Source organism: Stegodyphus dumicola, chromosome 5 (assembly GCF_044657685.1).
Source record: "Stegodyphus dumicola isolate Sdum_Otavi_A_Nest chromosome 5, ASM4465768v1".
Lineage (NCBI taxonomy): Eukaryota > Metazoa > Arthropoda > Arachnida > Araneae > Eresidae > Stegodyphus > Stegodyphus dumicola.
This window is the reverse complement of record NC_140772.1, coordinates 228,790,154-229,940,949: the sequence shown is the minus strand read 5'-3', so window position 1 is coordinate 229,940,949 and position 1,150,796 is coordinate 228,790,154. Positions and strand designations below refer to the sequence as shown.

The window sequence follows — 1,150,796 nt, the reverse complement described above, 5'->3', positions numbered from 1 at the left end:
CTTGTCCATCGAACTGAAGGAATCCCTGTCTCTAAAGAGGTTATCACATCTAACGATGGTCCCTGCTAGATGGGACTTTTCTGAGAAACGAAATTCTGGTACCACTGGTTTAAACGGGAGGATTCTTAGAAAAAAGAGCTCCGTTGAAAGTGAAGTCCCGCCTAGCTACGGAAACGATGTACTGGGCTACACGGGATTTTTTTGAAACCTCGCCGAAAATGTTTCGGCTGCAGCTCTGTCCCACGCAGAGATCAATCAACCAATTAGAGGAAAGATTTGTTTATGAAGTATCACATGATGTCAATCTGAGTGATAATCAATTACTGTTTGGCGTTCAAGTCTTTGTAATAAGTGAAAATGGTAACCTAGCTATGTGGTTTTCCTGAAAATGTGCTGATTCTGAAAATTGTCCCTTTCGACATCCAGTCCCTTGTAGCGGAAACATGTGTGACTGGGACTTTAGAGGAATCTGATCATTTTCGTTCTTCATTTTCTGCAGCTTCTATTAAACCGAAACCTAGCCCCTAAGACAAAACATTCAGATAAGTATCCTTCTTTTCTCTAAACTAAATCAAATCTCTATTGCTTAAGTGATTTCGTAACTCGTGTATTTATTATTTTCATAAGCTTCTTACATTTAACAAGAGTTAGTAACTGCTTAGAGTTATGCAGCTCTTTTCTCGCAACTGCTCTTAAACAGACACTTCTTTCTTTACCAGTTCTTATAATTTTGGTGTTACGCAATTTTACTGTTCCTTACGTCATTCAGCTGTTACCCGTTACTTGCATTGAGGAATTTCTTCAAAGGAAAAATGAGCATCGGTGGTTGCATTAGATTGCGAAATGTTTTCCTTCCATCTCCGACTTATTTTCCTCTCGCTAAAAAGATTTGAAGCTTTAAATATTATACCTTACAGTTATATGCTCTGGTTTCTCTTCATCAAACGAAACCAGAGCATAATAACTGTAAGGTATTTTTTTAATCTTATCTTTTCTATCACTGTTCTTTGCTATTTGCTTAATTCACCAAATGGGAGGTGTGGATTATTGTATATTTCATTGAATAAATTTACTAGAACTATGAAAATGTTGTGTTTAATTAATAAAAAATTAATTAATATTTTAATTAATAAACTTTGTAAATTAAAGATTTTTTTCTCTTACACACTGCCAACGACTGTTGCCATCTTGATCTACTGCAAGTATAATTTTTTGCCAATTATCGCTCCCGATCTTTATGGCTAGAAATGCACCAGATAAGGTTTACACCTAGGGACAATTATATGGAAGAAAATATTTGCTCGGAATGCTCGACTAAATCCATTGCTTCAATTTCTTCGATGTAACGATCTTAAAAACTGAAAACTAAATATACTACCGAAAAATCCACCAAAAAGCCTTAAGAAAGTATCACTCCTAGGATGATCACTCCTAGGAATCTCACGAAAAGAGCTAAAATTATTTTTAAAAAAATTCTTCAAAGTAATAGATTTCAAAATTTATCACCTGAAATATATAACGAAAATGAATCGGACGTAACAGTAAATGAAGGCAAAACTAAAATTCCACGAGTCGTAATAGCACAAGATAACAGTCAATTTCACGTTAGCCGTGTTTTTTTACTAAAATTAAATAAACCGTGCAATCGCGCAGTGCAATATGAGAAATGTCCCCATTTGCCCTTCTCCAGAGAGGTTTATGATTATGTTCTAGAATTTCTGCTTTTGTCAAACCTTCTAAAATTTCGACTACTGCTTAAAGGAGATCCTTCGTAATGATACTCCGTTATAAAGATGACTAGACATGCCTTAGACTACCAGATTTAAAAGAGTATAGTAATTTTTCCGAAATTTCCTGCTTAGTTTCACCAGCCTAATTATTTTTTTTAAAAAGTCATTTTTGCAGGCTTTTTAAAATTTACTTATCATTCATTCATTTGTGCAAGTAAGCCACTGTTCGAAAAACAGAAACCTTAACTGCTGCATAAAGGTGCCTACATGCAGATCAATTTCTCATTTGGGGAAAAAGAAACTTTATAAATTTGAGGGCTTTTTTATGAGTTTCACCGCTGTGCAAGTACAGTTTACAAGGTATTTTCCTTGCCTTCTCAGCATGCCCTAGTGATGTAATGGTGAGCACGCTTGGCATATATTCTAGAGGTTCGTGGTTCGAGACCCGGTGAGGGCACCGCTCATTTTTCTTCTCTCCTGCTTTAAAAAATACCTAATTTATCTAAAGTATATGTTCATCCTTACTATGACTTTCTTTGTAAGATCGTTATTGACAATTTTTTATTAAAACTACTTCCCATTCCATCATTTGTCATGCAACAGCTGGATGCATTGTCAAATAACTTATTAAACAATAGGAAAGAATGCTCTCTGTTTACTCTTTACAGCCACATTTTTAGAAACATATTTTGGAAAAATTCGAGTATTTAAAAAAGAAATGTCAATTACTGCAATGCATTCATAGAATTGTCAAACGGTAAATACGACAGGGTCTGGAGGGGAGGAAAATGCTGCTATTTCTTCTATTTTTAGTACATGAAATACTTGACCAGCTTACATTTTACCTATAAATGACTTACATGCTTGAAGGAATCAATAATTTCAAATCGAAGCAAATTCTAGTGTGCGTTGGTAAGTTACGTCGTACTTAAAACTTCTCTAAGCTAACAGTCTCAGTTTCTATTTTCATTCAAATTTATCTGGTGACAGTTATTTTATTTCTGTAATAAAATGTAGTTTTTCGACTATACTTTTAAACTTCGATCCCTTGTACTTCCTCAGATTTTAATTTTAACCTTAAATGCATGTAGTTTCCATTTGGTAGCATACTCATATTTAAACATGTAAATCAAATCAAAACACAAATTTTAGCTTACTGCATAGTGTAACCAATCGGATGCATACTGCTTACGTATATAGTTTTGAAAGTTTCGGTGTGGTGTCACCACACTAACGGTGTAAAGGTCATTGTTGTGAGTCGATATGTGGACATTATTTGTGTTTAAAAATTTTTGATTTGTGTTTGTTGTTATTTTAATGTATTCGAAGCTTTAAAATTGTTTGAACAAGTTCATAAGGTATGTATTATTACATAAAATTGTTATCATACATTTGCATATCATATTTTTTTGTAAAAGTTAATAATATTTTTTCAAAAATTAGAATAAAAATTTTGTTTAGAATGTTTTTGGTATTTTTCCTATTTTATTTGATACCAATTCTAATTTAATTTTGACTTAAATTTGAAAAAAATTAATAAAAATAAGAATTCCTGCATTTAAGCATGTTGTTAATTGATTCGAAGTACGTATTTTCTAGAGACAAGATTATTAAAATATTAATTTTTATCCTGCTTGCTTTCAAAGAAGAGATGTATTAAAATGCTATGCTTTTTGAGAAACAAAATGCTATGCCCTTTGAAAGAGATAAAATTTATTAAGGCGCTAATTTTTATTCTGTTCTCTTTTGATTTTCATTAATTTTATTTCCTTAATTTGGAGCTTCCCTTAATAGGTATGGAGAACAGACACTCGAACATCCCAGAAAGATAAAATATTGCTACATTCTGGAAAGAGGGCGAGATCTAAAGAGGTCCTAATTTCAATGATTTATTTCATATTATTTTTGAGTTCTATTTCCGCTCGTTTAGTACACTTGTAAAGATTTGAAATTTATTTATTCCATAACATAATGATAGTTTTTAAAGAAAAATTGACCATTCTCTCCTGCAAATGATTAGCATATCCTGATAGAAGACTGGAAGATTCTACTAAATTCAAATCCCTGTGAGAGTATAGCTGCTTTTTCTTTTCTTTTCTTTTTTTTTTTTTTTTTTTTAATTTTTGGACTCCAAAATTTATTAAATTATCTATAGTGGCGCTCAAACTAAGATTTGGTGGGCAATAATTCGTTCCCTCCTGGATTTGATCGACTGAGTATCGAATCTTTCTTAAATCACTTTGTTCTCCAGTTCCTTTAATCGGAAAAGAATGTAAGTAATAACTAATTTTGCATTCGCAAGTTGTCTTCCAACAGGGGATGCCCTATGAGTATTAAGATCAAAGCACCAGTCACGAAATTTCAGAAAGGTTGTAGAGACATTACATTATTTTGAAGCAAGAATTGTGAAAAATATGCAGTGCCCTCGCCGGGACTCGAACCTGGAACTCTCGAATGCGTTCCGAGTGTGCTAACCGTTACACCACGAAGGTATGCAGAAAGGAGGGGGGGGGAGAACCTTATAAAGTTACAAACTTTTGTAATTTCCTCTTTAAAATGTCCTGAAAGCGTCTATTTATATATTTCTAGTTATGTTTATACTAAATTTAGTTAATTTTATTGCTGTCGCGAAGGATATTTTTGCATCGTTTAATGCATCATTCCGTTCTGCATTATCCCGAGCTTGTTCTCATGGATTGAATGGTTACTACGCTCAGCTAAGGTTCGGAAAATCCTGGTTCGAATCGCGGCGAGGGCACAGATAAAATTAAATTTTTTTTCTGCAATGGTCTTCTTTTCATTATTAGGACGTGTAGCGTTAATCGTTTTGACCTGAAAAAATGCTTTGGCTGTATATGTAAACTACAGCTAATTTTCTTGTTTTAATTTTTGTGAAAATTCTCATAACCTTTAAAAATTTTATCAAAAACTTATCAGGCGTTAAAAAAATCGCTTTGGAATATTATTATTATTTTTTTTAAATAAATGTACTTAACAGTATATTCACTCGATTTCTTATATGTATTGTTGAAGATGAATAATTTCATTATTAGTAATCGAATTAAAAATTTTATTGAAGATGCTAAGAACGAAAATTTTGCAGTAGTTTTATTAAAGTTTGTAAAATCAAAGTATCACGAATCTTCAAGTGTTAACTTAACAGCTTAACACGTAAGTAATGTTATTTCTCCCCCTTCTTGGTAGGCCTTCGTGGTGTGGTGGTCTGAACGCTGGGCGCGTACTTCAGAGGTCCGTGGTTCGATTCCCGGGGAAGGCGTTGCTAATTTTTCATTTTTCCTGCTTCCCCCTGCCCAAAAAAAGAAAAACCTAATGTCTCTACAGCGTAACTTCTTAAGTAAGTAAGCTTAACACGTTAATCGTTAGTCTCCGAGTCACCCATATCCGGATGACGTGAATGCTTCAGTGGGGCCCTGTCACCCATATGTAGGGAACGGGATGGTTCTGTGGGGGCCCCGTCACACAAATTTGGGTGACGCTCTTCTTGTTCAAGTTAAACAGGGTTTTCAGTTGGATTTTTGAAAAGAATTTTTTGGAATCAGTACTGAAATTTAAATTCAGGATATATAACCTAAGAAAATATAAACATTATACTATACATTTCATAAATTTATATTTATTATAAAATATTATATTATGCTATGCCGCACGGTATTCATTGAAACAGTCTAAGCACATTTGAGGCGTTCCTGGGTCTGGGTGTTGGACAGTTTGCCTCTTCTTCTGGTAACACAGAGTGCAAATCTTTCCTTTAGGTCTGTCCTTCTGATTCTTAGGAATCTCTAAATGGTGAGACACGTTTTCGTTTTGTTTGTATTATTATCGTGCATAGTATTTTCCAAGGATTATCATTTGGTAACTGGAAGTTGCTAAAATTTTCTTTTCTGTATTTTTTATTTTTGTGGCTGTATGGTACACGATATGAACATTTACTATGGTTGTTCCTAAGAGTAAATGCAGTGCTGATTTCCGATATCGCTTGATGCTTTTCCTTATTGTTGTGGCATGATACCATGTGGTCGCTCCTGTCTATTGAAAGTTTTTCTATTGTTATATGCCATTTTTGTCAAAGGTTTTTGTTTCGTATGACACCTCGACGAGTAAAATCCGAGTTTGAAGTAATAATGGGTGCATGCTTTGTTGATAAAATTCTAACATCGGTAACATCTCTCCATTTTAGCGTCCACACTACCGCTGTCATCTTCTCGTGCTATCATTTCACCTCTTTTCGATGGATTTAGTTTAGTTTAGTTTACGAGTATACTGCAACCCTCCTGGCCGATAAGATGCGGCCTCATGGTTAACGCAGATAAACAAAAATACAGTTAAAAGATAAAATCAAAAGATTAAAACACAGATTGTGTATCTTTAAAAATACACAATACAAAATGAAGAAAATCATAAGCATAATCGGTTAAAAAACCAAAAAATAATAAGGCGACACATAACTCACTCACCCAACACATAAACTCGTAAACAAAAGAAAAACTAAAATTCTTCCATGAAATGAGCTGCATTTCCGTACTTCCCACAAGCCAAGCATTGATCATTGCCCTGGAGATTAAAACGGTTTAAATAGGCCGGGAATCTACCATGATCTGTGATAACTTGAATAGTATCTATGTTATTAAATAGATCTATTTTTCTTTTTGTTGTCAAAATTTTCAAGTAACCCTTATTTTTATTTGAACCATTCCAGTCCCGAGCTCATTTTTCAGTTATACTTGCTTTCATTTTTCTCAAGGTAATTCTTCTGGAATCATTAATATCGTCATAGCTAGCATATACTCCCTCTCATTCCCGGTAACACAAATATGTGCCTTGACCCAATGAAAATGTATACCATTTTCTTTTCGATGGGTATGACATCACAAAACGTGGCAGAAATTGTTTGTTGTGTCGAACAGTTCCAACGACGTGCGTCTTAAAACTAAAAAAAAAAAAAAAAAAAAAAAAAAAAAAAAAAAAAGACAGCTAATTCATAGCTTGTGTAAAAGCTGTCGACAAACAAATTTCGTTATTTGGTAATTTATCAGCAAGTTCAACACAGACGTCTGTCGCCCATAATATATGCTGGTTAGGAGATGTAAACTACTGAGTTGGCTTTCGACCCAGGTATAATTGATATATCCATGAAGAATTGGTTATAAACCCAGCGAGAGTTAACCAGTAGCTGCCAGGCCGCAGCCCTGGGACGCCCCGGCAGAGCAGACGACATTTATTAAATGCAAAAAAGAAATATACATGTGCATAGAAGGCACTTGAAGAAGAGTACAATCAAAATATATATATATACATATAAAATACCAATTCAGATACAGATATACGCACATTTATATACATATATATTCCGAAGCAAATAAAAGTCTACATACTCTCACGCATATTCCTATATACATCTATACATATACTTACCATGATAGTTAAAGTTTACATGAAGCATGCCATCGAGGTACGCGTCATCCTTAGTATATCTTAGGTACCATAAATAAAAGATATTAACATGTACAGATACAGTTCAGAATTCAGATATAGTACACCATTTGTGTATGAAAACTTGGCTCTGCATTAATACAAAAATTACATATTGAACATACATATTACATACTCTGTTGCCGACATATTGAACTAGCGTATATAGTTCAAACGTGCATAGCGCTATGCTGTGCAGAGCGAATAATCTGTCTTCAAGTTAATAAATATCCCAGTTCAAGAAGAGTTTATGCCATATTGAAGCTGTCATGTCTCATTCTGAGAGAACTATGCTTAGAAATGGCGTTGTTAGAACCTAATGTGTGTTAGATATGACACAAGTTTGTATTTTATGGGTACTATTTTCGAGCGTCACTAATTGCTAGTAATTGCTTCGAGCCAGTAATTGCTAGTATAGTTATTTCTCCCCCTTTTCTAGCGGGCCTTCGTGGTGTAATGGCCACGAAGGCCCGCTGGGCCGGTATTCCAGAGCTCCGTGGTTCGATTCCCGGCGAAGGCGTTTGCTCGTTTTTCATCTTGCCTGCTTCCAAAAATATCCTAATGTCCCACACAGTAGTCAATTATTGTTTTCACTTTCCGCTGGGCAACTCTGTTACTTTGTAGATTCTGGAACCAATTTGGCCAGAATCTGGCTTCTAGCTGCTTGAGGCTGTTAAAACTTTAACTGTCAAGTTATTTTGATGATTTGGTTACACAATTGTCAAATTTTTTTATTGGAAAAATCAAATGTTTAGTACAAAATAAAATATACTTAAGTAGTTAAAAATTGATATTTTGAAGTACATGGGTAAATTTTTTAAAGTTTTGTAGCCACTGCATATTTGCTTGAGGCGGCTGCCACTCAACATGGCAGTTGTAAAGTTCGCTTCTAGTGGAGCATTATTTTCTAAAAATGGAAAAAAATAAATAAATAAATAAATAAATAAATAAATGAAAAAAATAAATAAATAAAAGTGAATACCTATTAGTAGTTCAGTAATTCAGTCTTGTGTGGTACAACTGGAAACACTTTTCCAAGCACAAACCAACTCCACAATCACTACACCAGAATCGTATTTCCTTCCTTATCTTTTTCCCATTTTTATCCTTTTTCGAAAAACACACTTTGCACTGTCTTGTAGGCTCACGTTTCACAGGAGTAGGAGGAATATGGGAAATAAAATGTCGTTCAGTAAGACGGGCAGGGTTATCTATTGTAGGTGGTCGGCCAACATTCTTTTTTCCAGAAGCTGCATCATCATATTTATGTAAAAGCTCTTCTACAAATTGGTTCGAAATTCTAAAAATGTAATACGTTTCCCAACTACATTTTTATAGAGCAAATATGAGTTCCAAAGTACTTTGTCTCGTAAATGTAAAAATATCTTTTTATAATATTTTTTCTGACGTTTTCGGATTATTGGATGAAAGGATATTTCCTGATCACAGCGATCTATCCCACCCATAGTTAGACTGTAGTCAGAAACAATCTTCGGCTTGAGTATATCTTCAATTTTTTTTTATTTTTGAGGCTGACCATGGAAGTATCACGAACACTGCTCATCAAACACACATCCTTCATCTTCGGTAGAAGAATCTAAATCATCTATATAACGTTTCAAAGAACTGGACGCCATTTTACAACAAAAAGATCCCGTGCACTTTGAACCAAAGAACTTATAACCTCTAACCTTTGAAATCTTCAGTTAAAGTGCTGTCATCTATTGAATTGAGCGCACATTAAGGATTGGTGGAAGGAGAGAGGGGTGGGAGGCGCCTGGATCTCCCCCCGGGTTGCTCTTCCTCAAAATTAGGGGTGGAAAATAGTCCTTTCTTCGGATCAGGCTGTGGCAACCATTGTTCCATGTAAAATGGACAACAGCAACGCAGATGTCTTCGGCTATGCCAACATGCTTTCTTTCGCTGGTATCTCTCCAGAATGTGTATTCGCAGACCATGTGTACACTTCGCGGAAGCGCAGTTTGAATAGCTTTATATATACTTATGCGATTTCTTTATTATGTATTCCTTAAATATTAGTTGCCCCATCCAAGAAACGGACAGTCGGATTCGGGCCCTGTGAGAGAAACTCAACCGAATAGCACAGGGCGATGAACATGTTAAATTAAAGCTTTAAAGTATTTGAAGCTATCATACTTACACAGTATTTTGCATGTTATATTCGATAATGTAGAATCCTAGATATCCCAAACCTGAAAGCATTCAAATTATACGTTCGTTTATCAGGTTCAATGTTTCTTCTAACCTTCTTCGGAAACATACAATGACCTGACTAGAACAGAGAGCTTACTAAAGCTATGTTCACTAATTGTAGTAAGTAGACAGGATACAGACGAAGGGTATACAAAACCCTTTATTTTTTTCTTTATATACAATGACTTCCGTACTTCGGAATACAATGACCCTCCACTCGGGGTCTAACTTAAAAGATATCAAAATAAAACTAAACTCTAATTTAACTTTAGAATAAGATTGGCCTTATAATAACAGAAAGCGTATGTAGCACAGAGACTGTGAACACTACAATACGTTTAATTTATCAAGAGGATTAAAACCTCTGGCCTGGAAGGCAAAGTAGCAACTGCGTAACTTCTAAGGTAAGCGGCCTGCTTCGAACTCACGGCTTCCTCTCTTCTGCTTGGCAAAAAGGCCACACTTAAATACTTGGCGTTCGCCAGACAACTTTGCATAAACTCCTTCACGCTTATAATTCTGGCCGGAAGTAGAAAATAAGAAGTGATAGTAAAGATTTAAAATAAAATAAACGTTAGTAAAACTTAAGATCCTTACACGTTAATTTGAAAATGTCTCAGAAAGGGCATTCGCACAAAGGGGCGTTTTTTTAACGTTTTGTGTGTTACCTTTATTTATTGAATGTCATGTTCTTCGCACTTAAACCATAAAATTCGATTCAACAGCAACATCGCAAAATAATTTTAAAACAAGCATATCTTTAGAATTTCCGATACACAGTCTCGCGAACTGGAGTAATTTTTTTTTCCGTACAGTGTTACCGTTGCTTGCTTTAAAGTCGTTGAGTGTCTTAATTAAAATCTCGTTAAAGCGTTACAAAATATAATATCGATAATAACACAAATTCCAAATTTGGGCTTCCAGATGCCCATATTCGGTGGGAGATTACGTTATTCAATATGTGATGGCTCTAGGTATACCGTTGTTTTAGGACAATGCGAGAAACGTACATACATTTATGCAGATTCTTCATTATTTAATTTCTCTAACTATAATGCAGGGTGATAATATTTGGTGGCAACAATCTGAAAAGTGAAACGCCAAAACAAAATTAGTAGTCCTTCTGGGTTTGGGCTAATAACTTTCAGATTCGCCTATTTTACGAAACCTGTTACTTTTTATGCTAATAATGCACTTTTATTTTCAGATCGGAGAAAATTCCCGGCATGAAAATGTTAAGATCTATTTTTCTTTTCGCCACCGTCATTCTCGTCTTCACAGACGCCATTTCTTACCCGACTGAAGGTAAAATCACGATATTTATGTGTTAAACCTTCTAAAAGTGACAGTAACTTTTACCATAGGTTTAAGAACATTCGAATAACAAAATGCCAAGCATTGTAACATAAGCTCATCTATTGTTATTTCAGTTTCAATTGAAGCAGGAAGCTTATTTTAATTATTTTAGTGATTATCAATGCGCATAGATACAAGAGAAAGGGAAGCAGGAAGAAAGAATAAAAAATTCAGAGGTGCATTTTAGGGAAAAAGATAAGAACATGTACGGATGGAAGTGGAAAAGTAGGGAATACTCAGTTTACAGAACTCGGAAAAGCATAACAATATATAGATAAAACAAGCTTTTTTCTTTATCAATTGCATAGCATTTTTAAGACTAACCAGTCAAGTATTTGTAATATCTATTTAAAAATATTTAAATTTTAACTCTCAAGTAAAAGTTAAAACTTAAAAATGACAAAATTAAAAAAAAAAAAAAATCAATAAAATTATCAATAAAAAAAGTGTAATGATATTGAAAAATGAACAAATCTAAATTTCACGGAACGAAATTAACACAGGTAAAAGATTACAATTTTCTCGGTTACAGTGTAAGGTATTTCTCACGTCTTCTTAGCGGGCCTTCATGGTATGGTTGTCTGCACGCTGGACGCGTATTCCATAGCTCCGAGGTTCGATTCCCTGTGAAGGCGTTGCTCATTTTTCACATCTCCTGCTTCCCCCCCCCAAAAAAATGATGTCTCTACAGTGGCGCCCGAACTAAAAGGATGGTGGATGATGATCTCCACACACAGGATTTGGCGATTGGGTCCTCTAAAAACCCCAGTCGCCCTTTTAAAGGGGCAGTATATAAGGTATTTCTCCCGCCTTCTTAGCGTGCCTTCGTGGTGTGGTGGTCTGCACGCTGGGAGCGTATTCCAGAGGTCCGAAGTTCGATTTCCGGCGAATGCGTTGCTAATTTTTCACATCTCCTGCTTCCAAAAAAAGTACCTAATGTCTCTACAACAGGTGAAAACATGGCGAATGAAACATCGTACAGGAAACAAAGGAAAAACATCCTCGTACAAAACATCGTGGGAGAAAAGGAAATATGGAGAAAATACTGCAGTTCTTAAACATCACGGATGTTACATTTACATCATCAAAATTACGTGAGAATCATATGACATGGATTAGTCTCGAAATGACGCAACGCAAATAGAGATTATTATTTTTAGAATACAGAGGGGAAATTAATTTACGTTGCTATTTTACATTATAATTTATCTTTTAAATATTCTTGACTTTTATTTCTTGATCTTTCTTGATTACATTTTGTTTATCAAAACTAAATATTCTTACGCTAAAGAAAGGCTATTAAAAATGTAATACTTTTTTATTTTGGTTTTCTTTGCAGATGAATCTCTGATAGACACCGAGGAAAGGTAACGAAATATTATTATTTAATTTGTTAATTGGTATATTTAATTTATTAATCCCAACAACTGTCCATCGTCACTGCATATAAATATTATATCACAATGGCTGCAATGCGTTCATCAATGATCATCTTCTTCTCATCTTTTAATTTAAGGCAAAAGAAGTAAAAATTTCGTTGTTTACAAAATTGGGGTAATAAAGATGGTATTAAGACATCACTTATGTTACCTAGTGTTCTTCATCATTTCATTTAATTCTTGTTTTTATGAACACACATATATATAAATCTTACAATAATTCTCTACTATTTTCTAATTCAAATAAAATTTTCGAACTTTTAATTTAACTAAAATTTTTTTTTCAAAAATATTTTAAAAACATTTTTACATCTTTAATAGTTTGCAGCATCTATTTTCAAAAACATTAGCAGTTCACAAATTTTACTTTTTACACATTTTAATGCCTCAAAGTTAGCAACATTTTTGCACATAAAACAGCATTTTACATTTTACATTATTAAAATTTACAACATGGGTTTTTACAATAGCTATCACAGGTAGTAGCTTTACATTTTATTAGAGTCCTCTATTTATACAGTTGGCAGTAACAAACTACTCAACTTCGCTGAGTTTAACAAATGCCAGTACAACTCAGAAATTCAAGTATGTAGATTTAGGTAAGTTAAATTAAAACATACTATTTACTTGCCTTTTTATTATTATTTTTTAATAATTTTTATAGTTGTATATAGTTTATTTTAGGTTCACATGCATAATTCGTGTTGGGGAAGTTTCCATTCGACAAAGAGTTTCTAAATAACTTTGGTTTTCTAAAACATTTGGTTTTTCTACACTTAATTGACATTTAATTAATTTAATCTTTTACTAGATTTTTTCTCAAAGTTCCACTGTTTAAATTTCGTTTTTAGTAATTCACAACATTTGGTTTTACTTTTGGTTTTGAATTTTACTTTTACCCTTGCCTATATGGATGACGAAACACGAATTGAATAATTGAAGAGTTAGGTTTGGAGGCAACTTCCCCTTGATAAGTCTGTCTCCTGCCTGCTCAACAATTATTCACTTATGCATTTTTTTAATAATAAATTTAATTTTTTGGAATAATATATTTTTTCATGGTTTTAAATACGTGCACTTAATTTACATATGCTCTTTGAATTTAAATGATATTGTAAATTAGGTCGTACCAATAATTTAATATTTTTATTTTTTTGCAATTAAAATTAAATTTTTTATTTAATTTCTTAATTAAAATTTAATTTAATATTAGCTTTATACGAATAGAAAATATTTGTTAAATATATATATTTATATATGTGTAAGATAAAAAATATGGAAGCAAACTTCTAAATTAAATTGGCTATAACTTTTTTTAATTTTTATTTAATTTCGGGACTTCATCTCTCTATCTTAGAAATACCGCCATAAATCTAAACTGCGTCATTCAAATTAATCATGCTATCTTACGTAACGCTTACTGCAGATATCTCTTGCCCAATCAAAATAATTGTAAACCAGAACTAACTCAAACTTGACTACCTTTCTTCTTCCTCTGCATTACTGCTGCGACACTCTCTCTTTTGGCTTACGCTTTCATCATGTTAAGTCACTGCAGCAATCTTCTATGTTCACTTCTATCGAAATAGTATCAAAATTGTTCTGGAAATAGGCACGACTGGAATTCCAAGTGAATTGTGGCACCCACTGTGAATTTAAATAAATATGTAATGTAATCCGGCTCGACTGTTTATTCTTCAAAATTGATGGACGCTCTAAGCGTCAATTATCTACGCCATTAGTGTTTCTCCTTTTCCTCGTCGTAGTGTTCTTACATCATTGCTTCCAAAATTGTGCTATCATTACATATATATATATATATAAAGTTTATTTAATAAGTTCTAACTTTCCATATTACCTCATACTTCCTTTCAATCTTATATGTTTTATTCATTTCAGAGGTTCGACTTGCAAAAAGCTGGGGAAAGGAGGGCCTTGCCAGTCTGACTCAGAATGCTGCAAAGGTTACAAGTGTTCGTGCATATTTGGAAAAAAAAACGTGCATTTGCCTCTCAAAAGACATGAAGATACCATTTTAAATACCGTATTATGTCAGGAAATGAAATAATATTATCATGAATGTCATTTATTACTAAGATTTAAAGTTACTGAAAATAAAGATAAGCAAACAAGAGTGTGATACCATTTTTTTTAATCGATACTATCTATTATACTGGTATCCAGTTAAAATAAAAACTTATTTTACATATTTTCACATGTGAGGGGCGGATTAGGCTGCATAATCATGCCTATCGTGTCATGAAATGCATTTATTTATACTCAAATAAGCAACTGAAAGCCTCACTATGTTCTGATGTTATTTTTCTTTTAAATACATCTAAATTTAGTGCATTGCTCTACACTGACGGTGCACTAGTTGACTTTAAGGGCCGTTCACACTAGGCAACCTATGACCTCGTGACACCGAGTGACCCATTTTACAATTTTAAGGAAACTACTTGAGTTCCAAAAATAAGGTATGATATAAAAAATAAATTAAACATAAATATCAAACGAACACTTGAAGAATTAATAAAAAATTTAATTTGAAAATAAATAATAACAATAACATTTTGGTTTGATTACAAAGTTGTGGTAACGAACATGCATTTTTATTTAAAAAAAAAAAGCACTGTAATATAATTTTGAGGAGAAATCGATAAGTTTGTCAAAGCCGATGCACGATCCATAGTTCCAAAAAATTGGCTTTGCCATTTTGTTCGCTTTCAGTTCCGTTTACAAACGTGAAAGTAACTATAAAGGTAATCTGAAGGTTTTCTGAAGGAAACTGGTTTATTGTCTCGGTGTACAGTAGGAGAATGACGAAAATATCCGTGTCATTCCATGTTATGTTATTCAAAACTGGATGGTATTGTTTTATCACTATACAAGAAATATACATACATTTATGCAGATTCTTCATTATTTAATTTCCTTAAATATAACACAGAGCGGCAATATTTTGCGGCAACAATTTGAAGAGTGAACCGACATTTAAAGATTTCGACGCAAAATGCCGAAACCAAAGTAATAGCCCTTCTGGTCTAACGCCCTTTAACAATTTGGTGTTCTAAAGCTCATCCTTACTATGGCAACATTCGATGAAGTTTAATCGTTGCCACACATCCTAACGATTATCGACATCGTCTTTCTTCTCATCTCAGCTTTGCAAACGAGGCACAGCTTTCTAGTTATATATTATGCCTGAATTGTTAACTAATCATACAAGAAGTGTCTATAAGCTTGTGATAAAGAATTTGGGAAGGAGGAACAAACTTTTGAGAAACTGTCCCACATATCGTTGTAATATACTAAAATCATGGATTGTTATCGTCTTCTCGCCTATTAAATAGTTCTGCTTTGCTTCAACCAGATCGAGGAGTGTCGATATCAGAAATATTTGTTTATGAAGAACATTCCCTCATAAACTGACTGCTACGTTCGAATTTAATGATATATACAAGGTGTGACACACAAAAGAAAAAGAGACTGGTCCAATAAATCATTATACATTTTCCGTGACATTATCACCTTCAAAGTAGTTCCCTTCAGCATTCAAACTCTTCTGCATTCGGTGCTGCTATTGCTGGTAACAGTTCTGGAACGAGGTTTCTGGAAGGCCTTACTAGAGATTCTCCGTTTTGTCTGTACCTCTTCAGCTGAGGTAAAATGGGTTTCCTTTAAGTAAGATTTCACTTTAGGAAATAATAATAAAAAAAAAAAGCCGTATGGAGCCAAATCAGGCGAATCAAGAGGATGCCCAATCACAGTAGCGTTTCTGCTTGTCAGAAACTGCTTGACAGATAGGGTCGTGTGGGCATGTGCATTGCCCTGGTGCAACAGCCATCCATCACAACAAAATTGTGTCTTTTTTTTCCTGTAATTTTTCTATGAAGTCTTTTTAGTACTTCAGTGTAGTAGTGTTCATTGACAGTCTGACTACTGGAAACCCATTTAATCATGATGAACGTGCTAGGTGCTTCCTTGGGCACCCAGCGCGTTTATCAATTTCCACACTGAAATCCGCTTATGCCATTCAAACATACGTGCCATTCATCATCTTCCACACATATCCCTTGCCTCCGAAATCCACTTATGCCATTCAAATACACATGCATGAGACAAAGTTTCATCTCCATAAGCCTCGTTCGTGGCTGATTTCTTAAGTTTCACAAGAAACTTGATGTTGATTCGCGTTCGGTTTTTACATTAGATATTTTTCCGGCAGAATGCAGTTGCACGTGTTTACTCAATGAGGCAGTACTCGCCACTGGCGTGGTCGGTTAAGTCGAAACTGGTCGCATGGATAGAGGAGGTGTGTGGCATGACGTCACCGAAACAGTTGTTGCCAACTCCACTCTGTTTTCAAGCTTAGGCTCGTTTTTTTTTTTTGTGTCACACCTCGTATATATGTTCAGCAGAGTTTAAGAGGACGAATTTGATGGTGTAAAATTGTTGTTGGAACAATGCTTTTGTTGGAACACACAATGGATGTAATTCTAACTTTAAAAGTGTTTTTACCAAGATAAAAGTGTATTACACAAATATGGCGAAAAGCAGTTTTGTAATACTTAAAATAGCATATAATGGTTACATGCTTAAATACGAGTAATTAGAATTATTTTTGAGAATCGAGCATATTCTGGAAGTGAAGCGCACATGTTCTTCAACGAACACATAAATTTCCAACTCTACACGCTGATTTGTATTTCTCAGCATCCCCTTGAGTTGCCAGGCAGACTATATGTAAGTGAATTGTAAGCGAACCCTAAATAAGTGAATAACTCAAGCGACTATTATAATGTGACAAACAAATATTACACAGGAACTCTGCTCATATGATGTACATTAATATACCCAGTTGATATTGTTCAGTATAATGCACCTGAATAACTTCTTATATCCCAGTTACCACTGACTTCTAGAGTAAACATTACCCCATTCTAGAATAAACTCAGAATCACAATGCATAAAACATCGCTAAAATCTTCATTCAGCACAGTCAAAGTCTTGACAGAGTCTCTTTAATAACCACAGGCAGCGCCGCAAATACCCATCTTCCCAAGCAACTTTATAAATTCCGCTACAAATTTTAATATTCTATAAAGGAATTTCAATATATAAATTTTAATATTCTATATCAAATTTTAATATTCTTTTATACATTTTAATATTCTATTCTATATACTATTTTTGGCTAAGCGACAATAGAATGCTCTACCAATTGAGTACAAATGCTGATAGTCATATAACAGGCGATACAGCAACTCAGCTGGTAAGCAAGTAAGTAATAACATTAAGCTTCAAACTGAATACTAACATTTCACCGATATTGTAATTAGAGGAAAAAAGAAAAGAGCCAAGATGTCCGTAACACTGAGTATGTAAAATTTCTACCAGCAATGAAAGTAACAAATATTTTTTGGTTCGTAAATTTTTTCTTAAACTGCATAAATTTGGGGAAAAAGGCAAAAAATCACTTATCCTTTTTATTGTAATTTCTGAAAATGATATAATTATGAAGTATGTCTTTTTTTCAGAAGAATGGAAACTAAAATTTTGTTAAGATAAATTAAAATTTGATGAAAGACACGTCACACGCGGCTTGTGCTTACCTGTCGCACAAATTGTCTCTGCAGCTGTAGTTTTTGGAAACATAATTGATACTTTTAATTGTTACTATACCTTTTCTATTAGCAGTCACGCGACACCTGTATTCTTGGCACATTGAAATGTAGCAATGGGTGATCTCTCGTCATCGTTACAATGACATTTTTTAGATGTATGCTTCGTTCACAATTAGAAGACGACCATGAGAATGATTACCAGATGCCTCACTTTATAAAGTAATAAAATAACAGACGTTTATTATCAATAAAAGATACTTCCCGTTTCTATCTTTGACGTAAAGCTCATTTTTTCTTCCAACGAGTCCAACGAGTGGCAAGTTTGGAAAGAGTTATATTTTGATGAGCGTTGGTAAGTCGCGTTTAGTTTATCGCTTCTAAGCTATCTATGCTTATATTATATCCAATCATAAGAGATTGCAATTTAAATATTTTGTTTTAAATAATTTTAATTTCTCTTGTATTACTTTAGATACTTTATAATCAGTCAAAGTTTTACACCTTTCTTATTAATATCTATTTTGAAACAAAATTACAATTTCCCTTCAGCACTTTTGTCACATATTGGCAGAAAGTAATGATACAAGTTTAGATTGCGCATGTAATTTAAAATTAAAACACTGAATTACAAAAGTTAAGTAGGCAGGGAGTTTTAAATACTGTAGACATTTAAATCACTTTGTAGAGACATTAAGTAATTTGGAAGCCGGAAAGATGAAAACTGAGCAACCGCCTTCGCTGGGAATTGAACCGTGGACCTCTAGAATATGCGCCCAGCGTGCAGACCACCAAATCACGAAGGCATGCCCAGAAGACGGGAGAAATACCTTATTTAAATTTTAATTATATATATTGACTTAGTCCGGCATTTTAAAAAGTAAGGGGAGTTACTTTTTAAACTTGTCAAGTTTACACTTCTGAATGTTTCGTTAATCCATGAGATGTTAGACTCAAACGTTGCTTTCCGAATCATAACAATACAAAACTCTGGGAAGCATAAAATGTTTTTAAAAAATATTTCGTATAAAAGTAAACTAATCCCAAATATGAACGCATCATAAAATATTATTTTAATGAAACATACCTTTACCAAACTTAGTAACAAACATAGTATAATATATATTTTGATAACATATTTATATTTTGATAACATATTCCATATATTTTGCTATTGATATTATCAGTATTTGATTCACTGATTGCATATAATCACCATGAAATCAAACTTTGATTTTATTGAAAATTCATAGATTTATTTACGAATTATCATTCGCTTCCACTTTTCTAATTACGACTAGGTTTAAGATTCTTTCTTGAATTAACGTCGTCAAGTACATCCAAGAATACGTGCAACTTCCTTGGATGTGTGGCATGGCACAAAAATTTGTTGCAAAACGATATTTTTTCCCTAACAAATCTTAATTTTACCACAAATGGAACAGCTCTTTTCTCTAGAGCTTCAACCTGCTTTTCTGAACTGAATTCTTTAAGCGTGATGAGTGTAAGGGGGTTCTGTTCCATGATTGGAAAAGAAATCTCAGAGTGATTTCTGAGTTTCTTAAAATCCGGTCGATGACTCTGTGAGACATTTTCTCTAGGTGACCTGCATACGTACCTTAAATGCCAAACCCAAAGAATGAGTGTCTTGTGGAAAAGGACATTTTACTAATCTTTTAATTTTCTACTTGAAAATACGTCGCTTTTCCTGAGATCACACAAGTCTACCATCGAGTTTTGAGAAGTCATTACCGAACTGTAGAAACATGCGCATGGATTCCAGAACAAGACAAATATTTTTGTTAAACAAAACTTGAAGTCGTGCATTTTGACTTCAAAACATTAAAACATTGTTATGTTGACCGGTAATTTTACGTTTTCTGACACATTTTTCATTTCAGTTACAGCAGCACTTTTGTGAAATTTTGAGTGAAACCCATTGAAAAATTGAAGCAAACAATCTCAAAATGTAAATGTTTATTTTACAAATGCCAAAAGCCATTAGTTCACGGGCTCTCCAGTAGTTTTTAACAATGTCTTCATACCGAGAAAGTACAATACAATTATTTAATTGTTCAAAAATCATAGGCTGGTTGGGGTCAGACAAAACATAGTTTGGGGAATTCACCACTCCAGTTCTACAGAAGTGGTCTAACAAATAGTCACATCCGTTCAGACATACTTCTGTTCAGAGCTACTTCTGTCTTTCTTGGAAAACTGGGGAATGAAAGTTGTGTTTTCCTCCAGAATCTTCATCTCTTATCCATAACCGTTGAATCATATCCTGCTTAAGAATTTTCTTAAGAGTCAGGTTAAAACAATGAACAGGTCACTTAAGAGTCAGGTGAAAAGAAAGTAGTCTATTAATGAGTTGCATTATCAAAGTACTTCCGTTCTTAGAGCCAATGTATCAGCTTTTTCGTTAACCATAATTCCATAGTGGGCTGGAATATATTGGAAAGAAATTATTTGTGCCATTGCCTTAAGCAAAAGACTACCGTCTAAGATTCTTTAGGAACTATTTTGATTATTCAGCAGGGCTTAAAGCGCACTTTTGGAATTTACCGATATGACTGCCTTTACAAAAGAGTGACTATGAATCGACAGTTGTTGAATAGCCACAACAATGGCTTCGATTTCCCCATCAAAGGCAGTAGTAAGAGGGCCCAATGGTGAGTAGAAACTGAAAAGCTCGCTATGGATACCTGTAAATGTAAATGTTCAACTAGTAAAAAAGAATCGAAATGCTTGAAACAATCAAAATATGGCAATTAGAAACTCGTAATAACATGCAGTGTAATTTTAACTAGAAAATGACATAAACTAGAAGAAAAAAAAAAAAAAGGTTCAAATCGAAACAGTTGCTTTTCATAACAAGTGAAGCAGATTAAAAATACATTTTGTTCAGCTTAAGTTTCACGTTGCTGAACTAAGTTAAGCCAATGAAATTGTAAAATATTTTTGCTCCTGAAATGAATTAATGTATTAACTGTATCATTAATGTAATTAGGTATGCGAATTAACTATTGAAACACCTTTTTAATTATGTAACCAACACTTTTAAACTGAATTCATTCAAAAGAATTTTCTTATTTAGGCCATAAAATTAAGCAAAACGCAATTCTATGTAACAGTTCGAAATTGCTAATGCACTTAAATTAGCAGAGCTACTCTATTTACGAGAAAGTTATTAATTTTATGATGCACACTTTATCTTCCAGGTCTCAAAGTTCTAACCATGAAACTTTTAAGGCATGTCTTCGTATTGGCTATTCTCTTTTTCGTGACTGTAACCTCTTTACCCCGTTTTGATCTAGGTAAGACCATGTTTGTTAAGTGCCCTCCAAAATGAACCAAGCACATAATTTTTAAGCTATATTTTTATTATAATAATTCTATAAATAACAAGAAATTCAGAAAAGATGTGAATGATAGTGTTCTACATTGCTTTTTAATGATATTAAAAAAATTGTAAACGTTAAGAATCACCAGAAAATATTACTTTCTAACTAAATCAAAATAACGTCTACCGTTCCACCGTTTTATTGTATGGCCGATTCAGAACTACCCCACAGGGTTATAAATAAGTTAGTCAGATACGTAGTTAATTTTGTTTAGAGTAAAGACCATTTTAGGTTTCCACATTTCATTTCTTTTGGGGAATCGAGGAAGTTAATTTCGTTTCATCTTAAAACAACTCTCTAAGCCTTTGACGAGTTGTAATTGAGCTGATCAATCCATTCGCTGAATTCCCTCGCGTTTATATTACCGATTCCTCGCGTTTATATTCTGTTCAAACTGAGGAAGACCTCTCAGACCCCCGATGTCCACCTCCAGTGGATCCCATAACATGTTAACATTCGTGGTAATGAGGTCGCTGAAAGACTGGCCAAAGAGGGTGGTGAGAATTAAATGGACATTGGCTCTTCGCTTATCAAGAACTATACTCAAATGAAAGATATAAACTCAGTTTAATATGGAGTAGTCCACCTACGCACTTAATGGTACACAAGAATATCCCATGGATCTCTGCTGGAAATCAAATACAACCGTTGCTTGTAGAATGCCTCTGGCTAGACTAAGAAGTGGCCACCTTAAAGGGCTTTCCTTTGATGGAGGCAGAAAAATTCATCTCACTTGTAAAAAACGCTGTGACCATCCAGCTTCACCAGATCACATTCTGAGTTGCATCGGTTTTTCTAAGGGAAACTTAACATCCGATCCACTTATGGCTATAGATTGTTTGGCGGTCAACAACCTTCTGGAGCTGATCTGACGTATGTCAGATCTATCGAGTACAAGCAACATGAGACACGGATTAATATCCATTAAATGATTGAAATCAGCTTCTGCGGATTATTGCAGATTACACTGACTAAATATTTTACCTTGTATCGCAATAGCAACCGAAGAATACCTGATGTACTCTTCAACAGTATTGGAACTTCGAAAATTTTACCTTAGTATAGTGTATCCAAGGCTCCTGAATAACTCTACCCATTGTATCCCAAGGTTCCTGAATAATTTTAGCCTATTATTGTGAGTAACCTGTATGAGGTAGTTCTGTATATTTTCGGGTGTTATTACATGTATATCAAAGTTTTTTTAACAGCAGTTTGTTTCAGTTTGATAGATATTATACCATGCCGGGATTTGCGGATGCAGAAATTATCATATCACAAGGGAGTTGAAGCGGGACAGTCCAACAGCGAATGTTTGATCAGGGATATTGCGTGACAAGATTTTACCACCACATTTCTTCCATTACCAAACAATAATAGCCTCGATATATTGCGAACCTTGAATTATGATTTTACATTATTTTATGTATTGGTTTTACTGTTTTTCCTTATTTTATTTATGTATTATTTTGCTTTCTAGTATTTCTAGTCTACTTTTAGTATTGATGTTTAGTATTTTGTCTTATTTTATGTATTATTTTTACTGTTTCATCATTCACTCTGTTAATTGCTCATATGTTGTACAGTGCTCATTTATTGTTCACTTTGTGGATGCCTATTGTAACCATCTATCTATAACTCTGTAAATATGAAACTTAAATTGTTCTCCTCACCCGCAATGCACCCTTCTTCCATCATTGCACTATCGACTCGCCCAGCATTTATTTGTGCAGCAACCAGCACTCGATTTGAACACAATACGCCCCAAAATGTGTTATTTGGACCAAGTTAATTCCATCAGTGGGGCTATCTGGCCTATATGCTAACTGCCCCAGTGTATCGTCTGCCTCGCTGTCGGGGGAAAGAAAGAAAACCTCGATAAATTGATTAATTACATTTTCACCATAATTGCAGGACCAGAGGCTATTTCGTCTTATGTCGAAGTTGTATGACCTGAGTCGCTTGTCAAAAAACCTTTGAGTCTTTTTAACCAATCAACTATTGTTAACGAGCGGTGTCAGAATCCACTGACAAAGGGAGATTCAATTAAAATTAAAATTTATATTAAGGAGCAAGAAAACCTAATTACCTCTGGTTGACATGGCATAATATATACTTCGTAGTGGTGGTGACCTGTGAGAAAAAGATCTTTTTTTGACGAAACACACCTATTACTTCTACCGACACTTTACACTTTGACGTCCACATCACATAAAAATAAGTATTTAGCCACTATTTCATAAATACTAGAGCACAGTTTCTTAATTTATGACTGTAAGAGTAACAGATGGGCCTACCTCTACAGTTCTTAGGCTCTTGTATCGGAACGAAATAGAAGCGTTACTAATTGCGCAGGCGGAAAACAAGGTTAAATATCTTTCACTAATGGAACCTGTAGCGTCGTCTGGAGGGAACGATTTACTTCCCTCCAGACGACGCTACAGGTTCCATACCCTCCAGACGACGCTACAGGTAGACGACGCTACAGGTTAGATTCGTAACACACTCCTACTTTTAATTTATGGTGGAAACTAGAAATTAAGCACAGAATTAAATTTACACTATTACTCAAAAAATAATGTAATAAAATGAAATAAACAATAATACTAAAAAATGAAAAACTAAATCTTAAATAAATTTCAAATATTAAAAATTAGAGAGCTAAAATCGAGTTTCAAATTATTTATAGAGTTCAGAATAGTTTTAACCATCCATGATCATCCCAGGATATCTCCAGGAAGGTTCCTGGGAAGAATCCAGGATATCTCTAAGTTCACGAAGTGAATGTGCAAAAGTTTACGTATGAAGCTCCTCGCTACTTGTGACCAATCGTCTCTACTTCGGAAGATTTTTATGGCTTTACCTCGTATTACCTTATTTTATGGTTTTACATTCGGTTATTTCGAAGCAGGAGACATGATAAATGAACAATGGCCTCGCCTTGATTCGAACCATGGATTTCTCGAATTCGCGAATGTGCTAACCTCTACACCACGAAGGCATGCTAAGAAAGCAGATATATATATATATATATATATATATATATATATCTGCTTTCTTAGCATATATATATATATATATATATATATATATATATTATATATATTATATACCCCCCTTTTAAGGGGCGACTGGGGATTTGGGGAACTAATCGCCAAATCCTGGTAGCGGAGAATCATCATCCACTATCTTTTTCAGTTCGGGCACCACTGCAGAGACATTAGGTATTTTTTAAAAGCAGGAAATGAGCAATGCCCTCGCCGGGACTCGAACCTCGGACTTCTCGAATATGCGCCTAGTGTGCTGACCACTACACAACGAAGGCATGCTAAGAAGGCAGGAGATATACCTTATAATCTATAAGCTAATTAAGTCTCTTTCGGTTTTCAGTTTCAATTAGTAATATATCGTCCGTGAGGATAACTTGAAACTTTTCTTTTGATTTCGGAACGGAAGTTGTCAAATATTCTTTTCGGAATCTTTTTCTCGGTTGATCTATAATATTTAGGCATTTATAGTATCTTTTTAGAAGTTTCTGGGAATTAATTTTCTCTGGTCAAGTATCCCAATTTTTTCACAGTCTTAAATAAAAGATGATGGAGTCGAAGGAATAAATCTATCGACTCCTTTGCAATGTATGCAAAATGTCAGTTATTCACTATAGCTTATCTACCAAGTGTTCCTGGTAGAAGATTTTTATTCTAATTCCGTTACTTTGATCTTTCACAACAACGAGTCATTTGGCAGTATATGAGCCATTTGACAGTATATATATATATAAATGTGCGAATTGTATTTGGATTATGCCTAAATTTCGAATTCTAGTGAAAGAATCAGGTAAGTTTAATAATAAAAAAAAGAGATATTAGTAACTATATATCAAATTCGATTAACATTGAGTAGCTAAAATTTTGAAACCTTAATTTTTAAAAATTACTCTTGCGATTTTTATAAAACTTGGCAGTTTTGCATAATTGGAGTCGCAGAATCAAAATATAGAAAAAAAAAAAAAAAAAAAAAAATGCTGTATGGGCCGCTAGTGACCCTTTGGAATCGTGTGACATACGAATGGTGAGTCTACGGAGGAAATCTAAAGCGTGCCATTTAATGATATGCTGGAAGTAAAAATATTATTTATTAATGGTAATAATGCGGAAAAAAGGAAAGAAATAACTGATGAAATAATAAATGATTCAATGAATAAGAAGTTAATTCAGAACCAATTTCTAAATAATTAATTAAAAATAATTTAACGTAATTGGAAATTAAGCAAATGCTATTCGTATATTGGGCACAATTACGCAAAGAATAATTGTCGTTGCCATATAAGTGTCAAATCTCGAACAGAATTTTCAGAACGTCAAAATTTATAAGCATCAATGTTATATGTATAGCTAAATCATTATCTCACTTTCTACAGCATTATTAATTGTTGAATATTATGAGGATAAAATATTACACTAAGATTAATCTCCGATTTCCATCTCAGATTACTATAATATGGAAGAAAGAGATGAATCTTTGGTTTGCGATGAAAATAACTTGTTTGAAAAAAGAGAAGAGCAGTAAGTAAATTTATACTTACATTGCGGTTTTTATAGTAATAATTTATATATTTATATTACAGTTGTTACCGTGAAATTTTATATAGTGTAACCAAATTTCCAGATCGGATAGATAGCTTCCCCGCAAAGCAGGTTTAGGGATGCCAGAAAATGGCTAGGGAAGACAGGGTTGCCATATTTACCGCGAAATCCCCCATTTGGCAACAAAATTGACGATATGCGATAGACGGATGGAGAACATTCTGGGACGAATTCTTACCGGTTTGGCCCATAATGTTCTCGAAGGCAGGCCAAAAGCTATATAAAACCTGCCTGTACGCGGAGTAGGAGTGAACATCGTCAGTCTAGTGTCGAGTTGGTCGTCGAGTGTACTGCGAATTGGTGCATCGAGAGTGTGCGTCGTTGATTCTATCAAGTGTATCGCGAGTTGTAGCGTGGAGAGTCTCGAGAGTACGTTGAGTTCCAAGAACGACCGAACCGAGTCGGGAGCTGTACTCTAGTGCTTTGCCGTGAAGCTGTCTTCTCCGTTATAAACAGATAGCCTGAAGGCTGTGTTGCTGATTGTTTCAGTGTGTTTGTCGTAGTCTTTCGACGACTATAAACGTGTTTTTGGAGTTGCCCTAAGTAATACTGGCTAATCAATTCTGTTTTCGTTCTTCATTAAGTGTTTTTATCAGTCGCTCGAAATCCATGAACCCGTACAAACGCAACAATGTTATTATATTACAGTTGTTGTCGCGATATTTCATTAAGTGTAATATTTCAATATGGCAACTTGTTAAAAATGTCGTATATCAAACAGGAAGTGAAGCATACCAATGGAAAGCCTAAAAATTAGGCGAAACAGCAGATTTATTTTAGCGTAAATTTTAAACAGAATTCTATCGATTTCGATGCTGATTATACATAGATCAGACTTCTTCAGGAGCATTAGTGCATAACTGTTTTGCTGCTGAAGAAAAGGGACCTATGTCTGATCACCCTCGAAATCGATACAGTTCTCTTCTTAAATTTACGCCAAAATAAGATTGCTGTTTTGACTAATTTAAGACATTGTATATTGTTACGTGCGCACGAGTTCGTAATACACTGAGTGCTTAAATCCGATAATAGGTTAATAAAATTTATTCTTATCAAAAGAATATCAGAACTCTGGAATTTTCCTCCGAGATATTCGTAGAAGTATTCACAATATCAAGCAGTATAATCAGTAGTTATACTTCAGATTACCCAAAAAGTTAAAATACAACGCACAACGCAATACAAAGCGTATCTAAAGAGAAAGCTAATTCAGGTATCTCAGTTCACGCGGAACTAAACAACTCGCAATAACAATAGTCGAAGAACGAAACTGAGACGTTCTCTCTCCGGCCTCTTATAGCTTTCAACCAGTCGCGAGATATTTCTAATACTTTCTGCTACTCGAAATTATTGGAAAGCAATAAGAGGATGGAATTTCGGTTAGCACAGTGGTCAATTAAATTTATTCGATTTCAACACAAATTACCGAGATATCCATTTGCTCAATGTTAAATGCACGTGCCCCCATAGTTTTACTTTTCCAGCACAGCTTTATCTTAAAATATGTCTCGCGCTCAGTTGCACGGGGAGATACGACACTTTTAATTATAATTCTATCAAAATTTACTATCTAAGTATAAAATTCGTATTAATACTAAAATTTTGCTCTGGGCAAAATGTGTATATAATTTTGGTTATCTTTTGCCTTACCAAAGAGCACTGTACCTTAAGTATATACAAATAAGATTTTATCTTAAATATATAAAAATAGGTATTATGTGAAATAATGTATGTTCTTTAAATCAGTTTGCACACATGTTTTATTGTATATTTTTTAAATTTATTTAGTACCTAATATGACATTATCTACGTTAACTCAACTCTTTGAGTTCACCACCCATTTCATGTATTAGTGGATAACATGGATATAATCTGCAATATTGCCCTTATTTCTTGCCATTAGTTGTTTGCATAATGCATAATGTAAACGCAGCTTGTATACATGCACAGTTTTCTTAACCTAATTTATAATTTGTTCAGCTTCTTGACTTTTAATGTATTCATTCAGATTTTTACTTTACATCTGTACCCTGTTCTTATATTTGTATGCCTAAAATATACCATTGTAATGAAAAGTAATTAAAACATGCATTGAAATAACAGAGGTACGTAACATATTACCAATTTGCAAAGCTCTGGGTTATGTAGCATCCACAGGATAATTTTTTTATTTAATCGTATAACTGTCAGTACGCATTACAGCTATGACCACACTGTACTATACAATGACAGTACCTCCTTGTAAGCAACAGCAACTTTACAGTGCGCAAGGTAAGTGGTCATCAGCATTTCCCCCTTAGTCTCAACAGTTCCTACCATGCACTTTCTTTCCATGATCTGGTTCTTCTTTAAGTATTCCTAGCTTTACATAGTCAATTTCCGGAGGACCCAGTACTAAGGCGTGGTTTTTTTTTTTTTTTTTTTTTTTTTTTTTTTTTTTTGTAATTCCATGGACGGGATTCAACAGGCTGAACAGCACCTAAGCCAGTGGGTCAGCTGTTTTGTCGATGGCGAAAAGAAAAGGAAGATGTTTCAGTATTTACATGTACATAGCGGCAGTTAAGGTGATGCCCTCAGGTAGGAATTTTTATGGATGCGACCTTCAAAGTCGAAGAACACAACGAGCACTCTCTTGATGCTGGATTTCTCACTTCGTACCTTCTTGCCTTTCGTCGACCCTGGATCCCGCCACTGTAGGGAATAAAGCATTTTTATGTCCAGACCAGAGTCGTAGCTAGGGTTTTCAGCGCCCAGGGACAACTGAAGATTTCGCGCCCCCTTTTGTTTGCCAAGGATGGAAAACATTTAATTCTAAAATGTCGTAACATCAGTTTGGCGCCCCTTGGATTCTGCGCCCGGGGACAGATGCCCCCCTTGCCCCCTCTAGCTACGCCCCTGGTCCAGACCGCGAAACTCTCTATCGGAAATTCTAAAGATATGCTGTTTTTAACTATTTTTAGCCCAAATTGGCGTTAGCTCAAATGCTCTTGAAACATGTATGTGTCTGTAAGAAAAAAAAGGAAAAGAAAAAGAAAGAGAGAAAAAATATATATATATATAAAAACCCCGCCCGTTTGGCTGTAATATAGGTTTCTAGATTTTTGGACCAAAGGAGCTTTCGCTCAGAAGGGATTAGTCTCGAAACGAGATTTTGCGTTGCACCATCGATTTTCAAATTGTTGCCACCAAATATTATCACCCTGTATTATTTTAAAAGAAATTAAATAGAGAGTGTGTATGAATGTAGGTACATTTCTCCTATTGTAAAAAAAAGACGGCACTTACAGCCTTTAAATTTTGAATAACGTAATCCTCTAACCGAAAATGGGCACCTGGAAGTCAGAATTTTGAATTTGTTTTATTATCTATTTCACATTTTGTAAAACTTCAACGAATTTTTCATTAACAAACTCAACGATTTCAAAGCGAGCAATATACAGGAAAAAAAAAATATTATGTCCAGCACGAGAGACTGTCTATTGAAAATTTTAAAGATATGTTGTTTTTAAATATTTTGTGATATTGCTATTGAATTGAAATTTATGTAGTTTAAGTGCGAAGAACGTGATATTTAATAAATAAAGGTAGCACACGAACGTTAGAAAAAAGGACCCTTTGGACGTAATATAAAATCTGAAAGCTTTTAATTTTTTTTTCTTTTAGTTCACCTACTTTTCTATACTTATTTTGTGCTATTTGCTTCGTTTTTTGTTTCAGAGTCGTTGGTTGCAAATCTATAGGAAGCAGATGTCAGCTTGATTATGAATGTTGCGGAAGAAATACGCGGTGTACTTTTTCCTTCGGCAGCGATTTCCAATTCTGCGCCGAATCTCACATAATGACATAAGAGAAAGAAATGTTAATGCCAGTATCGTCCTTGAGAGACGCTATCAAGTACAAAAAAGTATATTATAATAAATAAAGTTAAATATAAAATTTTGTCTTCATTTATGAATACTACAACGGTATCGCCTTTTATTTAAAATTAAAGCATTGCTTAATACATTCGAAATATGAAATAGATTTTGTTTATCTATACTAGGCATTAGTGAACAACTCATAGCCCACACATAACTGATCTAGAAGAAGAAATGAAAATAGTATGGTTTAAAAATTCTGAATCAATTTTCTCAGTCTCGTCTGCAGTTGACAAACTATATCCGAAAAGTTGCTACCAGAGGCATAGCTAGGGGGGGGAGCAAAGGGGAACATTTGTTCCCGGGCGCAGCATCCAGGAGACACCAAATTGATGCTAAGAAATTTTAGAATGAAATGTTTTCCATTCTTGGCAAATAGAGGGTGGGCGCGAAATCTTCAGTTGTCCCCGTGCGCTGAAAACCGTAGCTATGGGTTTGGTTGCTCCCAACATCTACAGTGACTGAAACGTTCCATCTACACCCGGAAACACGTCACCATCTATTTCAGGAATCGTTATTATTGATCATGATGCGATATAGGGTTTTATTTATTTTTACTAGCAGTTATTTCATTTTGTGGGCCTTTAATTCTTACTTCCCTCGCGTTTCTTCGCCAGGATGTAAATAAGTTAGGAGGAAAGAGAGTATTTAAACTGTTGAAGCGAAAAGGTTAGACAAAAGGTTAGACAGAGCGTGATTTCGCTGTTGTGAGGTCACGTTATTAGTTTCTATCAGGTGTTAATTTTAACACACCTTTTGGTTACCTTTTGGTCGACGAGGTTTCTGAATCCTGCTAGTATAGGTTTCTGAACCAACCTGTTAGCTTAAATTGGATTGTGTAGTCTTGCACTACTCTTTAAATTTAGTGTTAGAATATCTTTTAAGTTCTCAACGCAAGTGGTCGGTGGGAAGCACGTAAGTCCGTACCATCTGTTAAATATTTTGTGTTGAATAAAAGGTTCTTTTACACCTTTCACTGGTTGTGCTCCCTGTACGAGAATTCGCAAGGATCAACCCTTAGTAAGATTTAGTTACATTTTATGTTAGCTAAGCGTACTAAGTCTTACAGGAAGGCACAGTTGTTGACAATTCAAATGGCAAAAGGCAATAAAACTGCGTCTGGAAATCTCATGTCCAAAAAGCAATGGCTGCTACTGAATCAGAAATTTTGCTTACTAGGTAACATAAACCTCACGCTGTTGAAATTTTGTTATTATTTTAACTAGAGTAATTTCTAATGAGACATTTATTTCGAATCATAATTTATGATTGATTTTGTTATTAATGACACTTTATTTTTTCACCTTGATACAAGCGATTTGGAGCTGCAAGCTCCAGAGAGGAACTAACTCTGCTATAATACTTTCCCCCTGCTTAAAGGGATTACTTATTTTGGTAAAAATAGGCTGATTAGACAAAGTTGCGAAGGATGTAGTGGTGGCTTGAATGAGTGTAACTAAATCTTTGATGTGATAATGTATTCCGCGTATATACTATGTAATTTACTATTTTCTTCTAAAAATGACATTATTCTAAAGTAACATCAGGTTTTTTACTTTTTAAAATTTAGATTCCTAATAATTAAGCTTTGGTTTTTCTGAAAATAAGTATAATCAGTAATTTATTTTAATTTAACATTCGAGAACAATTCAGTTCTACAATTTATGTAAGTTGTAAATAACGTCGCTGTCTCGCATGCTTGTATTTCACACAAAGTCGCACAAAGTATTCCAAATAACCCGTCGCTGTCTCGCATGCTTATATTTCACACATGTTCAGTATTTTCAAAGATTTTAAACTTTGACATTAATAAAAAGTAAGAAAAAGAATTCATAAAAGTTAGTTATCAAATGTAAGTTGGCAATTTTGATTATTCATTTTAAAACGATGGTCAAAGATCAAATCGTAAGTCGTATTCAAATCAATCGACTTACGATTTGGTCAAAGATCAAATCGTAAGTCGTAAGTAAATATTTATCGTAAGTCGGCAAATCTTATCATTTCTTGTTTTGTATTTAATACTTCTTGTATTTAAACTTTTTGTAATACGATTTATTTTTACATAGTGTTAAAACATTTTACACGGGAACCACAATATCACATTTGCTTTTAAGCAATAGCATGAAGAATTTCCTTTTTACCTTGTTTTCAAATTTTGCATAAAGAATATGTAAAAGATTAAATTAGCAGCCTAAATTAATTTCCTTTCTCTATTCTAAAAAAAAAATAATATCTCTGCACTACATCATTTCGAGATTAATCCATGTCATATGACTCTTACATAATTCTAATGATGTAAATGGAACTAAAACAGCCAATAGCAATTTTGCAGCAGTATTAACTATCCAATCAAAATGCATTGAGAACCAAAAATAACTCAGTCTGAATTAAGGTTTCAGCCTGAACATAATGCATTTGCTTTCTACGCTTTGACTTAGCTGGACTACAGTCTGTATGCTCCTTCTTTCTTATTGCAAATTTATCAAAAATGTAATTTGGAATAGGCATAAATAATGTGCCAGTTTGTTTGTGACTGCAACATGTTTGCTGAAATAAAAGTTGAATTAAAACTGCCTCGACTGCCAAATTTCTTATTCATTGCGGATTGGCCTTTCAACAACTCTGCGCTATCAAAATTCCTGCTACTCATTACTTCTAAGTTTTTTCGGTATTTATGTATTAACGCCACCGCAGCTGCAGATTTGGCGGTTTTTAAGTGCCGCCAATCTACACCTAAAATTTTTGCCACGAATCATAAATTAAAACACTTTATTTAAAATCAAAGTAGTCATTTGAATTTCGGTGGAAAATGGACCGATACAGAGTTTAACATAGATTCAAAACTGTCTCTATTTTCTTTGACCTGATGCTGTCGCCATATGAGCTCTACTAAATAAGATTTTAAATGATGTCTCACTGTTCGCCTATGTCTCTTGTTCCTCCATTTAGCACTGCCCCGCATTCTCTCAACTGTTTGTGTATGAACTCCAGTATCAGTATCAATAAAATTGTATTAATGATTAACTTTAGCATGTAGGAATCCTTCTTTTTCTATTCTATTGGTTTGGTAACCTTTCTAACTGTCAGAATAAATTGTGCTACCATCTGCAATGTTTTCAATAATTTTGTTAAGAAGGGTAGAGCCAGTTCTATTAGGAATAGTGATAACAAACGAATCTTTTATTTCTCTACATATGCCACCAAACACCCACTGTTCGGGTAATATTCGACCACAGTTATTTTTACGCTTAAGTAAACAAACTTTCATCAATTTCCGCAATGCAATCTGGTTCACCTACCTTCTTGTTTGACTTATTCTCCATATCCCAGACATATAATTCATGCATGTAATTGTTCCAACCTATAACAGTTTTATTCGATAAATCAAGTTGCTTTTCACAAAATTTAATCGACGTCAACTCCTCGCACCAGCAGTATATGAATCACAAAGCTGAACAAAATGGAATTCTGCTTCCTTCAAACCAGTTGTCTTTTCCAAGTCACCCTTGATGATCACACTGTCTTAAATTACATTCCCAAAACGTACGTTTACCAAAATAAAGTTTCATATCATGCGAATTGGTACATTTTCTTTTCTTTTCTTTTCTTTTTTTTTTTTTTTTTTTTTTTTTTTTTTGGTAAAATATTTCGCTCCTGAAAAAATAAAATTGCATCTTCTTCTGTGTTTGGCAAATCCCGAAGACTCATTTTTGTAGCACTAAAAAGGGCGTCAAAAATTAGCAAACAACAAGGTAAAAAGGAATCCAACAGGACTGCTCTTTATTGGCGCATCAGCGCCACTTCTGCTGCAGTGGCGTTAATATGTAAGTACACTGCTAAAAAAAAGGGGGGGCAGTGCTATATCTCCCGTTCTACTGGGGAAATTGACAAAATTAAAACTGCGTTTTTCATGTCTCGAAAGCGCGACTTAGGATATATATTAGATTTATATATAGCACTATTCTAACATAGATATTTTGACACAAAACCGGACTTTTTCTGAAATAAAATACAAATTTTTTTCCATATTTCGATTCTACGACTCAAATTATGCCAGAATGCCAAGTTTTGTAAAAATCGTACGAGTAGTACCGTTTTTTCTATTGCATGTCTGTCTTCGAGAGTCATCTTTCTAACTATGCAGTAAAGCCTCTTCAAGTTATAATGCGGAGAACCATCGTCAATCCATGGAACTTTCTTTCACCAAGTCAACTTATTACATATAAATATATAATTATGCATATATATTTAATGTCTGTATATACATTAAAATTGTGACACCTTGAAAGTGGTATGCAAAAAACGACAAATTTGCATGAAAAGTATTATATGCTGGGATATGCAAATGATTTAAATATTCCAGGGCAAGCGCATAGAAGGAAAAAAAAATAAAATAACACCATCTGCGTATGTTATGTGTAAATGGGAAGATATCAGTAATTTCTTCCAATTACATTCTAACAAAAATTACAGAGCAGGTTTTATTAATCATCTAGTAGTAATATCAGAGAAAGAGAGAAAATTAGAAATTAAATTTATTCAACAGGTTCATTTCCTATATTTTACACTGCAATAAAAAGCGAAGATATCGTCTTAACTTCCTGGAATACAAAAGATTTAACTTTAGAATTCCACTGCGAATTTTTTTCTAAATTATTAATCGCAAACAGTAAGGGAAACAATCAGGAAAAAAAGCAAGAGCTATGTAAATAAAGAAGCGAATCTAAGATAGAACGGAGACGCAAGCAATTGGTCTTCTGCTGTGACGTCACTCTTCGTGTTGAATTAGTTCTGTTTCCGCGATTCGTCTATAAGGATTATGTTAATTTTATTAACAGTTAAATTTTGAGTTAAAGTTCCTTTACTATCTATTCTTAATTTCAACTTACCACTTCCGGCCAGAACGTAGATTTAGAATCACGTCTGAATACATAATGAGGAAGAGCGGTATTTAACCGCGAAGTTCTTCAGTCTTAGGGAGAGAGATACCAGGTATTCTGGCTGCACGCCTCCGCCTTTTTAGGCTACTCTCTCGTAAGCTATTATGACGCTCGGCCGTACTTTAGGCCCTTGACAGCTTCGCAGTCTATTAATGTTAAGGGGCCAACTCTGTTAGAATTTTGATAGCTTCGGCTATACCTCTTTATTTAGATTAGTTTAGGTTAATTCTTAGTATCCTAAGTTCAAGTCGAAGTGTCGGCTTTATTGTACACTCCAAGACGGAGTTTTGTTAAACTTTACTTGTGATAATAAAGGGTTAGTTTACCTTTCTATCTTGTTGTTTCCTGTCACACGAACTCAAGCGATTATTCGCTTATCAGTTCTTAAGATTCTTCATTTCCAACAGTAACTTAGAATAATTTCAAAGTGAGGAACTCTACACCTCTTTCAGCATTTTTCGAAATTCCTCCTATTCCTGCGAAATTTGAGAGTACAGTTCCCCTCCAACAGCTCCTCAGTAGATGTCACGATGAGTCATTAAGAAGAGCCGGGCAGTTTCTTTGTGAATAAGGTAGTTTTTGTTAGATTGAAGACGTGTCTTAGTTTAGACTCTTCTCGAAATCTTTAGTTTCATTCTATTTGTAATTCTGTTACTTATTATTACATTATTACGTTGTTATTTTCCCATCTTCTGTTAATCAGTATAGATGTTTTAGACATTATTAAAAAAAAAAAAAAAAAAAAAAAAAAAAAAAAAAAACTTTAGCATTTTATAAAGGTTATCAGTGTCGAATTGGGAATAGAAATAAGGAAAATGCAGTTTATTGGATTTGCATAAATGATAAAAAAGCTGAAAGGCGCAATAAGACCAAAGAACGTTTTAGAAGAAAGAACGTCGTTAGAACTTAGTTTTAGAACGAGTATTTATTCTGAATGATTTTATTATACCTCACCTTTATGCACAATTTCGGAAGCATATTAGTTTTACTTTAGGAAACGATCTTCTTTGCCAAAATGATCCCAAAGCTTGAACATCTTCCTCTCCCTTTTTAAATACAGTATTAACTTCATTCACGCAATTGAGATAGTAAATATTTTTCAATTATTTCGTTTAAAAATTCTTTTCATAAATTAATTTTTTTTTTTTTTTTTTCTTTCCTACATTTCGGGAGATGTCAAGGCCCAGTCGCCCTCCACTATGTAATTCCTTTGAGAACGTGGGAGGGGTTAATGAAGATTGATGACATCTCGGAAACAGGAAGACACCTTCATGTTCAGGCCTTGTTAACTACCCAGAAAGTGTTGGATAACCACGTCCAGGCTCCTATGACGTCACGTGACCTCGAGCATGGACAGTACCTCCTATAAACGAAGCCACGGCACGCCGCACACTACGTCACTAAAGTCGTCCTTATGTACAGAAAGCATGGTTGCCACATGAAACCACTTATCGCTGTTATTCCTTTAAGAGGAGAGAAAATGAAAAGTAGTTTTCATTTCCTTGCATAAGGCTTACTATATCGTTTGGTTTTAAATATATATATATGTGTGTGTGTGTGCAAATATATATATTCCGATTTGATTTCATCGACTGCATTTTCTAATTTCAAATACCTAACCTTACTTTCCTTATATATTTTTATGCTTAAAATAATAACAGTATAGTAAAGAAATTAATTCAACATACTTCAGATTAGTAGTAATAAATATATACTGAATATCTGGCTGATGCTGGTTTGCTTTCTGAAGAATATATATTTTATTAAATATTTTCTTCCTTAACAAAGAGGATAACGCATAATTAAGCAAGTTTACAATTGATTAACACTAAAAATCCTTAAATTAATTTTAATCAATTTTTAACGGCATTTTCTGTTTCTCATAAATACAAATTTACACATAATTGTTTAGTCATTTTCCGCTTTTTTTCACTTCAGTGTGGGACTGAATTTCTTAACAGATGAGAAACCTGGAGAATGATTTGAAAAATACTATTTTTTAGCATCTATCAATATTTATTCATTGGTAGTTTTAAAATACGGTAGCAAAACATTTCATATATTTAGGCATTTTAAATTAGATCATTATTTGAGAATACATAACTGCATCTCCCCAATAATAAAAAAAAAAAAAAAAAAGAAAAGAAAAATTGTAAAAATTCAACAAACTTGACACTTGCTAGGAATTCAAAATTCTTATGTTTCATTCTTATTGTTAAATGTTTGTAACACCCCTTTTGTCTAATTATGTGCATATAATTCTTTTTTGTAACTTGTAAATTTTTGTTCCTGAAAGCATTTCATTGTAACTTATTTGAGAATTTTTTAGCAAATGATAAATATGAAGTTTATATATGTATTTACTGGAATTTTTATCAGGGTAATCAGTAGGAACTTTTAAAACATCTAAATAGATCAAATGTCCTCAATTCTTAGAATTGAAAGAATAACAAGTTTTATGTATTTTCCTATTAGAAATGAAAATAAATATAGCCTGATTGTTAAGATGTAAAGTAAGATTTAAAATTTTCAAAATAATTCAGATTTTTATTAAAGGAAAGCAACACAATTAGGATGCAAAACATATAAAAAGGATTTTATTTATTTATTTTTTTTTGGCCTGAATTTTTTGTACCAGTAAATTTATAACTGGAAGTAATAGGAAATGGCATTGCATACTACAGTGGGAAAAAGGGTGGGATGACTATTTATTTATGTAACTTGATGCTACTTATTTTTTATTACAGTTAAGTCTTTTTAATATCAAAATAGTTTAGTATAACTGCATGAAGCCTTACAGCTGGGAAGGATTAAAAATATTTTTTTACTCAATTTATTTTTGATAAGTTTTCCCCTGTATATGTACAACCACATCATTAGAAATTTTAATTCCAAAGTATTTAATTTTAGTTTTGACAGAATTTAGCATGTATTACAATGAAAATATTGTATAAGAATACAGTGAATTTCCTCCATAAAAATGCATGAATATCTATAAAAATGACTCATATGGAATTGTAGGTAAAAACAAATTGTATTTATTTTCTTCTTACAGTGTAAAATTAATGTAATAAACATGTCTGCTTCAATTAAAATAATATTAAAAAATTGCAAGATACTGATTTCAAAATCTAAACAATAGTAATATTAATTGGCAAAGTATTTTATCTTCAAAAATCAATATTTCTCTAGTTTACAATAAATACACCTATTTTGCACAAAATGATATTATATAAGAGACTTAACAACTTTAGCACTTTACTGTCATAATTAGTTATCTATTACAAATGCTTTTTTTTGTGTGTGTGTGTGCATGCATTTTGAAAGAGTTGGTAAAGATTTCACAACACAAATAGAAAAAGCACTATTTTTTTATTTAACATACTATCTACATTCTGCAAAAAATATTCATTTAGATAAAATGAATTACAAATTAAGTCTGAAGATAATAAGAAACAATAGATTAGTGTCACTATCTTATTTTATAAAGTTTACTAACTTATAAACATAGTATATGTCATTTCTGCTGTATGCATAAATTATTTTTTTAATGTTTTCAATTTCCGTTGCTTATTTAAATTGTTACTTAAAAGATTATCATTCAACTTTTTGCAGTAATTATTTAGAAAAATATTCGTTGATGCTTGTATGATGTTTTTCAAAATAATTTGAGGGTCATGAAGTTTAGGACAGTCATTCAACTCTAAAAAAAAATTTTCATGAAGTAAATTTAGAGTAATTTTACACACTGTAACTCGTGGCTTTGCCGAAAATAAAAATTTTTGCTCATATTCATCTGAAATAAGTTTCTTAACAACAATAAAATTGTATATAACAGCATGTAAAATATCAGGATGAGGATACATAAGACCTCTATCAAAAACCTTAATCCATGAATGAATATTTTCATCGTTTTCTAAAGCTAACTCCTTATCAATAGTAATATTGGATTTACATACATCACATTTTAACTTTTTTAGCATACTATAACAGCAATATCCAGCTATATAAGTCAAAATAGGTACATCCAATTTTATGTCGTGTATATCACTATCTTCAACTGTTATTTCATCTATGAATGTTTGTACATCAGTGTCATCAAAAGTTTGTTCTTCAGTGTCTTTAAAATCAGATACATGAAGAGGAATATTTCCAAATTTTGAAGAATTTATTAGGGTTGGTAATGTACTCTGAAGTCTTAATTTACCCTCTATTTCATAAACCTGTCTGATAGAAATATTATGGTGAGCTCCAGCCAGTTGCCTGTACTTACCAAATCTAGCCTCTAACATATCTGTTTGTATTTTTCCAAGTAAAAGGTATTTAAAACCCAACTCATTTATACAATACCTTGATATCTCAATTAAAGCATATGTTGTATGGTATACTGCAAAGTGAGTTTCTTTGGTTAGGCAACCAGAGGTTAAATTCAAATTTTTCCAACTATCTAGCCAATTCAAAAAGTTATTCATAAAAACATATTTTTCATCATTTTCTACCACAGTGAAAGGTGTTTCAAATACATTATTTTTATGAACCCCTTTAAAAATAGATTTCACATTTACAATTGACCACCATGTGTTTATTATTTTAATAAAGTTTCCAGTTTCTTGGAAATTTATTATTTCTTTCTGCTGCCCAAAAGAAAATAATGCTTCAACAACATTATCATTAAAAATCTGCAATGCAAGCTTTACACTTTGTTTTTCTAAGTTAGTTGGATATAGAGCTTTTATTGTCAGACCATAAGCATACTTTAATAACTTACCAGTTTCAGATTCATGTAATTTTTTAATACAAGAAAAAGATGCAGTTTCAATATGTGAAGCATCATCAAAACTTGGGAAAAACATACTCTGATTATTATTTTTTTGATTTATCCAGTTATTTCTAATGCATTTTAAAATATGCACTGTATCAATAATAAAAAACATTGGCCTAGATTTGTCAACAGGGTTTTGATAAACAATACTAACTTTAGGTGGTTCGGAAAACAGAGACATAGCCTTTTTATTAATCGAATTATTGTCAGTGACAATAGCAATAATTTTAAACCCAATATTTTCTAATCCCACAACAATTTTTTAATATAAATATACAAATTATCCGCACTAAGTGTTTTCACTGGCAAAATATGTACAACATCCTTATAAACAGATAATAGGCTGCGAATCATGAAAACATATGCACTAGATGCAGCATTTTTGCAATTATATGCCATTCCACACAAATTACCACCTTTATAATCAAATGCTTGATTTAGATGAATTTCATCAATCATTAAAATAACAAGCAGATCTTTTTCTGATAGTTCTTGAAATTTAAATTTTATGTAGCTTAGGAACTTTTGGTTGTATTGTTCATTTATTGGATATATATTAAAATCTGAAAAAAATTTCTGAATGGTCCGTGGATGAGGCATAATAATATTTTCTGAATTTCGAATAAAATTATATGCATGTGGTGAAATTGTGTGAAGTAAAGTGGAAAATATTAGAAAGTCTGCAGAATACCTATATTGTTGTTTTTCTGAATTCAAGTTTGATAGTTGCTCAACGAGAAAATTTATTTCATTGTTTTTATGTGGAATCTTCTCTTTTAAAATTGTCATTAATTCATTTACAATTCGTAAATAATTTTGAATACTGTCTTCAGATGAATCATTTGAGGCAAATAGGTCTAATTTCTCTAAAATACTTAAAAGATCTTTAAGGTTGTTAATTTTTGATGGGATTACATATTGCTTCAGTGATTTAATAGGTATATTTCTAACTGCTACAGATATATTCAAATTACAATCAATCAATAATGATTTTAGAATTCTTGGATGATTGTCATTAGAAATATTAAGAATCATAGTATGTATAGGCCTGTGTATAACTATCCAGTTATCTGGTAAATTCACAGTATTAAAACAAATTTTTAGTTCATCTAAATTATAAAACATTTGTTTTCGTTCATACTCTTCCTTTTCAGCTAAGCTACAGGCTAAGGCTTTTTCGAGTGCATCTTGTTCTCTTTTGAGTCTTTTATGCTCTGGTGATTCCCTTGATGAAACACTGGAACTAAGATGACTCGGACCATCAGGAAACAGACTTGGAATTGCACCATTCTTTAAACGAGGATATGACAATGGTATAATGATCTTCTTTCCAGTTTTCTCATCAAAGAATTCAGTTTGCCTCAGAACATCCTCTTGCTTGAAGTGAAGTTCACACACCTTTTAATATGAAAAAGAACAAATAAATAAACATGTATCAAAAGGTTAAACAATTATAAAATCGTAAGCATTCGCCATCCTTTAAATACATGCACAGTCTAATAAGGGTTTTATTGTATTTTTATTTAATCATGGCAAAGCACTCAAGAGCTATCTGCTTAAGGGAAGGGTTACCGTTGTGGAAAACGTTCATCATTTAATTTCTTTAAAAATAATACAGGGCGATAATGTTTGGATGGTAACAATTTGAAGAGATATAGCCATTTAAAGTGCACAACGCAAAAAAGTGATGCAGCCATTTAGAGTGAATAATGCAAAATCTTAAAACAAAACTATTAACTCTTTTGGGCTAAAAAGAGCCATGGATGCTGTCATAAAGTTTTGAAAAGTGCAAATAATTAGCACATGTTTGTTGTCATATGTCAAATGCATATAACATAAGTAATATTTAATTGATACATCCTCAGGTAACATACAATTGCTCATGTATATATAATTGCTACATCCTAAATATTTCTTTCTTCAGTTATTTGAAAACAACACTTGGTTATGGAATTACATTCAAAATGGTGATAATACAGTTATAAAAAGAATAAGATTAACCATCAGTTGATGGATAAGAATAAGATTAACCACATTCATTCGTACCATTCAAATATAAAGTTACTGGCTCTTTTTCTAAACATTTTTACAAATGATATGTTCACAACCAGAAGTACAAATTTACTTGTGTGCCTATGAATGTTTATATTTAAGAGCATAAAACATCATTAGTCATTAAAAAAATTCATTTTTCTTGAATTATTGAAAACATGTATAAGTGCTAAAATATGATACACAAAGAAAAAAACAAGAATTTGTATATTTAACAGTTTATTTGCAGTAATTAAATATTTTAGGCTATTCTTATGTAATTTTGGAGTGAAATATTCACATTCATCAATCGTGTTTGACATTATATTACTGTGGAAGGCTCACTAGATTGCTTATTTTCCATATAATTTTCTTAACTTTTTTCAAAAATTTTAAAAGTTATATAACTTATTAATACAATGAAACATTTTCATATTCCACTGCAACAAGTATAAATAAACAAAACCCCTTATATAAGTGTTTTTAGATAAGAAATTAATGTAAATTTCAAGCCCACAAGAACTTACTGCCAGTAGCAAGTGAACCACTGTAACAAGGTAGGTGTTATTGGCATAAGAAACTCGTACTTTTATAGATGTGTGTGTGCATGAAACAATTTAATAGGCTAATTAGGATTTATGCTAACATGTAATGAAAACTAGTAAGCTTACAATCTTAGGCAATATTATTTGAACAAGACAGTTTAATTTAAACACCTTGTAACTTATTCCAGAAATTAAAATAATTACTGTCAAAACTAGTCCATTTATACGATTGTTTTCTTTTACATATATTTCATAATTTTTTTAAGGATTTTAGAATTAATAAAGTTTAGAACATTGCATAATTAGCATTAATTTCCTGTTCACATGAGTTACGAGCAAAATGCATTCTCAGATTCTCCTAGCATATAATAAAGGGGCATTGCATACATTCAGTTTTAAAAAGAAAAAAAAAAGAAAAATAAAATAGGTGGAACGAGACTTATCTAAATCAAAAGAAATAGTATACCCAAACAGTTAAATACTTATATCTAAAACAACTTTAAATTAACGGCTTTAAAATTACGACTTGAAGCATTTTATATTTATCTACTTAAAGTTATAATATGAACTTTATAAGGTTGGTGGATTTTCTATTGACTAGTTATTGAGAAAAGGGTCCATTTTATAATCACTTTAAAATTCAGTATAAGCTCTGTATAACATAAATTCCTGAAAGATTAATCAATCCCAAATCAATGTGCGTGTTATAAAGATCCCGACGCCGAAAATATAAATTACTGAAAGAATTCATTAATAATACTCATTCATAATGGGATAAGAGAAATTTCTGCCTAGTAAATAAATATATAACTATGCTTGTATAGAAAGTAATTAAAACTTCGTTTTATTTTCTATGGTTGAATGCAATGGAACTTCAGTAAATTATTTCCCTTGCATTGAGAATTTTTTGTTTTCGCATTTTCAAGTCATGTTTCTTTCAATGACATTAATCTTTCAGGAATTTTCTAATTTAAAAATGAAATGCATGCTTACCTTTGAATGTTTCGTAGGCTTGAATCCATCTTTTCGTTTGCAGTTCCAAATCCATTGTTTTCTCAGTTGTTCTTCCGTAGGAAAACTAAATACAGCCACCTTCGGGCCATTCTTATAATTTCCTTTGCATGTTGCAACACAGCATTTATGTGGCATAATAAAAAATAAATAAAGTAATTATACACCTCGTTGTGTAAGATGTGCAGAAAACCATAGATCACACCTCTGCCCTTTTAAGGGCACTCAAAATTATGATGCGAAGTGTGTCCTATGTTCAGGATCACATCCAGCATCCTCCATATCTTGCCCTCGTAGACCAGGCAATCAAAATAACGAAATAAGCAATGAAATTCCAATGAAAATTCAACCATCTGCCATGAAAATAAGTCAAAGTTCGGATAATACTGCAAAATATCAAAAAAGCCAAATAGGATCACATGACCCTATCAACCAATCGGAAAATAGTATATCATACTTTGCTGTACTTCAAGGAAAAATCAAAACTCAAGAAAATAATAATACTAATAATAAGAAAGACCAAAGAACCAATAGAAATCAAAATAATACCCAAGAAAGCAAAGGAAAAAATTTAGATCAATTTATAGCCTTCATGGCATCAATATATGATCTCTATGATGACTTCTGTCAAGCTAATACCGTCACAGAAAAAATGTCAGTAGCTTTCGAAGCACTCAGAATCTATGAAAACATCAGCAATGACTAATAGCAATAACCACAGAAATTACTCAAAGGCAAATAAGCTTAATTATATTAAATCCGTCTTCTACAATTGTAATGGAGTTATCAGGCAGCACCTACAAATTACAAAATTTATCTTTGAAAATAATATCAACATCATGATGCTAAATGAAACTCATCTGAAACCCAATAACAAATTCAAAATTGCCAACTACAGTATCTATAGAAATGATAGATTACATAACAGTGGAGGAGGCACTGCTATAATCATTAAAAATTCTATCAGACACATGGAATATCAACTTCCTATCTTTAATTCAATAGAAGCCTGTGCTTGCCTTGTGTATAGTAATAATATTACACCCTACTTATTTGTCTCGGTTTATAAACCTCCACAAAAAATTATCAATACAGCAGAAATAGCTTATATTTGCAATTTGGGTTACCCCACATTAATTGCTGGTGACTTAAATTGTAAACACCCAGCATGGAATTCAAGATATACAAATAGCAATGGCAACAGACTGTATAACTTTATGCAAAATTCTATTATCAATATCCATTCTACAACTGAACCTACTCATATCTCAACCTGCAATAGTCATATCTCAGATGTCATAGACATACTCATTACTAGCAATATCCCACAAATCCCTGATCTTATCAATATCCCTGAGCTGGATTCTGATCATAACCCAATTATGTTCATCCTTAATAATATCATCCATTACATGCCTCCTCAGCCAACTAAAGTAAACTGGACAGATTTTAAATACATTTTAAATGATAATATTTCTGCTAATGCTAGTATGACTACTCCTGAATTAATAGACAATGCAACAACTCATCTAAATAATAAAATTATTGACTCCATCAATAAAGCTACTAGAAATTCATCCAAAAAATACTACTCTCTACCACAACATATTACTGAAGAAATTAGAATTAAAAATAGACTCAGGAAAATATGGCAAAGAACTCGTACCCATACTGATCACATCAACTATAAAAGAGCATACTATAAAGTTAAAAAATTATGTGATGACTATAAAAATGACAACTGGAACGATTACGTAGAAAAATTATCCCACACTGACCACTCTATTTGGAAATTAGCTAAGAAACTCAGAAGAAATAATGAAAAAATTGGACCTATTGAATGTAACAACAATATTATCCATCATCCTGAAGACATAGTTAATGAATTTGCTAATGTATACGAAGAACAATTCAACATCAATAACATGAATCAGCAAGAAGACAATAGCATAAAAGAATCTGTACAAAATTTTCTTAACTCCAACAGGAGTACAGCAAATTATCCTACCACACCTACAGAAGTTATATATATCATTAAACAGCTCAATCCCAAAAAAGCAAGTGGATATGATAAAATATCCAACACTGCAATTCAGAATTTTCCTAAAAAAGCTGTTATTTATTTAGTTAATCTGTTCAATGCTTGTCTCAGAAAAAATTATATCCCTACTGCTTGGAAACATGCCACTATAATTATTATTAAAAAACCTGGAAAAGATAAAAAACTGACCGCAAGTTATAGACCAATCTCTTTACTACCAGCTATTTCAAAAATATTTGAAAAAATTATTCAAAAACGTCTACAGCAATATGCGCAAGACAATAATATCATCTCTCCCTTTCAATTTGGATTTAGAAAAAATTATTCTACTATTCATCAAGTTTCCCGCATCGTTGAGAAGATCGGTGAAGCTTTTAATAAAAAGGAAACTGTCGCCGCTCTTTTCCTCGATGTGGAGAAAGCGTTCGATAAAGTGTGGCATACAGGTCTCATTTACAAATTAATTAAATACAACTTTCCTGCTGCATTAATACAAATTATTCACAACTACTTGCAAAATAGATTTTTTCAAGTCCGTATCAACAATAGTTACTCTACAAAAAGAAGAATAAATGCTGGTGTTCCTCAAGGAGGGAATTTGGCACCGTATTTATATATCATCTATACCAATGACTTTCCTATCTACCCAGGTACTGAAATAGCCCAATATGCTGATGACACAGCAATTTTTTCTATTTCAATCAACCCTTCTCATGCGCAACATAAATTACAACAAGCAGTTGACAATATCCAAGATTGGCTAATTAAATGGAAAATTAAAATTAATCCTCATAAAAGCAATAACATAATTTTCAAAAGAACAACTAGAAGACCAGTTTGTGAACAGCTTTATATAAATAATCAACCTATAAATAGAGAAAACACAGTTAAATATCTAGGCATCCATCTTGACTACAAACTCAACTTTAAAGAACATCTTCATGCTACCAGAACTAAAACAATGCAGGCCTTCATGAGTGTATACTCTATTATTAATAGCCATTCAAAACTTAGCATTAATACGAAAAGAATCATCTATTTACAACTCATAAGACCAGTCATGCTGTATGGATCACCTGTCTGGGCTGCAGCAGCTAAATCAAACAGAAATCAACTCCAAGTTATACAAAATAAAATTATTAGAACCATGCTGGGTGCCCCTTGGTTTATAAGAAATGAAGTTTTACATAGGGATCTAAATATTAATACAATAGATGAAGAAATTCTCAAAACAGTCTATAAATTTTATAATAAAATGCAACAACATCCCTCCAATATTATCCAAAACATTGGCAACTATGACTATATAATTGAACAAAAGTATAAAAGACCTCGAACAATTCATCATAATGTTCGGTGGTGAATTTTGCTATAATCATCAGTAATTTATCATCATCATTATTACATGATTTACTATTTAATCAAGATTTACTCCACTACTGTTCTTTGTACATTACTGAAGCAAGAGTTTTTCATAATAAGATTCTTGTATCTTATTGGCTAACTACAGTCACACCTATTTATCCTAGTTTTCTCATCTTTTATTTCATATTTATCAACAACATCATTATTGCAAATTTATACACTAACAAAGAATGTTAGTATTTATTGTCATGCATCTATTATATAAAAAATTTTGTATATATAGTCGAAAATACTACGAAATATGAAAATTCAAGCTTTTCTCGCTCTCGCCAATCACCATTCTGGCTAAGAAACACGTGACCAGTGGCTTTCAATTAACATCCCAAGAATATGACTTAATAAAATCATTCATAATTCATGAAGCAAAAATTCTACCATTCATAAAGCCTTAATTGGATTAATCATTGATGAGTCATGTACTTTAATTAGTACGATACTCATAGTCTAATGTTACGACCTGACCTGACCTGACCTTATAAGAGATAGACTAACCCAATGGGCGGGGCGCGCGTCACTGACATGTCGGCAAGAAAAAGCAGGGACGATCTGGTTTACTTTAACATCTGGTTTACTTTTACTACGCTTTTATCACATAATTCTTTTTAATTATTAAATGTGATACGTTGTATAGTGATGAGATTATGAAAGTCACAGTTTTTTTTTTTTCAAATAGGATTTAATATATCTCATTAAAGCACATTTTACTGCATTTCGCGTATTTTTTTTCACGCGTAATTCTTGTACAAACATCTTTACTTTGGTAAAACTCTAAGTACAAAATTTATGAACTTAATTTTGCTTAAAAATAAAGTAAAATTAAATAAGATTGATAATACGTGATGCTTTGAAATAAATAAGATAAACAAGATCTGATAATTTTTTTAAAAAATTTAATGAACATTTTCAGGCAGTGATTTTCCAAACTATAATAACATTACAAAACGATCATATTTATTTGATTATATGATTATTAAATTATTAACATAAAAGTAGACTAGTTATTTTAATAATTCATAAATTTCGGAGCATAAAATTTTCTGAGCGTAATGAAGGGAAAGAAAAAAGATAAAATAAAATCCAGAAGCACTCAGATTTTATATTACGTCCAAAAAGAAACTTTTTTTAAAGTTTTGTGTGTTACTAATATTTATTGAATATCATGTTCTTCGCCCGTAAACCACATACATTTGAAAACAGCATATCTTTAGAATTTTCGCACTGGAGATAAAACTGTTATTTTCCGTACACTGCTCACTTTGAACTCGTTGAGTTTGTTAATGAAAAATTCATTAAAGTTTTACAAAATATGAAATAGATTAAAACAAATTCGAAATTCGGCTGTCCAGATGCTGGTGGATTACATTATTCAAAATTTGATGTCTCTAGATACTGTCGTTTTTGTCACAGTGCGAGAAACATACATGTATTCATGCAGATTCTTCATTATTTAATTTCTTTACATATAAAACAGGGCGATAATATTTGGTAACAACAATTTGCAAGGAGGCACGAACATTCATAGTAAAACAGTGCAAAATTCCGCTTCGAAACTAACAGCCTTTCTAGGCTACCGCCACTTTGGGCTGATAAATTAAATTAACAGTAAATAAAAAAAATCTTATGCAGAACTAAAAAAATATTTAAAAAAAATAATCACTATAAAATACAAGGAAAATTAGTTATTACGTTAAATAGAATTTTAATATTAGAATTAAATGTATAAATATTTTTAAGACGTCAAAAGTGGTTATCACTATGATGTATTATGAAATATATTTGAAATAAAATTCCTATATAGAAATTGAGCCCACCAGCGGCCGAGCGGTAAAGTCGCTGAACACTGGTAGTTCGGTCCGAGGTTCGAATCCCGCGAACGGGCTGGCTGCATGGGTGTTTTCGTGGTTTTCCCCATGTGTAACGTGTATACGAGCCAGTTTCCCTTAGAAAGTCCTCCACGAAAGGCATCCCTCCTCTTAGGCAGATAGCCCTAATAATTAAATACACCAACACCAGCCTTTATACACATAATTAAATACACATAATTAAATACACCAACACCAGCCTTTATAGAAATTATGCTATAATACTCATCTATAATTTTAAAAAAGCAGCACAATTTAGAATTTTAAACAAAACTTTCGAAAATTCATTTTTAAATAGTTTAGTAATTTTTACTTATTTACACCAAAAAAAAAAAAAGCATAAAAATTTCAAGAGAAAATTGCTTGTTTAAAATATTATTTTCTAAAAGAAGTAGTTACAAATTTCCTTACAGCATAGGAAAAGCTAAAAAAAATACCCAGCATGCAATAGCTTTATAATTATTTGGAACGGTAATTATGCTTGATAAATATGCTAAATTGTTAAAAATTAATCTCAGTTTCAAAAATAAAAATATTTAGAAATTCTAATTTGTGAAATGAGAAGCTACAACCAACTTTTTTTTTTTTTTGACAATTATACACGCTGCAATAGGCAACCACTGTTAAATTTCTGCAAGTCGTCCCTACTCCTCCGGATGTGATCAAGGTGACAGTCTGCAACGCCTCAGACGAGGGAGGAAACCCGTTTGGGTAGTCTATTTCTTATTAGGTCCATGACCTCGAGCTTATCTCCACCACCAGCAAAGTTGCGCCGTCGAGCTGTACTTCCGGCTCGTGCAGATATGTCTGTCGTGCTGAATATATAACGAAGTCTTATTACAATAAGCGTGCAGTTGTAAGTCTCCGATTAATGAAATTGGTTATCGGTATTATTATCAAAACAATTCTCGAGTTATATCTGTGTCCTTTCGACAGCTGACGGTATATTACTGGGAATGTCGCACGATTTGTAACAAAAATGGCCGTCATCTTATTTGTAGCATGGTTGTCAGTGTTGCTCGTCTCCACGACAACAGCAATTCAACACGGACGAAGTGCGAGCTCGCACGGCGAGGATCTGATTCCTCATCATGGTCGATGCGAACCAATAACCATACCCATGTGCAAAGACATACCTTATAATGAAACCATTATGCCAAATTTACTGAACAATCAGAAACAAGAAGACGCAGCTGTGGAAGTGCATCAGTTTTTCCCTCTCGTTAAAGTAAAGTGTAGCCCCGATTTGCAGTTTTTTCTGTGCACTATGTATGTTCCCGTTTGCACTTCAATTGAAAGAGCCATACCACCATGCCGATCGCTTTGTATGACGGTTCGTGAAAGTTGTGAACGACTTCTGAATAATTTTGGGTTTCAGTGGCCCCAAAGCCTAGATTGCCATAAACTGCCAGAAGCAGGAGGCGATATTCTTTGTGTTGGTAAAAACAATACTCTGGTATAGTAATTTTGTAATTATTTGTACTGTAAAATTGTCTTAAATCATAAATGTCAATATTTATAATAAAGATACCAGAATTACATGATATAGCGTAATTGTGAAGAAAATTCAGAAGAGATGCGTTAATGTCATTAGAATATGGGATAGAATCTTGAAATGAATATAATTTATATTTTTTAATACTACCTAATAATTAGTGCCCAATAGAAATTGCTGGCATTAATAGTTTTAAGTGTTTTTAAATAACTTTGTTGAAAATAAACGTGTCATTTATCAGTTCAATTTCATGTCTTATATCAATGCATATGATATATTTTTAATGATAGAATTTTATCCTATCTTATTTTATGTGCCATTACTGTGAAAACCTTCTTGCATACTGTAATGTACAACTTTTTAATGAAAGAAATAGATGGCTCATAATATTAATAAGCATATAGTTAGAGCTCAAAAATTAGCAGAAATTAAATAACATGAAATTCCTGAAGAATATTTTTGTAATTTATAAAAAAAAAAAAAAAAAAAAAAAAGGTTTTAAGAATAAAGTATTTGAATTAGAAGGTTTAAATTTTAAGAATGAAGGTAAAGGAAGAAGAAGGTTTTAAGGTTAAAGGGTTAAGAATAAAGTAAGAGAGGTAAAAGTTATAAAGGTTTTAAGAATAAAGTAAGAAATTGGCTATTTATTACCTATTTATTACAAATCCATGCAAGAAAAAAATTATATTAGTTAATAGCCATGTATTTACCTTACTAGGGTCAGATTAGACTTCTTTTAAACTTCTGACCATACTAAACTCATATTCACACTAAAAATGAAAATTGAAATTGAATAATTGAGCGCTGCAAATTATTATCATGAAACATTAATAATATATTTGTTTGATTATTTGATATATATATATTTGCTTATACTATAATATACATTTGCTTGATATTATATTTGCCTGATAATATTAATAATACATTTGCTTGATTGCTTATCCTTAAAATCATATGTAGAATTTTAGTTGACAAAATTATGTTCTTATATAGCATGAAATTTGAAACACAAATTTGTTAATGAATTGAATGGAAAAATTGCTTTATATTGAAATAAACACAGAACAAACAATCAGTGCATATGTATCATAGGATTTACAAAATGTGTAGCCCACCAGCGGCCGAGCGGTAAAGTCGCTGAACACTGGTAGTTCGGTCCGAGGTTCGAATCCCGCGAACGGGCTGGCTGCATGGGCGTTTTCGTGGTTTTCCCCATGTGTAACGTGTATACGAGCCAGTTTCCCTTAGAAAGTCCTCGACGAAGGCATCCCTCCCCTTAGGCAGATAGCCCACGAGGCTTTGCCATAATCACACGCAAATGTGTAATTTATACAACAATAGTATACCAATTATAATGCATTAACCTATTAACTGTCATGACCCCCATTTAAGGATTTGTCTTAGTAGGGGAAATTTGGTAACTTTAATTAGGTTGGCAACAATGGTTACTTTTTTTACGTTGTTGAGAAGTAATTGTTAAAAGAGTGAGCTGGAGAGTATTATTTGTGAGAAGAAGTAAAATTTTTGTGAGTTTCAAGATTTCAACATTTTGAAACATGCCATATTGTAATGTACACTGCTAAAAAAAAAAAAAAAAAAAAATCCTATATCTCCCGTTCTATTGCACCGATTGACGAAATTCGAATTGCGTTTTTCATGTCTCGAAAGCGCGACTTAAGATATATATTGGATTTATATATAACATCATTCTAACATAGATATTTTGACACAAAATTGGACTTTTTCTGAAATAACATACCACGTGTTTTCCATACTTCGATTTTACTTCTCAAATTATGCCTAGATATAAAAATTGTAATTTATTGAGGAGGAATTCTTAATTTACAGCACCCTACTTGTAATTATTATTTTTTTTTCATTGATGCCCGAGAGGAAAACGGTCCATCGTTCATTCTTTCAAATAATGTTAATAAAGTGCGTAAACCACATTTTCATTGTTATCGCTTCCATTAAATACGCCAAATTTCAAAATGCGCCGAGGTAAAAATTCCCGCATATCATAGGAAATTTTGAATAAAAAACTCTACTTTTTTGCAGGTATCCTTAGAAATACATCTAATTTAACAGGATGGTAAAAGGTTTATAGGTTATAATACAAAATGTTTTTCGAAAAATTTATAAAAATCATTTGAAAATACAAATTTAAAAAATAAATTGTAAAACATGGATGAATTTTATTTGGAATCAACCTAAATTTCAAATTCTGTAAGAAGAAATCAAGTAAGTTTAGTAAAAAAAAAAAAAAGAGAAATTAATCAATATACATCAAATTCAATTAACATAGAGGAGCTAAAGTTTTGAGAGGTAATTTTTTTAAAAATTACTTTTATTTTTACAAAGCTGGGCAGTTTGGTATAATTTAAGTCGTAGAATCGAAATATGGAAAAAAAAAATATCATGTCATCTTAGAAAAGGTCCGATTTTATGTCAAATTACCTATATTAGAACATTGCTATGTATAAATGTAACACATATCCTAAGTCGCGCTTTTAAGACATGAAAAACGCAAGTTAAATTTCGTCAATCGGCCCAGTAGAACGGGAGATATAGAACTGTCTTTTTTTTTTTTTTTTTTTTCCTGCAAGGTAGATCATTTCCAACTCCTATGTAGTGCCGTGTTCTCCAATGGTTTTAGAATATATTTACTAACTATTTATTGTCAATGTGAATTTTATTTTCCGGTGAGTACTACTTGAATGTCGATCTCTACTTGGGGCTCATGGCAGATCCCATCTGCATTCCATTTACTTTCCAATTTCTAGTCTCTATGGCTAATGTCAATCCAGACACCCAGAAATAAATGAAAATTGAGGAAATAAATTTGGCAGTTAATTAGCTAATAAGTTGCATAAGTAATGTTCCCAAACTGTAAGATATTTTTTATTCACAGTTTTCCATCACTTTCTATCAGTGTCTAATGCATCCTTCCCACATTCTATTCTATAATTTTGCAATTTAATTTGCAGATCCGGAAGTTTTAAATAGCAGCACTTACATTCTTCTTATCTATAAGAAGAATGTAAATTAAATAGCAGCACTTACATTTTTCTTATCTATAAGAAGAATATATCCTTATATCACCTAACAATAAACTGATATGTTTTTCATAACTCTTTAAATTTTCTCATTTTTTCTTTTAAGTACACTTGACTTAAAACTTGTTTGTAAACCAGAATTTGCCAGGTCGGGAAAAAAAAAAAAAAAAAAAGTTTTCAAAGCTAACTTTTCTAAAACATGAGTACATAAATACAAAATATTTACTGTTGCGTATAATATTATAGTAGTTTGGATTATAATAAAAGACATAAGAAACCTAGGCAAGGAATTCTGTACTTTGAGAAAGCTGCTTAATTTGAATCAGCTGCATCTGTCTGCAGAAATATTTAAATGTCATATAATCGGGATTATTTTTTGCTTCTACACATTTCAACAGCAGATTGATATTTCCCGTAACTCTGATTATTTTTTTGACATTTTATCTATGTAATCATCATGATCATCAGAAACAGAAAACCATCTAAATGACTAATCATTGTTTCAAATTTAGACTGCCTATCACAAATTAACTCTTCTTGAAATATCCATTTCAAACTTTCATCAGGAATTTCATTTTCGTCAATAAAAGTTTCTATATTTAAATCTTCCAATATTTTAAAAATACAAACGCTTTTGCAGAGTTCACAAATTCTAATTTCAGTAACCAAATATTCTTATCGTCTCTTATCGATGACCAAGAAAAGGCAAGATACTTTTTTTTTTTTTTTTTTTTTTTTTTTTTTTTTTTTAACAAAGCAGTTAACAAAGCAGTTTTTAACCTAATAGGTTTTCCAGACAGGGAATACAGTCCTTTTTTTTCCTTCGTTTCAAAATATTTATCACACCGACTACTGATTTCAGCTTCTCTTCTTCTACTGTTTTTCTTTTTGTGGGAAGTTCCTTTGATAAATAGGTAGACTGGTTCTGCAAAATCGTTGGGTGAACATTTTTTTATAATATTGAGTGCGTTCTGAGAGCTACTAAAATGTGTTCCATCATCAAGAACGATTTTAGTAAAGATATATTTACATGTTCCTTTTGGCGATAATTGGCGATTTTTTCTCCATCATTCAAATTCACCGCAATCACGCAACGAATTACGTCATATAATAGGGTTTCGATAGCATGCAACTACTCAGGTTACTATAAATGAAACAACAACTTGGCGATAAATGAAACAACTTAGCGATAATCCAAGAGGCATCGTTAAATCTACTCTAAACCACGATTTTATCTTCTTCTTCATTTTTTTTCCCCCTCAAACGACAAACACTTTCTTAGAATGTTTAGTGCAAACATAACTATATTTTCCAGGTTTTTTTCAGGTTTCGAGGAAGAATTTAAACACAGGTAATAAATTGGCTTTATAGGTATTTTGCCTGCTTTGTATTGTCAGTTGTTTGATGGTAAAATCAATAAATAATGATTAATGGCAAAGCAGCTGAAAAGTCTTAACCTAAATTTAAGTGATCATTTCGGCTCCTCGCTGTACCTTTGCAAGAACTTCATACTTTGAGTTCTTTCCCAATTATCGGTAGCAGTTAATTTTCCCTGACATTGCTGTTTTTGATAGTATAGAACCAGCTGTGTTTTCTCCCAAACCTGTCTGAAGTTTACAGATAGAAAATCTTCGTTGTGAGAAGGCTCAACTAGGCTGTAACTCTGTAGATATATTAGGTTATTTGGAAGCAGGAGATGTGAAAAATGTGCAATGTCTTCACCAGAACTCGAACCCAGGACCTCTCGAATACGCGCCGAGCGTGCTGACCACTACACCACGAAGCCATGCTAAGAAGGCGGGAGAAATACGTCATATACTTCCCCTTTTAAAGGGCGACTGCGGATTAGGGGACCCAATCGTCTAATCCTGGTGGTGGAGAATCATCATCCACCACCTTTTTTAGTTCGGGCGGCACTTTAGAGTCATTATATTTTTTTGAAGCAGGAGATGAACAATGGCCTCGCCGGGACTCGAACCCTGGACCTCTCGAATACGCGCCGAGTGTGCTGACCACCGCACCACAAGAGCATGCTAAGAAAGCGGGATTCCACTCCTTATAACCCCACAATTGCAAGAGGGGACAGGAGGCATGTCTTGAATTTCCAAAGTTAACCATTGAATTTTTGTTCTCAAAATTGTTTAAGTACCGCTGTAAGATTCCTGCCTTTAAATTAAAGCTGAAAATGGTAAACCTTAACTGGTAAGCGAATAATCGCTTAGTTCGGTGAACAGAACTCAAGAAGGGTTAAATACCCTTTATTATTCAAAATAAAATTAACAGATGACTCCTTCTTGAAGTTTACAATAAAGCCTCCACTTGGGTTTGAACTCAGGAATACCAAGAAGTAAAACTTAACTAAAAAGATATAGCCGAAGCTATCAAGATTCTAACAGAGTTGGCCTCTTAACGCGAACTAACGGCGAAGCTATCAAGGGGCTAAAGTACGGCCGAACGTAATAATAGCTTAAGAGAGAGATGTAGCCTAAAAGGAGAACGAGCGCTGCTCAGAATATCTGGCTCTCTAACGAAGTCAATAGAATTTTAATTTTAAATACTTCTCTTCCTCATTTGCATTTGACCACAATTCTGAAAATACGTCCTGGCCGGAAATTGTAAGCTGAAATTAGGAATGGACAGGAAAGTAACTTTAACTAAAAATTAACTGTTAGATAACGTAGGATAAATCTTACACAGCATTCAGTTGATATCTGCATAATATGCGGACAAATTTAATGGTTTAAACATACTTAGTATTTGTAGAATTTCGCACATATGTACATTTATCACATGCACCAAAATTTTGCTCTCTCAATAAGATTCAATTTGAATAGAATTCCGAACTTACATTTTCCAGAATGGCGATTCCTGGGATAAAATAAATTAATCTAGAAATCATCAAAGCATTTACTTTTTATTCTTCAACTACTTTGTAAGCGTACAGTTTCAAAATGCGGTGAAGGGGCGTGTTGTGACTTTTCTATCAATGAACAGTGGGCAGGTTTCGGTTTGACCTATTTTAATTACAGCAATGTACATGAGGATTACCTGCCTAAGAGGGGGGGGATGCATTCGTGAAGCACTTTCAAAAGGAAATTGGCTCGTAACCATGTTACATATGAGGAAATCATAAAAAGACTCAGTCCTTTCGCCAGGTTCCGAATGCCCAAGGAATCAATTCCGATTGTGAAACAAGCGTAATACCTTGAAGCTTACATAAATGGTCCATTCACGTGGACAAATGGCATAAAATTTATAGGAAATAATTAGCCTTGTGTGTCATTCATTCACTGCTTACCATAATTTGGAATTACTCAAGGTTAGACCTTGCCGAAAAGCAGAACTTGGCTGATCGCTACTCTGGGCACAGCTGCAAACGAAACATTTTTGGCAAAGTTTTAAACTGTTCCCCGTTGCCGGGTCATCGCTTCCTCAGCCAGACGAAACATCGCCTCCAGTCATTCTTCAGTATCATCATGCACCCATAAAGACACTATTTGAGAATGTCGTGTTTCTTCACATGATCGAGGCTAAAGTGGAACATGACCATATGAAGCTACGGTCAAGTGGCTGATTTTACCATCATTATAAAAGAACCAGATACTCTTTGTTTTGTCTTTCTTTTGTATCTTACATATCCACTTATGATGTTGATTTTGATATTCACTTTTCATCTTGACGCTCCAGACCGCTATGACGGATGCAAAAGACTAATGATAAAGTACTAAAACGCTCTATAACATTAACGTCAAACATTTTAAAAATGAAATTACACATTTCGTTGCGTTCATAAAAGGAGAATCTATAGCCACTCCTATTGATTTGTACAAATCACTTTACATTACAAGATTCACTAAATTAACTGCATGTAAGCGTATTTGTATTGTTTATATAAATATGACTTTATTCAGTTATTGGATTGTAGATGCACTGTTGAGAAATTGGCAAGACATAAAACGTTCCAAATTAAATTTTTATTATTATTATAAAGTTTTGTTATTTTTTGCAACATTAGGTTATCTATGTAGCGTTTATAATTTACTTTTATTAATGCACAATAAATATTGTATTTAACCCTTAATTTCAAAAGTCATCACTAATGAGTATAGCTACTGTAATTTATAATAGAGTTCTTTTCACGTAAATGATTTATGACTCAGGAAAAAAATTGTCACAGCGCAAGCGTAATTGAGGCAAGTTTTTTACTCAGTGATAGGAGCCGGCAATGGATATATGTGATTACTTCTGGACCTCCTTTTTGTTCATCCATGCAAAACAAACAAACAAACAACAACAAGAACAAAAATAAATAAAATAAAAGTAAATAAATAAATAAAAATAAATAAATTGCCACGTTTTAGACATTTGCTCATCATCCGACTCATTTATGTTCCATTACTGTCGGTTTAGCAAAAGAATTTATTATTCTGAAAGGTATTTCAATTTTGAGTGTTACTCGTTTATTGAGAACTCTGAACGAAAAATACAATTGAAAAGTTTCTAAAGCCTGATCACTCCAGCAGATGGCAGCACAGGCTGTTCGTTTAATTTAATTTTACTTTCTCTTTTTTATTTCATTTTTAATTCTTTCATTATTATAATTTTTTTTTTTTTTTTTTTTCTGTTTTCCGAAGAAGTAATAGTTTTAGCGTTAGTCTGAAATGTAATTTCAGCAATTTTTGAAGATATAACCATTCCCTTTTTTCTCATGCACACGTGTATAGAAAAGAAAATGTATTATTTAATAAATCTTCACATAGATATACAGAAATATGCAGCAGCAAAGAACGGCGAAAAAATAAAATCTGAAGTTTCTGTTGAGTTTTTTTAAATAAAAAATTCGTTAAAATTTTAATAAATATGAAATAGACAATAAAACAAATTCCAAATTCTGGCTTCCAGGTGCCTGTGTTCGGATGGAAGACTATTTTAAATAATAAAATATTTGTTGTTATTCAAAGTTTGATGACTCCAGATACCGTTAATTTTCACCATGCGAGAATACATACATATATTCATGCAGATTCTTCATTATTTAATTTCTTTAAATATAATACAGAGCGATAATATTTGGTGGCAACAATTTGAAAAAAGATTTGGACATTTAAAATGATTTGACGCAAAATGCCGTTTTGAGACTAATAGCCCTTCTGGGTTATTAGTCTCAAAACCAAGGCTTAATTTCTAAAAGTAGAAGCGTCGGAGCCCTATGAAGGACCATCACGAAAGAGGAACAAGAGTAAATCAATAAACAAAATGACTATTAAAATCATTAATAATTTAAAAAATTAAATAGTTAAGGAGTATCAAATTAATTAATAATTATTTAATTGATATTAATAATTAATATTTATTAATTATTATTTAACTTTTAATTATTGTTTAATTAATTCACAATTTATTATTATTTATTAAAATAATTAAAGATTAAAGTAATTAAATAATTAAAATTAAATAAAATGTAAAGAGATAAATTAAAATTTAATAAGCGATTTTTTATATAATTTTATTGCTAAAAATGAAATTTTCTAGAACAAATTTCTACTAAAATTATTGTTCCGTTACATAAAAAAGTGCCGGAGCCTTCTTATTTAGAGCTCCGGTGTGGTCCGGCTAGAATTAGAATATATCCCTAAAACTAGGAAGTACCGGAGCCGGGGTCCGGCGCAATTTAAGCTCTGCTCAAAACGATTATTAGTTACTCTTTTTATAGCCATGCACGCGAGAATTCTAGTTAAACCGATAGGTAATGCCAACAAGAGCCTAATTCACTTAAACTGAACATAGGAATAAGGTAAGAAAAAGTAATATTATTGTAATTATTTAAATTCTTTTTAACTGCATTGTTGCTTCTCTATATTTTTTTCTAGTACTGTGTATTATTTTGCTAACTTATTTTTTATTTATTTGTTGCTATTAGGATAATAGTTTTTGGGTTTATTTTATGTTTAATCAAATTTGTGGCCACCTGTTGTTAGTTTGAAGCGCAATGTATAAAATGTAATGTTTCTTATACGGAATTGTAGATCTTTGAATTCTGGGTGCAATAACATTTGAATTAAAAATTTAGCTGAAGAAGGACGCGAGAATTCGTTCCTGATGGGCCTTGGCGACATTTGGTGATTTTCTGCAGAAAAACAAATACGTTAATAAATTTTAATTTCAAATTAGACTTAATTTACTCTAGAATACTTCGAAGCAGTAAAATTTTCTCGCAGTGTGAATTTTAACCATTTTTGCATTAAATCCGGCTGCTTAGAAACTTTTTACAGTGATACTTCAGGACCATTATCAAACTTTTCTCGACATAGCGGCACAGAATACTTCACAGGCTTAATGCAACCCGGAAAAAAAAAAAAAAAAAAAAAAAAAAAAAAAAATTAAATTAAACACACACGCACTCAGCCTACTAAAACGACGCTGTAGTTCACTAACGCATCCTTTTAAGACCAAGGACGAAATTCCTCGAACTTTCTAGCCATCCGATGGGGCTATCTAGTTGGAGATCCAAAGAGATAGCCAACGGTTTGTGATGTCATTAAACTTCCAGCTTCCAGTAGACAGGCCTGTGTTTAAGAAGTACTGGTAGTAGTGATTGGCCTTTTGAAGGATATTCTAGTTAACAGTTTGGAAAACTCAACAGTTTAAGCGATAACAAAAAACGAAAAGACTTAAGGGTCTTGAATCCTTCGAGCTGGAAAACAGCAAGAACAATACATTACAACACTAGAATGAAAAACATATCTGTAGTACATGCCTCGGCATAAATTAATAGGCTGCTACTTTTTTCAGATCAACAAACGACGCTCTCAAGGGAATGTGAATAAAGGGAACTGAAAGAATGGCTATCAGATGCTTTAATAATGAAACTGATTAACGATTAACTTTTTAAACGAAAAGAATCGAAATCTAGCTCATCATTAACAGAGTTAATAGATGACGAAAGAAGTATATAGGATGATTCAGAACTCATGCACACTACAGTGAATAGTTTTTTTGCGTAGGGGACATATGGGGGCAGGTGAGGACTTGAGGCACACGCATAAGTAGTTAAAAAATAAGATATGAGATGAAACATAAATGCGTCAACGTCGTGAATGGTGTTGCTTGGTAAGACATTAGTTATTTCTCACATACGTACAACCGCAATTCAGCCTATAACCGAGCCTTCTGTTATTCAGCCTATCTCAGAGATGATATCCTCAATAGAATCAACTGAATTTTCATAAATGAAGGCCTTCAGCTATTCCCATAAGAAGAAATCCAGACTCAATAAATAAGACAGAGTGGCCAATGAACTGGTTCACCATGGCAAATCCATCACTTCCCAAGACTAGAATCCATTTGCTCATATCCGTGCTCAAATGGACTAAAACCCCATTATGCTGAAGTAACAAGTGATTATGAACGACAGTCGCTAAACATCTTGAAGCAATTCTGATAAAAGATTTTCCAGAAAAATGCAATAGGATCTGCCACCGAGTCCTATGGTTGAATGTTATGGATCAATTAGGAAATGTTCACTCAAATATTCATGGAGAACTGCTCTTGGAATGCATGTGGATGTGTAATGTATGGGCTTGAGATTGCCCACACATGACAACTCTTTTCATCGAAAGCACCTTCATGTGTAAATTCGCCTAATCTGTAAATGATACATAAACTTTTAAGTCCGGCCACACTGCATTATATTGCAAAAACCTTTCGACAGTATCTCATGCGCAGATGAAAACATTCCGCTTTCAAAATCAAGTTCTCTGAAATTGGAATCAGTGTAGTCGCTATTCGTTTAATAGTCCTAAACGGTAAGTTGATTCATACTTATATTCAATCATGATGGAGAGAACCATTGTCTGTCAAGGTTTTTTTGTCATAATCTGATATCCTTGTAACGATACGGGTGTGAGTTAAGATTGCAATAAAGGACTTCTTCTTATGGTGGGACTGTTCTCATGCCAGAATCATTTACTAACTTTTGGTACTTTTTTACTTAAACATGACACTCGGAACTGTGACCATGATGGCTTGGCCTATTGCTGTTTGTGCTTTAGATATTTAACCTGGTCAAGCACATTTTCAACATGTACTATATGCTCAAAATTTAATTACATTTGATGACAGTCTATATAGCTGCGAGTAATATAACAAATATTCAGCAATAAGTAAGGAGAATATGATGTAACGTAGGAATGGTATGAGAGTTTAAACCAGCGGTTCTCAACCTTTTGGCTAAATCGTATCATCTAAACAAAAACTGAAAACCTTTATTAGCACTATATTTTACAATGATTATATTTCAGTTCCTTAATAGAAATATTAAAAAATATACATTTTGCCATTTGCACAACCAATTGGCTGTTTGTATTAAATATTCACACATAAAAAATATTAGATAAAAAATTGATTACCATTTTAATTATCAAAATTTAAGTTATTATATTTTAATTCTAAATTTTAGTGTGAAATTTGGGCCCGTTTAAGAGAGATCAATTTCTTTATGCCTGGTCTTATTTCACTTAGTTCTGATCGTAAATTAGAATCCAATTTTAATGTTGTTCTGCACTGATTTTTCAAATATAACATGGAAGAAAATCTTTGTTCACAGAAATAGGTTGTGCAAAAAGGCAATGAAAATTTAATAGCTCTATTTCAAATGCCTTTAAATTCTTTTTTTCGGTTCGGCCGAAAGTTAACAAGTTCGGTCATTTTTGAAATCTTCAGTTAGATTTCGATCACAGGAAATTTCTAAATATTGTTCTTTTTCTTCACGAGATCTTTGAATTTAATAGTTAAAGATACTTTGTTTCTTTACGTACCACCGGTTGAGAATTGCTGGTTTAAACTATTTCTGTGTTCACGTTTTTCATCATTTATATCTTGCTGAATTCTATTAAGAAAGAGACAAACACAATTTTTAGAATCTTTATTATGCATCATACAAAAAACGCAGTACATTAAAAATAATTCAGGTGTTTTTTTTTTTTTTTTTTTTTTTATTATTCACAACTACTCTTTCAAGTTGCCACAATTCGAGTTCACTATTTCTTTTTCTTTTCTTTCTTTAAAGTTACAATTATAAAAGTGTTTTTCTCTATGAGTTAATGTAATATAATTTACACTCTTTACATGAAGTAAGTTTCCATTGGAATATAGATTTCTGGTCCAAGACATAAAATAAAAGCGCTTATACTGTTGGCTTCCAACTGACTATTTGTACAAACACAAAACATGGAATCTAAGTCATGCTGAGGGTGAAGCAATTGTCTCGAATAAAAAAACGAGAGAAGGCACATATTGAATTTTAATTAATTAAATATTAATAAGAAGGTAACAAAAATATTTCCGAGGCATGATTTATAGATTTGCCTCAAATGTTAAAAATTTATCAGCAATGATCTGTACGTAAATGCACAAATAAATATTGTACAGTGCATTTAAAGGCACAGCAATGAATCGTATGATTTTGGCTCTTTATTTTCAGTCTACATCCTCATACATTACTGTATTTGCAAACTTTTTGGACGCCGAAGTCACACACATAAAGGAACTGAAATAATGTTGCGTCCAAGTGTAACAAGTATAACAAGTCCAGTGTGATTCTCAGAATGTTTGTTGACCTAGAAACAAGTAGTTTATAAAATCAGACTTTCATACTTTTTTCTAAGAGTTGAAAAATGCAGAGTAAGGCAGTTCGTACATATAGTAACTATGTCTTTCAACAGCCGATTGCTTCATACGGAGGAGGTGGCTCGGTGTCCTGAAAAACAAGTAAAGAAACAAATTTACACAATTTTATATTTAAAATTTATTTCCAGCTGCAGTTTATTGAAAAGCAAACACTTTCAATTCCCTGAAGGTACAAAATCAATGACTTTGTGGACGCATCAAAATGTCTTTTATTGAAAGAAACGATAGAAAAACTAGTGTCTATCACTGGAAAATGAGGTAATTCTTGAAACAACTCAGAACGAATAACGCAAAAACATAATAGTCCGTAAAAACTAAAATTAAAAAGCTGATGTGCAAACCACATGACTTCTCTGTATGGAATATTAAATTATTCGTACTTTTTCCTGCATTTCATTTAAACTTATTTCCTAGAATTTCATTAGATATATATTTCTCAGTCAACTAATTCAGTTCTCACTTCGTGGCAAGGCAAAAGTACATAAGAACTCAAAATATTTTCATTAAAAATTGAAAGATATAGACTAAATAAAACACTAAATGCAGTTAAAACAATTAGAAAAAATTACAATTAAAATTACAGTTTCTGCACAAAAACAAGCAATTCGGCCAGCAGGCAAGAAGGCAGATTTTTCGATGCACAAAACTAAAAGTTTCCTTTTGGTCCCACTTGGCAAAAAGGCACTGAAGTTGCAGAAAGATTTAATTTACTATTCTGTTCAAATGTAAACAAATATGGCTGCCATGGTAAAAAATTGTGCTTAGCCACACTTAAACAACATTTAAATTGTTGATAATTCTAAAACTATTGCATGCAGAATAACTAAAGGCATAAAGGCCTTAACCCGAAGATAACGACATAATTAAATTATTTTGAAAGCAAAAAATACACAATTTACCAAAAACAAGAATAAAAAAAATGAGCTCAGAGAGCTGAGTAACAGAGTGGGTATATATATATATATAGATATTTATATGCTTTTGGCTCGGACGATTGCACCCAAAGGGGGAGGTGCACAACTACATGTTATAGCAGTCCTATCTACAAAATTCTAACGTAGTGCGGCTACTCGTTTTTGAGTTATACGAGATATATGCATACGTACGTATGTACAGACGCCATGAAAAACTCTCTTCTGAACTCACTTTTATAATTAAGCGTTTTTTATTCTGTCCTTACTTACAGATGTCACGCAGAAACATCGATAAATTGCACACGAAAGCGGTAAAAATGGATATTTTCGTTGAACTATGCTACCCGAAATTTTTCGCGATTAAAATACTTTATTTACATTGTGCAAGAAAGTAAAAATGACAGACTACAAACAGAAAGCAAATGATGAAAGTCAGCTTGGAATGCTAAGAAACTAAAGCACTAGAATACTAAGAAAGTGAAGCAAAGGAAAACAAATAAATACGGATTTTTTCAGCTAAATTCATTTTATAAATGTTGCTGCAGATATCAAAATGTCGACTAACTGTTAAAAAATTAATTAAACTTTTCCAATGATTTCTTTTTCAGTAAAAATTTATACCAGGTTGTTACGTTTAGAGAGAAGGTTAGAAATGCCGTAAAACACTTGCCCACGTAGCAAATTTTTCTTTTTAAACAAGGTTAAGCTTCATTCTGACCTTGAACTAAATGAGTGAGCTAAATTTATAACTTATAGCGTCTTTTTCTTTTAAAAGCGATTCCACACCTTTTGAAATTTATTTAAGAGATCCAATTCTAGAGCTACAGAATTCGTGATTCATTTGATTCCATTTATACATAGCGTTGATTATTCAAATTTCATAAATGCGTTGAATAGTTCAAATCCTCTCATTAAAATGCTCAGTACAGTAACGAGTTGCGGTTAGTTTCACACACAAAATCAAAGTATACCTTGCACACACACACAAAGAAAAAAAAAAGGGGGGGGGAGGACAGTTCTCTATCTCCCGTTGTACTAGACAAATTGTCGAAATTTAACTTGCGTTTTCCATGTTGGAAAGCACGACTTAGGATATACATTAGATTTATAAACAGAAGTGTTCTAACATAAGTATTTTGACACATAACCGGACTCTTTGTGAAATGACATACCAGTTTTTTTCCATATTTCGATTCTACGACTCAAATTATGCCTAGATATTGCGCCTTTTTTTAGTCTGCGCCAAGAATAATGGCGAACTTCTTAATTTATAGCAAACTATTTTCCTTGCGCACGAGCGGAAAAAAGGTCATGGTTCGTACTTTGAAATACTTTTAATAAGTGCGTAAACCACATTTGGTTTTATTATCGCTTATAAAAATATGCCGAATTTCAAAAGCGCCAATATGAAAATCCAATTTTGTGTCAAAATACCTATGTTAGAACAACGATATATATATATATATATCCTTAGTCGTGTTTTCGAGGCATGGAAAACGCAAGTTAAATTTCGACAATCGGGTCCAGCAGAACGGGAGATATGGTGTGTGTGTTTGATTATGGCAAAGCTTCGAGGGCTATCTGCCTAAGGGGAGGGATGCCTTCGTGGAGGACTTTCTAAGGGAAACTGGCTCGTATACACGTTACACATGGGGAAAACCACGAAAAACCCATGCAGCCAGCCCGTTCCCGGGATTCTAAACTCGGACCGAACTACCAGTGTTCAGCGACTTACCGCTCGACCGCTGGTGGGCGAACTTAAAAAGGAAAACATTTTTGTTAAACGATTAAGATATCCAGAAACGTTCAACAGAAGGACTGATGAAAAAAAAAATCTTTTAAAATTTTATTATCATTCGGCGACCTCCTTAACTTTACCGCTCGGCCGCTGGTGAGCCTGGGAGATATAGAACTGTCCCTTTTTTTGGGGGGGGGCAAGGTGTACCTACTATTAAGACTCGTGAATAACTAACTTACAACAGCAAAAGTCTAGGGGCATTATATGCTTTTAGGTGGAAGACTATCGGGGTGGATATCTCTAACCCGAAATATTTCACATTCGCGTAAGATATTGACGGCGGGGGGAAATCCGAGCTAGTCAGTTAATGCCCATCGGCAGACAAGACCGTCAGTAGCAGACGACAGAACCGCTCATCAGTAGACAAGAACTCGAGTCGAACAACAAATGTGAACCTCCGGTCAATGTTCACATTTGTTGTTCGACCGGAGTTCAGACCCCGGGGAATGAACAGGCTGCACGGGTCTTCAGTGGTTGTTCTTAAAATGTGCTCAAAAAACACCTTCTCTTAGACAGTTAGTCGTTAAGTTTTATCATGAATTTTCATTTTTAAATATTTTAAATATTTAATTTTAAGTAAAAAATACATTAGAATTGATATCAAATAAAATAGGAAAAATACTAAAAAAAAACTTAACTTTTTTTTCAATTTTTGAAAAAATGTTATTAACGAAACAAATATGACAGGCAAATGTGTAATAACAATTTTATGTAATATTACATACCTTATAAACGTGTTCAAAAATTTTAAAACTATGAATAGATCTAAACAGCAACAAACACACCGCCCGAAATGGTTTTCGATGGTCACAGCAATTTCCTCCCCACCCCATCTATTAGAGCACAAAGTTTTTTTTTTTTTTTTTTTTTTTGTTTTATTAGATTACGGCAGAGCACTCGAGGCTATCTGCCTTAACCCTTTCTGGCACACTACCTTTTAAAGTCAGAGTTTTAATTTAAAAAAAAAAAAATGTAGGCAGTCTAATTAGGCCTAGAGGAGTATACAAGTAAAATTTTGTGAAGATAGCACTTAATTCTGTCGGTGTGTCCAAAGTGGCACACTGATTGAAAAGAGCGCTGAAACGAGCATTGTTGTCAATGAACTGACCGATGAGATGCGGAGAAACAAGGAATACAGACTCTCAGTTGTCCCAGATTATCGGTGAGCACGGTCCGTTTGATTTTAGGCAAGATTTCAAGGTAAAAATTTAAAACTAATATAGAATAAGGAGATTAGCATACATATAAAAAAAAAAAATAACGCAGAAATTTCTTTTCAAACAATTCTTTTTATACCCTAAAAAAAATCTGGAAGATTTCCTTGAAAAATGAGAGAGTTTTAAAAAACTAAACATGGCTAAAATACATGGACTGGTTTGTGTTGAGCTGCCATCTACTACAAATAAAGAAGGTTCAGAGTAATATACTAGTAACCTGAATCATTTTTCATTCAATTTTTCTGTGCGTACAGAAGGAAATTTTCAGGTGTGTCCAGACCGGATACACTGTGCCGCAAAGAGTTAAGTGAGGGATGCCTTCGTGGAGGACTTTCTAAGCTAAAGTGGCTCGTATACACGTTACACATGGGGGAAACCACGAAAATGCCCATGCAGCCAGCCCGTTCGCAGGATTCGAACCTCGGACCGAACGTTCAGCACAAAGAAGAGCGATTCGACTTCTTACAAATAAAGAAAAGAAACCACAAATAAATACTTTTAGGACAAGCTGTCTGCAATAAACTCATACAATGCATTTGCGGAAACTACACCTGCTACTGCATACCTTAAAGAGAGGAAGAAAACAACATCGGAATTTCGGACGTTTCGGGCGGTTGTGGTCGTTTGAATGAAAGGCCGTCTGGGGCGTTTTGGTCTTCAAAGTGTTAAATGCAATGCTTACATATAGCTAGTAAAACTTATCTCGGCTTACTTTGCTTCTCAAAAAAGGTTAAAAAATAAACTAAGATGCATTAATACACTTACATCCAAGACGACTACTTCTGGTGCATGGACATCTACAGCTACACGTGATGGAGGAGCTGGTCGAGTCGAGGGATATGCGGCTGACTTTACACCCATTCTGCGGCTTCTCTCATCAACCACAACCTCAGTTCGACGAGTTATACGTGGATTTCGGCCTCGAGATCCTAGAAGGGCTCTTTGTGGTCCATCTTCTGGAGAAGACGCTGGTCTGCATGTCCATTCGTGAGGGGATGTTGCTTCTCCCAAACGTGAACAGCGACGATCTTCTAAAAGTAGGCGCCATCTGGAAAAATGTTTTTGCATTGCTCATATTCGTGAAATCGAGAAATTATTTAAAATTCACTACAGAAATCTTAAGAAAATGGTAACGATATATTTTCTTTTAGAGCATACACTACAAAACATCAATACAAGATACCTGCGAATCATTATTTGAAGGGGAGAAAAAGTATTACTCCTCTTTAAATGAAAAATATGATGTGTACACCCCGTGACTTCCATGTACGGAATATTAGATTATACACATTTTTTTTTTCTGCATTTCATTTAAACTTATTTCCTCGGTGTGGTGGTGGTGTATTTAATTATGGCAAAGCACACTAGGGCTATCTGTCTAAGGGAAGGAATGCCTTCGTGGAGGACTTTCTAAGGGAAACTGGCTATTATACACGTTACACATGGGGGAAACCATGAAAACATCCATGCAGCCAGCCCGTTCGCGGAATTCAAACCTCGGACCGAAATACCAGTGTTTAGAGACTTTAACGCTCGGCCGCTGGTGGGCCTTTATTTCCTCGAATTCCATTACTGATACATTTATCATTCAATTAATTCAGTTCACACTTCGCGACAAGGCAAAAATACATAAAACCTCAAAATAGCTTTATTAAAAATTGCTAAATATAGAAAAATAGGAAACATCAAATATAGTTAAAACAATTTGGAAAACAACTTTTACAACTAAAACAAACATACAACAAAAATTAGAATTTCTACGCAAAAACAAGCAATGCGACCATAGGGGAAGAAAGCAGATGTTTCGGTGGACAAAACTGAAAGTTTACTTTTGGTCCCACTCGGCAACGGCAAAAAGATACCGAAGGTGCACACCCTGACTTAATTCAAAATTCTGCTAAGTTTGAAATGAAAACAAATATGGCTGGTATGGTAAAAAAATTAGGCTTAGTCGCACTTAAACATCTATTAAATTGTTGATAATTCTATAACTACTGCATGCAGATTAACTAAAGGTTTAAAAACCTTATCCGGAATATAAGAACAGCATAATTAATCGTTTTTAAACCAGAAATGCACAATTTATCAACATATAAGAATACAAAAACTGAGTTCGGTAAAAAGAATAAAAAAACTCAGAATATAAACTTACAAGAATAAAAAAACTCATATATATTACTTTACTTTGTTATTCACTACTCTTTGGCGATTGCAACCAAAAAGGGAAGTGCACAACTACATGCTATAGCAGTCCTATATACAAAAATTCAACGTTCTGGGGCTACTGGTTTTTGAGTTATGCGAGATGTTACATAAGTACGTATGTACGCACAGACGTCACGAAAAAAATCTCTTCTGAATCCATTTTAAATATTTTTTGCGATCCGTTTTGGGAAAAAGTGTCCTTTATTCTGCCCTTACGTACAGATGTCACACGAAAACATCGTAAATTGCATTTGATAGCGGTCAAAATGGATATTTTTATTTTTTAATTTTCGTGATTACAAAACTTCCTTTAAACTTCGTACAAGGAAGTAAAAACATAACTAGAGTTATTGGAATTGGATGGAATGACAAGAGTAACCTGAAATTTTTGCTTTAAAGTTAGCGTTTCTGAAATTCGCTTTGACATCTCCAGCTGAAACTGTTAAAAGGTTAATCTGACGTCTGGATAAGGAAATTCTTATTAAAAATTTTATATCATCTAACAAGCTATGGATTGTTAAATTACCGTATGTTATCAGAGAATAACAGTTACGGGAAAAATGCCACGAAGCCGTTTAAGTTATGTTTATAGTCATAATTTAAGACAAATGCATTCAACGTACGCTATGCTAATATAACGTACGATTCTAAACTTTCAGCTAATATAACGTACGATTCTAAACTTTCATCGAATAGATATGATTATAAAATATAAGAATTTTGAGCATGTAAAATTGGACAGAATTCAAAATATTACCCAACAGGAGCTAGGGTCATAATTTGTACCTAATCATAGTTTATTCTTTTAGGTGTTATATAAACTTAGAGTAAAAAGTTAAACTTGTAACGGTTTTATTATTGAGGCAACCGGAAAGTATTGAGTTAAAAGTGTCCCTAGCCCATGTAATAAAACTCACAAGGAAAGTTTAATAGTTTATTCAGTTTATAAGGTATTTACTCCCTTCTTCAGCATGCCTTCGTGGTGTAAAGGTTAGCACACTCGGCGAGTATTCGAGAGGCCCAGGTTCGAGTCCCGGAGAGGGCATTGCTCACTTTTCACATCTCCTGCATCAAAATATAACCAAACGTCTCTACAGTGGCGCTAAAGTTGAAAAATGGTGGATGATTATTCTTCACCACCAGAATTTGGTGATTGGGTTCCCTCCCCAGTCGCCCTTTAAGAGGTGGAGTATGTAAGGTATTTTCTACTTCCTTCAGCATGCCTTCCGGTGTAACGGTTAGCACACTCGGCGCAAATTCGTGAGGTCCAGGTTTGAGTCCCGGCGAGGGCACTGTTTATAAAAAAAAAAAAAAAAAAAAAAAAAAAAAAGGAAAAAAAATCCTAATGACTCTACAGTGGCATCCGAAACAAAAACAAAGGTGGTGGATGATGATTCTTCACTACCAAGATTTGGCGATTGGGTCCTCTAATCCTCAGTTGCCCTTTAAAAGGAGAAGTATATAAGTTATTTACTCCCTCCTTCAGCATGCCTTCGTGATGTAACGGTTAGCATACTCGGCGCGTATTCGAGAAGTCCAAGTTCGAGTCTCGAAGAGGGCATTGCTCATTTTTCATGATTTATGTTTAAAATATCCTAATGTCTCTACAAGTTTATCAATAAAATCCAATAATATAAGAACAACCTTTATTCCAATTTTCTGTAATTGTAATAAAAGATTTAGTACGGTTATCAAGAAGCGACAGTTTAATAAGGAATTATCACACTTCATTGTGTGTGCTGTCATGATGTAACTGGTAGCACGTGAGGCTAGCGATCGGGTGATCAGTTGTTCGAATCCTGAGGATTTCATTGATGATTTTTCACGTTTCTGGTTCCAGAAAGATCTTAAAGGCTCCAGAATTTGAATTGAGAAAACAAGAAAAAGAAAAAATTACACGGTGTCGTATCACGTAAACATGGAACTTGAGGAGCGGTAGTTGATGGATTTTTGACTAAGAGTTCATGACCAAGATCATGGTGAAAATTCCCAGGACCGGCCCCAAAACTGTTGCTGCTGCACCGTGCGGTGGTAATTTGGGGTAGGGACAGAGACAGGGAAAAGTGGACGGAGCACCAGAACTTCAGTCAGGTATTGCTCCGTCGCACTACTGTACAAGTCCAACGACAGCCCACAGGGTCCAAAAGACACGAGTGGCGCTACACCAAGCAGCGAATGATTGCTGCCCATATCTCCAAGACCGTCCCCACCGGAGTGTAAGTAATTTGGGACAGTAAAATGTTCAGGTCGGCCCTAGACGTTTTGCTGCCCGGTGCAATCTCTACGATTCCTAAATTCTGCCTCCCCAGTGCCACCTTAAAAGCTGATAATTCGGGGAGGTGATAGCCTGTAAGGCCGAGAAGGGGCCAACTGTAATCATTTCTTTGAATAAAAGGGTATTTTAACCCTTAGCGATCTGCACGTTTTTGTACCACTGCCTACCAGTAACTTCGGCACATTTTCGCAGCGGAATGCAGCATCCAGACTATCTGCATAAATCAATTTCTTGTAAATATTTTACCAAAGGAAGGGATGTGACTATTCTCCTAAACTGACCAATAATCCTGCATATTCGCCAGGGGTAACGTACCCATATTGATAATAACTCCAATAAAAGCCCAAAACTCATCCTCTTCCACCGTACGCCACGTTTTCCAAACATAATTACTACATATTTCTTTATTCTTTAGAACATTTTCTGCGTAATTGTTAGTTTCTTTTATAACATCATTTACTAGTTGGTTTCTGAAAAATAATTTGAAATATTGTGTCGGCTGTCCAATATTTGTAGGAATTTGTGGTCCAATGACCTTTAGCGATACACTAAAATGGATTCTATCCGGAATATCTAATTCTTCCGTGACATCGCGCCATTCATCTAAGTCTTCCGGCGACTCTTCGATTTCACTCTCAATAACTACCATTCGTCGTCTCTTTGGTAGTATCATTTCGGAACCACTACTTGAAGTGTCAGAATTATAATCAATATTGTCTTCCACAATATCTTCTAACAAGAAAAATCAAACCCATCTTCACTATCCCTCAACTCTACATTCTCATCACAATAATTATGTTTTTTCATGTTTCTAACCATAAAATGGGTCAAATAATGTTTCAATTGTAACACTAGCCAGACTTAGCGCGTTTTAACTACAGATAACAATTGCCAACGCCGACGATTCCGTAACATTTTAATCCTAATCATGCTAAAAACGTTGGGCTTTGCAGCGGAGCCTACGGAGTTACGAAACAAATGACGGACGGCTCCGTAGCGGAGCCAACGGAGCGCTAAGGGTAGCGATAATTCGTTACTCAGTTTACAAGGTTCTTCGACATTTTATTATGGACAAAGTAGCGAGGAACATTATAGTTTTTATCATTTTGTTTTATCTTCGACGCATTCTCACCTTTCCTTTAATATTTCAAAGGGTTTTTTTACTAACATTTCATACTAGTTTTGTAACAGAGGTTTTATTAAGAAAACGAATTATCTATTCAATCACATTTCATAACTTTGTAAAATCGACAAAACGATAGTACTTTATTCATCAAAAACGAATTCATTTATAAATGGCGAAAAACAAATGAAATACGGATCATTGCCAGATGCCAAGGAAAATCATAATTACTACTGATAAAACTCTGTAAGCGATTTTTGGCACTCACATAGTTTAAAAGAATCCTTCTCGATAATTTTTCATCACAAATGAATCACGAATTATAGAATCATCACAAGACATCACGAATTATGGAAAAGGAATATAATTTAGCCTGAGTAAAGAATGATCGCTGGATTACCATTTGCCTGCTGTTAATCGTTAATAATACGTGTCCCTCATTTGGTTTTATACTTTAATAAGCGAAATAAATCTTTTGACGATATTTTCCATAACAAAATTTTATAAAAATTTTGAATATTAAATATCATTAGTTTTGTTCCTTCAAAAACGATTCTTCGTTTTCAATGACTCGACGGCCTACCGTCATGTGAAGAAGAAGTGTGTCCTGGCTTACTCCAGAAGTCTTTTCCAGGCATATCTATTTTTGTTTTCTAGATTTTAACCTTTAAAATACTTGTAGAGACATCAGGTATTTTTTTGAAGCAGGAGAGATGAAAAATGACTGTAACCTCGGACATCTCGAATACGCGTCGAGCGTGCTGACCATTACACCATGAAGGCATGCTAAAAAGGTGGGAGAAATACCTTATATACTCCCCTTTTAAAGGACTTTGCGATTAAGAGACTCTGTCGGCAAATTCTGGTGGTGGAGAATCATCGTTCAGTACCTTGTCCCTGTTCCAGCGCCACTGTAGTCACATCAGGTATTTTTTTAAAGCAGGAGAGATGAAAACTGAGCAATACCCTCGCCGGGACTCGAACCTCGGACCTCTCGAATACGCGTCGAGCGTTCTGACCACTACACCACGATGGCATGCTAAGAAGGCGGGAGAAATACCTTATATACTAAGATCGTTTTCGACGTAATCAACTCTTCTTAAAGAGGGTTCTATTTCCAATAGTTAGAGAGGGTTCTATTTCCTCAAGTTCTATTTCCAATAGGCTTCGCCAGAAAAAGTTTCTAGCAGCAACGATATTCATTCATTCTAGCCAACCCATTTAATTTAATTCATTCTAGCCAGCCCATTTAATTAATCAGCCAGTCTGTAATTGGACGAATTTTACAATATCAGGTTGTTTGTAAATTTTATAGACCTTCTAAATTAGATCTTCTACATGATCCATTCACTTGGACCCTAAAAAGAATGCAACGTAAGATCTTTCGTTCATAATTTCCCAGAGCTTCCTCATCATTAAAGTTACCCCAAGTCTCTGCTGCGTAAGTCAAGACAAATCTTATAAGACTTTTGTAAAGAGAAACAAGTTAGTTCTTAATTTAAGAAATCTGGATTTTAAATAACTCTTCAGGGTATGAACACATCTATTTGAAGCAATGATTTTTTATATACTTCTACGGCCATATTTTTTTTATTCATCTCCGTTCCCAAATAAGTACAACTGTTAACTTTTTAAAATTTATAATTGCCAATTCTAAATGATTAAGTTGAAAGTCTTACATTAAGCAAGGTAAATATTTATTTTCGTTTACAAATAAATTAATTCTTTTAGCACTTTGTTCCAGTGCCATAAACGCCTGTTTGAGAGCCTCAAAAATGAGCATACATTACAAACTCTAGCCACGACCGAATGATTAATTCATATAGTAAATCGAATCAAATCTGTAAAAAACTGAATGCAGATGCAATAGTTTAAATTTATTACAGTAAAATACTTTGTCTTGGTTACCCAAATTTTACTCGGTATGTTGCACAGCTAAAACATTTGCAGGAATCGCTTCAACTTACGAAGTAGAAGTCCTGTAAAATCTACTGTCAGACGTTAACTGAAAATTACAGATATGCCTATCAGGTCTTCTTTAACTTTTTTTTTCATTCGCGACAACCTTTTTATCAATGAGGTTTTTTCGCTACCCCAGGACCCCATAATATTTCCGAAAATTTTGTACCCCCCTTAGCATAGTGCAAATCCGACACACGCGTGAGCGAAACTGTCAATTTTTTCACTTGTACAGTAATATATTATTGCAGTTTTAGGTCACTAACTTTCATTTCTAATTTTAACAAATAGAACAATGTGAAAATTTTAAATAAGTAACAGACAAAATGTGCAAAGCAAGTAAAATGAACGTTTATATTATAAAAAGAATGCGTCAAAACGTTTTCGTTTCTTTTTTGTCTGTAATTTCTTATCTTTATCTATTTTCAGATACATTGTCTAAAAATATTTGATAATTGTAAAATTATTATAATACGTTGTAGAGACATTACGTATTTTTTGAAAGTAAGAGAGATAAAAAATGAGCAACGCCCTCCCCGGGAATCGAACCACGGACCTCTGGAATACGCGCCCAGCCTGCACACCACTACACTACGAAGGCATGCTAAGAAGGCGGGAGAAATACCTTTTAAAGTTTAAGAAATATCAAAACTGCTAAAATTTTTGGCGGTGCAGAATGGATGAAAATCGAGTACCTAAAAACATCTTCTCGGCCAGACCATTCGGCACCCGAGAAAGAGGGAGACCTAAACTTAGGTGGCTCGACTGTTTGGAAACAGACTTAAGAATTTTAAAAATAACCAATTGGATGTCCATGGCCAGGGATAAGTGATAAGTGACGGAGGGCGTGGGCACCATCCCTCTTCCACGATGGTCAATTGGTATAGCGTCTATCTACTTATCTAGAGTCCGGCTTGAGGGGCCACACGCGAGCCGCGCACAGGACGCCCTGTCCCGACGCACAGGACGTCCTGTTCAACGCCCAGACCGTACCGTCAGCAGTCGTGCCGACCAAATGCCAACGGGGTGGACTCCCGTCCAAAGTGACCGGGCCCAGCGTATATTGAACTCCAATAAAATGCTTACATGACAGAACAGGGGCAGTAATACATTCGTTTGATATCATTGTGCAGACATTGGTTGTATGAACGAAATGTTCGTTCATACAACCGACCTAATTAAACACATAAATAAATAGATGCCACTTAATGCATAACAAGTAAATACATAAATACTTGAGAGAACTAATTGCGTGTGCACATGAGTACTAAATACAACGTTACCTGGATACTGAATACATAAATGTTAGCATACATTTGCGACATGTTCATTCATAAGACCGACCTAATTAAGCACATAGCGTAGATACATAAATACAAAAGTGCCACTTAATACATAATAAAAAGATTCCTAAGTACATAAATACCTGAGAACTAAGTATGTGTGCATATGAGTACTAAATACGACCTTACCTGAAAACTGAATACGTAGATAGAAGCATACATTTGCGACATGTTCATTCATACAGACCGAAGTAATTTAACACATAGGTACACACATAAATACACACATAATTACTTGATTGCCGCGTTAATACATAATATATGAATGCCTAAATACATAACATGGCCAGGCATAGAAGAGCTTGGAATTCGATTCTGAGGAAGGCAAGGGCCCATCCTGGGCTGTCTGGCCATTGAAGAAGAAGAAGAAGAAAATTTTTGGCGACCCCTTGCTGCAAGTCCCGCGACTCCCATGGGGGGTCGCGACCCACAGTTTAAGAAACTCTGGTTTAATTATGCTAATGCATTGTCAGTGTTTTGTTGTGGAATGAACTTCCTTGTTCAATGACTCTAACAATAAAAAATTATCTTCATCTTGCTATTTCAGTAGTTACATAAAAACCGGCTTCATATTTGATAGATATTATCTAATAACGTTCAAGAACAAAACAACAGAATTACTTTCGCTTGAAATCGGCTCAAGAATAAAGGTCAACAGATATTTAACCCAACGTGATGTTACTTGCATTCAGATTAGATCATACATTCGTATGTAATGTGATGTTACTTGCTAAGCATGATTTTAAACATCGAAACTCGATTAATATTCAGTGTGCAGAAAAGTCATGTTAAATCAAACTGGGGTGACAATCTTTACCGCAATAAAATATTTTATCATGCAGGTAATGTAAACAAAATCTAGAAACGTTAAACATATAGGATAAGTTCTTAATATTGTTACAGCTGTATTGAAACAAGTTCAGACTGAATTAAAGAAAGAACAAAAGTCATAAAATCAGTTTATCCATGAGTACGGTGCACTTTTACATATGAACAAACAGAAATAAAATACTATTTCTCAAAAGTTATATTGTGATGTCGGTTTCAGATCCAAAAAAGAAAACTTTTACGTAGTTACACTGTAGATCAGGGCTTCTTAAACTTTTTTTCAATCCTGACCCTTTTTTATTACTGAGATTTTTTCGCGACTCCAGATATTAAATATAAAATAAAGATATAAAAATAAATACCCTCTCGTAAATAATTTACTTCTTTGGTAAACAATAAAAATTTTTTGCACTAAAAACAAACATTTTACATTTTACATTATTAAAGTTTACAGCACAGGTTTTTTACAATAGCTCTCACAGGTAGCAGCTTAACACTCAGCTTTACATTGTATTAGAGATCTCTATTTATACAGTTAGAAACTAACAAAGCGGCCGAGCGGTAAAGTCGCTGAACACTGGTAGTTCGGTCCGAGGTTCGAATCCCGCGAACGGGCTGGCTGCATGGGCGTTTTCGTGGTTTTCCCCATGTATAACGTGTATACGAGCCAGTTTCCCTTAGAAAGTCCTCCACGAAAGGCATCCCTCCCCTTAGGCAGATAGCCCTAGTGTGCTTTGCCATAATTAAATACACCAACACCACACCAGAAACTCACAAACTACTCAATTTCCCCTAGTTTAGCAAATGCTAGTCCACACTCAGGAATTCAAATATGTAGTTCTAGGTAAGTTAAATTAAAACTTGCTATTTACTAGCCGCTTTATTATTATTATTGTTATTTTAATATTTTGATAGATTGTATATAGTTTATTTTAGGTTTACATGCATAATTCTTGTAGGGGAAGTTATCAATAGGCAAGAGTTTCTAAATTACTTTTAGAAATTAAAAACTTGGTTTTCTACTCTTAATTGACATTTAATTAATATTTTAATTCCTTGTCATTTTACTTGCTAAATTTCTCAAAATTCCTACTAGTTTAAATTTATTTTGCAGTAATTCACAACATTTGGTTTTACTTTTGGTTTTGAAGTTTACTTTTACCCTTGCCTATATGGATGACAAAACACGAATTGAGCAATTGAAGGGTTAGGTTTGGAGGCAACTTCCCCTTGATAAGTCTGTCTCCTGCCTGCTCAACAATTATTCACTTATGCAATTTAATTTGGTCTTAAAAATTCCTTACAAAATATTTGAGATTTATTCTTTGGAATATTATACATCTTTTTCATGGTTTTAGATACGTGCACTTAATTTACATATGCTCTTAGAATTTAATAATGTAAATTAGTACGCAGCAATAATTAATTTTTTATTTTTTAATTTTGCAATTAAATTTCTTAATTTGATTTTAAATTTATACTAACTTTATACGAACAGATAATATTTGTTAAATACATATAAAAAGAAGTATTTTAGGATTTTTTAAGCAAACAAAAATTAAAGAAAATTGTAATGAGACAGATGTACTCGCTTTCTGCTGCATAACTAATTAAATGTTGGTGCGATATTTGACACTGCTCGACAGAAAGCATCTTCGTGATGTTTCAACATTGAACGATATTTGGTTTTAATTAGCGTTAAAACTGAAAACGTAGTTCTATAAAAATATGTGGTGCTGAATGAGAGAAGAACATTTTATGCAATTTCAGAAACAATGAGAAATCTAGTTCTAATTCCAAACCAGAATTCATGAAGGACTTTTGTGAGATCTCAAGTTTGAGTTTTAGGCTTGAGTCGCTAGATAGTTTTTCAAATTCTTTTTGCACTTTACGTAACAGGTAATTAATCTCATTGATATCATTTAATGTATAAGGTACTTCTCTCGCCTTCTTAGCATGCCTTCGTGGTGTAGTGGTCAGCACGCTCGACGATAAGAGAGGATAGCAAAGTTAAAAAAAAATAAATAAATAAACGTTAATAAAACTTAAAATCCTTACACTGTACATTATTATACTATAAAATGCAAGAAGTATTCTCATAAAGTATTAGCTTTATATTTCTAAAAACATTTGATAAAACAAAACTGGAATGTTAGGACGACTAACGTAGAAGTGGGATAATATGGTGGATTTTGCTTACGAAGTAGTTTGTGTTTATGTGAACTGTATTTATATATGACTACTAAAATTTAATTTTTGTTTCGTAAAATCAAATAAGACTATCACTGTATAAAATATTTCTCTCGTCTTCTTAGCATGCCTTCGTAGTGTGGTGGTCAGCACGCTCGACGCGTATTCGGAAGGTCCGTGAATCGAGTCCCGGCTAAGAGCATTGCTCATTTTTCCTCTCTCTTGCTTTCGAAATAACTTAATGTCTCTACAGTGGCGCCCGAACTAAAAGGTGGTGAATGATGATGCTTCACCACCAGGCTTTGGCGATTGGGTCCCCTAAAACCCTAGTCGAGCTTTAAAAGGGGGAGTATATAACGTATTTCTCGCGCCTTCTTAGCATATTTTCGTGGTGTAGTGGTCAGCACGCTCGAGGCGTATTCGAGAGGTCCGTGGTTCGAGTCCCGGTGAGGGCACTGCTCATTTTTCACATCTCCTGCTACCAAAAAAAAAACACCTAATGTCTCTAAAATGCAATGTCTTTATAAGTCTAATCTCATCAGTGTCATTTAATGCAATTTCTTTAAAAGTCTTATGAATGCAATTTCTTTAAATTCAACTACCGAAGTGAACTTACGTGACCCTAAAATTTCGATTTGCGACTCCATTTGGGGTCGCGACATATAGTTTTATGAAACACTGCTCTAGATGAAGATCGGATGGAAAATATAACTGCCAGAGGAAACTTTAAAGGAAGGGTACTAGAGGTCCGCATAATGTTCTAAATTTCATGCTATTGGTGGTGACCACACTTCAAGAGGATAAGAGCCGTATTATAGATTTCATGAACGTTCGGAGCCCGGATGTCCAAAAGTATATCGTTTCAAAAATAATTAGACAGGTTTTGAATATAAAGAAACTTATTAATTAATAAAATTAATGAGAATTTTCTCATTTTATATGTTAACATGATTATATATTTCATTTTATATGTTAACATGTACTGGTGGGAGGAAATGCTGGCGACTAAGCATAAGAAATCCTACACAAGACTGTCTTACTGTTTACAATTGCAGTATTACGGAAATTGTGTGCTTATAGCATGTGCTTCTGCTTTATTTTTATTTTGGTTTATTTTGTTCATAAACATTACATTTAATATCAGTTCTTTGACTTTAATTCAGTAATTTAAACTAGATTTATTCCTTAATTTGTTAAAGTATACACGAATAGATTGTGTGGTAAATACTCAATTGCTTTTATTTCTCAGAAGTATAATCAATAAGCATTCAGCTAACACAAGTATATCTTGTAATGTTTCCTATTTCGTAATCATTCTTAAACGAAAATTTGCCTAGTTTACAATAGATAGTTACACTCTAATTAATGAAGCAACTTACAACCTAACACGTTTTAAAACCCCTAACTGTTTACGCCCCGATAAACACAAAATAAACCGTATATCGTATTTATCTTCTTTTAAAATTGCACGAAATTCTGTTCTGGGCATGCGCTGTAAGCAAAATTCGTTTAACGCTGATCAACTCAATGTGCGGTTTGCACATTTTTCACGTCTCCCGCTTCAAAAAATCCTAATGACACTACAAATGTATGCATGAATACCCTTTTAGCGGTTAATTATTCTTTTCTCAGTAGTTGTCTCTTATTCGGTTATTTTGGAAGAACCAAATTCTTAAAATTAAGCCAACGCCAAATTTAAGAATCTATCTGAAGTGAGACAAAAAATTTAAAAATACTGCGTCATGATGTATACTTTACGTACTATCAAAATTTAATTTATTTACGATCGGTGATTTGAAGCCACTCCTTTTTCGATATGTGTAGTATTTCTACACATTTTATAATAACAATTTAGAGTGATAATAATAACAGAATTCATAAAAAAAAAAAAAAAAAACGATATTTTTGAAAAAACTATTTTTATATATTTTAAACTTTATGTACTTTTTCAATATGCTTGTAGACGTTTTGGATGTTTTCGTAGAAACCAGTTCCAGCAATTTTGGTTCACTCTTCTGTTGTTTTTCTGAATTCGTGAAATACTATCACAGTTGTGTCTTTCAATGTATGATTTCACTTTTAGAAATAGTAAACAAACTGCGGGATGACAAGTCTAAGAGCAAGATTATTAATAAAAGATCTGATGCCGACATCACAACTTCCTTTACGGAATATTAAATTACGCGCATTTTTTGCTGCTTTTCATTTAAACTTATTTCCTCGAATTTCATTAGAGGTAGATTTTTTATTCAATTAATTCAGTTCTCCGTTCGCGGCAAGGCAAAAATACATAAAACCGCAAAATATTTTCATTAGAAATTTAAAAATATAGAAAAACATAAAGCATCAAATACAGTTAAAACAATTCAAAAACCAATCTTTACAGTTAAAATTAGAGTTTCTACGCAAAAACAAGCACGTCGGCCAGCAGGCAAAAGGCAGATTTTTCGATGCATAAAACTGAAAGCTTACTTTTGGTCCCTCTCGACAAAAAGACACTGAAGGCGTGCAGAAACTGGCTTAATTCACTATTCTGCTAAGCTTGAAATGTAAACAAATATTGCTGCTTGGGGGGGGGAATTAAGAGCTTAGCCGAACTTAAACAACTTTTAAATTGTTGATATTTCTACAACTACTGCATGCATATTAACTAAAGGCATAAACATTTTAACCGGAATATAAGAACAACATATTCAATCATTTTTAAAGCGCAAATTGCACAATTTACCAACCTATAAGATCAAAGAAAACTGAGCTCACGAAGCCGAGTAGCAGAAAGGTATATATATATGTATATATATATATACTCTTGATGCGGCAAATTGCAACCAAAAAGGCAGGTGCACAACTAGATGCTATAGAAGTCCTATATACAAAATTTTAACGTTCTGAGAATATTCGTTTTTGAGTTATGCAAGAGACCTACGTACGGATGTCACGAAAAAATCTCTTCTGAAATTAATGTTTTGTACAAAAGGTAAAAAATATCCGTTACTTTCTCTTAGGATAATTTTTTCTGAGAATTGAGATCTGTAGCTTCTTTCTATCTGAAAGCGTTTACTGTCTTCCAAAACAAGCAAAACTATTGGTGAATTACCACCACCATGGAATAAAAAAAAATCCACTTATAGATCTTCCGATCAAAACTACTAAAAGTACAAAATTGCTGGTCTAAGAAAATTTCTTCTTGAACATGCAGGTGGCTGTCGTTTTATTTCTAAATTACAAATAAAACGTCAAACTTTGTCACTATAAAAGATCCATTTGAAACGTTCCGGCTTACTTTCAAATATTTCAGACATAATCTTTAGATATTTCAATTTACGGAAACAATATTTAAAAGCAACTCTCGCGTTACTAAGAAAATCTATGGTGTCCGATCGAAAAATTTGAAAACTTGGTAGCTGTATTGTTTAAACAAAACTCTTGATGTTATAGTAATAATTACAATATACTAAAAAAGATTTTTTTTTAAAAAACCTAAATAAGACTTAAAAAATTTCAGAAAATAATTACGAAGAAAATTTCACCGTTTAATCTAAAATACTGCACGTCTTCAAGCTTATCTTACATGATAAAATAATTATTTAAAAAAAATAATATTTAATATAATTATAATAATTATATTTGGAAGATTATAAAAACAAACTCATAAAATAATTTAAAGGTAAGTGCAAATAAAAAATAAATTTAAAGTAATATTTGAAATAAAAATGTAACACAACAGGTTTTCACTTTATACACATAGGTTATAAAAGTGGTAGAGAACTCACAGCCAATAGAGGGCAAAGATTACCGCCGATAGCACAGCGAAGCTGATCACCACAATGACAATGATGACCGTCTCTATGGCCACGGGCATCCCAGAAGTCAGGTACCATCCTACGATTCAAACTTAAGATTCCTGGAAACAGATGAAGCGAAATTATTAGTATTTAAATTGCTTTATATATATATATAGAGAGAGAGAGAGAGAGAGAGAGAGATCATTTCAGTTCAGTAAATATTAGGAAACCTAATGTGCAACGTGTTTAAAAGCCAGTTTATCTTAGATCTTAGAAAGACCTAGACGATGGCATCTTTCCCTTTCGTGTAGTACCAAGGAACAAATACAAATTACTCCTATGTTCAAAACGTTCACGGAAAACACTTGCATGATGGAACGCAATTCTACTTGAAAGAAAAGAAGTTACTACCTAGTCATATTCAAATCCAACTAAAACAACTTGCTTACAAGTCTTGGCAAAATTTGGGGAACAATGCTCCACAGAGAAGACGCACATATAACGGGATCCCCAATGTAAGCTTCGCATCTGTGTACTTGAATCCTACATTAAATTCTAATACAACAGGACACGGTCCTTCCCCAGACATTTTTACGCAAGAAATATGGCGAAATCCGATATCTGCATATGTGGGGAACAGGGAACTCCTAATCATTACACTTTCTCAGGCCCCTTAACTGAGGATATTCACATAAAATCTCCACAAACTGATCCCCTGGCATTCCACTGGTTTCTAATTAAAGATAAACATCTGTATCCAAAGTTTCGAAAAATTATGAAAAGACTCTCTTCCTACGGCCTAGATCTGTGTCAAGTGCAGGTCCTCATACTGCATAAATTTAGTGAATTTTTACATGCACTAAAGTCCTCATATTGCATAAATCAAGTGCAAGTCCTCATACTGCATAAATTTAGCGAATATGGAAAAAGTGACTCCACTTGTGAACTTTATAAACTGCAACATATCTGAAGCGGGGCGTACGATGGGATTGCACGATATACCATAATAGGCAAATTCTAAACCATTTGGAAAGCTTCAGTTGCCCAACTCCTCAATCCTACTTTGTAACTTATAAAACTTGCAATTATTATTTTTTTCCTCTCTCTTTTCTTTTTTCCCTTCCCCCTTTCTTTTTTAAAAAATTAGTTAGTGTGAGAAGGCATTATCAGTTGACCCATGGTACATCGCTGGTGTTCCCCATACTTTTACCCTGTACCTGTACCTCGTCATATTTGATGAAATATGCAATAGAACATGTATACTTGCTCTAGCGTTCCTCACATTCTTGGAAGCGTTTTCTTTTTGATATCTGTAAGAGACTAGCCGTCACATCGTTTAGGATAGCTTGAAAACGTTGATCGAGTGAAATTAACTTGATAAGAGAGGACAGCAAAGGGCAAGAAATCTATCGAATAGGGTATTTGTAGCATGAGAGTGATTTGATTTTAACCAAAGAAAACCAAACTTCTTTGCTACAGCGTTCTTCGCTGCAAATGACGCAGAATCCCGAATGGCCGAAAGATGCCTTAAGTCTGTTGTGAGCATTATAGGACGCTTGCGAAATCGGGAAAAATTATTGCCAGTTTCAAGTACGATACATGACTTTCCCGCGAATCAAAACAATACTCATATTCAGTTATACTTCTTGAAGGAATAGGAACACTATGCCAGTTTCCCTTCATACACAATTTCCCGATAAAAGGAGCTTTAATCTAAGACTGTGCTTAATTTTAGATTTGATAGATGTAGACTTTTCTGTTCTATAAATAAGCGTGATTTATTTCAAATTTTTCTCTTTTTTTTTTTTCCTATGGTGGGCGCTTGTCTATAACGGCATTGCCCACTATTAAAGCCAGAAGTCGTGGCCATTATATTGCGGAGGCACCTAATAGGCGGCCACCGTTACGTACTATGAAGGGACAGTCAATTTTATATACAGGCCTTCTCCGGGGTTCAAACCCCGTCCCTTCGGTATCGCAGTCAGACTTCCCTAACCACTATACCGTCTGGGCGGCGATTTATTTCAAATTAATGGATAGAATTTTTATACAGTGAATTTTAACTATCAAATCATCATAATCAAGTCAAAAGGCATCTAGTTCCTGCATAAAATGTTCCTACGGAAAATATCAAATTTACGTATAAATTAAATTGTTTTTAATGGGTATCTAGCATTCGAATTATGCAGATCTTTTAATTAATGACTATTAATCTTAAAACAGCAAAATTATTCATTATTTTGCGGTTTTAAACGTAGTATTCATGCAAATTTAACACTCTGTTTCTCAAAATAAAGCCCAGGATAGATAACGCCAATTCTTAGCTTGCGTGCATATATTAACATATGCGTTGTATACATTTGCAATAATACATAAGTATGCGTCAATACCTAAGTTAGATCAAGGAACTGGCTCACTATACCGCTAGCTTCATTTTGCTTGCGATGCAGTAAACCATCAGTTAAATGAAGATCTCGCGGCAAATTGAAAAGAAAAACGCATATCCTGTAACGACTACCAAAGAGAAAAAAAATCGTCTTCCCCTGGACGGACATTTTTTTCTTTTGCAGCTTCATAGACAATTTTTTTTTTTTTTCGGAATATCCATGTGCGGGCGAGACACGTTGGGAGTATCAAACAGGTTACAATTTACAGTGTGGGAAAAATACAGGTATTATCACTTCTGCCTCCTCATGATGTTCTCTTTCTCAAGGTTATATAGCCAGTCTATTCACTCACAATTTCAATGACATACCGGTATACAATTTATGTGTCTGACACTCTGTTTCGAAACTAGTTCTATGCCATAAACGTTCACCACGCTTTGGTAAATGAAGTTTAGGGTTGAAAGGAACGTCATACGCTTAGACAACTCTCCGTGAAACTAGTTTTAAATAAAGAGACTTCTTAGAACAAAGGAGATAATTATCGCATTATTAAAGTTATTGCTGCTTTGAACTGCCTCCAAAAAGTTATCATATGTAACAATGTTCATTATCTAAATGCAGTACATGGAATCACGTCTTTATTTTGGAATGCATTAAATTTGATAAATCTAATCAAGATAAATGAAATGAAAATGGATTGAAATTCCAAATACGTACAAATATTTATCCTTACTATTATAAATCGCTATTAGTAGTACTTACTACAAGTAGTATTACTGATATATTTTAAATCTGGGTTTGATTTATTTTTTGCATACATAAAAGTAAATTTACTATCTATTTGTAGAATTATTAGGTTATTTTGAAGCAGGAGACATGAAAAATGAACAATGCCCTCGCCGGGATTCGAACCTGGACTTCTCGAATACGCGCCGAGTGTGCTAACCATTACACAAAGGAGGCCTGCTGGAAGGAGGGAGAAAATTCCCCTTTGAAAGGGATTAGGGGATCCAATCGCCAAATTCTGGTGGGTGAACAATCATCAACCACCTCTTTTTTATTTTATTTCTGGCGCAATTACAGTCATTAGGTTATTCTGAAGTAGGAAACACGAAAAATGAGCAATGCCCTTGCCGGGACTCGAGCCTGGACCTCTCGAATATGCGCCGAGTGTGCTAACCATTACACCACGACGACATGCTGGAAGGAGACAGAAAGTGCCTTATAACTTATGTGGTTTAATGCCTGCTAGGCAATTAAACTGGCCTTATAACTTAAATTGCCTGTATCACTAAATAGCATACATTGTAGCATAGCAATATTCTATAGGTATTATACAAACGACAGCAATAATGTAATGTTGAATGACAGTAATATAAATTTCGATAGCATTGAAGAGGTGTAGCTAAATGGTGAAAACTGAAGAATGTGAAGTTCAGCTACGTATATAAAGAGTTTGGAGAATGCCGTACGTCAGGCAAGAAGTTCGAAGCTCAAAAGAACTATCGTAGAGTTGCAGTAAAACTGAACGTTGTCGTCCACGTCACGAAGAGAAAGCAAGAAATTGACTGTGATTTCAAGCTAATTGACTGATTGTAGGAAGAAAAGGTAAAGTATCACAGAATACAAGTTCTGTTGGAGGAAAAGGAAAAATTGCAGGTTCAACACTCCCAATCCCGAACTTAATACCGAATCAGCAATTTGGGTTTCGAAAATGCCTGTCGATTACAATGCAACTAATAGTTAAGGATGGTTGATTTTTTCAGTGCTGCGATTCACAAACACCAAAGTACCGCTTTCGTCAGCAAAGTTCGCCTAAACGACTTGGGCGAAAACTCGAGGGAAAAACAGGCATCCGCGTAGTAGGATTATAAGGCTGACGATTTTCGGTCAGGATTGGAATGCTGTATCCAAACATTAGTAAAACAGAAAAATTACGATAGCAATTTCTCTCTTTTTAGCATTTCTCGATGTCCACGGTGCTTCAAGAAAGATGTAAAACGTTGAAAGTCGACGCATGAAAATCTTTCAGACTGCATTAACCTGATCTGCTCATAAACAGGATAGACACAACGAGAAAAGCATTCGAATAAAAAGTGCTAAACGGCAAGTGAGAAGCAAATAATTAAGAGAATACATTGGTGAAAAAAAGTCCTAGGGGGAAGGGGGGCTCTTTTCATAGCCGGATGAATTTGGAAGGGAGATGAGGATTTCACATTTCTATCTTGTTTTGTTGCTTTCCTGTGAAAGGTCAAAAGTGCACCATGACTTTACGAACACACTGTATAGTTGCTAACAACGAATCATTAATTTTCTTTGTTACGATTTTCATTAAGGACAAGACAGTAAGCTAGAAAATGTTATTGTTGTTGCAGCTAATGCTCAAGCGTCTGACCTATAGTCAGCCCAAGCCCACGAAATTCCTCGTGGCAAGCAGTGCAAGTTTTACGCCTGTCGTTGGCAACAGCCTTTAGCACCTAACAGGTCACAGTGAGATTTAGCTCAGTTACGCCCTGATGGAGAGCACCCACGGGGGCGGAGAAATCCGAGAGTCTTCCACCCCTCTTCCCCTCCCACTAACCTCTCGGGAGGACTTCCGGCTCACTGCGCATTTAGAGTGCCCCATGCCGCACAGACGCTATACATTTACAAACATCTGCCATCTTCGAGATTCGATGCCGGGCCCTTCGGAAGTCAGCGACGCTAACCACTATACCGATTGGGCGCCGGAAAATATTATAAAAAGAATGATTACTTAATTAATAGATTTACTTTCAAGTAAAACATATTTTAAAAAACGTAAAAATTTCATTATTTTAAAATTACTTCTTTTCTTTTATTTTTTTAATAAACTGTGCCAGACAACAACTTTAATCTAAAACAGAAACTTAACAGGTTTACATTTACATAACAATGAAATATATACTTTCAAATAAACATTTTGTACAATAGATAACATTTCCTTCGACGTAAGAACACACAAGAGAAAGGAAATGAGCTGTCACTAAACTTGAAGTGTAAAGGAAGAGAGCAGCTTTTGATGCAGCTGCATAAGCTGTAGTTGACTCATTTCTATGAAAAAGGTAAAGAAGGTCAACGACTACAAAACAATGCTAAGTTCGAAGCATGTCTTCTATATACGATACAGCAATAATAAATTTAATACCTTGCACATAGCCAAAAATTATTAAAAATAATAACAATAAAAAATTAATAAATTATTTATTCAAATAATCAGGCTTATTGTTTGAAAAACAATATATTTACATTGGATCAAACTTTCCCATTTTATTTAAGAATTCGAAAACATACTTCACGTATAAAGTACACTTTTAACATGGAAGATCCTGCACTTTATTAATAATTAATAAGAAGCTCTCAGTTTACACTGGATTCGTTTCAGGACAAAATACTGTAAACTGGAAAGACTTTCAATGCAGTAAAACATCTCTGACAAACATTCCACGCATCGAAATAAATGTTAAGTAAGAGAATGAGTTAGACAAACAGCGCTCGTGTGTTCTGCTGCATTCAAATAAACAAAATAATATATACATAATATCGTTGGGGCCAACCAACGGCTGAACACTGGTAGTTCGTCACGAACAGGCTGAACATTGGTAGTAGTTAGTCGCTGAACTCTAGTAGTTCCCCGCGAAAGGGCTGGCTGCATTGGCATTCTTGTAGTTTTCTCCATCTGTAACGTATATATGAGCCAGTTTCCCTTAGGAAGACCTCCACGAAGGCATTCCTTCCCTTAGGCGCACAACCCTCGAAGGCTTTGCCATAATCACGTACACATAATAGTGCTACATATTAGAATATTTGAAATATTATTAAATGTGCAGTGATTTTTAGCGCTTAGTTCTTTGCTCCTGTTGCTTTTCCGCTTTTTTCCCCCACGTGATTGGCGGTATTTGCATTAATTTACACAGGAAAAAACGTTTTAGTGTTCGCCGGTCTCTCTCGAAAACTATCAGTTTATACCATATATTGTTTACAAACGTTAATATAACGTTAAAATTGTACTGCATGCAAGAGTGAAGTGATAAATGCACAGCGCATATAAATGGAAATAACATAAGAAATTTTTATTGTACATGCTTGCAAGGCCGCAAACCAAAAGTTACGGAATGTTAAACGCCTCTACACACAGGGTTGGAATTTACAAAGAAAAGCTTAGGGAAATAATGCTTTCACTCCCAGGGAAAAAAAAAAAAATCTGAAAGTTTCAAGATTTTATATTCCCCCCTGTGTGTTACCTTTATTTATTAAACATCATGCTCTTCGCAGTTAAACCACAGAATTTAGTTCAACAGCAATATCACAAAATAATTTAAAAGGAGCACATCTTTAGAATTTCCGATACACACAGTCTCGCACGCTGGAGATAAAAATGTTTTTCTCCCAAGTACTGTGCTGCCATTGCTTGCTTTGCAATCGTTGACTTTCCTACTCAAAAACTCATAAATGCTTTACAAAATATGAAATAGATAATAAAACAAATTCAAAACTTGAGCTTCCAGATGCCCATATTCGGGTGGAGAAGTACATTATTCAAAATTGGACGACTCTGGGTATGTGTTTTATCACATACATGCAGATTCATCATTATTTAATTTCGTTAACTATAACACAGGGGGATAATATTTGGTGGCAACAATTTGAAAAGTGAAACGCCACAAAATGCCAAAACGAAATTAATAGCCCTTCCAGGCTAACGCACTTAGGGCTAAAAATTCTTTCGTTTCTTGAAATGCTGACGGTAAAGAGAGATTATATTTCATTTAATGATCCTAATACAAATCCCTCTTTCCCATCAGGCTTTTCAAGAAAATATTTCTTAGTTACTTCTCATTTACGTTTCTGACAGTAGATGGTGTCAGTGGTTTTGCTTCGATACTTTAACTAGAACTTTCTCGATTCTTTCGTCTGTTGATATCGCATAAGCACATTTTCTATAAACTCATTTTAAGACCTACAATTAAAGAGCCCTTTGCAGACAATAAACATTTGAAAAATTGTTCTAAGTCTGAGTACTTTTTCATAATTAAAGTTATACAGGGAAGGCCAAAATAAGGTTTACACGTTTTAAATATTAACAGCAGGAATGCTAATACTGTAACAGACTTCGTACACATTCCTGCTCATGGAAATTAAGTACTTTTAAGGACAATTGATAAAACAAATTAAGGATCTATCAGAAAATGGGAACTGAATAAATTCAATTAAAGATATTATCGATGCCTGAACTTCACTTTTGTAATACCATTCTAAGAATAAAATAGATTCGTAAGGAAGATGTATTATTATCAAACATAATTTACTAAACTTTATAAAACTTAGCATTAAATATTTTACACTTATAATAGTTGGACATAGTTGAAAGAAAATAAGTGACATTTTATTTACGTTTTACTAGCAGTTAATTTTATTTTGATTTTCTCTTTTATGTCTCATTTTGTTCCATACTTGCTCAGACTAAGACCACACATATTAATTGCTTTTAGCTACAACAAAATATTTATGCTAAAATTATTAGTTCAAAGGAGCAATTTGCCCAGAAGGACAATTAATTTCGTTTTGGCATTTAGCGTCGAATCACGATAAGCGTTGTTTCGCTTTTCAAATTGTTGCCACCAAATATTATCGCCCTGTATTATATTAAAAAAATTAAATATGAAGAATCTGCATGAATGTATGTTTCTTGCATTGTGATAAAACGAAATTACCTACAGCCATCAAAATTTGAATAACGTAATCTTCCATACAATTTGGGCATGTAGAAAGCCTAATTTGAATATGAAATTTGTTTCATTACCGATTTCATATTTTGTAACACTTCAACAAGTTTTTGATTAAATAACTAAACGATTTCAAAGTGAGCGATGGCAACACTGTACGGAAAAAGAAAGATCTTTATTTCCAGCGCGAGTGACTCTGTATCGGAAATTCTAAAGATATGCTCATTTTAAAATTATTTTGCGATATTGCTGTTGATCTGAATTTTATGGTTTGAGTACATAGAATATGATATTTATTAAATGCAGGTAACCCAAAAAAAAACGTTAAAAAATATGAGGAAATATTAAAATAATTATAAAAAAATCTGAAAGGTTTTAGATTTTAAGTTACGTCCAAAGGGGCGTTTTTTAATATTTTGTCTGTTACCTTTATTTATTAAATATCACGTTCTTCGCAGTTAAACCACAAAATTCAGTTCAAGAGCAATATCGCAAAATAATTTATAAGGTATTTCTCCCGCTTTCCTAGCGTACTTCGTGGTGTAGTGGTTCTGCACACTGGGACGGTATTCCAGAGGTTCGTGGTTCGATTCCCGGCGAAGGCGGTTGCATATTTTTCATCTTTCCTGCCTCCAAAAAATCGTAGTGTCTCTGCAAGTTTTAAACTGAGCATATCTTTAGAATTTCCGATACGCAGTCTCACGCGCTGGAGATAAGAATGTTTTTTTGTGTACATTGCTCGCTTTGCAATCCTTGAGTTTGTTAATCAAAAATTCGTTAAAGATTTACAAAATATGAAATCGATAATAAAACAAATTCCAAATTTCAAATTCGGGCTTCTACATGCCCATATTCCCAGCAGGATTACGTCATTCAAAATTCGATGGCTCTCTGTAGCGTTGTTTTATCACAATGCGAGAAATATACATACATTTTTGCAGACTTTTCATTATTTAATTTATTCAGATATAATGCAGGACTCTAACATTGGGTGGCAACAGTTTGAAAAGTGAAACGGACATTTATAGTGACCATCGCGAAACGGAAACAATAGTCTTTCAAGGACAAAGCCACTTTGGATGTAATTTAAAATGTGAAACCTTTCAGATTTTATTTTTTTTTACTTACTTATTTACTTTTATTTTCCATATAATTTAGAAATGCATGTTATAACTGCTGATATCTCTATTTGAGAAACATACTGGAAAACGTTTCTGAAGCAGATAGAGAGAGAACCAAATCCATTCGCTTTCATGAATGCAACTCTGAGACTTAATTTCCATTACAATCACTTCATTAATCAGCCTTATCTACAGAGTAAATCTTAATTGCATAAGAGGTCTCTTAACACAATGAAAAGGGCAAGTCATCCCATAGAGGAAAGTCACTTCATGATAGATTTCCCAGATGTAGCTTCAGTTGATTCATGAGGAGTTCAGATTTTTATTGCTGACTTTATGCAACCTGTAGTGAATACGGTATTAATCGGGATGCATTTTTTACCGGTAAAGTATGAAAGGGCAGCGTTGTATATAATGCCCGACAAAGTACGAAAGGCAAAGTATGAAATATGAAAATCATTGCATACTTTCCCTACGCATTGTATATAATACCTAGGCATTCTGTAGAATGGCAAATGCTGTTTATGCAAAGTATGAAAAAAAGGTTACGACAAGGCTATTAATTAAAAGACGTTCATTCCTCAAAAATACAAATGTTATTTTGTAAAACTAATGAAAGAGCGCCATTAAAAAACTGCTATTCGAAGTACGCAAAAAAAAAAAGATAGTGAGATGATATTGATGCAACATAATAAATGTATATTTTCTATCTGGCTGAGACTGGGAATCAATGAGATCGTCCTGACAACGGAAATTAAATTCAGAAACAGTCATAAGTTTCACAACAATGTCCTTTTTTTTTCTTCTGGCAGGCTCACAAAGGTGATTGTAGAGTTCAATATCACTACGTGTAATGTTTTTGTAATTGGTTGAAAGTTCTTTCAACGCCGTCCGTGTCCAGTACTCAAATGAGTTTTCGTGAAGTACAGGAAATAGCTCGGCGTCCTCCGTGACAGAACTGTACTGTGAAAGTACTGAAGCTTTGGTCAACAGGATAAATGAACATAATTTTATTTTCCACAAACATCAGATTCTAACGATTCAGCGGTCAGTAGTCCCGTGGTTCCTTCTTAGCAGTCATTTTAGCCTTTTTATATCATTTATTAACTTCTGGTAAGTACGAGTAGTTTGGTTCTTCGAAACGAACCGGAAATAAATGTATTTCATACTTTGACGGTTTGTCATTTGGCATTCAATAGAATGCCTAGGAAATCTGTGAAATATTAATCGTTCCATACACTGCCAGCTAGTTTTAGACATTATATACAATGCATAGGCATTCTATAGAATCCCAGATATCAAACTTTGCCAATAACCTATTAATGAAAATCGAGCGGGGTTTTCTGCGTTACTACGAAGGATATTCACACATTTTTAGAACGAATTTGATACCGAATTAAAAAATAGCAAATGATTTCGAACTAAAACTTCTGGTAATAGCTTAGTACTTGAAATAAGAATTACCGTCTGCTACTTTTAAATGTATTCTTTCAAAATGATCTGTGGCAATAAACAAGCTGTGGAATGAATGATATGATTTCGGTCTTTACGAAGAGAAATATTCCTACTCCATGATACAAAAACGTTATGAAATGCATGGTATAAAAAATTCGCAAAAGCAATATTATTAATTGGAAAGGAAAAACCAGTTAATCACTACTTTTACATGGAAAGAAAACTCCAAACAAACACGCCAAAAAGTACGTACTGTTTCTAATGTTTCTAAAGTTAAATCTTTGGTAACAACAGAAAATCTGCCGAAGCAGAAATCAGTTGCAAACTCTTCAAATGTAACTGTAGAAATAATAATTGCAATAATAAGCCAAGATTTAAATCTTAAAAAGCTAAAAAACATAATGTTCACCAGCTGCTGTTGGCGCATGTGGCTTTGCGAGAACAATTTGAAGAACCATATATGCAAACTATTTAGTGGGTAATAATTAGGAATTGGGACCCTTGATGAAATAATGGGTTTACCTAAATCACTGCAACAAAAAATTGTCTATTATCGAAAATGAAGAGATAAAAACATACAAATATGGTTCCATCTGTGCAAAGAAAGTTTCAGTAAGGTGTTTGTGATTGTTGTACGATTCCTTCTCAATGGTTGATTAAAAATAAGAGCAGTGGGGGATAAAATGTTAAAATCAACTCTGCTATCAAGATAAAGTTTTACGTTGGATATTTTCAGAAGGAATTCCATTTCTTTTATCCAGTTACTTCCAAAGAGTGGAAGCCAAATGACAAACCGTCAAAGTATGAAATACATTTATTTCCGGTTCGTTTCGAAGAACCAAACTACTCGTACTTACCAGAAGTTAATAAATGATATAAAAAGGCTAAAATGACTGCTAAGAAGGAACCACGGGACTACTGACCGCTGAATCGTTAGAATCTGATGTTTGTGGAAAATAAAATTATGTTCATTTATCCTGTTGACCAAAGCTTCAGTACTTTCACAGTACAGTTCTGTCACGGAGGACGCCGAGCTATTTCCTGTACTTCACGAAAACTCATTTGAGTACTGGACACGGACGGCGTTGAAAGAACTTTCAACCAATTACAAAAACATTACACGTAGTGATATTGAACTCTACAATCACCTTTGTGAGCCTGCCAGAAGAAAAAAAAAGGACATTGTTGTGAAACTTATGACTGTTTCTGAATTTAATTTCCGTTGTCAGGACGATCTCATTGATTCCCAGTCTCAGCCAGATAGAAAATATACATTTATTATGTTGCATCAATATCATCTCACTATCTTTTTTTTTTTGCGTACTTCGAATAGCAGTTTTTTAATGGCGCTCTTTCATTAGTTTTACAAAATAACATTTGTATTACAAAAGAACAAGTCATACGTCAAAAAGTACCACTGCAATCCTTAAAAAAATGAAGACTGATATAGATTTTGCATGTATAGCTTTTCAACGTATTCTTTTAAAGTCCTCTTCTATTTCACACATGCCTTTGGTTTCTCTAAATAAGCTCAAGCTTCTAAGAGTAACCCCGCCCCGATCCATGGACTCTGGAAAGTACTAGAAGAAGAATGGAAATAGATACCCCTGGAAATCCCAATCATGCGGTCATAACATAAAAGGAAGTATTTTTATAAAAACATTATTTAAAAATTTTATTAAACTAAAAATAAACCTCTTCCCAGTTTTCTAGAGAGATTGTAGCATTTATTTATTATTTCTAAGGAGAATTAGCGCAATACTTACTGTTTATCTATGTTAACCCTATAATAATCCTCTGTCTTCATGTATGTTTGCTTTGATTTAAGAGGATTCTGGAATATTTAAAAAATTTGAGCTGTTCTTCCCATATTTCGTCAAATTAATATTGAGAAAATGATCTTCAAGATTGAAGTTTTAATTACGTACTTCATTTATTGATTTCATTTGAATCTTCATAATATACGTGATTATTTTTTTAAAATCAATATCCCTGAATTTTTTTTCCCATTAAACACAAATTTCAAATTTTGCTTTAATATTATATTTACTATTACTTTAATATGCTTTAATATTATATTGTTTTGTTTTTACATGAAGAATTACAGAGATTGCAGATTTAAAAACTTCTAGAATATTTTAAGATTCAGATTTGAGAATATTTATGATTCGCTCCTCTTCTAGTTTATTTAATAATTTTATAAGATATTTTCTCCCTCCTTTCTCCATGCCTTCGTGGTTTAACGGTTAGCACACTTTGCACGTATCGAGAGGTCCAGGTTCGAGTCCCGGCGACGGCATGGCACATTTCTTCAGTTTCCTGACAACGAAAGAAATCCGAATGATTCTACAGTGGCGTCCGCACTAAAAGGTGGTGGATGATGATTCTTCCCCACTATTGGTGTTTGGGTCCCTTAATCCCCAGTCGCCCTTTAAAAGAGGGAATAAGTAAGGTATTTTCTCTCCCTTCCAGCATGCCTTCGTGGTGTAACGGTTAGCACAAACGCCGCGTATTCGAAAGGTCAAGCTTCGAGTCCCGGCGAAGGCAGGCTTTGCTCATTTTTCACGTTTGCACATAAAAAAAAAAGCCCCAATGCCGCTACAATATAGTCAAAAAGAATTCTGTCGCAAATGAGATATTTCCTTAGCAAGAAACAGTTATCAATCTAAACTAACATAAAAACGTTACAAACAGAAGATTTATTATTCACAACAATTAAAACTCGTTTAAAGCAGAGCACTTATACGTACTAATCATTAAACTGATGGTATAAAAAATGGAATTTAAGATTCAACACTTTCTTTTTTCTTTTTTATTTTTTCAAAATATAATAGATATGAACTTTTTAAACTTAAAAGCTATAATTAAATATGTAACAAAGACGCTTACGTAAACATGTTGTTTCCAAATATATTAAATTTAATTTTTAAGGAACCCTCACAAATGCAACAGTGAAAAGAAAATGGCGGAGAACATATTTCGGCAAACAGTAATTTACTTACATTCTTTTTAACAATAAAAAAGAAACAGCACCTATTTTGATGTTAAAATTACGCAAAAATATAAACGAAGCTAGTAGACTCGCTGTATCATCTCAAAATAAACCAAACTACGGTTCTTACCTCTAAGCGATACCCATTTACACTTACTTATAACTTACAAGCTACTATTCAGAAACACATCTTTATGCACGCCAAAGGTCATATAGTTTCTTCCACCGTGTCTGCTAGAATACAGCTGTATAGCTCTTCCATATTATATATTTCAAGTTTAAGATGTACGGGATGAAAGACCAACGTTTTAAGCCTCAATGATCATGTCAATATTTACCTTGAAAAGGTAAAAGTCAGTATCTATCTTGAAAAGGCATAACATCAAACACATTAAATGTAAGTAAATATACAGTTCCACGAAAACTATAAAAATGAAACATGTTAAACGTTTTAATAGCATTTTCCAATAACAACTGTTCGCGAAAAGAGTTACCTTGCATAATAAAAGAATCTTTTGCAACAGGAAAAATTTAATTCAAGGCCATCCATCGAATCCTACAATTCGAAGGTCGATATTGTATAACAATGCATATAATACCGACAAAAAAAAAAAAAAAAAAAAAAAAAAAAAAAAAAAAAAAAACGTAAGCACCCATTATAAGAGTTTATTATACTGCTCTCCGTTCATGAGAATTGCAGCTAAAACAAAAACTTTCAGCAAACCTCAAATTATATACAGTGAACTAACGCACTTTTGTTATTTAGTGGTTTTTTATTATTTTCTTTAGCTCATGACGACAGACATAGTCATGACAACAGAGTAGACGTAGGTTCAAACAATAAAGCGATTTACAGTACGCAACTCAAAGAATTAAAAGAATTCTGGCGTGGTTAGCGCCTGATTTCTCTGCTAATAAGAATCAATGCAAATAAGGATGATCGCAAGACAGTGTATACAATAAAACACTTCTTGTGTTGTGTTGTGACTTATCTCACTTCTGATAGTAACATCAGAACAACAAGCCCACGAAATATCTCGTGGCAAGAAGAGCAAAATAAATCTGTCGTTGGCAACAGCCTTGAGCACCATACAGGTTGTAGAGACATTAGGATTTTTTTGTAGCAAGAGATCTGAAAAGAAAGAGCAATGCCTTCGCCGGGACTCGAACCACGGACCTCTCGAATTCGCGTCGAGCGTGCTGACCACTACACCACGAAGGCATGTTACGAAGGCGGGAGAAATACCTTATACACTCCCATTTTTAAAGGGCGACTGGTGTTTTAAGGGATCCAATCGCCAAATCCTAGTGGTGCAGAATCACCATTCACCAACTATTAGTTCGAAGCCACTGCAGAGACATTGGGAATTTCTCATAGCAAGAGATGTGAAAAAAAATGAGCAATGCCCTTGCCGGGACTCGAACCACGGGCCTCTCGAATTTGCGTCGAGCGTGCTGACCACTACACCACGACAACAGAGTAGACGCAGGTTCAAACAATAAAGCGATTTACAGTACGCAACTCAAAGAATTAAAAGAATTCTGGCGTGGTTAGCGCCTGATTTCTCTGCTAATAAGAATCAATGCAAATAAGGATGATCGCAAGACAGTGTATACAATAAAACACTTCTTGTGTTGTGTTGTGACTTATCTCACTTCTGATAGTAACATCAGAACAACAAGCCCACGAAATATCTCGTGGCAAGAAGAGCAAAATAAATCTGTCGTTGGCAACAGCCTTGAGCACCATACAGGTTGTAAAGACATTAGGATTTTTTTGTAGCAAGAGATCTGAAAAGAAAGAGCAATGCCTTCGCCGGGACTCGAACCACGGACCTCTCGAATTCGCGTCGAGCGTGCTGACCACTACACCACGAAGGCATGTTACGAAGGCGGGAGAAATACCTTATACACTCCCATTTTTAAAGGGCGACTGGTGTTTTAAGGGATCCAATCGCCAAATCCTAGTGGTGCAGAATCATCATTCACCAACTATTAGTTCGAAGCCACTGCAGAGACATTGGGAATTTCTCATAGCAAGAGATGTGAAAAAAATGAGCAATGCCCTTGCCGGGACTCGAACCACGGGCCTCTCGAATTTGCGTCGAGCGTGCTGACCACTACACCACGAAGGCATGCTAAGAAGGCGGGAAAAATACCTTATAAGGTGACAGTCCAATTTAGCACAGTTCCGACCCCAATTTTGATGGAGAGCACTCCGGTGGAACGGGTCCGAGGGTTTCTTATTCCTGTTCCCCTTTCACCAATCCACACAAGAGGAGTTTCGGCTCGCCGCATATTTAGAGTTCCCCCATGCCGCACCGAAATTATGCATTTACAAACATTCTTCGGGATTCGAATACGGGTCCTTTGGCATGGCAGTAAGCGATGGTAACCATAAGAAAACTAAAAAAGAATCAATGCATTTAACTCCACCCCAGCATTTAACTCTGAGAAGCAAGAGATTTAATAAATTACACGATTTTTCAAATACAGATTTAAAAACAATATTTTAGTTTACATTTTTCATTTGGTGACTTTTAGTATTCAGCATGTGCTAGACTTAAAACCCCGAATGGGAACAGGTTTATTTTGAGAACCCCCGAATGGGAACAGGTTTATTTTGAGAACAGCAAAAATGGCCTCTATGTTTCCTTTACATAAGATCACTTATATAAAGATTTAGACTCACGGAAAATTTCATACGATGCATTTTCGAAATATCACGTACATAACAGAAAATATGCATGCGTACATTTGTACAGAATATAACTGAGACATTATCTCTCCTGGTGACAAAATCATAATAAAAATTATCAGCACGTAGCTTATCGTAAAAATTTTGTCTCATAATTATCAAATTAATTTGTGAAATAAAATTAAATTAGCACTGGTAACTAAATTTGCTCAAAGATGTAACGTTAAAAAAAGCGTGGCTAAAATTTTGTTTAAAAAATTCTGCCAATTTCAGATTTTATCTGGAAAACAAAAACGTGCGAGAATAACTGGAATGTAAAAGATTTTGAGCTCTCAGCAACGTCAAGCATTTCTTTGTAAGGTATATTCCAATTTTATAACAGCTATTTTAATTTCAAAGTGCTTTCCTATCGATTCTTGTTTCTCTCTACCTGAATGAGTTTTAAAAATTGCGTTGAATGCAAATGAGTAAGAAGCAGTATTTAAGGAAGGTTCAACTTACTTCGAGAGAAAAGGGTTTAGAAATCCTGAGTAGCACGTGTTTGACTTCGGGTTAAATCTCTCTTGAAACTGTTACGCTCTGCCGTATTATTACGTGCTTTCGATATTCGCCGGCTAGTTTACGTTAAGGGCCAACTACGTTACATATTTGTGTTAGCTTCGGCTAAGTCTCTTAGTAACGAGTAGTTATAATTTAGTTCTTATTTCTTATTCTGAGTTTAAGCCCCAGTGGAGGATTTGTTGTAAGCCCGAGAAAGGGGCAAACTGTTCACCTTATTTGGAGTGAAATAAAGGGTAGTTAATACTTCTTGAGTCTACGTCTTTAGTTATTTAGACTTAGCGATAAGTCGTGTCATGCACATACGCGGTAAGGGGAAGCTACCGACCAAGCCCTGTCGGAAGAACAGTTAAGCCAACGATCTCTAGCTGAAAGAAGAGAGAAGAAAATCTGGCAACGAGAAGAAGAGGCGTGATTGACGCGAGAAGGACGGCATGCTCGTGTGAAAACATTTGAAATTAGTTTTTCTGTATTCCGAGAGTTGAGCCTTTTTTTGTGAAAAACTGAAAGGTGCAATGTATTACTTGCGCGTTTGATATTATTGTGAATAAAAACAATACTTTGTGGAAAGATAATGTGTATTTACAAAATGAAAATATAACTCATGTTATTGGTAAACCTGCAGAAGTGTGCCAGTTTATTTTCTGCGAATAGAGTTGACTCATAACATTCTTAAGTGGATGGAAACGAACCGACAAAGATGAAATGGTCCAGGATCGTTTGACAAGTCGCTTAACAGTTGAGTATGTTCCTCGACATTTACTTTAGCCATAAAGAGTCAGGAACTCTACATGATCCTCAAGAGAGACAAAATGTGGAAGAAAACACCTTTATATTATTGAGAGTAGATATAAGTCTCTGCCGCTTGACAAAAAATGGCGCCACTAATAAGTCATGATTAAAATTATCTGATGTTAAACGTCATATCGTAAGATTGAACATCTGCTAATAATAATATTATACTTACGACCTGTTAATAATAATATTATACTTAATATTATATATACGACCTTGAAATATTAGCGATTTTGTATCGGTATCATATATTTTTTCCTTGTGGAGTTTTGAGTCGAATGAACATCATTTGCGGGAACTTTTAATTTACTTCTTTAACTTGTAGAAGCATATGGTGAGGCTGCCTTAAAAGAGAGAAGTCGTCGTGAGTGGTTTGAAAAGTTTAAGAACGGTGAGTTTAACGTCGAAGACAAAGAACATAGCAGAAGGATGAAAACGTACGAAATCGCGAAATTGGATGCATTACTGTATGAAGACTCGGGAATAACACAAGTACAACTTACATTAGTACTAACTCAATAAGCAGGAAACCACAGAATGAGCAGCTGTTCCGTCTGACTTTCAGCATTTCTGCTTATTTAGCGGTTTTTATATTAATGACATTAATAACTAAACAAAATTATAAATAAAAATTAGAATTTATACTGCTTTGACATCGTCGCTGTTTATAATAAGATAGTTCATTGGAGGCTGAAGCTTCTGGCGAAGACATTTATTCCTGAGAATCTGCTGAAACCATTCACGAGCACTGTTTGTGGCATAGGGCCAAAAATGTAGATTTTTGGTTATTTGACACTGGTGTATTTAATTATGGCAAAGCACACTAGGGCTATGTGCCTAAGGGGAGGGATGCCTTCATGGAGGATTTTCTAAGGGAAACTGGCTCGTATATACGTTAAACATGGGAAAAACCACGAAAACACCCTTGCGGCCAGCCCGTTCGCGGGATTCGAACCTCGGACCGAACTACCAGGGTTATTTGATATTGCAACAAGCAGTGGTCTAAATGTACCTGGTAAGCCACAAATGCAGCTGTCTGTATTATGTAGCCTAGAACGAAATAAGTAAACCCCAAAAGGTTTATGAGCTATAAGAAGGTAAGTTACTGCACTATTTGTAGAAACTAATCTACGTGAGGGAACGGTTAAGAAGGTAAATGATCTTCGTCCAGTGACTTCTTGTGACCATAAAAACGTCCATTGTGACGCAAGATCATTTTTCGAAATGAGATTTTAAGAAACTGGATTACACAAGGAAATATTTGATGTTAAAATACTGTTTGCAGTCTCTCGTTGTAGCTGATTAGCGATCTCATTGCCCGAAAGTGCCCACATGGGCATGTATCCAATATAATTTCGGTTTTGTACCTGTTGGAAGTGCGTTAACTCAACAAGCAATTTCACATCGTTTAAAATCATTGGCAACAATGTAAAAGCAAGGAAATTGGATTCCATATGAACTTAAGCCGAGAAACTCTTAATGCCGATTTTTTTACACGTTGTATGGTTTATCCTACGTTTATCCTACTTTTTAACAGTTACCTTTAGTTAAAGCTAGTATCCTGTCCCTCTTAATTTCAACGTACAATTTCATACCAGAATGTGTTTTTAGTATCGCGGTTAATGCAGATTAGTAAGAGCAGTATGTAAGTCGAATTTTCGCTGACTTCGTTAGAGAGCCAGAGATTTTGACTAGCGCACATTCGCCTTTTGGCTACACACACTCTCTAAGCCAGGGTTTCTTAAACTGTGGGTCGCGACTCCCAGGCAGGTGGCGAGACCTGCATCAGGGGGTCGCCAAAAATTTAGCAGTTTTGATATTTCTTTAACTTATTATAATAATTTTACAATTACCAAATACTTTTAAACAATGTATCTGTAAATAGATAAAAATAAGACAATACAGACTGTAGAGACATTAAGATCTTTGGAACAAGAGAGATTGAAAAATCAGCAATCGCCTTCGCCGGGAATCGAACCACGGACCTCTGGAATACCGGCCCAGCGTGCAGAAACACTACACTACGAAGGCACGCGAGAGAAATACCTTATACACTCCCCCTTTTAAAGGGCAACTGGGACTTTTAGGGGACCCAATCGCCAAATCCTGGGTGTGGAGAGTCATTATCCATAACCCTTTTAGTTCGGGCGCCACTGTAGAAACATTATGTATTTTTGAAAGCAAGCAAGATGAAAAATGAGCAAACGTCTTCGCCGAGAATCGAACCACGGATCTCTGAAATACCGGCCCAGCGTGCAGAAACACTACACCACGAAGGCACCCTAGGAAGGGAGAAATACCTTACATACTTCCCTTTTTAAAGGGTGACTGGGGATTTAAGGGGACCCAATCGCCAGATCCTGGGTGCGAAGAATCAAGATCTACAACACGATTTTAGTTCGGGCGCCACTTTAAAGACATTAGCTTTTTTTTTTTTTTTTTCTCTTTTGGAAGCGGACAAGAGATGAAAAATTAACAATCGCCTTCGCCGGGAATCGAACTACGGAACTCTAGAATACCTGCCCAGCGAGCAGAACCACTACACCACGAAGGCACGCTAGGAAGGCGAGAAAAATACCTTATAATACAAACAAAAAAACAAAAACGTTTCGATGCATTCTTTTTATAATATAAATGTTCATTTTCCTTGCTTTGCACGTGGCGCTGTCATTTCATCTCTTACTTATTTAAAATTTTCATTTTGTTCTATGTCTTAAAATTAGAAATTAAAGTTAATGACCTAAAACTGCAATAGTATATCACAGTGCAAGTGAAAAAATTGACAGCTTCACTCACGCGCGTGTCGGATTTGCGCAATACTTATGGGGTCCCACAAAATTTTTGTAAATATTATGGTGTCCTGGGGGTCGCGAAAAAATCTCAGTGATAAAAAGGATTCGCGACTGAAAAAAGTTTAAGAAACCCTGCTCTAAACTATTACTAAGCTCGGCCAGATCTCAGGCCCTTGATAGCGGGATAGTTGATATTTAGAGGCCAACTACTTGGAAATCTTGATAGCTTCGACTATATCTTTTAGTTAACCATTAGTTAAGTTTGATTTCTTATTACTTTGAGTTCAAGCCCAAATAGAGGCTTTGCTGCACGCCCTGAGAAAGAGACCATCTGTTAAATTCTTATTTTGAGAAATAAAGGGTAATTAACCCTTCTTCAGTTTTACGTATCTTTTTCTGACATAAAGAGATCATTCGCTTAAGTGTTCGCAAGGTTTCTACACAGCTGTTAGATAAAAGGTTGGAACCCCACAACGTGAAATGCTACTTGCCAAGCATAAAGGAAAGCCTTTATAACCTTTACAAACTTGTATTAGTCACGTTGTAGAGACATTAGGTATTTTGGAAGCAGGAAAGATGAAAAATTAACAACGCCTTCGCCGGGAATCGAACCGCGGACCTCCGGAAATACCGGCACAGTGTGCAAACCACTACACCTAGAAGGCTCGCTAAGAGGGCGGGAGAAATACCTTATAACGTTTGGTATGCCACATGGCAATCAGAGTTTTTAACAATTTTTATAGGCCATCCCTCCTTGTGTAGCATTTCGCGGTTTTCGTTATTTCTTATTTCTTCTTTTTTTCGACGTTACACATCAAACAACGGGCGGACCATTAAATTTTCCTCCATACTGAATCTTTTGCCGCAAACCGCATTCAAATCGGATAATTTTTAACAAAACGACAACCAAATGAAATAGGTCAGTTCTAAAAGAATCACCCTGTATTACGCCATCCATCGGCAATGGCTGTATCTTCTTTGTAACCATTCAGCCATCAACATCACTGTCAAACTCAAATCTATCTATATATATATATATATATTCTCCTGTAAAAATAACTAGTTCGTGTCCTGTTAAAAGCTATAGGATATTTCTCTGGTTCATCACCTTAAATCAGGACAGTTTTTGTTTCACTTTATACAGAAAATTTTTCAGCTTCTATCCTTCTGTCGCTACAGAAAATCTTAACAGGGCACTTTTAAAAATGTCACACTAAGAGTTTTATTTCGCTTTACTTCTTTTTCTCAAAGAAAGCTTGTAGAGTCTCTTGATATGCTTCTAATTATCAAAGTTTTCCTGTTTCTAGAACATGTTAAAAATGTTCCTGTTTGCATTCACTTGTCAGTTTCTCCTTTAATATCGTAAGAATGGTTTGAGTACTTGATAATTCTATCAAATGCTGTAATTTACAAAGACGGAAAAAAAGGAAAAAAAGGCTCTTTATACCTTATCGCAAAGAAATTAAAAGTGGGATATGTGTCAAAGAAGAAAAGGAAGAAAAGCAGTTATGAAGTAATCATAAATTAAAAGAAGTGTCGAATCAAACAAATGCAGAAAATTATAAATTTAAAAGTAAGATATTAAGAAAATAAAAACATATTAAAACAAAAGTTTACAAAAGTAAAAACAACCAGTTCCAGGGACTTTTGTAATAGAAGGTAAGGAAAACTCGGTTCCGATTATCCGACATGAATGGTAATCCGAAAAAACGAAACAACCGGAAATGATTTAGGTTGAAATAACACGCCGAACAAATATTAATTTAAAAGTCAAACAACAAAAAATCAGCATTATATTTGCCAATTTTCACAGGGCTGCTTTCGATGGTTTATACCGAATCACCCTCAGCTGTCAAAGTACAAATGAATGAGATAAAATATAGTGAAAAGATTTTAAGTACTGTGAAAATTTGCAAATATAAAGCTGATTTTTTTAACTTCTAAATTAATACCGGAAATGAGTTAGCAAATTACATTGATTTAAGCAAAAATGAACACCTGGAAATGTTACATTCATAATAAAATAAAAATAGGCATTAATACTGCATATTGAAATCGAAACATAATTTTATTTTGCTATATTTACAGTCCAAATATTTCATTAAAAATTTACATTAGAACGAAATTATTTCATTAGAATATCCCATTTTATATTATAAAAGAGATATTTATAAATTATTCACATCTTAAATTTTCTTGGCATTTTTATAACTAAGTATTTCGAATTAAATGTGACATAACATTGTTGTTATGACTAATCTCGTTAAGTAATAGCAAGCCCACGAAATTCATCGAGGCAAGGAGGCAAGATTGCGCCTGTCGTTGGCAACAGCCTTGGGCATCATACAGGTGACAGTACGACTTTGCTAAATTCGTCCCCAATTCTGAAGGAGATCACCCCGGAGGGACGGGTCCAAGGATCTGCCAGTCCCCTTTCCCTACCACAAACCTATCCAGAGGACTTTTGATTCGCCGCACATTCAGGGTGTCCCCATGCCGTACAGACACTATACATTTACAAACATCCATGCCTTCTCCGGGATTCGAGCCCGGGCCTTTCGGTACGGCAGTCACAGTCACTAACCACAATCTCGGTTGGGCGGCGATACATAAGATATATTTACTAACATTATATATATATATATATATGTAAATTTAAACAAATTTAAATTCTTAACAAATATGTATAAAAGTAAAAAAGTAAAAAAGCAAATTTAAATTCTAAAAAGTGGAAAAAAGCCAAAGTAATTTAAAATAATTTAAAAATATGCAAACATGTAAAAAATTTAATTCTCTAACTAATCTACAATATCACATAAATTCAGAAGCATAAGCAAATCAAGTGCAAAATCTATCCATGAAAATAAATCTACTAATTTAATAAATTAAAATTAAAAGTACCAAAGATCCCACAAACTGACAAGAGAAAGACCATGATTGAGTCGCCATAACCTTGTACAGTTCAAAAGCGGCATGCAGGATTGATGGCTTCATGAGCCTGATGCCACATTCTCAGCCGCCCATCGGTGTTAAGTAATAGGAATCGAGGCTCATCACTTCATGCTACTCGTTCCCAGTCTCGTAGTATCCATTCTCAGTGTTCTCTTGTCCAAGCAAGACGTGACGCTTGACGGCATGGACACAGTAATGGTATTCTTGTGGCTCTACAGCTCCCGAAGCTCATGTGGTGAAGTGAGCGCTGCACAATCCGTTTACTGACTGACTATACGACTGGCACCGTGATTTAGCTCGGTGGGATGAGCTAATGTTTGGCTTCGCTGGCTATGTACAATACGGTTGAGCAATCTCACACTACCCTCGTTCGAGGCCAATTATCCTCTGCTGTCTTTGCTCGACCGTTAGTTCTCTCCCCCCCAAAAAATCCGTGCATTCTAGATATACTCTTGACACTGTCGATATTGAAAATCCTATCCCTCTGATGACTTCGAAAATTGAATGGCCCATGCATCGAGCGCCTACTATCTGTCCGCCATCGAAGGCGTCTTAAATCAAAGTTTTACCCATACTAACAATTGAAACAACTAATTAACAACAACCATAGTGCTATCTATATATTGAGTAATATAACGCCCTTACGTGAGCATAAATGAGGCGCGAAGCGCTACAAATTTGCATAGCCATGTTTAAACCTGATTCAGTGGTACTTCAGTACACTGAAACGGCACCACTGAAGAATAATCTTTTAGTGTGAATTACCGTATTTGCTGGCGTATAAGACGCACTTTTTTCTTTGAAAATAGGTTTGAGAAACGGGGTGCGTCTTATATGCCGATAGTCAGTTTTTGATTACATTCATTTCTGGAAATTCTGGTATTCGGAGTTCGGCGATTTTTTTTTTCTTGTTTCCTTGCAGAGTGTTTGAATATTAGTTACGGAGAGTTCAGTGAATGCACTGTCATCGACGATCACACCTGGGCTCGTTTAAATTTTCTAATTTTTGAGAACGACTTTTAGGTGTGTGAAATTTCTAGTGTCCAATTTTCTTAAATTTGTTGACAGGTTACGGCTCAAAAATAACGTGGGCATTTCGGGCCATCCCCAACTGAGAAAATGATTCTTCATTTAGCTCCGAAGATGAGTGTCTCAGTTTTCACGAAGAAAGTTAAAAGATTTTCTTTCGCAGATAGTTTGGGTATTTGCAGAAAGTATTACTTTGCATTTGTATTACTTTATATTTAAAATATTCTAAATTCATTAGAATGATCAGTAATAAAGCTTTGACCTTCAAAAATGTGTATAGAAAAGGGGGTGCGTCTTATACGCCGGCAAATACGGTAAGTTTCCGTGGCATATTAGGTAACTGAAAGTCTGATAATCGGAACTCTGATGCAATAAAAAATTGAAAGTTTTAAAAAATAAGAAACAGATTTTAGCTTCAGATTTAACATTAGAAAATCAGGAAATAATTTAGTAAAATAATATATCAGGAAAACCACTGATGCTACAAAAGCACAGCTAAGTGAATTGATGACAACACAATAATTTTAACTTCATGATTTATTTTTTAATTCCGAAGAAAATAGAATATTAGCATTCTAAAACAAAAAACAAAGAGATACTATTTTAAACAGAGTGTGGTTATTTTATCAAGCAGGAAATTGAATAATGACAGCATTGACCGTTCCCTATAAAAAAAGAATATTACTACTATATCAGAATACAGAAATCGGCAAACAAGAAGTTATTTTAATTGCTGCAACTTTAATGCCTAAAACTGCTATCAGAAAGATAGCAAGCGATATAGTTTCCAGAGATACCATTCGTAGAATTTCGGATATATACGTTTCGAGATATATTTCGGAAAATGTGCCGCTATTACCCAATTTTGTAATTAACTATTACCCAATTTTGTAAACGCTGTTGTCACGAATATTTTCAGAGCCGCTCCGTACTTTCGTAAAGATACTTCTGCAAGATCCGAAATATATTCAATAATTAAATTTTTAACCTCTCTTTTATCTTGTTAAGTGTAAAGTCAAGGAACCTAGTGAACTACTAAGCGAATTATCGCCTAAATCCAAGAACAGAAACGTAAACCCGAGAAAAGTTTATTACGTTTTATTGGCTTCAAATGAAGATTTAACAGTCGGCCCCTTTCTCAGGGCGTACAGCAAAGCCACCACTTGGGCGTAAACTCAAAATGTAAGAAATAAGAACTAACGAATGACTAATTAAAGAGATTTAGCAGAAGCTAACGCAATTCTAAACTAGTTGGCCCGTAATATTAAATTAGCCAGTACAGCTATCAAAACGCCCATAATACGGCCGAGCGTAGCAACAGCTTAGAGAGACATAGCCCAAAGGAAAAAGCGCACTATTCAGAAATCCTAACTCTCTCTGTCGAAGTCAGTTGAACTTGATTTAAATAGTAGTCTACTTCTCATTTGCATTTAACGCGATTCTAAAAACTCATTCTGGTAGGGAGTTGTAAGCTGAAGCTAGGACAGACAGGAAAGAGGCATAAACTTAACTGTTATAAAATTAAAATATACCTTACAAAATAATCTATAATAAGTTTGCAGAGTCATTTAGAATTTTTCGAAGTAAGGAAATCGAAGAAATCCGCAATGCCCTCGCCGGGACTCGAACCTGGACCTCTCGAATACGCGCCGAGTGTGCTAACCATTACACCACAAAGGCATGCAGAACCGGCAACTGACCATTAAGGGACCGAATCGCCAAATCCTGCTGGTGAAGAATCATTATCCACTACCTTTTAGTTCGGGCGCCACTGTAGATTCATTAAGTTATTTTTGAAGCAGCATATATGAAACATGAGCAATTCTCTATTCAGGACTTGAACCTGGGCCTCTCCAATACGCGCCGAGTGTGCTAACTATTACACCACAAAGGCATGCAGAAAGGAGCGATAAAATACCTTATAAATTTAACAATGAAATAATCAATGGGGTGATAAAATATCTTATACGTTTAACAATGAAATAATCAATGGAGAGATAAAATACCTTATACGTTTAACAATGAAATAATCAATAATAGGTTTAATAAGCTTTAAGTAATAATTAAGTCTGTAAAATAATTTCTAAAGTTCTTTTTCAGTTGCGTTTCGTACTCGGAAAATAGACAATGAAATTAAACCATCTGAAGAATTTGAAATAAATAACTTTCTGAAAATATTATAGAATATAAATAACTGGAGGAAATCAGGACGTTCAAAAGAAAATATTTTCATAAAGGGTTACATTCTGAAAGATATTAAATTAATTAAAACAACTGAAAAATTAAACAATTGTTTCAATATAAAACTGAAACTAAGCGATAATTTCAGCATAATAAAAATATTGCATTTCTTTTTAATGCGTGACCTAGCAACAAAGTAAAGCTATATCTGTTTCGATACTAAATACAGTGAAACCTCTCATGGCAACTCACCTTTGAAAATGAATAATACTTCTGATATCCTAAGCTACTGAACATTCGCAATAATTCTCTTCTAATGCGATCGCCTTCACAAAACACTAAAATCGTTTCAAGTCGTAAGTTTCATTTGATTGGTTTTATTGTAATATGTGAACAACTGAAAAAGAACTAAGTGTATTTCATGCTTCAAACAAAGCGAAATTTTTGTATTTTTTTCCCTCAAACAGCAAAACTATTTGCTTCAGAAAATTCTTGCTTCAGAATTCAGCACTTGCTTCAGAAAATTCTGGTCACACAGATTTTAGGCCTCTCTGTTGTTTGATCGGCAATGCATGATGGGAAGAATTTTTGAGATTATGATTTAAAAATCTTCGTTCTTTGTTTTTCACTCATACAGACCTAGACCTTATAAAAGACGTAGAGATTAACTATTAGACAAGGAAAGAACATGCTAAATTTCACAATCTCTTTACTTTCATGCTTCTCAATTTGGATTTTAAAGGATCCAGACATTTCTATGAAGGATGAAATCTTTTTCTTCCTCTTTTTTCATTTCTTATTGCTTCAAGGCTGTTCCTAAGATTTTGTAATACAAAAAATCTTGCGTCTCCATGGGATACAGAAAATTTTCTGTATCCCATGGAGAAAAACAAAGTCGAATTATATAAAATTTAAATAATTACTACCATTAAAAAACGAGTTGCAAACCATAATACAAAGAAGTTAACCGTCAAGGTAGTTAACAATAAAAAAGCTAACGCATCTGAATTTGCGAAAAACGAGTCAAAGAAAATAGTATGCAATTAATTTTATTAAAAATGTAAAACATTCAAAAGTCAAAATGAATTTTTACACACTTTTAATATATCATTCCTAATCTGTGATAATCTGTATTCCGAATATTTTCAAAAATACTTAATTTATTCAGTTTTAATACTCTTCATTCTTTTTGTCACATAAAATAAAATAAAAGGCGAATTTAAAGCACCTTGAAGTGAAAATCGCTCTACAAAACAAGGCTTGCAAAACTTCAGCATGTAACGCATTTCGAAGTTCACGAATATTCAATAGTTGCAGCTTAGATTTTTATATCGTTTCAAAAGACTAAAATATTTTTTAGTTTTTTGATTAAAAGGAAAATTATGAAATAAAGTAATAAGGAATTTTTTTTTTATTTTTAGCCCAAAGGGCGTTAGTCTAGAAGGGCTATTAATTTCGTTTTCGCATTTTGCGTTGGTTTACTACAAATGTCGGTTAATATTCCACCAAATATTAGAGATCTGTATTATATTTGAATAAATTAAATAATGAAGAATCTGCATAAATGTATGTATGTTTCTCGCATTGTGATAAAACAACGGTACCCAGAGCCATCCCATTTTGAGTAAAGTAATCTTCCACCGAATATGGTCATCCGGAAGCCCTAATTTGGAATTTGTTTTATTATCTATTTCATATTTTGTAAAACTTTAACGAATTTTTGATTAACAATCTCAACGATTTCAAAGCAAGCAATGGCAACACTACGAAAAAAAATTATTTCCAGCGCGTGAGACTGTGTATCAGAAATTTTAAAGGATATGTATATGTTGAAATTGTTTTTCAATATTGATGTTGAACTGAATTTTATGGTTTAAGTGCGAAGAATATGATATTTAATAGATAAAGGTAACAAACAAAACGTTAAAAAAAGTTTCTTTGGGCGTAATGTAAATTCTGAAAGCTTTCAGATTTTTTTAAAAAAAATTAATGTGGTTATTTATAAGTAGGTTGATCCAACTCTGTATTTAGATCAGTATATACCTAAAATATAGTTTCGATAAAGAAATATTTAAGATAGCTACAGAAATTTAAACCTTTGTATCCTTCTTTTTCTCAGACAGGAATTGGAAAAGACGATTTTCTTCTGAGTTTTAGTTTTTCTCTGGTTATAGCTATAGCTGAGTTAGATCCCTTCGAAAAGGAAAGAAGGAAAAGAAATGATTTCACAATTGCGTGAAATGTTTTCCATCCGAGTCAAGTCTCAAACCGCAATTTAAATAAACAGATTCAGATTTTTCTTTTCTCTTAACCTACATATACACCCACAGAAAGAACTCGGGAGATGGGACAGTGCATGCTATGGAAAAACTGATGTTTTAAATTTGAAAATTCTTTTAAAATGAGATGTCTGTTTACTAAGATATTTGTATGAAATACAATAATCCAGTTTTCCATTTGAATAACACAGAAGTCAATATACGAAGAGAAAAAAATCAATTCTTAAAATCATATACGTAATTTATCCACAAGCTATAAACTGAAATATCAGACACATTTGTATCTTTTCAATGCAAATTAAAACTATTCTTTTTCGTGCTACCTTTTAGTAATATTTGAGATACATTATCAATGCAGCATATTGGCACTGTGTTTGTCTTTCCTACTGCTGCATTAACAGCTGCTTGTTTAAAATCATACTATAAATTCCTCATTCCTACCATAGTAATTAATCCAAGAATCAAAAATGAAGAGAAAATGCTTATAAAAGAAATTTTGCATGGAGAAATCAAGAAGGTTCATGCATAGATTAGGAATTAGCTTAAATTAGATTTTTTTAAAACCGAGAATTAAGAGTTTAATTTTAGAATTGAACTAGTAGAGACATTAGGTTATTTTGAAGCAGGAAAGATGAAAAATGAGCAATGCCCTCGCCGGGAATCGAACCACGGACCTCTAGAATACGCGTCGAGCGTGCTGACCACTACACCATGAAGGCCTGCTAAGAAGGCGGGAGAAATACTTTATGTATTCCCCCTTTTATAGGGCGACTGGAGATTAGGGGACCCGATAGCCAAATCCTGGCGGTGGAGAATCAACATTCACCACCATTTTTAATTCGGACGCCACTGTAGAGATATTTGCTTATTTCGAGGCAGGTCGAACCACAGACCTCTCGAATACGCGCCTTGGGTGGTGACCACTACACTACGAAGGCATGCTAAGAAAAAACATATAAACTTTCTTTTCCAAGATCATTAAGACCTTTGCTTTCAAATAGTTAAATTCTGCTGAAGACAACCATAGAGTTTAGTTAATTAACACATTTTCTTATGATTTAGGTTTATAATATCACTACTACTGTTTAAATAAAGGTAAGCTCTCCCCAAAATGCAAACGAGGTAAGCATATATAAGTCGAGCATATTAAGTTTTAGAGATAACGTTTTTATAGCAAAGCTTTGTACCCCAGATCTGCTGCGTTATAGTTAGCCGGCATTAGCTGTTTTGCTAGAAGTTAAATCGTGCAGTTAGAATGTGAGCCAACGCTTTGTTAGGCATATTAAGTTTGTTAGGCATATATAAGTCGAGCATATTAAGTTTTAGAGATAACGTTTTTATAGCAAAGCTTTGTACCCCAGATCTGCTGCGTTATAGTTAGCCGGCATTAGCTGTTTTGCTAGAAGTTAAATCGTGCAGTTAGAATGTGAGCCAACGCTTTGTTAGGCATATTAAGTTTGTTAGGCATATATAAGTCGAGCATATTAAGTTTTAGAGATAACGTTTTTATAGCAAAGCTTTGTACCCCAGATCTGCTGCGTTATAGTTAGCCGGCATTAGCTGTTTTGCTAGAAGTTAAATCGTGCAGTTAGAATGTGAGCCAACGCTTTGTTAGGCATATTAAGTTTGTTAGGCATATATAAGTCGAGCATATTAAGTTTTAGAGATAACGTTTTTATAGCAAAGCTTTGTACCCCAGATCTGCTGCGTTATAGTTAGCCGGCATTAGCTGTTTTGCTAGAAGTTAAATCGTGCAGTTAGAATGTGAGCCAACGCTTTGTTAGGCATATTAAGTTTGTTAGGCATATATAAGTCGAGCATATTAAGTTTTAGAGATAACGTTTTTATAGCAAAGCTTTGTACCCCAGATCTGCTGCGTTATAGTTAGCCGGCATTAGCTGTTTTGCTAGAAGTTAAATCGTGCAGTTAGAATGTGAGCCAACGCTTTGTTAGGCATATTAAGTTTGTTAGGCATATATAAGTCGAGCATATTAAGTTTTAGAGATAACGTTTTTATAGCAAAGCTTTGTACCCCAGATCTGCTGCGTTATAGTTAGCCGGCATTAGCTGTTTTGCTAGAAGTTAAATCGTGCAGTTAGAATGTGAGCCAACGCTTTGTTAGGCATATTAAGTTTGTTAGGCATATATAAGTCGAGCATATTAAGTTTTAGAGATAACGTTTTTATAGCAAAGCTTTGTACCCCAGATCTGCTGCGTTATAGTTAGCCGGCATTAGCTGTTTTGCTAGAAGTTAAATCGTGCAGTTAGAATGTGAGCCAACGCTTTGTTAGGCATATTAAGTTTGTTAGGCATATATAAGTCGAGCATATTAAGTTTTAGAGATAACGTTTTTATAGCAAAGCTTTGTACCCCAGATCTGCTGCGTTATAGTTAGCCGGCATTAGCTGTTTTGCTAGAAGTTAAATCGTGCAGTTAGAATGTGAGCCAACGCTTTGTTAGGCATATTAAGTTTGTTAGGCATATATAAGTCGAGCATATTAAGTTTTAGAGATAACGTTTTTATAGCAAAGCTTTGTACCCCAGATCTGCTGCGTTATAGTTAGCCGGCATTAGCTGTTTTGCTAGAAGTTAAATCGTGCAGTTAGAATGTGAGCCAACGCTTTGTTAGGCATATTAAGTTTGTTAGGCATATATAAGTCGAGCATATTAAGTTTTAGAGATAACGTTTTTATAGCAAAGCTTTGTACCCCAGATCTGCTGCGTTATAGTTAGCCGGCATTAGCTGTTTTGCTAGAAGTTAAATCGTGCAGTTAGAATGTGAGCCAACGCTTTGTTAGGCATATTAAGTTTGTTAGGCATATATAAGTCGAGCATATTAAGTTTTAGAGATAACGTTTTTACAGCAAAGCTTTGTACCCCAGATCTGCTGCGTTATAGTTAGCCGGCATTAGCTGTTTTGCTAGAAGTTAAATCGTGCAGTTAGAATGTGAGCCAACGCTTTGTTAGGCATATTAAGTTTGTTAGGCATATATAAGTCGAGCATATTAAGTTTTAGAGATAACGTTTTTATAGCAAAGCTTTGTACCCCAGATCTGCTGCGTTATAGTTAGCCGGCATTAGCTGTTTTGCTAGAAGTTAAATCGTGCAGTTAGAATGTGAGCCAACGCTTTGTTAGGCCTTTTATTTTGTAGTCTTCTGTTACGAATTGCTTTAATTTGTGATACCGATTTTCTGTCATCTAATACCAGGAAGTGACGGAATTTTAATTTGTACGCACTAGTTATGTAATCTGTAAAGTTTTAAAAATAGGTTATATAAAGCCTTATTAGGAATTTCAGCGATACCTCGCTTTGTCAGTCCATGTTCAGTTTTGAATCCTACAACCTTATTTTCCTTTCCTTCTTGCCACTCTTCTGCTAACTATTATTAAAAGACTGCATCTAGAATAATCTGGCCTTTAGTTTAAATGTTTTTAATCTTTCTTAAGATGTAGAGATAGGTTACTTTGAAGCAGAAGACATGAAAAATGTGCAATGCTCTCGCCGAGACGAGCCTCGGACCTCGAGAATACGCGCCGAGTGTGCTGACCATTACACCACACGCTTCGAAATCGTTGAGTTTGTTAAACAAAAATTCGTTGAAGTGTTACAAAATATGAAATCGATAATAAAACAAATTTCAAATTCAAATTAGGGCTTTCACATGCCCATATTCTATGGAAGATTACGTTATTCAAATTTTGATGGCTCTAGGTACCGTTGTTTTATCACACTGCAAGAAACGTACATATATTCATAAAGATTCTTCATTATTTAATTTCTTTAAATGCAATACAGGGAGATAATATTGGATGGCAACAATTTAAAAAGTGAAACAACGCTTATCGTGAATCAACGCAAAATGCAAATTGAAATTAATAGACCTTCAGCGCGAATCGTCCCTTTGGACTAAAAATAAAATATAAAGTTTAGAAAGCGGCTGAGTTTATTTTACCTGAAGTATGCATGCTTTTATTTCCCGTCAAATGACAAGTATCAGAAATCAATCTATGCTGAAAGGCAGACATTAACATATCCTAAAGATGGAACTATCATTAGTTGTGCTTCATTAAATTCAAACATTTTTAGTGGTACTTTCGCTACTAATGGTTACATGCCTTTGCTTGGTTTTATAGTAGTAGTTTGAGAAACATGGGAAAATAAAAGCATTTCCTGTCATAAAGAAAGAAATTCCGATTCTAGAAAAAATATTTTTTTAACATATTTGTACGATATCCTCATTTTTCTTTCTTTAACTAACCTTTGTCGGCCATGCGTAAAACGATAAATAAAATGGTATTCATTTTCTCGCTCCCCTACCCATCTCATGAGAACGAGGCTATCACAATACTCTAAAACATTCTGAATGTAGTACATCTACGTCAACATTTTAATTTTCGACGAAACTTATTAAAAGTCAGTTCTTCACTATAATTAAGAATGTTTTTAGTGATACCTGATGTTTTCTAATGTATCGTTCGCATCATCCCGTTTCGCTGGCGGAAAAACTATCCGCATTCTCAAAAATCGCTCTAAACTACAACATAAATGCCTCTTGAGTCAGAAGTATTTCTTCGCCATGTATTCGCCAAAGCGCATCGCTGATGGATACTCAAGAATTTTATCACAGCCAATTAAATTAAATTTTCTGTAATTAGATTAAATTTTCTGTAAGATTTAAAACATCTTATAAGAAAAGAAATATTTAAAAAAAGAATGAGAGGTTAACAGTGGCCCAAAAGGGGTTCTTTCAAACTTGTATGGTTTATCAGTACAAATTATCAGTATAGATAGCTCAAGTAGAAAAGCGAAACATTTTATAGGATACCAGATGAAAACAATTTTGGTGATAGAAGTGGGATTCCAACTCATGCCCACATTCGTGGACCAGAAACAATTGTTGCATGCGTACTATTTCGTAACAGATTAAATGTACACAGGTCCGATGATAGGATAATAAAAATTTACTTTATCAAAATACACACTTTAAAGTTCTGTAATTTCCCACAGAAGTACTCGTATTCAGAGTATCACAGAGTACAATCACTAGTTACGCATTACTAAAAACGTAAACACAACGCAATGCAAGAGAAAGCTAACTCGGATATCTCAGTTCAAGCGGCACTAACAACTCGCAACAACAATAACCAAGCAACTCAGAGCAGATGCTCTCTCTTCGGTCTTATATAGTTTTCATCCGACCTCCGAGATATTTCTAGTACTTTCTGCTTCTCGAAATAATTGGAAAGCAATATGAGGTCGAATTACGATTACAGCTAACAAAGTGGCCAATTACATTTATTCAATTTCAGTACATATTACGGTGATACAGGGACCGCACCAAAATGTCGCCAAATGGTCGCTAAATTTGACGATTTCTCGCCAAATAAATAAGTCACCAAAATCGTTGTCGGCTTGGCTATATCTAGCAAAATTACGGAGATGCCCATTTACTCAATGTTGAAGGCCCACCAGAGGCCGAGTGGTAAAGTCACTGAACACCGGTTGTTAGGAGATAGTATTTTATACTTATTTATTTTCTAATATAAAAATAAAGTATAGAACAAGCAAAAACATTTATGAACACAAAAACGCATGTGTTGCCATTCACAAAAGAGTAATGATATTTTTAATAGTTCGCTGGCTCAGCCGCAACATCCTCCATACCCTGGTCAACCTCCAGGGGGACGACCAGCTACACAGGTCGGCTAATGGTATGTCCATTGGTGCGCAGAACACAAGTACGGAATTTCTTGTCGCGGCCAAGGATTAGTTTCTCAACACGGGTCTTTTTCCAGGTGTCGCGAGGTCTAACATCTTCTTGTAGTAGGACAATGTCCCCTTTCCGGATTTTATTTGTTTAAGATGGATTCCGCACTTGATGAAATGTGCGCAAGTCCATCAGATATTCCTTTTGCCATCTTTTCCAAAAGGAGTGCATCAAATATTGACGATTTTTCCACATACGATTTAAATTTGCTTCAGGATTTGCGAGGCTGGAAGGAATAGTAGTTAATTTCTTTCCTATGAGGAAGTGCGAGGCCGTTAAAGCTTCCTCAGAGTCATCTTTTATTCCGTATTCATGGACAATCGGTCTACTGTTAAGAGCGGCTTCAATATCACATAATACAGTGATCAAACCAGCGTCATCCAAAAGAACCTTACATAATGTTTTCAGAAGGCATCGCTTAATTGAGCCTATCATTCTTTCCCACCGATGTTGCGGCAAAGCCAGCGAACTATTAAAAATAACATTACCCTTTTGTGAATGGCAACACTTACGTTTTTGTGTTGCCATTCACAAAAGGGTAATGTTATTTTTAATAGTTCGCTGGCTTTGCCGCAACACTGGTAGTTCGGTACGAGGTTCGAATCCCGCAAACGGGCTGGCCGACTGGGCATTTTCGAGGTTTCTCCCCTGTGTAACGTGTATACGAACCAGTTTCCTTTAGAAAGTCCTCCCCGGAGGGATCCCTCCCTTTAGGCAGATAACTTTCGAGGCTTTTACCAACAACACAACTATACACCACCAACACAACTTAATGTTAAATGCACTTGTCCTGTATTCTTACTTTTCCGGCATAGCTTCTTTTTAGATTTTTCATGTTACGAGAGAAATAGAACAATTTTAGACATGAAAACGAATATACATTTTACTAAATGTAACTTGTGGCAAATCCTCCAAAAATTATAAGCGAATTATCGCTATGTCTACATGAAACAGAAACGTAAAAAGAGTGCAAAAGACCATTTTATTTAAAACTGAGTAAACTGAATAGAAAGCATACCCCGTGCTTACAAATCAGCCACCATTAATGGGGAACCAATTTTATTATTTAAAACCAAACCTAAATGTCTATTAGCCAAAGGCTGCGCAGAGTAATTTAAACGTGGAAGTTGGCTCTTAAGCTTACACTAAAAAAGCACTATCTATTACTTGAAAGCACTATCGGTGAATATGAATAAACTATGAATAAAGCAATGCCGACGATAGGAACGCTTATCTTAAAATAAAAACTAGTAACGTGTCAACTACATGCCAAAAACTAGAGCATGTTTCAGCAGCCAGAACACGCTCTGTCTAAACAATCTCAAACCTTCACTAAAATACACAGGAGCTAATTTGTATTCTGTTAGAAAAACGGATAAGAAGAGATATAATAAAATAATATAAGATAAAGATTAAGATAGAAGAGATAGTATACATACAAAACATAAAATAAGTAGTTAACATAAATAAACCTTAAGGACTACTGCATTTTTGTGGGGAAAAAATAACGTAGTTCTGTAAAAATATTAAATGTTTTATTTAGATACATTGTTAATTAAAAGCATTTTTACTTAAATCAACAAGATTCAAAAGTTAAAAAATTCATAACAGTATTAAGAACTGCATCTATTGCTTTAAAATAGCTTAGTTTGATAACTGACAGATTAACATATGTTACATTTTGCTGAATGGCAACAGACTCGAATGAAACGTGAAACAATGCATTTGCAAAGGATTTCAAAACTGATAGCCTTCTGGGCTTATAACTGAATGGATGTGATTAAACATAACCCTGTACAAACAAAAGAAGGATCTTACTTAGGTTTCACTGTTGCGCACATGAAAAATGATCCAGTCGTTTATAGTGGACTACGCAAAATCCCGTTTCGAGACGAACAGCCCATTCGGGCTGCATATTTCACAAGTGCACATCTGTGTAGCCACCGAGGGAGTGGTTTCTAGGATGGACCAATGGGCATCCAGTATCATGTCACATGACCTTTCGCGTGCTTTAAGATTTAAGCAAGATGGTTGAAAATATTCTGCCACGTAATTTTATCTGCACAAACAAATTAAAGCATCGTCGATTTCTTCTGAAACTTTTCATTGCGAAATTAGATCAAATATAAGCAATTGTGAAGATTTCACTACCTGGTTGAAAGAATTTGAAAATAAGTACAAACAGATGTTGGATACTCCACAAAAATATCCACGTGGAATATTACTTAATAAGTGGTGAATAAGATGAAGAAAGAAATATGTGATAAACATCTGAGCCCAAACTACTATTTTTACATAAAACTATGCATATGAGAAAAATATTCATACCAATTACATATGTAAATAGAAGTCAGGGCTTTTTATTGCAGTCTATATGAAAAAGATGTTCTGATAACCAATGCAGAATTTTATTCAAAGTGAACTTTACTAATTTGGATTCGTATACATTTTAATGTGTTAAATTTCACATTTAATAACTGCTCACTCTAACTAAGTACTGTGTACACAAGAAATACTTATCAAATTGAATGAATTTATCTTATTCACAATGAATATATTCAATTTATTCACATATTAACTTTTACTCTTAATAATGGATATAATCAGATCATACACAATATGTATTCTGAAACTCACACTTTAAAATTCAAGAGAATGCAAGCACTGAAATAAGAAAACACTAGATTTATCGTAACACTTCCAGTCCAAAAAATTATACACTTGAATTCTCTTAATCCACAGGTGTTAGTAAATGCATAATATTCGAGACTAACTATAGCTTGAGTCATTTTCTCGATGGAAAGAGCGATAACACGCCGTGAACATCAATTCAAATATTAATGGGTGATAAAAATCGCGAAGAAATGTCAGCGATTGCGTGATAAAAATCGTGAAATTTAGCGATTAATTAAACTTATAAAACGAAAGCACTACGAGATTTTCTACTATTACGCCATACATTTGTAACTGCGAAGCAAATACAAATTAAAACGTAAACAATATACGCTCACATGCTCGAAGATTTAGCGTCACAAGAGCAATAGAAGCTCATTGATCAGTTTTCGAAACCCCTCCCTCAGTGGCTACGCTGATGTGCACTTGGGAAATATGCATTCAGGCTAGTGGCCTTTTGGGCTAAAAAAAATCTGGTATGTTCTTCATCCGGGAGGGAATTTCGACCTCTACGAAATTTTGTACATCACCTGAATACAGTGGCACGAGATGGAACTTGAATTTTATGTACGAACTGCAGACGTTGAAGGTAAGTTTCTTGACTCAGCCTCAATTTAAAATCGCTGGAAATTGTAGCACGGTAATCCATTAGCGTTTCATATTCAAAGTTTTTGGTTTTATATGAATTTTAGCTTCTTAAATGAAAATTTAATAGATTTTTTTTCTCGGTTTTTGATCTCAAATGAACCGGAAGAAAGAACTATGTTTTCGAAACATATTAATCGACTTTTGTGAAGCTTTAATTCATTCTTCCCTGATGAGATCTGAATTGGAATTTCAGTAAAAAGGAGATTAATTATGATTTTTATTATCTTGCATATTTTCTCCTTTTTCATTTTTATTTTTAGAGTTTGTACTACTATGAATTCTTATTTTATCTTTGATATGTTTGCATTTTGTGCTAAACATCTTATACACGATTGCTAATATTAATATTGTTGATGAATAACCTTGCTTTGACTCCAATTTACTTTTAACTTTAGAATCTTTAAGTATATATATACATAAACATTTATACATTAAATGTTCATGTCGGGGTAGCCTTTTGTGTGTTCTCAGATGAGAAACTAAGCTTACAAAGGAAATATAGACTGACAATGCCTCTGTCTATCAGGCAGAGTTAGTGGCCCTGCGAGAGGCCTTGATAGGATAAGAGATATTAGTTTATTTCTAATTCTGCGATAGATCCTGTAGAAATCTATAGTGACTGCGAAAGCGCAATTGTTTCAATTACGGATGTTTCTCAAAGTAAAGATCTAATTAAATAGATAAAAGACATGCTCATTTTTCTTAGCGATTTCAGAGATATTAAACTCTTTTGGACGAAGAGTCATATTGGTACCATTGGGTAACGAGTTAGCATATAGATTGGAAAAGGCTGCCACTGAAAATCAAATTATTGATTTTGAAGTAAAGACTTCCTTCGACAGTTTGAAATCCTTGTTGAAAAGAAAACGTTTGACTCCATGGCAAGCAAAGTGAAACGACCCAGATTCTAAAGGAAGATTCACTTATAATTTAATCTCAACTATAAGTGAGAGAAGATGTCTAAGTGATGAGTATCTAAACCAAGCTTTAACTAATCATGGACACTTTCCCTTTTACTGTAATAGGTTTTCGATAAAAAAATTGTAACTGTCCATGTGGCATGAGTAATGTCGATGTTGAGCACCTGTTGTTTAGATGCTCTTCTATGAAAAATATTGTTCTAAGATTTATTTCAGATATTGCTAAATTTAATACTCTACAAAGTAAATTTAATACTCTAAAGTACAAATACAATGACTAAATTGAAATTATCAAATTTCATAAAATATGCATCTGCAAATGAAATGAATTTATATAGTGATTGTGTTTAAAATTTTCTTGTCTGTTTTAAGGAAAACTAGGATGTTTATGATATTCTGTTATTTTATTTCTTTGTATATGTAACATATTTTTATGCATGTAAGTAACATGTGTCATATTTTACAAAATATGCAATAATGTGCTTTTGTTGGCGTAGTTGGTAAATCTCACCAGCTCCTAAACTTTAAGGTAATATTTTAGTTGTTTATTCTATTTAAAGTTATTTCAGTAAATTAGCAACTTAAATTTCCCTTCTCAATTCTAAAAATAGTAACCTCTTTCTGCACTGCGTCATTTCTAGATTAATCCACGTCATACGACTTTTACATCATTCTGGTAATGTAAATGCAACTAAAACTTAAGCAGCCAATAGTGATTTTACAGCAATATTGACTATCCAATCAAAATGCATTGAGAACCAAAACTCAGTCTGAATTAAGATTTCATCCTGAACATTACGCTTCGGCTTAGCTGGACTGCTGCCTGTCTGCTCCGTCTTTCTTACGGCAAATTTACCTAAAATGTAATGGGATAGGCATATTTAATGGGCCAACTTTGATTGTGGCCACAACATGTTTGCTGAAATAAAAAAATGAAGATTTAATATGCCTTCGCCTCCAATTTCCTATTCATTATGAATCAACACTTCTACGCCATCGAAAATCTACTCGTCATTATTTCTAAGTTTGTTTTTATCACACACATATATATATATATATATATATCAAAAGTGGAAAGCTAACTAACATGAAGAAAGGAGTGTAAAAATTTTGATTTATGCTTTCTTGGTGTTAGCTTCCGAATTTTGGTAGAGATATATACCGTATTTTTAGAGATGCCATTGGCATAGATTTTGAATTTTATTTTTCCTTTTTTTTGTGTGCATGAATACGTACGTGTGCAACCGGTTATAAGTGTGGCTTTGAGTGTTTCCCTTTTTTATTTGTTATTTAACAGCCATTATTTTAAGTTGGTTTTATAATTTGTTTTCCCTTTTGTTTATGAACCAACGGTTTTATATGGAGAATACCGTTTGGTTATACATTTTTTAGATTTTTTCGTTACGTTTTGACTAAACTTTTTTGTTATTCGGGACACGAGATTCGAGTTTACCGTGGCGTTTTTGTTTTCAATTAAAATACATTATCTTAAGCTGATTTAATATACGATAGGATCGGGAAGCTACTGGGCCACTAGCTGGCTTCGTTTGATTTGTTGGAGCTAGCGTAGCCCTATTTAATGACGATAGGGAAATTTTCTGCTAGGGCCCGGCTGTGCCTATCTTAGCAGTGCATTCAGCTGCATATTTCTTCTCTTGCGGAATTTTCCCCCAACGTTTTCAGCATACAATTTAGAAACTTATGATTTAGGGTAAGAAGGCAAAATGTATGGAGAAATAGAAAAGTATTTTGTGTAAATAAAAAAAAACTGCTATCTACATTGATAAAATCTTTTGAAATATATAACATTAGTATGCCTTTATGAGAGTTTTGTTTATCACATAAAGCGTCTGTTCAGAAATAATATATACCTCTCGGTTTTTTCACATGATTTTCAAGCTTTAAAATTAGTAGGAACAGGGGGATATGCGACTAAATTCGGTATTCTATCTTATTCTTTTATAAATAAATTAATTAATTTAACAATATTTTGTGCGACATTAACTGCGCTTGATTAAATATTCTTTATTTATTATCTGTTTCTCTTTTTATTAGTTTGATTTAGTAATCATTTATTTATTATTAATTAAGTAATATTTTATTTACCTCTTTACATTCTATTTAACTCCATTTATTAGCCCCAAAGGTAGTCAGCTCAGAATGACAATTACCGTAATTTCCGGAAGAAACGCCGCGGCGTTTACGTGTTTAAAACTTAAATTTTCAGCGGGTGCGGCGTTTCTACCCATGCGGCGTTTAGGTGCACTAAAAATAAAATATTTCCTATGATGGTCATTGTACATAGTTTGGATGGCCTTGTCATTGTGCATAGATTAGTGCTGTTCCCATACAAAAGACCACTCAGTTGCTTTTTGCGAACGTTATTTTGTTTACGTTCTTTCCCTTGAACGGACCTACATGCCTTATTCACCCTAAACGAGATCTCAGAACAATAACATTCTTCCCCCTTTCAAATCAACATTCTCATCAGTTTGAATAGTCTCTCTCCTCTGCCATTCGATGAATCTTCCAGGACCCATCCTCTTTCCACCCCTGCCTTTTCTGCAATTTTTTTTCAAAGGCGGACACGACTCCACCTGCCTCGCAATAACGAACTCTGACGTATTTCCCCTTCAGCATGAATAGATTTTTCTTGGCATTCTGCCAAATACAGATCCCATCAGTTAGGGTACAAGTACTTGTTGAATAGTTTTTAATTAGGGAGCGGAAAATTTTTGAAAATGTCTCTAAACGGCACAGAAGCTATACATTTCTTACCTTTAATTTATTTTTGAGTTATGGTTTCATTTCATGCATTTTTCTTAACTGGTATGTCATATATCAGGACTTAGGTTGAGTTTTTGCATCTATACGGCACACGACGATGTCACGCGCAATTTAATCTATTGCGGCGTTTCTGTGTAATTTTAACTTTTTCCCGCCATTTTTCTCGAGTGCGGCGTTTACGCTGATGCGGCCTTTCTTCCAGAAATTACGGTAATTTCGTTCTGGCATTTTGCGTCGAAAACTTTAAATGACAGTTTCACTTTTCAAACTGTTGCCACTAAATATTATCGCCCTGTGTCATATTTAAAGAAATTAAGTAATGAAGAATCTGCATAATTGTATGTATGTTTCTCGCATTGTGATAAAACAACGGTACCTAGAGTCATCCAAATTTGAATAACGTAATCCTCCATTCGAACATGGGCATCTGGAAGCCATAATTTAGAATTTGTTTTATTATCTATTTCATATTTTGTAACACTTTAACGAATTTTCGATTAATAAACTCAACGATTTCAAAGCGGTCAATGGTAACACTGTATGAAGGAAAACAAAAATTATCTCTAAGTGTGCGAGACTGTGTACCGGAAATTGTAAAGAGATGCTCTTTTTAAATTATTTTGCGATATTGCTGTTGAATTGAACTTTATGGTTTAAGGGCGAAAAGCATGATATTTAATAAAAAAAAAAATAACACACAAAACCTTTAAAAAAAATTTAATTAAAAAAAAAAAAAAAAAAAAAAAAAAAAAAAAAAAAAAGCTCCTTTGGGCGTACTATAAAATCTGAAAGCTTTCAGATATTTTTTTTTTTGCTGATTTTTTTTATTTATTTATGTTTTTTGCCTTTGCTGACGATCTTCGATTGGATTCCCACCAATTCCGCCTAGTGTTAGAAATTATGCCTTGCATAGTTGAATTAACCATTCATTATGACATATTTCATGCTGTTTTATGGATGGAACGCCGTCGGATTAACATAATAGCAGTTAAAAGATTTGCATAATGAAATTTAAGTGGGAGAAAAACTCCACGATTTTATGCATGTCAGTGCAAAGTGTGCATTTACACATAAAAACTCACCAAAATACAAATTTCAGAAAACTGAAACGGAATTGTTGTTACGATCATTCTGTGGAAGTCAAATAAATCATTCCGTCTTTTAAACCTACTATGCATACGTAGTCTAATTTCTAAGCGTATGCAGCGATTTACCAGATTGAGGGAAATCAAGCGAGAAAAATGCTATATAATTGAGCAACATCAACGCAGCGGAAGAAAAACCACTTACAGGGCAGTATTTTTATTCCGGAAACATTTCTATTAAAAGATAAAGCTGCATTCCACAAAGATTTGTAAATGGTAGTTACTTCAAATTTTACTTACAGAGCAGTAACGTGTTTAAGGCTCATTTAATACCGAACAGATACAACCGACGCACCAGAAAATTTAGACTCAAATTCAATACCGTAACTTTTTCCTTGACGTTTTCGAATACGGAACTCGGACCACGACAAGACAAAGGTTGCCAAATGGATAATTTTTTTTTGCTTTGTTTTTTATTGTGATGTTTTTAGGACAACTGGGAGTATGTTCAAGGTCTACGCGAGCACGACTGTCCAATTAGAACCCTTTGCTCCTTTTGTTGTCTCTCACGTTCTATTCTGTTTTATTTCATAACACTTCGGTTCGAGAACAAACTCTCGCTTTTTGAGCAAGAAGTTTAATACTCTACAAAATTTGTTTTCATTCGTGCAGCTTGGTTTTTTGCAATATTTAAAATATATGTTGCGGCGATTTGCATTGCATTTGTTTCCTGCACAAATACACAATTCATAACGTATTTCTTTTACAATGATTAAAGCTTATTTATTTTATGCCGCCGCTTTATTTACGGCATCATTAATTCAATCTGACATAGTGCACCGCCCCATTGTTCGCCGCTCCATTCATTAAATTTACATATTTAATCTCATATGCGCAATATGTAAAATAAATTTTATACGAGAACTTCTCCGAGATCATATGATTTTAAGGTACTCTTCTGTTATCGGGATCGCATTCAGAAATGTATGTATATATATATATGAATGTGTATATGCGCGTATTTGTGTATATATAAATATGTAAGATAAAAAATGTATGAATCAGAATTATAATATAACTATAAACATAAATTCTTCCTCTCTATTCTAAAATCGTAATAACTTATCTGCATTGCGTCATTCAAATTAATCATGCGATCTTACGTAACCGTTAATACCAGATGCCTCTTGACAACCAATCACCGAATTGTAAACCAAAACTTTTCTCTTCGCGTGCTTCCATCTTTCATAACGACGCACTTCAGCTTTTGCTCTCTACTGTCCTAAGATGTAATTTCGCTGGCTTGCTTTCTATCCCAACAATATCAAAAATGTAAATCTTCTGTGGAAAGGCACGACTAGAGTGCCAAGGGATTGTGGCCACAAATATCAATTGGAAATAAAAATGGAATTAAAACTGCCTCGACTGCCAAGTTCTTTAAATACTACGCAATCAAAATTCTTCTTCAATATGGATCTAATCACGCATCTACACTGCTCCGTTATTTCCTTTGCTTTTATTAAGACATATATACGCACACACACATATGTACACCTTGCACAAAAAACAAAAAATAGGACAGTTCTGTATCCTCGTTCTACTGCACCGATTGTCGAAATTTTACTTGCCTTTCCCATGCCTCGAAACCGCGAGTTAGAATATATACTAGATTTATATATAGCTTTGTTCTAACACAGGTATTTTGACACAAAATCGGACTTTTTCTGAAGTTACATACCAATTTTGTTTCCATACTTCGATTCTACAACTAAAATTATGCCAAAGTGCCAAGTTTTGTAAAAATTGCACGAGTAGATTTAAAAAAAATAGCTTTCAAAATCTTAGCTCTTCCATGTGAATTTGGTGTATATTTAAAAATGTCTCTTTTTTTTATTAAACTTATTTGATTTTTTCTTTCAAATTACGAAGTTTAGGTTCATTTCAAATAAAATTCGCCCATTTTTTTATGATTTATATTTAAAATTTGCATTTAAAAATATTTTTCATGAACATTTTGAAAACATTTTCAATTATAACCTATACAATTTTTATCATCATCTTAAAGTATACATGCAAAAAATTAGAGTTTTTTTATTCGAAATTTCCTAAGATATACATGAATTTACATATTGGCACGCTTTGAAATTTGGCACATTTAATTTCTAATGTATAATTTGAGTCTTAGAATCGAAATATGGAAAAACAATTGGTATGTTATTTCAGAAAAAGTCCAATTTTGTGTCAAAATACCTATGTTAAAACCCATTGCTAAATATAAATCTACTATAATACTACTTCGCGCTTTCGAGATATGAAAAACGTAAGTTAAATTTCGACAATCGGTTCAGCAGAACGAGAGATATAGAACTGTCCCCCCCTTTTTTTGCAAGGTATATTTAAGGTCAAGTAAATCATTTCATTTGCATTATTTTATGTATATTCAACACTATTTGTCCAACATGTTAGACGTTAAATAAATAAAATAAAACTAAAATTTAAAAGAAAAAAAAAAAATGAGAGAGAGAGAGAGGGAGAGAAAAAGGGCAAGAGAGGGAACGCAAATAATAATATTTAAAATATTAGAAACTGCGAGAAATAATAATAAACATATTAAGCATAATAAACATTTCTCTATCGAGATCTTTCCCGCCTTAGATTTACATGACTAGAATAAATTCAAGCTTTGTTCAATTCAACTTTTTTCACATATACGCAGCATTTCTGAAAAATTAATTTTTACTCAATAAATAAATGTTTTGAGAAGTATACATGACATATAAAATGTAGTCCTAGAAACAAATTCTGAAACCTTTGCCCTTTCTTAAATATTTATCACTTTGCATGCTTTATTATATCGAAACAGCCGCCCACATGGGAAAGTAGTTAGTGACTCTTACTAGCGTATCGAAGAGCCAGGTTCGAATCCCGGTGAAGGCAGGGATGTACTTTTTCCATCCGTTCACAAGAGGAAACGGTGGCCCACCTATTAAGTGTAATGAAGACACCGCCACTCAGCCGGTACAATGCCCAAATTCAAATCCTGGAAAAGGCATGGTTGTAACTGTCTGAACCTTCATAGGAGGCAACGTTGGCCACCTATTAGGTGCTTCCATAACGAAACGGCCACCACTTCCGATCCTTGTAGTGTCGCAAGTCTAGTGACTATTAAATAAAACGCCCGACCATTAAAAAATAATGAAGATACCACTGCTTCCGGCTTTAGTAGTGGCCAACGCCTATAAACGGCTAAAGCCCACTATTGGCAACGACCTCCCTCCCCCCCCAAAATATAGTGAATAACACGTTTATCTCTCCGACTGGCAATATCCTCTAGAAAGGATTTCTGGGAACTTGCCTAAGTAATGTTTAGTACATTGCTGATAATTTTCTTCTCTAAGATGATCAGCTCTGCAAGAAGCTCTGCTTCTCTCTAAGAAGACCAAAATCATCTCGAACAGCAAGTGGTCGACTTAGGGAAGTTGCCCTATTGCTTATTTACGAAAGCATCGATTCGTAATAAAGCAAATTAATTTTTACAGGTGTAGGAAAATCAGATAATAATTTTTTCATTATAGAATATAATTTAATATCTGAGTTAGTTTTATAAGGTATTTTTTCCCGCCTTCCTAACGTGCCTTCGGGGTGTAGTGGTTCTGCACGCTGTGCCAGTATTCTATACGTCAGTAGTTCGATTCCCGGCGAAGGCTTTGCTAATTTTTCATCTCTCTTGCTTCCAAAAAATCCTAATGTCTCTACAGTGGCGTCCGAACTAAAAGGGTTCTGGATGATGACTCTCCACACCCAGGATTTGGCGATTGGTTCCCCTAAAAAGAAACCCAGTGGCCCTTTAAAAGGGGAAGTGTGCAAGGTATTTCTCCCGCCTTCCTAGTGTAGTGGTCAGCACTCCGATCCGGTATCAGAGGTCCATGGTTTGATTCTCGGTGAAGACGTTTGCTAATTTTTCATATTGCCTGCTTTAAAAAAAAAAAAAAAAAAAAAAAAAAAAAAAAACCTAATGTTTCTACAGTTTTATGTATCCTACAGTTTCAGAAGAGGTGATACACACAGAACAGTATGCAAGTATTTTACTTATTCGATAGGTTAGCACTATTTAGGTTAGTACTACGATAGGTTAGCACTCTCAGAAAGACGAAACTATTCTGTTTTTAAATCTGCTAATGAATTCAGGAACTGAAAGACATAAATAACGCATAACGCACTTATAACCGCTTGTGAATGAAAGCAAAAATTAAATTACATACTTCGTGCCATGTGCAATGAAATCTCCTGAGCAGTAGCGTGTCTACGAAATAACGGTCTCCCACCTTAAATGTGAACTTTGAAGAGCTTTAAAGCTTGTAGCACAAAGTATACTTATATTTTAATAAAATTAATCAGTGATCATGGGGCCCCTTAGTATGCATGGCACCTCGTGATTGGTTTGGTTTAGTTAATAATGGCAAAGCACACTAAGGCTATCTGCCTAAGGGAAGGGATACCTTCATGGAGGATTTTCAAAGGTAAAATGGCTTGTATACATGTTACACATGGGGAAAACCACTAAAAACGCCCATGCAGTCAGCCCATTCGCCTAGAATCGAACTTAACTCGGAACTACCAGTGTTCAGCGATCTTACCGCTCGGCCGCTGGTGGGCCCCACCCATTGAGTGTAATACGCGATACCTGATCAATTCAGCTTTGCTCCTGAAGACCACCCACAGTTCTAGGTTGTGCTAATTTTCTTTAGAGTTGGTCACCTTAGAGAACCCGACTGTTCCTGACCTCCAAAACTGTTATTTAATTATGTTTTCAGATATACTAAACATTTTCAGAGCTGTTCGTTTAAAGAAGGTGATTGCCGCAACAGGTCTCACTGCATGCAGCGTTTTAGACCCAATATAAGATGACTCCTATACAAAATACAAAATTTTGTATGTTTTATAAGGGGGAAGAGAGATTTATACATAACACGGCCTTTCATCGTCAACATACGAAGCTTTTATATATATAAGCTCCGTATATTGAAGATGTTTTGCTTGAAAGAAGGTTATATGAATCTGACTACCAAAAGCAAATACCATGAAATCTTGTGTTGTCCGGTGCTCGTAAAATATCAGTATTTATAATTAAAAAAGAAATAACTAAAATCGCAATCTATTAGCGTAAAAAATAATTTATTCGTAGAAAGGTTTATTGAAACATTTAACAATGACTCGGGAGAGCAAGGTCAGCGCGCAAGAATACCTCCAATTATAGAAGAATTACGTGAGTAAGGTCAAGAAAGGTCAGGTTGGGGAAGGCTGCGAAATTTCTGGTGGTGACATTAAACATTTGCTGCAACATGTATGTGACATCTGTGCGGCATTCACATCACAATGTGACATTTCTGCGACGTTGGACCGTGGTCACAAACGTAATGTGAAGAAAATGTAACATTGAGATGTCACTGCAACGTTATAGCAACTAAGTGTGCTATATGGGAGGTGTTCAAATCGACCATGTAAGGTGTATTTTAATTTCATAGCAATTATTTTAATTTAATTATGCTTTCTTATCGTTCCTCGTTTCAACTTACAACTATCTTCCAGATTGAGGTTTTAGAATCGCTTTGAATGTAAATGAGTTAGAAGCAGTATTAAAAGAAAGTTCAACTTATTTCGTGAGAGAGAGCTTGGAACCCTAAGTAGCGCGTGTTTGCCTTCGGGCTAAGTCTCATTAGCAGCTGTTACGATCGGCCGTATATTACGTGTCCTTTGATATTCGCCGGCTTGTTTAGATTAAGGGTCAACTACTTTAGATTTGTGTTAGCTTCAGCTAAGTCTCTTCGTTAGTTATAGTTAATTCTCATTTCTTATTTTTGAGTTTAAGCCTAAGTGGAGGCCTTGTTGTAAGCCCGAAGAAAGGGGCCGACTGTTCATCTTATTTTGAGTGAAATAAAGGGTAGTTAACCCTTCTTAAATTTATGCTTCCTGTTATTTCAACTAAGCGATAAGTCGCTTACCAGTTCACTAGATACCTCGACATTCACGTTAGTAGAATAAGAGTGACTCTAGTAGACTCTATAATCTCTACAACAAAAATGTCCTTTAGATGTTCAACTTTGCACATGAATAATATTTTTTAATTGGACGATATACACATAACACAAATGTGCAACAAACATAGATATTGAACGGTGATAGGTGACAGCCAACTGCAGGCGGTTATCTCTGTAAATATACAAGTATACTCTGTCGTGTATAATGTCTCTGCAAGTATGCATAAATATATGTATACTTGCAGAGATATATGTATACAATACATATATCTATATATACTGTACATAGGCGGCCTATAATAGAACTGCAGTCGAGGTCTTAACAGAAAAAGTCTTTTCATGCTTTTCTACTATGATAACCAAAATTATTATACTCACTATGGATTTCAGATTGTGTACACTTTCATATATTTAATCATCATCACATCAACTTCAGAGTTTTGAAAATATTAGCAGCTTTCACCGGAAAATGATTTGGAACACTTATTGAGCGCTCAGTTTTCAAATTAATTTGCATTAAATTAAAACTTAAAATTTATATAAGAACATACTGAAAAATCCATTCAAAGCGGTATTTTAATTTTGAATTCATTTTTGCGCTTTATCTTGCACTTGCTATTTGTGTTGTTCTATTTATGGATGTGTCTATAAAAATAATTTGAAATAAATCCTACTAGAATATTGAATAAATAGTCGGTATTAGCCCAAGAGGTAATAAACAGTGCTGAATTTTTAATCTCTCACTTCACGAGCTTTACACTCGCTTTTCAGGGGCATTTATTACTGAAAATGTTTCATTACCGCAATGCTTAATGGATTATTTCCAATGCCATTGTTGTTGTAACTTACCTGACTTTTCTAACAGTAACATCAAATCAATTCCAAGAACTTATCATAGCGAAAGGCATAGGCTTGGATTTGTTGTTGGCATAGGGTTTGATGTCATTAGGTGACAATACATCTTTAACCAGCATCGTCCCAAAGAATTCTCCGGCCAACGGATCCAGGCATTTCCCCGCGCTTCTTTCCCTATAACCAAATCTCTTTCATCTTTTCTTTTAACATAAAATTTGGGGAGGAAATAAAAAATTATCTTAGTATATTCTTTTTTAATATAAGGGTTATCAGAAGCGCAGTTTGAAAGAAAAACAGCGTATGTTTCGCCATTATGATACATACAGAAACCGAGTAAAGTGAACAAAAGCTTGCGTTTGCAACAGTGTAAAAATAGAAGATTCAGATATATAAATATAATATATTATATTTATATATCTGAATTAGATATATAAAACCTTCAGATATTACGCCTAGAGGGGCTTTTTTTAACCTTTTGTGCGTTACTTTTATTTATTAAATATCATGTTCTACAGCAATATCACAAAATAATTTAAAAAGATCATCTCTTTAGAATTTCCGATAAACAGTCTCGCACGCTGGAGATAATTTTTTTCCTGTACAATATTGCCACAGCTCCCTGTGAAATCGTTGAGTAAAACAAATTCCAAATTTGGGCTTGCAGATGCCCATATTCGGGTGGAGGATTACGTTATTCAAAATTTGATGGCTCTAGGTAGTAGTATTGTTTTATGACAATGCGAGAAACATACATACAGTGCAGGATTTACGTATACTCTGCACAAGCTATAGCTTAGGGCTCCCCAAAATTAAAATACACTATAAATATAGTATAAAGGGTATATATAAATATAGTATAAAGGGCTCCGTATCTCAGATAGCTTAGGACCTTAATCAAGTCTAAATCCGGCTCTGCATACATACATTTATGCAGATTCTTCATTATCTAATTTCTTTAAATAAAATACAGGGCGATAATATTTGGTGACAACAATTTTAAAGTTTTCACCGCAAAATGCCGAAACGAAACGTCTGGGCTGTAGTATAAGTAGTAGCAAGCAGCAAGTAGTATAAGAAAATAACAATAACTTTCAGCGCGAAACAACTTGTTTTGCACTGAATTTAAAAACTGAAACTTTGAATGAACACACCAAAATGTAAAACTCACGAAAATTCGAACTCCACAAAAATAAATTAACATAAAACATAAATTTTAAACAACTTACCACTTAAGACTTGACGATATCGACTTTAGTTCATTAAAAAGTTTCGAAGCATGTTGTAGCTTTGCGTAAACGTTAGAACGCATAGAGGAAAACATACACCTGCCTATCTCTGCAGCTCTTACCCTCAGGCAAAACAGAGGGGAAAAAATATTAAAACACTAATAATGAGTCATTCGCATCGAATTCTCAAACGAAGCAGGTACCTGTAGCTTCCAATCCACTATCGGATATTCAAAGTTCGTATGAAAATGTATGAATGAGAGTTGGCCGGAAATTTAGTGAAACGTGATTCCTACTTAATTAAACAAACGAAGGGCGAAATGTTTTCGGGAAGCAAGAGCTTCGCAAATCGTGATCGTGATGAATTTGACTGCGATAGGTTGTGCAGTCATTCGTTCGACTACAATCGACGGTTAAGTTCATGAAGGTCAAACCTTCCTCCAGGTGGCGCTGCGCCCGTGTAAAAAATTACCTTTCAGACTTTCGCTGGCTTTTTGAGTCTTACTTTCCAATTTGAATATCCAGAACTGCACAGCTTAAATTGGGCCGCAGCACACGGGATAAATCATAATTCCAGCCGAAGCGCAGCGGAGCCCTAAATAAGAGGGCTCCTGCAATTCTTTAATGTAACTGAACAACAATTTCAGCAGAAATTTGAACTCGAAGAAAATTTTACTGTTAATAATAAAATTATATTAAAAATCAATCTAACTTCCGAATGCATGCTTGTTTTCCCTTGGGAAACGAACCGGAATGGAGGTCGTGACATTTAAGGAAAGAGAAACCTCAAAGTCTTCTTAGCATGCCTTTGTGGTGTAATGGTCAGCACGCTCGACGCGTATTCGAGAGGTCCCTGGTTCGAGTCCTGGTAAGGCCACTGATCATTTTTCTCATCTTCTGCTTCCAAAAATCCTAATATCTCTACAGTGGCGCCCGAACTAAAAGATGGTGAATGATGATTGTTCACCACCAGGTTTTGGCGATTGGGTCCTTTGTATGAGGAGTATATAAGGTATTTCTCCCGCCTTCTTAGTATGCCTTCGTGATGTAGTGGTCACCACCCTGGGCGCGTATTCGAGAGGCCCGTGGTTCAAGTCCCGGTGACGGCATTGCTCATTTTTCACGTCACTCAGCATCAAAAATCCAAATGTCTTTACAACAGTACTTAAGCTGTTTACAATTTTCGAAATTATTTTCAAATCAAAAATGTGTAGAAAGAGGATGATTAAGAAATTTAAAATGGAACACTAAATTCTCTCCAGAAAATTTTAAAACATCCAAATCATGTTTTATTTAACGAACTCTTAAAAGTACTTTTGCAGTTGACGCGAGATGATTTTCACCTTTGAAACGGCAATAACAACGTTCTTTCTTTAATGGATATTTATTACTGGATTCTTTCGATTGCCAAATTTTATCAAGGCTATCTCCTTACGGAAAGGTATGCTTTTCTGAAGGGAGAGATATGCCTTCATGAGAAAATGGTTCGAATTCCTTTTGCAGGAAGAAAAAAAATATGAAAATACTCATGCAGATTTGGATGGCATTTGCTACAATATATTCCTTTGTAAAATTAAGTTTGTTTTGTGTAACTTGACTAATTTTTTATTTATTTTATTTTATTTTTTTATGAGAGCTTTTCATTCATTCTGTAAATGAAATTGATATGTTAGTGGTCTGTCTCCTAACATCACTTAAGTGAACTGACTTAATTCTTTCCATGAATAACAAATGGATTTCCATCAAGATGAATGTAGAAATGCTTCCACCCTTCTTCCCTTACTACCAATCTGTCGAGAGGACTTCTGGCTCCCTGGATATTTAGGGTGCCGCCATGCCGCACGTACACTATACATTTACAAACCTCCATACCTTCTCCGGGATTCGAACCCGGACCCTTTGTCACGGCAGTCAGTTACGCTAACCACTATACCTGTAGGGCGGCGTTGGTTAGAGTAAATAAATGAATTAGCTCTTCTTTTTATATTAGATTTTTAAGAATGGATGTGACTAGTAGCAATATTTTCCGAAACGCGCCCAGATTTTATTTATCCTCATGCAACAGTAAAATTATTACATTCAGCTGAATCTTTAAAGCAAACCATTATACTGAGTTTCAATAGAAAGAATGCCAAATTTGATGCATAAAACAGCTTTTTTCACATTAAGGCACTGAACATAAATCTGATACATTTTTTTTCAGATATAGGGTCAGGAACTGAATTTACCAGCTGTCGAAGTAGTAAGCACAACTGACTCACGATCTACTCGTTGATCTCTGTAATCACGCTTAACCTTTTAACTCACTCATCACGCTAAAAACTCATTAAAACTCACAACCATATCTCATGTCTTCTCCCTGCACTCTATGCTTAGCTGTTCGTTTAAGATCAGCAATATTATTATTTTGAAACCAAACAACTGTATTTTTTCAGCTAAAGTTTAGAAAATGCTTTCAGGTATGAATAATATAGCGACGCTAAGATTAGGTTTTTAAAAGAAAAAGACACACAGATAATTTTCACCCTGACCTATTGCGATGTTTCTTTTCCATCTTTTTCTATATCTTGTCTAATTGCAAACTATCCCACTTAATTCAGATTCCAATATTATAATGCATAATCGTATACTTCTGTAAGTATAAATGTTATGAAGAATAATTGCATACGTATTTCTTTTTTTTTTTTTTTTTTTTTTCCCAATGGCGGGCTCTTGCCTATGCCGGCATCGGCCACTACTAAAGCCAGATGTGGTGGTCTCTTCATTATGGGGGCCCCTAATAGGTGGGCCATCTTTGCCTCCTATGAAGGGACAGACAATTTTTACATTCATGCCATCTTCGAGATTCGAACCTGGACCTTTCGGTAACGCAATCAGGCTCCCCTAACCACTATACCGTCTGGGGGCCTTGCATACGTAATTTAATTGATAAAAATTACACTGCTCTGCAATAAAATCCTCTTTTCGAATCTGACGAGTATTCTGCATAGCAGAACTTTAACAATATCGTATCACTAACGTTTTTTGAGAAATGACTTGTTTTTTGCAGAGAAATGGTATTTCTAAAGATAAAAGCATCCTTATTAAAATAAAATGCAAGCTAGTTAAGATCAGTTCCTATGTTTGATATTTTTTCCTAGTATGAAAAGTAAACAAACATATTTTCCAAGATATTTTTCCCGCCTTCTTAGCATGCCTTTGAGGTGTAATGGTCAGCACACTCGGCGCGTATTCCAGAGGTCCCGGCGAGGAGTCCAGGCGAGAGCATTGTTCCTCACATCGCAAAATTCAAATAATTCTACAGTGGCGCCCGAACTAGAAAAGTTAGTGGATGTTCCTAATCCCCAGTCGCCTTTAAAAGAGGGAGAATATAAGGCATTTCTTTCGCCTTCTTAGCAGGCCTTTGTGATGTAATGGTGCAAGTTACTTGCGTATTCGAGAGCTTCGAGATTCGAGTCCCGGCGAGGGCATTGCTCATTTTTCATTACTCCTGCTTTGAAATAACCAAATGCCTTCTACAGTGGCGCCTGAACTAAAAAAAAGGTGGTGAATGATGATTCTCCACCAAAAGGATTTGGCGACTGGGTCGTCTAATCCCCAGTCGCCCTATAAAAGGAGGAGTATATAAGGTACTTCTCGCAAATTCTTAGCATGCCTTCGTGGCGTAAGATACATACCTAATGTATCTACAAGCTTTAAGTTTGTTTGCATCCTTGTTTCCCTTAAAATGAGTGATAGCGAAAAACAAATGCTACATTTGGACTAACAATGCAAAACATTTAAGGAACACTAGAAACAATTACAGATAGGAAGAAGTAGAGAAATGTGTTGACAAATAAAGCCGAGGCCTTCATTAGCTTTAAAAAGTGACTCAAAAATCAGACTATTTCTTCCAAAAGTAATAACTGTTGAAAGCAAATTACTTGATAATACCTTTCTGTTTCTTGAATAAAATTTATTTTTTATTTTTTCATGGATTCTTTGCTTTTAAAACTAATAGCTATAAAATCAACAGAAATGTTTATTTCTATAGCATTTGATTAATTTCGTAAACGCTGTAACTGAGCTTTCACCTTTTTTTTAGGGGGGGGATAATAATGTATTTCGGAAGCTTAGTAAAATGGCAGAGAGCTTTAAAGATATTACCAGATATGACAACAACACAAATTTATGCAATTTCATTTTTAGGAAGGCAGATGGTGAAAATTTATACCTAGTTGAAAAATAAAATTATATGTATAAAAAGAAGGTATTAATGAAATAGTTTAAATACTTTTAATATTTAAATATTGGTAATACTGAAATTCCTTGCCTCGAATTCTACATTTATGTATGCCTCGTTTCCATACCATACTGATGTATCATATTGTAGAGACAGTAGGCATTTTTTTTTTTTTTTTTTTTTGAAGGAGACATGAAAAATGAGCAATGCCCTCGCCGGGACTCGAACCACGGAACTCTCGAATACGCACCGAGTGTACTGACGACCACTACACCACGAAGGCGGGAGAAATACCTTATATACTCCCCCTTTTAAAGGGCGACTGGGGATAAGGGGCCATATCCTGATGGTGGAGAATCATCATCCACCACCCTTTTTAGTTCGGGTGCCACTGTAGAAACATTAGGTATTGTTTGAAAGCAGAAGAGATGAAAAATGAGCAATGCTCTCGCCGGGACTCGAACTGCGGACTTCTCGAATACGCGTCGAGTGTGCTGATCACTACACTACGAAGGCATGCTAAGAGGGCGGGAGAAATGCCTTATATACTCCACCTTTTAAAGGGCGACTGGGGTTTTAGGGGACCCATTCGCCAAATCCTGGTGGCGAAGAATCATCCTTTTAGTTCGTGCGCCACTGTAGAGGCATTAGGATTTTTGGAAGCAGGAGATGAGAAAAATGAGCAATGCCCTCGCCAGGACTCGAATACATATTTTAAAAGATAATTTAAAATTACTCGCCCAAAATTTGGATACTAGAAACAACTTTATTTTTTTATCAGGATAACGATTGTAAGCACACGGCCTTCAACGTTCGCCTTTTGGATTACATCACGAATACATGCTAAGAAGACGGGAGAAATATCTTATAATATTATATACCACATGCACAGAGGCTCACAAAAGTGTTCGTACACTTGCAAGTTTCAGTAAAATATTGCTTTATTCATTAATCCAAATTTATATTTTAGAATGAAATTTTTAAATAATATCTATAAATTTCTCTTACCAAAACTACGTTAATTATTTTATGAACATATTAAAACTACTACTTTTTTTTTTTTTTTTTTTTTTTTTTTTTTTTGGAAAATCAATAATATAAAAGTAACAGAAAAGTTACCTCACAAAAGTCTTCGCCCACTTTAAAGAAATCTGCACATATTAGAAAATACTGTACTATTTCTGGCAGTTAGTATTTTGTACTATATCCTGCAGTATTTATGACAGCTTTCAAACGTCTGGGCGTAGAGTTCACCAGCTTTTTTGTAATATCTGCGTCAAATGTTCCTCCATCATTAAAGTTTTCAGTTCGGTTTTTGTTTTAAAGTTGTGCCTTCGTACCCTAACCTCTAACTCTCTCCAGATGTCTTCTGTTGGGTTTAAATCTAGTGACTGAGGTGGTGTTTTCGAAACTAGTAATCCAAAAGGCGAACGTTGAGGGCCATAAAACCTTTGTTGCATATAAAACCTGATTCCAATATGTTTCGGGCTTATTTATCATTGATTTTGAGAAGAAAAAACCTAAGTTTTCTATTTATTGTACTTCAAAAAATTATCTTCGAGCAGAGTGTTCACATAATCCAGCTGATCTGAGTACTCGTCAAACAGATTTTAGTGAAATTGAAGTAGAAAGTTTTTTAGTAAATTCTGTTGAAATCTTTACAACACTCGAACGTGGATTTTTAACAGATTTTCTGACTATACATATCTGATCACGTTGAGTCACATCGAGTTCTCTTTGCCAGACAACCTCTTCTTACTTAATTTTGGATCCGATTTTCTTCTTTAAAGCATTTTATCACATACTGCACCATAGAATGAGATAAATTTACTCAACCATAGAATGAGATAAATTTACTCAACCATAGAATGAGATAAATTTACTCAACCATAGAATGAGATAAATTTACTAATTTAGCGATATCCCAAATCAAACTTCCAGCCTTATGATAAAAATGATAAATTTTCAAATGCGGTTCGTTGTTTCCTTGCGACTGTGACCCATTTTTAAACATCAAATAAAATATAATGAAGAAAGAAAGCAAAGAACAAAGCCAAACAATTTTTTTAAACGTCACCAAAATGCAAAAATAAAAAAAGTGGTAGATGACAATTTTTTTTATGAAATGTTACGAAAATGTTTCGGTATAAGATCAAATTTGTGCTGCGTTTTATCTAAGTCTCTTTAAATTTTCAATTTTAGAAAAAGAAAATAAGTCGGTATTAAAAATTAAATAGCTTGGTTTTATTCAAAATCACATGGAGATGATATGAAAAAATATTGGGCTTTATTATACGGATTCAATTCCAGGTTACAGCGCTTTTTCTAAAATTCTTAAAGTGTGCAAATATTTTTGAGACACTGTAGCAACTGCAGCTCTGAAACAGCTATTGGTCTATTTGATGGCACGGGCACAACTGCTACATTCAGAAGATCTAATATTAGATTAGACAAAACACTAGAATATGCTATGTATTAAAATAAGTCAAATTTATGTTTTCCAGATAAATGCTTAATTAGAGCCGGCTTCTTCGTAATTCCTGATAGTATCGCACATTTCAGTGCAGCAGTGTTACGTATTAATTTACGTATTAAATACGCATCAACCGCACTAGTGCATCACAATGTACCAACTTTATTGTAATTTTACCCTTGTCCATTACGTGTATATGTTAGGACTTCACACACTTGTGTTATGACACTGCTCATCTTTACTTCATCATGAGAAAATTCTCAACAATTTCACTGTCCCAATTTTGCTCCTTTTTTGCTATTACCCAAGCGCTTACTGAACTAGATTTTAATCATCATCATACGTTTTTATACTAAATAATTTTAGGTTCACACGTTTGCCATATATTTTACAACCTTCTGTTTGGCGCATCATAACCTTGCGCGTTTTGTAGTCCCCCCCCAAAAAAACCACTGAAATCTTTCAGATTTTATATTACGCCAAAAAGGATGTTTTTTTAACGTTTTGCGTGTTACCTTTATTCATTAAATATCATGTTCTTCGTACTTAAACTATAAAATTCAATTTAACAGCAGTATCCCAAAATAATTTTAAAAAAGCATATCTTTAGAATTTCCGATTTTTTTTTAAAATTTTCCCGTACAATGTTGCCATTGATCACTTTGAAATCGTCGAGTTTCTTAATCAAAAACTCATAAATACTTTACATAATTTGAAATTGATAATGAAACAAATTCGAAATTTAAAATTCGGGCTTCCAAGTGCCCATGTTCTGTTGGAGGACTGACTACGTTATTCAAAATTGGATGGCTCTACATACCATTGTTTTTTCACAATGCGAAAAACATTCATGCAGATTCTTCATTAATTAGTTTTTTTAAATATAATATTTGGTGGCAACAGTTTGTAGAACGAATCAGCAGAAAATGAAAAGACGCAAAATGCCGTTTTCAGACTAATAGCCCTTTGGGTTTAGCGCCCGTTTGGGTTAAAAATCCACCAAACTAACATTCATTGTTATTTTATAACAATCATACTGTGGAATAGTTTCTTCTCCTTCCCTTAAGTCTATAAGATACTGTAAAACACTAGAATCATTATCCCCGAGAACCATTCAACTCATATAATTGCTGAAGTCCCATTCCAAGCACATACCTAGAGGAAACGTATAGAAAATTTAAAAGATCCTTACATATAAGTTTGCTTTTGAATCCAAAACATCTATTGTGATTTGTGTATTGTGTTTCAGAATCAGAAATCTAAAGAATCAACCTGGGTTGCCATTGCAACAGTGTAACACCCATTTCATCAAAATGGGATGGGAAATTAAGTCGCTTGACTTGGAATTATTTATGGATACGCCTGCTGGGCATCCGAATGAAATGCAACTTTGCATTGTACACAGAACTGCCCATCAACGAGTCACGCGATGGTATGCACCGAAGCAATGGCTGTTTTTCCTTGGAATCCCCTGATCTGGAAAATAATTACAGGCCGCGTTTGCAGAGTAATCATATTCCGGCATTATTGTCCGGATGGAAAGTATAGTTAGTGTCACCAGATGCATCAATATTTTTGCATTCGTAAATCGTTATGTTGATAATACATTAATGATAGTGGTATAATGCAGGTTTTATGTTTTTTTTTATCGCCGATTTAATTATCGTATAATATTTATCTTATTTATATGTTATATTTAAACGTTTTTTCGCCTTATATTTTTTTTTCCCGGCCAGTCCCATTTTTTTATCATACGGCCGGCTAGGAGGATCGGGGCTGTATCCTTAATAATAATAATAATATTTTTCTTTACCTTCACTTGACGTAATTTCACGCATAAGAAAACGAAATTTTTCAAAAGTCGTGAATAGCATTAGGTCATTTTTTTTTTACGAAGTTTAATTTCTCTACATTGGCAACAAGAAATGTAAACCAAAATGAGTTCGTTTTGGTGTAGTAACTGTAACGTCTTCTTTTATTATTGCGAATTAAATTATGCTTAATCCATTCTGGAATTATCATTTTGTAGAGACATTAGGTATTTTATGAAAGCAGGAGATATGAAAAATAAGCAATGCCCTCGTCTGGACTCAAATCCTGGACCTCTCGAATACACTTCCAATTACACCACGAAGGCATGCTAGAAGGCAGGAGAAATACCTTATATACTCCCCCTTTTAAGATTAGGGGACCTAATCTCCAGATCCTGGTGGTGGAGAATCATCATCCACCACTTTTTTTTTAGTTCGGACCTCACTATAGAGACATTACGTATTTTTTGAAAGGAAGCGATGTGAAAAATGAGTAATGCCTTCACCGGGACTCGAACCCTGGACCTCTCGAATACGAGTCGAGTATACTTCCAATTACACCCCGAAGGCTTGCAAGAAATAATTTATAATTTACGTTATTAAACCATCCAATTCATTGACTCAGCACAGCGTTCACAACAGGCTACTACCACAAGGAATATATTTGCACAGAAAGATGATAAATTATTCATAAAAATTATTTTGTTCGGTATATCTTTATCCCTTAGAACCGTAACTTTTTGTTTCAGAAACACTGTGTAATGTATGTTATTTATTTAATATGCTAATGCGAAATTGTATTTTTATTCTCACTACTGAAAACATTCTTAGAACTCATGCATAAAAAAGTTTGACGTGGGTATGACCAGCATATGCCTCCCGCCAATTCTGTTTTTTAAATAACAGCGAGCATTAAGTAAAACCCACCAACAGCCGAACGGTAAAGTCACTGAATACTAATACTTCGACCTGGGTTCGATTCCAGGCGAAAGGGCTGGCTGCATGGGAGCCTTCGCGTTTTTCCTCACGTGTAACGTAGATACGAGATAATTTCCCTTACAAAGTTCACCACGAAGACCACCCTCCCTTAGACAGACAGCCCTCGCGTGCTTTGCCATAATCAAATAAACCAAAAACAAATCAAACTTTAAAATAAAGTATCATGATACTCTGCTCGAAGCTCGTTGCTATTTAAAATACGGAATTGTTTATAAATAAAATCTAATATGTTTACAAACTTTATGGTTCAACGTTAATTATAAGTTCTAACCCTTTGTTATTATTCTATTCTTCCATACAATGAAAAATGATAACAATACAGGTTCATGCACACATTCGTTTTCATGGCTTCATAAGAAAACGTCGCATTGAACCTAGGTCCTCTGGTCATACTGTGTTTCGGATTCACAAATCAATGACTTCCCCCCCCCCCAAAAAAAAAAAAAAACGATATTTTTAGAATTTACGATATCATGTTAAGTGTTGCCATATACGCTTTTCCAGTTTTTTCGAAGTTCATGATATCAGTGGTCAGTTTCCTAAATAAGATGACAATTTTTTAATTTGTCTCTTTAGTTATATTAATTAAACATCACTTTCTTCGCACTTATACGACATAAAGTTTAACAAGAAAATATTTAAGACTAGCATATTTTTAGAGTTTTGGATTTTACGAAAATCTCTTCTTAGTTTTCAATAAAATATCACTTCTGATTTATCAATTTAAGCCTAAATCTAATATGGTGTTTTCAAGAATATAAAACTCTTAACTACTACAGGGTTCATACACATTTCTTCACATGGAAATTAAGTACTTTTAAGGACCATTACTGAAAAAAATTAAGGACCTATGAGCAAATAGCAAATTAATAAATTCAATTAAAATATTATCTGTGCTTGAAACTTCCCTTTTGTAATACCACGCAAAAAACAAAATAGATCTGTAAGTAGGATGCATTATTATTAAACATAACTTAATTAACATAATTATTAATTAGTTTGAGCATAAAATATACTTTATGAAATTTATCAAACAGCATTAAATATTTTAGACTTACAATAGTTCAGTATATTTGAAAGAAGATAAGTAACATTTTATTTACATTTTACTAATAGTTAGTTTCATGTTATTATTATTATTTTTTTTTATGTCTCATTACTTGCTCAATCTAGAGGTTTAGTAAATAGCAGGAAGATTTTATATCAAGCGTCATAGTTTAAAATGAGAAGTAAAATCATAATCAGAATGATTCATAACAAAAGACTGGCTGTTGTCACCGCTCCTGCTTGCCTAGAGAGAGATCTACTGATCAGAACAAACCTGCAGGCACAGTTAGTAAGTTTTGAAAGTTAGCTGAGCTCTGTCTGACGCCGTCATTGTCATAGCTTCGTGTAGAGTTCCAGGAGTTGTAACTCGGTTAATATACTTTAAGGTTAAGCCACTAAAGCACTAGAGGTGATAAGTTGTTTTTCATTATTTTAAGTTTCACTAGATGCGAAGAATAAGTTTTACATGAATTTTTATATTTTTGTGTTCAAGTATCATTAAATATTTTACACTTATAATAACTGGACATATTTGAAAGAAGATAAGTGACACTTTAGTTACGTTTTACTAACAGCACTTTTATTTTTAATGTCTAATTTTGTCACATACTTGCTCAGTCTAGAGGTTTAGTTAATAGTAAGTAGATTTCATGTCAAGCAGCATAGGTTAAAAAGAGCATTAAAATCATAATCAGCATGATTCATAACAAGACTGGCTGTTGTCACTGCTGCTCTTTCCAAAGAAAGACCTGCTGATCAGAACAAAACTGAGAGGCCTAATGTGGACACGGTTAGCTAGTTTTGAAAGTTAGCTGGGCTCTGTCTGTTGCGGTTAGTGTCGTAGCTCTGTGTAGAGTTCCAGGGGTTGTAACCAAGTTAATATACTTTAAGGTTCCAATAAGCCACTAAAGCACCAGAGGTGACACTAAGTTACTTTGTATTATTTTAGGTCTCACTAGATACTAAGAATAAGTTTTACATGAATTTTTACATTTTTGTGTTTAAACCTTGTGCCACGCTAAGGAATAATGAAAGGCAACAACTCACTTCATTATGCAGAGATAATTTTTAAGAGTAAGCAGTTAGTTATAAATTAAATTAGGTAGTTAGAAAACCTTAGTCAGTATGGATTTACATGATTACTATTAAATTTTACTTATTTTTTAACAATATTGTTAAAAGTCCCAATTAAAATCCCAATCTATTAAAATTTCACACTTTTAAATACATGCAATTTATGTCATGATTCTTAAACGATATTAGGATAATTATACATTAAAAGCAACAAAATATTTATGCATCTTTTTAATTTGAAGCCTTCCCAGACATTTTGGCTTAATTTATATCAATTTTCTTCTCTTTAAACATCTTTCCTAACAATTAAAAATCTGTTTGAATACACAAACCATTGTTCTGACTAGTTTATGCATACTTTATCTCCTTAGTTATCAACCTCTCCACAATGTACCCATGAGGGTTTAATTGATTTGCTAAAAGTTAAATAGTCCAAAAACTCCCGACAGACATGAAGCAAGTTATCGCTATGTCTCAAAGTAACTACAAAGTCAGATAAACGTTTAAATAAGCCTCTTATTTAAAAAGAACTTAAAGGCATGTTCTTATGCTAACCAATTCAATTGCAGTTTGTGGTCATGTAATTAAACAAGAACAATCAAATTCAAACAAAAAAATGTGGACTAGTGGTCAAAGACTAAACAATTTAATTTTAATTTAGGCTGGCTCAGTAACTCTATTGCCATAACAAATTCAGATGTCAGCAGTGATAATGCAAAAAAAAAAAAAAGTTGCAAATTATCAGAGCTGGCAGGAACTAATGCAACGAGCAAGCGGAGATTAAAAACACATTCTGCCTTGCACACCAAAAACCTCAGTTTAAAAACTGCCTAAGCGATTTGCATTCTGGGGAGGAAATAAAAACGGGAAATTATAGTAAAGGCTGAAATTATAAACAGCTGGGTAATTTACATAATAATACCTGTATATATATTTGAAGAATAATTTTCTTTCTCTGTATGTACTCAGTTTCTAAGCTGCTAATTTGATTTCTTTAGTAATGTGAACATTCAGGAGAAATAGGAAATATATATGGTAAGGGCCGGTTACAGAGTTAGTGTGACAGAATTTTTAGAATTTAGTGACACACCGAGCAACAAAATGTAGAAATGGCAAAACTTTTAGAATTTAGAGCAGGCACTGGAAGCAGAATTTAGAAAGGCACTAGTCAGCAAAATTTAGGATCTGCAGAGATAAGTTTAATATTCCATGTGATTGCACCAAGTGGGCAAATGCCTAGCGTCAGACCTGTGTATGATGCATTAAGACATTAGATGAATCTTTTAAATTGACAGTTTTCAGTTTCTTTGTTAATAAAAAAATTTCTTTCTAAAATGCCTCTCCATGTGATAAGATTAGAAGCATTTTAAATATTTTTCCTACTTGTGTCTAGTGAAAAGTAGAGAAAATAGAGGGAAGATAAGATGTTAAGAAAAAGATTTTAGTATCAGAAGTAAAGCATTCAAACATTATGTTTTCATTGTTCTTCCAGATGTTCTCCAAAAAGTAAGAAATTCATTGCAAACTTTCTGCAAAAAACATCCATTACGTGTTAATACCATAGAGACATTTTTCATTTTGTCACAATTTTCTAAAATCTTCTGGAATGGTGGGTCTATAAATCTTGCTTTCAAATCCTTCTAAACTTTCCAAGTTGCAATGTCTAATGGCCAGAAGAAAAATTACGCCTATTAATTTTGTAACAGAAAACAGCCAGAAATATTTTAAAAAAAATCAGATGGAAAAAGTGTGAAATTAATTTTATAGAGAAAACTGATGCATATTCTGAGAATTCTGAACACACTGAGACAATTACATGAGAAAACTCTTATCATGAAAAAACTAAAAAGAAGATATTTTTTAATTAATATGTTATTTTTAAAATATAATTTCAATATATTACCATAATTTTAATGATATTTATCAATGTTAGAATGTTTAAAAAAAAATCGTCGAAAAATTCCCAAATCATGGAAATTAAAATTTTCTATAGAAACTGATCTTAAAAATCGCCAAAATGTTGATAAGTCGCCAAATTTAGAGCCGTTCATTAAAAGAATTTCACATCCCCAAATGCAAAAAGTTGTTTAAGAGCTCTTCATTAGAAAAAGTGAAATAATTTTGATTTAGAAATAGGAACAAATCATAACCCATTCAAATAACCATATTTATCAGTAAATCGCCAAAAATATACCTCCAAACTGCTAATTCACACTCAAAATGGTAGTCGTAAAAACAGACAGAAATTTCACAGGATTAAAACTAAGGACCTTCTGCCGATTTTGGCCAAAATTAAGGACTTTTAAGGACCAAAAAAACTTAAGGACCGTACGAACCCTGTACTAAAGTTAGAAAGATTCGGATTATATTTAAATACAGTTTTTCATTAAAAACTGGTATTGGCTTCAAGTAAAATCCAGTTGTCCATTAAAAACACTTTGGGTTTTCATGCAAAGTACTACTTCCGACTGTTCAATTTTATCCAAAATCTAATCAACTTGATTTTAAAGCAGGAGTCATGAAGAATGCCTTCGCCGCGATTTCGGATTTTATATTACTCCCAAAGGGCCATTTTTTTAACGTTTTGCGTGTTACCTTTATTTATTAAATATCATGTTTTTCGCACTTAAACCATAAAATTCAATTCAACAGCAATATCATATAATTAAAAAAAAAGCATATCTTTAGAATTTCCGATACATAGTCTCGCGCGCTAGAGATGAAAATGTTTTTTGCCATTGCTCGCTTTGAAATCGTTGGGTTTCTTAATCAAAAACTCATAAATGCTTTACAAAATATGATATATGAAATGGATAGTAATACAAATTCCCAGTTAAAATTTGGCCCTCCAGATGCCTCTATTAGGATGGAGGATTACGTTATTCAGAATTTCATGGCTCTAGGTACCGTTGTTTTATCACAGTGCGAGAAACATTCATGCATTCTGCAGATTCCTCATTATTTAATTTCTTTAAATATAATAGAGTGCGATAATACTTGGTGGCAACGATTTGAAAAGTGAAACGCCATTTATCGTGAAACGCCACAAAATGGCAAAACGAAATTAATAGCCCCTCTGGGCTAAAACTTATTTTTAAAAGTATCACACTAATAGTAGTACAATTACTGAAAAAAATATTATAAATCTATTTTATAGTTTTATAATTATTATTATTATTTCTTTTTTTAAAATTTTATTTTACAGTAGTGTGAATTTCGCGTAATAATGAACGACATTTTTGTGTTCACAGTATTATTCGTAAGGTATTCAACTGTTAGATTTTAAAGTAAACGTAATTCTTGTTGTACATAAATCGAGTAGAAGCTTATCGGATGTCTATATTTGTATTAAATGAAGAAGGTTTATGTGCTTGATAAACATATTATCTTCTACATTTTTAAAGCGTACAATTACAATTTATATCTATAATTTCAGGAATAGTATAACCTTTCTTTTAGTAGAAATTGCGTGTTTTCTGAATGTGGCTCCAAATACTCTCTCAGTTCACCCCAAATTAAAATAACTATAAATTTTGGGAATCTGAAATACGCAATGAAAACATCTTTTGGCAGAGCAAAAGCATCAACACATTTTCTATAAATTCGCCACCGATTCAGAGATCTACGACCGTATTCTTCGTTTAAATATGAAAAAATCAGCGGCGAAAACGCATACAAAGTCATTGTCTACTTAGTACGTCAACTGGACAACCCTGATTGACGACGCGGCAACATTTTTTCACGCGCTTTCGACAACTTCCGTACTCAGAGAATATAGGATGTCGGGCAGACCTGTTTTTTACTAGCAGCGACATCTGGCGGCCCACAACTTGCTGTCGACTCTCGTAGCGTAGAATAACCGTCCTGGGTCCCTCGAATACGCGCCAAGTGTGCTAAACATTACACCACACCACGAAGGCATGCTGGAAGGAGAGAGAAAATAGCTTATAAAGTCTTCAAATGAATACAGAAAGCTTAAATAGGGAAAATGGAAATTTTTGGAGCTTCATATAAGTTATTATAGACGAAAAAAATCGTCATACACATATACACAGACAGATGGCCATCATTCTAAAAATAGCAAAAACGTGTTATGGGTAATTTGTGCTTATTCATTGAAAACTCACTTTTGAATTTTTGAGCCTCAAATATTGCTTTTCTCACCTACGTGTACAGGTTGGTGACTGGTAAAAAAGAGATACAGTTACAGTACTGTTTATGCTATTTGTGTAAATGCTTTATCAAAAGTATCGAATGGAATCCCTAATATGTATAGCAGCATCTAAAACACAGTTAAAAATAATTTGACATCGTTTAATGTTATAATTGAAAATAAAATAATTTAAAATTATACGGCGATAGCTTAATCCTGCACAGTCTACAGATGTATTAGTTTAACAAGTTAAATATACATTTTTTTTAACTGACCTTACTAATTATCTCTCGACAGATTAATCCTGATTTTCTAATCCATTTTATGTAATGCGAGAGATCATATGAAAGAGAACTTGAATGCAGTTACAATTAAACAGCAAGCTCTTGACTGCATAAAACTACTTTATGGGTATTGATTTTTAATCGGTTATTCTGGAAACTCTAATTAAATAATTGATATAGACATTGAAGAAAGGCAATGGAAAGATGAAATCCGATAACTACGGGAACATTTTTGATTTTGCTATCAACTAGACTAAAACTGGTCTCCAGCCCCTAAACTACAAATGTGTACAAAATTGAGACAGATTATATCTATTTTTTAAAACGTATTGAACCAAAGGTACTAATTATGCCACTGAAGAATTATGTAAACACTCAAAAATGGAATACGTAAGCATACACCCATGCGGAGCTGCGACTGTGGAAGGAATACAGGCACCCGAGGGGTTTTTGGCAATTTTTGTGCTCAAACTCCTTCAGGACAATCGCCATGTTTCTCGCATGAGTTGGGTAAATTTTATAATATAATACATCAGGTAAAATGAATGGCCACGAACGTATGGATGACAGAATGAAATGGAGAATACTCAGTAAATTGGAGGCAGGCCAATCACAAGCACAGATGGCTATAGGGCTCAATGTAATGCTCATTTATGGAAACCTTTTCAGGACATTGGATTCATATTGAGAAGACCTGAACAAGGTCGATTAAGATCACGACGAGGAATGAGGATCGTCATTTGGCATTTTCAGCGCGGCGACACGGGACTGCTACAACTTCACTGCAATGTACGACATTTCGTCGAAGACTGGGTATTATTGGGACATGTTAGGAAAAACACAGTAACATAATGAGGCGCAATAAAGAGTTTACATTTGCAAAGGATTTGATAAACTTTATAAATGGCAATAGAACAAACAATATTGGGAATTTCGATTTGATGTTTTTAATTGTATTTATGATTTAATCTTTTAACTGTATTATTGTTTGTCTGTGTTAGGTGTGCTGCGCTAACCATGTGGCTAATTATTATCGCCCAAATGGTTGCAGTACAGTTACAACTTCATTGCTCTCATGTGAGCTGCATGCTGCTATTATCTCAGAAGACCTGATGTTTGCGTCTCACTCACCGCAGCATACAAAAGAGTAAGTTTAGGATGGCGCAGAACAACATGTGCCCTGGATGAGACTTCAGTAAAACATCGTACTTTTTTAGAGATGAACCAAGTTTCAACCTGAACCTGATTCTTAGGGGCACCTGTCTCTCCAGAGAACCTGGAATACAATACCAGCCGTCCCTCGTCAAGAGATGGGACGAGTGAGATTATTGGCACAAAACCAAAGATGATTATAATGCACCAAACGCGAGGTAGTATGACCTAATTTGACGAATTTAAAACAAATTATTGGTAAATAAAATAAGAAGGTGGACAAATACACCAAATCCACAGGATGAGGTTATAAGGTATTTCTTCTGCCTTCTTAGCATGCCTTCGTAGTGTGGTGATCTGCATGCTAGGCACATATTTCAGAGGTCCGTGGTTCGATTCACAGCAAAAGCGTTGCTCATTTTTCATCTCCCTTGCTTCCGAAATAACCTAATATTTCCACAAAGTCACATAAAAACAAGGTGGTACAAGTGGTCTTTCATCAAGGCAAAGAATCATCATGGTGGTGGAGAGGTAACGGTTTGGATAGGCATTATCCTAGACGGCTACACACCCCCTGCATGTGTTCAACAAAGGCTCCCTGGCTGCTGTGATGCATAAAAAGATCTTAAAAGCCCTGTGTTCGAGTTTTCAAGGAGGCAGTTTATCGTGGGTTCCTGTTAATGGACGACAACGCTTGGCTAGCCAAATCTCCCGAGATTAACACTCTAGTCTGATTATAACATATCTAAAGTGCTCTTGGGAAGGAAATTTCATCTCGCCATCCCCACCTAAGAACCATGCCGGAGTTGAAAACTGTTTTGCTGCAGGGATGCGTCAACTGCATCTTATACAGTATACTGTCAAGCTGTGTCACCTATCTGGCTGTGTGAAGGGACCACATCTATATTAGATTCATTTTTAATTTGATATCACAATGTGAATTCAGGACATCCCAGCACCATGAGATTTACTGATAACTATGCTTACGTAAAATGATTATAGAATGGTACAACTCTTTCTCTGTTATAAATCCATATTCATACCGTATTTGCGCTTACAAGCACTATTTAGAGCAAAGCTTCTTAAACTTTTTTCAGGTGCGAACCCTTTTTTTTATCACTGAGATTTTTTTCGTGACCCCAGGACCCCATAAGCATTGTGCAAATCTGACACACGTGTGAGTGAAACTGTCAAATTTTTCACTTACACTGTACTATTGCAGTTTTAGGTAATTAATTTCTATTTTTAACACATAGAACAATGTGAAAATTTTAAATAAGTAACAGACGAAATGACGGTGTAAAGTGCAAAGCAAGTAAAATGAACGTTTATATTATAAAAAAGAATGCGTCGAAACGCTTTCGTTTTTTATTTGTCTGTATTGCATTAACTGTATGTATTTTCAGATACACTGTGTAAAAATATTTGCTAATTGTTAAATTATTGTAATAAGTTAAAGAAATATCAAAACTGCTAAAATTTTTGGCAACCCCTGCAGCAGGTCCTGAGGTCTCCAGTTTAAGAAACTCTGATTTAGAGCATTATTACAAGGAACATTTCCTTGTTGTGGATGCTGAAAAGATTGGAAGGGAAACAGAACAGACATTGCTTAAGCACATTTTTACAGTGCACTTGCTCACATAAACTAAATAGACACTTGAACAGGTACACATACACCACCCAATTTCACCATTGTTTGTACAGGAATAGTTTCACCACACTAACAGCTCAACCTCAATTTTGATGGATAATGCCTCGAATAGGGGATTTTCTCTAATAGATGGAAGAAAGCTTTTATTTTCTCTGTATTAAATTACAAAAAAAGACCTCTTCTAAAACATTGTTAGCTATCTTCTAACTGCACTTATGAGTTGCTTTTTCAAAGTTCTGATATATTATCTTGCCTACTGCCCAAAGCAAAAAGCTTTCTGGAAGGGATAACAGCTGTTAGGCATATCAAACTTTAAGAAATGATGATACAAAATGCGTTTATAACTTAGCTTGTACTTAGCTCGTATCTGGAAAAGGCATATGACAATAGCAAGAAATATTTCACGCCTCCGTGTAACTTGTATGGTTCTCTACTGGTTTCCATGCAAAACATTTTGTAAGCCAGTGAATTCCAAGTGAAAATAGATTCTCTGCTAAGTTAGTACGGTGGGACTATACCCGTATCATCAATGGTGAATTTCTGGTGTCCCGAGCCCACTTCTATCTGTACCTGCTATCTGATACATGCTAAATGTTATAGATTTAAGGTTTTCAAGTAAATACCATTCTTAAAAGAGCTTCCATCAACAAGGGAGGAAGTTTTGCATGCTAATGTTCTTCAGATAATCTCCCATGGTGCTAATGTATGATGAATACTTTTGCTTTAAAAAATCTTTAAAGTGGCAAATAGTCAAAGATACATATTCATTCCTAGATTCTTCTTTTTTTTAATACAAGAAATAAAACATACATACAAAGTGCAAACTTAAAAATTCTCTTTTGGTACACTTTAGTTTCTCAAATAATATACTAATTTAGAATAAATATCATCACTCGCCTCTCTGTATTCAGGAATGGACAATATGTTTAGTGGAATTCTTTTGGTTATGTAAGTCAATCAAAATAATCTTCGAACTAAGATGAAGTACTTTAAAAACAGAAAAGAATTGATCATATGTTGCATCGCACGCTAATTAAGCTCCTGCACTTTTTCAAAGCATCTTATTGAAATAAATTAACACTTAACCTTAGATGCATTTGTTCCTGCATTGAATTAACATTATTGTAAGTCTTCACGAAGCAAAACTTCTTTATGCATATTTCTTTAAATGGTATTCTGTCCTCCATGCGTAGATTCACATTTTCTGTAACAAGAATGCTCTTTGACAATCTTACAGTGTAAGGTCTGTGATATTAAAAAAGTCTTTTTACACTTAGCATTCTGATTGAGAATAGAAAACAGAAATCATAACTGCAGACGCATTTCAGAAGAATGTTGAAGGAATGTAGCATGTTTGCTTACTGTAAATCTGAAAACGATACTGTAAAAGGCTGATACATTTTTTACCCAAGATGTAACCTTCATTAAGCAAATTTATTTTCGATTAATGAAGAACTCACGAACTTTAAAAAAGACACAAGCAAATTTTAATTCCTCCGATCCTTCATACATTTTTCTTTTGAGTTTTTCTCAACACATGCATGCGGACTTGTTGGGAATACAACACTTTTAACTAGTACTTTTCTTTGGAATAGCAAAAGATAAAAAATAAAATGTAAATATACTTACTGGAATCTGAAGCAAGAATATGAAATTCATATGATACTGTGTATTTACATAAATAACTCTGTCTGCCTTGAATTTTTATTCTACTGTAATAGTTTTCTTTCGTATTTTGTATTACATTGAATTTGCATACAATTGCTGCAAATATATGCCTTCAATTGTTCTTTTCTATTTGTTTTGTGGACTCTGTGTATCTAATTGTTAACAACTTATAAATAACTCTAATAAAACTGAAGATATCACCCCTCATTTTTCATTCTTGGCGAGTTTGAGAATAGTTATACAGGATGGATATAACCATTACAAAGGGCTATATCTATTTAACTGAAAATAATTTATCGATAAAAATCACCCAGAATGGAAAAGTAAGTTCAAAATTTTGTTTACATACTGTATAAATGTTTTGTGTGACTCCCGTTGGTAACGCAGACAACATCTGAGTGGTAGTCCATTTCACGATATACATTCTGAAGCATATCCAGAGTTATGAACGCATTTTGAGATCTGAATTGTTTTTGGATATTTTGTTCTAAGTGGTTGTGTGAAAGACCTTACATACGTGCTTCCTTTGCAGACCCCTGCAGGGGTCTCTATGTTCTAAAGAAGGTTTCTATGGACTGTTACAATTTATTGCCACTACTAATTTTATTTCAAAAACAAAAATCGTAAGCACCTATGTAATATATTTTCTACCTTACATACCTTATAAGACAATTATCAGATCAGGACTGCATAAGTGAATGAAAACTATATTTCTGAACTAAAATATATATGAAAAAAATATTTACAGTAAATCAGCAACAACAAAATCAGATACGTTTCAGATTTTAATGGTTGTCAGTAACCAAAATGTGCTTTCATAAAATCTAAAATGTTTTCACCGATTTCATTTGCTTTATAAATATTCAAGTTTATCAGTAACTTTGCATTATTTTAGGAACAGCTTCAAGGTATTTATTTATTTATTTATTATTATTTTTTTGTGGCTAATAATGTTTAGACTTCCTCATAGCAGCAATAAATGAGAAAAATTTTCATACAAGTGTGAAAAATGAAACTATGATAAAACATGCTGTTGTATGCTCTTTCTATTTTCTTATGGACATCTCAGTTTGTCATGAGAGAAATCTAATTTTTCATCAAGACAGTGTAATTTGGCACAAAAGTAAAACAAGTAACATGGAATGCAAATCTCATAAGTACACAAAGAATATTTAACTAATATCCTATAAATATTTGAAATATATACAATAAATACATTTTTGTTGGAAAAAATATTAATATTTTCTTTTATTCATTTAATATATTATTTAATTATAGAATGAACCATTATTAAAATTAAATTAAAACAAAGCATGACAGTCCTAAAGATTTTAACAATCTAAATAGCAGAATACGTATAATTTTACGTATCCTGCTTTGCTCATATCAAGGCTCAGCCAAAGAACTAGGAATAGTTTTTAACAGACTTTTGAAAAAATAAATAAATAAATAAATAAATAAAAAAAAATAAATAAAACTTTATTATTAAATTTCATTTTGGTTGTCTAGCAGGGAAAAAAAGTACCAAATGCAGCAGCTTTGATGACAGCAAATGCTGCTGGTCTTTAGTTGTAATCAATGTAGTTACTTGGTAGTGTTGAAATTAATATAGTTTAAATTGACAGGATTATTGCTAAATGAAAATACTGCATTGACTACCATTGATAATCATGCCTTCTAACTAATTACCCAAAGCAGATCAAAATTATCTGGAATTCAGGGGATCATACTAAAAGAATAATTCTCATGGTTCTTTCAGATTTGGTATGCTTTCTTGTCACAAATTTAGAGAACATTAAGCCTCCAACCAGTACAATATGATATGTAAGATATATAAATGAAGCATATATTTTACATAATGGCTCTTTTATATACTTGAGAGAATATCACGTGTATCTTGTTGTCTTCATTGTTTTCAATGAAAATATTACGCACATTTTGTTTTAAAATGGAATTATTAATTTGTTATGTATATGCATATCAGAAAGTGTTTTCAAAAATTGAAATTTTATTAATGGGTTCAATTTCCAGTATAAATTCGGTATATGCTTGAAATATTTTAAAACATAAACTTGAAACTATAAACTTGAAATATTTTTTATGTTCTTACTTCATATATTTAAGTTTTTTATTTGTTGTTATTTAAATATTTTTTCAGACATTAATTGTTTTCAGTATTTACTTACCTACTAGTGATTTTTGAGACTATAAATTTAAAATCTAAACAATTTACTCAAAATTCATTTTTTAGTGTGTTAATTTAGCCCCTAGTTAGCCTTGACTGCTCCCAAAATACTAACTTTAAAAAGGTTTGACTTATGACTTCTACTTTCCTTGAAACCAAATTTATTTGCATCAAAACGATACTTTTGCTTTGATCCAGATATGTCTAAGAGGCAAGGAGTTTTGCACAAAAGATTTATCAAAACACAGCAATTTTGATTTTTATGTTCTACTGGAAAAGAAAGTATTTTATGTAGTAATAAATGTGAAATATTTTATGTGGAATAATAATAAGAATGCTATTTTACTTTCAGACTTTTTCAGATAAGTTCAGTTATTTACTTCTAATGAGTGAAATGATCCTAACATAATTAAGAAATCTATTTTGAAACGTAAAAGCTTGGAAAATAATTCTAAAATGTTAAGAATTATTCCCCGGTTTCTTGCCAAACACAGGATTCATGAAATTAGATTTTAAAGTGCAGCATACCTCCATTTATAGACTGCATGTTCTTCTTTCAAGAGATTTAATATTAAATACAGTTAATCTAAACAAGTGATGATTTTCTACAGTGTGGTGATATAATGTCTCTTTTCAGGCAAGGAATTGTTTTACCACATACTGCGATTAGTTATCTCCTGTAATTTAAAAAATATATTGTGATTTTTTATTTATTTCTTTGTGCATAATCTAAATGGTTTCTTTGTTTCAAGAAAGAAAACTATTATGCATTCTACAGTATGAAGTTTTTAAGCAAATTAAAAATAATTTCATTATTTAATTTTTTTTCAAACTAAGCATGCTTTTGATTTTATTAAATGGGAATAAAAATAGTTTATTCTTTTTAATTGCAGAAACTGAAATAAAATAAGATAAATGAAAGCATAAAATTCCTTCACTATATATGCACTATGAATTATAGTACTGCAAAGTGGGAAGGCAATATTACTGATATTTTTCTATACATATACTATATATATGGGTTTCGATTCCAGTTAAGTCTTAGTAACTGAAATTCTACTGTACTAAGAAAATGTATAATAAAACGATTGAAGGATACAATATCATTTGTTAAATCAGTATCAAAGTAATATTTAATGACAGTACCAAGATATTTTAAGCACATACATTTACATATATACATATATATGGTAATAAAATTATACAAGAATAAATATTTAGGGAACCAATGATAATCCAGCTTATTAATATATATATATATACACATAATAAAAAACTACAACTTTTAGATATGAAATGTTTTTTTAATTCACAATCTAGTACATAAACTTCAGAAATATTAATTTAGAATTTCACTATGCTATATAAAATAAAATAAATGATTTAAATTTGATAAAATCTAAATCTAGTATAAAACTTTTTCCCTTCTATTTTTATTTTACAGGTTATTTTGTAATTAACAAATGCTGGGCATTTTCTTAACATTGATATTACATGGGAAGTTTCAGTCAAATTCATGGCATTTCACAGAAGAATCTTATTTACATGCAGATAAAATGGCGGAGGGAAAATTTTAATATCTTACCAACTTATGCCCATTCTTGACCACCACTTTTAAAATCCACAATCCAAATAAAAATGGACAGTGCATGGCAACTGCTGTTTTTTTTTTATAATCAGATCATTATTCTAAAGATTATCTGGCAATGTTAAAACCATGTTTTTAATAAATCTGATGTTAAATGGAAGCATATACTTCAGACAGAGAACAGCAGTCTAAAGTTTTTTCCACAATTTGATTTCACTCAGTTTTTTTCTGGGGAACAATTTCTTTAATCAAAGTAAGTTTCTCAATAATTTCAAAGGCTTCAATAAATATAATACATATATATGTAGAGAAATTTTGCAGTGGAATTAATAGTTATGGATTAAAAAATAATTTAAACTTTAGAAGAATTTGTAAGAAATCAAAATTTTGTTGCATTTTAGTTTAAATTTACCTTTTCGTTCATGTTTATAGCACTAGTTTGTATAACACAAAACTTTCTCAGCTCTTTCAAAAATCTTAATAAAATTTTAGTGATTCAGTAGCAAAATCTGAATCTTGTACACACATACACATACAAATCCGTTTTCTTAGTATAAAATATCAGCTTACGTTAATACAAATAAAATGAAGTTTTAAAATGCTACTGCAAATGTGAGTTTTTCAATGATTACTTATAAATTATCACAGTCTGGCAAAGGAAAATACTCAATGTTCCAATTTTCTACATACTGGACGGTCACTAATTTCACCACACATTTTTATGCAAACAGAAGACTACGTTTCCATTTGCTCACTCTCTCCATCTTGGTCCTTTTCCCCGTCATAAAATTCATTAGGTGGCTCAACCCTATAATGAAAATAGTAAATTTTGTAATCGCGTAAATGAAAATTATCAGATTATTTAAATAGAGAAATCACCTTGAGGACTACTTAGTTGTTAGTTATCAAATGAGGGATCAACTATCAGCATGCAACGGCCTTATTACACATAGTCTTTACTCATTATTACACCTTTATTTATAATTATATGCATACAGCGGTTTTATTAAGGTGAATTCACCTCTTTCCTATTTCTAAGTATTTTAACCTTTTTAATAAACATTATCATTTGTTCCACACATTCATTTAATATTTGTCACTAATTAACAAATGCTGGGCATTTATATGGAATTTATATGGACGTATTCAACACCAATAAAAAGTGAAATGCATATATGAAATGGTAAATTACATCTTTTAAGGTTTTTACGATTCAAATTCAAAAGTTACAACTTTATTCTTTTACCTTCAATAAATAAAACACACACAAATATTAAAAAAAATCAGAAAAAAAAATATATATATCAGAAATAACGACTGTAGATAATGCAATCTACAAATTATTCAAAAAACTTACTTTGCTTCTACTTCTTGCGTTGTCATTCTAACATCGGGATCTTGTTCTTTCTCTTCTTCCATCTGCAGACGAAGGAAATCAGTGGGAACATCTTGCATTTGTACACTAGGTGCATGAGTAAGAAATTTCAGATTATCTGTCACTGCTTTCACAATGGTATCCAAATACTATATGGACAGGAAGAGCGAAAAATTATTTAACATAGATATGTATATATATACATTTTTTCAATAACTTTATATATATATTTGCAAATTTTGTATTCAGTTAGATATTTTTAGTACAATTATAATTAAAATGGTTTTAGTTTCCCATGCAATCCATCGCGAGACGAGTTTTAAGAGAAAGCAATGCCAAAAAAGTAAAAATATAACAGCACGTGCATTTAACATTGAATAATTGGATATATCTTTTATTTGTATTGAAATTGAATAAATGTAATTGACTACTATATTAGCTGTAACTATAATTCCTCTTGTTGGTTTTCAGAAATCTTGAATTACCCGAAATTTCTCGTGACTGATTAAAAGCTGTAAAAGGCCAGACAGAGAATATCTCAGCTCAGTTGCTTAGTAACTGTTAATGCAATTTGTTTAGCTTTCTCTTTGAATTGGGTTGTATTTTAATGTTTTTAGTAGCTTAAAGTATAGCCACTGGTTGTATTTCATTCTATTTAACGTATTTGCGTTCTACTGATTATTAATGCCTTGATATTGTGAACATTTGTAAGAATATCTCTGAGGAAAATGCCAGCAATTTGTTATATTTCTTGTGACACAATAAATTTTACTAACTTTTTAACGGACTTGTACATTTAATCTATTACGAAGCCATATGTACACAGTAAAATAAAATACTAACTTTAAACATAGCCCTTTTTAAATTTGGTTACTAACTTTAACACTTCTATTCTAAAAATAGTTATATGCTTACAATAAACCTTTCTAAACTCTATCATTTCAAGATTAATCCTTGCTAGATGATTCTTATATAATATTAATGATGCAGGTACTTATATGATAAATAATAACAGTAAAATCTGCAAAACAAAACAAATCAGCCAGCTGGGATAAAAACAAAAAACTAAATTAATCTTAACCGTCACACTGGAAGCTTTGCATTTCTTTTTAACTTCTCTGGCTTGCATCTTCTTTGCATATCGTCCTTTTTTAAAATTTATTACCAATGCAACTATTCAGTACCATTTTTAAAATTTATTACCAATGCAACTATTCAGTACCAATATGGGTGTGCATTTTGCTGCAATTTCGCTTTGCCTGCATTAAAAAAGTTTGCTTACTGTAAAAGAAATCTCAACTAGCAACAACTGCAGCCATCTCTTTATTAGTTGACATTCATCATTAATATCAATATCATCATAAACAAATGATTACATGATGCATACAAGGGAAATATATGTTAACATTTAATTAAAAGAAAAGTTAACATTTATCTAATAAGAAAAATAACAAAGTGCAGACATAGCAAACTGAGTTCTGCATACGAAAAATTTACAAGTTACTAACACACTAAAAGTCATAAAATAATTAAAAATTTTCCCCCTATATAATTAAATAAAAATTCTGTAATTTATAAAAACATTATATTTATTTTTTAATCATTAATACTTCATTCAGACTGTATTATGTAATGCTGCCCTATTTATATAAGCTATAATACTGGCTAACCCCTATGCTGTATTGCTCGAGCCTAGTTTCAAATTGCTGAGAAAACTTGGGAGTGCTGTTGCAACATGGGAAAACTTAAAATACATGATGAGCTGAAATTCCTCTTTAGAGGTTTGGTGGTAGGAGACGGAAGGGATGCAGGAGATCCATGGATCTGCTTATCATTAAGATTTTCCTTCTAAATTGAAACACAGCTGAGCAAACTCATGCTGTCACCTACATGGTGCTCAAAGCCTATGCCAATAAAAGAAACAATCCTATGCTCATTGCTACAATTAAATCCGTGGATTTTTTTTCTGATGTTTCTGTCAGATAAGTGAGATAAGTCACAACACAAGATATTATGCCATACAGAAACCAATAGATTTCCAAGTAACCCAATCAGTCTTTGCTTTATTTTGCTGAAATAATACACACATAAAAATCAAATCTCAAATTTTTTTAGTTTACAACATTTATAATAATATGAAACATACCTGCTTGCTATTGGCATTATCTTGTTTAGTTGCTATGTCAGGATGTAATGTGAAATCAGGTGCAAAATATTCAAAGTATTCTACATGAAAGAGAAAAGCAAGGTAAGAAAACGAATTTGATTAAAATATATATATATATATACAGTAAAAAGTCGTTAATCCCGACTCGACGGGACTTCGGCGATTCCAGATTATAGATCATCAGTTTAAATCTCGTAAGATGGCATGCAGAAATTATAAAATTAAAAATATGAAACCGTAATTTATGAAATAAAGAACAATTATGATCTAAAGGTTATCAAAATTTACAAAAAAAAAAAAAAAAAAAAAAAAAAAAAAAAAAAAAAAAAAGCTTAATATTTATTTGTTTACTTTATTAAACATTTCTCTCAATGTAAGTTGTTTAAGTTGCTTCGTTTTTTATGTGATAATACTTTTTCTTTAATTCTATAAACAGACATAATTTCTTGTTCATTTACTACAAAGTTTCGCTGTTCAAGTCCTATAATTGCTGTGTCGAGAATACCGGCTAAGAAATTTTTTCGTTTTCAATAATCTCTGTATCACTTTCTTCGCTATCGGAAGCAAATTATAATGACAAGGAATTTGATTTAAATCATATCAAAGACGGAGTACATCGAGATGAAATACTACGTTTAGTAAGTAATTATAAGCCAAATAAAATAAAAACATCTGCCCTGAAGATAAGGATAGTGCTGACAGATCAGCTTCCAATTGTGCGCCGCACCATCCCCCCTCCCCACCGCAGAGCAGCGTGAAATTGATAAACAGATTTCGAAATGGTTAGATAAACAAAGGATATGCCTTTATCCATTTTTTGCAGCAATTCCACTTTTTGTTTAATGGACTTCGAAACATACTTTCGCTTAGTAGGTCCTTTACATATTAGTAAATATATATCGGAAATTCTATTTGACACAATCCAAAGTTCAAGCTTACTTTTATAAAATTGCTCTAACAGTCTGCAAAAATAATAAGCGGGATCCAATTCGAAGATTAAGGAACAACGCAATCTGCAACATTAACTGAATTAGATAATATTAGCTTAGCTTATACCGTCCGTTATACATTAAACGCACATGTGTAAACGTATTTTGCGCATGCGCACACGCATATTCACAGCCAGAAAGGTCTTTAGCGCATGCTTCAATGCGACGCATGCGCAGAAAGTTTGTAGCTTTGAGGTCCGGATTATGGGTGTTCGAATTAACGATATTTGACTGTATATATTTTTATTGAATGATGAATGAATAGCAAATTAATGAAGTGAATTCCCCCCTTTTAATTTTTTTTTTTTTTACTAATATCTGCTTACTTTAAATCTTTGTTATACAAGAAAATGAGTATTTTATAAAAAATGCCATACCATCCGGTTTTAGCGAAAGTTTCCTGCCAAAGTAAATATCGTCTGTGCAAACAATTCGCATTGACGTGCTTAATCATATTTTGTCAAATGACTTTTGGCATTTGAAAGAAAGAGCTTTAGAACACTGTGTTGTGAAATTTTTTAAAAAAGTATTGTTATCATTAAGTACAAGCTGTCTGAAATGGAACTATCACGCTACCAGATTAGAACCATCACTTTCATCCAGTTCTGTTACAAAAAGTCAGCTACACAGTGTCACCTAATTATGTGTACAGCTTTAGATATTAATGTTGTATCATATGACACTGTGAAAGTTTGGTACCAAAAGTTAAAATCAAGGACTATGACATTCAAAAAGCAGAGCGCTCTGGCCAGTCTAGTGATGTTCATGAGGCCTGTCTGTGAGAACTTGTGGAAGAAGATCAGTATGCAACCACTTGAGAGCTTCCTAAGGAGTTAGACAGTGCAATGCCCATTAGTCATCTTATGCATCCCATAAACTTGATGTATAAGTTCAGTTGATGGGTGTAATTACACTGTTTTGAAATCTGTAACATAAGCCAGTGGTCTCAAACTGATGATCCACGAATACATTTCCCATAAAATAATCAGATTATAACCAGAATTTGAAGATTAAACTGATTAATTTACACTATGATACAGTCAAAAGTCGTTAATTCGGACCTCAAAGCTACAAACTTGCTGCGCATGCGTTGCTTTGACGCATGCACGTAAGACCTTTACGGCTGCGAATATGCGTGTGCGCAAAATACGTTTACGAATGCACGTTTAATGTATAACGAACGGTATAAGCTAAGCTAAAATTATCTAATTCAGTTAATGTTGCAGATTGCGTTGGTCCTTAATCTTCAAATTGGATTCTGCTTATTATTTTTTGTAGACTGTTAGAGCAATTTCATAAAAGTATGTTTGAACTTTCGATTATGTCAAATAGAATTTCTGATATATATTTACTAATATGTAAAGGATATACAAAGTGAAAGTATGTTTCGAAGTCCATTAAACAAAAAAAAAAAAAAATTGCTGCAAAAAATGGATAAAGGCATATCCTTTGTTTATCTAAACTTTGTTTATCTTCAACGCAACAGCACGCAATGAATTGGAAGTTGATCTGTCAGCGCTAACCTTATTTTCAGGGCAGATGATTTTATTTTATTTGGCTTATAATTCCTTACCAAATGTAGTATTTCATCTCGATATGCTCCGTCTTTGATATAATTTAAAACAAGTTCCTCGTCATTATAATTCGCTTCCGATATCGAAGAAAGTGACAGAGGTTATTGAAAACGAAAAAATTTCGATCGACAAATTAGTCAGTATTCTCGACATAGCAATTATAGGACTTGAACAGCGGAACTTTGTAGTAAATGAACAAGAAATTATGTCTGTTTATAGAATTAAAAAGAATGTATTATCACATAAAAAACGAAGCAACTTAAACAACTTACATTGAAAGAAATGTTTAATAAAGTAAACAAATAAATATTAAGCTTTTTTTTTTTTTTTTTGTAAATTTTGATACCCTTTAGATCATAATTGTTCTTTATTTCATAAATTACGGTTTCATATTTTTAATTTTATAATTTCTGCATGCCATCTTACGAGATTTAAACTGATGATCTATAATCCGGAAAAATCAATAATCCAGAATCGCCGAAGTCCTGACGAGTCCGGATTAACGACTTTTGACTGTATAAATCTTATTCAAAGATTTAAAGATACAAATTTGATTAAATTTTATTAGCACTTGTCAAAAGATACATATCACCACAGTTACAAATTTTTGCAACAATTGCTATGTTTGGAAGTACATGTGTACAGTCCCCTCCCCAATACTTGAATATTAAGAAGTCTACAAAAAGAACCAGACTACGAATAGTAGTATCTACAATTTGTGATGAAGATATTTTGATACAAGATTACAGACTTAAAGAAAATTTAAATGTTATGAGGTAGCTAAAAGGTGTAACATGTGAAACAAAGAAGTTTATTATTATTTACATATGTAATTATTTATTCTGTATGTGTCATAGAAAAATGTAATAAATAAAAGAAACAGAATAAATCGTCATTATTTGTTCTCAAGTTTTTGCCCCTCTTGGGAAGTTTTGGTATATTTCTTTTCAGTTCAAGTTAAAAGTACGTTATTTAATGGTTATTTCAATGCAATACAATTATTTTAATGAAGCCAATCTGAAAATTTCAATATTTAGCTGTGAATGCATTTGAATTACCAACTGCGACCAACACAAATTTCTTGCAGATACCATCTTTTAGATTTCAGGAAGAAAATAAGTGCAAAAACTTTTTAAAAATTTAGTTAATAAATTCTGTTTCATTAACAACAATAATGGGGGGATTTGTTTTTCAAAGTTTTGTTTATTTAATGTAGCCCATAAGCTACTTTCATTTACTGTCAAGAAAATATAAGCAATTATCTTGAAGCATATAATTTGCTCATGACATTTAAAACTTATTAATCCTATGAGTGGCAGCCAATCATGAGATTTTTTGTGACTTGGTTATTATTAGCTTGTAATTTAAGGCATTTTGCTTTCCTACTTTCTTTAATTATGTAAATATCATCTTGATGAATGTAATTTTATGAAAGTAGAGATTAAAATAAGTAATTATACAATTTTAGCTAATAAATGCTGTTTAAATACAGGTCTTCATAACACATAAAAAAAAAACATCATTCAGAGGGTTAAAATGAAGCAATTATGCTGCTACCAAGCGCATACAAAATATTGTTTAGGATTTTTTTTTAAAATTTATTGGCCTAATGGTGTAATCCTTTGAAAACTGTTCCTATCTATCATAAATTATATCCAAATGATTGTTGTAGTGGCTACGTTCATGCATTTTGAGTATAACTACGCAACAGATCGGAGAGCGACTCCTTGTTTCAAATGTTACCCTTTTTCTCATATCTTATTTTGTATAATTTATATTTGATATGCACTTTTGAATTTTCATGTGTATTTTTCTTATGTAGCTCATTGGTGATTTTTTTCACAGGCATAAATAACCTGGTTTACATGAAATCCTACTTTATTTGATATTCTTGTACAGCAACCATTTCTCTTTGCCAGTTACCATTTGACTTAAAAATCCAAAACATTCTGTTGGGCAAGGTTTGAAACATGAAAATTCACTCTTCTCTTACTATGTTTCTGATAATTTATGTGATAATCCAGGTACTCAAATTTTTCACAAATTTAAGACATGAATTCACTTTTCCACTATGAGCCCTATATTTCTTCTACCATAATGATGATCAATTCTACCATATTGATGATACCATATCTATGAAAATTTTGAATAAAAAGTTCTAATTTATCTCAGGTGTGCCTAGAAATACATCAACTTTAAGATGATGTTAAAAACTTTATAGGTACATAATTTTTTTTTGAAAAATTTATAGAAAATATTTAAAAATATGAATTTTAAAAACAAATCATAAAAACTGTCGAATTATATTTGTATTAAGTTCAAATTTCGAATTTTAGATGAAGGAATCGTGTAAGTTTAATAAAAAAAGAGATATTAATAAATATATAGCAAATTCAATTAACATTGAGGAACTAAAATTTTGAGAGCTAATTTTTAAAAAAATACTAGTGTGATTTTAACAAAACTTGGCAGTTTGGCATAATTTGAGTTGTAGAATCGAAGTATAGAAAAAAATTGGCATGTCATTTTGGAAAAAGTCAGATTTTGTGTCAAAATTAGAACAATGCTATACATAAATCTAATACATATCCTAAGTCACGCTTTCAAGACATGAAAAAGTTGCATTTCATCAATCGGCCCAGCAGATCAGGATATAGAACTGTCCCTTTTTTGCTGCGCAGTGTACTCACAAGTCAGAAATTATGTATTAAAAATTATGTCCAATGTATTGGAAATTAGAAAAGTATGTAATGTACAAGCATAAAGTATTAAAATGTGTTTATTGGTCTCTAACTGCTCAATTAGTTAGGATAAAGATTTTAAGAAACACCTATGATACAGCAACACTTACATGGATTTATGAATGATAAATACAGTCAAAGGTCTGAGATCCAGAGAATACTTGGGAATTTTGGAAATTTCCTGATTTTAGATCATTAATTTAAATCTAGTAAGATGACATATAGACATGGCAATGCTGGGATTTCACTTATTTAGGTTAGAAAGAAGAATGCTAACCTCCCATATGGCCAATGCCAACGCAAGTGTAACTGGTTGTTAGAATTTAAAGGCGAAAAAAATTTGAGAATTCACAAGATGCACTGACCAGTAGAATTTAAGGAAGGCAGACCCATATAGATTTAACTAGATGGCAAAATATGTATGGACCTGGCCCAACACTCACAATCACTCAAGGTCCAAGGTACGAAAGTGTGATCCTGGCCAACATCAGTACATTGTCAATCAATGCACTGCTATTAATCATGTGTGACACCCTGTCAGCAGACATTTGAATGTTGCATGCAGGAATCTGTTACCCAGGGGGGAAATCACATTAACAGCCTGATTGCTGCCTTTTGTTATTAAATTTTCTAACCCCAGTCTTGTTTTTAAATTTCTCAGTTTGTTTACTTGCATGTATTTCTATAATTTGAAACAAATAACATGCTGTCGTAATTGAAAAGATTAGAGTTTTTTCCTCGCAAAAATATAAAACTAGACAGCTGATGTTTCTAAAAAAGAAATTTTCATTGTTAAAAAAAAGAAACATTTCCTTTAAAAACATCATAAAAAAAATGTTGTCATTCCTTACTATTAGTTCAAAAGTTTATGGAACAATAAGCAATAACCTAATGATTTCTGCTGCCATTAAAAAAACAAAATTAAATCATTGGGTAATTTATAGCATTCTTGGTCAGTATAATTTATTATACTGTAGTCAAATTCAAGAAACTTTGCAAATTTTTGCTAAAATTACAAATTATTATACATTCTTACCATTATAAGGAATATCACTGCCTATATTTTCCTCTACTAAAAGAGATGTTTCATATGTCCAACACCTTGATACATTTCGAACAGTATATCCTCCACCGCCAAGGACAAGAAGAGGGACATTCAATTCCTTCACAAATTTAACACACTCCCTAAAGGAAGAAAATATATCTCAGCATTGCACACACACAAAAAGCATAATTTTATTAAAAAAATAAATAAAAAGCAGCAGCATATATATTGCATTCAAAATGTTTAATGAATTGTCTGATATTTCAGTGGCAATATCGTATGCACCTGCAAATGTTTACCTACAGGTATGTAAAAAAATACGGCAAAATTAAGTTCTTTGACCATGTGGCCAACAGAGTAGAGATGCTGTGGCCAGTTAACATAGTCAATGTGAAAGGTTACATCCCAGCACAACGCAGCAACGAATAATCATTGAATTCCATTGCAAATCAGAGAAAAGTGTGATGGAGAGATATAGAATGTTGGTACAAGTATAGAGAAAAGAAAATGTGTTAACAACCAATTCAAATGCTCTTACAATGCAAAGGAATAAGATATATTTCGAGAGTTGTCCATCAGCAGGTCATATGTGTCAATTCCACACATGATCAAATGAAACACATGGGGTCAGAAGATTGAAGATGACTGTGCAAATGATGGAAGGCGAAGAAAATATTAGCATGGACATGGAATACACATTATCTGAAGATCTGGGTAAGCAAAAGATCAGATTTGAGCTTCTGTTGCACACGCTAACAAAGAAGCTGTATGTAGAATGAACAGTCATCTTTGTAGATTTCATTACTGTGCGTGATTAGATTCTATGTTTCCTCTGAAGGATTACTGTGGTGGATGACACTAGGTGCAATCAGTTCAATCTGGAATACAAGGGGCAATTAATAGAACTATCTTTCTTACCTATGACCAAAAAGAATCACTTGCAAAATTCAAAGGTCAAGAAAAGTGTATTGACATTTTTGACAATAACGGCCTCAACCACAAGGAATTTTCTCCCATGAGTTAAATTGTAAATGGTACATTTTATGAGAAAATTTTCCAATGATTACTAAAATGCACCCAGCGTGTTTGCCCATAATTACACAGATGTTAACGGCGGATGTTAAAGATTTGAAGAGTGCTTCAGTGTACGCTATGAAATTCGAGGCAGCCCAGCAAGCCACTCGTCGAGACCGCCACCCAGTCAGAGCTGCTCAAGTTCAGGAGCCAGGCGATCAAGTCACCACTCGTCTAGAAGATTTAACTAGACAACTGAACACCTTGAGACGGAATATTGGTGAGAAGAAACTGACCGTTAAGTGCTGGAGGACACATACGACAAAACTGCAGAACACCCCAGGGTACGGATGTTAAGACCGCTCCTAACAAACAGCAGGGAAACTAATTTGTGGCCATCTCGCGGGGCAGAGGTTGCCAGATAATGAAAAGCCCCATTTTAAAGCGCTTCAGATTTCTGCAATGAGTGGCAGCAGTAATGGAGTTTTCATCATGGGACATATCAATGGAGTTCCCTGCAACATGACGATAGATACAGGAGTCAACATTACGATCATCCAAAAAGATCTGGCTCAACAACTGTAAGGTATCTGGATGCTGCCCTGTGTTACACTCCAGACTGTGTCCGGCCTAAAGATCGAGATCGAGGGAAAATTAAATGTTAATATCACATTTGGAAGTGCCACTTACCATCACACAGCATAGGTGGTAAATATTACAGATCCTCGCATACTCGGATTGAACTTTCTAAGGAAATACGATTATTCCTTGTACTTTAAAAATAACGAACTGCAGCCTGCCTCTGAGGAAATAGACTTATTTGGATTTAATGATGAAGGAGTTCAATCTGTCCACCATAGTCATAGCTCAAGACGATATCACAATGCCAGCAGGAACAAAAATTTTGCTTCCTGGATCCATAGCCGAAAATAGAAATTTCCACTACAGCATCATGGAATATCCCAAGAAATGTAACAGCCCGAAAGGGGTACTAGTAGTCTCAGCACTCTTCGCCCTATAGAGGGCCGTTATCCCGGTGAGAGTTGCCAATGTAACTCAGATGGTATGAGTTATTAAAGAAAGGTGAAGTGGTTGCAGAATGTACTCCAATAACCAGCGTTAAATGAAAGAATAACTCAAGGATCTGTGCCTTCAGAGAGCATTACATTGGAGTTATTACAGAATGCACAATTAAGCGATTAAAATAGGAATGCTGCCAAATGTGTCATTCAAGAATTTCATAATATTTACTCCCACTCATCTTTTGATGTGGGTCGAAACAGTTTGACATATCACAGAATCCACAAATGGGAACACCCAACCAATTAAGCAACATCCAAGATGTCTCCTGATTGCTAAACAAGAAGAGGTATGAAAACTTCTAAAGGATATGCTAGAAACAATGTCATCGAGCCTTCAGCAAATCTTTGGGCATCTGCTATTGTCCCGATGAAAGAAAGATGATTCAGCTAGATTTTGAGTTGACTATCGCCGCTTGAACGAAGTTACGAAGAAAGACAGTCACCCTCTTCCTACAATTAATGACATTCTGAACACTCTTTCTGAAAGCAAATGGTTTTTGATACTTGATTTAAAGAGTGGGTATTGGCAGGTAGAGATACATCCTGATGACCAAACAGAGACTGCATTTACTACTGGACAAGGACTTTGACAGTTCAAGGTGATGCCTTTTGGACTGTGTAATGGGCCTACTTCAAACGCCATGTTGAAAGGTCTTTCCTACGAAGCCTGTCTGATATACACGGATGACATCAACATCATCGGGAAGAGTTCTGAAGAAAATCTTAGAAAGGTGCTTCAGAAACTTAAAGAAGCCGATCTAAAGTTAAGTCCCACCAAATGCAAATTATTCAGACAGGAAGTTGCTTACCTCAGATATGTAATCTCTGCTGAAGATGTGTGTATGAATCATGAAAAAGGGTGAGCAGTTAAAGACTGGAGACGGCCTGAAAATGTCCATTAGCTAAGAAGTTTCCTAGGGCTTTGCACCTACTATAGAAGATTTGTGAAGGACTTTTCTTCTATCGCAAGGTCCGCTTCATGAGCTCACAGAGAGCAAGCAAAAGTTCTTGTGAACAAAGGAACGTGAGGATGCATTTAACAACGTGAAGAAAGCTTTAACATCTGCTCCAATTCTGACATATCCTCAGCTCGGCAGATCACTTATTCTTGATAAAGATGCGAGCAGTGAAAGTGTCAGCGCTGTTTCGTCCCAAGAAATAAACAGCCAAGAACGTGTAGTTTCTTACTGGAACAAGTGCCTGCCTAAAATAGATACTAATTAGTGTGTCATCAGCAAAGAGTTGCTCCCAATATTCAAAGCCGTATAACATTTCCATAATTATCCACACGCAGAAAATTTCTGCTCTGCATGGATCATGCTTCATTGACCTGGCTTTTACATTTCAAGAATCCTGAGGGTCAAATAGCCAGGTGGATACAGAGACTCCAAGAATATGACATTACTATCCGTCATCTGAAGGGATCATCACACAGAAACGCTGATGCCCTCTCTAGAAGACTTTGCCCAGAAAGCTGCTGATATTGTTCCAGGGTCGAATCGAAACACGAGCTGATGTGTCCGGTCGCACGACAAATTACAACATCAACATCAGCTGATCAAGACCCATGGAGTGACAAAGAAGTCAGAAAATGCCAGCTGGAAGACAGCGTATGTTCTTAAAGAACTACATAGCAGCCACACAAAAAGCCACTTTGGAATAATGAAGACCTTGCTGAGAGTTCATCAACGCTTCTACTGGAGTAATGCAAAGGATGACACACAAAAGTGGTGCCGATCTTATGATGTCTGTGCAGGTCGGAAATGACCGAAGACACACAGCTGATGCAAGCTGCAATGTCACAATCTAGAAGCACATTTTGAAGGTATCACCTTTGACATCCTGGGACTTTTGCCCCGAACTATTGATGGCAATAAACACATCCTTATTGTCATAGATTATTTCATCAAGTGTTCTGAAGCGTATCCTATTCCTGTCCAAGAGACTGTCACAGTAGCAGAGATAATAATATAGCACTGGATTTCCAGGTTCGAAGTGCCTCTTCAGTTGCATTCTGCCCAAGGAAGAAATTTTGCACTGGCTCTAAGTAAAGAAATCTGCAAGCTTCTAAGCATCAACAAAACTCAAACGACATCTTTACATCCCTACTCAGATGGCAATGATACAGACGTTTAATCAAACCATCCTTAATAATCTCTTGGTCATGGTTTCCAGAAACCAACAGAACTGGGACAAGAAGTTACCTTTTTTTTTAATGCCTTATCTTACTGCTGACCAGGAGACTACCGTCTATTCCCCATCCCAGATGCTCTTCGATTGTGACCTTCATCTGCCTTGTTATCTTCTGCTTGGTCACCCTCTGGATATGCCTTCATCGCCTGAGGAGTACAATCAAGGCCCAGTTTGAAGTAATGCACCAGTTTGTACAAGAGCAAGTAAGCTTGGCGATGGAAAAGATGAAGACCTGATACAACACAAGAGCTACAGGATATCAATTCAACAAAGAAGACAAGGTATGGTTGTGGAATGCGAATGAATGGAAAGGACCATGTCCTAAACTACAGTCATCCTGGGTTAAAGTCCTTACATAGGCCTAAACAGGCTGAATGATGCTGTAGTTTGGATCCATAAGTCATCAAACTCCAAGCCTAAGGTTGTTCAATATAACAGGATAGCTCCTTACTTTGGTCATAGTACGTAGTGTATATAATGTAAATAATATAAGACGATACTCCTTTTTGTTTTAAATTTGTTAATTTATGCACTAATTTATTGATCTGTATTTGATTTGTTTTATGTTACTTACTGCAATTATTGTTTACGTTGTTTGTTGTTGTAATGTTTATTATTACATTGATACTTTAGTGGTAAGTATGGCTTCCCGTCCAGGGATTGTACTACCCAGGACGTGCAGTCCTTGAGAAGGAGACAGTGCTACGGATTTTGTATTTAGATAGCTAATGTTAGTAACATTATAATTAAAATTGCTTTATTTCTCTGAGCAATGCAGCATGAGACATATTTCAAGAGAAAGCTACACCAGAAAAGTAAAAACAGAGAAGCACGTACATTTCACATTTAATAAATAGATATCTTGAAATGTATAATTAAACTGAATAAATGTAATTGACTGCTGTGTCAGCTGTAACCACAATTCTACTCTTTTGCTTTCCAGAAATCTTGAGAAGCAAAGAAATTACTAGAACTCTCTCACGATTAACTGAGAGCTTTAAAAAGCAGGAGAGAAACATCTCAGCTCAGTTGTTTAGTTAGATGCTGTTGTTATTTTTGTGAGTTCAGATTGGATTAGCTTTCTCTTTGCATTATATTCTAATGTTTTTAATAGTTTAAAGTATAGTTCCGTATTATATTGCGTGATATGGTATGAATATCTCTGGGGGAAAATGCAACGTTCTGTTATATTTCTTGTGATAAGAATAATCATTCTTTTATTGGACTTGTGCATTCAATTTATTAAGAACGTACATAACAACATATTTGTTCTGGATCATCAGTATACTCCAACAATTTGGCTCTTTATTATACTTCTTCATCTGTGACTTCACTTCATAGACTACTTTCTGTTTTTCAGCTTAGAGTGTAAAGACCTTATTTTATTCTAACGAATTATTTTTAGTTTGACTTTCCTTTCCCTCCTGATTCCAGTTTCCTGCCAGAATGTAATATTTTGTACGCAAAAACTAGAAGCAGTATTTAAGCTGCGTTTCAAGTGTTCGTGAGGAGTAGTAGCGAAGTTATTTCCGAGTTTATGCTGCATGTTTGAAATAGCTCTCTAGTTGGTGTTAGACACCTTTCAGATAATATTGATATTCTGAGCTTGGCTTTGCTATGTTCAGCCGATTTAGCAGTTTACATAACTAAGTAGCCAGTTGTTTAGCCATCCTAATTTATTGTGATTTTACATTTTTGTTTTCTATTCAATTTAGTTTATCTACAAGTGGTGGTGAATTGCGAGCAGAGTGTGTGCATCTTATTATGGTACTTCAAATAAAAAGGTTATTTAAACCTTCTGCAGTATCTGTTCTTCAACATATAGCATGAATTCACTATGCAGTCTTTCATGTACAGTCTATTGTGAATGCTCCCGAAAAGGACACATAGACTGCACAAGAGGATCATGAAAGGATCAAGAGGATTATGAATATTGCCAAAAGAGTATTGAAGAGATGGTAGTTATTTTGAATTCCAGTAAGTATATGGAATAAGTGTATTGGAATGGTTTAACACAATTAGTGCTTGCTAATAGCAGTAATTTGTGACAATGTATCTGCAACAATATTTTCTGGTCCATGAATATAATATAGGTAATCTGCCTGGGTGATGTAGAATCTGAAATTTTTTCCTAAAGAAAAATATTAGAGAGAAGTGATGTGTACATAAAGGCTGTTATCCATTAAGATTACACTGAAAATGCCTTACAGTGCAGTAGATAGTGTTGAAGTTTGATTATCACTGGCTACATATGAAGGAACGGGACCCAATATTTGCTGAGTTACATCCGCTGATAACAAATAATCAAGTAAGGGTGCAATGTAAATTTAAACCCAAAGTAAGATGTTTAGAACTAACATGGGAATCTTAGGTCTATCCGCAGTGAACAAAACCAAATTTTGAGAAGGCCTAGAACACTGGGCATACTTTTTTGGCACATTCACTTAATTATCAATTAAATATTTTAATTCTGACATGGGATTGTACAAAAGTATATAATTCACCAGGTGACTGCCCCTTTACCCAGCAAGTTATCTTACATTTCCTGTTTTGCAAAAGTAACAGGAAGACTGACATTTCCTTGCAAGCTTGCTAAAATTTGCATGCTAGAAACAAAGGTTATCTGTTTGCTCTTTATAGCAATTAGTGCTGTTGCACGACCTACAGTGCCACTATAAATGTTAAAAATTGTGCTTCGGATTGCAATAATCATGTCATAAGGCAGATGTTAAATCACCAACTTGCTTTGCCAGTTGTGCCACCTGAAGCTTCAAAAGATTTGCTGCAGATTCACTTGGATCAGGAGGCATGACAGCTGTATTCAAATAAGAGTAAAATGCGAGCCTGGTAATCTTATCAGAAATCATAGCCAATTTATCCAAATTTTCATTGAGAGCAACCAAAATAGATTGTCTGTTACAGGGGAGCCTTGTAAGCTACAAAGATTTTAACAAGGTTTTAACAGTGGCCCCAGCTAAAGCATGCATACGAGTCAACCACTGAGAAGGGTGCTGATGGCCAAGCTCAAGACCTTGCAACACAGTATGAATTTTCAATTCTTCACTTTCAGAATGATTTACAATCAGTTGTTTTAGGATATAATATTTTCCAGTAGCAGAAGGTTTTAAAATGACAGCACTAACAGAATTAAGTATATCAAAATCCATAGCAGCAATGACATGGTTAAATTTTGTTAAATCTGAAGCAATATTGGAAAGGGAAAACTGTGATTCCAATCTAACAAACCATAATGCAGAACTTGTTTTTCAAAAAAGCGGGAATTTTACTGAAGCATGCGATACCTGCATATCTGCTATATTTTCAGCTGAAAAATCATCAGTGGCATTTCATTACACAAATTTTTAAATTTAGAAAAACATATATATGACTCTAATTCAAACACAAGAAAAACATCAATACTAAACATGGTATAAAAAGATGGAAAAACCTATCATGCAGCTATAACCATTAGGGATATACACCAGAATGAAAAATACAGGAATATTAACAAAATGCAAACTATTCAGCTCATAAAAACATGCTGTACACACTATAAATGACAAAAAACTGACTCCAGTGAATGCCAAGAACATACGATAAAAAATATTTTCCTTAAAAAACACACTTTGAAGATATTCTTTAAAAAAAAAAGGGGGGGGGAGAGAGATAATTTAAATTTAAATCACAAAATACTAAATATCATTTCAATAGCTTATTCATATTCTCGCAATCTGAAAGCTGAAAATCATATCTGCTTCAGGTATCTTATAATTCACAATAACTTTCAGTTAGTTTTCAATGTTTCACATGAATGCTATTTTACTTCATATTTTTACAATTTTATTTCAAAAGCCTGTATTATATTATTCATTCTTTACTTAAGATTTAATTAAAAGTATATTTTCAGTGACTAAACTTGAATAGTACAGAACAGTTTTAAATCAAAGTATTTAGCCAACATGAATATAATAATAATATGAAATAAAAAACTCAAAAATCAGACTATAAAACTACAAATGATGAATGCATTTATATTTAAAATTTCGTCAAAAGTATTTTTTACCCATGTCCCTTTGTGCTCAGAGCAAAGCAACCTAATCGGTCTCCAGCCAGTGAATCAGCACCACACTAAAAAGACATTCACATACTCAGTCATACAAAACGGCAGAAGAAAAGAATAAATTTTCTTTACTTAAACACAGTGGCAAATTCAATAATTACTGTATTGACAGCACACAGCACAGATAGAAAATCCACAAAAAATTCAGTAAATTATCTCAGGGAAATGGGTTCATATGCTACTCAAGATGACTTTTTATGAATTTTTTTGTTTGTATCTTACTGACTGAACTATTAATTGCAAAATTTCAATTTATAAGCCATTGCACAAGTAAGAAAATAATCTTCTACACATTTATTCTGGATCTCTATGGTAATTAGCGGTTTTTCGGAGACTAAACATTTTTTTTTTTAATTCATTGGCATATTTTAAAATTACGATATCAAGAAATCTGTAACTTGTGACATTTTCAATATTTTTCACAGTATAAAATTGAACCTTGGTCCTCTTTGTAATTATATTTTCAATATTACTCATGTTATTTTTTTTATTACTTTTAGAAAGATTTTAATTTAAATCACTGCTGTGAGATTTTACATTTACAGAGTAGTATTTTTCTAAAATATAATTTAATTATTTTGCACAATACAAATCAACAAAACTAAACTAAATGCTATTTTTACTGAATTTAAACATTCACCGCAATGACATTCAAACATTAACAAAATCTTGAATGATGAATATTGATTATTTTCACATCCAGAACTTCTAAGATTTCTATCATACCTTCACACTCTTAGCATTATGAAAGTCAAATTCAATACAGAAAGGTAGCTTTCATACCCAATACACATGAAAATTTTTTAAAACTTTTAATGCATCTGATTTGGGTTGGATTATTAATTATTTTGCAGAATCAACAAAACTAATCCAAAGGCTATACTTGCTGAATTTAAACATTCACTGCAATGACATTCAAACATTAACAAAATGTTGAGTGACAAATATTGATTATTTTCACATCCAGGACTTCTACGATTTTTAGCACACCTAAACCCTTTTAGCATTATGAAAGTAAAATTTCACACAGAAGAATAGCTTTCTTATTCAATACACGTGAAAATACCCGAAAGTTTTCAATGCATCTGCTTTGAGGGATATAGATTGGAAGTGGTGGTGGTGAATTTAATGGCACATAACCTGGGTAGATTATTAGGGCCAGACACTTTTTTAAATACAAGTTACATTTAAAACAGTACAATAACTATATACAATCATAAATATAAAACAACAGTAGACTTATGAAATCAAAAGAAGCAATAAAATTATGAATAATAATAAGTAGAGATGAAGTTGCTTATAATTTAAATAATGATAGAGAGGTGAAGAATAAAATTGTAAAATTTGAGAGACTAAAACATACAGCATTAAACTACAAAGAAACAACATCAAATTAGATGATAAAACCCAGTTTCCTTCAAATAATGAAATAAATTAGCATTGGCATCTTTTTCAACTATGCGTTTAACAGATAAGTCAGAGTCATTAAAATATTTCATTCTAAGTTCACTAAAATATGAACATTAAATTAAAAAATGATACACTGTCAAAACACAATTGCTTTCACACTGCAAACAAACAGGTTCACACTCGGCCTTTAATGGGCAACTATGTGTGACTTGACCAATACAAAGACGATTAAAAAATGACTTCCTTTGGTTTGTAACTGAATACCAGTATTTTACTACAGGTTTCACATTTCTAAGCTTGCCTGAGAATTCCATAGTAGCTGCCATTTATTAAGGACCTTTTCTTTGATTGCAAATATTCATAAGTGCTGCACAGATCAACAGCAGACTTAGATGTCGTATTTGCAAGCTCATTTCCTTTGATCCCAACACAAATGGAAACACAGCAGTACAGATCTTTATACCCACACACCTGTAGGTTTCAGTTTTACTTTAAAACCTCAACAACTAGAGGATTACGAGTGTTGGAAAAATTTTCTAAAGCTTTCAATGCACTGTATGAATCTGTATAAACTATGAACTTCTTTCCTTGGCATACCTTCGAAATAAATAGAAGAGCATAATATACAGCAGTAAATTCAGATGTCAAGACTCAGCAAGCGTTTCCCCTCCATTACAAATGCTGCTCCAACGTGACTAGCTGCTTTTGGCCCATCTGCATATATGGGAACATGGCTGCTATATTTATGTCTATGCTCAAAGAAAAGCTGCTTATATACAATTTCGTTTGTGTTTCTCTTGTTCAGAAGGTGAACTTGTTAAGAATTTAGATCAGTGCATCCCATGGCAGGATTTCAAAATGCTGCACTGCTAGGAGGACACATCAGAAAGGGAATGCTCTTCAATTAAAGAGCGAGCTCTTAGTGAAAAAGAAGGCACAGAAGATGGTCATGCTTCAAATAAAAGGTCGTCATCAACCAAACACATCTCAAAAGTAGGTTTTGGCTTATTTAATTATGGCAAAGCACAGTATGGCTATCTGCCTAAGGGGAGGGATGCCTTCGTGGAGCACTTTCTATGGGAAACTGGCTCGTATACACATTACACATGGGAAAATCACGAAAACGGCCATGCAGCCAGCCTGTTCGTGGGATTCGAACCTCCTTAAAAGTAGGAATGCACAACTTTTTAAGCAGAAGGGCCACTAAGAGAAAGGACTTGGTTGCCGAGGGCCAACAGCATATGGGGGTCAATGCAATAAGTCGCTTAATTTGCAATTCGGACATGTACCATATCAAATTTAAATTGATTCGGATCGTTTGTAAGCAAAGAGGGATGGGGTTTCCCTTTTCCCTTGCATATGCTACTGGGGCCAAAACACCCAGTTCAGCTTGGGGAAAAAAAAATACAATTTATGCTTGTGCATGATAATTTAATACTTGTATACAAATATTTTAATAAAAATGTGTACACGTTAGCCACATTAGTGTGATGGTTGAGATTGAATTTTATCCACAATTTTTGGTATATTTGGTTGAAAGTTAGTTGTTGATATTCTTAAGACAGATTGCAAGTGTTGATCTGTCAGTTTATTTCTTAATTTTGACTTATTTAGATTCATAAGAGTAAATGTTTGTTCACATATATAAGTACTACAAACATGGTAGCACATCTGCTTGCATTATTTTTTAAGCACAAAATTTCGGCAGGTAGAGTTCTATAAAAGTCCCGAATATCTAAATCACGGAATCTGGATTTGCATAAGTCAGAAAGTTTGTAAATAAGTTCTATTTAAACATTTTCTGGAGTTTCTTTGATTACAACAGAAAATGGATCCCCGAACAGTTTAAATTTAACCTTATGCAACTCAAAGTTTGCAAATCACTTTTCAAAAGAAATAAGCAGCTTCTTTATTTGACTTGAATAATCCAGTTGTTTATCATGAGAATTTTCTGAGTTTCTTCAGGTACGGAAAATTGACAAAATTTTGAGAGCCAAGCTGCTTTGAGAACGGCTGGAGTTTTAGTTTGAAAGCAGATACTGCATTGGCCAGGTGATTGATGAATTGCTTTTTTCCCATCAATTTTTTGTTTAGGCCATTTAGATGGGCTGTCACATCAACTAAAAATGCTATGCCATACTTGAAAGTTGATTCCTTTAACATCCTAATTTGCTTAACATTTTCTTCAAGGAATGGTATTATTTTATCAATAAAATCAGTAATCCTTTCCAAAGCCTCTCCACGGCTCAACCATCATACTTCAGAGTAATATATGAGATCACTACATTATGCATCTATGAGTTCTAGGATTTCCTTAAATTGCCTGTGTTTAAACTATGTGAGGGAATAACATTGATTGTATCGCTCCCTAATTTCATTAGGCAGTCAAATCCTAGTTTTTTCGCACATAGCTATTCTTGGTGTATGATACTCAAGCAAAGCTTTTCCTCTATCATCCAAATGGCTTCTCAGTAGACTCACCATGCCATTCTGAATTCCAATCATGGCTGGAGCTCCATCAGTTGTGATACTAACAAGTTAGTTAATATCAAAATTATGTGCAGACCACAAATTTAAAACTGGGGATAAAATATCAGTTCCAGTTGTTTGCCCCTTCATTGAACTCATTCCAACAAGTTCTTCAGTTACTTCAAAATTTTCAGAAATTCCTCTGACAAACAAAGGAAGCTGAGTTGTTGAAGTAATATCTGTTGCCGCATCAGCTGCTACAGAAAAGTACTTAAATTTGGTGGCAGCATTCTGTAATTGTTCAATAACATCATCAGATAAATTTTCAATTCTTCTTTGAATTATTATTCTGCTGAGACTCACATTTTTAAATTTCTGGGTAGCTTCAGGGCATACTTTAACTAACTTCAACACAGTTACCTAACTGTGAAGATGCCTTTGTAAATAAATTCCTTAGAGCAACGAGAGAACGGCGAAGAGATTCAATTTTAAGATTTTGATCCTCTCCTTCAAGCTTTGAAAATGTTGAATCTTTCGTGTCGTAGTGTCGCTTAATGTTATACTCCCTGCAAACACTAGTCATAAAAGTACATATGAAGCACATAATTCTATTATTTTGCTCCACAAAAAAATATTTCGAAGTCCAGGCCTCCAAAAATTTCCTGTCATCGCCTGCTAAGTTTCTTTTCGTTTTGCATTCATTCATCATGACAACTATCAAAACCACATCGGACGAAAATTGAAAAATTTCTACATTGGTTCCACTTTCAAAATAATATTTAAACAAAAGTGAAATATTCAAAACATGAAACTTCTTAATGGTCTCGAAAAGAAAAATAAACACACACTTGATAAAACAATGTATAGTCACGAAGCCAAAAGTGCAACAACTCTAAGAAAATTAATGCACCGCTTTGGATCCGACCAAATATTTTTCTCTTCCACTTTACTAGTGCATGCATGCAAACACACTTGTGCTACGTCATACCACAGACTCTTTTTCAATCTTTGACAGGTGTTGGTCCTACAGGCTAGGAGCAATTTTCATGTTCACGCAGCAGATGTGTGCTTTGGTTGACTTCCGGCTCAGTGCCAAATATCACTTCGAGGGGACAGAGTAAAATGAGTAATGAAGGGGGGGGGTGAAATTTGTTTTTCTTGCAACCCCTTCTAGAGACAACCGATATGTCAAATAGCAACAAAAGTTTGAAAAGGTCTCGGTGGGCTACAGGTTGTACATCCCTACTTAAAAGGATGATCAGGTTGAGATAATTTATTAAAGTAATGTAAAAGAGACAACTGCTCATTCCTGAGCTGCAAATGATGATTTAAAACAATCAACATAAAGGCTCTGACAGGAGATGTTCTGAATGCTCCAGAACAAATTCACAGTGCTTGATGATGAATTGGATCTACTTTTAATAAAACTCAAGGTCGTGCAGATCAGTAAGCAACTGAACCATAGTCTAGTCTAGACCAACCAAGCGTGAAAACACACTCGTGTATGTGAAGTAATGAACCACACTCTGCGCCACAGGAGGTGTTCACGAAGACTTTTAAAAGATTTAATATTTTGGTTCACTTCTTCCTCAGATGTAAGACATGAGGCAGGAATGTCAGTTTTCAATCAAACAGTACTCCCAAAAACTTTACTTCAGGTTCAACTGGAATCACTGATCCATGAAGATGTAACTTGGCTCAGGATGGAGACCTCGCTTCCTATAAAAGTGCACGCAGTCTTCTGTTTCAAAAACAAAAATCCTTGTTTGTCTGATCAGTCCTGAATTCTGTTCAGGGTAATCTGCAATTGCCTCTCTACATGTCTCACATCTGCCCCATGACAGCTTATCTGCAGGTCATTAACATATAATGATCCTAAAACCATGGGAGGAAGTTGCCTTAAGACAGTCTTGATTTTTAAACTAAACAGAGCAATGCTGAGCACACAGCCTTGAAGGACACCTTCTTCTTTTAAAGATATCTGATAAAAAAGAACCAATTCTGACTTGAAAAGTTCTTGCCCTCAAAAATTTTTTGATGCAAATAGGCAAGTTGCCATACAAGCCACTGCAAGGTCATAAAGTATACCATATCTCCATGCGATTAAGTCATAAGCTTTCTCTATATCAAAAAAAAAAAAGACAACAGAGACAAGATGGCTTCTTCTCACAAAGGCTTTACGAATGGATGTTTTCAAAAGGAGCATGTTATTCATGGTCGCTCTTCCTTTTTGGAAACCGCTGTAATAAGGTAATATGATTCTATGATTTGATTCTTTTCCGAGAAATACACTAGGTGGCTGTTTACATTTTTTCAAACACTTTGCACATGGAACTTTGCAATTAGGCCGATAGTTGGAGGGATCCTTCAGGTCTTTACCTGGCTTAGGTATAGGAATAATAACAGCTCTCTTCCATACATTGGAGAAAATATGTTCCTTCCACACTCGGTTATAAAGAGTGAGAAGGGCAGTCAATGATTTAGTGGACAGATGCTTCAGCATTTTGCAATTAACACTATCTAGACCTGGACCATATCTAGGTGTCTGTGATAAAACACTTTTCAGCTCAAGAATAATTAAAATGCTATTATAAGGCTCAGAGTTGGAAGAGTAAAATGCAATGGGAATTTTCTCAGAGTACAGTTGAACAGAACGAAATGCTGGTGGATAATTGCTGCTGGAAGAAATGGTAACAAATGTCTCACCAATAGTGTTCGCAATTTCTTCTGTGGAGCATATCACTCAGCCATCTTTTTCCAGAAAGGAAAGTGAGTGGTCATTATATATTCAGCATTCTTTTCTAACTCTTTCCCAGACTCGTTTAACTGGTGTAGATGATGTTATCCCAGATACACAAGATATCCATGAATCTCTCTGGCTCTTATTTCTTCGCATGTGCTTTGGCTCTTTTGAAGGCTATCAAGTTTGATAGAGTTGGACACTTATGGAGTGCTCCGAAGCTTTTCTTTGTTTGAGAAAAGAAAAAACTCTCTGTTGAAACTCTGATTTCCTGGTGCACATGGTTCCACCATGGCTTTGGATATTTTCTTACCTTTCCTGATGTCATAGATGTAGAAACTGTAGCTGCCGGCATAATAATATCAGTAGCTGATTTCACCGCTTCATCGATAGGCACATCTATAACCATTTCTTCTGTGAGCTCTGCGATAAATGAGAAGAGTTCCCAATCTGCCTAACATATATGAAACGAGAGGCTTTAAACATGGGATTTACTCCTTCTTGTGAGAGAGTTATAAAAATGAGAAGATGATCACTATTATAAGGATCATCCCCTAGACTGAATGAATTAAAAAGGTAAAAGAGATGGTTAACAGACGGCACGATCAAGAGATAGTAATCTCAAGTAGGTATTTTGTCCATTGTTGAGGAAGTGATCTTCAATCATTGCTCTATCTGTCTGCCTCAAGAATTTATATCCTCATTTCCCCTATCAAGGGGGCTATGGGCACTTGGTTAAACTAACAATTTTCTAGAAAGAAAACTTAAAATTCCTTATTAATGAATAACTCATCAAATCAAAAAGAGTTACAGAATAATTTTTATTCCTGAAAAACAAAAAAAACTTCAGAATAAATAAATAATAAAAGAAAACTCAAATTTTTGCTCAACCATTAATTTCAGCAGAGTAAAACAATTTAAAACTTTTAAATAGATAAATATTAATTTATGTTAGCGTAATTATAACATTTTATACATAAATATTTCAGTTTTCTAATGGCTCCTACAATTACATATAAGATTATGAATAGTAAGAATTACTAGGACATTAAAGCCAGGGCCGTGTACTCGGTAAGGAAAATTACAGACTCCAACTCCCTCATATACGAGGGTTGGAACTTTAATAGTGGCAACACAACTGAAAAAACGCTACGCAACAAAACCAAAGAATATCGCGTATACCACACGTAAACTACATACCTACCTTACCTCTCAGCAAAAAGACTCGTCCTGCCTACGTCACGCACATGCGGAGTGACGCGAAGAAAGGATCCTTGTATTAGCTCATGGTCTAAAGTAAGTGTTGTCAGGATGTTTTCAAAACAAGAACAACAATGTTGGATAAAAATTGAATGTGACAGAGGTCGTACAGCACGACAGTGTCATCAAGGGCTTCAAGAGGCTTGCGGGGAATTTGCATTGCCTTACAGAACCGTAGCAAGATGGGTGAAAGCATTCAATGAAGGACGGCCGAACGATTCGTCAGCTGGCCGGAAAAACAGGATTAGCGCATACGACTGTGCTGCACATTCTGAAGGAACGCGTGTCCATGAGAAAAATTGCTACACGATGGGTTCCCCATCAATTGACAGAAATGCAGAAATGGCTACGATACGATGCTGCCCGAACCCAGCTGGAGCACTATGAGCGCAAAAGAGATGCTTTTTTACACCGTATTATTACGCTGGATGAGACTTGGGCCTTATCGTACCAGCCAGAACTGAAACGCCAATCAAACGAATGGCATCATCATCACGGGTCACCATGACGTTCGAAATTTCGTCAGAACTCCAGCAATGTGAAAGTTATGGTGATTCTCGTGTATGACTGTGATGGTGTCATACTAACGCATACTGTTCCCCCACAGCAGACCATCACTGCACAGTATTACTGCTCATTTTTGGAGCACAATCTCCGACCAGCTTTGAGAAAAAAAACGGCGACACTTTCTGAAGAACGCTCCTCTCATTTTGCATGACAATGCTCGGCCGCATGCAGCGCAAGCTGTGACTGATTAGTTCAAGCAATAGGGCTGGGAAGTGCTTCACCATCCACCATACTCCCCAGATCTAAGCCCTTGTGACTATGACTTAATTTTTAAGATGAAGGAACCACTTCGTGGCACTCACTTCCAAACTGTTCCTGAGATTCTTGCGGCAGTAGACTGGTCCTTTCAAACTATCAACAAAACAGGCGCTGCTACAGGTATTCTGCGACTTCCACATCGTTGGAAACGGGCTGTACACAATGCTGGCGACTATATTGAAGGACTGTAAAACATGATGACATGAATCACCTTTGTATTCCTTGTAAATAAATAGTTGCCACTATTAAAGTTCCAACCCTCATACATGTAAACATATACACATGTGTTAAAGCTTACATTTTTATTATCAAAGAAGTAGTAGATACTAGAGAAAAAATTGATGGCATAGCAAATTATTTATATTAATTAGCATGTATTATGAAATGGAAAAACCGGCATTAGTAATTTCTAAGAAATGTATAGCTTCGGCAAGATCTTTGTTAGAGGACCATAGATGTGATTTGATAAACTTGAGAGCTGAGAGCAGTCTTTTCACACTAACTTGAGTAGGAGGAAGAGCTGTTACTGTTAAGGCTACTTCTTTTAACTTTTCAGGAGAGATGTTTATAAGTTCTAAAAGAGATGTCTTGCACAATCATATTTCTCTATTTCTTCAAATGCTGTGTAGAAATCTTGTTTGTATTTTTTCATTTTCATATCTAAAGGCTCTTGGTTCTTTATTTTCATTCATTTTGTCTTAGCCTTTTCAATATTATTCAAATGTTTCTTGAAATCTAATTCATCATTAGAAGAGGATGATAGAGACTCATTGCAATGTCTGATATTTGACCGTCCTGATTTGAATACTTCATTTGTTCTGAGAATAATTTCATTCTTGATTAAAGCCCATAGATGACTTTCTTTGCATTTTTAATTTGTTCATCCCCCAACAAAATTTGGCGTTTTGGATCTACATATACTGAAACCAGCAAGATCTCATTGTCTAGCAAACTAATTTATCTTTTCTTCATTGAAGAAATCATTCCTTCTGCAATAAGCCCTCCATTTTGGAAAGAACAAACATAAGATTCTTCCAATTCCGCCTCCTGTTAATTCTTCAGATTGTAGCTTTTTTTTTTTTTTTTTTTTTTTTTTTTTTGTGGCTATATAATGTGTTGAAAGAGTTTCCAGTTATGCAAGATGATTCCATAGTCTTTTTGTTAGTGAAACATTAGGGTTATCTACATCTTCTAAAAATGTTCTTAATTCTGACAACCTCTATATCATAAATTATGTACTTCCCCATCCCGCTGCTTGATCAATAATTGTTCCTTTTCCTGCTTGCTTCCTAAAAATGGCATCAATTTTGGGAGTTCTTACTGCTATTGCTGCTTACCTAAATTTATCAATGAGATTTGTAACTAAATGAAGTAACTATGTTAATAAGTTTAATCAATAATGGCAAATGTCACATCTATCCTCCTCCCTTATATTTATTTATTAATACGTCAATAACATAGAAAATAACTATTTATTAATGTATATAGTTTATAACTAAAAATACTGACTCAGTTTACCATTAAATGTTTTTTTCAATTCACTTTAACTTCATTTCAAATTAAAACTGTCCAACAAAAACTGGAGTCGGAGTCAAAGTGTTTTTAGCTCTAACTTCTTTTACCCAAACATCTGCCTAACTCCCATTCTGACTCCACAGCACTGATTAAAGTACACATTTTTTTAAAGTAAAAATCAAAAAATAACAAGCACTCTTTACACATATTTTTATGTTATTAATATGCATAAACAACAGTGAAAGGGAATATAAGATATATGGCAATACCTACCTGCAAAACGATACAAGTGGGCTGATAAAATTCCATAACAGCTTGAATGACAGGTTTGAAAGTTTGAAAATAACCTAATAAGAAATAAATAGTTTGCATTAAATGTTAGCATATAAAAAATTACAATCAGGATTGAAGAAGAAAACTATAAACAAAGAACAAACCACCAACAAAAAACACTACATACTTTACTGTCAATTATTAACATAATGATTCACACTAGGACTCAAACCAAATTGCTCACTTGCTAAAACATATATATGTTGCGTGCATACGGGTTCGTAGATTAAATGCACAAGTCCAATAAAAGGTTAATAAAATTTATTCTTACCATAAGAAATATAACAAAACACTGGAATTTTTCTCAGAGATATTTGTATACTTGCTCACAATATTGAGCAGTAATAATCAGTAGAACACAAATACATTAACTAGAACACAATTCACAATGCATTTAAAGAGAAAACTAATCTGATCTCCCAGCGAATTTGTAACAATAACAACAGCAGCTAATTAACAATTCTTCTCCAGTTTAGACAGGCATTTGGTAGTATGCCACGGCACATTCTTGGCCATTTATTTCTTGGGACAAAACTGAACTGGCACTTTCACTGCTCGTATCCATGTTGAGAATAAACGGTTTGTGGAGCTGAGGATGCGTCAGAATTGGAGCAGAAGTCAAAGCTTCCTTCAGGTTGTTAAATGCATCCTTACATTCTTTTGTCCACAAAAACTTTTGCTTGCTTTCTGTCAGCATGTACAAGGATATCTTGTGATGGAAGAAAAGTTCTTCACAGATATTCTATAGTAGGTGTAAAGCCCTAGGAAACTTCTCTGTCACCTGGTAAACATTTTCGAGATGTTTTCAGTTTTTAACTGCTAACACTTTTTCAGGATCCGTACACACAATTTCAGCAGAGATAACATGTCCACGGTAAGTTACTTCATGTCTGAATAATTTACATTTGGCAGGACTTAACTTTAGGTTGGCTTCTTTCAGTTTCTTTCTAAGATTTTCTAGATGTTCTTCAAAACTTTTCATGATGATGATGATGTCATTGAGGTACATCAGACAGGCTTTGTAGGAAAGACATCCCAACACAGTCTCCATGGGGCGTTCAAATGTTGCTGACACATTACATAGTCGAAATGGTATTACACTGAACTGCCAAAGTCCTTGTCCAGTAGTAAATGCAGTCTTTTCTCTGTCATTAGGATGTTATTTCTACCTGTCAATATGCACTCTTTAAATTAAGTGTCCAAAACTATTAGCTTCCAGAAAGAGTGTCCAGAATGTTAGAATGTCATCAATTCTACGAAGAGTGTAGCTGTCTTTCCTCATAACCTCATTTAACTGACGACAGTCAATGCAAAATCTAGTTAACCATCTTTCTTTCTGATCAGGATGATGGGAGATGTCCACGGACTTGCTGAAGGCTCGATGACATTGATTTCTTCCATGTTCCTCCTCTTCCTGTTTAGCAATCGGTAGACATCTTGGATGTTGCTCAATTTGTGGATGAACCCCGGTATTTATTCTATGGTGTGTCAAACTGGTTCGATCCACGTCAGAAGATAAGTGAGAGAAAACATCTTGAAGATCTTGCATGACACATTCTGCAGCATTCCTCTCTTTATCGTTTAATTGTGCATCCTGCAATAACTCCAGTATAATGCTCTCTGAAAACACAGATTCTGGAGTGACACTATTTCGTTTAACGCTGGTTACTGGAGTACATGCTACAACCACTTCACCTTTCTTAATAAATCTTGCCTTGTCAGTTACATTGACAAATCTCATCAGAATAATGGTCCTCGATAGGTCGCCAAGAGCTGAGGCTACTAGTACTCCTTTAGGGCTGTTACAGTTCTTGGAATTTCTATGGATCTAGGAAGTAAAAATTGTGCTCTTGCTGGTATTGTAACATCATTTTGAGCTATGACTTTGTGGACAGATTTGACTCCTTCATCCTTAATTCCAAATAATATCCTCAGCCGCAGAATGAAGATAGTTATTTTTAAAAGGTCTAAGGAAAAATTATATTTCCTTAGAAAATCCAATTCGAGTATGCAAGGGTCTGTAATCTCTGCCATGTGATGGTAGGCGGCCCTTCCAAATGCGATGTTAATGTTTACTTTTCCGTCGATGTTGATTTTCTCACTGGAAACAATCCAGAGGATACAGATAAGTTTATCTTCCAATTAAGCGAAATCTTTTCGAATGATGGTAACGTTGGCTCCTGTCTTGATCGTCATTTTGAAGGAACTTCAAGGATATGTCCCATGGTGAAGAGTCCATTACTGCAGCCACTCATGGCAGAAATCTGAAGCTCTTTCAAATGCGGCTTCTCATTATCTGGCAACTTCCAACCCATGAGATGGCCACTAATTAGTTTCCCTCTTCTTGCTAGGAACGGTCTTAACATCCATGCTCTGTAGTTTCTTTGTATGTGCCCTTCAGCACCGTAGTTCCAACACTTTAGGGTCGGTTTCTTATTACTAATATTCTGTTTCAAGGCACTGAGTTGTCAGGTTAAATCATCTAGACGAGCAGTGACTTAAACCACTGTCTCCTAGACTTATGCAGCTCTGATTGGGTGGCGGTCTCTATGAGTTGCTTGCTAGGCTACCTCGAATTTCATGATATACACTAGTGTGCATTTTAAATCTTTGGCATCCACCATTTGTACAGCTTTCTGTATTTCAGAATCTCGGATGCCGTCTATGAAGTACTGCTGGAACAAGATTCTCCTTGTTTCTGTCGGGCATTCTGAAAAGGCAAGATGAGATAGCCTTTCAGCATCCGTGGCAAGTTCCTGGAGAATTTCTGTGGGCTTCTGTTGATGGGATTTTAATTGAAACTTCCTGTAATCTTTTAAACACTTCTCTCCAATGTGACAGATAGAGCTTCGAAGTCTATTCTCTGGTTTACTGGAAGAGTTTGAAAAATATCCGCAGCGTCTTCTCTCACAGTAGTGGCAAGATGGCAGGCCTTATCTTGGGAAACGCATCCATTTACATCTGCCACTATGGAAAATTGTATGTTACATATTTGCTAGGAGGTCTTCCCATCATACATGGATAGCTTCAGAGAGGGACGAGCACGCACAAGTAAAAATTTAAAAGCATCACTATTGCTCCCTACCATCGCTAATAATTTCTTCAAAGTATCAAATTCTTTGGCGACCACAGAAAACCTGTCATCAATTTGTTGTTGAAAGGCAGAAATTCTTGATTCGATTCGTTGCTCCACAGCAGAAACTCTCCCTTCTATTTGTTCTTCGACAGAAGAAACGCTTTCTTCAGCGTGTCCAACTTTATTTTTGACAGCATCTATTCTGCAGGTAATTTTTCTTTTCATTTCCTCTTGACCTGTTTCAATCCTTTCTTGAAGTGCTTCATCTCTTCTTACATGGATTCTTGACTGGCTTTCATCTTTTCTTAAACAGGCATTTGACAATGGAAAAAAGACGGGAAAACTTGTGCTACATTTTGAAATATTATTACGACAAAGGGAAGAATGCTGTGTAGGCTTGTGAAAAATTTGTGTTGTGAACGGTGAAGGTACCTTATTAAAATCTTGTGTAAGGAAATGGTTCACTTGCTTCTGTTCTGGTAATTTTGACGTACAAGACGAGTCATACTCTGGTCATCTAATCGCTGAAAAAGTTGTGAAATTCTTACAAGAGTCCAACAAGATAAGCACATCAGCAGTGTTGACACTGGTATGAAGCTGGTCATTGACTACAAAACTGTATTGAACCATTTACACAAAACTGGATACAAAAAGAAGCTCAATGTCTGGGTTTTGCATGAGTGCGAAAACATGCTAAACCAAATTAACATGAGTGATGCCCTGCTGAAACACAATGTACTCGAGCCATTTCTCAAATGAAAAATGGATCATGTATGAAAACCGCAAGCGTAAAGATTGTGGATAAAGAATGGAAAGCCATCACAAGCTGTTGTGAAGCCAGAATTAATGCTGAATAAGGTGCTGCTGTGTGTGTGGTGGGACTTGAAAGGAATCATCCACCATGAGCTACTTCCAGTTGGTTCAGATGATTAATTCTCAACTGTACTGTGAACAACTAGAGAGATTATACCAGGCAATAGAAAGAAAACTAACTGAATTGAATAATAAAAAAGGTGCTGTCTTCCATCATGACAATGCCCGACCACACACTTCTTTGATGACCCGTCAAAAATTATGAGAGCTTGGTTGGGAAGTTATGATGGACCCAATGTATAGTTCAGACATAACACCATCGTCACTATCACTTGTTCTGATCTCTGAAGAACTTTCTCAATGGTTGGTTTCATTAGAGGCCTGTTAAAAACCACTTGACTCAGTTTTTAGCCAGAAACCACAGAAGTTCATCATGGCTCTACCCAAAACACAGCGAAACACTGTCAATAATAATGGAGCATATATGGTTTAAATAAATTCTATTTTACACTATAAGAAAAGCAGTTGAATTCTATACCAAAAACGTCACAAACCTTTTCCCAGACCCAATATTTCTGTCCTTTAAGGTAAAAATTGCTAACATCAGCTTAGCTCATATGTGCCAAATCTGACATGTTATTTGTTTGCAAGCTGAGCTCATTCATTACTACTAAATGTGTTAAAAAAGGTCTTGAAAGCATTTAACAAGACTGAATGAAACATGAAACAAAAACATGGGTATCCATAAAGGTAAACTAGGAGCATCTCCCCTAACTGGAATCAAATAAGTTTTTTTTTAAATTTTATTGTAATTTATTTTATTGTTATTTAAAATATGTTATTGATGCAATTAGTGTACTCTATAATTTACTTGTGAAATTAAATTAAAATTTACTGACATGTTTATTTGCTCAATTCTTTCTCTCCTCATGAAACATTTTTGTAGGTGCCCATGAAAATGCAGTATAGTCTTTTCCTTAATTTGCAACAAATTTCATTTTTATTATTCACAAATGCATGTCTTACAGTCACGTTTGATGTATTAAATCATGCCTAACTAGCTGAATAAGATATTTTTTCCTCAAAAAGCTTCTGCAACACATGAAACTTATACAACATTTTAAATACAAGCATTCAGATTAAGAAAAACAATTTCGAATTCACTTACTATTATCATCAATGCCCTCTTTTAGAGGTACATTTACTGAATAATATCTTCCACTTTCAGCACCTATTTCATACATGTCACCTGTAAATGAGAAATAATTAACATCAAACTATATATTAAATAAAACTTAACAATAAGTATATATTAATACATATTTATGATTTAATATGAGAAATATTAATGGTTAAATTGACCAAAACATATTAAATCAATCATTAGGATGACTACTTTTATAATTATTCTGATATTTAATATGTTACTTACATCCCCCCCCCAAAAAAAACACTCTAGCACTCCTACTGTGAACAAACTAAGATCCATTTCATATCTTTTCAAACATTTACAAAAGTTAACTTCATTTACACACATAGCAAAAGTTTACATGAACATAATTATTGGTATATAAATAATATGCAAAGAAAATACATAAAGAAAAAAGTAAATTTTCAAAAATTTCTACTCTGATAATATCAGATTTTCAATTGCATTCTAATTATTCAGGTTCAACAGCCTATTAAATCTGCTTTTCATACATTCATACATGTGAACCTTAGCTCCTAAAATTATGCCATTAAAAAAAATTGTACTGTGGCCTTCATCATATCTAACATTCACCATAATGGATGCAGTAGACAGTACTAAATATTGTAATTTTGCCATGAAATATCAATAAATATTAAAGATTTGAAAAATAATGGCACTTTAGTAGGAATGGAACATAAATAAATTTAATTATTATAAAAAAAAAGATTACAGATTAAAAACAATTTTTTAGAACTCGGTCTTGATCATTTTGTGAAACAACTTGATTCACAACAATAACATTAAAAAAAACTGTATCATGAATAATAGGCAGGTATACATACATACATACATGTAACGTCATATAAATCACCGAGTTAGAATTTACATTATTGGTAATGTGTTATTTCCCTAGGTTAGTAACAATATGGCATAAAATTTACACAGTGAATATAGTGCTTTAAATCACTGTTGCAAAGTTAAGTATTTTTCAAAGTTTATATACATATTACAAATTTAAAATACATAAGAAAATTACCTGTTCCCGGGAAAAAATAATTTCCATATTTATGGAATGAAACGGTCATAACACGATCAGTAAGGTAGAATGCCTCTTGAACTCCATCACCATGATGAATGTCTATGTCTATATATAAAACGCGGGGATGGAATCTGATGGGGGAAAAAAAAAAAAAAAAAAATTAGTGAAATAAGTTATTAAAAGTAAACAATTAAAAATATTATAGTAAAATACGCAAGCAATAATATCATGTTACTACAATGCATACAAACATATTACTCTTTCTACATGAATAGAAACTAGAACAGAGAAAATTCAAAATGATAATATAAAAATAGTTAATTTATTAATTTAACAAGTTTTTTTAATTACCATTATGATGATGATTGAAAATAAAAATCAAGATCATCAACGGTAAAAAAAATAAGGTAAAACAAGTCTGCGTTCCTTTCTGGGGGGGGCGGGGTAAGGGTTTCTTTCAGAAAAGTGAAGGAAAAAATTAAGAAATTAATAGGGGTGCTAAAGGTTACATACTCAAATTCCTGAAGTAAAAATAAATATATTCTGCACAATGAGGTGAATCTATAGGAGGTGTTGCTTTAATCTGATAATTTGCTTGATTTTGATACTGTTACCGTATTGCTGAAGTCCTGCCCATTTGTATATTAAAACACTGGAAAATACATCATTTAACTAATCGTCAATAATGACGTCATTCTATAATATTTTGATAACATTAATCAACTTACTGTGATCAGCAAGTTGATTAATGTTATCAAAATATTATAGAATGATATTTTTAAACTAAAGTAAAATTGCCAAATGAGATCAAAATACAGTATAGGAATTGTTGAAAGGCACACATGTCATCAGGTAAAGGATTAAGTTGCCAAGCAGTGCGATTTTGATTTATAACCTTTACACATGAAGGAGGCTCTTTTTCAAGTTTCAGGTAGTCAAGTTATGTGTTGCAATTGCTTACAAATGGGGCATACTGCAAACTATTGTGGATGTTCCAAATTTCCTAAAATATATAAAAATGCTAATCTGAAAAATGTGAATGACAATGCTGTTAATGTGATAATAATATTGTGCCAAAATCCACTGTAAATAATGTTGAAAATGCTGCTAATGTTATACCTGGTATAAGTTTTGCCAATGCTGCCAAAGGAAAAATGGAAAAACCCATTGATCTGGGTAATTGATTCAAATTGGACTCAAATGTTAAAAAATAATGGCCATAAGAATGCTGACTTCATTTTGTGCTTTTACTGATATTTTTAAAGTATTTAAGGAAATATGTGATAGATTTAAAGGATTCTCTGTTATTAATGTTTTAAGTTGACACTGTTGATAACATAATAATAACAGTTCTGCTGCAAAAAGCTGCTTGTATGCCAGATTTTTTTTAGTAACATTTACATTATAAAGCAAAATTTAACCATATCCCAGATAATTTTACTTTTTTCTAGCAGACTACTGCTGATAAATTTTAAGTGATTTCCAGTTTCTATTAACACACATATAAGTTGTAAAAATGTTCATGAATTTCAGCATTATTTTAATATATTTTAAAATTTTTAAATACAAACATCAAAAATAAAGAATAGAAGATTCTATTAGGTAATTTACTTTTTATAAATTTTAATTGTATTAATTTATTTCTTCTATGTTAATATTTGTTAACTGATTAAAATTAATTGATTTTTCATAACATATAATCTTCAGTTATGCACTGTTAAAAACTAAATACTTCATCTTGAATCTCCTTTTTCTAGTAAACTGTACACTTTTCCATATACTTCTACTGCTTTTACAAAAGTTCAAAAACTTTATGCAGTACATTCAATACGTTGCAAAAATGTTAGTAATCTGAACATTATTTTACATTTTACTAAAATAAACTTCCCATTCTGATTTTAATTACCTGTGGTTTGCCGAGAACAGAAATAAATAATAAAAACACTATGTTTCAAAATGGAAATCATGCCAGAATCAGCTGTAACACAGTGTGAGTGACCATGAAAACCTGCATTTATGTTTGGACAGAACATAATCTAATGGGAGAAAGCACAAGCAAAGCGACAGCTATGGAGCCAAATTATTGATCATTCAAATTTATGCTAATACATGATTGCTTCTTCAGTATAAAAAAATATTTTATCTAGTGAAGTAAAATTATGAAACAGGACTCCATATGTTTTATTATGAAAAGACATCAAATGCACAAAAAAAGGAGTTGCTGTTTGTCCAGATTATAGACCAATCTTGATATTGGATGCCCGGATTTAGACTTTTTTACTGTATGCAGATACACATTATAAATCACATATACCAAGTTTATAATATACCAAGTTTATAATATATAATATAATATCTATACTAATTTGTAAACCATATACAAAAATCACAACTGTGAAAACTATTAATACTTTGTAACATTGCGTAAAATAGTTCCAAAAATTTAATAAATTTTTAAATGCGAAATTAAAAAGTTTTCTTCAAAAAGAATATTGTTTCTAACATCATAGTGTGGTGTTCAAGAAAATATAAATTATTCCAATAAAAGTTGTACATTAAAAACAGACACATAGGAAATGCATTAAAAGTAATAATAATGCAGAGTTTGAAATTTTATTATTTGTCATGGAATATCTTAAATAATGTTACTAATATCTATTTCAAGAGAGGATAGGAAAAAGTTGAACTTACTTCAGAAGCTCTAAAATGGCAATCACAATATCATTAACATAGCAGAAACCTGAAGCCTGTGAATGTTAATTCAATGCAATGTTATTTACATATACATATAAAAACAAAGAGATTTGTTACATGAGCACAAACATTTAGATAGCAACTGCAGAGAAGAGAAAAAATACCTTTATAAACTGCACATAATTACTTTCTGATTATCTGCACCTCTATTAAAGATCAGCAACTCATTTGCAACTTTGTGAATAGGTGAAAAACATTTGTTTTGGCTATCTTTACAGTTAATAATAGTGTTATGTTCATAGAAATAAAAAGAAGCACTGGTACTTTCTCATTATCTATACATCCTTTGTAAAAAATTGCTAAAATTTTGGACATGCATACATGAATGGCATCATCCATTTTGAAATTTTCAAATGGTTCACACCAAGAATTCCAAAAAAGAGCAAACAATAAAATTTAAAAAGCAAGAAACATTCATAATAAAACATTTACCTTAAAAAAAAATTTTTTTTTTAAATTTAAAAAAAAAATCTTTACTTTTTATTCTCTGATATTTTCGCTTAAAAATATCAAAGAATTGCAAAGTTGGCATTGCACATGCTGTTGTTCTCCTCAAGTACACAGCAAAATGTTTTTATTTAAAAAAAGGGAAGAAAAATTTGCAACTTGCACACACTTTGCTTGCAGTTTGTTACACATCACTACCATAAAATTCAATTATTTAAGAAGTACAACTTTATGGAATGCATATTCTTCAATTTTCTACTGTTGGACTTTCCCATATTTCTGAAGTAATAAGATACTTTCTTTTTCATAACTCAGCAAACTCCACAGCTCCATTAAATAGTTGAATTAGGAAGACTGCACCATGTGCGCAAAACTGTGTTGCCACATAAATACTTTTTGGTGATGGCATGGGTTGATGCATCACTATTTTGGCAATACTGAATGTTGTTTCATTAATATTTTTTAAAAGAGGGGGTACAGATAATCATAAAGAGCTGAAGCATTTTATAAGAAAAAAGTAATTTTTTTTTTGGCAAAAAAATTCCATATAGTTTTTATTTTTACAGCCAGTAGATATTGTTTGACAAAATGACTGTTAAATTATAAAGCATGTAAATCTACATGTACTCAAACATATATGTAGTATGTAAATACATATGTTTATTTATTGCTGCATGTGTGTACATGAAAATGCAACAAAAAAAGAGGCAATTCTACTAAATGCAGATAATCAAAAAATTATAAGGTATTTCTCCTGCCTTACTAGCGTGCCTTCATGGTGTAGTGGTTCTGCACGCTGAGCCGGTATTCCAGAAATCCGTGGTTCGATTTCCGGCGACAGCATTTGCTAATTTTTCATCTTACCTGCGTCCAAAAATATCCTAATGTCTCTACAAAATACCTTAAAAAATAAATGTTTGCCTATCACAATAATAAATAAATTAAAGAATTAAGAAATAGAATAGTTTGTCATATGAATAAAAAATTGAATCTTCCTTGATAACTAACTGTATTTAAATGTACGAAAGATAAAATAAAAATCTCTATGAACCTTACTAGGATATATCACAATTAATAATTTAATCATGACAAAGCATACATAATTTGCATCTGGAAAGAATGTTTAAGTAAAAGACATTCAAGTAAATATATTCACTAATTTAAATTAATGTGTATAGTGAATCATACTCGCAGTGAAAAGTAAGCTAGAGAAATTACAGGAGTAAAAATGTAAACAGTAAAGAACTATCAGTGGTAAAGTTAAGAAGAGTTAAACTGCTCCTAGAAGTAATAAAATAAGATACTCTACAATGAACAACATATAAACATTTCTTTCTTTTTAAACAGAGTTGTTATACATTCCATGCAATATAAATAAAATGCTATTTTATATTTGCCTATAAGATAAATCACCACAGATTACATTATGATGAAGATTTAAGGGGAGTATGTATAAGTGCAACTTAACAACTTTATCTGCATTAAACAAGACACAAACATTTCTTCCACTTTAAACAGAAAGATACAGCACCATAGATTATATTATGAAGAAAATTTAAGGGGAGTACATTAAGTGCAACTTAACAACTTTAATGCAATGAAAGCAAAACTTACTTCAAATTTTTTTGCATGATGCAGTCCGCCTGACCAATTAATAGCAATATCACAACACTAAAAATTGACACAAACATTATACATAAATATAAAAACATTAATGTGAACAATAAACAGAAAATGAAATTCAGTTTCAAAATCTACCCAAACTATTAGATATAAAAGAAGAACTCAGCAAGTACAAAATGGTATATATGATACCCGCCACTTATTATTAAACTCATTGTTTGATAAACTGAGCTGCTTATTGCTGTCAGCAAATGACAGATGCACTAAACATCAATCACATGACAGTTTGGAATCATTAGAAAAGAGTAGGTTATGAAAAGAAGCTTAATGTTTGGGTGACACATAAATTGCAACCTAGCGAAACCATCAATTTGACCCTGTTTAGTGCACAACTCGACTATTTGAACGAAGCAATACAGAAAGAGCGACCAGAATTGGCCAAAAGAAAAGGAGTTTTGTTCCATCATGACAATGCATGGCCATACAGATCTTTAATGACTTAGAACAAATTGATGGAAGTTGGTTGGGAAGTTTTGATGCATCCACTATATAACCCAAACCTTGCACCATCTGACTACCATTTTCTTCAGTCTCTGCAAAACTCTCTTGATGGTAAAAGATTGGCTAACCAAAGAGCCACTGAAAATCACTCAGCAGCTCTTCAAGTTTCTTGACAACAAACCACAGAAGTTCTACACCGACGGAATTATGAAGCTACCTGAAAAATGGCAAAAGATCATAGATAGTACGTAATGCTTCAGTGAAACAAGTTGGACCAAAATCTTCCTACTCCCTGGATCTGTAAGGCACTGCTTTCAGAGCTCTTTATCTGCACTAGAGTTCAGGCGGACAGAATTTCCTTATCTTAAAGGCTAAAATAAAAATGCTGCCCAACTGATATTGTGGTCAGTGACGGGTCTGGGTTCGAATCACGAAGAAGGCATGGTTGTAACTGTCTGTCCCTTCACAGAAGGCAATGGTAGCCACCTGTTAGGTGCTTCCAAAATAAAATAGCAACCACTTCCACCCTTGTAGTTGTGCAGGGCTAATGGCCATTAAGTGCCCGACCATTAAAAAAAAAAAAAAAAAAAAAAAAAAAAAAAACTGATGTGTATATCACATGACTTCCTTGTATGGAATATTAAATTATACGCATTTTTTCTTGCATTTCATTTAAACTTATTGGATTGAACTAAATCTACTTTGCCGACAGCGCATAAACCACAATAGAATAAATGCATTCTTTAAAATTCACTCTAGTATTTGTTTACCATAATGACACTCTGGCGCTAAATTCACTTAACAGTATTATATTTCGTTCATATTATAACTCATAATGCACAAAATTTATATCATTTAAAGAATAGAATTATCTAATCGTTGCCACATGTTCTACTCAAATACTATAATAAAGCTAGAATGATGTATAAAAGAAATTAAGCAAACAAAGCAAAAAAGAAACAGTTTTTCCACAGACGATTGAGTATTTCTCATTCAATTAATTCAGTTCTCACTTCGCGAGAAGGCAAAAACACATAAAAACTCAAAATATCTACAATTAAAAATTATGAAGTAAATCTTAAACACTTATTTCCTTGAAAAAATTCCAGAAAGGATTAAGCATGATTTAATTGGCAATAATAAATGAAGGCGTTATCTTTGTTGTTGCGAAGCTAAGTTTCTCTAGATTGGCAACAAATCCACTAGTCTGCTGTTTCAAATGTAAACAATCAATGACCGCCATAAGAAAAAAAAGGCTTAGCGGCACTTAAACAACTTTAAAATTCCAATTCAGAAGTCAAACAACAAAAATCAGCGTTATATTTACAAAATTTTTTTATATTACAAATTACGTTATATTACAAATTAAAAAATTTTGTAAATATAACGCTGATTTTTGTTGTTTGACTTCTGAATTGGTATTTATTCGGCGTGTTATTGTGTCTTAACTTTAAAATTGTTGATAATTCTAAAAATATTGCACACAGATTCACTAAAGGCATAAAAGCCTTAACCGGAAGATAAAAACAACATAATTCAATCATTTTCAAAGCAAAAAATGTACAATTTACAAACATACAAGAGTAAAGAAATTGAGATCACTGAGCCGGGTAACAGAGTGGATATATATATATAAATATATTTATATACGTTTGGTGCAGCCGATTGCAACCAAAATACGAGGTGCACATCTATATGTTATAGCAGTCCTATATACAAAATTTCAACATTCTGAGGCTACTCGTTTTTGAGTTATGCGAGATACGCACGTACATACATACGTTTGTACAGACGCCATGAAAAATTCTCTTCAGAATTAATTTTAAAGCAGTATGTGAAAACAATCTCTTAGCAAAAAAATAAAAATACATACATATAAACATATACATTATGAAAAAAGGTTACTCTAAGTATTCAAATGAGACTTCTTAAAGTACATAGAAAATAAAAATATTTAACTTAGTAAATATAACTGTTAATATATAAAATATAAATAACATAATATTAACATGAAATGCATTCAAAATTGTTTCTTCAAATGATATCATGTATTTTATAACAATTTAATATTTCTTTATTTACATTAAAAAAATAAATGCTTTTTAAAACTGAAATTCTTTCTGAGATGGGTTTAATCTCATAGCAAGTACAAAAAGGGTACTATTCCATTACAGTGGCATGAGTTAAAAATGAAGATAAAATGAGAAGAAAACAATGCTACATTTTGAAGTATATCAGAGATGAGAATTTGATTAAGGAAGCTGTTTCAGATAAACTGCTTTGTACTGTTTGAGATATACCAAATAACATAGCGAGATTAGAGTAGATTTACGGATGCCCCTTGTAGTATCGCGAAGTTGTTTCATTTATGGTAACCTGAGTAGTTGAATGTTAAGGAACTCTTATGACATAAATGGTTGCATGATTGCAGTGAATTTGAATGGGAAAAGATTTGTAAGGGCTTGTGGTGTGTGTTGGTTAGGAAATACATTGCTTGTTTTGTGGTTTAGAAGGTAGAATATGGTAAGATTAATTTAAAGTTTCTGTATGATTTGGAATGAAAGGAAAAAGAGCATTAATTAACCTGATGTGTAAATAAAAGGCTTACTTAGTAGCCATTACAAATGTTCTGTTTGTGGGAAGGAAATATGTATGGTGGAACGTTGGAGGATACCGGCACTATGGAGGGTATTTTTGACTCTTTATCTTCGTGAATTTATGTGGTGATGCCAGTTTACAGGTTTTAGTTCAGATAATTTTAGGAAGTGTTTGGATGCTGATAAGGAATTTTAATTCACTGAAGACAGGAAAATTTTTTAATAAGGTAAGTGAATATTTCCTTTGTGTAGTGCTAAGATGAATTTCCTTCTTTATGTTACTTGACCGTTTGATTCAAAATGTAGGTTACTGAGATTATATATTTTTTGTTGGCTGCTCCTTTGACTTCTTAAGTGAAAACAGGTTGATGTGTACATGTACAAAGTCAAGGGCGCATAACAAGTTTGCGCAGTTCTCTGATGTTTTTTAAAGTGAAAATAGGTGGATGTGTACATGGATACCGAGTTTGTGCAATTCTTTGTAGCGGCAATTTTTGCTCCAAAAATCACCGCTACACAAAGCCAAAACAATTCAAAGAATTGCACAAACTCGGTATCTATGTGCTACCAAAAATTTTCAATTTTCGCCAACGGGCACCTGTAAATATATTTTCACCCATAGCGAAATTATAAAATTTTTGCAAATGAAAATTTTTTATTGTTCAGCTCCTCTGATTTTTATGTATATATTATCAACCTAAAATGCAGTTTGCATTCTGTTTAGATTCATTAGATATTGTCCTACGTCATGCCCCCACTTCTTGTCTTTCTTCCAAACAGCTTCTAATAAAAACCAATGTCTAGACCTTTCATATATTATTTTATGTTGCTATGAAAATACATGCAGTGATGGTGGCATGCAATAAATACAGTAATCAATATTTACATCTATGTAAATTACACAAATTTTCTGGACAAAATAACAAATAGTTCTTTTCCAGAATTGTATGATCACTCTGTCACAAATATATGATAATTATGACACAAAGTCTCTAAAGATAAATGCACTTAAAAACATTAAAATGCATTTTATAATAAAATATGAAGTAATACCTGGTTGTTTAAACGAACTGCACCTTCTAAGGAAGCACCAGTATACATCGAACAAAAATCAAACAGTCCATCAAACACAGGACTAAAAGAAAATTTTAAAAATAAGTGCACACAACAACAATTATAAATTTAACACTAAATAAAATATTATTTTCAATTATCCCTCAAATACATGGAAAAAATTAATTAGCAAAAACTGCCAGTACAAATAAAAATTTAGGGGGAAAATAAAAAAATTCCTAAAATCTCACCAATCATCTCCAACATTGAAGTGACTCAAGCTTTTATTGAATGTCTGTATGTTGTGTGGTGTCACTCGCTGCAGAAAGTCAATGTATTCATCTGAATGAAAACGACTCATGTCATGAGCAGAAGCCCTATATGGGCGGTAAACCTGAATAATAAATAAATAATTATTAGTATAATTTTTTAACACAGTTTTTTGTTTCAGCATCATAAGTAGCTACCAATGATCAGTTTTGACCTTTTTATTTATGCCTCATAATAAAAGTCATGACATAAAATTTGCATAGAATTTAATTTCAATATAATTCAATTACGTATCTTATTTTTTTTAATGCAAAATAATCCATATGACTTGCATTGAATGCCAGCTAAAATACATGTTGCGGTTAATAAGCAGAACAAAGAAATGTACCTAGAAATAAGCATCATGAATTTAGTAAATTTTTCAATACTTCCACATTATTATGGCATCTATTTTTTAAACAACATATTGGCATCAGGTTAATTACCAAGTTCACGTTTACTTCTCACATATATGTTTACGAAAGCCATGTTTCCGCAACTACTTTTAATATGGCATCAGTCGCAAGTAAGATTCACGATGATGGCAAACAGTGCCTTATTAATTTTTATTTAAACATTTGGCAGAGTGCTACAGCATTTCAACATTTTGTGTTTGAGCAGCTGTTACTGGATCAATTAAACGAAATTTATGGCTCAGAGTAAAATGTCTCCAACATGCTTTTTCCAATATATCTGTTTTAGATGCTCGCAACAGGAATAAATAGTCAGTCCCTCTTGTACACAGTTGACGACTTTGGGCCATGACTGTGGTTACCTCCCTATTCAGAAATTCAGTGAGAAAGGATTTACCAGTTTCTTAGCATAACCCATCATAAATCCAATATCTTGGTAAGTCTGCTAGCTTGTTATTTTCCTAATATGAACAAATTTTCATTACACCCATGCCATTTTCCAGGCTCATCTATTTCTTTAGTTGGCTGTCAGATTAAATACAGTGAATACATGTCTCATAAAACTGTTTCCAGTCAACAGCTGTATTTTTATAAAGGATGTGTTGCTTAACCCACCACTTAATCGATATCAGTTCCTCTTCCCAAGAGAAAATAAATCAGTGATGTTACAAACAATAATCTGAAACCACTGAAATGGCTGTTATAAAGTATGCTTTTCCTTCACTTGCAACTTTTCACTATGAAATGCTTTCTCTGATACGTAATTTTATCTAAGTACTTTTTCCTATATTCATATGCAGTAAAATATATCTTTCTTGAAAAATATATTTTACTTGTATATTTTACTTGAAAGATATATTTTACTTACTATTATTACTCTTGATCTTGCACTCTTTCCAGTTAATTCAATATGATATATATATATATTTTTTTTAAGAAAATATGTTAACACATGGAATATTCAAAGTTCTTCTCATGATGAAAGAATTAAGAGCAACTGTAAATTGTTAACATTTATATGCAAAAAAGAAAATATGATTAAACACAATTTACTTGGAGCTCTTCTCATTGTAAGCAAACTAAAATGATCACTGTTAGGACTGCCACAGATTTAAAGACTGTGTGCCTAGATGGTTTATCGATAATCTTAGCAATGTTTATAAGCAGAGGCTGTAGTAACAAGGAGGTATACAATTTTTCTTCAAATATTTCTCAATTGAGAATATACTCATGATTTCCTTACGAGAGAATCATTGAAAAATTGGGATATCTATAAATAAAAAATTTTGTATACGAATTGATCTTGTAATCATCAACATGTCTTTTATGTCACTAAATTTAGCATCGCATAATAAAAGACTTGTTATCCCAAAAGGGAAAAGTTATTGTTTAAGTAATATTTTATGAATGCTTCATTCACAAAAAAGAAATAATTTCATTTGAGTAGGACCTTGTGCCCAAAAAAATTGAGTTATCTCACCATTTACATTAAGAAGTAGGAAAGAATTCAAATACAGTCAAAAGTCTTTAATCCGGACTCATCGGGACTTCGGCGATTCCAGATTAATCAATTTTTCCGGATTATAGATCATCAGTTTAAATCTGGTAAGATGGCATGCAGAAATTATAAAATTAAAAATATGAAACCGTAATTTATGAAATAAAGAACAATTATGATCTAAAGGATATCAAAATTATTAAAAAAAAAAAAAAAAAAAAAAAAAAAAAAAAGGAAGCATAATATTTATTTGTTTACTTTATTAAACATTTCTTTCAATGTAAGTTGTTTAAGTTGCTTCATTTTATGTGGTTATACTTTCTCTTTATGCGCATGCGTAAACGCCTAAAAAAAAAAAAATCTGAAATGTTTCAGATTTTAAATTACGTCCAAAGGGGTGTTTTTTAACATTTTGTGTGTTACCTTTCTTTATTAAATATCATGTTCCTCGCACTTAAACCGTAAGATCCAGTGCAACAGCAATATCGCAAAATAGTTTTAAAACGAGCATATCTTTAGAATTTCCGATACAGAGACTCACGCGCTGGAGATAAAAATGTTTTTTCTGCACAACGTTGCCATTGCTCGCTTTGAAATCCTCGAGTCTGTTAATCAAAAATTCATCAAAGTTTTAAAAAATAGGAAATCGATCATAAAACAGATTTCAAATTTCAAATTTGGTCTTCCACATGCTCATATTCGTTGGAAGATTACGTTATTCAAAATTCGATGACTCTATGTACCGTTATTTTATGACAATGTGAGAAATATACATACATTTACGCAGATTTTCATTATTTAATTTCTTCAAATATAATGCAGGACTCTAACATTTTATGGCAACAGTTTGAAAAGTGAACCGACATTTATCCGTCCGACGCAAAATGCCAAAACGAAACTAATAGTCCTTCGGGATTCAAATCCCTTTGGACTAAAAAAACCTGCTTCCAAAAATCTTAAGGATTTTCAAGTACAGTTAAGGATTGTATGAACCCTGATATGGCACATAATCAATAAACAGTGGTTCATTTCTACCCTAACAAATGGTGCCCCAAACCTCCCCAGTAGATGTGTAGATTCTGAACTTGTGGAACTGGGAAAATTCACTGTTTCCATGCCATGCTCTCCAGTTTTCTTTCTGTGTCAGAATGGTACAACCATCTTTCATCTCTTGTCACTAGTCATTAAAAAAAAAAAAAAAAAAAAAAAAAGCATTTCTCAGTATTGATCAGAAACAGAAGAAGAATACGAAGGTAGGATGCCAGACCTTCACCAATACCTGTAAAGGCAAAGCTGTAACTGTATAGCTTTATTCAAATTTTGACACAGAACACACGGGAGACCGATCCACGGGTCACTTCTTCCATCTTTTTCCCAATTATCAATCAATCTCTTGAAAGGATATTAATTTTGTCAGTATTTTAAGTACCCTCATGCCATACAAAGATTCATGTTTTTAACAAGATTCCAACCCATGCCCAAACAACAACCAGCAGAGTTAACCATTATACTCATTTCGGCAGTTACCTATTATGAACAGCAATTCTTGAAAACATTTGACCTGATAGTCTTTTATCAAAAGAAATAAGAATCATAATTAGATTATATCATACCTGCATTTTTTTGTACAGGCCATAATGTAATACTAAACTATGAGTAACTGACAATCTGTGAGGTTTCATAGGATGCCCAGGACCTACAAAAAAAAAAAAAAAAAAAAAAAAAAAAAAAAAAAGGATTTACTATTTTAACAGCATATAAGAATTAAGCATTCATTAAGTTAATAACTACATTTCAGATAATATGAGTTAATGGTGTGAAATGAACTATGATTTCTGAAACTTATGTGGAGATCATTTAAATATAACATACTGAGAAACATATTAAACAGAAACTTGAAACTTAAATCACTGAGCTGGGGGAAGGAGGGAAAAAAAAAAAAAAAAAAAAAAAAAAAAAACATTAAATCTTAAAAGTGAATCTGCTGCAATATTTTTCATAATTACTCAAATAGAGGACAGCCAAATCACACTGTAGTTATTCACAGAGACGGATTGGCTAAGTTTAACAATAATTTGATACAATTAGTTTTTCTTTATTTAAGGTGGAAAATGTTTGACATCCGCTTCTAAAATGGCTTTAAAGGGATTTTAAACTTTCTGTTGCCACATAATTATGCTAAGTATGGCTTCAAATAGTGTCTTACTGTACCCTATGTTTCTTGGTCCAGCATTTTGAAGAACCTGATACCCACTTAATATTTTGCATAAGAACTCCAGAATGCGGATCCACAAAGCTGAATTGTGGTTCACTCTGAAAGGCTCAAAACCAGCTTTTTACAATTCTTCTGTTTCATAGGTGGCTCAGAAGTCAGAATAAATGGTCTTTTCTTTTCTGATATTTTCTTTGATTGCATGACTTCAAATAATGTCTCATTGTACCTTATGTTTCTTGGTCCACCCATACCAACTTGATATTTTGCATAAGAACTCCAGAAAGTGGTTGATCTTTACAATATGGTAACTGGTAGTTTGGCGACATTTTGGAGGCGATAAAGGTTACTACCTGGCACTTTGATAATAATGTGAGCAGTACTCAGTTCCGATTACGCATTATTTTGTGTGAGGGAAATGAGAGATCATGGGATATGTCATGTGATATTAATGGACGAATTACGGTTCTTTAATCGGAAAAGGGAGGAAATCGGGAAAAAATCTGGAAATTTTGTATTTGGCTTTATTCTGTGTCGTGTGAAACAGTGTTCGTGAATTTTTGGATCCCATGGCCGTAACTAAAATGAATTCGAAATGGGTATTTATGTATGTATTAATTTAATGTATGTGCTCATTTATATTTTAAGTAGTGTTTTTGAATTTAATTATATTTTAATTAAATTATAGTTATTTTGTGAATTTTATGTTTGTAGGAATTTGGTATACGTTTTAGTTGAAGTAAACGTGCATGGAAATAATTTAAATATCTGACACTAAGTATTTGTAATGGTTGCGGTATGAATTCGTTGGTGACGTGTATAACGTAATAGATGATTTAGAGGTAAAAGTTTTTGGATATTTTATTTATTTTATATGTGGAAATGTTCATACTTTTTCGCGATCAGGTAATTTCATATATGTTCTTTTTACCGGGTTTAAAGATTGAGAAAATTGTCATGTATTTTCGTGAAATTTTTCTAATTTATGAGAAAAAAGCAGTGTACATAGATATAGTGAAGAGTGTGCGCAATGCCATTTTTGTGCAATTCTGGGATGTTTTTTTAAGTAAAAATAAGTCGACGTGACGTGCACGTGGTTTAGTGATATTTTAATTAAATGATAGTTATTTTGTGAATTTTATGTTTGTAGGAATTTGGTATATGTTTAAGTTGAAGTAAACGTGCATGGAAATAATTTAAATATTTGATACTAAGTATTTGTAATGCTTGCGGTATGAATTCGTTGGTGACGTGTATAATGTAATAGATGATTTAGAGGTAAAAGTTTTGGATATTTTATTTATTTTATATGTGGAAATGTTCATATTTGGAAAGGGTAAATACTTTTTCGCGATCAGGTAATTTCATATATGTTCTTTTTACCAGGTTTAAAGATTGAGAAAATTGTCATGTATTTTCGTGAAATTTTTCTAATTTATGAGAAAAAAGCAGTGTACATGGATATAGTGAAGAGTGTGCGCAATGCCATTTTTGTGCAATTCTGGGATGTTTTTTTAAGTAAAAATAAGTCGGCGTGTACATGGTTTATCTGTATGTGTTATTTTGGAAAATGCATAAGGAGTATGGTATTGTGCACTTTTTCCCAATTTTGCAGTGAATATTTGTCATGATTAAGCAGTTTTGTTAGATAAAATTTCTAGCATAAGTGTAATTCGGCTAGTAGATTGTTGGAAGAAGTGTTCAGTAGATAAAAAGAAAAGAAACATGTCTTTACTTCGTGAAGACAAAATGGCGGCGGGAAAAAAAAATAGAGGGTTGCTGTAGGAGAGTTGATCGCCAAATTTTCGCCAAAAAACGCCAAGTTACCATAATGTAAAGATCAACCCAGAAAGTAGATCCACGAAATTGAATTGAGGTTCACTCTGAAAGATATCCAAAAGCTTCCTAAAATTATCTGAACTAGAATCTGCATACTGGCATTGCCACATAAAATAACAAAAATAAGAGTAAAAAAAAATCCTAAATAGTGCCTCCAACGTTCGACCATACACATTTCTTTCCTACAAACAGAACACTTAATAATGGCTAGTAAGTAAACCTTCATTTACACACCAGTCAATTAATGCTTTTCCCCCTTTCGTTCTAAATCGTACAGAAACTTCAAATTAATCTTATCACATTCAGCCATTTTACCATGTAAACCAAAAATAACAACATACTTATTCAAAATTCGACACACAGTTTCCAAATCTCTTCTCGCGATTCAAACTGACTGTAATCACGCAACCAATTACGTCACAATAGGGTTTTCATAACATTCAGCTACTCAGGCTACCATAAATGAAACAACAAGTAGGCAATAAATGAAACAGCAACTTGCCGATAAATGAAACAACAACTTAGCGATAACCCAAGGAAAGCCCTTAAATCTATGCTAACTCTGAAGAATATCAAATTTTCTAGGGAGGTTCACCAGCAGTCACCTGGATAAACCTACAAGAAACAATAATTCATTTCTGGTCTGAACTGAAGATTTTGAGTATTTTTTCCCATGTGTAATAAACTTTTATAAGCCCATTCAAAATAGAAAATCTTCTTTGTTACTTTGCAGATTATCTAACAAACAAAATTCGGCTGATCTTTACTGTACAGTTTCAGTCTGAAACATCTTTCAGTTCAGTCCCCTTGGTTTCTGTCTGAAAAAATCATCAAGTGGTATCGGTTGTTCATGAAATATAGAAGCCCAGTGCATGAAATAGGCTTTTCGGTAACCCTAATGTTGATAATGTCGGCAAAGCTAGCCTTGGAGAGAATCTTTTTTTTTTTTTTTTTTTTCTAAAGTTTTTGTCATTAAAAAGCGGTGATTTCTGGGAATATTACCAACATTTCTGGGAATATGTTGTGATAAATTGAGATTTTTGGTTATTTTTTGTAATAGTATCCCCTTTCATATAGACAGAGATTTTTTTATTCTTACCATTCTTTTCAATTGCTGTGTTCGGTTGCATGTGCATTGGTGTTGTACTTTGATGTGGATACATTCATTTGAGTACATCTAAGCTAAGTAAGGGGATGGACGCTATTATACGTATTTATCCATCACTAACAGCGGAAGAAACCGAATGACTAAAAATTTAAGTGAATTGCTTATGTGGAGGATGGAGGAGATGGTGGTGAGAAGCGTGAACGTATGCACATGAGAAACGGTATATTAAAAAATAGACATTTCATTTATTTATTCATCTCTGTGTGTTAAGTTTTGTTGTTTAATGTTTTTATGGGTAAAAGTTTACAATTGGGTGCCCCTTGTTTATTGGCGATTCTTTCTTGACGCCAAGATCGCCACCAGGAAGTCACAATTTCAAGATGGCCGCTACACAAAACCAAAATAAAAAGTCGAAGAATTGCATAAGATCTGTGTCCATGTACACATCGATCTGTTTTTGCTTAAAAAAAATCCTAGAATTGCACAAACTAGGCATTGCACACTGCCTTAAAAATGTCCATGTACACATCAATCTATTTTCATTTAAATAAAATCGGGAAGCTAAAACAAATTTAAAACTATCGTGGTAACCAGAAGTGAAGTTTCATCGCCAAAATTTCAAAAAAAATGTCGCCAATCGAAGGGGCACCCAATTCTACACTAAAGCCTTTTTATGTTAGGAAATATGTAATTTTTGTTATTTATTCTTATCTGTTTGTATATTTTTGGTTACTTATTCGTCTCTGTGCGTTAAGACAGCAACAGATTTTTTTCTGGTTAACATTAAGTTTGTTTTAGCTTCCTGATTATGCTTAAGTGAAAACAGATCGATGTGTACATGAACAAGGTTAAGACAATACACAATGGGCTAATCTTTAGAATATGGTAACAGGCAGTTTGGCAACATTTTGGTAAGGCGTTAAAGGTTACTAGGTAGGACTTTAGCAATAATCTGAGAACTACACAGTTCAAATCACAGATTATTTTATCTCAGAGAAATGAGAGATCATGAGACATGTCATGTGACATTTTCCGGAAAATTCCGATCGTGATTTTAACTAATAAGCACTTAGAAACAATTTCGCTGCTAAAGTGCAGAATCGCCCACTTATTTGTTTGGCGCTTTTTACAAGAGTAAGAAGAATTGGATTTTTGTCAATTATCTTTGACTTTTTAAGTGAAAATAGGTCGATGTGTACATAGATAAAGTCAAGAGTGTGCGCAAGGCCATTTTTGTGCAATTCTGGGATGTTTTTTTAAGTGAAAATAGGTCGACGTGTATATGGATACCGTGTATGTGCAATTCTTAAAAACGCAGGAAGCGGTTTGCGATTCTGCACTTTCTCCCAATTTTGCACCTAATCTTCGTCATGATTAAGCATTTATGTTCCATAAAAGTTCTAGTATAAACGTAATTCGGCTAGCAGATTGCTGGAAAAAATGTTGAGTTAAAATTAAAAAAAAAAAAAAATGCCTTTACTTCATGAAAACAAAATGGCGTCCAAAACAAAACTAGCAGGTTGCTGTAGCAGGGTTGGTCGCCAAATTTTCGCCAAAAAATCGCTCAGTTACCATAATGTAAAGATTCACCACACAATGCTTGGTTTGTGGAATTTTCCGATTTTTTTTTTAAAGTTAAAATAGGTTGATGTGCACATGGACACTGAGTTTGTGCAAGTCGACTTCTTGTTTTGGTTTTGTGTAGCGGGCAGAATAATTGAAACCATCTTGAAATTGGTGCTGATCCTTGCTGGCACCGATCTTGGCGTTAAAAAAGAAACGATTTGCTAAGGGGTACTGTAAATTTTAACCCAAAATTCAGATGAATAGCACAAAACTATCTGCATTAAGGCAAACAAAATATGCATTACATTCTCTTGAAATGCACAATACTTGCTTTTAAACTAAACATTAATTCCTAATTTAATTTTAACCAAAAATTCAATTCCTGCATATCACACCAACTTCCCAATGTACACACCGATGCTCAGCAACTACTAGGTTTGGCATAAATTTAAAATTAAATAATATTAATGTCGTACATGTTGTAGAATATTTATGAAGTGTATATAATTAGGTATAAAGAATTTCTTTTAGAAGCAACAGAAGCATTGTTTCATAAGATATTAAGATTTATGGGTAACTCCCTACTACTTTATGAGACTGACTACTCGATTTTACAAAAAGGACTCGTGGAGGGAATCAGGATCATTTTCAAGGACTTTAAAAATATAACAGCAAAAGTCTATTCATAACAATGAAGAATGCATACAGATCGTAAAATTCCTTCCTTAATATTCATTTACGTATAAAAATGTGGAAAATTAAATGCCTATCCAAATAACACAAACCTAGAAATATTTAAAAATACTATTTCAACCACAATTAAATCATATAATTTTAAGTTTTCTAAAAATTACATAATATAAGAAGTATTAAATCACACTCACGAGTACAACACTAAAACTGAACTTGTATACTTACCGTAATGAAAGTTTCCAACATCAGGGTCCCAAAAATATACAACACTTTTTCGAGAACTCATATTTTATGAATCGAATATGCAAATATTAATTAGTTCCAGTTTCATACAAAATTTGGAAATGTAGAAACAGCTCCTGTATTACACTAATTCTTAACATGTTGATTAACGAATTGAAAACAAATCAAAATTCCACATATAGCGTTGCCAATTCAATAATAATACACGACAAACACAGACAGGCGAAGATCACTGTCGTGCGAAGGAGAGCCAATTTTGTTTGTGAAATTTGATATGCAAAAAATCGTATATAAATGTCAACCGTATCGGATTCAGAGGAGTGTTCAGCACTTTCCTACATTTCAGCTACTTCAAGTAAAGGTAAGTTTGCAACATTTGATTCCGTTATAGAACAACAGGGTTAAAATGAAAAACAAAAGGTCAGATGATTAAAAAATTGTGAAGTGACTGTGAAATCAAAAGAACAATGATTTTCTGTTTGTGCAATTCGATATGAAAAAATCGTAAATTAAATGTTAATCTTTTGTCTCATCATCTATCTAGTTGTTTGATAGAGTTGAACTGAAGTGGCAACATAAGCCATCGACAAGTGAAAAGAACAGTGACGGGTGTTTTGTTTATGAAATTCGATATGCAAAATATGTAAATAAATGCTAATATTATCGGAATCAGAGAAGTGTTAAGCATTTTCCTACATTTTAGACCCTTTACTGCTTTACCCGGATTTGATCGAATTCTACTTATGAAGTAGAAGAAGAAAGAAGAACATACGAGGTTTCTGGAACATGATGAGATGCCATTGACATTCTACGCATGTTATAAATAGTCCATATATTACAAAATATGTGTTACGGACAGCTTTGTAAGTAGCTACTTACCCATTGTGAAGTTACGCTGCTTTTTTTTTTTTTTTTTTTTCTGAGTTCGACAGTGGATTGAGTAACAGTTTCGAATTTGCAGCGCTTCTGTGTTCGCTGGATTGCATCAAGAATTTGATGGTTCGATTATTTTTATTCATCTGAAAAGTATACAATTTTGAGCGTTCATGAGACTGAAATACTTCTGAAATGGGTAAGTGAAGGTTAAAAATTAAAATTTCTCTGTATTACAAGACGACTTCAGTGTTAATGTTTACAATTAGGCTGATAAACTTGCTGAAAACTTTCCGAATGCAACAAACGTAGTAAACAAACTAAAAACCACTAGCTTACTAAGCAACCTTTACGTAGAAAGAAAACCTAAAATATAAACTAAGCCTATTTTTACTATGGCTGACAATGATGAAACTAAACTGCAGCTAATGTAACAAGTGCAGCTGTCGCCAGGATTAGGATCGAAATTCCTTCTTTCTGGAAACGACATCTGAAAATATGATTTCTCCAACTAGAAGCACAATTTAAAAATGAAAAAATAACTGTTGACCATGATTTATGATTATGTGATAAGTTCCATCAAACGTGCTATTTTGTCACAAGTAGTTGATATTTTCCTGAGTCCGCTACAAGACAAGCTATCTCAGCTGTTGTGTAAAAAACTTAATTTGGCAGGCAAGGAAGTGGAAAATATCTTCCTAAAGACATTGTGACTTCAGCGTCTACCAGTTAATATGCACAGCATTATATTTGTTAGTGGTGAAGATTTGTCAAAGATAGCGAAGATGGCTGATAAGATTTGGGTATTAAATCCTACTAACCCCCAAGTAGCTTTTGCTTCGTCTATAACCGCAAACATATGATTGATTGTATACTTACAAAAACAACTTGACTTACAAGTTTCTACTTTATCTAGACAGCGAAGTTGTCGCTATCACCGTTAACGATACAAATCAAGAGATAAAAGTTACAGTTTTAACAACCCCAGCAACATCTGTTACTATCACAAAATATTCGGCGGCAAGTCATTTAAGTATAGACAACCATGTAACTTCTCATCAGGATAGGACAGATACAAGTACAAGAGACACTGTGTCATCTCTGTGGACAAATATGGTATTGACTAACCATCTAGAGAACAACTCCCTAGAGCCTCATGAGGCTGCTTCTAGAGTTTATTGGTTTTGACAAATAATTTACATTGCTATACAGAGACTATGTGCCTTATTGGGGTCTTGCACGATTGCATTCGTAATGTATTTGGAGCACAGTTTCTAACAGACAAATTTAACATTTAAGAAGTGATGCATCTAAAACGAGATTCAAACACATGTTACACTGACGATACATACTACACTAAAGGAATGATACTTACGCATTTTACGCTTAGCACAATTATAATGATACAAAAAATTTGAGACATTAATACTATTGAACATGCAATACTAGCTGATGGTGCGATATACTGCACTTTTGACAGTTATACATTTGACAGGTTAATGTTGGTGTTTATATTCATACCTTGGGTACATGAGACACGTTTTTGGCATATATTTATGCATATAGGTTGCATGTTTCAGTTGGGTTAGTGTATTTGCAATTGCAGTGGATATACTTTTAATACTTATTGTCCTTGTTATGCTGATGGCAGTCGGTTGTGTATGTTTAGTGATTTGTGAGGTGCTTCGGTTACTGAATGCTGGTTTGCCGATCTCTTGTTCATTTCGTTATTTTACGGATGGTATATCTTCCTTCCTTGGCTGTGCAGCTAGTTTATTTGTTTTAGTCTGTAGTGAGTACTCCTGTTTTTGACAATTGGCTTTGTGAACTCCACTCCTGGGTTGGCAGGATGCTTGATATGCATATTGGACAGAGGTAGTGTTCAGGGTCTCCTTTCCCCCCCACATATAGATCTGGTACTGAAAGATTTCCTTCGAAGAAGTATGTGAGGAAGAGACCGTGGCCGGAAATAAATTGTGAGAGAAAGTAGGCGGTGGTTGAATGTTCTTCATTGACTTGATGCCTTGTGTTCGACTTCCTTGTGGAGAGACGTCCCGTTGTTGCTTCCATTTTTTGTTGCTATTTGTCTGACTATCACCTTTAGTTCTTAACGGCGACAGAGTGTTTCCATTGCTATTCCATTTTTGATGTAGTACTGCCTCGTTTGCGAGCATATTGGCTCTCTTAGTCCTTCTGTATGATTGTAGCCATTATTGGCCATGCGATTATGACTTTCGCTGGGGTTGATCTAATAGTTTCCTGAAATTGAACTATTGGAGAATTGGTGTAATGGCTTTTTATGGCATAAATCGACGACTGAATGCCAGCTATTACGCGGATGACGTCTGTTTGTTCGCTTAGTAGAATGTTAATGCTATATTTGATGGCAGCCATTTCCGCTTGATGGACACTATTATGTTCTCGCATGTACCCTTGCCATTCGCTGATGGGGTCTGTAGTGGAGTGGAGGGTAGCTTCTCTGTTCACTTTGTGTTCGATTATGGATTCGCCTGTGTATACTTTGAGAGTTTTTGGCTGTTGGGAATCCGTGAAGATGCAGGTTAGGTTGTCAAGAACCTGTGCTGGGTGAGATGTGTATTTGGATGGTTTTTCTTCATAGTCATGGGGGTGGAACGTTGTCTCTTAGTAGTTTGCTGGTTTTTGTAGTTGAAAAACCATGAATTTTATTGCATCAATTTCCGTTTGATAACTTATTATACCTGCCAGGATCTGTAGAGCTAGAGCTGATGTTGTTGCGAAACTTCTGACGATGTTTAGTAGGAAGGTGCACGTCACTGATTTTATCATTCGCGCTTTCCTTGCTGACATGGGAATTGCCCAGATGGCCGCTCCATCTTATTAATTACTGTGTTTAACAAGATCTTCATTATCTGGTGGTTTAATGCCTAGTTGTATCCTCGCACGGTCTTGTTGGCTTTTGCTATAGTTGCTATAGTTGATATTGTTTTGCATTTTTCTTTCAGGTGTTGGAGGCCAAAAGAGCCTTTGTCTAGTGTTAGTCCCTGGTACTTAACTGCAATAACGCATTTGATTTTGTTGTCCATTCTCAATGTGGGGTTTCTGGAGATGGTGCGACCTGGAGTGTGTACGATTAGGACTTGAGATTTTGTGTGTGAGACCTCTCGTTTTACCCGTCGGCATAGGTCATTGAAGATTCTCAGTGTAGCGTAGTAGTTGTCTTGGAGTTTTTCTCTGGTGGGTCCACTAACTACGAACACGACATCATCAGCGAACGCTACGATTTTGGTATGGGGTGGTTAAGGGTCAGCGCTCATACATGATCCCTGTAGACATCCTCTGCTTTGAGTCTGGTGACAATTTCTTTGTTGTAGATGATTGTATTTTGTCTATCGTTTAGATAATCTGTAGTTAGCTTGAACAAGTTCTTCGAGCAGTTCATCTCTCTGAGGGCCTGCTTTATTGCCGGCCACCAGAGAGAGTCAAAATTATTCTGTAGGTCTAGGCCGAGTGCAGGTTTTGGCTCTTGTTGGTTTGAATTTGGTTTATTGAGCATAGATTGCTGATTTATTGCGTTTGAACCCGTACTGGCACTGATTTATGTTATTGGTTTTGTATAAGTGAAATTTGTTCCTGCTAATCAACATGTTCTCTAATAGCTTATCTGTGGCCGGGAGCAGATTTAATGGGGCAGTATGAGCGTGGGTACTCTAGGAGCTTATTTTTGGAGAATAGATCAAAAATAAGCTTCTGGAGGATCTGACCATACTTCAAGCATGTTGGAAAGCACTTGAATTTTAATCATTTGTTGAATAGGATTAGCAGCAGGTTTAGACCTACTTTGCATAAACGTTTTAAGGCTTTGTTGGGGATGCCGTTCGGGCCTGGTGCTTTTTTTATTATTTAAGGACTTTACATGATGCAGAAGTTATTTCTGGAACTGTTGATAGTCGGGTATTTTCGAAAGCTTCTGTCATCACGGATATGTCTTTGTTCTTGAGTGTCTTCATTGGCATTGTCCTGTAGAAATACATGATTCAAGGGAGTCAATGGTGATGCCATTAATTTTGGAACATTGCTGGTGGCTTTGTGTAGGCTTAAATACTTTGAAGGTAGCTATTCTATGATGCAAATGTGACGTGGTGCAAAAATGACTCCATGATTTAACTTTGTTTCTATAATCTGCTTCTTGTAGATGGCCCTTTGCTTGCTGTGTTCGATCCATGCGGTTTGGCGGCCAGCTTCAGATGTGCGCGACTTCATCTTTCTTCTTAATGCGCGATGTTTTGTCGGACTGTTCTGAGTTCTTTCGTCCATCAGTAACACAAAACATTCAGCTACAAGTCATTTAAGTGGAAACAACCACATAACTTCTCATCAGGATCACAAACAAACACTTCACAAATAAGACCCCCGTCTCTCATTGATGACAGAGGGTAAAGAGGAGGAGCTAAGTCGTCTTTTCAACAGCGACAAAGAATCGGCCACACAGATTTCAATAGATACAGGGTCAGAACTTTCCAAAATTCCTCCATCACCTCCAGATAACAGAATCGTCTCAAAATTAGAATTGTTTGCTGAAAAGGGCACGAAAATCAAAACATATGGCCAAAAATTACAAGTTCAATCTTGGACTTAGACAATCGTTCAGATGGTCCTTTGTAGTAGCGGAAGTGAACAGACTCATAATAGGCATGGATTTTATTGCGAATTGTAACTTTTCTGTAGATTGTTTCATGAACAAGGTGTTGAATGGACTAAAATTCGTATTTTGCCATTTGGGTGATATTCTTTCAGATACTCCAGATGAAGAAGCTCATAGACATCGTGTACGAACAGTCCTTGGCTAAAGGAGTATGGTCTATGCATTAGTGCGGCAAATTGTAAATTTGTTCAAACTAAGCTTTTATTCCTGGGATACGAAGTGTCTGCTGAAGGACTTAAATCTCTTCCAACGAAACATGATGCAATCAACAATATCTCGGATCCAAAGTCATTCACTAGTTTAAAACGATTTTTGGGTATGGTTAATTTTTATCACAGATTTATACCAAACTGTGCAAAACTGCAACAACCTTTAACAACATTGCTCAGTGGTATCAAAAGAAAATGCAGGAAAGAAATAACCTAGACAGAAGAAACAAAAAACACCTTCGACATTTAAATGCCACCAATTTAACTCATCCACCTGAAAAGGTCAAAATATCATTAACGACCGATGGCTCCGGCACTGCCATTTGAGCGGTTTTACGTCAGGTTGCGCACAAGAGTTAACAAGAACCCTTGAGTTTCTTCTCCCGGGCTTTGAGACCAACACAACGAAAATATTGTGCCACTCACAGAGAACTATTACCCATCTATGCAGCAGTGAAACATTTCAAACAAGTATTAGAGAGTCTATCTTTTACAATATACTCTGATCACAAACCAATAACAATTGCCTACCGACAAAATTTGGATAAAGCCTGGCCAAGGCAAGCTAGACAACTGTTATATATTGGTCAGTTGTCTAATGATATCCAGTTAATAGAAACAGCAATAGCATAGCAATAGAAAACTGCACTTCGATCTGCGAAAACCACAGTGATGGATTATTTTTTCAGAACGGCTGTGGTATCACCGCAACACGTGTTATTAGTATTTCTGGTTGCATTGAGTCGTGCCTATTTATAAGAATTTTTCTTTAAATAATGACCACCAATCTGCACTAATATTCGAGCATGAAGATACACTATTAACACATAGTTAGTTTTAGTTGGTTTAATTACACATTTAGTTGGGGACTATACACATCAATAAGAATTTTCTTATAATAAAATAAACACACAAATATTTTGTCGAGTTTCACTGTATTATTTGAAAAATAGTATTTGAGAGCATCACATGTTATTGCGTGAAACGCTCACCGCGTTAACATTTTTCACTAATGAAGCACATTTAGTAAAAATAATTTCTGTAGCACATTTAACACATGTATCGACACAATGTTTTCACGTCATTTATCGAAAATCACTGCTGTACACCACTGGTCACAAAAACTGAGTAGATGTATGTTGCCGATGGCGAATTCCTCGATTCAAGTTACATTGGCCTTCTTAAGAATGCTCCATACGATCATATGAACGACTTGAAATCCCAATAATTTTATTTGAATTCCATGAAATAACTCGGTAGATATGTAAAATGATGCGTTTAGTGTCCATGGTTTTCTCGAATTCCAGTCAATTTCTCGAAATTGCGTAAATTCGCGTGGGTTGAGATGGGTGAAAATCTATTGCGGCAGCATATCTGTTGGCTAAGGTTAACAATTTTTGGTGGTAATGTTTAGACTTCGTGAAATTACTAAACAGAAATTGTTATCACAACAAAATGTTAAACTTAAGCATAACATTACAGTTAACAAAAGAGACATAATTTGCGTTACGTCAAATTTGGACGGAGACAAATGTCAATACATGCAACATCCATGACACCGCGGCTAGAACCTAGTATCTGTCCTGAACCTGTTTGCTTACATCTACTTGTCTCCTACAGATGGCAGGTGGCGCCATCTGTAGGGTGTAACCAAAAGCGCAATAGATCATATTTTGTAAAAGCAAGAAAGGATAAATATTTTGATATCGAAATCCAGGGAAAAACAAGAGTTTCAATCGACAGACTAAAGCCATATTTTTAATGGAAGACAAATATATCCCTTTCCAAGAATCACATTCCGAAAACTCAGAACTTGGCGAAAGACCTGACCTCAAAGCTACTGAAGAAAATTCAGGCACTCGGCGTGGAACCACGACTATCACAACAGGCAGACGTGTGAAGTTCTATAGCTACTGAATCGATTGCGTTCTGTAATCTCTGTCATTGGGAAAGAGGTGATCACATCGATTTATTGTCTCATCTAGTTTTTGGTAAATTTAAGTTGAAGTGGAGTGGCAATATGAAGCTATAAGGTATTTCTCCCGCCTTCTCTTAGCATGCCTCCGTAGTGTAGTAGTCAGCACTCTGGGCGCGTATTCGAGGTCCATGGTTCGATTCCCCGCGAAGGCGTTGCTCATTCTTTCACTTCTCCTGCTTCCAAAATACCTAATGTCTCTACAAAGCCACCGAGAAATCAAAAGAAAAATGACTGATTTTCTATTTGTGAAATTCGATATGAAAAAAATGTAAATAAATGTTAATCTTATCGGAGTCAGGGAAGAGTCTAGCATTTTCCTACATTCTAAGAGTTACGATAAGTTCAGCAATAACAGTTACTATCACAAAATATTAGGTGATGACTCATTTAAGTGTAAACAACCATGTAATTTCTCATCAGGATAAGACAGGTAAAAGTACCGGAGCCACTGTGTCATCGCTTTGGGCAAACATGGTGTTGCCCAGGTGTAATAACTGTATAGAGAAAAACAACTCCCTGAAGCCCCATGATGCTGCTTCGGGAGTTTATTAGTTTCGACAAATATTTTACATTGCTATACAAGGGCTATGTGCCACATTGGGGCCTTGTATGATTACATTCGTGATGTATTTGGAGCACAGGTTCATACAGACAATTTTCACATTTAAGAAGTGTTAAAATTGTCACTTAGAACGAAATACAAACACATGTTACACTGACGACACACATTACACTAAAGACATGATACTTAGCATTTTACTCTTAGCACAGTTATAATGCTATAGAAAATTTGAGACATTAGTTGGCGTTATTCATAAAGATCTCCTCAAATAGATTAAATAAAATAAACATTTTATCAATAGAATTGTTAGCGGCTTGAATTTCAGGTATTATAGATGAGATTTTTTTTAAAGAATATCAGCAATGGAGAAACCTTTGAAGAAAATGCATGCTTCTTTCACTAACTTAAATATATCTAAGAAAGCATTACTGCCAACTTCTTTTGTTTTATCCTGCATTCTGCCTGATTTCTTAAGCTCAGTCGTAGCATTCTGCACAGTGTTAAAGGCCTTGAGTGATGTTTGCTTAAGAAATTCCAGGAGTAACCTGCGTGGATTTAACCTTGCTGACTTCCTTACTGGTATTACTAGTATTTTTAACTATTTTCGGGAACTTTGGGCACCCCCTGTAATTTGCTGTGTGCCCTGTTTCTAAGCAATTGCAATACTTAACAACATCTAATTTCTTAGCTGAACAGTATGAAGTTTTATGTGGGCTGTGCATTTTACGCAGCGTGGATTAAGTTTACAAGAATCGGAATGGTGGGGGAAGTGTTGGCAGTTGTGACACTGCACAACACCCCCACTCACCTTGTACTCGACAATTTCAACATAAAAGAACATGAAGTAAGTGATATCATAAACCTTCTCAACACCTTTAACATTTACAAGCTGAATTTGGAAGAGAGGCATTGGTGCACGCGACCTAAGTCTGTGCAATTTCTTTCTTTACCTTGAAACCTAGGTTCAAAAGTTCATTTTTGATTTCACCTGGAGAACAATCAATTGGCAGACCTTTGATGATAACGACTTTGATGGGCTTATCCATATTTTTTTGAATAAGATAATGTTAAACATTTTTGGCCTCAAGATTATTTGTGATTCCTCTGTGGTCATCACTAGTTTTAGGAAATATTTTAAGAAAGTCACCAGTGACTTTTCCTGCAAAATTTAACTTAGTATCTTCACGTAATTGTTTAAGAAAGTCAGAATATTTACAGATAGGCTTGTCCATAATTGGCTTAATCTTAGGTTCAGCAACTTGAACAGCTGTTTGCGTATCCATATAGGTTTCAGTGCTATCACCTACTTCATTTGATAGATTCTCAAACATATTATTTACCGGAATTTCCATATTAGGCTTCACGAGCTTGGGAGGGCGAGCCGTATTTTTCGGCTACGTAAAGCCATCCGCATCAATCTGTTTCAAAAAGCGGTTTTGAGATATTTTAGAGGGTCTTTTGGCTTTACAATTTCGTTATCAACAACTGAATTATTGCCATTAGGATTACTAGCATTTGAACTGCATGAATTAGCAGTTTCTTGTACAAGAGATTTATCAGATTCACTAACATTGGAATACTAGTACTAATTTGCATAACAGCTTTAAAAGATGATTTGTTGGGACTAAATGGGCGAGGGTTATTAAGCATAACATTAAGAGCAATTTTATGCATGGCATTGGATTCCATAAACACAAGATCATCATAACTGACATTTTTAAGATCAGGATATAATTCAACATAAGTAGCACACTTACTTTGGAATAACTGAAGTAAGCCCTCGGCGACTCCACGTTTGCGCTGAAATTCCAATAACCTTACTTGTTTGATTTTATCTGACGCTGCACTATTGATTTTTCCAGTCCATTCATCACTAATTAGCTTCATGTGTTGTTGAATTATCTCCACATTTTTCGTAGCAGATTTAAAGTTCTCAAAATTAAGTTTATCCTTATGCCAGTCCTTATCCAATATGCAATCCGCACTTTTCACAATTTCATCAGGAAGCTCCGCCACAAGGTGACGGGCTGCTGTTTTGAAATCCGTAACAGACGTTGACCGAGAACTTTCCCCTGCATGATGAAATTTTTAGAAATAATCCACAGTCAGTAATAATAAGCTCACTACATAAAAAGGAAGCACCATCAAAGTCGAAAAACACATTCGTAGAAACACGATGCAGAAAGATTTACACATGAGCTCGAGGCTCGGACGATAAGTCCTGCCTAAGTTAACAGGAGCGATAAAAAGTAATGACGTACCTGCTCGGCAGCTCAATCCCAGTCTATGAATCAATCAATCGAATGATTTAAAATAATGTTCAAATATTCTTTATAAATTTAAAATAAACTAAATTCAGTGGCGCAACAGCCCTAATAGACCAAGGCCAGCAGTGCCCCGAAATCTGCTTTCTTGACCGTGGGCCCGGAGGTGCGTAAGCATAGGCCCTGAACAAGTGGTCAGCTTGTCACAGTACCCCCAGTATTTAGTCTCCAAACGAACTTGGTACTCATTTTATCGACCCAAGGAATGATAGGCTAAGTCAACCTTGCCCAGTCCGGGGATCGTTCCCCCGATCTGTGGTGCTGCTGCGCTATGCGCTAACCACTGCGCCACCGGGCCTCTAAAGTGCATAGTACTGAGTCCTCCGGAAACTGATTATATTTAGAGCTTAATGCTGTGGCCTGCGGAATTGACCACGTTAAACAATGAACCTCCAAAGAACGACCAGAACATGGAAAGAAGGAAAAAAAATTATAGTCTTCTGCCTGTGGTGTGCCATTGTTTCATTAATTCCCATTTTAAAGTGGTTTTTAGATATGAGGAAGGGGCACACTAATGTTACTAGCATGGGGTTGCTTAGCTGCGCTTTTCGCAATCACATCTACTGTTTCATTTACTTTAATCCCCGTATGGGCAGGAATCCATTGAAGCTTGGGCCTCAGACTTGCAGGAATCGAAATTAATAATTTTTGTATGTCTTGGTCTATAGAATGCATACTGCCGCCGCGCTGGATGGCCTGCAAGCTTGACATTGAGTCTGTGTAAATGATCTTATACTTTCTATTGCTAGCAGTAATATTCAGAGGTGTTTTTAGGGCTGTAAGTTCTGCCTGAAACACTGAGTTACTGGAATGAAGCTTCTTAGCCCAGAAATGGATTATGAGGTTACCGTCCATTAAACACCAGGCACTACAATGCCGAGCTCTCCTTTGGAACCACCAGTACAGTCCGATAAAAAGTTAAAAAGAATTTTTCTGTGGAACGAGATGTCTCAGGACACCATACGGAACTTGTATGCCTCAATGCCCGCCCTTATCGCATCGTGAAATCGCGCTAGAGGTGGTCCAAAAGAGTACTAAAACTTCCGCTCATGTGTATGTTTTTCTACAATACAATAAATGATCCTTTCTTCTTTGATTTTCTAATCACTTACTTATATCAAAAGTAGTACTTACATATGTAGAATTTCGTTTCATTTTGTCAACTCTTTCTTTAGGACATTACATCATAATCAAAACATTACATCGTACATTAGAACATTACATCATACATTAGAAGATGAAAGTTTAGATTTCAAGTGCTTTAAACATATCCACAAGAAACAGCGCAAGTTGTGGCTTTTCTTCATGAAATTTCAACGTTTCAATTTCAGCAGTGTAATTAAGAAATTTGCTATTAGCAAATTAATAAATTGAGTCGTGAAATTAAGAAAAAAATGTCCTGAAAATTTAGTCAAAATAGTTCCAAAAGAAGAATCAGTTATAGAAATGGCTTCGTTCACTAGGATTGGAGCACTCTTATAACGTGATTTCTTGCTTACCTTAGAAGCATGTTTAACAGTTTCTTTAGTTCGTTCTGGAACTGGCTTAACTTCTGTAGACTTTTTGCGTAATTTAGGATAAAATTCCCAGTTCTTTGAATTGGCAACGTGACTTCGTTTACAATAAGTATAAGTATCTTTTGGAAGATCACAAGTATAGGTCAAATGATTTTTCCCGCACATCAAACGTCTAGGCTCGATACTGCAAAATAATTGTCCATGGCCAAACCTTTGGCAACGGAAGCACATCAAAGAGCTGAAATTTGTTCTCTATCTTCGGACACAGAATAAACGTCTTCTTATAAATACTGCGACCAGCACTATTTTTAGTCAGCGATACGAGGAAAACTTGAAGCTCGACTTCATTTCCTTGAGTTTTTCGTCTAAACTGGGAAACTTTGATTTCGTTCCCCGCAGAGATCATTCTTGATATCATCGACATCAGAATACTCTGAGAGTAGTCTGATTGTAACTTTAAGGGAAGCATCTCTCTTTCGTCAGAAGGCATTGTATTTCTTTCTCCAGAAAGATAGCAAGGGCGGGTTCTCTGTTGGTAGCAGAATGAAAAATAATAGTAATCTTATCTCTTGTCAAGATACCAGTGTAGGCAACTACACTGTGCTTAGGGAATAAGTTTCAGATTTTTTCCAGGTTACTTCTGATCTCGGAAAGATTATCGGAGGCACTCCTACATTCCGATGATCAACTACAGCGTTCATAAATTGTGATTAGTTGGCTTCAGCATTAACTTCCGATTAGCCGTCATCTTTAGGAGAACGTTCATCATTGCAATCCATTTCTATCTCAGTAGAGGAATAAAGTTTATGTTAAAATTTTTATTTATACTCGGAAGATGACCATAATATTCACGCTTTACTTGAAGAACGACTTTTAATATTCGCTTTTTACTTTTAAAACTGCATCATTCCATGACGTAGAAAGGCTTGATAATTCGTAAATAATGGTCTATCAATCATCAGAAAATGAAGACACTAGCTTCAAGATAACGTGATTTTATTTTATTCACACACAAAAATATAATAGGTAAATCTGACATATTAGTACAACGGCAGAATATCACATCTCTCCTTGCCTCCAACTGCCGTTTCTTCACTGGAGGTTCTGCGCAAAAGTCCACATTTGGTGAAGTTCGCATATTTAGCGTTTCTATCTGTTTTTTTAAATCTTAGACGTACCTCCTTGGAAAGCGTATACGTCTCCTTACAGAAAATACCCGCAGCTAAAATCTAAGTTCATTGTTTATGCACCTCTAAATTATTGTAAGTTATATCAGTTTCACTGTACATGTTTCAATGTACCTGTTTCACTGTATCCCTTCACACACTCATAAAGTTCTACCCTAAATGTGCCATTTAATTGAAGTATACAAAATAGATATACGAAGACCTCTACATACACAATACTTATATATGATAATATAACAAAATTCTTAATTTTATATAATAGGTAAAACTCGGGGTCAGAGAGTGCTTAAAGAATTGACATACAATCAGAATGTATTGTAATTATATGCGATTCATTTAGATTTCTTACAAGCCACTCCAAGGCTTTTTGTATAGCAATTAGTTTGGCTCGATACACCGAATTATATTTTTCTAATTTAAACTTCTCATGTTCAATCTCCAGTCCATGATAGAACACTACAAATGCTAAGCCAATTCTTCCCTCCAACCCCGTACCATCCGTATAGACATCAATATAATTAAATACAGGAATGCATCTATTAAAAGTAATTGATCTTCTTTTCCTGGGATGTAAAAGATGACAATTAAAAAATATAAAAAGCAGTGTTAAAAACAATATCATCTGTATATATATAAAAGTTAATCTTATTTAATCTCAATAAAAACTCTTTATAATAAAAGTCATAGGACAACGAGATGGGCGGAATGCACGCAAGTATATTAGCAATTTCCGTAGGAGCAGTTCTAAAAAGTCTTGTGATTGCCAGCAGCCAGTCTCTCTGGATAGAATTCAATTTGTTCCTTAGTCTCAGCAACTCCGCCGTACTATAACCCCAAGCTCCAACACCGTACATTATAAAAGGAGCAATAACTAAAATACATAAATTTGTTTTTGAAACATAAATTTGTTTCATAGTCCAACTCTTAATGGCTAAAATCTCACCAGAGAATGATCTCTTATAAAATTGTAAAATAGTATCCTTTTTTATGGACCATATCGAAATGATCCTTAAACGATAACTTATCATCAAAAATAACTGCAAGGAACTTTAAATTCCTTCCTATCTTTACCTTCTGACCTTTATATCGCAATCTGGGATGTCTAGTACGCTTACATACCCGCGAGAAGAACATAGCCTTGGTTTTGGTAATATTTAATTTCAATTTTCTATTCAAACGCCATTCTTCTATAATATCCGAAATTTTCACAAAAGTTCTTTCAATCTTCTCGAGGGAGGGCTCAGCCATTAAAACTATTAAATCATCAGCATAGCATATAAATTTTGCATTAGTAGGTAGCTCCTTATGTAATAAATCGTTAATAACCAGGTTCCAGACCAGCGGAGAGCTATTCGACCCCTGTGGGCATCTTTTTTTTTATCTTGAAGTAACTATAGCTATCCAGATCAGATCTTACTGAAAAACCAATCGTCCTATTCTGAAAATAGTTTATAATCATACGACAGCAATCACGAGGAATTCCAAGTTGCGAAAGTGCACGCAGGAGGGAGGGCCAATCCATCGAATCAAATGTTTTGTGGATATCAAAAGATACCACAGCGACATGGTCATCTATTCTTCTTTCTCTAGCATAAGAACTGAGTTCAAACAAAACATCATCTGCAGAAAAGCCCCTCTTAAATCCAAATTGATTTTCGGATATCAGATTTCTCGTAACAACAAAATGATTCAATCTATTTGAAATCAAGATGTCTAAAACTTTCGCATGTGTCTTAAGAAGACAAATCGGATGATATTTCTTACTCTCTTTTGGTATAAGAATAATTTTGCCGACTTTCCACGATCGCGAAAATACACATAATTTAAAACATTCATTATACAGTAATAAATAAAATCCTGTAAAATTTAAGAACGAACTCTTTAACATAAAAGACGTTATATTATCAATGCCCGGAGCACTTTTGTTCTTAAGTCTCTACACTACTGACCTAACTTCATCTTCTGTAAAATCACCATCGGCCTCTTTAAACAAATTCAAAAATTCCTCTCTATTAAAATCCAAAATATCTTCACTTTCAAGACCATCATCTTCCTCCTCTAAATCTAAAATTTCTTTAATAATTCCAGCTGAAAGCTCCTGAGCATTTTCCATCTGATTGCAATCCTTGCTACAGGAAATCTGACGAGTCTTCAATTTATTGGTTGCTACCTTAAAGAAGCTATCATAATATTTCGCAGTATCAACAAAACGATTTCATTCTACTTTCATACTTAACACGGTTAATCTGCTTCTTATACCGGGCCAATTCTCTTTTATACAATATTTTTCTCAAGAAGAGTTAGAGCATTGAGGAAGAGTTCTCAGGTTGTTACAGTTTCTAGAAACTGTAACAACCTGAGAACTCTTCCTCAATGCTCTAACTCTTCTTTTACTTCTTTGCAAAGATCTTCAGTCCACCAATCAGAAAGAGGATATTTCTTATTTTTAATTGTAAGACATTTATCAGCTCTTTCTTTTATAACGCATTCTAACTCGTCTACCAAATCATTCAAACCCTTTTCATTATCAATCAAGATCAATTTCCTGTGCAATCGAAAAACCTCATTTTTAATCCTTCGACAAAAGTTCTCAACTCTCCTCGAACTATTAGAGTATCTAATTTGTGTCTCCCCAAGATCATACACTTGTTTACTATTCAGAGCTAAATCGGCTCAGTAAGATGTAGGACCATCGCGGAAAGCGATGCACGAAGAAACACGTCTAGGCATAGAGTTAATAAGAGTGCGGATGGTGAATATGAGTGCTTGTCCTGAGGGATGGCTCTCCATTCCCTTTCAACCATTTGCCACAGTTCGTCTTCTGAACGAGGCAGGGGCAGATTCTGCAAACGGCGTCCTATCACATCCTACAACATGTTCATTTGGTGACAGGTCAGGAGAGTACGGTGGCCAGGGAAGCATCTGTCTACCTTGCAGAGCATGTTGGCAGATGCGAGCACTGTGTGGTCGGGCATTATCCTGCTGAAAAATTGCATTAGGCAGCCCCTGAATGTAGGGGATTGCCACCGGCCGCAGTACATTATCCAAGTATCATTGGACCGTCATAGTGCCCTGAATACGAGCTAGAGGTGACCTGGAATCGTAGGCAATAGCGCCCCAAACCATTATGCCACGTTGTCGCGCGGTGGGGCGTTCCACAGTTACTGCCGCATTAGATCTGTCTCCACGTCGACGCCACACACGTATGCGGCGACTGTCACTGGATAAACAAAAGCATGACTCATCTGAGAGCACGATGTTTCGCAATTCTGTCATCCACGTCACTCCAGTCCGGCACCATTCTAAACGTTGGCGTCTATGCTGTGGGAATCCCGTCGAATCGAAGGGAAATGGTTCTGGTCGACAAGAGAGCATCCAGAGTATCTTGCACATGCTGCACAATCGCGATACAAGTGACTTGCGGGACCGCCACAGCTTGTCGGCGGATGCTTCGATGCACGCTTGCTGACGTCACTCTGGCTGCACCTGCACCCCTCCTTCTTCCCACATTTCCTTGTTCCAACCATGTTCGCCATAGCCGATGCACCGTGCTCGCATCCATGTGGTTATCAGCTGCGATTTGACGTAAGGACCAACCCGCTCTTCTCAGTCTGATCACCATACCACTTGTAAAATCGTCTATCTGCTGGAAGTGCCTTCGTTGACGGTGGCCTGGCATTTTCTTCTATTACACGTATCCTCGGCGAAAAAAACTAACTTACTTCGATAATTCGTCTGGTAGAAATAACGACACGAATATTGCCCATTCTGCACTTTCCTTCCCTTATATCTTACTTCACGTGCGTCGCAGAGTTGCGCATTTCACATCATTCGCACAACTAAGTGACGCGCGTCTACTCTAAAATTTGCATAAATTTCTGACCACTCCTTCTTGGTGTTGCATTTTCAATGTCGAGCAGTGTATGTCAGAGGATAATGGTCGGATACGACCTGGACATCTGCTCCAAAAATCAATGCACCAATCTTCTGAAGAGCTACCAAAACACTGTAGGCTTCTCTCTCAATTGCATACAATCTGCTTTTACAAGGTGTTAGTTTTCTGCTGAAAAATGCTATTGGGTGTTCTTTCCCTTTATCATCTGTTTGAGACAGACAGGCATCATTAGCTGTTGCTGATTCATCAGTATATTATTGAAACAGTTTATTTAGTTCTGAAGTAAACAGTGATGGGATATCGGAAAGTTTTTGCTTTAGTTTCTGGAAAGCTGTTTCTTCTTCATTCCCCCGTGGGATGGTAGTGGGTACTCTCTCCCTTTTCAAGCTTGTCAAGGGTAACACTAAAGTGGAAAAATCTGGAATGTAATCACGATAGTAGCTGGCAAGTCCTAAAATGACGTGTACTTCCTTTTTTTATAGTCGATCTAAGCATCTTCTTTATACACTCCACTTTTTCTGGATCCGGTGAATGTTTCCCATAACCTACAATATGACCAAGAATTTTCACTTCTTTTTCCCCAAATCACATTTTTTTCTAAATTTACAGTAAGATCTACTCTTTTAAGGTTTCAAATGCCTTAGAAGAGTAGATCGTCGATAAAAATGCCAAATCGTCGATATATGAACGACAGTACTTTTTATGTGGGCTTAAAACTTTGTCCATAGACTTTTTGAAATGTGCTTCTTGCATTTTTCATTCCATATGTTAATACTTTCCTTTGATAATGACATGAGTGCGTCACATATGCTGAAAAATGCTTGTCTTCTCTCATCGTGATCTGCCAATATCTCTTCGGCAAGTCTAACATTGTATTTTGCTTTCCCGATCTCGTAGAGCAGTTCCGTCGCATGTTTCTTTGGATATGCGCCTGGAACAGTAAATTTATTTAGCAATCTAAAATGAATTCTCAAACGTACGTTCCCATTCATTTTTGCTACGGATACTACAGGGTGAGCTCAATTGCTATCGCTAGGCTCTATCAATTTAAGCTTGAGCAACTGATCAATTTGCTGATCGAATTCTTCTTAAAGTGTAACCGGGATTCGATATGGGCGTAATTTTTTGGGAGTGCACCCGGGAAAAATTGGCAGAATGCCCATCAATTTTCGCACTAACTGGATTGTTACTAAAACATCTGCGAACATACAAAATATATTGCCGAGCTCGTGACCCTGTTGTTCACCAATCGTCCATGACAATTTTGAATATACGTTATATCTTATTGGTTCTTTTAATTTGGTTAGTGGGAGCATAATGAATATTTTCCGTCATTATCCTGTTCAAAGATTAGCCCTATCTGTTACACTCTTGACACATTTGGACCTAATTTATTCACTTGAAACTCCCTTGTTCCCAAGCAAACTAAGCAAAACCAAGCAAAACCAAGCAAACCAAGCAAACTAAAGCAGAATGTGGTCTTGTGAGCTCTACGACGGTGGCTGGTCCTAACCAGGCATTTAGCAATTTATGCGATGATGATGAGACCAAGACTAACAACTGATCTCCAACTTCGAATGTTTTCTGACGTCACCTCATGTTATACATAGGAGCGTAATCACTTTGTTGATTATTTGCGTTATTATATGCTATAGCGTGAGAACTTCGTTGTTTATCTTCGTTACTTATCTTGTAAATCATATTGTTACGAAATGTACAGGCGCAGTAAGATGGCTTCTCCACAAAGCAGTTTTAGGGTTGCCATAAAATAGCAACGAAAGCAGGGTCGCCCCATTTGGCGAAATTTGGCGACGAAATTGCCGATATGCCATGGACGGATGGTGAACCTTTTGGAACGAATACTAACCGGTTTAGCCCAGAATGTTCTCGAACACAAGCGGAAAACTATATAAACCCACCTGGTCCGCAGTCAGTTAGTGTGTGCCTCGTCTAGCCAGTTGATAGTCAGTCATTGAGCGAGTGTCTCGAAGTCTAATGCCGAGTTGGTCGTCGAGTGCACCGAAGTCTCTTAGTGTATCGCGGTTAGTGCATAGTCGAGAGAGTGTGTTAAGCTCTAGGAGCGACTAAACCGAAGAGTCGGAAGCTGTGCTCTGTGTGTCGTCGAGTGCATCGCGAGTTGTAGCGTGGAGAGTCTCGAGAGTACGTGGAATTCCGAGAATGACCGAGCAGAGTCGGGAGCTGTACTCTGGTGCTTTACAGTGAAGCTGTCCTCACCGTTATTACCTGACAGTGTGAAGGCTGCGTCGCTGATTGTTCCAGCGTGTTTATAGTAGATCTTCAACGACTGTAAAAAGTGACTTTGGAGCTGTCCTGATTAATATTGGCTAAATAAAGTGTGTTTCGATAGTTCATCATCAAGAAATGTCGTTATTATTCACTCCAAATCTGCACGAATCCCGTAACGAACGTACGTAAAGAATAAAAATAATGTAACAACTGGTGTCAGAAGTGGAATTTGCAAGTGAATGCCAGTGATCTGCCTGCAGAGGAAATCCATGGCGGAGGAAACGAAGATTTTGATGGACTTTTTAGCCGAGTTCAAAGCTGAACTGAAAGAGACAAGACAGGACAGGAAGAGATGAAAGCTAAAATGAAAGCCGAACAGGAAGTGATGAAAGAGTTAAAAGCCAAATGTGCTGAGATAAAAGCCGGATATGATGAGATAATAGCTGGATAAAAAGAGATGACAGCTGAGATCAAAGCCGGACTGGAAGAGAAGAAAGCCCGACGAGAAGAAATAAATGTCGTCCAAGAAAAGGTGCGAAAGCAACACGAACAGGTGAAAGTGGAGTTTGCAGAAGATATTGGAGGCAGAAAAGACGATGTGGAAATGAGAGAAATGGTAGTTGAAGAATCGAAGGATGAAGAAATGAAGGAGGTAGCTAATGAGCTGTCTGAGAAAGATCCAGAAATGAAGTATGAAATATCTAACGAGATTAAAGCCAGAGATCGAAAAGATGAAGACATGAAAGACGGGAAAGAAGTGTTTGATTCTTATGAGTCTGAAGGAGAGATAGAAGAAAGTGAAAATGCGACTGTCAAGATCGTAGAAAATGATAATGAAAACACAAAGTCGAAATTAGCAAGTATTGAACCATCTGAAAATTCCTGTGATGCTGAGGTGGAAAAAACCTGATGTACAGCTTACGTAGAGGGCTCCAGTATTGCAAGAATATTCACCCACTTTTTGCGAACTATATGTGCGTCTCATAGTGTAGATTGTGCAGACAAGGACTTGATTCTAAACCTGGATGCTTCTGCTAGTAAAGGATAGGACTCTTTTCGCGATTCTGATGCAAACAGCGGAACTGGCTTTCAGGAAATAGAGGTAAATAAGCATGTACCATCTGTTAAAGATACCTAGGTGAACTGTATGCATACTGCGAATGAACTACAGAGTTGGTGAACAAACTGTTTCACATCTTCCTGTGGATGACAAGTCTGAAAGGACTATATCTTCAGATTGTGATATGCAAAATAGAAATGCATCTGAGGACTGCAGTGGAAAAGTATTTGACCCGGGTATAAATTAATGAAAAGACTGAGACTGAAATTCATTCTTAACTTTAATTTGTATAATTTAAAATTGTAATGTGTTTAATTTGTGTATGTAACTTGTACATAATATAAATATCTGTTTCTTTAGTTATGTTATTTATAACTTATGTTTGTTTCATTACGTTTTGTTTGTATCGAATTTGGCTTCTGACCAAGGGCTGTACTGCCCGGGACGTATAGTCCTTGGGAGGGGGCAGTGTTACGAAATGTACAGGCGCGGTAAGATGGCTTTCCCGCAAAGCAGTTTTAGGGTTGCCATAAAATAGCAAGGAAGGTAGGGTTGCCACATTTGGTGAAAAATCGTCCATTTGGCGACATTCGGCGACAAAATTGCTGATATGCCATGGACGGATGGAGAACCTTTTGGAACGAATACTTACCAGTTTAGCCCAGAATGTTCCCGAACACAAGTCGAAAGCTATATAAACCCTGCTGGCCCGCAGTCAGTTACTGTGTGCCTCGTCTAGCCAGTTGATAGTCAGTCATTGAGTGAGTGTCTCGAAATCTAGCACCGAGTTGGTCGTCGAGTGCACCGAAGAATCTCTTAGTTTATCGCGGTTAGTGCATCGTCGAGAGAGTGCGTTAAGCTGCAGAAACGACAGAACCGAAGAGTCGGGAGCTGTGCTTTGTGTGTCGTCGATTGCATCGCGAGTTGTAGCGTGGAGAGTCTCGAGAGTATGTGGAGTTCCGAGAACGACCGAGAAGAGTCGGGAGCTGTATTCTGGTGCTTTGCTGTGAAGCTGTTTTCACCGTTATTGCCTGGCAGTGTGAAGGCTGTGTCGCTGATTGTTCGAGCGTGTTTCTAATAGATTTTTGAGGACTGTAAAAAGTGACTTTGGAGCTGTCCTGATTAATATTGTCTAAATAATGTGTGTTTCGATACTTCATCCTCAAGTGTCGTCGTTATTCACTCCAAATACATACGAACCCCGTACGAGCATGAGGGAAGAAAATAACGCTACAATATAAATAGGATTCAATGGTACAGAGCCGTTGTTTGGCATATCTGTCTTAGCAGTCCAAAAGTCCTTAATCAATGTTAACGGTCCTCTTGGAAGACGATCGTATACCATTTGGCATGGAGAACTACCAGTGGTACTATGAGGAACTTCATTGTACGCGCTTAACAAATAGGGAAGATGCAAATCCCAATCGCGGTAATGGTCTTGAATGTTTCTATTCAGCATTTCTTCCAGTATCCTATACCACCGTTCTACTGCACCCATACTTTCTCGATAACCTGGCGTAGAAAACCTGGGAGCTGTCCCGAAAACATCCAAAAAAGCCTTCTTTAGCTGTGAGGTAAAATTAGTTCCTTGGTCAGTGCAGATCATTTTGGGAAAACCTGTTTGGGTAAACATTTTTATGAGAACTCAGGTCTTTCAACTGGCTGAATAGGAATTCTACCTGTAGGTAACCGTTCTTCGTAGCTGACATTGTCTGCAGATCTCGCAGTATTTTTTGCATCACTTTTAATCGTTGGCCAGTAAAACGAATATTTGATGGGTTGTTTTGTCTTCGGTTCACCTAAGTGACTTGCTAATGGAACATAGTGTGCTATTTTCAAAACGTATTCTCGTTTACATAAGGGTATTGTTTCACTCTTTCCGAAAATCACTTCAGAATGTAATAGTAATTGGCCCTCTAAAGTATATGAGTTTTGATTATTCTCGTCTAAAGTCCAAAGACTTTTCAATGATTCATCTTCCCGTTGCAAATTTATAAACGATTTCCTGCTTTCAGGATCTGACGCGTCACTTTTTGAGCAGTGTTATCTCGCATATCTTCCATGGTCTCACTTAAATTTATATTTTCAGACAATGCCTTATATGCGGTGCTACATATCAGTATATCAATCACTAATGTTTTAGACACTGAGCAGATTATCGATACCTCGTCATGATAGGCATCATTGATTTCCATAGGAGCCACTCTTAACGTTGCAGTTTCAGCTTCTCTGCAGAAATAATTTTAATTTCCCCCTCTCCATTGTCACAGTCGTCAGGAACCAAGTCACTCCGAATGCGGCGCACACTTTCCTAAGTTTCATGAACAAGGTGCTGAATGGACTAGAATTCGTATTTTCATAATTTGGATGACATTCTCATACTCTCTCCCGATGAAGAAACTCATCGACAACGTGTACGATCAGCCCTTGAGAGACTAAACGAGGCTGGTTTGTGCATTAATGAGGCAAACTGTAAATTCGATCAAACTAACATTCCTGGGATAGATAGTGTCAGTTGAAGGATTTAAACCTCTTTCAACGAAAGTTGGTGCAATCAATAATTTCTCGGAACCAAAGTCATTCACTAATTTAAGACGAGTTTTAGGTATGATGAATTTTTGTCACAGACTCATACCAAATTGTGCGAAACTGCAACAATCTTTAACAACATTATTCAATGGTATCAAAAGGCACTGCAGAAAACAAATAACCTGGACGGAAGAAACCAGAAACACCTTCCGAGTTTTAAATTAAATGTCACCAATTTAACTCAGCCTCTTGAAAAGGCTAAAATATCATTAACAACTGATGGCTAGGACGCTGCCATTGGAGCTGTTTTACATCAGATTGTGAACAACGAAACACAACCCATGAGTTTCTTCTCTCTAGCTTTAACACCATTAAAACGAATACATAGTGCCTATAACAGAGTATTAACCATCTGTATAGAAGAGAAACATTTCAAACACGTTTTGGAGTGTCTATCTTTTACAATATGCACTGATCGCAAACAGAAATTAGTATGTACAATCACAATAAATTAAAGTTAGCTACACTATAAGGTATTTCTCCCACCTTCTTAGCATACCTTCGTGGTGTAGTGGTCTGGGCGCGTAGTTCAGAGGTCCGTGGTTCGATTCCCGGCGAAGGAGTTGCAAATTTTTCATCTTTCCTGTTTCGAAAAAATCCTAATGTCTCTACAACACGACTGGCTCCTATTCTGTCTAAATCGCTTAATCGGCTGCACACAGCCAAAGCCGAGCCTAGGATATGAATATAACCTAAATTAAGTGGCTAGCGCCAACTATTCAACGACAAAGCTACTTTCAGAGACGTGGCATAAATTTAGATCTAAATTCTCCTAGCACGAACGTTTCAAATGTGTTACTTAAATACTGTTTCCGAACTGACTTAGATTTGCATATATATATAAAATAAGTTCTTAAATGACCTAGTTGAAAATATTAAATTCTAACCTAAATTTAAAGAGCAAGTCTTAGAATCTAATGCTACAAAATACTTGAATATTTTACAATACAAAATCAACTTGCAATCTGAACTAACATATTTCGTAAGTTGAATCTCATCTCCTAGTAGTGAATCTTGAAGGAAAAGTATATTAACAACAGGGTTTTAGATAATACATGCTTTTGGCTACACAATTAATCAAAATCCTTTTACATTGCCCACAAGTTTCATTTTCCACTCGTAGCTCTCCAGCGTTTGAGTGTACTGAATTTTCAATGCAAGTGAAAATGGAGTGTTTTAACAATTTTACTACTTGAGCGACAACCTACATGTTAATAAGCCTAGACACACTGCACTTCAACTGACTCTTTATATATAGACTCCACATAGTGTACTAATTGAAAACTGTATTAAACTTTTTTTTGAACAGGAGAGCCTAGCTTACCATTTAACATTACCTAAGCTAGCTTTTAAATCCTTCTCCCCGCTATCCTTTCATTGCATTTTAAATTTCGATACTTTTAAACTTTGAATTTCTGTACATAGTTACAACTAGTTTTACAAAATTACAACACATCTTACATTCAGAAAAACACATTTATATTAAAAACTGAGCTAGTATTTATGTCTTCCGACATACACCATGCAATTTGGAAACTGCAGAAAGTATTCCGATAATGAACGAGGAGTGAAAAAATTGGAAAGTTGCCATCAATTCAGAAAAATACCAGCTGCTTGTCATTAAGAGAAAAAAGAGTAACGTCAAAATCAAGAAACGCATGATTTTGTTTTATAAATTTTTTTCTGATTTTTAAACAAGTCGTTACCTAGGTGTGGTTCTCAGTGACAAACTGACATGGTCGCATCATATAAAACATGTACGAGATAAGGCAGTCAATATTATGAAATGCCTCTACCCGTTAATTGGAAAGCATTCAAAATTAGACCTCTCTAAAAAGAGACTCATCTATATCTACATAATACGTCCTTTATGACGTACTCCTCGCCAGCGTGGGCCGCCGCCACCAAAAATAATATTCAGAAACTATAGGTGGTGCAAAATCGATTTCTCCGCACGATAACAATTGCACATTTCTAAGTGAGGAACAAACTATTGCCCAATGATCTAAGAACTGATCCTTTAGACAAGTTCCTGAATAGAACAAATGACAAATTCTTTAACTCTGCCAGCGTTTCTGAGCGCCTGAAATATTTTAATATATTTTATTATAAAACTCTCAGTGAGGATAAACATCTTCTATTATATGCAGCCTTTTTTTTTCTCCACGATAACCACAATTTCCCAACCTGATGTACTCACTGAATAATCACATTTTCAGCAATGAAAATTTACTTTAAATGGCTGCACTGAATCAAGCAGCATTTCTAAACGACAGTGAATGTGTGGGTAGTCACTCCACGTGACTTCTTACTTTGCCATTTTTGAGTTGATGTGAAAAAAGTTTGCTAATATTAGCATTGCGTACATATGTAATTATTTTCCATTCTGAATCTCACTGTGTTCTTACTTACATTTGTGTTTTGTAATTGAAATTATTCCTCCATGAGGGACTGTTGGAGAAGTTTTCAATTCTGTAGATGCTCATCACATGACCCAACGAATTTACGATTAAGTGAGACTATCTTTTGATGAAATTTACTAAATCCTCCGCTTGGGATGCGTCTTGACATTACCAGATGTCTTTGCTACTCATGTGACAACTGGTCACACTCCCTGCACCTTCAATGCTGTCTTTTTGACCCATATTCATCCATTTCTCTTCCTGAAGAGCCAGTCTAGGCATCAAATCGATGTCGTCAGTCAGAATGTTGTGCGAAATTGCACGATAATCGCGGTTTACAGCGACAATTGGAACTTGACATTAATCACGATTATTAATACACCTCCTTGTTATTCTGGCAATTGAATAACTTGCTGCCACTTTATCCACAGTATCCACTCCTCACTTAGTCATATTATAAAAACATATAATTTCTGGCGTTTTCTTTTCTCCAGTAATATCATCTATAGAATTATCGTTATGTAGAATTGAAAGCATAAGAACAGTTTTTAATTTTTTAGGAACATTAGAAATTAATTTTTCATCTTTTTCAAAACCAAACAGTGTAGAAAATATTCCTATTTTTATCTTCAATTTCTGAAATGCAATCTTCATCACGTTCAAAAATTTCTAATAAATCTCCCAGTTGTGCATTTCCAATTCATAGGGGGTGATTCTTTTTTCCATAATGCGCTAAGAAATCTTTAAAATTTTTATTTCAAATACTTTAAAATTGTTTGCGAGTAGAAATATTTACTCTTACACTCTAGAAATAATTTTCTCAAATAAATATTCAGTCAGAAAAACAGTTATGCGGATAGGCGCGTTTCATAAAACAAAGTGGCGAGTTCCATCAATTTTACTCGTGCAGTAAACAACTAAACATTAGATAGCGCGAGAGAAAAATGTTAGAATTCCACATTCGGCCTTCCTGCTCTGCGTCCATCTCGACGACATTACCCCACTCCTGAAACCAATTTTAATTTCCTGAATTTTGTTTTGGGCAATCACATTTCATCTTGAAACAAAACACATTTAATGAAACGTTAATACATATAAAACTTTTTAATATGACATCTTTCATCTATTAACACATATATAACATCGTTCATTTCACTTTCATAAAACAAAATGGCGAAAGAGTTTCTTCAGTTTTACTCGTGCAGTGAACAGCTAAAAATTAGATAGTGCGCGAGGAAAATGTTAGACTATGAATGTAGAATCCCAAACATATATATGCAGGTTTCCTGTTTTCTTATATCGAAATTAAACAAAGTTGTTAGCACAATTTTACCTCGCCAAATAGTATGAAAGAGTTTCTGGAGCAAACAGTGCATTCAGACCAAACAGAGTAAACAGCTACTTTCTGAAATAATTAAGAAAAACCTCACTTCAAGGCCAAAAATTTAGATTAATCTTAGCAAGCTACTTAGTGTACGTTTAGACACAACAACACTGAATTATTAAAAATAAAATCAAAATTTAGTTATATTTTCGAATTGATATACTCCATCATGCGTTTTTGCAGAAGCTGTTTCCACGTCGGATATGTGGTTTTTGAGACTACCCTCTGGCATCTTGTATACTGTGACTCCTTAGGCTATAGACCCAACTTTCTTTTCATTGCACACTCTTCTATTCTTCTTGTCTTCCTAGAGACGGTATCCTCTGGAGATGATCTCTCTCTTCCCATGGGATTCATCATCCAGTGTCTGCGTTGGGGTGCTGTGCATTTCGCGGCTTCTTCCATGTCGTCCAGTTTCTGTCGCTTGCCAAAAAACCCTCTTGGCTCTTTCACCGAATGTAGATTTCTTTCCGCTGACCGTTGGTGGTACTCTGGTTGTTCTCTGAACAGTCTTGAGGATTTTGTTTTAGTCTTTTTTTCTTGACGCTAGCTGCTTTACCGGGTCTCTTAACTTCAGTATTTCCCCCCTTCTGATCTGCGTTGGCCATGTGGCTCTTCTTCTACTTGAATGGGATTCTATAGAAGCCGCTTCTGGTACCTGTACCTTCTGGTTCACTGTTATAGAAGGCTGTTCTTGGCTTGGAGCTTTAGTACGTCCATCGGCATTACTGGAACTCAGCAGTAAGTCTTTAAGAAGCGACATACCAAAACGATCATAATATCTTTTAATCTGGTAGATATTAGGTTTAGACTATTCACCATTTGTATTTTTAAGAATTATCTTTATTTTCCGAATAGATTGTATCACATAAGGTCCATCACATTTAGGAAAAAACGTTTTGAAACATTTCTTTCGGAAGCACGGGATGAGCCATATTTCAACTTTAACACTTTATCCCATGCTTTAAAATCTCTTTCCCTCGGCCTTTTATGATAATACAATTTTTGTTTACTTCTTCTCAAATATCGAAGCTCTCATGGTGTCGACAAGTCGACAATATACACAAATCCTTCCATAGGATTGGTTTGAGCCACAGGTACTGTTAAATTTGAAGACGCCTCTCGAATGTAGCGGCTTGCATAGTTTTAAGCTGTTTAAGGCGCCATTTGTAGAATGTTCTTGTGGGTTTTACGAACATAAACTGTAGATCCTACTAAAAGACGAAGTAGAGAATTCTCGTTATGTCTTGAAAGAACAGATGACTTCAGATGAAGGTTCTTTTCATTTTAACTAAAGGGAAAACGTTCATTCATTCTGTGCTCACGAATTAGCCACCACGTTTGGCTAAGTAACTTGAACACAAAATTGGCATTGAATTGACATTTAGTTACACGACTGGTTCAATCAAACCCACTTAATCGGCTGCACACAGCAAAGCCGAGCCTTGAATATAAGTATAATCTAAAGTAAGTGGCTAACACCAAATATTCGACTATTCGGAATATACTTTCAAACACGCGGCGTAAATTCAGGACTAATTCTCCTACTCGAATCCTTACGTTCTGCTACTTAAATACTATTTTCGAACTCATTTACATTTATATATACGTCATTTAAATTTGCATTCTGGCAGGAATTTTAAATCAGAAGGAAAGGAAAGTTTCTTAAATAAAAATAATTGGTTAGAATGAAATAAAGTCTTTACAAGTTATGTAGAGTTTACTATCACATATTGTATTAATTGATGTTGTGAGATAACTGAAACCAGAGATTTTGCAGTTGGTAACGAGAGATTCTTAAGAGATGATTGATGATTAGAGATGTGTAAGTACTTTGCTCTTGAACATTTTAAATTGAGCCTCCAGGAATTTAGACATTTTATTCAACATCAGAAAAGAGGATTATATTTTATAAGTATTGGAGATATTTCATTTTTGAGATGAGAAAATGTTTACAAGAAGAATTAAGCGATTTCGCACGTAAGGGAGCATGGAATCAATAGTAACACTGGGTCAAAAAAGAGATGCCCTAATATTTTTTAGAGAAGGATGTAAAAACTAAATCAGCAACAAAACTCGTATATACTACAAGTAACTACAAGTATGTTGATATGATAATATGAAATAAGAGTGCACGAGACGAAGAAGCAAAAGAAACTTATCATCATAAAATGTTAAGATCAGGGAATCATAGAATAATTAAAAGAAAGGGAATAATGATAAAAAAGGATTTTTTGATCACGCAGCGTCAATGCGGTTTAGCCGCTCGTGGGTCCCTAGATATTTGGAGTGTGGCTCGAAAATGCGTCTTAAACACACAACAGTTGTGAAAAAATACAATAACTGCTGTGTTAACTAACATATTTCAAAGACTTCCAAAGGTATTATTCCTTCCATTTACTTCAGATACTTCTTTGAATGGCCTTTCGATCGGATCACTTCGCGATAATGAATCAAGTTTCGATTTATTTGCTAGAAATTATATTGTTGCGCATTTTTTTTTACCGGATTTAGATTAGAAGATTCTTGGTTATGAAAATAAAACGCTTTTCTTTAGCGTAATAAAAATCAGGACTAAAGGATTTTCTTCTGTTCACATTAAAGCTGAAATAATTAGGTAAGTGTTATTCATGTAGAGATGTTCACTAAAAACGCATCCTAAGTATGCGCGTTTCACTACAAAATTACTCAAAACACGGAACAGTATTTCATAAAAACAATTTTAACACTAAGAATAGAAATGTTTTCATAATACAGGATTTAATGCTTTATGCAATTTTTTAAAAGTAAAATATCTAATTAATAAAATTTTCAGTATGCATTAACAAGCCACATGTATAACGTTTCTTACATTTACTTGCAAAATCCAATGAGATATATAAGGCAATTAATAATTTTTTCAAAGTCAGCTGTAGAGTTAATAATTTATGCTACTTTGCTTAATAAGGTGTCACATCTGCCTACCTAAGTGTGCCAGACTTCTTCCTTTGGATTCTGCTTTATACAGACGTTACTAACAGCTAAATTTTATATAATCGAAACCATTGCTGTCCCAGTGCTGATATTGCTCTCGTAAAATTATGCATGTTATTTTGAGAATTTGTATAACTAGAAGAAGTTTACGACCAGTATAAATATTAAAGGAAGTCGTAAAGTTCCAACCTATTACTTACAGCTAAATGTGTGGAACCTTGAGGAATGGTAAGCGAATAATCGCTTTCGTTCAGTAGCCAGAGAATAGGTATCAGGAAGGGTTAAATACCTTTTATTTCTCAAAATAAGAATTTTACAGATGACTCTCTCTCAGAGTTTACAACAAAGCCTCCACTTGGGCTTGAACTCAGGAATACTAACAAATAAAACTTAACTAAACTTGACTAAAACGCCGAAGCTATCAAGCCGAAGCTATCAAGATTATACAAGATAGCCGAAGCCGATAGCCGAAGCTATCAAGATTATACAAGAGTTGGCGCCTTAACGCTAACTAAACTGCGAAGCTATCAAGGGCTTGAAATACGACCAAGCGTAGAAATAGCTAAAGTGTAGAAATAGCTATAGTGTTTAACAAATAGTTGCACCAAATGCACCTAGAAGAGCAGTAGTAATGTCTGAGTGACAATTACATAATTGGGAAAGTGTAGGGAAAACAATATTAAATATTTAGAGATGTACTGCTTCTAGGACCAAGTGTGATACTTTCAGAATGAGTAATCGAAAATACTTCACTTTGTATAAGGGGGTGAGAAGGGCGAAGTAAACACATGGAATTCTTTCTCTGGTTTTATATGTTGTGGAAACTGAAACAGGAGGAAAAGAAATTAGAATCTGATTGTCTGAATCGGTCTGATGGCATGGTCGAGAGATTTAACTGTACAATCCTGAACTATCTCTCGCCCATGGCTTCCAAAAACCAAAAAAGACTGGGATCGCAAGCTGCCAACGTTCCTGCTTGTTTACCTTATTGCCGTCCACGAGAGTACCAGCTATTCTCTATCTCAGTTTCTTTTCGGTCGCTATCTCCGTCTACCAAAGGTTCTGCTCTTCGCCCGCCCTCCGGATGTATATTCCTCGACTGTGTACATGTATCTGTGTACAAGTGTGTATATACTCGAGTATGTGCAAGACCTCCAAGCCTGGATGGAAACGGTACATAGTTTTGCCAGGAAGCGGATCAATATCTCAGTTGCCACATTTGGCGCAAAATAAACCATTTGGCGAAATTTGGCGAAAAATGGGAGAGTAGTAATCTTTTGAGTTCAGAGGTTAGTAGTGACTTGATTTCAGAGATTAGTTTGAGAGCGATCGACCGAGTCGGGAGCTGTACTTTATTGTTTTGCCATAAAGCTCTCTTCATCGTTATACCCTGAAGGCTGTGTTGCTGATTGTTTCAGCCTGCTGTAGTTTTTCGACGACTGTAAACGTGTCTTTGAAACTATCCTATGAAATACTGACAAATAACGTGTTTGTAAATTGTAGTGAACATTGATCAATAATTAATCATGTGATAATTTATTTTATAACTTTTCGAGTTTTTGGCATTTTTTATCATTCTTGTGTTTAAATATTTCCAAAAGATTGAGCTGATTCGTTTTAGTCATCTGTATATATTTCATTAATTTAATTGTCTTGTGTATATCTACAAATGACTATAGTTAAATAACGATTGTGTGCAGCTCCAACGACATTTAATTATAATCTGTCATCCAGATTATCACAAGCTCAATAGATTAATTTTACACTAAAGCAGGACGACGGTTTGCACATTATTTCATATTTTTATGGGTAGAACGGATAGCTATCAATGGTGCTTTGAATATTTTTTCTCCAAGGTTGTTCAGAATTCCAGTGGCACCATAATTTTCTCTGATTCTAAATCTGTGCTCCAAGCGATCCAGAGGGTCAATTCTCAGCTTGGCCAAGACATGTTTATGCTCATAAACACAATAATAGCTCTCCAAAAGCCTGCGTCCTATAGTCGATTCCAGCGCATGTCGATATTTCTGGCATTGAGTAAGCCTACTACATTGCAAAATAAGCCAGCAATGGTACTCAATTTTTCAACAGTTTAACCCTTGACAATGTAGATGAAATAGCCAGTCAAACACCTATTTGCCAACAAGTTAAGAACAATTTTATTTCCGAGCTAAACTGCAACCGAATTATTTCATCTACCATAGGCAGATTGAGAACAAAACACTTGAAATGAATGAAATATCCCCTGATGGTCAGCAAAATTCTGTTTATTGTCCCCACTGTCCTGGTGCACAGCTTACTCCAGTACACATCTTTTGACTGTACTGCGATACTGGTCAGTTTCTTCAGAATTGATTTTATCCCTCTGGAGTGCCAGCTCTTATATTCTTCTAGGATCGTTGACGTCACTAGGATGGGTTTAGATACTTTTAGCCCTATCTAAAAGTATACTACTTTTTCACTAAGTTTTGGAACAGAACAACAACAACAATCGGTTCGCTCAAGGAATAACTACAGAAACTTAAGTAGAAATACGTAAGATGTTATATGCCCGAAAAAGTTTCATTTTCAGAGAGAAATTTTGGTAACAACCGCTGATCGTCTCCGGGCTACTTTTGTCCAGCTTCAAAAACTTAACAATAAGACTTGCCGTGTAAATTTACACTGTAATTGCTTAAGTTTAATCCAAGCCTTGTGTTCTGGAATTTCAGTAAGAAACTGTGACGTGTTCTGTTGCTAGCGTAGCTGTCTAGTTTTGTTAACTGAAGAACTAAATAGAAAGGTTTATTTTAAACTTTCTTTTGTGTTCGGAGTTAGTTTCCTGAATATTAAGGCTAAGCAGAAAGCTGTATGACTGCCTACTCGGAGCCAGAATTGATAATTGAAATAGTGAAATTCAATACAGATTTGACTCAGTCCCATTCGGACTGGGAAATTGTGACAAGAATATTTTTTGCGTTGCCAGTTATTGTTGCTACCGGAGAAAAAAATTCATTGAATTCAAATAACAGTCGTAATAATAATAATAATAATAAACTGTGTAATAACTTCATTTGGAAAAGAAATGCGACAAATATGTCTGTTCTCGTTATAAATAATCAATTGAGTATTCAACTATATTTTGAAAAATAAAGATGATGTTATTTTATAAAAGGAAAGAAATTGAATTTAAAAATTTGTAGATACATTAGGTATATTTTGAAAGCAGGAAATGTGAAAAATGAGCAGTGTCCTCACTGGGACTCGAAACATGGACCTTTTCGAATACACGCCGAGCATGCTGACCACTACACCACGAAGGCATGCTAAGAAGGCGAGAGAAATATTTTATGTACTCCCTCCTTTTAGAGGGCGACTGGGGATTAGGGGACCCAATCGCCAAATCTTGGTGGTGGAGAATCATCATCTATCACTGTTTTAGTTCGGGCGCCCCTGTAGAGACATTAGTTTGAAGCGAGATATGTGAAAATGATGAATGTCCTCGTCGGGACTCGAACCATGGACCTATCGAATACGCGCTGAGCGTGCTGACCACTACACCACAAAGGCATGCTATATGAAGGCGGGAGGAATACCTTATAAATTAAATATACATGAAAAATTACTGCAATTAATTTTCGCATGATTTGCATTAGTATGCAGTTTCAGTACTATTTCCTCATTTTGACTAACTTTTCAAAACATTAATTTTATCGATTTTGATTTAAAAACTATGAAACATTTAGATGTATAATTTCTGAATATAAATATATATGATTAAAAATTAAATCTAAGTATAATAGTATTTTAGTTAAATCTGAAGCTATTTATGGTTAAATTCTTAGAATTCTGCAAAGCCATATTTCAAGGGCTATCTGCTTCTGAAGCTATTTAAAACATTAATGCATGAATGCATTTTATGCGATTGTTGTTTTAAATTTTGAATTTTATCTCTGCCATTAATAAAATGAAAGTTCTAAAAGTAGGAATTTAATATAAAACCTTATGATACTACCAAATTGCTTAAGTAAAATATTTTTAGACTAATAAAAATAACTAATTTTTCTTTCGTTCTATTTATACCAATAAATGATATCTTTTCCAACAGGAATATTTAATTTAGAGACAAACATTTATATAAATGTATTAGACGTAAACTGAAGTTCCAATATTCTTTCCCTGATACTTTGGAAAGCCGTAACAAAATAAAGTTAGTTTTTGACTGAATTTACACGTAAAATAATGTAGAGGAACATGGGGCACACTTAGGTTTTATTTCTATGCTTTAATTAGAAGAGCGATAGGTCAGTCTCCTGATTAAAACGTTGTAATTTTATAGTTTATAATTTCGTTTTTGCAAGCAATTAATTCATGAAATCCGATTGAAAATGACATTTCTTAATTACAAATAACAGAAAATAAAGTTCAAGGAACTGCACTTCCATTTCCGTGTTCAAATATGTCTACCATGCAATATGATTTGTCATTTCCGGCTTTATCATGACTATGATCATCATCATTGCAACACGTAGCGCCACTCATTGGTTCACGAGCTTCAATGAGCGGATGGATTATCGATGTTGCCATGGTGATACTGACGTCACTGACGCGTATGACTTGGCGTCTTGGAATAATTCAGTTAAAGTAGCCAATGCACAGAAAATCGCCAAAGGCGTCTGAAGAAGCACTGGTCAGAGATTGAATTAGATATTTTTAGGTTTGCTCTCGGGCGGCAACTTTGCAGATCCTTCTTTATTGATCTATCAACGTCCAGATGCAGGAAATGTTCAGAGATTCTAGAATTTTTATTATTATCATTTTGTTTCCACGCTCTACTTATTTTGGATTAAAAAAAAAGAGAAAAAAGAGGTTTCTGTTAAAACTGTAAACAACTTCGTAATTCCAAGGCGTTTGCGGAGGTTTTTCGTTCTTTCAGACTACACCTTCTTTTTATACGACAAGATAATCGAGAAAAGATTTGAAAAATTGTAATTTGTCCTTGTAATTTCAGAAAAGGTATCACATTATTCAGTAAGGCTAAACAAACTTTCATTTAGTTTAAAATTGCTTTGCAAGTTTATAAGGTTGGTCAGCATGTTCAGTGCGTATTCCAGAGGTCCGAGATTTGAGTCCCGAAGAGGGCGTTGCTCATTTTTTTACGTCTTCCTCCTTTAAATTAACCTAATGTCTCTACATTGGCGCCCGAACTAAAAACGGTGGTGGATGATGATTTTCCATCACCAGGATTTGTCGATTGGGTCCCCTAATCTCCAGTCCGCCTTTAAAAGTGGGAGTATATAAGGTATTTCTCTCGCCTTCTTAGCATTCCTTCGTGGTGTAATGGTAAGCACGCTCGGGGCGCATTCGAGAGGTCCAAGTCTCGGCAAGGGTATTGCTAATTTTTCACGTTTCCAGTATCGGATTAACCTAAAGTCTCTAAAAGTTATCTTCCAGGCTCTGAATTAGCAATTCTTCCGCATACTTGAAATAATATAAGTATAGTTTTCTTTTAATTTAAATAGTATGGCAAATGTTGCATGAATTAATCAAAATGAAAATTTACTTTAATAAATTGACCAAGTTTAAAAATATGAAAAAATTATTATTAAATTTTCTTCTAAATTTCAGCAACGGCATCTAGGTAAAAGAAATATCTATTTCAAAGACCTGATTTAAGCCTGACGATCGAAACTAGAACTTCCTTTTCACAGACGAATGCTTTACCGGCTGAGCTACTCGGAATCATTTCTCAACTGCGGATAATTTCCAGCAGTACTACTTTACCACTTGATTGTAGTTTGACTTTTAACTAACTGATTGGATCTAGATATAACAGGAGGCATAGGCCATTTTCTCTGCTTGGAGTGGGGCATATTCGAGCGAAGAAGGCGAGGAATAGCAATATATTTGAGACAACTTCTGTAGGTCCAAAGCATTACAAAGAGCTGGAGTAGTTACTAAAGCCTATGCTAGGACACTTTGAAGGTAACAAAAAGGAAATGTAATTTTCCTAATAAGAATGCATATAAAACAAATAATGAATTAAAAGGATATGCATAAATTAGATACCTTAATAATTTCCAGAATCTCCTATTATTTTCAAGCTGAGCTTTCCATATGGAGGTTCCTGCACACGGACACTTTGAGGGAGATTCGAATTTTCTCATAAAAGGCCTCTAAAATAAGTTATTTAGAAAAAAATTAAGACGCACATAAAAGGAAATTTTTCGTGATGCGATGATTTGAAAAAAAGATGAGGAAAAAATTAAATAAAAAGTTTAAATGCTTAAAATAATAAAAATTAGATTTTTTGAATGACTGCAAGAAAAAATTTTAACAACAACAACAACAACAACAACAAAAAAAAAAAAAAAAAAAAAAAGATGAAATTGAAAGTATATATACGCTTTCTAATATAAAACAATAAAAATTTAGTACTTAAAATTAAAAAAAAATAGATTTTAGAACAAATATTTACACGAGTAAACAATAAGCAATCTTAAGGAGGTCGTCGAATGATAATAAAATTTTAAAAGATTTTTTTCCATAAATCCTTCTGTTGAACGTTTCTGGATATCTTAATCGTTTAACAAAAATGTTTTCCTTTTTCAGTTCGCCCATCAGCGGCCGAGCGGTAAAGTCGCTGAACAGTGGTAGTTTGGTCCGAGGTTCGAATCCCGCGAACGGGCTGACTGCATCGGGTTTTCGTGGTTTTCCCTACGTGCAACGTGTATACGAGCCAGTTTGCCTTAGACAGTCCTCCACGAAGGCATCCCTCAGGCTAGATCGCCCTCGAGGCTTTGCCGTAATTAAATAACCTAACCATCCTTTTAAGTTCAAAGGGGCTTTGTCTCTGAAGGACTATTGTTTTCGTTTTCCAATTTTGCGTTGAATAACTATAAACGGCGAATCATTTTTCAAACTGTTGCCACCAAATGCTAGAGTCCTGCATTATACTTGATGAAATTAAATAATGAAAAATCTGCATTAACTGTAGGTATATTTCTTGCATTGTGATAAAACAACGGTACATAGAGCCATCGAATTGTGAATGATGTAACCCTCCTACGAATATGGACATGTGGAAGACCAAATTTGAAATTTGGAATTTGTTTTATTATCAATTTCATATTTTGTAAAACTTTAACGAATTTTTGAGTAGCAAACTCAACGGTTTAAAAGCGAGCAATAGCAACACTCTACGGCGGGGTAAAAAATCTTTTTATCTCCAGCGGGCACGGAACTGTGTATCGGAAATTCTAAAGATAGGCTCATTTAAAAATTATTTTGCGACATTGCTACTGAACTGAATTTTATGATTTAAGTGTAAAGAACATGATATTTAATAAATAAAGGTAACACACAAAACGTTAATAAAAACGCGCCTTTGGACGTAATTTAAAATCTGAAACTTTTCAGATTTTCGTTTTTTTTTTGTTATGTTTTCAACTTTATCAATTCCTTTTTTTATCATATTTAACCAATTCTTTTTCGTAAGCCTTTCCTTTAATTTCTTCTTGATTGAAATCTTTTAGTTTATATGTAGCACCGTGTATAAAACTTGAGCAATAATAAAAATTTCTTCTGTAAAGGATTTATCGTATCATGATATAAAAAAGCTATTTAAAATTTGAGATTCTAACAGTGTCACTGCTTTGAATTTAGGTTTTTTTCAATTTATATCGGCTTAAATAAATTCTTATAAATTATAGCTTCGTGATCGTTATGGAAAATTTTTATGTTTCCGTTTTAAAGATGAAAGTTGTAAGTTGCTGTATAATTTTTAACTAATTTATCTAGCATGAATCTTTATATGTTTTAGGCCCATTTGTATCCAAATATTTTCGACTCTTTTCATTTAAAGTCTTATTAAATTTGTCTATTATAGCGCATTTGATTTCTGCATTTTATGTCGAAAACTAATGAATATTATTATCTTTAAATAATTTTTGGCTGTTTGTTGAAAAATTCCGTACTCTTATCGGTTTGAATCCTCAAGGGAGATCGTTCTCATAAAGATAATTTTAAATACGTTTGAGATCTTTTCTCTTGTTTTTTATAGGAAATGCCTATGCATATTTTATAAAACAATCAATTATAGTTAATAAATAATTTGTTTCCCTGTTATATTCACTAAAATGTTTTAAAAATAACAAATCTGCTTGCAATTGATTCGTCAATGCTAGAAACGTGTATTCTTCCTCTTCTAAAAGTGCTAATGAATAATTTTTAATTTTGTATAAACATTTTGTGGTTTCCAAAAAGTTTGAATTTCTTTTTTGAGATATTTTGGCTTTCTTTAGCAGTTCTTTCACGCCACAATAGCATGTTTCAGAATTAAAATATACATCTTTTAATATATTTTCTTTTTCTCTTGATTAGTTGTTTGAGCTAAAAAAGTACTTCTTTTAGACACAAACTTCGCAAAAGTTTTCAGTATGGGTTTGTTGTGTTTTCAGGTTTGGTTTCATGTTAATTATTAGCTTTAGGATTTTCTTTGCAAGTCAAGCAGTATATATACTACTTCAAAAGTCGTTTTGGCTTGTATAATACGACCCCTCTTTCTATTCTTTCACGCACTGGGGTATTCGGAATTGCATCTAAATTTTCTGTTATATTTTTATCAAGTACGTTATATCTAGTATTAATTAACCCTACTTTTTAAATAACATATATCATGTTTGTGTCCTATTTTACCCACTCTGTTTATAGGCTTAGACCAGGGGTTCTCAACCGGTTCTACGCATACCCCTGGTGGTACGCAAGAGAAAAATAGTTGGTACGCAAAGATACAGAGTATTTTTAACTATTAAATTCAAAAATTAAAACCCCAACATCCTGATTGAGGTTTTTTCTCTAACACTCGTAAATTTATGCGATTTGAGCTTTGTTCAAGAGTAGTGGTGGTAGTAGTACTTTGTAGTGATGGCACTAAAGGGTTTTCAGCTTTTGTTTAGATGATACTCGATGGTCAAAAGGTTGAGAACCGCTGGCTTAGATTATTCGTTATAAGTTAAATCCGGATTTTGTTTCGTTTTTCCTTATAAAAGCTGTGTATCAGCTTCTCTGAGCGAGTACCAAGGCATTTCAATTGCAAATGCATTTTAAATGGTGAATTGTTAATTACTTTATCAATGACACCTTTTCTTTCTTCATTTATATAGTATAAAAATCGAACAGCCAATCAAATCTGCCTTTTATGTATACTTTTAAAGTGGCAAAAACTGTAAATCTTTAATAAATACCTGCTATTTTACCAAAATTTCTTCCTGTGTTATGATTTTAGTTTTCATAGAATATAACAGATACAATAAAAAGAATTTCACAGATTGCTAAAATTTATAAGTATGCTTATATTTTTTCATTCTGAAATTTTCAACGATTTATCTAGAATTTCTATTATTGCTTCTAGAATACTCAATGCAGTAAAAGATAAAATTGCAAAAGCAAATAAAGAACTTTCAACAAAAGTAAATTAGAGACTGAGAATGAAAAACCGATATCATTATAAGCTTTGTAAATCTTCCGGTAAACGTACAGCCAGTCTTCTGATTTTTTTTCCCTATTTATAACGAATTAAATTTTTTCTGCACCTTATTTTAGGATTTAAAAAATGAAACGTGATGAAAACATGGGGTTTTTGGATACATCTACAGTATATTTCGCTTTTTAATTCTCCATCATTTTATCCACGATCTGTTGCATTTATTTCGATTATAAATTAAAAAATATGAACTAATTACAATTGATACTTATTTCTTTATGAACGCTGTAGTAGGTTTCAGCTTGGACGAGTTTCTATATTGACCGCAAAAGTATGATTTTTTTAATCCTTGTCTGAGCTACAGCAAGGCAATCTTCATATTCTTATCCTCCAATTACATCCTTTTTATTCTGATCCAAATTCTGTAGTCGTACACATTTTTAGTTATCAACTGAAACGAATGATTTGTAATATTTATTATATTTTCGTAACAATTATTTTTGTAATTTTTCATTCGTTATAAAATTTATGATATCTTCTCTATGAATACTTTCAAACTTTTTTAATGTTTTAATTAAATCGGAATATTTGCCGTTATGAATTATTTTTAGCACATTCGTATAATGCATCATAATGAAAAAGTTTTCGAAGTAAAATAATTAGTCTTTAGATCATTTATACAGAAAAGAATTTTTACAAATTTTATTTTTTTATAAATGAAAGATACTAAAAAGAAAACAGAAGGAAAAATTTCAAAAGATTTTTGAGGCAAGAGATTTTTGAAATTATAAAGAGAAATTAGGTTAAATAATGAAGATTAGTTTACAAAGGCAGCTGAAATACTTAAATCTAGTCAGAAATTTCATAAATAAGATTGAGATAGTGATAAGATAGAGAAAGCCTGTATCTATGAAATAAAAGAAAATCCCATGAAATCCATAGAAGCTGTTGAAAAATTCCTGATTTTTGATTTGAATTAACAGTCTTCTGATATTAGTTTTTTAGAAGAAAAGTATTTAAATCTAACTTACTTTCTCTTAATGAAGAAAACATTGCTCAAAGGCTTAAAACAACCAGTGATTTAAAGCAAGATTAGGTAAAGAAAGCAACCAATTGAAAAGTCAAATTACGTTGGCTAAAAATTTAACTGAAAGTAGAAATTAAAAAATAGAAATCCTCTGTAGACGATAATGACGAGAAAGAAAAGGTGCTGGAGATGTATTTGGAAAGATTACACGAAATAAGAGGTTCTTCAAAGTTGTCAACCGGTGAGTGCTTAGAAAATAAAATTTAAGTCTTTTAAAGGAACTAACTAAAAAAATATGCAACCATACTGCACAAAAACTTCAAATAGTGATGTTGTTTCACCTCTTACTAAGAGTTTAATGTGAAAGAATATTATAATAAATTTCTTTCCGTATAAATGAGAATTTATTTTAATGCGTTCATTTATCTTTCTTATTGTCAAAGACATAGCATATGAACAAGGCATATGAAAATAAAAATGGTATATCCTTAAAAATAAAAAAAAAAAAATGTTGAGTCTTCTAATTTTGATATATTTACAACAAAATTTCAAATTAAAAAAAATTCAAAATGGAGAAAGTATAAATTTGAGCACAGCTAAACTACATCATAACAAAGAGGAAGGATTTCTTCTCTTTCTGAGTCTTGTTTTAAGAGTGGCTGTAAGAGCTGAAACGCTAGAGCGCCATAGGCGTAATGGTAGGTGTTCGTATTAAGAAACTTTCTGAATTCAGAACCATCTCAAAAACACTAAACCCTTTGCGGCACAGTGTGTCCGGTCTGGACACAACTAAAAATTTCCTTCTGTACGCACAGAAAAATTGAATGAAAAAGGATTTATAGGTTACTATAGGTTACTCTCAACCTTCTTCATTTATAGTAGATGGCAGCTCAACACAAACCAGTCCATATATTTTAGCCATGTTTAGTTTTTATAAGACTCTCATTTTTCAAAAATCTTCCAAATTTTTTAGGTTATAAAAGGAATTGTTTGAAAAGAAATTTATATGTTATTTTTTGGCTGTATGCTAATCTCTTTATTCTATATTAGTTTTAAATTTTTACCTTGAAATCTTTCCTAAAATCAAACGGCGAACCCTAGGCGTGCCTAGACCGTGCTCACCGATAATGTAGGACAACTAAGAGTCTGTATTCTTTGTTTCTCTGCATCTCATCGGTCAGTTCATTGACAACAATGCTCGTTTCAGCACTCGTTTCGAAGCTCTATTCAATCAGTGTGCCACTTTGGGCACACCCACAGAATTAAAACGATAAGTACTATCTTCACAAAATTTTACTTGTGTACTCCTCTAGGCCTAATTAGACTGCCTACCTTTTTTTTTTAAAATCAAAACTCTGACTTTAAAAGGTAGCGTGCCGACAAGGGCTAACCACGACTTTATTTCGGCTTTATAAAATGTAATGAATGAACAAAAAGGAGGATGTGCCTTAAAAAGACCTGGAGAGAGAGCGTATCAAAACAGGGAATTTTCATCAAAATGATTGAAGATAATATGTTTCCCATCAAAAATGGGGGGGGGCTACTGAGAAAAGTCGTACTATCACCTATATAGTGCTCAAAACTCTTGACAACGACAGGCGAAGTCTTGCACTCCTTGCCCGATGAATTTTGTTGCTTGTTTTGATGTTACTGTCAGACAAGTGACATACGTCACAACAACAGGAACATAAAAATTCAGTCGCCTTTAAAACCAATCTATGTTGGAATAGCAATATTAGATTTATTAAAATAATAATATATGATTTATACCATTAGAATATTATGATGCCTAAATATTCAGATAATATTATATATATAGATACAGATAGTTTGTACGGATGATTTGTATGAATAGATGGAAGGTATGGTTGATCATTTTGAAACATCTAGTTATCCAAAATATAATGAATGTAATATTCCACAAGTAAATGAAAGGTTTTAAAGGAAAATGAAAGCTGTAAATAACGGCATAGTTATGGAAGAAGGCGTTGGATTAAGAGCGAAGAAATATGTCTATAAAACTGAAAAGTTTATATAAGAAATCAAAACGCGTAAATTTAATGTGCCGTTAAAAACAAAATTTCATTTGAAGATTATAAAGATTGTTTATTTAATAACAGTATGTATTAAAGAACTATAAATTCAATTAGAAATATAAAACATGACTTATATTCGGTTCAAGTGAATTAAAAGATCATTATCACCTACAGATGATAAACGCTTTGTTTTAGAAGATGGATACGAGAGTGTTCGATCATTCTAAAATGTTTTTTTTTTTGCCATGAAGTCTGCAAAGTAAATAAATGAAAGACGCATTGAAAGATATACACTGGTTGTCATTAATTAAGGAAAATCGAAAAATGACTATTACTCAAGAAATTACACGCAGAATACACATACAACGATGTGCGATGCTATAAATTATGCAATCTAGCAGTTCAGTAGGAGGTGAGAGACACTGCTCTTGCAAAGCAGTTGCAAGAGGAAGGAATAAGGGCAGCTATATGTCTTCTAAAGTATCCAAAGCATGCTCGATAGGACTTAAGTCCAGTGTTGGACTTGACCACTCCAAGTGCTGACATAGGTGCATATGTCTTATGTACATATGTACATGCATATATATTCCATGTATATATGTCTTAGAAAACACACTAATACTTTAATAATCAGTATTCTAATGTTTTACGTCATTTATTCAAGAAATAAATTAGAGTGCACTTTGAAAACATTTTAATATTAAATTTCTTGGAAAAACTTAGACCAGTCAATTATATAAAGAATAGTAGATAAAGATAAAGCTTTCAAGATATAAAAATAGTAATAGTTTACTGAAATTAACTAAAGCAATAATAATTATCCATCTCTGCCATGTTAGTAACCTATCAACAAAATCCCCGGTTCCCAAGACTTTAATTCTTGGAAAATTTATAGTATAACTTGTCAGGATGTTTTGAGGTATATCGGCCAAACTAAATGGACATTTAAGTTTCGTATCAAAGAATCTGAATCTTATGTACGAAATAGCGAAATTAATATGCCTTGAATAGTTAATCATAGTTGGAAATTTAATCACAATTTTGATTTCATCTGCAAAGCATATTCAGAAAGCTTCTTCAATTGATGAAAAAGATTTCCTTGAAGCATTTTACATTCGTGAAGAATCATCTAGTTTAGTTAATGATTTTAATTCCAACTAGTCATTCGTAACGCTTTTGAAATTCTATTAACTTAATTTTTCAATTTTCGTTGCAGTTTCTGCAGACGGATGGCGCTACTGTCTCTTTCGTTTTATTTCTTTTTGGTATGAATGCGACCGTGGTTTATCCTCTGTTGCACATTTATTTCCTCCTGATGAAGAGGAAACTGCACCTGTTTGTTCTCGAAATCAATAAAATCTGAACTAAAATCTACACCAAACACAATGTTGTTCTTTTGCCTAATTTATGCTTTTACTTTGGTTTGTTTATCTTCTTTTTTGATTACTATGCAATGCAAATTTTACTTCTTACGAAACTGAGTAAAGCTGAGCGGGCATAATATTCAGTTAATAGGCTTATTATCGTTGGGTTATTATTCATATGAAAGACATTTGATATTTATTTTATTAAACGTTTCACATTTAGTTTTCTGAATAAATGTTTCCCAAGTAGTTCCATTTATTGAATGTTGCAATTGTCCTAAATTTTCTGTGTTATTACAATGCAATTTTAATCTTAATTATCTTTAATAATATTTCATTTTCCATATATAGAAATGAAACATTAAAAGCAGTAGAAACAGAAAGATTCGGCAATGCTTTAGTAGATTTAGGACTAACCAATGTGCACAACAAGGAGACCTACCACTTACGCTCTAATATTCACATAGGTGCTAACATGTTTTGAACATTATTACTGATTCAATAGCACTAAAGTGGATGCCAGTTTCTTCGTCAGATTTCCTGGCAAACAAACAAATGTCTTCTCAAAATCTAAAATTTCATGAATATTCATTCTGCAGAGAGACTAATAAATATTGAGATCAGGAAGATTCGTGACTTAAAATTGTGCACATAAGCTAGGAGAAACACTTGGAAATATCGTTAGGATATGTAACATCAATTTCGGATTCTCCTCGAGATACAGCTATGGCATTATTACATCAATTGATTCGTATAACGTTTTAATTCTTAATCTTTTACATTCGATTCAGAGTTATAATTAATAACAAAATTGTTTGTAATCTATCTTTATGACTATGCACAGTTCATGGAAGAAGAACCTTCAGATACGTGCTATGTACTATATGTGTTTAGTTTTATATGTGTCACTTAGAAGCACTTGGAAGCAAGCTGGCTTAAGTACCGAAAATCAAGGACTAAAGTAATGGTTTTAGTACCAAAAATAAAGCATTTTAAAATAAATAAATAAAAATACCAAGAGCTCGCAAATAGAAGAAAAAAACAAAAATTTTCGTGTAATATTTTGTAAAGTTTTTCTTCCTCCTAGTTTCCGTTCTTTTGCTTTTCTTCCTGATGTTATTAGAAGCAAGTCCAATTTTTGCGAGGGAGCTGCACACCTTTTACTTTTCCTGTTTCGAAAAACGCAACGATTTTATAATTTGTTTGGTGTATATGTGCTTTGAAAATGTGAATATCCTTGAATATAATATCAGTCATTCTTAAATTTTATCATACGTTTAATTTATCCGAAATATTCCACTAAGTTATATGACGCCTGCAGCTTCCTCATTTCTCTGAGGCATTTAATTTAATGTTCAGAGAAATCAAGGTTTAGTAAAATGCTTTACCAAGTTATGTTCGTGACTTTGTAAGGTATATTTTAGTTTTATAACAGTTATAAGGTATTCCTCCCGCCTTCTTAGCATGCCTTCGTAGTGTAGGGGGTCAGTAGTATAGGCACGTATTCCAGAGGTCGGTGGTTCGATTCCAGGCGAAGGCGTTGCTGATTTTTCAAGGTCTCCTGCTTAAAAAAAAAAAAAAAAAAAAAAAAAAAAAAAAAAAAAAAAAACTAATGTTTCTGCAGTGGCGCCCGAACTAAAAGGGTGGTGGATGATGATTCTTCACACCCAGGATTTGGCGACTAGGTCCCACAGCCCAAGACGCCCTTTAAAAGGGGGAGTATATAAGGTATTTCTCCTGCCTTCGTAGTGTAGTGGTTAGCACGCTGGGCGCATATTCCAGAGTTTCCGTGGTTTGATTCTCGGTGAGGACGTTACTCATTTTTCATCACTCCTGCTTTAAAAATAACCTAATGACTCTACTCAGTTGCTTCAATAGTTAAGCTTTCCTATCGTTCGTCGTTCCAACTTACAACACACTACCAAAATGAGTTTTTAGAATCGCGTTGAATGCGGAAGTGTAAGAAATAGTATTAAAGGAAAGTTCAACTTACTTACTTAGAGAGAGAGAGAGAGAGCTAGAAAGCTAGGTCTAGCACGGCCACACCACGTGCAAAAAAGAAAGCAAAAAATAAGCCTGTTTGGGGCTTCTATAATTAAGACACAATATCACGCCGAATAAATACTAATTCAGAAGTCAAACAACAAAAATCAGCGTTATATTTACAAATCGAGTGATTGGTATTGGCAGTTTATTCACTACTGTTACATAGGTTTATATTTCACACCCACGGGAAGATAGGTAATAGTGACTATTATGTAAATGAGTTGAAAGTCATTTCTGTAAAGTTACAAAGAAAAGAAAATCGTATTTACTTCCGAAACCGAGTTTGTTCTTCACTACAATGACTGACTGCATGCTGCTGCGGTGGTAGTGAGCACTATTTGAAGTAAATCCGACAATACTAGAATTCCCTGCATAGATGTTTCACACGCTACGCTAACGAAATAGTAGATTATATTAACTTAGTATTAAAAATCAGTTACCAGACTGACATACTGTACTGCATTATAATTTTTAAAATCAGGAAATTGTAGAGTTTGAAATTGTATTTATACAAATATGTAAGTATATAGTTTTTATTTTTGTAGAAAGAACTGAAAATATCCTTAATACTACGAGTTAAGTTGCAATTACAGATATAATAAATTGAAGCAACCGTTAGTTGCATCTTACACTATTTACTAGTAAACATTATCTTAAAATAATAATATACTTGTAGTTTCAACTGTTCTAATTCATTACATAAATTACATATTACGTAAGGAAAAGGAAAATTAGACTGGCAGATACGGCTGCCAAATACTTAGTATCGAGTGTTTGAAAAACTTTTACATATTAGAAGTTCAGAAGAGTTCCAATTATCCTACGCTCCATTTTATTCTATACTTTACGAAAACCTAATACATTCTAGAAATAATAATAACAATGAATGTTGATAATTATTTTATTAATGTATTGTGCATTTCATTTAAGAAATATTTTCTATACTGCTATTCAGTAAAAACTCAAGGAAGCAGATTGCTATTACAAAGCAAGCTGTTGTAGTAAATAAATATCATACCTCCAGTGGAATCCATCACAAATATTTTTCTTCTTTCGTGAAAATTTGATATAAGAACTCTGTACCGTGCATTACCTGTATTTATTTTCCTATGAGCTGCCTTTCTACTGTAGACATAAAAGCGTGAAATTAAATACTGACTTCACATCTGTGATCACATCATTTTTTTAATTGCTCCAAATATACTTTCATGCTCTGGTTACTTATTATGTTTGGAAGCTATTCTTAGTATCCGGAAAAGTTTAGAAAATGCTTGGTTGAAGATTAATATTTCACAACTTTTATTAAAAGGGTATTTTGAGAAAAACATATGAATACTAGTTTAAAAATTGAAATTTCTATTTTCAAAAGATTGTAAAGTATTGAATTTCCGCGAAGAGGAAATATACTGTTGCGTACGTACGAGTTTCTAATAAATTGAATGCACAAGTCAGATGAAAAGTAAATAAAATTTATTCTTATCACAGCAAATAAAAACAAAATGCTGCAATTTCTTCACAGATGTTTGTACAGTATCTCAGTATCTTAATTCAAAACAGAAAAACGTAGAGAAAGCTAATCCAATCTCGCTGCGAATTCTCTATAATCATCAACAGCAATAAGTAAACAACTACAGTTTTCTAAACAACTTAACCGAGATGTTTTGATCCCGCTTTTTATAAGCTTTTTAAATGTGCACGAGAATATTCTGGTATTTTCTGGATTTGTTTCCCGAAAAGCAAAAGCGTACAATTACAAGATATCTATTTATTAAATGCGCGTGCTCTTGCATTTTAAATTTTTACGGCGTAGCCTTCTCTTCAAATACGTATAATGCTGCATTGCGCAGGAGAATACAAAACAATTTTAATTAATTCTATTTAAAAATAGCTAGTTTAATACAAAAACCGTAACAAATACTTTCACGCTCTGGTTACGTAGCTAGACTGTGTTGGGTAACTATTATTACTATTCATAAAAGTTTAGAAAATACTTAATTGGAAATTAATATTTCACATTTTTCATTAAAACAGGTGTTTAAGGAAAGTATATGAATGCTAGTTTAAAAATTGATATTTCTAGTTTCACAAAATTGTATAGGATTGAATTTCCGCAGAAGGCGAAACCAGCTCTTTGGGCGCCTGTCCATGTAGTTTTCTTGCAAGATGCTTTTATAGGCAGTGAAGCGAATATTCGATCAGGTGATATCCGTGAGTTCTAAGAATAAATATTTTTTGATTATAATTATTATTTTTAAAATAAGCGTAACTTCGCTAATAAGTAAACGTGTTACCTATAGCATAATGTGACAATTTGGTTTTACGGCTTAAATTTGATCTTGTTATTTCATTGTTATTTCAATCAAAGGTTCAGTGATAAATCTTCAAAAGCTCCTTGACGGTAATTTTCATTTTTTAACAGAAAAATACAGCAGAAAATGAGATTGCAAGAAAAAATAATAATCACATTTAGATGCTTCCTATTCTTGCGAGACATAATAAAAAAATCTGATGTGTACACCACATGACTTCCTTGTACGGAATATTAAATTATACGCATTTTTTCTTGCATTTTATTTAAACTTATTATTAGATTGAATTAAACCTACTTCGCCGACAGCGCATAAACCACAATAGAAAAAATGCATTCTTTAAAATTCACTTTGTTTACCATAGCCACACTCTGGAGCTAGGTTCACTTAACAGTATTATATTTCATTCATATTATAACTCAGAATGCACAAAATGTATATCATTTAAAGAATTATCTAATCGTTGCCACATATTCTATTCAAATACAATAATAAAGCTAGAACTATGTATAAAAGAAATTAAGCAAACAATACAAAAAAGAAACAGTTTTTCACAGACGATTGAGTATTTCTCATTTAATTAATTCAGTTCTCACTTCGCGAGAAGGCAAAAATACATAAAAACTCAAAATATTTATATTAAAATTACGAAGTAAATCTCAAACGCTTATTTCCTCGAAAGAATTCCAGAAAGGATTAAGCATGATTTAATTGACAATAATAAATGAATGCGTTATCTTTGTTGTTGCGAAGCTAAGTTTCTCTAGATTGGCAACAAATCCACTAGCCTCCTGTTTCAAATGTAAACATCAATGGCCGCCATTAAAAACAGGCTTAGCGGCAATTAAACAACTTTAAAATTGCTGATAATTCTAAAAATATTGCACACAGATTTACTAAAGGCATAAAATCCTTAACCGGAAGATAGAAACAACATAATTCAATCATTTTTAAAGCCAAAAATGTACAATGTACAAATATATAAGAGTAAAGAAACTGAGATCACTGAGCCGGGTAATAGAGTGGATATATATATGAATATATTTATACACGTTTGGTGCGGGCGATTGCAACCAAAATACGAGGTGCACATCTACATGTTATAGCAATCCTATATACAAAATTTCAACGTTCTCAGGCTACTCGTTTTTGAGTTATGCGAGATACGTTCGTACATACGTTCGTACAGACGCCACGAAAAATTCTCTTCAGAATTAATTTTAAAGCAGTTTTATAATTTTTTGAAGGAAAAGAGTATTTTATTCTGTACTTACGTACAGATATCATGCAAAAACATCGTTAAATTGCATTCGATAGCGGTCAAAATGGATATTTTCGTTGAAATATGCTGCCTAAAACTTTTCGCGATTACAATACTTCCTTTTTAATTCGTACAAAAAAGTAAAAACACTGAAAAATTAATCATCCTATCAAATTACTGGAATATGACTAAAATTTTGAAATTTATTGATAAATCATAACACTTAACAAGGAACTGAAATGATATTTTTAGAAAGAAATATAGCTGAAAGATGGAAAATAATTAAGAAATTTATTTTACAGTTATAAATATGGAATGAAATGATAAGACAGGACAGGAAACCACGAAATAAGTAACTACACCGTCATGACGTCTTAAAGCTTAATTTCGTATTACGTGGAGCCATCCACTATCTGCTATTTATGATAATTTTTTGATACTTACATAATATAGAAAATATTACATAATTTGGTTGCATAATAATATCAATAACATAGCAATATAACATCAATAATATATCAATAATATAGCAGTTGCATATCAGTAACATAATAGTTGATTTTGGTAATATAACAATTACTTTTGATTAAGTAAATACATAATAATATCTTATTACATAATTATATGATAAAGCAATGGTACTGGAATGAAATGACAGAAATTATGTTCTTCAACTTAATATATTTCACAAACAATAATCAATCAACAAATGGACTGTATTCCTACACCTTTATTTTATTACACTTGTCAGCGATGCGAAATAATTGATACAAAATAAGCGAGCCATTCTACATGGCTGTCACAAACACAATTCTATCAATCAATCAACAATCTTGTTGCCACACATAAAGTTCAAAATTAAAAGAAGAAAAACAAAAGGAATTTACGCTGTTTGCAACAATAAAATGAAGCAAACGATACTCACATAAACAAATTATATATGCTTCAAACACTTGGAATACTTAAAACAGAAACTTTATAACAAATCCTATGTGTATTTTATGCCCTTAAGGTAAGTAATATAAAAGCAGCAAAAGAATGCAAGAATATATCCAATTCCTCATAGTCCAAAATGACAACTGAATTTTCTTTGTATCTGCTTTGTGTCTTAGGATTTATACAATTACACAGTTTATTTAATTTAAAGTGTCAAAGAGAATGATTTGAAACTGTGCTGTTTGTTCTTCCCACCCATGTTTTTAGATGCATCTAGGAAACAAGAAATTATTCTGAAAATATTTTCTAGTATTTCTCTAGAATAAACTGTTTTTCTTAGCACAAAATGATCAGTTTATTTTGATATCCCATCTAGATGGGGAAACATTTTCTTCCGAATTTTGTAAAACAATTGTTAGAATGCCTGAACTGATAGAACTGTCACATAAATACCAAATGAAACTAACTTTGATAGATTCTTCTCTCTTTGAAAGGAGAGAGTCACAAGATCTGCTTGTTTACGAACATTTTTTCTTGAAAGCGAAAAGAAAATTCATGAATGTCTTCTTTGAAATCGATAGGAATTTGCTGTAAAGCCAATGCCAGAAAAATTTTGTTTTTGCTTAAATTTATCATTCATACTAAAGTGTTTCTCTTCTGTGCATTTGATTGTTTGTTTTTAAATTAACAAAACAGTCTTCCTCAAATATGTTTTGAGTTATATAATGTCAGATAAATTTCGTTTAACAATTCTGATTAATTTTACCCTTTTTCCGTTTTTTAATTTCTAGATTTTAGCCTATCATGAAACCACTGCAAACAATCCCATAGATAACTGCCAAAAGGCGGTGCTAATCAATAAATAATTGCAAACACTAAATGTTTATATTATCCATTAATCAAATATGCTTTTGTTATGTGACTGTGCCGTAGTTTAATTACCTGAAGAAACCAAGGGAATTTCCAACTGACATGTTACGCAAAACAAAAACTCAGTACTTCCTTACTTAAATTTGGAAAGCTCACTGAAATTTATCCATAGAATCCCTCGAGCCATGGAATTTATCCTTCGACCTTTCCAGCCAACTAGAGAGAAACATAAATTTATTTGTTGGAAGAAAACGTTTGCTTAATTTTCTTCTTGCATTTTCAAAAAGCAGGCATTTAAAAGGCAGCCTAGACTTCTATTCAACCGTAGAAGGGAGTTTGCATATAACATATGCAAAGGTTTAGGTTCGATGGAGATTGCTTTCAGCAAAATAACTGACAAAACTGCACTATGTGAACTAAAATTTTCTTTTCAGTTGCAAGTTTTATGGGTTCTACTTTGTAGAAATTCCGTCTTTTTATTTTCAAATCTTCAGTTTTCTTTGAAACTTTACCGCGACGTTACCTAATTTATTTTAGAAATTAAACCCTGAGTGGAAGTTCAGAATCTGAATTTCAGAATTAACAGAAAATAAAGAATCACAAGTAATAAAAGGTAATTATTAGCTATTTAGGATTTGAAAACTAATTAAATGATCTTTACAAGATGATAAAACATACCAAAGCAAACACGTTTCATGCTATTTATTTAATAAAATGGCTACCATGTTTAATCACCACAACAGACAAACTTTACTGCCCAATTTGTAACATGCAAATTTTAGGTGTTGCCAACGACTTAAGCAGTGTCCACGTTAACACAGAACTGCGTTTTTTTACCTTATAATGCATGAATACCTGTTAACCAGTTAAGAGCTTGAAAATGGTTTCTGTATCCATACATACCATCTTTCAGATATGATAATATCCCCTGTCATATCATTCACATATTGATCTATTCCAAATTTCTAATGATTAATACCTTATGATTTAACGGTAAATGTCCCACAGGCATTAACATGTCAGGCATTAAGCGGGCCAGTCTCTCAGCAACCCATGACCAGATGTTTTCAGTGGGTGGCAGATTTGGAGACCATGCAGGCCAGGGCAGCAAGGCAGCAATCGAATACCCTGTGTATCGAGGAAGGTCAGAAACATGTGAGGCATGTGGTGTTGCATTATATTGTTGAAATATGGTGTTTGGCGGGCCCTCAAATATTGTGCACAGCCACTGGACGTAAGATGTCAGAAATGTACCCATTTGCGTTCAAATTACCATCGATCCTAACTAGAGATGTACCTGTCGTGTACCCAATGGCTGCCCAAATCTTCACACCGGCTGCAGTGCCCGTATGCCGATTTCTAATGCAAGCAGGCGACATGCAGTCTCCTCGGACACACCAAACACGTATACGGCCATCAGAATACTGCACGTAGAATAGGGACTCGTTTGAAAAGGCGACATTGTGCCACTTCTGTGCTCAGCTTTGCCATTTGGAGCACCAGTGTCGCCGTCTTTCTCTATGCTCTATGCTGCATTTTAAGAGAAGCCGAAGTAATGATCCCCCTGCAGATAGTTCACGCTGCTACAAATATCAGCGCACCTTACGAACTGATACTGGGGGGTGGTACAAACATGGCGATTTCCTGACAAATGGTCTGTGATCGCATGGTTTTGCAGGGCTGACATTGTAAGGATCTTAAGTTGTACTAACGGTTATTTTGTTTTAAAACCTTAACCTATCCTCTCTTATTATCTCTTAACCTTTAAAACCTATCCTCTCTTATTTTCCACTTCGGCCAGAATTAAACGCTTCAACGTGTTCACGAGTTCCGCACGAATTCCGCACAAGGTTTCAATCAGCTGTTGTCCGCCTTTAAGGCCAGAGGTTTAGTCCTCTCTATTACATATTTTAAACATATTGTAGTTTTCAGCTGTTTGAGCACTACATATGTAATAATTTAAAAGACCAGTCTTAGCATAAATCACTTGTGTAAAGCACTCAAAGTTACTCTTATTTTTAATTAGTTAGTAGTTTCTATATTTTTACGTTCAGACCATGAGTGGTTGGTCTTTGTATTCCAAAGTGCGGGTGAACCTGTAATACCGTGGAATAAAGGGCAAAGTTAACTCTTCCTGCTTGCGTCATCCTTCCACACATATTTGAACATAGCTTGAGTAAGCTTCCTGTTACCATTCAGAACACGTCATGTTCCCTAAGCAGATTAAAATAAATACAAACTCTGATAACTTCACAATATGTTTGTTCTCTCTGGCGTTAGTCAGGGGAGGGCGTTAAGATCTTGCATGCCATTCAGTATGATCCTTAGCAATCCATTGATTTCATATTCGTATGACAGTGGTTGGATGTCGAACAGTGCGATAGGCGATGTCCCGAACGATAATGTACACTTTCGATAGGCAGCAATCCTGCCTTAGTCGAATTTCGAAACTTGCTGGTAAGAATTTCCTCTTCTTATTTGAAGCATACCACAACATTATGAGCAAATTACAACCTCCCAAAGCAATTCCGAGTGAGAAACACTACATTTCACTGCATCACTTTTCTTTTATGCAGTGTTTTAGGTATTGTTTTCTCCTGCGTCGTCTAAATGTGCTGAAATACTAATCATTTGCATATCCCAAATTCATCTTCCTTTCACGTGATTCTGATGTTCATTCATTCCTTCCTGGTATTGCAATTTTAATGGCCAGCAGTATGTTAAAATATATTGTTCATGAAGAAAATTTATGCGTTATACTATATTACCCGAATAGAAGTTTCTTTTTAATATGCTGAAATTTTGAATTGTTTCATGAATTTAAGCTGATTACTCATAACTTAAGCATATATTTTAATTAATATCATGCGCTCTTTTCAACCACAATTATTTCTCTCAGTATACTACAGGGAGTTTATTTAAGCTTATTATTTACATAAATTGTAGAAAAACGCAGTTTGCATGAAGTAGTCAAACATTTACACTCTACAGAGACTCATTACCTATGGTACTAGACTCGTTTAATCTTACAGAGATGATTATTTTAAAGAATATGACTCTCGTTGATGTTCCGTACAATAATTTAGACATGGTCTGAAAAATTATGGGCATTTTCCACATCTTAGGAAGAAAGTTTTCATGAGAAGTTTGACGATATGTAAATATTGATTAAGTACTTTTTTTTCTTAGTTTATAAGTTATTTTTCCCACCTTCTTAGCGTGCCTTCGGGGTGTAGTGGTCTGCATTCTGGGCGCGTATTCCAGAGGTCCGTGGTTTGATTCCCGGCAAAATGGCGTCCGAATTAAAAGGGTGGTGAATGATGATTCTCACCCAGGATTTGGTGATCGGTTCCCTTAAAAATACCAGTCGCCTTTTAAAAGGGAAAATATATAAAGTATTTCTCCCACCTTCTTAGTGTGCCGTCGTGGTATAGTGGTCTGCATTCTGGGCGTGTATTAAAGAGTTCCGTGGTTCGATTCCCGTGAGGGCGTTGCTCATTTTTCATCTCTTCTGCTTTTAAAAATACCTAATGTCTCTACAAAGTGGGTTTTAAGATATTCATATGAAAGAAGTGTGCTTAATTATAACTTTTAGTGCTTCAGAAAAGTGACTTTTGTAATAATATGCATGAATATTTTATTATATGTATTAATATTTACTTTAACGCAGTATTATAAATGTAAGTGCTAAGAGATCCTCTTCTTATGCATGAAAAATTCTGGTGCCTTTCTGATTATCCGAAAATTCAGTTTCAACATTCGTTAAAACTGCAAGAATGTACACGTGAAAATAGCAAACTACGCATGCGCAAATACACACATGTACTTTCAAGCTTTATATTTAATTATTGGCTCAGTGCATATTGGCTGAGTGCCATTCATCATTGGGTTGACAACATTGCATTGTGAAGACTTTGTTTTTCGTTATATATCTGTTTCTTTTCAGCTTGAAGTTTGATTGTTGCGAACAGAAGCTTGCATGATGTTAATAGCGTGTTTTTGACATTTTCAAAGCTAATCAGTATGGAATGTCATCTAGAGAAAAATATTATTGGCATTTCTGATGGCCATCTTTTCCAGTCTGTCTAATAACATTCAGGGACAAGAGTTTCATGGTGAAGCAGCTCTTAGCAACAGGATAACAGATTTCTTCGATTGTAAACCACAACGTATCTGCAGAAGAGGCATCGAACTACTACCTGAGTGCTGGCAGGCAATAATTCACAGAGATTACGTCTCTGGGTGATTGAGTGATTATTGATTTACGACATAGGGTATTAATGTCTTGTTATTGTGTTGTAGAGACATTAGGTTATTTTGAAGTTCAAAACATGAAAGACAGCAATGTCCTCACTGGGACTCGAACCTGGACCTCTGGCATACGATCCGAGTGTGCTAACCATTACATTACGAAGGCATGCTAGAAGGCGAGAGAAGTATCTTATATACTCCCCCCTTTTAAAAGGCGAGAAATTAGGTTAATTTGAAGCTGGAAGCAGGAAAAGTGAGCAATGCCCTTGCCTGGACTCGAACCAGGACATCACAAATACACGCCGAGTGGGCTAACCATTACACTACGAAGCCATGATAGAAATTATAGCCATGATAGAAATGCTAATTGAGTAAATTCAAGCGGGAGAAATACCTTATAGTGTATTGTATTGTTTTGTAGTGTATTTTAATATATTTTGTGTTAATAAAATCATGGCAAGTTATAAACGGAAGTACAAAGGAGAACGTCACAGATTTGAACACCGTCCCAGTATTATTTCTGAATTTTCTGAACGAGTATTCTATCGGCTATAAAAATGTGTTAATATCAGTTAGACAGATTTTTGTTTTCTCATAAAATTCCTTGCAAATTTAAATAAATAAATAATAATTATAAACATATTTTCATATAATTTTTCTTTCTTTCTTATAAAATCTTTCTTTTCACTATTATTTATGAACAGAACAACAGCTGTGAGACGTAATGATAAACAATATAATGCTTTGCGGCAATTCACTAAATTGCCAGAGTTGATGATTTCGCAGGTAGTCAAAAAGTACCAAAATGTTTCATAATATTAAACTTAAATGATGTTTTAAACTTTTCTCTTAATTTGTATGTTATGAAACTTTCTTTAGTGATCTCAGCTGATCAGGAGGTAATTATCGTATAGAGTTAGGTAATGACACTTGAAACACATGTAGCGCAAGTATGTATTTCTTGGATGGTCAGCCGAAAGAGTTTTGTTTGATTCTGATTTATTTTGAAGTAGTCTGAAAAATTAATTATCATAAATGAAAAGGTTTCTAAATTGAGTTCTGATTGTTTTCTACTTTGAACTTTTTTCTGATGTTCAATCTTTGATTTTTAAAAAAAAATATTAACTCATATACACATTATGAATTTTATATCAGGTTTTCAACGTTGTAAAATATTAAATAATACATTTTACGTTAGAAAAAGGGGTTATGATAGTGAGTTTTTGATTAAGTTTAATAAAACGTCCTTTTTCAACAACCTATTTATTATGTTGTGAATTTCGTTTCCAGCCAAGATGTATGTAACCTGCTTTTCGAATGGACATCATCATCGTGGAATACTTCAATCTAATTGTTAAAATAAGTTACGAAAGAGCCAAATTTATTAAATTATTTTCTGATAGAAAGTTGTTCATAATGTTATAAAGATTTTAAGTTTTACTAACGTGTATTTTAAACTTTTTTATCTTCTCTTATTTTCCATTTCCTGCCAGAATAAGCGCGAGTAGGATTTTTATGCTAATGAGTTTGCAAACTGTAAAAAAGTATTTAAGAAATGGCTTCTAGCCAAGAGGGAAAGAATGCTAATTGAGTAAATTGAATTCAAGACATTTCTGATAGTGACATTTCGGTAGAGTGTTCAGAACAACATATTTATGAACATTTATGAACAACATATTTATGCATAATAACATCCAGTAACTGTCATCAGTACTTTTAGATCCTTTGCAAGGACACTTCCAGCCGAAAGGACAAAGCACAAGCTTATAAACAGTGGCTTGTAAGTTCGTGCTTCACTCGATACGTAGTCATTTGTTAGAATCTGGTGTGTGGAGGACTAATTTTTGACTTACTTTAAATTGATCTTGCAAAGGCTCTATCATTAACCGAACTGAAAGCAAGGTTTCTCCACCTACATTTTAAAGTATCTTTCTCATGTAGATTGTTGAGGTAGATTGTTGAGAATTGTTACATCAGACTGGGTCATTATGTTGAGGATTATAGCAATGGGATTAGATTTCATTATGCACTTCATTTAAAGGAGAGCGTAGAGCTAAACACCTCCTGAAAGGATATTTTTACCTGTTTTCTTGTTTCCTGACGTGAAATTATATCACCTTGCTGAACAGAAACTATCATTTACACTTATGAATTTACTTCAAGGTTTGTTCATCATAATGTTTTCTTTCTCAGGTTCTCTGTTACTTGAAATCCGTTACTGCTATTTAAAGACTATTTTGTCTAACTGTCCATAAAGCCATTAAGATGTTTCCTCTTATCATCATAAAAAGCATTACTCTTCACTTCGTTTCATACTTATTACAAAAGTGCTCGGATTCTCCATAAATTTTATGTCATTTTATCACCTTTCAGTAAAATTCGTTTTTACAGTCTTAAAGATCCTGTGTATGATTATAATCCTTTAAAAATTTAAAGAATATCTTGCGAATAAACTTTAAAATCTATCGGCCAGACTAAAAGAGAGTTCAAGTTTCCCATCAACAAACGTGAATCTAATTTCCGAAAAGGAGAAGTTAACAAATCTTTGATATTTAATTTTTGTTGGCCACTTAATCACAATTTTGATTTTGGTTTTGCGAAAACGATAAGAACTTCAGTTGATAAGTTAAATTTCTTTGGTGCCTTTCTCACAAAAATTTATTTGTTTCAATTAAAGACGTTATTTTGAATACAGCTCTTCCTAAGGCATTTAGAACGTTGCTTATAAAGACTAAGACATTCTAAGAATCCTCTGATCACCCTTAGAATGTGCCAATGAGTTCTCATCGTTGAAAACTATTCTGACTATGAACACAAGCTATAACACACAACGTAATAGTTAACTTCTTTACTTCTTTTCCATTAGTGATTTTAACTCCAAACAATACAGCACAAAATTTTCTCGACAACAGCTGCTCACTGGAACCTTACAGTATATCTCTTAATAGCGATATCTTGGCATTCTATAGAATACCTAGGAGTTTTATAGGACACATAGCGTTTTTAGACAAATATGAGAATTATTATATACTCTTCTTAGGGATTGCGTATAATACCTAAGCAATCTATAACATGAAAAATGTGCTTAGGCAAAGTATGGAAAAAAGTCATGATAAGGCTATTACTTAAAAGGGGTAATTTCCTCAAAAATTAAAATGTTATTTTGGAAAAATAATAAAAAAGTGCTATTAAAAACTGTTATTCAAAATACTTAAACAAAAATGAAAGTTGTACAAAACAAATTTTATGCCTTTCTTCTTAAAAAAAAAAACCATGCCTTATAAGGTACTTCTCCCGCCTTCTTAGCAAGCCTTCGTGGTGTAGTGGAAATTGAGAGGTCCGCCGTTCGATTCCCGGCGAAGACGTTGCATATTTTACATGTTGTCTGCTTCCAAAAAGTATTTAATGTCTGCACAGCCTAAAATGTATGAAAAGTTCGGAATTATGAAACGAAAATATTAAATGCATATATTATATATGAATGTATTACATGTATGGATATTCATACCGAAGCAGAGTTGTATTGCATACGGCTTGTCATTTGGAAATGTAGGAAATATTAGTCGTTTCATTCATTGTCGACCAGTTTTCAGTATTTTATAAAATGACTAGGGATTCTATAGAATACTAGTATTCAAATATTACTGTTAACGTATCAACTAATAAATCCAAGCAGAAACTGAAGCCGGATGGAGGAGAAAACTCAGTTAATTTACAGTACTTATTTTCCGTGCCAATAAACAGGGGTTTACGTTTGTTCTCGGCTGTGGTTTTCCTTTAGAAAATAAGCAGCAGTAACGGCAACAGCCATGTGTCTACTCAATATTCGGTTATGTCATTATGCTTTAAATTTTAATTCTTCGTCGTTTACCATAAAATCTCAATAAATCTTTACACTGAGGGACACGTGACGAAACGAAGCATAAAGGAATGTAAGGAGTTGGGGGGAGTACTGTTAGTCAACTTAAATAATATATCTTAAGTTTCTTCCATTTCATTATTATTTTCTTGACAGGTGGCACTACATTCGTTTTAAGTTCTACTCCTCCAGTGAGTTTCATTTAAAAGTTGCGACTACCCTCACCACTGAAAAATGTTTTGCTCCTGAAAAAGAGGTACCTGAGTCCTGATTGCATTCGGAATCGATAGAGTTTTAGCCTAAATGTATACCAAACAAATGTTGCATTTTCTAATTTTAAACTGACATTGGTTTTTACTATAACGATCTTGTATAATACCTTCAGTATGGTAACGATCATATAACGCCAGGAAGTATGGCAATGATCATATAATACCAGGGAAAAAAAATCTGATGTGTACACCATATGACTTCCTTGTACGGAATATTAAATTATACTCATTTTTTCTTGAATTTCATTTAAATTGATTGGATTGAATTAAATCTACTTCGTCGACAGCGCATAAACCACAATAGAATAAATGCACTCTTTAAAATTCACTATATTTGTTTACTATAACGACACTCTGAATGCACAAAACTTACATCATTTGAAGAATTATCGTTGCCACATGTTCTATTCAAATACTATAATAAAGCTAAAACGATGTATGAAAGAAATTAAGCAAACAAAACAGAAAAGAAACAGTTTTTCACAGACGATTTAGTATTTCTCATTCAATTAATTCAGCTCTCAATTCGCGATAAGGCAAAAATATATAAAAACTCAAAATATCTGCATTAAAAATTACGAAGTAAATCTTAAACACTTCTTTCCTCGAAAAAATTCCAGAAAGGATTAAGCATGATTTAATTCGCAATAATAAATGAAGGCGTTATTTTTGTGTTGCGAAGCTTAGTCTCTCTAGATTGGCAACAAATCTACAATTCTGCTGTTTCAAATGTAAACAAATATGTCCGCCATGTTATTTAAAACTTAACCTCACTTAAACAGAATTTAAATTATTGATAATTGTACAAATATTGCTTCCAGAATTACGAAAGGCATAAAAACCTTAACCGGAAGATTAAAACAACATAATTAAATCATTTTTAAAGAAAAAATATACAATTTACAAACATATAAGAGTAAAGATACTGAGATCACTGAGCCGGGTAACAGAGTGGATATATATATAAATATATTGATATACGTTTGGTGCGGCTGATTACCAAATACGAGGTGCACATCTACATGTTATAGCAGTCCTATATACAAAATTTCAACGTTCTGAGGCTACTCGTTTTTGAGGTATGCGAGATACATACGTGCGTACGTACAGACGCCACGAAAAGTTCTCTTCAGAATTAATTTTAAAGCAGTTTTATAATTTTTTTGGAGGAAAGGTGTCTTTTATTCTGTCCTTACGCACAGATATCACGCAAACCATCGTTAAATTGCATTCGATAGCGGTCAAAATGGATATTTTCGTTGAAATATGTTGCCTGAAACTTTTCGCGATTACAATACTTATTTTTTATGTCGTACAAGGAAGTAAAAAGAAATAAAGCATTCACGTGTTCGCCTTTCTGATTTCGACTACCATGAAAAGAGGCGTTTGATAATCATTAAGTTTCAGACTATACCTAGAGCTATACGCAATTATTTCAGACTATACGCAATTAACTATACCTAGAGCTGATTGTGAATAAAACACTTCACGTTTGATGTTTAGTAATCTTCCTGACGGTGTTTTAAGGTAATTATCAACTTAATATATTCTGTGCAATGGTTAACTCAAGGAATTTCATTTACTTATGTGTTTTAGAAGGAAAAAAAGAGCATTTCGGAAAACTACGTATTTTTCCTCATTAATATTAAGAGTCTGAAATATTCTTTCGCTTTTATATTTGACCTAATGGTTTAGAAATGTATATAGGGTTATTTAATTGTCAGTTCATTTTATTCAATACGACTCTTAATGTTCACATTCTAAAATGATCTTGAGAATCTTTATCCTAGAAATTGTAATGATCAAGCAGATAGCTTTGCAATATCATTCCAATAACATAGTGGACAATGGATTTTTTTAAAGCAGGACGTGTTAAAAATTTGCAATGCTCTCACCGGGACTCGAACCTAGACCTCTCGAATACGCATCGAGTGTGCTGCCATTACACCACGAAGGCATGCAGAAAGGAGGGAGAAAATACCTTAAATGCTACCACTTTTAAAGGGCTATTGAGGATTAGGGGAAGAATAGTGAAATCCTGGTGGTGACTAATTATCGCCCACCACCTTTTAGTTCGGGCGCCACTGTAGAGACATTAGGTTTTTTTTAAGGATATCTGAAAAATATGCAGTGCCCTTGCCCGGACTCGAACCCGGAACTCTCGAATACTCTCCGAGTGTGATACCATTACACCACGAAGACATGCGGAAAAAATACCTTATAACAGCACAAAAAATGAAGATCAGCAATGTTACATTACTCTTTACCATATTGTCCCAACTTCACTAATGAAAACGAAAGCAGTTTTAATCATTTTGCATACTTGTTTACCTTAGAGTTTGCTGAGATTTAAGGTCATGACATTATCTCGAACGCGTGGGCGCAATTATTGTAGCAACAATCCCTTACTAAGTAACGAACACGTGCGTAGATCTAAACGGAAATGCGTCTCACCTCGACAGCACTATCACATTGAAATGAAAATTCGTCGCCAAGGACAAACAATCGCCATCTTTGGCAACCCATGCCCTACTGTAAGAAAGAGCTGACTGGTTTCGCGCGCACCTCTAGAGATCTCGTTATCAGAGTCCGTGAGACACGCGATTTGTGATCATAAATTTACACATCCTTGCACTGAACTCATCGAACGTGTCGTGAGCTGTCTTATTTGCGATATGGTGAACGTATGTCCAACGATTTCAGCTCACGTCTCTCATACAGAACTTATAAACTGTGGTACTGTCTCATTTCTATCCCTCTCATCTTAAATGAACTACTGTTAAGGTGAACTTCCTTCTCTAAGGTGCTTTACACAGATCACAAGTATCTGTGTACCCCACTCTCTATAAATACATATATATTTAGAGCGTATTTACATTCATAAAGCAATAAACTGTCTCAAGGTAAGCCGATTTAATGAATTTTTAAAAGTGTTTGTTGTTATTTTACGTAATATATGGTATAATGTTTAAATATAATTCATTAATTATGTCTACCGGTCAATAATAAAATATTGTTACAATTATTTTATTATAGACAATGCAGTTCTTATTATCATGCTTATCTGAAGTTAATTTGCCTTTATAAAATGTAATCTATTAACCCTTTCATAGATATACAGAGAGATACATATATTGTGAGTTACTCATTTATTCAGTCATTTCAGTTATTTAATATTAAGTCATAGAAAAACTATCTGCTGAATTTTAAATAATGAAATGCATTGAAATTGTTGGTAGTCAAACATAAATATAATTTAATATGAGCCTGAAAATATTTTTGAAATAAGTTAAGAAACTGCAATATAAAGAATGACATCGGAATAGGATCTTTTCATTGTCTCTAAAATAGTTGACTATAAATACCATTTCTTGTATTAAATCACTAAATGTTTCTATGAAATTATTTTATACTAAAATGTATATATTTCAAGTACGATAACGATTAGACCATATGGTTTACCATTGCCGCTTGTATTTTTATCGTATAACTATTTTGTATTTTATTATGCAAGTTATAACAATTAAAACAGTATTCATAAGAAAATATTACAATATCTGCAGTATAAATGAATTACATGTATTACAAACCTATGCTACGATTCTTTAAAAATTTCCAAGTTGCTGAATGGATAACACTACATTTAAGTTGCTCATGCGCCGTAATTTTATATTTCTATTAAAAGCAATGAAATGTCAACTCATCTCCTCATCACCGTTTTACATTTTTAAGAATTACTATTTTTCATTCATGAATGAATACTTATGCGTTCTTTCTAAACTAATTTCATGAGATGTAGATAATCCTTTTTAAAACTGCATTTGATATTTTCAGTAAACGTGGCTCATATTTCATTACATCATTCATTATATGTTGAAATAAAACACGTATAAAATTATGTATGATCTTGAACTGAAAGAGAAATTTTTCTTCATCACCGTTTCACATTTTTAAGAATTATTATTTTCATCCATAAATGAATGCTAATACGTACTTTTTAAACAGCTTCCATGAGATGTACATAATTGTTTTTTAAAGTGCATTTTATATTTTCAGTAAACATGGCTCATATTTTATTGCATCATTCATTAAATATTGAAATAAAAAACATATAGAATTATGTACGATATTACACTGAGAGGAAAAATTTCTTCTTCACTGTTTTATATTTTTAAGAATTATTATTTTTCATCCATGAATGAATACTGATTCGTACTTTTTAAACACCTTCCATGAGATGTAGATAATGGTTTCTAAAAATGCATTTCGTATTTTCAGTAAACTTGGCTCATATGTCATTGCATCATTCATTAAATACTGAAATTAAAAAAATATATAGAATTATGTACGATATTGCGCTGAGAGGGAAAATTTCTTCATCACCGCTTTGCATTTTTAAGAATTACTATTTTTCATTCTTGAATGAAAATTGATTCGTACTTTGTAAACTGTTTCCATGAGATACAGATAATTGGTTTTAAAAATGCATTTTATATCTTCAGTAAACGTGGCTCATATTTTATTGTATCATTCATTAAATACTGAAATAAAATCATATAGAATTACGTAAAATATTACGCTGAAAGGAAAGGAAATTTTATTAGTTTTTTGAGTTCATGGAACTGTCCTTTTCAGATACATGTCAGGCTCAATTTACTCAAGCACTATTATAAGATTTTTCCCTTATGTGATGTAAAATTTTATTTTAAACTCCTTGCATTTCCATTCGAACTTGAAAATTTGATGTAAGAAAATTTTATTTTACTATGCAGCAATACTTACTTAGAATTTGAGGCTAGCGTTATAAACAAATATCGTATTTTATATGCAAGAATAATAAACGCACTTTATTACTGTTATAAAAATTCGAAAATTTGAATGTGTGGATTATCGTTAATATGTCATTAAAATATTTTGTCTGATGATGTTCTTACAGTAAATTTAAATATGTGTATAAGAAATTAAATTTACCTTTCACCGAGCAGAAGATTAAAATGGAATGAGAAGTTGTTGTATCACTCGTTATTACTAAAGTATAAACTAATTTGAATTTATTCAAAATAGCTTTAAAATCGCATTTGACTGAATAATGCAGTTATTTTAATTATTATCACATTTTTATTTCATGCGATGCAGTACGCATCAATTTCATATTTGATGGTTAAAAATGCAAGAAATTTACAATGAATATTAAACATATTGAGTTTCAAGGCTAAATAAAATGAGTCCTATAAATTTATCAAGCAAATGTTTTGAGATGCGAGAGTAATATTTTAGCAGAATAGATTTATATTTTAATGTTTTGTTCGGAATATAGTATTTTTTATTTCCATAAATTATTGTTTTCATCTTTCTTTAAATTTTCTAATTCAGAAATAAATGAATATGCAATTCATAATGGAACTATGAATAGTCGTTTTAAATGAGAAGCCCACATACTTGTTAACTTTTAAGTAATGTTTTATGTTCTTTTTCTACATTTGAATTAAAATTAACATTTTGCGTTTTATGTATATGTAAAGCAATTTTATGTATATAGTACATATGGAGTTAAGTTTTCTTGAATAAGGTAAAATTAAATAAATAATTGCTTGAGCTTCTCTCACCAGCATTATAATTTGATTTTCGAGTTCTTTTTCTAATTTTATAATTCATATATATATATATAATAATTTAAAAAATGGGTAGATGAAAACAGTGGAACCCTCAACAGCTTCGATATTGCTTAAATGGCCGAGAAGATCGTAGTGGCTGAGTGGAAAGCATGATGACGCAGTTTAGCACAACGTGTCTTGAAAAATCACAGTCTTTATTTTTTTTTACGTATAAGGTATTTTCTCCCTCTTTTCTGTATTATTTCATGGGGTAAAGGTAGCACACTAAGCGCGTATTCGAGAGGTGCAGGGTCGAGTCCCGGCAAAGGCATGGCTCACGCTTTGTGTTTTCTACTTAAAAACAAACCTAATGATTCTACAGTGGCGCCGGAACTAAAAACAAAAGGTTGTGAATGATGATTCATCATCTACAGTATTTGGCGACTGGGTCTCTTAATCTCCAGTCACCATTTAAAAGGAAACAAATCATTCTCTTCCTCTTTTCCGTATGCCTTTGTGGTTTAACGGTAGCACACTCGGCGCTTATTCAAGAGATCCAAATTTCGAGTCCCTGCTAGGGAACTGCACATTTTTCATGTCTCCTGCTACAAAAATCCTAATGACTCTGCAGCTGAAAGCAGATGATGATGTCATATTTGTTAACGACGAGAGCCGATGCCTAAGATGTTAGTTGCATTCATGGAAGATTTTTATATTTCTTCATTCTTGATTATAATCATATTGACTATGACAATTTTATCAAAGAATTATAAGAGGTGGATTGTAAAAATTACATAATAATGCTCAAGCCTATAACTTCTAAGAACTTTAATGTTATTCCTTGGAAAATTTTATGGTTACCAAAATTTTCGAAGAATTTACTGATATTTCAGAGGGAAACATTTTAAAAACCATTACGTTGGCTTATCATTTATGAATTACTGAAACACACACACATGTATATATATATATATATATATATATATATATATATATATATATACACTCATAATAATAATAATAATAATAATAATAATAATAATAATAATAATATATATATATATATATACTCATAATTTCTTACTTTTAAAATAACCATTGCGTTAGAGATTAGACCTCAGTATATACTTCATTTCATTGCTAAGACATCTGAAAAACGTATTTAATTTTATTATTAGTTTCCAAGATTTTGTTAATATTAAAGTGTCCTTAAATTATTTTATATAATATGCATTTATTTTATGAAATTCATTTCAAATACCGAATTTAGTGATTTAATTGCCTCTTTCAAATTTTATCTCATGAAAAATCGACCAATATGAGTTTAATTTAATGAAATTCGTTTAAAATAGCATATATAATAGTTTTTCATTTATTTGTTTCAAATTTTATCACATGAAACATAGATCGATATGTAGATCGAAATTAGAAACGTTATTTCTCAGTGACGTTGTGAGTTTAGCTGGTGATAAAGAGGTTATAAAACATAACTGAAATCTATTATGTATCCTTTTTACCATAATTTAAATATTCACAAACTAAATTCAGTTTATCTATATTCAATTTAATAGTTATATGTGCTCGTAATACGATGGGCACAAGTTTTTAAATGATAATTTTGTTTTTATTTTCCGTGAAGAATTCCTATAAAACATAAAAAACTCTTTCAAATATCCACTGTTTGTTGTTTCCGTCCTTCAAATAGCTAAGTTTACTGCACCTCAATACCTAGAAAAAAAATTTCCTTTTTAAGATTTGGTATTTACACCAGTTAAAGAAAAATCTTCTAATGCTTATAGCCCAACTGGTGAAGCTAGTCGTTATCCTAGAAAACCAACCGACGAACAAAAGTAAAACCTTTTAATGGATTAAGGCTTCAGCAAAGAAGAGTGAAAGCATTATAAGGCTTTTAAAATATTGCTTTCAAAATGAATTCGATGTACAGACGAAAGAGAACTAATTTCTCGAGGACTGGAAACAGGATGAGATTATTGATAATCCAAGCATTTTGAGTTCTACTGCCCTTTTGACACTTGAAGCAATTTTGTTTGCTAATTATCATTTTTCTATGCACCTCAAATATATAAAATGGAAATTCTAGTCACTGCTGCAGAAGATAAATCCGTTATCACTTTTCCTTATGAAAGATGGGAAGTGGACCTATGATAATAAAATGTTAATGAATTATATTTTAGGAGTAATAAAAATGTTTAAAATAGTAATGGGTGCAGAGCTACGTCTCTCTCAGCTATTAAGGAAGCTACAGACGAGATGTGAACGTGCTTTTAAAATTCTCGCTGAAAGGTAGAATTTCGATCGAGATATTTATTAGTAATCATAGGGATTTATTTGGAGCAATCTGTAGAGATTATTTATTGGTGTGAGCCGTCATAGCCTACGCAGCTCTTATATAGAGAAGCTAGTGTAACCTGTTGTTGCATACATGTGAACGAGTTTTATCCTCGAATGTTAAAGAAGCCGTTTTGTTTCAAATTTCAAATTCGGTCATTATGAAGGATAGAAAATTGATATTGAAATTTATCTAATATTATGTTCACTTTATCTTTTTCATAAATGTCATCATTTTGAACTTTTCTTAGTCTTTTTGTTATGACAGGTTGTAGAGTTTTCCTTATTTTGCATAACAAATATATTTTAAGTTTGACACCTGTACTAGACTTCTCAACTTCCCCTCACATTCTCTCGCCAGGATGTAAATTTAAAGTTAATTGAAGTGCTTATTTAAACGGGTGAATCTCTCAGATTATTCAGAGCCTGTTTCGCTAGCCGAGCGCACGTTTCGTTGTTATTTCGCTGTTACGCTAGTAAGCCTTTTGGACTTATCATATTCAGCATCACGCCGGTTAGGTTCTTGTGAGTCCACCCCTTAAGCGTAACTTAAGTGCTAACTTGCACTATTTATTTTAGGTTTGACTTAACTGCATTCTACGTTTTAGTTTTCACCGCAAGTTGACAGTGCTTTTGTAAAGCACGAAGTCCGTGACTTTCTTTTAACTATTTTGAATTAATAAAGGGTTATTTTTAACCTTCGTCTGAGTCAGTAGTTATATTCACGCCTGTGCGGGAATTCGCCATGTCTATTCTAGTGTATGTGGAACAAAAGAGAAAGATTCTATAAGTGGCGCCCGAATTTTTACGAACTCATGGATGACAACTGCAGTTGAGCTAGCTCCATCGACACCGCAAACTCCACCGGCTCCTGGCGATATGATGGAAGGCTTTGGTTATCTCGTGGAAACTATGAAGGCCTGCATGAAACCCGCAGTGACATTTGACGGAAGAACGTCGGTCACTATTTCCTAAAAAAATTTGGTAATCATTTTTTGCTTTATTCCGTTCCTGATGTCCAGAAGATTACTATAGCAACAGCCCCCTTACGAGGACAGCTGTTTAAAATTTTAAATTTTTAATCGGAAAATGTAGACTGGGAGAAACTGGAAGCCGCACTTATACGTTCGACAATTCTAAAGCCGCGCTGGTCAAAGCTTTCCCAGTGGTTAAAGACAGAGCTAGGCTTTAGGCCGAATTGTACGGCAAGTACCAACTTAAAATTGAAGAGTTGTCCAACTTCATCTTACGCAAGGTTTAAGTTGCTAATTTATTATATGGTAAAAATAACCCTTTATTAATTCAAAATAGTTAACAGAAAAGCACGGTCTTCTTGTGTTACAAAAGCACCGTCAACTTGCGACGAAAACTAAAACATAGAATGTAGTTAAGTCAAACCTAAAATAAATAGGGCAAGTTAGCACTTAAGTTACGCCTAAGAGATGGACTCACGGAGAACCTAACCGGCGTGATGCTAAATCTGGTAAGGCCAAAAGGCTTACTAACTTAACAGCGAAATAACAACGAAACGTGCGCTTGGCTAGCGAAACACACTCTGAAGAAACTGAGATATTCACACGTTTAAATAGCACTTCCCTTCACTTTAAATTTACATCCTGGCGAGAGAATGTAAAGGAAAGTTGAGAAGTTTAGGATAGGAAATCAAACTTAAAATTAATTTGTTATGCAAAATAAGGAAAGCTCTACAAGGTGCCACTGAAGAATGAACGCAATATATACATTTTCCAAATTATATGTATATTTTATGGATAATGTGATCATTAGTGTCATTATACACCTAATGCTTAGGTACATGACCAGAGCTCTCAGGCAAAATGATGAATGTTTGCTAACTTGTTGTTTTGATCAGGAAATGCGCATGCATTTCGCATTTTAAGAGTGATGTATTTTAACATTTCTTTATTTAATAGCTTTAGTAATACTTTTAATAATATTTCTTTATTTGTATTTCTTTATCATAATATTTTTATCGTTTCGTTATTTTTATATTCATTTGATTGAAATATTAAATCCCTTTTAAGTAATGATCGATCTTTACCAGACAATGAGTATCTGCGTGGCCCTGCAGTGATGGAAAAAATGTCTTAGCTATTATTCTGCACACTGAGAATAAAGGTCATTGCACACTCTCGTACTCTTAATGAATACTTTAATAACTTCAAAAGTTTGACTCGAATAAAACTGGAAGAAAGAAATTGGAGAAACGAAATTCCAGTTTGCGAAACCATATATTTATAAAATCATTTAGAAAACGTCAAGATAATTTCATACCTCACTACGATTACGATTTCACTTTAAGCTCTTAAAACGATTTATGACTTAATAAACTCTCAGAAGTTTCTGTGTATAACACTGATCTCTGTTTCTCTAATTCGAGGCTCTTCTCTTTCTGGAAATTTGCCATGTCAGGGAAATAATAAATTTTCATGCAAAGTTACATTTCTTAGTTAAAGCATCAGCGCATCGTTAGATATGCTCTTAAGCTTTCTATAAATGTGTCAGATTTCATTTACTGCTGCAGTATCACACAGCATCACTTAAAAGTTTAGCAATGGTCAGAACACATTTAATGTTACAGAGCATGCCTTAATAAATATACATTTATTTTATACTTTTACGATATCTATTTTGTGCTTTGCCATAACTGTTAAACAAACTTTCAAACATGTTCTTTACTTTATAAAACACTTTCCAGCTCCTTTCTGTATGCCTTCATGGAATAACTAGAAGCACACTCGACGCGTATGCGAAAGGTCCAGGGTTCAACTCCTAATGAGGGCATTGCACATTTTTCATGTCTGCTGCTTCAAGAAACCCAATGTCTCTACAGCGGTTTAAAATTTATTAGTTAGGTGTAACACTATAAATAGTTGACTACAAATATGTAAAGGAATTAAGAAGCATATTGGAATTTTTGTTTACAGTAACAAGCGGAGTACTGCTCTAATTTGACTTCCGTGGTTAGATTCTCGGCGAAGGCGGTTGCTAATTTTTCATCTCTCCGGCTTTCCCAATTAAACTAATGTGTTTACAGAATGCACAGTTTATAATGAATAAAAATAATTTACGTGCATTATAAAAACTGGATATGATTATTCTGTGCTGAAGTAGATAACACTTATTGGCTTTGGAAACTTAGAAATGTCTTTTATGAATTGCAATAGAAAAACAAATTTTATAAAACATTGCAGATTAGGTGTATAAAACAAGTTACCCATAAAACAAGTTTACTATTTTATTTATTTTACAAATACCAAATCTTAGCGCTTAAGCCATTATTTCACGGGATCTCCAGTGCTTTTTAACAATGTCCTCATATCGAGAAATTGCAATACAATTATTTATATGTTCAAAAATTATAGGCTGATTGGAGTATGAAATGAAAACGGTCGATTAATGCGTTGCAATCTGAAAGTTTTTTTCTTAGACAAAGTATCAGCTTTTTACTTCCCATAATTCTGCGGTGGGGCTGTAATCTATTGGAAAGAAATTCTGTGTGCCATTGTCTTAAGCAAAGGCCTACAGTCTAAGATTCTTTGGAAACCATTTTGATTATTCAGAAGAACTCGAAGCGCACTTTTGGAATATGACAATACGACTGCCTTTGAAAAAGAGTGACTACGAATCGACAGTTGTTGAGTAGCCACAGCCATAGCTTCGATTTCACCACCAAAAGGCGGCAGTAAGAGGGCCCATTGGTAAGTAGAAGCTGAAATGCTCGCTATGGATACCTGATTCAGCATAGTGATTCTCTCGAACATAGAGCCGTCAGTGAAGACATGCAACCACTCATTTTGAGGATAGCCAGCCCCAATAATTTCCATTGCAGTAGATCTTAGTTGTGAATCGCTCATTTCATTTTTAACAAGTGTTTGATTTATATTCAAATTCAAAACGTCCAAGGGACAATGAGGTGAAGGTAAAATTAGATAATCTAGGCTTAACTCCAAAGAATCAGGTTCTCTCTGAGCAGCCTGTATAAAGTCAGTTTGAGTTTTAAGATTCCTAGGAATAAATTTATTATTAAATTGCATACATTCGAAGTATTGTTAAAAAATAAGAGCATCAGATTCACTTCGAATAACACCTTCGTTTCGATGACTTATTGTAGGCGACCACATTGTGATGAGAAATGAAGAAAGCAAAACCTGGAGGTGGTTATACGTTAAGCTATACATATGTTAAGTGTGTCTGTTGTGGACCAATACATGATTTTCCTTAACCAAATGTAGAAGCTAATTCAGAAGTCAAACAACAAAAATCAGCGTTATATTTTCAAAATTTTCACAGGACTAGTTTCGATGGTTTTATCGAACCACCACCCTCAGCAGCATTTGCGGTTTTGCAGCTGAGGATGGTGGTTCTGTAAAACCATCGAAACTAAACCTGTGAAAATTTTGAAAATATAACGCTGGATTTTTGTTATTTGACTTCTGAATTAGTATTTGTTCGACGTGTTATTGTGTCTTAATTACATGCAGAAGGTTAATATAAAGTGGCTCATACATAATACAGCATTAAATGCTGCATTTATTAATTAAAGGTTTGTTGTAAAAATAATTTAATTAGTTTATTATTAGGTTATTAGGGGTAATTTGCCAAAGGGGCAATTTGCCCAGTAGGGCTACTAATTTCGTTTTGGCATTTTGGGTCGGTTCACTATAAATGGCTTTTTATTTTTCAAATTATTGCCACCAAATATTAGAACCCTGTATTATATTTAAAGAAATTATATAATGAAGTATCTGCATAAATGTATGTAAGTTTCTCGCACTGTGAAAAAATAACGGTACCTACAGACATCCAGTTTTGAATAATTCGAATATGGGCATCTGAAAGGCCAAATTTGGAATTTGGAATTTGTTTTATTGTCCATTTCATATTTTTGATTAACAAACTCAACGATTTCAAAGCGAACAATGGCAACACTGTACGAAAAAAAAACATTTTTAGTTTCAGCACGCGAGACTAAGTGAGTAGAACATGATATTTAATAAGTAAAGGTATCACACCATTAAAAAACACCCCTTTGGGCGTAATATATAATCTGAAAGCTTTCAGGTTTTTATTTTCTTTTAATAATTTTTATACAAGTTTAATCTTAATAAAATAGCGAGAAAGCCATGCGAGCTAAACGATTTTCAAAAATTTAATTTTTAATCGATTTAAAGAAATTTTAACTTAAATGACATTTAACTGAAAATCACGTAGAATAATTCTTAAGCATTCTATTTTTTTCCACTAAACAAAATTTCTTAAGCAGACTGGCATTATTATGCTCTTTAATCTTCCAACTGCCATTATTCTTCCCCATCCGGACACGAAAAATATATGTTCCATCTTGAAGAAAACGTAATTGCTGCATTATGTTGTCTCTCAGAAATTAAGCTGTCATCAGATATCACCGAGGAGATTTGAATGACTTCTTCTATTAGAAAAGATTTGCACGTAAAATGAAAGTTAAAAGGAACACATTTTTAACACCATTTGAGATGGAGTATGTAATTACATTTTCCCTCCAATTTCTTTTCTTACATCAAAGAATTTTGCTTTTCATTTTTAGCTTTTATAATTCCGCGCTTTCGAACTTATCAGAAATTCTTTAAAGAAAAATACTACCTTTAAATATTAAACATTCCAAAAGTAAAGCCACGTATATTAAAGATAAAAAATACATTTGGTATGTTATTTGGTTAAGTATTTTAAGTACTTTCGAGCGATGTTTGCTGAGCTCATCCTGATCAGAAATTGCATTTTAAGCTAAAATATTAAGTTTAATGAACGAGTATGAAATTTCTTTTACTTAAAAAAAAAAAAAGAATTTATTAAGTTTCGAGAGTTATATATTTCCGGAAATTTTAAATCAGAAAAAAAAAGAATTAGATATATCAAACTTCGATTATTAACATTGTCATTTGTATCTTTTTCATCTTTGGTCATAGCATTATTGAATATATTTAGGTTAATATTTTTATGATGAGTATATAGTTATTAAGAAGTTTTTATTCGTAAATAACGATTTTATTGTAGAGAACAAGACAAAGATAGCATATCAATCGCCGATTAATTGTTTCCTAATTCGAAGAACAAATAGTAAATAATTGTTATAAAACTTGATGATTCATAAAACTGCCGTGTTGTTTTTAAAACTTTTTTTAAAACATTTAACAGGTATTTAATTTAATTTTAACCATTTTGACTTTCATTGTATCATAAAAGTATTGCTCAGCCAAGTGATATCCCAGGGCTTTAAATGTATGTTTTTTTTTCCTGTTTAAGATTATAGATTTACATGCGGTTAAACTCAGTTTTAATTTTTACTTCCTTGTACAAAGTAAAGGAAATAAAAAATTAAAGAAAAGGAAAAATTCCGGGTACCATATTTCAAGGAAAATATCTATTTTGACCGCTACCGAATGCAATTTAATGATATTTTTGCCTGACATCTGTACGTAAGGACAGAATAAAGAACTCTTTTCCTGAAACAAATTATAAAACTTATTTAAAATGCATTCAGAAGAGAATTTTTCGTGTCGTCTGTGCATACGTACGTACGTATGTATTGTTACGAATTTGGTATTTAAAAAGCTAATGTTAGTTCAATTAGAAATTAAATGGTTTTATTTCTCGCGCAGTGCAGCGCGTGACGAATATTAAAAGAAAGCTAAGCCGGAAAATTAAAAATACAAGAGCGCGTGCGTTAAATAAATAAATATCTCTTTTTGATTTCGAGAAAGTGCTGGAAATTTCTAGCGCGTGATTTTAAAATCTTATAAAAGGAGGAAAACATCTCAGTTTGTAGTTAGTAGTTGCTTAGTTTGTTGTTGTTTAGAAAACTACTGTTGTTGATTGTAGCGAATTCGCGGATTAGCGTTCTTTAGCTGTTTTGAATTACGTTCTATTGACATTTGAGTAGTTAAAAGAAAACTACTGTGAGATATTGTAATACTGCATGATAATTTGAGAAAATTTAAGCATTTTTGTTGTGATAATAATAAATTTTTGTTCATTTTTCATCGGACTTGTGCATTCATTTCATAACGAACCCGTACGCACGCAACAATTTTTGGTGTCAGAAGTGGGATTTGAATGCCAATAACAAGAGCGATGGAAGAACAATTGAGACAGCTCATTAGTGCTTTTGCTGCATTCCAAGAAAAGATGGAAGCTGGCCAAGCATCATTTAAGGAAGAAATGAAATTGGGCCAGGAATCCGTTAAGGAAGAAATGAAATTGGGCCAGGAATCCGTTAAGGACGAAATGAAAGCCGTTCAAGCTGGTCAAGAAGAAATGAAAAGAGAAATTACTTGCATAATAGAAAATAAATTTGAAGCTATGGAAGGCAGAATTGACGCAGTTGAAAATAAAGTTGGACATATTGAAGAAAGAGTTTCTTCGGTGAAAGAAGAAATAGAAGAAAGAGTTTCTTCTGTAAAAGAACAAATTGATGAGAGAGTTTCTGCAGTTGCCAAAGAAATGGATACTTTAAAGAAATTCGTAGCGTCGGCAGGGAGCAGGAGTGATGATTTTAAATTCTTACCAATGCCTGCTCGTCCACCTCTGAAGCTATCCACATATGATGGGAAGACCTCCTGGCAGGTGTATAAGACACAATTTTCTATCGTGGCGGATGCGAATGGATGGGATTCCCAAGCTAAGGCCTGTCATCTCGCCGCTTCTCTAAGAGCCGACGCAGCGGATATCCTTCAGACTCTTCCCGAAAACAAAAGGTTAGATTTCGAAGCTCTGTCCGGCGCCTTGGAGTTGCGCTTTGGGGAGAAGTGTTTAAAAGACTACAGCAGGCTCCAATTAAAATCTCGTCAACAGAAGCCTACCGAAACACTTCAGGAGCTCGCCGCGGATGTTGAAAGGCTGTCCCATCTCGCCTTTTCGGAATGCCCGACAGAAACAAGGGAAATCCTGTCCTTGCAATACTTTATCGACGGCATCCGAGATACTGAAATACAGAAAGCTCTACGAATGGCGGATGTAAAAGATTTAAAAAGTGCTCTAGTGTACGCCATGAAATTTGAGGCAGCCCAGCAAGCCACTCGTCGAGACCGCCACCCAGTCAGAGCTGCTCAAGTCCAGGAGCCAGGGGATCAAGTCACCGCTCGACTTGACGATTTAACTAGACAACTGAACGCCTTGAGACGGAATATTGGTGAGAAGAAACCGACCGTTAAGTGCTGGAACTGCGGTGCTGAAGGACACATACGACGAAACTGCAAAACACCCCAGGGTACTGATGTTAAGACCGCTTCTAACAAGCAGCAGGGAAACTAAGTAGTGGCCATCTCGCGGGGCGGAGGTTGCCAGATAATGAAAAGCCCCCGTTTAAAGCGCTTCAGATTTCTGCAGTGAGAGGCGGCAGTAATGGACTTTTCATAATAGGACATATTAATGGAGTTCCGTGCAATATGACTATAGATACAGGAGCCAACGTCACCATCATCCGAAAAGATTTGGCTCAACAACTAGGAAACAAACTTATCTGGACGCCGCCCTGCGTTACCCTCCAGACTGTGTCCGGTGAGAAGATCGACATCGACGGAAAAGTAAATGTTAACATCACGTTTGGAAGTGCCGCTTACCATCACACGGCATATGTAGCAGAAATCACTGATTCTTGCCTACTCGGATTGGACTTTCTAAGGAAATACAATTTTTCCTTGGATTTTAAAAATAACGAATTGCATTCTACATCTGAGGACATAATGTTATTTCTCGTTAATGATGAAGAAGTTAAATCTGTCCATAAAATCATAGCACAAGACTATATTACAATACCGGCAAGAACAGAAATTTTACTTCCTGGATCCATAGCCGAAAATAGAAATTTCCGCTACGGCATCATAGAATATCCCAATAACTGTAATATCCGAAAAGGAGTATTAGTAGCCTCAACACTCGTCGACCTATCCAGAACGGTTATCCCGGTGAGAGTCGCCAATGTAACTGAAAAGTCGAGAGTTATTAAGAAAGGTGAAGTGGTTGCAACATGTACTCCAGTAACCAGCGTTGAAAAAAAGAGTAACATCCCAGAATCCGTGTCCTCAGAGAGCATTACATCGGAGTTATTGCAGAATGCACAATTAAACGATAAAGAGAAAAATGCTGCCGATCGCGTCATTAAAGATCTTCAAGTTGTTTTCTCCCGCTCGTCTTCTGACGTGGGTCGAACTAGTTTGACACAACATAGAATAGATACTGGCGATCATCCCCCGATCAAGCAACATCCAAGACGTCTACCGTTTGCTAAACAGGAAGAGGTGCGAACACTGTTAAAAGATATGGAAGAAGGCGATGTCATCGAGCCTTCAGCGAGTCCATGGGCATCTCCCATCGTTCTCGTCAGAAAGAAAGACGGCTCAACAAGATTTTGCGTCGACTATCGCCGGTTGAATGAGGTTACGAAGAAAGACAGTTACCCTCTTCCTAGAATTGATGACATTCTAGACACTCTTTCTGGAAGCAAGTGGTTCTCAACACTTGATTTAAAGAGTGGGTATTGGCAGGTAGAAATCCATCCTGATGACCGAGAAAAGACGGCATTTACTACGGGACAAGGACTTTGGCAGTTCAAAGTGATGCCGTTTGGACTGTGTAATGCGCCGGCAACATTCGAACGTCTTATGGAGACTGTTTTGAAAGGCCTTTCTTACGAAGCCTGTCTGATATACCTGGACGATATCATCATCGTCGGAAAGAGTTTTGAAGAGCATCTAGAAAATCTTAGAAAGGTGCTTCAGAAACTGAAAGAGGCCAATCTGAAGCTGACTCCCGCTAAATGCAAATTGTTTCGAAAGGAAGTGACTTACCTGGGACATGTCATCTCTGCAGAAGGTGTGCGCACGGATCCTGAAAAGGTATCAGCGGTTAAATCCTGGACGCGTCCCGAAAATGTCCATCAGCTGAGAAGCTTCCTAGGGCTTTGCACCTACTATAGGAGATTCGTGAAGAACTTTTCTTCCGTCGCAAGACCACTTCACAAGCTGACAGAGAGCAAGCAAAGATTCTTGTGGACAAAGGAATGCGAGGATGCATTTAACAACTTAAAGGAAGCTTTAACATCTGCTCCAATCCTGACGTATCCTCAGCTCGACAGACCATTTATTCTCGACACCGACGCGAGCAATGAAAGTGTCGGTGCTGTTTTGTCCCAAGAAATAGACGGCCAAGAACGTGTAGTAGCTTACTGGAGCAAGTGCCTGTCTAAACCGGAGAGGAATTACTGTGTCACAAGGAAAGAGTTGCTCGCCATAGTCAAAGCTGTAGAACATTTCCATCATTATCTATACGGGAGAAAATTCCTCCTCCGCACGGACCATGCCTCATTGGCGTGGCTTTTAAATTTCAAAAATCCTGAGGGTCAAATAGCCAGGTGGATACAGAGACTCCAAGAATATGACATTACTATCCGTCATCTGAAGGGATCATCACACGGAAACGCCGACGCCCTGTCTAGAAGACCTTGCCAAGAAAACTGCCGATATTGTTCCAGGGTGGAAGCGAAATACGAACTGCTGACTCCGGTCGCAAGACAAATTACAACATCAACATCGGCTGCTCGAGACCCGTGGAGTGATGATGAAGTCAGGAAAGACCAGCTGGAAGACCGCGACATTAAACCCATACTTGATTTAATAGAGTCATCAAACAGAAAACCTACATGGCAGGACATTTCTATCTGTAGTCCTACAACAAAACAATACTGGGCACTCTGGGATTCACTTCACATTCGAAACGGCGTCTTATACCGGAAATTCGAGTCGGATGATGGGAAGACGTTCCGATGGCAACTTATACTTCCGAGATCCCGGATTCCTGATGTCCTCAAAGAACTACATAACAGCCCTACAGGAGGTCACTTTGGAATTATGAAGACCTTACAGAGAGTTCGTGAGCGCTTTTACTGGAATAATGCAAAGAATGACGTGCAAAAGTGGTGCCGATCTTGCGATGCCTGTGCAGGTCGGAAAGGACCGAGGAAACGCAGCCGAGGCAGACTGCAACGTTACAACGTAGGTGCGCCTTTTGAACGTATCGCCTTTGACATCCTGGGACCTCTGCCACGAACTGCTGATGGCAACAAATACATACTCGTTGTCATTGATTACTTCACCAAGTGGCCTGAAGCTTATCCTATTCCTGATCAAGAGGCAGTCACAGTAGCTGAGGTAATGATACAGCACTGGATTTCCAGGTTCGGAGTGCCTCTTCAGTTACATTCCGATCAGGGAAGGAATTTTGCCTCGGCAGTAATCAAAGAACTATGCAAACTACTTGGCATTGACAAAACTCAAACGACGCCATTGCATCCCCAGTCGGACGGCATGGTAGAGAGGTTCAATCGAACCATCCTTAATAACCTCTCATTAGTGGTTTCCAGAAACCAACAGGACTGGGACAAGAAATTACCACTCTTTTTACTGGCTTACCGCAGTGCTGTCCACGAGACTACCGGCTATTCTCCATCACAGATGCTCTTCGGTCTTGACCTTCGTCTGCCTTGTGATCTATTGTTTGGCCGCCCTCCGGATGCAACTTCATCGTCTGAGGAATATATTCAAGATCTCCAGGCCCGGTTTGAAGTGATGCACAATTTTGCACGAGAGCGAGTCAACTTGGCGACGGAGAAGATGAAGACCCGATACGACACAAGAGCTACTGAACATCAATTCCACGAAGGAGACAAGGTGTGGTTGTGGAATCCGACTCGACGGAAAGGACTTTGTCCGAAATTACAGTCACCTTGGGATGGGCCGTACACAGTCCTAAACAGGCTGAATGACGTCGTGGTTCGGATTCGTAAGTCTTCGAACTCTAAACCTAAAGTCGTTCATTACGACAGGTTAGCTCATTACTATGGCCATAGTACATAATGTAAATAATTGTAAATAGTATAAGACCATGGTCCATTTTTGTTTTTAAATGTGTATTTGATTTGTATTTGATAGCATTTGTTTTGTTTTATGTATTGCATTTATTGTTCATGTTGTTTATTATTGTAATGTAATGCTTATTAATGCATTTATGCCACAGTTGTAAGTTTAGCTTCCTGTCCAGGGATTGTACTGCCCGGGACGTGCAGTCCTTGGGAAGGGGGCAGTGTTACGAATTTGGTATTTAAAAAGCTAATGTTAGTTCAATTAGAAATTAAATGGTTTTATTTCTCGCGCAGTGCAGCGCGTGACGAATATTAAAAGAAAGCTAAGCCGGAAAATTAAAAATACAAGAGCGCGTGCGTTAAATAAATAAATATCTCTTTTTGATTTCGAGAAAGTGCTGGAAATTTCTAGCGCGTGATTTTAAAATCTTATAAAAGGAGGAAAACATCTCAGTTTGTAGTTAGTAGTTGCTTAGTTTGTTGTTGTTTAGAAAACTACTGTTGTTGATTGTAGCGAATTCGCGGATTAGCGTTCTTTAGCTGTTTTGAATTACGTTCTATTGACATTTGAGTAGTTAAAAGAAAACTACTGTGAGATATTGTAATAAATTTGAGAAAATTTAAGCATTTTTGTTGTGATAATAATAAATTTTTGTTCATTTTTCATCGGACTTGTGCATTCATTTCATAACGAACCCGTACGCACGCAACAGTATCTAGCATAACTCAAAAACGAGTAGGCTTAGAACGTTGAAAGTTTGTATATAAGACTGCTATAACATGTAGTTGTGCATCTCCCTTTTTGGTTGCAATAGGCTGCACTAAAAGCATATAAATATGCATATATATATATATATATATATATATATATATATACACACACCTACTGTGTTTTTGGGCTTTGTGAGGTAAGTATGTTTTTATTTATATATGCTGGCAATTGCGCATTTTCTGCTTTAAAATGGTTGAATTACGTTCTTCTCATTTTTCGGTTAAAGTTTTTATGCCTTTAGTTAATCTGCATGCAGTAGTTGTAGAATTATGAACAAGTTAAAAGTTGTTTAAACGCGACAAAGCCTATTTTTTTTTACAATAGCTGCTATATATGTTTGCATTTAAATTTTAGCAGAATAGTGAATTAAGTCAGTTTTTGCACCTTCAATATCTTTTTTGCCGAATGGGACCAAAAGTAAAATTTAGTTTCGTGCATTGAAAAATCTGCCTTCTTGTCCGTTGGCCGAATTGCTTATTTTTGCGTAGAAACTCCAATTTCAATTGTGATTTTTTAAAAATTGTTTTAACTGTTTTTGGTGTTTTATATTTTCAATTTTTTATAAAGATATTTTGAGATTTTATATATTTTTGCCTTGGTGCGAAATGAGAACTGTATCTGTAATGAAATTCGAGGAAATAAGTTTAAATGAAACACAGCAAAAATTGCGTATATTTTAATATGGCGTGCATGGAAGTCACGTGGTGTACACATCAGATTTTTTTATCAACAGACGTTTTCTAGATTTTTCTCTTTCTGTAAGTGTTAAGCTTGGTGATAACAGGTAGAAGATTATGAAAAGTACTCTAGATTTTATTTATTGGTTTTCAATTTTATTTAAATTACAAAAACGTTAAAATGTCATTCTCGTTCATTTATAATATATTTTTGATATTTAAGCTCAACGTAACTTCAAGTATCGATCCATGTTAAGCTCAGTGTAAATCCAAATATCGATTCATGTTAATCTTATGACCTTTTCCCCGCAATAGAGCGCTTAGCTACAGATATGAGGTCAATGATGATATTAAGCGAACGTTAATTATCTTTTCTGTGAAAAAAACTTCTCATTCCCGAAGCCCATTCCATGAGGATGGACATTTTCTCTCATTTTAGTAGTGTATTTAGTGTGTATGTTTAGTAAGTTTTGGATGCTTTATATTATTTCTTATTTATGTTACAGAATTGGATTGGATTATTCATTTATGGCAAAGCACACGAGGGCTATCTGCCTAAAGAGGGAGGGACGCCTTCGTGGAGGACTTTCTAAGGGGAACTGGCTCGTATACACGTTACACATGGGGAAAACCATGAAAACGCCCATGCAACCAGCCCGTTCGCGGGATTCGAACGTCGGACCGAACTACCAGTGTTCAGCGTCTTTACCGCTCGACCGCTGGTGGGCCTTAATGTTACAGAAGAAGAGTCATTTATTACCCTTAAATACATAATTTATATTCCTATTATGCTTGCCCACACATAGATTGAAATTCTTAGAATATTGTGGGTCATACTGAATTTTAAAATAGATACATGGGGCATATATTAATGCTGTAGGCCTCATGATCAAAGGTAATCCTAGACTTCAATTTTAGTTGAATCAAGTGGTAGAGTCATTAAGTTGTTTTGAAGCAGGAGACGTGAAAAATGAGCAATGCTCTCGCCGGGACTCCAACCTGGGACTCTCGAATTCGCACCGAGTGTGCTAACCGTTACACCGCGAAGGCACGCAGAAAGGAGGGAGAATTACCTCATATACTGCCCACTTTAAAGGGCGACTGGGGATTAGGGGACCCAATTGCCAAATCCTGGCGGTAAAGAATCATCACACATCACCTATTTCAGTTCGGACGCCACTGTAGAGACATTAGTTTTTATTGAAGAAGGAGACATGAAAAATGAGCAATACCCTCGCCGGGATTCGAACCTGGACCTTTCGAATGCGCGCCGAGTCTGATAGCCATTACACCACGAAGGCATGCTGGAAGGAGGGAGAAAATGTAATGTATGTATAATGCTGGAGATGGGTTCAATAATCATGCATCAAAAAGAACTGTTTCTGTAAAATCAAGGATTTCTATTATGACTTCTGGAAAGAGAAATGGAACATTTCGAGAAAAAGGAAAGACTGTTTGTTAAAGTTTCTAAAAGTATGAGCATCATTGAAGATTATGTTTCTGAAATATGAGCATTATTATGCTCAAATATGAACATTATTATGAGCTGAAATATGAGCATTATTATGAGCAATTATGTTTCTGAAATATGAGCATCACAGCATCATTCTGCCAGCCTATCGTTAAACCTTGAAGGCATGCACAAAGGAGGGAGAAAATACCTTATAAAGCTATTTGTCGGGCTGACCTGTAGAGGCTTTATGGCTCAATCATTGGCCTCAGGAGCATAGTAAACTTATAAAGTAATAAATTTCAATTCAGATTTAGGCAATGCTAAATTTCAATTAATTACATTTGTAACTGTAAGTAAATGATCCATTAACATTTAGAACTTAAAAGTACTGCTTCGACTCCTAACTACCAAGCCTGCCATGTCAGCACTCCTAACGTTAAACGTGAAGAAAACCTTTGGAATAACACTAATATTCTGTACTTCATCTAAAATTCTAATATCTTCTAATATCTAACATAAATATTATAAGATATTATTTAAGATATATCTAAGATACTATCTAAGATAAATATTAAATCTTCTAATATCCTGTACTTTTATCTAAAATTCAAATCTAGAGCATATCTTATGTTCGAAGAGTAATGTATCACTGAAATAGAAATATCAGAAATCAGCGTTTCGTAATTTTTCTTTCAGCTAATGATTAGTAATCAAGGATTACTGGAAGGAGTAATTTGCAGTGATTTAAATCTAGGTGATCATACGTAATCCTAGCATGAAGTAATGTAAAAACAGTGTTAGAAATATTTATATAGTTTGAATCCGAAATTACTACAGGTAGGATTCGTATAACGTGGCATTTTATAACTCGAATTTCTTCTACCGTCAGATTAAAATTTCTTAATTCTAAGTGTGCTAGTCAAGGTCTCGAAAAATGTCAAATAATTAAAATTATTTAAAACTTAATTTGTATTTCTTTCGGTTATATTCAAACGTTATTACTAGGTACCGAAAAAATTAATTATTTTCAAACTATATCGAATTATTATAATTACAATAGAAGTTTACAATTTTTCATTAAATATTAACTGTAAGTCATAATACCATTAATTTCAAAATCAAGACTAAAATTTTGATATTTTTTTATATGATAATCCTGGCGGTAAAGAATCATCACCCATCACCTATTTTAGTTCGGACGCCACTGTAGAGACATTAGTTTTTATTGAAGAAGGAGACGTGAAAAATGAGCAATACCAAACGTTGAAATGAGCAATACCAAACGTGAAAAATGAGCAATACCAAACGGTTTTTCAATATTGCATATCTAACGCAATGATACGCATATGATACGCAAATTTGGATAAGATTTCTTTGTAAATGTATCATCAAAAATACATCTAATGATTCTTGTTAAATATGATTCAGAATAAAATGGCGGCTGTGCAATACTTCAGAATTCATTGTTCCATACAGTTCACTAAATCTGAAATGATGCTTTCATGATTTGAAACTAATTATGTTTTTAATATGCTGAGTAATATTAAATTAATAGTGCATGTATGTATTCTTAGTAACAGGTTCAGAATACGTGTAAATTCCACTTTACAAACATTCGTTTTAAAAAATTTGCTTTTACGAAAGACCTAAATTAGTATTTCACTCGATTAATGAAACAAATTCAAAAAGGAATTTCGCTATAGCAAAGAATAGTGGATAGTGAGGGAAATTTTCCTTTCAAGCCCGATTTTTATAAATTCTGACTAACTTTGTTACAGCAGATGAATTTAACTCAGTCTTGCAAGGAATTTTCATTGCCTGAGACTTTGCTTGCCTGCGGCAGAAAAAAGAATATGTTAGTCTTAACATCCAGTCATAGGTATTTTCTCTCTCATTTCTGCATGCCTTCGTGGTGTAAAGGTAGCGCACTAGGCGTGTATTCGAGATAGCTAGGTTCCAGTCCCGGGGAGGTCATTGCCCATTTTTCATTTATCCAGCATAAAAAAAATCCTAATGTCTGTGCGGTGGCGCCCAAACTAAGAAAAGTATTGGATAATGATTCTTCACGACTAGAATTTGGCGATTGGGTTCCCTAATTCCCAGTCGCCCTTTAAAAGGGGTAGTATATAAGGTATTTTCTCCCTCTTTTCTGCATGCCTTCGTAGTGTAACGGTAGCACACTCGGCTTATATTCGACAGGTCCAGGTTCAAGTTCCGGCGATAACTTGCTCATTTTTCATTTCTCTAGAATAAAAAAATCCTAATGACTCTGCACTACTTCAAGAATTTTTCATCAGGCCTCAATACAACAAATTTTGGCTACAAGCCGCACTACAGTTAAGGGGACTCATACACCTTAAAACCCATAAGATCTTTGAATATGTAACTGTTGCAAGAATTGGGGTAACTTATTTATTTTAAAAGCAATTACTTTCAACTTTTTACAGATGACCTCATAATATAGCTTTCTGAAATAGTAATCGGAAAGTTTATGTTGCCACAAATATTTTTATAATTTAATCCGCTTTGTGACAAAATATTTCGTCATATTTCCAACTTGCGCGCACAGTTTAAAACATTCTATTGCATAATTTAATTCCACATTTAATTTGTAGCTTTTATAACATTTGAAAACTACTGTGAACCAAAAATTCTAATAATTTCATGTTCTATTTTTATTTTATTTGGAGTTGGGTTTATAGAATGTATTTTATTAAAAAAATCTGTAATGTATTTTATTAAAAAAATCTGTAATGTTTTCATGCATAAAAGTTTTTAATATTAAAATATTCATCAGATTTTGGGTTCAGTTAGAAGGTAGTGTCCATATAAAGAATTACAACTAAGTTCAAGTATGTATCATTAGCCATTTTTAAAATATCATGCGCGCAAGGTGGAAACATGACGAAACATTTTGTTCCAAAGAGGGTTAAATTACAAAAATATTTGTGGCAACACAAACTTTCTGCTTACTAGTTCCCAAAGCAGCTATATTATGTAGTCAGCTGTAAAACGTTGGAAGTAATTGCTTTTAAATGATAAAATATTCCAATTCTTGCAACAGTCACATATTCGTAGCTCATAAGGGGTTTAAGGTGTATGAGGCCCCTTAAGCACAGATATTATAGACACAGTGATATGAAGAATATAAGTGTTAACAAAATATAAGTAATGATATTCTTATATTTTTATTCAGAAGGCCTTGTTCGTTTCACTATCCGGTCTACGATGACTGAATGTATTATCGTCATGGCGACCATTTTTATGGTTTCCGGTCTGCTCGCTGTGTTTTAAGTTATGGAACTTGAAACTACATCGTGCTTACCTTATTACGGTTTTCGTATTTATCTTATCATAATTTACTCTACTGATTTAAGATATGTTGTTGAGGTATTGTAGTCATTAGGTTAGTTTTAAAACAGAAGAAGTGGAAAATGAGCAGTGCCCTAGCCAGGCCTCGAATCCTGGACCTCTCGAATACGCGAACAGTGTGCTAACTAGTATACTACGAAGGCATGCAGAAAGGAAGAAGAAAATACCTTATAGTGTATAATAAGTTATTGAAAAGTTAAGACTATGAATCCCAGTGAACGGGCTGATGTTTTGTAATTTTGTGTTTTTCTCCATGCGTAATGTGAATACGAAACAGTTTCTTGCAGAAAGCTCTCTAGGAGGGTTTTCTTCTCTTCGAAACATACCTCTTCCGTACTTTACCGTAACTGATTTAACGAAATGAAACAGAGTAAAGAAATCTTCGTATGCCTGCGTCTCCATTGGTATAACGTATGACGTATTTAGAATATCATGTACTTTTCAATTCCCGTTAAAGTTATTAATCACAAAAATCTCTAAATTGAGTTAATCATGACTAGTGCTGCTTTATGTGATTCTCTCTTTAAGAATGTTTTTAGTTTTAATATGTTTGTAGGATATAATCTCGTATAAATAGTTATTATTTATGCATGTGGATATTAGTTCACAAATTATAACAAAAATTCAAATTATATCACTTTATTGCCCTTAAAACACAGGGTAAATTGTACTTTCAAATTATTCTACATTTTTTTTTAACATGCACACAAAATGGAAGCTTTTCATTAATTAAAATATTGTTAAACTATAGAATTTACCTCTTTCGTTATAGAATTCACATCTATTATGTATATTTGTTTGAAATAATCTAATTAATTAATGGTTATTTTAACGGTTTCATCAAAGCTATCCATGCATAAGAAAAATGAACCGACACAATTCCAACGTTTAACTGAGATTTTCTGTTTTTGTTTTCTTTGAGTATTTTCAGGGGTCATTGCTAAAGTCATTACATATTTGAAATATGCATTCCGGTACCAATTATCTATAAATTGTCGTGATAATCTACACATCAGGCAAGTTTCGGATCCATTAAATGTATTCTTCTCGCTCGTGGCTACAGGAGTGAGTATGCATATTAAAGAACATACACAAAGTCATTGTCCTTCAGTATACTAAAAGTTTGATAAACTGTTGATAATACAATTCATTCACAAATGCTGGTTAGAAAATGCTGATTATCGTGTAATCTATTTTATCAGTTCACTTCATAATCCAAACGGTACATGAAGCCACATAATGGTAGATTTTCAGTGGCAATATCATATATATTATGCATGTATATAGATAAGAAGAAATGTAAATATGTAAGAATAGCAAATTATTTTCTTCTTTATTCCGTAGTAGTAAAGGTATTTTCACGATTTTGATGTGTTTGATTAATAGCTGGTCATTTCGAAACATACATTCTAAATTATTGTTAATGATAAAATTGCGCAAAATACTTCAGGCGTTTCTCTTTAATATATTTTTTTAATATTCATCACAAATGAATTAGTTCATCATATTATAAGGTATCTTCTTCCTCCTTTCTGTATGCCTTCGTGGTGTAACGTTAACACACTTGGCGCGTATTCAAGAGGTCCAGGGTTCGAGTCTCGGCAAGGACACTGTCTTTTTTCGTGTTTCTTATTTCAAAAATCGTAATGATTCTGCGGTGGTACCAGAACTAAAAAAAGTGGTAAATGATGATTCTTCACCAGTAGGACTGGGCGATTTGGCCCTCTAATTATTTGGTCGTTATTTAAAAGGAGAACTATATAAGGTATTTTCTCTCTCCTTCCAGGATGCTTTCGTGGTGTAACGGTTAGCACACTCGGCGCGTATTCGAAAGGTCCAGGTTCGAGTTCCGGTCGGGGCACTGCTCATTTTTCGTATTTCTTACTTCAAAAATCCTAATGACTTTTTTTATTTGCCCGAGATAATTCGAGATAGTAAACTAATATTAAAACTAAAGGCTTTTACACTTGTAAAAAATTAAAAAATCAACTTAAAACCTATATATTTTGTTTTGTTTCTTTTCCTTGTATTTAATAATAAAATAAAAAAATGTGATGATTTTTTGAAATTTTTTTTCCAAAAAGGTACAATTTGTAGGTTTGTTGTACAAAAGCAACGAAGTAGCCTATCGAAAACACGCATCACTAAGGAATGCTAAGCTCTTCTGCTGAAATATTCTGTGAATCCTTCCATTAAATACGCTTTCTACCGCATTTACACGCAATGCATTCTGGTAAGGAATAGTAGTAATTAAAATAGACAGCAAAGCATATTTAAAAATTAAAATAAATGTTAGAAACTTAAAATAACCTCTACAACTACTCAGATAAATTTTGTTGCAAGCCTGTCATTAATGGGTGAAAGAAACCAATAGGTATACTTTCTTTCGTCGATTTCGATTAAGACTGTCGAAAAGAAATAAATTATGGGGTATTTTCTTCCAATCTCGTCTTCCTCCTTTCCCAAAAAATAACATTTAGGAAAGGAAAAGGTTTATTTTTTCACCCTTTCTTTGGACGGAACTTCATAAAAATCCTCCCAACTAAAATGAAACTTTTCTAACAAGATCGCAGACTCGAAATTGTTTTTCTTGTGCTTAATCCTGCCCTGTGAGACTGATGCATACTGAATGAAGAAGTCCAACTTACAGAGTTCAACTCACGTAAACCATTTGGATTGTAAAAGTTGTAAAACACAAAATATTGTTTTTTAATTTATTAAAATTTATTTTAACTGTAACTCGATTTATCGGAAATGGCAGAGAAATTTAACATTTAAATACTGAGTCCAGAAACACTAATCATCTTGCGTTGTTTGTTTTTCAAAACAAGATTATTGATTATTTGACTATTGATTAATTCATTAATTGACTCTAGTTGTTTTTAAAAACAAGTAGAGTATAATCTATCGTTAACGGCACTGAGTAGTTTTTGTCTGTTTTCAAATGTCCGCTAAATAGGAGTGCACTGGATTCTCAATTCGACGATTCTTACTTCCGGAGACTCAGGATTATGTTAGGCCCACCAGCGGCTGACCGGTAAAGTCGCTGAACACTGGAAGTTCGGTCCGGGATTCGAATCCCTCGAATGGGCTGGCTTCATGGGCGTTTTCGTGGTTTCCCTCATGTGTATCGTGTATACAAGCCAGTTTCCCTCAGAAAACCCTTCACGACGGCATCCTTTCACAACCAATCCGCCCCACATGGCCCTACATTGAACCAACCAGAATCGCCCGAAGGAAAGAAAACAAGATTTCTTGTTTTCTTCCCTCCCCCTAAGGTATGCAGTAGCAGGTGCAGTTTCCCCAAATGCATTATATCAGTTTACCGCAGACGGCTTGTCCTAAGAGGTTTCTTATCTTTTGGTTGCTCCTGACATTTCGTTGCTGATTCTTTTGTGGTACAGTAGTTTAAGCTTTAAACAGCAATAAAAGTGCAGTTTAAAAATTTAAGGATTATATTTATTTTTAATCAATTTATTCCTTCCTATAAAAATAACGGAAATAAACAAAATCTCAGTCGTGATCAAAGCCAGAAAGACTTGTTGGTCTGACCTTCAGAATAGTTTTATAAAGAACGGAGTCAAAGGCTAATGGAATCTTTGTTAGAAAGTACAAAGGATGTCATTCGAAATCTTCAAACCTATTTTCTGCGTTAATGGACGGGGAGGGGAGGAAATTGCTGTAAAACGGGAAAAGTATTTCGGGCGGCTCGGTATTCTGAAGATACAGGTTAGCGACCGGTCTCGATTTCAAACAGTTAAACCAAATGAATCAGCATGTGTCCGTGAAGGAAGAGTATCTCCGCTGCTAAAGCGGAGTGTTCATTAACTGTAAACGTTTTATAATGACAACGAGTGATCTCAATATAGTGCATAAAAATAATGAACTTTAAAATCTCTATCCAAGAATTGATGTTCACGTTTACGTTTCATCAAATGGTAGCAATATGTACGTGATCTTAAGTGATGCAAGACATTTTACTCAAAAATTCATTCATTGTTTTAAATAATGTACATAAATGCTATCCTAATATAATTATTTGTACTTTGAACGACGAAAATCTTTCAATGAATTTATTTCCAAAAATTGTTATCTGAAATGGCTTCATCTTCCTAGTAGTTTGGAGGAATGCAGTACTGTTCCTTGTATCAGGCACGTAAGACTACGGCCGTACGTAGTAAGAATAGGCTTAAAGCAACGAAATGTCCCGATAGTAAAACATGCTGAACTGAGAATTTCTGAGCTCTTCTATGAACGTGAGTGAACTTCTTATTAAATACTGATTCTACTTCATTTACATAAAATGCGATACTGAATTCTCATTCTGGCAGGAATTTGCAGGTAGAAAACAAGAGTTTAAAGGAAAAGGTTGTGGACTATTCGAGGGAGACCATATCCGCCTTGTCCCAGCGGGACCATATGACTAAACATAGATCAACCCTCCTCCAAACCAAAACGATGGCAACCAGAGACCCGTGGTTCTTCCTCTCATTAGCTGAGCAAAACAAAACAAAACAAAACAAAATAATTTAAAAGCCAACTAAAAAGGTTGTAGAGACTTTAGGTTATTTCGAAGCAGCAGGCATGAACCATGAGACTCGAACCACGGAACTCTCGTATACGCGCCGAGTTTGCTGGCCATTACGCCTTGAAGTCATGCTAAGAAGGTGGGAGAAACACCTTAAATACTCTCCCTTTTAAAGGGCGACTGGGGATTAGGGGGCCCAATTGCCAAATCCTGGTGGTAAAGAATCTTCATTCACCACCTTGTTTAGTTCGGGTGCCACTGTAGAATCATTAGGAATTTTTTTAAAGCAGGAGACATGAAAAATGAGCAATGCCCTCACCGGGACTCCAACCACGCACCTCTCGAATTCGCATCGAACGTAGTAATTGCTTAGAGAGAGTGTAGCCAAATGTTAAACGCGTGCTAGTCAGAATCTCTGGCTCTCTAACGAAGTCAGTGGAACTTCGACATAAATACCGCTCTTCCTCATTTGCATTAACCGCGATTCTAAAAACACACTCTGGCAAGAAACTCTAAGCTGAAATTAGGAGAGATAGGAAAGTTCTTTTAACTAAAGATAACTGTTAAAAACCTTAGAATGTCTTGACTACCTCATTGGCCGCCTAAAGTTGGAACAATTGCAGTTGTCCCCTGACAATATGTTGTAGAGACTTTAGGTTATTTCAAAGCAAGAAAATGAAAAATAAACAATGCCCTCGCCAGGAATCGAGCCACGAATCACTCGAATACGCGTCGAGCGTACTGACCCCTACCCACGAAGTCATGTTAAGAACGCGGGAAAAATACGGTGTATACTCCCCCTTTTAAACGACGACTGGAGTTTTAGGGTGCCCAGTCACCAAATCCTGCTGGTGGAGAATCATCATCCACCACCTTTTTTTAGTTCGGGCGCCAGTGTAGAGATATCAGGTCTTTTTTGAAAGCAGGAGAGATGAAAAATAAGCAACGCCTCCTCCGGGACTCGAACCACGGACCTCTCGAAAAAGCGTCGAGTGTGCTGACCACTACACCACGAAGGCATTCTAAGAAGGCGGGAGAAATACCTTATAAGGTTTCAAAAGTAAAAATAACTTTTAGAAAGTTAAAATAATCCCTAAAACAACTTCATCTATTTAAAAGAGCTGTTTTGGTATTAGCTATAGAAATTCTGTTGCTATTGTGACTATTTAAGGCTTTCTAAAAGTTTTCCCATTTTTTTTATTCTCTTGAAAACTTTCATTATGGTTTCCATATTCTCTTTCATGGTTGCACTTCAATTGGCAAAGGAACTGACTACAAGCTGAAACAAGCAGGTGGTCTTCGGATGGGAAGAACAACTTTCATTCATAGACCAGAATTCTAAATCTCACTGTGCGTGGCTAGAAACATTATCGGTGAACCAAAAGTAAGTTTGGAAATAGCATTTAACTTCCGGGATAAAATGATGGCTTATTTACTTTCCAAACTCAGACGCATTTGTCGAAAACGCTTGAAATATTTCTTTTGAATGTGCCCCAACTCTTTAAATATCTTCCCTTCAATTCTGACCAAGTCGTTTTGGGTCGAAGCAATGTAAATCGGAGTTTTAGTTTACATAAATAATATTACTTTAAATAGTTGTTTCATAATCAAAGCATAAATCCCCATTAATATTCTAGCATTTTAATTTGTAAATAAATATGTAAATTATTTACAAATTGAAATGCTGTGGGTGTTTTTGTTTTCTGTATCAAATAATACAGGATGTCCATAATTTATTCACAGGATAAAGTTATGTTTTAAATAATACAGAACAAGAGATAGGAAAAAAAGATTGACTGAAGTTTATTTAGTATTTCAACGAGTTTGCTAATATACTTCAACGTGAGCACCATTAGTTGCTTCAAGGGTTTTATACTAATATACTTCAATGTGAGCACCATTAGTTGCTTAAAGAGTTTTACACTAATATACTTTAACCTGAGCACCATTAGTTGCTTAAAGAGTTTTACACTAACATATTTTAACGCGAGCACCATTAGTTGCTTCGAGAAAATAAAGTTTGTTCTCGATTTCCCTCTAGACGAACTTTTGCGGTGTCACATTTGCTGTTTTATGGTAATTCGATTCTTTAATTCTTCGATGCTTCAGAAATTCACAGGTTTTTAATTATCATACTGCTCGTATGTTTTATGTCCTTCAAATGCTGAAGTCGTGTTACAATACCATGAGGATATCATCAAGCCACCTTGATGGGTATGCTGTGCCGACTGCCATTTAAGTTTTCCAGGGTTCGAGTCCTGAAGAAAGCATGGAAGTTTATAAATGTGTCTTTGCGACATAGAGAGATTTAAAATATCCTCGAAACGAAAATTATCTCCAGAGGCAAATTTTTTGGGGAGAGGATAAAAACACCCTTCCATCCACTTCCAGGGAGGAGTTCATTGTAAAAAACTGAGAAATTTTGTATAAACTCGTATAAACTTCGGCGTCTTATAACCATTTATCCGAACTTTTTTTTTCCAATGTCAGATTGTCAACAATTACAGATGTAACCCAGTCCATTAATCTATACAAGGCTGGATGTGGTGGTCTCTTTACTATGGAGGCACCTAATAGGTGGGCCACCATCGCCTTTATGAAGAGACGAACAGTTACAACCATGACTTCTCCGGGATTCGAACCCAGGCCCTTCGGCATCGCTGTCAGTTTCACTGACCACTATACCGACTGGGCGGCTTTATTCGAACTAACAGAAGTGTAATTTGGGATAATGTTTGTTTTCGGATATTTCATGAAAAAAGGTCATTTTCATTAAAATAAACACATAAAAATGTTATTTTTGCATACATTTTCGACAGTATTGTTATTTTAAAATTCGTCTAAAATAAAATAAAATTTCAAGATGAAGCTTATTTTTTTTTAATTAAGCTATATGAAGCTTTTGCGATTGAAAAAACGCTAAATATATTTTGCGTTGCTGTTCTGTGGTAATTCGATTTTTTAATTTTTCTATGCCGCAGATTTTTAATTATTGCTAAGTTGACTGAACCTAACTACTGCTCATATGTTCTACATCGTTCTAATGCGGTGTCGTGAAATAGCACTAGTTCTGTTTGTTGTTGCTGTAATGTATCTCACTTGCTTGATAGTTACAGACCAAGCCCACGAAATTCATCGTGGCAAGCAAGGTTGCGCCTGATGTTGGCAAAGCCCTGAGCCCCATATATGTGACAGTATGACTTCGCTCATTTTCGCCCTCACCTAATTTTGAAGGACAGCACTCTGGGAAGGCGGGTTCAAGGGTCTCTCACCTCTCTTTCCCTACCACCAACCTCTAGAGAGGACTTTCCGCCAACCACCATTTAAAGTGCCCCATGCGCACAGACGCTATACATTTACAAACATCTGTGCCTTCTCCGTGATTCGAACCCGGGCTCTTCGATATCGCAGTAGGCTCCTCTAACCACTATACCGTCTGGACGGCCCACCAGCTCTAGTGGAACAAGACTAAAATGCCGTCTTTCACAGAATGGCTAAAATTCCCTTAGAATGTACTACAAGATATTATAAATACCTAACATTATAAATTTTGATATTTTACTCTTTTCAAGACACATCTCTTAATTCAGCGCAAATTTTGATAGGCATAATAAAAAAACATGGGTACTTGGTTATATATGAAACAGAGATTTTGCAGCGTATTTGCACATATCAGCCTTTAGGGCTTACCAATTCAGTCTAAATCTACTTTTCTTTTTCTATTAAGCACATTTCACTGAAATATATGCATGGGAAAGAAATTATTTATACTACCATTAAAAGATTTTTGTGCACTTTCGATAGCTTGCAAATATCTTTAAACATTAAATGCGTTTTAAAAAGCAAGTTACTGTGAAAGCCAGCCTATTTATAATTTATAAGATTTTTCAGTTACTAGAAATATCAGTATTGAGATACAGCCGACAGAAATATTTGCATATACAATAACTGCATTCTAAATCTTGCAGAACAGCTCAGTTAGATGAAAATGTTTGTTCTTCACCTTTGATTTGATGTTTTCTACTTTTTGGTACTTGTTTAATGGCCCAAAGCAAATGCACTTATTTAGTGTAACTCATGCAATGAAGTTATTATTTTAGTTATGGATTATTATTTATTATTTTATTATTAATTATGGATTAGGATTTAATAGATATGCATTTGGCAAGGATGTTAGAATACCTTCCGTATATAACTATTAAACAGCGGATCTAAAACAAGATGCTGTTCCTTATTAAAATACCTCTTAGGTTTTAAAGTTAATAAAATTACAAAGTTATGTTAAATATAAATGAAAATGTAATATCACGTTTCTTATTTCACTGCATTTCGTAGCTTGTTTTATAAATATATTATTACATTTTCTCCCTCCATTCTGCATGCCTTCGAGGTTAGCACACACAGTGATGGATGATAATTATTCACCACCAGGACTTGTCAACTGGGTCTCCTAATCCCCAGTTGCTCTTAAAAGGGGTATTCTCTCCCTCCATTCAGCATGCCTTCGTGGTGTAGCGGTTAGCACACTCGGCGCGTATTCGAGAGGTCCAGGTTCGAGTCCCGGCGAGGGCATTGCTCATCTTTCATGTCTCCTACTTCAAAATAACCTAATGACTCTACACTACTGCCACTTTTTATGCAACCCTTGTACTTCTTTTGAATTGTTTTGGAATCATTGAGTGTTTGCCGCAATACTAACTTAACTGTTTTCTCAGTATTAACAAAAACGAAAGGAAAATGTAGGAAATAAAGAATGTTCTGCAAATATTTTTAGTTAAGAAAGGTATTTTGGAAAGAGATAATTTGTCCTATAAAAATATTCCTCGAAAGTCTTTCTTTTGCCCAACCAGGTTTTATTTCTTTTATGATGTGTAAATAAGGAAACACAGAAACTTTCTACAAATCATTTCGCAGCTTGAAAAACAATTAAATATAACTCACTAATCATTTCATCGCCTTCCTCTAGGGGTATTGCTTTCTTATTCAGCATGCAAAAGGAAAGTTAAAGCTTCTATTCTTCAAACACGGTATTGTTATTTAAATGAGGCTGCTTTGAAATTCCCCCGTTTTAACCTTTTGTCATTCTCGCTGCTTAAATTAAACGCATTAATATTGAAATGAAAACGGGGAAAGCCAAATATTAGATTTCAGAAGCTAACAATGAGAATACTTTTCAACTTTGGATATTAAGATCTCATGTCGGGAGTCTTATATAGTAATAACGTGTAAAATGTCGAAGGAATATATTTTTTTTTGTAGCTAGAAAGATAAAGACTGTTGGGGAAAATTTGCATCTAACCTTTCCTTAAGTATAAATTTTTATCATAAATGCTGAGTTATTATTGAAGTTCTAAAATAAATATGAGACCAAATGTAAATGCTTCGCGTTTGTTTTCCTTTCCTTAAGTCTAATTACTGGGAGACTGAATATTAAATTTCTCTAGAGTTTGTCTAAGAGATTAAAACTCAGTAGAATGTGAGGTAAATACGTGTTCATGAGGTCTTTTGCAAAATTAAATCGTTCGCTGTACAGTAAACATTCTCTTTCATATTTAACTTCTGTTGTATTATACATATAATAAAAGAAAGAGTCTATCCGTGTGTGCCTTTCGTTCGTGCTGCGCGTAAGCTAATAGACCCAGGGCTACGAAATTTGGTACATAAGTGCATCTAGGCAAGAGCCAGTGCCTCTCCAAGCAAGTTTTTCAAAATTCGAATCAGATTTGTTTTAGTTTATCTTTTTGATGAAATCGCATCATTTTGAGTAGTTTCATTTTAGAAATGTGGTTTTGTCAACAGTTTTCCATTCAGTGCTTTGTATACTGGACTGCTGACTGTTAAAAATATGTGATAAAATGCTGCTTATTTTCTTTTGATTTTTGGACACGCAACACGCACGTCGCAATCATCTTATTCTGACGCGCATGTGTCTCGCGAGGTACAACAGAGAGAATTTCTTTTTATTTTCCCTTCTGTCTCTTTTTAGCTAATGGCAAAGAGGTTTGTATATTTTGAATTATGTCAGCCACAAAGCACAATTTTAATTGGCTATTGCTTTCTGATGATAGTTTTCTTCTTTTAGAAATGGGGTTTTGGCAACAGTTTTTCATTCATTACTTTGAATACTGGACTGCTGACTGTTTTCTCTTGAAAACAGTTATTGCTTATTTCATTGTAATTTTTTATATTATGTTTTAATTATATATAATTTTAATTATATAAAAAGTTTTGCATGATTTTGTTTAGAAAACGAAGTTTTTAACTTCCTTTATACCATTTGAATTCTTAAGATTTTGCAACGGGAAGTTGGTTAATTTATTTATTAGGATAATTAATATTTATATTAAGGGATATTGCTTATTTAATTGCAATTTTTTATATGTAATACATTTCTACTGAAATTTGTGTTGTTTTTGTTTGTGTTTGATAAATTTATTCTGCAGAGTAAGATTCTGTGCAGTTTTTAAATTTAATGTTTGGTGTTCCCTTTAGGCATTTTTCTGGAACATTTAAAAGCCAGACGAATTTACTAGCCGCTACGCTAGTACTTTTGCCTAAATTGATCGGTAGTGGCTTCATTCGCCACGAAGATTACAAAAGTATTTTCTGTAGCACCAAATTAGATAATGAGCATGAAAATAAAGAATTTTGAATGTGACATGAAACTTTTAATAACGAAACATAGTAGAAAATCATTTATACGAGCTATTGGTAGTAGAGCTATTTTGGGATAGTACTATAGTAGCTATTTTCAAACGTTTAAAGTAGGGATAAGTAGATATCAAAATATTAAGTGAAATCAAGCGTAATATACCCCAAATCATTTACATATCTATGCTAATAAAGTCGAATCTTTTAAGTTTTCTTAATTTATGTTTCTTAATTTTTTTTTTTTTTTTTTTTTTTTTTTTTTTTGTCTTTTACTGTTACACAACCTTTATTATGTTTTGTCTATTTGGTTAACGTAGTTTTCGTAAAAAGGGAAAAAGAAAAGAAAGAAAGTATTATTTTCGAAAACAATACTTTCTATTTAAGTACGAGTATAAGCTTTATACTCGTTTAAATTATGTAAACAAAGTAATATAATCGTAAAACATTCATTCGGAAAGTATTAAAGATATATTTTTATTGTTATTACAATTTATAAGATACGGAATTAAATGGGAGGGAAATAGAAACAGGCTATTATGAAAAGCTTAGTTATGTTTAGGTTAGAAACTTAAATGATGCTTTGTAGTGGCTTTTTTAAATGGTCCCTTAAATGAGGTATAAGCGGTGATTTGCTGTATTTCAAAATTGGTAATTTAGCAACTTTTGATTTGGGAAATTAACATCAATTTGTGGTTGAAAAAGAATTCTAAAAATGGATGAAGTTGGATTTTTGCATTTATTTAATAATGTGAAGTAAAGTAATGAAAACTCCGAAATGTTTTATTTGAATTTAAGACTTTTTAATTTCAGGTTCTATTATGAACTTCAATCAAACGTAGTATAGGGCTATTGCGGTGTTTTATATTTTCATAAAATTATATGAAAAAAACAAGCTTATGATAACCGAAATGCACAAATAGATTTATAACTTGAGGAAAATATGCTGTGGGTATGAACAAGAATGACTGTGAGATTTTTCTTGGGGTACGCATAAAAGACACTGCGAATGTTTATTTTTTCTAGCATAGCATCTAACGTAAAAATAATTAAATGTACATAATAAAATTACGATATGAGTATCATGCTCACAGAAACACAGGTATAAATATGTGTATATACCTGAAATCACACATGTATAAATATTCATATAAACGTATACGCATACATGAAATCACACACGTATAAATATGTGTGTAATTGAATACACACTTATAAATATGTGTGTATATCTGTGATCTGTGCGAGGATCTGAAAAGTCGCATGTAATGCTCTACATGTTCCTTTCGACTAAGATCTGTAATGATATTCATAAAATTAGGTCGGAATAAAAAATTAATATTTTTTAAAAATTTTAGATGCTTTATCTATAAGTTGATTTTAAAAATTGTGAAAATGCGGCTTGAGTGTAACAATGTTTAACCCGGAAATTGCTAAATATTTTGAATTTGATAAATTGCTTCAAACTTCTGTCATTGAGAATGATTTGTTTGAAATCCTCTGCGTTGCATTATCCCTTACAAAATAAATGTACCAGAGAAGGCATCGATGCTTGTAAATGTATAGTGTCCGCGCGGAATGGGGGCACTCTAAATATGCAGTGAGCCGAAAGTCCTCTCGAGAGGTTGTGGCAGAGGAAGAGGGGTAAGAAGAGGGTTTTGTTCCTACATTTATTGGCTGTTTAATAAGAATACAAATTATTTCATTTTCCTTCTGGCTAAGCACAAAATAAGAGAAATAAAAATATAATTACAAAGTTCGTACTATATCATTGACATGAAAAACGTAACAGACTTTAAATCTCATTTTTTCCCATAGAGCATTCCGAATACATGAAATATTTTCGTCAGCTGAGGCAATACGATTTGAACATAATTTAATTATTTTTTATTAAAAAAAGGAATGTGAGAGTAATAACACATAAATATATTAGGGTGTTCAAATGAAAAGATACGGAACGAAAGTATGGATATACTGAAGTCTTTATTCACACGTATTCACCAGAGGCCTGAGCATAACTATTTCATTGTTTCACGAGCCGAAGGATTTCTCTCTTCCCAGAATTCCTGTAGCTGTGACAAGAGCCAGTCCTCCACTATGTCTTTCAACTCGTCGTCGAATTGAAGCACTTCTCTTTGAGATGCCACTTCTTATCAAGTCGTTCACCTTGTCGATGAGTTCGGCCATGATTACCGTTTTTACCTGGCCTGGTCTCGGATTAGCACTCAAAAAATCCAAGGCCTTCACAATAACTGGCACTCCACTTTCTCACTGACGTGTCGGACGCACAGTATTCTCCTAAAACGGCCACTATTCGGCGATGAATATCGGCCAGTTTAACCCCTTCCACAATCAAAAATCGGATAATATCTCGCTGCTCCTCAGTCGTCGAATTCTGCAATGTGAACGCCCAGATGGTAACACACGCACTGCCTCATCAACTGGACGGAACACACAACAGCCTGCTTCACTCCAGCGTCATGCGCGGGCGCTTGCGCATGTGCACAGCCATGTCGGACATTACATTCGCGTCCTTAGATGTCTCACTATGTTATGTCAAAGCAGCATATTCAGATTTCTATCGGTTTGGTTGTTACGACGTTCGTAGCTTTTCATTTGAACACCCCTTATGGATTCAACTTGTATTGAAAATATAGCCAATTTTTTCCATAAATCCATCAAGTTGTTAGAGTTGTGGAGAATCTCATTAAGAAACTGAATTTCGATAAAACTGGAATGTTTGATATTTTGGTCTCATATCATTTCAGTAATACTTTAAGAGTTTACTAGGTAAAATCTGGACTGCTTGATCTTCTAATCTGTTTAGGGAACATCTAATGTCCTGAATGAGAGCAAGGAGCTTATTCAAGCTATGCTCGTGTATGTGTGGAATGGACAACACAAGCAAGAAGGGCTAACTTGTGTTGTCCACAAACCCCTTTATTCTCCGCGATATTACAGTTGCTCCCGCACTTCGGGATGCAAAGACCAACTACTTGTGGTCTGAACGTAAAAATATAAGAACTACTAACTAACTAAATTTAAAATAAGAACTAACTTTGAACACTTTACACAGATTACTAACACTTTTGTAGAACGCAAACTGCGGAAAACTACAATATGTCTTAGATATCAAGAAGACTAAACCTCTGGCCTTGAAGGCGGACTGAAAGCTCGCGTAATATACATTGGCAAGGAGGCTCCCTCTCTCGCCATCTAACTCTGTTCTTGGCGAAAAGCCACATTTTAAAACCCTTTCGCCGTCCTCTTCTGTCCGCGAAAATTTCTTCCCAGCGGCCATTTCCTTTTCGCAACGTGTAGTGTTGTTTTCTCTGTACATACATAACTTTAGTGAATGTAGTGGATGAATGCAAATGAATATTAAGAAAAATTATAAGGAAATAAAGCATAATGGAAACGTAATAATATCTCTGCTTATTTCTAACAGCAGGATTAATTTGATAACATCTGATCCAGGCGGTCCACTCCCCCCATTTTGTTGTTGTAATCTTTTACAATCATTGGTTATTTTTACAGTTCTTTTCTGTGTTTCAACATCAATCATAGAGTTATTATGGACTGTACTCATTAAACGCATATCTTTCTTGTCTATCCAATTCACAATCTCATTTTTTCTCTTTTTCTGCTGAGTAGACGTTGAAGATCTCTCACTGTCTTGTATCTTATGTAACAGAGTTCGTAGCAGTCATTACAAGTGTTTATAAGTCCTTATATTTGAAAATAAAATATAAAGGCCCTTATAAGTGCTTACTTTTTCTTTAAAGCCCTAATTTTTTATTTTTAGTGTTTTTTTTAATGAACGCGCATTTTTTCCCCGTACCAAAGCCGAAACTAAATAAGCAACTTTTCTTCCTTATATGCAACGTCAGATGGTGAATCATACTGCCGGAAATTGCTTTCCCCCTTCCTATGCATTAACGTAACCTATGGTGCGCGCGAGATTACAGAGAGGTGCACGTTGTTCTATTGGTCAAAGTATTGCGAAAACGGTAGAAAATTGCAGTACATTCGGTATTCTTTTCCTCCCACCCAAATACTACACACGTTTGAATTTCTATCAAGATTTTAATAATTTGCATTCGCGTTCCGCGTGGTCAGTTCATATTCGTGTTTATTATGATCTTTATGCTTATAATAAGCATATGAATGAATATTTAAAATAATATAGTTGCAGTAACTGCTGAAGTATAGATAAACTCCCAAAACTGGGTGTGTTTTTACACAGATTAGCTTTCTAAGGAATAATATTCGGAATGGCTTAAATAAAAGGAAAGTAATCGAATAGTCAAAATATTTTTTTTTTTTGTCAATACATTATACAGTACGGAGGTTGGGAGGTTCTCCCCTTTCTTCGCAGCGCTCTTTTTTTGTCACTGTCCAATCTGGATTGAATAGGACTAAAAGTTTTTGCGGTCTACCCATCCTAAGCGAAGATTGATTCTATTCCGGAAATTTAATGCAGTCTGTTGAAAATTAGAATCAGAAACACCCCAGATTAGTAAGTCTCTTTCTTTTCCTTTGTTTAGTTCTTTATTCTGCCTCCGAATACCGGCAGCTGTTGATTCCGATTGCGTAATATCACATGTGGAAGAATTACGCCGCACGTATTGCGCAATAACGTTTGCGGTATTTTGCAGAGATAATTAATTTTGATGTTCAGTCCGAGATTTGTTTATGAACACTTAAAAGAGTTTTACTGTGCTTTCTAAGCAGAATATTTCTCAGTTCCGTCGGTCTATTTTTATATGATGCACATATCGAAATGTCAAAATCATTTATTTAGCCGAGAAATCTAAAGAACGGCTACAATCTCCCCAACTCCTCTTTTTCCAGTTACTATCCGGAATATTCGGCAATTTCCGGGTATGCGGGTTAGTTAAGCTTTTACTGTTAAAGGATTACTGAATGAAGCAATTTCCCGTCTTCTGATTTCAGAAATATGCCTCTTTTTTACTTAATTTACTTTGCTTAGAATATATGTTAAGATAAAACTGTTATGCAATGAAAATTTATAAAATTTTCAGAATTTTGATTTAAGTTAAATTATTTAAATTTTAATATGAGTGGGAAAATAAGTTGTATATATTATTAGATGCCAAACGAATACAATTAATATGGCTTATTATTTATTTTCTATATTTTGAACTGAAATTTCAATGCTCATTCTCTTAATAAATATTGCATTGCTCGTATTTTAAATTACAAGTCTAATTTTTCTTTTAAGGTTATGCCGTTGTATATAATGTAATTAGACAGGTGCTTATTTTTTCCTTAAAATGTACTTGAAAAAGGTGCTTATTTTTTTAACTAAACTGTGGTTACGAACCCTGTGTAAAATGGCGAGAATATTCATAAAACCCGGGGGGGTGAAATTCAATTAGAAATAGAATGCCTGATTAGAAATGCCTTCTAGGAGGTATTAGAACAAACAAAAATAAAACTCAAACAAGTAAACATTTAGAAAGCGTTTTAAAAGTTTAAAAGTTTTAAAATGTAGAAGAACGCTTGAAGCGCGTTACGGCCGCCCTGCAGAAGTTTCACTTGAACGCGCTAGACGCGTTACGGACGACAAAGAGGTTAAATACTTAAGCGTTAGCAAGTATAATTTGCATAAACAAATTAACGCCTTTATTCTGGCCGGAAGTGGAAAATAAAAGAGGACAGTAAACTTTTAAAACTAAATAAACCTTAGTCAAACTTAAGATCCTTACAAAATGACGAATCGGAGATTTGTTACAAATAATTTGTTCCCCGTAGTGTTAGAATTGGTACAAAGTTCAATATAATGATAACAAAGTTTAGTACTAAAAGTTTTTAATTTAGCAAAGTTTTAAATCTGCGCTCAATAAAAAACGAATTTAAGAATTCAGATCTTACAATATGCCTACGCTTATTAAAAAGATAGAAATGAAATTACGTAAAATAAGTACAGTGAAGTTTTTCCAAGGCGAACATCCACTGTTCTAGATGGAGTTCATCTTCTTTGGAGATGTTCATATCCACGCTTATTTCTGCTCGTCATTTTCAGAGACCTTAGGGATGTATTCACTACGAGAGGGTTCACTGTATATGATTAAATTTCTTAAAATTTGCTATTCATTTTCTCATTATAAACTGATAAAATTTATTCGAATAACAGTTTACATTTCTTACTTAAATTAAAAAAACAGTGAGGGTGAGAAGTTTACTTCAAGAGTAAATAAAATAAAACTAAAATTTCTTTCCAGAAAAAAAATTGTGGCACTCAGATCAACACGAATGTGACATTAGTGATTCAGGTCAACAGAAATTGATATAATTCTAATATTTTCTAATAAATGATTCTTTTAGACGTCAATAAATCTATTATTTTCAAAGCTCGGTGTAAATGCTTAACGGGCTTTGAAGTCAAGATTCGAAAACAGAAAAACACGATGATTTGAGTGCTAGAATCTCTCTCTTTTTTTATAAAATGATTTGTTTAGGATTGGAATGTTCCATCCATACCTTCGTAACTTTTATTTTTGGTAATCGAGAATACATATAAGATATATTTCCCGACTTGCTACAAAAAAGCTAAGAAAACAGTTTTGAGAAATTGAAAGAGAGACAACAGAACATGAAATATGTGAAATGGATTTTAGAAATTTTTTAGAGACGTTGAAATATATAAAACAAACTAAGTGCTCAAAAATACATATGTATTGCTTCGCAAATAGCACTAATATATAAAAAAAGTTGTTGTATCTAAAGGATATATAATGTAGGTTTTGGCTAAGACTTTTTTAAATGAATTCATTATTTTTAAGCAGAAACATTTGGTCTTTTGAATTCATAATGGAAATGTGTTTAAATTGGTTGCTTGCATTATTCATATCATGTAATTTGAATAATGCTTGCATCTAACAAGCTCTTTCACCGTTTTTGTATTATTGCCTTGCATTCTGTAATATTTTTGAACGATGATGTTAAATCACTGAACATTAATCTATCGTCCTCATTTCCTAATATAGTATTTTACATTCTTTTTGCCTCTTTGAATTATCATTACGTGGGTATTATACATAGTTTCGTTATAATTCACAGTGCTGATAAGAACTGTTTAAAAATGCAAAAGTTCTTTATGTTTATTACGTCTGGTAAGTAAACTTTTATTTTTTTCTTAAGCCAAAATGGGGATGATGCTCTGTCGTAAAGATAACGATGGCACGATGCAGGATAGTTACCTTAGATAGCACTAATAGTTAGCCCTAATGATCGAACTATGCTTAGTCTAGGATACTTTCCCATAATGAAAGCATGTTATTTATGCGTAACTCGATGACAGATTTATTTTATTTCCTAAAACTTGATTAAAGAAAGCAAAGTAACTAGTTTACATTATACAGCTGTGACCTGATAGCAGATAGAACTTCAATAAGGTATTTACTTTAATTAATCTGGAATATTTTCCCATTAAATTCCTTAACTATAGGTTGTAGAGTCTTAGGGTTATCTCTTTTTTCATGCAGAAGACGTGAAAAATTAGCAATCCCCTCGCCGGGGCTTAAACCTGGACCTCTCGAATACGCACCAAGTGTGCTAACCATTACATCACGAAGGCATGTAGAAAGGAGGAATAAATCTTACAACGAACAGTGTTATTTAACTACATGGATTTTGTGATGCATCTTCGCTGACCTATGCAGCAGCCATCTATTGTCACCAAAAATGCAATGGTACGCTTAGGGTTAATCTTTTGGTATTAAAGACTAAAGTCGCGCCCATAAAGCAAATATCCTTTCTTCGATTAGAACTTTGCGCTGCATATTTGTTGACCAGATTAATGCGATCTCTTTTCAATATTTTAAAGAAGTTTAATTTTGAAATTTATGCTTGGACGGATTCCAAGGTAGTTCTTTCTATCTTGGCTATCCGCTCATCCACTTATCCACGTAAGTGGAAAACTTTTGTAGAACATCTCAAATCATGGAAATGATACCTATTAAACATTGGAATCACGTTTCTTCTAAACAAAATCCTACAGACGTTGCTTCTCGTGGTATTGAACCTCAACTCCTCCCAAATTATACTTTGTGGTGGAATGGTCCACCATGGTTGCATCAGGAAGATCTTATATACTCCACCTTCTAAAGAGCGACTGGGGATTAGGTGACCCAATCGCCAAATGCTCGTAGTGAAGAATCATCATCTACCATATTTTAGTTCGGGTAACACTGTAATGTTATTAGGTTCTTTTGAAGTAGAAAGACATAAAAAATGAGCAATACCCTCGCCTGGACTCGAACCTGGACCTCTTGAATACGCGAAGAGTGGGCTACCTTTACACCACGAAGGCATGCAGGAAAGAGTAGAAAATACTTTATAACGTATGTCTGTTAAGAATGTCTTAGGAAGAAAAGAAACAAACGATTCGCCATTTCAATGCATGTCTCTTGAAAGCTGCAGAGCTTTACAAAGATTTTTGACCACTTTGATGTATTGTAATAAAATACTTTAAGCGTAAGTCCACTAATTTTCAAGGGATTTTATTAGCTTTGTTCTCAAAGAAATTTCATGCTTAGAAATTTGTCAAATTCAAGAAACTTCTTGTTTTCTTTCTGAACTGTGGCAACCAATATTTATATATTGGTTGCCCCAATTCACATACAGAACGTTCCAACGTATGTATTAGCCACAATTCAGAAAGTCCCAGCCTATCTATTGGCAACAATTCAGAAAGTTCCAGCCTATGTATTTGCCACAGTTTAGAAAGTTCCAGCCTATATATTTGAACTCGACATGTTAAAGACATTTTGCAAAAATATAAGGAAAATAATTAAATGACAAAAGCATTAGCTCATTTAGGGTTAAGATGGTAACTTAAATTTATTAACTGGACTTTGATACCAACTGAAATTAATTGTGTTATAAGGAATATTTTAATTTTATAACAGTTATTGTAAGTTCAAAGTTCGATTCTTGTTTCCACTTACAACTCCCTAACAGAATGAGTTTTCGGAATCGCGTTGAATGCAAATGAGTTAGAAGTAGTATTTAAGGGGACTTATACACCTTACCCCTAATGATGTTTGTATATGTGACTGTTGCAAGAATTGGGGTATTTTATTTATTTTAAAAGCAATTACTTCCAGCATTTTACAGCTGACTGCATAATATAGCTTCTTTGGAAACTAGTAACCAGAAAGTTTGTGTTGGCACAAGTATTTTTGTAATTCAATCCGCTTTGTGACAAAATGTTTCGTCATGTTTCCACCTTGCGCGCATGATATTTTAAAAATGGCTAATGATACATACTTGAAATTGGTTGGAATTCTTTATATGGGTAATATTTTCTAACTGAACCCAAAATCTGATGAATATTTTAGTATTAAAAATTTTCTGCTTGAAAAAATTACAAATGTTTTAATAAAATACATTTTATAAACCCAACTCCAAATAAAAGGAAAGTTTAACATGAAATTCTTAGAATTTTTGGTTCAGAGCAGTTTCCAAATATTATAAAAGCTATATATTAAATATGGAATTAAATTATGCAACAGAACGATTTAAACTGTGGCGAAATATTTTGTCACAAAGTGGATTAAATTATAAAAATATTTGTGGCAACACAAACGTTCTGATTACTATTTCAGAAAGCAGCTGCATTATTCGTGAGAGAAATACTACCTTGGAATATTGTTTAACGATCGCCTCACATTGACTCACCACGTTAATAACGTGCGAGACAGAGCTCTAAAAATCATTAAATGTCTTTATCCCATCACTGTAAAATACTCTTCCCTATATTGGGGTAAGAAGAGACTCATTTATCTTTTCGTTATTATTCTGTTTCTGTGCCAATACTGACCTACGCGTTACCGGTCTGGACGACAATTACTGACCAGAAACTTAATCAATTACAAGTGGTGCAGAACAGATACCTTCGTATCATCATAGATGGCCTATTTTTTGCAAGGAATAAGTGTCTTCATGATGACCTCCAAGTAGAACCCCTAGCCAAGTTCTTGCGCAAGATTAATAAGCAATTATATCAGGACGCAAAAGATTGCAACATTATGAATGATTTCAATCTCTTCAGCTAAGAAATTCTGCTAGAAGATCGGCACTTGCTCCCTTTTACAGCTTTTATATTAAATGAAAACCAAAATTTCCTTACATAGGATTAAAATTGTTATCAAAACTCCATATTGGGAAAACTCAAGCAATATAAATCTTTTTTCTACTTTTTGTAGGACTTGTTGCTATTTTGGCATGACATATACGTGTAAATATTATGTAAATAGTGGTCTATTTTCTGAAAAAAATATGTATTTTATGCTTTATGTACTGTATAATTCTGTAAAATGTGTTTTTTACATCTCTCACGTGACAAAGAGTCACCAACTTTCATCCTGTTCTCTGGACTCACTCAAGCATTTCTGTACTTGCCAGCGCTCCTTGAAGCACCTATTTTGCGCTAAGCGGTATACAGATTGCATATTTAGCAAACTAGACACGACGACAGCAGCAAATGGAACTGGAATTTCGCGAGAGAGAGCTAGGAATCCTGAGTAGCTTGTTTGCCTTCGGGCTAAATCTCTCTGGATGCTGTTTACACTCGGCCGTATATTACGTGCCTTTTGATATTCGCCGGCTAGATTAAATTCAGGGCCATCTACGTTAGATAACTGTGTTAACTTCGGCTAAGTCTCTTAGTTAATTATATTTTAGCTCGTATTTATCATTTTGAGTTCAAGCTGGAGTGGAGGCTTTATTGTAAGCCCGAGAAAGGGGCCAATAGTTGAGTGAAATAAAGGGTACTTCAACCCTTCTTGAGTCTACATCTTTAGTTATTTAAACTCAGCGATAAGTTGCTAAGCAGCTCACTAGGTTCCTCGACATTTACTTTAGCCAAAAAGAGAGAGGGATCCTACAGTGTCTTTTAAAATATATAATATGAAAGTATTCTGAAAGGCACAATTAAATTGTGTAATCAATGATGTACATATAAATATTCTCACATACTAAACATTTCCCAAAACTAGCTTAATAACAAATCCTTTTCAGTAAACTATCTACTGAGCCTAAAGGATAAAGTTTATTGCTAAAAGATAGGTAATCAAATGACAAACTCAAATTAAAAGTACTGCATTGGACTGAATATGAAACTGCCTTCTTGAATGGTTTTCATAAGAGGAAAATGGGATTGCATATAAGATTATCTCTATGTATTTGAGCTTGTTATGTTAAAGATATTCTGCAAACATATCAGGGAAATAATAAAATGGCCAAATTTACATACTTCCGCATAAATAATTATAATTCTTTGTAGCTCAAAGTTAAGGAGTAAATAAAAAATTACTTAATATATTTTTAAATGTTAGGCATTCGGAATAAAGTATATATAATTTTAGGTATGTAGAATATAGAGGTACGTTAAGCAAAATAAAACCATTAGCTCATGTAGGGTTGAGCCGGAAATTTAAATTCTCTCTGATTCCAACTTTAATTAACTGTGTCTTTCAAAATATATAATGTGTAAATATTCTGGAAGGTACAATTAATAGCTGTAATTAATAGTGTACATGCAAAGACTTTGCAAGCGTAACATGTGCAAAATTCCGCTAGCTTAGATTAATAAGACAATATATAAGGCATTTTCTCCTCCCTTTCTGCATGCCTTCATGGGGTAACGGTATCACGCATATTGGAGAGGTCCAAGCCCGAGTCCAAGCGAGGGCATTCCCCATTTTTTAAATTTTCTGTTTCGAAATAACCTAATGTCTCTACAGTAGCGTCCGAACTAAAAGATGGAGGATGATGACTGTTCACTACCATGATTTGGCGATTGGGTCTTCTAATCTCCAGTCGCGTTTTAAAAGGGGGTATATAAGATATTTTCTCTCTCCTTCCTGCATGCCTTCGTGGTGTAAAGGTAGCACATTCGGCGCGTGTTCGAGAAGTGCGGGTTCGAGTCCCAGCGAGGACATGGCTCATTTCTCACATCAAAATAACCTAACGACTTCTAAAATAAATTGTCTAGGTGTTTTGTCTATTTAAAACGAATATATTTTTTTACACTCATAACTATCAGGAAGAGCTACATTTCAATGTAATATAGTAGAAAGTGAAACTTTTTATGGTAGACATAAATAAATAATAATATAATATTATTATTGTGTGATTGCATTTCTTATTATTATTACAGAGGTATTCCTAATTGTACACTCATGTCCATAAATTAAGGATAATTCGGTGTCACGCGGAAATCGAACTCTAAAATAAATATATCACCTGTAAAATCACTACACACATCTTCAAAAATCATATTTAAATTTCTGGAAGTAACCAGATGACACCGATGGTACGTCACAATGACGAGAGCGTAAGAGAGTGATATATAAGTAATAAAGGCAAAGAAGTAAAATTGTTCGCAGGCGCTTTATAAGCATTTCAGTGCAATAACCGAATAGTTATGACACAAAGGACGCATTTGGATTATTTTTTACGTGGTAGAATTATCGGCCATCTGGAATGTGGGCGTACCCAACTAGAAGTATCAGACGAACTTGGAATTGCCCAGAGTGTCATCTCCAGGCTTTGGCAACGATTCAAAGATAATGGTAATGTGAGAAGATGTTACAGCACAGGTCGCCCCAGAGTTACAACGCCGAATAAGGACCAGTATTTGGCAGTTACTGCCAAAAGAAACAGGCGGAGTACAGCCTAAGACCTGTGTCGTCAGCTCTCTTCAGCCACTGGTACGACAATTTCAAGGCAGACCGTGTACAGACGCTCAGGGCAGATTGGTCTATATGCTCGTAGACCTGTCTGATGCGTTCCACTTACTGCAACTAACTGTCGCCTGCGGTTAGCCTGGAGTAGAGAGCATGCATTGTGGACACCGCAACAGTAGGGTTGTGTGATGTTTTCCGACGAGTCCAGGTTTAACTTTCAGTCTGATTCTCGCCAGACTTTCATATGTAGAGCTCCAGGTACCCGTTACCACCAAGAAAACATCATTGAACGACACCGTTACGGTGGTGGAGGAGTGCTCGTGTTTGGGGTGGAATTTTTCTGGGTTCCAGAACTGACCTGCATGTCCAAATTGGAACTATGACAAGCCAAATTTATCGGGACGTCATTCTGGAACAACATGTACGTTTGTTTCGGGGCGCCACGGGCGCACAATTTGTGTTTATGAATGACAACGCCCGTCCTCACCGTGCAAACATCGTAAGCGAATGCCTTCAATCGGAGGATATCACCCGTATGGACTGGCCAGCATTCTCACCGGACCTGAATCCGGTAGAGCACGTATGGGACATGCTTGGCCGACGAGTTGCAGCCCGCCAACCTCCTCTTACATGTCTACCGGAACTTCGGTTGAGCATTGCGTTTTGAGTGGTGTAATATTCCCCAACATCAGATCGATAATTTAATACTCAGCATGCCTAGGCGTTGTACGGATTGTATTGCATCGTCTGGGAGACATGCAATGTATTAACAATCATACCAACCATGTAATATTGGTTTTTTGTAAATAGGTTTTTTTTTTGTAATTTGCTCCAGGGAGATAAAATCGCTAATGTTTTAATAATATCAAACATATAGCATCTTTTTTTGCTCTTTACCTTTTGTTTAATAAATAAGCTTTACAAATAAATCAAATTTATTTTGCTTCAAACTCTTCCATTGCCTGATTTTGCATTATCCTTAATTTATGGACATGAGTGTAAAAGCCCAAAAGAGGGTGTAGGGTTTATATTTATTTTAACTAACATTTATTTTAAGTTTAAACTATCTTTCCTGTCAAGCCTTACTTTCCCCTGGAACTGCCAATGCCAGAATATGTAAATTTTAGTAGAACGCGCAAGCATTCAAATTATCAGCGGAAGTATTCTGATTTAAATAGAAGGAAACGAGTTCGGTGGGATATTCTTACTTAGCGAGCGCGGAGGTAGTTAGCGAGAATCGAAGAACCCCGCGTTGCGGCCTATGTGCTTGGCGGGAAGTAGTGGTAATCGTTCCAGTGAGCTTCAAGTCTGCTGAATTAGCAGCAGTATTGTAAAACACGGTGAGTTAGTTATTTTAGAGAGCCTCGTAGTTAGAATCTTGTCTTTACTTTCTTTTCAGGTTATTATTTTTATTTGACTGCCAAGTTGGCACAGTCTGTAAGCGTCAAGAGGACGCAATTGTAATTTATTACGTTGAATAAAAAGGGACTTAAACCCTTCACTAGGCTCTATCTTTTATTTAAGTTTTCACAGTCACCTCTTGGTTGCGTGCAAGTTGGAGGCGCGCAACGTTATAAGGGATTTTTAGAATTTCATTTTTATTAAAAGTGAATGACGAAATGGGAGGTTTTAGAATGTAGTCGTTAATCTGTCAAGATGATGTTCTGAATATTTGATTATGAAACCACAAAACTGCTACAGTTAGAGTGTTGAAGTAGATGCCAGGTACATTCATGGGTGACAAAAATTGTAGGAACTGTGTAGGAAAAACAGAAAGAAGAAGTATTTTTGTAATAAAGATATTTATCTTTAACATCGATACACAATCTTTCAAACAAAGCATAATAAGAAAGAGGCGATGAAGCAAAAAAATTGGATTTTTGATTTTTAACAATATTTAAATTTTAACTACATAAAAGTAAATAATAACAGAAAGTTTCATCCAGTCTAGAGTATCAAATTTCTTTACAAATTTGATAAATGTCAACTGAAAAACATCTTTACATTTTTTAAACAGCGTAATTTTATAATTTAGCATAAAATTCGATGCATATATCAAATCACAACAGATCGTCTTTTATACTCAGTAACTGAATAACGTCAAGAACGTCCTTAGAAATGACCTTTGTACAATAGCAGCATTCCTTTCGCTTGAATTAAACTCTGTAGCAATAGATTTTGCAACATTCAATTAGTGTGCTAGAGAAACGATCACCAGTTCTGACATTAATTCAGAAAGCAATCATAATTTACACCACTTCTCCAGCTTCTGAAGTAACCACCGCAGTTGCATTATTACATTTTGGAGCTGCCGGTAGCCATTCGCGAAAACAAGAAAATTCAGGATATAAGGTATTTTCTCCCTCCTTTCTGCATACCTTCGTGGTGTAAAGGCGAATTTGAGAGGTCCAGGCTCGAGTCCTGGCGAGGGCACTGCTCATTTTTCATATCCCCTGCATGAAAAATTCGAAGTTACTTTGCAATGGCGCCCGAACGAAAAGGTGGTGGATAAAGATTCTAAACCACCAGGATTTGGCGATTGGGTCCCCTAATCTGCACTCGCCCTTTAACCTTTTCTCGGGGCTGGGACATATATGTCCCGCACGTTCTCTATTTTAAATGTGTCTCAAGAAATTTCAGTAAACTATGGAGATTTAAAATTTACTCCTTAATATGGATTAGGAAGTGCATACTGTCGATTTGGTTTTCTGTTCCTTTCAGTTAAAATAAGTGACTAAATGGCCAAAATATATTCAAAATTGGACCCTGTAGCCCACGGGAAAAGGTTAAAAGGGGGCTCAAATAAAATTCTCCCTCCTTTCTGAATGCATTCGTGGTGTAACGGTAGCACACTCAACGCGTATTCGAGAGGTCCAGGTGCGGGTTTCTTAGAGATTGGTTCCCTAATGCCTAGTTTCCCTTTTAGAGGGGAAGTATACTTTCTCTTTCCTTTCTGCGTGCCTTCGTGGTGTAACGGTTAGCCCACTCGGAGCGTATTCGAGAGATTCAGGTTCAAGTACCGGCGAGAGCATTGTTAATTTTTGCTGTTTCCTAATTCAAAAAACCTAACGACCTTACAGATGGGCCCGAACTAAAAGGTGGCGGATGATGTTTCATCAGCAACGGGAGTTGGCGATTGTGTCCCTTAATCCGCAGTCGCCCTTTAAAGAGAGAAATGTACAAGGTATTTTGTCTTTCCTATCTGCACACCTTCGTTGTGTAACGGTAGTACACTCGCCGATGTCCAGGTTAGAATCCTGGCGATGGCACTGCTAAGTTTTTTACGTCTCAAGCATTAAAATATCCTAATGACTCAGCAAGGAGTGGTACTATCAAAGGTTTAACTTTTGTAAAAATTAAAATAAACTTTACAGATATCCTCAAATCAAAAATTTAACTTTTACATTTAAGTTAGGCTACTATTTCAATTTATGACATGTTACAAACTACTAATTTGAATGCACACTATTCTTAATTTCAAAATGCTAAAATCTATAACAAATTTAAGAATGACTTGGAAGAGTTTTAAGTAATACCTTACTCTCTAAGAAAGTAAATCATGCTAACTGTTAGCTATGAAAAACTTCCTCCAGCTGCAAGAAATGCATTTCAAGACATAGTATTGAAGGTTGAAATTGTAAATTAAACCTCTATTTCTAATGATTAGAACTTCGTTTGAAAAAACATTAATTGCATAAAAATCTCAGGAATCGAAAAATAAAAAAATTACTCTTTTTAAAAATTGTTGTTTGAAAATTTCAAATTACAGCGTAACACCTTGACGAGTTTACCACTAAAGTTTTAAAAATATTTTAAAATATTCAAAAAATGTAAAAATCAGAAGATTAAAAAGAAATTGCAGTTTGATCTTAATATAAAAGGTTCCAGTTTAATACATGAAACATTTTAAGTTAAGAAGTTATGGTAAACTTACTAATTTAAGAATTACGTCTGTAAGAAATGTAAGATATAAAACATAAAACCTCCACCTAAAAGACATCACTAGATAAAAAAGCTAGGCCAGAACATCTTTACAAACTTCCAGGGATCTCATTCATAAATGAACATACAACTCTTTCCACTGAAAAGGCAAAACAAGAGCTTTAAAAACATCACTGACCTATATGGCAAGGATAAATTCATGTACGAAGACAGTTTTGTTTTTGGCATCAACAGAAACTTTTGTGCCACTACAAGCTGATTTGCAGTGGCATAAGACATCTCAAACTAGAAAAGTTGCTGGTTTTGACAGCATCAGTAATTCAGCCAACAAGAACATCACCCCTAAAGACATTACTTGGACCTCTAAGATCTACTCGTCTTCTACTTCAGCACTTTCGGATAAACTGGAAGTCTGCTAAACTAATTGGAACTTATAATTCTCTAACGCATTTTCTTATTAAGAAGACATATAATAAGAAATGCGCCATTTTGTGCATTTTGAAATTGCTGATTGATTAACATTTAATCTATATTTTGATACAGCGTTTGACAGATTTGATGAAATGAAGCGTGTGGTTTTAATAAACTATCTTAAAAAACCCCATTTTGAAATTGTATTAACCCTTGTTAGAAACTATAAATACAGAAATACACATTATAGCTTCGATGACATTGTGCTTTATAAGAAAGAGATTGCAACTTTTAAAGACAAACTATTTCGCAACACTATAGTTCAGGGAAGGCTGAAAAACCTGTTTAACCGGAAGAAATATTTGTCCAATAAAATTAAAGCTGCAATCCTGCACATTTACGTAAAGAAATGAGTAATTTATCTTCCAGCAATAATATAATTGCGCCTACTGAAGAAAGAAAAAGTACCATTGTTACAATCTCAGCCCAAAATTCTGTGCAACATTTTCAGTAAAATCTTAATTGAATTTAACTTACTTTACTAATGTGTACCGCCAAACCGCTATAGTGGTTAGCTTCGCTGACTGTAGGGCCAAAGGTCCCGGGTTCGAATCCCAGAGAAGGAATAGATGCTTGTAAATGTATAGAGCCCGTGCTGCATGGGGGCATTTTAAATATACGGCGAGGCGAAAGGCTTTTCGAGAGGTTGGTGGTAAGGAAAGAGGGGTGGGAGATCGTCATGGGGGTGGAGCTGAGTTACCTGTAAATGTCCTCAAGGCTGTTTCCAACGAAAGGCGTATCTTGCGCTCCTTGCCACGAGGAATTTGGTGAACTTGGGTTAACTATAAATCAAACAAGTGAACATTAGTCAAGAATAAAAACAACAACTGATAGGTAAAATCGTTGTTTTTCTTTGATGTGCAAAATAACTTTAAAAATGAAAGCTAATTACAAAGATTATAGACTAACATTTCAAAGACTAACATTTTAAAGAAATTGTAACCTAATTTCATTTGAACATCTAAAATAGTTTCAAAATGAGCAATTGCGATAGGCTTATAAGATATTTCTCCCGCTTTCTTAGCATACTCTCGTGGTGTAGTGCTCAGGACGCTCGACGCGTATTCGAGAGGTCCGTGGTTTGAGTCCCGGTAAGGACATTGATAAGTTATCACATCTCCTGCTTCCAAATAATCCTCATGTCTCTACAGTGGCGCCCGAACTAAAGGGAGGTTAATGGTGATTCTTCACCATCAGGATTTGGCGGTTGGGACCCTAAAAAACCCAGTCGCCCTTTAAAGGGGGGAGTATATAAGGTATTTGTCCCGCCTTCTTAATATGCCTTCCTGGTGTAGTGGTCAGCACGCTCGACGAGAATTCGAGAGGTCTGTGGTTCGAGTCCTGGCGAGGGCATTGCTCCTTTTTCACATCTCCTGTTTCGAAATAACCTAATATGTCTATAGGCTTACTAGTTTAAGAACTGAAACTATAGAAATTTAAAAGCATGAAATCGTTTATTTAAAATAAATTGTTCAAAATGAAGCAAAACGGAAGGGAAAAATTTTCTATGCTGCTATTTCTTCGTAAATTATCTCCTTACTTAAGAATAATTGAAAAAAATATTTATTCATTTAAAATTAATTAGTCGTCGTTGTGCATTCATTTCACTTGATCGTTCGTGCATAAGGCTTCCTACAAATATCTTTCCCCAGAGGTAATATCTTCTGCTTCAACAGGACACCATATCTGTAAGTTGAAAACTGTTAACACTTTTCAATGGATTTTAACATAAAATAACGAAAATTTTAGTCAAGTATCATCAAGGTTTCTCTTTATGTATTAATCACAGGAACCTCATGTTATTTAAATAATTTATTATTAATAAAACAATCGAACGCTGTTTAATTTTTGAAGTAGTCGGTCGAAAAGATAGTTTAATGTTAGTTTCTTTCGGCAAGCAGCAAACGCGTGACAGCGATTGCTATGTTTTTACACAGTATCGTAGCAACGAATTCGAAACATTATAAGCACGAGCGTTTCATGGCTACTACGTACATGGCAAAATAAAATACTGCCTTCCACTTAACTTTGGATGCGAAAATCAAGCACGATTATATAATAAACAAATCATTCTTCATCTAACAGTAACTGCATTTTTAACGAATGTTACTTTATATTTTCAAGCCATATCCTTCGTATATAGTTAGAATAATAACATATTAGATAGTTGAGATAATTCCAATTCAGTAGCAATGTGCATCAATCAGTTAGCATTTATGGGATAATTTTTTGCTGAATTAACCCTCAATAGCATGAATTTTTATTTTTATTTTTCATTTAAGTTAAAAATACATTAGAATTTGACATCACATAAAATGGAAAAGTACTAAAAATTAAAAAAAATAAAAATAAAATGAAAAAAAAATATTCTAAAAAAATCTGAAAGCTTTTTTTTTTTAGAAGGAAAGCAGATTTTCATTGCGCCCAAAGGGATGTTTCTTTAACGTTTTTTAAGCTACCTTTATTTATTAAATACCATGTTCTTCGGACTTAAACCATAAAATTCAATTCAAACCAGTATCACAAAATTATTTTAAAATGAGCAAGTATTTAGAACTTCCGATACATAGGCTCGCACGCTGGAGATAAAATAGTTTTTTTTTCCGTATAAAGTGTTGCCATTGCTCGCTTTGAAATCGTTGAGTTTATTAATCAAAAATTCCTTACAGTGTTACAAAATATGAAAGAAAATCATCAAACAAGTTCCAAATTTCAAATTAGAGCTTCCATATGACAATATTCAGTGGAGGATTACGTTATTCAAAATTGGATGGCTCTAGGTACCGCTATTTTATCACAATGCGATAAACATACGTACTACATTTATGCAGATTCTTAACTATTTAATTTCTTTAAATATAACACAGTGCGATAATATTTGGTGGCAGCATTTTTGAAATGTGAAATGGGCATTTAAAGATTTCAACGTAAAATGCGAAAACGAAATAAATATCACTTCTGGGCTAACGCCCTTTGGGTTAAAAATCTAAAATGAGATTTATTCCAATTTTAGAAAAATATTATCGTCGCTAAATGGCTACATTATGCAAAAAAAAAAAAAAAAAAAAAAAAAAAAAAAACATGATAGGCAATTTTGTAAAAACAATATATTTATGTAATAATCTAATAATACATATAATGATATGTATGTAATAATAATGGAATAATACCTACACGTACCCGTATATGTACATGTACATACCTTATAAACTCGTTCAAATAATTTTAAAACTTTGAATACATCAAAATAACAACAAACACAAAATCAAAAATTCGAACAAACGATGCCGACCGTTACACCGTTAGTGGTGACACCAACATTAAAACTTTCAAAACTATATATGTAAACACTATGTTTCCGATTGGTTATGCTATGCAGTAGGCTAAATTTGTGTTTTGATTTAATTTACATGACTAAATATGAATATGATGCCAAATGGCAACTACATGCATATAAGGGTTAAGTCAGCCACATAAATTTGCTTAGTGAGTGAGAATAAGTTACGTAACTAAGTAGGTGATGTATTTATGAAAAACATTCTAATGTAAGTTCAGTTTCTAGTGAATGTTGAGTTATACTGCCCTGAATACGAAAAAAATAGTTTTCATTTATAAGGTATTTCTCCCGCCTTCTTAGTATGCCTTCGTGGTGTAGTGGTCAGCAAACTCGGGCGTTTCGAGAGGTGCGTGGCTCGAGTCCCTGCGAGGGCATTGCTGATTTGCCTCTTCTCCTGCTTTCCCGAAATACCTAATGTCTTTCCACATTCTTTACGAATTGGAAAGTGTAATGTACATGCAAGTTTTCGATATCTTGTGAAAACGAGCGTTCTTCGAGAAGTATACAGCTCTACCCTATATCTTGAAAAGTATATTGTGCTGCCCTATGTCTTGAAAAGGATATGGTTTTGTTCTATATCTCGTACATCTTGCCCTTTTTCACTAAAGAACATCTCAAAATCCGAAGAAAAACATGACGTTTCGATTAGCACTTAAAATTTACTACTTTATTTTTCTTAAGAGTACCTAACCACCAAAACTTGCGGTAACCCAATAAGATTAAATTTTATATTTATAAAATCCTTTGAAAAAGTTTTCTAAGTTTCTTTTGCGAGAAATAGGTCTTTAAATTAATTTGATGTTATTTTATATTTACATTCACTCTTTAACGTACAATTTAAAAGACACATATAGCGTACGCGATTTTATCAAAAAACAGTTGTAAATTGCAGAGGGATTTTATGATCACTATGTAAGTCTTTGTTATTCAATACATAATGCGGAACAAATAGTTTAGAAATTAAATCTTTTGATTTAAATATTTTTAGTTTATAACGCGCAAGAAATGTTAACATTTACATACACATATCCCCCCCCCGAAAAAAAAAAGGAAAAAAAAAATTGAAAGCTTTCAGATTTTATATAGCGCCCAAAGGGACTTTTGTTTCTCATTTGCATACACACATACTCAATTCGAGAACATTTGGACTGATTCCCTCTGAGCTAAAATATTTATATATTTTTAAATTATATACCTTTAGTATATACACTCATGTCCATAAATTAAGGATAATTCGGAATCACGCGGAAATCGAACTCTAAAATAAATATATCACCTGTAAAATCACTACACACATCTTCAAGAATCATATGCAAATTTCAGGAAATAACCAGATGACACCGATGGTACGTCACAATGACGAGAGTGTAAGAGAGTGATATATAAGGAATACAGGCAAAGAAGTAAAATTGTTCGCAGGCGCTTTATAAGCATTTCAGTGCAATAACCGAATAGTTATGACACAAAGGACGCATTTGGATTATTTTTTACGTGGTGGAATTATCGGCCGTCTGGAATGTGGGCGTACCCAACTGGAAGTATCAGACGAACTTGGAATTGCCCAGAGTTTCATCTCCAGGCTTTGGCAACGATTACAAGATGATGGTAATGTGAGTAGACGTTACAGCACAGGTCGCCCCAGAGTTACAACGCCGAATAAGGACCAGTATTTGGCAGTTACTCCCAAAAGAAACAGGCGGAGCACAGCCTCAGACCTGTCTCGTCAGCTCTCTTCAGCCACTGGTACGACAATTTCAAGGCTGACCGTGTACAGACGCTTAAGGCAGATTGGTCTATATGCTCGTAGACTTGTCAGATGCGTTCCACTTACTGCAACTCACTGTCGCCTGCGGTTAGCCTGGACTAGAGAGCATGCATTGTGGGCACCGCAACAGCGGGCTTGTGTGATGTTTTCCGACGAGTCCAGGTTTAGCTTGCAGTCTGATTCTCGCCGGACTTTCATATGGAGGTACCCGTTACCACCAAGAAAACATAATTGAACGACACCGTTACGGTGGTGCAGAAGTGCTCGTTTGGGGTGGAATTATTCTGGACTGGCCAGCATTCTCACCGGACTTGAATCCTGTAGAGCACGTGTGGGACATGCTTGGCCGACGAGTTGCAGCCCGTCAACCTCCTACTACATGTCTACCGGAACTTCGGAGAGCATTGCTTTTTGAGTGGTGTAATATCCCCCAAGATCAGATCGATAATTTGATACTCAGCATGCCTAGGCGTTGTACGGACTGTATTGCATCGTCTGGGAGACATACAATGTATTAACAATCATACCAACCATGTAATATTCGTTTTTTGTAAATAGGTTTTTTTTCTGTAATTTGCTCTAGGGAGAAAAAATCGGTATTTTTTTTAATAATATCAAACATATAGCATCTTTTTTGGTCTTTACCTTTTGTTTAATAAATAAGCTTTACAAATAAGTCAAATTTGTTTTGCTTCTAACTTTTCCTCTGCCTGATTTTGCATTATCCTTAATTTAAGGACATGAGTGTAGTTAGAATATTCTTAATTATATATCTGTAGTATATATTTAGGAATTCCTAAGTATATCTTTAGAATTCTGATAGTTTCCCTTATTGAAGATAAAAATGTTTTATTCCCTACAGTGTTGCCACTGCTCGCTTTGAAATTGTTGAGTTTTTTAGTGAAAAATTCGTTAAAGGTTTTCAAAATATGAAACGAACAATAAAGCAAACTCGAAATTCCAAATTCGCTCTTCCAGGTGCCCATATTCGAATGGAGGACTATGTTATTGAAAACAATTTGATGGCTCTTGGTACTTCTGTTGTTTCACATACGAGAAACATGCATATGTTTATAAGGTATTTCTCCCGCATTCCTAGCGAGCCTTCGTGGTGTAGTGGTTTTGCATGCTGGCCCGGTATTCCAGAGGTCTGTGGTTCGATTCCCGGCGAAGGCGGTTGTTAATTTTCTATCTTGCCTGCTTCCAAATATACCTAATGTCTCTATATTGGCGCTCGAACTAAAAGGGTTGTGGATGATGACTCTCCACACCCAGGATTTTGGAGATTGGGTCCGCTAATTCCTAAAAAACTCAGTCGCCCTTTAAAATGGGGAGTATATAACGTATTTCTCCCGCCTTCCTAGCGTGCCTTCGGGGTGTAGTGGTTCTGCACGCTGGGCCGGTATTCCAGAGTTCCGTAGTTCGATTCCCTACGAAGGTGTTGTTAATTTTTCATCTTTCCTGCTTCTAAATTACCTAACATCTCTATATCTTCATGCAGATTCTTCATTTTTTGATTTCTTTAAACATAATGCAGGGCGATAATATTTGGTGGCAATGATTTGAAAAGTAAACCGTAAATTTGAAAATGTAAATTTGAAAAGTATTGGTGGCAATGATTTGAACCGACGCAAAGTGCCGTTTTGAGACTAATAGCTCTTCTGGTTAACGACCCTTTGAGCTAGAAAGATAGAAAGAAAAAAGTCTAAAAGATATTAAACCTATCCGTCAGGGATTGTACAAGAACCCTAATCAGTAAACCAACAAATATTTGCCTCGGTAACTGGATGTAAAAAATAAATGAATGTTAGTTCGAAGCCCATATTTTTTCCAATTAATTTTAACTAAATCCCTTTGGTATCATACTTCGTTAATTAAATCATTTGTTTTTGTTTTTAAATCTAACATTTTCTTTTCATCTATCTTCAAAAAGAAAGTTAATTAGAGAACTCGATAATAAGCTTAAAAAGCATCGATATAAAAAGTCTGAGTTGCTGTTAGCCAATTGTATCCTTAAGATTTTCAAATTTGGCAAATTTTATCGAAAGGTTGGATTATCTAATGAAACATGTTGGGGTTTTTTAATTGCAAAGAGAAGACGATTCATCTTAATCCTTTCCAGAATTCTCTAAATGAGTGAATTATGATTTAGGGATGAGAAAATTGCAAAACTGAAGTCGGTTTAATTAGGAGCAAAAGGAGTTTATTCTAATACGAGACAAATATTAAACCACTTTTTATTTGCTTCTAGGAGATGATTATAATATTTCCTTTAATGGATATTTCTAGAAGTTTATACTAATTCATTTTCTTAGCTTGCGTCCACATGATATGTCTTAAACGGTACTGCAATTATAAGAATAATGCTTTAAGCATCCTAAGTAGCTTTCACACCAATAAAAGCTTTTGGAATTAAAGGAATTTCATCCATATAGTCTTACAGTACAGTAATCAATACTTATAAGTACAGTAACCCTCGTATAACACGGTAGATACATTTCCTAGAAAATGCCGTGTTGTATGCGACCCACAGCCAGTATAAAAAGGGGGGTTACGTTCCGAGAACTTATTAAAAATATTTTTTTAGTTATACATAAACACCTTAATTTTTATTAGAAATATATATATATGTACAACACACAAAAAATATAACACATTTTAATGTAACGCAACTTTAGTTTAATAAATTTCTTCGTTGTCATTGCTCAGTATAATCACCAGAGAACGTTTTTTTCGGTGGAATGAGATAGCTTTTCTTCCCTCTTTAAAAAACCTGTGATTTTACTTTGCTTACTAGTTCTTACCGGGTCATCTTAAATTTCTCGATATAGAGCAGATTTACAGCTCTCTTTTGAATTTTCGAATTATTTCAGCGGAAGGGTATGCACTCAAAAATAACTCGAAATTTTCAGGTAAGCGTAGGCCTTAAGTTTTTTTAATGTTAAATTATTAACTTCAAATCTTCATCAGTGGTAGTGCTCTCAGAAGCGATTTGATTTACAGGTTTGGATGCCACTTCTATCAAATCTCCTTCAATTTCTTCTTCCGCTAATAAATCTTGAACGTCCTCAATAGCCATAGCCTCAATAGTTCACAAAACCTTCGCCTCCAATTGATTTGGCCGTATCTTTTTCTAACATGCATTTAACCTTTGATGATTTCAGTTCTTTCAGGGACAAAGATACGATGTCGATTCAGTTCTTGATTGAAAAGTCTTCCAAGCTTCCATTATATTACTGTATTTTGGATCAGTTACGTCTAAAATCTACTGTAATGCTCTTCGTACGTAATATGTTTTAAAGGTATAAGTAATACCTTGATCCAATGGTTGGACTAACGAAGTAGTGTTAGGTAGTAGGAACAGTATTCTGACATTGGGATGATTCAAGTCTTGTGGGTGACATGGAGCATTATCTAATAGTATTAAGCAACTTGAAGCTCAAACCTTTCTGCATTAAATAACGTTCAGCGTCTGGCACAAAAAAAATTTAAAAACCAATTTTTAAATATAGTCCCAATTACCCAAGCTTTTGGATTTGTTTTCCAAAGGCATTTAAAGGTGTTTTTATTTACGCCTTTAAGTGCATGAGGATTTAAAGATCTATAAACTAACAAGGGTTTTGACATAAAGTCCAAAGTCATACTGCACAAAAGTGGAGATAGACAATTTTTACACACATTAAATGACGATGCAATTTTTTCGATATAAAGGTTCTACTGCTCATTTTTTCCCCACCAAAGCCCAGTTTTATTGGCATCGAAAGCTTGAACTGCTGTCTATCCTTTTTCTTCTATAATTTTTGAGATTTTTCAGGAAACGTCCAAACAGTTTCATAATTAGCAGATGCAGATTTTCCTTAAATTTTATGCTATGAATTTCAAAACGCTTTTTGAAGTTTTCGAATCAACCTTTATTTACCAGAAAAATCTGGGTTGATAGAGGGTTCTACATGTTCATTGAGGTGCTTGAAAATTTTGAATGCTTTTTTTTTATGATATTACCATCCAAAGAAATTCTTTTTTAACAGCTATCATCAGTGCCCTTTCCGTCTTCTCAATTTTTGGCTGTCCCGGGAGCGAACTAGACGTTTTGCGGATGTCGAAGATCCTGCAGCAACTGCACTTCTTATTTCTTTTTCATTTTCTCAATAGTGAAAACTGTTTTATCATTCCAATTAAAACTTTTTCCAATGTGAGATGTCTTTTGTCCTTTTAAAAGACGGCCCAAGATTTGTATCTGTACTTCTAAAGAAATGAATTTCCTCTTAAAAGTTGTACTTTATTTTTATGGGACATGTTAGGGAAGTGAAAATTAATGTCTTAAAGGCGAAAAAGTTATTCTTTAACACACCGTAGCTGGACGCAGACAGCCTATCAGCAGCGTGAGACACTTTTGTTTTCAGGCCATGGAGACGAGGATTCGAATTTTAGAAGCCGAACGTGGTTGTTTTAACGCATTTTAGAGTACTTATTGTGACTTAATGTTGTTTCACTTCTGCGATAGTGAGGTTTCTGCATTGTTATCTGGAGACATTTGTTCATACTGGTCATGTGAGGATATTTGTTTGTACGGGTAGTGGATCTTGGAAGACAACTGGCAGAACTTACGAAACAAGGATTTTTATGTGTTAAATGACTATATGAGTGCTTTGCACAATATGGGAAGTTCGTTAAATTTTTTCGATTGCTTAGGCTGTTTTCTTATCGTGTTAGAGCAAATCCGTGTTGTAGGAGGATTCTCGCAAATTATGAATCTTGTTATAGCGAAACCGTGTAACAGGATACCGTGTTGTAGGAAGGCTACCTGTAATTGAAAGACTAAAGTGTAATTGCCGGCGGAAGTACATTTGATTTTTCATGATTTCCAACTCCAGAAATTCTAATAATTCTTTAAGCTTTTGTCTACAGTTGTGGGGTTTCCCTTATTTTGCATAACGAATCATTTTAAGTGTAGTACCTTCCCGGAACCTCCATTTTCCCCTCGCATTTCCTCACCAGGGTGCAAATTTAAAGTTAAATGAAGTGAGCATTTAAACGGTGAATCTTGTAGTTTATTCGCAGCGTGTTTTCGCTAGCCAGCACACGTTACGAGTCTATCCTTGCTGTTACGCGGAGTTGCTGATACACCTCTTTGTCGTTTAATATGTACCGTTCCGTGTAGGTATTGAGTCAGCCTAGTTAGCCTTAACTTAAATTGTTAGTCAAGAACTATACTTTAGCTTTTGAATTGATTGTGTAACGATTCTTAAGTTCCATCGCAAATTGTCGGTGTTATCGTAAGTACAAGTACGTGCCTTTTCTGTTCAGACTTAGGCGAATAATAAAGGGCTATTTTTACTCTTCTTCTGTGCTAGTATTCTTTACACCTGTAAGAGAAGTAGCCATGTTCCTATAGTACAGTGTTTTTTAATCTTTCTAGCGAGTCGCACCCTATTGAATCTGAAAATATATCTCCGCACCCCATTGAAAAAAGTGTTTTAATTTTTTTACTCTAGAAAAATACATTTTTTGCGAAACTTATTGTTTATTGAAAAACATTGTACATTTTATATAAATACAAAACAATATTATTTGTATTAATGACTAGTCTGTTGTTGTTTGCTCATTATTATACTGGCGAAGCGAGGTTCCTTTTTTGAAAGACATAAGCGTACGTCATCACTTGCATTTAAGGGATTTCTCGCTTTAGTTTTTATATGCAAAAGCGATGAAAATACTATTTCGCACAAGTAGGTGGTAGCAAAGGGTAAGAGTAGATGCAGTGCTCCGTTCGCCAACTCTGGATAACGTTGTAACTGTGAACACCAGAATTGTTTTATTATTCAGTGTTCCTGTTCGAATTCCATTTGAACATGTCCACTTGCTCGCATTTCTATCAGTTGATCTTTTTTCAGATCACTATCATCCATCAAATTTAAGTCAAATAGAAATGGATCCAGTATCCATCTCTGAGTTTTGGTAATATTTCCGGTAGAAAAGTATCCATTGAATGATTCGCTCAATCGTCTCAAATGTCTCAATGTCGGGTATAATTGTATTCTTTTCATTTTTCGCAATAACAGAATCAAGCAAGGGAAAGTTTGCAAAATTCCCCTTTTCTACTCGACGTATCCAAATTTCTAATTTTGCGATAAATGAAGATAATTTTTCACTACATATTATTATATTTATACTAAATCCTTGCATTGATAGATTCAATTTATTTAAATGACTAAATATGTCTGCTAAGTAGGCAAGCCTCAGCATTGCATCATTATTCTCAAAATCTTTTACTAAATAACATTTTTGACTTGTCAGTAATTGAATAATTTCCTCACGCAATTCAAAAACTCTGTTCAGCATGCGATCCTTAGATAACCATCGTATTTCGGTGTGACATAGGAGCACGGTATGATCAGCACCGATTTCTTCGCAAAATGCACGAAAAATGCGATGATTAAGCTCTCGCCCTCGGATGTATTTTACTACATTTACTGCTGTAGTTAGATGTTGTTTTAAACTTTCTGGCAATGCTTTCGACGCAAGTACATGACGATGCAACATGCAATGCGTTATTATAACTTCCGGTAATTCTCTTTTCATGTGTGAAAAAAATCCTGAATTTTTGCCTAACATTGCTGGGGCTCCTTCAGTGCATATTGAGCCAACCACATTCATTGGTAATTGATATTTAGTAAAAAATCTTTGATGCGATTGAAAACATTAATTCCTCTCGTATTCACCTTCAGTGGCTCACAAAATAGAAATTCTTCTATCACCTCTTTTTCCTTCACATACCTGACAAATACCAAAAGTTGGCTACAATTATCAACATCAGTTGACTCATCCAGTTGCATGCTTATTTTTAGTGGAGTGATTTTTATGTCTTCAATTACTTGCATTAAAATATCTTCACTGAGATCTTGTATTCACGATCGTATAATATCATTCGATAATGGAATCTGTTGGATTTTTTTATGTGCTTCCGAATCCAAAAATTTTTAGCAATAATTAAAACAGAAGGTTTAATCAACTCTTCAGCGATCGCGTGAGGTTTCTTTTCTTTTTTTTTTTTTTTTGGCACATAAATATGCCACTTGATATGACGCTTCTAACAAAGGTTTTTGAATTGCTGGTCAGCACAATTTTAAAATAGTTCCACTGGTATCAAACCGAGCCTTCTTTGACTTCAAGATTTTCATGCTATGCGCTTTTTCGCCACCATGCAGAATGTTGAAATGCTCTAATAACTTTGATGGTCTGAGATTGCTGTTTGAAAATATTTTGGAACACAAGATGCATTGCGGTCAGTGCATGCGCAAACTGGGATAACCTTCTCCTGTTGTATACCCACAAAGTTTTTTTTCTTTTCTTCATCATCTAGCTGCCTGTTCGCGTTCGTTTGTAGTGTTTTAGGCCTTTTCGTAGCGTAGTGTATACGCCCAATGGCACCGGCTCTTTCCTGTGTCTTTTGCCGATAAGTGAGCTAGGTACCAATTTTTATGAGCTTCAATCTTGGGGACACTATCGCAGATTTCAAATATTTTATTATAAGAAATTTAATAAATGATATTTAATAATTTTTATGGTTAGGTAGGGGCTTCTCCCGCACCCCCGGTTAAGAACCACTGCTATAGTAGGATCTAGCAGAGTTTATGTTACCAAAAGGAGTACGATCCTGCATAGCTGATCAAGTTACTTGAGGCAAAATTGGGACAGAGAATGATTTCATAAATAATATTAGATTTGATACACATCCAAAAAAAGTCTGTCGCGAAGAAATATTGAATTTTAAACAAGTTTTCGCAGACCTAGCAAAATCTTAATACAAAGCAAAGCATATTTTGCATTGAACAGAAAAATTTCAAGAATTCTTATGTAATCTTTAATACTTATGTATCTTTATGTATTCTTCTGTATAGCAATTGACTAATGTGACGTATACCTCTCAGCGGCAGAAATATGAGCCGCATAATATCGATGCAGCTCATTTGTTTTATCAGTTCATCTGTGATGAAATCTGATGAATTTTAATTCCTTTTAAAATCCCCTTCTTGATTCAACAGTTTTTACGATTATTTGACAACAAAACGATAAAAAATGTAAAACGAAAAGTTAGAAAGTAAGCTATATGCTTATGTCGCGATCAAAGGGCACAGAACTAGCACTCACTTTTGGAAAAGGTGCGGCAGCCCCCAACCAGTATAGTGGTTTGCGTCACGGACTGCCGAGCCGAAGGGCCCGGGTTCGAATCTCGAAGAAGTCTTGGATGTTTGTAAATGTATAGTATCTGTGCGGCATGGGGAGACTCTAAATATGCGGAGAACCGAAAGGTCGTCTCGAGAGGATGGTTGTAAGGGATGAGGGGTGGGTAAACCTCGTAACCATCCTTAGGGTGGCTGTTTATGAAAATTTGGTGGCGGAACTGAGGTCAATCACGCTGTCACCTGTAAGGTGCTCAAGGCTGTTGCCAACGGCAGACGTAAACATGCGCTCCCAGCTACGAGAAATTTCGTGGGCTTGGGCTGACTATAGGCCAGACATTTGAGCATTAGCAACAACAACAGTAAAAGGTGCAGCATCTAATGTCTCACGAATGTTGCCTACATGCAACTTCTTCCTTTCGTTACGATTTCGATCAGCGCATCTCTGTTTGTTGTTGCTATTAATCCAGATTAGGTCGACAAAGTCATCATGACGAAGTGACAGAGGCTTGCGCCTATCGTTTGTCAATGTTTATAGCACCTTAGAGGTTGACATTTGCCCCGATCCTTCCAAATTTTGATAAGAAGCTTGTCAAGGACGAATTCAAGGATCTCCTTGCGCGATCTTCATTTACCACAACGTTTCGGGACGTTCGACGTGATGGTAATTTAAATGTCCCCCTTGTCGCGTAGATATTTTACCAGTAATCTCAGGCTCAAACTGCATGCCAGACAAATGCATGCGAGGTGTCCAACTTAAGTTAGACCTATTCTTCCATAATAGGCATAAAGCTGAATAATGTTTTAAATTTCAGTGCCGTACTTCTTACGATACGATTTGGGACTGGTCCATTGCCTTTCAACATAACGTAACGACGCTGCATTTAGACAACGCGACGATTCTTATGTACGCTACAGACTGAATACGCGTAAATATCAGCCTCTTACTTTGCCGTAAGATACACGTTTTGGTGTTAAATTTAGAAAAAAAATACAGTATTTCTTAAGCAAAATGCACAAGGAATATTAATTTACAGACTCATTAGCTGACGTGGAAAATGTGTAATTCGACGGTACTCAAACCCTGGATCGCTTGAATACGCTTCGAGTATGCTTCCAATTACTTCACGAAGGCACGCGGGAGGGAGAAAATACCTTATATAGTTTCCCTTTTAAAGGGCGAATGGGAATTAGAGAACCCAGTTGCCAAATCCTGGTGATGACAAATTATGATCCACCATCTTTTAGTTCGAGCGCTATTTGTTGAGTCATTAAGTTATTTTAAGCAGGAGATGTGAAAAATGTGCATTTTCTTCGCAGAGACTCGAACCTGGGATCTCTCAAATACGCACTTACCGTTACAGAAGGGAGGCATGCTGGAAGGAAGCAGAAAATACCTTATATACTCCCCCTATATAAAGAGCGACTGGAGATTAGTGAGCTAATCTCCGAATCATGGTGGTGCAGAATTATGGTCCATTACCTTTTAGTTCTGGCGCCACGTGTAGCATCATTACGTTTTTTGGAGCAGGAGAAGTGAACAATTTGCACAACCCTCTCTTGAACTCGAATCCTGGAGCTCTCGGATACGCGTCGAGTATGTTTCCAATTACACCAGGAAGTCATACGGACAGAAAGGAGAAAACACCTTATAAAGTAAAGAAAAAATTTCGAAACTTTGTTTAAAAGTTATATTAAAGCAAAAAATAGATGTCATCGATGTAGTAATCATAGAAGTAGAAAATAAATATACATTTATTTAGGTGTGCTCTGTAACATTAAATGTATTCTGAACATTGCTGAGTTTTTAAGCGATGTTGTGTGATATTGCAGTAGTTGAAAAAACTGTCACACATTTATGGAAAGTTCAAGAGGATATTTGATGATTCGCTGAAGCCTTGACCAAGAAATTTAACTTTTCATGATAATTTATGATTTCTATGACCTGGCAAATTTCCAGAACGGAGAAGAACCTCAAATTAGAGAAACAGAGATCAGTATACTGCACAGAAAATTCTGAGACTTTATTAAGTCATAAATCGTTTTAATGGCTTCAAGTAAAATGGTTTAATATGCTAATCGTAGTGAGGTATGAAATTATCTTGACACTTTCTAAGTAATTTTATAAATATATGATTATTCGGTAACTGGAGTTTTGTTTCTCCAATTTCTTTCTTCCATTCTTATTCAGGTCAAACTTTTGAATTTATTAAAGTATTTATTAAGAATACGAGAATTACTTTATGCCCGCTTCTTACATTTCGGAATTTTAAAATAATTTATTGATTTAAAAATGCAAATTTCAATAACATTATAAATGTTTTATGAAAAGAAAACCATTTGCTATATGCTAGAAAAACGATAGCAAATTTATTTACTTGTACGAAGTAAAGGAGGTAGTTTAATCACGAAAAACGTCGGGTATGATATTTCAAAGAAAATATCCATTTTGACCACTATCGAATACAATTTAGCGATGTTTCTGCCTGACATCTGTGCGTAAGGACAGAATAAAGGACCCTTCGAGTAACTCGAACACGAGCAGCCTCAGAACGTTGAAATTTTGTATAGAGGACTGCTATAACATGTTGTTGTGCACCTTCTATTTTGGTTGAAATCAGCCGCACCAAAAGGGTGCGTGTATATATATATATATATATATATATATACACTCTATTGCTCAGCTCAGTGAGCTTAGTTTTTTTATTCTTACATGCTGGTAAATAGTATGTTTTTTGGCTTTAGAAATGGTTGAATTATGTTATTTTTATCTTCCGGTTAAGGTTTTTATGACTTTAGTTGATCTGCATGCAATAGTTGTAGAATTATAAACGATTTAAAAGCTGTTTAAACGTGGCTGGGCCTAAATGTTTTAACATAGTATCCATATTTGTTTACATTTAAAACATGGCAGGACAGTGAATTGAGTGTTTTTGCACATTCAATGTCTTCATGCCGAAATGGGCCAAAAGGAAACTTTTAGTTGTGTGCACCGAAAAAATCCGTCTTCGTGCCTGCTGGCCGAATTGCTTGTTTTTAAGTAGAAACTGTAATTTTAATTGTAAAAAAATTTAAAATTGTTTAACTGTATTTGGTGTTTTATGTTTTATTATATCTTTCAATTTTTAATGAATATATTTTGAAGTTTTATGTGTTTTTGGCCTTGCCTCGAATTGAGAACTGAATTAATTGAATGAGTAATATATCTCTAATGAAATTCGAGCAAATAAGTTTAATTGAAAATGCAGAAAAAATGGGTATAATTTAATATTCCGTGCAAGGAAGTTATGTGGTGTGCAAATCAGATTTTTTATTGTTAGTTATATTTCTTATCTACATAAAGCAAAGCTCTAAGTGTCAAATAATCATTTTTCATTTTATTATTTAAGACTGTTTAAAAGTCTTAAGTATTATTTTGAAAATTACTGCATGCATTGGTAAAAAATTAAATGTGTCACATCTATCTTTCATTATATTAAAAAATCATGCTACTTTGTAATATTTATATTTCTCTAGAAAGTCATGTTTTATTTCCAGGTCATTATCCAGAATGAATTTAGCACTGAAAAATAGCTTGGACAGCTTTTCTCATAATTACTTATTCAAGGAGAATTAAAAACGTATTTGAGTATAGGCATTTACATTTTCAAACTGCTTATATATATCTTCTGTGTCATTTCGAGGGAATTCCATTATGAAAGTATTAAAACACTCATATTTTCCTTAATAATCATTTTAATTCTGCTAAGAATGGGACATTCGTATCCACAAGTCTCGAATCCCTAGAATCTCACGAAAGATTCGATGTTCGAACGATTCATATCTCGAAACATCGAGGATTCAAATGCTCCATTCTTAGTAAAAATATGATCTTCTTGTCTATTGAAACTACCACAAAATTCGTGATTTGAAAATTCGTATCTTTTCACTTTTTTTGTACTTTGAATCCTTCGAATCCTCTCTTGAAAAATCATTTAATGTTTTAAATTAAAATGTAATTAAATTCATTTTAGATAGAAGTGATCTTAGTTGTTGGAATTTGAGTGGACTGAGATCACTAGTATCTCCTTGTGGCGGCGCTGAGTGTATATAAATTAAATTATCCGCTGGTGTTTCGTGAAGTTAATGAGCATTTGAAATGTAATATTTTACGAATTAGTTATGTAAATAAAAAGTGATTTTTTACTTTGATATATTAACGATACTATATATAAATTAATTAATTATAATTCTTTATAAAAATTTCCTACTCAAGCTGCACATTCGCCAAACTCAGTATTAAAATTTTACTGATGAGAAACGATAATTTTTCTGAAAAATATCTATATCAATATATTTATATAGAAATAGGTAACAGTAAAAATATTAGCTGCTAATATTTAATTAGAAATGGGTAACGGTTACAAATTATAAAATTAATGGGATTTAGTAATACAGCAATATTTTTCAAATTTCGAAATTTTCAAAATAAAGTTTTGAAAATTTACAGCTGATAGATTCACTCAGCGAAAGCATAAAATAATAAATGGTGATATGGAAAACGAAAGACAAATGATTTGGATGCCAATACACAATAACGTTCAGTGAAAAGAGATTAAAAACTGATGGAAAATTCTGAAAACTAAGCCAGAAGGCATAACATTCTGGGAGTCTTATAGTAGAAAGTGTATCATATCTTAGTCATTTTAGCGCAATACAAATAATTATACATTTTAGATAATATATAAATACGCTGACTATGGACTAAATGCAGATGAGGAAATTAAAATAAACTTATCAAAGTAGATTGAAAAACGCATCTAAGCTATAAGGTATTTCTCCCATCTTCTAAGCGTGCCTTCGTGGTGTAGTGGTCAGCACGCTAGACGCGTATATGAGAGGTTCGTGGTTCGATTCCCGGAGAGGGCATTGCTCATTTTTCCTCTCTCCTGCTTCTAAATAACCTAATGTCTCTACAAAGCAATGATCTGTTTTACAAAACTCATGAAAGCGTTGACTAAAAACCTCATCAAAGCAGTGATATGTTTTACACCAGCTTCAAGAAGAGAACTGAGTTGAATGTATTTTGAAATATAAGCTCGCCAAGGGATGAGTAGTAAAACCGCTGTATACAAGCAGTTCCAAGTAATGCCAGGTCAAAGCAGGTAAAAATGAATCAATCATCATGGCACAATCATCATCAGAATGAAATTTCTGAAGTCTCATAGCTAAATAGAAGTTACCGAAGCTATATGGTTAACGGTTCGGATAGCTCATTTAATCAGAGTATCTATCCGCTTAGAAAAAGTCCTTTGCTTGATTTTTCATTTATGGGACCGCTTTTGGCAAACCTGATTACGGAATTTGTTTTTTTTTTCTGTCAAAAACTAGGTAGCGGCATCCTTACCACACAAATTCCAACTAATTAGTGAACTATGACATGTCAGACAGCGGATTTTCCTTTTTAATTTCTTTTTTACTTCCTTGTACGAAGTAAAGGAAGTATTGTAATCACGAAAAATTCCGGGTACCATATTTCAACGAAAATATCTACTTTGACCGTACCGAATGCAATTTAACGATGTTTTTGCTTGACATCTGTACGTAAGGGCAGAATAAAAGACTCTTTTCCCCAAACAAATTACAAAACTGATTTAAAATGGATTCAGAAGCGAATGTTTCGTGGCGTATATAGATACGTACGTATTTATCTCGCATAACTCAAAAACGAGTAACCTCAGAACGTTGAAATTTTGTATGTAGGACTGCTATAACATTTAGTTGTGCATCTCCGTTTTTGGATGCAATCGGCTGCACCAAAAGTATATATATTTATATATATATACCCACTCAGTCCTCGGCTCAAAAAGCTCAGTTTTGTATGTTAGTAAATTGTGCATTTTTTTTGCTTTAAAAATGATTAAATTGTTCGTATCTTCTGGTTAAGAATTTTATGCCTTTAGTTAAGGGGAGTTGGAACCCCAAAATCTTCAAAAAATTGTAATTTCAAATTTTTGCATTTTCAAATTCTCTACACTTTTATCTTTCTAAAAATACCATTCTTTAATCTCTATGAAAATTAGAACTTTAAAAAAAATCTAGTTTTAATTTGTCATCTACTTCTTTGATCAATGTCATCTACTTTTACATAAAAACGCGTTTTTCTCCAAACGTGATTTTTTTATACTCGATGAACCTTTTCTCAGGAACTACTGCTCACAGGTATCTAAACTTTTTATGGCTTATTTATTAGGTTTCCTAATATTTACTGAAATGAGCTTTTTGTAATAAACTTAGAAAAAAATAATTAATTTTTTGTGTGAGAAAAGTGCTAAATTTTACTATGCCTAACAAAATATCCTGTAATTTACTCTAAAATCCAAAATGTTTCAAAAGCTCATTTCAGTATAATCAGATAGGTATACTTTAATTACAGAAAAAATTTCAAGCTTGTATCTACAGCAGATTTTGAGAAAAGGTACATCGAAAATGGCCAATTTAACATCGTCGGTATAGGGGTTTCTGATACCCCTTAATCCTTAGTTGTAGAATTATCAATGATTTAAAAGTTGTTTAAATGCGCTAAGCCTAATATTTTTCCATAGCAGCCATATTTGTTTACATTTAAAACTTAGCAGAATAGTGACTTCAGTCTTTCTGCACCTTTAGTGTCTTTTTGCTGTATGGGACCAAAAGGAAACTTTTAGTTTTGCGTACTGAAAAATTTGCCTTCTTACCTGTTGGCCGAATGGAATTTTTTTGCGTAGAAACTGTAATTTGAATTGCAAATTTTTTAATTGATTTAATTGTATCTGGAATTTTATATTTTTGTATATTTTTCAATTTTTAATGAAGATATTTTGGGATTTTGCCTTGCCGCGAAGTGAGAACTGAATTAATTGTATGATAAATATATCTATAGTGTAATTCGAGGAAATAAATTTAAATAAAATGCAGCAAAAAGTGCGTATAATTTAAATTCCGTACAAGGACCTCATGTGGTGTACACATCAGGGATAAATAGAAGGGCTAGGTCATTCCTTTGTTCGACTTCTCGCCGACGCGAGTCTCATAGAGGGGGGGAACCGGGAGTAATCTGACGTATCTCTGTTGCACCTGCTCTGATTTCGCGCCTTTAAAACTGTAGTTTCATTCAGTTGCGAGACGATTTTCTGGAGATCGCATATCCCAAATTCATTTTAATCATACATATTTGTTTTCTAATAATGCAAATATTTAAAATAATTTGTGTATATATAGTTTTAGTCAGTTTTCCTTTTAAATTCTATATTTAAAGTATTCTTTATGTAATATGGCTTCTTGTGCTATAGCAACGTGCCGTAACACTTATAGAAATACGAAAGGAAGAGATATTGTATTTCATGCTTTCCCCAAGGACAATTTGCTTTTGACGAAAGAATGGATACATAAATGTCGAAGACAGGATTCTATTAATGTGAAAAAAGCAAGAATTTGCAGCGAACATTTTCTGAGCAGTGATTATGAAGATAACATGAGAAATCGCTTGCTTGGATTGCCGCAAAAGAAACTGTTGAAATGCAATGCTGTGCCGAAAGTAAATTTATCGTGTGCAGTAAACAAAATAACACCAAGAAATCGGAGAGATTTGAAAAAACTAATGCAGAGTGCTTTTGAAAGACTACAGGAATTAAGCCCAAAGAAAATTTATTTTGAGGCCGAGAACGAAATTGAAGCTGACAATAATAAATCAAATGTGAATGATTTTGAAATAAAACTCACAAGTGACAATGCCCTATGTGACAATATCCCTGAGCGCCCTAAGTGTAAAGATAAACAAGAATGTATTGATAATTTGAAGAACAAAATAATATCCTTAGAAAATTGTAATAAAATATTGACAAATAGAGAAAAGAAAGATTTTAGAATGTTTGCTCAGCGACAAAGAAGGTGGACGACATTTAGAAAGAAATTTGTATCGGAAATTCAGAAATTAAAATCCCAAACAGCGAAATTTAGGAAAAAAACAGAACAGATCGGAGAATTTGGAAAAACGTCTAAAGCATATTTTTATAAAGACGCAGATTAACGCATTGCTAGAAAAGAAGGAAAAAATCCGGTGGACTAGTGAAGATATTTCACGTTGCATTGTCATAAGAGCTCTGTCATCTAAAAGCTACGATTTTTGGAAAGAAAAAATGGGAATTCCTTTACCTAGTATTTTCATGTAGTCCAGGAATTCAGAGTGATGTTCTTGCTGTAATGAAGGAAAGATGCCAATATTTGAATTCTGTAGAAAAAATATGCGTTCTCAGTTTCGACGAAATGCACATAGATTCTAAACTCTGCTATGACTCTAAACTGGACCAAAATCGGTCCTTTTCAAAAAGTGCAGTTTGTTTTAATAAGAGGTCTCATTTCGCAGTGGAAACAACCAATATTTTTTGATTTTAACACTCCAATGAAGAAAAAACTTCTTTTTCACTCATAAGACATATTCAATCATCTAGAGTAGAAGTGAAAGCAATAGTGTCTGATTTAGGAGGATCTACTACTTTGTGGAAAGAGTTACAGATTTCGATTAATAGTTCTCATTTTCCAAATCCAGTATTCCAAACGAAAAAAATATGGGTTTTTTCAGATTTAGCGCACTGCCTCAAATTACTGAGTGTTGGTGTATTTAATTATGACAAAGCACACTAGGGCTATCTGCCTAAGGGGAGGGATGCCTTCGTGGAGGACTTTCTAAGGGAAACTGTCTCGTATACACGTTACACATGGGGAAAACCACGAAAACGCCCATGCAGCCAGCCCGTTCGCGGGATTCGAACCTCGGACCGAACTACCAGTGTTCAGCGACTTTACCGCTCGGCCTCTGGTGGGCTCAAATTACTGAGAAACCACTTTTTAGATAAAGGATTTGTTTTAGAAGATGGAACTGTTTTAAATGTTGATATTATTAAAGAGAATTAAATTTTGTCACAAACTAAAACCAAATTATTTAATGGTGAAGGGAAACGAGAGACAAAAAGTAAGTATATATAATATGTTTTGATTTGAAATATTTCTAGATTGCATTTTAGAAGTTAATAGCGTAAAGCATATTTCAAATGAGAACTAATTCTGTTAAGATATTGTTACAGTTATTTTTATTGTATCCTCTGTTATTATTGATTCAATTTTGTGCTAGCTTAGCATTCCAGATAAAATATATATAAAGTATAATATTAAAGTAATTGGCATAAGAAGACCTGCCCCCTTAACCCCCACTTTTGAAAAATTAAATAATTATTTTAGGTACTGTGAATAAAGTTGTTTTGTCTAAATTAAGATAACAATCTTACATGTATTTATTTAAATGAAATATTGATGTAAGCCTAAGTTACAAAATTATTTTTTAAAAAATATATGTTATTATAATGAATCGGGAGAAAAATATGCTAATGTAAAATTTACAATTAGGCTGAAACTCAAACTTAGATTAGCAGAAATTTTGCCATATATAACCATACACGTTTAAAACTATGCCAATTTAAGGTTATTATTTTGATTAATTTTAAATAGCTGTTATTATAGTTATCTTAGCAGTAGTACAGTTCTCTTAGTTAACATGCAGATAAAGAAATGATTAGAAACAAACAGGCATTTAAAGAAAAAAAAATCCCTGCAAATAAAAAAAGGAACTTTATGCTAAGAGTAGCGCATTTTATCTATTATTTTGAAATTGAGTAAGTACTATTAAATTTTGTAATGTTCAGTGCAAAATGCATACTGCAGTAACATTGTCTCTTCCAAATTATAGCTACCTTTCACACACAGCTCATTTTAAACGCTGATTCTTCAAATTTAAAACGCTAATTTCTATGTTGTCAATTGCATCTCCGCGCTCAGTGCCATCATTGCTACGTCATCACTCCTCACTGCCTGTTTCAGGGGGAAACGCTCTATGAGCTAGCCCTTCTCTTTAGTCCTGTGTACACATAAGATTTTTTTAAATAGCTAGTCGCTTTATTTTATTTATTCTTGCAATTAGCCATGCGCCACTATCAGGTGCATGGCTAATGGCAAGAATCGGTGGCATTTCATTATAAAAGCACCGAATAGGTGGCACAGTTGTCTCCTATGAAGGAATCGACAGTTATAACCATGTCTTCTGCAGAATTCGAACCCGGGCTATCCTTACAGCAGTCAAGGTCACTAGCTGGCTGGGTCACTAGCTACTATACCGGCTGGGCGGCTCGTGGAAGCATACTCGACTCGTATTCGAGAAGTTCAGAGTTCGAGTTCCGCCAGGGCATTGCATACTTTTCCCATCTCCTGCATTAACCCTTTCCGACACACTACCTTTTAAAGTCGGAGTTTTGATTAAAAAAAGGTAGACAGTCTAATTAGGCCTAGAGGAGTACGCAAGTAAAATTTTATGAAGATAGTACTTATCATTTTAATTCTGTGGGTGTACCCAAAGTGGCACACTGATTGAATAGAGCTTCGAAAAGACTGTTGAAACGAGCATTGTTGTCAATGAACTGACCGATGAGATGCGGAGAAATAAAGAATACAGACTCTCAGTTGTCCTAGATTATCGGTGAGCCCGGTCTGCGCACACCTAGGGTTCGCCGTTTGATTTTAGGCAAGATTTCAAGGTAAAAAATTAAAACTAATATAGAATAAGGAGATTACCATACAGCCAAAAAATAAAATATAAATTTCTTTTCAAACAATTCCTTTTATACCCTAAAAAATCTGAAAGATTTCTTTGAAAAATGAGGGTCATTAAAAACTAAACATGGCTAAAATATATAGACAGGTTTGTATTGAGCTGCCATCTACTATAAATAAAGAAGGTTCAGAGTAACCTATAGTAACATATAAATCCTTTTTCATTCAATTTTTCTGTGCATACAGAAGGAAATTTTTAGGTGTGTCCAGACCGGACACACTGTGCCGCAAAGGTTTAAATAACCTAATGACTCTATAAGTGTTGATTGAATTTAAAGGAGGTGGAAAACCAGAATTTGTTGACTGGGTCAGCTCATCCTAAAACCTGAGAATGAAACAGTACTCTGGACTTTATAATGGAAATTTTGTGAAAGAAAGATAATGACCCCTAAAAACCTAAAACATAGACATATATCAGAATTTATATATTTTCTATACATAGACACAGATATATGGAATTATAAACTCTGTTGTCATTACGAAAACAGTAAACGACTATAGACACTAACTTACCTGCAGAACTCAGTTACTAAATTAAGGTTACAACTAAATTTAAGCATTGAGAAGCTTTACTTGGATTACGAGAATCCCGCATTTATTTAAGAATCTATGTATACCTCAAAGGGAGACAGCAGTCGTATAAAAGCAACTAAAACCATTTTTGATATTTCAGCTGTCGTATAAAAGCAACTATAACAATTTTTGATATTTTAGCTTCAAGTTACGCAACTAAATGATTAAGAGAAACTCAATTTCATATGCTTGAAGCCTGGGAATAGAACAATAGTTCAATTATATACTGCAAATGAACTGCATTTAATGTATTAAAAAGCCAGTTGGAGTATTTATAGCCTCTTTAGTTAATGTAAGATACTGAAAACGTGTTTCTATGCTAATGTTCCATCTGTCATGTTATAAATGAAAGAGGGTTAGCATCGCTGACTGCCGTGCCGAAGAATCCGGTTTCGAATTCCGGAGAAGGCATGGACGTTTGTAATTGTATAGTGTCCGTGCAGTATGGGGGCACTCTAAATATGCGGTGAGTCGAAAGTCCTTTCGAGAGGTTGGTGGTAGGGAAAGAGAGGTGGATACCCTCAGACCCGTACCCCCTGGTGTGCTTTCCATCAAAATTGGGGGCGGAGCTAAGCTAAGTCGCTGTCACTTGTAAGGTGCCCCCCAGAGCTGTTGCCAACGACAGATTTAATCTTGCGCTACTTGCCACAAGGAATTTTGTGGGGTTGGGCTGACTATACGTCACACAAGTGAGCATTATTCAAGAACAACAAAAACAACACAAATGAAAGTAACGTACTAATATTCTGTACAACACACCAGCTGGCTAATAATTTTCTGAAGACTAGCTAGTAAATTTCGTGACATTAAATCTAAGAATTTATTGAACGCAGCATAAACTTTTTAACTCGAAAGCGATATATAATTATATAAATCAAAATAACCTAAATATTTTTTTAGCTAATTATGTGAAACAAATATGTGGCATATGTTGAAGTCTACTGAAATATGCTAGAAAAATATACCATAACGTAACGTAAATAAATACTACTCAGCATCAGAAACTTTAACGTTTTATTATACTGAAGAATGATCTGATAATAATAATACTAATAATATAATTATATAATAATAGTATTATATTGAAGAATGTCTTATTAGATAGAGCACATAAGACATTCAAAGACCGTTAATATCCGGGAATGACAAGTACCAAAGATTTTAATTAGTTCTCATATCTCTCGGTTGGGAATAGGTGGAGTCTTCCGGCTGATCTAAATGGTCGAGTAACAGGTGTTTACTTTTATGAATAAGTAAACTGGATGCATATTCATATCTCTGATGGTATTAAGAATGGGCTCTTTAGCATTGACAAGGATGATAATATGCGTTGTGGCTAGTGCATCTGCTAAATGGAATTTAATTATACAGATTTATTCCATGAGAAAGGGGTATACCAAGCTAGTATTATGTCATAATGCTTGGAACAGCATTATTAATAAATTATTATTTATAATAATTCATAATAATTAATTAATTATTTAATAATAATAAATAATATTTTAGTTATGTTATGGATTGAAGGGCATTAAACGACAGTATCCAAAGCTAGCGTAAGATTTTTTTGTACAGATTTCGATAACAAAACAAATCAGTTGAGGCCTATACTGATTATTCAAAACGAAAGTGTTTGTTTTTCAATCATTGAGACAAAAGAAATACTTTTATACTTTTAAAATTCAAAATAAGTGCAATAAAATGTCTTGGGCTGAAAAAAGAGTGACGTAACGAAGTTTAAATAGAATTAGATTTTCTTAAATAGGATTATTTTATTGAAGGAAATTTCATCTTTTGACAAAAGCCTCTTTAGACAAACATCCCCTTTAGACAATGTTTTGTAATATGAGTATTTTCCCTTAAATGTCCTCTTGTATTTTTATTCTGCGATTCTTAATACTGCTCTTAAAATTTGTTAAGATGATACGAATGTTTAGTGTCCGTGCGGAATGGGGGCACTCTAAATATGCAGCGAACCGAAAGGCCCCTCGAGAGGTTGGTGATAAGGAAAGAGGGTGGGAGATCTTGGACCCGTCCCCCGGAGTGCTCTCCATAAATAGGAGGCGGAAAGGAGCAAAGTCGCACTGTCAGCTGTAGGGTGCTCAAGGCTGTTGCCAACGATAGGATCATCCTGCGCTTCTTGCCACGAGAAACTTCGTAGGCTGGGCTGTCTATAGGTGAGTAGAAATAAACAACAACAACATTCGTTGTTGGAATCTCATAAGAGGCATATTCGATTCGTCAAGTTTAGGGCCTTTTCGTGGTTTTCCCCCTGTGTAACGTGTATACGAGCCAGTTTCTCTTAGAAAGTCCTCCACGAAGGCATCCCTCCCTTTAGGTAGATAGCCCTCGTGTGCTTTGCCATAATTGAATAATCCAATCCAATCCATCGTCTCTCCTCAGAAATCCCATGTTGTCTACAAGGATCAGAATACAAGTTAGTGTGTTTTCCTTAATCCTTTTCTTCTTCCTTTATGATTGAAGCTGTTTTATATGCACAGTATATAGTTTAAAAAAGCAATTATACAGTTTATCATTTTAATTTTATCTACAATCATAATTTTTTTCCTTAGTTTTGTATCAAGAAATTGACATTGGACCGTTAATTGACTTCGCAGTATTATCCATATCAGGTAGATCTATATAAGGTCGTCTTATTTGCAGTTTCTTTTTATCTCTTCAAAACGCAGTCAAAACCCAAGACCGTCATATATGTGTCGTCATTTTATATATTTGTGTTAATATGGTACTTTATTACGATTGTCGTCTTTCAGAAACCGATAACGTATTCTTTCTGAAATGCTGAGAAAATGGACTGAAAATAAAAAATATATCCTGACCTGATTTTAAATTGTACACTTGTGATTTGTACTGCAAGTTACCTTTTCTGAGAATTGGCTTAGTTTGGTTGTTTTATTATATTAGTGCAAAGCATTGGATGGCTATCTGCCTAAGAGGAAGGATGCCTTCGTGGGGGACTATCTAAGGGAAACTGGTTTGTATACACGTTACACATGGGGAAAACCACGAAAATGCTCATGCTGCCAGCCCGTTCACGAGATTCGAACCTCGGACCGAACTATCAGTGTTCAGCGACTTTACCGCTCGACCGCTGGTGGGCAACTTCTAAGCATAAACACTAGAAAATGCTAGAAAAATCCGTTATCAAAACCGTATCGAAGTACAGATGATCGTTTTGAGAAAAAAACTGCTTTTCGGGTAATTTTTGTTGTGCTAAATGCGTTCGTCATTTAAACTTTATGATTTGTATTTTGGCATGACTGATGGAAGAAATAGATGTTAAAGGAAATAGTTTGCATAAAAATTTGCTATATGAAATACATCTTACATAGTTAAAAAGAAAACAAAATTCATTTTAATTAACGAATTAATTAGATTTCCCTTTAAAATGAAGTGAAGGGAGCTATTATTTCCTTCCTCAATTCAAGCGTATTTCATTACTTAAGAATTAGTTTAAAGGCAACCTCCTCAGCGACGTTTTTGCATAAATTTATTCAGTGAATGTTCATTTCATATTTTTTAAAGCGGATAGTAAATATCTGCTCATTAGTTCAAACAGAGTTAGGGTATATAAAATAAGCTTCGTTTACTTTATGTTTTCAACTTTGATTTCTTAAATTAAAACGATGTACTTCAACTATGACTTTTTTTTTTTTTTTTTTTTTCAGTATTTGTTTCAAAAATAGTTTTTTTTTAGAGAAGTTGTTTATCTTATTTTCCTAAATTATGTCTGGAACAACAGATCTTCTCTGAAATATTTGACAATGTTCAAAGTAGTGAATTTAAAAGTACAGTGTAGCGTCAGAAACAAGTGAGCTGAGTACTTATATAACTCGAAATGATTTCATTTTATACAGATGCTCCCGAAGTATTTTCAAAGGATCAAATGATGCAGGTTTTTGAAACAAGGATGACAGGTCATTATATTTTCCTTTCGCTGTCGGCAAGAATTCAAACAAAATGTTCGTTCGATTGTCGAAGAATAGAAGAAAAAACCAGGCGCACAAGTTCCTGGAAGCATTCTTTCTAACCATGTCTTTTTTATTATCAACTAGGACAAAAAAAAATCACTTTTACATTTTCTCCGTTTTCTTCTTGTCTTATCTGTACAAAGTAGAAAGAAAAGTATTGGGAAATGGAAGTTTCGCTTTCAAAGGTAAAAACTAAAATGCGTGATTCGACGGAATTAGGGCATGCTGCATAGGGCTATGTTCCAAATGTTTTAGAATTGGACTGAAGCCATTTTGAGAATATTGTTTATCCAACTCTTTTTTTTATTATGATTGATTTAAAATTACTAAGAGCTAGTCACTGTTTTAAGTTAGACGGGATCTCAGTGTGGAAATTTATAAGAAAACAGCATTTATGATATTATTACCTTCTTCTACCTGATTCAAGAATTCAATGCTTTGCTCGATATAAGTCATTAGCTAAAGAAAAACTAGTATACTAGTATTTTTAAAAACATGAACTCTGATTTCAGCGTACACTAAATGCGATGAAGTGTATATTAAATGCGACTAAGTATGAAGTTGTATTAAATGAAAAAAAAAAAAAACACTGAACTTATAATATTGTAGAGGCATTAGGAATTTTTTGGAGCAGAAGACATGAAAAATGAGCAATGCACTCCCCGGGATTCGAATCTGGACCTCTCGAATACGCGCCGAGTGTGCTGACCATTACACACCGAAGTCATGCTGGAAGGAGGGAGAAAATATCTTATATTTCCCCTTTTAAAGGGTGACTGGAGATTAGGGGACCCAATTGCCAAATTGTGGTGGCGAAGAATCATTACCCTACATCTTTTAGTTCAGGCGTCATGTAGAGCCATTAGGTTATTTCTATGCTGAAGACGTGAAAAATGAGCAATACCCTCGCCGGGATTCGAAACTGGACCTCTCGAATACGCGACGAGTGTGCTAACCGTTACACCACGAAGGCATGCTGGGAGGAGAGAGAAAATATAATGTATGTATAAGGCCGGGATTGAGTTCAATAGTCATGCATCAAAAAGAACTGCTACTGTAAAATCAAGGATTTCTATTATGACTGCTGGAAAGAGAAATGGAACATTTCGAGAAAAAGGAAAGACTATTTGTTAAAGTTTCTAAAAGTATTAGCATCATTGAAGTTTCTGAAATATGAGCATCACAGTATTATTCTGCCAGCCTGGAGAGCATTTCAAATGGTAGGAACAGCTGCCGAACATTCAGCAGTAGGTTACAGGCGACGACATCACGGACGAAAACGTCGTGGAGAAAACAACGCAATGCTCAATCATGCAAAACATCGTTGGAGAAAAGAAAGCAAGAAGAAAACACCGCAGTTCTAAAACATCTTTCCAAAAGTCATCATCGTCAAAAATAAAGCGATTCAAGAATTTCGCAGTTTAAAAACATCGAGGTCGAAAATATGATGATAAAAAATAAAGCGCGTACAAATTATCGCGTGAGTATAACATCGCAGACATGCGTCTTTCAGGCTTAAAATGCTGTAAATGCATATTCTCATAATGATTTGTGAGCCCAAAAAGGAATGAGAAATGTTTTCACTTTTATATTTTTGAACTAACTAATAAATATTTTCTGACAAATTCAGTAGGAAGCGTAAACATTTAAAAGCTGAAAATGAGTAGAAAATTAATGCTACTTTATAGCAGTTAACATAACTTTATATTGTGATAATTACTCAATCAATATTGATAACGCTAACCACATGCAGCTACTCATCTTCCGCTTTCTAATCTTCTTATGATTAAGTTTTTAATGAAAAATTATTAATTAAATTTATAAAAAGGATTAATTAATTAATAGCCCTTATTAGTTAACTATAAAAGTTTAAAATTCTGTTAGCTGCTGTAGTTAGAATTATTTCTTTGCTCACTTTCAGTCTCTGAATGCTTAAAATTACTTCTTATTTTAAGCAAATTTTTATTCATTTATAAGGTTCTCCCGCTTTCTTAACTAGCCTTCGTGATGTAATAGTCTGCATGCTCAGCGCGTAATTGAGAGGTCTGCGGTTCGATTCTCGGCGAAGGCGTTGCAAATTTTTCAATCTCTCTTGCTTCCAAAAAATCCTAATGTCTCTACAAGTTAATTCGAAAATATAACACATAAAGGAAAAACAATTCTCCTTCCTTCCTTCTTGGGCTCACATCTTATTATACTAATATGTGGACTTTTAACCGCATGTATGTGACGTTATCCTCATGCGAGGATATGTAGGTACACCACGATATTTTCTGTGACGATGCTTTGAAAATGCAAAGTTTTTGAACCGCTTTATTTCTTAAATGATGATGTTTAAGAACTACGATGTTTTCCCCTTCCTTTCTTTTCTCCCATGATGTTTTCTCCGGAACGCTTTCGTCCGCGATGTATTTGCCGCTATGTTTTCGGCGATCACCCACGAGGAACCACGATGGCGGATGAATGGTACATTGTCCTACAGGCGAAAAGAAAAAGGCGGCAGACAGCGGGACAAATCGCAAGGTACATGCGACCAGCTGCTCGATATCCGATATGGCATGTTACCGTTGCCACAACCATGGTCTGCATGCACGGTTAATATATGTCAGTAACGCCTACTCATCGAAAATGCCGATGATGCCGGGAACACAAGAACTGGATACAACAGGAGTGGGGTCGACTGCTGTTTACGGATGAGAGCCGATTTAGTCTGATGAGCGATTCTGGGAGTATATACATTTGGAGTGAGAATGGAATACAAAATCACTCCCCCAATACCATCGAAAGGGACGTTTTAGAGGTGGTGAAGTTACCCTTTGGGGTAGCATCATGTTTGGTAACCGTACTGACCTCCACAACTTCCAAGGAGGTTCAATCACTGGTGTCCGATAATTGTACCGAAATTCTCTTGCTTGATGTGCTTTTGTTTAGAGATGCTGTGCGTCCGGACTTCCCTTCATTCTGTGCCCTTCCTTCTGTAAAAACCATTTTTACTTACCGTCTGTTTGAGAATCTGCCAGGTTCATTCGTAGGATCTATGCTAGTTTATACGAAAAAGAAGAGACAGAACTTAGTAGCTAGAGATAACAATGGCGTTTTAGCAACCTGTAAGTAGAGATTGACCTCCCTTCATATTTAGATTAAAATTACATGATTATATAGTGTGACTATGAAGAATATATTGTCAAGGCTTTATTTTATTCAAATCAATTATTTGTAGTTTAAGAAACTTTCTTTTCTCTTTTGATTTCATTTTCCGGCCAGAATATAAAATTAATAATGTATATGCAAATTTAAGTGAGCTTGGAAACAGTATTTAAGCAGCAGTTTTAAGAGTTAGCAGTAGGAAAGTTAGTTCTGAATTTATGCCGTGGGGTTGATTTACACAGCTGGCCATTAAAATTGCAACACCAGGAAGGAATGATCTGATCAACGTCAAAATACATAAAAGGAAGAAGAAGTTGGGATATACAAATGGGATTAGTACTTCAGCTCATTTAGACGACGCAGGAGGGAGAAACGACATCTGAAACACTGCATAAAAGGAAAGTTGTGTAGTGGATTTCTCATTTCTGTTCATTTAGTTTATAAGGTATTTCTCCCACTTCCTTGGCGAACCTTCCTGGTGTAGTGGTTCTGCCCTCTGGGCCGGTATTCCAGAGGTGCGTGGTTCGATTCCCGGCGAAGGTGGTTGCTCATTTTTCATCTTACCTGCTTCCAAATAATAACCTAATGTTTCTACAAATTAAAAAAAAATATGTTATTGTAACCTTTTCCTACAGTCATCTGCTCTTTCAAGACATAGCGAGAATTCGCTACTTCGTCCTTCAGTAGAGTCTACCAGTTTATGATTCCAAAGCACACTAGAAGACTCTACAGTATATGATAAGTTCAATTAAACTGAAAGCATTAAGCATCATAAACCAGGGGAATGACTCTTTTGCATCCTATTATTAAGAGTTGTGTTTTAGCTTATAAATGTACAATGCTGGATAATAATAGATTATGATGAATTAAATAAATTACCATAAATGTGTAATCAGTATTAAGAGGATGTGACAGATGATTACAGATAAGAGTGCTAGTATTTTACTTTAAACTGATAAGCTTCGTAAATCTGATAAGATTTTGTAAAACTTTATCTAATTTTTGATTAACAACCTCAACGATTTAAAAGCAAAAAATGGCAACACTGCACGAAAGAAAACACATTCTTGGCCTCAACACGCGAGAATGTGTATCGGAAATTCTAAAGATATGCTGTTTTTAAATATTTTGTGATATTGATGTTGAATAAAATTTTATATGTTTAAAATGCGAAGATCATGATAAAGATAAGATGCAAAACGTTAAAAAAACCTTTTGTGCCTAACATTTAAAATCTGAAAGCTTTCGAATTTTCTTTTTTCCCCTCATTACCCTGAATCTTTGTTGCAACTCAATCTCAACTTATATGAGCTGAGTTATCTGAAGGAGTGGCAGTTTTTAATAGATTATGCCGTTTCTTTCAAGGTCTTTAATTCCTTGGTAAAGTCTTATCAAATCGAATAGAATTATATCGATATAAATTTGATGAAATTTTATTTGTTAACTCTATGAATGAATTCTGTCGAAATTTGTAGTTCTAAATGCTTGTATATATCAAAAACCTCCTAAATATTGTAATACAAACAATACATCTGATTTATAGGAAGCCCATACCGTGGTATCCTATAGAAATTACAAGATTTCATGCTTCCGTATCTGCCAAATTTGATATCATCAGCTTTTCTGTTTAGTAGTTAATCGACCATAAAATGTCTTCCAAATATCTGAAATTTTTCTCTTACCGTGTAACAAAGAATCTCCAAGTTAGCACGCGTAATTGAAGATGAAATGTATTAGCTAATGACAGGCGGTAGAAAGGCCACACCCGCTTGGGAGCACTGCTCTTTCGTTCAATGAAGTGCATCTAATGCTTTTCTTTTCTTTGTTTTAGGAAAAGAATTTATCATTTCCTAGTAGTTTCAACAGGTAAAATTTATTGATGTAGGTTTTGAAGCAGGAAGGATACAAAATTCCAGCAAACTGATGTATGCGAATTTAAATTTTCGTACGAAATGTTTAAGAGAAATGTTATCAAAAAGTGAGTTCTGAACTATTATTAAAGAATTGGTTCAAGTTACAAAATATCTGAAATGTTTGTTTTATCTCGAGCCGCCCAATCACATTGTAGAGATTCATTTAATTTATCTAACAGTTAATTATTTGATATTAATATTAATATTAATTAACTGTTAGATAATTATTTATTTTAAAGCAAATTCCCTTTGATTCCCATTTTCACCCACGCTTTCTTCCAAGAATGTTGGTAAGCTATTCAAACTACATTACAGTACGTCAAGCTTTAAAAATTACCTTACATTAATTTTAGGAAGAAAAATCAATAATAATTATTCAAATCTTATGTATGCAGAAATAAGTTTGGACGTTTGCATATGTTTCAGAGGAGTTTTTCAAACATATTATTTTTATTTTTAGTAGTAACACTTGAACATACAATTCATTAACTTCATTCATACTAATTCATTGGCAATCAAACATATTTTATTTGATGTAAATAAACTGAGTGCATATAAATGTATAGTATCGCAACGCAATCATTTCATGATTATTCATTCACTTCGTAATCCACTGTTTGTATCATGATCTGTACATATGTATAGTGTACCTGTATAACGTACTAATAGTTTACTTTATTCAGAACAAGCAGAAGTACCCGATGCCAGTTAGATTGAAAGTAATGTATCTAACAACAGAGAAAACGATACGGCTGTAATCCTTCTCTAATAACGATGCAAAAAAGACGATTCAGTCATACATTTTTCATTCTGATGCGATACGGAACCCACGTAAAAAATTTCGATAGAAAAATAAACTAATTCTCTCTCATTATATCAGCAATAATGGCAAACAGTTTTTAATGATTTTCGTCTTTCTAATCAAAGGGTCGTAAAAGCTCAAGTTCCATCCAATATTTCACCCATATTCAATTTTAGTCGATTAAATGAGACAAAAAATTTGATCATAACTGATCAGAAATCAATAACGCAAACAAGAAATTCTTCCTTATATACAGAGATATTTTGTAAAACTTACAAATTTCTGATTAACAAATTCTACGATTTGAAAGCGAGTAGTAGCAACACTTCTCGAAATAATTCTTATCTCCAACGCGCGAGACTGTTGCCACTCGGAAAAATGAATGCGAAAATTAGCGCTTTCAGAGTTTCTAATTAATATTTCGGCTGGGAAATAGTCGAAATAGCTTCCCACGAATTTTTGTAATCGGGCATAATGTATTTAATGTTTGGGATTGCTATTTTTATTTCATTGCAAAACTTCATTTCATTATTTTATTGCAAGGGATTCTCTTTACAGCAGTCCTTCTTCAAATGGAGCAAATTTAATTTTTGTGCCAATTCTGAAAACCTTAAATTAGTTAAAACCTTTTAGTACTTTTACCACTTTATGGTCTTGAAGACTGCTCACACATATTGTATGCAAATTGAAGTTTTTCTTGAAGAATTAATCTGATAATTTACTTATGCTTGCCTATGCTCTAAAGTGACGGCAGCCTTAAAATGTGAAGTACCGTCAAAACATAAATCATGAATTCATTCTTTACCTTGAAAATTCTAATAAATAGTTGTAATATTCCTCACTACTTTGTCTATGATAAAATGTCTAGAGACCTAGTGAGCTAAGTAGCGATTTATCGCTGAGTTCAAGTACTTACGATCTAGACTCGAGAAGAGTTTAAATACCCTTTTATTCATTTAAAGAAATGATAATAGATGGTCCCTTCTTGGGCTTAAAAAAAGCCTCCACTTGTGCTGCTAAATCAGGATAAGAAAATAAGAAACTAATCTAATGCTAAACTAAATGGACTTGACCGAAACTAGACACAAATACTAACGTAGTTGGTTCTTAAATTACATTACCCAGCGAATATCAACAGGCATATACAATATGGCCGAGCGTAATAGATTCACGAACGAAGCAGCCAGAAGGCAAACACGCGAACTAAGGGCACCACTAAGGGCGCTCTCTTTCGAACTTTCTTTAAATACTTCTTTTAACTTATTTGCATTCAAAGCGATATAAAAACTCATTCTGTTAGGGAATTGTAAGTGAGAAACAAGAATTGAAAGGAAAGGGCTTCAAAATTAAAAATAACTGATATAAAACTAACATACACCCTACATGGTGAAACTTTGCTATCTGTGAGACTGTAATGCAGTAATCAAGATCTAATTTGACGCAGATAAGAACACTTGTAGCTTTTGAAAACAGTTGGGTACAAATGCATCTAAAACGCCTGATCATGCAAAAATAAATAAATAAGAATCTGAAAGTTTTCAGACTATATATATCGTCCAAAGGGGTTTTCTTATTAACGCTTGTGTGTTAATTTATTTATTAAATATCATGTTCTTCGTACTTAAACCATAAAATTCAATTCAACAACAATATCACAAAATATTTTCAAAAGAGATGTCTTTAGAATTTCTGATACACAGTCTCCCGCGCTAGTGATAAAAATGTATTTTTTTTTCCGAATCCTCCCTTTAAAATCGCTGCGTTTCTTAATCAAAAACCCATAAATGTTTACAAAATATGAAATATATAATAAAAGAAACTACAGATTTCAAATTTGGGCTTCCAAATGCCCATATTCGGGTGGAGACGTACGTTATTCAAAATTTGATGGGTCCAGGTACCGTTGTTTTATCTCAATGCGAGAAACATACACACATTCATGCAGATTCTTCATTATTTAATTTCTTTAAATATAATACAGGGCGATATTATTTGGTGACAATAATTTGAAAAGTGAAACGCAACAATATGCCGAAACGAAATTAATAGCCCTTCTGGGCTAACGCCCTTTGGGCTAAGAAATAGATTCTTTTTTTAACTACATCAAGTCCGTTTTCCTTCGCATTGCCACGCTTAGAAAAGAGAAAGATAACAATGCGTCTGAACCGAGTCATTATTGCGGAAATAGCATCTATTCGAGTTTGTTTCGTAATAGACATTTAGGGATAGAGCATTCGTGTTCTAACCTCCATACTGTCCAATCAGTCACACTGAAAGAGGTACCCGATATCGTAAGTGCCTTCTCGTATTTCATGGAATCACTTTACTGGAAGCAAATGGAGTACTCAGTCTACCTTTAAGAAGATTATTTTCCTTAAGCTTTCTGTTTTCTGAAATGTTTTAGTTTTGGCTTATGGTTCCTGTTTGGCTTGTTAAGTTAGAAGTTTTGCCTTCCTCTGCAATGTTATTGAAACCAGTTTATTTTTTAACTAAGATTCTCTTTGGGTACCATTTCTTAAGTTTTAATCCAAAGTAAACGAATCGCTTAGTAAGCATCAAATACAGACAGATAAGTTTATTTCATACGAAGTGAAAAGAAGTGTTTACTGTTTGTTATGTTATATAAAGCAAGAAAACACTCGTTAAATAACCATAATGATCAGCCTTATCTATATGATGGGTAACAAAAGGTAGCTCCTCTGGCGGTTGGTTCGGGTAATGCAGAAGCGTTTGTTCTCAAAATATCATTGAGAATGAGGGATCTTAAAATACCTCAGTCCGAAAATTTCTCTCGAGAGGTTGGTAGTAGGTGAAAGGTGAGAATCCTGAACGAACATACCTTCGAGGATTGCGACCAAATTTGCGTAAAAGGAACATTTGCAACATGCATAACCTTTGTGAGTTTTTGGTTGTTCCCATACAGTAATTATTGAGTATTAAATGAAGTTAAGCATTTAATTAATATTCCTCCCAATTATGAAAATATTTGAATAAAACCTATATGGCTAAAAAGAGAAGAAATTAAGCTTTAAGATGGCATACATCTAATTATTCTTCAAAGTATTTAGCCCTATAAACTTTATTATAGCATAAAAATCTATTGCAATGGTTAAATATTACAAGAATGTTAATGAAACTTTCAAATTTGATTACATTGAAGAAGTTTAGAATTTGCAATATAATTTGAGAAACATAACATATATATATATATGATTGATCTTATACGGTTGAAAAGAGAAAATAATATGCTATTGAATGATATATATATTGAAATAAAAAGCAAAGGCTCTAAAGGAAAAGGCTTCAGACAGACGTCAACAATGAATTCAATGGAAAGACATTATTGAGAGAAAATAACTTACAATTTGCATATTACAAAATTAAACAACTCCTGAGAGGTTTTAGATGGAAAAATAAAATTTACATCATTAAACGTAGTTTTTGAAGGTCTTCAAAAAGATATAAGTTTCGACCCTCTCGAACCAATTTATACGCAACCTGCGATAAAGCTTTCCAGAGCACAGCAAAATGCGTCCAACACAGCTGAAAGTTAGGCTGAGATACATTTGGAACTTAACAGAATAGTGAATTAAGTCAGTTTCTGCACCTTCAGTGTCTTTTTGCCCCGAGTAAGAGCAGTAGTAAACGTCCAGTTTTGTGGGCGGAAAATCTGTCTTTTCCCCGCCTCTGACCGAATTGCTTGTTTTTGTGTAGAAACTCTAACTGGAATTGTAAAAATTACTTTTTAATTTTTAACTGTGTTTAGTGTTTTATATTTTCTATGATTTTTAATAAAGATATTTTGAGGTTTTATGTATTTTTGCCTTGTCGCGAAGTAAAAACTGAATACAGCAAACAATGTGTGTAATTTAATATTCCGCGCAAGGAAGTCATGTCGTGTACACATCAGATGTTTTAAGTTGCATGCATTCCAGTTTCAAGAATATCTGTGCTTATGGTAAGCCATTTGTCATGAGAATTTCATGATGCGATTAATTCTGGGTTATTTTTATTGAATTTTGGGGAACTAAAGTGTTCAACGGTAAACTAATATTAAATTTCTATTTCTTACTTTCAAGAGGATTCAATTCAGGATATATTTTCTGAGTATATTATGCTTTCAAGAAACAGTTTGTTACCCCTACATTTTCTTTCATCGAAACCTAGATATAAATTATTCTTGAAAGGTTTATTTTCTCGTAAAAAGCTTCAGTGCGCTTTGGCTTTTAACTTTATCTTTTCCTTTTGAGTCTGTGTTCGAAATAGAAGCTTTTTGCTCCCGTCTTTCAGCTACATCTGCAGCATATATTTTTTATTATTTAATAGAAAGAAGATGGCTTTTCTTTGCAGACCATCAAGTCGTTGAGCTCAAGCGAAGTATATTAACTTTGCACACTTAACTGCCATCTCGCGAGAAGCAACGTAAAAGATGAGGAACTTATACGAATGATTTTGTCACAATTGTAATGGGCTCTTTCTATTTATTAACTATTAACAGCCTTAATATCCCCCTTTAACTGCTACTTAAAAGCTATTATGTGAGTTATCACTTATTATTTAACTCGACAGCAAGTGCACAAATACATATATCCAACTTTCAATTTCAATTTATTCCATCACATCCTCAGTGAGGGATGAATTAAGATATTACAGTATAAAATTAGCTGTCTTCCTGGACTTCCTCCTCAAGTACCGATTCTTCCTTGACGCTGCAAAAATTTCTTATTTAAGTTTTTAGAGAGCTAAATATTCAGTATTTATGCAATGAATACTTTTTAAGTAATAACTGAAATATTTGTTCATTGAATATTGCTAGGAACAGAGCAATATCGTTTTTCTCTAGATTTATTATCTGCAATATATTATTCATAATTTAAATCTGTCATCGTAAAATGCATTATGTAAACTTGCTATACACATATATCGCTCATCAAAGTGACTAGGAGAAATTTTGAAGTTACTGCCGTGAATTAATTAGAAATCTAATTCTTAGTTCAGTACGGGGTGGGGTCCTGTATCCCAGGTACCATAGTGCTACACCAACCCATTTATGATGATTACATTGAACTGACTACATTGAACTACAGTTTTATACTGACTGGATTATATGAGCAAGTAATATCCACTTATGATGATTACATTGAACTGACAACATTGAACTGCATTTTTTTACTGACTGGATTATATAAGCAAGTAATATACTGACTGCATTATATAAGCAAATATGCTATATATAATATATGGGATACATTATAGCTTCTGCTAAGATCAGAAACAAATGGCTCATGATAAAGCACCAAACGTGACCTGGCCGAGATTTTCTTATAAACTCACGTGGCAAACGTATTACCCCTCTAAATGAATATTTTTTGTGATATATGTAAGAGCGTATATATATGTGCATATTAAAATAGGCGAAAGAAATTAAGGCAATATATTAAAGGTACACAAATCCAGGTACAAATTACCAGGAGAAATTTCGCATTAAAATCAAAAAACTAATTTTTTCTCATAATAGTTTTGGGAAATTTGTATCTTCTTAGCATAAACCCTGTTCGATTTCTTAAATGAAGCTCTTTTTATACCACAGTCTAATGTTTTTAAAATATGGTATAATACGTTTACTGCTTATTTACGTGCTTAAATCTATCCAAATGATATTAATATTTGAATTTTAACTTACGAATCCCCAAACATTTGCATATTTAGAAATGGCTTGATTTGAAATCAAATAGAGTCAAATATCTAAATAAACCAAGGTAATTGTCTATTATTATTGAACCTAACAACTCCAAAGTTTGACAATGTACTGAAATCCTATGCTTGCTGATTGAAGTTCTAAAAAATCTAGATGCGCTAGAGTAAAGACTTTTAACACTTCTTCAAAGTTTGCGCTTGGGATCTTTTGTCAAATACCTCTAAAACATTTAGGTTTATTTCGAAGTCCTCATCCATTTTCCTCCTCACAGGATTCTCGGGAAGCAGTGAGCATGCGCAGTGGATGCGACTATCGATTCTTTCTTTTCGTAAACGTAACCGGGCGCTTTCTGCCTCTTTATTCTACACCTACAGAGAAGGGGAACGTCAAGATTTTTCCTCCTCTATCGACAGAAGTTTTCTTTTTCCTTCTTTCCCTTCCGGTGTTGTCTTCTCTCATAAATGCCTCGTAAAGAACAGAAACTGATTGAGGAATAATTGTACTTGATTGGTCTATTTGGTTGCGTCTAAAAGCGTGAATGAAGTCCTAATAAAGAATGCTATTTGTAATTCAGTTTATTCTTTTCGCTTGTTACTTTTATAATAACATTTCCTTTTTTATTTTCATTTTCTTCAGAGTTTGTAACTCTCCGTTCAAAAATACTTTTTCAACTTACATCAAGAATCTTCTCTCCCTCCTTCCACCCCGAAAAAAGAGAAAGAGAAAGAAAATGATATAATAATCAAGTAATAATAATTAAATACATATAACTATCAACAACCAATCAATATTTATCTATTTATAAGAAACTTCATCCATACTAGACGTACGCATTTCATATTCTGTGTTTTCTGCCTGAAAAGCATTTGGACTCTAAGGTACCAGAAGTGAGTACAGCTCGACCCACCTAACCTAACAAGTTGGTCTTATGGACATAAAAGGCCACACCCAATTCAACAAAGGAAAATAAATAAAACATACAATAACATGTAGAGACATTAGGTATTTTTTTAAAGCAGGAGAGATGAAAATGAGCAATGCCCTCGCCGTTACTCGACCTCTCGAATACGCGCCGAGTGTGCTGACTACTACACCACGAATAAATGCTAAGAAGGCGGGAGAAATACCTTATAAAACTGAATGAAAATAATCATGTGTTAATAACAACTAAAAACATGAACGTGAAGGAAAATGACAAATACAAACATTTAGACATAAGCAAACACCGAAGACAAAAACATAAAAATGGTTGCAAACAAATTAGCAAAAATAAATAGACCAAATAGTGATGACAATACAGAGCAAAAACTTATTCACTGATTCCCACTGCGCGTCGCTTACCGTCAATAATTTTCATAACAGATTTACATAATTTATGCGAAATCTTTTTAGCATAAAAAGAGATTTTCAAAATCAATTTTTATATTACCTCTTAAGATATTAAATTAGGAACAGACCTCGGGGAAATGCTTAGCACCACCAACGAAACGACATAGTTTACATTTATCATCGTCGTCTTGTAGCTTAAACCTAGCGTAGTATCCCGGTAAATGCCCATGTCCGGTCAAAAGCTGGTTAACGTCAAAATTAATGAAGATAATATATTCTTTTTATTTGTTATTATTATCGATTTATTTCTTCATTTATTATTTTATTTCAAACATTTAGAATTGACTAATAAAAAATAACTGTATAAGGTATTTTCTCCCTTTCTGAGCATGCCTTCGTGGTGTAATAATAGCACGCTTGGTGCGTATTCGAGAGGTCCAGGTTCGGGCCTCGGTGAGGGCATTGCACATTTTTCACATCTCCTGTTTCAAAATAACCTAATGATTCTAGAAATGGCGCGGGGAATAAAAGTTGATGGACAGTAATTCGTCATCATCAGGAATTAGCGATCGGGTCCCCTAATCTCCAGTAGCCTTTTAAAAAGGAAGAGTATATAAGGTGTTTTCTGCCTTCTTCCAGCATGCCTTCGTAGTGTAGCAGTAACACACTCAGGGCGTATTTCAGAGGTCCAGGTTTGAGTCTGGGTGGAGGCACTGCACGTGTTTCACTTCTCCTGCTTCAAAATAATCCAATGACTCTACAACTATTCATTATTATAAATAAGAAAACGAAAAACTTCGAAATTTTCTCTTGCTCAGACCTTTGCGCTTCTTTAGCCGAAACTTTCGAAAAGATATGGATTGCTATGCTATGCTGCGCAGCTCTGAAATCAATCATGCATACAATTTGATAAGTTTAACCTTTGAACGAAAATTAACATCTTTATTTTCTACCTGGACGATAAACACTTGGATGCCAAAGTGTTGACCTGAAAGTTTTAAATTTATTTTTGAAAATATAACTCCTTAACAAACAGAAGTTTAAAAGTCATAAATGCTCTTCTTAATAATTTAAATTTTTATATGATTTTCTGTAGTATGTATAGTTTATAAAAGTTAAAATATTTTTAACTTGCAATATGTCCAACTGATAGTTATAAATATTTCAGTATTATAGTAGTTTATAAATAGTGTTTCTAATGCCACATATATTAGTGACTCGAAACAAAATTAAAATATTTTTGATTCAGATTTTCTCTGCGTATAAAATGGGATCTAAGCCTGGAAATACTTTCTTTGTTGACATATGCGAAGACGAATTTAGAAGGCAAATAGCGTAGTGATAGTATTCGTGAATGAGTTCAATGGATATAATGTTTCTCCAAATGGAAATGAAAATGAAATAAATGAAAATATTTTTTTGAAATGAAATAAAAGTTTTTGAAATTCAATTTTTTTTAAATCTTACAAAAAGCTCTAAACACCTTGATGCAATCTTCTTTTCAGCTAACCGTCCAATCTTCACATAAACTAAGAGGCTTAGAGAAACATAGTTCTTATGTTGAGCATCAATGCATGCTGAAAAAGATTCTTTACATCACTATGCCGCACATCAAACTATGCATCACTATGCCGTATTTCAAAATTTTTAAACCTTTCTACTTCTTGTACGAAGTAAAGGAAGTATTGTAATCTCAAAAAATTTCGGGTATCATACTTCAACGAAAATATCCATTTTATCCTCTCTCGAAACCATTTAAGCGATGTTTTTGTGTAACATTTGTATGTACAGACAGAATAAAAAAACTAGTTTTGACATAAAGGTTCGTAAAATGGGTTTAAATGGATTCAGGAGAGATTTTTCTTGACGTATGTACGTACGTATGCATATATCTCGCATAATTCAAGAATGCATAGTCGTAGATATTTTGTGTTTGGGACTGTTATAACATATAGTCGTGCACCTCCTTTTTCGTTGTAATCGGCTGCACCAATCGTTAAGGTGTAAAAATATACGATAGCTACTTTAAGAATAATTGGCAACCTCAAAATTCTAGATTTTGTACTCTCCCCCTAAATTCTTCTGTTCTCCCAAATTCGAGATCCTTCTATGTTTTGTAACAACCTCAAATTAACCAATCATAGCTTGTCTCTACAATTACATCAGACTTAGCATAAATACCGCTTACGAATTAATTACGTCATTCCATTCCTTTTCCTAAGTGCTGCTCCGTCATCCTCGCGCCGCTTAGCTTCTCAAATGCCTATATCATTTCTTTAAAAAAAATAAATGTACATAGAAATTTATCATATCTAATTATGATTGAGAAAGTGTCTCCCAAATTAATTGGATATGTGGGAAAATAACGATTGGTGATTCATCGAAATTCAATTCGTTATCTTCATCTGTATGCCTTAACCATAAGCCATGACGACTGCAAGCTGATTCCTCCTACGCATCAAAGTTATGACATATATATGTAAAATGACGACGTTGTGAAAGAAAGTTGCAACGGATTGAAGTTGGAGAGGCTTTAATGAATAGTTAGAAAGATGACACTTACACAGACATACATTATACTTACACAGAGAAGACAGGCAAACATAATCTTAAATTCCAGACATATTTTTATTCCTTGATAATGCACATCTCCACTTTGGGTGCGCTATGAAACCCACAATTTTTTACAGTTTATATCTTCTCAAACAATGGAAGAAATTGGAGAGATAATATCTGTGGCTAACAGCAAGGATATGCAGTAGAAAAATGCAGAAAAGAAGAGTGGGTAGTTGCGACGCAGTTACCTTTTATACTGAATTACATTTCAGGTCACATGACATATTAATGTGCAGATGTTGGGTTCAGATTTCATCGATAAGTGCGCATGAGAACTGCAGGGTGTTTACTTAGAAAACATTATTGCTCTGTTATTTTTAGAATGAAACGGATTAAGTGGTATTATTAATTTATTATTTGAAAGAGAGATATTTTATATTTTACACACACACGTATACATACATACATACATATATATATATATTCTCACTCTTTTTCTGTATCAACAATTTAAAAGTTTAATTGGCGAGTTAAGCTTAATTCACTGCCATTTGTTTCCATTTGAAACTCAACAGAACAATGAATTCAGTCAGTTTCTGCACCTTCAATGTCGTTTTGCGAATGGTTCCAAAAGTAAACTTTCAGTTTTGCACGGAAAAATCTGCTTTTTTGTCCGCTGGTCAAGTTGCTTGTTTTTGTGTAGAAACTCTAATTTTAACTGCAAAAATTGTTCTTTTAACTGTTTTAGCTGTGTTTGGTGTTTTATGCTTTTCTATACTTTACGCTTTTTAATAACGATGTTTTGGGTTTTTATGTACTTTTGCTTCGCCGCGAAACCAGAACTGAATCGATAAGTGCGCATGAGAACTGCAGGGTGTTTACTTAGAAAACATTATTGCTCTGTTATTTTTAGAATGAAACGGATTAAGTGGTATTATTAATTTATTATTTGAAAGAGAGATATTTTATATTTTACACACACACGTATACATACATACATACATATATATATATATTCTCACTCTTTTATTGTATCAACAATTTAAAAGTTTAATTGGCGAGTTAAGCTTAATTCACTGCCATTTGTTTCCATTTGAAACTCAACAGAACAATGAATTCAGTCAGTTTCTGCACCTTCAATGTCGTTTTGCGAATGGTTCCAAAAGTAAACTTTCAGTTTTGCACGGAAAAATCTGCTTTTTTGTCCGCTGGTCAAGTTGCTTGTTTTTGTGTAGAAACTCTAATTTTAACTGCAAAAATTGTTCTTTTAACTGTTTTAGCTGTGTTTGGTGTTTTATGCTTTTCTATACTTTACGCTTTTTAATAACGATGTTTTGGGTTTTTATGTACTTTTGCTTCGCCGCGAAACCAGAACTGAATCGATAAGTGCGCATGAGAACTGCAGGGTGTTTACTTAGAAAACATTATTGCTCTGTTATTTTTAGAATGAAACGGATTAAGTGGTATTATTAATTTATTATTTGAAAGAGAGATATTTTATATTTTACACACACACGTATACTTTTGCTTCGCCGCGAAACCAGAACTGAATTAATTGAATGATCTATATATCTCTAGTGAAATTCGAAGAAATACGTTTGAATGAAACGCAGCAAAAATGTGCATAACTTAGTAGGCCATACAAGGCATGTAATGTCCACATCAAATTTTTAACTTTATTGTTTTATTATAAAAAACGGATATAAGTGACAAGAGACAAAGAGAGAAGTCCCTATTTTATATGTGTACATGCCAGTCTTAATAAAGAATGAGACAAACTAATATAACGATTTGTTTAATTAGTTCTTCATTATGCGTAATTGCTCTAGAAATATCCGTAAACGAAACCAAATGTGCATATTCTTTCAAAGAAACTTTATAAGTTAAGTCTGCTGCAATAAACTACAGGCACTTGCGTCACTATACCATACTGTATTAGGGAACTTTGGAAAACTTAGTATAACTGTAGCATCTTATAACTGTAAAACCTAAACACTTATTTGGCAGGCTATTTTGAGGAAGGAGACATGAAAAATGTGCAATGCCCTCCCCGAGACTCGAACATGGACCTCTCGAATATGTTCCGAGTGTATTACTGTTGCACCACGAAGACATGCTTGAAGGAAAAGAGTACGTTTTAAGACGTAGAGGCGACCCAAACAAGATCAGGTCTATTTTTAGACGAGTAATATCGGATCATATTCTGTTATTTGTAACCTTTTCAAACAATTAGCATTAAATTTTAAACTCGCCAGTTAGTATGCCTGTGCTTAGTAAATTTATTAAGAACTAGCACATGCATTAAAAACAATGTCCACCAGCGGCCGAGCGGAAAAGTCGCTGAGTACTGGTAGTTGGGTCCGAGTTTCGAATCTCACGAACAGGCTGCCTGCATGGGTGGTTTCGTGGTTTTTACGATGTGTAACGTGTATGTGAGCCAGTTTCCATTAGAACGTCCTCCACAAACGCATCCCTCCTCTTAAGCAGATAGCCCTCGAAGCTTTGCCATAATCACTTAAAATCAGTCCAAACCAAACCATTAAAAATAAATTGCAATTTTTCTTTGAAACTCAAAATTTCTTTATTCTCTAAGAAAATGGATGAAAACAATGAAATGAATTAGGTACATATATTTATTTATTTTTCTTTTTTCTTTTTTTATTCTAAGAATTTCTACTAATTTATCAATGTGATGACATGACGAACCCTATAAATGCTGTTACCATAATTTTTAAATGACTGTGTAGAGACATTAGGTACTTTTTTAAAGCCGGAGTCATGAAAAATGAGCAATGTTTTCGCCGGGACTCGAACCACGGACCTCTCGAATAAGCTCCGAGTGTGCTGATCCCTACACCACGAAGGCATGCTAAGAAGACGGGAGAAGTACCTTATAACGGATAATTTATTGTCGTCACGCACATGAAAGAATTTGCATTAATATTATTTTTTAATGTTCAGTTGTTTGTGTTATGGCTATAGTGGTAGTCCATCGGTACTTAAGCAATAAAAAACTCGTATTAGAGAACAAATATAAAATTTACATATATATATATATGAATAAAGGTTAATAACATTTGAGGAGGAAAGTTTAAAGCCATTCATATTATGATTAGTGAACAGCTAAACAAGAAATTATGAAAACTGTTAAAACACTGCAGCATAGCGAATATTAAACATGTAAGAAATATTTTCCTTTACATTTAATATTTTCCTTTACATTATTTTCCTTTACATTTAAGATAAAGTCCATGTCAAAATGTATACTGATAAGTCAATCAAATTAAAGCAGCCATTGCGAGTCGACTGAATCATAGCAATTTGATTATTTCATGGAAAGCGTTGGATGATATGATCTATACGAGCCGAATTGTTTCTAAATCAAGAAAAGGAGCAAGCGAAAGAATAAATAGACAATTGCATAATAAAAAAAAATTAATTCACTTGTAGGAGGATTAATTCTTGCTTCTTAATAAACATCTGAATCCTTAATTATTTATTCACAGTTAATGATGTTTTCATTTCCAATATCTGAAATCTATCGTATAGTTTCGTAATATTGACGGTTTCGTAACAATTATTTACAAAAATATTTTGAGACTAGAGTCTGTAATTTAACAGCTCGAAATAATATTTTCGAAGGACAGAATAATGTACTTCCTATTTCAGATATATATTTATATAACTTAAATAGAAAACAGTTTTTCCTTTCTATTTCAAGAAATTTTCCGTATGTTTCATAAAAACTGGAAAGCATTTTCCCCCATATCGTATTGGTTTAGATCAGTTGCATTTTATTTGCACTCTGTTTTGCAGAATTTCATTAGAGATATATTTCTCATTCCTCACTTCGCAGCAAGGAAAAATACACAAAATCTCAAAACAACACACGTTAAAATTTGTAAAACGCAAAACCTAAAACAACAAAAAGAGTTATAAAACCGTTAAAAACTTTTACAATAAAATTAGAGTTTAGATTAATTAAAATTAGGCAGAAAGATAAATTTTTCGGTGCACAAAACGTTTGTCTCCACTCGGAAAAAAGATATTGAAGTTGGTGCAGAAACTGGCTTAAGTCACTATGCTACTAAGTTTCAAATGTAAAAAAATGGCGGCGTCGTTAGGCTTAGTGAAACTTGAAAAACTTTTAAATTGTTGGGAATTCTACAACTATGGCATGCAGATTAACTAGAGGGATAAAAACCTTAACCCGAACATAAGAGCAATAAAATTCAATGCCTTTTAAAGCAAAAAACGCACAATTTACCAACATATAAGAATTAAAATAATTTAGCTCACCGAGCCGGGTAACCAGAGCAGATAGTTACATAGCTATATACTTTTGGTGCCGACGATTGCAACTAAAAACGAAGGCGTGCATCTACATGTTGTAGAGTCCCATGTACAAAATTTCATTGTTCTGAGGTTACTCATCATTGAGTTATTCGAGGTATATACATACGTATAGACGTCATGAAAAACTCTCATCTGAATCCATTTTACAATCCGTTTTGGGAAGAAGTGAGCTTTATTTTGTCCGTACGTAGCGTACGGACATCACGTACCGTACACCATACCGGTACCGTACCATCACGTACCGTACGGTCACTGTACCGTCACGTACCGTACAGTCACTGTACCGTCACGTACCGTATGGTCACGAAAAAACATCGTTCAAATGGAATCGAGAGAGGTCAAAATCGATATTTTTGTTGAAATACGATACCCGAAATGTTTCGCGATTACAGTACTTCCTTCACTTCGTACGAGGAAGTAAAAAGGAATTTTTTTAAATTTAATAACATAAGACTATATGTACTTCCTTCATGTTTTTGTATATGTACTACCTTCGGCAGCACATATACTAAAACAGAAGACTATATTGCCGTTTTAAGGAGGCAGAAGCTTAAATGATTATTATACGACGGTAAATGCTATCTAGTCCCTGCCCTTATATAAGCTTATATAAGCTTATTTCATTATATAAATTTCAGACAGAACTAGCATTGCATTCACTGTTTTGGTGCCATGTGAATAAGTTTAAACGAAATGCAAGAAAAAAATGCGTATGATTTAATGTTCTGTGCAAGGAAGTCATGTGGTGCACACATCAGATTTTTTATTGTACTATTTAGCACTCGAATTAAAAGATCTTGATTAAGTCATTAAGACAGCTAAATGGTCAGAGTTTCATCCCAGTCGAATGGGACTGGCTGCAAGATCGATTTTCGCAGCTTACCTATGTATAAAGTGAATACCAGCCAGTTTCCCTTCGAAAGTCCCCATGAAGGCATCCTTTCCCTTAGGTAAACAGCCACTTTGTGGTCTGCCATTTTCAAATATCCAATCTAAAATTCGTAAAAGTTCTCAGTTGAGGCATATTAAAGGAAAAAGAATACATATGCAATTCTTTTTCTGCCGTGGAATTATCTTTATAATCGAAATTTCTTAAATTTTCCAATAGACAATATTTATTTGCATTAGAGGAACGTGGGCGACTAATCTTCCGCTTTAAAGATGTTTCTGATACAAACTATTTCAGCAATGTAAACATATAGACTTCATAACACAAAATTTTTAAAGGTCAAACGATGAAAATAAATGTCAGACAACTACTGTGTAGGTGGAGCGACAGTAATCTAAAGATGTGTATCGTCTGAATTCGATAAATATTTAAACGCTAATCGGTAACAACTGTGTATGAATTATTCATTTGCTGTATACCTCCACGGAGTAAAATCTGGAATATGTTAATTATGAAAATCTAATTTATGAATTTCACGAAAGTCGAGATTAAATTCCTAAACTGAAATGATTTATTGCGATGCAAGTGAGGAAAGATACAGCAATGCCTTAAAATTCAAAGAAACGTCAAAAGTAATACTTTTAATGCTAAGCAGTTTTTTTGTGAAGATATTTTCCTTCTGTTTATAATGCGTTGGCGACGTCTCGCAAATTTTAATTTATTGATAATGCAAATTTTAATTTATTGATTTAATGATATTCATTTACAGCGAAATTTGAATATTTTGTTTATGCTTTATTTCTAAAGCTACGATAAAAAGAATAAATACTTTTAAAATATAGCGGAAAAAGGTGAAGCATAGATGAATCACAGATGAAGGAATTTTGTTGCAAAATTATGCCACTTTGAAGTGAAAAAAATGTATTCCATTTAAAAATTCTACTTCGCTAAACTTCAAGAGTCTTCGATTTCGTATGAATTGTTTCGATAAATAGAAGTAACAGTGATGTTATGCATTTTGTAAATATTTGTATCGATTCAGATTTTATTATATTTTTATATAGTTATGTTTTTGTTTTTATTAGCCCAACGAGCGTTAGTCCAGAAGGGCTATTAATTTCGTATTGGCATTTTGCGTTGATTCATTATAAAGGGCGAATCACTTTTTAAATTGTTACCACCAAATTTTAGAGCCCTGTATTATATTTAAAGAAACTAAATAATAATGAATCTGCATGAATGTATGAATTTTTCTCGCATTGTGAGAAAACAACGGTACCTAGAGCCATAAAATTTGAATAACGTACGTCTCCACCCGAATATGGACATCTGGATGCCCAAATTTAGAATGTGTTTTATTATCTATATCATACTTTGTAAAGCATTTATGAGTTTTTGATTAAGAAACTCAACGATGTCAAAGCTAGCCATGGCAAAATAGTACAAAAAAAAGTTTTATCTCCAGTGCGCGAGATTGTGTATCGGAAATTACAGACATGCTCTTTAAAAATTATTTTATGGTATTGTTGTTGAATCAGATTTTTTGGTTTAAGTGCAAAGAACATCATATTAATAAGTAACACACAAAACGTTAAAAAATAGGCCCCTTTGGGCGTGGTATAAAATCTGAAAACTTTCAGATTTTTTACTGGATTATGTAATTAATGCATTTCGTTTAATAATTTTATGTTTGAAAAAAAGCCTGAAATTTTAGTCACATAAAATGCTTGTAAATGTTTGTTTTATGTATTATATTATAAATCTCTTAATTCTGATTTGAAAGACATTTATGCACAGTTCAATTTGAACAAGAGATTCGAGTGAAAACCCTAACAATAGTATCTGTTGACAAATTGATAAGAGTTTCTCGCCCACTTGGCGATATTCCGAAAGTTTCTGCGAACTATATTTTTGAAGCCTTGAAAGAGATTTTTCTCGAAGTTTCAAGAAATGCTTAACCTACCTCTTTCGTTATTCAATAATTAGGAATCTAAGGATGGCCATCAATAATTTGGATCGAGAATCTTAGCGTGTTTATGTTGTTGACTTTCTGCTCCTTGATTACTGCTTTTATATTTTCTCGGTCAGCAGCTGGTAATTTGCAAGATTCGTCGCGTGTTAAGAAAAGGTTTTTCTCATCCTTAATTTTCTCCTTGAACCATTTACAGCTGATATACTGCTACATGTGCTGCAATTTATCTCAATAATCAAGACTTGACAGTTTTCTGCATTAGTCATTTAAAGAGAGCTCTAGGAACCTGAATAAGATTCAACAATATAATAATCCAATAAGGACCAGACTTAAAATTTATCTTTAGTAATTTAGAAAGGATTATGCTGACTGCGGTTTACTGAAACTCAGCCCATTATAATGGAAGTTAAATTCGCAACTTCATATGCAAAATGTTAGCCGTTACCGCAGTTTTTGGATAAAGCTTTGTAAAATTTTTCACCTTCGTTGCGTGTCTTTGTGATCTAACTGGAAACACATCCATCTAGCAAGATCTAAATGACTTTATAGCAGCTGTTCTCAACCTTAAACAAAAATTGGGAAACTTTAGTACCACCGCTACATTTAAAAAGGAAAAAGAAGCGCGGTAGCATCCCAGCGGCAACAGAGGTAGCAGCGAAAGTGTGCAATTATTCAGTATGAAGGCTCTCCAAGAGAAGCTTTTGATTTCGGTTGCTTATTAAGGGAAAGTTTCAGTTGCTGAAATTTTCAATTACGGTTCCGAATTAGCTATGTCATCAAGAGGATAATTAACCTTTCTTGAGTTACGTTTCTGTTCTTGGACTTAGCGACTATTCGCTTAGTAGTGCTCTAGGTTCCTCGGCATTACATTTAACAGGATAAAAGTTGAAGAACCCTACAGCATGGGGATTCATATTCTATGTTATAAATTTTTAATAATGAATGGAATAGAAATTTTGAATTTAATAGATTTTTCTGAATATATGACAGTGTAATATTTTAATATTTTGCAGTCAATATATTCGAATTACCAACCAAAGTATGTAACCAAACAAAATACTTTGCAGGTACACTAGATTTCAGATTGAAAATAAATGTAAATTTTATTTTTTTTCCGTTGTGGTATTATTATAATTATTATGGTTTATGTAAATTTTGATAAGCAAAATTTAAGTTTTTAAAAAATATCAGTTTTTTTTTATAAAATATTTCCATATTGTTAAAAAAAGTTCTGGCTCTTAAACTTCATTAGTCCCGCATGCAATTTGAGACTAAAACCATGAAAATTGAATTTATATCATATCGCATATCTACGGATGCAACAACTTAAGTTTATATCATATCGCATAGCCACGAAATCGGATAAAAAACTGAATAGAAGAGATTGCGCATGTGTAAGAGGAAAAATGATTTTTTTATGTATTAAAAATAATTTCATTGAATAATTCATGCATAAAAATAATTTCGTTGAAACCTAATGAAATTTTTATAATTATTTTTTTCATTTTGTTAATTTAATTGTCCTGAAACTTTCAAGCCGGACTATACTGAATGCATATGTGTAAAACGTTTCAGGAAAAATCGGGAGAAATTAATATTTGACGCCCTTTAGCTTCCTTATTTTCGCTATAGAAAGGCGTCAGATTTTAATTTCCAGGTTTGATCCAAACAAACAGAGAAATCGAGTTGAATAAAACCGTGCAAAAATTCAGTTTAAGCTCACACTGATGTTATAAGGCATTTTCTTTTTCATTTCTGCATGCGTTCGTGGCATAATGTAGCACACTCTGCGCGTATTCGAGAGGTCCAGGTTGAAGTCACGACGAGGGCATTGCGCTTTCTTCAAGTCTCCTGCTTGATATTAATCTAATTTCTCTACAGTGGCGCCCGAACTAAAACGAAAGTGGTGGATGATGATTCTTTATCACCAGGATTTGGCCCCAGTCGTCCTTTTAATAGTCTTCCAGATAGGCCACACATACGACAATTGTGCCATTTATTGATGTGGAAGTGAGAATATTAGGCGGTTAATTACTCTTCTGTTTCTTTCTTCTAATCTGCTATTCTGAAAGATAATTAGATAATACCTTCCATGCCTAATGAGGACTTGTAGAGTAATTATTTAGTTGATATGAAATTCGAAAGCCGTTTGAAGGATGTAGTGAATACTTGCAACTGCAATAAGTTTGTCTATTGATAATAAGAAAATAATAGGTTTCAGAATATAAAGAAGCATACATTTCGACAGGACTTAAATTTCGCATATTTAGTTTAGATGTTTGTAAAATATATAAGTAAAGCCAATACTTCATGTCTCATATTTTCAGCATGGAATTCATATTTTTTTGGGCAATAAACTGTAAATTCAGTTTATATCTTATGCTGTAAAATTTCCATCTGGAGTAAAAATACTGTTGTTTTGATTCTTAATGTTTCACGCTAGACTAAATAATTAATAGTGTCATTCTTTAGGCATATTTATACAAAATAATTATTTACACCAGCATTTATTGTGAAAGCTATGCTCAGTCAATGCATGAGATAATTTAATAACTCAAATGATAATTCCGGAATGGAGCAAGCATTTTTTAATTCACATTAATAAAAGAAGACGTTAGGGTTACAACATCAAAGCGAACTTCTTTTTATTTAAGTTTTTTCCCTTATTGCCAATCTAGAGAAACTTGTAAGGATCTTAAGTTTTACTAACGTTTATTTTATTTTAAATCTTTACTATCACTTCTTATTTTCTACTTCCGGCCAGAATTATAAGCGTTAAGGATTTTATGCAAAGTTTGTCTGGCGAACGCCAAGTACTTAAGTGTGGCCTTTTGCCAAGCGAAGTTAGAGAGGAAGCAGTAAGTCAACGCAGGCCGCTTACCTTAGAAGTTACGCAGTTGCTGTTCGCCTTCCAGGCCAGAGGTTTTAATCCTCTTGATAAATTAAACGTATTGTAGTGTTCACAGTCTCTGTGCTACATACGCTTCCTGTTATTATAAGGCCAATCTTCCACGTGTATTATTCTAAAGTTAAATTAGAGTTTAGTTTTATTTTTATACTTTTTTTACGTTAGACCCCGAGTGGAGGGTCAGTGTATTCCGAAGTACGGAAGTTATTGTATATAGAGAAAAATAAAGGGTTTGTATACTCTTCGTCTGTATCCTGTCTACTTACCACAATTAGTGAACATAGCTTTAGTAAGCTCTCTGTTCCGAGTCAGGTCCCTGTATGTTCCCGAAGAAGGTTAGAAGGAACATTGAACCTGATAGTGGCGCCCGACGAAGAAGAATAACCATGGCCGAGTTTCAAGAAGAACCTGTGCTGCCTGCAGAAACGGCTCAGAATCCAGAAATGCCAGCTGCCGCCCTGGAAGGATTCGGTTACATCGTCCAGACCATGCGCGCTTCGATGAAACCAGAAGCAACATTTAATGGAAACTCACCGGTAACCAGTTTTTTGGAAAAATTGGATGACCACTTCATGCTCTACCCCGTGCACGAGTTTCAAAAAGTTACCTTAGCTACCAGCGCTTTGAGGGGCCAAGCGCTTAACTGGTTCAAATGTATCGGCAGAAGTCTCTTGGGTCAAGCAGGAAGTCCCACCTATACTTACGAAAATTTCAAGACTGCCCTACTAAAAGCCTTCCCTGTTGTAAGGGATCGTGCGAAATTAGAAACGGAACTTTTTAGTATATATCAACAAAGAATCGAAAACCTCTCGAGCTTTATTTTAAGAAAAATTCACGTTTTCAAGCTCTTGTATGGAAACCGTCCGGATCCTGAAATAATTCAAGTGATTTTGCCAAGGTTACTGCCCCAAGTGCAAGACTTTATTGAATTAAGAAATCCAACTACACTGGAAAAGTTATCTGAGCTAGCAATCCAGTTTGAAAGTAGAAGAACGGCGGACGTCGAAAGAAGACGCCAATATCAACAGTGAAACCAATTTGGTACGCCAAGACTACAGCAAACTCAAGCACATGGCTACGGAGAAAAAGCGAATCAGTGGGCAAGGAAACCCGAGCATTCAAAAACAGCCGGCGAACGTCGACAGTTCAATAGCAACCCAGGAAAAAAGTCTCAGGCCAGGGGAAAAAGAAGGAAAGCACGGAAAGGAAAAATAATTTAAACTAAAACGGATTTCTGCGGACGAGAGGGTGCGGAAATCCGAAGGCCACGAAAACCCCTCTTCCTACAAGTTAAATACAGTAATGGTGAAAAATTTGACTCTTCCGAAGATTGAAGTCTTGGTGAATAATATCCCGGCCACCGCACTCCTGGATACCGGCGCGCAGTGTTCCTGTGTGGCAGAAGTCTTTTTTAGAAAGTATTTTCGCAAATACCGCATATATAATGCGGATAATACGACAGTATTAGCGGCGCAAGGAGAAAAATGTAAGTGCGTAGGTAAAGTACCTTTGTATATCCGTATCAAGGACGAACAAGTAAAGGTGATGTTTTTTATAGTAAAGAATCTGCAAGCACATTTGATCTTAGGAATAGATTTTCTTTCAGACGCACAAGCTACACTGGATTTTAATGAAGCGTCCCTTAAGCTGACAATGAAACCAGTGCGTGTAGAAAAGGCTGAACCGCCAAGGTTAAATCTTGACCACCTGCCTAATGACGAGCAAGATAGAATCCGACAAGTGGTAAGTGAATTTGCTTCGTTATTTAGTGATATTCCATGATTTACTCAGGTTATTAACCATAGTATTGACACCGGAGATGCATTGCCAGTTCGTCAAAAACCATACCGGTATGATAAGAATAAGGAAAAAATTATAGAATGGCATATTACCGATATGCTACGTAAAAAGATCATAACGCCCATCTCAAGTAGTTATGCCAGCCCGGTGGTTTTATGTAAGAAAAATAATGATTATCCTTTGGAGCATCCAAAAAGGTGGAGATTCGCTATTGATTACCGTAAATTAAATTCCATAACGAAATATCCGGTATATCCGTTACCGATCATAGAAGAAATTTTAAGGAACATAAAATCAACCAAATTTATGACGACTTTAGACTTAACGACTGGTTATTTTCAAATAGGGGTGAGGCCTGAGGACGTGCCTAACACTGCTTTTATAACCAAGTCTGGCACTTATGCATTTTTGCGTATGCCGTTTGGTCTTTCAGGCGCCCCGGCAACATTTCAGCGATGCATGGATATTGTGTTAAGACCTGTTCTTGGAAAGTCCACATTTATCTATTTAGACGATATCATTATTACTAGTGATAATCTCGGCCAACATGTACAGGATTTAAGACAGGTGTTTTCTTTATTAAATGAGGCCGGTCTAAAAGTTAATGTCGAAAAGTGCAAATTTGCAGCCCCTGAATTAAAATATTTAGGTTACAAAATATCTCAAAAAGGGATCGAGACAGATGAATCAAAAATAATCGCTGTACAAAAGTATCCGACTCCAAACACGGCAAAGAAGCTCTCTTCTTTTCTAGGACTTTGTTCATATTATAGGTCCTTTATAAAAGATTTTGCGGCTATCGCTGAGCCATTGTTAAAATTAAAAAGGAAAAAGGCAAGATTCTCGTGGACGGCCGAAGCCAATAGTGCTTTCGAAAATTTAAAGCAAGCATTAACGCAAGCCCCTGTGTTGAAATTTCCTGAAAAGGATGAGAATTTAGAAATTTCAGCGGATGCTTCGGATTATGCGGTAGGAGCGGTACTTTCGCAAAATCAGCAGCCCGTGGCATTTTTTAGCCGAACTTTAAATCAAACACAAAGAAACTATTCCGCGACCGAGAGAGAGGCACTTGCAGTTCTGTTAGCAGTGCAAAAGTTCCGAGTCTATTTTGGAAAGGCGCCGATAACAGTATACTCTGATCATGCGGCGGTAACTAGATTGTACTCAGGAAAAAATTTATCCCCAAGGTTAATAAGATGGGCACTCAAGCTGCAAGAATATAATCTGGTAATCAAGCATACCCCCGGAAAGGAAAATATCGTAGCAGATGCCCTATCACGAATTAAATTAGACGAACAGGGTAATACCGTAAAAGTTGCAATGCTTACAGCGTGTACAATAAATTCCCGAGAAACTGTAATAACAGAACTGGGTAAGGATCCTGAGTTTGGAAGTATTTATGAGTATTTGAAGGATCCTGAAAATTTTAGCCACCAAGATATTGTGGCGATAAGAAATAGGGCGGCCCATTACGAACTAATAGATGGTCTATTATTCTACACAAAAACTACGAATTCCAACAACGAATTTCGACCTGTTATCCCAGCTAGTCTTAGATTAAATATCCTGCATGAGCTCCATGACAGCCCTTTAGCTTCTCATGCTGGTATTTGAAAAACTATCCAACGCGTACGCGAGGCAGTCTACTTTCCTGAACTGCAAAAGTTAACAAGGGCGTATGTCCAGTCCTGCCCAACATGTCAAGCAGTTAATTATATTAATTTCCGCCCGGCCGGGTTTCTAAATAGTATTAAATCCGAATTTCCAAATGAAATAATTGGCATCGATTTATTGGGCCCTTTCCCAAAAAGTCAGTTAAATAAAAGTCGCTATCTCCTTGTTATGGTTGATCATTTTAGTAAATGGTCCGAAATTGTTCCCTTAAAACGAGCCTCCGCGAAATTAGTTACCGATTCTATTTTAAATAAATATATTTTAAAATACGGGGCCCCCCTAAAAGTTATATCGGATAATGGTCCTCAATTTGTAAGTAATATATTTGAAGACATGTGCCAAAAACTGGGCATACGTCATTTAAAAATGGTCCCGTATCGGCCGCAATCAAATATAGCGGAACGGGTCAATAGAAATATAGTGAAAATTATCCGTAGTTATGTTAGAAATTTTCATAAAAGCTGGGATAACTATGTCAATGAATTTGCTTTCGCCCTTAGGACCGCAAAACATGATACAACGGGCAAAACTCCTGCTGAGTTATTTCTAGGCAGAAAGGTTATAACACCGTTAGATAAACTATTTTATGTGCAACAAAGAGCCCCAGAATTTAAAATGGGTGATATAGAAAAACTAATAAAAGAAGCAAAAAAGAATACGGAAGTAGCACAAAGAAAACAAAAATTGTATTATGACTTGAAACGACGGGGAGTAACTTATAAAGTAGGGGATGAAGTACTAAAAATTAAGCATTCACTTTCTTCAGCACCAGAAGATAAAACTGCCAAATTTTTTCCACGATTTGAAGGACCATATGTTATAGAAAAAATAACTCACGCTGTTGTGGTGTTAAAAGCCAGAAATGGTGAAACCTGTTCCGCAAACATTGATCAAATTAAGCCCTACTTCGATCGTAATAAAATGCAAATCTTTTCAGATCTTTTGCAGGATCCGGCACGGCAGACACCGCAGGTACAAGTTCCAGAGGTGGGAAAACGACAAGTACAAGGGCAAGCCAATGAGAGACAGAAACAAGTGAAAAGATAATTGCCCCGCGGAAAGATTGAATGTAACAAGAAAAAGAAGCCGTTCCACCGTCCAGAAAACAGAGTTCACGAACACCCCCAGAATGAAGAAGGGAGAAGGACGACGTATGTGAAGAGGACCAGGAGAAAGGACGGCAACTATAACCCGGCTTTAAAACGGAAGATCGACTCATCCGACAGAACTCTCCGCAGCAAAAGTCGCCGAACTGCGGAAGGGCCATCAGCGGCGGAGGAAAAAGTACAAGGAAAATTTGAACGGCCAACAACGAGGTCCAAGCAGGATCACGACAGAAGTTTCCCGGTTCCGCCAAGACCAGCTGCCTTCAAACGGCCAAGACCGCAAGCAGAGGAGAAAAGGAAGGTGTTCAAGGGTGGCCGAACTGGTGAAAAACGGAAGCTTCCAGAGGAAAGCACTGAAGGGCGAGCCCGTACAAGAAGGAGGATAAACCAAGCTACTATCTGCAGTACCTTTAAAGACTGGGCCCAGAAAAGGATGTCCGAATATTACAAAGATAAGTAAAATTTTATGTTACTTTGCAAACTTAAGTTAATCTTTCATTCTTACTGCAAGTGGCAGATTTCAAGAAGTTTTACCTCATGCGAGGTCTACCTTTATCGCCAAAAGGGCGAGAAATGAGTTGTGACCGATTTTCGTATTATGTTTTTAAATTACTCGTGTGTAAAACTAAAGTTGATGTATAATAGCGTTGTGTAAAGACTTAAATATTGTAAAAGGTTATTGTATAAATTTTATTTAAAACATTCTAGCAAGAAAGAAGTTTTAGTCTGAAAGACTTTTTGAAATGTAGTATTATTTCAATGTAGAAAGAATTGGCACTTGCTTTGAAAAGAATAGAAGTTAACAATGTACTACTAATGTATGTTTTCAAATCTGTAAAATTAACGGCATGTTGATATGTTCTGTTATTTTAAATGTTAAGAAATACCGTGATATGGTAAAAGTGAAAGTAATGTTAAAAATTTGTTATTCGTGTGACTGTAAAGATTAAATCATGGCGAATATGTGGTATAGGTTGAATGATGTAGTTAGGCTCTCTGACGCTACACTTTAGAGTTAGCCACTTTTAGAATAGTACCTCAGGGTTTAGAGTTGAAAGTAGGGTGTGTTAAGAGGTCTCGTTATGTTGAATTTTAACACGTTAGTGTTTTGATTGTAGGAGGAAGTGTGGCACACGTAGACAGAAACACATTCGTGTTTGGTGTTCTTTTACAACACATGTCAGAGAGCACGGGGAGAGATAATTAAAATAGTCATGAATGAAATAAGAATGTTAAGAGAAGTATATTCTATATGTTATTTGCAATGTCATTGTGTAACATTTCATTAAACTAGTTTTCCTTCCAGATCTCTGGAAGGAACCAGAATTGAATAAAGCTCCTGTTTAGATGCAGTTCAGATGAAAAAAAGATTGTTGTATATCCTGGGAGCTGCTATTGTAACAAATTTCTTTCTTTTAAATTTTCTAGTTTCTAGCGAAGTTGTGTTTGTAAAAGGTTGGCCTCGCGTTAGATTCTAGAGCTAAAAGTTTTCAACAAGGTCGTTTTAGACCTCAGTTTCAAACTAATTAACTCTGGCGGGAAGTATGTAAGGATCTTAAGTTTTACTAACGTTTATTTTATTTTAAATCTTTACTATCACTTCTTATTTTCTACTTCCGGCCAGAATTATAAGCGTTAAGGATTTTATGCAAAGTTTGTCTGGCGAACGCCAAGTACTTAAGTGTGGCCTTTTGCCAAGCGAAGTTAGAGAGGAAGCAGTAAGTCAACGCAGGCCGCTTACCTTAGAAGTTACGCAGTTGCTGTTCGCCTTCCAGGCCAGAGGTTTTAATCCTCTTGATAAATTAAACGTATTGTAGTGTTCACAGTCTCTGTGCTACATACGCTTCCTGTTATTATAAGGCCAATCTTCCACGTGTATTATTCTAAAGTTAAATTAGAGTTTAGTTTTATTTTTATACTTTTTTTACGTTAGACCCCGAGTGGAGGGTCAGTGTATTCCGAAGTACGGAAGTTATTGTATATAGAGAAAAATAAAGGGTTTGTATACCCTTCGTCTGTATCCTGTCTACTTACCACAATTAGTGAACATAGCTTTAGTAAGCTCTCTGATCCGAGTCAGGTCCCTGTATGTTCCCGAAGAAGGTTAGAAGGAACATTGAACCTGATAAACTAAATTGAGCAACAGCAAAGATAATATTTTACGTAGAGGGAGCTTACGTAGAGGGACATTCTTCAAACAATTAAAGCCTCTGCTCTTTTGAAGGCTACATACATTTAGTATTATTTCAATTCCCATCAAAAATAGAGCGTAATAAACGCTTTTGTATAATCTTGTTTTGGCAGATAAATTTTGCATATATTTTGAGAGAAAAATGCTCGAAAATAATCAGCTTAAAATAATGAAAACTTTAAATTAAGGCGATATTAATCCTATTATTAATTTAAAACTATTAATTTAAAGAAATGTATTTCAATCATTATACAGTTTTAGAATATTTATCTTGCCGCCCAATTCATATTGTGGTGGTTAGCGTCGCTGACTGCCATGCTGAAGGCCGGTTCGAATTTCGGAGAAGGCAATATACAGTTTCCGTGAGGCATGGGGGCATTCTAAATATGCAGCGAACCGAAAGGCGTCTCGAGAGGTTTCTGGTAGGGAAAGAGGGGGTGAGGAACCCGTCGGGATGCTCTCCATCAAAATTCTGGGCGGAGATGAGCTAAATCGTGCTGTCACCTGTAAGGTGCTCAACGACTGGCGTAAACTTGCGCTCCTTGCCACGAGGAATTTTCAGGGCTTGAGCTGACTATAGGTCAGACAAGTGAGCATTAGCAACAACAACAACAAAATTTTAAACTTAAACCAGACAATCTTTGGAAAGGATCAGAGTACTTCTTAACAGGTCTGAAAACTGCTATTCTCGTACTCTTCTCAGCCGGGCCTGTATTGATTTTAATGACGGTCACTGCCGACTATATGTGTCCTAAGTACGATTTAGTTAGGAAATTCTGAAGTTATAAGATTGACAGTGAAGGAGTATCGAGAGGTTCTATCGTAATAGTTTCTTGACATTTCATTAAATACCACTTTGAATGCTGTCTAAAACTCTGATAAATAACATATAATAAACTTAAATTTAAAAGAGGAATTTTATCAAACTTCAACAGTTCGTGCTTCTGCTGTGGAATTATTCTCGTTTTGGAAGACTGAGCATTTTAACTTAGTTGGCCTTGTTCGCTTTATATGGAAAATGCTGCAATGAGTTATGAAAGAAAGAAGGGGAAATTAAGTTTCAATATCTATCCATGAGCTGTAACAATCAACGAGCATAATTTTTCTTGGCTTTATTCAGCTTGAAGTCTTCTTATCAAAAAATTGTGTAGAGAAGAAACAAAAACCTGAATTTGAGTACTGTAGATGTAATCTTGAAATTAAGACCTGTAGTTCTTAAATTTTTTACCTTCAGAGAGCCAAGATGTTGCCCTTCGCAAAGTACAATATTGTAAAATCATTAGATGATTTCGAAGCAGGAGAGACTAAAAATTAGCAATGCCCTCGCCGGGACTCGAACATCGGACCTCTCGAATACTGGCCGAATGTTCTGACCACTACCCCACGAAGGCATGCTAAGAAGGAAGAAGAAATACATTATAACATATTTATCTTTAAAATTTAATTAAAAAAATTCAGCTGCACCGGAAATAAAATACCAGCGCCTGTATATTGCCATTCGGCAATATAAACTTGTAAATTTAATCTACCTGTTACTGATTATTAAACAAAATGATTCAAAAGCAATAAACGCAGCTCTTAATGTCTGACTGACGTGTATTTAACTGATAATCAGATAATTTTTATAGATTTTTAGGAGAGACAAGGTTAATTTATCAAACATTTTTTAACACCATTGGTCCATAACGGACGCAATGCTTCATATTTTTATAACCTTTTACACTTTTTTTAAAAGACAACTTCTTCGAGGTATTATATTGTAATTTCAAGAATTTAGATTCAGTTATCTTACCAGTCTGTACTCCAGTTAATAATTGGTACAAAAGTACTTCAGCAGTCCATTATGTTCAACCCATTCTCTATCCCATATCTTGTGATAATATCGCTTTAGACTTTTAGCTTGATATTAGTTTCGTTGTTTTGTACAGTCATTAGGTTATTTAAAAGCAGGAGAGATGAAAAATGAGCAACGGCCTCGCCGGAAATCGAACGGCGGAACTTTCAAATACGCACCCAGCCTGCAGAGCCCGCGAAGACACCACGAGGGCATGCTCAGAAGGCGAAAGAAATACCTTATAGTTTCTTTGAGAAAAATTATCTAGTGCTCTTTACACAGGTAAAAGAGAAAATGAATGTTACTCTAGAAATAATATATATGATTATTGCTAAAGGAGGACCATTGTGTTCTATCATCAAATTCTTCAACGAAAACAAAAGCAACATAAAATAAAACAACTGACATTTGAGATAATATTAATACTACCAGCATGTTTTGAAATATAAAGTTGCTTATCAAAAATAATGTAATTAAGAAGATCTAAATTAAATAAAAAAGTTGAACAGTATTTCATATTCTGTGTTTAATTTTTGAACAATAAGAATTTTCTGTAGCAGTAGTGCGTGCTCTTTATAGGCCTTTTTGGAGTATAAATAAAAGTAGTTGGGATGATGAAGAAATTGTACAACAAGTTGCTGTGTTCGTAAAGCTAATTGCATAATTTGTATAGTAATTAAAGTCTAGAATCGTTGTACTAGAACGACGAACCAAGTTAATGTACTAAAAAACGTACTTTACGTTTGTTATTAAAATCATTAAATGCCTCATAAATCTATACCAGCTAGGCTCAGTGAAATTACACTAATTGGACACATTAAAGTTATTAAGAATTGTTTACTTCTTCTTTTTATAAAAGCTATTTTAGGCTGCTGGTTGGGAAAGGGGCTAATATTATACAATGAAGAAAACAATGATATATCTCATGACTTTCAAAATGTTTCCAGAATTCTTCCGAGAATACTTCAACTTAGGGAGCTTAGAATTACGTTTCTTAGTATGATCACTGAAAAAGTGATCGATCTATTGCTTTCAAAGTTTACTGACGTCAAGAAAACACACAAGAAAACTTCTGGAATCTGAAATGTCCTGATGGTGATATTTTACGCTTTTTCTCCTTTAAACATCACATTGTCTTAAGATCGAATAGTGCACTGAAGAGAAGAAAATGACTGCATGTGTCCCCAGCCCCCAAGCCATATTCAAAGAACATTAGCAATCCGTTATGCCATAGTAATGGTTCTTAGGTCCATAAGGTTTCTGGAAATCGCATGTGATAAAGCACGGACGATGTAAACAAAAGCAAAGTAAAACTCGGAGTTCAGTACTCTTGAACAAGCACTCTAGTTTATTACTCTTGAAACTCAAAATAATGCTATATATTATGAGAAATCAAGACTTGTGGCCCCACATGAAATTCACGACAACATGTTGCTGAAATGTTGTTGAATATTTTCTCTTTGTTTTTGAATATTTCTATTTCTTTTCCGAATGTTGCTGAAAATTTTGTTTTTGTGGAAAAACATTTCCTTTTAAAATTACAATATTTATATATATATTGGTTAGAAACATTCTATTCCCTTCGATGAAGTTTGACATGCATGGCTCTTCTGCAGGTAACAAAACCATTTTCATACTTTTCGCAGGAAATACAGGGTGCAGGGAAACTACCTTATTTTAAAAATGAATAACACAAAGAGTACAAGCGATAACAGTTTAATTTTTTTCCAAGTTATAGAGAGACACTTAAAGTTTTTTTTATTACGGTTTAAAAGTAATATGATTAAAATGGCCTCCGTTCTAGTCAATGCATTGGGATAGTCGAGTTTCGAAGTTTCTTTCCACTTTTACCAGCATATCAGGGGTTATGTTGTCGATAGAAGCTTGAATATTGTTCTTCAGGTGAGCCAGGGTCTTTGAACGTTAGAGATTTCAGATATCCCCACAAAATGAAATCTCACGGGGCTAAATCAGGCGAGCGCACTGGCCACTGACGATCGCCCTGTAAGGAGATAAGGCCTGTAGGGAAATGTTCTCCAAAAAAATCATGGTTCAATGATGCCTATTCTGGAACAATGCACACCAAACAGTCACACGTTCTGTATGGAGGGGCTGCTCATGAAATTCTCGGGTATTCGTGCCACTCCATTATCGCATGTTTTGCTTAATGCATGCTGCAACTGGAGAGATGAAAATTATCCTCATCGATAAAGAACTCAAAGGCATTATGAGGCATATTTGTCAAGAACGGCTTTGCGTGCATTTTTTGTGAAAGAAAGTCGCATGGATTAAGTTTTTGCACTATTCCCAATTTACATGAATGAAAATGCAGTACATTGAAAAGTATGAGTACATTGAAAGTACTCCACGGAGAATGAGCGCTTCACTCTCGCCAACTGCATGATCGGTATTAAACCTACATGACATAAAACTTTAGATACCGTTTTTTCCAATGAGCGCCACCCCACCCTTCTCGGAATAAATGTCGTTAGATGGCGCGCGTTTCAAATAAGGAAGTTTTCCTGCCGCACCTTCTACATAAAATACGTAACTTAAATAGATAAAATTAATAATGAACAAAGCATTAACGTAACATTGTTTTATATTCTGTGTTAAATTATTTCATTAGTGGGAAAGGCGAGTTCGACACTTCTTTAATAAGTCTTCACATTTTGGCAGAAATATAGAAACTGCTGCTCTTGTTAAAGATTATTCTACATCAATATTTGGTTTTTGTAATTACCTCTGATCAAAATTATGCCCCCCCAATTACGATGCTGCAAGCAGAATCACAGCTGTTAGAGAAAGAATATCAAACTGCTGGTTTCTGCGAATTTTTAAATCTCCATCGGATTTCATCAGATTCCGCCTTGAGGAGCTACGGATACTCCTTCCTTTCTATCTTGAAGTAAAAAAAAATTCTGCATTCTTTTGTTTCATCGCACAGCTGTTTATACGTAATACACCTGTAGCTGTAGCTGAACACCTATAGTAATACACCTGTAGCTGTAGCCTATATACACCTGCAGTTGCAGCTGAACGTTCTCCAGAAACAACTACCTGAATTTATATTTAAAAGTGAAACCCCCAAAATGTTCATTCTCTGCAATTATGAATGTGCGAAACTTAAAGGATATTTGATCCAGTTGTCGACCAGTTGTCTCTTCTGGAAGAGCTTTCGAAGCTACTGGCTGGGATCTGTACCTAGGCGGCCTCGGCCATAGAAATATACAAATTACGAACCTAGTAGTTCTGGAGGCCCTGGAAAGATCGTTTATCGGTAGGCTCGTAGGTCTGGCATGTCCTAGAGCGCAAGGCTCTAATAGTTGCTGGGTAATGTCTTTCAACGACGCGCAGCCCGAGTGAAAGACAGTAGCAGGTAGCAAATTTGACTACCGGCTACGCCATATGTTGGTGTCAATCTCCAAGGTGCGAGGACAGGGGTTGAACCCCTGGATCTGGTCCTGCGGTTGGCCTGGCCGCGTTGTGCCGACAACTGGTTGGAGGAATGTGTATACCACTTAAAACTAGTTATCGCCATTTAACTTAGATTACGTGCCACATTTTGTCACTTTTCTAATAAGAACACAAACCCAGAGTCACACAAAAGTAAATAAATAAATAGATGAAAATCAGCTTAAATTACACATTTAATGAATCTCTCGTGTCCTATATTATTTTACGTTTATTTAAACAACAGTATTTTTATTAGTTTGTAATAAAACTTTTAATTATTTATAAAATTTGGTACAACAAGCATTTCATATAGTATGCATAATAATTTAGTAATAACTTCTTTCTAATGTGTAACGTTTAGAAGTTCAAATTTGAGGGCTAGGAATTTAGAAGTTGATAATTTTATGTGTTATATCCTTCACCTACATTCGACTGCTTTTTTCTTTAAATTATATAACTTCCTATTTAATCTGAAACAAATAAGAGAGGAAAATTCAGGACACTGTTAAATTTCCTTAGAGATAAGTATATTCTTAAGATTTTTTAAATTAATATGCTCTAAAGACTGATGTTTTAAAATACACAAGCTGAGGATATGTTCAAGTATAAGATATATCTGCTTCTTTGAAAACAGTACTGGTAATTTAAATATAGTTTCTTGCATACAAAATTCGTAAAAATATAATATGATCAATAAAAACCTATTCATAGTTCGTCAGAACAAAACTTGTTGGATAAACAAATCTAGGGTCTTAAAGTTTCCTACTCATACATCCGAATTGCGGGAAACATTCTCAAGTTTTTCAATGAATATTTTATGTTCTGAAATTTAAAAAAATATTTATAGGAAAATTTATTATTCCCATTTTTCAAAACTTCGTAGGAACGTGTGCCTTGAAGAATGAAGACAGATAAGGGATTAAAGGCCCGATGGCTGTGAATAAAAAAGTGTTGGGATTACACATTTCTATTTATTTTCCTACGCTTGAAAAGCAGTAAATAATATTTCATGTGGCGCTATTATTTATTATATTTATTTCAAATAACAACAATAGCTTGCTGTTGTTATTTTTATCTACCAGTCTTCTGCAGCCAGGCGACAGACTATTCATGCCTTAATTTTAATTATACCGTTAACTCCTTTTACGTAGCTTAACTGAATTGTAGGGTTTTTCTTATTTTACGTAACAAATTTATTTTAAGTTTAATACCTATTCTAGACTTCTCAACTTCCCCTCACATTCTCTCGCCTAGATGCAGATTTAGAGTTAAGTGAAATCCTTATTTAAACGTGTGAATATCTCAATTTATTCAGAGCGTGTTTCGCTAGGCAAGTTCACGTTTCGTTGTTATTTCGCTGTTACGGTAAGCCTTTTGGCCTTATCAGATTTAGCCTCACGGCGGTTAAGTTCTTTGTGAGTCCACCTCTTAGGCGTAACTTAAGTGCTATCTTGCACTATTTATTTCAGGTTTGACTAACATTCTACGTTTTAGTTTCCACCGCAAGTTGACGGTGTTTTTGTAACGCACGAAGACCGTGCCTTTCTGTTAAATATTTTGAATTAATAAAGGTTTAGTTTTACCTTTCGTCCGAGTCAGTAGTTTTATTCACTCCCGTGCGAGAAATCGCCAGGTCATTATAGGGTCTATTCTAGTTTATGTGTAACAAGATAGACAGACTCTATAAAGTATTTATACGTAAGAATTCTTTTTTTTTTTAATTTATCTGCACAGGTATTGAATTTATTCCCGCTGTTAACAATTACCACTTCCTGATTTTCAGTTAGATTTTCCTGTTGGAACTAACTTATTCATTTGTATTAATTCATTTACCTTGCATAAAACATGTGAGATTCAACATCTGTGAGGAGCACTACAACGTCTGCTATGTTCGCCATAACGGCAACGCTTTTGATAAAGCCAGCGAAACTGCTATTCTTGCTTATTTGTGATAAATTTTACGCTTAAGGTTTTCATTTGTTTATTTTATTAATGAACATATTAGTGACTTTAGTTATTTCTTTCAAAGCTTAAAATAAATCTGTAGCTGCATCAGATGAGAAATAACTTTCCGATTTTAAAATTGTAGAGACATTAGGTATTTTTGGAAGCAGGCAAGATGAAACAATAGCAAACGCCTTCGCCGGGAATTGAACCACAGACCTCTGGAATACTGGCCCCACGTGCAGAACCACCACACCACGAAGGGATGCTAGGAAGGCGGGAGAATACTTTATAAAATATAACAGTTATGCATCATTGCATTGTATATTTTTATTTTATCCCCAAAACATGTTATTATCTTTTTTAAATTTATGTTTTTAGATAATTTAGATTCCAGTTGAAATTTACTTTATAGAATTGGACAAATTCGAAATATCTATTTTACAGGAAATTTGGAAAGCAATTTGAGTTGTTTTTAATACGAAAGAAGCAGGTATCCAGGACTGTTCAAATACAATTACATTAAATTTCAAAATTTAATGAGCGGGGATTCGAGCTTTAAATAGCCAGTTATATTTCAAAAATAATATGTCTATTATGCAATGAATATGAAATTAAGTTTTCATAAACTACGTACTTCAAAAACACAGGATTATCCTTTCAATTAGAGACGGAATAATCGAATTCTCGGATTCCACAGAACTTGCGAAGTCTTTTAGATTAGAAACTCGAAACTTCCGATTTTCTTTTCACTCGAATTTTTTGAATTCTAATTAAGAAAATGTTAAACATTTCAACTCTGAACTGCAGAAAGATTAGTTTTTTTATGCCGAGTAGAATCATTAATTAAAAAAAGAACACGACTATTGAAATTTCAGTAGTCGTGGGTTATCAATATCACCTCGTGAAGGTCGTAAGCCCTGGAGTTAGCCTTCTGGAGTGAAATAGGAGTTCTACGTTCAGCGTTTCCCTATTAATCTTCCCCTCCATCGATACTGTCTTTGACTAAGATGATGCTGGAAAAATATAACATAGTTTAAATATTACTCAAATATTTTTTATCAGCTAATACTGAAAAAATAATTTGCAAGATTCAAATGTGATCAATTAAATTTCATTTGATCTCTTTAATGAATAAATATATTAGCGTTCTAAAAATTTCCCGTAAATACAGGTTTAAATATTTAACTAAAACATTTAATACTAAAGGGTAATAAATTAGTAAATTCTCGGTTAATGTTTATAAGACTGAGGATGATGTCCACGAATACAAAAGCATAGCAAATCCTTCTGCTGTTGAAAGGAACACAATGAAACGAAATAACTTGTATTATAATTAAACACACAGAAAACAATATCAATAATTTACCTTTAAGCTATTTATTTTGAAGAATAACTTCACTCGGTTTTTTTTAAAATTAAATCATAGTTTAACACACTTCAAAAAGAAAGAACACTGTTTTTGCTGTTATTAGTCTTGTATTTTGGTAGAAGTCAATTTAAGGCAGAAAATTATTGGCTATACACTTAATTTTACTATTTAACAATTTATCTTTAACGGATAATTTCACAATATTTATATATTTGAAACTATGTACAATGTACGTTTCTTACCTTTTTTTGAATTTTATTTTAAACGCATACAATCTCGCCGTGCACCACAAATGTACAACACGGAACTTATAAAAGTAAGATACTTACAAAAAGAAATATTACATGCATAAATAAAACGAACAAAAACAGAGAAAGCAGTCTGGACAAACGCATGAGAAAATCAAATATTCCACATCTTGAAGCACTTGTTCTGAACATTCAATAAATTGTTTTATCTTACATTAGAACAAAACAGGTAACTTGAAAATTTACCTTCACCGGATAAAAACTGAGGTACTTTAAAATTAATAGAGAGAAAATCTCGGAATGCAGTCTAATGGTAAATAATAAGGAAAGAACATTTTGGTGCCTTGAGTATTACAAGATGAAACATATTTCTCATTCCACTTGGCTAAAAGATTCTTATAAAGAAAGAACTTCCAATAGCTCTTTGAAATACTAATACTGATATCTATGGGTAAATTTAAGGCATCGTTAGTTAAGAAATCAGCTCTTTTACTTTCATACAATGCACGATGAGCACGCACGTCAGCAAAACGGATATTAATTCCCATGTTTCCAAGCAGACTGAGAGTTAATAGAGTTTTGATTGCTAATTTGTCGCTGCAGGTAATACTGCTCAAAAGGTGAAGAGAAAACAAATAATTCGAACAAATAAGCTACCTTGAGGATACTGTCCTGCTATCCTTGAAACATTTGACGGGAAGGTTGAAAAACTGTGCATTCATATACGTATACGGTGTTTAAAATAACAAACCGTAGATTGATCTTAAAAAAGAACAACTGAAAAATCAGTCTTGTTGTTCATTTTTTTGCCATCTGTAAAGAAAACCACATGAAAACTCATTTCAGTAGACTCTTTGTAATGGCAGAAATTTATGGGCTGTAAAGTAGCTGGATGAGGAGGATCGGGAAAGGGGGCATAAAATAAGGTACCTTGAGAATGCTGTCCTATTATCCTTAATCCATTTGATGGAAAGATAAATACATAAAATTTCTTCTTAAAAAACTGTGTATTCATTCCGTATACGGTGTTTAAAATAACAAAATAACGAACCGCAGATAGATTGTCAGCCTTGTTGTTCATTTTTCTGCCATCTGTAGAGAAAACCACATGAAACCGCATTTGAGTAATCTGTTTGTAATCGCAGAATTCTATGAGCCCTAAAGTAGCTGGATGAGGTAGATCGCGGAAACGGACATAAAATAAGGTACCTTGAGAATGCTGTCCTATTATCCTTGATCCATTGGACGGCAAGATAAATGCATAACATTTCTTCTTGAAAAAGTGTGCATTCATTCCGTATACGGTGTTTAAAATAAGAAACCGCAGATTGATCTTCAAAAGGAACAAATGAAAGGCCAACCGTTTTGCTACTTTTGGTGCCATCTGTAAAGAAAACCACATGAAAACTCATTTCAGTAGACTCTTTATAATGGCAGAAATTTATGGGCTGTAAAGTAGCTGGATGAAGAGGATTGAGAAAGGGGGCATAAAATAAGGTACCTGGAGAATGCTGCCCTATTATCCTTGATCCATTTGACGGCAAGATAAATACATAGAATTTCTTCTTGAAAAACTGTGCATTCATTCCGTGTACGGTATTTAAAATAAGAAATCGCAGATTGATCTTCAAAATGAACAAATGAAAGGTTAATTTTGCAACCATCGGTAAAGAAAACCGCGTAAAAACCCATTTCAGTAGTCTTTTTATAATCGCAGAAACTTGTGGGCTGTAAAGTAGCTGGATGAAGAAGTTCGGGGAAGGGGGTATTTCCATTTATGCAATCTTTCCAAGCATCGATTGCTAATGCCTCGGAACTATTATTTTATATTCAATTTCGAAATCAATCCCTGCAAGAATAAAAGTAATCTCGTAACATAAGGTTCTATAACCACTAATAATACGAAAAAGAATTCTCCGTTGAATCTTTCTCAGATTTCTTTTGTTAACCTTCTTTGCAAGAACATGCCCACAAGCACAACAGCAGTGCGAAATGAAAGGTACAATGCACTGCTTATTACACCAGGACTTACTGCATGTTGCATTACTTACCGTTGGGATAAAAATAATTTGTAATTACTGTAACACAATCTGCTCTCACTATGCCAGGCCATTTTCTTCTTTTTATATTTCTAGCAGAACTTTTGCTGTATTCTAATGGTTTGTTCCTTTGTTCAGCAATAAACAAACTTAACCTTTCTTTAGACAAGGCCCGATTAATCCGTCTCCGTTTAGATGGAAATTGAGCATAATTTTTCATTAATCCTTTTTTCCATTATCGTTTTTATAAGAATAATACGAGATTGGAAAAATTTGGTAAATTTCCGAGATCGTAATTCAGATTTCTGTCGAGAAAATTAAGAATTCAAAGTTTAGTTTTGTTTTAATACCTGCCTTGATATCTGATGTAATATCTGACAAGATTAAAGAGTTAATTTAACTTTGATAAAAGTAGCACTAATGTACATCCAGTAAAACGATCGTCATTAAATTAAAGATGAAGTGATTTATGTTTATTTTTAATAGACAGTTAAGTTAATACTATCTTTTATATAAGCCTTCATTAATTAATCATAAATTTCCGAGATCGTAATTCAGATTTCTGTCGAGAAAATTAAGAATTCAAACTTTAGTTTTTTTAATACCTGCCTTGATATCTGATGTAATATCTGACAAGATTAAAGAGTTAATTTAACTTTGATAAAAGTAGCACTAATGTACATCCAGTAAAACGATCGTCATTAAATTAAAGATGAAGGGATTTATGTTTATTTTTAATAGACAGTTAAGTTAATACGAGTACTATCTTTTATATAAGCCTTCATTCTCCTATTTGTCAATGCCAGAATATGTAAATCTGTTAACGCGAATAAAGAAATGCAAATTCTACCATGAGTAGAAAAGGTTTAAATACTGAGTTCTAGAAGGGAAATTCTACTGTTCGGTTAATATCTTTGAATTTTAAGTTTAGTTCTTGTTAGTTGAGTTATCGCCCGAGCTAGGCGTAGATTCTTAGCATCAAATGGACGTACTGTGATTTTAAAGAGTTTAATAAAGAGTTCTCTTAACCCTGCTCCTGTTTGGTTCCTTCACCTACTTCAGCTGTCACACCAAAAGCTTAACAAGTACATATTACAAAGAAAATATTAATTTCATTAATTAATTCTTTATTGTAATGTTGTTTGCCAATATTTTTGTAAAACTTGTTTTAGTCTTAATTATATTTCAGTTTTAAAGAAACTAAAAACTGTCAGGGGAGTCGTATTGGTAGGGTCATACAAAAGTCCTTTATAGTGTGAAAATAATTTATTAATAGGCTTACGTTACACACGGACATCATATACTTGTATAATTTTAAGAATATTACAGAGCAAGAGTCTGATACAACCTAACAGCTAGTCCAACATAGTTTATATTAAAGGATTGGTTACAAAATTGGATCTTTTCTAATTAAGGGGGCTGTATACCTTCGAACACTTTTTTTTTAATTTTTAAGTTTGTGCATTTAATTTTGACTTTAAAGTAATTAATGGTTAAAAAATGAAGAAGCTAGTTTATTTAATGAACATTAATTTTGTATTTTTGGAGTAAAGTAAGAAAACAAGCAAAAAAAGAGCAATATTTACAATAAATTAGGAACACTGTGTTAGAAAAAAGAATAATATATTTTCATATTTTGTAAAATGAAAACCCATCATAATGATATTCTGAAAGAGGTAGACTGTTATTTTAAAGCTGAGAAGTTATTTAAAACATTTTTAAGCTAGAATATATAATATAACAAAGAAAAAGCCTATTTTCTCATTACAATTCATGTTTAACATATAATAACTTTAAATAAAATGCATTTATCAATTAGTAAATAGTCCGTCTCCTTACATGAAGTATTCTAAACAAGTCTAACCAAATTGCATAAGATTTCCATCATAAGTTTTAAAGATATTGTGTTTCTTGTTAGCATTAAAACACGAAAAATGAAAAACGAGATAAACGCATTTAAAGAATTCGAACACTCGATTACCTATTTTTAATCAGTTTGCAAAATTAAAATTCCCCTGATTTACAACTAATGCCCTCTTGTGTCTTAGAATTTACATTTTTTTTTATTTCTTAGAGCTTTTAACATTTTTCTCTGCATTTTAAAGCGAAATCGGGGAATATCGTTTTGCATTGTCGATACGGTTAACATCAAACCTCTCGTACTCGTTTGCAGTGTATTAACCAATATCTATACCTAATTTACCATATCTATACCTAATCTATACCAATATCTATCTATACCTATAAAAATTAATGATACTCAGTAATAAATAAATAAAAAAAAAACGCTTATCAGCAATGTAAACACAGAATCAAAACACGAACAAATATGCGTTAGTGAATTCATAACACACAGTTTGAAAATATGCTAGAACCTTGTTTTGTTGTATCTTAAAAGTACTTTTTTATCTTTAAAATACAATTAAGTAAAGTTTTAAGCCCCGAAAATAAAAGTGAACAACTCTGACATACCCACTTCGGCCTTTTAAATATTTGCGTCTTGTGCACTTCCGGTATGGTTTTCGAGGACACGCTGTCAAATAAAGTATCATAACTCCAGTTTAAATGAACGTAGGAACAAAATTCAAACAGTATTGGAAACATAAAAAATAAGACTTTCATCAAGCTTAAGAAAAAGAAGGAGTTTTTTGATCAAAATCTCGGTCTATAAGGTATACAGCCCCTTAGAGTATATATTCTAGAATTTCGCTTTTGAGAAGAAATAAAGTTATATAAAAGTAAGTGCTTCTGAAAAAAAAATAAATATTATCATATTTTGTAAAATGCAAACCCATCATAGCCAGACACTTACAGAACACTTACAGAATACAGAACACTTACAGAATACAGAACACTTACAGAATACTTTACAGAAAGTAAAACACTTACAGAATTTCAGCACATTTGATTAAAATAGTTAAAATCGAATTCCACATTATTTCACAAGAAGATCACGTTTTTCTCTTTCAAAATAAAGCATTGAACATTTATTTCTTTTCAATCACCAAGAAAGAAAAAGAAATTCCACTTAACAGGTATGTCGAAGGAAGGAGTTAAAATGAATGTTTACGGCGTTGCCATAGCGATGATTGCCATTTAGAAACTCCTGATAATTATCTTCTTTTCCATAACCTAGGCAATCTGAAAGGAATGCGTGACCATTACATGCAGACTAATGGCTAGTTGCTTGTTAATTTGTAGCATCATTTAGACGATTAACGACGATAATTAAATGAACGATAGAATGCGTCAATATAAGCAGCAGAAGCACAGAGAGAAAACCATTCCTGCAATTCCCTAACATAATGATCCTCATAATTTTAAAATGGCAAGAGAATACCAGAAAGAAATAAGTTACAAAGTTAAAAACAAAACAAGTTTCCCGTAATTGCTTCAATTAAAATGGAAAAAGTTTGCCTTTTTGTTTTCAAAACCAAACCTGTAATTAAACGTTTCGTAAGATTTGAAATGTTTTTATTATATAAAAATACTCGAAATGAAGAGAAAGAACATTACTGTATACTAAATGACGGAGGATTCAAATCTTTATAAACTGCTAATAGCATCTACACAGAATTGCCTGGAACTAGAGAACAAACTGGAATTCGAGAGTTTTGTGCTTTCAGAAAGACCGCTAATATTAAAATTCCTGTTGAGATATTTAAATAGGTAAGAAATACTTAAATAATATGTATGTATATATAATTAATAAATTTCAAGTTATATATAAATGCAACAAAGAATTTAAAAATGTTAAAAACAAAACATTTCAAACAAGCAAAACCCCACTTAAAAAAATTAATGAAATTTAAGAAAATTCAAAACAAAAACAGAAGAGTAATTCAATCAACCTCAATGTCACTTCATCAGCGGGGAAGGAAATTTGAAATTAATTGAAATCTCTCTTCTACAAAATTCCTTGCTTTTCTGCACCCAGAATTAGTCGATGAACCATTTCAATGCATTTTAATAATCTGGCGGACCACCATATACCAGACATGCTCTGATGTCAAATTTAATATGTTAAAATGTTGTGTTTTTAATTAACTAAATAAAAATATATTGTTGCTTAAAATATTAATATATTTAACCTGTATAAGGTGGCTCTGTATTCAACACTTAAAACGCCTAAATTAAGGGAGCCCAGCCTGAAGTTACTATATAAGGGGCACACAAGTTTCGTTTTGAAGAACCAGCTGACTTATAGCAGTTTCACCTTTAACTCTCCCTTTCTGTTTTATAGCAGGTTTTCCAACAATATATTACCATTATTAATTAAAATAACATGCCGAAGAACAAAAGTTGTAGATATTAAAGCAACAATAATCAGCTTAAACTGGATGAATTTGCAGGATTGGTTTCGCAAGTTAAATGGAAGCTTCTTTTTCAGCTGCAGGAGTAAGAATGACATTTGAAACTATAGAATTATAAGGTATTTCTCACTCCTTCTTAACATGCATTCGTAGTGTAGTGGCCAGCACACTTGGCGCATCTTCGAGAGGTTGCCAATTGTGCGGGCCACTACACTACGAATTCGAGTCCAGGCGAGGGCATTGCCCATTTTTCATGATTCCTGCTTCCAAATAACCTAATGACTCTACAGTATGTTTCTTTAGAAATAGCAATTTACATGTTATCTTCTGATACCCAACTTGTCTCGGAAACGTGGGAACGAAAGCTGTAAAAGTTGATTTGGAATTGCCTAATATTTTTCCTCCATTTCGTTTAACGTGCTTTGTTTCATTAAAAGCGTGCGAATAAAGACTGATTTGAAATAGTGTGTCAAATGAAGTGGATAAAATAATGTGTGATAATAACGACACGCGTTAACATCGCAGATGGGAAGCGCTAGCAACATCCTTTAAGTACCCATTTTAAAGTAACACATATCCTGCCAATCTGTGCAACGATGCTAATTCTAATTGCTTCAGTAATTTCAATAACATCTTACCTTGTGGGATCTAGTTCTCTTCGCTATCATTCAACGTCACTAGATCTACTGAAGTGCTAATCTTTGCGACTTCTCGCAAAGACTTGGAGATGAATACAACACGTGAAGGTATAAAAGATCCTTCTATTCTATAGAATATTTTATAGATCGCACGGACTTACGTGCTTACAACCACCGACCATTGCAGTGCGAAACTTAAAAGGTAACATAACAGCAAATGGAATGGTAAGAGCAGCGCAAGACTACACTTCCGTTTAATCTATGTGTGTATTTATGTATGTGTATTTAATTATGGCAAAGCGCACTAGGGCTATCTGCCTAAGGCAAGGGATGCCTTTCGTGGAGGACTTTCTAAGGGAAACTGGCTTGTATATACGTTACACATGGGGAAAACCACGAAAACGCCCATGCAGCCAGCCCGTTCGCGAGATTCAAACCTCGGACCGAACTACCAGTGTTCAGCGTCTTTTACCGCTCGGCCGCTGGTGGGCCCCGTTTAATCTAACAAGTTGATTCAGATCCTACACCGGCAGGGTAATAATTCGGTTGCAAGAATGCGAAGCCGATATTCAACTTAACAGTTAGAAGAAATAATCACGTTACAATAGGTGAAAACTACGCTCCGACTAAACTTTCTACAACATCAGTTTAAATATACTTGTTCACCCTAGCTAATTTACATCCTGGGGAAAAACCGCCAGGGAAATAAGAGAAGATAGAAAAGACTAAAGAATTAAAATAACTATTTGCAAAATTAAATGAATCCCTACAACCCTGCATATTTGAATGTCAAAACGTCCAAAATAAACAGTTAATTAGAAAATTTAACCTTGAAGATAATCTCAGATTTTTACATAAAATTTTGATGTCATTTCTACTAAATCAAATACAGAATTATGCCGGACGTTCGTAATAAAGAACTCCATGTACTAAAATGGAATATTGCAAGGCGTGGATGCTATAATGAAGGGGGATGTAATGCAAAGGATGATTATAAATAATTCAGCGGGTTTTAAAGCAGAAAATGTCGCATACCGAACAATGAATGATATATGAGAATAAAGGACAAGTAATGTTTTTGTTCATATCATCAAAAGGTTTCAGTAGTGCGGGTCCCTCTAGTCATACGACGCATGTCTATGCGGTGTTTGCTTTCTGCCCCCCCCCCTGTGCTACTAATAGCTATAAACGCATTGGTAAATGCGATTCTTGAGCTTAATCAATGTTTCCAGCTGTGTAGCACATGAACAGAGTTCTTAACTTGCCCTCAAAGAGGAAATCATAAACCGTAGATCTCTCAATCGCGGAGGTTATGCGTTAAATCATCTTCTCCCAATCCAGCGATGCGGGATTTCCTCGCTAAAGTAGTCACGCGAATCTTAAAACTGAGATGTGATGTTGGACACGACATTGATATACGAGGTTTTAAAACTGGAATCATTTATAATACTTAGAATCATTTATAATCAGCATATAGCCTCATAATTTGGGGTGGTCGATGCAACGAAGCTGTCACTATAATCATTAAAGGAACATCGAATGTAACAGAACTCTAACAAGAATTGCGTATTTTAAATTATTTTATTTTAATAATAATGTTGCTAATTTAGATTTTAAATTATTTTATTGAATTGAAGAAAAAATCTGAAAGGTTTCAGATTTTGACTGTCGCCCAAAAGAGTTTGTTAAGGTTTTCTACGTTCTCGTTGAGCTTGCAATCTACCAATGCGGATAAAATGCATATCGGCGAGGTTTGCGTTTGTGTAGGAATGCAAACGGCTGGAACTCCCGCAGAGTAAATGACAATTTACATCAGCAGAAAGCTTTCATCTACCGCTTAACAGCATCTTGTACCACCTCAACGCACCATTTCCGCATACATATTTCATTACAAAATCTGCTTATTTTGGTCTCCTCTACTTGCTTATACATTTTTGACAGATATCTTTAATCATTCTGTATATATAGTAATGGAAGTTATAAATATTTCTACATTTTCTGCTTACATGCACCTCGACTTATGCAGGGAGCACAGAGTATAGAGTCACAGTGGATCATTTTTGATACAGTGATATTTTGAATCACTATATACATAGAGCTATAAATCACTGTATACATGCATATACATACAGATATACAAATATTTTGAATCACTGTATACACACATATAGATATTTTGAATCATTCTATACATCATTGACAATATTTTTAATATACATATTTTGAATGACATATACATATTTTGAATCACTGTATACATCATTGACAGCATTTTGACAGATATTTTGAATCACAGTATACTTAATATTCGAAATTATAAACATTTCTGCATTTTTTGTATACACTTCGGCTTATGCAGGGTGCACAGAGTATATAGTTACACTGGAACATTAGTTTTAATAACTATAAACCATTAACTGAAGTTAGTACTGTAATGTGTTAAATATTCTAGTACTAATATAGCATTGGCGCACTTCAGACAAGATTAATTTGATTGTATCTATAACAAGCTTAAAGCTAAAGCCAAGTAGCTATCATTTCACTACATTCTCTAACTATTTGTAACCCTAGACATGGCTTCTGATCGACCATTGATACGTCAGAAATGATAAACTAAGAAACACTGCTGTCTTGGCACAGCTTCAGACAGCATCTTAGAGAATAATGCCTTGAAGGCACAATGTTGTTATCGCTACTCTGACTCAGGTCTCCTTCGGTAGCTACTGCAACTTTGCAAGGCAATATCCGCTTTCATTTTTTTTTCTGTTGTTTTTATGTTCTTCTTTTATAGCTTAAAGGCATGCTTGACTTTTCTTTAAACATATCTCCTGTATTTATTGATTAATGTTTGGAAGTTTATGAAAATCAAGAAATGTTTCATAAATAATCTTTTCTATTACAACTACAAAATTGTTGAATTTTTCCCCACGTATTTCCTTTCTGTGCAAGTGGACGCATTGCTAGGATTGACTATTAAATGGTTATAACATAATAGTTACATAAAAGCAAACAACCCATACATAGCCATTAAGATAAGAACTATAGAAGAATGGGAGTTTGTTTTGGTTTTTTTTGTGATAGGCAAAGTGACAGAAGGATAAAAGGTCTCTCACTCCCTTCTGCAACCCTTCGTGTTGTAATGGTTAGCACATTCAGCGCCTGTTCGAGAGGTCCAGGTTCGACTGCCTAGGCACCGTCTAAGCAGCGATATGAAAATACAATAAACCGTTGCCGAACGCAGATCTGTGGAAGGGATTTCTCATATGCGAGTTATTTTAAATTAATTAATTAATTGTTTCAGTTTAATTTGTCCAATGCTAAAATTTCCTTCATACGCGGTCTAACGTTCATTTATTAGTATTAGATGCTTGTTGGCATCAGATGTGGTCAGAAGTTATCAACAATTTATAACAACTACAAGCAAAAGAAATTATATAAATTACAAAAGCAACGAACAGCGAGGGATTTTCAGATATGTAGAAGTAGTCGAAAAATTAAACGAGAAAGGACGAATAACCTTTAGAAAGCAGAGCCTTTGCTAACCTGTATGCTTAAAATACCGAAAAGCTCGTCCCCTTCCATTACCTGCCCTGTCCATTTCCTCTGCTCCCCGTCCATTAACGCACAAAAAAGTGTCAGCATTTCAAATTATATGCTTTCTACTTCCTAACATTCTACTTCTTAACATTCTATTTCCTAACAAAGAAGTTTCCAATAGCCTTTTAGGACAAGCTCTGTGCAATAAACCAATACAATACATATGGAAAAACTGCACCTGCTACTGTATACCTTAGGAGGAGGGAACGAAACAACATTGCAATTTCAGCAGTTTCGGGCGGTTGTGGTCGTTTGAATGAAAGGCCGTCTCGGGCGTTTTGGTATTCAAAAGGATAAAGAACTGCATGACTTTATATCACCAGTCGGCAATCAAAGCAATCATAATAAAGAGAAGATAACTCTCCTTTAAATAAATTTATTGAACTGATTAAAAAAGGCACGGAAATGTCCGATTTTGTAATAGCTGTACATCCAAATGAAGAAAGAAGCAGGCAGTTTATTAAAGAAATTGAAGCTTTCTGCGCTCCTTACCGCAAAACTTTTATAGCATTGCGTCAGTCATTGCCGCAAGTCACCAGCGTTTTAAAAATATAATTACAACGCGTACTTATTAAGTAGTAATAAAAATGCTTGCAATCAATATTCGTTCCATCTTTTGCTTTTAATTATCACATTTGATTTGTTTAAGTTATACATACTTTCTTATAAATTGCATATACTGAATTAGACCTAACAAATGTTTTAGAAAGTAACTTATTACGGTTTTTTATTTAGAGAATTACGGTTTTGCCGCACACGCAGTGTATTAAAACTCTTTGGCCGGCCTGGGGTTTCACCAAGAAAGCCAAAATTTCCGAAAACTACCAAGAGGATGTAAAGACTTATTTTATTCTAACTAATTGTTTTTAGTTTCAGAAACTTTTCTTTCCCTTCTGATTTGAATATCCTACCAGAATGTAAATTTAATGACGTATATGCAAATCTAAGTGAGTGTGATTTCATTCATTTACTTTCCTGAATACAATTGCAACAAGAACACAGCACAGCGAAATAACGTCTAAGCAGCAACCGAGTTACAAGCGAAGTAAGCATTCATCCAACATGGCAGCTCACGAAGTCAAAGTTTTGTTTTACAAAGGTTTCAATTCTCAACAGTGTAGGTTCCGAAATAACTACGTCATCAGCATTACCGAAATTTTGTGGCATAGATTAATCTAGAAATGTTATTTTTATTTTTAGAATAAAGAGGAAATAGTCAAATTAAAAATGAGGAATAAAGAGACTGTTATCAAATTATTAACTTGGTTTAGATATTTTTTATCTTACATACATGTATGTACACTCTTTTGAAAAAACATCGAAGCAACAAGAAGGACTTTTGCGATTACAATGAAATTTGGTTTGCAAAATCATCTTGATCGAACATACAAATGATCAAAGTTTCAAGGCAAATGAACAGAAGTGATCATAGCGCGCATTTTTAGTGCACAATTCGCAAAGTACAAAACCAGTAAGAGGTGAAAAATTTATTTATTTTTTGTTTGTTTGTTTGTTTTGTTACTGCCGTTGTAATTCCGTAAAGAAGCAACTAAGGATGCCATGGCGATGATATCAAAGACCTTACGGACAAATAAATGACTTCAAAGGTGGTAGCATTGTAGGGTTGCATGAAGCTGGGTGGTCATACCGAACAATAGGCCGCCACCTGCAGCGTACAGATACTGCTGCGCAAAGATGTTGGCAGCAATGGTTATTACAAGGAAATTACCGCCGAAATGAAGGCTCTAGAAAGCCAAGGATCACAAATGTGAGGCAAGATAGGATGATTGTTCACCTGGACCGAACCGCCCCAACGGTATCATTGTCGACTATTCAACGCACTACAGCGACGTCTATACCTCCAGTGGTACCCTCCACCATCTCACGGCGCTAATCTCTGATGCGGAGTTTCGTTCACAGAGGCTTTTAAGACGTTTGCCTTTGACCCCACAACATCGGCGGAGTCATCTGGAGTGGAGTCGCAGCCGAATCATCGTGGCTGTCATCATACTGGCATCGTATAGTGTTCAGCGATGAAGCCCGCTTCACTCTTGAAGCAGATGACCCACCGTATTCGTGTCTGGAGAGGACGGGGTCAGTGGTCATCACCTGTTATCATAAGAAATATTTAGTCATCCTCCCTAGATCTTTAACAGCTCAAAGGTATGTTACTACCATCCTGCGGCCGGTTGCATTACCCTTCATGGCACGTCCTCCTGGGGCTATTTTCCAACAAGATCAAACTACGCCACATACCGTTCGCATATCTCTGGACTGCCTCCGTGCGGTTGACAATCTTGCTTGGCCAGCTTCTTACGGGCCCACCGCCGGCCAAGAGGTAGAATCGCTGAGCACTGGTAGTTCGGCCCGAGTTTCGAATGCCGCGAACACGGCTGGCTGCAAGAGCGTTTTCGTGGGTTTTCCCTATTTGTAACGTGTATACGAGCAAGTTTCTCATAGAAAGTCATTCGCGAAAGTAGCCCTCCCCCTTAGACAGATAGCCCTCGAAGCTTTGCCGTAAACACATACACCAAACCAAACCAGTTTCCTACGACACGATGTTAACGACCACTTTTCATATATGTTTAGTTTTTTTGTGTTTAATTACCCACATTTATAATTAATTTTAATAATTTTTACTTAAGCTTTGATTAATACATACTATTTACACTATCACATTCCTGCTCTATAAGCCTTCTTGCTGATTTTGTTCACTGCGGGATATGATGAGTCGGATCTCATGCAAGTGCATGACACGTGCGACGCTTGATTTTGTTCACTGTGGCTTGTAAAATATCTAATAATTGTTTCTTTATCTCCAGGACGTGTTTCAATGCCGGAGCAGAGCAACGACTACAGGGTGGTGGTTTTCGGCGCTGGCGGCGTCGGAAAAAGCTCCCTGGTGCTTCGGTTTGTCAGAGGAACTTTCAGGGAGTCTTATATACCCACCATCGAAGATACATATCGGCAGGTAAGCTAATTCTTTCGATTATACTTGCTTAAACCGCAATGTTGGTTTCGTTTTCGTAATCGCTTCTCAAATCAATGCCTTAATGCGAAGAGTACTACGAATTTTTGGAATAAATCACGCCGCAGAATGAATACATATTTTATAGAAAACTATGGTGATACATGATAACCAATCAAAATATTAAAGTCAGCTGTCTAATAAGATATAGTTCCTCCTTACCAGAGAAAAGATCTTATCCAACAAAGCATATATATATATATATATTTAAAGAGATGTTGGTAGGTGCGTTTTGCTATTTTTTACCATAAGTGCAACAAACGGGCATTTAAATCTCAGTTCTCATATACGTGGTTAACGTGTTGCTGATTGTGAGTTTTCTCCAGCTCAAATCACAAATTCTCCATTGAATTCATGGCTGTCAAATATGAAGATCATTGTAAATTCCTCATCATGTTATTTACACCATTCTCTACACTTCATGAAAGGATATGGAGCATTAGCTTGTCGTAAAACGTCATTTTCGCTACGTAGAGCAGTAATATTATTGCTCAAAATAAAGTTCACAAATGGCCCTTTAACAGGACGTACATAAAAGGCCTCCATTTGGGCTTGAACACAAGAATACTAAGAAATAAAACTTAACTAAAATGATATAGCTGAAGCTATCAAAATTTCTACTGGAGTAGGCTCCTTAAACGCTAACTAAACGGCGAAGCTAACTAGGACCCGAAATACGGCCGAGCGTAGTAATAGCTTAGAGAGAGTGTAGCCAAAATGCGAACGCGCGCTAGTCAGAATCTCTGGCTCTCTAACAAAGGCAGTGAAACTTCGACTTCTGTTCTTCCTTCATTTGCATTTAACCGCGATTCTGAAAACGCATTCTGGTAGGAAATCGTAGGCTGAAATTAGGAACGATAGGAAAGTGGCTTTAAGTATAAGTAACTGTTAACAACTTAGGAAAAACCTTACAAATCTATTGAGTACGTGCGGCATGGGGACACTCTACATATGCAGCCAGCCGGAAGTCCTATAGAGAGGTTGATGGTAGGGGAAGAAGGGTTCGAGACCCTCGAATCCGTTACCCTGGGGTTACTGTCCATCAAGATGGAGGGCGGAACTGAGCAAAGTCGTACTGTCATATGTGGTGCTCAAGGTTCTTGCCAACAACAGGTGCAATCTTGCTGTCCTTGTCACAATGTATTTTCTGGGCTTGCTCTGATGTTACTGTCAGACAAGTGAGATAAGTCACAACAGTAAATTAGAATATATTTGCAAATAAGATGTGTCTTGCAGGAGGATAAAGCATTATATGAGTATAAGAACTACTCATCCCTCTGCTAATATTTAATCAATTTCTGTTCCTGAAGTGATAAATTCCAATTTAACAAACTTTCATCAAAAACCCTATTGAAAAAACAAATCTCGAAAAACGCTAACGCTAAACCTAAACGAGTAGTTTATTATAAAACAATGAGTATTCAGATAAAAGAGATATTTTCAACGTTTTTGACAGCGTGGCTCATTTTCGCGGATTCCATTTGCCTGACATTTTTAAACTGCAGATATTTAATGACAGCTTCTCCTTCAAACGGGGAATTAGAAAATAAATTTAAATAATCAGTTTAATCAGTCAGAATTTAAAAGAAAAATGGACCCCCGATACATAAGGAAATTAAAACAAAATTTAAAGTGCGATTTGGGACAACACCTTTCACAAAGAAAACAATGTAGATAAATTAAATTCATTTCTGATGGTTGATTTTCTGGATTATAAACGAAATTCAATCCCTGATATACTTGAGAAAAGCTGTATAAAATTTCAGATATCTTAAATATTTTATCAGTAGGAAATCTGAGTTTGCCTTTTCGAAAAAGGAAATTATCGGGTCAGTCCATAAAGTTTGTGCGCATTAAGAGTATGCGTGGAATTCACTATGACGCATTTACTGAAAAAATACAATTTTGAACCTGTTGAAACTTGTCATCGTTTGACTAACATATTATTCAGTTCATCACCAAGTTTCGTAAATATCGAACGCATTTTAGTACGCATAGAAGATGAATATAGATAATCAGTACAAACGTGCTGTGCTACATTTGTTTATTTTCGTGTGGTGAATCTGCAAGGTTTGCAGCAATAAAAATTAATAGTGTACATGGTGAACACACTATTAGTGTAAGGACTGCCCAGAAATGGTTTAAAAAATTTAAAGTTTGAAACAGCAGCATCGACGATGAACCCCGGTCAGGACGTTTTGAACTGTTAGAACCAAATCAAACGATTCATTCAGAAGTTTATAGTGAACAACTTTGCCGTCTAAACTCAGAATGGATCAAAAAACGCCCACGATGAGTGAATATCAAGAAAGTGTTGTTTCATCATGATAACCACATACGGCTCGAACAACACAGCAAAAAATTAGTAAATTTAATCGGGAGCTTTTGCCACATCTTGCTTACTCCCCAGATATCGCCCTAAGTGATTTTCACTTATTTCGTGCCTTACAAAATTTTTTACTGGGAAAAAAATTAAATTCTAAACAGGATGTACATAATGAACTTTCACGTTTTTTGCATCAAAACAAGAGTCTTTCTACAGCAATGGCATAAAAAAGCTGCCTGTAAGATGGTGAGACATTGCAGATAATGGAGGAAAACATATAATTGATTAAAATGTTAAATTGTGTTTTTTATATTATTTAAAAATTTACCAAAAAATGCGCACGAATTTATGGACTGCCCAATATGTTTCAGTAAGCCCAGTGCAAAACAAATGACGTATATATCATCTTTATCGCATTAATGGTAGTTTGGTTATTCAACGGGAAAAAATACGCCATCGGTACGCCACAGAAATATTGAAATTAAAAAATGATTTCAAGGACTTCCGTCCTTCGTTGCTTCCGCTGTAGTGACGTAGTCAGTTGTAGATTCTGTTTATGAAGGAAGTTTCGTATATTTGTTTTATTTTTAGCTTGAAACTAATAGTTCCGGTAATATTTTAACCTTTAACTGGTGTGTTTAATTGTTAACCTTTTAAACTGATATGACGTGTCCTTCAGAGTGCACAAAACAAAATTATACTTTTTGTAATAATTTTCAAATGTATAAAACCATAATTTATCGAAATTATTAATGTTGACAAAAGAAAAAAATAAAGATAAAAAATACTAAATAGATTCATTGGAGAAGATACAGTTATGTATATATATTTATATCTTTTGGACGTTACGAAGCGCTAATCGTAAGCTTTTTCTCATTCGTAAAATATGTATTAACTGAATCCAAGACTTTTTCAAAAACAGCTTCAAAGTGAGAAATGTATTTAACAATCAAATTCCGTAATAAATTACATTCTGAATTTGCTTCATTGAGTTTTATCTTTTATGCTGAATGCCACTAAATATAAGTAGCAGTGAAAGATTATTTAAAAAATGAATTTAATTAAATCTAAAGGATGTTAGTGTTTCATATAATTAGTATAAAAACTCTGTAACTATACTTCGTGATAAATTTTGTTTGCATGTCAACTGTAGAGCGAGTAAGCATTAAGAGAACTGTTAGAGTGTAAGGTTTATCTTAATTAAGAAGTTACTTTTATGTTTTAGTGGTTATAGTGGTTAGAAGAACCGACTGCGATACCAAAGGGCCCGGGTTAGAGTCTCGGAGAAGGCATGGTTGTAACGTTCCATCCCTCCATATTTAATTTAATTTAAGGCCACTGAGCTGACTTCCGACCTTAGATGATATACCAAACGGAATACATGAGCTCAGCGGAGATATCTACCACTAGCAGTCTCCACATGCCAAGGTAGGGGCTGGCTGATCAATGGCATTGATTATCATTTTTCAATGTTTATACAGAGTCAGTTACATATACAGATTACATTCGGATTTTGATATGTATACAAAGTAATTTTAACAATCTGTTTCAATATAAATCTGTGTACAATATACTAACAATTGTGATATTTGGCTATAGAACAATTTTGAAATCTTTCTATAAATATTATACAATTACTACAAATGACATTTCACAGTTATTGAAATACATAATTGAAGCTATGTTACTAATAAATATACTTATAGAGAATATTACTTAAACTTAATTTTGATATTTACAGTATGCAAATATTACAGTATAATTTTACAATATAACATACAAATATTACAATATAAAATTACAATATGTAAATACCAAACAATAAAAAATTATAATATAATGTTACTATTTAGAGTACACAATTACTACAATATACAATTGCTTAATTTTGCTTAATTAATACAATTACAATTGCTGTACTATTCCTATACAATAAATTTCAAGTGTTATATACTTTAAATATTTGTGTCTTTACATAATATGTTTACAATGAAACGAATAATATTAACATTATAATATTATTAATAAAATAATAGAAATAGAGTAAATAATAGAATTAGTACTATAATAAAAAGTTCATTAATATAAATTAATATAGGAATAAATATAAGAGTAATTAACAAATATAAGAATAGGTATTATAACATTTCTACTGTTAGCCTCTTTGGTCTTCGTGTGAGAGTTCAAATTGACACAGATGTTATAAACGTTGAGTAATTTGTTCTTGTTTATGTTATTTGAAAGGATCTTTTTTGTCCAATAAGACCAGTATTGGTTGAGTGGTTTATTAAGATGGAATTTCTTAGTTAATGTGCAATAAAATGCGTAGTGATTTGGAGTCCCAGTCATTCCACAAATGCAATTGTCGTTATCTCTTAGACTAAATCTAAAGAGATATGACGGATAAGGACCATGCCCTGTCAAAAAGGTTGTAAGAGCTAGAGCTCCCGTGATAAGCTGTCTAGTCACTTTAGATATAAATTTAAAGGTTCTACGACCTGTAGAAGAGGAAAACCACCGTTGCTGCCGATGATTTATCAAGTCTTTCATGGTTATTCTTTTAAGGAAGGAGTGCGGAAGAGGAAAAGGAGATTTTGGGAGATCAATCTCCATTGCTGTTTCTTTTGCATTGGAATCAGCCAACTGTGCCCCTGTGAGCCGGTGTCCATAAGAGAAGAGGGCGGAAAAGGAAAGTTCAGTTATAATTTTTTAATTTGAAATACCATATTGTTCTTTGTTTTATCATTCTTTGGCGCTATTAAACTAGCAAATGAATCAGAGACTATATGTGTTTGATATTGGACAATTTGAGATATATTGACTGCCTTGCTTATTGCAAGCAATTCCGCCTGATAGATCAAATTATTTTTATCCAGTCTACGTCTTCAAGTGTGAATGAGTCCACGTGTGAATCCGTCCCTCCATAGGAGGCAAAGGTGGCCCACCTATTAGGTGCCTCCATAATAAAGTAGCCACCACTTCTGGCCTTAGTAGTGGCCAAGCCGAAGTCGGCTGACGGCCCGCCATTGATTAAAAAAAACTTTTATGTTAAATATATCCAATAGGCCTTCTGTTCTTTTTCCGTTACCTGCATCAGAAACGTAAATTAGTTGGACTTTAAAAAAGTTTCCAAAATATGAGTTAGGAGAGATAGTTTCGCTAAACCTACCAGTCTTGCTCTTATTTGTGTTTCTTCCTATCGAAAATACTAGTAAATACCTTTTCAAGTTTGGTATTGGCGCTTAAAGATCATGCTAACATTTCACACACCAGGTTATTAGGTATCCATTTTACTATCTAGTTGCACATACATAAATTTTTGCAATTCCTCACCCACAGAGATCTGTGTTTAGTTTTATATTTTGGACTTTTCAGTTAATGGAAATGTCGATAAATCAACTGTAGTCTAAGAAAATTTAAAAAGTATATAGCAAGAATGAAATGATCTTACAACAGAAGCAGACATCGTGTCGGTTTGGCGGTCAGTGGAGTTTACTGCTTCGCTGAAGAATCGGGCTTCAGTCACCATTAAGCCATGCATATCTCTGCGTTCGCTTGTGTGAGTAGAGTAGGGTCAATTAAAACTTCTAAGTCCGGAAATTTTTATAAGAGGAAGGTGGAATCATAAGAAAGCATAAAACTTTGCATTCCGAGCGAATGTTTGCCCTCAATCAAAATGGAGTTGAAGTTGGGAAAACCTCTACAGTTACTAATGAATAATACACATCCAATCAATGGTACCCAAAATCTGTGTGGCTAGAAGGAAGCGCTTATCAGCGACCTAGCAGTATCGCTGAACACTGGTAGTTCGGTTCGAGGTTCGAATCTCGCAAAAGGACTGGTAGCATGGGCGGTTTCATGGTTTTCTTCATGTGTAACGTGTATAGGAGCCAGTTTCTCTTAGAAAGTCCTCCACGAAGGCATCCCTCCCCTTAGGTAGATAGCCATCGAGGATTTTCCGTTATCACATAAACCAAACCTGAAGGAAACTGTGGTAGAGGAGTTTCGAAGTTTTCCAATATACTATGTTTTCTATTAGCATTGACTACTTAATTTCTTAAAGACTAGTAATTTTCAAGATTAAAACTGAATTCTGATGACTTTCGTCTGTCACTTAGGCTATCTAATCATATGCATCTGGTTGTTTGTTATATATTTTGTAATGAAGAACTAGATACAACTAAACATCAAGCATATAAGCGACTTGAAATCACAGTTCGATGATTTCAATACGGCAACTGAAATTGGCATGTTATCTTTCTCGTATTAAAAGCATTTGTTGCCTATGCAGTTGAAAAATGCATTTCAAATATTTAAGAGATACTGAAGAAATTACTAATAAATTAAGGAAATTGTTAAGGTATTAAATACCCCCCAATGGAGAATGAAATCAGCAATTTTTAATTGCTTGTTTATTTATCAAAAAGTTAACAGGAGGGTTCTTTAATTTCCCATACAGTAAACGTTTCGACTCTTATATGATGAACACTTCCATTTGATATCTTTAATTTTGTAATCTTTTGCAACATACATTACTGTCGGTCACAATCAACGTTTTTACCGATGCCATCGTCCATCGTTCAACATAAAACCGCAGAATAAATTTTTGCTGTTTTCTTTTTCATCGTTGAATGTCAGTGGCAGCCTGTGGTTAGCTCAGGTGGTCATGACACAAGCAATGTTTTCAGCATTGCTAAATGTCCAAAATTTAAAATCCTCCTTAATCTAAAATATCTATTATTTTTCACAAAAAGTATTTTATCTCTGTTCTTTTTTATTACATTAGTTTTTTAAAATATTGCTCATTTTTGTAAAGTATTTAAAATATGAATATTTTCTGAGATATAAAAAGAGAATAGAGACTAACCTTTATTGTTAAAGTTTTAAAAATGTAGATTTTATAAATTAATAGCATCCATTTTCACAATTGCAAGAATTAATGAACTGCATGGAAAATTTAAAGAAATTCTGGAAACTAAAATTTCGCACACTTAAAAAACGCATGTTCTACATACGCCATGTTATCCCAACAATTTCTCTACCCATGTTTATACCGATTGAGCGAGGTACTGCAGCTGATGCAGAAATCTATTATAAAGCAGTGGGAAGAGATACTACCAATTTTGATGGTGAATTTGAGGCTATATTTTTTCGCTGAATCAATTTACCGCTCGGAAGAGTAATTTTCCTCGGGCTGTTATTTTGTCCGACAGCTGAACCGCTTTGCAGGCTATCTGTAACAATAAATTTTGCACTTTTGAACGAATTCACGAATGTAGGAAGATTCTCAACACTTAAGGCTGGCTGAATTGTCTTGCAGGCGATTCCTGCTTATATTGGCATCGAGGGAAATGAAAAAGCCGTTTTCCTGGAAAGAAAGGAACTACTATTCTACAAACCACTAATAACCATATGACTTTTAATCTTGCAAAACTCCTAATTAAATTAGAATTTAAGAAGAGATTTGCCTCCTACCTTTCAAATGAAGCTACGGGAAAGGCCTGGGAGTGTCTCACTAGTTCAAAGCCAGTTATTCCAGATTTTCCTTGTCCTGTAGCCGTGGCATTTTTTGACTGGGCACGATTGTCTGAATGCCCATCTTTTTAAAATTCGACTTAAGGACTCTTCAGTCTTCAGACTCTTTGTAACTCTAAACAGTCCAGGTATAAGAAACATATTGACGAATGCACTGCACTATTATCTTTTAATTCTACTACTTTTAACTATTGGGAAGCAAGATGAAGACTAATGGGTTAGTGGCCAAATGTCTGGCATTTGTATAAATAAATATACCTTATGTAAGCTTTTAGATCTCTTTCTTAATGTATCTTAAGATCCATTCTTTTAATGGTACGTTAATACGAGTTATTCTTAAAATGTCGATGAGTTCGTGCAATCAACTGACACAAGATTAGAAACTAAGACACTTTTATTTGACTGCTTCTTGGAGGGCTACAAATAAACAGAGAATTACACACGAAAGAGCTGATCACTTATCAACAAATTAGGCAGCATGCCTTGCAAATGTCCGAGAATTAAAAATTCGTATTCTTTGACACCTGACTTTGATCGTTAGTTATTCAGTTATAAAAGACTTACGTATACGTTCACCAAAATAGGGTAATAATGGCCACGATCCCCATTATCTCCCTAATCCCGGAGAAGGCATGGATGTTTGTAAATGTATGGTGTCCGTGTGGCATGGGGCACTCTAAATAGGCTGCGATACGAAAGTCCTCTCGAGAGGTTGTTGGTAGGAAAAGAGGTGTGGGAGGCCCTTGGAATTGTTTCCCCCAGGTGCTGTCCATAAAAATTGGGGGGGGGCGGAACGGAGCTAAATCGCACTGTCACCTGTATGATGCTCAAGGCTGTTGCCAACGACAAGTGTACACTTGCGCTCCTTGCCACGAGGAATGTCGTGGGACATTTAGCTCAAGCCCACGGCTTTGAGCATTAGCAACAACATTGGCTTTGAGCATTAGCAACAACACTGGCTTTGAGCATTAGCAACAACAACAGAAAGCTAAACTGGCCTCAGCGACCACTAACAATAAAGCAGCTCTTTACACAAACGTCATGGGTTGAAGTTAACATTCACTATGTTTTTAACTCTTTTATACATGCATCACATTTGCATAAGCTTCTGGTCTGAATCAATACGTGACATGAATTAAGGAAAAGATAGGGCAGTATCTAAAGCAAGCTTAACTATTAAAACTTGGTGATATATACACAGCTAGTGAATGTTTCGTCAGTAGCAACAAGCTAGCCATAGCTAGTGAAATCCACAGCTAGATTTAGATAGCCACAGCTAGTGAAAGGTTCATCAGTAGCAGAATACCTATTCTGTTACGCTTAAGACTGTATAAAAAGGATTATTCTAACCTTCTTTAATATTTTGCAAGCTAAGATGTAGAGAAAACTCGCTATTAGTCTTGTAGGGTTTCATAACAGAAACCCTATAAGAAGATAATGATTTTTAAATTAAAAAAAAATCAGTTTCTCAGTTTTACTTTTACAAAAGGCAGTGTAGTTTTAGAGCATGATTTAAAACAAACCCTATAAAAAATAATAAAATTAAAGTTACAGAGACAATAAAAAAGTGCATTTTGCATTTGTACATAACAGGATTTGCTTCCTGTACGACGTTTCGCAGCCAATTGGTAATTTAAACAAAGATTGTTCCTGTTTGTGCAGTCTGGTATTTTCTTACATTTTGATTCGCAACAGCTTGGAAAAGGCGTCTGATAAATGAATTAACTATAAGCTACCTGTCAGAAAAAATATTCAATTTTCATCTCTCTGTGATTTTACGACTCTTTAAAAAAACCTTTCGTTTCATTATAATTTAGTATGCTCTTCTGACCTTTTGCTATTTTCGAAAAAAATTGTTTAACCTTCAGCCAGTCAGGTGCTCTATTTTTGCATTTGTTAATGTATATGCAACAAAACATAAACGGGTAATTTCAGGTTATGGCCTGTTATGACAAATTTTGTTAGTATTCACGCATTCAGATATTTTGAGAAACAGCATTGTCAAAGACGTATCCTTTGCTCATCCAAAATTCCTTTGCTCAAAAAATTATCCTTTGCTCATCCAAAATTCGTATGACCAGACGAGGGTTGTATATTTTTTCAAACTGTTTTTAATAATTTCTTTCAGATCCATAGTCAGTCTAACTCTTATTGTTTAAAGAAAAAATAATATGTAACCCTAAGCTTATGCTTTCTGTGATCAGCTTCCAACAGAATTACTAGTGTTTCATTGATCCTAATTCAAGTATTGATAAATTCAAGCATGATAATACTGCGGCTACGACTCTTTTTTTCAAAATACATCTTTGCTGAACTGCGTTCACATATGATTTACTTAAAATATGCATTGGAGTTAAAACTCGATTGTTTGTAGTTCTCTGGGTTCAACGTTTTTCAGTAGTATCATTTATAACGTCTGGCGTTCTTTGATAAGTGACAAGTGATGGAGGACGGGTGCACTACCCCTTTACCATTATGGTTAATTAGTATAGCACCACGTCCACTCTTATCCAGAGCAGAGCCGATGGCATAAACTAACTAGACGTTAACACACTGTGTAAGGACTTCTCTATTTTCACATTCCTTCGTGGTGTGATGATTAGCACACTCGGCGCATATTCCAGAGGTCCAGGTTCGAGTCTCGGCGAGGGCATTGCGTATTTTTCTCAAATCTGCTAATGACGCTAAAACCTGCGACATAAATAGTGTGCTGTTATAATTGATAAAATAAAGGTATATCGCAAAGACTAGCGATAATTGGTAGTGATAGTGATAATTTTCTATTTTGGCAAGTAAGGTTTAAATGAAAACAGTAGCCCTTGAAACATCTATATCAATTTTAAATATTTACATTCTCGTATCTGTTTGTAATTTTGAATGAAGTTTAGGAATCGATTTACATTACCTAATTACTTACTACAAAAAGTATAAAATAAATGTTTAACTACTTTTTCCATGGTGTGGATTTTTTCTATAACACAGGAAATATTTTTTAAAAGAAAGCATTTCTTGATCTTCTAGTATTTCATAAATCGCTTTCAATTCACAACCAGATGAACTATCTTTTGTGTTGCAATGAATACAGATTTTTCTCCTGAATGGATGCATAATCTAGTCTAGTATATTTTTTACTATATAATGTTATATTATTTTCTTTGGATAAAAATACGTTTTTAGTGAATAGGTACACAGAAATTCAATAAATTCCTTTCAATGATATTCAATTCTTCAATATAATATGCTATCCCTTATCCGTTTTCAGCAATTCAATATCTCAGCATGAACAGTTTTTTTAAGCCCTTTTGCAATGTATTCGAATATGTTTCCCACAAGTAGACTTTTAAATACTTAATATGTTTCTCTTCTATTGTGCATTTCTAAGACAGGAAAAATATTTTGACGTAAGTCATACTTTATATACCTTTAATCTTCCACCAATGCATCGTTCAAAATGAAAAACGAGAGATTTGTTTTGAAAATAAAAGTTTTTTTTTTTCCAGCGCATCAGAAAAAATTTGTTGAAAAGCTTCGCCATCACGTTAAATGAAATACTCTCCATAAATCTTTTTGACAGTTCTTGCAAAACGTGGCAATTTTAGAATAAATTTAGGACATTTATTTTCAAGATCATGAATTCAGTTTCTGCCGTGTGCCGTTTCAGAAACGTATTTAGTTTCACACTTATTTTGTTTCTGAAGATTCTGCTATCATAATGAATGCTCAAATATATTTTCTGCGGGAATTGTTATAAGCAATATGACATAAAATGACAAATACTCCTTTTTATCATTTTATTAGTCCTTTGCATTAACTATACGAAATCTTTATAAGTCCGTAGGGGTTTTGTCCCTGAGGGACTATTGTTTTCGTTTTGCGATTTTGCGTCGAATCATTCTGAATATCCGCTTCACTTTTCAGTGTATTAACGAAATTAAATGATGAAGAACCTGCATAAATATATGTATCTTTCTCGCATTGTGATAAAACAATGGTACCCAGAGCCATCCAATTTTGAATGACGTAATACTACTGCAAATATGGACATCTGGAAGAACAAATTTAAAATTTGGAATTTGTTTTATTATCGATTTCATATTTTATAAAACTTAAACGAAGTTTTGATTAACAAACTCAAGGTTTTCAAAGCGAGAGATGGCAACGTTGTACAGAAAAAACATTTTTATCTCCAGCGCGTGAGACTGTGTATCGGAAATTCTAAAGATAGGCACAATTTAAAATTATTTTGCGGTATTGCTCTTGAACTGAATTTTATGATTTAAGTGCGAAGAACGTGATATTTAGTAAATAAAGGTAACAGACAAAATGTTAACGTCCCTTTGGACGTAATTTAAAATCTGAAACCTTTCAGATTTTTTTGTTTCTGTTTTTTTCTTTCCTACAGTTGTCAGGACTATGTGTCCTATGCATACTCTTGGCAAACATATTGGTGACAGTATCAAGGTCCTGATCTCGAACAGTGTACTAAATGCAGCTATGTTCTTGTGAGTGCTAGAAGAACTACAACGTAAGAAGGGTGCAAAATACCCTTTTATTTAAATCACTATTTACAGAAACTCCCAGCTCGGGAGTGATAACCCGAAAAAAAAAAAAAAAAAAAAAAAAAAAAGACCGCGCTTGGGTCTAAACTGAACAATCAAACAATTTAAAGTAAAGCTCAAGTAGAAATTTAAATAGTCGCTGTTCTCAGAGCTTAAACGCGAGATTTGGCCTATCTAAGGTGCGTAGCAAGCCTTAGCTAAGTACTAGCGCACTTAAATCACTTCAATAAGTATTAGAGTAATAGCGCTAAGGCATAAGAATTTAAATAATAACTAGTCTGGCTAACGTACACCGAGCCGAAGTGGTCTGAGACTAAAAGCTCCATCACACTTGAGAAGTTTCTCACTAACCTTTAAATACAAAAAATTGGCTCCAACGCAAATTAGCATAAAGCTGAACCGCGCGCTCATTCTGAAGGGAAGTTGAAATAAGAGTTTACAGAAAAGGGTAACTTAAAATAAAAAGAAATTTGGTTAGTTTAAATTAAAACCTTACGCACTTCCTACACAAGCTCAATAAGTAAGAGTTTTAGAAAAAGTATTAGACTTGGATCTAGTTACTTAGGTCTTAGCTACTTGTTACTTAGCTACTAGCTAGCAGTAGCTAGTTATTTAGGACTTAGGTCTGTCAACAGGTCTAGTTCTTCTGTTAATCAGTTGGCACCCATCTGTATCTAACTAGCCAACTGTTGTTATCTTCATGTATTGAATTTAATAAATATATGCCCAAACTTGCTGTTGTTTTTTCAAATTCTATGTACTAGGTACAGAAACCTTGTGTGGTAAGAAGCTTTATGAATCTGAAACGTACGTCGCTGGTGTAATGTAAACACTTAAATTATTTTTCTTTGAAACAAAACATAATCAAAGAAACAAATAAATTAAAAAACGGAAACCCGAAAGAAGAGGTGCAACTTTTATATTTAAGACCCATAAAATAGGCAGTAGAGAACGAATGATTAGTATGTCAACCTTATTTGTCTATAAATTTCTAAACTATTCAAATAAAGGCTCAAAACGTAACCACATGTAAATTAAATTTGGTACTTTAATAAATGCTTCATGGTAAATAAAAAAGGTTAATTAAGCTCAGCAGGGAGTAAGATTGCCTCTATGTAGCACGGAGAAAGGAAGGAGAAAGTTCCTTATACACTCCGTCTTTTAAAGGGTGACTGGGGATTAGGAGACCCAATCACCAAATCCTGGTGGAGAAGAATCATTATCCAACCTTTTATAGCTCAGACGTCACTGTAGAATCATTAGATAATTTTGAAGCAGGAAACACGAAGAAAAATGTGCAATACCCTCGCCGGGACTCAAACCTGGACTTCTCGAATACGCGCCGAGTGTGCTACCGTTACACCACTAAGACATGCAGGGAAGAAGGCAAGGGAGAAAAATTGAGTATAATGACCTGAACGGCGCTGGCATAGGAAGCATAACTGACATGAGAAAATGCTTCTTTACTAATAATCCAAGCGAGTGGGGAGAAGTATTCTGTGGTTGAAGGAGCACGCAGAACCTTATTTAAAAAAAGAAAGTAGGATATGAAAATATTTTTCTGAACAAGGCGTTGCGACAACGCAAAAAAATTATCTTCATCTCATCAGAATGTCTTCCTCCAACATCAACAAATTTGGCGCAGTGATGCCAAACTTTCACACATTCACCAATGCCATCTACCACAGTACGCTCCTTGTTATTACATTCTGGATTACGGGCACTTAACTGCTTCTCATTATTTACACATCTACAACGTACTGTCAGGTTGCAATATTCAGTGGCGCATTGAACATCGCGCGTAGCAGAGTGAGTGTCTTTTTTATGAAGCAATTGTTTTAGATGAAAAACTGGTGCCTGCATAAATATTTGCAATGGTCAGAGACACCGAACTGACTGTATGTTTACTCAGCATGTGAGGTATATTATTTTTACTGTTAGTTATTTTAACTTCTTAGCCTTTCCTGTCCCATCTGATTTCTCTTACGTTTCCTTGCTAGGATGTAAATTAGGGTGAACGACAGAGTATTTAAACTGAAGTAGCGAAAAGCTAAATCAGAGCATGGTTTCGCTATTAAAAGCGCACGTTGTTAATTCTACCAGTTGTTGAATTGTGAACCTCGACTTCGCATTCTCGCCGCCGAAATTAGTATCATTCTGGTGTAGGTTTCTGAGTCAATCTACTAGATTAAAGTCAATTGTGTAGTCCTGCACAACTTTGAATTTAGTTGTTACATTATTTTTTAAGTTCTTCACTGCAAGTGACTGGTGACGACTGTGAAGTCGGTATACTGTTGTGTGCAATAAAAGGAACTTTACGCCCTTCCACTTTTATACTCATCTTCGAACCTTTGCGAAAATTCGGAACACAGAATTTCAAGTACATCTAGTAATTACAACGTATATTAGCAAAGATGACTAGATCCCACCGACATACTGTACCAACAAGGAACATTCTTGTTCTCAAAGGGGAGATTGGATTTAACATTCGATCGCTTCTCACAAAACTCAATAGATTTTGAGGGCAAACAGATACATATCCCTCTTAATCGGGAGCAAAGAAATCTGGAAGCAGCAAAATTGAAAAATTAATTTGATAAATTTTTAAAAGCAATCGGAAAGGACTGGCTTGGATTTAAAGTCGTTAACTAAACAGGATAAATCTTTGTAAATGTGAATAACTTCAAGAAAGTCCAATTCACCAATTGAAGAAGCTTTTTGAATAATTTTTACAGAACGAGGTCAGAATTATAACTAAATTTCCTATGATTAGCAATCGAATACATGTTAATTTCTCCTTTCCTAATTTAGGTACGTAATTTATCTATTTATTTCACAAACACATAAATTTTCTTGAATTTAGCAGACAGTACTCTTATTATTTATATTTTATAATGGGGGCAAAAGGTCTAGCGTCGGTCTTGAAAGTGACGCTTACGACTTACGTTACAGCAAATTCAGAGGAAAAATAATGCAAGTTAATACTGTTATTATTTAGAAAGAATTATAGGATTAAAATTTAAATAGTTTTTAAAATATAGTTACTAATTTAATTTTTAAACTAACAATATAAATATGTTCATGCAATTATGTACCTACTTACTGTGTTTTTAAGCAATATATATAGACAAAAATTTATAATATATTTTATAAATTTATAATAAAGAATTTCCTTTTGTTAAAAAAAAAAAAAAAAAAGTGATCACATGGTAAAATGTGAGAAATGTAATAGTGAATTTTCTATTTCGCCCGGCTGTAAGAATGATATTTCAAAGCACTAGGGAACACAGAAACATAAAAGATATTTAAATACTACTGCATCTTCCTCCAAAATGCAGGAATTCTTTCACAAAACAATTTATGGAGAGGAAGAAAAGAAATTAGCATTAGCAGAAGGACTTATGTCTTTCATGCTAATAATCACAATCATTCCTTCAGATCTTGCACATCACAAATTGTCTAAAAGTTATTCAACAACAACAACAACAACAACAACAACAACAACAACAAAAAAAAAAAAAAAAAAAAAAAAGGCAGCAATCTACTAAAAGAATTCACTCAAATGAGAAATATGCCAAAGACTAAAATAATACTATACGTAATTTTTTAATGAATACATTTGTAAATTGCACTTATGTTGAAATTTAAAAAATATGTGTTACAATACTATTTTTGCTTTCTATGAAAATTTGTTTTCTCCATATAGACCAAATATTTAATCAAGAATCTCCCCCCTCCCGGTCAATGGTGTCCCGCTTTACCAATGTTAAAATCTGGTCACCTTATTCTAATAGCAAAATGTCTTCTCTGATGGTAAGCTGAAACTTTTTTTAAACCTTTATCCATGACTATGGGAGAATATTCTCAATCAAAGGCAACTGATCTATAATAATTGTTTTCATTAGCAGGCAAAGACTCTTAGGAAATGTTTTGCTTGCTAATGAACCCATTTATATGAGATCTGTAACCCTGGAAGCGCGAAATACATAATAGTAAACTTATAATAAAGACGAAATTGGACTGCATTACAAAGCTTTACCCAAACTCACATTAACAATTAAAATACATTAAATTATTCTGCGCGTATTCGAGAGGTCCAGGTTTGAGTTCCGGCTCGGACATTGAACATTTGTCACGTTTCTTGCTCTACATGAGTTACTATGTTATTAATATACAATATGATTTCAATACTTAAAAAGACAGTTCATGTTATTTAAAAAAAGAAACCTCTTTGTTTGAATGGAATCATGAATTTATCTTTAACTTACCACCACATGAAGAACTTATGCCGCCCAACCGGAATATGGGTAGTGACTCTGACTGCCGTATCGAAGGTCCAGAGTTCGAATCCGGGAGGAGGCACGGATGTTTGTAAATGTGTAGTGTCTGTGCTGCATGGAGGCACTTTAAATATGCGAAAGTCCTCTCGTGTGGTTTGGTAAAAGGGAAGAGGTGTGGGAAACCCTCGAAATCACCCCCAGGGTGTTTTCCATCAAAATTGTGGGCGGAACTGAGCAAAATCGCACTGTAATCTGTATAATACTCAAGCCTCTTGCCAGCGATAGGCAAAATCTTGCCTCCTTGCCACGATTATTTTCGTGGGCTTGCCCTGATACCAGACAAAGATATTAGTCACAACAACAGAAGAAGGAATGGAAGATTACAACGAGTATATTTGCTTTTCTTTTGAAATTGGACAGCGAACAGAAAAATAAAATAATAGCTTAACTTGTTAGATAACTGCGCAGCGTATCGTACACACATCTCTGATCTCTTTCTAAAAATCAGACAAAAATGTCTGTCTGACACACTGACTGTTAGACTAAATGTTACAATTTTAATTTTATTTTTTGAAATTTTATTGTATTTGATGCAAATATTGGTATCAAATACAATTCCTAACATTCTTCCTTTAAAACAGAATATGATAAAAGCTTTTAAAAGTCACTATATAAAAAATATTTGGAAAATAATGAACAGAACTGAGTATAAAAATGCAAACCTTCAAAGAAGATGAGTAATTCGGTATCACTGCATGCATATTACAGTCAGCGCAGGGGATATTTGCTAAAATCTCTTAAAAATTTATAAGGTGTTTTCTTCCTCTTTTCTGAATGCCTTTGCGGTGTAACGGTAGCAACACTCGACGAGGACATTGATCATTTATCACATCTCCCGTATCAAAATCACCTAATGTCTCTATAGTGACGTCCGAACTAAAAAAGTTGTGGATGATGATTCTTCATCACTAGGATTTGGAGATTAGTCCCTCTAATCCCCAGTCACACTTTAAAATGTATTTTCTCCCTCTTCCAATCATGCCTTCGTCATGTAACGGTTAGCACTCTCGGCGCGTATTCGAGAGGTCCAGGTACGAGTTACGACGAGGGCGTTGCTCATTTTTTCTCTCTCCTGCTTCAAAAAACCGAATGCCTCTACAAACGGTTTCCAAATATGTAACTTTTATGTAGGAGAAACCACCTTAGAAGAAGAGCAAACCATGGCTAGTACTTCAAAAATCAGTAACCGAATTTATTAAGAATAATTTTTATAATGTGTAAGCTAGCAAAAACATCGAGATAAAGCTTGTATGTAAAAGAAATATTAAAGTGTTGAAAGGACTGCAGAAATTTACAGTGATAATGATACAAAAATAATACAGAAAACAGTGATAAATGTCAACATCAATCGAATCTAGAAAAGCACGGAAATTTTTAAGAAAAACTGTTCAGCTGGAAGGGGCTGATTAAAAAATCTATCATTAATTTCGCAAAATTGAAAAGACGACTAAAAACTGTTGTTCAATATGAAACAAATATACAAAAAAGAGTTGTGTATGAGAAAGAAAGTTGAAAATTTCATCGACGATGTAATAAGAATATTTTTATAAAAAATTAAAAATGAATTTCAAAATTCCATAAGTAGTTTATTTTAAGGAGTAATTTTTAATTATTATTTTAGAATTAATTACTGAATCATAAATTGTAGAGTCATTAGGTTTTTTGATGCTGGAGACGTGAAAAATGAGCAACGCCCTCGTAAGGACTCGAACCAGGACCTCTCGAATACGCGCCGAGTATGCTACCGTTACACACCCGAAGGCATGCGGAAAGAAGGGGGAAAATACCTTAATCTCCCTTTTAAGCGGCGACTGGGGATTAGGGGACCCAATTGCCAATTCCTGGTGGGGCAGAATCATCATACACCATCATATTTAATTCGAGCGACATTTGTCGAGTCATTCCATATTTCTGAAGCAGGAATCGTGAACTCAAATACGCGCCGAGTGTGCGCCGAGTTACACCACGAAGTGTGCGCCGAGTTACAAATACGCGCCGAGTTACACCACGAAGGCATGCTGAAAGGAGGGAGAGAATACAGTCACTATTTTACTTGAAAAATTTAAAACACATATCACGATTTGCAGTACACAAGTCGTCGTTTTTTAAACATAGCAGCTTATTAAACTCAAATATGTTTGAACAGAAATGGATTTAATACTACACGAGTACTGTATTATTTTGTGCGGACACAATTTTTTTAATTAATTCTATTTGAGCAGGAATTGAATTTGAGTTAGTGTGTAACGGTTTCCAAATATGTAACTTTTATGTAGGAGAAACCACCTTAGAAGAAGAGCAAACCATGGCTAGTACTTCAAAAATCAGTAACCGAATTTATTAAGAATAATTTTTATAATGTGTAAGCTAGCAAAAACATCGAGATAAAGCTTGTATGTAAAAGAAATATTAAAGTGTTGAAAGGACTGCAGAAATTTACAGTGATAATGATACAAAAATAATACAGAAAACAGTGATAAATGTCAACATCAATCGAATCTAGAAAAGCACGGAAATTTTTAAGAAAAACTGTTCAGCTGGAAGGGGCTGATTAAAAAATCTATCATTAATTTCGCAAAATTGAAAAGACGACTAAAAACTGTTGTTCAATATGAAACAAATATACAAAAAAGAGTTGTGTATGAGAAAGAAAGTTGAAAATTTCATCGACGATGTAATAAGAATATTTTTATAAAAAATTAAAAATGAATTTCAAAATTCCATAAGTAGTTTATTTTAAGGAGTAATTTTTAATTATTATTTTAGAATTAATTACTGAATCATAAATTGTAGAGTCATTAGGTTTTTTGATGCTGGAGACGTGAAAAATGAGCAACGCCCTCGTAAGGACTCGAACCAGGACCTCTCGAATACGCGCCGAGTATGCTACCGTTACACACCCGAAGGCATGCGGAAAGAAGGGGGAAAATACCTTAATCTCCCTTTTAAGCGGCGACTGGGGATTAGGGGACCCAATTGCCAATTCCTGGTGGGGCAGAATCATCATACACCATCATATTTAATTCGAGCGACATTTGTCGAGTCATTCCATATTTCTGAAGCAGGAATCGTGAACTCAAATACGCGCCGAGTGTGCGCCGAGTTACACCACGAAGTGTGCGCCGAGTTACAAATACGCGCCGAGTTACACCACGAAGGCATGCTGAAAGGAGGGAGAGAATACAGTCACTATTTTACTTGAAAAATTTAAAACACATATCACGATTTGCAGTACACAAGTCGTCGTTTTTTAAACATAGCAGCTTATTAAACTCAAATATGTTTGAACAGAAATGGATTTAATACTACACGAGTACTGTATTATTTTGTGCGGACACAATTTTTTTAATTAATTCTATTTGAGCAGGAATTGAATTTGAGTTAGTGTGTAACGGTTTCCAAATATGTAACTTTTATGTAGGAGAAACCACCTTAGAAGAAGAGCAAACCATGGCTAGTACTTCAAAAATCAGTAACCGAATTTATTAAGAATAATTTTTATAATGTGTAAGCTAGCAAAAACATCGAGATAAAGCTTGTATGTAAAAGAAATATTAAAGTGTTGAAAGGACTGCAGAAATTTACAGTGATAATGATACAAAAATAATACAGAAAACAGTGATAAATGTCAACATCAATCGAATCTAGAAAAGCACGGAAATTTTTAAGAAAAACTGTTCAGCTGGAAGGGGCTGATTAAAAAATCTATCATTAATTTCGCAAAATTGAAAAGACGACTAAAAACTGTTGTTCAATATGAAACAAATATACAAAAAAGAGTTGTGTATGAGAAAGAAAGTTGAAAATTTCATCGACGATGTAATAAGAATATTTTTATAAAAAATTAAAAATGAATTTCAAAATTCCATAAGTAGTTTATTTTAAGGAGTAATTTTTAATTATTATTTTAGAATTAATTACTGAATCATAAATTGTAGAGTCATTAGGTTTTTTGATGCTGGAGACGTGAAAAATGAGCAACGCCCTCGTAAGGACTCGAACCAGGACCTCTCGAATACGCGCCGAGTATGCTACCGTTACACACCCGAAGGCATGCGGAAAGAAGGGGGAAAATACCTTAATCTCCCTTTTAAGCGGCGACTGGGGATTAGGGGACCCAATTGCCAATTCCTGGTGGGGCAGAATCATCATACACCATCATATTTAATTCGAGCGACATTTGTCGAGTCATTCCATATTTCTGAAGCAGGAATCGTGAACTCAAATACGCGCCGAGTGTGCGCCGAGTTACACCACGAAGTGTGCGCCGAGTTACAAATACGCGCCGAGTTACACCACGAAGGCATGCTGAAAGGAGGGAGAGAATACAGTCACTATTTTACTTGAAAAATTTAAAACACATATCACGATTTGCAGTACACAAGTCGTCGTTTTTTAAACATAGCAGCTTATTAAACTCAAATATGTTTGAACAGAAATGGATTTAATACTACACGAGTACTGTTTTATTTTGTGCGGACACAATTTTTTTAATTAATTCTATTTGAGCAGGAATTGAATTTGAGTTAGTGTGTAAAATCTAGGGAAAAAATTTACTTCCATTGACGGCTAAACGTTTCTCAAAGAAATAAAAAAAGTGTGTAAAACAATTACTACAGCCAAACCAAAGCCATGCTTGATTTTGAGGCCAGTTTTTCATCATTTTTATGCGAAAGAATCTAACTAAACGAAACCATAGAAAAGTAATGTTTGAAGCTATTCATTAGTTCTAAGTTGCACTTGATATTTGTTTATCCTTTGTGTAACTGCCACCTGCCGTTTCATAATCCTAATTAACAGAAGAATTCAGTAAACGTTTTGAACAAAGCCTACAGGAAATGAAGAAGATCCTATGAATTATAGGCCATAAGAAACCTGTGCAAATAAATAAATACTTTCCACGAAATAAGTTCCTTTATATTCAGAGAAAAGATTAGTGTTCTTTTAAAGTAGTCTAAAACTTTGTTCTTAATTAACGCTGTCTGAGCAAAGTTTGTTCGATAGCAAAAAATGCTCAATTTAATTAATCAACTTGTCGCTCCCAGCTAATGACACTTTTGTCATTCTTAAAGGGAAAAAAATTAAAGATTTTCAGAAAATTTACATCATGTGGTTGTTTCACTAAATATTTTTACAGACGAAGCTTTTGAAGTTTTCATTATTTTTGCATTTACTCACTAAGGGAAAATCTGCATTTGTTGGGAAAAATCTTTAAAAATCTCTGAATTCACACCAAATGTCATTGGCTCTACGAAAAGTGTACGTATTTGCAAAATCGATATTTCGTGAGAAAGGAGTTTGATGTTTGACAGCTCGATAAAATTTTGAGTTAGAATAAATATCTTTATCGATTAGTATGATAGCGAACCAAAGCTTGCTTTTGCGCCATCAGGATCGAACCTTGAGAAAAGCATATTTGTTTGCGACTGTAGTGTTGAGAGAAAGATTTAAATTCCGACGAATCTAGAGAAGTTGATGTAAAGTATAAAACAACATAATATTGCGGCTGGTCAAAAAAGTATTCTTTGGGATTCCATTCCTTTATTCTCAGCCGGTGGTATGCGTAGCACTGTTGGTACGCAAGAGAAAAATAGGTGGTACCCAAGGACACAAAGTATTTTTAACTATTAAATTCAAAACTTAAGTACCCCAGTATCCTGTTTTAAGTTTTTTCTCTAACGCTCGTAAATTTATGCGATATGAGTTCTGTTCCAGGTCAATAGCCGCTCATAGACTTCAGCAAAATCATCTGGTTTTATTTTCACAAATATTCTTTTAGCTACAGACATCACAAATTTGTCATAAGTCATGAATAATAGAAATGTATGTTATATTTAATACGAAATAAAAATAAGTTTCCATAAAAATTAATAGTATTTCATTAATTCTTTCGGCCCACCAGCGGCCGAGCGGTAAAGACGCTGAACACTGGTAGTTCGGTCCGAGGTTCGAATCCCACGAACGGGCTGGCTGTATGGGCGTTTTCGTGGTTTTCCCCCATGTGTAACGTGTATATGAGCCAGTTTCCCTTAGAAAGTCCTCCACGAAGGCATCCCTCCGTTTAGGCAGGTAGCCCTTGTGTGCTTTGCCATAAATGTAGGGTTCTCTTTAAATCAGAGCATGAGAGCTTGAAAGTAGCATTTTTAAATATGCTTTTATTTAACAATAAGAAATAAAAATAATAAAGATAAATTAAGTAATGTTGAATTATTCATGTAATGATGCACAATCACAGACAGTCCTTTCACACAGAGTTCCTCCGGCGTTGATAGAATACATTAGTCCCAGCTAGTTTTAGATAGTATGATCATCTAAAGTCACTTGATGCACGAAAGAAGACCGTCTGTCTTCTTCAACTCTTGAAGACGAGCGAGCCGTTTGCTCGCATCTCCACTCACATCTACGTCTAGACGCTATCTCTTGGTGTCTGGAATGATTCTTACTGCGCTGTGCGGTGATAACGTCATTGCTGGCATTCTAATTCAGCATCGGGCGTTGATGATTCCCACATAAATGAATAATCCAATCCAATCCATTAATTCTTTTAGAGTCGATCGATTTATTAGCATGTCTACATCTTATGTTGCCACCACTTCCGGGATCATATTGTTTGGAAAAATATGTATTTTACCTATTTTTCTTATTGTAACATATCCGGGCTATTTTCAATCCGAATCGTTTGTTTATGTCGAATAGTTATCTCTAAACAGTACGTATTTGGTCGTCTTGTTGCTTTTTGTGTTCCATACTTTTCTACGCTTACCTTTCGTGGTTTCTGAAGAACTCATTACGGTTTAATTTACAGTTAAAATTAAGTGAAATAATATCAGAAATAAAGAAATTGATCTCTCCTAAAAAGGCCCAAACATCACAGCAAATTTTAAACTTTTATAATTAAAATGGTAACCAAGCTTTAATCTAATATTTTTATGTGTGCATATCTAATACAAATAGCCAACGGGTTGTGCAATTGAGAAAATATATATTTTTCAATATTTCTATTGAGAAACTGAAAATTATCAATTAAAAATGTAATGCTGATACTAAAGGGTTTTCAGTTTTTATTTAGATAGTACGCATTGGTTGAGAACCCCTGCCTTAAGGTATTTGGATAGAACCTGGGGTAAAATTTAAAAGTTGCACTGTGATCCTGAAGCCAAGCAAAGTCAAGCGACTTACAGGCACATGTAGATATACAGGCACAAATGCATCTGCTTTTGATTAGTTATGGGTCTGTTCGTTCGGCTAGTGTCAGAACCTGAAGTCGGTAGCCAACATAATAAGGCAATGTGTTGAGTTGTTAGTTGAAATTTTCGATAAACAGGCTATGGCTAAGAATTGGATTTGTGGCCGATTCTCCAGCCCAATCTGAGAGAGTTCACCATGTGACCATATCCGGCTCTGACCTTCCCTGCATAATATGGGAGTTTTCAGAAGGAACTGGCCCCCTAATTTCCATTAAGTTGCAGGAAATGTTTATAAAGTTTGTTGTCGTTACCGCCATTTAGTTATATTTTGTGTTAACAGTATAGTATCGCATTTTGTCACTTTTCTAATCAGAACACAAAAGCACACTCATACACACACACACACACAAAAAAAAAAAAAAAAAAAAAAAAAAAAGAAGAACGAAAATGAGCTTAAAATTGTAAATTTAATTAAATCTCTGGTCTCCAGAGAATTTTATTATTAGTTTATAATAAAACTTTTAATTACTTATAAAATTTGGTGCAACAAGAATTTCATATAGTATACATAGTAACTTTGTAATAACTTCTTTTTAATGCATAACGTTCAGAGATTCAAGTTTGACAACTAGGAATTTAGAAGTTGATAGTTTTATGTGTTTACAACCCTTCCCTACATTCTAATTTCTTTTCCTTTAAATTATATAACTTTCTGCTTATTGTGCAACAAATAATATTGGAAAATTCAGGACACAGTTAAACTCCCTTAGAGAGATAACTATATTTTAAAGATTTTTAAATTAATATATTCTAAAGACTGATGTTTTAAAATACATAAGCCGAGCATATGTTCAAGTATAAGGTATATCAGCTTCTTTGAAAACAATACTCGTAATTACCCCAATGACCGTTAGCCCAGAAAGGCTATTAATTCCGTTTTGGCATTTGGTGTTGATTCACTATAAATGTCAGATCACTTTTCAAATTGTTGCCACCAAATATAAGGGCCCTGTATTATATTTTAAAAAATTAAATAATGAAGAATCTGCGTAAATGTAGGTATGTTTCTCGCATTGTGATGAAACAACGGTACCTAGAGCCATCCAATTTTGAATAACATACGCTTCCATCCGAATATGGGCATCTGGAAGCCCAAATTTGGAATTTGTTTTATTATCTATTTCATACATTATAAACCTTTAACAAATTTTTGATTAACAATCTCAAAGATTTCATAGTGAGCAACGGCAACGCTGAAAAAAAAAAAAAAAAAAAGTTTTTATCTCCAGCGCATGAGACTGTATGCTTGAAATTCTAAAGATATGCTCTTTGAAATATTTTGTGACATTGGAATTTTATGGTTTAACTGCGAAGAGCATGATATTTAATAAGGTAACACACACAGAGCGCTAAAAAGGGCCCTTTTGAGCGTAATATGAAATTGAAAGCTTTCAGATTTTTAGTTCAAAGGGGCTTTGTCCTTGAGGGACTATTCTTTTCGTTTTGCGATTTTGTACTGAATCACTATAAATGTCCGTTTCACTTTTCAAACTGTTGCCACCCAATGTTAGAGTCCTGCATTATATTTTAAAAAAGTATATAATGAAAAATCTGCATAAATGTATATTTCTCGCATTGTGATAAAACAACGGTACATATAGCCATTAAATTTTGAATGACGTAATCCTCCTACGAATATGGGAATGTGGAAGACCAAATTTGAAATTTGGAATTTGTTTTATTATCGATTTCCTATTTTGTAAGACTTTAACGGTTTGATTTGGTTTGGTTTATTTAATTATGGGAAAGCATACTAGGGCTATCTGCCTAAGGGGAGGGATGTCTTTGTGGAGAACACTGTAACGGAAACTGGCTCGTATACACGTTACACATGGTGTAAACCACGAAAACGCCCATGCAGCCAGCCCGTTCGCGGGATTCGAACATCGGACCGAACTACCAGTTTTCAGCGACTTCACCGCTCCGCAGCTAGTGGGTCAAAACGTGAACGAATTTTTGATTAACAAACTCAAGGATTTTGAAGCGAGCCATGGCAACACTCTAAGGTTGGAAAAACATTTTTATCTCCAGCGCCCGGAACTGTGTATCGGAAATTCTAATAATATGCTCATTTTAAAATTATTTTGCGACATTGCTGTTGAACTGAATTTTATGGTTTAAGTGCGAAGAGCATGATATTTAATAAATAAAAGTAACACACAAAACGTTTAAAAACTCCCCTTTAGACGAAATTTTAAATCTGAAACCTTTCAGATTTTTTTTTTTATTCAATGAAAACGTTTTGAGTTTTTATGTATTTTTTGCCTTGCCAATAGAGTGAGAAATGAATTGATTGAATAAAGAATATATCTCTAATGGACTTCGAGGAAACAAGTATAAATGAAATGCAGCAAACGTAATGTGTAATTTAATACAAGGAAGTCATGTGATGTCCACATCAGATTTTTTATATATGTGCGACTAAGAACGCTTTGTTAAAATTTGTTCTTTTTATTTCAGGTGATTAGCTGCAACAAGAACATCTGCACCTTGCAGATAACGGACACGACGGGTAGTCACCAGTTCCCTGCCATGCAGCGACTCAATATCTCCAAAGGTCATGCCTTCATTCTAGTATATTCCGTAACTTCATCGCAATCACTGGAGGAGCTTCGTCCCATCTTTGAAGTAATTCGGGAAGTCAAAGGTGGAGATATGGAAGGCATTCCCATAATGCTTGTGGGCAACAAATGCGACGAGACAGAATCCCGTGAGGTCCAGACGACTGTTGGCCAAGAACAGGCAAAGAAATGGAACTGCGGTTTCATGGAGACATCTGCAAAGACCAACTGCAACGTCAAAGAGCTCTTTCAAGAACTGCTGAATATGGAGAAGAGGCGTAACGTAAGCCTCAACATGGACACCAGCAAGAAGCGATCTCAGCTACGAAAGGAGAAGCTGAAGGGCAAATGTTCTGTCATGTGAATGGGTCCCTATATCTCTAACGCACATCCGAAAGACCGAACTTCACCTTCCGCAATTTTACCATTTGATATGCTGAAAGAAATTCAGTGATCTGATATAAATACGAAAGCATTCTTCTAAAGTGGAAATTGCTTGATTCCGAAAATATTTTAAAACTGTAATTTATTACTTTTAATTCCTTAAATATTAACTGACATGCATACAAGAGTTAATATATTAAAATAATAATATGTAATATCATTTATACAATTTTTTAATATTGCTTTATAGTTCCAAAGCTGGTAGAAATCGTTTTATATTCCATTGTTGGTTTTCTTGTTATGTGAGTAAATCGTACTTTCAACTTAATGAGCTTTCTGAAATAATAATGAAGCGAACAAACAAATATTTCACATACTGAAAATATACGAATTATATTTCACATACTGAACGAATTAGATTTCAAATATTTCACATACTGAACACATACACTTACGAATTGCTGAAATTTTTTTGCATCAGTTTGCTAAAATGTTTGTTTTACGGCCTGACCCTAATATACGGTAGATTTCTTTTAACTCGTTATAATGTTTAAAGGCCCACCAGCGATTTAGTTGTTAAGTTGCTGAGTGCTGGTAGATCGGAGTTCAGATTTCGGGGAAACGTGCTGGCTGCATGGGCTTTTTCGTGTTTTTCCCCTTCAGTAACGTCTATACATGCCAATTTCTTTTCGATAGTCCTCCACGAAGACGTCCCTTCCTTCGACTACTTTGCCATAATCAAATAATTTAAACCAAACCATAACGATTGAATTAAAAAAGTGACGAAAGCTAAACTTTCTTTTAAACTTAGTGTGGAGTTTAAGATATTTCTGCTCAAAAGTATTTACTTGCTGTAAATAATTTTAATCTGCTTGCTATCATTTTCCTTTTGTAAATATATTGGAGAAGGAATGAAAAAAATAAAAGCTAAGTGCCAAACTTAATGTAGTCTAGCGACAATTTGATTGCTTTAGTTTCAAAATATTTTATTCATAGAATAAATGTAAAATAAAATCGAGATGAATTATTTTGAAGAAAGCATTTACCTGACCTAAACTGTATTTATGGACTTGATTTCCTGTGAAATATTTATTAATATTTCACAGGGAAATATTTATTAATATTTCACAGGAAGTTTTAAAGCATTGCTTAAGAACAAAATTTTGTATTTATGGAATTAATTATTATACATATTTTTTTTTATTAGAGACTGGTATTAGAAGCACATAAGCAGGGTTTAACCAGATGAATTTATTGACCTCTGATCTTCCCTTAAGATTCCTTCACATATGGTTATATTTATTAACGTTGAGAAAATGTGAATGATTTGAATATCAAAATTTAGTTTTACTTAACCCTTAAATGCACGAATTTTTATTTTTATTTTATTTTTTTAATTTAATTCAAAAATGCATTAGAATTGATATAAAATAAAATAGGAAAAATACTAAAAGAATCTAAACTAATTTTGTGTTCCAATTTTTGAAAAAATATTATTGTTACGAAATAGCTACATTATGCAAACAAATATGATAGGCAAATGTGTAATAACAATTTTATGTAATAATACATAGCTTATAAACTTGTTCAAACAATTTTAAAACTTTGAATACATCAAAATAACAACAAACACAAAATCAAAAATCTCGTAAATATAAATAATGTCCACACCCTACACATCAACTCACAAATAATGACCGTAACACCGTTAGTGGTGCCCCCATACTGAAACTTTCAAAACTGTATACGTAAACAGTGTGCATCCAATTGGTAACACTATGCAGTAAGCTAAAATTTGTGTTTTTATTTGATTTGCATGACTAAATATGAGTATGTTGCCAAATGGTAACTACATGCACTTTAAGAGTTAAGTGCAAGTAGAAGCAAAAGTTAAGTTTCATAAGAAATACGTATAGATGGCAACATATTTCTGTATGTATTACCGTATCGAATTTGTACACATACAAGAAAAAATTCCAGATAGGAAATATGTGCAGCATTTCCTCCTTAGATGAGTACTTTCTATTTGTTTTAAACGTAATTTATTCATCTGATAATTTCAAATAATTATCAAACAATAAGTAGCAAGTTATTAATTTTAAAACCAGTTAATAAACATAATTTAGTTCATTTTTCTAGAAATGCGTACATCATACTAAATTGAAATTATGTAAATGCAATTTTTTTTTTTTAGACTTTTTTTTAACTGACTGTAGAGACATCTGTAGTCTGAACTATGAGCCGCAAAGCCACGAAATTTTGTACGGTTACTATTGACGACATGGGAAAAAGGAATCCGTGAAAAAAAATAGTTCCAAAAGTTGCCGGTAGGGGGAATATTGCGCTTTTGATCTAAATTTTAAGTGTAACTGCACGATAAAATTTCCGACCACTTTAAAAAGTTACAGTGAACAGATAAATGAATAACAAAGAATTAATTTTTCCACAAATGTGCTTTATTCTAAAAAATAACTTCTGTAAATGGTTACAAATTATAAAAAAAAGAGAACATTCTAGTCAATTTCCTTTTTATTCTTTGCTATTTTGTTTTTATTTAGTAGAATCGCTTTACCTGGGAAGACATCTACCATTTTCAATATGACTTCCATTTTCTTGGACTAAGCATTGCATTCTGTTCACTGTACTCTCTACAGCAGTGTGGAACTCAAAATACTGGCGCTTGTGTCGACTACGTAATCGGGATTTTGCATTTTGCAATATTTTCCCGTGTTTTATGCCAAAATTTAACTATCTTAAAGTGTAAAGCGTCCCATTTTCCCCTATCGGCAACTTTTGGAACTAATTTTTTTTTCGCGGATTCCTTTTTTATCAAATGTCCCTGTACAAAACTTCGTGGCTTTGCGGCTGATAATTGAAGCTAAAGAGGTCTCTGAGTACCGTCAGTAAAAAAAAGAAAAATAAAATAAATAAAGTGATAAAAAGATAAAAGTGAATGATAAAGTGATAGAGAGATAAAAGTGATAGCAAATGATTTATATAATTACTAGTAGTACGTATTTATAAAGGAATAAAATCCCAAAATGGTATTGAAAGGTGAAGTCCAGTCTGTCGTTGTTGTCCTATGTAACTCAGATGTTACTTCAAGAGACGTGAAAGCTGTCCCATATGTGGGCAGTCGTTTTCCTTCCTTTGTTTCACGTGGAAAGCTGTCTTGAACTGCTGTGATTGAAATAATGTCGGAACAAAAAACTGTTAGCGATTTAAATGGTAAAGACGCATTATTTTCCTACGCTCAAAAGATCGCTGATGATTCATTGCTTAACTTATATTTTCATTGGAAAGCATGCTCTTATTGCATTCTTAACGAAGAATTTAACGGTATCAGACAGCTTTGAAAATATAGGGCTGTTTGTTTTCCGAAGAAAATAACGGTTCTGAAGTTCATTTTTCAGAACTTTTAAAGTTTTTAATTATTTTAATTGACTTGAGAGATCATGGACAAATGTACGTTCAAATTTGTTTATATAGATCGAGCTTTATATTTTACAATATTCTTCGCTTTAGAAAGTGAGATTTCATGATACCTATTTAGATATTTCTCCAGTTTTCACTTATCTCATTGCTCTTGTATTACTTTTGAAATATCTATCTATTATAAGATCGTAAATGCTTGAAAATGATGACCAGTTTTAAGTAATGCATTTAGTGCTATTGAGAAATAATTTTAAACGTACTTCAGCTATCAAATCCTTTACAAAGCTCTATGCCTAAGAACAAAAGAAAAATGTTTGTTCACGATAATTTAATTTGTTCTGAATTTTTATTTAGGATTTTTCTGTAATATCTTTCCGATTTGGTTTTTAATTCCATGAATTTTTAAATTGTACAGTTGAATTGTTTACTTGTTACGTGATTGAATTTTTTCAACGTTTTTATTTTCTTAATAATAAAAAAAGTTAAATCTTGCAGGTATAATACACTAGAAGTTTTACAGCATTTATATTGCAGTTGATTTACATAAAGTCGATTATCTTTTGAATCACGATTTTATTAAAGTAATGAAAACAGTTATTTTCTGAAATTCAATGTTGTCACACTTTTTATCATATGTACCAATTCCTGTGGCTAGTTCACAGTAAATTAGAGTAACCATCTTACCATTGAAGTAGTATATCATTTTCTAAACAATTCTCTTTCTATTAATGTCTTATAGTTTAACTGATTTGACAATTACAATTCTTAAAATGCGTTAGACCGCACGAAATAAAAGATGCGAAACAAGAATCTAAGAGTTTATTATTACATACGTAATCCGAAATGCATAATGACAAAGAGTCACCAAATAAACACTGCTCCACATTCATAACAATTCTGTTTGTTTCATACGAAGTAAAAGACTTCCCTTCTTTTAAAATAGAAGTAAAGTTTTTAAACGATAGAAAGTCAGTTCCATTGTCCACTTCTTAAACGATAATAAATTAATATTATTCTTATTTTTATTTTGTAATTTATAACGTTTCATATACATGAATATTTAATTTACTTTTTTATAACAGCATATAACAACAAGTCCAAAATTCTTGTCTTGTCGCTTTAGATCTACTTTAAGCATGTATACTATTATATTGCAAACACCATCAATAATGATAATATTTATTATCATTATTATACTGTCATTACATAACGTAAATCATAATTTCTCTTTCAAAAAATGTCGTAAACCAAACGGTTACATTACTTAAACTTCATTGATTATAAAACTCTTACATTACAATCCCCCTTAAATCCTTATTATATCTTAATTATGGAATCCTTACATTACAACCCTTAATTAGAAAACCCTTATATTACAACCCTTAAATTAAACCCTAGATCTATTTTAAGCGTGCATAGTATTATATTGCAAACACCATCATAATAATGATTATATTATCATAAAATAACGCAAATCATAATTTGTATTTCCAAAAATGCCGCAAATCAAACAGTTGTATTATTTAAACTTCATTGATTATAAAACCCTTATATTACAAACAGAAAAATTGCAGATTATTTTATAAAAATGATAGCTATTGCTTTACTTACCGTTTAGAATGGATAAATTTAAATAAAGTATCTTAAGTGTTTTCCTATATGTATCCTAATTCCAAAATTTGAATTTTGAATTTAATTTGGTACCCATTTTAGTAAAAAGAACGGAATGATATTTAATATAATATATTATTTCTATATTTATATGAAAATGATGCATAGAAAATTAAAAATTTCTTTTTAAATATTAAAACTATCTTTTATGTAACCTGTTATGTTTTATGAAATTTTCAAAGTAGAAAATGATTTTATTTTTTTTTATTTGTCCTAAATATAAAATATAATAAATGGTAGAGTAACATATGTTTGTAATATATGGTAACATATTCATGAAATTTTCGAAATTTTACATTTCTTATAATATGCATTTTTCAGAAAAATTTTATATAGCATAAAGTATAAACATTTTCCGAAATAATGATTCCAAAATCTCAAATGCTAGAACTATTTTTCGTCTTATTACATTTATTTCTGGAATAATTTCAATCCTTTTTTATCATTATGTATAATATTCATTGGTACTTCACAAATTACATGTCCTTAAATTATGGATTAATATATTACATCTTTGTGTCAGTTCTAAAGGTTTATTTTCCTGTAACTATAGAACTGTAATGGATTTTCCTGAATTTAAACAACCACAGATTCATAAAGTTTCATCGTACACCTAAAACACACTGAGTTACTAATGAAGAAATATAACGTTTCATTTAATGTTCTGATTTAATGTGTCTTTGATAAAGTTCGTACACTTGCTTCACATATCGAGAAATGTTGTGATGGTATTATTCAGAGAGTGATTAAGAATGTTAGTTTGCTATGACACCTATACTAAAACTGTTTCGCGGATAATATATATTATATATAAGCATGTTTGTGTAATATACAAATATTATGTGTTACGTCTTCAGAATAGTCCATAAGTAAATGCTCGTATGTTCTTAGAATTCCGGAATAGTCTTGTATATATATCTACCATTACATGTCATTCCGATATATCAACGATAATTTCAAGTGAAAAGCAAAGATGTTCATCTGCTGCCAAGCAATATATACTGTAAATACATATATATATATATACACACGTTTACTTTGCCAGTTACATTATCTTCTCTAGTTTATGCCTTATGGTGAAGGTAAAGGCATTGATGCTGCGTCGTATTACCTGTTTCTTCTCCTTTAACTGAAAAGTTTAAGTATAATCTTTCCTCAGTTCACGAATTTGATATTTTATTATAATTCCAGAAATAAGGTGAAATGAGTTATTCAATCTCTAACGGATTTGATAATTAGATCTATGTGATTGGAATTTATTTAATATTCAGGAGTAAACAAAAATTGCTACAACTTAGATCGCAATTTGCGCGGGAAGATCCTTTAACCCTTTGAAGGCCGAAACGCCCGAGATAGCCTCTCATTCAAACGATCACAACCGCCTGAAACGGCTGAGACTGCGATGTTAATTTCTTTCCATCCTCCTAAGGTATGCAGTAGCAGATGCCGTTTCCCAAATGCATTGTATCCGTTTATTGCAGACAGCTTGTCCTAAAAGTCTAATGGAAGCTTTTTTGTTACGAAGTAGAAAGGTTGTCATTTGAAATCTTCACACTTCCTTCTGCATTATTGGACTTCCCAAAAAATACTAATTCTACTTCATTTTCATAAAATGTGATACTGAAATCCCATTTTGACAGGCCCATTTTGATAGGTGGAAAAAAAGAATTTTAAGGAAAGGGTTTGAAAATAAAAAATAACTATTAGAAAATTAGTATAATTCCTGCAGTACAATTATTAACAAATCGGAATTTATGGAATAACTTGCCTCGCCAAAAATTTCTTGAAAGTTTTATAATTTTTTATGAAAAGAATTTTTTCCTTATTTCTTCTACTTCAATATTCGTAAACAGAGGAAAGAACGTACCATGCTTCTTTTAGATTTGAACGCAGTGCTTTGAATTATGACAATACGTCGTTGTATCATTGCAAAGAGGAAGTTTAATGAAAAATGCACTTAAAATACTGAAATGTTTGTAGATTTACGTACTTTCGATTCAATGATTCAAATTCTAAATTGCTATTTAATGACTTAAAACTGAGTGCAAGGTTGTTGAATATTACCTTGTTTAAAATTTGATTTATTCAGTGCTTTAAAAGTGCTAGATAAGCAGCTGCATTATGAAATAGGCTTTAGTATTTTAATATTACATGCAACGACCATGCAATATTACTTTTAAACAATAAAAGCTTTCTTGTAAAATTAAGTGGTTAATCCACAAACATAATACATGTTTACAGTTTCAGATATGAAAATATATTCTACAGATATGAAACGATATCTATGATATGATTTCAAATATGAAAATGTATTCATTTTTTTCCTCAGAATGAAAAGAATATACAACAAAATTTTAAAATAAAATAGTTAGTAAATTTTTATAAAATTCCTCTTGTAACTTCGAAAAATTTAGTAGTTCCTTAATTTATCGCTTCTGTTCTATTATGATATAGTTCGACCTACTCAAACGCAACCTTGGCTGGCAATCTGCCAAAACACATAGACTCGTCCAAAATGGGCGTTATTACTTGCTAAGACGTGAAAGGTCACACGTTATTACTTGCTAAGACGTGAAAGGACACATGAAAGTCTTCTCTTCTATGTCTATGCCTTATCACTTAGTAAGAGGCAGTCGGCCATTTACGGAATTTGCCAATATATTATACTTGACTTTTAAATGCGTGAAGAATCGAATAAGTTGTATCCAATAATATGGAAATACTTGTGCACATGCTGTGCTAGAACTCAGAGATTACTGATTAAGTAACTTTCATTCCGTAGATTAAGTAAACTTTGAACAAATGAAGCGCTCGTGTGGTGCCATCTATTAGTACGGATGAAAAGTATTTTAGTTGACTGGAGCTCTGGTGGCGCCATCTCTTGCATAAGTCTTCTTTTCTCCGGAAAGAGAGAATTTATATGCTCCAGGGAAAGAAAGTCCCCATCCTTCCACCCTATTTTGAGAATAATTCGGTCTGAATGGCGCATGCATGTTTGCGCTCATGGTCGCGGAAGAGGCGGTCGAACTATATCAACCTATGCTTGCTATCCTGTAAGGTTGATATATTCTATTAAACAGTAAAACAAAGAAAATGAATAGAATATATTAATGATTGACATAATTGTACATATGAAATTTCATTTCTGTTCTGTAGAAAGTATTTATCACAATTTTTGGCTATCATTTTGGTGCTACCAAAGAATGACGTTTTAAGATTAACGTGCACTATTTTAGTAGAAAAATAACTTATAAACACAAACTGTTCCTCATGTTCTATATTTCTACCTGTTCTGCTGGTAGCTGTATTAAAGTGAACAATACTCTTAGAGCACTATTCATCGAGCATGGAAAATATGGCAAAGCACAGAATAAGGCAAAATTATGGATCTTTTCATCCACAAAGAGTTTGCATTATACATTTTTCTGGATTTTCCAAGATGCACTGTGAATATAAAGGTAGGTACGTGTAAATAAAATAGCACTTTCCGAAATTTTCTTTTGACTATTACTCACGCAGTATCTTGCATTACTGTGAATATATAATATGATACTGAATGAATGCAATTTAGATTAAGAAGTTTGATATTTTGCATAATTATACAGTTACTGAAAAATTAAAATGGAATAATAGTGAGATTAATAAATACTTTCTTAGTATCAGCTTCAGGTCAAATATCTCCCGCTCTACTAGACCGATTGTCGAAATTTAACTTGCGTTTTCCATGTCTCGAAAGCGCGACCTAGGATCTATCTTAGATTTATATATGGCAATTGCTCTAACTTAGGTATTTTGACACAATACAATTCTGAAATAACATGCACATTTTTTCCATACTTCGATACTACGACTCAATTTATGCCTATACATTAAATTTTGTAATTTTTGGTGAGAAATTTAGAAATTTATCTTGACGCATTTTTTTCTGTTTGCACCAAGAATAATTCACTTGGCGAAAATTTATAGCAACCTACTTTCCTTTCCTTTTTTCTTGGTACAGGAGCGAGAAAATGGTCATCGTTCATAATTTCAAATAATTTTAACAAAGTGCGTAAACCACATGTGGCTTTATTATCGCTTATAACGAATATGCCAATTTTCAAAACGCGCCAATACGTAAATTCACCTACATCTTAGGAAATTTTGAATATAAAACTCTAATTTTTTTATGGTATGCTTAGAAATACATCTATTTTGAGTAGATGATGAAACATATATAGGCTATAACTCAAAATGTTTTTTGAAAAATTTGTAAAAACTATTTAAAAATACGAATTTTAGAAATAAATCATAAAAAATGGGCGAATTTTATTTGGAATGAACCTAAATTTCGAATTGTGAACGAACAATGAAATAAAGTTAAAAAAATACATATTAATAAATATATACCAAATCCAATTAACATGGATGAGCTAAAATTCTGAAAGCTGATTTTTTAAAAACGACACGTGCGATTTTCGCAAAACGTGGTATTCTGGCATAATTTGAGTCTTAGAATCGAAATATGAAAAAAAATTTATATTTTAGTTCAGAAAAAGTCTGATTTTATGTCAAAATACCTATGTTAGAACAATGCAATATATAAATCTAATATATTTTCTAAGTCGCGCTTTCGACACATGAAAAACGCAAGATAAATTTCGACAATGAGTCCAGTAGATCAGGAGATATAGAACTGTCTCATTTTTTTTCCCAAGGTGTACATGTAGGAATTGCGATGATACATTTAAGTTGTTATCAAAGATTAGCGATTACACGTAATCACTGATATTTCACCTAACTACTACAACTATATTTCAACTAACTATCTACGTATTTATGTACATTAATGGTTAACTCTACGAAACCGCATGTATTATATTAATTGCGATTAATATTATTAACAATTTGCTATTCATCCATATTTTCGAAAACTTTTCAAATAAAATTTAGAAAATTTGTTTTTGAATTTAACAGACTTAATACTTCTTCTAACTTGCATTCATTAAATTTTGTTAAATATTTATAGGCAAAAATGTGAAAGATCTCAGATATTCGCATCATATAGTGAAATGAAACGAATTGTGTGCTTTCGATCATAATTCAAATGTAACGCTATACCAAGTATTCACTATATAACGTAAGATACTATGTTTATCAGATAATAAGTTATATTAAGGTCACGAGTACTTTTAATGAGTAGAAAATTTAAGAAAAGTGTATCATACAAATGAAAATTGTATCTAATGTTACATTTAAAAAAATCAAACATGCAGACTGTATTTTTCGAAACTTCTCTTTGAATGGAAATCCATGTATCTTTAATCTAAAAAGAGATTTCTCTGATTTGTTGCCTACGTGATATTTAGAACGCCTTTTCATTATGAGATTGCCTTTGACTGTTTGTTTGAAACTTATTTACATGTTCCTTTTTCATCTAGGATTCAGATTTGTAGATCTTTCATATTTTTACATTTGTTTCATGGTGCTGCTTTTTCATAACTTGGCAATAACGCTTTTAGAAGAAGTATTAAAATTAATTGTAATCACTGAAGAATGTGTAACATATTGTTTTACGGGAAGATATCTGGAATCAGATATCTTCCCGTAAAATACATTAATATTTCTAAGGGAAATTCTTAAGCTAAATACACTGAAATGCTCTAATTACCAATAATTGCATCAGAATTTCTTTAAAAGTTTCTTCTTTTTTATAAACTCAGTATTTTTATTTAGCAGTTAGTCTTTTTCTAGAAGAATTATTTATGTTTTTTGTTTGTTATACTTGTCATTAAGATACAAGACATTTCGCAGGGAAATGTAAAATAATTTCTGACTATTTTATATCTTACATTGCACGTAAATTTAAAAAAAATATATTTTTAAATTTAATCTATTTCTTTTCATAGTGGAGATGTAAAACAAGTACTAGAATGTAAGTAGTAATAGTTATTGGTATGGTGATGGGTTTGATAGTAAAGACAGTTTTAATATTTTAATTTCTATTATTGTTAACGTTTGTTTACATGAAAAGTTGTCATATTCGCATACACAGTATTAGCATTCTGTATACATTTGACGAATTTGAGTAATATACAATTTTCGTCGCATGAATTTTGATGCGCAAAATGTTATTAGTGTACATAGCGCCTGGGGCACAATCTTCGAGTTTTCGATGTTTGTCTTGTTTTATTTCTATGATACATGCACATACATGTATGTATGTATGCAAAATTAATCTAAAAAGTTGAGGGGTCAGTTTAAGGACAAAAATTCTGATTTCAATATTCACTCCTTATTAAACCAAATTCATTCAATTTAATTTAAACTTATAAATAACATATAAATAAATATAATGGCAAATGTTTTTAATTAAGGGGACTCGGTATCTTTTGAACGATTTTTTTAGTTAAGTTTTAATCTACTTTTTATGAATAATATTAAGTGGTGTTATGAGACAAAATGGTTTTAACCTGAAAAAAAGTTTCTGTGCTGTTAATTTTTGTTTAATTTTTTTTAAAAACATTCAACAATTAAAAATTCTCTCTTCTTCCACAATTTTCAATATTTTTTCTTCAAATTTTGTTATTGTATTTATAATAGTGTTCTTAATAAATTTAGGGATCAATTTTGCAATTAATGAATTAGTTTCTGAGAAAAAAAATAAAAAGCATATTTTTATAGAAGAACTTTAAAAAAAATGATTTCAGTGACGTTTTTACTTCCAATAATTTTTTTCTTTTCACTATTTTTCAAAACCCATACTTGATTCTATTTAGTATATAATTTAAAATAAGCAGTAAAATTATTAAATAATTTGGTCCATATCTGAACAAGTTTTAGGACTTTAAGTAAAAGGATATATTGAAAAATTGCAAACTGAGAAAACGCTGTTTAAAGAATGTAAACTGTTTCTGAATGGTCATTAAATCATTTCAAATTTCTTAAAAATTTTATTACTGAATTTCAATACATATATATATAAAATAAAACTTAGTACTGCTCAATTGATTAATATGAACATAAATTAAAAGCTTTTGTTTAAAACCTTATCTGGCTAGAAATATTGCAAAAAAGTCATAAAATGCAAGTAGAATTTTTCTTTACCTGTTTTTGTTTTTTAAAATACGCTCCAAACGATTTTAATGCATGAATTAATTATAATATATTTTCTAAAATGCGTATAATCATCATTAATAATATTAATTTGTCGTTTTATTCATTTTTTAAAAAGCAAAATTTGAAATTTTAGCAGACATAAAACATTTTATTTAAAATCATTCAGTAGCTTATGTGATTTCTTCTCTTATTTTAGCCATTTCTTCTCGTATATATATTGTATTTTAAATTAATTTATGTGCATTTTAATTAATTGAAGATTTTAATGTTTGTTCCAGCACTATTTCAATAATGCTACAGTCAGAAACGTGATCACTTTCATTACACCACTTCTTTCTGTCCGTGTCCTAATCACAGATAATTTAAATTTTTGAATAAGCATAGCAAAGTTGACTGATAATACGCATAAAATTACTTGCTGAGCTCAGTATAAATATATACACTTGCCAGTTTAAAGGTGAAAAAATTTTTTTCCAACTTTAGTTTGTATTTAAATAAATCAGTATATTCACATAAACAGAATTTTTTGATAGTTGGAGTCATATTTAATTACACTCCTTTTCATTCACACTGATTTTTAGTAAGTTACTGAAAAAATTAAGACGTAAATAAACACTGAGGGGGTGAGACATTTAGAGGGGTGTCAAAATTTTTAAAAACCTTTTTATAGCATTTATTATCGTCAGATCATTTTTAAATTTATCTTCAGTGTAGTAAAGGTATTAAGGTACTTTTCCAGCAAAACATTGAAAAATCGATAATTTCATTGATTTTGGGGTACCGAGTCCCCTTAATTACGCAATAAAGCAAGGAAATATTTTACATAAATTTTAAGTTATAGTCTGTAGCAAGAAGTTCATCTTGCAACATGTTTCAGTACGGAAATTTAATACACAAATGTACTGTGTTATTTCTTAGTTTATATTTTTCTTTTAGAAGCAGTTTTGTGTGACATGATTTCAAATAAGTCAACATAAGTTATTTGAACTTCAACTGTTTATCTTGTTTCAAGTATTTCATTTGCAAAGTGAATGGAAGATATAATGCTTTTACAATATTTTGTAGAATATGAACAGAAATAGAATGTTGTTCTAGCCGCTTAGTCCTGCCATTACTCCTGTAAAAATCGATTGAGTAAAAGCACACATGCATCACACAGCTTCAAAGCCTTTCAAAAGAGTGTAGATATACTACTATAGTTTTAGATCTGTTTGTTCATTTATGACAAGTACTATTATGAAGTTATATTTCATTGTTGACTCTTGATTACTATATTTGCTAATTTGTTCTCACGAATATGGCGGAACTTGATGGGACCTTATTGAGTCTTTGAGAGTTACGCTGCTTGTACACTTTAGACTTTCTGAATAAAATACTTTTGTTACAGCTTGTGCTTTGTGTTTTATCTGTTTTCACTGTAAGGATATTTTGCTCTTAAAACAGCAGCATAATTCAATCTAAACAATGAAATTTTTAATTTCTCTAACAATAATAAATAATCCAGACACTATTCCCATTTGGAAATTCGAACTGTTATCGTGAGATATTATGCAATAAATTGTTATTGTTTATTTGTAATTGTTTTAATTAACACGCTTCATCTAATTAATAAAACATTATAATGTATTATTTTTTCAAACAGGATATTATATTTAAGTATTTCTAATTACTTTTAAATTTCTTAAAGTTGTTTAAGCAGGAGCTTTCAAACGAAAACGTGCCATAATTGATATAAAAGGCATTTCCTTCCTACCTGGCTTCTTGGTGTAACGGTAGTACACTTGGAGACTGTTCGAGAGGTCCAGGCTCGAGACTCGGCGAGGGCATTGTACATTTCTCACTTCTCCAGCCTGAAGAAAGTCTAATGGTTCTACAGTGGCGCCCGAACTAAAACTCCTCGATCACTACCAGGATTTGTCGATTTGGTCCACTAATACCCAGCAGCCCTTTAAAAGGGGGAGTATATAAGGTATTTTCTCCCTCCTTTCTGCATGCCTTCGTGCTGTAACGGTACCACATTAAGAGGTCTACTTTTGAGTTCCGGTGAGGGCATTGTTCATTTTTCATGTCTCCTACTTCAAAATTACCTAATGGCTCTACAAATATAAAGGAATGTTTTTGTACAAAGTAGTGATATTTTGTCTTTGCAAATTATTTATTATGTACAAAATTAAAATAGTGGAGTTTTAACTGTATCAGAATTCTAAAGAATTGTTGACTTTAGATGTGATAAGATAAACAAAGCTTGTCATTAAAAAGAAATTTTTTTTTTTTTTTTTTTTTGTTAGTAAGATAAGAAATGTCGGTAGATATATTTGGGTGTTTCAAACATCTGATACATGGCTAAGACCAGCATTTAATTTAACTAGATGCCATATTTCTACGACGATTCACATCACGTGCTAAGCAAAAATGGAAATGAGAGTGCTTAGAACCGTGGCGCTCAACCTTTGGCCTCTCGCGAGCACATTTCCAAAACATCAACATTTTTGTTAAACATATTTCCAATCTTACGTAATACATCTGAAATATTAATTTCGGCATATGGGTTTGCGATGAATAATAATATTGGTTGAACTTTATGGAAATCAGAGAAGCGGTGTTCAAAATTATTTTTCAGTGCATTTAGGTTTTCCGAGTATTTCTCTGTTTCAATTGCCTTGTGGTTATTAATATGGCGTGATAAATTCTGAAAATGGGTGAAATGTTTTCTTTTAATCTGATTTATTGATTTATCCACAAATTTAACTTTATTTGAAAAGCTACAGTCTCAGTCAATTAAAAAGGTTTTTTTTTCTTTTTCTTTTCTTTTTTTTTTTTTCCTGGAGATATTCTTTCAGTTTAGCTGTTATATCTGTGATGACATACAGATCGGATAATCGTCCAATTCCTTAAAATTTTCTTTTTCGGATTCCCAAAACTTCTTTACTGGCGAAAGAAGTTCTACAAATCGTTGAAGTATTTTTCCCCCGGACATCGGAATGAAGTAATAAGATTCCATGTTCGCTATCAAGTTCATCAGTCAGCAATCAGTTATTTTATAACGTCTTGCAAGATATCTCTTATGACTATAAATGCTTACCATATTTTAACAATTACGAAATATAAATGAATGGTTTTTTTAAATTAGTTTTTGTTTATAGTACCTAATCGGGCTGGCGAGCACATACAAAACGATCGGCGAGCACAAGGTTGGCACCGCTGTCCTAGAAAGACTGAAAAATTGGAGTACACAAAAATATTTCTGTTCTATTAGTATCCTGATCTTCAAAAGTAGACTTCTGGTAAAAGGCTGAATATTTGCGGATGAAAAACCAAAACTTAGCAGATCCTTGCCAACAGATCAATATTCCATTTGGCTACATTATCCTTTGCGCTATATTATAATTAAAAATAGACTTCTGATAAAAAGTTGAATATTTGTGGAAGAAAAAAGCAAAAAGGAGCAGTTTCTTGCCAGTAAATCAGTATTCCTTTTAGTTATAATAAATTACAGTAGAAACTTATACAGTTCAATTTACATTATATTCGACTGATTTGTAATTCTTAATGAACGCAATAAAGCATGTCTAATTAAACTTCTATTAAACACTTTTCAAAGACTTTAACAGGAAAATTATAACTTGCGAGTACGATTAATTAATTAGCGAAGACTTGCAGAGAGTAAAGAATAGTGTCGAACTACACTTCAGCAATCAGGAGTAAAACTTAATACGCAGTACATAAAGAATTTCAGATAAACTATATGCGTAACTGATATGTTATTTCTTCTCTTCAGTATATTATTTGTAAACATTGGAAACCATTTATAGAATTATTAAGTTTTCAAAATTTCAATGTATAATTAACATTTTCCTATACCTACTTATACTTTGGTACAAACACTGTAACGCCTATCTTTTCAACAAAAATCTCCAATATTGTTTTTTGTTTTTCAGTTATCATACAGATCATCACTTTCTATTTTTCCAATTTATGCAGATTATTAAAACTGACACCATTTCCATCAGCAACAAAAATGTATTTCTTGATAATTTTTATTGCTGCAGTTGTCATAGCATAAGAAGTTATGTTACAGTACTTACAATAATTTTTATAATTAATTATAGCAGATTTACCTCTGTCCACCAGCAATTAATATGACTATAGGCTGGGTTGTTTCAGATGCCGAGAGCTGCTTGGATCATAAATATATACATTATAACATGTATTATACAAGTACTATTAAAACATCTATATATTTTTGCTCTAATGAAGTTTATCAATGAAAATAGGGCACTTGTAGGAATCTTCTGTTAAAATTGAATTCTGTATTTATATGGGTTTTAGATATCTGGGTTGTTCTATGTTGTGAATTTGTGTTTATGGTTTATTTGTTTCTTTGTTTGTTTGTTGGTTTGTAATTTTGTGTTAGATGTGCTTACTTATAGTGGAGATAAGAGGCCTATTCTTCTGAGCTATAGGGAACTCGCGTCCAGGTGGACTGAAGGGAGCCTCCAGTTCTTACATTCTAAATTCAAACAACTGTCATTAATGCAGCAATAGTCCTAGCAGGTCTAATCCTACTCATGTTCAAAATTATGTTTACATGCATAAATTCACGGATTTCTCAGAGACTATGACTTATAATTTAATGAATTTTCGTGGAATCATACATAACATGATGACACATAAATGCAAAAGAAAAAATTGAAGATCACCTCATATGATATAAAATTGTAGCATGAAACAATAAAAATGGTAATAAACTGTGACAAAGAGAGTTAAGAAAAAAAGGAATGATTCAGAAAAAGAATTAAGTCTTACGAATTTAATATGGAATATGATCTCCCCTGACTTGTACACACACGTCACAACGTGTTTTAAGGCTGGAAATAACGTTGTTAACCACAGTTTGGGGAATTAATCTCCACTCTTCCAGCAATGCCGTCTTCAGAGCATTTACATTATCAGGTTCAATGTTTCTTCTAACCTTTTTCGGGAACATACAAGGACCTGACTAGGAACAGAGAGCTTACTAAAGCTATGTTCACTAATTGTAGTAAGTAGACAGGATACAGACGAAGGGTATATAAAACCCTTTATTTTTCTTTATATACAATGACTTCCGTACTTCGGAATACAATGACCCTCCACTCGGGGTCTAACGTAAAAGATATCAAAATAAAACTAAACTCTAATTTAACTTTAGAATAATACACGTGGAAGATTGGCCTTATAATAACAGGAAGCGTATGTAGCACAGAGACTGTGAACACTACAATACGTTTAATTTATCAAGAGGATTAAAACCTCTGGCCTGGAAGGCAAATAGCAACTGCGTAACTTCTAAGGTAAGCGGCCTGCTTCGAACTCACTGCTTCCTCTCTTTCGCTAGGCAAAAAGGCCACACTTAAATACTTGGCGTTCGCCAGACAAACTTTGCATAAAAACCTTCACGCTTATAATTCTGGCCGGAAGTAGAAAATAAGAAGTGATAGTAAAGATTTAAAATAAAATAAACGTTAGTAAAACTTAAGATCCTTACAACATCTCTAGGAGGAGGATGTATACGTGCAATTGCTCTTCCAAGGTAGTCCCATAAGTTCTCCATCGGGTTAAGGTCAGAAGGGTTTGGTGGCCAAGGTTTCGCTTAATGTCTTCACTTTCAAGGAATTCATCAACGAGGTTTGCTCGATGGGGACGGGCATTATCATCCATAAATAAAACGTCAGGTCCATATGCACCCCTGAAAAGTCTTACATAAGGATCTAAGACCTCATCTCGATATATCTGGCCTGTCACAGATCCGCTGCTGAACACGTGTAGGGGCGTACGTCCATCGATCATTATTCCACCCCATACCATCACACCTCCACTACCGAAACGGTCACGTTCCACAATGTTCGAGGGATCATTTCGTGTTCCTGACTCCCTCCAGATGTAAACACGTTTAGAATCACCAGTTAAATTAAACCGCGACTCATCAATAAAGAGAACATGGGACCATTGATGTTCAGTCCAGTTTTGATGTTCTTTACACCAAATTAAAAAACAAACTTACAAAAAAACTGTATATTGTTTGCCGTGATGCAACAGTTCCAGTGGCGGCTGCAAGCTCTGAACTTAACTGGCGAGCAGTAGCCTTTCTGTTACGACGGGCAGTTAATGCCAGATACCGATCTTCAGAAGCAGTTGTCATTCGTTTCCGACCTTGTCCAGGTCTCCTTACAACACTTCCATCATTTTGAAACTGCTTCCATAGCTTAGAGACTGTCTGTCTTGAAATATTCAGACATGTGGCTGTTTCCATGATTGACTGCCCTGCTTCTAAACGGCCGATAATTCGCCACTTTACAGATTCTTCCAAATGATACTTCGAAGCCATAACAAACCGCTTTGAGTCCCTACACACTGAAATCAAACGCTATGTTGCAGAAATCCACTCAAATATTCAGTTTGCGCAAAGCGCTTGATTCACCCTTGGATGACGTAACGCCTAGATTTGCATATCACAAACCGTTTGATTACTTTTGATTGGATAATGCTAATTAGGCTTGGTTTTCACACATTCCCTGCAAATACGGATCACATTGATTCGATATTTCATTGAATATCATCATTTTTGGGTATGTAAAGATAATTTTGGACATGAGTACTTCACATACGAGCTGAACAACATACAAGATAAGTATTCAAGAAATAATTCAAATACGTCAATACGTTCACTTCAACAAAATCACATCCAGCCCAATACAATATGAACGATTTATAAAGATCTAACAGAGACATCCTGGACTAAAAGGATGAGACACATTCATATTAAAAAATCTGATGTGTACACCACATAACTTTCTTATACGGAATACTAAATTATATGCATTTTTTCTTGCATTTTGTTTTAACTTATTGGATTGAATTAAAACTACTCCGTCGATAGCGCATAAACTACAATAGAATAAATGCATTCTTTAAAATTCACTATATGTGTTTACCATAGCGACACTATGGCGCTAGCTTCACTTAACATCGTTAGATTTCGTTCATATAATAACTCAGAATGCATATAAATTTACATCATTTGAAGAATTATCTAATCGTTGCCACATATTCTATTCACATACTATAATAAATTTAAAACGATATATAAAAGAAATTAAGCAAGCAAAACAAAAACGAAACAGTTTTTTACAGACGATTCAGTATTTCGCATTCAATTTAATTCAGTTTTCACCTTCCGACACGGCAAAAATACATAAAGACTCAAAATATCTATATTAAAAATTGCGAAGTAAATCTTAAACACTTATTTCCTCGAAAAATTCCAGAATGGATTAAACATGATTTAATTCGCACCCGTTCGGAAACGCTGAAATGGATTGTCGCCACCGCCCCGCGCATTTTTAGCAGTTAAGCCTAATTTTACAAAACAATCGTATAAAATCAGCATTTTTGATATCATGACTTCAATTTTTGAGCTGAGTATTTAATGTACTTGTTTTTAATGTGTATTAATATAAAGTATATCACATTAATAGAAATAATTTAACTAGGCAAAATACTAAAATCATAACTATACACACAGAAATAAGTACTACAAACATGAAAAAAAATTACAAATAAGAAATAAAAAAACTAAACAAGAATTACTTGTAGGTAAATAAATTCCAATTTAAAAATTCTGCTGTGTGTGAAATAATTCAAAACAAGGATCGACACACAGTCCTACATTGCATATTTCGCACTCAAAATAGTTCTTTGTTTTCGCTTTTCCTTGGTTTTAGCGCACACAATGCATCTTTTCCTACTTTTATTACATTTTCCGTCAACGTAAATTTTCGGAAACTGTCTTCCAGTTAGACGGAAAGGTGGAGTGTCCGGTGATTTTGAACAAAATTTTAAGTTTTTAAGTAAGATCTCTTGTAAGGATCCTAAATTTTACTAACGTTTATTTAATTTTAAATCTTCACTATCACTTCTTATTTTCTACTTCCGCCAGAATTAAAAGCTTTAACTTATTTATGCAAATTTGTCTTGCTAACGCCAAGTACTTAAGTTGTAGCTTTTTGCCAAACAAGAGAGAGGAAGGAGTAATTAGAAGCACGCCGCTTGCCATAGTAGTTTTACTCGGTTGCTGGTTGCCTTCAAGGCCAAAGGTTTAATCCTCTTGATAATTTTAAACATATCGTAGTTTTAGCAGCTCTCTGTACACTGTAAAAAAAAAACCTCGAAGTTTACAGACAAAAGTCTTGTATAGTTACAGAAATGCGAACAATTACGAAGGAAATACCTGTAGCGAACACAGAACCAAACGAAACTGTAAACTCTACAGGAGTTTTTCAAGAAGTTTTGCTTGGATTTTGTCCGTAGCGTGTGATCACGTGGCTTAAAACGGCTGAGAGAGAAGAACCAATCAGGAAGAAGGTGGAAAAACAGCGTCTTAGCGGGAGAGTTCAACGATAGTCGCCATGTTAGCCATTATTTTTGATATGGTCGAGGTAAGTTCGAAATAGTGTTTGACGTGTATTTTACTAATTTTATGTAATGTATTTGTTATGTTCTTTACACTATCTATAATTAAATTCTTTTAATGTTTAGCTTATAATTCTAATGCTCCTAAATAAACCTGTGTTGAATTATTGTTAGAGTTCAAATCACAGAGCTTGTGTTCCATTTAGTAAAATAACAACTTTTATTCGTTACATCTGCAGGTGTCTGCAGTTAAACTACTCATATTTATAAACAGAAACAAATTTGTTAATATGTTAGTTTAAAAACAAATAAGCTTAATATTAATGTTCTATCTATAGTCTAAAAATTCTCATGTTAAATATTTATGTATCTTTTAAAACATATCGCGTTAGAATATTCATATTTTTCATTTTGTTGACAGATGTAACATTATTATTCCATACATGTTATCATTAATCCCAGCGTGAACTGCTTTAGAATATTTTTCAGAGCATTATTACACTATGTATGTTATTATTAACCTCAACGAAAAAGAAAAAATAAATGTAATATATTTAAAAAATTCGACAAAATAACTTAACATACATTGAAAATGGAATATCATTTCATTAATACATGCGATAAGTTCGCCTTAAAAGATTATATAGTCGGATAGCAATTACATATTTGTAAAAGTATTCAATGTATATTATTTTTTGTGTTAAAGATAGTTTTAATCCAGGACAGTCTTTACCAACTATTAAGTTACATTATAACCAAGCATCTATTAAGTTACATTATAACCAACATTTACAAAAGGCAATCGAAATGCCGTGACTTTGACATATTTTTAACTATGATGTAACATACTAGGAACATTAAAGAAAAAAATTCTATTTTTTCCTTTATGCTTGTTGAAAAGTAAAATATTAATAAAATGGTACAACATTCATTCTAGTACTTACAATGTAAATTTACATATAAATTTACTATAAATTTTGGTGCAAAGTTCATTATAAAATGCATTTGCTAATATTTAATAGTTATAGCATTCAATATCAAATCATGGAAATATTAGTAATGATACGTCAGTTGCATATATTAATTTCAATACTCAGCTCAATGCCAAATTTCTTCTATATCTGAGATAACATGTATTTTTTGAAAATAATTATTTTGTGTCATCTTTTCATTTAAAAATCTCTTTCAGATATATTTTAATGTGAATTATTTTCAAAATTATCCTCATTAGAATGAATGTTGTTCTCTTTATTATGTTTGAAACTGCCGTTACGCTAAAAAATATATTCAGAAAACTATTTATTGCTGAATGTTTAAAATAAGTTCTACTGCTCCTTTTTGACAAAGAGTATCCATTTGAATTGCAGTTGGTTTTAATTAATCGTTGGTTGTATTTTTAAGAACTACTTGATAAAATTCAACAAATTAGTTCAATCTATGAGTTCATCTGAAAAACCTAAAATTTTTATTCCAATTCTGTCATGTGTATATATTTCAAGAATGAAAAAGAATTACAAATTCACTATCCAACAATACTGAGTAATATGTTGTTGATATAGCCAAACTTAAAATGACCCATTTTAAAACCAGATTAAATAAATCATCGCGTATTTTCGGTTATCGAATTTCTTTGGCGTTAAAAGTGTCATAGATTTAGTAAATCCAAGGGTCAAGGTAAGCTCAAATATTTTTTTTCATAGTTCATATTTGCTAAGTTATAAATTTTGCTGATGCAAAAGTTATGTAACTTATGCAAACATATGCTTAGAGTATTTGAACTAGTGTTGAAAAATCACTGGAATTTAAAATGTAATTGACAGTATGCCTTAAAGCTTGTTTTGGTAAAAGCATATTTATGGGTGCCCCTTGGCAAAATTTGGCGATTTTTGGCAGTACATGGATACCGAGTTTGTGCAATTCTTTGACCATGTTATTTTGGCTTGTGTAGCGACGATTTGTGTGCCAAAAACCGCCGCTACACGAAGACAGATTGCACATACTCGGTATCCATGTACACATCGACCTATTTTCACTTAAAAAAAATCTGTGAATTGTACAAACTTGGCATCGCGCAATCCCTTGACTTTATCCATGTACACATCGACCTATTTTCACTTAAGAAAACATCAGAGAATTGCACAAACTTGCGCTCCCTTGATAATACAGGGAGCACCCTTCAATATACTCTAACTGCTGTTTTTCATAAATTAAAACATTTTAGGCATTTAAGATATCTTCCTGTAAGTTACAACTAAATGAATGACTCTTAAGCGTAAAAATTTCAAATTTTTATGCTTAAGAGTAGAAGGAGTTATACACTTTTTAAATAACAGTGTCAGAAAAATATACTTTTTAAAATATGTAAACCATTGTTTGAAGTATAGAAAAACCTTCCTTAGCAACTATACCTCTTTAAGTGATTATGTCAAGTATTCTGGTGATACAAACATTGATATTAATTATCACTGAGAATCATGCTTTGTGAAGTAACCACCTCCATTAAATATCAAAATTGTACAAAATTATGGAAAAGTTATATAGAGTGGTTTTACTGTATACTTAAAGTATATCATATCACTGTTAGATATTGATGATGTAAAAGATATTATCTAATCATAAATATTTCAAGCATTAAATAGCTTAGTGTAAGTCAATAAGTTTTCAGATTCTGACTTTGTACCCTGTCTTTCACTATGTAATATTTTTCTAGCAACTGTGTTAAGTACCAGTAAGTAAGTTTGTCTTAAATACCACTTAATGTAATCAGGTATCATCTGTTCTGTCTGTAAAACTTAATCGTAATAAGTGAACAAATGAAAATCTGTAAAACTAAAGATGACACTCTATGTAAAAAATACAAGTATTAAAATGTCTATGAGAGGAACATTTAAAATATTAAATCCACGATCAATTTTTGCGACATCTAAGATAGAAAATACCTAAACTGACTAGTTAATTCAGAGGATGAATGCATGTAACATCATTGTTCATGTGTTTGTTAATTGTGTAAGTATTGAAGTTCATGCATTAATTGTTGATAACTATATTATTGGCCTTATATATATATACTTGCATTTTAAAATTTTGTATATTTTGCCAGTGAGCTAAGTATTAAATGCTGTTACGTATAAGTTCATATTATGTGGAAAAGTAGTTTTTTTTTAGTAGTAACACTTTGAGAATTTTTTAATGTTGATCATCAAGCTTAAAGCATATGGCTGAAATTACCAGTATTAACCATAATTTAATTATTCTCCTGTTTCAGCGTTTCTTAAACTTTTTTCGAATAGAGATTATGTGAATTATCATAATTTGTGAATCACCTTGCTGCTGTTCCCTTCGAAAGCAATTTTTTAGCATATATTACTACTAGTACACTTATATTTTAATATATAATTAAAATCCGTTATATTTCATAATTAAGTCCATTGAAGAAAAGTTATATTTCTAATATTTCAAGATTATTAATGAGAAGGATGATTTGTAATTCTTGCATGGCTCTTCTATATTTGGATATATGATGGTAAGACCACAGTCTTAGTGGATATATGAGAGTATATTTGGATATATTGTGGTAAGTACCACAGTTATAGTGCTTTAAATCCATCTTTTACTGCTAAGACTGAGTGGGAAGTCTGTAAGTAGGGTAACCAATAATAAATTTCATAAAATGTCTATCTTACGAGAAAAGGTGATAGATGATTGTCATATGTAACTTTTTAAACTCTGAGATTTTTCAACTAAATTTTTTTGTCTCCTTTGGAAACTTCGGAGGACCATGAGGGCAAGCTGTATGATCCACAGATTGAGAAGTGCTACCTTAATACATTTCAATTTCTAGAGAAATTAATCTTAAAAAAATCTGATCATTATTAAAACTACTTTACAGATTTATTTTATATTACAAATAAATATAGTAAATATCTAATAAACCTCAAATTATTTTCTGCAAAATGAATTATTTAAATTTGTACTGTTTTTGCTTCAAAAATGGATGATACATGCAATTTATGATTTCATGAAAGGACCAAAAGGAATCTGGTTTGCAATTTAATTATTTAATTTTAAAAAAGATTTAAATCATTTGGAATATGTGCAAGTGCATGCAATTATTATGAAGAGATTCTAAATTAAAATGTCACATAACAAATTTAGAATATGTTATGTACTTCTAACGAATGTGATTTTTTCTTTATTTAGGAGCCATGCTTTGAATCCTAAGAAGAAGAGGACTGCACCTTCACAACTAGTTAATTAAAAATAACAATAATATAAATTTTACCTATTTTTTATTTTATTTTCCTTTTGGATAGTTTTCAAATAAAAATAAACCTATTTTTGTTCCTATATTCTGTGTATTGGAATAAAGAGTCGAAATCCATTGCAATATCCAATATTTTCAAAATATTATATTTTTTTGAAATAAAATATATGATTATGGAATATTACGTTAAAATGAAATGGTTCCTTATGTAACCTGTATGTTACACTAAAAGGCTTCATCGAATACTTGTAAAGTAATGAGCAAATACTAAGTTAATATCTTGTGTGAATGAATATTATCTTACAGAATATTTTATTCCATAAAAATCTATCTAAAAATATAATTTTGTTGAATGAAGATTTAAACATTTTTCCCGAAGATTTAAAAAGTCGTTTGAAATAATGATAACAAAAACATTAATCTGAACCATTTAATAAATGAATAGAAAATTTTGAGAACAATTAAATCATCCACAGGAATTTTGAAATAATCATCGTATTTTTGACATCAGTTAAAGAAAGAAAATCTGAGTCATTTTGATTATAGTGATAAATTAGTTCCATTAATAGTAGGATAGAAAATTAAAATTTTAGGGAGACATTATGCATTATCAATTTTTCATTAAAAAATTTTTAGTTTATTACTACTATCATATCAATTATTAATGCTGAATTCTTTATCTTCAGTTTTTATATTCTTTTCTTAATTTTCTAGGCATAGCAGAGAAAAATATAATTATAGGATCAAGGCATTTCCAAATACATTATATTTTCTTCCTTAAATTTTTAAGATCATTCTATATTCATCATGTATTATAGACACAGTATCAGGGGATTCTGTTCAATTTTTCAGTTAGAATTTGGGACGAAGTTGTGAAGTCATACCTACGTTAAATGCTTGAATTGATTATTTGAAATATGACAAAGCAAGAGAGGGCCATCTGTCCAAGAAAAATAATATTTTAAGGAAAACTTCATGTTACACAAACATTTACACAGGCAGCCCATTTTCTATGATTTAAATCTAGAGCCAAATGCTAGTGTTCAGCTTACTGTCTGGCTGCCTGTAGGCAATAAATGTTTTAGTAGAAGGAATACTTGAAAAATTAAATTTAGGACTAACTAATTCTTCAATTTTGTATTCAATGAGAAGAATGTAATTTATTAATAAAGTTTTAAATCTGGGAAAATGCCTGTACAACTGTCCGATTAATTAATCTATTATTTCAATTAATGGTCAGTAGCAGAAGAGATTAAAAAGCATTTATGCCTAAAAGAATTATATGTTGTAATTTAAATGAATAATGCAATTAAGCATGAAAATAATTTTGGATAGCTTGTGATAACTGAATTTAAGTTCATTGTTGAGTTACACCAGTAATTTTTTTTAGAATTTGAAAAAATATTTAGAATTGTTTATTGAAACAATTTCATTAAAATATTTTTTTACTGTAATCATATCCAATTGCAGTCTCTTTAGATTACACTGTTGGGTATAAGGAGAATGATTTGGTTTAGTTTATTTAAGTATGGCAAAGCACACTAGGACTATCTGCCTAAGCGGAGAAATGCCTTTGTGTAGGGCTTTCGAAGGGAAACTGACTTATATACATGTTACACATGGAGAAAACCATGAAAATACCCATACAACCAGCCCATTCGCGGGATTTGAACATCGGACCGAACTACCAGTGTTCAGCGGAGGAATTCTAGAACATTACTAATTTATTACCAAAAAACCATTAAGTCTAATACACAAGTTTTTTTTTCCAACTATTTCATGCTGCATATGTAACTTTGAGATGTCTTAAAATTCAATAAAGGAAAGTAATGCAGATGTAAGAAAAACATAAAATTTGAACTTCTTTTTAACATTGGAAATATTTTGAAAGAAAATGTTGTATATCTTTTAGAAAATCTAAGGTATTTTTCCTTAAAAAAAAAAACTTAATATTTAAAGTTACATAACTTCCCTTTCCCCACAAATAAATAAATGCAGCATATTTTGTTACAAGCAGTAGCTGTAGACATTTCACATAAAACATATGTTCTGCATGTGTAATTATTTATAGTAATATTACAATCAAAATATTTAATATTTAGGAATACATCATTTTTGTATTTTGTATGAGACAAATATATTCTATATGCATAATTATTTGGAAGAACTTTTAAGTAAATTATCTGCAACTTTTACATATATATCCTTTAAAATTTCACATGAAAATACATGTTCTTACATAATCACTTGCAATAACCTTACAAGCAGAACACTAGTAATCTACAAATATTCCCTTTAGTAATTCACATTCAAAAATTACGATCTACTTACACTATTATTTCCTGTAATCTTTACAGATGTTTACAATGGTAAATCACATATGAAAAACATGTTATACTTACACGATAATTTCCTGTAACATTACAGATCAAGGATCTGTAACCTTTACAGGCATATGCTTCGGTAATCAACATACAAAAACTTTGTTATGCCTACAGAATAACTTCCTGTAACATTACATGTCAAACATCTGTAACCATTACAGGTATAATCTCTGTAAAGTTACTAAGAAAATTCCTGTTTTGATTACTCAAATAATCCATGGCATCCCAGTTTCCACGACTTTTCTTAGTAACTTTACAGATTTTTTTTACAGTGTACTACATACGGATTTTGTTAAATAACGGCCAATCTTGAAGTTAGGCACTTGTATATTAATCCAAAGTTAGTTTTAGTTAGGGTTTTAGTTAGTATTTTTATATTCTTACGTTTAGACCACAAGTGGTTGGTCTCTGTATTCCGAAGTTCCGGAAATCGCTGTAAAGATAGAAAAATAAAGGGTTTTGTATACCCTTCCTGTGTGTATTGTCTACTTCACAAATTATTGAACATAGCTTGAGTAAGCTCCCTGTTCCGAGTCAGGACAGTTCATGTTTCCAAAGCAAGTAAAGAGGAATACAAGTCCTGATACTCTTAGCCATGGCTAACGGAAGGAAACTGAATATAACCCCAACACATGTCCCAAAACTTATTCAAAAGACACTCAGAAATATTTCATACTCAAACCCTGTGTGACATCAGGTTTATATTAGAAAACTTCCTGCTTTTCTAAATCGAAAACAACGTCCACGATGACCGGAAAGTAATCAAGGAAAGACTCCCAATGGCGGGATATCCATTACTGATCACGTCAATCTATGCATTATATTTAATTACATTATATACCATAATATAATGCCTGTGTCATTATACATAATAACCATTCAGGGCATTATATATAACGACCTATTAAATCGAGTAAGAAAAAAAAAACGCTGGTTCTTTCCTGAGAAATGTGAGCAAGACTCAATTAACATTTTAATTCACAGGCGCACTTATAAAGAGCCGTGATTTCCAGTTTGTTCATTTCAATAAATCTCTCAAAACCAGAAGCACAAAACAGAAACAAATGCCAGTACATGAAAGTCAAATGCCATATAAATCAACCTATGTGAAAATAATTACCACTTAGCTCCATTTACTGGCTTTTAAAAATTCAAATAAATTGTTCCGTCTTAATGTCGCGTCGAGACGCTGGGCTCGTAGGAGCAGAATCGTTGCGTCACGTATACGGGACGCTGGGGTGGTAGGAGTGGAATCGTTGCGTCGCGTATACGCGACGCTGGTCCTGAACGGGTTAACGCTAATAACGGCGAAGCTATCAAGGGCCTAAAGTACGGCCGAGCGTAATAATATCTTAAGAGAGAGACTAGCCTGAAAAGGCGAGCGCGTGCGAGTCAGAATCACTGGCTCTCTGGAACTTCACAGTTAAATACTTCTACTCATTTGCATTCAAACGCGATTCTAAAAATACTTTCTGGTCGGAAGTTGTAATCTTAAAATTAAAAAGAGATAGGAAAGTGACTTTAACTCAAAATTTAACTGTTAGATAAATTAACGTAATCCTTACAAGCTCTCAAAGAATCCATAATGGATAAACAAAATAGTTTCATAATTCATATATAATTTAATAAAGGCCTTAAAATGGATTGCATTTCTCATTTCGTCCTGTGTTAAAACATGGTAGCTAACAAATACCGTAATGACTAATGACAGATAACTCTGAAAAAACAAGTAGCAAGTGATGTTTTTTCAGTATTAATCTAATCAAGTAAGCGAAAACATCCTCCTGGTTAATATCAACGTTTTTTTGGAGATGAAAACCTGTACTTGCTTTCGGTTTTATATAAATAACTGCAAAAGATGTAGAAAATCAAATTGGAAAGAACTTGGCAACTGATCCGTTATTGTCGAGCGCATTTTCATAAGCTTGGCATTTGACCAAAACTTCAGAGAAAAAAGTGATACAAATTTATGAAAAGCAATTTTTCTCCAAAAGGTAATGCAAGGAAAATAAAAAGGAAACTAACTAATTTATTTAGAAAAGTTAAGTTTTGGGAGCTTAGATTCTTTTCACACTTTCTGATATTTTCATTTTGGCATAGATTCAAGTATTCTATAAGTCTTCATAAAATCCAAGAACGATATTTTTCAGCAAAGTTCTATTTTGAAGACCTAAGATTATACGTGTATTCAAAAACTTGCAACTAAATATCGTTAGGACGGTTGGCTGAAAACCCTTAGTTTCAAATTAAAAATTTTTCATATAACGTTAGGTTACTATTACTATCGGAAACTAAGTACCGTTTTGAAAAAAAAAAAAAAAAAAAAAAAAAAAGAAAAAAAAGAAAAAAGTAAAATAATTTTTTCCAATCCAATTTTATTTTTACACGAAAATACATGTCTTAAACTATTTTTCAACATAGTTTCCGCCAATGATCAAACACGTGTCATAGCGGGTGACCAGTTTTTGTATACCATCGTCAAAGAAACTTCCCGCCAATTTCGATAACCACGACTCCACAGCATTTTTCGTGTTATCGTCAGATCCAAAGCGCTTGCCACAAAGCTCGCGCTTCATGTGCAGGAACAAGTGATAGTCGGACGGCGCCAAGTCCGGGCTGTACGGCGGGTGATCGAACTGCTCCCAATGAAACTGTCGAATTAACGATTGAGTGACACCAGCAGTATGGGCCGAGCATTTTCATGGAGCAACACAATTCCTTTACTGAGCATTCCTCTTCGTTTGTTTTGAATGGCACGCCTTAGTTTCGTTAAAGTTCTCACAATATCGTGCCGCATTAATGGTTTCACCTCTGGGAAGAAATTCAGTACGCAAAACGCATTTCCTATCCCAGAAGACAGTGCACATGATTTTTTGTGATGACATTGTCACTTTGAACTTTTGTTTTTTCGGAGAATGAGTGTGTCCCCACTCCATCGATTGTTGTTTCGATTCTGGTGTGAAATGACACACCCAAGTTTCATAACCTGTCACAATTTGGTTTAAAAAGTTTTCTCCCTCATCACTGTATCGCGTGAGAGATGTCAGGGCACTACCAAGTCGCTTTGTTTTGTGAACATCAGTGAGCATTTTTGGAACCCATCGCGAACACGGTTTGCGATAATTCAAGCGGTCAGACACAATTTCGAACAAAACAGTACGTGAAATTTTCGGAAATGCCTCTGAAAGAATTGTCATTGAGAAGCGTCTGTTCTCATGAATTGCTTCATCAACTTTCCTTACCAAATCATCGGTGACAATAGAAGGCCGACCACTCCGAGCCTCGGCGTGGACATTTGTTCGACCTGCATTAAACATTCTTACCCACTTTCTCACCATTCCATCACTTACCGCGTATTCACGTAAACTTCTGTCACTTGACGATAAATTTCGGCCGGTTTAACATTCCTCGCGTTCAAAAATTTAATCACGGCACGAATCTCACAGTCAGCGGGAGAACTAATTGTCTTAAACATTTTGAATGTGCACAGCAAACTGAAAACACAACATAGAGCAAATGATGACAATTGAAAGTCAGTGAACAAGAAAGACTAGTGCGCATGCGCGGTACGCCTACCACAGCGCTGCGACGGCGCTAGAATGAAACGGTACTTAGTTTCCGAATACGCTATGTATATGACTTTCAGATATTTTTGTTGACGCGGCATCTATTAGCAAAAGTGCATGAAATTGAAATTTTTATACTAATACGCAAGAGAAGAAAGTTTCAATGAAGCATTATGCCTTATCTTTCTAAAACTCTTTATAATAAGTAACAAAACATTTATATGAAACATTCTGTTAAAAACAAAATCTCAAAGTTTTAGATTTCAACCAATTTCACTCGGATCAAGAAGAGATACTTTGATTAAACACCCGTAAAGAATATTCATTAAATACACAGTTATAGATTTAAACATTTATAAAAATTATATTTAAACCAATATTTTTAAGTAAAATTTGAAAGCAATAGTTTAATAAAATTTGAAATCAATATTTTAAACAGCGTTTCTAAGAAGTGTCTTTTAGAAATGTGTAGTCGATAAGTAAGGAGGGACATTATGCTAATTATGCTAGAGACGTGGAAAATACGCAATGCCCACCCCGGAAACCTGGACCTCTCGAATACGCGCCGAGTATGCTACAGTTACACCACGAAGGCACGCAGAAAAAAGGAAGAAAATACCTTATACACTCCTCTCCTTTAAAAGGGCGACTAGTGATTAGGAGACCCAGTTGCCAGATCCTGTTGGCAAAGAATCATCCTCTACCACCTAAGATCGGATGCCACTGTAGAATTTTATGTTGTTTTGAAATAGGAAACGTGAAAAATGTGCAATGACCTTGCCAGGACACGAACCTGGACCTCTCGAATGCACCTCGAGTCTGCTAATATTATACCATGAAGACATGCTGGAAGGAACGAAGAAATACCTTATAAGTATGTGTTTCAAAATATTCTAAGATCTATAAATCGACATCAATCACTTTTTAAATGTAACTTTTAATATGTACAATATTTACAGATCATAGATCAAACATGGTGGTTCAGTTGACAAATAAATGTATATGCTTTCATAATCGAAAATCGAAATCAAATAGGAACCGAAGAGTTCCTAATCAAATAGTGTGCGAACCATCAGACATTCATCTATCGAACTGCCGGTGGAGAGTCTCTGGAAATTCAGAAGGCACGTCGCGTCGCGTTAACACGCAACGCTAGCGCCATCTATCAATTAATCAAAATAATTTCCACACACTCCCCACCTGAACTCTGTCAAGAGTTCACATCAATCAACAACAATCAAATTTATATCAATAAGTATTTTAACATATAATTAAAAAACAATTGATAAGTATATTAAATGAATAGAAAATATATTCAAATTATAATCACTATACTAAATTCTAAAAAAGGTATGTTATCATCAAATACAATTCGACACTACTTTAGTAAATCTAAACTATTCTTAATCTAAGCATATGAAATTAAACTAGTAAAATAAACAATTGCATAAAAAACATATTCAATCTTATTCATATTATTAAACAATAAAAAATTTTTTAAAGTTCTAAAGGATATAATAATTGAACTGGTCGTTTTATTATTGTTCCATCAGCAGTTTTTAGTTCACAAGAACGAACTTTGTTGTCACGACCACGAAAAACGTTTATCACTCTACCACAATTCCACAAAAGTTTGCACTTATTGTTGCCTTCAATTAATACAAGATCATCAACTTTTAGATCATCGTAAACGTTAGGATTTTTTAATTGATGAGCAGTCCGAAGATCCATCAAATATTGTTTTTTCCATTTAGTCCACAATTGCCTAACCAATAAATCTTGATAAATCTTTCTTTTGGTCAGAGAGAACTTGGTAGAGCCATCTTTAACAATGGAATTAAAGTTGATAGGTAATGTAGAATCTTTGTTTCCAAAAATCAAAAAATTGACTGGCTTTAGTGGCAACGGTTCCTTGTGGTCATTGTACACATATGTCAAAGGACGAGAATTCAAAACAGTTTCCACTTGTGCTAAAACTGTTGACAATTCTTCAAACGTTAGTAAAGCTTTACCGAGAATTTTTCGTAAGCACTCTTTCACTGATTTTACTAATCTCTCGTAGAAGCCTCCCCACCAAGCCCCTCGTTCTATTATAAACTTCCAACTGATTCTTTCATTCGACAGAAAATCTTGGAATTTCTCATTCGACAATAGTTTAGAGAAATGTTCGAGTTCTTTTTTTCCCTTTTTAAAAGTTTTCGCGTTGTCCGAATAAATTACTCCACAATTGCCTCTCCTAGATGTGAATCTTCTGAATGCCATCAAGAAAGAATCTGTAGAGAGATTCGGTACAAGTTCCAGATGTATGGCTCTAGTGATAGCGCATGTAAATAATGTTACATAGGCTCTTTGACTTCCTTCGATGTTTTTTACGTAAATCGGTCCAGCAAAATCTATGCCAGATACGTAGAATGGTGGTGTCTCATTGATTCTGTCTTCTGGAAGTTGAGAAGTGGTCTGGTCAGCAGACTTCAATGAATATCTTTTACAAATAAGACACTTGTTTATTATTTTCTTGATAAATTGACGTCCTTTTGGGATCCAAAAGCGACTTCGAATTTCAGCTAAGGTCGTTGCTACTCCTCCATGCATCATTTTAACATGTGCACTTTCTACTATCAAATTTGTTAGCCAGGAGTCTCTTGAAAGAATTGCCGGATGTTTTTCATCATGTGACAAACTAGAATGTTCTAATCTTCCACCCGCTCTAAGTATCCCGTTCTGGTCTAAAAATGAGTTAAAAAGATATAAGGATGATTTCTTTTCGACTTTATTCGCTTTCTTCAGAGACTCAATTTCTTCGGGATAGAAACGTTCTTGTTCAGATTGAATCCAATAATTTTCGGCATCCACTATTTCTTCAGTCGTAAATGGACCTGTCAAATGGTTTGTTTTCCTAATTTTACCAATGAATCGTTTCATCCAACCAGTTATTCTCAACAATCTTCTTAAATTACTATATTTTGAGATGTCTATAAGCCTTTCTTCAACTGCCGTGCATACAAATTCATAAATATCATTAATGTTCTTACGGTATTCTAATTCTTCTTCAGTGACAGGTTTCTCTTCATTCTGTCGAGGCCACAACTCAGACAACATTCTAAGCCATTCTGGTCCTTGAAACCAGATAGGATTGTTTTTCAAATCTGGAAGTTTAGCTCCTCTCGAAGCCAAATCAGCGGGATTACATTTACCGGGGCAATAATGCCAATTTTCTGGGGATGTCAAATTTTGTATTTCCTGAATACGATTTTTAACGAAAAGCTTAAATTTCTTTGCACAGTCTTTTATCCAGAAAAGTGTGATTTTTGAATCAGTCCAGAAAAAACAAGAAAGTTGTAACTTCAAAACTTTAGTGATGCTAGTGCCTAATTTGGCTGACAAAAGAGCTCCCATTAGTTCCAACCTGGGTAAGCTGAGGGGTTTTAAAGGTGCTACTCTAGTCTTTGAAGCAACAAAAACCGTAAATATTTGTTCATTGCTAGAAATTATACGTAGATACGCTACTGTACCATATGCCCTTTTGCTAGCGTCAGAAAAACAATGCAGTTCAATTCTTTCCACATCACTATTACCGATTGCAGAAAAATAATATCGTGGAATACCGATTTCGTCCAAATTGGAAACTTCTTTGCACCATGTTTTCCAAACAGAACATAAATTTTCTGGTAGTTCATCATCCCAATCTAAAGCAAGTGTCCAAATTTGCTGCAATATGATTTTGACTCTAAGTACAAACGGTGATAATAGACCTATAGGATCAAAAATTCGTCCGATTGCTTGTAGGACGAAACGTTTAGTATTAACTTGTTTTGAGAGAAATGTTATCAAATTTTTTACATCAAAGTAAATTATGTCACTTTGGTTGTCCCAAGCGACTCCTAACACTTTCAATGGAGAATTTCCAGCTTCCGAAACATGACTAGATTCCTCGGATTCAATACCTTCTTTAATCCATAATTCGCGCAGTTCTTGAGAATTGGTGTGCCATTTATGTAAAAGCATACTAGCATCTCTAAAAATGCTGACGCATTCTAAACTGGTATTGAAAGCAAGTTCAACGTTTTGGTGTCCTCCAATGATGTCATCTACATAAATGTGATCATTTAGAAATTCGCAAGTGGCAGGGTAGGTTTTCTCATATTGTTTCAAATGGTATTTAATGGTTGCAGCCAGTAAAAACGGACTGCTATTTACGCCAAATAACACACGTGTGAACCGATAAGTTATAAAATTTTGTGGATCATCGAATGGGTTTTTAGTAAACAGAAAACGCGTTACATCTCTATCCTTCTCATCTACTTCTATCTGAAGAAAAGCCTGCTTTATTTCACTTGTAAATGCTACAGGATGAAGCCTGAAGGCCAACAGAAGTTCAAGAATGTCAGGATACAAATTTGGACCAATATGCAAGCAGTCATTTAACGAGATTTCACCAGGTCCATGTGAAGACGCGTCGAATACGATACGTAGTTTACTAGTAGTTCGATCACTACGAACGATTTCTCTGTGAGGCAAATAAAACGTGATTTGAGATTCACTATCAACAGTGTCTGGAACTGGTTCAATGATGTTTTGTTGTAAATAATCTTGTAGAACTGTTTGATACGAATAAAAGAGTTCAGGGTTATTCTGAAATCGCTTTACAAGTTTCTCAAATCGTTTCAGCGCAATCGCTTTATTGTCATGTAACTCATATTTTCTATCAGACTTCCATGGCAGCCTAACCTTGTAACGAGAATTTTTGTATAAAATTTCCGATTCGAATTTTTCCATTATGGTATTGTCTAATGGGTCAGATAATTCATTTTCAGGTTTTATACCTAAACTTTCAAGCTCCCAAAATTTCTTTATCTGATCAGATATTATATCTTCCTCAACTATGATATTAAAGGCTGTGGACGTGTGTGTTGTACCTTTAGTGTAACCTAGCAGAGACCAACCGAATAACGTTTCAGCAGCTACTAAATGTTTGTCTAAACGCTTAAGTTTCCCAGTTACTACTTCATAATAATGATCAGCTCCTATCAAAAGAGTAATTTTTTCTTTGCAATCCCAAGAATCTGCGAGTTGTAAACCTTCTAACTGTTTGCCTAAAATGTGTCTATCCAGATTAGGAGGTGGTAAATCAGAACTTGAAATTTGTTCAGCCACGAGAGCTTCAATTTCGATTCTCAAATTCGGTGTTTCCTTGTTCTGTAATTTTATCTTAACAACGCCAAATGTTTTTCTAATGGGTGTTTTATTTCCAAACGTAAATACCAAAAGAGTCTCTGTTCGAATAACAGGAAGCTTCAATTTATCTGCGATTTCTTTTCTTAGGAAGGAACGCATACTACCTGAATCCAGTAGAGCTCTAATTAAAACCGACTGCGTAGTTGTTCGAAGTGTTACGCAACAAGTTTGAAGTGAAACAGTTTTAATTTTGCTGCGTGAGAATGCTGAAAGAACATGCGAATCTTCTATACTTTTATTTTTTTCATTTCGTTCTTTCTCAGCGCGAAAGCATATTGAACGGTTATGTCGACCTTTGCACTTGGAGCAGACGAGATCGCTTCTGCTTTAGGCGGTGGTTTAATTTCAGGCAAAGGTAACATCGGGAATGTTTACGTAATAAATTTCTCTTCTCATCAACTGTCAGTGATTCACAGTCTTCAGTAACATGTTTGGATGTATTACAAAACAGACAGCAATTAGTAGTTTTGTTTTCTTTAACCGGCGCCAGCAGCTGCTGAGTGGAATGGACGATACTCCCCTTCCCACCCTTCTCTTTATAAACACAGGAAGTGCTTTCTGATTTATGAGTGGAGAGCAAAAGATGGCTTCTCTCGCGACTTTCCAATTCTAAACGAACAAAGTGCAATAATTCGTCAACATTAAAAAAGGATGACGAATCCGTTTTACGATTGAATTCTAAGGTTATATCAGACGGCAGAGTTTTCATTATGGCTGGAATCAACATATAACTGTATTTATCCGGTGTGACTTCTAATGATTTCAAGCTGCGTATTTGAGTTTCGATAGTGTCACAAAGTTTGCGAAGTTTTACAGTGTCACTGGATTTGGTTACTGGGGTAAGATTCAGGAGTTTTTGCATGTGTGAGTTTATAATTATATCTTTTCTGCCAAACCTGTTTTTAAGTATTTCGACAACGTCATCGTAATTTGGTTCCGAAATGCAAAAGCCTTCTATCGCGTTTACATAAGTACGATTTTAAATAATTAAATTTTTCGATCTTTGTTAAAGATTCATTATCATGGATTGCTACCTTGAAAGAGTTCCAAAAACTTGTCCACTGGGTGTAATCTCCATAGAATTTAGCGATGGTTAATTTTGGCAGACGCGTACATTTATTGCTTTCGATTTTAGAATTAGTTTCGTTAAGAGAGTTTTCATTATCCGAATTTGTTACTTTATTAAATTCTTTCAATTTTTTATTTGCTCTGAATTGCCATAACTGAATTTTCTCTTCGTATTCGATACAAGATAGAATTTCTGTTTCAAACCCTTCTGCCTCTGATTTCAAGTCACGCTCTATCTGAGCATCTAACTCACTCAGAGCTTTTGATTTCGTGATTAATTGATCTAAATTTTCTTCTAATGTACTTGTATCAATTTCTTCTTTATTCAACTCCGATTCGATTTTTTTTAGAATCTTGGACACGGTGGTCCTGATAACTTTGCGTTTCGATTTTAATTTAACAACAGACTCTTCCGCCATAGTTACTCTACAAATCAGAAAGTTTAGCCTTACCTTTTTTGCCGACTTCGCACACTTGCAACGTGCTAAATCCAATTCTTGACGGCCTAATGCACCAGCTGTTTCAAAATATTCTAAGATCTATAAATCGACATCAATCACTTTTTAAATGTAACTTTTAATATGTACAATATTTACAGATCATAGATCAAACATGGTGGTTCAGTTGACAAATAAATGTATATGCTTTCATAATCGAAAATCGAAATCAAATAGGAACCGAAGAGTTCCTAATCAAATAGTGTGCGAACCATCAGACATTCATCTATCGAACTGCCGGTGGAGAGTCTCTGGAAATTCAGAAGGCACGTCGCGTCGCGTTAACACGCAACGCTAGCGCCATCTATCAATTAATCAAAATAATTTCCACAGTATGTCCTCTACATCTTTGTTTAACACCATTTTCATGGCGTGAAAGCACTTTTATTAATGATGTTTCACGTATAGGAGATTATATAAGAACTTTATAATTTAGAAATAATGCTAAAAGAAACATTTTTCATTGATATTATTCTTTTCAAAGGGATCCTTACAAAAATTAAAATTCATTCATTTTTTCTAAAAGGCCTCATTCTCATAATCAAAACACTTATCTTGTTTAATTTACTTTTATAACCGAAATCATGGGTCTAGCTTTATCTAATAGAGGAAATTGTTTTTAATAATTACACATTTTAAAACGAAAATTTATCAACCGATACACATTCTTGACTTAAATGAATTAAGAATGAATGTTTAGTGTCTCATTAATTTTATGTAAAATGTCTGCGTTTATTACGAATTTATTTTAATTATCTTTCGAAAAATCAAATTAGGCTAGGAGGAAATGGAAAACGAATTGCTCTGTATTTACAAATAAAAACGCATAAGGGGAAACATATTTTGAATATTTTGAAGTATCGTACAAAATATATAAATAGAAAACTAACAATTCTTTTCACTGAATTTTACTGTTTGTCATAAATAAGATATATTTTATTATTTACAAATGTGGTTTTTTAAGGGCTGAGTGATTCTTACCAGCAAAATGTTGCAGTAGTTATGCAAAATACTTCCAGATAAAGTTTCATTAATCTTGTTCTATTACAGTATGTAAAAACGAAATTAGCTATTAAAATACACATCTTACATGCTGTTATTTACCGTAGCTGCGTTTTATAATTATTTATCAAAATATTAAACTTTTAAAAATTATTGAACCAATTTCGTTACTTATATAACAAAACAAAAGTCTACAGATATACAAAAAATTAGTTTTGTCTTGAATTTTGTTACTGAACCCGATAACACTAGTAGATGATATAAAATGTTGGCTGTGGCAGAGATTTCATTTAGCGCACATATTTTCAGATACCTTTAGTCTCAATCCTCTTCCAGAAGAAGATTCGAAAAACTATGCTAGTAAAATGTTCATGGATTTTTGATACAAAAAACAAACGACGTTTGTATTTAGCACTTATTACGATGATAAATTAATATGAAACATGAACAACCGGTATAACATTTAAATAAGTACACCACTTAAGAAACAAAATACAAAATAAACATTTAAAATTATTCTTTGGTGTAATCTCTATAAGAGAAAGAGAAAATTCTGACAAAAGTTAAAAATAATCAGAAAGCTCGGCATTAAAAATAGCCGAGTTGCAGCTCAGCAAAATGCAACATATTTGTCTTTCGAATTTAAAAACAAACTCAGCGAAAATAACAGTAGTTAGATTCATTCAAATCATCTTAGTATATATAACATAATGAAGAGTGTCTATTTTTTGTTAGTTTGTGTGTAATTCATACAAATCTAAAGTTTTTTTTCCGATCTTGATTAAACTTTGCACTCTTGATTATCAAAAAAAGAGGAAAGTCACTTTCTGCCAAAAATGTCCGAAAACCACTCCACAGTGTCCACGAATGTATAAGATTCAAAGTGTTACTTTTGACACATTATGCGTACAAATTACTCATCTTAGGCTCACGTCTCCGTTGTTTCGTTCCCGCTATCAGTGCAAGTAATACATACTAACCAAGGAACTCATAACTGTTTTTGCAAAATATTAATGTTTTCACATATTTTTAATTTTGAACTCTCACGTCACCCATTTTAGGTTCCCGACGCCATTGCTGCGATCTCGCTATCAGTTCTTAAACCGTTAGATGGCACCACATTCGTTTACTCTTGAGAAGAGCGTAGAGCCTTGTAGGAGAGTGTTGAATCATTAAGGTAGAATTTAAGGGCTTTCTCTATAAGTTTTTGGAAAATGTTTTGAAAATGGTAAAGAAATTGTCCAAAGTGGATGGTGATCTTATACGATATTTCTTGCCTCTTTCTAGCAAGCCTTCGTGGTGTAAGGAACAAGACCTCTGGAATATGCACTGAGTGTGCGTTCGAGTCCTGGTGAGACCATTGCACATTTTCACTTCTCCTGCTTCCCCCCCCCCCCAAAAGAAAACAAAGACAAATGGCTCTACAGTGGTGCGCGAACTAAAAGGTGGTAGACAATAATTCGTTACCATCAGGATTTGGTGACTCAGATCTTTAATCCCTAGTCATCCTTTAAAAGGGGGAGTATATAAGGTATTTTCTCCCTCTTTCTAAAATGAATTCTTGGCGCAACGGTAAGCACATAAGCGTGTTCGAGAGATCCATTTTTGAGTTCTGGCTAGAGTATTGCACATTTTTCACTTCTGGCTCAAAAAAAAAAAAAAAAAAAAAAAAAAAAAAACTAATGATTCTACAGTATTCCGAAAAATGCCGTTACGGATCATAAAGAAAGTATCGGTTCTTACTAAACCAGTTAGAGAGCACTGTGTTATTTATCCATTTAACAGCAGGGTAGAACGTCGTAGAGACATTAGGAATTTTTGGAACGAGAGAGATTGAAAAAGTAGCAACCGCCTTCGCCGGGAATCGAACCACGGATCTCTGGAATACCGGCCCAGCGTGTAGAACCACTACACCACGAATGCACGCCAAAAAGGTGGGAGAAATACCTTGTAATCTTATAGAACAGAATTGAATCGCCCTTTGTATAAGCTTTTCGCGAATACTTTGGAAACGGTATTTCGACAAGAGTACCTCCAACTCCTAAATCAAACCTCTTCACTCTGCGTAAAACCCGGGCAGTACGGGTATTTCAGCTTGTATTTTTATAAATGGATCTTCATTTAATCGAAATCTTTTAACATTATAAAACCAAATAAATAACAGCTGCATGCATTTTAGCATAAAAATGCAAAAATATAAATAATTTTGAGAGCAATTTTTAAATCTTTCAGCTTTTATACTAGAAGCAAATAGTTTTCAGAAGGAACAGCAATAAGTAAGGCTTTCAAAATAGTACTACTAATAATAATACATTTAAGATTTCAGTGATCCGCTAAAAATAAATTTTATTTTATCCATTTATAGTTCCGATCTTAAAGATGGTATTTTAAAAGCTATAAAAATTATTTCCTAAGCTAATTTTACATTTTCGTATTAATAAAACAGCGTAAGTCAATACATGCAAGTACCATCATTGTTAATTTTGTTTAAGCAGATGTAAACATATTATTTAGTAAATGGCTGCATTTTTAATGATGCGAGCAAGTAAAAATAATTATTTATTTACCCAAAAACGTTGTTTGAGAATCTGAGAAATGAAAACATAATAAATATTTAATTTTTATCTAGTTTAAAAATGTTTATATCAAAGGCATGCATTCTATCTGCGTTATTCGAAATCAAAAATAAAATTTTATTTATTTTCTGCTTATGCTTGCACAGAAAATAAAGTTTCTTAACTTTTAAATGCCATTAAAGTAAATTTGATTTTTAAGTATGCGAACTGGGTTTATTCAAACATTTAATTTTTTTTTTCGTTGCAGAATTTGCATTTAATGGATTGAATCGAATTTTGTTTAAAAATAGGTAATGAGTTGAATTAGAATAGGTAATCAAATACTGAACCTATTCGAATTTTCTGAGCATATCCCAAGAGAAGTTATATTTCATTAAGGTATTTATTACTCTAATATAAGCCTGGCGGAATTTTTATGATAGCTTTGTAAAGTTCATTAAGTAATTTTTAAGAGGTAAAAAGCTACAGAAATACAAATCTTAAGTTGAACTATTCTTTTATAAGCACACAAAAGCAGTTTTTTTCACTATTTTTTTATATAAAAAAAGTTTGAAGTTGATAGAATTAAAAACCTATAAAATTTAGCATAATATAGCATTCCATATATATTAGTTTGATGGGTGTTGGTGGCCCGATAGTCCCCCCCCCCACAGGGATCGACTGGGAGCAATCCCGGCGTTCTGGCTGGTCAATATCTAGACAGACTCAACTTCTGGGGAAAAATTAACAGACTTCACATGACCAGGACCGTCGTTTATTCGGTGGAAGGTTCAGGATCGGCAGGGACCATATGGTACAGTATTGTCTGCCACTTTGTTGTAGCATAGTTTGACAGCAAAGGTTGTCCTTGGGGGATTGTCTCCCCTTGGTCAACACTGGGGGACGGTCGATGTCAAACTTCGTACTTTGTGCCTATCCGGTGGATGCTTTGCCGTCCACCACTAACTTGCGATTTAAAATCCGGACTTCGCAAAACAAAAATTATCTCTCTGGGCTGACTGAAGGGGCTATGCCTCCTTGGAGTGCCTTTGGGGGTTCAGGCATTTAACTGCATATGAGAACCAGTTGAGGTTCTGAATCTGAGTACCCCTTCTTCTGGTTCACTGACTCGATAGAGGTTCAGTAAGTTAAAATGCGGAATGTTGCTTTCATCGGTATAGCAGTGGGCGGTATAGCAGTTAGCTGGCGGTATAGCAGTTAGCTTTGTTGCCTATCGTATACTGGAGCGGGGGTTCAAATCTGGAAAAGGCTTGGAGGTTTATAAGTGCATAATATTTTCATGGCATGGGCTCATTTGAAATGCATCTTTTGAAAAGTTCCCCCGAGTGATTCGGTGGTAAGAGAGGAGGGGGTAAAAACTTGAATCCTTACCCCCAAGAGAAATTCTCCTTCAAAATTGGTACGGAAAGAAGCAAAGTTTGTACTGACACTTGTACAATTTTCCCAAACTCCCCAATCAAGTGACTGATTGACTCCTATGCTCCCAGCCACGGCAAAATTGTGCAATTATTTTGATATTACTGTCAGACAAATAAACCACAACAAACTTCTGAATTCTAGTAATTAGACCCAGTTCGTATCCAGTTGAGCAAACCCACATAGGGGCTTTATGATTTTTTTTTCGTCAACTACGGCATAAATATCAGCCAGGTCCCGTTTAGAAAATCCTTGTCGAACGCTCTTTTTACGGAAAGGCATGTGAGTCTTCTTTTCTTTTACCATATACAAAAAAAAAAAAAAAAAAAAAAAAAAAAATCTAATTATACTAATATTGTATTCAGGGATAAGAAAAGAACAAATCGTCAATAGTTACAATGGAATTTTCGAGTTTTTAAAGTAAACCGTAATCTGTAAAGTAAATCTGTAAAGGACAGGATATTGAGAATCAACGTTGGTTACGCTCAATAAAAATTCATGTTCGATTCCATTGCATGCAAAGTTTTAATCCTGTCTATATTGCAAAAACAATTCATTTTAATGCTACATGCATTATAATCAATTTTATTAAGAATTCTTTCAGTTAAAACTCGCGCAGCTTAAAAAAAAATGTAAAAGGAAATTGGCTTAAAATTTTCTCATTTTTATCTCTCTCCAACTTTATATATAGGTCCGAAACGTAATGTTTTCGGACCAAAAATTAGAAAGGGAGTTTTCAGTGAATAAACACTAATTAGGGTACCCCAAACACAATTTAAATATTTTACAATGATGTCCGTTTGAGTGTCTGCATTCGTATTACGAATTTTCTCTCCTCCACGATGCATGAAACATCCAACAATTTCTGTTTTTCGTACTTAAGCTTATGTATTCATATAAAGAGTTTATTAGATTTCTGTTAAAATCGGGCAACTAATAGTGGTGCTTTGTGTGAAACTCATAACTGTCTTCGATGGGCAACCGGAGCTGTACTTTGTCTACAGCACAAAACAATTTTTAATGAAAAGCTATATTAAAGATTAATCCAAAACGTTTCAATTTTGGGTTTTAAGACTTAATATCAACGGAAAGCAGGCAAGATGAAAAATTAGCAATGCCTTCGCTGGGAATCGAACGCGGACCTCTGGAATACGCACCCAGCGTGCAGACCATCACACTACGAAGGTATGCCAAGAAGGCCGGAGAAATACTTTATAAGCTTTTGGCTAATATTGAAAACCACAAGTAATCCTTTACTTGAAGCTTCGAACAAGCTTTCGTAAAAAACACATATTACGTGATAATTCAAAACTTCTCAAATTTGGTATCAAATATATGCATGTGATTAAAAACAACATACTACGTTTATCAGCATTAAATTCATTCTTGAATTAAGCTAACTGCAAAGAGAATAAGTTTATTATGAACACAAAGTCTCGTAATAACGCACTTAGATGTATTAGCCTCAATCCTCAGGTTTGTGTTGGATTGACGTTTGCATTGAATCACTTTTCAAATAAAAGATGCTTCTTCTAAATGTTATCGCGAAGTAGTACTTTTAAAGAAATAATACTGCAAATACAAGTAATATAGCTAATGTAAAAAAAAAAAAAAAAAAAGGTTTAACAGCAATTAGCACTCTTTGGGGAATTCAAAGGATATGCTTGATTTTAAAGATTCTGTGATTTTGTTGCTGAATTTTATGTAGCGTAAGGTTGAAGAAAGTGATGTTCAACAAATAAAGCTAAAATATCAAATAAAAAGTTGGTTATCTTAATAAGAAAACTGATATCATATACTGTAAAAAGACTGAAAAAGAACTTATGTCAACATTTAACACTCAATTAGGAATTACAAAGATATGACAAATTAAAAGAAATTGATTGTTAAGTCATTGATTTGGGAATCCGAAATATGATCAGACCATATACTATGATAGATGCTATTTTTTAAAAGCAAAACATGAGAAGAGATGTATATATGAGTATTTAGAGCATTAATTTTCCATTGCGTGGGACAACCGAATAGTAAAATTTGGATAGTTTTCATAACTAAGATTATTTTCAAATTAGATAGTATTTCCAACCGGAGATTATACTTTATTTAAAGCTCGTTGCCATTCTGCCAATTTCATGTTTTAACAATTTAATGATAGGAGGTCATGTGCTGCCTACATCAGATTTTCACATTAATTTAAGATTGTGAAAATATTGCGCATCAGAATTCTTTAATTTACATGGAACCGTTGTGTCCTTTAATGCTTTACTTCTCGATACAGTTTTCTTGCTAACTGCCTGCGTAATTTTTTCAAAGTAACAATGAAAATGTCGTTACTATGGAACTAACTGATTTATTTTGGTTTGGTTTATTTGATTATGGCAAACTACTCAAGAGCTATCTGTATAAGGATATGTGTAAGGCTAAAATACCTTCACGGAAGATTTTAAGGGGCTTGTACACACTAGATTTCCTTTGTTTTCCACAGTATCCTATAGTCATCCTGTAGAGATATTAGGTTATTTCGAAGCAGGATACATGAAAAATGAGCAATGCCCTCCACGGGACTCGAACGTCGGACCTCTCGAATACGCGACTAGTGGGCTGACTATTACACCACGAAGGCATGCTAAGAAGGCGGAAGAAATACCTTACATACTCCCCATTTTAAATAGTGACTGGGGATTAAGGGATCCAGTCGCCAAATCGTGGTGGTGGGGTTATTTCAAAGCAGGAGACATGAAAAATGAGCAATACCCTCGCCGGGACGCGAACCTCAGACCTCGAATACGTGGCGACTGTGCTGTCCATTACACCCCGAAGTCATGCTAAAAAGGCGGGAGAAATACTTATAAACATATAAATACGCAAACTACATCAGCAGTCAGCATTATAAGCTAACGGAAATCGGCCGGAACTTTTCCGTAATTGCTTCAGATATGCATTTATTTAATTATATATCCATAATACTGGATCTCAGAAATACATTTTAGTCCAAACGGGCGTTAGATCCAAAGAGCTATTAGTCTCAAACGGCATTTTGCGCCGTTTCACTTCCTGCGTTGTTTCACTTTTCAAATTGTTGTCACCAAATATTATCGCCATGTAATATATTTAAAGAAATTAAAACAATCTCACAATGCGCAATTTCATGCATTATGAAAAACAACAGTACCTAGAGCCATCAAATTTTGAATAACGTAGTCCTCCAACCGAACATGGGCACTTGGAAGCCCGAATTTTGAATTTGTTTTATTGGAATTTTGAAAAACTTTGACGAATTTTTGATTATCACATTCCTCGATTTCAAAGCTAGCATTGGCAACACCGTACGAAAAAAAAAAAAAAAAAAAAAAATTTGTTATTTCCAGCGCGCGAGATCAGAAATTCTAAAGATATGTTCTTTTGCTCTTTTTAAATATTTTGTGATATTGTTGTTGAATTTAACTTTATGTAGTAGCAGTGCGAAGAACATTACATTTAAAAAATATAGGTAACACACAGAACGTCATAAAACGCCCTTTTAGGCGTAATAAAAAACCCCGAAATCTTTCAGATTTTCTTTTATACAGTATTTTTAATTACAAGTATAAAAATAAAACAGTAATATTTTATCAGATATTTAGTATAAAAAATATTATTTCGGAAGATTTTAAAGAACACAAAGTTTCTTCAATATGTCCTTTTAATGGCTCCCCAAACGTGCATTGATTTTAAACGTAAGGGGCTCGCAAGGACACTAAGTGCATTTATTAGTTACCTACATCAGTGACATTACCCTTAATGGCAATACCTGAGTTTAGATTGCAAACTGCATATTTAACTAGTACTACAAATATATGAAATGGGCTCCCATTAAATAAATTGCTGTTTCATTGCTTCTTTGATGCTCAAATGAATTTACGAGCTATCGAAATGCTGGCTAATATTTATATATAACCAAAGTGACGGTTTCAGTAAATGTGAACTTTTTAAAGGTGTTATTATAAAAAAATATATTAAATGTAATCAGGCAGGTAGTATCTTGAATTCATATTTAATAAGTAAGAAATATTTAAGAATATTTTCCTAGGTAAAATATTTGAGATTAAGGGAGAGTGGGAACTTCTCTCCCCCCCCCCGAACCGACAATGTTAAATGAGCTTTTGAAAAATTTTGAGTTTTAGAATAATTTATAGAATATTGTATTAGGCATAGTAAAATATAGCAATTTTCACAAAAAGAAAATATATATTTTACAAATGTTTACAACTTTTTGTGTAATTTAAGTATAGCTATCTGATTATACTGAAATTAGCTTTTGAAACATTTTGAGTTTTAGAATAATTTATAGAATATTTTATTAAGCATAGTAAAATTTAGGCATTAGGACATTAATGCATTAGGACTTCTCATTCATTTCATATTGGAATGAAAGTAATGAAAACTCAGATCCAAAATCATAAGAAACTCTAAATTCTTGCCCCAAAAATGCAATTTTTCTTGCATGATCTGGAGATTTTTTATTTGAAATAACAGGGAAGGATTTCAAATATATGAATTATACGATGAATTTCGATTCCAGGTGTATTTAGCGTAACTATTATTTCATTTTAGAAACTTTAATGCAATATTTTAGAAGCTTTAAAGCTTTATTGTTGTAATATTTTAATATATGTCCAATTTCGATTTTTTATATTTTTTTGCTCCATAATTAATAAAAAAAGCGAGCGTCATATATTAGGTATATCGGATAATGATTCACAGAATAATCGATTATTTTTATCCACAAAGCCTGGCTAAGAATTTTTCTAAGTAAATGGCAATCAGACCCGAACTTGTATGAAAGGCGGTTCTTTATAACTATATTATCAGCGTTTTCAAAAACAATAAGCATGCAAATGTATAATTTCTAATTGTAGTCTACTAATTTGTCTTCTAAACGTTTATAGAATATGTAACGGCATTCAATTTTCCAAAATGGCTTTCATTTTGATGTGACCACAACTGGATTGTTGCTTCTCACTTGAGACTCATGATAGATTGCACTTGAGGCAAATTTCACGTTTTTCCAGTCTGCGCATTAATCAGAAATACAAAAAAAGTTTTAAAATTAATGGATTAAGATTTGCGTTCATAGCATAATCAAATTTATTTGGTCTGCTTAGCAAAACATATTTATGCTTAGCGTTGTGCTAATTTTGATGAGGATTGTGCACACTCTGTTCCAAAATTTACAGACTCAAGTAAATTAAATGTTAAAAAAAAATAGAAATATGCAAAATTACCTAATTAAAACACATGTTAATTTAGAAATCAAACAACAAAAACCAGCGCTATATGTTCAAATTTTCACAGGACTAGCTTCGATGGTTTTAGCGAACCATCATCCTCAGCTTCAAAAGCCCAAATGAACGAGATAAGATATAATGATTGGATAAGATAAGAAAGCCTGGACAGGAATTAAGCCACTGGCGCCATCTGTTGATGAAACCAGAACTAAAACATAATTTCTTTAAAGGCTGAAGGCAAAGATGGATTGGAATTACGGTCGTTAACTAGAACAGAAAGATTTTTTTGAATGTGAAATGCGTATTGAATTATACACATTTCTTGCTGCATTTCATTTAAACTTATTTCCTCGAATTTCATTAGAGATATATTTCTCATTCAATTATACGAAACAGTACGATAATTTAAATTTTTTTTTTTTTTTTTTTTTTTTGATTTTTGTTTTCAAGAAAATCACACTTTCAATTTTTCTGCTGCCAAATTTATTCAAAAAACATCTTCCATTGGTGAAATGGATTTTCTAGAGGCATTTCACATTCAAAAAATCTTTCTGTTCTAGTTAACGACCCTAATTGCAATCCATCTTTGCCTTCAGCCTTTAAAGAAATTATATTTTAGTTCTGGTTTCATGAACAGATGGCGCCAGTGGCTTATCTCATGTCCATGCTTTCTTATCTTATCTAATCATTATATCTTATCTCGTTCATTTGGGCTTTAGCAGCTGAGGATGATGGATCGGTAAAACCATCGAAGCTAGTCCTGTGAAAATTTAAACATATAACGCTGATTTTTGTTGTTTGACTTCTGAATTAATATTTATTCGGCGTGTTATTGTATCTTAATTAAAACACATATGTGTTGCATTTGAGTAAATATTTAACAAAAATATCAATTTTTCTTTTAGAAAAAAATAAAAATAGAAGAAATGTATTTCAAAACGTTTATAAACAAATGTAATATTATGCACACTGGTTAGCAAAAATCATGATGGGGAATTTGAGCCTTTTATATGATAATTCTCACATTCAAACCTCCAATTTAAAAAAGAAACAAATATCACCTGAACTGAGTTTAAGTATGAATAAAGCTACGCAACTTTCTGGTGCTGAGATTAATAAGATTCTCAGCTTCAAATTACACGGCAGATCTGCGAAAGAAATATTTCTGCATTGATCTGTAAGCATAATTTATTGCATAATGTGTCGGCCAAAACCGCGTTCAGGAAGATCCGGAGTGACTATCCGTCACTCCGGATCTTCCTGAACGCGGTCGCATGATAGAAGAGTACAAAGCATGGCTTCGACACAGAAAAAGTCCGTTCACCAAATTACAAGGGTTAGTGGATTACAAATATCCAAAAACACTATTCATAGGGGAATCAAGAAATATGATTCATTTAAAATTGGGTCGATCAAAAAAAAAAAAATGGAATGTAAATGTTCCTGACCGGCATTTATATTATTGGAATTACTGACGAAAAGAGTTTCGGAGCGATTTCTGTAGGAACAATGGAGGGGGCCTGTTATGATTGTGGGTAGCTTTCGTTTTCAACGGGCAGGTGGGTTTCACCTTTCTAGATGGCCGGCAGTATTCGTCAGAATACTTAGAGACACTAACAGATCATTTTATGCCATTTGCAGAAAACATTGGAAAACAGAATTGAGTGAACCAGCCTGGCAATGCTATCATACGTTTAACGCTACAAAAATTTATTTAAAGATGGAAAATCTCACTGTTCTTGAGTGTCCAAAAATGAGCCTCGATTTTAACCCAATCGAGAATGCGTGGGGTTGCGAGAATGGAAAGTACTTTTCTTCCATGAATGTTTTAAAAGCAGCCATTGAGAATGCATGGTACAATGTGGAACCAAAGTTATTACAAAACTTAGTTCTGTCGATGGAGAAACGTGTATTTGACGTGCTACGGAATAATGGGCGACTTCGAAGTATTAAGTGATGTGAAATCGATCCCAAGTTGTTAAAATGTTAATATTCTATAAACTTTTGCGTCGCATATTCTTCTGTGTTTTTAATTTTTATAAAATACAAATTGCTATTTTAGTTGAATATTTACTAGAATATAAGTCACATGTGATGAAAATAAACAGATGTTTATTTGGTGCTTGAGATCTCTTCGATTTTTAAAAAACACGAAATAGTTAAGTCTATAAGATTTTGGGACAGAATGTATGTCAATTGAAACAGCCGTTATTAAGGTTCATCGGTTCCAACAATATACAAGTTTACATAGGAATAATGAATTCTTCTTTATCATCATATTTTAAACTATCAGTCTTTTAATATAATATTACTTGCTTTAATTCCTTAGAATAAGATGGAAGAAATTGAAGTAATGTTTTTAATTTAAATTCTTAGAGAGACCAAGAAAAAAGTGTTTGCAGGAAATGGTGCTCTTTAGATAAATTGCTTTATTATGCAGCATAAAAAATTTCCCTTTTGTAATTGTCTTTGTAAATCCCATTACTTGCTCCTCTAAAAATGGAAGAAAGGCTAATAAATGAATTCATTCAGACATTTAAATCCTTTCTCTTGAGGAGTTTAAAAATACTTAATAGCGTTTCAGTTTTGCTGAGCTTATTTAAATAAAGTTTAGCTTTTAAGCGTACTCGGCAAAACTGAATGTTGTTTTTCACCAGCTGACAATTAAATGCTAGATGCATTTTTATTTACGGTTTAAATTTTTTTCCAATGGCGGGTCCTTGCGTTTAACAGCATTGGCCACTCCTAAGGGCAGAAGTGGTGGCCATTTTATTATGAAGGCACCTAACAGGCGGCCACCGCTACCTCCTCTGAAGGAACAGACAATTTTAACATCCATGCCTTCTTCGGGATTCGAACCCAGGCCCTTCGATATCGCAATCAGGCTCCCTTAACCACTATATTGTGTGGGCGGTTGGTTGTTGCAAATTGAAAAAAAGATTTAATTTTTATTAGTAGGAATAGTGGCAGGAAAGTTTACCATCGACTTGAGTTAGTGTTCAAATCTAGCTGAAGGTGTGAATGTGTGTAAGCTTACAGCATATTTGCTGCATTGGTGCTCTTAAAATATTATCAATCCTTAAGTTTTCTGAAGAGCTTATTGGAAGGGAAAGGAGAATGAGATATGCTCGAATCCATACACCGGAGGTTCTATTTCGAAACTGGGAATAAGCTGGCCAATTCATATTGTCACGTATGAATTACCCAAAACTCATGCTAACGAAGGCCTCAACTCTTGCCTCTTGGTGACGGGCATATTCATGCGATTAATCCGGCTGTCGGTTCAGATCAGGATCAGTAGGATTAGGAACGAAAATAAAATTGTTTAGCAAAAGCATTTATAAGTTATTTTCTCCTTCCTCTCAACATGCCATCGTGGTGTAACTTTAGAAAACTGGTTGCGTGTTTGAGAGCTCCAGGTTCGACTTCCGTCGAAGAGATTGCACATGTTTCACCTCTTTTGCTTCAAAATAGCTAATGACTCTATAGTGGGGTCCGAACTAAAAAAGGTGGTGAATGATGATTCTGCATCACCAGGATTTGGCGAATGAGTCTCCTAATCCCCAATCGCCCTTTAAAAGAGGGAGTATATAAGGCTTCGATTGGAGGACGACCCTGTCCCCCTTGTCAATGAAGACCTTATACCAACATAGGTCGCCTCGATCAAACCAAGCTTGTTAATAAATAAGAAATACAGAAAAATAAAGCACAAGCAAGCAAGACAGTAACACAAGCAAGACAAATTGGCGAGCAGGAGCAATACAAAAGCATCAGATTTAAATTTTTTCTGGTAAACTTTATATTAAACCAATAGGATCTATCAAAGATCAACAATTCTCCCGTTTAAAACAGTTTTATAATCAAAACTACATTAACAAGTTTAAAATATTCAGATCAAAACATCGCAATTTCAATTACAATAAGACATACAAAACACATGCAACCAAAATAACTCATTTTAAAATGAGTTATTTAATTTATTAATGAGTTTATATAATATGCAACCAAAATAATTCATCAAAGCGTATTCCTGGTATATAAGGTATTTTCACCCTCCTTCCAGCATACCTTCGTGGTGTAACGGTAGCACACGTATTCGAGAGGTCCAGGCTGAAGTCCCTGCTAGGCACTGCACATTTTTCACCATTCCTTCTTCAAAATAACCTAATGACTCTTCACCGCATTCCGAGAAATTTTTTTTTTATTCTTACACTGATTTGGAAGAAAGACAAACATGAACGAACAAACAGGAATGGGAATTATAAACAAGTAAGCAATTTCCCTAGCTCCGTTTTAAACTTTATTTTTTTCCCAAAACTTCACGTATTGGATTAGTAATTTCATATTTAATAGAATTAGAATTTAGAAAGCTGGACTGAAGTTACACGATGTTCAAAATATTCATGGTATGATTGAAGTTTTGAGATATTTTCTATCATATTTGCGATGAAAACTGTTGTTCTGCTTTTACTACGGCAATCAAAATTTTAGCAAACTACGATGATATTCTGTAGTAATGACATATTCAAATATATGAATAATAAATAATATAATTATATAAATAAGAATTAAGAAAGTACCAAAACAAATATCAATCTCCTCTGAATGTAGAGAAATTCCTTCCAAATTAAGCTCTTTGACTGTTTTGCGTAATCGTCTAAATGGAACCGCACTTCCCATAAAAAAACAATGATTCCAAAAGCTGAAATTGAATGAGTCTCCAAAAGCTGAAATTGAATGAGTCAAAAGTAGAAGCGTTCAGACAAAATATTCACGTTTCATTGAATGCTAACGAAATTTGATCGAACGCTTTAAATTAAAGTTTCTTCTTTCTATATTGGTACATGCAATACAGAGATGTATGTATGTGTCTTCCTGTCTTTATATTTTAAGTCTCTTAAGTTAAGAATTTCGAAACTCAATATAATCATCAAAATAATATTCTAAAATCATGTTAATCATAAGAAATCCAAACTGAAGGACAAATTTATCTCAACAACTGTCTTAAACAATTATCAGACTTTCAGGCTACCTATGTATAAGCATCAAAAGAAATATTTCCAGGAATCTTTGCTTTCGGGATACCTGATTTTTTGACTTACTCCAAAGCTCTTCGGCGAAAACGTACTCAAGACGGAGTTGCAAGCGAGAAATTTTCTCTACCTTCGGAAAAGTTACCGGGACGTAGTAGCTCCCAACAGGACTGTTTGGGCAAGGAACCTTCTGCTTAAACTAAGTCTGGAAGAATCACATTTCTCTGAAAAGTCGCTTCTAGCGTCGTGCGTCTTAAAATGTGATAACCCCATTAGATCCTTGGGTGTTAGTGGTGAAAATACGTCCAAAATAATCAAAGATTTAACTCAAACCAGCGAAAGACTAAAGAAAGTTATTATGTTGGTCGATAAGAACAGAAACAAATGCACCCAAAATTAAAAAAATACTTTTGTATGCACTTGACATTCGGATTTTATAAAAGTTATTAATTTGATACCCTTTATAAAACGGCAAAGAATACCTTCCAATGTGTTTTAAATTCAGTTTTTAGCCGAAAAGGACAATTTGGACAGGGGGAGGGGTATTAATTTCCTTTTGGGATTTTGCGATGGTTCACTATAAACGGCGAATCACTCTTCAGATTGTAGCCAGCAAATATTAGAGTCCCGAATTATATTTAAAGAAATTAAATATTCAGAATCTGCTTAAATGCGTGTATGTTTCTTGCATTGTGATAAAAAAAGGGTACTTAGGATGTAGTTTCAAACATTTCTGATATTTTGAGTTATGCTGTAATAAAAGACGCGGAGTACAGTTAACCTGTGCCTATTCTTGGATTAAGTTTAGTTTTCAGGGGATCTGTCTGCTTAATCATAGTTTTAAAGATAATTATTAATCGATGAGATAATTAGCCCAAAGGGCAATTTGCTCAGAAAGGCTATTAATTTCGTTTTGGCATTTTGCGTTGATTCATTATAAATGGCGAATCACTTTTCAAATTGGGACCATCAAATATTAGAGCACTGTATTTAAAGAAATTAAATAATGAAGAATCTACATAAATGTATATATATTTCTCTCATTGTGATAAAACAACGGTACCTAAAGCCATCCAATTCTGAATAACGCACGTCACCACCCGAATATGAGCATTTTAGAAGCCCAAATTTAGAATTTGTTTTATTATCTATTCCATATTTTGTAGAGCAATTATGAGTTTTTCATTAAGAAACTGAACGATTTCAAAGCTAGCAATGGCAACATTGTAAGGGAAAGAAAAGAAACATTACTATCTCCAGCCCGCTAGATTTTATATCGGATATTCTAAAGATATGCTCTTTTAAGTATTTTGTGATATTGCCGTTGAATTGAATTTTACGGTTTAAATGCCAGGGACATGCTATTTAATAAATAAAGGTAACACACAAAACGTTAAAAAAACTCCCCTTTTTAGGCGTAATGTATAATCTGGATGCTTTCAGATTTAAAAAAAAAAAAAAATATTTTGGTGCTTTCATTCGCCGCTTTTAGCTGCTATTCTAATGACCAAAGATGTCGGAATCTCTGTTTGGTGAGCATTTGGTTATCCACTGACGCATGCGCAGTTGTAGATTCTCTTTGGCGATTCATTGGAGGCCTAACTTTTGCTTCACTCGCAACAGTCTGTAAACAAGTTGACAGCAGCTTCCTGCTTACGGCGGAATAGCTGCTTTAACGTTAGGGAGCTCTCACTTAAAACTGTAGAATCGGAGACAAGAACAGATGGCAATGACACTTAAGGAAAAGAGAGAACTCTGGCTTAGGGTTGCCATTCTAGTAGCGATAGTGAACAACAGCCTAAGGATAATTATACGTGAAATCCGCTTCCGGATGATAATTGTTTGCACGCTTATTAAGAGCAAGAGAGCAATAAATTGAAAGCGGAGAGTTTCTGACAGGGTAATAACAACTGCTAACCGTAATAATAACCAGTCGTTTTGAAAGTTTATTGATGGCGTTAAGGTTTATTGATTGATATTATTAGAATATCGCATAGCATCGTAAAAAATGAAAGTGAGTTATTGTCTCTCTTATTAATAGCAAGCATTTCATACGTGATGGATTCGTAAAGGAAATGAAACAGCTATAGGGTACTTTTTTCCTCCTTTCAACGTACCTTCATGGTATAATGGCTAGCACACTCGTCGCGTATTCGTGGGGTCCAAGTTCGAGTCTTGGAGAGGGCATTGCTCATTTTTCATGTCTTTTGCTTCAAATTAATCTAATTTCTCTACAGTGGCTGCTGAACTAAAAATGGTGGGGCATGATCATTGTCCACCACCAGGATTTGGCGATTGGTTCCCTAATTTCCAGTTGCCCTTTAGAAGGGGAAGTAAATAAGGTATTTCTGCCTCCTTTATGCAGGCCTTCGTGAGTTATTGGTTAGTACACTAAGAACATACTTGTGAGGTCCGGGTTCGAGTCCCGCCGAGGCCATTGCTTATTTTTTACGTTTTTAAAACAATCTAATGACTCTACTCACTTATTACGGATATCTGGTTAATTTTATAATTTTAACTCAAGGAATGTATAACTAATGCAACCGTAATTATTGCGTGTTGTTCGATAATTGTAAATCTATAGATAAACGATTTGCAGACCATTGTAAATAACTATCTCTGCTTGAGTATTTTAGGCCCGGTAGCGCAGTGGCTAGCACATTGCGCAGCAGCACCACAGGTCAGGGGTTAGATTCCCGAGCTGGGGCAAGGTCGAGTCAGCCTTTCATCCCTTGATTTTCATAACTTGGGTCGATAAAATGAGTACCAAGTTCGCTTGGGGACTAAAGATTGGGGGTCCTGCGACAAGTTGACCACTTGTTCAGGGCATATGCTTACGCATCCCGGGGCCCAAAGCCAAGAAAGAAAATTTCGGCATTGTAAGCCTTGGTCTATAGGGCTGTTACGCCACTGAGTTTAGTTTGAGCATTTATCGGTAGTTTCAAAGAAACTTAGAACCATCAGCGGCCTCGAGGTCGCTGAACTCTGGTAGTTCGGTCCGAGACTCGAATCCCGCGAACATGCTGACTTCATGGGAATCTTCGTGGCTTTCCTCATGTGCAATGTGCGTACGAACCAGTTTCACTTAGAAAGTCCTCAAATAAGGCATTCCACCCCTTAGGCAGATAGCCCTCGAGGCTTTTCTATATTCACATAAACCAATTATAGAAGAAATTATAGAATTATATTAAGAAAATTAAAAATTTAGCTAAAGTTTCTAACTCGTTATGTGAGGAATTATACAGCAACGTATTTCTATCCAAAACATTTAGTCATTGAGAAATTGCAGTTTAATAATTTAAAGCATTACAATTTTGGTTTCGGGGTTTATAATCTGTAGATAATTTTCTGGTTAGAAGTAATAATTCAGAACAAATTTTGTTGCAAAACAATTAGTGTAACAAGACAAATAACCGGAATCCAAGCACACTGTATTTTGAAACCTTAAACTACATTAATGTTATTTTAGAGTTGCATCGAATAATGCATTTCAAGAACATGTAAAATAAGAAACAAAATCCTAATTTTAGTTTAATGAATTAGGCTATTAAATATCAGTTTCGCAACATAATTTTAAATCAAGGGAAATTAAGTTATTTTTTGATAAAGCACATTAAGGCACAATAATACCAAATGATACAGATATGTTCTAAACAAAGTTTGTTGGTGGTTTCCAAATCAATAAATTACATTTAATAATGTCTAAAATACTGCAAATATAAAAATTACAAAACATTACATATTTGCAGTAGTTTTTCTTAATAGACGCGAAATAGTCATAGCAATTGAGTTTTGAGTTACAACTGTAGATTTATGAAATTTCTAGAACTAACAGTTTAGTTTTGTGATAGAAAGAAATCCAGAATACTACGTTATGTTAGACGACTTCCGTACCCACAATTTAAAAACATTAGAGTTAGAACTACAGATATCTCCAAAAGCTGTCGATTTGGCGAAACATTAGCGTAAAAGTAATAGCCAAAATATTTATGATAAGGTTAAGTTGAAGAAAATTCCAAGCGAAAAAATAAAATAACAGATATTCGTGAAATTAGAAACTTGTAATGTAAATTAAACAACTTCTCGAAGAAATCAGCAGAAAAATTCGATTAGCGAACTAAGATTAAAACGCGACGGCACGAAACTGCGGATATCATTTAAAATGTGTACAACTATTCACGTTTAGGGACACTGATCCTCAATTAAAAGAGTCTAGTTCGGAGGTTCTTAGCCTTTTGACTAACGCGTACCATCTAAACAAAAACTGAAAAACTTTAGTACCACCGCTACATTTTATAATAATTATTTTTCAATTTCTCAACAGAAATGTTAAAAAAATATATATATTGCGATTTGCACAACTATTGGCTATTTGTATTAAATATGCACACATAAAAATATTAGATTAAATATTGGTTACCATTTTGATTATCAAAATGTAAGTTATCATACTTTAATTCTTAAATTTAGTATGAAATATGGGCCTGTTTAAGATAGCTCAATTTATTTATGTCTGGTCTTATTTCACTTAGCTTTAACCGTAAATTAGGACTCACTTTTAATTTTGTTCTCCATTTATTAGACTTATTTATTTATTATATAATATTTGAAAAATCAAAAGATTTGAAAAATAATATAATCGTCTGTATTAACTCCTTCTAGATGTATTTTCATTTTTATTAATATATGCATAGCCATGCAAGATAATTTACGATCATGTATTTTCATTAATAGTCATCTTTAATATTAATCTACAAGTATCATTATTAGTGTACCATTTCTATTAATGTTATCACATTAATGTTATAATGTTTCTATTATGTTGTTTAAGTGTATTACTTCTACTAATGTACGTATAGCCACGTAGGATGCTACGCGATCATGTATATACATTAAGTGTCATCTTTCTCAGTAATGCAGAAGTATTGTACTCAGTGCATCATTTCTGTTAACGTACAGGTGTTTAAATGTCTCATTTCAATTGATGTACGAATAGGCCAGTAGGATAATACGTGATTATGTGTTATCATTAATCGTCATCTTTCGTATTAATGCGCAAGTATCATTGTCAATGTATCACTTCTATTAATGCATAAAAGTTTAAGTGTATCATTTCTTCTAATATATGTATAGAGACATAGGATGATACACGATTACGTGTAACTATTATTCATCATCTATCGTATTAATGTACAAGTGCCAATATCAGCATTTCATTTCTATTAATGTATAAGGGTCCAAAGTGTATCATTACTACAAATATATGCACACCCACGTAGGATAATACACGATTATGTGTAATAATTAATTGTCATCCTTCGCATAAATTCACAAGTACCATTATCAGTGCTACATTGCTATTAATGTCTAGGTGTCTAATTTCTATTAATGTATTACATAGCCATGTAGGATAATGCTCTATTCTGCGTTATCATTAGTTGTCGTCTTTCGTATTAATCTACGAGTATCATCATCAGTGTAACATTTCTATTTATGTATAAGAGTTTAAGTGTATCACGTCTACTCATGCATGTTTAGCCATGTAGTAATGTATGTTTAGCCTATGAAGGATACTACACGATTTTGTGTAATCATTAATCATCATCTTTAGTAATATTGCAAAAGTATCATTCTCAGCGTGTCATTTCTATCAACGTATAGGTGTTTAAATGTTTCAGTCCTATCGATGTATGCATAGCCAAGTAGGATAATACATAATTATGTGTTTTCTTTTATCGTCATCAGTTGTATTACTGTGCAAGTGTCATTGCCAGAGTATCATTGCTATTAATGTATAAGTGTTTAAGTATATAATTTCTAGTAGTTTAGGTATAGCCATATAGTATGATACACGATTACGTGTAATCATTATTTGTCATCTTCTGCATTAATGCTCAAGTATCATTATCAGTGTATCATCTCTATTAATGAATAAGTGTTTATTGTTTGCCTATCTCATTAACTACTCAGACCAATGTATATATGTATCCAATGCACCTATGCATGTAAATTATTATTAATTGTACTATGTTGAAGCATATATGCGCAAAGGCCGATCAAAAACCTCATATTCTGCATTAATAAATTCCCGATGTAGCTCTCGTGCTCTATATAGGTGCAGGTACCGGACGACACCCGATTTGTCATACAAAGCCACGGGTGTCCGGACCTGCATTCACTTATTACCTGTATTATCTCCGTGGATCGATACACACAGGAACGCATTGGAATAAATATAATAATGCCATTTTTCTGCAAAACGTTAATTGTTATCTAAATGAAATCGAAATTATTAACCTACAGCAACATACTGCACTCAAAAACGGAGGTAAAGAACTTATTTCATCTGCAAGAGTTCCACATTTTATTGAATTTTGGAAATTTGTACCAACAAGCAGCTTCCTAAGTTTACACGATCTGACTGTCAGATGTTGTCGTAGATTTAGATCAACATATGTTTGTGAACAAATGTTTCCTATTAAGAAAATAATAAAATCAAAATATCGTTCAAGATTAACTAATATGCAAGCAAAACACCTAATTTTGTTAGCATCTACAAGAACTAATCCTAATATACATAACTTGTTAAAAAACTACATATTCAAAAATCACATTAATTAAGTACTGTTTGTTTTGGTAGTTATTTAGAATTAAATGTTTCAAATTATTCCTTTTTATTTTTCATTTTTATTTTATACGTATCCTAATTCACTGATCCTTTAAAAATGTTTATTAGCAACAAATCCCTAGTTTATACGTTTGTTTATTATATTATTTTTAAATGTCCACTGCTCAGACTTACATTAAAAAGTGTGTTATTTGCGTAAAAAAATCCCATAATCAGCATATAAAAATTATATTTTCACCTTTTTATACTTTTTTAGTGTTTGTCGAAGTTGAAAGTAGCACGCATGACTTTTGTTTTTCAGATAGTAGCACTCTTTCTAAAAAGACTGATGGGCCCACCAGCGGCCGAGCGGTAAAGTCGTTGAACACTGGTAGTTCGGTCCAAGGTTCAAATCCCGAGAACGGGCTGGCTGCGTGGGCGTTTTCGTGGTTTTCCCCATGTGTAACGTGTATACGAGTCAGTTTCCCTTAGAAAGTCCTCCACGAAGGCATCCCTCTCCTTAGGCAGATAGCCCTAGTGTGCTTTGCCATAATTAAGTAAACCAAAAACGTAAACCAATAAAAAGACTGATGACCCTTGGTTTAAACTATGTAATTTTTGCCTTGATAAACTCTAAAACAACTCGGTGTACATTTGAGGATCTTTCACAAGAAGAGCACAATTTTTCTCAACAAACAAGACCTACGAAAGAATTTATTCGTAGTTCTACTTGAGAAGGATGTGTCTTTACTGCGATTCGAATTCGCAAGTGCATGGTAAAGCTTTGCGTTTTACCGCTCGGCTATCATATTTCAATTTCATTTGAACAAAAAATATGGAACTACTCTTATATACTTACCTTCAGTGGCGACAAATTTCTCCCCAAAAATATTCGCCAAATATTTCTAGCTTAAAATTTATGAACGATGTTGGTATACCAGATATAATCTATATGCTTAGAAGCTTGTTGGAACGGTATGACTCTTGGGCTTCTGCTTGAGCATAAAAGTAAGGTTTACCTCTTTGTGAAAAAGTTTATCCTTATATCTCTGCATCGGCCTTAGACTTCGGAACATAATAAATGACATTTAAGTCGCCTTGATGGTTGCTTAAAAATTTCATTTGCAGGTGACTTGTTTATAATTTTCTAAGGAACGCTTTTCAATATATTCCTCTTCAGAGCACAAGCAGTACTGGAGTTTGGTTCCAGTTGTGCGATCTCTTATAAACTCCCTTTCAATACTTCAAAAAGTACAGTGCCTAAAATGTGTCCATAAACGCGGTTTTCGCTCATGCAAAAACCACGTTTCAAGCACACAATTAAGCTAAAAATCCGAAACAAAAACAAAAAAATTAGATAGCCAAAACGTAAAGTTTCGAATCAAAAATATTTGACAGGAATCCATGTACACAGCGATATGTTTTAACTCAAAAAAAAATAAAAATCTACGAATTGCACAATCTAGGAAGCGAAAGAATCTACGAACTACGCACACCTCGTTTTAATAAATTAACATAACAACAATAAATTTCAAAGAATACCATGTACACAGCATCCTGTTTAAACTTAAAAAAGCATCTATGAATTGCACAATCTAGGCATTGCGCACAAATCAACCAAATAAACTAGAATAACTAAAATTACAAACAATTCAAAAACAACAATAAAACAGAAATTCATAGTAAAAAACAATGAACATAACATTATACAAAATAAAAACAGTAAAATAAAATGCACTTACCATAACACATTCCTGAATAAAATTTCGCCAGTCGCACAATGTCTCTAAACAAAAGTGCCACGATTTTTGCTATATCACATGTCTTTCTGAGATTCAAAATTTCAAAAGTAACGATAAAAACGTCCTCCAAAGTTAACTTACTACACGAAAACCACAATCCAAACCTTAAACTCCGCTAACAGCCACATACTTTAGCAAAAACCATTTGATTTCAAATCCACACAAGAACTATCAGAAACGCCGTTCTTCGTCCGAGTTCTCGTAGCAGCTCTGCATTTCGGACTCCGTTTTAAAAGTTTCACAGAAATTCCAAAAATACACTTCAGTCCTCATAAACACACCCTTGAACAAAAGACTCGTTAACAACTCCAACATCGTACCTTTTAATACTAAATTTACTTTCCACACAATCTAAAATACTCGACTGAAATCTTGCCACCACGTCTATCATTGCAACATAAGCCATTACAAAACATACACTGCAGATGACCTTTTCCGCCTAAACTTTATTTGCAATATGGAAAGCAAATACAGTTTATAACAGTTCCTGCTTTGCTGGCTATCAAAGGTGCTTTCGATATTGCTTGGTGGCTTTCTAGCTTAAAATTTCTGAACGATGTTGGTGTACCACATATAATTTATAAGCTGCTTAGAAGCTTCTTGGAACGGTATGACCCTTGGGCTTCTGCTCGAGCACAAAAGTAAGGTTTACCTCTTTGTATAAAAGTTTATCCTTATTGTCTCTGCGTCGGCCTTAGTCTTCGGAACATAATAAACGACCTTTAACTCGCCTTGATGGTTGCTTAAAAATTTCATTTGCAGGTGATCTGTTTATAATTTTCTAAGGAAAGCTTTTCAATATATTCCTCTTCAAAGCACAAGCAGTGCTGGAGTTTGGTTCCAGTTGTGCGATCTCTTATAAACTCTCTTTCAATACTTCAAAAAGTAAAGCTATGATCGTTTCCACTGATTTTGATGAACAAAATATCGCCCCTTTGATACTCAATGATTCACCCCTGGAATTTCTGGGAAGTTTTAAGAGCCTTGGTATCATATTTGACCGAAATTTGTTATAGAAAAAGTACAGTGAATTCGTTTCTACCTAAGGAGGAAAAAATATTAATGATCTTCAGCGAATTGCCAAAAATATTTTTGGTGCTTTGAAGTTATGAAACTAATGTATAAGCAGTGTATTTATTCATTTCGTATGGGTATCGCTCTTGCGAACATGTTCTTGAAAAGAAGAATAAACAAAAGAAATCTGAGGAAGACTAAACGGATACTTTGATACTTTCATACTAGTGTTATTATGTAGCAGGAAATTCCCATCCTTGCACTTTCCAGATTCTTGAGTGAATCCCGAATTTGGGCTGACGTCTGAGAAAGTTCGTAAATAGTATTCTCCAGATGAGGTATAGGCTGAGGTGGAAGAAACTTTGAAGCCCTTTGCTTCCTGTGACAAAATGTCAAGTCTGGATAGAACTGTAGAAGGCTCTGTGATCAGGCACCGTTGAGCTGGTCACGTGACGTAAAGCAGTGAATCCAGTGTTATGAGGTTCGTGGCTTGTCAACTGCTGCACTAATTGAAAAGATATATGCACATAATACAAAATAATTACGTGAAATATTCAGAAATTGCGATGGCTACTTACATGGTGAAGAATTTTTTTTTTTTTTTTTTTTTTTTTTGAGAACAACGATGGAATGGCTGTGAGTGAGAAAATGACCCCTTAAAATGTTCATAAAAATACGGGCAGTTCATAACTAAACGGAGAATTTTTCTTCGTATTATTAGAGGTTATAAAACACTAAATTATTAGGATTTCGTAACTAAATATAGAAATACTATTTTCGAGACATTGGAAGCTGATAATTTAGACGATTGCTTTAACGGAAATGTACCATTTCCGATATACCTCGGGCAGCTACTTTACAGCGCATAAAGTTTTGAGATTATAAAGATATTACTAAAACGTATTTTATTTTAGTGCGGTTTGCTTTACAAATATCAGTAAAATGAACAGGAAGTTTGATCTAAGATTTGTTCCTTTGAAACTCAGTCTGAGTTATTACTTTAAAAGCACTGTATTCGAAATGAATGCTCTGTTTCTCAAGCAGAACTTTTCTGCGTGAAGATATTATTAAAAAGTATTTTCATATGGTTTGCTTTACAAATGACAGTAAAATGAACAGTAAGTTTGGTCTAACATTTGTTCCTTTGAAAACCAGGCTGAGTTACTTTAAAAGCACTGTATTCGAAATGAATGTACTGTTTTTCAAGCAGGACCTTTCTGGTTACAGTTATTATTGAAAAGTGTTTCCATATAGTTTTCTTTACAAATGACAATAAAATGAACAGTAAGTTTGGTCTAACATTTCTTCCTTTGAAAACCAGTCTGAGTTACTTTAGCCCTTTAACTGCTTAAGACGTGTTTAAACATTTCAGAGTTTCCTTTAAAAATGCTTTAGACGTCTTTACACGAATTTAAAATCGCTCGAAAAATGTTTAAGACGTGTATAAACGAAGCTCACATTTTGCGAAAATTGCTTAAGACTTATTTAGACGATGCGCTCTGGTGTTCTTTCCCCTACCTTTCTGCAGGCGGTTGTCAGTTGACACAAAGCACATAATGGAGTGTGAAGTCTCTTTGAGAAGAGCACTTTACGAAAGAGTCCTGAGAGTGAAGTATCATTGTCAGACAACAGGTATGTATTATCCGTGTGGCGACTAAAAGTTTGCGAATGAAGATAAATCGTTTTACAACTGTTTGCCTTGTGGTACTTTACAGATGAAAGTCAAACAGGATCAGACGTTGTTATAGTACATTGCCGAATTTTAGTAGAAACAGGAAATATAAGAATTGTAATGGAAGACGCCTTTTTTAATAAATCATATGTTACACAAGCAAATATGTTATTTTTGTATTAAAAGTTGATTACAATTTCTAATTCATCAGGAAAAAATATATAATGTAGCAACCAGCTTTCTTGTTCGCACTCGTATATCAAATGCGTGTTATTATAATGGTATATTCTTCTTTTTACATTCTGAAATGTTAAAACTATGCTTTCAGCATGCCTGAGTTTTGTACTCGTATGTGTGGCTCTGCGTTCCGTAGAAATGGCGAACTGACATATAAAAATGTTATGAATGTTGAAAGGAAGCTATTCTACTCGAAACCTTCAATTAAATGGAATAAATCAATACGCCGAAGGAATTCCTAGAAATATTTGTTTTAAAAATTTTATTATTAAGATTTAAAATCCACAATGTTTTAAAATCCAAGGAAAAAAATACGTATTCCTTGAAACTTTTTTGGAAAGAAATCTATCGGTATAAAATCGCTTAAAATTAATGGAGTGTACATTAAGTAAAACAGTTAGTGTATGGAAGGGTTAGATTATATTCCGCACAAAAAAATTACAGTGAGAAGAAGCAGACTGCGAATGCTTTCTATGTCAACATCATTCTCCATGCAGATATAAAATTTCGCGGAATTTAAGAAAAGCAATCTTTATCGCAATATAATCGGATTTTTATATGCATAGATACTTGGATTGGCTTTTACGCTACTTTCAACCAGATAAACCTGTTCTGAGAAACAATTTCACCTCCATCAGAAAAATGAAAGAAACTAAATCCTATACCGTGCGCTTTAAAAATACTTTATTATTAAGAAAGAGAAAATACAGTTACCAAATTTTATTTTCCAAATCATTAAAATAATGAATATTGAAAATAAGAAATACTTTTATAATTACGTTTTATTTTCCCATCTAATCTGATGTTGATTGGCATCCAATGCAATTTTCTTGCAGTTCTAAAAAGAATCTGCTTTTTTAATTGGACTATTATATATATATATATATATATTGCTTCCACCAAATTAATGCTTTTTAATGAGGAAAGGAACGATAATAATGCTGGTGGGCTTTTGTTAAATTTAAGAAAGTTACTGAAAACTGTAAAAACAAATAAATAAATAACCCGAATAGAAAAATCTTTCCTTACCATTCTAAAAGAATTTTGTTAAACTAAGAATTAAGTATCGTTAATTTTGTAGTTGCTTTCCTCATTAGCTGAATTTATCAGAAAACACTAAGTTATTATCTATACTAATTTCTTACTACTTAATTTGAATTAGGTTATAACTTTATAGAGTTACACTTGATCTGCAATATGATACCTTAGTGCTATAACCCTATCACAATGTCTACGATAAGAGAAAAGTCTCAGAAAGCAACCTTTTTATTTAAACAGATTTGATCTATGTTTCGGTGAGGAATACGAAAAGGAGCGGTGATAGTAAAGAAGGGAATCAAAATAATTGATTATTTCAAAAATAATAATGCATCTTTCGCCATCAGAATTTAAATAATCGTATCGAAAGTCTTTAACGAGCTTGCTAAGATTTCAAATTCTGAATCTACAACATTAACCAATTTTACGATCAACAAGATCAATTACGATGCCTACATTAAAAATTTTCTTGTTACAAAAGTTGGAATATTCCTTGTAAAAATTTCACTCTATCTCTATTTTGTTCATATCTCATCTCTTTCCAGGAATCCTGGAAAGAAAAATAGTATAGCGAAGAGATAATAACATTTATACTTTTCAACTTGCGAATTTACAATTTTATCAAAACCTTTTTAATGTTTCGCTTTCTTCAAACTTATCTGTTTTACAACTTTGTAACGTATTTCTCACCCCTGCTGTCCAGCATTATAATGTTTGAACCTTCGTGTAAAGGTGTGTATCTTTCAGTAACTACCTAATAACGAAAATCCTGTGTTGTGAACACTTTAGACACACTAAATCTCAACAATATCCTCATTTCAAGACTGTATACCTAATCTTCTAAGCTTAGTTTTATTGTATCTTATAAATGCTGACTGCACACCCTAAATTTAAGTACTTTCTTCTTTACGACTTTACTTCTTTAATTTTCCTAAGTTTAATTACCTTTTACTTGTTAGTCTAAATTTGACTTTCTACCCCTACAAATTTAACTTCCTTACTTTATTCTAACTTATACTTCAATTTTCTATAATTTCCTTGCTCCCTTGTAGTTGTGTGTATTTTTTATGGAAGAGTGGTTGCCAGAGCCTCAAGGAGGTTGGACTTCTACTTCCACTCCAATTTTGAGTGAGAGCACTCCAGTAGAGGGGGTGGGTTTAGGAGTCTCCCCTCTCTCCCCTCCCACCAAACCTCATGAGAGAGCTTTCAGTTTGCCACATATTTAGAATGCGCATGGACTCTATACATTAACAAACATACCGTATTTACGCGAATCTAATGCGCATCGTTTTTGGCCAAATGTAGTATTCAAAATTGGGGTGCGCATTAGATTCGATGGCGCATTAGATTCGAGTGCAAAGTTCGCCGATGACGTCAACCAAATTTCTCGACTACATTTACCATTACATTTATCGTTGACGCATTATTGCATAGAGGATACAAACTGCAGAGTACATAGTCACGAAATGGAGGGCAAACAGAGAAGAATGTCATATGACGGTACTTTCAAACGTAAAGTAATTCTTTATGCTGAAAAAAATGGCAATAGAAAGGCAGGGAGAGAGTTAAACGTAGCTCAGAGCAATGTTCGCTTGTGGCGGCAACAGAAATTAGCACTGTTTGCAACTAAAGCTAGTAGAAAGAAATTCACTGGCCCTCGCAAAGGAAGACACCCTAAAATTGAAGAAAAAGTTTTGGAATTTGTACGTGAAAGGAGAAAGAATCGACAACCTGTGACTAGTGACACCATAAGAAATAAAGCAAAAGAGGAGGCTGAAGTTCTTGGAATACCGAAACAAGAGTTTAAGGCTAGCCGTGGATGGGTGGATCGGTTTATGAAGCGGATGGGTTTATCTCTAAGACGCCGTACAACAATATGCCAAAAGCTTCCTGCAGATTATGAGGGAAAACTACTAACATTTCAGCGGTATGTCATCACACTTCGGAAGGAAAAGAATTTTTCAATGGGGCAAATTGGCAACGCTGACGAGACGGCAATTTGGTTTGATATGCCTCGTAACTACACCATTACGGAGAAGGGGACTAAGGAAGTTATCATCAAAACTTCGGGATGTGAAAAACAACGCGTAACAGTGATGCTGGCAATAACAGCAGACGGGTGCAAACTTCCCCCTTTCTTAATCTTCAAACGGAAAACATGCCCTAAAACCCCTAAGAATGAAAAGCTGTTCCCAGATGATGTCCTGATTCGAAACCAAGAGAAGGGGTGGATGATGGAATCATTAATGCTCGGATTGGCTCTGAAATGTATGGAAACGCCGTCCCGGTGGGCTCTCTAATCCACCATCAATGCTTTGTCTGGACACATTTCGTGGTCATCTCACCGACGACGTAAAGAAGAAGATGCACAGCCTAGGCAGTGATCTTGTTATCATTCCTGGAGGGATGACGTCTGTGTTACAACCCCTGGACGTTAGTATAAATAAACCTTTTAAGGGGTACGTTCAGGCGGAGTACGAAAAATGGTTTTGTGAGCCAAACCGTGTATTGACGCCGACAGGAAAAATTAAGCGTGCTGCACCGCACATTGTTGCACACTGGGTTTCTGCTGCCTGGAAAAGCATCGAAGCACCAATGATTGTGAAATCTTTCAAGAAATGCTGCATTTCAAATTCATTGAATGGCAGTGACGATGACGTGCTCTGGAGCGCCGAGGATGACGATGACGATGATGAGGAAAGAAGAAATGAATCTGCTTCTGACGAAGAGAGTGGCGAGGATTCCAGTGATGAAAACATTAGTGAATAAAGACGTTTACTATTAATCACTGATTGTAGAAACTGTTAGCTAGATAGAAATGTTACGATTTATTTCATGTTCATATTTTACTATAGGTACCGTATATACGGTAGTGCTAATTAACAATGATTGTTTCACATGACAATAGCCCACTAATAGGTTAATTCTATGTTCTGCTACTTTATGTATAAATCCATTGTTGTATAAAATATGGTATCTAAATTTAAATAAAATTATCATACCATTAATTGATAGTTTATATACAAATCCATTGTTGTATAAAATAAGATTCAATAAATTCCTCATATCATTGATGCGCATTACATTCGCCGACGAACAATTTTTTTATTATTTAAAGTTTTAAAATGGGGATGAGCATTAGATTCGATGGCGCATTAGATTCGCATAAATACGGTATATGTTATCTCCGGGATTCGAACTCGGGCCTTCGGAACCGCAGTAGGCTCCCCTAACTACTATAGTGTCTGGGCGCCATTTTCTTCTTTTTACTTTACCATATGCAATATCAGAACAATTTGTTTTTGCAAAAGAGCTAACAAACAAACATACTTCAAGGAAAACATTAAACTTCATTTACATTCAGAAATATTACCCAGCTTGAAATGTACATCATTGTGTACATTTTAAACTGGTTACTAATATCTACTCATTAAGTTACTAATATCTATCCTGAAATTGTGCCAAAATATTACTCAAAGCAGTCACTTGAACTAAAATCGCAACAACGTGTTTACATTAAAAATAAAAATCCTTCAAGACAGGTGCGTAATTAAACCGAAAATTCTTCTTGCTGAATAAAACCAGAACGTCCTCGCTTGAGGCAAAGCTCGTCATAACATATCAGTTGTTGCACTGAGATATAAAATGAATTGAATATTTAAAGAAATAAAATAACTTTTCAATTATCTTGGTTACTTTAGGAATCTTTCATTCTCTTCCTAAGAAAGTACAGCCAGGACGGTAAGGCGCCTGCGTGAACTGAGTGATTGGAAGAGCATGATGGAATTTACTGTACTCACTTGAGCGAAATTCTCAAGCCTTAAGTTTAGTCCAGGAGCACCTCGAGACTCTACACGTCATACGTCTACACGCTCTACACGTCATACGTCACTGGTACTCCATAAATGTCCCTCAAATTGGAGTACCAGTGACGTATGACGTGTCCCTCAATAGGTGTCAAATTGATCGCATGGTTCCATATTCCAATGAACATTTTCCAACACCATATTCAGCCCGTCCTACACTGTCTAGCAATTGTCTGCGTTATAGATGATGTTCATTCTAGAAATAAACAGATATTCACATTAATGGGACCCGACTGTGTATAAAGGGTGTACCGTAAATATTTCACTAAACTTCTAGGGGAGGTAGGGCTCATCATAAGGATTAAGAATTGCATAGGAACCTATACCTGAAAATGTCAGAGGTAGAATATAGGAAAAGAAGCAAAGTGATTAATTTGAAACCTTTATTGGACATGAATACAAATGGTGTACGACAGCTTGAATGTTACAACAGATGCTCGAAGTTTGCACCATCAGACGCCAAACATGCCTGACATCGACGGATTATTTGAATTCCACGAATTATTTTATCTTTCTGGAGAAAGTTCTTACCGATTTGCTTGACAATGTCCCACCAAATGTGAGGCGCAACATGTGATTCCAACATGATGGGGCCCCTGCTCATTTTGTACTGGATATTCGTAGCCATTTAAACACATCATTTCCGCATCGATGGATTGGGCGTGGTGAACCTGTTCCATGGTCCCCACGCCCACCGGATTTATCGAGCCTTGATTTCCTTTTGTGGGGAGCCATCAAAAGTGTCGTGTATCGTGGCAAGACTCGCCTGCGCAGTTGCTGCAATCAAAGAAACTCCCGGTGTCTTTGAACATGTCCGGCAATCAATGGTCCGTCGGTGTCAGGCATAATTGGCGTCTGATGATGCAAACTTCGAGCATCTGTTGTAACATTCATGCTATCGTACACCATTTGTATTCATATCCAATAAATGTTTCAAATGAATCACTCTTGTTTCTTTTCCCATCTTCTACCTCTGTTACCACTTACTCCTGACATTTCCGGGTATGAGTTCCTATGCGATTCTTAATTCTTATGATGTGCCCTACCTCCCCTGTCACTGAGTATATAAGGTGTACCGTAACATTTACGGTAGACCTTATATACTCAGAATGACAGCTTCATTTTCCCTCCTGATTTCATCTAAATAGTATTTCACCTAAATAATTTACAACGGAATAAAAAAAAATTAAATAAATTTTGAAGGAATTTTAAACCTGACTTAATTTGAGGGTTTCATAATTGAAGCATTTTGCTTAGCAAGCTATGAAAGTAAATGTAAAGTCTTAAAATACTCGAAGCTTAAATGCCTACTTTTAAGAAGCACATACATACATATTAATATATTTCAGTTACTAACTTGTAGTGAGAAGAATTGAACTAGTACTGAATAAAAGAATAAAGAAATTAAATAACAGCGATAATAAGAAAATTTCATCAGAGAAATTACGAAGATAAGCATTTCCGAATATAGCTCAACCTAAATTAATTCTCAATCTAATTCCAAACATTCTAAACATCTTAGAAATTTTCAATTTATCTCTTATTTCACAGTGGGTTTACGAAGTATTTAATATCACTTGGAATTTCAGGAATCCAGCCGAAAACTTCATAGATATTTTTATTCCATCTGCGCTCAAGTTTGCATCAAAGCTTTCACTCCCGCATAAAAAGCAAAATAAAAAATCTGATTTCTAATTTGCTGCTGAGTAATCATATCTAATACGTTGTGTCATACATTTAGCACAGTAAATATCACCCAGAACTTTTAGCTTAATGTGTTCAAATCCGACTGATGTCTAAATTATCCAGAAAAAAAACAGGCTTTATTATTTCGCGGTATTCTAGTGTATCTGTTCAAATATAATAGAAACTCTTAGCTGGTCGGACTTCAATTATTCGAAACTCCTGTTACCTGGAATACTTGTCATTCTTCATAAGGCATTTAAAATCGAATTTGTTGCTAATTTCTATAAATATATTATATTTTAATTGATTTTAATAATATAAAAATGCTGATGTATACACCACATGACTTCCTTGTATGGAACATTAAATTTTACGCATTGTTTTGCATTTCATTTAAACTTATTCTCTCGAATTTCATTAGAGATATATTTCTCATTTAATTAATTTAGGTCTCACTTCTCAGCAAGGCAAAAATACATAAAAACTCAAACGTAATCCCTCTATAAAAGCCCTATCTGTACGTAATCCCTCTATAAAAGTCATGGGAAAGTAAATAAAAGTTATTTGACTTTACTAATTCAGAAGTCAAACAACAAAAAATCAGTGTTATATTTTCAAAATATTCACATTTTTTATGGTTTTTACCGAACCACCATCCTCAGCTGTAAAACCGCAAACATTTTGCGGTTTTGCAGCTGAGGATGGTGTCAACCCAGTAACCTACGAAATAATTTCGTGCATTATTTAATGTACGTTTTCCAACTTAATTACCATTGCTAGAAGCAGTGCTGCAGGTCTACTTTTGGTAGATCTTTTTTCACTGTTTCAACATTTTTGCCCAAATATTTTTCATGTTTTCAAAATTTAACTCCATTTTTTTAAGCAAAAGAATGTCGCAGCGGGTCACAGAGAAAAAGAAGAGTATTTAAATATAGTGATTGAATTATTGGTTAAGAATTAATGAGCTGCATGCAGTAGTGCGTTGTCATTATACAGAATCCATCTGCACTGTATACCAACAATTATTTCACATGTCGTAAGTTATGTGGTATGTCTCTCAATTGTATTGACGTAGTAAGCTGCATTTATAGACTATCTCTCTTGGACTCATTTATAGTGCGCTGTCCACGAATGTGGAAAAAAGCCGTTTTCATAAGATATTTTTTATCTGCAATTGTTACTGTCGATTATGTTTCATCTTATGTTCGCCAATCTCCTTCCATCCTCCACTTTTTGTTTTTCGGCTTCAATGTCAAATCGTACTTACAAACCCGAAATTCATCACTCGCAATCATCCTACCAAAACTAAAATCACGGTTTAACCAGTCAATACAGCAATTCTGCCACTCGGGTTTTATTCGCCAGTCAAATATTTTTGCAAAAATTTAGCCGATATGGTTTTTCCCCTTGCAATTTCACGTAATTTCATCGGCTGTCGCCAAATATCTCTAGTCTTCGGCGGTAATGTATCCCGTCATACGCCCAAATGATCAAGACTTCCGGTACAAGTAACCGCAGACATGTAGACGGACTGGCCCAGGTACCGAAGATATCCAGAGATACTTGTTTGAGATACATCTTCTCGTGGAGATGGCTTTAATGAATGAAAGGGAAACATGACGGAAAAATCAAAGGATTTGGCTTGTTTGACGAGCGAGGGTCTACGCTTTGTGTTCCTATGGACATATTACAAAGAAGCTGTTCCAGAATGATATTTAGCTAACAACTTAGAATATCGGCTGCGGACTGTTAAGAGGTTATCACACATGGCTACACTCCCTGCTAGACGGAACGTTTCTGAGAAACGAGATTCTGGTAGCACTGGTTTAAACGGGAGTATTCCAAAAAACAAAAGCCCCGCCTGAAGCGAAGTCCCGCCTAGCTACGGAAACAATGTTGCTGCTTGTGGGTTATAAGGTATTTCTTCCACCTTCTTGGAATGCCTTCGTGGTGCTGTAGTTTGCAAGCTGGGCGCGTATCCAGAGGTCCGCAGTTCGATTCCCGGCGAAAGGCGCTGCATATTTTTCATCTTGCCTGCTTCCAAAAAAATCCTAATGTCTCTACTGTGGCTCCCGAACTAAAATGGTGTTGGATGATGATTCTCCGCACCCAGGATTTGGCGATTGGGTCCCCTGAAAATCCCAGTCGCCCTTTAAAAGGGGGAAGTACATAAGGTATTTCTCCCACCTTCTTGGCATGCCTTCGTAGTGTGGTGGTCTGCGTATCCAGATGTCTGCGGTTCGATTCCCGTTGAAGGCGTTGCATATTTTTCATTTCTCCTGCTTTCAAAAAATACCTAATGTCTCTACAGGGTTATTAAGGGTCTCAAGGGCCCATCAGCGGCCGAGCGGCAAAGTCGCTGAACGCTGGTAGTTAGGCTGGAATGTCTCAAAAGCGGAGTCTGCATAGGCGTTTTAGTGGTTTTCCCCATGTGTAACGTGTATAGGAGCCAGTTTCCCTTAGAAAAACTACGAAGCCATCCGTCCCTTTAGGCAGATAGCCCTATGGGCATAATCAAATCAAACCAAAACCTAAACATCTCGTATTATTTTTTTCTGGATTTTTCTGGAATATTGAAGTTTACTCATATACCTCCCCTTCATCTCCTCTTAGTATGTTGACAGGATTAGGTAAATATGAATTTTTATCGTCAATATTTGTAATAGTGCCTAGTTCTAAAATTAGAGTAAAGTCATTATTTGTAAGTTTATTGTGAAACATGTACACTGGTGTGCAAAACTTAAGCAACAGGTGTTCTTTTTGGCATAACTCCACGAGAAATCGTCTGAGAGACATGAAATTCAGAGTTAAGAGACAGCATTTTGTATTTAAACGATGACGAAAGCATAATTGCTCTAAAAATGAATACAATGCATACATTATAGAATCAAACAAAAACAGGCTTTATTGAACTCATAGCATTTTGTATTTAAACGATGACGAAAGCATAATTGCTCTAAAAATGAATACAATCCATACAGTATGGAATCAAACAAAAACAGACTTTATTGAACTCATAAAGTATCGTTACACATGATTGTCTGTACAAGAGGAAGAACAACAAGCAGGTGTTCCTTAGTATGGGATATGCCCTCCCCTTACTGCAATAGTTGCTTCGAACGGTCTCCCCATACTCAGCACCAGATTGTCCAACAGATCTTGAGGTAAGAGTGCCCATTCCTCACTCCGCATCTGTTTCAGTTGCTGGGTCTTCCCCGGAGGATGTAATCGTGTCACAAGCGTCTCCCCAAAGCATCCCACACATGTTCTATGGGGTTTAAATCAAGGGAGCACGCTGACCAATCCATTGAGTGATATCGTCACTGTTCAGTAGCTTCTGAACAGAAAGAGTCCGGTGTGGCCGTGCATTAACATCCATAAAAACGAAGTATGCTCCAATGGCACCTCGGAACAGACGCACATGAGGAAGGATCACCCCCTGACTATAGCGATCTCCGGTTACAGAACTTCTGTCGAAAACGTGGAGCTCCGTCCGCCCGTTCTGCATAATGTCTCTCCAGACGACATCTTCAGGACACCGTAACGGTCTCTTTCCGTAATGTTACTGTGATTAAACCGTGTCCCGACCTCTCTCCAAATCAATTTTTGTTGAGAATCGCTTGTGGCACTAAAACGATTCTCATCCCTAAGGAGGATACGACTCCATTGATGAGATGCCCAGTTTTTACGCTCCTTGCACCACTGTAAATGGTGATGCCGATGGCCAACTTTCAAAGGGAGGTAGCGTTCAGGACGGCAGGCGCGTAGACCACCTTTGTGAAGGTGTTTGGACACAGTAAACCACGACAATTGTCGCCCGGTGCTGTTCATAGTTGTTGAGCTGTGGCGCTTGCTGGCTGGTTTCGGAATCTTTTCGTCTGCAGGACTATATATCGGTTATTTACTGCAGTTGTTTTCCTGAGACGGTAACCACCAACCTTTCTAATAGCTGTACCAATGGTATGGAAGGCTTTCTAAACGCGCGAAATGCCACTTTTGTTGATTCCGAACTCTTCGGCTATACTGGTCACACTTCTTCCCTACTCCAAATTTTAGATCATTCTTCCACGTGTGAAGTCAGCCAGATCATTTTTTCTAGCCAATATTTCACGAAAGAACTCCATGTACTTGCAGCGAATGTCTTTAATTGCATCTCCATCCTTTCTTTTATGGTAATCTCGAGTTGAGCGCGCCGACCGTACGCGTTTTGTGTACTCTCACGTAGCTTGGGACGTTTTTTTCTTGACATTTGCATACGCATGACCTTTCTACTGAATTGCGTGTTCATTGCACTGAACGGAAGAACCCCTTTTCTACAAAGAAGAAGTTTTTCAGATTTCATGGCTATCTGATTAAAATTTACATTGTTGCTTAAGTTTTGCACACCAGTGTAGTTTAAGACGGAATTTACAAAACATAATATTTATGTAGTTACGATTGTACGTTTATCTGTCTACAATAGTACAGTTCAAGAACTTTTAACTGTTTTACCTAATCGTACCAGGGTTAAGAGTTTGCGGAGGTATTTGAGTGTCAAATTTTTCATTTGGAAGTTAGATTAAAAATACTCTTTTTATCAATTCTATACGGGATTATTCAGAATGTAATATTTTCTCGTGCCCCACAGCATCGTATTGGATCGAATAAGATTTGGATCGAAAGAGATTCTTTCATTTCAGAACATGATTCATAGAAACTGAAGTTTACACATAGCTAACTTCAGATAATTAAACTTGAGGTATTGAAAAGATTTCACAGCTAAATTAGTTAAATTAACTAAATAGTATAAAACTGAATAAATAAATTTCTAATGCTGTAAATACTAAGGGAAACTTGATAAATAATTTAAACATATTTTTAAAAGATTAAGTTGTATGCATAATATGCATGTTTTGTAGAAGGGCAAGGTCAATGCATTTTCTTATATTATGGTCAGTACGGTATCATTTTGAAGAATACATAAAAAGATCAGATATCTCAGCAGATGGCGCCACAGAATTCTGGTTGAAGGGGGTGAGTGAGTGAGTGAGTGGGGTTTTTGGCGCAAAACCAAAGATGATTATGACGCGCCAAACACAAGGTGAGATGATCAAAATTTATGAAATTAAAATACAATAAATAAAAACAAGTGGACAAAAGTACCAAATCCAGAGGATGCAGTCCTATAAAAACAAGGTAAAAGCAGACATTAAAATCCAAGACACAATCGTCAAAACAAATTACATTAGGTAATAAAAGCCAGTCTCTTTTAAATAATAAAATAAATTACAATAGACCTCTCTTCCGATTAAACGGTCGAGAGGCAAGTCACAGCTATTAAAATGCTTCTGGCGAAGACTATTAAAATATGGACACTCAATTAAAATATGACGGACAAATAAACAAAAATTACAATTTAAACAAACAGGCTCATTCTCAGCTTCAAAAAGATAGTTATGTGTCACTCTAGTGTGACCAATTCTAAGGCGGGTCAAAAAAACTTCCTCCTTACGATTTCCAGCAAAATCCCAATGCTCGATTCTGGGCTTTACATTTCTCAATTTGTTGTTAAGCTGAAGTCCCAAATTTGCTGCCATTTTTTTTTTTTTTTTGGATCTTCCCCTTGATGACACAGCAGATGTCTCTAAAAGGGATAAGGCGAGTGGACAGTTCAACAGCAGATTTTGCCGCGATGTCTTCAAGCTCGTTTCCCTTTATTCCCGTATGCCCGGGAACCCAGCAATACAGGATTTCATATCCTCGAATCTTTAAGATTATATGAATTTTCAGAACATCCACTACAACAGGATTTTGAGTGTTGGGAAAAGCTTCCAAAGTTTTAAGAGCACTATACGAGTCTGTATAAACTATGAATTTCTTGTGGCTGAGCTTTGAGATGTACAGAAGACCATAATATATTGCAGTTAGTTCAGATGTTAGAACTGAGAAAGCATGGTGCAGGCATCTGGCCTCTATGTAATCTTCATATACAAATGCCATCCCGACATGATCATTTGACTTTGATCCATCTGTGTATATCGGATGATAACTGCTATAGTTGTGCCTGTGCTCAGCGAAGAGTTGTCTGTAAATGATTTCGTTAGTGCTTGCCTTCACGTGATGTTTGAAAACATCAAGAAGCTGAATCCGTGGTTTTCCTAAGGTGGGATTTCAAAATTCTGTAGTGCTTGGGGGCGCATATCAGAGAGGGAATGTTTCTCAACGACAGGGCAAGCTCTTAAAGCAAAGGCAGGAACACAGGATGGACGTGTTTCAAATAATGTGTTACACGCATTATCAAGTAAGCCCAGCTTATTAGGATGTTCAGGTTGCGATAGGATATTAAAATATTGCAAAAGGGACAATTGCTCACGCCTCAGATAAAGTGATGGTTCGTTAGAGTCAACGTACAGGCTCTGGACAGGAGAAGTCCTGAAAGCTCCTGAACAAATCCGCAGAGCTTGATGGTGAACAGGATCCAGTTTTAACAATACTGATGACCGGGCGGATCTGGTTGAAGGTAACTGTAAATAACGACGATTGTTTTAGGTTTGCGTGTTCTACACTTTGATAATAAATGCCATTTAAATAAAGAAAAACCTAATATCCTTACTTAAATTAGGCGAAATGATAGCAGTATTCTCAGCAAAAGATTGTGAAATTTGCTCCAAAGAATGTTCTAATCTGAAACTTATTATTTCTGCACATTAAGAATAAAATAAGAAGTTAATCAGAAACCACGGCACACACTAACACACATATGTGCTAGAAAAATTTTAATTAGCACTGGAATAAAAAAAATAGAAATAATTGGTTCGTTGTGTATTAACTAATAAGGAATTTAATAGCATCCAAATATTCGAGGACTTTCAAGATCTTTTACGAGTTGTGAAGGCTGAAACTCATCAGCCTTATATTATGCCTTATTTACAATACACGTTGCTAGAATTTATAGCAGCCTTTGGCCTACTAGCGGCCGAGCGGTTAAATCGATGAACACGAGTAGTTCCGACCTGGGTTCGATTCCAGGCGAATGGGCTGGCTGCGTGGCTTTTTCTTATTTTCCCCCATGTGTAACATGTATACAAGTCAATTTCCCTTAAAGTCCTCCACGAAGGTATTTCTTTCCTTAGGCAGATAGCTCTAGTGTGCTGTGTCATAATCAAATAAACCAAACCATACAAAACAACCTTAAAAATATTTCTGGATCCAATACTTTGGGGTGTCATTCAATTCAAATAGCCCACCAGCGGCCGAGCGGTAAAGTCGCTGAACACTGGTAGTTCGGTCCGAGGTTCGAATCCCGCGAACGGGCTGGCTGCATGGGCGTTTTCGTGGTTTTCCCCATGTGTAACGTGTATACGAGCCAGTTTCCCTTAGAAAGTTCTCCACGAAGGCATCCCTCCCCTTAGGCAGATAGCCCTCGAGGCTTATCATACACACACACACACACAGTTCAAATAGCACTGCGATGTTCAATTTCTTGCAGTAGAACGTTGACGAAATTATGCAAAAATCACATGGTGGGTGGTAAAGTCAGTACGTTGCGTGAATAAGGAGAAGAGTTCCTGCATTTACAATTTTTGAAACCAACAGCGATACGTAGCGTTGTCGTGCAATATCATTCATAACTTATCAACCTAAGTTACACGTCAAGATCCTTAATATCGAGGAGGACTGGTAGCATGATCTTACGTCTGTTATATATTAAAACCTGATTCTTATTAAAATTAGTACGATTATTATAACTTTTATTACAGTAATAAATATTAAAAAAATCACAGTAATCTCTTTATCTTTTGAACTCGCGTTTGAGTTTCAAAAACATTCTGTGACTGAAACATTCATAAATGTATAGGTGTTAAAATAACTTCAAACCTTTAGAGGACAATTCATAAAGTAGAGCTCTTAAAGGATAATTCATAATGTAGAGTTCGTAAATCTGGTATTTGTAAATTCATGAATCTACTATAATATTAATAATCTACATATCACTTTCATTGCCAATTTACTTTCGGTATTCATTCCAAATGAATTAGCAGTTCTGAGAAGAGAATTTTGATCATTATTAATTGATCATAGTCTGACTTTAAGCGAACTCTCCAAAAGAATTCAGTTTAATTTTATATACATTAATATTACTTTCTCTCTGTCTTTTTATAACTTTTTATAATAGCCTTCTTAATAGATTTATCTCTTATTACGTAACATTTACATGCATCCTAGTCGATAGTCCCACGAACGGCCGAACGGCAAAGTAACTGAACACTGATAGTTTGGCCTAGGTTCAATTACAAGCTAACAGGCTGGCTGCATGGGCGTTTTAGCGATTTTCCCTACGTGAAGCGTGGATAAGAGCCAGTTTTACTTCGAAATTTCTCCTGAAGGCATCCCTTCCCTTAAGATGATAGCCCTCGCATGTTGCCCAGTCGCCCTTTAAAGGGGGGTGCGTCTGCGGGTGTAACGGTAGCACATTCGGTGCGTATTCGAGAGGTCCAGACTAGAGTCCCCGGAAGGACATTGCTCATTTTTTATGTTTCATGTTTCAAAACAACTTAATGACTTTACAGAAGGTACTAGAACTAAATTATATTTGTTAGTACGAGTACCTGAAGTAGTGCCAGGAAAAATAGTAAATTTGTTAAAAAGAGGAACGATTGCTTGAATATGAGAAAAGGAGGGTATGTTCTATAAATGGGGTGACATTTAGCTATGTAATTAATTTTGCTAGAATTAACATACTATTTCGAACTCGAAAGAATTTTAGTAGTAATTTCTTCACTTCAATTATAACAGCTCAAGATATTATTATCTCATTTTTATCTAACCTTGCTTGCTTTACATTTACACTATTTTCTAACAGATGAACTAAACAAAATTTGATTGTGGGAACACTCTTCTAATAATGGCCTCCTTTTTGAGTTAGAACATGGTAAATATGCCCAAAAAAGCTTCTTCACTCTATTCACTTTTTTCCTCAATCTGTTAAATTTCTATTTATTTTAGTGTTCGTTAAATAACATATGAACTAGAAGGAAGTATACAGTTCATTTTAGCGCTATTTCCTATCAAATATAAGTCTAACTGTATATCTCATGTAGCATTTTTGAAACTTTTCAAAAATTTACCGAATGCTCTGTACTTAATCAAAATTTAAGTAAAGTAAGAATGTTTAGCTTCAAATTTTGACAATTTATTTATAAGGTTTATCAAAATTAAAAGCTAAAAATGTGATTTAAGTGATTCTATATTATGTTTCTTAAAACAGCTTTTCGAACTTCCTTACGTTATATTACTGGGTAGATCACCGATTAATATTATCAACTTTAAAGTTTACATATTAACTTACAGTCTAGTGCTGCCATCTATACAGAAGACTTTTAACTGCATAACCTTTTAATAGAAATTCACTAGACTATACGTTTCGTGCTGCCATCTGTATGCTATCACACTTATAGTTCGTGTATTATTAGTTTACTATTCTGACAGATTTGAAAAACTATATCAGGGGTATTTATCCTTACTAAAAAGCGTAGCACGAAGCGATATTTATAAAAATATGAGAGCATATACAATGACCACAATAATCACAGTCAGTGCCCCCGGGACACTGACTGTGATTATGTAACAGGGACCGTCATAAGAATCATGTCTTGTGAAAATTCTGACAAAAATTTTAAACACCGTTGCTTAATGAGTGTATACTTATACCTACTGCAACTTGCTCCTAACTTCCATGTAACACTAGGATAATGTTACAGAGGATACTGGCCCGTATTTACGTTACACGGGGGGGGGGGCATCCACGAAAACACCCTTGCATTCCACCCATTCACCGAGATTCGATATTACGTCAATCCTTCGATAAACGTGACATTTTTGTATCTTTAAAATTTAACCTCTAGGATAGGGTCTTCAACCTTTCACGGCCGAGAGCCTCATCAATAAATTCACAAAGTTCCTCCGATCACATATGTGTAAAACAATAGTGTAGCCAGAAAATTTGTATAAAAAAAGGGAAGTTTGCTTTGCAAGACTACAGTTGATTCTAAAGGAAGAGATAGTAAAATTTTTTTAACTACGAAAAAAATATAAAGATGATTGTACAACACTATGTTACAAAATGCATTTACAATGAAAAAAAAAAGTTACATTACTGGCTGGAGATGGTAGTTACTTTAGTTTTTAATGTGAAATTTGGCATTGTTTTTGCTTGATTAAAGCTTCGATATCCGGTTTAATCAGCGTTGATGCAATTCGTAAAGTTTCCTCCAAATGTCTGTCTGTTAGCCGTGTTCTTGTTTTTTGATTTTAGGATTTCGTTTTACTAAAAAGCTGTTCACATATGTAGGTACTGCCAAAGACAGAAGACATGAAAAGTCCATGTTTACAAATTCCTGGAAACTTGTCTTCGGCCACGTACTTCGAATAAAAATCAATTAATGTAGGATTTTCAAGAAACTTGCATTTTACTGCAGAGTCACACTGTAAATCTATAAATTCTAATTGAAGTTCAGCTGAAACACATATTACATAAGATAAAGGGAATTTTTTTAAAAATTCGTCATTTTCAGAAAATTTTATCTCAAATAATATCAGGCATGTCAATAAAATGTTTTAAATATCAAGAATAAGAGAAAAACGTTTTTATACGACCAAAAGCTGACAAGACAATTTTTCTTGAAATCAATATGTCTTCAAATTCTTCAATTATTTTTCAAATTTAAATGTGAGGCTACTAAAATGCCCGCGGACCATGGGTTGAAGGGTAGGGTACGAACTGCGCGAAATTTGATCGAAGATCCTTGTCCCCCATTTTTCTAATCCACGAACTGCGCGACGTTTCCTGTCCCCTATTTCTTTCCCAAGAAGATTGGGTGCTACAAAAAGTCATTTATCGCAAGTCTTTATTTTCGTTTATCAATATTGTAAAAATTGTGCATGCAAAACTGATATTAATTTAAAGTCTGGCGTGTGCTAAAGTAAAAATAAATTTCTTTTACACTCATTTTAAAGTTTTATGATGCTTAAAGGAATGATGAGCCAGATCTTTTTTATTCTCTGTAAGAATTAAAAACTTTCCAAGTTGTAGATTTTAATCGCTGATTTATATATATATATATATATATCAGTTTTGATTAGTAAAATTGATAGATTAATGACATATACAAAACTGATACATAATCAACGTATCAAATACTGGATTTGTAGGTCACCTTAAATAAGTTTCTTGGCTAGATAAATATTAACAAATCTTCTTAGATTGCAGAATGGTTTTAACTTTTAAATTTACCATTTTAGGTAAACAGTTCTAATTTAATTAAAAACATTCTCTTCATTAAATCTAAAAATTGGACTTCTCAAGTCGTTCTAAATTCATACTAATATTATTGCAATATATTCCCGTATTAAGCTTTCCATTCTTAATCATTGAATTTATTTTAAGGTTATTTAACTTTGTTACAAATTCCATATTTTAATACTAGAAACGTTTAAATATTCATTCTGTTTCCACCTGATGTACTTTGGCATACATTTAATTTCTAATATACATTTAATTAATAAATTAATAATTATGAGCGTCAGCAGAATTTTCATAATTAACCAAAAAAAAAAATCAAAATTTCTTATATTCATACCCTGAGATTTTCAGTTCCATTTTAATCCATTCCTTTTCACATATTGTTGCCCTGTACTCAAGTTTTCATGTATGTAGAATTTATATACTTTGTATTGTATTTATGCCAATTTATATTTAAATGATAATTTTTACAAATTCTTGCATCACATTATTGAAGAAGTTAACAGAAGATGTTTCTAACACCTTGGCAAAGCTTAATCTTCAGCATGTAGCTTATTTTCCAACCTAGTTTCAGGCTGAATTATTTGTAAAATTAATTACTTGAAATTTAATGAAGTAAAAATACTTTTTTAATTTATTCTTTAAAAATATTGCAAAAATTTTCACCTTTACCTTAGCATATCTTTATACAAATCCCTCTAATAAGAAAAAATAAGGCCCCATTCAATGGAATGTTGTTTTTCACAATACATTGTCTTTATAAAAATATGTTTATCACTTAATTTTTTATTCAGGGTTGGTAACCATTTTCAAAACATTTTGAAAATTAGCCATAACGATGAGCTTTGCCAAAGAATTGTTTCATTTCAATCGGTATAAGCTGAAGATAAAAATATCTGACGCCAACACCACATGACTTCCTTGTATGGCCTATTAAATTATACACATTTTTGTTGCATTTCATTTTAACTTAATTCCTCGAATTTCATTAGAGATATATTTCTCATTCAATTAATTCAGTTGCCATTTCGAAGCAAAGCAAAAATGCATAAGAACTCAAAACATCTTCATTAAAATGTGTAAAATACAGAAAAACATAAAAAAATACAGTTCAAACACAATTTTTACAATTCAATTTAAATTTTCTACGCAAAAACAAGCAATTCGGCCAGTGGGCCATAAGTCAGATTTTTCGGCGCACAAAACTTAAAGCTTAAGTTTTGGTCCCACTCGGGAAAAAGACATTATTGAAGGTGCTGAAACTGACTTGATTTACTATTCTACTGAGTTTCAAATGTAAACAAATGGTGAATCATTAGGCTTAACTCACCACTTAAACTTTTAAATTATTATACTTCTATTGCATGCAGTTTAACTAAAGGCATAAGATCCTTAACCGAAACATAAAAACCACATAATTCAATCACTTTTAAAGCAAATATTTACAATTTACCAACATATAAGAATAAAAACTGAGCTCACCGAGCCAGGTAATAGAGTAAGAATATATATATATATATATATATATATATATGTTACTGTGAAAGACCAATATTTGGAGAATGTCGAAATTCACCGGTGAATGTCAACATTCACATAGTCGCTTGGTGCATGTCCAAAATATTTGCCAAATATCTGACTTACACCGGAAAATGTCGACATTCACCATGCACTAATGATGAATATTGAATACTACGGAAATTTGTATTTTGTTCTCCGTATTTCAGGCACCATAAAACTTCAAGGGTGACGTAACGTTTTCGCCTGTCTTGCTAAGAGGAGTAACCAATCCCTGGTGAGAAGAGTTGTTCGTAACTCTGTAGAGGCATTTTCACTGCGTAACATGTAACTTTTGATTCTAACGCGAGAAGGGCTATTCGATATTACTTGACTTCTTAATAATGACAGCAGTAGTGCTTGGATAAATGTTAAGCATTTAGTTTTAAATTTAGTCAATAAAGTTTTTTTTTTACTTTTGCATTTATACCGTATATGTCAAAATATGAAAAAGTTTAAGTAACAGCACATGTAAATAAACTTTTGAACTTAAACAATACATTCTAACTGTGAAAAGAAATTAATAAAAAAACTTAATTATGTGATTGAAATCTTATTTATTGCAGCAACGTAAACTTTTATGACATTTTGAATTGCGCAAGAGTCCCTTGCTTTTACAACTGCATTTAGTTGTAGAACACTTCCTTTCGCAGTGACAGCATGTATACCCTTGCCCTGTACTTCTCGAATTAGCTGCAACTGCTTCTCTCAGCGACATTACTTGAGTCATCTACGGAAAGTAACTTTTATTTACAAATTACGAACTGATTACGGGTATAAAGCTGCTTGGAGGTGTCATTTTTATTTGATAGTTTATAAAAGCCGGCGTCTTATTCCAACAACAACTGCCAACACATTTCGACCATTTGTACGACCACGGTCAAGATCAGGGACTTGTATTCGTATGGTATCACCAATCAGAGCAGGAGAAAAAAATTTTTGAGGTTCGTAAAATTTTTGTTGCTTGCATTTAGATTAATTTATGCATTTAAAAGATTCTCTTTCGCGGCCGATCTTTTTATAGAAATTAACTCGTGTTGTTCAGCCCAGGCTTGAGACGAAGACGTGGTAGGTTGCTGGTCCTCCTCAATATTTTTCTTTGGAATATGGTTTTCGGTATGGTCACTGCTCAGATTTTCTTCAAAACTATTAAGTTTCTTCAAGCTTTTTCTTCGGTTTCAAAAGTATTAGCAATTTCTTAAGAGTTGTTCTTCGGTTTCAATATTTGCGATTTGTTCTCCAGGCAAAAAAGACAATGCTATGTCTTTTTTGCCTGGCAATGCTATGTCTTTTTTGCTTTCTTAGTTTAATGCCAAACATAGCTTCATAAGGAGTAATCAATCCCTGTGAGGAGAGATGCGTTTGAAAAATAAAAACCATTACCTTCACGTTTAAACTCGCAATTAATGCATTTAACTTTTCAAGGAAATGTTCGCGATTCACTGCAGTATCCATTCAACATAAATTAAAGTATCGGATAAAAAAAACAAAATTTAAGAAAATGTTGCGCGTACCATCAAACCTAGCATAAGACTGACAAACAGTGTTCCAGAGAATAACAAATACACGCTACATAACTTCAATCGCAGCGGAGCAAAGGATTTTGCGACAGACAGTCGCCCCTCTGTTGAACTCGATTTCTCCTTTCGACCTCCAACACAGTATATCTGTGATTGTCGACATACACCGATGATGGTCCGAATGTACAAGAATATATCCAAATATCTTCCTGTTCTACGCTTATAACATTAATATGACCAAAGTTAAATTCATTAATAGTTGTCAATACTTGACATTTCTAGCCCTTTTTTAGAAATCGTATGTTATAAGAGTTCCATATACAAAATTTCAGCATTATACGGCTACCCGTTCTTGATTTATGACAGATACATACATACGTACGTATGAACGGACGTACAGAAGGGAAAAAATTCTCTTTTGTACCCATTTTAAATATATTTTACAATCCTTTTTGGCAAAAACAATCCTTTATTCTGTGCCTACGTAGAGATTGCACGCAAAAACACCGTTCAAATGGTATCGAAAGCGGTTGAAATGGATATATTCGTTGAAACATGGTACCCGAAGTTTTTCGCGGTTACAATATTCCCTTTACTTCGTATATGGAAGTAAAAAGGTATAACACCACGAATGGAAGAATTTCTTGAGATTCCATTCGTGATTATGCGCAATCGAAATTTATCAAAGTTATCTGAATGTCTGTTGTATGTTTGCAAGTATCTAACAGAAAGCACGTGGAAAAAACATATTTGAGCTTTTAACAAAAGCCTCTTTTCCTGCGAAACAGTCTATTTTACTTGATCTTATTCGTAGGGAAGTTCTCAGAGGGATAAAAACGATTTCTTACATGCTTTTATTTTTTTGTCAACTTTAGAAAATATGGCATAGTTTTGCATTGCTTTCTACTTTTTTTTTAAATTTTAGAAGAATACAATGAAGAAAAATCTTTGCACTGCTGAATGGAAAGAGAAGTTGAAGTTTTTAACTTGAGAATGTGGATGTGAGAGACATTTCTTGCTATGGGAGTATGATACTCCCACTCCACATAAACATTTCTGCCTGTGAAAGGATTTTTCTCGCTTACCAACTGTAGTGTAAGAGAAAATAATGTAACACTTTTATTAGTCCAAAGGGCGTTAGCCCAGAAGGGCTATTAATTTCGTTTTGGCATTTTGCGCTCGTTCACTATAAAAGTCTGAATCGCTTTTCAAATCGCATCCACCAAATTTTACAGCCTTGCATTGTATTTAAAAAAATTAAATAATGAAGAATCTGCATGAATGTATGTATGTTTCTCACATTGTGAAACAACAGAAGCACTTAGAGACATCATATTTTGTTTTCATTTAAAGTTTTCAGAAGAATTGATTTTTATCTTCTTGTTAATTTTTATTTTAAATATTATTCTTAGTTTCTTAAACTTCACAGCAAACTATAGGGTGCGGCAGCGTTTATAGTAGGATATTAAAAACACACCATAAGGCAGTAACTGTAATTTATTTATTACCTCTTACGTCAATTAATAGTATGCCATATACTAATATGTAAGTCATTGTCCATTGCGTGGATTACTTTTTGAATACGATGCCCTCCCCCCTCTGCACATCACATTCATGTAGTTGGCGTTGGAAGCTTGCTATAACCCGGCGTAACGTATTCCCTGTTACATTGCCGACGGCAGTTCTGACGCGATCCTTCAACTCAGGAATGGTGGCACAACTTTAATACATTGTCATGAGAAACATCAAATTAACTTTAAATATGAATACGTAGACACTAGATAACATTTTCGTATCATTTAACTACTTTTAATTTCGTAATATGAGAAAAACAAACCTATCGCAAATTGGTATGTGATTCGAAGTTTGTAGAAACAGTTTATGCATTCTATCCAAGAAATTTTCAAAATTCACTGGCATCATGTGTTTTACCTTCATTTGTTACATTTACATCATCTTCTAATGCTTTACAATATTTTTTACTATTTCTGATTTTTCTCAAGCAGGTAAACTTCTCTTTTTGCTTTGGTTTAAGCGCGTTGATCGCGCTTTTTTGCAAAGGGAAAATGAGTTTGTTTCTTCCTGTTCTACGCTTATAACATTAATATGACCAAAGTTAAATTCATTAATAGTTGTCAATACTTGACATTTCTAGCCCTTTTTTAGAAATAAACACTTCTTTTGGGCAAATATATAAATTATAACATCAGTGAATAACTGTTGAAATACATATTTTTACATTTTCTCCAAAATTTAAAGGGTAAAATTTACGTTCGTTACACATTTTAAATGCTTGTAACTTCTTTAAAAATTAGAATATTTGAACTCAGATATTTGCATACGATGTAGTTAAGTATATGGAATATTATAAGAGTAAAAAAAATTCAATATTTTGATTGATTTTTTATCTATTTTAAAGTCCACCGTCCCCTTAAGTGTTTTCATCAGAATGCTTTGTCAAGTGCCTGACAGATAAATTACTTAAAATGATAGAAGGCAAGTGCTACTCTTAGAAACTAGTGTGCTTCAACTCGCAAATTGTTAATCTGAAGACAAAACTCGGACTCATCTCAAGTTCTTCGTTATGTAGTTACGAACTGTGCATTAGAAAATTATGAAGTATTATTATTATGTTTCTAAGTTCCTCTGATATTTTGGACACTGTGAAGCTACTTTAGTCTTCCCTTAAAGCATATTTATAGTAGTTTCTGAAGGTCTACGTGACGCAAACAATTTTTCGCGCCGCACATTAAATGTGAAACATAATTTTCGTAATGTGCATTTTGTGCATCATTTAATTCTTAATCCAAAGAATTTCCAATATGTATCTGAATATTCAATGACTGCACACTAGATAGAGAATTGCGTGATTGTCTACAAAGAACAGAATAAGCAGCAACTAGACATTAAAACGCGGTTATCGGAGAAATGCAAAATACAAATTTTCCATTTGGATCATTTTTCAATATCTATCTAAATTCTTCACCGTACAATTGTCTTAAGGAAAACTTCAATACTATTACTAATTACTTTCTAAAGATCGAAGGTGAAGCGACAAGTATTACTGAGCCTTTAAACACATCTCAAATTTGCAGAGAATGACAGGTCTCCTTTGAGTAAGCGAATAATTTTATTCACGGTTATGCTAGGAAACATATAAAAACAAGATTTTCAAAAGAGATTATAAGGTATTTTCTCCCTCATTTCTGCCCTCCTTCGTAGTATATGCAGAGTTAGCACACTAGGCGTGTATTCGAGAGGTTCCGTTGCGAGTCCCGGTGTGGGCACTGATCATTTTTCTTATATTCTGCTTCAAAATATCCTAATGACTCTACACTGGCGACCGAACTAAAAGGTGGTGAATGATGATTCGTCCCCGCTAGGATTTGTTGATTGGGTCCGATAATGCCTAGTAGCCTTTTAAAAGAGGAAGTATATAAGGTATTTTCTCCCTTTTTACTGCATACCTTCGTGGTGTAACGGTAGCACATTTGACGCGTATTCGAGGTGTCCAAGCGAGGGCATTGCTAATTTTTTATTCCTTCCGCTTCAAAATATTATAATGACTCTACAAGATTACTGTAAATTCTGTACTTGTTTTTCTCATTACTTTATCTATGGGCGTAGGATTTGAAGCTATAATTAAATATAAGGCGTTTATCCCCAAATTAAAGTAGAATGCAGCTTAATTAAAAACCAAGTAAAATTTTATTTCTATACGACTCGTGGTTACAGAAGTTAATAACTTACATAACTTCGCTTGATAGTAATTACCGCATTCTTCTACTCAAGTGCAAGAAATTTCAAATACACAAACCTAACGTAATTCCGCAGAAGTAATCTACAGCTAATTATCAATGAACGTACGTTTGCCAGAAAGTATCCCTTACCATATGCAAATTTTTTATAATTATATAAAGTTTGATGATCTGTGGGAGCATAAACTACAGACTTTAAAAAGATTCTAGAAGAATTATCTTATGATCTTTTGAATACAGGACCACAAAAAGTATCGAAGGATGTACAAGACCCTTTTATTTGAACACAAGGAAATAACAATGACTCAACTTGGTGACAAATGTAGGTGAAAATTGACACAATGCTTGAAAGACATGGGATTTTATTGAAAGCAAAGTAATAATAATAATAATAATAATAATAATGCCAACATATGGCGCTAGCCAGCAAAATGGCAATGATACCGCAAGAGAATCTTGCATGAAGCGAGCTGTAGTGAGAGATCCTCGCCTACGGCTGTTCGTCACGGATTGATGTGGAATTCTCACATGGATCGTTATCAAACCCTTTTTCTTCGATGAAATGCGTGGTTCTTATATTCAAACTGTTAGTGTGACGTGAGTTAGGTACGCTAATATGATACAGAATCGCATCATCCCTACTCTATCTGATAAACACCTTGTAATATTAGAATTTTAGTCAAAACTTACAAAATAACTGAAAAACATTTTAAGCGCGTGTATCGTCTGCACGGATATTCTTTACGTGCGGTTTCTTTACATTTCTTAGTGGAATTATGTTGGTAGCGCAGCAACGCAAATACATTACAACCTGTTGGAAGATATGACGTTCATGTAGGATGGCGTTACAGCCCATATTGCTACACGTTACACGTTTGAGAGATCTCTTGCGCACATCGTTTGGTGAGGGTTGCTTGCTGAACCCCAACTTTCGTCATGCTTGGCCTCTCAGGTCCCCAGATCTCAATCTGAGTGATTATTTTTTGTAGGATTACCTGAAATCGCAAGTGTACCACGATCGCCCGACCTCATTACGTATGATAAAAGACAACATCTCCCGTCGGGTATTTCCTACCATACCTACAGATATGCTGCACAGTGCTGTTCACGACATTGTACTTCGACTACAGGTATTGTTGAAAATGACGGCCCACATGTTGAACATTTGATATAAAGAACATAGTCTTCTCAAAAAATCAGTTATTATATTAATTATTGCTTTTATTATCATATCGTTACGGATTTTGTATTTAGTTAGCTATTTTTAGTAGAATTGTAATTAAAATTGTTATATTCCTTCGTGCAATGCAACGCGTGACTAGATTTAAGAGAAAGCTACGGCGAAAAGTAAAAATACAGGAAAACACGCTTTTCATAAATTGATATCTCGTAATTTATACTTAAACTGAATAAATGCTACTGACGATTGTGTTAGCTATGACCGTAACTCTACACCTTTGCTTTCAGAAATCTCGAGAAAACAGAAATTACCAGAATATTTTCGTGCCCGATTAAAAAGATTTAAAAGGCCTGAGATAAACATCTCAGTTTAGTTGTTTAGATAACTGTTGTTGTTGTTTGCTTAGCTGCTGTAATTTTGAGATCGGATTAGCTTTCTCTGCGCTTTGGACTGCGTTCTATTTAACGTTTTAACTGCGTTCTATTTAACTGCGGACTGCGTTCTATTTAACGTTAAAGCATCCCAAACGTGCGCGATAGGATTGAAGTCCGGGGATCGAGCTGGCCACGCCATGCGCATAATTGTTTCCTGTTGAAGATAATCATATACGATGCGAGCCCTGTGTGGACTTGCATTGTCGTTTAAAATATAAGTACTGAGTGGTATTGTGTTATATTGTGATATTTTACGAATATCTTTGAGGAAAAATCAAGCGTTGTATTATATTTGTGATAAATTTTATTAACTTTTTATCGGACTTGTGAATTCAATCTATTACGAACCCGTATGCACGCAACAATATAAAGCGACATCTGTTTAAAGACTTTTTTGCTTTCACTAAAACCCCATGACATTTCAAGCATGTGTGTCAATGTTTACCTCTATACCTACAACATTCAGTTAATTACTGAATTTCCAAATATTAATGGACTTTCGGGTTGCCTTGTATTTTGATGTTTTACCTTAATGTTTTAAAACTTATAATTTATTTGTTTTAGTTCATCGCTAAAATGTTGCAGAGTAGCAGCAAACATCTTTTACCATGAACTGCGTTAAATTTATGACGAAATGTTTTTTCTTGTATATGACTTGAAATTACCCGAGACATTTTTGAAATTAATTTCTAACGACGTAGCATTAAGAGTCAAACCATGATGGCGAATGCAAAAAGAAAAAAATCAAAATAACTTCAATTGTAAAGTTATAAATTTGAATTAGACTAACAGCTCGAGGTTTAGTTTAACATTCTATTACATCGCTCACCTCAAGTAATAAGAAATGCATTCAGAAACAAAGAGAACAAGTTTTCGAATCGAACATTTAGTCTGAAAGCACTAGTAATATAATGGTAGCGGTGTTAAAAATTTAAAATGAGGAAGTATCCGAAAGCTCGAGTCCCGTGCAAAATTGTGGTGAAAGTTAATTTCCATAGGTTTTCTTAGTGTAAATCAAGTAGGAAAAAAAATACGTATTTTGAGAACCTTGCTTTAATTACGTGAAACCTTTCTCTTTATCACTTCTAAAACTGTTTCAACCGCTAATCTCATTTATTGCGCCATAAATTTGGAACAAATTAATTTTCTTGCATATTGCTTTTTCCCCTGCCTTATCAAGCTATATAAGCGGATTTTATGCTATCGAAATTTTATTTTAGATTAGTGTATAAATATATCATCTAGAAACTTTTAATACTTCTCGTTTTACTAAAAGAAGTTCGGGATGCCAAGAATTATAATCTCTTCTGAAATAAAGGGAAGAAAAGCAGAACAAAGAAAGGAGGAAAAATAAAATGCAAATTGTTTTAAAAAGTTTGAATAATTAATTTAAGTTAAAAAATAAAATATCAGAGAAATATAATTATCGCTTAAAATTATAGCGTGTAAAATAAATGCGTAACATTTATTTACAAAAATTATTTATATAGATTGTAACGACAATAAATGTGTATTAGTTTTTATTTCGCATCGGAAATGAATTGCTAAATTATTAGATTACCTTCGTAGAGACGCTAGGTTATTTCGAAGAGAGTGACATGAAAATGAGTAATGCCCTCGCCGGGACTCGAACCACGGACCCCTCGAATACGCGCCGAGCATGCTGACCACTTCATCACGAAGGAATGCTAAGAAGGCGGGAGAAATATCTTATATAGTCCCCCTTTTGGGTTTCTATCACGCATCCATTTTTTTCATAAAAATAACTGGAACCATTTTTCTGCTTTGTCACAACAGCCAATCGCCACAGGTCAATTTGGGGTTAACATGTAAAGGGGAAACCGGATCTCTATTGCAAACAAGCTGATAGTATTCGAAGCTGATAGTTGATTGGTTGAAAACGAACGACTTGCAATTTTTTTCCGAAAGGAAGGAAAAAATCGCGCGTCTTTCTTTCAATAGTAAACCAGCAGAAAAACTGTTCGAAACTGTTGTTCGTATAAAATAAATGCATGTGTGATATGGGCCTTACTCGCATTATTGACTCTCACATTTTAATACATATTTAATTGAATCTCTTATTGAATTCTCACGTTAGAGCCATTGGGGAATAAAACCTTCCAGGTTTGCATGTTTCAATAATTTAAATTTTCTGTTTGCTTCTTTTTTTCCTGGTTATTTTTTGCAAAGGATAATGACTGGCTTTGTGATTTCTTTATTCACTTACTTCCAATGTTATTTTTTATTCTGTATTATTTAGCTAATATCTCTAAGCATTCGAACATACGAAGTAGCATAAGGTAACTTTAATTAAAAGATCAACTGCTATGTGTTAAATAATTACTATAATTTGACGTACTTTAACACATATATATATTCAACGCATCACAGCCGGTATAGTGGTTAGCGTCGCTAACTGCCGTGCCGAAGGACCGGTTCGAATCAAGGAGACGGCAAGGATGTTTGTAAGCGTATCGTGTCCGTGCGGTATGGGGGTACTCTAAATTCATAGCAAGTCGAAATTCCTCTTGCGAAATTGGTGGTAAGAAAGAGGGGTGGGAGATCCTCCAATCCAATTCAAAACTGGGTCCGGAGCTGAACTAAATTGCACTGCCACGTGTAAGGAGCTTAAGGCTGTTGCCAACGACAGGCGTAAACATTCGCTCATTGCGCAAGGAAATTCGTGGGCTTGGGCTGATTGTAAGTCAAACAAGTGAGCATTAGCAAGAACAACAACAATATACTCAACAGACACTTTAATACTTATACTCAACAGTCTAATCCTTTCGGACTCTTTCTATGCATTCCCATTTAAAAATAACAGCGAAATCATGCTGTTATAATCATAGGTTGCATAATTTACAAATTTCCTGTATTACATCAGATTCGTCCTAATCGGTATTTAACTATTCTGGTTGTAGTATCGTTAGGTATGTATTTGAACCCTGAAGTGGACTGGATGTCTATAAATGCATAGTATCCGTGCCGTATGGGGGCATCTAAAATACAGGTAAGTCCTTCCAAATAGCTTGGTGATACCGGAAGAGAGGTACAAGACCCTCTGATGCGTTTTCTAGGGTATTCTCCGTCGAAACTGGAGTGGAGCTGAACATTAAATGCGCTGAGACTATATTTATACAACCGATGCTGCAATTTTGGTATCTTGCCCACTTCCTCCTATACTGTATTGCTGCAGACACCATTTCCATAGCAGTTTTGTAATTTGTGAAAAGTCACAATTCCTGAATGTTTACAATTCCAATTTGTAAAATTATGCTAATTAACTGATGTCAGACTTAAATGAAGTAGAACCAGAATAGAAAATAATGCTATATACTAGTATTTTAGCATAAATTATAAGGAATCGGATAACTTCATTTATAAGGTATTTCTCCCGCTTTCTTAGCATGCCTTCGTGGTGTAATAGTCAGCAAACTCGGCGCGTATTCGATAGGTTCCTGGTTCGAGTAGCAGTCATACAATTGCTCATTTCTTCAGTTTCCTGATTCAAAAAAATTTATAAGTGACCCTACAGTAGAAACGCCCGAACTAAAAAACAAAGTGGTGGATGATGATTCTCCACTACAAGGATTTGGCAATTGGGTCCTCTAATCTCCAGTCGCGCTTTAAAAGGGGAGTATATAAGGTATTTTCTCCCTCCTTTCAGCATGCTTTCGTGAGCAGCAGCCATATTGGGTGTTCTTTGTTATTGGTCTATTCCAATTGCGACCAGGTTTTTTATTAATTCTATCTATGATCTCTTTTGCTATGTTTCTTTTGCTTCATTTCCCGTATAAACCAGGTCTTTAAAGCCCATCTTGCTACTCCTAAGGTCTTTTGTTAATTTACATTCTTCCCCACAGTACCTGTTGCTTTTCAGCTTTCCGCATGGAAAACAGTTTGCGTTTTCTTGAATCTTAAATCTGTTTAGGTAAGGCGGGAATCCACCTCGACCTGATAGGAAAGCTTATAAGGTCTTTTCTCCCTTCTTCCAGCGTGCCTTAGTGGTGTAACGGTAACACACTCGGCGCGGGTTCGGAAGGTCCAGGTTCGAGTCCGGGTGAGGGCACTGCTCATGTTTTTTACATCTCCCAGATAAAAGAAATCCTAATGCAGAAGTCAAACAACAAAAATCAGCGTTATATTTACAAAATTTTCACAGGACTAGTTTCGATGGTTTTACCGAACCACCATCCTCAGCTGCAAAACTGCAAATGATATATGCAATGATATTTGCAGTTTTGCCTCAGCTTGCTGAATAAATAAATATAAAATTTTGTAAATATAACGCTGATTTTTGTTGTTTGACTTCTGAATTAGTATTTATTTGGCGTGCTTTTGTGTCTTAAGAAATCCTAATGACTCTACAGTGGCGGACGAACTAATAAAAGGTGGTGGAAGATGATTCATTACCTCCAGAATTTGGCGACTGGGTTGCCTGATCCCCAGTCGCTCTTTAAAAGGAGGAGCGTGTATATAAGGTATTTTCTCCTTAGTTTCTGCATGCCTTCATGGTGTAACGTTAGCACAATGGGCGCATATTCGAGTCCCGGCGAAAGCATTGAACATTTTTCACGTCTCCCGCTTCACGAATATTCTGATGACTCTAAAAGCTCAAGTCAAACATTTTATATATATTTATTCATCAAAATGATTGTAATAGAAACAGAGGCTATCAAATATAGCAACATTTTCAAATTCCAGTAAATATGAAAGCAATATAACTTATAAGTATTCTAGAAACAATATTTTTTGCTGTGGCAATTAGTGAAACTTTGAAAGGATTTAATAGAATTAGCTTTCTGAACTCCCAAGTAATAAATATGGGACGCTAAAGAAAAAGCAGTTAGAATTCCAAACGTTTTCGCCATCATTTCTTCATCATTCATCCCTTAATTTGTATTTAAAAGATCTGAGTACTCCCTTTAGATACAGCGCTGTAAATGTAGGATTTGCTGCTCGCCAGTCTCGGTTCAAAGATCAATCTTTCCTCTTCGTATTTACAATGTCGTATCGAAGCTAAGAATTCATTCCCTTCAATAACATGAAGCCGACAGTGTTCCATATATTTCTTATTCCACTTATTAATGTGCAATTTGCTTAAACTCGATCTCTTTTGTTTTCAGTGAAGCATAAGATAACGATAATGCCTAAAACCCAGTTGTAAATTCATTTCTTTCCTAAAATTATCTCACCGAAAGCTTCGTAATCTACGCGTAGAATTATTATTTTTTTGGAAGCAGGAGAAGAGACAAATGTGCACTGTACTCGCCGGGACACGAACACTGGACCTCTTGAATACGCGATGAGTGTGCTAACTGTTATACCACGAAGGCATGAAGAAAGGTGGGAGAAAATATCTTATGTACTCTCCCTTCTAAGGGGCGACTGGGATTAGGTGATCCAGTCATCAAATCCTGATGGTAAAGAATCATCATCCACCACCATTTTAGTTCGGGCGCCATTGTAGAATTATTAGGTTATTTCGAAAGCAGGAAATGTAAAAAATAAGAAGTTCTCTCACCGGAACTCGAACTTGGACCTCTCGAATACGTCCAGAGTGTGCTATCCGTTACACCACGAAAGCATGCAGAAAACAGGGAGAAAATAGAGTATAATTGAAATAAATCATTAAATAATTTCGGTAATTTTTCATTCAGAAAGTAAATATTAAATAATTCCATTTCTAAAGTCTTAATACTCGTAATATTTGCACGGTTATAAGGTCCACTATTATTGCTAATCGGTAGGAAATACTAAATAAAGTAGCTTAACAATATAGCATGGGAATTATGCGCCTCTACTCCTTTACTTGGCTTATTTTCATTGTGGAGATTTCTGTATTAATTTCAAAACCGATAAAATCTGTATTAACCTGTAAGATGTCTTTCTGGGTTTTAAAGTAAGTGTGTTGCGAGTAATAACCCTAGAGTGTTGTTTTCACCTGCTGTAACTTATGTATGTAAAAAAACCCGTTTTACAGCTAAATAATTATACGAGCGATATTTTAGATCAAAGATGAATTACTGTCAAAGCCATATACGGTAAATTACATTTTAATTCTATTATATTAATAATAAAGAATGGATCAGTACTGTAAAGTAGTGTGTAATATTCTATTAAACACCTAGTTACTAATGACAAATATGAAATACCCTTATTAAGTAAATTGCTCTTTAATTTCTGATTCTGTAATTGCAATATATATTGTATTGTTATACCCGTAGCTTGAAGGTTAGATAGAAGATACCTTAGTTGGCGGCAACTACCAGAGCGATGTTTGCCATTTTAATCTGAAATATTTAGCGTGTTTTCTAAAGTACAACACATCTTTCAAGTGTTTGCAATAGCCTGCATATTTACCAATATAATGCATCAAGTTAAAAATTAAGAGGCGAAGCTAAGCTCTTAAGGTGAGCAAGTGAAAGACTAATATACACCTTATGCAGAAAAATTTCCTTTTAGATATATAACAAAATAGTTTTAAAAATTGCGGAATGTTAAGTGAAAATATCCATATGAACATTGCAAGAGAAGACAAAAAATCGTAATTTATATATTAGTTGTTCATAAAATTATTCTTCCATTTAATTTCATTTAAAATATATATAGTACTTAAATATTATTAAAGTTTTCTAAAGTACAATCTATGGTATAAGGAATCAGATTAAAATATCATATAAATAAGTAGCAGAACGAGTCTTTTCATTTTTCACTCAGTGCTTCTCAATAGCGTTACGCAGTAATTACATAGAATTAAATTAATTTGCACAAAATTAATTGGTTAGTGAAACTTATTGATTGAATTTTAAATCCGAACGATCCATCAAATTTGTATCCGGTATTAATAATAATTTCAAATTTAAATCAATATTAAAAATTTTACTTATTTATTTGTTTTTGTAGCAGCCTAAATTACACAGACAGCAGTAGCGGAATGTAGATCTGATCAATCGGATAGAGATCAATTACACTTTTTAACTTATTTTATTATTACAGATTTTTCTATAATTTACTATTTCTTAGCGCAAAGGGGCGTTATCCCAGAAAGGCTATTATTCTCGAAACGGCATTTTGGTTTGAAACACTTTTCAAATTGTTGTTCCCAAATGTTATCGCCCTGTATTTACTCTCAAAGCCATATACGATAAATCATAATTTACTTCGATTGTATTAATGATAAAGAACGCATCAGTACTATACAGCAATCTAGAATATTCTATTAGGAAACTAGTTACTAATGAAAAATATGAAATAATGTTACTAGGTAAATTGTTTTTAAATTTCTCATTTCGCAAATGTAACACACATCGTATTGTTATACCTGCAACTTGAAGATTAGATAATGAAGAATCTGTATGAACGTACATATATTTCTAGCACTCTGAAAAATCAGCAGTATCCAAAGCCATCAAATCTTGAATAACGTAGTCCTTTCCCCAAAATATGGTACTGGTCTTACAGTGAAGTCTTAAATTGAAAGTTTTTTAAAGCATTTTATATAGTTTCAACAATATTTTCTTTAAATGGTGTAAGGTATTTCTCCCCCTTTCCTAGCGTGTCTTCGTGGTATAGTGGTTCTGCACGCTGGACCGGTATTCCAGAGGTCCGTGGTTCGATTCCTGGCGAAGGCGGTTGCTAAGTTTTCATCTTGCTTGCTTTCAAAAATGCCTAATGTCTCTACAATGTTATAAAAATGTAGTTTTACTAACCAGTCATTTTAAGTTAATTATCTTTATTGTCTGTCTCGCTTTTTCTTTGCATGCCAGAATGCCAATTCATGCGCATGCAAATGAGATAGAAAGCGATAGTATTTAAAGGAAGGTTTTTTAAAGACTCTAAAATTATAGCTTTGCTATGATTCCGCCTGTTCAACGACACCTTACCAGTTGAAGTCTTGAGAACAGTGTATCTGCGGCGTTGCGTTATTCTGGTCGTTAGCCTTTTCCTAGCGATTTTAGATCTGAGTGAACTTATGTGCAATCTGTCTGTGTATCCTATCCGCTGTTGCCCAGACGGTATAGTGGTTAGGTAGCCTACTACAGTACCGAAGGGCTTGAGTTCGAATCCCGGAGAAGACACGGATGTTTGCAAATGTATAGTGTCGGTGTGCATGGCGTCACTCTAAATATGCGGCGAGCCAAAAGTCCTCTCGCGAGCATTGGTGGGAAAAGAGAAGGTGGGAGACCCCCGGATCACCCGTCCTGCCGGGTGCACTCCCTCATAGGGGTGGAAAATAGAAGCCGGAGTAGGATCTGGCAACCTTTGTTCTGTGTAATACGGACACGATAACAACAACAGCCTCTCAACTAACTTCGAATTTACTTATTCATTTCAAATTATTACTCTTTATTTACGCTATAAATGCTGGGCGGTTTTGTAAGCACAAGCTTTGCCTTCTGTTAATTTATCTGAATTAAATAAAAGGGTATTTTAGATTCTTTCTACGTTATTTTTGTGATTTCCAAGACGTGATAATTCGATTAAGTCTTCCAGATTTTCCATCTAGATTGTGTTACCAAAGACGATGATGTATACTTCATAATCTTTCATTACGATTTTTTAACAAAAATTAAACCTTAATTCACTATTTTAAAATTTAGAATTAAATTAATTATAATTTTAAATTTTCAATTAATTTAATTTGATTTTTTAATATTGCTTTAATTCAAATCTTTTGCTATCATTTTTATAATATTTTAGCATTTTTTGGTTGGTTTTGTTATGTTGCTTACTTGCTGTACGCATGTCAAAGTTCGTTTTAACCTTGGAAATATTTCTTAATTCCTCTCTTTCGTTTTTGTGGTATTATTATTGCATTTTGTAAATGCTGTAACTTTTGAATGATTATTTAATCCATAAATTAGATTATTAAGCTTTCGATGAACTGCCGCAAGAAAAAACGTATTAATAAAACAAATCACTAATTTCGTTTTATTCACTTACGGACATTAATAAGTTTTCAAAACATTTTAAATACCGTATTTTACGGATTATAAGACGCATTGTTTTCTTCAAAAAATTGGCTCCAAAATTCAGGTGCGTTTTATACACGAAACTAATACGAAAATGTCCAATGTTTTATTTAAAATTTCCGCCAGTCTCCCAAAAAGGCTATATATTCGATGACGCGGGAAACCTATCTCTATCTGACAACATTAAATTCAACTAGCAACAGCTCAGCTGCTCTATTTCCATGTTCTTCTGCATAGACAACAACATTAGATTCAACTGTCTCCCTCCCGCACCGCCATCACAAACCCATAACATTATCTAGCCTATGATGCATCATTGCAGTCTACTGTGCCAGTGAACTTGAATTGAAAGTAATTTGTGATATCGGTAACAGTAAATTATTTTTCTTAGTTGCTAGTTTCGCAGCGGAAAAAAATAAAAGGATGTAGGAATAAGAGTGACAATTGTACGTGTAGTAAATTCATGTAGGAAATACACAGGAGAAGGGTTAAATGTACCCTTTATTACACTCTTTAAAATTCACAATGCGTCAACTCGACGCTAACATACTACGCCTCACACGGTCAATAACTCAAACCACAAGAACTAAAATAACAATTCGAAGATATTCTCAAGTTTTAAAAACTAAGCTACAGGGCTCAGAAAACTCCTGTTACTTAAAACCTGCTCGAAGCTAGTGGCATTAAAGTAAATGCTGTTATGCCACGTAAACGAGCAATAACTGCGAAAGTAGAAGCTCACGTTACAGAGGTGACGGCAGTAGCCTAACTCTCTCACTTTCCTTCTAAAACTCGGTATTTAAACTTTTTATCCTCCGGGTAGAATTTGCATTCCTTCACGCGCGCTGCAAACTTTAAATATTTTGGAATTGACAATTAGGGGAATGAAGGCTTATAGGAAAGATTAAAATTAAATTTAACTTGTTAGTTAAAATAAATATAAATCTCTACCGGGTATTCATATGATGCGGGCTATAAACTGAAAGCATATGCAGAAGAACATGGAAATAGAGCAGCTGAGCGGCATTTCGGCTCTCCAACAACAGATAAAACCATTTGCGGTTGGCTAGCTAGAAAATAAGAACTAAAAAAATAATGAAGACTAAATGTGCAATTAGAGAGCTGAATGTAAAATGGCCAAAACTAGAAAATGATGTATTGAAATGGATTCAGGAACACCGTCAAAATGGCAAGGGAATGAACACAAAAATGATTCAAATACACGCTCGTAAGTTAGCGCTACAGTGAAACTTTACAGACTTTAAGGGGGGAGGTGGTTGGTGATAAAGGTTTCTGAAGCGTCATGGACTTAGAATTATACCCAAAATCAAAATATCTCAGAAAATTCCACAAGAGTATATTATCTTTCCATCGTTTTATTATTCAACATCGAAAGAAAAAACAGTGTGGAGTGGCAAAAACAAGTAAAGTGGCCTTCTTCGCACTGTTATCAATCTGTTCCTTTAAAAATCACATCGTGCTCGCGGAATTAATTTCTGATTTGGATATTTCCTCGCGTTTTCAAAAACTTTACTACATTCTGATTTAGCGCCATATGTCAATAAGCCTCTTAATTTTTAAAATCTTTCCTCTCCGCTTTTTTCTTTTGTGTTTTATCTATGTTATAAAAATTTTAAATAAAAAAAAGGTAAATAGAAATTAAAAGTACCCCCCCCCCCAAAAAAAAATTCTGAAATGTTTAAGACTTTAAATTACATCCAAAGGGGCGTTTTTTAACATTTTGTGTGTTACCTTTCTTTATTAAATATCATGTTCTTCGACCTTAAACCATAAGATACAGTTCAACAGCAATATCGCAAAATAATTTTAAAATGAGCATATCTTTAGAATTTCCGATACAGAGACTCACGCGCTGGAGATAAAAATGCATTTTCTGTACTACGTTGCCATTGTTCGCTTTGAAATTCTTGAGTTTGTTAATCAAAAATTCGTTAAAGTTTTACAAAATAAGAAATCGATAATAAAATGAATTTCAAATTTGGTCTTCCGCATGCTCACATTGGTAGGAGGATTACGTCATTCAAATTTCGATGGCTCTATGTACCGCTGTTTTATAACAATGCGAGAAATATACTTACATTTATGCAGATTTTTCATTATTTAATTTCTTCAAATATAATGCAGGACTCTAACATTTTGTGGCAACAGATCGAAAATTGAACCGACATTTCTAGGAGTCCGACGCGAAATGCAAAAACCAAAGTAATAGTCCTCCGTGATTCAAGTCCCTTTGGACTAATAATTAGAATCCAAAAAATTTATAAAACCAAATAAATAAATCAAAATTTTTGACTTAATGATATTTTTTATACCTAAACTTTCTCGAGCTAATATGACTCCCTCTAGCTTGCAGCAAACTAACTATTTATACAATTTTCCAATTTATGCTCACTACTTAGATATTTTTATGATGTGGAGGTACATGGTTTAGAACCATAGGCACTCCGGAATACTTAATCATATGCATTGGATAAGACAAGTAGTTAATATGGACGACACGCCTCTAACATTTGATCTTCCTAGTAATATAACTGTTGCCATGAAAGGTACTAAAACTGTAACTATAAAAACAAGTGGACATGAAAAAATGCACTACACTGGTGCCCTTTGATATTGTGCTGGCGGTACTAACCTTAATCCAATGGTCATTTTCAAACACAAAACGATGCGCAAACGTTTTGAAATGCCGCCAGGTGTTAGTATTTCACGTACATGACAAGGGTTGGATGGACGAGGCTGGTATTAATTTATGGATTAACAGTGTGTAGGAGAGAACGAAAGGTGCTTTATTGAAGAAAAGTTCTCTTCTTGTGCTAGATCAGTTTAGTAGTCATTTGAAAAATTCTGGAAAAAAGAAACTGAGACAGGAAAATACAGAGCTTGCTGCTGTTCCGGAAGGACTTACTTCACAAATGAAACCTTTTGATTCTCGACAAATAAATCCTTTACAGTGTATATGAGAGAGGAATGGAACACATGGATAATGGATGAAACCCAACATGAACTCACGCGGAAGAGAGCTTTAAAACGACCTACAATCAAACAAGTGTGTCAGTGGATAAAATAGTCGTGGTCAGAGTGGCAGAAGATATTATTAAACTTTCAAGACGTGCGGCATAAGTAACGCTCTCGATGACACTGAAGACCATCTTATATATGAAGAGGACAACGATGACGAGGAAGAAAGTTGAAATGACGATTTTCAAGGATTTTCAAGGTCAGTTCGGTTTTATAAACTAAGCATTTTTTTTTTAGTTTGGCTTTGCAATCTAATAATAGTCCTTAGCATACGGTAAATAAAATGTAAAGAAAGCAAACAGGATACAAAAGAGAAATTTTTAATGGTATACTAAATAAAATTGTCCAAAAAATGGAATGCAACTGCCGAGCGTTTCCTGAATTTTAAAATGTATCGAACCATTGGATGCTGAACAATCGATGGTGTTCCGAAATATGCTTTGAATTAAAAATTTTTGAAACAGATGTCAGTAGGATTAGAATAATCAAGATCTAACTATCATACGCAATAATATTTGCTAGCTGCTTTAGTTTCTTCGGTAGGTATACCAGGCTACTTCTTAGTGGTATAACGTAATATACGAGTGTGCTGCAACCTTCCTGGCTGATAATAATCAGCCTCATGGTTACGCAGCACTTCCAATACATACAAATAAAAATGGAGTTAAAAGATTAAAACATAGATTGTAACTCTTAGTGGTGTATGTGACAGCTTGTTATCAAATGCATTTATAAATATTCCCTTTTATTAAAAATGAATTCCATGTCTAAGAGCTACATTCGACTTAATAGGCTATAAATATTTTCATAACGGTTTAGTAAAGCTTACCTATATTAAGTATAAATGAACGATATTCTTCTGTAGCGTATAAGGTATTCTCTCCCTTCTTTCCATGTGACTTCGTGGTGCAATCGGAAGCATACACGACGCGTATTCGAGAGATCCAGGGTTCGGGTCTTGGCGAGGGAATGAACATTTTACATGTGTCCTTAATGAATGTATACGCGTTTTAATATAAAATCGTTGTATATATAATTCTTTATATGTTTGTGAAGAGCTCCAGCAGAATTACGGGTATAATGTTTAGTAATATAGCAAATTTTCGAAGCTGTGAAAACATTTGAAAATTAAACTGATAAGAATGTATATATGTAATACGTTCCCCTATTCAGTTTTAACATTACTGCGGATGAGAAAATACAGTCTCCTTGCTCAACACTCTTAGCCGAGTTACCGGTATCTCTGTACAGTGAATGAATCTTCGACCTCAGTGAGCAAGGTTAGAACTATTTGGTTATCCATCCTCTGGCATAATTAGTCTACGTTTTCAACTAATTTATTTCCAAGGTTCTGAGTTAAGTACAGATAATTCATTAACTTCGAACGAATCCTAAGCTTATACGGTTTTATTTATTTCTTACTAATAATCGTTTTAATTTGTGAGTCTTTCTTGCTTTCTCATGTTCTCCTTGCGTTTCCTTGCCAGTACTTAAATGAGTTAGGGTGAACGACAGTATTTAAACTGTTAGAAGTTTAGACGGAGCATGATTTCGCTACTGTGAGCGCACGTTGCTATTTTCATTCAGTTGTTAACCTTAATATCGGCTCGCATTCTTGCCTCCGAGTTATTCTGCCGGTTTAGGTTTCTGAGTAGCTTAAATTGAGTTACGTAGTCTCGCACTTCACATTAAATTTAATGTTACATTATTTTTTACGTTTTCACCTCAAATGGTCGTGTTTGTAAGCACTAAGTCTGTACTATCTGTTAATTATGTATCGTTCTACCCTAGTTGTGTTTATCTTCAAGACTGTGCGAGAATTTGCAAGGAACAACACCTAGGTGGATCTAGTCACATTTTATGATAGCTAAACGAACTAGGTCTTACAAGCCAAGAGTATCCTCATTAGCTACTTGGTGCAAGTCAAAAGTTCTGGATGAGTGGTGTGGTGATCAGTCCCCTTGACGCGTATTCCAGGGGTCCGTGGTTCGAGTTCCGGCTAGGGCATTGTTCATTTTTCACGTCTCCTGCTTCGCAATAACGTAATGTCTCTATAGTGGTACCCCAGCTAAAAGAGGTGGTGGATGAGGGTTCTCCACCGCCAGGATTTAGCGACTGAGGTCCTTTATCCAAAGTCCCCCTTTAAAAGGACGCATATATAAGGTATTTCTCCCGCCTTGTTAGGATGCCTTCGTGGTATAGTGATTAGCAGGCTCGGCACGTATTCGAGAGGCCCGTGGCTCGAGTCCCGGGGAGGGCATTGCTAATTTTTCACATCTCCTGCTTTGTAATAACCTAATGTCTCTAGAAGTTAGTTTATCAGAAGAAAATAGTCTTACGCCAAAGAAACATATTTCGCTTTTTGTGTGATTATTAAAATTGTCTACAAATATATTTTTTTGTTACTGAATATAAAAAAGCTGTATTACTGAATATAATAAGTTAATTGGTTTTTAAGCGATGCAAGGATTTTTTTAAATATGAAATGGAGGAACTTTAAGGAATATTTGAAAAAAAATTTTTCAGAGTAGCCTAACCTACATGAATAAGGTGAATATTTCAAAACTGCTTAAATACTAAGGAATTTACAAATAGGCACATAAACGTCTGACTGAGAACAATGTACTCTAAAGCTGACTCATATGTTAGATCAAAATTCCATTACTGTTCATCACATTCATTCATCTATTTCATTCGCTCTACAATGCAAAATAACAAACTACGAGATAGTTCCAATAAGCTGCAATCGCGAAAGTTCCTTGGGAGTGATTTCGTGTGTTCAGTAATTGGATTCATTCCATAATGGCGCCCATTTACCAAAATAAGTCTTGCTTCACTAATAAAACTTACAATCCCTCATAGTAACCTAAGGCTTAAGCGTGGGTAACAAATCACAAGTTATAAGTTTTCTCATTAGTTGCCTGTTACAAATTAACAGCTCTGAACAAGCGAATTGATAACACCTTCAATTAGGGCATAAACTTATATTTCTCCTTTAGCACACTTTGATAATTTTAGTAAATTGGTTTCTCAGAAGCAATTAGTATTACCTCACAGAAACATATTTTAAATTTTCTGTCCATTATGTGAACTCAGCACTAGGCTCAATTTAAATCGCAAGACTTTTCTTTCGTATTTAGTGATAGATTTTTCTAACATTAATAATAATAACTTTTGATGAAAACCGAGACATCGGTAATTTTTACGTTAAAACTACACCCTTAAAAAGCGATTTAATTTGATTTTGTTCTGTTGTTAACAAGGTTGTTTTTCCCGTTATTTATTATAACTATAATAATATACTATTCTTAAGCAAAGTGTCATCTTAGCAAACCTTACTATAGTGAGGGTGAATGTTTTCGTAAGATAAAAAGAGAGAGATTCTTTCATCAAAACTTTCTTATCATTTATTTCATTCAGCAGGGAATTTATCACTTTATAGTTATTTACAACTTTAAGCTATTTTGGAATCATGAGGTTTCCATTTCTATACGAATATGTTCGTAAATTTACTATTTACTGAATCTGGATATTTATAAATTTCATATTCATATGAAATTTATAAATTCAAAACCTAATCTCCGTTTCACTGTAAATAAAAAACTCGCATATATTCAGCAAATGTTTTCTCTAATGGCGGGCAGAAGTCATCTTAGACGTTGACCAGAAACGGTGGTCACTTTATTATGGTAGCACCTAATAGATGGGTCACGTTTGTTTCGTATGGAGAGATGGTCATTTGCAACCATGCCTTCTCCAGGATTCCATCCCGATCCCTTTGGTATTCCAATTGGCTCTTATAACCACTGTATCGTTTGGGTGGTCAGATTCAGCAAATATTTTATTTATATCTGAAAGATACAGCTGCCCTCTTTTTTCAATATAGGCACCATGTTTGTGCAAGCACTTTTATAGCGTTTTACCAACTTATCAGAGCTTCTGCATAAAACTCAAATATCGTTTTGAAGTTCCTCATCGTCAGCGAAGTGCTATGCCACTTCTTCATTGCAAGAAACAGATGATACTCAGAAGAAGTCAAGTCCGGGCTGAAAATTGACCAATGAATTTTATCCATATATATATATATATATAATATTACAATAAGGAATAATAAGCAGATGCCGTACATAAATTGAGGAGAGAAATGCTTTCCTCTATAGGTAACTAAAAATGAAAATGCCATCTAAAAATAGGTTTCTGATTGTAAGATATTGCGTTGCCACCATCTCTATGCAGATTAATGTAAATAATACTAATATTTTGTTTTTCGAAATGGAGATTTATTCTCAGATGTTTATAGAATTCGTGTTTTAGAAAATTCAGGCAGACATCAGTATTAGCGAGTGGCCAACTGGTAATAGTATTTGAATTAATTAAAATTGAAAAATATTTCTTCTTTAATGGAATTTTTACAATTACTGGGTTATGATTGTAAAGTAATAAAATTTCATACGAATGTTGAAAATGTATTCTTAGACGTTAAAAGTTATAAATTACTTGTGTGAAAAGTCTTTCGGCATACCGAATATAATACATTTACACTTTAAGAAGATTAAGAATCACAAAAAAATCCTTTGAATGACATTTAAAAGGAAAAAAAATCAGCTTCGAATTATTCTAATTAATTGTTTATTCCTTCTGAATACGAACTGAATATGACGTCATATTTTGAAATTAAATAATCTTTTGGTCAGTTTTTATCTTACGATAGTCAAACTTTTGTGTTTTATTTTTTATAACGAGTGGAAAGTTTTTTTATGTATACATATAGGTACCGGAGGAACGTGTCAAATATTACAATTGTATTTAATATAACGTTAACTGTTTTTCATTTTAATACGAAAACATCAGTCTTTGCGTCATTTAAAACATGTGTGTAATTAGAAGTTTAAGTTTACGACGAACAGTTGAGAAAACAAAGGACGTTTGTGGGCACGGTATACAGAAAAATACAGAGAAATACATAAAAAATGATTCCCTCCCCAATCATTAAATTCTCTTTTGAATATAATGCACTGGAATAAAAAAGATCCAAAGTAATTCATAACGCTCCAACTGTAAACGTATTCGACAAGTAAATCATTGCTATACTGTACTGTGTTACTTATGACGGAATATTTCACTAAATCATGAGTAAAAAAATGTGGTTGCATATTCTTCGCAAATTTACTGATTGTGTAATTCACGTAAATTTCAAGCATGTCAAGAGGGAAATAACATTATGAATAAAGGTTTATGTAAATACAGGTAAAGCATGTATTTTAGTTTCATTTTGTCGTTGAGAAGACTTCCGATCCTGTAGCTATTAAATCGAATTGAATTTAAGCATTTTTTTATCCAAGACATTTTTACACTTGCAAAACATTTCTAAAGTCTTTATTGTGACAACTTGTTTTGGATGTTATTTGGCTAGAACTTTCTACGTAACCTGAAGTTTTCAAGTGATAACTTAGGATTCACCGCAGGATGGCGCTGGTGCTACTTCTTCCTGTGTCCGAAATCCGGCCTTGTTAGCTACCTCGCTCACTCTTCGGAAGAAACTGACGAGAGGAGGGCGGGAAATGATGCGAGCTGTAGAAGACTATGGAGAGGACATTCCTCACATAATAGGGTGCTGATGATCCCTTTGCTGCTCTCCAAGGGGGGCGGCCGGTCGCCCCGGCATTCGCCCCCCTGTTATAACCCCTGACAAAGTTTTACCCATAAACGCAATGCCCTTTTTCATTTTGCTTCGAAACTTCATTTGGATAATTTTTTTGTGCGCCCCCGAACCGGTTGGGGCATTACCCTTCCATCTCATGGCCGTCTTTCCCCCAGAGAGTGAGGGGGACTCGAGAGCCCTTGCAAGGGCCCTCCGAAAAGCGGTCAGCGACGCAGACAGCGGGCTGGTGGAGAAGGATGTGACCTTGCTGGCGACCCCTTTTCACTCCCCTCGGGATCCTCAAGCCCTCCTTATCGAACTGTGTGATGTTTTGAAACAGCAGCCCCCACCGGCCGCCCTCGTCTCTTTTGTGGGTCCGCCCCTGTCTTTTTACGTGTCCCTTATAGGAGGATATACAAAAATACCTGTTCTTGGAACGACAAGGAATTACGAAGATCAGTCGGCAAAGGTAAGTCAAAGTTAAGAAGTTTAGTCTTCCCTTAACTCATCTAATAAGTCTTGCCACATAATTCTGAGAAGCTCTTCAGATTGAATTTAATTTAATTTTGAATTTAATTAAGAGATATTTTGCCAATATATATAAAAAGTATGCATTTAATAGGTACGCCTTTCTTCCATAAATATTCATAGTAATATTAGTTGTTTCATATTAATTTTAATTATACTCAATCAATAATAATTTGAAATCTACTAGTTTGATAATTTCATATACAGTTTAATAATATTTAAGAGAAAAATCCATATTTTCGTCACAGACTTCGATTTGTTTCGGTTAATAATGATTCAGGTATTCAGAACGAGTATACCTAGAAGTTATTTTAAATTCACGGAGGTCAGTGTGACCTGTTATAAACTTTCAGATTTTATATCCTAAGAACTGTAACTAAGAAACAAGTCAAAGATAAATAAGGTGTTTGTAGCCGAATAAAATATGGGTCTGAGGCTATAAATAGTGAATTAAAAATACAAAAATTGTTTGGGCAACATCGAAGTATGTGTAGTTTAAAGAAAATAACTAATCTTAAGGAATATATTTATTCATGTTGTTTGTGCATGCATAATAAGTCAATAAAATCAAAAGCTAAATAATTAAATATTTGTTTATAGAGTCAGTAAGAGATAAATAGATGTAAATGGAATGTGTAAAATCTTTCTAGAATAAAAACCAAATTCACAAATAAAGGTTTCGTTATTTATAGCATGAATAAAAGAAGAAGCGATTAAAAATAATATTTGCTTTCGGTGGGCCAGTTTAGGATGTTTTTGAATGCCGCATTATTTTTTAGTAGTTATTATGGATATTATTTTAGTGCATACATTTACTTTAAACTATCATTTCTAGTCTCTAGTTTTACACCAAGGAATGTCGAGCATTTTCCTAAATGATAATTTATATTTACTGAAGTTTAGGTTTCTTTTATACACTTTTTACTTTAATAGAAACTTCAATGTTGCCCTTGCTTTATGCTTGTGTAACTGTTATAAGATATAAACATATATAAGTATAGTCTTATAAAGAGTTTATAATAGCAACTCAGATATGATGAAAACAGACCTGTACTAAAAACTCATACCTATTAAGACTTGATACCTATTGATATCTATTAAGGAAACAAAACATTCAGTTACCTTTAAAAGGTATAAAAGAAAAGAGTATTGAAAGTTTATATGATATTGTAATACTGGTATAATTTATATGTACTGTGATTTATGTTTCTTTTATACACTGTTTTACTTTAATAGAAACATCAATATTGCCATTGCTTTAGGCTTGTGTAACTTTTACAAGATATAAACAGATATAAGTATAATCTTAACAAGCTGTGAATAAAGAGTTTATAATAGCAACTTAGATATGATGAAAACAGGCCTTTACTAAAGCTGATACCTATTAAGACCTGATACCTATTAATACCTATTAAGGAAACAAAACCTTCAGATACCTTTAAAATGTATATAGAAAGAGTATTGTAAGATCATATGATACTGTTAACGAATCCTATCTGCGTTTTAATTTATATTTCAAGAAATCCTTCTTTATTCTTAATGATCAACAACTACATTGTTGAATATTTAAGATTTACCAAAAAACATTGATATTATAATATAAAAATTTAGAAAAAAGAATGAAACCCATTAATATTTCAACATTTGATAACTGAAGAAAAAGATATAAAGAGAAGGATCATGCGTATAATACACTGAGCTTTTTGTCTTAAAAGTGCTTTACAAACATTTCTTTAAGCATTTCGCTAGGATTTCCAGTCGTTAAAGCAATTCTTAACTATATCTTTTTATTATTTATAAGGTGTATGCAAATGCAAAGCAATATGCAAAAATATATGAAAGGTTTATTGTATGTACTAATATATGCGTAACGAATGGTAAAATTTTGATGCACGAATTGCAGAAACAATGCAAAGTAGTAATATTTTTACATCGTTTACGTTACTCAATTACCTCATGGACTTACTTACATTTTCTTTCCAGTTTTATTATATTTAACTCTTTGTTTTGGTATGGACTATGGACTTCCTTCATTTGACAACTCGCACTGCACTCGATTTTATGAATTTTAATTCTGACAACTTTACCAAGTCTAAATGTTATTGGACTGACAGAGGTCTCATGGCAGATATCGCTGCAGACTGAAGTTATAGAGGGGGGGAGGGGATTATGTTTTACTGCGTCTGCTTGCCCATGTTCCTAATTTAGAGTGGTATGTTTTTACTTAATCTCTCATTTGAAATACTTACTTTCGAGAATTTCCGTAGAGAGCCGAGTTATCTTAATATATACTATCATATTCATTTACCACTGGTTTTCCTTATTCTAATTACAGTTAAATAGCTCTCTTTTGGGCATTATTTTTTCCCTTTGATATGGTTGGTATTTTTGTTTTCCATTCTTTAATAGCTCTCTGTTCTTTTTCTTACGTGAAAACTTCCGTTTTCCTTCTCTTTTGCATTTAATAATTAGTTATTTTAGCTTCCGTTTTCATTTTTGTTATTCATATTTTTTTAATTTTCAAATTTACAAAAATAAGAAAAAAAATCTGAGAGGTTTTAGATTTTATATTGTAGAGACATTAGGATTTTTTGGAGGCCGGAAAGATGAAAAATTAACAACGCCTTCGCCGGGAATCGAACCACGGACCTCTGGAATACCGGCCCAGCGTGCTACCGTTACACAACGAAGGACGGTAGGAAAGCGGAAGAAATACCTTATAAGGGAAACTAGTCGTCAAATCTGGGTGAGGAGAATCATCATCCAACACCCTTTTAGTTCGGGCGCACTGTAGAGACATTAGGATTTTTTTGGAGGCCGGAAAGATGAAAAATTTACAACGCCTTCGCCGGGAATCGAACCACGGACCTCTGGAATACCGGCCCAGCGTGCTACAGTTACACAACGAAGGACGATAGGAAAGCGGAAGAAATACCTTATATACTCCCCTTTTTAAAGGGCGACTAGGGTGCCAGGGAAACTAGTCGTCAAATCTGGGTGAGGAGGATCATCATCCAACACCCTTTTAATTCGGGCGGCACTGTAGAGACATTAGGATTTTTTTGGAGGCCGGAAAGATGAAAAATTAACAACGCCTTCGCCGGCCATCGAACCACGGACCTCTGGAATACCGGCCCAGCATGCTACCGTTACACAACGAAGGACGGTAGGAAAGCGGAAGAAATACCTTATATACTCCCCTTTTTAAAGGGCGACTAGGGTTTCAGGAAAACTAGTCGTCAAATCTTGGTGAGGAGAATCATCATCCAACACCCTTTTAGTTCGGGCGCCACTGTAGAGAGATTAGGATTTTTTTTGGAGGCCGGAAAGATGAAAAATTAACAACGCCTTCGCCGGGCATCGAATCACGAACCTCTGGAATACCGGCCCAGCATGCTACCGTTACACAACGAAGGACGGTAGGAAAGCGGAAGAAATACCTTATATACTCCCCTTTTTAAAGGGCGACTAGGGTTTCAGGAAAACTAGTCGTCAAATCTGGGTGAGGAGAATCATCATCCAACACCCTTTTAGTTCGAGCGCCACTGTAGAGACATTAGGATTTTTTTGGAGGCCGGAAAGATGAAAAATTAACAACGCCTTCGCCGGGCATCGAACCACGGACCTCTGGAATACCGGCCCAGCATGCTACCGTTACACAACGAAGGACGGTAGGAAAGCGGAAGAAATACCTTATATACTCCCTTTTTTAAAGGGCGACTAGGGTTTCAGGAAAACTAGTCGTGAAATCTGGGTGAGGAGAATCATCATCCAACACCCTTTTAGTTCGGGCGCACTGTAGAGACATTAGGATATTTTTGGAGGCCGGAAAGATGAAAAATTTACAACGCCTTCGCCGGGAATCGAACCACGGACCTCTGGAACACCGGCCCAGCGTGCTACAGTTACACAACGAAGGACGATAGGAAAGCGGAAGAAATACCTTTTATACTCCCCTTTTTAAAGGGCGACTAGTGTGCCAGGGAAACTAGTCGTCAAATCTGGGTGAGGAGAATCATCATCCAACACCCTTTTAGTTCGGGCGCCACTGTAGAGACATTAGGATTTTTTTGGAGGCCGGAAAGATGAAAAATTAACAACGCCTTCGCCGGGCATCGAACCACGGACCTCTGGAATACCGGCCCAGCATGCTACCGTTACACAACGAAGGACGGTAGGAAAGCGGAAGAAATACCTTATATACTCCCCTTTTTAAAGGGCGACTAGGGTTTCAGGAAAACTAGTCGTCAAATCTTGGTGAGGAGAATCATCATCCAACACCCTTTTAGTTCGGGCGCCACTGTAGAGACATTAGGATTTTTTTTGGAGGCCGGAAAGATGAAAAATTAACAACGCCTTCGCCGGGCATCGAATCACGGACCTCTGGAATACCGGCCCAGCATGCTACCGTTACACAACGAAGGACGGTAGGAAAGCGGAAGAAATACCTTATATACTCCCCTTTTTAAAGGGCGACTACGGTTTCAGGAAAACTAGTCGTCAAATCTGGGTGAGGAGAATCATCATCCAACACCCTTTTAGTTCGGGCGCCACTGTAGAGACATTAGGATTTTTTTGGAGGCCGGAAAGATGAAAAATTAACAACGCCTTCGCCGGGCATCGAACCACGGACCTCTGGAATACCGGCCCAGCATGCTACCGTTACACAACGAAGGACGGTAGGAAAGCGGAAGAAATACCTTATATACTCCCTTTTTTAAAGGGCGACTAGGGTTTCAGGAAAACTAGTCGTGAAATCTGGGTGAGGAGAATCATCATCCAACACCCTTTTAGTTCGGGCGCACTGTAGAGACATTAGGATATTTTTGGAGGCCGGAAAGATGAAAAATTTACAACGCCTTCGCCGGGAATCGAACCACGGACCTCTGGAATACCGGCCCAGCGTGCTACAGTTACACAACGAAGGACGATAGAAAAGCGGAAGAAATACCTTATATACTCCCCTTTTTAAAGGGCGACTAGGGTGCCAGGGAAACTAGTCGTCAAATCTGGGTGAGGAGAATCATCATCCAACACCCTTTTAGTTCGGGCGCCACTGTAGAGACATTAGGATTTTTTTGGAGGCCGGAAAGATGAAAAATTAACAACGCCTTCGCCGGGCATCGAACCACGGACCTCTGGAATACCGGCCCAGCATGCTACCGTTACACAACGAAGGACGGTAGGAAAGCGGGAGAAATACCTTATAATATTATGCCCAAAGGGACCTTTTTTTTAACGTTTTGTGTGTCATATTTTATTTATTAAGTATCATGTTCTTCACACTTAAACCTCGAATTTCAATTTAACAGCAATATCACAAAATATTTAAAAGAACATATCTTTAGAATTTCCGGTGCACAGTCTCGCGCGTTGGAGATAAAAATGTTTTATTTTCGTACAGTGTTGCCATTGTTGGCTTTGAAATCGGGAAGTTCCTTAATCAAAAACTCATAAATGCTTTACAGAATATGAAATAAATAACAAACCGAATTTCAAATTCCAAATTTGGGCTTCCAGATGTATATATTTGGTTAAAAGATTAAGTTATTCAAAATTGGATGGCTCTAGGTACTATTATTTTATAACAATCTGAGAAGAATGCATTCATTTATTCTTCATTATTTAATTTCTTTAAATATAATACAGGTCTCTAATATTTGGTAGCAACAATTTAAAAATTGATACAGTCGCTTATAATGATTCGAAGCAAAATGCCGCTTCGAGAATAAAAGCCCGTCTAGGCAAATTACCGCTTTGGGCTAACAGTGTTAAAAATAATGCCTTTAATTTGTATTCGGATGTCTACACATGAAAAATTGTAGATTCTGTTTCGATTCTAGAGTTTACGAAACATGAATTTCGCCTTCGGTTTGAGTTTTATAAAATGTTTCAATCTGTGTTTTCCATTCTTTATGAGTTTTAAATCCCGCTGAATTAAACGTGAAACAGATTTTTTGAAGAATACGCTCTTGATAATCTACTTTCACAAAGATAGAAAATAATGTTTTAGTGGCAGAATTATGTTAAAACAAATAAGAATTCGTAAAAGGGAATATATGAGTATGGAGTACGAAATTATATTTCACAAAGGAAATTAAATCTAATCTAAATGCTTTAAGTTGCTTTAAGTTTATTCAAGATATTCAATTTTGTTTTACAAGGCAATAATGACTTAATATTCACACTTTTACACTTTCATTGACTTAACATGTACTTCCAGAGAAAATATTCAGAAATTTTCATATTTAAATTTCGTAACTTTCATTGAAGTAATTGTATTTTAATAAACTAAATGAAATCTTTTAGGGATGGAAGAAGGTGAAGAGCACTGTTTGTGTTGTTTACTTAAATTCAATTTCTGTCTAAAAAAAAAAAAAAAAAAAACCTTTTATGTTTTCCTTATTTAGATGAGATGTTTAGTTGCTCAACTTTTCAAATACATGTACTCTATTTTTAATCAATTTAATATTTCCATTTAAATCTAAATTTAATTTTTTTCTTTCAACTCTGATGAAGATTTTTCATTTGAATTTTCAGAATAATTTCTATGTTTTTCCCTTGGGGAAAAAGATTGATTTTTATCCTTTAATCCGTTTTGACTTAATATATATATATATATATATACGGACGTATACAAATACACATATATATGTTACAGTGTGTTGTGTTTGATTAACTGTGAAAATTTCCGTTCTAGGAATAAAGACAGTCAGTTATATTGTCTTATGGACGCAGGCATTTTTACTAAGATAAGCACAATGTTTTGCTTAGAGGAAATAAACACATTTCTAAACATAAGAATATTTATTTACTATTATTTTACATTCACTTTAAATCCTACTTCACATGTAACAGAAGAAATATGCAGCGAATTCAAGCAAACATTTTATTAAATATATGTAATAAAATGAATACCTAAAAACATTATTTATAAATATCTAAATTTAATAAATTATTCAGTAATTTTTTGTGTTTAAAAAATAAACTGTAATGACAATTGATGAAATTAAATATTATAAGACTTGTGCGCAAATAATCCGGTGCAATAAAAGCACTACCACGTCTTGAACAATTAACTCTTTTTTTTATTAAATAAGTGCAGAAGTCTCTATGTTTTGTTAAGAGTTGATGGAAATCTACTGTAGACGTTTTTTCTCCAAATTGTCAGTTTTGTAAATTGGAACTTCTCATTTTTTTTTTTTATTGAAAATTTTAAATCTTTGTGCACCACATAGTATTACACAAGGCTTACAGTGATAAGTAAAAAAACAAACAAATACAACAACACAACACAAAATAAAATAACTTACAAATTGACAGATGATACTAAGAGATAAATTTACAGAAGAAAGAGAAGCCATTTTATGTTGGACAAATACGTGAAGAGGGGGAGGAAATGTAATATTCGCAGAGTTTAACCTAGAAATGAGTTCCTTTCGTCCTTCCTTGAGTTTTGAACAATAGAACAACAAATGTTGGACATTTTTCACCTCCCCGAAACTGCATGAACACAAGTCTGTACTAGATAATCCAAATCTCTTCAGATATGAATTGAATTTACTATGTCTAGTTAGAAATTGAGTAACTTTAAAATTGCAGAAAAAGTGTTTATTATTCAGTCTGTGAGGAATGGAATGAAAATATAGTTTAGTCAAAGAGGCAGTAGTAGAATTCCTGTATAGTTCATTCCACTTGAGTATTGTATCATCCCTATTTTTGTTCTTGTAAAATGACTTGGAGTAATTACTTGAAGATGTGTAGCTTGTTTTGTCAACCAATCAGCCCTTTCATTTCCTAGATTGCCCGTGTGGCCATGTGCATGAGAAAAGATAACATCAACACCTTTATTATTAAGATCTTTAAGAAGGGCATGGAAAGTGACAATTAATTTATTACATGAGAAAATATTCCTAAGAGAATATAAGGATGAAAGAGAATCAGTGCGAATAAGAAATTTAGCACTTAGCGAATTAGCGAACAGTTGTTAGAGTTGTTACACAGAGTTTTCCATTATAAGCGAATCTAGTAATAACTATAAAACATTTATAAAAACTTTCCTTGTTTTCTCTGAACCAGAATATTAAGTCTTTTTCTCCTCTTTTTCGGTAGTAAATCGATCGTTTTCAATTGCAGTCAAATAAGTATATGGAAGCCTTGTTAATTGTCACTCTATGTTTTCATTTTTCATATGCCAAATAATTTTATACGGTAATCTATAAATAGTCTTACGCCGAGAATCATGTTTCGGCGTTAGGTGAACATCATGTTTTATTGTTTCTATTGGTTTTAAATCAGATTTTATAATTTTGCTCGCATTACCTACAAAGATATTTAAAGATTTTGCAGTAGCTGTTTGGAGGGATGGGCTGGATTTTCTTTTAAAACAGAAGATGCAATTTTATATTTAATAAGAGCTGTATATACCTTTGTTGAACACGATGTTTTGCCTTCTTCCCAGTCAGATGTAAACTTTGATGTTTCTTTTCTTTCATATTAATTATGCAACTTATTTTACGTGTAGAAATATTAAAACAAAGCTTTTCACATCTTTTGTTTATAATTGAATAACAGTATTTCTCTTCGGAGAGTGCAAAAATATAGTCATCGATCCATTCTTTATTTTTCAGTGACATATTAAAGAAAGACGTTTAAAGAGAAGAACATATTAATGCTGCAGACGATAATGAAACATTATTCCAATTCGATACCAGTCACGTTTGTATTTTAAATTCGATATTTAAATTCGTGGAGAAAATCAAAGTCGTTACAAAAATGTGTGAACAAACACCCTGTGTAAAAATGTTTAATTAATTTGAAATCAAGAACGCTTATCATCGCCTAGCGTATCGACCAGCCCACTAATGTACTGCATTTCTCCCTTCTCTAGAAAACTCAAAAAAATTGCGCAACAACTGCCATTCCGGATCTCTTTTGTTGCTTAACCACCGCTAGATAGGTGCACCAAATATCGTTAATATTCACAACCCAAATGAGCTATCGTGCTCGGGCTTTTAGTCGTTATCACCGCATGTGTTTCTTGGCTCCGTGCCAAGTGATGCTCAAAGCGCGCTTTTCTCTCGGAATAATTCAGTTTGGACAATGCGTGGAATGATAAAAATGGAAGGAAAACTATCCGAGGGTGGGATGTTGTTATTAAAAATGAAGCAACAGCAGAGCATGCTTGGTGAGGAAAGCATTTCTTACATTTTCTTAAACGTGCGGGAACAAAACTTTTCCTTTGTTCATAATTTGTTTGAGATAATTGTTAGAGGTTTAAATGGTTGCGTGAATAATTGCTTTTAGCTATAAAAATTACCATGAAATATAGCATTATCGTTTAAAATTTGAATTTCTCAGATACATGATTTTTTTTATAATACGTCATGAATAATAAAATAACAAATATCCGAAATACGTTAAGTTTAATGTTAAGTAATGTTAATTTCTGTGACCAGTTTCGCGAAATTTAGGCGATCTTCCCAAATAAAGCGATTATTAAATAAAATTATCGAAAATAATTACGAAATTCGGACTTTTTTCAATTCCTGCTATTAACCTCCTCGATTCCCTTGTATCACATGTGATACAAAAGTTTCATAATTTTTTGTGAAGGATGAGCTGCAAAAACAAATTTGGGACCGGTTGTATCACATAAGATACAAAGTGAAATACCTCATATATTTTCCTTGTTTAGTTAACAGATGGCAGTACTTGTCCATGATAGCGATTTCTAGTAGCATCTCTGAATCAAAACAAAATGTCTGCACGTCGTCGAAGTAAGTATTTTTTTCTTATTTATATACAAATATTAAACTATTTTTAAAATATGCTTTCTCTTTGTATATGTACGTTTTACTAGTTAACAGCAAAAAAAGAAATTTTTACTGATATATTAAAGCATAATGACTTGTGAAATTTGTTTGTATCACTTGTGATACAATGGGACCCAATCACTTGTGAACACACTTTATAAGTCAATTTTGTTTTAATTTTTAGTTATATTTTGGGGGGATTTGAAGATTGATAGAAGTATTTCTTGAATTCAAATCTTTAGTTGAGGTGTTTGCATTCCATTTTACCCATTTTTTCCTGATAATTTTTTATTTAATAAGTATTTTTTTTCAGTGAAATATTTGACACTAGATGAAATTTTAGAGCTGATGAATCGCGATGATTCTGATTTGAGTTCACTGTCAGATGAAGATGATTATCAAAGCGATAATGGATGTGAGGTGAATGATGTTGATGAAGATCAGGATGTAACTTTTGACTTTTCTGCTCCAAATTAATGGGGAATTCATACAGATAAGTTCAATCCAGTTTCATTTGATTTTCAAGAGAAATACTATGACAGAATTAGAGGAACCGAAGAAGAACATTCTGGACTATTTTGCGTTTAGACTCAGTATTGCATATACACTCATCCACGGCTTACTGAAGAAGCCATCTCCCACTCCTTCGCTAGCCGAAGATGAAAATGATGAACCCCCTCCAAAACGCAGAGTTACAACTTGCATTCCACATCAAGCAGCTCGTAACAATGAAGCTAGGCACATGCCTGAAATGGCTGGGGATAAAACTCATCGAAGAAGGTGCAGGAATGAGAACTGCTCGGCCTTAAAAATTGTACAATGTACAGACTGCAAGGTTTTTCTATGCTTTACAACTAGTAGAAATTGTTTCAAGGCATTTCACGAATATAAATAATAATAATATGTACCTACAACTCCAATAAAACTTAATTTTCGTGTTGAATTTATGAATTGTATGTATTGTGTGATTAAAGACTAAGATTAAATTAATTACTTCAATCTTGCTTAATACTTAAGAAAATTCTGATTGTAGTGCCTAGTTCCTGATGTATCACATGTGATACATCCCCCCCTAGCTTTCATTAACTAAAAAAAAATTTTTATTGCACTTTTCTACATCAAAGTGATCGAAACAACTATTTAAATACCTCTTACAAAATATCAAGCTTTTATTTTTGTCTCGGGTCTGAGGAGGTTAACTCACACTCTCTCTATACTTTTTCTAAATTTTCAATCGTTAACAAAATACTTTTTATTTATCTACTCAAGTTCAAATACATTTTTTTAAACTTGTAGTGGATGACAATTGGTGTTGATATAGTTTATTTCACACATTAAAAATTTTTAATTAAAAATCTTTTTGTATTTTTTAAATTTTTCTTTGTTGACCTAAGTAGGAATTGACTTTAAAAATTGTTTTATTTAATTAATTAATTTTCAATCGTTAGTATAATGCTCTTTATTCATGTACTCAAATTCAAGTACATTTTTTTAAACTTGTACTGGATGACACTTGATATTTATACAGCTTATTCACATATCAAACATTTAAAAAAATTTATAAAATATATTAAAAATATTTTAAATATTAAAATTTTTAATTAATGTTTTTTTTATTTAAAATTTTTCTTTGTTAAACCAAGTAGGAATTAACTTAATTTTTTTTATATTACTTGTTTAATTAATGTTTACTTTTCGTTACGTTCGTTAGATCCTACCTTGCACCTAGGGAATTAGATAATTATTATTTATTATTTACAATTATAAGTTTATTAATAGTAAATTTATTTTGTTGCTAGTAAATTTATCGTTAAATAACGCGAATTTCGCGAAATTCAGGCGATTTCGCCAAATCACGAGAATATTATATTATTTCGAAATTATAGAAAAAAATTACGAAATTCGGATTTCTTTTAGTTAATTTTTACTTTTTATTACGTTTCTTAAATCATATCTTACACCTAGAAATTATATAATTACTGAATTTATTATTCACAATTATACATTCATTAATAGTAAATTAATTTAATTACTAGTAAATTTGTAGTAAATTTATCGTTAAGTAACACAAATTTCTCGAAATTTAGGCGATTTTCGCAAATAAAATGAATATTAAATATTTTCGAAATTATCGAAACAAATAACGAAATTAAGAATTGTTTTAATTGATTTTTACGTTTTGTTCCATTTGTTATATCATATCTTACACCTAGAAAATTTTCATGCTATTTTTCAGTGTAATTTATGCAAACACTGCAAAGTCATCGCATTCAAAGCACACTCAGCATTACTGTATTTCTGAGATGCGAATCAATATATTTTTCCGGAGTTTTATAAAATCGCCGTCTGTTATCTGTCAGTGTCAATAAACAATCCAATTACTGAGTGATCCCCCTTCCTTTAAATTTAGAAACATACTGCTCTCAATAAAAAACACTTTTCAGTTGACAGTCTTGATCTAATACAATGAATACATTTAAAAAATTTTATCTGTTTGTAAACATGTTTCAATAAAAGATTTATAATATAACGTTTATTTATTAGTTATAATTATTATATTATTATATATTTATAGTTTTGGTGCTGTTTCGTTTCAAATACACGTTCTAGTTTTTAAATGTTGGTGTACGTCCTTCGGCGACAAAATGTTTCGTAAAATTGTTGTTGTTGTTATGATTAATTTCGCTTGTCTGAAATTAGAGCAAGCTCACGAAATCCACCTTGTCAGAGAGTCAAGATATAGGTAATCATATAGGTAACAGTAAGACTTCACTTCTTTCTAACCCCAATTTTGAAGGAAAGCACTCCAGGGGGGACGGGATCAAGAGTCTCCCACCCCTTTTCTCCCTGCCATTAACTTCTCGAGAGGACTTTCGGCTCGCTGCGTATTATGAGTGCCCCTATGCCGCGCAGACGCTCTACATTTACAAACATGCATGCCTTCTTCGGCATTCGAACACGGGTAGTTCGGTACGGTAATCAGAATCACTAACCACTATCCCGGTTGGTTGGATGGCTGTAAAACTTTAAATGCACACAACAGCAGGGTTGTAAAAATTTAAATGCAGACATCAGCCAGGGTTGTAAAGTTGTTAATGCACACATCATCCAGGGTTGAAAACGTGTTAATGCACACAACAGCCAGGGATGAAAAATTGTTAATGCACAAAACAGCGAGGGCTGTAAAAATTTAAATGCACACAACAACCAGGCTGTAAAAGTGTAAATGAACACAAGAACGAGGGCTGTATAATTGTTAATACAAACACATCAGTCAGGGCTGAAAAACTGTTAATGCACACATCAGCCAAGGTTGTAAAATTGTTAATTAGGTTTCACTACTGAGCCTGAAGTCTGCTTTTTTTTGGTAAAAAATTTATTGCCCTGATTATATCGCATAAAACATTTTAGAGTTTGAACATTTTAGAGTTGATAATTAAGATTAAACTTTTAACATTAGGATATGCAAGAAACTTTCGTCGTTAATGACAGGCTACTTTAACTGTTAATACTTGGAGCTTTATGAAACATAGACTTAAATAACAAAGAAATAAATTAAGAATAACCGTGTTTCATCCTTAGACGGACTTACACTTTTTGTTTTTGAGTTTTATTAACATTACACGTTTATTTATTTACATTATAAGTACATTACTTTATTTTTCAGGGAATGGAAACATTGGATATATTGACTGTAACACTGACATTTAAATGTAATTAAGGACTGAAAATTAAATACGAAAAATATAATATGTTTTACTTACTTTGATCCATTGTGACTGATTAATTTTCATCCGAATTTCACTCAGGAATAGGGATAGTTATATTTAAATCGGCGAAATAGTATTTTGAAACACGTTAGTTTTACATGTTTATTAAACTAAGTTTAGATAACAAGTTTAATTTTGCTTGGCTAAAATGAATCCATATCAGAGTTACAGACATCCGATTTTTGAGTAATCATGGTTATATTGCGCGGCCCAGATGGTATAGTGGTTGGGAGAGCCTACTGCGATACCGAAGGGCCAGGGTTCGAATCCCGGAGAAGGCATGGATATTTATGAATGTGTAGTATCTTTGTGGCAGGGGTCAATCTAAATAAATGGCAAGCCGAAAATCCTCTCTCCTCTCGAGAAATTGCTGGTAAGGAAGAGGGATGGGACCTTCCGACCCATCTCCACCCCAGGGGTGTTCTCTATCAAAATTGGGGAGTAACTGAGCGAAGTCATGATTCACTAGTATGGTGCTCCAAGGCTCTTGTCAATGAAAGGCGCAATCTTGTTCTCCTTGCCACGATGAATTTCTTGAGCTTGTGCTGATGTTATTGTCAGGCAAGTGATCTAAGTCACAACAGCGCATGATGTTGTTGCTGTTATTGCATACCAGCAGCCCATGCAGTATCATACGTGGGAAGGTAGTAGACCTAGGATAATGGTAATCATTTTACTTCTGCCAGATTGTGTTTCAGTTTGGCCAGAAACACCTCAGAGGATGGTATCTCTGCATCTCGTGCACTGAAAATATCAGGAGAGGGTATCTATATTCATAGTAGCATATGGGACAACCTCTCGAATAAACTTTCCAACCGAAGGAATTTTACGTGCCCTTGTTTCACATAAACACAACAAATACGTAAACTATCATAAGTTTCAGAATTCAACATCCGCTAACATCAATATTTGCAACTTATTGCACAGTTTTATTAAAATACTTGCGTAATAAAATTTCATATTTTACATTTTGGAAATAACATATAATAAAGGATCATTTTATTAAAATATGTGCAAGTTTAAAGTATTCGTACGCGTATTATTTGAATTAATATATATTAATGCAAATACTAGAAGGAATATATTAGTAATATCAGCGCTGTAATCGTTTGGTCACGAGGATTAAACGAAGACGCATTATTTGAATCTAGTAGAATGACATACAAATCTGTTATTCCTAAAGCCTTTAGCTTAATTTGGTAGCAAGAGAAAAGAAGTACGAAATCTCGCAAGCAGTTTCTCTGATATTGATTAGAATTAGCTAAAGCTCGGGCAGATAGCTGGCATGTGCTTTTCCATAATTTAATGGTTCTCAACCAAGGCGGGATTTCATAATTTCAGGGGGGACAAGGCGGTCAGTCTTTTGTTTAACTGTTAAGTATAGTTTTAGTTTAGCTTATATTAGCTTTAGTTAATATAAAAAACACGTTTTTCAAGTTTGTTATTTTCAACATTTTTAAAGGGACATTAGTCCCGAATGAGATGTTTAGTCTCGAAAGGCATTCTGCGTTGAATTACTATAAAGGACGTATCACTTTTCAGATTGTTGCCACCAAATATTATCACCCTGTATTATATTTAAAGAAATTAAATGATGAGATTAATGAATAATTAAATAATGAAGAATCTGCAAGAATGTATGCAAGTTTCTCGCATAGTGAAAAAAGAAGGTACATAGAGCCATCGAATGCTGAATAAAGTAGTCCTCCACTCGACCATAGGCACCTGGAAGAACGAATTTGGAATTCGTTTTATTATTTATTTCATATTTTGTAAAACTTTAAACTAATTTTTTATTAACAATTTCAGCGATTTCAAAGCGAGCAGTGGTATCACTGTATGGAATAAACCATTTTTTATCTTCAGCTCTCGAGATTGTCTATCCGAAATTAAAGACATACTGTTTTTTTAAATATTTTGTGATTTTGCTGTTGTAACGAATTTTATGCGGTGTAAGCGCCAAGATTGTGCTATTTAACAAATAAAGTAAATAGACAAAACATTAATAATAAAAAGACAAAAAAAAAATATTTCTATTTTCTGTTGAATGTAATGTAATAAATGTATACATATTCTTATATGGCGTAAGTGCGAAGAAAATGATACTTAATAATAAAGCTAAGAAGAGAAAAATGGTTTGGTAGGAGTGAGTGTAACAGCGGATTTGTATATCGAGCTAAGCGAGAGGGTAAAATACCTTAACAATCTCTTTTGGGTGGCCATTAAGATATGAAACCTTTCAGACTTTTTTAGGCCTTTTTTCTTGTTGAATTTATAAAACAAGCTACAAAAGCATCTAAATGTAAATAAATGTATACGTATTCTTCGAGTTTTGGTAGGGAAGGGGGGAGAAAGATGTTCTAGCAGTGGTGAAAGGGGGGCATTGAACAAATATATTTGAGAACGACTACCATAATGGAATAAAACACTGATATTTGAATAGATTAGTAATGGCTTTAAAATCCATACGTTGTTCAGATTGTCAAATAGGGTATTGATTAAGTTGTTCAAAGATAAAAAGAAACATTTGATGTCAGTCTTCCTCCAAGTGCTAGAACTGGAATTTCTGACTCGGTAGGAGTTAAGTGGCTATATCTAAGCAAGAATAAATCCACAAAAACACCTATAGACCTTCTGATCCTGTGTCAACAGAAGAAACGAATGCCGACATTAGTATCGAAGTTAAATTTTATTTATTTTTTTTTATATTTGACATCTCACTGTCGAGAGTACCTAAAAATCTTTATATAAATTTGATGAAAGCATAAATAAGTCTGTTAATAATTTAAGATTTGTTTTTGACAGAAAAAGAGTTTTGTTTATAGCATATCAAACAATGCCCTTTATCGTAAAGTTATTAGCTTTTGGATAAAATATTAACTTTTGTGAGATACTTTATATGCAAATGCAGATCTTGTAGATATATTTAACACTTTCGATACACTGAATTCATTCCTTCATGGCACCTCTCCGGAATTACGTATTCATTATATAAATGTGTAGATTTATTATTATTATTTTTCACTAACCAATTATTTTATACTTTGGATCTTTAATGTCACTTATTTTTTCTGTAATGTAATTTCTGTATGTAAATGAGATAGAATGAGATAGTATTTAAAGCAAGGTTTCGAGAGTTTAACCCTTTGACTACGAATTTAAAAAGAAATTACTCCCGTTTTCTATCCAAGGGAAAATATCATAAATAAGGTAAATTTAGCATTTGGGATTTTTATGACAAACGGTTTTCAAGCCAAAATCTGGAACACAGTGTCCCAGCGGTATTTAATGGTGGGATACAGATGTCCCACATGCAGCGATTCAGTTACTATAAGCCCACTTATTATTCCGGAAAACTTTATTACGTGAAATAGATTTTACATTGTATGGTAAAGCATAACCCAACATTACACATAAGGCAACTCATACTTGTTCTTTTCTCTATATTCATTTGTGTACAACGAGCATAGTGGAATCTTGATTTTTCAACTATTGAAAGATGGTCCCCAACATTCAAGAGATTCTAAGTAATTTTTAATCCAGCAGTAATTTTTAAACTTTCAGTGGGCCGTATATGCCCCGTTAGTAGTCAAAGTGTTCATTCAGAGCATGTTCTGCCTCCCGAGGCCACGTTAGCTAGCTCAGCTAAGCTTGTATTATTCAGGTTTGCATTATAGTTATCGATATTAAATTTTTACATCGGTAAGAACTTTTGAGCCCGCTCTCGTAAAATCCTTTTGTAGGGCTGGACAAACAGACTAGTTTTAATTTGAAATTTCAATTGACTATTTCTTTAAGTTACATCGCGAAAAAAGGTTGGCTGATGTTTAAATGCAAGGTCGTACATTTATGTTCAAAATTTCTTATTTAATGAAAAGATTAGTTTAAACTTTCTCATGTCTTTCTTCTAAACTTCAGACGCAGTGTTAAATAGCTTCCAGTCTGTTCCTGAAATTTCTGTCTGTCTTTAAATCTCGTGGTAATACGTTCTGTGTTCTTGTTATTACTCATTTAAGCTGAACAAACAGCGATCTTTAACCTTTTCGTGAAGGCTGGAATGTATATATGTCCCACGCACTCAGTACGTACATTAAATAAAGTTCAAAGAAATTTAACTTATTATGGATATTTAAAAGTGCTACTTAGTGCCGAGAAAGAAATGACAAATCCTGTTAATTGTCTATTCTTTGCTGATCGAATAGCTGACTAAATGGCTTAATGACACATAAAAAGTAGTCTCTGCAGCTCACATGAAAAGGTTAATATTTTTTCATTGCAGCTATTTGCTACATTTCAAAATTATTGTATATTATTTAAATTAGAAATGCACCAGATACCAAATAAACCCGATACTGAGTTAATGTTACTCACAGAATGTTGATACTGAGATACTGTCATTTTAATGTTAAGTCGACAATTTTGGCTATTCCACTTTCGAATGTAAAAGTTATTTTAATTACATTCTGCATAGCATGATGAGTTAGTTTTTGTAATTATGAAATTAATAATGGACATACTTAAAATATTTTGAGCGTATTAGTATTCATTTAATGTTCATAAACAGTGGCAGTAAAGGATTATGAAAGGAATATTTTAGAAAAACATGTTTAGGAGAAGGTATTTAAATGTTGGTTGTGTTTAACTAATAATTGTAGTTGAATATGATACGAAAATTCTCATTGTTATCATATAACGAATCTGCACCTAATAAAACTCACGTACAACTTGTGAGTTATTATAAATAAAATAGCTTTTGTTGATTAGATGCCTTTTATTTTAAATTTTTATACTTTAATCATATAAAAATTGGTTAAAATAATGTTGAAATTCCTAAGTAAAACATTTGAAGCATATTGGGCCTACTATTGATGCTTTTATAGTGTACAGAATATAGTTACAAGTGAGTTTCAAGTTGACAGTTACTAACTGAAAATAGTTTATATGAACGTAGACATTTCCAAGAAATCAGTGAAAAAATCAAATTATCAAAATTAGATATTTCGCAAGTCATCTCATTAGTATTCTTTCATTCAAAGAAACAATATTCTAAATCAGTTGTAAATGTTGTGAATTTGTTGTCATTGGGAACTGGATAAAATGTCTAAATATTTATCAATCATTGTTGATAAAAGATATTCATTGTCAAAACTATTTCGAAGAATATGTATAAGAAAACAAATAGACAAAAATCTGCGAAACTTTTATTATTTTTACACCATAAATTTAACAGTTTGGGAAATAACAAGAATGTAATATAGATTTCCAGCAAAATGGCTTTGAAAGTAAAATCGATTAATTTGAATTGAAAAAGTCATTTTAGTTTTGCTAATTTTAATTGATGACTATATCTTTTGATAAAGTAGTACTAATAAAGTAATAATAAATGTCTTGGAATTTCAAAAACTAAATTCTCTATACATATTTAATTTGGCCGAAAATCGGTTGTAAAATCATAACGGTCGGTTGGTGCAAATATTTCATAGTTAGGCCTTATATACAAGATAATGGACGTTTGCCAGCTGCATTTCTAATTTAAAATAAGGTTTCCTTTTTCGAAAGATTAAATAAAGTCCATGGAAATATTTATTGATATATGTTATACTTAGAATACTATTTTTGGTTTTAATATGATTTATCTCTCATAAGATTTAAAGTCGCGGATATTCTTATGCAAAATATCATCCTTGTGTAAAAGTAGATGATCTATTTAAGTAAGTGTTTTTATAGACCTAGTTTTGAAAACAGGGAAAAAGATAATGGAATTAAAATGTCCATTATTTTGATTTAAATTTTCAGAATTAATACTGAGGCGCCGTCATAGTAGAAACATCAACATTATGTTCGCCTCTTTTAAAATCGACCTTTAAACTAAGATGACTTGATAAGTGATTTTTCCTTTTGTTTTATTATTAATGTTTAATAACTTAAAGTACTCTCCTTTAACGAATTGGAATAAACTAAAAGAGATTTCACTTGCTTACTATACTGTTGTTTTTAATTATTTTGCTGTTTATGTTTTTTCTACCAACAGCCATTAAGAAAAACTAAATATGCAAATTTTTATCTTGTTGGTGTGTTGAATAATTTAATTTATTTTAGTATATCTTTTATAATTAATTCTATGTCTTTGTGTCAGAGCAATTAAGGTTTTATTTCATTAAAGGTTTGAATAATATAATACGCTGCATTTCAGTACAGCAATTTTTAAAATGATGTAGACTTTTTAAATAAACTTTGCATTAAAACACATTTATTATTATTACTATTACTATTATTTAAATTTTGGCAAATTCTGAAATATTTTTAGTTAGTTACTACTGAGAATTTTTACTTGGAATCACACATTTTCAAAATTGTTCTGACAACGTTTAAGAAAGATTCCTAGACGACGGTTTTCCGCTGCCTCATATTTTAAGGGGTATCAGCAACCCCTATACCGACAATGTTAAAGTGGACATTTTCGATGTAGAGTTTCTCAAAATCTGCTGTAGATACACGCTTGAAATTTTTTGTGTAATTAAAGTATTTCTATCTGATTATACTGAAATGAGCTTTTGAAGCATTTTAAATTTTAGAGTAATTTACACAATATTTTGTTAGGCATAATAAAATTTAGCACTTTTCTCACACAAAAAATTTTTAAAGTTTTTTATTAGTTTATCACAAAAAGCTCATTTCAGTAAATATTAGAAAACCCAATAAATAAGCAAGAAAAATTTTAGATATTTGTGAGCAGTAGTTCCTGAGAATAGGTACATCGAGTATAAAAAATCAGGTTTGGAGGAAAACGTGTTTTTATGTAAGAATCCTCATTAATCAAAGCATTCGATGACAAATTAAAACTAGATTTTTTACATGTCTAATTTTCATAGAGATTTAAGGATGGTATTTTTAGAAAGATAACAGTGTAGAAAATTTGAAAATGTAAATATCCAAAATCACAATTGTTTGAAGATTTTTTTGTTCCCAAACCCCTTAATTCTGCTAAAGACGACATCAGATATAAACAGAACATTTTTGCAACTTGTAAAAAATAGTTTTTGTGTAACTACTATCCTGAATATAAGAGCTATTTTTAAATAAGTACAGTCGACCCTCGAATTATAATTTGTCACTAGCATGGTTGTAAAAGCAATGAACTCGGAAAACTATTACACATGATAAAAGGTAACATATTGTAAATATGTAGCATTGATTACGTTTGTCAGGAATACATTAAATCAAATCATCGCTTTTCATATTAGTCGTACATTGTTTTTGAACTTTGTCACAGTTGTGAATATAACTTCTTAAAATTCAGATGTTTCTATGTTCTGAATCGCAAGCATAAAAATTAAAATAGAAAAAAAGCATGAAAAAAAAGCATAAACTTATTATGATACTCAATGAAATTTTGTCGATGAAAGTTTGTCATTATCTATTTTATCCTCATCTTTTCTCTTTCCATGCTCCGTCAAGACCCCGATCTGAAAACCAACAGACAAAATCTGAGGTGTACACCACATGACTTCCTTGTATGGCCTATTAAGTTACACACATTTTTAGCTGCATTTCATTTATATTTATTTCCTGAAACTTAATTCAGTTCTCCTTTCGCGGCAAAGTAAAAATACATGAAAAACAAAACTTCACTAAAAATTATAAAATAAACAAAAACGTAAAACACCAAATACACTTAAAAGAGTTACAATTTTTTTAAAATTAAAATTAGGGTTTCTACGCAAAAACAAGCCGGCGACCAAAAAGGTATATTTCTCGATACACAAAACTGAAATTTTACTTTTGATCCTACTCGGCAAAAATATATGGAAAGCGCAGAAACTGACTGAATTCACTATTCTATTGGATTTCAAATTTAAACAAATGGTGGTTCGTTAGACTTAACTCGCCACATAAACTTTTAAAATGTTGATAATTTTACAGTTATTGCATGCATTTACCTAAAGGCATAAAAACAGTAACTGAAACATAAAAACAACATAATTCAATCGCTTTCAAAGCAAAAAATGCACAATTTACCAATACAAAAGAATAACAAACTAAAATCACCGAGACATACGATTGGTGCAGCCGATTGCAAAAAAAAAAAAAAAAAAAAAGAGAGATGAACAACTACATGTTATAGAAATTCCAAATACAAAATTTCTTTTTATAAAGATTGGCAAGATACATGCATACGTATAGACGTCAAGAAAAAAATCTTTTTTTAATTAAGTTTACAATCCTTTTTGGCATAAATAGACCTTTATTCTGTCTGTACGTTCAGATGTTACTCAAAAACATCGATTAAATGGTTTTGAGACCGGTCGAAATCGATATTTTAGTTGAAAAATGATACCCGAAATTTTTCGCGGTTACTTCCTTTACATCGTACAAGCTTAAAAGTACATATAATACCTGCATTTCACTTTAAGATGCTTTTTCTTCCATAATTCGAAATGAACTTCTATTTCTTGATATTATAACAGACAGCGAAAACAGAAAAATTTTATTTTTGAATATGCGAGAAACATTTTTTAATTTAATTTTAAAGAGTTATATTTATTTATCTTTAATAAAATAATAAAATTCATTTTTTTTCAAACTCAAACGTTTTCTTATACAGGAGCAAGTCTCTAAAGACACTATGGAAAAATTTGATGCACTGTTTCAAATTTTTGTTATAATACAATGAAAATAATTATTCAGAAATTTGTTGTATATGTTAAAATACTTTTTACAATATTATACGTGATTTAACTATTTTTAAAATTATTTATAGCTAATTAACTGTGTGTGTGTATGTGAATATCGAAAAGCCTTGAGGGCTATCTGCCTAAAGGGATGGATGCCTTCGTGGAGGACTTTCTAAGGGAAACTGGCTCGTATACACGCTACACATGGGGAAAACCACGAAACCGCCCATGCAGCCAGCTCGTTTGCGGTATTCGAACCTCGGACCGAAGTGGTCAGCGATTTTACCGCTCGGCCACTGGTTGGCCTAATTAACTAAGAGAAAATGAAGTAAAGTAGTTATTCTTCTAAAGTATCGCCTTCCAATAGCATAAAACAATATGATACTTATCAAATAATACTTATCAATGATACTTATCAATCATGATATTATCAATGATACTTATCAATGATGATACTTATCAAGTATCATATTGTTTTCAACAAGACTACTATTATACATTTTAAAACAGTTTTGGGAAACTACAGTGCTCTGTTAAGTGTATTTTCTCTTTGTTCAAATAATAGATTTAAATACTAAATGTTATGAAACAAATTTTAAAAAAGGTGGAAAACTCATAATTGGATATTTGAGCAGTTTTAAATCCATACCGTATGGAAATTTTAAATTTCCCTTTCTGGAAATATATTGAAAGAGTACAAAATGCACACAATTTACATCAAATTGGATATACTAATTTGAGTATTAGATTATGGGGATTATAGAACGTTTGTTTGGAAAAGAATTGAGGAGTGTGTTCGGCTAGTTGGTTGAAAGACCGAAACAGAAAACAAATTAAAAATCTAGTTCGTTTGTGTAAGGTTTGAGAAACAATTCAAATACGATATTCTTAAATTCTTGTGAGGATTTATTTTTAACTAATATTTAATTTTAAATATTTTTCTGTCACACTCTTTTCACCCATACATTTCATGCCAGAATGCAAATGTGATAGCGAGTGTTTATTCTGATTGAGGATAGTGCCGTGTTCTGCCTACTTCAAGCCACGTTGTACCGTGACTTGTTAGCGATTTGAATCTGTGGCATTGAGCGCTTCTAGCCATTAGTCTTGTCTCGCCGTTTTCCTACAAACCAGAGCCTTTTCTGTGCGTTACATTATCTCTTGAGACGTTAGGCTAAGCTATTACATTTGATTTAGTTCAATATTATGTATTTAAAGTAAGCCAGAAGTGTTGGCTTGTGTAAACCCAAGTTGGGTCATTGTTACTTCTTTATGTTCAACGAAAAGGGTCATATACACGTTTCTCCTGACTTTTGTTTTGTTTCACGAGATAAGAAGATAATTCTTTATAAAGTTAATGTTGTATGCTTTCTAGGACTGGAAGAATTTACAAGCTAAATAAAGATAAAGTTGACATTCAGTCACTGTGTCCCTAAGTTTCTAAATAGCTTTGTAACGTGACATACGTCTCATACTGCTTCAAACTTTAACTTTCACTGACTACATATCATTTCAAGAGAAAAAAAATACAAAATTTGAAAGCTCTCAGATTTTATATTACGCTCAGAGGGGGCTCGTTTTTAACATTCCATGTGTTATATTTATTTATTAAATATCATGTTCTTCGCACATAAACCATAAAATTCGGTTCAACAGCAATATCACAAAACATTTAAAAAGAGCATATCTTTAGACTTTCCGATACACAGCCTCACGCGCTGGATATAAAAGTTTTTTTTTTGCACAGTGTTGCCATTACTCGCTTTGAAATCGTTGAGATTTTTAATAAAAATTCATGAATAGTTTTCAAAATATGAAATAGATAATAAAGCAAATTCCAAAATTGGGCTTTCAGATGCCAATATTCGGGTGGAGACGCATGTTATTCAAAATTAGATGGCTCTAGGTACCTTTATTTTATCACAATGCGAGAAAAATACATACATTCATGCAGATTCTTCATTATTTAATTTATTTAAATATAATGCAGGACAATAATATTTGGTGGCAACAATTTAAAAAGTGTTTCGCGATTTGTACTGAATCAACGCAAAATTCAAATTTTGCGAAATTAATAGCCCTTCTGGGCAAATTGACCCTTTGGTCTAAAAATTAAATTACTAAAATGACACTCAAACGTAATTTGATACAAAATATAATTAAGATTTTCACGACTATCATGTTTATGAGTATTATAGTCAAATCCGTTGCACATCCTTACGTGTGACAACGTTCGGTTAATGCATAACGGTGTGCAGCTAACCATGAATATTTCTAACTGATCTTTCTTTGAAACCCATTGAATCAGGAATTTAATTTGCATTGACCCGCTGTCAGAGTTAAATTGTATGTTTACAAATGATTAAATGTCGGTTATCTTTGCTATCTCGAACTCTTCGTTTCGTCCTATTATCGTCACACAACAAATGGTGCCGCTTACAGTTCGATCCGTGTAGCTATCTTCTGGTCTTTCATTTAGCCTCAAACTATTGAAGAGCATTTGCAAATACTTGTAATCGGTTGTATCGGTCTAGTGTTCCGCTTTCCATTCCCTCCCATCACCAGTTCTGCTATCTCATTCCTTCGGATTCCCTCCTCCACCGTTAATCACTGGAGCAAGAGGAGGAACTAGCTTTCATCAACGGCTGGCGGAGAGAGCCATTCCACTGACGCCATCGGCTAATGAAATCGCTGACCTACATATCACGATCCTGGACAGACAGATTAAGCCTCAGACGTTCGGGTGCTTTCTTTTTATGCCTGGTCACTTTTGTCGCGGGACTTTTCCATTGGATGAACCTAACTGTGCAAGGGGTGACGTAATAGAAACTGGGAACGTACCGCAAGAAAGATACTGCGGCAAGTTTGATTCAGGTAAGAAGTAGGTAATTAAGTGGTAAGAATCTTTTTGAGAAAGAATCTTTTTCAACAGATGTATCAACGTTTTTTAAGTCTTCTTGTTAAATGCGTTGTTTACGTAACATCGTGAGTGAAAACAACGCAATTATAAGGAAACATTTTATTCTATAAGTAGATTGCATACTTTGTTTGTCAACAGATACGATTTGAAATTTTAAAATTTCTGTTTACATTGCTAAGTGCATTCTGTTAATGAATACTTAAAAATATAATGATATTATCTTCACAAAACGTCTCCTAACTTTCGAATTAAGTTATCCAAATTCTTAAATACTTTATAGTTTAATGATGTATGTCAGTGATGGCTAACCTATGGCACGCATGCCACTGTCGGCCCAAGAGACTCATCAGCCGGCACGCAACTAAAATATTACTTCCTTAATCAATGATAATCACAATAAAATGATACTATGTAATTTAAATAAGTGTTTTAATCTGTTCTTGAGCGTTTCACTTACTTATTTATCGCATAATGCCACTGGCATACAGCCTAAGCATAGATATAAGATTTTCATATATCGCCATAGAAATGATATACTTATTTATTTAACCAATTTGTGACTTTTCAATTGTTTGGGCCAATCATATTACTTGTTGCATGGCAAAAAATACGCCAAAGTTCAAGCAGCTAATGTTTGCTAAAGGAATTCAAATTTATTGCGGACTGCCAATGAGTTTCAATGCTTTCATTGTTAAATAGAGCCATGTTTTCAGGTCTAAGCATTTTGAGGTAATATATGAATAATTCTAATTCAATACCTTAAAAGGAATGGCACGTGGCCATTCCATTTCGGGCATGCGGCCCCGAAAAGGTTCGCCACCACTGATATATGTGTTTGTGAAATGCGTTATAATCATTTTCGTAAGGAGCACTACTTACAAATTTCTAACACTTTTCGCGCACATGTTGGATAATTAATATTATAATTAATTTGGTCTATTTCTCTGTATTAGCTATTACTTCTTTAAAGACATTCTTTGTCGCTGCACATTTTGCATATTCTCTCTGTACAAATCCCGACGCGTCTGCGCTGTGTCGCCGTACAACATATATCTTTAGTACAACATACGTCTTTTGTAGGGTCTCACTTGTTTCGATAACATACACTAAGTCAAGACTCCATTTGTGGAGCTAAGTACCTTATCACTATGTCTAGATAAACAAATGGGAACGTACTAAAATAATAATTTACTACTAAACGTAAAGTTGTAAAAGACTCTTTTATTAAGATCTCAAATAAGTTGAACAGAAGGACGTTTCCCGGTGCTTACAAACCAGCCATCATATATAGCGTCAACTCAAAAGTAGAATTTTAAATTTAAACGCAATCTTAGTTAGCCTAAGACTAGGCAGGGATAATTAAACGCGCAAGTTGTCTCTAACCTACTCTAGCATGAACGCTCAGTCTGCAAGAATAATATAGAATATCAACTAGTAAAATGGTTTTCAGCAGGGGGAGCACGCTCTGGTTAAAACAATCTAAAACCCTCACTTAAATACCCGCGAGCTAATATTTGCATTGTGGCAGGAAAAAGGAGAGGTGACGGTAAAAAGTCGTAACATGAAATAACTGGTTAATTAACATAAACACCTTACATATTTTTTAATGTTAATTATTAATTATAAAAATTCCAGACCCTTTTTGAATGTACTATTAATGTTTACTGTAAAAATGTAATTGTAAAAATGTTTTATTTTGAAGCGACTATATTTAATTCAATAGCCTTCTTAGAATATTCTCTGCTATATGTTGTGCTTGGTAATTTTGTCACATTTACACTATTTAGACTTGTAGAGACATTAGGTATTTTTGAAACAGAAAGACATGAAAAATGTGCAATGTCCACGCCGGGGCTCGAACCTGGATCTCTCGAATGAGCCTAAATGTACTGCCGTTACATCACGAAGGCATGCAAGAAAGGAGGGAGAAAATACCTTATGTATTCCTTCTTTTAAACGGGGATTGGGGATTAAGGGACTCACTCGCGAAGTCCTGATGGTGAATAATCAGCATTCACCACCTTTTTTAGGTCGGTCGCCACTGTAGAATTATTAGATTTGAAGCAGGAGACATAAAAATGAACAATGTTCTCACCGGCATCTCTCGAATACGCGCCGAGTGTGCTAACCATTACGCCACAAAGGCACGCTAGAAAGAGGGAAAAATTACCTTATAGACTAACTATTACATTCTGCGTGTGCTGTATTAAAGGTACATGTAAAGATAAATAGTTTGGAATTTCTTGAAAATAATTCTGAAACTGGTTGAGATATCTTCTAGTTATATTTCGATAATTATCACTTCTCAGATCTCATGTATTGAATCTCATATACTGATCTCAGATTCTCTTAGTCATTTCTCAAGTAATTATACTAAATTTCTCGAATAATTACACTAATACATTAATGTAATTTTCATTACGTTAAAATCAAATTCAACGACTTTGCCAGCTGAATAACGTAATTAATTAGCTGTTGACGAATGTATTTCTGTGGCATGGTACTGCATATTCTGTTTAATTCTCTGTATTAAGTCTGGGTCCAGAAATTTCCCCAAAACATATTTTATTTTCAAGCTAATTACTATGCATTACTGAGGTTGTTTTCCTGGTGCGCTTATGTTCAGAATTTGGGTTCCAGCTAGGCGGATAGTTCTCGTGTGCTTAATGTAATTCAATAACCCATCCCAGTCCTGAATTCGTAAGAGCACATTAAATTCTCAAGCTTCGAATAGTAATTAGCAATGAGTGTCATTGGCTCCACTAACGCAGCTTTGGCTCTAACGCGTGTAGGTTGAGAGTTCCCCATTTCTCTTCCTGATTGATGAAGATATATTCATTAAGATTATCCTAATTTACTTCTGTTTTATGAAAATTTATTCTTAATTTTTCTAAGTGGATTTACTGCATTGAAATGTTACCAATGCTCATGTTTCATATATAAATCTTTTCCTTGCGCCAGATATGAAGACAAGTGGCAGGTGACGAAGGACGGGGACGCCTGATGTTTAACAGAGATAAACAGGCATGTGTCCCACGCCCTCCCCTACCTACAGGCAACAACTCCCTGAAGCCGCAAGTGGCCCGCCCCGGGAGTTTATTGAAATATTAAAATGAGTTTGTTCCACGTGGCCAAACAGGGGCGTCCTAAGTGCACAATGGATACTTGGTAGACATATGATTTGGCATCTTAATGGTAAGTCATACATGCAGCTTAAGCAAACACATTTGAAATACATGACAAATAAATATACATAGAGTAAACACAGTTCAACAATATACAAAGCATAACAGTACACGATACAAAGTACACACAATACGACATTAAACAGCATAAAACACATACAAACATTATGTTAAACACACACATTACATTAAACACATAAAACTACTTACATAAGAAAACGAAACATACATGAGAGCACGGGAGAATCAAAACGCACTATGTTTAACAAGAACGCACCTAGGCAGATTACGTTTAACACGCGGAACAAAACGCAATGCGTTAGTCATACATGGGCAGTAGATATTTACATTGATATTGATGCTTATTCGTACAGGAAGTTAAATTGTATTACAGTATTCATGCATTGTGTTCACAGTTATGCATGCGTACGGTATAATTCATGCATTGTGTTCACAGTTATGCATGCGCAGGGTTTAACACCGTTATGCATGCGCAGTTATACAGTTAGATATGAAGTCATATTTTCTTTTCGCGAAGTCATATTTTGAGACTAAAAACGCGTAGTTTTTAGTCTCAAAAACTACAAGTACAGCCCTTTGGACACTTTTTATATATTCCTATCGAGAAGCAGAGTTTAGGACACCTTGTATATCCTTTTTAATTGATTTAATTAAGGTTATGATATTTTTATGAATTGGAAATTTGCTTGGTTACACGGATGACTAACCCGCTATGGTAAAAACGAATTAATATATCTTAAGGTATAAAGCATTTCTCCCGCCTTCCTAGCATGCCTTCATAGTGTAGTGGTCAGCACGCTGGGCGCGTATTCCAGAGTGCCGTGGTTCGATTCCCGGGGAAGGCATTTCTCATTTTTCATTTTTCCTGTTTAAAATTAACTTAATGTCTCTACAATGGCGCCGAACTAAAGGTGGTGAATGATGGTTCTTCACTATCATGATTTGGCGTTTGGGACCCTTGAAACCCCAGTCGCCATTTAAAAGGGGAAGTATGTAAGGTATTTCTCCCGCCTTTCTAGCATGCCTTCGTAATGTAGTGGTCAGCACTCTGAACGCGTATTTCAGAGGTCCATGGTTCGATTCCCAGCGAAGGCTTTGCTCATTTTTCATCTCTTCTGCTTCCAATTAACCTAATGTCTCTACAAAGATTTCATAAGGGGAAAAAATCTGAAAGGGCTCGGATTTCAACGGTCTTCCTTTGGGCGGCAGGTTAAGTTTCTGGTTAATTCGCTTTCCTGTTAACTCGCCTTCACATAATCGGAAGTCGACTGAATTGATTTGCACAGTATGAGCTTTTCGGCAGCATATTGGCAAGATACCTTCACTACTTTCTCCCAAGTGTGTGAAATCTAAACAGAATCTGAACAATAAGAATCTGGTTTTAACCTTACATCACAAGATCCATGTAAAGAACAAAATATTGTAAGAGGGATACTTCTTCTGGGACATAACTTTCTCCACAGTTGAAACATCGAGTTTCTGTATAAAACAATGAAATTAGTAGCGAAATGTTCTCCCACTGTGTTACTATACAACATTTTCTTCTTTTTCATATTAATACCAAGAGGAATGATTAGATACATAATTGGTAAAGAAGAACACAAAAATATTTCCTTAAATCGGAGCAAACTTTCAATTAATTTTTCCGATCCATTATCTTCCTTCTTCAGAAGTAAAAAAATGTTTCCTCTTCTTCCTGAAAAGGAGCGACTAGTTTATATTCTAGTTTTCTATATTACTCTAGTCCTTAACTCTTACCTCCACGGCTATAGTACTACTTTAGATACTTACTTACGTACCACCAGTTGAGTTCCTGTACCACCTGTGATATGACTATCAGTGTCTCACTGAATCGTGCAAGTTTCTCCACTATAGATCTAAAAAAAAAATAATTACACGGATAGAAAATAACGACTATTGTCAAATCTCCTCTCAAACGCGGTAGAGTTTTAATCAAATTCTACTTTTATCTGAGGTTGTCATTTTGTCTTTTAATCGTTAGGTGTATACCAGATATTTTTTGCAACTGTTTAAAATTTGGTATGCTGTATTTCAAAAACAAATTAATGTTTTTGTTATCTCATTTTACATGTATAACAGGATTTTGTGTAGAGCCTTACTGAAAGACTTGAATGTACACTTAAATTGGGAAATTTCGCTACATCTCGCGGGGCTTAACCGCAACCCAGTGCGTCGCGGCAAGACGACTAGGAAATTCTAGTTTAGAATACAGAACTCCTTATAGGTAGACGCTTTTAAAGTATAATGAGATATTTCTATTAAGATGTCTCTCACTGCTTAAAGCTGTAGCATATTCATTTTTTGGTACTGTTCTATTATCGGCACCGGATTCAGTAATGTATGAATGTCTGCGTGTGTGTATGTCCAGTTAAAACCAGAAAACCAGATTTACGTCAATATTGTTCATACATTTCATTTTATTCGTGATTTTAATTAGTTCCATAAATCCTTTGTTTTTGGGTGAAGCGAACCACTTTATCTTCCATTTGTTAATGTAAAACCTTTTAATTCTTCGAACAGCAATCTTCTTCGAACCTGTTACTTCAATATTCATTGCATTGACATTTGAGACCACCTGCTTGACCAAGTTGTCGGCCCTCTCATTACCAATAAAGCCTATATGGGTTTTAACCGTTTGTAGCTTAATACTTAAATATGAAGTTTCTAAATGACTCTTAATTTCGACAATTAATGGATTTAAATTGTCTGGGCGAGAGAGCGCATGGAGAAGTGAGAGGCAGTCAGTGTAAATATTTACAGACGTAGGTATAAACAAGGTATTTTTAATCCATAATAAGGCTTGTTTGAACGCTTCACTTTCTGCCTGGAAAACTGAATTATATGTGTTAAACATTCTGCACTCCATAGTAAAAAAGAACGAAGACAGCTCCTACGCTTTCCAGACTCCAGAACCATCTGTATAAGTATCAAATACATCAAAAGTTGGATTACTTTTATCAAAAACAAAACCAAATCTATTGGATAGATGTACTAAATGAATATTAAATTTTAAAATTCAAAAAATTCTTTGTAACCAAATAATCTTCATACATTTTCAGTTCCATTCGTCCAGTTCTAAATCAAATTTTCTCATAATAAAATTCGTATAAATGTGAGAGAGGCGGCAGCCTAGCCATAACAAAGACGGCCTCGGTAGGTACCGTTCTAAAACATCGGGTTAAAGCTAAACCCCAAGCTCTCTGAATACTGTCTAACTTCATTCCTAATCTAACCAGTTTCCCTGCCCTGGATCCCCAGGCTCCAATTCCATACATGATGATTGGGAGCACTACATTTAAGTAAATCTTTCTCAGAATGGAGGATTTCAAGGCTCAAGGGTACGATCCTCAAGGATATACGAAACCAATGTTCTGCTGCACTTCTCATCGGGACTAACAGATGGTGACACGACAAAGCAAGTAATTGAGCTTACGACACCACGTGATCACTGCAAATTATTATTAAGCGTGGCTAATTATTAGGGGTTAGAATATCAGATTTCTAAATGTTAGACATCTACGTTGCATAATTTATAGGACTTTTACAGCATTTTTTTTAGTGCTCTATTTTATGAGGTCTAATCCTTAACCCTTTGTTGCATACAAATAATTTAGATAAGTTAAACGAAAATGTTTGTATTTTTTCTAATTAAATAACCTTAGTAATAATAAAAAATTAATTTTATTCGAATTTTGTTTTAAATAATTGCTACAGTTTGTTCACTACAGCGGAAAGCATGCATATACGTACGTGTATACAAATTTCTTCCCAACGATTTACGGTCATTGCATTTGAAATCATTTCTTGCCTTGTTTGCAGTGATGATTACCATCTTCTAAATGGTAAATCTACAACTGACATGTACATACAAATTCCCCAAAATACCTTCATTTCGTCGATTGTGATTGAATTCATTTCGCTGCGATTTTGTAACCTGTACCTATTGGATTCAAATGTCAAATGTTCTAGAAATTCCTTGCCAAACATAAACATTTCCAGTGGTGTTTTGGCTTGATAAGCAGTACATTTGGGTTTCAACTCAATCTTTTCGGTAGATCTTTATCTACACACTCCACAATTTTCTCAAACTGACATTTAAAATAAAATGTCTAAAATTACTAATTATGAATAAAAAATGGAAGTATAAGAAAATGTAAGCAATATTATATAATGTTTACTACGAGAAGTTGTACTAACTTGGAAACAGAAGTAGCAGCCATTTTCCAAATAGCAATGCTTTACTTAGTGATGCTATACAGCCATCTATGTTCGACAGTTGAAAGTTCTAATAATATAGAATGAATAAACACAGAAATGGAATCTGTTAAGGCAGAATAATAAACAAATTTAAACTTTTGTCTACTAGAGTGGACGTGATGCAAAAAAAAAAAGGGTTAATCATGCCTTCCCACTTATATTACTACTCGAGATACTGTCTCACTGAATCACACAAGTTTTTCTTTGCAAGTTGCAAGTTGAATCAAAGAAATAGTCGTAAAGATCGAAAACAATATAAAGTTTATAATAGGAATATATATAACAATATATAGTCTCTATAAGTATTAATAGGAAATAAAAAACATACACATATGTAATTAATATGTATAATTACAATAAAAAATTCTTTCAGTTGCACTAAGAAAACGTACTGCGTATAAATCGACACATGTTTAATTCCGCGATTATGAAGGAATGAAATTGAATTAAAAAATTTTCATTGAAAAGGGAGGCTAACACAATTGTTGGCAAATTGTCATCCAAAACTACTGATTAAAAGATCCATTTAAATTAATTTTTTGCAGTCATGTAGAATAATAAGAAGAAGAGGGAAAATTCAAATTCATTAATAAGGCATATTATCTTCATTATTAGAAACGGTTTCATACAGTACGCACATCAATCAGGTAGTAAAAAATCTGATGTGGACAACACATGACTTCCTTGTGCGATGTATTAATTTATACAGATTTTTTGCTGCACTTAATTTAAACTTATTTCCTCGAATTGCACTAGAGATATGTTTTTCATTCAATAAATTCAGTTCTTACTTCGCAGCATGGCAAAAATACATAAAAATTCAAAACGTGTTTAAATCAAAAACAAACCATCTTTTAACAATTGAAAAATATAGACTAAAAATTACATCTGAAAACTGAAAAATGTAGAAAACCAAAAACACCAAATACAACTAAAACAGCTAAAAAAAGGTTTTAACGATTTTTGCTTAAAAACAAGCAACTCGGCCACCGGGCAAGAAAGGGGGAGTTTTTGGTGCACAAAACTGAAAGTTTACCTTTGGTTCCACTCTGCAAAAAGACACTGAAGGTGCAGAAACTGATTTAATTCACTATTCTGCTAAGTTTAAAATGTAAACAATTACGACTGCTCTATTAGGCTTAGTCGTACTCAAACAACTTTTAAATTGCTGAAAATTCTCCAGCTATTGCATGCTGATTAACTAAAGGTAAAAAAAAAACCTTAGCCGGAATATACGAACAACATAATTCAATCGCATTTAAGCAAAAAATGCAAAGTTTAGCAACATTTAAGAATAAAATAACTGAGCTTACCGAAGAGTGTAACAGAGTGGGTGTATATATATATATATATATATATACATATATGTGTATATATATACGTATATACGTATATATACATATATGTGTATATATATACGTATATACGTATATATACATATATGTGTATATATATACGTATATACGTATATATATACGTATATGTGGGTTCTTTTGTTTGGCAATCACAATTCATGTTCCGACAAAACACATTTAATGAAACATTAGTAGATCTATAATATTCTTCATCTATTAATACAACATCGTATATGTATTAACAAAACATATATAACATCGTATATCTATTAAAACAACATCTATAACATCTTACATCTATTAATACAACATCTATATCATCTTACATCTCCTCTCATAAAACAAGTGGCAAGATTTCTGTCAGTTTCACTCGTGCAGTCAACAGCTAAAATTTAGACAGCGCGCGAGAAGAAATGTTAAGCTATGGATTTAGAACCCCATATATATATACTTTTGGTGCGGCGAATTTTAACTAAAAAACGCATGTTCACAACTAAATGTTACAGCCTTCCTATGTACAAAATTTCAACATTCTGAGGCTGCTCGTTTTTGAGTTAAGCGAGATATATACATATGTACGTACAGGCGTCACGAAAAAAAAAAAAACTCTTGTGAATCCATTTTAAATTCATTTTATAAACCGTTTTTGGAAAAAGAGTCCTTCATTCTGTCCCTACGTAGAGATGTCACGCAAAAGCATCGTTAAATTGCATACGATAGCTTGTCAAAATGGAAAATTTCGTTGAAATATGATACTCGAAGATTTCGTGATTATAATACTTTCTTTACTTAGTACAAGGAAGTAAAATGGCCAATTAAACAGAAATCATTTAGCAGTTTAGCAATAGCAAATTATGATAACGCTGTGAGAAAGCAGGAAATTAAGAAGTTTTAAACTATTAAAATAAGTATTTTGATTACGTTTCATTGCGTATAAGAATTTGGTTAAGATACTTATTTCTTTTGTACAATCAAAATATCCTTCTGTTTGCAGTAATTCTTCACTATTATTTTTTCTTTTGTATGCCATTTGTAATTAACCAAAAAGTCAACCTTTCAAAACTGCTGATTTGTTTTGCTTTGTCACTTTTATAAACTGTCACTCTAGATTAGTGATTCTCAACTACTGTGTCGCGGCACTTTTGTGTGCCACCAAATTCTTAGAGTGTGCCGCCAAATTTTAGAAAGGTATATAGTAAATATTGTAATGGGTTTAATTTTAATATACGGTACACATGAGAATTGTCGAAATTCGGTTTTTAAGAAATTAAGAAGCTAGCCAATTTTGGTATCCAAGCCGATTTTGGTGCCGAATACTTCTGTATTTGAATTAATTTTGAACGAAGAGGAAGAACTAATTTTGCTTTCTAATAATCGAGATTTAATTTAAAAATATTCGGAAGAATTAATTCATTCATTTTGGATTAACTTTAGATGCGATTATCCCATGATGGCAAAAAGTGCTTTAAAAATATTATTACAGTTTTCCATATTCAGTATTAACCAACATAAAAACGAAAAAACGATCGAGACTGTTGAATATATATGACAGTAGCATTGTCATTTTTACGACCAAATATAAATGAAATTATCAAAAACATCAAGCTCAAATTTCTCATTAAAAGTGTTCTTATTTTTAACTCGAGAATAATCCCTTAATACTGCTGCTTTTGTAGTTCATATTATTTTATTTTACATTAAAAATTATTATCATGAACTATTTTACACAATGTAAGTAAAAAACTTTTAAACGTATCTTTTTCTTTGTGTGTGTGCCACCAAGTTTGGAAGTCGTTAAAAGTGTGCCTCGACAAAAAAAGGTTGAAAATCACTGCTCTAGAATCTCTTGAAATATAAAATGCATCTATCCAAAGATTTATTTTATTTAAAAGAAAAAAAAAATATTTCTATGCAGATACATTTTCTGAAATAGCTCTGATTAATGTTATTTTGGTCTAGCATATTTCACTTTAGTCTCAAATATCAAAATTGCCATCATGCATCACTGAGCATTAAGTGCTGAAGCTTCTTCATCATCCACTGCCTTTCATGAATCCCATTGATCGCATCTGCGTTCCTTAAGCAATTACATGCAACACGCACTTGATGATAAATTACCTTTTACTTCGAAGTAGCCCATTTCTCTTAACTTCAGCTCCGAGGAAAGAAAATTAACCAAGATGTCGAAGGATTTCTCGTACACGAAGTGCTTCCGAAGAGCAGAGATATATATACATATTCTTGCGAATTTTGTACTGAGATAGGTCATTTTAGTAGAATTATGGGTGAAATTGTTGTATTTTTCTGTGTAATGTAGCGCGATACAAATTTTAAGCGAAATCTGTGCTGGAATAGCAAGAATACAAAAGCAAGTGCATTTAACGTTAACTAAATGGGTATCACAATAATTTGGCGAGAAATAGCCAAAACTCGCAGAACTAGGCGAAATTTTTCCCTTTATCACCGTAATGTGTACTGAAAATGAATGAATGTAATTGATCATTATGTTAGCATAACCGTTAATTCCGCCCACGTATTGCTTTCCAGTAATTTAAAGAAGCAGAAAGTACTAAAAATATATCGCGGCCGAAAAGAAACTATTTAAGGAAATGAAAATTATTATGAAAAGCATTTAAGACCGAAGAGAGAGCATCTGCTTTCAGTTATTTAGTTAGTTGCTTAGTTATCGTGGCTACGAGTTGTTTAGTTCCGCGTAAACTGAGATATCCGAGTTAGCTTTACCTTTAGATGTGCTTTGCATTGCTTTTTGTTTACCGTTCTTAGTAATATTAAAATTAGGTAGAATGAAGAAAGAAGGTGTTGGAGGCTGAAATCAGAGCGTGTTCTACCTGCTTGAAGGCCACGTTGCTTTGATTCTCTAGCCATTGGAATTCTCTAGCGGCGTTCAATTAATTATTCTTGTCATAAGGTTTGTTTACACCGATTTCGGTCAGAGATAGCCTGCGCTATAGTTAAATTGTGAAGCCGATAAACCACATGAATATTAAGTTATTCATTTAACATACAAGTTTTGACTTTTGTAAGCACAAGTTGGTGTCCACTGATAAACTTTATTTTACTTGACTTAATGAAGGGTTCTGTAGGAATAAAGGGTTCTGTCAATCTCCTGAGTTTGTAGGTTTTTAAAAGACTTTGTGGTAATTCTTTAAACAGACCTTCAACATCGCGTGTAGCATAATTCACAAGTGCACGTCAGTATCGCCACTGAGGGAAAGTTTAAAAAAATGGACCAATGAGCTTCTATTGCTTTTGTGACGCTGAATCTTGGAAAATGTGCATATGAGAGCATTTACGTTTTATTTTACATTTGTTTCACAGTTAAAATGTATGGCGTATAGCTGCTGCTATCATTTGAGTTGAAAATCTCGTAGTACTTTCATTTTAGAAGTCTAATTAATCGTCAATATTTCACTTTCGCAAAACTTATCACGCACTGATTTTCGAAAAAGGCATATTATCGCTCTTTATATAGAGAAAATGACTCAAATTACAGTGATGTATTTAGTAACAACTATGGATTAAGAGAAGTCAAGTATATAATTTGATCGTCATTCATTTGATTTTGAAAGTGTAAAATCCAAAATATATTTTGTGAATGATTTGGGTATAGCTATTGTTAATATTAAAAGTTATATATCAATGAAATAAATATATTCGTTGTGAATAACCTAAAGTCATTCTGTTTGAAAAGTATTTCTTGAACAGTTAATTAATGTAAAATTTAACACACTAAATGTGTCAGAATGCGTATTAGGAAAGTTCACTTTGAATAAAACTGCGCATTGGCTATTATTATAGAACATCGTTTTCGTATACACTTCATTCAAAAAATGCTAAGATTTTTATTATTTAAATATATGATTATGCTTATATTTGGTCTAACTTCGCACTGAAAAGTTTCACAAGAAATCCACGATGCTTTAATTATTTTGCACGGGAAATTGTGTGGAAAAAATTTTAAACCATCTTGCTTAAACTGCGGCAGATGTTATGTGAAGTGAAATAAGTACTACTGGAAACTCATTGGTCCATTACAAAAGCCACACCCTCGGTGGCGATACAGATGTGCAGATATGAAATATGCTCACGTGTATATCCTTCTCTGTCTTTTACGTGATAAACTATTGAATAAAAAACTGGTGGTGGCAATTTACTTTATATTACATGTGAATGGGCATACTTCAAATATTCATTTTATCTACGTTTGAGGCCACAGTAGTATTCTTAGTAATGAGAAGGATGGCTGCTTGACTAAGCAAGCGATTCACTGGAATATTGGTTTAATGTTGTTTGCCTCCAAGTCTTATTGGAAGCATGTAGCTTGTAATAGAAAATGTGTTTGATTGGAATGCTGAATATTTTGCTTCTTCGAAGCCCCAGTGGACTAAGAGTTTTTTCTTAAGTGTTTTTCAACGACTTAAATAAAGACATTTTCAACTAAATTATAGACTTACTCAGATTTTGACCGGTTATGGGAAATTTGGAATTTACTTACTTCGTTTCAATATTGTTACTGGAGCATTATGTGCTTGCAGCGATGCTGTGGAAGATGTGGAATCTATTTTATTGCATTGTAGGTTGTATGCGAGTGCCTGAAGTGCATTTAAAGGGAATTTAGAGTAAGGTCTTCTCCTGTTTTCTATGACCTCGTTAGGAGCTCAGAAGCCTATGCAATTTTGCTTACTTATTACTTGCAATACTTTATTTGTTCTTTGAACTTTTAGTATTATTATTTACATCATTGGATTTTTTTTTCATGCGTCATTGTATCATTTTGTATATTCTGTATGTATGATTACGTTATGTATTGATGTACTGTACTTTTGGTGTATGATTTGCTCTTTATATCAGTACTATTTTTAAGTATTATTTCATTTTGATTAAGTTTATTTTCTTTTATAGAAGTATTAACATACTTTAATTATTAATGGTATATTTTAATATTTTTATTATAATACTATTTGTATTTTATATTTTTCCTTTGCTCTCTCCACCTAGATATTATGTTTTTATTGTTGAAATGTATTTTCTTCTATTATGAGTTAGTTACTTACATCTGTAAGCCTCGTAGAATACTTCATAGAACACGAGGAGTTTTGTATTTGTTTTCTTAATAATAATAATAAAGATCGTGTACGTGTTATGCTAGCTAAGAATACAAGATATTGCTAGCTGATGAAAAATTCAAAAGACTACGTATTACTATTTTTCCAACAAAAAGTAGTAATAGCTATTATCTTGCATCTGGTGATGCGTATGTGATTTGTTTTGAAGCTGTAAGTGTTAGCTTATGCTTGAGCTTGTGTTCAAATGTAGCCAAGCTCTACTTATTTCTTTTCTTTTTTCATCTTTTGACAAACCAATTAACAAGCGCTTTGTTCCATGGAAAAAATGAAGTTTCTAAGAAAAGGCTCATAAGTTCTAAGCAAATTACTACCCCGTATAGGTTAGAAATTTCTCCCATTACTTCAAAGGCTTCTCGAGATGTGCCATAATCATCAGCATGTTGAACAGTATAATGTTTGGCCTTACTTTACTAAATGCCTTCATGAAGCTCTTTTTAGAAGATCGAATTGAAAATTTAAAACAATGATTTATATAATATTATAAGATATTTTCTCCCTTCTGTCTGCATACCTTCGTGGTGTAACGGTTAGCGCACTCGGCGCGTATTCGAGAATTCGAGGTTTGAGTCCCGGCGAAGGCATTGCAGATTTTTCATATCTTCTGCTTCCAAAAAATCCTAATGACTCTACAGGGGCGCCCCAACTAAAAGGGTGGTGGAAGATGGTTCTTCACCACCAGCATTTGGCGACTAGATCCCCTAATCACCTGTCCTCTTTAAAAGGGAGAGTAAATCCCTCTTTTAAAGGTTTCCCCCTTTTAAAGGAAAAGAGGTTTTCTTCCTGCTTTCTGCGTGCTTTCGTGGTGTAACGGTTAGCACACTTGGCGAGTATTCCAGAGTTCCAGGTTCGTGTCCAGGCGAGGGCATTGCACATTTTTCACATATCCTGCTTCCAAAACCATCTAATGATTCCACAGTATTTAAAAAACATAAATGCGATGTGAAACATGTAAGTTTGAGAATAGTGTAATGGTTTTGGGAGATTCTAAATGAAGGAGCACTTAATAAAAAACTGATAGTAATTATATGCTGAATGCCTCCGATACATAGAAAGAAAACTAGTTAATTGTTTTCTCTTCAATTTCTCTATCTAATACTTAAGGTGTAAAAAGTTAGTGACATTTGTTAGAAGTGTGGTTGCTTTGAGCTATTGTACGAAGACGTCTGTTATTCATTTATTCTGCAAATTATAAAATTATTCGTAGCTTTAACTGAATGGAACATTTAATAGCTATATAATTCTTAATAGCAATTTAGAACTTTCCAATCGCAACCAAAATTATTAATAAATTATCTGTTGTTTCTGCAGTAGTTTTCTTATAACGCTGTTTTTATTTCAAAATAGAATTTTAACTCATTAAAAGACTTGTTATGTAAAAAAAATGTTTCAAATTTGTCCAAACGACATATTGAATTCTTAATCGAAACATATAATGCATAAAACTAGAAGTAACTTTTATCGATGACATTAATAGTATAAATGTAAAAAATTCATCTCTTTAGGAATCCTGTCAATTAATTGTCAAGTAGTATATTTCTGTATTGTTTAAAAGTAGTTGATTTTGTTCTACTATTGATACGTTATGTGCTATTATATGTATAAGAATTTTCTCCCTTCTCCTTTCTGTATGCCTTCGTGGTGTAACGGTAGCACACTCGGCGGATATTCCATAGGTCCAGGTTCGAGCCCGGCGATGGCATTGCTCATTTTTTACATCTTCTGCTTAAAATAATCTAATGACTCTATATATGTAAGTTAATAGAAGATCATATTCCAGAGGAATTAGAATTTTATTTAGTTTATGTGGATGATTAGTATTATGATATGCAATTACTCACAAAATGGTAAAAGTAATTTCAAGATGTTTCTAATATCAGTATTTCTACTTTTAATGTAAATATATTTCTAAAGCCAATATTATGCACCTTGGTTACAAATTTCTGTGTAAAATTCTATTTATAGAGGGAAATCATTGCAAAGCATTTACGTCACATCGTGTTATATTACTTTATGTTATCAATGTGTTTATCATCCGTGCAATCTAGCAAGTGTTGCAGTAGAGCTAAGCACATAATGGTTAAATTACCGTTTACATGGTCTGTAAAATCCCAGTTCCTAGATTACTGTTGTTAAATCTTCAATAAAATTTTTAACTAGTTTTCAGTTACAACAGACACTATTTTTATTCGTTCTTATTTTAACCGGCTTCTTGGTTTAAGGAGCTAAATTTCTGCGAATCACATCTTCGTACCTAATTATAAGAAAAGAATATTCTGCTGTACTCATACAAAATATATTGCATCTCCTAAGAAGTAATAAAATAAAAGAAATTGCGATCTGAAATCTTCAAAGTATAATGTAACCTCGAATGTTTTACGTTTATAAAATTAAGAAATAATCTAAAAATATAAAAATACTAAGAATAAATAGAAGCTCAATCTGATCTTGGTACATATATTTCAGTTCAATGTTTCATGTAATGGTTATAAACTTTACCCTTTTTACTTCCTTGTACAAAGTAAAGGAAGTATTGTAATTGCGAAAAATTTCGGGTATCGTATTTCCACGATAATATCCATATCAACCGCTCTCGAAACCATTTGAACGACATTTTGCATGACGTCTATACGTACAGACAGAAGAAAAAAAAGTTTTTGCCAAAAAGGATTGTAAAATGGATTCAGAAGAGACGTTTTTCTTGACGTCCGTACGAACGTATATATGTATCTCGCATAACTCAAGAACGAGTAGCCATAGAACGCTGAAAGTTTGTATAGGGAACTACTATAAAATTTAGTTATGCACCTATCTTTTTTGTTGCAATTGGCTGCACCAATGGTGTATATATATAATATAAAGTGGATTTGCTATATAAATTTCTCGAAAATTTCTTAATTACTCAATTTCTCATTTTAACATTGCACTACTTTTGTGTAATTCTTAACTCATACCTATATGGATGACAAAACACGAATTGAATAATTGAACAGTTAAGTTTAGGGGCAACTTCCCCTTGAAAAGATATACCTCCTGCCTGCTCAGCAATTATTCACTTTATGCAAATTAAATTTAGTTTAAAAAAATTAAAATATTTTAAGATACATTTTTATTGTAATATATTTTTTCATGTATTTACATTCTTCCTCGGTATTTACTTATGTTTATGACTTTGAATGATATAGCAAACTATTTCGTAGCAGTAATCATTTTATTTGTTTCCAATTGAATTTACATAAATAAAACATTTAATTTGCTTTATATGAATGAGATATTATATTCTATTTTATTTGTTAAATTATTATTTCTTCTAGCACTGGCGAAAGACTATTATTAATTTTTTTTATCTTTACTAATTATTTTCTAATGAAACAAAATATATTCCCACTCTGTTACCTGGCTCGTTGAGCTTAGTTTGTTTATTCTTATAAATGTTGGTAAATTGTGCATTTTCTGCTTTAAAAATGGTTCAGTTATGTGGTTTTTATGTTTCGATTAAGGTTTTTATGCCTTTTGTTAATCTCATTGCAATAGTTTTAGAATAATTAACAATTTAAAAGTTTAAGTGTCGAATTAAGCCTAACGAACTGCCATTTGTTTACAGTTGAAACCCGGTTCTGCACCTTCTTTACATAATTAATGCCTTTTTGTCGATTGGAACCAAAATTAAACTTTTGGTTTTGTTCACCAAAAAAATCTGCCTTCTTGTACGTTGACCGATTGCTTGTTTTTGTGTAGAAACTTTAAATTTAATTGTAAAAAAATTTCTAACTGTTCGAACAGTATGTGGTGTTTTATATTTTTCTGTATTGTACAGTTTTTAATAAAGATGCTTTGAGTTTTTATGTATTTTTGCTTTGCCGCGAAGGGAGAACTAAATTAATTGAGTGAGGAATATATCTCTAGTGAAATTCGAGGAAATAAGTTTAAATGAAATGCAGCGAAAAATGTGTACAACGTAATAGGCCATACAAGGAAGTCATGTGGTGTCGGAATCAGATTATTTTACTTCATCCACTTCGGATATTATTTCATCCACTTCGGATATTATACCCTTCTTTTTTAAAATGCCTGTATTTCCTTTTCTTAATTCCCCCTTTCCCCTTTAATTTAAAACACTAGTCTAGAAACTAAGAAAACGTAAACTTTCAGGTGAAATTGTCATTCATTTCTCTGGCCTAATGTCCAGTGCCGTATAGCTAGTTTAATCTGCATCTATATGATCATTTCAGTCATTTAACAAATTAAGGAAATTAAAACAATAAAGACAACTTTTAAAACTTTACTGTGGACTCCCACAATTATGGCATACGATTTAATTTTATTTCAACATAATTTGAAATACATTTAAATTATATTAATTATTAATTCAGAAGTCAAACAACAAAAATCAGCGTTATACCTACAAAATTTTCACAGGACTAGTTTCGATGGTTTTACCGAACCATCATCTTCAGCTGCAAAACCGCAAATTTTTAGCTGCAATTTTGTAGGTATAACGCTGATTTTTGTTGTTTGACTTCTGAATTAGTATTTATTCGGCGTGTTATTGTGTCTTAATTATATTAATTATATTTTCAGTTAATAATTTTTCAGAGCAATTGCAGCAGGTTTAAACATACCTATCACGTAAACACTTAGGATTTAAATTATTACCGTTTTTAAAATTATAAGAAAATGATAATGTAATTAAATAATTAAGATAAGGAGATAATAAATACTTAATTTAATAGGATTGAGACCGTGTGTATTACTTTTATATAGAAAGAGAGGCGAAATATCCGTACGATTTTTTGGTGCTTTGCGTTTAAAAAATACATTTTCTTAAAATTCAATTACATAACATATATTAAAAATATACTGAATGTTTTGTTGCTGTCTGACGCTACAAATGGCTAAGATGTCCTGCTTATGAAAACTTCTGATTACTTAAGGTGGGATTACATCAAAAGCGATCACTCAGAACAGTGAGTTTAGTTTAACTTTTAGAACTTATATTATATTTTTATGTCTGCTGTCCACAGAAAATAAATCAAAATAATACTGCGAACAAGAAAAGAAAGTATGGAGAGTATGGAAAGAAAAGAAAGTATGGAGTTTCATCATTGAATGATGAAACTCCATACTTCCAGCAGAGTAAACTTATACTTTATAAGTTATTTTCTCCCTCCTTCCTGCATGCCTTTGTGGTGTAACGGTTAGCTCATCCGGCGCGTATTCGAGAGGTCCAAGTCCCAGCGTGGGCATTTCTCATTTTTTCATATCTCTTGCTTCAAAAAAATCCAATGACTCTTTAACTTATCATACTTATAATGCTGAAATGTTGCATGGAAGAGGTACACAATTTATTAAATCTATCTATTTCGCATTTTAAATGCATTGAGGCTGTATTTTCATACATCAAACATAAACCAAATTATTTTTACAGTGTTTACATTTAGTGTCATTGTATGCATAATTTCATAAAACAGCTAAAAAGTACAAAATTTTAAACATAACTATCATTAAATTTCATGTTTCATCTGTGTTCATTCCCAATTACAACTAATAGTTGATTTATAGCAGTTGATGTCATTGGCAGTTCACCGGAATATAAAATTTAAGACTTTTTTCCTTTATAATTAATGAACTGGCTCTATAAATTTCGAAGCATATGCTCATGAAGGACATTTTACGGAAGATTTATCAGCATGGATGTCAGTTACTTAATCTGAAAATTGCTGCTTTAAATCAGTTTTATTAATATAATTCTTTCATATATTTTCTCTCCTTTCTTTCTAAACGTATATTTTAAAAGAGCAAAATAAAAAAGGGAAAATTAATACTTTTATTAGATGAACGAACATTATAAATAAATATATAAAATCTTAATTGGCAAATAATACTCCGTGCATTTTATGAATATATTTGATGATTTTGTAACGAATTAAATGTCCCTTGATTTCTTAACACCAGTCCTCACATGCATCTGGTAATTGAAAGAATCAAATGACATTTGCCGAAAGTGTTCGGTTGAATTTTCAAGGTCTTTTGTAACAGGAATTGTTAAAAAAGCAACTATGTCTTCGCCAGGATTCTTAAATCTTCCACCTACCAGCTGGATATGCTGACCACTTACTTTTAAAGCATTTAACAGACAGTTCTTTAGCATTTGACATTAAAAGAACTACTCATTTGAAAGACGGTATAAAGTTTAAAAAAACATCATAACTTTATTTTGTACTATAGATTCATTATGATGACTAAATCAATCGCAATATATATTTCGGATTTCAATGTATAGAGAAGACGGCGAATAGACGACAGAGTATGATTTATCCGAGGAACAGGTTTCCTAAGAAAATAATCTTACATAAAACATCTATAAAAAAACTTAAAGAAAGTCAATCATTCTTAAATCAGTTAAAAGGTAAGAGAAAATACTCGTTCAATACTTTCGGATTTTTACTGAAAGGAAGAAGCTATGATTCTCTAACCCGTTTTTTTTTCCTCTCTTTACTTTGAAAAGTGAAGAAAAATTCTACCTCGATTCTTAGCGAATTTTATCTACTTGAATGTTTCAGCAAGATAACTTTTTTCCTGATGATGAATTTTAGTCTTTTTTGAAAGCTTGAGAGTTATACAGCTTCTAATCTTGTTCGTGAATAAGTTGACATTTTAGTTACAGTTTGGTTATTTAAAGTAAATCTGTATCAAATAATAGGAATTTATTTTCTTTTAGAATAAAACTACCTTACCCGAGTAGCATAATTGAAAAACTTCGCATTTTGATTAGAAAATATTCAATTATAATTCCAAATTCCTGAATTCGCTAGCTCTCAATTGACGCATTATTTGTTAAGCCTGAAAATAGTACTTATATCAAGATAAAATATTTATAAGGCGACAATCAACAGTAAAGAGGGCATAAAACTGTAAATTTTCACGTTAGTACCCCTTTAAACTCTTACACTGAAAGAGCTGCGTTGTTAAAGAATAACTTCCATTAGGAAGTGAAACTGAAACTTCATTATCACATTTTCCTTTTCAGTGAAGTTGTAGTACTTTTAATTTAGTACTTTAGAATTTTTCCCGACTACAACCGGGAATAGAGCTTTAACCTTCACATTCTTTTCAGTAATTATTAACTATCTAAAAAATTGACTCAATTCTCAATTATGTCAGACACAACAATTTCGTTTGTGCTCCAGTGGTTTACAGAGTTCCTCACTCCTTTTGTCTAAGGCAGGGTTTATTAAACTTTTTTCACTCGTGACCCCTTTTTATCACTGAGATTTATTCACAATCCCCAAGACCCCATAATATTTACGAAAATTTTGTGGGACCCCATAAGCATTGCGCAAATCCGACACACGCGTGTGTGAAACTGTTAATTGTTTTCACTTGAACTGTTGTAGAGACATTAGGTAAATTTTGGAAGCAGGAAAGATGAAAAACAGCAACTGCTTTCGCCGGGAATCGAACCACGGACCTCTGAAATTCCGGCTCAGTGTGCCGACCACTACACCACGAAGGCACGCTAGGCAAGATGGAGAAATACCTTATATACTCCCCTTTTTAAAGGGCGACTGGGGTTTGTAGGGGACCCAATCGCCAAATCCTGAGGGTGGAGGATCTTCATCCAACATCCTTTTAGTTCGGGCGCCACTGTAGAGACATTAGATTATTTTCAGGAAGGCAAGATGAAAAATTAACAAACGCCTTAGCCGGGAATCGAACCACGGACCTCTGGAATACCGGCCCAGCGTGCAAAACCACTACACCACGAAGGCACGCCAAGAAGGTTGGAGAAATACCTTATATTCTAAATACTATTGCAGTTTTAGGTTATTAACTTTAATTTCTAATTTTAAGATGAAGAACCATACAATAGAATGTGAAAATTTTAAATAATTAACAAACGAAATGACAGCGTCACGTGTCAAACAAGTAAAATGAACGTTTCTATTATAAAAGAATGCGTCGAAATGTTTTTCTGTTTTCTTTTTCTGTATTGTCTTATCTTTATCTATTTTCAGATACATGGTGTAAAAATATTTGTTAATTGTAAAATTATTATAATAAGTTAAAGAAAAATCAAAACTGTTAAATTTTTGGCGATCTCCTGGTGCATGTCGCGATCCACAGTTTAAGAAACACTGGTCTAAGGTGAACGTTAGGTCCCAATCACATTATGTTTCGGCTACGCGGGACTTGATGTTGAAACAGACAATTCTCAGAACCCGCACAGTTCCAGGAAACAGACGTAGCTAGATTACCATTCTCACTTACTACAAAGAATTGAACGCCAAACTGTAATCGATTATCGCTAAAATTTCGATCACTTGATCCTTCAGGAGCAGAACTTTCGTCTGATTGGTTGTCTCTATTCGGGACCCGAGACATTTTCGGTGAGGTTTGAAAAAATCCTGCATAGCCGCAACATTATTTCCGTAGCTAGGTGGGACTTGGCTTCCAGCGGTGTTCTTTTTTCTAGGAATCCTCCCGCTTAAACCAGTGCTACCAGAACCTCGTTTCTCAGAAAAGTTCCGTCTAGCAGGGACTGTAGCCATATGTGATAACCTCTTTAAGGAATGTAGCGACGCATCGCTGAGTTGAAATAACTAAAGACGTAGACTTAAAAAGGGTTAAAAGGCCCTTTATTTTACTCAAATAAGAATAACAGTCTGCCCTTTTCTCGGGCTTACAACAAAGCCTCTACTCGGGCTTGAACTGAGACTAACAAATAAGAAACTAAACTATAACTAACCACAGGAGACTTAGCCGAAGCTAACCTCAAGTATATAACGTAGTTAACCCTTTAATTTAAACTAGCAGGCGGCCGACTATCAAAAGGTACGTAATAATATGGCCGAGCATTACAGCTTCAAGAGAGACTTAGCTCGAAGGAAAGCACGCGCTGCTAAGGATTCATAGCTTCATTCTCTCTCGAAGTAAATTGAACTTTCCTTAAATACTTCTTCTAAATCATTTGCACTCAACGCGATCCTAAAATCTCATTCTAGTAGGGAGTTGTAAGTGGAAACAAGAATTGATAGGAAAGGTTTTCCAAATTAAAATAACTCTTATAAAATTAAATTATGCCTAACAGGTTATGAAAAACACATTATTGGTGAGTACACGTGATGTGATCAAGTGCGTCTTGAACAGCTTTTCTCATTTCTTTACTTATTTTAGTCACGTTTTAAATTACTAATCCATGTATTTCAAATACATCGTATTTGATAAACAAATACATCACATGTTGGTATTAAAGCAGTAGCGCGTATGTAAAAAAAAAAAAAAAAAAAAAAGAAAATTTCTAAAACGCCAAAAATATAAGATTTTTTCCACTCCACAAATACTTGCATGTGTTTCTTAGTCTGCCGCCACTTTCGTATTACATTATGACGTTAACAGTGATAACTTGGTTTGATTGATTTAAATATAGCAAAACCTCGAAGGCTATCTGCATAAGGAGAGGGATGCCTGAGGAAAACTGGTACGTATACACGTTACATATAGGGAAAACCACAAGATTCCCATGCGGCCATCCCGTTCGCGGGATTCGAACCTCGGACTGAAATGCCAGTGTTCAACCGATTTTACCGCTCGTTCGCTTGGTGGGCCAACAGTGATAACTAATTAGCCATAAAGGGAGATGAATGACGGGAACACGATCTGCTAAACGAAGCCGCAGTTTTAATATGCGCGTTTCTTGATAAACTAGTAACTGTATAGGGATTTTATTTGAAATTCGATCTTAAATTATTTTTAGGTTGTACAAGGAAACTGAAGTCTTTTACTCTTCATCTTTTGACATTCATGATTCTAGAGAAAAATTCTTAGAAAAATCGGGAATTGGAATGTTATTATCCTGCTATTCTGATACTTGTAGTATCTTAAATATGAAAGTATTATCCCCCAAAAAATGTGCGATATCTTAACTTTCTTCGTATGTAAGTAGGTTTTGTTTATTTAAAAATTACATATCAGGAGATTATTGTAATTTGCAAACTAACATTTATTCTCAATATATGGAAGAAATACATTTAGATGTAAAATATAAAATTAGGCAAACATAAACCTTATGCTGCTTTTGTCTTCAGATTGTTCTATAGATTTCAAAACCACTCCGAATTCTTTTACATTTCTGAAGAAAATTCAGCAATGTCAATATCTCTCGAAATTGGTAGAATTTTATAGAAAGTTACAACGATCTTAAGTTTCCTTTCTTCCTTAATTCTTCATAGTTCCATGTTTCGATGCAGCGAATTTTGATCGAAGTTTATGAAATAAACTCACACGCAATCAGTTCGTTGCTTTAAGAATCAAGAAAGTTACTATAAGATAAAAATAAATATGATCAGCAAAGAGCTAAGAATTCTGTTTTCAATCGAGCTGAATGGTGAAAACGATATTATTGAAAAATTGAAAATTGCAATGAACATTTTCAGTTATTACGATTGAATAATGATATATATATTTACATTTACATATATCTCATACATTGGTTTTCAAATACAAGTTCAGAATTTTCTTTTATTATTGCCAAAACTAGAGATGAAATACAATGTTACCAATGAATGTATTTTCCTTTGAAATTATTAAATTGGTAAATAACTTGCATCTATTCAATGAATACAAACAACATTTAAATGATAAGGTTAATACTAACATTTATATTTAACTGTTATCATAAGTTTCATGAAAATAAATGTTATTATTGAGTGAAATAAAGGGTTGTGATAAAAAATAAAAATGTTATTGTTATTTATAAAAATTACCATATATAAAAAATAAGGGACGAATAATTATAATTGATTAAAAAATTTGATAACAAACAAAGATAATAATATTTATTTTCATGAAACTTTTGACAACAGTTAAACATATATAAACCTTAGTTTTATGTTGGCAATTTTTCGTGGTATACGCCTAATGGGGATTCCGCCACTTTAAATAATGGGGACGCATCCCAATACACAATACCTCGTGGGTGATGAGAAAAATCACTGTATGATAGATTCACTGACTGGCACTATATTTCCCGACTTTTAAAAAAATTACATTAATTACCATTTCGAAATTAGACATTTCGTCCATGTAAGAAGTCTAGGTTCACATTGAAATAGATAGTGTGCCCAGCAAAGCGGGTGGATATCAGCTAATATGTATATATATATATATGTGTGTGTGTGTAAGAAAATTAAAGAATATGAAAAAGATATATATTTAAGAATATGTAAAAGATAAATTATAATTTAAATTTGCAGCGTAAATTGATTTTCTTTCTCTATTCTAAACACAGCTATCTCTCTTTGCACTGCGTCATTTCGAGACTAATCCATAGCATATGACTCTTACATAATTCTGATTATGTAAACGGAGCTATAACTAAAACAGCCAATAATAGTTTTACAGCAGTATTAATTATCCCATTAAAATGTCTTGAGAAGCAAAACTAACTTAATCTGAAGTAAGGATTTCATCCTGACCATACCGTTCTCACTTTCTATTCTTCGGCCTAGCTGGACTATAGTGTCCTGCTCTTTTCTTATGGAAAATCTGTCAAACCAGTACCATTTGAACTGAATAAAGATGTGGAAACAAAGCAGCTAACTCTTTCTCTGTCGTCATTTGATACCAAGCTTCATTCATGTGCCCGACTACCAAAATACGACATATATATGTGTGCGTATATAAATTGTACGTAATTCTATATTTGTAGCTATTGTACGCAATTGTGCGTATTGCACATAATTGTACGTAATTGTATATAAACTGTATATATATGTACTAGAAAGGCCGGTGGTCATACGAAATGACCGCTGTTCTAGATATTATAAATTGTAATTAAAATGATTTGTGCAAAGGTGTCTGCTAATTTAAACTGAATTCCCCAGGGCAGGCGGCGAGGACGCCCCTTTGCTTACTGCCCCCACGATGTTTCCCCCTTCTACTTGCTTAATTGCTTAAAGTAGAGCGTAATGAAGGAAACCACTGGCGGTACATTTCTTAAGAACCACCTCTAGCTCAATCAATAAAGGTGATTTAAATAATGAAATGTTAATTCACATGTCAAAGACCTCTTTGTACACAACATTTCTTGTGTAGATATTTCCATCATTTTTAAGCTCGCCTTGCCGAGGACGATCCAATAATTTTTATTTTACGTCCGTTCTTTCACTAACTCTTGAACAGGCAACATAAAGTTGACCGTGTCCAAATGCAGGCTCAGGTAAAAAAAATGCCAACACGCTTAAGCGTTTAGCCCTAAAACTTATTGATATGGTCATAGCAAAGGAAAGTTTTAAGGAAATTGTGTACGTCTAAATTGAAACGGCAACCTTGTGCAGTGGCAACTTCACCCCATTGGCTAGTACAGTTAGCAACCAATATACTATCGGCGACAAACCGGCACTTAAGCCGTATATGTATATATATGGCGTGAAGTACCATTATCTTCTCCGAAACGGCTGGCTCCCGGGCTTAGAGAAGCACACCGTTGGATTCCGCAGGTCCGTGGCACGCCATTTTGACTATTCGCGTCTTCTTGGGGCTTTAATTAGCCGAGTTATTAATTAAAAACTAATTTTCCCTACGTTTTCTCTATATTTTCTACTTTATTCCTTGGGTTTTCCCTATTAGAGGGATTTGGTTACGTGCCAAATTCTTTTTTCTCGAATATCTACGGAACGGCGCCGAGTTGAAATTCAAGACGCGTATCCTCGGATTCCAAAAAAATTCCCCGAATCCATCGATATCGTTGTCATCTTCATACAAATTTAATCGGCCGAGATATTAATTAAAAACTGCGGAAACGTTAATTTCAGTGCTCATTTTTCCGAGTGGCAACAATAAATTATCGGCCACACACCGACTTTAGCCGCTTATATATATATATAAAGATATTAATGACTCTCTCTCTCTATATATATGTGTGTGTGTATATATAAATTGACTATAACATATATATCATGATATATGTATATAAACGTTTGGGCTGTTTCAGACCCTTGATCCCGAGTTATCTTTTAATATGTAGATGTGAGTGCACAAGGGAGAGCAAAGAGAAACCTGTGCAGAAAAATAAATTATTAGAATTGAAAAACAGATGCTATTATTTTAATATAATTCAAAGATAAAACAAAATATACAATAATTCAAAACTTTCCGTCTTGATTTTGTGTGATTATTTCTGTCTCATTTTGATTTTCTTCTTTATTTAAAGCATATATATATTTAACTAAATATTTCCTTTCAGAATCTCGTGATTCTCCAGATTCTTCCAAAAAGGAATCTCGAATCTCCGGAATTAAATTAATTACTAAATCAATAATTTCCGAATCTCAAGAAAGTTTCGGAAAGCACAGTCATTATTGTCGCACAAGAAATACGTTAAACAGCAGAATTTGAATAAGAGGCTCTGCGTGATCGATGTAACGATAGAGAATCAAACGTAACTACTTAGATCAAATTTTGGAAACATACATCTATTGAATGCATTGCTTTTGTTCCCTCTTTCTTTTTCTTTTTTCTCCTTATTTTTTGAGGGGGGAGGAGTGCAAGAATTACAAACTGAAATTAAATAAAATCAGATTTATCTGACGGATTCTTAAATGATGATGTTCATTTGTAGTGAATTAAAATATTCTCATTATGGCAAAGAACAGTAGGGCTCAGGACAGAGCATAATAAATAACTGTATTTGTAATAATTTGCTTAAAATGCTTTATTAAACATTAACATAAACAAGAACATTGGCCAGTGCGAGGCATTACGGACTTTTATTTTAAAATACTTCTATCAATTTATTTTGAAAATGGAAATTATATTCCTTAAATCTATAAGATATGTAACATATTATATTCAATTAATTTACGATTTGTTTAGTGTTAAATGTAGAACTTATAAATATTCATAACTGTATAAGGTACTTCTCCCGCCTTCTTAACATGTCTTCGTAGTGTAGGGGTCAATATGCTCGGCGCTTCGAGAGGTCCGTGGTTCGAGTCCCGCCGAGGGTATTGCTTTGTTTCCTTCTCTCCTGCTGCGAAATAATCTAATGTCTCTACTGTGGTCCCCTAACTAAAAAAAAGTGGTAGATGATGATTCTCCACCACCGGAATTTGGCAAGCAACTGGGTCCCCTTATCCCCGGTCGCCCTTTAAAACGGGGAGTATATGAAGTATTTGTCCCGCCTTCTTAGCATGCCTTCGTGGTGTAGTGGTCATCACGCTCGGCTTGTATTCGAGAGGTCCGTGGTTCGAGTCCCGGCGAGGACTGCTCATTTTTCTTTTCTCCTGCTTCGAAATAATCTAATGTCTCTACTGAGGCCCCCGAACTAAAAGAGGTGGTGGATGATGATTCTGCACCACCAGGATATGGCAATTGGGTCCCCTTATCCACGGTCGCCCTTTAAAAGGCGTAGTATATAAGGTATTTGTCCCGCCTTCTTAGCAATGGCGTCGTGGTGTAGTGGTCAGCACGCTTGGCTTGATTTCGAGAGGTCCATGGTTCGAGGTCCCAACGAGGGCATTGTTCATTTTTCAGCTCTCCTGCTTGGAAATAATCTAGTGTCTCTATAACTCAATAATTAAAATATTTCGAACAAATCTCGGAAAAGTTTACTGTTTTCACTTCGCAGATAGGTTGTTGTGGCAAAATAGAAAGTATTGCGATTTGACAGAGATATTTATTGCGAACCTCGTTTGCAACCCGATACAATGAATTAAATAATGGTAGTTATGTCCTTTATAATTAAGTCTTTTGTTTATGGAGTTAAGGCAGAAGTCTTTACGTGACCTTAATATAAGATGAAAAAAATATCCCTGCACACGTTTTCCTACCCTTTCGCTTTCTCATTTTATTTCAAAATAAAGACTTTATGTTCGATTTCTGAAAAACTAATTTATAACCTTATTATGACTATTTAGCTTAAAATTGTTTGATAGTAAACTGAAATCTGCATACCATACTTGCAGTTTCTTGAATTGCATTGTGCCTGCATGGGTGTTTTCGTGGTTTTCCCCATGTGTAACGTGTATACGAGCCAGTTTTCCTTAGAAAGTCCTCCACGAAGGCATCCCTCCCCTTAGGTAGATAGCCCTAGTGTGCTTTGCCATTATTAAATACACCACACCACTTGAATTGCATTGCAAGGACTTTATTCGTATTGTAAAAATTTTATTCTAACCAATTATTAGTTCCAAAGAAGATTTGTACCTGAAGGGCTATTGTTTTCATTTTGCGATTTTGCGTTGAATCACTATAAATGTCCGTTTCATTTTTCAAACTGTTGCCACCCAATGTTAGAGTCTTGCATTATATTTGAAGAAATTAAATAGTGAAGAATTTGCATAAATGTGTGTATGTTTCTCGTATAGTGATAAAACAACGGTACCTAGAGCCATCCAATTTTGAATGACGTAATCCTACTGCGAATATGGGCATCTGGAAGACCAAATTTGAAATTTGGAATTTGTTTTATTATCGGTTTCACATTTTGTAAAACTTGAACGAATTTTTGATAAACAAAACTCAACGATTTAAAAGCAAGCAATGATAACACTCTACGGGAGGGGGGGGAAACCTTTTTATCTCCAGAGCGCGGAACTGTGTATCGGAAATTCTAAAGATAGGCTCATTTTAAAATTATTTTGCGACATTGCTATTGAACTGAATTTTATGGTTTGAGTGCAAAGAGCATGATAATAAATAAATAAAGGTCACACACAAATCGTTAAGAGAAACGCCTCTTTGGACGTAATTTAAAATCTGAAACCTTTCAGATTTTTTTTTTTTTTTTTTTAGTTTTACTTTCCTTTTCCTCAAATAAAAACGTTATTTGACCTTCTTCTGCAGTATTTATTCTTCAAAGACATAGCGAGTATTCGCTACTTCGTTTTCTACGTAGATGCAACGTTGTAGGTTACCAAAAAGAACACCCTGTCTCTGCAATGTGATTTTTATATTTTTTAATTTGCTAAACATATATAAGATACAAAATATGTAAATCAGCTCTATGAATTATTTTGGTAATAATTGCTCTTTTTATTGCTACCTTTTAATTGCTCTTTTTACTTCCTTGCACGAAATTGTAATCGTATTGTAATCGCGAAAAATTTCGGGTGTCATATTTCAACGAAAATATCGAATTTGACCTCTATCCAATGCAATTTAATGATGTTTTTGAGTGAAATCCGCAAGTAAGGACAGATTAAAGGACTCTTTTTACCCCCAAAAAATTATAAAACTGATTTAAAATGAATTCTGAAGAGAAGCTTTCGTGGCGTCTGTACGTACGTATGTCGCATAACTCAAAAACGAGTAGCCTCAGAACGTTGAAATTGTGTATCTAGGACTGCTATAACATGTAGATGTGCACCTCGTATTTTGGTTGCAATCGGCCGCACCAAAAGTATACAAATATATGTATATATATATATATATATATCCACTTCGTTACTCGGCTCAGTGAGCTCAGTTTTTTTATTCTTATATGTTTTGTAAATTGTGCATTTTTTTGCTTTAAAAATGATTGAATTATATTGTTCTTATCTGCCAGTTTAGGTTTTTATGCCTTTAGTAAATCTGCATGGAATATTTGTGGAGTTGTCAACAATTTAAAAGTTGTTTAAGTGCAGCTAAGCCTACTCAATTTGCGAATGGCGGACATATTCATTGACATTTCAAACTTGACAAAATAGCGGATTTGTTGCCAATCTAGAGAAACTAAGCTTCGCAACAACAACGATAACGCCTTCTTTTATTATTGCGAATTAAATCATGCTTAATCCATTCTGGAATTTATTCGAGGAAATAAGTGTTTCAGATTTATTTCATAATTTTTAATATAGATATTTTGAGTTTTTACGTATTTGTACCTTGTCGTGAAGGGAGAACTGAATTAACTGAACGAGAAATACGGCAATGATTAGATAATTCTTCAAATGATATAAATTTATATGCATTCTGAATTATAATACGGACGAAATGTTACGCTGTTAAGTGAAAATAGCGGAAGAATGTCGCTATGGTAAACAAAAATAGTGAATTTTAAATGTGCATTTATTCTGTTGTGGTTTATGCAGTGTCGACGATGTAAAGTTAATTGAATTCAATAAGTTAAAATGAAATACAAGAAAAATTGCGTATAATTTAATATTCCGCGCAAGGAGGTCGTGTGGTGTACACATCAGATTTTTTTTTTTTTTGGTTATTTCCTCTTTATTCTAAAAATAATAATAACATTTCTGGACTGCATCATTTCTACATTAATCTATACCACAAAGCTTGCGTAAAGCTCAGGACGTAGTTATTTCGGAACCTAATCTCTGAGAAATAAAACCTTTCTAACGTAAAGCAAAACCTTCATCTTTAGTGACCTGCCATATTGGATAAGTGCTTACTTCGCTTGTATTTCTGTTGTGGCTCGGACGCCATTTCATTTCGCTGTGTTCTCTTCCTGTCGCAAAAGTATTCAAAAATATAAATGTTCAGAAAATAGGCACGCTTAGAGTGCCAATGAAGTGTGCTTATAAACATGAATTTAAAATTTAATTAAAACCGTCGCGACTGCCAAGTTTGTTAGTCATTAGAAGTCTGCGGTTCAAGTATCAAGTATCTATGCTATCAGTATTTCTGATTTTCTACATCTCAGTGTTCACGTCAGTACTTCTATTTGCTTTTATCACATATATACTCGTATGTAATAAACAAACAGATAGAGGTAGCAGTATTGGTTGGCGTAGAACATAGATCCATATTGAAAAGGAAACTTAGCAATTGAGGCAGATGAAATTCCGTTCTTATTTCCATTGATATTTGTGGCCGCAATTTGCTTTGCATTCTAATCGTGCCTATTCAAGAACATTTACATTTTTAATACTATTGTGATCGGAAATCGAGCATGGCGAAATAGCGTCTAAACAGAGCAGGATGTAGAAGCGAAGTGCATTAGTCTAATATAGAAGAGAAGGTTTTTGTTTAGGTTAGAAAGATTTCAGTTCTCAAAATTTTGAGTTCAAGTATCGAATTAGCTACGCCATCAGCATTACGCAAGTCATGTGGAGTGGATTAATCTAGAAAATGGCGCAATTTATAAAATTTAATACTACTTTTAGAATACAGAAACGAAACACCCAAATTAAAAATGGGTAATTAAGAGCCTATTATTAAATTAAGTTATAAAGCTGATTCAGGTATATTTTTTATCTTACATACATATATTTGACTTTTTAAACTTTAATCTCTTCAAGCAATTGGTATGTTATTTAATTTATTTATCTTAAATTTTAATTTTAGCCAAAACTAATGTATTTGAAACTAAACGTTAACGTGTAAGACTTTGTAGAGTCATTAGGTTAATTGGAAGCAGAAAAGATGAAAAATGGGCAACCGCCTTCGCCGGGAATCGAACCACGGACCTCTGAAATACCGACTCAGTGTGCAGAACCACTACACCACGAAGGCACGCTAGAGAAGTGGGAGAAATACCTTATATACTTCCCTTTTTAAAGGGCGACTAGGGTTTTAGGGGACCTAGTCGCCAAATCCTGGGTGCGGAGAATCATCATCCACAACCCTTTTAGTTCGAGCGCCACTTGTAGAGTTATTAGGTTAATTGGAAGCAGAAAAGATGAAACATATGCAACCGCCTTCGCCGAGAATCGAACTACGGAGGCTCAGTGTATACCGTCTCAGTGTGCAATACCGGCTCAGTGTATACCGGCTCAGTGTGCAATACCGGCTCAGTATGCAGAACAACTACACCACGAAGGCACGCTAGGGAAGTGGGAGAAATACCTTATAACCTTATAAGGTATTTTGCCCGCCTTCTTAACATGCCTTAGTAGTGTAATGGTCAGCAGACTCGGCGCGTATTCGAGAAGTCCGTGGTTCGACTCCAGGCGAAACCATTGCTAATTTTTCATGTCTCCTGCTCTCAAAATAACCTTATGTCTCTACAGTGGCGTCCAAACTAAAAAAAAAAAAAAAAAAAAATTGGTGCATGATGATTCTTCACCACCACGGTGGGGCGATTAGACACCTAATCTCCAGTTGCATTATAAAAGGTGGACTGTACAAGATATTTCTCCCGCCTTCTTAGCATGCCTTCTTAATGTAATAGTCAGAACGCTCGGTGCGTATTCCAAAGTTCAGAGGTTCGAATCCCGTCGAGGGCATTGCACATTTTTCACATATCCTACTTCGAAATAACCTAATGTCTCTACAAGCTCTTCAAGGAATTGAACTATTATCTGGAAATTTCAGATTGAATTTTTTTATTTTTTTTTTATTTAAATTTTTCTAAAGTGTAAGACCTTAAGAAATTTTTTAATAGTTTAATGAACTATCAGTAAAATTCATTAGATAAATAACAGTGTTCAATTAATTTGGGATTTTATCGAATGAAAAACCTATTAATAAGTAAACGTGAATTTAAAGTACATTAATGAAAATATTACGAATACATTAATTATGAACACTAATAAGCAAGTGATTTTCTATTTCTTTTGATTTGAATTTGCTGTTAAAAGATATTGTAAAGCACAAAACTCGCTTCAATATTAAGACTGTAATGTAACAATATGTTATATTTTTATAAACGACAACGTCAAAAAGAAATTATCAGATTTCTCTGCTTTATTATCTTAATAATTTCTAAGATACATAAATCGTATATATAGCTGTAGACGTGCATATATTTCACATCTTTTGTATTTATTACAGTTATTTTCTGCACTACCTTTATCATTCTTATCATTACAACATATGAGGCTGTATTTCCTTTGTGTCGTGGGACACAAAAGGTTTTCAACGATTGGCGAAGAAGGAAGAGTTGAGTTGTGATTAATGTTCTACGTTTGGCCTGTCTCCAAATCTTTTCTTTAGCCCTAATGGACGAAATATTTATGTTTCTATCTCAAATGCTTTAAAAGCACAGTGGTATTAGTCCTTTAAATTTTGTGATTTTTCTTCTTAGTCTCCATTTTTTATGAACGGGGAAGAGCCATAAAGAAATATGTTTAAATTACCTTTTGTTTGTTGCATTGTCTCAAAATAGAACACTTTAAATACTGAGCAAGAGATGTTATTAAATTAAGGAACTGACATACTACAGGTTTTCCTTTAAAACATATCGCGAGTTTCAAGTCATGTCTTTGGTTTTTTCTGCATAAATCAGCACAGAAGCATTCCAGTGTCGTATCTGCTAAACTCCATTAATATAGCTGACAAACTTGTGTGCCATCCCAGACAGTATCCAGACTTGAAAGTCATTTAGTAGCTAAATCCTTGGAAACTTGGAGAGGATATTTTATAACTTTAATAAGTATTTTCAGAATGGTGCACCGTATGATATGTGACTCCAAGAGTCATATCTAGAAACTAAGTAGCAAGGAAGGAGAGATAAGGGATGCTTTCAATAAAAACTGGGAAGAAACTGCGCAATATTTTTTTGACACAGCATCGCGTAGATAATCGCCTCTCTAATCTTATCCTATAATACATTTTCTCCTTGCTTTCTGCATGGCTTCGTGGTGTGACGGTTAGCACACTCGGTGCGTAATCGAGAAGTCCAAGTTAGATTCTCGGGGGCACAGCACATTTTTCACGTCTCCCGCTTCGGAAAAAACCTAATGACTCTACAGTGGCGCCCGACCTGAAAGCTGGTGGATGATGATTCTTCACTACCAGGATTTGGCGACTGGGTTACCTAATCCTCAGTCGCCCTTTAAAAGGGGGAGTATATAAGGTTTTGAATTTTTATATATAATTCATATCATTTCTGAGGTTGCGTCTATTGGTATGCTACTGCCCTTTTTTTTTAGCATCATCTCTCCCGCCGTTGAGCCACCTCTTAAGTGGTACGCTTCTCGGCAATGGAATACCAAACGGTAAGATTCTTGCCCAAGAGCGATCTATAATGTATTTTATCTCTCCTTTTGGCATGCCTTCGTGGTGTAACAGCTAACACACTCGGCGCGTATTCCAGAGGTCCAGATTCGAGTCCCAGCGATGACATTGCACATTTTTCACGTCTCCCACTTCGAAAAAAACCTAATGCCTCTACAACCCATGGTTTTACGAGATGCCAAGCTCATAACTGTCGACCTGGACATAGATATAAGCAATAATAAATAATCACTGAATACACAATATACAGAAAATAGTTTAACTTTCTGTTGAATCCAATTTGCGTATGCCTCAGTACCGTTTTACGGAATTGTCAAACAAGTTAAGTCATCCAGAATGCTGGGACATCCAGTCTATGATAGATATCAAATTCTGGATGCTTCTGTGACTGAAAGACAACATGCGTGCTTTGGCGGATGTTTGGTGGAAGCTGACTTTGAAATAAACATTTGTATCTCAAATAATTGCGTTTCCTTATAAATATTTTGAAGACAGGAGTTTATTTAAATCAGCATTGCCGGTAATTGTTCGAAGTATTTTGACTGTCAGAAGTATTTGCAATTGTAATAAATTGTCAAGAAGAAGGTGCAAAGTAAAATATTTCTCATGTATCTTATATTCCTATTCGAATTATTGCTATTCTAACACGCCTATTTGAGTTTAAAATTCGTTTCCGATTCTAGCATCGTGTTTCGTATTGAAGAAGACTCATTAATTTTCTAAAACAAAGATATCCGTAACCCACGTTTTGTGTTTATAATTACAGAATAGGATAATTAGTAATTAAGTAATAAATTAAAAACTCCAATTGCGATTCATTACAGAACGTACTCACATTCAAGGTGGATAAAACTAGAGAGAATATAAAGAGTTTACTTTCGTGTTAATTAGTTGGTTATTGATTATGGTTTTATGTTCTTATTTTAATTAAGAGAACCCGTTTCTTCTTGTAATAAGGTAATTATCTTTTAGTTATTTATTTAGGACAAATTTGTAAAGGAAAATAATTCATAAGCTATTGGTGTTTGTTTATTACAATGATTTTTATTCATGATATCTGAAATCTTCTCTAAATGTGAACTGCATATTTCATACCTTATTAAAATACGTTTTTTAATATCTTTTAAATGGATTCTATGAAAATGAAAGAGCTAATTTTGTAGCTGAAGGTGCCTAAAGTTTACCCATATATATCAATATTAGCATTCCATAGAGCTACTGAAAGTCCTATCATTATAGAGCTACTAGACTACTTTCAGCTAAGTGGAATGAGGAATATATTTCATCTTGTAATGCTGAGAGCACCAAAAAGTTATTTCCTTCTATTTACCATAGACTGTATCTCAAGTCTTTCTTGTCTCTAAATTTTAAATTATCTCAGTTTTTATCTGGTCGCTGTGAATTTGCAAGTTACCTGTTTCGTTTCAATCTAAGATAAAATAATTTATGTGTTAAAAAAATGTACTTCAAGATGTGAAACAGTTAACGTTTTCATGCTCTACGTTTGGTGGCCTTAGATTTGGCTTGCAGAACAATTTGAAAATGTTCGGCGTGACTTGGACAATGACCGTTTTCACGAAACAGGTGGTTGCTTTTGTGAAATCCAGACTGCTCTTCTCTGTTTTTGTTCGTTTTACTTATGCAGGTAATAGTTAATATTTTAATTAACTTACTTTTGTAAGCCCCGTGTTGAACATCTGCAGTTCACGGGGAGATAGTATGTGATGAAAACAAATCTCTTAAATTATGTGTCGGCATTATCTTCTAAATAGGTTTCAATGTAAAATACATCTATGACGTATTTTCTAAAAATTCTCGTTATAAAATTTTTTCCCTTAAAAACCAGATAAATTGTGCTTTTATTTACATATATTTCATTATGTTATTGCAATCATCCTTCCACTTTGTTAAGAGTTATTGTTTTCCCTCGCGCGTGTTTTCATGGTGTGCGTTTAGAGCGTCCAACCAGCAAGTGAAAGATACATGTTGAATCCCAGCAAGGACTGTTTATGTTTTCTGGCTTTCATGTATCTTCTAACTTTGTGAAACAAAACAAAGTCAGAAGAAGGGTGTATAAGATCCTTTTATTTGAACACAAAATTAACAATTACCCAATTTGGGTTTACATAAGCCAAGGACTTCTTAACCTTCTGCCAAGGCTTAACAGAAATACGTAACAATGAACAATTTCAAATATGATAGATTAGCCTAACGCCTCGCAGGGTACTTTAACGCGATGTAATGGCTTAAGTTTGTAGAAAACCGGCGAGACAAAGCCAAATGGCTAAAAGCACTCAACACCACAGAATCAAATAGCTAACAACCACGGTGTAACGTGGCATGGAATAAGCAGACACACTCTAAACACTAACTTACGAAACTCTTGCTTAAATGGCACTTCTTTCTACCTTAATCCAATTAAACGCTCGCTATCTCATTAACATTCTTTCATGGTGAAAAAGGGTAAAAGGAAAGTACTAAAAATAAGGTATTGGTTAAAAAGTAAACAGATAAGCCTCAAACATATATAAAAACTGACTCAGATGCATCGACATCATACTCTGAAAATTTCATACTATAGACTGAGATGATTTCACGATTGATGCAGAAATGTTTCACCTGGTTATTTAGATATAAATGATGAAAAGTTGTTTCAGCATCTTGGATAAAAGTATCACAAAAGATCGAATTTGCATCACTCGCATTAAAATCAAGAATATATTCATATTAATATAGGTCGTCGAAAAAATCATTTCTGATTTTAAAGAGCATCGTAAAATGACGGGTGTGAATATATGTTGTTGCTTCCTCTCTGGTTTCTGACGAAGTCAGACAAGTCCCAAAAGACCGTTGAATTTAAAAACGTAGAACACAAGGAGGGATTGGGGTAAATATCCTCCCTAGAGAGGCCCAAGCAGCTTAATATGTGCTCGGCAGATACCTGATGTTCTCGGCACTCGGTGCATGTGGCAAAGATTTTCCTGTCCTCCTTGAAAGAGAAGCTCGTAATATGACCTCTGGCAATACGTGAGAGCGCAGTTCGGGAGCTCCTGTCACACGGAAGTGTTAGAGTCCAACCAGGCTTGCGCCCAGGTCAGAGATGGGTGGGAGGCACCAACAACTCGATAATTTGTAATGTTTTCAGAGAATATAATTCCAATTAGGTGAAGGCGGAAGAGGAGGGAATTAAAAGGTCACAGCCCTTCTTTGCGAGTTTGTTGCTAATTTGTCTCCCATTTCGTTGCCATAAAGATGCGCATGGGAAGAGACCCACTGAAAACAGATATCATGATGCTGAGAAATTATGTGTAGTTTTGGGTAGGACGGAGATACTAGTCTTATCTCCGTAAATCCATTTTCTAAGATGTTGGAGTGAGTTTCGGTTATCGGATAGGATCCACAGATCTTCAAAATTCTTCTCCGTTAGTATAGCCTCGAGTCCTAAATTGGTTTCTATCGGTTCACTTATGAAAACTGAACAGTGATCTGGATTGCGTTGCCCAAGTGTCATTTCTCCTCTGGAGGTCTCAATATAAACACCGCTACCTGCATAGTCAATAATTTTGCTGCCATCTGGGAAGATCTTAGTAGCATTTTTGGGGTTATTGTCTATTACCTCTAAGGTCAACTGTCTAAGGTGGTCAGTAATGTAGTCTTTTTACTTCCTTGTACGAAGTGAAAAGGAAGTATTGTAATCGCGAAAAGCTTCAGGCAGCATATTTCAACGAAAATATCCACATTGACCGCTTTCGAATGCAATTTAACGATGTTTTTGCGTGATATCTATACGTAAGGACAGAATAAAAGACTCCTTTCCTCCAAAAAACCTAAAAAACTGCTTTAAAATGAATTCTGAAGAGAATTTTTCGTGGCGTCTGTACGAACGTATGTACGTACGTACGTATCTCGCATAACTCAAAAACGAAAAAACGAGTAGCCTCAGAACGTTGAAAGTTTGTATATAGGACTGATATAACATGTAGATGTGCACCTCGTATTTTGCTTGCAATCGGCCTCACCAAACGTATATAAATGCATTTATATATATATATATATATTCACTCTGTTACCCGGCTCAGTGATCTCAGTTTCTATACTTTTATATGTTTGTAAATTGTACATTTTTTTTCTTTAAAAATGATTGAGTTATGATTAATGAATTATGATTTTTGCTATGATTAATGATTAATGAATTATGATTTTTTTGAATTATGATTAATGAATTATGATTATTGAATTATGATTTTTGCGTGATATCTATACGTAAGGACAGAATAAAAGACTCCTTTCCTCCAAAAAACCTAAAAAACTGCTTTAAAATGAATTCTGAAGAGAATTTTTCGTGGCGTCTGTACGAACGTATGTACGTACGTACGTATCTCGCATAACTCAAAAACGAAAAAACGAGTAGCCTCAGAACGTTGAAAGTTTGTATATAGGACTGATATAACATGTAGATGTGCACCTCGTATTTTGCTTGCAATCGGCCTCACCAAACGTATATAAATGCATATATATATATATATATAAATGCATATATATATATATATATATATATATGAAATGTAATTTCTCATACATTATTTGTTTTGTGCAGCCGGGGCAACAGGAATGAGACAAATTTTGGAATATAAAGTGGTAGGTTTATTTTAGCATCCATCTCGTAAGCGTTCTCCTCGTACCTTGAGCAGAAGCCCCACTTATACACATGTGTACGTCACGAGGCCCCTCCAATCAGCGATATTAATTGAAATCACGAGGTGACGCTATCTTCTCATCAGGAGTGTTCTTAAGTACTTTATGTAATATGGCAGATTTATGAGTTTGGCGATTTGGCGGGCGCCAACAGGTTAATATATTTTATACTAAAGAAAGGATTTCGCCAAAATTTAGGAACAGGGATGCAATTTAGGTAGAGAATCGCCAACACATTATTAAGCAATATTAATACAATTTAATTCAATCAATTGCTTTTAAAAATATCTTTACAGATTATCCCCCCCCATCTGAAAAGGCTTGCAGTCGCGGCCGTCGACCCAAGACAGTCCAGATAGTGAGAGCAGAAAATTTAGTTATTAGGAAATTAAGTGAGTAGGAAAACTGATTGGATTTACCTCAAGGCACACAAAATGTTTACATAAAATATGACATAAAATATTTGAATATAATTAATACAGTATATAAAATATAATAAATGATTAATGAAATTATAATATAGTAACTAAGTGCAGAACAAATAAAGCACTAATAACATATTGCTGGTTAGCTACGCGGCAATAGGAAATATAGGAAGTAACTGAATTTGTAAGTTTATATCTTAGGGCATGCCATTCACAGTTTGTGTATGAGTCCATACAATCATTAGAGTTGTCATTCAGTCTCATCTTCAGTCTTTTACTGGTCTTTGGAGATCTCCGGATCATTTAATTAGCGCTAGAATTATGGATCAGCATTGGCACTGAAAACATTTGAGTTTTTATGTCACGATACTAGAGCTCTTATACTCTTGTTGAAAATACACATTTTGCTAGGTCTTTAACATATTTTGTCACTCTATTTTTCTTTTATTAATGATAACAAAACAAAATTTAACTTCCAACATCCATACCAGTTTTTTGTACATGATGCTGCAGAAACATAAAATGAAATTCAGAAATTTCAACAACTGAAATTTAACTTTTTCAACTGTTGCTACAATTTATAACACTAACATAGGAAAACATGAGCTCAAGGAAATGTGACGGTATAGTACTCTACTTGTAGTATAGCCTCAATTGAGTGTTTCCCACACGGAAAGTGCATTGAACCTGAAACTCAAGATTGAAGGAGCCCAGTAAAAGAAAAGGGCAGACAACCCTTTCAGACGCTGAGAGATAAATCAACTATTAAGGGGGACAACAGGATGAAAACTAAAAGAAGGGTTATGGATAGTTTATTGATTTATAAATTTTGATTTATTCATTATGTAATTTAAAGTTCTCGGGTGGATAATAGAACCTTAATTTTGACGCATGTACAATCTCAGTTGGTTTCTTCGTGTGAAAATTTTCCCTGTCGATTTCATAATTAACTTCAGATAATTTATTCATAATCCGATAAGGGCCTGAATAGGGTGAAGTCAATTTTCTAGTATTTGGGTATTCAAATTCCTCGTAAAGGACAAAATCTCCAGGTTGAAATTTAGATTCTACAAATCTGATGTCATATCTAGTTTTATTCTTTCGGTGGTATTCGATAGTTCTTTTCTTTGCTAAAGCCCTTGCTTCATTTTAAGAAGGGTATTTATTTTGATCAATTGGAGATTCAAAAGGGAGGTTACCAAATAGTAAGTATGCTGGGGTGAACTTAGTTACCGTATGAGGGTAGTTGTTATATTCGATAACAACTTGCTCTAGCACTTTAGTCCATGGTACTTTTTTAGAAGAAGAATTTACTTTACATTTTAGTCGACTTACTATTGATTGATTTACTCTTTCTACTTTACCATTTGTCTGGGGATGGTGAGATGAAGTTAAAAGTTGTTTAACATTATGCTTTTTAAGAAATTTTTTAAATCTAAAGGAAGTGAAGGCTGCATTCCTGTCACTTAGAATTTTTTCGGGGACTTGTATTTGAAATATTTGTTTTAGACAATTGGCATAGGTTTCTGAAGTTACACTTTTAGAGGGAAAAGCCCAGACATATCTTGTTGCATGGTCAATAACTATATGCAAATATTTTTTTGTAGAATTATAATAATTAAATCCTCCCACAGTGTCAATAGAGAGACATTCGAAAGGTTTGTCGGTTGGGGGTACGTCTTGCATAAGACCAAATTTTTTCTGTTTTTTCTTTTTATTAAGTTGAAAAGTATGACAATGTTTAACAAAATTTCCGATATCTTCGCTAATATGAGGCCAATAATATTGAGAGGTGATTAAGTTAAGCATAATTTGAACTCCCGGGTGACCAAAATTTTCATGGGTTTTATTCAACAATTTTAATCTTAAAGATTTAGGTACTACAATTTTATAAAAATTCTTTTTCTTAATTACCATCATATCATTTATCTCTTGGTAATTTTTTCCGCAGACATTATCAGTTTTTTGTTGTTGGATTATTTCATTTCTATCAAGTAAATGTACATAATGTTGGAGGTGCTGTGAAACAGGATGTCTAGAAAGCATGTCAGCTTCAATATTGGTAGAGCCCTTCTGATACTTTACTTCATAATTGAACATACTTAGTTTGAGTGACCAACGGAAGAGTCTACCTTTTAAATTTTTAACATTTTTGAGCCAAACGAGGGCCGCATGGTCCGTATGTATAATAAATTTTTGTCCATGCAGATAGTAATAGAATTTGTCTAGGGCATCTACTATGGCCAAACATTCTAACTCAGTAATCGTATAATTTTTCTCATAATTTCTTAAAGTTCGGGAATGATATGATACAGGGTGAAGGACATCATTTTCATCTGGTTGTTTCAAAACAGCTCCAACAGCAGTTTGAGAAGCGTCAACAAAAATATGACATGGCCTACTGGAATCATACAATTGTAAAACAGGTTTGGAAATCAGTATTCTTTTCATTTCGTCGAAAGCTTTTTGACATTGGTCATCCCATTCCCACTTGACATCTTTTTTCAAGAGTCTGTTTAATGGAGCTCTAATAGTTGCATAATTCGGAATGAATCTATGATACACATTCACACTTCCCAAAACTCTTTGGTGTTACTGGGGTTTTTAATTTTCTTAATAACTTCTATATTATGGTTATCGGGAATTATTCTACCATTTTTTATTTCATAGCCAAGAAATGTGATCTGATCTCGGGCGAACACACATTTGTTTCGATTCAATTTAATATGCTCCTCTTTAAACACCTCAAATAAAATTTTTAAATGTTCTAAATGTTCCTTCTCAGAGGAAGAATAAAAGATTATATCATCAAAGTAACTGCAAGCGAAATTAATTTCATTTTTTGTTAATATTCGTCTAATTGTTCTGTTAAAAATTGCAGGAGCATTTTTGAAACCAAAAGGGAGTCTTAACCATTCGAATAATCCAAAATTCGTGCAAAAAGCTAATTTCTCAGTATCTGCAGGGTGAATCGGGATATGCAGAAACCAGATCTCAAATCAATTGTAGAAAATACTTTTGCTTTACTTAATTTGTCTAACAAAGTGTCAATGCGAGGAAGAGGGTTTGCATCTGTTTTAGCCAGGGAATTCAATTTTCGATAATCTATACACAATCTAGTTTTTTTCCCTTCCTCACGTTTAAGTACTAAAGTCACGGGGGACGAATATGGGCTACAACTTTCTTTAATTATACCTGCTTGTAATAATTGATCAATTTGGGTCTTAATTTCCTCTTCTTCCATAGGGGATGTTCTATAAGGTCTTAATGATACAGGCAAATCAGAATTTAAATTAATTCGTTGAGGTTCAATATTAATTTTTCCTACATCATACTTATTTTTAGAAAACACAGATGAATAATCATTTAACAATTTTTCCAAGTTATACCCTTTGTTATCGACAGTATTAGAAACAGCATTTTTCACATAAATGTTAGACTGAGAAACTAATTCCTTTGGATTTGTAGTCCGAGATTTACAGGTTGGAAAATTTCTTACATCATCATCATTATTATTAACACATGGATAAACATTTGTTGTACCACCTTGAAGTTGGAGGTGTAGAGATATGGGTCGGCTGTCAAAATGGCAGTCATCATTAAGTACAGTAGCTCTCTGTTTAATTTTTAAATTAGTACAATCAATACTCAACTCAAATAATTTGCATTCATAAAGTCCTAAAATTACATAATTCAAATTATTATCAAGAACAAACAAGGTAATTTGTTTACTAATCCGTCCAATTTTCATTTGTATACAACATATTTTGCTGAAGATTATTTTTCCTTTAGTTTGAGTTACTGAAAATGATCTAACTCTTTGCACTTTTAAACGTAATTGTCTAGCTGTTTTGGAAGAAATTATTGATATGGTGGCACCACTGTCTACAACACACTCTAGACGTTTCTTATTGGACAAATATCCCGACACCTTTAATAGTCAACTACTATGAGGGGTTTCTGGGGTTGGTTCTATTGCAAGGGGCGTAACATTAGGTGTATCAGATCTCTCCCTTCTGAAAGGACAAACCTGAAACCAGTGAAAAGCATTTGGGATTCCGTTCCGGGTGCAAAGTCTACAGGGACTAGGTGGCTAGGTGGCAATGGCAATCTATTTTGAGAATTATAATTATGATGGCTTGTAAATCCTGGACCACTGAACCGATTATAAAAATTACTTGGTCTCTGAAAACGTTGGAAATTGTTGAGTCTAGGAGAATCTTCTCTCACAGTAGTTGAAATTCTACTTCTATTAAATCGATTGTAATCTTGGGGACTGTTCTCAATCGGAGTAACAAATCTGGGAGGTGCACTTTTGATTTGTTGATTTTCGCTAATCTTAATAAGCTTATGGACATGAGTAAGCCAAGAGATGGGGTCAGAGGGTGCGTTGATCGTCATTAAGGATTTTAATTCTATAGGAAGGCCATCCGTCAGACCCTCCAAGATCATTTCATGAGTTAGATTTAATTTTTTACCAATATCTAATTTTTTGCGAAAATATTGCGTTATGTCCTCTTTATGATTGTACTTGTAATTGGCAAAATCACCAAACGTAGTTAAAGTGGGGTCGAAAAAATTTTCCTTTAAAATTTGGACTAATTCCACATATTTAGTAATTTTATGGCAGTTTTTGACATATACGCTAAGTGCATTACCTTTTAGATATCGAGCTACATTATTAAGCTTCCACGTTTCATCTTTATCTAAATGAGTTTTGTTAAAGTACTCAAGCCATGAATTTATATACATATCATTCTGCGCGTCAAAGGGAATTATACTTGTTTCAGGTTCAGCGCTAGCTGCCCTTAATGAATCATCAGGATCAGAGAGGTTTTCATTAGCCATTATTCTTTTAACAATACTTTCGTAAATAAAACTAATAATACTTTATAAATAAAACTAATTCAAAAATAATACTCTTTAAATTTTCCCAAAACAATATTAAAACCAAAATACATCCTTTAAATACCAAATTTAAAATACATTTATACCAAAATAATACTTTTTAAAATTTTCAAAATAAAAACACTATTATTAAATCAGTAATTATAATTCAATAGTAATAATATCATTTGCATCGCCAATCTTTTTACTAATTCCTTCTGTTTGACTTATTGTGACGAGAATACGAGTGATGAAATCGACACGAAAATACACATTTTTGTGCACTCTTAATTAGATTTTCGCAAAACACGATCAATCACCACACAAGCACAAAGCTCTCGAGAGCAACACAGAACGCCGTAGACGTAGGGAAAGATTTCCATCCTCAAAAGTAGGTCAACGGTAAGAGCACATTTGATGAACGACGAACTTTCGATGGAAACACAAATCACACATCACAGGGGGCAGAAGGATGCTTCTCTGGACGTAAAATAATCTGCAGAATACCAGAATACAGGTAACAGAAGGATGATTCTCTTGAAGCAAGAACGCCTAGCGAAAAATGTAGAAACATAGAAGTCGCACAACGGGAAATTCATCTAAAGTGCGTAACATTTTATCCGTATAATCCTTGGGGTATCTTCTTTTTTAGATAATCCCTTTGAAGGTGGTATCCTACCGGCTTTCTGAAATGTAATTTCTCATACATTATTTGTTTTGTGCAGCCGGGGCAACAGGAATGAGACAAATTTTGGAATATAAAGTGGTAGGTTTATTTTAGCATCCATCTCGTAAGCGTTCTCCTCGTACCTTGAGCAGAAGCCCCACTTATACACATGTGTACGTCACGAGGCCCCTCCAATCAGCGATATTAATTGAAATCACGAGGTGACGCTATCTTCTCATCAGGAGTGTTCTTAAGTACTTTATGTAATATGGCAGATTTATGAGTTTGGCGATTTGGCGGGCGCCAACAGGTTAATATATTTTATACTAAAGAAAGGATTTCGCCAAAATTTAGGAACAGGGATGCAATTTAGGTAGAGAATCGCCAACACATTATTAAGCAATATTAATAGAATTTAATTTAATCAATTGCTTTTAAAAATATCATTACATATATATATATATATATATATATATATATATATTCACTCTGTTACCCGGCTCAGTGATCTCAGTTTCTATACTTTTATATGTTTGTAAATTGTACATTTTTTTTCTTTAAAAATGATTGAATTATGATTAATGAATTATGATTTTTGCTATGATTAATGATTAATGAATTAGGATTTTTTTGAATTATGATTAATGAATTATGATTATTGAATTATGATTTTTGCGTGATATCTATACGTAAGGACAGAATAAAAGACTCCTTTCCTCCAAAAAACCTAAAAAACTGCTTTAAAATGAATTCTGAAGAGAATTTTTCGTGGCGTCTGTACGAACGTATGTACGTACGTACGTATCTCGCATAACTCAAAAACGAAAAAACGAGTAGCCTCAGAACGTTGAAAGTTTGTATATAGGACTGATATAACATGTAGATGTGCACCTCGTATTTTGCTTGCAATCGGCCTCACCAAACGTATATAAATGCATTTATATATATATATATATATTCACTCTGTTACCCGGCTCAGTGATCTCAGTTTCTATACTTTTATATGTTTGTAAATTGTACATTTTTTTTCTTTAAAAATGATTGAATTATGATTAAAAATGATTGAATTTTATCATCCGGTTAAGGGTTTCCGGTTTTATCATCCACTAAGCCTATTTTGATGGCGGCCATTGCTTGTTTACATTTGGAATAGCTGAGTAGGGAATTTGTTGCCAATCTAGAGAAACGTAGCTTCGCAACAACAAAGATAAACGCCTTCATTTATAATTGCGATTTAAATCATGCTTAATCCATTCTGGAATTTTTGCTAGGAAATAAGTGTTTAAGATTTACTTAATTTTTAATAATTATTAATTTTTAGTAGAGATATTTTGAGTTTTTATGTATTTTTGCCATGTCTCGAAGTGAGAACTGAATTAATGGAATGAGAAATACTCAATCGTCTGTGAAAAACTGTTTCGTTTTTGTTTTGTTTGCTTAATTTCTTTTATACATCGTTCTAACTTTATTATAGTACTTCAATAGAACATATGGCAACGATTAGATAATTTTTTAAATGATACAAATTTTGTGCATTCTGAGTTATAATATGAACGAAATATAATACTGTTAAGTGAACCTAGCGCCAGAGTGTCGCTATGGTAAACAAATAGAGTGAATTTTAAAGAATGCACTTATTCTATTGTTTTTTATGCGCTGTCGGCGAAGTAGATATAATTAAATCCAATAGGTTTAAACAAAATGCAAGAAAAAATGCGTATAATTTAATATTCCGTACAAGGAAGTCATGTGGTGTAAACATCAGATTTTTTATTTATAGAAGTGGAAACGTTACAGTGAAAGTGAATCTTGGAGAGTCCTTCAGATGGGTTTAAACAGTATTGTAGTGAATGATGTTGCAAACTGGTATATGTGGATATCGTACCGTAAGCTATGAGTCTGTTTATGCAATTTCTGGCTTTCCTGCAATTGACATTGCCATTCTTCATTCTATTGCTTATAAGGAAAATATTTCTGCTTCTACTGTCTCTCAGCATGACTGTATTTTACCTCTATCTGATCTCCCTCATCCTTCAGAAAGAAATGCTATTAATTTTATTCAGTTTAGCAATAAAATTGTGGGTGATTCGCCTGTAACTTGCTATACTGATGGCAGCAAAACTGATGGCAAGGTTGGTCTCGCATTTGTTGTCTTCAAAAATGGTCTTGAATTTGAGCACTTTCAATTTAGAATCAGAGATGAATGTACCGTTTTCATAGCTGAAATTTTTTGTGCATAAACTACGCCGTCAAATGGGTCTCTAAACAAAATAGTGCTGTTTCAGACTATCTCATTTGTACTGATTCCCTTTCATCCTTGGAGATCTTAAAATGTATTTCTTCTTCTAATAATATCATTATCGAGATTCAAAAAGAATTGAAGAATCTAAAGGATAAAAATATTTCGGTTTCATTTTCATTTGTTCGTGGTCATACAGGTGTTGTTGGGAACGAACGAGCCGATTTCCTTGCTAAGACTGCGACTAAGCGGGAAATTGACACTTTTGTCAATATCCCTAATTCCTTCTATAAGAAGGTCATGTATGAAAGCATTGTGGAGTCGTGGAATCACGAATTCATTAATTCAAATAAAGGGAGTTTAACTAGGAGACATTTCCCTTCTATTAAAATGAGATTGTCATGTCATCATTTCTTTACAAATTACAAATTAACCCAGTTTCTTACTGGACATGGGAATTTTAAAAGTTATTTGAACAGATTTAAGTTGAGTCCTGAGTCTGTCCGTGACTGTGGCCTCGGCGGCGAGGAGAATGTAGAACATGTGCTTCTTCTATGTCCTAAATATGAGAGCGAAAGAAAAGTCTTGAAACTGGGACTGAAAAATTTTAATATTAACTGGCCTCCAGAGTTTTACCAATTTATTTCCGAGAGAAGTGCTTTTAACATTTTTTGTCAATTCATTGTAAAACTTTGTAATCATCCTTGATTTTATTTCAATTTTCTCTTGTTTATTTTGTATTGTGTTTCATACTTACTTCTGTAAGCCCCATGTGATACTATGTGGTACATGGGGAACTTGTTGAGTTTCTTTTAATAAAAAAAAAAAAAAAAAAAAAAAACTAGTAGGCTCTTAAAATCAGGAATTTGTTACTGGATGAGATTGGTGGATATTGTTGGTACAGAGTGGAATGCAAGAAGGAATATAGAAAGCAGAAATATTAGAGTTTTTAATTTCAGTTCCTTAACATATTCATGGAATAATATTTTTAAATATTATCTCATTGGCCTTGTATGTGTGCTTTCTGAAGGCCATTCTGAGAGTTGTTATTTCAAACACCATTTATCTAATTAATACAGTTTTTAAGCAGAAATTCTCTGTATTTATCTTGCCGTCAAATGAATCAAGGATAATCGGAGAAAATCCTAAAGTTTCCTTATTTGTTCTGATTCTCATATTCTCTCCACTTTTTAAACAGTATTACCAGCTGTGACAAATTATTAATCGCAACCCTACTAACTGTCAGATCGCTTATAGATAAGGGGAATTGATATCCCTTTCGTTTATGTGCGTGGTCATAACGGATTGTGTGGAAATGAAAGCACTGATTTTTTAGCTAAAGATGCCTTGAATATACCTGTAGATATCAATATTAGCATTCCAAAAAGCTGTAATTTAAGAAGTAATGTAAGTAATTTAAGAAGTTATAAGCTGTATTTTAAGAAGTAATGTTAAGTCCTGTAATTTAAAGAAGCTTTTAGCTAAGTGGAATGAAGAATATATTTCATCTTGTTATGCTAAAGGCACCGAAAGGTTCTCTACTTCTATTTACCATGGACTGATTTTCCAGTCTTTCCTCCCTATTAATTTCAAAGTTCCTCAGTTTTTATCTGGTCACAGTAAATTTGCAAGTTACCTGTTTCGTTTCAATCTAAGATAAAATAATTTATGTGGTCAAGAAAAGTACCTGAAGATGTGGAACATTTGAATTGTTCATGCCCTACCTTTGATGGAGTTAGATTATGATTTTAAAATGATCTGAAAATGTTCAGTTTGACTTATCCAGTGAACGTTTTTGTTTTTAGAAGTACAAACTGCTGTTCTCTGTTTTTGTTTGATTTATTTTGTTTGATCCATTGACAGAAACGTTCCAAGACAAAGGTCGTAAAAAATAGAAAATTGCATTTACCAAGTAATGATCTTAGCTGCTAAAAACGTAGTCCGTATTCACAACTGCCAAAGCTTTTGGAGGTCTTGGAAGCAAGCAAGGAAATCTTCAACTGCGATGATTGTATGTTGATTTGTCACAGCCCGTTGGATGTCTGCAATAATTTTGATGAAGCTTTCCTTTCAGTAACGGAAACAAGAAAAAATCACAGTGATCTTTGACACAAATTTGGGATCACGTCTGGCTCTATCCAATAGTTTAGCAGAAATTCTTCGTTTTTCCTCTTTCTGTTTATCTGTTATTGAATGAGGAACGATATTTGCATTAAGTTTCCGTTTCCTAAATCGCTCACAATCATCATCCATTATGTCATCTTAACGAATGCGACAACATTCGGAACAGTGTGCTAAGCACAACTCTGCCACCTAGTAAGTTTGCGTATAAACATGGCCAAGGTCGTATGAAGTATTAATCCATACCAGATAACATAAAAACAACATTTTTTCCTTTTTAGTACTCCAAATTCAGAAAAAAAAATTCTGTAACGCTTTTGACAATTTCTGATGTGGGCAAATTATTTAATGTTTTAGTTAACCTACTTTTGTAAGCCTCGTGTTGTACATCTGTGAAGAACGGAAAGATTTTAAATGTTAACCCGGCGGAAGTCGCACCAAGAAAGGTTACTGGAATGGGCGCGTGGGGTATCACATACCCCAATATTTAAAATGCGATAAAAATAGTTTTATTTAGTTTTGAAGCTGTTTTTCTTGTTCTCGTGTATTATAAATGCGTGAATAATAATTGGGTTTCAAAAAATTAATTTCCAAAATAATCTTAGAGTTAAAATTAAGATAAATGAAAATGCTAAAAAATAAACATCATGCCTCTACGTTTCATTGCATCTTTAATACACATTGCTTATTTTATTTCTTTACACTTTAAATAAAATACATTAAGAACAAAATACACAGAATGTTTTCACATTTTAAACATTGTATTCATATTCTTCTGTCGTTGGCGCGATTGCAATGAAAGTGAATGCCTTGCAAATTTATCACATCTTTCATACTTAGTTGTTTCGAATTTCATGTATTCGTTTTAATTCTCTGTCGAAACTTCTGCTTTTATTTTGCATGTAGTACGTCAGTTTCTTGGTAAAGTATTAATCTCTGATCTTTGTTCAATACTTTTTTCATTAACTGTATTGCTAAGTCCTTCAAAAACAGACTTCTGCTTCTGGTTGGCGGATTAGCAGTTGAATGTAACATAATTCAAGCATTCATTACAGCAACATTCAGCGCAGGAAAGAAAATTACCATTGGCAACCTCCTTGTTATTCTGGAAATTGAATAATTGGCTGACATTTCATCCCACATATCCACTGCTCCTCTAGTCATGTGATAAAAACATATAATACCTGACGTTGTATTTTCTCCAATAGTATCATCTATAGCATAATCGTTATATAATGTTGAAAGCATAAGAACAGTTTTTCCTTTTTTTAGGAACATCAGGAATTAATGTTTTATCTTTTTCGAAACCAAAACAGTGTAGAAAATATTCCTAGTTTCATCTTCAGTTTCCAAAATCCAATCTTCATCGCTTTCAAATATTTCTAATAAATCTCACAGGCGTTGCATCTCCAGTTCATAGGGAGCCATTCTTTTTACCATAATGCGGTTAGAAATTTTTAAGAATTTAATGTCAAGTACTTTAAAATCACTTGCGAGTAGAAATATTTACTGTTACACTCTAGAAATAAATTTCTGAACTAAATATTCAGTCAAAAAACACTTACGCGGACAGGCGCGTGGGGTGTGTCATACCCCAGTTCCAACAAAATACCGATAAATCTTTTTATGAAACACACAGGCAAAGGAAAAGCGGTTCTGAAAGTCAACCACAAATAGAAACTCAGCTACTGAATGCAGCACAGAATTTCATTTTCACAAGTTAGAAATATTCCACTTTTATGTATGGGTGGGGTATGATACACTCCACGCGCTTTCCCGCGGGTTAAAAAAACGTTATCTCATGATTTACGTCAAAGTTTATGTATATATGTTAATTTTCCTCGTGATTAATAAATTAATATTTTGAATATTAAATCATTAAATCGTTTATAATGAAATTCAAAACTTGCAATTAAAAATAATGCAAAAACAAACTCTCATTGCAATTTAATTGTCATATTTTTTAACTTTCCCTGAAGCCTATGATTTTTAAAGAAATAAAATGCTGTAGTCAAAACCATTATGCATTTTCTTTTGAAGAAGGAAATTTTTGTTTCCGTTTCAAATCACAGCATTACAGTACAAAGTTCAGAATAACTTTTTCTTAAATTTCTTTCCTTTAAAATCTGTTAGTCTAAAAGGGACGTATCTCCTTTTCAGAAGATGAATGGGATAGATCCTACAATGAACCGTTACAAATTCCTTTAGCAGCAAAAGCGCAGTGCAAGAATAAATTATAAATGCAATTTAATTTGCAAATAAATTACCCTTTTTAATGCTAAAGGAATAGGAATACGATCACATAAAAAGAAAAGAAATTCTTTACGTTGCTTTCCACATCGAAATCCTTCCTACTAGATAAGGCTGTCTGCTTGCAATTGGCTTAAACAGATTCATGGTACATTTAGACGGCAGAAAGAAATGAGATTTCGGATTCTGGCATAGAATGCGCCTTCGTTGAACTTTAAAAATAAATTTAGCTTTTTCGCTTTGCAAAATCTAACGGAAACTAATGTAATTTTTTTGTGATGTGGTTATTATACTAGCAAATTTTTAAAATAAGAAAATGAATGAGTTTAAAGTACACAAGTAAAGTGATGCTGGTTGGTTTTTATTAGTGTTAAGCATGCAAGATCTTTTTACTAAGGTATATTTAGAACCACAAGTATACGATTAAAGCAGACAGTATATAAAGTATTTTCTCTCTCTTTCAAGAATGCCTTCATGGTGTAACGATTAACACACTCCTGCACGTATTCCAGAGGTCCGAGGTTCGAGTCCCGGCGAGGATATTGCTGATTTCTCACATCTCCTGCTTTGAAATAACTTAATGTCGCTACAGTGGCGCCCGAACTAAGAGGTGGTGAATCAGGATTCTTAACCATCAGGATTTGGCGATTGAGTCCCCTATCTCCAGTCACCCTTTAAAAGGGGAAGTATATAAGGTATTTTCTCCCTCTTTCAAGCAATGCCTTCGTGGTGTAACGTTTAGTACACTTTGCGCGTATTCGAGAGGTCCAGAGTTCGAGTCCCGGCGTGGGCACATTTTTCACATTTCCTGCTTCAAAAATACCTAATGATTCTACAAGGCAATAAATGTGCTTATTGAACTTCATATAGTTTAAACAGTATAATATTAAATATTTAAAGAATTTATATAGCAATGACCTTTTCCTTTTATGGTTTTGTTGTGATATCTAGATCTGCATTCTCTTTTTAAAAGACAGCTAAAGCTTTTTTATGTTAGGGTTATTGATTAGTAATCACATTTAATCTGGAAATAATTAAATTTCTTCATTATCATTACATAAATTTCATCTACGATCAGAAGATCTGCAACTCTTAAAATTAAAATACGTAAAGGTGATGAAGACGTACGTATTGGACCATTTGTTCATTGTTGTTGCTAATGCTCATTTGTCCGACCTATAATTTCCCAAAGCCGACGAAATTTCTCGTGGCAAAGAGCGCGAGTTCACGGCTATCACTGGCAACAGTCTTGAGCACCTTACAGGTGACAGTGCGCTTAAGCTCAGTAAGCCCACAATTTTGATGGGGGAGGGAGCGGGTCCGAGGGTCTTCCCTCTTCTCCTACCACCATTTTTTCCAGCGGGCTTTTCCCTCGTCGCATATTTAAAGTGCCCCATGCCGCACAGAAACTATACATTTTCAATGTCTTCTCAGGAATTCGAACTCCACTCCTTCGGCACGGCAGTCAGCGACCCGAACAACTATTCCAGTTGGGCATCTACGGTATTGTAGTGTGGATGAATATTTTTAGCCCATGCTTTATGTGCATGCATTACCTTCCTTTATCATCCCATCACCTTGCCGCATATCGTATTTAGCCGATTTCGGGGCACAATGCATGAGGGTTTTTTGCCTTAGAGAATAGAGTCTTAAAAGGTTCTCTGTCGTAAATAGCACAAATTCATGTTACCTATGAAACCACACACACTCTGAAGCGTAAAGAAATGAAGCTATTTAAAGTAATTGAAATAAAATGGAATAAAGTAATTATATACTAATTCAGAGGTCACCCGATATTGATAGTCTTAGGTTTGGGTTAAATAAAGTTCAAATAGACAGTATTTTATGTGTTTTCAAATTATTCTTGTATTATAAAAATCTTAGGATTAGTTTGATTTTCTAGTAGTTATTTTTAGTTTGAAACCCTTTTATTTTAAATTCTTATTTTCTACTTACAACTCCCTGCCAGAATAAGAATTCAGTATCTTGTTTAATTTAAATAATGTGGAATTATTATTTAATGTGAAGTTCAGACACTTCCGTAGAAAAGTTCTTTGAAAGATCTTTTCCGCCTGTAGTATTTCTTTGAATGAATAAATGTAATTTAAACCTTTGCACTCAAGAGGTGACTTTCATTCACCATGTGATTTGATGCCGCAACTCGAGAGGTGACTCTCACCACTTGGTTTGATGTGGAAACTCGATGTGCAGCAATAACTGTTTACGTTTCTTTTCTTCCAGGCGGGTTCCTACGCTCTTTCTCTACAATCTTAGGAAGTGTAAAATGATACCTTTTTAAATGGAGATAAGATTTTCTTATCTTTTCTTATCTATCACAAAGTCTGTTCTCAGAGAAATGAAGCCAGAAAAGACATGAAACCACATATTATTGTAATACTTGCCCCGACACCCCGGGCGTGCATCTTGGGAATTCTTGCATGAAGAATCACACACAGAAAAACTACAGAGGCTAATATTTAAGAAATTATGTTTAAAAAGGTGTAAAGATATATGAAATGTTAAAATATAAAACTTTTGTACATTAATTTTTGTGTGTAATGATTTTACGTTACTGGTAAGAAATGCGTCACTGATGGTATTATATGCTTAAATTTCAAAAAACGTGTAACTTACAAAACCTGCTTTTGCTATGATTTCATAATCAATTAAACTATGTTTCAAAACGTATAACAATACCAAAAACAAATCCACAAATACATTAAGTCACGGAATAAAACAACTTCTATTTCATCTAAAATTACAAATTAATGCAGGGCAAAACTAATTTGTTTTTTCTGATTTCATATATAAGCAAAACACGTATTCCTTTTTCAGTATGGATACTAAATTCTAAAGTGTTTTACTGCTCTTCAGCGTGCAAAATGAGTTTTCAAGGCATTCATAAATAAATACATTTCGTACAAAATAAATCACCTTGATAAATTTCGTAAAAAACGTTAAACCTCATTTGAAGCTTTTCTTGGTATTTCTTGGTAATTTATAAGTACTTAGTAATTTATAGGTACATATTCTTGATCTAACCGCTTAACTGAGTCTGTTATTCGCACACAAATAATAATGCGCATTATCTTTTCGAAAACTTTTCTGTACGGTAAAAAGCTCAATAACATTTGAACTTTCGTTTAGTGCAGCACAAAAGAGAAAAAAAAATGGTAGAAGGAGTGGCTATGTTTCAGTCCTTAGTTAATTTTAATTACAATAGCCTAATGTTTGCGTTTAATTTATACTGGGTGATTCGCTACTAGGTGACAAACTTGCAGGGTGTGTAGGGGGTACAGAGATGACTCAAACATAAGAATGCGGGGTTACAAATGCCATATACAAATGCGAGCTAAGATGCAAACAAGCAGAGAAAAAGAACAGAAACAGCAACACACTAATGGGCAGAAAAAATTCTATTGAAAGCTTGTACTACAATAGGTGTTCGAAATTACGACCAAAAGTCGTCTGGCAGGCTTGAAAGCAGAGCTACAATGAATTCCCTACGTTCTGAAATATTCTTGTCATGTCATGTGTCCTCTTGGCAGCTACAGATATTCGAGAGACGAGGTCTTCAACTGAAGGAACAGGCGTCTCGTACACCAAACTCTTCATATGATCCCAGAAGTAGAAGAAATCCATGCATGATTAGGTCCGGTTATCAGGCAGGCCAATGAACTATCCATTGCTGTCCAACGGTTACGTCGAGGTGTTGGTAAATGTCAATCGCATAATGTGCAGGAGACCCGTCATGCTAGTACCACATGGACCTACACCGGACCGATTATGCATGGACTTCTTCTGGGGGTCACATGAAGAGTTTGGTGTACGAGACGACCGTTCCTTCAGTTGAAGACCTTGTCGCTCGAATATCTGTAGTTGCCGGGAGGATAGATGACATGCCAGGAATCTTCCAGAACGTAAGGAATTCCATGTAGCGCCGCTTTCAGGCCTGCCAAACGATTTCTGATCTGAACACCTGTTGTAGTACAAACTTTCAATAAAACGTTTTCTGCCTCATTAATGCCCTGTATTCCTATGTGATTCCGTGTCGTCTCTATAGCCCCTACACCCCTAAAAGTTTGCCGGTCTGGTAGCGAATCACCCTGTGTATAGTAAGTAGTATAACATCTAGTATTAGAGTAACAAAATATGATTTAAATAGTCTCGTACTTAAAACTCTTCATAATGTGATATATTTGGAATTAATATGTATCTATTCTACAACGCTTAATTGAGTAAATTAATGTTAAAAGGCCTCTTAATGAATCATTCGCATCATTCGCAATATTATGCTTTGTTGTTTATTGTTGCTACAATCAGCTCGAAAAAGTATATCTCATAAACGGAAAGATTTCAACGGAATAAATAAGAATGCAAAATAAATCATATAGCTCAACAAATACATGTAATTAGAACCAATAAAAGCTCAACATTTCATTTAAAGCAGTATTTAGTCATCGTACCGTCATAAAGCAATATTGTGTGCATGCACATCACTCACAATAACGCGCTATCAATTTAAATTTATCATATCTTTGGAACGGACGCTAAAAGTGCAATCAATCATAAAACGAGTTAAGAAAATGCAAGTGAATTACTTAAATAAATTATATTTTCAATACATTTTTTTTTATTTTGCTTCAGATCAAGAAAATCGATTTGAAGTATCTCAAAACCCAAGTTTTGTAATGAATTTAAAAGTATAACAAATGAATTAATCGAATATGAAAAGATAGCGGCCATCACAGATACATTCCAGATAAAGGCTTAGAAACTTAAATTACGTTATAACAATAATAAGTTTTTGAGCTTTAATATTTGGAGAAGGACTGTTTTAATTTGGAATTTTTTCAATCAAAAGCAATAATTCGGGAGTCTTCAGTGCAGAAAGCCTAAGTATAATGATGAAAGTAATTTTTGCTTTAACAAAGTATCTGTTAATATTATTTTCCGGTAGGAATGACTGTAGATGCTAAATTGCTGAGGATGCTGAATTCCTAAGTAAAAGGTGATTAAATATCAGATAGAACAGATCTGAATTCTGGCTTCATACTGTATCTTTAATAACATTTAATACTGTATCTTTTAGCGAAAGTTGGCAGCAGATAATTATTTTCAGAAATTATGTTTTAACATAAAACACGTTTCATTAATTGTGGACAATTCAACTGTCTTAAATATAAATATAGTTCCAGTATTATTTTGCGCTATTTGTAATCTACCGATTTCCCGTCTTCTTAGCATGCCTTCGTAGTGTAGCGGTCAGCACGTTCGGCGCGTATTCGAGAGGAACAGGGTTCGATTACCGACGAGGGTTTTGCTCATTTTTCATCACTCCTGCTTCAAAAATAACCTAATTTGTCTACAGCGGCGCCCAAACTAAAAGGGTGGTGGATGATGATTCTCCACCACCAGGATTTGGCGCTTGGGTCCCCTAATCCAAAGTCGACCTTTAAAAGGGGAAGTATTTAAGGTACTTTTCCCGCCTTCTTAGCATGCCTTCGTAGTGTAGTGGTCAGCAAGGTCGGCGCGTTTTCAAGAGGTTTGTGGTTCAAGTCCCGGCGAGGGCATTGTTCATTTTTCATCTCTTCTGCTTCCGAAATAACCTAATTTCTCTACAACGAACTTAATTTTAATTATTTTAAATTACCAACCGGGTTAAACACGCACAGCAAAGATTTGGTTACACTGTTCTGTGGATACATGATATTAAGGATCATATATTTCTATGAGCAAACTTCACGAGAGAGAAAGGCCTGGACGTAATAAAGGTAAGATCCTTAATATAATCCACGACCAAATATAAAAAAGTAATCGAATCATTACACGATAATGTAGGTACCGTTCCATGTAACAAAAATAAGCACAATGCTTTTAATCTGATGGACTATTTATGCAAACATTCCGTGATATTTATATATGATATTTGGATAAAATATGCAGATTATTACAGCAATTTTTACAGGACCGGAAGCAAAATTACATAGGAAATCAAGTCACTATTAATGAGACTGGAGAATAGTTGGTATTGTAAGGATTATGTTAATTTTATTAACAGTTAAATTTTAAGTTAAAGTTCCTTTCCTGTCGATTCTTAATTTCAACTTACTACTTCCGGCCAGAACGTAGTTTTACAATCACGTCTGAACACATAATGAGGAAAGGCGTATTTAATCGCGAAGTTCTTCGGTCTTAGTGAGAGAGATGCCAGGTACTCTGGCTGCACGCGTCCGCCTTTTTAGGCTACTCTCCCGTAAGCTATTATTATGCTCTGCCGTACATTAGGCCCTTGATAGCTTCATAGTTAATTAGTGTTAAGGGGCCAACTCTTAGAATTTTGATAGCTTCGGCTATAACTCCTTTAGTTTAGATTAGTTTAGTATTATTCCTAGTCTCTTAAGTTCAAAGTCCAAGTGTCGGCTTTATTGTACACTGCAAGACGGACTTTCGTTAATTTAGTGGGAAGAATAAAGGGTTAGTTTACCCTTCTATCTTGTCTTTTCCTGTCACACGAACTCAAGCGATTATTCGCTTATCAGTTCTTAAGATTCTTCACTTCCAACAGTAACTTAGCATTTACAAAGTTAGGAAATCTACAGTATATGTAAAGCAAATATCGAATAAAATTTGAAAGTCAAGAATCGAGCACATAATAAAGACTGTTTAATGAAATTTCAGTCGACCTGGATCATCTTGTGTGTGTTCTGAGCGTCTCACTACTAATTTGCCAGACATTTAGCATTGCATGTTTAATATTCATCTAAAATAATCCTTCTAAATTTTTTTGACTTAAAAAGATTCTGGAGTAATTTAATAAATTATAATTATCACTCAAAATTTTTTTTTCAATTTATATCGAGATTAAGAGATTTAATACTGGACATTATTTACTAAGTTTTATTTTTATATTTTTAGAAAAGTGTAGGTGAATTTTTCTCTCGCTTTCGTTGAAAGAAGTTTTATTATATCTACGTTTTGATAGTTTTGAGTTATAGATGTTTATTTAATTTTATTTTATAGTTTGTTTTCCTTATTGTAGATATAATATTTTTTTTCTGATGTTTCATTAATTTGCAAACGGATCGGAGAGGGTTGACCTTTTCTGAAGCGCTGAAAATGCGAAAGGAATTGCCATCAGATAGTGAATCCGATACAGAGATACTTCTTTTGGGTGCTGTATAGTAGCAGGTCTCCCCGTAGATCACCTTTGGTAATGCTAAATCTACTACGATAATCAGAATCTAGTGTTTTTTAATCGTAGGCAAGATCTTTTATTTTATTACGCGCTTCCCAGCAATGCTCGCTTCAGCGGTCTTTTCGAAGCTCCATTCATTCAGTGATCACACCCACAAAATTAGAACGCAAAGTGTTATCTTTACGAAATCTTACTTGTGTTCTGTAAAGCCTGATTACAGTACACACCTTTTTTGTTGAAATTCCCACTTTGAACGATAGCATGTCGGAAAGGGTTATCTCTAGTTCTAATCACTTACAACCTGCCATAATGTAAGGAAAGCAGTTCGAAGTTTTCCACACTCTATACCAACAGGATAAGTATGGTTTTTATGAGAGAATTGTATCATATAATTACGTTAGCAAACGGAAATGGAATAACGGTTCTGAAATAAATGCCGTTTCTAAAGCAAAGTAACGCAAGCTTTCTCTTAAAATGGCGAAAAACGAGCAAAATTATACCTGCCAGGGTTTTCATCATTTTTTTTTAAATGATTACTCCAAAGAAACATAAATTCCTACTCATTAATCTCCTTAAACGCGTATACTTAATAGCGAAATTTTCTTTCACCAGCAACATTAACATTTCTCAGGTTAAAAGAAAGTTTAAGCATGCTAAATTATTTCTTTTAAAGGTAAGACTGAATTAAAGAATTTTATTCTTAAATTATGGTTTTCTCATTTTATTTCCTTTAAAATAGGAAAGAAACTCGGCGTCGTAATTAACAGAAAAAAATTTAATTCGCTGACAAACTTTAAGATGTGTGAAATCATTTTCAGTGTACTGTGGCGTGACCCATACACAAGCAAACACACACATAAAACAGAGAGACAGCATTTTGTAATTATGTTAAGAATATGTAAAGTAAAACTGCAAAATAAATTTTAGTGATCATTTTATACTGAAGCATTTTTAATCAAAAAATAGTTGGTAATACATCAGCGCATTCTGTATTTAATATTTTGATAGAAATATGTAAATATTAAATAATGCATAATTTAGTATTCTAGTAATTATTTTAGATTTATTAAAATAATAAAATGAAGATAAAAAATTAAATGCGAAAAAATGTATCAATAAGAACGAAAAAATGTCTTTAAAATATTAACAGGGACGTCTAGAATCTAAGCGCAGCACCTTTGTAATACCACAGGTAATTGAGGTATTGCTGAACACAGCTAACTGCTAAAATTCCTCCACTCCAATTTTCAGGAAGAACAACCTATAAGGTCCGAATGTTTCTCACCACACTTTTCCTATTATAAACCTAAACATTAACAACGCAAAATAATTTTTTAAGAGAAATCTCCATAAAACTTTATAGTAGAATAAAATAATAAATAAACCGATGCGCGAAATTAAAATCTAACTCGAGAAGGGGTACTTCATAAATAATTGTTGTGTGAAAATAAGAATGCGTTTTAATTTGAATCTACCGAATTTGAAAAGCATGTATTTGTACCTTTCTGTAGCAAAAAAAGTGCAGTTACTCAATATGTTAGAGAATGAGATACGAACTATTAATAAGATCCTTGTGATAATTGAGAGGAAATGTATTAGTTTGCATTTAGATACTGTTAACACATTTTAGATGTCGTGATATCATTCAGTTAAGTGTTTGGTCATTGCAACTGAATGTAAAGACTTATGATTTATATTAAGCATCATCTTGAGGATAAACAAAAGATTTTTTTCTTTTGAAATGTTTGTTCGAATAATGTCTAGCCAAAGAAATCACTGATCGAACTACGACTTGTCGATGAACTGTCTATTATTTGTCAAAAGCGATTGGTCGAAACATTATTCATCAGAAGAAGCATGTTGATGCCATTTACGTTGGCAGATTGATACCATTTTCATGCTAAATGGTATCAACGTGCTTTTGCTGCTGAATGTAAACACTTATCAACTATATTCAGCAGCATCTTGAGAATAAACAAAGAAGTTTTTATCTTTGGAAATGTTTGTTCGAATAATGTCTAGCCAAACAAATCATTGCTCTAACTGCGATTGGCCGATGAACTGTCTATTACTTGGCAAAAGCGATTGGTAAAAAAAATATTCACCAGAAGATGCATGTTGCTGTCATTTACGTTGCCATGTTGATACAATTTTCATCACATGTAATAAGCTGATTTGCAAACTGCGTTATGTCCTATCATGTTTAGTAGGTAGTTTCCTAGTGTAATTATATATATTGCCTAAGCATCGTATACAATGCATATGAACAATCATCATAGACACTTCATCATAATGTAATAAATAGCTCATTCTGGAAAAGGAAAGTCAAAAGTTGTTGTAGATGTAGATGGCAAAACCACTGAACTGAAAAAAAGGCGAAGAAAATGTTGAAAGGCTATTACAGCTGTGGACAACATAACGTTATTTTCCGAACAGAACATTTGCATAGCAGCAGAACATTTTTCTACCGGCGGAGTAAGCTGCATACTAAAATAAAAGTTTATTCCAAAATCATAGTGACAAACATCTTGGATTAATCAAGATCAATTGCAGCAGATGCCTTGTATGGGATTCAAAAAGCGTAGGTGTAGATGTCGATTAAAATGATCAACGATAGAATTGTGAACAAAAAAGTTTTAAATGTCTTCAGAATTTTTACAAAACGATAGTTTGTAAGTTTTATGGCAAAATGTAAGATCGCTGAAAATTTCGTTTCCTCATTTACCACAATGAAACATTTGGGACGGTTTTACATCTCAGAATTTTGGAGTTTCGAGGAATTGGAATTTTGGAGGAAGAGTACATTTATACCTATTTTTTTGGTTTCCAAATCATTATATTAACTTGATCGTAATTAAAAAGAAAAAATAAAAACTGACAATGGTAACAACAGTAACACTGCAGTATTTAATTCTGATTATACAAATAACGGAACTTTCTCTATAGTTATTCTGTATGAACGTATATTAACTATAGTTAAAATAAAATTAATAGCTCCTATAGTAGAAAAAGCCGCTGCTAAATGCAAAGAAAAAATAGCAAAAATCATCTGATCTCCAGCAAACCAGCATGCGCAAGACGTCAAAGACTGATAAACAGTTCATCCTGTTCCTCAAGAGTAGCTTCCTTGTTTACGTCATACTAAAAAAAATTCAGTGTTGGATTTTCAAAGAATTACATGACATACCTAATGCCAATAATTTATATACCGAGTGACAGCTCATTGTTTATGATCATTAATAGATCAATTGTTTTACAACAAATTGTTTTCGAAGCTTCGTGAATTCGAACTTTCATAGTATATACTACTTGTAATGTAAAATAACATTTATATGTTCTTAGAAACCAATATATTCGTGTAATATATTTTATTACAACATTCGCTGTATTGAGTTTAATTTGATAACCATTAGATAGCTATTATTATCATTAAGTAGCTTCGACGTATCCCGCAGTATGTAAAACCTAATCATACACTACCCGACAGTTAAAATGCAACATCAAGGAATGGCCCAAAAATTGTGCAAATTTCAGTGTACACTCACATCACCAAGTGATGTGGAAATCATCGTAGAAAATTTGTTTTTGTCTTAGAGGATTCATTGCAACAGCAGAGAATGCCAGCTCGTTATCAACGGACGCAGTTCCAACAGACAGACGATTTTACGGTGGGCAAGGTGATAGGAATGAGAATAGCAGGTTGGTTCATACGGGAAATCTCAGCTGACATACACCTGGACGCGTCCACAGTGCACCGGCTGTGGCGACGATAGTTGGAACAATGAAATGTGGCAAGGTGGAGGGGTGTCGGTGCAGCCAGAGTGATTTCAGCACATGTGGATCGAGCACACAAGCGGTGGCGCACCCGCAAGCCAGTTCTACCTCCATTCTGCAACATGTTCAAGACACCCTGTATATTCCTATATCGACCAGAACCATTTGCTGTCGATTGCTGTTTAGTTGGCTCCATCCACGGCGTCCGTTAAGACTGCCATATTGACCTCACATCATACACATCACAAACGCCAACGTCTGATGTGGACGACGGAATAGCACAGGGTCGTGTTTTCAGCTGAGTCAGGCTTCTGATTCTCCAATGATAGTCGGCGCGTACGAGTGTTGCCTGCGCGACAACGCGGCATTTTGATTCGGGGCGCACTTGCGTTCCAGGTGAGCTTTAGTTCGTATTCAGGGCACTTGGGCGGCTCAACGATACGTGGATTATGTGCTGCGCCCGGTGACATTCCCCTACTTTTATAGAACGCCCGATGCCTTTTATCAGCAGAATGACGACCGACCACACACTGCTCGCATCAGCCAGCGTGCTCTGCAAGGTGTACATATGCTTCCCTGGACACCGTTTGCTCCTGATCTCTCACCAATCGAAATCATTGGGATGTGATTGGACGCCATTTACAGACCCTTCCATTGCCGCGTTCAAAAGAACTGTGGAAAATGATCGACAGGAAATGAAAGACATTCCTCAGGACACCATCCGTAGTCTCACCAACTCTGTACCTAAATGTTTTGCTTCGTGTATCGTATCCAAGGTCACCCTACAATCTAATGTGTCGACGTTGTTCTCCCTCTGTATTATGTTTAATCATTTGGAAATAATGATAAGTTATTGTTCGTTGCTGTCTCTCTCTGTTTGCAGAGTTTCATCACTTTCTGATTTACTTGATTACTCATCTCTACTGATTACTACTCCTTCTTGATTTTGCATTTTCAATGTCGGGTAGTGTAGTACTGTATGTAGCAAAAGCGTGTAATAATATAAACGTTTTTAATTATCCGGAACTCGTTAAAATAGATGCTCGTCGGATATATTTTAAATGGACATTAGAACAGAAAAAAGTATATACCTGACTCATAACTAGAGAAATTAAGAAAATATGTGAATAATTATGTTGATATGAGTTAGGTTAAAAAACATCAATAAAGGAAATTACCCTAATAAATTTTTACTTTGTTTTACCTTTGCGAATTATGAAACATGACTTTATATATCAGGTACTTAATCTTATCAACCAACGTCATTAGTGGAGGATCGCAATCGAAAAATTCCGACGAGCGGGATTAAAAGCCGATATACGTTCCATTTCGTAAGACTGAGTTAAGGGCAGTTAACGATTTCATATTAAACATTAGGCAGTAATTGCGTAAGCTTAATTTATCGAAGCTAATAAATTTTACATTAATGTTACTTATAATCCCTATTACATGTCAAGCCTGAGTTCTGCGAGTGTAATTTTAATCTTCGTTATTAATTTACCTTCCAAATTAAGTTATTAATATTACCTGCTTGCTGGTCCGGTTAATTCGTGAAATGAAAACAAGATTAATCCACAGCTTTTAGTTGAAGGGAAACCCTAAGCTCTCTAACGAAAATAAAGACGGGAAAGAAAATATATCATATATCGAGTGGAAGATACTGATGCGTTGCATGACATAAACTACTTATTACAGTGAAATATAATCATTCTGCTTTATTTAATCTGACAAAAAAAGACTTTAACTGATTATGTGGTACTAAATAAAATAATTTCCCTGACAATGAAATTAGATTTTTATTCGCAAAGCTGCACAATTTAATTTTTGATACACTTCCAGATTTCTTTCTCATCAAACTAATTACTGCTTTTAGATTTATGTAAGCTAGATTTTCTCTTTACTGAATCACATTTTGAAATTATTTTTGATCGAATTTTATGGACCTCAGTTATCTCGAAATTTTTCACATTTAGATGCTTTAGATGGCAAAATTATATTTCATAATGGCTTTTACAAGATGATATACATTATTTTATTTAACGTCGAAAGGGTTTATAGAGTCATTAGTTTATTTTGATGTTGTAGATGTGAAAAATGAGCAACGCTCTTGCCGAGACTCGAACCTGGAAATTTTGAATACGCTTCGAGCGTGCTAACCATTACACCACGAAGACATGCAGAAAGGAGTGAGAAAATATCCTCTTTTAAAGGGAGACTGGGGATTAGGGAAACCAGTCGCAAAATCCTGGTGATGAAGAATCGTCATCCACCATCTTTTAGTTTGAGAGTACTGTAGACTATATAAGGTTATTTTCGAAGCAGGATATGTGAAAAATGTGCAATGCCCTCGCCGGCACTCGAATCCTGGACCTGCCGAATACGCCCCGACTATGCTAACCATTATACTACAAAGGCATGCTGGTAGGAATGAGAAAATACCTTGTATACTACCTCTTGGAGATAAGGATACCCAATCGCCAAATCCTGGTGGCGAAGAATCATAATCCACCACCTTTTAGTTTGGCCGCCACTGTAGAATCATTAGGTTTTTGTGAAGCAAGGAGACATGATATATGAGCAATGCCGGAACCCGGAATCTCTCGAATGCGCACTGTTTGTGGTAACAGTCACACCGCGAAAGCATGCTGGAAGGAGGGAGAAAGTATTTATATAGTTTTCACATATTTTACACAGTTTTCACTTAATGATTGAATATATATTTGCAGATTTTCCATATTTTTACCATCGGACAGAGAGGAAAAGAATTATTTAATGAAAATTTATTCTGAGTTTCTATTTTAATCTGCCGACGTCTGGAGATTTTTCTGAAATCAATTGGCTCTGTCGGTCATAAATGCACAATATGTGCCCATGCAAGAAACTTATTCATTTATAATATCTTGATATTTTACAGATTTATAGAATAGTGTTGCATAAAAATAGTTGAAATTTTCAGTTTTATATTTCAAATATATCAAGTTGCGATTTTACAGCTCTGCAATGGTACGTTTTAGTACTGCAGAGTATATCTGAAATCACTTAGCAGCCGTAAACTGTAAAGAATAGCTGGCCTCACTTCCCTTGCTGCTGCGCTGATTAGAGAGAATACTTATATTGATTACAGAATTAATATAATTAATTAATATTGATTACAGATTAATCATAATTAATTAATATTTATTAGAGAGAATATTAGAAAACGTTCAGATGCGGTGAATTTTTTAACCATTTGCGTACTAAAAGGTCAAAATCTAAATTTACACGTAAAAATTTAAATTACAAGATTTAATAAATTCCACCAAAAATTAAAAAATAATCTTTTCTTAATTAACATAGCTTCCTTGGTCATACGTATACCATGAAATATCCAGTTACTCGTAAAAGCATATTATTAGTACGCTAACCGAATTTTAGGTAGCAACAGAAGATATAACATATAAGAAACATCTATAACCAGAACATTCTGTGACGCATTCTTAGTGGTTTTCCTAGGGAATGTTCTCGAAGGTAGGTTAAAAGCTATATATACTACTCTACTACTATGCGTATAGGCAAGGAATATGGTCCACATCAAGGCTTCGCAGTTGGTTGCATCACTCCGAGGAGATGCTGAAGACATCTTTGGAGTCCTCTCAGAAGACCAGATTCACTGCTTTACGCAGAGTAAGAGAGTAGTATATATATATATATATAGCTTTTAACCTAACTTCGAGAATATTCTCGAAGAAAACCACTAAAAATGCGTTCTAGAATGCTTTCATTCCGTCTATGGCATATCGACAATTGTATTGCTAAATGTCACTAAATGGGTGATTTCATGCCAAATCTGTTAATCCTGCCTTTTCCTGCCACTTTCTGCAACCCTAACCCCACTTTGCGGGGAAGCTATCTTACCACAGCTGGGCATTCCGAAACACTACTCTTATAATCAAGTCACTTTAAAACATAAAATTAACATGTAAAATGATGATTACTTTCAATTGAATTAAATTTCTGTTTTGATTTCAAGATGCACTATTGTTAACTGCCCAGTGACTTTATTTTTAATCATACATGACTAAAAATATTACGGATACCTGCAGAGACAGTTTTTTCCTCTTCAGTGTATTTTACTAAACCTGCATTATATGATATTGAAGATATTGTATGAAATTTAGTTTATTACCTATTTTAACTGACAAATGTTTGATAGATCTCAATATTTTGATTCTGTTGTTAAATATCATTATCATTATCATTATAAGGACATATCCCCGAACCTCCCAGCCGGCCGTATGATCAAAAAATGACACTGGCCAGAAAATATCACATATATGAAATTTTGGTAATCTTCTTATTCTTTGAGACGGCTTATTGCCATTAATAGCTTCGATTTTTCTTGTGATGGTACGACTATCACAAGAAAGAGTTTATTACTGAGTTTTAAAAAGGTAACTGAATTTTTACAGCGATCATTAAAATTAAATCAAAATTGTTTTCCAAAATTACTCTTGAACGTCCATTAATTATAAACATAGCATCATCTGCAAATGCAATACATTTTGTATGAGAAGGCTGTAGAATTATTTTGTTGAATGTGAGATTCCAAAAATCCGAACTCAGGCAAGAGCTCCGTAGAGATCCTCTTTATTATATTCTCTTTACAATTCAATTATTTGAAATAATAATGCTTTTATGAGTATTATGAATGTGGCCTTTGTTCACAAAAAGAAATCATTGCTCACTTTCACGAAAACAATGGCTATACTTCTCATTTTTCAAGTTTATAACTGACACTTTAAAATTCGGTTGCCTCTTTCCTAAAGAAATTAATTAAGTCATCAATATTAACTTCAGTTAATAAAACATTACACTGATATTCTATACTTCTTTTCTTAAAATAATTCCAGAAACAACGCTGTCTTCTAAGCCCACCAAATAAATAAATTTATTTTCTTCCTTTTCTTATTCTAATAAGGTACTTTCTCTTCAGAAGTGCAGGCGATCAATGTCATTTGACAGCGCTACGAAAAGTAAGAAATTTTCTTTGAAATAGTATGAAAATAAAACGAGTAGAAATGAAATATATATATATCTAAAAAAGAATCTGAGAGCTTTCAGATTATACATTACGCCTAAAGGGGCATTTTTTAACGTTTTGTGTGTTCCCTTTATTTATTAAATATAATGTTCTTCGCAATTAAACCATAAAATTCAATTCAACAGCAATATCACAAAATAATTTTAAAATAGCATATCTTTAGAATTTCCGATACACATTCTCGCGCGCTGGAGATAAAAATGTTTTTTTTCCTTACAGTGTTGTCATTGCTCGCTTTGAAATCGTTGAGTTTGTTAATAACAAATTTATTTATTAACAAACTCATTTATCTGTTTCATACTTTTGCAAAGTATGAAATATGAAATACTTTTACAAAGTATGAAATAGATAATAAACTAAATTCCAAATTCGGGCTTCCAGATGCCCATATTCGAGTGTAGGACTACGTTATTCAAAATTTGATCTCTCTAGATACCATTGATTTTTCAGAGCGCGACGAACGTACATACATTCATGCAGATTCTTCATTATTTAATTTCTTCAAATAAAATGTAGGGCTCTAATATTTGGTGGCAGCAATTTAAAAGGTAAGACGCCGTTGTATAGTGGACGACGCAAAATGCGATAACGAAATTAATAGTTTTTCTGGGCAAATTGTCTCTTGAGCTAATAAAGTTAAGATGATTTTGAAGATTCTGTGCTTTGAATTCTCGAGCAATGCTAATATAGGTAACTGCTTTAGGTATAATACTAACAAGCTAATGAAAATATTTGCAGCAATGAATTTTGAGCATTGCAAAAATCTCTGATGTTATCTGTTTGAAAAACCTTTATTTTTTTCTGGAATTATATGCTAATTTGGTTTGAATCGTAGTTTAGTGTATTAATTTCTATGCTTAAAAATTTATCCCTTTGTGTTTATACTTTATCATTATACAACCAATCAAATGTTATTTTAATTTATTATGTTGCTGATTCTGTGAGTTATAAACAGGTCTTACTCAAACATAATTGTTTTGAGTGTTTAAAGATATTTTTAATAAATACATTTCTTACTGTGGCAACATCAGTTCTTTCTAAGATGAATTAAATTATTTTCAGAGCATTAATGTAATGCAGTGTGTTTATATCGAATAAAAACAGCTGTTAGGAAAGCAAAAAGTAGTAATCTTTTAATTAATCTAAAAACGATTAGCTCTTAAGAACACATCTACTTATTTAATCATTTTAATAGAGAGTTACTTGTTACTCTTTGTAACTACCGCAATCATTTACTACAAAAATATGATGAATAATTCATTTTCCGTGTTATGATTACAGGAGGTAATATTGCGAAATAAATAACCTGAAAGGGAGATATCGTATTTCAAAGTACTTTGGTAGGAAAGGAAAGAGGAATAAAAAGTAGTTATTTTTAATCGTCACCGGTGGAGAAAAGAAACAAACAAAGCCTTCGCAAAGCATGGTATTGAAGTTCAAAGCAAATATAAAACATCGTATGGCAAAATAATAGCAAAACACTCTCTTAGTATTGTGGGCTCAGTTACAGCGTCAAGATTATCGATAATCCGCCAACGTTATATTGTAAACGATTGTTAAACGGATGGCAGTCCTTAGAATCTTTCATTCTTAGTCATAAAGATAAGAAAACATCATAGCAACATAAATGTGAAAAAAGTACTAAGTTCGGGAGAAACGACGTTAGGTGTAGTCGGTGTCACCGACGAAAAGGTGGAGGTCTTATGATGGCAAGTTCCATAGCAGTTCCATTAATCATAGCTGTAATAATGTACAATGTTCTTCAATTAATTTAAAAACAATTTATTACTTTCTTTGATATCGGATTTCTAACCCTACAAATTTTAATTGCCAAAAACTCAAGTCAAAAAATATTCTACTTCTCCAGTAAAAAATCTGATATCAAAGAAGATAATAAATTGTTTTAACGAACTCGCAACGAACGATTAATTTAGCGAACCCACAACCAAAATGAAAAAGCAGCCGGTCTTGAACTCTACCTCTGCGCTACCATTTCATCTATTATAAACAGGCTTTTATTCTTCACTTTCGGCAAAGTTGATTAGCATCTGAGTGTCGCGGAAACCGGCGATCGGTGCAACTATTGGTGACGTTGTCAAATGCTAGTTATGAGTATTATTTGGTTTTTCTAAGTTTTAGATTTTTTTCCTTTGTATTTCTTAATGATCCCTTCCTATTTCCTAATGTTTTCCTAATGATCTACCTTGATGCCAAATTTTAACTTTCTAAGTCATTTAGAAGTGGTCTAGGGTTTTGGTCCGTCAGTCAGTCAGTGGGTGATAAAAATGAATCTTTCAGACCTTAGTAATTGCATAACTCTAAGAGGTAGATTAATGAAATTTGGGATTCTAGGTTAAGGGAGCTCTATTAGACATACAAAATTGCAAGTTTGTAGGTCTAACAATTTTTGAGTAATATGGGGGTCGAAAGTAGCTTCAAATGTTTCGTGTAAGATACACATGGTCGGTGTCTCGCTGATATCTTTTCCATGTGTTTCGAACTTGATTGACACACTTCCGTGCGTCTAAATTTTGTAAACTATCTTGGAGAAGCAACATAAAATACGATAGAAATATAACCATTACATGTTCTTTGCACTCAGAGCTTTTCTGTGAACTGCAAGCGACTGACCGGAAGTTTTGGCTATGGTCTACAATATGTGTGCAATCTTGTTGCCGTTTAAATAACGAAGGTATGATATATATAAGTACCAATATAAATTATTAATTACTACATATATGGCTATATTAAATTCCATCACAAACATCTTTCGTTAATCACAAAAGGGACGCAAATGTCACCAAAATTATAAATTATATGTATTATTTAATTATATCAATTAAATGTACTAGAAATCATATAATTGGATATATTACTAGAAATAGCATAAAATTTTAAATTACGAAGACGTACTTTATTGTTATTTTTAACCAATTGAAATTTAATTATATTAGTTAAATGTTTTATAAATCATATTAGCTGGATGTATTATTAAAAATAAAATAAATATTTAAATTATGAAACGTACGTTTATAAATTTCTCCCTCCTTTCTGCGTGACTTCATGGTGTAACGATAGCACACTTCGAGCTTATTCGAGAGTTCCAAGTTCGAGTCCCGGTTAGGGCATTTCTCATTTCTCACATCTCTGCCTTAAAAGAACCTAATAAATCTTCAGTGACTCCCGAACTAAAAGATGGTGGATGATCATTCTGCACCACCAGGATTTGGCGACTGGGTCTCCTAATACCCATTTGCCCTTTAAAAGGGGGAGTATATAAAGTATTCTCTCCCTGCATGCTTTCGTGATGTAACGGTAGCACACTCGGTGCGTATTCGAGAGATCCTCGTTCGAGTACCGGCTAGGACACTGCAAATGTTTCATGTCTCCAGCATCAAAATAACGTAATGAATTTACAAGTTATACTTGATTTAGTACTGCTCCTTTAGTCCTGTAACCCTAACAAACTGTGACGAGTTATCGCTGTGTCGAAGACATAACAAAAAATTCTTACAAAAGTTTTAAAACATTTTTATTTAAACAGGACTTTGAACATAAGGGCACGACTCTGTGCTACAAATAATCACAGCTTGTGATGATGCAAATACATAAGAACAGTCAAATAAATTTAAACGTTCATCTGTATTCGACGAATACACACTTAGTATGTAGATACTAAGTTAATAATTTAATGACGTGTATATTTAAAGTATCGGCGGCAAGCGAGCGCAAATCCCAGGTAGTTAAAACTAGATGAAGCTGATCAGAGTGTAACAACGTCGCGTGCATGCCATAAACACACATTCTGTTTCTCAAGATCCAGAAACCTCAGTGTAAAAAGAATTAAAAGTGCAACTGTATCATGTTTTAATTACTGCTACTATGGTGTTAGTAGTTAGTATTTGCAACTGCAGTTGGACGATTCGCGGCTCGAATTCTAGCAATGCCACAATTGATTTCTTAACGTTTCTTCCCTCAAAGATAATTTTATTATCTTAGATTTTATTATTATTTATTATAACAATGTGAAGTTTGGTAAACGGAAATTCACGATCACCTGAATATGGTCATCTAGGGAGCCTTTACTTTAAGTTGGAAAAAATGTAAGAAATTATGTTGTTAATGTTTTGTTATGTTAAAAAATGTTATTGTCATGCGATGATTTCTAGGTGCTTTATTTTCTACCACGATATTTTCGACGAAGATGTTTTCTACCACGATGTTTTAGAACTGTGATGTTTCCTTCCTGCTTTCTTTTCCCCCACCATGTTTTGTACGATGACGTTTTCGCCATGCGTTGTTTTTTCGCGCTGTTTGAATCCATGAAATTTTTGCCGTGAGGCTTTCGGAGCACACCGTGTTTAACTGTCATGAAGAGAAAAGAATCATTATTATATTTTCAAAAGATAAGAATTATCATAAATAAAGGAAAGACCTAAAGGTAGCTCCAGCAGAACTCAAAGATATCATTCTAATTCTCCTAACTGGAGGAATTAATATCGGAGTTTCCTTCGCAGAAATACCAGAATCGCATATCACAGCTAATTCACAGCTTCCGACTTGAAAATAAGAATGTTACTGTAATTTCATTCATTGAATTAAAGCCATTGATAGCTTAAATGTACAGAACTGACTGAACTGGCTATTTCAGCTATTTGTTTTGATTTAATACTAAAAATGAACCTTTTAAGCACTTTTTTGTTTTTAAATGATAAACACTTAAAATAAGAATATTATAATTATTAATAAGAATATTATTTTATAATTAATAAGAATTATTTAATTAAGAATTGTTTACTTATAATTAATAAGAATATTATTTTTAAGATAATTGTATATAAATATCTTTAAAATTACTATAAAAATTATCGTATTCCTAATTAAAGAAATTACATTTATTGAATATAACCTTTTTTAACGTACAGAATAAAATTAACTTGCACTTACCTTCTTGCGTCACGTAAAGAAATATCTAAGAATGGTTCTGGCAGAATACTTTCAAGAGTTCAACTTATTGGTTTAAAAATTAGATTTAAAAACTCATTGGTTTAAAAAAAGTAACTAATACCTTTCTTATTAAGTACTCCCAAGAAACTCCGCAGAATTTAGAAGAACTTCGAGTGGAATCTGATGCCGTTACAGCGGAATTTTATACTAAAGCTTTGTTTAAAAATATTTTTTTCTTTCTCCATAAAGGGAATAAAAAAGAAGAAAAGCACAGAAACAGACTGGAGAATTTTTGCTACAAATTATTCTTTCAAAAAAAAAAAAAAAAAAATAGATACCGAAAAGCACTTTAAATAATGAACTTGTGAAATAAAACCCTCAATAAACTTTATCCTTTTAAAAAATATCGTAGAAACTTCCAGCAAAGTTGAAAATAAAAATAATTTTGGATTAAACTGTTGGCAAAAATCGATTAAAATTTTCACCGGAACTTAATCAAATATTTTTATCACTAATCGATACTGATCTCTTTCATCTGAAATATCTCCTTCAAGAAAACTCGTGGCAAATAGAATGATGTTATTGATCGTGTTATATTTATGGCTTTCGTATTTTGCATGAGCCAAAAGTTTCAAAAAATCGATGAAAACCAATATAATTTGCCTCCAGGAAAATTAACCAGTGAGTCATAAAATCTAGCATTTCTAAAAATACGCGAATGTTCTTAAAATAAATTATGTGTCACTGGCAGATAGTGCTATCGATAACCTGAGCACGTAGTGAAATATGCACAGAGGAAAAAAAACTGGGATTTTATGAAAAATATTGTATTCAGTAAAAAACTTAAGAAAGAGTTTAAAGATATTTCTTTTTCTGCAGATTGGCCTTATGATAAAAATACCGAACATATACATAAGCTTCGGGAGTGAGGAGAATTTAGTTTTGGTTTATAAAATGATATAAAAGGATAACAGAATTTAGTTAATGAGAAAAATTGTTGCTTAAAACTGCTCATTCTACTCACATGTTGTGCAAAAATTTCTACAAAAAAAGTTAACCCTTAAATGCATAAACTTTTATTTTTATTTTTAAAGTCAAAAATACATTAGAATTGATATCAAATAAAAGAGAAAAAACATTAAAAAAATGTAAACAAGTTTTTATTCCAATTTTTGAAAAAAATATTAACTTTTACAAAACAAGATATGACAGGCAAATGTGCATTAACAATTTTAGGTCATAGAATATACCTTATAAACTTCTTCAAGCAATTTGAATACTTTTAATACATCAAAATAACAACAAAAACAAAATCAAAAATTCGTACACACAAATGATGTCCACACCCTACACATCAACTCGCAATAATGACCGTTACACCGTTAGTGGTGGAGCGTCACTGAAACTTCCAAAACTACATACGTAAACAGTATGTATCCAAATGGTTACACTATGCAGTTAGCTATAATTTGTGTTTTGGTTAGATTTGTAGAGACATTAGGTAATTTTTGGAGGCAGGAAAGATGAAAAATATGCAACCGCCTTCGCCGGGAATCGAACCACGACCTCTGGAATACCGGCCCAGCGTGCAGAACCACTACACCACGAAGGCACTCTAGGAAAGCGGGAGATATACCTTGTATCCTCCCCCTTTTAAAGAACGACTGGGGTTTTTAGGGGACTCAATCGCCACATCCTGGATGAGGAGTATCATCATCCAACACCCCTTTTAGTTTGGTCGCCACTGTAGAGACATTAGGGTAATTGGAAAAGCCGTAGAGATGAAAAATGAGCAATCACCTTCGCCGGGAATCGAACCACGGACCTCTGGAATACCGGCCCAGCGTGCAGAACCACTACATCACTAAGGCACACTAGGAAAGTGGAAGAAATACCTTATAAATTTGCATGATTAAATATGTTGCCAAATGGCAACTACGTGCATTTAAGGGTTAAAATTAAAACTTAGACTATTTCAAATATTTACATAAGGTATGTAATGTAACGTTTGCTGCGTGGTGAACATTTATAGGTGAATATAAGCTTTCGAAGAGTTTGGCAGCGTTTTCCTTTCTGGTGCGAAAATGTTTTGCGCAAATTAAGTTTTAAGTTTTATTCCTCTTATATCATTACAACTTAAGTTATCAAGCTATTAAAAAGTTCAGTTTTTCTTCTTATCAATATCAAATACACGGTATTTAATCAGTAATTATAGTGTGCCTTTTCTCCAAGCTTTTTTCCCACTGTGATAATTTATTCAAACATTTCATGAATTGTGATGAAAGCTTATGATTGGTTTTCTTTTAAACTTTACTATAATTCTTTACGAAATACTCATCCAAAAATGTTATTGCTTTTCGAATGTGTCAATCTAGTAAGTCACTGTGATGGCATTAACTCGATGGCCATCCAGTACATTTGAGCAGGCTCAACATTGTTTCTAAATGTATTACAATACGCTCAATGTTATAAGGTGCACATTAATTTCACAACAGTTATTTTTAAGTTTGAAACCCTTTGCTTTTAATTCTTGTTTCCCACTCACTCCACCTAGCATCACAAATATTTTGGTCAGCTAACTCTGAGAGGAACTCTTCTTTTGAAACACACAGAAGGTCGATTTTCGAGATCACACGTCTACAGGAATTAAGTGTTTTGTGCTCTGACACACCTGTCCAAGTTTATTTTGACGTAAAAGTGAAGCAGACTGGGTGGACAAAACGATATCAATAAGCGGGGCTCCAGAACGGAGACGCTTTATGTTCCTTGGCTCACCTATGCATGAATGAATGTATTTGCTTACCAGGAAAGTAGACATCTTTTTCAATTCTCCAGAGGCACTGAAAACAACAACAAAGCGCGGACAACAACAAAGCAGCAGTTTCTTTGGGATTTGCATCGGTACGAATTTTCTTGCTAATGGATTTGTCAATAATGTCGATATCTTGGTTGGTTTCTTTTGACTCAGGTTTTTTTAATATAAAAAGAGAAGCCATGATTGAAAGAAAAAAATTCCAGTCCGACGGCCCCGCTCACCGCGAAGACCAACAAAGGAACACAGATTGCTGTGTTAGGGCTAGCCAGACCTATACGCATTCTGAAGCACCCACAGTCAGCTCTCCCGAAAGAAGGAACTCTCGAAAGCTTATCCCCAAGCCACTGTCCTTAAGGACAAGTGACCAGCCTATTGACACTAGCGGGGACAACTTTCAATCTGAAGCAGAGGCCAAAGCAGTGTGTTGGGTACAATACCTCGCCCCTCAACTTTCAGAAGCCTCCTTTCCCAACTTACGGGTCACAACGCACGGTAAGCGTTTTTTTCTCTGTGAGAAACTAGAAACAAAGAGATGTATTAGAATCTCACTTTGAACTCAAACCTCAAAAAAGGAAAGCCACAAGGGCAGAAGGAAAGAAATAAATACAGGGAGATAAGGAGAGATGAAAAAGAAAGGAGGAAAGATCACTAGGGCTCCAGGATCGTGACCCCCGTCTTACCAAAAAGATGATCCTCTGAAGGGCTAGGGTACCTCAGAACTGCCCTGCCCGTACTCACAAAAGTGAGCCCCTGAGGAGATCTTTAAGAGAAATTAACTCGTATCTAAGTTACACATGGGTAAAACCACGAAATCGCCCATGCAGCCAGCCCGTTCACCAGAATTCGAACCCCAAACCGAACTACTAGTATTCAGCGGCTTCTACTGCTCGGCCGCTGATGGGCCAAAATATAGGATTTAAAACACAAGTGCACATACAGATGGCATTTGGAGAGTAGCGGTAACTTTCTTTGCCAGGAAATAAGTCCTTTCATTGATCTCGTAATGAGACAGGAATTGCATCTTTACAATTCCAATTTATCAAACAATGACCTCATGTTTCTTTGACAATCCTAGATGCCGGATCACATGTTATTTTCAAAAGCTTGAATGACAATCTTTGAATCCTACGCAGTTATTCCCCTTTCAAATGACGTTTTCGAAAACGTAATTAAAAATAATTTTAGCAAATGATTATAATTAATTCATTTCAATTAAATAACTTCAAGTTAGCATCTAAATTATGACATTTAATGCAGCATTTTTTACATAATTAAATTTAATCTGGTAAGGATGGTACGGAATAAGATAGCTGAAGAGCACAAAAGTCATCTGCTCTGCATTTCATAACTTCATCGTCCTTATGACAAAAACAAAAACAAAAACAAACAAAAAAAAAAAACTTACAGATTTCGTTTTTTATTTTTTTAATAAAAATGCTTTCCAATTATAAAATAACCAGCTTATATTTATTGAAATATGTAGAGAATATCATCAACTATTTACTAACATGTTAAATTCAGTACTGTCTGATGCACGCAGTTTACTTCAAACATGGACATATAGAAATAAATGGTCAAAGCTTTAGAATTAAAGACAAGTATAGGAGCTTCATTTTTGTTTCATTCAAATAATGGGAAGGAGGATGACAAGTTAGAGCAGACAGTGTATCAGTGTTTTGCCATAGAACCAATGGGTTTTTTCCTACGACTGCAGATTCCTGCTTAGCACTCTGCAAGAGGTGATTGCGCTTTAGCTGAGCGCAAGTTATAAATCGCACTGATAGTTACTACTATGAACTTGTGAGGTTTATCTATTTATTTCTAACTAATATTTCATTTTAAATTGAAAAGCCTTTCCTATTACTCTCTTTTCACCCACGCTTTTCATGCCAGAATGTAAATGCGATAGCGATAGTGTCTGCCTGTTCCAGGCCACGTTATGCTTTAATTATTATCTACTTGCGATAGCGGCGTTGAGTGCTTTAACCATTTTGCTTTGTGCCGCCTGTTTACTATAAACCAAAGCTTTTCCTGCTCGTTTAATTTTCTGTGAGCCTTTAGGCTAGTCTACCCCGCCTTGAAATTGTTGTTTGCTACTTATTTCTGTTAAGCCAGAAGTGCTTGGCTTATTGTAACTGTGGTTTCAAATGATTTTGGTCTCTTGTAAATCTGACTATTTTTAAATAGTAAGCTTTTTCACCTTATCGCTTCTTTCGCGGTGTAACTGGAAAGCACATCCGACTAGCATTCGATAGGTCCGAAGTTCGCGTCCTGCTGAGGTCAATGCAGATTTTTCATTTGTCCTACTTTTATAACCTGACGACTATTAGCGATGGGATTGCGAAAGGAACTTATGCTATTCAAGGCTGTTGGAGTCTTTGAAAGAAAAATGCTGAAATAGGACAGAGATATATAAATTTATCACTACCGTTATATTTATAAAATTCCGAAATAATTGCTAACATGAATAGAGAGAGGCTTAGGGAAAAATTCACCTTATATTTAATTTTCTGGAATACTTTAAGAGACTAAAATTTCATTCCTTATTGCTTTTCGAACTCTAATACCAAATTGTGTAATAATAAAAAAGATCATATTTATTTCAAGTTTATTTAATGCACATAATAACATCAATCATAAAATATTTCTGGTAGTTCGGTCCGAGGTTCGAATCCCGCGGACGGGCTGGCTGCATGGGCGTTTTCGTGGTTTTTCCCATGCGTAACGTGCATACGATCCAGTTTCCCTTAGAAAGTCCTCCACGAAGGCATCCCATTCCCTTAGGTAGATAGCCCTCGAGACTTTGCCATAATCATACACACACATAAAATATTTCCCAGAAAACAAAACAAGATCATTGCATTTTCTCACTCTATTTTTGTTTTATTTATTTTTTAATACGAAACTCAATGTATTGTGTAAATACAGCTTTGAAGAATTAGAGTATACTAAACCCAGTCATTACGACACCTTTTCCGGTATAATGATAGCAAGATACACAAGTCAAACGGAAATAGATAAAAAATATTCTGAGAGGAATTCAATAGACTGGCCTGAATTGAATGTCTTTCCATCTTGGTGTCCTATTTACGTCATAGTCCGTGAAATGACGTCATCAACATTGTCACCACCCTGGGGAGAAAGATGGAAGCCATAAATCAGTTGCTCCCCCTTCATCTTGTGACGTCATATTTCATGCTGACATGTCTTGGGTCACTAACGTGCTGGGGAAATGGTTTATTTCGGAATGATTTGGCAGGTCCCTGGACATGTAACTGTTACCTTATTCTCCAGAATTCTCTCAATTAGCACATTGTTCCCTTGCAGTTAACAGTATGTATGACGCTAAATCATACAGACAGCAGAAGGATGTGCTAATATACAAGAATATTTTATTTTATTGCGTTTTAGATATTTTGCATTTTTCACAGGGCTATGGTAGGTGGGCTACACCATCTAGGCAATCCATTTACGCTGTCTTGCCAATTATAAAATCCATTTGTGTTCTTTGATACTGCAGTGCTGTCACAATACCTTAACCTTTTTCATCATTATCGTATTAAATTTTAGTCAAAAATTGTTAGACGATGATTTTTAAGGGTCACATGATAATATTCCGTCTTACAATTTTTCATGTTTACTTCCTTGTACAAAGTAATGAAAGTATTGTAATCACGAAAAATTCCGGGTATCATGTTTCAAAGGAAATACACATTTTGACTGCTATTGAATGTAATTTTACGATGTTTTTGCGTGACATCTGTACGTAAGGACAGAATAAAGGACTCTTTTTCCACTAACGGATTATAAAACTGATTTAAAATGGATTCCAAATAGATTTTTTTCGTGACGTCTGTTCGTCTGTGCGTATGTATGTATTTATCACGCATAACTCAAAATCGAGTAGCCTCCGAACGTTGAAATTTTTGTATATGGACTGCTATAATATGTTGTTGTGCACCTCCCTTTTTGGTTGCTATCGGCCGCACCAACAGTATACACACACACACACACACACACATATATATATATATACACACACACACCATGTTACTCAGCTCGATGAGCTCAGCGTTTTTTATTCTTATATGTTGGTAAATTGTACATTTGTTTGCTTTAAAAATGATTATGTTATTCTTATCTTCCGGCCAAGAGTTTTTTGCCTTTAGATAATCTGCATGCAATATTTTTAGAACTATTAAAAATTTAATTATTTGTTTAGGTGCGACTAAACCTAATTTGTGTTTACCATAACAGCCATATTTGTTTGCACTTGACACTCTTTTGTTTTTTTGCCGATTGGGACAAACTTTCAGTTTTGTGCACTGAAAAATTTGCCTTGTTGCCTACTGGCCGAATTGCTTCCTTTTGCATAGAAATTTTCATTTTAATTGCAAAAACTGCTTTTTTAATTTTTTAAATGTATTTGGTATTTTATTTTTTCTTTATTTTTCAATATTTAATGAAGATATGAGGTTTTATGCATTTTTGCTTTACCGTGAAGTGAGAACTGAATTAATTGAATGATAAATCTACCTATAATGAAATTGGAGGAAATACGTTTAAATGGAATGCAGTAAAAATTGCGTACAATATAATATTTCAAACAAGGAAGTCATGTAGTGTCCGCAACAGATTTTTCAGAAACATGAAAGTTACATAAAATTAACACTATGTCAAGCTGAAAATACATAATCACAAACTTATATTTAACACCTCCGCATCAATTTTACTGCACTCTAAGGTTATAATCTCTTTAAACTGGTCGTCTAACAAGACCCTTATGCAACTGAATCTGACAAGATCAAATTCTGCCATCTCATCCGTGAAAAAACTCTTTAATCCTACCAAACTTCCAATTAGAGTTTTTCACATTATCTTCTCGTACAACATCATTAATTGTAAATGCGCGAGAATGTCTATAGTTTTGAAAACATAGCTGATCTTAATTCCGGCAAATATTCTTTACAAAACCTTTTCTAAAAATACTCTAAAAGAACCTGCCTATGTTTCCATCATTTAGTAAACTGAGATATTGTGGATTCTAATTTAAATTCAGGTATAGGTCAAATACTCAATCTAGATCTAGTTATAAAATGAGATGGTGAAAAAGGATCTGGTTCATTTGGTTCATTGTACACCATAGCTTATGAGCCTAGGATAATAACAGCTTCTACCCCAACCAATAGAGTATACAGTTTTCCATAAGATAAAGACGCTTTATCTAAGATACGTATTAAACAAGGTTTTACAGATCTTACCGAACACTTCCAAAATCCACTCCACTAAGGCGCACCTACTACAATAAATTTCCTTTCAAAACTATTTTTCTCAATAATTTTTAGAACCTTTCCATCTTTACGCAATTTACGCAAACACCTTAATTCCTGATCTGCAGTGTTAAAGGTCTTAATATTGTCAGAATAAATAACTTCACAAGTATCTCTACGTGCTAAAAATCTACGCAATGTTTGAATAATAACACTCTGTACTTAAATGAGATAACAGTTCTAAGTGGATTTCTCGAGTCACTGCAAATAAACAAGGAAATATACACTTTTGTACGATCTTTTAAATACAAAGGTTCAGGAAAATCTAACGGCCTTACCTCAAACGGTTAAGCCTTCTCTACTCGGTCAGCAAACGATGTCTTGGGTTCAGCTGAAGCATTATGCTTTCTTACAGAATCTAAAATTATACAGACCAGATTTTATAAAGCGTCTAGCTTTAAAAATCCAAAATTTTCTTCTTACATTTAAGTTGCTACTGCTTACTTAAATTTTCATTTATACCATTATGTAATACCTTTTGATGAGAAATAAAAATAATTAAACGTGGAAAACAATTATTTAAATTATTTGTTCGTATTATAGGTTCTTTTTCATCTAGATCTAACGACGATTTTACTTACCTACTTCCAACTGTTCAACACCCCTAACCTAAACAGCTTGGAATTTCGGTGTAGTGGTGTTTTACATATAACATCATTTAATGCCTTAAACAAATACTCGTTTTGAGATAACTTAATCCAATAATGCATAACATTACATATTTCAGTTTTGGTCACAAGACCAATCACTCTGCTTTGTGACTTTAAATTGTTTATGAATCTAAATATACATGACGCTACTTTTAAAAGTTTACGTAAGTCACCAAAGATACCTTTAACGCAGGTATTAGGTTGAACACTAGTAGTTACTTTGGTCACAACTCTCTCTTCAGGAATATCTGTTGTGTTACAATTTTCGTTCATTTTAGGCCAATTTATTTCATCTTGATGTAGCCGTGGAAGTCCATGCATTCGCACTCGATCTAGTACAAGCTCACTCTCTGTAATGTCACTCTGATCCATGAATAAATAGTCATGTCCGTTCCATCTTTCACCAATACAAAACAACTTATTCCTGCATGATTTCCATTTTCTTTCGCAAACTAAATGGCTTTGCATTTGAAACCAGCACTGTGTTGGTTAGGTTGGCAGGTTCATTTAATACTAAAAGGAACACTAAATGAACTGTACTTCAAATAAAGCAAATGCGATTTATTAAAGCCGTCGATGCTCATTTCAAAATCACAGCTTCAAATGACTACTGAAAGAGGAAACATGTGACTCTTAATTTCCCAAATTCATTTGGGTCGGAAGGGTATTCTTATCAGAAATTCTGTTTCAGTTTTTTCAAAAACCTAGAATAACATTCTTGTGCACACCTGCACTGTATACAACCCACCCTCTTTGCAGAATCGTTTATTCCCTAAGCATTTACCCGCACGATTACCCTTTATCGCTTGTTTTTTTCAGTATACCATGTAGAAACATTAGGTATTGTTTTGATAGCAGGAGTCATTGAAAAATGAGCACCGCTTTCGCCGAGAACCGAACCACGGACCTCTGGAATACGTTCCCAGCGTACAGATCATTACACCACGAAAACATGCCAAGAAGGCGGGAGAACCTTATATTATATACTCTCCCTTTTAAAGACGACTGGGATTTTAGGGGACCCAGTCGTCAAACCCTGGATGCGGAGAATCATCATCCAACATCCTTTTAATTCGTGCGCCACTGTAGAGATATTAGGTATTTTGGAAGCAAGAGAGAATGAAAAATGAGAAACGCCTTCGTCGGGAATCGAACCGCGAACCTCTGCAATACGCGTCCAGCGTGCAGACCACCACACCACGAAGACATGCTACGAAGGTTGGAGAAAAACCTTATAACCATTGTTCGAACACCTGAAAAAATCTTCGAATGGATGGCTTCAAAAAATAAAAGCATCACACATTTATCTTTAGGAATTCTTCGCAAAAAGGGGTGCACGTTATATGGGGAATATACCTAAAAATTAATAAACGCAGTTTGAAATTATATGTACACGTTATACGCCGGAATATACGCGATGTTAAAACACTCTTTTGAAAGTCTGGAAAATCTGCGATTAATTCTAAGCATCATAGATGAAATATACCACTTTTTTAAAATTTAATACTTGGTGACTTTCTCTGTTGTTGCTGAAAACTACTTTCAGTCATTGCTGTTCTCTGTATTATACTTAATTCTTTTCTTTACTTCGGATAATCACAACTCAGCAAAAAAGTTTCCCTTCGGCAACCATTCCAAAGATAAGTGTCGCCTCTCTCCTCCCTATCACGTGTGTCCATTATTTCTTTAAAAATACCATCGTATGATTCTTCGTTTTATCTGTTTCTTTTTCTAATAGCTTAAGTTTTCAACAGATTTACTTTTTAAACATGCCGCCTTGATGTAACTTTCCTTTGTGTTTGAGAAAATAATTTAATCAGCTCTCCGGAAGAATGAATGTAGAGGATTATTTTGAATACTGAATTTTTTCCCCATCAAGTAAATGAGCAATAAAAATAATTCATTTCGGCTCTGTGAGAAATCGATTTTTAACAAAATTTACTTTTTTTACGTTATTTGTCTATCTCTCTTCATTTCCATATGAAAAGTGTGCCGTGTTAGTTGAAATTATGACTTTTTGAAGAAATAGTTAATGCTGAAGTGAAGATACCTCATTAATTTACAAAAGCTTTCAGAGCCGTTAGATTATTTTGAAATAGGAAACATGAAAAATGAACAATGCCCTCGCTGGGACTCGAGCCTGGACCTCTCGAATACGCACTGAGTTTGCTAACCGTTACACCACGAAAACATGCCGGAAAGAGGGGGGAATAATTTTTTGTAACCATTAAACGATGTAGATTTCAGTGCCTTATTATACTCCCCCTTTTAAAGGGTGACTGGGGATTAGGGACCCAATCGCCAAATCCCGGTAGTGAAGAATGATCATTCACCACCTTCTTAGTTTGGAGGCCATTTTAGAGTCATTAGGGTATTTTGATGTGGGAGACATGAAAAATGAGTAATGCCCTCGCTGGTGCTCGAACCTGAGCCTCTTAAATACGCGCTGAGCGTGCTAAACATTACACCACGAAGGCATGCTGGAACAAGGGAGAAAATAACTTATAAGCTATTTGGTCCTACCCAACTGTACAAACAAAAGGAAATATTTTAAAACTAATTATAAATCAGAATAAGGATTACCTACTTTAATATTTTAGTTTAATGTATCATGTGCTTCAATAAAAACTTTGCATTTTTTAATGATAGCTGATTACTATCAATATCATCTATCTTATGTATCTAAATTAAGAAACTTCCAATAGACCAAAATGCCACTGAACTCTTTCTTGTCCTCTTTGTATTGCCCCTCTAGTCACAAGACAAAACCCATGATAACACTAACCACAAAATTAAACCAATATAATAAAGAGCTGAAAATCGTTCATAAGCAATTCTTTTGTTGTTGTCATAAGCAATTCTTTTGTTGTTGTCATAAGCAATTCTGTTTTGTTGTTATCGTATCTATAATAAAACCAATTCAAATAGTGCCACTGGCGAAGATGACAACCCTGCTAATCTACAAAATGCTATCATCATATAAGTTGGGTCTCTTATGCAAGATTCACAATTATTCGCAATTCAGCAAGGTTGGCCGGACAATAAAAGACTCGTGCAAATGTCAGTTTTATGTTGGGCAATTACAACAGTTCTTGTAGGTTTTCCTACACTGTCTGTTACTTTTCAATTATTTGTAATGGCCAGTTCCAACTGGTTCCAATTATAAGTCAATCTCCATTAATGTTATGGAGCTGATACTTTATTGGGATTGAAAGTTCCTTCAATCTGTATTTGGTCATGGCATTTGCTTCCGAGAGAGTAATATTATTGTTATCATTAATGCTGAGATTTCCAGCAAATTTTGGCAATTTGTCTGCTTTCTCGTTACCTGTGATATTGATGTGCGTTGGCAACATTGAAGAATGCAAACCTTATAGTGAGTTCCGTTGGTGATCAGGGAGCTTCCATCCAGGATGGCTTGTACATCTGCCCTTGAGTCACAGAAGGCAAAGATTGCTTTTGCTGGCCCAGAAATGGGAATGGACTTATAAATAGTGTTAAGTACCCCCGATATAACCAGAATCTCAGAAGTGAAGTTAGACACAATGGCTCAAGCGCCAATTTTCTGTTGATAAGTACTAGTACCGCCTGGGATAGTCAGGACTTCCATTATCAAAGCTCCACGAGTGATTGTCCATCTGATGAGACTGTTTTAGAATTAGACTCATATTACCTTCATGGAATATCCATTTGAACCGTTCAGCTTTTGCCATTTCAGAAATGCCTGAAGAGGTAAAGCTGAACATATGTAACGCCTGTTTAAGGATTACTTATTGGCATTCCTTTGAGATATACAGCAATCATTCTGATTGAATTCATCATCTAGAGGCGTAGCCTGGTGTGTGTCATGATTAGTGCTTCTTCAATAATACGCCATCGTAGTAAGTGTAGAGCCTGATAAATTAAATGAGTGTGAATCGTCAGCTAAGAGATATTCTTTACAGATGGGTTTTTTTATAGTCTATTAAAAGTATTTTAATTACTCACCCGTGTGATACACTACGCTTTCAGTTTAGTTATCCGATACTAAACATACTGTATATTATCTTGTGTACAGTTTAACATGTCGTTTAATATAATCTCAGGCAATCCGAAGAACAAAGATTTGATTTCCAAGAGTCTGTCATGACATTTGTTGTATATAAATACTTGATACTTATTATGCGATTCGGATTCGTCTAATTGTTTATGTCTAAGTTACCTAAGAAAATTTTTTTGACATTTCTGACCTTTCATGGTTATTGTTTTAACTTCGAATTCAGCCACAGTGAAAACTCCTCCAGTGAAATAGCAGAATAAAAGAAAGAGAACTCAGAAGCTGCGAAATTGGAGGTGTTCGTGAAATATCCTTAAGCCCCCTATAGAAGTTTCATATAAAATTGGACATCAATCTCAATCAAATTTACACTCTAATTTAGGAACTGATGTTAGCCAAAGATACATCGGAGCTTCTTCGTTAATACTACTTATAACCGTATGATGATAGAAAATCATAAATGCTCCCATCAGAGAAACAGATGTATTAATTTTCATAGCTATTCTACCTTTTCAAAATTCGATTAAAGTATTAAACGCATTTCGGCCACAAAAATCTATGGAGCAGCTACTAGGACTAAATTATCACGCACATTCTGGATAATATTCTCAGATCGGACAACTAAAAGCTAAAGAAGTGTATGACATAGTAAAAATACAAAGTTCCAATAACACTGCCGATGATGATGAGGTAGACAAGGGTGTTTTTGTAAACCGTAAACAGTACATCTACGTATGTTACTATTAACCTATGTTACTGTATGCTGGCGCAACAGACATTTCGTAGCCAACCCCGAACTTCGTCAGGCAGTGCACTTTCTGAAAGAGAAAAAAGACTCTAACGTAGTGGTGCTCCTTCTGCCTATCTGCATCTTGCCCACTTTGGGGCAGCACTAAAAAGAGTTATCCTTCAAAGCGTAAAACACTATATTCTCTCTGGCCAAAATATAAGTGAAAAACAATGCAGCTTCATTCCTGCCAAGTCGATGTATCACGCATTGCAGCATTTGTGCAAAATAATAGTAAATAACTGAAAAAACAATTATCACAACTTTTCATTATTTCCATAGATATACAGGGTCCTTTCATTTCATTGTGGTGTCCCGATGTACCCAAGAGATTACATTGCATGAGATGCCCAGAGGTCCTGTTTTACTTGTACAGTAACCTAAAAATTGAGGTATAGAGGCCATACCGGACGAGGGTGTTCGCTCACGATCTATCAATATAGCCTGTCCCCAAAGATCTGGTTGTGTCTGTTTAAAAAATCCCGCTTCTAGTTTCGTCCCATCTTTCATCCCGGGTAATACTTTTACAAGGTTGGTTCTAAATGCTTCAAACTTAAAACTGTCACTACCTGGTGTACCAAACAATAATTTACGGATGCTTTTGTACCAACTCAGGGCCTGGTTTCGAAGCGCAGTCATTGTTATAGTGGCCTTTTGTAACTCTGCAACTGGGTAAATTAAAAAGTGAATGTCTAATTGTTCCAAAAGAGTTCTTACGAAATTTCTACCACCTAAAATAATGGCTAGTTTCATCGATGTTTTCATGATGCCTTAGATAACCCAAAAATCTTTCCATTAGACTTCTTGATGCCGGTGGACCTTGCAATCTTGATGGAAGCAGATTAAATACTTTTTGTCCTTGCGACATGATCCGTAGATTATTCGAGTGCCTTATGATAAGGCTACACTTTCTGGTAATGCTATTTTCGTCTTATAACCCTAATAGATGTGAAGAAAGTTTTCGCTATGCCTGAGACAAAGTTTTTGTGAGTTTATAAAAACAACCTTTCTATTTAAATATAACTTTGACACGACTTGATGCTACAAACTCTCACAGTTTGTATAAATGCGAATTAAAATCAGAACAGTCAATAAGTTTAAGTGTCGCGCAATAGTCTAAGGCTTCGCAATTAAATATTAAGTTGTAAGCTAGCGCAATAAATTTACCGGCGGTTCAGCTTTAAAGTTGCAGAAACATTAGGTATTTTTTGAAAGCAGAAGAGATAAAAAATGAGCAACGCCCTCGCCGGGACTCGTACCACGGACATCTTGAATACGCGCCGAGCGTGCTGACCACTACACCACGAAGATATGCTAAGAAGACGGGAGAAATGCTTTTTAAAGTGTCGGCGATGGGGAAAACGCAGAGCTGAATAATTACAACTGCTAGAGCTGGCAGAAACAAACCACGGAACAAGAAATGGCAGAAACACTATCTCTCAAGATCCAGAAACCTCAAATCGAACAAATAATTTCCATTTTGGTGAGGAATAGGGAAAGGAGAATTTACACTAAAGACGGAAATCATAATAACAGGTATTAGATACTCTGCAACTCTTTCATCTCACTTTAACAAACTGATAAAAATTTATAAATGTTTCCATTTATAAAATATTTACAATGAACCTTTAAGAAAAATTAATATTTTAGTAATCAGCTGATTTTATACTAGCTTCACGGAATGGCACCTTCAAAACAACCTCCATAATAACCTGAAATTCAGGACTTTCATTACAAGATGCAATCGAATATTATGCCTCCGTTGTCAGAGTCAGCTGTGATTATGATACTATCAAAGAGCAAAATGGAATTTTGCTCACTTACCAACTTTCAAATTACATTTATAAAGTAGCTCTTCTTACTCTCTTCTGCATGACTTCGTGGTATAATGGTAGCACACTCGGCGCGTATTCGAGAGGTCTGGGTGCTAGTTCCGGACAGGGCATTGCTCATTTTTCATATTTTCTGCTTCAGGTAATTTAATGACTTTATAAGCGGCGCCCGAAATAAAAAGTGGTGGATAATAATTCTTCACCACCAGAACCTGGTGACTGGGTTCCCTAATCCTCAGTCACCTTTTAAAAGGGGAGTATATAAGGTATTTTATACCTCATTTCTGCATTCCTCTGTGGTGTAAAGGTAGTACCCTCGGATTGTATTCGAGAGGTCCAAGTTTGAGTCGCGGCGAAGGCATTGCTAATTTTTTATGTTTCCTGCTTCAAATAATTTAATGACTCTATATATTTACCCCACCGTAGATGTTCTATTCTTATTAGACTTTGTATTTCTTAAAATTTCCCATTTCGCACGAATGTAAATTACGAATGACAGTTCAAATAAATAGCTTATCACATGTATGTTTATATAAATATGCCGTGACCAGGAAATAGTTTATTTTTAAAAGCAAGTGTTACAAGAATAATTTCAGTTCATTGATTTCCAATACAGTTCCAATACATTCCTCTACCCTCTTTTTTTGGTTTGTTGGTTTTATGTTAAAAATTGTTCAAGATCCAAAATTCAAGTAAATGCTGTTGTTGTTGCTAATCAAGTCCAGGTTCTGCTAGACGAGATCCACGAGTTTATTCACATTCAAAAAGTCATGGACTAGCATAGGAAACTTAACCAGTCGTCGTATGGCAAACCCAGACAACTAAGAATATGTGCCGGAGAAGCCTGCTCATTGTTACATTTCGGACAAATTGGGTGTGTTTTTCACCTCTTTGGAAGGCAAGGCTTCTTAAATGGCCACTAAGAATGTGGGATAGGGCTGTCTGAGTGCATCTGTCACAGTTCATAGCGAGGCATCCACCAGGAAATTCAACCCGGTATCAAGAGTGTGCCGGAGGGACAAGCCGAGTCTTTTTATCAGTATGTTTCCTTCCAGACTACAGCTCAAGGTAAGTCAGACAATTAGAAGTAGCCAGAACTTCCTCGGTGTCCTTCTCTGCCAAGGCGTCTGTCTCTTCATTTCCCCAAATGTCCACATGGGAGGGAATCCACTGAATGTGCACATCACAAGAGGACGAGACTTGTTTTAATTTACTGAGAATTAAAGTTCTACTTTTGTCACCAACATTACACGAGTTTGAAAAATTTTGGATGGCACTACGACTATCAGTCATAATCCAGATGGCGTAAGGGTCTAAAAATGACATTATATAGCTCACTCCCTCAACGATAGGTGTACTTTCAGGCGTTATTTTATTTATAAACATGTATATAGGATACACAGGAAAATCCCTTTTAACCTCAAAATTCTTACGACCGGCGAGAGTTAAAGATATGCAAGTGAATTAAGTGTATGGTAAAGCGACTGCCTCCGACCTAACGCAAACGACAGCAGCGCGCCTAGCGGTGAAATTTGGAAGATAGGCATTACAAATTAAAATTGAAAAGATATAAAACAAAATTTCCAATTAAAAAGTTTTAGAGCATCAATTAATTAGCAAGAAACTATATTTGGTTCACATGGATAAGAAAAATTGTCGCTTGTATACCCAAAAATGTCCGCAACTGATGAGCGACGATTCTGCTCTGCATATGTACATTTTGGAAATGTAGCAGTGATCAATTGCAGATTGTGACGTTGTACTTAACTGCAGTGCAACGTCAGTGAAACTTTAATTTCCAATGCATTTCCAATTTTAGTTTAAAATTGCCAGAGATTGAAGATCGCCGCTGTGTGTTCGCTTCATACACACAGCGTTCATACAGTTTCTGAAACCTCATAATAATCTCGATGGCAGGCTTTAGCATTAACTTGCTATTATTCTGTGACTTCGCTTTTGCGGTTTTCTTTAGCCCAAATTATGTTAACCCAGAAGAGCTATTAATTTCGTTTCTGCGTTTTGCGTTGGTTCACTATAAATGTCGATTCACTTTATAGTGTTGCGTGGCCCCAACTTGTTAGCAACAGTGGTAGTGACTGCTATGAACTGTAAATTACACAAACTCGTAAGAAGGGTTTAAATCCCTTTTTATTCCACTTTAGAAATAACAGCTGCGTTCACTTGACGCTCACAAACTACGCCGACCCGGCGGCTTAACAAAACAGAAATGTGAAACCAAAAATAAATGACAGGATGAATAAATAACGAGATCACTACCTACGAGGCTCTAAAATCGTAACTAACTTAACCGCGTTCTAAGATACAGCTGAGATTCAGCAAGCTTACTGATTAAGCAGTTGAAGATTCAACGAACTGCCGAAATAGGCACACAGGCCGAAACGCACGGTTCTTAAATTTCTACCTAGCAACCTTCACGCTCGCGATTCAAGAAGCACACATACAATCTCGTTTCCCTTTCTATTTAAACTCAACTTTCTTCTGCTAAAATTTGAATAGACTGCGCGTTCTACTACAATTTACATACTCTGGCATTGGCAATTCTAGGGAAAAGTAAAGGCTTGACAGGAAAGATAGCTTAAACTTAAAATAAATGTTAGTTAAAATAAATATAAACCCTACAACTTTTCAAATTGTTGCCACCAAATCTTATTGCCCTGTGTTTTATTTAAAGAAATTAAATAATGAAGAATCTGTGTAAATGTATGTATGTTTCCCGCATTGTGATAAAACGACGCTACCTAGAGCTATCCCATTTTGAGTACCGAAATCTTCCACTGAATATCTGCATCTGGAAGCCCTAATTTAGAATTCGAAATTTATTTTATTATCTATTTCATATTTTGTAACACTTTTATGAATTTTTGATTAGTAAACTCAACGATTTCAAAGCGTCCAATGACAATACTGTACGGATCTCCAACGTGCCAGACTGTGTATCCGAAATTCTAAAGATATGCTCATTTTAAAATTATTTTGCGATAGTGTGTTGAACTGAATTTTATGGTTTAAGTGGGAAGAACAAGGCATTTAATAAATAAAGGTGGCACATAAAAACGTTTAAAAAGCGCCCCTTTGGGCGTAATGTAAAATCGGAAAGTTTTCAGATTTTTTCTTTGTTTTGTTTTGTGTGTGTGATATTTATAAAAGTGTATTGACGTCAAACTGTACTGACGTAAGTGTGTATTTTATGCAATAAAAAGGCGCTTACTTAATACTTATGAGTATTCCTTTCAAACCTTTACACAAAATGGAATCCATCGAAGCTTACACTAGACTACTTACTTACTACACAGTTTGAAGCTCACTGTATTGAAGTATGGCAAAGGAACGAATTCCTAAATAACTTTCCTGTATGAAATATAACATTACAAGTTTGCAAGACCACGTTGTACAGACTTGGCATTTAGCATGAACTACACTGGTTATCATAAATTAAAGAAAAATCACCAAAATCACGATTACTGAAAAAGTTACATGTAGAATTTAATGAAACTTACCCACAATACACAACACATAGTAAGGTATCAAATAACATAAAAAGAAATTACCAGACAAATATGGTAGTATAGAAATTAGCACATGTATAAAATGAACAAATCGAAGGTGTCAGTTTGCTATAGGAAAAGTACCTTCAATATGAAATATGATCGCCTCTAGAAGCAATACAGCACATACAGCAAAGTGTGATGCTTTCAATTATGCGGTCTATCAGTTACAGAGGAAGCGAGAGCCATTGCTCTTGCAAAGCAGTTGCAAGCGCGACAAGGGTCTGAGGGGGCGGATTGAGAGCAGCTAGACGTCTCTCTAAATCATCCCAAACGTGCTCGATAGGATTCAAGTCCGGGGATCGAGCTGGCCACTCCATGCGCATAATTGTTTCCTGTTGAAAATTATCATCTACGATGCGAGCCCTGTGTGGTCTTGCGTTGTCGTGCTGTAACAGGAAAGCATCACCTATTGCCCCGGCATATGGGCGCACATAAACATCAAGGTTGTCATCTCTATAAACAGAAGCATTCACGGTTCCTCTTGGAAAGACATGGAGGTCTGTGCGTCCACCCAAAAAGATGCCACCCCAAACAAAGACACTGCCCCTTCCGTAAGCATCTCTTTCACGGATATTTGTCGGATGATAACGTGTTCTAGGTTCTCTCCATATCAAATAACTCCTACTATCGCTTTCTAGACTAAACCTGGACTCATTCGTAAAAAGAACCGCCCTCAATTGATCAGGCGTCCAGTGGACGTGTTGTAGTGCCCACTGAAAACGGTGTCTCCTATGGCGTGACGTGAGTGGCACACAAATGGCTAGTCGCCTCGCATACAGACCATCTTCGTGAAGCCTTCTACGCACAGTTGACGTTGACACGAACCTTCCGGTGGCTGCAGCAAAGGAGGATCTAAGAAGCGTCGGAGTAATGATTCTATCCCTGCGTGCACGTGCACATAATGTCAAATATCGGTCATCAGCGCTCGTCGTAGCATTTGTTCGTCCTTGGCTGAACCTCCTAGGTGCCGAATCTGTGATTTGAAATTACCTCCAAAGTCTATGAACCACAGAAGGACTCACATTTAGCCATCTGGTCACTTCTGTTTGACTTTGCCCTGCCTCTAGTCTCCCAATGGCTTTCTATCGTAGTTCTGCAGGCAAATGATGGTTGGAGATCATTGTTACGAATTGGCTATCTCAGATTTCTGATGTCACTATCACAGTGAAATATGGGGGCTTGCTCTCAAACATGGGCTTTCATGCTTCTCGCAGATGACGTATTCCGAAAACAGTGCCACTAATTTGCATATCACAGTTTTACTCAGCTACTCTTCCTTTACTCAGTTACTCTACTCATATTCAAATTTTACACGGTTTTGGATTATTTTTGAGGGAGTTATCGCTATTTTTGTGATTTTTCCTTAATTTATGATGACCAGTGTATAAAGAAATTTGCTTCATAGAATATTGTGTTAGTGCCGGCCAGACGGTATAGTGGTTAGGAGAGCCTGACTGCAATATCGAAGGACCTATGCTCGAATCCCGAAGAAAGCATGGTTGTAAGTGTCCGCCCCTCCTTAGGACGCAATGGTGGCCCACCTATTATGTGCGTCCATAATAAAGAGACCACCCTATCTGGAATTAGTATAGATTAATGGACTCTGTTACAAAACTGTAACTGTTCACAATTTGCCATTGGAAAAAAATATATAGTATATATAGTTAGTAAACGCCGTATTAAAAAAAGAATTTAGTTCTGATATTTTGATGATAAATTCGTGATACGATAGCATGACAAAGACATACTGTAGTTCCTGAAGCACTCGTTTCAAGCAAAAAAGCTTGAAAAACGTTCGATGACCAAAAAAAACATACAAAGAAAACTACCATTTTCCATATGTCACGACACAGTTGAGGGAGATGAAAGCTTAGGTCATTAAGTCTTCCAAAGCGACTCACGCGAATTCTCACTTAAAAGTTTCCTGCATCATTAAAGTGCTCGAAAGATGGTGCTTCAGTCTTATTACCGGAGTTCAAATATTACATGAAATTATCTAAACACTTTAAAATAAGCTAGTGATTTAGAAAGAATAGAGAAATCAATAAAACTGCATATATCTGAGAGTTAGGTTGCATCAAAAGGCTGAAGAGACAGTACGTTTATTTTATATTTTTAAAGATAAGCACTGATTATTTAAAATACTGATAAGAATTGAACTGAAGATTAAATTTTTGATACACGTATGGTTATAGACAAATTATGTAATAAATGCTATTATTGTTCAAATTTTTCGTCCGCTTAGAAATCTAAATTTGAGCGCCTTAATTACTGCTACGTGGCATGCCTCACATGCCTGCGTGAACAGATTTGGAACAGCAAAGGTATATCGCACGACAATAGTCTCTGGATTCGCTTAAATACATAAATATGTAAGTCTAGACCGAAGACATTTTTTGCTATCTGTGAGATTAAGCCCAGCATGGAATATAAAAATCCCCTCAGATCTTTAGTTGTGCTGCTTGTGCTTACTGAGAGATGATAAAAAGTGACACAGTAATGTCAGTAATGTTTCAAGCAGTATGCTCAGCGTTTTTCATTCGGTCTGCTTCAACTGACAAAACTATTCCCATGCATTCTGACACAATGAGCAGACAAAATTACTGATAAATTATTTCCAATGCATGCTTTCTCAAGGATATAAATAACGTGTGCAGAGTAATTGAAACAACTGCAAGACGTAATATGCTTTGAATGGTTGGTCGTAACTTCACAGTTTAGGTTTAAGAAATGAACAAAGAGGTGAGCTTTTTTTTTACGATAATTTGAGCTAACTGACATCTTTCATTAAAAATATGAAAAGTGGAAATTTTGATTAAATTGTTGCGTTCTACGGGTTCATGGACTTGGACTAATGAACGATAAAACTTGGTGAAGAATCGAAACACAATTTTTTCGCCAGGACACTTCCGCAGATACGTTTACAGTCGTCGAAAAACTACGATAAACAAGCTGAATCCATCAGCAACACGGCCTTTAGGCTACAACGGTAAAGACAGCCTCACGGCAAAATACTAAAGTACAGCTCTGGACTCGATCAATCGTTCACAAGCTAATCTCGGAACTCAAGACATTACTACTAAATTTATACTACTTTATCCACGTACAGGCAGGGTGTGTGTATATATATATATATATAGCTTTAACCTACCTTCCATAATATTCCCAAGGAAAACCGCTAAGAAGGCGTTTTAGAATGTTCTTGTTCCGTCTATGGTATATCGCCAATTTTGTCGCCAAATGGCAGATTTTGCACCAACTCTGTACCCTGCGTAGGTAGCATCTCGCATATGCCCTAGCAATATTTTAATTATATTTCATGTATATTGCCTCTGCGTGAGTGGATACACGCTTCTTCAAATTGCACTTTTGCCAATATTTTAGAAATTTAAAATCTGTTTCTTTGATTTTGAATTGTGAAATTTTTTCTTATCACTATCAATCTACTATATATGCATACACAAATACAAAAAGGAAAGGACATATAGTGGCAGGAATGTGGGCTCAATCTGAAACGAACAACTCAAGATTCTAACGTCAATAATTATGGAGGAAATAAAATTAAAAGCACACGTTTTCACCGATTTCAGTTTGTTTTGAAGCAATATACAAACAAATCTGAACTTGTGTCAACTGCTTCAATTAATTTCGATTATGATCGATTAAACGTGACCACAGAAAATCGATTATTTTTTCGAATTATTTTATTGATTTCTGATCAATTATGATCAATGTTTTGCCAACTCATAACAAAAGAAAACACCCTCAGTTTATTTTGTTACATCAAAGATCAATAAACCTTGACACATTGAGACACAATGAATGACAAAGAAGGATTACAGCGGCATCGTTCTCTCTATTGTTAGATACATTACTCTCAATCTAACTTAACTGGCATCGGATACTTCCGCTAATACTATATAAATAAATATAGCTACATCAGCTCTGGAAAATTTTCGCGAAGAAAGAACTTCAAACTGTAATCAAAACAAAATACAAAATGTCGCTTCCTGTCTAAGTGAATATCCCATTTTGTGGTGATGACATATTTCTTATTTCTGAAAAGTTTCTTTTCCCCTCCGACCATTTTCCGGACAGCAAGTTCCTTCAAGAGCGAACGACGAAAGGGTGAAATACAGCTGAGAAATAGACGATGGAGGCGCCACCATGTTTCATCGCCGGGTTCGATAATCGATGATCATAAAAAGGTTTGCAAGAGTTACTGAAGGATTCGATTTCACGCCGTCTTTCGACTAGTTAGAAAGGATAATTTCTTTGAAGTATACAGCGATAGAGGACTGCGAATTTCATTTACCTCACTCAGACAACTGGCGTGCAGATCTTAAAAATAAATTGCTGTAAAAGTCGTGTGATAAATTGGTAAACTTGAATCTAGGGTTTTTTTCTATTATTTTTGATTTATGACTGGCAGATGAAAAACGATAAATAATACAGAGATATTTTTACGATGTAAAATTAAAGGAATATAATAAGTTCGCGTTTTATTTTCTTAAATTATTTTCGCATGATTTTAAAAAGAAGCATGAGTAAAACTATTGTGCATTAATCCATGTAGATATTTAATATGAATAAATGATACAATGAAGTAGGTAAATTAGCTATAATTGCTTTAGAACAGTGGTCGCTAAACCACTAATCACAACATTTTTAATAGCATACGTTAAGCTTCTTTTCTTAAAATGATGTTAAAAATCAGGAACTTATATTCAAAATTATGTAAAACGTTTGATTCATAAGTAATATTCATTAACATAAAATATTCACAAGTAATATACCCATGCGTTACATGAATAGAGACACCTTCCCTTACAAATACTTTCACAAAGCCAGCTCTTCTCTTAAATAGCTTTCGAATGTTTTGCCATAATCAACTAAAAACTCGCAAAGTAACGCACAAACCACCTCAGATGACACATCACCAATTCAGGCACATAATATTACAAAAAAAGCACTCTCCGTTTATAAGAGACAAATTAAAAAAGGTAAACTATGTTCCTGTAGAATATTTTGCAATAATATCGTCAGAGGGGACAGCCAAGACGATACGGAAGTACATGGGGATACAAGGCAAGAGTCTGCCACAATAAACTGGGAAAAGACCGTGTCACTACTTCCAGAGAAATCAATTGGACCATATTACATTTGACAAGTAAAATAGCCCAACTGATATTGGACTTGATACCTCCATCATCTGAGTACTGTCTTAGTGTTATCCTGATATCTTTTCAGCACTTCTCACAGCTTGCTGGCAACTGCACCATTTCCCTTTTGGCAAAAAACTGCAGAAGATGCACTTTTCCAGAAGAAAGGAAACGATCCAGCTACCCTGTCAGCACACCCGTCCTATTTGCGTCTTACCAGCAACAGGCAAAGTGCTGGAACATATAGTAGCTACACGTTTAAACCCCTATCTGGAAATCGGTGTTACCATGCATTCCAAATGGTACGGGTTAAAGGCCGGTCATACGACAGAGCCTGCAATCAATGTGCTCAAGACTACAGCTGACAACAGACGTGCTCATTGTTATTCCTGATAATAGGCAGAATAGCATGCACACCACAATTATATCAAAAGATGGTCAGCATATATTTGATACCCTGTGCTGGCCGAATATAATCAGAACTCTAGCAACAACCAGTTGCCCACCGGCATTAATTGACTTACTGTAAAGCGATTTCAGACAGAAAAGCGTTCAGAGATTTCACATAAAGCCTTAGTGAGATATTACATAACGAAGAGATATTATCAAGACTCATGTTTTGCGAATACGTTATGTAACCTTGTCCCTGTATATGAGAATAATGACCACAATCGCCCGCTAGTTTATGCTGATGATTTCCTGCTGGTAGTCTCGGAAGTTAGCAATACGCAAACAAAAGCACAAGAAAGTATGGAAAAATTTTAGACAAATATCCACAAATTTGTTATCTCCGCAGAAAAGACACAAGTTCTTGTAATTGGTCGAAAATTCGTTTCTCATGCGTAATCTTAGTGTTAAGCTTAATAGGTTGTAGAGTTCCTCACTTTGGAATTCTAAGTTAATGTTGGAAGTGAAGAATCTAAGAACTGATAAGCGAATAATCGCTTGAGTTCGGAGACAAGAAACAACAAGATAGAAGGGTAACTAAAACTTTATTAAGACACAATAACACGCCGAATAAATACTAATTCAGAAGTCAAACAACAAAAATCAGCGTTATATCTACAAAATTTTCACAGGACTAGTTTCGATGGTTTTACCGAACCATCATTTTCAGCTGCAAAACCGCAAATGAACAAGATAGGAAATAATGATTAGATAAGATAAGAAAGCCTGGACAAGAATAAGCAAGTGGTGCCATCTGTTGGCGAAACCAGAACTAAACTTGCACGCAACCAAGAGGTGACTGTGAAAACTTGTATAAAAGATTGAGCCTTGTGAAGGGGTTAAGTCCCTTTTTATTCAACGTAATAAAATTACAATTGCGTGCTCTTGACGCTCACAGACTGTGCCAACTTGGCAGTCAAATAAAAATAATAACCTGAAAAGAAAGTAAAGACAAGATTCTAACTACGAGGCTCTCTAAAATAACTAACTCACCGCGTTTTACAATACCGCTGCTAATTCAGCAGACTTGAAGCTCACTGGAACGATTACCACTACTTCCCGCCAAGCACCTAGGCCGCAACGCGGGGTTCTTCAATTCTCGCTAACTACCTCCGCGCTCGTGCAGTAAGAATATCACACACCGAACTCGTTTCCTTCTATTTAAATCATAATACTTCCGCTGATAATTTAAATGCTTGCGCGTTCTACTAAAATTTACATATTCTGGCATTGGCAGTTCCAGGGGAAAGTAAGGCTTGACAGGAAAGATAGTTTAAACTTAAAATAAATGTTAGTTAAAATAAATATAAACCCTACACAATAATAAACCTTTGAAACCAAATCTAACTGCGGGAGAAAGAACTACAATGCGCGAAGTTCATTCTAACCCGGATATTATCATTTCAAAGGCCGACAAAGGTGGCCAGATAGTCGTCATGGATAAGAACACTTACATCGATGGTGTCACTAAACTCTTAAACGAAGGACCATATAATCCGATCCCTAACGATCCTTCACCTTCGGATTATCCAAAATAAAAACTGCGATCAAATCTTCGCAAATCATTTCAAGCAACTTAAAACATTCGCTTATCCCATCTGTTGCGAATTGCGCCAGATTATATGCTCTTCCCAAAATTCATAAAAGTGGTATTCCTTTCCGCCCTATTGTATCAAATTTAGGTACTGCCTCGTATCCTTTAGCTAAATATTTAGTTTCTAGATTTCCCACTCTATTAGACAATAACATTTACACCATAAAAAATTCAATAGAGTTTGTAAAAAGGGTTAAAAACATTTCTCCTAGTAATTTACTCATGGTTTCTTTTGATGTAAAATCATTATTCACCAATGTCCCAGTGGAGGGTGCATTAAGATGTCTAGAAACCAGACTTCGCGAATTTCATTTCTCTTGCATCGAAATTGATGAGCTAATTTCTCTCACTCAACTCTGTTTGAAACAAACACATTTTGTTTTCCAAAATAAATATTACAAGCAAACTGAGGGATTAGCCATGAGAAGTCACCTCAGTCCCATCCTGGCTGATATCTACATGCATTATTATGAATCAAAATTGTTTGAAACTTTAAACTTCCCGGCATGGTTCCGCTACGTAGACGATACTTTTTACCCTGTTTGAAGGTAATAAAGATGATTTAAATAAAGTTCTTTCAACAATGAATTCTATTGATCCTGCTATTCAGTTCACTTTTGAACTTGATACTTGCAATTCTCTTCCGTTTCTCGACATTCTGGTCACACATAACACATCCAACTTCAGTACTACAGTTTACCGTAAACCTTCATCGGTTTGCCTTCCACCACACTTTAAATCATGTCATCCGATTAAACAAAAGTTAGCTTCATTTTATTCCTATGTTTTCCGTGCTCTTCAAGTTTGCTCCTCCAAACTAGCCCTTGATGAAGAACTAAATTATTTAAAAGCAATAGCTATTGACAGGGGCTTTTCACCCAACATTATTAATCAAGCAGTTAAGAAATTCTCATCTCAACACACTAAAAGCCACACTCTTATTTTAGGAGATTATAAAAATTCTGTTGTCATTCCCTTCTTTCCATCAATTAGCTATAAAGTTGCACATATTTTGCAGAAATTTAACTTTCGGGTTGTTTTTTCTCCCATCAATAAAATTCCAACTTCTATACTCAAGGACCCCATTCCGGATATGAATTCCTGGGGTATTTATAGGATTCCTTGCCAGTGTGGTTTAATTTACATTGGCCAAACTAAGAGAGCCTTAAAATTTCGCGTTAAAGAACATGAGGCATATGTTAGAAAAAAGGAAACACCGAGGTCTTCTGTTGCTCAACATTGTTGGTCCGAAAATCACACTTTCAATTTTTCTGCTGCCAAAATTATTCAAAAAACATCTTCCATTGGAGAACTGGATTTTCTAGAGGCATTTCACATGCATAAAAATCTTTCTGTTCTAGTTAACGATCCTAATTCCAATCCAAATTTGCCTTCGGCTTTTAGAGAAATTATGTTTTAGTTCTGGTTTCGCCAACAGATGGCGCCACTTGCTTATTCTTGTCCAGGCTTTCTTATCTTATCTAATCATTATTTCCTATCTTGTTCATTTGCGGTTTTGCAGCTGAAGATGATGGTTCGGTAAAACCATCGAAACTAGTCCTGTGAAAATTTTGTAGGTATAACGCTGATTTTTGTTGTTTGACTTCTGACTTAGTAAACCTTTATTATTTCAATAAGATTTAACAAAACTCCGCCTGGGAGTGTACAAGCAAAGCCCGCACTTGGACTTGAACTTAAAAGACTAAGAATTAAACTAAAACTAAGATTAACTAAAGAAGTATAGCCGAAGCTATCAAGGTTCAGATTGAGCTGGCCCCTTAACTTATTTGACTACGAAACTTAGAAAGGGCCTGAGTACGGCCGAGCGTAATAACAGCTTTGAGAGAGAGAGTGGCCAAAAAGGCAGACGCGCGTAAATCAGAAACTCTGAGCAAAGATGCCAGTTTGCTCTCATGGCACATTAAGCAAAGATGCCAGTTTGCTCTCATGGCACATTAAGGAAAGATCCCAGTTATTGGCAAACTCAACGTAGCGAACATCTTCTCTTAAACATGGTGTGCCATCTTATACGATGTAGCTGCATGGGGTGAGAAACTTAACGGACATCTAAACCTTGTCATTAACCCAATCCAACGTCTATTCCTGCTGCGTATCTGCGGTCGCCGCTTCTTCGGATGGCACAGGCTGTCCTTTTACCATCTATGGGGAATACCTGGTATATTTCGCATTTTGTAATCGATTACGAGGTCTCAATCCCCCGTTTATGTTTTATGCGGAGTTGTGGTAAGGTTGTATATAGAAAATCTTGCAGAAAGGAAAAGTGCCTATTTTCATTCTAAATCTTTTTCTTGTTATACGCGAAACTGGACGCATTGCGAATAAATCTCTATGATACAGTCAATCGTTTCCATTATTCGAATTAATTCATTGCGTGACGGTTAACTGCATTCTCCGTTCTAGACGAAGTCTTTTGCTCAAGGCCAGTGAATTTTTTATATGATTTAGCGAGTTCCAAATGAAGCTTATAAAGTTCATGTTCAACTTTGGACAATTGTTAACCGTCATAAAAAAGTTAGTTAACCGTCATAAAAACACCCTTGCATTTAAATTCGAAAAACTTCTTTTACAGTCTTCCAGTTAAAGTAGTTCAAAAACTCTTCCCATTGTAAACATCAAGCCAATAGTTAATATTTCTAATGTTAGTCTTTCAGAAGAACAAGAGAGAATTCTAAAATATAATTTTAACTTCTCACAAACCTGTAAACCCTCGATTCCAAAGATTTTGGCTCCTATCGAAAAAGCTTTCAAGTTCAGTAAAGTTTCAGATTCACAGAAAGAAATGATTAGGCATCTTATCGCTCATAATGTGAAATTCAATTATAACGTTGCGCGCCTCCAACTTGCACGCAACCAAGAGGTGACTGTGAAAACTTGTATAAAAGATTGAGCCTTGTGAAGGGGTTAAGTCCCTTTTTATTCAACGTAATAAAATTACAATTGCGTGCTCTTGACGCTCACAGACTGTGCCAACTTGGCGGTCAAATAAAAATAATAACCTGAAAAGAAAGTAAAGACAAGATTCTAACTACGAGGCTCTCTAAAATAACTAACTCACCGCGTTTTACAATACCGCTGCTAATTCAGCAGACTTGAAGCTCACTGGAACGATTACCACTACTTCCCGCCAAGCACCTAGGCCGCAACGCGGGGTTCTTCAATTCTCGCTAACTACCTCCGCGCTCGTGCAGTAAGAATATCACACACCGAACTCGTTTCCTTCTATTTAAATCATAATACTTCCGCTGATAATTTAAATGCTTGCGCGTTCTACTAAAATTTACATATTCTGGCATTGGCAGTTCCAGGGGAAAGTAAGGCTTGACAGGAAAGATAGTTTAAACTTAAAATAAATGTTAGTTAAAATAAATATAAACCCTACACAATAATAAACCTTTGAAACCAAATCTAACTGCGGGACAAAGAACTACAATGCGCGAAATTCATTCTAACCCGGATATTATCATTTCAAAGGCCGACAAAGGTGGCCAGATAGTCGTCATGGATAAGAACACTTACATCGATGGTGTCACTAAACTCTTAAACGAAGGACCATATAATCCGATCCCTAACGATCCTTCACCTTCGGATTATCCAAAATAAAAACTGCGATCAAATCTTCGCAAATCATTTCAAGCAACTTAAAACATTCGCTTATCCCATCTGTTGCGAATTGCGCCAGATTATATGCTCTTCCCAAAATTCATAAAAGTGGTACTCCTTTCCGCCCTATTGTATCAAATTTAGGTACTGCCTCGTATCCTTTAGCTAAATATTTAGTTTCTAGATTTCCCACTCTATTAGACAATAACATTTACACCATAAAAAATTCAATAGAGTTTGTAAAAAGGGTTAAAAACATTTCTCCTAGTAATTTACTCATGGTTTCTTTTGATGTAAAATCATTATTCACCAATGTCCCAGTGGAGGGTGCATTAAGATGTCTAGAAACCAGACTTCGCGAATTTCATTTCTCTTGCATCGAAATTGATGAGCTAATTTCTCTCACTCAACTCTGTTTGAAACAAACACATTTTGGTTTCCAAAATAAATATTACAAGCAAACTGAGGGATTAGCCATGAGAAGTCACCTCAGTCCCATCCTGGCTGATATCTACATGCATTATTATGAATCAAAATTGTTTGAAACTTTAAACTTCCCGGCATGGTTCCGCTACGTAGACGATACTTTTTACCCTGTTTGAAGGTAATAAAGATGATTTAAATAAAGTTCTTTCAACAATGAATTCTATTGATCCTGCTATTCAGTTCACTTTTGAACTTGATACTTGCAATTCTCTTCCGTTTCTCGACATTCTGGTCACACATAACACATCCAACTTCAGTACTACAGTTTACCGTAAACCTTCATCGGTTTGCCTTCCACCACACTTTAAATCATGTCATCCGATTAAACAAAAGTTAGCTTCATTTTATTCCTATGTTTTCCGTGCTCTTCAAGTTTGCTCCTCCAAACTAGCCCTTGATGAAGAACTAAATTATTTAAAAGCAATAGCTATTGACAGGGGCTTTTCACCCAACATTATTAATCAAGCAGTTAAGAAATTCTCATCTCAACACACTAAAAGCCACACTCTTATTTTAGGAGATTATAAAAATTCTGTTGTCATTCCCTTCTTTCCATCAATTAGCTATAAAGTTGCACATATTTTGCAGAAATTTAACTTTCGGGTTGTTTTTTCTCCCATCAATAAAATTCCAACTTCTATACTCAAGGACCCCTATCCGGATATGAATTCCTGGGGTATTTATAGGATTCCTTGCCAGTGTGGTTTAATTTACATTGGCAAAACTAAGAGAGCCTTAAAATTTCGCGTCAAAGAACATGAGGCATATGTTAGAAAAAAGGAAACACCGAGGTCTTCTGTTGCTCAACATTGTTGGTCCGAAAATCACACTTTCAATTTTTCTGCTGCCAAAATTATTCAAAAAACATCTTCCATTGGAGAACTGGATTTTCTAGAGGCATTTCACATTCATAAAAATCTTTCTGTTCTAGTTAACGATCCTAATTCCAATCCAAATTTGCCTTCGGCTTTTAGAGAAATTATGTTTTAGTTCTGGTTTCGCCAACAGATGGCGCCACTTGCTTATTCTTGTCCAGGCTTTCTTATCTTATCTAATCATTATTTCCTATCTTGTTCATTTGCGGTTTTGCAGCTGAAGATGATGGTTCGGTAAAACCATCGAAACTAGTCCTGTGAAAATTTTGTAGGTATAACGCTGATTTTTGTTGTTTGACTTCTGACTTAGTAAACCTTTATTATTTCAATAAGATTTAACAAAACTCCGCCTGGGAGTGTACAAGCAAAGCCCGCACTTGGACTTGAACTTAAAAGACTAAGAATTAAACTAAAACTAAGATTAACTAAAGAAGTATAGCCGAAGCTATCAAGGTTCAGATTGAGCTGGCCCCTTAACTTATTTGACTACGAAACTTAGAAAGGGCCTGAGTACGGCCGAGCGTAATAACAGCTTTGAGAGAGAGAGTGGCCAAAAAGGCAGACGCGCGTAAATCAGAAACTCTGAGCAAAGATGCCAGTTTGCTCTCATGGCACATTAAGCAAAGATGCCAGTTTGCTCTCATGGCACATTAAGCAAAGATCCCAGTTATTGGCAAACTCAACGTAGCGAACATCTTCTCTTAAACATGGTGTGCCATCTTATACGATGTAGCTGCATGGGGTGAGAAACTTAACGGACATCTAAACCTTGTCATTAACCCAATCCAACGTCTATTCCTGCTGCGTATCTGCGGTCGCCGCTTCTTCGGATGGCACAGGCTGTCCTTTTACCATCTATGGGGAATACCTGGTATATTTCGCATTTTGTAATCGATTACGAGGTCTCAATCCCCCGTTTATGTTTTATGCGGAGTTGTGGTAAGGTTGTATATAGAAAATCTTGCAGAAAGGAAAAGTGCCTATTTTCATTCTAAATCTTTTTCTTGTTATACGCGAAACTGGACGCATTGCGAATAAATCTCTATGATACAGTCAATCATTTCCATTATTCGAATTAATTCATTGCGTGACGGTTAACTGCATTCTCCGTTCTAGACGAAGACTTTTGCTCAAGGCCAGTGAATTTTTTATATGATTTAGCGAGTTCCAGATGAAGCTTATAGAGTTCATGTTCAACTTTGGACAATTGTTAACCTTCATAAAAAAGTTAGTTAACCGTCATAAAAACACCCTTGCATTTAAATTCGAAAAACTTCTTTTACAGTCTTCCAGTTAAAGTAGTTCAAAAAATCTTCCCATTGTAAACATCAAGCCAATAGTTAATATTTCTAATGTTAGTCTTTCAGAAGAACAAGAGAGAATTCTAAAATATAATTTTAACTTCTCAGAAACCTGTAAACCCTCGATTCCAAAGATTTTGGCTCCTATCGAAAAAGCTTTCAAGTTCAGTAAAGTTTCAGATTCACAGAAAGAAATGATTAGGCATCTTATCGCTCATAATGTGAAATTCAATTATAACGTTGCGCGCCTCCAACTTGCACGCAACCAAGAGGTGACTGTGAAAACTTGTATAAAAGATTGAGCCTTGTGAAGGGGTTAAGTCCCTTTTTATTCAACGTAATAAAATTACAATTGCGTGCTCTTGACGCTCACAGACTGTGCCAACTTGGCAGTCAAATAAAAATAATAACCTGAAAAGAAAGTAAAGACAAGATTCTAACTACGAGGCTCTCTAAAATAACTAACTCACCGCGTTTTACAATACCGCTGCTAATTCAGCAGACTTGAAGCTCACTGGAACGATTACCACTACTTCCCGCCAAGCACCTAGGCCGCAACGCGGGGTTCTTCAATTCTCGCTAACTACCTCCGCGCTCGTGCAGTAAGAATATCACACACCGAACTCGTTTCCTTCTATTTAAATCATAATACTTCCGCTGATAATTTAAATGCTTGCGCGTTCTACTAAAATTTACATATTCTGGCATTGGCAGTTCCAGGGGAAAGTAAGGCTTGACAGGAAAGATAGTTTAAACTTAAAATAAATGTTAGTTAAAATAAATATAAACCCTACACAATAATAAACCTTTGAAACCAAATCTAACTGCGGGAGAAAGAACTACAATGCGCGAAATTCATTCTAACCCGGATATTATCATTTCAAAGGCCGACAAAGGTGGCCAGATAGTCGTCATGGATAAGAACACTTACATCGATGGTGTCACTAAACTCTTAAACGAAGGACCATATAATCCGATCCCTAACGATCCTTCACCTTCGGATTATCCAAAATAAAAACTGCGATCAAATCTTCGCAAATCATTTCAAGCAACTTAAAACATTCGCTTATCCCATCTGTTGCGAATTGCGCCAGATTATATGCTCTTCCCAAAATTCATAAAAGTGGTATTCCTTTCCGCCCTATTGTATCAAATTTAGGTACTGCCTCGTATCCTTTAGCTAAATATTTAGTTTCTAGATTTCCCACTCTATTAGACAATAACATTTACACCATAAAAAATTCAATAGAGTTTGTAAAAAGGGTTAAAAACATTTCTCCTAGTAATTTACTCATGGTTTCTTTTGATGTAAAATCATTATTCACCAATGTCCCAGTGGAGGGTGCATTAAGATGTCTAGAAACCAGACTTCGCGAATTTCATTTCTCTTGCATCGAAATTGATGAGCTAATTTCTCTCACTCAACTCTGTTTGAAACAAACACATTTTGTTTTCCAAAATAAATATTACAAGCAAACTGAGGGATTAGCCATGAGAAGTCACCTCAGTCCCATCCTGGCTGATATCTACATGCATTATTATGAATCAAAATTGTTTGAAACTTTAAACTTCCCGGCATGGTTCCGCTACGTAGACGATACTTTTTACCCTGTTTGAAGGTAATAAAGATGATTTAAATAAAGTTCTTTCAACAATGAATTCTATTGATCCTGCTATTCAGTTCACTTTTGAACTTGATACTTGCAATTCTCTTCCGTTTCTCGACATTCTGGTCACACATAACACATCCAACTTCAGTACTACAGTTTACCGTAAACCTTCATCGGTTTGCCTTCCACCACACTTTAAATCATGTCATCCGATTAAACAAAAGTTAGCTTCATTTTATTCCTATGTTTTCCGTGCTCTTCAAGTTTGCTCCTCCAAACTAGCCCTTGATGAAGAACTAAATTATTTAAAAGCAATAGCTATTGACAGGGGCTTTTCACCCAACATTATTAATCAAGCAGTTAAGAAATTCTCATCTCAACACACTAAAAGCCACACTCTTATTTTAGGAGATTATAAAAATTCTGTTGTCATTCCCTTCTTTCCATCAATTAGCTATAAAGTTGCACATATTTTGCAGAAATTTAACTTTCGGGTTGTTTTTTCTCCCATCAATAAAATTCCAACTTCTATACTCAAGGACCCCATTCCGGATATGAATTCCTGGGGTATTTATAGGATTCCTTGCCAGTGTGGTTTAATTTACATTGGCCAAACTAAGAGAGCCTTAAAATTTCGCGTCAAAGAACATGAGGCATATGTTAGAAAAAAGGAAACACCGAGGTCTTCTGTTGCTCAACATTGTTGGTCCGAAAATCACACTTTCAATTTTTCTGCTGCCAAAATTATTCAAAAAACATCTTCCATTGGAGAACTGGATTTTCTAGAGGCATTTCACATTCATAAAAATCTTTCTGTTCTAGTTAACGATCCTAATTCCAATCCAAATTTGCCTTCGGCTTTTAGAGAAATTATGTTTTAGTTCTGGTTTCGCCAACAGATGGCGCCACTTGCTTATTCTTGTCCAGGCTTTCTTATCTTATCTAATCATTATTTCCTATCTTGTTCATTTGCGGTTTTGCAGCTGAAGATGATGGTTCGGTAAAACCATCGAAACTAGTCCTGTGAAAATTTTGTAGGTATAACGCTGATTTTTGTTGTTTGACTTCTGACTTAGTAAACCTTTATTATTTCAATAAGATTTAACAAAACTCCGCCTGGGAGTGTACAAGCAAAGCCCGCACTTGGACTTGAACTTAAAAGACTAAGAATTAAACTAAAACTAAGATTAACTAAAGAAGTATAGCCGAAGCTATCAAGGTTCAGATTGAGCTGGCCCCTTAACTTATTTGACTACGAAACTTAGAAAGGGCCTGAGTACGGCCGAGCGTAATAACAGCTTTGAGAGAGAGAGTGGCCAAAAAGGCAGACGCGCGTAAATCAGAAACTCTGAGCAAAGATGCCAGTTTGCTCTCATGGCACATTAAGCAAAGATGCCAGTTTGCTCTCATGGCACATTAAGGAAAGATCCCAGTTATTGGCAAACTCAACGTAGCGAACATCTTCTCTTAAACATGGTGTGCCATCTTATACGATGTAGCTGCATGGGGTGAGAAACTTAACGGACATCTAAACCTTGTCATTAACCCAATCCAACGTCTATTCCTGCTGCGTATCTGCGGTCGCCGCTTCTTCGGATGGCACAGGCTGTCCTTTTACCATCTATGGGGAATACCTGGTATATTTCGCATTTTGTAATCGATTACGAGGTCTCAATCCCCCGTTTATGTTTTATGCGGAGTTGTGGTAAGGTTGTATATAGAAAATCTTGCAGAAAGGAAAAGTGCCTATTTTCATTCTAAATCTTTTTCTTGTTATACGCGAAACTGGACGCATTGCGAATAAATCTCTATGATACAGTCAATCGTTTCCATTATTCGAATTAATTCATTGCGTGACGGTTAACTGCATTCTCCGTTCTAGACGAAGTCTTTTGCTCAAGGCCAGTGAATTTTTTATATGATTTAGCGAGTTCCAGATGAAGCTTATAGAGTTCATGTTCAACTTTGGACAATTGTTAACCGTCATAAAAAAGTTAGTTAACCGTCATAAAAACACCCTTGCATTTAAATTCGAAAAACTTCTTTTACAGTCTTCCAGTTAAAGTAGTTCAAAAAAATCTTCCCATTGTAAACATCAAGCCAATAGTTAATATTTCTAATGTTAGTCTTTCAGAAGAACAAGAGAGAATTCTAAAATATAATTTTAACTTCTCACAAACCTGTAAACCCTCGATTCCAAAGATTTTGGCTCCTATCGAAAAAGCTTTCAAGTTCAGTAAAGTTTCAGATTCACAGAAAGAAATGATTAGGCATCTTATCGCTCATAATGTGAAATTCAATTATAACGTTGCGCGCCTCCAACTTGCACGCAACCAAGAGGTGACTGTGAAAACTTGTATAAAAGATTGAGCCTTGTGAAGGGGTTAAGTCCCTTTTTATTCAACGTAATAAAATTACAATTGCGTGCTCTTGACGCTCACAGACTGTGCCAACTTGGCAGTCAAATAAAAATAATAACCTGAAAAGAAAGTAAAGACAAGATTCTAACTACGAGGCTCTCTAAAATAACTAACTCACCGCGTTTTACAATACCGCTGCTAATTCAGCAGACTTGAAGCTCACTGGAACGATTACCACTACTTCCCGCCAAGCACCTAGGCCGCAACGCGGGGTTCTTCAATTCTCGCTAACTACCTCCGCGCTCGTGCAGTAAGAATATCACACACCGAACTCGTTTCCTTCTATTTAAATCATAATACTTCCGCTGATAATTTAAATGCTTGCGCGTTCTACTAAAATTTACATATTCTGGCATTGGCAGTTCCAGGGGAAAGTAAGGCTTGACAGGAAAGATAGTTTAAACTTAAAATAAATGTTAGTTAAAATAAATATAAACCCTACACAATAATAAACCTTTGAAACCAAATCTAACTGCGGGAGAAAGAACTACAATGCGCGAAATTCATTCTAACCCGGATATTATCATTTCAAAGGCCGACAAAGGTGGCCAGATAGTCGTCATGGATAAGAACACTTACATCGATGGTGTCACTAAACTCTTAAACGAAGGACCATATAATCCGATCCCTAACGATCCTTCACCTTCGGATTATCCAAAATAAAAACTGCGATCAAATCTTCGCAAATCATTTCAAGCAACTTAAAACATTCGCTTATCCCATCTGTTGCGAATTGCGCCAGATTATATGCTCTTCCCAAAATTCATAAAAGTGGTATTCCTTTCCGCCCTATTGTATCAAATTTAGGTACTGCCTCGTATCCTTTAGCTAAATATTTAGTTTCTAGATTTCCCACTCTATTAGACAATAACATTTACACCATAAAAAATTCAATAGAGTTTGTAAAAAGGGTTAAAAACATTTCTCCTAGTAATTTACTCATGGTTTCTTTTGATGTAAAATCATTATTCACCAATGTCCCAGTGGAGGGTGCATTAAGATGTCTAGAAACCAGACTTCGCGAATTTCATTTCTCTTGCATCGAAATTGATGAGCTAATTTCTCTCACTCAACTCTGTTTGAAACAAACACATTTTGTTTTCCAAAATAAATATTACAAGCAAACTGAGGGATTAGCCATGAGAAGTCACCTCAGTCCCATCCTGGCTGATATCTACATGCATTATTATGAATCAAAATTGTTTGAAACTTTAAACTTCCCGGCATGGTTCCGCTACGTAGACGATACTTTTTACCCTGTTTGAAGGTAATAAAGATGATTTAAATAAAGTTCTTTCAACAATGAATTCTATTGATCCTGCTATTCAGTTCACTTTTGAACTTGATACTTGCAATTCTCTTCCGTTTCTCGACATTCTGGTCACACATAACACATCCAACTTCAGTACTACAGTTTACCGTAAACCTTCATCGGTTTGCCTTCCACCACACTTTAAATCATGTCATCCGATTAAACAAAAGTTAGCTTCATTTTATTCCTATGTTTTCCGTGCTCTTCAAGTTTGCTCCTCCAAACTAGCCCTTGATGAAGAACTAAATTATTTAAAAGCAATAGCTATTGACAGGGGCTTTTCACCCAACATTATTAATCAAGCAGTTAAGAAATTCTCATCTCAACACACTAAAAGCCACACTCTTATTTTAGGAGATTATAAAAATTCTGTTGTCATTCCCTTCTTTCCATCAATTAGCTATAAAGTTGCACATATTTTGCAGAAATTTAACTTTCGGGTTGTTTTTTCTCCCATCAATAAAATTCCAACTTCTACACTCAAGGACCCCATTCCGGATATGAATTCCTGGGGTATTTATAGGATTCCTTGCCAGTGTGGTTTAATTTACATTGGCCAAACTAAGAGAGCCTTAAAATTTCGCGTTAAAGAACATGAGGCATATGTTAGAAAAAAGGAAACACCGAGGTCTTCTGTTGCTCAACATTGTTGGTCCGAAAATCACACTTTCAATTTTTTCTGCTGCCAAAATTATTCAAAAAACATCTTCCATTGGAGAACTGGATTTTCTAGAGGCATTTCACATTCATAAAAATCTTTCTGTTCTAGTTAACGATCCTAATTCCAATCCAAATTTGCCTTCGGCTTTTAGAGAAATTATGTTTTAGTTCTGGTTTCGCCAACAGATGGCGCCACTTGCTTATTCTTGTCCAGGCTTTCTTATCTTATCTAATCATTATTTCCTATCTTGTTCATTTGCGGTTTTGCAGCTGAAGATGATGGTTCGGTAAAACCATCGAAACTAGTCCTGTGAAAATTTTGTAGGTATAACGCTGATTTTTGTTGTTTGACTTCTGACTTAGTAAACCTTTATTATTTCAATAAGATTTAACAAAACTCCGCCTGGGAGTGTACAAGCAAAGCCCGCACTTGGACTTGAACTTAAAAGACTAAGAATTAAACTAAAACTAAGATTAACTAAAGAAGTATAGCCGAAGCTATCAAGGTTCAGATTGAGCTGGCCCCTTAACTTATTTGACTACGAAACTTAGAAAGGGCCTGAGTACGGCCGAGCGTAATAACAGCTTTGAGAGAGAGAGTGGCCAAAAAGGCAGACGCGCGTAAATCAGAAACTCTGAGCAAAGATGCCAGTTTGCTCTCATGGCACATTAAGCAAAGATGCCAGTTTGCTCTCATGGCACATTAAGCAAAGATCCCAGTTATTGGCAAACTCAACGTAGCGAACATCTTCTCTTAAACATGGTGTGCCATCTTATACGATGTAGCTGCATGGGGTGAGAAACTTAACGGACATCTAAACCTTGTCATTAACCCAATCCAACATCTATTCCTGCTGCGTATCTGCGGTCGCCGTTTCTTCGGATGGCACAGGCTGTCCTTTTACCATCTATGGGGAATACCTGGTATATTTCGCATTTTGTAATCGATTACGAGGTCTCAATCCCCCGTTTATGTTTTATGCGGAGTTGTGGTAAGGTTGTATATAGAAAATCTTGCAGAAAGGAAAAGTGCCTATTTTCATTCTAAATCTTTTTCTTGTTATACGCGAAACTGGACGCATTGCGAATAAATCTCTATGATACAGTCAATCGTTTCCATTATTCGAATTAATTCATTGCGTGACGGTTAACTGCATTCTCCGTTCTAGACGAAGTCTTTTGCTCAAGGCCAGTGAATTTTTTATATGATTTAGCGAGTTCCAGATGAAGCTTATAGAGTTCATGTTCAACTTTGGACAATTGTTAACCGTCATAAAAAAGTTAGTTAACCGTCATAAAAACACCCTTGCATTTAAATTCGAAAAACTTCTTTTACAGTCTTCCAGTTAAAGTAGTTCAAAAAATCTTCCCATTGTAAACATCAAGCCAATAGTTAATATTTCTAATGTTAGTCTTTCAGAAGAACAAGAGAGAATTCTAAAATATAATTTTAACTTCTCACAAACCTGTAAACCCTCGATTCCAAAGATTTTGGCTCCTATCGAAAAAGCTTTCAAGTTCAGTAAAGTTTCAGATTCACAGAAAGAAATGATTAGGCATCTTATCGCTCATAATGTGAAATTCAATTATAACGTTGCGCGCCTACAACTTGCACGCAACCAAGAGGTGACTGTGAAAACTTGTATAAAAGATTGAGCCTTGTGAAGGGGTTAAGTCCCTTTTTATTCAACGTAATAAAATTACAATTGCGTGCTCTTGACACTCACAGACTGTGCCAACTTGGCAGTCAAATAAAAATAATAACCTGAAAAGAAAGTAAAGACAAGATTCTAACTACGAGGCTCTCTAAAATAACTAACTCACCGCGTTTTACAATACCGCTGCTAATTCAGCAGACTTGAAGCTCACTGGAACGATTACCACTACTTCCCGCCAAGCACCTAGGCCGCAACGCGGGGTTCTTCAATTCTCGCTAACTACCTCCGCGCTCGTGCAGTAAGAATATCACACACCGAACTCGTTTCCTTCTATTTAAATCATAATACTTCCGCTGATAATTTGAATGCTTGCGCGTTCTACTAAAATTTACATATTCTGGCATTGGCAGTTCCAGGGGAAAGTAAGGCTTGACAGGAAAGATAGTTTAAACTTAAAATAAATGTTAGTTAAAATAAATATAAACCCTACACAATAATAAACCTTTGAAACCAAATCTAACTGCGGGAGAAAGAGCTACAATGCGCGAAATTCATTCTAACCCGGATATTATCATTTCAAAGGCCGACAAAGGTGGCCAGATAGTCGTCATGGATAAGAACACTTACATCGATGGTGTCACTAAACTCTTAAACGAAGGACCATATAATCCGATCCCTAACGATCCTTCACCTTCGGATTATCCAAAATAAAAACTGCGATCAAATCTTCGCAAATCATTTCAAGCAACTTAAAACATTCGCTTATCCCATCTGTTGCGAATTGCGCCAGATTATATGCTCTTCCCAAAATTCATAAAAGTGGTACTCCTTTCCGCCCTATTGTATCAAATTTAGGTACTGCCTCGTATCCTTTAGCTAAATATTTAGTTTCTAGATTTCCCACTCTATTAGACAATAACATTTACACCATAAAAAATTCAATAGAGTTTGTAAAAAGGGTTAAAAACATTTCTCCTAGTAATTTACTCATGGTTTCTTTTGATGTAAAATCATTATTCACCAATGTCCCAGTGGAGGGTGCATTAAGATGTCTAGAAACCAGACTTCGCGAATTTCATTTCTCTTGCATCGAAATTGATGAGCTAATTTCTCTCACTCAACTCTGTTTGAAACAAACACATTTTGGTTTCCAAAATAAATATTACAAGCAAACTGAGGGATTAGCCATGAGAAGTCACCTCAGTCCCATCCTGGCTGATATCTACATGCATTATTATGAATCAAAATTGTTTGAAACTTTAAACTTCCCGGCATGGTTCCGCTACGTAGACGATACTTTTTACCCTGTTTGAAGGTAATAAAGATGATTTAAATAAAGTTCTTTCAACAATGAATTCTATTGATCCTGCTATTCAGTTCACTTTTGAACTTGATACTTGCAATTCTCTTCCGTTTCTCGACATTCTGGTCACACATAACACATCCAACTTCAGTACTACAGTTTACCGTAAACCTTCATCGGTTTGCCTTCCACCACACTTTAAATCATGTCATCCGATTAAACAAAAGTTAGCTTCATTTTATTCCTATGTTTTCCGTGCTCTTCAAGTTTGCTCCTCCAAACTAGCCCTTGATGAAGAACTAAATTATTTAAAAGCAATAGCTATTGACAGGGGCTTTTCACCCAACATTATTAATCAAGCAGTTAAGAAATTCTCATCTCAACACACTAAAAGCCACACTCTTATTTTAGGAGATTATAAAAATTCTGTTGTCATTCCCTTCTTTCCATCAATTAGCTATAAAGTTGCACATATTTTGCAGAAATTTAACTTTCGGGTTGTTTTTTCTCCCATCAATAAAATTCCAACTTCTATACTCAAGGACCCCTATCCGGATATGAATTCCTGGGGTATTTATAGGATTCCTTGCCAGTGTGGTTTAATTTACATTGGCCAAACTAAGAGAGCCTTAAAATTTCGCGTCAAAGAACATGAGGCATATGTTAGAAAAAAGGAAACACCGAGGTCTTCTGTTGCTCAACATTGTTGGTCCGAAAATCACACTTTCAATTTTTCTGCTGCCAAAATTATTCAAAAAACATCTTCCATTGGAGAACTGGATTTTCTAGAGGCATTTCACATTCATAAAAATCTTTCTGTTCTAGTTAACGATCCTAATTCCAATCCAAATTTGCCTTCGGCTTTTAGAGAAATTATGTTTTAGTTCTGGTTTCGCCAACAGATGGCGCCACTTGCTTATTCTTGTCCAGGCTTTCTTATCTTATCTAATCATTATTTCCTATCTTGTTCATTTGCGGTTTTGCAGCTGAAGATGATGGTTCGGTAAAACCATCGAAACTAGTCCTGTGAAAATTTTGTAGGTATAACGCTGATTTTTGTTGTTTGACTTCTGACTTAGTAAACCTTTATTATTTCAATAAGATTTAACAAAACTCCGCCTGGGAGTGTACAAGCAAAGCCCGCACTTGGACTTGAACTTAAAAGACTAAGAATTAAACTAAAACTAAGATTAACTAAAGAAGTATAGCCGAAGCTATCAAGGTTCAGATTGAGCTGGCCCCTTAACTTATTTGACTACGAAACTTAGAAAGGGCCTGAGTACGGCCGAGCGTAATAACAGCTTTGAGAGAGAGAGTGGCCAAAAAGGCAGACGCGCGTAAATCAGAAACTCTGAGCAAAGATGCCAGTTTGCTCTCATGGCACATTAAGCAAAGATGCCAGTTTGCTCTCATGGCACATTAAGGAAAGATCCCAGTTATTGGCAAACTCAACGTAGCGAACATCTTCTCTTAAACATGGTGTGCCATCTTATACGATGTAGCTGCATGGGGTGAGAAACTTAACGGACATCTAAACCTTGTCATTAACCCAATCCAACGTCTATTCCTGCTGCGTATCTGCGGTCGCCGCTTCTTCGGATGGCACAGGCTGTCCTTTTACCATCTATGGGGAATACCTGGTATATTTCGCATTTTGTAATCGATTACGAGGTCTCAATCCCCCGTTTATGTTTTATGCGGAGTTGTGGTAAGGTTGTATATAGAAAATCTTGCAGAAAGGAAAAGTGCCTATTTTCATTCTAAATCTTTTTCTTGTTATACGCGAAACTGGACGCATTGCGAATAAATCTCTATGATACAGTCAATCGTTTCCATTATTCGAATTAATTCATTGCGTGACGGTTAACTGCATTCTCCGTTCTAGACGAAGTCTTTTGCTCAAGGCCAGTGAATTTTTTATATGATTTAGCGAGTTCCAGATGAAGCTTATAGAGTTCATGTTCAACTTTGGACAATTGTTAACCGTCATAAAAAAGTTAGTTAACCGTCATAAAAACACCCTTGCATTTAAATTCGAAAAACTTCTTTTACAGTCTTCCAGTTAAAGTAGTTCAAAAAATCTTCCCATTGTAAACATCAAGCCAATAGTTAATATTTCTAATGTTAGTCTTTCAGAAGAACAAGAGAGAATTCTAAAATATAATTTTAACTTCTCACAAACCTGTAAACCCTCGATTCCAAAGATTTTGGCTCCTATCGAAAAAGCTTTCAAGTTCAGTAAAGTTTCAGATTCACAGAAAGAAATGATTAGGCATCTTATCGCTCATAATGTGAAATTCAATTATAACGTTGCGCGCCTCCAACTTGCACGCAACCAAGAGGTGACTGTGAAAACTTGTATAAAAGATTGAGCCTTGTGAAGGGGTTAAGTCCCTTTTTATTCAACGTAATAAAATTACAATTGCGTGCTCTTGACGCTCACAGACTGTGCCAACTTGGCAGTCAAATAAAAATAATAACCTGAAAAGAAAGTAAAGACAAGATTCTAACTACGAGGCTCTCTAAAATAACTAACTCACCGCGTTTTACAATACCGCTGCTAATTCAGCAGACTTGAAGCTCACTGGAACGATTACCACTACTTCCCGCCAAGCACCTAGGCCGCAACGCGGGGTTCTTCAATTCTCGCTAACTACCTCCGCGCTCGTGCAGTAAGAATATCACACACCGAACTCGTTTCCTTCTATTTAAATCATAATACTTCCGCTGATAATTTAAATGCTTGCGCGTTCTACTAAAATTTACATATTCTGGCATTGGCAGTTCCAGGGGAAAGTAAGGCTTGACAGGAAAGATAGTTTAAACTTAAAATAAATGTTAGTTAAAATAAATATAAACCCTACACAATAATAAACCTTTGAAACCAAATCTAACTGCGGGAGAAAGAACTACAATGCGCGAAATTCATTCTAACCCGGATATTATCATTTCAAAGGCCGACAAAGGTGGCCAGATAGTCGTCATGGATAAGAACACTTACATCGATGGTGTCACTAAACTCTTAAACGAAGGACCATATAATCCGATCCCTAACGATCCTTCACCTTCGGATTATCCAAAATAAAAACTGCGATCAAATCTTCGCAAATCATTTCAAGCAACTTAAAACATTCGCTTATCCCATCTGTTGCGAATTGCGCCAGATTATATGCTCTTCCCAAAATTCATAAAAGTGGTATTCCTTTCCGCCCTATTGTATCAAATTTAGGTACTGCCTCGTATCCTTTAGCTAAATATTTAGTTTCTAGATTTCCCACTCTATTAGACAATAACATTTACACCATAAAAAATTCAATAGAGTTTGTAAAAAGGGTTAAAAACATTTCTCCTAGTAATTTACTCATGGTTTCTTTTGATGTAAAATCATTATTCACCAATGTCCCAGTGGAGGGTGCATTAAGATGTCTAGAAACCAGACTTCGCGAATTTCATTTCTCTTGCATCGAAATTGATGAGCTAATTTCTCTCACTCAACTCTGTTTGAAACAAACACATTTTGTTTTCCAAAATAAATATTACAAGCAAACTGAGGGATTAGCCATGAGAAGTCACCTCAGTCCCATCCTGGCTGATATCTACATGCATTATTATGAATCAAAATTGTTTGAAACTTTAAACTTCCCGGCATGGTTCCGCTACGTAGACGATACGTTTTACCCTGTTTGAAGGTAATAAAGATGATTTAAATAAAGTTCTTTCAACAATGAATTCTATTGATCCTGCTATTCAGTTCACTTTTGAACTTGATACTTGCAATTCTCTTCCGTTTCTCGACATTCTGGTCACACATAACACATCCAACTTCAGTACTACAGTTTACCGTAAACCTTCATCGGTTTGCCTTCCACCACACTTTAAATCATGTCATCCGATTAAACAAAAGTTAGCTTCATTTTATTCCTATGTTTTCCGTGCTCTTCAAGTTTGCTCCTCCAAACTAGCCCTTGATGAAGAACTAAATTATTTAAAAGCAATAGCTATTGACAGGGGCTTTTCACCCAACATTATTAATCAAGCAGTTAAGAAATTCTCATCTCAACACACTAAAAGCCACACTCTTATTTTAGGAGATTATAAAAATTCTGTTGTCATTCCCTTCTTTCCATCAATTAGCTATAAAGTTGCACATATTTTGCAGAAATTTAACTTTCGGGTTGTTTTTTCTCCCATCAATAAAATTCCAACTTCTATACTCAAGGACCCCATTCCGGATATGAATTCCTGGGGTATTTATAGGATTCCTTGCCAGTGTGGTTTAATTTACATTGGCCAAACTAAGAGAGCCTTAAAATTTCGCGTTAAAGAACATGAGGCATATGTTAGAAAAAAGGAAACACCGAGGTCTTCTGTTGCTCAACATTGTTGGTCCGAAAATCACACTTTCAATTTTTTCTGCTGCCAAAATTATTCAAAAAACATCTTCCATTGGAGAACTGGATTTTCTAGAGGCATTTCACATTCATAAAAATCTTTCTGTTCTAGTTAACGATCCTAATTCCAATCCAAATTTGCCTTCGGCTTTTAGAGAAATTATGTTTTAGTTCTGGTTTCGCCAACAGATGGCGCCACTTGCTTATTCTTGTCCAGGCTTTCTTATCTTATCTAATCATTATTTCCTATCTTGTTCATTTGCGGTTTTGCAGCTGAAGATGATGGTTCGGTAAAACCATCGAAACTAGTCCTGTGAAAATTTTGTAGGTATAACGCTGATTTTTGTTGTTTGACATCTGACTTAGTAAACCTTTATTATTTCAATAAGATTTAACAAAACTCCGCCTGGGAGTGTACAAGCAAAGCCCGCACTTGGACTTGAACTTAAAAGACTAAGAATTAAACTAAAACTAAGATTAACTAAAGAAGTATAGCCGAAGCTATCAAGGTTCAGATTGAGCTGGCCCCTTAACTTATTTGACTACGAAACTTAGAAAGGGCCTGAGTACGGCCGAGCGTAATAACAGCTTTGAGAGAGAGAGTGGCCAAAAAGGCAGACGCGCGTAAATCAGAAACTCTGAGCAAAGATGCCAGTTTGCTCTCATGGCACATTAAGCAAAGATGCCAGTTTGCTCTCATGGCACATTAAGCAAAGATCCCAGTTATTGGCAAACTCAACGTAGCGAACATCTTCTCTTAAACATGGTGTGCCATCTTATACGATGTAGCTGCATGGGGTGAGAAACTTAACGGACATCTAAACCTTGTCATTAACCCAATCCAACATCTATTCCTGCTGCGTATCTGCGGTCGCCGCTTCTTCGGATGGCACAGGCTGTCCTTTTACCATCTATGGGGAATACCTGGTATATTTCGCATTTTGTAATCGATTACGAGGTCTCAATCCCCCGTTTATGTTTTATGCGGAGTTGTGGTAAGGTTGTATATAGAAAATCTTGCAGAAAGGAAAAGTGCCTATTTTCATTCTAAATCTTTTTCTTGTTATACGCGAAACTGGACGCATTGCGAATAAATCTCTATGATACAGTCAATCGTTTCCATTATTCGAATTAATTCATTGCGTGACGGTTAACTGCATTCTCCGTTCTAGACGAAGTCTTTTGCTCAAGGCCAGTGAATTTTTTATATGATTTAGCGAGTTCCAGATGAAGCTTATAGAGTTCATGTTCAACTTTGGACAATTGTTAACCGTCATAAAAAAGTTAGTTAACCGTCATAAAAACACCCTTGCATTTAAATTCGAAAAACTTCTTTTACAGTCTTCCAGTTAAAGTAGTTCAAAAAATCTTCCCATTGTAAACATCAAGCCAATAGTTAATATTTCTAATGTTAGTCTTTCAGAAGAACAAGAGAGAATTCTAAAATATAATTTTAACTTCTCACAAACCTGTAAACCCTCGATTCCAAAGATTTTGGCTCCTATCGAAAAAGCTTTCAAGTTCAGTAAAGTTTCAGATTCACAGAAAGAAATGATTAGGCATCTTATCGCTCATAATGTGAAATTCAATTATAACGTTGCGCGCCTCCAACTTGCACGCAACCAAGAGGTGACTGTGAAAACTTGTATAAAAGATTGAGCCTTGTGAAGGGGTTAAGTCCCTTTTTATTCAACGTAATAAAATTACAATTGCGTGCTCTTGACACTCACAGACTGTGCCAACTTGGCAGTCAAATAAAAATAATAACCTGAAAAGAAAGTAAAGACAAGATTCTAACTACGAGGCTCTCTAAAATAACTAACTCACCGCGTTTTACAATACCGCTGCTAATTCAGCAGACTTGAAGCTCACTGGAACGATTACCACTACTTCCCGCCAAGCACCTAGGCCGCAACGCGGGGTTCTTCAATTCTCGCTAACTACCTCCGCGCTCGTGCAGTAAGAATATCACACACCGAACTCGTTTCCTTCTATTTAAATCATAATACTTCCGCTGATAATTTGAATGCTTGCGCGTTCTACTAAAATTTACATATTCTGGCATTGGCAGTTCCAGGGGAAAGTAAGGCTTGACAGGAAAGATAGTTTAAACTTAAAATAAATGTTAGTTAAAATAAATATAAACCCTACACAATAATAAACCTTTGAAACCAAATCTAACTGCGGGAGAAAGAGCTACAATGCGCGAAATTCATTCTAACCCGGATATTATCATTTCAAAGGCCGACAAAGGTGGCCAGATAGTCGTCATGGATAAGAACACTTACATCGATGGTGTCACTAAACTCTTAAACGAAGGACCATATAATCCGATCCCTAACGATCCTTCACCTTCGGATTATCCAAAATAAAAACTGCGATCAAATCTTCGCAAATCATTTCAAGCAACTTAAAACATTCGCTTATCCCATCTGTTGCGAATTGCGCCAGATTATATGCTCTTCCCAAAATTCATAAAAGTGGTACTCCTTTCCGCCCTATTGTATCAAATTTAGGTACTGCCTCGTATCCTTTAGCTAAATATTTAGTTTCTAGATTTCCCACTCTATTAGACAATAACATTTACACCATAAAAAATTCAATAGAGTTTGTAAAAAGGGTTAAAAACATTTCTCCTAGTAATTTACTCATGGTTTCTTTTGATGTAAAATCATTATTCACCAATGTCCCAGTGGAGGGTGCATTAAGATGTCTAGAAACCAGACTTCGCGAATTTCATTTCTCTTGCATCGAAATTGATGAGCTAATTTCTCTCACTCAACTCTGTTTGAAACAAACACATTTTGGTTTCCAAAATAAATATTACAAGCAAACTGAGGGATTAGCCATGAGAAGTCACCTCAGTCCCATCCTGGCTGATATCTACATGCATTATTATGAATCAAAATTGTTTGAAACTTTAAACTTCCCGGCATGGTTCCGCTACGTAGACGATACTTTTTACCCTGTTTGAAGGTAATAAAGATGATTTAAATAAAGTTCTTTCAACAATGAATTCTATTGATCCTGCTATTCAGTTCACTTTTGAACTTGATACTTGCAATTCTCTTCCGTTTCTCGACATTCTGGTCACACATAACACATCCAACTTCAGTACTACAGTTTACCGTAAACCTTCATCGGTTTGCCTTCCACCACACTTTAAATCATGTCATCCGATTAAACAAAAGTTAGCTTCATTTTATTCCTATGTTTTCCGTGCTCTTCAAGTTTGCTCCTCCAAACTAGCCCTTGATGAAGAACTAAATTATTTAAAAGCAATAGCTATTGACAGGGGCTTTTCACCCAACATTATTAATCAAGCAGTTAAGAAATTCTCATCTCAACACACTAAAAGCCACACTCTTATTTTAGGAGATTATAAAAATTCTGTTGTCATTCCCTTCTTTCCATCAATTAGCTATAAAGTTGCACATATTTTGCAGAAATTTAACTTTCGGGTTGTTTTTTCTCCCATCAATAAAATTCCAACTTCTATACTCAAGGACCCCTATCCGGATATGAATTCCTGGGGTATTTATAGGATTCCTTGCCAGTGTGGTTTAATTTACATTGGCCAAACTAAGAGAGCCTTAAAATTTCGCGTCAAAGAACATGAGGCATATGTTAGAAAAAAGGAAACACCGAGGTCTTCTGTTGCTCAACATTGTTGGTCCGAAAATCACACTTTCAATTTTTCTGCTGCCAAAATTATTCAAAAAACATCTTCCATTGGAGAACTGGATTTTCTAGAGGCATTTCACATTCATAAAAATCTTTCTGTTCTAGTTAACGATCCTAATTCCAATCCAAATTTGCCTTCGGCTTTTAGAGAAATTATGTTTTAGTTCTGGTTTCGCCAACAGATGGCGCCACTTGCTTATTCTTGTCCAGGCTTTCTTATCTTATCTAATCATTATTTCCTATCTTGTTCATTTGCGGTTTTGCAGCTGAAGATGATGGTTCGGTAAAACCATCGAAACTAGTCCTGTGAAAATTTTGTAGGTATAACGCTGATTTTTGTTGTTTGACTTCTGACTTAGTAAACCTTTATTATTTCAATAAGATTTAACAAAACTCCGCCTGGGAGTGTACAAGCAAAGCCCGCACTTGGACTTGAACTTAAAAGACTAAGAATTAAACTAAAACTAAGATTAACTAAAGAAGTATAGCCGAAGCTATCAAGGTTCAGATTGAGCTGGCCCCTTAACTTATTTGACTACGAAACTTAGAAAGGGCCTGAGTACGGCCGAGCGTAATAACAGCTTTGAGAGAGAGAGTGGCCAAAAAGGCAGACGCGCGTAAATCAGAAACTCTGAGCAAAGATGCCAGTTTGCTCTCATGGCACATTAAGCAAAGATGCCAGTTTGCTCTCATGGCACATTAAGCAAAGATCCCAGTTATTGGCAAACTCAACGTAGCGAACATCTTCTCTTAAACATGGTGTGCCATCTTATACGATGTAGCTGCATGGGGTGAGAAACTTAACGGACATCTAAACCTTGTCATTAACCCAATCCAACGTCTATTCCTGCTGCGTATCTGCGGTCGCCGCTTCTTCGGATGGCACAGGCTGTCCTTTTACCATCTATGGGGAATACCTGGTATATTTCGCATTTTGTAATCGATTACGAGGTCTCAATCCCCCGTTTATGTTTTATGCGGAGTTGTGGTAAGGTTGTATATAGAAAATCTTGCAGAAAGGAAAAGTGCCTATTTTCATTCTAAATCTTTTTCTTGTTATACGCGAAACTGGACGCATTGCGAATAAATCTCTATGATACAGTCAATCGTTTCCATTATTCGAATTAATTCATTGCGTGACGGTTAACTGCATTCTCCGTTCTAGACGAAGACTTTTGCTCAAGGCCAGTGAATTTTTTATATGATTTAGCGAGTTCCAGATGAAGCTTATAGAGTTCATGTTCAACTTTGGACAATTGTTAACCGTCATAAAAAAGTTAGTTAACCGTCATAAAAACACCCTTGCATTTAAATTCGAAAAACTTCTTTTACAGTCTTCCAGTTAAAGTAGTTCAAAAAATCTTCCCATTGTAAACATCAAGCCAATAGTTAATATTTCTAATGTTAGTCTTTCAGAAGAACAAGAGAGAATTCTAAAATATAATTTTAACTTCTCACAAACCTGTAAACCCTCGATTCCAAAGATTTTGGCTCCTATCGAAAAAGCTTTCAAGTTCAGTAAAGTTTCAGATTCACAGAAAGAAATGATTAGGCATCTTATCGCTCATAATGTGAAATTCAATTATAACGTTGCGCGCCTCCAACTTGCACGCAACCAAGAGGTGACTGTGAAAACTTGTATAAAAGATTGAGCCTTGTGAAGGGGTTAAGTCCCTTTTTATTCAACGTAATAAAATTACAATTGCGTGCTCTTGACGCTCACAGACTGTGCCAACTTGGCAGTCAAATAAAAATAATAACCTGAAAAGAAAGTAAAGACAAGATTCTAACTACGAGGCTCTCTAAAATAACTAACTCACCGCGTTTTACAATACCGCTGCTAATTCAGCAGACTTGAAGCTCACTGGAACGATTACCACTACTTCCCGCCAAGCACCTAGGCCGCAACGCGGGGTTCTTCAATTCTCGCTAACTACCTCCGCGCTCGTGCAGTAAGAATATCACACACCGAACTCGTTTCCTTCTATTTAAATCATAATACTTCCGCTGATAATTTAAATGCTTGCGCGTTCTACTAAAATTTACATATTCTGGCATTGGCAGTTCCAGGGGAAAGTAAGGCTTGACAGGAAAGATAGTTTAAACTTAAAATAAATGTTAGTTAAAATAAATATAAACCCTACACAATAATAAACCTTTGAAACCAAATCTAACTGCGGGAGAAAGAACTACAATGCGCGAAATTCATTCTAACCCGGATATTATCATTTCAAAGGCCGACAAAGGTGGCCAGATAGTCGTCATGGATAAGAACACTTACATCGATGGTGTCACTAAACTCTTAAACGAAGGACCATATAATCCGATCCCTAACGATCCTTCACCTTCGGATTATCCAAAATAAAAACTGCGATCAAATCTTCGCAAATCATTTCAAGCAACTTAAAACATTCGCTTATCCCATCTGTTGCGAATTGCGCCAGATTATATGCTCTTCCCAAAATTCATAAAAGTGGTATTCCTTTCCGCCCTATTGTATCAAATTTAGGTACTGCCTCGTATCCTTTAGCTAAATATTTAGTTTCTAGATTTCCCACTCTATTAGACAATAACATTTACACCATAAAAAATTCAATAGAGTTTGTAAAAAGGGTTAAAAACATTTCTCCTAGTAATTTACTCATGGTTTCTTTTGATGTAAAATCATTATTCACCAATGTCCCAGTGGAGGGTGCATTAAGATGTCTAGAAACCAGACTTCGCGAATTTCATTTCTCTTGCATCGAAATTGATGAGCTAATTTCTCTCACTCAACTCTGTTTGAAACAAACACATTTTGTTTTCCAAAATAAATATTACAAGCAAACTGAGGGATTAGCCATGAGAAGTCACCTCAGTCCCATCCTGGCTGATATCTACATGCATTATTATGAATCAAAATTGTTTGAAACTTTAAACTTCCCGGCATGGTTCCGCTACGTAGACGATACTTTTTACCCTGTTTGAAGGTAATAAAGATGATTTAAATAAAGTTCTTTCAACAATGAATTCTATTGATCCTGCTATTCAGTTCACTTTTGAACTTGATACTTGCAATTCTCTTCCGTTTCTCGACATTCTGGTCACACATAACACATCCAACTTCAGTACTACAGTTTACCGTAAACCTTCATCGGTTTGCCTTCCACCACACTTTAAATCATGTCATCCGATTAAACAAAAGTTAGCTTCATTTTATTGCTATGTTTTCCGTGCTCTTCAAGTTTGCTCCTCCAAACTAGCCCTTGATGAAGAACTAAATTATTTAAAAGCAATAGCTATTGACAGGGGCTTTTCACCCAACATTATTAATCAAGCAGTTAAAAAATTCTCATCTCAACACACTAAAAGCCACACTCTTATTTTAGGAGATTATAAAAATTCTGTTGTCATTCCCTTCTTTCCATCAATTAGCTATAAAGTTGCACATATTTTGCAGAAATTTAACTTTCGGGTTGTTTTTTCTCCCATCAATAAAATTCCAACTTCTATACTCAAGGACCCCATTCCGGATATGAATTCCTGGGGTATTTATAGGATTCCTTGCCAGTGTGGTTTAATTTACATTGGCCAAACTAAGAGAGCCTTAAAATTTCGCGTCAAAGAACATGAGGCATATGTTAGAAAAAAGGAAACACCGAGGTCTTCTGTTGCTCAACATTGTTGGTCCGAAAATCACACTTTCAATTTTTCTGCTGCCAAAATTATTCAAAAAACATCTTCCATTGGAGAACTGGATTTTCTAGAGGCATTTCACATTCATAAAAATCTTTCTGTTCTAGTTAACGATCCTAATTCCAATCCAAATTTGCCTTCGGCTTTTAGAGAAATTATGTTTTAGTTCTGGTTTCGCCAACAGATGGCGCCACTTGCTTATTCTTGTCCAGGCTTTCTTATCTTATCTAATCATTATTTCCTATCTTGTTCATTTGCGGTTTTGCAGCTGAAGATGATGGTTCGGTAAAACCATCGAAACTAGTCCTGTGAAAATTTTGTAGGTATAACGCTGATTTTTGTTGTTTGACTTCTGACTTAGTAAACCTTTATTATTTCAATAAGATTTAACAAAACTCCGCCTGGGAGTGTACAAGCAAAGCCCGCACTTGGACTTGAACTTAAAAGACTAAGAATTAAACTAAAACTAAGATTAACTAAAGAAGTATAGCCGAAGCTATCAAGGTTCAGATTGAGCTGGCCCCTTAACTTATTTGACTACGAAACTTAGAAAGGGCCTGAGTACGGCCGAGCGTAATAACAGCTTTGAGAGAGAGAGTGGCCAAAAAGGCAGACGCGCGTAAATCAGAAACTCTGAGCAAAGATGCCAGTTTGCTCTCATGGCACATTAAGCAAAGATGCCAGTTTGCTCTCATGGCACATTAAGCAAAGATCCCAGTTATTGGCAAACTCAACGTAGCGAACATCTTCTCTTAAACATGGTGTGCCATCTTATACGATGTAGCTGCATGGGGTGAGAAACTTAACGGACATCTAAACCTTGTCATTAACCCAATCCAACGTCTATTCCTGCTGCGTATCTGCGGTCGCCGCTTCTTCGGATGGCACAGGCTGTCCTTTTACCATCTATGGGGAATACCTGGTATATTTCGCATTTTGTAATCGATTACGAGGTCTCAATCCCCCGTTTATGTTTTATGCGGAGTTGTGGTAAGGTTGTATATAGAAAATCTTGCAGAAAGGAAAAGTGCCTATTTTCATTCTAAATCTTTTTCTTGTTATACGCGAAACTGGACGCATTGCGAATAAATCTCTATGATACAGTCAATCGTTTCCATTATTCGAATTAATTCATTGCGTGACGGTTAACTGCATTCTCCGTTCTAGACGAAGACTTTTGCTCAAGGCCAGTGAATTTTTTATATGATTTAGCGAGTTCCAGATGAAGCTTATAGAGTTCATGTTCAACTTTGGACAATTGTTAACCGTCATAAAAAAGTTAGTTAACCGTCATAAAAACACCCTTGCATTTAAATTCGAAAAACTTCTTTTACAGTCTTCCAGTTAAAGTAGTTCAAAAAATCTTCCCATTGTAAACATCAAGCCAATAGTTAATATTTCTAATGTTAGTCTTTCAGAAGAACAAGAGAGAATTCTAAAATATAATTTTAACTTCTCACAAACCTGTAAACCCTCGATTCCAAAGATTTTGGCTCCTATCGAAAAAGCTTTCAAGTTCAGTAAAGTTTCAGATTCACAGAAAGAAATGATTAGGCATCTTATCGCTCATAATGTGAAATTCAATTATAACGTTGCGCGCCTCCAACTTGCACGCAACCAAGAGGTGACTGTGAAAACTTGTATAAAAGATTGAGCCTTGTGAAGGGGTTAAGTCCCTTTTTATTCAACGTAATAAAATTACAATTGCGTGCTCTTGACGCTCACAGACTGTGCCAACTTGGCAGTCAAATAAAAATAATAACCTGAAAAGAAAGTAAAGACAAGATTCTAACTACGAGGCTCTCTAAAATAACTAACTCACCGCGTTTTACAATACCGCTGCTAATTCAGCAGACTTGAAGCTCACTGGAACGATTACCACTACTTCCCGCCAAGCACCTAGGCCGCAACGCGGGGTTCTTCAATTCTCGCTAACTACCTCCGCGCTCGTGCAGTAAGAATATCACACACCGAACTCGTTTCCTTCTATTTAAATCATAATACTTCCGCTGATAATTTAAATGCTTGCGCGTTCTACTAAAATTTACATATTCTGGCATTGGCAGTTCCAGGGGAAAGTAAGGCTTGACAGGAAAGATAGTTTAAACTTAAAATAAATGTTAGTTAAAATAAATATAAACCCTACACAATAATAAACCTTTGAAACCAAATCTAACTGCGGGAGAAAGAACTACAATGCGCGAAATTCATTCTAACCCGGATATTATCATTTCAAAGGCCGACAAAGGTGGCCAGATAGTCGTCATGGATAAGAACACTTACATCGATGGTGTCACTAAACTCTTAAACGAAGGACCATATAATCCGATCCCTAACGATCCTTCACCTTCGGATTATCCAAAATAAAAACTGCGATCAAATCTTCGCAAATCATTTCAAGCAACTTAAAACATTCGCTTATCCCATCTGTTGCGAATTGCGCCAGATTATATGCTCTTCCCAAAATTCATAAAAGTGGTATTCCTTTCCGCCCTATTGTATCAAATTTAGGTACTGCCTCGTATCCTTTAGCTAAATATTTAGTTTCTAGATTTCCCACTCTATTAGACAATAACATTTACACCATAAAAAATTCAATAGAGTTTGTAAAAAGGGTTAAAAACATTTCTCCTAGTAATTTACTCATGGTTTCTTTTGATGTAAAATCATTATTCACCAATGTCCCAGTGGAGGGTGCATTAAGATGTCTAGAAACCAGACTTCGCGAATTTCATTTCTCTTGCATCGAAATTGATGAGCTAATTTCTCTCACTCAACTCTGTTTGAAACAAACACATTTTGTTTTCCAAAATAAATATTACAAGCAAACTGAGGGATTAGCCATGAGAAGTCACCTCAGTCCCATCCTGGCTGATATCTACATGCATTATTATGAATCAAAATTGTTTGAAACTTTAAACTTCCCGGCATGGTTCCGCTACGTAGACGATACTTTTTACCCTGTTTGAAGGTAATAAAGATGATTTAAATAAAGTTCTTTCAACAATGAATTCTATTGATCCTGCTATTCAGTTCACTTTTGAACTTGATACTTGCAATTCTCTTCCGTTTCTCGACATTCTGGTCACACATAACACATCCAACTTCAGTACTACAGTTTACCGTAAACCTTCATCGGTTTGCCTTCCACCACACTTTAAATCATGTCATCCGATTAAACAAAAGTTAGCTTCATTTTATTGCTATGTTTTCCGTGCTCTTCAAGTTTGCTCCTCCAAACTAGCCCTTGATGAAGAACTAAATTATTTAAAAGCAATAGCTATTGACAGGGGCTTTTCACCCAACATTATTAATCAAGCAGTTAAAAAATTCTCATCTCAACACACTAAAAGCCACACTCTTATTTTAGGAGATTATAAAAATTCTGTTGTCATTCCCTTCTTTCCATCAATTAGCTATAAAGTTGCACATATTTTGCAGAAATTTAACTTTCGGGTTGTTTTTTCTCCCATCAATAAAATTCCAACTTCTATACTCAAGGACCCCATTCCGGATATGAATTCCTGGGGTATTTATAGGATTCCTTGCCAGTGTGGTTTAATTTACATTGGCCAAACTAAGAGAGCCTTAAAATTTCGCGTCAAAGAACATGAGGCATATGTTAGAAAAAAGGAAACACCGAGGTCTTCTGTTGCTCAACATTGTTGGTCCGAAAATCACACTTTCAATTTTTCTGCTGCCAAAATTATTCAAAAAACATCTTCCATTGGAGAACTGGATTTTCTAGAGGCATTTCACATTCATAAAAATCTTTCTGTTCTAGTTAACGATCCTAATTCCAATCCAAATTTGCCTTCGGCTTTTAGAGAAATTATGTTTTAGTTCTGGTTTCGCCAACAGATGGCGCCACTTGCTTATTCTTGTCCAGGCTTTCTTATCTTATCTAATCATTATTTCCTATCTTGTTCATTTGCGGTTTTGCAGCTGAAGATGATGGTTCGGTAAAACCATCGAAACTAGTCCTGTGAAAATTTTGTAGGTATAACGCTGATTTTTGTTGTTTGACTTCTGACTTAGTAAACCTTTATTATTTCAATAAGATTTAACAAAACTCCGCCTGGGAGTGTACAAGCAAAGCCCGCACTTGGACTTGAACTTAAAAGACTAAGAATTAAACTAAAACTAAGATTAACTAAAGAAGTATAGCCGAAGCTATCAAGGTTCAGATTGAGCTGGCCCCTTAACTTATTTGACTACGAAACTTAGCAAGGGCCTGAGTACGGCCGAGCGTAATAACAGCTTTGAGAGAGAGAGTGGCCAAAAAGGCAGACGCGCGTAAATCAGAAACTCTGAGCAAAGATGCCAGTTTGCTCTCATGGCACATTAAGCAAAGATGCTAGTTTGCTCTCATGGCACATTAAGCAAAGATCCCAGTTATTGGCAAACTCAACGTAGCGAACATCTTCTCTTAAACATGGTGTGCCATCTTATACGATGTAGCTGCATGGGGTGAGAAACTTAACGGACATCTAAACCTTGTCATTAATCCAATCCAACGTCTATTCCTGCTGCGTATCTGCGGTCGCCGCTTCTTCGGATGGCACAGGCTGTCCTTTTACCATCTATGGGGAATACCTGGTATATTTCGCATTTTGTAATCGATTACGAGGTCTCAATCCCCCGTTTATGTTTTATGCGGAGTTGTGGTAAGGTTGTATATAGAAAATCTTGCAGAAAGGAAAAGTGCCTATTTTCATTCTAAATCTTTTTCTTGTTATACGCGAAGCTGGACGCATTGCGAATAAATCTCTATGATACAGTCAATCGTTTCCATTATTTGAATTAATTCATTGCGAGACTTTTATAAACGTTTTAATAAACAGAAACTGGTTCATATTGCTGATAAAATGATCAAAAGCATTGATATGCTTAGTTTAATTCTTTTATTAATAAAAAAAGGCAATTATGCATATAATGAGTCCAAAAATAGTGAAAATTAATATATGTATGTATTGTTGTCTAAGCAGAAATAATGCATAATTATAAAATACATATTAGAATATAGTGATGGTTTGTGTACGGTTAAAATAATAATTAAGTATGGTACAGCACATGAGGAAAAGAATCATTCAATTTTATTTATTTGAAAAATTCGTAATCGATAAACAACGCTCACTTGCTTATCGATGATGCAAGTCTGTCTATCGATCGTGAAGCACAGTCTGTGTCATCTGAAAAAGCAGCGAACCGTATCTACAGGGTCTGTTGCAGAACTTCAACTGCAGACCTCCAATTTTTAGCCAGGAAGCCCCTAATAGCTCTCAGAGTTGAGCTGGAAAACTTTCTGGGTAATGTTTCAAGGCTAAAAGAAAGCCGGACACTGTGGTACATATAATATAATGTAACAAAATTAAATAGTTTCTGAGCGTTTTTTTAACTATTTGTTTAACAATTTCTTTTTTTTTTTAATTTGTAAGTTAAAGACGCTTTATCTTCTACAGCCTGATTACTTTCACTATCGGCTGCTGTTGTAAGATGCTGGTGTAATTCTTCATTCGTTACTTATCGATATTTTTTAACTTCTTCTACGTTTGAATGTCTTTCATCGCCACTGCATTATGTGCGATTTCTTAGTTTCATTTTCAATCCATAGAAATCGCTTAAAGTCTTTGATAACTTTGTGTTGGTTATGTGGATTGGTGAGCTGTGTAATTTAAGTGTTTTTTGTAGTAGAAAAGTCTATCTGATTTGCTTTTTGTGCTAATTTGTGTGTTAATATGTGTTCTGGTACTAAAATGACAAGAAATTTAACTCTATTGGACGTTTTTGGTGCAATTTGAGATCTTTTGAATGCTGGAGATGTTAAGAATAATCTGACGGGTATATTTACTTTCACTTTTGATTGCTTATATTCCGTGAAATCTGATTAAAGTATCTGATTTAGAATCTAAGCGAATTATTTTTGAATGCCAGAGATTCTTATCAGCTTTCGTGTTAGTTTCATTATGTGATTTCTTTCTACGCTAAATCTTTATGGTTTTGTGCATGAAAGGATTATATGACTGCTTTTTCAGATGTTTCGTATTTTTATGCGTGTAGTTATATGTACACACTATTTTATAGCATTATTTGGTATACACATGTGTAATTAGGTATAAAACTCATATCGAAAATATCGTCTGTACGGAATTTTGATAACGTGCATGAGGTCATTTTTATATAATTTATGATACATTTTATAGCGATAAAATAGCGTGAAATAGCTTTCACGCTATTTTCTAATACAATTTTATATTTACATGCGTAATATAAGAAAAACTGCATATCGCTTTTACGGAACATTCATAGCGCGCATGAAGGCATTTATATATGGTATATGATTTTAATCTCAGTGTTTTTCAAGTGCATTGTGTGTTTACTCGTTATTTCATTTCTTAATTTGATATTTACAAGTGTTATTTGTGAAGAGACGCATTTTGAAATAATCGCTTCCAAAACTCTTGTTTAAATAACACTTCTTTCTACCTTAATCTAAATAAACTCTCGCTATGTCATTTACATTCTGGCATAAAAAGCGTGGGTGAAAAGAGTAATAGAAAAGTCTTCCAACTTAAAATGATTTATTAGGTAAAATAAATACAAGAACCTCAATGGTCAGTTTTAGATTTAACCGATGGCGAAAAATAGAAATTCCTTTTTTATCGTTTTCATTCTTAAGCAAGAACATATAAGGAAACGTGAATATTAAATAAAAACCTCTGTCTACGAAATTCAGTAGAAGAGGTAAAAATTCAATTTCAAGATTTTACACACATAAATAGAGAAACCATGATAAATAAAATCTTATAAAATTAGGAAATTCTGATTAGTTTATTTCAAATGTTTCTTTCTGTTCAAAGAACTGCTTTTCACACTTCAGAGGAAATTTTCTGCTTTTCGCACTTTAGAGGAAAATGAGAAATAAAAGAATAAAAGAGAATATATTTGAATATTAGACAATCTCGGGATTCTAAGCTCTGATATTAGCAATTTTTATACATACAGTTATTAAAAAAGAGGATTTGTACGTAGAAAACATTCAAATACTCAGTGATAAAAATTCAGTTATTTTTCTAAAACTAATAATTTATTTCTTTTCTGTCTGAATACTATGCTAAATCTATTACGATTAATAAAATTAAGTAACGTTATTACATAAATGAAATATTTTAAATATTTTGTCTTTAAATACGAATAGGGACATTGCGGTAACAAACTTAATAAAGAGCTAATTCTGTCTTGATTTCCTTGTAAGACGTTTGAAAAAAGAATTTTACGCAAGGAAAAAATTAAATTTAATAGTAGGTGCCTCTTTTGACTGTTAATACAAGTTTGTTACTTCGTTGCATGAAGTAAAGGAGGTATTGTAATGGCGAAAAATTTCGGATATCGTACTCTTCGGAAAACTTCGGATATCGTTGGAAAATATAAATTTCGACCGCTCTTGAAACCATTTGAACAATATTTTTGCGTGATATCTGTAAGTACGAAGAGAAAAAACGATTGTTTTTGCCAAAAAGAATTGTAGATTGGGTTTAAATAAATTTAGAAGAGATTTTTTTTCTTGATATCTGTACAAACGTATATAATATATATCTCGCACAGCTCAAGAACGAGTAGACGTAGGACTTTGAAATTTTGTACATGGGATTTCCATAATATGCTGTTGTGTACCTGTCGTTTTCTTTGCCTTCGGGTGCACCAAACGTATATATATTCTCATTCTGTTACCTGGGTCGGTGAGCTTAGGTTTTTTTCCCCCTTATATTTTGGTATGTTGTGCATTTTTTGCTTTAAAAGCGATTAAATTAAATGGTTTTTTGTATGTTACGGTTAAGGTTTTAACGCTTTTAATTAATCTGTATGCAAGAGTTGTAAAACTATCAAAATTTAAAAGTTAAGTGCGCAGTGGAGCTTAACGAACAGCCATTTGTTTACATTTGAAACTCGGCAGAATAGTGAATTAAGTCAGTTTCTGCACCTTCAGTGTGTTTTTACTGAATGGGACTGAAGGTAAACTTTTGCTTCTGTGCCCCGAAAAATCTGCCTTCTTTCCTGCTGACCGAATTGCTTATTTTTGTGTAGAAACTCTTATTGTAAAAATTGTTTTTTTAACTGTATTTGGTATTTTATGCTTTTCTGTATTTTACATTTTTTAATGAAAATTTCTGAGTTTTATTTATTTTTGCTTTGTCGCGAAGTGAGAACTGAATTAATTGAATGAGAAATATATATCTAATGAAATTCGAGGAAATAAGTCTAAATGAAATGCAGCAAAAAATCTGTATAATTTATTAGGCCATACAAGGAAGTTATGCGTATTCACATCAGGTTTTTTTAATTGGAATTGCGAAACATCTCTAAAAAATATAAGTGAAATATTATAATAATCAGTGGAAACAAATTTATTGCTCGTTACTTGATTTCGAAATACATGAAAACAAATTTAATTCAAAACAAACCTCGCACAGAATGTCAAGGTATTTTACTGAAAGCGAAGAAAAGGTATACCTCTAGAAACATTATTTCTTATTTTAAAATTAGTTTCGTGAAGGTCAACAAATGCTCAGCAAGTTTGCTCATGTAGAAATGAATAATAATATTCAAAGATACTATACCTTTTGGGGCCAAATAGCTAAAACGAACGCATTTCTAGATAAAGAGTATACAAATGACGATTATCATTGGCTAAGATCTGTTTTAAAATGCCTCAAAATATTTGGAATTCTGTTATATTTATTGATCAAAATAAAATTTAGGATAATCAGAAGGACTAATCTAAATTCTGGGAATGATCAAAAGTAAATGGTATGAAGAAAACCTAATGCTGAACTTCAAATTGGTGACCTTAGTCTTTCAGTAAAACATCACATAGTCTGGGACTGTTGGAAATCATTATTGTGTCGGTGGAAAAATTGGAACAGATTGTTGTGTTTAAATATTTAAAAAAAGCTTGCAAGGGACCGTTCTGAGATGGGTATATTTTCATATTGCTATCTTCATGAGGACGATAATCACAAACAACTTATTTTCAAAATTTGGACTTTACATAACTACCCGTATGTATTAAAAACACTTGGGCAGAGTCTAAATTTGACTCTACTCAGCATACTTTTGATCGCGTGCAAGAATGAATGAATTTAAAATTTCTAACAAAAATGAATTTAGAGAAAAAAATCATTACAGAATGGGAAAAAATAAAATCTATGCTTAGGAAACTCCGTGAAGTTATTAAAAGTGCCACATACATTATTAAAATACTTGAGTATAGTTTTCCGGGAAAATTATCTTTTGTGTGCCCCAATAACCTTTTAATACATTTTTGTTTGTACTCAAGAACGCTTTATTTTAATATTTATTTAACATAGTATTATAGTATTTAATTTTAAGTTTTGTCGATTTTGGTTAACCTTGGGTATGGGTTATAAGTAATTTATTGATTCGTGGAATACAGGAAGTTACTTCTGAAGGCACCTTCCTGTAAGCAAAATCTCATAAATACAGAAAACATTTGCCTGAGTTTTCTCAATTTTTTATGGTGACTACTTTTTCACAATTATGTTTATTTAATTACCACCAATATACTGTGCTATGATTTTGATATTACAGTATTTTAGATTAGAATTAAATTACATTTTGGGATTAAAATTTCGGATTTAGAATGAAATACCTGTAAAAAAAGAGTATATGCAAATGCTGGTTTTCCGTTTCGAGTTCTTTTTATTATCCGTTTACAATTTTGTATTACTCTAAAAGTAAAACCCTTTCATATTAGAACAAGACGCAGTAAAAAAAAAGTTCGTAAATCTTCAACAGCATATGGTTATTTGTATCTCCTCCATGTTTTAAGTTACTTTTTTGCTTCGATTTTTTTAATACGTTGAGGGGTTCAAAACATGTGAGTTGAATTTTCCTTAAAGATCACTACTTTCACAAAATCAATAATTTTGGTTACCTATTGTCATTCGATACCTTACTATAGATATTTTTCTCTAGTTTTATCTTTAAAAAGAACTAAAAAAGCCCCTTTTAGACTTACAGGAAAGCCTCCAATTGGGCTTTGATTTAAGACAGAAAATAAGGAACTAAATAATAAGAGACACGTAATACTACGGCCGAACGTAATAAGATAGCCTTAAAGAAACGACGTGGCCCGAAGGCAGAACATGCTTTGCTGAGAACTTCTGAGCTCTTGAACGAAAGTGACTGAACTTCCCATTAAATACTGGTTCCACCTCATTTACATTTATGTAATGAGGTAGAACCAGTATTTAATGGGAACGCGGTATCGAAAACTCATTCTGGTAGGGAATTGTAGGTGGGAAACAAGAATTTAAAGGAAAGGATTTCAAAATTAAAACTAATGGTACTATTCCGTTTTAAGGACCGTAAAAAGTCGCCAAACTATTGCTGATGCCAGTGCTGCCAAAAATAATTGCTGCAACCCTAACGCAAGAAAGGAAGTTTAATAGTAAATAACTATCTAAAGATGAAATAATTTCAGATAATTCATTTTTATTGTTATAATTTATATAAAAATAGCTAAGCATAACTGAATAGAAGCATAAAAGTAAATAGCTATTTCAGATCATTATTATAATTTATATAAAAAAAAAGCTAAACATAGTTGAATGGATTTCTGTATCGCTCTTTCGCTACCGAGTTATCGCTAAAGCATAATTTCATCTCGTTGGTTGTTCAAACATAATTTTCTATAATGAATGATGCTTTTTTTTAAAAAAATTCTCGGTAAAGTGCAGAATCCCTCATATATTTGTTTGGCGCTTTTTACAAGGGTAAAAACAATTGGATTTTTGTCAATTTTCTTTTACTTTTTAAGTGAAAATAAGCCGATGTGTACATGATATAGTAAAGGGTGTGCACAGTGCCATTTTTGTGCAATTCTTGGATTTTAAGTGAAAATAGGTCGTTGTGTACATGGATTGCAGACGTTTCTTCATGAGCAATTCCCAAATTGTTAAATCCATAGGATATCAAAAAAGGATTTAAAAATTAAACTAGTATTTCAGTGTCGTCTTAAGAAATATAGAAGTATCTAAACTATCTAAACAATTTGAAATCAGCGCGTACGCTAGATTTAGCGCGCTGTTAAATGGGGCGCGTTTGCTAGTAATCACTACACAGTTTTTACTTGAATCATGTCCATTATATCACTTCCCATTATTTCCCACTGAGAGCAAATTTACCGAAATAGATAACGAGCATAAGCACAACTTCTTTCCAGCCATTCTTATCTCGTTCATTTGCAATTAAGCAGCTGAGGAAGATGGTTTTGTAATTAAACCATCGAAATCAGTCCTGCAAAATTTGCAAATATTACGCTGATTCTTGTTTCTCCAATAATCATAATTCTCCATATTATTTTAACCTCAAAAGCACCGACAGCATGATTTATGATCCCGTTAATGAATCACGACTTGCTGCTGTCCGTGAATGATGAGCGGTCTACCTTGATATATGTTAGATATAGCGTACACTGTTGAATATGACCTAATTAGGGAGCACTGATGGAAATCAGCAATTCAATTTTTGATTTTATAAACTAGATAGTTTATTCTAGCATGGAATTAGAAATCAGGTGCAACAACTGAAGTGCTGCTAGTACTTAACTGTGATGTATCCTAATTTATTTTCCGGTGTACATTTTTTTAACATTCAGTTGTATATAATAATTCTTATACCTATCAGCTGTACTTTAATTGGTTGAACCATAATTTTTCCGTAGCTAAATCAGTTGAGGAGATATTAATGAGTATCTATTTCTCCAAGTTCAGTAACATGGATAAAACTCAACAGCTCTAAAAAGCTGTCATAAGAAGCAGATAAACATAACGCATTTCTCTACACTACCTGAAAAAGAAACCCTATCTAACAATCGGGGCCATGTTTGTAAACTCAAACGACTTTACGGCAGTGACGTGTTTACAGCATGCAATTTTACGTGTTTCTACAATGTTTCGTGCGTGTATTTTTCTGTAAACAATATGTTAAATTTATAATGAAATGTCTCGCTATTGTAAATGTTTGTTTTAAAGTAATAAACATAGCAGTAATTTACAATTACAAAAGAAATACTTCCAAATCTAAATGCACATGTATAGTATTAAAGCTGTTCAGTAGTAACTCTCAGGTACCATTGAGTGTCGTCCGCGTCACGCGGCAAAAACGCCAATGTCACGGTGAAAGCTAGTTCCTAATTATTCCTCCAAGTAATTAATCAAAGTAATTAATTCCAAGTAATTAATTCCTCCAAGTATTAAAGCCTTTAAGTATGATGTTTCTGAATGTAAGATAAAAAGCTATGAAAGCAAACTTCTAAATTTAATTCACTATAAGCTCTTTTACTTTCTATTTCAATTGGGAACTTAATCTATCTATCCCCTAAAAATAGCACTTATGTCTAAATTGCGTCATTCAAATGAATCATGCGATCTTACGTAACCCTTAATGCAGATGCCTCTTGACCAATCACAAAATTGCAAACCAAAACTTTTCTCTTCGGGTGCTTCCATCTTGCATAACTACGCACTTCAGCTTTGCTCTCTACTGTGCTAAGATGTAATTTTGCTGGCTTGCTTTCCATCTGAACAATATCAAAAATGTAAATCTTCTGTGGAAAGGCACGACTAGAGTGCCAAGTGATTGTGGCCACAAATATGAATTGGAAATAAAAATGGAATTAAAACTGCCTCGACTGCCAAGTTCTTTAGATATTACCAAGTTAACATTATTAGCATACTACGCAATCAAAATTCTTCTTCAATATGGATCTAAGCAAGCATCGACGCTGCTCCGGCTTTACCTTGTGCTTTTATTATTACATGCACATTTCAAGGACTTATTTAGGTTGGGTATACTTTCCAATGTTTCCTTTAAAAAGAGATATTTCTGATTTATGCACAGTGTTATCGTAATTTATTAAAGAATCATTTCAAATATTTGAAATAGGAATATAAAAGACATTTTATTTTAGTATGCTTACTAGTTCAGCTTACACAGAATGTTACAGAAATATGCCTATATAAATTTTTAGATACGTCTTCCCACATTTTCAGTTATCGTAAATATTGTACTTACTTTTATCGCTGTATTGCGTAGATATTTGTAAGTTTATGCAAACAACTTTTAACAACATAAAAGTTTATATTTATCAAATGAGCAAATCATATTCATAGCATTTCACAAAACTTGAAAATAAACAATAATTAATACATAAAGAAAAGCATTACTTTATTTAACACCATAACAATTCATAAAAATAGTAACAATTGATTTCTTACTTTTCATTGAAATTATAAAACAAATTCCTTAAAACGTTCAAATTACGTTTAAATCTTAGCATATATCATTGCATGCTAAGGAACAAAGATACTAATTATCAACAGAAACATTAATATGTATTTAACATATTAAGTCCTTTTTTCCGCATCTGAAATGAAAATACATGACATTGTGATGTTTTTGATTGTGATGTTACATGACATTGTGCTCCTTTAAAAGGGAGAGTACATAAGGTATTTTCTTCCTCTTTCCGGCATGCCTTCATACCACACTAAGCTCATATTCCATAGGCACAGGTTCTAGTCTTAGCAAGGCATTGCACATTTTTTTATGTCATCTGCTTCAAAAATACCAAGTATCTCTACAAATGCCGTTCAACCTAAAAGGTGGTGGATGATGATTCTTTACCACCAGGATTTGGCGAATGGGTTCTCTAATCCCCAGTCGCCCTTTAAAAAGAGGGAGTATATAAGGCATTTTCTTTCCCCTTTCAACGTGCTTTCATGGTGTAACGGTAGCACACTCAGCACGAATTTTTGAGAGGTACAGGCTCGAATCCCGGCGAGGGCACTGCACATTTTTCACATCTACTGCTTAAAAACACGGATAGATTCTCTCTATGAACTTTTACTTTTTGACAAGTACAAATAAAAGTTAATATAATCTTTAAATAATAATTACATCAGACTGTAAATTAGTTACCTCCATTTATGGATTTTCGGATGTGTTATTTACGTTAGTTTTTAATGGTAATGAAAATAAGGTAAACTCAGGCTTCAAGTAATTAAAATCTTGAAATGTTTGTAACATTGTACTTGCGGCAAATTCATAATTAAATGTATTCGCCGGGAGTTTGAAATTGTTTCCGCTGCCCTTCAGTTTCAGAAGTACTTGTTTAATATAAATGCAAATAAATAATTCTTACTACAGTGTCGCGATAAAATGTTGGAATGTACAGCGTCGAAAAACGTCCGTAGAGTTGGTATAAAATGAGTATGGTTTAGAAGGGTTTTAATCTAAAAAAGCAACTTTTTTTAATAAGATGTTCGATAATGTGTTGGTTTTCTTTCTGTCAAAGTGTTGTTTCTTAACTTTTGCCTCCTTTTATGGAAAACCAAAGGTAAGTTGCACATCCATGAGTTTGATCTTTGTTTAATCCCTCTAATCTGACCTAATGAGAACAAGCCCGCGAATTTTATCCTGTCAAGGAGTGCAAGATTTCGTCTATCGTTGGGGAACCTCAGGACTCTCTGAGTCCATACCATTACATGTCCGGATACTTTTGGCCATAAAAACATCGCGGAGAAAACAACGCAAGGAGAAAACGTCGTAGTACAAAACATCGTGGGAGAAAACATCGCAGCTCTAAAACATCGTGGTCGAAAAGAAAGCGATTCAAAAACTTCGCAGTTTAAAAACATCGTCGTCAAAAATATCGTGGTAAAACATAAAGTACCATCGCAAAACCATAACATCGCACACATGCGTTTTCAGGATTTGAAAGTTATAAATGCATGTCCGTATAAAGATCGTAGAGCACAAGAAAGAAAGAGGGATTCTTTGACTCCTATATTTCATATATTTGAGCGAACTAATAAATGTTTGCTGAAAAAATAAAAAGGAAAATTAAGCATTCAAAAATTTAAAATGAGTAGAAAATTAATGTAACTTAAAAAGCTTAATAGAATTTTAAATTTATACAGTTAATTAACAAACGTTATTAATAAACTAAGCTTTTTTTATAAAGTTTAACTGATAATTTTTCATGAAAAATACAGTTTAAAAAATGCTTAGAAAAAGGAAGATAGACAAATGCATGACGTTACCTCTATTAAAATTGCTTAGTTAATAATCAAATTATTTTCTTTCACATACGTTAATCTGATATTGTTTCAAGGAAAATTACATGTTGTTTTGTTTCCGTTTATTCTTTTAAAGTGTCTTTAACATTTTCATGAATAGCGTGCAATCAATTTTTTCGACGTCGATTTGTTAGTTATAACGAAAGTCAGTTACATAACATGTCACTATGCGATGTTATCGTCATGCGATGATTTGTAAGTATTATATTTTCGACGACGATGTTTTAAACTGCGAAGTTTTTGAACCGCTTTATTTTCGACCACGATATTTTAGAACTGCGATGTTTTCTCCCACGATGTTTTGCACCACAATGTTTTCTCCTTGCGTTGTTTTCTCCGCGACGTTTTCGTCCGCGATGCTTTTGCTGCGATGTTTTCGTCTGTAACCAAGTCTGGAATACCACATAGGTGACAGTACCATTTTGTCCATTTCAACTCCCGTTTTGAGGAAGAGCATCCCGAGGGGCGAAAGGAGGGCCTCCCACTTCCCTTTTCCCTTTCTACTAACTCTCAAGAGGAATTTCAGTTCGCCACACATTACGATAGCCTCCATACCGCAAACACAATACATTTACAACATCTATTCCTTCTTCCGCACTCGATCCGGGTGGCTCCGTTACGGTAGTAACTTTAGACATCTCTTTGAGGAGCGCTGAATTTTATTCTAATATACATTTACTGATTAACAATCCAGTAGAGCTTCTTTTTTTCCGGAGATTTGTATTGCTTTTTACATTATGAATTAGGGCTTAAAATATTGTTAGGAATTTTTACGAGGATTGATGATTTTAGTGCAAGTATTTGTGAAATTGTTGTATTTTGTTCCGCAACGTAACATGAAAAATCTAATGACACAAGAAATGCCGGAAAAGTAAGAACACAGAGGCAAATCCATTTAACATTGAGTAAATGGGTATCTCGGTAATTTGGCGAAATATCGCCAAACTGAAAACGGTTTTAGCGACTTATTTTATTGCCAAATTTGACGAAATTTCGCCAAAAGTCGCCAAAATTGGCGAAATATTTGATTTGGCTTCATTATTACGGTAATAAGTATTGTAACTGAATAAATGGAATTGATCACTGTATTAGTTGCAATCGTAATTCGATCCTCGTATTACTTTTCTGTAATTTACTTTACTTTTCAGTACTTTCTGCTTCTCGTATTACTTTTCAGTAATTTCGAGAAGCAGAAAGTACTAGAAATATCTCAGTAGCCGCTTGAAAACTATGTAAGGCCGGAGAGAGAAAGCATTTGGGATGAGTTGCTTAGTTATTTTTGTTGAGAGTTGTTAATTCCGCGCGAACTGAAATATATACCAATTAACTTTCCCTTTAGATGCGCTTTGCATTGTATTGTGTTTAACGTTATTAGTAGTCAGAAGTGTAACTACTGATTCGACTGTGTGATACTGTGAACCCTTAAACGAATATTTCTGTAGAAGGTTCCAGAACTCTGAAGTGTTTATTTTGATAAAAGTAAATTTTATTAACCTATCATCGGACCTGTATGCATTCATTTTATTGCGAACTTATACGCATGCAACAATATGTTTATTAGCATTGAATAAAATGTGTAACTTTTTTAATATTTGAGTAGCAGTAATAAAAATCAAAATAGATTCACTAAACGTAAAGGAAGTATTTCCTATATCCTCACAAATTTCAAGGCACGATTTTTGTTAATTTCACAGAAATATGTATCTAAGTGTGCACTCGAAATCTCTGTTACAAATACGCAAATTCCCACCATTCAAATGTTTTTGAAGATCTTTCTAAAGTCATTAAACTAACTTAATGATGTGTGCATATTTAAAGGAGATATGAGCATTTAAATCATAGCTCAATTTCATGTATTTTTATTTATTTAGTATATCTTGTTACCCTTAATGTCTGTAATTGTTTTCTGTATCTTATTCATATGAAAAACATAGATTTACTGTAAAGGAATGTATACATTACACAATAATGTATACATTACTGTACAATACTGTATACATTGCACATTTTGAAATAAAGCAACAGCATTTCATCCGGAGATTATTTCTTTAAAACCATTATCTGATATTTAAGTAAAATAACTGTTTTAGTGTAATACAAAAGTAGTTTAACATTTTCATTGCTTCATCGGAACTGCCGTTTAAAAGCAATCGGAGAAACGAGCTTAAACTTGAAGAGAAAAATCAAGGAAGCTATAAAAACTAAAATCTATTTATCCTGATTCTATAGTCTCGTGTTATTCTCAAATCCAAGAAGAATTCCTTTACTTTTCGAAAAAACTTTTTCTAGGGCTTTATTTCTCCTATTCTGCTGAACGTGATAAGAGATTGCCAGAAGGCTCTTTGTAAAGTGACACAAAAGAGATGTCATTCTTTCACGATGTAGAGAAATGAAATTTTCGTCCCACATAGTTAAGTACTAGGTTTTAGCTGAAAAACCTAATAGGAAATCTATCATGCTTTCTCGTATTTCCATTGCAGTCCCCATTAGACGTCATTTCTGGTAGAACATTTCTCTAGAACTAGGGTAGCCGAACGTAAGGCCGCAGGTTAGAACTTAATGCTTTATTTCGAAAAGTGTTGTTACTGCTCGCTTTCAAATCGTAGAGTCTGTTACTGAAACATTAAGCTGTAAGAAGCACAGAAAACGTGCCAGCAAGTGTTGTTTATGTGGAGGACACCACGTTGCGTCTGCTCGCTTTTAAATTGTAGTTTGTATTAATAAAACATTTCTAAGTTTTGCAATGAAATAAAAATAGCATTGCCAAACATTAAACACATTATTTTCGGTTCCAAAACTTCGCGGGAAGCCATTTCAACTGCCCCCATCTTAGAAACTTGCCCCCATCTTGAAATAGCCGAGATATTAATTAAAAAATCTCAAAACATTAATTTTTTGCGCTCATTTTTCGGAGAGGCAACAGTCTCGTGCGTTGGAGATAAAAACGCTTTAGTTTGAAAACTTTCCATCTATACCTCGAAAGGAAACTAAAAAACCTCCAAAGGCTTTTACTCAAGAGTCAGAAAGTAGTTCCATCAAAAATAACTTATATTCAATCATTTATTGGATTAAAAATACCTTTCAAACGGCTAAAACGCTTTTTGAGAGATTTAAAAAATCAAAATCCATTTTGGACAAAATCCAAATTGGGATGGAAGCATTTGACTTATTAATGAACACGTAGTATGGCCCATAAACTTCTGAAAAGAACTTTACATATAACAGTTACTACTCTATGTACTTTAAACATCGCATATTTTAATGCAGAAAACATTAAACATCAAGAGACTGAATTGCAGCATTTTTTAAATAAACATAACGTTCACGTTCCTCATTTCACGTTCCTCCAGCCAGGTGCCGGCGTTACGCGGTCAATCCACCCTCAGATCCAGACCATGGAGATAGGAAGTTAGACCCCAGGGGTTCAACCCCTGTCCCCGCACATTGGAGAACATTGACATCAACCGCGGTCGTCTATTTGCTACCTACCAGTCGCTGGGGCTGCCCGTCACTCAGGTACATTACCCAGCAAACCCGGGACTTTACCACTGGACTAGAGCCTTAAGGTCTAGAACCTGCCAGACTCACGGGGACTGAGTAACAAGTGATCTTTCCGGGGCCTCCAGAATCACTAGGCTCGTAATCTGTATACTCCATTGGCCGAGACTGTCTAGGTACAGATCCTAGTCAATAGCATTGCAGAGTTCGCTGTGTCAACCCCCGGATGGTTCACCAAAGAGGAGAAAAAATTCTTAGAACATGTTTAAAGAATTTAAAAGAAGTTTTCCAATGGGATTTAAGATTGTTTCTGGTTCTTGATATAATTAACAGACAAAAATAAAAATAAAAATTAATAGACAATAAATAAGACAGTGGAGAAAACTGTTAAAGTCAACTCCACATCTTATCAGGGACATACTTTGTACCCGATTTTCAAATATGAAATACCTTCTCTTTACCTACAGTGCCATCAGTGAGTAGAACTACATTAAGACCAAATAACGTCAAAATCCACTGTTAATTTTCTGAAAAAGTATAACGGATATCGAGGCCATACCCTTTACTCGTATCCCTCCTAAATCGTCTGATGTATGTTCCACGGATGTTTGCGCTTTTGGACTTTTAAAAAGCGAATTGGCCAAACGTCAACCTACAATCTTCCGTGTACTCTGGCAAACTGTTCAAGAAATATGAGATAAAATATCTCTTTGGATACTAAAAAAAAAAAAAAAAAAGTTTTATTGTCTTAGAAATTACGGTGTAGAAAGATAGTGAAGATTAAGGGTTATCAAATGGAGCATTTAAAACACAAAATTTTAGTTAAAATATTTCTGTAAATGCAGTGAAAATCGTCTAGAAATGTGCGAACAGCCTTTTTATTTTAGTTTTCTTACACAGTTGTGCGGGTAACGACAGGAGCATGACAGTCAGCATCTGTGCGGGTAACGACAGGAGCATGACTGTCAGCATCTGTTTTAAGAGCATAGTATACCTAATTTGTTATATTTAAAAAATGACGCACGGTTTGAAATTCCTTAAAATTGCTAGATATATAAAAGCATTTAAAAACATGAAATAAATGGTTAAACGGACGCGATTTCAAAGGACGCTGTTAACACGTTTTTAACACGATTTGAAATGACGCTTTAAAACTAAATCGGTTGTTTGTTACGAGGGCAATCCCCAAAAAAAGGTCTCCTATATTTTTAGATATACAAAGAACCGTTTATTTTCTATAATTACTACATCACTTCAAAGATTGAAGAATGCTTTATTTTTCAACATAATCGCCATTTCAGTCGATGCATTTTTGTAGACGCTGTGGCAGTTTTACAATTCCCATGTCATACCAGCTTGCCGTCATGCCCTTCAGGAAGCGTTGAACCTCATCTTTCACCTCATCATCGGTGACCGTCGTCCAGACAAATGTTCCTTCAACTTGGGGAACTGGTGAAAATCGCTGGGTGCCCGTTTGTGGTCTTCTGTCAGCATACGCGGCACCCATCTTGCACACACCTTCCAATATTGCAACTTTTCCGTTAAAATCCTGTGGATGGTGCTTCTGGAAACCTCAGGAACCAAAATGCAGAGAGCATCCAGAGTGATTTTACGCATGAGTTCCTCAACTTTCGCGATTGTCTCGTCGGCAATTGACGGCCTCCTGCTTCTTTCTTCGTCATGAATTTCAGTACCACCTGCTGTAAACTCTCTACACCACTTGAGAACGTTTTTGACATCCATGCACGACTGTCCATACACTTCCGTCAATAGGCGGTGAATTTCAACCGGTTTAACGCCTTTTGCATTCAAAAATCGAATAACTGCGCGCACTTCGCACTTGGCGGTAACGTTTGTCGAGAGCTCCATTTCAAATGGCTGCCAAGCCAAGACTGAGCATCCGAGCGAAGCGCCTGCGTGCTTATGTGGTAGCGGAGAAGGCACCACTCACAACAGTGTTGCCAACAACCGTATTAAAACTTTCTCTACATCCCCAAAAAATAGGAGACCTTTTTTTTGGGATTGCCCTCGTATGATGGAAGACATATCTAGAAACCCACATGCGACTCCTGAACCGCCGTTTATTCACGCCAAATTAATATCAATGTCAACTTGACAGAAATAAGTATTTTAAAATTATACATTACTTATTTGGGATTGTTTAGCGGTTAAAACATTTAAGAACTAAAGCTGATATTTTAAGCAGATAGGATTGTCAGTTCAGAGGGGCGATTTGCTCAGAAAGGCTATTATTTCGTTTCAGCATTTTGCGTTGGTTCATTATAAACGGCGTTTCACTGTTCAAATTGTCGCCACCAAATATGATCGCCCTGTATTATATTAAAAAGAAATTACATAATGAAAAATCTTCATGAATGTATGTAGGTTTTTTACATGGTGAAAAAACAACGGTACTTAAACTCATCAAATTTTGAATAATGTAGTCCTCATCTCGAATATAGGTATCTGGGAGCCCAAACTTAGAATTTGTTTCATCATCTATTTCATATTTTGTAAACCTTTAACGAATTTTTGGTTAACAAACTCAACGATTTCAAACTTAGCAATGGCAACACACTATAGGGGAAAAGATACGTTTTATCTCTATCGCTCCAGACCGTGTATCGGAAATTCTAAATATATGTTCTTTTTTAATATTTTGTGATGTTGCTGTTGAATTGAATTTTATGGTTTAAGTCCGAAGAACGTGATATTTAATAAATAAAGGTAACACGCAAAACGTTAATAAAACGCCCCTTTGGGCGTAATATAAAATCTGAAAGCTTTGAGTTTTTTGGGGGGGAGTCAGAATATTTGTTACGAAAATTCTATTATCATCACAGTAAGTGTATTAAAATAAGAAGTGTAAAAGAAAGGTCTCAAAGTTAAGAATAACTTAAAGTTTTGACTAACGTTCTGAACCAAATAAGAACATATGCTGTGCAAATAACGAAACTATTGTGTAGGAAAGATATCATAGGGAAATCAAGATTGCAGCTTTGTAAAGTCATATTTATTGTTCCTCACTTAATATCTTTGATATATCACTTAAGCTTTGTATACGTTCTGTAGTTTTATCAACTTCGTTCGAATTTATAATTTCCTAAATATACTACCGTTCTTTGTTCGATGACTGAAAATCCATTTTCAGCACGCAAATAAAATGCATGAAAAGAAGGAATGGAGACAATAAGAAACGAAACGAATGCGATAATATTTGGTGGAAACAATTCACAAAGAAAAATTATGTGTAAAGTCCTACCCTTCTAAGGATATCATGAGGTTTTAGAGTAAAGCCAAGTGATTTGTAAAGGTATGAAATTGAAATATTAGAGTTCATGAAATCCTAGCACTATATCTCTTTACTTCCTTGTACGAAGTAAAGGGAGTATTGTAATAGCGAAACATTTCGTGAATCATATTTTAACGAAAATATACATATCGACCGACGTTTGAACGACGTTTTTGTGTAACATCTGTACATATGGACAGAATGAAGGATTGTTTTTTCCAAAAAGATTGTAAATTGGATTTAAAATGGAGTCAGAAGACATTTTTTTTTTACCTCTACGTATGTATGTATGTAACTCGCATAACTCAAGAATGAGTAGCCGTAGAACGTTGAAATTTTGTATATGAGACTACCAAAACATGTAGTTGTCCACCTCTCTTTTTTGTTACAATCCGCTGCACCAATCGTATATAAATATACACATATATTCCCACTATGTTACCTGGCTCGGTGAGCTTAGAATTTTTTATTCTTACATGTTCGTAAATTGTGCATTTTTTGTTTTAAAGTGATTGAATTACGTGATTTTTATGTTCCTGTTAAGGTTTCTTATGTCTTTATTAATCTGCATGCAATAGTTGTAGAATTATCAAAATTTGAAAGTTTAAGTGGCGAAATAAGCCTAACGAACCTCCTTTTGTTTACATTTGAAACTCAGTAGAATAGTGAATTAAGTCTGTTTCTACACTTTCAATGTTGCAGAGTGGGATCAAAATAAAATTTCAGATTAGTGCACCGAAAAATCTGCCTTCTTGCCCCTAGACCGAATTGCTTGGTGTAGAAATTCTCATTTTAATTATAAAAATTGCTCTTTTAACTGTATTTTGTGTATTATCTTTTTCTGTATTTCGGATTTTTAATGACGATGTTTTGAGGTTTTATACATTTTTGCTTTGCCGCTGATTTAAATGAATGAGAACTGAATTAATTAAATGAGAAACATATCTCTAATGAAATTCGAGGAAATAAGTTTAAATGAAATGCAGCAAAACGTGTTTATAATTTAATAGGGCATACAAGGAAATCATGTAGTATCAACATCAGATTTTTTTAAATACATAAAATCACCTAATTAATAATTTTTACCATTATTGTTTGAAAATAAGGTGAAACAGTTTCTGAAAATTTTCTTTAGGAGACTTTACAATGTCTAAAATTTAAAAGATTGGAGCCATAACAATTGAAAAATTCGACCGATTTTGGAAATTCCTCAAAACATTGAAGCATAGTTAACTCTATGGAATACATTTTGTTTAAAACATTATTTTACAATCCACAAAATGTTACTGATATTTAAATTTCATGATGATAAATTTGATCATTAAAGGAGAAAATATGACAAAAATACATAAAATATGTTTTTAACGTTAAATATAAAATCTAAATTAAACTTGGGAAAAAAAAAAAAAAAAAAAACTCTGAAATTCAGTCAAACTTCTGTAGAGAATTTCAAAGAGAACGATTGTTTTTTATTATATTTCTACTAAAATTTAAAAGAAAACAAAAAGAAATTTATTGATTTTTATAAAACAAGATATATTTTCCCGAAGCGCGTACACTAAACTTATAAGATATTTCACCCTCCTTGGCATGCCTTCGTGGTGTGGTGACCTGCACGCTGGGCGCGTATTCCAAAGGTCCGCGGTTGGATTTCCGGTAAAGGCGTTGCTCATTTTTCATCTTGCTTGCTTCCAAAAATACCTAATAAAAATACCTAATTTTTCATCTTTCTGGCTTCGGAAAAAATTCTAATGTCTCTTCAAACTTTCATCAACAAATATATTATTATTTGAATAGTAATAATAATGAATGAATAGTAATAATGTAATGAACAAATAAATGCTATTTATAATTACAAAAATACTTATGTGAGCCTGGTAATTGATTTACATTATCTAATGTGTACAATTTTCACTAAAAAAAATTTACATAATTTCAATTTAGAAACATAAAATAACTAAATGTAAAAATTTTAAATTTTAAATTTACCCATCGATATCAATATAGTTTTCCAAAGAGCTATTGGAAGTCTTATCATTATGAGAAGCTTTTAGCCAAGTGGAATGAGGAATATATTTTATCTTGTAACGCTGAAGGGAGCCAAAATGTTTTTGCCTTCTATTTACCATAGACTTCGCTCCGAGACTTTTCTATCTATTAATTTAAAAGTTTCTCAGTTTTTATCTGGTTACGGTAAATTTGCAAGTTATTTGTTTTGTTTTCAATACAAGATCAAATAATATATGTCAGTGCTAAAAAAAGTACTTCAAGATGTGGAACATTTGATATTTTCATGCCCTACCTTCGATGGCTGTAGATATGCTTGCAGAACGATTTAAAAATGTTCGGCGTGACATGGCCAGTGAATTTACCTGTTTTAGTGAAGTCCAGACTGCTCGTGTTTTGTTTATTGCATGTAATATTTAAAGTTTTAATTAAGTTACCTTTGTAAGCCCCGTGTTGCATATCTTTGGTGCACGGGGTAATAGCATGTTTTCAAAATAAAATAATAATAATAATAATAATAATAATAATAAATCTGAAAGGTTTATGAAAGGTTACGTACAAAGAGACTTTTTTTTTAACGTTTTGTGCGTTAATTTTATTTATTAAATATCATGTTCTTTGCACTTGAACCATAAAATTCAGTTCAATAGCAATGAATAATTTTAAAATGAGCAAAATAATTTTAAAATGAGCCTAACTTTAGAATTTCCGATACACAGTTCCGCGCGCTGGAGATGAAAAGGTTTTTTTCTTCCCCCTAGAGTGTTGCCATTGCTCGCTTTGAAATCATTCAGTTTGTTAATCAAAAAAGCTTTAACGTTTTACAAAATATGAAATCGATAATAAAACAAATTCCGCATTTCAATTTGGTCTTCCATATGCCCATATTCGGAGGAGGATTACCTCATTCGAAATTCGATGGCTGTATGGATCGTTGTTTAATCACAATGCGAGAAATATACATACATTTATGCAGATTGTTCATTATTTAATTTCTTCAAATAGAATGCAGGACTCTAATATTTGGTGGCAACAGTTAGAAAAGTGAAACGGACATTTATAGTAATTCAACGCAAAATCGCAAAACGAAAACAATAGTCCTTCAGGGACAAAGTCCCTTTGGACTAATAAAATTTTTTAAAAAATCTGAAAGATTCGAGATTTTATATCACGCCAAAAGGGGCTTTTTTAACGTTTTGAGTGTTACCTTTATTAATTAAATATATTCTTCGCACTTAAACCACAAAATTAAATTCAACAGCAATATCGCAAAAACGGAAATCTCGCGCATAAAATATCCATGTTTGGAGATGCACACGATGTTGTTAATGTTAATGGAACGCTTTGTAATCACTAAGTTTGTTATCGTAAGTAAGGACATACATACATTCATGCAGATTCTTCATTATTTAATTTCTTTAAGTATAATGCAGGGCTCTGTTGTTTGGAGGCAACAATCTGAAAAGGGATTTAATCTTTTATAATGAACCAACGCAAAATGCCAAAAGGAAATTAATAGCTCTTCTGAGCTAACACTCCTTTGGACTAAAAAAAATTATGTATTTTTAATTTTATCAGTTTGTGCCCTGATGATGACTTACGAATAATCAATTTTGTTAAAGTGAAACATTTTAATACAAATATAAGTTAACTCATTCTCATTCTGCGAAACTTTTTTTAAGAAACCGTAATCTACAAATACTAAGTAATTCCAGATATTTTAAATAACTTAAAGTTATTTCGGTAATATGTCAGGTACGTCTTTGTAGAGAAAATGCCAGTTACTAAATGAAACTTGTAGCAGAAACATGTAATCGACTTATCGCTATGTCTAATATGGAACAGAATCTCAAAAGGGTGTAAAATTTATAACTAAGCAAACTGAATAGAAGGCACAGGTTGGGTCTTAAGTCTACACCGACGTGACATGATTACTAAGAATAAAGCAACGCCGTAGACACAAACCATATACGCGAGCTAACAGCAACTATTAACGTAACTTTCAGCAGGCAGAATATTCTCAGATCCTAACTTAAATACACGCGAGCAAGAAAACAGAAAAAGGGGAAGGACAGTACAGATTCGAAGCATAAAATAACTAATTAATTAGTATAAATAAACCTTAAACAAAAGTAACACCTTATTGGAATGTCATTAGGTGCAGTTTTTAATTTAAATTTTGTTTTCAGTTCCATATATTATTTTAGCTTATAAAACCAGCTTATGCTTTAGTGAGTTTCTTAGTTGCAACCAAAGCATATTAAATATGTGTTTGCTTTTAGTGCACATATAGCTGCAATCTCCAGATAAATATCGTTGATGGGAGTAGTAAAGCGGGTGGCTGTTAATGTATCTTATTTTAGAAGTATTTTTTTGCAAAACAGCTTATGAGATATTTCCTGCTGCTGCTGGCATGCTGGAAGGAGGGAGAGATTCTCCCTCCTTCCAGCATGCCTTCGTGGTGTAACGGCTAGCACACTCGGTACCTATTCGAGAGATCCAGGTTCGAGTCCAAGCGTTGGGCAAAGCATGTTAAATAAGTTAAACTGTGTTTGAGTTTAAAGCTGAAATTTCAAAATAAATTCTTAGATAGGAGTAGTAAAGTGGGTATCTGTGAATCTATCTTGTTTTACACGTATTTTTTGCGAAATAGCTTATATGGTATTTTCTTCCTCCTTCCAGCATGTCTTCGTGGTGTACCGGTTAGCATATACTACCATGCCTATTATTCCCTTAATCCCCAGTCGCCCTTTAAAAGGGGGAGTATATAAGGTCTTTTCTTCCTCTTTCCAGCATGCCTTCGTAGCATAACGGTTAGCATATTCGGTGCGTATTCGGGATGACCAGGTTCGAGTCCCGGCGAGGGCACTGCTCGTTTTTACATCTCCTGCTTTAAAAAGTCGTACTTACTCTACAAGCTTCTGGAAACTGAAAATAAAATATTTTTAAGAATTAATTTAAATTTATTCAATATTAAAAACAAAAATATAGGGTAAAGGAAAAATTTCACTGGAATCTGATAATCAAAAAACGGCGCCAGCAGACGAATTTCTTAAGACGAATAAAACACAATGACTTCTTTCGTGAGTGTGCACAACAAATAGGTCCTACTTTCGTTGGAAATGTCTTCTTGAGTGACCCGATTTCAGGATAATGTAGACAGAAAGACTTGTCCAGGAATGTATATTTCGAAATTCCAACCATCGAAGAAATGAGAGGTCATCGAAGAGGCATAGAAAATTTTCTTTCCATCCACAGCTTACCCTGAAGAAGAGAATCGATTTTCAGTTTAAGAGACGAGCACAGAGTTTCAGAAAAGGACGAGAGAGCGAAGAAAAGAGGAAAAATTGTGTTATTATTTTTTATCCATTTCGTTTTAAACTTTTCTCTTTGTGTTCGTGTCTTTATCGACAACAGGCACTGCTAGAAGATTGCCGATATTTCTAACCCTCTTTTTTTTTCTTTTTTAATTCAAGACAACGTATATTTTAGGCTACATTTTACGTTAATTTGTATCGTGAGAAAATTCCTTATAAATGCTCCTTGACATATAAATTAACAGAAGGTGAATGTTTAAATACAGAATAAATATATCTTGAAATTGTTAATAGGAAAGTGTTTCATACGCCAGTCAGAATATGTATGCTTTTATGTGAATATATCGAAAACAATATGCCCAGTCACTCAAATGTATCTCGAAGTAATTAAAAAAATTATAGCCTTTACAAAGTTGGGAATATGCTAAATTTTTCTGTGTTGTCGAAAATTACGCCTTTTGGATTAAGAGTTTAAAGCGACCTGCAGCATTACTTCTGTAGGAGGAGATTAAAGACAATTCACATGCGTTGAATGTTTTGTAACACTAAAGAGGATGCCTGAGCAAAATGACTTAGCTAAATCGGTAGCCTAAAGGGCCATCGGTCGTTAAGGGGTGGGTCAAACGCAGTCCGTTGTATCGGAAGAATTAGGAGTTTTTCAAAGGGTCATTTCGAGACTTTGGAATCAATGTTTGAAAACTGGAAATGTTTGTCGAAGATGGGGACAAGGTCGTACGTCTGCAGTTACACAAAATGAGGATCGGTAGTTAACATTAACGACCAGAAGAATCCAAGTTTTGAATGCCACTTTCTTGCAACAGCACTTTCAGAGTACCAGAGTTTCGACGCAAGCTGTTCGAAACAGACTCCACGATGTGAGTTTGTATACTCTCTGATCTATGGTTTGTGCTTCATTGACACAGGATTACTGTGTTACCCGCAGAAGGTGGGAACTGGAGCATCTCAAGTGGGGACAAGATGATTGGAGCAACTTGCTTTAAATACACAAGTGCCACTTTAGTACAATAGGCGAATTCTCATTTGGAGAGAACCTGGCATAGGGATTACACCTGCATTTGTACACGATCGTTTGGGCCGGTATATCCATCAGTGGTCACCCAGACCTGCACATTAATAGAAACGGCTCAACTATGTAGGATTAAGGTCCTCAGATCTAACGTGGTCCTTTACGCTGAGGCAACTGAGAATGAATTCATTCTCATGGACGATAATGCCAGGCCACCTCGTGCTCAGCTAGCGAACTATTTCCTTTTCGACGAAGTTATCCTTCGAATGAACTGATAAGCATGTTCCCCAGATAGGAACCCGTTGGGACGTTCTAGCAAGAAGCGTTTCTAGTCTCTTATCACCCCCAGAAACAATTCAGCACTTTGGCAGATCTATTCTACAGGAGTGGAAGAAAACATAACAGTCCCTCATTGATAACCTCATTCGTTCCATGCCACGTAGGCGGGGCCAATGCTTTGGTCAAGAGAAACCTTATTGGAACTCATTTGTATCCGATATATGGCACATATAATATGCACAAATTGTGCATTTTTTAACCGGCAAATATCGTCAATAAAATTTACTCTTTCCTTCTTCGTTGCTTCTTTTTTTTCTCATATCTTACAGCGCTATACATTATATATCAGTCCCTAAAGTATTTTCTCATTTGCAGTTTATATCCATAGTACCCTTTAATTGTCTTGAGCATGGTTTTTCCTGTATCAGAACAGTTTTAGAAGATTCTCTAGAGCAGTGTTTCCCAACGTGGGGCCCACGCCCCACAGAGGGCAATATTATTGTTAAGGGGGGCAATTCAAAATTGAACTCGTCCAGAGTTTAAAAGTTCAACGGACTATCAAATTTCCAAATTTTCTTCAAGAAGTCGACATTTTTCGAGATTTCATTTTTATTCCCAAAAATAAAGAATAGTGTAAGTGATGTATATGTAAAAAAGTTTTTAAATTGCGGTTCATTTTAAATATTTTATAAAAACATTTCGCTGTAGACATGGATATTATTTAAATTCATTTAAAGGCCATTTGTATAGCTCATGCATTATCATTTCCAGACGTTTTTCGCACATGTCAGCCAACGAATTCGTTTTATTTTTTGACTGTAGGAGCTGTAACAGTTATATTATTATTGTTCCTTTGAATAGCAACAGCAGCTGCTTCCAGCTATGTTTATATTTATCGGTGTGACGAAGTTTTTAACTGATCTTATATTTCTTTCAGCCCTTAGTGAAATGAGTGGTGCAAGCAAGAAAACCGTTCGTCAGTATTCGGAGAAATATTTAAAATTTGGTTTCATACCCGCTATAAACGATGAATGGTCACTTTTTATTCTTTTATGCCAACAATGCCTGACCAACGAATCAATGAAACGAGGTCGTCTTGAGCCACATTTGAAGGCAAACATAATGCTCATATTAATTCAGGTTTGAATTATTTTCAAACCTTAAAGAAAAATTTTGAAAAACGTGTAAAGTTTCTATTTACTGCTCATAATGCAACTGTTAATCGTACTCTTGGGGTTCGTTATCAAATTTCATTACTCAGCGCTAAGTCTGGGAAATGTCATACTATAGACCAGAATTTAATCAAACCATCAATATCAGTATTTCTTAACCACTTGCGCTAAGAAGACGTGCCACGCACGTCGAGATGCTTTTGTCTCAAACCGCGCGCAAAAATGAAAATAACGTGGTGCACACATCGCCTAACAACGCGATGGTTTATTTCTCGAGTTACAGCTCTGGATTGCACTCGCAGACGCGGGCCCACCAGCGGTCGAGGGGTCGCTGAACACTGTTATTTCGGTCCGAGGTTCGAATCCCACGAACGGGCTGGCTGCATGGGCGTTTTCGTGGTTTTCCCTATGTGTAACGTGTATACGAGCCAGTTTCCCTTAGAAAGTCCTCCACGAAGGCATCCCACCTCTTAAGCAGATGGCCCTCGAGACTTTGCCATGATCACACCCCCACATGCACTCGCAGACTTGGAGTGGCGTAAATGAGACCCTTTACCTCTTGTTATATTGTAGCGCACGGCACCGACAACGTGAAGTTTAGTTGTAGCGCAAGTAGTTAAAACGGTGACAGAAAAAGATGACAAAGACGTTAAAGCTATGCCACTAAACAACAATACTGTTAGCATAAGAATAGATGAAATGAGTGAGGATATTGAAATACAATTTGTTAAAAAGCTGGAAAGAAGAAGATTTTCATTGCAAATGGGATGAATCAACTCTGAGAGACAGTGAGTTTCGTAAGTAAGACAGTAACAGTTATAACTTACGTAAGATATATTAATAAAGGTGCTTTTGCCTAAGAAATGCTATTCTGTAAGTCATTAGAAAGCACCACTACCTCCAAAGAAGCATTTACAGTGAGCTAAAACGTTATTTAGATGTCAAAAATATACCAATGAAAAATATAGCATATGAAATATAGCAAGATAATTCTTCTAATATGATGGTGTAGAAAAAGGGTTACTTAAAATTGATGAAAGATAAGAATCCAGATATGCTTCTTGTGCACTGTGTTATTCATGGGGAAAACATGGTAGCTAAAAAAATTTCGCCTGTTCTAAATGAAGTCCTAGATTCAGTTATAAAGATTATCAATGCTATTAAAGCCATTGCCAATTGTGAACGTCTCTTGAAGTTATTCTGTGAAGAACAGAATGAAGACTATATAGACTTATACTTCACACTGAAGTAAGATGGCTGTCGAAAGAGAACTGCTTGAAAAGATTTATAGAACTATTTGATACTCTTTGTTATTTTTAAGTGACACACCTGATACGAAAAATCTGTTAAAGGTTGGCGTTAAGGCATTTATGAGTTATTTAGACAATACCTTTCAAAAAGTAAATCTATTAAATAAACAACTCCAAGGAGCAAATAAAACTTTTGTCGTTGCGAAAACGAAGATATTTGGTTTCATTACCTGTATTGAATTATGTCAGGCATATATTTACAACAAAAAGATTTTTGAGTTTTATTGGCTCCAAAAATGTGAAGCGACTGATAACTATATACATGTAACTGACTACCATCTGAAAATTTTATCGGCTGATTTAAAAGAAAGATTTTCTGATTTGAAACAATTGATTTCCCACCTTGAATGATGCAGCCCATGTTAGTGGATTTGGCTGATGTTTCAAATACGCAGTATTAAGAAGAACTCCCAGAAATGCAAAATGAGGAGTCAATTTACTTAATATAAAAGCAGCGATGGCATGACTTTGTGAGGAAACCGAAATCAAATATCAAAATACAGCAAAATGTGCAAGAGAACTATTGTTACCGTTTCCAGCTTCATATTTAGCTGAATAGCTTAGTGCCATATATGATTCGCTGCTAAAAAAATAAATCGCCTGGATATAATAAAAACGGGGAGGCTGAAGTTAACTGAACTGGAATTTAAAATAAAATTTTTTTTCAGCAAGGATCTTACTAAATTTAAATAATAATTAATTACTGGAATAATTAAAATAATATAGAAAAACTTTCATTAAAATTATTTTGTATTTGAATTTAAGCTCTCCATTGTATATTCCATTGTATTCGAGAGGTCCAGGTTCAAGTCCCGGGGAGGGCATTGCTCATTTTTCGCGTCTCCAGCTTCAAAATAACCTAATGACTCTGCAGTGGCGCCAGAACAGGGACTTGGACCTCTCGAATACGCGCCGAGTGTGCTAATGTTACACCACGAAATCATGCAGAAAGGAAGGAGAAGATACCTCATAATACTTTTGCTCAAAAATTCTATCTTTTAATGCAGCTGTCATTTCAATCGAGAAATTACTATCTTCAAAATGTGTTACCGATTTACGTACAAAGATTATTCTTATCGTCATTATTATTCAGAAAGAGGAAATCTGACAAACCAAAGCAATAAAAGCTTATGATAGTTTCATTCTCTCCCCGACCAGCCGAGAACAGACTTAATGATAGGGAATAAAGAGAGACCGGCTTAATCCGTTTCCCCGTAACTTAGTTTCAGAAACTAATGTACTTGGCGGGGGGAAATAGTGCATACTTAAGCAACTTCTAAGCATCCGCCAGAAATCGTCTTCCCGCTGCCTTCCCTTGCTCCAGAGTTACTCTTTAACTTGTTCTGGCGCTGTCTTCGCTCTTCCGATTTTCGTCAAATGTCTGAAAGGGAACTGGAGCAAACATTGATTACATGGTGACATAGGATTCCGTGCAACTTATTACTGTCCACCGCAGTCATGAGAGGGTATCACTTCATGTAGCGCTTTTCATCTAGATGGCGCTATTTTCCTCATAGGCCGTCAGATACCGGAGACAAAGTTAGACGCGTTCGGGCAAAAGGTTGTGCTTATGGAGGCCAAATAAATTGCGGATGATCAGAGTTTGCGCGTGGGAAGATACTGCAAGGATGGCCCGGAAATAATAGATTAGGCTGAGAAATCAAGAGACTACGCTATATTTATTCAACGTGCATCTTTTGACCAGCAATTGGTTTTCGGAGGATTAAATTTGTTTTTATAACAACGAACAAATCAATTAAGGGCCCCATGAATCTTTATTAAGTACTTTTACATGAAAACTACATGAAAACTGTGTCATTATTTTCCTCTATCTTTAAACAACTTCAAACGCTAATTTCGAAGATAAACAGCCAAAATCAGCATTATATTTGCAAATTTTCACAGGACTAGTTTTGATAGTTTTCATCATCCTCAGCTTCCAAAGTGAAAATGAACGATTTGAACTCATTTGCACTTTGACAGCTGATGGTGATATTTTGTTAAAACTATGGAAACTAGTCCTCTGAAAATTTGCAAATATAACGGTGATTTTTGTTGTTTGTCTTCTAAATTAATATTTGTTCGGCGTGTTATTTTAACCTAAAATTCAAATGCATTATAATAAAAATGTGAAAAGATAGAAGACACAGAAGCAAGTGTTTTTACAGTGTTTTTTTCCATAAAATGTTATGTAAACAAACGCTAACTGCTTGTGTCGCTTAAAATTAACCGATGGAACTAAAAGATAATCTGTTTATGTCTTAATTAATAATCAAGATAATCTAATTATTCTAAGAACTAAAGAATATCTAATTATTCTTTAGTTCTTTAGAAGAATTCTAAAAATATCTAATTATTCTAATCCAATTATTCTTAAGAACTAAAAGATAATCTGTTTATGTCTTTTATAACAAATAATATATACAGTGATTTCTCTGTCTATATAAAATTCTTACTGTATTAAAAGATAATTTGTTTATGTCTTAATTAAGTTAATCTCAATTTACGGTTAGTTAACATAAAACGGAGAAATGAGCTTCAGATGTTTTTTAGTATTGTGCATAAAATACCTAGTTTAGTTCCTGTCCAAAATATCGCTCAGTGAAATGTTTCATACAGCTTTAAAACTTCCAAAGTTCATACTTACTTTATGATATATCAGTAACCAAAATTGTATTATTGAATACTTGCATAGGTATCAAAAGTATTCTTATGCTTGTATACTTTATAAATGTACGAAATCTAATAATAATTGGACAAATTACCTGAGCTTGTTCTTAAAAAATGGCTGATTTTGTAGTCTTCTTGTGTGCTTGGGAAAGTGAATTCTTGCTATGTCTTGAAAAAACAGATGACTTTAGACGAAGTCTATAACAACCTTTTTATTTTAACTAAACGGAACAGAACACTCACTCACTCAGTGTTCACAAATCAACCAGCACTTGTGGCTCAAACCTTTAACACAAAATTATATATACAATCACAATGCATTAAATTTTAGGTACACCATTGGTTCCTACTCAATCTAAACCGCTTAATCAGCTGCAAACAGCAAAGTCAAGCCTAGAATATCAATATAATATGTAAGGATTATAATAATTTCATTAAAAGTTAAATTTTGAGTTAAACGTCCTTTCTTATCGCTTCTTAATTTCAACTTACCACTTCCGGCGAGAACGTAGTTTTAGAATCACGTTTGAATGCTAATGAGGAAGAACGGTATTTAACTGCGACATTCTACTGTCTTAGTGAGAGAGGTACCAGATATTTTGGCTAGCACGCGTTCACCTTTTTAGGCTACTCTCTCTTAGGCTATTGTTACGTTCGGCCGTACTTTATGCCCTTAATAGCTTCGCAGCAATTAGCGTTAAGGGGCTAACTCCGTTAGAATCTTGATAGCTTCGGCTATATCTTTTTAGTTAAGATTAGTTTAGTTTAGTTCTTAGTTTTCTAAGTTCAAGCCCGAGTGTCGGCTTTATTGTACAACTCCAAGACGGAGTTCTGTTAAACTTTAGTTGGAATAATAGAGGGTTATTTCACTCTTCTCACTTGTTGTTCTCTACCTCACGAATTCAAGCGATTATTCGCTGACTAGTTTTTAAGATTGTTCGCATTCAACTGTAATTTAGAATTACACAGTGGGGAATCTTACAATCTAAAGTAAATCATGAACTTTAATAGATATGAAAATTTTATTTTAGGAGATCGATAAATACTGTTATATTAATAAAATTCTATTTGATGTATGGGTAGAAACCAGAATTGTTCAATGTTAATCAAAGATTGCTTATTCTGTAGAATTATGTTATAATAATTTGTTTATAACATGAGACATAAACAGATTATCTTTTAATACAGTAAGAATTTTATATAGACAGAGAAATCTCTGTATATATTATTTGTTATAAAAGTATGCTTGTAAACATGACTGTGTTATTACTAATAGAAATATCTGATGTCGTTATCTTGCTTGCTATCTGTAACTGAATATAAATATTTACATTGTAATTTTAATTATATATCTTTTTAGCTCAAAGGGAGTTAACCCAGAAGGACTATTAATTTCGTTTTGGCATTTTGCGTCGAATACTTTAAATGTCCGTTTCACTTTTCAAATTGTTGCCATTAAATACTATCGCCCTGTGCTATATTTGAAGAAATTAAATAACGAAGGAGCTGCATAAATGTATGTATGTGTGCGTGTGATTATGGCAAAGTCTCGAGGGCTATCTGTCTAAGGGAAGGTATGCCTTCGTGGAGGACTTTCTAAGAAAAACTGACTCGTATACACGATACACATGGGGAAAACCACGCAAACGCCCTTGCAGCCAGTCCGTTCGCGGGATTCGAACCTCGGACTGAATTAATAGCGTTCAGCTACTTTACCGCTCTGCCGCTGGTGGGCCATAAATGTATGTATATTTCTCGCATTATGATAAAGCAACGGTACCTAGAGCCATCCAGTTTTGAATAACATAATGCTCTACCGAATATGGGCATCCTTATATCTACCGAATATAAGCCCTAATTTGGAATTTGTTTTATTATTTATTTCATAGTATTTTGTCAGACATTAAAGAATTTTCGACTAACAAACATAACGACTTCAAAGCGAGCAATGGCAACACTGTACGGGGGGAAAAATTTGTCTCTAGCACGCTAGACTATATATAGGAAATTCTAGAGATATGCTCTTTTAAATATTTTGGGATATTGCTGCTGAACTGAATTTTACGGTTTAAGTGTGAAGAACATGATAGAACATGATATTTAATCAGTAACGGTTATACAGAAAACTTTAAAAAAATCTGTAGTTTAGTGCCAGTCTTTTGTATTTGGTTTGTTAGATTTTGCCGGTTGTGCCAGTTTGGCGGTACGAGTTATTATCCTTAGGTGCGGTTAGGTTAGCTACAAACATTGGAACTAGAACTTATGTGTTAAATGTAGAGCTAACACCAGTAAGTAAACATGGGGATTCTTTCTTGTTATCCCTCTCTACCAGGAAAACATCCCGAAGAGAGCCACCGTTTTGATCCTTCTCTTCCACTGCTCCTCTCCGGCGTCAGTGTGGGGAATGGCCATTTCATCGATTTACTACATCAGGCGGGGACTTTAAGCACCGACGTCCGGAGCATTAAGCACGCTCCTAATCGTTCGCTTTAATGTCCATTTAAAGACACACAAGGCAGAACGGTAGACTTCCCAATCCAAACAGCCATTTTTTTCCCAATGAACTCATCGAAGTAATAAGGCACAACGATAGTACTTATTTCTCGACAAGACATGTATGAAAATTCTAGTCTTGAGTAATATTTTCACTTAAATAATGTTTTCGAATAAATCATCTGCGATTTTTAAGGTAAAAGTCAGAAGGATGAACAATTGTTAAGTGACAATAGATGTTTTTGCTTGTTAAGAATTATCAGCTCGATTGGGAATGCACGTAATTTGATTTAAGTGCCCTAATTGAACAATTAATTCTCGTTTCTTTCGGAAATTAATAAAGCCTAAAACCTTCTTCATTCATTTCTTTATAAATTTAGATACATATACTTAAAAATCAAATTCTTAAAAATCAAATTATTAAGAATGAATGTGTGTGTACCTTTCATTTTTGCAGAATTTGTAGCAGTACAGAACAAACGCTTATCATCTACAAACAATACAAAGGTTTCCAATATCAAAAACTCGGAAATAGGTAAAACCTAAATGTAATCCCAAAGAATACTTTGGGAAATAGATAAACTTTGGGAAATAGGTAAATCCCAAACTACCTTCACTCAAGCCCAAGCATAGACTAATAAAATTCAAGTTACATTTAAACAATTACTGGCCCGCGTAACTTGAAAAATATTGCATTACCAAAAATTAGCAGTTTAATTACAAATCTGCAATAAATGAATAGTCTTGTTCGTTGCCTTTCTGCTCTTAATTTTTTTTTACTTTTTCTGTAATTATAGGAAGCAAAATGTATGCGAATAGATGATATGCCTGTTTTGCGAATACATAGCATATTGTTACGAATTTTGCCAATAGATAATGATTTTAGGGCAGTCATATGTGCAATTGTTGTATTTTGTTGCGTAATGTGACATGGGAAAAAAAAACACCTAAGACGAGCTATGCCGGAAAAGTAAGAATACAGTGGTAAGTCCGTATATAATTGAGTAAATGTTTATATCGGTAATTTGGCGAGAAATCGCCAAAAGTTGCCATGCTTGGTAACCATTTGGCAACATTTTGGTCAAGTCCCTGTATAACCGTAATAAGAATTGAATAAATATAATTGATCACTATATTAGCTGCAACCGTAATTCGACCCTCATACTGAGTTCCAGTAATTTCGAGAAGAAAGTGCTAGAAATATCTTGGAGACCGGGTGAAAACTATATAAGACCGCAGAGACCATCTACTCTCAGTTGTTTTTGCAGTTGTTGTGTTTGCGAGTTGTTCAGCGTGGACTGAGGTATCTCAGGATTATCTGTCTCTTTAAGTGCGCTTTAGATTGCGTTTTTGGGTTTAACGTTCTTAGTGGTTTGAAGTGTAACTATTGACTAGTATTTCTGTGGAAAACCCCAGAAATCTGAAGTCTTTCTTTTGATAAAATAAATTTTCTTAACCTATCATTGGACCGGTGTGCATCGGATCTGCTACAAATCCGCCTTACGCAAGCAACTACATTATCATTTATGTTAAAAACTGAACAGTATTATGAAAGATCCAGAAAGAGGCAGACCAAAAATTCTTGGATGCTATTAATTTTTTTAGTTTGTTCAGAAATAATAGGTATATAGGTTTAAAGTGTCTGAAAAAGTTGCATATAAAGAAACAAAACAAAGAGACAAAGTGAATTACAAAATGATCTGTTCCACGTCTTCCAGAGTATTTAAGAAAAACAGAAACGGTTTAATAAACAAACGCTTGTTAGGAATGCTTTCATTTCATAAAAACTGCTGATAAAATCAAAGTTTAATGGATATTAGAGGGACTGACAGTTATTTCAGTACTAAAGATAATTGGAAAAGCCAAATGAAACATCGAAATTAATCTAATTAGCGAATGTTTCTTGCACATATAGTAAGTTAATGTGTGTTAAAATGTGAGAAATGTTATATTATGAAGTTTTCTCAAAGCTGAAAATTAAATTTATCCATTGAAAACGACGAGGTAGAACAAACATTCTTGGGTGTTTATTAACTTGATCAGTTTGTTTAAAAATAAAAGGTATGTGTTATTAAAACTGCCTCAAAAATCGCATTTAAAGAAAAAAAAAGCGAAAAAGTAAATATAAAGTTATTCATAATTTTTTATTGCGTATAATTTTAAAGTATAATACTGTAATTTTATACATCATTATTTTAATAGCAATAATTAATTCTGAAAATTATACGTACGCTAGTGACAGTAGGCAATGAGCACATGAAGTGCTAACATGTTGATTTCCTGATTCCGCCCCATAGCAGGTGCTGTGATTATTGGAATTAATACTAGGCCTAGACCTAGAATGTAAGCATAAGACATGAGATACCATAATTCGGGAATTATACGTGACGTCTTAAATGGCATGGCATGTAACAAACTCTCAGATTGCATAGTCGTGGAATTTGGCTCTAACAATGCAGAATGATACGCGGTTATATTTTGGAATTCAATCGTATGTAAACGGTGTGATATGATATTATAATGGTTCCTGGACATAACGACCGGTGTAGTAACCATTGCCGCCCGGTGGCGCAGTGGCCAGCGCATCGCGCAGCAGCACCACAGGTCCGGGGTTCGATTCCCGGGCTGGGCAAGCTCGATTCAGCTTTTCATCTCTTGATTTCCATACCTTGGGTCGACTCAGCCTTTCATCTCTTGATTTCCATGCCCTGGGTCGATAAAATGAGTACCAACACGATTTAGCTGTTTTCTCTAACTTAGTTCATTTAACATTTAGTTCACTTCACACTTTGAGTACAGATTTAAAACAAAATTACCCCGTTTTCTATCCAAGTGAAGAAAACATGTCGTAAATAAGGTAAATATAGCATTCGGAATTGTTTTGACAAACGTTTTTCAAACCAAAAGCTGGGACACGTATGTCCCAGTCGAAGTTAATTATGGGATACGTATGTCCCACACTTGGCGATCGACTTGCTATAAGCACACCTAATATTCCGGAAAACTTGGCTACATTAAATAGATTTTACATGGTATGGGACAGGGTAAAGCGTTCTTTGCATCACCCACATTACACATCGGGCAACTTATATTTGTTCTTTTCTCTATGTTCGTTTGTGTACAACGAGCACAGCGGCATCTTGATTTTCCAACTATTGGAAGATGATCCCCAACATTCAGGAGATTCTAAGTACTTTTCTAACCCAGCAGTAATTTTTAAACTTTTAGTGGGGACATATATGTTTCGTTAGTAGTCAAAGGGTTAACAAAGGTCACTTAGTTAAGCTAACTTAATAAATATATTTTTTAAAGATTCGGTCGAGTTCCTCGTTGGTCGAGTGGGGACATATATGTTTCGTTAGTAGTCAAAGGGTTAACAAAGGTCACTTAGTTAAGCTAACTTAATAAATATATTTTTTAAAGATTCGGTCGAGTTCCTCGTTCCCGCTACAATTTAAGTAAACGAAATTTTTATCGGTGATGTCATTACACTCACTTCTATGATCAATGCTACGTTTTACTTCTTTCTTGTAAAATGGAGCTTACATTGGCTCTAATATTTGATAGAAACAATTTGAAAAGTGAACCGACATTTATAGTGAATGAACGCAAAGTGCCAAAACGAAATTAATAGTGCTCCTGGGCAAATTGCTGTTTTGGACTAAAAAAAAACAACACGACTGTTCTTAATACTTTACTAGTTATATCTTTAAGTACTGGCTTCCTTCACTAATTACAAGTTAGCGATGCAGACAAGAAGTAATTTTTTTCAGTTCACTGTTGGTTGATTTCAATTATCTACTGCGGTTTACAAAAAGGAACATGAAAAAAAAAAACTGTACCTTTTGATAGCAATGAAAAGACTTTTTGAAAATTTACTTTATTTTTACAGTATGGCAGATGGTAGCTTTCGGTAATTTGAACTGAATAATATTAATATTGATTTTAATGTGTGAGTATGAATTCAGTAAATTGACAATGATATGAATTAAATGAAGAAGTAGACCTTTTTTTTCCAAAATCTTCATTATGCAGATTTTTTTGCTGCTATTTACGGACAAACAATAAGATGATAATTTTCAAATTATCAGAAAAATATTTTTTTCTTTGCTAAATTAAACATCAATAATAACTGAAAGGATTATATGGTATTTTCCCCGCCTTCTTAGCATGTCTTCGTGATGTAATGATCAGCCCACTGGACGCGAATTCGAGAGGTTCGTGGTTCGAGTCCCGACGAGGGCATTGCCCATTTTTCATATCTCCTGCTTCGGAATAACCTAATGTCTCTACAGTGGCGCCCGAACTAAAAAAGGGGGTGGATGATGATTCTCCACCACCAGTATTTGACGACTGCGTCCCCTAATCCCCTGTCGCCCTTTAAAAGGTATATAAGGTCCTGGCGAGGGCTTTGCTCATTTTCATATCTCCTGCTTCGAAATAACCTAATGTGTCTGCAAGATAATTCAATGATTTAAATGATTCTTTTAGGTATTATCACAGCCCTCTGCTTTGAGTGAATTAAAATGTTTTATAGAAGTGTTAAGCAAGGTTAAAAATATTAGCATTATTGGAATTATAACAAGTGAGTAACAGGAAAATTACTATATATAAATACAGCTGATATGTAGCTTTTCTACCATCAAACTATTATCAGAGCTGAACTTTAAAAATTAATCATGAAATGAGGGTTCCCTTTATTTATACTCTTTTATTCTATAATCTTAGACAACTTATTCTCATCGTTTTCTTTTAATTACATCTACACATTTTTTCCCTTTTTCACTGATAATGGAGCAGACATCCACCGGAATGAGTTAGCTTTTCGCTCAAAAGTCCCTTTATCGGAAATGTAACTTCGCTTGTATTGTATCCGCGGAGGCTATCTTTTATTGCAAACCAAATAGTGTATCTAATGAAGGAAACTTATAGGCTAGTTAATGGTGAAATTTCTAGCATGGAAGGAGAAAATGCAATATGTCTGGACAACTACATTTTGTTCATTACATTATTTACATGAACGGAAAGAAACAAAATATTTAATACGATATACACAAATTCGCTATTATAAAGATACTAAAACCACTACGAAGACCCAAATTGTAACAGAATATACAGTGATGAAACGTGGACATGATAATGATCGCATATATATTTCTTTGCGAAAAAAGTTAAAAGCAAAGCATAAAATTACGCACTGATTAATATATGTGTGTAACATAATAATGTATTATACAACATTAAAGTTAAAAAAATTATTATAAAGAAAAATCATACGACAAAGCTATATAAATATGTAAAATATATTATTATGTAACTACTAAAATTTTTAAATTATGTGCAATAAGTAACTCGGAATTTACTGAATAGTTTGCAAAATACTTTTGCAGAAGAAAATATCGAGAAATAGTCATGGATCCAAATTCCTTTCCATGCTCAGACTCACACTCAGACAAATTCACTTCACAACAAGAAGAGAGTATCATTGAACTCCCTTTGCGACACTAACCTTAAAGCAAAATTCGCTTGATCTGATTTGGCGGAGTTTGGGATAATCATCAGAAATGAATATCCAACTCCAAGCTCAAAAGCTTAAGGATTCTCATTCCTTTTGCAACATTAGTTTTATGCGAAACTGGATTTTCAGCTGTAGCATCAGTTTAGTACATCCCTATATGAGTCATAGATTGTGCCTGGTCGCTACTATCAATATACATTCGTATTTAATGAAGTGCTGTTGTTTGCTATGACATTATGCAGTACGCAGATTGTAAAGCAAAAACCTTGTACAACACTTCGTTGAAGATAACTAGGGCGCCGTGACAAAATACTGAATCTGTAAATGCGCCTCCAACGAAAACGTTTCTAAACCCCTGAACTATACTGTTAGCAATAGCAGTACAATGTATTATGCCGCTGAGAACATATTTATTTTTGCTGGTGTCCCTGACCCATGCACATTGGTGGGCCATTGACGATCTTTTTAAATGAAAGTGTATGATGTACAGGCAATCAAACAAATAGTGATAAGGATAACCGCGGCTATTTTCAGATGCAAAAGTCATTATATCCAAGGCCGAAACGATCCAAGTAGGAAATACAGAGGCCATGCCGTGTTTATTGTATAAACTGCAGGAAGCAGCTAATTAAATTCTGATCGACATAGGAAACATACTATGCAGTCTTCTGCCTGTAACAACCATGTTTCAATAGTTCTACCATTGTTTCCAGGATTCAGTGCTGAGTGTGGTTTTAAGACATGAGACAGGAAAGGATACATTCAGTGAATATATGAGTGACTCGTTAACAGCGCTCTTCGCAATCTCGTCAGCTGCTTCATTACAGAAGATCTCAGCATGGGTCGGTACCCATTGAAAATTTGGCCTCAAACTTTCATGAAGTAATAGCAACTATTTTTTAAATATTTTAACTAGTCGATGTCTGCTGCGCCCGCCCGAAATGGTCTGCAAATTTTACAAAGAATCTGTGTAAATCACTTTGTACCTGCCATTACTACGAGTGAAGTCAAAAGGTGCTTTTAAGTATGTGATTTCAGCGTGAAACACTGAGTTACTGGTGTGAAGATACTTAACCCAAGTGCGGACTACAGGATCACCAGCTGTTGCGTAACAGGCACGTTCTATTTCTGCAGCTCCTTTTGGTCTGGAATACTCAGCTTGTACAATTCAGTACCGGAATCTGTCACCTCTGGCAGCAACAACGGCTATAAATCAGCTGGACATTGAGTCCAACTGATCATAGGTGACAGGTAAGAGTACTTCATTCCACTAGATTTCAGCTCTATGCCTTGCTGGCGATTAAAGTGTGCCAGTCTGTCATCATCCCATGATAAGATGGGTGAGATATCTGGAGTGTGACTTCAGTAGGTGAGATATCAGATGAACTCGCTGGCCAGGGCAACAGTTGAATATCCTCTGTATTGAGGAAGGTCAGGACAGCATAAAAAGCAAGCGGTCATGCATTATCCTTTTGAAAATGGCTTCACTTAGGTCTCGAAGATAGATCACAGCCATAAGAACCTCAGAATATTGCACGTAACGATGGATGTCCACATTATCGGTATGCGACTGAAATGACAGGGATGTGTACCGAGTGGCACCCCATGCCAGGTGCTGAGTCAAGTGATGATGATGAATGCAAGATAGCATTTGCGCAAGCGTATATAGCGTTTGTTCTCTTCTGTGCCTTCACACACATATATGTTCATCGTGATACTCTTTAGAACCGGGAAGCAGTTGAAAATAAAACGTGTTGCTGCCCTGGTGTCCAATAACTTCTTTCGTCTTACTGTAGGTCCACCTGTATTTGCTGTAGCATCAAGGAACTTCGCAACATTAGTCGTGACTCAGCTGACTCTCTATGTTGCAGCAAACTTCATCGCCCCTTCAGTACGAACACTTATCCTCCTGCTCACGAGCCAAGTTTCTGACTCAGAGTAGGTGACGTAGCTGCATGATCCCTCAAGTCTGAAGAAACAACATGTCTGTCCTCTCGGGCGTTAGTGAGCCTGGAGCCATGATATCTTGCACATTTAGTATGGTACTCAGCAACGTTGCGGAAAGATAAACAGCAGTCCCGTTAGGCTACGATCCTGCTGCGTGTTGGTAGAAGTTTCACCTTCTTACACGAGCCATAATCCAATCTGTACTCCAAGTTTACATACAAATTTGAAATGACATCTTCAAAAGAGAAACCCGCCGTGCAGTCTTCCTATGGGTACGCAATGTAAATGGCATTACTCGTACTTTCTTTGCCCGCATGCACTAGAATAAGTTGCATATCCAATGTAGTAGCAGTCTATTATTTTTTGCATGCCACCTTGATTGTATAGCAATTTTAATTGCCAGTAGTATATAAAAAATGTTTAAAACATACCCTTAAGATTCATTTAATTTTGTTTTAGTAGCTTGAGAACAACTTCAAGTTATCTGTCAGTGTGTCTTTACAGAGAATATTTTCCAGCATTTAGCGGATACAATATAATATACTTTAACAATAAATTCTAATTTAATCACAACCCTTCTCACATTTATTGCATTCCTATATAACATCTCTTATATCACTGAATGATTGCGCAGCTTTTGCTCTCATACATCCGCTCTTCCAACACTGTTGTATGTTCAGGTTGGAATTATAATATTCCTCTTTTCTGCCACACAGAATGGAACTCGACCCTATGTTCTATGGTAATTATTGCTTCTCTGGATGAGTACTATCACCCCTCTTAATTTGTACACCCTGTATTTAATACGAAATAGGTAAATAGGCATGGTAAATTATTATTTGAAGTAATTTAGAAATATATGGGTCGTCGTCTGCTCGTTAAACAAAGAGACATGCCAATCAGAAGAGTATAATGCCAATCAGAAGTGTATAATATCTTTTATAAACTCCCGCTTTTATACAAGGTTCGTCAAGGAAACTTTCTTATTTGAAACGCGCGCCATCTAGCGACATTTATTCCGAGAAGGGTGGAGTGACACTCATCGAAAAGAACGTATCTAAAGTTATATGTGCTGTAGGTTTAGTACCGATCATGCAGTGGACGTGAGAGGAGCGCGCGTTCTCCGTGGAGTCGTACTTTTCAACGTAGTGCATTTTCATCCGTATAAATTGGCAGTGGTGCAAAAACTTAATCCACGCGATTTTCTATGATGCAAAAATGCATGCAAAGCCGTTCTTGACAATACACCTCATGATGCCCTTGTGTTCTTTAGCTATGAGGCTCAATTTCATCTTTCCGGTTGCAGCATGCACTAAGCAAAACATGCGATAATGGAGTGGCACGAATCCCCGAGAATTTCATGAGCAGCCCCCATAGAGAACATGTGACTGTTTGGTGTGCATTGTCCAGAAGAGGCATCATTGGACCATGATTTTTTGGAGAGCATTTTCCTGGACGCCTTATCTCCTTACGAGGCGATCGTCAATGGCAAGCGCGCTTGCCTGATTTAGCCCCGTGTGATTTCTTTTTGTGGAGCTATCTGAAATCTCTAAAGTCCAAAGACCCTGGCTTTGGACTGAAGAATAATATTCAAGCTGCTATTGACAACATACCCACTGGAAATGGAAAGAAACTTCAAAATTCGACTATCTGAATGCATTGACCAAAACGGAGACCACCTTAATGATATTATTTTTAAACCGAAATAAAAAAAAAAAACTTTAAGTGTCTCTCTATAACTTCGAAAAAAATTAAGCTGATATCGCTTATACTATTTGTGTTATTCATTTTTAAAATAAATAATAGTGTAAAATAATAGTTTCCTTGCCGCACCCTGTATAATCTTTAATCAAACATATCAAGAGAAATAATCAAAAATTTGTATCTTTGCTTTATCTGAAAAAGTAGATTTATATCTTTTGCTTCCTTCATTTGAATAGCGTTTTGTTTGTCGTTAAGAGTAACTCAGTTTGACTTAATCTAAACACTACTCTGGCCTTAATCTAACTAAAAATGACTTTGTGACATCATCTAAACTCTATCTTGGACTGATGAGCGAATTTGTCCGGTCTTTACTCTTCAGAATCAGAAATAGAATTAATATAATGTAATAATAAAACAACAACTAAAAGATTTATTTTATTTTTGGACTTGAAGGTACAGAAAACATAAAAGCAATTTACATGATCAATTTCTGCTTCCTTCGGACCGGATAGAAAATAATGCTTCATATTATCTACAAGTATTAATTTTAAAGCCCAACAACATGGCTTTGCTACTTCGTGACTGCTGTTGTTTCAAGTGCCGGTTAACGGCTGCACATCACAGCATGCTTCCAGCGACAGATTTATTATTTTTCAAGAGGTACCTAGTAGATGAAGTTCAGAATAAAATAATAACTACGATACGGAATTGTGTCACCCATAAACATCATTCAAACAGGTCTTCCCTCTTCAAAACTATAGCCAATTCATTAGAGCTTATTTAATATTATGCTTAGTATCATAATAGCTAGCAACTTTGTAAAATAACAATTAAGCGTAATAATAATTCCAAATGTTCCTGGAAAGGGGGAAATTTGCACAAGATAAAAAGGCACATCAAGTGAATAGCACTCATCATGAAATCCAGTTTCCAAAGTGCAATATCTCATTTTCATGAGTGGATTTGAATTTGTTTAAAATAATTAATTGTAAGAATTTAATAGTACGTGCTACAATTGAATATAACCCCTCAACGAGTGTTTTGGCATAACATGAGGGGAAGATACCTGTTTACTATTTGTGCGTATTACGTGTATGCTATACTTTTATCCGTTTATCTGTCTATTAACGTAATTTCAACAAAAGACACTTATTCATAGCAACAATGCTGAAGGTAAGACTATAAGGTATTTCTCCCGCCTTCTTAGCGTGGTTTACTGGTCTGCACACTCAGCGTGTAACTGAGAGGTCCGCTGTTCGATTCTCGGCGAAGGCGTTGCATATTTTTCATCTTTTCTGCTTCTAAAAATCCTAATATCTCTGCAGTGGCGCCCGAACTGAAAGGGTGTTGGATGATGATTGTCCTCACCCAGGATTTGGCGATTGGTTCCGATAAAAAAATCCAGTCGCCCTTTAAAATTGGTAGTATATAAGGTATTTCGCCCGCCTTCTTAGCGAGCCTTCGTGGTGTAGTGGTCTGCACGTTCCGCGTAATTGAGAGGTCCGCGCTTCGATTCCCGGCAAAGGCGTTGCATATTTTTCATCTTTCCTGCTTCCATAAATTCTAATGTCTCTTCAAGACACTGCAGAGAACTGTGCCAGATTGAGTTTGCTATCTCTCTCTCTCTGAAATTTAGTTTCTCTCTTTTATGTAAACTCATTTACATATTCTGGTTGAGTACACGAAATGATAGAAGTGTGGGAAAGTGTTTAACCTAAACCAAAATGTGTTAAAAATTTTCTTTACATTATGAGGTATTTTCTCTGGCCTTCCAGAATGCCTTCGTAAAAAAATGGTTAGCACACCCGTTACGTATTCGAGAGGTCCAGATTCGAGTCCCAGGGAGGGCATTGCACATTTGTATCTTCTTCTGCTTTAAAATAACCTAATGACTCTACAGTGGCGCCAGAACTATAAAAAGAGGTGAAGGATGATTCTTCACCACCAGGGATTGGCGACTCGGTCTTCTAATCCCCAGTCGCCCTTTAAAGGAGAGCATATAAGGTTACAAATGGTTACAAATGAGAGGATACGACCCGATCCACCTGGTCTAAAAATAGACTTTATGATCTTGTTTAGGTCGCCTCTATGTTCACCATAAAATAAGGAATCCCACCACAAAACTAAACTCAATCACAATCGCAACATTAAAACACAAAATATAAATACACATTTAGTACACATCAAGTAAAAAAACAAGGACATATATAATTAAATTATCACAAGGCATAAAATTAGTATCTGAATAATTCAAACTGAATAAAATTATCAGTAAAACTCCAAATCTAAAAAATCTATAAAATTCTAAAATAACTAAAATTCAAATAAACATACAATAAAAAAACAACAATTTTTAGTTAATACAGCTATAATTTTGATTATATAAAATCACCACATGCACTCCGTTTATCTTTTATCTCTTTGGCAAACTTGCGTAATTTATTATAGCTTATATTTGCAATTTTTATTTGTTGTCGTACACTTTCTGTTAATTTTCATTCAAACGCAAAGTGCTCTGCAGAGCCAGGTGAATTACAAGCTAAACATAATGAATTTTTCTGTATACCAAATCTACTGAGATACTCTGGAAATCTACCATGATTTGTTGCAAACTGATTTGCATCTATATCATTATATTAGCATTTTTGAGTTATTTTTATATTTTTTAATAAGTCCTTATTTTTTATTGAACTATTCCATTGTTGCGACCATTTATCAAGATAATAGTTTTGCATTAGTTTAATTGCATATTTCTTTGAACCGGACAGTTCTATAAAATGTTCATTTTCCACCATGGGCGCCCCCTTTAGCCAGCACTTCCGCCCTCTCGTAGCAGGAAAAGCCCACGTGAACTTTAACCCAATGTAACAAATAACGATGTTCCTTCTTTATATTTCTTAAATTTTCTTTGATTTCATTAATTAATATATTTTTAGAAACAGGTCTAGACAATGACTGTTACAAAGAAAGGTAATCTGTATATATATTAACATGAGTAGGAAAACTTAAGTTTCGCTTAATCCACATTAAGGCTTTATGTAATGCACAGCATTCCGATTGAAAAACGGAGTTACAATAATTCAGTTTAATTTCAATTCAATCGTAAAATAATATGAATCGTGAACTATAATTGTTATTCTGTCCGGAGCCGTCAGTATAAATGTCTATGAATATATAAGGTATTTTCTATATAAGGTATTCTAATGAGTATAGAAGGTATTTTCTTCCTCTTTTCTGCATGCCATTGTGGTGTAACGGTAGCACACTCGGCACATATTCGAAAGGTCCAGGTTCGAGTCGCGGCGAGGGCATTGCTCATTTTTCACGTCTACTGCTTCAAAATAACATAATCACTCTATATTTATTTTTGTCATTTTCATCTTTTCTGGCTTTCTCACCTGAAACTGAGACATTTCCTCAATAAGAACAGATTTCGAAGCAAATTACTTAAGCTAACTTTTATTTTCGACTAACATAGTAAAAATTTATTTTCTTGCTTTTATTGAGCAACAAGAAATATTTTACTGTTTGACTAAAAAATCGAAGTCAAATGTAAATTAACAGACAGTAAAGTGAAACTGTCTTTTAGTGAAACTTCTAGGAACATCATTCTCGACCTCTGTCATCTTTGTTTCTTATTCGTCTAGTTTCAGTCAGTCTTTATTTTGTGTGTGTGTCAGTTTCTTGTTTTTCCATGATACCCTCTCTTGTTTCTCTGCGGTTGTGTCTATCGTCCCCCACATTTTTTGTCAGTCATTTTCATATAAAGCTTATATCTCCGGCCTTCTTTACAAAATACTTCCTCTGCATCACTTGTTCGAAGAAACTCTTTCGAAAAGTTATTCATCCGTAGTCACCTTCTTCCTTTAAGTATGTCATGATGACAGGATATCTTCTATTTATTTCCTTTTCCAGCGAACAAAATACTTCGTCTATAGAATGCTTCTCGTGTTCAAGTACCTCTGACAGCAGTAATTTAATATTTTATAACTGCAGAATTTATCAGTATCAATTTTAATACGCGTCATGTTTGAGATGATGAATAAATACTACAAATGACTTCTATTAAAAGCTTTTTTTTTTATTTTTCAGTCTGGAAAGTAAGTTAGCAAAATTGTTATTGACAAAAGACACTTATTCATAGCAACAATGCTGAAGGTAAGACTATAAGGTATTTCTCCCGCCTTCTTAGCTTGGTTTACTGGTCTGCACACTCAGCGTGTAACTGAGAGGTCCGCGGTTCGATTCTCGGCAAAGGCGTTGCATATTTTTCATCTTTTCTGCTTCTAAAAATCCTAATATCTCTGCAGTGGCGCCCGAACTGAAAGGGTGTTGGATAATGATTGTCCTCACCCAGGATTTGGCGATTGGTTCCGATAAAAAAATCCAGTCGCCCTTTAAAATTAGTAGTATATAAGGTATTTCGCCCGCCTTCTTAGCGAGTCTTCGTGGTGTAGTGGTCTGCACGTTCCGTTCTAATTCTAATGTCTCTTCAAGACACTGCAGAGAACTGTGCCAGATTGAGTTTGCTATCTCTCTCTCTCTGAAATTTAGTTTCTCTCTTTTATGTAAACTCATTTACATATTCTGGTTGAGTACATGAAATGATAGAAGTGTGGGAAAGTGTTTAAGTGGTTTATTTTCCCATCTTCTTAAACGCCTGAATTTCCTAATCTAATTTAGTAAGGTTTCCAAAATCTGATGGTTAATCCTTTTTTCTGACATTTTATTGCACAAATTAGATATCCACTTAGAAACGAGATTTAGCAGACGTAATATCAAAGTAAAGTACTTGGTCAAGATCTTCCTGTGTGTGTTCCATCTGCATTTCCTTTAAACCAGTAACAGTCAAATGTAAGGATTAAAGACGAAACGGCACAGTATTGTTTAATGATAGCTACAAGCACATCTGAGAGGTTCATATGGCGTTTAATCTCTGGAAAGCAAATCTTGCTTGCAAATGTTAGAAATTTTAATTTGATTGTCATAATTTGCAAAATATGAGATAACTAGAATCTATCAAATTATTAGTTATTAGGTATTTTTTGACATTATTGAAAATATAAGGTCCGCTAAAAAAAACGGACGATTTTAAATTTCGCTTTGTGCCGGCTTCGTACTATTGGGGGAAGTCAGAACACTGGTATCATGTTCACAATCCAATAGCATTTAGTAAACCTGGAGAAGTGGACAGGAGAACAACGTGAGTTCGCAATTAAATGTTATTACAAGAATGAGATTAGTTTTGTTGCAGCGCGACGATTATTTAGACAGGTAGATTATTAAGACAGGTATTTAGACAGATAGATTATTTAGACAAGTAGATCAGGCTTATAATAGATCATAATTCATCATTTGTAGTTTATGTTTGTATACTCATGATTCATCATAATAATAATTTATTTGTAATTCGTAATAGAAAATTGTTGGTTAATTTGTGAGATTATAATTATTGGAGTAATTGGGTTACTCAGCTGTATTTAATTAATTAGCAGAAAGTCTTTCTTCTCTGGATGAAAGGTACATCATGCTATTTTCTTTCTAAAATGCCTATTCTTGATTACAAATTTGAGAAAAGCATTTGAGTTTGAGGTAATTAATTTAATATGATCTCCGCTACCAGTGTATCGATAGGAATCTCCGCTACCAGTGTAAGAAGCATTCTTCACAAAGACTTGCATTTGCATCGGCATGAGATTCAGATAGTGCATGCACTAACCGAAAATGATGCAGTTAATCGAGTCACATTCTGCCGTCGGTTTTTGCTACTTTTACAGGAGAATAAATGTCTCATTCGTAACATGTTAATGAGTGATGAGATCATTTTCACCGGTCAGGATATATGAATAAACAGAACTATCGGTACTGATCTGACATTCAGAGTTCGACATTGAGTTTCTTATGTTCTTAAGCTCTGTACCAGCTTCTATGACCTTCCAGAATGTGTTGCAACTTCAAGAGCAAAATCGCCGGATCGAAATTTTGCAAACCAGTTTTGGCTTTTGCGTTTTGTCAATACATCTTTTCCATACACATCGGATAATTTTTTTCTTCCTTGAACAGCATTTTTACCTTTCCGGTAGTAGAAAAGTAAAATATATCGAAAATGCTGCTTTCCACTTTCCATGTTTGAAAGGGCACCAACCAAAAACAACTGCGTAAAATCAATCGAATGTTTTCACAAACGAACCTTGCTATATCAGCTGTCAAAATGTATAATGACTTAAGTGTGAAAAAATACAATTAAGCCCTCTGTTGGGAAAAAACGAAATTACTCTCCGAACAACCCAATACATTAAACTGTCATTCTGAATTTTTTTTTTTTTTTTTTTTTTTTCAGTTTTACAAATCATGTTCCGTATAATTGGGCAAACCCTTATTTGGGCCAAAATACCGCCGTCATTATGTTTTTAATTAAATATAATCGATTGTAATTAATTTTTACCCATTCTCCATTTCAAACCAGAACGGAAACAATTCATATAGGTTAAACTTTTAAAATACGTATTCTATTCGTACGTTTTTCTCTGAAATCCCAACCATCTAGGATAAAATAGATGGCGCTCGCCATTACGGAAAATGTTTCCTGCGGAAGACGACGTTTCGATTACGATCTGATTTTATTGCCCGTGCCATCATAAAAAATGGCTGATTACATGACCATCTGCCGAACGAAAATGAAACTGATTCATTTTCAATAGCTTTATCCACTCGAAGCTGAACAAGCCTGCTTCGAGCACACATAAAACAGATTTTTTTTTTATCTTCTTTGGCATTTCCGATCCTGATCTCACGGGACCCGTTGTTCTCTAGACTTCGCGTATAAAAGTGGTTTAGAGGAAGATACTGCACAGGGTTTAACACGCACATAAATTTTAAAAGAGATTCGTTTTCAAATAGCATACTTACAATAGCAGAAGATAAATTGTTAATATTTATGAAATGTTGTTCTAAGATATCTTTCATAACCACAACTTATAATATTTATCACCAATTATAATTTAAAGAGAATTACAATTAAAATTGTTGTATTTCCTGCGCAGTGCAGCGCGAGACAAATTTTAAGATAAAGCTGTGCGGAAAAGTAAGAATACAGGGAGTCGTTCATTTAACATTGAGTAAATCGTTCTCTCTGTAATTTGTCTTAAAACTGAATAAATGTAATTGACCATTATGTTAGCTGTAAGCGTAATTGCACTTTCTTATTGCTCTTCAGAAATCTCGAGTACGAGAAATGTCTCGCGACCGGTTTTAAAACTATAAAAAGGCCAGAGAAAGAACGTCTGAGTTCAGTTGTTTATTTAGTTGCTTAGTTATTATTGTTGCGAATTGTTTAGTTCCGCGTGAAGTGAGATATCCGAATTAGCTTTCGCTTTAGATATGCTTTGCATTGTGTTTTGTTTTAACGTTTTTAGTAGTTGAAATATAACTACTGATTATACTGCGTGACATTGTGAACACTTATACGAATATCTCTGAGGAAAATTCCAGCATTCTGATATATTTCTTCCGATAAGAATAAATTTTTTTAACCTATTATCGGTCTTGTGCATTTAACCTATTACGAACAGCACGCACGCAACAATACTTACAGTAGCAGAAAAAAATTAATATTTATGAAATGTTGTTCTAAGATATCTTTTATAACATAGAATATTTATCAACAATTACAATTTCTTTAACCTGAAGGACTGTAAAAAATTATGTGCTTTTAGTTTCAATAGTCAACTTATAATCATATATACACTGAAGTGACAAAAGTCATGGGATAGCAATATGAAAATATATAGATGGCAATAGTATCGCGTAGAAAATGTATAAATGCGAAGTGCTTTGGCAGGGCTTTCATTTGTGTTCAAGTTATTCATGTGAAGAAGCTTTGACGTGATTATGGCCGCACGACGAGAATTAACAGACTTCGAACGCGGAATGGTAGTTGTAGCTAGACGCATGGGTTATTCCATTTCGGATATCGTTAGGGAATTCAACATTCTGAGATCCACAGTGTCAAGAGTGTGCCGAGAGTATCTAATTTCAGGTATAACATCCCACCATGGACAGCGCAGTGGCCGACCACCTGCACTAAACGACCAAGACCAGCGATGTCTGCGTAGAGTTGTCAATGTTCACAGACAAGCAACACTGCGTCAAATAACCGCAGAAATCAATGTGGGACGTACGATGGGCGTGTCCGATAGGACAGTGTGGTGAAATTTGTCTTCCTTGGGTTATGCCAGCAGAAGACCGACTCGAGTGCCTTTACTGACAGCACGACATCGCCTGCAGCGACTCTCGTGGGCTCGTGAGCATATCGGTTGGTCCCTAAACGAATGGAAAACCGTGGCTTGGTCAGATGAGTCACGATTTCAGTTGGTAAGAGCTGATGGTAGGGTTCGAGTGTGGCGCAGACCCCACGAAGCTATGGACCCAAGTTGTCAACAAGGCACTGTTCAAGCTGGTGGTGGTTCCATAATGGTCTGGCTGTTTTTACATGGCATGGACTCGGTCCTCTGGTGCAACTGAACCGATCATTGACTGGAAATGGATACCTTCAGCTACTTGGAGATCACTTACACCCATTCATGGACTTCACGTACTCAAACAACGATGGGATTTTTATGGATGACTGCGCCATGTCACCGGGCCACAATTGTTCGCGATTGTTTAGAAGACCATTCTGGACAATTCCAGCGAATGATCTGGCCACCTAGATCGCCCGACATGAATCCCATCGAACATTTATGGGACATCATCGAGAGGTCAGTTCGTGCCGAAACCCTGCACCGTCAACACTTTCACAATTATGGACGTCTATAGAGGCAGCATGGCTCAATATTCCTGCAGGGGACTTCCAACGTCTTGTTGAGTCCATGCCACGTCGAGTTGCTGCACTTCGCCGGGCAAAAGGAGGACCGACAAAATATTAGGAGGTATCCCATGACTTTTGTCACTTCAGTGTATAGACATAAAGTAAGAAATTTAGAACTAATATTTCACAAAGAACAGAAAATGAAATTCATAATTAATAAAATTCAAACAATCATATAAATGTAACAAAGAATTTTAAAAAGTTAAAAAAAAACATTTCAAACAAGCAAAATCTCACTTCAAAAATTTATGAAATTTAATGAAAAATTAACAAAAACAGAAGAGGAATTCAATCAACCTCATGTCACTTCATCGGGGAGAGAAACTTTGAAATTAATTGAAAAACCTCTTCTTCAAAACTCCTTGCTTTTATGTATCCAGAATTAGCCGATGAAACATTTCAATGCATTTTAATTATAGTAGTTCACTCGAAAATTCTGGCCCTTCCCCAAAGCAAACGAAAGGATAGAAAGATGTTTAAAAGGGTATATGAATTTTTATATTATTATTACTATTCTATTACCAACATGGCCTTATATATTTTCAAAGTCGTCATGAGAAGTCCATAAAGTGAAGACGTTTTACCTTTCTAACATAGTTCCTTTACTTCCTTTTTCCATTATTTCTGTAATTTTAAAGTACAAAATTTAAAAACTAAAATTCAACTTTAGATAGATTTTGAAAGAAAGTTATTTAAATCCTACGCGTGGGATTTTTACAAAACTTGGTAGTTTGGCATAATTTGAGTAGTAGAATAGAAATATGGATACAAATTGGAATGTCATTTCAGAAAAAAGTCCGATTTTGTGTCAAAATACCTATATTAGAACAGTGCTATATATAAATATAATATATGTCCTAAATCGCGCTTTCGAGACATGAAAAACTCAAGTTGAATTTCGTCAATCGGCCCAGTTGAACGGGAGATACGGAACTGCACTATTTTTATTTTTGCGCAGTGTACCTCCTCATTTGACATGTAAATCATTACATTTAGAAATTTTGTTACAAATGTGTCTTCAAATGAAAGCATTTTATAATTCAAATGAAAGTTCAAACACAGGCAAAAAGTTCAAACATATTCCTTACTAACGATACACACCATTGCTAGTAATAGCATTTAATTTAACTACTTGCGCACCTTTAGTAAAGGGTTGCGACGTTACTTTATCTCCTTTGGTTGGTCGGCTGCTAGTAATCCCTTTTGAAGATAGTCTTTCCCAAACCCCTTTCAGACGGTTTAAACATTGATCAGAGCAGTAATTAGTGGTCACATTTCGAAATTCTCTTCTAATGCTTGATTAACTCAGTTGCAGTAGAGGTTATTCCTCGGTGAATTCTGTTAATTATAGACTCTAAATTCTAAATGTTAAAAGCATTGTCAGATGACATGATCGTAATGCTTTATGATTTTCAAAAAGAACAACACATTATTTCATAATTCTGAACGGAAATAGATTTCATTCAAAGCACTTAAATTTACATCTTCCATTAAAAATTTCCGTTGGATTTAAAATGAATTCAGATTTATTTTCCTTGACGTCTTTACATATATATGTATCTCAAGAACGAGTTGCCGTAGAACATTGAAATTTTGTATATGTCACTTCTTTAAGATACACAAAATTTCAGGTGCGTATTCGTTGCAATCGGCTGCACCAGTCATATTATAAATATATATTTATATACATTTCCACTACGTTACCTAGTTTGGTGAGATTAGATTTCTTATTCTTACATGCTGGTTTACCAGTATATAAGTTATAACATTTTTATTCTTGTATGTTGATTTACCAAGTGCTACGAAGTGTTGGTTTACCAATATATAAGAATAAAACATGTAAGAATAAAATATTTAAAAAAAATATCTGAAGGATTTAAGATTTTAAATGAAGTCCAAAGGAGCGTTTTCTTTTTTTTTTACATTTTGTGTGTTACCTTTATTTATTAAATATCATATTCTTTTCACTTAAACCATAAAATTCAGTTCAATAGCAATGTCGCAAATTAATTTTAAAATGAGCCTATCTTTAGAATTTCCGATACACAGTTCCGCAGGCTGTAGATAAAAAGGTTTCTTTTTTCCCCCAGTAGAGTGTTGTCATTGTTCGCTTTGAAATCTTTGAGTTTGTTAATCAAAAATTCGTTAACCTATTACAAAATATGAAATCGATAATAAAACAAATTCCAAATTTCAAATTTGGTCTTCCACATGCCCATATTCGTAGGAGGATTACGTCATTCAAATTTCGATGGGCCTATGTACCATTGTTTTATCCCAATGCGAGAAATATACATACGTTGATGCAGATTTTTTATTATTTAATTTCTTCAAATACGAGTATAATGCAGGACCCTAACATTTGGTGGCAAGAGTTTGAAAAGTGTAATGGACATTTATATTGATTCAACGCAAAATCGCAAACCGAAAACAATAGTCCCTCCATGAAAAAGCCCCTTTGGACTAAAGATAATCCTGGAGTGGAATAATCTATGTAATTTATATACGAAGTGATAAGGAATAATTTATATACATAGAACAATTTGTATACAAATTGATAACATTTATACTCATATGTTGGTTTACCAACACATAAGAATAAAACATCTAACATCACCAAGCACATTGTGCATTTTTGTGCCTTTAGTCAATCTTCATACAAGAGATGTAGAATTATCAACAATTTAAAAGTTTAAAGCAGTGAGTTAAGCCTAGCGAATTGTCGTTTCTTTACATTTGAAACTCAGTCTAATAGTGAACTAAGTCAGCTGATGCTCCAATTCAATCTATTTTTGCGGAGAGGGACCAAAAGTAAACTTTCAGTTTTGTGTACCTAAAATCGGTCTTCTTTCCCACTGGCCGAATTGCTTGTTTTTGCGTAGAAACTCTACTTTTGATTGTAAAAAATTGTTTTTTCAATCGTTTTAACTGTATTTGGTGTTTTATGGTTTTTTATTGAAGTTGTTTTAAGTTTTTACATAATGTTCTTTTGCCGCGAAGTGAGAAGTGAATTAATTGAATCAGAGATATATCTCTAATGAAAGTCGAGGAAATAGGTGTATAATTTAGTTCACATACATCCAGATTAAAATTATTTCAAGGTTTCCAAATTTTGTTATAAATAATACATATGGTACGATTTTCTTTCTTCCTTTATTATTCCCAAATTTTTCCAGAAAATCTTTCCTTTCTGCAGTTATTTGGAACTCAAAATATAAACCATCCAAAATTTTATCGTCCTTGCGTGAGTTCCAGAAACTAAAGTAGCTCACGGGAGGTGAGAATGAAAAATAGACAGAAGAGCAAATTCTTAACAGCAAAAAGGAAAGAGAAAATACTATTTTTCTTCGGAAACTGGTGTGGAGAGAGTCGTGTTAAAATCAATACTCTTCGTTTCGAGTATGTAGTCGGCATAAGCAAATAGTAAAAGAATAAAAATTCCGCAGAGAAAAGTGTATTCGAATTCAGTCATGTTGGGATTTTAACTTCAATTTTCAGATTTTCTTCGGGGTATTTCTTTCTTTGAATTTAAGAATAATATTCCAAGAAAGAAACTTAAAAGGCCGTATTTTTCAGATGTGCAGTTTTTATAAGGAGCTTGCATTTACACCTGACCGGTTAGGTTTTTAAAAGAGTTAGAATTTTTCTAAGCGACAAATATTATCGATTTCGCAGTTATTTTTAAATATTTCAATACTTCAGTTTAATGGAATGTCATTTTTTCCCTCCTTTAACAAAATATTAACATTATTGCCACTATAAAAGAATCTTAAGTATTTAGGCTCTTTAAATAATTTACATATAAAGTACTTCTCCCTCCTTCTTGACATACTTTCGTGGTGTGGTGGTCTGCACGCTGGGCTTGTATTCCAGAGGTCCGGGGTGTGATTCCCAGCGAAGGCGTGTGCTCATTTTTCCTCTTTCCTGCTTCCAAATATACCTAATGTCTCTATAGTGGCGCCCGAACTAAAAGTGTGTTGGATGATGATTCTCCACTCCCAGGATTTGGCGTTTGGGTCCCCTAAAACAGCAGTCGTCCTTTAAAAGAGGGAGTATATAAGGTATTTCTTCGGCCTTCTTGGCATGCCTTCGTGGTGTAGTGATCTGTGCGCTGGGCGCGTATTCCAGAAGTCCGTGGTTCGATTCCCGGCAAAGCCGTTGCTCATTTTTCACTTCTTCCTGTTTCAAAAAATTACCTTATGTCTCTACGAACGTGCTCTTTGATTCATGGCTTCTTAAAGTTTGGATTTAATTTAAAAATATCAGTAGCTCTCTACATACATCCCAAACATATAAAGGTTAATAGCGGTGAAAATAGTGGTTACACATACAGTCTCTCTATCATAAGAAAATTTCCCGCCAGTTAGTCTGCAGCTGTTTGTTACCGTAGAAACTAGCCTTGACCCATTTTTCGTAGGGTTGTCTTGAAGATTTACTTTTCAGTTTGCCATCTTGTCGCATTTAAAGATGAACTGGCAACCCTTGGTTCGCCCCTATTTGAAATTTTTCATACCTCTTGCTTCCAAAAAAACCTAATGTCGCCACATACATTTTAAAATGTTTCCTTTATTAATTTACTTATCGTTTTCTTAACAGAATATTAATATTTGCTGCGCTGTTAAGGCATTTAAAAAGTAGAGATTCTGAAATAAATTAATTTTAAAATTTCTACCTTTTTGTACACCACCAGAAGAAAAGTTGATCTCGGTTAGATTTAAACTGTGTTGTGAAACTAGAAAAATATATTCCGAAAACTCAATGTTTGGAAAGAGATTTCATCATCTTCTCCACTGTGTATGTACATGGTTGTGTCTTAGGCATTATAATAACAGGTAGAATGTTTTTGTGTATATGGTATATATATATATACATACACACACACACACATGCATATATGTAATGATAGCACATTTTTTTAGAAGCATTGATCTGAGAACAGTTAGATATAGAGTCGCAGAAATACTGACGGCGTAGATACGCGATGCTTAGAGCGTCTATCCATTTTGATGAGAAGCATTCGAGTTGGATTAAATTCCATATTTATTTAAATTCTCATTTGTGGCCACAATTCACATGGTACTCCAGTCGTGCTTATTTTTAGAACAATTTTGATACTATTGCCATAGAAGCGAACATAGAAGATTTCTGCAGCGCCTTAGCAGGATGAAAGCGTAAACAAGAAGAAGAAGAGTCTCACAGTACTTCAGAAGAAGAAGGGAGGGAGTCAGAAAAGTTTCAGTTCCGAGTTTTGGTTTAAAATTATTTTGATTGGGCAAAATATATCTGCATGAAGGGTTACGTAAGATCGCATGATTAATTTGAATGACGCAGTTTAGACTTATGGAGCTATTTTTAGACAGAGAGAGGAAGTCCCCAAATTAAATGAAAAATAAATGAGGTTATAGCCAATTCAACCTCTTTTTTTATTTCATTTGGGAACTTCATCTACCCGTCTTAAAAATAGCGCTTAAGTGTAAACCGTGTCATTCAAATTAATCATGCGATCTTACGTAACCCTTAATGCAGATGCCTCTTGACCAATCACCAAATTGCAAACCAAAACTTTTCTCTTCGCGTGCTTCCATCTTGCATAACTACGCACTTCAGCTTTGCTCTCTACTCTGCTAAGGTGTAATTTCGCTGGCTTGATTTCTATCTCAACAATATCAAAAATGTAAATCTTCTATGGAAAGGCACGATTAGAGTGCCAAGTGATTGCTACCATAAATATCAATTGGAAATAAAAATGGAATTAAAACTGCCACTACTGCCAAGTTCTTTAGATATTACGAAGTTAGCATTTTTAGCATTATTAGCACTTCAATATGGATCTAAGCATGCATCGACACTGCTTCGACTTTTCCTTGTGCTTTTTAATATTTCATTTACATAAAGAAACATAATAAGAGGCTAAAAATTAAAAACACAATTTTTATACCCGTCCTACGCTATAGCTGCAGGATTGTAAAATAAAGCATCTAAAGTTAACAGTAAGTTGGAGTCAAAGCAAGGCAATTCCTCAACAATATTAATAATTGCAACCGTATAAGAAATTTAACACGATATCTAAACAAATCAAAATTAAAATACGAATTGATGGTAGTACAAACTCAAAAAATAAAAATGCAAAAGAGAAAAAATATAGAAGGTAGCAAAAATATAAAAATTAATCTCTTTACACGGAAACTCCAATTCAGAACTCAGCAAAGGAAAATGAATTAAATTAAATTAAATTAAATAAGTAAAAGCTAAGAGGTTATAGCCAATTAAAATTAGAAGTTTGCTGTCATATATTTTTTTAACTTACATATATTTTTATCTTACATATATGTAGGATAAAAATCACAATTAACCCCGTAATTCTCCTATTCTAAAAATAGTAACTTTTCTGGACTATATCATATCTAGATCAATCCATCTTACATGGCTTGCCTAACTTTCATGACGTCATTAACTCGGAACCTCAACTCAAAATTTTCACAACTGAAACCTTTCTAATCTAAACCAAAACCTTCTCTTCATGAGCCTCACTATTGGATAATTGCGCACATTTTAGCTCACAATTTCTGTAGGCCCATATTTTGTTTTTTTATAAGGTAGGATTATGACAACTTCATCATCATAAGATGACTTGGAGTAAGCTGCAACAAACTGACGATGATTCTCTGCGTTATGTCCTGGTTAGACTTTACTGCATAGTTAGAGAGAGGGCACTCGAAGGAAAGAATACATTCCACAACAAAATTTACGAAATTTGATATCTAAGAATAATATGAGTCGTAGAATCGAAATATGGAAAAAAATTGCATGTCATTTTAGAAAAAATCCGATTTTGTGTCAAAATACCTATATTAGAACAATGCTAGATATAAATCTAATATATATCCTAAGTCGCGCTTTCCAGACATGAAAAACGAAATTTGAATTTCGTCAATTGGCCCAGTAGAACGGGAGATATATAACTGTCTCATCTTTTTTTGCGCAGGGAACGTACATACAGACGCCACGAAGAAATCTCTTCCGAATCCATTTTAAATCTGTTTTATAATTCGTTTGGGGGAAAAGAATCTTTTATTCTGCCCTTACGTACAGATGTCAAGCAAAAACATCGTTAAATTGCATTCGATAGCGATCAAAATGGATGTTTTCGTTGAAATATGGTACCCGTAATTTTTCTTGATTACAATACTTCCTTTTCTTCGTACAAGGAAGTAGCGAGGAAACAAAATGTAAAAAAATAATCGAAAATATTTTATGTAAATAATTTTGCAAAATTACAAAATCTTCTTCATTTGACTGTGCTCTTTTCCTGTCGCAATCGTATTCAAAAATGTAAATGTTTTGAAAATAAGCACAATTAAAGTGAACTGGGAATATAAATGTGAATTTAAATAAAAATGCAATTTAATCTACCTTCGATTGCCAAATTTCTTATTAACTGTGGGTCTTATTCAGAGTATTCTATGCAATTAGTATTCTTCTTCTTCAATATGGGTCTACGTTCTACACCTGAGAACACTGCCACGTCTTTTTATCTTTTGGCAGATGTCGTATCTGTCTTGGTAATGCCTTTATCCCTGTTTTTGCTGAAAGTAAATATTAGTAGTTTATGGTGTGTAAAACTTTTGAAATCAAGACTCCCGAAAATACTTTTATGTTTAAAATAGTTAACTGAAAGGTATATTCCTAATAACTCGTCGTCGTAAGTACTGTAGTGTTTCTGACTGTCACTTAATTTTTCTTAAATAAAACGCCACACTTTTCCATGTTGTACTTTCAAACTGTTGGAGAATTGTACGAATAGCCCAATTTGATGTGTCCATGCCCGGTGACAAATCTGAACTGAGATAACTTGAAAGAGCTACATTTGCCAAATCCTGTTTACATTTTTCAAAGTTTAATATAGTTTTTAAGGTATTTCTCCAGCCTTCTTAGCATAACTTCGTGGTGTAATAGTCAGCACACTCGGCGCGTATTCGAGAGGTCCGAGGTTCCACTCCCACAGAGGGCATTGCTCATTTTTCATCTCTCTTGCACCGAACTAACCTAATGTCTCTACTGTGCCGCGCGAACTAAAAAAGGTGGTGGATGATAATTCTCCACCACCAGGGATTTGGCGATTGTGTCACCTAAGCTCCAGTCGCCCTTTAAAAGGGGGATTATATAAGGTATTTCTCCCGCCTTCTTAGTATGCCTTCGTGGTGTCGTGGCCAGCACACTCGGCCTGTATTCGAGAGGTCTGAGGTTCGAGTCTCGGCGAGGGCATTGCTCATTTTTCATCTCTCCTTCTCTGAAATAATGTATCTACAGTGGCTCCCGAACTAAAAAAGGTGGTGGATTTAACGATTGGGTCCCCTAATCCAAAGTCGCCGTTTAAAAGAAGGAGTATATAAGATATTTCTCCCTCTTTATGGCATGCCTTCGTAGTGTAGTGGTCAGCATGCTCGGAGCGTATTCGAGAGGTCCAGGTTTGAGTCCCGGTGAGATTGCTCATTTTTCAATCTCTCCTGTTTCGAAATAGCCTAATGTCTCTATAAAGTACTTTCAAGTATAATAGTACATCAATTGTACGTTTTTGAATATAATTTATACAATTTTCAAAATTGATAGTTTGAATAGGGAGAGAATATTGAACCAAACATAAAAACGGATATTTTCTTTTAAGAATTCTTTAAATTCCTAGACCGTAACAGAACATTTTAATGCATGTAAGGATTTAGTCAATAACCGTAACAGATATTTGTTGTTAATTATGTTCCATAAATTTTGTATTTCGTAGAGTGAAAAATGTTATTCGATTTACAGCTAAACATACAGTAAGTGTAAACATTCCTTTTCATAATTACCCTCTCAATTTAAGACACACGCACCAGTAACTTGCTCATTAAACCGGAAAGGCATACCGAAACGTGTCAATTCAGTTTAAAGTAACTGAAATTTATTCTTTAAGCTGCTTAATGATTGCGGTGAAAATTATTTAAATTAAGGTCAAATAGCTTCGCTTTAGGAAAACATTGGCTTTCCATTTAACATAATGGGGAACAAACATCGTTTGAAATAGTTGTTATTATTATTATTATTATTATTATTTTACCAAACAGTAACTAACGGCAATTATCGTCTCTCATTCCAAATCTAAACAGTCGTCTTTGACTGGCGCTAATTTAGCAAAATTTTCTTACTTTAATTGTATACGTTTTTTCTTATATGGTCTAGCTTCCTATCGCTGATACTGATAAATATTAGAAAATGCGGTTGTAAATTTTCTGTGAAGCCAATGTTATGGTTAATAAGCGGTGCTGACCACGGTATCCACTTTGATATTAGAATCTGTAGGTGTTGCTTAACATTTTCTACGTACGATCATTACGAACTGGACTGAACAACACTTGCAATTTCGTATGAGAAAACGTTAAACTTCTTTCACCGGTGATATATATATTAAATTTTATCTCTAATGTTACTAAATAACTTATTTGCTAAAATCATTCTATATAAGGTATTTCTCCCGCCTTCTTAGCACGCCTTCGTTGTGTAGTGGTGTACACGCTGGGCGCATATTCCAGATATCCATGGTTCGATTCCCAGTGCAGGCGTTGCTAATTTTTAATCTTTCCTGCTTCCCTGCTGAAAGAATTTTTATTCCATATTATTTGGATGCTTCAAATATAGAAGAAATTGACATTTATACAGACGGGTGACGTCTGGGAGACACCATTGCTTTCGCATATGCTATATATTATTATGGAGCAGAGATTGAGAATAATAAATTTAAACTCAATATTATAATTCCGTTTAGCAAGCGGAAGCTATGGCTACTTTTATTCACTGAAATGGATTAAGAAGACTCTTAAAGGGAAACATGATATACATATTTATTCTGACAGTCTGACAGTTCTTCAAGCTCTCTCACGACCTGATCAAGACAACCCTTTCATGGTAGATATTAGAGAATTATAAAGACTTGAGAGAAGATTAAAATATTGTGTTTAATTGGGTGAAGGCACACGTTGGAGATTTTGGAAATGAGACGGCAGACATATTGGCCAAAGAGGCAATTACCGATGTTAATGCTCGTGATATTGATGTACAGGGATCAACAAGGAAAGCTGTGACTATTATGAAAAATTATATTTATGATAAATGGAGGGAGGAGTGGAAAAGGTATGATCGAAATAAAGGTTATATGAAATTTGTTAAACTTAAAAAAGGTTTATGTTATTCGGACATTGACGTTAACCAAATCATTACAGGTCATGGCCGTTTTCCTTTCTTTAAAAGGTTTAAATTGGAAGAGTCTGACCTCTGTGATATCTGTAAAGAACCGGGCACTGCGGAGCATTATGTGGGAACATATAAATATTTTACTGATATCAGGAACGAGTTTAAGAAAAATTATGTTTTTAATATATATGATATTTTAAATGATTTTAAAAGACTGAAAAAATTTGCCAGGAGAATGATGGAGAAGATTAATCATGATTGTTCTAATATAGGTATTGTTCTAATATAGGTATTCTAATATAGGCATTGTTCTAATATAGGTATTTTGACACAAAATCGGACTTTATCTGAAATGCCATGCCAATGTTTTTCCATATTTCAATTTTCGACTCAAATTACGCCAAACTGCCAAGTTTCGTAAAATTCGCATGAGTAGTTTTTAAAAATTAGCTCTCAAAATTTTAGCTCCTCAATGTAAATTGAGTTTGGTATGTATTTATTAATATCTCTTTTTTACTAAACTTATCTGATTCTTCTTTTCACATTTTAAAATTTAGGTTCATTCCAAATAAAATTCGCCCATTTTTAATGAATAATTATTTAAAATTTAGATTTCAAATAATTTTTATCAATTTTTCGAAAAACATTTTGATTTATAATCTATAAAAGTTTCAACATCATCTTAAAGTTGATGTATTTTTAAGCATACCTGCAAAAAATTATAGTTTTTTATTCAAAATCTCCGAAGATATACGTGAATTTATTTATTGGCGCATTTTGAAATTTGGCATATTTATTGAAAGCGATAACATCAAATGTGGTTTAGGCTCATTTTAAAAATTATTTGAAAGTAGGAACGAAGTGACCTTTTTTCCGCTCTTGCACAATGGCAGGGTAAAGAAAATAGTTTACTATATATTAAGAAGTTCGCCAAGTGAATTATTCTTGGCGCGAACTGAAAAAATGCGCCAAGTTAATTTTTGAATTTGCCTGTAAATTTCGCACCAAATTTTAGAAATAGTAATATTTTGGCACAATTTGAGTTGTAAAATTGAAATATGGAAAACAATTGGTATCTTATTTCAGAAAAAGTCTCGTTTTGTGCCAAAATACCTATGTTAGAACAATGTTATATATAAATCTAACATACTATATCGAAGTCGGGCTTTCGAAACATGAAAACTGTAGTTTGAATTTCTTGAATCGGCCCAGTAGAACGGGATATATAGAATTGTCTCATTTTTTTCCCGCAGTGTACATCTTTGGTTTTGTATTTACTTTTGTGATTATGAAATCATGTTTCACATTTACACGGATTAAATAAATAAGACAATAAATTATTTATAAAAAGCCAAATGCTAATAAGAACAATCGTTAGTGCATGGATTTTACATATTCTCAGACTGAAGATTTTTCAATAATTTTAATAACATTACTTTTAAATCCTTTAAGAGCTTTACTTAATTCCTGTTCTAAATTTCTAGAAATCTAATCAATCACTAATAGAGAATTTTAGATTTAGATTTTTTTTGCTGCAGGTAATGTAAAACTCAATCGCAACTTCTCCGTAATTCGAGCCATGAATCTTCCAGCTGACATCTGCACTTTCCAACTACTTATACTACGATAACACGGGATAATTCCTCACATTCTCCTCACTTGAACACTGACTTCGGAAAGGCACGATACACAGTCCACCAAATCCCGATGACGACGAGTTATCATTCACAATTTATTAGTTTAGGTGCCAGTTTAGAAACCATTTGATTGCGCGGAGAAAGAAATATGAAAATTCAACTGTGCCATCTCTGGCATTCGAACTATGAATTACTTCCAATTACCATGTGGACATGCTAAGCTAACCATTTACTCCACAAAAGCGTGCATGAGTGAATGCTGTCGACAATTAAAATGTTATGCAACTTACCTCCTCCCCCCAACTAAAAAAAGGAAGGACAGAGGAGAAAATAAGAGAAAAAAACGTTTAAAAGGGTATAAGGCATTTTCCCCTCCTTTCTGGATGCCTACGGGGTGTAACGGTAGCATACTCGGCGCGTATTCGAGAGGTCCAGGTTCGAGTCCCAAAGAGGGTCCTGCTCATTTTCCGTGTTTCCTACTTCAAAAATCCTAATAAATCTACAGGGGTTTTTTACCTTTCCTTAGCACTATAATGAGCTTCAATAAATATACGTAACATATGACATGAGTAAACAAAACTGTATAGTACTATTTAATTTAAAGAAAATGATTTTTCGAAATATCACTTTCGAACTATACTTATTTCTCGAACTGCACTATTCTTCTTTTATTTATACTATACTTATTTCTCGAAAATTAGTAATATTTCTCGAAATATTACTCATTTTAGAAAAGTTTTTTTATTAGCCCCAAACTTTAAAAAAAAAATTAACTTTGTAATTATATTCGCAAACGTAAAACAAGAACTGCTTAAATTCTCCGTATTTTCTGGAATTATTTATAGCAGCTTAGCAGCGGCAGTTTTTTTCCCGCTGGTAAACTTTCACTTACTTATCTTTCTCATATGCACGCAAACTTCTGCAAAACTGCAAGTTATTCCGAGAAAAGCGTTATTTTTTCCTCCTATTGAGATGATAATAACCACAGAGATTGTGACTCTACCCCTTCTACTTCCAGTGGTAAACTCCGATCAATAAGAAGAGATCCTTTCCCGAAATAACGGCTCCCGTTTTCAGATCAGATTCATTGAGAACGGCTTTCTAGGAATAAAGACCACATACTGACCCAAGTGTCGCCAATCCGGACGCAAAAGAAACCCATTTATCAAGGATCATAAGGTGAAAAATTATTAGTTTTGGATACGGAATCTAGGATTCCCATTCTTCACACATAGTATTTTCAAGCTCAGGATGGGAAAAAAAATATGATTATAGGCTACTGTGACACTTAAGACGTTACTTTCTTTTTGGGATAGCATTGTGATAGTTTTAACGATAACAGAATGAAACGCTTCTAGGCTGTTAGCAAAACAAACTCTAGTTACTTTCTATTTTAAACGTCATAGCAATGTGTTAATTCCTCAGAGGTGTCAAAGCCAGTAATGAATACACTCAGGTTTTGTCTTTTATTGCTGTTCGTTTCCCATATACATATCTCAAAATGAAATTTAAGTTTTAAAGGAGATTATTAGCTCAAAAGGGCAATTTCCTCAGAAAGGCTATTGTTGCCCCCCAATATATATCGCCCTGTATTATATTTAAAGAAATTAAATAATGAAGAACCTACATGAATATATGTATGCTTCTCGCATTATGAAAAAACAACGGTATCTAGAGATATAAAATTTTGAATAACGTAGTCCTCAACTCGAATATGGGCATCTGAAAGCCCGAATTTGGAACTGCATCAACAAATCCTAAATTGTCTTCAATCCGAATGCTGAGAGGTTCCCGAATTTTCCATATAAGAATAACAATAAGAAAGAAACAAAAATTCCTAATGTTTTTAACTGAAGTAAAATTTAAAATTTTCATTTAATGAAAAACAGATTTAAGAGCATAACTTCTAAAAACACACCTAAATTTTTTAAGATAATTATAAAGCTTACCTAATGCCTTAAATGAATGAATATGTTAATTGAATATGTCGACGTCCACGAGGACTCTCTGCCTAAAGGGAGAGACGCCTTCTTGTTTAACTTTCGAAGGAAAGGACTGTACAAAAGAAATATAGTAAATGAAATACATAATTAAAATGTAAGAGTCATACTGTTCATTTTCTTTATGTAATCAGTTTTCATATTTTCTAGATTTTTTTAATTAAAAGCAAGTACACTAGAGGAAGGATTATTTGTTTATTTGCTATTTTATTATAGGAATTATCTATTTATTTTTAACTAATAGTTAACTTTAAGTTTTAGTGCTTTCTGTCACCCTCCTTTCACCCACACCTTTCATGCGATAGCGTAAATGAGATAGTAATCCTTTCATGCGATAGCGTAAATGAGCGTAAATGAGTAAATGCGATAGCGTAAATAAGATTCAAAGTAAATGAGATAGCGAGCGTTTATTCAGATTGAGGGAGGAAGGACTGCTATATAAGCGAAGGTTACGCAAGTTATTTTTAGAGCGTGTTCTGCCTGGTCACTTTGTACCGTGACTATTAGCGATCTCATTCTGTGGCGTTAACTAGCCATTTAGCTTTGTTTCGCCGTTTTTCTACAAACCAGAGCCTTTCCTGTGCATTTAAAATATCCCGTGATCCGTTAGGCTAATCTAGTACATTTCAGTTAGTTCAACTTAAGCCAGAACTGTTGGCTTATGTAAACCCAAGTTGGGTCATTGTTATTTCTTTGTGTTAAAATAAAAGGCTGAGGAAACAGCATAAGGAAGCTTTAAACTTGGAACGCTAAAGTCTTGTCGGAGTGAAGTATTCAGGCTCATCACATGGTGACGATATTGATCTAGCCCAGGTCCAACAAAAGTGACAACAACCGCAAAAAATTGGAATGAATGATTAATTCTACAACGACAATACGCTGCCAATAGTTTGAGCTAAACTGTTAAGCGCTGTATAAAAATGAGATTTTCAAGCTTTGAATGATGAAAAGTTTGAGAAAATCGAGTTTTCAAATTTGCGACTTTTGCTAGATTCTTAATATTCACGGATTTGAAAGTCCTATTCAGGCGACGCGGAAGTTCACTAAAGTATTTCATTAAATCAACCTTGATTAGCGCTTTATAACACTTGCAGTGATTAAAGAGACAACGGAAGTTCTGTTGTATGCAAATTTAAATTTTATTTAACTTTCATGCAAGTCAGGGGAATGTATCATAATCAAGATCGTTATGAAAGAAAAAGTCCCATTCATTTCCGCACATAACGTTTGAGAGAAAAATTATTCCCAGATACTGAAAAAGAATCTTTTAATTTTTGATGTAATTTCTTCAGACTGGATTACTGCGATAAAGGATTTCCCCCCCCCCGTGGGAATGGCTTTACAATTGTTTTCCGCTGAAAACGACTTAGCTGATTAATTTAGACAAGCTTTTTTCCTCTGTTCTAATTACTCTCATTACGTTAAAAGAACCTCCGCTAGCTTTGATAAAAAACTGACATTAGCCATATCTTAGATGTTATTCTATTTGAAAATAACTAACATCTTTCTACATTAGGGGCTGGTATTTGAGAAATAATTATTTTCTTGGTTAGCTGAGGGAAAAAGAAGTTACAATCAACCTATGGGCTTTTTATGCAGACTATTACAATAATGCAATTTTTTTCAAGTTATTATTGCTCCATTTACGACATTTATTATTTGCCCCTTTTATTATGTCTGTTTAGATCACTGCAACTGTTTCTTGAATTATACGTGAGTTAGAAGTGTCTACATACCACTCAACTCCATATCAGCGTATAACTTTTGCCTCTTCTTATTCTTACCTTAAAATGTCTGATTGATTACCAGAAGACCTATCAATAATATTGTGAGGAATCATCTATTTATTTTTAACTAATAGTTTCTAGAGACATTAGATATTTTGAAGCAGGAGTGATGAAAAATAAGCAACACCTTCGCCGAGAATCGAACCATGGACATCTGGAATACGCGCCCAGCGTGCAGACCACTATACCACGAAGGCACGCTAAGAAGGCGGGAGAAATAGCTTATAAGTTAACTTTTAGTTTTAATACTTTCCTCTTACTCTCTTTTCACCCACACTTTTCATGCCACAAAGTAAATGAGATTACTCATATTGAGGAAGGAAGAAGTGCTATTTAAGCGAAGGTTACGCAAGTAATTTTTTGAGCGTGTTCTGCCTATTACAAGCCACGTAGTACCGTGACTATTAGCGATCTGATTCTGTGGTGGTGAATGCTTCTAGCCATATAGCTTTGTTTCGCCGGTTTTCTACAAACCCGAGCCTTTTCAGCGCATTTAAATTATACCGTGATCCGTTAGGCTAATCTAGTAAATTTCAATTAGTTCAACATTGCGTATTCAACTTATGCCAGACGTGTTGTCTTCTGTAAACTCAAGTTGAGTAATTATTATTTCTTGTGTTAAAATAAAAGCGACATTTACATCCTTTTTTCTGACTTGTACGTCTACAGTTTAAGACAAGAAGATTATTCCTGTGTAGTCGTTCTAGAGCTCAATAGTTTATGCTACCAACGAAAGTGAGAGTCTACAATATAAACAACCAATTAACACTTATTTTGTATTCTACGATGCCTTTCAACCTCTATTCTTACAATTAAGTAAGCAAAACGTTTAAAACATAAATTAGAAAATCATAAGAAAGAAAAGGAAAAAATCTGAAAACTTTCAGATTTAACATTACGCCAAAAGGGGCTTTTTTTTTTTTTTTTTTTTTTTTTTTTTGTTCTCCTCACTTAAACCACCTGAAAGTCAATTCAACAGCAAGAAGACGAAATATTTAAAAATAACATATCTTCAAAATTTCCCATGAAAAGTCTCGCTCGCTGGAGATATTTTTTTTTCCGTAGAGTGTTACATTACTCGCATTAGAGTGGCCCACCAGCAGCCGAGCGGTAAAGTCGCTGAACACTGGTAGATCGGTCTGAGGTTCGAATCCCACGAACGAACTGGCTGCATGGGTGTTTTTGTGATTTCCTTAGCCAGTTCCCTTAGAAAATCCTCCATGAAGGCACCCCTCCCATTAGGCAGATAGCCCTCGTGTGCTTTGCCATAATTGAATAACCTAACCTAAACTACTCGCATTAGAAACGTTGAGTTTGTTAAACAAAAATTCTTTAACGTTTTACAATAGAAAATAAAACAAATTCAAAATTTGGGCTTCCAGATGCCCATGTTCGAGTGGAAGATTACGTTATTCAAAATTTGATTATCGCTGCTTAACTGATTTAATGGTTTCAGTGCGAAGAACATGATATTATAAGTTCTTAAAAAAATTAATTTTGTTCCTTTATTTTACCGTTTTTGAAATATTTTTAGTTTATTTTGGTATTAAATTTATTACTTTTAACATTCATGGACTTACTGAAATGGAAACTCAATTTATATATGAACAGTTTTGATTATCATAACGGGAGTATATATACTCATTTACAATTACAAGATTCATAGCAGTGAAAATTTAAGTTTTCTGTTTTTGATATAGAAGTTTATTAAGTAGTAGTTTGATATACAGTTTATTCGATGTCGTATCTATTCTTCCAACTATTTATTATTATGCGATTAAAATCACCATAATATTAATCCCTCATGTATTACTATAAGCACCAAACAAAAGTATAAAAGTAACTTCTTAGTTTAATGGATCCATAAATTACTTCCTTGAATCTTAGGAAACAAATTTGCTGTCTCAGGATCATGAAACAGTTGAAGGTATTGTTAGGCTGTTAGCGTTTTTATTCAAAGTAAGCATAAATGGACTCTTTGTGCTAGCGGCGGCTTCATTTTCTACTTGGGATCAAAGCGATAAATAAAAATTAATAAAGCAATAAAAAGCAAATGTAAGGGAATTTTGTACCAAGCGAGTGATCGATTAACAGTAAGTTCCAGAAAGTTTGCGCGAAAAGTTGTTCTTGATTACATTGCTTAGCGAAATGTGCATTTGCTCTTAAGCAAAATGCAGTATAATGAAAGTCAAATTTCTTTGTTCATAAATGTTCAAACTTGCAGTTCTTATTCTTGGTAATAGTAAATCGCTTAACATGCAATGCTTTATACTATTACTATACTTTGTCATCAAGTTCAGAATGCTTGAAATAAAGAAAATACATCAATTTTTGAAGCAATCAACCGAGGGAAAAAAATTCACATATAAAATTGCTAATTAAAATATAGAGTAAAACGGATTTTTATTTTAAGAGGAAAATTGAAAATAGTTAACACAAATAAAAATGTATAATAGTAATAAAAAAGAAAACCTGAAAGGTTTCAGATTTTAAATAACGTCCAGAGGGGTGCTTTTTTAACATTTTGTGTGTTACCTTTATTTATTAAATCTCATGTTCTTCGCACTTAAACCATAAAATTCAGTTAGACAGCAATATCACAAAATAATTTTATGTTGAGCATATCTTTAGAATTTTCGATACGCAGTCTCACGCGCTGCAGATAAAAATGTTTTTTCCTGTGCAACGTTGCCATTTATTTCTCTCTTTGAAGTCGTTTAGCATTTTAATCAAAAATTCGTTGAAGTGTTACAAAATCTGAAATCGATAATAAAACAAATTTCAAATTCAAATTACGGCTTCCACATGCCCATATTCTATGGAAGATTACGTTAGTCAAATTTTGATGGCTCTAGATACCATTGTTTTATAACAATGCGAGACACATACTATATACAGTTAAGCAGATTCTTCATTATTTAATTTCTTCAGATATAATAATGATAATATTTAGCGGCAACGATTTGAAAAGTGATACAGCCTTTTAAAGGTTTCAAACTCAAAATCGCAAAACGAAAACAATAGTCCTTCAAGGCAAATTGCCCCTTTGGACTAATAATAATAAAAAAATTTTGAAAGTTTTCAGATTTTATGTTACGCCTACTTCACTCCGGCGTCATGTGCGGACGCTTGCGCACACGCACAATCACGTCTCACAGTACATTTGTGTCCTTAGATGTCTCACTACGTTATGCTAAAGCATATCTTTAGAATATAGAACCATTTCAACTGGTTTGGCACTTTCAAATTTCAACTGGTTTGGTTGTTATGTTTCGTACCTGTACATTTGCACAGGTTTCTTTTAAATCAATAATGTCGTGATATTTAGTAGATTGTTCATGAAAACGTTTTTGGTTATGTTCTTACTGTAACAGCGCCCTTCGGAAACTGAATTTTTCGCACCATTTTCTTCTCTTAATTTTCATACGATAAAAATGGTAAAAGAACAGGGGGTGGAATACATGGGTAAATAACGGTAATTCTACTTCCTTTCATGCCTTTTTCCTGTCTTCATTAAATTTCGCCTAATTTGTTAATTATGTAAAATGCCTTTGTTATTTTAAAATTATAAAAATGATCTGATCAAGTTAATTGAGTTTTAATACTGTTAAGTAACCTTTTCAACTCCTATAGCCTGTTTGAAATTGAAATTTCAATGTTATCTCGACAATGAATCTCATGAAGAAAAAAAAAGAATTCGTGGGAAAATATGTTAAGGACTTGATTGTCCCGCAGATTCTACGTAAATCTAGAAAGATCACACAGCAAGAAGCCTCGAATTGAAGGCAGGCATGTAGGTATATATGCCTTCCGAAAACAGCGCATCTCGTCAGATTTAATTACATGCTTCACCGAATATTTTATTTCTTGGTTGAATTTTTGAAGGCTCTTTGGAAATGGTTTTGACGTACAGAGTCTTCCATTTAAGAACCTAGCTACGATCGAGGTTTAGCACTTCTCGGCGTTTCTTTTAAATTACTGTGGTAGGGATTAAACTTGAAAACCATTTGTTGCATTATCGCCAAGTAACAATAAATCTTCTTGAAAAAAATTCTTAGAAGATTTGTTTTATTCTTTTGAGGCATGGGTACTATTTTGGAAATATTTTCACTATGAATTAGTTTTGTACGAATTGAATATCATGCTTAGTAATGTGAAGAATTAGTGAAATGATAATATTCTGAAATTATTTACTTCTAGAGATATTAGGATATTTTAGAAGCAGGAGACTTGAAAAATGAGCTACGTGTTCGCCGGGAATCGAACCGCGGACCTCTAGAATACGCGCCCAGCGTGCAGACCAGTACACCACGAAGGCACGATAAGAAGGCGAGAGAAATACTTTATCTTCGGTTTTGCTTCTTTTATAAGTTCTGATTATTTATTGAATAGAATCTCTTTAACGAATATTACTTGCTCTAAATATCCTGTTATGTGTACTTCCCGATGCTTCTTATCTATATTCTATCGCAAAAACATTTGCTTGAGTTAGTATCGGGTACAATCAAATCCCGTTATAACAAACTTGGCTTATATTGAACTTCTGGAAATAACGAACTAGCATTCTGGTTCTAATTTCCTATATACTTAATGTCATTTAATATTCCAATAGCTAATCTAAAAAAAGCTCGAAGATCGATAATTCAAATTGAAACTCTTTGCTTTTTTTATATTTTTATTGTTAGGCATATTGAAGCTTAGGCTGACCCTTAAATTTGAACCCAAAAAATTAAGATAAGATCAACATTTGATAATTTAAGACTTAATAATGTTTGTCGGTAATAATTTAAAGTTATACGGGCGTTCACTTGATTGCAACAACCTTGATGCATTTATAAGTATGAATATATATGTGATATAGTATATGTGAATATATATGTCACATTTAGTAAACCAACTAAAAAAAATCATTTACAATCGCAATAATATACAACTACACGTACTTTTAAGATCCAAAGCTCTTTTCTATAATGAATCAATATACTTTAGAATATATTTATAAGTCTCTAGAGTCTGTGATACCTTGATAGCGTAAAAGTTTATTTTGATGCGTAAGCGAACAGCAGACACAAGGAAAAATCAAGATCAACAATCAAACTGCAATAAAAGGAAAATATTGAAACTTGTACTTAATTCTGAAATCTAAGGGCTTTTTTATGCATAATTATGTGAGTTATTTTCTACCCCCTTCCAGCATGCCTTCGTGGTGTAACTGTTAGCACACTCGGCACGTATTCGAGAGGTCCAGATTCGAGCCATTGCGAGGGAATTGCTCATTTTTCACATCTCCTGCTCCAAAAAAAAAAAACCTAAGGGCTCTACAGTGGCTCTCGAACTAAAAAAGTTGGTGGATAATAATTTTTCACCACCAGCACTTGTCGACTAGGTCCCCTAATCCCCAGTCGCCCTTTAAAGGGAAGGAATATATAACGTATTTTATCCCTCCTTTCAGCATGCCTTCGTGGTCTATCGGGTAGCACACTCGGCGTGTATTTGAGAGGTCCAGGTTCGAGTTCCGGTTAGGGCATTGCTCATTTTTCGTGTTTCCTACTTCAGAAATCCTAATGTCTTTACAATCATACTTTATTTTGATTACGAATCTGTATTTTCACGAATTTACGAATCTGTATTTTCACGATAATTAACTTCTGCCCTTTTTCCAAACTAATTATAACTTTTAATGCAATTTCCGCTTTGCCTTTGTTTTGTATGTATCCACAACTGCGCATATATATATCCGAAAATTTGCAGGGAAAGACATTATTAGGATACGCCTAGAGTTTTCCGTCGTACTTTACATTTTATTAGTGGAGTTAGAGCCTTTTAATAGCCTTATTTTAGCATTTTGTCTATACTCCCTTATCTTTCCGTTTATGACTTTAAAAACGAGAAATAATGTTAATGGTCTGCCTCATATTCGCTAACTTTCAAAAACACTCTTTAAACATGTTTATTGAATCCTTTTTCATGAGCATTTAAAGTTTTACTCCCTGCAGCTACAGATTTATGTTCCATGCAAACGCGTTCGTTTGCAGTTAATTTAAATTTGAAAAGTTTTCCACTTTTAGTTTCTTTTTTACAGGTGAAGTTAGTATTTTGAAGTCCAAAATAATTTAACAAATACTTCTCAAGATTGCTACATAACGAGACTTTCCGTATCTCCCAAAATGCTTTCTTTTATTATTATTATTTAAACTTTTATTTTGGTTTAACTTAAACTATTCTCGATCGCTGTGTAAATGAAGTGCCTTACGTAGTTTGGCTCTTTGATATTCAAGGTTATGATTTGAAGATTATTTATGTGGAAAACTGAATGAGTGTTTACCTCGCATTAAACTGCGTAACGTGCCGATATCTTTGCTTTACGTTTCGTTACTATAAATAAATGTGTAATTAAAATAAAAAAACTTTTAGAATTTGTTACAAAACTCCGCAGAGAACACTGCATTCTTGCATAAATAAATTTGTAATAAGATAAAATAGTTTACCTGCAAGATAAATAAGACGCTTAGGAAAGAAAATTAGCGGAAAGATCACCATGAGATTTATCTCCCTTTTTTACATTCTTGTACGAAGTAAAGGAAGTGTTGTAACCGCGAAAATTTCTGAGTATCAAATTTTAACAAAAATATCCATTTCAAAGGCTATTCAATGCAGTTTAAAGATATTTTTGTGTGACATCTGTACGTAAGGATAGAATAAAAGACCCTTTTTCCCAAAAGGGGTTGCAAAAAGGATTTAAAATGGATTCAGAAGAAATTTTTTTGTAACGTCTGACAAACGCGCGGAAAACTCACAGGTGAAGGAACATAAGAGGTATAAAATAAAATTAATGGCAGCAGCAGATGCTGGATTTCAGATGACATGTACTTGTATTTTATACTACTTCATTTAATTGTATTTACTTTTTCATTTAAGTTTATTTACTTAATGTTTTTTGCCACTAATAATTATTCTCAATTTTGTTTTTTTAAAGCGGTAATAGAGCAACTTATAAGCAAAAAATATGTGTATGTAAAGTAAAGTAGGTTTATTAAAAGAATGTTTTGTTAGTTATATGAGTAATGCCTTTATTTAAGATCCAAAGCTATTATCTACAATGAATGAATACCTTAGAACATGTTTATTAGTGTCTCTAGAGACTAATAAACATGCGAGTCTGTGATACTGTGGACGCGTAATTGTCTGTTTTGACTCGTAAGCGAACAGCAGAAAAAACTTTTGAAAAATTTGAATCCAAATTTTGAAATGTTAAAGGAAAAATCAGATAAGTTTAATAAAAAAGAGAGGTTATTAAATATGTACCAAATTCAATTAACATCGAAAGCTAAAATTTTGAGAGCTAGTTTTTAAAAACTACTCGTGGAATTTATATAAAACTTAGCAATTTGGCATAATTTGAGTCGTAGAATCAAAATACTGGAAAAAAGTGGTACGTTATTTCAGAAAAATTCCGATTTTCTGTTAAAATACCTATATTAGAACAATGCTGTATATAAATCTAATGCACATCCTAAGTCACGGTTTCGAGACATGAAAAACGCAATTTGAATTTCGTCCATCGGCCCAGTAGAACCGGAGATATAGAACTGTCCCCTTCTATTTTTTGCGCAGTGTACAAATGACAAAATGCATTCAGCCAAATCCAACGCACATGACGTATTCAAGCATTATTTATTTTTTTCCACTCAGCTTTCGTTCGACATACCCGTGGGTACTCGGAGAAGTGCTTTCGATGGCGATCAGACCGGCAAATTTGGAAAACAATAGGTACAGAACTTGCTCAAAAGAATCTACAAACGTTTTTACCATTCTACAAAAAACTACACATTCGTAAATGTTTGGAAAAAAATGGAGAGGTGAACCTATGAGGCATGTCTCAACCAAGAGCTGGAGGGACATCTTGGAAAGTAAATTACCAGACAAATCACAGGTGATAGCTGCGGTTAGTTTTAGGCTCGGAACTGCTTGACGAACCATATCTATCGTGTTAAGGGGTTATCACATCTAGAGACGATCCCTGCTAGACTAGACTTTCCTGACAAACGAGACTCTAGTAGCATTGGTTTAAACAGGAGGTTACCTGGAAAAAACAAATCCGCTGAAAGCTGAAGTTCCGCCTAGCTACGGAAACTATGTCCCGGAATATTTTGAAACTTCTTCGAAAATGTTCCGTCTGCAGCTCTGTCACGCGTAGAGATCAACCAATCAGACGAAATTCTGCTTCTGAAGGATCACGCGATCCCAATCTGAGCGATAATCGATTACTGTTTGGCGTTCAAGTCTGTTTAGTGAGTGAAAATGGTAACCTAGCTACTTAAGTTTCGTGGAAATGTGCAGGTTTTGAGAAATGTCTCTTTCGACCTCCATTCCCGCGTAGTAGAGGCATATGTGATGGGAACTTCAGTATTCTTACCAGCTCAAACTCCCCGATTTGCGGCTTAGATGGTGAAATGGATAGGACCCCCATCGGAGGGTGTTCGGCGCTGCGTGGAGCCTCTGACGTGGAGAGGTATTGGAGCGCTATAGCAAAATGATAAGACATTGACATTTTACTTTGCATATTCGTAGAATTCTGTTGTGTTTGTGTAATGTTTGTCTTATTCCGTGTTACTGGAAAAATTTTAAAAATGATATATGAGATATTTTGCATTTTTCTTTTTAAGTTCATTTGTTTATAAAAATGTAACGACATAAAATAATTCTTCAGTTTAAAGGTGCATATTTGCATAGAATAATATTTCTATTTAAAATCAGGTCGCATATATCAGTTCTGGTTTCATAGGAATGTTTTAGGCAAAAAATACTATATTTGAGTTAAGATGTTTTAAATCTTAGCTTTTTCTTTCATGCAGCTTTTGAACTTGTCATGCAGTTCTGGGCATAAAGCTAGGGGCCATTCATCAGTCAGTAGGATGAACCTCTTGTGGTTACTTACCATGCCTCCGTTTTCAATGTTAAAGTTGCATGCAGTTTTTCGCTGCTAGCATTGGTTTAAACAGGAGGTTACCTAGAAAAAACAAATCCGCTGGAAGTTTTTCGGAAATAAAAAATGGAAAAAATGGTAAAAGAAAACTATTTCGAAATTTGCCGAGTGTAACATTGCTTTTATATAATAATATTTCTTTTCGAATGACATTATAACATTAACAGGTTTATTTATTGTACAAATTTGCCAAACCAAAGTAGAAAGCTAGTATCTAAATTAAAAATAATGTAAAATTATTTATTGTCTGGTATGCTTAGTTCTGTAAATCTCACTCTCATTTCGATAGTATCTGAATTATTTAAAGATCGGGAATTTAGGAGGAGCATTGGTGCAGCCCTCATAGCCCTTCTAGTAACCTTATTGTATCGCTTTCCCTAAACAAGTACACTGCGGATTAAAAAAAAAAAAAAAAAAAAAGACAGTTTTATATCTCCCGTTCTACTGGGTCGATTGACGAAATTCAACTTGCGATTTTCCTGTCTCGAAAGCGTGACTTAGGATATGTATTAGATTTATAGATAGCATTGTTCTAATAAAGATATTTTGACATAAAATCGGACATTTTCTGAAATAACATACCAATTAAAACAATGCTATCTATAAATTTAATATATATCCTAAGTCACGCTTTTGAGACATGAAAAACGCAAGTTGAATTTCGTCAGCCGGCTAAGTAGAACGGGAGATATAGAACTGTCTCATTTCCCCCCCCCCGCAGTGTACATAAACACATGTACGCGAATACAGATATAACCGTAGAAATATAAGAATTGCAGAAGGGTTTTGCTTCAACATCTAGTCAATACAATATGAATTTGTTCAAAATTTGAACAATTCAGTTTGCATTTATCGTTTCAGTCATTAACCATTGGTTGGTCATTGATCAATGGCCATTGGAGGCGACATTGTTTCTCAATTGTATTCAAAATTTGAACATTTCAGTTTGCAAATATCTTTCAGTCGTTGGCCATTTGTCATTGGCGAGCCATTATTTCGTACTTATATTTAAATTTGTACATTTCAGTTTGCATTTACCGTTTCAGTCATTGGCAGTTGGTTTGACCATTTGTCATTAGTCATTGGAGGCGCCATTATTTCTTACTTATGTTCAGAATTTGAACACGTAATTTTACTTTTATCGTTTCAATCATTGGCTGGCCATTGGTCATTAGCGATTGGAGGCGTCATTGTTTCTTACTTAATTCAGTCTTAGAATTGTTTATGGTAAGCATTTTGTATTGTTATATTTATGTTCTTGGAGCCGACGGATATGTTTGAGAGATCGGACGTGTGTCGTTTCGCTCCTGTTTTTTCGAGATTTTCTATTGGAAATTCTGCCGCCGAAAGCGCGCCGTTGGTTTTAAAGTGTGTATGAATATCTGCTGCATGCGTGGATACTTTATTTATGTGTGTGTGACCATTTTTTACGGAGATATAAGTGTTTTGGTGCAGTAACAAAGGATTATAGGCTGCTGCAATTTCAGCGGACTTCTGTTCACTAACCTCGCCGCCTCCCCTACGGAAGGTTCCCGCCGGCCAAACACGTGGCACCGAGGTAGGCGTAACTTTTTGCTTGAAATTTTCTAAGTCCAGAGATTAGACAATTGTTTTCAAAAATCCATAACTCTTCAAATTTTAGTGATTTTCATACCGGGTTTTGTTCAAAATGTGTTAAATTTTAAGTTCTATCTTTTTGTATTACTTAATATAATCTTGTATTGATATTTAACGAGATAGGATATAATAGCTATGTTTTTATGCACTTATGCTAAATTTCACCCTGTTTTTAAATCGGCTTAACTGTATTTTCATATGTATTTGCTCCAAAGGGTTTGTCCTTTTGGCAGTTGTTTTTCGCGAAATTTTTAAGATTGTCGAGAAGTTGAACTTTTTGTCGAGATCCAGTTCTCGTCATTAGACTATTGTCGAATCTCACTCGGCAAGTGTTCGGTTTTCGTTTTTTGACATTTGTATTGATTAAAATAGTGTTTTAAGTATATTTCTTGATCTCTCAACTGTCTTATAATATTCCTTAAGCATTGTTTCACTTTATGGTTTTTTTATATAATTTAATTAATTTTACTGGACTTAGTTGTTTCATATTGTGAAGATTGAAATCTATAATCTCTGCCTATATTTAGTGTCTTGCTATTATAACTGCTGATAATATACCTCGATATGTATTTGAGTCAGTTAAAATTTTAGTCATTCTGCTGTCTAAACATTACTTTGTGTATATTGATTAGTTATACAGGAATTTTGCTTGTATTATTCTCTGTTATCACGTGTCACATAGACATTTTAATCTGATCGTTCTTAGTGAATTTTGGACATTGCACTTTTAGTCTATGTTTTGTAACTGCTCTTTACTACTTTATAATGTCCCGTAAATCTGTTTTAACAACTGCCAGAGAAACATCACAGGGGGCTACTAGCGCACCCGATTTGTTAGACTCTGACTTACCTTATGCGGATAAAATTACACTACTCTGTGCTGATATACGCAAAGTAGCTACCACCAGTAGAGGTAGCAGAATCCTCTTATCTTCGGACCTTCGAGAGCATCTGTTACAATCTCTGACAACTTTGCAAACTTTGGCCTTACAAGGGCCTGAGGGCTTACCTATTCCAGAATTGGTGGACGCTGAAGTCAATACATCTACCATACCTTGCTGTGAAGCGGTTCGACAACATTCTTTCCAGTCACCTGTTCTCCCATTTACAGCTGATCAGGCTTTGGCTCCTGCTCCATCTTTTGCGGATATTGTTCGACGACCTAAAAAGCCTAGCCTTATTATTCGTCCCAAAGCTGACACTACTAGTGATACGCTTAAAGAACAGCTTAATACCAAAGTTCCTCTCTCACAACTTAAAATTGGAATAGATCGTATTACTAAAATAAATAACGGAGGTTTGGAGGTTTTCTGTCAAACCCCTGATGATGTTGCGACACTCGAACAAGAACTCACGCGCTCTGATGTACCAGCAGATGTCAGTAGACCAATCAGACGAAAGCCAAGAATTGTTATCCATGACTTGCCGGAATCAATCACACCGCAAACAGTACTTTCAGAACTCAGCGGAGCCACGGGATTGCCAGAAACAGCATTCACGATGCGATTCCGTCTCAGGGAACGACGGAAAGGATACATTAAATGGATTGTTGTGAATGTGACTCCCCAGGTTTTGCTGCGGTCATGCGTCGGCGAAAAATTTTCGTCGGCTGGCAAGCTCACAGAGCCACTGAATTTATTGGAATTAAAAGATGTTACTCCTGTCAGCAATATGGCCATGTGCAAACAAAATGCAAAAGTAAGCGAAAATACTGCTCCTACTGTGCAGGAGATCACGGGCTCAAAGATTGCACAGCGCAAACACCTGAATGCATCAACTGTGGCGAAGCCAATAATCGTTACGGAACCAGATGTGACTTCGCCCATCCCGCCTACCACCCCGATTGTCCAGAGTATCAACGTCGCGTCCAGCTCATCATTGCAAACACAGACTACTAACTTCAATCCTTAAAGTCTAGCATCAGGTAACTTAGTATCTGATTCTTCATTGGATCATATACAAAAAGATCTTAATACCACTCTTCTGCAACGAACTTTACCGACGGAATGTCTACAAATAAACCTTCAACATGCTCGAGCTGCGACGGCACAGACTGTAGAATATGCTACTTCTGAGCATATTTACTTCTTCTTAATCCAGGAGCCGTATTGTCTAAATGGTAAGGCGGTTGGCTTTCCACTGCACTGGACACTATATTAAAAGGAAGATCCTTTACTTCCACCCCGTGCAATTATTGTCAATTGTAATCCTTCCTGATCTCCTTTACTTGTCACTGCGCAGCGAGATATTGTTGCTGTTCTTCTGGAAGTTCATCATCTGACAGTCCTCCTGGTTTCCATTTATTCCTCACCGTCTTCAGAAATCGAACCTGTGCTCTCTGCGATGCAAGATTTACTGACCTCAATTCAAATTCCAAATTTGCTCTTTTCTGGTGATTTTAACGCTCATAATGTTTCGTGGGGATATGCTACTACGGACGTAAAGGGTAGACTTCTGGAAGATTTTATATCCAGTTTTAATCTGGTGAAACATAATTCACATGATGCTCCTCCGACTTTTGATCGTCAAAATTCACATGGTTGGCCAGATTTGACTTTGTCTACTTTGCCTATGGCCACTCTTCTTCAAGACTGGCGAGTAATTGAGGGTCTAAGTCTATCAGACCATAACTATATACGTTTTTCACTCGCGGGAACTACAGCCACCTCCATCATACGGCGTTATAATTTACCTGGCCGAAAGGTCAGACAGTTTACTGCAGCCATTCAAGCCAGTTTGGCCTCTTATCATTCTCGTCTTCAATCTCTACATTCTCGTGAAGATCTACAAAATTTTACTAGTGATCTTATGGCTACCATTCGAATAGTATGTGATAATGTTTTGCCTATTCGTACCACTAAGAAGTTATGTACATTAAATTGGTGGAATGCTCAGCTTCGTACTCAACAACAAAAATGTAGAGCTCTTCGACGTCGGCTAAAGCAAGAGCGTCGAAATAATATCAGCTCCAATACTATGCTTCTTTACCGACAGGAAAGAGCATGTTACAAACAAATGATTATACGTGCCAAATTAACTAGCTGGCGCAAATTTTGTTCTGAGACAACATCGGTTTATGGTATTCATCATAAGATTGCGACCGACAAGCTGTTTAAGCCAGCAACATTCCATCTTTTACCTACAGTTAGTCCTAATATTCACCTGACTGAATCAACTCTATCAGAAGTCCTTGACACGGTTTTTTCTACAGATGATAATTCAACTGATTCCTCCTTTCATCAGACTATTCGAAATCAAACTTCTAGTCTTCAAACACCAGACGATGTTATTTTTACTACTCAAGAAATTCGGCAAGTCTTACGCCAACTCCCTAATAAGCGCGCATCGGGTCCAGATGGTGTTGACTATCGTATTGTCAAATTGATTATTAGCACCAATCTCAGTCTCTTCCAAAGCCTGTTTAATAAGCTATTCAATAGTGGAACTTTTCCTCAATGTTTTAAAATTGGCCAGGTGATCTTATTTTTAAAGAAACACCGTGATCCATCCCGAGCCGATTCTTATCGCTCTATTTGTTTGTTGTCAGCTTTTGGCAAAACTTTTGAAAAACTTCTTATGGGACGATTGAGATTTCATTTGCACTCAACAAATTATCTGTGTCCTTTTCAATACGGTTTTCGCACCAAAAGATCAACACTGCATGCTTTAAAGGAAGTTCAAGATACCATCCTGCGCAATAAGTTCTCCGGCCACCACACAGCGTTTATCTCAGTGGATTTAAAGAGCGCTTTCGATACGCTGTGGTGGCCGACAGTTCTATATGCATTAAGAGATGCCAATTGCCCCCGCAATTTATATAATACTCTTGCACATTATCTGTCCGATCGACATTTGATCATTTCCTATAATGGAGGCCCGGTACATAGATGTCAGACTCGAGGGTGTCCGCAGGGTTCATGTGCGAGCCCCTTTCTCTGGAGTGTGACATACAATCTTATCCTTAAGCAGCCATGGCCTGAACATACAACTGTGGTTACTTATGCCGATGATACCGCGTTCATAGTGCGAGGTAGGACTCGTGATCAACTTCAAGCAAACTCACAGGAGACCTGTTCTTTGTTTCAGACTAGATGTGAAGATTTTAAATTGCAAATCTCTGAAGAGAAATCGCAAATTCTGATCATTCCTAAGAAGGGTGGTTCTATGACTCGTCAGCCGAGAATAACCATAAATGGCAAGCGTCTTCGTATTAAACGTGAACTTAAATACCTTGGAATTATTTTCGACGACAAACTCAATTGGATTCCCCATGTGTTAGATCTCAAGAAGCGTACTGCTGTGATTGCTCAACGCCTTAAACTTATGAAGGGAATCCACTGGGGCTTAAATCCACATCTTCTTAAAGTTTTATATGCAACAGTAACTGAAAAGATTGTTTCATATGGTGCTGCAATTTGGGCAGCACCAATGCAAGGACGCAAAGTCCGACATTTAAATAGTATACAGAGACCATTTCTCTTAAATATCACTCGTGCCTTCCGCACATCACCAACTAACGCCCTTGCAGTTGCAGCTGGAGTCTTACCTTTACCTATTGCGGTTGAAAAGGACGCAGCTTATCAGTTGATTAGACAACTTGGCTGTTCAGTTCAGTTTGGAGATCACTCTTTCTCCTCCCATGATTACGAAGCAGCAATAAACAGAGAAGATCAACACCCCTCCCTCTATGGTACGGAAGTTAAAGTTAATCTCAAACCGAGTCATCAAGTTTCTCATGCTGATCTGGTCTTTTATACTGATGGCTCTAAACTGGAAGATCAGGTTGGCTGTGCATATATAGCCATACTGCAAGATCAGACAACTCTTCACCAGTGGAAATGCCATCTGTCTTCTTTTAACAGCGTCTTCCAGAGTGAGGCTATTGCTATTCGACAAGCAATACAAACAATCATTAATCATCGATATTCACATTCCTATGTTCTTACCGACAGTCTCTCCACATTGTATGCCATTTTAAATCCTCTGCATTCATCCCCCATTATTGTGGACATCCAAACTAGCTTGTCTCGACATAAAAATCTACACATTTGTTTAGAATGGACAAAAGCTCATGTGGGGAACTACGGTAATGAAACTGTCGATAGGCTTGCTAAAGAAGCAGCACAGAATCACGAGATAACACAGACTTTGACGGTTTCACGCCCAGTATCTAATCTAAAGCGTCACTTACTTCTCACAGCCATCTCCTTGTGGCAAAATGCATGGAGTTCGGAGGAAACTGGTCGCCGAGCATTTGCCCATGTCCCTAAAGTAGATTTAGACCGATTAATCATGCCACACAGCTGATCTTCATGCCACCACAGCTGGGCCACGGGCCTTTTCCCTTTTATTTCGAGAGACATGAACTCTCTTCCTCAGCACTCTGTAATTGTGGACAACTGGGCAATCCAGAACACTATCTAATCGATTGTGCACTTACTACTGAATTCCATATTCCTTTTCCACCAACGGATAGGACTGCCTTTAGTCGTTTTTTGATTAAGCAACGGCATCAAGTCAAAAAGATAGTCCGTTTAATTGACAAACTGATGAATCTGGGACTTGATCTTTGTGCCTTATAATATCGACATATGATTCAACTTCTTAAACTGCTTGTATATATTATAACCCATCTACTTTTATGCTTTGAAGTGTTTGTAACCATTGTAATCTATTGTAATCCATATGTTATAAGTCGCTGTGTATAGCAGCAGTCAAATATTTGTATATTCTCTCTCAGCATCTTTTTCTAAGTGCAATCAGGTAATATTATCTATAACAGCTGTCCCTGTACCTATGGTACATTTAATACCAGGTGCTGTTTAGTATCTGTATATCTTGCATTTGCCTATGTACCGATGAATAATAGTGTTATCTTTTGCATATGCACATTTATTATCAAGTGCTGTTAAATATCTGTATATATTGAATTTGCATATTTATCTGTTGCATATGTATTGTCCTAATAGTCTCTTTGTTGTCCATAGCAGCTATCAATGTACTTATGGTACATTTATTACCAGGTGCTGTTAAATATCTGAATATATTAAATCTGCATATTTACCTATGAATAATAATGTTATTGTCTTTATTTTTATCTTTTGCCTATGTATTATCATACATATAACTGTCTGTATTCCCTCATAATGCACTATGATAATATCTACATTGAACGTATTTTGCGTTTTTCACTGTATAATAGTATATAATATCTTGGCATATCTAGTTGTGCGTATTAATGATACATTGTTTGCCAGTTGCTGTTAAACATCGGTATACCATATACTTGCATATTTGGCTATACATTATACTGTTACTGTCTTCTTTTCATCAATTGCCTATGTAATATCATACATTTAATTCTCTGTGTAATAATAACACTGAATGTATTGGGGTCGCTAGAGATTTTCATTGTATAATATATCCAACCATTATCCATTATTTTAAATATATCCATTGTATTTATACCAACATTGAATGTATTTTGTGTTTTTCACGGTATAATATATGTTCATAATTTGTGGCATACTTAAGTCTATATTTCATCCTTTACAAATGTATAGTAACACATTTAACTGTCTGCATCAATTTATTTGCTGCATAAGGATCACAGGTGTCATGACAATTTTAAATGTACATTTGTGTTACCAACACTGAATGTATTTTATATTCTTATTGTATAGTATTGTATGGTATCTACTGTATCGTATCGTATTGTGGTATTGTTTAGTATTGTAGAGTATCTTATATCAGTTGGCTTTATACAGGTTAAATATGTTAATTTTAATTCATTATAATCGTTTAATTAGCTTTTGTATTGTATTGTAGTATTGTATAGTATTGTATGGTATCTTATATTAGTTATCTTTTATGCAGGTAACTGCATCAATTTATTTGCTGCATTAGGATCACTGGTGTCATGACAATTTTAAATGTATTTTTGTGTCACCAACACTGAATGTATTTTGTATTTTCATTGTATAGTATTGTATAGCATCTACTGTATCGTATTGTATTGTGGTATTGTATCTACTGTATCGTATTGTATTGTGGTATTGTATAGTATTGTATAGTATCTTATATCAGTTGGCTTTTAGTACAGGTTAAATATGTTATTTTTTTTTTTTTGTATTGTATTGTATTGTATTGTAATATTGTATAGTATTGTATGGTATCTTATATTCGTTAACTTTTATGCAGGCTAAATATGTTATTTTTATTCCTCATAATCGTATAATTAGCATTATTGCATGTTTTTCCCACAATACCACGTGATCAATTGTATAGTACCGATATTGCATTCAGTTACTAAGTTTGGTACGAATCCTGTACCATAATTGGTAGTAACCAATGTATCGACCTTTGTAATCTTAAACACAGTTGCATGCTAAATATATTTTGTATAAAATATTCCTTTTTCCTAACTATTGTTGTACTGTAGGGATTGAATGCGTACCGAGATCAAATTATATTGTACGCTACCTACTTCTTCTGTATCACATCACTACCTGCGGTATTGTAACATGACTTTGTCATAGCGAATATCTAGTTTATTACACTGACTTTCAATATGTTGCTTTGTCAAATATATGTACTTGGCTATGCAATGTATCCCGATACAGTTGTTAGTCTTCTGAATTAAGTCGAATTCTGAATGCTTTACGCATTTCCCATGTATCAGTACTTCCAGTCACACACTGATGGCTATTGTATTATTTTATTTTTATTTCTTTTGGTATATCCTCTGTGTATTGCTGTAATCATTTACATTCATTATGTCACTATGTTCTCTATTTTTATGTTATATTGTCATTAAGTCTAATTCTACTGTCTATATTTTACTCATTGTATATTATTGGGCTGCTCAACATCAGACTGTACTTTAGCTTATGTATATTCTATATTTGTGTGTATTACACCTTTGTAAAATTTTTGCTTATTGTCAAAACTCGCCCTTTTTGGCCCTGCACGCTTTTGTTATTTTATTTAATAAATGTGGGGCCTGGGCGGTTGTTGGGACTGTCTTTCGTGGGCATTTGGTCTGTTGGACTGCCCCCGGGTTGAATTTGGCTTTAGGTTTGGGAGCCCGGTGCGTGGCGTCTTGTGATTCCTCTTTAGGCTCTAGATATAGGTGGACGTGGTGTTATACCGATTAACCTTTTGGTAAAGGGACAGTGCCCACGTCCTCCGTTGCTTATCGCTTATATTTATGTTCTTTAATCTTAGTGGAAGTTCTTCATTGCGTCGAATCTCTTGACTTGAAATGTGTCAGTTTTAGATTTGCTTGCATAAAAGACGGTAAAAGAGTTACAATTTATCCGGAATATTATTTGGAAGCTTACAATTTTTAGGAATGTATTCAAAAAAAAAAAAAAAAACTCTTTGAATTTGGACTGAGAAACGGACTTTACCGAATTTGATGTTACCATAAATACAGCAGATTCAGTCATTATTTTAAGTTTTATTAATTTTCTCAAACCACATGTTTTGTAAACTAAATCAATACAGATCTGAAATAAGATATGGATTATAACTAATAATGAAGCTTGTACATAGCAAATGAAATTAAACTAGCGGAAATAGAAGAAAAATTGGCATTAATTTATTTGATCCCAAATGATTACAGTTTTTATCTTTTACAGTTCTGTTTTGCATTTTTAATGTCCCTCTTGGAGCAGAGCATATTAAATAAATGCAAATGAAGCAATTCATTTCCATTTTGCAGTAGTATCTTTTAAGCTATTTTTCTTTCTCAATCGTCAGGGATGAAACTGAACAGCACAGGTAAATCTTTCAATGTAGTGAAAATAACTGAAAAATCAATTAAACGTAAAATGTATAGAAATAAAACAAAAAATTACTGATTGCGTTTCCTTTGCACCTGAAGCTGGTGTCTTTAAAAGCAAACTATGAGTTCAGGAACTTAACTGCTTGCAGTGTCGTATAAATTGAGTCATTATTATTATAATAAATGCGATTTTCAGTGTCTGAATTTATTTCTGAGAATATAAAAAGAAATGCATATTTTTTAAACGGAATTTCAGATTTAATTACCGAATAATAATGTAGTTGTTGTAATAGGTATATAAAAATTTTTAAGTATTTATTTAAAATTGTGATTAAAATATTAACGAGCCGTAAAATTATAACTTTTCTAATTTCTATTTTTTAAAGCTATAGTTGTGTTATCAACACAACTATAGCTCTTCTTTTAGCGCCCTTAGCGCTCATCTTTTCTTAAGAAAACCGGTATAAAAATATTTCTTTTTTCAACTCATAATAATTAAAACTCATATAATTTCTGCTCAAAAAAACAAAAATTTAAATATCTCTTGTTTAACAGTATTGACAAATTACGAAGGGTGAAAAGACCCTTAGGTACGTACGTACGTATACGTATTAACCTGAAGTATCCAAAGGTTTTGTTTCCTGGTTTGGAAACACATAAATTATTTATGATTTGGTTGTTGCTTGGAAAGAATGAATTGATTTCGTTCATATTGAAATGTTGTATGCAGTTTATTTTCAGATGTACATAGAACTATAAATATTGTTTGGCCAAAGCTCTCTCATCTGGCGGTCTTGCCTGGTAGTGTAACTTCAAAGACAGTTTCAAAGTTTTTGTTGCGGTCTTAAGCCCTTGAAACGTTTCTTACATTACATTTAAGCCCACTAGTGACCGAGCCTAGTCGATAAATACTGGTAGGTCGACTTAGATTTGATTCCATACAAACGGATTGAATGCATGGGCATTTTTGTGGTTTTTCCCATGTGTAACATAAATAAATACGAGCTAGTTCCCCTTAAAAAGTCATCACATCTAAAAACATCCTTTCTCTTATGCAGATATTCCTGGCTTGCTTTTATATAAACTAATAAATCAGACGTACGTTACATTCTTCAGACTTTGTTTCAAAGTTTTACAAACATAGGAAAAAAAGACCATTTTTCGTATTTTTAAGTATGTTTTTCATTCGAATGTGAATTTTGATGTCTCCTCCAGAGCATCAGTTAACACTACCTGAAACTTCTTAGTACCTGCTCATTGTAATTTGTTACAGTTTCCAATGTTCTCCAATTTCTGATTTTTTTTCTGTCCGTTTATCCAAAAGTTATGCCGATGAGTACTTGCCTCAGAACTTGTTTTCAAATGACGGTGTACTTTTAGAAGAAATTTGTAAAAAAATCCATCGTGATGATCTTTCCTCGTAGAAAATTTCTTAGCTAAGTCAGTTAAGATTCGCCAATTATTAGTCGAACGATTAATGCAATAAAACACTTATAGTTTCCTCTGGCTTCAACCCTTGCTCTTCGACGTACTATCAGCCATAAGTTTTCGTGTTGTTCTTTACATATTACATAAATATGGATAAATTTTCAGCCCTAGTAAATATGCTGCATCTGAATAATTCTAAATTAAAATTTATGAAATGTAAATTAACTGCTTTCGAAATTTTATTCCTACAAATCATGCTTAAGAGTTGAGTGGATTAGTACTCATATTTATGGCAGTAAAAATAGGTCTCGCTTTGGTTTGGTTGATTATGTCAAAGCAATCTAGGGCTATCTGCCTAAGGGAAAAGATGCCTTCGTGGAGAACTTTCGAAGAGAAACTGGTTCATATACACGTTACACATGGGGAAAACCATGAAAACGCCCGTTCACATGGAATTGATCCTAGGTCGAAACTACCAGTGTTCAGCAATTTTAATACTTGTGGGCAGCAAAAATAGGAACAACGCATTGAATGCGCCAAATTTAAGAACCAATGGCATTCCGTGCGATCACATGTGACAAATGAAACGCGAAAGTTTGCATCAATTCAAAAAGCTAGAACTGATGGGAAATAAGACAATGCATATGCAGATTCCCAAGAAGTCCTGTGGTACGCCAAGGGAAAGAGTAAAAGTGGGACAAAAACAGAGAAGTATTTATTGTTACAGGCTAAACAAAATGTACGAGAACACATCTGGATGGCTTCACGTGTGGTCGCACCACTCGTAAGGAATTGGAAGGTTATAGTATCGTAGTTACAGCTAAAAATTTTGTTACAGTTCATAGCATCGATTCACGTACATGGGAGATTTTCATAACAAAACGGGACAACTGTTAGAAAAATCGGACATGGTCAACAAGGAAAAACAGCTCTAACGGATGATTAATGTATAGTATTTAGGACCTAGGTTCAATGCCAGCATCAATGCCAGACTTCAGGAAGTATTGCATAGCGACTTCAAATGGTCGTGGGATTCTCAGTATCGTAGCTCATTGATGCGAGATTTTATATAAAGGCGTGTATTTTACTTGACGATCTAAACACTTCATCTCTTTAAAGCTTGAGAAGGGCCCACCAGCGTCCGAGCGGTAAAGTTGCTGAACACTGGTAGTTCGGTCCGAGGTTCGAATCCCGCGAACGGGCTGGCTGCATGGGTGTTTTCGTGGTTTTCCCCATGTGTAACGTGCATACGAGCCAGTTTGCCTTAGAAAGTCCTCCACGAAGGCATTCCTCCCTTTAGACAGATAGCCCTCGAGGTTTTTCCGTAATTAAATAACCTAACCTAACCTTTAAAGCTTGAGCGTCGCAGACACCGTGTATCATGGTGTGAGGGTCATACACAAATATGGTACAGCAGTCTTTTTTTTTGGTGATGAGTGTTGACTTAGTTGGTTATCGCAAATCACACTAGGGCTTCTTCCTAAGGGAAGGGATGCATCTTCGAGGAAAACGTTCTAAGGGAAACTGGCTCGTATATGTTACACATGGGGTAGATCACGAAAGAGCTCATGCAGCCAACCCATTCGCCTGGAATCGTGTCCAAGTCGGAGCTACTAGTGTTCAGCGATTTTACCGCTCGGGCGCTGGTTGGCCTTTCACTACTGAGATATATTTCAGTCTTGTAATCTCAGCTGACGTGGAATGAAAAGCGAACGCACTTATTCAGGCAAACACTACTGAAAGGTATTAGTGCGTAGGTGGATGTTTTGATCTGGAACTGGTATTGCTTAGAAATGGTGCTCAATTCCACGTTTTTCCGGTCATGTATTCACAGTGAGAGAATTACTTTGCAATAAGGTTAATCCTTCCACATGTGCATCTTTTACTGGGTGCCATTGGTTCTGACTTTTTTTACGGATAATGCCAGTGGCCGTCATACGTGACTTTTGATATTCGCCGTCTAGTTTAAATTAAGGGCCAACTACGATAGATACATATGTTTAGCTTCGCCTAAATCTCATTTAATTAATTACAGTATAGTTTCTTATTTCTTATTATGTTTTAAAGCCTGAGTAGGGGCTTCCTGTAAACCCGAGAAGAGTCGCACTGTTATTCTCATTTTAATGAATAAAAGGGTATTTTAACCCTTCTCGAATCTGCTTTATAAACTCAGCGATAAATCGCTACACATTTCGCTAGGCTCCTTGACGTTCATCTTAGAACCCTACACGTCCCACAGAAATATTTACGATGCAAATGACAGAGAAGCTATAATAATTTACATTATTTTAAAATTTCTAATACATAACCATAAATTTTCAGAATGTCATATTTAATTACAAAAATTAGCATATGGAATATTTTATTTCCTATATCTGATTTAAAAGTTTCAATCAAGAGATTCTTATTCACAGTACCCTTCTTTTGCAAAATTTTAAAAAAGCTAATGGATTTTATTTACCATAAAATATTCCTCTATAAATTTATAAAATTAATGCATGGGGACTTCAAATACGCATTATTAGATTTTAACGATCTCTGTCTTTTCTTCTCATGGAAATTATAATCTAAAACTGCAGACAGAGAAATCAGCTTGGGAGAGAAGAAAATGGGTTTATAATTGATCTTGACGTTCAAGCTTAAGAGGTCATTTGAATGAGTTGAAAGTATATTTCTGTTGCAGTAAATGATCCCCATAGTCCTCTTCTGTGACATTTATTTTACATATTTCTAAATGGAATATAAAGTTAAAGAGTTTACAACACAAATGACATAAAAATAATCTAGAATATTAACTTAACCAATGAATATGATTTCATTTCATGCGTCTAACTTCTTGGGAGTCGTAGAGATACAGCAATCACAAAATGACAAAATCTTAAGTATTTATAACTGACTTGTTTTTAATGCTGGAAAACATAAAGCATAAAAACTTCCTTTACGTCAAGAAAAACAGATACATTATACAAAGTCGATAAAGATGCTAAAAATACTGTTCCATATTAATCGGATCACGGCAAATCTACACACACTTAGTCTACATCGACTTATGTTATCACCAACGCTGGATTGATCATGAGCACGTGAATCTGGATTAACAATGAGCATCTGGATTAACCATGATCTTGATAACCAGCGCTGGATTAATCATGAGCATCGAGGAAATGGGACATCGCAAAAAGGTCCTTAGGTATTCAGGAAACAAACACCAAACTCTTTATACCATTGGCCGGTTCTATTGTGTTGTCTGGAAAGTAATTTCGTTTTTTTCCCAACAGAGGATTTAATTATATTTTTTCACAAACAACTTCTACTTAAATCGCATAATCATTATGTATAATAGTTTTTGGTTGGTGCCCTTTAATTTATAGAAAGTGAAAGGTAGCATATTCTGCAGATTTTACTTTTTTACCATCAAAAAGGTAAAAATGCTGTTCAAGCAAGAATAAGATTATCCGATGTGTATGTAGAAAATACATTGAGAGAACGCCAGTGCCAAAACTGGTTTTCAAAATTTCATTTCCACAGTTTTCATCTTGTGAAGATGCATCATGTTCTGGAAGGTCAGTTGAAGATGATGGAGAGCTTAAGAACATGAGAAACTCATATGTCGAACTTTGAGACTAAACCTAGGCGCTTCAAATGATCATGAACGGACGAATTTGATGAATTTAATCTCTCAGCGATCTCACGAGTCGTTATTCGCCGGTTTGCATCAATTAATGACTTCATTGCGTCTCCATTAGCTTGAACTGGCCTTCCGGAACGTGATGCATCTTCAAGAGCAAAATTTTGCAAACCAGTTGTGGCGCTGGCATTCTATCAATACATCTTCTCTATACAAATAGGATAATTTTTTTCCTTGCTTGAATAGCATTTTTACTTTTTCGATAATAAAAACGTAAACTATGCCGAAAATAGTGCTTTTCACTTTCCATATTTGAAAGGGCATAAACCAAAAACTACTGCGTAGAATCAATCGAAATATTTCACAAACAAACTTTGCTGTATCCGCTGTCAAAATATATAATTTTGCGGCTTAAGTGTGAAATTCGCAGTGAAAAATACAATTAAACCTTTCGTGACGGGAAGCGTAAACGCGCCCTTATCGTTGAGGCCGGAAGTCTCTCAAGTATCTGTCCAGAGTAGGAGGATTTTTGCTATTAAGCCTAAATCCACGTGCTAGCAAGAAATGCAGTCACTTCTTCCTGCACGCTGGTGTGCCAGAGCGTTTTCTCGTGATATAAAAACTTTCGTTTCTATAGCCCTTCGAATCCTTTTTGTTTTCCTTTTTTTTCTACTATGTAGAGTCTTTTAGGTTTACTATGTGAGGTTCTGTTACGTTTCGCATTGCTTTTATTTCGGGAAGCCTTCAGTTTACTTATATATTTTATACGAGTTCAGTCTATTATGGCGAGCAAGCATTTTTTCTCAGACGAATGATAAACGAACCAATTAGTGATATGAATGACAGTGACGATTCTTTTCCTAAACAGTTAAAAAGTGGTATTTCTAGTGATTTTCATATGGACATTTTATCAGAGACTGAATTCACTGAGTGTCTATCTTTCAGTTCACGTCAAAGATTTTACATTTTACAAACAGACTTTATTGTATTTTTTATTAATTTAAAAGTTTATTAATGTATTTTATCAATTAAAATATTGGACTAGTTTGAACAGTGCTTCCGAAAATTATTTCTCAAGTGAGCAATTTTTAGTCCAAAGGGGCTTTGTCCCAGAAGGACTATTGTTTTCGTTTTTCGATTTTGCGTTGAATCACTATAAATGTCCGTTTCACTTTTCAAAATATTGCTACCCAATGTTAGAGTCCTGCATTATATTTGAAACAACTAAATAATTAAAAATATGCATAAATGTATGTATATTTCTCGCACTGTGATAAAACAACGTTACCTGGAGCCATCCAATTTTGAATGACGTAATCCTACTGCGAATATGGGCATATGGAAGCCCAAATTTGGAATTTGTTTTTATTGTTTATTCCATATTTTATCAAACGTTAAAGAAATTTTGATTAACAAATTCAAAGATTTCAAAGCGAGCCAATGGCAGCACTATACTGGGAAAAAAAAAAAAAAATACTTATCTCCATCACCCGAGACTGTGACTCGGAAATACTAATGATATGCTCTTTAAAGTATTCTGTGATATTGCTGTGGAATTGGCTTTTATGGTTTAATTTCGAGGAACATAATGTTTAGTAAGTAAAGGTAACACACAAAACGTTAGAAAACGATCCTTCTGGCCTAATAAAAAATCTAAAATTCTGTTCAAAATCTGAAATCGATAACAAAACAGACTCCAAATTTTAATTTTAATTTTTAATTTTCGATTAACAAACTCAAGGATTTCAAAGCGAGCCATGGCAACGTTGTATAGAAAACACATTTTTATCTCCAGCGCGCGAGACTCTGTATCGGAAATTCTAAAGATAGGCTCGTTTTAAAATTATTTTCCTACAGTCCTATTGAACTGAATTTTATGGTTTAAGTGCAAAGAACGTGGTATTTAATAAATAAAGGTAACACACAAAACGTTAAAAAAACGCCCCTTTGATCATAATTTAAAATTTGAAGCCTGCAATTTTTTTATATCTATATTTTCATGTAAAGTAAAGGAAAAAGAAATTTAAAAGCTAATTTTAACATATATGACTTAAGCCACCATGAAACATGCTATTCGGTTGTAATGTTGCGCGCTTCCAACCTGCACGCAACAATAGTGGTGACTGCTATGAACTGGAAAGTATACAAAGTCTTGAGAAGGGTTTAAATCCCTTTTTATTCAACTTTAGAAATTACAGGTGCGTGCTCTTGACGCTCACAAACTACGCCGACCCGGCGGTAAAATAAAAATAAGAAACTAAAAAAAGAATAACAACAAGTGACTAACTACGAGGCTCTCTAAACGTAACTAACCTAACCGCCTTCTAAGATACCGCTGACAATTCAGCAAACTTCTAAATATTACGTTGAAAGATTTAACAATCTACCGAGGCAAGCACACAGGTTCTTCAATTTCTAACTAGCCACCTCCACGCTCGTGAAGCAAGAAAAGCACACTTTCGAACTCGTTTCCCTTCTATTTAACTCAGATTACTTTCGCTGACAATTTGAATCCTTGCGCGTTCTACTAAAATTTACATACTCTGGCATTGGCAATACCAGGGGAAAGTAAGGCTTGACAGGAAAGATAGTTTAAACTTAAAATAAATGTTAGTAAAAATAAATATAAACCTTACATTTGCCGCTGCCAGAATTCGGTAAACTTGGAAGCAGGTCCTAGAAACGACCTGTTGAAAAGTTTCCACAATTCTCAACTAAAATTTAAGAGCCTCGTTTACATAAAAAAACTGTTTCCTCACAAAAGGTAGAATAAATTTCTGTAGATACTTATTTAACTCTCTCTTCCTACAGCAACCTTTCCTGGACTTCAGCAATCAATCTGTTTTCTTCCTTCCAGCATCTGGAAGGAATAAGTATCAGTATCTTTCTAAATACATTATAATTTACACTTTCTTGACACTGAATAAGTTTTTGTTTTTGAACGATTTATTTTCCTTATTACTACTTAAATCACATTCATTCAAGTATTCAAACATGAATTTAACTTTACCCTGGCTCTCCACCATGTGTGGTGTCAAACGGGAATATTCGTGTTTTTGTATTGCAACACTTCCCCTAACCACAATGATTTGTTAGAATTCAACGACCAAATAGACACACCTTACTCGACATTCTACAACTCGATGGGCTATTTTAACATTCTTAAAATTCAAGTGTAGGTGGAGAACCCTACAAAACACATTCATTCTAACTTCCCCCTCGTTCATCTTTAGACATGCAGGCTTTCGCTCTAAAGCATGATTTTATCTACAGTTTAATACTTAAATTTGAATTCATTTCTTTTGAGCATTTACTTTTAGCATCTAAAATTTTATGCTTCTAGACTAAATTCTACTCTTACATAACTTTCAAGTATTTACGTATATTTACAAAATTCTAATACATATGATTTTTACAATTTACCATAAAATGAATAAGAGAAAAATAAATTTTTACTTTACGCATTCTTCGCCAAGCTGGCGGCACTGAAACTAAAGTTCTCATTAATACAAGAATACGAAGTTATTTTTATCTTTGGCCAAATTTTGGCTTTAACATAACAGAATTAGTCTTTCGACCAACAGAAACTGCTTGTTCTTAGATTTTATACTTAAAGAAAATAATACTTTTGCCTTAGCTAAATAAAGTAAAACAAAACCAAGTCTCAATCGAGACAAATTGACTTCCGTCAAAACATAGAACTTCGTATTTAAGCATAACATTTCGGAACAAAAGAAAAAAGTTTTATAGAAGATTTTAACTTATCTTTGAGTTTTCGATGATTGGAACTCCGACATCCTCTTCTGGCTGAACTGCTCCCACGTTATAGATTTCATCGACGTCAGTCGTCTCCTTAGTGTCCTTCGAGTGTCGTCCACGTTGCTTTTTCTTTTTCGCCCTCTGCATGCTGGCCTCTTGGAGTGGTAGTCGTCGGGTTGCTGTCTTTTCCGTTTTGCCCTTGGACGGCTGGTATTGGCGTCCTCCGGTCTGGAATCATGCTTGAATTTCTACTGTTGGTGGTGGTCTTTTCGTTCCTCCTGCTGTCTTTTCGTTCTCGCGAACGGCGGCCTTGTTTGCACCTGACACTCTGGCCCTGGATGCGTTCTCCTCGATGCAGAATTTCTACTGCGATACGTTGTGACTGATCTTTTTCTTTTTAACAAAGGTTCTTTACACGGCGGCGTTGCTTTCTTGTATTTCTTAACTGCTGAAGTCTGAACGTTTTCATTTCTTCTTTTCGGTACCGTCGCATGGCTTGTAGAAGGGCTAGGTTTCTCTTCAGTTCTCTGCTTCTTGGGTGGTGGAGCGGGTGACGTTACTTCTGGATCTTCTACTTCTTTTACGCTTGAGTCCTGCAAGAAACTTTTAAGGATTTCAAAATCATTTTGATTATAATATTTTTTCACCTGGTCGGCACTTGCTTTACAGATTTCCCCTCTCTCGTTCTTAGGGTACAATACGACTCCCTTGATTTCCTGAATTACATAGGGGCCTTCAAATTTTGTAGCTAACTTTGCAGAAAAATTGTCTGGGGCACTTGATAAAGAAAATTTCTGCTTCAACACTTTATCCCCAACTTCAAAATCTGCTTCACGGCGTTTTCTATCATAGTATAATTTTTGTCTATTTTTTACCGTATCCGAGCTTTTAACCGCCTGGTCAATGAGTGTTTGCACATCTTTTTGTTTAAATTCTTGCTCTCTTTGTTGCACAAAGAATAATTTATCTAATGGCGTAATTAACTTCCGTCCTAAAAATAATTCTGCTGGAGTTTTTCCCGTAGTATCGTGATTTGCCGTTCTTAAAGCAGAAGCTAACTCATTTATGTAGCCATTCCAGCGCTTGTGATGTGTGCTAACATAACTTCGAATTATTTTTACAATATTTTTATTAACTCTTTCTGCTATGTTTGCCTGTGGTCTATACGGAACCATTTTGATATGGCGTATGCCAAGTCCAGTGCAAATATTTTCAAATATTTGGCTAACGAATTGTTTACCGTTATCGCTAATGACTTTTATCGGTGCACCGTATTTTAAAATGTATCTGTGTAAGAATGCATCTGTGACTGTTTTGACTGACGCGCGTTTAAGTGGAACAATTTCTGTCCATTTTGAAAAATGATCTACAATTACTAAAAGAAAACGATTTTTATTTAATTCACTCTGGGGGAACTAAAATTTCATTCGGAAATGTAGCGCGAATGCTATTTAAGTACCCGGCCGGGCTGTAATTAATATCATTTATTAACTGACATTGATTGCAGGACCTGACATACGCAGTTACTATTTTGTATAATTGCGGGAAATATATCGCCTCGCGTACCCTTTTTAAAGTCTTTCTGACCCCTAAATGACCCGCTGTTTTCGCGTCGTGTAATTCCTTCAAAATGTTTAATCGAAGCGAGGCTGGGATGACTGGTTTGTACTCGAGATTTTCGTTTGTTGTTTTCGTATAAAATAATAAATTATCTATTATTTCATATTTTTCTCCTCGATTTCTTATCGCATCGATATCTGTGTGCTCAAAGCTTTCGAGGTCTTTCAAATATGCATAGATGCTTCCAAATTCAGGATCAGCTTTCAATTCAGCAATAATTGTTTCTCTAGAATCTAAAATTTTTGAAGTCAACACAGCGCATTTAAGTTCATTGCCTTCATCGTCCAGTTTTATACAAGAAAGTGCGTCAGCTACATTGTTTTCCTTACCCGGTTTATATTTAATTATGAGATTATATTCTTGAAGTTTTAAAGCCCATCTTCTTAACCTGGGCGTTAGGTTTTTCCCCAAGTAAAGTCTTCCAACAGCCGCATGATTCGAAAAGACTGTTACTGGCTCTTTGCCGAAATAAACTCGAAATTTGTGTACAGCCATTAATAGGACTAATGTTTCTCTCTCTGTAACTGTATAATTCCTTTGTGTAGGGTTCAACGTTTTACTAAAAAATGCCAAAGGATGGCTATTTTGCATAAGAACCGCACCTACAGCATAGTCCGACGCATCTGCTGCAATTTCCAGGTTTTCGTTCCCCTCACGGGAATTTCAAAACAGGGGCATTGATGAGCTTTTAACCTTTCAAATGCGGTATTTGCTTCTGCTGTCCACGTGAATTTACTTTTCTTTCTTTTAATTACTAACAAAGGTTCAACAATATTAGCCAACTCTTTTATGAATGACCGATAATAAGAACATAACCCAAGGAAAGAAGAAAGTTTCTTGGCAATGTTGGGAGGTGGGAAATTCTTGATTGCTTTTATTTTTGAATCTTGAGTTTCTATACCCTTTTGCGAAATTTTATAACCCAGATATTTACGTTCTTTAGTTGCGAACTTGCATTTTGAGGCGTTAATTGTAAGACCGGCCTCTTTTAATAATTTAAAAACTTCTTCTAGGTCTTTAATATGTTCTTCCAACGTACTACTCGTTATAATTATATCATCTAGATAGATTAAAGTCGATTTTCCTAGGACAGGCTTTAGAACAATGTCCATAGCTCTCTGAAATGTTGACGGGGCCCCACACAAACCAAAGGGCATGCGTAAAAATGCATAAGTGCCCGATTTTGTTATAAACGCGGTTTTATGTATGTCTTCGGGTCTCATAGCTATTTGATAGTAGCCAGACGTTAAGTCCAACGTAGTCATGTATCTTGTAGATTTAATCTTTCTAATAATTTCCTCTATAACCGGCAAAGGGTAAACTGGGAATTTAATAACACTATTAAGTTTTCTGTAATCAATAGCAAACCTCCAAGCCCTTTTATCCGAAGGAGGAAACTCGTTCTTTTTCCTACATAGTACGACTGGACTCGCGTACTCACTATTTATGGGCGTTATTATTTGGTTCTTTAACATTTCCTGAATGTGTTCTTCTATGATTTGCTCTTTCTGTTTATCATAGCGGTAAGGTTTAGTCCTACAGGGTTTGTCGGCAGTTAACTGTATCTCATGCGTAACTATTTGACAACTACCAGACCGTTCTGAAAACAAGTTTGAAAAAGTACTCACCACTTGCTAGATGGCTTGGCTTTCATGGTCATTCAAATGGCTGAGGTCGACTTGCGGTTGTTCCCCTGGTTCCACCACCTTCCGATCCATCTCCAGCACAATAAACTTTCCTGAAAATTCAGTTTGGCCTTCGCGGCTTTTAAAAACTCCATACCTAAAATAAGTGGACTTTGCAAGTTTTTTACTATAAAAATTAATACTTTAAGGCTTTCGTTTTGAACCTGTGTTTTTAAAGATAATTTTCCAATACAGTGATAAGTTTGTCCTTGCGCTGCTATGATTTCTGTGTTTTTATTTTTAAATAATCGTAACCTATTAAAATTCTTCTTAAAAAAAAATATCACTCATAAAATTACCTTCTGCTCCTGTATCGATGAGGGCTTCTACTGGTACATCGCCAACCAAGACTTGTATAATTGGCAATTGTGAGTTTTTTACGATGATCGTATTTAAGTATCTTCTTGAGGGTTTTTTCAAAACTTCCGGGGTCTGGACCTTCGCTTTCACAGGCCCCTCGTTTAAAGCTTTCCTTTCAACTTCTGCCTTCTGGGTACGCGGACGGTTGTTTTCAAATTTCCTTTTTGGGCCTTGACCTTCGAGCTTCGATGAGTTAGCTTGATAGCTCTTTTCCCCATAAGAGCGGTTTGCATTTCTGGTCTGCTCATTTGAAGATTGCCTTCGGATACTTTGAGAATACGATGCCCCTCTAGCTTTTTCCGCTATTCTGCGATTTTGGAACTTGACCGCCAATTCGAAGAGCTCCTGCAATGTGCTTGGGTTTCTAATTTCGAAGTAATCTTGAGCAGCAGGTAGCAATCTTGGTAAGATTATTTCAATAATCTCCGCGTCGGGTTTCTTCCCACACAGCATATCCGTCAGCTTAATTTTTCGCAGAATAAAGTCCGTCAACTCTTCTATATCCCGTTGATAAAAACTGTATAGTTCGGCTTCTAGCCTTCCTCGATCTTTCACTATGGGGAAGGCCTTTAATAACGATTTTTTTAAATTTTCAAATGTATATGTCTGGCTTCCAGATTCCCCTAATAAAAATTTGCATATATTCTTCCACCATAGCGCGGCCTGTCCTCTTAGTGCAGATGTGGCGATGGCAACTTTTTGTCTTTCAGGCACAGGGTAGAGCTGAAAGTGATTTTCTAGGCTTTCTAGAAATATCGCCACCGAATTTTTTCCGTCGAAATTGACGTTTGGCTTGATTGACGCTCTCATCGTCTGGACCAGGTATCCAAATCCTTCCAATTGGCTTGCCATTTCTTGTTGTTGTCCAGCAGCTTCCATCCAATTTTCGGCCATTTCAGTTCGACAAGTGTTCGGGCGCCAATGTAATGTTGCGCGCTTCCAACCTGCACGCGACAATAGTGATGACTGCTATGAACTGGAAAGTATTCAAAATCTTGAGAAGGGTTTAAATCCCTTTTTATTTAATTTTAGAAGTTACAGATGCGTGCTCTTGACGCTCACAAACTACGCCGACCCGGCGGTAAAATAAAGATAAGAAACTAAAAAAAGAATAACAACAAGTGACTAACTACGAGGCTCTCTAAACGTAACTAACCTAACCGCGTTCTAAGATACCGCTGACAATTCAGCAAACTTATTATTATTAAATATTACGTTGAAAGGTTTAACAATCTGCCGAGGCAAGCACACAGGCCGAAACGCGTGGTTCTTCAATTTCTAACTAGCCACCTCCACGCTCGTGAAGCAAGAAAAGCACACTTTCGAACTCTTTTCCCTTCTATTTAACTCAGATTACTTCCGCTGACAATTTGAATCCTTGCGCGTTCTACTAAAATTTACATACTCTGGCATTGGCGATTCCAGGGGAAAGTAAGGCTTGACAGGAAAGATAGTTTAAACTTAAAATAAATGTTAGTAAAAATAAATATAAACCCTACACGGTAACAATCCTTTCCCTTTATGTTTATATAATCAGAAACCAGGTATATCTGAGTCATGCTACTCTAATTTTTAGTAGAAGGTCATATCTACATGTATGTGAAACCATATGGACATACAATGCTGTCTTGGGCCAAAAGAAAACGTTCCAGGACACTGGCACAAATGTGTGACTGCCGGGGGTGAGCGAGAAAACGCTCTGGTACGCCAGCGTGTTGGCCGGGAAACGTTTCTTGCTGGCCCGTATATGTGACAGTCGGCGCGAAAGGGATAACCCTTCTATTCGGGGGGAAAGAAACGAAATTACTTTCAGAACAACCTAATACCATGCACTGCATGATGCAGCTAAGCCAAAACCGAGAGACAGAAGACATGAAAAGAAGAGAAAACTGACTAAAATACATGAGAAGGAACCGAAATCTTTTAAGTGTTTTGAGCCTGTAAAAGTGTTAATTTGGCCCTAGACAACTAACTTTAATGCCCTTTTGCATAATTTAAAAGCTCTAAACAATTACAGTAAATTGCTGTCATCTAGCTTTTTCCTTCTGTTAGTTAAATGCTTCAATTATAAATATTTAAATTTTAAGTTATTTCATCTGCTATTCATCCTTCAAGCCTTGAAGACAACTTCTTCAGATTTGTTACGGAGAGAACATACTACAACGCTTTCTTGTCGGCATATATCTGTTACTAGCAAAGTATGAAATCCAGCATTCTTATAGAATGCCTAAAACTAGCCGGCAATGAAACGATTCATATTTCACACATTTCCTAGGAATTCTATAGAATGCCAAATGACAAACCGGCAAACATGAAATGCATTTCCGATTCGTTTCAAAGAACCGAAACTACTACTTATCAGAAGTTAGTAAATGACGTACAAAAGACAAAAAAGGCTATTAGAAGGAACTACTGGCTGCTGAATCGCTAGGATGAGATGTTTGTAGAAAACAAATGTGTTATCTTGTTACCTGTTAAAGAAGGCGTTACCACTATACAGTATTACGTCATGGACGCTGAGTTATTTTCCATATTTCATTCCTGTAAAATCAAATCGTTCTAAGACTGAAATTTGTTTAATTCAAAATATCAATATTGCTTTTGCATACCCAGTCTAGTTTACTGTAAAAGTTCTAATTCAGGAAAACCTCTTGGCGGAAAACAAGCTCTACAAAATATAACTTCTACAACATTTCCTGAAAGCGTCAGAATGTTTACTGTAATTTACATACTTTGAAAATTTATCGTATTTCGTACTTCTTGAAATAATTAAAACATGCTTATTTTAGAATTTACAATGTAGTTACAAATTTTAGAATATTGTTAATTACTCTTGCGTTTCTGTGATATATCGCTTACACATAGTAGGATATATGTCCGTGATAAGATACACTCTGAAATTCTTTTTCTACTTTGTTAAATAAATGAATAAAATAGATAATGTCAAAAGTCAAACATTAATGTTACACATTAAAAATTAATGTCAAACATTTTAGAATACTGTTATTTACTATTACTTTCTTTTCTTGACAAACATAAAATTGTAAAGGAAAGAATACCCATAAAATTTTAAAGAAAGCTGATCTTTTTCGTTCACGATTGGAGATATTGCCTGTTTAAGAGGTAGCTCCGTAAGGAAAATCTCCATCAGGATAAAAATCTCCAACAGTAGTAAGTCCGGAATACTTTTTTAGTATGAAAAATCCAAATAACCGCCTTAATGGGCTCTTACGACACATAGATTTTTCACTTTTGCCATTTTGAGCCAAAATGGCGTCTTTAAATGGCTCCGCATTCAAGAACGAAGTAAGAATTAGAAGAAAAACACCAGGTATAAAGCTAGAGGCCGTTAAAATGTTCGGTCAAGAACGGGCTCTTTAATCACTTACGGTTGCAGAATCTGAATCTTATCACAAAAGAGAATGAAGTTATTGTACTGTTCCTTGAGTGGGCAGTAGAATGGAAATGGTAATATTATGAGTCGGAATAACGTTATTTTTCAGTGAGTGACAAATTAATTCGGTGGTAATCTTAAGTACCAACGAAATTTCCGTCAAAAAGAAGGCTATGGACCAAGATGGTTAAATTCCGCTAAGTGCTTTGTAATGTAAACTTTCTCCTTCATTTCAACGCAATTTCTTTAAAATTTTACTATGCAAAACTGAGCAACTCTTATAGAATTCAATCGATCGAATAAAATTATTAGTAGAATTCCCAAATGCAGAAATGTGGAAATCGATATAAGTGATACGTCTTCGTTAACTTCCGTGGCTACTGCTTGAGAGTTGTCTAATTTATCACGAATAAAATGTCGTTGTCCATTTAGATTCATGTCAGAAAAAGTGAAGTATATGTCGTTTCTCTGTCTTTTTTCTTTCGAAGACCTATTTGATGCTCAGACGGTATAGTGGTTAGGGGAGTCTGACTGCGATCCGAAGGGCCTGGTTTTGAATCCTGGAGAAGGCATGGTTGTAATTGTCCGTCCCTTCATAGGAGGCAATGGTGACCCATCTATTAGGTGCCTCCATAATAAAGAGACCACCACATCTGGCCTTAGTATAGATTAACCCCTTGGCCTATACGATATCTGCCAGTTGCACGAGTTATAGCAGATAAGAAAGTCGGTTGCGCGTCGTGCCATTCAACTGTTCAGCCGTGTACCCGAACTGGCGCAAAATGTATACTTTTCATGACATATATATTTGAGTGTAACGAAAGGAATTGTGAAATAATAAACAATGTTTAGGTACAAATAGTAATTTTAAGACGTTTAGGGTGTAATCATAACCAATTGATCAGTTGACAAAAATAATTGCATGATGGGTATAAGAGCTTTTTAATAATTTATACGAAGTTATATTTGAAACGTTTGAACGTAACGAAGCTTTACAGGGAACGAAAGTAACAGATCATCCAGTTTCGTCAGAAACAACTGGAAAAAAAAATACTGACGTTACAATTAAAGAAAAAATATTCGATGTAGAATAACTCCAATCGCTTGTTCTAATAATAATACGCGGCATTTTAAGCACAAATTCCTCATCACTAGTCAGACTCGTGACTTTTGTTTATGACAAATTCTTTACCACGAGTCAGACTCGTGGCTTTATTTATGACACAAATTCTTTAGTCTATTTGAAATAAAAACAATAAATAATTGTTAGATGAATTTAAACCACTAAATTTCATTGGTGTACTGATTATAAATCATAAAGAACTTTGCATGCCTGGTTTTTATTCAAATAGAAGATAATTAACCATTATTTGAATTTTATTCAAATAATAATTTTATTCAAATTTGCCGAGAAAGGTTTTGTCATTTACAGTACTTATTCTAGTTTTAATTCTTCTTCCCTCGCAGAGTATCAATATGCGTTCTTATGTGTGATATAGTATGTATTTTATGAATGATATGTTCTCATTTATGATACGTAAAGTAGAATTAAGTCTCGAGAAATAAATTTTGTCCTATTAATTTTCTCCACTGCTCTTGGTTTTTCTTCGTTATGCACAACTATACAATAAAGTCTCTTCCACCAATCTATCCCAGCTATTCTCCAATTCATCCCATTACGTATAGTATATATATAAAATATAAAAAAAATAGGAAGGCTTTGCTCTCTACGAACTAGCAACCTCTAATTTAACTTTCCGCAATTTAGGATTCCCCCCCCCTAGACCAGTACCTTCGAGAATATTCCAGCCTATTACGTAACAGCTAGTATAAATAACGAATGCGCGCCATTTTGCGAACAGAAGCTTCCTTCTCCCTGTGCTGTTAAAACCTACGCTGCTGCTTCCATCTTCCTTTCCTCTATGACGCAATAAATTTAAAGTAATCTTATTTAGTAACAAATATTGATCTGCTTCTGAAATGGAAATAAAGGTATGGAAAAGGTGAATTCCTGTGTCTTCTTTGGATACCGCCTTAACACTCTGCTATAGAAATGCCTGGAATTTGATGCCAAATATATATATATATGATGTACCAGCTTTTGTCCGGAATAAATAGATTGGTGAAGAAATATAGATGTAGTCGTAGCTTAAATTATCAGACGATAAGTTTAAAAAACAGGATCCATTTATTATTATTCAGGAGAAATAGCAGTTACAAAATCATATTTCCGGAGTAAATAAAAAAGAATTACTAACAACTTTTTGTGTGAAGTTTTTTGCATCGTTGCATTAAAGAAAAGACCCCGATATTCCTTTGCGAGTCCTTTTATAGCCTCTGGAAAGGCGGCGCATCCAAGAAATGCCGTCAGCCATTCCAGTTCGCTTTAAATATCTCCAGAACATTCTATAACTGTACGTGTAGAAAAGGCGGGAAAAACAACTTGACTACGGGCCTGTGGATTTAATTTCACGTACTTTCAAATAAGAGACCGTCGCCATTAAAAAATGAAAATAACATACAGTTAGAATTTTAAGTGTACTCTTGACTATGGAATTTTATTATTACAAATGTATATATATATATGTCCTGTTGGAAACAACTAGCAAATATTTAAAAGTCAAGTAAAAACAGTCTTTCATTCAACCCCAAAATGCATCATGGAAAAATATAATTTGACAGGACTGAGTAGATAATTTACAAATATTTTTAAGTAAAATGAACTTTGTGAAAAATTTAGATTAAAAACTGATATGAATAATGCATCATTTTTTTCACTTTAGATTGTAATGAAAGGAAATGAATCACAGTTTGATTCCAGAAAACCTATTTCAGTGCATAAATGAATTTAATTGTAAAAAACAATATTTTTCTTGTGACTAATTTTTTTAAAAAAATAAGCTTTACATTATTTTAAGGAGATTATTCTTATAAGTATTACTAATATTTTCAGGGTATGAATCCATATTATCTAAGCCTGGATCCAACTGCTGAAGATCTTGCTCAAGCCGTAGGGCTTTTCCTCAACAGTAATGGCTGGACGAGAGCTATTGTTTTCCGGGACAGTTCCACATTCTACGCTGATTTTACTCGAATTCTTCAACGCCATCATATAGAGGGTAGAGACTTAGAATTGAGCGTAAGCGAGAACCTGAACGAAATCCAGCTATTCGAGATAGTAGCCGAAGTGCCCCGGAGTGAAATTCGAGTTGTAGTAGTAGCCTGTGGTCCAGTTCTAACAGAAAGATTATTCCAACAAGCTAGGAAGGCCAACCTTTTGGACGGGAAATGGATATGGATCCTGGTAAGTAGTATGTTGCATTACTTAACTTTTAAAGCACATTTAGCTGTTTCACATTGAATTAGTACTTTAAAAGAATCAGAATTGTTTTGTGTTTGCACCCCACTCAAAATCAACTATAGCAAATCTATGGTTGATTTTTTATGGTTGATCCTCCTTCTTCTTCCTCTTCTTCTTTTATTTTTTCTTCTTCTTTGTCTTCTTCTTTTTGTTTTTCTCCTTCTTCTTTTTTTTTCCTTCTTCTTTCTCCTCCTCTTCCTCCTCCTGTTTCTTAGCCTGTAAGCTAATTTCTAAGAAGACAACGTATATTCGCATAATGATCTGGAAACGCAGGAAGGAATGAGGAATATTTTTTCTATATGTTTTATATTTCTAAAAAAGGTTATAATAAATTTTTGCTAAAAAGGCAAGAAGGAAACTTAAGCATTCGAAAACTGAAGATGAACAGAAAATTAATGCTACGAAAAATAATTAAACAAATTTTAAACTTATGTAGTTAAAGACTAAAGGTCATTATTCTAGGTTTTTTAAAAATTGTAATCTAAAAATCATTAGAAAAGGAGAGATATATAACTGCCTGAGGTTACCTCTGTTAAAATTGTTTAATTGATTATCAAATTGTGAAACAGTTTTCTTTCACTTTACTATCTGATATTTTTTTTTAGTCTGTACTTTTCATAAAAAACACCAGTGCAACTTTATAAAAGAGATTAGTTAAATAATGATCTTCAGTAGTTAACAACATAAGTTTAGAATTACGAGTATATTAATTGTTGCAAATAGCATTAATTTTCAACTCATTTTCAGTGTTTGAATGCTTAAGTTTCCTCCTTGCTTTTTTAGCAAACATTTATTATTTAATTCAAAAACATTAAACATGTAGATAAAAATATTCCTTATTCCTTCTAGCGCTTACAAATCATGTGAATGTACATTTAGAACTTTTAAAGGCCTGAAAAACATATATTTGGGATGTTACCGTCATGCAATGACATGTAGGTGTTTTATTTTTTAACACGATATTTTCTGCGTCGATGTTTTTGAACTACTTTATTTTCGACAACGATGTTTTATACCACGCTATTTTAGAATTGCGATGATTTTTCTTCGCTTTTCTCCACGATGTTTCACCTTGCTTATTCTCCGCGACGTTTCCGTCTGCAATGTTTTTCCTTTGATGGTTGGCCTTTAACCCTTTTTTTTATCACTGATTGGACACAATGTATACTTTTGGTGTGGCCGATTTCCACCGGAAAGAGAGGTGCACAACTACATGCCATAATAATCCTATAAATGTCAATGTTGTAAGGCTACTCGTTTTTAAATTATGCGAGATACATATATGCATACGTATATACGTACAGACGCCACGAAAAAATCTTTTCTTAATCCATTTTAAATTAGTTTTATAATTCGTTTTGTTAAAAGGATTCCTTTATTGTTTCCCTTACGTACAGATGATCTGACGCAAAAACGTCGTTAAACTGCATTCGATAGCAGTCAAAATGGATATTTTCCTTGAAATATGGAATTTTTTGTGATGGAATACTTCCGTTACTTCGTGCACACCCCGTGGAAAAAAAGGAATCGAAAAATTAAGCCTGTTTTGAGCTTCTATAATTTAGGTTAAAATGACACGCCAAATAAATATTATTTTAGAAGTCAAACAACAAAAATCAGCGTTATATTTGCAAATTTTCACAAAATCATTTGACTTCTAAATTAGCAGTTTACGTTCGTATGGAATTTAAAACCACAGATATTTTTGAAAAATTATAATTACACGAATTATGTTATAAACTCAATAGGTTTTAAGATGTGCGATTAAAGAGTCAGAAAACTAAGCAGTCCAGAATTTTGGTTCATTAACAGCTGTTTTTCCTCTGCGGCTGCTGAGAACTGTTTCCGTCTTCTAACGACTCATTAATGAAGACAACTTACGTGATAAGAAATAATGGCAGCCATTTATCTTAATAGTTTACTCACTTTCTCGTTGATGGCTAAGTTTTAATTATTTGTAATGTTTACGCGCAATAAAACTTTTACTGATACAACTCTGCATACGTAGAACTAATGACGACCTAATTATGTCCGCAATAGAAAGTTTGACTTTAGTGTTAAAATCAAAATGGCATTTCTGTATTTCGTACTGACTTTTTATTATCATAAGGTTTTATTCCGTTTAAAACTGGATAATGTTTCTTTTCTCATTTTTTAATTATTTATTTTATTAGCCCAAAAATGACGTTAGTCCGGAATGCGATATTAGTCCCGAAACTTCATTTTTCGTTAAATCACTATAAATGACGTATCACTTTTTAGATTGTTGCCACCAAATATTATCGTCTTGTATCATATTTAAAGAAATTAAATAAGGAAGAATCTGCAGGAACGTACGCATGTTTCTCACTTTCGTAAAAAAAATAACAATAATACCTAGATCCATTCAAGTTTGAATAACGTAGTCCTCCACTCGAACATGCCCACCTGAAAGCCCGAATTCTGAATTTCGAATTTGATATTTTATAAAATTTTAATGAATTTTTTGTCAAACTTAGCGATTTGAAACCGAGCAGTGACAAAACTGTACGGACTAAAACGTTGTTGTCTCCAGGGCATGAGACTGACTGTCTGTTAGAAATTCTAAAGATGTGCTGTTTTTAAACATTTTGTGATTTTGCTATTCAACTGAATTTTATGTGGCGTAAGTGCGAAGACTCACGCCACATAAAATTAAATTAATAAATAACACACAAAAAAATAATAATAAAAGTAAAAAAAGAAACGTTTGGCAAGCCATCTTACTAAGAAAACCGTGAATTGATATGATAAACGGGGAAAAGACTGAAAGAAATGTATAAAAATTGATGCTAACAACTTAACACTTCATCGGGAATTCCAAGCATATGTTGCTTTAAAGATTTTGAAATCTTGCTGCTGAATTGTATATAGCGTAAGTGCGAAGAAAATATTTAAAAATAAAGCTAAAAAGACAAAACGAAAGCGAGCTCAGCGATAGCGAAGAAAAACTTTAACAAAACCCTTTGTGAGACCGTTAAAATCTGAGCCCTTTCAGATTTAATTTTTTTTTTTTTTCATGACTATTGAAATAATTCGTATTTGCTAAGTACTTCACGTCATTTTCTGTCAGAAGAATATAGATAAATGAGTAGACGAACTTTTAGTGTAAGACATTTATTTCGCTTTGACATAATCATTTATCTCTATTTATCTCTTCAGAATATTGTTACGAATATTCTGTTACATTTAAATAATTAACGTTAGTTGAATTGTAAATTAAATAATTTTATTTCCCGCGCAGTGAAGCGCGTGACGAATATTAAAAGAAAGCTAAGCCGGAAAATTGAAAATACAAGAGCGCGTGCACGTAACATTTAATAAATATCTCTTTTTTTATTTCGAGAAAGTACTAGAAAATTCTCGCGCGCGATTTTAAAATCTTATAAAAGGAGGAAAACCTCTCAGTTCGTTGTAGTTTGTTGTTGTTTAGAAAACTGCTCTTGTTGACTGTAGCGAATTCGCGGATTAGCTTTCTTTAGCTGTTTTGAATTAAGTTCTCTTGAACGTTTGAGTAGTTAGAAGATAACTACTGTGATATATTGTGATACTGCACGATTATTTGAGGACATTTAATCATATTTGTTGTGATAATAATAAATTTTTGTTCATTTTTCATCGGACTTGTGCATTCATTTTGTAACGCACCCGTACGCACGCAACAATATGAATGATAATGTTTGCTATGATGATATTCTTTCAATACACATCTTTCCCAAATTTTTAAGTTTGGTGACCTGCATACATGTAGTTACAATTTATAGCGACACGTAGGTACATAGTTATATTGCCCAAAATGTTTTCGCTATTACAATACAGTACTTCCTTTCTTTCATGCAAGGAAGTAAAAAGAAATACATTTGAAATTCCCTAACGTGATCATGTCTAAATCAACACGCAAATAGTCTATCATGCGTACAAAGCATATATTTGAGTTCCTTAACCATTTAAAGGTAACCTATAGGTAGCCTAATTAAGTTACGCTTACTGTGAAGCACGGCATTAGTGAATAAACACTTACTTGGCGATTACTTGGTATATAAGCTGAAGTAGCGTGATTAGCACTCTCGTGGGATGATGCTTATAAGCGCATCTGCCATTAGACTCAATTGGTCTAACAGCAGATATAGGAAATATAGATAAAGCAACGATACGATTGAGGTGTATAGAGTGAGTGATTCACGGAGGACTTGGGCACCACCCCTCTACCATATTGGTTAATTGGTATAGCGCCACGTCCACCCTTATCTAATGCAACCTTGGTACATTTAAGTACACATTGCTGAATGCTTATAAGAATAGTTCATTCCTTGGGACATATTGCTGAACATTAATGAATATTGGAAACTGTACACATTACTGAGGATTTGTTATTAAACTTGTTCTATTTTATATACTGCTATATACTCGTTGTTGCATCTGTTCAAGGAGGCTTATTTATTGGATGTTATTGGTAGACGCTATGCAACTTGACAGAGATCCGTACCTAGTTTTACCAGAACATCCATCATTTTGCATGTTTTGTGAGTTAAATGCTTCCTTTAAATGCTTATGTTGTATCATAAATTTGTAGAATGCTTGCAGGTTTGGGCTAATCTTTGGAATATGGTAACAGGTAGTTTGGTGACATTTTGGTACGGCGATAAAGGTTACTAGGACTTTAGCAGTGTACATGGATAAAGTCAAGAGTGTGCGCAATGCTATTTTTGCGCAATTATGGGATTTTTTTAAGTGAAAATAGGTCGATGGGTACATGGATACCGTGTATGTGCAACGCGGCAAGCAGTTTGCGATTCTGCACTTTCTCCCAATTTCGCACCTAATCTTCTTCATGATTAAGCACTTTTGTTCCATAAAAGTTCTAGCATAAGCGTAATTCGGCTAGCAGATTGTTGGGAAAAAAAAATGTTGAGTAAAACAAAAACATGCCTTTACTTCGTGAAAACAAAATGGCGTCCAAACAAAAACTAGCAGGTTGCTGTAGCAGGGTTGGTCGCCAAATTTTCGCCAAAAAATTGCCAAGTTACCATAATCCAAAGATTAACCCAGGTTTGTAGTGGGCATTTTTATATGGTAATCACTCTTAAGTGGGCATTGAGTTAGATAATGCTCCGGGAAGCCCGTTGCCCCACATGTGCAAGTGTCCGTATCCATGATAGCAGATTTGTTAAAGTAAACCGGGAATGGCCCATGGCCCGAAACATACCGTACCAGTTGAGGTTGTATAGAAGACGTTCCGGATCTACTTTGGGGATGTGATGGTAGGTTCTCCTGCCCTTTTCACTCGTGTCCCCTTCTGGCTGTCATTTGTATTTCAATATTTGTTGGAGGTTCTGAACTAGATGGTAGAAAAGCCACTCTAGGAATAGCATTTATGAAAAACAAAAATCGGTGTATTCAGACAGTGAGGTTTAAAAGTATAAATATTTATTAGTGCGTAGAAAACTCCTCAGAAATAGGAGAATAAAATAAGTCCGCTTTTTGACATATATAAAACAGATGCTATTGCGTGTTAGATTAGTTTGTTTCAAGAAATTATTTTGTGGCATTATTCTTAATGTATTTTAGTTCCAATTAAATATTTGTCAAAATATGCATAGACTCTGATAATAATGATGCAAAAGAAAAATTTCAAACGTTATATTTATTTTCTGTTTGAAATCTAAATGTTGATATCTGCAAAGAATTTTGGTGGATACCTTTTGCTTTTCGAAGCTTTTTTGCTTTCTTTTGCTCACAGCTAAATGCTAAATTTTCAGACTAACATTATAAGGCATTTTCTCCCACCTTTCTGCATGCATTCGCGGGGTAACGGTAGCACACTCGGCATGTATTCGAGAGGCCCAGTTTCGAGCCCCGGCGAACGCATTGCTCATTTTGCCTGTACTCGTGCTTCAAAATAATCTACTAAAATGACTCTACAACATTTGTTTCAAATCATTCCATTTCAAATCTTTCCATTCCTTCCATTTCAAATCTTCAAATCATTCCGTTCCTATCATTCCATTTCATATCATTTTGTATATAGGACTGCTATAATATGTAGATGTGCACCTCGTATTTTGGTTGCAATCGGCCGCACCAAAAGTATATAAATATATGTATATATATATCCACTCTGTTACTCGCTCAGTGATCTCAGTTTATTCTTATATGCTTGTAAATTGTGCATTTTTTGCATTAAAAATGATTGAATTATACTGTTCTTATCTTCCGAATAAGGTTTTTATGCCTTTAGTAAATCTGTATGCAATAGTTTTAGAATTATCAAAACAATTTAAAAGTTGTTTAAGTGCCGCTAAGCGTAATAATGTTTTCCATGGCATCCATTCCTTGTTTACATTTGAAACAGCATGTACGTATCCAAATGATCAGAAGGTTGTTGATGCGTGTTCCTTGATCTATTGCACCAAGATATTTTACTGTACATTTATTTACAATTTATTTACAAGTCGTATGCCACCTGGCATGTTTACAAGCGTTATGCCTCCTGGCATGTACATGATAGACATATTCTGCCACCTGGCATGTGAATTGATACATCATATTAGTTTTCTGCCACCTGACAGATACGATGCAATTACCTCAATTAGCGGTAATACGCCCGACATTTTGGCGTGTCCGCTTCCCTTACGTTCTGTAACGCAACTAACTTTTTGTGCGGTGCGCCCTCTGGGCACAAATCACCGCAATCACCGAGGAGGCCAAAACATCCTCCCCCCCCCGATGAATTACATTCATCTTAATACAATCTTCAATATATGCAAACAAGTAAATGAAAAATATAGAAACTGAAAACATACAAAAACCTTCAAAAAGTATAAAATTACATGTTACACTTACCAATCTTCTAGCAAAACATCTTATATCTTACTATATTGAAACGTTAACTATGAGGGTTAAACTAGAACAAACAAATAAAATTATTAGTACAATAAGAAATAAAAATAATAATAAAACATATTCAATATGAAAGAAACACTTAAGTTAATGTTCTTCAACTGGTAAAAGACACAGTTTGGTAATAGGACGTTTAATGTCCCCGTGCACAGTTTTTAGTCTAACCACTCGGACATTATTGTCTCTTCCAGGAAACACTTCTATTACTCGCCCGAGTTTCCAACGTAATGAAGGCATATTATCTTCTTTAATGATAACCAAGTCATTTAGACGAATATTTCTGCTAGGTTGTCTCCATTTGCTACGCTGCTGTAGTTGGCACAGGTACTCTTTAGACCACCGCTTCCAAAACCCTTGGAACATCTGCTGTGTTAGTTGCCATCTTTGCAATGGAGACACTCGTACTTCGGTTAAATCTTGTTCCGGAACAGCTGTTAAAGAAGTCCCTATAATAAAGTGTCCAGGAGTCAAAGCTGTCAAATCATTGGGATCACTGGAGACCGGTGTTATTGGCCTCGAATTTAAGCATGCTTCAATTTGTGCAATTAGAGTTAGAAACTCTTCATAAGTCAAAATTTGAGTTCCAACACATTTCTTTAGATGCAGCTTCATAGATCTAACAGCTGCCTCCCATATACCACCATGATGTGGAGCAGCTGGCGGGTTGAATATCCACCTTATGTTTTCATTTGCTAACCACCTTTGAAATTCTGAAGCCTTCCGTAACTCATAGGTGGTAAGCATACCAGATTGCTTTTCACGAACGGATTTACAGTTGTTCACGAAGCGCAGAACATAAGCCATTATTCCCAGTACTTTGGTTAAATTTCCGTACAGTTTAAGATTTAGTAACGGTTCTGTAGACTCCACAAGTGTTTTCAAAGTAACACATTTACGTTCTTCACTAACGTTTTGCAAGTCAGCTTCGGTATTCATTTCGTTTATGTGATGTCGAATATCTACTTCTGAAAGCCAGGGTGGCCCAGAAAACCAATCACTATCATTAATTAGAGCTTCAGCATCCATCCCCCTCGTAAGTTTATCAGCAGGGTTTGTCTTCCCACTGCAAAAGTAGCAGTTGTTTAAAATTGTTTTCTCCTTGATTTCTACCACACGATTTCTAACAAATTGTTTCCACTCGTTGGCAGATCCCTTGATCCAGTGAATGCAAATTTGGGAATCAGTCCAGTAAAAATATATTTCCCTTATCCAACTGCGGAAATATCGATTGCAAATACGAACCTAATCTAGCAGAAATTAATGTTCCCAAAAGTTCAAGCCTAGGGAGTGTTACCCTTTTTAATGGAGCCAAACGGGATTTCGACACTATGAAACTTGTTTTACATTTATTTTTCTTCTTAAATCTAAAATATGCTACGGCACCATAACACTTGGGACTGGCATCAGAAAATATGTGAACTTCTATTAATTTCCAACACATATCACTGAAGTACTGTCTGGGAATTTCGAAAAACTTTATTTTTTCAACTTCTTTTAACCATTCCTGAAATATGAATTCTGTATCAAGGGGAACACTTTCGTCCCATTGAATACCCTTTTCCCACATAGTTTGCATTAAGAGTTTAATTCGAACAGTAAATGGATTCATAATTCCTAAGGGATCAAAGAGCATACCACATGCTGCTAAAATGATGCGTTTAGTTACTTTGAGATTTTGTAACTTCTCAAACTGAGATACATCTATTTTCAAATTATCATTGACATTGTCCCAGATAAGACCTAAAACTTTCAACGGTACCAAAGAGTCTTCAGATGTTTCACGAGAGTCAATTGCAAGTTTCCATAGTTCATTCAGCTCAGGTGAGTTTGAAACCCATCTACGTAAATTCATACTGGCCTCGCTAAGAATGAAAATCATGTCCTTGCTTAAATGTAAGGCCTTTGCTACATTAACTGTCCCAGAAATTAAATCATCTACGTAAAGCTCTTTTAACATACTGCATGCCTCTTCGTAGGCATCTTCATACTTTTTTAAATGCAGTCTTACTGTAACTGTTAATAAATAAGGTGAGCACTTGACCCCGAAAGGAACTCGATTGTGTTGGAGAACTTGTAAGTTGGGATTACTGTGATCGAGATTTGACCCTTCTTCATTTATCCACAAAAACTTTAAAAAATCCCTATCTTCTTTAGCTAAGCCTACCTCTAAAAATGCACGCTGAATGTCGGCACAAAACGCAATTGAATGTACCCTGAATTTAATGATAATCTTTAGCAAATCAGGATTTAAATTAGGTCCGCTTTCCAAACAATCATTAAGTGATAAATTTCCCTTACTTTTAGAAGAAGCGTCAAAAACTATTCGAACCTTTGTAGAATCCTTCTGCTCGCGCACTACCACGTGATGAGGCATGTAATACCCCGTTTTCAAACTACTATTTAAATACGTATCTACCCGTTCCACTATACCATCTCTCAACTGTTCATTAATTATCTCATTATATTTTAAATATAGCTCGCTATTTTTCTGAAACTTATTATTTAAAAATTGTAAACGCTGTTTCGCGATTTCATAATTGTTATTTAAACCTTCAACACCCTCTTTCCAAAATAATCGAGTTTCATACCTTTTATTCTTGTAAGTTGTATTTCGTTCAAATGACTCTAAAATTTCTTTATCTGATAGAGATATTTCTTTATCCGAACTTATCCCAATTGCTTCTAATTCCCATAATTTTTTAACTCTTTCATAATCTAAGTCCTCATTTACAACGGTTTATGATTAACTCTTGCGTCCTTACACTTTGATCCTTCGTCCTTGCCTTCAATCACAAAACCGAAAGTGCTTTCTGTTGCGACTAATTTTTTACAAATCTTCACGTTTCGTTCTCCTAAAATTTCCCAAATATAATCCGAACCTATTAATACTTGAATTTCGTCACTCGTACCAGCATCTGCTAATTCTATTCCCTTCTCAAACGCCATCTTTCGCATCCACCGAGAAGGAACTTTTACTTGCCCTAGTGTTATAGAATCAATGACTATTGCGTTAATTTTTATCTTTTTACTGGGATGGCTCACATTTTGCAATATGATTTCTACGATATCATACAAGCGCTCTTTTGCATCTTTGCATCCAAATGTGAAAATAATAAGCGCTTCTTTATTAATAATTTTCAACCCCAGTGAATCAACCACTTCTCGTAAGATGAATGACTTTGTTGACCCTGAATCTAGCATACAACGTAATACCTTTTCGTTTCCCCCTTTACACCTAACTGTTGCCGAAAACGTCTGTAAAAGAACGGAAGTCGGTAGTTTAATTTTGTTATTATTTTCATTACATAAGAGCGAAAGAGAAGCTTCAGGGATTGGCGTTTGTTTTGTCTGATTGGAAGTATCCGTCTCTAAACCTTTCGATGCGGCGTCACATAATAACGAATTATGTAAACCTTGGACATTGCACAGTCTGCATTTTTCATCTTTATGAGCACAGAAACGCCTTGGATGCCCTTTCGAAAAGCAAATAAAACATAAACCTCGATCCATTAATGCCTTTCGGCGAGCCTTTAAATCAAGTGCGCAATCATGATTCATATGACAAGCAGATAAACAAAATATGCAGACATTTTGATTCTCTTTCTTAGGCGGGGTAGAGAACTTTCGATTTTGATTAAAATGTGATTTTTGAAAGTATTTAGAGGGAGTTTCGCTTTGACTAGTTAATACCGAAGCACCTTGCTTATTCGTACTGTAATCATTTCTTTTAGAATGCATGTAAGATTTATCTTGATAACCTTGATGGGAACTTTTGTTTCGTATTGATGTTTCATTTACATCAAAATTCTTAGAACGCGCTAACATCATTGATGTTTCCCTACATTCCACTTCCGTTTTCAAGAACGTTAGTAGTTCATTAACATCGAAGTTTTGTTTATCACTTCTTTTCCTAGTGAATTCTAGAGTTAAATTCTCGGGTATTAACTTTAACAAAATAGGGGATAATAAATGTCCATAAGAACCACTAGTAACATTTAAAGAATTTAAATTCCTTATTTGTATTTCTATATCGTCATAAAGCTTCCTCAAAGAAGCCGTATTTCCAGAATATTTTACAGGTTCTAAACTCAACAATTTATTCATATGCGCATTAATTAGCAGGTCATCTCTGCCAAAACGGTTTTTTAGTATATCAACAGCCACCGTATAGTTTTCACTAGTAAATGTTAATCCACTAATAGCATTTAAAGCTAAACCTCCCAAAAGCGATTTTAAATAACAAAACTTGTCAACCGAACTGAGACTTCCGTTTTGGTGAATGGAATTACTAAACTGATTCCAGAATTCAAGCCAAGAACAAGGATCACCGTAATATTTTGTAATCGTTAATTTTGGCAATTTTAAAGTATTAACTTCACAAGTTTTCAACTTCGGAGATATAGTTTTCCCACTAGAATTTCTAGATTCAACTTTACACGCGTTTTTTCTTAATTTTTCCTGAATTTTACATTTAAAACTTATAATTCTTTCCTGATATTCCTGCGCGGAAATTACTTTTGTTTCTAACTCCTGTTCCGTAATTATACGTTTTTCAATCTCAGAATCGTATTGTTTCAACAACTGCGATTTTTCAAGTAACATTTCGAGTAATTCTTTTAATTTCTCATCCGCGGTTTCACCCTCTTCTAACAATGCAGAATCTATTTTACTCATCAACTTGGTAGTTAAGTTACGCGTCACCGTACGCAACTTCTTTGCCTTATTCATAGCCTCCATTTTACCATTAGATTCTACCAACTATAATAATCACCAAGATTTTTATTCAACAATTCTATTCAAAACTGGAAAAATGAAAAAGGGCCTACCTCGAATTTCTTCGCGTTAAATCCTGGCTTTTCAGTCATGAACTCACTAATTTTCTTCGTCCATTCTTCATCTCCACAAATCACGTCCGGGTCACCAGAAAAAATGTACGTATCCAAATGATCAGAAGGTTGTTGATGCGTGTTCCTTGATATTGCACCAAGATATTTTACTGTACATTTATTTACAATTTATTTACAAGTCGTATGCCACCTGGCATGTTTACAAGCGTTATGCCTCCTGGCATGTACATGATAGACATATTCTGCCACCTGGCATGTGAATTGATACATCATATTAGTTTTCTGCCACCTGACAGATACGATGCAATTACCTCAATTAGCGGTAATACGCCCGGCATTTTGGCGTGTCCGCTTCCCTTACGTTCTGTAACGCAACTAACTTTTTGTGCGGTGCGCCCTCTGGGCACAAATCACCGCAATCACCGAGGAGGCCAAAACACAGCAGAATAGTAGATTTTTTTCCAATCTAGAGAAAGTAAGCTTCCCAATAACCCCTTCTTTTATTATTGCTAATTAAATCATGCTTAATCCATTCTGGAATTTATTCAAGGAAATAAGTGTTTAAGATTTACTTCATAATTTTCAATAGGAACATCTTAAGTTTTAATGTATTTTTGCCTTGTCGCGAAGTGAGAACTGAATTAATTCAATGACAAATACTGAATCGTCTGTGAAAAACTGTTTCTTTTTTGTTGTTGTTCTTTGCTTAATTTCTTTTATACATCGTTTTAGATTTATTATAGTATTTGAACAGAACATGTGGCAACGATTAGATAATTCTTCAAATGATATAAATTTATATGCACTCTGAGTTATAATATGAACGAAATGTAACGCTGTTAAGTGAAGCTAGCGCCAGATGTCGCTACGGTAAACAAATATAGTAAATTTTAAAGAGTGCGTTTATTCTATTGTGGTTTATGCGCTATCGACAAAGTAAATTTAATTCAATCCAATAAGTTTAAATGAAATGCAAGAAAAAATGCATATAATTTAAATTTCCAAATTAGCGCTTCCAGATTCCCATATTCGGGTCGAGATTTACGCTATTCACAATTGGATGGCTCTTTGTGTATGTTTCTCGCATTGTTTTATCACAACGCGAGAAACATACACACTGTTACGAAATGTAGAGGCGCGGTAAGATGGCTTCCCGGCAAAGCAGTTTTAGGGTTGACATAAAATTCCAAGGAAAGGCAGGGTTGCCACATTTGTCGAGAAATCGCCCGTTTGGCGACATTTGGCAACAAAATTGGCAATATACCATGGACGGTTGGAGAACCTTTTGGAAAGAATTCTTACTTGTTTAGCCCAGAATGAACACAAGCCAAAAGCTATAAAAACCCTGCTGGCCCGCAATCAGTTAGTATCGAGTGTGTCTCTCATCTAAGTTAGTCCATGCGGAGACGATCGAGTTGACAGCCGGCCAGCGAGTGCCGAGTGGGTCGTCGAATGCACCGAAGGAGTCTTTTAGTGTATCGCGGTTAGTGCATCGTCGAGCGAGCGTGTTGAGCTCCGGGAACGACTGAACCGAAGAGTCGGGAGCCGTGCTCTGTGTGTCGTCGAGTGCATCGCGAGTTGTAGCGTGGAGAGTCTCGACAGTACGCGGAATTCCGAGAACGACCGAGCAGAGTCGGGAGCTGTACTCTGGTGCTTTGCAGTGAAGCTCTCTCCACCGTTATTGCCTGACAGTGTGAAGGCTGTGTCTCTGATTTTTTCCAGCGTGTTTATAGTAGATCATTGACGACTGTAAAAGTGTTTTGGAGCTGTCCTGATTAATACTGGCCAATAAAGTGTGTTTCGATACTTCATCAAATAGTATTGTCATTATTCACGCCAAATCCTCACGAACCCCGTACGAACGTGAAGGAAGAAAATAACGTAAAAACTGGTGTCAGAAATGAAAAGCGCAACGATACATTTATGCAGATTCTTCATTATTTAATTTCTTTAAATATAACACAGGGGTCTAATATTTTGTGGCAGCAATTTAGTGAAACTGGCATTTAAGGTTTTCAACGCAAAATGCCAAAACGAAATTAATAGCCCTTCTGGGCCTTCTGGGCTAATAGCACTTTTAACGCCTTATGGGCTAAAAAAAAAAAGATATGTTGCGGGTGTTTTTTATAAAATCCAAAAAATGCAGACTGAATAGGAAAATTAAGAGGAGCGTCTACGTGCTTTCTTCAAAACCTGAAAATTAGGAAGCGACAGACGCAGTAGAATATATAATTTCAAAGGGAAAAAAATGCATCGAATTTGTATAATAAGGAAACAAAATTGTTTAATAGAATGCATGCAGATTGTAGAAAAGAACTATCGTCCAAGAGTTTTTTTATTACATTTTATTTGTATCGAAATACCACGACACGTTGTCAAGTTAGAAAACTTCGAATAAGTCTAGGCTTTTTTTTTTTTTTTTTCCAAAATACTGCGTGTTTGGATAAAAAGACGCGAAAAAGACCGTTTTAAAATGAAGCACAAATATTTCGTGTAGGCATTGCCATATTTTCCGAGACACAACTTATTTATTTCCAAGAAAACAAAAGCCAAATCATATTAACTTAAAAAATTTAAAAAAAAAAAAAGTTTTCAAAGCGTTCAGATTTCATATTACTTCCAAAGGGACTTTTTTGAATATTTTGTGTGTTACCTTTATTTATTAAATATCATATTCTTCGCACTTAAGCCGTAAAATTCACTTCAATATCGCAAAATACTTCAAAGAACATATCTTTAGATTTTCCGATACACAGTCTCGAGCGCTTTAAATAAAAATTTTTTTTTTTTTTTTTTTTCGTACAATGTTGTATTTGCTTTCTTTGAAATCGTTGAGTTTCCTAATCAAAAATTAGTTTAAGTTTTACAAGATATAAATTAGATTATAAAATTCCAAATTTCGGCTTCCAGATGCCCATATTCGGGTGGAGACGTACGCTATTCAAATTTGGATGGCTCTAGGTATCGTTGTTTTATCACAGTGCGAGAATCATACACACATTTATGCAGATTCTTCATTATTTAATTTCTATAAATGTAATTGAGGGCTCTAATATTTGCTGGTAACAATTTGAAAAGTGAAACAACGCTTATCGTGAATCGACGTAAAATGCCAAAACGAAATTAATAGTCCTTTGGGCTAACAATAAAATGAAATGAAGCAGAAAAAGAGTTTAAACTTTTAACTCTGGGTTACTTTTAAACTCCCCTCAATTTTTCAAGGAATTCCACACTACCAGAGCGTGACGTCATCAGTTTTTGCTTCTGTAAGTGCTTAAAACAAATAAGGCGATGGCATTCGAAAAAATAAACTTGATAAATTAAATCGTGAAGATATTCCACGTGATATAACATTTTATAAGGTCTACTATAAAAGCAGCATTTTAATATTTTAAGTAAAAAACATTCAATAAAGCAGAAAGAAAACACATTTTTCTTTTATTAAAAATTCAAAAGAAATTAAGATATAGGGAAACGAAGATAATAATAATTTAATATGAGTTTCCATACCCAAAGAAAATTATCAGGATTTTTACGCTGTACTTTCTCGCTTGACCTATAATAAAAGCCACAATGAAATCGAATGCAGTTAATTTTCCTGGAAATTCCTCCAAGGAAAATAACCTTACCCGAATTTATATACATAAAGTTAGTAACACTTTTATGAAAAGTGTTACTAACTTTAAAAGTGTTACTAACTTTATGTATAAAAATTCGACTTAAATTCGAATTATAACCAAATTCATGAACTTGTATAAGCAACTTTAGGAAATAAGACGATAACAACATGATACTGATAGCCTTTAAACAAAAAATATCGATTCTTATGGCAAACGGGAAAACTCTTTGATTTGTCAATAATTTGGGAAAGGAAATCTCAGCGAATTACAGAAGATCTTAAATATTTGCATTCCTAACTAAGAGAAGATCACTCTGAATACTTGTTTACACTTTACTTTGTTGAATGCATGAGAAAAGAAAGAGTGAACAGAGGATGTCCTTTATTCATTAAAATGACAAAACTAACTACAGATGAGAGTTTTATGTTCCGTTTTTCTCCTTTAAACAATAGGAGTTTTTAAAAGGGGTGGCAGCCCAGAATGGCTATTAGTATGTAACGACATAAAATGTAAATAATTAGTTTGAAAGTAACTCACAAATATTTTAATAGTTATAAATGTTTAATTAACACATTGTTTTATTATCGATTTTGGCAACAGTTTTTATCTTTGGAATCCAGTTACAGCAGCCAGGTTCACTAACCACTCTAACCGGCGGCATGCACGATAATATATTACAAATTAAGCATATAAATTTTCTACTTTGGGCAGTATTTATTGACTGGCTATTTATTAATTTATTATTCCTCGTATGTCTCTTGAAAATGAACTGAGTTCAAATTAACCATTAAGATATCCCATTATTCTCAGATTAGGAGCTTGGTATTACATAGCTCGTTAAGTCTTCAGTTGATTATATGACGAGGATTAATTTAACGAGAGAGAACAGTTATTTTTATGGGTGGACTTTGACGAGTCAGTGATTATTTCGCTAGTTAACCGTATTTCTGCATTCAGAAGCCCGTTAAATTCGGTTAAATTTAATGAAAATATGTACTTTACTGTAAATAATACTATGATTTAACATTGAGTACAAGAAAGCTAAGGTTTCAAGTATAAGCTAGCTGCTTCACAAATTAATTAAAAACGTGGATGCTTTGTCAAATAATATTTTATATTATTACTTAAAATATTTGAAACTCTTCTATAAGTATCCATTCAGAACTAGTTGATAGCTACTACCAGGACACTTGCTAGTACAATATTTGAGCTGTTAGGTTTGCGTTCTAATGTAGGTTATTTGGTTGAGGTAAAGCATACAAAGGCTATCTGCCTAGAGGAGAGATGCTTTCATGCAGTACTTTTAAAGGAAGTATGGTTCATATGTACATGGGAAAAACCGCGAAACCGCACACGCAGTCAGCCCATTCGCGAGGATTTGATCCTCGGTCTGAACTACTGGTGTTCAGCATTTTTTACTTTCAGGCGTTGGTAGGCTCTTCTAACACAAGGACTAGATTATTTGATTGTGGCAAAGCACATTAGGGCTATCTGCTTAAAGGGACGGATGGCTTTCGTAGAGAATAGTTCCATAGATGCCTTCTATGGAAGACTGGTTCGTATACATGTTACACACGAGGAAAACCACAAAAACGCCCATGCAGCAAGCCCCTTCGCGGGATTCGAACCTCGGACCGAACTACCAGTGTTCAGCGACTTTACCGCTCGGCCGCTGGTGGTGTGAATCAGCACAGGTACTACAGGGTATGAATCATGTAGTGGTAATGTCATCTTACTTAATAAAAACAAAAGTATATTTTGGTACTGCTGATTCAATGAATTACGACGTATTCTATTACGTTAAATACTACCAAACAGCACCATAGTTCTTCATATATTGCTTTTGGATTTTCATAAATATCTTAAATGTTATATTTAATCACCGTTACGTGAAAATTTCTCGAACTGATGTTGATGCAGATCGTTATCAAGCACGTAAAAGTGAAATACCGTTATCGGATTTCTAAAAGCACCATGTACCATTGATATGGTAGCATTCAATTTACAGATACATATTTATATTACTGTTCAGTCATTTCAATATATCAGCATGCATATTCAGTACGTAAACTGAAATAATCTGCGCTATTATTTTATTTAAATAACGTTAGCTTAGACCCCCTTGTACAGCCATTAGGATTTCTGAAGCAGATGTGAAAAACTGCAATGCCCTCGCCGCGACTCGAACCTGAACCTCTCGAATACGCGCCTAGTGTGCTGCCGTTACACCACGATAGTTTGCAGAAAGGAGGAAGGAAATACCTTATATAACCCCCCTTTTAAAAGGCCACTAGGGATTACTGGACCCAGTCCAGAAATCGTGGTGGTGAAAAATCAGTATCAACCACATTTTAGTTCGGGTGCCACTGTAGAGTCATTAGGTTTTTTTAAAGCAGGAAATATGAAAGATGTGCAATGCCCTCGCCGTGACTCGAACCTGGACCTCTCGAATACGTGCCGAGTGTGCTACCATTACACAATGAAGGCATGCAGAAAGGAAGGAGAAAATACTTTATACCGTATTAGAATGACAAAAAATTAAGAACTATTATTTGCATTTTTTTCACAGAATCATGGTGTATTGATATAATATATTCACCCCATTTTAAGAACTTGGAATATGGAATCTGATATTAGAAAGAATCTGCATGCATACGTTGGAATGCATTTTGTCAGATAAACAACTGTAATACAAAAAAATGCAGAAAAAAAACATACAAATGTACAGAAAAAAATTAAAATGCTTGATTTTAGACTAGTGAAAAATAAAATTAAAAATAAGTTGAAAGAAGCAAAAACTTCCATCTTACTAAATGGGTTTGCACAAAACTTAAGGAAAATTATAATTTTTATAGTTTTATATTGTTACGAAATGTACAGGCGGGCGCGGTGAGATAGCTTCCTGGCAAAGCAGTTTAGGTTTGCCATAAAATGGCAAGGTAAGGCAGGGTTGCAATATTTGGCGAGAAATCGCCCGTTTGACGACAAAATCGGCAATATGCCATGGACGGATGGAGAACCTTATGTAACGAAATCTTACCAGTTTAGCCCAGAATGTTCTCGAACACAAGCCGAAAACTATATAAACCATGCTGGTAGGCAGAAAGTCAGAGTGTGGGATAGTCAGTCCGTGCGGAGTCGATCGAGTTGACAGCCGGGCAGGGAGTGCCGAGTGGGTCGTCGAGTGCACTGAAGGAGTCTCTTACTGTATCGCGGTTAGTGCATCGTCGAGATAGCGTGTTGAGCTTCGGGATCGACTGAACCGAAGATTAGAGAGCTGTGCTCTGTGTGCCGTCGAGTGCATCGCGAGTTGTAGCGTGGAGAGTCTCGAGAGTACGTGGAGTTCCGAGAACGACCGGGCAGAGTCGGGAGCTGTACTCTGGTGCTTTACAGTGAAGCTGGTTTCACCACTGATAACCTGAAGGCTGTGCCGCTGATTGTTCCAGCTTGTTTATAGTAGTTCCTTGATGATTGTAAAACGGGATTTTGGAGCTGTTCTGATTAATATTGGCTAAATATTGTTTCGATACTTCATCAAGTGTCGTCGTTATTCACTCCAAATCCACACGAACCCCGTACGAACGTGAACGAAGAAAATAACGTAACAACTGGTATCAGAAAATAAAATAACAATATTATAAAACCTCCTTGGTCGTATCAGAATATGCAAACAAAATATCCATTTTTACCGCTATCGAATGCAATTTAAATATGTTTTTGCGTGACATCTGTTCGTAAGGACACAATACAGGACTCTTTTTTTTTTCCCAAACGGATTATAAAATTGATTTAAAATGGATTCAGAAGAGATTTTTTCTATGACGTCTGTACGTACGTATGTTTGTCTCATATAAAACATAACTCAAAAACGAGTAGCCTCCAGAAGATTAAAATTCTGTGTATAGGACTGCTATATCTAGTAGGTGTGCACTTCCTTTTTTGATGGCAATCAGCCTCACCCAAAAGTATATATATATATATATATATATTATATGTGTGTGTGTGTATGCGTACACATTCTATTACTCCGTTCCTTGAGCTGAGTTTTATTCGTCTTATATATTGGTAAATTATAAACTTTCTACTTTCAAAATGATTGAATTACGTTGTTCTATCTTCCTGTTAAGGTTTTTATATCTTTAGTTACTGTGCATGCGATAGTTGTAGAATCATCAAGAATTTAAAAGGTGTTGAAGTGCTACTGCTAAACCTAATTTTTTTTACTTAAGCAGCCATATTTGTTCATATTTGAAACTTCGCTGAATAGTGAATTAACGCAGTTTCCTGCACCATCTACGTCTTTTTGCCGAGTGGGACCAAACGTAAACTTTCAATTTTGTGCACTGAAAAATCTGCCTTCTTGCCCGCTGGCCGAATTGCTTGCTTTTACGTAGAAATTCTAATTTTAATTGTAAATTTTTTTTAAACTTTTTTAACAGTATTTGGTGTTATATGTTTTTCTACAGTCTTCAATTTGTAATAATGACATTTTTAAGTTTTTATGTATTTTTGTCTTGCCGCGAAGTGAGAACTGAATTAATTGAATGAGAAATATATCTCTAATGATTTTCGTGGTAATACGTTTAAAGGAAATGCAGCACAAAATGAGTATAATTTAATATTCCGTACATGCGCATAATTTAATATTCCATGGTATCTGCCTCAGATTTTTCGCATAGTAATAGTATAGTTTTGTAATTCATAATTACAAAAAATACGTGTTTGTCTTTAAACGCTTTGTAAAGCTCGTGTGGAGATGCGCCATAAACAGTCGCTTAATTTCCTCTGCTCAATTAGACAAAAGGCTGCACTCCTCTACAGTTTATGTTAATCGAAATTCAAATCGTAAATTAGCTTATTAATTTATTACCACCAGCTTTATTGCATACTATCAAGGCATTCCATCTAATATATGTATAATACATTTATGTGAATTAAACGGAATGATACGTGGGTAGATAATTAGAAACATGAATTCCATTTAAGTCAGTTGTATCTATAATTCCATGCTGTGGAATGACATTTCACTGAAGGTATGTGGAATAAATTTCGTTCCTTATTCCCTACAGGTAGAGAGTGCCTTTAGCCCAAGGATTGGCGGTCGCCCTAACCAGCTAGAAACTCGTTACCCAGCTGGTGTGTTGGGTCTTCGGCTTCGGCATCAAAGTCTGGACCGTGCAATCGTTCGATCCGCTGTCATGTTCGCCGTTTCTTCTATGGTGCATGGTGCTGATTTTAATCCGTGGACGTCGGACGAACATTCTCTCAACTACAGCGTTCCGATTTCTTGCTGGTTTGGGCCTGGACTCAGAAGGGAAGCTTTTGCGAGGTTCGTGTACAGGTAGGTTAAGCAAAACAATCATATATCATTTACTTTTCACTGCAATCTCTACTGTTACAGTAATTTATATATATATGTAAATAAAAATGTCTGTATGTGTGTTCGTTTGCTCGCGATTAACTCAGTCACTACTATAGTTATCGTCACCAAACTTTCTACAATTCTTTTCTGGGACCTTGGAAAGGTTCACGTCCACTTTTTCCAAACAAAAGTAGCAAAAATCAGAAATATTAATTTAAAACTCTGAAAACAATCATTTTCGCTCTCATTTGTCCGAGTGGCAACAGTCTCGCACGCTGGAGATAAAAATTTGCTTTATATCGAGAAGTGTTGCCACTGCTGGTTTTCAAATCGTAGAGTTTGTTAATCAAAAATTTGTAAGTTTTACAAAATCTATATATATAAACAAGAATGTCTGTGTGTTTGTTCGCGTTATTAATTTATGATTAATTTTTAGCCACATTTAATGGACTAAAATTGAATGTAGGTGAAATATTGGATAGAACCTGAGCTTTTACGCCCCTTTGATTAGAAAGACGAAAATCATTCAAAACTGCATGCCATTGTTGCTGTTATAATGAGAGAGAATTAGTTTATTTTTCTACGGAAATTTTTTATGTGGGTTCCATATTACATCAGACTGAAAAATGTGTGACTATGAATCGCATTTTTTCCATTGTTTTTAGAGAAGAATTACAGCGGTATCGTTCTCTCTGTTGTTAGATACATTACTCTCAGTCTAACTTAACTGGCATCGGTTATTTCCGCTAGTTTTATAATAAAGCATGAAAAATTATTCTTCTAATATAGTTGGTTATACCACATAGTTTTCTTATATAAGAATTCATTACCTGTTACATACATTTTAACATTAGACAATATCAAGGTTTATAAACTGACTCTTTGAAACCTGCTTAAAATCTTTAAAAGAAGTGTAAAAGCGCTAAGAGTTTCGGGGAAAAGGTATTTAATTCTAAGTGGATATAAAATTCAAATTTCAAAAATTCAAAACCTAAGCCGCGCTTACCCGAAAAACTTTGTCAGAAGAAAATACTTCGATGAACGTAATAGGAAACATTTTCCATAGTTTCCTTGAAAGTATCATGTAAAGGCTCTGCCATAGCACTTAGACAAAGGCTGCTACTAGCGGTGGAAAAGCCCCCAGGACTATCTGCCTAATTGGAGGGTTGCCTTTGTGGAGGATTTTCTGAAGGAAACTGACTGATATACATGTTACAGATGAGGAAAACCATGGAAACATCCAAGCAGCCAGCACGTTCGCAGGATTCGAACCTCGGACAAAACTACCAGTGCAGTGCTCAGCGACTTTACCTCTGCTGGTGGGCTTGTGTAAAAGCGGAGTTGTTTGAAAAATGCGTTTAAATGGAAAGCGCTGGTCATGATTGGGCGACAGGGAGTATCTTTGCGGAGATTCGTTTCCAGTAGCATAAAGCGCGTAGTAATAAAGAAATTTCGCACAGGTCAGTCCGAAATGGTATAGGCATGCAGTCGTCTAGTGGTGAAATCGCTGAACACCGGTAGTTCGTTCTGGGGTCCCAATCGCGCCGAACGTGTCGGCTACATGAGAGTTTTCGTGGTTATCTCCATGTGTAACGTACATACGAGCCACTTTCCCGTAGAAAGTCTTCCACGAAGACATCCTTCACAGAAGACGCCACAGAAATCCTGCAACAGGAGGTGTGGAAAAAACATTATCCACATTCTCGCGCTTTGCGATTTCCTTGTGCTCGGGCTTATGAAGGAAGAATTTGCAAAGAGGCGATAACAATTCGGTCAGCAAGTAAAAACTTCGAGGCGATAACGTTTGAGGGAGAATTCTTCGAACAGGTTATAGAGATATTTCTAGTATGCTACGATATATGTTTGAATAAACTTGATAATTGCGCATAAAAGTATTTTTCACGTAAATAAAATGCTGTCATATATATTTTTAGTACTTCTTTCCCATGTGATTAACTTTTTGACTAACCTTTATATATTTAATCTAGCTTCAATGCACAATAAAATATGAAAGCTTTCAGATTTTATATTATGCCCAAAAGGGGAGTTTTTTTTTTCCATTTACACACATATACACATTTGGAGAGCCGTTTCGAGAGTAACTGGGTTAAGGGCACGCTTGGTTAAAAATATTTAAAAACAGCATATCTTTAAAATTTCCGATAGAGAATCTCGCGCGTTGGACATAAAAATCTTTATTCCGTGCAGTGTTGCCACTGGTCGCTTTGAAATTGTTGAGTTTCTTAATCAAAAATTTGTTAAAATTTTACAAAATATGAAATAGAGAGTAAAACAAATTCGAAGTTCAAAATTCGGGCTGCCGGATCTCGTATGGGACTATGTTATTCAGAATTGGATGGCTCTAGGGACCGTTGTTTTTTCACATTGCGAGAAACATTAATCATTCACACAAATTCTTCATTATTTAGTTTCTTTAAATATAATACTGGGCTGCAATATTTGGTGGTAGCAATTTCAAAAGTGATTCAACGCTTTTTAGTGATTCACTGCAAAATGCCGTTTCGAGACTAATAGCCATTCTGGGCTATCCTCCTCTTTGGGCTGAAAATCAATTTTAATTTATAAAATGTTTTAGCCATTTAAACAAAATGGACATTCTTTGTCAGTCTGATAAAGGAACAGAAACCCTTTGTCCATTACCTAGTTTCACCAGACCACCAACAAGTATCACACTGGTAGTAATTTCAACGAACTCCATTAGCGATTTTACAATAAACTTTCTTTTTGGGTTATTTTAGATCATGGAGAAGCATTATGAGTTATTTGACGAAAGGAAAGAATGCTTCCGTGAGGAATTTTCTAAGAAAAATTTGGCTCCGGTTCACGTTCAAATGGGAAAAACCAGACTTCCCGTTCGACGGTATTTACACTCATATATTCAGCCATTTACTCATATATTCAGCCATTTTATGGTTTTACTTTCTCAGGAAAATCGGCTGGTGTTCACTTTACACGTTGCAATTTCCGTTCGCCGTGATTTGAAGCTGGGTCGAACTATCCGTGTTTGCTGTCTTATCCTCTTCGCCACTCTTAAAAATCCAAAGATGAGTTACTAAAAGCCAGAGATTGGCCTCTAAAAGACTGTGTTCAAGTTACAATGAGACAAGAAGCTTATGTATAAGCTATGTTAAAAAATATCGAAAATTACACTGTTTTTTCTTATTTTCCTAAAAAGTACAATTTTGCACTCAACACTCCTTTATAAAACAGCGATTTAATTGGAATTTTAAATTCTAATAACGAATTCTGATATCGGACAACATTTATATCTCGATAGCGTTTGCCGTTTTTTTAAATTTATATCTCCTCCGAATTTTACCGAATTCAAAAGTTTCGTGAAGATGCTCCCATTCGCCAAAAGTAAAGATTAATGCGGATTGTTTGTTCCCTTTCACTGCAAGTGCAAATGTTGTTTTTCTTTCTTTTAAGCTTTTAAATCTGCTGAGGTATAAAATTCGATTTATAGAGATTACATGACTGTATTGGTATAATTTCAATTTTGCAAAGACCTCGTGATATTGGAGAACACAAATGAAATAGTCTTATGAATTATGCATCAGTTTGAACCCCCACAATTCATTATGAAATAACATTTATTTTGTATTTCTTTAAATAATATCGACATGATTTCACTTAATTCTCTTAACTATTTACTTTTCAAATGCTCCCTCCCCAAAAACACCAATATCATGTAACGTCTTTAGCATATTTTACATTGAATTTTGGGATGTTTTAAAATTTGTTTTCAGTCAGTTTCCTTTTTAGCCCAAAGGGACAATTTGCCCAGAAGGGCTATTGGTTACGTTTTGGCATTTTGCGTCGGTAAATGTCGGTTCACTATTCAAATTGTTGCCATCAAATATTAGATCCCTTCATTATATTTAAAATTTAAATGATGAAGAATCTGCAAAAATATATGTATATTTCTCGCACTGTGAAAAACAACGGTACCTGGAGCCATCCAGTTTTGAATAGCGTACTCTCCATTCGAATATGGGCCCAAATTTAGAATTTGTTTTTATTATCTATTTCGTATTTTGCGAAACGTTAGAGAAATTTTGAATACCAAATTCAACGATATCAAAGCGAGCATCGGCCACACTATACTGAAAAAAAATTATCTCCAGCACGCGAGACTGTGTATCGGAAATTATTAAGATATGCCCTTTTAAGTATTTTGTGATATTGCTGTTGAATTCAATTTTATGGTTTAAGTGCGAAGAACATAATATTTAATATGTAAAGGTAACGCACGAAACGTTAGAAAATGATCCTTCTGGCGTAATATAAAATCTGAAAGCCTTTCATTTTTTTTTTTTTTTTAAATAGCTGCTAGGAGTGAATGAGATACAAGAAAATTACTGCTATTCGCATCACATTTTGAATAAGATAAGAAAAATTAGCAATCAACTAGGATGCTGTAAAGTCTTTCCACTCTGAAGTTAAATTGATATGTTATCATTTTTGATAATAATAGCGAATATTGTAAGGCCCTTTAAAACACTTAAACACTGGGGTTTCCTCCCAAAAACGTCAGTCAGATCTTTAGAAATCCTGTAAAAATTTTACACTGTGATTCTTTATTCATTTCACTTTTGAAGAATAAAACAGGAGTTGTTGATGGAAACATAATTTTTGTTTTAAATCTCGGACAGCTTATTGTTATTTATGTCACTTTTTTAGTTTACGCTACGGTTTCATATTTAATAACACGGGGGATTCTTATTAACAGAGAGAGAGAGGATTTGCGAATTCACGACATTCAGCGAAAATTAATTAATTTATCTTACTTAATTATTGAAATTAATTTATCATAGTCATTAATCAAATTAATATCATTAATCAAATTGATCATAGTAACACATTAAGGCACACTTTACAGCCTCCCTAAAAAGGGATACTTCAATATCTCTGTTCTACTGAGCCGATTGACAAAATTTAACTTGCATGTTTCGTATCTCGAAAGTGCAATTATATATGAGATTTACATATAGCACTGCTTTTTCGTAAATGACATACCGGTTTTTTTTCCATATTTCGATTCTAGCCCTCAAATTATTATGATAAGTTTTGTAAAAATCGAAAAAAATTAGCTGTCAAAATTTTAGCCCTTCAGTTTTGATTGAATTTGGTATTTATTTATTTATTAGTATCTCTTTTTTTAAATTAAACTTACTTAATTCCTTCTTTCGGAATTCGAAATGCAGTTTCATTCCAAATAAAATTCGCATGTATTTTCTGATTTATTTTTTAAATTTATATTGTTAGTAATATTTATAAATTTTACGAAAACATTTTTGATTTATAACCTATAAGGTATTTCTCGCTCCTTCTTAGCATGCGTTCGTAATGTGGTGGTCTGCACGCTGAGAGCGTGTTCCAGAGGTCATTGGTTCGATTCCTGGCGAACACGGTGCTCATTTTTCATCTCTCCTGCTTCCAAATAACCGATCTCTACAAACCGATAACATTTTTACCATTACTTTAAAGTAGATGTATTTGCAAACATACCTGCAAGAAATTACAGTTTTTTTAATTGAAAGTTTCAAAAGACACACGTGAATTTAAATATTGGAGAGTTTTGAAATTTGGCATGTTTGTTATAAACGATAATAAAGAGAAATGTAGTTTATATACTTTGTTAAAATTATTTGAAAGGATGAACGATGTACCATTTTTTCCGCTCGTGCACAGTGAAAAAAATGAAAGGAAAATAGATTATTATAAATTAAGAATTTTGCCAAGTGTATTCTTCAGTTTGAGCCATTTCTTGGCGCAAACTAAAAAAAGTGCACCAAGACAAATTTTTAAATTTCTCGGTAAGTTTCTCACCAAATATTACAAAATTTTATATTTTCGCATAATTTGAGTCCCAAAATCGTAATATGATAAAACAATTGGTGTATAATTTCAAAAATGAATAAATAAATAAAAGGGGGTCCGATTTTGCATCAAAATACCTATTTTAGAACAATGCCATATATAAACCTAGTACTATGTACGCTAAATCATGCTTTCTGGACATGAAAAACGCAAACTGATTTTAGCAATCTTTCTAGTATAACGGCAGATATAGGATTTTCTTTTCGAAGTGAAACTTGAATCTTCAGAAAAGCAGAAACATTCTGATTTCTGATATAATACCGAAACTAGAAAAACGCCTTGTAATTACAGATTAAAAATTATCTTCGAAAAAGAGATTTGGTTAATTTTTCGTGAAGTCTTGAAGACTTCAAAACACGATGTAAGCATTTGTAAATCTAAAATTCCACAAAAAGAGTTCAAACATATTGTTACGAGATGCCCAGCCACGGTAAGATAGCTTCTCTGCAAAGTGGGTTTAGTTTGCCAGATTTAACGTGAAATCGCCCATTTGGTGACAAAATTGTCTATATGCTATAGACGAATGGAGAACTTTCTGGAATGCATTTTTACCTGTTTGGGCCAGAATGTTCTCGAACGCAAGCCAAAAGCTGTATAAACCCTGCTGGTACCTCGAGTATAGAAGTGGTTTGTAGTCTGAAACAATCGCGATTCTATAGAGTATCTCGTACTCTATCGAGTTGGATCGTCAGTCTAGTGTCTCGTCAGTGGATCGCGAGTGGTGCATCATTAAGGCTATAGTCGAGTGCATCGCGAGTTTTATCGCTGAGAGCCTTAAGAGTACGTTGAGTTCCGAGAACGACCAAACCGAGTCGGGAGCTGCAGTCTGGTGCTTTGCGGTGAACTTTTTTCCACCGTGATAGTCTGATAGCCTGTGTGGCTGATTGTTTCAGCGCGCTTGTCGTAGTTCTTCGACGACTGTAAACGTGCTTTTGGAGCTGTCCTGAGTAATACTGGCGAATAAATTGAGTTTTTATTCTTCGTCAAGTGTCGTCGTTAATTACTCCAAATCCACGAACCCGTACAGGAACGCAACAATATATATATGACTGATACATAACTTGTGTATTTATATATGACTTAATATATACATATAACAAAATAAAATCTGCTAGATAAAATTTTAACAAATATTCAAAGGAAGTTAATTATAGTCTTCAGAATAAAATGCATTGCATATTTCTTTCCATATTTCATTTCCAAACCAATCTTTTTTCTGTCTTCTCGTGTGTCTCCAGCCAGATAATTTAAAGCTGCCCTCAAATAGTTCGCCTTCTCGTCTTGAAAAGAAATGAATCTTTTCGGCGAGGGAAAACTTCATTACTTAGGGAGGATTAAACTTGTTATCGCAGTGTAATCATTTATTATGTACAAAGTAGAACATCTAATTAAAATTTGTTTTTAAATATTAGTTTTTATATGCTGTATGAAAATAAAAGAAAAAGATTATAAATTTTAAAGCCATTCTCGATAAATGAAACTTGCTGCATTTCATAGAACAATCCGTCGTTTCCAAATAAAGCATGTATATACAGATATTTTTGTTTAATTAATTTATCCTTCTTCGTCGCATTTTAATGCATTTTGACTATTTTTATCTTTTGTCCATGAAGAAAAGAGTGGATACAAGTTTTATCTCTTTAAAAAAATTTGGCTTATAAAATTACATCCCAAGAACATACAAATTAATCAATTAATTAGAGTCTTGTCAAACTAATTATCTCGGTAAACGTCGTCCTATCTCTGTTGACTGGGAATGGGCTTATGTACGAATTTGTTATATATGAATACAGTTTCAGCTTTTTATTGAGACAGCTAATGATTTATTTTTAATTCACTAACATTTCTCACGCAGATATTCAATCAATTAGCTCTGCTTAACACATATTAACACCTGAAATTTTGCAATGTTAAGAATTCCTGAGAACTCTCACTTTAAAGGGGAAACAAATCATTCTCCAGTGGGTGTCTGGTCATTGTGGCCTTTGGGTCAATGAACAAGTGGACCTTCTTGCAAAAAGAGGTGACAGTTTATTACATTGGAGTATTAAACTGTTTTTAAAAAGCTTTTTTACGTCTAATGTCCTATGACATCTTCAGACAGGAGTCTGAACATTAGAGCCTTAAAAGGTTAGAGAATAATAACCTGAGAGTCCAAGACACAATGCAGTTGCCGCTATCCGTCTGTCTACAGGACATGATTGACTTGTCGCCCACCTGCACCGCATAGGCATTTTAATAGATCCTATTTGTCCGGTTTGTAATTCTGGAGAAGAAATGAATAGGGACCACCTGCTTCAATGTGGGAGAATGGGCTTTTCGTGGTTTTACAGAGGAGTCGAGATAATGGGAGGCAAGAGCGCTCCTTAGGGAATGACTCTCGTCTTTTTGTTCTTAGTTCTATTGTTTGTAACCTCTGTTTTTTAGATTTTAGTTCTTTGTAATTCTTTGCGTGGCCAATGGAAATAAAAAAAATCACTAACAAAAACGAAAAATGTTTTGAAGCTCATGTTCTTAATTTCATTGCTATTGTAACAAGCACAAGGGTAACTATCCTCTCGTGGGATTTGGAGACCCCCGAACCACCTTCCAGGGTGCTCTCCTCAAAATTGGAGGTGGAAAATAGAAGTCCAACCTGTCTTTGGAGGAGGCCCTGTCAACCATTCTTCCATGAAATATGGACATGACAACAACAGCAAGGGTAACTTCGGACTTTTAAATCAAATGTATTTGTTCTGATTAGATTATTTGGATTACAGGAAAACACGCGAGGGCTATGTGCCTAAAGGCAAGGCATTCTGCAATTTTGCCACTCAGCTTTTTGTTATCTCAAATGGATTCGTATTCGTTTAAGAATTTTTGCTTACTATGCTTATTATTATTAATTTTTACTTGACTTTTAAGATGTCGAGTAAAAAGGATAGGAAAAAAGACTTATCAAGCAATATCATTAATTCCAAATTCTACTTTCTGTTCGAGTAATCGAATTTCGCTTACTTGAAGCTCTACTACATTTACTTCGATATTAGAATTTCAAGAAACTAACTGCAATAAAATTCCCCTGATTATTTTAATGTGGATAATTCATTTATAGCGAAAGCTCAGATACATTTATTGCAGAATGAAAATGGCTTCGTCATGTGTTAGTGCAATTTAAATAAAATTTCTTCCTCTATGAAATTTTGCTGAAGCTACATTTAAATAAACAACTAAAATATTGTAGCCGTGGTTTGAAAAATACTTTGCGTATACAATGAAGCTTCATCATATTATGTACTACCATAGATGATCATCGGTGGGCAGAAATTATAAAAGTCTATAACTCTTCAGAAATTCCCTTCAACATAACTCTCTTATTCTTTGCGTGTCGGCTTCATGTTCATCCTTCCCCTTCCCCCTCCCCCTCGTCACCTTTCTCCTTTCCCAGTGCAAGTCCTACAATTTCGTTATCATCTTGAGGGAGTGTGATTACTATGGCCATAGTGCATATAAGGTAAATAGTAAAAGACCATGGTTCTATTTGTTTCTAAATTTGTAGCTTTATTGAGTTAGTATTTAATTTGTTAGTTACCGAAATTATTTAGCATTACATTGATTTTCCTTAGTTGTAAGTATGGCTTCCTGTCAAGGGATTGTATTGCCTGTGCCGTGGAGCCTTTGGAAAGGGGGCAGTGTTACGGATATTATACATAGGTAGACTATTTTAGTATAATCATACATGAAATTGTTGTATTTTTCTGCATAATGTAACATGAAAAATATAGAGAGAAAAGGTATGTTGTAAAAGTAAGAATACAGGGGTAAGTCCACTTCACATTAACAAATGAGTAAATGCGTATCTCGGTTATTTGGCGAGATATCGCCAAGTTGGCAATGATTTCAGCAACTAACTTTTGTCGCCAAATTCGGCGACCATTTCGAGACATTTGGGTGAGGTCCCTGTATCAACGCAGTAGGTCTTGTAATTGAATAAATGTAATTGATCCCTATGTTATTGTAACCGTAACTCGATCCTCATATTGCCTTCCAGTAATTTCGAGAAGCAGAAAGTACTGCCTCTTTGCGTACCACCTAGTTTTTTCTTGCATACCACTGGTTAAGAACCCCTGATCTAGAGAATACTATGCATAACTATTAACAACGAGTAGGATTTGTTATGAATTCATTAAAAAATATTCTAAATAATTTTTGATAAACACAAGCTTAATTCTGCGTGTAAATCTTATTGCACTTATAGATTAATAAACAGTTTAACTTTTCCTTTTTTTGGAATAGTTTTCGATAAATGACGATTTAAAATGCAAATTTTGGATTTTTCAAAACTTGCTTATTAGACCATGTAGGATTCTCCACTGTTTACTTCTAAGCTACAGTTGAAGGTGAAGAACCTTAAGAACTAGCAAGCGAATAATCGCTTGCGTTCGTGAGGCAGAAAACCACAAGTGAGAAGAATGAAATAACCCTTTACTATTCCAAGTAAAGTTGAACAAAACTCCGTCTTGGAGTTGTACAATAAAGCCGACACTCTGGCTTCATCTTAAGAAACTAACAAATAAACTAAACTAATTTTAACTGAAAAGATGTAGCCGAAGCTATCAAGATTCTAACGGAGTTGGCCCCTTTACGCTAATTGACTGCGAAGCTATTAAGGGCATAGAGTACGGCCGAACGTAGCAATAGCTTAAGAGAGAGTAGCCTAAAAAGGCGGACGCGTGCAGCCAGAATTTCTGGTATCTCTCTCATTAAAACAGTAGAACTTCGCGGTTAAATACCGCTCTTCCTCCTTAGCATTCAAACGTGATTCTAAAACTACCTTCTGGCCGGAAGTGGTAAGTTGAAACTATGAAACAATAGGAAAGGAAATTTAACTCAAAATTTAACTGTTAATAAAATTAACATAATACTTAAAACCATTTAAATTTAGTATTTAAATTATTTTTACAGTCTAAAAAATTAATGTTCCCATTTAATTTAGATCGGGCTTCATCATCCTTCCTAGCACTTAATTATTAAGAGCACGGAGTTAAATTATTGAGTCTTTTGAATTGAGGCAGAACACAAAGCTATGAAAAATAATTGATTTTTGGAGTGATCTTCGGGTTTCACCTCTCATTAAAAGGCTAATCTTTTAACATCAATATTTCTGTCATGGTGAGTTTCTGTGAACTCCTCTTTTTCTACTGCCAAAACAATAATGTCTCTTGATTTATTTAAGTAACAGCTTCATGCGTAACTGCTTTAGTCTTTATTTTAAGTAACTGCTTTAGTCTTTATTTAAGCAACTGCTTTCTTGTTTTAAGCAACCTCTCGGTCACTAATGGACGCTGAAATGTAGGGAACATTATCTAAGGGTGCATTTTAAGACTGCAAGGGTGACGTGCATTTTTGAAACATCATGCACGATTGTGCTTTGTTTTTAATGAACGTTCCTGGAAGTCTAAACGGACCTTTCAAAACCAGTTTGAGAATTTAAAATTATTTAAAATTCAGGTACTTATTAGTAATCTAATTTGTTAACGAAGCGGTCTACTTTTACTAATATGTATTTAATTTTTATATGCTGAAAATATCAAATTTTGTTTGTCGAATTTAATTACCTTGCCCATATTTTACCTTCAAACATCCAACGTTTCGTTTACTATACTCTGAAAGATATGTCTACTGTTGTAGAGACATTAGGTTATTTCGAAGCAGAAGAGATGAAAAATGAGCAACGCCTCCGCCGGGAATCGAACCACGGACCTCTGGAATACGCGCCCGGCGTGCTGACCACTACACTACGAAGCCATGCTAAGAAGGCGGGAGAAATACCTTATATACTTCCCCTTTTAGAGGGTGGCTGGGATTTTTAGGGGACCCAGTCGCCAAATCCTTGGTGTGGAGAATCATTATCCTGTTAGTTCGGGTGCCACTGTCAGGACTTCTATTTCTTCTAATATTCTTTGGGAACATCACTGGAGTGCTGAACAGGGAATTTACTTAAAGCTATGTTCGTGTGAGTGTAGAAGATACGACAAAAATAAGACGGGTGAAATTACCTTTTATTTCACACAGCGTAAAGCCGATCCCGCACTTCGGGATGAAAGACCAGCACATATGGTCTGAAACGTAAAAAATAAGAAGAAACTAACTTAATTAGATAAGAACTAAACTCAGATACTTTACAAAGACTAGTAACGCGAAGACTGGCCTTTTAAACTCTGCGTATGTAGTGAGCAAAATGAGGGAAAGTACAATACGTGTTTAAGTATCAAAGAGAACTAAATTTGGCGTTAAAGGCAGACAGGAACTGAGTGAAAAGCGCGCGCGTGGTAAGGCAGTCAGAAGTCTCTCTCTTGGCTAAAAGCCATGGCTTAAATACTTACCAGTTTGCAAGCACAATTTGCATAAAAAAATCTGTTCGCGTTTATTCTAGCCGGGAATGGACAATAAGAGAGGATAGCAAAGTTTTAAAATAAAATAAACGTTAATAAAACTTAAAATCCTTACACTGTACATTATTATACTATAAAATGTAAGAAGTATTCTCATAAAGTATTAGCTTTATATTTCTAAAAACATTTGAGAAGGCAAAACTGGAATGTTAGGACGACTAACGTAGAAGTGGGATATGTGGTGGATTTTGCTTACGAAGAAGGTTGTGTTTATGTGGACTGTATTTATAGTATGTGACTGCTAGAATTTAATTTTTGTTTCGTAAAATCAAATAAGAAGATCGCTGTATAAGGTATTTCTCCCATCTTCTTAGCATGCCTTCGTGGTATAGTGGTCAGCATGCTCGACTCGTATTCGAGTGATCCGTGGTTCGAGTTATTCTGTTTTATATTCTGTTTTGATTAAGTTAACTACAATTCTCAAAAAGTGTAAGTCGTTTTAACAGTCTGGGGAGTACGTTCTTTCTCTTACATAATTATTATTCTTCGAGGAATCTTTGCAAGTTCTCCGAAAAAGCTATTTATTATTTATTTGAAACACAGAACTGAAGGAAGAAGTTAAAATTTATGAAACACCCAAAAGCAGTCAAAGCAGTCTGATTTTTTTTCTAATTAAACGCAGAGAGCACAAACTTGGTGTATGGAACTGACTAGTTTAGAAGCTTTATGTTGAATGGAACCAAAATACGTGATAATACGAAATATTTTCAAATTTAGCTTTACGTGATTACACCGGAAATCAGAAAGAAGTACTTTGCATCCATTAACTGCGGTGAAAATTTCCCAGTCAAATAATTTAAGGTTATTTGTTTTGAATCTTTTCAAACAGATGGAAACCTAACCAAACTAAATGAACTAAGAAGTGGAAAGAAAATAAAAATACAAATTCTCTTGTCTGATAGATTGTTTTCAAAGAATACTAAGCAACGAATGCGTGACTTGCAACCATTTAAGAAGCTATAAAAGTAACCAAAGCATTAAACAGAAGTTTGTTCCCTGGCATGATACGGTATTATAAGGATAAGTAGGAAACATTTCCAATTAACAGATTCTAGTAAGAAATCTGAGCATAAGCTGAATATTAAAATGAAACGGGAAGCTAAAATTGCTGTTTAAATTTCCAAAATTATTCACGAAAACCGACAAGCCTCTTTTTACTTCCTTGTACGAAGTAAAAAGGAAGTATTGTAATCGCGAAAATTTTCAGGCATTATATTTCAAAGCAAATATCCATTTTCACCGCTATCGAATGCAATTTAACGATATTTTTGCTTGATATCTGTACGTAAGGACAGGATAAAGGACTCTTTTTCCCCCAAAAAAATTTTAAAACTAATTTAAAATGAATTCTGAAGATAATTTTTCGTCGCGTTTGTGCGTACGTGCGTAAGTATGTATCTCGCATAACTCAAAAACGAGTAGCCTCAGAACGTTGCGATTTTGTATATAGGACTGCTATAACATGTAGATGTGCAACCTCGTATTTTGGTAGCAATCGGCCGCACCAAAAGTATATGAATATATGTATATATATATCCACTCTGTTACCCGGCTCAGTAATCTCAGTTTCTTTACTCTTATACGTTTGAAAATTGCGCATTTTATGATTTAAAAAATGATTCAATTATGTTGTTCTTATCTTCCGATTTAGGTTTTTATGCCTTTAATAAATCTGTATGCAATATTTTTAGAATTATCAACAATTTAAAAGTTGTTTAAATGACACGAAGCCTAATAATTTTTTCCATGGCGGCCATTGCTTGTTTACATTTGAAACAGCATAATAGTAAATTTAATGCCAATCTAGAGAAAGTAAGCTTCGTAATAACAAAGATAACGCCTTCTTTTATTACTGTGAATTAAATCAGGCTTAATACATTCTAGCATTTATTCGAGGAAATAAGTGTTTAAGATTTACTTCATAATTTTCAATACGGACATCTTGAGTTTCAATGTATTTTTGCCTTGTCGTGAAGTGAGAAGTGAATTAATTGAATGAGAAATACTGAATCGTCTGTGAAAAACTGTTTCTTTTGTTGTTGTTGTTCTTTGATTAATTGCTTTTATACATCGTTTTAGATTTATTATAGGATTTGAGTAGAACATGTGGCAACGATTAGATAATTCTTAAGATGATATAAATTTTGTGCATTCCGAAGTAAAAAATGAATGAAATGTAACGCTGTGAAGTGAATTTAGGGCCAGGGGGTCGCTATGGTAAACAAATAGAGTGAACTTTAAAGAGTACATTTGTTCTATTGTAGTTTATGCGTTATCGACGAAGTAGATTTAATTGAATCCAGTAAGTCTAAATGAAATACAAGAAAATATGGGTATAAGTTAATATTCCGTACAAGGAAGTCATGTGGTGCACTCATCAGATATTTTGTAGTCAAGATTTGAAAACAAAATTCCAAAATGAAATAAATTATTATTGAAATTAATAAGAACCGCAATAACTACATTACTTTTAACCCAGAAGGGCTATTTATTTCGTTTTGGCATTTTGCATTGATTCACTATAAATGCCGGTTCACTTTTCAAATTGTTGCCACCAAGTATTAGAGCCCTGCATTATAAAGAAATTAAATAATGATGAATCTGCCTAAATGTGTGTATGTTTCTCGCAGAGTGATAAAACAATGGTACCTAGAAACATCCAATTTTGAAAAACGGAAACTTCCACTGAATATGGGCATCTGGAAGACCTAATTTGTAATTTGGGTTTATTATCGATTTCATATTTTGTAGCAATTAATTTTAACTCAACGACTTCAAAGCGAGGAATGGCAACACTGTACGGAAAAAAAAAAACATTTTTATTCAGCGTGCGAGACTGTGTATCGGAAATTCCAAAGATAGGCTCATTTTAAAATTATTTTGTGATATTGCTGTTGAACTGAGTTTTATGGTTTAAGTGCGAAGAACATGATATTTAATAAAGGTAACCGACAAAACGTTAAAAAACGCCCCTTTGGGCGCAATGTAAAATCTAAAAGCTTTCAGATTTTTATTGAATATTTTATTAACATTTGTTCATTAAATGCGTAGCTAAACACAAAGGGAAAGATAAGGCCAATTTTAAACTACCTGAAATATTTTCTTAGACTTGTTAACGTTAAAAATGGATCTAAACGTTAAAACATAATCTGCTTTGCCTGTGACCATGTATTTACCATGTATTAAGGTTACTTACGGATAATATATGTGGTAGATAAGTAAACTAAGGGGTTTGAGTATTCCTTTTAATCACCTGGTCTATCGTAATGCAGAAATAGTACTTAACTTATGGTTTGGTTTAAATCTTGATAACTCATCGTAAACTGAAGATTTTTATAAGATGTAAATGATTCTCATAGACTTAACCTCACATAATGAACATCACAGCCATCTACTTTAAACGTGTTGAGAGTGTTGAACAGGCATGTATTAGATTCTAATAGACGAAACTCATTTAATGCAAGTTAAGACTTTTTTAAAAACATCGCTTAATATTGCTGAATATCGCGCTGAAAGAGGAAAATAAAGTACGTTTATGAGTACTTACGCTTAACCAATACTTAACGTCTTAAGTACTGAATATAATACAATTGTAGGATGGTACGGATGTTACAAGAACTCAATCAGTACATCATCGCTATGTCTATTTTGTAGGGACGCAAAAGTTAGAAGAAGCTAAAAATATACTAATATTAAGCCGCCCCGCCTAACCGGTATATTGGTTAGCGTCTCTGACTGTCACGACGAAGGGTCTGGGTTCGAATCCCGGAGAAGGCATGAATGTTTGTAAATATATAGTGCCCGTGGCGGTGAGCCGACTCTAAATAGGCGGTGAGCCGAAAGTGCTCTCGAGAGGCTGGTGGTAGGGAAAGAGGAGTTGTTGACCCTCAGACCCGTCCCTCCCGGGGTGCTCTCCATCAAAATTGGGAGCGGTTGCTATACCACCTGTAAGGTGCTCAAGGCTGTTGCCAACGACAGGCGTAATCTTGCATCCCTGCCACGAGTAATTTCGTGGGCTTGGGTTGATAAACAAGAATTAGTCAACAACGGAAGTTCGTTGGCTTTCGTAGTCAGACAACTGAGCATTATTCAACATCAGTTATGGCAAAGTACTCGATGACTATCTCCCTACGGAAAGGGATACCTTCGTGGAGGACTTTCTAAGAGAAACTGGCTCGTATACACGTTACACATGGAGAAAGTCAAAAAAACGAAAACGTCTATGTAGCCAGCCCACTGTAACGATAAGATTATAACATTTTATTTCCCAATACAACTAATTCGCATTCCCAAAGAGTGTGATAGCTTTTTCTTAAAACCTGTCAAACGTTTTAATTAAGATACCCGTACAAATAATCGCATTGTTAGAATACTTCTAAGTTTCACATTCTGCCATAACTGTTCTAAATTAATAAATGGAAGAAAATATACAACCTCCTCATGTGACGTAAAAATTATGTTACAAGTAAAAAAAATTCTCAAGTTAAAAAAAAAATTATAAATGAAGAGAGAGAAAAATAATCCTTTTGAGATTGAAAGAAAAATAACACGTATATAGATTATTCTTTAAACGATTTAAAAATAGTTTTAAAGAAACACAAAATAAAATTTGGACAGTTCATGTTGAGATCCCAATTTCCGGATTGGAAAATAACGTCGTTGAAAGGTCATTTACTAACGGACTTTCAATTTCCTGTTGCCTGTTCGTGGCGATGGAAAATGCATCGAGAATGACTGCGCACTTTAAAGGTGACTGCAGCTTGAAAATGCTTTACATTTCATGAGCACAAACGCTCTTGTTTGTAATATCTCTTTGCACTGCAACAGTTTTAACTCGAACCTTTTGTTAACCTTCGCCAAAGTGGTGGACTTAACGGTTCTTGTTCTTAATTTTAGCTATGCTTTCCTCTGAATTATTCATATTTTCTTAACGAAATTGTGGAGGTTATTGTTGTTTTCAGCAAAGGTACTCAGTAAGCCATCGTTTTGGTCCAAAGTTGTTTAAAAGGCCAATGCAGGTCTTTTGCTTTTGATTGAAAGTATTTTCATTCAAAGTGTGTATTTTAAATAAGCTATTAATTATGAAACTGAGCAAGTATGCGATTATGTCTTTAGACATGGTATGAGATTTATTCAAAACTGTTTAATATATGTAAGTACTCTGGCTACTCTTAAACTGTACTGATAGTTCAACATATGTATATATAAAAACAAAGCAAAACAAGAGAAAAACTAAAAATGTTAAAAATAAAACTCTGAAAGCCTTCAGGTTTTACGTCCAAAGGGGCGTTTTTTAACGTTTTGTGTATTACCTTTATTTATTAAATATCATGGTCTTTGCACTTAAAACACATAAAATTCAATTTAACAACAATGTCATAAAATATTTAAAAAACATCAAAGCAGCATATCTTCAGTATTCCCGATACACAGTCTCGAGCGCAGGGGATAATTTTTTTTTTCCATACAATGTTGCCATAGCTCGCTTTGAAATCGTTGAGTTTTTTAATCAAAATTTCGTTAAAATTTTAAAATATTTTAAATAGATAATAAAACAAATTCAAAATTCGGGCTTCTATGTGCCCATGTTCGCTTGCAGGGCTACGTTATTCAAACTTGCATGCCTCTAAGTACCTTTGTTTCTTCACAAAGTGAAAAAAGTATTCATGCAGATTATTCATTATTTAGTTTCTTTAAATAAAAGACATGGCAATAATATTTGGTGGCAACAATTTGAAAAGTGAAACTCCTTTTATAATGAACCAACTCAAAATGCCAAAACGAAATTTACAGCCTTCTGGCCTAACGCCCTTTGGGCTCAAAAATACAAATTTGCGATTACGATTTTCAAAAACAAAAGTTAACAATCTGACAACTTAAAATCTGCTTCAAATAGCATTGACAAAACTCTTAAGTTCAATCTATAGGTGCATCAATACCTGAGAAGACTTAATAATGATGAGATAGAAATGTTTAGATGAACAAGTCATTAATTAGGGTAACTGATTTAAGCTTCGCTCGCTGATTCAAGGTTCGATGATTACTTAATCACTGCTGGCAACTCGTAGTTACCAAAGCAGTTACGTAGCAACATTTAGCTTCCCATACCATTAATTAACTGCTATACTATCAATGAGTTGCGATCAAATGGAACATAAAGAGACAGTTTAGCTTAACAGAAAACAAAGCTCTAAAAATTCATTATTATTTATTCGGAAACATTTCGCAAGTTACATTAAAATTGTCACGATTAGCATTTTATTTTAGCCCAAACGAACGTTAGAACCTATTAGTTTCAAAACGGCATTTTGCGTCGCTTCACTTTCTGCTTTGACTCACTCTTCAAACTGTTACCACCCAATATTATCGCCATGTATTATACTTAAAGAAACTAAATAATGAAGAATCTGCATGAATGTTTCTTGCATTGTGATAACACAACGGTACCTACAGCCATCAAACTTTGAATAACGTAGTCCTCCGAACGACATTCGCACTTAGAAGACCGAATTTTGAATTTCGAATTTGTTTTGTTTCCTATTTCAAATTTTGTAAACCTTTAACGAATTTTTGATTAACAGACAAAGCGAGCAATGGCAACACTATACGGAGAAAAACGCATTTCTGTCTCCAGTACGCGATAATGTGTGTCAAAAATTCTAAAGCTATGCTGTTTTTAAATATTTTGTGATATTGCTGTTCAATTCAATTTTAGGTGGCTTAAATGCATGATATTTAACGAACATAGATAAATACGAAACGTTAAAAAAACGCCCTTTTGAGCGTAATACAAAATCTGAAGGCTTTCAGATTTTCTTTTTAGCCCAAATGAGCGTTAAAACCAAAGGGCTGTTAATCTGATTCACTTTTCAAATTGTTACCATCAAACATTATCGCTATGTGTGATATTTAAAGAAACTAAATAATGAAGATCCTACATGAATGTAGGAATGTTTCCGCATTGTGAAAAAGCTAGAGCCACCAGCAGCCGAGCGATAAAATTCGCTGAACACTGGTAGTTCGTTTCGAGGTTCGATTCCCGCGAACAGGCTGCCTGTTTGGGTGTTTTCGTGCTTTTCTCCATGTGTAATATGTATACAAGCCAATTTCCCTTAGAAAGTCCTACACGAAGGTATCTCTTCCCTTAGGTAGATAGCCCTCGAGGCTTTGCATAATCACATAAAACCAAACGAAAAACATCATTTTAAAGGAAGGTTTGGTAATCCATCTTCTGTAGGAAAGTTTTCCGATATCGTTTTCACAAGATTAATTATCTGTAAGATGTCGATGTTTATCGGTGAAATAATCTAAGGTTTGATTTGGTTTATATGATTACATTAAAGCCTCGAGGGCACTCTGATTAAGAGAAGGGATGCCTTCGTGGAGGACGTTCTAAGATAAACTGTCTCGCATGCACACTACATGTGGTGAAAACTACGAAATCGCTCAAGCAGATGGGCTGTTCGCTGGCCTAGACCAAACTGCTAGCGTTCAGCGGCTTTTACCGCTCGGCCGTTGATGGGTCCTAATAAAAATGGAAACCAAATACAATTTTGCACATACTACGTTTTCAACTCAGATTCAGAATCAATAGCCATAAGCATACTACTTCATGTTACATCTCGTTATCAGAATTCAACTGTATTTATTGCTGTAATTATTTTTTTTTATTTTTGTAATCAATAAATGTTATTTTGTAATCAATAAATGTTCAGTTACAACATTGTTTCCTTCATTAGCTCACAATCAAGAAACCTTGATTTTGATTTAACTTTTCTTTGGAAATAAATTATGGGTTTTAAAAGAAGTAATGACAATAATATTCTGCGTCTCGCCTAAAATTCGAAATTATGAATTCCTTGTCTAGGGATAGCTGCTTTTATCTTCTCCGATATTCGTTGTTAGCAATTGGTTCTTAACAATTCCTACGTAATGGTGAGACTTAAATAATTTTAGTTGACTAACTGATTTAACAGGGCCAGTCCGTCAAACTTTCGTTTTGTCAACCGATACACTATCCTGTTTAGACATATTAATTAGTTACATTCAGGTAAGTCTACAGTTGCATTTTTCCAATAATTTCATAATTTATAAGAATATTTATATATTGAATCCAGAAAGGGTGCTCAGTTTCGAAGCGGCATTTCGCGTTGTTTCACTATAAATGTCCGTTTCACTTTTCAAATTTTTGCCACCAGATATTATCGCCCTGTATTATTTTTTAAGAAATTAAATTATGAAGAACCTGCATGAATGTATGTATGTTTCTCGCATTGTGAAAACACCACAGTTTCTATAGACATCCAATTTTGAATAACGTAGTCCTGCACTCAAATATGGACATCTGGAAGCCAAAATTTGGAATTTGCCTTATTATCTATTTCATATTTTGTAGAACTTTAACGAATTTTTAATTAACAAACTCAACGATTTCAAATCGAGCAATGGCAACATTGTACTGAAAAAAAAAAAAAGTTTTATCTCAAGCACACTTGACTGTGTATCGGAAATTCAACAGATATTCTTTCTAAATTCTTTTGTGATATTGCTGTTGAATTGAATTGTATGGCTTGAATGCGAAGAACATGATATTTAATAAATAACGGTAACACACAAAATGTTTAAATAAAGCGCCCCTTTGGGCGTAATATAAAATTTGAATGTTTTTATTTCTTTTTAGCTCAAAGGCACGATTTTCCCAGAAGGGCTATTAATTTCGTTTTGGCATTTTGCGTGGATTCACTATAAATGTCGTGTCCCTTTTCAAATTGTTGCCACCAAATATTAGAAACCTGCATTATATGTAAAGAAATTAAATAATGAAGAATCTGCATGAATGTATGTTTCTCTCACTGTGAAAAAGCAACGGTAACTAGAGACATCAAATTTTAAATAACGAATGCCCAAATTCGCAATTTGGAATTTGTTTTATTATCTATTTCATATTTTGTTAAACTTTAAAGAATTTTAACGATTAGCAAACTCAACGATATCAATGTGCGCAATGGCAACACTGTATGCGGGAAAAAATTATGCCAGGCGCCCGAGACTGTGTATCGGAATTTGTAAAGATAAACTCTTTTAAATATTTTGTGATATTACTGTTGAATTGAATTTTATGGTTTAAATGCGAAGAACATAATATTTAATAAGGTACCCCACAAAACGTTAAAAAAAAGTTTGGGGGTAATATAAAATTTAAAAGCTTTGAGATTTGTTTTTTAAGTTTGTAATCTTTACATATACATTTTTAAATAGTACATCAAAAATATTTGATGATTTAATCATAAAGCAGCAACCGTTTAATCAATATCGATTTAACGAAAAGTAGGAAAATAAACTTCTTATGCTAACTAAGTACATATTTTACATCATTTCATTTGAGAATTTCCGTTTTATACGAAAAAGCCTTCGTGCATGAAATAAATAATTATATTCCAAATGGGAATATTATATTTGAAGCTGTTTGGAACAAATATTAGCGTCCTACGCTTCAAATTCGAAAGCTTCGCTATCGCTGCATGTCCTTCTAGAAGAAAAACTAAATTGTAATATTATTTAGAAATGAAGTTTAATATTAATTTTTTCTTTTCAAATCCTCATAGCTCCTTTTTACTCACTTTTTACTTACTTTATATTAATTCCTTTATTTTATCCTTTTGGATTGACTTTGTTAATTCCGCCTTTCTACCATGCTGCAATTTTTATTTAATGTATTTCACATCCAAAAAGTCTTTTCTGGAGGAAAAAACTGCTGAAGCAGGATTTGGGGCTATTTATTTAGTAGTTTTAACATTAATTTTGTTCCAGATTAGCTGAATAAATGCAATACGATAAACTTTCTTTTCATATCAATTTGTGCTTCAATCATTTTCTACAATTACGTAAAGTTAAGAGGACTGAATTAACTCACATTGTCCGAATTGTTTGAGAACAGTACGCAGAATATGAGGAAGAATGTCAGGTATCGTCTGGTCTCTAAACTGCCTAGTCGTCCATCCGTGTAAACTGTAGAGAATTAATTAATTAATTTAAAAAATGAAGAAGAACCGAATTGCAGTGTAAAAATAGTAGTATAGATTAAATTATTTTTATAGCGCATGCACATAAAAACACAAAACGAAATAATATATAAACGGTAGCTAACTCTCAATATAAAATGAGACAGTTCTATATCTAACAGTATTTAGCGATGTAATGCTGTTTTAGACATTCATAAAACTTTAAAATTCCATCAGAAGTTTCACTACTGATGACAAGTTTCGTCAGATCGTTCATAATTAACCATAAAAAATTTCATATTTAATATTTTTATAATTATCTATGGAATATTAGAAGCTGTGCTTTTACTATTGTGTATGCTCGTTTGAATTTAACAGCCGTTCTTCATCGCGGTGAAGTTAAAAAATCTGATGTGAACTCCACACGACTTCCTTGTATGGCGTATTAAATTATACATTTTTGGCTGCATTTCGTTTAGAATTATTTCCCCGAATTTTATTAGAGATATATTTCTTATTCAATTAATACAATTTTCGCTTCACTTTGCATAAAAACTCAAAACATCTTCATTAAAAATTGTAAAATACGAAAAACATAAAACAGCTAATACAGTTAAAATGGATATAACAAAAGAAAATTTTTTTCACAATTAAAATTAGAGATTCTACGCAAAAACAAACCATTCGACCAGCGGGTAAAAAGGTAGATTTTACGGTGCACAAAACTGAAGGTTTACTTTTGGTCCACCTGGGCAAAAAGATATTGAAAGTGCAGAAACTGACTTATTCTACCGAGTTTCAAATGTAAGCAAACGGTCGTTAGCCTTAACTCGCCTTTTACACTTTTAAATTCCTGCTAGTTCTACAAATATTGCATGCATATTAACTAAATGCATAAAAACTTAACCGGGACATAAAAACAACATAACTCAATCACTTAAAGCAAAAAATGCCCAATTTACCAGCATATAAAAATATAAAATTTAAGCTAGGTAACAGAGTGGGAAAATATACATATGTGTGTAATAGATTCTGCAGGACAATGCAGGCTGTTGATTCCGTAATGAACACCTAGAATTTTGATGTTGTAGAATGGTGAAACTCCGATCCACAATGAATAAGAAATTTGGCAGACAAAGTAGACTTAATTCAACTTTATTTCAGTAAACATGCTGCACCCATAAATAAGCTGGCACATTAAATGTGCCTATTCCAGAAAGCTTATATTTTAGATAAATTTGCAGTAAGATAGAAGGAGCTAATAGACAGCAGTCCAACTAGGCCAAAGCATAGAAAGCAAGTGCATTATGTTCAGGGTAAAATCTTAATTCAGTTTGAATTAGTTTTGGTTCTCAATGCATTTTGATTGGATAGTTAATACTGCTGTAAAATTACTATTGGCTGTCTGAGTTTTAGTTCTTATATCAACAGAATTATGTAAGAGTCATATGACACAGATTAATGTAGAAATGACGCAGTGCAAATAGAGGTTACTATTTTTAGAAGAGAGAAGGGAAATTAATTTATGCTGCTAATTTAATCTTTCACGTATTCTTTATTTTTCTTACATATGTATATGTGTACATATATAATTACAATACAATATTTTGAAATCTAATATAATCATATCTAGTATTTTTGTGCATTAAGCTGCTGAAAATTATCAGTTAATACATAAAGAAAGAAATTTAGAACCAATTTTACAAAGTCCAAAATTTGAAATTCATAAGTAATAAAATTCAAAAATCCAATAAATGCAAAAAAGAATTTAATCAATGTTAAAATTAAAAGTTTTAAACAAGTTATACACTAATTTAAAAAAAATCAGTGAAATTTAAAAAAAGAAAAATAACAGAAGAGGAATTCAATCAACTCCAATGCTACTTCGTCATGAGGAGGAACATTGAAATTTAATCGAAATCTCTCTTCCACAAAAAATCCTTGTTCTTCTGTATCCAGAATCTGCCGATGAACCATTCCAATATATTTTAATTATAATAATTCACTCGAAAATTCTGTCTCCTTCCCAAACCATGGTAAAAATAGAAAGTAAATTCTAAACATAATTCTATTTTTAAATAAAGAATACTCAATCCAAAGAATTGAAACCGAAAGGCAAATAATAAAATACTTTAGTGTAAATTTCAATACAAAATTTTACCTTTAAACAAAGAGAACTTATCCAAAAAATTGAAAATGTAATTGAAATCACTAAATGCAAAAGTAATTGAAACATACATAATTAAAAACCTTCGAGAACTTTCAATTAGAACCCTACCTACTCTGAAAAAGATCTTTATAAGTAGTGAGTAATGACTTTTAGATTTGCCAGTTTGGCGTCATTGGAGAAGCTAAAATTCAGTGGCAAGAAAGTAATCCCTCAAAAGGGAAAAAATTGCAACAAAAAAATAGAATTTTGAAACAAAAAAAAAATTAAAAACTTATATTGGGTTATGTGAGATACTTCGGAAGATTTTAGCCCTTTCTGACGGTTCATATGTCTTCTTTATTGCTTATAAAAAGGCAATAAAACGCACGCATGCATACGTACGCACGCACGTGCATACAGGCGTCAAGAAACAAATCTCTTCTGAATCCATTTTACAATCCGTTTTGGCGAAAACAGTCCTTTAATCTGTCCGTGCAGTCATTTAATCCTTTAATCAGTCCTTTAATCTGTCACGCAAAAACATCGTTTTAATGGTTTCGAATGCGGTTGAAATCGATATTTTCATTGAAATATGACACCCGAAATTTTTCGCGATTACAATACTTCTTTTACTTCGTATAAGGAAGAAAATAAAACCGGTATAATTTTTATTTTAAAATACCGTAAGAATGTGTGATATGAAAAATGAAAAATAATGCAAAACAATTGGCTTTTTTTTAAAACAATTTCTTGTTGATCGATGAAAAATGTATGTCAAGTACATATATTACAATGCATCCATGACACTTATGTCACTATATCTCTCGTTCTTATATGTGAGATACATCGGAAGATTTTAGCCCTTTCTTACGGTTCATATGTCTTCTTTATTGCTTATAAAAAGGCAATAAAAACAAATTGATTGCTTTTTCTTCTGCTGAGCAAAATTATAGTAGATAGTAGAAACCTTTTTTCTCAGAAATGGGCGAGCTATGTTTAATGCTTAATTCCGTATTCCATTAAGTGAGATTGTGCGAGCGACTTGTGTAACATTTAGGGCATATTCGATACTAGTACATTTGTTCTATTTGACATCCAGAAAGTATTCAAACTTAATGGTAATGAAAGGAAGCTTGTTAGAAAGTTAAAGTTTTGGATTCATTTGTTTTTCTGCCAGAAATTTTGCTTTTTATTCCGAAAACACCAAGTTATGTTATTTTGAACCAAACTTTTTGCCATTTTTGTATATCAATGATCATAAAAAGCTTCTTAATTGTTTTTTTCATTTTCTGAAAGTATGGTTTCACGTAAGTTAAACCAAGAATACAAACAAATAACCAAATATACGTGTCAGATCTTTTTTTCGGTTATTATTAATCGTATGGGAAAAAAGTGGCAAATATTGGGATAACTCTGACTACAATAAAATCGCCGTTTTCTCGGATGGCACCATCGACAGACAGACTTGTATCATCGATAAGCAAGTGGCCGTTTTTTATCGATTACGAGTTTTTTAAATAAATAAAATTCAATAATTATTTTCCTCGTATGCTCTACCATACGTAATTATTATTTTCAATCGTACATAAACAATCACTAGATTCTAATATCTATTTAATAATCATGCAGTTTTTCTACTTAGACAACAATACAAACATATATAAATTTTCATTAGAGTTTACACTCATTACGTGCACAATTGCTGTTTTTTTATTAACAAGAGACCTGAACTAAGCGTATCAAAACTTTTGATCATTGTATCAGCAATATGAGCCAGTTTCTATTTATTGAGACTTTTATAAAAACCTCAACATGAATTAATTCGAATAATGACTATATTAGAGATATTTTCGCATCGAGTCCAGTCTCGTATATAACAAGAAAAAATTAAACATGAATGTAGGTCTTTTCCTTTCCGCAAGATTTTCTGTATGCAACCTTATAATGCAAATAAGGTTTATAGAAATAATTACTTAATTAATAATTATAATACAAATACCTTATAAGATATTTCTTCTCTCTTCGTGGCGTAATAGCCAGCACACTCGGCGCGTATCGAGAGATTCGAGTCTCGGCCAGATTATTACTCATTTTTCATCTCTCCTGCTTCGAAATAGCCTAATGTCTCTATAGTGGCACCCGAACTAAAAACGGTGGTGGATGATGATTCTCCATCACCAGGATTTAGCGATTTGGACCCCTAATCCCCAGTCGCCCTTTAAAAGGAGAAGTATATAAGATAATTCTCCCGCCTTCTTAGCCTGCCTTTGTGGTGTAATGGCCAGCACACTCGGCGCGTATCGAGAGGTCCGAGGTTAGGTTTTAGTCCCGGCGAGGGCACTGCTCCTTTTTCATTTCTCCTGCTTCAAAATAACCTAATGTCTCAACAACCTTACAATTCCGCATAAAACGTAAACGAAGTATCGAGACTTCGTAATCGATTATAAAGTGCAAAGTATATCAGCTATTCACCATCGATGCGGCGAAACGACAATCTGTGTCATCCGAAATCCGAAGAAGTGGCGACTCAACAGGAAAGATGTTACTGCAAAGAAATTACCGCTTTCGTCCATGTACTTCTTTCACCCTTACTATATCATGATTACGGATACTATATGTAAAAGTCTAATGTTTTTTTACATAATGTAACACGAAATGCTTGAAAGAGACGAAGCTCTGCCGGAAAAATAAGACTACAGGGCAAGTCTAATACCTGTCTCGCTAAACTGGCGAGAAATCTCCAAAAGTCCTCGAATTTAGCGACCTTATATATCCTAAAATAAGAAATGCAATATTTTGTACACCCTGTAAGATTTGCCAGAAACATGCCACTGCTGCTACATCGGCATTGTGTACTACCGGATTCATTTAATAGAAAAAGGTTTCATAAAAATTAACTGAGCGTGAAGCATCTAAAATCTACCGAGAGTGTATAATGAAGTGGAAAATTCGAGCGCAGCAAATAAAATCATGCCAGGGCATCGCTCACGACACTGAGCGACTGATTCTTAAGGAGACTGAAAACTGGAGAGAGATCCTGCACATAGTCATGGATGCTGTATTGTATCTTTAAACAAACTGTCTTCTTTTCCATGGATCTAATGAAACTCCTAGCAGCCTGTTCACAAAATATCCTTTGAACTAGGCATGGATATTTTCTGAATTTAATATTCCTGCTTGTCAAACATAATTTAACACTTAAGTACCAGTTAGAGTACCAGGAACATGTATCATATTTATCGAAAACAACTTTAAAGGATATCAAAGAACCCCTGTAGTATACAATAACGTTCGATTGCACTCCAGATGTATCGCATACAGAACAAATGAACCAAAATGGATTCGATATGTAAAAAATATGATGATGTGTGTGAAACAAAGGAAGCTTTATTGATTTTCATAGAAGTTGGCGCAAAGAATGTATATCTCAACGGATTGTGGAAAAATTGGCACTTGACGGTTTGAATATTGGACAATGTCACGGTCAGTCTTACTATAACGGATCTAATATGCTGGTACTTACAAGCCAGAATTACAGAAATGAATAGCTGGCCGAATGTGTATCAGGTTTGGTTCACCATCTGAATCTTCTCGGTATGCATTTTGACCGAGGTTGAGCGAGAGTGGCAGTTTTAAGGTTTAAAAAAATTTAAAGCAGGCTGAGCGAGGCTTAAATGAATTTCGCTTACTCCACGTGCCCAAAAGAGAATTTGGCGCAGTGGCGCAATTTTAAAAGAAGATAAATACGGTATATGGATGATATTGTGTTATCTTGGGCGTAAACAGTTCGAGGTTTTAAAACGTGTCAGGTCGTAAGCTGTTTCATTACTTGGAGTGTAAATGTTGATTGTAAACTACCCGAGTTTTCTTTTAAAAAGGATTACAAAACAGGAAACATTACAAGATACTCGTATATTAGCTGATTATACTTCTGAGGAATAAAAACAATTGAGTATTTACCATATGTTCCATTCATATATACTTTAACAAATTAAGGAGTAAATCTAGTTTAAATTACTGAATTAAAGGTCAAATAAATTATTGTAAGTAAATGAAATAGACTGTTGCAATTGTAAACAGTCGATAAGACCTACATTGACGAACAGGCTTGTGTAGGGTTGCTTATGCTTAGTCGCCAGTATTTTTCCCACGTCAGCGGTGCACCATTGAGCATGCGCAGTAAGCGAAATTCGTTAACATTGATCAACTCAATGTGCGGCTTGCCATTAAGCTCCCGGGGGAGGGCATTGCTCATTTTCCACGTTTCCTGTATCAAAATAATCCTAATGTCTGTACAGTAGCGCCCGAACTAAAAGGTGGTATGTGATGATTCTTCACCACTAGGATTTGGCGATTGGGTCCAATAACCCCCAGTCGCCCTTCGAAAGACGTATTCCTTCCCTCCTTTATGCATGGCTTCGTGGTGTGACGGTTAGCACGCTCGGCGCGTATTCGAGAGGTCCAGGTTCGAGCCCCCGCGAGAGCATTTCTCATTTTTCGCGTCTCCAAAATAACCTGATAACTGTACAACTGCGTATTTACAAGCAAAAATTCAAGTTTTTCCCTCAACCGGTGTCTTTGTAGCTGAATACTAACTAAAAAATAAGTTCAAAGATGACATTTTACTCAATTAGAATTTATCTATATATTAAACACATCCATAAATTAAGTACCCAGTGTTTTCGGAGCATAAAGAGTAACAAAACTAAATTTAATTTAGATTTAGTGTAAACTAAATCTAAATTACAGAGGTTAAAGCGAATTACTAAATATACACACATTCTAAATTTTGTTTTTTCCCTCATTTTGTCATTTGCGTGTGTTAATCAAAATTCTTTTAATTTAAAATTAGTTGCGTAACGTAAGCATTATCTCATTTAAATAACGTATCCCACATTTAATTAGAACTTTCTAGCAAGACTACTTTTGCAGTTAATTGCAGCAAAGAAAAAAAATAGTAAATAGCGTAAGGAAAAAATAATGATATTCGCTTTTTATCTTCAAATCTAGGTCCAGTGATCTCCAAAATTACTATCGAATTGAACTACTTATTTCATTCTTTTCATCAAAATGGCATTAAAGTTTCCTTACAGTGCAATTTTTTTATATAAAATTACTTTTTTTTTACTCGACGGATTATTACTTCAGGTAAAATTATCCAAAAGTAAATTATATTTAACAAAAATATTTTTATTTTGAACGTTTGAACGTTCTGGTCAGTGGCATTAAATCATTTAATTAAAGTTTGGGAAATGATATCTCACAGCCAGCCACTGACAAAATAAAAAATAGCCTTAATTGTCTGTCAGAAGGTATTTCTTATCATTATCTAGACCAGGAGTTCCCAGCTAGGGAGGAATGTCTTCTTGGGGAGAATTTTATAGTTTCAGGTGCTAATGCAGCGAGCCTTTTATTTGTCTGTGAAGTATTTATTTTTAGTTTATGAATATAAAAAACTAATTTTACTCAGGTTTTGGTAATTTTATTCAGGTATCAAAATGTTTTTATCCTTTCTCGTTTAATTTACAAGCCACATTAAAAATATTCTAAATTTAAATAATAGTATATGCATATTCGAGTTTTGGAAAGGCTTTAATCTGCACGTTTTTATATCTTATGGCTCATCTTCTATACAGATTTATATCCTTTTTAAGTAAAACAAACTTTTATGTTTAAAAGAATTATAAGTTAAAACGGCTCTTTAATATTATCCAGATATTCCCAATTTTATGTTCCACGAATTTTTTTCAAGAAAAATAAATAAATAAAGTAAAAACGGGTTTTTAACCTATCAATTTTGGATCTGAAATACTCAGAGGAATTACTCAATTTCTATTGCAGTCGATGTTATTTTTCTTTTCTAGACAAAAATTAGGAAATCTTAGTACAATATTCAAAAGTTTAAATTTGTTTTATATTTAAAATTACATATAAGTAGCTCCACGCGTATAATAATATTCTTATAATTAACATCATGTTAAGCCTTTTATTAACCCCAAAGAGCTGTCAGTCTCAAAAAGGGATTTTGCATTGAATCACTTTTCAAACTATTGCAACCAAATATTAACGCCCTATTTAAAGAGATTAAATAATGAAGAATTTTCATGAATGCATGCATGTGTTTTTCATTGTGAAATAAACAAAGTTACCTAGAGCTATTAAATTTTGAACAACGTAGTCCTCCACCCAAACAGAGGCACCTGGAAGACCGAACATTGAACTTCGAATTTGTTTTATTGTGTTTTTCATATTTTCTAAAACTTTGACGAATTTTTTTAATTAACAAGCTCATTAATTTCAGAGTGAACAATAGCAACATTATACGAGGGAAAAAAAAACATTTTCATCTCCATCGCGCGAGACTGTCTATCGTAAATTCTAAAGATAGACTATTATTAATTCTTTTTAGCCTTGAAGGAAGATTTCAAGGTTTCTAATGTCATGTATTTATATGACAAACGTTTACTTTAAATGTATTATAAGGTATTTCTCCCGCTTTCCTAGCGTGCCTTCGTGGTGTAGTGGTTCTGCACGATGGGCCGGTATTCCAGAGGTCCATGGTTCGATTCCCGGTGAAGGCGGTTGCTAATTTTTCATCTCTTTGGCCTCGAAATAACCTAATGTCTCTGCAGTGGTGCCCGAACTAAAAGGGTGTTTGATGAGGATTCTCCACACCCAGGATTTATCGATTGGGTCCCCTAAAAAAACCCCAGCCTTCCTTTAAGAGGGGGAGTATATAAGATATTTCTCCCGCATTCCTAGAGTCCCTTCGTGGTGTAGTCGTTCTGCACGCTGGTCCGGTATTCCAGAGATCCGTGGTTCGATTCCCGGCGAAGGCAGTGCTAATTTTTCATCTTGCCTGCTTCCAAAAATATACCTTCTGTCTCTACAGTGGCGCCTGAACTAAAAGGGTGTTGGATGAGGGTTCTCCCCACCCATGATTTGGCGACTAGGTCCCCTAAAATCCCCAGTCGCCCTCTAAATGGGGGGTATATAAAAGTATTTTACCCACCTTCTTCGCGTGCCATCGTGGTGTAGTGATTCTGCACACTGGGCCGGCATTCCAGAGGTCCATGGTTCGATTCCCGGCGAAGGTGTTGTTTATTTTTCATCTTTCCTGCTTTCAAAATACCTAATGTCTCTATAGTATATTTTAATTTTATAACAATTATTTTAATTTTGAAACTCTTTCCTATTAGTTCTTGTTTCCACTTACAACTCCCTACCAGAATGAGTTTTTAAAATCGCAAATGCATGTGAGTTAGGAAAGGTTCAACTAACTTCATTAGAGAGTGCTAGGAGCCCTTAGTAGCGCGTGTCTGCCTTCTGGCTAAGTCACTCTTGAAGCCGTTACGCTCGGCCGTATTATACCTGCATATTGATATTCGCGGACTAGTTTATGTAGGATTCAAGTCTCGTTTAGTTAATTATAGTTTAGTTTCTTATTTTGAGTTAAAGCCGGAGTAGAGGCTTCCTGTAAGCCCTAGAAGGGGCCGACAGGTGTTGTTATTTAGGTGAATAAAAGGGTAATTTAACGCTTCTCGTTTCTACGTCTTATTATTTGAACTCGACGATAAGCCGCTACATATTTCACTCGGTTCCTCGACGTTTAACTTTAGACAAGGAGCTAGGGGCCCTACAACCTCATTTCCTTTCTCACTAATATTTTTACAATATAACCATTTTCTTATAATATATAACCACCTTTTTAATGTTGTTGTGGAAACAATTTGTAATTTATTAAGGAATTAAAACTTTAGTATGTTTCTTTGTGTATTATGCCTTAAATTTTCTTTGTTTATCCTTATGTTTTCTACTGTTATTTCTATTATCTATATTCTACTATTTAGTTCTTCTATCATTTCTGTTTTCTTTACTTGTTCCTGCAAGTTTGGTGTTTACTTTTTCTTTCTTCTTTACTATCTTTGTGTACAATTTGACTGCGAAATGTACGATTTAGTAATAACTTCTAAACATTAGTAAAAGAGGTATTGTTAGTCCAAAGGGGCTTTGACTCTGAAGCTCTATTGTTTTCGTTTCGCGATTTTGCGTTGAATCACTGTAATATATTATATTGCATATCATTGCATTATATTTGAAGAAATTAAATAATGAAAAATCTGCATAAATGTATGTTGATTTCTCGCATTGTGATCAAACAACGGTACATAGAGCTATCGAATTTTGAATGACGTAATCCTCCTAAGAACATGGGCACGTGGAAGATCAAATTTGAAATTCGGAATTTGTTTTATGATCGATTTCATATTTTGTAAAACTTTAACGAATTTTCGATTAACAAACTAGATGATTTCAAAGCGATCAATGTCAATACTCTAAAGGGAAGAAAATAACCTTTTTATCTCCAGCGCGCGGAACTGTGTATCCGAAATTCTAAACATAGGCTCATTTTAAAATTATTTTGCGACATTGAACTGAATTTTATGGTTTAAGTGTAAATAACATGATATTTAATAAATAAAGATAACGTACAAAACGTTAAAAAATTGCCGCTTTGGACGTAATTTAAAATCTGAAACCTTTCAGATTTTTTTTTAGATGTATTCTTCGGAAATTGTGAAGAGCGGTGTAGTATCTGAGGTGACTTTTTGAAGAAAAACAATTTTCGTACCATTGACTTTATGGAGTGAGAAAATGTGTCGTGCAGTTGTTATATTATCTTCCTTCTTTCGTGCAATTGTAATGTTGCGTTCTACGGGTTCGTGGATTTGGTGTGACTGATGACAACACTTAATGAAGATCAAAACATAACTTATTCGCTAGTATTACACAGGAGAGTTTCAAAGATACGTTTACAGTCATCGAAAAACTACGATAAACACGTGAAAAAAATCATCAACACTACCTTCAGATTATAATGGTGAAGACAGCTTTAGAGCACAGCAAAGTAGCTCTTAACTCTGATCCTTCTCAAGCTAATCTCTGAATTCAAAACACTATTGCTGAACTCATCATTATCTCTACTACACAAGATACTCTACTCCATGTACAGGCATGGTATATACAGCTTTTGACCTGCCTTTGACAAAATTATTCGGAAATCCGGTAAGGATTTTTTCTACCATGTTCTAAGGCATATCGCCAGTTTTGTCGCCAGATGAGCGACTTCGCCCCAAATCTGGCAAACCTAAACTCGCTTCGCGGGAAACTATGTTGCCGCATCTGAGCAATTGGTAACAATAACAACACTCATTTTTTACTTTGTACAGTTTTCAAAGAAATTACTTTGTTTTACAAACTTTGTTTTGAAACAACGCCTAAATGATAAAGATTAAATTTTAAAAGATACTCGCGAAGAAGCGTATTTTGAAGTATATTATTATCATAAAAGCCATTGTTAATTTCAAGACGTGATTTCGAATGCCATCATCATTTAAGAAATATATGCAGAAATCATTTAAATAAGAAATTCATATTCTTTTTATCAGACAGGAGTAACGGGAAATCTCAAAACTCTTATAAAACCCACATAAAGCGAAATCGAACCTCGAGTCAGTTCAGCTGAAATTTTTTAAACATGTTGGTGGAACAAGTATATTTGATGACTGTATATATATTCATACAATATTCAGTGTGTATATTCAAGATTCAACTTGGATAATTAATATAAATAGAGTCTATCAGGTAGAACTGGGACTGCGTGGTAAAATTTTCATACCTCCTATTATTTTCGCAACTTTGTACAAGTGCTTAGATGCTATCGCTTCCAGTCTTTTGGTCATAGCTTACGTAATTGTAGCCAGGCTCATGTTTGTGCACTAGACACTGAGGAAGGTAGTTTCTTAATCGCCTCAATATACTTCCTACCGAGGAAAGACATATACACTGCTTTTTGAAATCGACTATATTAAGCATTGTTGCTTCAAATATATTCTACTTGGAGGAGACTTCAACGTCTCAAGTTCCCTTGGAGTTCTGACCATGAAGATTCTCGATCGACATTTCTTTTGGATTTCATTGAATCAAATAATCTTTTCATTGTTAATTCAACTACTTCTCCGCCAACGTCTAACACTGTCAGAGCATAGAGTTGGCCGGATGTTACACTTGCCAACTGCAGTTGCAACTTTAATTCAAGATTGGACGACTTCAGATTATATTACTTTAAGTGATCATGCAGCAATAACATTTAGTTTAAGCACTACAATCAGTACTTTGACAAAACTGCGCTTTAAAACATCATATGGTAGTCTAGGAAAACTCAGAACTTACCTTAGTCCCTATATAGAGTCTCTCACAGTTTGCAAAACTGCCGTACTGTAGCGGATTTCGATCAAGCTTCTGATCAGTTCATAAATATATGTCAATTAGCATGTCAACGATCTTTTAGAAGAAAAACATTTCGCAATAGATCCAGTGCTTCCTGGTGGACAGACAAGTTGTCAAAAGAAAGAACAGCTTTACGCAAACTACGGCGACAAGCTCAGGCTGCTCATTCCCCTGAACGTCAAGCTTTATTCGTTCAATATAAAAACTCTTATGCAAAGTATAAGCGACAAATAAAGGAAGCAAAGCAAAATTCTTGGCGCAACTTTTGTGAAAATACAAAAGATTCTTTTGGATCACTTTTAAAGGTAGCTACGCACAAGATCTATCGGCCAACTACTCTTCTCTCTCAAATATAACCAAAGGCTAAGAAACCAACAGATACAGTCACATATTTATATCTGCAATTTTCAAGGATGATAATCCAGAAGATGATACGGCGATTCAATCTATTATTAGAGAAAACCTCAATGTATATATATACCTTCATTTCTTTCATCACAGCCTAAACCAAATTACTTTGAATTAGATAATATGATCAAGCATTTAAACCTCAAATAAGCCCCTGGGCTTGATGGTATCGATAACGCTATTTTACAAATGATCTACAGAATTTCTCCTGTCTTCCTTTTAGCGTTTATCAATTTGTTGCTGGAAATTATGCCCCTTTCCCACTTCTTCCAAACAGGCAGAGGTTGTTTTCTTTTATAAAACAGGTAAAAAACCCTTAGAAGCTTCCTCATACAGACCTATCTGTTTAATCCCAGCATTGGAGAAGTTAATGGAACGTATAATTTTAGGACTTTTTCAATTTTATTTATCTTCTCATAATATCTTAAATGAGTCACAATTTGTATTCCGTAGAGGAAAATCGACAGAACAGGCCATCTCTCGCCTACAAACAATCTTGCAGAATAACAGAAACAATCAACAGCACTCTTTAATCATAAGCATGGACATTCAAGGAGCTTTTGACCCCCTATGGTGGCCGGACATAATAAATGCTCTGATCACTATGATATGTCCATCTGATCTTATTGATATAATCAGAAACTATCTACAGGACAGAACAGTACAGATTAGAGCAGACTCAGAGATTGTAACCAGAAAGCTTCAAAGAGGATGCCCCCAGGGCTCTTGCTTAAGACCGATACTTTGGTCACCCAGGGCTCTTGCTTAAAAACCGATACTTTTAGTCTCCAATTCGAGTTTTGAAGAATTCAAACACTTTCAAGAATGTGAAATAATTGCCTATGCAGACGACTTCGTAATGGTCATACATGGGAAGTCAAAACTACAACTGATAGCTCAGTTATATTTGGATATATTTAGTAATTGGGCCCGTAATCACAAACTTGCAATATCTCCTTCAAAAACTTCGGCAATGATAACAGGTGCATCAATACCTTTAAAAAGAAAACCATCTCTGAAATTACAAGGACAATCAATTAAATTCAGTAACGAAATTAAGTATCTAGGTCTTGTTTTAAATTCACGACTATCTTGTATTCCACACCTAAAACAAATGAAAAGCAGAATTATTATCATAAATAACCATATGAAAAGAACCGCGGGAAAGTCTTGGGGAGCCTCATCTCACCTATTAAAATTGTGGTATAAACATTGTTCTCTACTGTGCTGAAATATGAGCAGTTAATCTAACTAAGCATGCTCGTCGGCTATTAAATTCTATACAGAGGATGTCTCTTCTCCACATAAGCAGAGGATATCGCACATCACCAACAGCTGCATTGCAAGTACTTACACGTTTACCTTCAATTTACCTAGTAGCAGAACGAGAGGCCACTCTCTCTCGAGTCCTTTTTAAAAGTAAACAGTACCTTATGGAATTACTCTTACTATCCTGCTTACTATGAATCAAAAGTGTTAGATCTCCTTTCTCATCCAGCTCTGAATGACTAACAGGCAAGCATCAATACTAAGTTCATTAATTATCTTCCTAAAGATCTTACAATTTACGCGGATGGTTCTAGACTAGATGCTGGAACAGGAGGCGGATTATGTATTTTACAGGATAATGAGACTCTCCACACATGGAGAAGAAGACTCAATTCAAATAATTCAATTTTCCAGGCAGAGTTAACAGCAGTTAAAAAAGCAGTCCTAATCTTGAATCGATTTTCCAATAGAGTTATTTTTTGTACCGACTCACAGTCAAGTCTTCAAGCCATTGCTGGAACACAATCAAGGAGCCCTTTAGTATTTGAAATTCAAAAACTCCTGTTCAGATCTCCATTAGAACTAAGACCAACCTTTTGTTGGGTACCAGCACACACAGGAATAGTAAGGAATGAGCAAGCATACAAATTATCCAAAAATGCGGCTATGGGCATACATCTACCAGAATATGCATTACCATTTCCAGGACCTTTCCTTAAGAAAGTGACATTCGTTAGTATGTTACAAGAATGGCAGTTTCGCTGGAATAACGGTACAATGGATCGCAGAACATACAAGTTCATCCCCAAAGTATCTACCGATTTATCAACGTTCTCTAATACAATCATGAATTTATAGAACTGGTCATGGACCTTTTATGACTTACTTGAATAGATTTGGCCAATCAGAGAACGACTTATGCATCTGCGGTCATCAGGGATTACCTGATCACTCTGCGTTTAATTCCGTACATACCAAAACTTTTCATCTACGGCAACCTTCAGAACAATACTGGGCAAATTGGCTTAGACAATTATTGAAATCAAAAGGAGCATTAAATAAACTTAGAAACTCTATAAAAATTTCTTACAACTTAAATACATTTTCTTCCCCTGAATCAAATTTCAATTTAGCTTGTTAATTTTCTCTTTATAATATTATTTTTCACCAGTATACTTTATATATTTAAATTGCATTGACGATTTTTTGTAGTTCATTAATATAAGTTTGTATAAAAAGCTCATAGTTTTGCCCTTTAATGATATGAAAACGTGTACTTCTTTAATTAGAACCAATGTTAACTCTTCTTCTTACTCAGGTTTCTTTTTCTTTCTTTTTTTTTTTTCTTTAAGTTAGCAGTTTCCTTGTTTATACTTTCATGTACGCTTTTTTTTTTTTTTTTCCCCAAAATTAAATGCACATTCCTTTTTCCTCCTTCTTACCACTTTGCAATATTTGCACAGAGTTACTAGAAATTTGCTTTGAGTATCTTTTTTTTTATTTATTATTATTTTTAAATTTATATCATAAACACCTCAAGTACTGATTTAACTGTTATAATACTTTGCATATTGCTATTGAATTCCTGCGTCAAGTATATTTTTAAATTATTATCATATTTGTCATTTTACATATAGTATAACTGTTTCATTGAATCATTTCATGTTACGCTTTATTTGCTGTAATGTTTGTAAGGTGTGTGTAGAGTAAGTGGGGCACTGTTTTAAAACAACTAATGTAATCACCTAACGCAATGTATTATCGTATTTTAGTTAACCCATATATCACCTATTTATATCCTTCTTAAATAACTATTTATGTGCTATAAAACGCTTTGCATTACTACAGTTGTTACGCCAAACAACATAAATTTAATGTGTCACATTTCACATTTAGTCGTATTTAACTTACAGTATTATTCGTACTTTATCATAGCTCTATCTCATAATATTAAGGCATTATACTGTGGAATACCATTAAATTATGTATTCATGTTTCTTATCACTAAATGCACTATTATTGTACTATAATATTAAACACTGTCGTTTTGCTTATTGTCATATGTAGCATCTTATGCAAGATATCCTGTAATCATTTTAGTAAAGTACTTTTCTGTGACATTCCTGATTAAGAGCGATTAATGGCACTTGGTCTTTCAGCCAATGCCTTGTTGTGGTGGCTGCTTGTTGTTTTTTCCACTGATTAAGTATCATTCCGTTCGGCTTTTACCTTAGGTCGAAAGCCTGGTCAGTGGCGCATTACCATAATCTTTGGCACAAACACATGACAGTTCGGATAGAGAATGTCACGCTGGATCCTCACGTGCTAACTGTATTAGGTTATAATATGTTCGAGGCACAAACTTTGGTACTGATCATGTTGCTAGTTCTAGACAATTTTTTAAGTAAGAAATACAATCTCAATTACAAAATGTGCTCTCATGATTATTTATTTTAAATTGCTTCAACTGTTATTATTAAGCTTAATAATGGTTTTTCTGTTTGCCTCCGTTTTGCATTAATAAAACGATTATGAATTGTAATCTATATAATGTGATTTTACTAGTATTATGGATACCTAATTATTGCCAAACGGGGGGGGGGGAATTTGTACTAGATTTTGAAGATAATTTAATTATGAGGTTATTATTTTGCATTATCTTGATTAATTTATTTCATTATGTATCTATTGCGCTGTCTGAAAAGTCATGATGCATTTTTCTTACATTCTTCAAAGGTCCGTTATTTATAAAAGGAACAATGAGCGGTCGATAATAGATTTCTCGTATGCATTTGCTTTCTTTTACAATAATGAGCTTCGCTAATCCTCAAATCACAAAAGAACCAAGTTTTATTTGGGGAAAAGCTGAACAGGATGCTGATTTATGGCTTCGTCTGAATTGAATGTTATACTAGTAAAGAAATTTTGAGATAGATTCGTTGCAACTGTCCAGCTGGTGACACAAACATTCGAAATAACTTTTTGGATCGTTGGTAGGAGCTTGGAACCAAGACCGCACACAAGTTTGATCACTGACAAAAATTGTTGGAGTATGGATGAAAGGTGTTGCCACGTGTAACATACTCGCACGACCTTGTGCCATCAGATTTTTACTTATTTCGCTCTCTTCAAAATTTCTTTCGCGGTATACCATTCAAATCAAATGAGACTGTAAACCAGCACCTTGTTCAGCTTATCGCCGATAAAGCCAGGTTCTTTTGTTAAGGAGAAATTACAAAGCTCGTTAAAAGAAAGCAAACAATTATCGGGCAAAAAAGGACAATACACTATTAACTGCTCATTTTTCCTTATATAAATAAAGGATCTTTGAAGAACATAGAAAAAAATGCGTCATGACTTTTCAGACAATCCAATATTATCGGCTCATTCTGGATGCGTTTATTTCTTGAATTAATTAATTAGTAGTACTTGAATTAATTAGTAGTACTGGAGTTCAAGGATCGAATTCATAACAATTCATGGACCTATTATGAATGCATTTTTGAACTATAAATAATGACTTAAACAGAAATATAATTAATTTAGTATTATGAAACATTAGAGCGAATGGAATTTATAATATGTTATGGACTCATTACGAATAATTTTGTAGACTCTTTATGGACAATCTGCTTGTAAACATTATTGTTATATTGTGCTATTGTATGTTACTGTATTATATTTGTATTTCTGATAAGGCTCATAAGACTGAAGGCAGCCAAGTTAATATCAGGAATAAGAATATTCTTTCTAGATTATGATAGTATATATATATATATATGGATTTTTGTAGCACTATGTGCAAAGTTGTCAGTGTAACAAACCTTGCTACTGTGTCATTACTACTAGATTATGATATTACGTATATATGTATTATTTGTAGCACTACGTGCAAAGCTGTCTATGTAACAAACCTTGGTACTGTAATTATTTCTTTCTGCTATCGAAGAATACAGATATTCCTTCCGCTCATCCGGCATTATTCCGTTTGGTTACTACCTTCAGTCGGAAGCCCGCTCAGCAGTTAAAATAAAATAAAAAAAAAAAAAGAAAAGAAAATCTGAAAGTTTTCAGATTTTAAATAACGACCAAAGGGGCTTTTTTTTTTTAACATTTTGTGTGTTACCTTTATTTATTAAATATCGTGTTCTTCGCATTTAAACCATAAAATTCAGTTCGAGATCAATATCGCAAAATAATTTTAAAATGAGCCTATCTTTAGAATTTCCGATACAGAGTCTTGCGCGCTGGAGATAAAAATGCGTTTTCTGTACAACGTTGCCATGGCTCGCTTTGAAATCCTTGAGTTTGTTAATCGAAAATTCATTAAAGTTTTACAAAATATAAAATTGATAATAAAACAAATTTCAAATTTGGGCTTCCATATGCTCATATTCGTAGTAGGATTACGTCATTCAAAAATGGATGGCTCTAGGTACCGTTGTTTTATCACAATACGAGAAACATACATACATTTATGCAGATTCTTCGTTATTTAACTTCTTCAAATATAATACACGGCAATAACATTTGGTTGCAACAATTTGAAAAGTGGAACAACGCTTGTAGTGAATCAACGCAAAATGCCAAAACGCACTTAATAGTCCTTCTCGGCAAATTGCCCCTTTGGACTAATAAATAAAATATTCATGTATCTTTATTGCGCAGAAAAACAAAATTAAACTTAAAAGGTAAAATACTTTTAGCATATACGTATAAATTCCCTCGAAGACTGATATATCTATTATAAAATTCTTAGATTTTTATTATACTCTTCTATTACTTAAGATGCACACTATTGACCGTAATGCCTTTAAAATACATTTGCTTCAATTAAGTATTTATCACACAAATATATAAAATTTGATTCCTTTGGATGATAGATCAGCTCTGGAGCAACGCCATCTGAACTTCACTGGTCGCTTATTCCCCATCTTCGACATCTATAACCTGGTTCCGTCGACGGGACAAATGCTCCACCGAGTAGTAGACGACGAAGAGATAGTTCCTCGCCGCTGGAAGAGGATCGGCAATGTGACAGGAGGTCGTGTGTCACTCAATGCTGTTGTCTGGCTGGGAGGAAAAAGAGTCGGACCTCCAGAACATGGTCGACAGCGCTTTCGCGTGGTAACTGCCTTTGCACCACCTTTCGTAATGCCTGCTACTAGAGTAGAGAATGGTTCCTGTCTCCTCGGATTGCCTTGTCTACAGGTAAAATATACAAACATTATTTAAAATATTATTTCCAGTCTTTACTGTATCTAACTGAATATTATGATTTAAATCAAGATCTGTACCTTTCGAAGCGGCCAAGATCTCAAAAGAAACTATGGTATCCCTTCATAGTTTCCGGTAACTATGCAAGTGGTATTGTGAAAACACTCAATGATAACAGACGCAAATGGTATTCTATTCCTTATCCATAACCTGCCCTTCTACCCCGAAGAGGTTGAGGCACTACTTATCGCGATTTGGGTATCATATTCACAAACCTCGATCGCTGCTATGAGTTTGCATAACATATTTCAGAAACCCAAAGTTCTTATTACCCAAAGTTAGGCGAAAGCTTGAGAAAACTGAGTTCATCAACTGAAATATCGATTGCGGGTTAATTAACAAGACCCTTAAAAGATATTTGCCCTAAAACTGTGCTGATATAGATTCACATAGGATATTTTCGGTGAAGACAAGTGTGTTCATTTCCAATGGATATTTTAAATCTAAAGATTCCATCCTCTAGAGCAGGGTGCACCAAACTTTTCAGCCAGCGGGCTATATTGGCTCTTTCGCGAAGCTTCGAGGGCCAAGATCCAGTTAATTCATCATACCACAGCGACGATATATACCCACTCTGTTACCCGGCTGGGTGAGCTCAGTTTTTTTATTCTTATATGTTGGTAAACTTTGCATTTTTTCCCTTTAAAAGTGACTGAATTGTGTTTTTCTTATATTCCGTTTAAGGTTTGTATGAAATTAGTTAATCCACATGCAATAGTTATAGAATTATCAAACATTTAATTGTTGTTTAAGGGCTACTAAGCTTAATGAAGCCGCCATTTGTTAACATTTTAAACCCTTGTTTGTTTGAAGATGTTTTGAGTATTTATGTATTTTTCCCTTGCCGCAAAGTGTGAACTGGAGTGATTGAATGAGAAATAAATCTCGAATGAGATTCGAGGAAATAAGTTTAAATTAAGTGCGGCAATAAGGATGTATTCATAGGACGTATAAGAACGTCATGTGTGCCGACATGAGATTGTCTATATAGAGTGTTACTGTACTTCGCTTATTGTAAATTTAGAAACGGTATATAATTAAGACACAATAACACGCCGAACAAATACTAATTCAGAAGTCAAACAACAAAAACCAGCTTTATATTTTCAAATTAGAAAATATAACGCTGATATTTGTTGTTTGACTTCTGAACGGTATATAATGTTTATAATATGGTTTATAAAGGATGTGCATGATAGGCAATACATTTTTAGTTGGGCTGCTATATAAAATAATTAATGCGTGTGTTATTTGTTAGTTTAAATTTTATAAAATTATTTGTATAAACCTCTGGCGAGCCGGATCATTAGTACTCTCTGGCTGTAGTTTGGAGACCTCTGCTCTGGGGCATCTTCTACAAGAATTCTTTTTTTTTTTTTTTTTTTTTTTTTTTTTTTTGTTATTTCCTAAAGCAAATAGGTATTTTACGCTACTAGTCAGAGTAAATGCTCATTTTTTAGTGTTCACGTGGCACATGGAGAAGGCCAAGACAAAACCCATAAAATCAGTTCTTTCTACATGACAGGACAGGAAAAAGTGCAGGGAGCACCACAATATCGTCATAGACAAAAATGGTATTGCCCCACTTTACTGCCATTTATTGAGTATAAAGACAAAAGATTACATATCATTACATATACATTACACTGATCACATAATAAATTACATAAAAGTAACAAGTTATTTAGATAAGAAGAACAAACATATAAATAAATTGGGGTACAGGTAATCGAGGTACAGATATATTCGTATACAGGAATCAAGATGCAGATAACATGTTACAATTAATTAAATGTTACAGTTTGACACTTGTTCTTACACCCAAAGTTCTTATTACCCAAAGTTCTTATTACCGTGCTTGGAGGAATACATTAGCATTTGGGAAGATGGGTGTAATGCTAGTTATAATGCTATGTTATTTTTGTATTGATGGTATCGTTGTGTGATTGTGCACAGAGTTCATTGTGCATAGAGTTCAATGTGCTCAGAATTGTGCGCAGCAATATGGAGAGCACTTTGCATTATGAGCATCAGATAATAATGTAAAGTTAAAAGTTCATAGTGTTTTTTCTACAGTTACAGTAACACGTATATGGGACACCAAGACATCGTCATTGACAAAAATGGTATAGCCCGCATACACTAACTAGCTAGAGAACTGCACTCCCATGGGCACATGAGTGCCAAGCTTTGGGTCTTTGTTGGATACTATTAAAAGGCTGCATTTTGTATAATAGGACAATAGTTACATAAGGTTACACTTCATTTGTGGGCTCATGGTACTTGTGCACAGAAAGATAATTTGACAGAATACTGGGAATTGGTTATGTAAATAAGCATAGTAATTAAATTAAATCCATAATTTGAAATGCTAACAGAGTACGAATTACAATACGACAATACAAAATACAAAATACAAAAACCAGTGTGCATTGAGAGAATTACATATTTATGAGGTTGGTGCTTTGGTATTGTGCATGTTTATGCATATGTAGTCTTAGGGTTCAAAGTTCAGTTCGTTGAATTGTGTGCACTAGTAGTTCAAATGTCAAGATCGAGTCTAGTTCGTTGGAACATGTACACTTTTGTTTTGTGGTTTGATTTATGGGTTCACAGTCGGTTCATTCGTATTTTAGATGTGTATTGCAGAAACTGAAGGCACTCCCTTGGATGAATGACTTCATTCTTTTTACTAGCTGGCGATGTCTCTGTGGTCTTGAAGGTAGTAGTTTCACTTTTATGGCTGGCATAGTCAAGTCCGTACTGATGGAGCTTGTCTGTAATTGCCTTAATATTGCTGTGGATGTTGTGATGCTTAATGAGGGATATTTCAAATTCATTTTCGTTGTTGGGAGGATGCTTGATATGATGGCTGTAAGTCAGCGGACAATGAAACAGGCAATGATCTGCATCACCCCTTTCACATGTCCATTGTTGACAGATTTCTCTCGTATGTGGAAGTATGTGGGGAAGGGGCCGTGTCCTGTGATGTATCGGGTCAGGAAGTAGGGAGTGATGGTGCATGCTTCGTCTACTTTTTGAAGGAAGCTATAGGTTCTTCGTCCTTACGGACAGTCTCGCCATTGGCCCTGCCATTTTTCTAGTACCAGCTGTTTAATCTTGTATTTGAGGTCCGATTGTGCCCATGGAATTTGAATGCTGTCACCTTCTTGCTTTGTTGCTGCATCTTTTGCGAGGGCGTCCGCTCTCTCTTTTCTCTAGCAGTCGTTATGACCCTTGGTCCATGAGAAAACAAACTTCCTGTTGTTGTTTCTAATGACGTTTTGAACCGTATGAGCGATGGGCGAGTTAGGGCACTGGCTTGTGATTGAGAAGATGGATGCTTGACTGTCTGTTATGATACGTATAGTATCTGTTGGGGCTCTGAGGAGGATGTTGGTACTATTGAGAATGGCAGCAAGTTCAGCTTGACTTATGCGTTCTCTCAGATGACCTTACAATTCACTGTACAATCCTGTTGCTGTTCTGATGGTCGCAGCGCATCATACTTTGCTACTGATTTTGGACCCATCTGTGTAGGCATGATGTGTTGAAGAGGGTGGATCTTTTAGGTTGCAAACTAGATTGCTGAGTCCATCTGCAGCGTCTGTAAGAAATTTCTTAGGTTTTGTTTCGTAACCTGTGAGGAGAAAAAGTACATCCTGAAACGTGACTGGTTTCTGTAGCTGGAGAACGGCTGCGATTGCTGCGTCAACTTCTGCTTGGATGGGCAGTGGAAGAACTCCTGACAAAATCTGCAGTGCAATCGTAGACGTAGTGTTAAAGGCTCCTGTAAGGTTGATTAAGAAGAGCCGTTGTATTGAATTGAGTACTCTTATTTTTCTGGATGTCATCGGAATTGTCCATATTGCAGCACCGTAAGTGATGATTTTATTAACAACTGTCTTTAGTAGGATCTTCATAATGTGCTTGTTTAGTCCCCACGCGTAGCCTCTCATAATTTTGAGAGTTTTGGCTATTTTGCAGGTTGTGATCTTTTTATCTTGAAGGTGCTGAATCCAAGTAAACTTTTGATCGATTGTTAGACCGAGGTATTTGATGGCTGTCACGCATTTTGTTTTATTATTTTCAATTTTTATGATGAGGTTGCGGGTGATGGTGCGTCCTGGTTTCTGGAAAATTAGGGCCTGGGATTTTGTGTGAGAAACTTGCAACTTGATCTGTTTGCATAATGTGTTGAAAATGTCCAGCGTTTGGTTACAGTTATCTTGTAACTTGTCTCTTGTCGGACCGCTTATTGTGAATGCGACATCGTCGGCAAATGCTACTATGTTTTGTGTGCAAAGGCCAGGGGTGATCGATTACTTTTAAAGGTGATGTTTCAGAGGTCCGCGCTCATACACGATCCCTCTGGGCATCTTCATGTTTGCTTTCGGGTGACTATGGAGTTATTATAGTTGATGAAGCTCTTTCTGTTAGTAAGATAGTCTGAGGTGAGTTCGAAAAGATTTTTTGGGCAGTCCATCTCTCTGAGGTTCTGTTTAATGGCAGGCCACCAGAGAGAGTCGAACGCATTTTGTAAGTCCAAGCAGAGAAGGGCTGTACGCAGTTGATTGCTTTTATTTGTTTGGACCTGAGAAATTACAACGTCTATTGCGTGCATGGTTGAACAGTGAGGTTTAAAGCCATATTGATGCTTGCTTATCTTGATAATATGATAAACATGAAATATAATCCTGTAAATTAGCAGACGTTCGAGTAGTTTGCCCAATGCTGGGAGTAGATTTATGGGGCGGTATGACCGAGGGTCCTCTGAAGACTTGTTCTTTTTTGCGACTAACACAATTTGCCCACTTTTGAAACTTTCTGTAAAGCATATCAGACAAAGACAATGGCTGTAGTTTGTTAATAAGTGTTCCAGACTGGTCTTCCAGATGATCTTGATAATTTGATTTTTGATGCCATCTGGTCCTGGAGCTTTTTTATTGTTTAGGGCTTTGACATGTAGTAGGAGTTCGTGTTTCGTGAAAGCTCTATCGTCCTGTGTGGTCGGGGGATTGTAATTGTTCCTCATTTGCCTCTGTGCTGAGGTGTCTTGGCTATCGTCGTCTTGCAGGAAGACATAGTCTAAGATATTTTCAAGGGTATATGAAGTTATGTTATGATTAGTATTCTGCTTTGTTGCTGTGGGTGCGCGAATTTATGTCGGCTTGAATATTTTAGAAGTAGCTATTTTGTACAGTTGTAAGTATCATTATTTCTAGTGCAGAAATTCTTCCAAGACTTGAATTTAGATTCAATTATCAGTTTTTTATAAAGAACTCTTTGCTTGTTGTAGGTGATCCAGGCCTGTTTTTCTCTTTGTCGGTGGATCGGGTTTTCATTCGTCTTCGTAGTGCTCTAGTTTTTTGGTGTGCCGCTCGTAGCTCTTTGGTTCACCAATTAGTGCGAGTGTTGTTGTCTTTCGTCTTCGGTTTGAAGGCGGACTTTCAGAGTCCTTGTATTTGTAAAATTAATGAGTCTAAACATTTTTGTAGATTTAGTTTGTTGTTGGCGCTCATGATGTTTTTGATTTTGTTCATCCACACTGATAGGCATTCTGCAGTGATTCGAACGGCACTTAAATTTAATTCTTCAATTCTAAGAAAACAGTTTATCTTTCCCATTTTAATTCCTTCAATTTTAGGAAGTAGATTTCTACGTGATTTGATACTTTTTGTTGGAATTTACTGCTTTAAATTTAGTCTGCTTTCGTTCGTTATTTAAAGTAGTGCAATAAAACCGACGAAACTAGTTTATTACGCTAAATAAAAGTAATTCAAATAATGTCTTTTTAAACTAAATTGCTAGACGAGATAAATATTTGGTTTTCCACTTATAAACTTTAAATAAGATATATACTGTTTTACTTAATTCGTTTAGAAATCGACAATACTTTTCAGAAGCTTTCAGTGTGAGACATACAAAGCTCCTGATAAGTTTTTACATGACCGTAATCGAATAGTACTTTACAAAAACAGTTTTAAATCTTTATACAGAAAAATGGTAAATAATCAGGAGTGTTAATCGTGTGTTATGGAAAAGAAGAGCAGCAGGTCCTTTACTGAGCAGCTGCATTAAACTGCTCGTATTATTACGTAATAAAAATATATATTATTTCAACAACTAATTTTCTTCGTATAGTTCGACGGCCTCAAACACAACCTCGGCTGGCATTCCGTCAAAACGCATAGACTCTTCCAAAAAAGGCGCTATTATCTGCCGCGACGTGAAAGGTCTTCTCTTCTTCGGAAAAAGAGAATTTATATGCTCTAGGGAAAGAAAGTCCCCATCCTTCCACCCTATTTTGATAATAATTCGGTTCGAATGGAGCATGCGTCGGTCGAACTATACTATAGTTATCATGTACTTTAGTTGGAGTTAAAGATAAATTTCTTGCCACCAAATGCTTTATGTGACATTGTTCACTGCTACTTAATCCGATCTTTAAGAGCGTGTGACAAGAACTTGTATTGGTGTCCTCAATAAGGTATCTGCTCCCATATATACCCGAAGGAACAATTAAAAAGAATCAGATAAATGTCTTTAAAATCCATATCATAATCATATAACAACAACAGAAATTATTTTCCCCCATAAATTGCTTTGTGTAAAATTAGATGAAATGAAAACGCAATTTTTTTCTTCAATGTGGGTTTAGAGCAAACTTTTATCAGGGAGTTTGTTTTCCTTTGTGCTGACTCTCGTGATATAATTTCAGCAGGTCCGGTTAGCATCGGAAGATACGTGGTTTGAAGTAAGGGATCGTTTCAACCTTAATTTTCTTTTAGTCTCTAAAATATTTCTCCCGCCTTCTTAGTTAGCATGTCTTCATGGTGTAATAGTCAGCATGTTCGGCGCGTATTCGAGAGGTCCGAGGTTCGAGACCCGGCGATACACATTTTCATCTCTCCTGCTTCGAAAAAACTGTTGTCTCTACAGTGATGCTCGAAGTAAAAAAAAGGGTGGATGATGATTTTCCACCTCCAGGATTTGTCGATTGGATCCCCTAATCCCCAGTCGCCCTTTAAAAGAGGGAGTATATAAGGTATTTCTCCCGCCTTCTTAGCATGCCTTCGTTGCGTAATGGTGAGCACACTGGGAGCGTATTCGAGAAGTCCGAAGTTCAAGTCCTGGCGAGAGCATTCATCATTTTTCATGTCTCCTGCTTCATAATAACCTAACGTCTCTACACGGCTAAACCGAATTATAGAAAGATCGCTTCAGTGCATGTCATCCATAAAGTGTGTAGGTGCGAAATTTGGGTTCGATAATTTATCCGGAAGTAGCTTAAAAAATTCAATGATAGACTTTTAACTATAGCGTCAAACACGATGAGTGAGCTAAATAAAAGCTTATAAAATCGTTTACTGCGAATTGTGACTTTGTTACGAGTGTCATTAATGCATTCTGTATGTTAATACTTCTAAAAACTGACCCTATTATTAGAAATATATTATTCCAAATAACTAAAAAATGAACAATTTATTTTTGGTAGGCAAGAGGAATTATCTCTGTAATAAAGAGTATTAAAGGAATTGAAGAATTAAATTAAAATTATAAATTATATTACTTTTACATTTGTAATAACATACAGCTTCTTTTGGGGAGAAAACCGAAGTTAAACAAGAAAATATTTGTCAAAAATTCGTTTCTTCCTTTCATGAAACTAACATTTACGCGAAAAAAAGAGCAGATAAACGTTAGTTTACGAGAACTGAAAGAATGAATTAGAGAGTAACAAATTAAATGAGATTTTCGCTGTCAAGACCACATGTTTACTCAATCCATCAAGTAGAAGCTGTAACGTATAAGTTTCCCTTTTAGGAGTATTCCAGTGGAAAGCACCTTTCCCTGTGATTTTGATTAAATTCTTTTTGGTTGAATCTTATTTTGTACCGAAATGAGTTAAACTGACAAAAAAAACTTTTAAATTGGTTAATGCATTTAATCTACTAAGTGACTTACGATTGTTTCTTTCTTTGCCCTTCGTAGTGACTTCCATTTATTAGTTAACAGTTCGCTTAAATTTTTCAGTCGAACATGATGAAGCTTACAAATTAAACTTTTACTGATTTGAGTTACATAACTGAAAAAATATAACATTATAAATAGCATTTTATTATATATATGTAATAATTTCGAAGCACAGTCGCGATGGCTGAGTAGTAGGGCGGGAAGAATTTGATATCAAAACTAAGTTCAGCCAATCATGATCTTTATTTCCAGATTTCCAGGCACACTGGAATAATTCCTCATAGACAATACATTCTTTAATCTGGTTTTTTAAAAAGAATGACTCAGGCATTGTAAAGAAGCGAAGCGAAGAGATATTAGCAAGGTAGAACGTAGCAGAATAATGACGTAATTAATCGCCAACGGTATTTATACCAAGTTAAGTACAGCTAATGTGCGATTGCTTAGTTTTAGTTGCTCTTTTCAAGTAGCGTCACATAACATAGAAAAATGTCGAATTTGAGATAACAGATGAATTTAGGGGGACAGCACGAAATATAGAATGTTAATTTTGAGGTCGCCAATTATTTTTTTAAAGCAGCTGTCGTATTTTGTTATATCTTACAAATGTACATACGTTATGATAGCACAATATTGGAAGCACTGATGTAGGAACACTGAGACGTAGAAGCGTAGCAAGTTGTTTAGCGTAGATACTTGATCCATATTAAAGACGAACAAGTCGAGCCGGATTAATTTCCTTTTTCATTTAAATTCAAATTTGTGGCTACAACTCACTTGGCATTCTGATCGTGCCTATTTCCAGAACATTTACATTATTGATACTTTGGCGTTAGAAGCGAGCATAGATGATTGCAGCAGCGTCTTGCCCGGATGAAAGCGTAAGCGAAAACGTTACGCATCAATTCAGAGGTAGAAGGGAGGGAGTCAAAAGTTTCAGTTAGAAAAAGTTTTGGTTTACAATTATTTGATGGGGCAAGAGGTATCTGCATTAAGCGTTACCTAGGATCGCATGATTAATTTGAATGACGCAGTTTAGACCTACAGCGCTATTTTTAAGATAGAGAGAGAAAGTCTCCAAATTGAATAGAAAGTTATTTAGATATATAGAGATATAGTTATATAGTTATAGAGATATAGTTTATAGAGATTATAGTTAATTTAGAAGTTTGCTTTCATATTTTTTATCTTACACATACGCATATAAAATGATCTCAGTAGATATTTATCAATCATAATGGCATCCGATACATTTCTAGAATTCAATCATAATGAAATATGATAAATTTCTATGCACATTAGATATATTAAAATTTCTATGTACAATGGTTTTTTAAAGAAATTACGCAGGCATTTTAATGAAGGGAAGCAGCGAGATTTTAGCAATATAAAAGCTAGCAGAAAAATGGCGTAATTAGCTCGCTAGAGGTATTTATACCAAAGTAGGTGCGATACTAGAGACAGGGTATGATTGGTTAACATTAGTTTTAGTTGCCCTTTTCACGTCCCGTTATATAACATAGAAAGATCTGGAATTTGTGAGACGAGATGAATTTAGGGGGAATGCACCAAATCTAGAATCGTTAATTTTGAGATCGCCAATTATTTTTAAAGCATCTGTCGTATTTACGTATTTCTTACCTATATACATGGGTATTACAAAATTTGTGGAAAAAGATAACTACAGTGTTTTGAATTGTTGATAAAACAGAGAAATAAAAATAATATTTAAGTAATCATTTTTTGTGGGTACAAAACTCAAAGGAAGAGAATTTAATATTCGCATCTGTAGGTTCCTCATCTCAAATTATTTTGCAGATGTTTAATTGTTAGAATGTAACTGCACCATCTTAAAATGGGCCATACATTGAAGGAACCTATTGGCATGTAAAAAGTGTGAATAGAATGAAAAGTACTCGTATGCATTTAAAAACGTATCTGGTCTGGTCTGCTGTAATCTGCTATTATAACTGCTCCTCCATCACTCTTGTTTTTGGCATTCAAGTTCCACTTCTGACACCAAAACGTGTTGCGTGCGTACGTACGGGTTCGTGATAATTTGAATGCACAAGTGAATAAATAGTTCATACATTTAAACTTATTCTTATCATAAAAAAATTTCTGAAATTTCCTCAGAGATATTCTCACAATATCTCACAGTAGATATATTTTAAACTACTAAAACGTTATATAAAACACAATTCAAAGCAGAGAAAGCTAATACAATCAACAAGAACTAAATTAACTACTAAACATTCTGGTAATTTTTATTTCTCGAATTTTCTGGAAAGCAAAAGCAATTACGAGATATCTATTTATGCAGATCATTCCAAAGTTACCGTACTGTTACGTAACGTAAATATACAAAATATCAAATTAATAATTCTAAATTACTTTGTACTTACGTTCAGTCTGACTGCCGGGTAGATCTTCATAAATCCAATAATGTGAAGGCATTAAACTGTATTACTGTCTATTTACAAAACACATCACCAAAATTTTGTTACTGTTCTTCATTTGTTTTTACATAAGACTATTTTTTTCCGTTTTTCAGATCTCAACTGTTTTATTTTATTCAAAAATATCTACATTGCTCAAGCGCCCTCTGTCTATCAGCTCATGGTTTCCTAACACGTACTATAATAGGTTTCCTATTATCATTCATACCCAAATATGACTCGGATAACTTTAAAATGTGTCTTACTAAAATACTCGACCACCTACTAAAGGTTTTGAAATATTTTTCAAGATTGATAGATTCAGAAACATTCAAATTTTCGTTTTCAACGAAAAAATTGCAAATTTTAATTACCTCTTGCTACAAAAAATTATTATTTCGGACTCATATTTTTAAATGCAACGAACATTAATGAGCTGTTAAAAGCAGAATGTCTCTAACTGTATCACCATGCTTTTTCTATCTGATTACGACGACGTAAACTATGGTATCCGCCAATGGGAGGGAGGACCAGTGGAAGACTTTTAAAGGAAACTAATTCGTGTCTACGTTGCACATGGGGAAAGCACGAAAATTCCCATACAGCCAGCCCGTTCGCCAGTATTTGAACCCCTGACCGATCTACCAGTGTTCAGTGACTACCAGCCACTACTGGAGCATCATGATGCTGGTGCGCCATATTAACGTTTTCATGGAAATTATAAGACAGTCATGCATACATATCATATTTCTTTCTTTCAGATATAAGAATGCTATATTGTACGGTTTTTTATAGAAGATTTTGGAAAATGAACTTTGCTCATTACCTTATATCCTACTTTTTTCCACCTACAGGTTCGAACAAACTCTAAAGCTGAACTGTCCCGCCTGTTCTCTGATTATCACAGTGGGCGTGCATTAGAAGGGGTCGAATACAATATTAGTTGCTGCGCCGGCATTGCCATTGATCTGATGAGTTCTCTTGCTGATGACCTATGTTTCGCCTTTGACCTCTATCTCGTTGCTGACGGACTGTTCGGCACTAGAAGAGGCGAGAAATGGAATGGTAAGATAATTAACTCATTTAATCATTTATTTTGGATATCATTCAAGATATTCGTTTCCTAATTAGGTTTTATGGAGAACCTTTCGCTTTATTTTGCCACTAAAAAGACGTAAAATTCCTTCTTAATCTTCTGTTAATCTAAGACTTTTAAATGTATTCATGAAATGCTGTAGGCATGCATCAATATCAATATTGCAAAGATGTACTTAAACAATACCTTCTCATATTCATCAAAAAAAGGTACATTCCAATGAAATACTTTAGTAACTGAAAATTTCCAGTGATATGCATGGGTATACAAGATAGCATTACAAAAATGTGAAAACATATTTTTACGATGAGTTAGACAAAGCTGATGAAATTGCGTTTAACTCTAGGTTCATTGAACATTTAAACATTTCTCAGATATACCTAAAGCTCTGGCAAATTGGCGAGAAACCAACAACAGAAATCTTTAAGATATGTTTCATAAAACAACTAAATTATTAGTCAAACTTCGTCGAATCACTACCATAGTCCATGAAACAATTGTCCTAAGCTGTTAGCTGTTTTAAATTATAGCGATAAAAATATAAAAATTTTCGCGTGTTCCATTTGAATAAATCATCTAAAATGAAGGTAAATACAGTAAACCCTTGTGGAATGCGAACTTTTGTTTCCCATTAGTTCCCATCTGTCCAATATGAGAATTTCAATTAAACGCGATACGCTACATGCGCATTGCGATAGTAGCATACTCTCTATCAAGCTTCAGACCTACAACAAGGTTTACTCTCTTCTCTTTGAAAGAATCTTCAGACATACAACGTTTACTCACTCTTCTTTGAGAAATCTTTGAGCATGTGCAGCCACTGACTCAAACGTCTGCTCAAAACCAACTGTTCCTTTTGTGTTTTCGCGCCACCATTGCTTGAGTGATTAAAACCCTAGAAAATTGGTAGTTCAATCTGATTTGTGTTTGATACCAGCCCCATGTGTAACTTGAATACGAGGTGCTTGAGGACGTCCTCCACAAAGGGATCCCTTCTCTTAAGCAGATAGCTTTCGTGGCTTTGCCGTATTCAAATAATCTAACTTAACCACATGTATCTTCGTTTGGCGCTTGAAGTTGTCCGCTAGAGGTGAGTGACAAAAACCTATTTATCATTTCACTCACATTATCAGATCTATAATCACGTATTTATCAGTGTTCATCCTCTTCTTTTTTATTTATATGTCTTTTAAATTAAAATAATTCATTATGATTTATAAAAGGAAAAATGAAGGTGATAAAGTATCAACAAAACACGAAATTTTGACATTATCTCAGAAAATTCAAATTTTAAATAATCTGACAAATGGTACACGTGTTTCATCGCTTGCAAAGGGCCTAGCAATAAATGCAAAATAAGGGTACTGGAGAATAAAGATAAAATCCGGTCTAGTGTCAAAGCTTCAAGTGATATTTCTGTAAAGGTTGGTTAAGTTTCAAGAGGAAATCCTCACATGGAAAAAATGTTAATAGCTTGGATAGAGAATCAAGTAAACAAAACAAAAACTGGGCTGTGGATGGTATTGTTTTCTTTCGTTTGAAATAAAGATGGCCAGTTTTCAGAGAAAATTTACTTTAAAGCAAACAAAGATTGGCTTGAGAACTTTAAGCTTCGTTTTAGTTCGCACGATGTAAAGCTTCAGAAAGAAGCTGGCTCTACAGATAAAGAAACAGCAGATAAATTCAAACCTCAATTTTTGAAATTAATTTGAAATGAGGGTTAAGTTCTACAACAAGTTTCCAATGCTAATGAGACGGGTCTATTTCATAAGCAAATGACCCAGCGAACCTACATCACAAACACATAAAAACTTGATCCAAGTTTTAAAGCTTTTAATGACAGACTGACTCACTCTGCATTTTTGTGAAAATGCCTCAGGCGACTACAAATGCAAGCCTATGCTCATTTATCGATCTAAAACGCCTCATGCGTTGCAGGAAAAATAATTTTAGACAGCTGCCTATTTTGTGGAAATGGAACAGAAAAGCTTTGGTAACAAAAGCCCTCTTGAAAGCTAGTTTGAAAGTTCATAAAAAAGTCAAACTTTACTTAGAACAGCAAATTTTGAGCTTCTAAGTTTCTTGCTAATGCTTCAGGACCCAATGCTGAAGCTCTCACAACACTGCATCCATTGCAATCCAACACTGCATCCATCGGTTTTATTACTACCGAACACTATTTCCTTAATCCAACCAATGGATCAATGAATCACAAAAAGCATTGAAAGTTTTATATCAAGCATGTTTACATCTCTGCGAATAAAGCATTAGAAAAAAAACACGGCGTTCTAAATAAATCAAAAATTTTCAAAATAAGATACTGCACAGAAGTAATTGAACTAGCATAGGAACAAGTGAATTCATCAACAATTAATCCTTTTTAACATCAGGTCTTTTTGCGCAGTTGCTCATTGCCCAGAGACCGATTACGTAAAACCATTGAACAATGGTAGCTCAGCTTGTTCCGAATCCCGACTAGTGGACTGGCTGCATGGAGGCTTTTATGATTTTCCCTATAAATAACTTTAACACTAGCTGATTCCCTCTATAAAGTCCTTCCTTTAAGCATCCCTTCTCTTAGCCGGATAATTTTCGCGGATTTTGCCTTATTCAGCTAATGAAACATCGAACTTAACACGAAAAGTTTATAATGCTAATGACATTCATGTTGTAAAACAGTTTTGTAGTCTCGAAATTTCACAACAAATTAATAAAAGTAAAAAGCAAAATGATTCCTCTTACCTTGTATCCAGCGCAGTTTCAAGCGAGATCATCGCTAATTAACTTGTAATCCAAAAAAGGTTGTAGAAAGAAATTGAAAGATCACAAACATTAAAAATATATTAAGATTTGCTAGTGTTCTAAATATATATCCAAAAGGAGTTATATAACAGAGAGTGTCATACCTCTGTTTTTTTCTGAAGGAGTGAGAAAAGTAAGAGTAAAGAATAAGCGAGTTACATAATTAACTCCTTTGCAGGGTTTCCAGTTCGTACTGTTTATCGCGCTATTGGCGACAGTCCATCACTATATGCATACGAACAATTCATAGGTAAATTATCAACTTTAGGCAAATAAATGAACAATTTGTTTGCATAATTGGCCTTTGAATCGAACCTGATAATGATGAAACGTTTTTAGTTAAGAAGATTAATCGCATCAGCATTAGTCTTAGATTATCTGATTAATATCCTGTTCACAGTTCTGTTGGAAGTACTCTTTCCCCTGAGTGTCAATAAGCTTGAGAAATAACTGATAATCTATTCTAGTCATGTTCTATGTCACATAAATAAGCAATTCCTCTTTGGTGACTAAATTCTGCTACAAGTTATTCATTTCCTTTTCTTATGGTGCTTGCATTTGAGAAGGAATCTGTCATTTTACATTCCCTCAGTATGTCGTTTCTACGTGAAACTATCGACATTAGTTCAGCAGAAATGCAGCATCTAAAAGTTTTCTAATGCTACCTATTATGTTAAGATAGGATAAAACAATAATTAGAGGCTATAAAATATTTCTCCCGCCTTCTTATCGTGCCTTCTTATAGTGCCTTCGTGGTGTAATGGTCAGCACGCTCAGCCCGAATTCGAAAAGTCCGAGGTTCAAGTCCCGGAAAAAGCATTGCACATTACTTAGTTTTCTACTTCAAAAACAAACCTAATGACTCTACAGTGGCACCCGAACTAAAAAATGTGGTGGATGACGATTCTCCACCAGGATTTGGCGATTGAGCGCCCTAATTCCCAGTCGCACTTTAAAAGGAGGAGTATATTAAGATATTTCTCCCTCCTTTCTGCATGCCTTCGTAATGTAATTGGAAGCATTCTCGACGTGTATTCGAGAGCTCCAAGATTCGAGTCTCGGCGAGGCTAACGCACATTTTTCATGTCTCCTGCTTCGAACCAAAAAGGGTGGTGGATGATGATTCTCCACCACCGAGATTTGACGATTGGGTCCCTTAAAAGCGGAGTATATGTTTCTCCCTCCTTCTTAGCATACCTTCGTGGTGTAATGGTTAGCACACTCGGCGCGTATTCGAGAGCTCCAGGTTCGAGTCCCGGGGAGGGTATTTTTCGTATCTTCTGCTTCAAAATAACCTAATGTCTCTACAAGTCAAAACAGAGCTCTTATAAACCAATAAGCAATCTATCGTTTTACTATCAGAAATAATTCTTCCTTACTAAGGCTTCCGTACTAGTATAATTTTTAATTAAGGGATTGAGGACTTAAAATTTTCAGGTTTTCCATTTTTCAAATTTAATTGTAGAAAATATTGTATACTGAATATATATATATACACTTTTCTTAATTAAATTATATAAAAGGTACTTTTTCCCTCCTTTCCGCATGCCTTCGTGTAATTGGAAGCACATTTGACACGTCTTCGAGACGTCCGGAATGCGAATCCCGGCTAGGGCATTTTACGTTTTACGTTTCTGCATGAATATAGCCTACTGAATTTACAGATATATTAATTTTGGGTGTTTCTTTTATAGGAGATCAAGAGACTGTGCTTTCTATATATAGAGGGAATCTTATAAGCCTTTAAAAAGGATCGGATGAAACAGTTTGTCACTGCTTGTCCCTCGAATGTTTATAAAATAGTATTTTCTATTAAATTTTATTGCTGTTTTAAAACAAAATTTTGCTGCGGGTTTGGAGAAATATATTCATTACTGTAAAGTAAGTCTTTTATAAAAAAAATACAGCACTTACAAATATAATAGTAAACTATAACGATAATAGTAAACGAATGACAAACGATGTAAAAATCTGTAAACTTTCATATTTTACATTACGCCCAAAGGGGCGTTTTTTAACGTTTTGTGTGTTACCTTTATTTATGAAATATCATGTCCTTAGCACTTAAACCATAAAATTCAATTCAACAGCAATGTCGCAAAATAATTTTAAAAGGAGAATATCTTTAGAATTTCCGATGCACACACGCGGTGGAGATAAAAATATGTTTTTTCTGTATAGTGTTTGCTCGCTTTGAAATCGTTGAGTTTCTTATTCAGAAGCTCATAAATGCTCATAAAACATGCATACATATATGCAAATTCTTCACTATTTAATTTCTTTAAATATAATAAAGGGCTCTAATATTTAGTGGGAGCAACAAGTGATAAAAAAATTTCATGACTGGATAAAGCCAGTCATGGCGCTCAGAGGGTTAATGAGGATACAAAAGCTGATATTAGATATACAAATAAACTCGCAAAATGTTCTCCAAATTATTTCTACCAACGATACCACAAACGCAGTTCAAATTTTGAAAGGAAACGTCATTGATAATGTCTTCGAAGAGTTCAAGTTCGGCTAAAATCGCAGCAGTTCGTGCTCTTTACGTACAATTTAGCAATGTCGGTCTGGAACTTTTGTATAGGATAATTAGATGTTTATTATCTAGACAGAAAATTCCAATCTTCCTCTCAATTTCAAGATTCCCTTTTTATAAACGTATGCAAGAAAATTGTACACAGGGGAAATGTTTTTAAATAGAATTATATTGGTTTAGAGATTTGTACTTTTAGGCAAAAAAATTCTTGTACTCGGATTATATCCAGAAATTTTCTACTTGTTTTAACTCTTCAGCTATTAGATTTCCTTAGGTATCTCTAGGATTTTATTAATTTTGCAATGAACATCCTTTCGAAGTCGCTGTATTTCTGAAGACACTGTGTCATCTGTACATTCGACTTTCTTTCTTTCCACCGATGGCAAGGCAGCGGATCCATTATGCCAGTTCGCCTGTCGGCCAGGTGGCTGCACTGACAGAATGAACTTTACTTCAAACGTTCCTAGATTGTAGGCTCTTCACACATATGTTTGGCGGAAACTCAAATCCTTTTCAAACGTCTTTGCACAAGACGAGTGCTGAGGGTTGCAAAAGAGAGTTCTTGACTAGTCAGTGGTTCATAAATGGAAGAAGGATGGAATTGTGAGTAAAGATAGCATTTTCAGTATCCACTTGTACGAAGCTAGAGACGGAATCCAATCCCGTTCGCACAGCATCAGCTGAACTCTACTCAACTCAACTCTCAAATTAATTATAGAAATATGTAGTTTCCTTGAATCTACCAGTCAATTCAGAAGGCACAAACTCACATACCAAACGAGAGAGAAGGGTGGAGAAAGTTGGTATGTTTTAAGTTTCTTATAAATATTAGGAAGACGAAAATTCCTGGTTTAAATTTCTGTTAAAAATCTAACATACTGCTGAATAAAAACACGTTCTGTTTGTTGGTATTTTAAGCATTTTTCAGTGCCTGGAATCAAGATGCTAAATACCGATAACTTACAATTTCAAGGCTCATTTTTTTTGCGTAAACTTGACTAACACTGACTTTAACACCTATCGAATTTGTGTAATATTGTACTACAAGCACTTACATTTTAGCATTTTTTACAGGCATGACTCTTGATGTGAAGTCGGGTGCAGCTCACATGGCCTTCTCAGCATTCAGCTTGACGAGTGAACGTTCCCGAGTCATTGATTACTCCGTCCCTTTCTACCACTCGGGGGTGTCCTGCCTCACCTACACCCAAGAGAGGGACGTGCCACTCTCTGCCTTTCTTGTACCCTTCAGGTAAGGGACGTGCCGCTCTCTGCCTTACTCAGGTAAACTCTTAATAGCGTGGATATGTTTTATTGCTATTATTCAAAGGAACTCATCGTTTAAATTCTATATTAAATAGTCTTATTTATGTACTTTTTCTATATATATGCTAGAAAGCCCGCCGGTCTTACGAAATGACCGCTGTTTTAGATATTATAAATTGTAATTAAAATGATTTTTGCAAAGGTGTCTGCTAATTCAAACTGAATTACCCAGGGCAGGTGGCTAGGACGCCCCTTTGCTTACTGCCCCACGGGATTTTCCCCTTCTACTTGCTTAATTGCTTAGAGTGCGATGAAGGAAACCACTGGTGGTACAAATCTTAATTTCATTCTTCTTTACATTTCTTAATTATTTATAGAGCCACAGCTAGCTCTATAAATAAAGATGATTTAAATAATAAAATGTTAATTCATATGTCAAAGATCTCTTTGTACACAACATTTCTTGTAAAGCGAACTTTAAAATGATTGAAAGATCTACACAACGCTTTGCAGAGGACCATCCATTATTTTTAATTTTACGTCCGTTCTTTCACAAACTCTTAAACAAGCAACATAAAGTTGACCGTGTCCAAATGCAGGCTCAGGTAAAAAAATGCCAACACGCTTAAACGTTTGGCCGTGAGACTTATTGATTGTCATAGCAAAGGCAAGTTTTACAGGAAATTGTCTACGTCTCAATAGAAACGGCAACCCTGTGCCCTGGCAACTTAACCCCGTTGGCTAGTACACTTACGCAAGCAACCAATAAACCATCGGCGACAAAACAGACACTTAAGCCGCATATATATATGGGGTGAAGTAACATTATCTCTTCCAAAACGGCTGGCTCCCGGGCTTAGTGGAGCACACCGTTGGATTCCGCAGGTCCGTGGCACGCCATTTTGACCATTCGCGTCTTCGTGGGACTTTAATTAGCCGAGATATTAATTAAAAACTAATTTTCCCCCTACATTTTCCACTTTCTTTCTTGGGTTTTCCCTATTAGAGGGATTTGGCTACGTGCCAATTTTTTTTCCTCGAATATCTGCGGAACGATGTTGAGTTGAAATTCGAGACGCGTATCCTCGGATTCCAAAATATTCTCCGAATCCATCGATACCGTTCTCATCTTCGTACGACTTTAATCGGCCGAGATATTAATTAAAAATTGGTGAAACGTTAATTTCCGCGCTCATTTTTACGAGTGTCAACAATAAGCTATTGGCTACAAACACTTAAGCCGCGTCTTTATATATATAAGCGAATGCCGTGAAGTACCTGTAGGAATAATATTCCCCGTCAGCAGTTTGTCTGCTTTTTATTGCTTTTCAAGTCTAAGGGAATTTCGAATAATAAATGGTGCCAACGTATAAAGGAAAATCTATTTCGAAGGTGCCGATTATACCACCAGCTTCGAATTCTATTACCTATTTTAATTAGCTGTCCAACTTCAGAACCATTAATTGTTCTTTAAACATAGACAAAGAAGCGTTTTCTTTCAAAGCAACACCTGTTTTTTTCCCTCACTTCCCCCAAATGATCTCCGAGATAATTTGAATTATTAAAATGACACCAAGTGAACATATTCCTCTAGTTTGGGTTAGTGACGGAGGACGCAAGCACCACCCCTCTACCATGGCGGTTAATTGGTATAACACCACGTCCCCCTTTATCTAAAGCATCTCAAGATCGTATGGGGAAGGATAGGGACCACACGAAACCCCCAGAACAATCGCCGAGACCCGGCATATTTAATGAATATCATGTTAAAAAATTTTTTAATGAAAATAATTATAATAAAAAAATGCTAAACAAGGCTCATGGCAGATAAGTACTTTGCCATAATTAGTGCTTTAAGTGACGCCATAATTAGTGCTTCAAGTGACACACACATGCAACATAATATTGCAGAGACATTCAATGATACATGAAATCTCATATATTGCGCGAAATATTACTGGATGATACTCAATGATATTAATGACATTGGTTAATTGTGTATGTACTACATTTAGACTGTTGCATACTACACGATACATGAAAATATGTATAACATGAATCATGAAGACATGACTATATACTACATAGAGACTACATACTGCAAAAGGATTACATATTACATGATATAAGAGACTAAGAGATGACAATAATTAAAGAAAAATAATGATAATAGAATATATTTAGCATGATTAACCGATGCTGCACAAAATATACCAATAAAGATATATGCTTCTGCATTAATTACCTTGACCTATATGATAATTTGATGTTACATGATTTTGCACGGTACAACATATTGCTGCATTAAATATGGTATAAGGATATAAAGCCATATGAAACCTAACTTTGAATGATATTATTAAGTTTCATATTCCTCTATTATGATACGAGGAACTAAAAACGAAACTGTTGTTCAAGGCTCCTTTATTTCGAATCCTTTGCCTGTATCTTCATTTTTTCGGTCTTTAAAACCTATCAACTGTTACGCCAAATAATTATCTACCTTTTTCATTCGGGGAATCGAAAACAGAACAATTAGAATTTGAGAGCTGAACAATTAGAACTTGAAATTGGTCTTCTTGTGTATTTTAGGCAGGATAAATGGGTTGACCCACTGGAAAGACTAAGTAGCGATTTCTCGCTGTGTCTTTGAAAAACAGATACTGCAGAAGAAGGTTTAAGTAACCTTTTTATTTATGAACTAAACGAAAATGTACTCATTCGGTGCTCTCAATTTACGAACACTTGTGGCTAAGTAACTCGAACAAAAAATAAAAATGTATAATCACAATAAAGTAAAATGGGCCACAATAAAGTAAGACTGGCTCCTTATTTTATCCAAACCGCTAACTCGCCTTCACACAGCAAAGCCGAGTCTAGAATATTAATATACTCTGAAGGAGGTGGCTAAAGCCAATTATTGCCGCATAGAGCTATTTCAAACACGCATAAACTCGGAACTAACTCCCTACTACTACTACCCTTAAAACTGCTGCTTAAATACTGATTCCGAACTCACTTAAATTTGCATACTAAGTCATAAAATTTACATTCTGGCAGGAAACTGAAATCAGAAGGCAAAGGGAAGTTTCTGAATTTAAACAAGTAATAAAGAAAAAAATTAGTAATAAAGAAAAAATAAGTAATAAAGGGAAAAAAGTAAATTCCTACTTAGGTAAACAAAGAAAAATTTTTAAAATACAAAACAAAATTTAAAAATACAAAAATGCGAATATTAAAAATGTTGATACGTGAAAAAACTGTATTAACATCAAGTGTCATCCACTACAAGTTTAAAAAAATGTATTTGAACTTGAGTGGATGAATAAAAAGTATTTTATTAACGATTGAAAATTAATTAATTAAATAAATAAAATTTAAAGTCAATTCCTACTTAGGTCAAAAAATGTTTAAATACAAAAAAAAAATTTAATCAAACATTTTAAGAATGCGAAAAAACGGTATTAACATAAAATGTCACCCACTACAAGTTTAAAAACATGTATTCCAACTTGAGTAGATGAATAAAATGTATTTCATTAACGATTGAAAATTTGAGCAAGATATAGGGAGAATGTGAGCGAATAGTAGGAATTTAAAAAATAATTGGTTTGAATAAAATAAGGTCTTTACAAACTTTTTGACCTACTTAAAGTCAGATTCCTACACAGCAACTCAAATTGGTTTAGTTTTGGTTTATTTAATTATGGCAAAGCACACTAGGGCTATCTGCCTAAGGGGAGGGATGCCTTCGTGGAGGACGTGTAATGGGAAACTGGCTCGTATAGACGTTACACATGGGCTAAACCACGAAAACGCCCATGCAGCCACCCCGTTCGCGGAATTCGGACCTCGGACCGAACTATCAGTGTTCAGCGACTTTACCGCTCGGCCGCTGGTGGGCCAACTCAAATTGAAATTATATATTAAAGAAGCCATCGCTCTGCGTCACGACCGTTTCTAGCGAGTGTGAAGTGCATAGAAGTACGCGGGCGGCCTCGCGATACCCCACCTAAATATTTTAAATCCATTGTTCATATATAAGTATTTTTTATGCAATTTATCATATGCAAGTACTTAGTGAGTATGAAATAAAAATTTTATTAATCATTGAGTATTTTTTTAATTAGGGAAGTACGCGGGCAGCCAATGACCTAAGAAAAGCCCTGCTCTGTGTAGAAAAAAATTATAGGAAATAAAAATTACGTATATGAATACTAAAAGTATGCTAGCTTGTGATTTTATGTTGCTGTGAAAGTTACGTCAAAACCTAATAAGAACATCAAAACTCATTAGGAATTAATACAGAATTCTTGCCGTTTCCGTTTAAAATTTTTGTTTATTTTATTTATATATAATATAAAAATAATTCTAAAAATTACCAAGAAAATTCAATTTTTTTTCTCTTTTGAAGCAGATACTGATTAACCGCTGAGTAATGCAAAACAAGCTCTGGTCTAAGTCAAGTGATGTTAAGCTTTTAATCAATATCATTTACTTTACTGGTTGAAGAGAAAGAAAATGAAAGAAGGGTTGATGTCAGCAATACTGTTTTTACTTCTGCTGCGTTTGCCCGTCAAAGCGAATATTTTATCTCATCTTATTCAATCGCGCATATTCGGAGATTTTTTTCCCGTATCTTATTTTGTCTTCGGTTATTTACAGATCGAAAACTTACTGCTTGTAAACTTTGGTTACTTATATATATATATATATATATGCAATATAAACTTTGTAGATTCTTGATGGTTCTTTACTGCACATAAAGAATAACAGAACTGCGTTTGGTATTGTTGATTGAATTTTGCATATATTTTAAAATATTGCTTTTTAATTGAGTTCCCTCGCTTTCTTCTTTTATTATCCGAAATTTAAGTTTATTATAAATAAAATCCAGATATTTTCCTCGTTTATTTTTCAGTTTTTTTAACAGCTTCTGTAAATTTTTTGGGAACTATTTTTATGAGATATGAAATTAAAAATTGCATACCACTTTAAAGCAAATTCTTTTCGGCATATTACCAAAAAATTAGAATTTTTTATTGAAAAATTTCAGAATTATGTGTAAATTTATATATTAAAATGACCGACGATGCTCTTTATGTTCCCTACACTTGGATTTATTTTTTGCCCCACTTTATTTTCAACGGAATTTAACAAATCGATTTTTACCAGCGTAATATTTTTAATTATTAAAATATTACTCTGGTAAAATTCTATTTGTTTGCTATATAATTATTTTAATGTTACATGCTTTATGTTCTAGCGCGCAACTTTGGATCGCTATATTTACGTCTCTGAATATGACAGCCATATTTGCCGCCATTTATGAATGGTTATCTCCATTCGGCCTGAATCCGTGGGGACGCATGCGCAATAAGAATTTCTCTTTGGCTTCTGCTCTCTGGGTCATGTGGTCACTACTTTTCTCTCATCTGGTAGCCTTTAAGGTATTATATCTATCATATTAACATTTTATCATGAATTCCATTCTTTTTTATCTAAAATCTAGTTTTTAAATGCTATATAAATATGAATTTACTTTCAGTTAGCATTATTGAAATTTGGCGGTTTATATACTGCATAAAAATAACCTACATTTAAAATGTGTTAACTCTGCAATGTAATTACTTTGAATTAATGGCGAGTACTATGTTCAATTAAATACGCATTGAAATTATATCTTTAAGATATTATCAACATTTTTATGTAGAGTAAAACGCCAGTTATCCGAATCAACTGGGATCGGACCCCAATCGGATAATCAAAAATTCGGATAATTGGATTTTTTCCGAAGAAAGGGTTTGGCACACTTTAATTAATTACTGTATGTTGCAAACGGAATGAAAAAAACTATTTTTAAAGAAAAAGAGGTTTTAATTAATTAAAATGAAAAGGCAACACTTTTACGTGCATGTTATTTAGCGACCTGTACAGTACTTACAAGTGCTGAAAGTCATTGCTTGCTGAACGTCTCGTTGAAGAAAGCATCATCCGTGTTCGGGCAGCCAAGTTGCGCATCCGCTTGACAATGAGAAGTTGCATGTCGTGACGCTCCATCCGCTTCAACGTAGTTTTAAGGCCGGCAAACACTTCACTGGTTGGTAGTCCCATGCCTGCTTACACTTCGACATTAAAGTCATCTTCTTCCTCGACGAATCTTCTCTCACACTTTCAATAAGTTCATCATCAACCCAGTGTCTTCAAATTTGAAACCCAGTATCTGACAAATCACACACTATACAGCATAAGAATCATCATTTTGCGAATCGAAGTACATTTCCGTCTCAATTTTTTCTTAAATTCTGAAAGCGGTTCAGATAATCAGCGATTCGGATAGTGGAAGTTCGGATAACTGTAATTATACTGTATTATCATCGCATTCATCATTATCATCATAAGGACATGCATGCATGATTTAGACCGATTTATTTGTGAATAAGTGAATGAATATAAGACATTCCACCCTACTTCACCTGTCAAATGTACCGAAACGAAAAATTACCCAAATATGCAAATACGTTTTTAGCACGTAAATGTAACTGGAAAATGAATGCATGTCGTACTTGTTGTCGGATTAGGTTTCAAGCGTACGTTCTTTCAGACGTGCGTTTTTCAGATATGGATTTTCTCATCTTTAACAGATGGATTTAAGTATTCTGCCAAAGTGCCGACCCAGTTCATGCTACTGGTAAATATGTAGTACGAAAATAACATGCTTACGTTTCAAGCATTTGCTTTTAAACCTTTGACGTTCAGCTTAGTTGACTATAACTCATACAAAGCAACTTTCCTCAGCCGAAAACTTTTTGCTCTTGTTGAATTCGATTACTTCTGCGTTTCTGGTAAATGTGCTATGTTTTTATGTGTATTCGAGTTTAAATTTGATTGCCTTTACTTAACGAATACATTGATAAATGTTATTTTTATATCTTAAATATTTTAAACATTTTGCTGGTTAGAAATCATTATTGTTTATCATTATAATTTAGTGACTTCTTTTATTTTTCCATTCATATATTTGTTTTGTTCTACAGGCACCCAAGTCATGGCCGAACAAAGTGCTTATTAATTTATGGGGATGTTTTAGTGTCATCTTTGTGTCTTCTTACACCGCTAACATTGCAGCCCATTTCGCTGGTCTCTTCTTCCATCTGAGGGTAGACGATTTCCATGACGCTAGCGTTAGTGAATCTTTTTATATAATTATTTATATAGCATCAATGACAGCCAGCGAAAAAAAAATTCCGAATCGTAGACTTGGAATTAAAGTAGTTGTAGTGTCTGAACATTAGTATTTTCAAACCCATTAGCATTATGAGAGTTCTGAAGTAACATTATAACGCATCTCCTAGTTTTCTGTTGGTAAAATAAGAATGCATGTTATGACATTGAGCCTTTAAACTGTATAAAAGAAATGACATATAGGCTTACTCGTATATGTCATAGCAATGTTACTGGAATATGATTTTAACTAACAAATACTGTAAAACAGTTTTCTATGGAAAAGAATTCTCCTGAGAAGAAACCTTTGATATGTTAAGTTAGAGAGGAATTTTCTATTCTGGATGAATGCTTCTATGAAGATTATATCATAGTTAATCGCAAAGTTTTATATCAGCTGCTTGCCCTCCAATTCTAAAGCTGCTCAGTTGCATCATACTAATACAACACAGGGCAAAATATTAATCATTTCCTGTCCCCTTCTTGTTGGGGGGGGGGGGGGGAGATTTTAGGCTAAAAATCGTAAAAGCACTTAGCATTCATTTCATACCTAATATGCATAAAATCTTCTCTTTCGTCATAATAGCGAAGGCTGCTATCACATTGAATTTGTGATAAGACGGAACGCAGTGTTTAATAGAAGCATTTATCTTTCGTCAGTGCGAAAATCCTTTCGAAACATTTATGTAAATGAGAAAAAGCTAAGAAAAGTTCTCTAATTATCTTCCATGTTAAAAATGTGTTATCAGTTACAGACTCTTGCTTAACGCAAGTCCTTAAATTTTTGTGAGCGAATGAATAAACATGGGCAGTTCTGTGCTGAATCTAATATTAGTTACAGATTATGTATGCCAGTAATAACAATCCAATTTTGTCCAGGCTCCATCTTTGTTTCAACAGAAAGAAGTCAATGGTACACCTTACACAAAAAAGAGACAGTTCTATATCTCCCGCTCTACTGGACCGATTGTCGAAATTTAACTTGTGTTTTCTATATCTCGAAAGCGCGATTGAGGATATACATTATATTTATATATAATATTGCTCTAGCTTAGGTATTTTGACACAAAACCATACTTTTTGTGAAATAATTTTTTTTTTACATATTTCGATTCTACGACTCAAATTATGCTAGAGTGCTAAGTTTTGTAAAAATCGCACGAATAGGTTTTAAAAAATTAGCTTTCAAAACTTTAGCTCCTCCATGTTAATTGAATTTGGTATATATTTATTAATATCTCTTTTTTTATTAACCTTATTTGATTCGTACTCTCACATTTCGAAACTTAGGTTCATTCCAAATAACATTCGCTCATTTTTTTATTTATTTTTAAAATTTGTATTTTTAAATAATTTTTATAAATTTTTCGAAAAACATTTTTAATTATGACCTATAAAATATTTGCCATCATCTTAAATTAGGTGTATTTCTAAGTCTAGCTGCATAAAATTAGAGTTTTTTTACTCAAAATTTCCTAAGATAAACGTGAATTTACACACTGACGCGTTTTGAAATTTGGTATATTTGTAATAAGCGATAATAACGTCAAATGTGGTTTATGCACTTCGTTAAAAATTAATTTAAAATATGAATGCTGACTTTTTCAGCTCGTGTACAATGATAAAAAGCACAGATAAATAGGTTGCTCTAAATTAAGGAGTTCGCTAAGTCAATTATTCTTGGCGCAAACTGAAAAAAATGCACCAAAATAAATTTTTTAATTTCTGTATAAATTTCGCGCCAAAAATTGCAGAATTTAATATCTAGGCATAATTTGTGTTGTATAATCAAGATATGGAAAAAAACTGCAGTGTTGTTTCAGAAAAAGTCCGAGTTTATCTCAAAATGCCTAGGTTAAAGCAATGCTATATATAAATCTACTATATCCTAAGTCGCGCTTTCGAGACATGGAAAAAGCACGTTAAATTTCGACGATGGTCCAGTAGAACGGGAGATACAGAACTGTCTTTTTTTTTTGTGTGTGTGTGCAAGGTGTACCTGACGGTCGTACGTCTACCACCGTCATTAAAACTGAAGTGTGAATCCAAGTGACATTACAGTTGTAAACATTTATGCTTAAGACAGAATTCAAAACGCGGTTCTTCAGCAGTAGTCCATTTGATCATTATGCCTACCTGCCATCTGAATTATTTATATTTATTGCAATCATTATCTGTGTACTGCTAATTCATATAAATAGCTTCAAGGAAACATTTTTTGAGATCTTAAGACAAATTCTACTGCCTACTTTTAATCAGTCGATCAGTTACATTCAGAGCTTAATGAGACTCTAAAATATGGGCGATATGAGATTCACTACTCCTGGATCCCTGGCGATGCTGACATAAAACGGTATGAACTAGAAGATAACATAGTTAAGATTGCTACTACAATGTCTAACCTTTAGATCCCATTTGCAGATATCAGGACGATGAACAAATGTAAAGTTCTCAATCTCTCTCAGATGCATTGGGATGATTAAGCAAACAATAAACTGAAAAGTGTAAACCCACTATTGAATCTTGGCAGTCTGTGCTAAATAAAAGGGAAGAAGTACTCTTAACTTGTTTGAGAATTGGCCACTGTCGCCTGACACATGAGCGTCTTCTGAAAGGAATCTACTTTGCATAAACTGCAATGCAATTTGACGAGTTTGCCATATTTTACTGGATTGCCCTAGTTTTACATATTGTTGACTAAAACATTTCAATTTTTTTCACATTGGAATTAGAAAACTTAATAGGCAAAGAACCTTATCATAAACTGTTCCGGCTTCAAAGAGATAATGGCTTTTACCATAAATTTTAATCTGCTTTTATTCTTATTTTTATCCAGTCTAAATTATATTGTAATTGCACCCACACAGCATTTTAAAATAATTTTCGATCTTCGATTTCACCATTGGTTTGACGCAGATAACCTTGTATTTTGCGAAAGGAATTTAATACAGGTTGTTTCGAATAGAATATCGGGGTTTCAACTCTTTGTAGTATTTATTACCTAAAGCTTAAAATCATAATTAAGACATTAAATGAAAGAGCAACTCAAACAGTTCTGCTTGTTGGTACAATACTGGCTGTAACACAGTACTGTTACAGTACTGGCACTGTACAAGCTACAGACCATGGTTTACGTTGCCAACTTTGCACATGAAATATTGTTGCACGACGATTTTCTGGATCATGTTGTTTTCAGTGATGAATCGACATTTCACCTCAGTGGACATGTGAGCACTCGTCATGTGAGCATCTGGGGCTCAGAAAATCCTCACTAGATGGTATAATTGCAACGAAACTCCCCTAAATTGAATGTTTTCTGCGCCATATATATGGTGGAAATTTTATGTCTTTGCTCTGTGGAGAAGCAACTGTAAACAGGTACTTCCTATCTTGATGCTCAACAACTATGGTTATTTCCTCAATTGGTAAGGAACAGTAACACCATAAACAATAATTAACGTTTGGGAAGAGCTGGGCTATCGACGTGCCGTGTGACGAAAGGTGCTCACATTGAACACTTGTAAGCTTGTAGGCATAACTGTTTGAGTTGCTCTTTCATTTCATGTATTAATTATGATTTTAAGTTTTATGTAATAAATACTACAAAACGTTAAAACCCCGATATTCATTTAAAAACACCCTTGTACAATGCAATCTACTGCCTGCTTCTTAAATTATGAACATGAGCTGAATTTTTAAGTTTAATTATCTTGCGAATGCGAGGATTTTTATTTTTGTTTAGTGTAACAATATATTAGTAATATCTTAGATCGAGTACGAGCGACATTGGATTTTCAATAAAAGGTGATCGGGTTGTAGGCTGTAAGATCCGTATTTTTTTGTAATGCAAGTGATTAAAAGTCTTCTTCCTGTATGCTTGCATTCTTGTAAGATATGTTAATAGTGAAACTCTTAATCTTTCTGCTTTTCCAGCTTCTAAATCAGAGAACTGGGACTGCAAAAGGAAGTGCAGCTGAATCTTACATATATGCTCAGAATCCACAATTATGGCAACATATTCAGAGGTATGGTTTCGCTGACCTTGAAGAAGGACTAAAAAAACTTAGGTAAGGAACTATGTCGTAATCTTATCCAAGTATTTGCAACAAACATCATTAACTGTGACACATGGTACTACAAATAAGTAAACACAAATGATTAAAATGAATATTATTAATTTTTTTATTATGGCAAAGTGGACAATTTGCTATATTTGATGGGCACCAAAAGACGTTAGCCCAGAAGGGCTATTAATTTCGGTTTGGCATTTTACACCGAATCACTTTTCAAATTGTTGCCACCAAATGTTAAAGCCCTGCATTATATTTAAAGAAATTAAATAATGAAGAATCTGCATAAATCGATGTATGTTTCTCGCATTTTCGTAAAACGACGATACCTAGAACCATCAAATTTTGAATAACGTAATCCTCCACCGGAATATGAGCATCTGGAAGCCCGAATATGGAATTTGTGAACGTTTGATTCAGAGGTGTCTGAAAAACGTCTGATTCAAAATCACTTACTATCCTTCTAGGAACCCTCATATCTTTCACAAATTTCAATTCTCTTTTCCATTTTAGGAATTTCTTTTCCAAATCAGTAGGTAACTTGTTATCCCAGGATAATTTTCTCCTCCAACATTCTTCCATTAGAACTTTTGGAAATAAAGTTACAGGGCCCGTTTGTTGATAAACTTGGTAATGTAGTTAGGCTTCATTACCAAGATTAATACGAATATGCATTGAATGGGAACCACCTGTAATATCGACATGGAAATATGATGTCCTTTACAGTGAAACGTCTTATTTCGTTCCAGTCTTAGAGTTTGTTATTGGACCACGACTTCTTTCGAATAAAGTACATTATTCCTGAGAAACCACGGACAGCAGGCGATTTGTCTAAGGATGCAGTTCTGCATAGTCTGTAATTGCTACAGGATCGTTTTGAAAGAGTATGTCCAACAAAGGAGGCATGACTGAGCATGAGACCCAATATTGTTCTGTAAATGTGTTATCTCGTTGTCTAGAGATAAAATACCTTTTTTTTTTTTTTTTTTTTTTTTTTTTAATTGAAGATAAACTTCAACAGGCCTGTCAAGACGAAGTAATTCAGTGTCTTCTGTTAACCACCCTACCGATCTAATTTCCAAGTTGGAAACTTATGTACAAAAAGACGAATTTTATACCTCTAAGTACTTTTAGTTTGACAGCAAGATTTTAATACACGGTTAGCATAAATAATTCATTCGCTTTAAAAAGGCTATATTTCCAAAAGTATTTTACGTACACACATGAAAGATATATGAAAAGAACCACAAACTCATCAAGTTTATACACCCTCTACAGATATTCAGTATCTGCCCCGTTGGTGACATAACACACGTCTAGACGATAATCAAGCTCATTTCATACATTCTGTAGCATTGTTGTCCGGATGTTCGTCCTGTCAATTTACCAGATGTTCGGAATATCACCAAAAATTGTGTGGAAGATTTTGTGTCAACGGTTGCATTTCAAACCGTACCATGCGTACCGCCTGCAACAATTAAAGCCAGAGGATTACGACCATCGACTAGATTTTTGCGTGAACATCGGAGGACGAAGATTTCGCCACTAAGATGATATTCAACGTTAAAGCAAAGTTCCACCTATCCCGGAAACTTGGCGAAATAGTGAAAAAAACTTGGTGAGTTTGAGCTTCTTTTTATATATGTGTGTACTTAAAATACTTTTGAAAATATAGCCTTTTCTAAACGAATGAATCATTTGTGCTGATCCTATATTTTTCACCTATACAAGGGAATAAAATTAAGCTGTTTTTAATACAGGTGTTGTTTTAAATGTAGAAGTAAAAATTAAAAAACTTTATATTTAAACTGTTTTACATAGCATTGAGAAAGGAGATAAAATTTAATTTTTGTATATATTTAAAATTACATATAAATGCAAATAATTCTTCACCTAATTAATATAGATGAAATATTTCAAGTTTATTAGAAAAGTAACATTTTTATGCACACTCTATAAGTATCAACTTGATAAATTAATTACTTGTAGATTTAGTTTTGAATAATACTAAAAAAATTACTTAATGCCCCCTTCAAATGAAAATACTAGTTGCTAACTGTTATGAGCCGTGCAATTGGCTTAAAATTAAGGAAAGTTGTACTCGTTAAATTTAATTTATAAATTAATTAACAGAATTAAAACTTTAATTTATATCAAATGATAACTGGCTGTTAAAATCATTAAACAACAATCCTTAATTAAATAAACAGTTATTTTGGTTGTGTGTAGCTGAAATTTAGAATAATGTTTAATTAATTTAACTAACCACACAGCATTTCTTTTGTTTTGACTTAACTATTTCATATTGCAAAATTTCTGATTCACACATGATGTTGAATTTTGACTGTATGCTGTCGAAAATGAAAGCAAATAGATTTTATTGAATTATTTGCAATCATGGGGTAAGTGAGATTGTGCATAAATCTAAATCTAAAAGGACGACGATTCAATTACCAATTTCGGTTTAGAAAAATATAACATTTCATTTTCTCATTGAAATTTCATACTGTTCTTACCAGATAAATGAAGAAAATACTCTTCTGCATTGTATGTCCAAAGTATCCAGTCACTTCTCCTTTGATTGTTATCCTAGTCTAAAATGTTATCAAATGAAATAAAGTGCTAGTAGTAACAAGCACGATAATTAAGGTAATGTGTAAACTGGCACAGCTGAATGATTTTAAACGCGGCATGATCACTGGCAATTTTCGTTGCAGCAAGTCGATTCGTGTCGTTAAGTGCCGTTCCCACTGGGGTTTATCTGAGCTAATGGAGTCAGTTCCACGTGTCGACTAGCTCCGCTATGCCTGCAGTTAAGATTTTTCAATTTGCTGCCCTATGGGAAAAACTTGGTTTTGGACATGGGTCGGCTAAGTCAGTTGTTTCCGTTAGCTCTGATAAACCACAGTTTGAATGGCCCTTTACAGGTGCCTAAATCAATTATCAAGTGATATAGATAATAAATATTCGAGATAAGAAACAGCAGGAAAACGATTTGCTAAGCTGCATAAACTTAGCAATAGCAGCCTTCGAATCCTAAAGACGTTCGTAAAAAACGCTCTTGCGTCCCTAGTGACCATATGATCACTCGAAAGTTCCAAACTGCCTCTGGTGTCGTTGCTAACATCAGGACTATTTGTTGGGAACTTAAAAAGATAGATTTCTATGAACGTGCGGCCGGCTATAAACCCAAGATAATCACAATCATTGCCAAATTTTGTTTGCGAAGGTAACTAGTTTTGAGTGAATTACACGTTCCGTCATGCTAAGTTCCGGCCCTACGTGGCCAATCCACCTTCAGAACAAGGCCCAGGGGTTCAACTCCTGTCCCCGCAGCTTGGACAGGATTGACACCAGCCGCCATACTGCGACGCTGGTTGTCTATTTGCTACCTGCCACTCGCTCGGGCTGCAGAGGGACATTACCCAGCAAACTCGGGACACTACACCAGGTTAGAGCCCCAAATTCTAGGACTTTCTAGACCAACGTGACGGCCAATAAGTGATCATTCCATGACCTTCAAAACCACAAAGTTCGTAATTTGTGTACCCTCGTTGCCGAGGCAGCCTAGGTACAGATCCTAGCCAGTAACTTTGCAGAGTTCTCCACGTCGGCCGCCGGGGGGGTGAGCGTTGCGAAGGTATAAGCTCGCCGTCGTTGGACCTTAAAGCAATACAAGTAGTTTCGTTGGAAAATAAATCTCGTGCACGATCTTTTAATTCAGTGGGCGTATGTTGGAGTGCCAACACATCATATGCAAATGTTTTGTTACAGCTGTCAAATTTGGTCCGAAGGTTCTATTTTTCTTGCTTCAGCCCAGGTTCCTTAGTTCCTGCCGACGAAGAGATGAAAGAAAAAATATGTCTTTTAATCTTGACAAATCTGCACTTCCAACTCTGACAGAAATTCTGGAAGAGCTGTTTTCTGTACCAAAGTAACTTTCCTGCTGACAGAGTGAAGTTTGTACTTCCATGGTTTCAAGAGATGAGTGTTGTAAAATTGGATTGGCCTTAACATGTAAAGGCCAGTACATGTGCATCCAAGTAGGAATATTAGGTATCGTCAGATCTTGCTAACATCTAAGCTTTCACCCCAGATGGAATATCAAGGGAGAACGTCCCGGGAAGCGGTCAGAGCTTCTCCTACACATCTTTTTTTATCATCAACCTCTCCAAACAATTGCTTGACTTGTTTTCCAGACATTTTCTTAAGCTGTGGAAAAATTAAGTTGAAACGAGTTCGAGATGCGCCTGAACATTATATATATATATTTTTTGTACCTTGACGTTACTTTACCGTGCAGTATAATCAGTACATAAATTTCCTCTTAAAAGAAGACTTTGGCGTAATCTACACTAAGTTTATCGCACTTTAGCGTGAATAAAAATAATGTGTAATACTGTCTTATGGCATCATTTTTTGTGCAAATGTTTGAGTTATTGTTCAGAGAAAAGTAAACAATAGCGCCTCAATTTATTTTGTAAATAGGTGAATAATATAAGAGTAGTTGAAATTTCTTAAATTTATTTTAGTTAATTTGCTAAATTGTATCTTTCCTTTTATGAATGTCATTTGTATATTTTGTTATTATATTCATAGTTTGGTAAATGTACATTTTCATATGTTTTAGGGACGGCGAGTTAGATGTTCTGATCGGGGATACGGTGGTGCTTGACTACTTCAGGGGAAATGATCCTGGCTGTGGTCTTCACTTGCTGGGACAGTCCATATTTGATGATGCATATGCTGTAGGCATGCAGAAAGGTTTTCGACTCAAAGTGAGTCTCATTTATGAACTCACACTCTTTCCTTCTGTAGCCAGAAAAGTAGTCAAACATATCATTTTCATGTTTTATTTCCTAGTGTGAATAGAATCATTTATATCTAAATGGGTTTCTAATTATTTTCTCTTTATGGAGCAAAATTGTTTTGTAGTCTTTTACAAGCGTTTAAAAGAATGTTTACGGCAATACAACGTGAGCCAGTTTCGTGCTGAAACGAGTTGGCAGTCACACAGTGATGAAAAATGAAAGCGCAAATTTATTCTCCGGTGCAAATGGTAATTCTTCATTTCAAAAGTGCAGTATCATCTCAGTTTGCTTTCCTTTTAATCAATGGCGACATATGTTCCTATCACGAACTCATCTACTAAAACTATGTTTATTGATGTTTATTACCTATCGACCTCAATTTTTCATAATTTTAGATGAACAGTAACTTAACATTCCAATTACCGTGAATGGCTGTAGGACAAATTTTGAGCGATCCTGATTAAACTCGAAGTAGCAGAAGGATGTTCCGAATTTCAATGTAGATACGCGCAGAGAGTTTTATGTTCAGCTTCGTTTTCGTAAGCCATAAAGTATAACAAGCTGCTAAGGCAAAACTTCCTTACTGTAACTCATAAGATGCTATTTACTTTCAATAATTCATGCCACATTGGAGGTTAAGAGAGTGTTAAATTATTGCATGTGGAATTTTGTATTAGACTACTATTCAAAAGATTTTACTTTACAAATTGACATTTACCGCTGTTTGCTTAATACCGTGAGCAAAATTGAAATTTGCAAAACTCCCATTTAATTTAAAACTGGGGCAAAGAAAGTTAAATTTTACCACGGGAGTTTAGTTTCCATGTAATTACTTCATTCCAACAGCAAGACAAAAATCTGCAAAACTTTTATTTCGTTTAAAATTTCTCATCGCTTGCTTCCGAAAGAAGAAAATTTTATTTTGAAAAATTAGATCTGATCTCCTCTATTTTTTTTCCTTTACTATAATTGCCTTCTCTTTTGTCTTAACTGCTCCGTTGAAAGGAGTTTGCTCTAACTCTGACCAGGAGTACCAAACGTTAACATGTTTTACTCATCTACTAAAGTTCCATATTTTGATTACGTAAACCCACATTAAAATTACTCCTTAACGGAAGAGAAATCTCATTATGATAAAAGTGAGCTGAAATTTATTCAACTATTTTCGTGTAAAACACCATATTTCGATCTTGTGAACCCACATTAAAATTACTCTTTAACAAAAGAGAAATCTCCTTATTTTACGATAAAATTAGGTTAAATTTTTAAACATGTCTGTTTTTAGATTTTGCTTTTTTTTTAGATATTTCGCATAAACGAAATCATTACTTACTTTTATTCACGAAAGTCAAAATCCTTTAACCGTCTGACCGGCCAGGGTTTTTGCTAAGAAAGCAGAAATTTTCCAAAACTACTGTGAGAAAAAAATATTTTCTTGATTTTGATGTAAAAATTCTCCTGGTATTTTATACCAGAATTTGTGTACTTTTAATATATTGCTTTAATTTCTTTGACATTTTTTAATACGCACGTATATATACGTTCTTACAGATATCACAAAAAAATTTCTAGTTAGCCGGTTAGGCCTTGCCGGTTAGAGAGTTTTAATTACTCGACTTGTCAACCTAATCTTGATTAAACCTTGATTTTTTTCACTTTTCCTTCTTACAGTAACCAATTTTTAGTCTGCGAATAGTATCTCATTTCTTACTTTTGATTTCGGCCAGAATGTTGCGATTTCAAAAGCATTAATTGAAGCTGCGAATGCGTTACAATTGATCCAATATCAAAACAAGCTTTTTTGTTTTAACGTTTCTTTACTAACTAAGTATACAGCATAATAAAAGAACTCAGAAGGTTCTAAATTTTAATTTTTAGAGTATTACATACCCTGATCACAATATTTTTCAACTGTTTGTAAACAACGTAGCCTACTTATAGTTCATGATAGTCTCCTAGTTATATAATCCATATAACGTGGACTCTCATGAATTCAAAAGTGTATAGTATATCTAAACTCTTAGAATTACTGAAAGTATTCTAGATAGAAACGGCATGCTATGCTCATATGGGTAGCAACGAAAATAAGTATGTAAGTATATTTTAAACGCCATACACTCGTAGCCTTACCAAAAGAACTCAAAACAAAACTTCCTCTGAAATAGATTTGAGGCAAATAGTTCGGACTAATAAAATTTGTTAAGATTTTTTCTTAACCGAGAGTTTTTAAGCTTCAGTTTTTGCTCGAATTATGCGATTTCAAATTAATTAGTATTCATTATATAAGGGTTGTTCAAATTACAAAGTACAAAACGCCGTAACAAATAAACCAGTTTGAAGTTTGAATATGCAGCCAGTGCGTGTGAGAACATCATGGCATTCACATTGCAAAATTCTACGATTGAGGAGCAGCGAGGTGTTATCCGATTTCTGACTGTGGAAGGGTTTAAACCGGCCGATATTCATCGCCGGATGATGGTCATATACGAGGAAGACTGCGCATCCCACAAGTTAGTGAGAAAAGTTTAGTGCTAGGTTTCGTGAAGGTCTAGAGTGTTTGAGTGATGAGCCGAGACCAGACAATGAAGACACAGTAATCATTGCCGAACTCGTCGACAAGGTGAACGTCCTGGTGAGAAGTGACATCTCAAAGGGAAGCGCTTCAAACTCGGACGACGAACTGAAGGACACAGTGGAGGACTCGCTGCTGTCAAGGTTACATGAATTTTGGGAATAGGAAATCCCCTGGCTCGTGAAACAGTGGGATAGTTGTGCTCAAGTCTTTGTTGATTACTTGTGAATAAAGACTTCATTATATCCCATATAGACTTCAGTATATAGTATGGTTTCTTACCTTTTCATTTGAACACCCCTTACATATCAAAGCTCTTTCATATTTTTAAGTATTTTTCTGGTACTCTGAATATTTTACTCCCTTTCTCCGAGGCACTATTAAATGTGGAGTAGAATTAATGTAGGAGAATGCGGAATAAAATAATTAAGATGTCATCTATGTAATCTAATAAGATTTTTTCATGTAAATTTTTCAGAAATCTATTTCTACCTTGATTCTACGCTACAACGAACACGGTTATATCGAACAGCTCCAAAAGAAGTGGTTTGGAAGAGTGCCTTGTTTTAACCACTCAGTGCATCGTCTCAACAAGCCGAAGCCTTTGAGTCTGGGAGCCGTAGCGGGAGTTTTCGTAATGCTGTTGCTAGGTCTTGTTGTTGGCATCATCATCCTTATCATTGAGCACGTGGTCTTCAAGCGATTTTTACCTGAACTTCGCAAGAAACCACCCGAATGCTTCTGGAGGAGTCCCAACGTAATGTTTTTCAGTCAGGTATGTTTTTTTAAAGAAAAATCCACGAAAGTTGTCATGTAAATATTTCTTTCTTCATTTAATACGTATTTGAACTTTAGTGTGAATTAATTTGTTTACTGCATGTATTTGTGCTGTAAACTGTATGCAGGATTCCACTGTTTATTATCCCCCATTAGAAGAATTTCAAACATTATTAGCTTCGCTGTTTAAGAAACTAAACCAGTGGTCTTCAAACTTTATCGACTTGCGTAATTGTAAAGTTTTTTTCGGTAAAGTTGTAATTGTAAGGTTTAAGGGGGGGAGGGAACTCCATTCTATTCCTAGAAAAATATACCTTAAAATAATATTTAAAGCAGATAACTCTGTTGTAAGTACTTTATGTAAAGTAACGAAAAGTAACATATAATTTTTAACATAAAATTAGTGTAATTTACTCATTAATAGTGCACTCCAGGTGCGATATACATTTGCATTATATTATTTAGTGAATGGGATAAGTTTGCATTCTTTTACATAAACTGTCAAAAACTGGCTCTATTCATGTTATCTGCAGTCGCATTTTATATTCTATATTTAATTTGCTTCTATATCTGTTTTTGTTCTTATATACGTTGAGAGAGATTTTTCCCTTAAATATGTTGTGCCGAATGGCATTAAAATGTTTATAACCCTGTGAGAAACTTTTGAGTATTTTGCATGAATCTGCAACCGAAATTTTAGAAGCTGCTCTTTAAATTTAGATCTTAATACCAAATGTGTTGATATGTCGATAAGTCCCCCCCCCGAGGGTCGACGTAGAGAACTCTGCGAAGCTACCGACTAGCATCTGTACCTAGGCAGTCTCGCCCATGGGGGTATACAAATTACAAACCTAGTGGTACTGGAGGCCTTAGTATTATCTCATTGGTCGGCCCCTGGGTCTGGCAGGTCCTAGAGCTTAGGGCTCTAGAAGTCAAGGGAGGTAGCGTCTCGGGTACGCTTATTATGTCTCTGAGCGACTGCTAGGTAGCAAATTGACGACCAGCGACGCCCTGTGGTCTTTGTTACACCAGGTGCTCTGGTGTCAATCCCTCCAAGGTTCGAGGTCATGGGTTGAACCCCTGTGCCTGTTTGGCGGGGGTGCGGACTCGCAGTGCCCTTGCGGAACGACGAATATGCCGTATGGTTATCTTATCTTCCCTTTTCCTCATCGGCAAGTGTTTGGATTTATCTCAGTACTCTTCATTTTTATATTTATTACATGCTCCGCCAATTGGCACTACACGGAAGAGGTGGGATGCCCAGAGGTGACGTGTTAACGGAGACTGACTGGTATCCACGTTAATAGGAAACGCCCATGTAGCTAGCCCGTTTGTCGGGACTCGGAACAGCGGACCGAATTACCAGTGTTACTGCTTTTACCACTCGGGCGCTGGTAGGCCTATCACAAAATTCGAACGGATTTTGTATGAAGTCATGCTTGGTTTTCTCTTCTGGGAAATATTCTCTTACAATTTTCAACACAAAAATGTAACCCATTATATAATTTTTCACACTATCATCTAAACGTAATTTATTTTCTATTAGAAAACTGGTTAGTTTTGCAAAGCATTTCACGTCATTTTCTTAGACATGTGTCAAATGTCTATTGCGGAAACTCAGGGTTTGACTAATCTAATCTGTTTGGTTTGTTGGTTTGGTTTATTTAATTATGGCAAAGCACACTACGGCTATCTGCATAAGGGGAGGGATGCCTTCATGGAGGACTTTCTAAGGGAAACTGGCTCGTATATACGTTACACATGGAGAAAACCACGAAAACGCCCATGCAGCCAGCCCGTTCGCGGTATTAGAATCTCGGACCGAACTACCAGTGTTCAGCGACTTTACCGCTCGGCCGCTGGTAGGCCACTAACCTAATCTGATGTTCGGAACATATTTTGAAAACCGGCCCCCCCAGCGGCCAAGCTGTAAAGTCGCTGAACGCTGATAGTTCGGTCCAAGATTCGAATCCCGCGAACGGGCTGGCTGCATGGGCGTTTTCGTGGTTTTCCCCATAGGTAACGTGTATACGAGCCAGTTTCCTTGGAAAGTCTTCCACGAAGGCATCCCTCCCCTTAGACAGATAGCCCCCGAATCTTTGCCATAATCACGCAAACCAAACCAAAATCAGTTTGAAGACCACTGAGCATTCTATTGAATGTTTCGATCTTCTTAAAAATCTTTTTAAAAAATTTTCAAAATTTGGAATCAAAATATTGCTATACATTAATATATAAATGCTTATACATTAATAAATATATTTTATGAATTTCGTATCTATATTATTATTAGATGTGTACTTGTGAATGTTGGTTGTGAAGTTTTATCCAGTGTTGTATTTTACACTGCCCTAAGTTTCTCAAATTCTTAAAGCGTAGAAGATGATGGATAAAATGCGTTAACGTTTTGCATTTGTTGCTCATCAAAGCCCACTGGAAAGGTTTTGGGAATATTTTCGTGAATACTAGAACTTACGTTTTTAATTCATTAAGAGCTTCGAATGTTGCAAGCCGTCTACAAAAGTCATATGCAAGAAGAAATACAGTCAATTAAATAAAAACCTGAAACATAGATTTTTTCCGAATTAGAATGAAATTTGAAGTAACATTTTAATATTTTATTACATATAAAATTTAGGCCGTGATCGAGTGTTTAATGTTGTAAGTACATAAGTATTAACTTTCTTAATTTAGATTAATTGTTAGCTTTTTAAAAAATAAAACTTTCTTAATTTCTTCTTGTTCTCAAGTTAAAATAAAAGTTTAAGTTTATCGAAAAATTAAAAACAATAACAATAATAATATCTCAACAACGCACTTCCGTAAAACATGTGTGTCATATTTGACCCAAAATGAGGTAAATACTTACATAATAGAGTCCAGCAAACTCGACTCCCGGTATCTCGACAACATTTTAGGAACTTTTTTAAGATATCTCTCGGCCAAACAGAGCAAATCTTACATACAGTACATATAACTATTATTTATGCGTATGTCTTTTCTGTTCTGTTCAAAGATGTGGGCGTTGTTTTTCTGTAATTTTTGCTGTTTTCGCATAATGCCACTATTCTTGGAACTGCTTAACAAGCTTCAAGATATGGCAACAAGATATAAATCTTTGGCAACGCTGTTTGCTTCTGTCGAAGATACGAAATAGTCAAGTAGCTGCTGCCCTCTGGCTCACACCCCCTTCTATTGTTGCGAAATGTTAGGAGACTTGTCTGAAGTTTTGTGCCTGCATCTTATTGCAAACTAAACTCACACCAGTTCATTGCGGATATCGTTTCTCTGCTCACATCCAGGCGTATAAGTGTTACATATTTCTGGGAACTTTTGATGTTCTGTGAAGTGAGACTGTCGTTCGAAACGAAAGGAAACAAACTAAGGTGATAATGGAAATGAAGAAGAAGTTAGGTGCCTTAAACCTTAAAGAGATTGGACAAAGGAAAAATTGTAAACAAATTATCATGGATTTAGTTGTTCGACGGACTACTTTGACAGGGTGGGAAAAGAAGAGGTCCAAAATAGAGTCTTGGTGTGTGAAAAGAGCCTGTACGTATAATTTAAAGGAAAGAAAAAGTACGAAAGTTGGTTATTTTATTTATGGTTCAGTCAGCAAACGGAAAACTCATTTCAGGACCAATTTTAGAAGAGAAAGCCTGAAACATTATAAAAATCATATTATGCGCATTACAAAGGATTAAATATTAAAAAGAGTTCTAGAAAACCCACCCCTTATTCCGTAAAACTCGACAGTCTCTCAGTCCACATTATGTCGGATTTGCGAGACTCTATTGTAATAGATCCTCTTTTTTTAATGTAATATTAACTTTTCTTTCGAATTAGAGTAAAATTAGAAAAAATATTTTAAGATTTTAGTATATTTAAAATTCGGTAAGTGATCAAATGTTTAATGCCATAAGTACATAAGTGTTAACATTATTAATTTAAATAAAGTTTGCTTTTTAAAAGCTAATATATATATATATATATATATATATATATATTCTTGTTCTTCTTAGGTTAAAACAAAAGTTACAATATAAAAAAGAATTTAAAAACGAAAACGCTAATAATATCTCATAGACGCCTTTCCTTAAAAACTACCTGTTACACTTGAGTGTTATACAGTTAAAAATACGGCCAAAAACTTTTATAACAAATTCTTTTATATGCATTATTAATTTATAGCTATTTATTGCATTTTTTTCCTAGAAGTTGTACAGATTCATCAATAAAGTGGAACTTGTTTCTCCGCATCATTCAGCTAAAGAAATTGTTACCAACCTCAAAGAAGGTCAGATATTCAGCCTATTTCAGAAGAGTGTGAAAAGGGTAAGGTTCAGAAAGATGTTCAAAAAGACACCCAATGGGTGTTTTAAAAAGCTTGCACAATCTTTTGAATGACCTATCATAGATCGGCAGTCTCAGTTTAAGAAATGAATTAAATATCATTAAATAAGACACTTAGGTCGTTGAATATTTTTCAGTTAACAAAATACATAATAAAATTTAGCTTTTATACAGGCCGCATAAAGAAGTACTTCCATAAGTGAAGAAAAATACAGAGGGTGTTTATACATTTTTGTAACAATTTGGATTTTCTCCATGAATTTAAAAATTTAATTCGGATTACTATCAGAAATACGTTTTAACACCTTATTTTAAAGAAGAAGTTTCATATCATTATCCAAACAATCTCCACTGTGTTAAGTTCCATCAGGATAAGGTTCCGAGCCATACCTCTATATCCACTGCTCTATTTTTGGAAAAAACCAGAATTGAAGCCATTCCCTTTAAATGCATCCCACCCAAGTCCACGGATTACTGTGCATTTGTACTTTTAAAACAAGCTCTTTATAAGCGACATCCTAAAACATTGGAAAAACTCTGGAAGAGTGTGATGGAGGAGTGGAATAAAATCAACCTTGATGTTTTAAGAAAAAGACTTTTATCTGGAAATCGAGGTGTAATAAGACAGTTCAACAAAAGGGCTTTCGGAAAGAAGAAAATTAGAAAATAAAATTCTAAGGTTTGTTTATATACGAGTATAAATCTTTTCAAACTCGTTGCAAAAATGTGTGATCCTCTGTAATCATATTCATGAGATCAAAATTACTTGAGATACTGTTCAAAATCAAAACTTTCTGGGATCGTGTACCGATATTACTAAGAACAGTACTGTTTGTTAAGTTTTCGAAAGCAAGTTCTAAAAAGATAGCTTTTACGTCTTTCCAAATTCCTGTTCTTGTAAATATTAAAAGGCTAACAAATGTACAGATTTTAATATAAAGTAGGTGGAAAATATTATAAACGTTAAATTGTATATTTAATGGAATTTATTCTTATACCCGAAAACCTTACATTCTTTAATTTCTTCGGATAAATATGTTTAAAGACACGTAATTCTAACCATTGCTTTCAGAGTCATATCTGCATATTGCATATACCAAACTTGTTAGTTGTTTTAAAAAAATTAGGATGAGGGTGTAAGAAACTAATTCGAGCTTCTTTATAGAAATTTACTTTGAACTTTAATCTCGTATACTTTACTAATAGATGTTTATTGTGGCCAAAATTATTGCAGCGTACCTGATTTAATTTATGTTTTAAACTCAAGCCTTTAGTCAACTATTCAAGGTTTGTGTTTAAAATAAGCTATTCAAGGTTTGTGTTTAAAATAAGCTATTCAAGGTTTGAGTACAATCAACCATCCAAGAGATACTTAGTCGTGCAAATCTTTAGAAACGCGGTATAAAAAAGGGACGTTCTCTGATGTGATTACCAACTTATAAGATGATGGGTACGCGGACGTAAATGTTTTATGCATTTCTGCGTGGATTTGTTATACAATGCCTTTCCTGTAAAGTTTCTGTTTGATGCATTACAGGTAAACTAGGCAAATCGTTCCATTCAATAACATTTACCTCTAGCAGCTTGTGTATTAAATTTATAAGTGTATTAGTTCAGACATGCCCGATGATGGCGCAAATATTTACGCAATTTCAATGCAGTAACGTTTAAGTGACATACACGGTGATTTGAGAAATTGAATTTTCCTATTTTGAGTTTGAAGAACTTTGCTCTCGTATAGATTTAACTTAAAATTTGCTAATCGTAGCGCTGTGTAATCCCCACATTCCTTATTTTAAAGTTGCAATACATTACTTAGTGCTAAAATATGTGATTTATTCCCTTACCGCGTGTTTGCAAAGAATGTGTAATTTACATTAATTTAAATGTACTACATACTGAACGAAAAAGTTGCAAAAAATGATAGTTTGACTTTCATTTTTAGGTTTCCGATAGCTGGTCGCTTCAAAGAAGAAATTAATTTATACTAGTTTGTTTAAACTATAAGTAATACTTTAATATGTAGAGACAATAAATCATTTTATTTCGGAGCAGGAAACACGAAAAATGCGCAGCGCTTTTGCCGCGTTTCGAACTCCGTATCTTCCGACTGCTAGGCGGACGTACTTTCTAGTTACACCAGGAAAGCAAACCCTAAGGAGGAAGAAAATAACTTAAAAATTTTATAAAAATTTTGTTAAGAACGAAAAATACATTGCCTACGAAAGTTAAGGAACAGCAAGTTTTTTGTATATGATTTAGGAATGAAGCAACGTAGAAATAAGAAATTTAGTGCACATGTTCAGTATACAGTTCTTTAATGAATGCGACACAGAATGTTTAAGGTTCAACACAAACGTGCATTACTAGAAAAAAAATTGCAGTCTTGTCAGAGAATTCTAGTCATTAGAAAAACAGTACATCACAGTTTTTTTTGAAGAAACATGTGGTGGTAACATTACAAAAATGGGTTATAATAAAGAATCTGTCCACCCATAGCTGCAACCCTATTGGTGACAGCGACGTTCCATGCTGTCAATTAAGTTGGTCATCGAAATGGAATTCTTGTTCAAGCAAATCTAACGACCTCAAAATTTCCTTCAGCAACCCGGGCTCGGTGCGGTCGCGCATTGCTGTCCATCAGAAGAAATTCAGGACCAATACCAGTGGCATATGGGCGGACATATTGGTCAAGGATCTCGTCTCGATATCTCACACCGGTCAAAGCTTTTCCATGGAACACATGCAAGACAGAGTGACCATTGAGAGAGATCTCAGCCCAAACTATTATTCTACCATCTCTGTAATTGTGTCTTTCCACAATTTGGGATTGGTTGAACCTGGTGCGTTGTTTCCTCAGGTCAGCTGACGACCTGAATCACACTCCATTGTGAACCTGGACTCTTCTGTGAAGAGAATGGATGCCCATTGTTGACTGGTTCAGAAGACGTGTCCTTTTTCCCAATATAAATGGGTACCTCTCTGTCCTCGGATCAACGGAACACAAGCAACTGGTCGTCTTGCATACAGACGTGTATTGTGTAGGCGTTTCCGCATTGTAGTAGCTGAGATTCTTGTTCCTGTTGCCACTCAATGATCTGCCATGTGCCGAGGCACAATAGGTTTGCTCCTTCTTCGGATTGAAAGAGCTAAATAACAGTGGCCCGCAGGTGTTGTAAATCTTGGTCTGCCTGGAACATGTCTTCTAGACACAGAATTCTCGGATTCAAACTGATCTATAGCCGGTGGACCACACTACGAGAGACATTGAAGACGTCCAGCAGCATCAGCTTGTGACATCCCCATTTCGATCCATCCGATCGCCCACCACCTCAAAGAATCAGGCAAACGACTTCACCTGAATATTGATAGACTCTTCTAGATATTGTCAATTCTGGATATTGTCTTCTGGATAAGTATTCATTTCTATATAGTAAAAATAGTAGCTATTGTTTTTGTATATATTCTCTAAAACTTCATTACTATCATGCATATAAACTGTGAATTTAAATGTTGCTGACATTTTTGTAATGGTGAACTTTGAAAAACATGCTGTTCCTTAATTTTTGGAGGGCAGTTTAAATAAAAGTAAAAACGTTGTCCTATTATAAAGAGTAATTAGTGAAATTTTACAGATACTGGAGCAATTAGATTTACCGTTGTACCGTTATTCCAGTATACTGGTTCATATATAACCTAGCGCAAAAAGGGTAGACAGTTTTGTGTTGTACAAAGTTAGAAAATTTACACGTAGAATTTTTAATGTTGCTTTTTTACTTTCAGTTATAACAAATATTCGGAGCAAGTGTTTTTTAATTCATTCGCCAAAAAAAGTGTGCAAATAAAGAAATTAAAAAATTGTTGCAATCAAACGGATTTCATCATGTTCGACCTTAATTTTAAAAATCAAAGTATCAATATTTAATTTCTGTGTGAGGCAAAAATAATGCAGTACGCATCTATTACACTACTTAATATATTTCTTTCTTGTGATTTCTCTTAGATGCATTGTTTCAAATTAAGAAATAAATCAAGGTAGGCTTTCAGAAGAGAACAATTTGGGTCACTTGATGTTTACTGAATACATATACAAAATTAAATGTGTGTACGTGTTCCATAGATGGAGGGAAAAAGTTGATTAGGGAAAAATCTATTCTTGTTCGAGTTGTTGGGAAGGATATCGTACCATAATCAAAATTATTCGGAATATTACTAATTTACAGTAGGGAACTAAACCATTTACAAACTGCATTAAACACAGCAATGCATGGCAAAACCTTTCATATTGAAGAAACGCAAATATGTAAGAGCAGTTAAAATTTTAAAAGCCGCCCAACTGGTATAGTGGTAGCGTCGCTGAGTGGTGTGCCATAGAGCCCGGGTTCGAATCCCGGAGATGGCATGGATGTTTGTAAATGTATAGTATCGGCAAAGAATCTCTAGGGGAACTATAGCTTCTTTGGTATCGGTGTGCCATGGCGGCTTGCCGTGAGCTGAAAGTCCTCTCGTGTGGTTTTGTGGAATTAGAGAGGGGCGGGAGGCCTTCGGACCCGTCCCCCCCCCAAGATGCTGTCCTTTAGAATTGGGGGCGGAACTGAGCAAAATCGCATTGTCACCTGAATTGTGCTCACGGGTGTTGCCAACGGCGGGCGTAATCTAGCCCTCCTTGTCATGAGGAATTTCGTGTGCTTCAGCTGAATACGTCAGACAAGTGAGCATAAACAACAAAATTTCAAAATAAGAATAAAATATTCCTACGAATGTATTTCAAATTCCTGTAAGTAAAAATTTTTATTTTTCAGAAATCTGCTTTATACGCCTCCTCAAATTCACATATTCAATATTCTTATTTCTTTTTTAATCAGTGAAATGAGTTTAAAATCATATAATTTTGAGCAGTATTTTTCCCAAGACAGTTATTATGCATATTATAAAACGATTTTTACTAAAATGAAGAACTATTACTAACTGGAAGTTTCTTAGCTCGTATAAGTGACTATATGAGCTAAGATAATTGAATAATGTAGAAATTTATATTTACATACATCTATAACTTTCACTTACATGGAAAAGGTACAAAATTTTTGCATGGAATTTTACATAGAAACATACATTTTACATATTTTACATATAAAAATTTTTACATGGAAAAGGTACAAAATTAAACTTTTTCACAAAAAAAAAAAATATTTAATTTTGTACCTTTTCCATGAAATGTGTCCATGAAATTTTTCATGAAATGTATGGCCAACCTGAATAAATTGAAACCACGGGAAAATAATTCAAAAAATTTTTAATCCTGGAAAATTATTTTGAGACATGTAATGCTGGTAATGTAATTTATTAAACTTATAGTAAAAGTAGTAGCTATAACTGTATGTTTGAATTATATTACAATTACTTTAAGTTCCTATTTTTTACTTAATAGTACATACGTCATTTAATTAAAATGTCTTTTAACAAAATTTCACTTTACGCAGAAAGCCAAAGAAGAAGCAAGACGCAGGAAAAGCAAGTCCCAGTTTTTTGAGATGATTCAAGAGATACGAAAAGTGTAAGTTGCTAGATGGATGTAGCTTATTTATTGAACTCGCGGTGTGTTCCCTAATTTGGTATTGTAATGAAGGTACCTATTCGGTACTATTCGGTTTTGAGGGCCGTAAAAAATCACCAAACTGTTGTTGATGCCAGTGGTGCCAAAAATAATTGCGGCAACCCAACGCAAGAAAGGAAGTATAATAGGAAATAACTATCTAAGATTGTTGTTTTAATTTAGAAAGGTTAATTTCATATAATACTTTTTATTATTATAATTTATATTAAAAACGCTAAACGTGACTGAATGGAAGCATAAGAGTTAATAACTATTTCAGGTCATTATTATAATTTATAAAAAAATTGCTAAACATAACTGAATGGATGCCTGCATCGCTATTTCGCTACCGAGTTATCGCTAAAGCGTAGTTTCATCTCGTTGGTTGTTCAACCATAATTTTCTATAATGAATGATGCCTTTTCTTTGAAAAAATTCTCGATAAAGTGCAGAATCGCCCACTTATTTGTATGCCGCTTTTGACAAGGGTAAAAACAATTGGAATTTTGTCAATTTTCTTTTACTTTTTAAGTGAAAATAGGTCGATGTGTACATATATAAAGGGTATGCGCAGTGCCATTTTTGTGCAATTCTGGGATTTTTTTTTTAAGGGAAAATAGGTCGATGTGTACACGGATACCGAGTATGTACAATTCTTAAAAACGCGTCAAGCAATGGGTGATTCTGCACTTTACCCAAAATTCTATTGCACACTTTTCGTCATGGGCAATTCCCAAATTTTAAATCCATAGAATATCAAAAAAGAATTTAATATCAAAAAAGGATTTAAAAATTAAACTAGTCTTTCAATGGCGTCTTAAGAAATATAAACTTACGCAATCTGAAATCAGCGCGTACGCTAGATTTAGCGCACTGTTAAATGGGCGCGTTTGCTAGATTTGGCGGTTTTGCGCATATATTTTCGCTGCAATTTCTTACGGTCCTCAAAACGGAATAGTACCAAATATTCTATGAGCGAACTGACATGATATGCACTGCTGGATATTTAAAATCCATACACCATGGAGAGAAGCAAATAAAGGAATTATATTTATTTTACTAATAAATTAGAAGAATGTACTTGTACACGCATTAGGTATTGTTGAATCAGAAGACGTGAAAAATGAGCAATGCCCTCGCCGGGACTCGAACCTGAGACCTCTCGAATACGCGCCGAGTGTGCTGACTATTACACCAGAAGGCGGGAGAAATACCGTATAAACTTATTAAAATTTCAGATAATTTTGAATTCAGAATCTTACACACAGTAATCAATAATCTAAGCATACTTTTTTGGCAACAACAGCAATGTTACACAACTGCGCATCTGGACTTTAATTGGTAGTTGCTGCGAGTATTGCAATCAATGTGGCTTCAGTTTCATGCCAGAGTCACTTATCACACTGGATGGCAGGTATGCCGCCCGGGAATAGTGGTTAATGATGCTGACTGCCATATCGATGGGCCTGGGCTTGAATTCCGGGAAAGACATGGATGTAAACGTATAATGACTAAAATTAGTTCTGAACCTCGTGTTCTCATTTGTACAAACATGAAACATCTTCATTCGAAAGTAGTGTATAATTTCAGAATGATTAATTATACACAACCTAAGAAATAATTTGTTTTGCTGGCCTTGTCCTCTTCCTCAGATAAAAAATTTTAACTAATTACTTATTTTTATGGCATCCATCAAATTAATATATATATATATATATATATATTATGGCACGATGACTTCGGCTTCTCTTCATCCGATCTACCTCTGGTCTTTCAAATTATATCTCTTCTTCTTATTCCAAATACAGTAATGTTCAAAATACATGTGTAGTGACGATTATATATCTATGATGACCTCATCTGAGAGTAGTATTCTGAATACATTGAATTTCACGTGTCTAACACGACCACCAGCACTGTCCACGGCTGATCTTCTTAGAGAAGATTATGAATTTCCATCATATTTACTCCGCCTCGGTAAAAACTGAGGTAAAACACTATCATTATTGTATTCTTTTGTTTTCATATTATAACTTTAGTTTTCATATTCAAAATAGAGAAAGTTTTGTCGTGATGATAAGTGTGGAGGCACCCGCAGTTAAACGTCTCAATCATGCCTTCGCCTCATAGCTACACACCGCATAAAGGCAGACATTAGGTACTTTTTGGAAACAGAATAAATTGAAAAATTAGCAATCCCTTCGCCGGGAATCGAACCTCGGACCTCTGGAATACGCGCCCAGCTTGCAGAATTTCGAAATTTTTGTTATTTGAATTCCGAGTTTACATTGTAAGGTTTGTCTTAACAGTTATCTTTAGTTAAAGCTACTTTCCTGTCCCTCTTAATTTCAGCCTACAATTTTCTGTCAGAGTATGCTTTTCGAATCGCGGTTAATGCAAATGAAGGAACAGCGGTACTTAAGTCGAAGTTCCACTGACTTCGATAGAGAGCCAAAGATTCTGACTAGAGCGCGTTTGCCTTTTCGCTACACACTCTCTCTCTCTCTCTAAGCTATTACTGCACTCGGCCGTATTTCAGGCCCTTGATAGCTTTGACGTTTAGTCGACGTTTAGGAACCAATTCCTTTAGAATTTTGATAGCTTTGGCTATATATTTTTAGTTAAGCATTAGTTAAGTTTGATTTCTTAGTACTCTTGAGTTAGAGCCCAAGTGGAGGCTTTTCTGTACGCTCTAAGACAGAAGCCGTCTGTAAATTCTTATTTTGAGAAATAAAGGGTAATTAACCCTTCTTAAGTTTACGTTTCTGTTTGCTGAGCTAAAGCGATTATTCGCTTACCAGTTCTCGAGGTTCCACACACATAGCTATAAGAGAAGAGGTGTTGAAACCCTTTAACATTATTTTCATTACCGTTAAAAATGCATGTGAATTAATAACTTACAGAGTGATATTTAATTAATTAATTTACAGTGCAATATAAATCTTATTCAAAGATTTGGAGTTACAAGGTTTTTATGAATTCGATACTTATCGAAAAATAAAAGCCCTCAGTTGCGGAATTTTTCACTAAGAACAGATGCTTTGTTTGGGAATGCATTTATATGTGAACAGCTTATTTTTTTTCCGCAGGTGAAAATTAACAAGAGAGGAACCCGATTAATCGATGAGCATGTACAATCCGTCATTTATCTCCAAGGCAAATTGTATCAGAATCGAAACGCTATCGAATGTCAAGCTGCAGCAAAGAATAAAAAAATTTTATAATTCTTTACATATAGGCGTACATTTTTTATTCAATACGTTGAAGAAAAATTTAACAACAAAAAAAGACTAGGTCGTCATTATTTACTTTCAAGTTTTATCCCACATGGAAAGTTTTCTCGGGAGACTTCAAAATTTGTTTGTTTTTTAGTTTATATTAAAGTAAGTTATTTAATGATTGATCAAACGTGTTAGAGTTATTTGAAATCAATGTCAGTCTGAGAGTTTAATATTTAGCAATCAATATATTCGTATTACAAGGTGTAACCAACCAAAATGTCTTGCAAGTACCAAATTTTAAGGCCGAACATAAATAATTTTTTTCCTTTGCGATATTATTATAAGTATTGTTCTTTATATATGTTTTAATAAATATTTAGCTAGCAAAAATTTTTAAAAATTGTTATTTTGTTAAAAACAATTCTGGCCTGTCAGCTGTTTTTAGATCATGCATTCAGCCCGCATGCAATTTTGAGTTCGAGACCATTGGCATATGACACCAGTAACCTTTAATATTTATCTGCAGCACCGCAAAACATTTGTGAATCCTTCATTCATATGTATTGCCACTCACAGAAGGGCTTCCAAGAGGCATTTTCTAAGTGGAAAATGCTCGGCGGCAAACAGCAAAAGTGTCACAGGAGTGCATGTGACACTTTTGCTCTGTGCGGCCGTAAAGGGGTTATCACATCTAGCGACGGTTCCCGCTAGACGGGACTTTTCTGAGAAACGAGATTCTGGTAGCAACTAAGTTTTTAAACAAGTATGCTTTAGAGGTGTTACCCGAATGGTCTGTTTCCTGTGAGTACCAAAGGATCTCTATCTCCTATGAGTACCAAAGGATCTCAATCTCCTGTGAGTGTGAACCAGAGCAATTGTGAGATGAATGTTTTCCTTATCTCAACTTATAAGGTATTTCTCCCGCTTTCTTGGCATGCCTTCGTGGTGTGGTGGTCTGCACGCTGGGCGCGTATTCCAGAGATCCGCGGTTCGATTCCCGGCGAAGGCGTGTCTATTTTTTCATCTTGCCTGCTTCCAAAAATACCTAATGTCTCTACAAACTCAAGAAAAGATGTTCCGAAGAGGGAAATAATGCATGATATGTAGCTGCAACGTCGTTGCTAGGCTACCAAAATTATGGCCAGCGAGAGATGAGAACGCGAGAGAAAGACCTCGAAGTTGAAACATCCATCTCTTAAGCAGGTGAAAAGATGCGCACGCTAAAATCAGTTAGTTATCTGTAATTTTCGAAATAAAAAGATAATTGTTTTCGTTAAAAGTGGTGTACTTTCTTTAATAACTTCGTTACACTATCTGGGAAGTACCTTTGCTCGAGATAATTATTTAGTGTCTGCTTTACAAACGAGTCTTCTTTTGACAGTCTTCGTTCTTCTGTTAGATTTAATTAAATATTTAAATTATCCAAACCTTCCTTTGTTGAGGCTATTATATGCCTTATCTCCTGAGAATGCGTGATCGTTTCCTTGTGTGTGGCAAAGCCTGTGCCTGCATTCTTATTTCCTTCTGAATATTTTTAATCTTAAAAAGCAATCTGAAAAATGCGTAAGATTGGTGTATGCGTAATGTATCTTTTCTTGTCGATGTTGGAGGAAATTACCAAAATTGATATTTGCGTTTTTTCTGAAGCGAGTGCGCATCCAAATGCACAAGGACTATTCCATCACATAATTAAAGCTGTAGCAGATCTAAAAGTAATAAGATGCCTAAAATAAAACCCTCTGAAGAGTATTATTACAATATGAATATCTATTATTAATTTCTCATATAATATAGGTGCTCTCGTCCTTATATAACAATTCAAGTGAAACTAAAGTCTTTTATCCAATAGCATTCAAACCAACACATTTATAAAACAGTAAAGCTATAAGGTATTTCTCCCACTTCCCTAACGTGCCTTCGTGGTGTAACGCTAGCACGCTGGGCCGATATTCCAGAGGTCCGTGATTCGATTCCCGGCGAGAGCGTTTGCTATTTTTCATCTTTTCTGCCCCTAAAAAAATCCTAATGACTCTTCAAAGCAATGCTATATCTCTCTGTTGAGAAGTACAGGAACTTCACAAATCTTAATCTGACATCAGTAACACAATCATTTTCTTCTCATGCTTCCCTTCATCTTGTAGGGACCTCCCTTTTATCTGCTAACTATGTGTGGAGGAATCTAGTGAACTACTAAGCGAATAATCACTTAAGTCCAGAAACGTAGCTCAAGAAGAGTCAATTACCCTTTATTCCTGAAACTAAAGGTATACAGATAGTCCCTTTCTCAATGCGTACAACAAAGCCTCCACTTGGGCTTAAAAATGTAAGAAATAAGAACTTAACTAATGACTAACTAAAGAGATTTAACCGAAGATAACACACGTTCTAAATACTTGGCCTCTAATATTAAATTAGCTAGCGAAGCTATCAAGGGCCTGTAAGAAGGCCCAGCATAGTAACATGGCTTTAGTGGCATTTGCTTTCATATTCACAGTCAGTACTGGCATTTTATTATTTACTATTAATATCTACACAGTAAAACATAGTAAAATTTGTAATATAATAAATTATTTATTGCATCCTACAGCCTACACCACGATCATAACACAAACATCGCATAACAACGTGAACAGAACGGCGTCATATTGCTTGTTTGGGAATTTCTTCTCATGGAGGTAGCGGGGGAGGGAATGGAATTTTTTTCCTCACGTTCGCGTTAACACGGAGAAAAATAGTTTTGCGATTATGAATGAACGTGGTAGCGTTAAAGAGATGATGGTTGATACCAATATTTATTTCTAATATCCAGAAATGTAAGTGGGTATGTGTGTTTAGTCAGAGAACCAACTCGTGGCAAAAACCACCTCCTTAAGATGATCGCCTCTGAAACAGACCAATATTTCTGATGAAAACATAAGTATATTTTGGTATTGAACATTCCCTCTGCAAGAAGACCATTCACAAAGAAAATTCTGCAAATGTAGCTGGTCGCCTTAGGGAGATTCATTTCGTAGACGACCACATCTAAAAGATAAATGCATTTCTGAGAACATGAGTATATATTGATATTGAGCAAAACCTCTCTAAGGTGACCATTTGCAAATATGCGTTTTTATTTGGGGCTGGTCGCCTTAGAGAGACCTCGTTGTGTGAGGCATCTATGATTACTACTATTATTTCCGACAAAAGTTTTTAAAAATCAAATATTTAAGCATATTTAGTAAAAACCCTCTCTAAAACGACCACCTGCATTTCCAGTTTACTCTGACGGTCTTAAAAAGATCATATTTTCATTCTATTTATTTTATTGTTTACAAGAATTTTTTTTTTTTTTTTTTTTTTTTTTTTTTTTTGTATTACTTCTATCTATTAACATCAGATAGAACATTATCATAAACCCATATAAACTAACAGAAGATTCATTATTATATAAATAGCAGTAAGAAAACCAGTAAAAATCAATATAAACCAATACAAACCAGCAGAATGTTCTGACATTGATGTTGGTTGTATGGGTTTCAATTGATACCAGTAAGAAAAATCCTCAGAGATCAATAGAAACCAGTAAAAGTCGGTAGAGACCAACAAAAATTCTATAGGTACCAGTAGAAAGTTTGACTGGTTTTTATGGGGCATTTTGAAATCAGTAACAAAAACCTACAGATACCAGTTAATGTCAATAGAAACCCATAAAAAGTTTTACTGGTTTCTATGGGGCATTTTTAGCAGGGATCTCTACCAAAGTCAGTGGAGCTTAAAATACTATTCCTTCTCATTTGGATTTAACCCGATTCTAAAAACTCATTCTGGTAAGAAACTCTAAGCTGAAATTAGGAGAGATAGGAAATGAGCTTAAAAAGAACTGTTATAAACTTAGGATAAATCTTACAATCTAGTTAAGATGTAGCTTGTTATCACCTCTATTGTCAACTATACTGCTGTAAATATGTAAAATGGAAACTTAATTATTGAACAATAAGTGGGCCGGTGTCATCATTTGTATTGTTTCATTATGCATATTATTCTACGAATTATGCTTAAATAATGATGATTTCACTTTATTTTCAGCGTCCGTTTGCAGAAAGAACAACGCCACAATACTGATATCGTTAATCCAAGCCATCCCCAACTTTTACAGCAAGATATTGTATTACCCGTTTGTTCTCCAATGGATAAACAACGCCTCATTTTTACTCCCCAGAGCATAGCATCTTCGCCTACAAGACGCAATTCATGGACTGACATGTATAGAAAAGGACTATTTGGGACGACGGGATACAGTTATTTACAACGCGAAGATCGCAGAGAGTTTGAACATAGAATCGCGCAGTTTGATAATTCCCCGTTCAGACGGCCCTATTACTTGGTGAGGACCGATTCTCCATTCGAGGATTTAAGCTCCTCGGGTGGAGAGGAACAACAACCCGCCTTCGACACTACCGTCCTCAGCATAAGCGTAGAGGATCTTCGGTTGGTGGATTCGTCCTCCGCTGCTTTTCCCCATATTAGGAGATATAGGTCCTTGGATGAAACCCTCTGGAGAAAAAAGTGCCCACAGAGTCCAAAGAAAAAGACTCTTCCAGTTTCATCAGAACCGAAAATGGCTGTTAAGAAGTTGCTGGAAGTAGATGAACTCTTACTTTATTCAATGAGCAAGGAGGAAATTATCCGCTCATGGCAAGCATCAGAAAGAAGACTTTTAAATAGACTTAGGGACACTATCAAAGAGAAAAAGTCACTAGAAAAAAAGCTTGTTTTTATACAAAAGACCCTGGTGAAACCGCCGTGATAAAACAACATTCTAGGTTTACTTAAAACAAGAAAGCAATGTCTTCTCGACTTTGGAAGTCGAATTTCACCTGGTGATCTATAGAAGTAGATTACTTATTATGAGCGCTACATGTGGGCTTACTAGACAAAGAAAATGCTTTAAGAAAGTCTGTGATGAAGCTTTGTTCGTTAGGGACTTTTGAATATTGGCTCGGAGATAAAGGCCTTCAATATATGCTCTCATTTGATCGCGTTAAATTAGAAGGAATGCAGAAACTCATGTAGCCCGAGTACATATACTACAAATTAAAGAACTACGTAAATCATCATATTTATTTGACAATTATTCGACAAATAAGCAAGAAAAAGAACTATCTGAAGTACCCAAAGGTGGTTTAGGTAACCTAAATACATATGTTTTAGTTATTTGGATATCAGTATAATTGTTAATTATATTTTTTGTTCTTATTTAATTACACATTAAAAACGCTCTAAATCTGGGAAAAGATTACGCACAAAATATTTAAAATTAATTACAAGTAAACATTACAGAAAAAATTCTTTAAGCTATTTAATTAAAATTTTAAGGTTATTTCATAGAACCATGAAAATTTAAGATTGTTAAAACCTAGGAGTTAGTTACACTTTAGGAGGCAAAAATTCCGAGATATCTTGTATAGTCAATGTCTGTCATAAAATAATAAGGTAAAAATATATTTGCCAGGAGTAATTTGAAGGCCCTTATGCATATATAAACTCCAGAAAATTAATTCGCTCTTAATTTTCATGTCCAATGTATTATATAAATTTGTGTTATGTGAAAGTCATGTCGATCATTCATTGAAAGTCCCAGAAAACAATTTAAAAGCTAGAAATACTTTTATAAGCACTTTCTTAAATGCATCTTTTCAGCAACTAGAAGCTGCTGAAATTTATATACCACCAGGAACTACGTGTTCAGCAACGTAAGGTGCATTTACGTGAAAATTTTAAATGAAAATAATATTTTTAAAGAGCATACTGTCAAAAGTATTTAATGTGCGTTTTGTCCTTTAAAGTTTTAATTAAAGATTATCAGACACTTTTCACTAAAAAAACAACTCAAATATTTTAGAGAATTTATCAAAGAAAATGATTTCTATAGATTTTCGGTAACAATTGCTGTAATCTTAGTTAACAACAGCTTTTATTTGTTCTCGTCTTTACATGGCGATATTTTGATCTTTTTACACAAGTGACAAATAATAAATTTATTTAAAAATGCGCTATGGGTTTAAAAACATTTTTAAAATTATTAAATAGTAATAAATAAATCGCTGGACTGATTAGATATCAAACTATTGAAAGGTAAAAATCTGGAAATTATGTCTACAAAATATGAATTAATAAGTATTTTCGTCGTCATATATTTGTTTATTGTTATAATGTTATACAGAAAATTCAAGTAGCCTTTAATCTAGAATTAAAAACTACAATTATTCAACAGTAATTCAAGTTGAAATAATGAGAAAAATGCAAATTATGTTAGAGTGTTATCTTTATAAAAGGCACGATAACCCAGTCAGATAATGTAAGTTGCCAAACATACAGAAAAATGTTTTCATTAAATGAGATTGTCCATGAAAGTAATCCTATAATAAAATCATAAAACAGAGAGTACATATGAATTTAGATGAGCCAAAATTGACTCAATACATGTAATTAATTACAATATAATGCATATTTTTATATTATACTTACGAGGATTACGCTGAAAGTAATGCCTGTCAGATTATAATCTCTTCATTAATATGACACATGTTTATATGTATGCAGAGAATTTTGTCTTCGTGGTACTATTTTCTCGCTGCACCCCCGTGACGACAACAGACCTGCTATTATGCTTAAGCTGTTATTGCGTGAGCTCTGGAGAAAAAAATCTACGCTCAAGGCCCGGAAGGCTAGATATGCGATATAATTTACACAAATGATATTGAGTTGCATGGGTATGCAAGGCCCTTGAAGGAAATACATTGGAATCCTTGGTTGCGACAAGCGAACAGTATATCTTAAGGCTTTGTGGATGCCGTTCAAAGTTGCAATGCATAAATTACAGGATTATTTACATCAGTTTCACAGAATCACATGCTGTGCCAGATATTATAGGAACTGTTTACAAAATAAATGCAAGTATCAAAATAATACAATACTAATAGTAAAACTCCAATTATCCAAATCAATTGGGACCAGACTCTATTCAGATAATCAAAAATTCGGATAAACGGATTTTTTCCGAAGAAAGGATCTACGTACGCTTTAACTACTGACTACTGTATGTTGAAAATGGGAGAAAAAACTATTTTTGAAGAAAAAGGTGTTTCAATTAATTAAAATGAAAAGGCGACATCTTACGTACATGTTATGTAGCGTACTGTACAGTACTTACAATTGCTGAAAGTCATTGGTCAAGCTGAACAGCTTGGTCAGGGCAAGTTGTTTGACTGTCTTCATCCGTTTTCGGGCAGTCGAGTGGCGCTTTCGCTGGACAGTGTGATATTGCATGTGGTTACACTCGGGCTGACGCTCCATCCACTTCAAAGCCGGCAAACGTTTTACTAGCTCATGGTCCCGTGTCTGATTCAACACTTCGACATTACGTCATCTTCTCTCACACTTTCAATAATTCATCATCATTTAGAATTTGAAACCCAGGTTCTGACGAATCACACACCATCCATTGTGCTGTATCCTCAACACTAATTTCTGAACATCCAAGGAATTTTCAAAAGAACTTCTACTAGCGATTCGGATAGTCAGAGTTCGGATAATTGGAGTTGTACTGTAATTCAAAGAAATATTTATATACTATATACAAGATAACTGTTTAGACAACATTAAGAAAATATACGAGCTAAAGATTTAAAACGTTATATGAGACTGAACAATATATTTCGCAATACTATTGTCTACTATACAGAACTGTTCGATCATTAATACTGGTCTGTTTGAGTCATGTTACCCACTCTGATTCGCTTGGCACAGATGATTGCTGTCAATTGATTCCACTATGCGATTTTTTTTGGAAATGGAAGTTTTCTTTCAAAATCTTTTGCAAATATTTTTAACCATATTCGCAAATTACTCTCATCAATTATCGCTTTTGAGACTTTGTGGATGCCGTTTAACAAACGCCTTTTTTTAAGTCAAGAACTTGACAGCAGCTTTTTTTTTTTTTTTTTCTGTATTTCTTTCTCTACATTTACGATTCTTCCAAAGCTAAAATTAAAGAAATTATGTCAGCCGATGCAGGATGAGTTAGTCTGTCTCGTACTGGAAAGGATTTTGGAGAAAACAGAGAAAAGCATTACTTTCAGTATGATCCCCTATACCAGTGGTCTCAAACTCGTGGCCCGCGAGCCGCATGTGCCACCCCCCCAAAGCGATTTTATGTTTATCGGCGAATACATTTTAGCTGTATACTTATTGCAAGTACGATGCTTACAGATTCAGAGACAAAGATGTCGATTCTATGTACGACTTATATGCTAAACTGCTATTGAAGGAAAATAGTTGGAGCTATATCTTTGTCACTGTAAACTTGCACGCCTGACCACGTGACTAAAGTGAGGTACAGGAAATTCCCACATTCCTAAAATCATTAAATTTTAATTTGCCAGCCAACAGCTGATGGCGATTCAGTATTCTGAAATTTGCGAATTTTCAGTAAAGATTATTTAGCGGTTAATTCAACATATTGCAATTACCTGAAAATAAATGTCAGGCTAAAATTTAATATTCAGCTTAGTGCATTTGAATTGCAAAGTATAACCAAGAGGTTTTTCTTGCAGGTGCCAACCTTTAGATTCCAAGTAGAAAATAAACATATAAATTTAATGTTCTCCTTTTTTTTTTACTATTATTATTGTTTATGTATGTTTCGATAAATAGTCGATAAGCGAAATTTAAAATTTAGCTTAATTTTTTTGTTAAAAAAAATGTTAAAATTTTAACCCTTTGGGTACACATTTATTTGAAAATATTTTTGCACTTGGAACATATTTAATTTCGTGAGCAAGTAAAAACAGTAAGTAGATTTCATGCAAGAATTAATTTATTTCGTATTATTCATTATATATACTTACTTCTACATACTATCGAAGTAACTTTAGGCAGTTAGTATTACAAAATACTTTTAAACAAATAAACTCTGTAATAAATAGCAAATTATCAATCATTTTGAAGCGTGCGATACTTTTCAAAACAGGTTGGTGAATGCAGTGATACTTAGCATTCTTTGCACTGTCAGTCAGTATATTTCCTAATTTGCTGTTGACGTATCGGAACGTCATGTGCGTCTTTGCCCAAACAAATGCAACAAATGATCTGATGACGGATCAGAACGTCATGTGCGTCTTTGCCAAACAGATGCATGACGTATTGATACGTCAAATGTAGCCAAGGGGTTAAAAATGTTTTGTCTCGTCAGTTGCTTTCAGATTAAGTAATGCCCGCAAGCGATTAGAGTTTGAGACCATTTCTCTACACAGTACATTTAAGAAATATTGCACAGTTTAATATCCTAAGAACAGTCGATCATTGGCCCATAGTTTAATTTACGAAAGGAATTCTATAAAATAAGCATGTCGATGCCCCTTCTTTTCCCTTTAATTTTATGTGATTGACAGCACTTAGTAATAAAATTACAGAAAACTGAAATTTTACCTTGTAACTTACCTTGATAATTACATACCTTGTATTAAAACTACACTCTTTTGCAAAAAAATCGAAGCACCATGAAGGAAGTGGTTGTTTTTGATGAAATTGAATATGTGTATGGCTGATACACAGATAAAAAAATAATTAAAAAATCAAGGTCAGAGAACCCGTTCACGATTCACAATCACCCATTGAGTGTTCAAATTAGTTGGTCGAACCGCCCCTGCATGCTTGAATTCGTCGAGGCAAGGAGTTCCTAATGTCATCCTGCGACACATTCTGCCGAGCATTCATCAGTTGTCGCTCCAGATCTGCAATATTTTGTGGTGCCCGAATCGGGCGGCGTACCAGGTCGCAGACATGTTCTATTGGTGAAAGGTCTGGTGATCTTGCTAGCCAACGGAGACAGTCCAGAGATATGCAGCGGCATGTAGCCTGGCATTATCTTGTTGGAAAATGGCCCCAGGATGGTTGAGTTGTGAAACGACTCAACGTGGAGGACGACTAAAGATGACCTGCTGTCATAAGAAATAGCACCCCACACCATCACACCAGGAGTTATGGCTGTATGTCTTTTGTAAAACAAAGGCTGAAAAGGACCGCTGTCCCCGTCCCCTCCAGACACGAACACGGTGGTCATCTGCTTCAAGAGTGAAGCAAAATTCATCGCTGAACACTATACGATGCCAGACTGATGGCAGCCATGATGATCGGCTGCGACACTGCTTCAGACGACTCCGCCGATGTTGTGGGGTCAAAGGCAAACGTCTTAAAGGCTTCTGTGAGCGTAATCCCGTATCAGACAAGCACCATGAGATGGTGGCCACGGAAGGTATAGACGTGGCTGTAGTGCGTTGAACAGTCGACAATGATACCATTGGGGCGGTTCGGGCCTGGCGATCAATCATCCTATCTTGCCTCGCATTTGTGCTCCTTGGACTTCCAGAGCCTTCATTTCGTCGACAATGTCCTTGTAGCAATCATTGCTGCCAACATCTTTGCACAGCAGTGTCTGTACGCTCCATGTGGCGACCTATTGCTCGCTATGACCACCCAGCTTCACGCAATCCTACAATGCGACCACGTTGGAAGTCGTTTAGTTGTCTGTAAGGTCTTCGACATCGTAGTAATGGCGTCTTTAGTTGCTTCTTTACGGAATTACAATGGCAGCAACAACAACAACAACAAAAAAAAAAAAAAAAAAAAAAAGATACATTTTCGGCCTCTGTTATTGGTTTTATATTTTGCGAATTGCGCACTAGAAATGCGCGCTATGATCGCACTTCCTGTTCATTTGCCTTGAAACTTTGATCATTTGCGTGCTCGATCAAGATGATTTTGCATACCAAATTTCATCACGATCGCAAAAGTCCTTTTTGGTGCTTCGATTTTTTGCAAAAGAGTGTATAAAAAATTGTCAAAAATAATGCGACTTAAACCACTTTTAATCGCAATGAAAATGGCTCTTCAATGGAGCTTATGAAACTAAACACAAGTTTTTGAATTTTTGTGTTCCTGAAAGGGAATTGAAAAACTTCTGCTTTTATATTTAGGCTTTTTCCTAAATGAAAAAGTATATTAGAAATTTGCGTTCATAAACTCATACTTGCTTGCAGCGTATAGGTCTTTAAAGCTTCTAATTAAGCATACCTCAGTAATTTTGATCATAAGCGGAATGGAGCACTTTTTTTTCGGGAGGGGGGAGAATCCTTACGGTACCGACAAAAGATTTTCTAATTGGCACTTTCTTTTACTAGCGGCCACATAAAAATTCAAGTTTCATATACATTTTTTAAGCAAAGTCGTCACGTGCCTGAAGTTATCCTAGACTGAAAGCTTCCCTTATTTGATTCATTTCTAACCAGTTTATAACAAATCGTTCAAGAGGTATTTAATTATGTAATCTTTCTAAAGCACCATATATAGCCAAGCCGAAATCATGTTATTAAAATTCGAATAGAAATGAGTAAACCCTCAAAAGAACTAAGTATTTCTCGAAGAGCTTTTTCTAAGAAATATCTAAAATAGTTTTCGGGCTAGCATTTGTATCCACAGGGAGATAATATGAGATAATTAAATTTGTTTAGCCTGTTGATTTAATGAAAGTCAAATATCTAACGCATTCGCAGAAAATCAGAATGAATATAAATGCTTCTCATTCTTAGCTCCAGAAAGTATAATAAAATTATTTAGTTTCGTGCAAAATACAAGGAAATTAGAAACGTGCTGCATAATAAAATAGCAGTTAATGTTTCAGGACAAAAAGAAGTAAAGTAATAAAAATATAAAATATTCAAAGCAATAAAGAAGAATTTTACATTTACGTAAATAGTCAAAATTACATTCTTCTAAGCAACATCTAAGCTTCTCGAAGATGGCATACAAATGGCGCTTTAGTTATCGCCATTTTCTGAAATTTTGCGCGTTCCAATTACAGTAATTATTTTGTTATCAAATGTATTAATTTAAAACATACCTGCACAAAAATTGCAATTAAAAGATTTAATATAATTTCTTTACTCTAAATTTTCGGATGATAAAAACTCCGAATTTTATCCAAAATTAAAAAAAAAAAAAAAAAAAAATTATTTTAAAGTTTTTGTTTGTTTCTAAGCAACGTTTCTGGACAACAATGTTCCAAACTGTAAGTAATGTATGCCTTCAACACATAGGGGCACACATCAATTCGAAGAAAACACGTTTATTCTTCCTATATTAAACATTAAATACATAATTTGCGATATCTCTGCGACTCACAGAAATAAATGATTATTTTCAAGCAAATTATTTTGTTATTCGCGTTGCATTTCATTATATGTCTTTTCATTATGTAGAGTTTTTTTTTTTTTCCAAAAAATCGGATTTCTTAGTGAATATTCCGCTGAAAATATCTAAGTAGAATGTTCGCCAAATTCTTAAAAGTTAGGCATTATTTCTCTCTTTAACGGAGCCTTTCAAGAATTTTTAAATAATCGAAAATACTCTGCAATATTTAACAGTTTTTAAATCTTAATATGCAAACTTCTTTTTAACGACTTCGAAAACAGCTTTTTTTTTTTTTTTCCTTCGAGGAGAATGTCGCAAAGGTATACTTTAAGCAGTTATTTAGGTAAGTTACTATTCTGATGGTGGGGTCACGACAGAAAGGTGGCTAAAGTACTTGAAATCATTAAATTGAACTAGGGAGAAAATCATATGCTGCATTATTTGTTTATTGAGATTAATTATTATTTTTTTTTTTAGAGGTTAATTCTCGTTTTTCCTTCCTCTCCGCTCTTGATGGTAAGCCGATTAAATTTAAACGATTAAACCTTTATGTCGCAAAATTTTAGAATTTGAGGTTGCTTACTTAAAACTTGATTTAATACTTTGTTACTCAAATTTACAAAATATTTTTCAAAAATGTAACTTTTATAAAATATTTCATTTAAAACTTTGTCCTTAAAGACAGAGCTGGAGAGTAAAGCGTGAGCCATTTATCTTTCAAATAATAAAAAGCTTACGCTTTACTCTTTCCCGCCCCTTTTTCAGCAGGTTTTTAAAAGAAATATATTATGAAATTTACTTTACCTTATTAATAAATTATAAATAATTAATTAATTTTTATACCTACTCTAAGAATTGAATCATTTACATTTCGCAAGTATCGAAGTTAGCTGGATCCTTCTAGAACTAATAGATCAAATTAAAAGTTATATGTTAACATTTACTATATTATTTGTATTTTAGTTAGCTATTGATGTTTCACTATTATTAGTTAAGTAAACGAAACAATATTTACAATAATTATTAAATAATTTTTAACCCTTATTTAATTTATGAAAAAAACATCTATAACATACAAAATACTTAGCAATGTTGTAAATAAAATAACCGAGCCGTTACCACTACGCAATAACCTTCATGTATATAATTCGAAACGAAATCTGGGATTTTTGAATTTCGTACGATAAATGTATATTATTAATACAAAAGGCTGGGAGAAAACGGCCATATGTTATTCTGACAGTTGCACGCATTTTGAGAATTATAATCTTGTTATTAGACGAAGTTTAGGTGTCTGTAGATTTATCCACTAAGAGGAATATACAGTTGTTTATGTCTAGCTTAGAAATATTTTGAACTAGAGAAAAATAGAAATATATTTTGCCTTTGTGCATTTGTTCGAATTTTTAGTTTTCAAACATTTAGACAATAATAATTATCAAAGTTGTTGATTTTTGTTACAAGATTTAGATGGATACATATATATAATACTTATACTACATATAAACAGGTTAATTGTGAATTATAGTAAGAATCAGTCTGAATAGAGCTATGTGTAAATGCAGTTTAAGAGTTGTGCAAGACGCTTGCTCCAGATAGAATGAGGTGTTACGAAGTTTGCTGTATATGTTTGTGATTGATGCTATATTTTTGGAGACAGAATCTAATTAGAGTTCGTACATTCAAGAATAGGGTAACTACATTCATACGAAAAGGAAATGTTTTCTCCAAAGAAGGAATGTTTTGTTCAAAGTCAATATGCAAGAAAGGATTATCATTACTTTCGTCAACCAAATTCAATGTGCTGTGAAATATTTATTGTCAAATATATGTTCCAATTTAAAACTAAGCTATACATTCTTTGATCATTGATACAGCAACTGAAATATATTATGCATTACTTTGAATGCTACACGAAAGAGAAGTATTAATTAGAAGAAAAACAAATTATACACTGTCTTCATTAATTTATTTTTGAAAAAGGATGAACATTGCTTTTAACACTCAGAAATAGTCATAATTCTACTGAAGTTGTTATTAGCACTGTTTTAATAAATGTATTGTATAAACATTTGTCTTCTTTCTAGAGTTTTGATTCAAAACTAACTCTGTCACAGCACGTAATTCTATGCTGTGAAGTTGGAATAGAAAATTCTAAATTACTTTTTTATATATTCTAAATGTTTATGCCTATTGGTGTTTTACAAAATATAGTATGTTAGTGGCAAAGGAGGAAACTTGATTATGGTTTAATTACCTACAACTCATTAATTTCAAAATAGTAGTCTTGGTATTAATTATTTAAACGAAGAATTAAAATCTCTACTATATAGGAGTCTTTAATCAATACAAATAACTGATCATAAGATACACTAATACACATAAATACTTGTATATAGGCGTATTTGAAGCATGCTTGGTTATAAAAAAATTATAAATACATTTTCATTATTGACAGATATCATCTGTTCAAATTTAATCGAATTGTGTATTTGAATTAATAAAAAATTCTCTTTGGTACATCATAAATTAATTGTTATTTATATTTAACAACTATGCAATCCCACGGAACGATACACCACTCCTTGTAAACGCTTCACAGAAAAGTATTGGTTTATTACAGCTAAATACCAAGCCGTTTGTAGATGTTTTCTACAGGATTCAGGTCTGGTTTTTTTATGGCCAATACATAAAAATCATGCTTCTTCTTGATTTTGTTCAATCAGACACATAGAATAAGAAATTACCTTGCTAAAAATTTGAGTTGCTCTTCCTAATGGCTCAAACGGACTGAGTGTTAATGGGGTTAATACGATGCGCTTCCAAAAAGTTGTACCCGTCTGGTAATAATAAAATGGGAAAATTAGTGAATGAAACCTTTTCGTTTTGAACCTCCTCTATTTTGAAAGTACACACTTTGGACTATTATTCCACCCAAAACCCAAGGCACTGAGGTATTTATTGAAACTCCTGACCCCCCCCCCTCTTTTCCCTGCTGACGTAAGCAATAATTCGCATACATCATAATTTACTTCCATTTTGCAATGTATTTATAATTTTTTTACAACAGCATTGATTTTGAATTTTAACAGATAGATTAATTAAATGCAAATTAATGCATTACACAGTATTTTAATAACAATTTTTCACAAATGTCAATTAAAATGTTATTGGTGTATTTAATGCTTTTTGACTGTACAACACTTGTCATTTTATGAAAAAATAAATTTAGCTATTCACAGCAAATATAAAATGCTTTAATTAAATTTCCTCCTCCCCAGGTTGCTGTCATTAGTGATATATTTTCATTTTCTGCTCATTATTTAATTCTAAATTTAATTTTAATTGCATGTTAAACAAGCAAACTTTCAGGAAACTTGATTCATTCTGAAAATTTTTGTTACATTCCAAACCCAAAGCATGAACTTTTCAATTCACAAAGTTTTGATATTCTATGCAATGTGAGTCAAAAATTTTACAAACAGTTTCGATCAAATTGACTATGTTTTGCTGAACTCCCGAAGATTTTATACAATAAATGTTTCAAATAAAACTACATTTCTCGAAAGAATTGGCAAACACATTTGCATTTATAAAATACAGTTTGTGACGACTTTTGAAAGAAATTTCAATTACATTTAAAATTTTGCAGTTCTTCACCCCCATTTTGCCATCTACTTTAACACTGAGTTAGGGAAGCAGGAATTCTACACAATTTCTGCTGTATTCCCAAATATTACTAATGTTTAGCTGACTGGTACTCTTTTATTTACGAATTTATTTGTATATTCAGGAATATAATTTCACTAATGATATCAAATAATTAGTGGGTAATTTTATTCTGAATTTATTTTATGGTTCCCACATAAAAGAATTTACTAGACATAAAAATCATGCCTGGAAATAACAATCAATAATAATACATTACTTTTCACTGAATTGAATTATTTTGAAAATCAGGTTCTCTTAATTGAATTTCCAATTATGTTTTTGGAGAAATAATTGGAAATTAAATTATGAATTGAGGGTTGAATAATGTAGAAAGCACCCATTAAAAATACTTATATTTATTTTTGAAAAATTAAAATTAGTTTTCATAATATACAAAAAATCTATATTAAAAATTATAACAATATTTAATATAAATATTTGATTGAAATTAACAGAATGTTATGAAAAGTAAATGTGTATGAAGTGTAAATATAGCTTATTTGCACTTCGTACACATTTACTTTTCATAACATTCTGTTAATCAGAGTAGTGATTAAATAATGGTATCAGAATAATGGTTTGTACTGAAGACGTATTAAAATTTTCTATTCCTTTTGATTTTTTTAAGTGTTTGAGTTTTGAAGATGTATTAAAATTTTCTATTCCTTTTTATGTGTTTAAGCCTATGAAATAATACCCATTTTCTAAAAATGTTATATATCATGTATCTGAAATTTTGAACTGAAATATTTTTTTCCTCTTAAACCTGAAATTGTCTTACATAAATGATGCACAGAGTATCTAAGTTTAACCTTAATATCTAACTGCATAATATATACATAATTTTAATGAAGATTTAGAAAAATTATTAATTTTTTTTATTTTAAAATTTTGAAAAATTATATTTTAATCTCAAGTAACATTTTAACACAATGGTTCATAAAAATGTCCTATGAATTATTTTAATTTAATTACATTCTCTTAATAATTACAAAATTCAAAGCTATAAGAATTTCCAATTAATAACAAATACCATCAATATGCATTATGCTTAGTAAAATATATGGGAGAATTCTAATATAGCAATAGGCATTTCTGGATACACTGCAGCATGTATGAAAAGTTATTCAACAACTGGCCAAAATGTTTTTGAGATTCAATGTCACGGCAGATTTTTTTTGTATAAATTACATGAAACTATACTTCTATCACTCTTGTCTCCCTGAAACTATGCAATTTCTTTTCGCCTTAATAAATGTTAGCAAGTTTTCTACTAATATGCATAGCATAAAGAATGAGCATTTATGTACGCTGTGTGGTCAACTGAAAATTTTTGCCTGTGTTTTGTTTTCTGTGAGTAAGATTACAATTATTAACCTATGTAAGGGATATGTTGTTAATGAAATAAAGATGTTATTTTGATTAGGAACAATGAAAGTTGTGTCTTCTCTTAACATTTGTCATTACATACAATGGTAGCAAAAGAAGTTGAGACATTAATTCTTCATAATTTTTGTTATTCCAAATTTCTTTAAACAGATATTTTTACATGCATACTTAGCACAATATTTCCTGAGTTTGAAGGAAATTAATAATTTCAAACAGGTGGAAAACTACGAATATCTATATATACATACATGTAGCCATATGATGGTAAAGGCAAACTGCTAAAAAATTATCACTAAATGTATGATTAAAAAAGAAATTCTGGGAAACTTAAGAAATTATATGAGGGATGCATGGAATTATTTAAATTATACAGCAAACAGCATTTCTTAATAAAGTTTTGCACAATTGAGTGTCATAATGCTTTGCATGCCTTATGTGCGCCTTTACATCATATGCTTAAATACTATTTTCAAAATGGTAATTTATACAATTGCTTCTAACAACCATATCATATCAAACATTTCATTTGAATATACAGATATAATATTCTAAAGGCTATGGGGATTTTTCCATCTTATATCATGAATTAATGACATAATCTTCACTCAGCAAAAGAGATTATTGCAATCTGATATCCCGAAACAATATTTTTGCCTTTATATACTTTTCTTCTTTTACATTAACTAAGAATGAAGAAAAAAAATTCAATATACACAAACATATTTCAGAAAAATAAAGATAACTTATTTAATAAATTAAAGATAGCCTTATCGAATTACCATTAACATAAGAGGGGGAATGTACATATTGACGAATCACATAATGAGTACTTTATCAGTTTAAAAATTCTGTAATTTTTTTTATTTTTCTGTAAAGTAATTGAATGCTAGATTGCTGATCTTTTAAAGTAAATTAAAAACATATATTTATTTTATTACAACTAATCATATCAGAGAACTGTAAGCAAATTATGTATTATACATTAAAATGTAAAAATGTTCACCAGCAAACAAATTTTGAAACGAAGACTAAATTACATGCTTTTAAGGAAATAGAAGGATAGAAAAATAGGATGAGATTCTTAATCCACTTTTTTCACATTCATAAAATGAATGAATTGGCTTCTATGAAAGTTCTTCCTCTTATTAGTATTCAGTGAAATTGAAAAATAAGTAGCAAAACTGAAATACAAGTTGTATCTCTTTAATCTGGCACAATATAGTTAACAAAGCCTCTGATCTGGAATTTGTTTAAATCGCTACTAGAAACTAGAGAATTTATCAAAATGTGGTACCACAGACAGCAATCATATTTTAGCATTGGTTTGCACTGCAACCAAATCAAGTGTTTCTACACTTCAATACTGACTGTTCATATGTATTACAAACCTTCAGAAAACTAAAACTAAACAACAAATACTGCAGAAGACAGTTCTAGTACTAATTAGTGAAAATATAAATCATTATCTATGCTAAAAAATGTGGATTTACAGAAAATGTTAGATAATGTAATGTCTAAAAAAACATGTTATTAGTACTACGAAACACAATCTTCAGCCAATTCAAATACACACACACACACACACACAAAAAAAAAAAAAAAAAAAAAAAAAACTTTCACACATTCACTACTGATGTGTAAAGGGGAATTGTCTCCCACAAACCAGGAGTATATTTCTCTATAGTAAACTCAAAACTAATTCTAATATGAGAACTCAGGGTTTTTAAATCACAAATATGATTTTAATATTATTTAAAGAACAAAATATTCAGAACCTAAGACCACATAACAAATATGAGTGATAGCTTTTTTTAGAACACTACTTAATAAGAGTGTGCAGTCATTATGGACTTTGTCAAGAAACTATAAAGGGATTATGCCTGTCCTACATATTAGTTTTTGATCTATTTGATTAAACTACATAACTCATTTTTAATACGTTGAACCCGGCACCGGTCATTAGGGACCGGCAGTAAACTTTCCGCGTGGCCGGCACTGGAATTTTTGTTTGGCCCCCGTTGATTAATGGGGACCAGCACTGGAATTTTCGCTTGGCTGGTTTTGGTCTGCAGGACCTACAGTATTAACATTTATGACCACGAGCTTTGTCACGCACAGGCAGGGTTTGTATGTTGGTAACCGACAAAGCTCACCAACAGATAAGCCCTACTCAGCCCATGAAATCGTGGAGCACCTTGCAACATTGCATTGCTTGAGCGCTAGCCCCGGCTTAATGGAAAGGACAGCAAATTTGGTACCGGGCTAAACATGTTAAGCCAGCTGGTATAGAATATGTTAAGATTTTGGCTAGAAGGGCTCAAGGTTACAGAAACCATTGAAAGACATCAGGAGTACAGAATTTGGCAGACACTTAAAAAACAGTTTAGACATTCTAAGTTATTTTTTGATGAAATAAATATGTGTGCCCATTTACAAAAATGCTTTTTGAGGTGACTGAAATTTTTCACATAGAATTAAATTTAGGCAATGATTGTGAATATGTATTATATATCTTGTTCTAAGCTCTCCTCTAATTTTTATATCATAAATATATTTATGTCGAGCAAGCTGGTAAGCTTAAGGATTTGGCATATGTTTAATAGTGATAAGGTCTATAGACTAGAAACAGAAAGAGAAAACCCTCTGTTTTCTACCATTTTTGTGGCTCAGCAGTGACCAGTATGGACAGGTGTCAATGAAATCAGACTTTAAGGATACAATCCATAACCATTTCTCTTAATGTACCAATGCAGGAAGTTAAAATAATTAATGTTATTTTAATTATATTTCAACCATTTAACGAGATAATATTTAAATCACTAACCAAATGAATCAACAAACAAAAACTGCAACTCAAATGTTAGTAAAAAAAGATTTTAACTAATGACATTACATAATCATATAAGATACAACAGAATTCGTTTGATGATTTGGAATTTGAGCAACACAGTACGTTCATTTCCGCGTGGCTGTATTCTAAACAATGTTAAGCTTATCAAACACCACAGTGGTATTTTGTGTGCATCATGCATTTGCAATGCATAGCTTCTTTAAAAGTAATGATTCAGCTAATCAGACGCAACTGAATGCATTGGGAATAGGATTTGCGAAAATCAAACTTTTAATCTGCAATCAAAGCCAAAATCATAAGGATTATAAATTGAATGCTACTGAATAATTGAAGGTGTTATTCTCCAAATTACATTGAAAGTGTTGAGAAGAAATAAATGGAATCTGTCTCACGAAGTGCAGAAGATTGTTTATTAAATATTAGAGCTCATTGACATCACTAAAATGGCAGTTATCACGTGGTGTGCTTTTCTAGACTTCACAAATTTAAACAATTTACTGTATTCTGACATATCCCCTATACAAATATTTTAATCAAAGTTGGCATGGAAAAAATTACAGTGAAATCTGACCAGAAGTAGAAATGGAAGAAAATAATTTTTGAATTTATTTCATATTTATATTATAATGACTATTTTATTAATAGGTAGCACTGTTCTATTACTAATTTATATATTTTAATTTTCTAAATGATTTTGTGTTGTAATTTACTGAACATAGTACTTTGAATTTGGCAAATGGCCATAATTTTATAATTTTTCAAGTTAAAGCTATATTGGAAAGTAAAATTATGCAGAATAAAGAGGACACAATTCATTTTACTGTTATTTTTATTATTTTTGTCATTCAATATGTTTATCTTGTCAGGTGTTATTTCAGAAATAGCTTCCTGGCAAAGCTTTAGGACTTGTGTTTATTCATTTTATTCTACCTTACGTATATTTAGTGTCATCTATGTGTGTTTTCGTAACTATGGACTTTGTTACTATTGTAAAGGACAGTGATTTTCTGGCAAAGCTGTAGGAATTCTGTGTATTTAGTAAAAAATTTGTATTTTACTTAATCTATATTTGCATCACAGCCTTCATGCACTTTCGATTCAAGAATAGCACGCTCACTGCTCATTGGTGCACGTGACGACATGCCCTTGCACTCAAACTATAATTTTATTTGACTCATGTTTTTGTTTTTCCTATGTTTAAGGGACTTTTATGAAGTTTTAAGCTTCAACGAACTCATCCACAATAGGATTTTCATTTTTACTGATTGTAAATAATTATTACTGAATATGGGTTTATGCACCTATCATAGTGCTTCTTTAAGTCATCTCATGTTATCACTGCTCATCCCAGTATGCTTAGAATTCTCAGCTTAGGTGCACATTAAAACTGCTCCTCACCAGCCAGCACCTACTCTAGTTTAAAAATGATCTGCTCATTTTAATCATTACTGACTTGTTCTAATGTTATGCATCTTACGACCTGTGATTCTCCTAATACTTGCCACCTTTGACCAGAATTTCGCACGCGGGAGCGGTGCTCTACACACCACTGATTTAATTTGAAAACCGTGAACTGCCATAGACATGTTTGTTTGAACGGTTAAAACTCAAAGAAGTTATCACCATAAGTGAAGTGATGATTCCTCAATTCCTTTCAGAAATATACCTTTTATTTTTATTAAACATGTCTCCAATCTTGATGAGAGCATGTTTAAAGTGATCTTTATTATTCTATCATTTTTAATTTTAGTTTTAACTTTTTAGTTTTTTATTTATTACTTGTATAAAGTTTCATGTTTTAAAAATTAATGGATTAACCTTTTCTTTTCTTTATTTTATAACTTAAAATTTTATTTATATTTTTTGTATTTCTTGAGAAGGTTTAAAAATGTTTCTCATTTGTGTGTATTTATTCATGCATCAGATCTGCTTTCACATTTAGATAAATTCTGAAATTAAGTTTCAGTTCATGTCACTAATAAAAACAGCAAAATAACATAATAAGAAAGAAAGGAAACAAAATTATATTATAAAACTGAATCTACATCACTATAAAAATAGTTAACACTTTTTTTGCCATTGCACACAGTAACTCATTTTATAATATTAAATGGATATACTCAAAAAAAAAAAAAAAAAAAAGAGAGAGAAAATTTGCTCTAATCCTATGGAATTTTAATCTTTACATAGTTCATGTAAAATTTCAGAAATGATACATTCCTATACAAGATCTAATATATTACAAATGGCTAAAGCAAAATTTTGGAAATTATGAATTCTCAATTGGCTGGCGAATTAATTCCAGGATGGAGAAATTAATTTCGTATTATATTTATATTTTATTCATACATAATACTGCTATATGACTATTCACTTTAAATATTTTCATTATATGTAATTTTTTTGCTTCATTTATATATGCCTGCAATAACCTTTTTTTTTTTTTTTTTTTTTTTTTTGGTAATATGCATTTGTGTATTTTTCACTAGTTATGATATCCACTTTTACATAGATGCATTTTAAAACTTGTGATTTTGAGCTGAAGTTTTACATTTGTGCAAATAATACAAATGGAAAATTAACATATTTATTCAGAAAATAATACAAGGGAGACAGAAAAGACTTCAACTGAGAATTAAAATCGAATCTACTTCATCATTAAAATAGTTTAACATACTATTTTAATGATGACGAATATTATAATAACGAAACAACTTTTTGAGGGGGGCTGTTACATGCAATAATTTATTTTTTAATTGTGCATGGGTAAATCCAAAAGAAGCAAAAATTTGCTCTAATCCTGATGAGCTTGAACAGCTCAAATGGATTTGAACTGTACTGCACACCTCTAAATATACACAGACAACATAATTTCACAGACCATAGGCTCTCAGAAAACATAAAATGGTTATCATGTGCATATTTTCATTAATTTTTATTTAAAATAAAATATTAAAAACACATTAAGGTATTTTGAGCATCAAATTTGCAAAAATTACAAACATAATTTGACTACAGTGTTTCACACCTGTGAACTTTATCGATCGGTAAGCACTATTATGCAATTATTTTTCTCTTTAACATTTCACATCATCTTTGTTTATAATATGCAGTTTTTCAACTGGACATTTCATAATGCACAATACTAATTTTTCTTCCACATAAGGAAATAAATACTTTTATTTATAGGATCACCAAATATTTACCCTTTCACACCAGTAAATATTTATCATGAGGTCTATAAAACAATATTTATGCATTATTTTTACATTTATTGTCAGTATTTGCTTTTACATTTATTACGAGTATTTTCGGCTCTATTCTTATATGTGCCGTAATTTCACCAAATGTGGCGATATGTGTTCTGTGCTGGTTTTTGGCGCAATTACGTGTTTGTATGGCAATCCTGTTGACGTTGAAAACATCTTTTGCTGGAGTGGTTTAATTGCTTGTTGGTTCGTGTTGTGCGTGTTTTGAAATAGCCTATGTTGCAATGATAGATGTGGTGGAAAGATTTCAGTCGCATATTTTAGATTGTGTGGAAATTAAATTTAGTATTAAAAGGTACGATATTAGAGTTGTTAACGAGTCTTTTGTTCACGGGTGTGTTTATGAGGATTGAAGTGTATTTTTGGAATTTCTGTGCGACTTTTAAAATGGAGTGCGAAATGCAGAGCTGCTATGAGAACTCGGATGAAGAAGGGCGTTTCTGATAGTTCTTGTGTGGATTTGCAGTTAAATTATTGCTGGTAAAGTATGTGGCTGTCAGCGGAGTTTAAGATTTGGATTGTGGTTTTGGTGCAGTAAGTTAACTTTGGAGGAAGTTTTTATCATTACTTTAGAAATTTTGAATCTCAGGAAAGACATGTGATATAGCAAAAAATTGTGGCACTTTTGTTTAGAGACATTGTGCGACTGGCGAAATTTTATTCAGGAATGTAGTATGGTAAGTGCATTTTATTTTACTGTTTTTATTTTGTAGAATGTTATGTTCATTTTTTTTTTACTATGAATGTTTGTTGTTATTGTTGTTTTTTCAATTGTTTGTAATTTAGTTTAGTTTATTTGGTTGATCTGTGCACCATTCGTAGATTTTTTAAAGTTTAAACAGGATGCTGTGTACATGGTATTCTTTGAAATTTATTGTTGTTATGTTAATTTATTACAGCGAGGTGTGCGTAGTTTGTAGATTCGTTCGTTGCCTGGATTTTGCAATTCGTAGATGTTTTTTTAAGTTAAAATATATCGCTGTGTACATGGATTCTTGTCAAATATTTTTGGTTAGGAACTTTATGTTTTTGCTATCTAAATTTTTTTGTTTTTGTTTCGGATTTGTTATGGCAGCATAGAGTTTCTCGCCAAAAATATTTGGCGAGAAATTTGGCGGACCTGAGGGTGCATATAAGAGTAGTTCCATTTTTTTCACATTTATTATGAGTATTTTCATTTACATTTATTGCGAGTATTTGCACTTATAATATAGTCTAAGCTCTAGCATATAACATAACTTAACCTCTTATTCCTGTTAATATTTTTTTAAAGACATCCATTTCTAAACCCTCAAATTAATTATTTAAATGATAAATTTATATGTGAATATGAGAGCTTTTTTTGTAACAAATACATCATATGAAAAAATATTAATTTGCTGTCATTCAGTATTTTGGAAGGGGGTAAATCAGTATCTTAAAAAACATTCAGAATTTGTAACAGGATGGATACGAGCATAATCAACATTTGAGATTAATTACTTGAATTCTATTATTTGAAAATTTTAATAGCATCTAATGTACAAAGAAACCAGATTTGAGAAAAAGCATATTAAACCTCACAAAAATTTAGTTTTCATGTCTACATATAGCACATATTCATCTAATTCCAGAACATGTATAACTTCATTTAAAATATAATGTTTGATACAAAAGCAAGTTTAACTTCAAGTTATATTTCATAATTTAAATTAAATTTTAAATATATACATTGCAGATGATGAAATTTAAAAAATACTTTTTTCAAATAATAAAAATATTTCAAAAATTGTTGTTATGCAGTTTCAATAATAATACTTTAAAAATGCATACAATAAATCTTATATTCTGAAAGACATCCGAAAACCATGTCTTTAGATAAATTATGTTGCATTTAAGTCAAAATGTAACATTTAACAACTGAAAATGATAATTTGAAAATTTTTTCATTTCTGCTTTACAATGCCCCCCCCCTTTTTTTTTTTTTTTTTTTTTTTTTTTTTTTTTTTTTTTTTTTTTTATTCACAGAAATATGAAAAATATCTTTAATTTAAAAAACTTTCCCAAATAAAAATAAACAAAAGTATATAATCTTAGCCACTAAAATAAATAAATAAAACAAAAATGATCATCCATAACACATAAGGATGTAGAAATCTCAAGAGCATTTAATACTTCTTATTCATTTTATGATTTTAATGATCATTATAGAAAAGAAATTAAAAAAAACTAGTAAATGCAATAGTTGTTCAATTAAAATTTCAAAAAAAAAATTTTAAAAGCATTAATAGATATTTTATTAATATCTATTAATGCTTTTAAAATTATTCTTCATATTACTATTTATTCTTCATATTACTTTCATTTATTAAAATATATGTACAAATAGATGAACACTTTTCTGGTATAAATGCACAATAATAAAACATACATATAAGTATTAAATAACTTTTTACATTTCTCTCGATCAGAATAAGAACAAGGAAAAAAATGTATATCCACCAATGTATATAAATTAAACTATTCACTGCCTTAACACAAAAACCCACATACTTCCTAAAAAATATATACAAATATATTCACTGTAAATTTAAAAAAAAAAAAAAAAAAATTGTTGCACATGAAAAAGATCTTCAATAATTTGAGTAAATAAACTGGAAACACAACAATTGAATTTATATAAATATGATATTTCTTTGGCAATTCAGTACAGGCACTGGTGTGGCACTTATAAATGAACAGGTCTGTAATTAAAAGGAAAAAATGGAGGGAGTGAAAACATGAATGAATTTCTAATTTAAAAATAAGATTAAGATATACTTAGCAAGTAAAAACAACTATCAAGCAAATACAAATCTACGTAAAAATTACATAGAGTAATAAATAAAGACAAATGAATTCATATAAATTTTAAAGATTAATTATGCTCATTACATTTAATGCACATACTCAATCACATTCTGGAAATTCCAAGCAATAACAGAAATAAATATTTTGGCCCCAGGAACTAAAACACAATGCTTAACATTAAAGGGAAATAACAGCTATTCTGCTTGAACACAGTCACTAAAAGATTTCCCACCTATTAAGTAACTGAATTATGTGTGTATATTATTATAAAGGTTATACATAATCATAATTAAATTGATCTTCTCCCTGAACTAAGAATACAACAAATTTTAATTTGTTTAGGATAAGCACAAAATACAGAGTGGTGGGAACATCATGGGTTTGAAAGGGTGAGAACATCATATGTGGGGGAACAATAAATGAAAGAGACAGAAACACACTGGTGAGGATGACTGGTTCGCTCAAAGTGCCGAATCGCCCACTTATTTGATTGGCGTTTTTTAATGTATGTACAAATAGATTAAAATGTATGTACAAATAGATTAAAATGTATTTAAAAATAGATGAACACTTTTCTGGTATAAATGCACAATAATAAAACATACATATAAGTATTAAATAACTTTTTACATTTCTCTCGATCAGAATAAGAACAAGGAAAAAAATATATATCCACCAATGTATATAAATTAAACTATTCACTGCCTTAACACAAAAACCCTGTACCCCATACTTCCTAAAAAATATATACAAATATATTCACTGTAAATTAAAAAAAAAAAAAAATGTTGCATATGAGAAAGATCTTTAATAACTTGAGTAAATAAACTGAAAACATTTATTGATAAGAAGAATTGGATTTTTGTCAACTTTCTTTGACTTTTTAAGTGAAAATAGGTGGATGTGTACATGGATAAAGTCAAGGGACAACGCAATGCCATTTATGTGTCATTCTGAGATGTTTTTTTTAAGTCACAATAGGTCGATGTGCACATGGATACCGAATATGTTCAATTCTTAAAAACGCACCAAGCAGTGGATGATTCTGCACTTTCCTCACTGGTTTTCGCTGTTTCCAAAGGCTGTTATGAACCACAGGGTTCAAATTCTACGTTTATCTCAAATGCCAAGTCACACTTATAACAGCAGTCATAGAAGGGCGGAAATGTTAGATGAGAGAAATTATTTTTATTTGGTCTAAATTAAGGACTTAATAAAGACCAAAAACCATTTTCACAAACAATAAGGCCTATTATGAACCATGCACGAATCAAAATGTGCCCCTTGGCAAAAAATGGCGATTTTTTAACGCTATTCCTGTTTAAGTGCAACGCTTTCCCAAGTAAAATGGCATCCAAAACATAATGCAATGAAACATACGTGTTATGTAATTTGCACAGTACCAAAAGGGAAATATCAACTTACCTTATTTAGAAATTTATATCTTCAGTCCACACAGAATTCCTTAACAGCATCCAAAAACTGTTTAAAATTATCTGAACTAGAATTTGCGTACCGCTGTCACCACATAAATTCACAAAAGTAAGAATAAAAAATATCCACTGTAGTACCGGACTGTCGATGGCATTTCTTTGGAAAATCCCTATTCATTACACCTCACATACTGTCGATAGTGTTGATATGAGCTCTGGTTTCCAGATACTAAATTGCCACTGCATCATTTAATGAGAGGTGAACTAAGTCATTATCAGAAACACAAGCGTACGACTTCGAGCAGTTGAATACGATCGTTGTTTCAGGTAAGATACTCAGTAGAATTAGATACAACAAAGTTGCTTTTCTTCTATTCTCAACCACTTAAAAAAATACCTTCCACTCTCTCGTTCTATACCACCAAACACCCAGTTTACCACCGGCAGCCATTTATGGTGTACAGCACAAAATAAGCAACGTACTTTCTCTCCAACATAGAAAAAAGGGCTAAGAAATGTTCTCCCGACAATTAAAATCAGCGCTATCACGCATTACAACCAGTCACGTCATTATAGGGTCCGACCAATAACGTCATCATAGAGTTTCCAAAAAATACACCGTAAAATATTCAGGTTACATAAATGAAACAACAGCTTGGTGATAATCCAAGGGGTACCACAAAACAATGAAAACTAAATTACAAAATTACATGAATTAAATTGTTATTTTTCTCACCTTGGTTAAACATCCCTATTAACCGCTGCAGGCTTTGGACTTGGAGCATCTTTTTGGAAAAATGTTATATACGAATAAACTAAACTGCCACACATACTGAAATAATAAAAAAAGCAAAGTTTAGGCATATTACCAAGCATAGTCTATGAAATGAAAATATTAAAACACTTAATATAGCCTACTTTTATATTTATACAAACATGTAAATTTTATTAAATATGCTAAATAAAGTTATTTAGAACATATTTTTAAAGTTTTGATGAAAACTTATTCCAGAAAATAGATTTAAATTTAAAAAAGAAAAGAAACACACAAAAGCAAAATTTAAAATTAGGCAAATTGGCAATCCTGTGTTTGGCATAGATTTTAATTGAACACTTATTGATTTCTAGGGTGAACAGGTACAGGTCTTTCGTCATAAAGGTTAAAAATATTCTGCAAAGTATGGAAAAGCCAGCCACAATCATATTTATACCATAAACAAAGGAAAAAGCAAAGAAACAGGAACAGAGAAACACCTGTCCAGGGAAACAATAAAGAAACATGAAAATTTTTATATTAGAATTTTAAACAACTTTAGGAAGGGGATTAGAATTATTAACTAAAGAAGATCAACTTTTTCATGAATGTGAAAGGCGCCTCAAGGAAATCCAGTTCAACAACTGAACAAGTTTTATGGATAATTTTTGCAGACAAAAAGTCAAAACTGTGATTCGAGTTCCAACCATGATTAGCCTAAATAGCCTAACCATGATTAGACTTGCTTATTTCTCCTTTTCAGACATAAGATTTGGGCTCCCAGACGGTATAGTGGTTAGGGAAGCCTGACTGTGATACTGAAAGGCCCAGATTCGAATTCTGGAGAAGGGATGGATATAATTGTCCTGTCCCTTCCTAGGAGACAAAGGTGGCCCACTATAGGTGCCTCCAGACCACCACATCTGGCCTTAGGAGTGGCCGATGCTGACAAAGGCAAGTGCCTGCCATTGGAAGGGGAAAAAAAAGATTTGCATTCCTTTATCTGAAATTTTAATGGCCTGTTAGATTAACGACGTATCTCAAACTATGATACTATACTCATTTTTGATTGGGCCTTTGTTTTTGGTGTAGCTTCTCACCTTCTTTGCAGAATTTTTTTTTTTTTTTTTTTTTTTTTTTTTGTGAATATATACAAACAGTACAAAGATTTATTCGGTTTTAACGAAAGTTTCCTGCCATCGCAAATATCGTCTGCGCAAACAGTTCGCATTGGCGTGTTTAATCATATTTCGGCAAACGGTTTGTTGCATTTGAAAAAGAGAGAAAATTGCTTTAGAACACAGTGTTGTGAAATTCGTAAAAAAAAAAAAATATCGTTAACACATACTTTGTAACTTTGCTTTTTTTAACAGTGCAAGGTGTCTGAAATGGAACTAGCACATTACCAGATTAGAACCATTATTTACTTCTAGTTCTGTTGCAAAATGACAGCTGCAGAATGTCACCTAATCGTGTGTATAGCTTTGGTTACTAATGTTATATCATAGGACAATGTGAAGGTTCGGTACCGAAAGTTCAAAAACAAGGACTATGACATTCAAAAAGCAGAGCGCTCAGGCCGACCTACTGATGTTGATGAGACCCACCTGCGAGAGTTTGTGGAAGAAGATCAGTATGCTACCATTCGAAAGCTTACTTCAATGGCATGTTCATTAGTCGCGCTATGCATTGCATAAACTTGACGTAAATTTAATTGCTGGGTGCCGCATGAGCTGACTCAAACAGATACGGACAGACGTGTTCGGGCCTGCACAAGAAGTCATAACTGTGATTCGAGTTCCAACCATGATTAGCCTACAAAAGACTTGCTTATTTCTCCTTTTCAGACATAAGATTTGGCCGCCCAGACGGTATAGTGGTTAGGGGAGGTAAACTGCTGAGTTGGCTTCCGACCCAGGTATAGACATATCCATGCAGAATTTGCAGAATTGGTTACACTAGCTACCAGGCCGCAGCCCTGGGCAGCCCCGGCTGAGCAGATGACATTTATAAAATGCAAAAAAGAGATATACATGTGCACTTGAAGAAGAGTACAATAAAAATATATGTATATGCATATAAATACCAACTCATATACAGATATATACACACTTACATACATAAATATTCCGAAATAAATAAAAGTATACATACTCTCACTCATATTGATATATACATCCATACATATACGTTGTTATCATGATAGTTAAAGTTTACAAGAAGCATGCCATTGAGGTACGTGTGATCCTTAGTATAAATTAGGTACCATAAAAATATATATAAACATGTACAGATACATTACAGTATCCAGATACAGTACGAATTTTATGTATGGGAACCTAGCACAGCATAAATACAAAATTACATATTGAACATAAATATTGCATACTCTGTTGCTGACATATTGAAGTAGCTTATATAGATTTTTATGACTACTATCTTCCAGCGTCGGAACAGTAATTGCTAGTACAGTACTCAATTATTGTTTTCAGTTTCCGCTGGGCAACTCTGTTACTTTGTAGATTCTGGAACCAATTTGGAATCCAGAATCTGAGGCTGTTAAGTGCTGTGTGTGGGCAGGAGAAGACAAAATGGTCTGGATGATCCTCCTCCCCACATTCACAGTTACCATTCTCTCTCAAGCCAAAGCGGCAGAGGTATGAAGGGAAGGGCCCATGACCAGTGAGGAAATACGTCATGTAATTGCTATTAGTTTGGATTGTTGGCTTGACCTTGGGGATGAAATTGTAAAAACGTCTTCCTGTGGAAGCTTGATCCCAACGTTCTTGCCATATTCTTAGGAGCTGGTGGAATGTCCGACTCTTTAGGTCCGAGACTGGCCTAAGGGTCGAGACTTCTCACTAAGTGGATGAATCTGCTGCTTCCTTTGTGACAACATCTGCTCTCTCATTTCCTTCTATTCCCGTATGAGCGCACATCCAGATGAGGGTCTTTGCGAAGCAGGCATGTGGGTTAGAATGTCTCTAATGCTGCTGACGATAGGACTGCGAGAACGAATTCCAGCTATCGCAGCGAGGCTTGAGGCTGAGGCTGTGTAGATGATATTCAGCACTGTGGGATTATTCTTCAGGTGGAGAAGAGCTGCTCTGATTGCAAGTGGTTAGGGAAGCTTGACTGTGATACCGAAGGGCCCGGTTTCGAATCCCAGAGAAGGCATGGATATAATTGTCTGTCCCTTCATAGGAGGCAAAGGTGGACCACTATTTGGTGGCTCCATAATAAAGAGACCACCACATCTGGGCTTAGGAGGGGCCGATACCGCCTTTGGCATGTGCCCACCATTGGGGGGAAAAAAACACATAAGATTTGTTATCCTTTATCTGAAATTTTAATGCCCTGTTAAGTTAACCGACGTATCTCAAACTATGATACTACACTCATTTTTGCTTGGGCCTGGTGTAGCTTCTCTCTTATTTTGCAGAATCTTTTTTGAGAATATATACAAATATCAACGCAAGGTCAAATGGACTGGATCATCACTTGTGATGAAAAGTGGATTTAGTTCAACAACACAGGCCGAAAAGGGGGTTGGCCTGTGCTCGGTGAGCCTGTCGACAGCGTCACAAAGCGCAATTTGACAAACAAAATGATCATGTCTTGTATACTGTTGGATTACCGAGGTATTTATTATCCACAAAGAATATCTGTAAAAAGTTAAAACCCTCGAAAGTAAGGTGTACAGCGAAACACTAGTCCGTGCTAACGCTGTTATCGAGGAAAAATGTCGAATTGAGTTCTGGTGCAAAGAGGTAATGTTTCATCAAGATAATACAAGACCACATATGTGTGCATTCACCAGCTGGACTCTATGGACTCGAATGAGATCTTTTGCAATACTCAACACATAGCCCTGATATCGCTCCTCCGGACTTCTACCTTTCCTTCATATTTGCAGCTACATCTTGCTAGTGCTATATTCCATTCTGCAAAGGTCGTCCGATATGAGGTTGATCTGTTTTTGGACTCACGACCACCAAGTTTCTCAGTGAAGGCTTTGAAGCACTACCAAAATATTAGCAGAAAATCATAGATTTGAGTGGTGATTACTACCCCCAACAAAGATACTGCTTTCATATTTTTTCCCCTTAACTTTATTAAGAACGTTTTTTGGCAGAAAACTTTCATTACAATCAGATATTAATAGGCTATATTATACATTAAAAACTAAACTGTCATTCAAAATAAGTAGTATTTTGATATTCTGTTAAAGAATTTTGATTACATATCATAAGTTGATGCCTACATAGTCTTCTTTCATGGGAAGAAGTTTTTTAATCTATTTTAAAGATATTGCTGGGTTTTAAGTAAATTTATTACTAGAAGTCGATGAAGAAAAAGTTAAATAACTAAATAAAACCCTGTTGATTGATTACTCGGGGATTTAAAATGGAAATAACATTATTTCTCTCAACTAGTTATACTGAATTCATATTTAAACAGGTTTTCCTCTGTTTGTAGTAATGTAGTTTGAGGGAGTTTTATTCAAACAGTTGTCATATTTTATTTCAGTGACGCTTACATAATAATAATAAAGATACCTTAAAGCGTGCTTACAAGATCGCAATGTATTATCTGGAAACAGATGTAACTCGTCCTCCTACATGTTCTTTTTAACTCTACAATGTTTGAGGTTTTCCGAGATTTGGATTTGTTTGCCAAATTTAAAAAAAAAAAAAATGAACTCTGAACAATTTCATGCTACAGTAATGGAAACAACTGGAGATAATTATCCAGATAAAAAAACCTATGACTTCACGTTTTTACAGATGACTCGTCACTGAATACAGATAATGCAAGTATTCTTAATCTGTCTTCTTTCTACATGCCGGTTGGAATACACAGCTCTTTTCCTGGGGTAACTCCTCAAGAAAAGGAACACAGAAGTTTCTTTGCAGTCGTAAACTAAATATTTTATTTCGTACTAAAACACTTTTACTAACTTAGAAGCCTTACACAAGTTACTCACAAAACATTTTCTCTAGATTATAGTAGTACTATAAGATGTACTAAGTACATCTTATTGTCATGAATACATACAAAATAAAAACTTAATTCTAAAACCGATAACAATGAATATGGATACGCAACATCCTTCCACCTTTTGTCTTGTACATCCAGACATAACACAACAAAAAATGGTGTAATCCTTAAAACCTGTAATCTAGCACGGAGATTTTTAGTCAGTGTTCACACAGGTTCTTGTTCCACTTACAGATTCGGTCTTTTGGATTGCTTTACCTATCATCCACTTCGAGTATGTATTATTTCAGGACTTGAAACAATTCTATCACAGCGTAATGTCAAATCTGAAGGATCAGATTTTGAATCATCATGATTGGGTAACCAATCCCCTCCTTTCTTCTTAGGGTGTAATCTGGGCCCTGAGTGTCCTGTTTTGCTCTAAAGTGTTAAATCTTACGATATAACCCCTGAAGGGGATGGATAATTCCTACATCTGCCAGTTTCAGTCGACCAACTCGTTATTTCCAATCTCATCCTATAAATAGTTCTATCAGTCTGGCTAAAGGCCAATTTATTCTTTTGAAGCTATCACAAATCTCCTACTTGAATATTACCTCTTGCTTTAATGGTTGGATTTCTTACAAGCTCAGAAAGATATTCTTTTTGGAATCTCTTTCGAAAATAATCTCGTACTCTTTTGCAAATATCGTGTCCTTTTCTTCAAATGACTTACGATATAACCGCTGAAGTGTTTGTGTCAAAATCAAGAGTATCACAGTTAGTAGAATTTGGAGTTTCATGTAAGAAATGTGCCGGTCTTAACTGTAATGGTTCCTCTGGATTCACCGACAAATAGGTTAAAGGTTTCTTATTGATTGTATTCTCACAATCACATAAAACCATTGACATTTCCTCGTAATTTAGGCTAGCTCTGTCAAGAATTCTTTTCAGTAGATTTTTCATACTGCGTATCATATGTTCCCACCATCCACTGTACTACGGCGCAACTTGGTTAAAATTCTAATTTATCTTTAGTGCACTCTCTTTTTGAATGACATTCTAGTTTATTGTTTGAAGAGTCTTTGATATGACCACAAAGTTTGTTCCGTTAAGTGTAGATGACCAAAACTCTGCCTCTTCCAGCCATGAATCATCACAAAGACTGAATAAAAGCTGCTGCGGCCAATGCAGTTATTAACTCTAAATGTACTGCATGGTACAGAGCGCAAGTGAATAAGACTATTTAGGCCTTCACCCATTCCCGAAGGAAAATAGGGCCTGTTAGATCTGCACCTGCTACTTGAAAAGGGCCCACTCTGTGTAATCTCTGAGCTGGAAGAAGCTGTTTGTGTAACTATGGGATCAGACGAATGTTTCCTACATGGAATCCAGCTAGATATAACCCCACAAATAATCCTCCACTTAAGAGGTATCCAAAACCTCTCTCTCTCAGCTGCAATAAGATTGTTTGTATTCCAGAATGACGTAATGACCTGTGCGTATACTCAGTTAAACGTCGAACGATTATTGGATGATCAGGTAGAATTATAGGACACTTAAAATTATCAATGCCATCTCCAAAGATGAGCCGAGTTTGCATCCTTCATCTTCCTAGAACTTCACTGATCCTTCGTATTTCTTCTTGTCTTCTACTCACCATTCCACTTGATAAAAACTGTTTCATCACTGGTTCTAGAGATAGAAACTTTTGGCTTCTCTTTTCTTAAGTAGTCAGAAAATCTAATTATCCAAAATATCATGCGTAATAGAGTTCTTCAAACGAGAAGATCAAAATATTGTGTTTAATTGGGTGAAGGCACATGTTGGACATTTTGGAAATGAGAGGGCGGACTCACTGGCCAAGGAGGCAATAACCGATGTTAATGCTTGTGATATTGATGTACAGGGATCAACAAGGAAAGCTGTGACTATTATGAAAAATTATATTTATGATAAATGGAGGGAGGAGTGGGAAAGGTCTGATCGAAATAAAGGTTATATGAAATATGTTAAACTTAAAAAAGGTTTATGTTATTCAGACACTGATGTTAACCAAATCATTACAGGTCATGGCTGTTTTCCTTTCTATTTTAAAAGGTTTAAATGACAAGAGTCTAATCTCTGTGATACATGTAAAGAACTGGGCACTGCACAGCATTATGTGGAAACATGTAAATATTTTACTGATATCAGGAACGAGTTTAAGAAAAATGATGTTTTTAACATATATGATATTTTAAATTATTTTAAAGACTGAAAAAATTAACCAGAAAATGATGGAGAAGATTAATCATGTTAAGCTTGCAGTAGGAATTTTAATCTGAATTTTGTTTTTTAGTTTGTTCTTTATGTCTGTGAAGGTGCTGTTTCTGGCTTGCTCTGGCGCAGCCCGCAAAAAGACCATAAGGCGACGTAAAGTCTGCCAGGAGGGTCGCGCTGTGTCTCTCATATCATATCATATCATGCGTAATAGCTTAGAATATTTTGAGAAATACAACAATCTATAACTAAATTTTTCCCTCCTTGAATATTTGAGGAACACAATATGGTTTTTCTTCGCACTTGTAAAGTTTCTTCTGGGCAAACTATATTTGTTACATATCATATAATTTCAGGTTTTCTTAACCATGAAGGATACTTTCACCATCTCATTTTTAGCAATTCGCGCTAAGTGCAAGATCGAAGTGGTAAATCTGCCGGATTAAGTTCACAAGGTAACTTCTGGAATTTCTTTGTGTTACTAAATTTATTCCAGGGTTTCTTCTTGGGTACCCACGCCAGTACCACCATAAAAACTATTCTGAAATACGTTTACTTCTGTTCTAGATATAGTAGGTTGGTTCATCGGAACTACTCGGGCCTTTGCATATACTAAATGTAGAAATACTGTAGCTTCCCTCTCACAACGTAAGACTGCACAACAAATTTGCAGATGTGTCAGAAAAGATATGCAATATGGCAGCTTTGCTTTGTCCTGGCAACATCAATCGGGGAATAGAAATATGTTTAACAAGAGACAGGTGATTTGACCATTGCTTACATTTCACTAGATCTTCTGGGAGTAGTTCATCCCCACTAAGTTTACTTTTCCAGGCTTCTTGTAACAACATCTTTGGCGACAGCGTTGGTGGACATGTAAAACCGATGGGATCGTACACTTTGTTGATCACAGAAAGTAAATTTCTTTCCGTAAATCTTTCTTGTAATTTTACTAAAGTCTCCGGCAAAGCACAGCTCAGTTCATCCGAGGTAGTATTCCAATTAAGGCCAAGTAGCTTTTGATTCCCATCTTGAATTCCTGTGTGACACCAGCAACGTAAATTAAATTCAACGTAATCATTCTTGCATTATATTTGTAACTTGTTTTTGATGTAGGTGCAACTACTGCTTATCATACATATTTGTAGCTAAGTTGTCAACTTAAAAACCTGCTTTAGTTTTTCTATGGTAAATTTCAACTCTTCTGTTTGATATTTTTCTAAATTTAAAGGATGCGAAATTATCGCATTTAGCAAGAAAGGGATTGTTGTAACGCCCGAACACTACACTACAATGTCTGTATTCTTTTAATTTTCCAGAAGCCCTCCACCATAAAAATCGGAGTTGATTTCGATCTTCTAGTAGTATGCTAAGCTGCAAGAAAGCTTGTTTGGTGGGAATCTGTTCAATAGTGGGGGGAACCAGTTGTGTAGGATTAGGTCCCGTACTCAGATAATCATTTAGGGAAGCACAGTCAGCAACTTTTAGTGAAGCATCGAACACAGGGCAGATCTTTGTGTTTGTACTTGATAACTTAATTTACAGGTCTATGAGGTAATTAATGAACACTACTCTTGATTGCAGATGGCTCTACTACTTTTATTATGTCTTCTTTCTCCCACTGCAAAAACATTTCATATTTGTCCACGATAGCTTCTCTTCGTAACTGTTTAGTGACAGATTGCAGTCTCGTTTCAGCTATGTCCTAGTTATTATGGAGAGAAGGATGTCCCACTATCCAGAGTAAAGACAACTCATAACGATTGTCACTTAACAGTTAAAGTTTCCTTGAAATGCATTAAAGTTTCATCTTCTAGTACTCTTTTGCTTTTCTGTTCAATCGGATCGTAAATGCCCAAAATTTTTAACTTCCACATTTCTTTCACCTCAAAGACTTTTAGGCAGATGGTGATGCTGTTAACTCCTTCTCTTTTCTCTCCGAGACCTAAAATAGTACAGCTAAGTAAGGTCTCTACAGCTGAAACTCCCGATGATAATACCTGAATTTTAATATCTGCACCAAAGAGAACTTGTATTTGTGGTGAATTATCTCCAGCGTCTGTGTTATTCCACGAGCTTCAAAATTAGAAGATTGTCAAGAATTCTAGCTAGGGTGGTGCAAATTTTGGTCTGGTCCAAAGAAGAAATTCTCATAGGAAAACCTTTCATCTAAACTCTTTACTGTAATATCATATCTTCCGTGTTCTAAAACAGGAAGATTTTCACCACTAAATAATCCTTGCGACAGCACTTCTGTACCCATAGGAAAAAGTTTCAATTTCTTTATTAAATTCTTTTTGGTGTATGATCGATGTGAGCTATCATCCAACAAAGTGTGTACCGTAACTTAACTTCCTTTGTGACAAACTTAAATCAAAACTGTATTTAGATAGATTTCCCATAAAGAGGATTCTTTTATAAACAATGTAATTTCTAATAATGTTTATTCTTCTGTTATCCAGTGAATTTATTCTCCACATTAAACTGCTTGAAAATATAGAAAAACTGTAAATACTATTTTGCCATTAATCACAATGAGGGTTATGCCTCTTTCCTGTGGTTTAGCTGCTATCCTGAATAATTGTATTTTAAAGTTAACCTCTGTTTTTGTTTCCAATACTGTTCTGATTAACTGAGAGTTAACCGTGTTATTAATACCTATACAAGTTTTTCCTTCAGCTATATTTATGAAATACTGTTTGAGAATGCATATATTATGATTTAAATGTACCAAAGAGCTTTTAATAAGATAAAGTTAGAATATATGACATTAGCCTGAAAAGACTCATCTATCTGCTAAAAAAATTCCCTTTTATTTCATAATTAATGTCAGTGGCCTTCCCTATAACAATTTAAAGTAAAAGACTTATTTTACTATTTACTGTACATATATGAAGCAATTCTAAACCAAGAATAGCTACTTTATTTTAGAATTACAACAAATTAAAGCCAAATAAATCATTGGGAAACAAAGTTAGGTTAATATATAACACTAATAAACCTATAATAATGAAGCAGAATTCTGATAATCTGCACAGCCTGAGGCCAAAAATTGCATGGAATAGGGAATTTTGCAGATTACAGGTTCTTTGACCACATTTTTCTGTTTCTAATTTGCACTCTATATTTTGGTAAATGGTGTATAAATAGCAATCTCAAACCTACTCATTAAAAACTATTTAATTCATAATTGTTACACTTTTTAAACATAATTATTAGCAAGGAAAATGTATGACAGAGGGGTTTTTGAGGAAGGAAATAACTTTTTATAAAAATATACTGAAGTATTGTAAATGTATACAAAACTGTATTTGTAAGAAAGGAGTATAAAAAAACCAATACATGCAGCAGCAAAATTATTTTCAAAATAATTTTTCCTCCTAATGCATTAGCAAAAACAAATAAATTCTACAGATTAGGACCTGGCAATAAGGTTTTCCTTAAAATGAATCCCAATTCTATTATTGACTGGGTTCAAGGCGTGTATAATTTTATCATTAGTATTACTGTCAATTAACAGCAAATGCTGGAATTGAAATTTTGAATTTATAAAAAAAATTCTCTTTAATGCATGATCCTAATATAAAATTAAAATGAAAAGTCAGCAGAATATAAACTCAAAAATAATGCTTTATTTAAAACCAAAAATTTGAGACTCATGATCAATGTTACTGTAAAAGAAAAAGGGGGAAAAGTAAGTATAAAAGTAAGTCTTGATAACTTAAATAATAAAATAAATTTGCTTCTCATACCAAAATATGTTATATATTTGTTAAGAGATCTATTTGCACATACACATGAGGGAAACCTGTCTATAAATTTCATTAACTTGAGAATCGAAATGCTGTTTCTTTACATCCAAAAATGAGCATGGATTATAGGCATTCATGACTAAGCAGTTGCTAATTATTGGAGTTGTTCAGTACAAGGACAGCTTAAGTGTTTCATAATGCATATCATTCATGACTTAGGAAAACACTTTCATAATTTCTTGTTGTTGTTCTGTTGTTTCATAAATTCTGAAGTTGATGCTGATTCATTTAATACATTGTCAGAGGGATATTATGTTATTTTAAAAATTAGTTACAAGCTATGAGTTATATGTAAGGCAGATAAAGTCATATTTAACAAGGTAAATTCCATATTATTGCTTTTAATAATGGATATTTATCAGTGATGCCTCGTTACTATAAATTAATCACTATTACACAGTATCTGAAAATATTAATCATAGTACTGAATGATGTGATTCTTTAAATTAATATTATGTAAGGATCAGGTTAATTATGATAACACTTCAAACTAAAACTGGTATGGCTCATTAAAATATATCTGTGACTTCCTAAAACATTTAGTTTATTCATGTGGCCTTCAAGAAATGTATGGTTCTAGTCTGAGAAATGCTTGACCAAAAATAACAATTAGGCATCTGCTTTTATGCCTTTTTATGCAGGTACATTTTTAATTATGTCATTTCTTACTCATTTAATACAAGTAAAATATCAATAATCAAACAAGTGTGCAAAACTCTATGAGATATACCCCTTCCTCCAAGTTGAAAGACATAACATTATAAACATGACCATCTGCATATATGCAATGATTTCTTATAAATAAAAATTACCTAATATTCAAGCCAATAAAATTTGTCCAACTAAAGATGTAATCTCCACCTAAATACATTCCCACATAAGTAACCAAAATGTTCTGCCAAAATAAAAATAAACATTATTACATATTTAAAATGCAAATGCAAACTTTTAAACAGCTTTTCTTATTATACTTAGTATAAAAAATATAACATGAAAAAGTATACATATCACACATGAGAAAAAATAAATCATTTAGTTTCATGCAGCACTGATATTCAGTACTTAAATAATCAAAGGTCAAAATATTTTTTTAAATACCTATTTTAGTATTACACTGCTCGACATTGAAAATGCAACACCAAGAAGTAGTGATCAGAAAGTGATGCAATTTGGAAAAAAGAGAAAGGCAGCAAGCAGCAATAAGTGATCTTTATTTCAAAATGATAGTCAGAATACAGAGCGAGAACGGCGTCGGCTCAGTAAGATGTAGGACCACCACGGACAGCGATGCACGAAGAACCACGTCTAGGCATAGAGTCAATAAGAGTGCGGATGGTGTCCTGAGGAATAGCTCTCCATTCCCTTTCAACCATTTGCCACAGTTCGTCTTCTGAACGAAGCAGGGGCAGAATCTGCAAACAGCGTCCAATCACATCTCACACATGTTCGATTGGTGACAGGTCAGGAGAGTATGGTGGCCAGGGAAGCATCTGTATACCTTGCAGAGCATGTTGGCAGATGCGAGCACTGTGTGGTCTGGGTATTATCCTGCCAGTATATCTGGTATGCTCAAATGCTTACTGATCAAGGAAGCTTGGAGCTCCGTCGATCATGGCAAGCTTCAGTCAGTGCAATTAGTGCGACAGCACTTTTCATTAAAATTCTTATTCTTCCCAGACATAATATTCTGTATTTATATGGCTTTAGCGCATGTGATTGAAAAGAGAATATTGTGGCTGACACACATGTAAAAGCAAGTTTCTGAATATCAAGAATTTTTACTTCTGAGTTCAGAGAATGAGAAATCTACTTCTGAATCAGAAAGTGAATCCGAAGATACTGTACAGAAGAGTACTGTACTGATACTGTCCTGAACAGAAGATACTGTGAAGTTAGACACAGTACAGAAGAGGTGCAAGCTAGATAAGAATTGAATATCTCAAAATTTGCACACTTTCCTTTTATTGAAAACCCAGGAACTACAATTCTGATACCTGAAAAAAGTGACCCACTGAACTATTTGAAGTTATTTTTATAAGGTATTAATTGCTTTCATTTTCAAGGAAACTAATACACTGAATCTTCCTTGAGAAATAAGACTCAAGAGCCAAACTTTGGACAGAAATGAATGATAATTTTATTACATTTACTAATATTTCAAGGCATTGTACAGAAACCAATAGAAGCAAGAAAATGAATTCTGGAAGCTCCATTTTTTATGAAGTCTAATGTCTGAAGCCAGATTACATTGAAATTTCTTCATTTCTTGAATAATTCAGATGATATTTTCTGTTGTGTTAATTGCAAACTGAAGAAACTGTTTTTTTGTTTTAATTTCTAATGAAGGAATTTGGCTCAGTTTATGTCCTAGAACAAGACATAGGCATAGATGAATCCCTAACGTTATTCAAAGTGTGCTTAAATTGGAAACAATTAATTTCTACTAAGTGGGCAAGATTTGGTATCAACTCTTTCATGCTCTGCAAGTCTTCATGTAGATATATCTGGAAAATAGTAATTTACACACGAGGAGACACTTGCTACTTTAAAAAAATATGAAAAATACAAAGTCACTATAAAAATGTGCCTTTCTCCTATAAACTCCATAATAAAGGTTAATGCATAACTGCCAATAACTTTTACATATCTCCAAAACTAGCAGAATTTATAATTTCTAAGAAAAGAGAATGTATGTAACACTTAGATTAGATGGAAGAGATATGTCAGCTGAATTAAAATCAGAGCCTGTTGCATGAGGAAACATACCTGGCTTCAAAAACAAATATTGGTTTTCAAATGGATGGACAAAAAAAGCAGCATTATTAAGCACCACACATAATCTGATATGAAGGAAATTATATCGAGACAGCACTGTTATGAACCTGTAGCAGTTATTGACTACAGTTACTGGAAGGAGGTTGATTTGGCTAACCAATGCTTGGGCTATTATCCATGAAGCAGAAGATAGCAGTTCTATAAAAATATATTCAGACACTTGCTAGGCACAGGGTGCTTCAGACTGAATGGAACAAAAAGAAAGCACATCTGTAAATGCTGTATTTTATTTTGATGAATCAAATCTACAGTGAAACTATAGTTATCTAAATTTCTATAGATATATGTGTGCCCCTCTAGTTATATGGTGAATATCTATGCAGTATTCCAGCTCTTGCTGCACTCATGACAGAATATTCCTTGTTAATGATTCAAGCACTTCAATTATATGCTGCTTCAGTTGCTATAAGTATTGGGAAAATGGAAGCACGAACACTTTGGCTTTAGGAAAACCACATAAGAAAAAATTAAAAGGAAAAGGGCATATCATTTGACCCAACAAAGCTAATTCAATGATGGGCTAGAATAGTGTTCAAGTACTGGCAAATGTTTATAAGCCAATATGGTGCAGCATAGTCTTGCAGCAAAATGAAACCAGGAATTGCTTCCTCCAACAGAGGGGAAAATTACTCCAATACCATATCTTGGTAAATTCACCTGTTAATCAATTTTTTCATAAAGAAAAAAAGACCAAAAACAGAACTGTTAGAAATAGCATCGAAAACATTCACACTTGGAGAATCCTGTTCGTGTTCCATTACACCATGTGGACTTTCCGTGCCTCAAAATTATAAATTATGACGATTAGCTTTGTCAGAAATTTTAAAAGTGGCTTCATCCATAAACACATGTCTGTTTGTGAAACTGTTTTCCTCCAGCTTATCTCACACAAAGCTTTAAACAAAGGTTTGTCAGAAGGTTTTAACATCTGCAACATCTGAAAAGTGTACCGTCAGAATTCCATAACACACCACATATGAGGCATATTATATGAGGCATGCTGAGTTTAGAACTCGAACAACATGTTGACTTTGTGGGACTTTGTCAAAACATTTCATTGATTTTTTCAACCAGTTTGGTTTGGGCTCTTGTTCGTTCTGGGCTGGCTTTCTTACACAAGCAGACCATGTCCTGAAACTGATTCACCCACCATTCAATGCTGTGATGATTCGGTGGTTCTTACTGTTCAAATAACTTTTTTTATTATATATGAGCTCTTTCTTCTTGCATTGCTCAGCCTACATTATTAAGCAGTTTAGAAAAAAGAAAACGATACAAGCTTTCTATTGATCTGTAAATGTCATTCCAGTAGCAAATGTAATGTTTAAGAAGTTATTTGTGTATCCATGCTGAAGTTTTGGGATTTAATGCAATAAGCATCCTATTTCACAGGAATTCAGTGTCATGGTGTCGTCAAATTAACTATTTTTCAACCAGACAACAAAATTTTTCAGAGCAGTTTTTACTGCAACTGCTTATCACTGCAGAATGAAATTCATTTTGTTGAGCTACCATTTAAGGAATTAAAAGCATATTTTATAAATTATACTTATGGTACAAATACAAATAAAAAATTAAAAAAAAAAAAAAAAAAACACTGTGTTTACCAATAACAATGAAACCATCACTGAATGAAAGCTATATATAGCTTTCCTTCAGTAAGCATGAGCAGCAAAAATCACATTAATCTGATTCCTCTTGCTCCCTCCCTTTCTCTCTAAATATAAATACAGAGTCCCCACTAAAGTCTGGTAACACTAGTTTAACTGCTGAACAGCTGCTGCTATAGAAGTGGTGTCTGGGTACAGTAAAAAGGCTGCCCTCTTCTAGATGAAAGTGCTTACAGAGCCACCTGGTGGAAAACAGCAGAGTTAGCATTCCTTTCTAAAATGCAGTACAAGATAGGAGGAAAAGGTGAGTTACAAAGATGTAGAGCAATTTAGTAAGAAAGGATTCCTAAGACAGAACACTGAAACTGCACATTTGTTTCTTTACCATTTCTGAAACTGTGACATCACAAAACTTGAACAAAAGGAGAAAAGATCTTTCAGACTAGAAACGAGCCCACTTTATGGCAGAGTAGTATTGTTTGCAATTCACTATTGAGAGGACTGTGGTTCAAATGCCATAGGGTGCATCCTTGTTCTGACTGTCTTCAAAAACAAAGTAGACATATGCAGATCGTGCACAATCCTGTCACTAAATATATGGACTCAACGTAACTTGAGTTTGGTATGTGAAATTCACGCATTATGCAAACAGAGCATGAAATGTCACACCTGTTCACCTGACACAGCTATAGACAGCTCTGCAGCGTTGTATGTTACACGGTCATGATTTTTTTTTCAAAAAATGATTATTGGGAGATGGTTCTACTTTATTGTGAAAGTGGGTGGAAGGCATGATCCGCAGCAAAGTTATATCAGCGCCTTTATCCTGTAGGCCCATATCTTTCATACAGAACCATCCTAAAGGTCATGAACGTTTAAGGGAAACAGGCTGTGTGACTAACCGACTTCAATTCAGCAGACCAGCTAAGGTAATGCAGAAAGTACTACTGGATGATGTATTATCATTCACCCTCACACATACAAACAACAGTGTAAGAGAGGTAAGTGACAACAGCGGTCTCTAAAAGTCACATTTTGAAAATCCTAAATGAATTCGGTGTTCATTCATTCAGACAACACCTCATCAGGACACACTGGACAGGAGTGCCAAGAGAAGTTTCTCATGGTGCAGCTTTATCGTGAACCAGGGTTGAGGTCCAGCCAACATTCTTGGCAGATTATAGTGTGGACAGAGGAGACACGCTTTTTCGTGGAATGAAATGTATAATAGGCAGAACACCCATTAATGGGCACTGGAAAATCCATCATCTTCTGTCAACATTCGACATCAACTACAGTTTTTGATTAATGCTTGGTGTGGAATTTACAACAACTGGCTAATCGGCCTAATATTTTACCAGGGTACATTAACAGCCACACAATATTTAGAACTTCTGCAAGATGTAATACCTGATTTTGTTCAGAAACTAATTTATCCTAATGCTTCAGTTCTAGAATGGATGGTTCCAACATGATTGTGCGCCTGCACACACTATATTGCCAGTAAAACAGCACCTGATGAAGGAAATCCCGTGAATGAATAATCGAGTATGCTGGTTTTGAAGATTAGCCATCACGTTGTCCTGACGTGACTACAATGGACCTTTTCCTTGTGGGGATACCTCACACAGCAGGTGTATGTGAGCCCTCCACAAACACTGCTGGACCTGATTACAGATGCCAGCAAAAGTGTCATTCCCTTTGCCACAACCTGTGCAATTTGAAGTTCTAAGAAGGGTCCAGATGCGCATTTCAGTTGATGGAGAGAAGTCTGAAGATATCAAAGATAAAGGTATCTTGTGATAACTAGTGGTTTTTTTCTTTCTAAGGTCGTTTAGTCACATCATAGTATAGGAAATTTCAAACAAACGTAAGTTTAAAATGCCTGTTCTTAACATCCCTCCCCACTAGGTGTCTTTTTGCACTAAATCAATGATACTCTGTAATTCACTTTTTCTTCCTATTTCATACCGTTTTCAATATAGGAAATGCTAACTCCAATGGTATTGCATAGCCACTTTAACCCTCTCGCTGCGCATCCCGCGATTTCCACGGGCAACGTAGAAGTAGCAAAATTTGCGCAACCCGCGATTATCGCGGGGATGCGTTTTTGCCGCCTATTTAAGTGTGCAACCCGCTCTTTCCCCGTTTATGGTTTCATTTCGGCTTTTCTGTAATGTTTAATTGTTTATTTAGATGTCGACTAACAGATGGCGTTAGTTGTCCACGTTTCTGTGAAATATAAAAAGAATTTTTTTTAGCATTTTGCGCGCGCTTTTTCAGAGCTCAAAGATGTCTGGCAGGAAGCGTTTCACGAGTGATATGACCTATGTTCCTGACGATATTTCCGACACTGACAGTAGTTCTGACTCTGATTCCGAGTATATTGATGATATTTATAGCAGAACTGATGAAAATTTCTTGGATTCCTCTGTGGATAGTGATGAATCTGAAAATTCATTTTCTATTCAAAATGCCCGACAGTGGTGCAAAATTGATATGCAAAATATTCCACCAGCTCCTGCTTCATTTCCTTTTATTGGCAATCCCGGACAAATTTCACTATGGCAGATGATGCAACTGTTTTGGATTACTTTGAACTTTTTTTTGACGATGTTATGTTGCAAATAATAGTAAAAGAGACCAACAGATACGCTCAGCAGAATATGAATAAGGCAGTTCCTAAAGAAAGATCAAGGTGGAAAAATTGGACAGATACGGATGAGAAAGAACTTAGATTATTCTTTTCCGTTTTGTTTCTCCAAGGAATTGTAAAAAAGCCTAAACAAGAATATTATTGGTCCAAACGTCACATATTGCAAACACCTATTTTTCAACAAGTAATTCAGAAAGATAAGATTTATTTTGCTGATGAAGTTCCTTCATTTTACAAATAACGAAGAGTTTGATAAGGATAATCAACCATGGCAAAAATTAAATAAAATTTATGATATCATGGAGCATCTTCAAAACAAATTTCGAAATCTTTATATACCAGATAAAAATCTCAGCATAGACGAGAGTTTGATGCGCTTCAAAGGCAGACTGAGCTGGAAAATGTTCATCACGAAAAAAAGAGCAAGATTTGGCCTTAAGTTTTTTGTGGTCTGCGAAGTGGGAACTGGATATATTGCAGACTTTCTCATATACACAGGTAATGGAACTGTGTATAACCCGAAATTTGCAAATTATCCAGTTTCCACTAAAATTGTTCTGCACCTGATGGACAGATTCCTGGGCCAAGGTTACTGTGTAACCATGGACAATTACTACATGTCTCCAAAGTTAGCAGACATTTTAATTTCAGAAAGAACAGACTTATATGGAACTGTAAATAAGATGAGGAAAGACCTTCCTCCAAATTTTGCAAAAGAAAAAATCCCTAAAGGTGACGTCTTTGCTTACCAAAGGGGTAAAGTTATGGCTCTGAAGTGGCAAGATAAAAAAAGTGTTTTTCTTATGAGTACAGTTCATAATGCAAGTTCCCGTTTGGTGAAATGCAAATCAAAGAAAACTGTACTCAAACCAATTGTTGTTTGTGATTACAACAACACGATGGGTGGGGTTGATTTATGTGACCAACAAATGTCATATTACCCCACCCTCAGAAAACAACAAGGGAAATATTATATAAAAATTTTCTGACAATTCATGGTCCAATCACTGTGGAATGCTTATATCCTTTATAAAAAGGATAACCCATTACAAAATATAACGCTTCTAGATTTCTGTTTGCAAATTATTGAACTAAGCATTCAGAAGTATTCAGATAGAAATTCCAGTGTTCACTCTAGCAGATGTAGTTCAACTCTCAATCCCATGAGGCTAACTGCTCGACATTTTGCTAGCCATATACCCCCAAATCCCATCAAGAAAGAGCCTCGTAGACAAGACAGTGTGCTGTCTGTTGTTCAAAAAAAACTGAAAGCGGAAAAAAAATTCGAAAAGAAACGCAAATTTGGTGCAAAGATTGCGAGGTCGGACTTTGCCTCGAGCCTTGTTTCGAAATTTATCATACAAAACTTCATTTCTAATAAATGTTTTGTAAGTATTTTGCATATTTTCATTAATATATACTTTTTACCTTTGTATTTTATAAAATAAATCATAATTTAACCAAAATTGATTTTCAAAATTTTGCTTTTTTATCATTATTCTTCAATTTCAATATTCTGACAACTTTTTTCTATGATCTAATTCTATGTTGAAAAAAAAACTCTTTTACAAAAAATTTTTGTATATTTTAAGTCTAAAATATATGTAGATTTGAAATATGTAATAAAAAAATACGCAATTTTTGAACCTATTTTGATAAAAAAATACGCAGCGAGAGGGTTAATATACCTAGATACTACTTTTATGACTATAGCAGCACCAGTCTGCAGTTAAACTGGTGGAACTGAACTATAGTGGGTACCCTGTATATATTTAACGATATATTTTGTTACACAAAATAAGCAATAGAACATTAGTGTAAGTGTAAAATCACATGAAACTTCAGACTTTTCAAAATTATTATCCCTAATAGCCTATATTCTTGATCAGAGATTGTGCTGATCACATAAAATTTTAATTAAAAGTACAAAGATACATGCACTGAAAAAAGTAGCAGCCATATTATTATTTTATAGTAACAAAGCAAATGTTGTCAATACATCTGCTTTATGGTAGCCAAGACTATTTTTTAATAAATGAAACAACATAAAATTTGTAGGGCAACTTTTACTGCTGCCCAATGCAGCCACATTTGGCAGCAGAACGTTTAAGAATTTAGAAAAGAACCAGGCAGTAGTTTCAGGCTCACAAGGAGGAAAACGTTCTAGACTGAGCATTGAGATGTAGTCATATTTATAAAGAGAACTAGAAAACTGTTGCATTAAGAAATCAAAAAGTATAGATATCATACAATTGAGTCTGCCCCCCCCAAGTATGTCATAAATTTGCTCTGTTTTTCAGAAGTTCCTGCACAGCCACAAGCATTACCTATGGGACATAATATAACCAAGTATTGCCTTAATATTTATAGAGTTGCAGGAAACATCACAACAAAAAATAGCCAAAATCTCCAACACAGTATATTTGATTACAGTGTTCAGCTCATTAGTTTCACGGACAGTTAAAGCAGAAATGATTAATATCATATGCCACTTTATGCAGATACTCAAAACACTTGACAACAATAATAGCAATAAGTAACAATATCCCTAACAGTAATAAGGTAGCATCAAAATCATCAAAAATTACAATTAATTTAATTTAGATATAATCCAATATAACATCTTCATGTTTGTTTACATTTCTCTCATAGTGAATGTCATCAGGTTAAGACTGCAGGCTGGCATCTTCACAAATTTGAACTTTTTGTAATGGGTCTGTATTTAATTTATGGCAGCAAATGATTTTAGAAAAAGGACTAATGTTTACTTAGATTTTATGAATTCATGACATATAAAAATTTGACTTATCTGGTTTAGACACCCCCCTTCAAATTGAAACAAAACAATATTTCAATACATTTATTGAAAACACCTGCATGGAAGCAGATCCAAATGACAAACCCGTGTTCTTCAAAGGTCAACTGCAAGCATCATATTTAAGTACTGCTGTCAGAAATCAACAGGTATGAAGAAGTTGTGGAAGGAATAAGAAGCTAATGTAGAAGTCTTATCGTTACCATGATAAAAAATGTACATATGAAGTTCTTAGGTTGGAAAATGTGGTTATGTTAAAAGTTCATTTGTTAAAGCAGTTGATTGTATATTGCATGAATTTAAGACACCTTTCTTTTTTCTGAAATAAGATTCTCTTTGCAAAGAAAAAACACCATATTTGTAGAAGTCAATGTCGCGAACAATGCACGCTCTGCTCTTGAGGAACGGATTGAGCCTCCAGACCTATGAGAATCAAAAAGAAAGTTTGTTTTTTTAGAACTGGCAACGATGAGTGTATACTTTTATAATAGTGACGCTTTAGAATAATGACGCTTTTAGATATGTAGAACAATGACGCTAAGCAATTAGAAGTGTTTTTTATGTTGTTATGGTTTAGATATTGTTCCACTTTTGTGTGAAATGTCAAATAAAGTAATTCGAGCAAAATAGTGTCAATTTTATGAGTTTTTGAAACCAAATCAGATAGTCTACCAAAGTGGCGGACCAGAATCGAAGAACGCGGATCATAAAGGTAAGCAACCTTTCTTAATTTGCTTATCCAGAATTTTGAATGATCTGTTTTTACTGAATTGAAATGATATATTTAATGGTGCCCGAACAGGGACCGCCAAAGTAGACTATATTGAAGTGAAAGATTTAGGAATGTTTGAAAAATACCTCCTTTTGATTTGAGAAGTGTATTTATGATTTGAGAATACTGATTCGTAATTTGAAATATTTTCTATCTGAAATATTTAAAGATGTCTACTAAAATAGAAGAATTAAAGAAAAGGCAGACTGTAGTTAGGAGTATGACAACAAAGTTGATAAATAATCGTAAAGAATACCTCCAAGAAACAGATCACGATTTGTGTATTCTTTAATGAAAATATTGATTTATTAGATTCAAAACAAACAGCCTAAAAGAATTAGATAAACAAATACAAGAATTAATTGAGGCTACTGAATATGAATTGGAATTTGAAACTTGTATTCCTAGAAAATAATTTCAATGAAATCAAAACTAACATTTATGTTAAAAGAGAAAAGGAAACCTGAAATTCCTGTTTCGAATACAATTGGTAATATTGTGAATGATATTTCTGTATCTCATTCAAAAATTAAATTGCCCAAATTTTCGATTAATAAATTTAATGCCGATCCCGTTAATTGGTTATCATTTTAGAACCAGTTTGACAATGCGATACATCAGAATAGTGATTTAACAGATACAGACAAATTTAATTATTTGATTTCATTTTTATCAGGTGCTGCTTGTAATGCTGTTAGTGGTTTTGCATTATCAAGTCAAAATTATTTTGCCACATTCAAGTTACTTAAAACACGCTTTGGTTGAACAGATTTAATTATAAATGCACATATCAGAAAATTGTTAAATTTAGAACCTGTTAGAAATGCTAACAACATATTTGCATTATGTAAATTATATGATGATATCAAAATACAGATAAGAAGTTTGAAATCACTTAATGTAACTTCTGGCACATATGGCACATTACTAAGACCAGTTTTATTAAAATTAATTCCGAATGAATTGAATCTCGATTTCCAAAGAAAAAGGAAATCTAAAGATAATTTTGATGTAAACGAATTATTAGAGTTCTTAAAAATGGAAATTGAGTGCCACGAATCTATGCTACAAATTCAAGATAAAATAAACAACCATAATTCGAACCCCTTTCCTAAAGAAAAAAGAATAAATAAAGTTTTTATTCCAACAGCTGCTGTGTTAAAGGTTTCAATTAACAGCTGCGTATTTTGCCAGGATTCAGAAAAAGAAAAACATACTTCCAATGTTTGCCCAAGTCTGTAGCAGACAGAAAGGCATCACTTAAAAAACTCGAAATATGTTATTTATGCCTTAAAAGGGGTAACCATTTGACAAAAAATTGCTTTTCGAAGATAAAGTGTGATTCATGTGGTTGGAAACACAATAGTTTAATCTGTGACAGAAATAGTTTAGATGAGAAAAAAATCAAATAAGAAGGATCTCAATTTAACAAACATGTTTAGAGAAAGTTTTATTACCAACTTTAGTAGTAAAAATGCATGGAAATGGTTCAGAAAAATACTGCTGGTGTTTAATTGATTATGGGAGTCAACAAAGCTATGTATCTAAATTTTTAGCTAATGCTATGCAGTACAAATGTATTAATGAAAGCAATATGATTCATAGTCTGTTAGGAGGAACCAAAGTGGTTGAAACTTATAAACAGTTCATTGTATGCTTAAGTAGCATTACAAGTGATTATCAGTGTAACTTTAAAGCTTTTGATCAAGCGAAAATTTGTTCTGATATTCCACAATTGAACATCAATGATTGAACATTTAAATGAGTTAAAAACCCATAATATATTTTTGAATGATGTTGAAGGTAGGCATAAAAAACTGTTGTTCGAGAATTCTCCTTCTGAAATTCATATGCACATAGGTGCGGGCATTGCGGGAAAATTGCTTACAGGGAAAATAAAGAAGTTAGAATGTGGATTAGTTTGCATTGAAACTTATTTAGGCCGGAATATCATGGGAAAAATTCCTATAGAAATGGAAAATAAATATGATTGTTCTTATGTATTTTCTATGTTAGTATCAGATAGTAAAATTTCTGATTTATGGAAATTTGATACTCTTGGGATATTAGATTCTTCAGAAAGTCAAACTAAAAGGAAATTAGAAAAACAAACAATGACACATTTTCTTTCTAATGTGAAAAAGAGATGAAGAAGGACGGTTTCAAGTTTGTTTACCTTGGATTGAAAATCATTCCCCACTTCCAAACTATTGGGAAATAGCAGAAAAAAGATTAAAGAGCACTGTGAAGAATTTAAAAGATGGGAGATTTTTTAGAAGATTATGATACAGTTTTTAAAATCTAGGGAAGATGAGAAAATAATAGAGATTGTCCCTGATGAAGAACTCCTCTCATTATTTACCTTACCGTGCTGTTATTCGAATGAATTCCACCATGACAAAAATAAGACTGGTTTTCGATGGATCTGTAAGAACTAAAGGATCACCTTCCTTCCATAAATGACTGTTTGGAAAAGGGTCCAAATTTGATTGACAATGTTCCAGCTATAATAAACAGATTTCGACTGGGAAAAATTGGCGTGAGCGCTGATATTAAGAAGGTTTTTCTGCGGATAGGACTTGGTCCTAAAGACAGAGATTATTTAAGTTTTTTATGGTGGGAACAGGGAAATTCTGAGCATTTGAAAATATACAGGCATAGAAGAGTGGTTTTGGGAATAATCAGCAGTCCATTTCTCTTAAATGCAACACTAACAAAATTAATAAATGAAGTACCAGAAAATTATTGTGCAAGTGCTAATAAATTAGTAGAACCCTGGTACATTGATAATTTAGTTATAAGTGTGAATGATGAATCAGAATTAAAGAAGTGAAAAAATGATGCCATTGAAATTTTGGCAAGTGCTACATTTGAATTGCAAGAGTGGGCATATACCGTAATTTCCGGAAGAAAGGCTGCATCAGCGTAAACACCACACTCGAGAAAAATGGCGGGAAAAAAATTTAAATTACACAGAAATGCTGCATCAGCATAAACGCTGCAATAGATTAAATTGCGCGTGACATTGTCGTAGGCCGTATAGATGCAAAAACTCAACCTAAGTCCTGATATATGACATACCAGTTAAGAAAAATGCATGAAATGATACCATAACTCAAAAATAAATTAAAGGTAAGAAATGTATAGCTTCTGTGCCGTTTAGAGACATTTTCAAAAATTTTCCGCTTCCTTCTTACTTAAAAACTATCCAACAAGTACTTGTACCCAAACTGATGGGATCTGTATTTGGCAGAATGCCAAGAAAAATTCATTCATGCTAAAGGGCAAATACGTCAGAGTTCGTTATTGTGAGGCAGGTGGAGTCGTGTCCACCTTTGAAAAAAATTGCAGAAAAGGCAGGGGTGAGGAGAGGATGGGTCCTGGAAGATTCATTGAATCACAGAGGAGAGAGACTATTCAAACTGATGAGAATGTTGATTTGAAAGGGGAAAGAATGTTATTGTTCTGAGATCTCCTTTAGGGTGTATAAGGCATGTAGGTCCGTTCAAGGGAAAGAATGTTAACAAAATGTTTGCAAAAAGCAACTGAGTGGTCTTTTGTGTGGGAACAGCACCAGTCTATGCACAATGACAAGGCCATCCAAACTATGTACAATGACCATCATAGGAAATATTTTATTTTCAGTGCACCTAAACGCCGCATGGGTAGAAACGCCGCACACGCTGAAAATTTAAGTTTTAAACACGTAAACGCCGCGGCATTTCTTCCGGAAATTACGGTAACTATCCTTGAAATGAAAGGGATTCCTTTGTTGTTGAACCCATTTTAGAACAGTCAGAGCTTGATAAATTAAATGAGAATGAATTTTTAGATGACCCTTGAGAAGCTAAAACGGCAAACATTTTGGGACTTCTTTGGGATTTGCATGATGACACATTAAGTTGTCGCTGAGGGATTAAGGGATTAAATGAATCAAAAAATAAACCTGTTCCTAAAAGAACAATTTCGTCTGAAATTCATAAAATTTATAACCCTATTGGATTCACCTGCCCTATAATTTTAATTTCTAAAATTCTGTTACTGCTGGGAATTAAAAGTAACTTGGGATGAAGCTCTTCCTGAAGAAATTCATAGGAAATACATGAAATGGAAAAAGGATGCAAATTGTTTAACAGAAATAAAATTTCCCCGACAGATGATGCTTAATATTGATTCTGAATTGAAATTATCCTTTCATGCATCCCGAATGGCACATACAACTTGAGTTTATTTAAAAAATAAAAATGAAACTAAAGTTTCTTGTCATTTAGTAGGGTTTTCGCTAAGAAAGCACGAATTTCCCAAAACTACTATGAGAACAAATTATGTTTTTGATTTTAATGTAAAAACTCTCCTAGTATTTCATACCTGGATTTGCTTTCTTTTGATATATTGCCTTAATTTCTTTGACATATTTTAATATGCACGTATATATACGCTCTTACAGATATGACAAAAAAATATTGTAGCTGCACATTTCTCTAAGGCCACAGCCTTGCCGCTTAGAGGGCTAGATTTGCTCCTCTAAAAGCCACATCAATTTGTAGACTAGAATTATTAGCTTGTGTTGTTGGTGCAAGATTAATGAAATCTATAAAACAAGATTTGAAGGAAGAAAATATGCCTATGTTTTACTGGACAGATTCAAGGAACAAATTGTACTGGATTAAGAATGAAGAAAATTGGGGTGTATTTGATATGAATAGAGTAAAAGAAATACGAGATCTTACTAATCTTGATACATGGAGTTTTATATTCCTGGAAACTTGAATCCTGCAGATATTCCGTCAAGAGGATGTTCTGTTGAAACTATTAAAGCCAAAAGATGGCATGAAGGTCCAGCATGGTTAAAGTTGAATCCAAATGTAGATGAAGAATTTTCACATTTCTCACGAATTTCTTCTTTTGAGAAAATAATTAGAGTTACAGCTTGGATAAAAAGGTATATTGACAACTGCAGAGATAAAAATAGAACAACGTCAAAGAACTTAGAAATCAAAGAATTGAATGCAGCTCAAGTCCTTGTTTGGAAAATTGTGCAAAGGGTCTCCTTTAAAACAGAAAAGGATAAACGCTTACGACATTTAAAACCATTTGTTGATTCATCTGGTCTTTTAAGAGTAAAGTCAAGAATATTAATGAGACAAGACTTAGAAAATTTTAAAACACCTTTAATCCTACCTTCTGAACATCCAGTTGTCTCTCAACTGATTATGGAAAATCATGAACAACAAATGCATTGCGGAACTCTGACTTTAATGACAATGCTACATGAAAATTTCTGGATTTTGAAAAGTCGTAAAACTATTCATTAAGTGTTGAAAAACTGCACTAAATATAGAAGATTTGATTCGAGGCCCACCACAGTACAATCCACACCTTTGCCAAAAAGACTGTTACAGATTCTCCTGTTTTTGAAGTGACCGGTATCGACTTAGCTGGCCCTTTGTTTTTAAAAAATGGGTCAAAACGTGGATCGTTTTATTTAGTGTCATATACAGGGCAATTCATCTTGAACTTTGTCAACAGATAACTTTTTATTGGCTTTCCGGAGTTTTATAGCTCACCGAGGAAGACCTGAAATTGTCTACACTGATAACGGTAGTAGTTTTGTTGGTACAAATTTGCTCTTAAAAATGATTGACTGGGATAAAATTATTCATGCTGTCAACCGAATTAAATGGAAATTTACCCCACCAGTTTCCCTAATGAAAAACATTCTCAGAAAAGTTTTAGGTAATGCCTCACTGAAATATGAAGAACTCTCTACGATCCTCTGTGATTGCAAAAATATTTTAAATTGCAGACAATTAACTTATATTTCCGAGGACTTGGAACTGAAACCCTTGGAACCTGCAATGTTTTCTCGTGATCTAAAAGAAAGTGCCATTCCAGATCTAGACATTATTGATGCCAAATACTTACAAAAAAGGTATGCATATCAGATGAAAGTCAGAGATCTAAGAATACGGTTCAGAATTGAATATTTAGAACAACAGAAAAACCATATTTTAAAAACAGAGAAATATGTTAAACTATCGGTTAGAGACATTGTGTTAATAGAAACATCTGACAAGAGAATCAAGTGGCCTCTAGGAAAAATTATAACATTCAACCCAGGAAATGATGGTGTAGTTCATTTAGTAAAATTATGCACCAAAAGTGGCGAAATCATTCAAAAACCCATGCAACGAATTTATCTGTTGGAAGTCTATTTAAAAATGGATACTATAAGAGACTGTTTGAGAAAGAAGCATTCTGATCAAACAACTTGTGCTAAGCCTACAACTTTTACTGGATCTACAGATTTTCATACCACTGACAAAGATCAATCAGAATCCTTTCAAAGCAACTAGATGTGGACGACTGATTCGAACCCCTGAACGATTAGACCTCATGAACTTTAAACCACACTGTGGCTGAGTTAAAGTGTATCATGAATGATGCTCGCTCCGCTCTTGAGGAACGGACTGAGCCTCCAGACCGACGAGAATCGAAAAAGAAAGTTTGTTTTCTGAGAACCAGCAATGATGAGTGTATACTTTTAGAATAGTGACGCTTTATAATAATGATGCTTTTAGATATGTAGAACAATGACGCAAAGTAGTTAGAAGTGTTTTTGATGTTGTAATGATTTAGATATTGTTCCTCTTTTGTGTGAAATGTCAAATAAAGTAATTCGAGCAAAATAGTGTCAATTTTAGATGAATTTTTGAAACTAAATCGGATAGTCTACCAAAGCGGTGGACCAAAATCGAAGAACATGGATTTTAAAGGTAAGCAACCTTTCTTCATTTGCTTATCCAGAATTTTGAATGATCTGTTTTTACTGAATTGAAATGATAGTCAAAATGGCTTAAAATCAAAAAGGTCTTTAAAAAACACAAATTATTTCAGAACATATGCAATGACAATGCAGAAAATGCACAAGCTAAGAATCCAAATCCATAATATTTTTGTTTTGCTTTGTTTGTTTTCATGTCTTTTGCATTCATTCATGTCTATTACATGCATATTCTCCATTTCAAACTGTTTTATGATGAATATAGATGCAAAAATTCAATTTGTTTTTGTACAAAGATAAATCCTTATTCTCTCTATTTCAACAGTGAATTGACTGATAGTAATTTTTTACAGTTCAACACTTGGTTCAGCCCAAACTTATCAGAGCAGGAATACTTAAAAAAAAAAAAAAAAAAAAAAAAAAAACTAAATCAAATTGCCTTTTTAAGCACACGCATCTTTTTTTCATCTGATACAAGTGCTGCATAAGCATATAATTTCAGGATGGGATTGCATTTTATTGAACTTTAAGCTGAAAGTTGTTTTTTTGTTTCTTCACAGTTATCATAAGATACTACCACACCAGTCACTTCTCAGCCACTCTTAGTTCTCATTACATTCAAATGCATATGATGGGCAAAGCATAAACATTTACATAGACTGAACTTTTACATAAATATTCAGTTTTGTATTTAAAGCTGCCAATAAAGATTTACTGTCAGTCACCTCAAATATTCATCAACTTTGCAAGAAAAGCTTGAATCTGCATGTGCTCCAGTTCAACAAACTGTAGATCAGCAATTCATAACAACAGCAGTTTGTAAGTATCTGACCCCCACCCAGCCTGAAAAAAAAGACCAATTAACATCACTATGCAGCTAGATTTTCAGCCAATGTTGAATCTAAATTTAGCTTAACTAATAACAATTACAAATAAGTAAATATCAGTGCTATAAAGAATTTTCTGCATGCCTTCATGGTGTAATGGTAGCACACTCAGCACATATTTGAGAAGTCGAGGTTTGAGTCCCGTAAAGGGCATTGTAAATTTTTTATGTCTCCTGCTTCAGAATGATTAAATACAGCAGTTCTCAATCTCTTGACTGATGCATGCCACCTAACAAAACTGAAAACTCTTGACTAACACATGCCACCTAAACAAAAACGGAAAACCTTTAGTACCACCACTTTTGAACAAAGCTCAGATCGCATAAATTTACGAGTGTTGGAGAAAAAACTCAATCAGGATGTTTAACTTTCAAATTTGGTAGTTAAAAATACTTTGCTTCTTTGCATACCACCTACTTTTATCTTGCGTACCACCGGTTGAGAACCCCTGATCTAATGTTTCTACAGTTCGGCCAAAACTGAAAAAAGTTGGAATAATGATCCTTCACCACCAGGATTTGGCAATTGGGTCCCCTAATCTCTAGTTGCTCTTTAATTTCTAATATACTCTCTATTTAAAATGGAGAGTATATAAGGAATTTTCTCCCTCCTTTCTGCATGACTTCAAGTGTAACAGCAGCACACTCAGTACATATTCCAGAGGTCTGGATTCGAGTCCCGGTGAGGACATTGAACGTTTTTTCATGTCTCTCGCATCAAAAAAATCCCAATAACTCTACAGTGCAATAAAATACTTTATGTTTTCTTAACTAAGCTTTAAAATAATACATCTGGCAACTACTTATTCTCATACCTGATATCACATTTCAGCAATATAGCCAACATTCAGCACTTGTATTCATTAGGCATACATAAGCTAAGTATATACATAATTTCTGTATAAATAACAGAGCAATTCATCCACCTGAGTGGCAAGGCTTTTTTAGATCAGCTTATTAAGAAATGTATTTAAACACACACATCGTTAAATTTGTATAATTCTATATTTTAGTAAATTTCCATTCATTAGGCTCATATTTACACCATTAAAGAATGTAAGAAAGCAAAATAATTTCAATTATAAGCTAATTTATACCAAATAACAAAAAAATGTCATGAAGGGATAAGGGCAGTTGTGTCACTCAGGTGTTAAAATGACTGAATATGCTTTGTAAACAGTAATGGATAAAATTTCTAATATTAAAATCTAATGAATGATTTTTACACTTTCAATAAAATATTTTATTACCTTAACGACACCAACAATAGTAGTTGTGAGAGCAGAGTTGTAAGCTGTACATAAAACAGTAGCATACATCAGTATAAAACCCATAAAACATGAAAGAAGGAATGAAGTCAGGAACATGACATCTAGCCATTTATAAAAAGCCACAGTCTAAATAAGAAAGAAAATCTAACATAAAAATATATTTTGATGTAGTTTACATTTAAATATTTCAAATTTTAAGTATTTTTAACACAGAAATACTACTTCAAAGAAATCAAAGAGGTGGTAAGTTTTAAAAGCCTATGCCACTATTATGCACTGCAAGTTAACTAGGAAAAACAAATGCCACTGCTGAAAATATTACAAAACACTGCATATTAATCCTTTGAGTTCCAGAGGCAGTTCTCAATACATTGAAATAAACTGAGTGGCAACTAATGCATCTCTGGAGTGCAAAGGGCTAAATAAGAAGCGAAAAATGAATTTACAATATTTGACAAACTAATTGCTGCATTCAAAATGAGATAAATAATATTTCTCAGAAAACCATTCCAAATATGTCTTACCTAAACAAATTAGGGAAGGAAAAATCATACCTTCTGTATCTCTCCAGAATACCACCACAAAACAGTAAGAGGTATTATCATGAATAATGCATTGTAAAATAGCAATCCATATTTCCCTAGATCCTAGAGGAGAATAAATACATAATTATGCATAGATTTTGAAATAATCTCATCCTACTAAAATTCTTTTAGCTTATCATCCAAAAAACACACAATACAATATTGTTAAACTTAGACATTCATGCATGCTATTTTATGTAGCATACATAGCATCAGCATAATATAGAGAGAATGCTGGATATCAGGTGTACAAATAAGTCTCTGCTATGTTTCATCAAAAATTGAGCATTTATTGTGAAAGAATGGTACATTATGCTTTATTCAAAGTATTGCCCATCACTACCGACTACTTTTCCCCATCTTTCTGGCAGCATATGGATACCATGTCAGAAGAAAGTCATTAAATTCACAGTTTTTAAACTTTTTTAAATACTTTCAACAACTTCTCTCTCTTAAGGCAGCATCACCCTATGCTTCTACAAGCAATCTATTCTTTTTCTTGGAGTATCATAGTGGATCCATTTTAAATCACCAGTAATTATACGATGCAAAAAACTCTTTTGTTTATTCCTGACAAGCAGCATTTCACATGTAAAAAATTGACATTCTATATTTCTTGGCTTCAGTTCATATGGAACTCAATTTCCTTGCTTTTGAATCATTCCCAATAATTTTAAGCAATGTGAAATTGCTTGTTCAGTCCTAATGTATTTAGAAGTTCTACTTGCATTTGGCATGAATCTTCACTCAATAATACTTCCAATTACACATGTTCATATACTTTCATCCTTCTGCTTCATTCTTAGTCTTTGACATCGTATTCACAGTTCTTAAACTTTTGAAAACACTTTTAACAACTTCTCTCACTTACAGCAGCCTCACTGTAAGCATCTACTGCAGATTTCTTCAAATTAAAGAAGAAAAACATTTTCCCACAAATGATGCTCATTTGGCTCAAAATTTGACATTTTCGCACAAAAAAGTATATGATGCTGATATAAAATCACCACTATCTCAAGGTTATGTTGCTAGCAGATGTCCAACCTTACGATATGATGTTTTACATCAAGCAATTTTAACCATAAGTTACTGGCGGTGCCATTTTTTCTAATGACAGAGACTTATTTGTACTCCCAATAATTTACATAGTAAATAAATTTGTACATGAATTACTGCATAAAGTCATGTATGCCATTAAGCAATAAAGTTTAAAAAATTTTGCATGCTCTTATATACTTAGTATGTAAATTATACATAATAATAAGTTAATAATAAGCTACTAAGCACATAGTAAACACTATATAATTTAAAGATATGCCAGAGTATCAGTTAGTCATACTAACAAATAACTTCTGCCAAGTAAAATAATTTAATTATGGAAAAGCATACATCATCTTTGTGTTTGCCTTTGAAGAGAATTTTCCTTCAAAAACTAGTTTTTACCTGTGTTATGTAATTCAAAAACTAGTTTGTAGCTATGCTATCAGATGTACTTATGCTATACATTAGGGAATTGGGCAAAAACAGATATGAAACCAGTTAATTCTATTGAAAATGACTTGTAGAAACAAACTGTGGTTACAGAGGCTTTAATCACTCAACTATTGAAAGGCTCATATGATCAGAAAGAGTCACATAACTTTTCTCAGTTCATTAGGTATTTCTCCCACCTTCTTAGTATGCCTTCGTGGTGTAGTTAGTGGTCAGCACACTCGACTCGTATTCGAGAGGTCCATGGTTCTAGTCCTGGTAAGGGCATTGCTCATTTTTCATCTCTCTCGCTTTGAAATAACCTAATGTCTCTACAAGTTCAAATTAAAAATATTTCCTGAAACTTTGATTTCAAAAATAAAAATGTTGTTTGAAAGATTACAGTGACAATGTATAAAAGAAATGATAAAAAATTGCAAAATAACGTACTCGAAATATTGCAAAATCTACCATTACAAAGAAGTACTGTTCTCAAAACAAAGATGCTTTAAATAAAAATTCATATTTCTACACTGCCTTACTTTTTCACTCACAAATAATAAACTAAGATTTTTCAGTTAAGCTGGATGATCCTAACTTTGGAAATGCTTTGATTCTGTATTTTAGAATGTACCATCCCTACTGTAAGAACATGTCTCGGTACTGGAAATAAGATGGCACATGATAGCAAGTAAAAGGAAGGATGCACTCAAAAATGAGTTAATGCTGTTTCATAGCGTAAGGGTTTCCTCTCCCACCAACATGGATAAGAACAGACAACTGGTTGAACATGTTTACTTTTAAATTACTGAACTTCAGACAAACTGAATTTTTTGGTTTAGTAAATAAACAGTGATAAGACTTCATATGTGTAATGCAAATTTATGAAATTTTAAACTTCATTAGTAATTTTAAAAAATGAAAGATGGTGCTGCTCCAAAAATTGCAATGACAAAGAGTCAGCTACTGAATGCCTATTTCAGAAATGAAGGATTATCAGACATCATTTTCAAACAACTGGCTGCCACATTCACCTGACCGTAACTATTGCAATGTTGGAGCACCTAAAAAATATTGTATAAAATGGTTGGACTTCAAGGCACACACCATTTACATAACATCACAACTGATAGACTCTGATATGTTATAGAATATGCTTTTTTGCATTTTCAACTCAAACCACAATATGGTGGACAGTATACAGAATATTTATTGTATTTAGTAAACAAGTGCTGATTTTGAAACTTGCTTTTTTGTAACATTTAAATCAATTCTTAAATCATGTATTATTAATTAAATTATCATTTTCTCATAACTGACTACTGTTTCTGATTGGTTAACAACATTTCTATGTTTTACAAATACAGCATCCTTTATCAGTGAATTTGGAAGTATTTTTTTTTTCCTTTGCCAAAGAAGTTCTATTATATCACACATAATCAGGTCATCCTGACTAGTGGTTCTTACTTTGCAGTGTTTTGAAATCAGACTTTTAACTACATTGTATTTTCTAATTTTACTAATTTACAAAAGAACAGATATGTTCAGATTTTTTTTTCCTTACATAAAGTATACATGGTTCATTATACAAATCAGTGCAGAATGATACAAAAAAAATTACTGTTTAAAGAAGGAAAATCAGTAAGCTAAAGAAAAATAGCTTGCCATGGAAAAACCATTTCTTACTTTTGTTTTGAGTACTATCTCAGATGCTACAATAAATATTTTACACAAGCATAATACAGTAGTTCATTTATTATTACATAAATGGTTATCTCTGGTCGCATTTCCTTAGAGACAAATGAGACTATGACATTGTCATTCATAATTATTTCAGTACTTTCTAATTATCTATGTCCTAACCAAAATGTTGTTACTTGATGCCAACTCTAGACAGAAATCAGGGTTCGTCCACATTTCCTTACATGAAAATTAAGGACTTTTAAGGACCATCAAAGAAAAAATTAAGGACCTATCAGCAAACAAAAAAATGAATAGAATAAAGCAATTATCCATACAACCGACTTCATGCTTGTAATTTCACTTTAAGAAACTAACAGAAGTGTGTATTATGCACTATTATTAAATTCAATTTAATACTTACCATAAAACAATTTTGAAAATTAAACTAACTCCCTACAAGTTATGAAGTAGATAACATTAAATTAGGAACATAATTTCTTGAAAAACATGTATAAGTGTATTTTACACTAATAACAGTCACTATTTAAGAGATTTACATGATTATTATTTAACTTATTTGATATTTATTTAAACACAGTCAACTACTATTATAATCACAATGTAAGAATATTTTGCAGATTAAAATAACTGATTTGTAAACATACAATTTATTTCCTTGGTTTTTTGAAAGATACTAGAATAATAAACTGTACAGTAAAAGATACAAAACATTTGTGCTTTTTTTAAATCTGAAATCTTTTCAACTATTTTAACATCTAATTTATTTATGTCTATTTCATTTTCTTTAACTATTCTTCTAAGTTCATTTGCTTTGATAAATAAATCAATGTTCCTGCTGGTCTCAGCTTCATCTGCTAAAGCATCTACTTCTTCATTAATATCTTTAATGTCCCTTTGAAGAAATTTTTTCTTCTGCTTCATATAAACAATTTCTTCCTCAATAATATTTCTTTTCCTCTTTGAATTTTCAGATTTAGTTAAAGATTTTTGTTCTTCTAAATACTGAACGTTCTTCTAAATAACGAACTCCACTTCTTGTAGAAGCTGCTGCTGATCTCATTTCTTTATTAATTTCGATATTAAGAACACCTCCAGAAAATTTTATGTAATCAAATACTGTGCGTTGAAAAATGTATGATGAGTCACTTAAATTTTCAATTTCAATTGCTTTATTTACAGAGAAGCCCCTTTCCACAGAGGCCTGTTAATGTGACAAGATAAGAATACTTGTCACAGTGAATACTTGAATAGTGAAAATATAAATTTTTTACTATATTTATATATATATATATATATATATAATTTACTTTCTAAACAATATTGATTAATTTATTATATTATCTCCTAAGTTCAATTAAAGTAGAATTATTTTAAAAGAGTGAATCCATACTGGTAAGTTATATTTTGAAAGATGTATATATGTGTATATATATATATATATATATATATATATTCCTTTTTTTAGGATTTAAATTTGCTTTTTTACTTTTATATACGTGTTTGTTAAAAATTAAATTTAAATTTGTTTAAATTTATATATATATATATATATATATATATACAGTACAAAGTCCGTGATCCGGACATCCAATATCTGGAATGATCTAAAATCAGGATCTCAAAGCCACCCACCACCAACCAATTTTTTAGGGCTTTTTTGAAGGGAAGGGGTATGCTTTACGCACGCGCATTACATTTTTTTCCTCACCATAAAAAAACATGTCGGAAATCCCGATTCTTAATCTCAGTTTGGCACTAAATAAAATATCTCATTATTGAAGAAATAATTATTTTAGCATAAATTAGTGTGATTAATAACTTGACTCCATAGTTGCGTATCTGCTTGGCATAATCTCAAACCGAAACATTTGTTAATTTTACATCAACTAATATTTTATATCCTTGATGCCGAAATCGCGAATCATTATTTATTGTATTTTGCTTTCATCACCGCATGTTTATCAATGGATGACAACTTGAGTGATGAATCATGCAGCGACGCCAAATAACAGAGTATTGTCCGATTACAGATTTAAGTTTAATGCGCTAAAATGTTGACAAGGGGAGATTTAGCAGAAATTTCTTTCCTTATGCTAAAAATAGATTTTTTTAATGATACTCATAGAACAAACGATTATATTTAGTGCTATTTGAATTAAGAATAACTGATATGGCCGCACCAGGCGGCAGAATTTAGCGAAGTCAAACAGAAGTTTTACATTGCGATGACAATGCCCAATCATCAATCAATTAACGGAGAGTGAAATCTGTAGTATGGTTCTAAATCTAGAAAATGCAGCTACCGATAGTGAAGAAAGTAACAGAGAAGTTACTGAATGAGAAAAAATTTTGATTGACAAGTTATTTGGAATTCTCGACACAGCAATTACAGGACTTGAGCAATGGAACTTAATAACTGAACAAGAAACTATATGTCTATAGTATTAGTCTAAAGTATTAGCAGAGAAAACAAATCAAACAACTTACATTGAAAGAAATGTTTAATAAAGTAAACATATAAATATTAAGCTCTTTTCTTTTGTAAATTTTGATACCCTTTAAATCATAAATGCTTCATTATTTCATAAATCACGATTTCATATTTTCAATTTTATAATTTCTACATGCCATCTTAGTAGATTTAAAATGATCTAATATCCGGAAAAATCTCAAATCTGTGATCGCCGAAGTCCCGGCGAGTCTAGACCTCGTACTTTGTACTGTATAAATATATATATATATATATATAATACAGAATGTATATTTTCAGTTAAACTTCTACCCAATAACTTTAGTAATTCATGAAAGTTAATTTTGCGTCTAGTTAATTCAGGAAAATTAGTTTCAATTAGTTGTTTTCAGCTTTAAAAATATTAAAAAAATTTTAATTAGTTAGTTATTTTCAACTAATAATTGTATCGCCATTAGCAAAAATTATGCATTACTGTCAACAACATAGGTTTAAACCAAATACTTAATTGTCTATTGAAGCTTCAAAACGTATTTCCGAACTTCACTTTTTCTCGGCTAGCATTACCGAATTTGCCCTTGGCGACCTAAAATCGAAATGGAGCCAACAGATTTCCCGCGAAATCGATAACAGACCCTCTGCAGAAATAAACTCATAATCCCGATATCCCATACATAGTATGTGCAAAAGAGAATAAACTTTGTAGAAAGTGATAAAAAATTAATTTATGGCTTAATTGAAACAAACACAGAAATTAAGCTAAGCAAAACCGTGTAAAAACAAATTGAAATGATAAAACGAAACTTAATTTTCATGTGAATTTTCAGCGCTGACTCTCCCATTCTAGAAATTTCAATTTGTTTCAGACAAAGACCACATTTAAGGATTGCCATTCATCAATATCCAGTCTTTGTAGTCAGCTTGATGAAGCCACAGTTTATTGAAAATGCACTTTCCAGGCATCTCGTTCCTATTGGCGTCGGAAGGGTTGTGGCCTTCCAGGTTGGGATTGCTCTAATTTTGGCAAATATTTTCAGAATCCCCCCCCCTTTTTTTTTCTCGAGCACCTTCATCATCACTTTCACCTCTTAAAGAACTTCCGGCTTCCCGCTTTCGTCACAATCTGCCTAAATTTATGGATAACAGCTGTTTCGAAAGACTAGGTGAATAGCCAATCAGACACCAATAATTTCGTTCGGGTAGCTAATTGTTTTTTGTTTTTTTTTATCGTTTGCAACGCAAATCCGCCAACAGATTGGTTAAGAGCCGTGTAATTTTAATTCTATATTCATGAGAAATCGTAATTCACACTTAGAATGGCAATCATTAGAAATGATAAGAAACGTCAAATGAGCAAAATTAAGGACTTTTAAGGACCAAAAATCATTTTTGAAAAAATTAAGGACTTTTAAGGACCGTTATGCATTATTGGAATAGATGTGAATCCAATAATGCATACAATGCAGCTTTTTTCCCCTTCTTTTACACTCTTTTTTTTCCATACAAGATATGCACATTTCTCCCCTACCCCCTTTTCTTGATGCTGTCGTCCTCTCCCTATGCACATAACAATAGACTTTAAAAAAAAAAAAAAAAAAACAGAGAACAGCCCAACTTTGGCATTGCTCACAACTTTAGTACCAAAACTCTAAAGTGAGGCGGAAAAAAGAGGTGAATGCTGCCTTCACTAAGCCACATTGCGTTCTATGTATGCAGAAGGCTAAGTCTGAAAATTTGCAGAAAGCAATTAAAACTGCAGCATATACTCCACTATGCTAAAAGGCTGAAATTCCCATAGGAGGGATCATAACCTGCAATCACATTAGTGAAAATGTCTAGAGAAGTACAAAACCATTTGGGAAAATGCTATGCACATATTTGGGTTGGCAAAAAATTACTTTTGGGAGATACATCAGTTGTCATCTAAATACTTTCAGCAACATGTTTGTTGCTTCAGACTTTTCTGAAGGTTTTTCATGGGAATGCACATAACCAGAAAGTACCTTTATTTCTGTGGCTTCACTTGCTATTTTGATCGTTGAATATATCATTTTCAACACTACTTTTCTGAAATTTTCAGTTAAGCATTAAATGATGGTGAGCAGAAATAAGTAAAAGAATTTGTTACAGAAAATTCAAATGTTACAGCCATTTCTCAGGTGTTTGGTTTCAAAGTTAAATTCAGATAAGGGAAATATATACATATATCAGTGCAAAATATGGTGGTAAATAAATAGCATAATAGGGTGGTTATCATAATGGATTTTTCAAATGAAGAATTGGTTTGACAGTAGTAGAACATACTTCATAATCATATGATGGTAAACTTATAGCTGGTGTTTTGAAATGAACAATTAATAGCTGTAATTACATAGATGAAATTCTTTGCATTTGACTAGATATGACAGAAATTGGAGAGTTGTAGTTATCCAATTTCAAGGTTTCAGATGTGGAAAAATGGAAATAAATTCAAATGGTGATAAAGATGTCTATTTGGTCACCAGGAATGTCATTCAGGAAATATGACTGGAAATTACTAAAAAATACCTAGCAGCATTCACATAAATATTATTGACCTCTCATTCAAAAAAAGATAAAAAAAATAAACTAGTAAAGTATTTCAAGTATGTTTATGCTTACTCTTGCATCTAATTTTTTCTTCACACAAATGTTATTGGCGGCAGTGAAAAAGTCATTGCAAAGAACAAAAATATATCCTTTTAGTTCAAAAGAAAGATCATCCCTGAAAATAATTATGAATGACACAAATTAGCATGATAAAAAAAAACTTGCTGGCTTTGCCATAGTGCAGATAAACAAAGCATATGCATGAAATATGGCAATCTAAAACTACTCTCAGTGTTCAAAAGAAATACTTGTTAGTTAAGGAGCTTAATAAATAATGTTATTCAAAAATTTAAAAAAAAAAAAAAAAAAACCATAAATAAAAATATTGCACAGATGCTATCAAACAATTTCGTAAAGAAAATCTTTAAAAGTTATATTTGCTTGTGAATGTTTTAAAAATAAATGCTGGATACATGTGGATGCTTTATAGAAAGGGTCTGCTGAATTTCTGAATCAAACTTAAGAGATACATGCCAAAGTAAAATTTAAAATTAGGCAAAACACAGCCTTAGTTTTGTAAAGATTTTGAATAAAATTCTATTAATTTCAAAAACAATCAGATACAGTTCTTCAGGAACAAGAAAATTTTCATTCTCTCAGAAACGTTTTATTCAAAATCCATGACAAACTAAAGCTGCTCTTTTGCCTACTTTTAAATTCAAAAATTTGTTAAACAAAGCTTAAAAATTTGCTTAGAGGTCACTGAAAATTGGTCAACATTTTTTTTTTTTTTTTTTTTTTTTTTTTTTTTTTTTTGTAAGAATTCATAAAGCCCAAAACTGTGGAACTGTGCTTGAGCTGTTAGCTGCCATGCAAACACACTGAATGTAATACATCATTCAAGCTACATCTCAAAGACTTCATATATTTCTGATCCAACAATCTTGGTGTCATATTTAACAATGTTAGTAACAGCCATCACCAAGATATTTTTGCCATACAAGAAGTATCAAGGATAATGGAAAGCAAAAATGCTTGTTAATTACCAAGGAAGGCTCGGATTTTGATGCTGTATGGAATTTTTGCATTTGTTTTAGTATTTTCCTCTTTTAAAGCATTTTTAAAGCATATTCTAATAATCAAACTGAAAAATAAAGTTACCCTTGAAATTACACTGTCAACTCCTACGAACTCAATTTTACTAGAAAAGCACACCCTGACTAACAGAAACAGATAAGCAGATGACTAACAGATAGGATTAACAGAAAACTGACTAATTGGTTAGTCCTATCTATCATGACAGTTTCCCCACCCCCTCCCACAAGGTGTCAGTCAGTATCATTTCTGAGAATACTTCCACAATGATCTTTCTTACCTCTTTAAGACTTTGTGTGTGAATGTTCAGTTTCATAGAATTGCACACAGAGGGGAAAAAGCTACTCCATAGGCACATTCTTGGAATTAAACACACACACAGCTGTATGCAATATGTTTTTCCACCTAAATAAAATTTACTTTACTTTCTGTTTGTTCAGCTGGTATATTCTGTCCTTGGATCTTTCCATTGATTCTTCTGCCTTGAAAGTCACGCTGAACTGATCACTGTATTTTTAAAAATTCAGAATCTTGGCTATATATATTTTGCTCAAATCCTTTTGCAAGAAGCTGAGACAGAAAATATCCCTTCTCATCTTAGGTTTAAAACAGAGGCTTCCTATTCTTAAAACAGAACTTCGTATGGAATATCATGACAGTTTATATATAAACATATGAAGTTTTTTTTTGTTGTTCCCCCCTCTTTACGCTTTTCTTAATTCAATATAACATATACTTTACAAAATATACACAAAATATTCAACATATTGTTACGAATTTGGTATTTAAAAAGCTAATGTTAGTTCAATTATAAATCAAATGGTTTTATTTCTCGCGCAGTGCAGCGGGTGACGAATATTAAAAGAAAGCTAAGCCGGAAAATTGAAAATACAAGAGCGCGCGCATTAAATAAATAAATATCTCTTTTTGATTTCGAGAAAGTACTGGAAAATTCTAGCGCGTGATTTTAAAATCTTATAAAAGGAGGAAAACATCTCAGTTTGTAGTAGTTGCTTAGTTTGTTTTTGTTTAGAAAACTATTGTTGTTGATTGTAGCGAATTCACGGATTAGCGTTCTTTAGCTGCTTTGAATTATGTTCTATTGGATATTTGAGTAGTTAAAAGATAACTACTGTGAGATATTGTAATACTGCATGATAATTTGAGAAAATTTAAGCATTTTTGTTGTGATAATAATAAATTTTTGTTCATTTTTCATCGGACTTGTGCACTCATTTCATAACGAACCCGTACGCATGCAACAATATTTTATACTCAAAATATGTATAACATATTTTACAAATACTTCTTGTATTCAGTCTTCAAACATTTGGGTTCCTAGACACATGTGCATACACACACACACATATATATATATATATGTGTGCATATATATATATATGCATATATATATATATGCATATATATATATATATATATATATATATGTGTGCATATATATAATTTAAAGTAAAGCAGAAAAAACAAACGATAAAAGACCTATGTAGTCAAAAACTTTGCGCACTGTGCTGCAAAATTTAAGAAAGTTAAAAGAAAAATCCTAGTTCGAACGCTAAAAAGCCGCTGAAATACTGTGGTTCTGTGAAAACATTAACATAAGCAAAATAAGTTGCAATGAAATGTGTTATAGGAGAAAAATACAACATTTTTTTACTTACAAGTAAAAATCAATACTAATAGTAAGCAATATGCTAATCTAATTAAGTTATATTTAAAACATTAGTAAAAGTATTAACTAATTATTCGAGCTAAAACATAAAAACTAAGAAGCGGTAAAAGGCAGATTAGCCCAATTCGAACTTCATTAAGGCACATCAGGGAAAATATATTTTAATGAATTTCGAACTAAGCTAACTCCATAATGCGTATCGCTGAAACAGACAACTGAAACTGAACACGACACATTTTTCAATTAATTAAATAACTTTGTCAGATTTTTGAGTCTCAATTCTCTGTTCCAATTTCCCGATGTGCCCACTTGAAGAAACACATTAAGGTGTAATAAGGATAATAAATAATGGAATGGAAATGCCGATGTACAAAATAAAATAAATACCAATATGCTATTAGTCAAAATATACAGGATCTTATGGATGGACCTGCTAGCTTAAAGAGTTAATACTTTATAAAAGTACCGAAAAGTAATTTTAATTTTATATTGAAATGATAATAAAACAGAAGAATTGAAGCAAGGGTCTTGCCAAGACCAAAAAAAAAATTTTAAGAGAAAAATATATTGTTAAAAACCAGACCAGGAGTTGCGCCGTCTTCTTCGGCAAACGATGAAACTCGAAACGGGGGGATCAACCCCGAGCATATATACTTCTTACTAACTGGCAGGATGACGTAGAAAGGGGGAAAACGCTACTAGAAAAGAGCCAATGAAAAGTGACTGACCGTTAGCAAAACTTGACTCAGTGCAAAGGGGGGCTAAATGTGTCGAATGGTGTGTAAAAAATGCAGATATATAACAGCTGATCAGCAATTAATAACAAAAGGCTTAAATCAGAAATTTCAATTTTAACTGCAATGCATTTATAAAGGAAAGCAAAATAGTTAAAACTCAAACATGACAATTAGCAAAAGAAGGCCAACTGTTTTATTATAAAGTTTTTGCTAATGTATCATCATAATTTTGCAGAAGAAGGTTTTCAGAGCAGAAAAAATAGATAAATAAACTGATTCACCCATCCTATTATATAATAAAAGCAAGCCAAACAAAATAAACTTTTATTACTACCGTATTTATGTGAATCTAATGCGCCATCGAATCTAATGCGCATCCCCATTTTAAAACTTTAAATAATAAAAAAATTGTTTGTCGGCGAATGTAATGCGCATCAATGATATGAGGAATTTATTGAATCTTATTTTATACAACAATGGATTTGTATATAAACTATCAATTAATGGTATGATAATTTTATTTAAATTTAGATACCATATTTTATACAACAATGGATTTATACATAAAGCAGCAGAACATAGAATTAACCTATTAGTGGGCTATTGTCATGTGAAACAATCATTGTTAATTAGCACTACCGTATATACAGTATCTATCGTAAAATATGAACATGAAATAAATCGTAACATTTCTATCTAGCTAACAGTTTCTACAATCAGTGATTAATAGTAAACGTCTTTATTCACTAATGTTTTCATCACTGGAATCCTCGCAGCTCTCTTCGTCAGAAGCAGATTCATTTCTTCTTTCCTCATCATCATCATCCTCATCCTCCTCATCCTCGGCGTTCCAGAGCACGTCATCATCACTGCCATTCAATGCATTTGAAATGCAACATTTCTTGAAAGATTTCACAATCATTTGTGCTTCGATGCTTTTCCAGGCAGCAGAAACCCAGTGTGCAACAATGTGCGGTGCAGCACGCTTAATTTTCCTGTCGGGGTCAATACACGGTTTGGCTCACAAAACCATTTTTCGTACTCCACCTGAACGTACCCCTTAAAAAAGTTTATTTATACTAACGTCCAGGGGTTGTAACACAGACGTCATCCCTCCAGGAATGATAACAAGATCACTGCCTAGGCTGTGCATCTTCTTTTTTACGTCGTCGGTGAGATGACCACGAAATGCGTTCAGACAAAGCATTGATGGTGGATTAGAGAGCCCACCGGGACGGCGTTTCCATACATTTCGGAGCCAATCAAGCATTAATGATTCCGTCATCCACCCCTTCTCTTGGTTTCGAATCAGGACATCATCTGGGAACAGCTTTTCATTCTTAGGGGTTTTAGGGCATGTTTTCCATTTGAGGATTAAGAAAAGGGGAAGTTTGCACCCGTCTGCTGTTATTGCCAGCATCACTGTTACGTGTTCTTTTTCACATCCCGAAGTTTTGATGATACCTTCCTTAGTCCCCTTCTCCGTAATGGTGTAGTTACGAGGCATATCAAACCACATTGCCGTCTCGTCAGCGTGGCCAATTTGCCCCATTGAAAAATTCTTTTCCTTCCGAAGTGTGATGACATACCGCTGAAATGTTAATAGTTTTCCCTCAAAATCTGCAGGAAGCTTTTGGCATATTGTTGTATGGCGTCTTAGAGATAAACCCATCCACTTCATAAACCGATCCACTCATCCACGGCTAGCCTTAAACTCTTGTTTTGGTATTCCAAGAACTTCAGCCTCCTCTTTTGCTTTATTTCTTATGGTGTCACTAGTCACAGGTTGTCCATTCTTCCTCCTTTCGCGTACAAATTCCAAAACCTTTTCTTCAATTTTAGGGTGTCTTCCTTTGCGAGGGCCAGTGAATTTCTTTCTACTAGCTTTAGTTGCAAACTGTGCCAATTTCTGTTGCCGCCACAAGCGAACATTGCTCTCAGCTACGTTGAACTCTCTCCCTGCCTTTCTATTGCCATTTTTTTCAGCATAAAGAATTACTTTATGTTTGAAAGTAGCGTCCTATGACATTCTTCTCTGTTTGCCCTCCATTTCGTGACTACGTACTCTGCAGTTTGTATCCTCTATGCAATAATGTGTCAATGATAAATGTAACGGTAAATGTAGTCAAGAAATTTGGTTGACGTCATCGGCGAACTTTGCACTCGAATCTAATGCGCCATCGAATCTAATGCGCACCCCAATTTTGAATACTACATTTGGCCAAAAACGATCCGCATTAAATTCGCGTAAATACGGTATTTTTCGACAAATAAACTTTACTTTTTTTTTTTTTCCCCCATATGCTTAACTCACACCATAAACATCTGTTAAAACTACAAATTTACTACATAATCAATTGGAAGAATTTTGTAAAGTTGGTCACAAAATTATTCAGATTTTTTTTTTTTTTTTTTTTTTTAAACTTGTGTAGTTTTTATGCCATGCAGCAACATGATTTCAAAAGCAATCCAAATGGAAAAATCTGATTTAGGGTCAAATGCATATTTTAATTATTAAACTAGTTATAACATGGTACACAAACTACATTAAAGTAAAGTCTGGAATAATAATATAAAATATTTGGGGATAATTTCATTCAATTTTACATAATATTTTTTAAATTTTTATACTGATCCAAGCATGAAAAAAATCTAATATACAGAAAAAAAGTTATCAAAATGATGATTTAAGCTTGATGAAAGTGCACATAATCACAAGGATAAAATTAGTAGTGTAATATTTACAAATTTAAATTAAAACTAAAAACCAGTATTTACCTATTAAACATTAAGTCTACATAAAATACTTCAGATTTCTATACAGGGTTCGTACATATTTCTCCACATTGAAATCAAGTCCTTTTAAGGACCATTAATTAAAAAAAAATAAAAACCTATCAGTAAAGGGAATTGAATAAACTAAAGCAATTATCTATACTCGAACTTCACATTTGTAAAACCACTCTAAAAATAAAATAAATCTGTAGGTAGGATACATTATTATTAAACATAATTTAATACTTAACATAACTATAAAATAAATTCAAGAATAAAATCACTTTGCAAAATTTACTGGTAATTAGCATTAAATTACAAAGATTCCTCCAAAATTTACACTTGTATTATTTATATTTTACACTTATAATAGTCCCACATATTTTAAAGAAGATTAGTGACTTTTAAGTTTTACTAACAATTAGTTTTATGGTGATTTATTATTACTATTTTTTTTTAATGCCTCATTTTTTCACATACTCACTCACTCCAGAGGTTTATGCAAATTTTATGTCAAATGGTATAAATTAAAATGAGATATAAAATCATAATCAGCATGCTTTGTAACAGATGCCTGGCTGTTGCCACTACTGCTGCTCAGACAGAGAGAGACAAAAGAATTTTGAACAATATTCTTTGTGGTCAGATAAAAATTGCTTCCTTCTTTTGACTTTTAATTTGTTTCAAGCCCTCTTAGCTAGATGGATAAAGTCCATAAATGTATCTCTGCTAAAAGATGAAGATTTTTGAAATGGGAGATTTTTCTCCTTAGGTGCTGAAGTTTCCCTGCATATTTTACTCTTCAGAGTGAATGTGAAATTCAGTTAAGCCATTCAGTAGTTAGTATCAATGCCAATTTTACTAACTGCTTGAAAAAGAAATGTTTTATTATTTCACTAATAATAGAAATTTATATTGGTATTTCTATTCAATTATATAAAGAACTGGAGCTCCAGCTTTCTTAACATTTCAGTACCCCCCCCTTTGGAATTACAATTTTCCTTAAAAACCAAGAAGTACTGGAGTTTAACTCCGGCTAAATATAAGCCCTGTATATACAGAAAGAGACAGAGAGACAAACTGATAGAACTGGAAGAATTTAAAAGAGGGATAAGAAAGAAAAAAAAAAAACTTACGAGGCTGCAATTATGGCACCACCAACCATTGCAAATACAGTGAGGACAACTGGTAAGCTTTGCCTTGTTCTGCAATAAATTGAGTACTGAGAAAAACATGCCAAATTAAAACATCACTCATTAATAAATTTAGAAACACCAAAACTTTTTAATACTATAAATCTTTATTGATTCTTTTATGCTATAAAATTTTGCTTAATTAAAACAATTAAATTTTATAATTTAATCTACGAATCCAAAATTAAACATATTTAAACCTATTTTAAAACAATTTTGTTGATTTCTTAAGGCCAGTTTACATGTGGAGACAAAGTTGCTTGCCAACATAGTGACATGTTGCCTGACAGCATTTTGTCAACACAGGGAGTTCTGTATTCAATAGCAGACCTCCATCAGTCTCTCAGCAAACCTAATAATTTACAAAGATTTAACACCTTAAATTTTCAAGGCTTACTTTTAAAATAAATTGTAATAATAAACAGGATGCTAATTAACATATAGAAAGTAACAGTGACTAAAAATGTTAAAGCCCAAACATGAAAAATAAATAAAAATCAACAATTTAAAAAAAAAAAAATTAATGAAGATGGAAAGCAATTAATTTTGAAATGTAATGCATACACAAACACATATACAACCAGCTAGATAGATAGATATAAAAGTACCTCCTGTATGGGACACCTCTTATTTAACCACTTGCACTAAAAAGACGTGCCACACACATCGAGATACTTTTGTCTCAAACCGCGAGTGACGTGAACAGCACGTCGATAGGCATTTATCGCAAAATTAAAATAACGTGGTGCACACATCCCCTAATAACGAGATTGTTTAGTTCTCGAGTTACAGCTCTGGATTGCACTCGCAGACGCAGAGCAGCATAAATGAGACACTTTACTGCTTGTTATATTGTAGCACATGGCACCGCAACCATGAAGTTTAGTCATAGCGCAAGTGGTTAAGAAACAATTAAATTGGTCCTTGTCCCTTTGAATGGAGACCTATGTATTTACCTCTTATTAAGTGGCACTCTGTTTAACGGACGTTGAAAAAAAGTTTCAAAAATCAAATTGAGATAGAGAAATAAACAGAAATGCTTTTTGGTAATAATCTTTTGAGGTTCCAAAACGCAACTTTGTTTTCAGTGAAAGATAGTTTTGAGACAAAGAATAATAAAATGAGAACTTAATCCGTCTCTTTTGATAACTCCTTTTCAGTAAGGAAAAGAGGGACAATACATAGAGAAAAGGAAGTTGTGGTGCAATCAAAAAGATATTTCACATTCATACAATTCAAAATCCACTCATTCTTGCTACAGATCTCAGTAGGGAGAATACAGTATTAGCAGGCTATAAGGCAATCCAAGACAGAGACCAATGAAAAAATGGTGAAATGAATGGACCACCTGCCAAGACACAAGGATTTCACAATGTGGATAGAGTGAAAACTTTTATTATTTTTAGTCCTTGCTAGGACTGGGGGAGGGCAAAAGAAGTATAGTTTTGTACTTGTGTGCTTACTTACATACATTATCTAGCATGGCTTCAGAAAAGAAAAGATTAACATTAAAACAAAAAGCTGATGTAATTCATGTAGCAGAAATTGTAAGCTTAGTTTGAGATATTTAGGGCAGTTTGAGTTTAGTTCGGAGTAAGTAAAAACCAAGTAAGTCAAACTAAAACACAGAGAAATAAACAAATATTATGATACTATTTCAAATGAACATTCCAAGAATGTAAAATTTAGAAAAACTGAAGCATGTGCTATTGATACAGTAGTGTTCAATTGATTTTGTTCTGTAAGAGAAAACAACACAATATTTTCCTGTACGTGGAGTATTATTGTAAAAAAAGGCAAAAGTTTTGAAAAGTCTGGGACTACAGAATGCATCTAATGGTTGTTCAGATAAATTTGAACAAAGACCAACAAAGACTGAAATTTGAGAAAGATTTTTAAGATTATTTGTGGTGAAGAAAGATCAGTAGATATGCAACATGTAAGAGACCAGGTAAAAAAACTACATGAAATTTGTGAAGGATATAATGCTAAAAACATCTACAGTGCAAAATGAAACTGAATTATTTTATTGAATTTAAAAATTCATATTATAACTCAGAATGCACAAAACTTATATCATTTGAAGAATTATCTTATCGTTACCACATGTTCTATTCAAATACGATAATAAAGCTAGAATGATGTACAAAAGAAATTAAGCATACAAAACAAAAAAGAAACAGTTTTACACAGACGATTTAGTATTTCTCATTCAATTAATTCAGCTCTCACCTCGCAACAAGGCAAAAATACGTAAAAACTCAAAATATCTGTATTAAAAATTATGAAGTAAATCTTAAACACTTATTTCCCCGAAAAAATTCCAGAAAGGATTAACCATGATTTAATTCGCAATAATAAATGAAGACGTTATCTTTTGTTGCGAAGCTTAGTCTCTCTAGATTGGCAACAAATCTACTTTTCTCCTGTTTCAAATGTAAACAAATATGTCCGCCATGTTATTTAAAACTTACCCGCACTTAAACAGCTTTTAAATTGTTGATAATTGTACAAATATGGCTTCCAGATTTACGAAAGGCATAAAAACCTTAGCCAGAAGATAAGAACAACATGATTCAATCATTTTTAAAGCAACAAATGCACAATTTACAAACATATAAAAATAAAGAAACTGAGCTCACTGAGTCGAGTAACAGAGTGGATAAATATATACGTATGTTTATATACTTTTGGTGAGGTCGATCACAACCAAAAAGAGAGGTGCACATCTACATGTTATAGCAGTCCCACATACAAAATTTCAACATTCTGAGGCTATTCATTTTACAGTTATGCGAAATACATACATACAGATGACACGAAAAAAATATCTTCTGAATCCATTTTAAATCAGTTTTATAAATCGTTTTGGGGAAAAGAGTCCTTCATTCTGTCCTTATGTACAAATGCCATGCAAAAACATCATTAAATTGCATTATATAGTGATCAAATGGATGTTTTCGTTGAAATAGGGTACCCATAATTTTTCGTGATTAATGTTGACACAAACAGCACACAGCACACAAACAGCTATTCCTGTACAACATGGCAGTTCTAAAAAAAATTTTCAGTTCTATACATATCCTACACATATAATTTAGTAATTTCATCAAAGAAGATAATACTGCTCTGTAACCATCTTGTCAGGGTAATCTGATATTGATACACTATACCAGGTTAATCAAAAGAAGGCAATCATTAACTTTTCCAGCTGATGGTATAACTTTTGCTTTTCTTGGATCATAGCTCAATACAAAAATTTATCACCATTATTAGAATAGAGATGAAGATAATAGCAACTTTTGTTTCCTTCTGCTCTGGTATGGTGATGAAAAAACTCAGCACAAATGAATGTCATATTTAAATAACCAAACAAATTAATGAAAACGCTACCTACCGAAATATTCAATATTTAGACAATTTGTGAGAATATGTGGAAATCTTCAAGGACAATACCAACTATTATTATCATACATTCTATAATAAAGGTTACAAGCACGCCAAGATTCCCTTCCTTCTGGCTTGACTACTATGTACCTTCTAAGAAATCTTTGAAATATCAGAAAAAGGCAAAAGAAGTTTTGAAAAGTCTGGGACTACAGAATGCATCTAATGGTTGTTCAGATAAATTTGAACAAAGACTGACAAAGACTGAAATTTGAGAAAGATTTTTAAGATTATTTGTGGTGAAGAAAGATCAGTAGATATGCAACATGCAAAGAGGCAGTGCTTCTTCCTCACATGCCCTCTGTATCATTTCACATTTTCTTTTGCAGTTTTGTCCTGGTAAAAACAAAATTTCGAAACTGTGCATTGCTCATCTTCAGCAGTCCATCTGGCTAATGCACAAAGCGAGACACATATACTACTGTAATTTAGGTAGGAATTATAACAGTGAACTATATATTAACAAATATATAATTCTATAAACATATAATCTTATCAAAAATACAATTCTATTTATAGAGCTATGATATATTTCAAACCCAAAAGAAGAAATAAACTCATTCTTTATTGACAGCACTTATAAGAATTCATTTCACAATGGGTTAAACAAGATACTGTGGTACACATAAAGCCTTTAATGTTGAAAATATGCTTTAATATTCTTTCTTACAGTCTAATCCTTGAGTTTCTAAGTCAAAGATCAACTTCCCCACCCCGCCTGTTTTAGTGGATAGATGCTAAATATCGAACAGAACATTTTGCAAGAAAATTATTTTTCTTTCAGAAATGCAATGGTTCATAATTTTAACTGTTTTCTTTTTAAATTTCCATATTCAAACTACACTTTATGTTCTGCTCAGAAAATACAAGATCTCATGTGTAAAAGATATGTCACTTAAATTCTAACATACTGTGCTTTTTTTTTATTTTTATTTTTTTCCCTAATTTCCACAGGGGGAAAAAAAAAAAAAAAAAAAAAAAAAAGATTAAATTCTATACAAGACCACAATGGCATTTCTTTGCTTGCTGGGGATTATTCAGATGTGCATGACATCACAGATCTTTTTTTCTTCTTATACCCATGCATTTAATAACTTTATAAAAAGAAAATAAAATTGTCTCCATAATTTTCAAAAGTGTTGATTTTGAGTCTTTTTATGATTTGTCAACAGATCATTTATTTGAGCACTAAAAGTAAATGACAATGATTTTTTTTATTTGTTTGTTTATTATCATGCTATCCAATAGAAAAATCACTCTAAAAAAAATAATAAGCACAGATTACATTACATGAAAACCCTCTTTAATGCAACTTAAGTTTACAGCATAACTTACCATCAGAATGGTACTTACTTGAGAATAAGATATTCTCCCACTAATGTCATTAAAATAGTAAATCGTCGCAACACTGTGAACATTGGAAGGCTGGAAGAAAAGTTTTATTTTTAAATACATTAATCTAATAAAAAATATAATAATGCAATCAAAACTTTTATTTTTATGCCACATAAAGCTATGCCAAAAATAATTTTCATGCTCTTAACAAATAGCATAAAAAATACTAACATAAGAAATATTTTATTTTGAAATCAAATACGCAAAAAGTTGCACAATTACAACATAAGAAAATTCATTTATCTTCAAAGTACTTCCATTTCCTATAATATACATACTCTTCATTTTTATAGGATTTTCCACGTAAGTTGCATACTTGTGAATATCATAAATACAACTACTTATTCATATATTTCCTAAGGGTCCATGACACTTAGTCGATGGGACACTTAACCAACACCAGTTAGTCGACAGGACATTTAGCCGACATGGACAGTTAGCCGACAGGACATTTGGCCAACACAGGAGTTAGCCATCAGGACATTTAGCTACAGGACACTTAACTGTCAAGACATTTAATTTAGTCAACAGGATACTAAGCCGACAGTGACGTTTAACTGACACGTACCCAATAATTATTTAAACTTACTATCAATGACAAAATTTCTCGACTTCTGCATCAATTCAATATTTAAGTTATTTTTCACCTATCAGTAAAATTCATTTTTTGATTCTTAAAAATCTCATGTGTGCTTTTAATTATTGCATTAATTTAGCATTGTTTGATATGTATCATGTTGTTTGGTGTATATTGGCCAAACTAAAAAAGCTCTGAAATTTCTCGTCAGGGAATATGAATTAAATTTTGAAAGGAAAAGAGAATTTTTTAGCTCACTTAATTACTTTTTAATACCGGATTTTCAAAAATACTCCTTAAAGCTTCTTCATTTAATCAACTGGGTTCTTCTGAACACTTTCACATCATTAATATTTTTTTTTGTTTACTTAACGATATTAATTTTCCAATCTCGCTCTTCCAAATGCTTTCAAATTTCTAATACCTTTATGTTTCATTACCATTTTACTCAATACATCATGTTACATTCTTTTCCTTACAAAATCGTTTCATTCCTTCCACAAATGAAATTTCCTTTCCCTGTCATGAGAAATCTAATTAATGCAATAAAAATTGTTATTCTTGAATTATGCTTTTTATAGAAACATATGGTGGTGAAGGGTTAGTTTAGCAAATACATTTTATTTTGTTATTAAAAAGAATTTTAAAAAACTGAATTTTTAAGACAAGCAAGGGTATAAATTATTTGTGACCTCTATAATGAGCTGTTCATGCCACCATTCTTGAGATAAAAATTCTGTGACATTTTATCGACCACATGTACTTGCTCCGATTTCCCGACTTGGAGCAGAGCAGTCTCCAGAGCAATCAGAGTGTCTGATAGTTGACACTCTGATTGCCCTTAGGGGATTAGATCAATATAGCTTATTATAACCCAACTGGGCTAATATGTATAAGCAATTAGCATTTAAGCATTGACCACACCTCTCTCTTAAAATACTTAAGTTAATGTTTATAGCACTAAACTGGTACATAATGTTTAATTTAGAAGTAAAATATTCTTTAAGGTTTTGTTTTATTCATAACTGAATACATTTCTGCAAAAACTATATTTTTCACTCTTCATATATCAAAAACATTGCTGATATGAAATTCTGGATGTGGGAAAATTTCCAAAGAGAAATTGGATGAAGCTGCAGGATGGGCCACAAATACAGCAAGGCGGAGCAAAGCGAGAAATCCTGAAAAGACTCTGTAATGTGGTGCCATCTATCGATAATAGATTTAACTAGATGAGTCATGGCAAGGCCAACTTATACTCAAGGCATGCCAGTGTGAAAATATTCTTTTGTTTTCAGTGGCCTCCACGAAATTTCTACTGACCGCAAGATGGCGCTACTTTTCTGCTACAGTTTGCGATGTTAACTATGAGCAGAAATGTACCAGAGACTAATATTGTCTTGTTATATACAAAATTTTAAAACGATTAATCTGTGGTAGTTAGAAATTATACATTTCCTTTTTAATAAAAACATTTTTTTTTAGAAAGAAAGCATGAAGTTTCAAATTATTCCATTTTTTTCCCCATATATATACATCAGCTACTTGATTCTGATTTTAATTCCTGTTTGCATCTACATATACGATATTTTGAATTGTACTTATTAGAACTATTGATTCTAATTTAAGTGTAATTTAGAGCATATATTTCACTTTTCAATTATTCATATATTATGAATTTAGCTGGTAGCCTCAGAACATAAACTACTTCAGCACAAAATTTTCACCATATTCCTATCTGCTGTCCTGAGTGCAACAAAATAATTTACTGTCCCCTATTAAATATGAAATTAATAATTATGATTTAAAATTTGTATATCTGTTTCTAATACATGAGAGAAAAAGTATTTTTAAAAGAGATTTAATTTTAGGTACTAAAGACTTTTTTTTTAATTATTATCAAAAAAAATTTTTTAGGAAATATTAAAAATAAAATTTTAAATATTGCAGATTTAGAGCTCTGAAATGTAAATGCAACATTACATATATTCAAATTCATAGCAAGTATTTCAATACCACCAACAGCATATAATAATGACATACATTATATTAATCACAATTAAACGTGTGTAAAATTATAAGCCTGTTAGTGATGAATACGAAGTATTTCACTATCACCTACAACCTATAATAATAATATACATGATATTAATCACAATGAATCCTATACTCTCTCTGTCCCAAATTAGTTGCTACATTTGAATAATTTTGTATTGATTATTGAGACTGAAGATTTTATGATTTCATTTGAACATTTTTCAGAAATTTCAGGGTATTATGCTATCAGCGAATAACTTTACTTACTAAGCATTCCCTCCTTAAATAAGAACCAAATTAGTTTAAAAAATCCAGGGTTCGCACACCCTTAAGCCACGCCCCATTTTGTAGGCACTCTTCCATTAGTAATTGCATAAAACTATTTTCTAGCTAATGAATTGTGAATTCAATGATTTGTCTCATCTATACAATACAGTTTACCTTAGAAAGTCTTCTAGGAAGACATCCCTTCCCTTAGGCAGACAGCCCTCGAGGTTTTGCTTTAATCACATTGTGCTTCTGATTTACTGGTGGTAGAGTTCTTACAGAATGGGGTGTGGCTTAACAATGAGCGAACCCTGTATATTTGCTTCGATAAAATTGTCCCAAAATAAGTCCTACTTTTGTAGAAAGTAAAAACTGAGAATGAAAAACCTAGTATGCAGCATTACATTCATTGTAGTACATTCTATAATTTGAATAATGTTGATCTATAAACTACATCGAAAGTTATTTATGCCTCCACCTATTTGAAATGTAACAACAAATTTGGGACAAAATTTTCCACCTAAATGTAACAACTAGCTTGGGACAGAGGGAATATAAAATTTTGAGACTGCTAGAGCTGAATACCAAGTATTTCAATATCATTGACATCATGTAACAAAACATAAAGCCATATTCCATAAAATGAAAAGTATTAACTCTATTAATTACACACACACACATATATATATATATATATATGGATACTACAAGAATCTCGATTACATCAAGTACAACCACAAAACACTCAGCCAGGTAAACACAAATTCATGCAAAGCATACTGATACATGACACTAATTAAAGTGAGATATGCACTATAAAATTTTGAAGCTAGTACAGATAGTATTCAAATGTTCCTGGATCAAAGATAACAAATAGGAGATCTAAAAAGTAATAAATTCCATAAAAAAAAGGTAATGCAATTATCATTTCTTATAAAATATTTATATGCATGGATGCATTCTTATTTGCATTAAATTGAACTAATTACATTAAATTCACTTCTCAAAGTGTTAACAATTGGAAAAAAATTATACATATGTCAGATAGTAGGTTAAAATATCATGTATGTACAAAACAGAGATTATCTCCAGTATGATAGAAAAATTTGTGATATTTTTACAGCATGAAGATGAAAAAATGACATGAAGCTGAACATAAGAAGCTTGTTTATATACAAAAACTGGGGGACAAAAGCATTTCAAAAGTATTTTAAAGCTTTAAAATTTTACTTTATGATGGCTTTTGTTTAAGAAATTTTGTACTATGCATTTGTGTTACGTATTTGCATTAAATTCGTATTACATGTAACATTGAAATGCTATTCGTCCATCAGTGATATGTCTGGAATAATCATTTATATACAATCCTAAAAAATTTGTTAAGAGGAAGAAAATTTTTCAGTATGGCCTGCAACAAAATACCATTCTGTATTACTATTAGCAAATAGCAATACTTTTTAACAAAATAAACTTTTTGTCAATAATGAGCTACATTACAAATGTTGAATATATAGCGGTATGCGAGAGCCACCTAAAGATGAATTTCGCAAAACCCACTAGAAACTGGCAACAGGAATCTCATCCTGCCTGACAGACCTTTTGTATAAGTTGGTCTTTGTCATGTAACTAGATAATATTATGTACTCTCTTTTGAAAGTTGAAATGTGTAATTTTCAATATAATATGTTGCATTAATGTTTTTCTTATAATATGTAACTTTTCTCAATATCTGTTAAAAATGTATAAATTTTCATTTCATTTTTCATTAATTTTATTATTTTTTTCTCTTTCATTCCTTCTCTTTCTCGTTTTTCGTTTAGCTACATGGTAATGGGAAAACTTTTGGTGCACATTTTCCTGAATACTTTTATTATAAAGTTCAGGCCTAAAAAGGCAATTTTCATTGAAAGAGATTGGTAAAACTGGTATTAAGTAAAATAGTCACTCTATTTCTGTAAGTCCCAGCAGCAGCCGAGCAGTAAAGTCGCTGAACACTGACAGTTCGGTCCAAATTTCAAATCGCGTGAACGGACAAGCTGCATGGGTGTTTTCGTGGTTTTCCCCATGTGTAACATGTATATGAGCCAGTTTTCCTTAAAAAGACCTAGACGAAGGTATCCCTTTCCTTAGACAGATAGCCCCCTGGCTTTGCCGTAATTACATAAACCAAACCTACTTCTGTTAGGTGGCCGCAGGCCACAAGGTATGAATTCCTGTGACGGATCCCTATCCCAAATTAATAAATATGTGATGCCTAATGTGTAAATAGCATTCTGAGGGTGTAAATAGCAGTTATGAAAAAAAATGTTGTTCCAGTGTGGCGAGGAGTAGGGCGAATCAATCTACTTCCTGACAGGGAAAGGAAATTTTAATAGTGGGAGGAGCGAAACGACTTTATACGGGAATGAATGTAGTGTGATATCTTGAGCAAAGTAGTAATGAAATCTGAAAGTATTAGAAATCTGAAAGCAATGGAAGAGCAAAACTCATTGTCGGCTTAATGTCCTGTAGGCTAACTGTCCATATCGGCCAAATGCCCTGTTGGCTAAGTGTCCGTGTCGGCTAAGTGTCCATGTTGGCTAAATACCCCGTCGGCTAAGTGTCCATGTTGTCTAAGTGTCCCTGTCAGCTAACTGGTGTCAGTTAAGTGCCCCGTTGGCTAAGTGTCTGCGACCGAGTTTCTAAGCATATGGCAAAAATTTACAATAAACACTAAATAATTACCTAGATCTGTGACAACTGTGCTTTGTGCAAAAATTCTTCTGACTCCATAATATAGTGTGTTTAATATATCTTAAGCATTATGATGCTGAATGGAAATGGTAAAAACAGGAAATTGTAAAGAGCATTAAGTCATAATGTCTTAATTTGAATTCTTCAATAAAAGAAGGGGAGAATTAAACTACTAAGATTTGAATAGAAATACTGAAAAATAAAATCACACACCTAAAATAATGACAATAAAAGAATGAAGTGAAAAATAAATGTTGGTCTATGTTTAATTTTCTATCCTGAATTATTAAACTGTAATAAATTTTTACATAGTGAAAAACCAAATAACCAATCTAAAATAATGTTAAGGAAATTATTGAAGCGAAAAATAAAATCTGGCCAAAGGATAAATTCCAGATCGTCTAATTTTGTTACTTTATTCTTCACTTTTGCACTAGAACGAGCCCTGCCATTTGATGGAAAAATTAGGCTACTAATCTTTCATCTCTCACGACTAATACTACACTTCAAAGTACTGCCTTTTTTGGGGGGAGGAGAATACTTTTCCCTTAAAAATCATCCCACACACTTTTGGCATCACATTAGAGCATTTTGGTTTATTTCTTTCCCCATGCCTTTGACTTCACACATTCGAATAGGCACTTTTTTCATCAATCCTTTTTATTTTTTCTAACTTTCTTCCATTTTATCAAATTTCTATTATGTTTATTGCACTGACTAAATAAAATATGCAAAACTAAAATAAAAAATTAACCTTGTTTAAAGAAAAAAATGAATTTAAAAAATAAAAAATAATATAAGACTAAACAGCAGGCATGAAATTCAAAATGGCATTAACAGCATACATAAAATTAAAAATATTATTTAGCATAACACAGAAAATTTCTCTTTTGGAGTTCATGCAACACACTGTGAATTCAATTAAATACATTATTCCACAAGTGCACAACAGATTGGTTCCCAAATCAATGAAATGATAAAAATTATTTATTGTGAAATATTTCAAATCCCAATCCATCACAGTAAGGGAGGGGGAAGAAAGAAAGAAAACAAATTAATTACAGATTAGGTAGAAAACACAATCATGCTTAATCCTTTCTAGAATTTTTCGAGAAAATAAGTTTTTAAGAGTTACTTCAATATTTTTAATATAGATATTTTGAGTTTTTATGTATTTTTGCCTTGTCGTGAAGTGAGGACTGAATTAATTGAATGAGAGATACTGAATCGTCTGTGAAAAACTTTTTTTTTTTTTTTTTTTTTGCTTGCTTAATTTCTTTTATACATCATTCTACTAGATTTATTATAGTATTTGAATAGAACATGTCGCAGTGATAAGATAATGATATAAATTTTTTGCATTCTGAGTTATAATATGAATGAAATATAACGCTGTTAAGTGAACCTAGTGCCAGAGAATCTCTATGATAAACAATATGGTGAATTTTAAAGGGTGCATTTATTCTACTGTAGTTTATGTGCTGTCAACAAAATAGATTTAATTCAATTCAATAAACTTAAATGAAATGCAAGAAAAAATATGTATAATTTAATGTTCCATACAAGGAAGTCATGTGGTGTACAGATCAGATTTTTTTTTTCTTAAATTTCAATACAAGCAGCATTAAAACTGTAAAAATTAGAAACTGACCACTTTACTATTCTCAAAAAACATGTCTGCTTTTCATTTATTATATCAAATACCTCAAATTTACCACGGAACACAGCTTTTAAAAATGTACGTTCAATATACTCTCACTCTATATATATATATATTTGAATTTAACAAACATTCTCTATTCGTATATATATATAGCAAAAAACAAAGGAAGTAAATAAGTATTTACTTCCTTTGTATACTTTCCTTTTAAAAATTAATGTTCAATATACTCTCACTCTTTATATATATATTTGAATTTAACAAACATTCTCTATTTGTATATATATATATATATAGCAAAAAGAAAAGGAAGTAAATAAGTATTTACTTCCTTTATTATTTAAAAACCGAATGACCAATCTAGTCAAAATTAGCACTTTTAGCTGCTGATTCTTTAAATTAATTTAAATAAGAAAGGAATTTTAAATCCCAGAAAAAGTCATTAAAAACACCTGCAGTTTCCTATCTTAATTCCAGAAATACTTTGTAAAATGAGTTACTAAGCAAATTACAAATATGAACTAAAAAAACCTTTTGAAACAGAAAAATTTTTTTTAAAAATAAGCACAAAAATATTTTGTTAATCCTCTCTGTTCAAAGCTTCAAACAGAACTTGCCAATGGAAAAGTGCTTGAAGCCTCCAACCAAGTTGATTAACCAACCATGCTAACATGTATATTGTGAGTAAATTCCATTATGTGAATAACACATTTCATGCACTGATACCAACAACTGCAATGGATGTTATTTTTTGCATTTTCCTATATTTAAATTTTTACAGCAAAATGTGCAGCTCAAAGAATAAATGTGCTATTAATTACTATTTAATATTCTTTAACTATTAATTCTGTGTTACAAATTAAACAAGTAATGTGTTAAAAGATTTATATATATATATATAAATTCTATGCTTTCTTCTATTTTTACCTAAGATGCTTTGTGCCTCCTAAACCACATACTAAGTTTCCTATAAAGAATAAAGGCAAAGGCCAAATCTGCAACAGAAGAAAATTCAGTTAAATTAAACAAATAAATAATTAGATATCAATTATTTGTTTAAAAAATTAATTACACAATTTAGAATTTATATACACATAGGTAAATGAAGTTAATAAACATCTATAAATAACAATAATCAAGAACTAAGAAAATAGTATACCCCCCCCCCAAAAAAAAAGAGAGAGAGAGGGAGAAGGAAAAAAAAAGTCCATAAAGGTTCAGATTTCAATAACTCCTCAAACGAACAACAGGAAATTAGATGAATACGCATTTAGACTAACAAGGGAACATTATCTTATGTATAATTAAAAAGGTGGAAAATATGTAATGTTATTCAATAAAAATATCTAATGTTTTTAATTAGACATATAGTGAATAAAATGTATTTTTATTTAAATCAACCAAATTAAAAATTTTAAAAAATAATATTATTAAAAACTGCAATTATTGCTTTTAATTAGTTTGTTAATTAACAAGACAGAATAAAAGCAAAAGAATAATATCTCACATTTTCCTAGATACATATCTAACCCCACACAAAAAAAATATCACATGCTTCACATCAGTGATTCTCCACTTCTTTTGTCACATGCACTACTTTTATTACTGCCGGAAGATCATCCACATCCCTCCTTTTCCAAAACTCGAAAAATACATACATAATTCCGTGTGCAAGCCAAGAATTTTTGGAATATTTTCTAAAACTAAATTATGGGTGTCGGCTTATATACAAATCCACTCATCTCCCAAAAAATACAGATACTTTTCCATTAGCCAGACACAAGCAATAAATCTTTAAATTACAGGTTTAACTTTTTGAGCCCATAAGGCTATTAATTTCGTTTTGGAATTTTGCGTTGAAAACTTTAATTGTCGGCTCACTTTTCAAATATTTGCCACCAAATATTATTGCATTATGTTATATTTAAAGAAATTAAATAGTAAAGAAATCTGCATAAGCATATGTATGTTTCTGCATAAATATATGTATGTTTCTCGCATTGTGATAAAACAACAATACCCATATGGAAGCCCCAATTTGGAATTTGTTTTATTATCTATTTCATATTTTGTAAAGCATTTATGAGTTTTTGATTAAGAAACTCGACAATTTCAAAGAGAGCAATGGCAACACTGTACGAAAAAACATTTTTATGAGACTGTGTATCGGAAATTCTTAAGATATGCTTATTTTAAAATTATTTTACAATATTGCTGTTGAATTGAATTTTATAATTTAAGTGCAAAGAACATGATACTTAATAAACAAAGGTAACACACAAAATGTTAAAAAAAAGGCCCCTTTGGGCAAAATGTAAAATCTGAAAGCTTTCAGATTTGTTTTTAATGATAATTTTTCTGCAGCTTAATGCAAGAAAATACTAGGCATGTTTATATTTTGTTTTCAAAAGAACTGTTTTGTAATTATATATATATTATATGTATTATCAAACTAAAAAAATTCATTCATGAAAGCTACGACGAAATACAAATCATTAAAGACATGGTTCTCGATTTTTGTATATTCAGACTTTCTAATTGTCTGACTCAACGCAAAATTTATTTTACAGTCAATTTCCTGCATCCACAGTTTGACAATATTCGATTCTTTAGAATCAACGATTGTAAAGTTTACTTCCCAGCTGTAAACACCATACCAATAGTTGCATTTAAATATCAAAGGACCTTAAGCAACTTGCTAACTAACCACCATGAAATAGATGAGACAGCAGAATGACATTGCAAGTCACCAGTTTACAGTACTTATGCAGATTCTCATCACCAGCACATAATTACTGGCAACCTGAATATCATACAAAACCATCAACTAAAAACACTAATGAATTATGGTGCAAAATTTAGACCAGTCAGAAACATAACGAAAAATTACTGTTGCAAGACTTTTGAAAACAACATCAACGAATGTATAGTTAAAGCAAGCTATCAGCTGAATTTACCTATAGATACCTTTTTAAAATGGAAAGATGAAATTCTTCAACGCATATCCACTGAAATCAATCACCTCAAGTTTAAAAGTACAATGAATTGGTCGCAACTTAGATCAGATATTAAAAATTTAAAAGAACTTTTTACTATTACAAAAATAGATAAAGCAAATAATAACTTTAGCATTATATGAAAACAATTCTACGCAGAAATTATTCATAAAGAACTTTTCAATGCAACTACTTATCAATTAGCAAACCTTACAGAAACATCTATAATAAACAGAATTAAAACTTTTCATAAAAAACTAAATATTACTTTAAATCCAAGCTACAACAGATTTAGTAACCTCTATACACTTCCCAAATTCCATAAAACAACATTAAAATTCAGATTTATAGCAAATGGAACTAATAATTACAAGAAAAATGTAGACTATTATTTTTCAACTTAAAAAAAATCTGTAAATTTATTTTCAATGATTGTAACACTAATCATAACTATTGCTGGATCATCCTTAATAACACTCCTGTCATTAATGCCATTCAAACAATTAACATACAGAACATTAACTGCTATGACTTTGAAAACTTATATACCTCACTTCCTCTAGAAGAAATTTATACCAGTCTACTAGATCTGCCTAAACTCTTCCCTGATATGCTCACGATTATGAATCTTAACAAATGGAAAACCTACCTAAATTGCACACTTTTTCATAACTACATCAAATTTCAAAATCAACTTTTTAAACAAGTCAGAGGTCTTTCAATGGGGTCTCATTCCAGTACCTCGCTCTGTAATATCTTTTTATTTATCAAATAATTTAACTTCCGAAAAAATCTACAACCACAAGAATACTAACAAATTAATAAATTGGAATTCCAACATATCCAAAAAAGTAATTAACAATACAATAATAAATCAAATACAACAAATTAAAAATATCTGTACAGATATGATAGATCTACAATGCGAAATTTTGCTCCTTATTAAAATTCTCAAAAATAATCTAATACCTAATCAATTTATTAACCATTGCCTTAAAAGAGCAGGCGTTAAATACTCACTCTAAATCATTTAACTGATAGGGATACGATAATTTGTTCCTAAACCTGAGAAGGCGGTATAAGTTGGATGACTATCGGTTGAACGATTTGTACATAGTGTAATTACAAAGCTGTATATAATGTAAAAAGCTAATTGTCTTCAGAGTTATGCTGTTACTAAAAAAATGGGCCTATTTCATAATCTTTAGTCTGTCAAATAGCTCTTTGACAGCGAAAATTCCTTTTTTCCTTTTCTTAATTTCTTCCTCGTTACGACACGACAATTAGCCAGAAAATAATTAATTTCCAAAAAATTTCAAAAACTTTTTTGGAAATGCGATTTTGTTGATGTTTTTTGAAAATATTTTCAATACATTTTAACAGACGGTTTCACTCAAATAAGAACTCCACAACATTAACGACCCTCAAGAATTCTTAGTCACTCCCGCTCCCATAAATTACTTCACACAAGTCTCACCGACTGATATAATTCAAAGCCCCCGCTGCTGATAAAGAATTTCAGAAACACAACCCTTCTGAGTCAGACGCGAAGAAAACACTTTGCCCACTTCCCACTAGAAAGAACGTAAGTTAATTAATGCTTTTTCTGGCCTTTTATATCTTCATGTACATTCCCTTTTCTTATTATATATATTTTAAATTTCAATTTTTATTTTTTATTTTTGATTTGTTGTTGCAAAGATTGCATTATATTTCTTATATTTCGTAATTTTCTAATGTTTATTTGAATTACTTTGAGTTCTATTTCATAATGCCAATTTCCAATGTTTAATTTTTACAAATAGTTTTGAATTGAAATGCATAAACACGAGGGTGTCGGGGGACAATTACTCGAGTAATTCATCAATTTTACTGCAAAAATTGCTTTTCACTCAAAATTGAATTAGCGAAATTGTTTGCTTACTTGCTTTTAATTTAATGATTACTTGCTTTTAATTTAATTATTTGCTTTTGATTTATTTCTTTTTACAATTGAAATTTTGTTATTCATGATTTAATTCAAGTCCCCGTTAAACATTTTTAAAAATGTACATTCAAGTTACTTTAAAACAATTTTCGGAATTGAACTTACTAACTATGGATTCACTCTTTTAAGATAATTCTACTAAAATTAATCTTAGGAGATAATATAATAAATATTTCTTTAGTAAATAAATTATTATTAACTTACTTTGCAGCAACTGCACAAGTAGTAGAATAACTCGATTTCGCACTAAGTGAATTTAAGATCATACAACATTATAAACATATTATAAATATATATATATGTAAGATAAAATTATATGAATCAGAATTATAATATAACTAAAAACATTAATTCTTCCTCACTATTCTAAAATCGTAATAACTTCTCTGCATTGCGTCATTTCTAGATCACTCTATGGCCCGCGCAACTTTGATGATGTAATAATTAAGAACTGAAACTGTCGTTGTAAACCAAAACTTTTCTCTTCGCGTGCTTCCATCTTGCATAACTACGCACTTCAGCTTTTGCCCTCTACTCTGCTAAGATGTAATTTCACTGGCTTGCTTTCCTTCTCAACAATATCAAAAATGTAAATCTTTTGTGGAAAGGCACGATTAGAGTGCCAAGTGATTGTGACCACAAATATCAATTGAAAATAAAAATGGAATTAAAACTGCTTCGACTGCCAAGTTCTTTAGATATTACCAAGTTAGCATTACTAGCATACTACGCAACCAAATTCGTCTTCAATATGGATCTAAGCAAGCATCGACACTGCTCCGGCTTTTCCTTTCCTTTTATGACAATTAAGTCGACAGGATAGTTTCCTGCAGCCTGAAACCTCAATGGAAAATTTAGTTCAGCTCTTCAAATCATTGTTTTGTGATAAATCCAAGATAATGTGAAAGAAGTGAATCATCAAATTTGTTTTTTCAGTGTTTAAAAAATAACAGATCATTCTTCTGCTGTGGTGTTTTGCAAGTGCTTCAAAATATAATCACGCATAGTGTTTACAGATTGAAAGTAATCTCTCGATAAATTGAGAAGTTCGAATGCCTAGTGAAAAGGAAATAATCAGTGAATTACCGTTTAGGAATTAAGCATTACAGCGAGTTCAAGGTCGATCTGAGTTAGTGTTTGCAAGTATGTGCGACAGAAAATTATTTGCACTTCCGCTTTTGCAACAGCTCAAAAATTATTACATTCGTGTGAATCTAGCTCAGGAACTAAATTATTTAATGTGCTGCGGATTCTATAGTTTTCATTTCAACTTTGGTAAAAATTTCTGCAATTTGTTTTGAGAAAATCTGAAATTCTTGTTCATTAATTTTTGTAAATTTTTATAATTATGTGTGAGCAAATTAAGTAACGAACTTTAAGCTATTTAAATTATTCATTGGGAAGAATATTAAGATAAGTTTTTATATTTTTGAAATTTTGTTGAGAATTTTGAATACGAATTTTATAATTATTCTAAAAATGAAGTAGGTGTAAAAAAATAAGTGAAATTATTACAGATACGTAATATGAAATTATGGTAAATGCATGTTAAATTTATGGGTGATTGTATGTTAAGTATAGTGTATGTCGAGGGAGTACTGGGTTCCTAAAACAGAGGCCTGTAATTACCTCTGTACAGTTGTTCCTTTAACCCTCTTCAAGTAAGATAATGTTGGAGGCTCTCATTTTATGAGTGTGTGCAATTTTGTTATATTATTATTATTATTATTATTATATTTTTTATTATGGAATGTATTAGTGCAGTTTTCAAAGGCCAGTTACCTTAATGCAAGAAACGGAGACCTTTTCAAGTAACTGTCTAGGCACCCTGGGCCACCAGTGCAGAGAACACACTGCTTAGCTCAAGAGGACAGCAATATTGATGGATATATTTGTTTAGAAGTATTGCGAGGCTTCCAGTTTGGTCAAATCAGGAATTGTAAATGAAAGATGATAACGGTGAAACCATAATTTCTGAAGCTTACTCCTATTATTATATGGTATTAAAATATAATTTATCAATATGAAAATTAATATCATAAATACTTATGTGCATTACATTTAATTATAAGTAATGATTATGTAAAAGTTTATTTTGTGATATTCTGCGATAACAAGAACTTTCCCTGAAGAATTATGATTATGTGAACTCTCAAACAAAAAGACTTTTGGACTGAAATGCTGAAAAATTCAATAGGACTCTAAAAATTAAAACTTTATTTTTAAAAAATTGATATTTATAAATTATACTTTACAGGACAAAAATTTTATGATTTTCTTTTTGAAGGGGGGAATATGTAAGATAAAATTATATGAATAAGAATTATAACTAAAAACATTAATTCTTCCTCTCTATTCTAAAATCGTAATAACTTCTCTGCATTGCGTCATTTCTAGATCACTCTATGGCCCGCGCAACTTTGATGATGTAATAATTAAGAACTGAAACTGTCGTTGTAAACCAAAACTTTTCTCTTCGCGTGCTTCCATCTTGCATAACTACGCACTTCAGCTTTTGCCCTCTACTCTGCTAAGATGTAATTTCGCTGGCTTGATTTCCTTCTCAACAATATCAAAAATGTAAATCTTTTGTTGAAAGGCACGACTAGAGTGCCAAGTGATTGTGGCCACAAATATCAATTGAAAATAAAAATGGAATTAAAACTGCCTCGACTGCCAAGTTCTTTAGATATTACCAAGTTAGCATTACTAGCATACTACGCAACCAAGATCTTCAATATGTGTCTAATCACGCATCTACAGTGTTCCGTCTTTTCTTTGTGCTTTTATTATGACATATATATATATATATATATATATATATATATATTTCACAATTTAGATTTTTAAGTTTAACAAAAAAGTGCATTTTAAATGAGTTACTTGTTTTAATGAAAGGAAGTTATTTCATTTTTGAAATTGTTTATAGTGCTGGTTTGTTGCATTATCAGCAAAACAAAAATTCTGATGTTGTCGAAATTTATGCTAGTCTTTCTCCACTCTTGACACTTGTTTTCCATTTACTGAGAAATGTCGAGCAGACATATTGTTACTAGAATTTTCAGCAAATGCAATCACATGTAATTTTTAATTTTCCATAAGAAATTCCCTTCCAACTCATCTTTCAGACAAAAAATAAAATGGCACAGAAAATAAGACTAGCACTACCACAGATTGCATACAAGACAATCAGTAGAATGAATGGGGGAAATGTACTAGATTCAAATGGGGTTGCTAGAGTTAAAAGCATCATTGTTGGCATCTTTGCAATGATTTTGTTGGAAAATATTCTATTTGTTTTATCTGCTTGGCAACATTTTCACCCTCAATGGTGAAGTGTTCGAATGTTAGGAATTTTTTTATTTCAGCTTATATAGGGGTTTTGAATTTTAGGTAAATTCTTGAGGAAAAAAAAACACACTCTTGGCTTATACATGCATTAGCTTATATTCGGAAACTTATGATATATACATTTATTTAGATTTAGATTATTTTTAATGAGTTTTGTAACCTATATAAAGCTGCAAAAAATGTTAATAAATACCTAAACTTGAATAAAAGTAGTTTTTTATGCTCACTGTAAAACTGGTACTTTGGTATTATTGTTACCTCCTTAGTGCAATTAGGTGATTTTTTGAAAAAAAAAAAGGATGAAAATTTCAAATCAGAAAAGGTTATTTCATATCATACATGTTGTTAGATACATATTTTAATTTCAGGTCAGTATTTATTCTGGAGAACAGTTTACAAAACTACTTACAAATGGTATCTTCCAATCTTAACGTCTATTTCTAACTCTTCCAAGCAAAAATTTATTAATTCTTTACTCCAGCAATGTATAAGACTGGTGTAGCAAATAAAAGACGACTATTCTTGAACCAATTATTGCTTCAAATGCCGACATGTTCATTACACTTTTCCACATCACATTTCCAAAATACATCATCATGCAAGTGAATCTGAGCATTCCCCTCTTTGTAGCAGAAAATTATATCCCTGCAAAAATTCAACATAATTTTTCTTTGTTTTCAGGCAAATCCTATAAGTGTACATTTCAAAATTCAGCTGAAGTTGAAAAATATCGCAACTTGCCTTTAGAGCTAGAGAGAATGCTAACCAAAACAATGCGTACAAAAATGGTGGCATTGCTTATTCAAGCTTATGGTATAAGCTTATTGCTTATTCAAGCTTATGGCTTATTCTTATTCAAGCTGATATGGTTATCTGAATAATTATTATATTATCCGCACTGCTGCCACAGTTTGGCCACTTCTGAAAATTTGGCGATTTCTATCAAGGTGGTTGCAATAATACCAAAGTACTCTAAAACTATACTTAACGGCTTAATAAAAGGCTGACACCCTTTTCCCCTTTACTAAGCAGACAACTATGCCATTTTAATGAAAATTCTGTTCACAGAATTGACTGAGATTATCAGCTGAAAAATATTTAATGACTAGAGTTTCCATAGATGAGAAACAACTTGTGAGATATTTTGTTTCCCAATTCTGATTGCTGTGTTTGATACAGTAATACTGGTTTGTTTCACACTAAATTATTAACTCAAGACAATTATGAATAAATACGCAAGTTTTCTAAAAACGTGTCTCCATGTCTTAAAATTTAATGTTCAGTTTTCTATCTTTATGAATTATTGTAATTTGAAAGGATATCTGTAATAAAACCAGCATCTGTGACAGAACATTGATGAGAGTGAAAACAGAATTATGGCAAGAATCGAGTTTGTAATAGTTATAATTACAAAAAGGAAACACTAGTAAGAAGTAGAAAATTTTTACGGCAATCAGTTATAGCTGCATCTAATAATATAGGAACTGAACTTCAAAGGGATGTCAAAATATTGAGCTCTTTTAAACATGCAGTTACAAGATAAATTTTCAAGATTTAGATTTAATTAAAATTTGTGAACTGTTAATGATATCAAACGATGAAACTGATTTTGAAAATTATTTTAGTTCAGCTGAAAGGTACAGGGATAAATACATACTAATAATAATGAAAGTAGAATGTAAAATAGCGAAAGCTATAGCACAGGTTCCTTCTTTTTGTTCTGAGAGTAATGAAAAGCAACGTTTTTAACTTCTAAAGTTAAGAGCTGCAGAAATTTAATGGTGAAACCAAAAACAAGTTGGGATTTTGAGGGTAGTTAAAAAAGATTGACAAAGACAAAACCATCGAAGATAATAAGTTTCAGTACTTGTTGCAAGCTACAGTTGCTGGTTCCCCAGCAAAAGAACTTTTAGAGAGTTATCCTTCATCTGGACCAAGGCGTTTGGATTACGGAGTACTTTTGCAATTAATTGCAATTACCTTCACATCATCGTTCAGAAAAATGAATTAAATAAGAGAGAAGCTAAAGTTGATGAAAGAGCAGATAAGCTAAAGTCAGGAATCGCTTAGAGTCCTTTTGTTAGGACACAGGAGGAGAGTACAAGAGTTTACCACAATTGAAGGCGTTTAGCCTCCCGTCGTGAGTCAACTTCTTGCATTTAGTAACAAAAGAGAAGGCAATCGGGATGCGAAGAGCGTGGATGGTTGCCATGGAGAAAAACAGCTGATGGCGTGAGGTGCAGTTGAAGGAGAACCGGTCCTTGGGAAAGGTAAGGTATTGAATCCAAGCGTTTAGCTAAGAGCCTTGGGATGGTCGGAGCAGGGACAAATGGGGTCACTGACCAAAGAAGGAGAAAGAGGCGAAAAAGCGTGGTTGCGGAGAGTTCGAATCAAAGTTAACTGGCTGAATAACTGGAGACAGTTTAGAGCGGAACTGGAGGAACCTTTATCTGGAAGAAATTACGAATAAACTCTAACACAAATGAAGTCAAGGTTTGCATATGAGGAATTACTGGAAGAAATTTATGTACATGAACTTTTAAATTTGGCTTTGGATCAAGACAGAAAAAATTGAACTATGCCACTTAGAAATTTATAAGATAATAGGTAAGAATAGGTAAGACCATTAGAAACACAAGATGTTAAAAGTAATATTTATGCTGCAATGCTTTAGCCTCTCATTCAATTAGCAATTAAAGAAAAGCTATTATTAAGAGCATGGGAACAATCTCATCAAAGTCAAAACAGTCACATGCTCAGAAAACTAAAAAAAAAATCTATTGAATTTCCCACGTATAAAAGTAGAAATTGAAGAAAGATTTTAACTTCCAAGAACAGATTTGCCAGGTTCTGAATAAAGATGTTTCTGTACCAGCTACAGCTGCTTGCATTTATGCAGGAGAGTCCAAAAAAAAATTAAGTATTTAGTATGCTAAAGGGACACACAGTTCTTATGACTATTATAAGCTGTACAATTTTTCATTAGAAGAAAAGAAGTCCTTACTGAAAAATAAAAAAGCACATTTATGCTGTTTGACAGCTGGTCATGTGAGTCACAAATTCAAGAATTCTGTCAAGTGCCTTTGGTGTAATGAAAGGCATGTGACTGGCATGTGTAGAGAACTCAAACATTCTCAAGGTCAGAAAGGGAAAGGTTCTAAACAAATCATAGGCATAAATGAAGTTCTTTTGTCCAAGCAAAAGATACACACAACAGTTTAGCAAATTATTTTAGTGAAAATTAATTCCAATGGAAAATTTGGTATTGTGAGAACTTTGTTCGACTATGCAGCTTAGCGTTCACACGTATGAAAAGATATATTTGGGAAACTAACTTAAATCTATTAAATCAAGAGATTCCAAGCGACAGCCTTTATGGAGGTATGGAAACAAAACTTCAAATGCATAATGTCTTTGATCTAAAGCTTCAAAGTCTAGACAGACAATCAAGTGTGAAATTGAATACAATTTTCAGTCACACACGAAGGGTTAAGTTCAAAAACATAGATTCTACTGACTATTCTATTAATTTTACTGACAGAATGAAGAGAAAAATAAAGAATAGAAGCTTACACTTTGGAATATAAGCTTATACTGATGGATATATACTTTCAACTGCTTGGTAACGCTTGGCCAAAAAGTTTCCAATTAAAAAAAGAGCAATCCCAAGGAAAAATAAAGAGCTAGTTGAACAAAATTTTAAAAAAATTCAAGTGTTATTTAAAGAAAAATATAAGCATTCATAAAATTAACATTGGCACGTTCAAAGAATACTTTCCTAGTATGAATAAATATTTTGTACCATATTCTACTCCTGGTAGGCTATCAAATAATGTTAACGAGTTAGTAGTTTTAAGGGTTCCTTATGCTTACTTATATAGCTATCAATTCTTTACAGAATGCTACAAACTAGCAAGCATATCAGGTGAAACATTTAATCTTTTGAATGAAATAGTCTCACTAAATGAAACAACATGAGAAAATTTTGAAAATGTATACACTGATGGTGCAAAGACAATGATGGGGCACAATGCTGCATTCTTCATAGACACGCAATGTCTTCAGAAAAATGCCTGAGCTTATAGTAGTGTTAAATGATGAATAAAAATAATAATCAAAATTGTGACTTCTTAAAAGCAAAATCTTTAAACTAAGGTCTGAAAATTGGGAACTTTCCTCTCACTACATGAAGTAAGGTGGCTGTTGTTTGAGCTGTGTGCAGGTGACATTTCATTGAGCTACGTGCAGGGAAAGCAATGTTTTTTATGCAACATAACTCTCTACTGGCAACAGTTGTAAATGATTAAACTGTGATATGTACACTGTCATATTTGGTGTACATTTTTAGCAAAATGAACAAAATGAGTCTCATCGCAAAGGGAAAAAATAACAGTTTTTCATGTAAATGACATTTGATTAAGCTGCATGCAGGGGGAGCAATGTTTTTTATGCAAAATAACTCTCTACTGGTAACAGTTGTAAATGACGAAACTGTGATATGTACACTGGCATATTTGTTGTACATTTTTAGCAAAATGAACAAAATTAATCTCATTGAAAAAAAAAAAAAAAAAACTAAGCATTTTCTTTTAAAAGGGTAATTATGTATTGCTTGGGAATTGCTTTGGAAATTAAATTACTCCATGAAATCCAAGTCCAAAATCATAACACACATACACACAAATACTAAAAGTAGTTTAATGAAAGCTTCAAAATTGCACATTCTATGAAAAAATGCAGTACTGAAACTGCTATGGGAATTCAACTATAGCTTAAAGACTGATATAAACTTCAGGTCAACTTTATTAAGTGAGTAATAAAAGTTAAAAGAAGAATCTTTGTATGGTCTTGGAACTACAAAATTTAGTACATCCCAAATTCAATATCTCTAGTAATATTAAGATGGGGAAAAAAAAAAAAAAAAAAAGTTATTTCTACAGGAAGTTTTTGCACAACTACATGATGTGATAATTGCACACGTAATTATTATATGTATATACCCCAAAAAAAAAGTTACAGTCATTAACATAGTTTATATCATCACATTAATTTGCAACATTAAATAATTAGCAATCTATGCCTTACTTTCTTTGGCACATCACTTGAAATAGAAGGAAACTTGATAATGCTAAAATATCTGCCAATATATAAAACAAGTATTGTCACCAACATCTGAAAGCAAATCAAATATAAGCAACAAATATAAGCATATAAAAATATATATCATCATATCAGCATATGAAGAAATATTTTTTTTGGGGGGGGAGGAAGGTCATAAAAATGCAATTGCTTTCTTTTGAACCAACAATGAAATATAGATGCCTTCTGAAATTTAGGTAAATTTCATTCAATAATTATTTATCTGCATAGTTAAGAAAATAATAAAAGAAATAATTATTTGAATAAAAAATACTTTTTAGAGGTGTTCCAAATGAACCATACAGTTTGATTACTATTTGCAAAATTATTAATGATTATTTTTTATTATTATTTCATTGTTTAATTTCATTGTTATTTTCATTGTTTATTTTATTATTTTTTTTATTATTATTTCATTAAGCTGATCCAGTGAGAGGATGGATCATTCTACAGGCATAGTTACTTATCATTATAAATACAAAGAATAAAGCTATGTTTTAATAAGAGTGCCATATCCATATTTTCCCTTAGCTTGTTCAGTACTTGTTTCTGAAAATTTTAAAAATATTCACATAATTTTCCCCTTCCTCTATTGTACATAGATTTTCTCTCTGAGAATATTCCCTTGATTATTTTTATTCAGTATATTCAATTTGCATTTTCCTTTTTGTATTAGCATTTCATCCATTTTATTTTCCTTGTATTTAACATATTTTGTGCAGATTCTTCATTAAGATACCCATATGTGGCAGATGTTTTCACTTCCCAAACATGCAATTTCATCTGACTTTTAATGTTTTAAAATATGTGTTTTTTGTTTGTCTCCTTTCACCTTTGTTCCTCTGATGTCTCTCTTGGGAACTGCCATCTAGACTCATTCATGTCAGGTGCAACTGAGGTTTTACACCATAACCGAGTCGGACATGTCATGCTTATTGGCTCATTATACATCAGATATCATAATGTTAATATATATTCTTATTGAAATGCTGGTTTCTTTTAAAGAAATAATACTGTGATAGTCATCAGCAGTTTCTCCATGTCTACTTTTCATTTGTTATGTTCATAGTGAAATCGCTTTCTTTGGAAATTAAATTGTTTGCATAATTTCCCTTTCCCAATTTTTGGACAATAAAATTAGTTAAAAAATGAGGGAAATATACAAGGAAATATGGTAATAATTATGATGTTAAAGGTGAAACTTTATAATTCCCATGCACATTTTAAAACAAAGCATCTGAATATGACGCTATAATTTACTGCTGCTTGGTAATTTCAAATATCAAAATTTTTTTACTTTGATTTTGAATCTTGCCCTGCATAATATTCAATATAAAAACTATGCAAATATATGCAGAAGGTAGTATTTTTGCATATGAAATAAATATGTTATATATATTTGACCATTCGCAGGACAAAAAAGTAATCACTGTTTTTTTAAAAATGTTATACTTTTGTAGCCAATCAAATTTGTTATTTTTTAAATTGTCGATATGCCATAGACAGAGCGAGAACATTCTAGAACGAATTCTTGTCAGTTTTCTCAAGAATGTTCTGGAAGGCAGAACAAAAGTGATAAATACCCTACCTGTATGTGGAGTAGTAGTATCTTGAGTATGTTGAGTTCGGTAGTAGTGTCTTGAATTCCAAGAGCGATCGACCGAGTCGGGAGTTGTACTTTAGTGCTTTTCCATGAAGTTGTTGACACCATTATAGTCTCAAAGCTGTGTTGCTGATTGTTTCAACGTGTTTATCGTAGTTTTTTTACAACTGTAACGTGTCTTTGGAACTGTCCTGTTTAATACCAATGAATAAATTACATTCTGATTCTTCAGCAAGTTTTGGACACCTACGGCACCACATGGCATAACTCGTAAAAACAAATAAGTATTAAATGCCAACAGGAAACTGAAATTCTAGGTTGGAACCATTCATTCCAGCTCCAGCTGGAGGAGCAGGTCATCTGTGAAAGCTCCTATTTTATTAATTGTAATTTTACATATCAATCTAGATTATTTTATTTTGTTTTACCTTCCTTTTGACATGTGTGCTTTTTAATTCCTCATCATATTTAAAAGCGCCAATTCATGTTTTGTTTCACATTTTTATGCTTTCCTGCTTACTGCATGTTTCTAAAATTCTAGCTGTATACTAAAAATCAGTGTCTTAGATATTAACTGCAAAGTCATATTGAATGAAACACCAGCTGACTTTATCATTAAGACTAAAGAAGGCTGAGGAAAAATGGAATGGAATTTCTTCCATCATGGAAAGAAAACAAGAATCAAAATTATGAGCTCTAAAGCAGAGAACATCCTCTAAGATCTAATTAATCATTGTCAACTATGGAAAGACTATGGAAATTTGGATTACGGAGACTATGGAAAATGCTACCTCCTAATGAGATTTCTCTCACTAATGATTTTCCTACAACATATCAGTTATTGTGAAAATTAATAAAGCACTTAATGCAGCTATTAAAAAAAGAAATAAATAAAATACCTGTCCAATGCCTAAAGCATGAGTAGAAGGAAATCTGAAATGAAGTGAAAAAAATATTAGTGAACAATAAAAAAGGCATATGACACAAATCAAAACTAAATGCAGTTTTAAATTTAAAAGGGAAAAAATGGAGATTATTTTTTTATTTAATTACAATTTGGGGTACTTTCTGATTATCTGTATCTGTTTCAACATTCCATAAAACTGCAGTTTTTGGTGTACTTTTCAGCATACACACAACCTTTTTTTTTTTTTTTTTTTTTTTTTTTAATTTGACATTACCAAAGCATGAACACATTCATTTAACACATCTCTGTGACTGGAAGTTTATGACTACTAACATTTTTTTTTTTTTTTCCTTATTTGACAGGTTAGAGTTGACTTAAGGGTATCCCTTGTATTATCGCAAAGTTGTTGTCTTGTTCATCACCAAGTTGTTGTTTCATTTATGGTAGCCTGAGTAGTTGAAAGTTATGGAAACCCTATTATGACGTAATCGGTTGCATTATTCCAGGAAATTTTGAATCATGGAATGTTTTGTAAGGGCTTTTATGGTGTGTGTTGGTTAGGAAGTACTTTGCTAGTTTTATTGTTTAGATGGTAGAACGGCTAAATGTAGTAAGATTAATTTGAAGTTTCTGTATGATCTGGAATGAAAGTTGAAAAGAGCATTAATTGACTGGAGTGTAAATGAAGGTTTACTTAGTAACCATTTTCTGGTCAGTCTGGAACTATGAAGGATATTTTTTACTCTTATTTTTGTGTATTTATGTTGTGACACCAATATACGGATTTGAGTTCAGATAATTTTAGGAAGTTTTTGGATGCTATTAGGGAATTTTGTGTGCCACAGACTGAAGACTATCTATATATATGGTTAAGTGGATATTTGCTTTGTGTAAAGCGTAAATGCTTTTTTTTTTTTTTTTTTTTTTTTTTTTTTGTTATTTTATTGTTTGGTTTAAAATGTAGTTGATTGAGATTATGTATTTTTTGTTTGCCTCTACTGTAGAATTGGGTACTCCTTTGACTTTTTAAGTGAAAATATATCGATGTGTACATGGACAAAGTGAAGGGAGTGCGCAATGCTAAGTTTGTGCAATTCTCAGATGTTTTTTTAAGTGAAAATAGGTCAGCATGTACATGGATAAAGTCAAGGGAGTGTGCAATGCAAGTCTGTACAATTCTGGGATTTTTTTTTTTAAGTGAAAATAGATCGATGTGTATATGGATACCGAGTTTGTGCAATTTTTCGTCTTGTTATTTTGGCTTTATGTAGCAGGGAATATTGGCGCAAAAATCGACGCTACACAAGCCAAAATAACAAGTCAAAGAATAGCCCAAACTTGGTATCCATGTACCGCCAAAACTCGCGAATTTTCGCCAAGGGGTACTCGTAAATATACTTTTACAACTTGACATCCCCAAAACATGAATACATTTATTTAGCACATCTCTGTGACTGGAAGTTTATGACTACTCACGATTGTGAAAATAAAGGCTCAGCAAGGACTTTTAGGCCGGGTAACACACGCATATATATATATATATTGTTTTTGTTGAATTTCTGTTCCTCGGAAATGGTACATAAAATGTTTTCTAATTATAAATTATGTATTTAGATATATATATATATATATATAATTTAGATATATATATGTTTGGCACTGCCGATTGCAATAAAAAAAGGAAGATGCACAATTAAATGTTACAGCAGGTCTATACACAAAATTTCAACATTCTACAGCTAATCATTCTTGAGTTATGCGAGATTCATACGTACATACAGACATCATAAATAAAATCCATTTTGGAAAAAGGATTCCTTTTTTTTTTTTTTTTTTTCCGTACGTACAGATGTCATACAAAAAATCGTCAAAATGGATACTTCTGTAGAAATATACTTGAAATTTCTTGCAATTACAGCATTCCCTTTACTTTATACAAGGAAGTAAAAAGATGAATTTCCTCTAGTTTATGAAAAAGAGCAACAAAGTCTTTGATTTCATGTTGACTCAGAAGAAAGGTCACACGTTCTATAAAGTGATGAAACTCTAGAAACATTATATGAGTATGTGAAATAACACTGACATATCATATACCACATACACCATATAAACTTAAACCATTTAACAGTAAATTGGAGTCAAAGCAAAGCAATAATAATTGCATCTGTTTTTTAAAAAATTTTGTTTTTAATTTTTAACCTCATGTTAGGTGTTTTTTTTTTTTTTTTTTTTTTTACATGTTTATATACACTATATATACATATACAAAGAAAAAAGATCACCTACTTAAAAATTTTTAAACATCCTTTTTAAAAGGGTAAAATGGCATTTTTATAATATGTGAACATTTTCAAAACATTATAAAAAATGGAATTTCTGATGTAATTTAAAAATACAAGACACAAAAAGACCTAAAAAAGGTCAACTCAAATCAGTAAATTAAAGTTAAAGATTGAAAATAGACTTCACTTAGAAGAATGATGATGCAAAGATTGAAATTTGACAATGATTAATTAGATTTTTTAACTAGGGCATCATTTAAAAGTTAACAAAATTTCCATTAAATACTAAATAAAAAAAATATCTAAATCATATTTTGAAAATATTGCTTTAAATGCACACATATCCCTTCAAAGATGCAACATGTGAAATTTTACGGCTCTGGATCTTTCCACCTGATTTATGAGATAAACACACAAACTCTTATTATAGGCAAGATACAAACTAAATCTTAATTTTTTTAAGTCATGAACATTGGCATATCAAAAAATTCTATCTATTCCAAAGACCTGATTTACAAAATTGGTGGCCAGGGTCAAAATCTCTTATCGAGATCCTCCTTGCAGTGATATCTCATTGCCGTTTTTGCAGCATTAAAGATATATCTGATGCAAATGATACAAAACATTTGCGGGGTCATTCTCTGTTTTTTTCCGCATAAACTAAATTAGATCCTACAATGAACCTGGTGAATTCTCGCACAGACGAAGCACAGAAGAAGGGTGAAAATAACTCTTCATTAAATTCAAATAGTTAACAGAAAGGCACGATCTCCATGCATTACAATAGCACAGTCAAACTCGTGGTGAAACTAAAAAACGTAGAATATAATTCAAGTAAAAAATTGGTACTTACGTATTATCGCAACCAGGTTGGCGCGATTTGTAAGTTTGAATGTATGAATAGAAGAAAATGTACATTTATTAATTATAGATAATTTTTAATACAGTTTTTTATATTATTTTGTTTTAAAATATAAAATAGCAATTAAACCCTTCCGGTTTCGAATTTGAATAAGTTGCAGAATTATTTTTTCGGCGGAAATTTTTTGGCTATTGCTTTTAGCACTGATTGAAAACCGTCTTCGCCATTAACAGCTTGAGCTTGGCGCCATATAAATTCGATACGGTATGAGTCAAGATGATGACGGGCTGTTCCTCTCTGTTTTTTGTTGCGCCATTTGGCTGAGCCCCACATGCGCTCTACATGTTGTGTGTGAACGCCCGTGTTGGGACCCACAAAGTTATATTTGTGATTAACAGTTCCATGCAGAAATCCAGCATTTTCGAACTCACTTGTATTGTATCCTTTCCAGCAATCCGAATAAATGATGCTTCCTTCCTTGATATTTTCGCAAATATTTTCCATGAGGGTAACGGCACTTCTGTTAGGTACAGTAACCAAAAAAGTCTCTTTCTTTTCTCGGCAAATTCCGCCGAAAACCCATTGCTGTGGTAGTACACGCCCAGTGTTATTTTTTCTTTTTACAAATAAACTTTCGTCTATTTTCACAATAAGTCCTTTGCCGTCTATTTGCTTTCTTTCTTTTCATCCATTTCAAGGGCACATATCTCCCGCATGTAACGAAAAACTACGTATAACACGTAGGGTTGCCGTAAGTAGTGTTGCCAAATTTGGCGATTTATGCGAATTTTGGCCTGGTTGCGTTAATACGTAAGTACCAAAAAATTTTAAATCAGTAGTGCAGGATAGGGTAAAACTATAATTTAGGGTACCCCTTGGCGAAACTTTGCGATTTTTGGCGGTACATGGATACCGATTTTGTGCAATTCTTTTACTTGTTATTTTGGCGAAACAGCGATTTTTGCACCAAAAACCGCCGCTACACAAAGCCAAAATAACAAGACAAACAATTGCACAAACTCGGTATCCATGTACACATCGACTTATTTTCACTTTAAAAAAAATCCCCGAATTGCACAAAAATGGCATCGCGCACTCCTTTGACTTTATCCATGTACATGACGACCTATTTTCACTTTAAAAAAAATCCCAGAATTGCACAAACTTCCATTGTGCACTCCCTTTACTTTGTTCATGTACACATCGATATATTTTCACTTAAAAAGTCAAAGGAGCACCCAATTCTACAATATAGGCAAACCAAAAAATACATAATCTCAATGAAATACATTTTAAACCAAACAATAAAATAACATAAAAAAGGACAAACATGTTATACATTTAAGCACTACCAAAAGCAAATATTCACTTACCATGATTTTCGAATTCGCTTCGTACACCCAGGGCCACGTAAAAATCAAAATATCAATCATACTCAAATGCCTTTTTTCAAACCAGATACTCTTTCTGATTGAACACTTCACATAGTGACCATCTGAACCTTTCTTCCTACAAACCCATTCAAATCCATCTAAACGGTTTTTACGTTCGACTAGACGCATATTCTTCTTACGTACAGGACACTTATAATGGCTACTAAGTAAACCTTTATTTACACACCAGTCAATTAAAGCTCTTTTCCCCTTTCGCTCCAAATTGTACAGAAACTTCAAATTACAAATTAATCTTACTACATTCGGCCATTCTACCGTCTAAAGAATTAAACCAACACACAGCACAAAAATGCTTACAAAACATCCCATGATTCAAAATTTCCCAGAATCATGCACCCGATTATGTCACAATAGGGTTTCCATAACATTCAACGGTTAATCTTTGGATTATGGTAACTTGGCGATTTTTTGGTGACCAACCCTGCCACAGCAACCTGCTAGTTTTTTGTTTGGACGCCATTTTGTTTTCACGAAGTAAAGGTATTTTGGCTGATCTTTGGAATATGGTAACAGGTAGTTTGGCGACATTTTGGAGGCGATAAAGGTTACTACCTAGGACTTTGGGAATAATGTGAGAAGTACCGAGTTCCGATTACGCATTATTTTGTGTGAGGGAAATGAGAGATCATGAGATATGTCATGTGACATTAATGGACGAATCACTGTTCTTTAATCGGAAAAGGGTGTAAATTTTTAAAAATATCTGCTGTACAGCATTAGTTTCATTCTATGTTCTGTGAAACAGTGTTGTTGGTACTATTCCGTTTTGAGGACCGTAAAAAATTGCAGCGAAAATATATGCGCAAAAGCGCCAAATCTAGGAAACGCGCCCATTTAACAGCACGTCAAATCTAGCGTACCCGCTGATTTCAGATTGCGTAAGTTTATATAGTTCTATATTTCTTAAGACGCCATTGAAATACTAGTTTAATTTTTAAATCTTTTTTTTTTTTATTTTAAATCCTTTTTTAATATCCTATGGATTTAACAATTTGGGAATTGCCCATGACGAAAAGTCGGCAATAGAATTTTGAGCAAAGTGCAGAATCACCCACTGTTTGACGTGTTTTTAAGAATTGCACATACTCGGTATCCATGTACACATCAACCTATTTTCACTTAAAAAAAACATCCCAGAATTGCACAAAAATGGCATTGTGCATTCCTTTGACTTTATCCATGTACACATCGACCTATTTTCACTTGAAATGTCAAAGAAAATTGACAAAAATCCAATTGTTTTTAGCCTTGTAAAAAGCGGCAAACAAATAAGTGGGCGATTCTGCACTTTAACGAGAATATTTTCAAAGAAAAGGCATCATTCATCATAGAGAATTACGTTTGAACAACCAACGAGATGAAATTATGCTTTAGCGATAAGTCGGTAGCGAAATAGCAATGCAGACATTCATTCAGTTATGTTTAGCAATTCTTATATAAATTATAAATAAATTATAATAATGATCTGAAATAGTTATTTACTCTTTTGCTTCCATTCAGTCATGTTTAGCCTTTTTTATATAAATTATAATAATAAAAAAGTATTATATAAAATTAACCTTTCATTCTAAATTAAAACATCAATCTTAGATAGTTATTTACTATTATACTTCCTTTCTTGCCGCAATTATTTTTGGCAGCTTTGGCATCAACAGTAGTTTGGCGATTTTTTACGGCCCTCGAAACCGAATAGTACCGTGTTGTTTAATATTTGGATCCCATGGCCCTATATAAAGTAAATCTGAAATTTTTATTCCGTTAATTGCTTAATTGCGGATAAGTATGAATGTCCAACATGTGGGTATGAAATGAGATTGTGTGAAAGGAAGGATATTACAGATAGTTTGAATGGTGGTGCAAGAAATCTGGTGAAAATGGACATTTTGTGAACCACCATGCACTCAAGATTCTGTAGAAGATTAGGTAAGTTAGTATTTTTAATTATTTGAGGATATTATTTTTATGCTTTGTTCTAAATATAAGGAGTAAATAAATTAATTTAGTATTATTGGAAAATTGTTATTAGCAATGATTTAGTTTAAAGTAATTAGGATTGTAAGCTAATTTTTATTAATTTAATGTATGTGCTTATTTATATTTTAAGTAGTGTTTTTTAATTTAATTATATTTTAATTTAATGATCGTGATTTTGAGAGTTATATGTTTGTAGTATTTTGGAATATGTTTGAGTAGAAGTAAATGTGCATGGAAAGAATTTAAGTATTTGACACTAAGTATTTGGAACCATTTTTAATGTTTGCGTTAGAAATTGGTAGGTGAGGTTTATAATAGATAATTTAGAGGGAAAAGTTTTTGGATATTTTATTTATTTTATATGTGCAAATGTTCATCCTTGGAAAGGGTATATACTTTTTCGTGATCAGGTAATTTCATACATGTCCTTTTTACCGAATTTAAAGATTCACAAAATTTTCATGCATTTTCGTGAAATTTTTCGAATTTATGAGAAAAAAGCAGTGTACATGGATATAGTGAAGAGTGTGCGCAATGCCATTTTTGTGCAATTCTGGGATGTTTTTTTAAGTAAAAATAAGTCGACGTGTACATGGTTTAATTATATTTTAATTAAATGATAGTTATTTTGTGAATTATATGTTTGTAGCAATTTCGTATGCATTTGAGTGGAAGTAAACGTGCATGGAAATAATTTAAATATTTGACACTAAGTATTTGTAACCATTTTTAATGTTTTGTTATGCATTCGTTGGTGACGTTTATAATAGATAAGTTAGAGGTAAAAGTTTTTGGATATTTTATTTATATTATACGTGGAAATGTTCGTCCTTGGATAGGGTATAAAATTTTTCCCGATCAGGTAATTTCATATATGTGTTTTTTACCGAGTTTAAAGATTCACAAAATTTTCCTGCATTTTCATGCAAATTTTTGTAATTTATGAGAAAATAGCAGTTTAGATGGATAAAGTCAAGAGTGTGCACAATGCCATTTTTGTGCAATTCTGGGATTTTTTTTTAAGTAAAAATAAGTCGACGTGTACATGGTTACTGTATATGTGCGATTTTGAAAAATGCGGCAAGGAGTTTGCGATTCTGCACTTTTTCCCAATTTTGCAGTTAATATTTGTCATGATTAAGCAGTTTTGTTACATAAAATTTCTAGCATAAGTGTAATTCGGCTAGTAGATTGTTGGAAAAAGTGTTGAGTAAATAAAAAGAAAAGAAACATGTCTTTACTTCGTGAAGACAAAATGGCAGCGAAAAAAAAACAGGGTTAATTTTTGCCAAAAAATCGCCAAGTTACCATAATCCAAAGATCAACCGGTATTTTTTTTTACTCAACATTTCCAACATTTTTTTTCCAACAATCTGCTAGCCAAATTATGCTTATACTAGAACTTTTATGGAACAAAAGTGCTTAATCATGACAAAGATTAGGTGCAAAATTGGGTCAAAGTGCAGAATCGCCCACTGCTTGCCACGATTTTACGAATTGCCCATATCATCCATGTACACGTCAACCTATTTTCACTTAAAAAAAAAATCCCAGAATTGCACAAAAATGGCATTGCGCACACTCTTGACTATATCCATGTACACTGCTGAAGTCCTAGCTAGTAACCTTTATCGCCTTACCAAAATGTCACCAAACTACCTGTTACCATATTCCAAAGATTAGCCCATTCAACTACTCAAGCTACCATAAATGAAACAACAACTTGGCGATAAATGAAACAACAACTTCGCCATAATACAAGGGGTACCTTAAAGTCTACTCTACCCCAGGATAGCACATAAGTTATGCCTAACATGTTAGCTCACAAAAACCTAACAGGCGAGATGATAATCCGAAATGGGCAAGAGTCTTACTAGCGTAACAATAACGAAACGTGCGCTGGCTAGCAAAATACGCTCTGAATAAACTCAGAGTCACCCGTTTAAATATGCACTTAATTTTAAATTTATATCCTGGTGAGAAAACGTGAGGGGAAGTTGAGAAGTTCAGTAAAGGCATCGAACATAAAATAAATTTGTTATGCAAAATAAGAGAAACCCTACACATTTTAATCTATTTTTTCATTTAAAATTATTTGAAAAAGAAATAAAATTAATTCATTTTGCATTATTATTATAGTTTCCTTTTATATAGTACATTAAAAAATATCAGCTAATATATTTTAAAACAGTCGGATCCGTACTGTCAGGTATTTTAAACGGAGGATCTGTACTGTCGGGTATTTTTTACATGATTACAAAATTAGAATATAAAATTAGAAAAGATCAAAATGCAATTCAATAAAGAACAAGGTATTGACACATATAATAAACATGAAATAACAAGAAATATGGGTACTTTTCCGTTTTGCCGGCGCAAACGATAAAGTCGCCAATAATGGTTTAACTGATGCCAGACAGAATATCTTCGCTGGTAACCTTTTACACCTCAGTTTCAAAACAAGTTGAAGCCATTTCTTATCAGATTGTTTCTTTCAATACTGGCATAAAATAATATAGAATTTTTACACGATATTTAAATTTTATCCCCTAAGACAATTCACGGTAATAAGTCAATTAGTTCTAAGTCAATTAGAACGCAATTACACCACTCATCCGAAGGCGAAATCAAGTATTAAATTCATCAATTCTAATGAGAATGCACTAGCGAAGTAAAGCACTGCGGTTTTACATAATTTCTGAGTAAGCTATTCGTACGAATTGAAATAATTCTTGCATTTAAACTTGTATTCCAAATTAAGATTAACTTGAAATTAATGTAGATAATTACTGAGCGAATTAGATTTTAGTAGCGTAGTTTACGTGAGATGAGATCGCTTGGGGTCACGTGATACGAACCAGCGAATCAGGATTTTGAACCATGAAATCATAGTAAATTCTTAAATTAATGTCTTTTTACAAATTTATTGTCTTTATTTATTGGCTTTTTACAAAATTTTAAACCATATTAAAATGTTTATGCCTTCAAAATAAAAAAAATTCTTAGAATTAACATTTTTTATGTGTATACTGTATGTTGTCGCCAACAAAGTCTGCTTGGCGAGATTTGCGCCGGCGAAACGGAAAAGTACCGAAATATGTTAAGATATGAATTTTAAAAAAATGTTTTAAATTGTTATGTAAGAAGCAAGTTTCTTAGGGAAGTGAACATGTCTTCCCGATCTGATGACAGTTTGTGTTTTAGAGAGTTCGTTTGCAGATTTATTCTGCTGAACTGTCTTTAAGTCTTTATTTGTTTTCAGTTCTGGCAATTTAGAGTCCAAAAGCTGTCAGGCTGGTTTCACATGGTCTATAGACACAGTAGATTTCAGACCGTTAATATCAATTGTGAAAGTTTTGCTCGTTCTAAAAAGAACTTTATGCGGACCTGTATATGGTTGGCACAGAGGTGGCTTTACTCGATCGACACGTAACTATACATGCGTACACGGATTTAAGGAAGCACTTACGTAACATTTTTCTTGGCAATGTGCAGATGTTGCTATTGGATTGGATTGCTGCATTCTATGCCGAAGATTCGTGATAAATTGAGTGTCATACGGAGATATCTTAGATGACGTTATCATATCACTAGGCAGCTTGAGAGTTGTGCCGTACACCAGTTCAGCACAAGATGACTGTAGATCTTCCTTTACGGCTGTCCGAATACCAAGCATAACAACTGGTAGTGTTTCAGTCCAGTCATTGGTCTCGTGAGCCTTGAGAGAAGATTTTAAATGTCGATGAAATCGTTCAACAATGCCGTTGGACATTGGATGATAGGCTGTTGTTGTGATTCTGTTCGTACCTAAAATGCACCTAAATTGTGCAAAAAGTGCGGATCTCATTTGAGAACCTTGGTCTGTAGTTATGATCGATAGGCAGCCAAAACGAGATATCCAACAGTTGAAGATGGCTCTGCAAATGGTCTCCGTTTTCATATCCGGGATGGGAATGGCTTCAGGCCATCTGGAGAATCTATCTATTAGAGTCAAAAAGTACACGTTGCCTTCTGATGGAGGTAACGGTCCAATGATATCCATATGGATTTCTGAAAAACGAGCATCAGGAAGAGAGAATGTGCCCAGTGGTGCTTTAGTATGTCTAGTAATTTTCGATTTTTGGCAAGATTCACAGGATTTCTCCCAATTTGATATGACGTTTCACGTCGGGCCATACATAACGAGAACAAAGAAGCTTCGTAGTAGCTGCCATTCCTGGATGTGACAGATTGTGCAGATGATTAAAGATGAGTCTGCGAAAAGAATTTGGAACAAATGGACGAGGAATGTCTGTTGATATGTCACAAAGAATATTACCATCAGAATATTGGCATGGTTTAAATTCCAGTTTCAAAGATGATGTGTTGTTTTTGAGAAGGTCTTGTACCTCCGGATCATGCCGCTGAGCTTCCGAAAATTTTTTTAAATCCAAAAATGGAGATTTTGTTATGGAATCAATTTCGATTCTTGAAAGGGCGTTAGCAACGACGTTTTTTGAACCTTGCACATGCCTAATATCAGTAGAGTACTGAGAAATAAAATCTAAATGGCACAATTGTCGAGGTGAACATTTATGAGGGTTCTGTTTAAAAGCGTATATTAGCGGTTTTTGATCCGTATAAATTATAAAATTTCTGCCCTCTAACATGTGTCGGAATTTCTTAATTGCAGAATAAATTGAAAATAATTCCCTATCGTATGCGGACCATTTCTGTTGACTTTTATTGAGTTTCATAGAGAAAAACACTATAGGTTCCCATGTTTGTTGAGACAACTGCATAAGTGTGCCGCCGATTGCGACGTCTGAGGCATCTACCCAGATGCTTAGCTGGGCTCCGGGAATAGGGTGTCTCAAAAGGGTAGCCTGAGCAATGGCATTTTTGGCAGCAATAAAGGCTTGTTCAGCATTCTCGTTCCAATTTAATTGTGGGGATGAATCCTGAACACGAGAACGAGATTTCTTTTTATTAATATAGCCTTCTGACAATTTTATTAAAGGAGAAAGAATATGTGTTGCTTTAGGTATGAAACATCTATAAAAGTTAAACATGCCTAAAAATCGGCGAAGCTGAGTGAGAGTGGTAGGTTGAGGAAAATCTAAAATAAATTTGACTTTGTCAGGAAGAGGTTGAATTCCGTTTTCACTAAGGTGAAAACCTAAGAAATCAATAGACGTTTGACCAAAGGTGCATTTTGAAACATTTATGCAAAGTCCCTATTCCTGAAGTTTGGAAAATAAAGCTTTCAAATGCCTGCAATGTTCCTCAGAATCTTTAGAGGCTATGAGCAAGTCATCGACGAAAGGTAAACACCTTCTAAATCCCGCGTGACTTCATCTATAAAACGTTGAAAAGTCGCGGATGCATTGCATAAGCCGAATTGCATACGGGTACTTTCGAATAAACCGAATGGTGTGCATATGGCGGTTTTGTGGATGTCGGCTGGGTTAATTGGTATTTGATAGTATGCCTTAATCAGGTCGACATGACTAAAAATTTTAGTACCGTGCAATGCAGCAGTAAAATCGGCTAAGCATGGAATAGGATATTTGTCTTTTATTGTTTGAGCGTTCAATGCTCGATAATCTCCTACAGGTCTCCATTCCAGACTTCCCTTTTTTGGAACCATGTGAAGTGGGGATGCATAATTGCTGCTCGAAGGTCTCAAATGCCCCAATTGCATCATAGTTTGAAATTCTTGTTTTGCTATTTTTAAGCGATCTGGAGCTAACCGACGAGGTTTTGCAACCACAGGTGGACCTTTAGTTATGATATAATGAACTGTGTTGTGTTTAACAGGTTGGTTAGGATCTGGTAATCTAGTAACTGAAGGAAATTATTTTAAAATTTTGTGATATGGTGTATCACTAAATACAGTTTTTACTGAATAAATGCTTGCATTTTTCACGCACCCGACGGTTTTAAAATGCATTTTTAAATCTTTGAGACATTTGTTTCTGAGATCAGGCACCAATTCAAAGAAATGGAGAAAATCTTCTCCAAGAATGGGTGTACTAACATTTGCTATAAGAAAAGTCCATGTAAACTGTCGTCTTAATTTGAAATCCAAAGAAAGTGTTTTTTGACCATAAACATGAATAGTAGAAGAATTAGCAGCGAAAAGTGTTTGTTGGGACGAATTCCGTTTTTGAGAATTATTTGCTGGAAGTAAGGACACGTCAGAGCCGGTATCGACCAAGAATGAAAGGTTTGTTCTACGGTCACGAACGAACAGGCGACGTGAAACTTTAGGCAAAGAATAAGTCGCCTCTATTCTTTGCTGGTTTCGTTTCCCTGCCATGAACAAGGTTTTGTACATTTGTCATCTCTACATTTTTTCCCAAAATGTCTATGATACCAGTAAACAGAATAATCTCTCCTTTTGGAATTGCTTCTTTCCCTATTGCGATCTCCGCGATTTGGCGAGCTACCACGAGAAAGAGAAATGCAATCAATACGTTTGTTTAATTTTTCTATTTGTTTAAATAATTTATCCTCAAGAGACTGATCGACTGTGAGAGAAACGGCACAAGTCCCTGGGGTTGGATTTACTTCTAAAATTCTGTCGGCAATTTCTGCAGCTTTATCTACAGTTAAATTGGAAACCGCTGCCAAAATAGACTGAACAGTCGAAGGCAAACATTGAAGGAATAATTCTAACATTAAGTTATCAGGAACATTTAAAGATTCTGCTCGACGTTTCATATTTCTAAGCAAATCGGAAGGTTTTCGAGAACCTAATTCTTCTCCAGATAATATTTGGCGAATTTCTTGCTGAGAAGATTCTCCCGAACAATTTATTAACTCAGTTTTAAGCTTTGCATATGGAACAATAGGGTCTGGTTTCATAAGTAAATCCCGCACTATTGATGCAATATCTGGAGGAAGATGAGCAACTACATAATTATATTTAGTAATGGATTCTGTGATAGGTTTGGGGTGGCAAGAGCAAAGGTACTTTCACACATAATAAACCATAAAGATTGGTCTGATCGGTTATAAACCGGAATTTGGACGGCATGAACATCAGACATTGTGCAAGGTTTTAAGCCAAAATAAAAGCAAAAATGTAACTAAAGAAAATGAAATTAAATGATAAGTAGAAAACAGAATTATAAAATGATCTATAATTACTACTCATCTGTGATTCGGAGGATGAAAACCGATGTAATCCATTACTTCTGGTTTAGAGATCTGAGTGATGGCTTGTAGTCAAAACCGAAAGTGCTTGAGAACTGTTCATACGATTTAACACAGTCCGGGTTACCATTATGGTGATTTCCTATATGTTTTTACCACCAATCCTCGAATTCCATATCACAGATTATGTTCTTACTGCATTAATATAAATATTAACAAGACATAGTGCACAACATTAATTAAGCTTTATTTCGGAACATCGCGCACATTCCCCAACAGCCTGCCTGTTTCGCTCTGCTCGCTACTTGTAAAAAACTTCTCCTCTAGGGTTGCCACACTTATCGGAGGGTGCAAGGCGCGCTCCTTATCGCCATCACCACAATATACATTTTCCTCTCTTATTTTCTTTGTTTTTATTTTTATCACCTTGCACATTGCTATGATAATAGCAGATTATATAAGATATAACGACAAATTTTATAAAAGTTACAACCATTTCACTGAATTTCACATAAAGTCAAATCACCGAAAATATAATAGTTTTCCCAAAAGTTTGGTAAAATCCTAGTATACGGTGCAGCCTTGGCGCGATTTTGAAAATTATTGCCAACACCAAAAATGATCCAAAGAACGTCTATATACTATACACTATATACTATGTGTGTATATACATAATATATACTGTATATAACTATATATATTCTTTGAATGACCCGTTTAGTGCTCATCGTATATGTCCCGTTTTTATTGCTCATCATAAAGTCGCCAAATCCCGTGTGCACCGGATACTAGGATTAAACCAAAAGTTTTAGTAATATACATCGCAGAAAAAATAATTTTGCACAAATGGGCACAGTATCAACATGCAGTATTTTGCAATAAAACCCCAGAGTGTTACTGAATCTTATCACAAAAAATAACAATTCTGTAAACTTGAATTTCAGCTTTAACTCTTAAAAGCGAAATACAAATACAAACAAAACATATCAGAAAAAAACAGGAGTTCTAAAGAGATATTATAATTACTTGTAATTCGTCAAAACTATCTTATTTACAACGATAATTAAAAATGATGATATTCCATAAAATAACGCAGAAACGACACGCCAAAAGAAAGGATTCACATTTTCGGCAGTAACTCTGTTAATATCAGCAGCAGGCAATGAAATCATGACATGTGCATTTTTACTTGAGGTACTTAAACAGTCTGAAGATTTAAATAAATGGTCTTTCATTACAGTTTTAAAAAAATTCACAGCAGTTGAAAAATTTAATTTAATTTACGCTTTTAATGTCAAAAACCCTACTTTACATAGAGTGAATAGAACATAAACATAAAGGTAAACAAACTCGCTACGAAAGGTACGGAATCACAGTTAAACTAAATCGTATGCGAATATGTAGGCTCAGCTACAGTGCACATAATTTTTTTAAATCTTAAATGAAAAATATATTTATAAAAACAACAATAAATCATATATTAAAATTCAGGTGAAAAAATTATTTTAAAATATTTCTAATATTAAATTACTACTAAGAAAATAAATCTTTTTCTTCCCTTTTTTATTACAAATATTAAAAAAAGAAAAAAATAACTTTATTTTGCATGCAGTTTATCATGCAAAAAAATTCTAAAAACCATTCCAAGATTTAAATTTTTTTATATCTCAGACAAAAAAATATTTTATTTGAAATCAGATTTATTTAGCTCCAATATATAGAATACATTCCATTACCGAAGTGTAAGAATTATTTTATTTTTCATAGCATTCAGAATTAAATTATTTAAATAAACGATCTTACATTTAATCACTGCATGAAGACTGAAAAAAAAAACCTGTTTCTATATGACTTGCTTTGCTACTTTGTTAAATTCGATACTTTGATGAAAAAAATTTATCTAACTCTAATGTTTTAGGTGATGTAGTTTATTAAGTAAATTTTTGTGTATATAACGTTTTAGAATGATGGTAAGTTTCGCGACATATTTTTCAGTAGATTCTTAAAAGTGAAGTACAAAAAAAAAAAAAATACTTGCTTTTCTATCTTGCTTTTCAGGAGGCGAGTGCTAGTTCGAGGTTAAAGTAGTATTCGTGGAAAGATATAATGTCGGACCGAGAAAGTGGGGATGAACAGCATCCTGCCCAAAGTATGTTTACAAATTGTTTTATTCTTTATTTGGTAGCATATACTTTACATAAATTTAATTGAATACTGTTACTGTCATTTTATTGGAAAAAGAGTTCTACCGGGTATCATTTTAAAATTTTGTTTCATTTGGCGGGTTCATTTTAAGCAAACATGGCGAGGAAGGCAATAGTCATGTTCATAGTATAATATTAAGATTGATGAATTTTTGTGTTTGTTTCAGCTGTTTTTTTGCATCTCTCTTTCGGCATCTATTGTTTCGTCGTATATTTTAAATTTTTAAGCCCATGTTTTTTTTTCTATGGCTTCTTTTCCTGCAGTATGTTGGTTTCCGATGCGTGTTCTGAAACATGTTCTATGATGGAATTGCACATATTTTAGCTCAATAGCCGGCGAAAACCTTTTATACAGCCTAAATAGGGGCTATGTAAACATGTTTTAAAAGTGCTATGTGAAGGTATAGCTTGCTGTACTTCACTAAGTAATGTGAAATATCTAAAGTTATGCCCGTTTCTTTTTTGAATAGGGCTATGTGTAAAGCCGATAATGTTTATTTGGTAAAATAAAACTTCCTGTGTATCCGATGAAACTATTGAGCTCTGCGTTTGAACTGATGTATATAATGTTAACAATCAAAGAAGAAAAAATTGCTTTTAGTTCTATCTCCTTAGGCAAATTATGGTTAACTTTTTCGGTAATATTGGCTGTTCTTAGTAGTTTCTAAATTCTGTTCCAATTTTAAGAATATGAGTAGGTCATCTAAGAGTTCTGGATATTCATCTCAATTTCTGTGCTTTATTGATGAATTCTAGAAAATTTTGATGCATCCTGCTATTTTAGTGACATTAATTTTTAACCAACACTGTTACCAGCATGATTGTACAGTTAGTAATGTGCAGTATGTGAAGAAATATTTTGCTGTTTCCTTAAAACATAAAAATTTTAAGATATTGTGAAATGCATTCTGAAAACAATATGCCATTGTGTAATAATTTTAGATAAATCTTATGGGTAATTATTACTTTTCCTAATGTTTTAGAATGCTTAATCTCTAATAAAATTATCTGTTACTCGTGATATGCAAGTTAATGGTCACTTACCCTAAAACCGTATATCTCAAGTGTGAGGCAGGTTCAATAAATTTATGTAACTTTTAAAAATTAAGTTCACTGTGTCCATCAAAGGTGCTGGTCGTCAGTGACTTGCGAGTTGAGAGTCACTTGGGGTTAACAAATCAATTGCCTGTGTCAAGCAATGCATTAAATTTAAGTAGGTACTGAAAGTTAAAGCATCTGGTATCCTTTAAATGAGGGGGAAATCATATAACTGGTAGTTTGGCGACATTTTGGAGGCGATAAAGGTTACTGCCTGGGACTTTGATAATAATGTGAGCAGTACTCAGTTCCGATTACGCATTATTTTGTGTGAGGGAAATGAGAGATCATGTGATATTAATGGACGAATTACGGTTCTTTAATCGGAAAAGGGGGGAAATCGGGAAAAAATCTGGAAATTTTGTATTTGGCTTTATTCTGTGTTGTGTGAAACAGTGTTCGTGAATTTTTGGATCCCATGGCCGTAACTAAAGTGAATTCGAAATGGGTATTTATGTATGTATTAATTTAATGTATGTGCTCATTTATATTTTAAGTAGTGTTTTTGAATTTAATTATATTTTAATTAAATGATAGTTATTTTGTGAATTTTATGTTTGTAGGAATTTGGTATACGTTTTAGTTGAAGTAAACGTGCATGGAAATAATTTAAATATTTGATACTAAGTATTTGTAATGCTTGCGGTATGAATTCGTTGGTGACGTGTATAAGGTAATAGATGATTTAGAGGTAAAAGTTTTTGGATATTTTATTTATTTTATATGTGGAAATGTTCATATTTGGAAAGGGTAAATACTTTTTCGCGATCAGGTAATTTCATATATGTTCTTTTTACCGGGTTTAAAGATTGAGAAAATTGTCGTGTATTTTCGTGAAATTTTTCTAATTTATGAGAAAAAAGCAGTGTACATGGATATAGTGAAGAGTGTGCGCAATGCCATTTTTGTGCAATTCTGGGATGTTTTTTTAAGTAAAAATAAGTCGGCGTGTACATGGTTTATGTATATGTGTTATTTTGAAAAACGCGTAAGGAGTATGGTATTGTGCACTTTTTCTCAATTTTGCAGTGAATATTTGTCATGATTAAGCAGTTTTGTTAGATAAAATTTCTAGCATAAGTGTAATTCGGCTAGTAGATTGTTGGAAGAAGTGTTCAGTAGATAAAAAGAAAAGAAACATGTCTTTACTTCATGAAGACAAAATGGCGGCAGGAAAAAAAAAATAGAGGGTTGCTGTAGGAGAGTTGGTCGCCAAATTCGCCAAAAAAACGCCAAGTTACCATAATGTAAAGATCGACCCTTTCGGCTTCAAAATCTAAATTTAAGCAAGAGCATTTCCCGCATTTTTGGTTGCAGATTCATGCAGAATACCCAGAAGTTTTTCTCAGAGCTATAAACATTTTTATGCCATTTAGAACAGCGTATTTATGTGAAAAATCTTTCTTAATTCACCTAATAACAGAAATAGTTAAATGGCAGAATTAGAAGTACCACTGTAGATAACATTGATAGAGCTAGACGAACAATTTGTGTAAAAAAAAGTTGCAAACACACCGCTGTCACTAAATATAATGCAAGGATAGGTGACACTTGGAGCATGAGTTTGTGATATTAATGAATAAATTACCCTAATTTTTTGTAAAAAATCTTTAATACAGTGTAAAGTCTGAAATCCGGACTGGTTGGGACTTCGGCGATTCCGGATTTGGGATTTTTAAGGATAATAGATTAGCATTTTAAATCTGGTAAGATGGCATGCAGAAACTATACAATTAAAAATATGAAATCTTAATTTCATATTTTCATATAATATCAAATTCCAAAAATTTCATCTTCCCTAAATTCTGTCGTCTGGTGCCGACATATTCTGCCACCAGTTCTGAGTTTATGGTGAATAACATATCAGTTATTCTTAATTTACGAAATAAGGAACAATTATGTATCAAAATTTGCAAAAAAAAAGCTTAATATTTATTTGTTTACTTTATTAACCATTTTTTTCAATATAAGTTGTGTAAGATGCTTCCACAAAAAATTCAAAAAGTTCTTTTTTCTTGTGTCATATACAGTGGACTTGCCATACTCCTCGCATAATTTTGAGACAGATATGCCTTTATCCATTTTTTGCAGCAATTCCACTTTTTGTTTAATGGACATCGAAACATGGTTTCGCTTTGTAAATCCTAATAATAAGTCTGCAAAAAGTAATAAGCTGGATCAAATTAGAAGATCAGAGAGCAGCGCAGTCTGCTACATTAATTCAGATGCCTTAGAATCAGTAAAGATGATTTTAGCCTAGCTTAATAGCATCTGTTGTACATTATTGGCTTGGCGACAAAAACCAGGTTGTTTCGCTAAATTTTGTCTTGTTCTTATTGCAGACTGAATTAAGCCTGAATTGTATTAGTTTAGTTATTTACTATACCTATGTTTATTTGTTGCACATACTTCAAACTACTCAGAGTCTTAAATAAAGAAACTCCCATATATACTTAGGCTTTATCTAGGGCCGACACTCGATAACGCCTGGTGCAGTCTCTACGGTCCTAAATTCTGCTACAAAGCTCTTTCCTGAGTTCTAAACTTTGAATCCCAGTGCTTTTCCTAAATTATAAAAACTTATCATCCCTTAATTTTGCCGCTCAGTGCTTCCCCAAATTCCAAAAATTTCATCTTCCCTAAATTCTGTCGTCCGGTGCCGACATATTCTGCCACCACTTCCGAGTTTATGGTGAATAACATATCAGTTATTCTTAATTAAAATAGCACTAAATGTAATCTTTTGACCTATGAGTTTCATTAATAAAATCTATTTTTAGCACATGAAAAGAAATTTTTGTTGAATTTTTCCTTGTCAACATTTCTTAGAGCAATTTAAAAATCTGTAATCATTGCAAGTGTAATGTTAGCATAAAAGGTTGCCATACTCTCGTTATTCAATTACTAATATAAAAAAAGTATAGACATCGCAGCATGAGTTATTAGTGAAGCTGTCATGTATTGATAAACATCATGGACCTTATAAGAAATAGACTAACCCAAATGGGTTTTCTTCCTCGTCTGAGGCGTTCCCGGCTGTCACCTTGGTCACATTCGAAGGAGTAGGGACGACTTGCAGAAATTTAACAGTGGTTGCCTATTGCAGCGTGTATAATTATCAAGAAAAAGCTGGTTGTAGGGCCTCATTTCACAAATTAGAATTTCTCCATATTTTTATTTTTGAAATTGAGATTGATTTTTAAAAATTTAGAATATTCATCAAGCATAATTAACGTTCCAAATAATTATAAAGCTATTGCATGCTTTCAGGGCTGGATATTTTTTTAGCCTTTTCCTATGCTGTAAGGAAATTTGTAACTACAGTCAAAAGTCGTTAATTCGGACACCCATAATCCGGAATGATCTATAATCCGGACCTCAAAGCTAAAAATTTTCTGTGCATGCGCCGTGTTGACACGTGCACATAGGCGTTTACGTGTGCGCGTAAGACCTTTTACCACTGCGCATATGCGTGTGCGCAAGTGCAGAATACATTTTCGCGTGCGCGTTTTATGTATAATCTAAAATTATCTATTTCAGTTAATGTTGATGATTGCGTTGTTCCTTAATCTTCGAATTGGATCCGGCATATTATTTTTTGCAGACTGTAAGAGCAATTTTATAAAAGTAAACTTGAACTTTCGATTATGTCAAATAGAATTTCCGATTCTGGAGCTCCCAAAGGATCGTACAAAACGAAAGTTATGTTTCGATGTCCATCAAACAAAAAGTGGAATTGCTGCAAAAAATGGATAAAGACATGAAGAATGTGACAGAGAGGTTAGTGAAAACGAAAAAATTTCGATTGACAAGTTAGTCGGTATTCTCGGCACAGCAATTAACGGGACTTGAACAGCGGAACTTTGTAACTGAACAAGAAATTATGTCTGTTTATAGAATTAAAGAGAAAGTATTATCACATAAAACGAAGCAACTTAAACAACTTACATTGAAAGAAATGTTTAATAAAGTAAACAAATAAATATTAAGCATTTTTTTTTTTTGGAAATTTTGATACCCTTTAGATCATAATTGTTCTTTATTTCATAAATTATGGTTTCATATTTTTAATTTTAGAATTTCTGCATGCCATCTTACCAAATTTAAACTGATGATCTATAATCTGGAAAAATCGATAATCCAGAATCGCCGAAGTCCCGACGAGTCCGGATTAACGACTTTTGACTGTACTTCTTTCAGAAAATAATATTTTAAATCTGAACTAATAGAAAATTTCAAACAAGCAATTTTCTCTTGTAATTTTTATGCTTCTTATTGTAAAAAATACTAAAATGTTTAAAAACAAATTTTTGAAAGTTTTGTTTAAAATTCTAATTTGCGCTTCTTTTTCAAAATTATAGATGAATATTATAGCACAATTTCTATGAAGGAATTTTATTTCAATTATATTTCATAATACATCACAGTGATAAACACTTTTGACTCCTTAATAATTTTTATAGATTTATTTCTAATATTAAAATTGTACTATATAACCGTAATAATTAATTTTGCTTGTATTTTATAGTGATTATTTTTTAATTTATTTTTAGTTCTGCATAACATTTTTTTTTATTTATTTATTTTTATTTAGTGTTAATTTAATTTATTAGCTCATAGGGGTGGTAGCCTAGAAAGGCTGTCAGTTTCGAAGCGGCATTGTGCGCTGTTTTACTATAAATGTCTGTGTCTCCTTGCAAATTGTTGTTACCAAATATTATTGCCCTGTATTATATTTAAAGAAATTAAATAATGAAGAATTTGCCTGAATATATGTATGTTTCTTGCACTGTGACAAAAATGACAGTATCTAGAGCCATCAAATTTTTAATAATGTAATGGTGGAATGACTCAGCTGCAGACGACATACAATAGCTCTTGTACTTGTCCGAGGTGATTCATGCACAATGTTCAAGATGGATTCTTCAATGTGAGGTTGTCATGCACTTCTTCCAGTCCTAGTGTCAGAGGTGGCTTCAAATTACCCGTTTTCACACAGAGATCGATGCAACTTCTAAAAAATTGTGTGCTTCGGCATATGCCTGTTCGGAAACCGTTCCTGGTACAACCGTAGCGCTGCTCTGCCGTTCCCATTAGCAGCACCATACATGAGATGCATGTCAGCTCTTTCCCTGTGCGTAAACTCGCCCATCAGAGTTGCATCGGATCCTCTGATGCATCGAATCGTGGTTTGTTCAGCTCACTACCGCCCTCTACCGCTGCATTGTCAGCCAATCACAGCTCTAGTTCCTATTACTGTCAGTGTTCCCTTTTTTGAACATTTATTGTGAATACTGTATTGCTGCAAAAAGGCACTTTGCGTTGATTACATAAACACATTTTCCTCTCATGGCTTTTTTTAAGGGGGGTTGTTTCTTCATTAACCTGTCACTTTAAACCCTACATTCCTATGCAAAAAATGCATGTTTTAGTACACTCTAACACCCCTCCAAGTTTGTCCCATGTAATTTGATAAACTTGATGAAACACCCTGTATATTTTACATCTGAATCATATTGTAAATAATTAAACTCTATCATGCATTATAGAATGAATTTAAATCAATTTTTAGTTCTTGTAAAACCTTGCAGTGTGAAAACCTCCCAGAAACTCCTGGTGGTTTTGCAGCTATGATATAATGAAAATATTTAAATTGCTTACTGCTATAATAGTGCTAAATATGGATTATTAAAAAAATAAACAGAATCGATTTCTTCCAATTGATTTTCACCACCATGGAAGAAACTGGCTGAACCTGTTAAAAATATATCATTTTTTAAATGCGTCATTTTTAATTTTACACGAACTGTCTAATATAGTTGAGATTAAAATTCAGACACAAAATGAATCAATCCTATTTTGAATACATCGATTTGTCACCGAAATTTCAAAATAGCTTATTGTTATGTGATAGTAAAAAAAGTTCTGTTTTTTACACTAATTTTTTGAGGATGTAATTTCCCCCCTTTTTTAAATTTCCATTTTGATTTCTCTTCTTTTTAAATAATTTTATGATTTTTGTTATTGAGACATTCATTCAGAATCTCTCTAAATTTACAGATATGAAAAAGATCTCGTAGCAAGTACTTAAAATTACGTAAGCACATACATATATAGTACAAAAAGTCTTCTTAAGTCTATAGAAAATAAAATGGGAAATAAAAATATTTAAATAAATAATACAGTCAAAAGTCGTTAATCGTGGCACGCAATGAACTGAAAGTTGATCTGTCAGTGCTATCCTTATCTTCGGGACAGATGTTTTTATTTTATTCGTCTTATAATTCCTTACTAAATGTAGTATTTCATCTCGATGTACTCCGTCTTTGATATAATTTAAATCAAATTCCTCATCATTATAAATATCACAAATACACATCAAATAGTTTTCTGGTTGCAATTTTCTAATTTCGACTATGCTTTAAGCATGCGCGCGTTGAAAGAAATGTTTAATAAAGTAAACAAATAAATATTAAGCTTTTTTTTTTTTGTAAATTTTGATACCCTTTAGATCATAATTGCTCTTTATTTCATAAATTACGGTTTCATATTTTTAATTTTATAATTTCTGCATGCCATCTTACAAGATTTAAATTATAATCCAGAATCGCTGAAGTCCCGATTAAAGACTTTTGACTGTATTTTTAAAAAACCAATGCAAATTCAAAAATGTAACACATGCCCTAACTCTTTTCTTTGATTTACTTCTTAGTTAGCAACATTCGATATATTGTTATCATCGATAAATTCTGGCAAGGGACCCACATTATCAAAACTAATTTTGTTTTTTTAGCTGATTAATAACTTTGTGTTTTCTTTGTTAATCATATTCATCTACGCTTATCATGAATCAGTATGTCTTTTTGTATGTGAATACTGTTGGAAGTGGTGATAAAAGCAAAGCATGTTTTGCTTCCCTTAAATAAAGCTAAGACTAAATAAAATTCTTGCTTTATTCCGTAAATAAAAAAAAAAGAGCTAACACTGTAGCCTTTACATTTAAAATCATTTAGTGAAAGCTAACTGATAATCATACAAGAAACAAGAAGCCATTCGCCGATACCGGCGTACATATATATATACTCGGCCAACCCGCCGATCTTGACGTCAGCGGCAACCACGTTAGCTTGCTGCCGATCGACCTCTGATCAAAATTTGCATGCTGAAAACTAAAGCCAACAAACGGCCCTCTTTTCCCCATGCAAAGACAAAAACAAAACTTTCACAGAAGTTCATAGTTCAATTCTATTATACAAAAACACTTATTGTCTTTAAACACTGAAAACATCTAAACAAAACTTTCTTAAATTAACAGCAGTCGCTGCTTTTGTAAATAAATCGGCAGTATTTAATTTACTGGTGATAAATTCAAGGTCAAACACTCCATCATTTACTAGTCTTCTAACGAAGTGATATTTTATGTCTATGTGCTTAGTTCGGCGATTTTCTATTGGCGATCTAGAAAAATCAATGGCAGACTTGTTGTCACAAAATAGTTTACACTCTCTTAAATTAAACTTTAAAATTTCATCTTGTAAGACGTTTTTTGTCCACATTAATTCCTTTGCTGCTTCAGATAAAGCGATATACTCCGCTTCCATGGTTGATAAACTTACACATTTTTGTTTAACAGTTTTCCAGATTACCGGTACTTCATCTAAATATAATATAAATCCTCCCATGAACACGCGGCCATCTCTATTACTTGCATAATCAGCATCTGAATAACAATATAAATTTAGATGTTTAATCTTCGATAAGTTTAACTTATATAATTTAGTACTATTGAGATAAATAACCAAGCAATTTCAACAATGCTTCCCAATGCCTGATTCCAGGATTCTCCTGAAATTGTGATAAGATATTCACTGCATATGTAATATCAGGCCTTGTCCTGTTAGCTACAAAAACTAAACATCCTAACAGATTTCTAAAGGGTAATGTATGCATTTCTGCAACTTCTGCACTTGTAGATGGACAATCTAATTTTGTAAGAATAGTGCCCTTAGCTATGGGAAGTGAAGTTATTGGTATCTGGAAATGTTTAAATTTTTAAAAAATTTCTTCGATATATTTTTGCTGATGTATAAAAACCCATTTTCATTCTCTAAGAATTCAATTCCAAGTGACGTTTTAGTTTTGCTTAATAGTTTAAGATCAAAAAACTTACTCAGCTGTGAAATTACTTTATCTATACTATATTGATCTTTACTAAAAATCACAATATCGTCTACATATAACAAGAGAATTACATTTGAACCCTTATAAACACAATTACACCATTGTATTTTCTTAAAATGTAGATTTTCTAAAGTACTTTCAAATTCACAAAACCATTCACGGCCGCTTTGATGTAGACCGTAAATGGCCTTGTGTAATAAACACACTTTATTTTTCTCTTCGATAAATCCTTCTGGTTGGGTCATATATATTTTCTCATTTAGGTTTGCATATAAATATGCGTTCTTTACATCTAACTGACAATTAGTCCATCCATATAAACATACCATTATAGTGAAAAATATTCTTATGATTGAAAAATTTACTACAGGACTGTAAACGTCATCAAAATCTTCACCTCTTTTCTGCCTGAATCCCTGTGCTACTAAGCGTGCTTTGTATCTAACTTGATTCTTTTCATTTCTTTTTAGCGTATAGACCCATTTGTTTCCTATTATAGTTTTATTTTCTGGCTTTTCGACTAATTCCCAAACCTTTCTTTTCTTTATTGTGTGGATTTCTTCTTTCATTGCCTTATCCCATTCTTCGGCATTTACTGATTTTCATGCTTCTTTAAAATTTTGTGGGATAACTATTTCTACGGAATTTGCCTCTTCAGACACAGAGCTAGTCTCCTGTTCTACGAAATTAACTTTCCCCGAGTATTCGTTTTTTCCACTAAAATCGAACTTATCTTTTTCATATTTAATATTTCTTGCCTCACAATACTTTTCAATATCATTATAGGATCTAAAACGGGTGTCTGTTTCCTCTACATAATAATATATGTCTGTACGTGTTCCATCTGGCCTTTTAACTGCTTTTCTTTGCCAGTTTAAGTCTGATACTTCTTTTGGAGTAGATTTGTCATCTGACAACTTTATTTCTTCTCTAGAAATTTCCTGTTCTTCATCTGATTCTGCTAATTGCTCAGATTCCTCTAGTCTTTTAAATTTATGTTTTGATTTCTGTTCCAGGATGTCATTTGCTGCATACAGTTTTTCATCGAACTTCACATTACAGGTTTCTATTAATTTGCGTTCTTCTGGCAGCCATATCCTATAACCCCTAGTTTCCTTCGCATATCCTACCATGATTCCTTCTTTGCACCTCATTTCTAATTTATTCCTAATCTGTTTTGGCACGCCAACATAGGCTTTACAACCAAATACCTTAAAATAAATAACACTGGGTTTTCTATTTAGGAACATTTCATAAGGGGTTCGGTTGCTTTTATGACATACTCTGTTCCACGTATGTACGAAACAGCCAAGAGCTTCTGCCCACCATTCTTTTCCCATTTTACCATCATTAAGCATAGATTTAACTGCGTGTAATGCCGTTCGGTTAAAACGTTCACACACACACCGTTCTCTTCTGGGGTGTACGCGTTCGTGCGTTCAACACTAATTCCATTTTCGGCTAAGTACCCTTCGAATTGCCTGTTACAGAATTCTCCACCATTATCGGTGCGTATACTTATTAATTTTCTATTCGTCAGTCTTTCCATTTGCCTATGATAATTCTTAAAATTGTAGAATGATTCGTTTTTATTTTTCATACAATACACTGTTACTAATCTACTATAGTCATTTACAATAGCAAGAAAATATTTACTCCCACCCTTAGATGGAACTGGTAGTGGGCCACAAACGTCTAAATAAACCAACTGCAATGGTTTATCCGATCTCTTCGGAATAGTTTTAAAAGTTATTTTACTAGATTTAGCAATAATACACGATTTACACCTCTCTATTGGTTTTTCAATTTCTGGTAACCCTTTCACGCTTTGATTCTCACTAGTTTTCTTAATATAATCAAAATTTACGTGGCTGAATCTCCGATGCCATAGCATTGCATCGTCTACTTTATTTAACTTTCCAATTTCTGTACCGTAACCAGCTTCCCTTTTACCTGTTGCATATCTAAATGGTTTTACGTGATAAAGTCCGTCATATCGTTTAGCGTAGCATAATCTATCCCAATTATTAAAGTATATCCACATCTTCCCTTTTGAAATCACGAAATGAGCACCAGCCTTTTCTAACCTTGCTCCCGATAATAAATTTCTTCTTAGATTTGGATTATATAACACATTATCTAACTCAATCCAATTTATTCGATTGCCTACTTTTACTGCAAATTTGACAGTACCCTTTCCTAGTACTTTACTTTCACAATTTCCTACAGCTAAAGACATACGTATATTGTTTATTTCTTCAAAATTTGTCATTAAATTTCTATTATTACAGAAATGAGTCGTAGCTGCAGTATCTACGACCCAAATAAATTTATCTGCGTTACCTCCTTTATCTGTAGTTGTTACATAATTTTCTACTAACATTAATTCTTTATCTTTAAACTGTCTATTTTTATCGTCTATTTTAAACTTCTGATTTTTACTTACATTTTCTTTACATTGAGCAATTAAGTGTCCAAATTTATGACATCTGAAACAAGGTCCTATTCTCATATTCCCCATTTTTTTCTTAGATTTAGTTTTATTTTCAACTTTATCTTTCCCTGCGTTTAAACTAATTGTATTAAACACGCTTACCTTGCTGTCTTCTAAATCGGCAATTACCTGGCAAAGTCGGCTTTCTTCCCTTACCAGCTCTTCAGCAATTCTTTCCAGCGTAAAATCTTCGTCCTTCCACCTATAGATCAATTGTACAATGCCGGAGTAATCCTGGGGTAATCTCCTTATTGCCTGGAATCCTTTAAAAAGATCTGCCAAGTTGTGACCAGCTTCAGCCAACTTCTTTGCAGTCATTCTTATTCTTGCGATGAATAATCCTATTTCTTCATTTGGCATATATCTAATACTAAAAAATTCATCCAGTAACTGAATTATCCTTGCTCTTGTTTTGGGTTCGAATTGCTTCTGTAGAACTTCCCACGCTTCTTTACCACTTGAACATTCTTGTATCAGCGGCCTGAACTCAGCTTTAATTCCGTAATATAATGTAGTGAAGGCTCTGTTCTCCCTCAGTGTGAACTCCTGCTTTTCACGCCTTGTTGCACTTTTATCTAATTTTTCTTCTTTGTCTTCTATGAAGCTCCAACAATTTCTATCCAGTAACAGCATTTTCATGTCGACTTTCCATCGATCCCAGTTGTCATGGTTTAACAACTCAAAACCTTCAGGTAGTAAAGACATCTTCAATTAAGTGTGAGCACAACGACTTGAACAAACTTCTAAGACAGGTCAGCTTCTTTTTGTGGATAACGGCCCTCTTCACGTACATTCCTTCAATGCTGGGTTGAACTGGATGACTGATTAGCTGTTGGCGCTGGGCCCATAACCGTGTTGGAAGTGGTGATAAAAGCAAAGCATGTTTTGCTTCCCTTAAATAAAGCTAAGACTAAACTAAATAAAATTCTTGCTTTATTCCGTAAATAAAATAAAAGAGCTAACACTGTAGCCTTTACATTTAAAATCATTTAGTGAAAGCAAACTAGCATAAAGCTAACTGATAATCATACAAGAGAACAAGATACAAGAAGCCATTCGCCAATACCGGCGAACATATATATATATACTCGGCCGATCTTGACGTCAGCGGCAACCACGTTAGCTTACCGCCGATCGACCTCCGATCAAAATTTGCATGTGGAAAACTAAAGCCAACAAATACTGATTCGTTTCCATTATATTTCAGTAGTGGTAAAGAAATACATATTTTGTATTCCAAAAGACCATGCATTTTTTTGCATTGCACATCAGTAAATTTGAATTTAAAAGAAAATATCTGAAAATTATTAAGGGCATCTATTTGAATTGGCCTGATATTGATTTAATCTCTGACTATTTTAAGAACTGCCATCCATTCTCACTTCATACTTGTGAGACATGATTCTAATGTAAAAGTGTGTAGGTTTCTGGAATTAGACTATTAAAATTGCTCTATTCTCATATAAAGTAATATAAATACTGAATATTTTATACTGTCAATTAGTAAAATAATTGTCCGTAAAAAAAGGTCTGAAAAGTCAAATTTTTGTAGTGGTATAATATAATTTTTATGTTAATTATATCAATAAACTGAAATACTCATAAAAATTCCTAAAATGTAATAAAATATGAAAGTAGTTTCTTATACAGTGGAACAGTGTGTTACTAATTAGTTCTGCTTTAGCAGTATCTAGAAAGAAATATAGCATTTGTGATAGACCTCTGTTGATTTATTACTATATTTGAAACATCTACATTTGTAACTTATATTAAAATTACAACATTTTATATGATCTTATTTTAGAATGTTTAATCATTTCAATTCTTGTGTAATTTATTTTAGATACATATAATTAAATACTTCTTATTATAAAAAATCGTGTCCCCTTTTTTTTATGATTTACGAGGGGTGTCATCTGCTTGTTAATGCTATTCAGTCCCCAGAAATAGGCCTTACATATACCCTGTAGCTTTGTGTGGCTTCCCATACAAAATATGGCTCAATGGGCCATCATATAGAATCCATTGCTGATGCCACACCTCATTGTATGTTAAATTTTTATTTATTTCTGTTATCAAAATATATCAGGAATAATTCATTAAATACAGTTCATTGGTCAGTATTTATTAAAATTCATTCGAAATAATCTACTGCGACTGCAGTGCCCTTACAGGTCTGTTTATTTTAATCTTGAAACCAAAATAGACTTGTAATAGCTATCATGAAGTAGCAGTTTTAATGCTGAAAATGAAGAAATGTCTTATTTTGCCATATCAGATGAAGCGTGCAAAGCTGTAAATGTTAAATCTTGGCTTGAAAAGTTATAAATAACAAGTGCATTGTAAGCATGTGCAAAATGTATGTTTTATCTTGCCATAACATTTTCTATCAAATGTTTCACATAAAAGCTACAAAATACTTAGAATTTCATGATGCATGATAATTGAAGAAAACTGTCAGTCTTATTTTAAAACTATGCCCGACTAGTGAAATGGGTAAACACTGCTAAATGTTGTTAGTTTGGACGGGCTAGTAGCATGTTTGGTTTGGTTCTATGATTTTCACCATGTATATGATCCAGTTCTTGGAAAGTATGTCTTCCCTTGGGCAAAAGTCCCTGTGGGCTTTGCCATATTCAGGTAACCCAACCTTTTTATTGACTGTAACAGTTTCTTCAGCCCTGCTTCACCTTTTAAGAGCTATTTGCTTTTTAAATTGTTGGTTTCTTCAAAGCCATGAAACTTGAAAAAGGAACTATATGCTCACCAGAGTTTGAATCATGGATCTTTCAGTGGCAGCTGAACTATGTACACCGCAATATACAATAATTCATTATTCTGGTGTATTTTACCAGTATCATTGATTATGAAAGTATTGCTTACATTCATTTGAGTGACAACCAAGATATCGATATTGTTACATACATACAACTTAAATTTTCTATTCAGTAATTTCTAACAGATTCTTGAATATTCCTAAATTATGTAATTTTACATCTGAGTTCGAATCATCTAGGCCACAGATGGATCCCATTTGTAACATGTTAATATAATAATAAGATATTTTTTATTTAATAATGTCTTTTACATTAGTTTCTTTACTATCTAAGTTGCTACAGATTTTCATTAAGTTCAAATAGTTAATAATAGTTTATGTAATAATTCTTTTAGCTTCCAAAATATGCTTATCCAAGTTAATTCCTGATCAAAATTTGTTTCCACTTTTGGCATGCTGCAATAAGAATTTTACTCTATTATAAATTCACATGTATTTTTGAGTAATTATAATTTTCAGTACTTTTTGATTATGTATACACCACGAAAATTTGCCAACTCATTCACCACTTTGTGAATCGGCAAGAAACACTTCATTCAGCCGGAAAACATATAGGAAAACAAGAAATTTTATAAGAGGGAAAATCCATATACCGTATTTGACGGCATATAAGATGTGCCCTTAGAAGCCCACACACATGTAGATGTAGAAAAAGTTATGTGTGTCTAGATCTTTATCCGGGCTAAAAGTAGCATTCAGTATTGAAAGTTAACCTGTGTCCTTCATGTATAAAACACAGATAACTTTTTTGAGACCAAATTTAGGAAAAAAAGTGCGTCTTATATGCTGTCAAATATTGTAGTCATTATTTACATTTTTGAAGCCAGTTGATTCTGTTTAGTGAAACAACCAATAAATATAAAGCTGATAAATCCATGTGTACTCAACATTGAATGTGATGTCTATGCATGAGTTATTTATTGTTGTGTGTGTACTAGAAAATAAGCCAAAAATGGGCAGTTTTGCTAAAAATTTAAACTAGTGTTGCGAGTACTCAGTATTACGAAGCAATTAACGATACGAATGCGAAGTTCGAAAGGCGAGTATCACTTGACGATTCTTGTACAAATGCTATTTTTGTTTTCGATGAGTTTGCATCAGTCTAATTTTGATCTTGATTTGGTATACAAAATACATGACGATATATTTCGTTTATATTTAATGAAAACACCAAAATATATCACAGTAATAGAGACACATCGCAACGTCGAACCTACAGTTACATAATGTAAACACACAGAAGCATTCTTTCATCGCAACAGCACCCCCTTATGAAAAGCTCCAACACTCAGAAAGTACTTGATTTTCCAGTGACTAATAATTCTCAGAGCTTGTGGTATTACTTAGTCATTTTTAGTATGGTTATTGGTTTGCCTTCTTTAGTGCAAGTAGAGTATTAATTTTTTATGGCTGAATGTAAAAAAATGTGCCTGAAATACATGATTTTTCCTCTTATCTTATAATTGGAGGAAAATGCAGGAAAACTTTCCTTAATTTGATTAATTTATTCATAAGATAAGGCATGCTTAATTATACTAAGTATGAATAATATTAACTTGTGCACCAGTTAGCCTAGATTTTGGAAGAAGAAAAAATCAAAACCCATGCTAGAAAATTATATGTCTGATGATTTAATAGTTCTGATTTGTTGTAAGAAAATTGCAATATGTGATTGCTGTGATCACTTGATCAATATTTTGATCAAATTTAAAGCTTCACTTAAGGATCAGCATTGAAATGACTTATTCTATTTCCCGTCGATAGCTATATATCGTAATAAAATAACTCCACACACATTCCACAGTTTAAATACATTTATTTTGCATAGCGACACTCCGCTAGGTTTCATCTTACAGCGTAATATATAAATTGCAACTTCCAATATACCATAAATCAAGTTTCTCACAGAATACATTTCAATGCTAATTCCGGCGGCGCATGCACCATTAGCCAACATTCCGCTTTGGCGCCAAGCATTTCTCAGCTAATACAAAACACTCCCGGCGTTGAATTTAACAATTTCAAAACTATTATGTAAATAAATGTAAATATAAAGATAATATAAATTACTTCAATAAATTACTTCACAATAACAAATCACAATATTGAAAAATATACATTCAAATCATTACAACAAATACCAGTTTATAATAGAAATAAACCATCATTCTACAGGAAGTATACATATATCTCGAACATTTCGTTTCAGCAAATGCTGATTAGGCAATCTTACAGTTACTACTCTTATTTTGTTATCCCTACCATGAAAAACCTTAGCTATTCTCCCCACTAACCATTTGGTTGAAGGCAAATTTTCATCTTTTATTAATACAAGAGTTCCCAACTGAACGTCATCCTTTAAAATTTTCCACTTGTGACGTTCTTGTAAATTATTCAGATAATCACGTTTCCATAATTTCCAAATTTTTTGTGTATACTTAGTGATTCTTTGCCATTTAGAAAGTCTGTTCTCATTTATGTTGGATAAATCTGGCTCAGCTAGAGTTGTGATAGGTCTACCAACCAAAAAGTGACCTGGGGTCAAAGCTTCAAAATTATTGTAATCAGCTGAAATTGGAGTAAGAGGTCTTGAGTTCAATACTCCTTCAATTTCAGTTAAAACAGTTAAAAATTCTTCTAAAGTTAAACACTGATTACCAATAACTCTCTTCAAATGACTCTTAAATGATTTAACCCCTGCCTCCCAAATTCCGCCGAAATTTGGCAATTTTGGAGGAATAAATTTCCACTCTATACCTTCAGTGGTATAAAAACTCACTAAATTCTCATCTGGACACTCAACCAATTTTTGCAATTTTTTTAGTTCTACACTAGTACCAATAAAGGTTTTAGAATTATCACTCATTATTCTAGTACATTTTCCCCTTCTAGAGAAAAAACGTTTTAAGCTCGAAATAAAAGATTGGCTAGTTTGGTCTGTCACAAAGTCTAAGTGTATGGCTTTTGTACTCATACATACATATACTACGACATAAATTTTGTTCAAAACTCCCTTGCGTTGATTCTTAAACTTTATTGCAAACGGGCCGCAGAAATCAACACCAGTTATGTTAAATGGGTATGATGGTGTGACATGCTCTTTGGGCAACTCAGCCATTATTTGTTGAACTGTGATGGGTTTGACAAACCCATCACAACAAACTTTGTTCTTAAAACATGTTACACATCTATAGATGATCTTTCTACAATTGTTTCTGCCATTGAATGGCCAGAACCTTTGTCTTACTTGATGTAACAGTGATTGTGATCCTAAATGAAAGTACTTCAAATGAAAATTCTCTAAAATAATAGTAGTTAAACGATGTTTACTAGGTAAAACTATAGGGTGTTTACTATTAGCGGGTAGGTCCGAATAGGACAAACGTCCGCCCACTCTAATTAACCCCATGTTATCAAGAAACACATTCAGTGATGCTAATTTACTTTTGAGGTTTACACACTTACCTCTTTTTAATTGATTTATTTCGTCTTTAAACTCACTTTTTTGGGCCTCTAATAAAATATACACCTCAGCATCCTTTATCTCTTCTAAAGTAAGTACTCCGTACTTCCTTACCTGAGGGTTCTTAAGATTATGGATAAACCTGAAAATGAAACTTACAATACGAATAAGTTTAGTATAATTAGAAGACAAATTAAGAATATCATTAAAGAGATTTGGTTCATTACATGCAATTAAAACTAAGTTAGAATCGTTATGCAGTTCATTGTCCTTTTTAAGTTCATTTGGACACACCTCTTCAACTACCTCAAATGATAAGTCGTGATGAGGAATCTCTGAGCATGTTAAAAAGTCACAGCATGACCACCATTTGGAACAGTTCACAAGAAAGTCAATTTGAACACCACGCGTCATAAAATCTGCTGGGTTCTCTTTTGTTGAACAATAGAACCTCTCTGTCGGCTGTGTTAACTTCCTAATCTCGTTAACTCTGTTGGCGATGAAAGATTTCCATTTGGTACTGGTACCTTTAATCCAGCATAGCACTATTTTGGCATCAGTCCAATAAAATATTCTCGAGGATTTCTTTTGATCGAGCAATTTTTTCACTCCAGAACCTAAACAGGCTGCTAGTAATGCACCAAGTAATTCAAGACGAGGTAACGTAATTCTTTTCACAGGTGCAACACGACATTTTGATGCGACGAAACTCGCAGAAATTTCTTCTTGCTTATGCAGTTTTACAAAGACAACAGTACCGTACGCCCTCTGACTAGCATCTGAAAAGCAACAGATCTCTATGGAATCGGCTTCGGGATTCAAAATGAATCTTGGAACTGCAATTTTACTTAGATGATGACACTCGCAGCACCACTTTGCCCACTCTTGACAGATATCTGTAGGTAGTTCATCATCCCATGTCAATTTTCGAACCCAAAGTTCTTGTAGCAAGAATTTAAGTCTAACAGTAAATGGAGTTATTAACCCAAAGGGATCAAAAATCTTCCCGGCAGTTTTCAAGATGAACCATTTCGTATTACGCTTATTCTTAAGGAATTCCATCAAAATGTCTGTGTCTATACTCTGTCTTCATTAGTATCCCAAGATATTCCCAAGATCTTAAGTGTATCGTTTGAGTCATTAATTTTATGTGGATGGATCTCAAAATCTTCTTTTTCCCATTTTCTCATCAGCTCAGGATCATTGGATACCCATTTACGCAAGTTCATATTTGCTGCACTCATAATTTGTTTAGCTTTTCGCAATAAGCTTAGAGCCTCATCTACACTGTCTTGTCCAGTAATAAAATCATCAACATAAACACAAGAATACAATATTTCAAATACATCTGGCTGCTCATCTCGATATTTTCTAATGTGTTCTTTAATTGTTGCAGCCAACAAAAACGGACTTGACTTAATCCCAAAATTTACGCGCTTGAATCTATATGTCGCTAGTTTTAGATCATTTAATTGTGTATTTTCCACAAACAGAAATCGCACTGCGTCTTGATCCTCTTCTGCCAAAGCAATCTGCAAAAATGCTTTTTCTACATCCGCTGAAATTGCAACTTTATTTAATCGGAAATTAATTAGCAGATGGAACATATTAGGATTTAAATTTGTCCCTGTCCATAGACAATCGTTCAGTGATAGCTGCCCGAACTCATGTGAGCTGCCATCAAACACTATTCTAGTCTTCGTTGAAGTACTGGTTTCTCTAAATACCGGTTGGTGTGGTAGGTAAAATACTGGTTTACCGATAGGTATATTTCCATCTGACACTCTTTCAATGATACCTTGCTTGAGATAATCATCTAATATTTCACTATATGTAGAAAACAGTGTTTTGTCATAATTCATTCGCTTTGCAAGAGTTTTTAATCTATTTTCCGCTACTCGGTAATTATCAGCTAATTCCCTCCAGTCCCTTTTCCAAGGTAAAGTAACCTCATAGCGACCAGCTTTAAAACGAACTGTCTTATTAAATATTTCCAATGCTTTGTCTTCCTCATGACAATAAGGATCATCTTTAATGCCTAACGATTCTAGTTCGAAAAACATTTTCAGTTCACTCTCTGAATTATCATTTATTAACCCACAATACGATAAATTATTTCTCTGTGAACCATTTACATTTCCACTAACTATATATCCAAACACACTATTTTGTAATATCAAGCCTGTGTTAGGAACGTAGATTTTACCAGCTCGTAACATATCATAAAAAACTTCCGCGCCGAGCAACAGGTTTACTTTCTCTGGTTTATAAAATTCCGGATCCGCTAAATTCACCTTCTCAGGAATCACAAGGTTACTAACATCGATAAACTTTGCGGGATTTAAACCTGCTATTTTTGGAATTACCAAAACCTCTAGTTTCCTTTTATATGTTTGTTCCTGATTACAGATAAGGGCGACTGTTTTTCTTTTTATCGTAGTTGAAATACCTGATATACTGCAAACCGAGATATTTGTCTTTTCCCTTTTTAAATTAAGTATATCCGCTAATTCAGTGATATAAAAGCAAGAAACACTTCCACTATCGCATAACGCTTTCACCTTAATTAAAGTTCCATCATTAGTCTCAATGACTACAAAAGCAGTAGATAAAATCACGTTTTTCCCACTGTTAGTACCCGTAGCGGCTGTAAAGGTTTCGTTTTGAGTTTTAGCTAGAAATGCAGGTTCGTGTACATTTAACGCATTGCTGTTTTGATCACCCAACTCCTGATCTAAAGTGTCTGCTCTTTCTACTGTGGTTCCAACGGAATTATTTTCGTTTTGATAACACAAGAGAAAGTTATGTTTTTTTCTTACACTTCTTGCATAAGTAATTAGAACGGCAATTTCTCACACTGTGCAAATTAAAACAACAAAAATTTAAATTCTGTTTTTTCACAAATTCTACCCTTTCTTTTACACTTAATTTCTGAAATTTAGGACAATTAAAAAGCTTGTGATTGCTCAAATTACATAACTTACACGAATTCTGCATATGTTTTTCATTTGCATTAGAAACGACAGCGGTAACTCTGTGTGTAACTTTTTTTGTGTTAGTCACACTATTTGAAGCGTTGAGAGTTCTTGCATGATCTTTAAGAAATTCTATAAGATCTGTTAAATTAGGCAAATTCTCTTTCTCTAATTTTCTTTCCCACCATATTTTGGTGTTAGGATCTAATTTTTGCCCTAAAATGTATGCAAATACATTGGAAGAAAAACCGTTAACACTCTGATTTAAAACTTCTAATGATCTCACGCATTCATTTGTAATGTCAATTAAGTTTAATATTGCTGACGCAGACTCATTTTGCATAGGATGCATATTCATAAATCGTCTGAGATGAGCATACACTTGTTCACGGTGATTAGAGAACCTTTCTTCTAGTAATGAAAAGGCTAATTTATAATTAGAGTCAACTATGGATATTGACTGCACAATACGATAAGCATCACCTCTTAGCGCAGATTTTAAGTACTGTAATTTGACTGCATCTGTTAAATTAGGATTTGAATCAACACTGGCTAAAAAGATATCTTTAAATGAAAGCCACTCATGTAAGTTACCCGAAAACGTTGGCAAATTAATTTTGGGTAATTTAACATTGTTCTCAGTATTCGTGCAAACCGAAAGCTCCGATTTAATTCCTTTGGAAAGTTTAGCTAATTTACGATTTAATTCGACTTCTACATCTAAGAGAATATCGTCAATCTCTTCTTTCTCTTTTACATAAGCATCAATACTTTCTTCCGTACATAACCCGAACAAAGAATCGAAATTAGAATTTATTTTTGTTTCAAACACTTTAAATTTATTCTTTAGTACTTCCAAGTCACTTCCTTGGACATTTTCGTCCGCAACCTTTTGTTTTAACTTTGTTAATTGTGTTTTTAATGTACGTTTTTTCGCTAATATCTCCTTTAGTGACATTTTAATTAGCAAAAGTCAATAAACAAATAAAGAGCTTCAAAATGGTACAATGAGCTTCAAAAAGGAGGAGGGTACTTACCCTTTTGTTTCTACAGAACTTCAATCTTGAAGTATCCTATATAATTCTTCATTTCACAAAATCGACTAAAAAACTTGAAATGACTTATTCTATTTCCCGTCGATAGCTATATATCGTAATAAAATAACTCCACACACATTCCACAGTTTAAATACATTTATTTTCCATAGCAACACTCAGGTGCTAGGTTTCATCTTACAGCGTAACATGTAAATTGCAACTTCCAATATACCATAAATCAAGTTTCTCACAGAATACATTTCAACGCCAATTCCGGCGGTGCATGTGCCATTAGCCAACATTCCGCTTTGGCGCCAAGCATTTCTCAGCTAATACAAAACAAGCATCAAACAAAAATTCCTTAGCATTCTTAATGTGATTAAAAAGTAACCCAAGTTTGTTTGCAGTGCATTTAGTTTCAGATTTAAAATTATGTCAGAGCAGTACTCAAGAGTGTAAAAAATGAGCATTATTATCCTAGAAGAACTATTGTTTTCGTTTTATTGCATTGAAAACCTGAAATATCCATTTCACTTTTCATATTGTTCCCACCAAATGTTATTATCCTGTGATATATTTAAAGATATTATATAATGAAGAATCTGCATAAATGTATTCTGTTGCTCGCATTGTGATAAAATAACAGTACCTAGAGCCATCCAGTTTTGAATAGCATAATCCTCCACCGAATGTGGGCATCTAGAAGCACTAATTTGGAATTTGTTTTATTACTGGTTTCATATTTTGTAACACTTTAACGAATTTTTGATTAACAAACTCACAATTTCAAAGCGAGCAATGGCAACACTACAGGAAAAAAAATTTCATCGTGCAAGACTACATTATGTATGTATTTAACCCGCAAGTGTGCGCGCCGGTTATCTCATACCCGGGGGCATATTTTTTTTCCCCTTATCTCAAAACACCTTTCCTGGAAATTGACAAAACCTTTTGTAGCTGAATTCAAGGTCACATTCATGAAGCTTGGAAATTCGTGGACTGATTCTTCGAATACTTTTCTAGGAATTGTACCGTTTGGGTATGTGACAACCGCACACCTTCTTGCGTCTCTCAGATTTTCACCCTCACTTTCTTAGTCAGCATGGCACGGCATCCAAGTTATGATAAAGAAATGGAAAAGGTTGAGAAATATGCTAGAAATCATTTCAACAGATGATGAAACAATTAGAGAAGAGGAGGAAGAATTAATAGATGAAGAACACTAAAGCAATTATAATTCATCAACAGACAGTGATACAGACACTGAATTAAATAGTGAATTAGAAAATCAATGAAATGATGAAAATTATGTTGGTAAAAATGGCTTAGTATGGAAGAAAAACAAATTCTGAATGAATGTTAGGACTAGTTCTAAAAGAATTCTTTAAAATTCTAGGAAATACTGGTTATTCGAAAGTGGAAGATTACTCAAATTAACGGCGGCAGCAAATCATGCTCCCTTTGAAACTAAAAGAAAAAAGAATTTCGGGAGATTGCAACATAGAAACACCATCCAAAAAAGATGAAAAACGTTTACAGAAGATGCACTGAGTTTCCTAAAAACAAGGACAAAAAGACACGGTTTCTGTGCGAGAAATAAAATATCAGTATTTGTATGGAGCATATGTGTTCAGTCTGCCAGAGATGTGCAAAATAATTGTATGTTAAGTACTTCATTTATTATATTCTTTAAAATATCTAAAGCTCATTTTTTTATGTTAATCCACATTTATACCCATATTTATATTATTAATGTAATTTAAAACGTGTTAATTGCTTTCGGGTATGACATACCCAGCGCGCCTTCTTGTGTTCGTAGTGTAAAGTTATTTTGTCATTTTACTGTGAATTAATATTTCTGCTTAATTTTAATTGCCATCTCAAGTATCTGTGTAGAAATAACTTCATGTATATATTACAAGTCCTCACTAAAGGAAAAATATTTTAACTCTAGTGTTAATAAAGATGCATATCTTCTGTTTGAAATAAGTTGTGCTTTACCATCTAATCAATCACATTGAGTTTTTTCAGTTACTTTGTTAATTGTTTTAGATTATATGTGTGTTATTAATTTTTGTTCTTGGAAAAATCACCAAATAGCATTTAATTTTAAAGCTTTGCAGTTTGATCAATGAGAGATATGATTGTCATTATATTGCAAAAAAAAAAAAAAAAAATGCATTTTAAATATATCTCATTATTATGGTCCTCTGCTATGTAAAATGTTGATATTCACAGTAATTTCTCTAAATATAATCTTGTGAAATATTTCTGTTTTGTGGATATTTCAGAGCTTTAATGGGAAGAAAATATTTAAATAAATTTATGTACAGAAGGAAATTAGCTAAAAATGCCAGTAATAGGAGTGAAGTAATAATGTCTGTCTTGAAGAGTTAGATTGAGTTATGTGTACGGCAAAGCATACAGGAATTGTCTTCCTATGAGAAGGGATGCTCTCATAGAGGACTTTTTAAAGGAACCTATCTGGTATTTCTATTCACAGGAAAAGCCAAAAACAATCATCAGCCAGCCAATTTGCCTGCATTTGAACCCAGGTCAAACTACCAGTATTCAGGGGTTTTGAAAACTGTGCCACTCGTTGGGCCCTGTTTTGGAAAGAATGAATGGATTTATAAAAATTAAGTTGTTTTATGTGCATTTCCTATAGAATACACAAAGGACTTCAAAAGAACTTATTTATCTCCATATTCACTCTAACTGCATATTAATGTAGTTATATTTTTCGGACTAAAAATATTTTTTAAAAAAACTGCACTTTTTATGTAATTTTTTGATGAAAGTGGTTGTTAGTGAGGCTGGTTAGGTGGAGATGTCTGTCTCTTCCACCCCCTTCTTTTTTTAAAACTTGGATATTTCAAAAAAATTTCAGAAGCAATCAAGTATATGTTTTCCTTATTTTGGTGAAAATTAAGTTACTCTTATTTATTTTTGTAAGACATCGTTAGAGAAATGTATTTCAAAAACGCAGTTATAAATAGGTCGGCGCTTTTAATCTTTTTCGCTAAGAAAGTTACTCGCACGCGGTCAAATTGATACGTCAGCGACAGTCTCATGAGCCAGACGGTTTCATTGACGGCAAGAACAAAAATCGATTATTTTGTTACGGGCCCAATTCGGGAGTATTTATGTAATACATATAATGTTACTGAGTATATATTTATACAGTGTTCAGTTTTATAAATTACTACATACGAAAATTCAGTCTTATTTGCATGAGCGTGTAGACGGCGAAAAGAGAGATTGGTACCATTAGCCACCGTCTTAATGCCCTGGTTCTGATCTGCATAACGAATGCTTCCCAGACACACACGGTTGTATCAGCGGTCGATCGTTTTGGGTTAAACTTCAAATTTATTGTACTTTTTTCGTTTCGAGATTTTTATACCTTTCTTAGTCTCATCATTATAAGCTGATGCTTTCGTTTTTTTCTATAAAAAGAGAGTAAGTTCTCCGTTTATCCTGGAAGACTCAGCCAGCCGTTTGGCCTTCATCCCTTTTAACTCTCACGGAAATGTAGGGCGACGGCTGCGCGGTTTGTTAATGCACTGTCTGGCGAGGTCAGTGACCGCCACGGTATGACGAAAGGTGTTCGGAGATGGAAGGGTTGCTTGGAGATTGCATTCCCTTATCTGCATCCCTGGTACTCTTCCTAGAGTAATGCATTTTTCCTGAATATTTTTGCGCGAATAATTGTTAGTATTATATGCCTACATTTAAATACCATTTGCTTTATTTTAATCATCTATTTTATGGGCACTATAATAAATGCCGTATAGTCAAACACTAATCTGTTATAAGTGTGCACTACAGAAAACTTAAGATTACCAAATTTCACAATATCAGATCTCACTGTAGAAATATTATATTCAACAGTTTCAAATCTCAATACAAGAAAATCTCTGTACTCATATTTATTCCTTCCATATCTTTTAGACAGACTTTCTGGAAATTACTGTTATGTTTTCATTTGGTGATAATTAAAATGTATCAAAGTGATTAAAATCTCGTATTTTTAGAACAAAAGTAATTATTTGAACGATTTCAATAATTTTATAAAAAAAAACTGTTACTAGTTTAATAATAATAAATGTTTATCTTCATAGAGATTCTTGAGTAAACTGAATTTTATTTTCAGTTTTTCATGGCAAAGGACTGTTGTCATATTTAACTAGTGCATTTTCATGCATGAAGCAAATAACTTAAGTTTATATGAACAGTATGGAAGCAGCATTTAGAAAAACGGTTTTGTGTATTTACTGTAAAAAGTATATGATTCATCAACTGTAAACCAGTCTTTCGAGTAGCAGCATTACACAAATATTTTTTGGTCCAATTCATAAAATTTAGAAGGTATTTATTACATCAGGGAAGCTTCACTTTTTTCAAGCACAAAAGTTGCGTTCTTCGTTTTCAAAAACATTAAACATTGATAAGCTCTCAAAATATGAGTATTTCTGAAGTACAGTTACATAAATTGTGGGAGTAGATACATGGTTCATATGTTATGTATTTTTTAAACAAATGAAAGGTAAACTTTCTAGAAGCTTTTAAAATTGTATTGAACCATATGTTTATATAGCCAAGAATTTTATGTAGACAAGTTTGAAATCGAAATTCATGGGAAATTCTTTTAGTCGTGTAGAGTAATTGAAAATTAGTATTGGCCACTTTTTTAAAAATTTTCTTACATCTATACAAGAAAAATTTAAATTATGCATTATATTTTTGGAAACATGTTTTAATACTAAACAAAATATGTGTAAATCTCTAATAAATCAGACTGGATCGCAGTTAAAGTAATAAACAAAGGAGCGTTCTTCCACACAACATTTATTCACGCACACCAAAGACGAACTGATACATATACATAATTGACATCACAGTTTCTTTTTACAAACAAACACTACCGCCATCTATTGGCGATCTATGGATACACAATCTTAAACTTAACACTCCCTCCCATGCATCCGTAAACGGATGCATCAATTTTATTGAACTTCCAAGATTATAAAGTCTTTCAATGGGTCTTCTAACAACACCCTTATCTAACTGAATCTCACAAGATCTAATTCTATCATCTCTTCCATGAAATAATTCCTTAATCCTACCTATCTTCCAGTTACAGCGTTTCACATTATCTTCTCGTACAAGTACATCATCATTAATTTTAAACACGGGAGAATTCTTTGGAGTTTTTGAAAACATGACTGATCTTAATTCTAACAAATATTCTTTATAAAACCTTTTCCAAAAATGCTCTAATATTAATTGCCTATGCTTCCATCTTTTAATCAACTGTGATCTTGTAGATTCTAGTTTAGATTCAGGTGAAGGTAAAACAGTCAGTCTAGATCCAGTTATAAAATGACATGGTGAAAGAGGATCAGGTTCATTTGGTTCATTGTATACATACGTTATAGGTCTAGAATTAATAACAGCTTCAACTTCAACTAAGACAGTATACAGCTCCTTATAATATAAAGAAGCTTTACCTAAGATACGTTTTAAACAAGTTTTTACAGATCTTACCAAACGTTCCCAGAATCCGCCCCACCAAGGAGCACCTTCTACAATAAATTTCCATTCAAACCCATTTTTACCAAGGAAATTTAGAACCTTTTCATCTTTACATAATTTATACAAATATTTTAATTCACGATCAGCAGTTTTAAAGGTTTTAGCATTATCAAAATATATAACTCTACAAATACCCCTACGTGCAAAAAATCTACGTAAGGCTTGAATGAAGCACTCTGTACTTAAATTTGATAACAATTCTAAATGGACTCCTCGAGTCACTGCACAGGTAAACAATGAAATATACACTTTTGTACCATCCTTTAAATACCAAGGGCCAGCGAAATCTATGCCACTTACCTCAAATGGTTGAGCTTTCTCCACTCGGTCAGCTGGAAGTGGAGCCGATATCTCGTGTCCAGCTTTAGCATTATATTTTTTACAAAATCTACAATCATGTAACACAGATTTTACAAAACGTCTAGCTTTTAAAATCCAAAATTTCCCTCTTACTTGGACTAAAGTTTCATTTACACCACTATGAAGTACCTTTTCGTGACAATTCAAAATAATTAAACGAGAAAAATAATTATTTGGTAATATTATAGGCTGAATTTCATCGACATCTAATGATGATTTTACTAATCTACTTCCAACTCTTAAACAACCCTTTTCATCCATTATTGGATTTAACCCAAACAATTTGGAATTATGAGACAATGGTTTTTTACATTTAACATCATTCAACTCTTCAAAAAAATACTCACCTTGTGATAAGATAATCCAATAACACATAGCATTACATATTTCATTTTTGGTCACAGGACCAATCACTCTATTCTGTGACTTTAAATTATTAATGAATCTAAATACATATGACGTGACTCTTAAAAGTTTACCTAAGTCATTAAAGTTTTCTATTTTTAACACAGGTTGTAAGGGTTGAACACTGCTAGTAACTTGAGTCACAACTCTTTCTTCAGCACTATCTACTATGTTACAATGCTCGTTCACTTTAGGCCAATTTATTTCATCTTGATGAAGCCATGGAGGTCCATGCCACCACACTTGATCTACTACAAGATCACTCACTTTAACACCGCGTGTAATTTTATCGGCTGGATTATCTGAGCCAGGACAATGATGCCACATGCTCGGAGATGTTTTGTCTTGAATTTCAGACACTCGATTTTGTACGAATGTTTTCCATCGCCGTGGTGAGTTTTTTATCCAATGAAGCACAATAAGAGAATCTGTCCATAAATGAATCTTAGCTTGAGTAAAATGCACACAGACTGTAGTTACAAGTCTTGCACCTAACACTGGTGCCATAAGCTCGAGTCTTGGTAAAGATAATTTTTTCAGGGGAGCCACTCTGCTCTTGGCTATCACTAAACTTGTTCCACAATATTTTAAGCTACGGAATTTCACGTACACTGCTGCTCCGTAAGCACTTTGAGATGAATCACAAAAACAATGCAGTTCCAGTGTTTCAGGCGTTTCATCAACATTAGGAAAATACTACCGAGGTATCTGGATATTAGGTAGATCTCATAGTTGCCTATACCATTTGTTCCACTTGTCTTACAATTCTGGTGGGATAATTTCATCCCAATCAACACCTTTCAGCCATAAATCCTGAAACAGAACTTTTGCTTGAATAACATATGGAGCAAGAAACCCAACAGGATCGAAGATTTTTGAAGCAGCTTTTAAAACACAACGTTTTGTTTGGTCATTTGACTGGATGAAATCAATAACGTCTTGTGCATTAAAACAGAAGATATCCTTAATTGTATCCCATTGAAGTCCAAGAATCTTTGAGGGGGAATCACAGTCAGGCAATTTAAAACTAACGAAGTTGTCACTTGATTTATACTGGTTTTTTACAGTATCCGAATTAGAATTCCATTTGGTCAAAGTCATTGATGCCTGTTTCATTATATCATTGGCTTCATGATATATCTATATAGCTTCCTCCTCCGTATCTGATCCACAAATAAAATCGTCAACATACATGAAGTTTTCTAACATTTCTACAGTTCTGGGATGGATGTCTTCAAATTTCTTTATATGATGCTTAATGCAAGCGCTCAGCAAAAATGGACTTGATTTTGCTCCAAAAATTACACGACACATCTGATAAACTTGAATTCTCGGATTGCTCAAACTTGAATTCTCATCAATCCACAAAAATCGCACTGAATCCCGATCTTCAGGTGCAACAGAAATTTGCAAAAACGCTTTCTCAATATCTGACGTAAATGCAATTCGATGAAGTCGAAAATTTATTAAAACTTTCAAAAGTTCAGGAAGAAGATTTGGTCCTTGTAGTAAATTATCATTTAGAGATTCATGATTTTTTTCCTTTGAAGAAGCATCATAAACAATGCGAAGTTTCGTAGAATTATGATCTTCACGGATGACAGCACGGTGAGGTATGTAGTAAGTTCGTCTCCCAGATGGAGTACCAAGATCGACCTTTTTTATGATTTCTTCCTTAAGCTGATAGTCAATCACTTCTTTATATTGCGCATAAAAGTTCAAGTTTGATTTAAATTGTTTGATCAGATTTAAGAACCGTCTTTCAGCATTCTTAAAATTGTCTCTTAAAGTCACATTCTGATCTTTCCATGGAAGTCTAACTTCGTATCTATCACCCTTTTGTGTAATCGAGTTGTTAAATATTTGCAAGGCCATTTCATTTTGTTCTTCGTCAGAAATATTTTTAATTCCTATAGATTCAATATTCCAAAACGATTCGACGCTTTTTAGAAGTTTCTCTTCTACACTTACGTTTAAACACGCATCATGGATTTGAAAGTCTGATGAAGGAAATTTGCCTTGTATACACCACCCAAACAAGGTTTACATAGCTACGGCATTTCTGTTTATCCTTTTTATTTCTTCGCTTGCTATTTTCCACATAATGTCCGCGCCGATTAAAACGGAAATATGATTCATTCCATCGGCGCCGCCGCAGTCTGTCAAAGTGACGCCGAATGCTTGGAGTTTGGATTTGATTTCTACATCTGGTACTCGTATATCGGCATTTGTTATGACTGGTACTTCAATGACTTCGAGATTTATGGATTTTTCAGGGTCATTAATATTCCGGAGCGTAAGTTCAACTTTCTTTCGCCGCCAATGTTTCCCGTTCTTTTCACCGAAGGTATGCAGATTTAAAACAGTTTCTCCTTTCACTGGTAACTGTAATTTTCTTGATAAATCTTCTCGAATTGCAGAGATTTGGCTACCGCCGTCAAGAAGACATCTCACAATACAATTCTTATTTCTGCCCTCAGCCACAGCATACACCGTTTGAAGCATAATATTAGATCCAGTTTTGGCAGAAGAATTTTGAACAATTTCCGCCGATGTTTCGGTTTCCTTATTTTTTGCACTGGAGACAGCTGATGCGGGATTCACACACACACTTTCATGATGTTTACCGCGGCACTTTTTGCAGGAAAACTGTTTGTTCTTACAGTTGATAGCTAAATGTTTACATCCAAAACACATAAAACATTTTCCTGTACGTTTCAAAATGTTGCGTTTCTCATCAGCGTTCACCTCAGTACATTTATATTTCGTATGATCTTTTTTGTCACAAAATATACATTTGTATCCAATTGTTGATAAAGCTGAAGCAGTCGGAACTTTCGGTTTATAATTCGAATAAACTTTCGTGTGTTGTTCATTTTGACGAAAGTATGGTTTCTGATTCGTTTTCGCAGAATTCATTAAACTTGCAGCTTCTCGACAGTTAACTTCCTTTTTTAAGAATTCTATAAGTTCCTTTATATCAAATCCTGCTTCCATATTTCGACTTTGATTAAATTCCAAATTTAATTCCTCTGGAAATTTCTGCAAAATGATAGGACAGAGAATATTTCCATAACTTCCAGAAGTAACGTTTAACGATTCTAAACTTTGAATGTTGACTTCGCATTCATCGTACAGCTTACGCAGTGCTTTAACATTTGAAATGTTTCCCACTGGTTGAAGGGATAATAATTTATTCATATGCGAAGTGATAACAACATCTTGTCTTCCAAAACGTTCTTTCAATAGTTCTACTGCGGAATCATAATTCTGGTCACTTAAAGCGAAACCGGAAATGGCAGCTAAAGCATTACCTCCAAGTAAGGATTTTAGGTACGCAAATTTTTCAGTTTTTCTCAATCCACTATGATTATGAATTGTATTTTCGAACTGGTTCCAGAAGTCTAACCATTTACACGAATCTCCGTAATAAGTACCGATTTGCAGACGTGGTAACTTCACTGGTTTTGTTTCAACTGGAAGTGCAACATTAGCCGTTTCGTTCTGATGAACTGTTCTAGAAGATTCCGAATTCTTCTTCAAAAATCGTTGCATTCTTCCTCTCCATATAACAGTTTTATCCTGGTATTCTTGACTTAAGGTAACTTCATTTTCAATCTCCTCCGAAGTTACTTTCGTTTCTATTTCTGAATCTAAACTTTTCAGTTCATTGATTTTCTCAATTAACTGTTCATATACGAGGGCCATCCAGGAAGTAGATTACGTTTCCGTCTGTGTCCGCTAGGGGCGGGGCTAGCGCGACCATCTTGGGGTCAGAGCGTTGCGCAGCTCAGTCTGCATCTAGCCGTGCTAGTGAGAGGTTCGTGCTGTGCTCCGTTCAGATACTGTGACGGTTTGAAATGTCTGCGTTAATTGAAAATCCCGCGAGCTGCGAGGTGCGCTCAGTAATAAGGTTTCTGACTGCAAAAAACTGTAAACCGATAGAAATCTATCGGCAGCTTCGTGAAGTGTATGGGGACAACATTATCACTGAAGGTGGAGTGCGTCAGTGGGTCATAAGATTTCAAAATGGCCGAACCAATGTTCACGACGAAGATCGAAGTGGGAGACCCAGCATAGTGACCGCCGAACTTCTCGAAAAAGTCGATGCTAAAGTCCGTGAAAATCGAAATTTCACAATAACGGAACTTTCTTTGAGTTTTCCACAAATTTCGCGAAGTTTGTTGCACGAAATCATCAGCGAAAAGCTTGGTTACCACAAGTTTTGTGCAAGATGGAAGGCAAGAAGAGGTAACGAAGTGGTTGAAGGCGCAGGCGGCCGAATTTTTCGACGAAGGAATTTCCAAGCTCGTACATCGCTACGATAAATGCCTTAATTTGTATGGTGACTATGTAGAAAAGTAGTATTTGAGTGTGGCTTTCATCTGTATATAATAAAATTTGTTTCCTATACTTTGTTTATTTTTTTATTCCAAAACGTAATCTACTTTCTGGATAGCCCTCGTAAATCCTCGATTATCTCAATTTTCTCATTTAGCGGAATATTATTTACTAAATTCGATTCGACTTTGGTTATCAGTTTCGTAGTTAATTGTCTAACAACCGATCGTTTCTTTTTCAAATTTTCAAGAACGCCCTCCATTTTCGAAATATTCAGTCTGTCGATTTCCTGGTTCGTAATAATCCCAGTTTGCAGGCACCATAAACAAAATATGTGTAAATCTCTAATAAATCAGACTGGATCGCAGTTAAAGTAATAAACAAAGGAGCGTTCTTCCACACAACATTTATTCACGCACACCAAAGACGAACTGATACATATACATAATTGACATCACAGTTTCTTTTTACAAACAAACACTACCGCCATCTATTGGCGATCTATGGATACACAATCCTAAACTTAACAAATACACTTTGAAAAAATATCTTAGGCATTCTGTTAATATTTCATTACGTACAAAGAGCTTGCAAATGATATTTTTAGCATTCTATGAATTATTTACTTTGTTTTTTAATTTAATTTAAATTTTTTCCATAACTTTAGAATACTATCTTAATAATAGCATAATGTAAAATAGAGACTGCCTGCGAGTTGTTACGTGGAATCTCTGCACTTCCATAGGTATAATAGTTAATGTTTAAGAATTTTTTCATAGTTACAAAATAACCATTTATTGTGGGCAAATTCTTGATAACGGTTTTTAACCTTTCTTCTGTTGATAACTTTGTTACTTGCATTAAGTGAACTTCGTGTTGATTTTTATTTTGCTGTTAAGATGTACTAGTTGCTGAGTGGTTAAGACTTCTGAGCATTGGTTGTTCAGGCTCCTGGAAATAAATCAGTTATGCAGGCTTTTCATACTTTTTTCCCAATCCTAAATTAAGTATAAGCATTACAGCTTTTCGGCTGATAGCCCTTTTGTGCTAGCTTTACTGAATAAATCAATTAACAATTTTGTTGCAATTACTGTAAACTCTCAACATTCTTGGTTAATCGCTTTTCGTAAAGATTTTTTTCATTTTCAAACTTCTCCAGCAGTAATAAGTATCAAAATTATCCCAAAGTTTATTACAATTTATTTAACATCAGGATATCATTTTGTGTTTGTAATATAAAGAAGTAACAATTTAACTTATGTTTGTAAGCAGTTATGCAATTCATACAACGCAATAGATTTTATGTTACGAGGGTAAGATGAAAAGTTCTCGGCCTGACCCAGAGATGGTGCTCCAATCAGCAAACATTTGTTTCCTGTGTGGGTACATGTGTCATTAGTTCGTATGACAAGTTTAAACTTGTTCTCTCAAGTAGTTTTTTTACACAAATTTTCACAGTAGACGTCTTGTGTGTTATTTGTTAAAATGAATAAACTTAAATATTGTGCAGTCATAAAATTCTTTGTTTTGGATGGATTAAGCCATAAGGAAATTCATTCGAAGTTTACGATGACTCTGCTCCTTTCATATCAACTGTTAAAAAGTGGGCAGCTGAATTTAAACGTTGTCGCACATGTCTTGAAGATTACCCGCATGAAGGACAGCCAAAAACCACAACCACACCAGAAACTCTCGAAAAAGTACATGATATCGTGTTAGACTAATGGGCGAGAGAAGGCATGTGAAATAGCTGAAGCTGTGGGAATATCTGAACAAAGAGTGCGAAACACCATGTATAATGAATTAGGGATGCGAAACATCTGTGCAAGATGGGGGCCGCATTTACTGAATGCTGATCAAAAGCAAATGCGCGAACGATTTTCGCAGCAGTCTTTGGACTGATTCAACAGGGATCCTACCGATTTTGTGCAGCGATTTGTCACCATGGATGAAACATGGATCCAGAAATTAAACAACAGTCCAAGCAAATTAAACAAGGTGGAAGCAATTGGTTCAATGTCAAAGAAAGCAGTCTGCTGGAAAGGTCAAGGCCAGTGTGTTTTGGGATGTAAAAGGAATAACAATTGCAGGCAACTTTTTACTCCAATCTTCTTGACCAGCTGTATGCCAAAATTTGCGAGGAAATTCATCTTTCACCAGGACAATGCACCTGTGGGATTTGGGTTACAATTTGCTCGGCCATCCCCACTATTCTCCTGATTTGGCACCCTCAGACATCCTTCTGTTCCCAAACTTGAAGAAATTTGTTTCTGCGAAGCACATTGCATCTAATGAAGCAGTCGAGAGGGTTATAGTTGAATATTTTCGCAACCTTCGAGACTCTCACTTCCTTGGAAGGAATGCTGATGTTGGAGAAATGCTGGACCAAGTGTGTTGAAGTTGAGGGAGATTGTGTAGAAAAATAAAATAATTTTTTAATTGAAAGTTGCAGTCTTTCGTTGTTGGGCAGAAAATTTTTCACCTTACCCTCGTTGTTATCAAGCTCGAGGAAATCATTTTCTCAGGTATTTTCCATTTAATTGTTCGCTTCATGTTAGTTGCTTAGTTCTCTTGTACTTCTCAGTCCTTACTTGTATTTCATTTTATTATTAAAAATAATCTAAAATAGCTTAAAAATTCAACTATCAAATAAAATAGATATGTATGCATGATGCAGCTCTGCGATCCAATTTCTTCATTACTTATATGGGTCGTATTTAAAATCAGCTTTATTTATTCCTTTAAAATTTTTTTACTTATTTTTAAATTTTGAATTAATGATTTTAGATATCCTTAAATCGGGGAATCGCATATACCCTCCTCCCAAAAAAAGGTTGCAGACTTTGTAATCCAAATCAGTACTCAAATAATGACATTATGAAAAATTTTTAAATTCAAATAAATATTATAAAAAATATTAAATCATACTTTGGATTTGAATAATTTCACAACCATTTTTCCTTCAAAATCTTAGTACTGAAAACTCTAATTTAATTTTTGTGTTGCTGGAGAGGGGGGGATTATCATTTTTATTTTTATGAATTACGATCACATTTAGAATTTTTCGGTCATCTGAATTTGCTGAATTTTCCTATGATATTCAGTAATGCCATACTTGGTATACTTTTTTATTAGGGCTGATGGTTTACTTACAGATAAGAATTGGGTTGCTCATTGCAGTGACTATATTACTAACAAGTTAGCTTACTTTGGAAGCACTCTACCTTCAGTAATCCACTACTTTAAACGGCCACAAATATATAAGAGTTCCACTTTGGCTCACAATGGATAACTTTGCCAAGGTGTTGGTAAGCACTAATTTTTGAGGATTTTAGCTCAGAATGGATTATCTTTGAGGAGTTCATTATTTCTTCTAAATAACTTATTATCTTTAAATTTGAATTTACGTTTCTGAATTTTTCATATGTAAAAATTAATTCAGTTTTTCGTTTTTTGTTCTTAACTTTATAAAATTTAGATACCTTATGAAATAAATAATACATGCTTTTCTAATTTTTATTTTTAATAATATCTTTAAAAGAGAAATTATAGCATTTAATTTCTTCCACTTTTATATTAAATTCTATAGACAAGTCTCTTTTTGTAATCGAATGTATAGTTTAGTAATCAGTTTTATTACCATATAAGTTGAAAATTGAGATTAATTTGTAAATTAAATTTAAGGACAATTTCTGTTGCTCACATAAATCAAAATTGACAATGTTGAAATGCAATTAAAATAAAGAAATATATAAGATTTTAATCATAATATATTTACATCAGAAGAATGGTGTGATTAGTGACTTGAAATAATATGCTTTTAATGGATCATTAAAGGGCGTGTGTGCAGCTTAAATATTAAGCGAATGTTAAAATATTTTAACATTTGGTAATATCACTTTTTCCTTCAGCAGCTAGAATATTATATTAATGTAACTTTGTAACAAAATTGTTTTAAAAAATTTACTTTTTAGTTTTTTCAAATATATATGTTGGAGCTGAGCCCTTATTCCAAATAAAACTAAATTCAGGTATTATATTAATTTATATTTTTTTGCATTCAGCATAAAAGTTTTATTCAAAAATGTGAAAGACACGAAATGCGATATTCCAGTTATTGATGATTTTATGGAAAGAAATTAATTCCCGTTATAAAGTCAGGATCTTATGAGATCAGCATTGCTATTTATTAAATAAAGTTAATATGTTTTCCACATTTTGCTTTCTACAGTTTTATAGCATTTACTATAAAAAAATTTCTTTAAACTTAACTTTCACTTTTAGAAAAAAAAACTTTCATTAAATTAGCATTTATTATTTTTTGTTTCCTATGAGATAATCAATACAAATATTAATAATTGAATATAGATACATCTGTACCCTTTTGTTTCAACAAGAAATTGTATCCATATTGATAAGTCAGATCATACCTTCAGTCAATTGAATATCATCTAATGGCATATTAGTAAAGTTGATATACTCTGGCTGTTCTCAAAGGTTCAATTCTCTGTTGCAGTTAAATAAAGCTTGCTTTTTTCCCTTCATGTACATAGGTACAACAGATACCATATTTGACGGCATATAAGATGCATCCTTATTTAGAAGGCCACACACAAGGAAACAAGGTTTCAATAGTCCGCGCGATACCACAATAACTTAAAATGTGGCTTATTTTAGTTCTCATGCTTCGTAAAAGCCAAATAAACAATCATTGAATGCAATCACCAAACATATTTTTATTAAGGAAAATTAACAAACGGCAAGCTATTTTGAACATGATATGTAAATTTCAATAATGAATAAACGAGTGAACGGCAAGCAATCAAACATAATACAAAATAAAGCAGAAACAACAAAAAACAGATTCAAGGAAAATGTTGCCTATCATGAAATTAGACTTTAATCGCTTTCAAAACCATAAAAATCCTTTTCACTATTATCGTCATTGAATACGAGAATATCGTCATCACTACTGTTTCCGTCATCGCTAGTATCACCTTCTTCGAATAATGCGTCGTCTTCTGTTCCATCAAAAGCATTACTGATTCCGTACTTCTTAAAGGACTTAGCAATTACTTCAGCCTTTACGTCCTTCCAAGATCTTTTTACTCACTCGCACACTTGTGAAATAGAGGGCCGCTTCATTCTACCTGAGGGTGTGGGGGCGTGATGTGGCTCTCCTATAGACTTGTTCCATCGTTCTCGCACTTTTTCCTTAAATGTCTTAGGGCCCACCAGCGGCCGAGCGGTAAAGTCGCTGAACACTGGTAGTTCGGTCCGAGGTTCGAATCCCGCAAACGGGCTGGCTGCATGGGTGTTTTCGTGGTTTTCCCCATGTGTAACGTGTATACGAGCCAGTTTCCCTTAGAAAGTCCTCCACAAAGGCATCCCTCCCCTTAGGCAGATAGCCCTAGTGTGCTTTGCCTTAATAAAATACACCAATACACCTTAAATGTCTTATTCACAGATACATCTAAAGGCTGGCTAGTCAGTCCACCAAGAATGACAGCTATCTGGGTTTTTAATTCTCTCGCTTTATTCTTTATGGTTTCAGTTCTATGGGCGCTAAACCGATCCAAAACCAAAGGAGAGGGTTTTCTTAAGAGTCCACCAGGTCGCCCCGCCCATACATTCTGTAACCACAGTTTCATTCCAGCTTCGTCCATCCAGCCTTTCGGATGAACATGAACAATTAAACCTGTTGGAAGTTTTTCTTTTGAATATGAAAAACGGCGGTAGTTTGGACCAACACGTGTGTCGATACCGATACAGACACGTGTGTCGGCTGAGTCAGAAAATGTCTATGTAAAGAAGGAAAGGCTTCATAGACGTAATGTGACTGTCGAACTTGTTCGAACTTCGACATCAGCTTCGAGCTTTGGCGCTTTTTGGTGACAGATATTTCACGCATGCGCAAAATAATTATGGCAGATGTAGAAAAAGTTATGTTGTCTAGACCTTTAACCGGGTTAAAATTAGCATTCAGTATTGAAAGTTAACTTATATCCTTCACGTATAAGACGCAGGTAACTTTTTTGAGACCAAATTTAGTAAAAAAAAGTGTGTCTTATATGCCGTCAAATACGTGGCAGTGGCCACACGTTGAAAGCCACTGAACACTAGAAGTTCAGTCCGAGATTCAAGTCCTGGAGAATGGGCTGGCTGCATGGCCGTTTTCACGGTTTTCCCCATGTGTAACATGGGTACGAGCCAAGTTCTGTTTACAATGTCCTCCGCGAAGTGTCCTTCCCTTTCCATGTAGTGCCTAACAGCAGAGCACGTAATAAATAAATAATTATAGTCCTTAACAATGTTATTTGTCCTTATAGGCAAACAGTGCTAGCATAATTTGGCATAATCATGCAATCTAATTATCTATATTATCTTATTTTCATATTTTACCGAGAGACTAAAATTAATTTTTGGCATGTTCTTTAAAAAAAAAAAAAATTAAGAATGAAATTGTCATCACTGTGGTGAAGTAATAATGAGAAATACTGTTTTGATAACATTTGTAATATCCCGGTAGTCCTCGCAGTCCTGTGCATAATGAAAATGCGAGCTAAAATCCTGTAAAAATGACCTGCATAACAGCATCTATATTTTGACAGGTTAACTTATCTGTTTATGACAATTCCAGTCTTTCTACACATGTATAAATAAAAGTTGGAATATTTGGATTATGACCAAGGCACGGAGGATTGTATGCCCAAGGGAGAAAGGGCTTCCTTGGAAATTGGTTGGTATTCTTGTTACATATGACGTCACGTGCAAGCAGTTAGTTCACCGAAATGTGAATTGAATGATATTAGAAACTGGCTATCAGTGTTCATCGATTTTACCACTTGACCTGTTGTGGGTCTGTATAAATAAATAAATAAAGTTATTCAATCCACTTGAAATTTTATGATATTAGTATTAATTTCACCAATTTTTCAATGTGATCAAAAATATGTTTTTTCTGTATATTTTCCATTTTTATTGTAATTTTTGTATTTAATACGGATGTCTGAAACATGCAAAATGCAATGCAGTACAATGAAAATAAAATCAAATTTAAAAAAAAACTAAAGGAGGGCTAAGCTTTAATCACAAAAATGCAAGAAAAAGTAATGAACAGTAATGTAGTTGAAAGGTGAAATACAATACAGTGAGGGAAAAATAAATTAATTAAAAACAAAAACTAAATAAGAATAATAATGAAAAAGGAAAACTAAGGTAATGTCACAAGTACAAGAGGATTGGTTTAATATGTAAATATAAGCTGTTACACACTGTTTGTAACAAAATGAATGCGAGTTGCCGATTTATGCGGGAAACAAATGATTAAGCATCATTTTTGAGTATAAATTAAAATTGTCAATCAATACATGTGATTCTAAACTAAATTCAGTTTGAAAACAAACAAAAACTGATTAGACTATGTATTGATTTTAGGCTTACCTAGGAAGTATTTGCCTCTAAGGCGTATTTCCATTATAATGCAATTTTAAAAGTTAATGTTCTATCGTTCAACAGTTACTTCAGCTATGAAATTTCAGCATCATACGTTTCCCTAGTTTAGGGGAAAGAGAAAAATTCCTTTGTATTCCCTAGCCTCTTATCTGAAAATTAACAAAGGCTACCCTTAAAGGAAGGTTTCAAAATAGAAGTTTTCCTTTACAGTGGCAGCTAAAAGGGGTGGAAATGCAGTCAGATTACCCATCCTTTTAAGTGAAACCTTCCCAAACTTTTAAGTTTGTCTTAAACTAGTCTTTTAAAGATTAATGTTAATAGAAGATGTGAAAGTGAGAAGAAATGTTTGTGCTTGAAGTATGGTGGGATTTGGGCAGAAAAGCATGCTGTGAAGATTTGCTGACAACTGCGAGACAGGACAACAATTTCTTAAAGGGTATCATAGTAAGAGACGAGAGACCTTTGTCTATAATATTGCCCAAAACAAAAAGATGATAAAGTGTGCAGTGAAAAAGAGAGTCTTCTCTCTTGTCCCCCCCCCCCCAAAAAAAGGCATGATATTAGAAACTAAAAGATGATGTTGATCGTATTTTTTATTAAAAAGGACTTCTTCATTATGAATTTGTCCTTGAAAATCAATCAGTTATTCATTATTTTACAGTTTGCTTTTATTCGATTAAGAAATAGAATAAGCTGAGTTAGGAAGGAGCTTTTTGATTCAGGGCAGTGGTATCTTTTGCACATTAATGCTAGGCCCCATATGACATTGTCTGTACAACAGTATATTGAAAGCATTCAGTTGCAGTGGTTCATCACCCACCATATTCTTCCGAGTAATGACAATCTGCCCCCCCTCCCTTAAGCTTAAGATGGTCATAAAATGACAGATTTTAAAACATCTTTGAAATTAAATCAAATATTATATGTATTTTATGAACAGTTAATTCCAACACCTATGAACAGTATTTCAATAACCTTAAACGTTGGAAAAATTGTATAATCTCTATTGACAATTATTTTGAAGGAGGTGAATTAATTTGAAAGTTATTAATCTTTTTTTTTATTATTTACTTATAAGAAACTAACCTGTTACTTTATGAGCATATGATGTATTTAAATTGAAATTAAATGTCAGCTCACTGATACATGTCAAAGTTGTTGACTTCTGCCGTAAACTGTTGCGATTGGGTCACCAGTACGGAGCAGTAAAATAAATTAAAATGAAAACAAAGCACACCAGTGTCTGTCTATGCTCTTGGTCACTGGAGATAAGTAAAAGGACACCAATATGAAACAATGAAATGAATTCTGGTAGATGTTTAAAATAAAATTTGTGTGGTTTGCTCCCTGTGACTGATAACTACTGGCAGTTAATAAGATCACTGGTATTGAACAATGCAGTAAAGCTGAGTAGAATGTTAAATGAAATCACAGGACTCTGCTAATTGTAGTTGAGGGTTACCAGTGAACATCAATTGCAGTATCTCCAGTGATTGTCAAGTCTGTTAGTCATTGGTGACCTACAATTTTTTTACTACCATTGTAAGGCAGCGTAGTATTGTTACAGGAGTAGTATGTGTCAGAGCAAGTGGACAAATACTTGGTAGCATATTGTAACTTCTGTAATTTTAAGTTTTTAAGACTCATAATGATGTGTCTAATGCAAAAAAATACCGAATTTCATTTGGAAGTACAATTATTGCTTAGTTTTTTTCAATAAAAATATTGGATACTTTTATAATAGCTTACATAAAGATTAAGTATACTTGAGGTCAAACTTAGGTCCACTGTTTTTATTGTTGCTTCCATAGAAAATCATGGTTCTGACATAACAAATTTAAACTTTCAGTTTTCTTGATTTTGCTTTTATGTAACTCAAAAATAAAGAGAGTTTGCTTTAGGATAAAATTTTGTCTTCCAAGAAAGTGGTAACACTTTTCTTGTATAATTAATTACATGTTGCGCTCTCATGTGCCATTTTTTGTTAAGTTTAAAATAGTAAGTCTACCAGAAGTATGCAAGGAATCGTAAGTTAGCATTTTAAATTTTTGTGTATTTTATGATTGTTGTCAATATGTGAAAAACTAACCACTATGCTTATTCCATAGAGAAGTCTTTCTGCTTTATTTTATAGTTCTCAAACTTATTTTAGACATGAAAAGTTTTATGAACCGTATGTTAGCAAATGAGTGCATGTTACTTGTTGATATATATTAAAGGAATAAGTTTTATTATTATTAAAGGCATAAGTTTAAAGTTTATTAAAGGAATAAGTTATTAATAATAGACTCATAATTGTTTCTTTTAAGGGGGGCAGATGGTGCCTCAGGGAGAGCAAGAGTTGGCAACCAAGATGCTGCAAATACAATCTAAAAGGTTTTATCTGGATGTTAAACAAAATAGAAGAGGACGTTTTATTAAAGTAGCAGAGGTAATAGTTAAAAAATATTAATTGTAACATTTTGTGTGAGTATTTAATGTTCAAAAATGATGTCAAAATATTTTCATAAAGTATGATTTTAAAGATGTTGTTACAGGCAATAAACAAGACTTTACATTGTGCCACAGTTAAAATTAATGTGATACAGTAGTAACTGATTTGATTTGGAAATATTTGGTAAAAGAAGGAATTTGGTATTACTGTAGAAGATGTTAGGGAAAACCGTATACATGAACTTGAAAGGAGGCCAAAAGACAACATGTTGTTGTACATACAGTCTTTTCTGAAACAGACCAGTATTCATCTCAGAGTGAAAAGTGTCTGTGAGACTGATCTTCACAAAGGGGTTAGAGAATGTAGTCGAGTATCAGAATGTATTGACGATACTGTCTTGACTTGTTGCTAAATATGATTCCCATTTTTGTAGTTACAGAGTTTATTGAATAAGGCCAAGTTATTTTGAATTTTTTCACTGTTAAGTTGGCATAAGATGCTCAGATTCAAATAATTTATTTAATTTAAATATATAATAATTGTCAATTCTTCATTTCAGAAATTCAATCTTATATCATTTTCTTTGCTAAGAGTTATAATGATTTTTAAACCTAGTTTTATGTTCTTAATTTATAATACAAGGTGGATAATTTTTGATTACCTATTTTAAAAATAGCTATAAAAACAACACAGCTCCACATATTTGTTTTAACACTTATCCATTTACATATGTGCTTTACTATGTAAATTTTACCACTTCACTCCAAAATTGATGCAATCTGGCAAATAACTTGCCAGACATTGTTTGGCTAGCCATATATTATGGATACTGATGACATGATCAAGCACATTGGAGCTAAAATTCACAGTTTCTTCCCTGATTCATTCCTTCAGCTTTTCTACACTTATTGGCAACTAAACTTTCCTTACAGTCCAGAGAGGAGAGGCAGGGTGATTTATCTTTGCCTGATAACTTTGTAGAGTGCCTCTGAAAATTGTATAGCATGCCAAACAAATTTAGTGATGTAATCTGTTTGTGTTTGATGATATTCAAAGTGACATGTGTATAAATGTATCAGCCTCATTTAAATATACGTAACTGGTTACTGTGTGTATTGTTTGAAACTTGTGTGTAAAATATGCAAGGGAAAGTTAGCAAGTTTGTCATATCTTTCCATTCAATCAACTTAAATTTTCCAGTCTCACATTACTACAAACAGCAGAAATATAAAGATAAATGCAAATATTTAGATCTGATAGAGGTAGTCTTAAAAAATCATTTAATTTCATAATAACTAATTTTAATTTAATATTATAATTCATACTGCATTATCAAATTACCCTGTATAAAAAAATATGAAATGCATTTTCAAAGTAAAACTTTAGTTTTTATTTCACTTCAAATACTCTTTATATACACTTCAAATACTCTGTATAGGTGTTGGAAGCAGGGTTGTAGAGTCGGTAGCAAAAATTGACTGACTCCTGGAATTTTAACGACTCCCACTGGACTCGGACTCCCTCATATATATAAACATTTACACATTGGTTACAGCTTATTTTTTTAATATAAAAGAAGTAATAGATGCTACAAAAAAAAAATTGATGGCATAGCAAATTATTTATATTAATTAGTATTTATTATGAAATGGAAAAACTGGCATTAGTTATTTCTAAGAAACAGTATATCTTCGGCAAGATTTTCTTTGTTGGAGGGCCATAGATCTGATTTGATAAACTTCAGAGCTGAGAAGAGTCTTTCCACATTAACTTGAGTAGGAGGCTATTACTGTTAGGGCTACTTCTTTAACTTTTCAGGATAGATTTTTATAAGTTCTAAAAGAGGTGTCTTGCAACCATAATCATATTTCTCTATTTCTTCAAAGGCCTGTAGAAATCTTGTTTGTATTTTTTCATTTTTATATTTAAAGGCTCTTGTTTTGTTATATTCATTCGCTTTGCCGCTTAGCCTTTTCAATATTATCCAAAAATATTTCTCAAAATCTTATTCATCAGTGGAAAAACATGATAGAGACTCAGTTGCAATGTCTGCAGCTTGACTGTCCTGATTCGAATTCTCCAGTTGTTCTGAGAATAATTTCATTCTTAATGAAAGTTCATAGATGACTTTCTTTGCCTTTTTAATTTGTTCGTCATCCAAGAAAATTTGGTGTTTCGAATCTACACATGTTGAACCTAGCAAGATCTCATTGTCTAGCAAACTAGTTTCTCTTTTCTTCATAGAAGAAAGGATTCCTTCTGCTATAAACCCTCATTTCAGAAAGAACAAACGTCCCATTCTCGCCTCCTGTCAATTCTTCAGATTAGGGCTTTTTTGTGGCTGTATACGGTATAGAAAGAAGTTTCCAACTCTGCAAGATCATTCCACAGTTTTTCTGTTAATGAAACATTAGGGTTATCTACATCTCCTAAAAAGTTCTTAGTTCTAAAAAACCTCTTTATCATCCAATATGTACTTTCTTATCATATTGTTTCATCAATAATTGCTCCTTTTCTTGCTCGCTTCTTAAGAATGGCATAAATTTTAGTTGTTGCTGTTATTGTTGTTTACCTAAATTTATCAGTGAGATTTGTAACTAAATGAATCAGTTTAATCACTAATAGCAAATATCACTCCCATCCTCCTCCCTTATATTTATTTATTAATAGGTCAGTAAAATAGAAAATAACTCAGCTTGTCATTAATTTTTTCAATTCATTTTAATTTCATTTCAAATTCAAACTGTCCAACGAAAACCAGAGTTGGAGTTTACCTATTTTTAGCAACTCCAGCTCTGATTCCTTTTGCTCCAAAATCTGTCCAATTCCGACTCCACAGCCCTGGTTAGAAGAACTCGCAATATATTAATAAGTTCAAGTTGTTCCTACTACCATATCACTCAACAAACAACATTCAAAAGCAAATAGTCACAAGACAACTGGAAAAATGCATGCAGACAAGCCACCAGATGAAACCTGTGGCATTAAATAGTAAAACAATCTCTACTGTTGATTATGGGGTTTGGGATGAACTTAATTATGGCAAAGCACACGAGAGCTATCTGCCTAAGGCAGTGGGATGCCTTTGTGGAGGAATTTCTAGGGAAAAGCGACTCATCCACATTGCACATGTAAACTTTTTTTTTTTTTTTTTTTAAAGAGCCTGAAGTATTTTATGATATTTATTATAAACTGTAATTTGATTGTTTTTCTTCTAATATTTGTAAGTCTAATCTCTGTATAGTTTGTACCTTTTAAAAATTACTGTCACACTGATTTGTTTGTTAAGTCATGATCTTATTGTAAAAATGATTGTTTGAATTTATCCCTTTGTGTTATTGACCCTTCAGGCGGTTGTGAGATTAAGCAATCTTTTTTTCCAAATACATGCAACATCTATATGTCATAAATCTGTAATGCAAGTTGCGTTTGTATGTGCCCACCGCAGTGTGTAACTGGAATGTAAGCTGAGCTCGTTGATGACTGTAGAAAGATTCTGTTTTTATACCTTAATTTGTGTATATATTTGTGCAGGGTTCATACGTTCCTTAAAAGTCCTTAATTTCAATCAAATCCAACGAAAGCTCCTTAATTGTACTGAACTGACATTTCTATCTGTGTTTTACGACTGCCTTTTTGGAAGTGGATTAACATTTTGGAGGAGTATTTTTTAGCGATGCCTTGACAGATATGTATTTCATGAGGTAACGTTTGAATTCTTTCTTACTCCTTAATGGTGGATACTAAACTTCAGGATAACAGGAGACCCTTCATCAACTGAAAGATTAACATTTCAGGGGTTTCTTTTTTTCATAAATGAAGCATTCATAAAATATTACATCAAAAACAACTGTTCTCCCTTTGGGATATAAATTCTTTTATTTTGCGGCCCTAAATAGGGCAATTTCAAGTTCAGTTTGCAAACAAAATTTTTTATTTGAAGATTTATGAAATTTTGACAATTTTTTCAAAAACATTTTAATTATTTTGCATTGATGAATATCATAATAACATCTATAAATATCATAAAAATAATTATATTCAAATTATTTAAGAAATAACATTAAAATAAAATATTTTTATTTTCTCTTCCATATTTTAGCGACACATTACTTCTCATTTTTGTAACTTAAAAAAAATGTTTTGATTCTGAAAAATGAGCAAATTAATAAATGCTGTAAAGCACAGTTTCTGAAACAGCTCTATTTTTAAATTAGTTCCATTTGTTTTCTTGTATGTTTTATTATAAGTTTTTTTCCTTGGTGTAATTGTTTCAGAATATTTAAATTTGTATCAGTTTTCTGTTGAAAATTCGCTTTACACTTGTCATGTATCTGGCAGCGGTGAGCCAGCCAATCAGTTGCCTGGCAGAGCCCAGCAAGTGAGAGAGGCCAGTTGCATGTTAGCCTCAGAGGAGGCAGGTTGTAGGTTAATTATGTTGTAGGAGCGAGGTAGTGCTCCGAGTTTGCCTTTATTCTTTAAATGTTAATTTTTTTTCATTATTCTTTGAAAGTTAATTTTTAATAAATGTTGGTGTCGTTTTCCTTATGGTGCCTTATCAATCCGTAAGGTCATTACAGCACGCTCTCGATTTCGAGAACCAGAGCTAACGAAGACGACCGGATTTTGGAGAAAAGGTGAGACATTTTTGTTGTAACTTTAAGGAAAATTTCTTCTAAATATGTTTAAAGGAGTAGTTAAAAGTGATTTGATTTCGGTGTTGAAGGAACTAGGTGAAGAAGCCGATTCTAGTTTAAAAGTTGTAGAATTAAAAGATAAGCTTTTAAGTTCCAAAGAATATTTGAAAGATAAAGATTTTGTTATTGAATTTCTTAATACTACGGTTGAAGAAAGGAAAAAGTCAGAAGAAATTGTGAAATTGCGTTTAATGCAAATTGAAAGTAGCAACGAATCTAGTAATAACGTAGAAAATACACTTTCATTAGATAAGCTTTTGAAAGCTGTACAGGCATTATCGATTTCTGTACCTAAAAAGGGTGAAGCATGGAACTTATTTTTTGATTCCATAGAAAGGGCTTTTAAGCATAAGAACGTACCAAATGAGTTTAAGTCTGAAATTTTACTTAAACTGATAAATGATAAATCTTCTAATATTCTAGTATATATTAAAGATGATGATTTGAAAGATTATGAAAAAATTAAATCTTTAATTCTTAAGGAATATGAACCATCGCCAATTATATGTTTAGAAAATTTTCGCCAAGCTCAAAGGTTGACGGGGAATACTCATTTGCAGTTCGCCTCTCGTTTAAGATCATGTTGGATCCATTATTGTAAAAGTAGAAACGTCAATGATTTTGAGTCTTTAATTAACTTAAAATTTCTGATAAACTTTTTCAAACATTGGATAGTGATTTAGCGTGCCATGTTGCAGTTCGACAAGGTGAAAGTTGGCTACGTCCAGAAGAACTAGCGGAGGAATGCGACACTTATTTCATCGCAAAAGGTAAATCTTTTGATGACATAAGAAAATGAAACGCGCTAATTTTCGTGATTCATACAACAAAAACTCTAAATATATTCCACCAGCGCTAAGAAAAGATTTAGTGGTAAATGAACAGAAACATTCGTTTAAACCGCGAGAATGTTATGTGTGTAGTGGCAGTTTACATTTGGCTAAGGATTGCCCGAACAGGCAAAATAAATTTGAGAGGTCCAATAAACAGAACGATAATTTCCCGGTCAAACCGAAAGTTAACACTTCAGCTAAACCGAAGGACAATGCGGTTGTTACAAATGTAAATTCTAAACATTTACAAAAACCCGAGTGTTCCGACGGAAAACTTAATTTTTATTCCTTGGAAAAGATTACTATTTACATTGCAGGGAAGCAAGTAGAAGCTATAAAAGATTCAGGTACGGAAATACCAATTTTGAACACTACATTAATTCCTGATTTAAAAATAGAAAGTAAGGGTAAAATCATTTTAAGTTCCGCATTTGGCGACGTCATAGAGGCAACGTTAGCAACTATTCCCATTTATTACAAAAAACCAAACAGTTGTCTATATTCGCGTGTAGAAGCTCTTTTCGCGTTGACAGATAAGCTAAATGTCCAATGTTTAATTACACCAGATGTATGGGATCGCATATTTGAAGACGAGAATGAATCAACAGTCTTCCCCGAGACAAAACCAGAAACTCATAAACAAAAACACCCTAAGGTTGGCGCCGTTGAACTGTCAAATGTAAATCTTTTTTATAGCTCAATTGCGAATCAGAATGATGAAAGACTAAACAGTTATTCGGAATCGAATAAATTTAAGGTCGATCAGAGAAACTGCCAAACATTAATAAATTCTTTTAAGGACGCAGAAGTAGGAAAGAATAATTTCTTTTTACAGGACGAATTATTATTTGATAAAGAAAAAATTTGTGGGGAAAACATACAACAGTTAGTTTTGCCCGAGAATTATCGAAATAAAGTCCTTCAATTAGCTCATGATTCCATATTCGGAAATCATTTAGGTATGAGGAAAACTAAAGAAAGAATTAAGCTTTCATTTCATTGGCCGAACATATCCAAAGATGTAGAAAATTATTGTAGAACATGCGAAAGATGTCAATTAAAAAGTCCGGAAAGACAATCGGATAAAATTCCGATTACTCCTATTGTTCGCGCGCCATATCCCTTTCATACGGTAAATATAGATATTATTGGTGAAATTTCACCTCCTTCAGGAAGGAAACATAAATATTGTTTGTGTTTGATAGATAATCATTCAAAATGGCCAGAAGTCATACCTTTAAAAAGTCTTTCTGCTAAAGCTACTTGTGAGGCTCTTTTAGATATTTTTATGAGAACTGGTATTCCAGAAATAATTTGTAGTGATCAAGGCACTAATTTTACCTCACAATTAACTCAAGATTTCGAAAAAAGGTTAGGAACTCATCCTCGTTTTTCGACACCTGGTTACCCAGTATCAAACGGCTCAGTGGAAAAATGGAATCGGGTATTTAAACAAATGTTACATCATGTAATTCGCACAGATCCTGTTAATTGGGACAAGCACATACCTTATTTACTTTTTACGTATCGTGAAGTTCCAAATTGCACTAACGGTGTATCTCCATTTATGGTTATGTACGGTCGTGAAGCTAGAGGTCCCTTAGCTGTGTTAAAATCATCATGGTCCGGTGAAATACCATTACCTCTTAATCTGAGTAATTCAGCAGTTGATTATCTACAAGAATTAAAGATAAATTTAGAGAAAGCATCTGAGCTCGCTTCTTTATCTGCCGCGGAAAAACAAGAAGCTTATGCATATTATTTTAACCGTCGCAAAAGTTTGAAAGAATTTAAAAATGGTGATCTAGTATATTTACTTATACCAGACTCTAGCAACAAGCTATATGCTAGGTGGACAGGTCCAGGTGAAATTGTTGAAAGAGTGAATCCTCATTCCTACAAAGTTAAATTACCCGATGGGAGTGTGAGGCATGTTCATGTGAACAAAATAAGAAAATTTTATGTTCGAGCACAAACTGTGGGAGTGATATTTGAAGATGATTCTGAGTTTGGGGAAATTCATACCACTCCAAATAAAGGAGATTGCGCAGTAACTAGAAGGGACATCGAGGTGGATATTAGTCATTTAGAGGATAGCAAACAAAAGGAATTACACGAGCTCTTACTCAAGCACATCGCGTTATTTTCTGGGGAGATCCAAATAGCCAGAGTTGGTGAACATAGAATTCGGTTGTTACCTGGAGCTGAAAGAAAAAAGCCATATATCTATAAGATCCCAGAATCTTTGAAACCTGAAGTAGATAAACAGATCGAGGAATTAGAGAGCTTGGGTCTTATTGAGCCAAGTGAAGCTGAAATAGCATACCCAGTCGTATGTGTTGCCAAGAAAGACGGAAGTATGCGTTTATGTATTGATTTCAGGTTGTTGAATCAAGTAACCAAACCTGTTGATTTTCCAATGGAGAATGTGACTGATCTAATCAATAAAATTGGACACGCGAATGTTATCACCTGTTTAGATGTCTTGAAAGGTTACTGGGAAATACCTTTAGAAGAAGAAAGTCGTGATTTAACATCATTCAAGACACATCGTTCCCAATATCGTTGGAAAGTGATGCCTTTTGGATTAAAAAATGCAGCTTCTACTTTTCAGCGAGTGATGAATGATGCCTTAAGAAAACATAGTGATTTTTGCAAAGCATATATTGATGATATTGCTATCTTTTCACCAGATTGGAATTCGCATCTCCAACATTTAGATGCTGTGCTAACTACATTAAGTGATCTCAGGTTTACGGTGAACGTGAAGAAATGTGTTTTTGCACGTTCGGAGATAAAGTATTTAGGACATATAATAGGAGCTGGAAGACATCAACCTGATCCTGAAAAATTACAAGCCATTGAAATTATAAAAAGTCCTAAAACAAAGATTGCTCTCAAGAGTGCATTAGGCTTATTCAACTATTATCGTGATTACATAAAGAATTATGCAGAAATAGCTCGCCCATTGACGGAGCTTACGAAAAAGAAAATTCCTGAGATAATTCCATGGACTGATGTTGAGGAATCAGCATTTAAAGAACTGAAACGTCGACTGTGTGAATCACCAAAACTGTACACTCCAGAACCAGAAAAACCTTACACCATACAGTGTGATGCTAGTTCATATGGTGTTGGTGCCTGCTTGTCACAACGAGACAGCAAAGGCAGTTTGCATCCTATCAGCTTTGCCAGTCAAAGACTTTCGAAAACTCAGCAGAACTGGTCAACTATTGAACGCGAGGCTTATGCCGTTGTGTGGTCATTAAAAAAGTTCGAGTGTTGGGTGTTTGGATCGAATATCGAGCTGATCACAGACCATAATCCATTATTATATTTGTACAAGTCGGCACCGCATTCAGCCAAATTACAGAGGTGGGCAATGGCACTTCAGCGCTATAATATTCATATTTCTCATTGCCCTGGTGCACAATTAAAAAATGCAGATGGTCTTTCCAGACTAGTGGGTGAATGAAATAGGTGTGAACTAAGTATGAACTAATATGTTTTAAAACTTTGCATTAGTTACTTTCTTTTGTTCCGGAATTGTACGAGAGCTACTTTCCATCTGTTTTGAAAATCAAATTACTGGTTTCCATTTAATATTGCATTATAATAGTGTGTTTTGAAATAGTATTGCATATATGTTTTATTACAGAACTCCGGTATTGTATCAAGCCATCTGTTCATCTGTTGTGAGATGAATGTTTATTGCACTTATTTTAAAGTACGTTATTATGTCATGTATACATGTTCATATATTTTGAATTAATTTGGTATGTGGAGTATACAATTTAAGTTTGTATTTGCTGGTTCAGTTTTCAGATTCTGCTTCGCTTTGGCGTAGCACAATCTTACCGGGGGGGTGTCATGTATCTGGCAGCGGTGAGCCAGCCAATCAGCTGCCTGGCAGAGCCCAGCAAGTGAGAGAGGCCAGTTGCATGTTAGCCTCAAAGGAGGCAGGTTGTAGGTTAATTATGTTGTAGGAGCGAGGTAGTGCTCCGAGTTTGCCTTTATTCTTTAAATGTTAATTTTTTTTCATTATTCTTTGAAAGTTAATTTTTAATAAATGTTGGTGTCGTTTTCCTTATGGTGCCTTATCAATCCGTAAGGTCATTACAACACTTAACTTTTCGGAGGGGGGGGTCCCCTCAGAATATAAAATATGTTTTTTTTTTTTTTTTTCCCATTGTGCAAATAAAATTGGCTTCTATTTCCATATATTTTGATCTATGTAAATTTATTTTACACATAATTATGCACACGAATTGAAAAATAAGAATTTAATGAGTAATATTACTAAGACACAATAACACGCCGAATAAATACTAATTCAGAAGTCAAACAACAAAAATCAGCGTTATACCTACAAAATTTTCACAGGACTAGTTTCGATGGTTTTACCGAACCATCATCTTCAGCTGCAAAACCGCAAATGAACAAGATAGGAAATAATGATTAGATAAGATAAGAAAGCCTGGACAAGAATAAGCAAGTGGCGCCATCTGTTGGCGAAACCAGAACTAAAACATAATTTCTCTAAAAGCCGAAGGCAAATTTGGATTGTAATTAGGATCGTTAACTAGAACAGAAAGATTTTTATGAATGTGAAATGCCTCTAGAAAATCCAGTTCTCCAATGGAAGATGTTTTTTGAATAATTTTGGCAGCAGAAAAATTGAAAGTGTGATTTTCGGACCAACAATGTTGAGCAACAGAAGACCTCTGTGTTTCCTTTTTTCTAACATATGCCTCATGTTCTTTGACGCGAAATTTTAAGGCTCTCTTAGTTTGGCCAATGTAAATTAAACCACACTGGCAAGGAATCCTATAAATACCCCAGGAATTCATATCCGGAATGGGGTCCTTGAGTATAGAAGTTGGAATTTTATTGATGGGAGAAAAAAACAACCCGAAAGTTAAATTTCTGCAAAATATGTGCAACTTTATAGCTAATTGATGGAAAGGGAATGACAACAGAATTTTTATAATCTCCTAAAATAAGAGTGTGGCTTTTAGTGTGTTGAGATGAGAATTTTTTAACTGCTTGATTAATAATGTTGGGTGAAAAGCCCCTGTCAATAGCTATTGCTTTTAAATAATTTAGTTCTTCATCAAGGGCTAGTTTGGAGGAGCAAACTTGAAGAGCACGGAAAACATAGGAATAAAATGAAGCTAACTTTTGTTTAGTCGGATGACATGATTTAAAGTGTGGTGGAAGGCAAACCGATGAAGGTTTACGGTAAACTGTAGTACTGGAGTTGGATGTGTTACGTGTGACCAGAATGTCGAGAAACGGAAGAGAATTGCAAGTCTCAAGTTCAAAAGTGAACTGAATAGCAGGATCAATAGAATTCATTGTTGAAAGAACTTTATTTAAATCATCTTTATTACCTTCAAACAGGGTAAAAGTATCGTCTACGTAGCGGAACCATGCCGGGAAGTTTAAAGTTTCAAACAATTTTGATTCATAATAATGCATGTAGATATCAGCCAGGATGAGACTGAGGGGACTTCCCATGGCTAATCCCTCAGTTTGCTTGTAATATTTATTTTGGAAAACAAAATGTGTTTGTTTCAAACAGAGTGAGAGAAATTAGCTCATCAATTTCGATGCAAGAGAAATGAAATTCACGAAGTCTGGTTTCTAGACATCTTAATGCACCCTCCACTGGGACATTGGTGAATAATGATTTTACATCAAAAGAAACCATGAGTAAATTACTAGGAGAAATGTTTTTAACCTTTTTTACAAACTCTATTGAATTTTTTATGGTGTAAATGTTATTGTCTAATAGAGTGGAAAATCTAGAAACTAAATATTTAGCTAAAGGATACGAGGCAGTACCTAAATTTGATACAATAGGGCGGAAAGGAATACCACTTTTATGAATTTTGGGAAGAGCATATAATCTGGCACAATTCGCAACAGATGGGATAAGCGAATGTTTTAAGTTGCTTGAAATGATTTGCGAAGATTTGATCGCAGTTTTTATTTTGGATAAGTCCGAACTTATCCAAAATAAAAACTGCGATCAAATCTTCGCAAATCATTTCAAGCAACTTAAAACATTCGCTGGCTGATAAGTTCGGACTTATGAGTTTTTTGAAACATGAGTCACATGACATGAGTCACATGAGGACAACATGAGTTTTTTGAAAAAAAAACAAAAAATCTGATTTTTCTTCGGAAACAAAGGACTAAAAAGTTATTAATGCAGACTGTCTGTTCGCTGCCTTTTTACTGGAACACAACCTGCTACTGAATGCATCGGATCACGCTGCAGCTTAATTTAGAAAAATGTTTCCCGATAGTGAAATCGCTAAGAAATACTCAAGTGCAAGAACCAAAACTGGTGCAATTGTTAAAGAAATGGATTTGAAAAATAAATCTTTAGTTATTGATTGCATTAAAATAGCTTCATTCTGCCTCTCTACGGATGGAAGCAATAATACCGATTCAAAACTGTATCCAATTGTTGTTTCTTTTTTCAATCCAGAGTTTTCAGAAATTGAGTGCAATTTACTTTCTTTCCCCACTTTAGAAGGACATTTGACAGGCTTTAATATAGCACAGCTAGTTATTAAAACTTTAAGAAAATGTAGTTTCTCTGGATAATTGCTTAGCACTTGGTGCCGATAATGCACCAGTATTGGTAGGCTTGAAAACTGGTGTTGCAGGCATCTTAAGAAAGGAAAATTCAGATTTGCAGATTATGAGGTGCACTTGTCACCTCTTAAATTTAGCAGCTGAAAAGGGGGCAGATTCTTTACCAATAAATGTTGATGTCCACATTGTTGATATTTACTATTATCTTGAAAGGAGTTCTAAAAGGAAGGAAAAATTGAAACATTTCCAACAGTTGTATAACAGTAGTTTACAATTAGAAAACTTGGATGAAGTTATAAAATCAGCTAGGATTGACACCCAGTGGAGTTTAATTGGAAAACTGAAAGATGCTGATGGAATTTTAAAATATGTTGAACTGTCTAGAATTATGTTGGCCATCTTGACAGTTCCCCCATAGTAATGCAGAGTGTGAGAGGATTTTCCGTGCTGTTGGAAAACGAGGACTAAATTTAGATCTAATATTAGTGATGACACATTAGAAAAACTTTTATTAGCGAAAGCAGGCCTACGGGGCAATTGCTATGAACAAAATTATGAAGTTTCTTTCTTAAAGAAAGCAAAATCTGCCGTGTTTATAACATTTGTGCGAAAACTGATTAAAGTTTTTTTGTTTTTGTTTTCTTAAACGATGCAAGTAATAAAAATGTTTTTTATGTGTAAGGTATTTTTGTGTTGCTTGCATTTAAGAATTACTTACTATTTAAAAAGTCTTTTTAACATTGTGAAAAATCTCCCGATTTCTTAAAAAAATCTCCTGATTTTTTAGTGTCATAGGTTGGCAAGTATGTAATATAAATGGTGAGATACTCTAGTTTCTCAGCAAGAAGTGAAACATAAGCATTTCGAAATTCATTTTTTCTAATGAAGAGCTCGTAAACAACTTTTCGCTTTTGGTAATGTAAATTCTTTTATTTAACGGTTCTAAATTTGGTGACGTATCAACATTTTGGTGATTTTAAGATCAGTTTTCAAAGAAAACTTTTAATTTCGATATCTGGGAATTTTTCGACACTTTTTTTAAAAACATTTGGACATTGATAAATTTCATTAAAGTAATGGTAATGTATTGAAATTATATTTTAAAAATAGCATTAAAATAAAACATTTTTATTTTTTGCTGCCATTCTATAAAGTTCCATTTTGGCAACTTATTATACAATGTTTTGAATCTGAAAAATACGGTATAATGCTATAAAGCGTGATTTACGAAATAGTTCTTAGCAAAAGCAAAATTAGCTATGTATTTGATTAACAATCCTTTATAATTTTTTTATACTAAGAGTTTTCCTTATGTAATTGTCTCATCATTCTCAGAATATGCATCGGTTTTCTCTATAAAATTAATTTTACACTTGCCCCCCCCCCTTTCCTCTTTTTTTTTTTTTTTTTTTTTTTTTTTTTCAAAATATTTCTGACTTTTTGCTGTTACAAAATTAGTAGGGGTAATTTTTCTTTAGGATTTTAGACATTGCAGCTTGGAAAGTTTAGACGGGGTTTGACGGCAAGATTTATAGACCCGGGATTCTAGAAGATTACAGAAAAATTAACATTTTTATCTTCCCTTTATTTTCTCTACTTTTGACTAAACACAAGCATGGAAAATATACAAAATGCTTTTAATCTTATCACATGAACAAATGTTATAGAAAGGAATTTTTTTATTAATAAAGAAATTGAAAACTGACCATTTAAAAGATTTATCTAAGCATTATTCATTATCTGGAGCTAGGCATTTTCCCACCTGATGCAATCTCTCTGGATCTTAAATTCCACTGTCTAGTGCCTTTCTAAATTCTGCTTCCAATTCCTGCTCTAAATTCTAAAATGTATGACATTACTCAATTTTGTTGCTCAGTGTGTCATTAAATTCTAAAAATTCTGCTACGCCAGTTCTATAACTAGGCCTTAGCCAACTAATTTTATTTCTTTAGTAATATGAACATTCTAAAGAAATAAAATTAGCAGCTTTTTCTATGCATTCTATAAATGCATTTATTAATTTTTTTAACAATAACAGAAATCCTTAATTAAATCAAAAATTTCTAAAATGAAAAGGAAATATGTTGAAAAAAGAAACTGAATACATAAAGAAAATTATTCTTCAAAGATATGTACAGTTCTTATTATGTAAATTACCGAGTTGTTTATAATTTTATTCTTTACTATAGTTTCTCAATTCTGTTTCCTCATATGATAGAGTTACTGAGCCAGCTTAAATTAAAATTAAGTTGTATAGTCTTTGACCAGTTGCCCACATTTTTAGTTCAAATTTGACTGTTCTTGATTAATTTATTTTGTTAGCATCAGAACATGCTTTTATGTCCTAAGTTCTTTTTTAAATTGGAGGCTTATTTAAACCTTTGTCTGACATTGTAGTTACTTTCAAACATAGCGATAATTTGCCTCATATCTGTGTGGAGGTTTTGGACTATTTAACTTTTAACAGATCAAGTAAACCCTCATAGCTGCATTGTGGAGAGGTAGACAAGTTAGGTGATAAAGCATGCAAAAACTAGTGAGAACAAACATTAGCTTGCATATTGCGACAAATTTCTAGTTTCTAGTTCAAATTTCTAGTTGTTAGAAAAGATGTTTAAAGAGAAGGAAATCAATATAAACTAGCCAAAATGTCTGGGATGGCTTCAAATTAAAAAGATGCATAAATATTTTGTTGAGTGTTGTTGTTACAAATAATGTGTTAAAATAGGGTAATCATTGTATCATTTAAGAAACAATGTCATAAATTACATATATTTTAAACTGTGAAATTTTATTAGATTGTGATTTTAGTAGAGTTTTTTTAACAAATATTATTTAAAAATAAATAAAAGTTAATAGTGTCCATGTAAATCCATTATGACTAAGGTTATCTAACTACCTAATTTATTTATTTATAACTGCTTACTCTTGAAAATTATGTCTGCATATTAAAGCCTTTCATTAATCCTTACTGTGTGGTCCCAAGATAAAACACAAAAATGTTAAAATTCTTGTAAAACTTATTCTTTGCATCTAGTGAGACTTATAATATTACAAAACAACTTATCATCTGTGGTGCTTTAGTAGCTTATTGGAACCTTAAGGTATATTAACGGATTAGAATCCTTGGAACTCTACACGAAGCTATGACACTAACTGCATCAGACAGAGCCCGACTAACTTTCAAAACTTGCCAACCATGCCTATATCAGGCCTTTCAGGTTTGTTCTAATCAGCAGGTCTCTCTTTAGGCCAGCAGCTTCGATGACAGCATCCAGTCTTTTGTTATGAATCATGCTGATTATGATCTTGCTTCTCATTTTAATATATGCCGCCTTACATAAAATCTACCTGCTGGTTACTAAACCTCTAGACTAAGCAAGTATGTGGCAAAATGAAAAAAAAAAAAAAAATCAACGCAAGGCTTATTGTTTTAAAACATAAATAAAATGTCACTTATCTTCTTTCAAGTATGTCCAACTATTATAAGTGTAAAATATTTAATGCTGCTTGATACATTTTATACAGTTGATTTCATTCTCAAACTTATTAATAATTTTAATTAATTCATGTTTAATAGTAATTCATCCTACTTACTGTTCTATTTTATTTTTAGGATTGTATTACAAAAGTTCAGTCATAGATATTTTTAACTGAATTTATTCAGTTCCCATTTGCTCATAGGTCCTTAATTTTTTTCATTAATGGTTCTTAAAAGTACTTAATTTCCATGTGAAGAAATGTGTACGAACCCTGTATAAGTTTATTTTGTGCATAATTATGATACACATTGCATCAATAGAGAAATAAGAGTTCAGGGAGTAAATAATATTGCATTTGATGTTTTTATTTTGAGGAATATAAAATGTTCAAAGTCACTGATCACATTTGAAAAACATATTTCAACTGAATAATTTTTATCTACAAATTACAATAGAAAAATTACAAAAACTCATTATCTAGTTCAGTCTCACTTTCTGTTAGCATTAATTATATGTTTTACATGCATATTCATATTTACTGTTTGAGAGGTGATTGACCATTCTGAGTTATTTTTTACTAGGTTACATTATGGCATAAATATGAGTATAATGTAACAATATAGCAAGTGAAATAGACATACAGTGAAAATCTAACACAAAACTGTTTGGACTGAAGTATTTTTTTCTGTTAAGAGGATTTCGTGTTAAAGGATATTGCAATATATATATATATAACAGATATTCTATTTGTATAAATCTAATATAAATTTTTAATTTAATTAAGAAATTTTAAATGCAAAAATGAAAAATTTAATTATTGCTGCAGACTAATTATAATATCATTTAAATTCTAAGAGCATATGTAAATTAAGTGCGTGTATCTAAAACCATGAAAAAATATATAATTCCAAAAATTAATCTAAACAATTTTTTTAAGGAATCTCTAAGACCAAATTAAATTGCATAAGTGAATACTTGTTGAGCAGGCAGAAGACGAACTTATCAAAAGGAAGTTGCCTTCAGACCTAACTCTTCAATTACTCAATTCGTGTTTTGTCATCCATATAGGCAAGGGTAAAAGTAAAATCAAATGTTGGGAATTACAAAAAAGAAATTTAAACTAGTAGGAATTTTGAGAAATTTAACAAGAAAAATAAAATTAAATGTCAATTAAGAGTAGAAAACCAAAGTAATTTAGAAACTCTTGCCTATTGAAAACTTCCACTACATGAATTATGCATGTAAACCTTAAATAAACTATATACAATCTAATAAAATATAAAAATAATAATAATAATAAGGCTAGTAAATAGCAAGTTTTAATTTAACTTACCTAGAACTACATTTGAATTCCTGAATGTGGACTAGCATTTGCTAAACTAGGTGAAGTTGAGTAGTTGTTACTGCTATCTGTATAAATAGAGAATTGTCCAGCATCAGAGGGCGTTGATACAATGTAAAGTTGAGTGTTCAGCTGCTACCTGTGAGAGCTATTGTAAAAATCTATGCTGTAAACTTTAATAATGTAAAATGTTTAATAAAATTTTATATATATATACATATATTTATTCAACAAAATTAAGTTTATTAGAGTATATTTTATTCACATAGATATGCATGTATTTAATAAAAATCAATGAAACAAAAATATCCACAAGAACTTAATTTAAATCAAAATTTTCAAGTTTTTTGAAAAACAAAACATTTATTGAGTTTTTGGCAAATAATCTGATATTTTTCTTTGCTTTGTCTTTTTTAGCATCAAATTGTTCGATATCGTCCATTTTGTTATTCATTTCAGCTTTGGAATGTGTGTGCATACATTTCATGATGTTCCTTATTTCAGATAGTATGGGACATTATCCATTTTATTTTCATCATCGGAATCTGCATCAATATTTTTTTAGCTTTGAATGAACTCCAAACTGTCTTTGTCTGCCATAATTCGGGCAGTACACACATTATCATCTACTTGTTATTCTTCAACAAATAGCAAATTCTTCCGATGATACAGTAGGAACAGTCCAGTAACACAGAAACTTTCTCAAACATTTCATCAAGTCTCAGTTCAGTTTCAATATCCTCCTTTTCCATTTCTTTTGGTGCGAACCAACCTCACTAATTTTTACACACACTGCAATATACTTGTCACCAAATTCCAAAGCCAACTGATGAGAGATGAGATGATTTTGTGTGGTGTTTGTAGGGGGGAGGGTGAAAACAGCTTAGATAAACAAAATTGGCTCATGTCACAAGCTGTTCCGAGGGTATTTCAAAGCATGTTCAAGCCAAAGCCTTTCTACGAAACTTGCGAAACCACTTCTCTTTCAATTCGCACCCCTCTTAAACCTTTCCTGCGCGGCTGGTGTTTTCCATATTTTGTTTATTCCCAGAAGGAAAAATCTTTTCATGTTAAGTGATTTTCATTTCGTATTAAAAGAAAAAAATGCATAATAGTTTGTCGGGACCGTTGTATTATTTTGTGTTAACCAATACTTCATCTTAAGCATTTTCTCATTAAACGTATTTCACTATATATGACTCTTGTTAAAAGATTTAGAAAAGTATTACAAAATCAGCAAATGCTTTAGGAGTTTTAGTGACGAACAGAACCTAATTTAAAATAACTCATTATTATTGACTGAATGCTTTAAATCAAAAGATTTCTTTATTGTACCTATTTTAAGTTTTTCTCTAAACAATGAAACAAACAAGAAGGAAGTTGTAAAATTCAGAATGTGCTATTTTGATATAGTATAGTATTTATGAAGTGCTGAAACGTAGCAAAACTCATTTGTATTTCCCTCATATTACATTTAATCTTCCATAATAACAAACAAGTTTAAAATCTCAAAAAGAAAATATCGAAATGCTTCCTTAAGAGCAATGCAGCATAGAATTTGAAAACAAACATCTCTTTCACCAATCTGAATGATAATTGATTACTGTTTGACGTTCTAGTCTGTTAAAGAAAATTGTTACCTAGCTATGCTAGTTTTTGTGGAAATGTGAGTTTTTAGGAATGTCCCTTTCGATGTCCAGTCTGCATAGCAGAAACATGTCATAGGGGTTTAAGAGTAGATGTCATATTCCTTTTGTCTCTTGTCAAAAAAAACTTTTGTTTGAGAGGCAACTTTAAGTTTTTGGGAAAGGGAACAATCAAAAGAAGTGGAGAACATGCAGGATGACTGCTTTGGAGAACAGAATCAGTTTTACAAAATGATTATTGACTGATGGGAAAATGCAATAGAGAGCATTTGGAATAATGGATGTAAAACTGATTTCTCCAATTTACTTTTTCATTTTGGTGGGGAGTTGTGTAGTCGTGCGCAAATAGTCGCCACTGGAAACTGCTCTGAATATTTGTTTCAATTTGATTTTTATTATTATATTTAAGCATATTTTTATTTTCGCTGCTGAATTTGATGTATGTTTGTGATAATGAGAAAAATTCTATTTTTTCTTAAATGAAAAAGGGGTTTTATAACATCCTGTTTAACAAAAAGCAGGTGCATAGTAATTTATTGTATATATTATTCAAAGCTGTTCTGTGTAGCATACAAAAAAAGTGTTATTGATTTTAAAACATATGAAATTATCATGGTAATCTACCATTGTCGTAAAATGTCAAACTTAAAATAAGTATATGCATTTATATTTGATTGAAAGAACTTATATTAGGGAACATTGCTACTAAAAATTATAATAAATAACTATTGCATTTTTAATCATGTATTTAATAAAATATTTAATTTTTTATTAATTGCAAATTGCAGTTCAGTTACTCTTTCGGTATTTGTTATTCCAAATATTACATAATGAACTTTTTAAAATATTTTAGTCTTTAGATTAAAATCTTTAGTGTTGTTTGTTAGGTTATTATTTTATTATAAATATGAATGTTAGAATTTAAGCATTTTAATATATATTGTTTAGTTTTGGAGATGTAAAAGATGGTGATTATAATATTTTTGTTATGGAAGCAAATAAAATAATTACTTGAGGATAGGTAAAATGCTGATAATCATTCTTGTATTTAGAACGTCATCCTGAGTTTTTATGACATGAAAAATGTCCGTTCTTCATGTATTGGTTCTTCAAAATGTATTTATTTAAGAAAATGTCTTTAAAAATCCTAAAAAGGAAAAATAATTTATAAAAGATTATTTTCTGTAAGCTGATTTGAAAGTAATATAGTAAAGTTATATTTCTGAAGAAAATGTAGAGATGTCTTACTCCAGATTACTTTCCAATGGCAGCATCAGATAGAAAGTGCTGCCATATTTTTAAGTGTCATGGTCCCACCTGTTCCAACCCTGTCCACCACAGGATAAGATGACAAAGAACATAGAGCATTAGTAGTTTGTCCTGAAACATGTAGGTGTTCATGATCAGTAAAATTTTTGTTTTTTCAGTATAAAATCATTAATTCTCATTATCTTTCTCCTCCAACACACACAGTGCACTCCAAAGTAGATAAATCAAAAATGTAATTTTTCTGTCCCTGAACCTAATTCACATTTCCTTTTAAGCAGACTCATATTATTGTGGTTGCTGCACAGTTTAAAAGCAAACTGTCCAGCATCTTGTTATTTTATATGAAAGTAGTTGAAATAATTAATGTAATAAAAATATTTTATAACAGGTTGGTGCAGCTGGTCGAAAAAGTAGGCTACTTCTAGCTATGTCTACAGCTGCTGAATTCAGAGATCATCTAACTTCATTTAGTGAACTTTATGCTTCTTTAGGTATGTTAGTTTTTCCATTAATATCCATATTCAGTTAAGTGTAATCTTACCTTACTTGCAGATATTTAAAATAAGTTTAATTATTTTAACAATAATTAAACATTAAAGTTTGATCTTCATTTAAATAAGAAAAGTATTATTAACCACTTAACTGTTTCTTTTTTCCGTCATGTTATGACAAAAAATAAGCATATTTTTGATAAACATTTTTATGAAGAAATTCATTATATAAACCCAAATCAGCAGTCAGAACTATTACAAGTATTGAATTTATTGATTTATGCTAATTTTTATTTTCATCGTAAAAAGCACATTTTTCCATAAAGTTGGCTTTTCTCCGAAGAAGTAAGCAAAACTGGAAAGAACACTTTACAAAAATAGATGTCAGAATTTTAAATGTTTTGTTGTTATTAAATTAATTTTCCTTTTAACCGCTTGCCTGATTATACCGAGTTATCTCGGGTTCGTATATATTGCAGTTAATTATTATCCCGAGAAAACTCGGGCGAAGCAGAATTTGTTAGTACGATTTCTTTTATCACGTTTTTATTCGGTCTGGAGGAAATGAAAGGAAATATTCTGCTTTGATTGGCAATTTGCCAAATTTTGTTGGTTGCATGATTCTTTTGGAGGAACTGGTTATGTGTTTCCCTATTGTATTGTATGCGTTGGCTTGTGGATTAGTAATGTATAAAGAAGGATGCATGCGTTGAAAAAAAAAAATAAAATGATGGCGATGATTTTTCAGATAATAATTATGAAGAGGTGGGGTGGGGGAATCAAATCCAACAAGACAGTGTACTCTGTGCTCCCGTGAAAGAGATTCCAGTGGTAAGCCAGTAAGAAAAGAGACCAGATACCAGTGTAGAATGTCTGGAATCACTCTGTGTTGTCCCTTGTTTCAAAAACTATCATACAAAGATTAATATTTAACTTTTTTCCGTTTGCCCGAGATAACTCGGGATAGTAAACTAATATTAAAAATAAATGCTTTTACACCTTCAAAAAATTAAAAATTCAACTTAAAACCTACATATTTTGATTTGTTCCGTTTTGTTGTATTTAATAATAAAATTTTAAAAAAATGTGATTTTTTGCAATTTTTTTCAAAAAAAATTTGTAAGGGAAGCGGTGAAAATTCAGTTTTTGTATGATACTTTTTGAAACAGGGAGACAAGCATAGTCCAACATCGCAATCAGAAGAAAAATATCGCATTTCTTTTCTCATCCATTTTCCAAAATTGTTCTTTTCGAGCAACACACAAAACATTGCCTTGTTGGTCTCAATTTTGCAGCAGCATAATTATTTTTTCATTTGTGTTAAATATCCACTAGTAGTGTATGCTTCTGTCTGACTTATTCATAATTTTATGTAGTTGAAATTATCACTAATAGATGATTTTTAATAACTGCTTTCTCATTTTGGCTGTAAAATTCAAAGCATTTATATCAGATTCTCTGTAGAATTTATTTGTAATTCATTTAGGCAATTTTTATGTTGGGAATAAGTGAGCTAGATTAGAGGCAATAGTACCCCCCACTGTTAAGGAAATTACCAACACTGAAAGTGTTAATTGCATCTGTTCAGTTTTCTTTTAACAGAAAAAATTTTTCATGATGAAAACTGAATAATGTGCTATTCAGAATTTCGCTTTCTAGTTCATCTTTGTTTAAGTGGGCCAAAAGTCCTTTCAAATATTTGTCTAAACTGTATTTAATATTTTTGTGTGTGTGCGTGCACGCTGTTGAAATTTCCGAGCCATAATTGAAAGTGTTGTTTAAAGTACTGAAGCATTCTATAACTTTAGTCTATGAATTAAAAAAAAATCAATTAGAAGCTTGTTGTTCTGGGTAATAATAGATCTGATGGCATTTTATGTAATATAGTACAAAGTTTGTAATCCGGACGTCCATTATCCGGAATGATCTATAATCCAGACCTCAAAGCCACAACCTTTTTTTATTGTATGCGTTACACATGCTCGTAATGTGCTTACGCGTTTAATGAATAACCCCGAAGATGATAGCCGCGAATTTGAAGGTTTTCAGACATCGCAAACTAAAGGTGAAATTTTCCAGTTATTGGATTTTTTAAAGAAATATGGAGAGTGGTAATAAATGATATAACAGAAGTTTTTCATTGCGACGACAATGCCCCAATCATCAATCAGTTAATAGACGGCAGAATCTGTAATATGGTTCTAGATCCAGAAAATACTGCTTCCGTAATGAAGAAAGTGACAGACGGGTTATTGAAAATGAAAAAATTTCGATTGACAAGTAAGTCTGTATTTTCGACACAGCATTTACAGGACTTGAACAGTGGAACTTTGTAACTGAACAAGAAATTATGTCTGTTTATAGAATTAAAGAGAAAGTATTAGCACAAAAACGAAGCAACTTTAACAACTTGCATTGAAAGAAATGTTTAATAAAGTAAACAAATAAATGTTAAGCTTTTTTGGTAAATTTTGTTATCCTTTAGATCATAATTGCTCTTTATTTCATAAATTATGGTTTCATATTTTTAATTGTATAATTTCTGCATGCCATCTTACCAGATTTAAATTGATGATCTATAATTCGGAATCGCCTGATGAGTCCGGATTACGGACTTTGTACTGATCAGATTTATTTATTTACACTATAGTACACAATATTTATTACATTCAGTATTGTTAAATTATGTGATTTTGTTAGACAGCAACATTGGTACCATAATCTTTATTTTCAACAGACGATTGTCTTATATTTCACACATTGTTACCAATGCTGCCTAACATTCAAAGAAATTTTAGGGAAGAGGAAAACATGTACTTAAAACATCCTGATTGGATTATGGTTTTGATACACAATTTATTTACTTTTCTTTTTATGTGTGAATCAATTGATCGATGTTATAGTAGGAACAAAGGGAAAAGTTGTATGATAAAATTCTAATTTACAAAAGTAACAGATATAAAATGGGACAGTTTTTATCTTTCAGGTTAGTGAAGCTGAAATTGATAAGTTTGGGAGTAGATAAGATCTTCAAGTTAGGGAATTAATGAGTGTATGGTCATGCATTTGAAAGTATGGTACTATCCTGTATTTAGCTAACTGGAAAGCCCAAGTCTCAGAATATTTTCAGAAAAAAATTCTTCTCAAGAAATTAAATAAATGAGAGATTTGTCACCATTATAAAGCTTGTTGTGCTACCAGCATATATATACTGTGGTCAAACAGTATAATTTAGTGCCAGTAATGAATAAGACATCATAGCACAATAATAATGGCATCATAACACAATCATAAGAACATCGCCTTGATTTTATGTAAACCTGATAAATTCTGGGTAAGCTGAAGCCAGTTTAGTTTTTGTTAAAGAAGGATATAAGCTGTTTTTTATTCGCATTTTGAAAAAAAAATTATTAAAATTTGGAGCTTGCCTTTCATGAAGCAGCATGCAATGGAGTAATTTCTAAAGTGCTGGATCCTGGCATCAAAAGAGCCATAATATATGACTTTCTTGTAAAATGAATAAACAATGGTTATACAACATGGAAAAGTGCAATAAGTGATTCACGTTTTTATATGCTGTATCCATATTTGGATCTATTTATGTAAAGAGCAGTCTGTTCCATTAAACTTCTGCCTGAGAGACTGGTGCATGTTTTTTGGCAACATTTGTGCCAGTTTTCATGTTCAGCAGGATTTTGTAATTAGATAAAATATTTTACTTTCATGTTTAAGCCTATGAAATGTGTTTGCTTTTATGTCTTAAAGACATATTTTCCCCAAAATCTATCATTTTAAATGTAGGCTTTGGTATTCAAGTTGGTAAAAAATAAGATGACTGTTTTTATATTTTAATCAAAAAATTGCCTCCATATTCATTTGTCTTTTCTATCAGGAATTCCAATTTTCATGCACTCAACTATCCAGAATTTGGCATTTCCCAAGTTTCTGGATAGAGAACCAGTTGGAAAGTTTTTGAGAAACTGTTAAGCAATATGGTGTAATTTGTCGAAAAAATAAATATTTAAATTCGAATCCTATTTTTATCAGAGAACCAGAAACCATAAATTATGAAAATAGAGGAATATTCCTTTCAAAGTATAGGCATGCATTGTAAACATGTTAAAAAGATAAACAGAACCTTATTATGCTAATCATCTGCTGCTGTTAGTTTAAAAAATGATGATCCAGATTAAAAATATTAAAAGCAGTGATTTATGCACATAAACTTTTAATTACTAAAAAAACAATGCTGAGTTTAAAATTTTGCAAATCAGTGTAAAATGTAAAGTTCAATATTTTGGGTCTGTGATGTGTGTGTGTGTGTATTTGTTTGTGTACTACTTTCTACTTATATATATATAATTTATTGCTTGTTGCAATAGACCTATATTTCATTCCTGTTACCTGATAGAAGATGTATGTCCATACATGATATTTCAAACTTAGTTTCATTTCATAAATATGTATGTCAAATAGCAGTGAATGTGCTAGTTCCTGCATTTATTGCTTCTTTTTTTGGGAGGGCGAGAGTATGAGACTTCTTAAGCTCACTACCTTTAATTATTGAATCGGTTAGTTGCCTTTGTATTTATTTTTTATTGACATTAGGAATGCTTATAAACTAATATTTCCTCCCCCCCCCCAATTCTATGTTACTTTACCTTCAGATTAATTGTGTATAAGGAGTTCAGGTAGTTGTTGCCAGTGCATAAGGTTAAGATATTTAATTTACTTGTTAAAAACATGACTGTGTATTTCAGTACTTGGATATTAACAGCTCACCATCAATAATACCACTCTGGATTTTGCTTACCTGCAAACATTGTGGAACTTGAGAAATTGTTTTAAATTCTTCTGGAAATATACAATTTTTTCTTTTCTTACTAATTTGGGAAGGGTGATCTACATTTTGATTTCAAAGCAGATATCATAGATTCATTTGTGCCCTCTTCTGAGTTCTTCACTAAAGAGGTGTATTCATTTCCTCTCATGCCCTGGCTTTTTACGAGGATATATTTTTATGTCAACTCTCAAGAGCAGAACACTGTATCATTTTTGGGTGGTTAAGCTTCTTCACATTAAAAGTTTTGGGGACAGTGTTTGTTCATCTTGTACTAAATTTACACATTTTGCATCATATAATGATTGTTTTTAAAGCAAGTACCATTTTGAAATTCTGATGCAGCAGCACTACGGTTGGCATTTGCCATGGGTGCACTTTTACTTACATCTGTTGGCAAGCCACATGCACCATTATGGAAATTTTCGATTGTGTTAACATTTGTTTTTGAGTATTTAAAATGGCGTAGGTAACTGTGGATCCCGTCGACTGCAAAATACAATTGGTGTTATGTTTTCTTAGTGGTGGATGCAGTGGAAGCGACTGAAATTCATCATCACGTTAGTGAAATGTGTGAAGAAATTATTATGAGCAATGGAATGGAAAGGTACATTTGTGCATTTGAGTGCTCTGATGTTGAACGAAGTGAGTGACCGTCTGCCATTACTGAAGATTTGGTGCAAAAAGTTAACAAACAAGTGAAATAGAACAGACGCTTTACAATTTTATCATTATCTGCCAACTTTCCTAGGGTTTATGGCAGTATTCTCCATGATAGTATGAGCAAAAACTTAAATTATGGAAATTATGTTTATGCTGCGTACTAAAAATGATAAGGTAACTACAGAAAGAGGTGCCCAAAACCAAATGTTTAGGTAGTGCTTTAACTTTCCTTTGGTGGTACAGCGAGGATTTTTTAAGCCAAATCTAAACAGGTCACAAAACTTGGGTGGCTTACGCATCAGAATCAAAGCAGCAATCCATGGAATGATGCCATTTATCATCACCCAAGCGAATGAATTCAAGCGAAGAGTTTCAGTCCAGAAACTCGTGTCTACTGTGTGTTAGGATAGAAAATGGGTATTGCTAGGGGATTTTTTGCCTCATGGTGACACAGTAAATTCTACAATGTGTTGTGAGACCTTAAACAAACTGTGCCATGCAATTCAGAACATAAGATATGATATGCTGAGTAGGGGGATCATTTTACTTTTAAGACATTGCTTGTCCACATTGCAGGTAAATGAATTCAAGATCTCATCATGTCATTTTGCTGGGAACAGCATGACCATCATCCTTCGTACAGCCCCAATCCAATATCTAATGACTACCAGTTGTTCCTGCATTTGAAGAAGCATTTGGGTGGTCTTTGCCGCAAGGGCAATAAAGTCTAAACGTCCATGTTGTTGTGGGTGTCAAATCAGGCAGCGCACTTTTATGAAGAGGGAATTCAGAAACCGGTTGTACAATATGATAAGTGCCTTAATATGGAAATTATGTAGAAAAATAGATTGTTACAGGCTTTCATATAAAAATGAGATTGGTAACAATATTCTGCTTGTTTCTTTTTTATTTCCAAACAGTACTTATTTTTAAAAAAGCTTCAATAGATTGCTGGTGATATATTGATGGTTACCAATCAATCAAGTGCCTGCATTTCTTTGAATGTAAAATAAAGCAGTTTAAAAGTGCATGAATATAATTTTTAGTGTCTCATTGATTTATTTTATATTTAATTTTTATTTCTGAGAAAAGTATTTGCATCATTAATGAAAGTAATGAAGAATTAAATATTTCAGTTTCAGTGCAGTTATTTGTATTCCAGTGTATAGATGTTAAGTGCAATAAAAAATAGTTAATTATTCACCCCCTTAAGGTCTAAACCATTTGGAAAAATAATATTCTTTAAATAGCCCATAGTTTCTATGAAATGTGTTTGTACAATTCATTGGTTATTAATTAGAGTATTTAATATCTATTGTATTTTTTAATTCCACCTAAGTGTTGTATAAAATAGAATTATGCTCCTGTCTTCTTTAAGGTCCTCCAAATCCTGATAATTTACCAGAAGATGGAAAATTAAAGAGTGAAGTTATGGTGAAAGATAATAGACGTTATTATTTGGACCTGAAAGAAAATTCTCGTGGAAGGTTCCTAAGGGTAATATGAAATAAAATCTTTACAAAAAAATTGCTGTGCATAATATAAAGTGTGGGAAGTGAGTAAAAAAATTTTTATGTAGAATTAAGTAAAAGAAGCCTGTGGTGGTGCAGATTTAAATACTTCTACTCCTAATGATATTTTTTAGACTTTAAATTATTCTTTATTTATATTAGACCGAGTCATTTGAGAAGTTCTGTAGTTTCTTAATGATAAATATAAATAGAGCAGTGCAAAACAAGAAAATTTCATTGAGTCATGTAAGCACTATATTGTTGTCTAACCTTTTTGCCATCTCTTTGGCAGCTGGAATATCCTTTTTAAAGAAAGGTCATTATGTTTATTAGTAAAAATTGAGGTGTTGTTTGTCAGTCTCCAAAGAAGTGAGGTGCAGACTGTTCAGAGAATTTTGAAGTGGCCTAAAGAGCTGAAAATCCGAGGGGGCAAGGTGAAACAAAACATCTTGGCCATACTCAATAAGTCTTTTTCTGACATTCATTGAAATATGAGGCTGATCATTATGATCAAAAACACCTGTATGATTGGTAAGTTTAGGTGCTTTGCTTCAATTTCTGCTTTTAAAATTACTATTTGAGAACAGAGTTCTGAATTTATTGTCCAATTTGATGACAGCAATTCATAATATACAGTTACTTTGTAGGCCCACTTGCACACAAAGCATTACTTTTGGGGGTTGCTACTAAAGACGATACATATCCCATAATCGTTTTTGATATTTGCATATTAATGCATTTAGTGATTTTTTTTTTTACAGATGGAAATGTAAACGTTAACTTATCAAGTGCAAGTTGTGGTTTTTGTGCTCCCCCCTTTTTTTAAGAAAGATTTCCAAGCTATTCATAAAAATCCGTAAACATTATCAACATATAAAAAGTAAATGTACTTTAGCAATTTAAATTAATTAAATAAGGATTGCCTGATGTATTTAAAAAATAAAATCACTTACTTTCTTTTTCAAATCTTTTTGTAATTTTTTTGCTCTATTCTTATCCTGAAGTATACAGAGATCTATTTTCACTTAAAAGAACATCAGAAAATTGAGAGGACTCAGCTTCGTTCAATCCTCATCAGTAGCAGCTATCGAGGAATGCATTTCCTTGTTAGTCTGTTTAGAAATTTTTGAGCAAAATTCTGTATTCCTGCAGAAATTCTACCACAACTTCTTTCATTGCTGGTAAATTCGACCAACTCTCCCAGTCTTCCAACTCTTGGCCTACTGGTAGATTATCAGATCTCCAGATTTTGAATTTTTTTAGCTTTTATTAAAGATGTATTTTTACAAAAGTCTTAATCTGCTGTAGACTTTTGTAAAAATATATGTGAAGAATCTAAAATGTTTAATCAATTAATATTTTATTTTACTTCAATTTGTGGTACATTGTAAAATTTATTATCCACATAAATGCTATGTACATTAATATTAATTTAATTTCATCATTTTAAAATTGCTTTGATAAATAGAAGCTGTCCTTTCCTATTCAGGATTTTCTGAGTATAAAAGTGTAAAACTGTTTTAAAAATTTAGATTAGTTGAAGAAAATAAAATTTAAAATATCTAATTAAATAATAATATATTTTACAGTCAGAATCATATTATTAATAGTTCAGTAACCTGAATCATGCATTTTAATGTGAATTTCAGCAAGTTTGGAATTCCTTTGAAATGATATTGCCATGCAGCTTGAAAAGCACATAGAGTTTCAGGATTGGCAGCTATGGTCATAGCACTGACATACCCATGCTTGTTCTAATGATCGTGTTCTGTATTTTTTAGTATATCTGAGAGTTTCTGAACTGTATAATATAGATTTTCTGAAATAGCTTCCTTTGATAGATCCTTGTTTACAATGGATTGTCTTCCAAAGTGGGTATCACCTTTGAGGCTGAAAACTGCATGCTTAAACTTCTTAAAGTACCTTGAAATTGTGTGGTCAAAAACAGTTTTTAGCACTTTTATTTACAAGCAGTCTAACACCTTTTTTTTTTTTTTTTTCTAAAATAAAAGAAACTGGTATAATAAAATGAACGTTGGTGTTCCCTAGTCTCAGTGCTGCACTAAAACAAAAATTATGCCTCAGGGCATGCTAGAATTTTGCAACATGATTCGAGATCGCATTTACACATTGACTTCAATAAAGGTTACCCCATAGCAGCCATAACAAAATAATTAGAAGAAAAGCACTTTGTTTGAAAATCCACAAAATGTTTTGGTTGACCCAATATTTCAAAATTATCAGACTTCATAAAATTCCATGTAAAGGAATATTTAAATGATTGCTGAATATTTTCAGAATTTTCGCATTTAAAATTTAGTTTTCTACAGAGTGCTATGGATAAAATTTCATTTGAAATATTATTTGCATGCAGTTATAAAAGTTATATTAAGTAAATTAAAAAAATTTGATTATATATATATCGTATTTCCTTGCATATTGCAACTCTTTTTTTTTTTTACTAATATTTTATCATCCAAAAATCAAGAAGGAAAAATGATGCAAATACTTCATTTCTGAAAGACACGGTTACATTAAGAAGAACACAACAAATGAAAAGTAATCATGGATAAACTACAGGCAAATGTCACATTGTTTCTTTAAAAGAAATCTACATTCCAATAAGAATACTTTTTAATATAAGCATTACAGTATTTAATAAGATATCTTGTTTCTACTTTTGTGTAGCTTGAATCTCACCTATTCTTATTGTTGTCTGTACTACTCCTTATGCCTCAAATCATCCATAAATAACTGGAGAAAATGAATATGCAGCTAACTCTACAAACTGTAGAGTGAATGTCAGTTCGCGTTTGTTTCTCTGTGATGTGTGTTGGTTCTTGTGTTGGGCATATTGCGAAAGCTTGTTCTAATTCTAAATGAAGTGAAATACTTCAACAATCTACAAAAATAATCATTTTATTTACAAAGCAACCTGGATTGCATCGAAGGTTCACTGCTAACTAACTACGTCGCAAACTATAAAACTAACATTCCTTTTCAGAAGCGAAGCGCCCTCTAACAGCGATACATAAATCATTTGGGGGATTTTTCCACAGGGCATAATAAAGTTCATCTGCTAAAGGTTCAGCATGATCTTTGAGGGTAATTTGAGAGCATTTTTCCCTTAAGAAGACAAAAACAATAACTACAGAGATGAATTGTAATTTTTAAAATTAGAGAAGCTTGTTTTCTGAAGACGGTGAGAAAAGGGGAAATTATGCAGATTTTGTACAATTTTCAAAACCTGGTACTAAAAACCTAAGGGGGGGAATATGGTATTAACACGTCAAACTCCCATGTCAGTCGCTGGTGGTTGATACTGTATTTTCTATTCAGAGTGTGTAAATCCATTAGTAACTGCTAGTATACTTTTTCTTAGACTGCATCAACTACTGTTGACTGATTGTATATAATAAAATATTTTTCTGTCAAGTTTTACATAAATCTCCAACCGCTATTGTAAGCTAACAAAAAGGAAGACAGAACAGATTTGGAGCTTAGTGTGTTAATACGCAAAAAAAAAAAAAAAAAAAAAAAAAAAATTATCTAGATTAGGCTACACAAACTTTTAAGAATAGCTTGATTGTCAAATATAAGCAGGGTAATTAGAATTGTGGAGCTGAATTTTCTGTAACAAAAGCAAAATCAGCTACTTAGTCAGATTTTTTTTTTTTTTTTTTTTCCCTTCAGTGGAGTTCCTTTTTTCTAATTAAGTTTCAAATGTATGCTAATCCTTTTTTGTAATTTCATATTTTGTGTTCTGAATTCTTCTGCATTATTTTCTGAAATCTTCTGTCATTTATTTTCGCAAGCTTAGCAGCTATGTTCTAGAAATGATGGGACTGTATTCTGGGATAGGTGCATACACTTTCTGTTGTTTAAATGCAAAATATTTTATTTCTTATTCTTAAGCAAAGAAAGTTAGGTTAACTGCAAGTGTAAAAATGTAAATATGCTTATGGATTATTATTTAATTTTCTAATAAAAATGAGTATTTTATTTAACCTAGTAACTATGTCAAAACGAAAAACTTCACAAGGGTTCCCCCAGCTTAAAGATATTGCAGTCTTTAATGTTCAAGGCATTGCTATGCAAATTGAATTAATTAATTAATCAATAGAAGTTGCAGAATATGAAATAAAATCACATGCACAGTTATTCAAAATCCCTTCACTTGCTTAAAAGTGATTGCATGCTTATTTCAAAACCCTGATCCTTCAGAGTGTTGTTGACATCTTTATGGTGGTTTTTTTTTTTTTTTTTTTTTTTGCTGAAGTTGAGAATAGTTTGTTGAAAAATTTTAGAACTGTTTTTTGGTAATGTTAGAGGGCTCATTACCAAATTACTCAGTATTTTATGATTCTTATTCTCCCCTTTTTTTAATTAGACAACTAAAAATCTGTTAGTTACTTGCATGCATGTTAAGTCTATGAACTTCATGAATTTGTAGACATTTGTTATCAGGTGCATGATAACATTCATACTAGAGTAAAATGATTCTAAGAGTCACTCATAATTCCAAATGATTTTGATCTTCCATAGAAGTTGTCAGCTCTAAAAAAAGTGATGTTGAGTGCCAGTATTTATATTCTTAGAAGTAAGATAGGACTGGTTTTTTTCATAGATGGTGGGGACAAAAAACAGACAAAAGAACTGATGAAATATAGGTTGTTCAGCTTACAGGTACTTGCATGTTAGGTGCAACCACCTTGGTGCAGTTTAGTGATTTTTTTTATGGCTTCCGGATTGAAACTTGCAATGGACATGTTTACCTAAAGAATTATGTGCGTGGTTGTCGGAGTTTCTCGATTTCTACTACGAGCTATTTCATTATATGCTTACGGTCAACTGTTCACTTTATGATTTTTTGCTACTGAAGATATAAAAAGTTAAAAATAGTTTTGATATCATTGGTCAAAATAGATATTTAAAATTTTTCTGATATTTTTGTTACAGATATATGTACCTCATGTCTTTAAGAAAAAAAAAAAACTAAATTGTTGTTGATAAAAATAATCTAAAACAGTTTATATATTACCACACTGTGATTAATTTAAAATGTAATTTTCAGTCTAAATGGCCTAAGTTTTCTTTAATAAACCCTGCATATTCTCATCCCAACTTGCCATCTGTATTATTAATTTTGCAAACTATAAAAGTCATTTTTGACTTGCTAACATGTAGTTTGAAAGGAAGTTACAGCTATTAAATTAGAAAGTAGGAGTTTTATTGAAGTACAACTGAGTTTTTAAAGATAAACTTGCCATTTTTAATGTTGTAAAATTCCATTTGATTAGGGATAAATGAATGAAAACTTAAAAATATCCCTATTGACAGACAAATAAATGATTTTTGCAGTACATGTGTGGAAGTCCTAGCAAACCAAGATGATAACAAAAAACATTTATGCATTAAAATAGGAACTTTTTCAAATTTTAAGTACTTTTAGTTAAGATATAAAGTATCTTAGTAGATTATTAAATGGTTTAATGCTGCTTAAATGAGAATTAATGTATGTATTAATTTTGCCCAAAAATTTATAAATTTTAAAATTAAGTAAATAAAAATAAATGGGTTGTGCCTGTGAGTAGTTCTGTAATTTGATATTTCTTTATATTTCTGGGAATATCTTCACAACTTAAATTTTTTTCACAGTTATGTCCGCTTTCCTACAGCATAGAGTATTATTGATGTACAGTATGTGCTGCTTGTTCTGGTCATGTTTGTTCGTCATTATTTTGATAATGTTAAATAATGAGAAAAATATGCTTTAAAATATAAAATTTTTTTAATATTCTATAAACATATAAATTCTCAATTTCCCAACATTTTAATTAGAAAAAAATCGTCTATAGTAGATTTTCTGCAGTTGTTATGCATAGTTCATTTATAAAATATTTGTATTCATAGTGTTTCTGAAAATTATTTGACTGAAACTGTATCCGTAATTTCAACATTCTTAAGAAATGCACTTATTTCAGGATTATTGTCAGAAAGCTATTGGCAAATGTCGTATATCTTCGATACTACAATTTTTTCATCATTATCCACCCAAGTACTAAAATCCTCGTTGCTAGTTGGAGATGTTACTTTTCCATCATCTTCCTGTACTTTTTCATATACTAAAACATTGCATCATGAAGAGACTTCTTTATTGTCGCTTCTGAGATGTATTTTTAAAGCATGTTCAGCAAATGCAACTCATCAAAAAGGTTAATATCCCTTGCTAATTAATTTGCATTTATATCCATGATATAAAGGGCTCTAACTCTCATCTCTGTGCAGCAATATTCAGATATCACTTTATTGTATTCAGTAATGAACTGATTAATTCTTTTGACATTCATAAAACTTGGAAAACTGGTTCCTTTGCATCTGGATTACTAAAATCAAAGTCAGGCTATTTGGTACTTAATGATTTCTAAACTCTGTTTTGACCATTGTATTTTCAATGTTTTTGTATACAAAAGGGCAAAACTTTGCCTGTTTAACAACAATAACCAAATGATAAAATTAATCACAATTACATTAAGTGGCACCTACTGTTGTTTGGAGAGCATCATAAGTTTCAAAACATTTCAGAAAATAGCACTTTCAGTTTCATTAATTAGTAATTTGTCTTATGTAGGTTTCCCAAACTATAGCTAGAGGTGGGCCTCGTTCACAAATAGCTATACCAGCCCAAGGTATGATAGAATTTCGAGATGCTCTAACTGATTTATTAGAAGAATTTGGAACTGATGATGGGGGTAAGTCTTAAATGTGATGTTTAATACTTACATTAAATATGTAACTGCTTTTTACCATTTCAGTTTGAAATGTGGCTATTTTTTCCCTGTATTGTATGTGTACAAAGTGAAAAAGAAATTAAAGACTAGCTTTTAGTTTTTAAAAAAATAATTAGAAAATATGTTTTTTTGCTTTTTAAATGATTTTCTGAGTGTTTTCAACCAAAGAAGAAGATAGACTTATAAAGAATGTTTTCTAATTTGTTCTGTCTTTGATTTTTCAAGGGTGCAGTTGTTAAGATGAATCTCTTTTAAATTTCATTATTTTTCTTTTCTATCCTAAAAATAGTAAAGATTTCTAAGCTGTGTGATTTCAGAGTTGATCCTTGTTGTATGATCTTTATTAATTGCTAATGAGGCATGTGCTTGCATTACAGCACTACTAGTAAAATTAAACGTCCTTATTTATATAATAATAAATTTGCAAACCAAACCTTTTGATAAACCAAAGGAAATAAAACAGAATTGTAATTGATGTAGTATCTGTATTGTGATTTTCTCACTCTTCGTCTTTGTGCTGTTAACGAGTCTGTCTTTTTACCAGTGCTGTCAATGTGCAAAATCTATATGCACTTTACTTCGAATAATGCCTAAAATAAAATGCATGTTAAATGGCCGTAGCAACATTTAATGGTAAAATATTTCCAACGTCATTGTTATTTATGACATGCTTGAAAAATATGATACGAACTTTGCTATTATTCCACACATGGTTGGGAAGAAAAATATTGTATTGATACTTCTTCAGCATGTATCACATATTTTGAAACCAAAAGTTGCTGTTTACTGCACCAAAAAAAGGGGGGAGACAGTTCTACTGGGCCGGTTGACAAAATCCAACATTCGTTTGGCTCAAAAAGCAGGACTTAGGATATGTATTAGATTTTTATATATAGCATTGTTCTAATATAGGTATTTTGACACAAAATCAGGCTTTTTCTGAAATAACATACCAATTTTTTTCCATATTTTGATTCTATGACTTAAATTACGCCAAACTACCAAGTTTTGTAAAAAACCGCACATGTAGTTTTTAAAAAATTAGCTCTTAAAATGTTAGCTCCGAGCTTGGTTTATATTTATTAATCTATCTTTTTATTAAACTTATTTGATTCTTACTTTCACATTTCGAAATTCAAATTCATTCCTAATAAAATTCACCCATTTTTTATTATTTATTTTTAAAACCTGTAATTTTAATTTTTTTTTTTTTTTTTTTTTTTTTTAATTTATAAAATTTTTACCATCATCTTAAAGTAGACGTATTTCTAAGCGTACCTGCAAAAAAATAGTTTTTTATTCAAAATTTCCGAAGATGTACGTTAATTTATATATTGCCGCGTTTTGAAATTTGGCATATTCGTTGAAAGCGATCAAACATCAAATGTGGTGTAGACTGTTTACTAAAATTATTTGAAAGGAGGAACGATGTGACTTTTTTAACTAATAAAGTTAATATAACAAAGAATTGAAAAATTAGATATTATGTGTTGTAGAAGGGAAAAATTCTAGTGAAATAAAAACAAAAAAAGAAATTCTTTGAAAGTTGTGCAGTGATGTTTAAACAGAGCTTAACAAATTGTTATGACACACACACAAAAAAAAAAAAAAGAATTTAAGGTAATTAGTGAGTTCTTAAGAAATTTTTAAATTGTGTTAAAAAGACTCGGAACAGGCATTATTTAGAGCAGTGGTCTTAAACTGGCAGTTCTTACTTGGCCCTCAGGTATGTTTCCTGTAAATTTAGAATTATTATGGTAAGAATTTGAAGGAACTTTTTAGTTGTTAAAGATTTTGAGTTCAATTTCATATTATTTTTATTACCTTAAAAACAAATGTAACACTGCAGCAAATCTACAATCATCGGAGCTAATTAATTTATAGGGCCCCAGGAAAACTACAAATGGAGATTTATACTGTGATATAAATCTTATTCAGAGATTTGAAGATACCGAACTTGGTTAATCATCCCCACCCCCTTTTATCTATCAAAAAATAAATGCCCTCCAATATGAATTTTTGCAGTAAAAATAACTGTACATATACATTTATATGTGAACAGGTTTTTTTTTCCCGTGCAGTTGCAATTAGTACGTCTAAAAAAAGAACAAGATTGGCTGAGGAGCATCTACAATTCATGATAAAAGTAATTTTTCTTCAGGGTCTCAAATTTTATCAAAATCAAAACACCGTACAAACAAATATATGTAGTTTTTCTACATGCATCAAATAAAAATTTAATAAGTAAAAAAAGAAAAGAAAAAAAAAATATTTTTCAAGTTTTGCCCCACTTGGGAACTTAACATAACTTGTTTATTTTAAATAATTTATGTAGTGGTTAATTCAGTATATTAGAATAATTTGAAATGAAAGTCAGTCAGAAAATTTAATTTTTAGCTATCACTACCTTTCAATTACAAAGGATAACCAATTTCTTTTAAATATAAAGCTTTAGGTTTCGGATAATAAATAAATTTGAATTTTTTCTTTTGTGTTGTTATTACTATTTATGTATGTTAATGAAATTTAAACTTAATTTTAACAAACATAATTTTTAAACATATTGGAAAAATAAAATTTTAAAACATTCAGCTCGCCAACTGCTTTCAAACTATGCATTGACCCACATGCACTTTGAGACCACTGACTTAGAACATTTTTTTGTCATCGTGATAGTGTGAAGACTAAAGTTATATGATGATAGTTAGATCATGAAGCCAAAATATGTTTAAAAATATTATTTAATTTTCGGGGAAGGGAATATCTAATACCCTCATACCTTGTTGAAGAATTCGTGTTCTAAATTTCATAGCTATGAGCCTTTGCCGTCTCTATACTTCCTAAAACGTGCAAAATATTCTTATTATAGATAATATTAATTTGTATATGTTTACTGTTTTAGTAATTATCATCCTTTTTACTTTCTTGTGTGAGGTAAAGGAAGTATTGTAATTGTGAAAAAGTTCGCACTCTCGAACTTATTTGAACCATGTTTTTGCAAGTCATCTATATGTACAGACAGAATAAAAGACTCTTTTCCCAAAATGCATTCAGAATATATTTTTCCTAATGTTTGTACATACGTATCTCACATAACTCAAAAGCAAGTAACATCAGAACTTTGAAATTTTGTATATGGCAGTGCTGTAGCATGCATTTGTGCGCCTCCCTCTTTCGTTGCAGTTGGCTGCACCATAAGTATATAAATATATATGTTCTTATATGAAACCCGCTCTGTTACCCAGCTGTTACTGGCTCTAACTTTACTTAATTAAAGGTATCTAAGAGTCTCAGAGAAATGGAATGTTTTATTGCATATAGTATAGTGTCGGTGTGATATGAGGTCCATCGGCCAAACTAAAAGTGCATTAAAGTTTTGTATCAAAGAACACAATCTTATGTCCAAAAAGCCAAAATTAACAAATCTTTGATAGCTAATCATTATTGAAAATTTAATCATAATTTTGACTTTGGGTCTGCTTTCGAAAATATGCTTCAGGTGGTGAATTGGATTTTCTTAAAGCTTTTCACATTCACAGATTATTTTAGTTAGCGACTCTGAAGTCCAATTCAGTCTTTCCTTGCTTTTAAAATTCTATTAACTTAATTTGTCAATTTCTTTAATATTTTTGTCGATAGATGGTGCTACCTTCTTGCTCGCTTTACTGTGGAGTATAAATACGACTATTACACCCACTTCTTTCCAGTCTTGCAGCTTTCTTTGCTCCTGACAAAGAGGGACCTGTACCTGTTTGCCCTTGAAATCGATTGAGATCTTGCACATAAATCTGTGCTAAACTCAAGATTGTTGTGATACTAATTTTATAGAATTTTAGATTTGTGCACCAAAAAAACTTGTCTCCCTGCCTTCTGGCCGAATTACTTGTTTTGGTGTAGGTGGGTTTTTTTTTTTTTTTTTTTTTTTTTTTTTTTTTTTTTTTTAACTGTATTTGGTGTTTTATGTTTTTCTGTACTTTTAATGAAAGTGTTTTGAGTTTATATGTATTTTTGCCTTGCTAGGAAGGGAAATAAGTTTAAATGAAATACAGCAAAAAGTGTGTATAATTTAATAAGGCTGTGTAAGGAAGTCGTGTGGTATCCATATCAATCCCTCCCCATATTCATATTGTACTTTCAGTTAGGTTTTTTTTTTTTTTTTACACTACTGTAAGCAGCTTTTATTTATTTATTTTTATTACTGTAGTTCTGTAAAGTTCTTTGTCAATACTAATGTAATAGAAATATCTAATTCTTAATTTTCATGGTCTTCCCACTAGAGTTCAAGGGAGAATTGCCTGAGGGCCAACATATGAGAGTAGAAAATAAAAACTTTTATTTTGATATTGGTCAAAACAGCAGGGGAATTTACATGCGTATATCAGAGGTAAGATAACTCTTTGTGATAATTGTGAATATCTAGAATATCTTAAGCTAACTTTGTAATGTTGTAATCTAGCTTTAATTAATATTTTAATCTACTTATGAAATGGTGATTTCTTTATGTAGAGTATCAAATTTAAAATTTGTTTAATAAATTGCATGAGCTTATTTTTGTATAGCTTTCATTGTTAATATATAGTTCTTAAATATACATTTTAAACACATCATTAAAAGTGTGTAATTTCATCAGTAGCTGATTTTATAACAGGGTTCATATGGTCCTTAAGAGTCCTTTGGTTTTTTGGGAACCGATTTTTGGTCCTTAAAAGTCCTTAATTTTAATCATCTGAAATTTCTGTCTGTTTTTACAACTGCCGTTTTGAGTATGAATTAGCATTTTGGAGGAATATTTTTAGCGATTCACTGACAAATATGGTTATCTTTTGAATGGGTTCATGAGTTGTAATTTGTTCTTAATTATAAAGGTTGGATACTCGAATTTCTGGACAAGAAGTGAAACATAAGCGTTTTGATATTATTTCAATGAAGAGCTCTTAAACAACTTTTCACATTTGGGGATGTTAGTTCTTTTATTAACCTTTTCTCGATGGCGCACCTTTGTTTAAGATGCTCGTGCGGGACAGAAGGGAATCGAAGGCAGTCACCATACAGGACGGAGGTTTTGCATCGCTAAGCCTAATTTTATAAAAAAAAATCAGAAAATAAAAAGTTTCTCTTCTAGCATCGTAATTTTTGATATCATTTTAGATTATTACTTAAGCTCTTATATATGTTAAAATTAGCACTTAATAACGTTTTTTTCTTTATTTTACATGAAAATATACTTAAAAAATTGCTTATCTTGTAAAATAAGTTTCGGAAGCGCTATTCAAATTATGCCAAAGTTTTAATTGATAAAATCCATCAATAAAGTTTTAAATTAATAAAACAGCACAATAAGACTATTTACAGTAAGAAGTAACAAAATTTAAAATGAAAACTGAGTGTGGTAAATCTCGAAGCACGGAGAAGTATCACTTCTAACTCTTAGAAAAAGTATCACTTTCTAACTCTTTAGAAAATGAATCATCACCCTCATGTGCGTTAATAAATGGATCATTGACCATACGAGGGTATTCTTCCTCTAAAAAATGGCGTCTTCCTGCCATAATAGACTGGAGGTGAGGCTTTCCGAAATAAAAAGAGAAGAAACGGAAATATATCTGAAGCAATGCAAAACGTAACAATACTCCGCACAGTAACCTTAAAAGACCGTGCATAGTAAAGGAAAAAATAGGGGGAAAAAAGGAATTGGATATAAATCAGACATGCGAATGTTTTCATTAGCACGCAGTGATTTAAAGAGTTCACCTCTGTTTACGCTTCCCCCCCCCCCACCCTCGCAAGAGCTGATGAGTAAAATACCAAATTCAAGCAGAATATATCTAACTCAAGGTCAGGAACACTGTGTTCATTTCAAAAGTAATAGACATAGGATGCCATCTAGTGGCCTTCACAAAAACGTTCCAGCTTAAAATCCGTGTACGCATCACCCGTCTCTAAATGCGACCTCTAGTGATGCGTGGATGGGATGTCCGGCTGTAAGAGACGTTCTTAGGCAATGCGTATATGGGACGCCCGTCCCGAAAGGGTTAAACAGTTCTAAATTTGGAAACTTATCAACATTTTGGCGATTTTAAGATCAGTTTCTATAAAAAAAATTTAATTCAGAAATCTGGGAATTTTTCGCCCCCCCCCTTTTTTTTTTTTTTTACATTGAAAATCATTGTACAATATTTTGAATCTGAAAAATAAATAAGGTAATAAATGCTATAAAGCACAGTTTACGAAACAGTTCTTAGCAAAAGCAAAATAGCTATGCAATTAATTAAAAGTTTCTCTTTCTTCTCTCTCTTCCCCCCCCTCGTGGTAAGCTTTTTTTCCCATATAATTGTCTCAGAATTCACAGAATATGCATCAGTTTTCTCCATAAAATTAATTTTGCACTTTTCTGATCTCTTTAAAAGAAAATAATTCTAGCTTTTACTGTTACAGAAATGGTAGGGGTAATTTTTCTTTAGGATTTTAATAGAAAAGAAACCAGAAGATTCCAGAAAAATGCGACAAAATGAAAATTGTCTTCATAGTATTAAACATAATAGACGTATCTTACAGAAAGTTTGTGATGAATTTCATACTTTTTGGAGAATTTTTAGAAGAGAAATGAAAATATGATATTTGAATGTTTTGCTTCTGACACTTGAAGTCTTTTTCTTAACATGTGTATCTTCTCTTTATTTTCCTTATTTTTCACTAGATACAAGCATGGAAAATATCAAAAATTCTTCTAATCACATGGACAGGCATTTACAGAAAAGAATTTTTCTGTTTATGAAAAAATTGAAAACTGGCAATTTAAAAGATTCATCTTATATGTCTCAATGCATCATACATAGGGCTGGCACTAGGCATTTACCTACTCTTTGGGTCCTTAACCCTTTGCGACACGCATATTTAAAATATATTTTAATCTTTAAAAAAATGCCTTAGAATAAGTCATATGGACTTACTTAAGTGTCTTTAAGGCTTGGAAAAAATTCTGCGCTTTTATTTTTTACGGGGGAAGGTGGGATACCGTTTGTCCCACCATGCAACTAGCACATGTCTTATAGCATATTGGTGTATAGCAGGAAAAAAAAATCATACGTGGAATGAATAAACAAAATAAAGCGTGCATTCTAAAACATTCATAACACACTAAAATGCATTTTGTACATATTGCATATATGCATGACTTGTAAAATTTTGCATATGCACATTTTGCATATATATATATTTAATATTTTTAAATTTTAGGAACAAAAGAAAATATTTTCTTGAATATTATTTTAAGATTAAAATTTGATACACGTACATATGATACTAAATAAAATATTGAAATTGGCACTTGATTCAAAAACATTTATATATGATTAAAATTGAAAAAAAGTCATTTTTCATGAAACTTTGAAAAACATGTTTCATTCTTTTGTAAGCATAGAGGCACTTCACATGTTTCACACATCCAAAATGTTCGTCGTTCTTCTTTCGATGTGCTGCAATATGCACATCTTCTCCTGCTCGTTCTCTTTGGTGTGTGACTTATATTTTTTAGTCTCTTTTCTGGTTGTATGAACGGGTTTTTAGTTTTTATTTGAACTGGGGATTTCAGTTTTCTTTTCTGCTCTTTCTTGCCTGACCTTCTATAACTGAGAGAAGAAAATCTTTCATCATGATTGGGTTCGCGAACAAACTTAAATAGAATAAATGCGTTTACTATACTCTCCTCTAAAATGTTAAAAAAAAAAAAAAAAAAAATCATGTGCCACTATTTCTTGCTTTTGCGGTCTATTTCATATAGTCCTTTCAGTTGATCAATCAGTCGACATATCCCATGTTCTTATTGTATGAAATAGTGCTGTTTGGGCATAGTACTTTTTTTTGTCTTTTCTATTAATTTCTTTCATTTCAGTTGCCTTTTCCAAGCAAGACAGGATAGAAACAGATCTTTTATCCTTCCATTTTATGCAATAAATTGAATCATCACTAACTGAAAAGTCTATATATTCTCTTGACATAAATTTGTGAGTAGATACTTCCGATTCATATTCACAGTGACACATGCATAGATGGCAGTCACATGCATAGATGGGTCTGTGTCTTTAAAAAGCGAAACAAATTATAGCTACTTCCCTTTCTTCCTCAGCAATAACTTCAACCTCAGTTATTCTCTTCTGGATTTCAATTTCATCTGAATCAGAACTGACATCTGAAGCATTTGAGTCGCAATCAGATGGCAATTCAGCAAAAAGATCCAAAGCTTCCTGAGTTGTTAATTTTTTTCTAGACATTTTAGCACATCAGAGCATACAACGGATGTAAAAGCGCGCGCAATCACGAAAAAAGTAGATGCAAAAAAGAAAAGAAAAAATAATCGTGAGTGCTGCCATCTATTGAGCGGAAATTCAAGTGTGTGGTGGGACAAATTTTAACCCACTTATTTCAACTGCAAAATTAATGTTATAAAATATTGAATCCAATTAAGATTTTTGAAAATAAAATATCTTTGAATATTAAAAAGAATCATACATATCCTAAATTGCATACCAAAAGTTTTAAAATATTGAAAAATGTGAGATACATGGATATCACTCTTGTGATCCTATTTTGAATATTTTTTGCTTATAAACTGAAGCCCTGATATAGTAGTGACATCTACTGAGAAAAATAATAACTAAAATAGATTATTTTTAAAAGATTAGAAAATTTCTAACGGAAATTGCTAACTGAGAAAATAAATATTAATTAGGTGGGACATATATTGACCCACCATGCCGCAAAGGGTTAATTCTGCTGCCTAGTGTCTTCCTAAATTCTAAAAGTTTTGCCACTACTAGATTTTGTTGCTCGGTGTGTCACTAAATTCAAAAAATTCTGCCACAAAATTTCACCCCTTACCATACCATATATCATTTTGTATTTATTCTAAATGTTCATAGTACTAAAGAAATAACATTAGCAGCTTTTTCTATATGTAGTTTTTTGAATTGTAAGACAGAGTGTGTTTTTGGCTTCCGTTTGTGTGCTGTATTAATTACTATCAGCTCTGATAATTTGTAATTATTTGTCTTTGTGTTATCATTGCCGACATTTAAATTTATTACAACAATAGAGTTATAGAGTCAGCATAGATTCAAATTAAATTGTGTAGTCTTTGACTATTAATCACATTTTTAGTTTGAATTTGACTGTCCCTGTTTAATTACATCACCGTGTGCTGTAGTTCATAGTGTTAGCTTAAGAATGTCCCTTTATGTTCTAACTTCTTTTTAAATAAAAGGATTATTTAAAACTCTTGACTGTTGCAGCTGCAAAATATAAATGTTTTGTAGTTTTTAATGTGTAATTTTTTATAATATCGTTTAAGAATTAATGTCATAAATTATAATAATAGTATTTTAAACTGTGAAATGTTATTAGATTGTTATTTTTATAAAGCTTTTTTGACAAATATTTTTCAAATATAAAAAAAGTTTAATGTAAATATGTAATAGCTAAGGGTATCTAACTACCTAATGTAGTTATTTGGAGTTAACAGCTCACCCTTAAAAGTTATCTTTGCATATTGAAATGAGTTATTGCCCTTCATTAATATTTACTGTGATCACAAGATACAGCATAGAAATTGGAAAATTAATGTAAAACATTCTTTGCATCTAGTGAGACTTAATATGAAACAACTTATAACTTCTCGTTCTTTAGTGGCTTATTGGAACCTTAAAGTATTTAACTGGGTTACAACCCTAGAAATTCTATATGAAGCTACGACACAAACTGCATCAGACAGACACAGCAAAACTAGCTTTCAAAACTTGCCAACTGTGCCTACATCATGCTTTCAGGTTTGCTTAGATCAGCAAGGTCTTTCTCTAGGCAAAGAGCAATTGTGGCAACAGTCAGTCTTCTGTTACGAATCATGCTGGTTATGATTTTACTTCTCATTTTAACCTATGCTATTTACTAATTCTGTCCAGCTATTACAAGTGTAAAATATTTAAAATTTGCTTTTATTCTCAAATTTGTGTTGTAATTATGTTTATCAAATTATGTTTAATAATAATGCATCCTATTTAGATCTGTTTTCTCCTTAGGATGGTATTACAAACGTGAAGTTCAGATTTAGATAATATTTTAATTGAATTTATTCAGCTCCCATTTTGCTGATAGGTCCTTAATTTTTTCTTTTTCTTCATTAATGGTCCTTGAAAGTACTTAATTTCCATGTGGAGAAATGCATACGAACCCCAAAGGTGTTTGTGCTCCGGGGAAACCCTGGAATTCTGGGCATTTTGAACTTCAATACCCGGAAATTCCGGGGATCATCGTTCAAAAGGAAGTAGGAATAATAATGAATTATTTATTTTGATCTGGGTAATTTTTTTGCTTTGAAAGCAGAAAACGCAAGGTCAGTGTGTGTGGTGAAAACTTTTCCTTTCTTTCTCCAAAGGCAGTGATAATGCGTGAAAAGGGGGGAAAAACTTCTTTTTTGTTCTTTCCTTATTGCAAGGTATGACTCATTCCCCCAGTTCTCCGACATTCTCTTCTGGATTCTTTTCGGCAAGTAGGCGCGGCAGAAAAAAAAGGGAGAGACTTTGTTCGACCAGATGTGCGATCACGTGACTCTGGGTTCAAAGGTCTTATCTCTCCTGGCATGGCGCCAATAAGTAGAGAAGGGGGATTTTTCGCCATATTAGCTATTTTTCATTGATCGCTTCTCAACTCTTTTTTTCTCCGCTGTGTAAAATTTTCGTTTCGTTTGTTGAAATATTTTTTTATTTATGTACGCAAGAGAATTTCACTATGAAATTTCTCGATATAAATAGTGATATTATACAATTAGAAGAAGGTGTCCGGAATGCATTTAGGTGGAATTGGATTGAACGGAGAGATGGTAATGGGGATACCATCGGCACATGGTGCAAGAAAATGAATGTTGCTGGACAAGCATATTGTGTTTTTTGTAACTTACTGCTGAAGTATGGTGGGGAAGGATTCAAGGCTTTCACGAATCATTCTAAAACTGTGACGCACATAAAATATTCAAAGTGCATTAGACATTCAATGACTTTAAGTAATTATGCTAATTCAAAAAATACTGATGACTTACTGGAGACTGATGCTCGGCCATTGGATATAGTGACAAGAAAAGCATGCCAAGAGTTATTAATAACTTCGTTTATCGCCGAGAATTCTCTTTCTTTCAATGTAGCTCCCAATTTAATTGAACTCTGCAAACAGTTGAGCCGCAATCAGATGGCACTAAACTCGTTGGAAATGTCCAGGACTACTGCATGTTATAAGATGAAATATGGGCTCGCAAAAACTATTAAGGAAAATATCATTAAAACTTTAAAGGAGACTCCATTTTCTCTAAATTTGGATGAAAGTACCAGCAATGCTCAAGAAAGTATGGCAATATTGGTGTAGTTTTATGACAACAAATCAAAATGAAGTTGTAGTTCATCATTTTGCATCTCTAAAGATGGAATCTTGCAATTCAGAAGCTGTTTTTAAAGCAGTTGTTAATACTATTGAAGATAATAATATTCCATGGGCAAACTTAATTAGACTCATGTAACACCATGCGTGGGAAAAAAAAAGGGTGTTGAAACCAGACTATGGTCAAACAAAGCACCCCACTTATTAGATATTGATGGTGACACATGTCACACAGCTAATAATTGTGCAAAAAAAATTTGCTTCATGTTTTGATAGATACTTAGAAGATTTGTTTGATGACATCTATTTTGATATGAAAAGCTGCAGTAAAAGAGAAAATTTTTTCAAAATCTGTGAATCCCTTGCCATTAAAAAACTTAAGCCCTTGAAGAGACCAGACCATAGGTGGGTGTACATTTTATGTGTTTTAGAAAGAATCAAAGATCTGTGGGATGCTCTTATTGCATTTTATTTTCACTACTTGGATAAAACTGATAAAGGGGATTATTTTTCTTATGTTGAAACTGTATACAATAAAAGAAATATTTCTGCAGCTCAGAAAAAAAAATGTTGAAGGGGTGTATTCTTGCTTGCATTCCCAACAACTCACAAAGGGGGATTTAGCTCGGAAAAAAAGAATACTAAATGGGTTATTTGTTATGCAAAACAAAACTTTATTGCATGTGGCATTATATTCAGCAGTATTACCAGAGTTCAACACATATATTAAATTATTTGAAACAAAAAAAAACCAATGCTTCATTTAATACATTCCAGTATTTATAAATTGATGGCAAAATTTTTCTCTTTTTTTTATGAAGCTAGAAAATATAGAGTGCACATCTTATAATGATTTATTAAAGGTTGATGTCACAAATCCAGAATTCCATCTACCTAGCAAAGTAATAATTACTGGTGCAGAAGCTTCCACTCTCCTGAAGAAATTATCAAAAAATCATAGCAAAGAATTCCAAATTTCTCTGATGAAAGCTTATACTAATATAGCACAGCATATGAAACAGAAATTACCCCTTAAAAATTCATATCTAATTAGTTTTACAGCATTAGATCCAGAGCTAAAAGGTAAAACCAGTACAATATTAGCTTTTGAAAAATTATCATCTTTTATGTCCCATATTTTTAGTAATAATGAAAAGTCAAAAGTAGAAGCTGAAATAAGGTTATACCAGAGTGATATTGTTATCACCAAAGAAATGCTCTACACATCTGATGAAAGTGGAAATCAAGTCAAGTGTACAATTGATAAATATTGGTCTAAAGTTTTTAATTTAAAAGAAGATTTCACAAATGATTATAAGTATCCTACATTGGCTAAATTGGTCAAAGCCTGCCTTAGCTGCTTCCATGGCCCATTAGTGCCCAAAGAATGCACTTTGGGCACTAATGGGCTTACACCCTTATCAAGATAGTTAGAAACTTTTTTGATAAGGGTGTAAGCACCTTTATTGCAGGGCAAACCTATGAAGGTTTCTGTACTTTTAAGGAATAGTTGACTTTGTAAAGGTGTGAACATCCTTATAAAATAGTCCTATACAAGAATGAGATAAAGCACAGTGAGCATTTAAAGGTGCTGAAGTTAACAGTTTCCTTGCATATACTATATTCTAATGATTGAGCCCATTAGTAATTATTAGTAATGATTAATGCCCATTAGTGCCCAAAGTGCATTCAACTTAATGGATACACTTGTCACTGACTATAGAACCTCTCTTAAGATTGATTCCCTAGATGCAGTGCAGACTATTAAATATGATTTAATGGCTTCTAAAGAAACCTCATGTGAAAAATATGGCTCAAAAAATCCAATGACTGATCCAATTCACAAAGATCTCTTACTGAATATGAACAGAAGTTGGAAAACATATCAGGAGGACTTAAAAACATGTATTTCAGATAAGTCACCTATAAAAGTCTCTGAAAAACCTTTAGCAGAAAAGCAAACTGCTTCTACCTCTGCATGTGCAGTTCTCGAGGAAATTTCTTTAACTGTAAATGAGGAAAATAAAAGTCAACCTTCCTGCAATTATGAAGTTCACCACAAAAGAAAGACAAGCACACAAACATCAGAAAATAAAAAAAAAAAAAAAAAGCAGCAGAAATTAGATAATTTTTTTTAAAGAATTAATTCAGGTAATTTAAAATATTTACATAAAATGTAGTAGTTTATATGTATGAAAATTTATGGTTATTAATTTTGCAAAAAAAGTAAGTCATTGAACTTTTATAATTAGGTCATTCAATACTTCATAATTGTAATTTTTCATTTCTCTCCCCCCCCCCTTCTCAAAACTCCAAAATGTTGGTAGTAAGTCCGTAAAAGTTTCAGGGGAATTTTTGGGGTCCCACAAACACCCCTGGAACCCTGTATAAATTATAACCACCATTTTTAAACCCCTGCAATCTGTGCTGTATATTCATAGCAAGATTTTTTATTATGTTTTATTCAATTTTTTAACCTTGCAGTTTTTGTGATTTTCTTTAATATTAGCATATTGTGCATATATGTGCAAGATGTTTGGTATAAAAGTGGATACATCATAGAAACAGGAAATGTACACATATAAGAGGCATATTTTGCTTATGCTTTAAGAGGCATATTTACTACGATATAAGTGGCATCCTACCAAGTCTATAAACGTGTTGACATTGTTCATAATTTTCCTTAATTAACTTCCACAATTAACTTTACTGAAGCTTTCCTTATTTATACTGGACTGCAGCAGGGATATCGAAGATTTTATTTCTATCCTGATTTTTGTTTGCATTGCTGTTAAGCAACTTTATGCAAAATTAGCCCACTAGACTTTGCAAAAAGATTTTTTTTCATTCCCTATGTAATTAATGAGTCTGTAATGCATAGGAAAATCAAAATTAAATAAGGATTGACCATTCTGATGATCCCTGAAACCTCTTGAATATTAATTTTCAAAGCTTAAAACTGATTTAAAGGCATCCTTTATGCTTCTCATTCATCCTTTAAGTGTCTATGTTGTTCTGAGATAAAAGGCCTTTCTTTATTCCTGTTAATAATAGGGTCCATAATGTCATCTTTAGTAACTGTCTGTAATTCAACCTCTATAGCCAATTTAGAAATTTCTTGACAATTCCATCTTTTCAATAGAACTTTCAGTGTTTCATGATTTGACACGAAGATCATAGCCAACTGTGTTTAGACTGTTGGTTTAAATTCTGATCCATAGACTATATGACATTAGAGATATTAAAAGTTGGTAATTAATATTTAACAATTATATTGAGATTAATGACTGAAATATTAGCCATTTTCTCATGGATAATAAGTTTTGAAAGTATCTCTTAATATGATGGTCCATTGGATGCAGACCTGACATTGAGGGGGCAAATAAAAATAAGTTTTATATGCATTTTGTCCGAGTACTGAAGATAATAGGGAACGTAAGAATTACTTTAGTTTGCAGATGTTTTCTTTTTTCGATTTCCGGTGCTCAGGCAGTAGCCGTTTATTTAACATTCTCAATGTACTGGATATTTCTGAATAGAGAACTAACTTTGATTGTAAAGTTCCAAACATTAACACAGAGTGCAAGTATTAATCTGACCTTAGCAGGGATAAACCCTGTTGCAGACTTAAACTGCAAGAAAAGTTAAAAATGAGATTATTTTATAATATTATCCTGTTAATAATCACCTATATAAAAAATAAGAAAACTCTAACAGCCTCTGTATTATTTTTTTGGAACCCTGCAGCGAAAAATTTCAGCTTCAGTAGTTGCAGCTTTTCTATTTATTTCAACTCTGCAAAAAAATTTTATTCAATTTACAAAATAAAATTATACATTTTATAAAATTCAACATTAATTTATAAAGTACACAAGTACACTTTTCAGATTCAAATTATTTTAAGTCAGAAGATTGATTTTCTGATTTGTATCTTCTACCCAAATTGTTCTTTATTTCTCAAGCAACTTATTATTTAAACGAGTCATTTGTAACATTTTTTTAATAGCTTCCTGAGTAGTTTTTCTTCTTTGTCTACATTATTTATGGTTACATAAAAGAAGTAAATTTGCTGCATTATGAACAGTTTGGATGACCCTTATCATTTATATTCCAATAAAAAAATCTATTTTATCTTCTAACATTGATTATTATTTTTATTCTCATAACATTTAGAAGTACTATAAAAGCTTCTTTCCCTTACTCAGGATTTTATCGTATAAAAGTTTTTAAAAAATTTCGGAGTAAAAGAAAAATTAATCAAAATGCAGACATGAAGTATATGTAATTAAATATCATATTTTACATTAAAATCACATTGCAAATAGTAACCTGGATTGGGCAAGCAAGTTTTAACTAATTTTTTTTGTTCTCTTGCAATTTCATCACAGCCAAAAATCTGTTTTTTTTTTTTTTTTATTTATTTCGAGATTGGCAGCTGTGCCATGCTTTTCTTTATTTTTATTACAGTTAGTGCTGTATATGTCATTGGTAATGTTTTCGCTTTTTGCCGCGTAATAATCACCAGATGAAATAGTTAACCAAAATAAATAGGGTGAATCCACATATTACATTTAGCTATTACAAATTACTGTGAGTTGTACAATTTGCATTCTTCCCTCAAAGAATTTATTATTTCAATTCCACCCCCTGCATTTTAATTTTTGACTCAGCATAATTTCTATGTGTGCATATTGTAATTAATTTAGAAAAGCATTGCATATTGTAATTAATTTAGAAAAGCATATTGAATACATTACTGACTCTTTTCTCATGTAGAAACTAGAAAACATATAAAAAGAGGGATTTTGTGTTTTCAGAACCGGTCTTCTGTGCCTATTTTTATTTATTTATTTACCAACCATATTTTATGAAACTCTCCAATTGGAAATATGTATCTAGAATCAATGATTAAAAAATAAATAAATTTTTAAAAAAAGTATCCTTTTGTTTTGTGCTGCTTTTTTTGTGTGTGTGTGCATGTGCAGAGGACATATGTGGGTTATGTAAAGTATTGTGACATTTATGAAGATGAAACATTATGTGAATTTAACCTCACTCATCATTGTTAAGATAGCTATGATTAATAGTTTTAAGAGTTGATTCAGTTCTACTTAATAATTAAATTTTTGCTTGTGAATAATGTTATTGTATTTTACGAGGAATTTTATTTTTGGAATAATTTCAGGTAAAGAGTAATTTGAGAACAGCCATCACCATTCCAGAGAAGTCTTGGTCCCGTTTTCGAGATATATTTGCCGACTATGTAGATAAGATGAAAGAATTGTCCGAGAAATCAGCTGCAGGGGGTAAATGAAACTATCTCTAGTGCCATCCTGAGCAAAATCAATTGTACAGAGACTTTAGTAGTATGCGACACGTTCTTTGCAGATTCCGACTGTCCCGCTGGTGATTGTTTAGGTGCTGTTATTTGTTCCCGGTGAATGACTGTTTTCTTTGTTGCGTCGCTAAGAGATAATATTAAAAATAAAGCTTTGGCCCATGCTGTAGTGGGCCCCGTCGGACCAGAAACCCGGTGAAAATATGGATGCTATAGCTGCATTGTTTGTTTTTTTACGTATTGGTTTCTGATTGTTCATTTTGAAATATGAACTATTGCAGAAATGCACCTAGGTCAATGAGTAATTACATGAATTTGCTGTTTTAAGGAAACTTCTGTTATGATATGAAATGTATCCAAAGAATTTTTATTGATGGTAATTTCTGCACTGAACCGGTGATCATTTTCAGAGTATATGATATTAAGTTTGGGTTGACACTAAATTGTGTTTAATACAGAATTTAGTTTTTAGTCCTTTTTTTATACCGGTATATTCATGTTTAATCTCTTGTTACTAAAGTTATGTATGTTGTTTATTTCTACAGCATCTGGTGCACTGTGTCAAACTTAAAAAATAAATAAATAAAAATAAGTAAATTAATTTAAAAAATCCCTAAATTGTACTTAGATTTATTTCTGTAGAAATACAGTATTATGTAATTTTTTCTAATAGAACAGATTATGAGTGGTCTATTATGTTTACAAAATATATTTTCTGTTTCCAGATTTCCTTATTCATATTATTAATTGATTATACTCGGTATTTTGATTACCCCTGCAGTGTAGCAATTTTTTTCTACAAAGTTAAAATTATTCATGTTTTTGCTTTTAGCACTTTTGATATAACTGCTGTCTAATTTAAATGCATATATAAATAATGTGTTCTTCAAAAGCAGCCTGATGTTACATCACTATAATTCACCAGTGATGTGCTAATTCTAGCAAGATACTGGGCTTGCTTTTGTGGGTTTGCGTTTCTAAAGTCTCTGGGCCTTCCAACATTTGAATTTTCTGTACGTGCTGATGTCCGTAGCCACCAGCATTTGATACACAACATCTTTGAGTATACTCTTGATAGTTACAGGTCTGCCATTTTAGATATTTTAGTGAATGTAGATAATTTATTTTTAATCAATATCTGTTTTTAACTATGTGTTGAAAATGATTATGAAAAAAGATCATTGAGCCATAACCTATAAACTTGGGGCCACCATTAAAAATAAAAGAGGAATAATCAGTATGTTTCAAAGCAATCACTCACGTTATACAAACTTATCACTGTTGTTAAATATCTAGTGAACTGTAAATTATCACTTGTTATATTTAAATGTCTTTCAGAATTTGTATAATAAGTTAATGTGATATAAATTTGAGATTTTGGAAACGCAACTTGCCATTTCTAATGTTTCCTGACTGAAATAAGCAATGAATGCATATGGTTGCCAAAAGTCACTGGTATATGTATTTCTGTTTATTTTAATTGGTATGACAAAAGGCTATGTGAATATATTAGAGCAAATTTGAATTTAAAATGTCTGCCCTGGAAATGGGCTAACAGTATTACATTATTATGCAGTTATTATTTGTGCAGTATCTTGGGAACTTGGAATACCTTTTTACCAGCTGCTTTTCAAAAAAAAAAAAAAAAGGAAAGAAAGAAAAATAAACTGCATACTTTGTGTTCATGACCCATTTGCCTTCAAGGCATATTCAGCTCTATACTAATGTCAGTGAAATTTGTTGGACTTGGCTGTATTGTTCTAGAGCTTGATGAAACAGAAAGCTGCTTTTTTGAAAAGTTGTTGCTTGTTATACAACCTGAACCATTTACTGGCCTGATCTGTGTTCAGTGATATGATCCAAATCAAAAGAAAACTTTAAAAGTATGTATTTTCTCTTATAATGTAAAATTCTTGGGTGGGATCAGTGCAGTTATTAAAAGTGAAAATTACATTCACTGTAGTTTTAGTCTGTTAAAAACATACTAGCAGTCTTTCTCTGTATATATCAAAAGTCTTTTTTGAATTGACTTAAAATTAGGACACAACTTTGTACATTTTTATGGGCAGTTAGAACTTTCTTTAAGTATTGTTCAAAGATTTAGAAGCCACAAAGCAGATGCATTCAGTTATGAGATGCTCTTGTATTTTGTATGTAAATAATTCTGTGTATTAAGTGAACTTGTATATTGCCTTCAGTTTTTGTTTTCTGTAAGCTCACCTATTGGAAATAAGATTTTTTTTAATATTAGATTATCTGCATATGCTGTTGTTTTTTTTTTAAAATAAGCAGTGTCTTAATTTCCTTAGTTATTACTTTATTTTAGTTTTGTGTCTTTAAATGAAAGTGTTTTATTTTTTCCCAGTATTTTAAATATTTAAATTTGCCATGTTCAGATTTTTGTTGTATTAGCCTTATGTCATATTAGTTAGAAATAATGAATTTTTGTTATCAGTTTAAAGGTTGTCAGTTATTAATTCAAGTAATTTTATGTGTTCTGTCTATGTTTTGCCCTAGTGTAATTGTTTTAAAAGAATAATATTCTATATTTCGATATTAATACAGCTAAATGCCATTAAAAAATTCATTTTCTTAATAGAAAACTATATGGTTTATCACCTTTTTCCATAGTAAATGACTACTAGGCCAACCTAGTAAGCTTGGCCAGTAGATGTGACACACATGGAAAGGAATTATTTCAGTAATTGGTCTGACTTTTTACTTTTGGGCAGTTGATTTGAAAGAGCTGTCTTTCAAAGGTATTTTTTAATGATCCTTAGGTGAGCTGCACCTGGCTTTCCAAAATTTCAATTAATCTTTGTCAAATGCTGTTGTTACATAAGTCTGTTTGCAGTGACAAAGAGAGTTATTTCTCACACACCGGCCATTGCTAGCTAACTTTTCTATAAGCAGTTACTGCCAAGCTGCTCTTTTTTCATAAAAAAAAGACTTAATTATAATATTTCTATGAGTGTTAAAATATTTTGGTTTTTACATATTTTGGACTACATTTGTGTGAACCCCTTTCCATTGTTAAGTTAACTTGGTTATTCCTTGAAAAGTATATTTCTCCATCTGTTTTTAATTATTTATCTGGGGTAACATAGCAATTACACTGCCACTCTAAAATAAGATGTACTAGGTTTTAAACACCTGGTAACATGCGCATCTAGAGGGTTTGAGATGTTAGATATTTGTTTGTTATATTGTTGTAAAATAAATGTTAGTGCAGCACTTAACAGATATGTTTTGTTATAATGCTTTTTCATTCTTTGAATTTTGCTTATGAATTCTTTGCTTTTTGCAAGGGCAGATTAAGAAAATATGATAGCATCTTATTACTTATTGCACTGCAAGATCATAGTGCTAACCAGATCCCGGTGTTAATAGTTATATAGTTGTATTTTTAATTTAGATTATATTTATTTGCCCAAAATGTTGAAAATTTGTGTTTTATTTTTATATATATATTGAAGATTTTGTATTCATTTTCTTACAGAAACCATTATTTAGTTTATTAATATTTGGAAAGAATACCTATATGTGTATAAAGTGTGAAATAAGTTGTGTCAAATTTGTTTTCATGTTCCTGATTTCTTATATTGATAGTATTTATTTTCTTATATTTTCATTTCCTTTTAAAAAAACAATATATATGTTTTTTCATATTTAAATAACAATTAAGATTTTTTGTATTCTTTGGAAGTTCTCATATGCAGTATGATTAGTTTAAATTTGTTTTTAAATAAGTAGTTGAACAAAAGTATGATCTCTTAGCGTGGATACTGAGATGAATCTTGTCTGCCCTTGCGTTTTGTAACTATGAAATAAGTATTCATTATACTTGAAAGCTAACCATGTTATGTTACTTTTTATTTCACCCACATCAGAGCTTTAAGAAAGAGATTAGTGGGGATACTGTTAAAACTGCACAGTTTTATGACTTATGTAAAACCATTTGTAGATATATTTGTGAAATTTTATGTAACTTACTATGTTTTAAAAATATTCCTCTATTTTTAGTCTGTATTTCTTTAACTACATACAGTGAACACTTATTTAATCATATCTCAAAACATATATAGTAATATGGTTTTGAAAAAAGTCATTTGGGTGAGAAATTCATAGTGTTTTTGCAATTTCTGTGTGGATATGTGTATGTGTGTTATATGCCTGCATGCGTATGTGAATAGATGTGTGTATTAGAAATTTGTTTGTATCCGGCACATTATCTGTTCTACACGTTGCATGAAATTGTAGTTTTTCTTGTTTTCAAATGCACTGATAATTTTACGACATTAATTAATGTGATATGTTACTTTCAAAAAGTTAATTGAAGAGAAAGGATTTGAAGTATGTCTATATCACTCTGCATTTCACTTTAGTAGTGTGCTTAAAAATAGCATGAAATTCAATCTGAAATAATTTGCATTCTCTCCAAGTGGAGTTTAATGGGCAAAAAGTATATTTGTCCTCATCCTTCTGTGAAAAGAAAACAAAAGCTTGATTAATTTTTAATCATTTTAGCAATGAATTCAGCATCTTGATTGTGTTTTTCACAGATTAGTGCATCTTTATTAGCACCATGGTTCCCTCTTTTTCTCCATCCAGTATCAAACACTTAACTATTTATGTCATGTATGGCAGGAATGTAAAATATATTTATATGAAATTTGTTCTTGATAAGTATCAAAAAGGAAATATTCTAATAATAGTAATATTTCACATTCCTTTCTTTGTTTGGAGTTTTCTGGAAAATTATATGCACAGGATATTTTCGTTGCAAAAAAAAATTGGCTTTTTTAGTATTTTGATTTAACCAAATATTCTGTATGAAAATGTGATAGAATTTCTTATGGTGTGTTTTTGAACAAATAATGGTTCAGAGACAGTAAATGCCAGTGTTGAAGGTTTTGTGATAACTTGAAATTGTGGCCCTTTTGGAAGTGCAGTGTTTTTTGCTGCTGAATGTCTTCCAAGATTTTATGAAAGCTCCAATACAATTGTGTATTGGTAACTCTGCACTGAATATCCATATACTTCTGATGATCATATATCTGTGTTTATACAAAAATTTAAGATTAGTGCTGTAATACTAGATATGTTTTTTATTTGTAAATAAGTATATTAGCAGAAATACGGGACAGAATCATGTTATGAGAGGTTGTAAATGTAATATTTCTATTTACGTTATACAGAAATTTGTCAGCCATTTTCTTATTGAAATTCTGGGATCATTTATTGATGAGCATAGCTTCTGTGATTGCTAAATTAGAGTTTCTTGGATAAAGAGTTTAAAATTTGTATTGCAAGGTGTTTGGATATATTTGCAGTAAGACAAATAAGGTAACAAAATCCCCCCCTCCCTTTTTTTTTCTAAGATGTAGTGTGTTAAAAGATTTTCTATGTTATTCATCATAGCTTTATGGAACAGATATGTTCTAAAGTACGTAACTCACTAATCAATCAAATAGTTTTATTAAGAAACAATGGCTGGAGATGCAAAGCTAAAAGAAAATTTTCTAACTTTAATTTGCCTAGTAACTTCAGACTCATTTGCAAATATTTAGGAAAAAAGCGTTTTAATAAGTAATAAAACTGTTGAACATAGTTCTCATTTCCATTCGATATCGTGCTATTCAGTTCCATTTTATCAGAGAGAAAGCCATCTTGATTTAATCTGCTAAGCACTGGAATTTTATATATTGTGTATATAAAGTTTATGTAAAAAAAATTTAAGTAATAACAAATTTATGAGGATTTTATACTTATGTATATGAAATTAAATATTGATGGCAAATTTTTTGTTACTATTTTAATTTTTTATTGAATAACTTTTTTTCATAAGTTTTTAGTGTCTGCAAAATAGTCAACTGTTCAGTCTGTTCATTAACAATGAATTGATTATATGGCATAAATATACCAGCTTTTCCTAAGTAAATCTATCGCAGCGGAAAATATGCTCACAAAACATATGTTTGATATATTTAAATTTTTCTAGTTATAGAAAAATTTATATGGTTTCTTTTTATCCTACCTTTTATTAATAGCATTTAGTCCTCGAGGAAATTTGCACAGTATATGAGTCAAAACTGTACATACGTTTTAAATTGATTGAAAAGAATGAATCTTTTGTATTTATAAAACCTTGAATATATGAATTACATGAAGCCGAGAAATTATTCCTGAAACTAGAATTTATTTTTATAGTTTTACTTTATCAAAGGAACAGCTGTATATGACTTCTTTCTTCTTTTACTGAAAGCTCTTAGCTATGATTAAAATCTTTCAATAGCACAAAAACAGTAACAAGCTCTAAACATTTATGCAGAGGGGAAGATGCATTCAGTGAGCCTTCTTTGCTAAATTAATGTATCTATCACTAATGATTTCCAGAGGGTTTAAACACAGTGATTGTATATCCAGAGCTGAAATAGGGGTGAGGCACATGCCACAAGTAGCTAGAAGGAGACCCAAATTAGCTACGAAAATTTAGAAATCAATTTTTAAGAAAGAAATCAGTTATTAGCTTTTAATTTTGGAATAAATCAAAAAGCATCAAAATAATTTTATTGTAAAACAATCCAACTGAATCAAGAGAAGAATTAATAAAGATAATTTTTTCTCCAAGTTGCTGATGCCTTACAGTGCTATATATTATTTTCTAACCGTAAAATTTATTGTTAGAACTTATGTACTGAAGCTAATTTTTTACACTTGTTTACACTAACATATTGGGCTGCATAGAAAGTTATGCTCCTGACATCAATAATTCTGTGCTATCTCCCTTTTAATTTGAGCTATAGCGTCTTATTACTCTTACTGCGAAGTAATATTTCTAAACTCCTCTAACTGAAGATGGATGGCAGTGCAGCTTCCTACAATTTTTGCAACATACTTATCACACAAAAGCTCTGATATTTAAAATATTTATCGTATTTTTAATATTGTACTTCACTCTTTTGTATAAAATGTGTCACTGAACAAGATGTACAGTCTTCTTGTTTTCATCTTTAATTTACAGAAAGCTATACAATTGGTTTTGTTTGTGGTTATTTCTTGAGCAGTTGTACAGATAGCTGAACAGGCACATTAGTCAGTGTCATTATCTTTCTCTGAAAAGACTGGAATGCAAATATATGAAGAAAGAAAATGTTTCTTTCTCTTCCCTTCCCCCCAGTTTTATTGCTGATAATGGAGCCATAGAATGGATTGTTTAATATGCATGCCAAAGAAATTTAAAAAAAAAGAGAGAGAGAGAGATTTGTAATTGTGAATATTTTATCAAAATTACTGATGTTTTATGGTGTTAAGTTTTAAGACAAAACATTCTCACTACTCCTAATAGCTGATAATAATATTAAAGAACATGTTTTAAAAAGCTCAGTTTGTTTGTTTTTTCTTTTCATTTTCAAGTAACCAAATACAAAGAATATATTTAAAGAAAAAATGTGTTTCTTGCTAAAGAATTTTACAAAAACAAGATTTTTTGAATGATTGAAACATGTAGAAAGAAGAAACAGTGAATGTTCTAAAGTGATTTAGAGATTAGGAAAACCTGAAATCAAAATAATTTAGATCACAAAGTAGATTACAAACTTGGTTATTGGCGTGAATAGAAATTAATAGAAGCACCTATAATATTCGCAAAATTTAATACAGAGTTAATAGATGAAGCAAGCTAAAGAGAATGCATGGAGCAATATTAAATCTTAATGATTTATAAAATAGTGCTTATATTGTAGGGATGAGGCATGGTGGCTAGCACGTCACACAGCAGCATCACAGGTCCAGGGTTCGATGCCTGGGCTGGTTGACTCAGCCTTTCGTCCCTTGAGTGGGTTGATAAAGTAAGTACCAGTTTCACTTGGGGGCTAAATGCTGGGGGTCCTGCGATAAGCTGCCACTTCTTCATGACATATATTCACGTATCCCAGGGCCCATGGTCAGGAAAGCAGATATTAGGGCATTGTAGGCCATGGCCCCCCTAGGGCTGTTGCACCGCTGTTTATATTGTAGGGACATGTACAGAACAGTAAGTTATAAGATTTTATCTTACAGCCACTCTATTTGTCATATTTAAAATAGAATTAGGTGGCACATGATGATAATTCTCAAATGGAAATAAGTCTTTCAATAAAAGTTCATATGACTGAGATATGCATCTTATAAAGACTACTACTTTAATCAATTAACTAAATAAAAATTTTCTTCAGGATGGGAGAAATACCAAAGGAACAGTCTCATGTTCAAGTTAGACATGGAAAAAGTTGTATGCAACCAATTCATCCACCATGAAGCGTACCTGGACTGGACACTTGCGAGTGAATTTTGCGAAAAACTGCAAGCAGTTCTAGCACTAGATGAGTATTCCAAAGATTGCATCTTAAAACATGACAGCTCACTCTGTTGGAATATAAATATTCATAAATTTTTGAAGAAAAAGTCTGCGAATCATTGAATTGGTCATTGTGAATATAACAGAAATTTCTGCGAACAACGCTCATCTCGCGATCATGTTTTTTGGAAGCACATCTGCGGAGAGCACAGTAGTTGTATGCAGGTAGATTCAAAAGGGTTTTTGCCCTCATATAGTGTTAAAAGAAATATAAAAGTTTTAACATTTTTATTTTTCAGTATGTTCTCCCTGTATTTCAGTAGATTTTTCATGTCGTTTAATGAGCAGCTGTTTGCTCCTGAAAAAGTAGTCTGAAGGTTTGACCTCTAAATGTTTCCATAACTGTTCTTTTCATGCAATCATCATCATTAAACCTCTTTCCACAAACGTCATATTTTACATATTTTAGTTTAGAAAACAGCTAATAATCACTTGAAGGTAATCTGGGCTGCATGGGGAGTCAAACTCCTTAAAACCCACATTGCTTCAGAATTCAGTTTTTTCTGAAAATTATAAGAAATAAATACAGTCAAAAGTCTTTAATCCAGACTCGTCGGGACTTCGGTGATTCCGGATTATAGATCATCGGTGTTTAAATCTGGTAAGATGGCATGCAGAAATTATAAAATTAAAAATATGAAATCGTAATTTATGAAATATAAAGCAATTATAATCTAAAGGGTATCAAAATTTACAAAAAAAAGCTGAATATTTATTTATTTGTTTACTTTATTAAACATTTCTTTCAACGCGCGCATGCTTAAAGCATACGTTACGCATAGTGGAAATTAGAAAATTGCAACCAGAAAACTATTTGATGTGTATTCGTGATATTTATAATGACGAGGAATTTGATTTAAATCATATCAAAGACGGAGTACGTCGAGATGAAATACTACATTTAGTGAGGAATTATGAGCCGAATAAAATAAAAACATCTGCCCTGAAGATAAGGATAGTGCTGACAGATCAACTTCCAGTTCATTGCACGCCATGACCTCCCCCCGCAGAGCAGCGTGAAATTGATAAACAGATTTGGGAATGGTTAGAGAAACAAAGGATATGCCTTTATCCATTTTTTGCAGCAATTCCACTTTTTATTTGATGGACATTGAAACATGCTTTCGCTTTGTAGATCCTTTGGCAGCTCCAGAATCGGAAATTCTTGACATAATAGAAAGTTCAAGCTTACTTTTATAAAATTACTCCAAGAGTCTGCAAAAAATAATAAGCCGGATTCAATTCTAAGATTAAGGAACAGCACAATCTGGAACATTAACTGAAATAGATAATTTTAGCTTAGCTTATACCATCTGTTATACATTAAACTTGCATGCGTAAATGCATTATGTGTTTATGCATGTGCCGAAAGTTTGTAGCTTTGAGGTTTGGATTAAAGACTTTCGACTGTACTTTTTGTTAATTGCTACCAGACGTACTTGTCAAATGGGTAAGATTACTGAATTAAAATAAAAAGTTGCTTATACATGCTATGTTTTGTCTAGTATGCATAGCACAATATTTATTAAGGTGTACCTGTATCAGCCTGCACGTTTTGCGGAGGCTCATTTCTAAATGTAGAACAAGTTCACACTATTGCATTATTTACGATCATGTGTCTTTACAACCTATCACTTAACTAATTGAACTGATTTTTTTATGTCTATCATTTACGAATAATTTTTCACTTCGTGGAATTTCTGAGAGTGGCAATCTTACTAAATTTACACTTTTATGTGATTATGCTTTTGAGTACCGTCCAATAAGTGTCGAAAGTAATTCTGAGGGATGCTGTGCGCTTTGTTGCTCCTTACTTAGCTGTGGAAATCTTTGTCATTCCTTGGCCTTCATCAGCTGCTCTGTCTTGACTTAAAAGTTGAAACTTTCTCTATTGTGGTGGCTCAATCCTCCATCGGGTGATTTGTGTGTCAATTCTTCATTGGGAAAACCATACTTTTTCCATCGCTGCGAGATTCCCTTGGGCCCCTAGCTTCTTGTTTGTTGATTTTGTATTGGTCATCGCTGATTACGCCAGTTGATCACTGCATCTGTAGAATCATTGTAACCTTCCTTTCTTGAACTTTTCAGTTGTCTAGTTCCCTCCCTTTAAGCGTCAATTGGCCTTTCTTTTGATTTGACACACTTGAGACTTTTCACTTTTCACTGTTTTGAACCTCCTCTATCCGGGATTGCATTCCGAAGTTCGTTTTAAATTCGCCATTATTTCCAAATAGTCCTTTGTTATTCCGATTAGTGATTCCTACAAAACATCGTTAGGCAGAAATATTTCAATGTGCTTGTAATAGTGCTTTCTTTGATTGTTATTTTTCTCATGGTTTCTCCATTAGGGCCCTTTGGCCAAACTATTGTCACCCTTATTCACTCAATCAAAAAAATTTACCTTCTGAAGCACATGTAGAAGAGTGCTTATTTTTTAAGACAGTGTCTCCTACATTAAAATCAGATTCCTGCCTTTTAATGTCAATAAAATTTGTGCTTTTCTGTATCCATATCTGAATTTCTAATCGCATTATTGATTAGTATCTGGATGTCTGCCATCTGAAACTCTGCAGACTGTTTTTTGAACCAAAAGAAAAGAGTTTTTTTTAAAAGCATAATTAACTTTCTAATAGGAAATAGTTTAGCTATCATCTTAGTTGAAATATCATGTTTAGCTGTAAATGCAAAGTCGTTGACTCAGCATTAATGATATTTTTCTTTGTATAGCTGCGAATGATTTTCATGGTATTTGATTGCAGCAGCTGATGAGAAGAGCATCAGCTGTATCAGAGTATATCAAGACCTAAATATAATTCTCGAAGATTTGACTAACAAACTGCTTTCAGTTTTTTTTTAATTAATTTTATACGAATTCCTATATTTTAAAATAAATTTCTATTAAGAAAAAATCTGACACAATTTTAGATTTCTTTTGAAGAGAACTAACCCACTTCGTAAAAGAATCCGCGATTGCAAGTAAATATCTATTTCTACTCTTATCGCTACATGTGTTGAGACTTCATTGGTCAATTTCTATAATTCTTTGAGGAAAGTAGCTTTTATACTATTTAGGTACCTGGCCGGGATATAATTAGTATCATTAACTAAATGGTAAACGTTGCATGACTCAACAAATTTTTGTAACTGTGGAGGCAACATGATTTATATAATCTCTGCATTGGGTTTTTCCCCGTACAATAAATTTACCATAGTTGTACCTTCCTCAATATAAACTCTCAGTTTGGGGGCCTTATCTCATAACCTGGTGTTTGCTAAACAGTTCTGCTTCTGACTTTCAATATGGGGAACTATTATTTTTATCACTTTCAGACCCTACTTTTCACTACAGAGAATGCTTTTGCAAAGGCAACACTTTGAATGTAAAATTCTCACTGCTTGGTTCACCCAACAAAATTTACCGATTCCTTTGTACTATCTCAGTGTCTCTCCTCGCAATGCGATGGTAGCTATGGTGACCTCTGTATTTTTGCCACTTTGGCAAAGCAAAAAATGTGACTCCGAAAAGGTTACTCTGGAACTTCTGCCATCAAAAGTTACTGGCGGGTTTCATCGACGTTTACATTGTATCCACGATGACCCCAAAACCTTTCATGGGATTTACCGGTCTCATTGGAGCCTGTGATCTTGGAAGGGGGCAGACTAAAAAATTAATTATCTTGAGCCTTTTCTGCGTGCGCCACTATGGAGTTGGCATAAATCTCCTGACAGACTAAAAGTCCATTATTTCTTGATCTGAAGTAAGAACAGTATGCCGTTGAAAACAACGTTTTTATTAAATCGGAATTTAAACGTAAAATCCACATCTAATGCTTACAAGTCATCCTCCACTTATAGCGATGTAACTTTAAAGTAAGAGTCAAATTCAAATTTAACACGTTGAGTGCGGCAGTGAACTTTCCGTGTGGAATTTTCGTTTGGCTGGCGTCGGTCTGCAGGACCGACAGTATTAAAGTTAAAAAATAAATATAGTTTCAATGAAATGTATTGAAACATTTTAAACAAAAATACAGCTTAGCTCGCTGAACGAAAAAGGCAGCAAATTTGGCACCCCGCTCAAACATGTTAAACTAAGCTTAGTAGTCAAGCACTACATAGTTGATTTAACATGAAGTTGGCTCAAAACTTTTCACCGGCATAATTTAAATGTCGGTAGCAATAACACAAAGCCGAAGAATTACTATCTTATCAGAACTAGCCTGGCCTCCAGAGGCAGAAACATGCTGTATCTTGCAAGCCAAGACTTAAATATTTTTGAATGGATTACATTCACTACTATAATTACTAGATCAGAAAATATAAAGTTAACCGGAAAATTCTGTCCGTTTGGGAAGTGAAAGAAATTAAGACATTTTTCATAACTTAAATAATATTTATTATAAAATATAATTTCCACTGTTACTTGTTAATTCTTACCAGTGTAATGGTGAAAAAGTGGCCGACATCTGCTTAAGTTTTGAATTTTTTTCCAAGGAGGCAAACAAGTGCTAATCGGAGGATGTTAAGTCTGGGGGATATGGTTGATGCAACAAAAATTTCCAAATGTAGATCTGCGATTTCCTCACGAGTGACCAAAGGCGGATGTGGTTGGACATTGCCATGATATAATATGTGCTTTCTATTGAACATGGCAAGCCCCTTTTTGTTGGCTGGTTTGTTTAAATTTGTTGACAGTATCGCTCCGAATTGAGCTTTTCTCTAGGTTTCAAAAGCTCGTAATATATTTGTCCTTGGGCGTTCCACCATATGCACAACATTTTGTTATTCAGATTCAAACTCGGTTTAAAGGTGGAGGCAGGACCGATTACCCCCCCCCCTCCGTATAAGAAAAATACCGTATTTGACAGCATATAAAACGCACCCTTATTTAGAAGGCCACACACAAGGAAAAAAAAGTTTCAATAGTCCGTGTGACAGCGCGGTACCACAATAACTTATGTGATTTCTTTTAGTTCTCATGTTTCGTAAAAGCCAAATAAACAATCATTGAATGCAATTACCAAACATATTTATATTAAGGAAAAATTAACAAACGGCAAGCTATTTTGAACATATGTAAATTTCAATAATGAATAAATGAATGAACGGCAAGCAAGCAAACATAATACAAAATAAAGCAGAAACAACAAAAAACACAGATTCAAGGAAAACGTTGCCTATCATTGCATTTTCTGTGCAATAGTTGTTTTTGTATGTATTGATAAGCCTTGCCTTTTCACGAACCTGTAGCACCAGCCCTCAGACCCTGAAAAGTTGTGATTCCCATGTTTTTCTGCAAATCCTTTGGCCTCATTCATTATCACTTTAGTTGAAACACTTATCTCAGATTTCCTCTTATCTATCACCTATGGAAATTTCCGGTTATGTTTTCACTACCAATCCTCAAATTCCATATCACAGATTATGTTCTTACTGCATTAATATAAATATTAACAAGACATAGTGCACAATAAAAATTAAACTTTATTTAGGAACATCGCGCATACTCCCCGACAGCCTGCCTGTTTCGCTCTGCTCGCTACTCGTAAAAAATTTCTCCTCTAGGGTTGCCACACTTATCGGAGGGCGCAAGGCGCGCTCCTTATCGCCATCACCACAGAGTTTCCCCCCAGTTCCTTTAATGGCTATTGAAAGGAACGACATAGGTTATGAAATTATCTCAGAGTATCCGTACTGTCGGGTATTTTTACATGATTACAAAATTAGAATATAAAATTAGAAAAGATCAAAATGAAATTCAATATATAACAAGGTATTGACACATATAATAAACATGAAATAACAAGAAATATGTTAAGATATGAATTTAAAAAAAATGTTTTAAATTGTTATGTAAGAAGCAAGTTTCTTAGGGAAGTGAACATGTCTTCCCGATCTGGTGACAGTTTGTGTCTTAGAGAGTTCGTTTGCAGATTTATTCTGCTGAACTGTCTTTAAGTCTTTATTTGTTTTCAGTTCAGGCAAATTAGAGTCCGAAAGCAAATAGGCTGGTTTCACACGGTCTATAGACACAGTAGATTTCAGACCGTTAACATCAATTGTGAAAGTTTTGTCCGTTCTAGAAAGGACTTTATGCGGACCTGTGTATGGTTGGCACAGAGGTGGCTTTACTCGATCGACACGTAAGTATACATGCGTACACGACTTTAAGGTAGCACTTACGTAACATTTTTCTTGGCAATGTGCAGATGTTGCTATTGGATTCAATTGTTGCATTCTATGCCTAAGATTCGTGATAAATTGTGTGTCATACGGAGATATCTTAGATGACGTTATCATATCACTAGGCAGCTTGAGAGTTGTGCCGTACACCAGTTCAGCACAAGATGACTGTAGATCTTCCTTTACGGCTGTACGAATACCAAGCATAACAACTGGTAGTGTTTCAGTCCAGTCATTGGTCTCGTGAGCCTTGAGAGAAGATTTTAAATGTCGATGAAATCGTTCAACAATGCCGTTGGACATTGGATGATAGGCTGTTGTTGTGATTCTGTTCGTACCCAAAATGCGCGTGAATTCTGCAAAAAGTGCCGATCTCATTTGAGAACCTTGGTCTGTTGTTATGATCGATGGGCAGCCAAAACGAGATATCCAACAGTTGAAGATGGCTCTGCAAATGGTTTCCGTTTTCATATCCGGGATGGGAATGGCTTCAGGCCATCTGGAGAATCTATCTATTAGAGTCAAAAGGTACACGTTGCCTTCTGATGGAGGTAACGGTCCAACGATATCCATATGGATTTCTGAAAAACGTGCATCAGGAAGAGAGAATGTGCCCAGTGGTGCTTTAGTATGCCTAGTAATTTTCGATTTTTGGCAAGATTCACAGGATTTCACCCAATTTTTGATATGACGTTTCATATCGGGCCATACATAACGAGAACAAATAAGCTTCGTAGTAGCTGCAATTCCTGGATGTGACAGATTATGCAGATGATTAAAGATGAGTCTGCGAAAGGAATTCGGAACAAATGGACGAGGAATGTCTGTTGATATGTCACAAAGAATATTACCATCAGAATATTGGCACGGTTTAAATTCCAGTTTCAAAGATGATGTGTTGTTTTTGAGAAGGTCTTGTACCTCCGGATCATGCCGTTGAGCTTCCGAAAATTTTTTAAAATCCAAAAATGGAGATTTTGTTATGGAATCAATTTCGATTCTTGAAAGAGCGTCAGCAACGACGTTTTTTGAACCTTGCACATGCCTAATATCAGTAGAGTACTGAGAAATAAAATCTAAATGGCGCAATTGTCGAGGTGAACATTTATGAGGGTTCTGTTTAAAAGCGTATATTAACGGTTTTTGATCCGTATAAATTATAAAATTTCTGCCCTCTAACATGTGTCGGAATTTCTTAATTGCAGAATAAATAGAAAATAATTCCCTATCGTACGCGGACCATTTCTGTTGACTTTTATTGAGTTTCATAGAGAAAAATGCTATAGGTTCCCATGTTTGTTGAGACAACTGCATAAGTGTGCCGCCGATTGCGACGTCTGAGGCATCTACCCAGATGCTTAGCTGGGCTCCGGGAATAGGGTGTCTCAAAAGGGTAGCCTGAGCAATGGCATTTTTGGCAGCAATAAAGGCTTGTTCAGCATTCTCGTTCCAATTTAATTGTGGGGATGAATCCTGAACACGAGAACGAGATCTCTTTTTATTAATATAGCCTTCTAACAATTTTATTAAAGGAGAAAGAATATGTGCTGCTTTAGGTATGAAACATCTATAAAAGTTAAACCTGCCTAAAAATCGGCGAAGCTGAGTGAGAGTGGTAGGTTGAGGAAAATCTAAAATACATTTGACTTTGTCAGGAAGAGGTTCAATTCCGTTTTCACTAAGGTGAAAACCTAAGAAATCAATAGATGTTTGACCAAAGGTGCATTTTGAAACATTTATGCAAAGTCCATATTCCTGAAGTTTGGAAAATAAAGCTTTCAAATGCCTGCAATGTTCCTCAGAATCTTTAGAGGCTATGAGCAAGTCATCGACAAAAGCGTAAACGCCTTCTAAATCCCGCGTGACTTCATCTATAAAACGTTGAAAAGTCGCAGATGCATTGTATAAGCCGAATTGCATAAGGATACTTTCGAATAAACCGAATGGTGTGCATATGGCGGTTTTGTGGATGTCGGCTGGGTTAATTGGTATTTGATGGTATGCCTTAATCAGGTCGACATGACTAAAAATTTTAGTACCGTGCAATGCAGCAGTAAAATCGGCTAAGCATGGAATAGGGTATTTGTCTTTTATTGTTTGAGCGTTCAATGCTCGATAATCTCCTACAGGTCTCCATTCCAGACTTCCCTTTTTTGGAACCATGTGAAGTGGGGATGCATAATTGCTGCTCGAAGGTCTCAAATGCCCCAATTGCATCATAGTTTGAAATTCTTGTTTTTCTATTTTTAAGCGATCTGGAGCTAACCGACGAGGTTTTGCAACCACAGGTGGACCTTTAGTTATGATAAAATGAACGGTGTTATGTTTAACAGGTTGGTTAGGATCTGGTAATCTAGTAACTGAAGGAAATTCTTTTAAAATTTTGTGATATGGTGTATCACTAAATACAGTTTTTACTGAATAAATGCTTGCATTTTTCACGCAACCGACGGTTTTAAAATGCGTTTTTAAATCTTTGAGACATTTGTTTCTGAGATCAGGGACCAATTCAAAGAAATGGAGAAAATCTGCTCCAAGAATGGGTGTACTAACATTTGCTATAAGAAAAGTCCATGTAAACTGTCGTCTTAATTTGAAATCCAAAGAAAGTGTTTTTTGACCATAAACATGAATAGTAGAAGAATTAGCAGCGAAAAGTGTTTGTTGGGACGAATTCCGTTTTTGAGAATTATTTGCTGGAAGTAAGGACACGTCAGAGCCGGTATCGACCAAGAATGAAAGGTTTGTTCTACGGTCACGAACGAACAGGCGACGTGAAACTTGAGGCAAAGAATAAGTCGCCTCTATTCTTTGCTGGTTTAGTTTCCCTGCCATGAACAATGTTTTGTACATTTGTCATCTCTACACTTTTTCCCAAAACGTCTATGATACCAGCAAACAGAATAATCTCTTCTTTTGGAATTGCTTCTTTCCTTATTGCGATCTCCGCGATTTGGCGAGCGACCACGAGAAAGAGAAATGCGATCAATACGTTTGTTTAATTTTTCTATTTGTTTAAATAATTTATCCTCAAGAGACTGATCGACTGTGAGAGAAACGGCACAAGTCCCTGGGGTTGGATTTACTTCTAAAATTCTGTCGGCAATTTCTGCAGCTTTATCTACAGTTAAATTGGAAACCGCTGCCAAAATAGACTGAACAGTCGAAGGCAAACGTTGAAGGAATAATTCTAACATTAAGTTATCAGGAACATTTAAAGATTCTGCTCGACGTTTCATATTTCTAAGCAAATCGGAAGGTTTTCGAGAACCTAATTCTTCTCCAGATAATAATTGGCGAATTTCTTGCTGAGAAGATTCTCCTGAACGATTTATTAACTCAGTTTTAAGCTTTGCATATGGATCAATAGGGTCTGGTTTCATAAGTAAATCCCGTACTATTGATGCAATATCTGGAGGAAGATGAGCAACTACATAATTATATTTAGTAATGGATTCTGTGATAGGTTTGAGGGTGGGAAGAGCAAAAGTACTTTCACACATAATAAACCATAAAGATGGGTCTGATCGGTTATAAACCGGAATTTGGACGGCATAAACATCAGACATTGTGCAAGGTTTTTAAGCCAAAATAAAAGCAAAAATTTAACTAAAGAAAATTAAATTAAATGATAAGTAGAAAACGTAATTATAAAATGATCTATAATTACTACTCATCTGTGATCCGGAGGACGAAAACCGATGTAATCCATTACTTCTGGTTTGGAGATCTTGAGTGATGGCTTGTAGTCAAAACCGAAAGTGCTTGAGAACTGTTCATACGATTTAACACAGTCCGGGTTACCATTATGGTGATTTCCGGTTATGTTTTCACTACCAATCCTCAAATTCCATATCACAGATTATGTTCTTACTGCATTAATATAAATATTAACAAGCCATAGTGCACAATAAAAATTAAACTTTATTTAGGAACATCGCGCATACTCCCCGACAGCCTGCCTGTTTCGCTCTGCTCGCTACTCGTAAAAAATTTCTCCTCTAGGGTTGCCACACTTATCGGAGGGCGCAAGGCGCGCTCCTTATCGCCATCACCACACACCCACATTTTTACGGCATTTTCAAGTTCAAGCCGAGATGGAGCTGGGCATCGAAGGTTATGTTTTTGTTTTTTAGCAGTCTTCAGTTGATCTTCCTGCAGTCGCCAAGTACGTATCATTTTTTCGGTAGGTGGCGGACCGAAATGCCTTGCTGCTGCTCTGTTTCCATGCACTTTGTCGTAGTTTAACACTCCTAGTTTATACTGAATTGTATAGCTTAATCTCTTGTTTCCTGTAGTCATATTTTCCAGGATATTTTTTTAAAACAAATAGTTTTAAGCACCGATACCGACACATGTGTCGGCTGAGTCAACGAAAATCTATGTAAAGAAGGAAAGGCTCCATAGACGTAATGTGACCGTCGAACCTGTTCGAACTTCGACATCACCTTCGAGCTTTGGCGCTTTTTGGCGATAGATATTTCACGCATGCGCAAAGTAATTATGGCAGATGTAGAAAAAGTTATGTGTGTCTAGACCTTTTTATCCCGGCTGCATATTTCACAAGTGCTCATCAGCGTAGCCACTGAGGGAGGGGTTTCGAATATGAACCAATGAGCTGCTATTGCTCTTGTGACGCTAAATCTTCGTGCATGTGAGCATATGTTGTTTGCGTTTTAATTTGCATTTGTTTCGCAGTTATAAATATATGGCGTAATAGTAGAAATCTTGTAGTGCTTTCGTTTTCTCATTTTAATTAATCGCTGATATTTATTTCACTTTCGGGATTTTTATCACGCATTAATATTTGAATTGATGTTCACGGCATATTATGTGGATTAAGAGAATTCAAGTGTATATTTTTTTAATTGAGCTGAGAATGACTGAAAGGGTTACAATGAATCTTCTTATTTCAGTGCTTGCATTCTTTTGATTTTTAAAGTGTAAGGATCAGAATACATTGATCCATTGCTAACATTAAAAATTATATGTAAATAAATTGAATATATTCGTTGTGAAAAAGATAAATGTTTGATGAGTATTTCTTGTGTAGGTAGTGTATTTAAGAGTGAGCAGTTATTAAATGTGAAATTTAACACACTAAATGTATACGAATGTAAATTAGTAAAAGTTCGCATTGAATAAAATTCTGCATTGGTTATTATTATAACACATCTTTTTCATATAGACTGCAATAAAAAGTGCTGACTTCTACTTACATATATAATTGATGTAAATATTTTTCTC

At 33.9% G+C, this 1,150,796-nt stretch overlaps 8 protein-coding genes and 4 non-coding genes across 16 annotated transcripts; 5 read left to right on the top strand and 7 right to left on the bottom strand.

Moving 5' to 3' along the window:
• Nucleotides 1-18,062: 18,062 nt before the first annotated feature.
• Nucleotides 18,063-29,824, top strand: LOC118182708 (uncharacterized). The gene is made up of 4 exons (XM_035352095.2): nt 18,063-18,208; nt 21,075-21,170; nt 25,744-25,819; nt 29,618-29,824. The coding sequence occupies exons 1-4, from the start codon at nt 18,199-18,201 to the stop codon at nt 29,745-29,747; spliced, it is 312 nt and encodes a 103-aa protein (XP_035207986.1). The 5' UTR covers nt 18,063-18,198; the 3' UTR covers nt 29,748-29,824.
• A 9,998-nt stretch (nt 29,825-39,822) lies between these two features.
• Nucleotides 39,823-46,902, bottom strand: LOC118182713 (uncharacterized). The gene is made up of 2 exons (XM_035352100.2): nt 43,149-46,902; nt 39,823-40,977 (listed from the first exon to the last, which is right to left on the bottom strand). Exons 1-2 carry the CDS (start codon nt 43,302-43,304, stop codon nt 39,823-39,825), a joined length of 1,311 nt encoding a protein of 436 aa, XP_035207991.2. The 5' UTR covers nt 43,305-46,902.
• Nucleotides 46,903-62,020: 15,118 nt separating this feature from the next.
• On the bottom strand, nt 62,021-133,762 carry LOC118182711 (uncharacterized). Of its 2 annotated transcripts, none has more exons than XM_035352097.2 (4): nt 133,357-133,762; nt 82,361-82,491; nt 67,430-67,712; nt 62,021-62,805 (listed from the first exon to the last, which is right to left on the bottom strand). In XM_035352097.2, exons 2-4 carry the CDS (start codon nt 82,447-82,449, stop codon nt 62,764-62,766), a joined length of 414 nt encoding a protein of 137 aa, XP_035207988.1. In that variant the 5' UTR covers nt 82,450-82,491; nt 133,357-133,762; the 3' UTR covers nt 62,021-62,763. The 2 variants fall into 2 exon arrangements, with proteins under 2 accessions (XP_035207988.1, XP_085673884.1); XM_085817758.1 differs by lacking the exon at nt 133,357-133,762 and adding an exon at nt 96,229-96,252.
• TRNAS-CGA (transfer RNA serine (anticodon CGA)) lies at nt 97,221-97,293 on the bottom strand. Its single transcript has one exon. It is a non-coding gene; the product is annotated as a tRNA-Ser (tRNA).
• TRNAS-CGA (transfer RNA serine (anticodon CGA)) lies at nt 97,880-97,952 on the bottom strand. Its single transcript has one exon. It is a non-coding gene; the product is annotated as a tRNA-Ser (tRNA).
• On the bottom strand, nt 98,134-98,206 carry TRNAL-CAA (transfer RNA leucine (anticodon CAA)). Its single transcript has one exon. It is a non-coding gene; the product is annotated as a tRNA-Leu (tRNA).
• A 23,428-nt stretch (nt 133,763-157,190) lies between the features above and the next one.
• Nucleotides 157,191-211,735, bottom strand: HDAC3 (histone deacetylase 3). The gene is made up of 14 exons (XM_035359886.2): nt 211,474-211,735; nt 205,444-205,526; nt 201,862-202,004; nt 201,611-201,692; nt 197,451-197,507; nt 195,327-195,382; nt 192,633-192,766; nt 191,573-191,653; nt 186,456-186,529; nt 175,907-175,971; nt 167,546-167,694; nt 161,185-161,264; nt 159,021-159,187; nt 157,191-158,471 (listed from the first exon to the last, which is right to left on the bottom strand). The coding sequence occupies exons 1-14, from the start codon at nt 211,532-211,534 to the stop codon at nt 158,399-158,401; spliced, it is 1,305 nt and encodes a 434-aa protein (XP_035215777.1). The 5' UTR covers nt 211,535-211,735; the 3' UTR covers nt 157,191-158,398.
• A 61,907-nt stretch (nt 211,736-273,642) lies between these two features.
• LOC118192944 (GTP-binding protein Di-Ras2) lies at nt 273,643-449,384 on the top strand. The gene is made up of 3 exons (XM_085817757.1): nt 273,643-273,972; nt 408,634-408,782; nt 435,307-449,384. Exons 2-3 carry the CDS (start codon nt 408,645-408,647, stop codon nt 435,769-435,771), a joined length of 603 nt encoding a protein of 200 aa, XP_085673883.1. The 5' UTR covers nt 273,643-273,972; nt 408,634-408,644; the 3' UTR covers nt 435,772-449,384.
• Nucleotides 449,385-543,966: 94,582 nt separating this feature from the next.
• LOC118191555 (glutamate receptor ionotropic, NMDA 3A-like) lies at nt 543,967-935,286 on the top strand. The gene is made up of 14 exons (XM_085817752.1): nt 543,967-544,530; nt 804,288-804,638; nt 825,150-825,421; nt 866,781-867,108; nt 878,444-878,654; nt 885,101-885,278; nt 890,559-890,742; nt 892,330-892,476; nt 896,450-896,583; nt 901,217-901,364; nt 904,448-904,744; nt 908,962-909,081; nt 914,580-914,653; nt 921,982-935,286. The coding sequence occupies exons 1-14, from the start codon at nt 544,132-544,134 to the stop codon at nt 922,700-922,702; spliced, it is 3,564 nt and encodes a 1,187-aa protein (XP_085673878.1). The 5' UTR covers nt 543,967-544,131; the 3' UTR covers nt 922,703-935,286.
• On the top strand, nt 597,947-598,019 carry TRNAT-UGU (transfer RNA threonine (anticodon UGU)). The gene has a single exon. It is a non-coding gene; the product is annotated as a tRNA-Thr (tRNA).
• A 69-nt stretch (nt 935,287-935,355) lies between the features above and the next one.
• On the bottom strand, nt 935,356-1,036,531 carry LOC118193981 (solute carrier family 35 member D2-like protein). 4 transcript variants are annotated; one of them, XM_085817753.1, is made up of 13 exons: nt 1,036,187-1,036,530; nt 1,021,441-1,021,474; nt 1,018,885-1,018,971; nt 1,010,653-1,010,694; nt 1,006,393-1,006,460; nt 998,150-998,221; nt 993,293-993,361; nt 985,932-986,034; nt 977,618-977,710; nt 977,043-977,189; nt 958,247-958,329; nt 946,363-946,458; nt 935,356-944,087 (listed from the first exon to the last, which is right to left on the bottom strand). In XM_085817753.1, exons 1-12 carry the CDS (start codon nt 1,036,393-1,036,395, stop codon nt 946,368-946,370), a joined length of 1,098 nt encoding a protein of 365 aa, XP_085673879.1. In that variant the 5' UTR covers nt 1,036,396-1,036,530; the 3' UTR covers nt 935,356-944,087; nt 946,363-946,367. The 4 variants fall into 4 exon arrangements, with proteins under 4 accessions (XP_085673879.1, XP_085673880.1, XP_085673881.1 ...); XM_085817754.1 differs by lacking the exon at nt 1,010,653-1,010,694 and having other exon boundaries at nt 1,036,187-1,036,529; XM_085817755.1 differs by lacking the exons at nt 1,010,653-1,010,694; nt 1,018,885-1,018,971.
• A 450-nt stretch (nt 1,036,532-1,036,981) lies between these two features.
• On the top strand, nt 1,036,982-1,134,987 carry Pur-alpha (Purine-rich binding protein-alpha). Its single transcript, XM_035365150.2, has 8 exons — nt 1,036,982-1,037,130; nt 1,037,219-1,037,309; nt 1,079,917-1,080,038; nt 1,100,308-1,100,410; nt 1,107,292-1,107,410; nt 1,114,056-1,114,176; nt 1,118,493-1,118,599; nt 1,130,819-1,134,987. Exons 2-8 carry the CDS (start codon nt 1,037,267-1,037,269, stop codon nt 1,130,945-1,130,947), a joined length of 744 nt encoding a protein of 247 aa, XP_035221041.1. The 5' UTR covers nt 1,036,982-1,037,130; nt 1,037,219-1,037,266; the 3' UTR covers nt 1,130,948-1,134,987.
• The last annotated feature ends 15,809 nt before the right edge of the window (nt 1,134,988-1,150,796 follow it).

What these genes read in the sequence shown, in the direction of transcription:
- LOC118182708 (XM_035352095.2), top strand. An exon ending in TTTACCCCGTTTTGATCTAG is followed by an intron (nt 21,171 to 25,743) that starts GTAAGACCATGT and finishes TTTCCATCTCAG; the next exon opens with ATTACTATAATATGGAAGAA. An exon ending in TTTGAAAAAAGAGAAGAGCA is followed by an intron (nt 25,820 to 29,617) that starts GTAAGTAAATTT and finishes TTTTTGTTTCAG; the next exon opens with AGTCGTTGGTTGCAAATCTA.
- LOC118182713 (XM_035352100.2), bottom strand. Translation starts at nt 43,304, where the DNA reads ATGCCACATAAATGCTGTGTTGCAACATGCAAAGGAAATTATAAGAAT. An exon ending in AGCCTACGAAACATTCAAAG is followed by an intron (nt 40,978 to 43,148) that starts GTAAGCATGCAT and finishes TCATATTAAAAG; the next exon opens with GTGTGTGAACTTCACTTCAA.
- LOC118182711 (XM_035352097.2), bottom strand. Translation starts at nt 82,449, where the DNA reads ATGCCCGTGGCCATAGAGACGGTCATCATTGTCATTGTGGTGATCAGC. An exon ending in ATCTTTGCCCTCTATTGGCT is followed by an intron (nt 67,713 to 82,360) that starts GTGAGTTCTCTA and finishes ACATTTTTCCAG; the next exon opens with ATGGCGCCTACTTTTAGAAG. An exon ending in CAGAAGTAGTCGTCTTGGAT is followed by an intron (nt 62,806 to 67,429) that starts GTAAGTGTATTA and finishes CTTGTTTTTCAG; the next exon opens with GACACCGAGCCACCTCCTCC.
- HDAC3 (XM_035359886.2), bottom strand. Translation starts at nt 211,534, where the DNA reads ATGAGTTCTCGAAAAAGTGTTGTATATTTTTGGGACCCTGATGTTGGA. An exon ending in CCACTTGTATCGTTTTGCAG is followed by an intron (nt 175,972 to 186,455) that starts GTAGGTATTGCC and finishes ATGTCTTTTTAG; the next exon opens with TGTGGTGCTGATTCACTGGC. An exon ending in CAGTGATATTCCTTATAATG is followed by an intron (nt 161,265 to 167,545) that starts GTAAGAATGTAT and finishes TCTTTCATGTAG; the next exon opens with AATACTTTGAATATTTTGCA.
- LOC118192944 (XM_085817757.1), top strand. Translation starts at nt 408,645, where the DNA reads ATGCCGGAGCAGAGCAACGACTACAGGGTGGTGGTTTTCGGCGCTGGC. An exon ending in TCGAAGATACATATCGGCAG is followed by an intron (nt 408,783 to 435,306) that starts GTAAGCTAATTC and finishes TTTTTATTTCAG; the next exon opens with GTGATTAGCTGCAACAAGAA.
- LOC118191555 (XM_085817752.1), top strand. Translation starts at nt 544,132, where the DNA reads ATGCCCTTTTTCATTTTGCTTCGAAACTTCATTTGGATAATTTTTTTG. An exon ending in AGAAAGGTTTTCGACTCAAA is followed by an intron (nt 901,365 to 904,447) that starts GTGAGTCTCATT and finishes TAAATTTTTCAG; the next exon opens with AAATCTATTTCTACCTTGAT. An exon ending in ATTCAAGAGATACGAAAAGT is followed by an intron (nt 914,654 to 921,981) that starts GTAAGTTGCTAG and finishes CTTTATTTTCAG; the next exon opens with CGTCCGTTTGCAGAAAGAAC.
- LOC118193981 (XM_085817753.1), bottom strand. Translation starts at nt 1,036,395, where the DNA reads ATGAAAGACCATTTATTTAAATCTTCAGACTGTTTAAGTACCTCAAGT. An exon ending in GGAGGCACAAAGCATCTTAG is followed by an intron (nt 998,222 to 1,006,392) that starts GTAAAAATAGAA and finishes CTTTTCTTCCAG; the next exon opens with CCTTCCAATGTTCACAGTGT. An exon ending in ATTCTGGAGAGATACAGAAG is followed by an intron (nt 977,190 to 977,617) that starts GTATGATTTTTC and finishes TTTCTTATTTAG; the next exon opens with ACTGTGGCTTTTTATAAATG.
- Pur-alpha (XM_035365150.2), top strand. Translation starts at nt 1,037,267, where the DNA reads ATGTCGGACCGAGAAAGTGGGGATGAACAGCATCCTGCCCAAA. An exon ending in ATTTGGAACTGATGATGGGG is followed by an intron (nt 1,114,177 to 1,118,492) that starts GTAAGTCTTAAA and finishes TCTTCCCACTAG; the next exon opens with AGTTCAAGGGAGAATTGCCT. An exon ending in TTTACATGCGTATATCAGAG is followed by an intron (nt 1,118,600 to 1,130,818) that starts GTAAGATAACTC and finishes GAATAATTTCAG; the next exon opens with GTAAAGAGTAATTTGAGAAC.